The following is a 1,103,454-nucleotide window of genomic DNA, read 5'->3' as shown; positions in this document are numbered from 1 at the left end:
TGGTTGCACAAATGTAATTGATGATTCATATAAGTTCTATTTCTCTAAGCCCATATGATGACCATGGGGTTGAAAATGCACCCCTGCCATGATTGTGTAGGGCTTCTATGAATGCCCTTCAGGCACAAAGGCATACCTTCTTGGTCATGGATGTCAGAGATCCACTGAACAGGGGCACTCTTCTGTTGGCACTCCTAGGGCTTGAAGCAGACATGTGCCAGTTAATTCACCATCTTGTTTCCAATGGTGCCTGACTCTCCATTAGCCTCAAACTTGCTTCACTGTTGCCAACAATGAAAATTGGTTTAAAAAAATCATCAAATTAAGCTGGAGCTCCTTTTAAAAACTCAGTGTATGCGTGCTTTTAAAACACATGGGAAATGTAGTGGCTTTTCTGGATAGAAAGATTTTGTAAGAAAATTATTTGGACTTTTAAAATATTTTAAAAATTATTTTGATTTTCAGCCTGTTATTAGGTTTATATTGCAGTCATCATGATGGTGGATTCATTCATTACTAGTTAAGGCATCCTATTTGACTCTTGTTTGTTATATAATCCCTTTGTTTATGTAGACTCAACTCACAGTGGACTTTCTGATTGACTGCCAGGTTATGCCAAACTCAATTAAGGAAGATCTATGGGTTTTGTTTACCAATTTCAAAAATGGTGGTTTTGTTAATTGATTTCCAGAATCCTTCCTATAATTCATCAGTAAGCTTCAGAAGCAATATAGTTGGTGGTATAGAAATAAATGGTTTTAAGTATACATGCTTGAAGAACCAGATTTCTCAGACTTGCTCCTCTGTTAGGGTATTTGCTATTGAAAAGTAGTGCCCATGTTTGTTTATTGTTTTTTTTTTTCCTCAGAGGATAAGTTAATCAAAGCCTTAGGATACGTTTTATTAAAGGGATGAACAGTCTGTTCACTATCTATTCCCCATTATAATTATCATAGTTAATTCAGGATTTAAAAAGAAAACCTAGAACTATCTATTCCATCTGGTTTTGGCACAAGAATATTCAAAGGAAATTTCTAGAATCCTTGGACTGACATCAAGGTATCCTTTTATCAGGGATCCTAGAAAACTCATCAGTATTATTTCTATACCCTTGAGAGACTGTTCTACAAACACATCTTACTATCAAAGGAGATATTCTGATGTTTAACCTAAATTTCCCTTTCCTTAACTTTATCCCTTGAAACTTTTCATATCTCCAGCCAAAATTCCTCTTTACCCTTGGTGTTTAGACCCCCAAGCTATTTGTAGATTTTTATCATGCCCCTTGGGTCTGACTGTGTGGTTTGGCTACACTGTACAGTTCATATTTTGCTTTAAAACCATCACTGTAGATGATCTTCTCTGGATGCCCTCCAGTTGCTTCTTTTCAGTCCTGAAGTCCAATATTGCAGGTTAAGGCATCCCATTTTCCCCTTGTTTGTTATATAATCCCATTGCTTAAATAGTCCAAAATCACATTGAACTTTCTGATTGAGTGCCATGTAATATTTCAGACTTATATCTGATTGGCTCCTAACTCTTAGAATCGTTGATTTTTGTTTCATCCTATGTCTCTCAAAGTGATTGTGATCCCTCTGAAATCATTTCTGTGTCCTTAGTGGGTAAACAGTTCACAGCATCTAACTCGCCCATAGAAGTCAAGAGTTCTGCTTCCAAGTTCCTGGAACACGAAAAAGGGGTAACATTTTAATCTGTATGATGTGGAATATATGAGAAATGTGTGGAGAACTTTTATAGGGCTTAATGCTAATTACATTAAATAGCAAGACTTCCTCATGCCTAAACTACTTCTTGATTGTAAACTAGGACTTTTGTGCAGCAGGACTAAGAATGTTTCTTTAGATTCCTATTCTAGAATCTCCCTGAATGAATATTAACAGCCAGCCAAGGCGCTTAAACTATAATTGATGAACGTCAGTGGTGGTAAACCTAGGATCTTTGAGTACAGGAAATTTTTGTTTTCTATTACATTTATATACTAACAGGAAAGTTTTTGGCACAATATTTTGGATCAGTTCCACATTGCCCAAAATTGGGTCCATGACCCTTCCAGGTACTCAGCTGAGGCTTCATATCCATCTAGTTGATAATCAAGATCCATGACAACTTTTTTCCAACATTATATTCAGAAACCCAAATGATTATTTTTATTCATCTTTCCCAGTTTTTCCCCATTCTCTGTGCCTAATTTCATGATCCCTCACCAATTGTGACTTTAAAAATATCAAATTCAATGAAGAGAAATACTCTTGCAACACTGTCCATTCTCTCACTTTCTGTGCAAATATTAGCAAGATGTTCTACATTTTCTAGTGTTTCACATTTATATTTTTCTGGACTTTACAAAACAAAAATTTGGCATAGACACATTTTTCTACCCCTTTCACTTACATGTTTATTTATTTAGCTGGTAAGAGTACAGTATTTCTAAATGTCAACCATTCTGTTTTCATGGTACCCAGGTTATTGGGTCATGTGAAAAGCAAGGCTGTATAAGAATCTTAAACTAAGTTGCAGTATGGATGTGCTCAGTAAGGTCTCAGGGTCAGTCCTGAAACAAATAATGGTTATTGTTTACCTGCAGCATGTGAAAGAATCTCCCACCATCAAATCCTAAATGTGCAATGATCATCCCTTTTGTTTTTGGTTTTGAAACTTGATCTCAAGAAACTTTTACTAATATAAATTGGCTGACAACCAAATTCAAAAATGATAAACATTTTTGAACACACAGCACGTGCCAATGGCATTTTTTCTTTGTTTTACTGTCTTCTACCTTTGTGGGTGAAGGTGCACTTAGAGTCTCAAGATAAGTTAATTTTATCTGAACTTGGTATATAATTCAGCTGTACTAGCTACTTAAACTAATTTTTTAAATCTCCCATAGCATACATTTTAGAACTTTTGAGGATGAAGAAATATGTAATAATGTAAACAATTTTAATAGATATTTTGTTCATTACTCTAAAATGTTCATAATCTAAACATTCTTCAATATTTCCAATTTTTAAAAGCAACCAAATACTATGAGTTTTTTCCCTCTAAAATTTTAATTTTTTCCCCAGAATCTTCACTTCTCTATATTGAATGGAAACCGGAGGACCTATTTTGCCCAACATGTTTTTCTGGTGACAAGGTTGGGTGGAGTATGGAAGGGAGAGGGCAAAAAACTGGGATTGTGCCTGGGGTATGTATGTATGTAAACATATACATATTTTCATCAACTTTATTGAGGAATCATTTATATACAATAAACTGTATAGATGAGTTTTGACAGCTGTGTATACATACCCATGAAACCACTACCACAATCAATATACAGAACACTCCCATCACCTCCTGAGTATGCTTTTATTAATGTCCAATGAACATTGACAACATGAGTTTTGCACTGGGTAGTGGTTGAATTGTGCCTTTAGCCAATATAGAAAGGGAGGGAGGAAAGAAAGGAGTGAGGGAGGGAGAACAAAATAGAAAGCAGAGCTTTTTTACTTCTTGTAGTGGGTTTATTTGTGTTCCTCCAAAAGATATGTCCAAGTCCTAACCCCAGTACCTGTGAATGGGACCTTATTGGATAATAGGGTCCTTGCACATGTAATCAGGTTAAGATGAGGTCAGACTGGGTTAGGATGGGCCCTAAATCCAATGATTGGTGTCTTTATGAGAGAAAAGAGAAGGCAATTTGGAAACACACACACACAGAGAGAGAGAGAGTAAGAGAGCGAGAGAGCAAGAGAAGAAGGCCACGTGAAGATGTAGGCAGAAACTGTAGTGATGCAGCTACAAGCCAAGAAATGCCAAGGATTGCCAGCAGCCACTAGAAGCTGGGAGAGAGGTGGAACAGATTTTCCCTTAGAGCCTCTGGAAGGAACCAACCCTGCTGAACCCTTGATTTTGGACTTCTGGCCTCCAGAATTGTAAGAAAATAAACTTCAGTTGTTATAAGCCCCCAGTTTGTGGCAATTTGTTATGGAAGCCCTAGGCAAATTATACATTCCTTAAGTATAGATTGCCACAGCTTGGTTCTCATTTTTTTCAACAATTTAATAAAACTCGAGGAATTCATTGAGCAAAAAGCAATTCCAAAGCATTTTAAAATAAGATAAGAGAATGGCTAGTGAATGCTTGTCAGTGTTTCATTTCAAAGAAAGAATGATCTATCGGACCTCCTGTCTAGTGCTAAGCATGGTGTCATCATTGTCATGTCAGCAGCTGAGTTGCAGTTTGGTCCCACACACGTCTGTAGTCCTCCTTCAGGGTAGAGTTCACTTTTCCCCCCTTGGTAAACTTCTGCCCTTCTGTGTGTTTGTTTCAGGAAAGGTGTTTGGGACTCGGTTTTTAATTTGTAAGCAACAAGCAGAATTATTTTGCAGGCTCAAGCCAGAAAGAGACACTCATATCCAGAGGGCTGTGATGCTTTAGTTTGCCTTTTTTGGTGTTTAGTTCACTCTGCTTTAAAGGGGCTGAGTGCACACCTGAGACGCGAATGAGTTCAAGTGCCAGAGCAAGCCAGAAAGAAATGCCTTTAAAAGGAGATGGGAGCTGCTCAAACTCAACAGACTTCATGGAAACCAAAGCCTGGTAAGCCTTTCTCTAGGGAAAACTTCTGGGGATCCAGTTGAAAAAGCAGAGCTGCTTAAGTTAATAGCCACCTGCCCTTTATTTGCCTTCTGTACGATTTATTGGGAATTCCTTGGGTATTTTTCACAGTTCACTGCTTTGTGGCATGACACAGATTAGAGACATACCAAAGAACTGCCATCCCCCTTTAAAGATATAGGAATGAAAATAAGACATTCACAAGATTATAATAAGCAGGTTGTTGACCAGGGAGCTAAAAGTAAAGGGTTTCCCCCTTTAAATAGAAATGACTTCATAACCAGTGTCATGGAATTGGCAAATGCAAATGGCTGGAAGTTGTTGGAGGTTTATGGAGCAGTGGAGAAAACCCAGGAATGAGAATCATAGATCTATAATAACTAGCTCAGTCAACTAACTTTGTACAAAGGAAACCTCTACTTCTGAGAAGTTCTCCCTGCCTTCTGCTCCTACCCCAACTAAATTAGTTCTCATGGATAATATACACTCTTTCTCTCAGACCTTTTCTTCATCATAGAACTTAACAAAATTAGGTATGTTCAATCTCTAACATACCCAAGACCAGAAATTTCACGGAGCAAGAGCCATCACTGATTGGTTTCCATTGTATTCCTAGTGCTGGAATGGCTCATCTCACATAAGAATAAGGGCTTGACAAATAACCATGAATCAACCTCTCAGCCCCAGTCTCCTCATATGGAACTTGGCTCTTCAAGTCTCTGCCAGCTCTCACCTTTTGCGTCTCAGAAACCTTGGAATTATCCTCACACATCAGTGAGAAGTATCTTTTGATTTGATTTGTTGCAGAAGGATTACAATGAGCAATAACAATATAGATGTCTTCTTATCAAAACTGGTAATATTTCGTTAAGTGCATGAACTTTGAGTCAGACATCTTCAAGTTTGGGTCCTAAGTATGTGTGAGTGAGAGTGAGAGAGAGAGAGAGAGAGAGCGCACAACCAACCAGTCAACTTTGGGTAGTTACTTAATTTTTCAGAGGTTCGATTCTTCCTCTGATACATGGAGTTAATAGCTATAAAATGTAAAGCATTTAGTACATTTTCTGGCATAGAACAAATGCAAAATGTTATCTATTATTAATAAAATTTATTAGCATAAATTACAGAAGTAAGACTTATAGTATGGTGTTTCTAGGCTTTTCTGTGCCTATTATCATAAAATTCAATATCTAAAAATAACAGTAATAATAACCAACCCCTAATACAGCATCAGGTACTGTGCCAAGTGCCTTACATGTGTTTTATTTAATTCTCATGACTCCATGAAGTAGTTCTTATTATCTTCATTGTTCAAATTAGGAAACTGAGTCACTGAGAGGTTAGAAACTTGTCAAAGTGAGGTAGTAAATGGTGGAGCCAGGATTTGCCCCAGTTCACTGAGAAATGATGGAGCCAGCAAGCTAATGCTCAAACACTACACTAACTCAATTTCAAAAACATGCTTTCTATGGAAAATGTGTGACAAATAGAAATGTCACGTTAATCTCCCCATTCACACTATCTGGGCCACATAGTCAGGGTTAAGAGTGTTGTGATATGGTGGTCAGGTGTGGAGGAGGGAGAGTTTAGCACTTCCCAAGCATCTATTCTGTGCTACAAACCTTACATATGTTGTTTCTATACAACATTGCTGTGAGGTAAATATTCTTATTCCCATTTCATCAATCAATGTTTCACACCTGATGTCAAAACCTGTCTGCTTTTTGAATGCTGAATCTGGCTAGCAAAGCTAAAAGATCACATTCATCAGAAAACATGAACATGAGAAGAAATGTCATACCCCTAACTTGTAATTGCCCTTTGTGCTTTTTGAGTGCAGGTGGGAATTAGGCGTAGCTCTGTTTCGTGTGCATAGGTTTACTCATTAAAAGAGTTCTAGCCTTCTTTTCTCCAGGATAAATCTTTAATTTTTCCCAAATATTTCTATCTCATGTTTTAAACATGTTTTTGGGCATTTTTCATGTATTAATACTACATATTCCTCCTAAGTTGCAAAGCCCCAGACTGGACGCAGTGCTCTCATACAGGACATATTGAAGCTGTGTTTAGTTTGATTTGTGTGTGCCAAATAAGAAGCTATGGAGAAGGCTTTTATTCACCCTATATGATTTGCCTGATATCCTTAGGGTGGTGGTAAATAAATCTTATACATCAAATTCTTGTTATCTGTAAGATGAAGGGAGGCCAATCCTAACAAATTGAATTCCAAGGTCACGAGAAGCTGCTATTACTAAATTCTCTTTTATTGTTCAGAATAGTTCCTTATGCCCAAGTGAGTTTTCATCAATGGAAAGCCAGCATACTTGAGCCAGATGATACTTGCAGCACTTCCAAATTGTGTGCCACAGCAAATGGTATCTTTCCAAATGGAGATTGACCAGATAAAGCAGAGGACCAAGAAAGGATCTATTTGGTTCAAGCATATGACACAACCTGGATCATTACGATAACGAAAAAATTATGTTTAAACTACTTGAGTGCCTGATTTGAGGAAATACCTAATCAACTTTGATTTGACTATGTAAACCTTTTATTCAAAAGTCCTGATTTTTTTTAAAAAAAAAAAAACAAGATCCTTTATTGATAGTAAGTACTTGTATCACAGCAACTGACAAGGTAATCTTTCATGCACTCAGTATGTCCTAAAATCTATGTCCTTCTCTTTGACCTAGTTGTTAGCACCTTCACCAGCAACAAAATTCAAACAAGTAGAAGCACTGTGTCTAGTCCATTTACTTAGGAAATGGAGAAAGCTACAGCCCAGAAATGGCAAGTGGCATGCCCATGATATGAAAGATTATGTTCCATTCAATTTTTTACCCCCAGAATATTCTGCAATGCCTGACAAAAAATAGGCACTCATTAAAGTGAATAAGTGAATGAGCAAATGAATGAATGAGAGATTTCTGGAACTAGAATTCTTGCCATTTGATACACCAAGGTCACCATCCATAATATTATTCTGGATTGCATCTGTGACATTAATTCACTCAGCTCCATTCCTTGTATTTGACATCTTTATTGAGATATAATTCATATGCTGTAAAATTCACCCATTTCCAGTTTAGTTCATTTTCACTTAAGTTAGCCAAATAGTGAGTTACATGTATTTACTTAAAGTCTGCTTAAAGCTATGTTAGGAGACGAGGTGAATGTGCACAGTTAAAACCAATTTTGGAATCCATCTCTTGATTTATTTGTTAATGCATCCCTTGAGACCATCAATTGAGAATTGAGTGTATTTTCCAAAATATATATTGGCTATAACTAAAAGAGGGTTTTGATATACACTTTGAACTTAGTAGAGAAATTGTTAAAATAATGAGGAGATTGCTTTTTTGAGTCAGCATCTTGCTATAAAGAAGAGCTTCCAAAGGAGAATCATGGGATTGTCAGATGATTGACCAGATCCAGAGGCTACAGACTTCTAAGGAGAAACCAGATGGATTTATTATTACTGATTTCCAGCAAGATAACGCATTTGTTTTCACAGATTGCTTCAGTGTCCTGGTTTGACATTTGCTGTTGTTTTAAAAGGCAAATTAAAAACACTGGAAATGAGAAAGCCAGATAAAACATAATTCCAAACCACCCTGGAGCGAGAGAGTAATTGATAATGGTGACCTCAAGCCCCCTTCTGCAGCCCAGGACAGATCAGAGCCCCAAGGATTATTTGGATGATGCCTCTCTTTATTGTAAAAGATTTAATCCATGATCAACCAGTTTCTATCTCTTCTAGGAGCTCGAATTATTAGTCTAATGCAGAACATCATCAACTTTTTAAAGCAAGACATGAACACAATGGGACTTTCATTTGATAAAATTGAAAGTCAAAAAAAATAAACTTCTGGTGAGAAAGTCATTTTCTGTTCCTTTCTTTGGGGAGGAGGGGTCAGCTTTTATGTTCTATCATTAAAAGAAATAAAACTTCTCCCAATATGTAGCCAATTTTGTGTAGCAGCCACAGGACATCTTGGAAATACTGATTTTCACACATGATCTTTCTGGAGAAAGAGAAAATTTGGCACAGATCTCTTCCCTAACCTGACCCAACTTGTTTTCAGTGGGTGCATTTGAGCCTCCAAATTCTACCCAAAGCATCTTTTGTGATATTTTGCCCCAAAATAAGTGATCATAGCTTTATACCCCTAGTCACACAGTCACCAAATATTTATTGAGCAACATGTATGCATCAGGAATTTTCCCAAGTGCTGGAATATAACAGCAAATAGGAAATAAAGTGTCCCTGCCTTCAGAGAGCTTACAAAATTGTGAAGGGAGGAATGTGACAAACACATAAACAAATTAATATGTAATTTCAAGAACTGGTAAGTTATATGGAGAGTAGAAAGCAGAGGGACTGGTGGGCTGCTTTAGTTATAGAAACGGGAAAAGACCTTTCTGAGGAAGTGGTAGTTGATTTGATTTCTGTTTGACTGTAGGGAACTCAGACTGAGACAATAATTCCAAAGGTCAATGATGATAACCCTAGACGCACTAAGCAACCAAGGAGAACCTAAAGCATGAGCCTTAATAACCCTGAAACTTGGCTTCACTGCCTTTATGAGAAAAGCAAAATCTTGCTTAAGATTTTAGTAGAGGCTTTAAATTATCACCTGCCTTGGCTTAATCCAGTGGCTCCCATCTTTAGAAGGCCAGGTGTTCCCATTCAACCTACCCATCTATAATCACACTGAAAAGACAGTACTTCTGTGATAAAAAAAAAAAACTTTACAAAAACACTTCACTTACACTCGAAATATAGTTTCCAAAACTAAATTTAGTTTTGGCATGTATGCTCATTGGCTGACTTCCTGAATTATATTTGCCTTTAAGGGCATGTTCACTTTCTAGTTCTCATGCATTCAGAGGCTGCCACTAGCTGAGTCCACAGCCCTGCAGGGGCAGTGTTTAAATGACCCCCTATGTTTTCATTAATTCTTAAAAAACCTTACACAAACATTTCTGTTCATATTAGGTTTTGCAAACCTTTGCCCTTGTGCTTTTTTTCTTTCACAAAAAACTAAATTTGGTGCTTAGACTAATTTGACCTCATAATATATCATCTTTTAAGTAAATACAAGACTTGACAAGACCCAGAAACTGGTGCTGAAATGGAAGTCAAGATCCTCTCCAGTTTTCTGAGGCCAGGTCAACAGAGCTACAGTTATCCCGATAACTCAACAGGGAAATAAAACACTCTATTTTGGGGAGGCAAAATAAACAAACATTCAAGGAGAGTTATCTGTTTGGGTGGGAATAGATGACAGAGATCTCCATGAGTATTACCTGAATTCTTGTGCCCAAATCTTTTGTGTTATTTTCTGGAGTTTATTCCACCTTGGGCTATGAAGTCCAAGGTCATGATTTCTTAGTTATAAACATCCAAGAGAACTCAAATGATCAGTAATAAATGAACTAATTAAACATGACTCCAAGATTCAAAGAAATAGTCCTGACCCCCAACCAACCATGTTCCTTTGGTTAAATCTCTAAACAATTGAGTCTCTTTTAGCTTGCTAGTCTGATGGTGAGAACGGTCATAAACGTCCAGTAAGGCATGGCAGACATCTTTGTTCACTCACCCGTCCACAGTGAGCGAGTGCTCTGTAAATATCAAATGCCCTAGTAGCAGAATCAGTTCACTTTAGCTTTAAAAGAAAATAAATGTGTGTCTTATGAAGCAATGCTTAAACACATCACTTTCATTACTTGTTAGGCTTTGAAAGATAATTTGTAGAACACAATTTCTAAGTCTTTTTTAAAACTTCATTATTTCCACAGAAACCACAAAGGGAATTAAACAGGAAAGCTAGATAGTTACATGACTAATTCACATGGAAAAATAGAAGCTTTTCAAAGAATTTCCTGAGTGTTACAGCACTGTAGAGATGATAAAAGAATGCTTTTTAAAAGTGGGGCTGAACCAAGCAAGATTAATTAATTAAGATGCTGACTCTTGGAACATAGAAAGTTTATGCATATCAGGGCCAGGTTCTTCAGCCCAATCATCTGTGAGACTCAGAGATAAATTCACAGTTCCTGGGAAGATAACTGTTTAGAATAAATACTGAGAGCTGAGGGGAAGGGGGAGAGACTCCATCAACCAGATTGTTTCCTCTTTATCCGACTGGGCTTTAAGGACTAGAAATAAGGGAAGGGAGGGAAATAAGAAGCGGAGTAGGAAATTGAAGGCTGACAGGATGCAAAGAGGCTTGCACCCTCTCAGGCAGGGAAGAGAGGGATACAATGAGAGAACACAAATAATAAAGCTCTCTCAGCTCCCCTAAGAAGCAGTGCTGGCCATTGAGTACTGCAACGCCACACATTTTGCATTGTTTCCTTCTGCAAGGGTCACCATCCAGTTAATAACACGAATAGGAAAGGTATATCCAAGAGGCAATAGAGTAAGTAAGTAGATGCTAGAATCAGAGTGGGTTTGAATTTAGCCTCTGCTCCTTACCAGCTCTGTGCCTACTTCTGCTGCTGTAAAATGAGACAATAGCAGCCTTTGCTCCTGGGTTCTTATGAGAATTCAGTAAGTTAATACTCGCTATAGGGCTTAGAACTATGCCCGGCACACAGTGAACACTGTCTGAGCATTTGTCAAATTAATAAGGACAATTACACCCAGCATTCTTTATTACATGTTTTGGTAGGTTTAGCACCTGATAGAAAGTAGGAAGCATGTTTGAGGGCTCATAATTCATATTTCATTTCTTTCTTTCCAACTGTTTCTATTTATAAAGAGCAATGGTTATAATATTCCATTTATTTTTACAATTATTATAATTTCTGGGAAAATTCTCTAACAGAAATTGCTAATAAATTTTTTTTCTGAAATGAATTTGGTCTTTAGAAAGTTGATTAATTCCATTATGGCCACCCAATATTTGTTTTCCTGCATAGCATGTTTACAGCAACACATTATAGGTACTGAGGACTTTTCTCCACTGTGAACTGTCTTTTTTCACATTGAACTTTTCAAAGAATCCATTTGTGATTTTATGGAAACTTTTCTAATGGATGATGCTGCTTTTGAAGTTGCATACATTCATTCTGTGGAAAATATAAGTAACACTTGGCAGGGAAAAGAACACGAAAATTGTCAGAAGTAAGCCAAAATATTTATATATTTGTCCACAAAAGATATGCACCAATGATCTTAGGATATACAGGAAAATGAGCCTTGCCCTCAATGCTAAGACCTACACCCCTTTTCAACAATGATATAAAAGATAACATAAAGCTTTTCCTTTGTTGCTGGGTCGCCACAAAAATGTGAGTTGAGTCAACTAAGTGTGTCCTCAGCACTGTCTTTAGCTTCTAGTCTGGTGGTCCCTGTTGGAACCAGACTTCTCTTTTTAACTGGAAACTGTTTTTGCAGAATGTAAAATAGCTGTTTTACTATTCTTATATCATGGAAAAGATAGTTTCAAGTTAATACTACAGGTTGATTCTGTTTCTTACACCACTTTGCTGCTGTCTAGCTGCCCTGCATTCTTGCAACTTCAATTTGAGTATTCTGTAAATGATTTACATTTGGAGAATTTTATTCCCTCAGATGTATTTTAGTGCCCATTTCTTTTCCCAAAGAAAGTACTTTGAATGGAATCACACTAAATTTCAGCAAAGGGACATAACAATATAATCTTATCACTACGATAATTTCTTACACATTTGATTCTAGGCTGCTAAAGGAAAAAAATCAGAATAGATTTATCTTTTAAATACAGTTATCCCTCAGTATCCATGGGAGACTGGTTCCAGGACCCCCTTTGGATATCAAATTCATGAATGCTCAAGACCCTGATGTAAAATGGCATAGTATCTGCATATAACCTATGCACATCCTTCCATAGACTTAAAATCATCTCTGCATTACTTGTGATACCTAATACAATGTAAATGCTGGGGAAATGGTCATTATAGTGTATTATTTAGGAAATAATGACAAGGAAAAAGTCTGTACATGTTCAGTACAGACAAAATTATCATTTTTATATATATACACATATATATTAATATATATTTTATCTGAAGTTGGTAGAATCCACGGATGCAGAACCCATGGATATGGAGGGCCAACTGTAATAATCCTTAATATGTCTCAATTGTTTATGTGAACATATATATACACATACATATATACACACACACATATGTATAGGCATATACATACAGCATAGATCTTATAAATACGAGGTTTGTCTGGAAAGTATCCAGCCATGTAGTTGGGAAAAATAGAGACAGTTATTGAAGAAGATACAAGAAACATTGTACATAGGACAATGATGCCTCAGTCCTCTTCAAAGTAGGCACCTTGGGAACTCATACTGTTCTCCCAGCATCTTTTACCCTAACCTGTATACATTCAACATTCTCAGGTGTTCTGATTATTGCAGGCCTTCCAGAACATGGATTACTTTCAACAGATTCTCGATCATCTTTGAAGCATTTGTGCCACACTTTTATTTGCACTGCACTCATTGCATCATCCCCAAAAGCCTTCTGAATCATATGAATAGTTTGTGCAGAGGAATATTCAAGCTTAACACAAAATTTGATGCAGATTCGTTGTTCTACTTGCTCAGTCATTTTGAATGCTATGGCCAAGCAGTACACATGCTCCCTCAATGGCATCTAGCGCCCCACTGGCCAGTACAGTGAAGGTGTCATTGTTCGCACATGCGCATCCCAGTCCACTCTCCTTGGCTGCCAGGTTTACATCGATGTCGCACAAACCGTTCTCATTATGTTAGCAATGGCTGAATACTTTCCAGACAGACCTCATATACCCACCTAGCTTTGTTCTGTATATAATGTTTTCATGACGGTCTTTAAGGTGAAGTAACTTCTCTTCAGTGAATGTCAATGACTTGAACATGGGCACTTTAAAAATTCACCCTCGGCTCTCAACAAGAAAGACAAATACCAGGTGATCACATCCAAAGGCCATAAGATATCAAAGCAGGTTTCAATGCTTTAGCATATTACTTTACAGAAAATACAAAAGTCTTCTTGAAAAGCTGGTGTAAACACTGGTGAAGAAAGCAAGCTAAGGCATCTCCACTAGCCAAATGCCCTTCTTCCTATGGAAAGAATATTTCCCTACTAGAAGTTCCATATACTCATGGTTAAAGGTGTACTTTTCTTCAGGCAATTATATTCCTATCTTTTGCCTGTGGCCAAGAGCCTGTGCATGAAACCTAAGAAGCCAGTCACACAGGCCCTTGACACCAAGAGCCCTGGGAATGTTCTTCCAAGGACATGACGAACAGCCTTCCTTGGCTCCCAGGAGCTCACACTTGTGTGGATCAACACTAACATATCCTTTATAGGGATCACCATTTTCTTTAACTTTTTCTTTGTAGAATTCATTCAAATATTCCAAACTGTGTGTTCAGGGTACAAGTGAATTGATTTTAACCTTCAAGTTTGACTAGACATGTGGGCTTTTCTAACACTCATCAGTGAATATAGATAGCAACAGTCACATTCTAGGGAATATAGCTACTAACAAGAATTATAGATGTTAAATAATATTGTTTTTCTTCCTACCACTGGCTATAAAAGTACAAGCAAATACTTTCCCTCTACAATTATTTTTTTCTTTATAGACAATAAAAATATTAGACCTGTCCCACTTCTGGCACAGTGAGAAAAGACATAAGGTCCATAATGAACATGACTCTGAGAGAAATATCAAGTCTACAAGTGGGAAAAAAGCAGTAGCCCCAAAGCATTGGAGTGAGTAAGGACTCAGCCTATAGAAACGCGCTCAGGAACTCCAGCATGGTCCTGGAGGAGTGTTACTTAAGTAAAATGAAATGAGACAGGTATCTATTTTTTACTCTAGAATTTATAGGGCCCTGGTCAACACAGGGAGAACTGCCACTACTGGCAAAAGGAGAACTAAATCCCCTCCAGCTATGAAGTGAATAATTTAAGCCATTTTGAGGTTTAAAACAAAACAAAATGCAGTATTTCCTTATTTGTGGTCGCACAAAAAATTTGAACTCATTGGAGATTTGGGGGTGTTAATTAGGCACATTCCCTCATCTAAGTGAAATAAAGCCTCAAAAAAGGAATGAGAAGGAAAACACACACACAAAAAAAACCATCTGATACTAGTATACAATATGGTGGCCCCAAAATAAAATTCTGAAAACCAATTGCAAGACTTTCCGTGTCAGCACTTCAAGCAGCCAAACAACCAGGTCAGTTTAGAACAACAGACTTTCAGAACCAGAAGTTATCTTGGACTTCATATAATCTATTTCCCTTAGTCATTGAGGAAGCTGGGGCCATACAATGTATTACTTGGTGAAAGTCACCCTTGGCTGGGTTTAAAGTCTTTGCATCTTGGGTTTAGGTCTAAATGGTTTGGTTATCTTGTAGCTGGAGTGCTCAAGTCTTTTAACCTGCTGTGTCCTTTGAATATCCAAATAAAGTAACTCAAGTGTCTTTCACTTCACCACCCCAAGGCCTGCTCCAGTATTTTTAAGGATTTTTTGCAGTGGCAGAATCATAGCGGTGAATGCCAGTTGCTCCTCACCTGAACTCCCCATCTCTGCCCAACCTCAGTTACTCTCCAGGCTTCTTGCTACCTATGTGCTCAAACCACTTTGCCATGGGTTGGATGCACATAGTTTCCTCTCCTCCATTGTGAAGGCACAACTAAAAGAAGTGTCACGTTGTGCAACAGAGTCTACCACAGATTCAAAAAAATAGTAAAAGAATTGTCGCACAGTCCCAGAAATAGCTTAAAATTAGGCATCAACACCCTTGTGAGTTTCCTAGGCTACAGCTTCTCTATGGAAGAATATATCTCCTACTGACTCTTTCCTCAGTCCTTAGCTTCTCAATGTATTGCCTTCTCTTCCCCCAGTTATAAGACCTCAACTCCATTTCTCCCAGAGCACAAAGCAGGTAGCTCCCCGTTCCTCAAGTTCTGATCTGTAACTAGGTCCAGGGACATGGTCTTTTCAGAGCCCAAAGTCCCATTAAGTGTTTTCCTAAACCAAAGAGAAGTTATTTTCCTGAATTCTATCTCCTGGCATATATATATGACTATAATTTTTAAAAACACAACATCATTTTTTTCTTAGATCATGGCTATGTTAAACAAAATAAAAATAGAACATCAAAATCATTAATCCAGAAGCCTTCTGCTCAATTTTCAGTGCCATTGGTGGTTTAGAAATTAATTTTGCTGCTTGGATACCTCTCCAATCCATTTCTTCTCTGCATCACTGCTGCAATTGCCATGGATCAGGCCCTCTCACTTTACCCTTGATTCTGACCACAGCCTCCTAAACTTATCCCCCGACACCAACCTCTTTCTCTTCCAGTTGCCACTTGCCTAGCCACCAAAATTTTGCTTCAAAAATTTAAACTTAATCATGACATTCTCCCATTTAAGCATCACAGTGACCATCACCAGCTCTCAGAAGCATGTGTGTACTCAACCAGTCACAATTTAGCTCCAATTTAGTATTTCATCCTTACACCCTTCCATCTTCATAATGGCATCACCTGGCTGCTATTAAAACATACCTTCTCTTTTCACACCTTGGTATCTTTTTTTAAAGAGATGGGGTCTTGCTATGTTGCCCAGCCTGGACTGGAACTCCTGGGCTCAAGGGATCCTCCTGCCTCAGCCTCCTGAGTAGCTAGGGCTATAGGCATGCTCTACCATGTCTGGCTACCTTGGTATCTTAAAAAGGACTTTTTCTCTTTTTGGAATGTGATATATAACCTCCCTAAAAAAGTCTAACACTTAAATCTGCTTCAAAAATCAAGGCTCAACTTAAACGTCACTTCTACAAAGTGTTCCCTCTTGGTTCCAAAACCTTCAGTACATGCCTTCATTTTTGCATTTTCTACATTATTTTATTAATATGAATGTGTCTCCTCTGCTAGACTTCAAAGTAAGGAAGTACCATCAGCTTTAATTCATCTGGGTTTCTTAGTACTCATCAATAGACTTAGCTCTGAATAGGTGCTTGATAAACAGTTATTTAATTAAATTCTATAGACTTACGGTTGGTGAACCCCAGCAAGAAACAGAGCATGATATTTAAGATACTGTGCTAAGCATTTTAAATTTCAACTTAAATTTCTTTAAAATAAGGGAAGAGAGAGGACTCTGACTTACTTTTTTCAAAATAATGACAAAAATGTTTACTGGATAATATTGGGAAAATTGGCTCAATTTATGAAGAAAAAAAATTTGGATCACTATCTCAAACCATTGTGCAAAAGTGACCTCAAATGAATTCAAAACCTTAAAATGAAAGTCATCCATCACTGGGGAAGCAAATTAGTAAAATGTAGTATAAATGTAAGAAGGAAAACAAAGCAGTAATCAGAAGCAATGAACTAAAAATACATTAAGATAGATCTTAAAATATATAAAGTTAAGGAAAATAGTAAGAAACAGAATGAGATCTAGACAATAACAAATTCAATTCATATATTTAACACTACAAAATAACAATGAATATTTTTTCAGGATACTTTCTTATCCCAAAACATATATTAACCATGTCAGGGTGTATCCAAGGTGAGGTGGGATACAGAATGTAGAAGAAAATTAATGAAATAAAACAAGAAAGAGACATTGCCTGAATGGATTATAATGGTACCCTATGAAGGAAAATTTTTCAAGGGCACATTCATATCTAAAGACATATATTGGCCGGGCATGGTGGCTCACGCCTGTAATCCTAGCACTCTGGGAGGCCGAGGTGGGCGGATCGTTTGAGTTCAGGAGTTCGAGACCAGCCTGAGCAAGAGCGAGACCCCATCTCTACTAAAAAATAGAAAGAAATTATATGGACAGCTAAAAATATATATAGAAAAAATTAGCCGGGCATGGTGGTGCATGCCTGTAGTCCCAGCTACTCGGGAGGCTGAGACAGGAGGATCCCTTGAGCTCAGGAGTTTGAGGTTGCTGTGAGCTAGGCTGACGCCATGGCACTCACTCTAGCCTGGGCAACAGAGTGAGACTCTGTCTCAAAAAAAATAAATAAATAAAAAAAAAAAATAAAGACATATATTGAACCTGTTAGGGTGATGTAGTAGGGGAGGGAAATAAAAGGGAAAAGTAATAAAAATTTTTAAATGGATATTATAGGTGATGGTATACTATGTACTGAAGAATATAAGTGACTCAGTTATGAATCTTAGGTCTAAATAACGAAATTAAAAGCCTAAACAAATAGAAGCAAACATTCCAAGTTTGGTCTTATAAAGCAATGGGGTCTGTCTTCATAATGTGATGTCTTGTTCTGCCATCTGAAGATCAGCTGGTGGATCCCTTAGGAAGGCAATGATGTAGAACAGGCCAAGGGGTGGATGGAAGATTCTAATGCTTGCTCTGCCTGGGACTCGCTGTAGGATCCCAACAGGCCACTCCACTCCTCTGGGCCTGGCTTCCTTATCAGAATGTCACAGATAACAACACTGACACATCACCAAGGAGGGCTGTGAGGGGAGAAAGCAGAAGGGCCTGTGTCTTAAAAATGACCCTTTTCCTCCACATATTAAATACGTTCAACAAACAGAGGGGGCTCCAGCTCCCAGGTGGGCACTGGTGCCTGGGACCCATTATCAGAATCCTGTAGCCACTGTATAGGAATTAGGGAGGGAGGGCGAGTGCTAAGGAAGAGAAATGGCCCACCTATTGAATCCACCTAGCTGTAGTCTATCAGCTTTTGTCTTTCAATCTGTTGAAGCTCACTTAGCCATACATGTCTGTTTGGGCAATCTTCCAGATTCTGGGGAATATATGGTCAACGTAACCTAGACCTTCTGACTGGACTCCCATTTCATCTCTGCAGAATGGGGTCATATGGGGGTCGTGTGGTAACAGCCTGAGACCTGCATTTCAAGGGCCTGAAGACAAGGTGGTCCCCCTGCAGAAGAGTTGCCCTCAAAATTGCCTTCCTGCTTTGATTAATGAGAAACTGTTAACTGCTTTTGTGAGACCAAATAGAAGGCTCACCTGTTTCGATCATCTGCCAACATAAACAAGGAAAACCCTCATTCTTTTATATGAAACAGCACATCTGGATTTATTAAATATTATTGCTATCTTGACACAATTTATAGTTAGTATATCCTACAGTTTAGAGTGAAGGCAAATATTTATAAAATGCAAGAAATTAATTTTTAAAAGAACTCCAAAATTACTTGCATCCAGACAAAGAGAACTATAATCTTTAATTAACCATTAATAGTTCAAAGTACTATTTTAAAAACATGAACTCTTCCAAAAGAGTTCTGGAAGTTCTTACAGCATAAATTTATGTACTTACACTGAAGTCTTTTCATGAGCTATTACTAATAATGTCTTATTCATCAGCTTTCTTCCTGGGAACTTGGCACTACTTGCAAGCCATGTTTTATATAGCCATATAACATGCCTTAGGGGCAGGTAGTGACCAATGGAAAAATTCCTGAAGGAAAAAATAACATCGACTGTTGAAATTACTCTCAAGACTTGATCAATATGAGTTGGGCCTAGAACCCAAGCCTCTGAGTTGATCTTACAAATCTGAGTTGATCTTGTTGCCTTATGATACCAGTTCGTCTGTCTATGTAGAAACAACAACAACCAAAACAAGGTGTATTTTTCTTGACACAAAAATCCCTGACTTTGAGCTAAATGTAAAAATGTGGTGCACTCTGTATTGGCAGATGTAGGGACAAGTTGCAAAGGGCTTGTTAATATCTTGTTGTGTGTGTGTGTGTGTGTGTGTGTGTGTGTGTGTGTTGTGATGCAGCTCAACATTATTCACATGAAGAAAAAGCAAGCAAGGAGAAAGAGGCTAGTTAGAAGAGAAAAGTAATTTTATCTTTGACCTATTAGTGGCTTTTTGAAACCTGAGTCATTAGTTTGAGGTTGTCCCGTGGGAAAGGGCCAGGAAGTGATAAACACAATAAATGATGAAATCCAAATGGAAAAGCACTGTTCTTTGAGCTATTGGCTGCATAAAGAGGAAGACTGGATACAAATGTTTATCTTACCAATGTGCATACAGTACTTGGACAAATCAGTTTCTAGACTGAATGTACAGTTATGTGGTGCTCTGTTTGTTCTTTCTGTGCACAGGCCTTATGATGCCATAAATTTAAAGTGATTAATAAACCACCTACTTTCCACTCGATTTACACAGTCATGTTCCAACAGAAGAAAAAATTTTTGTACTGTAAAACATCAGGAAAGGAACAGTGGTGATATAAATTGAGCTAGAAAATCTGATGGTTCTAGTACCACTGACATCATTCCTTGCCTACTGTCAGCATGAGGAAATATAAACCTCCAGTTCCCAGACCATTCAATTGGGTTACCCTAATCTAGGAAGACAAGCACAGAAAAAATTCATAATAAAGAACAGAGTGAGCATACTTTAATATAACTAAAAGAGTAGAATTGGAATGCTGTTAACACAAAGAAATGGTAAGTGCCTGAGGTGATCAATACCCCAATTACCCTGATTTGGTTAATTCACATTGTATGTCTGTATCAAATCATCACATGTGCCCTATAAAGATATACAATTATTGTGTACCCATAATAAATGCAAATAAAATGAAAAAAAAAAGAAAAAAAAGAATAGATGGATTAATTGTCTTATTGGACTATGGTGAATATTTTATGGTTATTCAATTTCATTAAATATTGCTCAGATACTCAATTTTAAATAATAAAATACTCAATACCCTTCAAAATAGCAACAAAGAAAATAAAATATCTAGGTATATATCTAACTAAAGAGGTAAAGGACCTCTATAAGGAAAACTATGAAACACTGAGAAAAGAAATAGCAGAACTTGCAAATAGATGGAAAAATATACCATGCTCGTGGATCGGAAGAATCAACATTGTTAAAATGTCTATACTACCCAAAGTGATCTACAGATTCAATGCAATCCCTATTAAATTACCAACATCATTCTTTACAGACATAGAGAAAATAATTATACACTTTGTATGGAATCAAAGAAGACCCCGTATAGCAAAAGCAATTTTAAGCAACAAAAACAAAATGGGAGGTATTAATTTGCCAGACCTCAAACTATACTACAAGGCCGTGGTTCTTAAAACAGCCTGGTATTGGCACAAGTGCAGGGACACAGACCAGTGGAACACAACAGAAAATCCAAATATAGAACCATCCTCATATAGTCACCTAATTTTCGACAAAGCGGGAAAGAATATACTCTGGGGACAAGAATCCCTATTCAACAAATGGTGCTGGGAGAATTGGTTAGCCACTTGTAGAAGACTGAAACAGGACCCACAGCTTTCACCTCTCACAAAAATCAAATCACGGTGGATAACAGACTTAAACCTTAGGCGTGATACAATCAGAATTCTAGAAGAAAATGTAGGAAAGACTCTTACAGACATTGGCCTAGGCAAAGAATTTATGAAGAAGACCCCCAAGGCAATCACAGCAGCAACAAAAATAAATGAATGGGACATGATTAAATTAAAAAGCTTCTGCACAGCCAAAGAAACAGTCCAGAGAATAAACAGACCACCTACAGAATGGGAAAAAATTTTTGCATACTACACATCAGATAAAGGACTGATAACAAGAATCTATTTAGAACTCAGGAAAATCAGCAAGAAAAAATCAAGCAACCCTATCAAAAAGTGGGCAAAGGACATGAATAGAAATTTTTCAAAAGAAGATATAAAAATGGCTAACAAACATATGAAAAAGTGTTCAACATCTCTAATCATCAGGGAAATGCAAATCAAAACCACAATGAGATATCACTTAACTCCAGTGAGAATGGCCTTTATCAAAAAAACCCAAAACAACACATGTTGGCGTGGGTGTGGAGAGACAGGAACACTCATACACTGCTGGTGGGACTGCAAACTAGTGCAACCCCTGTGGAAAGCATTATGGAGGTATCTTAAACAGATTCAAGTAGACCTGCCATTTGACCCAGCAATCCCATTACTGGGCATATACCCAAAGGAAAAAAGGTCATTCTGTAACAAAGGCACGTGTACCCAAATGTTTATAGCAGCACAATTCACAATAGCAAAGATGTGGAAACAACCCAAATGCCCATCAATACATGATTGGATTAGTAAGCTGTGGTATATGTATACCATGGAATACTACTCAGCTATAAGGAATGATGAAGATACAACATCTCTATGGTTCTCCTGGAGAGAGTTGGAACCCATTATATTAAGTGAAGTATCCCAAGAATGGAAAAACAAGCATCACATGTACTCACCAGAAAATTGGTTTCCTTGATCATCACCTAAATACAAATCTGGGAACGACACCAATTGGACATCAGACTGAGGTGGGGGGTGGGGGAGGGGATGGGGGTATGCCTACACAATGAGTGCATTGCGCACCGTTTGGGGAGTGGTAACACTTGAAGGTGCTGACTCGGGAAAGGGGGGGTGGGGAAAAAAATATGAAACTATTGTTTTTAACTTGCACTGTTCACTTAATAATTTATCATGAATATTTCCCATATTATTTCATATCATTGTACAAGAAATAATGTATACATTATGAGGACATACTGTATCTAACAAGATATACTGTTAGACTCTTTGATTCTGTAAAATTAAATAAAAAAAAAAAAGAGAAAAAAAAATAATAAAATAAGGATTGTAATGTATATCCCATTCTATGGCTACCTTTGTTTAATGGATCATCAAGAAATATGCTGCATTGGCCGGGCGCGGTGGCTCACGCCTGTAATCCTAGCACTCTGGGAGGCCGAGGCGGGTGGATCACTCAAGGTCAGGAGTTCGAGACCAGCCTGAGCAAGAGCGAGACCCCGTCTCTACTAAAAGTAGAAAGAAATTATATGGACAACTAAAAATATATAGAGAAAAAAAAAATTAGCCGGGCATAGTGGCGCATGCCTGTAGTCCCAGCTACTCGGGAGGCTGAGGCAATAGGATCGCTTAAGCCCAGGAGTCTGAGGTTGCTGTGAGCTAGGCTGACGCCACGGCACTCACTCTAGCCTGGGCAACAAAGTGAGACTCTGTCGCAAAAAAAAAAAAAAAGAAAAAAAAAAAAAAAGAAATATGCTGCATTAATTACTAAGGGCATTGGTAACAAAGTGCCACAAACTGTGTGGCTCAAAGAAGTAGACATTTATTGTCTCATAGTTGTAGAGACCAGAAGTCTGAAAGGAAGGTGTGGGCAGAGCCATGGTCTGGTTCATCTCAGGGTATGTTTTTGTTTTCTATAGTTTTATTTGTTCTTGCTTTCTTATGTAGCTGTAATCAGAGGGGATGAGCTGTATGATAATGGTTTTTTGACGTTTGTTGAGATTATTTTAGGTTCTGCTATGTAGTCATATTTGTAAAGTTCCATGCGTGCTTGAAAACCATATTGTATATTCTCTAGTTGTTTTGTGTGATGTGTGTCTACACACATTCACATATATAATGCAGAAATATACTTATATATTACTCTTAGTAAGATATTACACCTTAACATTTTGCCTGATACTATTATGGATGCACCAACTTTTTTCTCCTTCCCTTTATTATTTATTTTAATTTTTATTAATATTTGTCTGGTATGACTTTTCCAGTCATCTTACTTTCAACATTTCTATGCTGTTTTGTTTCAGGTATGTTTCTTATAAACAATACAATTTATAAGTTTTTTTATTTGGGCTGTGAGCATTGCTTTTTAATTAGAGAAATTAGTTGTAATTATTGTGATAACAAAACTATTTTGGTTCATTTTCCATCTTATGTTATGCTTTGCCTTACTTCCAGCTTTTGTTTTTCTTTTTTCCTTTCCTTTTTCTCTATTTCTGATGTCTTTGGGATTGTTAAAGATTCCTCCCTATTTTATTTTTCTCCTCACCTAGGGTCTGATGCCTGGTCCTGCCAGATTGCTGTGCACGTCCCTACAGTGGGATGAGGCATTGGAGACCTGCACATTGGCCACTGTTTTTCTTTCCTTGAGTTTTCCCCCAGTAAGCAGTGCCCCAGCAGGCCTGGGGTATGTCTGCTTATAGGTTGCTCATATTTGCATAACAGCAATTCTAGGTAGTTGAAGAAATACCTGACTTCATTTTCATTTAGATGGATAAGGAGTCCCCATCTGATCTCTCTTTTGAGGATATTACAACTGTCATGAATACTACCAGCTAGTATATTCTCTAGACTTCTCAACAGGTAAAGCATATTTTATCTTAGTAGTTTCACTAAACTGATGAAACGAAAATATTTGCTAATTACATAGGCTCAGTGAATGTCCATTGCTTGCATGGAGTATGGAAGTGTAAGAAGTCTCTATCCTTGCTCTTGGCCAATGCAAACTCCATCTGGGAAGAAGAACATTCCATGCTGAAAACAACAGCAAACAAGAGAAAGGTGTATGATTAAGAACTAAGCTGCTGGTAGAAGGCTGTACTGTAGATGCTCAGAAATGGGCATTGAGAACTGAAGTGGGTAAGAATGGTTTCATGGGAAAGGGAGAAGCTGAGTCCAATGAGTAGCACTTGCATAATAGAATATTCATCCACTGCATAATGCATCCACTGCATAACCACCCTTTTAGTAGTTAGCTATTAATATTTACCTGTCTATCTTTGCTTATTCCATAGTGCTCCTTGGACTTTGATGTGCATACGAATGACCTGAGAGTCTTGTTAAAGAGCAGATTCTGGTTCACCAGGTCTGAGGTGGGACCTGAGATTCTGCATTCCTACAAGGTGATGGTCATGCTGGTGCTGCCTGTCCAAAGACTCTGAGTAGCAAGGTCATGGATTATCAGTTCTCTCAAGCAGGGACCATGTCTCCTTCACCTTTGCATTCCCCAAACCTAGCACACTGCCTGGCACATAGTAGGCTCCATAAATGCTAAATGAATGAGGATTAAAGATAAGGAGTGTCATTCCAGGTGAAGGATATATTCAGAAGGGCAATGAGAAAAGGCAATATTGATGCCCAGGAGTCTGGCAGGTATGGAGAACTGGGTTAATTAGGAGGAAATTATGACACTCTGTGAAAACCAAGCCTAGAACTTGATACTAGAAAAGTCTTAGAATCAGTAGGGACTTTGGACAGAGGATGCGGATGATTGATGAAAATGGATTTTAAACATGAATTTTTCAATAAAGCATAAGACTTAGAGTATTTTTTCTACCAATAATTGTATATATCAAATACTGATCTTATTTAATTACAAGATCTCTATAAGATGGAACCAACTCATACTTTTTTAAATACCTCCAGGGCTGGTCTAAACGTGTTGTAGCCCTATGCTTTCTTACTTTTGGAGTCTCTCTTCTACATTATATAAAACATATTAAAACAAACCCACATCCCACAGGAAGCATAATTCATTACTGTAAAAAAAGTTCAGGATTTTATAATTATGTTTTATGATATTTGGCTACAAGTAACTTTTATGAATTGGTTATAATGTCTCAGCAGTCATCATGCATACACACCAACTCTCATAAAGTGAGAAAATATAACTTACAGATGATTTTTAATCGTAATGTTTATAAGTACTAAGTATATTAATTATTGAAGTTGACATAATGTTAGGCTTTGTAGATGTTTAATTAAACATTTATTCCTTTCCATTTTACAGTTCTCACTTGTATTTTGAATGCATAAATTTGATTTCAAGTCTAGAATACTTTTAAGTCTCTGAAAAGCCCCAAAGCCTTGATCAGATGCTCATAGGGCTTAATGAATTCATTGACCCTACCTCCATCTCCTGCCTGCTCTGATCCTGCATCAGGAATATGACCAATCATTTTTATAACCTTAGAAACAATTGGCAAGGATGATCACTATATCACAGAAGAAGAAACCAGTCTATGTGATATTGCTATAATAGTGAACATGCCATTTTTGGTACAAAACATCAACTAGGAAGTTGCTTCTCATTTCTTCAGTGTTGACAGTGGGTGTACTTTCTTTGAAAATGATCTTTGCTGCCCTAGTTCTGTCTGCTGTAGACTTCTTAAGTTCAGACACTAATTGACATGGATTTTCAAAAAAGATATCATTCAAAAAAGATATTACTTAAATTATGAGGCAGAAAGAGCTATCAATGGGCCTACTCTGGTCTATGAAATTCACCAGCTCTTAATTATCTGTACTATGCAAAGTTTGCTAAAGGTTGGGACTTTCAAATTGTGAAACAGTGGAGAATTGTTAAATCATTTACATTTGCCTCTATATGTTATTCTAGTCTTTATCTCAGATGTCCTGGGGACTTAACAATTCTTTAAAATAAAGGAATAACTGTGTTAGGATCTTATACTCTTCTCTACTATGCTTTCCCTCCAAGTACTTTTCTAGTATTTGAATACCAGAAAACCATGTAACAACAGAAAGCAGAGTGGGTATTCTCTGAAAGATACAGAGGACCAAAAATATACATTTTTGAGGGCCTACTGCCTGTGTGACACCTTCCCTACATCCTCTCACTTAACCTTCAGAGCAATTGTACATTATCAACATTGCCACTGGGGTGGGGGAATAGTCTGAGGTCAAACAACTGAAGAAGGTGGCAGAAACAGGTGCCTAAAGCCAAAGCCAAAGCCAGAGCCACGTCTTTACATATCATCTCTGGAAATGAGTTTTTGTTTTTTGTTTTTTTGTTTTTTTTTACATATCATCTCTGGAAATGGGGGTTTTTTTGGTGGTTTTTCTAATTTCTTTCTCCTCTCTCTCTTTCTCTCTCTCTCTCTCTCTCCTTTTTGTTGGTTCATGCTATCCCTGGGACACAGAGGTAATTATGTTGACTTAAAATTTTAGTTTATAGCCTCTAGCAGACTAAGGATCTCATATATATTGACAACTGATTCGTAAGGTAAAGTTGATAGAAATGTCAATATAGTCTCAGATAATTGAAATCTTATTTTATTTTATTTTATTTATTTATTTTTTTTTTTGTTGAGACAGAGTCTCACTTTGTTGCCCAGGCTAGAGTGAGTGCCGTGGCGTCAGCTTAGCTCACAGCAACCTCAGACTCCTCGGCTTAAGCGATCCTACTGCCTCAGCCTCCCGAGTAGCTGGGACTACAGGCATGCGCCACTATGCCCGGCTAATTTTTTCTATATAGATTTTTAGTTGTCCATATAATGTCTTTCTATTTTTAGTAGAGACGGGGTCTCGCTCAGGCTGGTCTCGAACTCCTGACCTTGAGCAATCCACCCGCCTCGGCCTCCCAGAGTGCTAGGATTACAGGCGTGAGCCACCACGCCCGGCCTGAAATCTTATTTTATTATTGACCTCTAATTTGACTCTGTGAGATATAAATTTTTTTCTCTCTCCCATTTGCATAGCTTGTTCAACGTTCTTACAAAGTAAATCTGCCTATCTTTTCCCTATTAAGAATTATTTTTGTGCAATTTTATTAGATATATACTAATTTATTTCCCATTAGTTAAATGTATTACTGTAATATGCGTGATTTCTTAAAATAGAAGCTAGAGTTATTTTTACTAAAATAATTCCTCCTTAGAAGCCCCATTTTCAAAAGTCTATTTTAGGCATGCCTTTTGAACTTAATTTTGATCTGTGTTTACTGTGTATCACTAGTCTTCTATTTATAGCCAGGGGGATTAACATTCCCATGTTCCCTTTGACCTATTATTCTTGACATCTAATTCCTTCACTGAGACCTAATTTAAATGTAAATTAAAGTATTTAATTTAAGAGTCCAAATTACTTAAGTGGAGTGATGTGGTCTGTGTTCAGTAAGAATCTGAATGTTTCTTAAGGAACTGAAAACTGACTTTATCAACTCACAATTATATTTTGTGTAATAATGGATACCATATTAGTCCTGCATGATGTAAGAGCTGTGAAAAGCAATTGATCCATTGAGGCAGCTAAGTAAATCTTCAAAGGGTTACTAAGCATTTTTTTAGTATATATGGAAAGGTTAGGTATCAGAGGAAAGCTATATGAAAGTTCCTTAAAAAAAAGTAGAAGGAGCCTAGATAGAGCTGACTCTGCTAGCTGCCTACTCAACACCCACTTTCCCCTTCTTCCCAGAAGACTCACGTTCCCAGTCTGTGTCTTGGAGTGTGGGTTGGCCATGTGACACCAAGATGCTAAGTAGAACATAAGCCAAAGCTTTCAGGGAGTTCTGAGAAAGTTTTTGCTGTCCTGATAAAAGAAAACAGCTGATATGATCACGTCCCTTCTCATGGTCTCGAATGTGAATATGAAGTCTGAAACTGCAGCATCCATTTTGTGACCATTCACCAACAAGCATGAGGGCAAAGCAAAAGAATCACAGCTATGCCGGGCTTAATATCATGGGGTCACAAAACCAATGCTAGCAGCTGTCTACCATCTCTAGATTTCTTGATGTGTGAGAACAAATCACAAAAAGACACTAGTAGTTGGTGTTTTGTTACATGCAGCTGAATGCATTCCTAACAACACTTGTGAATTTTCTTTCTAAGACTTTGCTACTCAAAGTATGGTCCATGAGATAGCAGCCTCAGTGTCACCTGAGAGCTTGTTAGAAAGGCAGAATCTCAGGCCCAACCTCAGACTCTCTGAATCAGAAGAGGCTACATTTTAACAAGATCCCCAAGTGATTTCTATGTACATTAAAGTTTGAAAATCATGTTTCTAAGACATGGAAACATAAAGAGAAAAATATATTTTATATATATATATATATATATATATATACAGAATAATAGTAATTTTTCCAAATAAGGAATTACAGGAAAAAGGGGGGAGCAGGGGACTCAATTTCAAACATTTGTCTGCATATCACCTTCAATGTGCCAGGCATTTATATATACATATATTAACTGCAGTTTATATTCATTATTTTATTTAAACCTCAGAAATAGTAAGCATTTACTTTATCAATCATCCACATAGTATAGGTGAGGAAGTGAGGCTTTAAAAAGTGAAGTGATTTCCAGAGCCATGCAGGCAGAACTGTTTTTCGAACCTAGGTCTTGCTGACTGACTTCAAAGCCTGCCTCTTTTTGCTATCCTACACTGGCTTTCTAGCTCCAGGTTGAAAGGAGGTAGAAAATGAATAAGACTTTTGAAGGGAGGGAAGCTGTGCTTTCATCGTGAAGGACCAATACAATGAACTGCTGAAGTCTGCATTTCTGGGCAGAATTTAGGAGATTAGGGAGATCAAAGCCCCTGGGAGAAAAGAGAACAAGATGGGGGGGTGGGAGGTGGGGAAGGGAGTTTACATTTTGAATGGCAAATTACAGGCATACACTTAATTCAGATGAAAAACTAAAGCTGTTAAGGATAAAGAAGCAACCAACAGTGTTATGAAATTATCTTGCTTCAGAACTCCTCTTGCTTCAGAAATCTAAACTCACACAGTTGTTTTCTGGCATAAAGTCCAGGAGATCATTTCTTATCTGAAACACTCACTTTTGTTCATATTCATAGGCAGTTCTGCTGACTATGTTGTTGGCTTAGCATAGCACATCTGGTCAAGAGGCCTCATTTGGGCAAATCCAAACTGCCTAAAATGGTGTTGATTCACAAACCTGGGAAAACATGGACTCTAAATGAACAAGCATTAGGGCATATTTATTTTTCCTTTGTTTAAAAGTGATTATATTCAGTGGAAGTGAGGGAACATCTGGGTCCAGATGTAGTGGATAGTCTCTGACACTGTATGGATGGAGGAGAAGCTTGACATGTGGGCCTTCCCTGCCTTTTTCCAAAACACTTGGCTCCTTCAGCAATATTTTCATTAACAAAAACCAAAAAAGAAACTTCCTGTTGACCTAAACTGAGTACGTGTTAACTTGCCTTGGACTTCTCACTTTTCTACTTGGATCAAAAATCTCTATTATTAGAGATCTTCTTAATTAATTTAGAAAAAGTCGAGGAAGTGTCCCCAGGAAAGCACTCAATAAATAAAGAGGCTTCATGCGGAGTTCAGCCAGCTTGTCCTTCCACCTTCTGCCATGTGAGGACACAGCAAGAAGGCCCTCAGCAGACCAGATGCCAGCCACTTGATCCTGGACTTCTCAGCCCCCAGTACTGTGAGGAAATAAATTTCTTTTGTTTGAAAGTTATCCAGTCTCGGGTAGCCCCATAAAACAGACTAAGACACTGATTATGGCTCAATTTTCCCCATCCATGCTATGAGGTCTTTAAGGGCAAGAACCTTGTCTACAAGAAGTTGGGTTCAGAGAAGAAAACCTCCAAGGGAAGCATAGGTGTGACAGCAGGGGCCAGGCTTTGAGATTTTCCCAAAGGCTCTAAAACAATGGATAGCTATCCAAATGAATTTTCTGGGGGCACTACTTGGTTTCTGCATCATGCCTTTCTATCAAACTCTCCCCCTTCTATTCCTTCTTCAATTAGTTTACTCAATGCCATGGGAAGATTTCTCTCTCTTTTTCATATGCCCATCTTCCTTTCTATTCACTATGAATGGAATGCCGTTAGACTTCAAATTATCCTCCTATGACCCCAGTAAATCTTACAGCTAACAGAGGGTTCTAAGTGACTATCACAGCTTAGAAGAGACAGTGTTGGAAATCCCTTCAAGGTCATCTAGTCAATTTCCTTGTTTTATATATTTTATATATGGGGAAACCAAAGCACAGAGCATGGCTCTACTTGGAGACTCCACCAATATTTATACTACTTGGGCTAAGAGACAATAGATTACTGATCAGCACGCTTCCTAATTTAGGGATACTGTATTTAAGTCCGTATTTCAGTATAAGAAAAATCCCCACATAGGAATGAATGTATACAAATTTAAATTATAAAAACCCATCAGCTTTTACAATTATAAGCTAATTATAAGTTACATAGTTTGTGTGTGAATGTCCTAGATTCATGATTTGAGGGCTCCTATCAATTAACTCTCAGTAACAGATGCCTTAAAAATTCTAAATCCAATCTGGGAATAGGATCAATGTTGATAATCTATGTATCTACTAAACACATGCCTCAAAGTTATCGTTCCTGGCCTCTACCCAGAAGGTGCCAATAGCACCCCTATTCCCCAGTTGTGACAACCAAAAAATATCCCCAGACATTGCCAAATGTCACCTGGGAGGCAAAATCATCCTGGTTGAGATTCACTGGCCTACCACCACATGAGCACAGATGTTGATTAAATGTTTTTAATAATGATAAAGAAAATGAGAAAGGGGTCTTTTATTTTTATCATCCCTAGTTGGAATGGCTTCTCTGCTAACTCAATGCAAAATTTATAACTAGTTTTCAAAATCCTGTCGGCTTCATTTGAGAAAAGATGATTTCTTGTCTTTGGGGAGACCATCCCTATATTGGGGCTGGAGTCTTTTAATCTATGCTTGCAACTGAACAGAGACGATTCCTAAATCTGAGTGTGCCTTGCTGCATTCCCAACTACAAAGCTCAAACTACTGAGTTATTTTTTTTAACTGTTCCATACTATTTAGCTTAGGCTTTTGTGGTCAGAGGCCAGAATTCTCTAAGATGTCTGAGTTGTGACAATTCTCAAACTGCAATAAAAAATATGGTAAGTGAAAGCAAATTTCCCTCAACAGTCAGTTCTTGGGTTCATTAGTAAAGGAACCATTAAATACAAATACTAAACAGGCAAGAAAATTTTTTCTCCTTTTTTTCCTCTATTTAGCTTAAGAATATTTGAAATAGTTGTATCTAGTGTTTGAAATGTTTGTTTTTCCCTTTTTCATATGCTTTCAAGAGAAATCCCAACAAAAATAAATACAGCACAAAGAAAATGAAAACTTCCAAAGTATATTTGGTTAGGTGAACTAATTAGTCATATTTTGCTTAGATTTGATTAAATATGGAAAGAGAGTCACCAGATCTATTCCATACAATTCATGAATACAGCCAATATAAACAGTCATATATAGTTCAATCAAAAGCACTTCTCTATTCACTGATGGTGTTAAAGTAGTTTCTGTCCAAGGAGATTTGGGCTGTCTCCTCCAGTTCCTTTTCCTCCCTCCCTTTCTTTGTAGTGCATAATACATGCTCCAGGTGGAAAATTTACACAGTAATCGAAGTAATAAAGAAGAAACCAGTCTTAATACCTACAGACAATATTTTAGAGTATTTCATTACAGTCTTTTTTCTCTTCGATATTTTTATCAATGCATTCATTCATCAAAAAAGCACAGCTATGAATTGTGATCTTACCTTAAGTTTTGGAGCTGAATTTTTTTATTGAACATTATATCATGCATGTTTTCTCAAAGGGCTAAATATTCTTCAAAAAGATATACTATTATCTTCTTGTTTATGTTTGAAAAATATATGCTTGACTGAGTGTTTTATGGGTTTTCTCTAAAAGTGTTAGCACTCACGGAGTTAAGCTTCTTTGATAGTTTAACTCAGTTTCTGAGAATTTTAAATTAAATCTAAATTACTGTTTAAGAAAAGTCTCCAGTTTTCTATTTCCTAGATTTTCATCTTCATTTTCTGTATCAAAAGCAAACCTGACATTTGGGAATTTGTAAATCACTCCTTGGTATGAATCACTGAAATGAACCAGACCATGGCTCTACCGACACCTTCCTTTCAGACTTCTGGTCTCTACAACTGTGAGACAATAAATGTCTACTTCTTTGAGCCACACAGTTTGTGGTACTTTGTTACCGATGCCCTTAGTAATCAATACAGCAATCAAATACCAACATGTAGTCCAAAAATAGTCATGCCAAGACTTCCCAGGCCCCATATCCTGTCTACCTTTGACTCTTATGTATCTCTCCACTCTATATTTGCCAAAGGAAGCCTGGCTGATGGTGGGGAAAAGGGGAGGGGAGCTGGTTGGTCAAGATTTCATCAGCCTTATCGAAACTCCCTCAGAGAGACAATTGTGTCTCAGTGCATGTCTTTCTCCATCCTCTGTTCCTTGACTTCTTGAAAATAACCTTCTAGATTTAGTTTCTTGGGGTTCTAAGAAGGCCTCCGTTTGAAAGGGAGGAGTTATCATAAGAGGCAATAAACGATACTGGGGCAGGAACTGTTCCTCTGCCCAGGCCCCCAGGCTGTTTTCAGGACTCGCTTCTCACTCATCTCCCTCACAGCACCTCTGCTTTCCTCTGTCTGCTCCGTTATTCCTCATTCCTGATTGGCTGACGTGCACTGTGTTCTTCTGTCCAGATTCCACTGGGAGCTAGTCTCATCAGCCTAGCTAGTTCCCACCACCTTACTAGACAAAACCTTTACACCAGGTCCCTCAGGGTTATCTTCAACCTATGGAGACTCCACCCCTTGTTCTTGGGTGACCCCAGCTCCAACCAGGTGGCCACCTCATGCCACCACAGATCCTCCTTCAGGATGATGTGTATGGGGTGTGGCCAGCTAGAAGATAACTCTGCACTTTGCAGGTTAGTACATTTGACAAGTCCAGCACAGGCCCTACATATGCTCTGAAGTCTTTCCTCTATCTTAATTGCTTATCCTTAGGAGGTGTCATTTTATCTTTTGAAGTGGCGTGGCTGCTCTACATGAGAAAAGGCACAAAAGCAGAGCTTGGAACATCTGTGGGCTACTTCAGAGGCTATGCAATAGGAATAATAATGGCTCATACTAATAGCTAACTCTTGCAGAGAACTTCCTAAGAGGCAGACAGGCAGTCTTCTAAACACTTCACATATGTTAACTCATTTAATGCTCACAACAGCCATCTGAGGTGGACACCATTAATCTTCCCATTTTATAGCTAAGGAAACTGAGGCACAAAGTGGCCAAAGAACTTGCCCACACATGTGCATTAACAAATGGATAAGAAGGTATACGTAGGAGAAAATAAAATGAAATCCCCTGAAAAACAAAAACATTTAAACTGAATTTGTTGAGACAGAGAGAGACACTGTAGTTTTGAGGCCAGAATGATCCAGCAGGGGCAGTATGGGTCAGAGGTCCTTGAGACTAGGGGTGGGGAGGCTCGGCCAGGAGGCTCCCACAGAAATCCATGTCCAGGGAAGGGATTCTGAACTTGAGCAGTGGCAAAGGCAGTTGCGATAAGAAACAGGTAGATAGAATCTCAACGTCTTATAGAACTTCCCGAATAATGAGAACAGCTGTAACCATCAGGGTTCAATGAGAGAAGAACCTCTAGGAAGGTGCCATGGGCTGAATTGTGTCCCCTAGGATTTATATGTTGAAGCCCCAACTCCCAGTGTGATATAGTATTTGGAGGTGGGGTTTTTGGGAGGTGATTATGTCCAGATGAGGTCATGAGAGTGGGGCCTCATTATGGAATTAGTGCCATTATAAGGAGGGACACCAGAGAACTTCCTCTCTCTGCTCTCCACTATGTGAAGGCACAGTGAGAAGGCACCATCTGCAAACCAGGAAGAGGGCCCTCACCAGAATCCGACAATGCTGGCACCTTGATCTTGACTTCCAGCCTCCAGAACTGTGAGAAATAAACGTCTGTTGTTTAAGCCACCCAGTTTGTGGTATCTTGTTCTGACAGCCCAAGCAGCCTAAGACAGATGGACAGATAATGGATGCATTTGTGGGAGATAAGGCTTATGCAATTGTGGGAGCTGGTGAAGCAATCTACGAAGATCAACAATCTAGAAGAAAAGCCTGATGCCGTTGGTGAGACTGGTGCCCTTTGCGACAGAGTCAGCTGTCCATGCACTTGGCCCAGTCCTTCCTTGGAGAAGCTGAGGGGAGCATTGGCAGGAACTAGGGGAATTGCGGTGCAGGTGCTGGCCTCATGCCAGTAGATTGGTGACAATGTGCAGAAGCCCTGCACAAACCCTCAGCGTGTACAAGACATAACTTCTGCTTCAATTCCAATTTCCAAAATGAGCACAAAATGTCTTAGGTGACTAACACTACCCACAACCAAATGGCAAAGGAAATGCTGGGAAACCTGGCCCTAGATGAGCTAAGTTGACACAGTACAAAGCCAGCAGGGCAGCAGATGAGAAAGAGGGGACAAGTGAAGATGACTCCAAGTTTTGTGTGTGATTGACTAGAAAAATGGCAGTGATCCTAGAAGACGTTGGAAGAAGATGATGGTGAGCTTAGTTTTGCTGACTGTAGTCCTGGGCATGTATGTGGAAACATACAGCAGGCAACTGAAGGTCTAAAGAGAGGACAAGACTGGAAATAGAGATGCAGGAGTTTTTAACCAAGAAAGGAGCAGTGAAGTCATGTACAATTCTCCATTCTCTATGCTCTTGAAGGAAATGATACAAAAAGAAAGAGCATACAGACACAAAAATGTCGGATTGTGTCCCTTTTAAAATTAAACTTTATTCTTTGTATGATTCGCTCATTTAATGACCACTTAGTTATTGGAAACCCATACAAATTCCTCATAGTGGTTCTAAGATAGAGAACCTAAGGTCCTACAAACAAAAATCATCTAAAAATGCCTCAGACCAGACTGTTACAGGGTTTGTCTATGTTTTGGAAGCACTTTGAACATTACACTTGGAAAAGAAAGGAGAAGGCACTTAGGAGGATCAGCATATGTAAGATATAAAAGTTCTGTATTTACCCTTCATTTTATAACAAGAGGTGATATAGTTTTTGGAATGGATGCACTGCTTTAAATCAGTGAGTTAAGAGAACAGATAAGACGATCACAAGAGAAAAAAGATCACCAAGACATTTCTTTCTTGCTTTCCTCATCCTGAAGAGTTAGAGAAATTTCTATATTCAAGCTGCCAACTCAGCCTTGCCTACCTCTATCTAAGAAGACCTAAGTCTGGCATCACACAAGTCTAGGATGGCTCTTGCTGTCTCTACACTTGGCACCTCTTTACACAGAGGCCCTCAGTCTCTCCAGTATCCTTCCAAGTTATGTTCTAGCCACATCACACCTTTGGCAGCCCTGCCTAAGGACCATTATATTTAGATGGAATCTTGACAATTTTTTCTGACTCTTTCCCTGGTCACTAAAATTTGAGAGAGAGCTTTCTCCACTCCTGCCCATAAGTTTGAACCCCTGTCAATGAAGTGGGTCCCAATGTCCTTGTACTTCATTGGACCTTGTAATTTGGGCAATCAGTCACCCTTTTAGTCAGGCCTAGAGAAAAGAAATTTAAAATCGGTATCTTTAAATCTGTGGTCTTCAGATACCTATGTAAGAATCAAACGTAGTGTAGGTAAAAAAAAAAAATGCAGTATTTATATTGCTGAGGAAGACTCTCTAACAGTGTGGCTTGGGAGCTTGCCTTTTTCACAAGCATTCTAGGCTATTCTTGTACATTATACTTTGAGACTACTGGCTAAGATCAAGCATAGATTACTTACTCCAGGGGTGCTTCCACTTTCCCAAATGCTAAGCTTTGTGCCCCAGCCTGTTTCCCCATCAAAACTATTCCGAGTTTGTCATGATTTAGCTGATCTCTAAATCCATACTGTTCACAAAGTGCTGTTTTTAAATTATGCACAAGGTATCTTCATAAGTAAATGTTCACGTACCATTAAACCATCATTGGAGTTGCCATCTGGTGGTCACAGTGCAGAGTGGCATGTTTTCCTGAGGAAATTATGAGCAACTTTGTAAAACTGCGGAAATTAAAAGAAAAGTTTCCTTGGTATCTTAAGGGATTGGCAATTAAAGCCTTTTTTATCTTTTGTGCTCTGAATTTTTCTTTATATCGGTAGAGAATTTTGACACACAGCTATGGAGTGTACTTTCACTTTCAAACAGGAATGATTTCAATTAGATGACCTAACTCAACAAACTTTTTCTGTAAAGGGCCAGATAGTACATACTTTAAGCTTTGTGAGCCATATGGTCTCTGTTGTAATTACTCAACTCTGCTGTTGTAGAATGACAGCAGCCACAGATAATATGTACACAAATAGGCATGGTGTGCCCCAATCAATCTTTGTTCATGGACCCTAAAATTTGAATTTCATGTCATTTTCACATGTCAAAAAATATTATTTGTATTTTTTCAACCATTTGAAAATGCGAAAAACATTCTCAGCTTGCAGGCCTTGCAAAAACAGGCAACAGGTGGAAGGTGGCCCAAGGTCCATAGTTTGTAGACACCTGGTCTAGCCTACATTAACTGTCCTCGTCATCACCTTCCTTCAGGATGACTGTGAAGGATACATACTGTGCATTTGTGCTAGGTATCTTTTGTTTGCATCTCAGTGTTTTGAAAAAGCATGCAGCTGCAAGACCAGTGTACCATCTAGTCTAGGAACTCTCAATCCTGTTAAGCCCTGGCAAAGATGATCACAAAAGCAAATAATAGATTGAGTAAAGGAGCCCTGTAGAAGACAGTTTGTTCTAAAGATGAACTCACAGACAAAATTTACAAAGCATGTGAGGAAATCAGATGCCATGAGCAATAATAAGGAACTATAGATAGTAGAAGAATCTGATTTGATCATTGAAATAAAGGAGTCAATAAATGAGTTAAACAGTATGGTGGACACAGCTAAACAGAGAACTGTAAATTTGGAGAGAAATCTAAAGAAAAGTCCAAACTATGGTGCAGAAGGGCAAATATATGGAAATTGCTAAAGAGAAGTTAAGAAATAAGACAGATGAATGGTAAGCTCCAACAACATACTATTAATTAGAGTTCAGCTGAAGGGATGGAGAGAGGTAATAATCAAAATAATAATGCCTGAGATATGTCCAGAAAATATTCTTCTAGGCATATGTAAACTTCATTTTAGTATAATGCAGTGCTTGAAAATGTGGACTTTGGAATCAGACAGATTTTGGTTTGATCACAGTTCCTTCCATCACTTGAAACCTGGGATCTTGAGCAAATAACTGAAGTCTTGATTTTCTCATCTGTCAATCTACCTTACACAAGGAAATTGTGACAACTAACACAGGAGAGACTTAGCCCAGGGCTGATTCTTGTTAGCCATTACAATTACTGTAACTGAGAGGCACATAAGAGAATTCAGGTAGAGTGTAGAATTGATTTTGGAACTAAGGTGACATCTCAGATCCCCTCACTTCAATTCTTATAGTATTCTTCTCTCTCATTATGTTCTTGCATAAATCATTTTTACTTGTCTTAATTCCCCTCTCTGTCTCTCCTTTGAGTTTCTTTTTACTTTCCCTGACATCTCACACCAAGCCCCTGTCATGACCAGTCTCCCTAGTGAGAACTGTCACTGTATCATTATTGAGGTATCCCATTGTAGTTGTCAGGCTGCATCTGGAGCCTCCAATGCCACTGAGATATCTGGCTTTTCATATGTACATAGTTTTGTGTTTCTGTATCATCTTGTCTTGAAGTTAGAGCCTCCTGGGACTTTTAAGAAATGAGAAGTCTATGTCATTTAGCCATTCCTGGGAAAGCAATTAAAAACAAAAATAAAGAGGAATAAAAATAAAAATACATTTCTTTGAACACTGAAGGGTTTCTCATTCTTAAGTGAATTTCTTCTCTGCCCACACCCACCCACAACGTCTTCTATAAATTGAGATTATTCCTTTGCAAAAATAATCAACTAAAGTTTTATAGAATGATAATTAGAAAAAAACAAGTTCATGCCATAATACCCTAACGTTAGCTGATAATAACATGAGTTTGAGTCAGATTGAAACCAGTTAAATTCTTTGTTCATCATTGAGAATCAAACTAGCAATTAATGGCTTTGGTAGCCTTGGGCCATGCTTCTTGGCCTGGCTTCTTTTATACTTCACCTCATACATGGGGTTGAGACCTGGAAAGCATACTGTCTTTGCTCTGTGCTTTGCAAATCAATCAGCACAACCCCAGAGAGAGAAATTCCCCAGCACCTTCCATCTCCTCTCCTTTATACTTCAGCTGTTTTTCTCTCCCCCTACCCTCTTCTCCAAAGATAGTGCACTTAGATGTTACATTAGGTAGTCAAGGGGACAATTTGGGATACTGGGATATTGATTTAGTCTCATGGCCCTCCTTTGACAGCTGTGAACTTTGGGGCCCCTTGAAATGAGGTAGATTAAAATAGCAAGTGTATTTGCTTCCTATGGATGCTGTAACAAATTACCACAAACTGAGTGGCTTAACACAACACAAATATATTATCTTACAGTTGCAGAGGTCAGAAATCCAGTGTGTCAACAGGACTGTGTTCCTCCTGGAGTGTCTAGGGAAGAATTTGTTTCCTTGCCTCTTCCAGCTTCTAGAGGCTGTCTGCGTTCCTTGGCTTGTGGCCCTGCTTTCTTCTGATCTGCTTCCCTCCACATATCTCCTTCTTTGCATCAGACCCTCCTGCCTCCATATTATAAAGATCTTGTGATTATATTGGGCCTACCTGGATAATACAGGATCATCTTCTCATTTCGTGAGCCTTAAATTAATCATAGCTACAAAGATCTTTTAACCAGTAGTGTAACATATTCACAGTTTCTGGTGATTAGAATGTGGACATTTTGAGGGGCCATTATTCTGCCTAGCACAGAAGTATTGGCTGTATTTGTCATCGATGAGATGTCTTCTATCAATTTCCTGGTACGTAAGTAAAATATTTTATTGCCATTTAACTTCTTCAAGTTTGTCTTCTTCCCATCATCGTTAACGTAGCTTCCTCGAGGGCAAAGTCTATTCCTTAGGAGGCTTTTGTTCCCTCCAAGGTCAGAACTTCCCATGTGATAGGTGTTTGGTAATTTGGACCCAATTTTATTTTGTCTAAGATTACATGACATTATAGGATGATTCAGGTGTAGATCCCTGCTTTTTCTCCATAGGGCATACATATCAACTTCAAAAAATTTATAAGGGATAGTGTCAACAGCACATTTTTAAAATGGCTATTGTGGGTGAAGAATAATGCATAAAATAAATATTTAATCTTTCTTATTAAGCTACTTGAAATCAGTAATTCTCCTTTCTTTATCCCTATGTGTTTTCTCTATATTCTTCTACATGTTCTTTGACTGGTTGACTCCAATTCATGAGCCAGTCTCTCACATGTAGAAAGTTAGTTTTTGTTATTACATACAAAAACTTAAATGCTGCTTTATGGTGATGATGAAATATGGCCAAAAATGTAATATGACAATCAACATACGCCAACTGAGAGGATTCAATTTATGAAGTTTCCGTATCATCAATGCTACTCATTAGCCACCCCCCCAAGCATTCTGAAGTAAATGGGAAAAAATGGAGCCTTAGCAGTGATTGAAAATGTTCCTAAAGTTTGCATATATGCAAAATGGATTTCTGAACAGACCACCAGTATTTGGAGGGGCAATGAGGAATCATCTTTATACTTAAGGCACCCCAATTGCTCCTTTCCACCATTTTGACACATGAAATATGTGTAAGACAGATGAGCACCTAAACAAATTCTTGTCTGCTCAGTGTTAGTGGCTGATACAAACTCACGGTGAGCATCTACTTCCTATGAGAACCATTTTAAGTATGTTAAATATATATAAGATGCCCTCCCCTTTGTGTATAGAGATCCTTTTACTGACCCCTGTCACCAAGGGGTAAGTTGAGGATAAGCAGTGGCACTGATTCATCATTGTCTTCTTGCTCCTTCCCATGTGTGACCAAGATATGAATTTTTCAAAGATGAGCTAGGATCCACAGGTAAGGAATAAAGGGAAATGTACCAGTCCCTAACATATCAAATACAGACCTTTAAATTCACTAACACCATAACCAACTGTAAAATAAAAAACAAACAAAGGAATAAAAATATGCTCAAAATAAGCTGTTAAGGTCTGTCAGTGTGTATGTGTGTATTCATGTGGATGGATACATCTCACAAACAAAAGCAAAAAAATAAATTTTATATAAAACTAAAAAGCTTCTGCACAACAAAGGAAACAAATACAGTAAAGAAACAACTTACAGAATGGGAGAAAATATTTGCAAACCATACATCTGATAAGGGCTTAATATGCAAAATATATAAGGAACTCAAACTCAATAGCAAGAAAATAAATAACCTAATTAAAACATGGACAAAGGACCCAAATAGACATTTCTCAAAAGAAGATACACAAATAACAATAGGTATGTGAAAAAGTGCTTACTATCACCAATCATTAGAGAAATTAAAACCACAATGAGATATCATATTACATCTGTTAGAATAGCTATTATCAAAAAGATGAAAGATAAGTATTGGAAAGGATGTGGAGAAAAGGGAACCCTTGTACACTTTTGATGGAAATGTAAATTAGGACAGCTATTAGAACAGTGTGGAAGTTCCTAAAAATATTAGAAATAGAACTACCATATGACCTAGCAATCTCACTACTGGGTATACATCCAAATGAAAGGAAATCAGTATGTTGAAAAGATATCTGCCCTCCCACGTTCATTTCAGCATTATTCACAATAGCCAAGATATGGAATCAACCTAAATGCCTACGGACAGATGAATAGATAAAGAAAATTTGGTATATATGCACAATGGAATATTATTCAGCCTTAAAAAAGGAAGTTCTGTCATTTGCAACAACAGTGATGAATCTGGAGGACATAATGTTAGTGAAATTAGCCAGGTACAAAAAGATAAATACCACATTATCTCACTTTTATGTGGAGTCTAAAAAAGTTGAACTCATAGAAGTAAAGAGTAGAATGGTGGAATGGTGTTTACCAGGGACTAGGGAGTTGGGGAGTGGGTGGGAAGTTGTTGGTTAAGGGATACAAAATTTCAGTTAGATACAAGGAATAAGTTCAAGAGATCTATGGTACAGCCTGGTGACTATAGTTAATAACAATTTACTGTATTTTAAAAATCACTAAGGGTGCAGATTTTAAGGGGTCCCACCACAACAAATGATAACTATGTGAGGTAATATATATGTTAATTACCTCGATTGAGCCATTTCCTAAAGTATACAGATTTCAAAACTTCATGTTGTCCATGACAAATATCCTGGATGGAGCTGGAGCCCATTCTTCTAACTGAAGTATCACAGGAATGGAAAAACAAACACCACATGTACTCACCATGAAATTGGTACTAATTGATTAGCACTTATGTGCACATATGGAAGTAACATTCATAGGGTGTCAGGCAGGTGGGGGCGAGGAGGAGGGGATGAATAAACTCACACCTAATGGGTACAGTGTGCACTTTCTGGGTGGGGTTTGGGCATGCTTGTAGCTTTGACTCGTGCCGTGCAAAGGCAATATATGTAATCAAAGTGTTTGTACCCCCATAACATTCTGAAACTTAAAAAAATTGAAAAAGAAAAAGAAAAAATCAATTAATTCACAGAGTTCTATCAGTTAATGATTATAAAGAATCCAACCAAGAATGATGACAATGATGCTGAAAGTCAAGGCAATACAGTCTGTGTGAATATCTATACAAATAAATGGGCTTAGCTGTAGAGCTCTATTCACATTGCTTCAGGGGTCCTCAGCTCGGGCTGCTTTTCCAAGGCCCTCATGTCCAAGCATGTCACTACTCATAATTCAGCCTTTTCCTGAAAAACCCCTTATTCTGAGATACCAGACCAGGTTCCCGGAGTGTATGTTACCATCCCCTAAATGGAATTAACCAAAGGTCAGCAAGTGCCATTTTGATAGCCAAGAACCCATCACAGGTGTGCTTTCTTTTCCACCGAATTAGAGACAATTTTGAATGATTTGGGGCCCTACATTCTTACAAATAAGTCTGGATTTTGAAGAAAATGTAAGTGAAGGTAGCTTTTCTCTACTATTAATATTTATTCTCAGAGATATTTTTGTTTCCACTTCTCTTCAATTCCCAAGCTATGTTCTATTCTGGTTCATCTTCCACATTAACTAATAAATAGAGTTAGCTGAGTAAGTTGCTTAATGAGGAAACTTGCAGAGAATATTCATGCCACAATGGGAGGCAAAACTTCTGAAGGTGGTGGCTCCAACTATGAAATGGCAAGAGGTAGGGTTGGCAACAGGGCCCAGGTTCCTCTGTAGAATCCCTGAAACCATCCCATGCTTTCCATCTGGGGCTACCTCTTCCCTTGGTCCTTGAAAGCAGTTATCAAAAGCTGGACTGGTTCAATTTTTAATGTACCTCTAGGAAAATCCAGTTAGAAGGATTACTTTCTTCTCTGATCTATATGTCAGAAATACAAAACAGGCAATTTCATACATTTTGAGAAGTTGTGAAATTCTTTCTTTGTTCCAACTACCTTCCTCATTCTCTCATTGGACCTGCTTTTTTCTCTAAAAGAAAATGACATCTGGAAGACTAGCTGGCATGTGCAGATTCAAACATCTGTGAGCCAGATTGGAATGGATTCTGTTCTGTAGCAAACTCCATACCAATTCACTTGAATTGAATTGAGCAGAAAATCCATGAGGAAAGGGGATTGTGCAGGCCGTGGAAGTCCCGGCAGAGGTTAAATTTTTTTTCTCTTCTTTCTGGCTATCTCTTTTTCTCCTCACATTTCTCCATTGTTTTCTTCTGCCCCTCCTCCTTGCTCCTGTTTCTAGTTTTAGAGCATCATATTATAGTTTAATTATAATTAAGACTTTATTCTAGGAATGATAGTTATTTTTCAAATGCTTTGTGTAAAAATTTCTTACCTTATGAATTTTCCCCTTCTGTGCACACATTAGGGTATGATGGTTCAGACCAGGGTTTCTCAACCTTGGCACTAGTGACATTTGGGGATGGATAACTCTCTTTGGTAGGGGTCTTTTCTGTGCACTGTAGGATGTTGAGCAGCATCCCTGGCCTCTACCTACTAGATGTTAGTAGCATCCTCTCCACCTCCCCTGTGACTACCAAAAATGTCTCCAGACCTTGCCAAATGTCCCTGGGGGTGGAGGGAGCTCAAAACCATCCCCAGTTGAGAATCACTGATTTAGAGGAATATGTATTTCTTATTTCACTAGGATTACCATGACTATAATTAATTAAAATATAAAATTTCTATTAAAAGTCTTATATTGCACTGAATAATTCTTAAGTTAGAATTGGTTTCACATCAATTCAAGCATCCTTAACAGTTTTTCTAGTCTAATTAATATTAGCCCTTAAATGTTAAGATATTGTCATATAAAGTTCATGTCAGTATCAAGCTTGATGCTCATGCATGCTTGAGCCACAGTCCTAATTACTATTTCTCCTATTGCTTACTCTTGTGTATCAACCTATGTGACAGTCGCAATTGCAAAATCTGGACTTCCTCCCTGCTCTTTGAACATAACCCCATCTTCTATTTTCCATTCTGCTTCATTCTCAACTTTTTGTTTTGTTCTCCAGCCAATTTCTCCTTTTTCCCAGGGTTCCATCAAGAATCCCTGCTGTCTTGGGTTAAGCAGCCCATTATATGGAACAGTATCAAAGGCTTTCTGAAAATTGAGATTATCTATGTTGCATTCATTACTATTTTCCAATGTGTCTGTAAGCAGCTCCAAAATATACAAAAGAGCCAGTGAAGTTAGAGAGATAACATCTTTCTACATAAAACCTCCTCACTCTTTGTCTTCCTGAGGCCAAAACAACCATATGTAAGGAAGAAAGATACTTGTTGAATACGTTCTGAATGCATTCCAAATATTTGGATGTTTGGCATTATGTCGACAGCCATCTGGAAGGCTGATAAAATTTTTCTTCTACATACTTTGGGGGTGTGTAGCCAGAGCTTCTATGTCTTCTTGGAATACTATTGACTGTTGCTGGTTCAGAGTTAACTAATATGTATTGAGCCCTTACCAAATGCCATGCATATTTGATCTTCATGAGCATCACATGAGGTATGTGCTTTTGTTTCCATTTTACAGATAAGAGAAATGAGTCTCAAAGACAGAGGTCACAAAATAAGTGGCAGACTCAAATTTGAACTTGGGTGTTCTGACTCCTACTCCAGTTTCCCTCCTCTTGCAACATAGAGAAAGAGTACAGAGTTCTGTACCCAAGACATGAGTTTTAATTCACATTAAGTAACTCTGTCCTCACTACTCAAAATATGATTTTGGACCAGTAACTTCAACAACAACCATGTACTTGTTAGAAATGCAGACTCCTGAGTCCCATCCAAGATCTACCAAATCAGAATCAACATTTCAACAATACTCCTAAGATGATTCCTATGTGCACTAAATTTTGACAAGCATTGCTATTCAGCTCTATGAATATGGAAAGATAATCACCCAGTTGGGTCACTATGCTGTGTCCCCTTGCAACACCGGGTTCCCCACCAGTTCAGTCTCTTCCTGTTCCCCTGACTACCTTCCACCACTGTGCTACTCTTACCTCCTCCTATGGTACTCTTCTGTCATCCTGCCTCATATTTTAGGCCAGAAAAGACCTATAGGTTTTAACTCCTTTGCCAACACAAAGTGGAATTCATAGTAGTTTCCCAAAGCTTTGTGTTGAGCACAATTCTGAGGCTCTATCTGGCTGAGGCTGGTAAGGGTCTGATGTTTGCCATGGGCATGGGAAGTGGAAGAGGAAAGCACGCATATCTTGGATTTGCCATTCTTGTTCTGGACATTTCTTTTCCACTTCTTACCATCAATACTTATGTATTTATTACCTCATTGTCTCAACACAATGCTAAGTCAGTGAGAGAAAATCTGATGAGCCCATTTCAGCTAATGGTTAATCAGTGACAATGAATTATTTATAATTCTCAAGTAACCATGTGTATTTTGATAGGGTCCTTTAATTCTTTGATACAAAAGCAAAATTAATGGCAGAATTTTGACTCATTGGGCCTTTTGTCATTTTAAAATTCTATTCCATTCAATAAACTTAGGATCACAATATGCTGGTGGGGACCTCAGCTTCCTCATCACCTTGTAAATTGGCAGCATTGGTAAGCAAGGGTGCCCTTGTGGAAAAATATAATGGACCAGTTCATGTCCATCAACACCACCAAGGAGAAAGAAGCAAGATCTGCTGAAGGGGACCAGAATGGATGATTGCATGGGACAAATGACCAGGTTACTGGTGCCACCAAGAGCAGTTCAGCAACTCAAAGTCAGCTGTGAAGAGCACTGGCAAGCCACATCAGACTGAGTGACTATAATTACAGATCACACTTGCATAGAGTGCTACCATGTACAAAACACTTTCTCATTTTCTCTATTCATTGATCCTCTGAGTTCTTTTGCCAAACCTTACTTGTAGTCAATATTTTTTAGATTTCCCATACATTTTTACTAGGGTTAGGGTCAGGATCACTGAATCATTAAGAATCCTAATTCTATTCTAAGAAGTGAATGGATAAACTGTATGCAAATAGTAATAGACATACAGGGGCCATAACAACTATTAAAGGCCAAGTAATGTTTACACACAGCGCTTCCCACTAGGGATATATGAGAACTTAGCTAGGCCTGTGTGGGATTGTGCCATCTGCCCATTTGCCCATCTAGCCAAGCAGTCAACAGACATTTGGGGATTTACACAACTACAAGGAACCAGCACTGCACCAGGGCCAGAGGAATAAAGATGACTAAAACAGTTTCTTCCCTCTGGGAATTCACATTCTGCCTTGATTCTACTCCAGATTCTTCTTTTGTCATTGGGATGTCATATGTTTCTCTTTTCCTTGCTAATCCACATCCATGCTAATAACGAGGTCCATGTACAGAAAGGCATTTGCTTCCTTTTATCTGGTTTGATTCATCAATGGTAGAGTTCTATTTCTTAGTCTTTAGTTCATCAACATTTAGCTTTTAAAGTACAGATACTTTCTTTGAAAATTTATTTTTAATTACATGATGACTACATGAATGCATTCTCATTTATAAGACAGTTACCCATATGGCTTCATTAAAAGTCACCTTTGATATTTTTGCCACCTGTACCCAGTCCAGTCCAAGGCTCCTCCATAGAGGTGATGACTGTCCTCAGTCATTCTGGACTTTTTAGCATCCCTCTAGTAATGTCTGTTCCTATCTGTATCTCACCAAACACCAAAATACACCTGGCTTAGCTAATGTTGTCTATTTGTCAATACCTTCTACAAAATGCTTCCCCTGACTGTGGTTAGAGAATGGTAACACTCTCTGGAATGAAGGAGGAGGGGATTGGAGGCTACAGGAGATATCTCTGGAACTAAGCATTCCCTGGAAGATTCTCCTTTGCTATAGCCTTTAGTGATCTTGTCATTTTCATTCTGAAGATGGCCCTGAGTAGCAATATGGGCTGGAGTTATAAACAGACCCTGGTTTCAGAGTTCTGCCTTGCTTGTTTGACCATATTGTCACAGCCATGTTATTTTAGGGTAGGCTTTGGAAAAGTGGTAGTCAGATGGCATGGGTCTCAGCTATACTAAGGTGCCCAATTTCAGGAGCTGGGCAGCTAAATTCAAGACTGCATTGGCCAGTGTTTCTCTCCCTTCTCCTTCCCTCCCCCAAATTAAACTCAGTTATGGTTGTCTAATGCCTTATGTTTCCTTACCTTTGGGCATGGCTTGCTGCCCTTTTTCCCTTTTGTCTGAGACTATTTCCTTTTAATTTTTCCTTACTTGAGAACTAGAGCAACACTAGAACTTTTCCAGTGTTTGCACAAAGGTGTTGTATGTCAAATGATGCAAAGAGTCTAAAAGATGAGGAAGGTAAGATTGCTAGATGAGATCTGAGGGCCAAGGTTCTATGGTAGGCTCATTCCTCCCATCTCTTTCAATAATGCTCCAGTCACGTGCAATGAGATATAGTTTTTTTTGTTTGTTTGTTTGTTCATTTTTGAGACAGAGTCTCACTCTGTTGCCCAGGCTAGAGTGCCGTGGCATCAGCCTAGCTCACAGCAACCTCAAACTCCTGGGCTCAAGTGATCCTCCTGCCTCAGCTTCCTGAGTAGCTGGGACTACAGGCATGCACCACCATGCCCAGATAATTTTTTCTTTATAAATTTTTAGATGTCCATTTAATTTCTTTCTGTTTTTAGTAGAGACGGGGTCTCGCTCTTGCTCAGGCTGGTCTCGAACTCCTGAGCTCAAACAATCCACCCACCTTGGCCTCCCAGAGTGCTAGGATTACAGGCGTGAGCCACCAGGCCCGGCCAAGATACAGTTTTAAGGTTATAGGAGAGGAATTATCTGTAAGTAGATTGTGTTTGAGTTTTTTACTTTATAAACCTTTATAAATATATCCCATTGAGATCGGCTTGGATATTATATTGTCTGGAATGAACACATAATACCAGCAGTTATTACAAGGTCAGTAAACTTGTTAAATTTCTGGAGCTACATTGTTGCTGCCTTCTCTACATTATACCATGTATTCATTTCATATTGCTACTATAACAAACTATCAAAAACTTAGTAGCTTAAAGCAAGATACATTTTTACAGTTCTGGAGGTCAAAAGTCTGAAATGAGTCTTAAGGGGCTAAAATCAAGGCATTGCTTGGTTCTTGGCCCTGTCTTCCATCTTCAAAGTGCATCGCTCCAATTTGTGCTTCTGTCATTCCATCTCCTTCTTCTTCTTTCACCTTCTTGCCTCACTCTTATAAGGACCCTGATGACATTGGGCCTGCCCACTTCTATATGCCCAAGTCTAGAGGTCAAGAGAAGGCTACTACTGAACACACATGAGTAATAAAGATGTGAAAAGCAACTGAAGCCATACTGGAAGATGGGATATTGCATAGAGCAATGGTTCTTAATTTTTTTTTTTAAATCTAATGAACCCTAGGATTTTTGCTTCAGAAAAATACAAACTCAGGCACAAATTCACATATAATTTCAGGGGTTTAGGTACTCTCTAGGCATTCACAGATGCTAGGTTAAGAACTCCTGATATATAGTTATCTAAGAAAACTAACTGTTCAGTTGGATCCTTACTTCACATCTTTCACCAAAATTCATTCTGATGGTTCAAGGATTGGATAGTAACAAAAGAAAAGAGTTTTAAAAATAATCTTGAGGTGATAAAGGAGCTTCTAAACGTAAGACAAAAATCTCCAATACATGAGAGAAAAGACTGACAAATTCAACCACATAGGAATGTGTGTGTGTGTATGTGTGTGTGTGTGTGTGTATTCTGCATGGAAATAAAACCGTAAACAAAATCAAAAGGTAAATAACAAAATGAGAAAAATTTTGTAACTTATATCAAAGCCAAAGGGTTGATTTTCTTAATATTAAACACATTCTTAAGTTGATAAGACCAAAAGATTAATTCAATAAATGTGAAGAGCAAGTTCACAGAAATTGATACAACAGCTTTTTTAACACATGAAAAGATGCACAATTTCATGAGAAATACTATTTTCAAATATTAATTTGAAAAATATCAAGGCAATTGAGCACAGTCTTGGTGAACAGAAAGGAAGAATTCCATACATACATTGCCACTGGGAATGCAGTGTGTACCACCTCTAGCCCAGTGCTCATCAAACTGGAATGTGCACATGAGTTACTTGGGGATCTTGTTAAAATGCAGATTCTGGTTCAGGCAGTCAGGGGTGGGACCTGAGATTTTTGCATTTCTAACAAGCTTCCATGTGAGGCCAATACTGCTGGTCCACAGGCCAAACCATAGTCTGTGTTACAAGCTCTAGTTATTTGCCAAGGCTTAATAAATTTTTAAATGAACGTCTCTCTTAAACCATCCATACCATTTCTAGGAAGTTATCCTACTTGTATTCTTACATATGTTCAAAGATATTTCTCGTGAGATTGATTGTTATAACAAAAGATAGTAAGCCACATAAATGTCTGTCATAAGTGTGCTAGCACTTTCTTACCTCCTTCTTTATTTCTACTCTATATCTACAATAGTTTAGAATTATGGTCCCCAACCCCCTGGGCTGCAGCCCATTACTGGTCCATGACCTGTTAGGAAACGGGCCACAGATCACCACCTGAGCTCCACACCACACACCCTCCCAGGAACCACCTCCATCCCCAGTCCATGGAAAAACTGTCTTCCATGAAACTGGTCCCTAGTGCCATAAAGTTTAGGGACTAAAAACAATATATGTCAGATTCTTTTGTAGCTAGGATTTGTGACGTGATTTAATCAATGAGCTGCACATGTATGAAATTTAAGGTAGAAATGAGACATATTCCTGATGCTTTAGAGTCTGAAAAGGAAAGTGAAGCAGACAGGAGCATTTGCAGCAGCTGGACTCTACATGCCAGAGCCCGCTCACTAGCTACATGGGCATGAGCCTCAGTTGTGGTGGCACAGTAACAGCAGCAGTAGCAGCTTCCTGACTTTGTAATCACAGCAATTATGGAGTGACTTTTAAATCATTAGCCCAGTGGCAACCTTCTGGATTCAGCCCTTGAATTTCTTCCAATGAGTTTCTAAGCACCTAATTTCCTGTATTAAAACAATTTTTTGGGAGGCCGAGGTGGGCGGATCGTTTGAGCTCAGGAGTTCGAGACCAGCCTGAGCAAGAGCGAGACCCCATCTCTGCTAAAAAATAGAAAGAAATTATATGGACAGCTAAAAATATATATAGAAAAAATTAGCCGGGCATGGTGGCGCATGCCTGTAGTCCCAGCTACTCGGGAGGCTGAGGCAGTAGGATCGCTTGAGCCCAGGAGTTTGAGGTTGCTGTGAGCTAGGCTGACGCCACGGCACTCACTCTAGCCTGGGCAACAGAGTGAGACTCTGTCTCAAAAAAAAAAAAAATAAAAAAAATAAAACAATTTTTGTGTAAAATACCCAGAGTGCTTTCTGTTTTCTGCATATAACCTTGAATATCTTAATTATTATATTTTTATCCAGACACCAACTCGAACTATAATGCACATAACCTGGAATAAAACAGTATTTGGCACCAAGATGGAAAACTAAGATTAGTTATCTAACCTGTTTGTGAGTCATGGCAGTGGTAACCTCAACACCATACTGGTTTGTGTCCTTCCACCATATAAATAATCCTGACCAGCTGAAATACTATCCAAAAGCAAAGGGAAAACAAAATGCTAAATGAAGAAAGAAATTTATAAACACCAAGTACAACCTCATAATTAGTTGTGAAATTGAGGAATATAATAGCTACATATATTTTTCCTTGCCATTTTATGTATATACCTTTATATATTAACCAAATTCCTTTTCTCCTTCCTCCTTTCTACTATTATTTTATGTCATGATGTTATAAGTAGTGGTTATTTTTAGAATTTAGTCCTTAAATTACAGGATATGATAGTTCAATTGTGACTTATTTAAAAGAATAATTTAAATCACCCAGAGTTGGAATCTGCACCTGATGGAATTGGTTCTGTCTTTTATGGGGAGAGGGTAAATGACTTTTCACTTGTATAAGGTATAATCATATTACATAAGGTGTGACCATGTTGTTGCAATTTAAGGACAGGTGAAAGGCGAGGTATTTATGCTGAATAGCCAAAGGGGTGGATGGTGTTGCTTAATCAGCCTTTGGTATCCATTTGCACTCCTCTTTCTGTTTTATTTAGGTTCTCCCATGAGTTGCTCTAATACAAGTGAGGCCAAGCTGAAAAGTCCATACTGAAAGTAAGACAAGGGCCATTTCTGTGATATCATGCAGGCTGCATACAAAGCCAAATAGATGTAAGTATATGTAGCTGTTGGTCTCCATCTTCCAGAGTCTACTCATCAGCTTCATGGTATGAGACAGAAGTGCCATTTGTGACCATGGTGATAGCAACTTCTGGATCTCTGGATGATGGTTATGATTGCGTAACTTTGAAATCAGCAATCTAGTGGCAACTCCATGATTTCCACTTCTTCATCCCTTTCAATGACTTCATCTCACCTAATTCCTTTTATTAAACCTTTTTATGCCAGAAATCAAGTGAATTTCTACTTTCCACATTAAACTCTGACTGATACAAGAGGGCTGGGTAAATAAATCATGGTACATCCATATGTAGGTATACTATTTAACTGTGGTCCCCAACCCCCGGGCCACAGCCCAGTACCCATCCATGGCCTATTAGGAACCTGGCCATGCATCACCACCTGAGCTCCACCTCCCCCACCCCCCACCCTCCTCATCCATGAAAAAACTGTCTTCAATGAAACTGGTCCCTGGTGGCCAAAAGGCTGGGGACTGCTGCTTTATATTCACACAAACATAAGATATAGCTCTATATGTACATATATGTGACAAGCTACATGATACATTATTAAATAATAAAAGCAAGACATAATAAAATATGCATATAGTATCTTTTGTGTATATATGCCTGTATATACATAGCCTATCTCTGCAATAATACACAAGAAACCCATAACAAATTCCCCTACAAAGAGAAATTGAGTGGCTGGGAACAGAATGCAAAGGAGACTCTTCATTTGACACCCTTTGGAATTTTTACCAGCTGAGCATATTATATCCCAAAATGTTTCTGGAAGAAATTAAAAAGAACTTCTGGTATAAAGTGAGAAGAAAAGAGGGCTAAAAGGAAACCCTAAGGATTATCCATAGATAAAGGAAGAGGAACGTGCAAAGGAAACTGAGAAAGAGAGCACCAAGAGCTTGGAAGAAGAATGGGAAAGATGGAGAAACAGAAGCAAAGGGAGTTGAGTGTTTCAGGAAAGTGAGAGTCAGCACCTAGGCAAATGCTGCAAGAGGGCCAAGGCAAAACTCTGTTGTCACTTGGGTGAGCACCAAGGTCATCAGAGGTCTTGGTGAAAGAAATTTTAATGGAATGCACCTTGCACCCCTCTGAAGACTATGAGCAAGTTATTGGATTGAAAAAGGGGACACAGTATTCTTTTTTTAAAGTTTGTATTGCTTGTTCAAATACACAAAGTCAGTTCAGATGGACTTTAAATATTCAAATCAATTTGGAGACCCCTACACACCGATAGATTATTTTAACAAGCTGTTGTGATGAAAGAGCCTCTATATTGCTTGCTACAGGAAATGAAGTCACTAGGTGAAATTTAGAACACACCTGCTAACATAACTTCCTAAGGAAATAGTTTAGTTATCCAGCAGGATCTAGCCTTTTACCTCCAGATTATAATGACAATGAGAAAGGATTAGTATGGTAAAATCTTTCACAGGCTGATGAGTGTTAGTAGTTTGGAGGGTCACATGCATGGATACCTTCAGTTTACATATGGAAAATGAGAGGCAAAGATTGAAGTGCTCTCAAGGCTGAAGGAAGCATAATTAGCAGGATAAGGCCATGTCAGGGGTTTTAAATTTATTTTATTTTAATTTCTATCACTAAATTCACAAGAAATCCCACAATATTCATTTTTTTCTAGAATAATTTACTAAATAACTCAGAGCAATTTATCAGGCACATTTTTTTGCCCCCTGGAACTTAAAATCTAGTATAAACAACATAGATGTAGATATAAATTGGTATAAACAGCATGAAATTTAAATTAGTATACAAGTTGAAGATATATATATATATATGCATATATTTTTTTTGCATTCCATAAGCTTTATCATTCTTGCTTGTGAAAGAACTTAAAACTCAGAACATACCTTTTGCTGTTTTCATGCTCCTTTTGGGATGTGTACTGCTATCAAGTCTGCATGAAACCTGTCTGCAAAATAACCAATACTCATTTAAAAATTGTCATGAACATGTTATTAAGCTAATAAAAGTGACTATTTATGTCTAATTGAAGTGATACAGTTTAAACAGTGAGTAAGGAATGCTTGGCTTGTCCCAAGTGCCATTTTACAACATCAGTTTGTTATAATCCTAAAAATTGTTTTTTAAACATTGTTGGATGAAAATTTTAAAAGATTTCCAAAAAAGGGAAGTTTGATAGCACAAATATATCTGGTCAGAGACACTGTCTTTATAGGGAATCTAGTAGCTTTCTGTTTATAAAATTAATCCAGCATTATTTGTATTTTTTTTCATTTGGGATATAAACAAGGAAAAAATGGCAGACAAGATTCAATACAGGAAACTATAAAGTTATCATTTAACCTATCAATCTCATAAGAAGATCCCAAGTATGTTAAGTATGTTCATAAAATAAGAGACTCAGGTCAGCCACAATCCGATATCAGGATTTAAGAAACACAGCAAGCTGATGTGACATTCTTGACCACATTTTTCCATTGTCAACTGAGGTCAAAAAAGCCACGCTGAGCATTAAGCAACTCCTGAAGCTCCCTCCGATGTCTAGACTTTAGCCAAAGTAGGCTTTGTTTGCACTTTCTAAACCTTTGCACGTGCTTTTCCTGTTTAGATCTACAACCAACTTTTCTTCTCCAACTCCTTATCTTTCAGCACAGTATCTCCTTCAGAAAACCTTTCCCTGACCCTCAGACATGAAGCTGTTTGTCCCTGCTATGTGCTCTGATAGCACTCTGTCCTTCCTTTTTCATTACATTTTTTTTTCTTCCTTGAGTTAGTAAATCCATCAGTCTACCCAAGCAGTCTTCATGAAGCCAGGGATTATGCTCTTGTGCTGCCATCTCCTGAGTATCTCCTCCAGTGTCTGATGCCTACTAAATACTTTCTGGGTGAATTAATGATCAAAATGACCACACTGCATAATTCTCTTTCTTTTTCTAGGTGTCTCTCAGTCACTGTGTTTCTCCTCCTGGTGCACGCATAGCTTTTATAATGCAGAAATTACTTTACAGATTCATTGCAATATAAACTTTTCTCTTTGGCATAAAAGTACCGCTGCATAGAAAAGGTACAGGTCTCTTTAGGACTCTCAAATTCTGAATTACACTCACCATAAACCTTTATGGCTTCATTTCAGTATTAGACCAGGAAAGTTTACATATGTCTTGTTTTGTACATTTTCATGGGTCTGTCTGCCCAGATATTGCTGCAGAAAAGGAAAGTTTTGAAAGGAGTATTCATTTCTACTCTGGGGGTTTAACATTTGACAAAGTTCAAAAGGGATCTGAGGAGCAGAATAAAGTAGAGGTTGATGACGAATGTGATGATGATGATGATGATGGTGATAGCAAACAATTATACGTCTGGGCATTGTTCTCAGTACTTTATAGTATGTTATCATCTAATCTTCCCAACAGTCCTGAGTTAGACATGAATATCTTACTCACCTGACGGATAAAGAAATTGAGATGTGCATTTGGGCATGCACACAGGTGTACAAACACACACAGGAATGTTATGTGGAGTATGGAGACAGACGACTTGGGTTGGAATACAGGCTCCATCATGAACTGCCTCTGTGGGCCTTTTAGAGCCAAACCTGGCACACAGGGGCTTTCCAGGTGCTCATCATGCTGTGTTCCCTGGCCTCAGTTGTGGTTACATAAACATTTACTTTACAATAATTTGTTAAGTTGTAGGTTTAGGTTTTATGCAGTTTTTATATGAGTGTAATATTTTACAACAGAAACAAAGTTGAAAGAGAAAAAGCAGGAAACGAGAGAGAGAGAGAGAGAGAGGAAGAAAAGATGAGAAGGGGGAAAGGGTGGAAGGGGAGAAAGGAAGGAGAGAAGAAAGAGGAAGAAAAAGAGGGGCAGGAAGCGGGTAGGAAGGGAAGAGGCTGGCATAAAGTTAGCACTATGCACCTATTAGCTATTACTATCTCAAAACAATTTTCTAGGCTTTTAGGTACATTTTTGAATATAGGAACAAGATATCATTTAACCTATCAATCTCGTAAGAAGATCCCAAGTATGTTAAGTATGTTTATAAAATAAGAGACTCAGGTCAGCCACAATCCAATGTAAGGATTTAAGAAACACAGCAAGCTGATGTGACATTCTTGACCACATTTTTCCATTGTCAACTGGGGTCAAAAAAGCCACACTGAGCATTAAGCAACTCCTGAAGCTCCCTCCAATGTCTAGACTTTAGCCAAAGTAGGCTTTGTTTGCACTTTCTAAACCTTGACATGTCCAGAAAGACATGTCCAGAAAAGTGTCATCTGCACAAATATACGTACAACCAGCTCTTTTTCTGAGAGGGGAGACTTTGTTGAAAACAGCTCAATTTAGACCACTTATTCCTGTTAAAACTTTTTAAATTATGAAATATTGCAAACACACGGAAAGTTAGGATAGCATATATTGTGTCCCATTGTTTCAGTTATTTTTAAGTAAAAAGTAATTGTGCAGTTGGAATACTCCCTCCCCAATATGTGCCCCTTCACTCATCCTATTTCTCTCCTTTTCTGGAGGCAACCACCATTCTGAATTTATTGTTTATTGTTTCCGTGCATTTTGTGTAAACATCATATATCATATACACTATTGTTTTATGTGTTTTTAGGATGTTTTATTGACTACTATGGTTTTGATATGATACCTCTATGTTATTTATTTTATTTACTGTATAGTATTCTATTGTATAAATAGGACACATTTTATCCATTCTCCCATTTACATTTAGATCATTTTCATAATCTTTCAATAACAAGCAATACTAGAAAGAACGTTATGTGTCTCCTATTACATAATGTTAAGCACTGTCTAGATATAGACCAAAAAATGGAACTGGAGAATCAAAAGATAGGTTCATCTTCAACTTTAATATATGTGGCCAGATTGTTCTCCAAAGCAGTTGTCCCCATTCACACTCCCACTACCAGCAGATGAGAATTCTCACCTCTTGGTGTCTTTACCAGCACTTTGTATTACATAGCCTTTACATTTTTGCCAATTTGAGAATGTGAAACTTACATTGTTTTTGGAAGAAACACTTCCCTAAACACTAACAAAGTTATACATATTTTCAAATGCTTCCTCCATTATAATTTTCTCCTATGTTACTTGCCTATTTTTTGCTTTGCCTGTTTTTCTTTTAAGTCATTAATCTTTTTCTTATTGATTTCTAAGTATTCTATAAAAATCTTCTCTGACATCTTTCCCCCCTCTGGTAATCACATTCTTTAAGTAAAAATGTTAAATTAACACATAACATACAGAGAGAAAAGTACACAGATGATTGTACAGCTCGGCAAATTCTCACAAAGGGAACTAGTGACTACATCATGAAATAGGGTATTACCAGCACCCAGAATAGCTCCTTTTGTCCCCATTTCCAAGAGTAAACACAATCCCAACTCTGAACATTATGCATCATTTTTGCTGGTTTTGAACTTTATATAAATGGAATTATCCATTATGTACTGCTTAGTGTGTGGCTTCTTTCATTCAATAATATTTTTGAAAGATTCACCCATGGTGTTTGTTCTCTCTGGTATATTGCATAATATTTCATTGTATAACCATATTACAATTTATTTACTCAGTCTACAGTTGATATGTATTTGGATAGCTGATAGCTTCTGGACTATTCCAAAGAGGTGCTACTATGAACATTCTTATACATGTCTTTTGGTAAACATGCGTGCATTTCTGCAGGGCGTATATCTAAGAATACAATAGCTGGGTCATAGAGAATTACACTTTCAACTTTTGTAAATCCTTCCAAACAATTTTCAAAAGTAGTTGTTTCCCTTTATGTTGCCATCTACAGTGCATGGGAGTTGCAGTTGCTCACAGCCTCACCAAAACTTCATATTATCTGTCTTGTCCATTTAAGACATTCTAGAGGAAATGTAGTTATATCTTGGGAATTTGCATTTCCCTACTGAAGTTTATCACCTTTTCAAATATTCTCTCCCATACTGTGACTTGATTTTTTTATTATTTTTATGGTGCTCTTTAATGAATAAAATTCTTAGTTTTAATGTAGTCCACTTTTTCTTTTTAGTTAGTGCTTTTTGTGTTAAAAAAAAAAGTGTTTGCTACCTCCAAAGTCATGAAGTACATTCAGTAGTACTTCATAAATTTATGACATGTGATTTAGACTTTGCATATCAATGTAACTTTTACTAATATCTTTTAAGGAGTCTTCCTCTATTTTGCTGCTTGGATCTTGCCTATTTATTGTATTTTCAGAAATAAATGGAAAAAATATATCAATTTGGGTTTATGGTAAAGCTATTTAGATCACTTATCTACATTTTTAATATAAACTAAAATGAGATCAAGATGTCTTTTGAAGGCTGAAGAGCCATTGATTCATTTTTTCATTCAACAAGCAATTTTGGAGTAATTATGATGTACCAAGAACCATGATAGGCTCTGGGGACTTTTTTTTTCTCCCAGAGACAGCGTCTCGCTCTCTCACCCAAGCTGGAGTGCAGTGGTGCAATCATAGCTCACTGCAACCTCCAACTCGTAGCTTCACATAATCCTCCCACCTCAGCCTCCCAAAGTGCTAGGATTACAGGTGGGAGCCACTGTGCCTGGCCCTCTGGGGACTTTGAAGTTTGAATATTCACTAATTACTTCACTTATTAAGCATTTTTGAGAAATTATGATGTATCCAGAACTGTGCAAGGGCCTGGCGATATGGAAGACATTTTAAGGAGTTCCTGTTACACAAGGAGAGACTGAGGCACAAGCAGATACTTAACACAGTATGGTAAGTACAATGACAGACATAGGAACACAGAGATGTACAAAGGGGCATCCAGCTCACTCTTGATGAGTGGAAGGTGGCATCTGTGAAGACTTTGCACAAGAGGCAATGCTTGAGTTGAAGCATAAAAGATAGATATGAACTAACCGGGCAAAGGGGAATAGAGGTAGAAATATTGCATCATGAGTGGATGGCCAAAGGTAAACTAACAAAACAGTCTTCATTCATTCAACAAATACTTATTGAGTGCTTCCTATGGCACAGACATAGTATTAGGCCCAAGGTACAGATAAGTAAATGTAGACGTAGTCCCTGCTCTCCTTAGTATCTTTCACACAAAGGAGAAGAGACATTTATAAGATCATATTTAAGACCTGATGTCCAAGTATTCATTAACCTCCAAACACATTCTTATAGTCTGCATATTGTTACATTACTAAGACAAAAATCAATTTCTATTAAATAGCTATAATTTCAGAGGCAGTTTCTAATTTTTCAGTGGGATGACTTAGAAACTCATTTACAGTTTGATTGTCCCAAGGTAGACTATAGTTTTCATTAATAAATGAAACTGTATTATAAATAACAGTTAGGTTTACCCTCCAGCCCTCAAAGCCTATTTAACCCATAATATACATAAAGTATTAATAGTCCTATTTTGAATACACTGAATCATCATTATGTCTTATCTATGGAAAAATGCTAGTCTCTGGGGATACATGTTTGTAAAAGATAACACAGTCCTGGGTCTCATACAAGTTACAATTTAGTAGAAGAGACAAATAATTAAACAATCACATAAATGAGTGTGTAATGATAATCCAAGATGAGGGCTATAAAATGAAGGGACCACTGGGGACATAATAAATCACTAGAGCCCACCCCTGGAAACTGGGAAGACCAACACGGCAACCAGGCAAAGGGATGAAGGAAGAACATTCCCAGTAGGATGTTCAAGGAACTGGGACAAGGGTCGGTGTGGGTGGCATAGGGCAAAAGGAGAGTGGCATGAGAAAGGCCATGTCCAGACTACACAGTGCCTAGTGAGATGCACCATTTCTTTCTAACAACAAAAGGAAACCCCTGAAAGATTTAAAGCAGTGTAGTATCATGGTACAGTTACATATTAAAACAGCCCATCCCATCTGTGCTTGTAGAAAAGATAGTACAGAGTCCAGATTGGATGCAAGGCAACCAGTTATTAATTGAAGGTTACTGTGCTCACCCAGGAGAGGTGACAGAGGCTCTGATGAGGGTGGCAGCAGTAGAGATGGAAGAAAAGATGGATGAGTCAGAAAGCTATTTACATGATAAGACTTGGTTAGGGATCACTGAGAGGGCTGAGAGAAAGGGGGTGTCAAGAATGACTCCAAATTTTCAGAGCTACTTAGGAAGTAGAATGGATTGGATCTTGAGAGTGAGGAAGAAAAGTGAATGGGTGGTATCCAGAGATATGGCTTGAACAATAGGGTGGATGGTGATATAGCCACTGAGATTGACCGAGACACAGCAGGTTGTTTAGGAAGAAATGTGATGAGCTCCATTTTGGACCTGTTGCATTTAAACACTTTGGGTATTCCATGGGTGCAAGGCAAGCATGCAGTTTACAGACAGGAGTCTTATACTCTCAGGAAGACTTGAGTAGAGACACAGAAAGCAGGGGTCATCATTTTTCAGGTCACAGATGGCCCCATCAGCAGGGTTGAGATGGGACTCTGGGGAAGCACCACCATTAAGGACCAGGGTTGCAAGTCTGGCCACCTGTTGCATTAATTAATGCAAAGAGGGCCGGGCGCGGTGGCTCACGCCTGTAATCCTAGCACTCTGGGAGGCCGAGGCGGGTGGATTGCTCAAGGTCAGGAGTTCGAGACCAGCCTGAGCGAGACCCCGTCTCTACTAAAAATAGAAAGACATTATATGGACAACTAAAAATCTATATAGAAAAAATTAGCCGGGCATAGTGGCGCATGCCTGTAGTCCCAGCTACTCGGGAGGCTGAGGCAGTAGGATCGCTTAAGCCGAGGAGTCTGAGGTTGCTGTGAGCTAAGCTGACGCCACGGCACTCACTCTAGCCTGGGCAACAAAGTGAGACTCTGTCTCAACGAAAAAAAAAAGAAAAAAAAAAATTAATGCAAAGAGTCCAATTAATGAAAGTCCAAATTAGCAAAAGAATTCAACCTCTTTTCAGCTACATGTTTATATAGCCCCTGATAATTTATACCTTGTCTATGCAACCTCCCTAGGTTTAACTCCAGCCCTTCCTGGGGGAGCATAGTGATTGAGAATCAGATCCCCAAGTCACCATTTTCCTTCAACTGAGTAAGACCAAGTATTGAGTAAAGAAAAGCAGAAGAATTATTTTCACATTTTGTGTTCTTTTGCAATCTTTCTGTTCCTGTCTGAGAACTGGTCTTTCACCATTCTTTCTGCTCCTACTGTGACATACCAATATTTATGGAACAGTATGTCCAAACCAGGCTCATGTGTACCACTCTCACAAAACTATTTGCAAACCCAGGATGGGATTAGAATACTCATTATAGCTAATATTTATTTTTTCATTATTAATCTTTTATTGGATGCCAACAAAATTAAAAAACAGATTTGTTACAAATCTTGGAGAATAAACCCTTTTATTTCAAATCTTGTTAAAAATGTCTAAAATAATCTGGCTCACTCTCCTGTTTTTACTACATATAAAATAGTGGCCACATTGGTGCACTGGTGGGTGTTCAGTAGGTTATTATATTAATTAGGACTCTTGGTTGCAAGTGACGAAACCTATCTGAAAGATAAGCTGCTTTCTTTCCACTTGAGTTGCTTTCTCCCTATGTCCAATTAGCAAGAACAGGGAATGATTCTTATTGGTCCTATAAAGCCACCAAGGTAATTGCCTTTTTTCCCAAACACCTTGGAGAGGAGAGGAGATATTACCTTGGGCCAGGCCTGGGTCATGTGCCCAATCTGTGGTCAGAAAAAAATATCTGCCACCAGAATAGAGAAGATAGCAAATCTTGTGAGACAGACTAAATACAATCACTGCCAAACAATCCATACAATGATGATGAGAATCCAATACTTTGGGTGGCATTAAAAAAGATCTGGGCCAAGTGTGATGGCTCATGCCTGTAATCCTAGCACTTCGGGAGGCCGAGGTGGGAGGATCACTTGAGGTCAGGAGCTTGAGACCAGCCTGAACAAGAGCGAGACGCCATCTCTACTAAAAATAGAAAAAAAATTAGCCCAGAACAGTGGCATGTGCCTATAGTCCCAGCCACTCGGGAGGCGGAGGAAGAAAGATCGCTTGAGCCCAGGAGTTTGAGGTTGCAGTGAGCTATGAAGCTGATGATGCCACTGCCCTCCACCCAGGATGACAGAGCAAGACTCTGTCTCAAAAAAAAAAAACTGAAAATACCTCAGAATCATTGTAGTGAATGATAATTCTCATTGAGGAGAATTTTATATGTAGACAGAATAAGATTGGGGCAAAATCATGTATGTCATTGAATATCCCTAGAAGTTTCCAGGTTTTAAAAATATCGTATTTATAATAAATTATTAATCTCTGAAAAATAAAATATGAAAATCATTTTAAGTTACTTTTTAGCTCAAAATTACCATTTTTAGTTTAGGTTTTACCACATGTAATCCAAGTATAAGGAGGGATAATCTAGGTCAATAATTTTTAACTTGATTGAGCTAATATATTCATGATCCATTAATCACTGACTCATATGGTAATTTCCTCATAAGTTTCTGCTTTAAAAAACAATGTCAGCCAGGTGAGGTGGCATGTACCTGTAGGCCCAGCTACTGGGGAGGCTGAGGCAGGAGGATTGCTTGAGGCCAGAAGTTTGAGGCGGCAGTGCACTAAGATTGTGCCTGTGAATAGCCACCATACTACAGCCTGGGCAACATAGCAAGACCCCATCTCTAAAAAAAATTAAAAATCAAAATGAAACAAAGAACAATGTCAACATGACATCTTATAAACATTAATTATAGATTTTAGTAAAGAGGAATCAAATATATAGCCATGATTCCTGGGAGAACTGAAAGTTAATAATATTCAATGTAGCTTGATTCTCTTTACTACTCCTTCTTAAAAAAAAAACTTAAAAGACTAATTACAGGAACCAAAAAGCTGTTTTACAAATATGATAAAACCAAAGAACACTGTTGTCATGATTCACTGACTGGAATGTGAACATTTAAATATCAAGAAACTAACAATTTTGAGAATATGGCTAAACATCAAAATTTACAGTTTATGTGTATTTTGTTCCCCTGTCAAGGTTCACCAATGATTCATAATGTATAATTAATAGCAGTTATATTGTTCATATTAATAATACAAAATCATTTTTATGTGAAATTAGTCAAGAACATAGTCATTTTACTCAGAAACATCATCTGTCTTAAGTAAAGCAAATTTCAGGTGAATAAGGGATTCAATTTTCCCTTTAAAATTCTTACACCAAACTTCAATTAGGCTTTATGTCAGAGGCCTTGACATTTGGAGACCATAATTTAATCAAATTTTTAAAAAACTGATTTGAGATTTTGGACCTTTTAGAAAATTATTTTCTGTAAATTTCTCTGGAATTATAACTGTAAGGATACTCTTCTAATCTGGCTTTTGTAGCTGATATGACTCAATATCAGGAAGGCTAAAATGATTGCATGACTTCAAGCTGTGTCTTTTTAATGCAAATAATATTCTCTGTGCTAGTGCTAATTTGATATATCACAGGTGCAGAGGGCATAGATTACATCGCAGTACAAAGACATAGATATTTGAAACCTCTTTAGAGTTTTACAAGCCATTTTCAAACCTTGTAAAACTTGTTGGGATGTTAACAAGGAAATTGAGAATGCAGGACATGAGAATTAGATAGAATCAGATTGGAAAACACCTTGCCATTCTGACATTTATTCATGTGCTACCTTGAGCAAGCTCCTTAATGTTTTTGAGCCTTAGTTTTCTTGTTTTTAAATGGAGATGATAATAATATCTACCTCAGAGGACTGTTTACAGGGCTAAATAAAAAGACAAATGGAAAACCTGGCATGTAGCCACTTGACAAATACCTGCTGTTAGTATTTGGTTCTGTTAAATGGAGTGAGCCTCGGCTTTGAATATTTAATCTTTTGTTGAATATTTAATCTTGAAGAAGAAGTTTGAGGACCTAGTTATTTTTCAAGCTTGTCACCAGGGACAAATCTTATGCCCAAAGTAGCTTTACTGATACTCAAACTTGCTAATGGATGTAAATAATTGTCCTGACCATCTTCAAAAGCACCAGTATTAAGCATAATGTCTCAAGAGAATGCTAAGTAACCATATCCCAAGCACCAAATTCATTAGAGCATTAGTCCTGATGTTCTTTTTTTTTTTTCATCTAAATTTCTTTCTTTCTTTTTTTTTTTTATCTTGTTATGGGGGATACAGAATTGCAGGTTACATATGTTGCTCCTGTACCGCCTTTCCCCCCAAGCCAGAGCTCCAGGCGTGTCTGTTCCCCAGGTCGTGCGCATTGCACCCATCATGAGGTATATATCCCTCCCTTCCCCACCCCCCCTTCCCGAGTCAGCACCTTCAAGTGTTACCACTCCCCAAACGGTGCGCAATGCACTCATTGTGTAGGCATACCCCCATCCCCTCCCCCACCCCCCACCTCAGTCTGATATCCAATTGGTGTCGTTCCCAGATTTGTATTTAGGTGATGATCAGGGAAACCAATTTTCTGGTGAGTACATGTGATGCTTGTTTTTCCATTCTTGGGATACTTCACTTAATATAATGGGTTCCAACTCTCTCCAGGAGAACCATAGAGATGTCGTATCTTCATCATTCCTTATAGCTGAGTAATATTCCATGGTATACATATACCACAGCTTACTAATCCAATCATGTATTGATGGGCATTTGGGTTGTTTCCACATCTTTGCTATTGTGAATTGTGCTGCTATAAACATTCGGGTACATGTGTCTTTGTTAAAGAATGACCTTTTTTCCTTTGGGTATATGCCCAGTAATGGGATTGCTGGGTCAAATGGCAAGTCCTGATGTTCTTGATCATACAACAGAAAAGCTGACAAGTACCTGCCTTGATCTACCTCTCAACTAGAACACTAAGCTTAGCCTATACAATAACAGCTCCAATGCTTGCGTACACAGATGCTGGATATTCTGATTCAATGGCTCTAAACTGCAGCTTTAAAAAGCTCCTCAGGCAAACCAAATTCTGTTTTGTAATGTGTTTGTTGCACATCGTTAGCAGTTTTTCCATATCAATAAGTATCTGTCTACAACATAATTTCTAATGGCTTCACACCCAACTTTGGACAAGTCTGTGAGCAATGCAGGTCCCAGTTCCTAAATCTGTTAAAGGAGGCAGATCATAATACCACCTCATAATGTTGCAGGGATGATTTGCTCTGAATATGTAACATGCTTAGCACAGCACCTATCACATAGTAAACACTCAATAAACCTTAACAATCGAGAGAAAAGCCAAGCAGCCTCTGACATCTAGGAGCAGGCCAGGCATTCACAGCCGGGCCTGGCTGTTCTATTGACCATAAACAATGCCACGGAATATCAGACAAAACCACTTAGTAACTGCGATAGATCATGACAATATCAAGACCACTCCATAATCACGCTTTAACACAGGCAAAACACAACTGTCCAAACCACAAAATCTGAAACAGTACCTTCTTCCAGCTAAGAGTGACAGCCGCTTCCTTAACAATTACAGCTTCAGCTGCTATCTATTCTTTCTGGCTCCTAGGTGAGATGTACTCAAATACCCAATCATAAAAACCCCTCTTGCTGACAGCATCCAATCCAGAGCAAAGCCCTGTTTCCTTAATCCCTCCCCAAGAGGAGGGACTCCACGATGCCAAATCACCTAACACCAGTCCAAGTCCTCCAATAAGCCTTTTCTTTTCTCTTTTTTTTTAGAGACAGGGGTCTGCTATGTTATACAGGCTGGTCTTGAACTCCTGGCCTCAGGCAGTCCTCCCTCCTCAGCCTCCCAAAGTGCTGGAATTACAGATGTGAGCCATCACGCTCAGCCCATCCTTTTCTAACTCTCCCCGAGACGCCCCACAGCTCCCCATGGTGCGCCTTCTCCCTGGTTGAAATGAATAATAAACTCAACTTGTCCAACTCAAGTTCAACAAGTGTGTTCCTGGTGGTCTTTGGCTGGAGAGCATTGATGGCATTACTCTGGAACACTTTATAATGGAACCACAATGTGGACAGCTTGGTTTTACCTTGGAACTATATCCCTATATCATTTGAAGAATCAGAGGTAGAATACAAGAAGCAATGTTGGTCATCCCCACTTGACTTAAGCACCAACAAAGATTAAGGATTAAGAAGCGTTGCAACTTTTGTAAAAGGATAACTACAACTTTTTATTGGAATATTCATTAACCACAAAATGCATTCTTATGAAGTAGGCCTGCATGTTACCTAAGACCAAAAGGAAAAAAGTATCTGATTTTAAGGTCATCTACTTGTAAGGTCAAAGTTGTGTAGTCACAGGTTGTTCTTAATTTTATAAATGGGGTGTATCAGAAATTCACTGAAAGTTTGTTTTTGACATAAAATTGACATTCCAGTTGAAACCATATCAAAAATGGTGTTTAGGTTTACCCTTCATTCCCAAAGCCTATTTAATTCTGAATATATGTAAAATACTATTCAAATGTACCATCATTTATGTCTACATGTCCATGGAAAAATGCATTCTCACAGTTGGAGGTCCATCTCATCAATATCACTAAAATTAGCAATATATATCATGCTAGATGCCAATAACTTAATTCTCTACAACTGTAGGAAGGGTATGATCAGGATGCTTTTGCTGCACAAGGGTTTATTACGCCACATGGCAAGAAGCCTGGGGCTAGGCAGCAGGACTGACTGGTTAATTCCATGAGTCAGGAGCTCAACAGCTCCCCAGTGACCTAGGTGAGCGAGCACTAGCTTTGGGCTCTTATCCTCAGAGCCTTAGTGATGATGGTGGCCAGCTCTGTGGTGCCAAGATGGCTGCAGCAATGACCCTATTCCCATGCAGACAATAATGCCCAGTGAGGAAGAAGAGACTTTATGCCACATCTATTTCTTTTGGGGGGAGGAGGAGGAGGGCAGAATCTTTTCCAGAAGTACTCTCTGTTCCCCACGGTCCTTCACTATGAAAATTTCTCATGGTCAAGAATGTATCACATGGTCATGCCTAAACCAATCGCTGAAAGAGAAAGGGAATTACCGTGACTGGTTTAGAATAGTGGTTCTCAGCCCCGCCTATACATTGGAAACAACTAGGAGCTTTGGAAACAAAATTCCAATGTCTGGTAACAGTATATTTTAAAAGTTCTCCAGCTGTTCTGAATGTATACTCAGAAGGGAGTCCTTCTGTATGGCCTCATCAAGTTTCACCCCAGGCTGAGCCCCAGTGTGAAGTCTACTCTGAGAATGTGGGAGGGCAAACCTCAGAACAAAATCGGGCTTTGCCAACAGGTACCGGGGAACACAACTAACTGTATCTGCCACGTGCACTCACCTTGCTATAGCTGAGAGAAGTGATCCCTCCAGGTCAGTGACCCTCTAGATGACCTATAATGAGAAATTTAAAAAGCTTGTTATAAGAGATTTGATGGCTATCTTAATCCCCTGCTCCCCTGTGAAAAATGGGAAAATAAGGAAAACATTTTATAAATTTCAGTACATGAGCATCTTCTCTCTGGAGCGATTTTAGACACTGTCCCTCCTCCCAGGGAGAAACACTGTCTCCTCTATTCCACACCAGCTTTGTCAGAGTATGCATAAGGCTTGAACGTGCTTGCATGCTGCTCTGCCTTCCTAAAATGTGCCCTCTTGAAGGCCAGGGGTAATGTATGTATTTTACTTTGTGTCTAGCACCCAGGACACAGGAGGCCCAATAAGTATTTGTTGAATGAAGGAATAGGGGACAAGGAGCAATGCCTAATATTAATAGTAAACATTTACCCAGCACTTATTATATGCCAGGCACTACACAAAGCTATGCACACTGAATAGACTTATTTATTCCTAAAACAACCCTGTGAAGTAGGAGCCACTATTATCCTCACATTAAACATAAGCAGAGTGCATGACAAACTATTTGTCCAAGGTCACAAGTTAGGGAGTGACAAGCATGAGGCTAGGTCCCAGAGAGTGGACTCCAGAGCCTTTACACTTGAGAAGATAAAGCATGCTCCATCTGTGTTAGAGATGGAACCCTCTCTAGTGGATCCTTATCTGGAGGAGGGCTGCAAGGGGCTCTGGCCACTGGAAGGCTTTGTAGCTTTTAGGTTCCTGAAGGCTTTTGCATTCTTGGGCTTTTTAGGGAAACAGGGAAAGGGGCATTGCTCAATGACGCAGGAGAGGGTGGAAATGAGGAGAAACAAAAGAAAGCATCTAAAATCCTGCCCCGGAAAGGTTAGAGCCTGGAGCAGAGCTCTCCATTCATGGGCAAGAAAAAGAAAAAGGCTGATACTTCAGTTATGTCTTACACATGACACATAATTTACTTGTGCTTCAGAGCTGCCTCTGCCATTTATGGGGAACACCACCATCTACTGTTCTGCTCATCTCTGACAAACCGCAACCTGGAGAGGAATCACGGTTCCAGTTCTGTCTTCTGCACTGTATTATCCCAGACACAGGTCATTATTTGGCCATCTTCCCCCAACCTGTCCCTCCTCTCTATAGCCCTTATTCTGGTGGATGGAGCTATATCACTCACTCAACTCCTTATGCCAGAAAACCTGCAAGTCTCCCAAGATTCCTTATTTCCTCTCCTCCTTCACATCCAATTGGCCACTGAGTTTTGTGGATTCTAGTTTATAAATCTGCAATCTGTTCATTCATATTCATTGTGTCCCAGGAGTATACAATGATGAACTGGATCAGACACATTCCTCCTCTCCCCCAACTTCAAGGAGCTTACCATTTTAAAGAGGGCATACTGCAAATGAACAACCCATTCTATAGTAGAGTAGTAAATACAAGAAAAGGGTAAGTAGAGTGCTGGGAGGGAACGCTGGGGGACTATGTGTTTCATCTGGGGAAGCCTGAGGGTTTTTTCTTGGCAATGCCCAAACTGAAATGTGAAGGATGTGTCCCAGGACCCTGGTGAAGGAAAAACTGGGAAGGAAGGCAACTGCAAATTTTTGGAGGCTTGAACAGAGCACTTCCAAAACAGCCCGGTTGTAATCCAGTAACCATACTGCCAAGTGGCTTTCCACTCCTCAAAAGAAAAAGCCCAGCACTGTCCTTCCTGCCTCTAGAGGTCTGCCCTTTGAGTCTCCTATCACTTGTCATTCATTCATGGAGTATGTACTGAGCACCCACTCGGTGCAAGTACCGAGCTGATAGCAGCCTCAAGGGTGCTTCCAGACTTTAGGGAGTCTTTAATCTATTGGAGCAGACAGACCAGGGGGGCGCATTCCGGGAGTGCTGGGGGCTGTGAAGTCATGCTGGAAGCTGACACTTAAGATGTTAACGACTGTTTAAGGACCCATTTGCCTCGCTGCGCCCTGCTCACCCCGTCACTGGGGGCTCTGGGCCTGCCACCTGCTTGTTCTTCTCCGAGCGATATAACCAAGTGTTCTCGTCACTGCCCGGAACGCCCTTCTCCCCTTGCCCAAGGCCACTGCCCGCCTGGAGCCAGCTCCAGCACAGCGTCCTCCCTGCGTGGCCACACTCTTCGGCGTGCAGCTCGGCCAAGTGGGTTGACGCTGAGCGCGCGGCCAGGGAGCTCCCAGGGGCAGACGCCGTCCAGCCTCTCTGACGCCGGGCGCCCACCCCAGGCCAACTCTCTCCCTAAGCGCCCCCCACGCTCCGGCCAGAGAGCGGGCACCCGGGCGACGATTCCGCGCGCACGTGGGCGCAGCCTGGAGGCAGCGGGGACCCTTTCCCATGGGGGCGAGAGGAGACATTCTGCCGGTAGACCTTGCCCAAGGGGTCGCGCTGTCCGCCGGCACCCCTCCCGAAGCCCCAGCGGGGACGCGCGGGGGCGCGCTCGGGCAGGAGCGCGCGCGTCCGGCGCCTCCGGGGGCCCCGCAACAGCGCGGGCCGGGCAGAGGAGGGGCCGAGGGCGGGGCGGCTGCAGCCTCCGCCATTCCAGGGCCCCCCCGGCCGCGGCGCACCGCCTTCCCGCCCCCGCCTGCCCTCCCCCACCGCGCGCGCTCCGCCCGCCCCGGAGCCTCGCCCTCCGCCACGATGAGCAAATGAGCGCGAGCGAGGGCATGAAATTTAAATTCCACTCAGGGGAGAAAGTGCTGTGCTTCGAGCCTGACCCCACCAAGGCGCGAGTGCTGTACGATGCCAAGGTGCCACCACGGAGGGACAGGGAGGAGGCGCGGGCCGGGGGACCCGGGGACCGGAGGCAGGGGCGGGGGCGGACAGCGGCGCGGAGCGCGGAGACCCGCCGGGCTCCTCGGCCTGCCAGGAGCAGTGCGGGCGGCAGTGGGCGCTCGCGAGGCGCTGAGCGTGGGAGTCGGGGCGGGGTCTGCAGTGCTTCCGCTTCCTCCTGGAGGGTGTGACGGGCCGCGCATGCGCGGTAGGGAGCCTTGCGAGTTCCCTGTCGCAAGCGCAGGGCAGCGGTTAGTAACCGCGACCCCACCGTGGGCCACGGGTGGAGGAGGCTTCTCGACTACGGCCTCATCTATCGCCTCAAATCTCTGCTCGTCCTATGCGGCCTAGTGCCGCGAGAGCTCCCGTGGGACGCCCTTGCTGTCTGACTCAGGTCCTAATCCATAGTTCCACGGCACTGGCCGCCGATTTGCGATGTTGTTGCGAAAGGACCCTAGTCTAGTTTAGGCCCAGTCCCTCATGTAGGCCATCCCGAGGGCAAGGTTGTCCCAGTGCTTTTACCCCTCAGGGCCTTGCAGCATTTACGTTTTGAGTCCTCAAAGGATTTGCGTGTTTCTGACCATGTTTGAGCAAACTTGGGCCCCAGGCCCGTCCACCTAAGTCGTGGGGCCGCTGAACCAATCTTGCAGCTCCTCAGGTCTGGCTGGTGGGCAGGAGTGAGCACCGAATTCCTGGAACCCTAAGGAAAACACAGTTCAGCAACCTGGGTCCCTAGGGCCACCTGGGCAAAACATTTGGCAGCAGGGACAGCTCCAGGTGTGTCTTTGGTGAAGCCTGGGTGACTCTGTCATTTAGGGATGCTCCAGGGTCTCTGGGCTGAGTATGTTCTACCTTTGGTCCCCTTTCCCGCAGTCCTGGTCTGTTTTCTAACCTCCTCTGCTGTCCCTCGTCTCTCTTCCTACCTCCGAGTCTCCCCGGAAGGTGAGGAGGGAGACAAGCCCCATCATTAACCTCAGATGTTCCCTCTGGGGACACAGCAGAGAGGGATTCCGGAGTCTCCTGCCAGCCTTCCTGGCACTGGACGCAGGGGAGCCCAGGAGACTACAACTCCCATAGGTCTCAGAGCTGCAGCTTTCGCCCTGCCTGGACTCTTGCTAGTGACAAATCAGCCGGCCAATGGCTTCAGAAATTTCATCGTGTCTCACGCTCAGAGACCAATCATGGGATGGTTGGACGGATGTTTCCTATTTTGAAGGCGTCCACTTAGGGGAAAAAAATGGTATTGAAAGGAAAAATGTTTCAGCCTAGCTCTCGGTCTAAAAGAGGAGAGAATGCTTTCTTTTCTTTTAAAAATGATCTATGATCTAGTTTTCCTGATCTAACTTCCAGTTTTCTGTATGTTCTATCATTTATGGGCAATATTTTCTGGTTTCAGATTGTCGATGTTATTGTTGGGAAAGACGAAAAAGGCAGAAAGATCCCAGAATATCTGATCCATTTTAATGGTTGGAACAGAAGGTGAGTGTACTTGTTAAACTGGACTGAAAATTGATCATCTTTACAGCCCAGGAACATTGCAGATTTCTTTAAGTTTTAGAAACACTTGTAGAGAAGTTTGTTTCATTTCTTATTTTTGCTTTGTTATCAAAGCTAGCCTGTTCTGAGGAATAGTTACTTTTAAGTCGATTGTCTTTGGATTTTCTATAGGAGAGTCTGGAAACCCTGCTTGTTACTGTATCTGAATAAGTTACTTTTTGAGTTTATTTGTATCCTCTTTGTAATTTTAAGATATTTACATTGTTTTCTAAAATGTAGCTCTGAGGCAGTTTGTAGCTGTGAGGTACTTTTAGCATTTGTTTCATATCAAACTAAAATACTGAATTTTCCTTTTTTTGTTCAATTAGCTGGGATAGATGGGCAGCCGAAGATCATGTGCTTCGTGATACTGATGAAAATCGTAGATTACAGCGTAAATTGGCAAGAAAAGCTGTAGCTCGCCTGTAAGAATATAAAAATCAAGACTTCGATGTTATGCAATGCGTTTTCTCTTAATGTTTTGGATTTAAAAGTAGTTTTACCTATTTACAGTGTGTAAGAGAAGAGTGTTATTCTAAGTAACTACAGTGTTTTCAGAGTGGCTATTGCATAATTTTCTGAAATGGAAATTACCATTTATTTTCTAAGGTTTAATTATGTTTCAGATATTTAAGAATTGTTGTTTATTATATCTTGTTTTGATCTCAAGACCCATATCAGTTCAATGTCAAAATTTATTTCAGTTGCACTTATCTTTTTCAGGAGAAGCACAGGAAGAAAGAAGAAGCGCTGTAGGTTGCCTGGTGTTGACTCTGTCTTAAAAAGCCTCCCTGTTGAAGAAAAAGATGAAAATGATGAAAACTGTGAGTGACTTGACTTCATTTTCTTTGGCTAAAAGGACTTTCACCTAACCTTTTTATACTGCAGGACTGAGGGGAGGATTCATTGAAATTATAGACAAGGAAACATTTCAAGCTCGTTATGTATAATATTTGCCCCTTTTGTTTTTTGACAATTAAAGTAGCAGTCAATATGATAAGTCAGTAAGTCAGTAATGGCACCTTATCAGAGTCATGCTCATGACCGCTGTGTTCTTGGCCAGTATCTTTGTATGAACCCTTCCCAGGTCTGTTCTCACAGTCATTCTCTTCTTGGCACCTCCCAGGCCTTGGCTTCACTTATAAATGCAACAGGGAACTGTAGGATCCTAGCTGATGAAACGCTTTCAGATCATTAGCTTGTGTGATTTTTGCATCCATTGAAATTGTTGTCAAAATAAATTTCTTTTGTGAAAGATGTAGTATTTATGTTCAGCATTTAAAATATATGCAGGACTTGCCAGGTGCAGTGGCTCATACCTGTTATCCCAGCACTTTGGAAGGCTGAGGTGGGAGGATCATGTGAGGCCAGGAGTTTGAGACCAGCCTGGACAACATAGTGATAGCCCGTCTCCACAAAAAAAAAAAAAAAAGAAAAAAACAGCTAGGTGTGGTGGCATGCACCTACTGTCCCAGCTACGTGAGAGGCTAAGGCAGAAGGATAACTTGAGCCCAGGAGTTTGAGGTTACCGTGAGCTATGATTGAGCCACTGCACTCCAGCCTGGGCGACAGAATCCCCGTCTCTGAAAAAAATATACAAGACCATAGTTTATTATTCCCTGCAGAATGCATGCTACATCTAAATATTTGTAAATGTAAGGGTTGGTGAAGTATATAATATGGATTTGATATTTTTGTTTTACCTAGCAATAAGCAGTTCCTCTGATAGCAATGAAGGAAAGGATGAAGAAATAAGTGAAGAAAGTGATATTGAAGAAAAGATCGAAGTGGTATAAAGTTTTTGTTGTAAAAATTCTTTGTCTTTGTTGCATATTTTAGTGGTAAAATTTCATGGTAAAATTCTGTAGTTGTGAATTACATTCTAAAGATACATTTTTTAAAAAATCAATAATGTAAATTTTTTCTTGACATTTAAAGAAAAGCAACTCTTATTTTTAGTCACTGTATGAGTCTCTCAGTGGCTCTTTAAGCCCATAAAGTGTTTCCAAAAATTATAGTTATCTCTTTCTTTCCAGTCAAATTATGAACTTTATTTCATAATGATAATTTTTTAATGGAGAGTAACAGTTTGGCACCTTCTCCCTGCTTCCAAAGTTAATGTAAATCCCAGTGATAAACTTAAATGGGGATGAAACAAAATGTGCACGTGTGATGTGGTTAGTGCCCTAAAACAAGTTAACTTTTGGCTTTTAATATATTTTCAATTAGCACACGTGGCATAATGTGCACCTTGAGGATTAACTGAATTTGTTTCTTAGCAGCCTCTTGTGTGTTAGTCCTTTGGATATAGACGCTCCTACTGTTTTAAATAGTTACAAATGGAATCGTGATATTGCAGAAAGAAGAACCGGAGCTGCAAACAAAAAGGGAAATGGAAGAAAGAACAATAACTATAGAAATCCCTGAAGTTCTGAAGAAGCAGCTTGAGGATGATTGTTACTATATTAACAGGAGGAAACGGGTAAACCAAGAGAACATATAAAGCATGGATTTGTTCTAGTGCTTTCACTTGCAATCACAGACTCAAATAATTGAGAAGCTTGGAAGAATGAAGTTTATATTTTCAGTTTTGTAATGACTCAGGTTTTAAAGTTCTCTGATTTAATTAAAACTCATGCAGCCCTGGCTCCCACTGGAATCCTCTAGGGAGCTTTCCAGAATCCTGCTGCCTGGGATAGGGTTAGCTTCAACCAAGAGGCTAAGACTTCTTAATCTGTGGTGGGGTCCAGCTATGGGTATACTTGTAGGGGCTCCCTTGTTGTTCACTAAGATTGAGAGTCAGTGCTTACATATTCAAAAATGTAATACCATAATCAGCATAGGGATATGATCAGTAGAGAAAAAAAGATCAAAGGACTTCAAAATCTATTTATTTAAGTTCTATTTGAACAGAATTTGTTTTGCTTTATTTTGCTGTTAAAAGAAATGATATAGACGTGACTGCTCTGTCTTGGAATATGTGGTTTATTACAAAGGGGTGCATACTTCAGATGTCTGTATTTTTGTTAACAGTTAGTGAAACTTCCATGCCAGACCAACATCATAACAATTTTGGAATCCTACGTGAAGCACTTTGCTATCAATGCGGCCTTTTCAGCCAATGAGAGGCCTCGTCACCACCACGTTATGCCACATGCCAACATGAATGTGCATTATATCCCAGCAGAAAAGAAGTGAGTACCAGCGTGTCTGGTGTCTTGTGGTTCTCTTTGTGTATTAGAGAAGTGGCTCCCATTTAGAATAGGTGACATTTGTCTCCAATTATTTTGAATTCATTTAATAATTCATAATTGACTCATCAATCTAATGTCAAAATCTTGTCACTTGTTTAAATAATTAGTGAAGATTCCACAAATCTGGTCTGGATTCATGGAGAATGCATTGCCTCAGTACTGAGACCAGTTTTTTCAGTGATAGGTTCAGGGTGAGAATTCTTTCCTTGAGAAGCACCAGAATGGGCAGTGAGGATTTTCCCAAATCTTATTTACAAACAGTCTTTATTCTAATCAGAGTTTAATTTTAAAACTCTGCCCTTAAAAATGTGCAACTTCATTGTGAAATTTTGAACAGTATCTAACTATGACTTCATTGCATCTCTAATGTCTTCTTTTTAATCCTCCTAGCGTTGACCTTTGTAAGGAGATGGTGGACGGATTAAGAATAACCTTTGATTACACTCTCCCATTGGTTTTGCTCTATCCATATGAACAAACTCAGTATAAAAAGGTGACTTCGTCTAAATTTTTTCTTCCAATTAAGGAAAGTGCCACAAACACTAATAGGTAAGTGATGGCTTGCACTTTCACCCTCAGGTGTCAGCAATGCAGTAATCAAATTTTTCTTTTTAAGAGTTGATGCTATGAGACCAGCATGTTTGGAGAAGGGAAAAGATTGAAAACTGCCCATATGGATAGTTTTCTTTTTTCCTGGGTAAGCTAAGTCGTCATTGACTTTTACATGGCTCTGACAGATTTTACCAAGTGAAGATCCCAGTGTAGAGAACTCAGGCGGGATGATGAGCAGCTCTCCCCATCTTTCAGAAGACAGCGGTGGGTAGGCTGAAGAGAGTACAGACCCAGAAAGGTGGACAGGGTGGGTTTGAACTGAGGTCCCTCACTTGCTGCTGTGTGACTTGGGGAGGTTCCTTCTGAGCCTCTTGCTTTTGCATCTATATGATGGAGTAAATGCCCACTTCCCTGGTAGTTAATGTTGAATGAGAATGTTCATAAAGGGCCAGCAGCCTTTGGCCTTCAGTAAAAGTTAGTTCCCTTCTCGCACTGATATGTTACCACTTTTCTTCCCTCAGTGACCAGACATGCTCCAATCTCTTCTTTTAGGGGTGGGGGATTCCCCCAACCTAAAGTCTTTTCCCTTTATCTCCATAAGCTACTACTCTATCTCCCTCCTTCCTCTCTTCCTGAGAGGGTGGTCTCTTATAATTTCCACTCATCTATCTCCTCTCTTAACCACTTATCAGCTGCTTTACCTACCACTGCCCTGCTGTATACTCTTTCTCCAAGGACACTAGTAACGTCCCACTTGCCACGCACTGTGCTTTGCACTGGCTACATTTCCCCTTCTCCCTTTGCTTCATGGCTCCCGGCGCCCCTGGTTCTCTGTCTGCCTCACCACCATCTCCTCTGAGCCTGCCTGCCTGTGAGGGCTTCTCTCCCGCCTCCCTTTCCCCGTGTCAGTCTCACCCCAGGTGAGAGACCTGCAAGATTCACTGGGGGTCTGTGTCAAAGTCCCTGTGGCCTATTCCTAACCTCAAGATTCCCAGTGTCCAGGGTGGACTGTTTCCACATAAGCTCCCCTGATGCTTATGGCTTTTTTCTAGCCCGCCCAGCAGTTACATTCTGATGAGATTATACGATACTTCTATTCTCTGGACCAGGGTTTCTCAACCTTGGCCTTCTGAATGTTTTGAACTGGATCATTTGTTGTAGGGCTGTTCTGTGCATTGTAGGATGTTTAGCAGCATCCCTCGCCCCCCCCCCACCCACTAGATGACAGTAGCACACCTTCCCTCAGTTGTGACATCCAAAAATGTTTCCAGACACTGCCAACTGTCCCATTAGGGCAGATTGCTCACAATTGAGAGCCAGTTTTCTAAGACAAATGTAAAAGAGACATCACAATCTTTAATGCCAGTGTGCCTTGCAGAGCTATGGAGAGGATTAAAATGACTTAATATATTTAGTGACTCTTTTTAAGAAAGTACGTGTTTTAGTGCATTTGGAGGTGCAGAATTCCAACCCTCTTGATGTAGAGAGTGTTTTCTGCCTTCAAGAGGCCCTTTAAGAAGCCCTCAGGTTTCTGCAGAGGCTCCTCGTGTTGTCTATGTGTGACACTCTCTCTCTCCCCTAGGAGCCAGGAGGAGCTTTCTCCTAGCCCACCTTTGTTGAATCCGTCCACTCCGCAGTCCACAGAGAGTCAGCAGACCACGGGTGAACCGGCCACCCCAAAAAGGCGCAAAGCTGAGCCAGAAGCATTGCAGTCTCTGAGGCGGTCCACGCGCCACACGGCCAACTGTGACAGGCTATCTGAGAGCAGCGCCTCTCCTCAGCCAAAGCGCCGGCAACAGGACACGTCCGCCAGCATGCCCAAGCTGTTCCTGCACCTGGAAAAGAGTAGGTTCATTCCTGGGGGCCCCAGGCTGGAGAGAGCCAACATTTACTTTGTGCTTAGTCTGTGCTAGGCACAGTGCTGAGTTTGTGTGCATGTGCAGTGTGTGTGATTTCCATGACATGTCCAAAGTCCTGTTACGCCACCCACTGCAGAGCCACAGATAGATGAAGCGGCCGGCACAGACCGCACAGTGAGGCTTGGTCTGGGAGGACTGAGTTGTCTCCTCAGCTTTCCCTTCTCACCATCACTCTCTACCCCTTCTTGTGAGCAAATTGAGGTATTAGAATTCTGTGTTTTGTAGAGGTAGTCCTAAGGATTCATTCAAAATGAGAAATTCTAATGGGTTATTTTGGTTTTTTGTTTTCTTTATACTGTCTCAGTAGTCTCTGTATTCGAAAGTTTAATTTTGAAAGTTCTATCCTGAAATATCAAAGTGAGAATGCCCAGATTTCCATCCTCTCTTCTTACCTTGTCTCAGCCCCAACCCAAACTCCATCAGATCTGCTCACCTTGAGTTTGAGCTGCAGTGCTTGAAGGGCAAGATAAATTATGGAGGAGTTCACATTTTTTTCCCAAAATACACATAGATCAACTGACTGTAGTATAAAACTTTAAGCCACTGCTAATCATTTTTAAACTTTAAAAACTGCTAAAACAAGTGCCATTAATTGGATACAGTGACTTGAGAAGCTAACATTAGCTATCATGACATACACTAACCAGGTATTTTCCCAAATTAATGAAAATGTGGCTGTTTAACCTATGCTAATAAAGCCTCTTACTAGTATTATTCACTTCACAAATAAAATATGTGGTGCTCAGTGTTTACATAATTCCACCATTTACTGCCCAAAATGAGTAAAATGAAAGGTTGATGCCAGCGGGATCAATGCTGTCACCCAATATATATCAGATTCAGTGAAGAAGTTGGCAGTAGAGGTGGGTTGCATGCTTGTCAACGGGCAAACTACACGGAGACCTATGCTAAGGTCAGGGAAAAGCTCCTTGGAGCCGAATCCTCAGGCCCCAGTAGGTGTATCTCATGAGTGTCCTTCTGCTCACCCCTGTTCTTCCCCCAGCCTCTCCTGCTGGGCTGACTCCTTCAGGTCTCATGCGAAGCATCACCCTATCTGCACTCCCAAAGCTGTCATCACAGTGGCGCTCAATGTTTAGGCGCCCGCTTCCTTGTGTACCCCAACCCCACCATTCCCATCACATCACAATCTCCTGGGAGAAAGGGCTGACTTGTTGCTTGTGTCAGCTCCGTCACAGCTCCAAGTTGGGGGCATAGTTCCTTTATTAAAAGGATTTGTTTGGTAAAATTTGGATTCAGTCAAAAGGCCACACTCAAGGATCCAGAAGGCCACATGTGGCCTCAATGCAGCAGGTTCCCAACCCCTGTTTTAGGTGCTTAACAAGTATTTGATTATTGAGTGAAGATTGGGAAAAGTTCAGAAGGGCAGAGTAAAAGAAGACATACATTTTTAAGAAAATCCTTTTGGACAATCAAGTGCTAAAACAAAATCAGTTTTTTTTAACAGCTTTGTGGAGAGATAATGCATGTACCTTATAATTCACCCATTTAAAGTGGTTTTTAGCATATTAACAGATTTGGGCAGCCATCGCCAAAAACAGTTCCAGACATTTTCACCATCCAAAAAACAAACTCCATATCCATTAGCAGTCACTCTTGCACCCCTCCCTGCATCCCCTGGCAACCACTAATCTATTCGTCTCTATAGATTTGCCTATTTGGGGCATTTCATATAAATGGAATCGTATAATATATATGTAGGTGGTTAACAAGGATTGATTGAATATTGGGAAGATTCAGTTGGGAAGAGTAAAGAAGCAGGTTTTGTTTTTTTAAAAGAAGATGCTAAAAAGTAAAGTGCTTTTTCTTTTTTTGTTTTCTTTGCATTTTTTATTTATTGAAGTGATTTTCACATTTAAAATTAACTGTTTTAAAGTGAATAATTCAGTAGCACTATCTTTTTTACCAGCTCTTTTGAGATATAATCCACATATCATACAATTCACCTGTTTAAAGTGTATGATTCGGTGGTTTTTAGTGTATTCACACAGTTGTACAACCATCTCCACAGTCAATTCCAGAACATTTTCAACATCCCCCAAAAGAAACCCCTTACTCATTGCAATCACTTCCTATTTCCCCCTTCTGTAAGCTTTGGTGACCACTAAGCTACTTTCTGTCTCTGGATTTGCCTATCCTGGGCATTTCATATATATGGAATCATAGAATGTGTGGCCCTTTTTGATTGGCTCCTTTCACTTAGCATAATGTTTTCAAGGTTCATCCACGTCATAGCATGTGTCAGTACTTTATTTCCTTTTTTTAACCAAATATTCCAGAGTCCAGAGTGCTAACCATTACACCATGGAACTGCTTTAACCAAATATTCCAATGTTATCTTTTATAAGAGGAAAGTTTTATTGTTAAAGATTAATAATTTCTGAGAACCAAGTTTTGATTTGTGTTCTGCTGTTTTTAACAGGTTTGATGACAGTCTTTAATTCATTTGCTGTGTGACTTACAGGGAAATGATTCTATGTTTTGTTTTGTTTTTTCTGTTGAAGAGACACCAGTGCATAGCAGATCATCTTCACCTATTCCTCTGACTCCCAGCAAGGAAGGGAGTGCTGTGTTTGCTGGCTTTGAAGGGAGAAGAACTAATGAAATAAACGAGGTAAAGTGTTAGTGTTTGAGGTTTGTCCCCAGTGAGTCCTTCACCACTTTTGGTTGCTTAAATCCCATGGAAGGAAGTCAAGGTTCTTGAAGCATCATGTTGTTATTACTGTAAGCATTAACAAAATTGTACATAGGATTATGTTTAACAGTATGTTTTTGGTTTCTAAAATGAGAAATTTCTAATAATTTGGTTTTTGTTAGGATTCCAGCCATATACTTATGATCATCTTTTATCTTAAATAAGTGTGATTATTGAAATACCAATGTTTTCACTTTGTATAACAGGGGTCAACACACTTTTTCTGCAAAGGGCCAGAGGGTAAGCATTTTAGGCTTTGTGAGCCATATGGTGTCTCTCAAGACTACTTAACGCGAAAAGTAGCCACAGACAATATGTAAATAAAATGAGCGGGCTATGTTCCAATAAAACTTGATTTATGGAAACTGAAATGTGAATAGCATTTACTTTTCATGTGTTACAAAATATTATTGTTTGTTTTCCAGTCATCTAAAAATATAAAATGCATTCTTAGCTCATGATCAATATAAAAACAGGTGGTGGTTGGGCCAGGTATGACCAGTAGGCTGTAGTTTGCTGACTTCTGCTTTCCATACCTGATTCTCCTCCATTATTAACAGTAATATTAATTGTCATCCCTTCCAGGGCGTGCCGTATGCCACCATTGTGCCAGACACTTGAACCAATTTACCTTGACTTCTTGAGATCAGCCTTGCTACCAGGTTTTCATTTGACAAATGAGGAAACTTTTCATTTTAAAACTATTTTTAAGGCCTGTTAGGTGATATAGTATAGATAGTGAGCATTTCAGGGGTTCAGAAGTCTTAGTTCATTGGCACATTTTGTGAATTTCCCCTAGGAGGTGGTATTTCCTTGTTTCTTTAAGGTGGGTGGGAATTGTACATGGGAAGATGGCTTTACTAGGCAAAGAACACTTGATGATATGGCAACAGGGGTTGGTAAACTTTTTCTGTCAGATGATAAATATTTTCGGGGATGTGTGCCATATGGTCTCTCTCGAGATTGTTCTAGCGGGATAGCAGCATAATCCATGAACAAATGGCTGTGGCTGTGTGCCTCCCCTCACCAGTTCATTTATGGACACTGAGAATTTAATTTCATATGACTTTCACATATCATGAAATATTATTCATTTGATTTTTTTTTCCAGCCATTTTGAGCACATGAGCATTGGGCTTATTTTGGCCCAGAGGCCATAGTTGGCTGACCCTGACCTTGATTTAGAAGGGAGAAAGCCTAGAAAGCCTGATTTGTGTTATGATGATTGTTGAGGGTAGGTTAGGATATTCCTAGTTCAAGCGTTCTCTGACACACCCATTTTTCCAACAAGAAGGCACTGCAGGTTTTATTATTTAAGGGGAATCACATTTCTTTCAAAGGACCATTCCCACTCTGGTCAGCAGTGTGAGTCTGACATCTAGTGATTATAGGTACTGCCACAAGCCATAGTAAAAAGTAAAAAGTAATGGTAATTGGTTGGAGTTCAGCAGGCTCTTAGTACTCGTGAGATCTTAGTGAATTCCTACCTACTTATGTGCCTCTATCGGGGTGTTTTTTAACCAGTCGCTGCCCCACTGCATCAGGGGAAGGTCTGGCCCTGCACATTGCTAGTAAAGATCCACAGATGGTTCCCGTTCATGCCACACTGAGAATCCCTCTGCTAGAAACCTACTATTTTCACCCATAAAATGAGTCTTTGATAAGTAGAAGATTATATACTGCATTGAAATGCAGAATTGAGTGAGTGAGGTAGAGCCACTTGCTAATTAGCCAAATGACCTGCTTTTGTACTGTGGTTCATGCCTCCAATGATTGCAAATTCCTGTATGTTCCCTTTGACTACCACTGTCAAAATGGTTCCAAATGGTTCCCAAGCTTCAGCCATGTGCAACTGGGTGGATGCCAGGGATGGTGTAAAGACGCTGAAACAATCCCTGCTCTCAGTGCTCTGCAGCACAGAGGGCTGGGGCAGGGGTTGGGGGGCCTATGGGAGAGTCTAGAGCTGGCCACGTGGGGGCTGAAGTGAAACAGAGGCCTTCATCCTGGAGTCCTACGGAGCCACCTTGGTGCTTTTTAGCTTCTACAGTTTCATTTTGTCTAATTGACTCTATGTCAGCATTTCTGGATTTTGGGGGATACCCTTCTTTGTCTCCTAAAGGATCTCCTTCAGCCTATTTCCATATTAAATTTGATGTACCAAAAGCCAAAGTGGCAACTCGGTAGAGTAGGCTCTGGTTCTATAATTTGCTGAAGTACGTATGTGGAAACTCATTAGAGAGTTTTGAAATATGGCTCTCTCTGTAACAAAAGCCCCAAGTCAACCCACAGTTCTGTAATTCAGAGTGAAGGCAGAGAAATCAGTTACCAAGTTTGAAGTCTATTTTCAGTTGATTCAGGGGTTAAAAGATTCAAATTAGTTTCCATAATGAATCTAATAACAAGAAATTAGGGAATCTTGAAACAATGATAATATTACTCAAAACATCTTTGGGTTACTTTTTAATGCTTCATTCTCTCTAATGCAGCAGGATTTTCTTTTTTTTTCTTTCTTTTTTTTTTTTTTTTTTTTTTGAGACAGAGTCTCACTTTGTTGCCCAGGCTAGAGTGAGTGCCGTGGCGTCAGCCTAGCTCACAGCAACCTCAAACTCCTGGGCTCAAGCGATCCTCCTGCCTCAGCCTCCCGAGTAGCTGGGACGACAGGCATGCGCCACTATGCCCGGCTAATTTTTCTATATATATATTTTTAGTTGTCCATATAATTTCTTTCTATTTTTAGTAGAGACGGGGTCTCGCTCTTGCTCAGGCTGGTCTCGAACTCCTGACCTTGAGCGATCCACCCGCCTCGGCCTCCCAGAGTGCTAGGATTACAGGCGTGAGCCACCGCGCCCGGCCTCAGCAGGATTTTCAATAAAGGAAAAGGGGAATCATGTTTCTTTAAAATGGTAATAAATAGTTTTAAAGGAATAAAATAGTTACCATTATTTATAGGGAATAGCTGTTGAGAATTAAGAAATCAATATTTCCTTGATCTGATTTTAAGTCTTTTTGTCCTTCTTCTTTATCTTTATATTAGCTTGTATTTATTTTGATATAGTGGCATATTTTTTTCCTCTATGTACAATTTGCTGTCATAATTTCTAGGTGATTGGAAGTGTCTCCATTAAGAGTAACAAAAGTGTTCAAATCGTGCTTTTTGCCAGGTCCTCTCCTGGAAGCTCGTGCCTGACAATTACCCCCCAGGTGACCAGCCGCCCCCTCCCTCTTACATTTATGGGGCACAGCATTTGCTGCGGTTGTTTGGTGAGAATCCCATTTCCTTCTTTCTTCTTTCCATCTTTCATTTTGCTTTGCTTTTAGCACTCTTGTTAGCTTACGTACATCTTACGGGTCTGGCTCTAGGTATCTAACTGATACAGAAATTTTGAGGTCTAAGAAAAATCATCCACAGGTGACCTGTTCAAAGAAAAGGCACTGAACAGATCTTAAATTTCACAAAACTTATGTTTGTAATATTTGTATTGCCACTCTGTCTTTGTTTAGTAGGAGTTTTTGGTTTTGTTTGATAACATGGATGTTAATTTTAGTTCCAATAAGGATAAGGAGGGACCTAGATGATCTTTGAGTGAATCCTAGGCGTTGTCAGATTCTGCTAATTGTAAATGGTTTTGCCTTTATTTTTAATGCAGTGAAACTTCCAGAAATCCTTGGAAAGATGTCCTTCTCTGAGAAGAATCTGAAGGCTTTACTGAAGCACTTTGATCTCTTTCTGAGGTATTTTTATTGCATTGTCAAAACTTAACCTCTGTTGCTATATATATGACTTTTCTAAACTTCTCTTTAGTGCATGTGGGAGTCAGCTCTGTGGTGTTTTAAATAGTAGCAATATAATATTACTTAAGTATGGTTGGTTCTAACTGTAATGGTAGGGGTTTTTTCGATATTTCTTTTTTCTATGATTTCTCTGGTTTCTGAGTCAGGGGCATTCATTTTACACAGGTAAAGTTTTTTTGTGTCACTAGAAGAATTCAATTGAACAAGCTTTTAAATAGAAAATAAATTTTCTAAAGTAGAAGTGATTGAGATTGATAATAATTTAGTTTTACCTATTTTATTCAGGAGTACCTCAACCATTGGACTTTTCTTTCTTGTGTGTAAATGAACTTAAATAATAGCATTTACATGTTGGATTTTGGTGTTTGCTTTATAGAGTTAAGAGAAATGACCCCTAGTCTGTGCTGTTGTTTGTGAAGTCAGAGAAAAGTGTTGTTTTCTTCAACTGACAAAGCCAATCATTTTCCTGTTTAGTAGGGTCACTTGGCCCTAGGCTCTGCTCTTTCCCTGCTCTCCCATCCAGGTGATGTCTGTTGACCACTTCTTCTCCTTGGCCTTCAAGGCTAGTTGTCACCCTGCCTTGCTTGTCCTAGCTACCTGCGCTTGTTTCTCAGGGGCACCTTTTCCTTATAGTCAGATCCCAACCTGACTTATCAAGGTCAAAGTGGGGCCCAACCGCTGCACAGGTGAGCACCCCAGCCAGAAAAATGGGTCTTTTGGTTTTAAAAGATAACTTTCACGTAGGCATTTTGAATAAAGGGTCCATGAGTGGAATTAGACTTAATATTTTACTGGAAACAAGTTTCAAAAATACCCTCTTCCCTCCCAGCCTCCTTTTCAAACAAACCCACAACTCTATTTGGCATAAAATTTTGTAAACTGAAATCAAATAGTGCCAAGAAAATATGAAGAGATAGTTGCAAGTTAGCATAGGAAAGCTGGCTAATTTTGAAGTATGCCTAATACAAAGTATAATTTAGAATTTTAGGAAATAACTCAGAAGTATTTATAGGTAAATATAGTAAGAAATTTAAAACATATATCCAAAGACATCAATTAGAACCACTGAATTCAATAATGACGATAAAAATGTTACAATGATAGAAGGAAAAAAGTTAGCTGCCCAATGAATTTTGACTCGTTTTTACTAAAGAAGACATTATACATTTTTAGGAATTTGGACAGGTGGGAGGTAGCTGGGAAAACAAATATGAAAGTAATTAGCTTACTAGTTAATATTGCACATTTGAGAATGTTTTAGCCCTCCGTGGCAAAATCAGTTGAAGTTTGAGTCAAGATATCATCTGCATATTGCAGACTCTTGAATGCCTGACTACATTTTAACATCCACCTACACACGTAAGTCTTTTTATGTTTTGGTACAGTAAGCTAGAACTGTAACACCTTTTGGTATGGCAAGTTAGAGCACGAAGTGCTATTATTGGTTATTCTGTTCAATTTCGGTGTAAGGTTGCTCATATAAGCAACATAAATGTCTCATGACATTTCTTGAATTTATAATTTGTTGTTCTTTGTACTTTGAAAAACAGGAAAATGTAGAAATATTCACTGAGGCTTTTTTCCCACTGAAGTGTTTGTATAACCAGACTGCCACCTAGCGGAGTGTGGGTCCTATTTCTCTTTGCACACCTGGTGATGGTGAAGGAATTCAGATATCAATAGATAGTAATTAATGTAGAAGCTGGATAAGTACAATGGAAGTAATCAGTATATAGAAATCTATATTATAGTCTTTTTTTTCTTTCTAATACCAAAAAAGAGTTGAAATGTTAGTTGATTGAAAGATAATATTTTGCTTAGTGGTATTTAGTCCTTAGTATGATGTTCATTGGGGCCATTTTTTTCTTTTGCCAGGTTTTTAGCAGAATACCATGATGACTTCTTCCCAGAGTCAGCTTATGTCGCTGCCTGTGAGGCGCATTACAGCACCAAGAACCCTCGGGCAATTTATTAAAGTTTTGATGGTTCTGTAAGACCAGCTGCTCCATCTAGCTTTGTGCTCTGGGTTCCAGCTGAAAAACTAACAAAATGGTGGGTCTTCCTTATAGGGAGTGCAAACACAATGCCCATCCTGTGGGCTCTAGCAGAGGTGGGCCCTGTTGTTTTAGTTGCCCACATACTGTAGTTATTCTGTTAATAATTACTTCCGAAGTGCCTGTAAGGGCTCTGCTACACTTACTACTGCACAGGCCATCTCTGATGGCAGAAAAAAAAAAGAGCAACTATGTTCACAGTGAATTGTTCATGTAAGTGTACATAGGTTAGACCATTTGGGTAGATGTTTCAGTTAGTTAGCAAGAATGACATTGTTTTGTTATTTGTTAGCATTAAATGGAATTTGTTTTGCAAACTGTTTTCATTTTCGTGATGAGGCTGAGCAACTCTGTTCAACAAACTTTAGTTTGTACTTGGAAACTGCAAAGTAGTCTCAAAATGTTTTAGAGGGAATTGGTATTGATGGCAAAAGAAAATTTGCAGCTATACATTTGCTTATAACGATTCCCTCTCTGTGAAACATTATTTTTGGTGATCTAAATAAAGCATTGCCTGCCTTGTTTGAGATTTTATAGCTATACTTTGTTGTGTAATGTTATGGTTCCCTTTCTGTAAAATGTTATTTTGGGTGATCTAAATAAAGCATTGCCTGTCTTGCTTGAAATAACCAAGAGAGAGAAGTTGTGCTCTGGCCTTGTCCTTTTCTCTCTATTGCGGGATAACAGTGGGATAACCTTGACTCGTAACTTTTTGTTTCATTTTGTTTTACCTTTGTATCTTTTTTGTTAAGTCCCCTTTTGGTTTTGCCTCACTTGGCATGACTAGACATTGGTTACTGGAAGCTACTTTGGTTCTGTGCTGTCTTGTTGCTGCCCTGTGGGCTCATCTGGGGCAGACACCAATTTATCCTCCTCCCTCATTACCAAATGATGGTCTCTGCAGTCACCCCTCCAATCCTTATTTTAGTCTCACATGCCTCACCCCAACCCCAGATGTTTTAAAAAGTTCTAAATCGGTAGAAATGATACCAGTACCATACAAGCATTGAATATAGCAACTGTCTTTTCTTGTAGCTTAGCTCAGTAGACCTTAACTTCCAAAGGCTACTGGTCATGAACAACAAGGGCCACAAGGATTTTTTAAAAATCTATTAAGTAGTTCTATCAAAGTGACTTGTGCATACACTGACCAGTGAAAATCAGTACTGTACACTTAGTTGCTAAGTTAAACTGGGGTTTTGGTGTCTAATCTGGAGAGACATTGGGTTCATGGTAGGTTTCATCTCCATTTGGTGTATGCAATGCCTGTTTAAATCTGGTGCACTTGCGGTGTGCTGAATTGTTGAAAAAGTTTAATCAGTAAATTATTCATGGCCTGAAAAAGAAAAAGAAAAAAAATTTCCTTTAGAAGAATCTACTTGTTTAAATGTCTCCAATGAAATGAATACAGACTTTCTCAGAAGATTTATGTAGTTATATACCTTGAGTTTACAATTAATTCATTTTCTAATGAAAAATTATTTTCTTCCCCTAAAGGCATTTCTTAATTATAACTTCTCTTTAAAGATGATTATATGCAGCTTAGGTTGATTTAAATAATAACTTGCCTTCAAAATATCCATCCCTCTATTGTATATTACTAGAAATTGAAATCATTCCTCAGATAAAAACATGTATATAAATTTTTTAAATTTATAAAAATTATAAATTATCCTCCTTTTGTTTATTTTTAAATTGTTACTTTCCTAAACTGCCAAACCTTGCAGTTTTAAAGTATCACATTCATTGTATCGGTGTTTTCCTTTCAGTAGTCATTTAAAGGCATGTTGAAAATAATGTTTTAATAACTTATTAGATCCTTGTACTAGGTCATTGGCAAGAACATGTGATAACAAAAAATGCTTCTGAACAAAAATAGATTATCTAAATCATTCCAGAGTACAGTGTACACAAAAGAAGCCAAAGAAAATTTATCAATTTACAAAGGTTGCCATCTGGCATTAGATTATATCATCAACTCAAACATTTGAGCACGTGTAATTACCCTGTTTTGCCATTTCTTAAAATAATTTGGTAGCCTTTGTCTTTTAAGATTTAGCTTGTCAAAGGTAAATTTGTCTGAACATTTATTGAAAACAACCTACTCTGGTGCCAAAAACTGCTAGGTATTGGAAATATAAGGAAGAATAAAGCATGGTCCTTGACAGGGAAATACAGTTAAGATAATCTTTACAGGCATAGACCATTGTTTTTACTTAATCACATTATGTGTTTAGGAAGTGTGTTACTTTTAACCGCTTCTTAATATACAAAGTATAATGTGGCCATAAAGGGCAGTATTTTCCAAAATTGACTTTCCCATTGTCCAAAAAAGTATAATTCTATTCTTTTAACTGGTTGTCAGTTTAGGTGGATTTGATCATCGCAAGTTTTTACCAGTTATGGAATCTCACCAAGATGGTGGTAAGGGACTTGATATCCATTGGGAAAGGGGATTTCAACAAATTGAATTTAAAAGCAGTAACTTGGAAATCATATTTATGCCCCAAAGAGGTATGAAATGCCTCAATAAACTGGTTAAATCTTTTGTCTTAAAGCAATGCAATTGGAGAGACACCTTTTAATTCTGGCTGCTGCTTATCTTATGCTTGAGCCACATTATTCCAGATGTTCATTTGGGATGAATCCTTAGTGAATATTTGTTTTTACATAGTTCCAGCCAAAAGAGAATGCCTGCCTCTTCCCTGGAGTCCATCTAAATTCAATATGAATTTATCAATGGGCATTTCTTGCCTTCACCTTTCCCTCTGGTGTAAATTGTAGGACATCTGACCAATGAGCAGAATGCAAGTTCCCAGTGAATGTGCTCAAGGCCTGGGGAGGTTGTACCTAGCCAGCCCCACTCCCTCTGCACGGTGCCGGGCACATCAACCGGGAGGCCATCTGAGATCATCTTGTCCAGATGCACATGTTGCCAACACACATGCACATGACATCTTTTGTCATACAAGGAATACAACTACTGTAAACGGGTGAATGAGCAAGAGTTCACAGGTAGTGAACTCTTCAGGTTATTGGAAATCAGGAGACCTTTCCTATAGGAGAGTGCTTCTCACACTTGGATGTGCAGTCTTGCTAGGACGTGCGTTCCTACTCAGCAGGTCTGGGCAAGGCCCAAGAGTGCACATCTAATGACTGCCAGGCATGCTGATGCTGCTGGCCCTTGGTCCTCACTTTGAATAGGGAAGATATGGGGTGTTGTTGGAGGGGATAGGATGTACAAAATCAGGGACAGGAAACAGGATTCAGCAGATGTAGCTAGTCCTTTGTGCCATACTTACTGTATGGTTTTCTATTTGTTCTTAGGACAGCTGCATAAGAAAGGTGTTATATTAAATATCTTACGTAAATCAAGGAATTAGAATTCAGATTCGTTAGAAGCCAGAAGAGAATTCAAACTGAGGTCTCTTGATTCTAAAGCTATTTCCCCCCAATTTTTCCCAAGTTGAGGCAAGACAATAGGCAAGTTTCATGGGTCAGAGGGTATAAGGAAGAAGTAGGGGTTTGTTTGGAATCGTTTTTCTGCCATCTTCCCACTTTCTCCATCTTCCTCACCCTTCCCACATGTCCCCCAGAATTCTTACTGTTTTAAACTACCATCTGCTTGGCCATTTGCTTGATTCTGGTATTAAAGGAATAGGCAGTTCTTAGTTTAAGGCTTGTTTTCATAGCTAGATCTAAGCTGGGTTTATTTTTTGTAGTTCTGAAATTTGAGGGCTGATTGCAAAAGAAGAAAGTTAAGTAACTTAAGTTCATCCAAGATTCAATTACAACACCTTTTACCAAACACATTTTCAAGAGTTTTATAGATGTTTGGCTTCCCAGAGAATTTAAGAAAATATCTTAGTTTTGGCATCCAAATCCTTTGTTGCATGAGGGTATAATAAGAACTGTAAAACAGAGTATGTGCTAAATGGCCAGAGTAATTATGACTACATTCAAAGAGTACTGGAGACTAGATCTCTCTAGCCCAGCAGAAGTAACTCAAGTTCCTATTTTGAAGTAATTTCAAAGTACTGGTGTGTTCATTGTTACTGATTTCTGTGGACCAGCATGATCTATCTAAATGGACATTATAGAGGAATCTTGTATTTTTATTATCAAACTATTTGACCTTTTTATTAGTCTTACTGAAGTTAACAGCTATCATCTAACTATTCTGAATGCCCCTGCATTTATTAGTTAGTAGTTAATAGACCTTATTCCCAAGGTCAAAATTAATATTTTAGGTAAAATGGTTATAGTTCTATGGAAATGCCTTACTCTTTGATAAGGTGACATCTAAGCAAAAACCTGAAGTATAAGGGAGTGTGAAATGCAGATAGCTGGAGGAAGACTGTTCAAGCTGAGGGAACAGCTGAGGCAGAAGTGTTCTTGGCATTGCTGGAGGAAGAGGAGGCCGGTGTGTCTGGAGAAGAGTTAGGAGGTCAGAGAGGCAAAGGGCTGGGGGCCATGTAGACCGCATTAAGGGTCTGCACATTATCCCTGGGGGCAATGAATTTGAATGGCAATGCTTGACACAGTCAGATTTGTGTTTTCTGCATGTCACTGGGATGCAGTGCAGAGATGGATTAGAAAGAGGTAAGAAGAAAGTACAGGGTGTCCCAAAAGTGTCCATACAAAGGAAAAATTTTGTAATGAATATTTTATAAATAAAGGTACATTTAGCTACAATTTCCCATTTTCCCTATGTATGGCAAATTTTGGGATACCCTATAGACCAACGGGGAGATTGTGTGGGCTTAACAAATGGGGAGAGGGAGAATATTTTGAGACTTATGTGAGATGGATGTCATACCTCAGGAAGAATAACTGGGAGGGAAATAGAGTTTGCAAAGTCATCAGACATAGGTGGTAAATTGAGATTGGCTGAGGTTGGGTGAGGTCACGTGGGGAGAGAGCTTTTGGCCTGAGAAGAACATCAGACTTCTAATCAGAAACCCCATCTTTAAAGTGCTCATTATGAACAACTTTGGACGTACACTGTATTTTCAAACAAAATGAATCAAGAATGAGAGTCTTTCCCAGCACTTCAGGCTCTCAGGGACCCTCCACTGTGCCCCTGGCCACCTTCCCAAGCACCAGCTTCAGAGCTTGCCAGTCACAATAGCCTTCAAACTTGGATTGCCTCTCAGCGTGCTGTATTCAACACTGCAGAGTCCAGTGTGACAGGAGCCAACATGCCCGGGCTTCTGGGCCCTCAACACTAGGCCTTGAGAACTGAGTTGGTGTATCATTTCTGGGCTTGGTGTTGTGTGATTATCTGTGACGAATTTTCTACTCAGTTTCCAGCAAGTAGGAGACATATCTGTCCACAGCAAAAAGCATGATAAAGACAAAGAGAGCTATTTATTCGTATGAGAGTATAAATGTGGTAGAGCCACTGAAAAAAATAATTTTTAAAGAAAGTGCAGAGAAAGTTGTGCTAATTGAAACATGGTGCAGAAAAAGACAAACAGCAGAAGTAGACCTGGAACAGACTCATGTGTGTGTGTGTGTCTATACACATACACATATACGTATATACACAACGTGTGTGGACAGACAGCTACCAAGTTATAACAGTAGTTACAGCTGGGTGTGGGGTGGGGATTGGGCTGGGGACTTGGGAACATTAGTTTTATCTATAACTATTTAATTTTGTATTAATTTTTACCTTTACTTTCTTTAATTTTTATTTATCTGTGTTTAATTTTTAAATCAGAAAAGTCAACATTTGCATTATTGTTTAATTAATAGTTAATTCCCTCTGCTGTCCCCTGCCCCAGTTCTCAAAGCATTTTGGATGGCCAAGCAGGGCCCAGAGGCTGCTGGCCTGGACAACCACTTCCTCTCTGTCTTCACATGTTGAAACACAGGGGGTCATTTCCGGCTGGTTTCTGGAGGAGAGGCATTGGGGGAGGTGGGTGCAGAGGAGGAGAAAGAGGAAGATGGAGAGGGTGGCCTGGAATCTCTTCCCTATCTGCCTCCATGGATAGCTCAAGTCCCGAGCAATAGAGGCCCGAGGGCCTAAAACCAAGTGATATTTCCAGAGGGACTTCCCAGGCCTGTGGGCAAAGGCAGAGGCCAGAAGCTGATGAAACCTCACGAAAGCGTTTGGAGACTCAAGCAGAGTTGTCTGTGGGCCCAGGTGATAGAGGTGACATGAGCTTCACACTTCTCTGGCTCCATGAGATTTCAAGCTTGGGACCATCTGGAGGCAGCCCACAGTCCAGTACTCTCATGACGGTCCCATTATCACTCTGAGGAAGGCGAGTCTCCTTCAGGGAGCTTCCAAATCAGCCCTCCACTATTTTCCTCCTTATTCCCCCCCCCTCCTCCTCCTCGGAGTTCCTGAGGCAGTTAGAGAGGAAGAACTTGGCAGACTGCATGGTGACTATAGCTAGCCAACTGGTTTGTGATTACTCAACAGACAAAAACTGGAAGGGCCTTTTTAAAGGGGTTTAGTTCCTGCTAGGGCATTTGTGTAAGGGGATAAGCATCCTTTTCACTTATTCCTAAATTATAACACTTTCACATTTTGGAGTCTATATTAATTTTCTACTGCTACTGTAACAGATTACCACAAACTGAGTGACTTAAGACAATACAAATTTATTAGCTTATAGTTCTGAACATCAGAAGTCCAAAGCAGGTATCACTGGGCTAAAATCAAGGTGTCAGAGGGCTACATTCCCTCTGGAGGCTCTAGGGGAGAATCTGTTCCCTTGATATTTCATGTCTCTAGAGGCTTCCTGCTTTCTTTGGCTAGTAGCCCCTTCCTCCATCTTCAAAGCCAGCAGCTTTGGGCCAAGTCCTTCTCATGCTGTTGTCTCTCTGGCTCTCTGATCACAGCCAGGAAATGGTCTCCACTTAGTAAGACTCATATGATTACACTGGTCCCATGCAGATAATCTCCCCATCTCTAGGTCCTTAATCACATCTGCAAAGTTCTTTTTGCCATGTAAGGTAACACATTCACGGGTCCTGGAGATTAGGATGTGGACATCTTTGGGGGCCTTTATTCTGCCTACAACAGAGTCTAGCATGGTCAGGCCAGGAGAAATTTGCATTACTCAGATGCTCCGACAATGAATGGTGTTGACTTTGGAATAGGGGCAGAGTTACCTTAGAGCTAGTAAGGCTGAAACTTCAGGGCTCCTCTCTTGCTCAAGTGCCCCTCTTACAAGTCCTCAATTTTGTAGGCATAATTTTGTATTCTGTTTCTTAAAGAGAGTCTCCTCAATTATAGAAACTTCAGGACCCACAAACCCGAATGGGCTCTTGCCCTGGAATGTGTGTGGGATGAGACAAATGGAGGGCTCCCAGGAGGACCTTCAGGACCAGTGTGGGGCATAGTCTGGCCCACAACAGGCCTGTGCCTACTTTTCGCAAGTGAGGCACTCAAAGGAAGGGTTTGGAGAAGCATCTGGGGAGGAGGTTGAGCTGTGGCTCAAGGGGGTGGTGAAGATTTCTAAGGGGGAAAGGAAAAGAAAAACAATGAAGGATCTGTTTTAGAAAAAGACAAAGATTGAAAGGAGTGTGGGGACATTGTTGTTGGGTGACATGTTCTGTAAACCTCCCCCTCATCTCTGCCCAAACATCAGCCATTCACTTAATGCTTGAGGAGCTGGATTTGTGCTTTTGAGCTTTAATGGAAATGGCTTGCCAGGCTGTAACAGGCCTCTGCGCAGGCAGAAAAAGAGCAAGACCACCCCAAGAGTTGGCAACATCAGGGTCATATGTTCTTTCACTCATTGAAATGGATCTTGGAGAAGCCAGAAACTAAAGGCCACCTACTGTATGATTCTAGTTATATGAAATGCCTAGAATAGACAAATCCATAGGGCTGGGAAGTAGATTAGTGGTTGCCAAAGCATAGGGAGAGGAGAAAATTGGGACTAACTGCTAAAAGGTATGAGGTTTCTTTTTATGGTAATGGAAATTTCTGGAATTAGATAGTAGTGATCATTGCACCACTCTGTGAATATACTAAAAACCACTGAATTGTGTGCTTTCAAAGGGTGTGTGAATTATATCTCAATTTTTTTAAAAGGGAGCACTAGAAATTGGCTATGCCTAAAACCCAAGGAAAACACACCATAAAGACCCATTTTCCAGAGCTGAAAGTCTACTCAGCCCCATACTCCAATACTTCTTTCATGCTTAAGTCAGGGCAAGGTTCCTCTTGTTGCTCCTCTGAGTTCATACTTCTGAAAGTCAGAAAACCCAGTGCTGTGCCTTTATGCAATTTCCTTTGTAAGCAAATAGGGGTTGACAGATCTTCAAACTTCTTTGGCTTCCAAATTCTTCTGCATAGCAAGGCAGGACACAAAGAATAAGTATATACTGATACTATGATTTAAGCAAAAAAAGGTTAATAAACAGAGAGGTTAGTGACAGCAAAAATAAAATGAATTGCTAAGAATAATGCAAACCAGAGCCAGTCAATCTTTACAAGTCTTCATGTTTTGGAATTTCTTTGTAACATTAATCTTCATCCTTCCAGACAGTCATGAAAATCATAGGTAGTAAAGTGCTTGACTGTGTTTTTCTATTGATTTGTACCTTTTCCATTTAGATTTACAACTTTCAGTGGAATGATTTAATAAGCCATTTTGGAGATATGGTTTGGCACAGGTAAATTACACGAGCCTGAGGGCTCTATTTTACTGCTCAATCTTTCCTATTGTAAAGGTGACCTTGGAGACAATTTCAGATTGCCAGCCTCTATTAGTTGTCCATTAGTATCCAGAAAATAATTTTGAGTGAGATGATTTGTCAGCTGCATAGAAACATACCTATTAGTGTCAGAGGATAAAGGCTGTTTAAATGTGCCATACATAAAACAGTACATAAAACAAAGTCTGAAAACCAAAAAACGCTCTATTAGAGGGAAAACCTAGTAAGATTTTCTTTTGATATGTGTTATTTGATTTTATAGTTTATATTCTGTAACATATAAAGCATAACCAACTAGAGAATTGAAACTCTTTGTTAATTTGGTGGTCCACAAGAAGCCATGGTGTGGCAGATGGATTGAAAAAATCTTTCTAAATCTTTACATGCCTAATACCACCATCACCCCTTCCCTAACTTTTGAAATGTGAGTTTGAAGTTCCTCTAATAAAGAAGTATGGTTTATTTTCCTTTACCTTGAATTTGGGCTGGCCTTCTGACTTGCTTTGGCCAAGAAAATATGGCAGAAGCGACTTTCTTCCATTCTCTCCCTTGGAACTTTGCTGAGATGTGAACTAGTTGGCCTTTTGTGGTGTGTATGTTTTACACCCTGTCTGTGGAACAGCTCAAACTTCATTGCCTTGGCTGAAATTGCTGAAACTCTGGCATGTTCAGAAGCCATCAGATACTCAAGGGAACATATACTTTCCCTTGCTACTGCTTAGGTAACAAGGAAGAAAATGGATAGAGACAGCAACATGTCTGTGTGAAATCTTTGAAATCTTGTAGCTAGTGTGAGGTTTGGTTTTTTGTTTTTGTTTCTTTTTGGTAAGAAAGATAAAGTTTGCAGAAAGCTACAATGGTTCAGAATATAAAGTACATTTCACCATAAAGTTAACAACTGTTACTATTTTGTAATATTTGTTTCCACTGTTTTAAACCACTGTTTTAAAAAGAAAAAAAAATTGTATTTGGCCAAAGTTTCCTTTAACCATTACCTGGTCTCAATTTCCTGCTCTTATTTCAGAGGCAATAATAGCCTGAGTGTGGTGTGGTGTAGTGTGGACTCACATTGTACACATGGAACATCTTGCTCTTTTACTCATCATCATATTTTTGACATACAAATAGATGTATGATACATATATATATCCATCCATATATGCACAATATATACATAAATGCAGTTTTGCATATGCACACATTTTGTTTAATCCTTTAAACTTCTGTGTGATAATCTATCATGTGGATATAATACCCTGTACTAATTCCTTTACTATTGCTGGACATTCAGATTGTTTCTAAGTTTCCCTTTTTCTAATAGTGCTGCAATGAACAGCACTTGTACATAATGTCTTGTGTTCAAAGACTAAGACTAAGACTTTCTCTAGGTCACACACACAGAATTCTTGATGGTCAGACATATGCTTTTTTGCATTCTCTGGACCCTAAATTTACCCCATCAGACAGGGACCTAGCTTTATAAGAGTGGCTGGATGTTAAGTTTCAGAGTGGTTGTCTTGTGGGACAAATTTACAACGTAGGGAGCTAAAAGAAAAGAAAAACTAGATGAAAACTTGACATCTGTTTGAAACAATCTCCAAGTGGGGCAAACATACCACATTAGATCATTTCTGAGGAGTCTCAAATTCATTACTCAATAAGGCAAACCAGCTCTTTTGTTTTGGTTTTCTTGATAGAGAGATCAAGTTTAAAAGCCTGTTTTTTTTTTTCCTATGCCAAGGCATGCTATGGTAAACATACCATGGTATGATCATGGTAAAGTCCCTCTGTAAACAGGAGAACATTATTCTTGTTGTTTATCCAGTAAGTAGCTAAGTGCTCTTAGATTTTACACATCCCCTATGAAAAGTGAATTAGCACACAAGAAGCTTGCCCTCATAATAAATGTTCTTCTCAACAAATTGTGTGTACCCTTTGTCCTTTAGGTTCAGCCCAGACCAGATGATCATAATAGGATGATGTCAACATCATTCTATTGCTCTCAATTTGTAACTATATCTGGGAGCTGCCCTGAGGTTTTTCGGTTTATGTCAGGTTACATGACAGATAATCTATAATGTAGGTCGTCTTAGTTTTAAATTCTTATAACTGGCCATAATAATTGCTGGTTTATAAAAGTAATACTCTATCATGCATTTTGTATAGAAAAAAATGAGGAGAAATAAAACTATTGGAAAACTACATCCTTGTCCTCAAAACTCCAAAGCTAGACCTATGACAAAATGATGATTAACACAAGTAATAAAATAATAATGTTAATCAAGTAAAATCCTGTGTGCTTCCAGAAATCACTCTAAAAGGAACATCTGATGCTAGTTTTTTAGCTTCATCCTTTAAGAAGATTTTTGGAATCAAGGCTCTGTTTTTTTAAATATCCGACATATTTTTTACACTTGAGGAGAATTTTATAAAGACGTTTCAGGTGTTGCCAGTTTTTCAGCGATTATCAGACAGCTCCAAATACCCGGCTTTCTGCTGTGCTCTATTTGTGTGAAAATGGGTCTCTGTAAAGTACGTTTTTGCTTTGCGCGCTTGCTTCCTGTATGTGCTGCCAGTAGGGGGCACTGGAGCGGGAAGACAGGACGGGAGAAGGGGCTTCATCCGGATTGGCTTGCTTTTCCTGTCAGGACGCAGTGGCGCTTCACCCTGGCGGCAGCGGCCAGTGGCAGCCGGCACCTTCTGTCAGCACTTCCAGAAGCGTGATCTTGGGGCCAGACGGTCACACCAGCAACAGCTGAGAGGCGCCCCTTTCTCAGCTGCCTGAGCCTTAGCCTGCAGTCGCCTCCTCTAAAGAAGCAGCGCTCCCTCCTCCACAGGTATCAACATGTATAAACATTTTTAAAGTCCTTGATACATTTGCCAAATTGCTTTCCAGACGAATTAGTGTGATTTACACTCACTGGTTAAGTGCGAAAACGCTTCCAGGAAACCCTCTCCCATTCAATTGTTGTTAATGAACTAATCAGTCTTTGACGGCTTTTTACATTGAACTCTTGCATTCAGTCAGTTCTCAAATGCTAGCCCCAAGCCACGTTGCATCCGAATATAGACTTCCAGATCTTACCTCTAGAAATTCTGATTGTTTAAGCTTTTTAAAATGAATAACCTTTCATGTTTTTATTTTCAAACTTCTAAATTGTTGACATGGAATTATCTAGGCCTTGGAAGTTTGACTCAAATTGACTTTAAAATCATCAGGGCCCAAGGTTCTTTTTGAAGTTTTATGACTCACCCTGTTTCTTCAATAGTTATGGGACTTTTGGGATTGTTTACTTATTGTTGACCTTTTTTTTAATGGGACTAAAAGGGGATCAACACGAATTGGGGTAGCTACACTGGATAACTGCATGAAAGGGAAGCCCTGGTTTACGTATTTGTGTGCCTTCTGAACCTTGGCTAGAGTCTCTTTTTCTAATTAGTACTTTCTCCAAGACCTAGAGCCTTGGTTCCCATGTTCAAAGCTTTTAGGATGACATTGTCTGTAGTTTTCCTTACCTTAAGTAGTGGACCTGAGATATTTCCTGCAAATTGAGTTTTTGTGAGTACTGGTAGGCCAAGATGTAGTTTTTACTTTTCCTCTGTTTGCCCTCTAGGATTTATTGACATTTAGTTTTTTAATGTAAAATATGAAATGTTGAAGGGGAATGCCTGTGGATTCTGAGGCTCCAGAATCAGTGTGTGTTTGTTTAGTAGTATCTACTTAGGAATGCTATAGATGAGGATGTTAGTGGCCCAAGAAAAAAAATACAGTAGCTCTAGTTCTTAATTGCATTGGTGAGGGGTGTCACAGTGATGGGGGAGGCCAAATTTTAGGGCAAAAGAGAACCTGAGGGAAAAGAGACTCAGCCTCTATCACTTGGCCTGCAAACTATGACCTGTGGGCCAAATCTGGCCCACTGCTAGCTTTTGTAAATAAAGTTTTATTGGAACACAGCCATGTCCTTTCATAATGGCAGAGGTTGAGTGGTTGCTACAGAGACTGTATGGCCCACAAAGCTGAAACTATTTATTATCTGGTCCTTTACAGATAAAGTTTGCCAAACCTGATCTAGATTTTCAAATATATTGCAGTTGTGTCTGCCTAGTTATTTCTTGCAGTATCAGGGTTTTTTATTTCCAGTAGCTGTTATGTCTATTTTAACACTCATAATTTATTTAATGGACATTTTCTTCCTCCCCTTTTATTGATTATATTTGACAAAGGTGTTCTTTTTACATTTTTTTTTCAAGAAACTTGCTCTTGGGTTTATAAATAATGCTATATGTTTCTGTTTTCTAATATATTTATTTTTATGCCTTATCATTTCCTTCATCCTACTTAATCCTTTTCTAAAAGTGTTAAGATAATTATTTTTTTGACCCAACCAGCCCCTATTTCTTTTAAAATCACAGGAAATTAACATTTTTAGTTTAAAAACTAAAACTAAAAACTAAAAGGCAAAGACACCATCAAAGAACAGATACAAAGAAGAAAAATATCATCCAACATTCTACTGCCATAGTTAGTCACCATAATCATTTTGGAATTTTTCTTTCTAGATTCTTTTTTTAAAAACAATTTTATTTTTTATTTTATTTATTTACTTATTTATTTTGAGACAGAGTCTCGCTCTGTTGCCTGGGCTAGAGTGCCATGATGTCAGCCTAGCTCACAGCAACCACAAACTCCTGGGCTCAAGCAATCCTACTGCCTCAGCCTCCCAAGTGGCTGGGACTACAGGCATGTGTCACCACACCTGGCTAATTTTGCTATTTTTAGTAGAGACAGGGTCTCACTCTTGCTCACGCTGGTCTTGAACTACTGACCTCAAGTGATCTTCCCTCCTAAGCCTCCCAGAGTGGTAGGATAACAATTTTATTCTTAATTGTAAATTTTATGTTATGTGCTTTCTTACATTGTAACCATTTTTAAGTGTATAGTTCAGTAGTAGTAAGTACCTTCACATTGTTGTACGATAGATCTCTAGAACTTTTTCAGCAACTGAAACTCTGTACCCATTAAACAATTCCTCATTCCTCTCTCCCCCAGTCCCTGGCAACCACCATTCTACTTTCTGTCTTTTTGAAGTTGATGGCTCCGGGTACCTGGTATAAGTGGAATCATACAGTATTTGTCCTTTTGTGAATGGTTCATTTCACTTAGAACAATGTCCTTAAGATTCATCCAGGTTGCGGCATGTGTCAGAATTTCTTTCTTTTTATTAAGGCTGAACGGTATTAGATAGACCACATTTTGTTTATCATTTCCTCTGTTGATGGACATTTGGGCTACTTCCAACTCTTGGCTATTGTGAATAATGCTACCGGGAGCATGTGTGTACAAATATCTCTTTGAGATCCTGCTTTCAATCCTTTTGGATATTATTGGGGCTCAGAAAACAATACCCCAAAATGAAGGCCTCAGAAGCAAAAGTTTTCTCTGACTTTCTCCTGCCCTCCTGTCTCTCAGTCCCATTCTCTCTTGAAGCTAGCCATAGAAACTAGAATCCCTCCTCCCCAAGGCAGAGCACAGAAACCAGAGTACCTTTTCTCCCAAACCAACCATAAAACCTATAAATATTAATCTAACTGTCCCTTTGCCTTTCTTTGTAAAAACTGGCCATAAAGAAATTATCTGACCTATCTTGTTTGACTGTAGGTCTTAAGACCCCCATTCCAGAGAGGGTCCTGCCCCATACCTCAAACGAAGGAATGCATGCTCAAAGGCCAAGAAGAATTTGGGAAGACAGGCCTTGCTGGGTTTCCCCACTCCATCTATTAGTATTAGAGCATACTCTTTTTGTCCAATCATGTTTCTATAATATATGTTTGTCCATATTTTGTTGCACCTATGCATAAAAATGGGCAATTTCCTCTGTATCTTTGGGTCTTCATTCTGAAGGCTCCTGTGTATACACATTAAATAAATTTGTATGCCTTTTCTCCAATTAATCTCCCTTTTGCAAGTTGATTTTGCAGCAAAACTTCCCAGGGCAAAGAGGAATTTTCCCTTGGCCCCTACAATATATGCCCAAAAGTGGGATTGCTGGGTCATATGGTAATCCTGTTTTCATTTTTTCAGGAACCTCCATACTGTTTCCCCTATCAGCTGTACCAATTTAGTCTCCTTTTTTTTTTTTTTTTTTTGAGACAGAGTCTCACTCTGTTGCCCGGGCTAGAGTGCCATGATGTCAGCCTAGCTCACAGCAACCTCAAACTCCTGGGCTCAAGCAATCCTTCTGCCTCAGCCTCCTGAGTAGCTGGGACTACAGGCATGTGCCACCATGCCTGGCTAATTTTATATATATATTTTTTTAGTTGTCCAGCTAATTTATTTCTATTTTTTTTTTTTTTTAGTAGAGGCAGTCTCGCTCTTGCTCAGTCTGGTCTCGAACTCCTGAGCTCAAATGATCCGCCTGCCTCAGCCTCCTGTAGTACTAGGATTACAAGCATGAGTCACCATGCCTGGCCTTGGTCTCCTTTTTGAGGCACATATGTTTCAGTGGTTAGTTGAAGTCATTCTTTTCTTTAAATAAATTTTCCTGAGCCCCCTTTTTGATAACCCTATAGGAAATCCAATCCTCTGCTCCAAGTGTCTCTGACTCCAAGGGGACTTTTATTCTAATGTTTGCAATCAATTTCTTCTCTCATTTTTTTCCTCTCCTTAACCATTTTCTCTTTTTTTTTTTTCTGGGAGTATTTATCAACTTTGATTCTTATATTACTAGTCAGTTATAAGTCACTTGTCATCTGCCACCTTAAATTCAACAGTGTTTTTTGTTTCCATGGAGTCTTTCTTTCTCTTTACCTGTTTGTTGTTATTTAATAAGACAAGTAGACTGAGGGAAAAAAATGCATTCTTCAAAAATGAATTTATGAAATCCCTGACCACTGAAATGGTAGATTAAAAAAAAACTCCCTCCACCCCGTATTTAGATTATATTTTGTATCTTGTTGCCGTTGCCAGATGATTTTGCTCTTTCTTAGATGATTCTCCATGTCTTACATGTAGTTTACTATAGGCATTTTTCATCCAATGGGCTTACATTGCCATCTAAACAGAATGATGCTTCTTTTAAGATATAAAAGATGATGATGGAGTTGTCTTGTTTTAGTACTACTTTTAAATATCCTAAAGAAAGTTTTGAAATACTAAATAGAACATAAAAACCTTGAGATGATTTAATTTATTACTGCATAATGACAAAGCTTGGTGGTTTAAAACAACAATGATTTATTCTCCCCACCCTGTTGGTTGCCTAGACTGAGCTAAGCAGTTCTGCTCTGCTCACTGTTGGCTGTGGCCACTCCTGGGCTATATTCAGCTGGGAGCTCATCTGGGGCTGGGACCTCCAAGATGGCTTCACTCAGAGACTGGCACTGCAGCTGATGTGTCTGGGACTGGCTGGGCCTCTTCTCTAGCAGGGGAGACAAACTCTCCATGTGGTGACTCAGGACTCCAAGAGCAAATTGCAGAAGCTGCCAGGTCTCTTCCACCATATTCTGTTGTCAAAGCAAGTCACAGGACCACCCCAGATTGAAGAGGAGGGAGAGAAAATAAACTCTATGTCTTGATGGCCAGAGCAGACTACTTGGCAGCCATATTTGCAGGGAATGTGCGAAAACTTAATATAGACCCCTTTAATTTCATTCAGGAAAATAACAAAATAGATATTGAGATTTTACATATCTGTTATTGTGCCATAGTGATGCAAGGTATCACTATGAGGGTAAATAACTAAATGTCTGTTGCATTAGTCAGCAAACACTTTCTGTAAAGGGCCAGGTAGTAAGTATGTTAGGCTTTGTGGGCCACACAGTTTCTCACAACCACTCAACCTCTGCCATTGTAGTGTTATAGCAGCCATAGACAATATATAAATGAATGGGCATGGCCATGTTCTAATAAAACTTTGTTTACAAGAAACAGGTGATGGGCAGGATTTGTCCTGTGGGCTGTATTTTGCTGACCTCTGGTCTAGAGAAATAGTGTTTTTCCTGCATTCTAAATAGATTTTAAATTAATTATGTAGGAATGAGATCTCAGATTCTGATAATGCCCACAAAAACTATCTGAAACAAACTAAGGTTAATATAAAAATGATTGCATAGTGAGCCTCTATTTGTTATTTTTGTATTGTCAATATCATCCCCTACTAATAGCATTAAGCATGATGTATTGAATCTGTTTATTACTTGGGAGTGATGCATGGAGGCACAGCCTTTTTCCTTACTTGATTACCATTGCCTTTTAGATTCTATAAAATCACTTAATGTCCTGGGAGAAAAGATATTTGATAATGTGAAATCCTATTTGGTAGGCAAAAGGCAAACAGTGGGATAGTTGCTATTTGCAAAATACATTTACTAGCTTTCTGTTCCCATGACTCCAAATATTTGAGTTCTCAGGTCTAAATAATTAATCAAAAGGAAAGTTGTGATTTCAAAACCCTCTTGACCACTTTTTAGTAGTTAATGATTTTTTTTTACCTCTGCACTTTCCAGTAAACTCTTAACATTTCATCTCATCCATAGTACTTTAGTGTTTTATGAGATCATATTTTATTTTTTCCTTGCAAATAAGACACCAGAATAGAAACACTCTTTCATCTTGTTGCCCCCTGGGCTTTGTTTTTCTCAGATGTTGAATGATAGGTACTAAGAACGTGTGAGAGCTAATGTGAAAACGCTGCCTTTTGTGGTTGTGTGGTCATATTTTCCAGCCTGCCATGTGGGCTAGGCTGTCACCACCTGCCTGCAGGGGGAGAGGGCTTTAGGCACAGTTCCAGGCCTCTAACGGCTGAGATGGTGCAGCCAAGGTTGGGAGAGAGGTGTGTGGCCCAGGGTGTGCCCAGAAGGGATTGAGAGAAAACCCAAGCCTCACTGGAGAGTTGCTTTTACAAAGTGCCTCTTTTGGCAGTGTGAAGGGATTTGATTAGATTTCTCATGTATCCTGGTCCACATAGCTTGTGTTTGATTAAAGCAGCATTGGACATTCAGTGGCTTCAGGCAAACAACGTGTGAACTGCTTTAGATTGAAAATTTATACATCACTAGAACAGAAGTTGTTGTCTGAGTTCCTCCTACTCCTGCCACAGAAAGTTCTTTCAGCTTCTGTACCTGCCACGAGTCTATTGGGGCTAAGAAAGTACCACCCCAAAGCCTGGTGCTTGGACATGTTGAGAGGACTCCAAAGCTGCCTCATAATCAAGGTCCTCCTAACTTTGTCTTATTCTCACCAAGATCTGGGAGGGACCCTCTCTGGAATTTTCTTACCTAGCCAAGAAAGCTTCTTTCCAAAAGAAATGCAATTGTCTTAAACCCCCTCCCTAGGGATCTCATCAAATGTCCAGGAAAGATCAACCACCTATGAAGAGACTGGAGTCATCATCTTGTCCAGACAGACTTTTCATCTAGTCTTCTGAGGGAAGTTCCAAGATATTACCTGGAGGACTTTATCTTCCTGATAAGACAACCTTGGTTTCTGTGCAGCCCACCTCTCACCTTCCTGTACTGTCTGCCTCCCACCTCCCAGGTCCATTCATTCTCCCTAATGATTTACTGCCTCTCAAAAGAGTTGTCTACACTCCCCTTCTCTCCTCTCCCCTATCTAAGCTTTTATACTGCCCTGGGATAGTGTGTAATCACTCTCCTGCCATCCCCCCATGCTATGCATGTTAAAATAAAATTTTGTATGTCTTTTCTCTTATTAATCTGCCTTCTGTCAGCTGATTTTCAGTGAATCTCCAGAGGATGAAGGGGAAATTTTCCCTTTGCTCCTACAAGTCTCTCCAGTAACTGGCTCAAAAATAAAATAAAAATAAATAGAATCCATCCTTAACAAGTATGGAAGTGGGTTTTGCTTTCCTCTTGGGCCCTTTCAAATGGGTGCTTCCTTTGTATTATCCTTTCATTTTCTGATTTTTCCCTCCAACCCTGAGAACTCAGCCAGAGGGCTGGATCCTACCCTCAAACTTGATGTGACCAGGCTTCTAGAAGCCATCCTGGAGCCTGGCTCTCTTGGAAGGGCCATTTTTCTTTTGTGCTTCCTTGAGGAAAATCAGTCCACAGTGAAGCACAAACTTCATTCTGTTTCATTGACCAGCCAGACTGGCACTTTTTTATGCATATGTAGTTACTATGCATTGGGTTAGTTTCTCTAAGCTTCCTTTCAGAACCATCTCTTTTGATTCTTGTCCTATTTCCATTTCCACCATCTGTTGAAACATCTTCTTTACAGATACCAAAATTGAGACATTAAATATGCTTGTGTGGCTGATGGCTAATGTTGGTGATTCAGGCTTGAGAGGGCAGCCAAGGATTGGCTGTGAAGCAGAATATGCCTTTTCCTATATTTTCTAAAAGGCACAAAGTAGTTTCAAAGTGCCATTAATAAGTTTGTTGAAGACTTAGAAATGACAGTCATTTCATTTCGATTTCCTAGATTACTGTGTAAATTGCCAGCTCATAAGGGTCCACGTCTTGGCAGGTGGAAAATGAACAGTTTATAACATGCCATTCACTTTTTAACCTACTTGCCATCATTGAAATATCTATATGCTTTCCCTAGACACTTCACAGTATATAGTTTTGAAAAATTATTCTTCCAATAGACCATTCATGCTTCTAGGCTGATTATTTTATCTTTAATGTCTTATTGTAAATGATCATCTTAACAAGGATACTCTTTTCCTGAGGATACTTTCCTGTTTCCCAGATTTTCTATATCTAAGTGAACCAAATCTAATATCTATTCCTGTGACGTACTGCAAAATTGGCTTGCTGTCAGGATATGCAAATAGAATGATGTATGCAAACTACATTGTCAGGGTTGATGACTGAGTTGTATATTTTGATCAAGTCAAGCAGAGAGCATCTGAGCATATTTTAGTCACCTTAAAATATGAAATTATTTAAGACAGCATTACACAAATAATACATGGTAATTAGTAGTTATTGCATTCTTTTTGCTGGAGACTTGCTAGAATCGTGGCGTGGCCTCTGGTAAGCTTGAATATGTGTTTTAAGATGTTGTGCATTGTTCCTAATGGGTTTCACAATGGCTAGGTTGACACATAATCCATGCCTAGTCCCTTCTAACTGCAGCACCATTTTCCATAGTTGACTGTTCTGTAGCAAATTTGTCAAGATGGAGTCTGCTGTAAGTTGCATTAAATTAAGTGATTAAACTTTGACATTGCCATGACTCTGTAATATTCATTTTGCATTGGTAGAACAAGGAGATTCTCTTTACATGGACTACAAACCCACAATGTGAAACAAACAAAAATTATACATTCAAGTACCTCTGGAACAAAGAAGAGAAAATTTGTCCAGTGAAATATATTTTATGTTTAATAACAGAAAAAAATGGTAGAGTGAGTTTTCAGCTAAAATTAAAAATATAAATTCAGTGTTTAAAAAAAATTGGCTTAAACTCTATGAAAATAATATAAAATGTTTATTTAAAAATGTTTGATTATGGGAAATGTTGAATGTATACAAAAGTTGACCCAGTGGAATATTGAGCCCCCAAGTACAATCACCAGCTTTGACCATTGTTGACCATTATAGTCAATCTTGTTTCATCTTGCTTTTTGTGTACTTTTACCCACTTCTCACCTTGCTCTCATATTATTTTGAAGTAAATTCCAGATATCATCACATGTAAAAGTCCCTTTACAAATAGAAGCATTTTTTAAATCTTGGACAAAATAAAGTATAAATAAAATAATAGGTAGCAGCAGCTAAGATGTCAACATAATTCAAGAAAATGGAGTAAGGGCTGGCATTTAAAATGTCAACCTTATGGCATAAAACTAAACTTTTGCAAAATAATGAATTAGGTCTAAATTGAGAGCCAAATAGAAATGTTTTAATTGTTCAATCAGTATTTATTTTGTAAATAAATAACTGTAAGGCTAAAAGCATGGGGCAGTTACTCAAAAAATTCAACCTAGAGTTACCGTATGACCCAGAAATTCTACTCCTAGATATATATCTAAGAGAATTAAAAACATATGTCCACACAAAAATTTGTGCACAAATGTTAAAGCAATGTTTTTCATAATAGCCAAATAGTGGAAATGATATGAATATTCATCAACTGAATGAATGAATTCACAAATGTGGTCTGTCCATACAATGGAATAGTGTTTGGTCATAAAAAGGAATGAAGTACTGACACATGCTACAACATGGATGTACCTGGAAAACATTATGCTATGTAAAAGGAGCCAGTCACAAAGGATCATAAATATTATATGATACCATTTATATGAAATATCCAGGATAGGCAAATCCATAGAGTGAAAGTAGATTACTGGTTGCCTGGGGTGAGAAGGGGGCACAGGTAGAGGCTAGGGAAAGTCTGGAGAGAGACTGCTAATTGGTATGGGGTTTCTTTTGGCTGTGATGAAATTGCTCTAGAATTAGTAGTGATGGTTGCACAACTTTCTGAATATGCTAAAAACTGCTGAATTATACATGTTTAAGGGGAGAATTTTATAATATATGAATTGTATCTCAAGTAAAAAAATGTGCTATGGATATAAGAATATCTGATCACACCAAAGGTAAGTAGATAGACCTATTTTGCCACTAAAAGCTTGAGGTGTTAGGGCAGGCATGTTCACCTTTAAAAAGGTGAAATGCTTTTTAAATGTCTGCTATAAAACTAAACAATACAAGAGAGATATGAGAATTTATTTGATGTCATCTGCCCAAGTCAAATTTCAGATTATTGAGGCTCCATCAATTTTATACTAATCTTCAAAAATGCAGCTTGTACCTAGCTGCCTCCTTAAGCACTGGGTATGAAGCATAATATAACCTTTTCTGAATTGACTAGGATAATTACAATATACCTTAATCACATTGGGTGCTCAATAAACATTTGTTAACTGCACGGATAAATGAATGTTCTTGCTGTAATTTTTTTAAGATATTGGGTGTATAGATCAACATCATTAATCATCAGAGAAATGCAAATCAAAACTACAATGAGATATCATCTCACCCCGGTTAAAATGGCTTTTGTCAAAATGACAAGCAATAATGAATGCTGGCAAGGATGTGGAGAAAGAGGAACCTTCGTACACTGTTGGGGGAATGTAAATTAGTGTAACTGCTATGGAGAACAGTATGAAGGTTCCTAAAAAAAAAAAAAAAAAACTAAAAATAGAATTACCATATGACCCAGCAATCCCACTGCTGGATATATATTCCAAAGGGGGTAATTCAGTATGTCAAGAAGGTATCTGTACTCCCATGTTTATTGCAGCACTATTCACAATAGCCAAGATTTGGAATCAACCTAAGCATCCCTCAATGGAAGAATGGATAAAGAAATTGTGGTGCATATACACAATGGAATATAGCCACAAAAAGAATGAAATCCTGCCGTTTGCAACAACGTGGATGGAACTGCAGAACGTTATGTTAAGTGAAATAAGCCAAGCACAGAAGGACAAAGCTTGCATGTTCTCACTCACATGTGGGAGCTAAATATTAAAACAATTGATCTCATGGAGACAGAGAGTAGAATGGTGGTTTCCAGAGGCTGGGAAGGGTAGCAGGGAGGAAGGGATAAAGTGGGGATGGTTAATGGGTGCAAAAATATAGTTAGATAGAATGAACAATATTTGATAGTGCAACAAAGTGAATATAATCAACAATAAGTTAGGGCAGGGGAGGGAAACCTGTGACCTTAAGACCACATGTGGCCTTCTGGGTCCTTAAGTGCGGCCTTTTGACTGGATCCAAATTTTACAGTACAAATCCTTTTATTTTTATTAATACATTTTGTTCGTCTTTTATATTTTTATTTTATTTTTAAAATGAATGTATTTAAAATACCAAAGAATAAAATAAGTTTCAACAAAATAATCCTCCCAGATTGACTGGCACAGTTAGAACATTAGTAAGCCATAAGGGCTAAATTGATGGCTGCTACGCTCATGATTTAGTTCTAACTTCCCCCACCTGACTGGCCCCACTACTGCATGGGGCTGGTTAGTGAGAGTTTATGCTGGTTGACTATGCCAGCCTGTTATCAGCTTTTGACAGTGGTGCACTGTGTTTCTGTTTGAAGTGGAATTTGTGAATAGTTGCACAGCTGAACAGTATTTTTTAATTCTCTCTGCTTAACAGCCCATCATGTCAAAGAAGACCACGAGAATGCTGAAGGAAGAAAACAGATTTTTTAATGAGGATTGGGAATTGCACTATTATCTTGTTTCTGCTCAAGATGAGATGATTTGCTTGCTTTGTGATACTGGCAATATCAACATTAAAGAAATTCAATGTTCATCAGCATTACAACACTCATAAGGACCACAAATATTTTAAATTAGAGGGAGAAACATGAAAGGTTGTATTGCAGAAATTAAAAGATGAAAAGCAAAAGCAAAGACAATTCTTTCAAGCAGCAATAAGACCTGAAAATAATGCCACTGAAGCAACCTATAAAGTAGCTTATATACTCTGAGGGGGAAAAAGGGAAGCCATTCAATGATGTAGAAATTGTGAAAGAATGCATTGTCTAAGTTTTAGGATGCTTAGAACCCGATAATGTTTCAAAGTACAAACAACTGCCTCTTTCAAGGAGAACCATAACTGATCAGCAGCATGAATTAGCCTTCAACTTAGCAGAAAAACTTCATGCAATACTTCAAAAGGAAAATATATATTATTCAATCACTTTGGATGAATTAACTGATACTATTGACTCAGCACAGGTTTTATACTTCACTCAGGTCATAACAGAAGATTTTGTTTGCTGCAAAGAGTTACTCGCTTTGGGAGCTCTTGTGAACAGAACACGAGGAATAGATATCTTCAATAACTTTCAAGATAAATGTCATGAAGTTGGACTGAATTTGTTGAATTTAGTGAGTGTATGCGTAGATGGCGCACCTTCCATGACAGGAAAATGTGAAGGGTTTATTGCACAGATTAAAAAAGTATTAACAGATCCAGATGCTCTGATTTCTTTTCATTGTATCTTGAATCAGCAAAATCTCTCTGCTAAAGCTACTATTTTAAGTGATACTTTGCAACAAGTTATAAGTATTATTAACTATATTCTTGAAAATGCAATATGGCATGGTAAGTTTCATAACATGCTAAAGTTGAATGATGAGATATTCAGTATGGATTTGCCGTATCATTCTAAAGTGCGTTGGCTATCGCAGGGACGGGTGTTAGCCAAAATTTTATATCTGCAAGAACAGATAGCTGTATCAAGAACAGAATCAGCAATGTGAATTATGGGAAGATTTCTATAGGAATGCAGCATTTCTGTGTGATATCATGTCACATCAAAACGACTTGAATATTTCTTTGCAAGGTAAAAAACTAAGTCTATGTATGATATGTGGCAAAAAAAAAAAAAAATCCAAGCATTTCAAAAAAAGCTATCTTTGTTCAAAACACTTCTTCAAAAGGAAATTTCGATGAACATTTTCCCCAGTTAGCCAAGGTCATTGATGAGCAGGGTGATATATGTGAATCATTTAAAGAATACACAGCTGTTACAGACCTTTTAATTGGAGAATACAATGAAAGATTCACTGACTTTGAGAATCATGACATCACACTCAAATTAGTGTTTCAGCCTCATCTAGTTGATATCACCAAGGCACCTAAAGAACTACAGATGGAATTGATTGAGCTCTCAGGTGACATTTTAAAGTCATTGTTTGCTAAGAAAGATCCAGTTGAAATATGGAAAAATGCAGTAGAATACCTACATCTTTGGCCACATGCCTGAAAAATGCTTTCTTGCTTTTCAACCACTTATTGCTGAGAATCTACTTTCTCCTACCTAACTCAAATCAGGATGCCCTTAAGGTCACAAATGACCGATACCCATCTAGAGGATTAACTGAAACTGCAGACCTACATGCTACAACCAAATATTCAAATGCTTTCCTAAAAAGGCAGACACAACAAAGTCATTAAAAGGTTAGTTAACTTTAAAATTAACACATAGTTTTCATTTTTTGAAATTATTGAGTACATAGTAGTTAGATTTTTACAAAATAATGTACATTTTTAAGTATATCTAATTGAAGTTTCTTGAAAGCAGCCTTATTTGATTACAGCTAAATTAATGCGGCCTTCCAACATGAAAAGATTCCCCACCCCTGAGTTAGGGTATACTTGAAGATAACTAGAAGAGTGGAACTGGGATGTTCCTAACACAAAGAAATGATAAATGCCTGAGGTGATGAATACCCCAATTACTCTGATTTGATTAATCCACGTTGTATACCTGTATCAAGACATCACATGTACCCTATAAAAGATATACAACTATTATGTACCCATAATAATTTTTAAAAATGATAGTAAACAAAAAAATCCAAATACCTAAAGACTCTGCTAAAATGCAATGCAAAGATTAAAGTTCTTATCTTTAAAAAATATACTGATACCTGTTACATTTATGATAATCTTAGGGACAAACAGTAGTAGCCTAAGTCACTTAAAGTTTAAGTCCTATACTAGGATCCTTTTTTTCCTTTTTTGTGCCTGTATGGAAAGTATATTAGACAGTTTTCTATTATGTATTTACTATTTTGGTATCCTTGCTTCTTAGATAACCACCTTATAAGTAATCTAACAAATAACATTGTGGCAGTAAATGTAATTATGAAATTATTAAATGTCATAAACCAAGAACATCTAACCACAGAATTTTTGCTATTCTTTAGTGATAGTTTCTTATGGGAACACATACCAAAAATAAAGCATCTTGACCCACAGAAACTGTGTCATTTTAAGCTTCTATGTTCTGAGGTAATTTGTTACTGAGCAAAGATAATTAATTCCATGTTGTTCTTTCATTCTATGTTCGTTTATTAGCTGGAATGCTTCTAAAAAGAGAAACTTTCCTGTAATAATTATGTGATTACCCTGTAGTACAGTTGGTATAGAAAATAATACTCATTCTTTCAATGCAAAATTATAATCATACTATATATATATGCTTTTGTATGCATATATACATGCACACTCATATATATACATGCATGTGCAGGTAGATGGATAGATGGATAAATTTAAAGAATTTAAAGCATTTTCTCATATTTTCATAGGTTTTCCTGCACATCGTAGGTTCTCTGTTATGTGATATTATTTAACCATTCCTTTTTGTTGGAAATTTGACTTGTTGCCAATGTTAGTACTAATAGCCTATCAATTGAAAATACTTTTGCTAAGGCTTTTTTTTTTTTACTTTAAGTTTATTTCCTTAGATAAGATTCCTGATAATTACTGAATCCAAAGTTGTCAAGATTTGTAAGACCTGATACATTTTTCTAAATTACTTTCCAAAAATAAAAATATAATTTTTACCGGCACCGTCAATGTCTATATGGCCATTTCACTTTATCACTTGTTAGAGTTCTGTGTTATTTATCCATTCAATACTCATTCAACAAATATTTGTAAAGTGCCAACTGTGCCAGGTACTGTTCATAAAACAAAATCAGAAAACTCAACTTTCTTTATTTGTCTGGTCCGATAGTGCCTCATGGATTTGCTTGTAATTGTTTATATCTACGTTACAAGTACCTCTTGAGACATCATCAAGTGTATCACCCTCTGAGTCAGGCAGGCATTTATCTGTGTCTGTTCACTGCCACCAACCTTGCAGTCTACTCCTAACCTCCTCCCTCCATCCCTTGCCTATTTCACATCTTTCATTTCCTATAGGCTGGGAAGTCAGATAACCACCCTTGTTAGGACCATACTTTAAATGAGGTGACTTTGATCCATCTACTGCCAGTACTCATTCTCATAAATGGCTGTGTAAATCCCTTTTTAGGCCATACTTTATTTACCTTGATTTATTATTTCTCACAAGAATAGCTTTCCCTGAAAGTCCTGAAGGGAAAGGAACCTTATAAAGATGCAACAAGACGTTTTCTAAGAAATAATCTTTTGTAGCAGAAACTGTCATCTGCCAAACTAAAGAGACATGCACTAGTTTCTCTTTTAGCAACTTTTAGAATGATAAATTGAGAGCACAGGTTAGATTTCCTTTACAATCGGTGTCTCATAGATTCCATCTCTGAAGGAACCAGTGGTTAATTCTAGACCAAATCGCCAAGCAGATTTGTTTCTTTGAAGGGCTACTATTTGGGTGGTTTCAAGTTTATTTTAGATAACTACCTGCCTCCCATTGTAAGAGTAAGGTAGAAAATTTGGAAAGTCAAAAAAGTAGAAAGAAGAAAATAGCCATTGTTAGGACCTGATCAAATTAAAAAGCTTCTGCATAGCCAAGGAAACTATCATTAGAGCAAATAGACAACCTACAGAATGGGAGAAAATATTTGCTTTCTACACATATGATAAAGGCTGATAGCAAGAATCTATACAGAACTTAAGAAAATCCACAAGAAAAAATCAAACAACCCCATCAATAAATGGGCAAAGGACATGAACAGAAACTTTTCAAAAGAAAATAGAATAATGGCTAGCAAACATATAAAAAAGTGCTCACCATCTCTAATCATTAGGGAAATGCAAATCAAAACCACAATAAGATATCACCTAACTCCAGTGAGAATGGCCTTTATCAAAAAGTCCCCAAACAACAAATGCTGGCATGGATATGGAGAGACTGGAACACTCTTACACTGCTGCTGGGACTGCAAATTAGTACAACCCCTGTGGCAAGTAATTTGCAGATAACCTCAAAGAGCTAAAAATAGAAAATACCATTTGATCCAGCAATCCCACTACCAGGCATCTACTCAAAGGAAAAAAAAAAAAAGACATTCTATAATAAAGACATCTGCACTCAAATGTTTATGTCAGCACAATTCACAATTGCAAAGATGTGGAAACAACCCAAGTGCCCATCAATACATGAGTGGATTAATAAAATGTCTTATATGTATAGCATGTTGTTCTACTCAGCCACAAAAAACAATGGTGATCTGGCACCTCTTATATTATGGTGGATAGAACTTGAGCAAAACTTGCACCACATGTACTCGCCATCAAATTGGTACTAACTGATCAACGCTAAGGTGCTCACATGATAGTAATATTCACTGGGTGCTGGTCAAGTGGGGGAAGGTAGGGGAGTAAACTCACAATTAAGGGAGGCAGAGCGCACTGTATGGGGGAAGGGCGTGCTTGTAGCCCTGGCTTGGGCGAGGCGAACACATTACATGTAACCAAAATGTTTGTACAGCCATAATATCCTAAAATGAAAAAAAAAAAAAGAAAGAAAAGAAAATAGACATTGTCTACAGTTCCACCACCCAGATACAACCACCACCAATATATAGCATATGGCTGTCATACAGGTGGTTCCTTTGGCTGACTCTGCATCACCTATCGGGAATGGGGATAAATTGTATGTTACATAGTATGGAGTAGAGAATAGGTGCTATAGGGAAGGAGTAGACTTATGAGACCAGGATTGACTTGAAATGAGAAGCATGGGCACCCATCATTACCAAATTCCACAGAAGGGAATAATAAAGTCAAGGCAAAAAGCTGTATATGCATTGGAGGTTCATGTTCTAGTGGGATCACCCTGCACCTCTTGAGTTTTCATTCTCGTGCGACAGCATGAGAGCAACTGAGTCCAGGGTGAGATAACTGGAATACTGGCACTTCAAGTCTAGATTTGGGTATTGGCTGTTTGCCTGCACATAACTTACCTGGAAATGTTGGCTACCCAGGACCAGGGGACTTCAGACTCCATGGTAGCCCACAGCCTCTTCTATCTCAGGAAGTGAGCCAAGGGACCTGTGGAAAGCTGAGTTCATACGAGGCCTCTCTCACTGGGAGGAGAAGGAGCAGAAGCTTCCTCCTTACATAAACCATGATCCCAGCTGGGTGTTAGTCCAGGTGACCCATCTAGGGGTGGGCTCCTGGGATCACTTTTGTACCCCAATTTCCTTTCAGTTGATTACATCTATTTATATATACACACACACACACACACACACACACATACTGTGTGTATACATATATGTATATACATATATATATACACCTTATTATTTCATTCTTTATTTCTTCTGATTTTATGTATATTATATACACATATAATATATAAATGTCTTTCTGTCTATCCACACACAAATACACACCCACAAATTCCCCACAGTCTCTAAAGTGAATTCTAGTTCACTTTCAGACAGAGTTCTTCATAGTACCTCTATATCTTTAAAACATCCTATCAATTCTGCTTTATTTTTAGTACGTGCTTAATGTGGAGTGATTTTGCTAATGTCATACTCTTATTTTATTTTTTAATTAAAACAGCAAATATTAATTTATTATTTTTATTTTTAATTGACAAGTATTAATTGTATATATTTGTGGGGTACAATGTGATGTTATATGTATACATTGTAGAATGATTAAATCGAACTAACATATCCATCACCTCATATTTATTTGTAGTGAGAACTTTTAAAATCTACTCTTTTAGCAATTTTGAAATATACATTATTTTTAACTATAGTCACCGTGCTGTGCAGTAGATTATTAAAACTTATTCCTCCTGTCTCACTGACATTTTGTACACTTTGATCAACATCTCCTCTTTCCCTACCTCCTCCATCCCAGCCCCTGGAAACCATCATTCTATTCTCTTCTTCTGGGAGTTTGACTTGTTTTGACTCTACATGTAAGTAAGATCATGTGGTATTTGTCTTTCTGTGCCTGGCTTATTTCACTTAGCATAATGTCCTCCAGGTTCATCCATGTTGTCACAAATGACAGGATTTCCTTCTTTTTTTCATTATGGAAAACAGTATGGAGGTTCCTCAAAAAACTAAAAATAGAATTAATATGATCTAGTAATCCCACTTCTAGGTATATATCCAAAGGGAATTAAATCCATATGTCAAAGAGAATCTGCACGCCCATGTCCACTGCAGCATTGTTCACAATAGCCAGGATATGGAAGCAACTTAAGTGTCCAAATAATCATATTTAAGTGTGTTTATGTATGTTTTTGAAAGGTAAACACCATCCATTTTATGAACACTGGATTTATTTGTGCCTTTCCCAGGACAATCTTGTATGTCAACGAAATTATAAGTTCTGTCAATACTATTTCTATCGTTAGGTCTTGCTACTTCTCAGCTCTTGGAGATACAAATGAGAAAGGATGAGGTCCAGGCTGTGGTTCCTTCATTTACTTCAGTTTATTTCAGTCAAAACTGGGATTTTTCACAGAGGAGCAGGAAGTAGTTATGATATAATCCATCATATGATTTCTGTTTAACCCCTGGTATGGTTAGAACAACAGGGCCGAACTATTCGGTGGGAGATTTTAGAAGCTTAGAAGCAAGGTCTGGGAGCAAATCTTGGCAAAGTACCCCCTAAGATGTTTGCCCATGCCACCTGCCTGGGGGTTTGTGTGAAGAGGAGGAGGGAGGGGGAGAAGCTCTATGAGTTTAGTACCTGCTGGGCCAGAGCTTCATATGTGTGCTCATTTAACCCTCCTACCAAGTCCTGGAGAAATCTCTGTCCCTGCTTAGCTGATGAGGAGACTGAGACACAAAGATAAATACCATGCAGCTATGTTAAAAGCAGGAACCTGAACCCAGATCTATGTGTCTCCAAAGCCTGTGATGACTTCAAGGGCTGGGGGTACTTTTGCCTTCATGGGTTCCATCCTCCACAAAAAAATACTAAAAATTATACTTTATGGTTGCTTTGGCATAAAGACAATTGCAATCCGAGCTGGATTCATTATTATGTACACATTATTATTATTATTTATTTTTTCTGATTTAAAAAGAATAAATTTATGTGGCACCTAAACACATTGTGGGCATGGCCCCAGGACTTATTGTCCAGGCCTAGTGGAGAAGTCAGCCCTGTCCACTCTAACATGATTCCTCCTTTTCTTTCTTTCTTTTTTTCTTTTTTATGGGAGAAGGGAAAGTTAAGGAAAGCCAGAGCTTTGAGGTCAAGAGACAGAGAATGAGCCATAGAAGCATAGTGTGTCTAGCACTAAGCAGAGCTTTAAGGTCATTGTGATTGGTCATTTTAAAAATCTTTCTTCAGTGTTGGAACTCGTTGTAAATAGATGAATTCTTATATGTAATGTTAACGTATAAAATTGGTCAAAATGGTCAAAGTAGGTGGGTGTTGGAGTGTCCATTCCCAGCTCTGTCCCCCTCCTCCCGCACCCAGCTCTCATCCTGGGTCATCCTTGAGGAACCTTCACTGACTCTTAAGTCTCGCTGAAACATGATCTGACACCTCACCTCTTTCCTAGGGGAATTCAGTGAGACCCAGAGAAGCTGCACTACTCCCGGTTGCTCAGCAGATCAGTAATAATGCTGAGACCTGGGCTTGGGCATCTGGACCTCTGGGCCTCCTCCTCCCTTTATGCCTTCCTGGGTGCAAAGTGACACAGCTGCATCTAGGTTTGAAACTTCTAAACATGATTCAACTTGAAGATATGTGAAACTACTATAGGTTAGCGACTTCCCCCTCATCTCCAGATGACTTTTTAACCTTTAGTTCCCTGTCCCCTTAGTGTGTTAGTTTGGGACCAGGCAGCTGTGTTCAATCAAGTGTAGGAATCCCAGTCACCATGACTGATGTCCCTGCTGTGTGGAGGGTGCTGCTTGGGTTAAGTACTGCCCAAGGTCTGACCATCTGAGATACAAGAGGTCTCCAGCACATTCCTGTGTAGTGGGATCTCCTGGACATAAGGAGGAAGCTCATTCCAGCTCACTGCCAGCCCTTCTGGCCTTTAGGACCATGGTCAACTGGCTGGTTTCCTTGAGGACCACATGCGTGATGGCTCAGGTGCAGTCCAGCAAGGGCACTAGTTAGCTGTAATGTGGAGCACGGTCCCCTGAATGATAGGTTTTGCTTGATGAGTGTGTTACACATAGTAGCTGATTAATTAATACTGAAAATGGATGAAAGAATGAATGGTGAAGACATTCACACACCAGGGGAGGTTTTGGGTTTCTCTGTGAGGTCTCCTTTGGGCTTGAGGCTTAGGCCAAGAGGTCCTCCTTATTCTCCCTCTGATGGGTTCAGCTGCCCCTGTGAGATTTGTTCCTGAGAATGATAAAAGGCTGGAGAAGAAAATATTTCATCTGGGGAAGGGCAAAAGACTCTAGATTGTGAGTACAGATTCCCACAGATCCCTCCATGTCTCTCTCCTGTCAGTGGCAGTTCTGCTCTGGGCTTCATTCTCTTATGCATCAGGAGGTTTCCAAGGAGAAAGTGAGATATGAGCTTCAGAAATTACAGTTAGTCAATCCTAGCTCTGCTGGGTGACCTTGAGCAACCTATGTAATCCTGCTAAGCTTCAATTTCTCCATCACTGGAAACAATGATACCTGTCTCACATTGTTTGAAGATCAAGTGTGATAATATCTAAAAAAGCACTGACTACTCTCTCTCCTGGACATATGTCTCAGGGAAGTTCTCACACAGTCACATAAGGAACATTTTCAAGGCTGTTCATCATGACGTTGACAGTAGGAGAATGTTGAAAATACCACCTCTGGCAGTGATGAGGGTGGGATTGTGGGTATTAGGAAACTGCAATGAAAGTGTACTCTGGACTGTCTCTTAGCAATTAGAAGACATATACTAGAATTGTACACAGCAACATGGGAAGATCTTCAAAACGAGTGAGAAACAGAATGGAATGAGTCTTGATCCCAGTGCCATGTGTATAACATAAAATGTGTGTACACAAATGCACCCCTAAAAGCTACACAAGGGCACATACAAATAAAAGGATATACATTGAATACATTAGAATGGTGGAGTGGGGGAATGGGAATAGAAAAGTAATAAATAAGGCTGTGTAGAGTCCAATGATGAAGACGTGCCATAAACTGGGGAGTTTGATTAATTCAGCCCTCTGCATCTTAGCTCTAAAAGTATAAATGCTTAGCAGTGCGCCAATCACACAGTAGAACGAGTTATATCTAACCAGTTATACCTAACTCCAGAGCAGTGTTTCTCAATCTCAGCACTGTTGACACTTTGGACTGGATCATTCTTTGTCATGAGGGCCCCACCTGTGCATTGTAGGATATTTAGCAGAATCTCTGGCCTCTAACTAGATGCCAGTAGCATTCCTTCCCCAGTTGTGTCAATCTGAAATATCTTTAGACATTGCCAGATATCCCTAGGGATGCAGAGTAACCCACAATTGAGAACCACTGAGTTAGAGAGTGGCCGCAGCAAAGCCGAGGATGGGCTAACCAGAAGAATAGTCTTTCTGCTACATGCACGGTGAGCAGTTATATGTCAAAAACCTGTATTTAGTATGACAAAGGTATGTCCACATAGAGAAGCAAGGAAAGACATAAGAAGAACAAAGTACCAACAACAATCAGACCTCTGTCCCACTGGCAAACCAGAGTTCCTTCCCTATTGAGGGCATCTTGCATATTTCATTTGTAAAGAAGTTGAGAAAAAACACTTCATCATTATTAAGATGTGTGTACCCATGCATATATATACTCCTTCTATTGTTTATTCATTCATAAGAAAAATATCCTGGATATTTTTATTTCTTCCCCTGTTGATTCTGGGTAGGGTGAAATATACTTTTCTTTCTGAGTCATTTTCTAAAGAGACAGTTGTACGTAATTTGAGAGTGAAAGAATATTCTTCAGGAGAAATCTCAGAACTTTCGATCATATAGTGAGTGTTTAGTAAATACAGACTAGACAACATCTCCCTTGATTTTGTCTGCTCAATGGTATATATTTTAATGCATTCTTGTGTGCCTTGTATTCTGTCACTTGTAATTTATATCCCTTTGGAAAGGTAGGTCTTGGGTTTAAATATATTATTAGCATCACTTGAAAACATCTGTTTTGGAAGCATCCCATCAATTTTGTTTCCATGGCATGTTTATGGTCAAACTGGAAGACTTCAGAAGAGGTAAGGAAGGGGGGAATAAGGATGTTACAGCTTTCTAAAACTCTGGCTGGTGTTAATTGAAAATGAAGGAACTTTCATTCCACTTGTCAGTTTGATGTATCTCTGAATTTTTGTAAACGGATTTTCTTTTAAGCTTCAGAGATTACAAGCTATGCAATATTCCACCTCAGCTGCTATAATTGATTAGCCACATTTTCCATTTTAACAGTGCAGTGGCTAGGGTGAAAAATAATAGATTATAGTTCTAGCCTTCTAAATTGAACTTCAGTCTATTGCGTTTCAGCTTGGGACAAAAGAGTTTCCTTAGGGTGTCTAAGTTTCTCTTTGATATCAGTGTCTTCAAGTGTGATGCATACTTAATTTTGCAGAAACTATATTTTTTAAAAAATTGCAGTCTATAAAGATGTGCTATGTGGGTTTAACTATAAACCAAGTTTGGTTCCTACACTCAGATGGGTAGGAGACCAAAACAAGGCCTCTTTGTTCTTACAGAATAAGTTAGCTCAAGGTCAGTGAATGTATCTGAAAAAAAAAATGCTTTTCTCAGATAATAAAAAAGCTTGTCATTTTCCTAATCCAGTCCTTTATTTATAAAAATCTATTATTATCCCCTAAGTTTGAGTATGTGCATGTGGAATTATAGCATTTCAAAGAAACTTTCCATTCAGATATATACCTCAAAACACCAAGTTGAGAAAAAAAGATGTCAGTGTATCAAAATTCTGGTGTGACTTGCCTGCCCAAAGTTTTATGTGAGGTAGTTTTTTTTTTTAAACTACATTTACAAAATATGAAGAACTTATTTTTAAATTTAGGATGAGGTAAACCTGCTAATCTTTGAGTTCTTTAAACTGTTCTCAAATGTTTAGTTTTCTCATCAACGTATCACTAGTTAGTAAGCGTGGTTTCTCCACCTCCATCAGGAGCGAGCACATCCACAGAAATAACCGGTGGTGGGAGAGGGCTTGCCTTTGTGGGTGCCGGCCCAGTGCCTGGATCGGGGGCTGGAAGCTGTAGGGTAAGACACAGGATGCTGAGAGTCAGGTGGTCTATTAAGGCTTCAGACATGTTGATGTTGCCTTTCAAACAGCAGGGAAAAGGATTCAGGACTTCACAGTTCAGAGCCCAGTAAGGATCAGATTGGAGGTTTGGGACAAGGCACAGTGGAGGACCCACTGGAAAAATACATGTTCTTGAATTATCCTCCAATTCTAGTTCACGGATATGTGCCACAGTTCTAGAGAGAAGAAACTGAAAATACGCTGAGAGCCCCCTGCGCTGCAGAAAGGCTGGTTAGGATTGCCTCAGGGGGGTCATTGCAGAGGCCTAGGGGGCCACAGAGCCAACAGCATTTGTAGAGGGGGACCCAGCCACCTGAACACAGAGCCCTGCTGCTGACTGTTGAGAGCCACACAGCTGTGGCGATAGGACACAGGTGTGCAATGCCATGGCTGGGGGGTGTCAGTGAAATTACATTGATGAGTATAAGGGTTCCTGAAACGAATAGGGGAGTGGTAAAGAATGCTGTTTGCTCTTCCTCATGTGACCTCGCACCTGTATTCTCTCTATGGTATTAGAACCCACAGAAACATGTCATGAAATATTAACTTATTATTATTACATTTTCCTCTTTTATAGAAATTAAGTTATTAGTAAAACAGTGTTAGAACAGTTGCCATAATTTCTTAAGGTATTGCTTTATTTCAAACCCTTGGAAAAAAAATCTAACTTATTCTACAATCTTGACCATCCTATAAGGATTCTGGAAAATTTCTTATGAATGAGGAAAACATGGAAGCAACAATGTGTTTCATTAATACCTATAAAGAAGAAATTTCTATTGAAGTATAATTTATAGGCAACAAAATGTAAAGATTATAAGTACACAGTTCACTGAGTTTGACAAAGGTACACTGCCATGTACCCATGGCCTCAATGAAGCTATAGGACATTTCTGTCTGTAAGTTCCCTCTTGGCCCTTTTCAATCAAATCCTACCCTCCAGTCTTCCACCCAACTCCAGACTACCACCAATTTGATTTCTTCACTATAGCAGCTTTATTTGTTCTAGAAATTCATATAAATAGAGCTATATCATGTGTGCTTATTCACATCTGGCTTCGTTCACTGAACATGCTGGTTTTGAGATTCATTCATGTTGCATCTATCAGTAGTTTGTTACTATTTGTTGCTCAGTGATACAACATTGTATGAATATTCTCCAGTTTGATTATCCACTCACTCATTGATGGAAATTTGGCTGTTTCCAGTTTTTGGCCACCATGAATGAAGTTCCTATAAACATTTGCATACAAGTCTTTTTGTAGACATGTTTTCATTTTCACTGGGTAAATACCTAGGAGTGGAATACTTAGGAGTAAGAATATAGAAACTTATAAGAAAGTATCACACTGTTTTGCAAATATGTCACACCATTTTACATCCCCCCCAAGCAATGTATGAGAATTTCAGTTGCTCCACACCCTAGATAACACTTGTTAATGCTAATCTTTTCATTTTAACCATTTTATTGGGTTTGTAGTAGTATCTTTTGTGGTTGTAATTTGCATTTTCTGATGACTAATGATTCTGAGTATCTTTTCATGTTCTCATTGGCCATCTATAATCTTCTTTTGTGAAGTATATTTTCAAGTCCCATTTTAAAAATTAAGTCATTTGTCTTTTTATTATTGATTTGTAGTAGTATTTTTTCTCATTTAGATTCATGTACTTTGTCATGGATTATGTATTGTGAGTATGATCGAGTTTGTGGCTTGCCTTTTCATTTTCTTAATGGTGTCTTCTGGTGAACAGAAGTCTTTAATTTTGGTCAAGTCCAATTTATCACTTTTTATTTTATGGTTAATAATTTTTGGATCCTATATAAAGAAATCTTTGCCTACTACAAGGTCAAGAGGATATTTTTCTATGATTTCCTCAATAAATTTTATAGTTTTTACCTTTACCTTTAGGCTTCTGATCCTATGAAGGTACTTATTTACTACTTATATACAAATTTGTCAAGACTGGAAAAACACTTTATACAATAAAAGAGCTCTTTGTGAAAATAATGGCATGCAAAACATATGTCCTAAAAATAAGTTATTCATAGTGGCCCATTAAATTGCAATCATGTATTAGTAAGCAAGTGATTTAGAAAATCAGCTGCCTTTCATTCATTCTGTTGGGAGAGCTTGCTAATTAATGTAAAACTCACTTTGTAATAATATGGGAAAGATAATCTAGCCAAATTTGGTTTTGCTAACAAAAGAATGTGCAGGTTTTCACATACATTTCTTCTACACAGATGCATTTCGCAATTTGAAATAATTTCTTATCAATGGCATATTGTCTCCAGAAATAGTACGGTTTTGGAAATCTCTTTCCTCAGCTTCTATGCAGAAGAGCTTTCATCAGGCCTTTTCTTTTATGAGTGGCACATGGTGGTCCCTCCAAGGAGTGCTGAGGGTGATCTTCAGCAGCAGCAAGGCCAGTTGTTACAGATGACCTCCCTCTCTATATCCAAGCAGGAACTCCAGAAGCGTTCAGTTTGCAGATGGAAATTCCTCTCTCCCTTCCTCCCTCCTCCTGTCATCAAATATTCATGAAGCACCTCTGATGTCCCTGGGATAGTATACAAAATTAGAGAAGGCCAAGGATATTTCTTGATCATTACATGTAATTTTCTTATTAATTTTTACCTATATGAAATATATGAATAAATAACTATATCAGTCAGGGTTGTCCAGAGAAACAGAACCAATAGGATATATATACACACATATACATATATACATATATATATATCTGTGTGTGTGTATGGAGAGAGATTTATTTTAAGGAATTGGCTCATGTGATTGTGGGGCCTGACAAGTTTGAAATCTGTAGGACAAGCTGGCAAGCTGGAAACTCAGGCAGGATTTCTATGTTACAGTCTCGAGGAAGAATTTCTTCTTCTCTAGGAAACCTCAGTTTTTGCTCTTAAGTCCTTTAATGGATTGGATGAGTTCCATCCTCATTATGGAGAGTAGTCTCTCTTACTTAAAGACAACTGATGGTAGATGTTAATTATATCTACAAAATACCTTCATAGCAACACCTAGACTAGCATTTGGCCAAACAAGCAGCCATAGCCTAGACAAGTTGACACACAAAATTTAACCATCACAATAACATATAGGGGATCCTTGACTATTAAGGCATTTGGAACCAAAATCTTTTATAATAAGGTCCAGTTTTTCAAAAGCAATCAAAATGGTCACAAATCTTAAAGAGGACTTCATGCATTTAAGGCTTTGTATAATGAAAATATTTATTCCCTCTTACTTGAAGGTAAACAATGTCTGCAGTAGACATAAAGTTGTTCTTAGTTTCTATAGAAATGATAAACGGAGCATGGGGTTCTTTCCCTCAGATCCAGGCAGCAAATATGCCCAGCAGTGGCTAATCCAAGCCTTGTCTTTTCTTCCAGAAATAAAGCTGAAGTGTTGGACTGTCTGATGAAGAAGCAGATTTCTGCCTTCTGTCTTGATGCTCGAGCTCATTCTCTAGCCACACTCAAATTTATGATATGATATTGCTGTTCGGTTGTCTAAAAAGTGTCTTAACCTTAAGATACCTGAAAGAAAAATATTGAAGCTTCTCTTTAAGCTTCCTTCCATTCAAATTTCCCTTAGCTTGGTAATCAGTACCACCAACCACCTGGTTGCTCAGGAGAACATCAGGGCATCATCCTTGATTCTTTTCTTCCCTCCTAACAGTTACAGCCATCGCCAAGTCCTGTCAGCCTTACCTCTAGAACATATCCTGAACTGTCCACACTTCATCTCCACTAAGCTAACCCTGGTCCCTGCCCCTATCATATGTCACCTGGACCACTGAATACTTTCCTGACTCTTCCTCCTGCTTCTGTTTCTGCCCCACATGCCATTCCCCAGTTGTCTGTTATTTTAATATCTATAGGACAGTGCCTTTCCTAGATAGTAAGTCTAGGAAAAGGGTCTGTTCAAGTCTCTAGAGCTAGAGGAGAAAGGTGGTCAGTATCTTTAGCACCATGTAAATTCAAAATCTAATCATTTAGATTTGGGGAGGGGTTCCAGGGTTCCATTAGCAGACTCAAGAATCAGATTACATGGAGTTGAGCAGTGAGACCATGTCATTTGGAGAGTGTTAATGTGTGGGCTATCAATAGACCTTAGTGTTCCCTACAGGGCTGTGTACAAGAATCTCATAGAGGCTGAGGCATGGGCCTCTTTTCAGGAAACTAGAAGATAGGCCCACACATCACCTGGGTAGGTAACACAACATTCCTAGGGGATACCATAACTGCTTGAATGAAAGGAGTGAGATACTCAATGCTTAACTAAATAGTTGTGTTTCCTTAACAGATAATCATCTTTTAATCTAAAGAAAAATTATAGTTTAGAAAAAAATTTAAAAGAACAAAAATCAGAGCATTAATATTTTTATGTTTAAGAATAATCTATACATGTTTGGTATTTAGGTATTTACTATATTTAAGAGAATTTGGACTATTAACATAAGCAGTCAGCTTTATGATACCAGTTCCAAAATGTCTATTTGACTTATTGATTTAAACTTGTGATTTTAGCTTGAAATCTTATAAAGTTTATCAGCAATATTAGAAAATTAAGGAAAACTTGTTTATCAACATATTTACAAATTTAATGTTAGTTTTATAAACAGTGCATAAGTACTTGGGACAGTTACTCACATAATTGAAGCACGTAAAAAAGTAATAGAATATATTAAAATTTTAAATGCTGTTTAACATAGTAGAGAGAGTCTAATCAACTTCATTGGCAATGGAAGCAAACATTAATTAAAGATCCCTCAAGAGTGATTATTAAAATTTGGTAGATTATAAGTACAATAATATGATTAGTGAGTTGAATTGAAAAGCCTGAGAAGAACTAGTTTTTGAGTTGGAAATTTTAATGTTTATTTTTTAATATCAAAGGTAATTTTAAAGTATATTTTTTGTGTGGAAAAACTGATATGAGGAAAAGCAAAAACCAGTGATTGATATTTAATATCTAACCTTATTATTTTTGAGTAGTTAGGAGCTACCCAAGGATTGTGATTCAGCTCTTAGCATACATATGTGAACTAGAAGGCTCACTAAAATGGCCTTTCACACATCAGAGTCAGTTTGAAGGACAGACACCTGTAGCAATTGAGGAAGCAGATTTCTAGAAGTTTGGCTACTGCTTCTAATCAGCAAATGTTCAGAGATACTGAACTTGAGTCTTGGGGTGTCTTGCCATACTATCAAAAGGTGTTTTTTTTTAATGATGAGAAAATAATGATTTGTTTAATCCACCCAGTAACCTATGAAGTAGGCACTATTAGTTTCTCTGTTGTACAGATGAGGAAGGAAAAATGCAGGATGTTTACAGGACTTGCTAAAGTACACAGCAAGAAAAGAGTACTACTGAATTCACCCCTGGAGCTCCAGAGCATTATATCTTAACTGTCTGACTAAAGATTTCTCACTGTATAAAGTAGGAAGCAAAAATACAGAAGTAGCTGATTAATTACTAGATACTTAGAAACCCCACCTGGGAAGACTTGTTGGGACTTTGAAGTCCAGTCCTCTCAGCACTCAGCCTAACCTTTCTGTTCCCTTTCTACTTTTTTTTTCCATTCTTCCTTCCCCTACATGAGAAGATTAAGTCTTTGATCTAACTCTCCCTGCCTATTGATCCGTAAACTGTTCCATTTTCTGCTGTATCAGTGTTTATTTCAATTACCATTTTCATTTGTTGTCTCTTATCTAGTTGTGGCTTTTGCCTGAATGTTAAAATAATTCTAGCCTTCTGGAAGCAAGTGGATGGACATTTGCGGAGAAAAAGTATTCCTAAAATCAAAGACAAACCCTTGTTTCCTTCCTAAGGCTGTTCTAGCCAGTTCCAAAGGCCCATTCCTGGACCTCTTGGCAGTTGTCAAGGGGGAAGGCCTTGTGCTGCTTGCCATCAGGTTTTTTTTTTTTTTAAACAGGAAATGGAGTTTGCCTTAGGTCTACCAGCAAGCACATTGTTGTCTTTGCCTATTCTCTCTTGCCTTATGTGAGGGTTTAAAATATGTCCACTAATTCTTTGACACATTATTTAAAAAGTAGAGCCCAGCTCCTCTCCTCTTGAGTGTGGATTTGACTTAGTGGCTCACTTCTAATAAATAAAATAAGGTAGAAGTGATAATACATGACTTCTGAGACTATAATCTAAAAGACACTGTAGCTACCTTCTTGCTCACTCTTGGATCGCTCACTTTGGAGGAAGCCAGCCTCCATGTCATAAGGGCAGTGCTATAAAGAGGTCCATGTGGCAAGGAACTGAGGCCTGCTGTCAATAGCCAGCACCAACTTATCCACCATGTGATCCATCTTAGAAACAGATCCTTCAGCCTCAATCAAGCCTTTAGATGACTGTAGCCCCCAAAATACCATGATTGAAATCTCATGAGACTGAGCCAGAACCACTCAGCTCAGTTGCTCCCAAATTCCTTACCCATAGAAATGGTAAGGTAATAAATGTTTACTGTTTTAAGCTGCTAAATTTCTAGATAATTTATTATGTAGCAATGGATAACCTAATATACCTTTCTTGGTTGAACTCTAATCTGGGCATCTTTACATCCTCACATACTCTCCTAAATGATTCCTCCTAACACCAACTCACTCAAGGTTCCTAAGAACATATCTGTGTTTCCTCATCACCTTTGAGCATCTCATATTTAAGATAATGTTTGCACCACAAACTCCCTTATGTTATGCCTTCGATTGAGTCTTACATCATCAATGTTAGATTTCCTTATGACACTAAAGCTTTAAATGATGAAGCACGTTGTTGGAAATATTCCTCATTCTTCAAAGAGGAATTCCAGTAATTTGGGGGCAATATTACTGTATTGTCTATTCCACATTCTCTTCTGGACATTAAGAGCTTACAGACATGACTTCATTCTGATAAATCCCCTTGGACATGAAGGAGACACATTCTCCTACTTTGTGGTCTGTGGTTAAGAAAGATGAGCAGATAGGTTATATGCTATATGCTAAAATTTAGATCAGTAGTTCTCAACCCTGGCTATGCATAAGAATTATCTGGGAAGCTTCATCAACAAAACAAACCGAACAAAAAACAGAATCTCTATTGGGGTAGGGACAGAAATATGTATGCTGTATTTTAAAAAAGCCTCCATGTGCCTCTTTTAGCCAAGATTGGGACTGCTGCTTTGGGATCACACCCTGAGTAGAATTCAATCCTTTAGCACCAGCTCTAAAAAAAACACAATGCTGGTGGTCCTGCAGCTGTTTAACTATGTCATCTTAGTAAAGTCACTTCATCTCTTTGGATATACATTTTCTAGGCTAGAGCAGTGGTTTTAAACCTTGGCTGTGATACTGGGGAGCCTTAAAAACACTGATTCCTGAATCCCATCCTCAGATGTTCTAATGAAACTGTTTTGGGGTATGTCCTGGGCATCAGGATTTTTTAAAGCCCCCCACCCCACCCTGAGGACTCTAAATGTGCAGTCAAGATTGAGAACTAGTAAATAGGTGATTGCTAAGATCCTTTCCAGCTCTGTGCTTATTTTGAATACCTGTGATTTTGGTTGGCACAGTCCACTACATTAAAACATTTTACAGTCATGTGAAGAAAGCATTCTCAAACTGCACTGTTGACTCTGGACATTAGGTAGCATTATTCATGAACTATCTGAAGTTATTCAATAAATAAAAGGGTTGGAACTGGTTGAAGATAGACTAAAGGTTGCTTATCAGCTGAGCTCGAATAGGGAGATTGTCCTAGATTACCTGGGTGGGCCCAATGCAATCATAAGGGTCCTTAAAAGAAGAAGAGCAAGGCAGAAGGCCCAGAGGGAAATGTGACTATGGAAAGAGATCAGAGGGATACCATGTAAGAACTCTACAGACCTCTGCTGGCTTTGAAGATGGAGGAAATGGTCACCAGCCAAAGAATGCAGGCACCCTAGAGGTTGAAAAAGTCAAGGGAACAGATCTACCCTTAGAGCTTCAAGAAAGGAATGCAGCCCTGCTGACACCTTGATTTTGGCCCAGTGAGACCTGTGTTGGACTTCTAACCTCTAGAATGATAAGATAATAAGTTTGCATTGCTTTAAGCAGCTAAATTTGTGATAATTTGTTACAGCAGCAATAGAAAACATATACTACGTGTTTTTATAAATTCCATCATGCCTATGTTACTGTAGTTTTTATAATTATTTGAATGGCCACATATTATTCCATGGAGCCGAAATGCTGGAGTTTCCTTAATCACACCTTTTAAATGAACATTAGATGTGTGAATATCTTTCTGCATTTTCCTTTTTTCATATGTTTGATTATTTCCTAAAGATATTCTACCAGAAATTAAATTGGAGCTTTCCATTTCTTTCTGTATTTAACTTTTTAAAAAATCTCTTAAAAATCCACTTGGAATTTAACTTGATATATGACATAAGAGAAGGATGTACTTTTTTCCTAATCTGTTTTTTCAACTGCATATGCTAAATGATTTTTTTATTTTGTGCTGCTTTATAATGCTTTCTTCATTAAATATTCAATTTTACACAAAAAGTAGCTCATTTTCTGGGCTACTGATTCTCCTCTGGTAATTGATTTCTGTCTGTTTTTGAGCCAGTATTGCACTGTTTGAAATCTTATTGCTTTATAATGCATATAAAGTCCTGTGAGGACGAGTCTTCTCCCTCTGTCTTAGTCTGTTTTCTGTAAAACAGAGTACCTGAGACTGGGCAATTTATAAAGAAAAGAAATTTATTTCTTACAGTTCTGGAGGCTGGGAAGCCCAAGTTTAAGAGGCTGCATCTGGGGAGGGCTTTCTTGCTGGTGGGGACTCTCTGCAGAGTCCCAAGGTGGTGCAGGGCATCACATGGCGAGGGGGCTCAAGAGACAGCCAAACTGATTTTTATAACAGACCCACTCTTGTGATAACTAACCAGCTCCCTCAATAACTCATTAATCTGTTAATCTGTGAATAGATTAATCCATTCATGAGGGCAGAGCACTCATGAGCCAATCACCTCCCAAAAGTCCTACCTCTCAACACTGCTGCATTGGGGACCAGGTTTCTAACACATGAAATTTTGGGAGACACATTCAAACTATAGCACACTCACTGAATTTTCATTTAATTTTTAAATTGATTTTTGCATGTGAATCTTAAATGATCATTTTCAGCTCCTGGAAAAATCCCAGTGAGCATGCCTGGTGTCCACTGCCTTGGCAAACACCTTGAAAACCCATAGCCTGGCTTATTAAGGCCCTCAACATGTGACTGTACTTTTCCTATTTCCATTTTTTCAAAAACTTCAATTATAGTAAGGGCATTTCTTTGTTGCCTTCCTATGCATCATTTTCTATTTTATGAGTCTTTCCTTATTCTTTTCCCAGCCCAGATCACACTGATCTGTCTCACAGGCTTTTCCTCAGCCTGATACATGTAGAGTGTGAGTGTTGGAATCAGATAGCCCTCGGTTGGAATCCCAGCTCTGTTTCTCACTAGGTGTGTGACCTTGAATTAGTCACTCGTCTTCCTCAAGGGTCAGTTTCCTCCTTAAAATGAGGTCAACAGTGTCTTCCTTGCAGGCTTGTCAACTGGATTATAGCTAACGTATACAAAGAATCTGGCAATTGGAAAGAGTCATTTTGTGTCTTTTGAATCTAATAACAAAAAGGGCTTATGTTTTGTATGTATGTCCATTTTTAAATATTATTTTTGTTATATTTACAAAAGTCTTGTTTTGCAGTGAATTAAACATTTTAAAAAATTGGTGCTTCACCACAGGAGTTCAAAAAACACTATTCTGTAGCAAGGGGTTGACAACCTATAGCCCTTGCCAGCTGCCTGGTTTTGTAAATGTTTAATTGGAGCACAGCTATACCCATTCCTTTATGTGTTACAGCCTGCCTTGCATATCTTCAGACTCAACAAACCACAGATCAAAATATTTAAAAAAGATAACAATAAAAGATGATACAAATAAAAAACAATACAGTATAGCAACTATTATACATAGCATTTACATTGTACAGAATAGTCTAATCTAGAGATGATTTAAAGTATAGCAGAGGATGTACATAGGTTATATGAAAATACTGTGCCATTTTATAACAAGGACTTAAACATCCATGGATTTTGATATCCACAGGGGTCCTAGAACCAATCTCCTGCAGATACTGAGGAATGACTGAATCTATGTCTGCTTTTTCTCTGCAAGGGTAGAAGTGAGTCATTGTGACAGAAACTTCACAGCCTACAAGGCCTAAAATATTTACTATGTGACCCTTTATAGAAAAAGTTTGCCAACCCCCGTTCTATTCTGCCTTTCTTAGTTCCCCAGCTGGATTGAGCTCCAGTTGCCCTCAGTGCTAAATTGCTTGATAGCATACCTTCTATTGCTTTTCTTCCCTTCCCTGTCTCGTTTTCTCACTCCCTGCCATTGTTTCTTAGATCTTTTCCCAAATAAACTATCTGTACTTCCATTCTTGACCCAAGTTCAACTTCTAGGGGTACCCAACTGCCATGGTTTGAACGTGTCTTCCAAAGTTCATGTATTGGAAACTTGGTCCCCAATGCAGAGGTGTTGGGAGGTAAGCCCTAGTAGGCAGTGTTTGGGTCATGGGAGACACCACCTTCATGAATGGAGTAATGTTGTTATGGCAGGAGTGGGTTCCTTATCATGGGCGAGTTTCACTCCCTCTTGCTCTCTTTGCCCGTCTGCTATGTGATGATGCAGCATGAAGGCCCTTGCTAAATGCCAGCCCCTCAATCTTGACTTTGCAGACTCTAGATCTGTGAAAATAAATTTCTGTTCATTACAAATTACCCAGTCTCAGGTATTCTGTTGTAGCAGCACAAAACAGACTAAGATGGCAACCCATACACACCTCATGTCCTTGTCTGTCCTAGTCCTTCCGCTACCACTCCCTAGAAGTAGCACTAGAATGTGTCAGCTTCAGCATATCAGTTAAGCTACCAGCCCCCCCTCCCCCCTACCCTGTCTCTTCTGCAGCACTGTGTGAAAATTCAACTTTGTGTGCATGAATTTTTCTGGTTTGTTTCCTCTATCTTACCAAGTGCCATGTCAGCACTAGGGATGGTGGAGGACAGAACAAAGACGGAGAGGAGGAAAGAAAATCCCATCTTGCCCTACATTTGATGCTCCCTTTTTAAAACAGCTTGTAAAGCCTGTAGCCGATCCCGACCTGAGTCATGGCTGGTTGTTTTTGACTGGCCTCTAGACCTTTCCAGCCTCACAGGACATGGTCACATCATTGCCCACCCCAACCTCATTGCTGCTGCTTTCATTTGCTTCCATGTAACCCTCCTAATTACTTAGGTCACTTCAGACTTTAATTCTGTCTTCTAAAGTGTAACACAGCCATAATTAGGCCATATGTTAATTAGCAGGATGACGCCCTGTGCCTTGTCACTCGTGAGGGATGTGGCTCATCCCAGAAAGTGCCATAGAAAGGGGAGTTCAGCAGGAAGAAGAAGTCTAAGGAGGCTGGAAGTGACTCTTTGCTCAGCAAAAACAGCCTTAGAGAGCAGGAGAAAATGGCAGTATGCAAGCCAGGGAAAGGATGGGGTCACACAAAGAAAAAGAGCTAGAGTTGACCTCTTTTCCACTCTGGGAATGAGATGTAAGTCAGGAGGCAAGCCTGAGGCTGAGACTCCACCAGGGATGGCAGAATCTCCTGAAGGATTGGACGTGGTGGCCAGGGCTGAGGTCAAGGTCCCGACAGAGGCCACAGGTGAGGTGAGTGTCAGGCATGCCCCCATCTCTATTCCCTGGATGTTTGTGGGGAGGCCAGTGAAAAATCAACGCCAATCTCTGCCTCTGTGGACACTGTAAGTGCCCTCCAGGAAATCCCAAAGAGTGGGGTCTGGTAGCTTGGGGCTGTCTGTTTCTATGTGCCATTTACGAATTTAATGTTGGTTCCCCTCATTTTCTGTTAACTGAACTTATTTTCTGACATTCTTGGGATAAGAAAGTTGAAAAGGAGACCGGGTAGGTCATGACTATTTCCTATTTCAGATATTGTCACCTTTATCACTCAGGAGACAATTTTCCAGGAAACTAATTACTGAGGGAATTCATGATTGGGTGGAATGACATGTGAATTATAAAGATATTAACCTCCCTCCAATTTGCTGTCAACCCATGATGTGATGGAAACCTGTTCTGTCATCACCCAACTTATGGCTGAAAGAGACTAAGGCATTCATTTTAAGTTATGTATTTTCTTGGATTTTGGAGAAAGGCATTTGACACAGGAACTCTCAAAGCATACCAAATGGGAAATTTTGAGGGATAAGTTTGTGCTGATAATAATATTAATAAAAATTATTATTTATTGCTAATATTTGTTGAGTTCCTACTATACTCCAAACCTTTACAGGCATTAATTCTGACACTCCTAACAATTCTTCAAGGAAAGTATCATTATCCTCATTTAACATGACACAGACATTGAATCATACTCAAAGATCATGTTGCCAACTGAGACAAAACTGAAATCTATGCTTTTCTTCTCTTCTTTTTTAAACTCTAAAACTTGAGGTCTGGTCACTATACTGGGGTCAACAACTTTTTCTGTAAGAGGCCGGATAGTAGATATTTTCAGCTTTGGCAGCCATACAGTGTATGCTGCAGCTACTCCACTCTGCTATTGTAGAAAATAGGCAGCCATAGACAATATGTAAATAGGTGAATGTGGCTATATTCCAATAAAGCTTTATTTACAGACATTAAAATCTGAATTCAATATAATTTTCACAGCATAAATTATTGTTCTTTGTTTTTTTTTTCCAACTACATAAAAATGGTAAAATCATTCTGCTTACAGACCATACAAAAATAGGTGGAAGCCTAGGTTTGGCCACAGGCTATAGTTTGCTGATCTCTGCACTGTACAAAACTGCCTTTCTAACAACTTATGAAAATAGTGAAGTGAAAGCAACTGAGCTATATATTTTACCTAAGGAAACCAAGTCAGCGAAGGGAAAGCTTATGGGACAGAAGCTATGGGAGACCATACTTCTCATACTGCTCTACCGTCAAATTAAATGTGTAGATTTAGGCACATCTTAAAAACTTCTGGGTCATGCTCTCCTCACCTCCCAAATGAGGTCCTGAACAGCTCCACTCTTCTTTGATCCTAATCATAGTATGCCTGCACCAAAGGATTTCCATAAAATCAAAATTTGCACTAAGATAATGAATTGGATGGTGCCATCAGTGCTACGAGGAACGGGGAAGAACAGGTCTGTGGGGGACAGCAAGAGTTTAGCTGTGAATAAGTTAAGTTTGGGGCACCAAATATAAGTGGAGGCTGTTGGATATAGGAATCTTAAGTTGGGAGAGAAGGCAGGACTACAGCTTGAAATCTGAGAATCATTAGCATGTAGACCAAATCTGGGTACATCATGGCAGTGAATAAGATCTTTTAGGGCAGGATTTCTCGACTGTGGCACTATTGGCATTTGGGGCTGGATAATTCTTCATCATAGAGGCTGTCCTGTGCATTGTAGGATGTTGAGCAGCATCCCTGGTCTCTACCGACTAGATGACAGTAGCGCCTCCCCCAATCTAGTTGTGACACCCAAAAATGCCTCCAGACATTGCCACATGTCCCCTGGTATGAAAGTCACCCTTGGTTGAGAATCTCTGTTTTAAGGAAAAGGCTGAGGATAGTCCTTTAATGACTCCAACTTTGGAAGTCAGAAAGAGGAGGAGGAAGGGGAAAAGAGACTGAGGAGTAGTCAGTAAAGTAGGAGAAAAATTCCTATGCCATGTCCCAACTATTTAGACCTGACTTGGTTTAATATTTGCTGAAAGCAGAGGTGGAGGGCATGGACAAGGGTTAATGCCCCAGAGCTCAAGGCCGAGCCCCATTGCGTCCCACCATACTTCCCTTATGAGATTTCTGGTGGTGGGCGAGGGGACAGGGGCACGTGAGCACTAACTGCATGGAACCTGAAGCTAATGCGGTGGACAGAGTGTTTTCTAGTTGCGAATGGTAAAAAATAAATAGGGTAAAAATAACATTTAGAAACCAAAGATAGAGAGCTTCATGCATTTCTTCTTCTTTCTCATTTTATTTTTAGGAATAATTCTCAGAGGATAAAACCATTATGGTCTGGGTGCAGGAGAGAAACAAGAATAGAAACAGAGTTTCTATGGTTTTGAGGAAAAGCAACAGAGATTTAAGAGCTGTGGCTTTTACCATCCTGAGCTGTGGGTTGGGCTTTCTTTGCTTTCTTTTTCTTTTCTTTTTTTTTTTTTCTTTTTTCTTTGTGATCTCTTCACTTACCTCATGCCTAATTGTAGTTAAAAAATAGTGAACAGATTGTGTTCTGTTTCTCTTTATACATTTGAAAATTGAAGACCTGCAGCTTAATAAAGGCCCAATATAAAGGTTAAAAAATTCAGTCCCTCATATTGAGATTAATGTCCTTAGACAAGAGTGCCTCTTAGCCACATGCCTGATAATAAAGGACCAAAAAAGGGGGAAATGTCTACTTTTTCCTTTTTATCTTTTCACTTCAAAATGAAGGTAATAAACTTTATCTAGTACATAGTTAGACTTTTATAGATGTTTAAAAATAATAACAATGTGTGTCCTGATTGTGGTGGTGGTTACACAAGTTTAAACATGTAATAAAATTTCACAAGAATACAGAAAAAGAGTGAAATCCAAATAAGATTATTAGGTGAGTCAATAGTACTGTACCAATGTCGATTTCCTGGTTTTCACAATGTACTATAGTTATGTAAGATGTTCTCTTTTGGGGAAGTTGGATGAAGAGTACACAGAACTCTATTATTTTTGCAGCTTCCTGTGAGCCTTCAACTATTGCAAATAAAAACTATGAATATTGTGTAGCTCAAGATCATTTTATTTTGCTATCAACTTTACCTTGTAGATTCCTTTTTGTTTTAATGGCAACTTGTATCATAAGTAAGCCAAATTATCAGGTTTTATTATAAATGAGAAAATAGAGTCTAATCAATATATGTTTAAGCTAATGTAATAGGTTATAATCTAGATCATGAACCTGAATTGCTCTTAATGAATATGCAGTCACAAAGTTCAATGATAGGTGAAAGTCTGAAATTAAACAGAACTAAGTCTTTAGTTTTGGCATATTTTATTTTTGGACAGTCCAGGATTCATGTAGGTTTAGCTAAAGATTAAAATATTCATACAACACATCCTTAAATTCCCAGAAAGTAGAGGTGGCTTGCCTACTTTTTAAGGTGAGAATTTCTATTTCAGCGGACTTTGGGGAGGGCAAGCTTCCTCTATCTTGCTGATATGCCTAAGATGTGATCTATTTATATTACAAACCATATGCGGAGCCTGGCAAGCCTCTCTGCAAATGAGCTCATCGGCTCTGCCCTAAAGGAAGAGGCTGGGAGGGGGCACAAAGACATTAGGGACCTTTAACAACCATTATGCCTCTTGATACTGATTGAACAAGAAGGATAAACAAAATCTATGATTTCTGACAGGAAGAATAAATAATAAATACCTGTCGAGGGGTACTAGATGTTCTCCTTGGTCTTCTTTGCAGGTCATCAAAGTCAAGTTCTTAAAGACTTGAGTACTGTTTAATGGGTTTTGCATATTGTGCAAATTGCAAGTACAGCTCATTTCAGATTTGTCTTACTGATGGGCCTCCTTCAAAGTTTGATTAGTTCTTTATTCAAAACAACCAGTATTTATACAGCATTTATCCAGTGTTAAGTAATTAGATTTGTCTCTAAGGAAATCAAGAAGAGCAGTTGCTGACTTCAAAAGGCTCCCAGACAAAGAGAAAAGACACTAGAAAACAAAGAAGTGTATTACAAAATGGCAAGCACAGTGAGAGGGGCACATATAAGGCTCAGAGAAAGTTATGGCAGTGGGGTATCATTCACTGTTTAGGACAGTGTATCTCAAACTGGGCCTATAGAAGGATGAATTCTTGGGGCATTTTGAGCTTGCTACAAGAATTTAAAATTTTTATGTTTTTATTTAGATGGAAATTTTATACACCCCTCACGCCCTCCACACACACATACCTTTTTTACCTGGTCATGTGGATGAGTGTGTATTTCATTGAATACTCCTGGCCACCTGATTTTTGTGCATCTGTACACTGTTCCAATGAGTGTTTTGCTTTAGTCTGAAGTAGATATGAGAACTGAGCAATTCCACAGCACAGACTATTTGGGAACTGGGACTCAAAAAACCTGAGATTGAGCATTGGTGGCATATTCTGTGTTCCAGTGCATGTTTTTCATAGATGCCATCTTTGTTTGGACCAACTAGGAAAAATTCTTTAAGAGGATGTGTAGTAGGACATATTTAATGAAGAATTTGTCTGTCCCTACTTCCAACCACAGCTGGATAAGATAGCCATTTCATGCCTGAATAATGCCCCAGTGCTTACTCTGCCCTTAAGGGAGCCAGAAAGCTGGGCCCATAGGAAATCTTCTCTCCTCCATAATCTTGCCATGAGCAAGGCAGTAGCAATTTAAAAACCTTAATGAAAAAGGTAAAAGAGCTACAGATACATGAACAATGTATCAACAGTGTATCAATAGAACTTGTTGCTAGTAATAAAAAACCATAAAAGAATGCCTTAAATTATGGCTTTATTTAATCCACAGTGGATAGTCCAGGGTCATTCTGGTGGTTTCATAAGATAAACTGGGACCCATGCTCCTTTCAGCTTTTTTCTTTGTCATCTTTTGGGTAAGCCTTGTTGAAGTCAAAATAAAGATGTAAAGACGAATCACTAAATTTATTTGGGAAGAAAGAATTGCAATTTGGGACATACATGAAGACCAGGTGGTTTTTGGCAAATCTAAAGAACAAAGAGAAGGTTAGAGGCTTTAAAAAAAAAAGAGAGAGAGAGAAATGTTACATATTTCCCTTCAAGAAAGTTTACTGGCACTAGTTAGGGTTTGGGGAGCTGGCAAGCCCTGATTGGTGGGTGAGGGTAGTGGGCAAATTAGTCCGAGTGTTGCAGTAATTTATTTCAACAGCTGTAGATAAAACTGGTCTCAGTTTACAACAGGTAGTTTCAGCAGTCAGGCTTGCAAAGAATTACATTCTTGGAGCAATGTTTTATATCCTGAGTGCTTTATCCCCCAGTCCCTCAACTCTGATTTAGTTGGATATGACAAGAATGACCCAATTCATATGATCAACTTTCACAGACTCTAATCTTTCCATTGTCAACATGGCTGTCAGAGCTCCAGCCATCACATTTTCATTTCAGACATGAAGAAGGGGAAAAGCAAAGAGAAAACAAGGCATTTGCCAATTGTATTAACCTCCTTAAAATTGCCTTCCCAGAAGTCCCCTTCTGTGACTGTGGTAACATTTCATTGGCCAGGAGTATCTCAAATATTCCTAGTTGGAAGGGAAGTAGGAAATTTTGTTTGTAACTCATTACATTGTCCCTTCAAATAATCTCTGAGTTTAAGTACTACAGAAAAGAGAAAGTTTGACATTTGGTAGACAGCGTGTAGTCTCTGCAACATTGGGATCTGATATCATTGAGCTCTTGATCCAACTTCAATAACTACCCACATCCAGACTTCCTGATACATGAGAAAAAGAAACCCTTACTTGCTAAAGGCACTGTTATTTAAGTGTCTGTTACTTGTAGCTAGTCATATTCCTAACTGAAACAAAATACAAGCACTGTTTATTGGTGTTTAGCTTTTAAAATGGACTATTGACCAGGAGTCATAAATTCAAATATATTTAGAATCAGATAGACAATAGGAATGAGTGATACCAGTTTGGCGGGAGGATGAGCCTGGCAAACTGGAGAGTGTGTGCCCCGTCAAAAGTGGGCAGGTGCTGCTGCTGTTGAACTGAGAGGGGTGCTTTCCTACAGGATTGGCAGCCCATTGTTACAGGATACCAAATTTCAAAAGAACCAGAAAGCTAGATCTTTATGCATATAGCAAGGCCACAAAATTCTTTTCAGAGCATGTTATAGATTTGAAAAAAAGAATCTTATTTCTTTTTTTAGTCTGCAATTATGACCTTCTCCCAGTCTCCCTTCTGCTGGTCACAGGAAAAACACAACAAAACACAAACAACACTAAAAATCAATCTTGTTTCAGTGTTAGTCCACTCTGAAAATTTAGGAAATGTTGCTTACTTTTAAAAACAATTATTAAGGTATAATTCATATATCATGAAATTAACTTTTTAAAAATTTACAATTCACCAGTTTTTAGTATATTCACAAAGTTGTATAATTGACACTATTCTGATTCCAGAATGTTTTCATCATCTTCAAAAGAAACCCGTTAGCAGTCACTCCCCATTCTTCCTCCCCCCACCACCCAGACCCTGGTAACCACTAATCTACTTTCTGTCTCTATGGATGTGCCTGTTCTGGACATTTCATATAAATGGAATTATAGAGTATGTGGCTCTTTTTCTCTGGCTCCTTTCACTTGATATAATGTTTTCAATGTTTACTCATGTTAAGATGTATCAATGTTTCATTCCTTTTTATGGCTAAGTAATATTCCATTGTATTGATATGCCACATTTTCTTTGTGCATTCATTTGTTGATGGCCATTTGGGTTGTTTCCACTTTTTGGCTATAGCAAATAATGATCCTATGAACATTTGTGTACAAGTCTTTGTGTGGGCATATGTTTTCACTTCTCTTAAGTATATGCCTAAGAGTGGAATTGCTGGAACATTTGGGAACTCTGTGTTTAACTTTTTGAAGAGCTGCCGAACTGTTTTCCAAAGTGACTGCATCAGTTTACGTTTCTATGAGTAGTGTATGTTCCAACTTCTCCACATCCTTGCTAACTCTCGTTATTGTCCATCTTTCTGATTATAGCCATCCTAGTGGGTATGAAGTGCTGTCTCATTGTGGTTTTGATTTTCATTTCCTTAATGACTAATAATGTTGAGCATCTTTTAGTGTGTTTATTGGCAATTTGTGTATGTCCTTTAGAGAAATGCCTGTTTAAATCATTTACCCATTTAAAAAATTGAATTATATGTTTTATTATTGTGTTGTATGCTTAATTTTTATATAATTTGAAATGTATGATTACCATTTTTTGCAGGTCACAAATGATCAAAAATTAGCAATTAATATGGTTCAAACTCTGTGCAAGAATAGAGAGTACTCTACTGTCCATTTGGGTGCTACTAAGTCAGCTGGCATTTGTGGCTTACATCTTTGATGGGAGAACTGGTGATCTGGCTGCTCTTGGCTTCATGAGTGTCTTGTGTTTCTCTGGATGCTTTGGTCTTAGCTTTGCTTCTTTTGTTACTTCAGAGCCCTCTAACGTCTCATACTGACTTCCATTTGACTCTGACTTGAGGAATCTTTTGTGGAGTCTTCAGTGGACAGCCACCTTACCCCAGCTATGGTCATTTCCTTTGGTGAACTTGACATCCAGAAGCTCAGTTACCTTTCCCATATTGTAACATAGGGCAACTTGAGAAAGCTAAATTTCAGGGTCTCCTTTTGCATGACTTGGTTGTCAAGCAAGGTGATATGGATGTACTGCAGAGTGGCATGATGTAGCTTCATCCCAGAGTCCCACATCCTCTGTATTTTCCCCAATTTGTCTGTCATGTCTCCCCTTTCCCAGGCATAGGCTAAAGAGCATAAATCAGGAGATTCACTGTCCACTTTGCTCTCCTGCTTCTTTCTCTCCTCACAATTTCTGGGATCAAAAGATAGGAAGGCATATTGGTCAGTGTTCTCCAGAGAAACAGAATCAATAGGGAATCTATCTATCTATCTAGACATGGATAGATTGGTAGATAGATAGATAGATAGATAGATATTTATTGTAAGGAATTGGCTTATGGAAGCTGACAGGTCCCAAGATATGTAGGTTGAATCGGCAAGCTGGAGACCCAGGAGAGCTGATGGTGTAGGTCCTATCTGAAAGCTGGCAGGCTCAAGACCCCTTGAAGAGCTGATGTTTCTGTTCAAATCTGAAGGCAAGAATGAGCCAGTGACCCAATTTGAAGGCAGTCAGGCAGGAGGAGTTCTCTCTTACTCAGGGGAAGGTCAGCCTTTATGTTCTATTCAGGCCTTTAGCTGATTGGATGAGGCCCACCCACACTGGGGAGGGAAATCTGCTTTACTCATTCTACAGATTTAAATGGTAATCTCATCCAAAAAGCACCCTCACAGAAATACCCAGAATAATGTTTAACCAAATATTTGGACACCCAGATGGCCTAGTCAACTGGACACATAAAATTAAACATCACAGAGGGCTTCCCCTTCACTTATGTTGTAAGTAGGATGACCATAAAATACATCATCCAATCTGTAACATATCTGAGAGTGAAAGGAGGCACTGGCTGGATGGGATGTGTGGACTAGTGTACACTGTGATTACACAGGTCAAACCAGGCTATATGGTGACCCTACTCATGATATTTAACTATCCTAGTATGTGTCCAGCTGGCAGAAATGAACAGATTGATTACTTCTTGTCAGGCTGCTGCAGAAATCTGAGTCTGGGTCCTTAAAGTTGGCCTTCGGCAAACTTATGAGGGACATAAAGGAATCTAGAAAATCCTTTCTCAAGAAAATAGCTAGTTTTGGAAGATTAGTGTCCTGCTTCCTAAGCCTATTTTTGAAGATCAGGAGATGAATATTCCCTTGGAAATTCTCTTTGAAGTTCCTCTGTAATGGATTCTGGCCTCTCTCCAGACAGCTGGATGACTGAACATTCTAGGGTAAAGGTCATGTCATTGAAAAGGCAAAAGAATAAAGCACAATAGAAATATTCAGAAAATAGTACGTTTGTTACAGGTAAAATCTCTCAGTTTAAAATGGGGGAAACTAATTCAATTTATAAATTTATGTTTAAATCAAACAAAGCACATCTATGTCATCTTTCAGTTAAGGGCCAAAAGCTTGTGACCCTTCCTGGACAAATCACAGACAAGTTTTGTTACAGAATCAGGTTAGTGGGGACCGGGAAGGAGAGGGGAAGGGAAAGGGCAGAACATTACTGCTTCCCCTTATAAAATGGAAAGCCAAGAGACATTGACTACAGTGGACAGAACACAAAAAAGAGAAATTACAACATACTTAGAATGTTTAAGGATGCTCTTAGTGGCAGTATTGACTAATACAAGTCTTGATCTGGAGATGTAACTGTAATATATGCCTAAATGTAAGTGGACTCTGAATATAAATCAAGCCATCATTTTCCTAAATGAGAAGGTTGAAAACAACTTTTATTTTTTTTAATTTAATATACAACATTTAGAGAAAGGGTTCAAATGGCCAAATGTCTACTTATAATATTTTATCTTAAATTTTAGTTATATATCCATATTTTAAACCACATGTTATATAAACTGCACTGCTATTTGAAATTGCTCTTTTTCACTATTGTATTTCATGATGGGATTTTTTTTTCAAATGCCACACATGCACATTGGCATTCATTTCTCCTTCCTCTGGAGCCACTTGAAAACATAGTACCATATTCACTTCCACTAAGATGTCTGACTGCAGTACTTTTTGAATCTGAGTATGATGCTGTCATTGGAAGTTTTATCCTGATTCACATATCCTCATTAATTTGTAGTGAGCTCCACAACATAGGCATTTAATGTATTTTAATAAAGTGATTTTCTAAAAGGTTTGTATGCAATGGCACCTGGATCTGCAGTTTGAAGTCATTTCTCTAGAAATAATGACTAAATCTGTGTTAAATTTATTTACCATCTCCTGTCATATCAGGTAACCTCTATAAGCATACAAATCTAGCTTTGATTGAGGTCATTTCAGGTTAATGTGTTTTCCCCAAATAGTAATTTGTTCAAAATTAAGTAATTGAGAGACTGCCCATAATATAAAAGTCTTAATAAGGACTTTATTTTTGATGGGATAATTTTGAAGAAAAATCTTGCCTTATATTTGAGTACACACAATTTTGGGAAGAAGAGCTACTGGAAATTTGGGGGTAAGGGAAGTGGGTCAAATCTTTATAGTATCAGAAAATTAAGAGAAATATCTGATTTTGGTAAACCAAGAAATTGTGTCATAAAGTATACCATCTAGAGATATTGAGGCAACTACTAGATGATTAAAAACCAGTGATGGTTTCATTTAGTGGCTTGTGGGGAGCTAGACTGGGACAGGGTAAGACTCAGTCAAGAAACTATATTGTTCATTATAGGCTGGGCATGGTGGTTCACATCTATAATCCCAGCACTTTTGTAGGCCGAGGCAGGAAGATCTCTTGAGGCCAGGTGTTCGAGACCAGCCTGGGCAAAATAGTGAGACCCTGTCTCTACAAAAGAAAAAGAAAGAAAGAAAGAAAGAAAGAAAGAAAGAAAGAAAGAAAGAAAGAAAGAAAGAAAGATTAGCCAAGCATGGTGGGATCTGGGTATAGTCCCAGCTACTCAGGAGGCTGAAGCAGGAGGATGGCTTGAGCCCAGGAGTTCAAGGCTGCAGTGAGCTACGATTGTGCCACTGTACTCCAGCCTGGGTGACAGAGCAAGACTACATCTCAAAGAAAAAAAAAGAAAGAGAAAAGATAAACTGCTGTTCATTATAAAAGCACCTGAACTATATATATTATAATGAAAACACTTAAAGCAGAATATTATAATAGTCCAAATGAGACAGGAGGAACCATGTCATTGATAATGTGAATGGAAGGACGAGGCCAATTTTAGAACTGCCTGGGGGTAAAGTTGATGGGACTTCATGCTTGAATTATGGGGGTTCACGGAGAGGTAAGAATGCAGGATGACTGTGGTCTCCCAGCTTTGGAGACTGGGCAAATATGGTGCCAAGTTGGAAATGCATGAACAGACAAGTGAACAACAATGAAGTCCATTGTGAGCACACATACTCCCTGTTCAGTTAAAGGGGAGCCTGGATATCAGGAGAGAGTCTCTTAGGAGAGATACACATTTGTAATTCATGAGCATGTGAGTGTAAATATAGCCTTAGCAGTGGGTAGATTAGCCAGCAAAGGTGTTTCGTGTAAGATAACAAGACTGAGGATTAGGCTTTGGGAAAACCATCATTATTAGAAGAGAGAGGAGAGAATCCATTGAGAGAAGTGGGCCAGAGATAAAGGAGATTAAGGCAAGGCAGGAGAAAGTGTCAAGAAAAAGAGCATTAGCAGTGTCAGATGTTGAAGGAATACCAAGTGAAATAAGGACAGAGAAGTATCTACTTGATTTGGCAAAATTCTTTTATATTTTCTAAGCAGGGCTGTGAACTCCTTAGAAGCTAGCTCTTTCTGTCTGTGAAGAGTTTAGAAGAACCTCTCAGGGAAGATATGACTTAGGAATGTTTAGTTGAAATAAACTCAATGTCCATCAAAAAGATTATGACCCTGGTGCAAACAAATGAATGTGCTCTTTGTCCAAACTTGCATGTGGCCCTGCACAGTGATAACTTCACCAGCACCTGAGTCCCTGCCTTTTTCCTCCAGGACCTCAAGGTCACTCTGAGCCCTCTTGCTTTATTCTCTGGTTCTGTCAGGTTATTGTGGATCTCTGCCTCATTTTCTTTCATTTCCCCCCTCTCTGGCAAGTTCTTCACATTTGTTGGTGGGATTCTCTGTGGAACGGATACCAGATTTGCCACCAGACACCACTATCTTTCTGATTCCCACAGATATATCTAATGGGTGAGAGCTGTGGGGAGACAAATGTTGCAATGCAAGGTCGTCTCTCAGACAAAGTGGTTCAAGAAAGTATCAAAAGAGTTAATTAGAAACGCACAAAATTTCCATTCTCTGAACATCTTCTAGAGCAGACTAGATGACCTTTCAGCAGTTGTGCTGCAAAGGAAAGAATTCATCCATCAGAATTCACCCATTGGATGACCTTCAAAATCCCTTCCTGCCCTAGGAGTCCGTGGTCTCCTGATACTAAGCACAGCATAGAAATCAGGGAACATCAGGGTTGGAAGGGACTTGAAGAGGTTATCTGATTCACTTCCTATCAAATAAATGTGTCCCTTCTACTACCTTATTGAAGAGGAGCATCCTCAGCTTCTTTTTTTTTTAATTAATAAACTTCATTTTTTAGGACCATTTTAGGTTCACAGCAAAATTAAGTGGAAAGTACAGATTTCCCATATACCCCCTCCCCGATACACAGGCACAGCCTCCCCAACTATCAACTTCCCCCACCAGAGTGGTCCTTTTATTACAATGGATGAACCTACACTGACACATCATCAGCACCCAGAGTCTATAGTTAATATTAGTGTTCACTCTTGGTGTTGTACACTCTGTGGGTTTTGACAAACATGTAATGACATGTATCCACCATTGTAGTATCGTACAGAGTAGCTTCACTGTACTAAAAATCCTGCGTGCTCTGCTTATTCATTCCTCCTTCCCCTGAACCCCTGACAACCACTAGTACTTTTACTGTCTCCATAGTTTTGCCTTTTACAGAATGTTACATAGTTGAAATCATACAGTATGTAGCCTTTTCAGATTGGCTTCTTTCACTGAGTAATATGCATTTACATTTCCTCCATGTCATTTCACAGCTTGATAGCTCATTTGTTTTTAATGCTGAATAATATTCCATTGTCTGGATGTATCAATTTTCTTTATCCATTCACCTACTGAAGGATATCTCTGTTGCTTCCAAATTTTGGCAATTATGAACAAAACTGCTATAAACGTCCATGTGCAGGTTTTTGGGTAGGCATAAGTTTTCAGTTCATTTGGGTAAATACCAAGGAGCATGATTGCTGGATCATATGATAAGAGTATGCTTAGTTTTGTAAGAAACTGCCAAACTGCCTTCCAGAGTGGCTGTACCATTTTGCATTCCCACCAGCAAGGAATGAGAGTTCCTGTTGCTCCATATCTTCACTAGTATTTGGTTTTGGATATTGGCCATCCCTGGCTTCTTTTTGACTGCCCAGTGATAATTAACCATATCAGAAATTCAGAACACATTTAATGGCTGGGGAAAGGAGGGCCAATTAGGGGGATTAAGCTGAGATAAAGAATGTTTGTGGCTCCTCCACCTGGACACAGAGAGAGTTCTATCTGGGCTTTGGGCAGTGTACTGAATATCTATTTCCTCCCCTACATTTCCCAGCCTCTCTTGTAGTTGGGTTGGGTCATGTGACTGAGCTCTGGCCAATGGTAATATGAGCAGAAGTGAAGCTTCATTGCAAGTCTGGGTCACTTAAGAGTCTAAGTGCTTCTTTGTTTGTCTGTTTCTTGTATTTCGAGCCCTTGGAGTACCCTGTGATTCAGATGGAGCAGCTATAAGGGACCAAAACATCTGTGAAATTGGGCCCCAGAATGACTGTGTGGAACAGAGATCCCTCTGCACTGGGACATCTTGAGCAAGGAATATGCTTTGTTGTGTTAAGCCACAAGATTCCAGGGTTGATTGGTTTCCTCCACATAGTCTAGCCTAACCTGACTAGTGTACCTCTTTGCTGACTGTTAAGTTCTCTCTTGGCTCTCGGTCCTTTTCTCTTCATCCAGTTGGAACTCCCTTCTATGTCTGTGCTAAATTTTAACTTCAGACATCTGTAGTTATATTTGGCAACTGGCCCATCTCAACAAGCCTTTTGGAATATGTCCATGTCAATAAGGTTCCCTAAGTTCTCCAATTCATTCCTGGTGGCTGATCATTGTCCTTGGACTCTGTGGGAACCTATATGTTCACTTTTTTTGTGCAGTCCTTCCAAAGGCTCTCCAATGATTTCTGAATCTCACTAATACCAGGGATCTAGTCTTGGGCTCCCTTGGCAACAATGTCCCTCACTTGACAGTTACTGCATAAGACTGACCATTCTATTTTTAGAAGAGTCTAACTGATATCAAGTTTTTCTTTAAGTGAGCTTAATGTGTCTCATGAAAATTATATTTATTTGGTCAACCCCAGTCTCTGGAGTTGTGAGAATATCTTCTCCTGCTTCTGTATGGTAGACTTGCAGGTAACTGGAGATGGAAATCTATCGTGTCTCTTCAAATTTTTTCTCTTATCTAGGGTGTCCCTTTTTATCCAGATAAATATGTATGTATTTTTACAAAAGTGAAACCTTCCTGATGATAATAACAGGATAATGAAAGAATATTTCAGTACATATATATATTTATAACTAATATTATACATTTAACACAAGGGGAATGAACTTATTTTTAAAAAGCCATAACACATGCATAGGCTGTATGGTTATACCTATAATCCATCTGCACTTTATACATCTTTTAGTTTTCTTAGTAAGATTTCACTTGAGGTTGAAAGTTGGCAAAGCCTTAGTCTGACAGCAATTTTAAAATACAAAATGTGAGAAAAGGAGAAAAGGATCTGTCATATTTTTTTTTTAAATTATAAAAGCACAAGGCGAGGAATAGCTCCTTTATCTTCTTTTCCTTTTTATGAACTTGGGAAGTCAAAAAAAGGGAGAGTTGGAGGAAAACAACCCTAGCACCTTTCAGCTTTTTAAAAAACTTGCTCTAGGTATTTAAATGAAAGAAGTAACCAATGACCTCTCAGAAGTCAAAGAGGCCACTATAATTTATAATTTAAAAATACACTCGGAGGAGCCCATTTTGCCATGGTCTTTATTTTCCCAGTGTCTCTTGTCTTCTAAAGCCAGAAGGACTAAATATTTATTTCTAAGCTCAGAGGGGCTCTCGGAGCCTATTATTGGCACCTTGTTCCATTTAGGGTGAATGCCTTTTCCTATCTAATCTTATCATTATTGGGCTTTCCTTCCCTCTTCCATCTCCTTTCTCCTTATCAAAGCAGCCAAATAGCACCAAGGCAGCAGGACTAAGGGAACAGATATTTGTATTAATAGAGGGGATAAAAAAAATAGGCATGTGCAAATGGCATCATCGCAAGTGGAGTGGGAGGTAGGGCGTTGGGATGAATGGCATTGAGCAGGAGTATTATAGAGTCAGGTGGCCCAAGTAAGAAACCAGGTTGGGTCAGCCAGGTGATTACTTTCTCTCCTTTCTACCTTCCCTCTTCTTTTTTCCTGATTTCTTTCCTTGCCCTCCCATTATTTCATTTCCTCTCTTTTCCTGTTGGCCATTCTGTCCTTTCTCTGCTTTCCCCAGTTCTTATTGTTCTTTTTTCCTGTAACTCCTGCCCTATTCCCAGTGCTATCACTTGCCATGCTGTGCAGGAAAAAGTTAACAGAGCAGGCCTGACAGTGCTATCTTTAAAAGGCCTTCTTTCAAGGTTGGTGCTTGTCTGGCACCTGGGAACTTTGCATTTGAAATCTTCTGTAAGTGATAGATTGTTTTGCCCACCTGGGGCATTAAACACCTGCTTCCTTCTGGGACTCTAGAATCTTCATAGTTGTGACAGGTCATTGTGTCTATCTGACAAACCCCCAGTACAAACTCTGGACTCTGAGTCTCAAGCAAGCCTCCATGGGAAGAAACAGTGCACACATGTTACTACATCTCACCATTAGAGGAAGGAACACATTCCTTTCTTGTGTGAGGAGAGAACATAAGAAACCTGTGCATGGTTTCCTCCAGATGACCCCTGATCTATCTTTTCCCTTTGGTGATTGCTGTAATAATCAGAATACAACTACTTCTGAGTCCTGTGAGTCCTTCTAGCAAAGCACTAAATGTATGGGTCTTGGGACCTCTGAAACAAATACTAAAGCTAATGTTTTTCCTGGCCCATCTTTATCGCCTTCAAAGTGGTATTTAAAAGTCAGATAAAGGATTGCTGATTTTTTGTCTTGTGAAAAGTATTACTATTCCCCATTGGGAAGAGACTTATTTTAAAATTATAGGTGAGAATGAATGAAGACTACTATGTCCCAGGCACTGTGCTAAGTACTTTACATACCTGTATAATTTACACAACTCTGTGAGGTAATAATTATCACTCTTTCTTTGAATGTGAGGAAGTGGACTCACCAAAGATTATAAAGATGGGAGTTGGAGGAGACAGGACTTCAATAGTTTAGTTCAGTTTAATGAACAACTAATATATACTAGGCAATGTACTAGACACAGGATAAAATGATAAATGAAACATAAAACAAGCTACGAAGTTGTTTAGGGAGGAAATGGACAGACAAACCTAATCATTAAGCTCTAGTAAAAGCTTGAGACAAATATATGCCTGGGCTGCTATGGGATTTGAATCTAAATCTTTCTGATGGCAAATTTATGCTTTTTATTTTTAATGTTCATTATTGCTATATCCTCCCTTTCTTCTAAATGAAATGCACATGAAGAAACTTAAAAGCTTTATTTTGTTCTTGAATAATTCTTATTAGGTTTTGAAATGTAAAAGAAGTATGTGTTCATAATAAAAATGTCTGACTGTTCAAAAGAGTGCAAAGTGGAAAGTCAAAATTCACGTTCTTTTTCAACAGTTTCCCTCATTCCATTTCCCAGGGCAAATGACATTAACATTTTCTCATTATCCCACTCATTGCCTAATAGTGTGAAATATCAAATAAAAAAATATGAGCCCAACAGTATCTAAATTTAATCCTTAAAATAACAAATCATTTTCCTCATAGCCTTCCTGGGAAGAGTTTAAGCACCCTAACTGCTTGTGACCATGCTGGACTGAATTTGCATCTCTGACTATGAATTATATTTTATAATAGCTTATATTTCAGTTCATTTTTAAACTGAAAATGAAATGTATTTCCATACATTTCTTTTTCATTTTTAAAAAATCCTACTGGTCAATTCTTTCAGTTAGGCATCTCAAATATTTATGTTGATGTGGAATTTTGAGGAAATTATTTTGGAATGTCTTTGGATTCAGTTTTTCTAGAAGCTGAGATTTCACATTTCTTCTACCCTTGATCTGAAAAATCTTACTTTCCTAAGAATGTGGTAAAAGAATAGGGTGACAAAAATAGATTCATGCTCAACTATTACAAAAATAGGTGACAGTGGGTAGAAATGATAAATTATAGTCAGGAATAATAGGGGGGTCATGATTTATGTTAGGACTGGAGGGAATCTTAGAGCTCACTCAGCATGTCCCCTCATTTTGCATGTAGAACTCTTCATACTGCTAACGATGAAAAACAGAAGTGAATATTAATTTACAGTGAGAATACAGTTTGCAGTTTGGGACTGGTTTTTTGTTTTTTTATCCTAGAGGCTATTTTTGTTTGCCTCTAGATATGAGTATTCTTGTGTATGTTTGGGGAATTTTCAGCAATACAAGCTGAGTAATTAATGAGTAGAAAAGCCATTATGTTAGATCTGATTCAGGAAAATGGCCTAGTCTCACCAGCCTTATTCCTATGAATTTAAATCAAATAAGTTCAGTTCAAATTAAATCATCAAAATCTAGCACAGATTCTTAACCTATATTCTAAGGTGCTTTTCATACTATGGGGAACAAGACCCTCATCATGAAAAATTAGAAAGCAGTATCAGAGCTCAAATATGAGACACAGGCAAAAGGTAATATAAGGATATTCATATATTTTTACGGGCTAAGGAAGGCACTTTTCTTACTTGTAAAATAAAGATTTTAGATTAAATTGATAAAATGGTTTTCATTTTATATTTTTAGTGAATTAATAGAGTTGTGTAACCATCATCTCAATCTTATTTTAGAATTTTCCCATTACCCCACAAATTTCCCTTGAGCCCATTTATAGTCAATTCCCACCTCTATGCTTCCCATCCCCACCCCAACCAGGTCCAGGCAACCACTGATCTGCTTTCTATATCTACAGATTTGCCTATTGGAAATTTGATATGTATGGAATCATGCAATATATAGGATTTTTTGTGTCTACCTTCTTTTATTTAGCACAATGTTTTGGAGGTTCATCTATATTGTAGCATGTATCAGTAATTTGTTTCCTTTTTTGCTGTATAATATTCCATTGTATGGACATACCACATTTTGTTTATGGAATCACCAGTTGATGGACATTTAGGTTATTTCTACTTTTTGACTATTATGAATAATGCTGCTATGTACATTTGAATACAAGTATTTGTGTGGACATAATGTTTTTATTTCTCTTGAGTAGATTCCTGGGAGTAGAACTGCTGGTTTACATAATAAGTTTATGTTTAAAGTTTAAGGAAACTGCCAAACTATTTTATAAACTGGTTGTGCCATTTTAAATCTCCACTAGCAGTATATAAGGGTCCTGGTTTCTCCAAATCCTCACCAATACTTGTTATTGTTTATTTTTTATTGTAGCCATTCTAGTCTGTGCGTAGTGGTTTCTCATTGTGGTTTTGTTTTGCATTTTCTTAATGACTAATGGTTTTATACATCCATCCTTTCATATACTTATTAGTTATTTGTATGTCTTTTTTGTTAAATGTTTAAATCTTTTATCCTTTTTAAAATTAGGTTGTTTGTCTTTTTATTACTGAATTACAAGAGTTCTTTATATATTCCATATATAACTCCTTTATCAGATATATGATTTGTAATATTTTATCCTAGTCTGTGGTTTGTTTTCTAATTTTTTAATTAAGTCTTTTGAAGTGAAAAGTATTTTAATTTTCACAAAGTCCAATTTATAAGTCAAAGGTCATGAAGAATTTTTTCTGTTTCTAAAAATTGTATAGTTTTAGCTCTTATGTTTAGGTCTAGGATATATTCTGAGGTTTTTTTTTTTGAGGAGAAGGAAAGAGAAGTTTATTAATTTGCTAGCATATGAGGAGGTTGTCAGACTCCTGCATCAAAGTACCAACATTCTGCTTCTGAGCAGAAATTCAGAGCTTTTAAAGGTTCTGATCAATCCCATCTTCAGCTAAGACGATCTCATGACCTCCACCCAGAAAATTCCCTTGAACCATCTCCTGTGGCACAAAGAACAAAAGACATTCCCCTGCCCCTCCCAACTACTGGCCTGAGGCAGTGATGCAGGCCCTAGTTCTCTAAAAGGAGTGGGAGATGTTTTAAAGAGACATAAAACATTTTTGTTGATTTTTCAAGCCATTTCTTCTGTTACATATTCCCCCCTGTCAATATTACCCTTCCATATCTATGGGAGGAGGGATGACTACTGAGTAAATTTTTGTGTACAGTATGAGGTAAGCCTCTTCCTCCCTCCCTTCCCTTCCTGCACCATGTGTTGACAAGGCTATTTTCTTCCTCATTGAATTGTCTCAGTACCTTTGTTGAAAGTAAATTGACCATAATTGGTCTCTCAAATCTGTTCTATTGATCTATATGCCTATCATTATTCCAGTCATATATTGTCTAGATTACTTTAGTTTTACAGTGAGTTTTGAAATTGGATATGTAAGTCCTCCAATTTTGTTCTCTTTTTTCAACAATATATTTTACTCTTCTAGGTCTTCTGCATTTCCATATAAATTTTAGAATCAGTTTGTCAATTTCTACACAACTTTCAGCTGAGATTTTGATAGAGCTTATATTGCATCTATAGATCAGTTTGGGGAGAGTTACCATTTGAACAATACTGAGTCTTCCAATTCATAAATTGGAATGTTTGCCTATTTGTTTAGATTTTTCCCTAATCAGCAATGTACAAATATTATACTTCTTTTGTTAAATTTATTCCTAAATTATTCATTCTTTTATACCAGATTGTGGATGGATTTTTTTCTTAATTTCCTTTTTAGATTATTCATTGACAGTATATAACAATATAATGCATTTTTATATATTGATATTGTAATTTGCACACTTGGTAAACTTTATTAATTCTAGTAGGTTTTTTTGTGTAATCTTTCAGCTTTTTTAAACATGTGGAATCATGTAATCTCAAGATAAATGCATGTCTTCTTTTCTAATCTGTGTGTGTGTGTGTGTGTGTGTGTGTGTATTTAGTCTCACTGCACCAACTAGAGCCTTCAGTATAATCTTGAGTATAAATTGCCAAAGTATGCATGTTTGTTTTGTTCTTAATCTTATGGGAAAAGTTTGTCTTTCACTACTAAATATGATATTAACTCTAAAGTTTTTTGGTGACCTTTCTCAGGTGAGGAAGTTCTTTTCTATTTTTATTTTACTGAGAATTTTTATCATGAATTAGTGATAGATTTTGCCAAATGTTTCTTCTGCATCTATTGAGATGATCACGTGGTTTTTGCCCTTTCTTCTATTATTACGGTACATTGAATTAATTGATTTCCAACATGTTAAATGTACTTTGCATTCCTAGGATATATTCCATTTGGTTATCTTGTATAATCCTTTTTACATGTTGCTGAATTTAATTTGGTTATATTTTGTTAAGGAATTTTGCATATATGTTCATAAGAGATATTGGTTTATAGTTTTCTTTTTTGTGGTATCTTTTTCTGGCTTTGATATTGACTTCATTGAATAAGTTGGGAAGTCTTGGCTACTTCTCTGTATTCTGGAAGAGTTTATAAAGGTTTAATGCTATATTTTTTCTTTAATATAGAAATTTGGCTATAGTATATCTCCCTTTCCTACCCCTTCTTTTTTACTATTATTGTCACATATATTGTAACTCTATATGTTATCAATCCTAGAAAATAGCATTATAATTTTTTTATGTCTTTTAAAGAAGTTTATAGAAGAAATAAGAAAATATATATTTAGAGTCTTTTGTAAGTACCCACATATTTAACATTTCTTATGCCTCTCATTTCTTCCTGTGGATTTCATCTACCATATGATGTCACTTCCTTTCAGCCAGAAGAATTTTCACTAATATTTGTTGTAAGGCAGATCTGATAGTCATGAATTCTTTTAGTGCTTGTTTACCTGGGAATTTCTTTATTTCACCTTTATTTTTAGAGAATATTTTTTCTGAATACAAAATTCTTGGTTGACTATTTTTTTTATCTCTTCAGCTCTTAGAATATGTTATTCCACTCTGTGACAGTTAATTTTATATGTCAGCTTGACTGGGCCATGAGGTGCCCAGACATTTAATCAAACATTACCCTAGGTATGTCTGTGAGGGTGTTTCTGGATGAAATTAACATTTGAATCAGTAGACTGAGTAAAGCCAATTGCCTTCCCCAATATGGGTGGGCCTCATTTAATCAATTGAAGACCTGAATAGAACAAAAAGGCGGAATAAGAGGGAATTCCTTCTGCCTGACTGCTTTGAACTGGGATATTAGTCTTTTCCAGCCTTTGAACTTGAACTGAAATATCAGCTCTTCCTGGACCACCTCAAGCCTGCTAGCTTTTGGACTGGAACTTTCACCATTAGCTCCCCTGGTTCTAGGGCATTCAAACTTGGACTAGAGCTACACATCTGCTCCAGTTTCCCTACTGCAGATCTTGGGACTTTTTAACTTCCATAATCATGTGGTTATCCATATCATAAATCTCTTTTATATATAGAGAGATTTATATATAAAGAAAGATTTACATATAAAAGAGAGATTTATATAAGATATATATGTATGTATATGTTATTGGTTTTGTTTTTCTCGAGAACCCTAATAGGCACTGCTTTCTGACCCCCATTGTTGCTGATGAGAAATCAGCTATTAATCATACTATTTTTTCTTTATATATACTGATTAGTTTTTCTTTTGCTATTTCAAGATATTCTATTTGCCTTTTTGTCTAGTTGTGAATTTCTTTTTTTAAATTAAAAAAAAATTAGAGATAGGGTCTTACTCTATTGCTAGGCTATAGTACAGTGGCATGATCATGATGTCACTGCAGACTTAAACCCCTGAGCTCAAGCAATCCTCCTGCCTCCGCCTCCTGAGTAGCTGGGACTACAGGCACACACCATCATGCCTGGCTAACTTAAAAAAATTTTTTTAGGACAGAGTCTCTCTATGTTGCCCAAACTGGTCTTAAACTCCTGGACTCAAGTGATCCTTTCTTTGTGTTTATCTTACTTGGGGTTTGTTGAGCTATTGCATCTGTAAATTAATGTTTTTAATCAAATTTAGGAAGATTTTAGCCATTATTTCTGTGAATATATTTGTCTCTTTCTTTTCTCTCCTTTGTTACTCCCATTATGCATGTATTACTACATTTGATGTTGTCCCACAGATCTCCGGGCACTCGGTTTGTTTTTCTTCAATATTTTTTTCCCTTTTCATTCTTCAAATAGGATAGTTTCTATTGATTTATATTTAGATTTGCTAGTCTTTCTGCCAGCTTAAATCTGCCATTGAGCCCATCCAGTGAAATTTCTGTTTCATTTCTTAGAGTTTTCAACTTCAGAATTTCCATCTGGATATAATGACAATCTCTTTGTTGAGATTCTTCATTCATTGATTTATTGATATCATACTTTAATTATTTCCACATGGTTTCCTTATCTGTTTGAACTTATGCATAATAGCTGCTTTAAAGTCTTTGCTAAATCCAACATCTGGAGATACTCAGAGACAGTTTCTATCCATTGTTTCTTTTCCTCAATTTGGGTTACTCTTTCTTTCTTTTTGAATACTGTACATATTAGATCATATGTTGTAGCAACTCTGGGTTCTTATTTTTTCCCTAGAGAGTTTCTGTGCTTGATGATTGTTCTCTTTTGGTTTGTTTTGTTTAGTAACTTTTCCAGGCTTAAATTTGTGGAATTGTCCTACCCCACTTACTCTTAGATTTGTGGCTGTTGATGTCTCTGCCATTTTTCCCCCTTATTTTTATTTTTTAACCTGAATTTCTAGGTGTTCTCCTTTGCATAACTTAATGTTCAGCTAAAGATTGGTCAGAAAGTTGTGCTTAAATATTTTTAGTCAGTAAGATTCTGCTATATGCTGATAAAATTGTTTGTGGGCAAGGGAGTACATTCAGTCTATTTTCAAGATTTGTGGCTGTTGATGTCTCTGCCGTTTTTCCCCCTTATTTTTATTTTTTAACCTCAATTTCTAGGTGTTCTCCTTCGTTTGCATAACTTAATGTTCAGCCAAAGATTGGTCAGAAAGTTGTGCTTAAATATTTTTAGTCAGTAAGATTCTGCTATATGCTGATAAAATTGTTTGTGGGCAAGGGAGTACATTCAGTCTATTTTCAAGTCTGCTCCAACCTGTTTTGTTTTTTCATTGGACCCTATTGCATCTCCTTTGTGCATACATGAATACTCTTTCAGCCAGGGATGTATGTGTGGTTTTGGCCCATTCTAGTCTCTACTGTGCATGTGCAGAACCTCCAGTCAATTTGGGATTTGTGGGGAGCCCAAGAAGGCCCTGTTAATAACTCATTTCCAGGAACTCCCTGTTAGATCTCCTAATCTGACAGTATCTTGATTGTTGCAAACAAGACTGCAACTTCAACATGACTATGCTTAATATGTATGCACCCAACTTAGGTGCACCCAGATTCATAAAGCAAACCCTACTTGATCTGAACCAAATGATTTAAAAAAATAGAAATTATACCATGCATCTTCTCAGATCTCAGTGGAATAAAAGTAATAATAAACCCAAACAGAAACCCTCATTCCTACTCAAAGTCATGGAAGCTAAACAACTTTCTCCTGAACAATTATTCTATAAAGGAAGAAATCAAGACGGAAATCAAAAGTTTCTTCGAATTAAATGACAATGGAGACACAACTTATCAAAATCTATGGGACAAAGCTAAAGCAGTCCTGAGAGGAAAATTAACATCCATAAATGCCTATATCAAAAAGACAGAAAACTTACAAATAGACAACCTAATGAATAGACTCAAAGAGCTGGAGAAAGAAGAACAGACTGACCCCAAACCCAGCAGAAGGTGAGAAATTACTAAGATCAAATCAGAACTAAATGAAGAGGACAACAAAAAAAACCATAAGGGAAATTAATAAAAAAAAAAGTTGGTTCTTTGAAAAGACAAACAAAATAGACACACCTCTGGCTAGACTAACCAAGAGCAGAAAAGAAAAATCTCTAATAACCTCCATTAGGAACATGAAAGGAGAAATCACAACTGATGCCACAGAGATACATGATATCATCTATGAATTCTACAAGAATCTTTATGCACACAAACTGGAAAATGTGGAGGAAATGGACAAATGTTTAGAAACACATAGCCTTCCCAGGCTCAACCAGGAAGAAATAGAACTCCTGAATAGACCAATATCAAGAACTGAAATCAAAACAGCAATAAAAAACCTTCCCAAAAAGAAAAGCCCTGGTCCAGATGGGTTCACACCCAAATTTAACCACACCTACAAAGAAGAACTGGTGCCCATCCTACATAAACTATTCTCCAATATAGAGAAGGATGGAATTCTTCCCAACACGTTTTACCAAGCCAACATAACATTGATACCAAAACCAGGAAAGGATGCAACAAAAAAAGAGAACTACAGACCAATTTCTCTTATGAATATAGATGCAAAAATTCTCAATAAAATCCTAGCAAATCAAATCCAAGTGCTTATCAAAAAAATAATCCATCATGACCAAGTGGGCTTCATCCCAGAGATGCAGGGGTGGTTCAACATACGTAAATCTATAAATGTAATTCACCACATAAATAGAAGCAAAAATAAAAACCATATGATCCTCTCAATAGATGCAGAAAAAGCATTTGACAAAATTCAACACCCTTTTATGATAAGAACGCTTAACAAAATAGGCATAGATGGAACCTACCTAAAAATGATACAAGCCATATATGACAAACCCACAGCCAACATCATACTGAGTAAGGAAAAATTGAAAGCATTCCCACTTAGAACTGGAACCAGACAAGGCTGCCCACTGTCCCCATTACTTTTCAACATAGTATTGGAAGTCCTTGCGAGAGCATCAGGCAAGAGAGCAGAATCAAGGGAGTCCAAATAGGGAAAGAAGAGATCAAACTCTCACTCTTTGCTGATGATATGATGTTATATCAGGAAAACCCCAAGGATTCAACCAAGAGACTCCTGGAATTGATTAACGAATACAGCAAAGTCTCAGGTTACAAAATCAGTATACATAAATCAGAGGCATTCATATATGCCAATAACAGTCAATCAGAGAACCAAATTAAAGACTCAATACCCTTCAAAATAGCAACAAAGAAAATAAAATATCTAGGAATATATTTAACTAAAGGGGTAAAGGACCTCTATAGGGAAAACTATGAAACACTGAGGAAGGAAATAGCAGAACTTGTAAATAAGTGGAAAACCATACCATGCTCGTGGATCAGAAGAATCAACATTGTTAAAATGTCTGTACTACCCAAAGTGATCTACAGATTCAATGCAATCCCTATTAAATTACCAACATCATTTTTGACAGATGTAGAGAAAATAATTATACACTTTGTATGGAACCAGAGAAGACCCCGTATAGCAAAAGCAATTTTAAGCAATAAAAACAAAATGGGAGGTATTTTTTTTTTATGGTGCATTCTTTTTTTTTTTTTAATTTAATTTTACAGAATCAAAGAGTCTAACAGTATATCTTGTTAGATACAGTATGTCCTCATAATGTATACATTATTTCTTGTACAATGATATGAAATAATATGGGAAATATTCATGATAAATTATTAAGTGAACAGTGCAAGTTAAAAACAATAGTTTCATATTTTTTCCCCACCCCCCCTTTCCCGAGTCAGCACCTTCAAGTGTTACCACTCCCCAAATGGTGCGCAATGCACTCATTGTGTAGGCATACCCCCATCCCCTCCCCCACCCCCCACCTCAGTCTGATGTCCAATTGGTGTCGTTCAATGGGAGGTATTAATTTGCCAGACTTCAAACTATACTACAAGGCTGTGGTTCTTAAAACCGCCTGGTATTGGCACAAGTGCAGGGACACAGACCAGGGGAACAGAACAGAAAATCCAAATATAAAACCATCCTTATATAGACATCTAATCTTTGACAAAGCAGACAAAAACATACTCTGGGGACAAGAATCCCTATTGAATAAATGGTGCTGGGAAAATTGGATAGCTACATGTAGAAGACTGAAACAGGACCCACAGCTTTCACCTCTCACAAAAATCAAATCACGGTGGATAACAGACCTAAACCTTAGGTGTGAAATGATTAGAATTCTAGAAGAAAATGTAGGAAAGACTCTTACAGACATTGGCCTAGGCAAAGAATTTATGAAGAAGACCCCTAAGGCAACCACAGCAACAACAAAAATAAATAAATGGGACCTGATCAAATTAAAAAGCTTCTGCACAGCCAAAGAAACAGTCATCAGAATAAACAGACCACCTACAGAATGGGAAAAAATTTTCGCATACTACACATCAGATAAAGGACTGATAACAAGAATCTATTTAGAAATCAGGAAAATCAGCAAGAAAAAATCAAACAACCCTATCAAGAAGTGGGCAAACGACATAAATAGAAATTTTTCAAAAGAAGATACAAGAATGGCTAACAAACATATGAAAAAGTGTTCAACATCCCTAATCATCAGGGAAATGCAAATCAAAACCACAATGAGATATCACTTAACCCCAGTGAGAATGGCCTTTATCAAAAAGTCCCAAAACAACACATGTTGGCGTGGATGCGGAGAGACAGGAACAATCATACACTGCTGGTGGGACTGCAAACTAGTGCAACCCCTGTGGAAAGCATTATGGAGATACCTTAAACAGATTCAAACAGACCTACCATTCGATCCAGCAATCCCATTATTGGGCATCTACCCAAAAGAACATAAGTCATTCTATGACAAAGACACCTGTACCCGAATGTTTATAGCAGCACAATTCACAATCTCAAAGATGGGGAAACAACCCAAATGTCCATCAATTCATGACTGGATTAGTAAATTATGGTATATGTATACCATGGAGTATTACTCAGCTATAAGAAATAACAGTGATACGACATCTCTTTGGTTCTCCTGGAGAGAGTTGGAACCCATTATTTTAAGTGAAGTATCCCAAGAATGGAAAAACAGGCATCATACGTACTCACCAGAAAATTGGTTTCCCTGATCATCACCTAAATTCACATCTGGGAACGATACCAATCGGATATCAGACTGAGGTGGGGGGTGGGGGGGGGGGATGGGGGTATCCCTACATGATGAGTGCGTTGCGCACCGTCTGGGGAATGGTCACACTTGAAGGTGCTGACTTGGGGAGGGGGTTGCGAGGAAGGGATGGATATATACCTACATGATGAGTGCAGTGCGCACTGTCTGGGGAATGGACACGCCTGGAGCTTTGACTTGGGGGGACAGGCGGTACATGGGCAACGTATGTAACCTGAACTTTTGTATCCCCCATAATAAGCTGAAAAAAAAAGAAAAAGAAAAAAAATAAAAGACTGCAACTTCAGGCTATCAGAGCCACTGGTCTTCCCTGTTCCCTTGCAACCGAGATCACCATTTTAACTGACAACATTCAATATCTCCCACAGCTAACATCATACTCAATGGCAAAAGACTGAAAGCTTTTCCTCTAAGATCAGAAATAAGGCAGGTGGGAGGGGGAGGAGGGGGTGGGATGGGTATATACACACCTAACGAGTGCAGTGCACACCATCTAGGGGATGAACACGCTTGAAGCTCTGACTCGGGTGGGGCAAAGACAATCTATGTAACCTAAACATTTGTACCCCCCGTAATATGCTGAAATAAAAAAAAAAGAAATAAGGCAAGGATGCCTGCTTTCACTACTTCTATGTAACATAGTACTGGAAGTCCTATTTAGAGCAAAAACAAAATAAAACAAATCAAACAAACAAAAAAAACACAAACTAAGAAAGAAGAGTAAAGTACATCCAAATTGGAAGCAAAGAGGTAAAATTGTCTCTGTTTACAGATAACATGATCTTATATGTAGAAAACTCTAAAGATTCCACAGTAAAACTGTTAAAACTAATAAATGAATTCAGTGAAGTTACAGGATACAAAATCAACACACAAAAATCATTTGCATTCCTACATAATAACAATAAACAATCTGAAAAGGAAATATAGAAAACTCCATTTACAATAGCATCAAAAAGAATAACAGACTTAAGAATAAAAGGAGATGCAAGACTTATACACTGAGGCTGGGCATAGTGGCTCACACCTGTAATTCTAGCACTTTGGGAGGCCGTGGTGGGAGGATCACTTGATCCCAGGAGTTCAAGACCAGTCTGAGCAACATAGCGAGACCTTGTCTCTACAAAAAATAGAAAAGTTAGCCAGGTGTGGTGGCACATACCTGTAGTCCCAGCTACTCAGGAGGCTAAGGCAAGAGGATTGCTTGTGCCCAGGAATTTGAGGCTGCAGTGAGCTATGATGATGCCATGGTACTACCACACTCTAAGCCAGGCAACAGAGTGAGACCCTGTGTCGAAAATAAATAAATAAATAAGTGAATGAATGAATGAATGAATGAAGACTTAACACTGAAAACTGCAAAACGTTACTCAAAGAAATTAAAGGAGACACACATACATGGAAAGACATCTGTGTTCACTGATAGGAAGACTTAAGATGTCAATATTTCCCAAAGCTATATACAAATTTAATGCAGTCTCTATCCAAATCATAAGAGCATTTTTTACAGAAATAGAAAAATCCGCCCTAAAATCACATGAAATCTCAAGGGACTCTAAATAGCAAAAAAAATCTTGAAAAAGAAGAAAGTTGGAAGTCACACTTTTGGATTTCAAAACTTATTACAGAGCTACAGTAATCAAAATACTGTAGTACTATCATAAAGACAGACATACAGACCAATGGAATAGAAATGAGAGCCCAGAAATAAATGCTTAAATATATAGTCAAATGATTTTTTGCAAGGGTACCAAGACCATTCAATGGGGAAAGGACAGTTTTTTCAACAAATGGTGTTCGAAAATGGGATATCCACATGCAAAATAATGAACTTGGACCCTTACATTATACCACATACAAAAGTTAACTCAAAACAGATCAAAGATCAAATAAAATATAAAGATCAAAGAGAATGGGTAAGGTTATTTCAGAAGAAGAAATTATTCATTTCCGTTCCTATTCTGTTCTTTAATTCCTTTCAGATTAATGCTAACTATCCCCCTCAAAGAAAGTAGACTACATTCATTTCTATAAGGTTTCTAGGACAAAGAACTAAGAAATAAATTTTTAATTTATTTTTGAGAATGGTTAAACTCACAGCTTGGAATGTAGATTATATGCAGTTTACCTACAGTAACTTCAGTGTAAATATATACAAAAACCCTTTCTATGAGGAGGACAGTGGGGTTCTATTATTAACTTCTAATTCTTTATCACAAATAAGTTAATAAAATCCCTTCATCTGGTATGACTAAGAAAAGAGCCTTTGTTCTGGTCCAGTGGCAAAACTTAATTCCTCCTTGGATATTAGCTGAAAATAAGAGTCCAGTCCATTAGGCTGCAAAATGGATGGTGGGTGGGGTGGGGGTTGGGATATTCCTGTGTAGCCATTTCATGCTTACTATTGTCTGGGCCACATGATCATGCCTTCTATTTGGGAATTACTAATGTGTCAGTAGAAGGAAGTGGCAGCTTCATCAGTAATGTGGGCTACATTCACTTGTTCAGGGTCTGTGTTGAGAGAATATACTTTGTATGATTTCAGCCTTTGCAAAATTATTGAGACTTGTTGTGTGTCCCAGGCTATAGGCTGTCCTATAGAGTGTTCTGTGCATACTTAATCCTTTATTTTTATTTTTTTTTAATTTTTAATTTTTTTAAAGCCAGTCAAATTTGGCAGTGGGGAGTTGTATACCAACTTTAGTGACACTAATGTTAATAAGTTCTGATAACCCACTACCATCGTACCAGCCTCTGTGCATACTTTGAAAGAATGCTTGCTATGAAAACTCTTCAAGAAGAAAAGAAGTTGATGCTAACTAAAAAGTATCCTGTGAAATGCACTTTGAATCAGTTCATATGTCCTGGTGTAAATGATGCTTCTTCCTATTCTCCTGACTAAGGTAAATTTAACAAAAAGATGCATTTATGATGCAAATTATTAAGAAAGCAAATATTATACTACTTGTAGAAATCCTTAAAAATGTAGCTGCCAAAAAATTTATTTTTTTCTATTTCTGATAAAAACTTGAAGGAGTGGAAATTATATTTGCTTTCTCCCCATGTTCTTCAACATTTGCGTACATAATATAGGCTTATTAAGGCCATTCCTATGCATGAACTGAACTATTAGACATACATTTAATTAAAAAATTATTCATTTACTGCACATGGGGAGAACTACACTTACAGACAAGGACAAAACTACCCAGGATATCAATTTTTATTCTCTGCAATATAAAGTGGTGACAATAGCCAAAAGTAGGGAGCACAAAGCCGCAAAGCACTGCATTATGCAATGTTTTGAGGCTTTATTCTGTGGTGTTAAAAGGGAATTTCAGGTTTTCAAATGATGAAGTCTTACGAAATGTATGGCCGTTTTTCTTTTAAATTTGGAATTGATCATTTTGACATAGAATCTTGAGATAAGGTGGACATTTTCTAGGATAATTAAAAAAATAAAAGTTATATTAGAACAATAGAATTCCTCAATTTTACATAAAGGAAGGAAGGCCTCTTTCCAAGACTTTGGGTTCCTGCCTTTTCATGTTTTAGAAGCTAAGTGGTTAAGTTTGCTTTGTTGTACAATTTATGACTATTCTGGAAATAACATTGAAGCTCAAGGTCAGGTAGGATTTACTAAAATGGTTTTCTCTACATTTTTTAAGAGTTTTGCCTTTGTGGTTATCATTTCTACCATCCTGCTTTGTTCTTTCAGTTACATTAAGTGATTTCCTCTAGGGTTGAAATGCCAATCCAACACTAAGACTGTACTCAAAACTCTGGCCCCACCATCCACTCAATTCCTAGCTGCTGCTGCCACTTCAAAGGAAATGTTCATTTCTATTTCCTGACCTTTCCACTCTGTAAGTGTCCTTCTCCTTCTTTGGGGGTATCTTCCTATTTTGGGGTACACTCATCCTGCCCTCTATACTTGAGGTTTCAGACTGTCACTTCTGCTAACTTTGCTTAACTTTTGCATTGTGTCAGATTGCCATTTAAGTGCAATAAGGATGCTCCTTAGACAACAAAATTAAGAGTACATTTGCGGGAGCAATTGAAATCTATAACGATAGGCATATATTTAAGAAAGAATAATTTCTCAAGTTATTGTTTTCTCTTTAACAATGGGTTGCTGTGGTTCTTGGCCATTTTAATTTAAGCAAACTTATTACACATGGTTACTGTCTCTCAGGGTAATCAATTTTTTGATTGATATGCAAGGAGCAGAACTGCTTGATTGAGGATTGTCTATGGTATCTTGGCCTGAAGTTCAGCTTCTTCCAGGGTGTATCTGGACTGTGTGATTGCCACTCTCTGATTCAGGTGGTGTTTGCAATCCTGATTTATCCCTTGCAAAGCAGAATTTTGAGGCTAGAGAATGTCTCCTGATTATCATTAAAGTTCTCTTTGCTTAGATATACTTGGTTTTTCCAGGAAAAGGAATTGGCAACTTAAAGCCAGTTGGCAGCTGACTAGCTATTAGTATTGTGTTCTTCTCCCTCTGGGTGTCAGTTCCCTAAGGGCTCTGTGCCAATCACACTTTAATGATATTTAAAAGAGATGAATTGTCTTGGAGAAAAATGTTTCTGCCTGGGAAGCAACTAATGAGGTTCTTGAAATCTGATTATAAATGCACTTACGAAAGAGAGAAAAATTTTGTAAGTCGGTTTGGATTTTTCCTAAACTGAGTTAGTAATAGATGTTCCCTCATTGTTGAAAGTGATGTGGGATGAGTTTTAAGGGCTTCTGTAAATCTAAAATTCTTTGTTATCCTTGGAGATGAAGTTTGATTAATATTCATGTACCACTGGTTGTTCTTTTATTAAAAAGTTTACAAGGTTCTCTATTCACAAAAGAGCAGAATCAATTTGAGATTTTCTTTTTAATCTAGATGCTTGAATTCAGTTGGAATTCTTTCCAAAAGTATTTAATTAAAAAAATATTCTAAGTAGAAAAGGAGTTACTCTCTGCTATGGGACTCTTGAATAATTTCAAGGTATTTAATAATTTTATTTATTTATATTAATCACTGATATATTTGGTACAAAGGTGAAGAGCCATATGCTCTAATATAAAGTTGACACTGAGGTCTGAGATAAGTGATATCTGAGGAAGAGGAAATAGATAGCTGGAAAGGTATTATTACGATCTTACATTTAAATCCCTCAAACAGTAGTTATTTATTGGGTCAGTTTGCTATGTCACCTCATTATACTGTATAGAACTCTCTATGACTGCAGCAGGAATGATGTCCCTTTCCAGGTCGGTATTTTTGTTTTTTGCCTTGAATGTTAGGATCCATATTACTTTGGGTTTGATAGTTCCTGTTTATTTCATAAAATAAAAAAGCACAAACACAAAAAAATAAGAAATAAAAAGGCCATTTATCTTTATTTTTAGTCCTGGGTACATGGTATACACCAGCCCAGAATTTGTCTTTCATTAATTCATTCATCTGCATATTCCATTTACTGTTTGCATGGTATTATAGGAATTACACCCTTGAAAATAGGTGCAGCCTTTCCTGAGGTCTGCTATAGAGATAAAACTTACAACAACTAAAGCAAAAGAAAAGTGCTCAGTATTCCCAGTGCTCACCTCCAGGTTGGTGAAGTCCCATGGAGGTTCTGAGATGAGAGCAAACCTTTCTACTAGGGTTGGGGTTGAGAGGATGTGCAGGTGAAGAGTTATGAGTACAGTCTTAGTGTTGGACTGGTATTTCACTTGGCCTTTAAAGATCAAGAAGGATCTTGAAAAGAGGGTTTGGGGTGGGAATAGTAGTACAGGGAGGAAATAGCAAGAGGGAAAGCATTTTGGTGACCTATGGGGCTCATATGGGAACCAAGGGGGTAGTTAGACTATTTAAGGTGGCAAAAAAGTGCTAGAAAATAAAGTTTACATGTGGATTAGGGAGAGATTGGGGAAAATTTGGATGTCAGGCTCAAGATTTATTGTATGGTATAAACTTCTGAATTTCTGTATAGGACTGGTATAGGAGTGGGAGTGTTGGCCCCAATAATGCACCTCACAGACCTCCTACGGTGGGGAACAGTTGTCCTGGGGACCCAGCTCCTGTGCTCTGGAATCTCTTGTGGATCATGTTCCCCACCAGTGACTCAGTATGATGGGGATACTAAGGTGCACCATTCCGGGAGACACCCTTTTTGGTTGACCTTGGCTCAAGAACTCCCTGACAGCTTTGCTGAACTTTCTTTAGATATTACAGGAGCCTTGACTTTCACCGAAGTCAAGGTGGGTCTGTCAGCTCTCTTAGTCTTACCCGGCTCTGTCTATATTTCTCTTTATACAGGCATTTCTGCTAAAAAAAATCCTTGTACATTTACTCTCATCTTGATGTCTGCATCTTTGTAGACCTGGACTAAGTAAGGTGTTTAAGCATAGCGACCTGGTTGCAGGTCTGTGGCTAGGGAATTTGTTTTAAAGCTGTTTTTGTGTGGGAAGTACACTACTTTTATTTAGACTGCATGGATATTTGAAGAGACTATTATGGGAACTGGTGGAGATTATGGAGGTCTATAGCATCCCTGGGCTACCCTGGTTGTTGGTATTGGGGAGTCATATAAAGTTTAAGATTATAAGAATGAGGATGCATATTATTTCATAGTTCAGTCATAAACCTTGACTAAAGTCATGTATATTATGTACAACTAAAGAAAACAGATTTTAACACTGGTTAATCTAATGTAAACTAAAAATACTGAATAATAATTTCTGCCTCTAGTTCAGTGCTTCTGACTTAGAAAGAACTGATGTCTTAAATGCTTGATGAAGACAGTTTAGAAATTTTTTCTCCATTATTTTTGTTCCTCACTATCCTTTAAATACATTTTATCAGGAATTATGGCATGGCTATATAATTTCTTAACTTACAATGCTCCTTCTTTGCATAATTTGTGAAAGAACTCCTTTGACAGCCAGAAATTACTTTGACTCAATTTAATATTAATAAAGATAGATGTTGAAGCTGCATCTTGTTTGCCTGTTACACAGCTTTGTGTTATGCTTTCTCTTGCATTGAAATAATTGTATATTTAGGGCCTTGCAGTTGGTTGCTTTATATGTCATAGTAATGTCACAACTTTAGGTTGTGGCTTTGCTGCAGGTACAACTAGAAGGAGAAAATAGGCTGCCAGGCAGAGGAGGGGAAGACTGGATTCCCACAAATACTGTGGCCTTGGCAAGTCACACACATTGCATGGATCTGTGAAAATAACATCTACGGGAATAACTGCAATGAATAAGTAAAGACTGCTCGGAAAGCTAACAAGAGTGAAGGGATGAGGGAGCAAGCAGAGAGGAGCCTGGGTATGGACTGAGGGCACTTTAAGAGCATTGCATTGGCAGAACTAAAGGAATGGTTAGAAATGTGGGAGGGGTGAGATCAGAGGAAGTCACCTAGAGGATGCCAGAGGCTGGAAGAGTATACCAAGACTCTGAATGCTCTAAGTAGAAGGGAAGAGGAAAATGGCCAGTGCATTTGATTTGCATGCACAATTGAAGAATAGGAACTGAGAAAGCATATGTTTCCTCATGAGTGACTGAGGGGTTATTTAGCGAACCAAAAAGTGGTCATGCCCCTTGTCTTTATATGCAAAACTATCCTGTCATTCTTAAGTTGCATGGGGAGTATTCTAGAGGATTGATGTCCTGTTTATCTATCAAGACTTCCACTCATCTGCTTTTTCACTAAGAACAAAGAAAGATGCATTCCAAAATTGAAAGAAGTTTAATGGACACTTTCTATTAACCTTATAGTTCTTCAATCTTGTTGACATTCTTGACAATTCTGTTTATAGTAAAATGTGAGTGTTTCCCCTCATAGTAAGATGGTTTTTTCCTCTAGTAAATGTTTATTCTTGTACAGAAAAAGGTGAAAAAAGCCTTATAATTCATTTTTACCAGTTTCATAGGGTGGTAGAGGTAGAAAAGTCAGAACAACAGCCATCTATGATGTTTCTAGAAGAATTTTTGCAGTAAGTAAAACCGAGTGAATTATGCTATTCTTTAAAAATATGTAACACATTTTGTACAAAGAAGATATCATTTATCTTATAGGTAAATGGAAAAGAGACCAAGAGAAAAAAATAAGTGATTTAATGACCTGGCTTTACCCACAGAGTGGAGAATAAAATACAAGGATCCAAACCCTGCCCTTCCATGTCTTCATCGTCTTTGACAAATACAGGTGAGTGTTTTTATTCATTTCGAGAGTTTACCTAGTGGCTATGGAAACAGAAAGGGGCCAAGATAACACTGCAGATCTGACTAAAAGGTTGTTTTAGTATTCTTGCAAATATAATTATGATGATACTATTTTCTTATGCATGAACATCAAAATATGTGACTTGATGTTTTCTAAAAGCAAGCTTATATGAGTTGCATGTAACATATGAAGCTGTGCTACACAGAACCAAATCTCCACAGCAAAGACAACTACGAAAATACCAACAGTGGTAGCCACAATTTATGGAGTACTCATTCTATGTCAAGCATTGTGTTAAAGTGCATTCCGTAGATTTTTCTAATTAATCCTTATAATGAGATTAATTAGAGGTAAGTATTTTCACTATTTTATGAATATGGAAACTGAGGCATAGAGAGACTAAGACATTTGCTGAGGTTCATGTATCTAATATGACTAGTCCAGGTTTGTTTATCTCTCTCCAAAGTTAGTACTCTTAACCAGGGCAGGTTGTGTAACTGGCAAACTGAGTGGTGGGTAAGATAAACCAGGCACTTTCACACGTTTGATTTTTCTTTTTTTTTTTTATTTCAGCTTATTATGGGGGTACAAAAGTTCAGGCTATATAAATTGCCCATGCTCCCCCATCCCCCCGAGTCTGAGCTCCAAGTGTGTCCATTCCCCAGACAGTGCGCATTGCACTCATCATGTAGTTATACCCCATCCCCTCCCCCCACCTCCATCCTCCCTAGTCAGCACATTCCAGCGTGACCATTCCCCAGATGGTGCGTAACACACTCATCATGTAGGTATACACCCATCCCCTCTCCCCACCCCCCACCTCAGTCTGATACCCAATTGGTGTCATTCCCAAATGTGCATTTAGGTGATGATCAGGGAAACCAATTTGCTGGTGAGTATATGTGGTGCTTGTTTTTCCATTCTTGGGATACTTCACTTAATAGAATGGGTTCCAACTAAAAGGCTATCCAGATTGTAGAGTGAGTTGAGTCAAAGTGAACCGATTCATACAAGTCTTTGACATTTAACCATTATATGGCCTGGTCTTATGATGTTATGTTCATTAGTCACTTGCTTTGGGGACAAGGATTTCACAAAGTAGGTATAGTTTTGTCAAAAAACAAAATTTCAGGAAATTGAGTTTTAAAGATTTAATTGGCTTTTATTAGCAATTCATGAACTTGGCAGCATCCAGTCTACAAAATAGAAAGGAGCTCTGATGAACTGAGCAGAGGGGTTGGGCTTTATAGGCATTAAAAGCTGAAGAAATCAGAAACAAAGAACAAAAAGCAGATTGGTCATTTCAAAGTTACTTTCCTTATAGGGAATCTTGTTGATTTAATGGTACTTGTCTATCCTCTTTCTCCTGATTTCTCAGAAGGTCAGATCTTACAAGTAAACAGCTTAGGTTTCAGTTTGGTGACTTGGAATCTTAGCATGAGTGACACCATTTTGGGTTGGTCTGTTGGGGCCTAGTGCAGGAGTTCAGTTCAAATCAATGATATCCCTTAAATTTTATTTAAGTTTCCAGGCTAATAGTTCAGGTAATAAATGACCAAGAATATTGGGTTTAGGCAATACAGGAGAAACAAGATGAAAAAGAGTCCTCTGTTCTGGGGTCCTGGAAATCCACAGATGGCCACTGAAGATCCAGGGTAAACAAATTCTGTGAGATACAGTGATTGTCTCCAAACTTATTTTTCACACATTACCTCAGTAAAACAAATGGTAAGAATGTCAATATAGATGTGTGTGTGTGTGTGTGTGTGTGTATATATATATATATATATATAATATGTGTGTGTATATATATATATCTTTACAAATTACATACATATACTACTGGATTAATATGTTAAGAGATCTTAAAAGAGGTTTTTAAACATGCATCAAGTTTACTAAAATTTTGTTAAGTAATTGATAGAAGGTTATCTCATGGCTTTTAAAATTACTGAAAAATATTGTAGTGGTTTGTTTACTTGGTCTGGATGTTTTAGTTTCTCAAATATTTTTCAAATTATGGTGACCTCATGCTACCATTAGCCAATTTTTAAGGGGGGAAGTATGCATTTGTGGTGAGATCAATGGTTAACAGTAATGGATGTTAATCCATGTTTCAGATAATCTTCTTAATTTTGACTTTTTTGTGGCTGGTTTCTCCTTGGATCTGATTGTATCAGTATTTTACAAACTGCATGTAACAACAATCTATTGGTGAATTTTAATGTTAATAATTACTTTTTTAATAAAATAGAAGATAAAATGTCAGAGTACATTACTAATAAGTATTGAGAAGCTGTCATTTCGGTTACATACCTGTATCTATTTATATGCCAATATATACATGTCTAAATACTGAATCATGATATGAAATATGGTGGTCAAACACTTTTGAAAGTGTTGAATTTGGTCATTATTGTTTTTACACAGGACTTGTAGCTGTTGAAGGGGTTATATTAATATTAGGAAAAGAAGAAATGTAAACTCTACTATTTTCTTGCTTTGTCATGCTTGTATTATTAACACTACTTCCAATCCTTGATTCATTTGCATAGAGTTTTTAAAGCTGTTTGTTTATTGTGAGAAGGTTTACTTAGTTACAACTAGATAATATAATCTGCAAATTCAGTTAGCAAGGCACATATCAACTGCAACAGAACAAAAGTTTTGCAGGTGCCCAGACAGACCCCTTGATGACTCTTTACCTTAGGAAATTTCTAGTAACGTACCTAATTCATGACCTTCAGCCATCCTGACTGAGAGAGGGTTCCAGTGGCAATCATTATATGGCCTAATTAGCCAAGCTTGATTTCTTTCTTATTGTTTTAGACAAAAATTACATTTGTATAAAAGTGCTGATATTTTCCTGCTGCACCCCAATGGGTCATCTTGGGTCATGCCCTGTGGAGCATGTCCCCTGCTTTGTAGATATTGACTCATAGGCATGCTGGCCAGGGGTTGCAGCGACCCCTGTTGTGTGTTATGGCCTCATCTCACACCACTCTTGTGCTTATCTGCCTGCTTTAGTCTAACGACACTGAACACACGGAACAAGTGCCTGCCTCGCACATTTACACCAGTGTTTCTTATTACCAGGATCCCTATGAGGCTGGTTTCTTGTTATCATTCAGGACTTGTGCCAAAAGACACCCTCTTGGAGAGGCTTTCCCTGCTCACTGTATCTCATATAGCCCCCTTCTGTCTCTCCACAGCCTCCCCCCACTCTCTATTCCATTACTCTTTGATTTATTTATTTTTTCACAGAACTTACCAAAATTTTTTTAATTCCCCTTCACTCTACTTCATACTCTTCTAGAATGGGACACTTGTCTCTACTGTTCACCTCTATATCCCCAGAATATTGCCAAGGCTGATAAATATTTGTGGAAAGGTTCAGTGAATGTCTCAGCACTTCTCCTGTCCCTCTGCTTCACTTGGGCCAATCCCTTTGGATCTCCCCTTCCCATTTGTTTCTGAAAGGGATTCCTCCCCATCATATCATTTGCAGAGATACTGTGTTAGGAAGGATGGGGTGGTGGGAGGTGAGCCAAATGCTGTGAGAACTGCCTGGAAGGAACATTCATGGCCCAGACATTGGGGATGGAGGCTCGTCCCGGAAATCCTTATGGCTGACATCTGGTAGTATTAATAGAACGATCAGGCCACCTATGCATTTGGGAACACAGACCTACAAATACAGATATAGTGTGCTATTACCCCTAAAGGAGATCAAATTTTTGTGTCCCATAGACAATTTCCACAATCAGGAATTTTATTTCCAACTGGAGATGTCTTCTTGAGACACAATTAGTAGAGACTGCTAAGTTTTATCCCTGCAAATAAATACTATAGTCTGAACTTGGAGTCAACCGTATCAGCTATAACAGAATCCCCTATCATCCTGCCTCATGTCTTCAATGAATAAATAAATAAACAAACATAGCAAGTCATGGAGGCTGGGTCTGGCCTGTCTCTGATGTTATTCAGTTGTGCAATCCACCTCAGGGTTTGGTAAACTATGGCCCATAGGCCAATTCCAGGCCACCACCACTTTTCATAAGTAAGGTTTTGTTGGAACACGGTCATGCTCATTCATTTCAATATTGCCTTAATCACTACAACAGCAGAGCTAAATAGTTGTGAGAGACTGTATGACCCACAGAGCCTAAAGCATTCACCATCTGGCCCTTTACAGGAAAAGTTTGCTGACTCCTAGGCTAGAGAACATCGCTTAACTTCTCTGGGCATTGATTTTGTCATTTGTAAAATGAGTTGGACTTATTGGTGTCTGAGATCCTTTTCAGAGCTCGTGTTTGGTTTCCCTGGAATCTAAGACATTGTATCCATAAGGAAATTCAAGGTGATACTGATTTAAGGTCATACTCACCATCTTCTCAGAAAACATATGATTTCAAAAAGTTATGTTCTCATCAAATGGACATAAAGGTTTTACCACATATATCTCAAAGACATATGGAGCGTTCCAGATTGAGTTCATTTCTGTGGTTTGGTATTTAAGTGCTTGGAGCAATAGAGTTATTATGCAGCTTAGTACCTTCCCACTGCTTTCCCCAGGGGCTTTACTAATTGTAAAGTAACTCTGAGAACTCCAGATAAATGAGTTCACTTACAATCTATAATGCTTTAAGTGTAGGTCTGGCATATATTTCAAAATAACTAAGGTAGTAAATTTCAAATGTCTCACCGTAAAAAAATGATAGGTAAGTGAGGCGATGGATATGTTAATCAGCTTGATATAATCATGTCACATTGTATATATATCAAAACAATACATTGTATCCCATAAATGCACACAATTATGATTTGACAATCAAAAATTATATTAATTTAAAAAGAAGTGAAAAAATAATGTTAAATATAACATTCCAATCCCAACTGAATTTCTTTGCCTTGCTGTGAGGTCATTTATGGGCCAGATAAGAAAATTATTAGTCAATAACATATCACAGGGGAAAAACTCTGGTTTGGGAAGAAAATTCTGTCTTGAGTAAGTTAGAATCGATTATATTATCTTGATTTTTCTTATTTTCATTTAAGTTATAAATACTTTAGTAAAAAGCCTCATGGATACATTTTAAAGATCATTAGATCTGCAAAAATTTTGTTCAGATCATAAAATTTTCATTGGCTATTTCTTCCTATATTTGTCACCCTTTTTCCTATTATTATTGGCTGCACCCTATATCATGGGCCACAGAATATGAGCATCACCATTAGATCATGTAGTCAAGAGTTTCTAACAAACTGTACAACAATAAGTAGAAGACATTGAATTTTTATCTGAGGATAAACAGTTGCAATTTAAGCACTCTGCCCTTCATTTATTAAGCATTTATCGAGCATCTGTATGTGGCAGTTCTGTGTCAGGAGCTGGAATATCTCAGGTTTATGTAAACTTCTATAGATTACAGACCTACAGAAATCTAGAGATTTTATACCATGATCCCCCTTCATTATCACCCCAAAGTTCAAGAGAGAATCAGACCAAGGTTTCTGTTTAGTCCTCAGATTTGTGTGGGACCTTTCTGGAGGAATACCAGAGTAGTAGGGTGGAGAGGTGAGCCCAGCCTGGCACTGTCTGGAGATGCTCCATCCTCCCCCAGATTGAGCTTCCTTACATGGGATGTTGGCATGGATGGGGAAGGGCAGGCACCTTGTGGAGCTGAGGATGGGGCAGAGAAAGAGGACAGTGACATGGCACTGGAGCAGGACAACCTCTGCATGCAAGAGGCCTGATTCCTAATTCCCACACTGCTCTGCCTCCCAGACACAAGCAGGAGGCTGGGTTTTCAGCTCACGATGAGAAGGGCACCTTTGGTTCTACATAGCGCCCAGATAATTCTGGTATTTGCCCAATTCACACTCCTAATTAAACTCAAAGAGGTGCTTCTTCCTTGGGATATAGAGTGGTAGGACCAGGGGTCTATGAAGTGTGAAAATTCTTTTCAAATCATAGGTCACTATTTGATGATGACCCAAGAGCAATAACAATAGCATGTTGGACCTGCCAATAGGTAACTTTTTACCTTTGGGCAAGAAACTCTCTCTGAGCCATAACATCCTGATGTGTGAAATAAGGGCATTGGACTAGGTTGTCTTTGAGGTCTTACTCACTTCTTACTTGCCATGGTTTTTGGACTTAAATTTGACTCCCCAAATTAACTCTGTTTATACTGGGTTCATGCTCCAGAGATATCGTGATAACAAATGCTGTCACAGCAGTGCCTATTCATGTCCCCTTGACACTCACTATTTCTGCTGGCCTTTGCTGTAAGCACCTATGATTCTGCCAGAGGCTGTTGTCTAGCTGCTGAGAGATGCTTAGCTGGAAATGTAGGGAAGTTAAAATCTCCATAAACAGTGTCAATTAATGCCAAATGTAAGCTGAAGGAAAATACCATAGCATCCTTCCTCCCTGGGGAAACACCTCTGAAGTTGGTTCTCACTTACCCACAGTATTAACTTGTTGGATAATGCATACTAGGTTGGCCTCCTGCCCTTCCTCTCTTACATTACCTCCCAAATAAACCACTTGCACTCAGATCCTTATCTCAGGGTCTGTATCTGGGGGAACTCAACTGAAGACCAGTCCCAAGCAAATTCTATTGTGATTCATCTATTAATAGTAGCATGCACGGTAATTCACAGTGGGCAGTTCCTTGAGTAATGTATTTTATTAGCCTCCACTAGGGTTGCCAGATTTAGCAAATAAAAATACAGGATTCTAGTTAAATCTGAATTTCAGATAACAGTAAACAATTTCTTATCATAAGTAGTTCTCATGCCAAATATTGCACAAGATATACTAAAAATTTAATTGTTTGTTTGAAATTCAAACATAATTGGTGTCCTATATTTTATCTATCATCTTTAATCCCAACTCTTGTTGGGTTGGGGGGCATTTGGCATTGCAACTAGCCTGAATTCCACAGCTGGGGAAAGGAAGGGTAGATTGGGACTAGATTAGAAGATGCAGCATGGAAGGAGTGAGGCAGACCTAAGTAACAAAGTCTATGGATAAAGCTGGATCAAGAACCAGAGAGTAGATGGATATGGGCTGGTGAATAAGGAATTATCAACTCAGAGGGCTTGGGCTTGGAGACAAAAGCCAGGTATAACACAGCAAAACTGCAACCAGTGACCTCAAACATTGTGGGGAGGGAGAGGCTGAAGTGACTGAACTTGCACAGATGTTATTCATTTCTCTATCCCTACTGCCTAACATGGTACCTGACTCATTTTTGGTGCTCAGTAAACACTGAATGGATGGTAGGCAAGGAAGATTGATGGAAATATGAAATTCTGCCACTGTGAGTTTTATGGAAAATGGTACCCACTGAAAAATGTGCAGGGCCTTTTTGAGCAATGACATGCATCTGATTATAAATGCATAGAAAATATGAATTGCTATGTGACTTCTAAGTAATGAGCTTTTCTAATCCTTTCTTCATTTTTCATTGCAGGTACAATTCAACTTAAATCTTTCATGGCTAGACAGGTTTTTGAATGCCACTTGTATGTTCAAAGCTAATTTACTTAATAACCAACTTATCTGAACCTTGAATAATATTACTGAAGCATTTAGATTGAGAGAAAGAGTTTGGGCGGAAAATTTCCCATCCAATTTCAGAAGACTAATCAATTTATGTTTTTAATGACATTTCCTTTTCTTTCTTCAAGAAGGCTGAAAGGGAGGATAAAATCTCATTCTATGTTTATTAACTATAAGTTCAAAGTTGAAAAAGATTAGTTTTATTCTCAGCAAACCAGATGGTATTTTCCTTACTCGCTTACAGAGAAAAGAGAGAGAAATAGAAAGATAAATGGCAGCATGTAGATAACACAAAAAGAGAGCCAACATTTCCTCAATTTTACTTTTGCTTTACAAAACAGCAAGCAGGCTGCTCTCTGAAGGGTAGTTTCAACTTGAAATCATTTCACTGTGTGGATGATGTAGTTTTTAGAGTTAACATTCTGTGTTAACACTGCATCAGCCACATGAAGAGGGAAGAAATCTCTATCAGGGCAGAGTCACTTATTCAGACCAATTCTATGGATAAAATATTTTTAGAAAATCTTAAAATTACTGAAGAGCTGACAAAAGTACAAAAACAAAGGAAAATATAAAATAACAAGTGTTGATGAGGATGTGGAGAAATTGGAACTCTTGTACTTGTGTTGGTGGGAATGTGGTATGTTGCAACCACTATGGAAAACAGTTTGGCAGTTCCTCAAAAAGTTGACCATAGAAATTCCATATGATGCAGCAATTCTACTCCAGGTAAATGTCTAGAAAGCCCCAATGCTGCAGAAACACAAAAATATTTTCTCCATCTTCTACACTGTTGAAGACTACACTTTCCAGATTTTTATAAAGTTCAGTTTATCAACTCTTTGGACTATTTAAGAATGCTTTCTCCCTAAGATCAGGAACAAGGCAAGGATTTCCACTTTTACCACTCTATTCAGCATTGCATTGGTGGTTCTAACCAGTACATTAGGCAAGGGGGAAAAATAGACTGAAAATGGAAGAAGTAAAACAAATTGCATTTGCTGATTACATGATCATATATGTAGAAACTCCTAAAGTATCTACAAAAATTCTAATAGAATAATTAATGAGTTAGCAAAATTATAGATACAAGGTCACTATAGTGATGAATCTGAAATTTTTTAAATAACATTTACAATAACATCAAGAAATATGAAATACTTAGGGATAAATTCAACAAAGGATGTGGCACATCTATACACTGAAAACTGTAAAAAAAAAATTGCCGAGGGAAACTAAAGAAGACCTAAATAAAGGTCTTGAGTTGGAAGACTCAATATAGTTTAGGTATCAATTCCTCCAACTGGTCTATAGATTCAAAACAATCTCAATTACAATCTAACAATTTCTTTTGTAGAAACTAATAAACTAGTTGTAGAATTCATATGGAAATACAAAGGATGTATAATAGTCAAGACAACTTTGAAAAAAACAATGTTGGAGGACTTACGCTACTTGACTTTTAGGCTACAGTTACCAAGATATGTGTTCTTGGTAAAAAGATCACGTATAGGTTAATGGAACAAAATAGAGAGTCCAGAAATAGACCCACACATATATGGTCAATTAATTTGAAACAGAGGTACCAAGGCAATTCAACATGGAAAAGATAATATATTCAAATGATGCTGGAACAACTGGATGGGCATATTTGGGAAAATCAATGTCCATCCATACTTCACACCATATATAAAAATGAACTCAAAATGGAACATGGACTCAAATGTAGGAGTTAAAACTATAAATTTCTAGAAGAAATCATAGGGAAAAATCTTAGTGACCTTGAGTTTAACAGTGATTTTTAAAATAGGATGCAAAAAGTAGGATTTATTAAAGAAAAAAGGAGGTAAATTGGACTTGACCAAAATTGTGAGAGATGTTCTTCAAACGACAGTTATGAAGATGAAAAGGTAAATGGGAGAAAATATTTTCAAAGCATATATTCAACAAAGGACTTGTATCTATAATACACAAAAGGCTTTTACAACTCAATAATATGAACACAACTGAATAATAAAAATTACTTCATGAAATAAAATATATGGACATCAAATACACATAAAAAGTAACTGAAATAGCAAGATAAAAAGAGCAGAAGAGAATCATCAAGGGAATTCAGGTGTGCTGGGGACAAGGAAGAAGTATATGTAAAGTATGCTCCTAAGTCTGGTGTTTGTAAATTGGGAGCTGCCTGTAATAATTACACTAAAACTCAAGTGACATAAGAAACTAACTTGAGGACCATCAGAGATCCTTCTTAAATTCCCAGATATTAAAACAATTCTCCTTTGAGATAAAGATGAATGCTTTCTAGTTCCATGACTTTTGGATGCCCTGCCAGTGAGCCTAGTAGCCATTGCCACTGTTTAAGCTCTAAAAATACACTTTCATTGCCCCTGCCTTTTAAATAAGGATGAAAGCACCATCTCCTTTCATTAAAGTTCTGGGAGAAATAGCCATGAAGGACTTATTTTACAAAGCAAGAAAAAAAATGTTGAAAGTCATCCCTTTGAAGAATGGGGTATGAATCCTTTCAGAATCACAGCTGTATTTATGGGAGGTAAAAATCTCAGTTAATATGCCCACCTGGAAAGCATAATTTAATTTTTTTCACCTTGAATAAGGTAAAACTGAAATATATATATATATATATACACATATATTTTAAGTAAACGTATTTCTTCAATTTTATGTAATAATTTACCGAGTTATCTACTATGTTCCTACCGCATATTAAGCACTGCATGATGTGGTAGTTATTTTGCCTTTGAAGATCCTACAATCTAGTAGGAGAGAAAACAATTTACTTATTTCAATTTTTATTATTGAAAGCCTGCCATGGGTCAGTCCATATTTCTAGGTTACATCTATGAACAAAGTGCAGTCGGCCCTCTGCATCCATGGGTTCCGCATCTGTGGATCAACCAACCATAGATAGAAAATATTAAAAAAAATATATGGTTGCGTCAGTACTGAACATGTGCAGACCTTTTTTTCTTGTCATTATTCCCTTAATGATACATTATAACAACTATTTACATAGAATGTACATTGTATTAGGTATTGTAAGCAATCTAGAGATGATTTAAAGTATATGGGAGGTTGTATGCAAATACTAAGCCATTTTATATTAGGGGCTTGAGCATCCTTGGATTTTGGTATCTGTGGGAAGTCCTGGAACCAGTGCCCCATGGATACAGACTGGGACTTCAGACAAAAATTTTACCCTCATGGAGCTTGCACTCTGCCAGAAGTAATGAACACAGGTACCTGTGATGGAAGGCAGAGGGTGATAGCTGCTTTTACCGAAGTACGAAGTCCTTTAGAAGTACTGAGATGGAAAGATTAATTCCTGGGAGAAAGTGGAAGGCATCTCAGGTGTTTGAGGAGGGATTGGTCTTGGTCAGGAAGAAAGGAAATGGTGTTCTAGTGGGAAAGAAGAGAAAAAAACTCAAATGTTTGCAAGTGGGAGATAACAGGTAGCTCATTGCATTCGTTAGTATAATTGGTGCTGAAAGTATGAAAAAGGGCAGAAGGGAGGAAGGACCAGAAAGGGAGGCTGGAAAGAGGAGGGGAGGCCTTGAATGTCACACAAGGACTAAAGACTTTATCTGAGCAACTTTAAATAATCCTCAAAACCTTCCTTAGAGGGATATAAAATTATTTTTCAACTGTAAAGCAGTAGTCTTACTTATTTTTTTCTTGGCCAGTCAGAAAAGATGATCATATTCATAAATAATTTTAAAGGCACTCAAAGTGTACCTTTAGTTTTTCAAAGTAAGCAAAATAACCCAATTCTATGTAAAGAAAAAGAAACATATAATGAAAACGTGAAATGAAATCTTTCAAATCTGCTGTTCATGGGTGTTTTCTTTATCATCTCTGTATATAATCCTAGAATATACACTCTTTGAGGGTAGGGACATGGGATATAATTCTTTTGTATTTGCCATTGTGCAGGCCATTTGATAGGTGTAACCAGCTATGATATAAAAATGCAGTGATCCAGTTGGTAGCTCTCAACATTATTAAGAAATGAGCATTTGCAAGTTAAGAAAAGAAAAGAAAATCCCCAACCTACAGCCAAGGAATAGATCTGGGAAATAGGCTGGAAAAAAGAGGCTTTGTTTCTTGAAGCTCCTGCTCCCAGGACCCAGCTCTCAAGTGGAGGGCCCTCCCCTATCCAGGCCACATTGCGAACCTGGGCATTTCCCAAGGCAGACAGCTTCCTCCTCCTGGAATCCAGTCCCTAGAAGGGGACACAGTTCACTTATCTCAGAACATCATTCTTCTTTGTTAAAAATTCTTTTCCCCCTTCTTATCCCAAAGGAAATGGGACACAGCACCTCTCTTTCCTGCCCACTCAATACCCAATACCAAACCTCAAAGCTCAAACCCCAGCCCTTCAGTGACTGTGGCCTCTAAACTAATGTCCAAAATAATCCCCGCAGGGGACAGAAAGCCATGCTGACACAGTTTACCACTTGAGGATTGCACCTTCTTTTGATCACACTTCCTCCCAAGACAACTTGCTCTCTGCACTGTTTCTCCCTCCAGCATACCGTTCTCCTTAATGAGACAGCATCACCTGTGGACTTGCTGAACTGCACTTTTGCTTTTGAAACCATCTATCTAATTTTCTCAATGTTGAATTTAAATAGACTGCTGTTAGTGTATTTAATTGAAAAGACTTTTCTCCCACCCTTTTTTTGCATGAATCTAATGCTCTTAGGGAAACATCCCTGTTGCAAGGTTAAGGTTACACAATTGGGCAAGGGATTTATGTCCTCATTATCTCTGCCTAGGTTGTTTTTGCTGTCAAAGATTAGCTAGGAATAGTTTGTCAGAATAAACTCTTCTTGCAATGGGATGACAGAAACCAAGATAAGATAAAGACTATGTGACTAAGGAGAAAAGTGAGTATATTCCAAATAGCAGGTTTTGGAAACTTGGAAACTATGGCAGTGAGAGATTTGGCAGATGTCATTGGAGAGTTATTTCCCCACTTTAAATGTGTCTCCATTGTGACAAATTGAATTGGCCACCTGTACTTGGGCACATGAGTCCTATGTTTCACCCAAAGCCTTGACTATTTACCTACAGTCTGTCTTTGGCATGAGCCCATCTCAGATGTAAATGACATTCTTCCTCTTTTGAACAACTTCACTTAAATGGGTCTAGAGCAGTGGTTTCAACTGGGGTTGATTCAGCTTCCCAGGGGATATTTGGCAGTGTCTGGAGACATTTTTGGTTGTCACGACTGGGGAGATGCTACTGGCATCTACTGAGTGGAGGCCAGGATGCTGCTAAATATCCTACAATGCATAGGTCAGTCCTCTGCAACAAAGTATCCAGTCCAAAAATTCAGTAATGCCAAGATTGAGAGATCCTGGTCTAGAGAAAAAGAGATATTCCATATCACCCAATAGAATATTCCCCAAGTGTGCCCTGTCTATGGTATGGGAAGACAATGCTTTTGAAAAGATTTCTGGATCAGCTTTTTCCCACTGAGTTTAAATTACTGGATAGAATCTAGCTTTGAAACTGGCAACTCTCAAATAGCTTGAAGGTAGACGTGTTAAATCTCAAATTTGGATGAAATACAAGAAAACCACAGGAGAAGTTAAGCAGCACTTTGAAATCTAGGAAGGATGTGAGAACTGTGTGCAGGCGGCTTAACTCCAGCTCGGAGTGCCAACTATCCCATCATGAGTTCTCAAATGGAGAGGAGCAAACACACATTTTTGTCAGAGGCAGATGCTGAAGCTGCAGTTATGGCCTCTTCAGACCTTCAGAAGGTGCCACTTCATTCCCGGTGTGATAGCACTTCCATTGTAACTGCACTGGGTTGTCCTGATTCAGAGGGGTCAGCAAAGAACTGTGATCAGAGATCTTGTTTCTTGACTTGTCCATTTTTATGCTCCATGCCAAACCTGATTGCTTTTTTCTTAAATGAGTAGCCTGTGCATCTTTGCTCATGGTCAGGAAAAATGTCCCTGTTAATAATTTACAAAAGACAGAGCCACTCCTCCTTTGCATCCTCAAATCTCTCAGAACACGTGATTGTTTAAGCATATCTGGTTTCCAAGTAGCTGAGTGATGAAATACGATTGGCCTCTCAGCATCGATTCCTCGTCTCCTTCCTCTCTCATTCTTCTTGGATAGCAGTTGTTTGTTATGATACAGTCATTCTTCTTATAAAAGAACTAAGTAGAGGGTTCTTTTTTTCCATCCTTAGGAAAAGGTGGGCTGTTTTGGCTTCCTACCATGGAGGAGGACCTTGGAGGAGAAAATTGGCAGACTTTCTCCATTCCCTGGGGCTTCGGCAGGGCGGCCGAGGATGAAGGAGAACATATTTGCCAGTGAGTAATGGTCTTCAAGTAAGAATATCAGGGGTCTTATTGTTGTTTTTGAGATGACCTCATGCTTTTCAGTAGGGCAAATTTATTTGGACAAAGGTTGAAAGCTATGTCTCAGAATTATTACAAAAGCAATACTGTTGATAGAAAAGTGATAATGTCCTTCTGAGTTTTGTTCAGTTCATTCTAGTATTTAGAAAGAATATTAGAGGTGAGGCAGGATTATTCTGTAAAATATAAGGACAAAGCCATGTACTACTTTGGTTGTTTATTTCTTTAAGAATAAATGTCCAGAGGCACTTTTGGGAAAAGAGAAACTGATTTTAGCTGCTTGTTCATATATGTGGTATTCTAATAGGCTATAATTCATAGTAAACTTTTTGCAAGGGAAATTGGATTGTGCTATGTTTATTTTCTTTTAAAAATGGTCTCTTCTCAGTTACAAATTTATCTATCAGGATGAAAAGTTTTGATTTTTAAACAGAGAATGCTATGTTGGGTATGCAAATTGGTTTGTATTTAATTGCTTCTTTATGTTCAGTGGTCTTGATAAATACGTTTTTCTCCTTTGAGAAACACCACAATTTTACAGAAAGTTCAAATTGTTGCTGAGTAGCTTATGATTTATGTAAATATGGAATTCTTTCTTGGGGTTGTCTAACTTTCAAGTATGAGAAATTCATCAGTGATGCACACACTTTGGAATACTGATTGGAAAGTTTCCAGTCATTCTGCTATTTAATGTTTTCTCATTAATCACTGGCACTGTGTATTATAAGCCACTTATAAATTTACTTAAATGATATTCTTTTGGTAGATCCTATAATTGTTGAGTGTTTAAGCATTGAGATAAGAACATTACGTGCAGGCCCAAGTATAGAGGAATTGCCACAGGCTAAGAGAAGCTCTCCAAATTAATAAAATCATTGCCGTTGACTTTTACTACTTGGGACTTGGAGCCAAATATTTTTTAAAGTTGCCATAATTTTCCATGGTAATAATTACTTGGTGGCACTATTTGTTTAGAAATGTTTTGAGGTGACTGCAAAAGAAACTTCTGTTATGCAGTTCATTGTAATGAAAATTTTGAAATCAATGTCGTCCTTCTATGGAACTAAAATACACTAAATAGTCTCATGTTTTGGAACTAGCTACTGTGATCCCCAAAAGATGCTGTTGGCTTGTGACATAATTTCATTGGATGACTTTTCTTTTTAGTACCCACATTTCCCTCCTGATTTCTGAGGTTGAAATAACTGAATATTTAGGCTCTGGAAAGTGACTTCTTAGACATGGGATTCTGGGATTTGTGCCTCTTATCTTGCCCAGTCAAGAAGATTCAAAGAAATAGATCCAGCACTGAGCTCTCTGAAGCATATTGTTTATGGGTTTGGGAGGAAGTAATAAAAGAGATAAGAAATATTTTAAGTAAAAATACTAAGACTGAAGCACTGAATTCCAGTTCAATAATTTGTTGGCCATAGTTTTAACTCCATGTTTCTAGTGAAAGGTCTGACTGTATCTTGTTTTATTAGAATTAGTGCTAGCTATGTCTCTAAAAACTAAGGTTATTTGTTATGCCTGGAGGCACTAAGTCATTTGATAGTCATTAGATGATCAAGGTTAGTATATTATTAATTTTATTTTTTATACATAAAATACTATTTTATTTTTACAAATCAACATAAAAAGCAACCATTATTGTAACTTCAGCTCAGGCCACCAGTAAAGGACGCTCTCAAGTATAGAACTATGTAAATGTGGATCAAGGTTCAAGGGATAATTATCATTGAGCTACAAGTAATGTTAGTACAGATTGCTCAACTGAGTGCCACTCATGCTGCTGGCTTCACAGGATTAAGATCTAAAATCCTTAGCCTGTCTTCCAATCAGGCAGTTGAGGTTTCTCAGACTGGGGGTCCTCGTTCCCCTCCATCCCTGTGCCTCATGGGTGATCTGAAGGAGCTATCATAAGACTGATGTAAACAGAATGGTTTACTTTCCTGAAGTCTTATAAGGCTTTAAAATGAAAATGACTTGAGATTATTTTTGTTGCTTTTGCTGTTGACTAAAGAGCTGCTTATTCCTTTGCCCAGTAGAGCAGGCACACAGAATGGTTAGCGCCGTGTTTTCTAGAACCAGCCTGACCTGGGTGTGCACCCTAGAGCCTTCACTCACTTATTGACTGTGTGACTTCGGGCAAGTTTGTCATCTTCGTTAAACCTCAGTCTCCACATCTGTAAAATAAGGATAATACCTACCTCATAGGGTTGGAGGGATAAGTGAGTTGTTATAGGAACAGCTCCTAGCACAGTGTCTAGCTCATCCAACTATCTACTAGTTGATGGTGATTCTTTTTTAATTTAATTTAATTCATTAATTAATTTATTTTTTGAAACAGAGTCTCACTGTGTTACACTGGGTAGAGTGCAGTGGTGTCATCATAGTTCACTGCAACCTCAAACTCCTGGGCTCATGTGATCCTCTTGCCTCAGCCTCCTGCACAGCTGGAACGACAGGTGCACACCAAGCCTGGCTAATTTTTCTATTTTTAATAGAGATGGGGTCTTGCTCTTGCTCAGGCTGATCTCAAACTCCTGAGCTCAAGTGATTCTTCTTCCTCAGCCTCCCAGAATGCTAGGATTACAGGCGAGAGCCACGATGCCTGGCCTTGATGATGATTCTTGTTGTTAGTACCAGTAGCAGTGAGAGCAGAGCCTTTCAAAAGTAATCTTGTTTGCAAGCCTTCAAGTTCAGTATGAGTGAAAGTTATAGGTTATATTGCTATACTAAGATTCTAATTGGAAGAATGATCCATTTAGGATTTAGGAAAAGGAATGAGTACAGGAGGGTAAAAGGGAATTTAATACTTCTGTGCAACTTCTTTATTTTTTAAACACAAAGCTTAGTAGAAAGTATAATGAAAATGGGACCTATTATTCGTGGGTTTTAAGAAAGATCTAAAAAACAAATGAGATGAGTTTCTCTCAGTTCAACAAATATTTATTGAGAACTTAACCACTGTGCAAAGTGCTGAAATACAAAGATAAAGACAAGGCTACAATGGGATACCACACCACACCAACTAGAACGACTAAAATAAAAATGTGGCAATGCCAAGTGCTGGCAAGGATGTGGCACAACTGGAAGTCTCATACATTGCCAGAACAATCTACCAGCCAAATGGTACAGCCACTTTAGAGACGATTTGGCAGTTCCTCATAAAGCTAAACATTCATTTGCCATAAGACCCATTCAATCCCACTCCTGGGTATTTACCCCAGAGGAATGAAAACTTCTGTTCACACAAAACTTTTTCACAAATGTTTACAGCAACCCTATCAAAATCTCCCCAGACTGGAAACAACCCAAATATCCTTCAATGGATAAACAAACTGTGTTAAATGGTCACAATGGAATACTACTCAGCAATAAAAAGTAATCAATTACTGATGCACACAAAAAATTGGATGAATGTCAAAGGCATTGTGCTGAATGAAAGAAGCCAGTTTCAAAAGGTTATACACTGTATGATTCCATTTATTTGACATTCTCAAAAAGACAAAACTATAGTGACAGAGAACAGATCAGTGGCTGTCAAGGGTTAGGGGTTGGGAGAGGGAAGAGAGTGTGGCAGCACCTTGGGTGTTGTAACTATTTTGTATCCTGACTGTGGTCATGGTTACACAAATCTATACATGTGATAAAATTTATAGAACTGTATACCCCCAAAGAAAATTTTACTGTATGATCATTTAAAACACGAAAAATAAGAATGTGAATTTCTTACCCTTGAGGAGTTTACAGGTCTAGTGAGGGACAAACACAAATAATTATAGTACAGTGGGGTCAATGTAGTGATTAGGACTAAGACATGCTAAGAGCAGAGCCACCAACCAGCATGACCTGCCACGCTGGTATGCAACAAATGAATTATAGCTATACCCAGATGTTACTGCACAAGTTTTGTCAGGGCCAGAGACCCAGGCCAGTTGCTTATGTCCATGCACAGCCTTGTTCATTTATCCTCAGCCATTTTCTATGTATGCCAAGATGTAAAAAATGTTTGGAAAAAGTCCTGGCTCAGGATATTATGAGAGCATAGAAGAGGAACCCTTTGCCTAGCTGATTGGGAGGAGGGAGGTCCCAGGGAAAGAATTCATAGAGGAAACAACACCTGTACTGGGAATTAAAGGGTAAGGGGGAGATATAAGGCAAGAGAGGGCTTCTCTAGGGAACAGAGAGGACATTTCAGCAAATCATCCCTTACCTGAGAAAGGCATAGAGGAGTGAAAGAGTGGGGTATGAGTTGGGAGCTCTAGGGCATTAAAGATTATAAGAGTATAAAGTATGAGCTGGGGCTAGGGAAGTAAGACTGTAAACGTGACCTTGTATAATAAAGGAGCATTTGGTTTTATGATATAGGCTGAGCATCCCTAATCTGAAAATCCAAAATCCAAAATGCTCCAAAATTCAAAACTTTCTGAGCATTGACATTTTGCCACAAGTAGAATATTCCATACTTGACCTCATGTGACAGGTTGCAGTCAAAACTTTGTTTCATGCACATGATTATTAAAAAATAATCTTTTGTATGAAATCACCTTCAGGCTATGTGTATAAGGTATATGTGAAACATAAATGAACTTTGTGTTTAGAGTTGGGTCCCATCCCCAAGATATCTCACGTATATGTGGATATTCCAAAATCTGAGAAAATCTGAAATCCGAAACACTTCTGGTCCCAAGCACTTTGGATAAGGGATACTCAACCTGTGGTAGATTTAAGCATATTTAGAGGCTGCTGGGAATGAGGCACCAGAGAGGGAGTTTTGATAAAAGAGAGAGGAGGCTGGAGGGATAACACAGTGGAAAGAAGTGTAGGGCTTGGTCTTAGCCGTCAGGTGCTAGAGAACTCTCTGGCAACATGTGTGGCTTTAATGGAAGACTGCCTCCTGGGATGGTCTCGTCATTCACTCATCCATCATTAATTCATTCAAAACTCTTCACTGAGCACTATGTATGTCAGGCACTATTCTAGGTCCTGGGGATCTAACAATGAACAAAACAAATGCCCAGCTCTTACAGAGGCAGTATTTTAGGAGTGAAATCAGCTAAGCTTTCACAAATTTTGGAGTGTAAAGGGCCTCTGAGACATCCAGGTTAACAACACCTAGTAAAGTAGATGGTAGCTGTGAAGGGCAGTCTGGGCTGAAAATATGTATCGGGACCACTGGCATAAAGATAGAAATTGGAGCCTTAGAAGTTGGTTAAATCTAATTTTTTCACCACCGTTCTCAATGATCTGCCATCAGGGCTGGTCGTTAGTGAGAGGAGAGATGCATGTAGCTTATGCCGCAATCTCAAGGGTGCTCATCCACCCATGCTTCTTTTTTATGACATTCTGGTAAAAGGATCACTAATCTTTTTAGAAGGTACTGTCTTAAAATTAACAAATATCTCTGACATGCAGAGCATTATACTAAGCTCTGGTGGATGGGGTGATGGAAAATAAATAGACCTGGCCCCTGGTCTGAAAACCCTTAAGAGTCTACAAGGAGAGATCACCTCTGTACACTTTGTAAATGTCTATGGTGCTTGATAACAGCAGTAAGGAAACAAACAAATTCTAGGCTGAATTTGAGGAGACTGAATCTTCTAGTTCATTTGCACAGACAGAGCAGTAAAGCAGGAGTCAAGGACACTTTTAAAGGGAGTATGTTCTAAAGCCAGTTATTAATGCCCAGCATCCACAGTGGTTTAGAATGACCCAGGCCAAGTCCTTGGGTTTGATAATGCAGATGGGTGTATGGTGTTTTGAAGAGGTTGTCTTAATGAAACAATTTTTGACCCCCAGCTGTGTTGTTAGAGCTCTTGTGACTCAAGTACCTACTGACGCCACCATATTGATGTGGCCTAAAACCAAGTCATTAAAATTCCAGCTTTCCTGATAACTAGGAACTAAACAAATGGATGTCCTTTCTCCATCCCAGGGCTCACCTCCCCTCTGATGGAGTTGGGACAAGGTGGGATTCAGAGGTAAGGGTGGTGAGGGGGTAGAGTTCAGGCACCATCTGGCAGGCAAACTACCCATGACAGGGAGTCATGTGGTAACCTTGTCCACAGCTCCTAAAGGACTTTTTATCATTCTAGGCTGAGTGCTCATTCTTGGAGACATCATGGAGACCTTGAATGAATAATCTACATCTCATGTTAATTAGTTTTACCTTTAAAATCACAAAGGTTCTACTTTTTTACATTCAATAAAGAATTATAGTTCCTCAACTAAATATTTAACTTACTTCCTTTTCCATCTGATAAATGAGGGGATAGACATCTCTGCTATTTTGAAGGCTTCTTGGTTACACTCAGTTTTATTGATAGTGTTATTTTGGACGCTTTGGGAAAGGAGGAGGGGGAATTTATATTTCCTTACTCTGAGCTCCATACTGCACAGAAAGTCTTTAAGTGAATTCCTAATAGTTCTTCTAATGTGTGCGTGTGTGTGTGTGTGTATAATTCATTAACCAATATTTGTATTGTAAATTTCCTTTGAATTGATGGTTTTAAGAGATATTTGAGATGCCCTTTGAGACTTAGTTCTAACAGACTTAAAGAGATCTTTATTGCCTTTTTATTATGAGATTAATTCATACTTGTAAAAATTTAAAAAATACTGACATGAATAAAGTAAAAAGTGCAATCTACATAATTGAGGAAAGGTTAAGTATAGAATAAGGATCAGGGGTGTCTATCATGTGTATGACTTAGTAATGAAATGCCAATTTCACATTTTGGTGGGTCTCCTTTGCCAACGGACCTGACTCAGAATTGCTGAGTCATTGTATTCCTTGCATCCAAAGGGCCCATCAAAATAGGCACATCAAAACCATTGTGTCATTCCATTTTTGGAATGACACACTTCTGGGTATATATCCAAAAGAATTGAAAGCAGGGTCTCAAAGAGATATTTATACACCCATATTTATAGCAGCATCATTCATAATAGCCAAGAGGCGGAAGCAGCCCAAGTGTCCATCAATAGATGAATGGATAAGCAAAATGCAGTCTATCCATACAATGGAATATTATTTAGCCTTTGAAAAGGAGGAAATTCTGACACATGCTACAACATGGATGAACCTTCAGGAAATTATACTAGGCAAAATAAGCCAGTCACAAAAAGAAAAATACTGTATGATTCCACTTACATGAGGTATCTAGAGCACTCTGATCCATGGAGACAGAGAATGGTGGTTGCCAGGAGCTGGGGAGGCGCGGAATGGAGTGTTGCTTAATGGGTATGGCATTTCAGTTTTGCAAGAAGAAAAGCATTCTGGAGATTTTTTGCACAACAATGTGAATTACTTAACACTATTGAACTGTACATTAAAAATGGTTATGATGGTAAATTTTATTATGTGTACTTTACCATAATTAAACATTTTTTAAATGTAAAAAAATGCCATTGTGTCAACACACCCTGCTTTGGTGTGCATATCAACTATAAAATTAAAACTTCTTTTTCTAGTGTCATGCAGACCTGAGGTGTTCTTATTGTCATGCTCTTGTCTCCCATTGTCTCTAAGGCAGGGGGCTTCAACAGTAGATCCAAGAGATCCATGAACTCCTTTATACTAATTGCAAGTTTTTATCTCTTTGAGCATTTTTCTGAAAAAGAAAGGGCTCATCACTTTTTTTAGTTTCTCAAAGGGGCAAATGATCACCCCCCTCTCACTCTTCCCACAAAAGGCTTAGAAGCATTGACCAATAGATTGTTTCTATTCAATAGACCTTATTAAATTAACTGTGCGTAAAAGCCATTATTTGAAAGCTTTGAGTTGAATGTATACCTAAATAAAGCACAATCTTATTAAGGCTCATTTGGGATATTGATTATTCCATCTATACTTTTAGTGGCTGGGATGATTTTATGGCCAAATACTTATAAAACCAAGGTGCCCCTGTGAGATGCCTGGTTTAGAGTGTGTTTTATTCTGCAGAGCTGCATATGCCCCTGAGGAATCACATTTGTTAATTTCTCAGCTTTTCCCACACAAATCAAGAAGATGTAACTAATGGTGATTAATGCTTCAAACTCCATCAATTTTTACTCTCTACTGGTAATTTTCCTCCAATATGCACCCCCATTTTTTTTGAAGATTTTTAAGGTGACAGTTGAGGAGTTTCCTACTGTCTCAATAAAACGGATTTCTAGAAGGAAACAACTAGGAAATATGTTGGAATTGCAGAAAGAAGATCAATTTAGACAAACCCCCTTTTCCCCTGGTTACAAAGCACAGACAAAGTCAGTGCTTTGAAAAGCAAACAGAGATGTCAGAAGGTCTTTCCCCAGGCAATTCGATATGTACCTGAAGGACCCTTCTCTGACAGTGACTGTGCTGTGCCCTTTCAAAACTCACTCTCAGGTAGAGATTGTTATCCAGTATTACAGATAATTGCTGACTGGATTTAACACAATTCTCCCAGGGGACTGAAGCTAATGGCTTGGAAATTCTGTGTCTTTAGTATGTTTGCCCAGGAAGACCATCTCCAATTACTACTACAGAACTCAAACCCCCAAAGCGAGGAAGATGCACACATACTCATACACACAAAGCCAGCTCCAGTAATTATGTTTTTTATGTTTTGTTGTTTAAGGTTTTATTGCTTATTCTATTTCTCTATTTTGTTATACCATTTTTGTTTTTATCTGATAGTCATACTTTAATACCAACCCTCCTTTTTGACACAGGACTTTTGTGCTAATTGTTCCCTTTCTCAGGAATGTTCTCTCCCACATGTCTCTGTTTAAATGTCTCCTCCAGGGGGACCTTTCCTGACTACCTCACCTAAATATTGTTCCTGCCCACTGCTCTACTCCTGACTCAGCCTTAGTTTTCATCAATATTGTACTTATAATCATCTAGCATTCTTATGCTTTTATTAGCTTATTTATTGTCCATTAATTTTCCCCCACCATGATATAGGTACTCAATGAATATTGCTTTATTCTGATTTTAGGTTACTGTAACTTTTTCAATATTGGCCTTTTAACTTCATTATTAAATGAATAGATGAAGGAATGTTCAAGGAAGATTTAACTATAATAGGTTGAAGAAAAGCCATATACTTTCTTCTTACTTACTCTACCCAAGGCTATCCTTGAGAAAGTTTGTATGCGCGTGGTATTCATTCATTTAGTAACTTTACTGAGCGCTAACTATGTACCCAGGGATGATTTATGTGCTGGTGGGAAGGTATCATTGTACCACTGCTAAGCTAGTCCTTTGTCTCTTCGAGAATATTTGAACACTTGACTATGATTGTTGGTTGGAACTTCCATCTAAAATGGGTATTATTCTGAGGTTTCACATTGCCACTATAGCAGAATTGTGTTTTTCCCCTTGGATTTTCATGGAAAAGAGGTAGCAAAATGATAACATAGATAAATGGAGTTTTGAGAAGGTGCCTATAAGATTAATTTACTGTTCTAAAAGAGTGGATTTATTTATTATCCAGTATAGTCAAAACATGATTTGTAAGTACATAATTTCCTCACAGAAAACACTTATAAAGAATATTATAAAAACAAGTATAATTATGTTTTTTCTTACATCTTATTTTTAACCATTGATCTCATTTTAGTGGAATATCTGGAGATTTTAATTCTGAGGTTTTGCATTACCAATAGTGTTATTGCCCAACTGGGTTCTTTTTGCCTGCTGCACAGGAAAAGCCAATGCACTGAGACAGCAGGGATGCAGTACAGAAAGAGTTTAATAGTCGTTAGCCCAATGCGGAGACAGGAGGAATTTCTCAAATCTGTCTCCCTGAGAAGCTCTAGGCTGGGAGTTTTAAGGGGAATTGGGTGGGCAAGAAGCCTAGGGAATTGGCATTGCTGATTGGTTGGGTCGGGCGGGGTGTGAAATCATAGAAATGTAGAAACTGCATTCTTGTGCTGAGCCAGTTCCTTGATGGATAGGACCGATTGAGTCAGTTCCACAGTGTCAGTGGGTCCATAGGAACGCAGGGTTTGGAAAACACCTCAAAAGGGAGTCTTAGGTTTTACAATAGAAGTAATTAAGGGAAATTATAAATCTATGACCAATCTCTTAAGCAGTAAGCAATTATAGGGAAGCAGGCTAGGGGCAGAAGGTGGTTCATTTTTAACTATAGCTGTATCTTGTCAAGCTTAGACCTCTAGCAAAGTTTTAACTCCTTGGTTTCAGTTGATTTTATAGACAGCTTCAGCAGCAATCACTTAATAGAAAATATTCTCCAAATGAAACATGCTGTAACTATGATGTGGATGAGAGGGCTAAGGATGATCACTACATACATCATATCTTTTACATTTATTTCCCAATTCTATTTCGTGTAAACTTTTTATCTTAAAAGTCCTATGTTGTCATATACCTTCACAATTTTTACCTGTATTACATCTCTGAAATTCTACTAGTCTATTTCTATAGCATATATTCTACAATATCCTTGTGTCCCCACAATTTACTAATTTAGTGTAATTATGTGTGCATAGAAAATAATAGTTTTAAAGATCCTATTTAAAATTGTCATTCTCTGTATAAAAGACTTTGAGACTTTCTAAAATGTATTTGTCAATAGGACTTACTGCTTCAGTTTTGTGTAAAAAATTTAAACACCATTACTCAACCAGGCCATACTTCTTTTTACACCTCCATCTATCCAGGTTTAAGTTATACAGGCATACCTTAGAGATATTACACGTTTGGTTCCAGACCACCACAATAAGGCAAATATTGCAATAAAGCAAGTTATACAGAGTTTTTGGTTTCCCAGTTCATATAAAAGGTATGTTACACTATATTGTAGTCTGTTAAGTGTACAATAGCATTATTTCTAAAAAACAATGTATACACCTTAATTAAAAAAGACTTTGTTGTTGAAAAATGCTAACAATCATCTGACACAGAGACATGAAATGAGCACATGCTATTGGAAAAATAACGCTGATAGGTTTGCAGGGTGGTCACAAACCTTCCATTTGTAAAAAAAAAATGCAATATAGTGAAGAACAATAAAGTGAAATAAAGTGAAGAGCAATAAAAATGAGGTATGCCTGTACTTTGTCTATTGAACTGTTCTCTGATAACTCCAGGCTACACCAACTGAGCACCTTCTAGGCATCCATGGAGTTTTATTGTTAATGCTAAAATATTTGAAGTCTCAAATATATGTTTACTGTACTATTATTAAATGATGTGTGTTCTCTAGTTGTTTTCTTTGCAACACACTAGCATTCCCAAATATATTGTAAGTTTTCTGGAATTACATTCCCAACTTTTCTTACATTCCCCACTAACCTTGAATAAATACAGGTGCTCCTTAACTTACAGTGGGGTTATGTCCTGATAAACCCATCATAAATTGAAAATATCATAAGTCAAATGTGTGTTTTCAACTTATGATGGATTTATCCAGACATAACCCCATCATAAGTCAAGGTGTATACTGAACGTATATTGCTTTCACACCATTGTAAAGTTGAAAATTCCTAAGTTGGACCATTGTAAGTTGGGGATTGTCTGTATGAATTGAATTGAGCTGAATACAAAACAGAAGTCTTCATTAATAACTCTGTAGATGTAAAAGTCAGCTCTCAGAATGTATTCTTCCCTCTAGTTGATAGTCATGTTTCTTTATAATTCTTCCAAGTGTCATGGTTTTTAAAATTTCTGTTATCTCCTATGTGAGTAGAACATGTGTATCAGCTATCAATTGTTATGTAACAAACTATTCCAAAACATGATGGCTTAAAACAACAAGGATTTATTATTTCTCATAATTCTGTTGATTGGATTCAATAAGGTGGTTCATCTGCTACATGAGATCTTGGCTAGGATTTCTTGTGTAGCCACAGAAAGCTAGGGGATTAACTGGGGCTGAAATGTCCAAGGTGGCTATGCTCATGTGTCTGGCACCTTAACTGTGGTGCCTGGTAGTGCCGGGGGCTGGCTGGACCACTCTAGCTTTTCTCCTTCAGCAGTCTAGCCTGAACTTCTTTACATGGCAGCTGGATCCCAAGAAGGCAAAAAAAGGAAAGCTGCCAGGCTCCCTAAGGCATAGGCCTGGAAGTCACAAAGCTTTACTTCTGCCACATTCTCCTGGTCCAAACAAGTCACAAGACTAGACAGATTCAAGGGGATGGACTCCTCCTCTTGATGGGAAGAGGGACAAAGTCACATCGCAGGAGGGTGAGGTAGAGAGAGGAGAAAGATTATCTGCAAAAATGTAAATGCTACCATCAAAACATGTTAGCATAAGAGGAATGTGAAATTATTTAGACAAGCTCTTAAAATTTTGCATCTGAGAAAGCTGAAGCCTAGAGAAGTGAGATGGCTTGCCCAAGGTACTACAGCAGGTTTCCTAGACCCTTGCCACACAAAGTGCCATCCCTAGATCAGTAGCATCAACACCATTGGGAACTTATTTGAAATGCAGACCTTCAGGCCCCATGCAGGACCTACTGAATCAGAATCTGCCTTTCCCAAGATCCCCATGGGCTCTGAATGCACACTGAAGTGTACTGAGAAACTCTATTGTTCTTTTTACTTCCACAACTAAGACAGAAGATCTACCACCTGCGAAAGGAGACTGCTTTGTAGTCAGGGACTTGACTCAGCATGGAAAAGGTTTTACTTTACTTAATGCCTACTATGTTGTTTTTTTTTAAGACTTGCCCTTAGCTCTTTACAAATATTATTGAATTTAATCCTCACAACAACCTTGAGGGGTAATTCCATTTTACAAAAGAGGAAACTGATGCTCCAAGACAGCTCATTAAATAACCTACCCAGGTCACCTACACTTTGTACAGGTAGAACCCAAATTCAAACCTAGGGCTTTCTGACTCCAAACTGCATGCTCTTAATTATGGTAGCATATCCACTGGCAACTGCCATATGGCAGCGGCGAAGGAGTCTAAATGTTTAGAGGAAGAAATCATTAGAGGGGAGCCACAGCATGTGGCTGGCTTGGTGAGCTGTCACTTCTCTCCTGATGCCTCCCACTCCTAACTTGCCTGAAGTGACGAGGCTGGCACGGGCGTGTGACAGATGGTATGGGCCTGCTCTGCCGTATGTGTGCTGCTCCCTGTTCCTGGGCACACAGCTGCCTGACACAAGCCTTGCCAGTTGGGCAGCTGCCTCTTGGGGTGTCTCCAAGGGCCATTGCTCAGAGAATGCAGTCCAGCATTTTCTCTGATTCCCCTTTTGTACACATCTTCCCTCTGCTCCCTAGATCCCACCTGGGGTAAAGAGTACCATTTGGGCTCTGATTGGAAGCTACTGCCAGACCTTGAGCTGCGCATAACAGGTGGCATGTGGACAAAGCTCATCCAAAAGTGGGGGAGCCAAGGGAAGGAGCAAAGGATGGCTCCTCCTGGATTCCCTCTTCTGGGAGAGCTCGGCACCTGCCAGAGCTTTCTTGCAACAGCTGTGCGTGGGATGGAAAGGCAATTTCCTCCTCGCTGTTCCCTTTCCAGGAATGAGAGGAAGGGATGAAGAATGAGGAACAAGTGCAAGGCAAGGGCACTCCTCTTCCTAGACCCAGAAGCTGAGAGGAGAGGGGGCCAAGAAAGCAAGCTAGAGAATGCTTCTGCATTGGAGTACAGAAAGCAATGTTTATGTTTGCTTTGGTCCAGTTATCACTTTATGCCACCACAGATAGGTGACAGTTGACACCTCACACTGCAGTATTATGCTAGCTTGTGTGCTGCAATGACCCTCTCTGGATTAAAATCTATGTGTTATCACTTTCCTTGGGTAAGTCCCTTGAGCTTGCTAAGCCCCAGGGTTCTCATCTGGAAAAATGTGATTAATTGCTGTGAGGAATAAATGGAATAACATGTGTAAAGGGATTACATATTTGGTAAATGTTTAGTAATGTCAAAATTTTTGTGAGAGTAAAAACTTTGTCTTGTCCACTGTTAATATCCCCAGCTCTAAGAACAGTTCCTGGTGCCTAGTCATACTCAGTAATTATATAATGAATGAGTGAACAAGTGTGCAAATTCTAAAATACTCAACAGTTATTTTTTGTGCCTCATCAGAGGACTCAATAGCTTCGGTGTTGAGCACTTCCGTGTGTGTGATTGTGTATGTGTGTGTATGCATATATAGCAGGTATAGCTGTATGTCTGTATGTGGGGCTAGACAGATCTTCCAAGTGCTGCTCAGTTGGTCAGAAATGACACTGTATTTTTTTTTCCTGGACTCAACTTCCCTTCTTCCTTCCTTCCTTTCTTTATTTTCTAAGTTCTTATTTTGGCTTTGATGTAAAAATCCTGTCCCAGAGCATATCTATTATAAATAGAAGACTTTCATGCTCACAGTAAAGCAGAAGAGTAACATGGATAGAGACCCAAGGTTCTCGCCAAGTGAAATGGTATAGCCTTTCTGCTCTAAAGATGGTCTTTCAAACAATATGCTCACTTCTGTTGTAATTCAAACTAGGCACCAGGACAGTCATTCCTCAGTCTTCCTTGGGTGAACAAGTGGTCTATGGGAGTGGAATCCCTCTTGGACTTGGCCTATTGGAGGTCTGACAATCACCAATCACCAGCTCCTTTGCTTCTGTATGTGTTGGAAGGAAGACAAGATGAACAGAAAGCCCTGGAATCAGTACATTAAAAAATCTGCTGGACAGGAAAGGGAATGCTCTGCCCAATAATTAAGTTCTAAGATGGTGAAACCAAGGTGATTTTTCACAGTTCAAGAAAGGGCAAATGATGAAAGAAGTCTGATCTCCCATTTCCTAGGGGTCTGCTGCCTTTGGTCAGAATTTGAGGGATTCCAGCAAGGATCCTAGGCATAGGTTGCTCTCTCTTGTGCCTAGGGTATCCTGTGTTTCCTGAAGGGATGATTTTATAACAATTGGGAATATAATCTATTCTTTTAGGTGTGAAGCTTGGAATGGGTCTCAACCCTGAGGTTTGCTTCAGAATCAGGGAGAGCTTTCTCAATATACACACATCTGGGCCTTACAATTTTTATCAAAGTCTTAGCGTTGCATACTAGGTTTATTTGTTTATTATTTTATTAAGTAACCATGTTTATTTTAGAATAATTTTAGATTTACAGAGAACTTGCAAAGATAGCACAGATAGTTTCCATGTAGCCTTCACTCAATTTCCTCCATTAACACCTTAGACTTCAATGGTATTTTGCTGCATTATTATTAATTAAACTTCAGACTTTATTCAGATTTCACCAGTTTTTTTTACTACTTCATCTTCTGTTCCAGGATCCCATCCAGGATAATACATCACATTTAGTTGTCATGTCTCCTCAGTGTTTGGTCTGTGTCAGTTTCTCTGTTTTTCCTTGTTTTCCATGCCCTTGACAGTCTTGAGGAATACTGGCCAGGAGTACATTTACCTTTTAAAAGTTTCAAGTAGATTCTGATTCTGAAGGGAACCACTATTAAGAGATTCTTCTTCCTGTAGGTGTTTGGGCCTGAATTTTGTTTTCATATGTATTTTTCTTGAATTCTTAAAGGTTTTAAGATTTCTTACTATCTATCAAGTATCTGTGACATTTTGGTGACCAATAACCTACTTTTACTTAGGAATGAAAATATATCTTGGCTATAACATAAGCCAATATAAAGTTGAAATTGGGATTTGACCACATCAAAATGCATTATATGAACAAATATTTTAGTATAAGAATCTTTAGCTAATTAAATTTTTATGGCTTTGATAAGGGCAATAATCACACTTACTGAGTGCTAACTATGAGTGAGGTACTTTTTTCAGTGAGTTAAATGTAGTAAGGTATTTAACTCTGTGATGGCTTTTGATGTGTCAACTTGCCTAGGCTCAACTACGATCCAAGGATTCCCTTCTAGAGCTTTCTGTTTCCGCTTAGGGCAGGCTGCAAGGGATACTCCCTAGAGAGTTAGAAGAGGAAAAGGAGGTGGTGACCATTTTGTAGCACACACATCTTTTCCCAGTTATTCAATCAAACACTAATTTAGATGTTGCTGTGAAGAGATTTTCGGATGTGATTAGATCTATAGTCAGTTGATTTTAAGTTCACCCAAAGGGAGATTATCCTGGGTGGACCTGACCTAATCAGCCAAAAGCCTTTAAATGAGGCTGTAGGCTTCCCTGAGTCAAGAGATACCTGTGGACAACAACCTAAAACTTGTACCCATGGGCCTGCCTGTGATCTTTTCTTCCTGAGCACCTGCACTCTGGAAATAAATTTGGTAAGTGGCCTTCACAACTACATAAGCCAATTCCTTATAATAAATTCATATATAATCTGGTTCTGCTGCTCTAGTTGAACCCCAACTGATCGAAACCCTTATCATATGACATAGTTATTCCCAATTACATCTAGAGAATCTGAAGCACAGAGAGATTAAATAACTTTCCCAAGATCACATGATCAGTAAGTGACAGTTGGAATTCAAACCCATGGAGTTTAGTCCCAAAGCCAAGCTCTTGATTGCTATTTTATACCAGCTCTTGTATAGGCATTGGAATGTAGAAATGAAAGAAGCCAGTATCAACCATTACAAGATTTATTAATCCAAAGGAGTGGTTCTCATCCTTGCCTGAACATTAAAATGTCATGGGGAGCTGTAGAAACCTAATGCCCAGGGTGAACCCCACTTACATCAGGCTCTCTGGGGGTGGGACCAAGACATCGTGTTTTTTAAAGGTCTTTATCAGATTCCAATGCATAGACAAATTCAAGAATCACTGCTTTAGACTAGAGCAGCATGTCTCAGATTTTAATGTGTGTAAGACTCACCTGGGGATTGTGTTGACATATAAATTCTAATTCAGTAGATGTGGATTGGGGCAGAGATTCTGCATCTGTAAGAACTCTTTCTAGGCGATGTTGATGCTGATGGTCCAGAGACCACACATGGGTCACAACCATTTAGAGTGTGTTTCAAAGTGAAGGATATTTGAGAGGAGGGGACATACTGCAAGAGAAGAGGGTACTCCTGGCTACGAGTTATAGGATATGGAGTTATCCACATGCAGCTCATGAAGGAAGGCACTGGAGACAGACCAAGCAAGCAGAGTCCCCTGCTTGATGGGGAGGTCCAGGCTGGTTGTGGGGTGTTGCACTAAGGTCCAAGATCAAGTGTTTGGAGATTAATGAAAACTGTTAGGAAGTAAGAATGAATGATGGATATAATTACTACCTTGGAGAACAGAGAGCACTTGATCAAGGGGAGAAGGAAATGAGGACAGTAGGCCTAGGGTTCATCCATTATAACAAGTATTACCTTATTAAAATCAGCAATAATTTTTTGAACTTCAAAATTAAATAGTTAAAGGAGATGGAAATGGGATTCTCTTGCTGCTGCTGCTGCTGCTGCTGCTGCTGCTGCTCTTATTGCAGAGACAAGGGGATGAAAAGATAAACCATTGTAATGTGCAGGCTCATTTACATTATGTTAAGACTGGGGATGTCTTCCGCCTTTTAGTCTTCCATTAGCTGCCTAGCCAGGGTCTGAGTACCATGTTGTTCTAGAAACCTCTCAACCATGTAATAGGTAGAGCTCCACCTCACATAAGTTGTTTTCTTCCTGTAGCTGGGTCAATGTTTATGGTTCTGACAGAGTTGTGTAAGCATCCTGAGCTTTTATAGTTATTTTAAAAATCACTATATTTGCACCTGAATTCTTTTTCTAGTATTTTTTATCTCCTCTAATCTAGCTACCCTTTCGGCTTTAGATGAATATATAAGGGCTCAAGGATTCTTTCCTTTAAAGGAACTATTCCTTATGATGCTCTTTGATGTGATTGCTCAATTTTAGGTTTATAGCCATTGAATTCTGAATGATTTCCCCTGTGTAATTGCACAGACACCCTCCTTGAGCTCTTCGGGCTATCATAGTTTCAGATAATTCAATTAGCTTTCCTAAATCTCAGAGGCATATTAAAGCATTTTAAAGAAGGAAATTCGAACTCGACCACATTAGTTACTTTCTCTTGCAGTGTTCCTTCCTTATCTTTTCAGCCCTAGTTCCAAACTGTGGTGTTTTTACTGTGATCTGAATGTTTGTATCCCCCCAAATTTGTATGTTGAAACCTAATCACCAATGTGATGGTGTGAGGTGGTGGGGCCATTAAGAGGTGATTGGGTCATGAGGGCAGAGCTCTAAGGATTGGGATTAGTGCCCTTATAAAAGAGACCCCAGAGAGCTGCTCGCCTCTTCCATCATATGAGAACACAGGGAGAAAGTACCATTTGCGAACCAGAAAGTGAGCCCTTAATAGACTCCAAATCTGCTGGCACCTTAATCCTGGACTTCCAAACCTCCAGAACTGTGTGAAATAAATTTCTGTTGTTTATAAGTCACACAGTTTATGGTATTAATATTTTGTTATAGCAGCCTGAATTGACTAGGATACAAAGGTAGTATTAGGAGTCCTTGCTTAAGTTCATATCACATGACCACAGCAATGAAATGTGTTTGGGGCTGAGCCCTGGCACAGCAGTCAGCATGTGGCCCATGGACTGGGCCACTGAGCTGTTCCCCAAAGAGTATTCTCAAACTGGAAGGTGCCATGAATCCCTTGGACATCTTATTAAAATGCAGATGTTCCTCTTCCATAATAAATCAATCTCAATAAGATAATTGATTCAAAATATCAGTGTTCATTTACTTAGTGCTATTAATTACAGCACCAAATTGCTGATGACATAAAAATGGCGACATTGTTTAAACTTTAAGGATATCTAGGCTAGTAGGGAAGGTAAACATAGGAATTACTTGTTTAAGTAGTGTAAAGAGTCTTTAGGCTTTAGGCCAACATGCTTTTTAGAAATGCTCTACCAGTTTTTATGCTCACCAATAAGATTTGAAAATTTCCATGTCACCGTGTCTTTTCCAGCATTGAACATTATAATATTAAAAATCTTTGTTAATTAATCAATAAAAATATTATTAATACTAAAAAAATGCAGACATTGATTCAGCAGGTCTGGGTAAAGGCCTGGAATTCTGCATTTCTAGCAAGCTCCCAGGGGATGCTGATGTGGTCTCTGGGACAGAACACACTTTGAGTAATGAGGACTTAAACTCATCTTGTGTTTGGAGGTTTGGAAACTGCTAAATTCAGTATCTGAATTTATCTGGCTATAAATTACCTAACATTCACCTCACTCTGCTTTCTTTGAAAACCTTGATAATTACTGTTCCAGTTTTCTACTTTAAAATCTGGTATGAAACATGGATGAATTATAAAAATCTTATACTGAGGAAAAGAAGCCAGGCACGAAAGAGTACATTCAGTTTTATTCTATTTACATGAAATTCTAGAATAGGCAAAACCAATCTAGAGTGAAAAAAATCAGATCAGTGGTTGACTGCTGAGGTTGGTTGTATCTAAATTTGTTAGGGGTAATAATTGTCCTTATTTCTTAGACATAATAATGATATAGTTACAAATAAATGATACAATTCCTAGGTCTAGCTCCAAAATAATGTGCTGTAGAAAAGGGTGGGGGTGTAGCTAAAACAGGAGTAACCATGTGTTAGTAATTATTGAAGCTGGGTGTTGAGTACATGGCCCTCATTGACCTTCTGTATATATGTGAATATTTCCAGAACACAAACTTAAAGTGATTTTCAGATGGAATGTTTCTTCTCATGATGAAAGCTTTTTATGAATGTAGGAAATATTATTACCAAAGACTACATTCATTCATTAATTCAATATACATTCATTGTGCAACTATTGTGTGCCATGCACTCTGCTAGGTATTAGGTATAAATCAAGGAATCAATAAAAAAAAAAAAAACCTATGGTCTGACACTTGCATTCTACTATCTAGTGCAGAAGACAGGTAGTAACTAATTAACAAAATCAATGAGTAAACACAATGTATAGTAGGTTAGACATAAGCGCCATGGGACAAGTAGGACAGGCTAAGGGGAGTAGAAGTGGAGGAAGGGTGGGTCAGACAGGCAAGGGCTCATTGAGGAGCTGTGTGCTCAGGATAGGCCTTCCTCAGATGATGACATTTGCATCAAGTCCTGAAGGAAGTGAGAGATTTAGAACATGCAGACAAATGGAGACAGAGCATTCTAGGCAAGAATAACTAGTGAGTCCTCAGGCAGGAGCAGTCCCAGGTTCAAACACAAAGAAAGAGGTCCTTGTGACTGAGTAAGTGTGTGTGTTGGGGAGCAGTAAGAGAGGTGGTCAAGGTGGCAATGGGTCTAGATCAATTGTAGGAACTTTGGTTTTTCCTCTGAGGTAGAGAGGCCCATTGAGGGTTTTAAGCAGCACGGTGCAACCTGACTGCTGTGTTGAGAATAGACTCTGGGGGCAAGGGTTTGAGGTGAGGGGAGCAGGCAGACAGTCACTGCATTCACTTGGTCTGTCCCCAGGTCTTCTGTCATGTGCTGCATGTGGATGGCTCCATATCCTGTTATTCACAGCCAAGGATACCCTCCTTTTTTCCTGTCTCTCCCCTCCTCTCAAATATTCTTCACTTTGAAACACACTGTAGATGCAGTCCCTGGACCAGCAGCATCAGCATCACCTCAGAAGAGCCTCTCTAAGCTGCTCTATCTGTGATCTAGGTAAGTCCATAGAAAATGAGAGATAAGTGAGGTGATGGCTGTGTTAACTGGCTTGATTTAATCATTTCAGGTTACATGCATGTATCAAAACATCATGTTTTGACATATGCAATATGTATTTTATCCCATAAGTATACATAATAATGATTTGTCAATTAAAAATAATATTAATATAAACAGAAAATGATAACAATCTAGATGAGAAACTATGGGGGAGTCAGACCAAGTGGAAGCTCTGGAGGTAGGGAGAAGAAGTCAGATTCTGGAAATATTTTGAAAGTAGAGCTGGCAGTATTTCCTGACTGGCTGTGTGCTATGAGAATAATGGAGAGTGAAGGATGTCTCCAAGGTTTAGGTCTGAATAAGTAGAAAGATACAATTGCCTTTGCAACTGGAAGACTGCTTGGGGTGTCCGAGTAAGGGTGAAAGGCTGTTTCACAAACCCTCCACTCTGCAGTGAACATTAACATCCAACTTCCTTAAAGCCAGACATTATGTTTGTGCAACAGCCCCCTAAAAACTACAAAATGGCTTTTCTGTCAAAGTAAATTTGAAAAGGTATTGAGGAATACAAGAAGTCTGAACTACAAATTTGTAGGGCATTTTGTGTGATGCTAGCAGCTAATGGCAATATGCTCTACATTCCTCTCGGTGGCATCCTAATTTGTCATGCCTAAAATACACCTGGGTGATTGAGAATGTATTTGCTTTTTTCAGGATGTGGCTGGTGACTGTAGCAAGAGGAGTGTTGCAGAATAATTTGTTATTGCAGAAGAAAATGGCTGAAGAGTTTATGGGAGACTAAAACCTGACATCAATCCTAATCTTATTTTCACTTGCTGTGACTCAGGAGTGATGCTGACTTTCTTTGCAGCTGACACTTTGTGCTGCCAACCTCCCTTTTATTTATTATTTTTGTTTTTGCTTTTTATTGTCACCCCATTGACATCTTTCTCTTTCTTCTCATGAGAGATAAGGCATTAAGATTTAAATGACAGATAATATAATATGACCATGATTATGTAGTTGTGGTTGCTGTGTTCCCAATAATACTTTCATTTTTATAAAGAGTTTTGAATATAAGTACATATTCACTTAAATTGACTATTATGTGAAAGAATTTCCATGGCCAGCTACTGGGCTGTTTTGTGCCAATAGCGAGCACGATTCCAACTAGACAGTATTGCTGCTTTTCATCATTCTTTCCTCAATCTTTTTCTGCTATTACCACAACCTCACAATAATACGAAAGTATTGGGTATTTACGAATTATCCTAATGTGCTCTTTGAAAAAATACTATATTTGTGATTCAATGGGCCATGCTTCTGAACAATTTTCTGTATGTCAGTTCCTTTCAGATCTGTCAGGAGCTGATGTCTTTGTTCCTCTTTTGTTTTTTCTTCCAATTGTAAGCAATTCTATATGAAGGATATATAATTAATATATATATCTTTTAATAACAAATTATTAAATTGCTGTCTTAGATCATTCAGCTGCTATAACAAAATACCATAGACTGGTGGCTTAAATAACAGACATTTATTTGTTTCTCTGAGCTCTGGAGGCGATCAAGGTGCTGGCAGATTTGGTTCCAGGTGAACCTCTCTTCCTGATTTGTAGATGGCTGCCTTCTTATTATGTTCCCACATGGCAGAGAAAAAGAGAGTTCTGGTCTCTCTTCTTCTTATAAGGACACTAATACACTAATCTAATCATGAGAGCCCCACCCTCATGACCTTATAGAAATGTAATTACCTCCCAAAGGCCCCACCTCCAAATACCATCACATTAGGGGGTAGGGCTTTAACATGAATTTTGTGAGGACACATTCAGTCTATGACCATTGCCTTTCAGTGAGATTTGTTATATAAATCCATCCTTCAGGAATCTGATCTGTGGCTGCTCATACCTGGCATAGGAAATCATCTCTTAGAATGGAATTAAAATGGGGATTGTGGGGGCTTCTTACCTCCATCTCATCCAATACGAAGTAGAATATTCAGAAGGAACATGAATGGCAGAACAAAGAGTGAAGGTGTGGGCCAGGGCACTGGTTGGGAAGTTATTGCAGTAATCCAGGTGCATGATGATGGAGGCTGGGACTGCTGGCTGTGGGCTTGGTGGGAGATGGGTAGGTTCTGGATATGTTTTAAATATCGGGCTAACAGGATTTGCTGATGGATGGATACATGATGTAGTTCAAGGATAACTCTAAGGTTTTTGACCTGAGTAACTGGAAGAATGTAGTCAATAGGCAGGATGTTCTTGGAAGCCAGTAGTAGGCAAATTGGGGAAGGCAGGGTTTGGCAGAATGAAGTGGCATGGAGCGGGAGACAGCTGCCATTCTACATTTTGTTTACAGTCTTCATGTATGATTACTAGTCTAATCTACTGCTGGACAATTTCCAAATCTTTCCAGTAAATAAAAAATGCTAGGAAGGGGAAATGGTATATGTTTATGTGTTAGTACTGAGTACAGACTTCAAGCCTCAAATGGAATATGTTGCCTGAGTTTTCTGAATGATAATATTTCCAGTTTTAATATTTATGCTAATACACTTTTATTGAAGAACAAATTGTATCAAACTTTGGTTGAGGAGCAAATTAAAGAGCAGTCCACATTTATATATAGTTTAAATTCCTTGAGCCAGAACATCAACATATTCAGTGTAGCTATCGAATAATGAGGCTGATTAATAAACTACACGAAAACCCATTCTTGATTCTTTAGAGCCCTACTTCCTCTTCTCCAATTTAAATCCAAATTACAATTCCATTTTGTTCAAGTTCCATGTTTTAAATTCCATGCTTTCTTTGTGTGAAGCCAAGACATTTTTAAATTACAAATTTAAAAGTCATTAGATTATATCAGAAACCCAATACTTGAATCATAGTTGTAAATTTAGATTCTATGTTCTCCAGCCAAAATTCCATAGAAATTTCTCTTTGTAACCCTTCAGCTAGTGAAGGCTCCTTCTTTTGTCTTTTGAAAAAAAATGACTGTTATGTAAAATCCTGTGTTATTTGAGTTTTAATATGTCCTGCTGTTTTGAGTCTAATTTTGAGAATATTAAGTGAAACATCAGGGTATTGTGGGAGCACTGTCAATTTATTTTGAAATGGCCAATTTATCCCTTCTGTCTTTCTCTTTCAAATGGGTGGGTGCAAATAGTCATCATCTGTTTGAAAGCATTGCCACTTTTATTTTTACAGTGTCTATTTAAAAAAAGAAACAGACAGAGCTCTCCATAATTAAAGGTATACCTCATAAAGTGCTACCTTACTCACTGAACTCAGATAATCAAGGAAGGACTTTGCCATTAAGCTTGAGGCTAAGGAGGGATCTTGATATACACCTCTTTCATTAAGTCCTGTTGATCCTTGATCATCATAGTTGAAGGGCAAAGGACTCTGTTAAAATGTTGGCTGCAGGGAAGGCAAGAACTTGATTTGGGTTTTTAATTTATGATTTCATTTTGTCCCTCCAACATCGAGTCAAGCGGTTTTACACAATTAGCTGAAACAAATATAGGGTTTCCTGTCTTGCTCCTCCCTTTTACCCTTCTCAGGAAACAAGCCGGAATTGACTCTGCATCAGCCTTAACCTCTAAGACCCATGGGACGTCAATACTCATCAGCCACCTTTTAGGAATATTGACAATGACCATATTAGAACAGTGTCATTATTGATCCTTTGATTGCTGTTCTCACTTTAATGTCAAGACTCTGAAGTTTTGACCTTGCGCCCATAGCCCTTGAGCTATTATGAGATGATTATTTTAATGGTGCCACACTCTTATTGACATACAGAAATCTATTTTTGGTGAAAATGGAAATAGCTCTTCAAATAGCAAGAGTGTGTTTTTTTCTATTACTTGCTGTTGCAGACACGGTTGGTTGTGTCCATAGGAGCATTTCCCCTTCTTTCTTGCCACCAGGAACTCAATTTTATTTAGGTGGCAATGCACATAAACCAGGGGATGAGTCTAAACCAGTGGTCTAAACTGGTGGTGTAAATCAGTTTATGGTATTCCATTTTTGTGTACAAATATTTCCTTTTCCATCCCATTTTGCAAACTAGATGGCCATATGACTTTTGGTCAATGAGACATAAGGGTAAGACTGCTGGGGAACATCTAGGAAATACTTTATTGCCTAATGGAAGAGAGTCTGGAAGGACACCACCACCTCTGCACTGCACTTTTCCCCTTTTTCCTGCCTTGAATGCGGTTATAAGATGTGATGCCTGGATCTGCAGCAGCTGTTTTACAGCCATGAGGTTACAAACCTAAGGCAAAATGCTGAGGATAGCAAAGTGGAAAGATAAAAATGAGCCTGAAACCATGGTGATGTTGTCGATCTAAGGCATCAAACCAGGAATTCCTTACCTTCTTTTATTTTGAGACAATAAAATATATTTATTGTTCAAGTCATTGATAATAATTCTATTCCTCAATAAGAAACCTTCCTAACTGAGTCAGCTTTTGTTGTATATTTCGGGCAAATCATCTACTTACTTTGTAGAAGCAAGCATAGCCTACCAGAAAGAGCCTTGAATTAGCTCAGGTTTTGGTTCTAGTTTCAGAATACTTATATTTGAATACTTACTTTCATCAGATACTGTGCTACATATTGGGGGTGTTAGGGTTGATAATATGTGCTCCTAACCCCAAAGGATTTTATAAATAAGTGGGAGACATTGGCTTTAAATAGATAATTTTGATACAATGAGTCAAGTATAATAATGGGGTTATAGACTAAAAGCTATGGGAGCCAAAACTGGGGTCATGGACTCCGTTTTGTGAGGCACAGAGAAAGCTTCTGAACAGAAGATACTCTTTAAAAAATAAATTTATTGAGGTATAATTTACAAACAATAAAGTTCACCAATTTGAAGTGTAAATTTCATGTATAATGTATAAAAGCCACCAAAATCAAGATATAGAATATTTACATCAATCCCAAAATACTAGCCTTCTCCCCAGATCTCATAATCCTGGCAAACACTGACCTACATTCTGTCCTATTGCCTTTTGTAGAATGTAAAATAAATATCTTTAGTTCCCCTTCATTTTTGAGGTTAGTTTTGCTTGGATATAAAATACTTAGTTGAAAGTTTTTTGTTTTATTTTGTTTGGTTTTCACCATGAAAGTATCATTTCATTGCCTTCTGGTCTCTGTTATTTCTGATAAGAAATCAATTTTTTATTGTATTGTTTTTTTTTCCACTGTTATGTAAGGAGATATTTTTCTCTTCTTTCAAGATTTTTCTTTTTCTATGGCTTTTAAGAGCTTGCCTGTGGTGTTTCTAGGTGCAGATCTCTTTGTGTGTATTCTGCTTGGGGCTTGTTAAGTTTCTTGGGTCTGTAGATTAATGTGTATTATCAAATTTGGGAAGGTTGCAAAAATCATTTCTTCAAATATTATTTCTGTTTCTTTCTTTCTTCTCATTGTAGTACTCCCATTACATGTAGGCTGGTACACCTGATATTGTTCCATAAATTTCCAAGTCTCTGCTAATTTTTCTTCAATTTTTTATCTCTTGTCATTCAAGTTAGACAATTCTATTGATCTATTTCAAGCTTACTGATTCTTTCTTCTGCCATCTCAGTTCTGCTGCCAACCTCATCTAGTGAATTTATCAAGTCTCTATTGTGCCTGTGCATAGCCTTCTGATTAGTCAGGGATGTGTGTAGAGCATTTCTAGACCCTCTATAGATCTCTAATTTGCAGAATGTCCCTGTTAAATTTCTGACTTTCTAGCTAGTGTGCCACTCACTCCCAGTGGGACTATAACCTCAGGTTAACAGAGCTATGGACTTTCCCCTTTTGTTTCCTATCAGATTTCCTATTTTTACTGGCAACACCACTGGTCCTAGGTTTTTCACCCTCTTCTCCAAATCAAGGCAGTCCCATCTACAGGCAAATCTTCTGCTTTACAGTCCAGCCTCATCTGACACTATTACAAAGTGGTACTACATTGTTGATTAATATAGGTGGGTGGATAGGGGTGTATGTCATCAGATCCAGGCAAGAATATCACAGACAGTACTGTTTTACTGAAAATTTACCAGTTTTCCATGAATAAACACATCTCAATTTTTCTGCCTTTCATCTATTTTTAGAGCCTTGAAATGATTATCGTTAGTTTTGTCCAGTTTTATAATTATGTTTTGGCAAAAGATTTCCTGACCACTTTACTCTGCTATTACTGAAAGTTTTTCTTTTACATGGATTTATTTTTTGATGTTATATATTGCATTCATAGAATAAACCCTACTTGGGAATGACATATTATGCTTTTTATATGTTGCTATATTTGATTTGCTAACATTTTATTAAGGATTTTTCTGTCTGTTCATAAGTGATATTGGTTTCTATTGTCCTTATTTTTGTAATATCTTTGTCTTGTTTTTGGTATCAAGGTAATGCTAGCCTCATAAAATGAGCTGGACTTATTGCCTCATCTTCTATTTTCTGGAAAAGTTTGGGTATAATTGGTCTTATTTCTTCTTTAAATATTAATATTTGGTAGAACTCACCATTAAAGCCATCTGGATCTGGAGTTTCCTGTTGAGGAAGGTTTTTAACTAGAAATTCATTTTCTTTAATAGATATAGACTATTCTGATAGTCCATTCCTTTTTGAATGAGCTTTGGCAGTTTGTATCTTTCAATAAATTTGTCAATTTTACCTGAGGTTTTGAAATTTTTTGTTTTAACGTTCATCATAATGGTCCCTTAATATTTTTTAGTTTTTGTAGGATCTATGGTGATGCCTCCTTTTCCATCCCTGATAGTGTTGGTGTGTGTATTTCCTTTTTTTTTTTCATTATTAATCTGGCTAAAATTTTTTTCCAATTTTATTTATCTTCTCAATAATGGTTTCATTTAATTTATTTATTGTCTTTCTGTTTTCTGTTTCATTAATTTTTGTTCTTTATTCATTTTTTTTCTTCTGCTTACTTTGGGTCTGATTTTCTTTTCTTTTTCAGGTTTCCTTGAGTTCAAGCTTAGAACACTGATTTGAGACCTTTCTTCTTTTCTAAATTCATCAATGCTATAATTTTTCCTCTAATCAGTGATTTATCAGCATCCCAGAAATTTTGATAAGTTGTGTCTTCATTTTCAAAATTCTGTCAAAAATATGTTCTAATATCCATTGTGATCTTTTCTTCAATGCATGATTTATTTAGAATTATGGTGTTTAATACATTAACTGCCATGGAAGTTATATTTAACTCACACTAGTTTTGAGCCTGGGGCCTCATGAAGCATATGTAACTCACACGTCTCTTCACCTTGGGAGCCACAAGAACTGTTTTTCAAGTTGCATATAAGTCATGCACAGAAAACAATAAAAAATAACAATATTTTCATTAAATTAGAAAGGATCATTTTGTTTTCAAAGTTTTTATTCTATTTTCATAATAAAACACCATGGCCCCAAGGGAAAAATTTTTTTTTTCTAGCATGGCAGTCAGTGTGTTAAATTATAAATATGTAAGGGATTTTCTCAGTATTTTTCTCTTATTTATCTCTAGTTTAGTTTTGTTGCATTCAGAGAACACATTTTTAATTAGTCATCTGAAATGTATTGAGAATTGTTTTATGTCCCAGAATGTGGTATATCTTGGTGAATACATACCATACATACTTGAAAAGTATGTTCTTCTTCTATATATACTTGAAAAGTATGTGTATTCTTTTGTTATTGGATGGAACGTTCTATAAATGTCATATAAAGCTGGTTAGTAGTGTTTGTAAAATCTTTTATAGCCCTACTGGTTTTCTGGTTGTCTGTATTATCAACTTCTAAGAGAGGAATATTTGAAACCTCCAACTGTAATTTTTGATTTGTCCATTTCAAGAAATATTAATGTTAAATATGTGAGGCTTTTCTCCTCACTAGCCCAATGATTGTAGACAAACCCATTAAGCCTATGGGACTCAGTTTTTTAATGTTTAAAATGCAAAGGCTGATACTCTTTTAAGAAAAGAGTCCCAGAAGAAAAATGTTGATTCTCTCTTCCCATCTTAGTGCATGTTGTGTTCATCAAAATGAATAATTTAGGAAGAGGCATTATAAACCATACACTACTATGTAAATTTATTATCTTCTTAATGCCCACATCAAAACATGTATAAACATAATACAATAGTTTACAGTAATATAGGACTAGAACTCAGGACTTCATCTTTAATGTGGTGCTCCTACCAAAGTATCAAGCCTTCTTCATAGACATGTGACACATCAAAACACAGGGTGACAGCTGGTAGGATTTAAACATGTCTTTTGTGAATTAATATTAAATATCTATATTAGACCTTCAAAATCACCATTTTCATCATTTAAGAGATGGAATTATTTTTGCTGTTACAAAGAAGTGAAAAATGTAACCCTCAAATAAAATCTGCCAAGAATCCCTGTAGAATGATTGTCTATTCTGCTTAAGTATTATAATAGCATATTTTTAGCTCATTGTTAGTCTAGCCTAGAGGATGGGAAATATTTTCTGCAAAAGGATAGATGATTAGGCTTTTCTGTCTCTATCCCATCTAGTCAACTCTGCTGTTGTACTGCAAAAGCAACCATGGACAATATGTGACCAAATAAGCATGGCTGTGCTCCAATAAAACTTTATTTACAAAAACACGTGGTGGGCCTGATTTGGCCTATAGGCCATAGTTTGCCAACCCCTGGTGTAGACAATATCCCCTGTTTTGCCCTCCCTCAATTCAAACACTGAATTTGTTTGTCTCTGTAGATATGTTTGGTAACTGAGAGAGATGAGAGGATATTCTATTCAGGGAAGAATGAAAGAAGTTAGAATGGCCACTTCAGCTAGTTTTGAACTCCTTGCAATGAAAATAACATGGAGGTCAAGTTTAACAGAATCAGTCAAGAAGAACTTTAGGAGACCCTAGGTACAATTACGGGAGCTTTGTGGGGCTGGCCACCAGGTGTAACACTGCATTGCAGCAAGGGCTTCTCTGTCCCTCTGAATAGACTTCAACTCCATTCTGGCATTTTGGAGAGCAGCCACAGAGAGCCTCTTTGGCATAATTTTGGTGGGGCCTGATATGTACTGGTGGCAGGCAGGCTTCTCCTGAAGACTGAGCAGGCAGGAGATGGAGACCAGGTTAGCAAGAGCAAACAAAGAGAACAAAGTAGATATACGGGATGGACTGCGGCTGGCAAACATTTCTGTGGACACATGAGAAGCATCCTTTTGAGCACTGACAAATATTGTGGTGATAATGGTAGGAGGGAGGGTAGGGGACTTCACTCTAGATGCTTTGTAAGTAAGTGCTGTTGAGTCAGAAGATACTTAAGCAATCAGAAGAAATAATCAAGTGAGCCAAAGTGGTACCACAGCCAGCTATGGACAGAGTAGAAGATAGGCAGGCAAGACTCATGCACTTTCCCGTGATGGTAGCAAGGTGGTGGTATCCTGACACTACTTGTGGGTTTAGCTGCCTAGCTGGTTGTCAGGAAGAGATGAGCAGTGCAGAGAGAAAAGAAGGCTTTCACAGGCTACTTCAACTGCAGGCACTGACTCCTACCCAGAAGCCACCAAAAAAGAGGAAGAAGAACATGCTCCTGAGTCCTTTCAAAGCATACTTCTGTAAGCCACTCCAAGCCTCTTTTGCTTTGCCTCTCTGTTTTAAAGTTGTAGTGTAACCAGGTTGGTCTCACATCTTTACATGTAGTTCAGCCTTGGACCTTTACCCTTAGAGATGGAAACTCATGCTTAACATAGGATAAATTTTATTACCCTCTTCTCAGAGATCAAAAAGGAGATCATCTACTGGAAGGATATTTTCCTCCTTTTCTTCCATCTAAATGATTGAAACAATGACCAGACCATTTTAGTTTAATACCGCTTTTATAAGTTAGAGAGCAAATGGCTTGTTGGGATAATAACACATAAAAGAAATATAAAGGCTCAAATTCCTCCAAGGACAAAAACACCACTTGAAATATGAGCCTGCTGGTCTTATTAGCTAGTGAACTTATCTCAACCTACAGAGGAAAAAAAAATCCTATGTGTACATAGTGACAAAACAAGATTTGGAACTTTGCCTGTGGATTTCCTTTTGGTCAAACAGACAACTTTTAAAAGCCCCATCATACTTGTAATTTTTTTTTTAAATATGTGGAATCACTCTGTCATCTAATCATAGTTGTAGGACACAAGAACAAGTTGCTTATTTACTGATATTTATAGCGGAATAATGGGATTACAAAAAAGAGGCTTCTTTTAGACAATAGACAAATGGGGAAGGGAATTTGTGGATCACCAACTCTGCCCCAGGCATAGGTTTGGGTGATATAGTTTTATTATTTCATTTAATTCTGAGGTCATTACCATTACTGAATTTTAGAAATAAAGAAACTAAGGCTAAAGTAAGTTAAGAAACTGACCCTCAAAGGGGGCCCGCAGCTTCTAAGGGGCCTAGTTGAGATTCATAGCCATATCTGCCTCCACAGCCAGTTGTCCTTGAGGTTGTCTACTCTGTCTAGCCTGTGGTTCAGTGTTCAGTGAGCCTACATGTTTCAGGGAGAGCTGGGTAATGTATACATTCCTGGGCCCCAGCACCTGGGATCTAAATTCTATTGCTTTCGGTGAGTACAGTCAAGACTTCCCATTTTACCAGGCACGCCTTGTGACTGTGAGGCTACCTGTCTGAGAACAATACTTGGAGGAGTGCTGGTCTGGACTGACCTGAGGTTCTCCATGCTGGCTGTATGTTGAACCACCTAGAGGTTTACAAAATACCAATGGTTGGCACCTTACCCCAGAGTCTCTGGGGTGGGTCCCAGGCTTCAATATTTAAATGTAAAGTCCCACCCCTTCAGTGTTGTGGTCATTCTGATGGACAGCAAGGGTTGTGAATCTCTAGTCCGGCTAGTTCTGGTCTCAGTTTCATCACTGAGTAGCTGTAAGATCATTTCAGTCTTTGTTCTTTCATGGCAATATAAGGTTTTGGACTCTATTTTCAAGATGTCTTTCAGATACCTGGCTCTTAGAAGAAAACTAGTTGACATGAAAGCATTGTTCAGTTTCTCAAGTAAAAATTCCAAATGTATATGGTTTCTTTCTAGAATTAAAATTTTAAATATCATTTTCCTTTGGCAAATAAGGAAAAGCACTATATTTTCTGATTTTGCTTGAGCACTTCCTGTTGAATGAAGATCAAGAATTTCTATAAAGCTATGAAATGGAATAAAGGAAGAAGGGCAAGGGGTAAAGACGGTTGAGTGAGTGAGCAGAGGAAGGGGCTCCATGCCAGGTCAAGTTTCCTGTTTTGATGGGGCTACCCACAAACCCTGGAGAAAACAGATAGGGAGGAAAGAGAATGACAGCATTTTTAGATTTAGTAATTGTAGTCATTTTAACCACATTAGATAGTAAGAGTTGCCAATACGTCCTAGAATTCTAGTTCCAATACAGCCTAGAAATCTAATTCAACTAGAATTCTGTGACTGGAAGAACATGATCTAAAACTACAACTCTATATTCCACAAATATCTCTTGGATGAATTAATTCCAGGTTTATAGAAGGTTCATAGATGCAGAAAATGAATTTGTCCTTTTTGTTTAAATGATGAATACATCTAGCATGGCAAACTAATGACATGCTGCATCTGAATAGTTCATTGCACAGTGTCCTTCAATCATGATGTCATTTGAATAATAACTAGGTAGGAGTATGACATTTGTTTGGAAAGCATCTGAGTTCCTATTGGAATACTGCCTAACTGGAGGTTGAAAACTCAAATGCCCACGGGGGGACAGGCAAGTAAACTAGAAAGGGGTACCTAGCAGATGGAAAACAAGAAGGGACAATGGGAACCGTGGAAAATTTGAGCATGCAAATCCGTCTGAAGGCATTCAGTTACACATTTTAAAAAACACCGTGCAGGCTCAATAAAACACACCCGAGGGCCGCACGTTGTGACTCCTGATCCAAACAAAACCAATCAGTGTCCTCTTACAGGCTTGTATTGTAGAGCTTTAAAGTTATAATCTCTTGAATTATTTGATAATTCTTTATAGCTCTTAACATGCCATTTCATTGTTTCTTTTCTCCCCCTGAGAAAGAAAACAAAACTGGAAACAAACAAACAAACCTGTGTGTTCTTTAAACTGTAGCAGCTGTGGCTAAACATATGGGCAAAAATTATTTTTATGGATATTAGTATTCTCTGTGTACTGTGCCGGATGGGGAGAAAAATCAACTTTTTTTCATGTATACATTAAATAACATGGTGTAGACACAACATATGCTGCCTTTGTCACTTAGACATTTTCACATTGAGTTTTGAATAGTGTTCAGAAATTTAAGTTAATTTAACTTCTTGATACAGATATATGCCAAAGTTTTCTAAGCATAAATCTCCATAGAATATATATTTTTTAGGGAAAAAAAGAACTTTCTAGCAACATAAAACAAAGAACTTTCAGGATGTGCTTATCTTTACTGGCGTTGACCTTTATTTCCTATTCCTTGGCACAGCATGCTGACCATATAAATATGATTATTTGTTGACCTTGTAAATATAAACAAGAATTGTCAATAAGTGCAATTGTATTTCTGAACACAGAGGTCAGATTCTCCTCTAAGCTACATAAGCTTGCTTTGTGAGCTTTTAGTATCAAAAAGTAATAAAATGATTTTTTGTGTGTGTGAAGCATTTTCAATTAGAATGGTTAACTGAGTTTTCAGATAATAGGGATTGCTCAGTCCATGATACAAAATGGGAACTCGGCAAAATAACCTTGTCCCTCCACTGAAAAGCTGCCCTACATTTTTTTATGGTAGGAAAGGAAATAGGCCTATTTCAATCTAACAAATATCTTTTTTTTTTTTTTTTGAGGCAGAGTCTTGCTCTGTTGCCCAGGCTAGAGTGCTGTGGCATCAGCCTAGCTCACAGCAACCTCAAACTCCTGGGCTTGAGCAATCCTTCTGCCTCAGCCTCTCGAGTAGCTGGGACTACAGGCATGCGCCACCATGCCCAGCTAATTTTTTCTATATATTTCTAGTTGTCCGGTTACTTTCTTTCTATTTTTAGTAGAGAGGGGTCTTGCTCTTGCTCAGGCTGGTCTCGAACTCCTGAGCTCAAACGATCCTCCTGCCTCGGCCTCCCAGAGTGCTACGATTACAGGCATGAGCCACCGCACCCGGCCTTTAACAAACATCTAAACTGAGTCGTGAGGGCATCTGATGAACAAGGAAGTCCCTGGTCTCATCTGGAGAGGTGTATGGCACAGATCTATATTGTCAAGTATGGTAGCCACTAGTCACGTGTGGCTGTTCAAGTTGGAATTAATTAAAATTAAAAATCCAGTTCCTTAGTCTCACTGGCCACATTACAGGTACTCAATAGCCACATGTGGTTAGTGGCTACTGTACTGGACAGTACAGATATAGAACACATCTGTCACCACAGAAAGTTCCACTGGACAGTGCTGGTGTGGAGATTGTGAACTGACCTCTGGAGTCAGACTGACTGGGTTTGAAATCCAGCTGTGTGAGCTCAGAAGAGTTCCTTGCAATCACTATGCCTCAGTTTTCCCGATCTGTAAAATGGGGATGATAATCATAAGTGGGCTGCTGTAAGGATTAAATGAATTTATTTGTATACAATACTTTTACAAGTACCTGACCCATGGGAAGTGTATAATACACACAGTGGGGCTATTCCTCAATAGAGGTTCAACAGGACATTCTGAACACTCAGAAGAGGCAGCAAATTAATTCTAACCCAGAGAGGCTGAGGAAGCTTCATGGAAATGGTGACATTTAAGTAGGATCTAGAATGATGAATTTTAACAAGTGAAGAAGGAAAGTTTGTGAGGAGGAAGGGTATTCCAGGCATGTGGAACAGCCTATGCAAGGGCATGGAGGCCTGAAATTACATGGTATATCTGGGTAATGGCAAGTCACCCAGTTTGTCTGTGGAAAGGGGAATGCAGAAGGCGAGGCTAAAAAGGCAGGTGAAGAAAAATTATGTTGGGCCTTGCCTGCCAAACTGAGGAGGCCAGATTTTGTATAAACAAATACAGAGCCAGTGAAGGTTTTTGATATGACCATATCTGAGATTTGGAAAGATAATTCTGGTGATATTGTAGAAGATGGATCGAAGTATGGGTCCAGCAATCAGAAAAGAGAGCAAGGGAATGATGAGACCCTGACCTCAGGCTGAGAGAGCATGGAGGAGGGAGAGAGAGGAGTGTTGATAAGTCTCGGAGATGAATTACATGTGGGGAGGTAGAAAGGGGGGTTGAGGACTTGGGTGGGACTTCAGGAGAAGGGTTGGGCATGTCATCTCCCATGAAGGCTTCCTTGACCTCTCCATACAGTGCTGACAGCTCATTGATTTGTGTCTCTCATTCTAGCTCTAGATGGCAGCAGCCACCAGCACTGTCTTATGCTAATCTGCTTCTCCCTGTGGTGAGCTGTGATTCTATGAAGCGAGGACTAGACCATGTGTATACCTTCACGTGCCATCTTGTGAAACCTCTCACACCCTCTTTCTTGCCAGCATAGCTCCCCTCTCACTAGAATGCCAGATATCTTGCAATCCTAGCCTCCCTTGCAACTAAGGCATGGGCATATGATTTGATCCTGGCCAGTGTGAACTGGGGAAGTACTGGGACGGCGGCTGGGCAAAGACTTTCTTCCCTGACAGAAGGAGAGAGTTGGATGGGAAGCTTCCTGCTCCTTGCTGCTTTGAGACACAGTTCTGTGCAGATGTCATAATTAGAGCTGTGGCTGCCCTATTGTCCCAATGAGGCAAAGGTGAATAGATCATAGAAGGCGACTCTGAGCCCTGATATTGTTGAGGCTCTGGACTAAACATGGAGCTGCCCTTCTCCCCACACCTCACTCCACACCTCACTCTTTATGTCCCCTTTAAATAGATGTTGTCTTACTTCAGTTGAAATCACCCCAATGGAAAAAATAATGGTGTGTGCCCAGTGCTTGCACTGCAGCAAGTGCATAGTAGTGTTTTATAAAATGTTTATTTAAGTTAAATTGTAAAAAATGCGGCTATTAAGAGTTGTGTGTGTCAGGGAAGAGATGGTTTAGTTTTGACTAATTTCATATGTCTCAGATATAAAAAGGGACACAGCCAGAATGAATATACATTTGGATTTCAGGGGAGAGAAAGTCATTAATGTGATAGATTTGTATGTTCTAGTCACACATACATGCAAACTAACACTGTGGGGAGGTAAGGCCATCTAAGCAGAGCATGCACATGTAAATTCTAAAAAGGGTTGATCACAGATCCTACCTTTTTTTGGTAGGGGTGGGGGCAGAGAATGAGAAAAAAATGCACATAGAGACAGTCATGAGGGGAATCAGGCTGGAAAAGAGATGGAAGCCAAAAAGGGAAGACATTTCCAGAATGAGGTGGCAATGCCAGAAACTATGGTGGGTTTCTTCCCTGTCCACAGAGTAACGATGACATCTGTCCTGTGAATTCTCTTCCAGTGACCTGCCTTTCCTTCTCTGCCTCCCGTTCCTTTCTAACAAAGTTAGATAAAAAACAACTTTTCTGCTGCTTGCTATGGACTTGCCATTATCTGTCATCTTCTAGGTCATCTTCAAGATTTCTCATTGTCAGCATTGTTGACATTTTAGATTTTCCTCTGCATGGTAGGATGCTTGGCAGCACCCCAGCCTTTACCCACTAGATACTAGTAATACATCCCCTCCTGGCAGTGTGACAACCAAAAATATCTCCAAGCATTGCTAATATCCCCTGGGAGGCAAACTGGCCCTCAGTTGAGAACCACTGTTCTAGGCAAAGGCTTTGGTTATATGCCAAAATCTGAAGAGTGAATAACAGGGCCTCCACAAATATCTGTTAGGAATCATTAGTGAACCCATGAAAGAATCTAACAGATTGGATGGTGGGGAGGACAATGCCCATGGGGAGTGGGAGGCTGTGTGCAAGGGGAAAATTAATCTGGACATTTCGGGGAACTTCTAGAGAGTCAATGGGGACACCAAGAAATCACTCTTGGTGATTATCAATTGGAGGAGTCCTGCCTACTTTGAGAGATGACTTTGGGGATGAGTGTTTGGGGAAAAGGTTCCCCAAATCAGGAGCTCCATCATAAAAACTAGTTTACGTTTCAGATTCAGGGCTAGTAAGTGAAACTGCCTCATTGTACTCAATTCTCTGGGTTTTAAAGCCTGAATAGAATAGAGCATCTTTACAAAATTCCTCCCTTCGCCTCCTTGCTCCTCTTCAGAGACTGTCGGTTTATACACAGCAAAGAGCTCAGTGTCTGTGACAGCACTGCATGTTATCTGGTGGGAGAGTATTAACTATTCTGGAATCAGCAATAAATTATGGTAGGACAACATGGCAATGAAGAATAAGGGAATGGATATTAGTGAGTAGGTCTCTTTTTAGCTCTGTAATTCCCAAATTAAAAACAACACAGATGGCATCCTTTTATGAAACATTAGGCAAACACACTGAATCCTCCTCCTTCCTACCATCTAATTCCTGATATAATTTCCAAGATTCCTTCCCCCCACCATTTTGTTCCTAATAAAAACAGAGAATTTTTATTCTGGGCCATTGAGATTCTGTATTGCTAGGACCAAGGGAAAAATAAGGGAGGAAAAAAAAAAGCCTAGCATGTTTTCAGCTTTGGCAGTAACCATGGGCTTTAATCACAATCCATGATTAATGCTAACATCTTTATTTAAATGCCCCTATTGTTATGCCAAGTCAACTCAGGTTAGCTGCACAGTGGCCCTGTGAATTCAATGCAGTGAACCTTGCTTCTTGCCTGCAGGTTGGCCCCACACAACCTCCATCCTGCCTTTCCCATCCCCGCTCTCTCTCTAGTTCCCAAATGATTAATCACAATATCTTCTATATGGTAATTAGTCCTGTAAGATGTGCCCTGATTTGAAATAATGACTTTTGGAACAAAGGTGAATGTCTCTTTTGATAAGACTGAGACATGCTAAACTTTAAATTCCCTTCAGGATGAACTTCTTCAGTTCCTAAGAAGAATGTAGGAAGAAAGCAAAATAACATTTAATGAAAACCTACTGTGTGCTAGAATTTTCTCTCATTTGCTTCTCACAGAAACCCTGGGAAGCAGTTAGCAGTATTCTTATTTGACAGATAAACAAATTAAAACTCAAAGAGTTAGTGAAATTTGCCCAAGGCTATAGTGCTAGTAGATGTTGAAATCAGATTCCAAGGACAAAGAGCTGTAGCTGTGCCAACCAGCTCTTTCCACTGGGGCCAGTGGCTGCTCATTCTAGGAAGTCTAGGAAAAGAGGAAGGAAGCCCTGGACAAATGAAGAAGAGAAGGACATTTTACCTTTGGTGTCCCCCAAACTTCCTTTCTACCTGCATCTAGCTAGGCAATCCCAAGGCATCTGAAAAGTCAGAATAATGCTGACAAGTTACTTTAACAAGCATCCCCCAACCTCAGTGCTATAATGTGGCAGGTGGTTTAATTGTCCCCAATTGTTTATTCTTCTACTATGTAAGAAGACTCTCATCCTCATTCACCGCCGTGTAACTTGCCATGCCTCTCTGTGGGGGTATACTAGAAAGTACCACAAATTGTGTGGCTTAAACAACAGAAATTTATTTTCTCACAATTCTGGAGGCCAGAAGTCCAAGGTCTAGGTGCTGGCAAGTTCAGTTTCTCCTGAGGCCTCTTTCCTTGGCTTGCAAGTAGCTGCCTTCTTGCCATGTCCTCACACGGCCTTTTTCTGTGTGCATGTGTACTCCAGATATCTCTTCCTCCTCTTATAAGAACATTAGTCTTATTGGATTGGAGCCCCACTTTTATGACCTTGTTTAACCTTAATTACCTCCTTAAAAGCCCTATCTCCAAATATAATCACAAGGAGGTTAGAGTTTCAACCTATGAATTTTGGAAGGACGTGATTCAGTCCATAACAGGAGAGAAGCAGAGTTTCCATCCCATCAACTGAGGCTTGGCCAGTGGAATTTGAGAAAATGTAATGGTGTCACATCTGACTGGAAGCTTAAGAGCCTTGCATAGTGGCTCTGCTGCTTGTCCATTTTCCCCTTTGCCACTAAAACAGCCCCAAAGAGAGGCTGATCCTTCAGCTTGGATTCTGGAATAAAGAAAACATAAGGAGCATAGCCACAGCCAAACAGCAGTTAATATGTGTCTTAGCCCATATGCATTGCTATAAAGAAATATCTGAGGCTGGGTAATTTATAAAGGAAAGAGGCTTATTTGGCTCATGGTTCTGTAGGTGATACAGAAGCATGGTTCTGGCATCTGCTTCTGGTGAGGGCCTCAGGAAGCCTCCACTCATGATGGAAGGTGAAGGAGAGCTGATGTATCAGATGGCAAGGGAGGAAGAAAGCGAGAATTCACTCTTTACCTTGAGGACCAGCACAAAGCCATTCATGAGGGATCTTCCCCCATGATCCAAACACCTCCCACCAGGCCCCATTTCCAACATTGGAGATCAAATTTCAATATGAGATTTGGAGGGGACAAATATCCAAACTATAGAAACATGTAATATGAACTATAAATACAGCTTTGTTGTCATAGGCTATTGAGATTTTTAGGCCTGTTTGTTACTACAACATAACCTAACAAAAGCTAACTGATACCCCAACAACATAAAAATGTATTTCTTGCTCAGTGACAGTCTGATCCAGGTTAGGTATCTCTAGTTTTTGTCTCTTTTTCCAAGTAGTGACTCAGGAATCTGAATTTCTTCCATCATGAGGTTCTGTCATCTTGAAGCCTTTGTTTCTAGTCACACAGATGGAAACAAGAGAGAGCCAATGATTTCTTGGGAGATTTTAGTGGACAGGTCTAGAAATGGAGTGTATCACTCTGTCTTCATTTTCATTTCTTAGATAAGAATGAATCCTCTGGTCCCAACTTAAATGCAGGGGAGGCTTAGAAATATAGTTTTGTGAAATGGCTAGGAAAAGGAAACACTGGCGAACATCTAGTTTCCCTCTGAATAAGTGCCTATTTTCAATGTTTAATTCCTGACAGGACTCCTCTCTTCCAGCTGTTAACAATGCCCCCAGGGTGTTAACTACCTTGGCATAAACTGTTGGATGCATGTCTGTTTTAACAAAGGGCTTTTAAAGATCAGAAAGCTTTGTGAGCCCCAAAGGAATAAAATGCCAGTGATCTTCCTGACAGATGAGGGTTGAAGCCATGTGCCTCTGTTCAGAAAGCCAGTCTTGACTCAACTGGTTCAGTGAGTATTCTTTAAGCATTTATGCCCTGGACACTTTCAATGTGAGGCCCTATGCAATGTGCCATGGGAAGCAGGAAGTGATTAATTTTGCTTGTAAGGTATTGAGGAGGTTGTATGGAAGAGGTGACATTTGAGCTGGCCCCAAAGACTTCAAGAAGTCTGGAAAATAGAAGGTGGCAAATAGAATTTTAGACAGAAGGGCACCATCATACAGACACATGGAATAAGTACAGTGTGTCATGGAAAGTGTGAGTTGCAACAGATGTCCAGATGACAGCATGCATTGGACCAGGGATGGGGGGAAAGAGATGACATGGAGAAGGACATAGAGTGAGTTGAATGATGGCTCCCCAAAAGATATTTCCACCTGGAATCTGTGGATATGACCGTACTTGGAAAAGCGGTCTTTGCAGATGCAAATAAGTTAATAAGGATCTCAAAAGAGATTAGCTTGGATTATCTGGGTGGGGTCTAAATCCAGTGACGAGTGTCCTTATAAGAAAAGGAGAAGACACACACACACAGGGAAGGTGGAGGCAGAGATTGGAGTGATACAGCCATAAGCCAACGGATGCCTGGGGCCACCAGAAGCTGAAAGAAGCAAGGAAGGATTCTACCCTTGAGCCTTCGGAGGGACATGGCCTTGTAGACACCTTGATTTCAGACTCTGGCCTCTAAAACTGTGAGAGAATAAATTTCTGTTGTTTTAAGCCATGCAGTTGAGGTAATTTGTCATGGCAGCCACAGGAAACTAAAACATGAGGATATGAATAGTCTGTTCTCTGTGTCTTGCTGAGGAGTTTGGACAGTATCCTGGGAGCAGGGGATGGGCAAGGGAGGCAATGTTGATCCTCTTTAAGAAGAAACTGATATGGTCTGCTTTGGACATCAGAAAAGCAACTCTGGTGGCTCTGGAGGATATCAAACAGTTCCTGTCAGTCTGCTTGTGTTTGGGGAGTGGGACGATGATGAGTTGGTGAGTCTTAAGGTACAGTGGGGATGAAGCTGGGCATCTGCCTTGGCCAAAAGCTTCCATGGTCACTTCTCAACCAGTGAGTTGCCCCAGCACCCTTTCAGGAGATACTTAATGAACTGCCTTTATCCAGCTCCCTAAATAACAAATTCATTACTAGAGAGAAGAGAAAGAATCCTTTTCAGTGATTTCCTTCTGAAAACAGCAAAAATTTTGTATTCATCTGGCCATATAGTGCCTCTTCTGGAATACTGATCTCAGAAATATTTCCAGTGCAGTGCATGTATGTGTGTGTTTGTGGGGGGTGCCATTGGTGAGCCCCGAAATTCCATTGAGGTTTGTTATAGTTGTCTATTACAACATAATATCCCAAAACTTAGTGGCTTAAAACACAGCCCTTTTCTTCTCTCTCCTAGTTCTGTTAATTGACTGTGCTCATCTGTGCAGCTTCTCTGCTGGCCTTCTTGAGTTTCCCATAGTTGGAGTCAGATAACAGCTAGGTCTATAGCCATTGGAGGCTTGCCTGGGACACTGGGATGGCTGGGGCTGTGCCCCTCTCCATGTAGTCTCAGTACCTCTCCTCTCCATGTGGCTTCTCCACGTGGTCTCTCCAGCAGGGCAGCAGGACTTCTTACATGGTGGTTTAAGGAGATTAAATGGGAGAGCTCCAAGAGAGAGGAAGTGGAAACTGCTAGTACTCTTAGAAGCTGGGTCAGAAATTGGGACAGCTTTGCTTCTGCTTCTGTTGGTTAAAGCAGTCACATAAAGCAGATTCAGGGAAGGAGAAATAACCTCCATTTCTTGACGGGAAAAGACAAAGAATTGGCAGCCATCTTTAGTCCATCTCAAGGTTTGAAAAGTTTCACTTTTGCCATTTTCCTTAAGCAGAACAAATGGGACTGGAGGAGGCACAGTGCAGGTATCCAATAAATATTTGATGAATGGATTGAATGAATACCTGAATGCATACATGGAGAAAATTTGGTCATGTTTTAGAATTTCTAAGGCACCTTAAAAAGAGGATTTGCTAATAGCAAGGACAAAAGAGTTAGATCAGGAAAATAAAAGAGAAAAGCTCTATGTCTGATTAAGAGCTTAATGTCAGCATAGAGCACTGTTATTAATTAAATCATATTACTAACTGCAGGGTGGATACATATACCACAATGCTGGGCCCGGGGAAGACTCTGTGCTTGTCCACTCGCTTGCCATTTTGGTTAGAGGCTTGTTACAAAGAAATAGTATTGATATTGAGTTTCTTTTTCTGTGAATTGTAATCTAGCAGATAAAACTGCTACAGGCATGAATTAAGAAAGATGAGCTATTCACTTAAAAACTTCTTAAAATTAAAAAGTTTTTAAGTCAATATATGCATTTCATCTTTACTGAATAATTCTTCATTCATAAATCATGTTGTTCCCTTTGTTTATCTTTTCCTAATATTTACTTTTCTCTCATTCCTATGCTAGGAATCCTGAAAGTTATAAGTTTTCTAACTTAAGGTACTACTATTGCTTTAATATTATAAATTAAATGCTAACAATTATTTTAATGATTCAGGCAGCATATAGAAATTGTATCAAAATGCTGAGGGAAAATACCAATACCTTTTGGGAAGGTGTTATTCCAATTAAGAGGTTGGTCAGCTGTCCAAGTGACCATGCCATTTTAAAGCAGGAATTGCCAGCTGCATGCTGTGTGATGTGATTCTTCAACATTTACTTCTTTCAGTTGGGCATGTCAGACCATGCACCAGGTATTAAATACCCCAACCAAGTCCTAGTACCATTCTCCTGTTTGAAAAATGAGAGGACCAAAGAATAAAATAAGAAACGTTAAAAAAGTCTTGAACTTGACAAATCTGTTTCTGGGTACCCTTCCTTGGCTACATCCTGCATCCTCATCTGTCTAGGAACACATCTTCAGCAGGATTTGGCCCTGATTTCATTCAGAAGCCTGTTTAAATTCCACCTCACTCACCAGAGTGGCCTTTCCTGAGACCTTGACAAAATAGCATCTCCATTATTCTAAGTTTCTTCATGGCATGTACATAGAGTTGTTGGTTTCTTGTTTATAATGTATCTGTCTCCACTAAGAGCAGGGGCATTAATTTCTAAGTGCTAGCCCTACAGTGCCTGACACATAGCAGTTGCTCAATAAATATCTGTGAATTACTCCTAACACTAAGCCCCCAAATGTCAACTTAGTGTAATGCACAAGAGACAAGGGCTCAGACATTCCAAACTTAGGTACATGTTTCTGCAAAAGAGAAAGAGAAACACTGCTGATTTAGGTCCCAGCCCTAGGTTCTGTACATGGAGACATCTATACCAATTGTGAAAAAAAGCTGCTGGTTCCAGATTGCCCTTGTTATTTATGGATCATTAAAAAAAAGAATTATCTCTTCCTCTTTAAAGATTTCTCATCATTGGTATTTATTGTTTCATACTAACCATACCTTTGCACTATTCTCCATGAAGACAGGCTTCCTACCTTTCATGGCACCCCACCCCCAACACTGGCTGTCCTCCTTTTTTGTGTTACAAGTGATGAACTATCTCTGTAGTCTCAGATGATTGGTTGGAAATATCCTTCATTTGGATTATTGAAAGTTTTCCAGATGTGTGGAGTAGCAGTCAGCCAGGAAAATTAAACATCTTATTTTATTGCTGCAAAATGATTTTCAACTCTTCTTACATCCAAACAAGTGCCCAGAAATCCCAAAGGATCAAAAATGTCATTGTTTCTCAGTGCCTCCATTGTCAATTCTATTTCAGGAGCCAATTGTACCCACTCCCAGTTGGGGAGAATAGTTGTATACATTGGATACATACAATTGGAATGAAACTGAGTTTCCAAAATATTTGGTGACGTTATTGAGGTGAGCTTTGTGTTTTTTTAGGGATGATCAATATCTCACTAGAGTAAATGTAGCATCAAATTGCATTATTTCAGTGGCAGGGTGTCTAATTATGATTCAGTTGATAAATCTGATGCTAAGTATGCAATAACCTTGCCCCTTTGTTTATGTTTGCCTCTGTGCTAATTTTCTTTTTAAATTGAACTCTTCAGAAGAGAGCTTAAGGTGTAGAATTTTTATTTCAGTTAAATAATCCTGGCTCATTCATGGTATATACTCAGTTCTCCTGGCCCATTGCCAGTCATACTTAAAAGGTTGTTGAGCTTATCAAGATAGTTTGATAATGCCTGATAATTTCAATTCCAGAGAATTCCAAGCAAGAGTTGTGGATTTAGTCTACTATGCTGAGTAGATGGCAGCACCTCTGTATGCTTACTGGCTCATGACACTGTGAACTAAGACTTGAAGTTGTTAGGGTTTTGTCTGTCTGCTTGCCTTTCCTGTGTCTCCTTAACTCTTAGAGCAGGAGAGTGTGCTTGAGTTCTCACCTAAGTGGTTCTGCCAGTGACAGTCATTCTACATAGAAGCAGGATGTTAGGGCTGGAAGGAACACATGAGTCCCAAATTCCCAAGCACAACGCCAATATGCGGGTTATTGAGAAATGGAGAAAATCCCTCTGGCTGCTTGAGACAGTGATTTCCAGGCTGTAGCCACTCCCAGGAAAGTCTCCGTGGTAGGGGTAGTTTATTTAACTCATGATAAGACTGACCTTTGTCATAAATGTAAAGAGAGCATTTGGGGGAACAATTTCAGTTCCTACATGGAGAAATAATGTGTTTTTACAAATATAATTAGGTGGTATTTAGTATTTTGAGATGATAACTTGATTTGATGAAGGAAGCCTTTGTCTTTTCTAGAACAATTACTTGTTTGTAATTACTTACATATCTGTGTTCCTTTGAGATTATAAACTCTCTGAAGTTATGAACAATGTCTATCTCTCCCACTGCTCTATCCTCAAGATCTAGAACAGAGTCTGACACCTGGCAGAGAGTGAATAAGTCTGTAACTTTAATGATGAAGGAATAAATGATATCCTTGAAGTTAATAGCAGTTACTACCCAAGATCATTTGTTATTGTCGTCATTTAATTTGTTTGTAGAGGAAGAGGAACCTGCACCATATTATGTAAACAGCAAAAACATGTGCAAGACAAATTACATGCAATTAGTCTTTTCTTGTTGAAGGTCAAGGTCTTTCACATATACCAGTTTGTCAATAAACTTTGGCCTTTTGTGACACTGGATTTCTAGTAATACAATAAACTATTGGTGATTTTTTTTATAGTACTGTTGGGAGGTTTTAAGAAGTGATTATTATGAGAAATGCCATATGTTTACCTGTAGGTCATTGTGGTATTTGCTTGCAACTGCATTCTCCACAGCCCCTAGCACTTGGTAAAATATAGAAGCATTTTGCCCTTCCTCCCCCACAGTTAACCATATGCCACTTAATATCTGTAGGTACTTCTTACACATCACTCTCTCTTGGAGAAGAAAAAGAGCTCCTATATACAATGGCTTATTCCAAAATTTGTTTAAGAGATACTTCAGCCTCAAGTATTTAAAAGCTTAAAGAGAGCAGTACATTTGTTGGAATAAATCCAGCGTTCAAAGTTTGAAGAAATCCAGTGGGCTTCAAACAAGCTTCTAGATTTATCCCGTAGTTTAAAAGACTTCGGCAAGGCAGACTAAAGGCATGGAAGTTATTTTTAGCACTGCTGAAATTGTGGAGGAACTTTCATTGCTCTGCAAGTTGAGAAGGCTTTTCTGCTGTGCTTAAAACATGAGGTCTTCCTAGACCTCCTTCCTAAGGCAACCCTGGCTCCTAAGCCAGTGTTTGTGAGGCTAACAGGAGTCTTGTCAATCGTCACTCGTCAATTGTCATCAGAGGCTCCACGAAGAACATGTTCAGTGGAGACGTGAGGAAAACACAGATGCTTGTGAATGCTAAATCTTTGAAGATGGACAAAGACTAAACAAATTAGCTTCTGGTTTTGATGCATGTAAAATAGCAAGGTAAAAGCCTCTACTTATCCCTTCCAGTGTAAACTTATCTTTAAAAAAGTTATATTTTAGCAGAAATTTATGCTAGATTTTACATTTTAGTAGTAAATTTGCTTCAAACTGTTACCCTGTGGAAATTTCCTGGGAAATTTTGTTTTTCTGATTGCAAGATGCATTTTAAAATTTATCATTACTTAAATAAAAGTGTAATTACTTAAATAGGCACAGAGGAAGCACAAGGAAAATTCCAGTTATAGTAGAATTAAGGGAGAAATAGTAACTTCCTACCTCATGAAATCTAATGGAAATGAAAAAGTAGAACTTTCCCCAAACATAGTGACATTTGTTATTCATTTAGGACAAGACTTTTTGTCTGTCAAAGGAGTGTTAAGGATTAGGTTGTCTTCTATAATATTGGCCTCTTATTTTTAGAATATGTAACAGGGAAGCACACAAGATCAATTTTTATTGTGGTTAAATACACATAAAATTCACCCTTTTAACCATTTTAAAGTATACAATTCAGGACCATTTAGTACATTCACAGTGTTGTGCAACCATCAGCGCTAGCCAGTTCCAGAACATTTTCATTACCCCAAAGGGCAATCCTGTACCCATTAAGTAGTCACTTTCCATTCCATCTCTTTCCAACCTGTAGCAACCAAGTACCAGACTTAAGCAAACCAGTAAATCTTCATTCTTGCTCTTTGTATTTTCCTGTTCTGGATATTTCATATAAATGGAATCAATTTTTTAAAAGGGGAAAATCCAAGCCAGCCATAGCCATCATTTGATAAGTGGCATAAAAGCAAATGGTTGGATTTTACAATCTGGGGCTCTTCCTTCTGCCAGCTGGCTATACCCTAAGTCAAGGACAAATAGGAGACTCTGGATTACTGAGCAGAAATGAGTACTGGAATAGCTGTAATAGGTACGTAGATGAAAGCCTGGAATTTCATGTGAATTCCTGTGTCCAAGAACCAGAAATTTAGGCAGAATTCCACAGGGGACTCTTCATTACAGTGACCTCAGTCAGGTACTTGAAATTACCTGTGGTGAGCTGTGAGAATTCCTCAACTTTCTCCATCTCTCCTACCTTCCTTCTTTCTTGGTTTTGCAAACAAGCTTTATTGAGCAGGTCAACACTATGGACACCATGATGTACAAAGCAGGTGTTTTCTCTGCTCTCACAGAGTTTATTTACCTTTGCATGGAGGCAGGCAATGGAATAAATAAGCACACATATAAACCACACAGCGTTGTAAGTATTGTGAAAGAAAATAACACCATGTCATGACTGTGAATAATTGAAGTGGGTAGCTCCTTTACACTGGGTGTTCAGGAGGGGCCTCTCTGAGGATGTCATATTCAAGCTACGATTTGAAGGATGCAAAAATCCAGCCATGTGAAAAGTGGTGTATAAGAGTTCCAGGTAGAAGGAATGTCATGTACAGTGTGACACTGTGGAAGAAGGAATATCACATGTTCTACTGAGAAAAAACCAGAAACGTAGTGAGTGAGTCGAGGCTGGAGAAGCAGCTAAGGGCCCAATCATAACAGGAGTTTATAGTCCCAGGGACAGAATTTATTATAAAAGCAAGGACCAGCCATTGGATGGTATCTCATGTAAGAGAGAGATTTGATCCAATTTATTTTTTAATAAGTCTACTTGCTGCTGTGAGGAGATAGGATTAAGGGGGCAAGAATAGACACAGGGAGCCTAGTTAGGAAGGTAATAAAAAGTCCCAGGTGAGTGATAGTGGTAGCCTGTACAAGATGGAGATACATCTGTTCATACAATGGTCGTCTCTTGAATCCTACATCTGTGCTAGACAAAATGGAATGAGTGTGCATATTCATATTATTGAGCAGTTGTAATCTGATAGCTGAGCAGTTGTATGGATCACAAAGTTTAAAATATTTACTTTTTGGCCCTTCAGAGAAGAAGTTTGCCAATTCCTGCCACAAATTACTCAAAAGCCTCAGGAACTGGCAACATCAAGTATCCCAGGGAGTTGGGGAGAAGGTGGAATTGTAAAACGGGGGATTGGATGAAAGTATGTTTAAGTGGCAAATAGATTTCCAGTTTCCCAGATCCTGTACAAAAGGAACATCCAGAGATTAAAAAAAAGTGTTCTTTTGTCCATATAATATCCCTTTATGAGGCTTGGAAACAAAGAGGATACAAATCAGGAATAAAGTTAGTAAATTGATGCAGTTTAAGAAACATTTATTGAATACCTCTGAGTGCTAAGCAGAAGATGGCACCATTTTCCTTCAGAATGTTGAAGGCATTGCTCTCATGTGTGTGTTCTCGGTCCCAGCATTGCTGTTGAGAAGACCAAAGCTGTTCTGATATTTGATCCCTTGCTTTGTGACCTGATGTTTCTGTCTAGTAGCTGGTGGGATCTTCTCTTTGTTCTGCTCCTTCATCATGATGGGCTTTGGTTTGGGTCTCTGGTTATCCATTTTGCGGGTGCTCACTGGGCACATTCAGTCTCAACATTCATGCTGTTCAGTACCTCAAATTTTAAAAATAATTCCCTCAATAACTTCTTGTCTATCATTTTTTTTATTTTTTATGGATGTCTTATTACATTCTGAGATCGAACCTTGACTAGGCTGATCCTTTGTATTTTTTTTCCTCTACTTTTGGGACATTTACTCAAAGCTATTATATTTATTTTTAATTTTTAAGAACTCTTTTTTTTTAATTTCTAGATGTTCCTTTTGTACAGGATCTGGGAAACTGGAAATCTATTTGCTGCTTAAACGCACTTTCATCTAATCCCCCTTTTTACCATTTCACCTTCTCCTCAACTCCCTGGGGTACTTGATGTTGCCAGTTCCAGAGGCTTTTCAGTAATCTATGGCAGGGATCGGCAAGCTTCTTTTTGAAAGGGCCAAAAAGTAAATATTTAAACTTTGTGATCCATATAACTGCTAAACTATCAAATTACAGTTAGTCACATCTGCTCAACTCTGCTGTTGTATCAGGAAAGCAGCCATAGATGATATGTAAATGAATGGGCATGGCCATGTTCCAATAAAACTTTATTTACTGACCCCCTAGGGGTCTATGACATGAATTGGGCCACACTGTGACTTTCCCCACTGCCCATTCAGAATTCAGCTTCCCTAGGCTGGCTAACTTCCTGACCTCTGATCCATCTGGTTTCCAGCTTTTAAAATTTTGTTGCTGTTGTTTGTCCTCTCTCCAATTCTTATTTTGAAATTATATGTCTCTAATGCTTTTATAGTCATTTTACTGGAGTTTCAGGAGTGAAAGTAAATAAATGTCTTGCTTCTTTGATCATCTTTACCTGGATACTACAGGTGAGCATTATTAATAAAAGGTAGCATGAGGTATGAAAGGTTGTCACTTCCATTACTTTTTTCTGTAACTGGACTCAGACACCACACGCCATTTACATTATTTTACCTGTATCACCTTTTTGAAGGTCCCACTAATTTGGGTCCTTTAATCTTCATTTTCTTTTCTTGTGACACAAATTTCACTGTCATTTCAGCCTTTATCTAGAAATCTATTTCCAGCAATGGGTGGGATCTTAGCATGTGTGATTTCATGTCAAATTAATAGAACATAGATTTTAGGAGTGCAGTAAGTGTAGGAGGCTAACTTGCAAAAAGCAGGTGAGAAAACCACCCTCCCAAGGAGGGGCCAGTTAGTATTAGCCCAACATGCTCTGATAATCTGAAGGCTGCAGCTTCTCTGACTGCCCACCAGGGGGAGAACTGAGGCCACCAAGAGCAGATGCTAGTCCGCGCACCCTGGGACCTCAAGCAATGGTGGCAAATAGGACAGGAAGCCACTCTCAGTCAGCAGCTCCCAAATATAAGCAGGAGTAGCAGCACATATGTTCCCAAACTGGGATTACGCCCCACAATCTCCTCCTTTCCTCTCCCAGAGCAAAACACAACCGTTCTCAGGGTGGTGTTGCTAAGGAAAGAGAGCTGGGAAAGCAATCCACTGTTTCTTCCAACTAGAGAATGCTGGTTCAATGTTTAAGGAAATGTCATCAGAGAAGCAGCTTTAGGACTGGACTGCACATTGGGATCACCTAGGGAGCTTGGAAAACTCTTGATGCCCAGGCTTCGCCCCAGACTGTTGACATCAAACTCTGAGAGGGCGGGGTCCAGGCACTGGCACTGTAAAACTCCTTGAGTGACTCCTGTGTACAGCCAGGTTGAAACCTCGTGTTTCAAAGCACAGCCTTACGTGGGATGTCTTTCTGCTGCAGTGTGTCTCCCCATACGACTGCTGACTACGTTTTACCTGTAATCCCAAGCATTCCTCAGTGGTTCTCAAAGTATGGTCTCCTGACCAGCAGCATCAGCATGACCTGAGAACTCTTTGGTGGAAACTTGCCCCACTCCCCTCTCAGACCTACTGAATCAGAAACTGGGAAGGGGCCCAGATCTTTGTGTCTGAACAAGCCTTCCAGGTGATTCAGGTATACACTCAAATTTGAGAATTGCTGTATTCTATTTAAGAGCAAATGTCTGGGGGTGCCTCTCCCAAGGGATTTACTTATTTAATATTAGTTCACTTTCCTCAGCAATAGTAAAATGACACCAGGATGTGACATGGAGCAAAAGACTGGATAAAGCAAATGTGTATACACAGTGGAATACCATTCAGCCATAAAAAAGAATGAACTCTTGTCATTTGCAGCAACGTAGATGGAACTGGAGGTCATTATTTTAAGTGAAATAAGCCAGGCAAAGAAAGACAAATATCATATGTTCTCACTCATATATGAGAGCTAAAAAAAATTGATATCATGGAAGTAGAGAGGAGAGTGATAGTTACCTGAAGCTGGGAAGGGAGTGTGTGTGGTGAGTGGAAGGAGGTTATGAAGAAAGCTTGGTTAATGGGTATAAACATACACTTACATAGAAGGAATAAGTTCTAGTGTTCCATAGGATAGTAGGGTGAATATAGATAAGAAAAATGTATTGTATATTTCAAAATAGCTAGAAAAGAGGAATTATTCCCAGCACATAAAAATGATAAGTACTCAAGGTAATGGATACCCCAAATACTCTGACTTGATCATTACACATTTTATTCATGTAACAAAATATCACATGTGCTCCATAAATATGTACAAATATTATTTATCAATAAAACAGTTTTTTAAAATAAAAAAGTTTTTACTTTGGAGAGGACATGAGGAATCTCTAGAGTATAATTATGGTTCTAGAACATAAGATTTTTAAATGTCAGACTATGAGAATTATGTCCTATTTAATTAATAAATAATAGCTCAAATTTAGGCACTATTTTAAGCACTTTCCATATACTATCTCACTTAATCTTCATATAACAAACCTATGAGGGAAATATTATTATTTTCCTATTAGTACTAAAAAGGAACCTGAGGCGCAGGGAAGTTAATTTACTTGTTCAAAGTCACAGACAGGAAATAAGTGGCAGAGCCGGGGGCCCATCCCCAGGGTTCAACATCATAGCTACACAGCCTGTACATTTAATTTTGCAAATGGATGATGCCTTCATGGAAAAGAATCAAATTATAATAAAATATAAAACTGAGCAAAAATGTAAATCTTTGAGCACAGCACATATCTACAATCCTTTATCTGAATTCTGAAATCCTCCAAAGCTTGAAAAAGATTTCATAAATTTGGCCCCGGAACTCATTTGCCTACAAAACCTGAACTGAACCAATGTGAAGTTGTGCATAATTTTTTTGTACTCCCCATAATTTAAATAGTCACATTTTTTGTGGCACAGTTCTTGTGGTTTCCTACTCCTTGCTATGGAAAACTCTGTTAGAGCTGTTCCATAATATGTGGCTATGGAAATCCAAAGTGCTGTGTGCCAAGTATTTCCAACCCTCCACCCTCTAGGCACATTGTAGGGTTGCACTTCCCTTCCTTTTTGAAGTTAAGTATGATCATATGGCTTGATTTGGCCAATGAAATGTGATCAGATGTGGCATATGTCATTTCTAAGCAGTACTTTCAGGAGGCAGTTTGCAATTAGCTCTAACTCTCTTTCCAGAGTTTCTGGAACTCTGACCAGCAACATTCCTGATGGTGCTTGCTCTGTGTGTTGGTTAATTCTATGTGTCAACTGGACTGGGCTAAGGGATGCCCAGATAGCTGTTAAAACATTACTGCTGGGTGTGACCCTGAGGATGTTTCCAGAAGAGAGTAGCATTTGAATTGGTGTACTGAGTAAAGAAGATCACCGTCCACAATGTGGGTGGGCACTGTCCAAACCTTTGAGGGCCCAAATAGAACAAAGGGGCCGAGGAAGGGTGAATTCTCTCTGCTTGAGCTGAAACATATCTCATCTCCTGCCCTCAGGCATCCATGCTCCTGGTTCTTAATGCTTTCAGACTCTGACTGGGACTTACACCATCCTCCCCAGTCCCATTCTCAGGCCTTCAGACTCAGACTGAATTATACCACTGGTCTTCCTGGTTCTCCAGTTTGCAGAAGGCAGATTGTAGGATTTCTCAGTTTCTATAACCACGTGAACCAACTCCTATAATTAATCTCCTCTTACATATATCTCTATATATCCTATTGGTTCTGTTTCTCTGGAGAACCCTGAGTAATACACTGTAGCAGTCTGGGACCTGGAAGAAGATGCAGAGAAGAGCCCCCACCAATTTAGATTTAGATTTAGGGAATATTTGTTACTGGGACATAAGCTAGCCTATCCTGACAGATACAAGGGTATATGTATTATATCCCCTTACCTTTTTAAAATCTGAAAGATTCTGAATTCTGACACAGATCTGATCACACAGTTTCAGATAAGAGATTGTGGATCTTTATTTGAATATTTGAAACTGGGATTTTTCCCCCAAGAAAATTTGAACTGTGTCATAACTGTGAGCACAGCTATTTCCTAAAAAGAGTAAACTAAGCTCTGAGCAAGATCCTCTGGATTGAGCTCTCGTAGGTCAGTGATTGTCTCATTTATCTTGGTAGCTTCAATGCCTTATATAAAGTGAACACTTGGTGAATAGGTACTAAAAAATGTTGGCATAAAGACAGTTAATTCCTGAAGCTTGAGTCTCCAGGGGAAAGAGCAAAGAAAGCAGACATAAGAGGTGAAGGAAAGACTTATCTATTTCATCTAGTTCACAATTTTGCCTTGCTTAAATAATGAACTGGAGTCAGGGCAAACCCTGTTTAAAAGAACGGTATATTGACTGTAAGTAAATGCTCATTGGGTGGATGTTAGGACTCATTGAGACAATTTGAACAAGTATGGCTCTTATCACAGAATTGTGTTTTAGTTAACCTGCAGTAATTTTAGCTATTAATGTTAATAAAAAATAAGTAGCAATCCTCATGAAACTCTGTATAAGGGAGGGGAAATTGGCTAATAGTGCAGCTTTCAAACTGGGCCTTAGTGTGTTCTTTGGTGTTTCAGACTGAATGTTTTTGTCCCTCACCCCCCAAATTCACACATTGAAATCCTAATACCCCATGTGATGGTATAAGGAGATAGGGCCTTTGGGGGGTGATTAGGTCATGAGGGTGGAGCCCTTTAAAGTGGGATTAGTGCCCATATAAGAGGGATCCCAAGCTCTCTCACTCTTTTTTTTTTTGCCATGCGAAGACACAATGAGAAGTTGGCTGTCTGCAGCCTGGAAGTGGGCCCTTGCCAGACCTCAACCATGCCGACACGCTGATCTTGGACTTCTAGCCTCTAGAACCAGGAGAAATACATTTCTGTTGTTTGTAACTCACCCAGTCTATGATACATGGTTATAGCAGCCCAGATTTATGAGACATGTAGATTATGAAGCACCTTTTAAGTACACCTGGGGTGGGGAATCTCAGAGCTCTTGGGGAGGGGCAGGGGAAAGGCCTAAACCAGCAATGCCTGCTCCAACCTCAACAGCTCTGCTTGACCACTATCATCAATTAACATCCACCATAGGATTTTGTTGGACGAAAGGATCCTGTGGATAAAAACAACCTTGAAAGCCATTAGAAAAATATATTTTAGAGAGATCTTCAGCAGCAAGTGTTGAAAACCAAGGCTTTTTGGTAAATTTTATTTTAAAATAAAATGAATCAGTAAATTATTCATAGTCCCTGGTATTCTGGCCAATTAAGGTTTTAATGTAGCATCTTGATATAACATTTGAAAGAAAATATTTAATGCTCTAGCAATCGTGAGCATATGAATCCTTACAACATTTTCCCTGCCTCCTCAAAAACCAAATGATGGATTCGGAAATTTGCAGTTTAATCGCATGAGAGTTTTACTTAGCTAGAATTTAATGAGATGTTCCTTAAAGCTCCTAGAATCTCCCCCTTGGCTCAGGAATTAGTGGTTCTTTAGGGCACTTGATATTAATGTGTTCTGACTTAAGGCAAAATTAGAGACTTTGAGAAAAGGCTGTTGTATGGATTCTATTTTTGTGGTCTTGTTAATGTGATAAATGTAATGGCAATGAGTAACATTAGCTCAGTCTGGGTTTTGTATTGTGTGGGCTCTGGTGCGTGCATACAAGATGGCCGTCCCCTCATGAACTGACTGTCCCATGTGGTCTCATAAGAAGGTGCTTTCCCTACTTGCCCTTCCTCCCTCTGGGGCTTCAGGGATTCCTGTTGTGGGAGTCCTGTGGAGAAAACCAAAAAGTAACTTGAAACTTTCCGAGCACATATCTGTCAAGAAGTGGAAGAGGAAGGAAGACTGCTTAGAACAGCTAATCCAAGTTGGAGGCTTTCAGGAGGTGGCAATTTTCCAAAGACAAATCTGCTAGTTTCAAAATTTGTCTAGAGTGAACCCTACAAAAGTGTGTGTGTATGTGTATGTGTGTGTGGTGGTGGTGGGGGAGGTGGTAAATGGAGCTAAAGGGGAAATGGAATTTTTTTCCTTTTCCTCTTTTCTCCTATCTGGAATGTCTCTGATTTCCAGGATTCTCAAGTGAGACCAATGCTGTTAGAATTCCACTTGAGATAAAGTACAGCTCAGCAAGGGCTGTGGTTGGGCTAGGACTGTGATCGCTGTGTGCAGCATCCTCTGGGTGGGGGGAGGGGGTGTAACCTGGGCTCAAACTGGCTTCAAATGGACTTTAGAATAAGCACTCAGTTCCAGGCAGGAAGGAATCAATGACAGGAATTTTCACATCCCTTATCTAATATAAGTCTTTTTGGTAGTAATTATCAATACTGCCATTTAACAACTAAAGATACTGAGATTTGGAGTCTAAATGACAAAACCTGATTTTAAACCTAAAATGTCAGAGGCCTGGTTATCAGATGCCATTTTTCTCTCACCCATGGTAAAATAATTTCTGTGTCTAGTACACAAATGAAAATATTCCCTATTCAGTTGTATTAATTCTATTGGTGATGTGTATAGTGCCTGATAACACTGGAATCATGAATCCTTACCATAGGTCTAATAAAATCAAGCTTACTTTTCATAGGATTGATGGATTCGGGTGACCTCTTTTTAGCTACTATTTCTAGTGTGAGTTTTGTTTGCTCTTCCACTGTAGGATTAACTGGTGAGAGAAGTGGATTTTTAAGAGGCTTCCAGCTGGCACTTACTGGAGAAGGGGCATGAAATAACCTTTAAGACATAGACATAGCTGTCAGGAGGGCTATGTTCAAATGGCTAAAGATGGTTGCTTGAAGGGGTGTTCACATTGACCCAGTGGTCTGAGAGGGGTGGGTGAGCTGTGACTTGGCAGAATCTGGGTACTCTCTACTTGCCTATGAGTTGCCTGGTGGCTGAGACAATGCCAAGTTCAACTTTCAGACTCCTAGAAGGTAATCAGTTGTTTTCGTTTTTGTTTTTGATTTTTTTAGGTTATGTAACTAAATTTTTTATTTATTAATGAAATTGTATATATTTAAGGTGTATAACATGGTGCCTTGACGTACATTTACATAGTGAAATGATTACTACCATCAAGCAAGTTAACGTACACATTGTCTCACTTAGTTGCTGCTGGTGCTGCTGCTGCTGCTGCTTCTTCTTCTTCTTCTTCTTCTTCTTCTTCTTCTTCTTCTTTTTTTGGTGAGAACACCTGAAATGTACTCTCATAGCAGATTTCCAGTATACAACACAGTATCATTAACTATAGTTTTCATGCTATACCTTAGATCTCTAGACTTATTCATCCCACATAACTGCAACTTTGTACCCTTCAACCAATATCTTCCCATTTCCCCCTTCTAACTATTAAAGGCACTTTTATTTCTTTTTAAAAATTGAGATATAATTCACATGCTATAAAATTTGCCATTTTAAGTGTCTAATTCAATGGTATTTAGTATGTTCACAAAATTGGGCCCTCGGTGCTATGCCTCCTATACCTCATGGATTAGTTTTCCCTGATCTCATGAATATCATGGCCAGTGGTCACTGATATGGGTGGACAAGGGGCTGTGGGAGGCTTATCCTTCTAAGGGGACCTTTAAGAGAATAACGGGAGGCAGGGTCCTTTCCAGTCAGGCTAAGTTTGGCACTTTTATTTCTTGAAGCTGCAAAATCAACACTTCTTGGGACAGCAGGATAGGAGCATTAAATAGCAGCTGGAGCTGTATCAGGAAAGTCGTGTTATCAGGATAACCTCCTCCTTACGTTTATCACAGATGCTGCAATTTGCATCCCAGGGGAGCAAAACCAATTCTGCCTTCCCCGGAGTCCAGTTGTAATCTGTGAGAGGCAGTGGGAACTGGCAGCTGTCCTGCTGATGCCTCCCATCTCCGGATGTGGATGCTTGACATGGAAGCAGTTAACTCAATTTTTGATCCTGATTTTTTGCATTTCCTCCTGTCTTAGAGACTGTAAGAGGGAAAAAACTAACCCTGGGCATAGATCCTATAGCCCCCTCCCCTGGGAATTCTTCTCTCCACCAACACCTGCCTTAGCAATGGCTACCCTGGCTAGTATGGTTTGGGACTTTTATTTATTTATTTATTTATTTATTTGAGACAGAGTCTCACTCTGTTGTCCTGAGTAGAGTGCATGGCATCAGCCTAATTCACAGCAACCTCAAACTTCTGGGCTCAAGCAATCCTTTTGCCTCAGCCTCCTGAGTAGCTGCGACTACAGGCGCCACCACCACGCCCAGCTACTTTTTTCTGTTTTAGTAGAGACAGGGTCTCACTCTTGCTCAGGCTGGTTTCTAACTCCTGAGCTCAAGCGATCCTCCTGCCTCGACTTCCCAGAGTGCTAGGATTACAGGTGTGAGCCACCGCGCCTGGCCGGTTTGGGACTTTTTGGCTGAGGATGGCTGAATGGTGACTAAGCCAGTGCTACCGAAGGTGAGGATCATCAGTGTCACCCTGAAGCTTGTCCTTGTCAGGTGGGGCTCAGAGTAGACTAATAAGATGGATCTGAATGCTAGTACAAAACCAATAAGAAGAAATAAGTAGACTAACTCAAACCTCTGAAGCTTATCTATACGTGGCCATAAATATAAATTGTATCATTTTCATTTTCATATAGGCTAAAACTGAATTTGACTTACCCTCTCCTACCTACATCTGTTGTTTTATCATTTGGTAATATCCTTCTTTCTTTAAGAAGCTCTTTATTGTCAATTTCATCCCAAACAGATTAAGAAAAGAAAAAAATAGTGGGGAGGGAGTGAAAATAAGGAAAACTTTATTTTTTCTAAACCCTGCTTTTTTGTGTGCCTATTGACCTAGCATTAAAACTCTGATTTGAAGACAAACCTCATTAAAGATATCCTATTTCAGGGGTGGGATTTTCTGACAATGGAATTTAAGAGTCTAAGATTCCTAACCATGGTACTATTTAAAACTGTTGCCCAGATTTCCATTGTCGAGCAAAAATCAAATCCAGTTTAGGTAAGGAGAGATTGTATTCAAAAGGATTATTGTGATAAGGGGCAAGGGATTGTTGCAATAGGGAGAATGGTCCAACCACTAGTTCTGCAAGCATCTCAAAGGTCAGGCAGAAAGGAATTTTCTTTTATAAGTATGGGTAAAAAGGCTAGGAAGAACCAGATATGGGGAGTGGGATGAGTACGCAATGGCTTTCCTTGAGGGTCAGTCTACTCTTGTGAGGGGCCATTCACGGTGGTTGGTTGTTCGGCATTTCAACGCTGTTACCAGGCATTTTGTCCAGGTTGGTCAGTGAGAACAAACAGTTTGGCTAATCCTTCATGGAAATGAATGGAAATTTGGAGGGTCTGTGTCTGGCCTTGTCCTAGATAAACAAGGGGGTTATTTACGAATCTTCTCAAAATCATATGGTTAAGAAGAGTGGTTCTTTGTAGTAAGATCTTCCTCTGAAGATTAAAAGGATGGAGGAATTTCTTAACTTATGCTGTTTTACAGGCAGTAGATATAGTTGTCAGTATATATCTTTGAAACATTTACAAATACGAACCTCTTAGCATTTCTCTAATAAAGCAATTCTCTTTAATTACAAAACACTAGTTGACTTCAATTTGGTTAACTTATATGTTTTGTAATTAAAGAGAATTTGCTTTATTAGAGAAACACTAAACTTCTCTTTGTGGGAAGAAGTAGTAACCAAACTTAGCATTAAACACATGCAAATATATAACATAATTTTAAAAATTCTTTGAGGATAGAATTGGGTGAACTATTTAAAACTAGATGCAAGAGTTGCAACTGAAAAAGATACTACATATTTTTTTCATGTCAGTAAATCTGGTATGTACACTATGTCACACTGGTGAACAAAGTGCAGGGGAGTCATGAATTACACAGTAATGAGCGAGCAATGTGGCTAAGAGGGTATTCACAGGTTGTCCTATTAGCACCTCCTAAAAATAATCATGGTTAAATTGCTTTTTCTTTTTCTTTTTTTTTCATGTGGAAATCTTAATTAAAACAAAGCAACTAAGAGCAGGGGAATGTTTGTGTAGCAGTTAGAGAGGAAAAAGGTTAGTTTTTTTAATACCACATTTTTCAGTACTATGGTCCATTGTGACCATCAGCTGATTACAACTTCTATAAAATAATATAGATCCTTTCTAATATCATCCTGTGCTCTTGCCATAGTGTTCTACACTTTTGCACTGTTGTTCTCTATCACTGTATCCTTTACTAGAAGAATCTTAAATTGATTGTAGGAACTGCAAATTTCTCACTGGAGGTTTGTTCCTGACCCTGTTGATGTCCTTGGGGGTCTTTTTAGCAGAGTAGGAACGTCTCATTACTATGGATGAGTCTAAAACCCCTCCCTCCAAAATAATGATAATAATAACAATAGGTGTCTTAGTCTGTTTAGGTGGCTATAATAAAATACCATAAACTGAGTGGCTTACAAAGAACAAACATTTATTAAATATTTCTCACAGGCTGGGAAGTCCAAAATCAAGGTGCCGGAAGATTCAGTGTTTGGTGAGGACCACTCCCTATAGATGGCACTTTCTTGCTGTGTTTTCACATGGTGCAAGGGGTCAATGAGTTCCCTTGGGCCTGTCTTATAAGGGCCCGGTCATGAGGGCTAATCCCAGTCATGGGGGCTCCACCCTCATGACCTAGCCTTCCAAAAGGCCCCACCTTATAATACAATCACCTTGGGGGTTAGGATTTCAACATACGAGTTTTGGGGGCACACAAAAATTCAGACCAAAGCAATAGGAAGCTATTAAGAATTGGCCAGGCATGGTCTTAGGCAGTTCATCAACTGTATTTCATTTAAACCTCACAGCCTACTGAGTGGGTGTCATTTCACTTCACAAATGTCAAAAATAAATTTCCAAAAGATTAAATTCAGTCTTTTCACTATACTTCAAGAAGCTTCTAAAAAGTATGGCAGAAAAAGGAATCCTCTTTTGAGCCCAGATTTCTGAAGGACGAGTAAGGGGCTGTGGAGGAGGCAGAGGTCGGGCTGGTCTTTCCAGCCTCTCTCAGCTATAAGCCCCAAGGACTTTGTATTTTAGGTTTACCTTTGCCAAGTTGTGAAATCAATTCTGATACAGGTAGGCAGTCAGAACACCCTTTGGAAGATAAGCTGTTGGATTCTTACTGCCTGCTATATGCTTGACCTCTGGTATAGCCACCGAGACAGAGCTGTCCCCAAGCCCGCCAGCTCTCCACATAGCTAGAACTAGGTGTTTGGTTCTGCTCGTTCTCCTTATTCACTCCATTTCACTCCTTATGCACTCCATTTCACCCACTGGGACTGGAGTCTACCTTGACTTTGTACTCTATTTCTTGATTTCCAAAAGGTAATATATAATAAATTTAATTAAAGATGCATGTGGTTTGGAGAGGTGAGGACTTCTTTAGAGAACATTAGCTGCTCAAATATAATAAAGTCAGACCTAGAAAAACTGAACATAGTAACAAGAAGAGCCCACTTCAATGTCAGTATAGAGTTAGGTTAACTCTTAGTGTGATTCAGGATGCTACAATCCCATCATTAATGTATGCACTTTTTAAATTAGCCTCTAGTACAACCTAACACTCCATTGCTTGTGGAGAATTCCTCTTTTATCAATATGTTCTCTTGGCATAGAAAACTCGTTGAAACATTCTTCTGTACCAGTTTTAAATAACATCTTTGTTCTTTCTCTTTTTCATCCTTGGCCTTTCAGAAAATAAACTTAGACTGTTTCAAGAGTATTAAAATCTTTTTTTTTTTCAGTGTTAAAGTTAGAATCAAGATTGAATTGTCATGGAGGGAGGCGGGCTGGCTACTAACATATGTTCCAGGATCTGGTCTGCAGGTTTGTAGTTTCAAACATTAGAAATGTGTGGTGTCCAGAGTCAGTCAGCCTTAAACACATATAGCCTAACTATTTATATTCACAAGAGGCTGATTTATAATCACAGTAACAATTTATTTGTTTATACTGAGAAATTTGATTTTCAAAAAGACTAGAATACTTGTTTTGTCTGAGTAGCATATTTTCTCCCTTATAGGAAAGCCATGAAAAATAGGCAAGAGTGAGCTAGGTGAGCTAAATGGTTAGTGTCATCCCTCTGTAGTTCCCTTGAAGATTAACAACTTCCTGGGTAGAACTCGTTAAAAGGTAACTTTTAACAAAAGGTAAAATCATGACTCTCATATAAATATAAAAAGAACACGTAAAGTAAAATGTTTTATATAACTTGTTAATCAAATCAAGGATCCAACAAGATATTATAACTAGTTCAAAGTATAATTAATGAACCACCGATTTATAAGGAGTAAAGAAGTGTTAAAATGAACACAAAACTAGATTTTTCCCCAGAGGTGTGGTTGAGGGAGTCATTTAAACTACTATACAGGCTTTCTTTGTATGCCTATAAGCAAAAAATTATTTTATACTATCAGTTACTACTTCTTATAGAGATGTAAAATAGCTCAAAGAAAATGAAAACCTAAAATCAGATAACCCACAAGGTTGTGCTGTACACGATGCAGTTTTCCCGTTGGAAATAGTAATCTTTTTTGCTAATTCCAAATTTTCTTGCAAACGGACATCTTTGGCCCGGCGCAGTGGCTCACTCTTGTAATCATAGCACTCTGGGAGGCCGAGGTGGGAGGATTCTTTGAGCTCAGGAGTTCGAGGCCAGCCTGAGCAAGAGCAAGACCCCATCTCTACTAAAAATAGAAAGAAATTAGCCAGACAGCTAAAAATATATAGAAAAATTAGCCAGGCATGGTGGCACATGCCTGTAATCCCAGCTACTCGGAAGGCTGAGGCAATGCTGTGAGCTAGGCTGATGCCATGGCACTCTAGCCCGGGCAACAGAGTGAGACTCTGTCTCAAAAAAAACAAAACAAAACAAAACAAAACAAAACCCTGACAGTCATTATTTTGAAAGTCAATTGTAGAAATGATTTCTCCTGGCCTTGGAACACCTTTTTTCCCCCTCTCTTCTCTTTCACTGGCCTATACGTTTCCTCCATAATACACCTTAAGGAAGTACCTTTTATTATTTAAAACAACCCTCAATTGGCCTTTTGTTCAGTTTAAATTTATCCAGCCTTTTAATACATTGATTCCCAAACCTGGTTGGTCAGAATCACCTAGGTAGAGTTTTAGAAATACAGACTCCCAGGCCCATTTCTGGATTTTCTAATACAGGTTATTGAGGGTTGGAGCCTTAGGACATATTCTTTAATAAGAACCATTTTAGGAGTCTGTGGATATACTCCAGGTGAGAAACAAAGAGACCTGTCATCCAAAAGACCACCAGGATGGCTAAATAGTAGAAAAGAGAGTTTTACTGGTGATATTAGTTTGCAAACCGGGAAGGGACAGTCTCCAGTGTGTGCCAAAGGGGCTCTCTCTTGGAGGAGGGAAAGGGCAGATTAGGTTTTATGCCTCACAGGGTCTATATCACACAATAGAGTCATACATATTCAGTGGGTTTAGGGGGAAAGCTATGCATATTTATGAGAGGAGTTGAGTGAATGTGCAATAGGTGAACATGTAACATATATCCCATGTTCACATTGGGGCAGGGTTTTAGGATTAAAATGAGATGGAATTTGGCTGTTCACATCAAAAGATGAACTGTAGGACACAAAGACAATTTGTGGCCAGTCTCTATAAGCTGGCAGAAACTGGCTTAATGTCTACAGTTGCTTGTCAGAAAAAAACGTAAGGCAGGTCCCCTGTTCAATTAGAGTTGTAGTGGTCTGGGTTGTAAATCAGGGTTAGGAGGGGGATAATAATTTACCTGACAGCTCCTATCTTTAGAGAGTTTAGCAAGAATGTGGTTTTTCTTGTAGCCATAGGAATTTAGGAAGTTGCCATGCCAGCCAAACCCTGAACCCCTGACTCATAGGTAACTTTTGTTTCCTTAACCTTAGGGTTCATCTTGGTGATAAAAGGGCATCTATTTTGGTTTCTCAGATCATGGGCCCAAGGGAGTAAATGTTAGAGTTGATGGAGAGGAGGGCTGGGCTAGAGGTGGTGAAAATGGTACGACTTAGTGACAAATTAAATATTATATTGGATGGTGGGGCGAGGAGAAGGAGATTTTTGGGGTTGAAGATGACTTCCAGTCATTGAGCATGTCAAAAGACAAAATCACAACAAATTTAAAGATTTTAGTTGGCTTTTATTTGCAATTCTAGAATCATGCAACACCTCATTCTATACCATAGAAGGAGTGTTCTCATGAACTGAGCAAATGAGGTTGGCATATAGCCAGAAAAGGGCTGAGAAAAGCAGAAACAGAACAAAAAGAGGATGGGTCATTTCAAAATTACTTTCCTGTAGAGGTTAAAGCATGATAAGGCACTTCCTTATCATGCTGGCTAGAAAATGGCTTGTTTGGGGATTTGGCTATCATTTCTATCCTGATTTCTTGGAAGGTCAGATAAACAACTTAGTTTCAGCTTGATGATATGGAACTTCAGCATGAGTGACTCCATTTTGGTTTGGTCTGTTGGGCCTAGTGCAGAAGCTCAGTCCAAACTAATGGCATCCTATAAATTTTATTTAACAAATGACTTGTTGGATGGTAATAAGGCCTATTATCTTCTTTATAATAGTTAGATCATTAAGACACTCACATTATATACTTTTAGTATAGCTTTTCCCTCCACCACTAACCTGAAATTAATTCCAGTGTTCACCATCACTTTAGAAAGATGCATTTTGTGGTAGTATATTGACAATATAGAAGATCACCTTTATTTTATACTGAAAGTCAACATTAAAATATAGGATGTTTGGTAGTTATGTTTGGACTCCATTAAGTTTCATTAAATGAGTATTTGAAAAATCATAATGCAAAAAAAAGCCTGCAAAAAAAAAAAAAAAAAGAAAACAAAACAAAAATCACAACGGTTTTGTCTTGAAATCTTAAAAGAAATGCCCAAACTACTTATTATTATAGGTTGTATTTCTTAAAACCATTTCCATAAGGGAAGCAGACATGCCTTGTTTCCAGCACAACCACTTTCTAGAAAGGATATAAGAGCTCTTAATTGTCATATGCTCTATCTCATAGGGGGGAAAATCACCTCAGCAAATAGTAATAAATGATGTCAACGACAGCTCTGTTGGAAGTTCAAGTGTCTCAAATGATGGGGCATCACTAGATGAACCCAAGAAACCCTAATCTGTCTGTGTTGAAAAGGGACAGCATACACAGCAAGTGGCAAGTGTGTCAGCCATTCCAGCAGCTGGGGTATGCATCTCAGAACAGGCTCAGCATATCACAGCACTGATTATTACAGTGTTGGGGAATAATATGTCAATATCAAGCTGCTTTCTTATGGAACAGTTAAGATTTCCTGTGCTTCCTCCCTCCAGCTTTCCTTTCCAGCTCATGTGTGTTGCCAAGGACCATTTGAATTTTAAAGGCTGAAAAATAAGTCAAGTTCTTTCTCACGTGGGGTTGATTAGTTGCCAGCTGATTCCTTCTTCTGAGTGTCATCATATTCAGTCTGTCAATGGGAAGGCCATGCATTACTGCCAAAGAGGACCTGAGAGGCAGCCTGAAACCCAGATGCACTGATTCATATTGGGGACTGATATGTTAAAATAGTTGTCAGTTATCTCAGTTTCTTGACACAATTTTCTAGAGATTCTTTGGCTCAAAGTATGGTTAAGAATTTTGACTTCCGCATAGGTATTTAAGATTTAAGTCTCCTATAATACAAAGATGTGTGTGCCATATCTACTTATGGATTTATTTTGTCTTTTTTCTCTATTCTAATCCTGCAATTTACTCTTTATAAAACTCTGCCTTTTGCATACCATTCACTCAGCACTTGCTGTTCATATTGATCATAGCATTCATCAGTGTATTGAATTTAACTGTATGTATATGTCTGTTACCTACACAGAAGTAACCTTGTTCTATTCATTTTTATATCCTCACTGCCTAGCACAATGCTCAGTACATATTTGAGTTAAATTAAATTTATTTCCTGTTGCCTTAAGGGATGAGTCCAAACTCTTAGCCTTGTAATCAAAGCATTATTTAACTTCTCACCTTATTTTCCTTTGATTACCTACTTATAACCAGCATGTAAAACAAGAACCTAGGGAATGGAATCATAAAGCAAATTTAGTTTTTCTTCCTTTATCCTTTAAGCCTGTTCTTCTGAAGTTATTTTTTCTTTTGTCCTTGGAGTTTTCTAGCTACTCTTTGATAGTACAAATTCCTATAGTCACTTCAGGTTGCACAATGCAAGCTCAGTTTAGTAATTAAGATGTTTCGTGCCACATTATGAAGCCCTCAACTTGGACCTACTGCAGGCAGGAAGTCTGCAGCCAGAAAATGGTGCTTGATTGGCTTTTCCTCCCCTCTCAGGTTGCTAACTAGGTTGTTAACCATGGCTTCTGATTCCTCCAGAGTGAAAAGAAAGAAGAAAAAAAGAGGCAAGAAAATCTTTCCTTGTCTGTACTGCCAGAGTGGTCCAGCATTGGTGTCCTCAGTGGGCAGGGATGGAAAGTTGATTCTTTACATCATGGGCACTTTTTATCTATTCTTATTGGCCATTTAGTCCTTTCTCAGCCCCAAGGAATCTGGAAATGCCTCCAGCTTTTCTCTGCTAAGATCTGTTTGCTCCTTGGAGTGGTCCTCTTGGATAGGATTGAAGCAATGCCATGCCAGCTCACTCTCATGCATAGCTGACATCTGGTCCCTGGGAAACACCTCTGCATTATCCTTTGTGACAAAGAGTTCAGATCCACCCTAGGAAGCCCCTTCATTATACAGTGCCTTCAAAGAACTTAGCTTAACTGTCACCCTTCAGATTTTGAGTGTGAGTCAAACATTCAAACTGCAGAAGAGCAGAATATTCCCTTTGATGATCTATTTTCTAGGCCTCCCTCCATATTCCACTGCTGCTCAGCCTGGTCCAGTCAGGAGAAAGAAACCACACCAGCAATTTGAATAGAGTGTTAACATTTTAAAAAAGTAAAGAATTATTAAATTAAAAAGTTCTTAACTACTGAAAAGATAAAAGAAGTATTCTAGAAGGTAGCAGAGGTTGCCATTGCTAAAGGCCACTACCACCTCTAAGGCTGAGGGACCAAAGGGAAGAGGTTAGACTTATTAAAACTTAGAAACTAAAGGAACCCTCATAAAGCTAGTATCTTAGTCCATTCCTGTTGCTATAACAAAATACCTTAGAATGGGTAATTTATAAATAATAGAAATGTACTTCTCACAGTTTTAGAGGCTGGGAAGTCCAAGATCAAGGCACGAGTAGATTCAGTGTCTGGTGAGAGCTTACTGTCTGCTTCATAGATGGTGCCTCTTGCTGCATCCTCTTGCTGCATGGCAGAAGGGACAAACGCTGTGTCCTCACACAGCAGAAGAGCAAAAGGGGACTAGGGTGCTCCCCTGAAGTTTCTTTTCATGAGGGCAGAATGCTCATGACTTGATCACTCCCCAAAAAGTTCCACCTCTTAATATTGTGGGGGCCAAGGCCCTTGGCTCCTGGAGTTTCACTGAAAATCACCGACATGAGTCAGATCAATAGGAGAAAGGGCATACAAATTTGTTTAATATGTATACACAGGAGCCTTCAGAATGAAGACCCAAAGATACAGGGGAAATTGTTCATTTTTATGCTTAGGTTCAATAGAGTATAGACAGCCATGTAGAAATATGATTAGACAAAAAGAGTATGATCTAATGCTAACAGACTGGGGAAACCCAGCAAGGCCTCTGTCTAGACTCTTCTTGGCCTCTCTGAGCGGCATCCTTCTTTCTGGGTGTGGGGCAGGGCCCTCTATGGAATGGGTCTTATGACCTCTGACCAAGGTAGGTCAGAGAATCACTGGTTATTACACAGAATAATTTTAGGTTTTATGGCTAGCTTTGGGGAAAATGGGCTCTGATTTTTATGACCTGCCTTGAGAAAGAAGGATTCAGGGAAGAATGGGGCTGAGAGACAGGAGGACAGGAGAAGGTCAGAGAAAAACTTTTGCTTCTGAGGCCTTCATTTTGGGGTATTGCTTTCTGAGCCCAACAATATGATAACATTGGGTATTAGGTTCCAACATGAATCTTAGAGGAACATGTATGTTCAAACCATAGCAGCTGGTGTCTCTGGGACCCAAACTTCTGAGGAGGGGCACTGCTCAGCCATAGGAACAAACTCGTGCTGTTGCAGGGATGAAGTATTGCTGAGATGCCAGGCACAGGAAGTCCATACTGACAGCCTGCCTTCAGGAGAGCAAAACTGGAAGGAGCAAGTCCTGTTGTCGTCCTTCTTCAGACTTTGTTTCTCCCTAGTTCCTCATATTGAAAGAGCCTATCAGGGATCAGCTGACAAAGCAGACTGTAGTGCCCAGAGTCCCAGCCCCAGTACCACAGGGCAGAATCTGAACGGGTTGGTTTACCAGCTAAATAACAATAATTTACCTGGCATAGCTTCTCTTGGGGTGGGCTTGGATTCACAGCACAATCTCTTCAACAGTCTCTTCCATTTTAAATGTGATCTCTATTGTCTCTTGTTACCTTGTTATATACCTAAAATATCTCCAGCTGTCTTAGTTTTATTATCTCCCTCCCATTAACCTCTCCTGCTACCACCGCTAATAAGCAGAATTTGTGCCACTGCTCTTTCTTGCAATACCTTTCTCATTTTCATTTGTCTAATTTCTTCCAGTACCCGTACTGGGGTGAGCAAGTGAGATAACACAAAGGAAGAAATTGTCAAATCAGACTCACATGGATAAGATCCTAATAAGGTCAAAAATACAAATAATGTGAAGCATAGGTGATGCATGGAGAGGGGTAGAGACACTCATATGTCCTCGTGCCCTTTCATGAAACAGAACCCTCATGTAGGGTGCACTGTTTCAGATTTAACATAAGGCTCCATATGATGTCTGCTGCTGCATCAATTACACAGTAGGGAACTGTTTTAGACACAAAACATTTCCATCTTCTACTTAGTTATATGACTTATATGACATTTCCATGCCCTATAAATCAGTAGATTTCAGGACTGTTTGCCATATGCAATCCTAAACAGACCAGGTACAGCCTGCTAAAATAGTTCTACAGGTAAGGAATCTCTCACTAGCCATTAGTTTCTTTTCCAGGAAGTCTGTCATTAGAAAGTTTTCAAAGAGATTTATTCAGGTAACCATCTTTCTTTTAAAAAAGACAGTGGTTGCTGGCCTACTGGCCAACTATTTCCTTCCCAGCAAGTGAGATGGAACTGACAAGAATTAATGCTTAAATATGTTGATTGAAGACAAATAGCTTAGAGAGTAGAGATGCATGGGCAAGCTCATTTGTGCTGGATCTAACAGGTGTTTTCCTTAAAGAGGTGGGGAAAGACTAGGTCAAAATTGGTATAAGCCTAAGGCAAGGAGCAGGAGCAAATCTGGGGACTTTCAACAGGAGTAACTGGATAGATTATAGGGGAATTTTGGGATTAGGGGATGACAGGAGGCAGAATGAGGGTCAAACTCACTATATAAATGAAAAAAAGTCACTAGGGATCATGTAGTCCAACCATTTTTTTTTTTTTTTTTTTTTTGAGACGGAGTGTCGCTTTGTTGCCCAGGCTAGAGTGAGTGTCGTGGCGTCAGCCTAGCTCACAGCAACCTCAAACGCCTGGGCTTAAGCAATCCTACTGCCTCAGCCTCCCGAGTAGCTGGGACTACAGGCATGCGCCACCATGCCCGGCTAATTTTTTTTTCTATATATATTTTAGTTGGCCAGATAATTTCTTTCTATTTTTAGTAGAGACGAGGTCTCGCTCATTGCTCAGGCTGGTCTTGAACTCCTGACCTCGAGCGATCCACCCGCCTCGGCCTCCCAGAGTGCTAGGATTACAGGCGTGAGCCACCGCGCCCGGCCCAACCATTTGTTTTTAAAGATGAATAAACCCTGCACTGATTTGCTTGTGAGTTGCTCCAAGTTGGTTAGGTATGCTACAAAAGATTTTCTAGGAGATGTTTCTCAAACTCAGCTGGTCATAGGATTCACCTAGGAGGTGGAGAAAGCATATGAAAGATGCAAAATGCTGGGCTCCCACGTCAGGCCTACTTGGATCAGAATCTGCATGTGAGACTGGGAGTCAGTGTTTTTAAGATGTTCACCAAGAATGTTCTAATGGTTTTTATGGCTTTGACACCACTTAACCTGTGCTACAGATCAAATGCAATAGGACTTCCCACAGCATCCTGTCTGGGAACAGCAACACCCAGTCTGCAAACCTCTGGACCCTCAAGGAGAAGAGGCTCTCCTTCAGAGTGTTAACATCCTGTGAAATGTATGGTGTGTACTATTTGGTGCTAGGCAGTTACTACTATAAGTATAATAGTTATTTGTCTATTTATGATTATGTCCTGTGTCAATTCTCTATTGCTGTTATGACTAATTACCATAAATGTAGTGGTTTAAACAACACAAGTTTATTATCTTATGGTTCTGGAGGTCTGAGTTCTGAATTGGTTTTCAGTAGGCTAAAATCAAGATGTAAGCAGGGCTCCATTTCTTTCTGCAGGCTCTAGGAGAGAATCCATTTCCTTGCCCTTCCCAGCTTTTAATGGGTAACCCACATTCCTTGCCTTGAGCTTCCTTCCTTCATTTTGAAAGCCAGCAACAGCAAGCTGAGTCCCTCTCACACTACCATTTCTTCCATTCTCTTCTGCCTCCCTCTTCTGCTTTTAAGGACTATTATGATTATATTGGACCCACTTGGATAACCCAGGCTTAGCTTCCTATTGTAAAGTCAGCTGACTTGCAAATTTAATCCATCTGCAACCTTAATTCCACTTTGCATATTCACAGGTTCTGGGGATAAGGGTGTAGCTGGGGCCATTATTCTGTTTACCGTGTCTTGTTTTCCAAATCAGATTTTGAAAAGGACAGGACTACATGTTATTCTTTCAACTAGAAAGGTGTTTTGCCAAAGTAATCATTCGATAATTAATTGTTGAATGGTTGGGTGAATTGGGGCTAAATGCTAAATGAAAGTGCCTTCATTTACTAGTTTTATTCTCCTGAAAAGGATTTCTCTGTGTTACTTAGTTCATACTCCAGAATAATTTTATTAAGTACATTTTAATCAGGAATATGACACATCAATTTACTATAACTCCTCTCAGAGCCCAAAAATATATTATTTCTGCTTATTTAGATCAATTCACATGCTACCAAAGCTGTTGTCATTTCTCCAGGACCATGTTCTCCTCATTGTTTGATTCTGGAAATGTTTCACTACTTCAAGAGTCCCTGGATTTTCTGGCAGAATAAGAGTCCAGAAAAATCATCTTTCTGTTTAATCGTTGTTAGGAATAGAAATCAACATTCTTTTGTCAGTAGGACATGGTTCCTGTCTGTTGCTTTCCACTCTCTCAGCATCTTGAATTAAAAAAAAAAATCAAACAATACATGAATGCAAAAGAAAATGGTATTAGCTATTTCCACCCCAGTGTGGAATTTGAATAGCATCTTGATTTGATTGTTATTTAGAAGCAACCACTTAATGCTCCATAGTCTCACGAGGCAAGAAGTTCTTTCCTAACAGGAAGGAAATAATAGTTTTTCTATATTTCTCACAATATAGAAACACTTCCTGAACTCCATATTTTAATATTTAGTGACTCAATCAGGGAGTATTTGTTAAACACTGTGTTTGATAAAAGACATCTAAGACATGAACCCCACCTAAAAGAGGCTTGAAATCTAGTGGAAATATATACAAAGTTGGAGGAAAGGAGCTTTTCTACAAAGACTAGAATTAATTGAACCTTTTCTATGTGATGGAAACATATTTGCCTCTAATTATATGCTACAGTCTGAATGTTTATGTCCCCCAAAATTCCTATGTTGAAACCTAATCTCCATCGTGGTGGTATTAAGAAGTGGGGCCTTTGGGAGGTGATTAGGGAATGAGAACTCCACCTTCATGAATGAGATTAGTGCTCTCATAAAAGAGGACTTAGGGAGCTTGTTTGTCCCTTCCTTCATGTGAGGAGAAAGCAAAAAGGTGCCATCTTTGAAGCAGAGAGCCAGTGCTCGCCAGACACTGAATCTTCTGGTGCCTTGATGTTGGACTTCCCAGCCTTCAGAACTGTAAGCAATAAATTTCTTTTGATTCTAAGTTAGCCAATCTAAGGTGTTTTGTTATAGTAGCCTGAATGGATTAAGAATAATACTATTTCAGCTGTAATTCTCAATTTGCCATGACAAGGGGTTGAAAAGATAGCATGGTTACATAAAAATCATTGATCCCCAAATGTTGTTTTATCCAAGGCTTTTAATTTTCTCCCCAATCTAGTAATTTAAGCAAAATCAATAAGTAAATCCAACTAAGTTGAATATCACTTCCTTCCCACGAATTAACCTTTCCAGTAATGCCAAGTGACAATTTGTTTCATTCACATAGACTCTTGCTTTGATCTAAAATCCTTCTGAATGCTTCATCCCTTAAATTTCCAGTTTCATTTATTTATAAGAGACTACTAACTTATATGAAGGCAGCTGACTTTTTTAAGTAAGATAGATTAAACATTTCTGGGTGGTCACACTTATTTGGATTACAGTGGAGGATTCTCTTCTAATTATGCTAATTTCAGCACCCACCCCACTGTCAGCCATCAGCAAGTAAGTGGTATGGGTGTGAGTTTTAATCCTTATCTGGGTTTCTTTCTTTTATGCTTTTCAAGGCAAGAGGTAGCAGGAAAAAAAAAATCCTACTTTCTTCCTGGAGTTTGAACTATATAAAGACTTATATATGTCTTATACATATTGGGGGCTCCTTCCCCTAATTGTCTCCCCTACCCATTACTACTGAAAACATACAATGTAATGAACTGTTTGGCATGGAAATAACTGCTATAAGATGATGTGTTTTGAGATCCTGATGGATGTGTGTATTTTTTTTAAGATTAGCTTCAGAGTCACCATTTACTGCCTCAGTTAGAACTGTGCCTCCTGTGTTCCTGATTGACTTTATTTGCACAATGCATTCATAACAATGAGCCTTTGAATTTGTAAATTTCTGGGTTCCTTGAGCCCTTACAGTAGGAGCGATCATTTGCATTTTAACAATGAGCACTTGCTCTTGCAGTCCCTCTGTTAGGACCAGATCTTGGTCTTTCTTGAGAATGGAGGGAAAGCTCACCAGCTTCCTTCATCTTACAGATCTGGACTTATAGGAACCTGGAATACACTGAGAAGTGGATGATTCCTAAGCAGATGTGATGGCTTTTTTAAGGAAGCTGACCAGTGGCAGCTGGAGTGGGTTGTTCATTGCAGATGCTAGTTTTTTGGGTTTTTTTTTTTTTTTTTTTTTTAGTTTTCTCTGCAAAGGAGAAATGGAAGATTGGCAGGAAGTACCATTGGGGGGAGATGGCCAACATCTAGAGTGATGTGTCCCCCTTTTTTCTCGATTTGACCACATAGGTTTACTAGTTCTTTCCATTCCCTCTTCTCTTGGTATTGTAGTCCCTTTTCCTATGACCAGTTGCAGAACCCTTCACCTCTAGCAGCGTGAAGTAACAGTGTTACAGCAAATGTTATAGTGAGTGGTCCCGAGGACAAACCGAGCGGCAAACAGAGAGTCGGAGAATTAAGGTTTATTTGCCAAATTTTGAGCCCCCATCTACCCAATTTTCCCTACTTTTATTAAGTTGGGGTGATCCAAGGGGTGAGATTTCAGGTGACTAATGTCTGCCAGGTAATAGGTTAGTTGATGTGTCAGGTAATAGGTTAGTATTATGCTGATGCACCAGGTAATAGGATAGTTGATGCACCAGTTAATAGGTTTAGTGTTATGCTGATGTGCCAGGTAATAGATTAGTTGATGGTCCAGGTGTTAGGTTAGTATTATGTTGATGCGGGTTTTCCGTGAGGGGTGGGGGTCTCAGGTGGCTGCTGTGTTAAGTAATAGATGCTGGTTTTCCTTATCATTAGCACTTGTGATTCAGAGAGGAGGGGGTGCTGTTTTCCCTGTGGCCCCAAAGCCAGTTTGCAGGAGGGTAAAATGAGGCCAAAAGAGAGAGCACAACAGTAAAGTCAAGGGCTAGAGGTCACCTCTCTTCACCTCTACCAGCCCATTGTCTGAGCCTTGGATCTCATTCATGATAAAAGTTACCATTATGTGTCAGGCACTATTGCTAATATTTGCAACAGCCTGATGAGGACATGCTAGTATTTTCTCCCCTCTTTTTTCCAAGATCAGGCAACTGAGGCACGGAGAGGTTAGGTAACTTAGCTAAAGTTACAGATGAGTAATACCTGGCAGAGAGATTTAAATCCAGGCAACCTGGCCCCAGCACTTGTGTTCTCAACCAACAAGCTACACTGTCACTCAATTATTCTCCATGCCATCTCCACCCCACCCTTTCAAGTTATGGGAGTCAATAAAGCTATTTATTCCTGCCACTTGAAACCTGTTGATGCCTGACAAATACATCAACCCAAATTCCAGGCAGGCCATGATTGGGTATGAAGACAGCAAGCTTTGGCCTGAACTATCTGGATGATTGGATTTAATCTCCAGCTGTATTGTGTCAGTGGCAACTTGACCAAATACAGAGGCTATTTCTCATCAACATTTCCTTTCTGCAACGGGACTGCTAAGAGAGGCTCATTCTCAGCTCTCTTAGTGTTGTCAAAACCACAAAGGTTCCGGTCCAGGTCTAGTTGCTCATCACACAAAGATCCAATTATTGAGACAATGAGGATTGCCAAGGAAGAAAGGAATTTTTTAATACGAAAGACATCTTGTCAGGAGAGCTGCCTCAAATAAGTCTCTCCCACTAATGGAGATCATAGGCTTTTAAAGGAGGTACAATGTGCCTTGGGGCAGGTTATGGTGTAACTAAGAAGGGGCTGCCAGCATTGGGTGCAGGTTGGGGGAGGGGGAAATCTTGATGTCAGGAAGTCTGCTCAGAGGCCTTCAGAATCTCAGCTCCTTTGTCTTGCAGAAAATCCACCATTTCTGGGAAACAACTCAAAAGGTCAAGTAGTTAAGGAAAGGGATTATAAAAGACATATAGGGGGGTCATTGAAATTTGTTTATAGAGCCAGTTACATTAGTATGGCAGAATGCCTTGAAAATCTTGGGTGATTCCCTAGGACAGCTCCTAATCCATATATTGAAACCAGGCCAAGTTGTTGAGCTTACTAGGCAGCATTCATGAATTCAGTTATGGAGGAACATAGCCCAAGAATATTACTGATAGGGCAGTGCCATCCTAAGGGTGAACAGAACAGTGGATTTCCATAGAGTTCAACCTTAGATCTGAAAATAGGGAGGCTCTCATCAATGACTTGAACAATAAAATAAAAGAATCATGGGTATTAAGAATTCAAAGGGCCTTAAAACAATTGTAGGGGGTTGTCCTGCAGCTTGGAAATTGGGTCCAAGTCTAAAGTAGACTTGACAAATTCCAGCAATCATCAGGATCAAACAGAAGCCCAAGGCCATCTTGCTATAGACCCACTGATGAATTTAAGTGTGAAATGATGTGGTCTGTGAAAGGCAGGCTAAGTTTGGGATTAGGAAATGCAGGAAGCCTGGAATCTATACGATTTTATAAAACATTATTGTCATTGTTATTTAAAATATGTAAAAACAAGTCAACTCATTTTTATTTCTCAAGGTAATTAGCCTCATAGACTGCTAATGGATTGCTTTAACCCACCCCACCCCACCCCCTTATCTTGCCTCTCTTCATTCCCACCAACCTTCATTGGAATATACAAAATATGAGTAGTCTTATTATTGAGTTACAGTAATAAGCTGTTACTAGTACATTCCTCTCCTAGCCTCAGTTCCAGCAGCTGTGGTATTTTGGGGGTTTCTAGGATACTGTAGCAAAACCAGAGACAGATACAGTTTGTTGTATTTTTGGAAACTACTAATTTCGTGTTGCCTATTGGCACCAAGAGAGTAGGCAATTTGGGTCTCCTCTCCAAGTCAAAGGGATGCACTTTTTTTTCCAAAGGTGTGTATTATTAAGGATCTTCTGTACTTCCCTTTCAACTCAGTAACCTTCACCCTCTTGTCACGGTAACAACCTTCATCCCATAATAAGCAATGATTATCAAGAGAAGCTAAAGAGGAATGCTTTTTGTGGTATCATTTGTTTCTCTTCCTGGGGCTCATCTGGTGGTCTCTTCTTGTGGGCTCTTTGTACTTTGTAACAATTGATCACAACCATTAGACCTGCATTCCCAGATGGAATCAGATGCTTACCACATCCTGTGTAAGCTTTTTGATCACTCTTTTGCCTCTCTATTGTCTAGCATCCATGCATCATGGTCAGGGTAAATGCCTAATCACACTACCTAGAAAACAGGGGAGAAGGGCTTGGCCCCCACACTAACTGACTATGTCTGAATCACAAAAATTAACAGACAGTGCTCTAAGACCAAATGAGAAACAGGATACCACTGCTCTCCATAGATATAAGCTGTACAAGAATCACCGGAGGAACACAGAGAGTAGATGCTTAAGCCAAGTCAGGAGTAAAATTTCTGCTGATTGCAAATCTCTCCCCCTTCAGCTGTGTGAAATGATTTTTTCCCAGAAGATTTTGATGATTGCTTAAAGCGCTTGCTAGTTTTGCTAATGTGGTTTGACCTCACTGGGGCTCTGATCACAAATGCCTGTCATTTATCTCATACTACACACAGCTGAGGCAGAGAAATTTATTCCCAGCCAAGAATCTCATAGAAGTTGGATAATCACCCTTTGGCTCAATCGGATACCATTTCAGCATCCCCCAGTTTAAGCCTCCCCAACATAATGCATATAGTATTGATCTGGTGGTTAGTATATGAAATTGACAATTGTTCTTCCCCCTCTTCCCGATCATTTGTGTGCTTCACATGGTTTACGATGGCTGAATTTGTCAGAGGTTTTTCTACTGGGTGTCCTAGATTTCTACAGGTCATGATCTGATCCTCAGGGTTTCTTTATTTCCTGTCTTTCTGGAACCTGTGAGTTACTAAATGTGTCTTAGCTGTGGGCTGGCCTGCCATCCTTACTCTAAAATGAAGGTCTGAGTTGCTGCCTTGCATGTACTAGATTTTGAGGGCCAGGGTAACATGTTTTCTTTCACTTGCAGCAAAGCTTTTTGGGTATAGTACTTCATATAACATTATCTATGGCCTTACTATTTCCTGTATTTGATTATTATTTGGTTATTATTTGTAGAAAATGACACACAAGTTATGGCAATGTTGTAATTTTATTGCCTATGTGGAAATATATATTTATATGGATTTGACAACGTAAATATCAGAGTGTGAGCTGTTCAATGGTAGGGTCTATATCTCATTAATCATTCATGTCCTGGCACCTTGAAGAGTAGCAACTTGTAGTTTGCATTCAATAAATGCCTTCATTTTAATGAATAAACAAGTAAATAAAAGAATAATTTTGTACTATTAGATTTTCCCCCATTAGTATGTGCTCAGTAATTTAAAGAACATTTCTACTGTCTTCCCAACATCCATTCTACCCACCCCCATGGGAAAGAGTAGTAAAATGCATTTGGTGCCAGGATTGGAATCCCCTCAGCTCTAGGGATAATGTTCAACTGGTCTGGGCCTATTTCCTTAGTGTTAGATACCAAACAGGGCATACTATTTAAGGTACCACTAAGAAAGAATGAGGAAAAACCCTAACAATTATAATTATACATCAACTGTAACATGTATTTTACTTCAGAGATATTATTAATACAAGACGAAAAATATACATCTTCCAGTGGATGAGATATGTTAAGTTGCTTCAGCATGGAGCTCAAGACTTTTGTTTGATGGTTTGGGGAAGAGATGCCTCTATTCTCAAGAAAGAATGAGGAAGCTTATGGCTCCCAGAGTCCCTGGCCATCAACATCTACGACTCTGAGGGGCAGTGGCCCCAGATGTGGCCAACAGTTTCAATAGCAATACGAAATGATGCAAAAAAGCTGGGTTCTTGACACAGTCCTACCTCAGGATTTCTTCACTTATGTGAGTTAATATTTTCCCCTTATCACTTAAGCCAGTTCTAGTTTTACTTTTTAAATTTGGAACCTAAAGCATCCTGATTCAAATGTGATTTTTTAAATAAGGGATACTGAGCTTGGAAAGGACACACAATACATTGAGCAGGAGTAAGAATTATTGGGAGAAAATTCTGAACCATAATCTAGGATGGAATATAAATGAAAGAATGACATGTAAATAGAGTACATCCCTTCCATGTACTCTCTCTAGCTAGACTCTCAGATCATAACTAGTTCCTGCTCTGGAGTCCACTTGGAGGACTTACCATTAGAATTGTAGATGAGTTTTCCAGGGAAGGTTTAATAAGACAATAAATTGTAATTGTCTAGTTTGGGAAAAAAAAAACAACAAAAATTAGCAGAGAGAGAAGGTAATGTAGTGCTTGAAAGCTCAGGGGCCAGAGTCAGATGCCTGAATTCAAATGCTGGCTCTGTTATTGCTCACTCTTGGGGCCTCATACACATTGCTTACTTCTTTATCTCTTCCTTCCTCATCTGTCAAATGGGTCTTATAGAGTACCCAGCCTTTGCATCATCAAGAGAATTAAATGCAATTGGTGCATGTAAAGCACATAATGAGTGCCTTATAAATGCTAGTAATTAATATGGGAGAAACTCAGAAATCATTTTCGGTTATAGGCTATCTCAGAAGAGTCCATAATTGGGTAGCCTTAGCCTCATGAGTATGTAAGAATAAATTAGTTTATGTGAAAGCTTAAAGATTTAGGTTGATTGGCCGGGCGCGGTGGCTCACGCCTGTAATCCTAGCACTCTGGGAGGCCGAGGCGGGTGGATCGCTCGAGGTCAGGAGTTCGAGACCAGCCTGAGCAAGAGCGAGACCCCGTCTCTACTAAAAATAGAAAGAAATTATATGGACAACTAAAATATATATATAGAAAAAATTAGCCGGGCATGGTGGCACATGCCTGTAGTCCCAGCTACTCGGGAGGCTGAGGCAGTAGGATTGCTTAAGCCCAGGAGTTTGAGGTTGCTGTGAGCTAGACTGACGCCACGGCACTCACTCTAGCCCGGGCAACAGAGCGAGACTCTGTCTCAAAAAAAAAAAAAATGGAAAAATGTTTTAAAAATGAAATTTAAAAAAAAAAAAAAAGATTTAGGTTGATGAAAAAGGAAGCTTTTGTGGCCAGTAGAAGCTGATAGACCACAAGATAGATAATAAGTAAGATTCTTATTTGTCTAGATTATGTAAATTCCTCTCTTGGGTTGGTCCAGTGCAACATTCTGAAATAGAAGGCTTGACATTGCCTTCCTCTCCTGTGGGCTCCTCTATTCTTTCAGCAGCAGAATTCAGTAACTTTATTTTTGCCTGGTTGCTCAGTAACCACCACTTCAGTGCCTCTTTCTAATTCACGCTTCTTCTGTTCTTTCTCCTTGTTGTTTAAAGAAACAAATTTTGTGTCTATTAATTCAGGTTTCCATCTATAGCTATGAATAAAGAAATCCCTGTTATGTTTGAAAACATTTCGTTTTGCTTAAACGTATTATAAAATGTTATGTTTCAAAGAAAGGTGCTATGGTCTGAATCAGAGACCAGAGCTATCTAATCTTGTGTGTACTGCTTAAGAGGGAGGCCGGGTATAAATCCATCTGCAGGTATCCCTAGATCTAGGGCTTTCCTGCTCAAAGCATGGACCTTGTTATAGCCAGGGTATCACCTGTGAGTATATTAGAAATGAAAAATCTTAGCATCCCTCCCTTTACCTACTGAACCAGGATCTGCATTTTAACAGGTACTTTGAATAGCTGTAAAAGTGTGAGAAGCACTGGTCTCTCGGGAGCATATCTGGACAAAGGTGGCGAATTGACTGTAAAGCTCATCTTCTGATTGGAAGAAGGCCTCTGTGTGATTTTATGCTGATAACTGTTCATTCTTCATTTTCTATCTTTTGTATTCTTCTCCTTTGTCCCTGAGAGAGAAAGCTACCATTTATTAAGAGAGAAATGAGAATGATAGAGACCCACTGGTGATAAGGGATGCTATGTAACACTGGGGGTAGGCAGAGGAAGTATGTTTTATGTCGCAGGAAGCTCAAAAGCTGTAAGGATGGCAGCTACTTTATTCTACTCAAGTCTTAAGGAGAACCAGGATTAGATTCAGCAGCCATTGGCAATGATTAAAGGTTCCTGTGCACCCTGGGATGCAAGGGAGTGGGGTTAACAGACCCAGGGCACAGTTCAAAGGGATTATCATAGCACTGGGTCCCAGGAGGGGCTAAAAATGGGAGTCAGGGTTGATCTGGAGTAAGGGGTTTGGAGTGAAACTTTGGTTAGCACAGAGTTGAAGAATTTGCAGAGAGAAGGTTGAAGTCAAGAGACATAGGAAAGAGCTAAGAAAAAGATTAAAGTGTGCTATAGTTTGGATGTTTGTCCTCCAAACCTCATGTTGAAATTTGATCCCCAGTGTTGGAGGTGGGGCCTAATGGGAGGTGTTTTGGTTATGGGAGAAGACCCCTTACAAATGGCTTGGTGTCGTCCTTGTGGTGAGTTCTCACTCTTCGTTCCTGTAAGAGCTGGTTGTTAAATAGAGCCTGGCATCTCCCCCTGCCCCTTGCTGCTTCTCTCACCATGTGATCTCTGCACTTGTTGGCTCCCTTTCGCCTTCCACCATGAGTGGAAGCAGCTTGAAGCCCTCACCTGATGCAGATGCTGGCACCATGCTTCTTGTACAGCCTGTAGAACCACGACCCAAATAAACCTCTCTTCTTTATAAATTACCCAGCCTCAGGGATTCCTTTATAGCAGCACTAAATGGACTAAGGCAAAAGTCCAAAGCAATAATCAGAAACCAGAAGATCCCTGGGAGTTTAAGAGGTATGAAAAAAATGAAGGAGGATGTCAGCTAGTGAGAATGTTTTTTTCTTAGCCAGTGATGTGCTGTTGATGAGTTTATGACATTGAGCCTTGCGTGTGGTTGGTCGGAATCTAAAGTTATTATGAAATGGGAGCTCCTGGCTGGACTAGGGAGAGAGAGTCATCAAGACAGGCAGCTGCTGACCTGGGAGCTATTGACTCAGGCAGACCTGTGGTGTGGGTGGCAGTGGGGCAAGGCTGGGTGGGAATGATGAAGTCCACTGGGTTGAAGAAGTTAGAGTGAGAAGAAGGGGTTAATGCAGGAGCCCTGGTTTCCCTGCTAAGCTCGGCAAGGAGCAAAGAATTCCTCAAGGATTGTTGAGGGGCAGGAAAGCAACAGAAGGAGGTCAGCTCAGGTTGAAAGGGTGAGCTGGAGTCAGGCAAATGAGGCTGTTGGCCTGGGATGCTGGGATTTTACCATTTGTTCTCTGTGCTCTTTCATAGAGCCTGATGGGCACAAATGACCCTGAGCATAAATCATATTACAAAGGAGACCAGAGGCTTGCAGAAAACAAGAGCAAGATATTGTAAATCAGCGAGGCTTAGACTGAGGTTTAGTATTTTCAGTTGTTTAAGTCTTAACCCAAAGAAGATGATATTACTTTGAATATAGGACAAAGCAAGCTATCAGGAAAATTTGCAGGCACTGCAATCAGACACACTGGCACTTTGGAAAATTATCTGTAAGCTTTGGTTTCCATGTGCATAAAACTGAGAAAACCCTATCTTATTTGCAGGATTGTTGAAAATGTTTAAAACATGTAGTACATCTAGCATGATAACACCAAACACATAGCAGGCGCTTGCTAAATTGTAACTAAATAACTATGGCGAGGAGAAATTATTTGGTGCCTGAACCCTCTACCTACTATTGCCTCATTATGGAAATTTCATTCTTTTTGCATTTGGGGATACTAAAATTTTTTGCATTTATTGCATGAAGATAATAATTCTATTTCTGGTGAGTAATGAATGAGGACAGATGCATTTCTTAGTTAAAAATATAATTGATAGAGGGGGAAATTGAACTCTTACCTAGAAGCTCCAGACAACACAGCCCTAGGAACAACTCTCATCTACTGCCGCTTTCCCTGGTGGAGGGCAGAGAGCCTCAGGGAAAATAACAGCTTCTTAAGTGCTAGCCCTGAAAATCCACGTTCATAAAGTGAGGGCAGACATATCAGCTTAAATCAAAGAGCTGCTCTTTATTTGGTGAACTATGTGTAAGGCCAGCTACTATTGAAGTTAATGGGTGGGTGCAGGTTAGTATCCTACCTGTTCCAGACAAGACATTTGCATTTTCACAGGGGTCTCTGGAGAAAAAGGCCACCATTCAGATTAGTGACTCTTTTACAGTGGGAGTTTTTGATGCTGTGGCAGGTACATGGGAGAGAAGTTTGGGGACAGGGAGGTTTTGTGATATCCCTATCCTTGGTGCACTTGAACATTCCATCTCTGGGTGACCCTCTTGTCTGCTAAGTTAATCCTGGACTTCCCTGACATTGAGGGTGTGGGAGTAGGTTCTTCTCAAGCTGTTTTCTTTTTCTTTTCTTTTCTTTTCTTTTCTTTCTTTCTTTCTTTCTTTTTCTTTTTTTTTTTTTTTTGTTTGAGACAAGATCTCGCTATGTTGCCCAGGCTGGCGTGCAGTGGCTATTCACAGGTGTGATCCCACTACTGATCAACACGGGAGTTTTGACCTGCTCTGTTTCCAACCTGGGCTGCTTTATCCCTCCTTAGACAACCTGGTGCTACCCCACTCCCAGGAGGTCACCATATTGATGTTGAACTTAGTGTGGACACCCAATTGGTACAGCTCACTGCAGCCCAGAACTCCTGGGCTCAAGCGATCCTCCTGCCTCAGCCTCCCCAGTAGCTGGGACTATAGGTGCATGCTACCACACCAGGCTCTCAAGCTGTTTTCTAGCCTGAGATTTTAGGTTATGCAACATAAGTGTCTGAATAATCTATAGCTTATCAAAAAAAATTAAAGACAAATTCTCCCTGAAAAAGTAAGGAATTGAAAAAAAAAATAGAGGAGCCTACTGGCCTTTTGATAATGAATACCATAATAGATGGGTGTATTTCCTTTAAAAGCTATTGTTTCTTTCTTTAGAAATATCACACAGCTTTGATGTTCTGGTGCTGTCTTCCTTTTCAACAAAAACCCTTTAAAACATAGCACTCTTAACTATACATCCATTTTCAGGTAAGCTGTGGCCTTAATCAATAAATTGATTTTTTTTTTAAATGGGAAAGAAAATCTACTTTTCTGGCAAGGGCATCAATCTAGCTGACCCTTTGAATGTGTTGATTACAATTGTCAAAGGAATTGGAAGCCATCATTTTAAATATTAGATCAATTGGTCAATTATAATGTGATTCTTCAGATCACACACTTTTGTTTTGTATCAAACAAGCCCATTGCTATTCAAGTTGTTTTATGAGCATTAATGCCAAACAAATTACCGATGACTAGCCAATTTAAGAGATTAACCTTGCTCAAAAAAAGCCCCTGAATGGCTGTGATTCAGCGGTCTTTATTAGATCCAGTTCTTTCCTCCTTATTTGCCATGACTCATCAGCTTTGATGGGACCAGTCCTGTGATCATTTTCACTTTGTTTTGTCCTTTTTAAAATAAATTGCATCAGATTTTTATTTTAATTTTCCATTGCATGGGATCATATCTATTGAAGGGCTTTTGCTTGCTTAAAAATTAATATAAATTCTGGTTCATGAAACAGTGGCAAATTATACTCGACTACTAAGCAAATAGTGTTTTTTCATGTGTACAAATAGTAAAAAAAAAGAGGCATTTAGGTTGATATATGTTGCTGCTGCTTCTTAAAAAGTAGCTGTAACTTTAGAAAACAAACTGAGCAAATGAGTACATTTGTGTAAATTTGCTTTTTAGAATTATTCCAACGTGGTCCTAGGTCTTAGAAACGAAATCTGTGTGATGGTAGTATCAAGGACATCTATCAATGTACATGTTTTTACTCTATGGTGCCGTGATCCATACTGAGAGCAATCTGATGTCATTGGGGCTTCATGTTGGTTATTCCTCCTGGAAAACTCCAAGGGTGAAGTCCTTCCCTGTGATTCAAAAGGCTTTGGTTACCCTTGTTTAAAAGAATAGAATATGTTAAATCATGTTAACTGTGGATGTGAGAAGAGAACTATATCCACGAATACTGCAGCATATCTGCTTTAGCAAGATTGAAATATCTAGGGCATTTCACTTGTTTTAAAAAAATAAAACAAAATACATTTGGCATTGAAAACCAATTCAAAGAATATATGCTACTTGTCTTAGAGGGGAAGAAAAAGAAATCCTTCTGGTAATTACTGCAGGAGAAATCTAAACTGAATCACTGAAGTAATGAAATGGTTATTATGAGCACTATAAGTCAGGGCTGTTAGGAAAATGGAATCTTAATGAGTAGAGTGTGTTTGTAGAGAATAAATCATGCCCCACAAATACAAAACTTTATTTTGAAGCAATTAGAAAATTAGAGAACAAAAGAAAATAAAGTCTTTAAGCTCTTAATTCACATCAGGGTCAGTGCATTTTCAGTGTTGTCAGTAATTCAGTGTATGTAGAACTGGAACATTCCCTTTCCCCCCCTCTCCTATAGCCCACCTTCAACAACTCACCTTAGGATGGGTCCCTGTTTGTGCTCCTAATACCTTATTCTTTGTAGCACTAAGCACTTTTGTAATTATTACTATCTTTAAAAATTAATTATGGTGAAATGTGTCATATATGCAAAACAATGTATAGGACAGTACAGTTTAAAGAAAGGTAAAGTGAAAACCCATGTACCCACCACCCAGATAAAGAAATAGACTAGCACAAGTGCTTTTGAAATCTCCTTCATGTCACTCCCTAATTACTGCTTCCTGACCACCCAGCAGTGGCCATTTCCCTGAATTTTGTGTTACAATTGTCTTGCTCTTCATTATGGTCTTAACACATAGATATGTATCACTAAACAATATACCATTTAGTTTTTGCCTCTTTGATCAAGGATATGTTTTTAGATTCATCCAGCATGATGCATCATATGAATATAATTTATTTATCTATTCTATGGTTGATAGATGTTTATTCCCTGTTTTTTTTTCTTTTCAAGGAATAATGTTTCTCTGAACGTTTCTGCTTATGTCCTAGAGTATATTTGCAAGCCTAAGATTGAAATTGCTGGATCATAGAGTGGGTACACGTGCAATTTAACTAATTCCAAACTGAATTCCAAAGTAGGGATGTGCATTTCCATTCATATGACTATTGGATGAAAACTTAATCACTCTGTACCTCATTGATGCTGGGCATTATCCAAATTTTTCATTTTTGTCAATCTGGTGGCACGAAAAGATATTTCATTGTGGTTCAAATTTTTATTTCCTGGTTCCTAATGAGGGTGAGCATCATATGTTTATTAGTCAGTAGGGTTTGCTCCTCCCTGAAATACCTGTTCATGACTTTTGCATTTTTCTATCTAGTTGTCCTTTTTTGTTATTGATTTAGAGAATTTCTTTATATATTCTGGATAATAAACCCTTGTCTCTTCTATATGTTGCATATGTCCACTCCTGGTTTGTGGTCTATATTTTCACTCTTTTGGGTGACTTTTGAAAAATAGAAGTTCTTAATTTTAAAATAAGTAGATTTATCTAAATATTCCTTTATAGTTTTATATCTTATTTAAGAAATCCACCATACTCCAAGGTCATAAGGCTTTTCTCTATTTTCTAAAGGTTTCTGGTCCTCTCACATTTAAATCTGTAATACTTTAAGTTTGTGTGTGGCGTGTACTTGTGTGTATATGGTAGATTTATACTATCTGGTCCTGGTGATTTCACTGTGGAGGATTAACCACTGCCTCAATTTCTTTTATGTTTATAAGAATATTCTAAATTTTTAGGACAGACAAAAAAAAACTTCTATTTGAGTATTTTTGTTGGGTTTATTTTTGCAGGAATTTGTCAATTTCATGTAATCTATTTTAAATGCATTTGTGTAAAACTGTTCATGAAATCCTCTTATTTCTTTAATCTCTGTAGCACCTTTAAGTTCTTCTTTTTTTCCTAATATTTTTAAATTTGTGCCTTCTTCCCTGTTTCATCTCTTTATTCATCTTGCCAGAGATTTGTCTATTTTATAATCTCTCCAAAGAACTTATAGCTTTGATCCTATTTTTGGTTTGTTTTCTATTTCATTAATTGGGTTTTTTAAAAATTCCTTCCTGATTTTGAGATGTGGGTTTCTATTATTTCCCCCCAACTTCTTAATTTTGTTAATCAGCTGAATAAATTAAGTGGTTATTTTCTAAAGTAAGCATTTTAGATTATAAATGTCCCTCTAAATGTTATAATTCCATCCTTCAGATTTTTACCTTTTATATACTTTTTAATAAAGCATAATATACACGTAGGATGATGAACATATCATGCCTTTACAGCTGGATGAATTTTCACAAACTGAACATACTCATGTAACTATCACCCAAAACCTATTTCAAAAATTTTATTTTGTAGGATTGCTATTTTTATTCAATTCTAAACATTTTCTGATTTTTAATATGTGTTTTTCTCTTTGACACATTATTTACATGTGATTATAAACTTACAGGCATGTTTTTTTTTCTAGTTATCCTTGTTACTGATTTTTAAAATAATTGTCCAAAAGCTAAAACATGGTCAGCAAACTACTGCTCCCGGGCTGACACAGTTTTGTAAATAAAGTTTTATTAGAACTCAGATGTACCAGTTTGCTTCTTTATTATCTATGGCTGCTTTCAGGCTACACCAGCACTGCTGAGTAGTTATGACAGAGACCATCTGGCCCACGACGCCTAAAATATCTACTATCTGGCCCTTTTTAGAAAAAGCTTGGCAACCCCCTGGCCTAGGAAAGTAGTGTATATGATCCTAGCATGGATTAGTTTTTATAAATGTTCAAAGTGTACTTTCCATTTGTTAGATATGATATTCTATATTTGCTCTTCAGATAAAGCTTGCTAATTATGATATTCAAATTATCTTTATTCCTGACTTTTGTCTGCTCGATCTATCAATAACTAAGGAATATTAAAATCTCCCAATGTAATAGAATTGGCCATCTCTCCTTAAAGTTCTGTCAATTTTGCTTTATATCTTTTGAAGCTCTATTTTAGGTATTATACTATTAGGTTAGAATTGGTTTATATTACTTCTGAGTTGATCTCCTTATCTATATGTATTGAACTTCTTTTTATGACCAGCATTGACTTTTTCCCCTTAAAGTCTGTCTTGTCTGCTATTAATGTAGTTATACTTTTCTAATTATTTGACTTCAATTTCTTTGTCTTTCATGTTTTCACTGTGCGTTTTGTAAAATATATGAGACTTGATTTTGGTCCTGTCTGACATACTTTGCTTTTTAACAAGCAAATATAATTCCTTCCTATTTATTTTAATTACTGATATATTTGGACTGTTTTATCATTTTACTACACATTTATTTGTTCTAACCATGTTTCTTTCCCCTACCCTGCCCCATCCTGCATTCTTTTCATTTGGAATGATATATTTTTGTCCCCCTTTTTCTCAATGCATTTTTGTCCTCCATTAGATTTGAAGTTATGGATTCTATCTATTTTGATTGCTAATTCCAGGTATTTTGCCATGTACATGTTACAGAGTTAATGACCATCTTGCCATCGTAGTGAAAAATAAAAGAAACTTAGAAATCTTTGACTCTAATCACCCCTCCCAACTTACATATATAAAGCATTTTAGATGTATTTTTGAAAATCTACAAATTAGATATTTTTACATATTCAATGTTTTATTACATTTCTTTACAAATTCTTATTACTTATTTCTGTGTCTCACACCTTATACCACTTTCCTTTTGTGTGTCTATGCTTTAGAATTTTCTTTAGTATTTGTGGTGAGTATATTCCCTCTACTTTTGTTTGTCTGCAAATATACTTATTTCACTGTATTCTTGAAAGATAGATTTGCTATCTATAGAACTCTCAGTGGAACTGTTCTTTTCTGTCAGCACCGTCTTCTGGTTTCTGCAGTTACAATGGAGAAAAAAACCTATCAGTCAAGTTGTAGCTCCTGTAGGTGAACTATCTTTATTTTTCCCTGTCTTCTTTTGAGAAGGTCTCTTTCTTTTTGGTGTTATACATTTCCACTATGATGTATTTAGTAATGGATTTCTTTGTAATTCACTAAAATTCCTGCATTATAGGACTGGAATGTTTTTCTACTATTCTGTAAAACTCTCAGCCATTTAGTGCTTCAAACATTGCTTATGTCCATTCTTTCTAGTTTCTCTTCATTAAATCTCACTAGATGAATAAAACCATCTTGCCTTATCCATTGTGTCTCTTGTAACCTTCATATTTTCAATTCTTTGTCCTCCAGGCTGTATCCAGAATAACTTCATTGCATGTCTTCAGTTATTGAGCAATATCAAATTTGCTGTTTAATCTGTCTACTAAGGGGTTCTTTGTCTATTAAATTTTTAATTTAATTATTACATTTTCTTTTGTTACTTTTATAGATTTATGGGGTACATGTGCAGAATTGTTTCATGGATAAATTACATAGTGATGAAGTCTGGGCTTTTTGTGTAACCCTCACCCAATTAGTGTATGTAGTACCCATTAGATAATTTCTCATCCCACACCACCCTCCTACCCTTCCAAATCTCCAGTTTCTATTATTCTACTCTCTATATCCATGTGTACTCATTATTTAGCTCCCACTTATAAGTGATAACACGCGGTATTTGATTTTCTGTTTCTGAGTTATCTCACTTAAGACAATGGCCTCTGGTTCTATTCATGTTGCTGCAAAATCATGACTTTATTGTCTTTTATGGCTGAGTAGTATCCTATGATATACATATACCGCATTCTCTTTATTCAGTCATCAGTCGATGGAAACTCTGGTTGATTCCTTATCTTTGCTGTTGTGGATATTGCTGTAATAAACATTCGAGTGCCAGTATCTTTTTGATATAATGATTACTTTTCCTTTGAGTGGAATTGCTAGATCAAAAGGTAGATCTAATTTTAGTTCTTTCAGAAATCTCTATACTGTTTTCCATAGAGGTTGTACTAATTTACATTCTCACCAACAGTGTTTAAGTGTTCCTTTTCTCCACATCCTCACCAACATCTACTGTTGTTTGACTTTTTATTTATTTATTTATTTATTTTGAGACAGAGTTTCACTCTGTTGCCTGGGCTAGAGTGAGTGCCGTGGCGTCAGCCTAGCTCACAGCAACCTCAAACTCCTGGGCTCAAGCGATCCTCCTGCCTCAGCCTCCCGAGTAGCTGGGACTATAGGCATGCGCCACTATGCCTGGCTAATTTTTTCTATATATATTTTTTAGTTGGCCAGATAATTTCTTTCTAATTTTAGTAGAGACGGGGTCTCGCTCTTGCTCAGGCTGGTCTTGAACTCCTGACCTCAAGCGATCCACCCGCCTCGGCCTCCCAGAGTGCTAGGATTACAGGCGTGAGCCACCGCGCCCGGCCTTGACTTTTTAATAATGGCCATTCTGACTGAAACAAGATGATGTCTCATTGTGGTTTTAATTTGTATTTCTCTGATTAGTGATGGTTGAGAATTTTTTCATGTTTCTTGGCCATTTGTATATCTTCTTTTGAAAAATGTCTGTTCATATTCTTTGCCCACTTCTTAATGGGGTTATTTGTTTTTTTCTTCTTGAGTTCCTTGAAGATTCTGGATATTAGTCCTTTGTTGGTTTATAGTTTGCAAATATTTTCTCTCATTGTGTAGGTTGTTTACTTTGTTGATTATTTTTTCTACTATTCAGATCTTTAAGTTCCATTTGTTTATTTTTTTTTGTTGTTGCATTTGCTTTGGGTGTGTTAGTCATAATTTCTATGCCTAGTCCAATGTCCAGAAGAGTTTTTCCTAAGTTTTCTTCTAGAATTTTTATAGTTTCAGGTCTTATATTTAAGCCTTTAATCCATCTTGAGTTAATTTTTGTATATGGTGAGAGACAGGGATCCAGTTTCATTCTTCTTCATATAGCTATCTAAGTTTGCCAGCAGTATTTGTTGAATAATATATCCTTTCCTTTTGATTGCTTTATTGAAGATCTGTTGGTTATAGGTATGTAGCTTTCTTTCTGGGTTCTCTATTCTGTTTCATTGATCTATGTGTGTCTGTTTTTATATCAGTACCATACTGTTTTGTATACTGTAGCCTTATAGTATAATCTGAAGTCTGATAATGTGATGCCTTTCACTTTGTTCTTTCTGCTTAGGATTTCTTTGGCTATCCGGGCTCTTGTTTGGTTCCATGTGAATTTTAGGATTGTTTTTTCTAATTCTGTGAAAAATGATGTTGGTGTTTTGATAGGAATTGCATTGAATCTGTACTGCTTTGGGCAATATGATCATTTTAACAATATTTATTCTTCCAATCCATGAACATGGGATGTTTTTCCATTTGTTTGTGTTCATCTATAGTTTCTTTGATCAGTGTACTGTAATTTTCCTTATAAAAATATTTTATCTCCTTGATTAAATATATTCCTAGGCATTTTTTTGTGGCTATAGTATATGGGATTGACTTCTTGATTTGTATCTCTGCTTGGTTGTTACTGGTGTATAGAAATGCTACTGATTTTTTTATGTTGATTTTTGTACCCTGATACTTTACTGAATTTATTTGTCCATTATAGGAGTCTTTTGGAGGATTATTTAGGGTTTTATAGATATAAGATCATATGATCAGCAAACAGGGATAGATTGACCTCCTTTTCTGATTTGGATGCCCTTTGTTCCCTTTTCTTGCCCATTGCTCTGGCTAGGACTTCCAGTACTATGTTGAATAGGAGCCATAAAAGTGGGCATCTTTGTCTTATTCCAGTTCTTAAGGGGAATGCTTTCAACTTTTCCCTGTTCAGTATAATGTTGGCTGTGGGATTGTTATATATGGATTTTATTATTTTAAGGTATATTCTTTCTATGCCTAGTTTGTTGAGTGTTTTTATCATAAAGGGATGCTGAATTTTATTGGCTTTTTTCCTGCATCTATTGAGATGATCATATGATTTTGTTTTTAATTCTGTTTATGTGGTGAATCACATTTATCAATTTGCATATGGTGAACCATCCCTCTATTCCTGGAATAAAACTCACTTGATTGTGCATTATCATTTTGATGTGTGTTGGATTGGGTTTGCTAGTATTTTGTTGAGGATTTTCATATCTATGTTCATCAGGGATATTGGTCTGTAGTTTTCTTTTGTGTCCTTGCCTGTTGCCATGACATTTGCTCTTGACCTATCTACTTTTGCTTTGACTGGACAACTTCCACCTGTTGGTAGCCATTGCTTTGATTGTGTTATGTCTTCAAGATCATACTGGTAAAGCCATGTTTCATTTCCTATTGCAATTCTTTGAGGAAATGCTTCAGGATCTTGATCCTTCTTGTTTAAAAGTTCCATTGAAAGCTCTGGTCTTATCTGCAGCTGATCTGGGTGCAAAGGTTTTGATATCCATCGAGCGGAAAGTTTGCTCAGCTTTAATTTTTCAGTCATAATTGTGTAAACTGAACCAATTGAGATGTCTATAGTGTTGGTTATTGTTTGTGATGTTAATTGTCAGTCCTTTTCAATTAGGACATGAGAAAGAAGAATTTTTTTTTTCTCGCAAATTTATGTGGATGGCCTGCTGCTGAGGGCTCCATCTTCAACATCATCTCTTCCCTTCCTAAAATGAGTATCCATTTATAAACTGCTGATTTCTTAGGGCATTGTCCCCCGACTTTTTGTAAAGCATCAGTGTTTTAACCATTCTTCCACCCAAGCTTCACCATAAATTTGATGTTTTTTATTGCTTCAATATTAGCAGAATTCATGTTGCTCTGATAGGGCCTCTTTTCAAACTGTTGTCTTATCCTTCTTAGTGCCTCAAACTAGATCCTGTTCAGACATATTGCTATAAGTTAGTATGAGGTTTTTTTTTTTTTTTTTGGTGGAACACAATTTTTAAATCCATGCATAGTTTTTCATGATACGCATTTTCAATGAACTTTTTGAAGACCCCTCATGTATACTTGTAGATTTTCTCCTTATATGACAGAAACTTTGCAAGTTTCAGCCCCAATTAAAAATAAATTTTCTCAGGGCCTCAGGTATATGTGAAATTGAAAGCTATTGCTTTTTTTTTTTTTTAACACCTAACCAAAGTCATTCTGCCATGTTTATAGAAAATTAGGGTTTTGGAAGCAGTGTCATGGGCAAGACATGTTGTGAACACTTATCTTCCCAATCTGAAGTCCTGCCTTTCTCTAACCACAGGTTCATCTTCTACCTCCTGGACCTGTGATAAGACCAATTCTGTTTGGTCAGTCACTTGACCTTTCCTTTTATTGGCTTTACTTGAAAGATTCAAGGAGAAGTTTATAAAGAGTATTTAAAAAAGAAGCAAAATATTAGGTGTTGATGATGAAATTGTAAAGTTAATGTGAGTGGTCAAACTAGAAGCCAGAACACAGTAGAATGGAATGTTAAGGAAAAAAAAATATTCCCCCAAATTAAATTTGCACACAGTGAGTTGTTTCAGATGTCTGTTTTTCCCCCTGTGATTCTCTGTGGGACAACTATATACACAAATTAACTGAAAATGAATTAATGACCTAAATAGAGTTAAAACCTTAAACTTGTAGAAAACATAGGGATAAATCCTCATGACCTTGGATTTGCCAATGGATTCTTAGATATGACACCAAAATCACATGTAACAAAAGAAAAATGTAGATAAATTAGATTTTATCAAAAGTAAAATATTTTATGCATCAAAGGATATTACCAAGAAAGTAAAAAGACAACCTACAGGACAGGAGAAAATATTTTCAAATTATATATCTGATACACGTCTAGTACCAAGAATATAGAAAAAGAACTGTTACAAATCAACAACAAAAAAGACAACCTGATTTAAAAATGGGCAAGAACTTGAGTAGACAGTTCCCTGAAGAAGATATACAAATGGCCAACAAATATGTGAAAAATATGCTCATTATCAGTTTTTAGGGAAATGCAAATCAAAACCACAATGGGGTACTACTTCATACCCACTAGGGTGGCTATTATCAAAAATATGGAAAATGACAAATGTTGATGAGGATGTAGAGAAATTATAACCCTTGTACATTGCTGGTGGGAATGTAAAATGGTTCAGCCACTATGAAAAACAGTTCAGTGGCTCCTCAAAAAGTCAAACAGAATTAGCCAAATACCCAGTGATTCCATTCCTAGGTATGTATCCAAAAGAATTAAACTGATACTCAAATATATGTACATACATGTTCATAGAAGCACTATTCACAATAGCCAAAGGTAGAAACTGCGCAAATATCCATCAATGGATGAATAAATAAGCAAACGGTGGTATGTATGTACAATGGAATATTATTCAACCATAAAAAAGAATAAAGTCCTGATACATACTACAATCTTGATCAACATTTAAAACATTATGCTAAGTGAAAGAAGTCAGATATAAAAGATTGCATTGTATGATTCTATTTCTATGAAATATCCAGAATAGGCAAATCTATAGAGACAGAAAGCAGATTAATGGTTTCCAGGGACTGAGAGGACAGGGGTGGGGAGTAACTGCTTAATGGATACAGGGTTTCCTTTTGGGTGAGAGGAAAATATTTCAGAACTAGGCAGAGTGGTGGTTGCACAAAATTGTGAATATACTAAATGCCACTGAATTGTTTACTTTAAAATGGTTAATTTTAAGTTATGTAAATTTTGCCTCACAATTTAGAAATTAAGGAAGTCTGAAAGCATGGAAAAAAAATCTCCAAAACTTAAATGTTCACACCAAACCAGAGAACTAGGTTCATTTGTTGTCCTAGTTCCTTTCTATAATACATTTTCTTCCATCTTTCACATTTTTAGATACTGTTAAACATAATCTATAATATCTTCTACTATAGTTCTTTTCTACCCTATTTCATGGAATTCTTGGTATCTGTATTAGTTTCCTATTGCTGAATAACAAATTATCACAAGCTTAGTGACTTTAAACAGCACATATTTATTATCTCACAGTTTCCATGGGTCAGCAGCCTGGTGTGGAGGATCTAGGTCTTCTGCACTGAGCCTTACGAGGGCTGGGCCACATTCTCATCTGAAGGCTTGACTGGGGAAGAATCCGCTTCCAAGCCCGCTCAGTTTGTTGGTTGAATTCATTTCCTTGAGACTGTAGGAGTGTGGGTCCCAGTATTTTGCTGGCTGCTGGATAGAGGCCATGCTCAGCTCCTGGAGGCCATCCTTATGTCCTAAGGTCTGTCTGCAGTTCCCTGCCCTGGGGCCTTCTACATAATGATCATTTACTAAATCATTCTTATGAGGAGAGTCTCATTCTAGTTTGCCAAGATGGATTCCTACATAAAGTGACATAATCTTGGAAGTGACATCTCATGATTCCTGCCATATTTTGTTGGCAAGTCACAGGTTCTGCCGGTACTCAAGGACAGGGATCACACACTTGTGTAAATACGAAGAGGTGGGGCTTATTGGGGGTCACTTTAGGGTTTGTCTGCTACAGAGTCTAATCCTTAACAGCATTTTGAAATAAGGTCCAATGTTTCATGCATAAACACTTCCAAGTTATAATTCCATAAACTAATTATCATGTAAAACAGGGAGCCAGGATCTTATTGTTGCCAATAAAGATTCCATGCCTTTGAAATTATTTTATCTTCTTTTAGAAACAGAAATAAATAAGATGCCTCAATAGACAGCAGAGGTGTACACTGCAACAGAATTTCCAGCTCTGTACCTTTATTCCAACAACAGACAGGGATTTAAATTTTGACACTAATTGTAGTTGAATAGACTTTTAAAGTCAAACTTAAGGACAGTGAGTTTCCACACTTCTCACATCCTCTTCAACCTGAAATATTTATTCTGTGCTTTGAGCAATAGGAAAAATTATTTCCTTTAAATTTCAGTCACCCAAAAACATTTAGTAATTTGCTTCTTTAAACAGGAGATAACAATACCTTTGGCATTGATAAAGCATATATCTTAGTTGAGATGCATTACAAGGATTTAGAGAGAAAGTTGAGTTGATTTTAGGTTTGCCTGCCCTAATTGCAAAGAGTAGCAATTGAAATTGCATTGAAGTTTTATTGCAAGTACACTCCTATCCAGATCACAGGGACTCATTGTATTTTTATATCCAGACTACTATCCAATGATTTAGAAGATCTGCTCTAATTTTATTCAGTGTGTTCTTTCTGAGTGCTATAATAGGCTTTTGTTTGCACGCAGGCACCTAATTAAGAGAGGGAAAAAAAAATCCCTTGTTAAAATCAGCTGGGAATAATCAGAATGATCATTCCATGGCTCATAAATATTACATGAGCAATATGGGAGCATCAGTAATATTTAACTGTTTTCCAGTTTCACTTAAAACTTTTTGTTCTAAAAGTCTGCAAGCCCAGGAGAAGATTGGTGCTTTAAATTCTTAATCACAAGAAGAGCTCACAGGATTTCTATTTACAGCAGTTTGGTTTACTTATACTGTTCAAGGTTTATTACAAAAATCAACATGCTACTGCTGTGGCCACTTTTTCAGTCTCACAGGATAGAAATCTAGTGTGGCTTACCTAGAGTCCCAAGGATGAGAAGCCTACATTCCCTGGGCTGTTTCACCATGGCCCACGTATTGGAGTTTAATATTTTGACTGCCCTTGTTGTTTGTATTCCACTGCCTTTAGAGAACTCAGAGCAAATGAATATGATTACATAAATCTTTTTTAAAAAATTAAGTCAGATCAGAGCTCTCATTCAAAATATGTAGCTGGAGTTCCAGAAAAGAGATGCAAAGGAGAAAATAAATGGGTGGTAAAGAAATTTACTTAAAGGAGGAAGAAAATTCAAGCCCCACTGGAGTTCTATTTATTGTTCATTATTTGCCCCCACCCTGTAGCATGGTGGCTTCCTTGTGACCTCAACAAGGCACTTTGGCATTATTCTTCTTCAGTTTGCTGCCTCTTGTTAGTGGAGGGTTAGGGAGAAGAGGTGGGGATTCAGGATGAGGAAAAGAGTCTTGAGCTCCCCCTGGAGGCTCAAATGCACAACCAATAAAGACTGTGTTCCAACATCATCAATGATGTATGACTTTCCTGGTTCTTGTTTTTCCAAATGATATAATTCATTCATTTAAAAATAGGATTTTACTCTAACCATACTTTTTTTTGGTTTACCAAAAACCTTTTAACCAAAGGGAATAAGGTTATTTTTTATGTCTTCTCCTTCCAAGAAAATTGGACTTTTCAGATAACAATTATATATGGGTACCTGCTGTGGATATAGCCCTATATTAAGCATTGAGGGCCATTAAACATACGGAGAAGATGTGAGTACCATCCCTTCCCCACAGGTTATAACTAAATCAGGAGTCATGAATGGGAGTTCTAACTATGTGTCTAGACCCAGGTTTGTCAGCCTCAGCACTATGGACATTTGGAGAGAATTCCTTGTGGTAGAGGTCTATCCTATGCATTGTGGGATGCTTAACAGCAACCCTGATCTCAACCTACTAGATGTCTGTCACCGTTCCCCACCCCCAATTCTGACAATCAAAAATGTCTCCAAATATTGACAAATGTGTCCTAGGGGGCAAAATTTCTCCCAGTTGAGAGCTGCTGGTCTCCAGAAACTATAGGAAATGAAAGCAGGGAGTACAAAAGCAAAACAAAAAAATAAACATTCATTTTAAATTGATGTTTTCTATAGATTACTGTGTCTATCTTGAGCCAGAGATACGTGTTGTACAAGTGAGGGATCTGACATTAGCATTTTTGTGAAAAGAAAGCTCCACCTCTTGTCTATGGCCATACCACCCTGAACCTGATCTCAGAAGCTAAGCAGGGTGGGGCCTGGTTAGGACTTTGGTAGGAGGAAGTTCCACCTCTTTATGTGTTCCTTAAAGTTATTTTTCAACAGTTTTATGATGTATTATATTAATTTTAAGGACTACAGTGAGTTTAAAAGAATGTAGTCAGTTGTTTGCTCTTTAATACACTTTCGAGTAGGTATTTGTAAGTAAGTCTGAGGACAAAGAATGCGAGGATGTATTGGGTTCTTCCTTGAGAATATTATTCATGTGTAAATTTTTCTTCAGTGAAGCAAGAACAAAAGCTTTTGACTAGAGTCCAATTCTGCTAATTATTTGGTGATGAACAGGTTTCCTGTTTTGCTTTTCCCAAAGAGTGATTTATGTACTAATAGCAACTGCAAAAGAATGAGAACAAAATATGAGACAATGAATTTACGGTTACCGGCATTTGCAAGTAAGGCCTGTCTTCACATAGACCAGTGGTTCTCAGCTGGGTAATTTTGCCCCCACCCAGGAGACATTTGGCAATGTCTAGGGATTTTTGATTTTCACAGTTGGATGAAGGGATGCTGTTGGCACCTAGTGAGTAGAGACCAGGGATGCTACTAAACACCCTACAATGCACATGACAGCCCCCAATGACAAAGAATTTTCCAGCGCCAAACATCACTAATGCCTGGCATAGACATAAGGAAAAAAGGGCTTTATCACATAAGGTGACTTCATCAGAGGGAAGTTATTTCTGCCAAAAATTACTTCCCTGCTGGCTTGTGGGAGTTTATTCCTTTGGGTCTAGCATGGACCTGTCATTCTTTTCTATTAAAAGGCAGATAGTCTTGGGAAGAGGTAAGGTATTGAGTTACTACAATACAGTTGGATCCTCCAGATGGTTTACTCTTATGATAAGATTGCAGGATAGAGCACCTTTGTTAGAGGAGTGCATTTGAGAGTGGAAGAAGAGTCTTTGAAATGAGGGAGAAGCTGCTGAAAGGGGCAATGCTAAGGCTTTACCCTATTTCTTGCATTGTTTCCTTATGGTTGGTTGTTTTCAGGAGCATTCTTAGGTTCACACACGCATAATGGCAAGCTGTTCAGAGGGGGTGTGTGTGTATAAGAGTTGTATTTTAGATTGAAAGATGATTTCTATCAAATGAACTTCCAATGCTTTCTAGTTCTTCAGATAGTGAATGATAATGGGGACTATTTACCTCAAAAACTTAAACAGCCCAAAGTTTACATTTAGCCCATAGACTTCTAGAAGTAGGAAACTCTATGCTCAGTCTTTCATTCCAGCTCTGCTTCTATGTTCTTCTTTTTCATTGTTGCATATTTAATGCCATATGTCTGCTCTGAAGTAAGGCCAGAATAATTTGAAATACTGGTATCACTTTAAAAATTCTCTTTTTCTCTAGTCACTTTTCTACTTAAGGCTCTAAAATACTTGCAACAGCTCTCCTTTTTCTCTCAGAAAAGCTTGAATATGTGGTCTTTAGATCTTTTTGTTTTCCAAAATATATACTTTGTCTGTGTATCGAAATGTTTTTCATTGCCAAATTGTGGTTTTACAATGAAAGTTGAATTTAATTAAGAGTTTAGCAGAAACTTTCCAAAGCAATCTGAAGAACAAAGTCGATCACCAAGAATGTCACACTACAGTTCTTTCAGACACTGCAGCCCCTAAAATTGGGCTTTCCTGACATCTGTTTCTTCACAGTGACATACTGTAGCATCTTTTTTTTTTCAGGCACAGATCAGCCTGGAAGAGGTCCCAGAGAAATTTAATTTTGTCATTCCAATCTTTCCCACTCTTGCTTGGGCCCTGCTATCTTATCTTTATTTTCTGAGGTTTCCCATTTTAGTTGCCAGTGAGCTGTAAATATAGTTGAATCTTCAGTATTTCAGACTTCTTTTCTCCACCAACAGACACAGGGGAAGACTCTACTTTACTTGGAAAACACCCATTAAAATTGAAGATAATGAATTTTCAATAATCTTTCACCAGGCAGATTTTTAAACATGCAGTTAAAGTATTAACAGAAACTTATTTAAATTGTCAAAATTTCACTGTCTGTCACCATAATTATTAATATAACCCTTTTTGGTCAGACAAAGTCTTTGACTTAACAAGGATATCAACTTCTACTCTCATTTGGCATCTGTCATTTCCAGGTACCATGCTGGACTTGGACTAAAAGTGTGGATAAAATGATTCAATTATATGGTTGGATGTCTATTCCCGCAATTAGTATCAAATTACATTTGAAATAGCCAATTCTCCAACCCTTATGTGCATTAAGACGCAGTTGAAATATTGGAGACAGGAAGTGGTCTTTAAGCAAATTTCATTTTTTGTAAGTGAATCAAGGCCATTTTTCAGAATCTTTTGACAATGCTACTTTAAAAATCAGTGAGTTCTGTTTCATAATCTCATAATCAACAATGGAACTTTAAATTTCCCCCCAAATGTACCAGATATAAAGCCTATCTAGATAGGTTCTCCATTTATAAAAAGAAAAAATAAAGTAGACAGTAGAAAATGTGATTCCATTAGTGCATTGATTTTTTTTTTGTAGCATAATATGCTACCTCTTTGACAAATTATGGAAGTTGCTACATTTCTGTCAGATGACAAGGGGGAAAATTAAGAAAACACATTTAAATATTTGTTTCTGGTAAATTTGGAAAACTATAAATAATGAGCTTTAGCAGAAGATTCCCTCCCCAGATGCCCTTTCGGCCCTTCCTCACTGCCTCTGCAAAGAAAATAATTAAGGATTGACAATCATGTTCACACAGTGGGTGGCAATTAGGTTAAGAAAATTCTCTAGGTAAGATGTGATTGCAAATTTAGGAAATGCATTTATTGTGCTCATCTTCCATCTTTTAATTCCAGAAATAGATATAAACATTTAAAATATATGCAGCAAAAAAATTCTTTCAGAGGAAAACAGTAATACTTCCTTTTGTATATTTATTTGCTGTTCCTATTAATTGTAGACCCTTGAGTCTGTAGGCAATTGTTTCTTTTTTCAGTCAATACATATCACAGGGCCTGACACATAGTAGGTGCTTAATCATAGGTTATCAAGTAAATACCCATTGGCGACTATGTTCAGTCATTCTACAAAGAACTTTGGTGGAGCAGAGAGGCAAGAGAATGCAGTAAAATTTGAAGTAGTTCTGCCTTTCAAGGAGATTTCAAAAGTGTTTAGAAGACAAGATACACATATATGCATATATACAAAGTCAGTGCTTAATTACATGTTTCTGGGATATAGACTGAAAATGTCATAGGAATATATAGTCCTTGCAGCTCTAAGAAGTCTGGAAACAGTGATCACTACATGAAAGGTGGCTTAAAATGAAGCTTTGTAGATAGGGTGAAAAGGGGAAGTGAATAATCTACATGGGGTTTGGGCTAAGAGGTTCCTCTGCTTGCATAAAGGTACGGTATCAAGAATTAGTCTGGGATGCAAAGAGTGAAGGGATTAAACTATTTGGTAGTGTTTGGAAAGAAGGCAGAATTTGAATGTGAAATGGCAAGTAATGGAAAGCCCTGCAGATTGTGAGACGGAGTATGACATGAAGATGGTGTTTAAGAATAATAGCCAAAACTTAGACTTCAGTATGGATGGGAACTGAGCAAAACTAGACTCAGAGATATTGGTTAGGAGACTGTTCCAGTAATCCAATTCTAATGAAAGATTGAAAAGATCTTTGGCAGTTTGGATTTGGAAGAAGAAGAGATAAAAGTTAAAGGGGAGACAAAAATGGTCATATTTCCTAACATACACGTATCAGTCAGCTATGGCTGTAGTAGTGCTATGTAACAAATCACTCCCAAATCTAGTGGTTTAAAACAATAAGCATTTACTTTTCTTTCTCATAAGTCTTTGGGTTGGCCAGAGTGGCTCTGTTTCTAGCTAGAAGTTGGTGGGGCTTAGTTCCAGGTTTTGGATCCCATGCACCAGGCTTTGAACTCCAGATTTCACTTCTACAACATGGTTCTCATTATGGGACCCAGGCAGAAGGGACAGAGGACATGCTCTTTTTGTGGTCATCATAGGAGGGCAAAAGGCCAAGTCAACTTGCACAAGTGTATTTAAGGCTTCTCTTCGAATTATATTTCTTTGGTTAAAGTAAGTCACATGACAAAGCCCAAGTCAATGGGGCAGGCAAGCACTTAATCCTCCTCCAGGAGAAGGGAGGTTAAGTGAATATTTTCTGAGTGCTAATCCAAACTCTTACAACTGGTATGATTTTTCTGAAATGCATCTGCACAAATCATTCACTTTAAAACCTTTGCATGGCTCCTTACTTATGTAAAGGTCAAACTTCTTAGTAACCAAGGTTCTTTTTTTTTTTTTTTTTTTTTTTTTTTTTTTTTTTTTTGAGACAGAGTCTCACTCTGTTGCCCGGGCTAGAGTGAGTGCCGTGGTGTCAACCTAGCTCACAGCAACCTCAAACTCCTGGGCTCAAGCGATCCTCCTGCCTCAGCCTCCCGAGTAGCTGGGACTACAGGCATGCACCACTATGCCCGGCTAATTTTTTCTATATATATTTTTAGCTGTCCATATAATTTCTTTCTATTTTTAGTAGAGATGGGGTCTTGCTCTTGCTCAGGCTGGTCTCGAACTCCTGAGCTCAAACGATCCACCCACCTCGGCCTCCCAGAGTGCTAGGATTACAGGCGTGAGCCACCGCGCCCGGCCCCAAGGTTCTTCATGATCTGCCCACATATCAATCCTTGTTCCACTGTGTGCCCATTCCTATCTTCCTCTCTGATCATAATGACCTATTTGTCATTAATTCATCATAAAGTTTCATGCCTTTTTATGACATGTTGTTCCTTATGCCTAGTATGTTCCTCCTCCCTTTCAGTCCTTCAAGTCTCAACCTAAGTGTTGAAGGATTTTCTGACCCTCCTCCCCGAAAAGCCTGCAATCAATGCCACTTATCTTTATCCCCAGATATTTTATGTATAACTCTGTCATAACACATATCACATTTTAATGCTGTGACCTGGGGTTTGGACATGTGTCTTGTTCAGCTATATATCCCTTGCATATGTTGATTGAATGAATAATGGTGGTACCCTTAGAAGGAATTGGGAACTTGGGAAGCAGAAGCAAAAGTTTTCTTTGTTTTGTTTTTGTGGTAGTTATTGTGTGGGGTGATGAGGGATAGGAAAATGAAGAATCTTCCATCCAATTTTTGAAAATCTAAAATCCTCTTTTTGAAGTTCTGCCATAAAAGGGGATTTTTTTAAAAAGCCTTTTTTGTAGTCAATCTGTAAATCATATCCAAATCATAGGAAATGTGTGGTTGTCCATACTCAGAGGAGAAATTATTGTTTTCATCATCTTTACATAACCTACCTCTAAAACTTTTATTTCATAGTGTTGATAAAAAGTTATGAAAACTTTGAATACTTCCTTAGGAAACAACTTGTCTTTCCAAACAGCTTGCATCAGGAACAGCTGCACAGTCACTTAAACCAGTTGACTAAGTACTTTTCAGTTTGTATAGGAAGATGTTTTTTCTTTGCTTAAAAGAAGAAAAAAAATCTTTGGTTTCTTAAAGCAGGGGTAGTTTAGGGTCCCTATATGAATGAGCTGTGTAGCCTTTGGACAATTTCCTATATCTGTGGGATACACAGTAATTAATAGTTGATCATCTGACTGCTAGTGTATTAGGATCTCATCTGGAAAGTCCTTGCATGTGCTACCTTCTGGAGAGGGTTTGGGAGATAGTCACCTGTGGAACTGCTTTACCTACCACATCACTTTATCCTAGGAGCCAATATCCTATCTCTACCCATGTCCACAGGGCTGGCTCTCTTGAGTGTTGCCATATTTGTCTATGACATGCCATGCAAACCAAAGGTAATAAAGATAGTGCCAGCCATACAAGAACCAAACTGAATGGATCAGCTTGCAGCATCTCTATGATAAGCATTCTAAAGAAACTAAAGACATTTAGAAACAGTCCAATCCCATAAGTTAACATAATTTTAATAATAAAACACATTAACCATTGAATCAGAAAACTTTCAAGTTGAATGAATGCTTTTTAGCATCTCTGACAAAAGCACATAAATTAAGACAAACGACATTGAGTGTTGTTTTATGAAAGGGCCATATATGCAAAGCAAGCCCCAAAAGCAGAAAGAGCAAAGAAACTAAATCCAGTTTGTTGGTAAAAGGTGATTTACTGGGTAACTCATGGACAGAAATGTGGCCTTGGGCAGCAGCAAGACAAGTTGATTTCCATACTGTTACCCCTAGACCTAGGGCTTATATACTAGAGGAAAAGGGTGTACATGCTCTATAGGGAAAGACAAAAATGCCATGTTTGTCATAGCCTGTAATTTGTGTGATAACATTAAGATTGTTTTGTCCTAAGGACAGAGTTTATGATAAGTATGTGCTCTTATGCAAGGAACAGCAGATAAAGTAGAATTCTTAGAAGCATTCCTAAAACTGGGGTTAATCAAATGTTAACATGGCAGATTAGCATCCAAGATGGAGTTACTTTAGCCTCCACAAGTGTATTGCAGCTATTCCCTCAAGATGTCATTAAAGCATGTTTGAGACTTGACAGGGGGAGTTAGACAAATTCAGTTGACAAATTCACCATGGCAAGATAAGTTAGCACATGCAAAGTGATGTGTGCACCTGTGACAATCACACAGAAACTGGGTCTGTATCTCCCACTGCTGGTAACATCACAGACTCTCGAAAGGTTGACAGCAAGTCTGAATGGGAGATTACAGAGAAACAGGCAGAGGAAGCAATTAGCAAATGGAGCACACCAGCTCCCCCAACTAACAACCTCTTCATAAAATGATTATGAACATCTGTGCATGCCACTGATGGCTCTGTCTGTCTGTGGGAGCCCATCAGCTACATTCAAAACGTGGTAAAGATGAGCCTTTCCTCGTCAACATACCAAGCACACCCTGAAAAGATTTTCTGTGCTTTGCATTCTCTTCTACTCTTTGAGGAAAAAGAACTCAATTTATTGACATTTTAAAGGCCCATGCTTCAGAATTAAGCTTGAAGTGATAAAATGATATGCCTTCTGAGATTTATTATTTTTTGAATTATGCCAAATCACATGTTCTAATGATTTCAAAAACCTACTTTATTGTATTTTACCTATGTAAGCTCTTTTACCATCTCTGCTCTGCCCCTACTCAGCTGCTACCACAGGAAATCTTTTCCATAGATTTTCATAATGCTTGGATTAATTTGCCCCAATTAATTGTGGCATAGAATAGAGCTGTGAAAAACTCTGGAGATTTTTAGTTACATGGAGAGGTAAGGTGGTACATAAGCCAAAGATGTGTATCTGAATCTCAACTCTTACTTTAAAATATCCCTACAACAGTGGTTGGAATTATGCAGGAGAAACAAAGATAAGGGTCAGCAAGAGTCTAATAAAAGGAATCTTTGATGTAAATATGCAGCAGTGTTTATCAGAAGGAAAGTTCAATATTATAGTAGACGGAAGATAGATGATTTGCTTGTAGAGAAATTGTCAAACGTGAGGCTGAGTTCAGCTTCTTCCTCTACTCCTTCCTGCTCACAGTAGCTGTCTTGGAATATATTTTCCTTTCCCAGAACATACTTCCCTATCCCTTCTCTTCTTCAGTTTATGTTCATACTTTTCTCTCTGCAACTATAGCACCCTCTGGCTAGCTCCTTTATTATATTGAATTTACTGTACTTTACTCATTTGTGAGCTTTTTCCCGATAAAATTGTGTCTTTCACTTCTTGAACCCTCAGTGCCATAAAGTTTTATTGAATGAATGGAACTTTTATCTGTAAATCTTACTTTTCTACTTGACACAATTTGTAACTCATTGGGTACATTTTAAAAACTGACATGAATCTATTTATAGCCTTTATTTATCTTGTCCAGTATGAAAATTCATGCATTCAGCTGCAGAAATATTAATGTGCTTCATTATAAGGTGCTATTCTGGCTCTACTGATGGGTTATATAATAAATGGTATCTATACTACTCACTTTTCTAAAATCAGAAGAAAAAGGATGAATTCGGGTATGCATATAACCCTGAGTTTCTGATAAAGGCTGGTGGACGTCTCTGTATACATACCACTCTTTGGCATAACACTTAGTGAGTAGGCGTTTGCACTAATAACAGTTTGTTGTGCTAGCTGCTATAACAAAGATTTGAGAGACAGCCACATCTATTATATGGTTCCTAGCATTCCTTTAAGGTAGACCACATGAAATTGAACAGAGTTGAAAGTGCAGGAATTTCAGTTGCCTTTTCTGATGATTTACTTGACAATCACACAGAAATTTAATTGAAAATATAGGAAGGTGATAGGTGATAGATAGTTTAAATTAAGAAGGAAGTCAACCTAGGGAAAGAAGGGACTATATGAATGACCATATGCTTCTCAGATATTTTATGAGTATGGGCAAATATTGATTTAGGAAAAAACAATGATGCCCATACCATCTCCTCCAACCCAGTGTACCTGAAACAAAGAAACAGACATGGTTAGAAAAAAACCAAAATAGGCCGGGCGCGGTGGCTCACGCCTGTAATCCTAGCACTCTGGGAGGCCGAGGCGGGTGGATTGCTCAAGGTCAGGAGTTCGAGACCAGCCTGAGCGAGACCCCGTCTCTACTAAAAATAGAAAGACATTATATGGACACCTAAAAAAAAAAAAAATCTATATAGAAAAAATTAGCCGGGCATAGTGGCGCATGCCTGTAGTCCCAGCTACTCGGGAGGCTGAGGCAGTAGGATCGCTTAAGCCCAGGAGTTTGAGGTTGCTGTGAGCTAAGCTGACGCCACGGCACTCACTCTAGCCTGGGCAACAAAGTGAGACTCTGTCTCAACAAAAAAAAAAAAAAAAAAAAAAAAAAAAAAAAAAAAAAAAAACCAAAATAATCAAACTATTAAAGAGGGGAGAAAGTCATACTATCTTCAATTTTCAATTTTGAATTTTTCTTCCTAACTATTAATAGAGGCTTGCTGGAATGACTTGATCTGCAAAATTGACACATTTTTATCTTTGTAATTAAATGATACTTGGAATTCTTCTCTGTAAATTAATTCTTCAGAATAGCCATTGCATTAATAATCTCCCTATTATCTTTTCCCAAAGATTATTGGCTTTGAATAAAGATTGACTTGCCATTATTAACAGACTAGAACCAGTACCTGGGTTTTCAGAAATTATCATCTAAAGTGGAGCATGAATGTAATTACGTCTGTGTATAACCAAAATCTAGGAAGTAAATAATAATTATTGTGGCTCTTACTCTACTGTCACTCCAGCAGAACACCCACTGACACACAAAGCTTCACCTTAAACACAGGATTGGGCTACTCCTTGGTGTCCAGTTCTCATAATGCCAGAAGGAAAAATGCAAAATGTGACCACAGAGCATTGGACTTCCTTCTCAGTGCATTCTGTAGGGCATTTATTACCCAAATTCTAGACAATGAAAGATGCATTTTAATTAACTTTCTGTCTCTCCAGTGAGTTCTTGGACCCCTCACTTCCCTTTATATAAGTGGCTTGAATGATATATAGGACCAATAGGCTGCCTGCTTCTGCTTGAGTGGTATGGAAATCAGTTATTTTCCAGGCTTGTTCATAGGCAGGCAGCTTTGATTGTGTGTCAGATCAGCAAGTCCAAGAAACTCAGTAACATTACTCCTAGAATTGTATTTCTAATCACAGGACAATGTTGTGGTCTGATTTAAAACAAGTATGTAATGGAAAAACCAAGTAAAATTAAGTAATGTTAGAAGTCGAAAGTGGGAAAACAACATTCTTATTCTTTACCTTGTGCCCAATTTTTAAACCCTTAATCTTAGTGCAGAAGTGTTGACAACTGAGAGCCTTTGCTTGTGTTCATTGCTATATCCCTACTTCCTGGAATGGTGCATGATGCTCAATAAATGTTTTTGTTGAATATATGAAAAAAAATCCCTTGGAAACTAAAGAAGGATCCCTTGAGTTTTCAGCCCTGTGTTTTTTCATGTATTCATCAGACCATTATTAGGAAATTTCTATGTATCTCCTACTATCAGGCGTTTGGAGTGCAAGGCTGAATTCTCGCTTGCTTGATTTTCTCAAGCCTAGGGAGATGGGGTTTGGCATAAGTAGACACATTAATATGTATTTACTAACTTGCAGTAGACATTCACTTCAGTAGTCCCACTAACAGAGGAGGGGATAGGAATCTCTCCCCAAAGACTCAGGACCTGGGACTCTCTTGGATGGAATTTTAGTAAACTAAGCAGGGGTGGCGTAGGTGTCCATCAGCTACTCTAGAAGCTGCTCTGGCATTAAGCTACTCTTATCAAGCCCCCACCTGTTTCAGGAACTGAAACTCAAAACACAAACTGCAAGGATCCAGCAGCAGCAGCAGCACTGAGCTAGGTCCTGGCATTCCTACATGTTCCAGCCCAAGGTGGTAGAAGAGGGTCTGAGATCTGAGAGGACTGATTTGGAATGCTAGCACCACAAGTTTCTTTACCTTTTTTAATCTTTGATTTCTTTATCTGTGAAATAGGGATATAATAGGATTAATAAGGACAGTCACAGGACCAAGGGAAGTGATGTATTATTGCACCTTACTTGGGGCCTGGTACATATACACCCATTAATTGAATTCAGTTTGGTAAATATATATTGAGATTCTGCTGGGGATCTGTTAGTTCCCTTTCCCATTTGTCACCTGGTTCCTTCCACTGTGCCTTTAAAAAAAAAAATCTCTTCATCATCTACCGCAATATACATCATTAATATTATGAAATGCACATTTTTTTCCCACCATACTTGATCTCAGGCTGAGGACAACTGATTGCATGTGGGCATTTCAGGCACATGGGCTCCTAACATAATTAGCTCAACTAAAGTTCCAGTCATAGTGTGGCTCATACCTCCCTCCCTCTGCCTCCACAAAGGCAGCTGGGCCAGGACTGGCTTTGTTTCCCCTCTTCTCCCCTCTCCTTGATATCCCAATTCTGGCTGCATAATAGAATCACTTACTGAGTATCCAAAAAATACTCCTGGGTCCCACCTTCAGCTATACAGTTGACCTGAGCCTGGACATCAGAGATTGAGAACCACTGCTGTAAAGCAGAGCTCTATGTAGCTCTTATTGGGGAGAAGGACTTCTTGTTGAGGCCAAGGTCTGCCAGTCTGATTCAGGTGAATACCGCTGCCAAACTAAAGCTGATTCAGCTGGCACTTGGTGTTTGCTCAGTCACTGCTGTGGAATACATGGGTGGCAGTTTCTTTGCTTCACACACGCCAACAGTATGCTTAACAATTTGGAACGTGGCCTCTGATTTGCACCACCACATCTGATCTCCATGCAGCCCACGTGGGACTTGTCTGGTTATGCTCACCATTAGGCCTGGCTGGCCCATCTCATATTGTGAGCCAATACCTAATAAAGTTAGGCCCCTACATCCTTGTATTGTTTATCACCTTGGTGTCAACCCACTTAAAAATGGGAACACGTTGAGACAGGTTAGATTCTGAGCTTCTGATTTTGTGGTTCTGCTTCCTGTTCATGATCTATAACATCACCTTGTATTTGAGTGTTCAGTATCGTTCCCTCACTGCTGACCTTTTTTCCCCCCTCCTCAGTTGACATGGACTGCCTGGCTGTGCTGTCTCTCACTGCCAGGAGTAAATGTTCTGTCCAGCCTGACCCGGTTCCTAAGCCTGTGGACTGGGGCCAGGTGTTGCTCCATGGCCTGCTGGCCCAGCACTCTGCCTAAGTTCTTTCTTGCATTGTTTAGATCCTTAACACGCCCCATATAACCTTCATCCCCATTTCCTGAAATCTAGAATATGCCATCAGTGATTTGGGGGCAAATTATTTTAGTAACTGAACTGTGAACTTATCAAGTTTCATTGACTAGCATTTATTCAGCTCATATAAAATCTTAGGCAGTTTTCTATATGCCTAAATGACACATGAAATATGCCTCAGTTTATTATGTATTCTGTACAGTTAAGCCTGAGTAAACCAAGTGTCTTTCTATTTTATTATTTTTCTTCCACCCACAGTCTGAATTGGGGCTTCTCACATGATGGCATCCTTCAGGACCATCTGCAGAGCTGCTAAAACACAGGTTGCTGTCCTCGACTCCCAGAGACTCTGATTTGGTGGGTCCGGGATGGGGCCCAAGAATCTGCATTTCTAACATGCTTCCAGGGGCTGCCCATGCTGCTGGTCCATGGGCCACACTTTGAATAACACTGGCATAAATCACAGACGTCCCGTTTTGGGTTGACAGTTTGTATCCGAACTTCAACTTGACCATTATTGAGAATCCCCAGCATGAAGAGCCTGTGACAAGAAAAGATAATCATTTGCTTGGTTCTCTTTATTTGACTTTTTTTTCAGTCTAGACTGAGTCCATTTTATTTCCAATGTTTCCTTTAATCCCTAAGTACCTGGAGATGCAGAACCATTCTGTAGAATTTTATTGTCCTAGTTTTTACCCTGATGAATCATCTTTCCACAGACATGTGAGCCCTCACCAAATGCATTATGTCATCCTTCTGAGCTCTGCAGAGAGAACTGATATGCCTTTGGGTCTGGTGTGAAATGATGGCTTCAGTGTGCCATCTCTGACTTGGAGCAACTCTGACTTGGGAAGCTTCCCAGACATGTGACAGAAAGCCCCGTGGCTGGGGCTGAGTGGGGAAAGGGGTGGGCTCATGGTCCTGTTTCTCAAGCCTCCCAACTCCACGCATGTGTGAGCAGATCTGTCTCCTCCCAGGCTGCCACATTCGAAAGTGGGATTTATTTTTAGAGAAGAAATCATTAGTCATTAGTCTCTCCCAAGCTTCTTTTTTTCCCGTTGAGTAAATTTTAAGAACCTGATCTTTATGAGAAAATGTTCAGGCTGCTAGAAGAAATGGTAAAATGATTATAGCCTTGGTACAATGAGCCCATTTGACTCTCTTCCAGACAAAGGCAGCCTTCCCACAGCAGTCACTGCCTGAAGCTCCTGCTCCCTACCTCTAAATCAGTTTTATCTTTCCCATCGTTTTAGAGAAGCCCCTGACTTTTTTGATTTTCTGGCCCCCTCAAACCTAGGATTTTAAAAACTAATTTTATCATGCACTGAACATTTGCCCTTTAAGCCCATTATAAAATCTCATAATGGAAGTTGATTCCTAGCAAAATAGCCCTCTGTCTTAGGTATGTACAAATTTTCGCTTAAGAACAGAAGGATTTAGTAGATATCATCTACATTGAAGCATAAATACTGAAAACCAGATTTCTCTTAAAATTTGTGGTGATAGGAACTTTTAACATGTTTCTGTCTCCTTGGGCTAAATAAATGTGATATTAATGGTTTTACTACCAGAAAAGCCACCAAAATAGCCAATTTTGCTTTTAATTTAAATTGTATCTGTATATGTATAGTTGGAAATGTCATCATTTAGAAGCTTGTCAAACATTCATAGTCACCTGGTGGCTGACAAGGCCCAGTGTCTCTCAAGGAGGGTCATAGCACATTGCATTGCATACTTTCCGCCCTCCTGCCCCACAGCTGCAGCATCTTACTTTTATACTTTAATCTTAGTCAGACCATGGATTTTAAGAGAACAAAAGGTAACTTTTATAAAGGGATACAAGGAACCCAAAGGGAAGGAATGCTAAAATGTGACAACCTGAAGTCCAAAGGGTTTCTATGGTCTGAGGCTGGAGGAAGGGCAGGTCCTTGTAAGGCAGCCAATTTTAGTGCCTCTGTTCTGTTGAGGTGATGGAGAAGAAGAGAGAGGTTATATGAATCTTGAGTCAGTCTTTCCCTCTTCAACTGAAAATAATTTAGTGTGACAAATGAATATGTCCCCAAATTCTTTGACACTCCCCTTGTTAAAGGAGGATATCTATGTCCCCTTCACTCAAATCTGAGTAGGCTTTGGGATTGCTTAAGCAGTAGGATACAGTGGGATGCTGCTGTGTCAGTTTCTGGGACCAGACCTCAAGAGACAGGAAGCTTCCATGCTCTGTCTCTTGGAACACCCATTCTTGGAACCCAGCCTCCCCATGCTGTGAGGAAGCCTAAGAAATTCTGTGGAAAGGCCCATGTCAAGAGGAACTGAAGCCAGATTGCAGCTAGCTCCAGTTTGCCAGCCATATGAATGAGCCATGTTGGAACTTGATCTCCTAGCTTTAATAGAACTGTCCCAGCTGACCGTGGCCCTGTCCACCTTGCAGATGCAGGAGAAACATAGATGATGGTTGTTATTTCAAGCTAAGTTTTGAAGGAATTCCTCAAGCAGTAATGATATCCAGAATAATTAGCATCTCCTTTTTCTGCTCCTTCCTGTAGCTGCCCTGAGAGGCACTGCCGAGACTAGGAAATAGCTCTACGGCCAGAGAATTTCCAAAACCCAGCATGACATTGGATGCATCCTCCCAGTCCTTTTCCTGGGCAAACACTGTCATCTAAAATGTTCTCTGTACTTACTCTCCCCGCTAATTCCATCATCTACACACTGCTACCTTCTCTCATTCAGAGTCTACTGATTAACCAAGTCATGTGTGTGGGGTCCAGAGCCAGAACTCCTCTGATGCTGTTAGTCATCATACCAACAGAAAGCTTTCTATCAAGATTAAAGCCTTCTTACTACCTGATAGCCCCATTTAGGGGATATAAATATGCCCTTCAGGAAGTAGCTAAACTCTATGACATCATTAATTATGAGCAGGGATTGGTGACAATCAGCTAGTAGTAAGGATCAGCCTGTCAGTGGGCACAGGATGGGACCAACCCTCAAGAGTGCTAGGAGGGTAAGGCCATACACCATCAAGTGGAAGAAAGAGAGAGATACTGAGAAGGAAACAGGAAATGGAGAGGGCATCAAAAATATACTTAGGTGGTTTACCCTTGACTAAGGGAGATTGCGTGAGTCACTACTTGCTAGGAAAATGCTGAATCATTACTATGACTAGTACTAATGCTCCTTCTACTTGCTGACATAGTGAGGCTTTGTGCCAGGTACTGCTCCAGCTTCCTGTATGAATTAAGGTAGATGCTATTGGTATCTCTAACTTCTGCCTGAGGAAACTGAGGCTTAGACAGGAGAGGTCACATGGCATGGCAGTGTATAACCGGAATTCAGGACCAGGGTTCTACCCCAGGGGGTCTGGCTTCAACATCTGTTCCTGGCTTTGGGACTGTAGGCTCAGAGGCTGGGAAGTGCTCAGTTTGAGTTCACAATATACTTTTCGTCTTTGGCTTGTGTCAAGCATCAGAGGAATTGAGCTAAGAGATGCTTCATTTTTATTATTTTAAACACATTTTGATCTCAAATATATCATATCTGCCTTTGCAGACTGCTCAAAGTCATCCTCAGAAGAAGGCAGAGTATAAATAAATACACAAGAGGTAGGTTAGGAAAGAAAATGTAAAAGATACATAGTAGCTCTGTGTAATAAGAATTAAGATTTTGGAGTGTAGCCCATAACCCAGCTAGCCCAGTGGTTTTTGCCCAGCAGAAATGCTGGCCCCTGAATGGCAGGCAGGAAGGCCTGGTTGCACTGGATGACTGGTTTACTATGACAAACCAGGAAACTGAAACTAGGTCACACCTACATTAGGCAAGTGTTCCTGCATTAATGGATGTTGTAATAACCCTTATCATTGTGGCTTGAAAAATATTAATTTTTGCTTTTTTAAAAAAAGCATAGATGTATATATATTTTTTTAGCCTACAAAGATTTATTGGCTGCCCACAGAGAGTTGAATGCATATTTCGTGATATGTATTTTGTCAGTAGGATAGCTACCACTTTCAAGAACCACTTGCTTATATTGAAACCTTTCATTTGCTTTGAATTGCATACATAATTTAAGCTGACTGTAACACCTCCACGAGGCTCAAAAACGAATCCATTCCTTCTCACTGGGCAGAAATAAGTAGACTCTCTAATTTAAAGAAAGTAAGCCATTTCAGTAGATCTTGTGTTTTCACCACACACACAAAAAAAGCAAATAGTAACTGAATGAGGTGATGGATATGTTAATTAGCTTGGTTGTGGTGGTTATTTCACAATGCATACATATATCAAAACATCAAGTTGTACACCTTAAATACATGCAATTCTTATTTGTCAATTATACCTCAATGAAGCTAAAAAAAAAGAATGTGATCCAGTTCAGGGAAATGGGTATTTAAAAAGATCCTACTTATATATCAAAAACAATGTAGCTATCTAATATAAATGCAAAGCCTTTTCAAATATTGTTTAAAAATTCATGAGTCTGGTGTCTAATATATTCAGAACAAAGCCAGAAAATTTTTACAGAAGACATAAAACAAATGTCCTGTATTCTTGCCACTCCGCTTTTTCCAGTGTTTCATATCAGCTGTGTAAACAATCAATACTGAATAGAAAAGAGGTGTCCCTAAGCAGATAATGGACTTGAATTAGATGAACTTGGCCTGGGTAGACTGAACACACCATTGGGGCATATTATTCTCACTTATGGTTTAATCTGATAGCTACAAACTTGAAGTCGATAGCTTTAAGATGTTGAATGAAGAAGAGAGAGCAACTGCCTCTCTTCAAATAGAGCAGGGAGAATCAGTGTGACCAGTGTGGGAAATGTACATTTCCTGTATTTTTTGAAGTGTTGGGAAAAATTTCCTTCTACTTTGAGGGGGAAACTTTTTCTGTAAAGCTTTTTAAATCTTAATTAAGTTTTTTAATTCAATATTTACATTATTCTTTACATTTAGGAACAAAATATTTTTAAATGACTGATTCTCATAGAAATAGTTGCATTTGTATTAAAAATAAACATGGCTTACCTGGGCCATGATTGTTAATTTACTGACTAGATGTATATCTATGTTTATTTTGCGTTCCATCGGCAACTTAGTTCAATGTAAGGGAAAGCAGGTTAGCACAGAGAAGCAGAATGAGGTAGTACTGAGTAGAAATCAGAAGATCTAGGTTTATGACCAGTTTTACGCCTTCTTAAGAGTTGTGTGACCACAGGCAAGACTTTGTGCCTTAAGTTATCACATTGTCACATGTCCTAATGACACCTACTTTTTCTGTGCTAAAAAGTTACCTTGATGAGTAAATGAGAAATTGAATGGGATAATGTTTGCAAATAGAAAATTGATATATATAAACAGATATTACTGCTAAATCCTTATAAACAAAAATGTTCATTTAAAATATTTATGGTGGCCGGGCGCAGTGGCTCACGCCTGTAATCCTAGCTCTCTGGGAGTCCGAGGTGGGCGGATCGTTTGAGCTCAGGAGTTCGAGACCAGCCTGAGCAAGAGCGAGACCCCATCTCTACTAAAAATAGAAAGAAATTATATGGACAGCTAAAAATATATATAGAAAAAATTAGCGGGGCATGGTGGCGCATGCCTGTAGTCCCAGCTACTCGGGAGGCTGAGACAGGAGGATCGCTTGAGCCCAGGAGTTTGAGGTTGCTGTGAGCTAGGCTGACGCCACGGCACTCACTCTAGCCTGGGCAACAGAGTGAGACTCTGTCTCAAAAAAAAAAAAAAAAAAATATTTATGGTGTTACTACTATATGTAGGGAAATATTCTAGGTTTCATGAAGATTTAAGAAAATAAATCAGATGTAGTTTCTATACTCCATTCCAGAAGTTTATTGTGATACAGGATCAGCAAACATTTTCTTGTGAAGAGCCAATTAGGAAATATATTAGGCTTTGAGGACAAGATATTGTGTCTGTTGCTATTGCTACTCAACTCTGCCATTGGAATACAAAAGCAGCCATAGACAATATGTAAAATAATGCGCATGGCTGTTTTTCAATGAAACTTTACTTACAAAAACATGCAATATACCAGATTAAGTTCACATGCTGTAGTTTGCCCACCCTGGGTCTAATCAGATAGATAATGTGCCCATAAAGCTATAATATGAAGTCAGAGTACTCAATGTTACAACCAAAATAGAAGAAGAATGAATAACATCCAGCTAAGGCAAGAAAGTCTTCCAGAAGATTGTAGATTTGAGTTAGATCTTGAAATATATGATCATGTTTGCCCAGCAATGGGATTGCTGGATCAAATGTTAGTTCTACTTTTATCTCTTGGAGGTATCTCCATATTGCTTTCCACAGAGATTTTACTAGTTTGCAGTCCCACCAGCAGTGTATGACTGTTTCTACCTCTCTGCATCCATGCCAACATTTATTGTTTTGGGACTTTTTGATAAAAACCATTCTCACTGGTGTTAAGTGATATCTCATCGTGATTTTGATTTGGATTTCCTTGATGATTAGAGATGTTGAGCATTTTTTCTTATTTTTTTTTGGCCATTTGTCTTCTTTTGAAAAGTTTCTGTTTATATCCTTTGCCTACTTTTAAATGAGGTTGTTTGATTTTTTTCTTGCTGATTTTCCTGAGTTCTACATAGATTCTAGTTATCAGCCCTTTATCAGATGTGTAACATGCAAATATTTTCTCCCATTCTGTAAGTTGTCTGTTTGCTCTCATGATAGTTTCCTTGGCTGTGCAGAAGCTTTTAATTTGAAAGGAAAAGAAGACATTCTATAAAAAAACCATCTGCACTAGAATGTTGATAGCAGCACAATTCACAATTGCAAACATGTAGAAACAACCCAAGTGCCGATCAATACGTGAGTGGATTAATAAAATGCGGCATATGTATACCATGGAATTCTATTCAGCCACAAAAAACAATGGTGATCTAGCACCTCTTGTGTTATCCTGGATAGAGCTGGAACCCATTCTACTAAGTGAAGTATCACAAGAATGGAAAAACAAACACCACATGTACTCACCATCAAATTGATATTAACTGATCAACACTTATGTGCACATTTAGTAATAACATTCACTGTAGTAATAACATTCACTGGGTGTTGGGCAGGTGGGGAAGGGGGCAGGAGGGGATGGGTATATTCACACCTAATGAGTACAGTGCACACCGCTGGGGGATGGACATGCTTGAAGCTCTGACTCGGGTGGGACAAAGGCAATATATGTAACCTAAACATTTGTACCCCCATAATATGCTGAAATAAAAAAATAAAAATATGAAAAAATATATGATCATGTTTGGACTTGAAATGGTGTAGAAAGACATTCTCAGAAGAAAAGGTAGCCCAAGGAAAGATACAAAGGTAGAAACATGGAAAAGATATTTAAGGAAGAGCAAGCAATGCATTTGGCAAATCTGTAGGGATAGAGTTAGAAGCAAGAATTCACTGGAGTGGGTGGAAGAGAGGAAAACCATATATAGTCACTTAAACATAAGCTATATTATTTCTGACTTCACCCCACCCTCTTAATGAATACTAAGCTGTAGTTGTTAGGAAAGCATTTCTTTTATTTTTGGTTGGTTAGAACACTCTTACATGTTTCTATGTTGCAGAATCATTTTAGGTATTTCTAAGGATGTTCTGAAACTTGTAATCATTACCAGGGGTGGTTTGTTTACCTTCACGCTACTTCACACATTACTCATCAATCGATGAAGAGTTGCATGTAGGTTGGCCACTCCAAGGATAGAACCATGAGGAGGAGTGTCTGATTCAGAGCTGGAACTAACTTTCTAGAGCTACACTGTCCAACACAGTAGCCACTAGCTTCATGTGACTATTTAAATTTAAGTAAAATTAAAATTTCAGCGATTTAGCCACATTTCAAGTATCCAATAGTCACTTGTGTCTAGTGGCCACTATACTGAGCAATGTGGATATAGAACATTTTTATCATCACAGAAAGTTCTATTGGATCATGCTGCTCTTGAGAGATAAGAAACTAAGCAACCTTAAGCCACTGGCTTAAAGTCCCAGGGCTGGAGGTTTGGATGACAATTAAGACATTTAGTAACTATGGGTCCATTAACAAATACTTTCTAAGTATTGGTTTTGTCATCTATAATATGGGGTAATAATAGTACTTATCTTGTAGGTGGCTATGAAGATAAAATAATGCATAGCTCTTTGGAAGTTATAAAATGCTATCATACATAAATATAAGACACTGCTCTTATTTCAATAATACCATGTCCATGCTTTCAGGCAACTTCCATTATTTCCTTGCTTGCTTCTATGTCATTTGCAAATAGAGATAGTTTTATTTCTTTCCAATCTGAATGCCTATTTCATTTTCTTGCCTAATTGCCCTGGCTAGAACCTCCAGTACAATGTTGAATAGAACTGGTGAAAGCAGACATCTGTGTCTTGTTTCTGATCTTAGGTAGAAAGATTATAGTCTTTCAACATTAAGTATGATGTTAGCTATGAATTTTTCATAGATATCCTTTATCAGGTTGAGGCAGTTCCCTTTTTTCCAAGTCTGTTGAAGTTCGTTTTTTTTTTTTTTTTTTTAATCATGAAAGTATGTTGGTCCTTGCTCCCTTCTGTTCATTCAATTTGTCACCTTTTCTATTCACTGGTTCTTTTCCCTCTTAGCTCCTTATGGTATCAAAAACCAGATATGTGATTGGTTAAACCTACCATTCCCTAAAAAATCTTCTTTCCCTGGAAACCAGGAAGGCCATACAACAGTAAACAGATAAATTACACAAATCCATGGCATCTATGTTAACGCTAATGCTAAAGAATCAATGCAGAATTTGTGTCTTACTATGGCGAGAAACGTTATCTCTTGGGAGAAGAACTATATACCATTAGTGTTTATAATTCATTATTTTGACAAGGAAAAAATAGAATTTGTTTATTGATGTAGTAGCCTAGTAGCCTGATATAGGGGGAGAAGAGGACAGAAGAGGTAGATAAAGGAGGGGTGATGAAAGATGAGAAAGGAAGGGATTCTAAATTGGGGAAACTGCATGAACAAAGAGAGAAGTGGAAATGATCAGGGAAAATTCAAGAACTAATGAGTGATGATACTGAGCTTATGTATGTGAATTTAGTTGTTTTGGCAACGTAAGTATGTAGTATGTGAGTCCTAGAGGTCTTTCCATAACATTTCAATTTGTGACAGATCTACCAAACCCAGCTCTGAAAGCCCATTTTTATGGTGGTCTCTGGTTGAGAGAGAGTCATTAAATAGTCTCTTGGACTCTAAGGAAATGTCTCTTAATAGAACCAAAAATACTCTCTACTTCTTTAAAATTTCCAGTCTAGCAGTATATTCCAGTGTTTCAGAGACTTCTCTTTCTCCAGGAAAGGTAAACAGGTTTTATTGTGCCCTTCTTCCATTATATCCCCAACTTTCCATTATTTTCTGCATGTTAGTTAGTCTGAGGAGCCATCAATTAATCCCTTTACATCCATGTCAAGAAAAGATTTATAGCCTCCCAAAGATCTCACCATTGTGGTGTAGGACATGGTAAGCATCACCTCCAGGGCCCTTATGTATTATATTCTTCTCTTATCCAGCTCAGTTTCAAGCTTACTTTGTTTTAGCTACGGTACCAATTTGCTGACTCATGTTTAATTTACTTTACCTGAGGCTATTTTCTGAAGCTTCAGTAATGTCAGTCCTATCCTCTTAAGTCCTGTATCAGTGAAGGGCTAGGATCAGCTTCTTCATTGCTCATCTTCCCTGTCTGAGACATTTACAATTTTACAGCTCCCTCCACTTCTTGGGTATCCACCCTTTACCTGGCTTCCTCTTGATTTCAAAGAAACCTAACAAATGTGTTTACAGTAAGGTATGAGGAGCTTCATATGTTATATCACCAAGTGGAAACATTTTAGAACAGGACATTAAGAAGTAGTTTAGCAGGCAGATTCTGACATGGCCCTCAGTGAACTTTGCTGGTATTCACTCACTTGTGTGATTCCCTTCACCTTGAGTGTGGGATGGACTTAGTGATTTGCTTCTAATGAGTAGATCAGCAAAAATGATGGGATGTCATTTCTTTGATTAGATTACAAACTACTGTAACCTCTATCTTCCTAGAGACAAGCTCTATTGCCTTCTTGACTTGAATGTTTTGGTGAAGCAGTTTGCTACATTGAGGAGGCCTGTGTGGCAAGAGAGTAAAGGCAGCCTCTGACCAAGAGTTAGTGAGTAACTGAGGCTCTCAACAGCCTGCAAGGAACTAAATCCTGCCAGCAACCACATGAGTTTGGACATGGATTCCTCCCCAGATGAACTCCCAGACCCTGGGCTCATACCTTTTATTTCAGCCTCATTAGAGACCAGGAAGCAGGGAACACTGATCACATCCAGATCTCTGACTCTCAGAATCTGTAAAATAATAAATGTGTATTGTTTTAAGTCACTAAATTTGGGAGTAATTTGTTATGTAGTACTAATACAAGTGGTTAATACCTAATCCAAAGTAATGACTTCTAAATGGTGAACATCTAGGCATCTGGAAGCAAGGAGGGAAATTTTTTGGAATATGGACTGTCCCTGGCTGTGCCCCATGGAGACTACTGCCTACTCTTCCTAAACATAAGGCCATCTTTGCTGGTGGCAGCCCAAACATAAGACTTACAGTCTTTAATAATCAACTCTTCAGGATTTGCCTTGCTTGATCTACAATTGCTATTAGTATGTGAACCTGGCAGAGGCTAATTTCTGAGGTTATTCATTTTTTTTCCTTTATCATTTGATCCAGACATGTTGTCATTGGCCTGCACCAGGCTTGTACCCACACAATTCTCCAACTTGTCAGAATTATTTCAACTGCTTCTCTTCAGCTGTCAGTCATATCCACCAGCTCAGCACTATTAGGAAATATGACATGAATATATTCTTTCAGCCCATTTACCTAAATTACAGAGAAAGCATCATGGTGCACCGAGAACTAACCCTTATGGAACTGGCTTAATGCAAACCATGTATTTGTAGTTCTTAGAAAATGATCTTCAAATCAGGTATATTATTTAATCTATTCTTCTATTTCTTTTCTTTTCTTTTCTTTTCTTTTCTTTTCTTTCTTTCTTAGAATAGAATGTGCTTATCAAAAGCCTTCTAGTGCTTCTCATTTTCCTCCTACATGGCTTCCACACCATAAATGGAGAGGGATCTGCTCAGATCTTCTCCACACCTTCATCCAGAGGATGGCAGCACCAGATTTGGCAGCACAGCTACTGGCTGTCAACCATTCCTCAGTGTATCACTGATGATAAACAGCAGTAAGAAAAGGAGCAGGAGCTCCTTAAGGTCTAGCCCTCTCTGTTCAAACAAGAACAAAGGCAACTACTGCCCATGAAGGACAAATCTGCTGTCCCTATAACTCCCAACATCCATCATTGTGTTCTAAATTAACTGTCTTTACAGCATTTAGATTTTACAATGCCAAGTGAACTCTACCTGCCCTAACAGTTACAAGTTGTTATTTTTACTGCTACATTTCAGTTATTCTATGGGTCTGCAAGCTCACTTCTGCAAGGTAAAACCTTTGACTGGGTCTGACTTAACTGGCAGGACATAGTAAATTTTAAAATATGGTAAATTTTACAAGCTTAGGGATATAGGCATCCCTGTCTGCTGGGTGCCTGTTTTACAGAGAATTAAAGCAGGTATTATGGAAAGTAAGAATGAAAGCAAAAGATTATATTCTTCCAATAGAGTTTTTTGTATCTTAAAGAGGAAAGAACAAAAGAAAAAATTCCATGAATGCAAAAAATAGAAATCTATACATACGTGAGGGTGTGTGTGTTTAAAGAATTCTAGAGAGAGCCTGGATAGCTGCTGAAAATATACAGCATCAAGTGCTGCATGATTTTTATTGCGTATAACCTTCAGTGGAAGCAATAACAGTGCAAGTACTGCAGGTTGTGACAGAGAAGCGGGCCATGAACATCTGAAGGTGCAGTTGTGATGATTATATTGCAAATTTCCCTCGATTGCCCAATAGATAATGGGATAAATACCATTCTAGCAGTAAAGGACAAATAAGTTAGCTTGATGAGGACTCTATGATTGAACCCACAGATATATAAGGAAGAGGAAGAGTGGGCGAGTTTTCTTGACTGCATTTCTGTAATTGGCAGTACTATGCTTGAATTTTGAGAAAAGAAAATATTCTTGGCTTTTTTGCTTCAAATTCTAAGAGTGTGGTCAGACAAAGGGACTGATCTTTATGTAGACTGGCTTTGGTAAGATTGTCCTCTCCAAGTTAAGGAATTTTAGGAATATGCTCCTAACCCCCGCCCCCATATTATAGTTAATTTGTGTCATGGTAAATTTTAAAAGCTTAGTTTCTAGGTTTGTCTGTTTGGCCATCTCCCCAGTTTGAAGATAGCAAAGAGAGAACACACTGCTCCTTTATCCTAGTTAATTCCTATGTGCTTCTCAGGTTTCACTTACCAATAAGTTTTGTGTAATCATTTTCTCTTCCCCTCACTGGATCATGTTGCCTCACTGGATGCTTTCATATCAGCCTGTACTTTTTCATTTTACCAATTTATTAAAGCTTGTCATTGTGTATTTTTGTAATTATTTATTTTATGTTTATCAACAGATAGCTGATATTTATTGTCCTTTTTATTCTATCTAAAATAATCCTCTTTTGTTTGGGGTGGAAATTTTCCCATCTAAAATCTATATTTCATAGGCTCCTATGCAGTTACAGTCATCCATGTGACATGATTCTGACTGTTAAGATGTAGGTAAGTTATATGGTGAAGTTTCAGGGAATGCCCTTTAAGATGGCAGGAGACACAGCTGACTTGAATGTCTTTTGCCTATCATCCTTTCTCTTTTCCTACTTGGCACCCAGTCACAATATTGGAAGAGAAAAAGCCACTTTGCAAGCACAAGACAGCAAGCATACAATGACAGCCACATACTATGTTGAAGCTGAGTAGAAAGATAGATATACAATAGACTCCCCAGTGGCATCACAGAGCCACTATACTCCTTGAGACTTTATTTTAACACAAGAAAAATAACCACTTTGCTGATTTTCATTGCCTTTTAAAAAAAGAGTTTCTCTTACTTGCAGTGGCACAGAAGGATAAGCAAAGAAGGAATGATATTAAGACTACTTCACCTGGAGAAGAGGGCTGCATTCCATTAAATAATATAACATGGCTTTAGAGAATGATGTGGGGGAAAGTTATATATGCCTTCCTGGGAACTCATGATTGGAGAAGTCAGTAGAAGAGAAGAAAGTTGAGAGTGAGGCCAAGACACCACTAGAGAAAAACAGGAGAATTGCTCATTAAATGAGTTAAGTCAAAGGAATGGAAAGGAAGTTATGAGGTCTGTGGGCTATCTAATGCTCCTGTTGAGAAGTGTGGTTGAGTTAGAGGAGAGAGGCTCAGTGTGGTTAGTATATTTATTATGTGCATTAAGCAGACTAGAGTGCATTAAATGTGGAGTGAATTGATTTTATACAACTATCCTCAGCCATCTTTTTAGAAAAATAATGACTAATGCATCCCTGTAAATGTGTTTTTCCAGAAAAGCTTTTGGGGAAGGGAGATTTATTTTACCTAATCCCTTTTTATCTATGTTACAGAATATTTAGTGTGCTTGTTTGACCTTGAGAACTATACCTCTGATCATTAGGCAAAGAAAGGCTAGCCAAAGTTGAAAAATTTGTATTGAGCACTATCCTTATAAAATCAACCATTTAGTTTAAAATTTCTTTTTTATACTTAAATATACAGAATACATTGCCAATAAATGAAAATCTCTGCTTTTGGAAGCCAGGTCTATAGGTCAAAGTACACCCGAGTTAGGGAACACTTCTCTCTCTACTATTCCCCACCCCATTCCTTCCTCTAGAGAAATTTTCCCAGATGACACCAGCTATGGGCCTCAGCCCATCCACAGTAGGGAAAGGCCCAGCCCTTCCCATGAAACAGGTCAAAACCTCTCATTGAAGGCAAACTCTGGTCTCACTTATCTAGAGCTCACATCTGACCTTCTGAGCTTTACACTTTTCCTTTCTTTTCCCCATTCACTAGGCTATTGTTTGCCTTAAAATAGTGCTTGCCCCATATACGTGTACTATTTATATCCTCCTGCTTCTTGCTGATTGACCTAGCTTAGGAATCCTTACTTGCCCTGATCTTGGATAGTTTGTGTACACTTCCTTATTGGCTTGTCTTGTGGATTCCTGCGGATCCATTTCCTGCTCTGACTTCTAGAACTTGCTCAATCAATGACACTCTGCCTCAGCTTCCTTGGTTCTTTGGCTGGGCCCTTGCAACTTGTTGAATTCTTTCATAGGGTTAAGCACAGAGAAGCAGAAAGAGACAGGAGTGTTCAGCAGGAAATTTATATAAGCATATAACATGCACATATTCCAGGCACAAAATAGAAGCCATACTTCCGGCAGGCCATGTTTCTAGCATCCCTCTCTCAGCAAGTGAAGAACTGGTTAGTCCCTGCAATCTGATTTTCTGAGTGGGCTCCATTTCAGATGTCCATATTTCAAGTCCTTAACTATCAATTCTTTTTCTTTTTTTTTTTTTTAACACTTTTTCCTTAAAAGGATATCAAACTTAACCTGTCCAAAAACGAGAGAGAGGCTTATGGTGTAAAAACTATTAATTTCTCCTTTTTTGCAGTTTTTTTCCTATTGTCAATGCTTTTATTGTTCCTAGGGAATAGAAACTAAGGATTATGTGGTTCTCTGTTGGTAGTTCATATTCAAAGCTTAGGGTCCTTATCCTCTCCCAAAGGATGAACCATGCGGAAAGTTTGCAGTATACAGTCACAGAACCTTGTTTCTCTAGATTGAAAGGAGTAAAAGAGTTATTTTCATCATTTAACCCACATTCTATCTTGGTAACTGGAACATGGTGGGCATTTGAGAAGTATTTATTGAACTGAGTCCTTATTATATTGATAGCTAGCTGGGTGACATTGTCCTAGTCTTTTCATTTCCATTTAGTAGAAGAGAAATTTGAAGCTCAATATCTGCTCTTCTACCAGGACTTTTGTAATTAAGATAATGAGAGTATTTATACATTTAAAGCATCATACAAATTATACCATATTGTTTTAGTTTCCTGGGGCTGTAACAAAGTACCACAAACTGTGATGGCATGAAACAACAGAAACTTATTCTCTCAGAGCTCTAGAGGCTAGAAGTCTAAAATCTAGATATCAGCAAGGTCATGCTCTCTCTGAAGAATCTAGGGAAAAATCGGTTCCATGCCTTTCTCTTAGCTTCTATGTTTGCCAGCTTGGCTTGTAGCTGTGTAACTCCAAACTCTGCCTCCATCTTCACAGGGTGTTCTTTCTTCTATATGTGTGTGTCTCTGTGTACAAATTCCCCCCTCTTTTAAGGACACCAGTCATACTGGATTAGAGCCCACCCTAATGACTCAATTTGATTACATCTGCAAAGACCTTATTTCCAAATAATGTCACAGTCATGGGTACTGAGGGTTAGGACTTCAACATATATTTTGGGGAGGCTCAATTCAACCCATAACACACACCAATCTCTTACCCAAAATCCTTTGGCCAGAGGTATTTTGGAATTCAGAGGTTTTCAGGTTGTATGTAGAAAGGTAGTACACTGTGTATACAACGTATTAGGTATCACTCCCAGCAGGTTCTAGAGCAGTACCACGTATTCAAACACCATATTCTTTTTATATAAAACACAATCATATTCATACTAAGTCAGATAAATAAAGACAACTGATAGGATCTCATCTGTTCAGGTCACATTTTACTGCCAAATAAGTTTCAACTTAACTTTTAGATTGGAGATTTTTTTGGATGTCAGAATAGCAGATAATGGATTATAGAGGAATACCACACTGACTTGAATGCCATTCCCCTGAAAATCTTTGTCTCAGATTCCTTTCTTCCTTATTCCCATTGTCATTATTCTAGTTCTGGTCCTTATTAATTCATGACTAAGCCACCATACCAGGTTCCTTCCTAATTGTCTCCTGCTTTTGCATATTCATAACTTCCTAACCAGTCTCTTTCTCTCTTTCCTTTTCTTCCCTCTTCAATCCTGTTTGCACTCTGCCACTAGATTAATCTTACTGTTGCACAGCTCTGACTAAGCCATTCCCCTGATCAGATACCTTGTATCAGTCCCCATCATGTACTCAGTAAGTACTGTACTCCTCAATAGGGCATTCAGTGCTTCACAATCTGGGCCTTCTTCTTCCCTGCAAGATACCTGGGTGAAAGCTCAACTGGACCACTCACTTTTTTTTATCACTTGCCCCAGAATGTCCTCCCAGTATGTATGCTTTTCCCTCTGCTTAGAAGATATGGCCCCCAAGCCATGACTTCTAAATATCCAAATTCTACCCATTTGTCAAGGCTAAATTCAAATGATATCTGCAGGAAGCTGTCTTTGATCTTTTTAGTTGGATGCAACCTCATTTCTTCCCCCTTGCCCTGTAATAATGGTGAGGATAACATTTTTTTTTTTTTTTTTGAGACAGAGTCTCACTCTGTTGCCCAGTCTAGAGTGAGTGCCGTGGCGTCAGCCTAGCTCACAGCAACCTCAAACTCCTGAGCTCAAGCGATCCTCCTGTCTCAGCCTCCCGAGTAGCTGGGACTACAGGCATGCACCACCATGCCCGGCTAATTTTTTCTATATATATTTTTAGCTGTCCATATAATTTCTTTCTATTTTTAGTAGAGATGGAGTTTCGCTCTTGCTCAGGGTGGTCTCGAACTCCTGAGCTCAAACGATCCGCCCACCTCGGCCTCCCAGAGTGCTAGGATTACAGGCGTGAGCCACCGCGCCCGGCCAAGGATAACATTTTTAAGCACTTGCCATGTGCTAGGCACTGTTCTCAGAGCTTTGCATGTACTGGTTTAATCCTCACAGCAATCTGTAAGTCATATTTGCAGCCCAGCTTTACTTTTGTAGAAACTGAGGTTCAGAGGAATTAAGTAACTCTCCCAAAGTCACAGAATGGGTTAGTGGCAGATCTGGAATTTGAATATGTGGTGTGTAGCTCTCCAGAGCTTGCGTATTTAACCACTGTAACCTTTATTGTACCCTTATATCATTCATCAGTCTCTTGGGTTGTGAATATCAGCATCTATCTCCCTATCTAGATACTAGCTTTTTAATTTAAAAAGCTGTCTAGATTTTTATGTTTGTATCCTCCTTAGTGTGGTACTTTGCACATAGCAAGAATTTATTTACTATTTAAGGCAATACAACCTGTGTTAATAGATTAACCCTGAAATCTTAGTGACTTAACATGATAAAGTTTATTTCTTGTTCACATAACCAGTCATGGCAGGTGTTTCTGGTTGGGTGGCTTTTCTCCCAGGGAAAATTTAAGGGCTTGGTTTTTTTCATCTTGTGATTTTGTTTTTATCACCTGACTCTGAAGGTTGCCCCAGGCTTTTCTTCCTTACAGCCAGATGGAGAGTGATTAGTGTATGAAGGACTGTGGATGGGAGGTTTGCATAGGCTAGGCCTAGAAATGGTGTACATTATTCTACTGGCCAGAGCTCAGTCATCTGGCCACAGTCAACTGCAAGGGAGGCTGAGAAATGTAATCAATTTACATTTTTATGTGTCCAGGAGGAAAAGGAAACAGCAAATGACATGAGCACAAGTAAATAGTGAGTGAATGCATGCCACAGAGAGGGTTTCAATTAACTCATCAACTCCCTTTGAGTATAGTCTTCCTAGCATTCACAAAATGCCCCAAACCAAATCATCATGCAGACCATGTTTCTCCACCTTGTTCTTGGGATAGTTGGAAAATTTATGTCAAAAGTCATAGTAAATCTGGTTATATACCCTAGTTTCATCATTTCCTCACAACCATGTACATTTATTCAGCTTTCAAATCTGTGTTGAAATGAAGTGGTTTTGCAGAGGCCTAATCTAGTGAGCTGCACCATTCAGGAATCTTTTGATCTCATCTCTCTTGTCATATGTGACTATAAGAGATGATTTGTCCATTAATAAAAAAATCACATGTAGACATACCCATGAGTCAATGCATTAGTTTACCTAAAATCAAATTACCCTGTAGAAATACTTGTCTGAGTCTGTTTTTTTCTTCCTAGCTTCAAACCTGTACAATAATTAATCAACTGGAAATAATAACAAATTTACCTTTTTAACACATTTCTTTTTCTTTGCCAAATGAGAAATGTTAGAGCAGTGTTCATATGATTTGTAAAAACACTTCTGTGCTTTCTTCTCTCTACATGCTATAAGGCTGTGAATTTCAGGGTACTGAATAGTTCTCTCACTTTAAAAGATATCTCTATTATTGGTTTATGTGGCTGATTTATAGAATCAAATTAATAATTACTTTCATAAGATTGACAAAACATTCATTTTAGGTCTAAACTAAGTCTTAATATCACTTAAAGGAAAAAGGTCAAACATGAAGCATAGGAGTAATATAAAAATTATTGTTCCAGTTCCATTCAGTTCTTCATGACCTATGGAAGTATAGCTTTTATTAGGAAAAGCCTCCCCTGGCCATTTCCATCTTTCCCCCAAATATATTAAAAAAAATCCATTAGTCCTTGGCAAGATAATTTTTTGAAGACTTAAAATACCTATCTAGTGTTAAAGTTTGATCTTAGAGGTTTGGGCATAGCTAGTTCCAGAGAAATTACTAGATCACTAGTCAGAGGAGGTTCTATTTTCACATTAACCCTATATGCTGATATTTTATTGGAGCATTTTGGAGCCTCAAGTCTCTTGAGCTTATCAACTTGCTTGGTGACATGTTGGACTCTATCCCAGAGCAACACCATGTTTCTGGGCAAGACCTTCAGTATAGCTGAAAGAGCACAGAGTGAGAGCTGGAAGGCCTGTGTGACAGCTCCCGCTCTGGTGCTAACTTGCTGTGTCACCATGGCAAGTAAGACTTTCTCTTGGCATCAGTTTCATCCTCCATGCACATTAAAAGGTTGGATTAGAAAATCTCCAAGATCCTCTCCTCTAGACCTTGAGTTTTCAGAGGGCTGGAAACGTGTCAGTCCTCTGTGTCCCCAGAACTTGGCATGATGCCCAATCTATATTTGGTGCAATATAAATATTTAAATGAAAAAAATTAGATGACCCAGTACATGTAAAGCACTTTAGAGTGTCTGGTGCAGTATAAGCACTGCACAATTGTTTGCTAGTATTTTAACTAAAAGGCCATCTGCATTCATGAGAACTGCTGGCAGCATGCATGTACACCTTGAACCCATTTGCTAGTATAGGAGAGTTGCTAAATTGACCCATCCTTGGTAGGTAGGCCCACTCATTCCTTGCTAAAAGACACACGTCAGAGATTTTCAATACTGGGATTTCTCTCGGAAATGGGACATGAAGATAAAATACTTCTGGATTCACTCAGCACCTTCTCTTCTCCCTTGCTAGGGGCAGCTTGCTCCTGGGCCATTCTGTGTTAAATCAACGTGAAGCTGGGCTGGGAGATGACACACCCAGCCTTCTCAGTCATGCTTAAAACATCATCAGCATCATTATGTCTCTGAAAGCCTAGATCTATATGTCTCCTCGCTCATCTCCCTTAGGATGCAGACTCTAATGCCTCTAATCACAGCATCCTTTACAGTCTCTCCCAGTTCAAGCAGAGTCAGACACCAACAATGTATTTCTTCTTTTATTGGTTCAGTTTCAGCTTTCAGCAGGGTATTCAGCTCAAAGTCCTTATAAGAACAAATCAGAGTTAAGAAGGAGCCCTAGGGCTCTGTGTACAGCTGACTGGATCACTGTGCTTCACTCTCCACCATCCTCCCTCCCTCCCCACCCACACTCACAGCCTTGTTGCCACTGTCAATGTGACTTGAAACCATCAGGACAAGTCTCATCTTGTCCTTTATCCTGATTTGCACTGTGTTGTGGACTGAATGTTTGTGTCCTCCCAACATTCAGATGTTGAATTTCTAACTCTCAGGGTGATGGGATTATAAAATAAGGCCTTTGAGAGGTGATGAGGTCATAAGGGTGGAGCCTTCATGAATGGGATTAGTGCCATTACAAAAGAGACCCCAGAGATCACCCTCACCCATTCCACCATGTGAGGTCGCAATCAAAAGATTAGGAAGCAGGAAGCAGACCCTCACTAGACCTGAATCTGCCAGTGCCTTAGTCTGGGACTTCCCAGCCTCCAGAACTGTGAGAAATATATTTCTGTTTGTAGGCCATTCAGTGGCTTATAAATACTATGATATTCTGTTATAGTAGCCTGGACAGACTAAGACACAGAAGGAGTCCCAAGAAGTTCAGACTCCTCAGTCATCCCTCACCTCCTGGACTCAAATCCTCACACATGGCACCTTATCAATGAGCTTATCCCTGCTCACTAGGTTTTTAATGTCCAACCCCTCCCAAAGTGCACATCTGCTTTGTTTTTCTCAATTACCACTGCTTATAATTTCTTTGATTATTTACTATCTGTCTCATCCCACTAGAATATAACCTTTATGAAGCCATGGACTTCTTCATGTTAGCTGATGTTTTCTCTGTGCCAATAACAGTGCTGGGCACGTAGTAAGAGCTTGAAAGACAATTGTTGGATGACTGTCTACTAATAATGGACACAGGGTGCTTGGGAAAAGATTCTCAGGTCTTTGTGCTCCCTTAGCCATGTTGCTGCCCAATATACTAATATACCAATATACTAATGATTTCTTAAGAAAATGATATCGAGGATCTTTCTTGATCCCAACTTGTTTGTTTAAGGCAAGATTTTCCAGCATTGTGCAGAAAGTGGTGGTTGATAAAGTACACATGTGTCATTATAGTTTATAATCTAGTTATTCTTTTTCCTCCTTTAATTTCCCTCCCATATATGAATCACTAGGTATGGGGACTTAAATATCAGAAACTGTGTCTGAGTATTGTTCTCCCCTTCACCATCAATGAGTTTGAGCAAATTGTCAAGATTACATTATACCTAAGGAAAAACATATCATTAATTTTTTCCTGTAATATGTAATGTGTGATGTTTAAATCAAGTCATAAATCCTGTCCCAATATAGGCATGTAATGATGTAGGATTTCTCTAACTTATTGCATCATATTTTTTTTTTATTTCATCTTGTTATGGGGGATACAGAATTGCAGGTTACATACGTTGCTCTTGTACCGCCTTTCCCCCCAAGTCAGAGCTCCAGGCGTGTCTGTTCCCCAGGTAGTGCGCGTTGCACCCATCTTGTAGGTATATATCCCTCCCTTCCCCACCCCCCCCTTCCCGAGTCAGCACCTTCAAGCGTTACCAATCCCCAAACCGTGCGCAATGTACTCATTGTGTAGGCATACCCCCATCCCCTCCCCCACCCCCCACCTCAGTCTGATATCCAATTGGTGTCGTTCCCAGATTTGTATTTAGGTGATGATCAGGGAAAACAATTTTCTGGTGAGTACATGTGATGCTTGTTTTTCCATTCTTGGGATACTTCACTTAATATAATGGGTTCCAACTCTCTCCAGGAGAACCATAGAGATGTCGTATCTTCATCATTCCTTATAGCTGAGTAATATTCCATGGTATACATATACCACAGCTTACTAATCCAATCATGTATTGATGCATCATATTTTTTTTGAATCATGAAAACCCTAGAATTGAACTGAGGACTTTTACTGGTTATTGTGTTTACTCTCCCATGTAGTGTGGGAATTTTCTCTATAGCCTTCAGAACGGGTGATCTTCCAACCTCTGCAGAATCACTTCTAGGAATTATCAACACATTATCTTACAAGGCAGCTCATTTAATGTGAGAAAGATGAAATTGTTTTAACCTTATATTAATCAGAATTTTGCTTTCTTTTGATTTGTGTCTGTTAAAGCTGTTGACTTCTAGGAAAACTCAGTAATCTAATCTAGGGCTCATTGCTACTCTGCAAATTCATATCAAAAGGCTTATGACTAATCCTTTTTAGATGTCTTATTACTTTTAGGTCCCAAAAGTTAACTCAGTTTGTTCTCACATCAGTTCAATTGATTCTTTATCTATGGCAAGAGATAATCTTCAAATATTGAATTGTAAGAAACTATAATTTCCTCAACCACATAAATGTTTGATGCAATCACCTGATGTGAATGAGCAATCTATGTGAGGGAAGACTAGAATCAGCCTGACACAATTCCTTCCTGTTACATGGAATGTGACAGAGCGATCAGCAAAAACTGTTCATGGAAGTCAACACTCATTCTTTAGTCCTTGCTTTCTGAAAACAAATTTGCTGAGGTATAAATGAAATAAGCACTAATAGTCCTGATGCAAAAACAAAAAGTCAAACAGAGCATATCATATTGCTTCTTATAAATTGGACTCCATAATGCATTTATAGATATCAAATATTTTGAACAAACTGTGTCTTTTCATAGTCAAAAGAAATAGTAGTAAAACTAATGTCTAGGATATGTTACTTGTACAGATAAAACTATTACTGATAAGTTGCCAGTGTAGTCTTAAGCATAAAGGAATCATTTGCTTATAAACCATTGAATATGAACCATTTTCTATCCTTTGGTGTTTCAATATTGCTGATGTCTTTGAAGTCTCTATAAGATGGAAGAAGCAAATTTATTAAATAGATCACTAGTCTCTTTCTCTTGCTAACCATTGAATTTTATATCCCAACATTAAGGATGTATTAATTTTCAGTTGCTGCACAGCAAATTGTCATGGACTTAGTAGCTTACAAAACACACAGTTTACATGGATCAGGAGTCCGTGCTTACTTGGTTGAGTTCTATGCTCATTGTCTCACAAGCTTGAAAGCAAGATGTCAGTCGGGTTGAGTTCACTTCCAAGCTCATGTGGTTGTTGGAAGAATTCAGTCCTTTGCAGTTGTAGGGCTGAGGTCCCCACTTTCTTGTGGGCTGTCAGCTGAGGGCTGCTCTCAGCTTCCAGATGCCTGCGCAATTCCTTGCCACTTGACTTTCTCACAATGTGGCAGATTCTTCAAAGCCAGCAGGAGAATCTCTCTGATCTCTACACCTTTTGTTGTTGTTGATGTGCAGGGATGATATTTTTGGTTTGTGGGTTTGAATAGACTTAATTTTTTTACAGCAGTCTTAGGTTCATTGCAAAATTCAGAGGAAGGTGAGAGGTTTTCCATGTACTCCCTACCCCCACACATGCATAGCCTCCCCCATCATCAGCACCCTTCACTAGCCTGGGACATTTGTTACAATTGATGAACCTGCATTGCTACATCATTATCACCCAAAGACTGTAGTTTACATCAGGGATCATTCTTGGTGGTATACATTTTATAGATTTAGACAAGTATATAATAACTAGTATCTACCAGTATAGTATCATAAAAAGAAGTTTCACTGCCCTAAAAATGCTGTGTTCTACCTATTCATTCTTCCTTCCCCTAACCCATGAAAACCACTGATCTTTTTACTATATCTATACTTTTGACTTTTCCAGAATGCCATATAGTTGGAATCATACAGTATGTAGCCTTTTCAGATTGGCTTCTTTCACTTAGTAATATGTATTTAAATTTCCTCCACGTTTTTTCTTGGCTTGATAGCTCATTGCTTTTTAGTGCTGAATAATATTCCATTGTCTGAATATACCACAGTTTATTTATCCATTCATCCACTGAAGGGCATTTTGGTTGCTTCCAAGTTTTGGCAACTGTGAATAAAGCTGCTATAAATATCTACATGCAGATTTTGTATGGATATAAGTTTTCAACTCCTTTGGTTAAGCATTAACGAATGCAATTACTGGGTCATATGGTAAGAACATGTTTAGTTTTGTAAGAAACTGTCAAACTGTCTTCCAAAGTGGCCATATCATTTTGTATTCCCACCAGCAGTGAATGGGAGTTCTTGTTGCTATACATCCTTGTAAACATTTGGTGTCGATAGTGTTCTGGATTTTGCTCATTCTAATAGGTATATAGTGGTATCTAATTATTGTTTTAATTTGCATTTCCCTGATGACATGAAGTGGAACATCTTTTCATATGCTTATTTGCCATCTATATATCTTCTTTGGTGAAGTGTCTGTTAATTTCTTTGGCCCATTTTTTAAAAATTAGGTTATTTTTCTTTTTATTATTTTAAGAGTTTTTTGAATTTTGGATAGCAGTTCTTTATCAGATATGTCTTTTGCAAATATTTTCTGCCAGTAAGAGGTTTGTCTTTTCATTCTCTCGACAGTGTCTTTTGCAGAGCAGATATTTTTTATTTTAATGATGTTCAGCTTATCAATTCTTTCTTTCATGGTGCGTGCCTTTAGTATTATATCTAAAAAGTCTTAACAAGCCTAAGGTCTCCTGGATTTTCTCCTACATTATCTTCTAGTTTTATAGTTTTGCATTTTACATTTAGATCTGTGATCTATTTTGAGTTAATTTCTGTGAAGGGTATAAAGTCTGTGTATACATTTCTCTTTTTGCATAGTCCCTCTTTGAAAGGGCTTACCTCTCTGGGATAGGCCCACCCAGACCAATCTCTATTTTGATTACCTTAATGTCAACTAATTAAGACTTTTAATTGTAGCTGCAAAATCCCTTCACCTTTACCATATAACGTAACCTAACCACACAAATCATGTTTACACATAAGGGGAGGGGATTGCATTCTATATACTCATTTTTAGTCCTAACATCTCTGAGCCTCACATTTATCATCTGTCAATGAGAATGCTTACACATAAAATGAGAGTTGTTATAGATATTAGGACCCCACTCCTAGTAGCAGCTCTGTCTTTCCCTGTATGCTATGGTGGTAAAAAATAAAAACTAAACTAGAATCATAGGAAATTTTCCAGACTTCATGAGGCACACTGGCATCCTGGTAGGAGAATGCTATGTCTTCTAGATCAGCTCAAAGGAACAGGCTTTCCAGAAAAGTTAATATCTACATTGTAACATCTTTCATAATTCCCTTCCAGTTCAGCGCCACTGCTATTAGCAGAATACCCCACAATAAAGAGAAGGGATACCCACAGTCAAGATGATGGCGTAAACCTGCAAATGAGACCTCTCCCAGGTAGACCTGTTGGTGCTTGGTGTACTCTTCTAATTGTTTTTGGGTCTGTTGATATTGATCAGTAATGTGGAAAGCCTCATCTTGAGCTATTCAGAGAGGGCCTTATTTCTTGGCAATTGAAATCTCTGAAAATCTAGCATCAGTTTTATACAACAGACAGCTGTAACAGAATGTATTCTCTATGGCCAATCTGGGAGTGGCAGTAAACAACAGGCATCTAACAATTTCTTTACTACCAGAGGAATCTGAATCATTCTAAGACAAGCGGGCATGAAGGTTGTTAGAGAAGACACTGTCCCTTAGCACTAGCAGGGAAAAAAAAAAGAAAATGAAACCCAAAAGCAAGTTGGAGCCAGTCATTGACTTACTAGAGATAGGAAAGACAATGTTAGCTAAAACAAAATAAAAAGATGAACAATAAAGGTTATCTTTTAATGGTAGGTATTTCCCTCTTGAGCTAAGTGCCTAGTACTACTCACCTCATACCCAACTGAGCATCTCCTTTTGCAAGGTACTCTACCAGATATCAATAATGCCTCTATGGATGGATGGGCTTGGGTGAGGATGATTGATAATGTTTATAAAATACCTACCGTAATGTCTGTCAGAGAATGAGTATACATAACAAATGATAACTAGCAGTATTCTTAGAAGAAATAGTATGAGTAGTATACAGTGCAGTCTTCCTAGAGGGAAAAGCTATAAAGTAATAACAGCAATATTCACAGTAATTTATGGGAGAATTACATAAAGGAGAAGTGAACACAGAACAGCATGTTTCAACATGCTTGGTCAAATTTCAATAATAGCAGCAGTCATGCTTTCCCCAAGAGGTCAGTCTTCTGGTAGAAACTGTGGTGAATAGAAGCATACATCATCTGTGTCCATGTGATGAATGCTATTCAGAGCAAAGAGTTATTTATAAGAATTGTCCATAATTAAATTTACAAGTGATATTTGGTAGGTTAAGAAGAAATCTGGAGGGATAGAGGAATATCAAGAACAAAAGCTCAAAATGTTGGAGACACTGTTCACGGCTGTGAATTTTCCATTGCAAGGTAGAAGAAACAATCAGTATAGATGATGAGCTTGGAGGGTGAGAACTGAGCAGTCAAGTTTGTTTTCTATTGCTCTAGGTCAGTGGTTCTTAATCAGAAGTGAGTTTGTCACTCAGGAGGCAGTTAGAAGTGTTTGGAGACAACTTAGGGAAGGAAAGGTGGTGCTACTGGTATTTAGTGGGCAGAGGCCAGTGATGCTGTTAAACATCTTACAATGCCCAGGACAGCCTCCACCATAAGGAATTATCCAGCCCCAAAAGACAATAGTGCCAAAGTCATGAAACTCTGCTCTAGATGTTTTAACTCTATTACTGGATCAAGTTGAACCAGTATATGCTTCATCAATAGGCCGTATTTGTTTAGCTCCACATAGAATCACAAAGTTGCAGTTTGATATTTTGCCTTTTACCTTTGTCAAAAGCCAACTACAAAAAATATATAAAATTTACCATGGCACTTGAGATTTAAAAAATATATATACATATATACACATATGTATATTGCTCACGTCATATGTGAGATATTTAATGTTAATTTCATTACTGGTAATGAAAAATCCTTTGCTGAGGATTTTTCATGTATTTCCTGTTCAATGAGATCCATATAATAGATCTTTCTGTTTTTACCTTAGCAGCCAGGAAATTTAGGGCAAAACTTGAGGCTCAGTTGTAATTTTGGGGCATTTGAACATAATACCTAGAAGAGTTTGTATTGTATTTTCTTTGGTCATGATTTTCTTCTTACATTTACATTGGATTGCTATTACATTATATATGATTTTCTTATAACCAGACAGAAAGAACTTCCTTTACTCTAGAGAGTTTCTAATCATTCTTAACATGAACTACCTGGATTATTTATTTGTGCTATTTTGAGTCCCTTTTAAGCAGTGTACATTCATGCATTTTTATGCATTAAATACATTATTTGAATGTCAGACATAGCACTAAATTCTAGGAAATCTATTGAGAACAAGACAGACATGATCTCCCCATCCACATAGAACTTGTCATCTGAGGAATATAGACAATTAAAGTGGACAACTGAAATTCAATGTGAAAGAGCTATAGTAAGGGAGTATGTACACAAAGAAGACATACCAACAACAGATGTCTGTGGGTTTAGGGGCAATATCATAGAGGGCATGCTAGTTGGGCTAAGATCTGAGGGATTAGCCAGTAGAGGGGTGAAGTATACAGACAGAGCTTATTCCAGGTATGGAAATAAGAGTATAGTTAAGATCCTAGAGGCAAGAAAGGACATGGACAGCTTAAGGGAAAGAAAGATGCTGAGAATGGCTAGAGCAGAGTGGAATGGATGAGAGTGTCAGCAGAGTGGTTGGGCGAGGAAGAAGAGATAAGCTGGAGGGGTAACCAGGAGCCTCATCAAGCAAGGATGTGGGAGCTGGTTTGGAGTTTGGGCTCTAAGAGCAACACGTGACTGTTGAGTGATTGTGAGCAGGAGATGCATGTATTGGGTGTGCATCTTAGAAAGCTCTCTCTGCTTTTGGGGTACACAGTGGACTAAAAGAGGACTAGGCTGGAATCAGTGACTTCTTAAGAGATATTTGTCGGCCGGGCGCGGTGGCTCACGCCTGTAATCCTAGCACTCTGGGAGGCCGAGGTGGGTGGATCGTTTGAGCTCAGGAGTTCGAGACCAGCCTGAGCAAGAGCAAGACCCCATCTCTACTAAAAATAGAAAGAAATTATATGGACAGCTAAAAATATATATAGAAAAAATTAGCCGGGCATGGTGGCACATGCCTGTAGTCCCAGCTACTCGGGAGGCTGAGGCAGGAGGATTGCTTGAGCTCAGGAGTTTGAGGTTGCTGTGAGCTAGGCTGATGCCACGGCACTCACTCTAGCCTGGGCAACAGAGTGAGACTCTGTCTCAAAAAAAAAAAAAAGAGATATTTGTCTTTCTCCTGGGCAAGGGATACCTGTGGTCTGTACCGAAATGGTGACAATGGGGGGGGGGAGGATGACAAGAAATGGACACAGTCAAGAAAGATTAGGAAGTGTAATCAGCAAATTCTGATGTTTCATTGGATGCGTTAGAGGAAGGAGGCCTGGAAGAATTCTGGAGTTAACCCCAGGTTTTGCTTTGATGGCATCATTCACTAAGACAGGAAAGCAGGAGTAATTTGATGGGAATGAAAAAAATATACAAAATAAACATGCTGAGTTTAACATGCATGCTTGGATGTTTAAGTGGTGTGATTCAGTAAGCAGGGGAGAATCTGAAACTCAGGTGAGAACTTTGAGGTAGAGATGGTGATATTATACAATAATTGAAGCCATAGGAGTTGTGACTGAAAAGAGAACTAACCGAGAGGGAAGTGGAGAAACTCCAGCCTTTCAAAGATAAGCAGAGAAGAGGAGTTTGCCAAGGGATTGAAGAAGGAGCTCCTGCACGTGTACAGGAGCATTGTAAGATGTCTTTCCGTGAGAGTATGTTTGAAAGGAGGGAGTCCGTGGCAATAGTTAATGTCTAAAGGAGTTAACTGGAAATATTCATTGATTTAGCAATAAAGTAATCATTGATGATAACATAATAGTTTCAGTGGATCATTTGACCTTAAAGGAGAGGAGAACAATCACAAAAAAAACAAACAAACAACAACAACAACAACAACAACAAAAAACAAACCTAGAGAGGACTGTGGGAACAAGAGAAGAAATTTTAAATAAGTTTCAGGAACTAGAATATGTTTGATGCTGAAGGTTAGTGCCAATTGAAAGTAGAAAATTTGAAAGAGATGGTGTCTAGAGCACAAACGGCAAGACTAGCCTTAGAAGAAAGAAAGGATATCTTCTGGTGTAGCCAAAAGGGTGATACAAGTTGTTGGTAAGTTTATGAGTCTGTTAATGGTAAATAAGTAAGTACTTGCCTGAGAGCTTCTTTCTTCTCTAGGAAGTTGAAGATAAAGTCATCTGAAAATGTGGGAAACATAGGAATTTTGAAGAACTTGAAGAAAGTTTGAAATAGCTACTGTGGAAATTGGGAAAGGGGTATGACCAAATACACACAAAGGATTGCTAGTCAAAGGAATTCTGAGTACCAGTTAAGGCTGGCTACCTTCAATGTGGTGTCATCAATCCATTCTGTTTTGGATATTCTACAGCAGTTGTCAGCATCTTGGTGAAGGTGGTATCAATGTAGAGAGTTGGGTTATTAGGGTTGAGATTTGGCCAAGTGGATTTGAGAGAGGGGAGTGAAGAAAAGGTATTATGGAAATAAATGTCAGTAAAACTAAATTAAATGGAGAAGGAAGTGAAGACAGGAGGTGGGGGTGATGGATAGGGAGAAAACAGTACAATGATCAAGGAAATAGAGGATCCCTCTGAGGCCAAAGAATAGCTAACTGAAAGAACTGGAGGCAGAGGAAGTTGTGGTCCAAGGGGTAATTATTTGACTTTACGTTTTCAGACATAGAGAGTTTCTAGGTGAAGGCAATATAAAAATGTGGCCATGGAAGAAGGCAGAAGTGAAGTGAAGGTAAAGGTAATTGCAGGCAAGGAAGTCAAGGGCTTGAGAGACAAGAGCGTTGAATGCAATATCCAAATTAATGTGTACTAGAGAGGTGGTGAATGTAGACTATCAAAGGAGAAAATATCTTCATGGAATAAGGGGAGAGATTTAAAGGTAATGGTAAAGGGGAGGGGAGGAAGGTGGCACTGGGTATCATACGGAGAGGATATATTTTATATCATTATATTTTATTTTTATTTTATTTTTATTTTTATTTATTATTATTTTAAATAAAATAAAAGTACAGAGTGTTATAGTTCAGAGTGTTATAGAAGTACACTCGTTTTAGTTACATAATTTGCTTTTGTACAGTTCAAGTTAAAGTTATGAGTGTACCCTTCACCCAGTTAGTGTGCCTTGTACCTGTTAGGTGTGAATTTACCCATCCCCTCCTCCCCGCTCCCATCTACCTGATTTCCCTTGAGTTTTACTTCCATATGTGCACATAAGCATTGATCAATTGATTCCAATTTAGTATTGGGTACATGTGGTGTTTGTTTTTCCATTCTTGCGATACTTCACTAAAAAGAAGGGTCTCCAGTTCCATCCAGCTTGTTACAAAAGATAGTAGATCAACATTTTTTATGGCTGAGTAGTGCTCCATGGTATACATACACCACGTTTTATTAATCCACTCATGTATTGATGGGCACTTGGGTTGTTTCCATATCTTTGCGATTATGGATTGTGCTGCTATAAACATTCGAGTGCAAGCAGAGAACGTATTTTAAACCAAGGATTTGGATTGATGTTCCTCAGAAGTAGCCCTGTAGGGTCATAGCTTTATTTCTCAACCATGCTATTTATAAGATGAGGAGACTATGTAGATTTCACTTGAGAGATCCTTAAGGGAACAAATGGGAGAGAATAAGAAAAAAAATCAGCTATAATTTCACCATTGTGAGCAAGCACTGTCAACACATTTAAAGAGATTGTACTGGAGATGGTGTAGGAATTGGTCAGAATGGAAAGACAACTCAGATAAAAAAGTAATGAAGTCTTTGATCTAGGGCTGTGATGGTTGGATGGAGAGGGAGATGTATACAAACAAGGTCAACATTCAGGTGGTCAGTTAATTTTCCTAATCTCAAATGCCAGTTCCTGAACATCATCTGTGCTCACAGGTCTGCAAGTTTTTTTCAGTGCTCCTCATGCTGAACCTTCATGATGAGCCCCACTCCATCTATCTGTGGCCTCCTGCTGCTTCCTTTATCTGGGAGTTGACTTAGCCGAAAAGATTTTCATCTGGTACATAGTTGTTTTTCATAAAGCTTCCAATGAAGTCGCTAGCTTCACTGTTGCGTATTTCTTTCCAGTCTTTCTGGTTCCTTCACTGGGAAGGTACACTCAGCCACCATCCCTGTAGTCTAACCAGTCAAGAATTGGATTAGGTGAATGCATAAAATAGCATGTAAGCATTACTTGAAGAGATTTACACTTCAGTTGACTGATTTGTTTCTTTGCCAGAACCATTGTGTGTCCATGTGTATATGTGCATGTGCACACACGACTTACAAAAGCAACCAATGTTTCCTATAACCCTGTGTGTAGGCAGCTCTAGCATCACTGTAAAAGGTATGCAGTGGGCTGACAACCCAAGTTGGCAGCTGTTCCTCTTAAAACTACTTCACTCCATGAAGTCAGCACAGAAAGCAGTCAGTCTCTTGAGCAGTTTATGCCTGGTTCTTGGCATCATTAAAATTCTGTTCTATTCAGTGTTGCTTCATTTGCACAATCAGGATGCTCCATTTTCAGACATTCAAAGTATTGAAAATTCTTTAATAAATAGATTTTTATTTGGTGTTAAGTCCAAGTTGAGTGATTCTCCATGTAGAGAATAGTAGTATATTGTATTTTGGAGGGCATCTCCCCCCGCCTTTAGCATTTGTAAGTGCTTTGTGGCTTACAAACCTCTTTCATGTAGTATATGATTTATTGCTTATACAATCCCACAAAGCTGGTACTGATTTAAAGATGAGTAAACGATTTTCAGAAGGTCAAAGTGAATTACCAAAGACTGGTGATGGAGTTAAGCTAAAAAATGCTGGTTGTCTTAGACTGTAGGGATCTTTCTATTATAACATACTAACTTTGAGTAAGTGAAGTTTCTAGTGTGTTACCAGTTTGTATTGTAATAAAATGTGTTCAACTTGATCTCAAGCTATATTTCAAGGTTAACACTTTACAAATGGAACTAAATCATTGAAGCTTAGGCCAGGGGCTGAAAGTTTATTTATTGATCCAGCCTGGCCTCTTGGGTTTCTTGATATTTGGGGAGATGGTATATTTGTCAGTACATTGGAAAAGCATTTTGTTTCCTCTAGAATGAAGAGCACTGCTCTTGAATTTTAAACAGAGGAAATGATTGTCCAACAGGGCTTGTGGGCATAAAGCATAAACAACAAGCCTCGTGTTGGTATAGGAAAAAAAATAGACAATTTCTGAAGAGCCCTTCCATCAACTTCTACTTAAATCTATGCCTTAAAAATGATGGGCATATATGATAGCCTCTGGAAATGTACATAATAACTAAATGTATCATTCTATTCTAAAACTACATCTAATGAGGTTATTAATGATTAAATATGTTTATTTTCAAAGGTATACTTTACAATGTCATAATATTCTAATATTAAAATATATGTAATGGAACTAAATTATGAGCTATCAAAGTACTTTTTACAATGATTATTTATTAATCACAAAGGATAATAGATCCCTTTACCATAGAAAAAATCTGACAACCACCATCTAAAGCAAAGGATCCAAGTTAACATCTCCAATAATAGGACCAATGAATTTCAGGTGCCTTCTGATGTGGTATAGCTTGAAGGACACAATATCACATCTGTGGTATAACTACCTAAAATGCTCAATCATGATCTAATCACTGGAAACATCAGACAAACCCAGATTGATGAACATTCTACATGACACCGGAGATATTCTTCAAAATGGCAATGTTATGAAAGACAAAGGCAGAACTGCTCCAGATTGAAAGAGTCTGAAGAGACATGACAAGTAAATGCAATGACTTACATCTGGATCAGAAAAACAAAATTGTTATAAAGGACATCATTAGGAAAACTTGCAAAATAATAAGTTGAGCAAGAAAAAAGCAGTATCTTTGTGAACAATTGAGAACATTTTGACACTTCTTTAGAAATAATATGAATTGATTTGAATGTTATTTTGAAAACATTCTAGAGCTAAGAAATGAACAGCTTGCAGAGAACCCTTTGAGTTTGCTTCATTATTTAAAAATGCAATAAAAATAAGAAATTCTGCCTATTTCAAGTGAAACAGTTTATTATAGAACCTTATTTCAGTACAGGCATTGTCTAACCTATGCAGATCAACTTGCATAGAGTTTTAAGAATTGGGTAAAGTTCTTTATTTTGATTTGTTTATCTTAATCTTTAAGTGAGTCATTTGAAAGACATTTTCTTATTTATACATGATCCCTTTTAAAAGGTGTTTATTTGTTTACTGATTTGGCAGTATTATTATATACAAAGATTCTAAAACAGCCATACAGACACCATTGACACAGTAAGGTAATGGGAATTAGATTAATTTATAAGCCTCCTCTGTGTTCATATTTCACCACTTACTTTTCCACCTCCACACCTGGAAGAGTATCTGAGCTTAGTTAAGTATCTTTGTTAGAATCCATTTATCTGACCATTTGTTAATACAAATATTTATTGAGTAGCTACGAGATTGAGGAACCCTTTTCTGGGTACTGGAACTATACAGAAAAATCACATCGTGTCTTTCTCCTCACACAAGCAATGTACTGACTCATGGAGCTTCCAGGTAGTTCCCCAATGTTCTCAGCTAGATGATAGGTAAATATTTATTTATTTATTTATTTATTTTTTTGAGACAGAGTCTCACTCTGTTGCCCAGGCTAGAGTGAGTGCCATGGCATCAGCCTAGCTCACAGCAACCTCAAACTCCTGGGCTCAAGCGATCCTCCTGTCTCAGCCTCCCGAGTAGCTGGGACTACAGGCATGCACCACCATGCCCGGCTAATTTTTTCTATATATATTTTTAGCTGTCCATATAATTTCTTTCTATTTTTAGTAGAGATGGGGTCTCGCTCTTGCGCAGGCTGGTCTCGAACTCCTGAGCTCAAACGATCCACCCACCTCGGCCTCCCAGAGTGCTAGGATTACAGGCGTGAGCCACCGCGCCCGGCCATAGGTAAATATTTAGAGTTTTTAGCATGAGAGGATGGGGAGATCTACTCTTTCTTTCTTTCTTTCTTTCTTTCTTTCTTTCTTTCTTTCTTTCTTTCTTTCTTTCTTTTTTTGAGACATGGTCTGGCTCTGTCACCCTGGCTAGAGTGCAGTGGTGTCATCATAGCTCACTGTAACCTCTAACTCCTGGGCTCAGGTGATCCTCCTGCCTCAGCCTCCTGAGTAGCCGGGACTACAGGCACATGCCACCATGCCTGGCTAATTTTTCTATTTTTTGTAGAGACAGGGTCTCGCTCTTCCTCTGTCTGGTCTCAAACTCCTGGCTTCAGGCAATCCTCCTGCCTTGGCCTCACAAAGCGCTAGGATTACAGGCATGAGCAACTGCACCTGACCAAGGAGACCTACTTTTACATCTGTGTTTTTTCATGAGGATCATGTTTGTCAATAATCTTTCCCCCCATTTGTACCTCTTATGATACATATGACAAATGTATACAGTCATGTAGCCACCACCACAATCAACATGTAAAATACTTCCATCACACCAAAAAATTTCTCCTGCTCCTTTATACCCATCTCTTCTCGCCATCACCCCTGGCCCTGGTCTAATTTGTGTCTTTGTGGGTTTGCATTTTCTGGTGTATGATATAAATGGAATCATACAGTGTGTGGCCTTTTGGGTCTGGCTTGTTTAACTTAGCATAATGCTTTTGAGATTCAACCATGTCTTGTGTGTGTCAGTACTTTGTTTCTTTTTATTGCTGAATAGTATCTCGTATGGCTGTATTATAATTTGTTTATCCATTTACCAATCAATGTGGTATTTATGTTCCCAGTTTTTGACTGATAATAAAAAACTGTACCATAAACATTCATTTACCAATCTTTTGACATATGATTTCATTTCTCTTTGGTAATATCAAGAATAAGTTTTCTGGGATGGATGTTTAATGGTATGCTAAAGTTTTTAGGACATGCTGAGATGTTTTCCAAAGTGGCTACACCACCTTGTATTCCCCTCTGACAATGTATGAGATTTCCAGTTGCTCCATATCCATACTAGCACTTGATATGTTCAGTCTTCTTTAGCCATTCTAGGAGATGTGTAGCAATATAACATTGTGATTTTAATTTTCCATCAGAATGTTCTTTTATTGGCTGATTTATTTGAGTTGTAATAGTTCTTTTGTATTCCATAGATATTATACAAACCCTTTGTCAGATATGTGTTTTGGAAATATTTTCTCCCAGTTCCGTGGCATGTTTGTTCATTTTCTTAATAATGTCTTTTGAAGAGCAGAAATATGATGAAGTCCAAATTACTAACTTTTGTTATAGTGTGTGCTTTTTATGTCTATATCTAATAAAGCATTATCTAATTTAACTTCACAAAGATATTCTCTTATGTTCTCTCCTAGAAGATTTAGTTTCAGTTCTTACATTTAGGTCTCTTATGGAAATGTCTTCCTACGAATTTGTCTGTCTCAACTAATTTACCTTATTTGTTGGCATAAATTTGTTCATAATGTTTGCCTATAATCCATTTAACTTTCCTAGAGTTAACAGAGATATCCACTCTTTCATTTCTGATTTTGGTCATTTGTTACTTCTTTTTTTGGTCATATTGTCTAGAACTTTATCAACTTTCAGTGAATGTTTTACAGAGTTCCTGAGTAAAAAAAAAAAAAAAAAAAAACTTTCAGTGAATGATTTTTCTCTATTGTTTTTCTGTTTTCCATTTGATTTTTCCCCCTCTGATTTTTATGATTTCCTTCCTGCTTGGTTTGTATCTTATGTGCCCCTTTTTTCTGTTTTCTTAAGGTTAAAACTTATTGGTTTGAGACTTTTCTTCTTCTAATATAGGTCTTTAGAGCTATAAATTATCCTTTAAGTACTAGCTTGGCTATAACTAATAAATTTTAATATATGTGATTTTTGTCTTCATTTAGTTAAAATACTTTCTAATTTTCTTTTTTATTTCTTCTTTACCCATATAGTATTTATAAAAGTATTGTTTAATTTCCAAATATTTAATTTCCTAAATTTTTTCTATTGTTCAATTTTAATTCCATTATGGTTGGAGAAAATAGTTTAAAACATTAAATAATTTTAAATTTATTCAGAATTCTTTTGTGGACTAGAATATGATTTATTCTGAGGAATGTTTTGTGTATGCTTAGAAAAAAATGTGTATTATGCTGCTTTTGAGTACAGTATTCTGTAAATTTTAATTAGGTTAAGTTGGTAGATAGAGTTGTCTAAGTCTTTTGCATCTTTATTGATTTACTTTCTAGTTCTATCTGTTATTGAGAGTGGAATATTAAAATCTCTAACATGAAATATTTATATATTTTTTCTTTTAATTCTGTCACTTTCATCTTCATATACTTTGATGCTCTGTTTCTAGGTGTATATATGTTCATAATTGTTATACCTTCCTGATGTATTGACCCTTTCATCATTAGGAAATGTTCCTCTTTGTATCTAGTAATATTTTTTGTCTTAAAAACTATTTTTTTTTCTACTACTAATATAACACTCTAGCTTCTGTAGTTACTGGTTATATGGTTTATCTTTTTCCATCATATTACTTTCAATATGTATGTTTCTTTTGTAGACATCATATAGAAGTATAATGATTTTCAGCCCATCTGGCAATCTCTGCTTTTTGATTATAGATTTTAGCCCTTTTATTTTGATGTCATTATTGATATGATTGGATCTATGTCTGCCATTTTATTTTTTTCTATATATCTCATGATTTTTTATGCTTCTATTGCTCCTTTACTGCTTAATTTTGTGTTACATTTTTTTAGTGTTCTGTTTTACTTCTTTTATTTTTAAAAGCTTTTTTTTTTCATTGTTTTCTTAGTGGTTATTCTAGGGATTACTACATGCATCTTAAATTATTACATTCTGCTTCCAATTAATACAGACATAATTCCAGCAAAATACAGCAATTTTTCTTCAATACAGCTGTTTTTTCCTCCTGCCTTTTGTGTTAGATTTGTCTTATAAATTACATATGTATGTTATAAACCCAGCAATATAGTGCTATAATTGTTGCTTTATATAATATGTTTTTAAAAGAAATTAAGAGAAAAATATATCTGAGTCTTTTATATTTACAAACGTATGTTTGATCTCAGTGCTCTTCCTTTCTTCCTATGAATTTGACTTTCTGTTGGTATCACTCCTTTCAGCTTGAAAGATTCCTTTAGCATTTCTTTTAAGGTAGATCTAGAAACACATTCTCTAAGCCTCTGTTTATCTTATAATGATGTTATTTCACCTTTGTTTTTGAAGAATAGTTTTGCCAGACATGGAATTCTTAGCTACCTTTGTGAGTTTTTTTTCTTTTAGCACTTTGAATATGTTATTCACTTCCTTTTGTTCTCCAGATTTCTGATTTGAAGTCAGCTGTTAATTGTATTGTTGTTTCCCTGCAGGTGATGAGTTGTTTTTCTCTTTCGGCTTTCAAGATTTTCTCTTTGTCTTTTAGCAGTTTGACTATAATGTGTATACATTTAGATCTCTGTATTTATCTTACCTAGAGTTGATTGAGCTTCTTGGATCTGTAAATTAAGGTTTCCCATCAAACTTGGAAAGTTTCAGCCATAATTTCTTCCTTTGTTTTTTCTGTCCCTTTGTACTTCCTGTCTTTTCTTCTGAAATTCCCATTAGACATATGTTGGTATTCATGATAATGTGCAATACATCTTGGATACTGTGATTATTTTCCTTCTTTTTCTTTCTATTCTTTACATTGGATAATTTCTGTTGATGTGTCTTAAGTTCTTTGGTTCTTTCTTCTGCCTTCTCAAATATGCTATTGAATTCATCTTGTGAATTTTTCATTTTACTTATTGGACTTTTCTTGTCCAGAATTTCCACTTGATTATTTATATAGTATCTATGTCTTCATTGATAAGGATTTCTTCATCCTTATTTATTGAATTATTGTCATAAATTTTCCTTATAATCTTTTAAACATGGTTTCCTTTCATTTTTGAACATATTTGTAATGCCAGCTTTGAAGTCTTTGTCTGTTAATTCCATCTCACCCATTCAAAGTCATTTTCTTTAACACTTTTTTCCCCAGAGTACGGTAAACACTTTTCTATTCTTTGGATGTCTTATAAGTCTTTGTTGAAAATTGGACATTTTAGATAATGTGTTGTAGCAACTTTGGATCCTGTTTTTTATTCCCTGAGGGTTTTTGTTTGTTTGTAAGTTTCTTCATTAACTTGTCTAGACTTAATCTGTAGAATATGGCTCTCCTGTGGTATGTGGTCACTGCTCTCTGCTCAATTTTTTCCTAATTTAAATTTTTATCCTGCATTTATAGATGCCTCTGTTGTATCTGTACAGCTTAGCACTCAGGCAGTGATTGGACAGAGGTTGTGCTCAAACACTTGGAGCTCTTTGACTCTCACACTGTGCCAGTGAATTTGTGTGTGAGTTGGGAGCAGATTCAAAGTTCAGGCAGTTTAAAGTCTACCTTGGCTTTTATTTTCCACTGGGCTCTTTCGTTTCTCCCTGCCCATACATGCATTGCCTCAGTCAGTCAAAAATGTGTAAAGAGCTTTTCTTGCACTTCTAAGGTGATCTCATTTCCAGAACCGCTTCCCTATTAAATTTCGGGTTGGCTTCCCATTTGCCATAGAACCTGAGGTTAGCAGGGCTGTGGGTTTCCCTCTTTTGTTTTCTACTGAGTTTGCTACTTTTAGTGACAGCACTGCTGAGCCTGGGTTTTCAGCTCTCCTTCAAATCAAGTCAGCCCTTTCTGGCAGTGAAACTGCTGGTTTTTAGTCTAGCTACACATCCTTATAACAGCCACTCTTGTCTGTTGAACCAGGCAGTGGGGATAGGAGAAGCTCCAAGCAAGAAGGCTGCAGACTCCCACAGTTCTTGCCTGAAATGTTGGGAGCTTTTCATGAATAAGTGCCTCTCTATTTGTTGTTTGCCTTTGGTTACTTTCTGGAGCTCTAAAATGGTTGTTTGTGAGCGTTTTGTCCAGCTTTATGTGTTTTTTTAGGGGAGGATTTGCCAAAATCTTCACTCTGTCATAGATGAAAGTCCTGCCAATCATAAGTGTTTTAAAAGACAAAAATGTCTGATTTTTTTTTTTTGTGGTGAAAGGAATGATATACAGCTAATTTAGTGAGCTAAGGATGAAAGCCTGTAAATCAAGCAAGAAGATAATTGAAATTGATAAAGATTTAAATTAGAAAGTAAATTCAGCATCAAGTTCAAGAAAAAGAAAAGTTAAGCTTCTAAAAAAACCTATCTGGTGATCTATTGTGAGGATTGCTATAAAGGGGAGAGACATCATATACTATATGATGATATATAATCAGAATTTAATTATGTTTAAAAAATCAGAGCTAGAAGAGACCTCAGATACTCTCTCATACAGTGGTTGCCAAACACTGGGCTATGGATTATTGGGGTCACTGGGACATGTGAAAATTTTTTCTCTAGTTCATAGAATAATTTTTTAAAGAAAGTAACAATTTAACATGCTTTTCATAAAGCTATATCTATTTCATTTAAAGGACTGCATTTTAATAAACATAACATTTTCTTCCTACATCTTGGTACTAAAATGTCCCTATACTCTGCTGAATGATGGTAATGGAAGAATATGCATATCATATTCTTATTTGGCAAAATTAAATATTTTCCACTGCATGTTATTCTCTAGCATTTTGAAATTTTACTGCAGTCCTGAGAAGTTAAATGCTTTTCTCAATTTTACTCAGACAGTTTTTTAAGGGGATAAAATATCATTTTATGTTAATAGAATGTAGTTTATTCTTCATGAGAATGGCTTTTTATATAACTGACAGGAAAAATGAATTACCGTTTTCCCTTCTGTGTAATTTCGCTATTTAAGTTAATTTTTTTATCAATTTTCTGAATGATAAAATCTTATTTAAGCTGGGGAAAAATTCACCCATAGTTCTTAAATCTTTCTGTTTTGAATCAGTTTAGCAACGAATTTTATAATAAGCAGTCCGGAATCATATTCATAATAATTTTGTTATGGTGTTAACACTTTCATTCTAAAGATGTGTATGTGAGGGATTTATATATCATGTCTTCATATCATACAATAAACAACCACCTACTTCTTATTCTGTTGGTCCTATGTCCTGGAAATACATGAGCTCTGCTCTATGGGAACCACATTTTTTCATTAATAATCTTTAAATGAGTGATTTCCATTTGTCAGCTTCATTGGTTCATATATGAGAGATAGGAAGGTGAATATGCAACACTCAAGCAAGAGAGAAAGCAAAAGTTTGCGGTGCGCTGGTAAGTGCTACCAGGGAATATGTGCAAAGGGTCAAATCAGCTCAGATGACAGAAACATTAACACTGAGCAGTTCAAGGGAGGCATCTGTGAGGGGTTGACCAATTTAAGCTGGATGTTGAATGATGAGTATGGTTTTCTATGCCACTCTTTTAGGGTCAGACACTAATCCAGTCACTTTAAACATTTCAGATCCCAACTATCTAAGTCCTAGATCTAATGTTCTGCTCTTCCAGATCAGTGCAGACCCAACTATTTTATTAGATCAGTAATACATAGAAAACTGAGATCTCAGTATCACGAGCTCTCTCAATTTGCCTTAAGTGGTCGAATAAGGGCTTCTCTTTGCCAGTTTGCTGAGAAAATTACTATGGAAATGAACATATTCTTTTTAAATTAGTGATTATTAATTCTGCTTAGTAATAGCAAACACAGACATCATTTACTATGTTCTAAACCAGGGGCGGCAAAATTTTGCCTGTGGGCCAAATCTGACTCACTGCCTATTTTTGGATGGCCCACGAGCTAAGGATGTTTTTTCCATTTTTAAATCTTGAAAAAGGAATAAGAATATTTATTCACATTTGGAAATTATACACAATTCAAATTTCAGCATCCTTAAATAAATGTTTATTGGAACACAACTATGCTCATTCATTTACATATTGGCTGTGGCTACTTTCATGCTAAAATGACAAAACTGAGTAGTTTGAGGAAAGACTGCATGGCCTACAAAGTGTAAATTTTTAATATCTGGTCCTTTCTTTTTAGAAAAGACTTGCCAGCTCCACATAGTAAGAAATCTTCTTGAGGGCTAGGTTGAAAGCATTTCTCTCCGAACATGTTTTGTGTATACTCCCAGTACTACTATCAATGGGAAACCACCTTTTATTATTTATTTCTTGGGCTGGGGTTTCCAACGATGTTTCTTCTTTGCATCCAGGGGCATTAGTAATAAGGAACTACTTTTAATTATTCATTTATTCCTTGGCTTGGAGGTTCCTGGATAATATCAGTATTGAACATCTGAACTCCAAATCCATTTGAGAGCTGATCTATGATTTTAAATTCCAGAGGAAGATTTCCATTTTTCCCTGTAAGAGTCCATATTGAGATGGACACAGTACCCCTGTTTTTTGTGGGGCTAGTGTGAGGATTTTTTTTCCAAATCCTTTTGCTAAGGTATGTAGCTCTTCAAAGGTCCTTAGCAAGAAAAAAATTAAACTTGGAGTCGAGATTTAAGAAGGGAAAATGAGGGGAAAAAGAAATCACTGAACAGGTGGATAAATCTAAATAGTATGACTATATGAGACAATGTTATTGTCCAAATTTTAGGGGCAAAAGAAGCAAGAGGAAAATAAATTAATGAGCTTCAGTGACACATAAAACAGAATGAGGTTTTTCAGAGTTAAATTACTCTAAGGTTCCTGTAGTCTTTGGAAGAAGTGGACATGTCAATTTGTTTGGGACAAATACACTTTAAGTAAAAAATTACTATTAGGGATAAAGAGGGTCACTACACAATGAAAAAAAAATACACATTAACCCCAAAATACACACATTCTAAACTCTTATGATAAAGTAAGAACATTATCTTAAATATATGAAAAGCAGTATTTACGGAGTTACAAGGAGAAACCAATAAATTCACAGTGGGAGATCTTAATACATCACTGTTGGTAAACAGAACATTTACAAAAATTGACCAAGAAATAAGTCTCAGCAAATTTCTGTAGTTTTATTTTGACCACATTCTTCAACTATGATGCAATAAAATTAGAAATCAATAACAAACATATAACAAAAAGTCCCTGTACTCTTAGGGTTAAAGGTGTGCGTGGGAATGGTAACGAATTCAGAATAATGCAGATTTGGGGAGTATAGGGATATGTACACACAGAGAACTTTAAATATATTTGTAATATTTTTTTCAGATGATTGATGGGTATACCAGTATTTTTTATAGTAAATGTCATACTTTTTTGGGTAGACAAGGTAGCAAAGGAAACCTTGCTAAATAAAGTGTGATAATTTAGAAGAACTTTTAGATAAAATCTTTTATGGTGGTGATAGTGAAGAAATATTGGTATTTCAGAGGTGGTAAGATAAGTTTTAATTATTTGATCAGGCATAAAATGTAAAAACTATAATGAAGTAGTCAGAATACCTTATATTTCAACTTCATAAACTTCAATTTTCTCTATATTAACTTGAACTTCTTTGAAGATTTTTACTCAGAGAAGTACATAATTAGATAATATTGAGAAGGTTAAAATGTTACTGTTGTATCCTTTTCTTTGCACTGCATTTGAATTTTGAAAAATAGAGTTTTTTAGAACTGTAATGACCTTAGAGATCACTTAGTCCAATTTTCCCACCCCCTCCTTTTATAAATGTCATGGCCATACAACCGTCCATCGATCATCCATCCATCTGTCCATAAACCCAATAAATGCCCAATATTGTGCCATTCACTGGAATGGTTAACATGAGAAGCAAATGGCGGAAAAAAGTACATTTTTAAGTAGCCTAAGTAAAACATGTTTGATATTTTATTAATTATTACAGAAATATGATATGTCAGTTTATTAATATATAGATGTTTCTAATGGTAAGTATATGAGGTGAGGCATATATTGATTAGATTGATTTAATTATTTCCCGATGCATACATATATCAAAACATCAAGTTGTACACCATAAATATACATGATTTTGTTGATTATACCTTAATAAAGCTGGAGGAAAAAATGTTTTTTAAAATGTATGTTTCTAGTCTCTCTGACCTTACTCAATGAAGAGAAGATTTTGCCTGCCTTGGGTCAATTACTGAAGGTTTTTGGAGTGAACCAGAGAATGGGTAGAGGAAGATGAGGCCTGAGGATTTGAAGCCTGGAGAGACTCAGTGAAATAGGCCGCACCTATCTTTTAGTTCATGGAAGGCCACAGAGCAGGAAGAAGCATGGCCGATTGGAGAGGATGGGAGGGAATATGATTCCTGGTTCTGGGAGTAGGGGTAGAACTTCAATCTGATTTCATGTTAGCAGTATAGGTAATTAGACATTTTAGAAATTAGACAGATCAAAAATGAGACATTTAAAACAATTAGTATTCTGTTTAGACCTTGTGGGTACTGAATTCATAGGAGTTAGAGTGAATGAAATAAAAGTGAAATTTCCCAAGTCCTTCCTTCTCCCCAAGTGTTATCTTCTCTTAGCAGTTTGTTCTTTTATACCTTTTTTTATTTTTAAAAACTTTATATTTGATTTTTTTCTCTACATAAAACATAAATATGCACATAATATTTTTAAAATGTCATCAAACTATGTATTGAGTTATGACTTTTTTCATTTAACAAGATATTATGGATATATCTAGGTCAATACATTCTGGCAAACTTATTCTTTTTAATGACTAGATAACATTCCATTATATGAATATACCAACATTTATTTACTGTTTCCCATACTGATGGGTATGTCGGATGTTTCTATGTTTTATTATAACAAATAATGCTATAATGATCATCTTTATATTTTTAGCAATTATATCTACTCAAATGACTTACAAAATATGGTCTGCTTTAAAACAGCAAGAAGCTCAATTGAAAGTAAATTATGATAGTTTTTTTGTCACTAAGTCGACTTCTAGTGTTTATTAAAAAAATCTTAATACCATAAAATGCTTTGAAGCAAAGAATAAAAATGCCATACAGTAATTATCTGATAAATTTAATGTGTACATAATGAAGACAGGCATTTATTTTAATTACCCAAATTTTGGCAGATGTCCCTTCTGCTTTCATTTGTCAATTAGTTACATTACTGATGATGGTGTTTTTGAACAGAGCATAATTTAGTCTCATCAGCATCACTGAAAAGAATCAAAATCACAATTACTATTTTTAGTTATTTCTCTTGTGTCATTTCTTCCTTTTGGCATAAATGGAATCTATTTAAATATTTAGATTATGAATTTAGATTTGAGTCTGCTGTCCTGTGTGTTGCATATTTGGAATTGTGTTCTGTATTAATGATATTTGTTAAGAGAGAGTGAAATACCAGAAAATTGCCTCCTTCTCACCAAGTCTTGTTGGGGCCTGAGATATTCTAAGAGAATGCATTTCTAGATATAATAAATTAAAGTTTACTTTTTCAAGGGCTCAAATATTTTAAGCATCTTAATGGAAGTGATCCTAAATCAATATTAGTCAACTCCCACAGTATTAGTTTTCTATTCTGAGTAACCACAAACGATGGCTCAAAACAACACTTATCTATTCTGATAGTTTCCATGGGTCAGGAGTGCAAGCATGGGTTAGCTGGGTTCTCTGTTCAGGGTCTCACCAGGCTGCCACCAAGAGGGTGGTGATCCTGGGAGCCACCTTAGAATTCTCTTACCATGCCTACCTTTTCAAACAGACTATATTATACTTCATTTAGTAAATTTTGAAAATACAGAAACAATATGATGAATATCCATTCCTTTACTTTGGCATTACATAGATCACAATTCTATGTCAACTCTTGAGTTATGGTGATAATCAGTTCTTCTGCCTCTGCCTTTTAATCTTTGCTTTACAGTTGGTTTCCAGAGGCCTGAGTTTACTAGACAGTTTATCACTAGATAAGAAATTCTTGTTCTGGGTCTAGAGAAAAGGACTTTTCAACACCTAGAATGCCTGCTTCCTTTCACCGTATTTCTATAAACCCTTAAGTTGTTTTCCTCTCACCATTTCAAATCTTTCCCAGCAATGAGTTCAGGGCCAGTAAAATAAAACTATACAAGGAACACAGAGGGTGTCACCTGTCATTCACAAACAGAAATTTCTTCAAGAAATATTGTCATAAAACAGGATTATATTTCATACAAAACTGTAGGGGCCAAGGGAAAGCTTCCCCTTTGTCCTCTGATGGTTTGCTGAAAAATCGACTGGTAAAAGTCAAATTGATAGGACAAAAGGCATACCAAATTTTATTTTAAGCCAGGCATGGTGGCACACCCCTGTTGTCCCAGCTACTCAGGAGACTGAGGTGGGAGGACCGCTTGAGCCCAGGAGTTCAAGACCAGCCCACCTCTGGAAACAAAAAACTTTTTTAACATGCATAACATGGGAGAATCACATAAGAATGATTACACGGTAGCCTAAAGGGGTACAGGTACTTATATACCCTTTTTCATAGGGGAGAGGAGATGAGGGAAATGTGACAATTTGGGGTATAGTGTTTAATAAATGATTTTTAGGGGAAAATGAATGGATGTATAAGGCCTGGGACAAAGTCTATCTGGCCTGCAGAGCAGACAATGGTGTGTGACAAAAGTCTGTCCAGACTTCAGTCTTTCTTCCTGCAATATAAGTTCAGTTAATGAAAACTCAGGAAGGGAGCAGAGGTAACTGTTTTCTTCTTTGGCAGGTCTGGACTTTATAGGCAGATAAGGGAACAACTTCATCCTGTGCTATGGAAGAGATAGAGGATTGAGAGATGTGGGGAAGGGTGGGGAGATATCAGAGAAACCTTGACTCTGCTTCAGTCCAGCATGTCAAAGTGTCATATTTTGGGATTTAGGTTTCTGAGCCCCAGTGAGACTCAGTCATCAAATAAAATGTTTTTAAGCTCATTGAAGAGTAAGTAGGAAAGTAAATTCTATAAATAAAAATTTTACACCATAATGTATTGTATAAGCATACACACAACTGTATGAGTGTTTCTTATTTATCATGAAACAAATTAAAAGGGGATAAAACTAAAATATCTAATTGTATATAATTTTTAAGTTACATTGTAATATTTAGAAATCATTAAAAGCTTCATTTAGAGACTATTTCATGGTAAGGGAGAAAGCTCATCATTTCGCTAAGTTAGTGACTTTTCATCTGGGGTGATTTTGCACAACCCCACCCTCCCCAGCCCAGGGAGGCATTTGACAATGTTTGGAGACATTTTTGTCATACTAGGGGGTAGTAGGAGTGCTACTGGTACCTAGTGAGTAGTGGCCAAAGATGCTGCTAAACATCCTGCAATGCACAGAACAGTCCTTCACAACAAAGAATTATCCAGTCCAATAGCCAATAGTTGCTGGGGGTGAGATAATTTGCTCTAAGGGAAAAAGTTGTCTCCACACCTATTTTAAGTATGATTCCAATACTGTGGGGAAAAGTTCCTACTATATATTTTCTTAGCTGTCTTTATAATATATCTTTAAAGGATGAGACTCCCTCCCCCATATCTATAGGATTAAGCAAAGAACATTATATTATGTAAAAGTTGATACTGACTGGATAATTGGCCTTGGATAAAATTGTAAATCCATGAAGCCTCCTGGCTTCTCCTTCCTCGCCATCTTCACCTATTGTGTGTACCCGCCTCCTCCTCTCTCCCTGTTCATCTAAAATCTGTTTTAAAGTTGTATACTTTGTAGTTATGACTCTCCCACATGGTTATTATATATATTTTGTCTTTATATGTAATTAGTCAAGATAATTTTTACAATTTAATGTGCTGTGTATCAGAATTTGCTGTTGCACATTTTTCCCTGATTCCATGCTGTTTAGGAATAATAATTCACATATTTTAGTGCATAGTATATGCTATGTGCCTCACAAAATCTTCCTGTTTGTAAGGTTTTGACACCATCGGGGAGGAAAAAATAATTTTCCTTCTACCCTTCTAAGTTCTTGGTTGGGGCTTCTGTGCCAAAAGATAGATTAACAAGATAAAAACAGGAGTTTATTAAGGTATCTACCTCACATATACATGGGAGATACCCAGGGGAATGAGTAAATCTCAAAGAGGTGGCTCAGAACTTGGCTTATATAGCACCTTCAAGGAAAACAAAAAAGGGTATAGGGGAGGCAAGATATGGGAAGGTGATCAGGAAAAACTCAGTAAATAAGAGTAAAGTTTATTATGCAGATTTAGGTGGGTGCATCTCTAGTGATTTATTGGTCCTTCTCTTCTGGGTACAGAGAGGAGGTACCCTTACAAATGGAAATTTCCTTTATAAATGTAAATTTCCCTTACAACAGGGTAACTTCTACTGTGTTTTCAGAGCTTCTCTGTGTCTGCAGTTTCTCAAAATAATCAGCTCAAAATAATCCTTATGCAAAAGAGGCATATTTGGGGGTGGCATATTCTGGTCTCCTACAATACCCATTGGAGAGATAAGAAAGTGAAAAATTGAGAGATGAAGTTCCCCAATTAGGAAGATATGGGGTAAATGGCCAAATGGGGTCCTACAATTAGGAAAAAAAACCTCAAGTAAACAAAAACAAAACAAAAACATCATGTCTAATTTATGATTGTCACATGCCAAAGGTAACATGGAAACTCAAATGAAATCTTATATACTGTAATAAGAATAAATGTGATGGCAGGGATATTTGCTTCAAAAACTCAATTTAAAAAAATAATTTACTTATCCATCTTCCACCTTATTATTAGGTGATTTCTCCATTGCTCAAAAAGGAAACAGATTATGGGAATCCCCAACAATATATCCTAGAGAAAATTTATTCTAGGGCTTGATATAATAATTAGTTGAGCCCCCAAATGATTGAAAAATGTTCATTTCAGTGGATTAATATAACTATTTTTAATAAAAATTACTAAAAATTTTCTGTCTTGTTTAACAGTAATAGGCTAATTTGTGGAGGAAGGAATATGATTTGAACCCTTCAAGTTAGTAATAAGTACATAGAATCCATATGATTTTTAAATGTCAGTGTGCATAATTAATATATCCATTTACTAAAGGAAGAAGGGGCAATTAACGTAGAAATAGAATAATTAGGCTTCTGTAGTTTGTTAAAGGACATAAGGATTCCTATTTGCAAATGCTTTTGAATTTTAAATCATTCTCAGTTGGCAAATTAAGTAGGTGTTGTGACTTTTAAGAAGCCAGTGAATACTGGAAAGAAATAAATCATTAAACCTTTAAACAGATTTCTGTATAAGCTCCAGGTATTCTGGTTTATCCCTTTCAAACAGAGCAGTTCCTGGCCAGGCTTACGTCTGAGCCACTGTGAGAAGCAGGTAGCTGGAATGCACAGTGACTCATAGTAGAAGAAAGGAAGAAAAGGAGAGTATGTCTTTAGCCAGCACCAAACAGTGACTGTTGACAATTTCATATTGTCATCAGGGAAACCGAAGGCTTATTCAGATGACTGTTTCAGAACCTAGGACAGTTCCATTGAAAAGGTGCAGGCAGGCAGGCTGGTTGGCTGACTAGATGAATCAGGCCTGGAGGCCCGATGGCTATATTCCTCGCTTTCCACTTCCATATCAACCCTTGAGGCTGCATATTGAATGTGAGCATCTCTTCTCGCTTTGTGTATTGCTACAGCAATCTACGTTTCTGTTTTTGGCTTGGTGTTTCAAGGCTATCTTTGATGATTGTTTTGAACAAAACATTTCCTGAATATACATATTCAAGCAGTAGATGGGGACATAGACACACCTGTGGTTTGTCCTTGATTTTTATACCTTGAAGGAAGGCTTTTTTTTAATCAAAGTAATTTTAATGTTTATATGTTTTGTAATCTAAATTTGTACCTTGGGACTATGTGAGAGTTTATTCAATTTTTCAGTCTATATAAATCTCTTTTATGCTGTATCTCTAGTCTTACCCATTATTCAGGTTTAGAATTCAGCCACTATTGTTCAAACATTTAAATCGAACTCTATTTCTCCTCTGGTAACTATATCATGTTGCAATCATTGGGTTAAACTATGAGATATTTCATGTGTTTCAGAAACTGAAATCATTTGGTTGGGGCCCAAGATTAACCTGCTAGATAACAATATCCTGCAGTGAGTTAACTTTCAACAAGTTTTCAATTTTCTTTCTTTTTCCTGAAATTTTTATTAACTTAAATTAAATTTTATTCCAAAAAATGATACCTAGGCCAGATTCTTCTTTTAGGGTGTCTGCTCAAGTTATTTTCTGTTCCCCAAACTTACACTATATACTTTCAGGATCTTTATCCATGTGTAGGAGCAAAATGATGAGGCACTGATACCAGATTTGAAGGGGTGTTACCTAGGAAACAAATCAAATTCTAAGACTGTGTTTTCTGTAATCTTTCATGATTGGAGATGAACCCTTGAAATTTAACTTCCCAGGAATACATCTTTGTGTGAGAAGAGTTTGCATAGAAACAATTGAAAGGATCAATTGAGCAAATATATTAGATGGGATAGTCAGCATTTCTTTTCTGCTTTTTGCCATTTAAACAACTTGAATTCTGTTTGTCCTTTAACAAATATAACTACTTTGGGCGTATATTCATGGGGAAGAATTTAATTATGAAACATTTAAGTTTTTGAATGTTTGGGATATTTGAAGAACATTAAAGTATATGGAATTTATATATTATAGACCACCTATGTTTTCAAAATAATGGATTATCAGAGGTTTTCAAAAAGATTCTGGATGATAATTTTTATAGGAACAGTATAGCATTATTTTGGGGGGAACCCTATTCTAAAACTCAAACTCTAGTTCCTATAGTTTATATTCATTTAAAAAAACAAAGAATAAAATAAAACATAAACAGAGCAGCAGCTCCAAGGTTTTAAATAAGTACTGAACTCCATGACAGGTTTAGTGTGGTGAACTCCTTTCATATGAGAAGGTCAGAAGATGGTCACCACACCCTTTACCCTCCTCCTCCACTGGCTTGTGGACAGTATTTCAGGTCCCAGAAATGCCAGTGACTACTCAGTGCTGCTGGTGCTAACTAATCTGTCCTTGGTCACACAAAGCCAAACACCAAATGGAGATATTTTTGATTTAAATAATTTAAGCCAGGTACAACGGCCCATGCCGATAGTCACAGCTACTTGGGAAGCTGAGGCAGGAGGATCGCTGGAGCCCAGAAGTTCGAGGCTGCAGTGAGCTATGATCACACCACTGCACTCCAGCCTGGGTGACAGAGTAAGACTCTGTCTCAAAAAGTAATATATGTGTTCTCAAGTTCTGTTACAGTTTTGGCATGACCAAGTTACGGATTTGATGACTCAATATAGAACATCTTTTCCTCTAGTTCTCACAGTAGTTAACTGTTGTATAGGCAGGAAAATGGCCCTGCAAAGATGTCTATGTCCTAATTCTAGAACCTGTGAATATGTTACCTCACATGCCAAAGGCACTATGCAGATGCAATAAAGTTAAGGATCTTGAGATGGGGACATTATCCTAGATTATCTGGACAAACCCAATGTCATCACAGGGTCCTTATAAGAGGGAGGCAGGAGGGTCAGTGTCAGAGAAAGACGGAAGCAGAAACGATGCTTTTTTTTTTTTCAAAATGGAAACTACTTTTTTCTGATGACACTAACAAGCTCAGATTTTTAAAAGATTTACTTTCCAGAAAAATATAAAGGGAGGAAGGAAACCATCACTTGGGGAGCACAACAGTCCTATTGACAACCAGTCTGTGTTAGGACCTTCTGACACTCAAACTCCTCCCATCCCTCTGCATTTTTACTGTTGAATTCTAATGAATACATTAAGACAGAGGTGTGTTTTAATTAAACTATGGAACTAGACTGCTTCTTTTTCTTTTTTTTTCTAATTTTTCTAATTTTTTTATTCTTATTTTAGCATATTGTGGGGGTACAAAAGTTTAGGTTTCGTATATTGTCCTTGCCCCCCTCACCTCCGCCCCCGAGTCAGACCTTCAAACGTGTCCATCCCCTAGACAGTGCACATCGCACTCATTATATATGTATACACCCATCCCCTCCCCCACCCACATTTCCTTTGTAACTGTGAACTCATAGAACTTTGTTTCCTTTAGTTTCATTCCTGACCTTTAGCGAAATTCTTAACACACAGCAGGTCCACGATCAATAATTGCTTAAGTTGTTGATTAGTTGATTAATGGATTGATGCTATTATAATAAAACAGTACTGTGTATAAATATTCATTAAACATTTTATGTTTAATGAATATTTGTTGAGTGTCTATGTCAGACTCAATTCTAGGCACTGTATAAAAAAATAATAAAGTCCTTGCCCCTGAGGTGCTTACATCTGGAGGGGATATACTGACAATAAACAATTAAGCAAAACAAATAAATATATACTCTCCCCAGCATCTGTGCCTTGAAGAAGAGTAAAGAGCATGTGGGATGACGAATATTGGGTCAGTGCTATTTATGTAGGGAGGCTGGGAAGGCCACTCCAATAAGGTGATATTTGAGTAGAACCTGAAGAAAACGAGGAAGTGAGCATCACCACTTTCTCAGCTAAAAGCAAGGGCCCTGAGCTGGGAGTATGCTTGGCAGGCACAATAAGACACAAAGATATGTTTACAGAGGGAAGCCCTGCAAACAAGGGGAAGACTGGTGGCAGTAAAATCAGAGAGGTGCATCATTGGGCTAGGACATTTTTTTATTTCAGCATATTATGGGGGTACAAATGTGTATGTTATATATATTGCCTTTGCCCCACCCAAGTCATGGAAAGTAATATGGAGATACCTCAAAGAGCTAAAAGTAGAACTACCATTTGATCCAGCAATCCCATTACTGGGCATCTACCCAGTGAGCTAGGACTTTGACTTTTACTTTTAGTGTGATGGTAAGCTTCAGGAGGCAACGTGTCTGATAGTTTTAAAAGTATCACCCAGTCTGCTATATGGAGATAAGACTATAGGTGGCAAGGGTAGAAGCAGTTCAGGCAAGTTGTGATGGCAGCTTAGATCTCAGTTGCCATGGCGGAGGTGCTGAGACGTTACCATGTTGTGAATATCGTTCTGAGGAAGTGCCAATGATATTTTCGTATGGATTGGATGTGAGACATGGGATATGAATAGGGGAAATTGAGGGTGCAAGAGAGGTGGGAGACATTTGCTAAAGTGATGAGCCTGCGTGGTCAAGAGGAGGGATGGAGTGTATCAGGCCAGTGGAAAGTTTGGTCTTGCAAGTGGTGAATGGACAGTTCACATGTGTTCAAAACAATTGACAGGAACATGTATTTTAACAAAGGATTTTTATGCCACTTCTTAATGTGAGAGGCATTTCAAGATATGTGGCTTTAATGCAAAAAAATAAAAAAAGAAATTTCTGGGAAATTTCATGGTTTCATGGGAACAACAGGACAGAACATTTTTGCCAGGCATGGTAGCTCACACCTGTAATCCCAGCACTTTGGGAGGCTGAGGTGGGAGGATTGCCTAAGGTCAAGAGTTCAAGACCATCCTGGGCAACATAGTAAGACCCCATCTGTACAAAATATAAGAAAAATGGTGGCATGTGCCTGTAGTCCCAGCTACTCAGGAGGCTGAGGCAGAAGGATCACTTGAGCCCCAGAGTTTGAGGCTGCAGTGAGCTATGATGATGCCACTGCACTCTAGCCCAGGCAACAGAGAAAGACCCTGTCACACACACAGACACATACACATAAAAAAAAAAGAAAGAAAGAAAAGAAAAAAGAAAAACAAAGCCAAGACAGAACCTTTTTAAAAATGTGGGCTTTCACAGAAAACACATATATACAACTAGATAGACAACTATCTAGTTGAGTGGTAGTTATTATATCTGCTCTAACTCATTCATTAGAATGTTATGTTGAGGCCATTGTTCAAGTCTCCAATCCAGTGTAGTTCTGTGGATTCTGAAGAGATACATAATTGTGTGCAGCCACGTACTGCACCACCAAAGTGAGCCATAGAAATAAAGCTCAAAGGAGGATGCGCATATGGGGCTAATTTACTACAGGGCCCTCCTCACTACCGGGCACAAATAGTTCCAATGACAGTGTGTCAACGTCATCTCATATAAAAAGATGGCCCTTTGGGACAAGAGTGTCTATCTAAATATATATATAGTCAGTGTAATGAACCGGTCTTTTCAAAGATGAGCTCCAATGGAACTAAATCATTTAAAGTGTAGGCCTTTAAGCCCCTTGGATATATGTACTGCATACCACTCTGTTTCATCACAGCAACTCAGTGGCTATACTGGGCATTAAGATCTTTCAAGGGAGTGTGCCCTTTGAACTTATTTTGAAAAGTCAAGTTTTTGTCTTAGAAAATTACTTCACAGCATTTATGAGAGACTGGTTAAATCAGCCACATGTTGCAGGTGACAATAATAAGATGGTTGAGTTACTTGCCCAGAGCCCATAAATAGTGCTGATATAATGGGTCTATGAGTATTGATCAGAGCTGGTTAAGATCTTCCTTTGGGAGAGATAAACAGTCTTCCCTAATCCCTTTGTCTTCTCTCTCTCCCTCCCTCCCTCTTCCCTCTCCCTCCTTTCCTCTCTCTTTCCTTCCCCTTCTTCTCTCTCCTTTCTTCTACATGCCTCTCCTTCACCTTTCCTGCCTCTTTTCCTCTCCCTTTGTAAATCATATGCACCATGGCGTTTACCACACAGATCAGCAGGAATGGTCTCAATAAGTTGTGCATTACACAAATCAAAGCATCTGGTAGAACACCCAATATCTTTGCAGAACTTAACCCTTTATAAAGCACTTCTGGCAGAAATTTTCTTTTAAAACATTCAACAATCCTGTGAGATAGATATTTACTCTTATTAGCTTACAATTTCATTAATTTGGCCTCTGAGAGACAAGGAGTTTACCAAGCGTTGCATGGATAGCAAGTTGCAACACTGATAATGAAGTCCAGGTTGCATGACTCCAAGACTCTTACCCTGATGCTGCTCCTGCATGTCTCCTTGTTAGTGAAGGCAAACATGTACAACAACAGTGAGGCGGGTATAACCTGACAAACCACCTGTGTCTACCGCTTGTCTGTTTTCTGCCCTCATGGGGTGGTGAAAGCTTTCCCAATGCTCCACTTACATTTTTACTGGCAGAAAGAAGGACCAGGACTGGTCAGGCAGGGTGTGACCCAGCAATGAGTGATAATATTAATATAAGGAAATGAGCTTCCATGAACACTTTCTGGCACCAGGAAACCTCAAAATCCCTGACGTTTAGATAGATGGTGTAAGTTCCCTACTGCATCTGACATCATTCTCATAGGTATTTAATCATGCTTCATAGCAATATCCCTTTCAACTTATAGCTGGAAACAGAACATTTCTATTTCTTTTCTGGATACTGCTGTTGGAAATGAAGCTGTTTTTAATTCATTGTGTCTGGGAAATCTATACTCTTTCTTAACAGAAGATTAGAAGATGCCTTACTTCTCATGAAATACATTGCTACCAAGTTCTTGCTCATTTCCATCTCTGTTCTGAAATTCATAAAGCATTTGTCTTGGGCTATAGCAATTATTTTGTCACCCATACCCTATAGTGCTCTCTGTAATTAGGTGTATAGTCAAGTAACATGACTTTATGGACTATGTAATTAATCATGCCCGGTTGTGTGCACTTCCTAGCATCCAACAATGCAGGGCTGACATTAGCCAAACCTCCTGCCTGATTTCTTTCCTCAAGTATTATGTAATTCAAAGGGCATTTGCAGAAAAGGTGGTGGCCAGATGAATAATAGCTATTGGAGTGGTTTTATAATTCTGAAATATTTTTTATTATGAAAAAATTTCATGCATTTCAAAGATATACAGTACAATGCAATAGACACACATATACCCATATTATTATTATTATTTTATTTCTGCATATTATGGGGGTACAAATGTTTAGGTTATGTATGTTGCCCTTGCCCACCCCCCACCCTGAGTCAGAGCTTCAAGCGTGTCCATCCCCCAGACAGTGCGAATCTCACTCATTATGTATGTATACACCCATCTGCTCCCCCCTCCCATCTGCCCAACACCCAATAAATGTTATTCCTATATGTGCACTTAGGTGTTGATCAGTGAAACCAATCTGATGGTGAGTACATGTGGTGCTTGTTTTTCCATTCTATAAGTATTTCTTTTTAAAGCAATAGAATATTATAGATGTATCTGAAGGTCCCCATCCTGTTTCACTCTCCTCTTCTGCAGAAATAACTGGTATCCTGAGGGTGTATATTTTTTCTCTTCATATGTTTATACTTTTATATGCTTTCTCTATATTTATATACCATGTACTGTATCATTTATTTATCAGAATGTATATAAGTAATTTCCTACTGTATCTTTTTGCAACCAACTTTTTTTCCCTTTTCAAAATTGAGTGTTTGAGCTTTTTCCAAGTTGATACATGTAGATCTATTTTTTAAACTATTCTAGTTCATTGTATTATATAAGTATAATATAGTTTGTTTATGCAATCACTTCTTAATGGACACTCACATTGCTTCCAGTGTCTTTTAATACAAACAAAATTGCAGTGGACACTCTAGTACATACTCATTGTACACAGGTATGAGACTTTCTCTAGGGCCAGTGGTCTGTAAACTTTTTCTGTAAAGGGCCAGGCAGTAAATATTTTCAGCTTTGCAGAGACTAGATGGCCTCTGTCCTAACTACTACTGAACCCTGTTTTATGTTGAAAACAACCATAAAAAATATGTAAACAATAGGCATGGCTGTGTGCCCATGAGACTGTATTTATCGACACTGACATTTGAATTTCACATCACTATTATTCTTTTGATTTTTTTTCCTCAGCTATTTAAAAATGTTAAAAGAAGCATTTCTAGTTTGTGAGCCACTTAAAAACAGTCAGTGGGCCTGATTCATACATTCCATGGGCTATAATTTGCTGACCCTTGCTCTAGGGTATATACCTAGCTGTGGCATTATTGTACCAAATGGTTTGCACAATTCCATATTTAGAAAGGGCCAGATTAGTCTCCAAAATGAATGTAATAATTTATCTTTCTATTCCTAGCCATATTTTCCAATAGGCTCACCTATACTTGGTATAATCAGATTTTTTATGTCCTGCCAGTCTGATGTGTGTGAAATAATATCTTTTTTGTTTTAATAGGCATTTTTCTGCAAACTGGAATTTTCATCTTTCCATTTATTCAGACTTAGCAGAGAATATTCCATATGTTCCTTAGCTGCTTGGTTTCATTCTTTTATTTGTTTTCTTCCCTGTTTCCTTTTCAAGTTTTCTATTGGGTCTTTTGCCTTTTTTTCTTACTAATTTGTACGGTTCTTTTTATAATCCAGATACTAATCTTTTGGTAGCTATAAATACTATAATATATTGTATATATCTTAGGTTTGCGGCATGTATTTGTTGTACTGGAATAGTTTGTATCAAAATTCATCAACATTTTAATGGGTTATGCTTTTTGTAAAAGAAACTTCCAGATTAGATTACTTGCTCTAAAATCATTGTTACCTATTTAAAAGACCACTGCCATTGCCACAATTCCCACTCCAAAATTGAGCAGGAGCTGGCACTTGTCTATGGGGAGGCCATCTCCTGACTTTTCTGGGGAGTTTTCCCTCTAGCTCCTGTCTCCTGGCACTACCCCTCCCTCTCATTCTTCTGTGTCTTTTTTCTTGTGTGTTCTATTAAATCCTGCTCCCAGTTTCCCACTTAAATGAAAATGCCTGATACCTGCTGAGAGATTTTTCCAGACAAAGAGATCAATGTCTTAATCTAAAGGAATGATTGACTGATGTAACATTTGAGGTGTCAGTCAGTAAAAAAAAAAAGAGAGAGAGAGAATTATCTTGACTCCCTAAAATCAAGCCAGTTAGACTGCAATAGACTTGCCTTATCGTTGCAATATAAATGAGATTATTCCTTCAACACATTATTGATTCAACATATGATTTTTATATTCTGGTAATGAAATTTGAGATAATACGAATATGTAAGTGTTCCAAAAGTATATTACATGTTTTGCTACTTTTCTCCAGTGACAAGGGATTGAAACTACATTTGCTCTGTGTGGGTCTTGCATCATGTCGAGTGACATAATTAAGATAATCTCTTTTATCCTATAATTCTTATAACAACATTCAGAAATATTCTTCCCCAAATGCTTTAAATTATGGTCTTTCAAAAGACAAGTGCAGTGTTTGTAAAAGCAAAAAGGATCTTGCAGCTTGTGTGGGAAGAAGGTTGTAATCAGTGATAAAGAAGCTGAGGAGCAACAAGCTTGCAGGCAGCAGAGGGCAATTTAATGAGCCAGATCATGGCAGAAACCGGGAAATGAGTGCCTCTGCTGCCTGTGCAGGCTGTGACTTGAACCCACCCTCGAGCTCAGTGACTGAGAATGGACGCCCCTTGGAAGCAGTCCATGGCTTTGCCTGGCCATTGAATGAACCAGCTGATGCCTCACTTTGCTCTTTCATCTTTTAGATTAGAAACTATTATTTTTATTTGCCTGTGTTCATCAAGCATGTGAGAAATGGCCGGAGGTCAAAACAGAGGAAATTCTGGAGATGAAGAACATTGGGCCAACTCTACTGTCAGAGTTTGAGGAGGCACAGACTGCAGCAGAACGACTCAGGCTGGAGGCTTTTAAAAAGAGAACAGGAATGGTGGTTGGGAGATACGGGAAGAAATTAGATGCTTAAGAGAACTCTGGATGGAATTTTCTTCCTGCCAACAAGGAAGAAACAATGATACAACTCAGGACCACAGAGTGGAGAGAAGAAAGAAGTCTGAAAAAAACAGACCTAAACAGAGTTTTTCTTTCTTGTGGGTCAAAGTTGTTCTGAATGCCACCGGGCAACCTCAGGAATGAATGTGCCAAGATCTCCAGCCTGAGTCCTAGAAGGAAAGGAGGGGCACACTCCACTGAGTTGCCTGGGGTCTGCACAAGGTATAGATGATCATGGTAAAAACTCTCTGCAAGGACCCAGGGAGGAAGGAGACTCCTCCTTGCAGTGGATGTTACAACTTAGAGAGATAGGAATGGAAACTTTTAGCCTTCTCTAGATGTAATGTCTTTATCAGTTTCATAGTGGTGGTAGTGATGGTAATGATTACTCCCAAGGTGGAATGGGCAAGACCTTACTGCTACATAGAAAATCTAATACTGGCAGTGCTGCTAGTTGAATAATGAGTGGCTATGCCTCCAAAGATATGTTCTGTATTAGTGACCTGGGGATTTCATAAAAGGGATGCTCAACATTAGTGTTATTATTTGATGCAATTTTGAAATGTAGACTTCACTAAAGTTATACTTTCTTCCTATTCAATCCATCTGACAAGGCATTGTTAAGGAACTGGGAGAGGAAAACAAAATAAGTACCTGACCTCTGTGAGTTCATGGTCTAGAAGAGAAGATAGGTAAAGAAACATAATTACAGTACAATGGGGCTAGTGCTGTGATAGGAGTCTGCTGTTGGGCTTCACCCCTAAAATTTTCCTTCCCCTTTGTTCCAAATCACTTCTCACCACCATAGTACACGACCAACATAAAGTGGTTCTTTCTTCATAGACCCTACCCATTGAACAAATTAGCCAGGTTATGAAGATATGTTGAAAGCTCTGGTGCTCTTTTTTTTTTTTAAACTCAATCTCAATCTCACAACCAATATAGCCAAATAAATTTATAAGGAAGTAACAATAATATTTATAAAGTACTTATAATCTGCCAACAACTGTGTTAAATACTGTCCTTAAATTTGGCATTTAATCCTCACAATGTTTTAAAGCAGGTGCAATAAATTGTGCCTCTTTCTTTCTTCCTTCATTCATTTTATGCTCTTTGTTTTGAAAAGTCAAGGAAAAGAAGGCTTAACCAGTTTAAGAGACTAAGGAAACACAGCTAGTATTAATTGTCAGAGCCATGGATTGGTCCTGGTCTCTCTCCAATAGCTCAATAGCTGAGCTCTTATCTAACTGTACTAAAATGCCGTAATGCCTGTCATGTGTTTTGGGAGTGTTACAAATAATTCTGAGGAGAAGGGAGGGATGAATAGTCAGAGCAAGCAGGATTTTTTTAGGGCAGTGAAAATACTCCATATGATACTACAATGGTGGATCCATGTCATTATACATTTGTCCAAACCCATCAAATATATAACACCAAGAGTGAACCCTAATGTAAACCATGGAATCTGGATGATAATGTATCAAAATGGCCTAATCAATTTTAACAAATATCCTACTCTGATAGGGAATGTTGATAATGGGGGAGGCTATACCTATGGGAGGAAAAGAGTATATGGGAAATCTCTGTACCTTCTGCTCAATTGTGCTGTAAATGTGAAACTGCTCTTAAAAAGAAAACAAAAGGAAATGGAAAAACAGGGACTGCATTAAAATATAATAAAAGAGCATGTATTCATTTAACACATGCATTTGTGCAAAGATAAAATAAATAAATAAATAATTCTATGGGCCTTACAACCAGGTACAAATTGTGGTCGGGTCCTCACAACCTATTCCGCAGTACTACAGTCAGCACGGCAGCTGTAGCAGGTGCCCTGAGTCTCCCACTGCTAGCCGATCCAGCATTGTGGGAAAGTTAGCTTTCTTGACCAGAACTAAATGATAATTATGGAGCAGCAAGTGACTTTCCAGACTTTATTTATAATAACAAATTAGCATCAAAACAGCCAATGACCACAGTGGTTGCTGAATTAGTTTGCCTGGACTGAACTGAGCTTCCCATGGGTCTTGATTGCAAAGAACACTGGGAGGTTGAATGTGGAATTACAAAACAAGACATTTCTCATTTGGCAAGTCCTCTTTTTTCCCCTCCTCTGTTCTTAATAGTGTTTTAACCCCCAATTCTGGCTTCTGCTTCATAATAAATATTTCAGAAAATTATTCTGTGAGTTCTTTTTGAAACTGTTGCTTGCCTTTGTTTTTGTTTTTGTTTTTGTTTTGAAAACATAGCCATAAGGAATGTTTTTCATTGCTTTCTTCCCTACTCTGAATGAGGAATAGACACTTAGGGTGGAGAATTAAGAACATTTCTCAGTTCTATCCAAAGTTGGCTGAAGCATATCGAATGAATGAATAAAGCATTTGGTCCCTAAGGTAGAGAGTAATGTCTTCACTGACCCTTTTGCCCTCTACGGAGTAGCACCAATTAGTGTTTCCCATTGGCAAATTAGTAGGAATGATACTGAGGAAGGCATTAACTGCAGCTTAAACTCTTGGGGGTGGGGGTGGGGGGAGGAAAGTATCCAGACCTGTTGCCAGGGTTTATAAGACAGCCTGGTATCTCAAGACAGAAATTTTATCTAAAAGATTCTAAAAATTAGCTTCAAATCAAAGTCCACTTGTCAGAAGCAAAGGTGGATGGGAAAGCATCTTAAGAGTCCTAGATGAAAACTACAGATGATCAAATAGACACCTGCTAGTCCCACTTTGATCTGGAAAGTTCTGATTTCCCCTTGGCAGCCCATAGAGATCAAGGACTCTTGAGGAGTCAAAATTGAGGGTGCTCCGATTTTCCCTCCTCTGCAGGGAGGATTTCTCCCACTTTGTCTACGTATTAATGACCTTTCCTTAGCACTTGATACTGACTGCCCTTGCTTCTAGAAAATACTTGCTCAGATTCCACAAAATTGCTCTATTTTTATCCTCTCCCTGCTTCTCTGAACAGCTCTTTTTCTGCACTCTATTCTCCCTTCCCTAAATCTGCACTAGGCCTTTTCCACTCCCACAGCCTCCAGCCTGGATAAGTTCCTATCACCTCAAGTATATGTTATTTCAATACACTTTCCTAACACTATTCCAGCCTCCAGTTCTTTCTTTTAGTCACACAATATATCATTTTTCTTCTCAGTTTATTTCCTCAGCTCTGCCAGCACCGTTCCCCTCTCATTCTGTTTTTTATTAATTCATTTTTCTTATGATTTTATAGAGCTCATGTTTCTTTTTATTTCCATCAGAGTTTGAGTCACTGAAAATTTTCTTTTGTGAACTTGAATAAATCTTTACCTGATTATTTACATCATCTGCGTTCTCCATCCCGAATTTATTCTTTCCGGTTACAAACCTTTTTGTTTTGTGTGCTTTGAATTGAGACAGTTGTGCTTGCACCCACCTTTTGCACGCCACCACCCTTGTCTTCCCAGTAAGTAGCACTGATGGAGCCTTCTTGGTTCTATCTGAAGTCTATCTGAATCTTCCTCTTGGAACCCTAGAAGGAGGCCTGGGCATTACTGCTTTTTAGTCTATATTCAGTCCCTCAGTTTCCTAAGGGCACAAGAAGAGGAGTATGAGGCTTTGCAGCTGGAAACTGAGAAATTCATGTTCTTGAAATTTCCTTCCCCACCTGATGAAACTTCTACAGGGGGCTGTGTCAGGCCAAGGCATGCCATTTCTTATGAAAAAACGTCTCTCATGTTTCCACCCACTTAGCAGTTATCTGCCTACTTTGCAGAGAAAATGGGTGAGGGTGAAATCTGGAGGCTTTCCAGACTTTTGTTTGGTGAAACAGTGTGGAATTTTTTATACATAGTACTCTTTGATGCACTGCTGCCAATTGTCCTCTAGATGCCATTTTATACTGTTTCAAACCCCAAGCATTACCCCCCAGACTTTCTCTCAGGAAGTAGAGCCAATAAATAAGAGTATTACATGGCTCCATGGTTTTTCTTAGCACTACAAACACTGTTCTTCCATGGGGTGTTCATTCATAATAAATTATCATAATTTTAGTGGCTTAAAACAATGCACATCATCTCACAGTTTCTGTGGGGCATGTTTGAGCACGGCTTTGCTGGGTCCTCTGCTCAGGGCCACTCATGTCAGCCAGGGCTGTGATGTCATTTGGAACTTTACTGGGGAAAGATACTTTTCCAGGCTTGCTCAGGTTGTTGGCAGAAGTCATCTCCTTTAGGTTGTAGGTCTGAGGCCCCTGGTTTCTTACTGGCTGTCAGATGGAGGCCGCCTTCAGGTTCTGGAGGCCTCCCATGGTTTTCAGGTATGTAACTCACTCCATAGGCAGTTTACAACATGGCAGCTCTTCAAGGCCAACAGCAGAATTTCTCATTCCAATCTTCTAAGACAGACTCTTATACAATATAATCAATAAGAATAAGATACCATCACATTTTCCATTATCTATTGGTTAGAAGCAAGTCAGTTTCCATCCACACTCAAGGGGAAAGGATTCTACAAGAATGTACTCACTGGAGATCACCTTGGGCAATGAAGAATGAGAGGCTGGCCATTTCTTCTTAGCAAGGCCCTTCCAAATTTCTTCCATCCCTTCCTGTACCAGAAATACCTTCTAAAGACCCCACAACCCTCTGAAGAGGGAACATCAAGCTCCAGATGCAGTACATTGCCACAATTAAGAAAGTAATTATAAAAGTATCTGATTTTACAGTCCACAGGCATTAACATAAACTGGGTAGGTTTAATTATCAAATAGTGGATTCAATCCTAGGAAATCACTTGGAAATACAGTGCTAATGTCTAGGACAGCATTTCTCAACCTCAACACTATTGACATTTGAGGCTGGATAATTCTTTGTGGTGGGGGGTTGTCCTGCACATTGTAGGATGTTTAGCAACACTCCTGGCCTCTACCCACCAGATGCCAGTAGCACTCCTTATCTTCTGGTTGTATCAATGAAAAATGTCTTCAGATGCTAGAAAGTGTCCCTCGAGCGGAGGAGGGGTGAATAATCAAACTCAGTTGAGATCTACTAAGCTAGGGTCGTTCTCCAGGTTTCCATTAAGGAGACAGTGGGCGTCTCCTGATTGCAATAAAATCCATGCAGTGTAATTTCATGGAAACATAATTAGGGTGAAATTGGTATGAACACAGCTGTGAGTCTATCCAACTGCATTAGAACTGATGATCTAAGGCAATAGGAAGATGCGAGCTTGTTTCAGGCAGCTTACTAGGGTCTAAAAGTTTCCAGTCTTAGCTTGGACAGTAACTTCTCTATGCCCAGGTCACCTCATCTATAAAATAGGTATATTTTACACACTTTGTAAAATAAAGATATTATAATCACAGAAACAGTACTTTGATTTGAAAACTGCTTTTTTTGCATCCATTGAAATTTCTCCCCCATCCCCAACAACATACCTAGTATTATATTTCAAATATCTGTATTTACCATTTTTTTTTTTTTTGAGACAGAGTCTCACTCTGTTGCCCAGGCTAGAGTGAGTGCCGTGGCGTCAGCCTAGCTCACAGCAACCTCAAACTCCTGGGCTTAAGCAATCCTCCTGTCTCAGCCTCCCGAGTAGCTGGGACTACAGGCATGTGCCACCATGCCCGGCTAATTTTTTCTATATATATTTTTAGCTGTCCATATAATTTCTTTCTATTTTTAGTAGAGGTGGGGTCTCGCTCTTGCTCAGGCTGGTCTCGAACTCCTGAGCTCAAACGATCCGCCCACCTCGGCCTCCCAGAGTGCTAGGATTACAGGCGTGAGCCACCGCGCCCGGCCTGTATTTACCATTAATAGTCTCAGGACCTTTTTTTTTTTTAACAGAAGAAAGAACGAAATTTTGAAACTTATATAATTAAACATTAATAAAAACTTCTTTGAAAGACACAGTTTGCTTAATGAATCTCTACACATGATCCACTTTCCAAAGATTTGTTTATGTCCCCATTTTTGGACTTTTAAGACTCCAATTTTCTAGCCATTCCAATGATAATAAAATGTACACAACTAAAAATGAAAGTCTTCAGACACATGCTTGGCAATACATTAGAAATTGCAATTTGTATAGATGACCCCATAAATCTAAATTATTGGCACTCATGAAAGATTATTTCCATTTATTTTGTTTTATTATGTAATATTTTTCATTCAAGCCAAGGTAGTGTGAAGTTGTGCGAGTTCTGTAGTCATAACCTGATGATTTCATTTATTTTTTAAACATCTGCAGTCTTGGACCTACCTCTATAGGTCATTCTGTTATTGGCAGCACTAATTGAAATATATTCTGCAACTAAGGTCTTAAAATAGAGAGGGCCTCTTAATAATCTATGCTACAATACAAATTGGCTGGAAACGAACATGTCTTTATGTTCCAGGGTCTAAATAAAAAGTGAAATCAAAGATGTATCTATGTGCCATTTGGATCATTAACACATTTGTGTAGAAATTAAGTTCTTACATTTTGAAAATTGTTGCTGAGCCAATTATTTCTGGAAACTCAGAGATCAGGCACCAACCATATCCTTCCAATCAGTAACGTGCTGCTTTCTTTCTCTGAGAATTAGGGCACCATCCACAATGAAGAAATGATGATAATATTGTTTACCAACTCTGTGGCTCTTTACTGTCCCCTCCACAAATTAGCAAATTGTATTTCTTACTTCAATTACTCAGGGACAGAGTCACTATTTCTCACTTTACTATCTAGAACGTTCAGATATTGTGAACAGTCCTGGTTTACACCTGTTTTCCTGGTGTCATTATTTCAAAGCCTCCATTCACTTTCAAAAGCGTTCTGGTTGGACCATAACATATATGGTCCTCCTTTTCCTAATCATCTCTCTTCTTGACAGAGTCTGCAGAAAAGCAGTACATGTTTCTATTTAAGTGGTATCGCCATAGACGTCCACCAGGGAGTGCTCTTGTTTCTGGCTTATATTCCTCAGCTAAAGGTGGCTTTTTTTCTTCTGGCAGATTTTAAGTAAAAGAGAGAAGGAAAAGCTAACCCGTGGGTATCTTTGAGAAGATGTTAGACACAAAGCTCTCAGTAGAACTTCTGAAACTTTGAAGCACAAAATAAAAGCACGGTCTACTCTGAAACCACAAGAAAATATCAGAGCCTGCAGAAAGAATAGAAGATAGTCATTGCTAAGAGAAAAATAAGATAAAACATCCTAGAATTCTAGAAATTATTTATGGTGTGATTATTTGGGAATTATAATTCAAAGAGAATTTATGAGCATGTCCCTTTCAGTAGTGATTTTAGCTGCTTTTCTAGGTAACTGTAGGTCAATGCAATATTGTCAGGTTTCTTGCACAACCCAGCTAAACAATGCAAAAGCTGAATTATTTCTTTATAAGGCATCAATATTGCATTTTATTACCTTCTAAAAATGTTTCAGACTTAACTCCTGTGAATTATTTACCTAGTTGTTTGCTTTTCCTCCCATTTAAATGTCTGCTTATTTAATGCTACCCACAGGAAATTTCATCAAGGCAAATCTTTCTTGCTTTCACACATTGGTTCTTTTCATGAGCTAAATCACTTTGTACAGAGCACATGACCGAAAGATTAAGTTGTTCTGGTTTACTACAGCCTGGCTGCCCAGCGGGAAACCCTGGCCCCTTAAATGCTAAGAGCACAGAGAATGAGAATAAGCTTTCCTTTGTTGAATTTATTTTTATCTTGCTTGTAGATACAACCTGTGTGTTATAACTGGGTTGAGGTTAATGCTGGCAACATTTTCCTTTCCTCTAGGCTAATAGTATCTTTCTTTTTTCAACTCACATTTTCCCAGAAGCTACACTGCAGGAGGACTGCAAATATATTTACTTACAATTTAATATGAACACAACAGTCTTTGTCTGGCAATCGTTAGGTCATGGTTTTATCAGTGGTGAACTTGTCATGACCTGATATTTCTCTTTTATTCCCCGGCTTCTTTCTCAGCCATGACTTTGACCATCATTGTCTTGCATACTCTAAGTACTTAACAGAGAGGAAGGAGGCTTATAGATCACTAACAGGCTGAGAACGAACAACAAAGCTTCCCAAAACCTTTCCCACCCCTGATGACACTTAGAGCTCTGCTGCTAGAATACCAGTTTCTTCTATTTCATTCTTTGGATATAATTTTAGATCCTAATAGAGATAGAGAAATATATGACCGTTGACTCTTTTAGGAGTTGCACCTTTCATTTTTTATTACATTTGAAATCCCCTAATGTCACCAGAATTGACAGCTCTTACCTTAGAAAATTTCATCAGTATTCTCTGCTGTGTATGAAACAAATTTCCTTGTTCCTATGAAATTTATGATGCGAGGAAAGAGCCACCATAAATATTCTTCCCTCTCACTGTGACATTATTCAGACAGTTGGTGAATTATACTTTTGAAATTATCTGATACAGCCCAATTGACGATATTTTTAGGTTTTTTCCTGTTCGGGAATCAAACACAAGTCATTTTCTACAGGAGACCGATTAATTGGCGAAGCAAAGTGAAATTTAACAAAATGAAATGATGATGAAATATTCAGATAATTTTGGTGCTCTGAAGGACCGATGGGGAATTTCTGATGTTAATACTAAGAGTCTTATTTCTTATCATCAGAAGAAAGCTAAACATTTGGTCATTCATTATCTAAAATACAATTTCGAACATATCAGGACAAAAAATAAGCAATGGATTTTGAAATTTATTCTCTACTGTGACTAAAAGCAGAATGGTTTAATGAATACTTAAAAGAATCTTCTGACATAGGAAAGTGCCAAAGGAGAAAAGCCACATTAGGTGGACATTTTGGAAAGACCAGTGACTTAAGGGTGAGATCCCCTGTGTGTGGAACATTTGATGGCACATGTCTTTGGATAGGAGAATATTCACATTGTCAACATAGGAGCCTTAAAACAAACTCAAATATGACATTTGGTAGAGCCAGAAAAGTGTTGGGGAAAAGGGAGTTGTTTGGTTGTCATCAGAGGATCATAAATAATGGAACAATAGGAAATAAAAACCAGCATAGATAAAATGCCTATAGTCTCAACCCAATATTTAAAACATAGTGCTAGGTATAAAAGAAATCATAAGATAGATACTAATCTCAGTTAAATAATTAACTCTGATAATGGTATTTACTAATGCCCCATAATAGCGATAGACCACCAGATGGCAAATTTTACCCAGTAAATGTGACTTCAAAGAGTTTAATTAAACAAAGTCTTCATGTGGATCTAGCATACGGCAATTACTATGCTAAACATGTGTATTTCAATTTTTAAAAATTGAAATATAATTTAAATGTATGAGAGGGCTCAGGTTTTATAGAAAGCTGTGAGCAACTTCTGAATACTGAAAAAAAGTAATTGATCTGACTGTATTATGAATAATCACTCCTTAATGAATTTTTTAAAAATAATTTCTGTGTTTGGATGGATACATGCTAGCTGTTCCCCTTATTTTTTTATCTTTTAAAAACTATTTGCAAACAAATATTATAGAGGAAAAACATCCTTAAACCCATTGTTATAGCTGTAGATATAACTACTATTACTTATAGACATCATTATATTTGGATATCTTCTCATTTTCATATATATTCATATGTGTGAGGGCACATACTCTTGAGGATGTATCCTGTGAGATTCCACATGCACACAAAAGCATACACACTAAAAAAGAAGAGGGAATAAATTATTCTTTAGTTTAATGTTATAGAAATGCTATGGTACTTACCTTCCTCTTGTGGAGGCACAAGCTTCCTTAGAGTGTTAAAGGCTCTAAAACTCTGCAATAAAGGAACTTGCTTAATTTTGCTTTACTCATCATTTTCCAAACATATTTGACTCTAATACTCTTTTGTTATTGTGTTTTCTCTGTAACAACTGATAAGAAACACATGGAAAAATACTGAAGTTTTTTTATTAAAAAGTTTATATCCCAGGAATGGATGCATGACTGGGTCATTAATGTTTAACTATTAATCTACCAGAGATTAATAAGCAATTCTCTTAAAGGCTCTAGAGAAATGAGAGAATTTGGATATTTGAGGAACAGGGTGATGTGAGTTCTTTCAAAGGTGAGGCAAGGTGGAAAGGTCTAGGTGGGCCTTGCAAAGTCAGGTTAGTCCTGAGAGCACTGTATTCGTTTTCTATTGCTGCCTAACAAGTTACCACAAACATAGCAGCTTAAAAAACACACACTTATCATCTTGCAGTTTCCATGAGTCAGGAGTGCAGGCACAGCTGAACTGGGTTCTCTGCTCAGTGCCTCATGTAGGCACAATCAGGGTGGCAGCTGGGCTGTGTTCCTTTTCTGGGGCCCTTGCCCAAATTTGCCTGGTTGTAGGCAGAGCCATTTCTTGGTGCTGTAGGACTGAAGTACCCACATTTCTTGCTGGGTGTCAGCTGGGGCCACTCTTACTCCTAGAAGCTGCCTGCATTCCTTGTCATGTGGTCTTCTCACAGGCTCACTTCTTCAAGGCTTCAAGGGGAAAGCATCTCACTTTACCTGCTAAGATGGTGTCTGACATCACATTTCAGCACATTTGCCATATTCTATGGGTTAGAAGCAAGTCACAGGTCTCACATTTAAGGGGAGAGGATTATAGAAGGGTGTAACTCATGTGGGCCATGTTAGGGTGTGTCCACCAAGAACACTAAAGGCCTAAAGTAAGGGTGAGGGAGGCATGGGGGCTAAGAGTTCTAGGGGAAAATCAAAGAGAGAAGTTCAGAATATGGCAGCAACAGGCTTTTCAAACCAACTTCCCCTATTTCACAGCCGGGCTCCATCCCTCCCTGTTCTGCATCCTGTACTTGACATACAAACTTATGCACTCAGTGCCCTCTACTTAGAATTCCTTGCTCATCGTTGATATCACCGGGAGTCAGCATCGAGATTCAGGAAGCCTCCCAGGTAGACAGGTCTGTTTACCCAGGCTGGGTTATGTAATACTTTGGCCTCTTTTGTAGCTTCACCTCTTTCTGGCAGCAGTATGCGCTAGGCAGAGAAGTACAAAAGTCTTGTTCAAGGAGAAACAAAAAATACTCATATCATTAAACCTGTTTTTCCTTGAATACAAATATAGATTTTTTTGCCTTCAAAATGACAAGGCAAAGAATTGGTACTTGTAAGATTTTTTTCTTTCTCCCCCCACCCAAAGCATGTAACAACTGTACAATACAATGTTCTATATAATTACTAACCAAGTACCAGGTTGTGATTCTGCTGTTCACCTGCAGAAATTAGCACATACATAGAGTCTGAAAGAAACAATTGGCCCCCCAAAAAATTAATAAATGTGTCCTTTCCTATTAGATTCCTGTCAAGATTTCAGAGAAAAGTGTGTTGATGGAGAATTCTTGGTGCCTTTGCTGTAGGTCTACATCTTTTGTTGTGCTTCAAAGATGGTTAGCAGCCCCAGAAGGGCATAAACTGTGGACCTGTTCCATGGATGGAGCTTTGCTAATTCCTGGCAGGCACAGGAGGCAAGAATGCAGCTGGGAATCATGGATCCTGAGCCCATGTTCCTACCTTGTCTTACTCTGTTTGGGCTGCTATCATAAAATACCATATAAAATAAACTGGTGGCTTAGAAACAACAAATATTTTATTTTTCACAGTTCTGGAGACTGGGAAGTCCAAGATCAAGGCACCAGCAGATTCAGTGTCTGGTGAGGACCTGCTTCCTTGTCCGTAGACGGCAACTTCTCCCTGGGTCTTCATATGGTGGAAGGGGTGAACAAGCTCTCCGGGATCTCCTTTATAAGGGCACTAATCCCATTCATGAGGGCAGAGCCCTGGTGACCTAATCATCTCCTAATTCTTAGGAGTTAGGATTTCAACATATGAAAGGGAAGTGGTACAAACATTCAATCCATTGCATACCTCAACTGTGAATTGGCTGTGTGTTCTCAGACCAGCAACTTGACTTTTAGAGTCTGTTTTCTTGCCTGTAAAATGAAGTTCTTTGCAGTTCTCAAGCGCTCTGAGCTCTGTGTAAAGAATGACATGTTCCAGTGTGTTTAGCAAAAGACTGGAGGTGGTGAACTGGTACTGGAGAATTGAAGGGTTTTTGTGACAGTCTGAGCAGAACAGCTGTTCTTTCATTATAGATTTCTCTCTCCAGGGAATGGTGACTTGTTACCTACATACTACGTACAAGTCAGAAATCACTACATGGAAATAAAGGAGGATATTGCTAATTTGCTCCTTTTTCCTTTCATTTGAACCAACCAAAATAATTTCAAGTTTATATTGAATAATACATATAGAAAAGGATATATATTTTAATTGCATAACTCAATGAAGTTTTGTAAATTGAACACATCCTTATAACCAACACTCGGATTTTAAAATTAGAAAATTAATAGTCTTTCCCCAAGAAGACCCTCATACTCTGCTCTACAGGAATCACCACTGTCTTAACTTTCCACAGCATATGTTCGTTTCACCAGGTTTGTACTGTATATAAATGGGATCACACACTAAGTACCCTTTTCCATCTGGTTTCTTTAACTCAACCTTACGTTGGTGAAATTCATCAATATTGATGAAAATATGATAATTTTCATTGTGGTATCATATTTCATTAAAAGAATATACATATTTCTTTTTTTTTATTTCAGCTTATTATGGGGTACAAAAGTTCAAATTACATACGTTGCCCGTGTACCACCTATCCCCCCGAGTCAGAGCTCCAAGCGTGTCCATTCCCCAGACGGTGCGCACTGCACTCATCATGTAGGCATACCCCCATCCCCTCCCCCTACCCCCCACCTCAGTTTGATATCCAATTGGTATCATTCCCAAATGTGCATTTAGGTGATGATCAGGGAAACCAATTTTCTGGTGAGTACATGTGATGCTTGTTTTTCCATTCTTGGGATACTTCACTTAATATAATGGGTTCTAACTCTCTCCAGGAGAACCATAGAGATGTCGTATCTCCATTATTTCTTATAGCTGAGTAATACTCCATGGTATACATATACCACATTTTACTAATCAATTCATGAATTGATGGGCATTTGGGTTGTTTCCACATCTTTGCGATTGTGAATTGTGCTGCTATAAACATTCGGGTACATGTGTCTTTGTCACAGAATGACCTTTGTTCCTTTGGGTAGATGCCCAATAATGGGATTGCTGGATCGAATGGTAGGTCTGTTTGAATCTGTTTGAGGTATCTCCATAATGCTTTCCACAGGGGTTGCACTAGTTTACAGTCCCACCAGCAGTGTATGAGTGTTCCTGTCTCTCCGCATCCACGCCAACATGTGTTGTTTTGGGACTTTTTGATAAAGGCCATTCTCACTGGAGTTAAGTGATATCTCATTGTGGTTTTGATTTGCATTTCCCTGATGATTAGAGATGTTGAACACTTTTTCATATGTTTGTTAGCCATTTTTATATCTTCTTTTGAAAAATTTCTATTCATGTCCTTTGCCCACTTTTTGATAGGGTTGTTTGATTTTTTCTTGCTGATTTTCCTGAGTTCTAAATAGATTCTTGTTATCAGTCCTTTATCTGATGTATAGTATGCGAAAATTTTTTCCCATTCTGTAGGTGGTCTGTTTATTCTGGTGACTGTTTCTTTGGCTGTGCAGACGCTTTTTAATTTGATCAGGTCCCATTTATTTATTTTTGTTGTTGCTATGGTTGCCTTAGGGGTCTTCTTCATAAATTCTTTGCCTAGGCCAATGTCTGTAAGAGTCTTCCCTACGTTTTCTTCTAGAATTCTAATCGTTTCACGCCTAAGGTTTAAGTCCGTTATCCACCGTGATTTGATTTTTGTGAGAGGTGAAAGCTGTGGGTCCTGTTTCAGTCTTCTACATGTGGATATCCAATTTTCCCAGCACCATTTATTGAATAGGAATTCTTGTCCCCAGAGTATGTTTTTGTCTGCTTTGTCAAAGATTAGGTGTCTATATAAGGATGGTTTTATATTTGGATTTTCTGTTCTGTTCCCCTGGTCTGTGTCCCTGCACTTGTGCCAATAACAGGCAGTTTTAAGAACCACAGCCTTGTAGTATAGTTTGAAGTCTGGCAAATTAATACCTCCCATTTTGTTTTTGTTGCTTAAAATTGCTTTTGCTATACGGGGTCTTCTCTGATTCCATACAAAGTGTATAATTATTTTCTCTACATCTGTGAAAAATGATGTTGGTAATTTAATAGGGATTGCATTGAATCTGTAGATCACTTTGGGTAGTATAGACATTTTAACAATGTTGATTCTTCTGATCTACAAGCATGGTATAGTTTTCCACCTATTTACATGTTAAGGTAGATATTAAAATTTTCATGTAACAGCATTCATAATACCCCAAATCTGGACCCACCTAAATGCTGATTGACAGTATAATGGATAATGATTATTACATGATAATAATAATGATTACATGAAAATTTTAATATCTACCTTTTTCTTTTTAAGACAGAGTCATGCTGTCTTGCCCTAGTTAGAGTGCAGTGGTGTCATCATGGCTCACTGAAACCTCAAACTCCTGGGCTCAAGTGATCCTCCTGCCTCAGCTTCTTGAGTAGCTGGGACTACAGGTGCTTGCCATCATGCCCGGCTAATTTTTCTATTTTTTGTAGAGACAGGTTCTTGCTATGTTGCCCAGGTTGATCTTGAACTTGTGGTCTCAAGTATTCCTCTCGCCTCAGCCTTCCAAATTGCTAGGATTATATGCATGAGCCACCATGCCCAGCCTGATATCTGCCTTTTAATGAACATGCATCTGCATTTCTTTGGGAATAAACCAATTTATTGCTGATAGAATTGCTGAGTCACAGAATATGCTTATGTTGAGAATTTATAGATACTGCTAATCAATTTTCCAAAATGGCTTTATTGATCTGTGGTCCCACCCACTGTGTGTCAGAGTTCTAGTTGCTCTCCTCCTTGCTCTACATCTTTTTTGTTTTAGTCATTCTGGTGGGTGTATACTGATATCAACACTAGGCTTTAATTTGCATTGCTCTGATAACTAATGTAGTGGAGTAACTTATCATACTTTTTTTGCCCATTTGGATAAACTTTTGTGGAGTGTCTATTCTTTCATTCATTTGACTATGAGGTTATTTGCTTTTTCATTGATTTGTACAAGTATCTATATCTATATATCTGTGTATCTGTATGTGTTAATCTTTTATTGGATATCTGTACGGTGTCAACCAATCTAATTTTTAGTTAATGAACGTGTTAGGTGTCTAGTAAGAGCTCCCTCTCTGGGCATAGTGCAATAGGAGATACATGGGGGAAGCCTAAGTTAAGGTCATTACCACAAGTCATTTGCAATTTGGTTGGGAAACAAGGCAGCCACATGGGTAGCAGTTGAGTAACAGCAGTCAGCAAGTGTGGGATGAAGGGCTTTGTTGAGAGATGAGGTCCTTTGAGTGCTACTGAAATTCAAAGAAGTAGTCTGGAGAGCATGCCAAGGGCCACAGGGAAAGAAGTCCCTGAGCTGATAACTAGAGAATAGATAGGAGTAGGAGAAGCAGAGACAGTCTGAACAAATGCTAGAAGACAGGCAAGAGTTTAACAGTAAGGCTCCTGGGCTAGTCAGGGTGGGGGATTTGTGATGGGGATATCTATACAGCCAAGCACACATACATGTATGTTGTTACCTGGAAGCCCTTCCTTTATAAGATTTTATAAATAAGACAAAGGGGCAATGAAATAAGAAAGCTTGATCTGAAATGGACAGAAAGTACATAAAGCCCATGTCAGTTTCACTGCAAATTTGTATTTCTCCTCTTGGGTTTTTCATCAGATACTTTAAACTCATATTCTTCAAAGGCGTTTTATTCTCCCCTTCTTTCTTTGAAATTAACACATCAAATATTAGTGAAAGATGATTGTAGGAGAGAGACTAATGAGTTTTATTGAACATGAAAGAGTTTATTTTTCTCTGGGTAGATTTTTTTCAGATATATAAATCAGTCCCTTAAAAGATAAGATCACCATCTTTTCTTTGTTTCCCCCTGAAGAGTATTATGATGGCAAACACTTATTGAGTGCCTATGACATTCCAGGGATTGTTCTGAGCACATCACATATTTTTATTCATTTGATACTCACAACGACCCTATGAATTTGGCACCATGAATATCAGCCCCATTGACAGATTGGAAAGCTGAGGCACCAGCAGTTTTCAGGACATTGCCAAAAATGTTATCAGTAATAAGCAGCTGAACTAGGATTTAAAAACAAGCAGTCTGCCTCTAGATTCTGTCTATACCATAAACCAAGGAGCAACAAACTTTGTCTGCAAAGGGCCAGATAGTAAATATTTTAGGCTTCTTGGGCATATAGTCTGTGTCCCAACTACTCAACTCTGCCACTGTAGTGAGAAAGCAGCCATAGACAATGTGTGAATGAATAAACATGTCTATGTTTTGACAAAACATTTTTTACATAAACAAGTGATGGGCTGGATTTGACCTATGGGCCATGGTTTGCCTACCCTTGATCTAAACCAGAATGATAATATTGTCCCTTATGTATACAAAGGATTTAAGTAAGATCTGGTTTTTACTACCTTCTATTTCCTGTTTCGTGGTCAGGCATCAGTGGTTCTCAACCTGGGATGATTGTACCTCTCTGGGGACATTTGGCAATGTCTGGAGACATGTGTTATTTTTCACCATTGAAGGATTGCTACTGTATCTGATGTGTAGAGGCCTTGAGTGACATTAAACATCCTATAATGCATAGAGTAGCCCCCCACAGTAAAGAGTTATGTGGTTCCAAATATTAATTGTGCCAAATTTGAGAAATCTTGAACCAATGGAACCAGATTCATTTTTCAATCTGTGGAGTTCCCCCTCTTTTCTATTTCTCTCTTACTGCCTCCTAGGTAGATCAACACTTTCAAATAATAACAACAGCAATAATGATGATGATAGTGATGATGATGGTGGTGGTAGTGGTGGCTGACATCTATTGAGTACCCAGTGGACTGGATAATTGTACATACAATATCCTACACTTAAAATGTCCTGTTTTACTCCAAAAATAAATCCATAAAGTAGGTATTATGATTTTGCTTCTTCATATGAAGAAATATAAGTGCCTATATCCAAACCTGGGTCTTTCCATTCTACCCTGCTGCCTCTTTATTCTTCTTATAATGAATTATGTAACTGGACATAATCATTAAACATTAGGACTTCAAGGTCTGGATAGCCTCCATGAACACCAGCTATGCTAAGAGAGATTGCTAGACTTATGTATTCAAGTTTTATTTGAGAAGTTGCTTTTCTAACCATCATTAGCTCAAAAATAGCTTTTGTCAGAGTCTGGGATTGAAAATTTGATGTTTGCCTCCTTTTTCCACATCAGGAAATAAGGTCAATGGTCAACCCCATGCCTTCCCTGTTGATAATATTTTTTGCCTTCCATTAGCGCATGCAGATATTTTCCCCTTTCCATCATTTTGCCTCCTGCTTAATTTGCCTTGGGATGGAGCCCCCACTGTCCTGAAAGGGAGTAACCCGTGGACAGAGGTTGAAAAGGGAAAGAGAGCTAGAAGAGCAGAACAAATGTGGACTCTGGAGGAGGCCATGAGTATAAGATTAGAGCAGCAGCCCAAAGGCCAGCCAGGAAAAGCAGCAGAGCTTGAGGCTCATGAGGGAGCCTCATTCCCATTCTTGTTATGCTGCCTTAGTTGTGTTCATTCACCCAGCAAGCATTCACTGAAGCCCATGCTGCATGCCTGTCAGTCTTGTAGGTGCTGGGACACAGCAGTGATCAGGACAGACAAAAGCCCTGGCTCAAAGAGCCTGTAAAGTAAAAGTCACTTCTCTGGTAGGTTGAAAGGTAACAAGCACTATGGAGAAAAATCAATCAGCAAAGGAAATGAATGGGGAGTGATAGAAGGGAAACTCCAAATTGTCAACAAGGTGGTTAGAATAGATCTGCCTGTGAAGGTGACTTTTGGCAGATTTGAAAGAGGTGAGAGAGCAAGTCATCAGGATATCTAGGGAGAAAAGTTCTAGGAGGTAACCACAAGGGTGTAGACCTTGAGCTTGGAAGGTACATGGAACAGTGGTAAGGAGACTTGTGTGGCTGGACCACAGTCAGCCAAGGACATAGGTGGGAGAGGTGAGTAGGAAAATGTTGAGATGGTACAGTGTCTGTAGGACATGGGAGGATTGTGACTTTTACTCTGATCAAGATGGGAGATCATTTGGAGAGCTATGAGCAGGGGAATGAGAAGAGCTGCACTGTTTGAAAGTGGGTTCCTCTGGATGAAGAGTTGAGAAGAGAATGTTCATTCTATGGGAAGAAAGAGTTCTAGTCATATAAATTTCTTTCTCCATTGAGACACTCTCCTCTTCTTTTCCCCAAGCCAAAGAATAACCACATGTATGAGAGTCTACTTGGGAGTTAGAAGAATTGTCTTTATCCTAATCTCAAGACCAGAAGAGACATTATTGACTATCTCATCCTGTTCTCTCATTTTACTGATGATCAAACCAAGAGCAGTTTATTGTTTATTGTTATTTAATGTTTATTAGGAGCCCATGGTCTGCCTAACTTTGTCGTAGTTGCAGACAAAGCCATGAAAAAGCTTCAAGGCATGTCCAGTCTACCAGATGAGCAAACCAACAATTTCAAAAGGGCATATGTAGTATGATAGAAGTGTGCTTGGTACTATTGAGGTTCAGAGGAGAGACATCCAATTCAGCCTGGAGATCAAGGAAGGCCTCCTGTATGAGGTGACCAAAACTCAGTATTCTACTTTAGTTCTGGGCTGGGGCCTCAGACTGACCAGCTCTCCTGCCTCATCTGTCCAGTTCTCTTCTTTCTACAACATGGTACCTTCTAGGAGGCAGAACACTGCCTTCATGCAAAAAGAACTCCTGAATGCAGGGAGTTTGTGCTCTAATTATTTAGAAAGTAAAAATGTTACACAGGCTGAAATTGGTCCCATCATTTATGTGACAGTTATATGCTGACAAATAGAAAAGAGATATCAAAGATTGTAATTCTTTGGCTTTCCAAATATCAGTTGCAGTGGCCATTGGGATTTAGGTTTGGTTTTCTCAGAGTGATATCAATAGTTCTGAGAAAAATTAATATACTATTGTTTATTCATAGAACCTCCCAAAGACCAGGAGGGTGACAATTTAATAAACACAACAATAAATACAAATCAGCTGCTCTGTTATACTTGTTCTTGACTTTTTTGTTCCCATCTAAAGACCTCAAGCAGTTTATTATCATGAATTAATTTTTTCAACACCCTTGGGTGGGACTGGTGGATATTAATATTATCTTTTCCTTGACAGAGGAGAAATTGAAGCCAGGCTCTCCCCTTGACCAAATTATGAAACAGGCAGAATGGATTTTTTTTTTTTGCTTTTCTAGATCCCTTTTTTATTTTGTCCTCTTGCCTTTTCTTGTTCACCCTGTAACACTAGTTCCAGAGGCTCAATGATGTGCCCATACCATTTCACAGACTTGCAGTCATTGAGGCGCCAACCTTTACCTTAACTGTGGCCATGCTCACCTCATCAGTTAAACTAACTTCACGGCAAGTAGTGGGGTGTGGTCAGGTGGATAGTTTCTGGGTCAGCCTGCCTGTGTTGGAACTCTGGTCCCAGCACTTACACTCTTGCAAGTGTGGGTAAGTTACTTAATAATTCTGTGCCTGAGTTTTCTCACTCATAGCACAGGCACGACCAGAGTGCCCACCTTGTAGGTTTGTTGAATAGATTAACTGAAAGCATACACAGAAAAGTGATTCTGGGTTCAAATCCCAGTTCATCACTTTGTTGCTGTGGAAAATTCTCTATGCTTCAGTCTCAATTCATGTTACCTATAGTTATAATTATTGGCAAAGAGGTGATGAGTTTAAAAGGACAAGTCATATTTCTCAGGTTTTACTCAAACTCAGAGTCACAGAACTGGAAGCAAACTCCATCATCTAGTCCAGAGATTGGCATTATGGGCTTATAGGCTAAATGTGGCTCACTCTCTGGATTTCATAGTTCATGAGTCAAGAATTGTTGAGAAAAAAAATCAAAAGAAGAATAATATTTTGTGACATATGAAAATTATATGACATTCAAATCTCAGGGTCCATATGCATTTTTATTGAAACACAGCCCATGTTTATTTATTTACATATTATCTGTAGCTGTTTTATTGATACAATGGCAGAGCTGAGTAGTTGTGACAAAGACTATGTTGCCCATAAAGGCCTAAAATGTTCAATCTCTGACCCTTTACAGAAAAAGTTTTCTGACTCCTGATCTAGGTCAACAAAAAGGTCATCAGTCTGAATACTTTTTGCACTGATGAGCACACTACTTTATTAAGCCACCTCCCCGTCAGAGGATGTTCTCCCAAATATCCACATAGAAAGTCTGCCTCTTTGTGATGTCTCCCTATTGGTCCTAATTTTTTTTATGGAAAAACCAATATAATATAAGGCTGAATCTTTATCTACATGGCAATATCTCAACCACAGCCCATCAATTCTCTCTTGTCTAGGTCACCCATCCCCAAACCTCACAACTGTGCCTTATTGTTTCCAGGCCTGTCTCCATCCAGGTTGCTTTCCTGTGAAAGGAGGTCTTGGCTTGGTCCACCCTTTTTGCCCTCTCCCACTCTAAGACTCACCGTGCTGGTAATGACTCACTCAAGACCTGCCTTCCCTGAGTATCTCATAAGCTTCACAAGGGCAAGGACCATGTTTCCTTGTGTTTTCCTGTGTTCTCACCATCATGTCTGGTACTAATGGCTCAATTATTTGTTGAAGGTTATTGAATGACTAATGTGTAATATATTAATATCTCTTACAATATTACATCCAGAAATGACTGTAATACTCTAAATGTCACCTGCACTTTGGACTTTGTTACTGATGCCCATGACCGTAATATTCTTTTAATAAATACATATCTAATTCATGTAAAAATTTTTAGCATGTAAAATCCATAGGCTTCTTTTAGAACAATGGTTGTGAAGCTGGGTCTCCTCCATTCTGCTCATATGAAATGTGTTTATTGGACATTTATATCTATTCTTATTTAATTTAATTTCATTTGTTTCAGTACTTAGTTCCAGATTATTGAGATATTTTTAAATTTTAACTTTATTATCTAATGTATTTTCTGCCCACTCCCCCATACTTGAGTAAGAAATTGAATGAGGAGTCTATGTCTTCAGTGATGTTGATAACAACATAGTCCCGTGGGAAGCCACTACAATCTTCCCTCCAGCTTGATCAAAATCCATAATCAAAAAACATTTGTATACATTAGACAGGAACTATTAAAACCAATGCCTAAGCCAAAAGAAAAAAAAAGAATTGGGAAGAGAACAGAAAGGGGAACTCTTTGTGGTATGAGGATATTAAATGCCCCTAAATCCTCCAGAAACTAGCTACTATCTACTCTACTGAAATCAAGGATTGCCTTGTAATTGATATGCCCATATACAAAGAAGTAACTTGATTTTTGATTCTATGATATGTCATATCATCAATGGAATCAGAACCTGTAAAACTTAATATCATGTCTCAGTCTCATTAATTTGGAGGATGCAGAGAATGTTAGAAGTGGAAGAGGATATACAGATATAAGCAGATCTCCAATTGTTTAGATATGCAGTCAGGCCTGCTGAACAAGCCAGTGGAAGTTCACAGACTGGGGGTACAGCCTGGTAGGTGAACCTAAATTTTCGCTTAGGAAAGATTTCATCTAACCTATGCATTTTATTTTTTAACAGGTTTAATGAGATATAGACTATATATCATAAAATTCACCCATTTGAAGTATACACTTCAATAGTTTTTATTTACAGAATTGTGTAACCATCACCATGATCTAATTTTAGAATACTTTTATCACCCCAAAAAGAAACTTGCCCTTGTGAAGCTTATAAGATACATATTAGCAGCTACTCTCCCTTCCCACCCACTACACACACCCAGCTTTAACTAAGTCACTTTCTGTCTATAGATTTGCCTATTCTGAATATTTTATATAAATGGAATAATGCAATTGTAATAATGCAATGGTCTTTTGTGTCTGGCTTTTTTCACTCAGCATAACATTTTCAAGGTTTATCCATGCTATAGCATGTTTCAGCACTTCATTCCTTTTTTTAATTGCTGAATGGTATTCTATTGTATGAATATACCACATTTTGTTTATCTATTCACTAGTTAATGGACATTTGGGTTGTATCTACTTTTTGGCTATTATGAATAATGCTGTTATGAACAGTTGGGTACAAGTCTTTGTGTGGGCATATATTTTCATTTCTCTTGAGTAGATACCTAAGATTAGAATTTCTGGGTCTTATGATAAATTATGATTAACTTTTTAAGAAACTGCCAACCTGTTTTGCAAAATGGCTGCGCCATTTTACCATCCCACCAGCAATTTATGACAGTTTCAACTTCTCCACATCTTGGCCAACACTTGTTACTGTCTAGACCTAGGTAATATTTTAATTGACACTAGAATGATATTTATTTGAGGACTGGTTACTTTTTATTATCTATTTCATGTAATTGAATGCACCCATTGGAAGTATACAATTCAATAGTTTTTATTTACAGAATTGTGCAACCATAGCCATGATCTAATTTTTCTATCACCCCCAAAAGAAACTTGCCTTGTGAAGCTTATAAGATACATATTGGCAGCTACTCTCCCTTCCCACCCCCTGCACACACCCAGCTTTAACTAAGCTAGTTTCTTCTTCTGTCTTTCCTAACCTTTAGTTAGGGAAGGTGAGAGGTAAGAAGTGTTTTTTTTTTTTTTTGAGACAGAGTCTCACTCTGTTGCCCGGGGTAGAGTGAGTGCCGTGGCCTCAGCCTAGCTCACAGCAACCTCAAACTCCTGGGCTCAAGCGATCCTACTGCCTCAGCTTCCCGAGTAGCTGGGACTACAGGCATGCGCCACCATGCCCGGCTAATTTTTTCTATATATATTTTAGTTAGCCAGATAATTTCTGTCTATTTTTAGTAGAGACGGGGTCTCGCTCTTGCTCAGGCTGGTCTCAAACTTCTGACCTCGAGCAATCCACCCACTTAGGCCTCCCAGAGTGCTAGGATTACAGGCGTGAGCCACCGCGCCCGGCCGAGGTAAGAAGTTTTGAAAGATTGTTATTGCAAATTCCAGGATCATTTAAAATGTGTAAAAAACAATGAAAAAAAAATCAGGGAAAAAATGTTGATCCATCAAGCATTAATGTTGACACAAAATGTATTACAGTGAATGACAAATGATATTTAGTACTATAAGAAAACATGTCAAGAAAGCATGTTAGTGCATACTTAATATTTGCAATGTGGCTGGGCTCAGTGGCTCAACACCTATAATCCCAGCACTCTGGGAGGATCGCTTGAGCTCAGGAGTTCGAGACCAGCCTGAGCAAGGACAAGACTCTGTCTCTACTAAAAACAGAAAAATTAGCCGGGCATGGTGGTGCCTGTAGTCCCAGCTACTTGAGAGGCTGAGGCAAGAGGATTGCTTGAGCCCAGAAATTGGTGAGCTACAATGATGCCACTGCACTCTACCTGGGGTGACAAAACAAGACTCTGTCTCAAAAAAAGAAAAGTTTGTAATGAGTTCAAAGCTGGAAAATAATGGTCATACATTAACAAGGTGGGCTGTGGGTAGGCTTGTGGTCCTTAAATAAAGCAAAAGAGAACTATGTCTCCCATGGACTTAGTTTTTCCACTTTTTTTTTTTTTTTTGGTTTTGTTTTGTGTACCAAATGTTAGGATAAAGCCAATATCTGGTGAGTTATGTTCTCACCCAATGCTTCTCTATCAGGGCAATTTTGTTCCCCAAAGGAACAGCCAGCTATGTCTGCAGACATTTTTTATTGTCGTGATTGAAGTCAGGATGCGGCTAGCATCTAGTGGGTAGAGGGCAGGGATGTTGCATCCTACAATGCACAGGAGAGCTCCCACAACAAACATTTACCCAGTCCAAGTGTGAGTAGTGCTGAAGTGGAGAAACACTGCTTTAACCCATGCTTCTGAAAGTAAAATAATTAGAATCACTTGAAGTGTTTGTTTCCCCTTATTTTTCTCCCTAAGTTCAGATGCCAAGTCATTCTCCCTGCTTAGGGGATTTTGAATCTTGGGGTGACGGGAGTGAAGCCCGGGCTGTATGTTTGTGATAAAGATCTCCAGTTTACTATATTACCTTTCTTTCTCTGTTTTCTTTCTTTCTGACCCTATCAAAACTATTGCTCCAAATCTTTCATAATACCTGTCGTCCCTCTTAAAGGAAATTAATGTTTAGCATAAATAAGTTGGAAGAATGGATATTTTCCTATTCTCCTTTCTCATTCTGTAAAGAATCATTCAGTTCCTTCTTCTATGACAATGCAGTGGATATTTAGGGCAAATCTCTGGGTTACTAAAGCCCAAATAAGAAAATGTCTACTAGTGTTTTCCAGGAAATTCAAGATAAAATTATTTTTGACATTTATGTAATAATTCTCCACTTGATTTTGGCAAGACCAACTTCTTGCTGAAATAATACCAGCAAACCCTTTTGAGACTATAAATTTTATAATGAGCACGGCCCCTGAAATCCTGCCATGCTCTACTTGAGTTATTTGGACACCATTCATGTTGTGGAGCAACTGTGTATTTAGTTGAGCAGAATCTCTTTTCTGAACCATAAATCCTGTTTTTAAATGACTGCATAAGGTATTATGCCAATTAACACAACTCAGCATAGAGGAAAGAACACAAGCTCTGGGACAGATGGTCCTAGGCGCAAATCCCGGGCCTACCAATTATAAGCTGTGTGACCCAAGGCAAGTTGCTTAAGGATTCTGAGAAATAGTTTCTTCATTATAATTTGGGAATACTATCTAGTTCAGAGGTGAACAAACCACTGCCATGAGCCAAATATGGCCTGCTCTCTGTTTTTGTAAATAAAGTTTTATTGGGACACAGCCATGCCCATTCATTTTCATATTGCCTACAGTTGCTTTTGAGGTACTGCTGCAGAGTTGAGTCATTGCAACAGAGATTGTGTGTCTGCAAAGCCTAAAATATTTACTATCTGGCCCCTTACAAACAAAATTTGTCAATGGCAGCTCTAACTCAAAGATTTGGTGGGACTTAGAGTTAGTATATATAAATCTTATTTCAGATAAAATGCCAGAAAATATTAGTACCTATTCCTTTCTAGACCTAACAAATTGTTCTTAACAACAGTATTATTAAAGCCAGGATTCATTCAACATCTAATGGGTAAGTACCTACATAAAAGAAGATATTTAATTTTCACAACAGCCTAGGTAGGTATAATTTTCATTTTGAATATGAAAAAGCGGAGTTTAAGAGATTAACATCCTCAATGTCACACAGTTAATTAGGAGAGTTGGTAATAAAAATATAAATACCACATCTGTTTTGGTTTTTCTTTTTCCTCCTATTTAACAACTCTGACCTTTTGTAGCATGCTTTTGAAGCTTCTAAAAAAAGTAGCTGACTGTTTAAACAGGTGAATAAACCTTAAAGTCTGTAGTATAAATTTATTTTTAGTATTTGTTGCTGATTATTTTCTAAAAGCTCTTTTATTTGTATTAATTTGTTGCTGTCTTCCTCATTCTCTACACTTTATTATCCTTCATTTCTCCTCTTTTCCTTAGTTGTGTGCTTCCTTCCTTCCACTCTCAAGCTCTCCCCCTTCTTTCTTAATGGAGAGCATTTTGTAAGGGAAGGTAATGAGTAGCCTCTGCATCTGTGAAGCCAAAAAGTAGGGAGGTGATTGAAAAGAGCAGGCTGATCATTCCTGTGCAATGCTTCTGAAGCTAGTTGTTACTCGTGCTATTGATTCTGAGGCTGTGGTCCTCAACCCCTAGGCGGTGGATGGGTACCGGTCCATGGCCTGTTAAGAACTGGGCTGCACAGCAAGAGGTGAGTGGCTTCATCTGTATTTACAGCCACTCCCCATCACTCACGTAACTGTATAAGCTCCACCTCCTGTAAGATCAGCGGTGGCATTAGATTCTCATAGGAGTGTGAACCCTACTGTAAACTGCATGTGAGAGATCTAAGTTTCATGCTCCTTATGAGAATCTAATGCCTGGTGATCTGAGGTCGAGCTGAGGTGGTGATGCTAGTGCTGGGGAGCGGCTGCAAATACAGATTATCATTAGCAGAGAGGTTTGACTGCACAATAAATGTAATGTGTTCGAATCATCCTGAAACATCCCCCTCACCCCCATCTGTGGAAAAATTGTCTTCTATGAAAACAGGTCCCTGGTGCCAAAAATGTTGGGGACCACTGTTCTAAGGTACTCCTCACATTCCTTAAACACTGTGGGCCTTAAAGACAGACCCCCTACTTTGTGGCTTATTATTTTAGGGCATATCTCACAGCTCTGAGGAGTATTTTTAAAGATGGAAAACCAGCTTCATAGTCACTTCTTATGATGAGTTGTGGGCAGGAAGGACATCCAGCATCAGGGCGTGTGACTCTTTATATGGTCATTGCCATATGGATGTATACTTCCCTGTATGTTTGTCCGGCATCTGGGGCGTGTTTCTATAGATTGCCATTCAGGACCTGTGTATGCATATCCATAGATGGGCATCTGGCACTGAGATGTGTGTTTCCATAGATGGTCTTCCAGTATCTGGAAGATGTGTTTCTGTCAATGGTCACCTGGGGCTGTGCCTCTACAGAGGGGTAGCCCTATTTCACTCTTTAGCACACTTTGCACATGGGACAGTATTTTTCCCTCTCTTGAACGTCAGTGCAGCTTCCTTTACTTATCTATCAATTGGTCCTAGTTCTACTCTGAAGCTACCTGGAATGATGTCTAATCTCTTTTCTACACGATTGCTCTTTGGAGCATGTGATGAGTCTTATCTCATCCTCCAAAGCCTTCATTTTTCCATATTAAAAATTGCACAGTCTTTCAAATGTTTCTTATAAGATAAGATTCCAACCCTTTATTATTCTGGGGATACTTATATTGATCCATTCTATGTCAGTATCTTTCTTTTCCAAGTATAACTTCTTTTCTGATTTTAAAAGTAATGAATGTTCATTATAAAAACAACCTTGGACAATATATAACTCCAAAAGAGTGGAAGGAAAGGAAGGGAAATAAGGAAATGAAGAAAGGAAGGAAGGGAGGGGGGAAGAAAGTAAAAACAAATCATCCATTATCTTATTACCCAGATAAATGTTTTAAGTTTTTTAGTCTTTATTTTCCAGTCTTTGTGTGTGTGTGAGTGAATAAATGTGTGTTTACATATCTACTTATCTGTATCTCCATCTATAGCTGTATCTTTATATACTGGCATAGAGATCCAACTACCTGAAACTTCATATCCTGATTTTGTATTTATTCATAGCACATGTACTTTCCCTAGCAGTAAATAGTATTCACGAATATTCTTTTTTTTTTTTTTTTTTTTTGAGATAGGGTCTTGCTCTGTTGCTGGGGCTAGAGTGCAGTGGCGCCATCATAGTTCACTGCAACCTCCAACTGCTGGGCTCAAGTGATCCTCCTGCCTCAGTCTCATGAGTAGCTGGGACCACATGTAGGAGCCACCACGCCTGGCTAATTTTTGTATTTTTTTGTAGAGACAAGGTCTCGTTATAGTGCTCAGGCTGGTCTTGAACTCCTGGCCTCAAGTAATCCTCCTGCCTCAGCCTCCCAAAGTGCTAGGATTACAGGTGTGAGCCACCGTGCCCCGCCTCATGAATATTATTCTTAATAACTACATTTCACTATACCATGTGGATACATGAGAATTGCTCTGTGCCCTTTTAAATGTGTGACTGACAGAAACCACCACAAACTGAACTGAGCAAGGCAGAGCACAGCGAGGCTTACCTTAGCTTTGTCCTACTACTCTACTTCTACTCTGCATGTAAATACAGGGTCTTGAAATTAACTTAATTTTCTTAGCTGGCAAATCAAATTTTTCCTTGCCATCTGAGCACCTTTGCCCTATCAGTTTACAGGGGAGAGGCCCATTTGCAAATGTGATGGCTTATGTATATAAGCTATAAAACATACCAGGTTAAAATCATTCAAAAGGAAAGCTGTCACTGTGTTTGATTCAAGTTGTCTCTTGATTTGTGTGTGTGTGCATATGTATCTTTGTACAGGCAGTAAGAAGTAATTCAAATAGATCTTACCACACATTATCAGTCATTTTCTGCTCTGTTCCTCCTCAGTATCTATTCCTTTCAAGGTGTTAAGCTATACATTAGATGTTGATGTTTTCTGTTTTGTGCATAAAAATGTGAGCTTTGGGGAAATTTTAATAGCAAGGTTTATCTGCTGCATTGCAATGCATTTTGGATTCCCAGGCATTCTGTGTTCTCTAAGTAAGGAGGAAATCCCATCTGCATCTCCCCCAGAGGAAGTCTTGAGAGCAGTGAGATATCCCCTGTCCTTCCTATCACCCTGTAGCACCTGCCCCATTTTCCTGTCCTTTCTGTCTTTTCCTGATGCAGAAAACGGAGGTCTTGGCAACCTGGAATGTTGTGAGATGGATTCTCAAACATGTTCTGGCCCCCATGGCAAGTGACCTGCTAGGCATGGCTCTTGCCTCCATGCCACCAATGCTCATGGTCCTAAGTCCAGTGTAGAGCTGGGACCATCAAAGCCCACTTTGTGTCCCCTTCAGAAGTATATGGACCACCCTCTCCTCCTCCCCTTATTTATATCACATTGACATCAAAGTATCTTCTTTAGTCCCTGCTGTTGCATAGCGGTTTCCATAAAAATAGCTGCTTTGAGTTTGGCCTACAGGTTGTATTTCTCTCTCCCTTTTTTCCTCATCTTCTTTCTTTCTCCTCTCTCTCCCTTCCTCCTCTCCCCTCCTTCCCCTGCTCCTCCAACTTTCACCTCCTGCTCCCTTCCTCCACCTCCCTCCCCTCCCCTTCCCTCTCCCAGCTCCTCCCTTTCTGCCCTTCCCTATTCCCCCATCTCTTCTTTCTTCTGACCTCTTGTCCACCTTCCTTCCTCTCCCTGTCTTGCCCACTTTCCTTTTCTCCCTCACAGGAGTTTCTGAGCTCGCCCAGAGTACCAAAAGTCCAAAGTCAAACCTTTACCCCTACCTCCACCTCTTACCACCAAGCTCACCTTCACAGTCCCTCTTCCCAGGTCAGAGAGTAATCTCAGCCTCACTTAACAGGGACCCCTGTCACAAGAACAGACAGCACAAATACTCATCAACTATCTACCTCTTCCAAAGACCCTGGGGGCTCAGATGCCTTTCCTTGGCCAGGCACAGAAGTAAAGGTGAGTGGCAGCAGGGTGTGCTGTCACAGGGAGGAGGGGTCTGTGCCTAGTGAGGAAGGCATGCCCACTTGAAGGAATTTAACTTCTTGTTTTTCTCAAACATTACATGGCCTAAACACATAGCTATGGGAAGATGCTGCAGGTGGGCCAGGAAATGGTAATTTCTGCCTTAAGGAAAACTGAGGTATGGCATATTCTTTAAGACAAAATACCACAACATAAAATCGCAAAGTTTAGAAGACCAAGATATCCTAGAGTTCATGCAATGGGGACAATTTTTGCTCAACAGTTTAGTTTCATGGTTAAGAGTACAGGTCTGGAGCTCAGATTTCCTGGGTTCTATTACTGGCTCAAACTGTACAAGTCACACTGCCTCAGTTTCCCCATGACAATGATAATGGAATCTATGTTTCAGGGCTAAATTATGAGGACTAAATCAGTAAATACATGTAAAGCATATAGAAGAATACCTGGTGCATAGTAAATACTCCATAAAGATTATTATTATCATTAAAATAAAATAAGACAGCTTAAGAGTTAAATGACTTGGCCAGGCCATCACAGGTAAAGAGTGGCCCACATATAATAAGTGTTTCATAATGGGCAGGCCATGCTTGAACTTTTTCTGTGGACTAACTCTGAGCTCTACAAACTTTGTAAAGGGGCAAATACTAAATATCTTAGGCTTTGTGAGCGTAGGATCCCTGTTGCTACAACTCAACTCTGCCATTATGATGCCAGAGCAGCCATAGACAATATGTAAACAAAGGGGTATGGCTGTGCTCCAATAAAAGTTTATTTATAAAAGCAGGACAATCAGTCTTTAGTTTGCAGGCTCCTGATTCTCCCTTCCCTTTAGATAAAATAAGATACGACTTAAACATCTAGTTTCTTAGTGTAAAAGTAATATGTGTGTGTGTATACGAGTATGTATAATTTGTAGAAAATTTAGAAATTACAGATAACAAAAAAAAAAAAGTTGAAAAATAAAACTTGCCCAAATTCTACCATGATGGATAACTAGAGTTCACATTTTGGTGAATATTCAATGAGTATTCTTTCAGTAGAAAGATGTTCTTAACTTCTTCCCTTTGTAGGTCTCTGGGGGCTTGGTTTATTTGTGACTGGCTTCTCTCTTAGACCATTTTCTGCTGCTATAACAGACTACCACAAACTGAGTAATTTATAAAGAAAAGACATTTATTTCTCATAGTTCTGGAGGCTGGGAAGGCCAAGACCATGTACCAGCATCTGGTAAGGACCTTTGTGCTACATCATCCTGTGGTGGAAGTCAGAAGGGCAAGTGAGACAGAGAGAAAAATGGGGGCCAAACTTCATCCTTTTATCAGGAGTCCATTCCCGAGATAACTAATCTACCCCTGTCATAATGGCATTAATCCATTCATGAGGGCTCCACCTAATAACCTCTTAAATTGAGGTTGAGAGGTCTCACCTCTCAACACTGTTACAATGACAGTTAAATTTCAACATGAGTTTTGGAAGAGACATTCAAACCATAAAAGATTCTTAATATTAAGGCTTAATTATGGTAATTAGCAGGCAGGGCTACTACCTGACCTTAGAACCTATGGCACTAAAGCCCATGGGAAAAGTGGTAAGATAATGCCTTATAGATTTACTCTTTTCAGAATTGTCTTCTCTCTTCATTGACTAGCAAGCTTCCTTATGTGATTGTCATGCTAGTTCCTTCAAAACTGCTTAATATCTATGGGGCCTGAACTTGTATCATTATATAACTTATGTGCTAAAACCTTTTAATATATATCCCATAGGTTTTATCCTATAAGTTTTATGTATGCACACATAAAATAGTTAAATTGCTTAATTATTGTAAAAGCTAATGTGGGGATACACGCATGCCCTTCTCTTTGTTTTTGTCATACTTATCTCTGAGAATTAACTATTTATTGAGTACTTGCTATATACTAGACAACATGGTAAATACACTTGTCATTTCATTGAATCCTTCTCAAAACCTTATGAAATAGATGTAACTATTCTCATTTTAAAGACAAGTAAACAAAGGCTTCTAAAGGCTAAGTTATTTGTCTCAGACAACACAGGGTAAGTGGCAGAACTGGGATTTGAACTAACGTCTGTGGACTCCTCTTTAGTCTGCATACTCAATATAGTTTTGTCAAGTGTTAATTATCTCCCTTCATTTTTTTTCTCATGGTGGCCTTCTTTAATGTGGGAGAAGTTAAAATCCCAGCTGTACATTACCTTCCGTCACCTGACAAGCAGAGATGCGCTTAAGACCAAGTTCAGTTATTTGCATAGTTATCAGTATGCTGGAGAAGTCCTCTCCTCACACTTGTGACTCCTTCCATCCCATTTGCCATTCAATTTTGCACATGAGCAAAGCTGTCTCTGTCTTCTGGAATATGCTAGGTTTTTGTCTCTCCTTTTGTTGATTGAGACATCCCAGCCCTGTTTTCCTTGGCACTTACTCCTCAGGTTATGGCATTGGCACAAACCATACCTGCAGCATCATGTTACTCTTTTGTGCTAAAAATAACGGAGATCCTGGGTGAGACTTCATATATAATTCATGGTTTTCATTTATTAATCTTTCCATTAAGCCTGAGAATGACATTTTTGCTGGCTGCATTCCAATCTGTATTATCTTAGACATTTAGAATTTGCATTAACTTGAATATCCTCTCTGTATGTGTGCACACACACACATGTGCACTCATCTGTGTTTATTTTCAGTTGTAATAATGTCAGAATCATTGCTGCTTATAACTCCTTAATCTTTCACTTAACCTCTATTTCAGACCCTTAACACGAATGTAATATCTGAAAGCAGCAAACATCAAATGCATGTCGATGGTTATAAAATTACAGGCCCAAATGAAAAAAATAGCTTTGTCTTTTTTGTATACCCTTAAAGTTAAATTTATATTCAAGGAGTGAGGAAGGGCAGAAATGTTCATTCATTCAGTATTTATTTATTGAGCTCCTCCTAAGTGCTAGGATCTGTAGTAGGATGACCAAATGATGATAATACTATAGAGGATAGATCAACTTTCCTGCTACTCAGTACATCTTTAAAGTAAATTAAAATCCTCACCACTCCAATATTTGCATCAGAGTTGGTCTCGTTCACTTGAGATTTTGGAAGACACCTTGAAAAAAAGCAAACATATTTTAATTATTTTATAAGATACTTCTCTGAGAGCTACACCCTGAAGGTGACTTTAGCTTCTTGGGCTCCCTCACCTTTCATGAAACCTTTACCACCACTGTTACTTTTCCTTGGGCATGACAGGCTCTTCAAAGCAGAAAGGGAAGGCCATATGATAACAGATCAATAAATGAAGGAGCAGATTCACTCTATTAACAGATGCTACCTTCAGATTCCTGATACTCTGCTGTCAGATTCTACCAGCTATCAACTCTTTGGAGCTCTGCTACCCTAGCATCCAAAGCCCCTTTTGAACAGTGATCATGTTCTTGTGAAGGCAACCTTGCCTTGGGTTGAAAACAATGCTACTTAGACATTGCATTTTATAATTGTTTTGCCTGTTCTTAAAGTAATAATTGTCCTTCTAACTGCTGAACTGCCAGATTCATTTATTAATATAGGATAGGTCAATTTTTTTAGGAGCCATATCCATAATGGGGAGAGGGTGTTAAGGGTATTAATGAGACCAGAAATGTAATAAAAATCTTGAATACTGTTTTAATTTTATAATAATATTCTTAAAATTATATAATCAATATTCAAAGGAAACTACAGCACCAGTTTTGAATTTTTTTATTATGTATGGAATATATACTTTTTATATAGTATGTTATGTTTTGAACTAGAGGTAGCTATGATTCTTATTTACTCAATATCTTTTCCTTTCCCCTCTTCTGGTAATAGTACTCCTCTTTTTTGTGGGGACCCAAGTCCATGTTGTTTCTGTGGGGCTGGCTCTTCCCTACCCTACCCCAACCACAAGGGTGGGATGATCAAGACCTGGTCAAATAAAGTACTGCATCCCCCAGCTAAATGATTGGTTCAGCAAAAGGGTGTGATCTATGTCAAGCCAACCAGATTCCCTCTTGGCCTTTTCTGGAGTTTGGGCAGAAAAATGCTCTTGCTTTCCTTCTGGGGCTGCCATTATTAAGCAGGGCCGCCATACAGTGTAGTTCAAGAGATCCCTACTCATTAAGCACAAGGAATGCCTTGAACTACCAGTGATCAGGTCATCTTTTCTATGATGTGGGGAGGACCTGCCTGAATATGAGACTAGCACCGTGGAACACATTGCTTAGAGGTTATTGTAATAGGTAGGTTCATATCATACGAACCCTTTCATTAAACTGGCTGGAAGTTAGCTATACCTGTGGAAGTTCTTAGTTACATGAATGTATTAGTTTCCTACTGTTGCTGTAACAAATTGCCACACATATTCATTATTTTGTAGTTCAGAGGTCAGATGTCTAAAATGGTTCTGCAGGGGTACATTGCTTCTAGAGGCTCTCAGGGAAAATCCATTTCCTTGCCTTTTTCAGTTTCTAGGGGTTACCTCCATTCTTTGGCTCACGGGGCCACATCACTCTGACCTCCGCTTTGTTAATCACATCTTTTTCTCTGACTGTGACTCAACTGCCTGCTTCTCTCTTTTCCCTTATAAATCCGCTTGTGATTAAAATGAGCCTACTGGGATAATCCAAGATAATCAACCCATCTCAAAATCCTTAACTTAATCACATCAGCAGAAGTTCCTTTTGCCACATAAGGATGCATATTTGCAAGTTCTAGGGATTAGGACATGGATGTCTTTGGGGGAGGGGGCATTATTCTGCCTAGCACAATGAGCAAATTCATTCCTTTTTAGTTTAGGCTAGTCTGAGTTGGAATACTGTCATTTGCAACCAAGAGTCTTAGAAAATACTATATTAAAGACAATAAGATACCCGAGCAATTTAAAAATTATGATGAAAAGAGGACTATATATATATATATATAGGAGTTGTAAAGCATTTTTTTTCTTTTGGAAAGATGAAAGAATTGCACAGAGAACATTAAATTATATATATAATTGTAAATGCCTCCAATATTTTCCTGTCCTTTAATCTCTTTGTATCTTTTAAAAATATCTTTTTCACTTCTGTTATACTACCAATTGGGAATTTGCTTCCATATACTCTTGTTCTCATTCAAGTTCACGGTTAAAATACCTTGCTTCCTATAGCCTATTTTATGCCACAAATCCTTTCGACAATATATTTTCCTCCTGTTATCCATTTTTTTTCTTTCTTCTCAGCTGTCACTCTTCCCATTTTCCAGAATATTCATCTGTTCCTTTCTTAAACGTGAACCATTTTCTCTTGTTTGCTGTTTCTATAAATATTTTTTTCTATTTGTCTTTGGGGATGGTAAATAGGCTCAAAGCTTTTTTTAAAAAATGTGTGCTTCTGTTGTTCTAGAAAATGTTTTATGATAATTCTCATGACTGGCATCAAATAAAAATGAATTTCCATTTCATAATAACTGAATAAATTAATCTCTCTCTTCCAGAGTTCTTATTCTTTTCTGTTTATATGGAAATAATATAGTCCTATATCACTGTTTTCAAAAGCTTATAAAATCATACTTTTAGTCTTTACATACTCATCCATATTTCAGTCTCATCTTTTTAAAATTGAAATATGATTTTACCAGGCCATTTTGCATTTTTGCTCATAAGAATACATTGTGTAAGCTCCTTATTTACTCAATGGCATTTAACTATAAAACTTTATCTATGGCAATTTAACCCAGCAAATGAAAATTCTTTTCTCATTGTACTAGCTTGCCAGAAATAACTGTCATATTTTATTTTTATTTTTATTCACTTTTTAGCCACCTTTAAAATAAATGTAACTATGTAGCAGACAACAAAAATACAAAACTGGCCATTGAACTTCCTTTTTTCTTTCAAGTTGGCTTCAAATTTGCTCCTTTGCTAAATTACCTGTAAATATTCTGGATAGTAACTATTTGAAATGGTAATTTGTTAAAAGAAATGACAAAATGAAAACATTCAAACTAAGCAAAGATTTTAAAATGCCATAGCAATTTTGCAAGACTAACTTTAAAATATACTCTGAATGATTATTATGATCTTGGTAGTAATGATCCCCCATAAACAACCACTATGAAGGAATGATGCCACATTTTTACCCATTGTACCAAAAAGGTAAAACAAATAGGAAACATTGTTCAAGGTATTTTGTACTGTCAAGGCATGTATATTCTAAAGAATTAAATGCTAATTCAACAGCATTGGCATCCTGCCCTCTGTCAGTCATATGAAACTTTGTTCATTTCCCCCAATACTGTAGTGTTCATACTTGTACTATCTTCTCCATCATGATTTTTAAGTTCTACTTTTCATTAACCATCGCCTGATATTAGTTCATAGAGCTTCTTATGGCAAAAATAAAATGTTTAATTATGAAAAAAAAATACAAAATAACTTTTTATTAATAAATGTAATCTTATTATCTGTAAGATTCTATGACCCCTTCTAGTTCTTTTTCTGGTACATATGGGGTTTATTTTTTTCTTTTTCCTTAACTCACGTAAATGTTTTCATGTATCTACTTGATCTACAATGCAGAATATTGCTGTAGCATAGTACATGTAACCATATCCAGCTTTGCTCACTTGTCAGATATCTTTTCTGTTTTTGTTCTACCATGTTTGTTTGTACTGTGAGCAGTACAGCTAAAGCCAGCCTTGAATACATTTTAAAGTAATTCCTTGGGATAGATTCCTAACAGTGGTAGACCAGGCCAAGCAAAATGGTCATAATTACTTATCTCTATTATATTTTAGTGCCATCAGAATGAAATACCTCGAGAGTAAATAAGATTTTAATGGAAGGAAACAAGGAGATGATGTCATTCTATGTCATATGAACAAGATTTGAGGAGAGCATTTGGTTTTTTGTTTGTTTGTTTTTTAATGAGACTAAGATCTGAGGGATGTTTTGAAAAAGAAATGAGATGTATATCTTTGAGATGAATGTTTCTGGTCTTTGTGACTACTTTCTCTTTCTTAACTGTTCCTTTCCTTCATTGTTGTGTGTCACTCCGCATGACATTGCCCCCTTGACATTCTCTTCTTGCTGCCCTGTCCCCTCTGTTGGCTCCTGTCCTCACTGCATGCCCTAACTCTGAGTATCTGCCAGTGCTAGCTTCTTCCTTCTCTTTTTCACTTACTTCAGACTGTACCTTCGTGTCACACATATCCAGAGAATTCTGTAGCTCTGAGATTAGCACATGTCCCTTCTCTTAGCCTTATTATCATTCCTGAAATGTCTTCTCCTCCCCACAGTGACTGCCACTCCCTTTTTATAAGACCTTATTATTTATCACCTGGACGATGTAAATTCATTCCTGGATGCTTTTCTTGCTTCCCAGTGGTTTCAATTCTCCCTCTTTTCTTGCAAGCTGTGCCTCTCTATGCTAGTCACTAGAACATTTTTGAGCCTTGATTTATGTACATAGACTCATGGATGAATGGCCCATTGCCCCGACATCTCATATATATATAGTACTTTCCTTACTCTTTTCATCTTTCCTCCTCATAATTCATCCCCCATCATTCTTCCTATTGTGACAAACAGGTCTGGTCATGTCACTCTCAAACTTTACTAGCTTCAGTGACTTTCTGGGGCCTAGAGGGTATTGCCTAATCTCTTTGTTAGAACATTCCAGGCCCCTCACAGCCTGTTCCCATTTCCTACCTCATCTTCTGCCATCATCTTCTCACTATCTCCAGCCCCATCATGCTTTGCACAATTTCCCAGACATGCCAAGCCCTTTCAACCTTCTGTCATCTTCTATCTTTGCACATGATGATTTTTTTCTTTCAATTTTTTTTTTTTTTTTTTTGCTGGACTTGCAAGCCCTCACTGATCTTTTCAAGATCCATTTTAAAACATCTCCTTTTAAAGATTTCCTAGATACTTGGACTCTTCCCATGCTCCTGAGACTTTTAATCTTGAGCAAGTGAAGCAATAATATGGGAATAAATGCAGTGAGTAGTGTGTGGTTGAGACCACATAATGCCTTCTTCTCATACCCCCAGACAGCCTTTCTCAGTTGGAGAACCTCATTTGAATCACAGAAACTGAAAATGATTTGAGAGACAATTTTCTCAATTCTGCCTGAGATGGCACATAACTAGTACCATTTTAGGTGCATAGGAGAGGAGTGCAGTCATTATACGTAATGCATGCAATAGGGTGGTGGAGCTTAATTTTCTCGTGGGACTCAGAGAGACTGCTGCAGGGCGTTTTTGGATCTATCAACTTTCTAAGCCTGACCCTCCAAGTCCTCATTGGTGCTGTGAGCACCTGGTATTCTTATGATAAATTGTCTTTGTGCAAAAGATAACTAGATTCAGTTTTGGTTGCTAACAAATAAGACCCTTCTCTGACATAATAGCATCAGAGAATATATACTTGTTGCTGTATGTGTTTGTTGCATAATTGGATGAATAACCATTTAGATTCCTCTATTTTCTTTTTACCCTATGCCAAATTGGTCACTGCATGCATTAATCTTTATTTACATTGCATTGCCACTCACAGTCTCTCCTTCCTTTTCATCTCCACCACCACCATCCTTATGAGGTGTCTAGCATCTCAGCCCACATTCCTGCACTCAGCACCGAATGTTGCCATTTAGCTCTTTCTCTTTCTAACCTTTAACAATACTGAACTCAGATCATTTTCCCCCAAATAAAAGGACACATTTTCATCTTACTTCCAAATATCATCCCAACTGGCTTTCAGATGAAGTTAAATCTCAAGAGCCTGGCACGTAAGCACCGCTCCCCCATGCTTTGGCCCCATTTTCTCAGTCCAGTATGTTCTTTCATTCCACTCAGACAGGGACTGTCACTCTCCTCTGGCCATTCTTTTGCTTGTGCTGCACAGACCACCACCCCTCCTTGCTACCTGCATAACTGACTTTTTAAAATTTTATATCAGATTTTACCAAGTGTTCTTCCCAATATCCATATTCCAATCATTTTGCTTCCTGAGCATATCAAGCAGTATCCATGGCTGCTTTTTCTGCTTGATATGCACTTTTCCTGTTTCTCATGTTCCATTTCATCTGGGTAATTCTTTTTTTATGTTTAAAATACTTTTAATATAACACACATAAAATGGTTAGGAAGAATAAGCAAAGGGTGAATTAGAGTGTTAAAAAAAATTTTTGATCCCTTAGGATCGCATGAAAATCTACCTCCTCCCAAAGCCTACTTGACTCTTTTTGATCTAAATACTTATCCTTTCTTAATTTCAATTCTTACTCTCCATTATTGCCTTGTCTACTTACTAGTAATTGGAATTATCCACTGGAACTCTCTTCATCAAGAGCCATTTATTAATCTGTTAAGTATGCACTTAAGTGGATGGCAAGGAAGCCAGACATTTCTAAAAAGTGCTTAGAAGTATTCTTGCCTCGCTTTCTTTTATTTTTTTATACCAAATTGCTAAATACAATACTTTCTCTTAAAAAATGAAAGTCCACAGCAGGTCACTGCTGGCTATGAACAAATCTAGTAATGAACAAAACCATTTCCAAGTCACTGTTGGCGCACTGTCATTGTCAATGGAAGCAGAAAGGCCTCCCGTGTGTGTGTCTGTGGGAATGCAATGAGAGCGCCTTCTGCCACTGAGAAGTGGGGGTGGGGCAGGCTTGTCTCGGATGTCCAGGGCCATACAGACTTGGAGCATCCTGCCTCCCGCACCTGTGTCATCTGGTGGTGAAGATGGTCTTGGCTCGGAATCATTTGGTTGCAAGAGTTAGAAATCTGCTAAAAACTAGCTGCTGTAAAGAAGGGAGTTATAGTGCATATGCACTATGCAGTTACTCAGACACAGGAATCAAAATGTGGGCAAACTTGATGAGAATGAGAGAAGGGGAGACACTGGGGCTGAGAGCTCTTTCCCTGTCTCTCTTCATCTCTTTGTCTTTTAGTAGCCATAGGACCTCTCCTATTTCTGCGTCTCTTAGTCTCTCCTCCAACAATTTTGACCACTTTTAAAGGGTCTCAAGGTCTCCCCCCACCACATGACCTGAGAGCTCCATTCCCTACCATTGACTGACTGCACTTTCTATGACTCCAAGTTCAAATTCTCAAGTGAGAAGATTTGGCTAATCTCTGGTTTGACAGTGGTGCTTGAACTTAGGCCAGGCGCTCATTCATGGTCTACAGTACTATGTCCAGGATCCGGGCCACATATTATAAAAACCAAAACTTGGTCCTCTCCTTTCAAGGGGGCTTTGAGTAGAGTTAGACTTAGGTCTAAAAGCTTCCACTGTGAAAAGTTCAGTGTGCTGTGTGTATTTGGGATGCATCAATGAGTAATATGAAAGATGAAGAACTTAATTTTAATACCCTAGGGCTGTTTCTTTGTTTTCTTCCAAACTCAATAGCCAGTTCACCATGATATAGAAGAGTACTTGTTATTTTAATCTTAAAATTAACATGTTACTGATATGTCATCAATATGAAATAAGGAAAAATTATGAATTGATTATTACAATCATATATACTGTCTGTTACATGGTTAAAAATCAGTCTTATTAGAGGCTGGGGGCCGGGCGCGGTGGCTCACGCCTGTAATCCTAGCTCTCTGGGAGGCCGAGGTGGGCGGATCGTTTGAGCTCAGGAGTTCGAGACCAGCCTGAGCAAGAGCGAGACCCCATCTCTACTAAAAATAGAAAAGAATTATATGGACAGCTAAAAATATATATAGAAAAAATTAGCCGGGCATGGTGGCGCATGCCTGTAGTCCCAGCTACTCGGGAGGCTGAGACAGGAGGATCGCTTGAGCTCAGGAGTTTGAGGTTGCTGTGAGCTAGGCTGACGCCACGGCACTCACTCTAGCCTGGGCAACAGAGTGAGACTCTGTCTCAAAAAAAAAAAAAAAAAAAAAAAAAAGAGGCTGGGTATGAGTTGGGACTACAAATTTAAAAAAGCATATGGAAGGATTGGAGGGGATCTATGGGAAGCTAAGCAAATGATAAAAGGGAAAGAAAATAAAATGCGAGTTTCAAATTAAGGAAGATGATAGGCCTGTTTAGCCTAAAGAAGAGAAGACAGAATAATGATGGGAGAATTTCCTCAAATATATGAAGGTGAAGCAGGGATATATTGAGTTCATCTCTATTGTCTTGAAATAATATGCAACAGAATATAGATTTTAGGGATAGCATAAACTCAAGCTTTCAGACAATGATGCTATGTGTGGAGTAATTCACAGGCTCTCTTAAGTATAAGATGTATAAATATATCTGTGGGAACACAATGTGATATAGTCACAGGAGTATAAATTAGGGGACTTCTTGAAATTACCTCAAGTTCTGTAAGGCAATACTTAGTAGAAATGAAAGGCAGAAGTACAGAAATTTTATAATATTTTTTTCTCAAAGAATAGTTTATCATTGTAGGTGTGGCTGAATGAATCCTGCTCACCACAGGGCAAAGAAGCAGCAGTAGTCACACGTTGTTGTTTAGCCTATAATATTGCCCTCGGGCAGCATTTCTAAACCTCGATACTATTGACAATTGAGTGCATAGCTCTTTGTGGTGGGGGCTGTTTTGTGTATTGTTGGATGTTTCACAGCATCCGTGCTCTCTACCCAGTAGAGTCCAGTAGCAGCCCTTCTTCCCAGTTGTGACAACCAAAAATGTTTCAAGACATTGTCAGATGTCTTTTGGGGGTCAGAATTGCCCCCAGTTGAGAACCACTGGAGGCAGATAATGACCCGGGAGTGTAGTAATTGTTTCCTAAACTTGTTGGGTTAAAGCACTCCTCTAATGGACCGTTGTGCCTGTGCTACTTGGGTTAGAGCAGTAGAGTCTATTCTTCATTTGTACCCTTCTCCATTCTCTATTGTCCCACCTTGGCCACCCACCCCTGGGAATCTCAGGAGCAGCCATGTCACTGCTCTTCTGAAAACACACTCCGGTGACTTCCCATTGCTCTTAAGACATGGGCTGGTATACCTCTGGTGGCCTGTGGGCCTTCTACCTCCTCTCTGACCTCCCCAGCTACCACTCTCCCCCATATCCTTTGTCATCCAGTCCCTGGTACATCCCATCACCCTCCCTTCCCTTGGGATTTTACACATGCTGATCTCCCTTTCTGGAATGATCTTCCTGACTCGATTCCTTTTCTCTTAATTTCTGCTTATCTTTCATTGCTCAGAGCTTATCACTTAGTTCAGGAAAACTTCCCCTAACACCATGCTCCTCCCAAGACAAGGTTAGGTACCGAATTAAATGCTAATAGAACATTCTGTTCATGCTCTTATCATAATTGAAAATATACACACTATTGGATAATTAAATAATTATTTCTTCTCCCACACTAAAAAGTGAGTTCCACAATGGGAGGGCCAATTGGGGTTGCTGTGTCCCTTGCACGTGACAGACCGAATACCAAGGGCCTTTGAGTTTTTTAAGGGTTTATTTCATAATTTGAGACCTGAGGAAAAAGATATTGGCTTCCAAAATGTGAAAATAAGCTATAAAATAAATAAATGTATGATTAAATATCTACAAAACTTAATGATATTATAATATGGCAACCAGTTGACTGAAACTCACTTCTTAAGTAGTTGTATATACATAGAATTAAGTCACAAAAATGAACTAAATCTTTGATTGAGAATAAAATTAAAAATATTTTTTAAAAATTATTTCAAATATTTTATAGCAACAAAGTATATTTACTGTGTGGTGAGTGTGCATTTTAATATGCTTGATATAATGGAGAAGGGATAATGGTAGCAGAGTGTCACCAGAGTGTGACAGTGCTAGAAGCTGTATCCATTTAGCTCACCATTGTAGCCACAGCATCTTGCACAATACCTTGCACATAACAAATGCTCAATAAATATTTATTGAATGAAAGCATGAGTGAATCAATGAATCAATGAATGCCAAAACTCACTGCTCAATTGATTTCTGCTTTGCATAGTATGTTTACCAGCCATCAAATCAGCTGGGAACCTTTTCAACCTCATTTCTGTTGAGACATAGTGACCTTTGGGGGCAGTCCCACGACCTGGCTGGCTTCTTAAGTCGCTGTGCAAGTGATGCCTTGGCAATCTTGAGAGAACACTTGGAGACCCAAAGAATTTCTAAAAGCTGTAAGCTCTTCCAAAAATGCCACACTGAGGGTCCAAACTTCTCCTCTGCTGTATCAGTAGCCTCTGATATGGCTGTAAATTTCATTTGTGAGCCAGCATAGGTTGTGTTAGTTTTCTAGAATATTTTGGAACCTAGACATCCTGAGATATAAGGTACCTGGAATTAGAAGGATACCCCTTAGGTTTTACAAAACTAGAAGGAAACCATATCTGGAAGGCTTTCTGGGGTGTTACCAGAAAGATAGTAATTTATTATTTTATTAGCTGATCTCAAATATGCATGAAACCCAGAGGACAGTGCCCAACATTACTTTTCTCACTGAGTAATCTTTCCATCTTGACAGTCAGCCTCTGATGGGCAATTGGGAGTTTTCCCCTCCCTGGCCTCCCTACTTCTTGATTTTTTTAATCCCTGGTCCCTATCTGGAGCCTTCCTGGCAAACACACTGGGGTCAGGTGGGTGGAGGCTGTCTTTCCCAGCTCTGTTCTGGAAAGGATCCAGTGCATCCCTCCAGACAGGGTAAAGTCCTCCATAGGAATAGATTTACATGTTTCGGTTTCTTCAGGGTAGAATGAACAATCATAACCCAAGCTTTCCACTTGCTAACATTGATAGTACCTCATAACAAGTTCAGATGTTATTAGCTTAAGTAACTAATACAAAATCCCCCTTCTCCCAGGTTGAGGAGGGCAAGGATTGAATGGGGTGAGCAGGACAGAAACTCTGCCCTGCCACACTGCATGGTCCTGACAAATCCAGCTTAGCGGCCCTTCTCTATTCCCCATGCTCCTGTCCCTTCAGCTCTTTCCCATCTTACCTAATGTTTTATTCTAGCCCATTCAGCATTGTCTGCTCATCTGACCCCTCCCCAGAGTCCAAGGGCATCTCAAAGGCCAAGAATGCATGAGATTTTATATCACTTCATATATCAGTCCCCTAACAATTGAGATAACATTTTGCTAGATTACTTCTGGGTGATGGCAGACAGAGCCTCAGTAATAATACCTTGCAAGTGTAACATGTCTGTAATTAGACTGTCCTGTAATTAGGGAGCTGACAACTTAGCCACAGCTTGTCACTAGCCAGTGACACAGCAGGACACAGGAAGAACCATAGAGAAGGACATCTGTCTGCCGATTGATGGCGAGAATCCTGAGGAAAGCCAGAATGAATAACATAATAATAGCAAAAAAACATATAGAGGAGAAGACCACATTTTTAAATCAGAGACAAAGCTGGTGCCTTGGGAAGAAAGAGGTCATGGATCTCCCTCCATCCTCCTACTCTGGGATAATGTATGAGAGCTGGATTTTTAGTATCTTACAAAGCCAAGCACACAGCTAAGGATGGATCCAAAATTTTGATGTGACTGCAGGAAGGGTGAGAGAGAGGTCCTGCATCACATACAAACTGGACCAATGCCTCACAAAAGAGCCCTCTGAGTGCTTCCAAGGGGAGGTGAGAGTTGGATTTAATTAAATTAAAATATTCTTCCCAGGGTGCTAGGAAACAAGTGTCCTTCCCCTAAACCTGCTTCTTTTACTGAATTCCTTGAAGTTTCATTTGTTCATTTGGTTCCTCCCTTCCACACCATCTCTCACACCCAATAGGCAAGTCTAGCCAACCATCCAACGTCATCCTAGCTCTTGCGTTTCAGATGTCCCAGCCCTAGTTTGGGTCATTGTTACAGGCTTTCTCATCTGGACTGACCACAGCAAATACCCACTTACTGGTTTCTGTGTTCCAGGTTCTCTTCCCCTCCTTCATCCACCCAGAGCTCTATTGATAAAGCTCAACCTCCTATTGCAATTGCCTCTCCAGTCTCTCTTCCCAAGTTGCTGATGGAGCCCCATCATCTACTAAAATGATGTCCTTGTGTGAAACTGAAGACCTGATTTCAGAATACTTTTGTTCCTTCTATCCTTAATTTTTCTCTAACTCAGAACTTGTACTCCAGTTGAAATACTTATTCAGTGCATCTTCCTGTTTTTTTTTTTTTCCATGACATTCTCTTTGCCTGGAATTGTCTTTCCTTTGACCCTTTTCTGAATTCCACCCATCCTTTAAGGTCCAGCTCAGAAGTTCCCCCTTCTTCAGGAGACTTCTTCTGTTTCCCAGCGCTATATATCTCCCTCCTCTGAACATTGTTCACCCCTCTCCATCCTCTTATCTCTACCTCCCATGGTTTCTCAGGCCCATGACTATTGTGATGAATGAATTAGCTCTGGGATAGTTGAAAACTCAGCAAATTAGAGATTAGGATACATCTATCTGAGGACTGCTGCTTCTAGTTTACTTGCAGTGTGATCTCTGGCAAATCACTTAACCTCCTAGGACCTTCCAATTATTTATGAATTGGAAGTAATAATCCCTGCCCCATAGGATTGTTGTAAAACCTGAGATGACATGCGTAGAAATCTTTCTAAACTGTAGAGCATTATGCTAATGTGGAGTATCAGAATGATTTTCTATCTTATATTCTATTTATTTATACAGTTGCCTTATTACATCTCTCCTATTATAGTTACTTGAGAAATGATTTTATGACATCCTCCCACAATCTCCTATATCAATTAGCTATTCATTCAGCTGCAAATAACCTGATCATTATTGACTTAAGCAGAAGAAAAAAGAGATTTAATTATCTCATAAAAGGAAAAATTGAAGGACAACATTCCAGGTTGGTTCTACAACTCAACAATATCTGCCAGGGCCAAGCTCCTTCTGGTTTCTCTACCCTACTATCCTCAACATCTTTACTTCCATTTTTTTTTTTTTTGTGCCTGTTGCCTCATGGTTGCAAGATGATAGCCACAGTTTATGGTTTGATGACTTCATTCAGAGACAGGAAGCAGTGAGGGGAAGGGGAATACTGGATTCTGGATGGGAGGTGGGTCCTCTGGTGGCCTTGTAAGGGAACTTCATTTCCACATGAAAAGAGAGAGCATGCCTGTTGAGTAGACACCAGACAGTGTCTGCTACAACCCTTGATGACAGGACTCAAGTTCTCTTCATCTTGATTTCCTCTCCACAGTACCTAATGTATGGTAGATGTTCAATAAATATTAATCAAATGAATTAATAAGTAAAATAATAAATTAATACATGAATTAAAGTTCAAAAAACCTGGAATAACTGGTCTCAAGTCAGCTGTTTTTGTACATACATCTTCCTTAAAGTTCACCCTCATAATAGTCTTCAGGACTAGAGCAATTTATCCATCAAGCAGGAGTGCTGTTATTCAAAGTGATTTGATTAGTTTTTGTCTAGTCGGGGGCCAAGGTGCAGGAACATTATGTCAGGAAGACAGCATAAAAGTGAGTCTGGATCTGAGAGGTTTAAAATGAGTTTGAAATATTAAAATGTGCCTCAGACAAATATGAGACTTTATGTTTTATTTTTTTAACATTGCATAAGAATTCAAAATATTGTTACAGGTTATGTCACATTAAGAATTCATATTCTCAAAATTATACACTGGCAGAATCTTTGAAATGACCTCTTCCCCCTTGCCTTTCCATATCTCATCAGATAAGAGGAGATTCAGTGGGAAAGTAGTAATTATAATACTACATTGGCAGACTTTTGGTATATGCCTGAGAAAAATGGGTGCGAAAGGGTGGGAATAAAGATATAAAGGAAATTAAGTGGCCTAATAAGGCCTAGTGGAAGGTATATATAGCAAATGTGGTTCTTAACCTTGAATAAAAGTCAGCTGGTAGGGGGCTGAGCAATCATCTTCTATTTTATAGATACACAGTTGACTGGTAAAAGTTTTTGATCTTGGATTTGTTCCTATAGAACCTAGCCTTCTTGATTACAGAATTTCCAAAGTAGACGGGATCTCAAAATATCATACATCTCTTGGCCTTTAGGAAGATTCACTTGTGTACCTGCATTGCATGAGAAGGAGAGGAGAATGGGAACATACAAATTTATTTTAACCCATAACGTTTACAGATTAGGAGGTGAACACTAAGAAAAATTAAGTGATATCTTAAGATCACTTCTATTCAAAGGTTTGGGAATGGAACCAAGAGATCCCAGTACCTTGTCTATTGCTCTTTCTAATGCCCCATGTAGCATTTTAAATTTTTGAGTCTCCTTTAGGATAGTCAAATACAAGATAAAAAACTAAATTACAGTGGTAGAACTTGAGACATTTTTATTCCACAAATCTGTATTCAAAATCTCTCCTTATGATGCTAGATTTATCCCCAGGAAATGATGCTTTTTATAATATAATAATCTTCATACTCAGTGAGAATTATTATCACTTAGCTTTTCTAGTCTTATCTTTTGTCATCCCTAAAATGGGATAATAATAACTTTCTTGTCTAACCTACAGCATTATTTCCAGGACTAAAGGAACAAAAGCATTTAGAAAATTCAAAACTCACAAATGTAAAGTAATGATTCATCTCTTTATTTAATACTGATAAAAACAATAATATTTAAAACCACCTTATCTTGACTTCCAATTCCTAGTCCCTCTCTAGCCCTGTGGAATACTGAGACATGCATGCAAGCTGAGAAGTAAGAAAGGAAAGGTGGATGGGGGAGGCAGGGAGAGCAGTTATTAGGCCATTGCAATTATCCAGGAGAGAGACGATGGAAGCTTGGATGGAGGTGGTTGTGCTGGAGTTGGGGAGGTGTGTAAATAGTGTGGATCTATTTTGGAGGTAGAACTGAAAGATCTGATGATTGGTTTGAGGTGAGGCTTAGGAGGGCGGGGGGAGTCAAAGGTGGCTTCTGGATTTTGAAACTAAGCAACTAGAAGAAAGGAGTTGGCATTAAAAGAGATGGAAAACTCTGTAGGGAGGAGTCTCCTCTGTGGGAAGTATAATAGTTTTAGGGTATGTCAAGTTCAAGGTGACTATTAGACATCAGATGGAGATGTTAAGCAGGTAGTCTGGAGTTGAGGGATAGAAATGTGGGAACTGTCAGCATATAGATGATGTTAAGTATCATAAAACTCAATGTAGTCACCTAGAAAGTGAGGAGAAAGTCTAGGACTGAAACCTGGGATACTCCAATGTTTAGAGGTTGGCAAGATGAGACACAGTGACAGAGAGTAACAAAGAAAATTTTGAGAAGGAGTAAGCAACAAGGAAAGAAGAAAACCAGAATAGTGTAGTGTCCCCAAAGCCAAGTGAAGAAAATGCTTTAAGGAGGAGCCAATGGTCAGCTGGGTCAGTAAGGAGTGAGCATTGGCCATTGGATTTAGCTACACAGATGTCCCTAGTTACATTCGTAGGAACAGTTTCAATGGAGTGGTGATTGTAAGCGTGGTAAGAAAACATGCATGGAATAAATTCAAGATACAGTGGGAGATAGCAAATGGGGATCTTTTTGGAGAAGTTTTGCTATAAAGGCAAGCAGAGAAATGGAGCTTAGCTGAAGGGAGATGGGGGTGGGGGTTAAGAGATTTTGTTAAAGATTGGATAAAGAGCAGCATGTTTGAATGCCCGTGGGAATGATCCAACAGTTCAGGAAAAAATGATGATGTAGGAAAAAGAGAGAATAAGTGCCAGAATGAGGGCCTTGAGTAGGCAAGAGAGGGGAGGGACACACAGCAGGAGGGGCAGCCTGCAGAGTGGGAGACTCATCCAGAGGAACAGGAGGGAAGGCAGGGTGCATGAGCACAAAGGTAGGTAAAACCCTCTGGTCTTTACATGTTCTATACCTGGAGAAGGGAACCAGGGTACTTCTTACATAACATAAATCAATGAGTTTTCCTTTTTATTTCATATTTTATTTTATTTTATTTTATTTTTTGAGACAGAGTCTCACTCTGTTGCCCAGGCTAGAGTGCCGTGGCGTCAGCCTAGCTCACAGCAACCTCAAACTCCTGGGCTCAAGCGATCCTCCTGCCTCAGCCTCCGAGTGGCTGGGACTACAGGCATGTGCCACCATGCCCAGCTATTTTTTTCTATATATTTTTAGTTGTCCAGCTAATTTCTTTCTATTTTTACTAGAGACAGGGTCTCACTCTTGCTCAGGCTGGTCTCAAACTCCTGAGCTCAAACGATCCACCCACCTTGGCCTCCCAGAGTGCTAGGATTACAGGTGTGAGCCACCGCGCCCAGCTGTTCATTTCATTATTTAGAGACAGGGTCTCAATCTGTCACTCAGGCTGAAGTGCAGTGGCGTCATGACAGCTCACTGCAATCTCTAACTCCTGGGCTCAAGGGATTTTCCTGCCTCAGTTTCCCAAGTACTGCAGGCGCACACCACTAAGCCTGGCTAATTTCTCTATTTTTTGCAGAGACAGGATCTTGCTATGTTGCTCAGGCTGGTCTTGAACTCCTGGCCTCAAGCGATCCTCCCATTTGGCCTCCCAAAGTCCTGGGATTACAGGCATTAGCCACTGCGCATGCCTGGCTGAGTTTTCCTTTATTCCTCTCTTTCCCTACCTCCCACATCCATCCTACTCAAAACATATCCTGAGTCTGGCTACTTCTTACCACCTCCTTGTCATGTTCTTCTTAGAGCCACTGCCATCTCCTGCCTGGATTATTGCAACAGGCTCCTAAATCATTTCCCTGCCCTTGAACTCACTTCCCTCAAGAGCGGTCATTCAAAATATAAGCCAGATTTGCCACTTCTGTGCTAAAAATCCTCATGTGGCTCCCCATTCCATAATGAGAGCTAGGCAGCTGACACAGGCCCATGTGCCCCATGTGATCTCACTCCTGCCTACCCCTGCAAATTCAACCACTCTCACTTCATTTAACATAGTCCCCTTTAGACACACTGGCTGCCTTCTGAGTCTTTAAATGTACAACCATTGTTCCTGCCTCAAAGACTCCATTCTCATTTTGTCCTTGCTGTTCCTTCTGTGTGGAATGATCTTCCACATGAATTTTGAGTGGCAGCCTCCTTCCTGTTCTTCATATCTCAGTTTAAATGTCACCTTGTTAGAGAGGTCTTCCTCAACTACTAGATCTTAAATAGCCACCTTGTCACTTTCTTTCAATCAAAATGACTTTAATTCTCTGCATACCACCATCTGCTATTTTCTTATTTACTACAATTTCTTATTTTGTTGTTTATCATCTACCTCCCCCTATTAAAATGCAAGTTCTGTGAGAGCAGAAACTTGCCTTGTTGCCTGGTCTATTTCCTAGTGCCTAGAACAGTGCCTGGTACATGGGAGATGCTCCATAAATATTTATTAATTGAATGTATATCTTACTGTTGTTTATTTCCATTTTCAGGAGTGAGACCAGATGGTCTAAATGCTACAGTCCAGATGAGAAATGTATGGTGCTCTCTCTACTGTAATTTGCAGCAAAAGAACCCTTAGCTGCTATTCTATATGGAACATCTGGTTCAATAGCAGATTCCTAACACTAGCTTTAGATAAGGCCTTAACAGTGATGAAGAAATTCCTCCCTCTTTCCCCTATGTGTGTTTGATTTTTAGACAAAATTGCCCACCTCTGATCAATCCAAGCAAATGTTTTCACCTTCAAAGTAGTGACCTTAGAGGCTGAAACTTTTCCGAACAGTACTACCAAGCTGCAGACAGTTGTAGAAATCCTTCTAGAGTTAACATCCTTGTGCCTCAACTCACGTGTAGTCAACTCTAAATTGGTGCCCAAGTTCAAGTGCTCATTCTATTACTATGTAAGGTAGGGATGTATTATCATTCACGTTTTATAAGTGGGGAAACTGTGTCTCAGAGAAGTTAAAGGACTTGTTCTGGATCTGATGACCCTGAGTCTCTTATTCATGAGTGCATTAAACAGTGTTTGAAAGTGTGTCTGGTTTTCAGAAACCACCAAATGTCACTTGAATCTAAGTAAAGCAAATGAAGTAGATTCTCAAGGCTGAGTAATATTTCTGATTCGTAAATCCCTACAAGATCTAAAAGGGACATTAGAGATTATCCAGGCTGAAGATAAAACTTTAGAAAATCACATATGTACTCAAGATTCCACTCTTTGGCTTTTGTTTGTTTTAGGCAGATCCATTTCATGCTAGACAAACCTATCCCAACCTTTGCAGCACACACCTGGCACAGAAAGAGGACAGAACTGAGAGCCCAGCTACTCAAATCTCTGCCTCTCTGCCAAGATGGCTTAAAGATATAAACTGGCTGTGTTAGCATGTTTCAAGGGAGCAGAGTCTTCCATTTTCACATTCATGAGAAACAAAGGAGGAAGGGCAGAGTCTCTTTGCTTTGGAAAATGATACCAATCCATTAGAAAACATCCCAGATATTTGCTATATCAGAGGTGTATAAAGACCTGGAGAAGCCAGTCATTTCCCCTGGTATCTGTTATGCCGTGGAGATTTGGCATCTGCACCATTCATAACTGTAGCTCACAAATTGGCACAGGGCAAAGCCCCACAGCAAGCTGTTCCAGGTAGACCAGATGTCTTGAAGGGAGGCGTCTCTCAGTAAGTAAACACAAGGCCTATTTCCTGTCATTTTCACTGTTGAATAACTAGCTATTTGGTATCTGGAACATTCTTGATTAATAGGGTAATCCTTTTAAAAAGAGCATCCCAACTGTTCTCAGAAGGAAGCACTTTTTCAAAACACATTCTCCCAAGGCATTTCTTATCCTCCTTGCCCAGTCAAGAGCTGTTCATGAGCTGCCAGATGTTGACTCAGAGACGAGGGAAGGTGTTGGTGGCCACTGTCTTGGGGAAGGTAGAAAGGGTGAAGCGGAAAAATGACTGGATATATGAGGGGCCTTCATTGCCATCATCAGCTAATGCAAAGGAGGATAAAGAATTCTGGGGAAGGAGAGGGACAAATATCAGCCATGAAGTCACAGAGGAATCAGTACTCATGGGGATACTTGGCCAGATTTGGTTTGACTGTAATTCTAATAGGCGTAAAATTCATTCATTCAACAAATATTTATTAAGGTCCTTCTACATCGAGGGAACTGTTCTAGGTATTTGGGATCCATCAGTGAAAAACAAAAATAAAACAAAACAAAGATCCCTGCCCTTGTGGAGCTTTCATTCCAGCAAGAGATTCAGACAAGGAACAATAAAGATGAAAATAAATTAGATAGTGTGCTAAGTGGGTGATAAGTGCTATGGAAACAAGAAAAAAAAAGTAAAACAGTTAATAGGGACTTGGAGTCCCGGCTGTGAGGACCTTGCAATTTTAAATAGGCTTTTCAGAGGTGACTTTTTGGAAATGGTATTTATGCATAGACTTGACAGAGTGAAGGAGCTGGCCATGGAAATGTCTGAAGGAAGAGCATTCCAGGCTGAGGGAACAACCATGCAAAGAGCCTGAAGTGAGAAGATACCTGCAGGGTTTGAAGAACAGCAGGGAGGCCAGTGTTGCTGGAACCCATTGTGTAGGGGGGAGAGGAAGGTGCACAGTGATAGATGAGGTCAGGGAGATCAAGGGCTAAGTTATCTAGGGGCTTGTTGGTCCATTGTAGGAGTGGGACTTTAACTGGAAGAAGAATGGAGAGCTTTCGCAGAGTTTGGATCAGACAAATAACCCTATCTGACTCACGTTTAAAAAAAACATCTCTTTGTCTGGTATATTGAGAATAGATTATGGCACAAAAAGAAAAGATTTCTCTTTTTTAAACATGTTGCCTTACTTATATGATGGGGTTGCTATGAGACTCAAATGCAAAAATGCTTTAAAAATTATAAAGCACAGTGCAGACCCAAACTATAATTATTTTACACAAACAATAGGGGATTCAAAAGCCAAGGTTCCTCTTGCCTTCCCTGATCCACCAGTAGTAGCCCCGTTCATGCAGTCAAACTAGTCTGTCTATAGAAGCTAAAAGAAAATTGATTCTATTTATTCAAAAAAACGTAATTTTATGCCAGAGTTTTAAATCATTTAGATTTTGCAGATTGCTAATTACTTTATGTTTAGTTTTTGAAAGAAATGTGTTGTTTTTTTTTTTTAAAGACCAACGTGCTAGTACTGGGCTTGAATACTGAAGACTTTAAATATCACAACAGATCAGGATAGGAGAGAAGTGTGGGAACTTTAAACCTATTTCCTTTTCCTTACTCCCCTCGGAGAGCTAGACTGGAGCACTGGCTAGATCCTCCAACATTTCGGGGTGATGTGTGTTCTTTGCGGGGGCCCTGCCACCAGGTGAACGCTGCCTGGTGGGAGAGCACACACTTTGTGTGGCCAGCTGACCTTCACAGAGTCTGGGGGAATTTTTTAAAAGGATTTTAGAGAAGAGGCCTTGAGACTCCCGGGGAAAGCAGAAAGGGGGGCCCAAAGAAGCCCGAGCCTCCCTGGAGACTGAACTGAGTTAATGAACAGGGGTGATTATCCAAGGTAATTATGTAAAAGAGAAGACTAGGAGTTCTAAATGGCTGCAACTTGGAGTTTACTCTGCTTAAGGTGAGTGTTTGTGTTTCTGCGTTTTTTTTGTTTCTCCGGCAAGATTTTGTTTTTGTTTTTGTTTTGTTTTTCTTTCCCTTCTTCACCCGCCGCCGCCGCTGCTCAGTTGCAAAAGCAGCTCTCCCTGCCTGCCAGACCCCACTCTCACCCCATCTCTTCCCTTGGATTCCGAGCCGGTTCGAATTAGCCTCCGCACCACTGGCTCCTGGGACCCTCCGCTCCATCTCCCTCTAGGAAGGAGCGGCTGTGTTGGTCCCCCCACCCCCAAAAGCCTCTCGTTCGTTTTCATTTTGCCAACGCTCCCCGCCAGTGGTGTTGCTGTCCAAAGACACACGTTCCCAGCCAGCCCGGCAGTCACGTTTCGCCCCAGTGGTTCGGAGAAGCTGGGGCAACTCTGAGCTCTCCACATCGAGCCCTCTGTGCCGGGCATCTCCCTTCCCTTCCCTTTAACGAGCCAGCCTCAATCTTCCCTGCTCCTTCCTGATCCTAGTTTTGTTTACAGAAGCAACCAGGGTTCTGAGCAACCTGCGGTGGCACAGTGGCACTGCTCTCCTTCGGTTTGGGGAGGGAGGGGGTAGTGTTAGCGGTCCTCCAGTGTGCTGTAGGCTGTTAGACCAGATCTTTCCGATCTGGAGGCAAGCACAGCGGGTGACAGGAGAGTGCCCCCTCCCCCCTGGGCGGGTGGGGGTGGGGAGAGGAGAAGGGACTTGGGGAAGGAGGCAGGGAGGCAGCTGCAGTGCTGCGAGGGGTGCATAGCGTGTGCGGTGTGCTGAGCTCGCCGCCGCCTCCTGGCTCAGTCTGCCTCCTGGCTCAGTCTGCGCTCCTCCAGTGCGTGGGGCACCAAGGGAGGGCCAGAGCCGGAGCAGCGCCCCGTGGCCCAGGCCTCTCTTCTGCGGTCGCCTGGGGGCCAGAGAGCACGGGGCGGGGCGCGGGACCCGGGGCCGCGCTCCCCGCCCCCGCCCGCCCTGCTTGGCTCCCTCTCCATTGACTTTTCCTGCCGTGGGTGCCCATCAATGGTCCTGCCCAGGGATGCACACTCAGCTCACGGCCGGAGGGGGGTAGCAGCCGCTGCCTCCAGGTGCAGGCTCTCCCGGGCCGCCACCCGCTGTTGCTGCCACTCGAGCCCGGGGCGCGCTGAGGTCCCGGCCATGGGGCTGCTGTTGCTGGAGTGAGAAGGGGCGACGGACTTGCCGCGCTCTGGTCCCCGGCTGCCTGCATGGATGTCTTCAGCTTTGTGAAGATGGCAAAGCTTTCAAGGTAGGGGCTGCACGGGTTCTGTTGGCACCCAGGGTCCTTGCCGCGGGCAACTTGGTACCTTATTTTTGGGGAGGTTGGGGAAAAGCAAAAGCTGGAGAGAGTGGCGGGGCTTAAGATAGGACCGGACCGAAACGAGGTGGCCAGGGGCTGCCGTGTTCAACTTATCTCTCACTAGCCAGTGGGGCTTGTGTATCCACGGGTGTAGACCACACACAGAGAGCTACACACACACACACACACACACACACACTCACACACACACACTCACGGATGCACCGATATTCACGACAGTTTGTTTTCCCTAAGGAAAAAGCCCCAGTGGTGCTTAGGGTCACATGTATAATTCAGGACTAAGCGAGGATGGTTGTAATTGCTACTGCTAGGGAAAGCCAGAAGTGCTGGGAGCTTGGGTGCGCACCTTCCAAGCAGCAGCAACCCAAAGTGCCCCCCTTTCCCCCACACTGAAATTAGACCTCCACACCCTGGAAAAGTCAGCTCCTAGGTTGATTGATCCAGGTGCTCCCAGCAGTGACCTAGATGGTGAAGTCATGGAGATATAATAAAGAAAGACTTTCAGCCTTTCTTAGGGTAACTGTATATATTCTTAAGCCTTGAAAGATTTAGATATTTGCTTCCAAGTGGCCATGTTGTTAAAACTGAAGAAAAATCATCAATTCAGGCAGATTTCTTGGGGAGTGCTGATAGAAGAGGAACATTTCTACTTTTAGACTACCTAGGTATTACCTGGTCAGAGTAGTCCTAGTTCTTCTCCTCTGCTTAAGCTTCCAAAGTCTTCATTGAACCCAGGAAGTAAGGTCTGTGCCTCTTGCAGTGTGGCATTAACTGGGAAGAGCCAGATAGGAGAGATCTTAGAAAACTGTGCCCAACCTTCTGGCCCTGGAGCTGTTAGATAGCGGTTACCACCAAGAACTAGGAGGTAGACAGTTGGATTTTTCCAGGATGCAGTTTAAAAACTCACTTGCAATATGGAGAGAATAATTCTAGGTTTTCCTTTATTCCTTAGTGTCAGAGTGAGATGTGTTGATTGCATCAGGCAGGGATGGAAGCCCGAGGCAGAAATGTATGTTGACTTTGCTTTGGTAAATTACATTTAGGCCACTTCAGAAACGGTCCTTTTGGATGTTGTCATCCTCTCCAGCATCCACAGGTCTTTGTTTGTCCTTCCTTCCCATCTCCACTTCCCCTCACAACTCACATAGGCTACTGTTCATGTCACAAGCAGATTTCCCCAGGGAAAGGGGCCCAATGTAACTTAGAACTAGTCTGGTTATATTGGAGGTATACAGTTGGTGGGTAAATACATCTGTTTTAGAGCAGCCCACAAAGAGGTGTTGCCCTGCAAATCAGAAGACTGATGTGTTAAGTAGTGGATAATTGTAGTGTGGCAGATTGTTTGGTTTCATGCTGCTCTCATAGAAGGCCATGACTTGACACCACTATTCTATTAACTTCCTGCATGCTTCTGCCTATGGCTAGTTTATAAACAGCTGTCAAATAATGAACCATAGTTGGGAAATAGCTGTAGGTGAGTTTAGAGATTGCATGATGCCCTCTGTGTGATGGACAGAGATATTGCTGAAGGGAAAGAGAAGTTCAGCCAATAGCATAGTTTAAAGTAACCGAGATAGTTTTTAGTGGCCTCAAATGCTAAAGCTAACAAGATTAACAAAACATCTGGAGCCTTGATATAGTCCTTAAACTTTGGAGCTTTGGAGAGAACAGTGCTATGTGTCAGTGAAAAGATGCTTTATACTCATTTTACTAAATTCTAGGATGCCTATGTGATACTCACAAATCTGAGTTTTTGCAAAACCCAAGCCAGGCTGTAGGGGGATTAGTATCTTATTTTAAACAGAGTTTAAAATTTAGTAAATGAGTGTGGGTTTCACTTTCTATCCTTAATGTGAGCCAATAGAGTGTTTATTCTAAAGAGAGAAGGTGCACATGTTCTGAGCCGACGTGCTGATTAAAAAATCTTCCATCCACAGGAATTCTTCTTTTTCCTCAGTGTGAGCTCAAGGATGGTCCCCAGGTTGAAACAGAAATACCTTTAGAGGGTCATCAGAATGCAAAAACGTGTTTGCAGCTATTTGTTTCTGCCCTTGAAGGAAGAAAGTCTTGTGCATGTGTTTTAAACACTGTTACAGAAATCAAGTTCTTTTCTCAAAGGTGAAGTATAAAAGTGCTTACACTGCAGGATTTCCCTGATTTCAGAATGGATAATCTTCCTAAAGGATTTAGCTTTGATCGGCGTGGTTACTTGAGTGCTTAAAATTCTCTTGGTTTAGAGGCAAACATGCGTAGTTACCCTGGGTCTTGGCCTTGCCTTTGGCTCCTACAAACTTGAGTTTCTAAATGGTAAGTCAGAAAGCATTTGCTGTAACTGATATTTTCTAAGCGTCCTATCTGTGAGTAAAGACAGTGGTAATTACAGAGAATTCCAAGAGAATTTTAATCTACACTGGAATTAATAAACTGCATATTTTAACTTTTCAGAGTACTTACATTTAACCATTTGTTCCTAGAATTTAGGCCCTTTTAATCATATGAAAAATCAGAATTCAAATTGCCCCTCCAGAACCCAGTACCATCATATGATTATCATTAAAAAAAAATGTGCTGCCAAGCGTTGGAATAGCTGGCACATAGTTGGGATCGTTTATATCATCCGTTTGCGTTATGACCCTTGATTGCATCCATCGTGGGTGGCACAGTGTGTCATGGTTCTATCTGGAGATGTTTTTTCCTGTTCTTCTAATTTTCTGGTTGTTATTAAACTGCTTGATAGTTTATATGTAGTTTTACTTCACTGTTTCCTTGGTAACAGTTCTATATCATTTTCCATCCTTGTAGATGAGAGCATTACAGATGATTGCTTTATAAAGCAGTAATAGTATAAAAACAAGCATATATTTTTATTGTTACTGCTCTTTGTATTGACTATTTTATCCGTAAAGCAGATGTACTCTTTCAGATGTTTATAGAAGAATGCAGTCCAGTAGAAAAACATATGATTATGCCCCTTTTGCCTGAGGGAGGTGATTTGAAACCCAAAACTCATAGGGGTGTTATTAAACTGAGTGATGTGTTCATGGATTGAATGCTTGACTTCGTTTCTTTTCTTTAAGCAAAATAGTAGACTGCGAGATAATGATTGGGTATCAATTGTTGATATGAAGATTATTTCTTATAGTAGTAGGTAAATTTGGAGGATGCTTTATTTTGCATTTTCTTATAGTTGCATAGGTTATTTTGTGGTATATATAGGAGTGACTAATATCTTTCATAATAAAGTATGCTAATTTTGTTATAAGTGTCTTAAATTTGAGGAAAACCAAAAATACATATTTATAGTTTTCTTAGATTTTTATGTAAAATCTATTTAGATACTACTAAATTTCTATTTTTTACCTTTACCTTATTCAGAATTAAATATTTCCTAGGGAAAAGGGGAAGTTAAAAAAGAAATGCAAAAGGTCAGAGTTTTCCCATATCCACTATTTTTACTTAGCAATTGCATTAATATTGCTGATAATAGTGAGCTCTGGAGGCTAGCAATGTAAAACCCCCAAAAGACTGGATTTGAATTTTATTAAAAATGCTACTTGCTCATCTTCTGAGTCCTTTCTGAGTTCTGCTGATTTTTGTGCCTGTCAGGAGGTGAAATGATGAACAGTTTCATAACAGAACTAGATTCCTGTTTTAGTAATATTTAACTCTAGTTCCCCAAGGGTTGCTAGTTTGCAGCTGTGAAAGTCTAGTCACTGGCAGTTCTGGGAAGAAGGTGCTAGTTCAGACTTTGTACCATTTCAAGCTTCTCTCTGTCTCTCTGTCTCTCTGTTTCTGTCTCTCTGTCTCTCATTCTCTGGAGCAAGTGAATTTCACCTTCTTACTATCAGAATTTGGTACAGACTGTCAGTAGCCATGAAACAAACTTGTACTTTCAATGCATGACCTGGAAATTCTCACTTTCTGCTTATGGCCCTTCTAGCTATTCATTCTCTTCTTTTACACACACACACACACACACACACACACTCACACACAGTTAAACTTTATTACTTTATTATTCCACTTGGGCTTTACTATGGAAGTTTAGTTGTGAGAGAATATACATTATTGGTGAACTAGAAATGTATCTTTAAGGAATGGACTTGAAACCACTGATTTCACGCTTGGTGCAATAAGAAAAATTGTACCATTTTCCTGAGTTTGTTGAAACATACAGTCCTGAAATTTGGCCATCAAATGATCTTGAACCTTGAAAGCTAATCATAGCAAAAAATGAAAATTATGAATAGATTAAACCAAGAGTTGGCAAGTTATGGCCTACGGGCCAAATCTGGCTTGCTGACTGTTATGGTACAGCTTGTGAGCTAAGAATGGTTTCTTTATTTTTAAGTGGTTTAAAAAAATCAGAAGACAAATAATATGAAATTAAAATTTTACTGTCCATAAATAAAGTTTTGGAACACAGCCATGCTCATTCATTTATGTATTGTCTACATCCCTAGTTGCTCTACAACAGCTAAATTGCATTGATGCCACAGAAACCTTATGGCCTGCAGAGCCTAAAATATTTACTATCTGGCTCTTTGCAGAAAAAGTTTACCAACCCCTGGGTTAAACAAAGCCTTTTCTTGTTTTCTTTACCATTATCAGCACACATGTGGGCACACATATACCCAAATACACACATGTCTAATTTAGCATATCAAGTACTCAAATTCACCAGTGCACATTCCCAATTAATGTAGACCTTATCTTTAGTGAAACTTCCAATCTCAAATTATTTATTTAACTGTTGGAAACTGACCATTAATAAGTGGACATAATTGTCCTACTAGTATTTGTTGCACTTGGGAAAATTATGCATGCTTATTCTTTGGACACTAAGTTGACCTGTTTTGTGGGGGCTGCAAAGTTACTTGTTAGGGTTATACCTGCCTTCCACAGGCCTTTAAACTTCTAGTTCAACATGGATGGAAAAAGAATGTGCAATACTACTTGGATAGCTTCAACCAATGTGTGCCAGTGAACTGATAATCAAGTCAACGGGAGAATGCCTAGTATTTCCTTACAGTATACTTGAGCCATCTGGTCCTAATGGCTAATGACCTTCACTAATCTGTTTCCAAATGGAAGGAATACTAGATAAATGGATTTAGTTGTAGGCAGAGGAATGGAGGTAGGCTGTATCAATTTGGAGTTGAGTTTAACCTAACTTTCTTATGATTTGACTGAGATCATTGTAATAAAAAACTGTGGGCTACCTTCAGTTCTTTACAGAAAAAACATATCAAAAGTATGCTGCCTTGCTTCTGAGTAATTTAGGTCATTATGTACTTCAACTCTGAAAATTATCTTGAAGAAATCTAAGCCTTAGTTTTAGATAACAAAGTTAGCATTCCCATTTTTTCCTGGCAAGGAGATGAGAAGGGTTTCCTGCCTGAACTGTTCTTTCAGAAATGTATTTTCAAGTATGCTTTACAGTATTTGGCATATGATGAATACTCTATACTAAATAATTAGTGAGTGAAATCATAAACAATTCATTCTAATACTTGTTGCAAACAATTTGTCATATTTGTTTAGCTGAACAATTACCATGATCGGTACCTCTTGAATGTAAAGGCGTGCATATGTTAAAAATAAATAGCCTGCTCTTGGACTCGGTCTCAGAGAATAAACTTTTATTTCTGTTTTGACATTTGAAGCATATTGTTTTTAATGATTGATGGTTAAAAAGTCATCAACTTCTAAGAAATGTGTGTTTTATTGCTATAAACTCAACAAGCAAAGTTATGATGATATTAAAATGGGTTTTTTTATAGATATCAGCAAGTTTTTATTTTCAGAAGTCCTTTTTGAGTGCTAGGAAAACACAATCATTTTTATGAAAGAAATGTTTTTATTTTTATTATTTTTTTTATTTTATTTTTTTATTTTATCTTGTTATGGGGGATACAGAATTTCAGGTTACATACGTTGCTCCTGTACCGCCTTTCCCCCCAAGCCAGAGCTCCAGGCATGTCTGTTCCCCAGGTCGTGCGCATTGCACCCATCATGAGGTATATATCCCTCCCTTCCCCACCCCCCCCTTCCCGAGTCAGCACCTTCAAGTGTTACCACTCCCCAAACGGTGTGCAATGCACTCATTGTGTAGGCATACCCCCATCCCCTCCCCCACCCCCCACCTCAGTCTGATATCCAATTGGTGTCGTTCCCAGATTTGTATGAAAGAAATGTTTTTAAAGTTTAAAAATGAAAAGTAATTTCCCTGTAGTTATTACTTACTATAGGATTTTTCTTATTTATTTTTTTATTTTTTAAAATTTTTTATTTCAGCATATTACAGGGATACAAATGTTTAGCTTATGTATATTGCCTTTGCCCCACCTGAGTCAGAGCTTCAAGTGTGTCCATCCCCCAGATGGTGTGCACTGTACCCATTAGGTGTGAATATACCCATCCCCTTCTCCCCCCTCCCACCTGCCCAACACCCAATGAATGTTACTACTATATGTGCACATAAGTGTTGATAAGTTCAGCTTACTATAGGATTTTAATTTTAATTTTGGTTTTTTAATATGTTTCATAAGTTTTATGAGATTTGCCTAATTGAAAACAATAACATGATGATTATCTGACAAAGGTGAGCTTAAAAGAAGGAGAAAGTTCATAAAATTAATGTTAAAATTTGCCCAATCAATGTAGGCATGAGCATATTTGTCTATTTGCATTGTGTCGATTCAACATTGAATCACACACCTGACCATGGCGATTTTGCAATGGCTACTCTAACTGGAGTTCTGGGTGCTTATCTCATATGAAATTCACAGTCATGACTGAGGTCAGCAGTCTTGACTCCAGTACTGGAGTCATTAGTGGTCGTAGGTATACAGTGGGTGGAACCTGGGATTACTTTTGGCCCAAGTTCCAAACATGCCCAACTGAATTGTGACTCGCGGCTATGCCTCTTCTATAGCCTAGTGCCCGGGCTAGCAAATTATGGCCCACCTGATTTGTTTACTTTTGTTTTATTTTTATTTGTATTTACTTATTTTATAACAGCTTTACTGCCAATTTTTGTAAATAAAGTTTTATTGGAATGCAATCATGCCCATTTGTTTCTATATTGTCTATGGCTGCTCTTGAGAGTTGAATAGTTGTACCAGAGACCACATGGCTTGCAAAGTCTAAAATATTTACTCTCTGCCCTTTACATGGGTATTTTACTGTTTTTCCTTGATCTCTTGGCCCAATGCTTAAATTCCCCTTTGGGGCTAGAGCTGTGCCCTGGATGTCAGCATGCTTTACTGGGAGGGGGAAAGTGGATATGGCTGGGGGATATACAATCAGCCTGCCAGCCCCTCACCAGGGGTCTTAGATTGTTAGCACTCACTATACCACTTGTAGGTTAATTTAGAAGCTTTCTAAAGTGCACATACAATCCTCTCTGCCCCCTCTATCTACTTGCTTTGGAGGACAAAATCCACATTCTTTATCATCACTCTTTCGGGTTTGGCCCCTGTTTCCTTTGGGTACCACATTTTTGGACACTTGTTATTCCTCCTTCCCAGCCTTAACTTCCTATTCAACACCAAACATATATGTGTACAAACACACATATCTACCTCTAACCATGTTGAACTTAGAAATCTCTAAAAGTCGCCACATCTCTGAACTTTTGCACAAACTCATCATTTTGTCTGGAACAACCTTTACCTTGCCTAATTTTCACCTGGAAAATTATTATTTGTCTTTATGTTTCAGTTTTTAATCTAAATTTTTCCATGTCACCTTCTTTAACTTCCCAATCCTGGGTTAAATAACTTGATTAGCATCATTTGTTAGTTAAAATAATTTAACTGCTTTAACAGATTAACCCCTCAATTTTTAGTGACTTATTTCTTGCTTGCCTGATGTCCCAAACAGGTGTTCCTGATGGAGTAGGAGGGCTTTGCTATACACACTCATTCAGAGAGCCTGGAAGATAGAGGCTCTCTCATCTTCAATATGACAGCCAAGGTGCTGACAGATGAGGAGAGAGAAATGGTGGGAAGTTGGGTGGGAGGTTTTTAAGGTCCATGTCCAGAATCGTAGTACATCATTCTAACCTCATTCCGTTAACCAGAACTCTGGCCATATCTAACTGTGAGGGAGGCTGGGAAATTTAGTTTAACTATGTCCTCTGTCTTTGCTAGACATCTTATACCCTACCTTTTTCATAACATTTATTCACTATGTGGTACTTTTGTTTCCAATTCTTAAGCATTCCCTGAATCTAAGCCTTTTCTATGTGACATTAAGGTTTTACCTGCTAGAGGTGGAGGGACTTCCTGCCCCATTGCTATTGAGCTTGGCCAAGTGACTTGCTTTGGTCAATGGAACATGGGCAGGAGTCATAGAGTATCAGTTTTGGTAGAAAAATGCCTTTGAGGAATTGTACATTTCTCTATTGCTTCTAACATTGTTATATAAAGAATTGCCTGATTTAGCCAATTGGTCCCAGAAACTAGATTGATGTAGAGCCACACCATTCTGCAAACCTATGAGTGTGAAAACAGTTGTTTATTGTTGTATAACACTGTGTTATGCAGCATTATTGTGGCAACGGTTGACTGGTATAGATTGTATTATAATTGAGTCCAGTTTTGGATTGTGTCTCATTTATGAGTTCTTAAAAGGCAAAACCCCTTTGTATTTAACCTCATTCGTTCATAGTAGATACAGGCATACCTTGTTTTATTGCACTTCACTTTATCACACTTTGTAGACATTGTGTTTTTCACAAATTGAAGGTTTGTGATAACTGAGTGTATAGTAAGTCTGTGGGTGCCATTTTTCCAACAGCATGTTCTTATTTTGTGTCTCTGCATTACATTTTGGTAATTCTCAAAATATTTCAAACTTTGAAATTATTATTATATCTGTTATGGTGATTGGGGTTCAGTGATCTTTGATACTACTGATGTAATTGTTTGGGGCACCACAAACCACACCCAAATAAGATGGAGAACTTAATTGATCAATGTTGTGTGTGTTCTGATTCCTCCATCAATCAGCCATTCCCACCTTTCTCTCTGCCACTTTTTTTGGAGTCTTCCTATTCCCTGAGACACAACAACATTGAAATCAGGCCAGTTAATAACCCCACAATGGCTTCTATGTGTTGAAGTGGAAGGAAGAGTCACACATCTCTCACTTTAAATCAAAAGCTAGAAATGGCTAAGCTTAGTGAAGAAGGCATGCTGGAAACTGAGATAGGCCAAAAGCTAGGCCTCTGACACCAAGCAGTTAGCCAAGTTGTAATTTCAAAGGAAAAGTTCTTGAAGGAAATTAAAATTGCTTCTCCAGTGAACATATGGATGATAAGAAAGTGAAACAACCTTACTGCTGATATGGTGAAAGTTTCAGTGGTCTGGATAGAAGATCAAACCAGCCACAACATTGCCTTAAGTCAAAGCCTAATCCAGAGCAAGGCCCTAACTCTCTTCCATTCTGTGAAGGCTGAGAGAGGTGAGGAAGCTGCAGAAAAAATGTTGGAAGCTAGCAGAGGTTAGTTCATGAGGTTTAAGAAAAGAAGCTATCCCCATAACATAAAAGTGCAAGGTGAAGCAGCAAGTGCTTATGGAGAAGCTGCAGCAAGTTCTCCAGAAGATCTAGCTAAGATCATTGGTGAAGGTGGCTACCGTAAACACAATATTTTCAATGTAGATGGAACAGCCTTCTACTGGAAGAAGATGCCATCTAGGACTTTCACAGATAGAGAAGTCAATGTCTGGCTTCAACGCTTCAAAGGATAGACTGACTCTTTTGTTGTGGCTAATGTAGCCAGTGACTTGAAGTTGAAGCCAATGCTCATTGGCCATTCTAAAATTCCTAGGGCCTTTAAGAATTATGCAAAATCTACTCTGCCTGTGCTCTATAAATGGAACAACAAAGCCTGGGTGGCATATGTTTACAGCGTGGTTTACTGAATATTTTAAATCCACCGTTGAGACTCACTGCTCAGAAAAAAGATTTCTTTCAAAATATTACTGCCAGTTGACAATGTACCTGGTCACTCAAGAGCTCTGATGGAGATTTACAAGATGATCGTTGTTTTCATGCCTACTAACACAGCATCCATTCTGCAGCCCATGGATCAAGGAATAATTTTGACTTTCAAGTCCTATTATTTAAGAAATTTGGATGGTCTGGAGGTAGTGAGTTATCTCAATTGATTGCTTACATTCAGTTACAGATCAAATTCTTTATTCTACTCTTTCCCCCCTTCTCACTACTGAACTTGACTTGTGTTTAAAAAAAGAAAAGAGATACATTTCATAAGGCCATAGCTGCCACAAATAGTGATTCCTTTGATGAATCTGGGCAAAGTAAATTGAAATCCTTCTGGAAAGGATTCACCATTCTAGATACTGTTAAGAATATTCGTGATTCATGGGAGGAGGTCAAAATAGCAATATTAACAGGAGTTTGGAAGAAGTTGATTCCAATTCTCATGAATTACTTCGAGGAGTTTAAAACTTCAGTGGAGGAAGTAACTGCAGAGGTAGTGGAAATAGCAAGAAAACTCAAATTAGAAGTGAAGCCTGAAGATGTGACTGAATTTCTGCAATCTCATGATAACACTTGAATGGATGAGGAGTTGCTTCTTATGGATGAGCAAAGAAGGTGGTTTCTTAAGATGGAATCTCCTCCTAGCGAAGATACTCTGAACATTGTTGAAATAACAATGGCAGATTTAGCGTATTACATAAACTCAGTTGACTAGACAGTGGCAGGGTTTGAAAGGCTTGACTCCAATTTTGAAAGAAGTTCTGCTGTGGGTAAAATGCTATCAAACAGCATCCCATGCTACAGAGAAATCTTTTGTGAAAGGAATTGTCAATGGATGTGACAAACTTCATTGCTATCTTATTTTTAAGAAATTGCCACAGCCACCGCAACCTTCAGCAACCACCACACTGATCAATCAGCAGCCATCCACATTAAGGCAAGACCCTCCACCAGCAAAACAATTGACTTGAAGAAGGCTCAGAGGATCATTTGCATTTTTTAACAATAAAGTATTTTAAATTAAGTTATGTAGGCTTTTTTTAGACATAATCTATTGCACACTTAATAGACTATAGTATGTAAACATAACTTTTATGGGCACTGAGAAACCAAAAACCTTGTGTGACTCGTTTTATTGTATTATTCACTTTATTGCAGTGGTCTGGAACCAAACAATATCTCCAAAGTATGCCTGACTAAGATTGTGAATGAATCAGAGTGAAGCCATACTGCATTCTACTTGATGTTAAATATTGATTATCACAGATATGGCTGCTTCTGTACTTCATTCAACATATTAGACTGTTCCTTCTGATTTTTAGGATCTGCTATTACTGCTTGTTTATTGTAACCATTTTATACATGGCAGGGAAGTGCTTCCTGCCCCTACAGCTTGGGACCCAGCCTCACATCTGGGCCCACATCCTCTCATTTCTCGTATTGTTTTCTTTCCCTTATTCTAGCAGGGAAAATCCTGGTCTTCGATTATATACATTGTGTCTCTACTGCCAGGAGAAAGTTGTAGATGTTTGTAAAGTACTTAAAGATTTGATAATGAGAGTTTCGTATACTTAAATGAGATGTTAAAGAACCTATGATCAGGGTATTTTGCATACAGTATATTGGGAAAATGAGATAACCAAAAAGTGGAATAGTCACTATAGTAGATGAAAGGTATTGCTAAAATATGTATATTTGACTTAGAGTTAATTTTTATATTGCTTTTTAAAAATATCACACTGAATGAGAAGCTTTTAAGAGATGGGCCTATGAGAACTTCGCTTAAAAATTAACATGAAATATATCAACAGGTGTGAAAATCTCAAGGAAATGCTCTATGCAGTGATATGGAAAGATCTCTGAATACATTTATTGTTAAGTGAAAATAGTATAGTACAAAACTGTTTAAAAAGGTAGGGAGATGGACTATATATTTTTCTCATGTTTTTATAAAAATGACTGGAAGGATACACAAAAAACTAACAGTATTTAACTTGGTAAAGCGTTGGTGCAGTGGGTTATATATGAGAAGGGTGCGGTATGCTGGCACATGGATGGGTCCCCATGTCCCCATCCATGCTTTATATTTTTATTTTTATTTTGAACCCTAGGAATATATTACCCATTAATAAATAAACTCAAATTTCAAAAATGCTAATAGGATACCCATATAAATTCAAGGGTCCAAACAACATCAACAGGTTCTTCACATGTTTTTCTGATTTTAAAAGTCAGACAAATTTATTGTAAAAAGTTTTGAAAATACAGTATAAAGGAAAAGATATATAAATACTTAAAATCCTACCAGCCTACTATATTACTTATCCCTCTATTTTCTTTAAGCTTTACATTTATTTTACATAGTTAATATAAATACACAATTCTGTGCTTAAGTTTTTATAAAATATTATTTTCCCATATTATGAAACATTCTTTATAAATATAAAATTAATAGCTACTTGTACCACAATTTACTTAATAATTTTCTATTTTATTAACATTTAGATGGTTTCCAATGTTTTGCTTTGGATAATAATGTGATGAATATCACTACAGCTAAGTCCTTGGATTTCATGGGCAGATTTTTTTATGACATTAATAATAACATACTGAGCATTTCAAAACCCATAAAAGACAGAAGGTAGTTTGAGATGCCATTAAAATGATATTCCAATTTTATGCTAAAATTGTGGGCATTCTAGTTCCCCAAAGGTATTAAAGTTGACAAGCAGCATTTGTCATAGAAGTTAACCTAATGACAAGACTTGAAGTAGTTGGTGATGGGAAAAACTTGATTAATGGTAGTTGGCACTTCAGGTAGATTTGTGCAAGTTGAGCTTTTGTTTCCTTATTTGTAAAATGGGAAAATTATGCGATATTCTCTCTAAATTTAATTCTGTTTAAAAAATTCCATTGTTTTACCATGGAATGAGCAAATTCAAAGAAATCCATCTATGAGAACTTAGATTAAAATAGCATCAAGCACTATGCAGCTGTAAATATACAGAACAAGGGAACATTCTATGCAGTGATATAGAATGATCTCCAGGATATATTTATTAAGTGTAAATATTTACAACAGTAAATAAGCTTGTATTTACATGAAAATGCTGAAAGGATACATCAGAAACTAGTAAAAGTGTAATTAGAATGGGGAATGTGGGGTGGGGGAGAAAATCTACTTAAAGAGAAAATTAGGTAAATATGATCTCCCAAAATGTGGTAAAATGTTACAAAATCCACCTCAGTTGAAAATATAAATTGCTAACTCAGACAGTTTTAACTTATAATTTCTTAGTTTTGTCTATTTCAAATGAATGAAACACAGGAGATAGTTTAATATATTAAGGCTATATATCAAAAAAGTATAATAGAAATTTCAGATATATAAAGTTTTAATGATAATTTTTATTAGCAAATTAAGATAAAGCTGGAAGATCATATCATTAAAAAATGAGCTCTTTTTGTATGGAATTGAGTACTCTGAAGCAAAATTCCTCCATTTTTAATGTCTAGATAAGGTTTTCTTTGATAGGAATATAAACAGAAAAATATTTTTTGTTCCACACCCCCCAACAAGGAAAGCTTCTGCATTTTTTAAACTTAAATTTTATTAATTCTTGACAATAATCTTAAATATCTTATCCTCTGATAATCTTCTGTTCACCAAAGGGGCCAACTGGTGCTTTTTGGAGAACCACATTTTGGGGATGTATTGATGGACGTTTCCTTTAGGACTGTAATTTGATAATGCTGCCATTAGTTCATAATTTGGCTTTCCGGTTGAGATCATGTTGACAGGCTGAAGAATAGAGTGCTATTTAACTAAGTTGATGAAACACACATAGGAGGCAATAAAGTGTCTAATCCTTCTCCACTGGTTAATCCTTTATTTTATCTCCCTTTTGTGCTGATGTGGTCATGTAAACTCTGTAAACTTCCATTTTATCTAGAATGTAGTGATGTGTTAAATAGGCTATTATAGGTACATGTTAACATTTTTAAAAGATTATCTGAACACAAGAATATAAATGCATAACACTATACTGGACATATTTTATAGTTTTATTGCTGATCTGGAAGTCATTTCAGAATTTTTGCTGTGTCCTAGGTCAGGGGTCAGGGGCTGGCAAACTATAGCCTGAGGGCCAAATCCAACCTGTTGCCTGTGTTTATATTAAGCTAAGAATGGTTTTTACATTTTTAAATGGCTTTAAAATATCAAAAGAAAAATAATATTTCATGACACATGAAAATTATATGAAATTCAAATTTCAGTGTCCACAAATAAAGTTTCTTTGGAACATAGCCAAACCCATTCATTTATGTATTGCCTATGCCTAAAATAGCAGGGTTGAGTAGTAGCTACAGAGACTATGTTGCCCACAAAACCTGAAAGATCTCCCCCTTTACAGAAAGTTTGCTGGCCCTGGTCTGAGGTCCTAAGTCATCGAATATCATCAAGTGATATTTGCTGGGAAGGGGATTACAAATGAATATGTAGATACAGATTTAGATATATAATTATTCTTACCTTTCTGGGTTTTGAAGTTCTACATAAATGGAACTTTAGAAAATATCACTTTGCACTTATATATGTTTCTCTGTATAAATGTTCCTATTGTAAAGAGTTATTTCTTTTTCCAAATTGACTTTAAACATCTTGAATAGGAATTGTGTTTTAAATGTTTATATTCTCCTTCCATGCTTGTTTTCTTTCCCACAAAGAAGATGCAATAACCCACACAAGTTATGCAGTAAAGGATTAAAAGCAAAATGCAGATAAGCTGGTTTCCCTGTGTCTACTGGTTGCTTTGCTGAGACAGGTGGATGCTTTGAAGGGAAGTGTAGAAACCATGCTGGAAAAGCGGGCTTGATTAAGAGGCGAGATGAAATGGAAGGGGATGTGGATCCTATCCCTGCCCTCTGAGGTTATCCAGCTGCTACCTACTTCCATGGGAGTGGATGTTAACACTCTACTGCAATGTGGGTAGTTTATTTAGAGACACCTTTATGTAGTAGGACATGTGTAATGTAAATAGCTACTGTTTTAAAGTGAAAAATATCTTCCTAGTTTGTTTCCTTATTTTGCGTTTATCACTTAGAATATTTTAGCTGCAAGTAAAGGGGAGTGCTTGCCTAACAATGGCTTAAAGAAAATATTCCTAAAGGTAGATGGTTCCTAGATTGGGGTTCATTGACTCAGCAGGTCAAGAAGGATCCAGGTACTTTCCCTCTTTCTGCTTCTTCAGCCCTAGGCTTTGTCGCCTCATGGGTGTAAAGTGGTTGCCACAGCTCCAGGCATCATGTCATCATATGACTGGGTTCAAAGGCAGGAAGCAGTTAGTGGACAGAGAACTGAGAGCATTCTACTTGTGTGGTTCTTTCTTTTCATCATGGAAGAACATCTTTTCCAGAAGCTGAGGATTTTTCCCTAGAGTCTCATTGACAAAAATAGGTCACATGACCACACCTAGCAAAGGGCCATGGGATGTTCATTTCTGGTTCACCTTCCCAGATACCCAAACACTCAGAATCAGGGTTCTAGTAGCATGGAGGAAGAAGAGAAGAGGAGTTGAAAAAGTAATTAACATGCTGTTCTTCAGTAATTTCTATTTTATTCAGACATGCACTTGGAGAACAACAACAAGGCTGTTGACTGCAGAAGAAACACATCCATCTGAACATGATACTCACATTCTGGTAGAAATATATTGTTGTTATTACTTTATGGCCAAATTGAAAGTATATTCATTAGGATGCTGTCAGCATAAGTATAGTACTAGAAAACACAACAAAAAATAGCCTAAAGAGAAGGATGATTTATTATCTCACATAAGAAATCTGGAGGTAGCGCTATTTTAGGGTTGGATTCAAGGTGTCTGGATTTTGACATCTTTTTTATGTGCCATTTAAGCATTTTAACTGCACCTCTTATGGTTGTAGAATGGCTGCAGTAGTTCCAGATATCTTATCTTCACACACACACACACACACACACACACACACACAACCACAGGTGAGGAGAGGGGAGTAGGGTATGTTCCTTCCATACTTCTTTTTTGAGAGTGTGGAGAATTTTCCCAAAACCTCACAGTAAAGTTTCCCAATCTTGGATTATCCAGAATTGTCACCATGTTTCTTGTCTTTCCTAACTCTACCTGGTGAGGGGAATTGCCATGGCTAGTTTAGACTTGCAGATCTCGGCAAACTGTGATCTGCAGAGCAAATCCAGCCTACCACCTGTTTTTGTAAATAAAGTTTTATTAGGACAAAGTTATGACCATTCATTTACATATTATTTATGGCTGCTTTTGCAGTAAAATTACTGAGTAGTTGCAACAGAGACCATATGGACCACAAAGCTTAAACTATTTACTGTCTGGCCCTTTACAGAAAAAGTTTGTCAACCCCTGTTTTAGAGTCCCAGTGATTCTCAGCTGGAGGGCAGGTGTTGGGAAGCAGCCCTGGGTTTTGTTGCTTATAATGATTGGGTGGAGGTCTTATGGTCATATAGTGGGAAGGGACCAGGGATGGTAAGCATCCTAACATGAACAAAACAGTCCCATATAATGAGGAGTTGGCCCATTCAAAACAGCAGTGGTCCTTCACATTGACAAACACTGGTTTATATTAATTGAGTCCATTTCTAGTGTGACAGAGGGCCTAAGCTCCCCCTACCCACATTCCACTTCCAGCCCAGCACATGACCATCTGATCCCTCTGCAAAATTGAGACTCTGAGAGGAAAGAAGAAGGAGAGGAAATGACTATTGGTTAGGCAACCAAGAGCACTGGCTCGGGAGAGCAGAGAGGATTTGCTAAATTGATATCCAGAAAGGGATGGTTACATGGGTACCTGATAATTAGGGACTGACTCATCATCTGATGACAGTGGTTGCCCTGACGGGGAATAGCTCATAATGCTGGAGTTTTACATGAGTGGGAAATGTGCTTCCCATGTTCTATGTACTGCAGAATTTTGGTTTACAAGAACTGAAAAGGTCTTTTCTTTCATACTTTTCTGTAATAAAATTATCTCCAGCCAGCATGTATTAATCATGTGATTGAAAATAAGTTTTAAAAGACCATAAACAAGGGCCAGGCATGGTGGCTCATGCCTGCAATCCCAGTATGTTGGGAGGCCAAGGTGGGAGGATCACTTGAAGCCAGGAGTTCAAGGCCAGCCTGAGCAGCATAGTGAGACCCCATCTCTACAAAAAATAGAAAAATTAGCCAGGTGTGGTGGTGCACACCTGTGGTCCCAGCTACTCGGGAGGCTGAGGCAGGAGGATCACTTAAGCCTGGGAGTTTGAGTTTTCTGTGAGCTATGATCATGCCACTGCTCTCATGCCCAGTCAACAAAGCAAGACACTGTCTCCAAAAAAATAATTAAAATTAAAAAATAAAAAATCATGAACAAGTAATTTCAAATAATTTCTTTGGTATTTATGATGAAACCAATTAAGTTCTTAGACAACTTTTTTGTTTGGGTGTCACATTGAAAAGAAAAGTACAATCATGCATTTCTTCTTCCTAAACATTTTCTCATTGAATAAGGTGTAATAGTTCATAATAAAAATGTCTCAGCTACACTTTTTCCCATATCTACAACCATAACCACATTAAACAAAGGCATGAGGATAGGTATGAAATATATGCTGAACATTTCCATGAATGGGTTGGTGTAGATGATCACATGTTAAACAAATCTTGTGTTTGATGATTTTCATTCTCTGACTTATTTTACCAAATCCACAGTAAGAAATTTGTTTTACGTTGTTACCCCGTACACACATGCAATTAAAACAGAAATTTCACAAAATAATATTGAGTCTGATACAATCTGATTCTGTTTTATCTTATCCTTTTTCATCTTTTTAATTCTGCTAATTGCAGCCCACTGAAGTGGTTTCATGGGCCCCTCCCCCAGTAAATTGCCGCCCACGTTTGAAAAACGCCAGGATTGTGGATGTGTGCTTTTTTTCCCCTTACAGAAACTCTTCCCTCTTTTTCTTGGCACATCACTTCTTTTCCTTCTGGAACTTCTCCTTCCGCATGTCAGCCACACATAATATACCCAAGTGACTGCGGATCATCAGACCTCACCTCAGGATCCAGGCTTAGCCAGTGACAGCTCTGGCCCACAGTTTTTTGAACCTGAGCTGACAAAGAAGGGCTTTGTTTCTCTATAGTGACAAGCATTTAGGAATGTAAGTCCAGAGCTCCCTGTAGCCATAGGTATCAGTTCCAGGGGACCTCTGCCTGAGAGTCTGAGCCAGAATTTAGTAAGAGGTTGGGTGAAAAGACCTTGTTAGCATCGGAGCTCTGGATCCAGCCCTGCCAGAGGCCAGTATACATTGGTGGGTTTACTTATACAAGCAGATACTTTATTTTTTCTTAATCTATTCTAATATGGTTTCTGTCCTGAAAGGGTTCTAAATAATATACATTAGCCAGTGCAGAAATAGTGAGCCTGGAGATGGCCATGTATTGATTCCATGATAGGACTTAGTTGGCAAAGAATCTTCTCTTGTATCCAGAGTAGCCTAAGCCCTGTGAACCATACAGCCATTCCTTACCTCAGGAATGAGTCAAGAGCTGTGAATGCATTAGAAGCTTACAGAAGGTAAACCCACTGGATGTGTGTACATGTGCATTTGTGTGTGTGCACATGCTTGTGTGTGTAAATAGAGAATGAGGGGACAAAAATGAGGAGAAATGAAGGGAAAAATGAGGGAGGATAGACAGGAAGAGATTTATTAAAAAAATGATGTTATCATTAGCAAAAAAAAAATTCATTTCCCCCATAATTCTGCTTGTACTCTTTTTATTATCTGCAGAGATGTGACTTCTAAGACTTGAGGGTGTGCTTTAGTTGTAAATAAGCAATTTATTGTTTGTATTAGAGGTTATCAGACTTGCCTGAAAGGTGAGGATGTAGGTAGAGGTTTCTAGTAGTTGTAAACATCCCACCAGAAAAATTTTTTCTCTCTCACTTGCCTAAATGAATGCAGTTGACACTGTAGACACATTGGATCTTTGAGTCTCTAACGTACGTAATATGCCCTGTCCAAACTTCTGTCCTAACACTTGTTATTTTTCAAGACTGTTCAGTGACACATAGTATTCCTGTCCTATTAAATCCTTGATTATAACTGTAGACTCAGTGGATTTTCACAAACGGAATATATCCACGAAACAACCACCCAGTTTGAGAACTAGAACATACCTTGAACTCCAGTGGCCCTCCTTGGAGCCCTTGCCAAAGTTGACCATTATCCTGACTTCTATCACCTGTCTTTGAATATAATATCAATGGAATCATGTAGGTGTGTCTGGCTTCTTTCACTCAGATAATGTTTATGATACTCATCCATGTTTGTGTCTAATTGTAGTTCATTTATTCTCATTGTTGCATTGTATTCCATTGTATGAAGATCCCCAATTTATCCATACTACTGTTGATGGCCCTTTAGGGAGTCTCTAGTTTTTACATTGAGCAGACTTGCTCTGATCATTCTCATACCTGTCTTTGGGTGATCATATGTATGTCTTTCTACTGTGCATATTCCTAGAAGTAGAATTGTTGGCTCTGTAACTGTCTTTTATAGTCACCCCTATTTTCTCTCTCCCTTCATTGGTCTGCACATTCACCATTATCTAACATGTACACTTAGCAAAGAAGCTGTTGCATAGGAAGTGCACAACCTTCTTGAGCAGTCTTGAATAGGCTCTTGCATTAACCCTTTAACATTTAAGCTGGAGCAAGATACAAGTGCTCAGGCAGGCTCTGTTGGCCAGCCCATGTGATTTAATGAGTTAAGGTAAATCTGCTGTACCCAAACCACTCCAACGTATGTAATGTCTCCAATATCAAAACTGTGTATGCCCTGCTCTTGTGAGGTCTTCTCCAAGGGTTGATACAGGTGCTTAAATTCCTTCTGTCTTGTGGATCCATCATCTTCAGTGCACAGCTTCCAAGACATGCTTGTCTGCATGAGGCAGGCCAATTTTGGAGGGGAACGTGGAGCAGAGGCAAAAGACACATATCACCTCTGCTCACATCCCTTAATGAGAACCTGTTCTGAAGCTAGATCTAACCACAATAAGAGGCTGGGAATTGTCATCATGGGTGTCATGAATAAGAGAAACTGGTCTGGTGACCAGCTGACCAGTCTATGCCAGACAGACCTCCTTAGAGTTCCAAGAGCTTTCTCTTCATATTGGTCGAAGACCTGGCTACCTTCTCAGTACTCTGTCCTCCCCTGGGAGTGGACAGTCTGGTTCTTGAGGACTATTGCCGTTTCCCTCCAACAGTTGCCCTAGGCCTCTGCAATATGTCTCTCATGTTCTATATTCTTTTATAGAAGTCTGGAGTAGAATATATCTCTTTTATGTTGGAGAAGATTTAGGAGACAGATACAGTCAGTTCTAATGGAATGTGACATGCGCATTCTTAGAATTATGGCACTCACTCCACAAAATTGTGTGATAAAAAACTCCAAGCTTTGGGGGACAATGGGTGAGGGGCATAATACTTCAAGTACTCACAAACTTTATCAATGACACATTTTTAAAAAGGTAAGAAGCTAATACAAATGAGCACAGTTTCACTTGAGTCGAATGGTTAAGAAATACATAATTACTACAATACCTGTGGCACTTTCCCCTGAAAAGCCCTGAAGTTTTCTGGTGGAAGTGGTGTAGGAAGAGTTGTAGCTTGTGAGTGACTGTGATGAGATGGATGGAGGATTATCTACAATCAGAGGGGAATTTGTAAAACCAGTTGGGAATGGGTGTGGCTGCTGACAGGTGCTGGGAACTGAGGTAGCTGTAGATGTTGGGGGGGGCGGGGTGTATGTGCATGCGTTTTGTGTATTCTTAGGAAGCCCTGTTCAGCTGGGGCAATTTTCTGAGTTCACAGTGCTTCTTCCCAATGCAATTTTGCATAAGCAGACATGAAATTTGCATTGTATTCAAATTGTTCCCTAATGTATTAATTCCACTGAAACAAATTCACATTTACAAAACAGTGTTATAGCAGAACTGACTGTACCAGGATAGTCCAGGTGGTTATAACTAGGTACACTGTGGCATCAGTTTGTTGCAATCAAGTTCCAATTAGTACATACCTTCTTATTTGTGGATATTTTGGCACCATATTTTTGGCCATCATTATTCTCAAACCAGGTAATCTACTTGTAAGTAATTAAGAATTGACTGTAGTTTGGAAGCTACTATTGCTGGAGTAATATACTGGTTTCATTTGATTTCAGGTGAGTTTCTCTATTCTTTTCAGTGTAACATTTTCTCCTCATTGGTAATCAACATAACTCAGAAATAATCCTTAATTTAGTGATTCCTCTGTGGCTTTCACTCCTTTAATCTACAGAAGATTGTTATCTGTTTTTCTAATACTGCTCAAAGATACAATTATCTTCTTTGAGAGGAAGCCAGAAGGGTATCACATTCCTTAGAATACCCCTATGTCCAAAATAAATTATAATTTCTGGTATAATAGACCAGTTTCATATTGCATTATTTTGATTGACTATGCAATGATGTTCAGGGCCTAGAATATTAGTGTTATTATGAGTACTGGTAATAGCAATGGTCTTTGTATTACTAATCACCAATGATATTAGAAATGTTAATGTTAGTGTTAATAAGAGTATTACTAGTATTGTTAATATTAATATTAGTGTTAATATTTTGTTATTTAATCTGCAATTTTGCTATTACTATTTCCTACTATTAGTAATTTTTTTATCACTTCCAGAACCTATGGGTGATATTATTTCTACCTACTACTACCTACTACTACTATTACCACCACAACCACCACTACCACTCCTGCTGTTGCTGCTGCCATTTCTATTACCATGACTGCCTAAAATGTATTGAGGGCTCACTGTGTCCCAGGTACTTTGATAAGCACTTTATAAACAATAGTTCAGATATTTAATCTTCACAACAATCTAGTGAGATAGGTTATATTGTTATTCCCATTTTACAGAGGAAGAGGACACTGAGGATCAGAGAAGATAAGTATTAATAACTAACTTATCCAAGGAAGAAGCAGAGTTAGGATCTGACCATTGCTTCAGAGTCCCTACTTGTTAACCACTATGTATACTGCAGAAATGAATGCCACTTTGATGTGCTGTCATCATTAGCCTTCTATGATCACATGGAGCTGCCTTTTAAAATAATAATGCTATCTATTATGACAAAGAGAATATTTATATTCTTTGTTCGATTTTATATATTTCCAGAGCTACAGAACCAAACACAAATAGTCTCATTTCCAACAATATTGGTGTTAATGAAAATGGTTTCTTTCTTCTCTTTTAAAACAGAGTGATTTTTATCATCGCTAGTAAAGGAAATAGAACAATTAGGCATTCCAAAAATCCTGAGTAGTCCTTTTCTACATAACCATCCCATTATATATTACCTTCTTTCTTTTGGACCCACATTGCCTTTGTACATTTGTTTCTGAGTTAAATGAATGTGATCTACTTAAAAAAAAAAAACAATGGCTGTCATGAGATGTCAGAAAATGTGAAAAAGTCTACAGTATGGAGGTTAATCTTAAATTGCAGGTAAAACTAGTTATTTTCCTCCTGGAAAAATTGTTGAAGGGTCTGATTAATAATTTTCAGTGGCCTGTATAATTAACTCTAGGGCAGGAACAGGTTTCTCATATTTAACAATGTTTATCCAGTTGGTAACAATGTACAACTCAGAGTTAATAGCGGTGGGGTTGTGGGGTCCATTTTGGACCACACAATATCAAGTCCAAGAAAGTTGCTGGTGGTTTCTAAGAACCAGATAAAGAGCCTTGTAGAAACAGAGGCTTTAAACTTACTGCAGCACCTTCTCCTTGGAACAGATGTGGTTGCATGAGGCGTGTTAGTTGGGAGACCAGATTCCCCACTCAGAATACAATAGTAAATTGAATCCAGGCTGTTCTATAAGCAGATGTACTATTTTTTTTTTTTTTTGGTGACTTGTTTCCTGTTTATCATTTTCAGTGACATTTACAATTAGTGCCCTTGAAACTGAGGACCACAAGTGTCAGGGAGAGTTAGACTACGTAGCAGTGAGTCACAGTGGTGATAACATATGCTTTCAGATTTACTGCCCACCGCATACACCCTGACAGCAGCATCTGGGGTTTAGTCCCAGGCAAATCTGGGAAGACTCCTCCGTTTCCACCCCTAGCAGGTGGAATGTCCCCTTTCCTGTGGTGAACATGGCACTTTCAAGTCAGGGAGATTCCTTCTTGACCCAACACACAATCTGTTTATGTTGCAAAACAGTGAAATTTGATATATTTCTTTTCCCTCTAATTTCAAATGTCATGATTGGTTATAGAACTCCTCCAGCTACAGTTTTTACCTTGGTGAATCTCTCCACTACTAAAATGTCTAGATTGACTGTGTTTCACTAGTAACATCTTTTGATACTTCCTCCTTATGTTACATCATGAAAAAAGGAGGAAGGAGGGAAGAGAGGGTCCAATTTTTTTTGTACAGGTGAAAATGAAATAGATGGTTGCCAGGAGATGGGTTCCAAATGATAAATGGAGCCATTAGGTTCCAATTAGGGACTTGAACCTCCTTAGTGTGTGCATAGCCTAGAACAGACATATCCAAGATCTAATGATATTTGTTGGTGCTATTTTTCCAAGAGTTTTAGCAAGACAAACTACTGCAATTGTCCCTTCTCCTTCTCTGGAGTTGTGTTTCTCCCCATGTTTCTCACTCTTTGCGCCTAGCTTTCTCTCTCTTTTTTTTTTTTTTGCTTATAAACCCATCATTATTTGATCATTTTTGATAGTCATAATTTTCCACAATGAATTTCTTGGTTCCAGTGACACTTTTCCAAAAAAAGTGGTGTATGAGACCTTAAGGTTTTAAAGTTTGGTTTTGATAGTAGCCTTCATTGTAAGTCCCCTTACCTAGGTTAATTGTAGCCATTAGGGTTTTAGTTCAGTGCCAGACAATGTTTATACTTGCCAATGTACTATTCCTTTCATCTCTAAGGATAGCAATATCCAGAGAATGACTTCCTGAGCTCCAGCATGCACTGATTACAGGGAAAACACTATCCATATTAATTATACTACTCTTTCCTGAGCAACCACTGAATGTTGGCAAAAACATACAAAAGACACAGGCCTGTCTTTGATTACTTTTTCATCAGCAAGAATGAGAAGTAGTAATACTTCAAAGGAATTAAGATCATATAAATAATTATTAGGGGTCCCAACATTTGGCATATAAGAGCCAATTTTACAATCCCATGAGATTTGGTCTCATTTCCAGAAGGAGTTTGGTGCATACACTATTGCCTTCTGTTTCAGAGAAGCTGGTAAGATGCTGGAATTTTAAAAAGGGAAAATGAATATCAAGTGGTAGTTACTGAAATCTGGAGAAACTCACAAGGAAACCCATTTTACTTAGGCTCTTAAAGATTCCTTATGCAATTCAAGCATGGAAGTTGTTCCTGTGGCCAATGGAATGGCTCTGAAATGCTTGGGAAATGTTTTAAGGCAGGGACACAGGATACTTGCATTTTATGGGAAGATGATATAAAGGACTTTCCAGCTGAAGCATCTTGTTTCCAACAGCTATTGGGATCGTGTGCCATGTTGTGTACTATATGAACAAAGATATTGAATATATATATACATATATATGTGTGTATATATATAACTTTTAAAGTAAAAAAATTAGTTTTCTAAGAATAAATAGAACACATCATCTGTGATGGGTGATAATAATGTTTTTGAGTAAGTCAGAGAGGACTATTGTGCCCCCAGTGGCCATTTGACATCTGGAAGCATCATTTTTGGTTATCACAGCTGGGGATGCTACTGGTATGTACTGGGTAGAGGCCAGGGATGCTGCTATATACCCTACAGCGTACAGGGCAGCCTCCCAAACAAAGAATGATCTGACCCCGAAAGTCAGCACTACTGATATTGAGAAACTTGGTCTAAAGGTTTAGAGGAGGCAGAGCCCATAGATGGAAGGTGCCTGGGATCCTGAACAACTGTGTAGAGCAAAACACAACCTCCCCAACCCTGCCCATATTTTCACAGGACTGGGATAGTGAAAAATAAACTTTGACTGAGTTAAGCCACTGATACTCTGGAGTTGTTTTGTTATGTCAAATAGTTTCTCCTGCTAACAGAGATTCAAAGCCAGATTGAAAAAAAAATTTCTCTAACCCTCAGTGTGATCAGAATGCCATATGCATGCAACTTAAATGAATGGCATACAACCTTGTTGTGATGCTATAAAATATAAAACAGTAAGAGAATATAATTTAGGAAGCTTTTTAAAATGCTCAGGTTTGAAGCAGGGGAAACATATTTTATTAGAGAATGAGATAGTGTACATTTCTGAAAATTATTTTACACCCTTTTGAGATTTTTAGGGAGTAAAGACACTGACTCTTTATTAGGTCTTACTTTATTTCAAAGTGTTTCTTTCATCTTCTTCAATGTAGCACATCCATAATACAACTATTAAACTTATAATTAATTCATGATAAGGCTTGTATTTTGACTCATGTGAATGTAGCATTCTAATGCCATTAGACAAAAATTTTAGGAGACAATAATTAAGAGGCTAGAAATATGTATACATGAGAATATTGTTCAAAGTAGCATGAAATAAGCAGAGATTATTAGACTCTAGAACAAAGGGGAAACATTTTGTATGTGTGATCCCCATATATAGGAAGGATAGCGGTGGTGGGAATCAAAGATGTTGGTTTATTTTTCTTGACTGGCCAGCAATTCATGTCATTGGCATATACACCAAATTTCATGGACCTGAAGAGGTCATCAATTGCTAGATGTTCTTTGTATATACCACTAATAAATTAAGACAATGTTCTATCACTTATATCATAGGTTAGCAAATTGGCCTGCAGGTCAAATCTGGTCCACTGACTGTTTTTATAAATAAAGTTTTATTGGAACACAGCCACACTCATTTACATATTTCTATGACTACTTGCCTGCTACAATGGCAGAGTTGAATAGTTGTGAAAGACATTTTATGGTCTGTAAAGCCTAGAATATTTACCATATGGCCCTTTACAGAAAAAGTTTGCCAAACCCTTAGACTTTTATAATCTTGAGCTAACTTTAATTTAGGTATACATTTTAATCATACAATACTTTTGAATATACAAAAACAGTGAAATATAAGCAAACAACTTAGTTAAAGTATTCCTCAAACTTTTGAACATATACAGAATTTGACCCATGGGAATCACTTTTGAATGCAGATTCAAAACTGAAATCTAAACCATGATTTTCCACAAAATATTTCCCTCAGTGCCATGAAAAGCATCGATGATGTAGCATTTCTTGAATCCACATGCCATTATTGCTTCCAACATTTTCTTCCAAGCTACCGAAGCCCATTCTGCATGCTTTGATGTAGATACTTTATCTTTCCAGAAATTTTGCATAGAATTTTTTTCAGCAACAACGAGTCTCCTATTCTTTCCTCAGATGGTCTTTAAATAGTTTGTTGCCTGAAATGGGGAGGAGTTATGGTTGTCAATCATGACCCCAAGAATAACCAACCAATTATGCTTGCTTTAGGTAGGCAGACATTTATAAATGCCATCCATTATAAGTTGAATCTGGAGGCTTTAAAAATGCAAAAGACATATATATCTTAGCATCCATGAACTACAGTAGCTTGTTGCTCAGCAGATGGGGAATGGTTTGGGTTCTGGTTTATTGAGGGGAGAGAAGGAAGGAAGAATCCAGCCACATACATGTTCCTGTAGGTCTTTTGTAAGGCAGGCACCACCAAATTTTCTGTTTTCTCTTTGCTTTGCTTTATCAAGCTGAATAGACTTCTTACTGAGGCTCAAAATAAAACCTAATGGAAACGTTCTTCATAAGTCTCTAGATTTTCAGCTGCTCCACTCTTCCTGGGGTCCCAATAATTCAGACTGATTGCAGCATGCTTGGTGGTGTCAGAGGAGCTCCACTCGCACGGCTCCAGCGACTAGGTCCTCTCCTGCTTCAGCAGCCACAGGAGCCCATGTGAACTCTGGAACTTAACTAATCTCTCTCCTCTTTCCTGTAACGTGACATAAATGTCCTGTGAAAATCTAGAAACCCCTTGTTGGGTTAACACGATAGATCATTCTTTGAGTGGCTTTCCATTCACTGGTGTGGTTAGAAAGAGGCGTGCCTAATGAGCAGGTGTTTCCACTCGTTCTCAGATTTCTAGCTGACAGCGCTGAACTGCAGAGAAGTTTCCCACAGGGAATGGTTGTCAGAAAGCAAATGAGGGTCTGTTAAGTAAAGCTGTTCTTCACTGTCTCAGGGCACTTCAACTTTTGCGGTCTAGAAACCTCTTTTTATTTCCCCAGCAGTTGAAGTCATAAGACTATGTAACCCCAAATACAGTGGAGGGGCTGCTAATTTCCAGTACTCTCCTCATGGATGGGACCCTGCAAAGTGAAAAGACAAAGGATTCAAGCAAGTGGAGCAGCCTAGCAAGAGCCGCCAGCTTTGAAATGCATCAGGTAAGGATCAGGGGTCGATGGTAGCCTTTCTACTAATTGTGCATCCCAGTTTGGCATGCAAGTTTTATTTATTTTTATTTTTTGCTTTGTGACAGATTTGGTTATATAAGCAGCATTCAAAATGAGACATAAAGCTTTTGATTTTCTCATTCTTTGCTGTTGTGAGATCCTAGAGGCCTTTTAAATAGCTGAGGCTCTTTGACACAGTAAAACACAACAGAAATCAATCAATTGCACTTTAGAGTAGAGCTTGATGTGTGTGCCTCTAACTTGTTCGAGTTGAAGACCTACCTTACAACTTGGCAAGATGCTGGAGGTAAAAATGCAGGCTTGTGATGGGTATAGATTCAATTTTTCAGAGTCAAAACCAAACAAAGCAAAAGCTGTTGTAGACTCAGAAGCCAAGATCTAATTGAGCTGTTCTCCATGCAAGCCTGTGAGTGTGGGACTTCACACTATCCAGTCACCATGACTTTAGGCATACCTCAGAAGTTTCTTGGGTTCATTAACTTGTGGAAACAAGGAAGGTCATATCAATAGCTACCATAGACTTGGGGATGAAAGAAGAAATGAACAATAGCAAAACCCAATCTGGCTATCAGCTAGGGCCATTCTCAGAGCTCAAGAGCCTGGCCCCAAATGTTCCCTCTCCACTAGGCTCCTGGTCACACCACAAATCCCAATGGCCAGTTATCCCCTCCCATCACCGCCCCCCCCCAGACTTATACCGATTGTGCCTTTAATGCAGCTCTCTTCGCTTGAATTTCTGCTGGCATAGAGAGCTGCTATTTCAGGTCATTGTTGCCTGATATTGGTACCTGCTTGAAGGTTGGACTCAGTCATGTCTTAACCAATGTATAGGATGTCTGTAGAATAGTATAGGTTGATGCTGATCCAGCAAGCTCTAGCTCTTTTGTTAAGGTCTTTTTTCCAGTGTGAAGTGAAATGCAGATCTCAAGTCCTTCCCTAAGTATCTTCACTCTTGCTTTCTCCTTGGAAACTGCTTAAACAAGACCTTCTTCTATGTGTGCATCAAAATCACCTTGGAGGGCTTGTTAAAACACAGACAGCTGGGCCCACTCCTAGGGTTTCTGACTCAGTAGGTCTAGGGTGGGGCCTGAGAATTTGCATCTTTAAGAAGTTCCCAGGAAATGCTGATGCTGCTGTTCCAAGGAACACCCTTTGAGAACCAAGAACAAGAAGAGAAGGGAGCAAAAACAGAAGAAGAAGGAGAGGTAGGAAGGAGAAGAGTCAGATTCAAAGGTGAGAGAGACCCACCATAGCTGGTTTTGCAAGGAGCCATGAGCTGGCGAAGCTGAATCTAGAAGCTGTGGACAAAGAACAGCCAAATCCATCACAGAAAAGAAACTTTTCTTTAAGGGAAACGTTATCTGCAGGGATGCAACTCTGCCTACAACTACTTTCTCATTCGCCACTATAGCAGTTTTAGCATTTCAAACATCCCCTTTGCTAATTATAGTCTCAACTTTACATTTGCATAACTAAATGGTCCATTCAAGCAGCTTTTGCCAAATAAAGTAATTCTCTGTCCAAAACGTATATTCACTTTCTATCCAGAAGAACCCCAAACTGCTGCAGCTCTTGGTCCCAAACAAATCAAATTCATACTTTGGGCTGAGCCCAAACTTCATGGTCTCTGTGCCCTTTTCTCTGACCAGAAGTCTCTGGAAATAGGAAGGTTTTCTATGATGAGGAAGACTTAAGTGACTTCTGCTTAAAATAACTATGGTTGTATGAAGAAGGTAAGTGGAAGATATTAACAGATCTTGCACCCAGATTGTAGTAGGGAATTAAATCCAGGCTGTTCTCCAGAAGATATATTTGGGGCATGGCATTGCCGCCTCCTTGCAACCACCACAGTGGGGTGCGGTGCCGAGGTACAGCCCACAGGTATGCTGATACATCTTGCTCCAGGGATCACCAGCTTTTCCCTGTGGCTGTGTGTTAGTGAGGCCAGAAAGAAAAATGGCTTTAATGTTCAAATTCAAGGAGAGCCAGCTGAAGAGAAGGTCATCTGAAGTATGAACAGAGTGTTGGGAAATACAAGTGTATCAAGAAATGTCACACTTCTCTCTCTTACTAAATCGAATTCAACCTGTCTTGGCCACTATCTGCCTGACAGATGGAGTGTGCAGGGGAGAGGGTCTCTGCTCCCACAGTTAGAGTCATTTAAGAGTTCTGGGGATTAAGTAGGCTGGGTATATTAAGGTGGGGACTCTGATCTTCATTCCGTCATGGCTGCTGCTGACATGCTCATGGCCCAAGATGACTTTGTAAGGTGGGTGCCTTTGCTCATGGCCTGCTCTCCTTCCTGATAAGCATGGCCTTTTTACCTTCCCTGTAGCATTCACAGTGCCAGATGTTGGTGGCCCTTCTCTAAGCTATCACTTGGATGGTCCCAGGAGACACCTGCTACCTCTGGGGCTGAGAGTAGGCCTCCAGGGCTTCCCTATACATGGAGCCCACCAGCCACTGTCCCAGGCTGGGGACTCTCACTCTTCCTGGGGCTGAATCCTTCCCTTCTCCCTTAGCCTTTAGAGACTTCTTTAGTTCTAGGTCTTCATAGGCTTAGGCTTTAGAATTGGGGTCATCAAACCTTTTCTGCAAAAAGCCAGATAGTACGTATTTTCAGCTTTATGGGCCGTATGGTCTCTTTTGCAAGTATTCAACTCTGTCCATGTAGCGTGAAAGCAGCACTAATTTGTAAATGAACGAGTGTGGGGCTGTGTTCCAGTAAAATCTTTTTCTTTTTTTGCAGATACTGAAATTTGAATTTTATGTAATTTTCATGTGTCATGAAATATTTTTTTTCACTTGTGGATAGTACAAAAATGGGTGGTAGGCCAGATTTGGCCCATGGACTGTAGTTTGCTGACCCCTGGTTGAGGAAACCAAAGCTGCTTATTCTCCACTGTCTTTAGGGCCAATGGAGGTCTCGATGGCCAGGAGAAGATATAAACAATTCCTCAATTTTTTTTTGTTGTTTGTTTCTAAACATAATTTCAAATTCCTCTTTGCAGTCTGGTCCATGGCCTCTTGTCTACTCCAGCTTGTTCTTCCCCTCTGGGACCCTTTGTGCTACTCGAGCAAACCACATCAGGTCAGGAGTCTGTGAGTCTGTGGTTTGCAAACTTTGGTATATATCAGAATCACCTGGAGAGCCAATAAAGAAAACAGAGGCCCCCAGAGAGGACCTGAACCTTCATATTTTTACCAAATTCAAGTGATTCCAATACCCACCAAAATTTGAGACCTGCCTAGTATCAATATGTTGTTTTATGCCTTCCTGCCCTTAAGCAATCTATTCTCTTTGCCTGGAATGGTTTACCTCCTTCCTTCCTCTGGTCCACTTAACCTTACTCTTATTTAATCTTTTTAAAAACTTTAGTCTACTGGTAGTGCTTCTGGGCAGGCCCACTAATCCCTGTCTTATTTTAAGTTCTTAATGCAAACTGCATATATGTTTATGATGGCGCAGTGACAGGACCTCACTTTGATTGGTTAGTGTCTTTCCAAGCAGGATGTAAGCTTCTAGACTAGACTTTGTCTCCTTTGATCTTTTATTTCTAACATAGTATTATACCAGACATGTAATATAGACTTGATAAAAGGCGGTGGCAGAAATCAATGAATAAATACACCCAGAGAATCCAGGGCAAGTGATAAGGAATGGGCAGGAGATGAGAGGCATCGATAAATAGTATTTATTTCTATTCTTTCTAGTATTTAGGTCTTATTCTCCAGCTTTTATTGTGAACAATGATCTGTTTGTTTTTCCTCTTTTCATTTGCTATTTCTAAATTGTCCACTCATTAGTTCACACTCACTAAATTACCTGGACTAGTGGTTCTCAAACTGTGATCCCTGGACCAGTTTCATCAGCATCACCTGTTAGAGATGAAGCTTCTTGAGCTCCACCCAGAGCTAGAGATCCAGATCCACTGAATCAGAAACTCAATAAGTGTTTTAATAAGTCTTCCAAGTGATTCTGATGAGCTCTCAAATTTAAGAACCACTGTGTTTAGACCACTGGTTCTCAAACTTAGCTTCACATTGCAACTATATGGGGAGTTTTAAAAAATACAGATGCCTGTGTTGCACCTGGTGAAGTGCTGGAAATGTTTAATAGTTGACTCCCTGGAAAATAAAGAGCCTTGATTTATAGTATTTGCCCATTTCTGTGGTGTCAATATGCCCACGATTACCAATTTCAAGCTGCTAACATTGATGTCACTGAACACAGAGTTTGGAAGACATGTGGACTCTCAGATCTTGTAAGCTAGCAAGTGCCAAGCCAGCATCAGTACATATTAATTCCATCCCCAGAGATCCAGATTAATTGGTCCAGGTTGTGACCTGGGGATATCAGGATGTTTTAGAAACCACCCAGGTGATTCCAATGTGGAACAAAAGTAAAACAAATTTGTTAGTGACTATAATTCCTCTCACCCAGCCATGGGCAAGATACTTCCTATTCCTTTGATTTAAATCCCGTCTGTACTTTGGAAATGACAAAACATGTTCTGTAGGGAGGTAATGGATTTTAAAATCAAGAAAAAAAAGCCATGTAAGAATTTTATGGGGGCTATATTTCCCCAAATTTTCTTTTCAAAAAAAGTTTATGTAAATAAAAACTAAATGTGATATTAAAATCTGTATAATTAAGATCAAATCTAATATACATTTAATAATTTAAGTCTACTTTTTAGATCAGAAAATATCAAATATGTTTGAGAAAAGATAATTTTTCCTCACTATACAAGCTTATTTCAAGACAATGATTAATGCTATATATGTTTTAAAATTGGTTTCAAATATTCTAAATAGTTAATATGTTATCTTAACTTTAGCAAAACAACAAGTGTTTTGTATTCTCAACATTATAATAAACTACAGTTGGGATGTATAGTTTGGCTAAAAGGCAAAGAAAATATAAAGAAATGTGTCATTTTAAAAAATCTAGTATTAGAGAAAAAGGTAAACCATTAGGTGACTTTCTTTTACATGGTTTGCCATAGTCATGTCAACAAAATGCAATTTCTCCAATCCTTGGAAAGAGGAATGGCTTAATAAGAGCAACAAATATAAAATTGATTAAAATAAGAAAGAATCATTTATCCTAGTATGACATTTGGTTTTCTGTCGGGTAAAAATAAAAAGCCATTATGAGCAGGTTATTTTTCATATACTTAGATGAAATCATCACTTAATGAAAAGATACTATTAATTAGTGTCCATTAAAAACAAGTAAATCTGGAAACTTCACCTACTGGATTATAGGTGATAGTGATTAAGTGGATCTTAAGCCAATTATTCATTCTAAAATATTAATTTAGTATGGGATGAGGGAAAGTGGATTTTATTTTCATGAAACAAGGTTGACCAAGAGAGGATGATCACTAGAGCAAGATGGTAGCCACAGGGATAGTCATTCAACTATTCTCTCTACTTTTATATATATTTGTAATTTTCTATAAAGTTTAAAAATATTCATTACAGTTTTATTGTTTATACCTGGTGTGCTAGGCAGAGTGGAAATACAGAAAAATGGAAGAGATAATTCTAGTTCTCAGAATGCAAGGCAAAAATAAAGACACTTTTTAAATGACTTATCTGGCAGTCCCTATTCATCAGTTTTTCAGATGAATGAAGGTTACTGCATATATGTGTCCAAACTTTGAAAAGCAATTTTAGTAGAAGTCTTTCCAAAGTGTTACCTCTTGTCCCGTGTTCTTAAATTTAGTGTAATGAACATATTTTAACCTTTTCCTGATAACTCAGGTTTATTCTTAATTTAGACATCAGTCTCATCGGTGCTGTCTATGGTGATTACCTTGAAGGTTGTTCATTCGATCAGCAATCATTTACTGAATTTACTGAGTGTGAATCCTGGCCCTTACAGCACTTATATCCTACTGGCTGTTGGATATAACAGATGTTTAGGGTGGCTCAGATGAGCACTTTAAATAAGAAGAGACACCAAATAGCTGAGTTTCACACTTTTTCTGGCTCTCTTGTCTATTCTTTTAATTTCATTCATCTCCTTTTTGTTTCTGAGTTGTTACTTCTTGGTTTGCCTACTGCTGTGGTATGAATATTTGTGTCCCCCTCAAATTCATATGTTGAAACCTAACCCCTAAGGTGATGGTATTAGGAGGTGAGGCCTTTGGTAGGTGATTAGATCATGTGGGCAGAGCCCTCATGAATGGGATTAGTACCTTCACATAAGCAGCCTGAGGGAGCTTGTTTGTCCCTTCCTCCATGTGAGGATACAGCAAGGAGGTACCATATTTGAAGCAAAGAGCAAACCCTTACCTGACACCGAATCTGCTGGCACCTTGATCTTGTACTTCCCAGCCTCCAGAACTGTGAGCAATAAATTTCTGTTGTTTATAAATTACACAGTTTAAGGTATTTTGTTATAGCAGCCTGAATGGACTAAGATACCTACCATGAGTGATTTTTTAAAAAAATAATTTATTTAGGTGCTCTTGCCTAGCATTCATGTCATTCCTACTCTGGTCTGCATGATATGAACACTGTTATAATGTATATAAAATAAGACATGATAGTAGGCTTTGAGTAAATTCTTCAGTTGCTGGTTGCATAGCTAGCTCTTGCTTTGCCCCCCGCCAAAAAATACTTTTGTATTTCTATGTTTCTAGATAGCTGAGGTCTCTAGATGCATGATTCATTCATTTGGCATTTAACAAACAGTTACTAAGCACCTACTATGTGCCAAGTACTATTCTAGTAGTTGTGGACACAGGGTCTAAAACAAAGATGGTGTATTCCCAGAGAGCTAAGAGAAGGTGTAAGAGTTTGTAATACTGTGTTTTAAGTGGAGAAGCATTTGCAAGGGCAACTCATGCAGGCTGGGGCTGGGAGGTGGGGACTAAGGAAAGCTTGTGGAATCCCGAAGGGGGGTATAGATGCTTTTATTTGTGGAGTAATGTTTGATATGCCTCTGAGGTGTACAAATAGAGACATTCTGGAGACAGTTGGACTTTCTATCATCTTCTGTTGCATATCAAACCACCCCAAAACTTAATGGCTTAGAATAACAACAATTTATTATTCCTCACAATTCAGTCATTTTTCTGGACAGTTTCAGTGCTGGTTCTGCTTGGGCTCACTCATCTGGCTGCATTCATACAGAATGTAGCTAGGCTGGAAAGTCTAAGAGAGTCTTATGGGCTTGTTTGGCAGTGGCTCTTGGCTGTTGGTGTCTGATCCTCCAGGATGGTAGATTTGCTTCCTTCCTTACATGGTGGTGTCTGGGGAGCATACCAAGGTGGTAGATGAAGAAGTGGTAAGGTCTCTTAAAGGCCCAACTTTGGAAGATATATAACACTATTTCAGCTACATTCTTTTGACCAAATAAGTCATGTGACCAGCCCAGGTCTGAGGGATGGGGAAATAGATTTACTCTCTTGATGGGAGGAGAAACAAAATCATCTTGCTAAGGGCCTTTGTACACAAGATGGGAGGAATCCATGGGCATATTTTATAATCTACCATAGTTGTGTAGATGCATCCGAATCTCAAGAAAGTAATTTGGACAATAGAGATTTGGAAGTTATCAGTATATAGGTTAGAGGCTTGTAAATCCTGGCAGCACATCAGGATATGGAAAACAGACGCAGTAGAGGTTTTCCATATGCTCGACATGCAAAATGGCAATTAATTTTTCAAGAAAGAGATGCCCCATAATGTTGGGCAGAAGAATTCTGCTTCATGAAGGGATGAGACTGACTGGACATCAAGGAGTGAAGAATCCAACCTCACTTCCTGAAGTGATTATTTAGAAACTAGGTCAACAAATCAGCTTTCATCCCTGGTCCTAACTACAAAGTTTAGTGCCCACACAGGGATTTATTATGTTTAATAAAGAATTTGTAATAAAATTAAAACTTAATGAATTCCCATATAGCTTCTATTGTGTTCTAGTTTGCATGCTGTCTCATTAACCTAGCTTTTTTTCTTTAATGGTATATTTGTTTCTGGGTTCTGGGTTCAAAGCCCTCATTGGCCATTAACTGTCACAAACAAGATGGACTTCAGCCTGTCAGTCATCTGCTGGTATTGGATATGGGAGAAATGAAATTCTTTTGAGGCAGCTAAAGCAGAGCCTTAGAAGAGCCTTGAACAAGAAAATATTGCTTGAAGAGCATGGAGACATTACTATTTCTTAGTGCGTTTAACCCTCTAACACTGTACTGTCCAATATGATAGCTGGTAGCCACTAGCCACCTGTACATATTTATATTTAATTTAAGATATATTGACTTACATAAAATTAAAAATGCAGTTCCTCAGTTGAACTAGTCATATTTCAAGTGCTCAATAACTATGTGTGGTCAGTGGCTACCATCTTGGACAGTGCAGATGTATAACATTTCCATCAACATGGAAAGTTCTATCAAACAGCACTGCTTTGACATTTATTGTCTAATTGGGAATAAAACTGGTATTGCCAGTTTTAGATTTCCATGTTGAAATTGAATTAAGAGTGAGAGATAATTTCCTCTGTGATCCAAAATACCTGTCATAATGCATCATAGATCAATTAAAAGAAATTTTAAGGGGAGATTGGGGATAGGGAATATAATTATGTTTAAGAGAACATTTGTCTGTGAATTAGATGTAGGTTGTATTTTGATGAAATTAAAGAAGATCATACCAAGCTAGAATGAAGGGCTCAGGTAACAAAATAAAATCTAAAAAGGATAAATGTAAATAGTTATATTGTTAGTTTAAATCAGGGGTTGATAAACTTTTTCTGAAAGATCCAAATTGTAAATATTTTTTACTTTGCAGGCCAGTTTCTGTTGTAACTACTCAACTCTGTCATTGTAGTGTAAAAGTAGCCATAGACATTATACTTTTTAAAAAAGGATGTGACTATGTTCCAACAAAACCTTATTTACCAAAAAAAAGGTGGTGGGCTGGATTTGGTTCATTGATCCCTGACATAAATGGTCAGTTAATCCAGTTTAAAATGAGAAGGTGTGGCCGAATGTCTGTTTGCATGACACTGTCTTGGGAGTCTTTAGTTGGCTGGTAGCTTGGCTTGAGCCAGTTGCCGTAGGTTAATGCCATTTTAGTCTGCTTTTATAGACATGTTCCATGCAAAGCCAGGGATGGAAGAATTCCATTGTAAGTCACAGTGGAGGTTTGCCTTCAATCTGGATATTGATGAGCGGAATACTGCAGGGGATGTTCAAATATTTGGAAACCGAATAAAAGGAGAATGGAAGGAACTGGGGTCTAACTTTACAATGAAGAATTGTTAGAGGATATGAATATAGCTGTCTTCATGTATTTGAAGGCCTGTCATGTGGAAGGAGGTGTGATTTATCTGACTAATTCTAGATATTAGAATTATAGAACTAGGAGGTACAAGTTCATAAATGAAGAATTAAAAAAATATTATAGTTGTTTCAAAATGGGCTACCTTATAAAGTAGTGAGTTTTCCACATTTGAACGTTTTTAGAAAAGGATGGATAATCGTCTATGAACTGATTGAAGAATTTGTTCTAGAATTGGGTGAGAGATTAGAAAGATAACTAGAACTAAGTTGCACGTAGAGAAATCTCAACCCAAACTAGCTTAAACAAAAAAGGGAATCTGTTGTCTCACACAACTGAAAGGTCCCAGATTGGTCCAATTTCAGGTATGGCTGGATCCAGAATGTTTAGGCAGGACTGGCTACATAACTTGTGGGTCCTAGTGCAAAATGAAAATATGGGGTCCCTCATTGAAAAATTAAGAATTTCCAGATGGCGACAGCATGGTATTGAACCGAGTGTGCGTCCTTCAAAGTGCAGGGCGCTATGAAACTACACAGGTTGCATGCCCGTGAAGCCAGCCCTATCTTACTTAGGTCACGGTCTCTATCTCTGCCTCTCCGCTCTATTTTTCTCTAGGTTGGTTTCATTTTAAGGCATTTTCATTGACAACTTAAGGCTTGTATTTATCTAACTGCAAAAGAGTGTTCCTCTCCCCTGGTGACAGCAGCAAATGATACCAGATCATTTCTGACAGACTTTTCTCATCTCTGAACTCAATTACATCGTGGCACTCCTTTTGGCCAGGCCTGGGTGATGTGTCCACCCTGGAGCTGAGGGTAGAGTCAGCTTTACTCAAAGCATAAGGATAAATGAAAAGCAGGGTGCAGTTACCTGAAGAAGGGGGAATGGAGCAGGGTGGTCCAATCATAAATGTCTACTTTGTTAAACAAACAACAATTATGAGTGATATGAAAAAGTGACTCAAGGTAAGAAAAAGTCTAAAGTGAGAGATCTTACCAATAAATAAACAGATTCCTTTTACTTTAAAGAGTTTGCTAAAGTTTTGAACTCTGTTTTTTTCAGGTATGCAAGCAATATCTTTGCTGTGTCATGTGTATTCAGTATAACATTTGTATTCTTAGCATGAGCTACCTAAAAACTATCTGTCAGGATTCTGAGATCCAACAGTTATTGCCCTGCCTGGAAATTATTTTAATGCAATAAGGAATGTTGCCTGGAATGTAGTTATATTTCTCAGGCCCACGTTTAATCCAAAACTTTGTTCAGTTTCTTGAAGGAAAAAAAATAAATATATATATATATATAAAGTTATCACTTTCTGTCTTGGTCAGTCCTGCTTCTGAACCAGCACACTGTTTAATAAGCTCTGCTCAAAAGGCGAAATCATGGGTCAAGTACCTGGAAAGACAAAGAGAACCAGGTAGCACCAGGACTGTGAAGAATTTGTAATGGGGATTTACCACCCACGCAAATGCAAATCAGTTCAGCTAAGATTTTCATTAGAATCCAGTGAGGTCTGACCTTGTTTTTCCTGTCAAACCTGACACATTTGGGGAACTGGTTTAGCTAACAATTTTATCTCAGCTAGTTTATCAGGTGAGGCAGGGGCAATTGATTAGCCAACCCCTGCCACGGTTCCATGCAGCTCATGGAGAAGCCTGTCCTGAAGTCTCCTGTACTGGGGCAGAAGTTAAACACAATGTCTCTGGAGCCAGACTTCTGGAATTTGAAATCTGGTCCTGCCACTCATCAGCCGCATTTCCTTGGGCTAGTTTGCCTCTCTGAGCTTACATTTCTTTCATCTGTAAAATGTCATTATTGCTATCTGTATAAACCAGCACCACAAAAACAATATAAAACTCTTCCATTCCTAGGTCCACCACACCTGCTGAGATTCACAGGGAACTTTTTCTGGGTCATTTAATCAGGATGCTAGAATAGAAAATGAGATGGGGATGCCTTGACTTCCTCTTACTATAAACAAGTTATCAATGAGTAATATGCTTGGCCAGGCCAATACTGGCATACATTTATATAGGTTGACTTGCACCCCGAATCCGGCATTCACTAGCATGGCTACTGCCTCACAAATCCACAAAGTGTAAATTTCCATTAATTGCACATACAAGATGATAGTCTTTTTGCCTCCTTTTTCCTATCTCAAACAGAGGTCCTGACTAGGATAGAGAAGTCCTGAAGCTTTTGGAATAAAGAAGAGCTATTTCAAGGAAAAACCTTTATTTTCTGATCTTTCACCCAGAGAGTGAAATCTGCTCTAATAATAACACCAAAGAATCCACCCTCCCCCAAATATCTGGATTTTATCAGTTTACAGGTTTGCACTTAGCTTTGGTTGGTCTTGAAGCTTTTAAATATAAATTTTAGAGTGTATGGGCTTGTTCCTCCCCTGCTGTCTTCCATGGAGACAGCTTTAGCATGTCTCCCCACTGATAGGCGCTCATAGTTCATGGCTTTTTAAGACATACGCACCAGTCTAGTGTTTTTCAGAATATAAATAGAAGCATTGAAAATACTCTTGGAGCTTTCTAAATTGACTTCCCTGAACCAAGTTAGAAATTAAAGTTGAGCTGAGGTGCCTGTCTTTGGCTCATTAAGTCTTGCAGTGTTTTCTCTGAAATGGCAGGTCTCCTGGGACAAATCAAAGACATGTTCTCTTTAAAATTCCCTGAAAATCAGAAGGGCACAATTTTCCAATGATTTTTAATTATTCTTTACTAGGACTGCATATTAAAAGTGGAGCTTATCACCTTGTTAGATAAAGGAAATAGATGAAAGAAAGAAAAAAGAAAGAAAAGATATGTATGATTGTATTCACTAGTAGTCTGCAACACAGTTGGATTTTTTAAAAGTCCCAAGCTACATTCCCATCTAACAGAAATATGCTGATTTAAAGCACATTACAGATTTAGGGAATAGAAATAAAAATCCTGAACACCAAACAAATGCATGTTTGGAGGAAGCCTTTTGAGAAATATTTGCCTGCCTAGATATACAGAGATGGCCCCGAGCTAGCTGCCTGTGAATTCTTGGACAGATCTACACTGCATGGTAGACAACCATTGAGTTTGATTTCAAAGTTCAAGTCCTTGTTTCTGGTGGCCATTCACACACACACACACACACACACACACACACGCACGATGAAAGGCCTAAAAACCCCTGCTACATGCTCAGCCTTGAGACAAATTGCAATCTAAGCCATCACCTGTAGCTATAAAAAAAAAAAATCACAATAAGAGTTATGCCAGTGCATTTTTCCTCCATGAGCCAAAGAATTCACCAGTATTGCACATTTACCCTGATAAGTGCTCATGCAAAACTTAAGGTTTCCATTATATAAGAATATTTCATGGCCAAACATAGGTGAGGCAACTCCTCAGCTCTGACTTGAAAGGGTTCATTGAAATGTTGAGATAAATGGTGTGCATGTTCACTATGAAAGTGGTTATTGACCACAGGTGAGCAAATGACTAACTTGTGGATATTTTAGAATACTGATGCCCAGGCCCTGCCCCACACCTACTGAACCAGAATTCTAAGGATAGTGCTTCAGCATGGGTAGAAAGATAACACCTTACAAGTGAATACCATTAAGAATGACTGGAGCAAGATAAAACCTAGAACCTTCTCTTCCACTATTAGACCTAATGTCAGGGCTTACTCTTCCAAGGGTTCCTCTATACCCCAAATCACCCATCTTTCCCACTCCTATGTTTCTTTTCCCATTGCCTTGCTCCCACTATTCCTGGAATATAAAGCACCTCAAATGGACAAACTGTTCACAGAGTCATTTCAAAAATGTCATTGAAAATGTAAGCAGTTTTGGCCTCACATAAGTAATAAAGTAAAAAATGGAGTGCTAATAGTGGTGATAGTTTAAGGAACTCCATTTATTCCCAGGGGCTCCATTCATCAAATATCGCTATGACTTTATTCACCAGAAATAATTACATTTTGGCCATTTTTGAATTCCATTACCTGGGGTCATAAAATTCCCCCTAATAAGAAATCACTGCTGTCAAGTTGAGTCTGATTAAAGTGAATGACAGATGATCTGCAATCTTGGAGGTGATGTTTTTGGCTGCCCATTACTTCACGTATGAAAGACGAGTAAGTGATTATAAAGGAAATCCATAGGTTCAGCTACAGGGCCTCACATCATAAATAATTTTAAAGGTGGATAATCTGTGTTTTTCATGTCTTTTATTGTTTGCATGCAGTTCTTTGAATTGCCTCTACCCCAAGGTATTTCAACTCTCTACATTGTGTAAAATAGCTTTTAAAAATCTGACTAGTAGCTGGGCATGGTGGTGTGTGCCTGTAGTCCCAGCTACTCAGGAGGCTGAGGCAGGAGGATTGCTTGAGCCCAGAAGTTCAAGGCTGCAGTAAGCTATGATGGCACCATCGCACTTCAGCCTGGGCTACAGGGCAAGACCCTGCCTCTAAAATAAATAAAGGCTGCCCTATCCTCCTAGCTCTCCTCCACTCCCTGATAGCACGTGGGCTGTACCTTATGTAAAATCATAATATATCAAGTTTCTAGCAGAAAATCAACTCAGTACTACTAGTTATTTAAAAAAAATCAAAAGTCCATTAGGCAAGACATTCTGGGCTGCTGGTGTAACCCTGGCAGGGGAGAGGCAGGGATGCGCTACAGTGAGCCTCAGCAGCCTCTCACAGAGACAAGGCCCGGGGCCTGTTCCGCCCTGGGAAACTGTGAGAAGCCAGGGCACCTGGGGAGGCTAGGCTAGTTTCTCAGACATCAGTGCGCACACTCGGACTCTCCCCTCATGTCACTTTTTCTGCTGCCTGAATAGCTTCATGCACCCCACTCCCGGATTCTGTGTGTGTGTGTGTGTGTGTGTGTATTCTATGTATAAGTACATGAATAAATAAAAATCTCACTAGCCATACACACCATGACCATAAAACTCTTTCATAAAATCATAAAACTTAGATTTCTTCCTGCTAATAAGCATGGCTTCGTGTCTTGAAACATAGCATAATCTTAAACAAAGAAGCAGCAACAGTTGTTTCTTTCTACTGTCTTTCTTTCGTAGTAAGAGAGTGGCTGGGATATTTTGTTTTAAAAAGTGGCTCCATATAATTATTTAATTGGTTTCTTATGGAATCTCCCAAAGTGCTTGTTAGTGTTGTTTCTATTTTACTTATTATATGTCACGTAACAATACAACACTATCCCAGAGAACATAAATAATATTTTATGAGGACAGCATCAATCTATTTTGACTCCTTGCCTATTCAAGATTGGCAACACTGACTTCCTAACAAAATAGTAAATAAAGCTAAGGTTCAAATGTGTCTTTGGCATGTGGCATGACGGTCAATGGAGAATTTCATTAAAAGGAAAATAAATAATAATACTTCCATTCAATGAGAATAATACTTCTCCATACAGTGAGAACTGAGTTGTGAATTCTGGAAAGGAAACAAAACTATGTTATGACTGCCTTTTTGTGTGGGTTCTCCTTTCTCCCTACTCGCACTATTGCACAATACCTTTTCTCCACAACTTTTGGAAGAAAATTATATCCATAAACGTGTCGCATCTTTATGTTTTCCCTTTAACTTTTCCTTTATATTTCAGCAAAGGCCATGCACAGTGGGGGTTCTAGGGAGCTAAATTAAGGAGTATTTTGGAGGCATATGGAAAACCTGAATTTATTTTACCTGTATATGAAATATGGCATAATTTTCTCTCCTCTGATTATTGAAAAAAATGTTAAGTGGAGAAGGTGGCAATAATGCAAGTAAATATGATTTTGTGTGAGGCTTTTAGAAGATACTGCCCACCTAATAATAAACAAGTATACCGAGGTCCTTATGCCTTGAATGCCCTTGTTCATCCACCCCCATTCCTATGGGTACTTTCCAGTGGGATTCCAGTGTTACCTTGTTTTTGATGGTGCCTTTCCCAGCTTTTCCCTAGTTCCATGTGTTTTCCAATAGCCTATCATAAATACATTATCAACCATAGTGCATTATATTTTAGTTCTTTCCAAGACTTTCTTTCCTACACAAGTATGAATTTCTTTCCAGTGGAACTGAATCAAATTTACTTTTATTGCCACAGTAACTTGATAGCACAAGTTAGCAGTGTTTGTTGAATGGCTGTCCAAATTTAAGACTGAAAATTGTTTTTTTAGAACTACAGACATCCTTGAAGATATTCACCTGATGAAATTCTTGGGCAGTTTTTTTTTCCATAATGCAGTTTCTGGTTTATTAGTGAGTTATGAAGTCAACTTAAGTGAGTTGCAACCAGTATTTTATAGTGAAATAGAATAGAAAAATATTAGAAAATATCAGAATCTATCACACATAGTAAGAATATTGTTTAAGTATTGTTTTATGTAAGGAAGTGTTATTTGGTGAAATTCTCATTGCTATTTATATATGTATATGTACCTACATAAATATTTATGTGTACATATATTGAGATGTTTGTGTGTTTGTATAGGTACACACACATATATTTGTGTATATATATATATTGGGTTGAAATTTGAAATTTAAGATTTATTTGTTTTTGTGGGTCACAACCAAAGAACAGTGTTGTTCTAAGATCATAGGAACCCAAGCACATTGTGAGTGCACGTGGGAAAATGCTCTCAAACATACAATGGTTATTGGTATTCCATAGTGCAGACACCCCAAAACAGCATTTTGGCACATTGAGAAGTGCCCATCAGTTGTGAGAAAGAGCTAGAGTTATGTTTGTGTATTGAGTCTGTATCATCTAAGCCAGTCACCTAGCAGTGTGGTATAATGGTTAAGAGCATGGATTCTGGAGTCAGCTGACCTAAACTAGAACCTATCAGCATGATGGGTTTTGGCAAGTCAATGAGTCTTGTTTCCTTGTTTGTAAATGCAGCACATATCTCCTGGTTCTTCATGGGGATTAAATGAAATGATTCTGATATGTGTATAGTGCAGTACCTAGCATTATCATGTAGTATATGTCAATTATTATTCATCTCTGGCCATTTACTAACTGGGTCACCATGGTTCCCTCCCTGCCTTGCAACTACTTCATCTGTAAAATGGAAAGAATAATAGCACCTACCCCATAGTGTTGCTTAAAGAGGATTAAAAGAATTAGCAGAAGTATTTAGAGTTTTACTTGGCACACAGTCAACACTCTAATAAATCACTCTTGTTGTCATTATTGTATACGTTTGGCACTAAAGAACATCTTGTCAGTATCCTGTAAGGATTTCAGGGATTCTGGTCTATTTTCAAAAACATTTACAGGGAATATGGCATCAAACATTTTAACTGAGCATAGGATGGCAAGCATTTTGATATGAAACCTAGCTTGAAAATATAAATGAGCACATAAACCATAATTTATTTCAATAAAATCTTTGCTGGACACTCACCAATAAAAACACTACCATCCTTTTTTGTCCAGCTTGTGTTTTGCCAGATGTCTCTTTGTTGATGTGTGGACATAGACCTAACTAGCAATAGTAAAAGCATCATGGACAAGTAACACTGATGGGTGGTGCATCAAATTCTTTTAGAAAATATTTTCAAGAAAATAATTTTCTTATCCAGTCTTATACAAAGAGTCTGACATTTTGACCTTTGTTCTTTTTTAGTTAAAATGAAATGATTAAGCAGAAGAAAAGAAATAATAACAGAGCAGATAACAGTGAAATTGAAAACAGAAAATCAATAGAGAAAATTAAAAAAAAAAACCTCAGAATCCAGTTCTTTGAAAAGATCAATAAAATTGATAAGCCTCTAGCCAGGCTAAATATAAATAAAAGAGAGAAGACAAAAATTACTAATATCAAATATGAAAGTGGTGACCTTACTACAGATCCCATAGAGATTAAAAGGATAATAAAGGAATATTATGAACTACTCTATGCTCACAAATTTGAAAACCTAGATGAAATGGAATAATTCCTTGAAAGACACAATCTGCCAAAACTCACACAAGAAGAAATGTACAATCTGAATAGGCCTATATCTATTAAAGACATTGAATCAATAATTAATAACCTTCTAAAACAGCACCAGGCCCAGATGGGTTCACTAGTGAATTCTACCAAACATTTAAGGAAGAAATTATACCAATTATCTACAACCTCTTCCAGAAGATAGAGGCAGAGGGAATACTTTCTAACTCATTCTATGAGACCAGCATTATGCTAGTACCAAAATCACGCAAAGATATTAGAAGAAAAGAAAACTACAAACTAATATCTCTCATAGATGAACATAGATGCAAAAATCCTCAACAAAACAGTAGCAAATTAAATATAACAATGTATAAAAAGAATTATACACCACAAGCAGGTGGGATTTATTCCAGGTATACAGGGCTGATTCAACATTTGAAAATCAATTAATGTCATCTATTATAATACAACAACAGGGTGCAGAAGAAAAATCACCTGATCATATAAATAGATGCATAAAAAAGCATTTGGAAAATCCAACATCCATTCATGATTAAAAGCTGTCAGTAGGCCGGGCGCGGTGGCTCGCGCCTGTAATCCTAGCACTCTGGGAGGCCGAGGTGGGCGGATTGTTTGAGCTCAGGAGTTCGAGACCAGCCTGAGCAAGAGCAAGACCCCATCTCTACTAAAAATAGAAAGAAATTATATGGACAGCTAAAAATATATATAGAAAAAATTAGCTGGGCATGGTGGTGCATGCCTGTAGTCCCAGCTACTCGGGAGGCTGAGACAGGAGGATCGCTTGAGCTCAGGAGTTTGAGGTTGCTGTGAGCTAGGCTGACGCCATGGCACTCACTCTAGCCTGGGCAACAGAGTGAGACTCTGTCTCAAAAAAAAAAAAAAAAAAAAAAAAGCTGTCAGTAAGCCAGGAATAGAGAGGAACTTCCTCAACCCAGTAAAGAATATGCAAAAAAAAACTCCCCCAAAACACCAAAAAACAAAACAACCCCCCCCCCAAAAAACCCTACAGCTAATATACTTAATGGAGTTATCTCCATTAGTAAGCTTTCTTACTAAGATCAGGAACAATGCAAGGATGTCCTCTCTCACTACTGCTTTTCAACATTGTGCAGGAAAGTCCTAGCTATGGCAATAAGATAAGGAAATAAAAGTTATACAGATTGGAAAGGAAGAAATAAAACTGTCTTTGTTCACAAATGACATAATTATTTATGTAGAAAACTGAAATAATTGACAAAAAATCTCCTGAAACTAGTAAGTGATTATAGTAAGGTTGCAAAGATACAAGGTTAATATACAAAAGTCAGTTGCTTTCCTATATACCACAATGAATAAGTGGTGTTTGAAATGAAAAACAATACCATTTACATTAGCACAAAAAGAGAAATGCTTAGATATAAATCTAATACAATATGTACAAGATCAATATGAGGAAAGCTATAAAACACTGATGAAAGAAATCAAAGAACTAAATAAATGGAGAGACATTCCATGTTCCTGGATAGGAAGTGTGTTAGTCCATTTTGTGTTGTTATATAGGGAATACCTGAGGGTGGGTAATTTATAATGAAAAGAGGTTTATTTGGTTCACAATTCTGCAGGCTGTGCCAGAAGCATGGCAGGAGTTTCTGCTTCTGGTGAGGGCTTCGGAGAGCTTCTAATTATGGTGAAAGGTGAAGGGGGAAGCAGATGTGTCACGTGATGAGAGAAGGAGCAAGAGAGAGAGGAGGTGGTGCCATCTCCCTCGTGAACTAATAAAGCAAGAATTCACTCATTATCGTGGGGAGAGCACCAAGCCATTCATGAGGGATCTGCCCCCATGACCCAAACACCTCCCCGCAGGTTCCACCTCCAACACTGGGGATCAAATTTCAACATGAGATTTGGAGGGGCCAAATATCCAAACAATGTGAGCCTAAAACTGCTCTAAAAAACATTAAAAAATTAATTAAACTAAAAACTTAAATGATTTTGAATTAATCTTTCTTTTCTAGGAGGCTTTTCCCCCAAGCTTTAGCTTGCTTTAGGTTTGGTTTTGGTTTGAATGATCTGTGCCTGTTCTCTGCTGGTGGAAGCAACTATATTACATTTTCAAACATAACCAAGATTTCTGGGCACATTCCTCAAACTGGGGCTCAGAGCCCTGTAGTGGCACTGCTGTGACCAGCCTCCATGCCACTGGACACCATATGACATGGAGATCTATGATGATTTAATTAACTTGCCTTTGCTATTCTGGTAGTGGTATTTAGGAGATGTGGTATTCTTTAGTTATCAATAGGTGCTTTGACACTTTTCCTGGAGCAAGCTATAGAACGGCAGATGATAACTTGAGAGCATGTGTGAAGATGGCAGCCACACTGACATTGGAGTGAGGTCTGATGGGGTGGTATCGAGGGTTTTGTGAGCTTTGCATGATCACTTCTCCTTCACCTTGCCAGTCAAGCATGACAGAAGGATTAACCTCCTTGCCATCTGCTTCCCTACCTCTACAGATGACAGCTTGGGTACATCTGTAGTCAGTGTTTCCAAGTTTAACTGTGTGCCAAATGTTGAAAAACAGTGATTCCCAAACGTCAGTGTCCATCAGAATCACCTAGACGGCTTTGTAATAGGATTTCTGGGCCCCATCCTCAGAGCTTCCGATTCCTTAGGTCTGGGATGGGGGCTGAGATTTGTATTTTTAAGAAGTTTCTACGTGATGCTGATGCTGCTGGTCCAGAGATCACACTTTGAGAACCCCTGCTCTAGAAAGTACACATAGACAACAGAGGAAGAACTTAGTGGAAGGTGTTATGCCATCAGAAAGCATCACGTGCTTATCTGTTTTTATTGTTGTTGTTTTAATGCATAGGTTGCTAAAAAAAATTGTCTCAAAAACAATATAATGAATATTCCAGATGAAAAAAATAGAGTGTATAACTTCCTTTTAAGGCATTGGCAAAAATATTATAAAATGAGAGCAAAGAGCCAGTGGGAGGTGGAAAGCAATGCCAAATAAGAAGAATGGGAACTTTTGCTGCCTGGTTCCAAATCAGTTCTTATGTTTTTACACCTAGTTGTCCATCTCAGGATTTGCTATATGGTTTTCTAAATTGTGCTATCTGCCAGCCTTATATGCAACCCATCATAAGTTGCTAAAATAAATCTGTTGACTTTGAAAGCTTTGTCATTTTCTATATACAGCTTGATGGCCGTCTTAAATTGTTGGTAATTAAGTCTTATTCTTCTTCCAAAATATTATCAAATATTCATTTACTGTCAAAGACATCTAGGCACTAAACATTCAGTTATTTAAAAAGACATTTATGCCTTTTGGACAAAATAGGGACCCAGGTCAGTGTGAAATGACAGGTGAAAAGAGTAGTCACAAAGGATAATTTCAAAATTGGATGTTTCTTTGGAAGAAAATCTGACAAGTAAACAAAGATGAGATCCTTATTTTTTTCTCCATAACCTGACAGGTGAGTGGTATGCTCCAATGTCATAATGAAAACAAGTCTCAGACTAAAGTTTATACAAATAATTAGTGAGCTGGCCAAAAGAAAAAAACCAAAGAAAAAAAAAAAAAAGAACAGATCTACTGCCTACTCTTGCGAGGTCAGTGAATTGCCCATATAGTACCTGCCTGAAGAGTTCTCTTTGAAATAGACATGGTCTCAGGCAACTAGCTGAATCAGACACAGAGTCCTCTTTTAAGTAGGTGATGGTGAGTGATTGTACACAAGACCAAATGGAATGCTAGACTTCAGAGTACGACTCTTGGGTGTTTGGCTTATGCAAGGGCAGTGTACTGTTCCTAGCTACCACACTTGTGGAACACTACTCATTTCATCAATGAAAAATTATTTCTGACACCATTTTGCTAATTAATAAACCCTCTGGTGCAGATTTAGATAACACATTGGAAGTGCTTGCGTTGGCTGCCTCTGTAGTGTGGATTTCTGATTAGGGGTCTTTTTAAATATGACCTAATTATCTCTAAGATATGAATGAAAATTAACTTTTTGCGTCCATATACATATCACTATTTTGTTCTAATTATAAAAGAACCTAGAAAAGGTGAGTATAAATTCCTTTATGGTTAGTCACAGTGGCATTTAAAAAATTGGGGGCAGTGCCCCATTATCAAGTGTAACTGTTACAGGTGTTGGGGGTAGAGGAGGAAATTTGAGAGCTGTTATTGTTTTCTGAAGTACTGTTATATAAAACTTGGATGTTTCGTGTATGATTTAGGGTAGTATTTAAGAAATGTTATAGAAATGATTGTAGTGTTTTCTGATTCCATCTTGAAGACCCAGGATTTTATAATCTCTAAAGCAAAAAATGCTAACGAGAGCAAAGACATGCTGAAAAAGCCGGATGGATCTTTTTCAGGGGGAATACTGTTTCTTTTCACACTTCTCTATTCCTAGCACAACACTTGGGTAATGCTGATAGCAAACCCTGCATTTCATTATTGAAAACAATGCCAACATGAAATGGAACTTCCAATGCTGGCTTTCCCCTTTAATCCAAGATCATTTAATTTGCCAAATAACTTGAGTGAAGGATTGAGGCTGAAAGGTTAATAGAAGCCATGTTGCCCTTGGCTTAATTCTGTCCTTTCTTTTTATGTCATTTGATGTTCAGCTCAAACTTTTAAATTCAAAGACATGGCATGTGTGTATGTGCGTGTGTGTGTGTGTGTGTGTGTGTGTGTTATGCATTAAGTACTGAATAGATTTTCTGGTTTTTAAAATATTGACTATTCAGGCAGATGTATCAAAATTAAAATGAACTTGGCAATTTATTTCACTGAATTTGAAATTTTGTTTTAAACCACCTCCCCCTTTCCCCAAACTTTCAAATTCACTGACTGGAAGGGCACTAATGTGTAAACACCAATCCAAATGGTAGACTATTGAGGCAATGGAACTGTTTGGGACTCACAAAGACCGCCTACATGTTTGGCAATTTTCTAGAAGGGCCCATAGGACTCAGCATATAGTGATACTTATAGCCTTATTTATTTATTTATTTATTATACCTACACAGCAAGGAGACACAGAGAAAAAGGCACAGGCTGAGTCTGAAGGAATCTATACGTAGGCTTGCCATGTTGTCCCTGAATGAGGCCACAAAGAACATTCTTTCCTCTGGCAGGGAAAATGAAGCAACATGGAAGCCCACTAGGGACACAGAGCCCAGGGTTGTTATTGGTGTGTCTGGTCACAAAGTCACAATGACCAGCCACAGTTACTGAAGTTCGACTCCCAAAAGGAAAGCAGGTGTTTAGTGCCCCAGGTGGGCAAAACAACCTGATAGTGTAGGGAACTTTGTAGAAGCTGAGTTCCCAAAATACGGTCCAGAGCCGACCCTGCAAGCTGACCTTTCTATTCTAAAGATAATAGCTCAGTCCTGCTAGGTTAACACTTTCGTGCAGAGCTGTATACTTTTTAGTGCTATTGCAGTATCTTTCATGTAATTTTTACATGCATGTTTGTTTGAATAAATATATTAGACCATCTGCTCCTTGAGGACAGAAGTCATAGGCTGTTCATCTATGTTTTTCTAGCCCCTGGAATGACAGATGAACCTTAAGGGAAACCCAATGAATATTTGTGGAATAACTGAATGAATGCATCAGTGGGAAGTAGATTTTTAGTCCTGTGTATAAATTAAAAGTTGGATGTTTGTTAGATTATAATTTAGCTGTGGGTATAATTTATAGATGATAAAATTCTCATTTTCTGAACAGAATTCTGGCACCCTATCCACAATAATCTTAAAATGACCTCATTTCTGGATTCTCCAAGCTAAACTACTAAATACTTCCTGTTTTGTATAATTTCCAACTTCCAAATCAGTTGTGCAACAATGATCATAGACATCTCCAAGGATAAGAGTGGTGTAGTGGTTTGGGAATGCTCACTTAGCCACCCCGTATCCTCATCAGTCATTGGCAGAGTCCTGACTTGCCTGAGTCCCCACTGCCATTGCATTCTCCTTTGGGTTTAGGATGGAGCTGATGAAGATCATGAGGAAGAGCTTATACTTAGGATAGAATATCACAGTAATCACATCAGGGATGAAGAAGGAAATAAGAAAAGAGAAGATGGCTGTTTATCTACCACATCTGGCTGGGCCAGTTGAAGTTTGGGACTGTTTGTAGGAGTCTGAAACAGGTTTTGTAGAGACTCCCCATCTGGTTAACCTTAGTATTTATCTTAAAAGAGCCAATTAAGGGGTGATTGATACTGTTGAACACACCTAAAGGAAGGAAGATTTGTTGTTGTAAAAAGATCTATATATGTGAAGCTTAAATACACACACACATGCACACACACACATATATGTACATATATATATATATAGAGAGAGAGAGAGAGAGAAGTTTAAAATATGCATGTATCTATATAAATATCTATATAGGAGCATGGAGGTACATGTAGTCAGGTGAGGATGAGGACAGATTGTTTATGAAACAGAGCCTCTGAACAGAAAATCAGCAGACATTTGAATGTGTGTGTTTCTTTCACTTTTTAAATTTAATTACCCAGAATGTGAGTATATATAATAATATAAACACACAATTGAATTGAATTGGATCATTATGAATGTTAGGAGCCTCTTTAACCTTCTCTGAACTGTCTTTACAGATGTGTAGGAAATGTTATCAAACCTCATCAGAAAATGGAATATTCTAGTTTTATCACGTATTCCAGTTTAACAAGTTAGCATGTGTATCTCATATGCAGCGTCTCTTTTCAAATGTGTATGTTTAATTTGTATTTTTAATAAAAAATTACCATTGCAGTTTTCTCTGAAGGTGGGGAGTATATCTGTACTATTTTGCCCACATGGGCTTTGGGAATCAGCAAAATGACCACGTGGACTCTGAAAGTCCAGGGATGGCCCTGACCCCAGTGTGAGCCAAGTCATGACTCTTTAAACCTTCATTTCCTCAACCATGAAATGGGGCTACACAGGCCCAATGAGACAGTGACTCATTTACCAACTGTAAAATATTAATACAATGTAAGAGGTTATTGCTATTGTCACAGAACTAGCACTTAGTTATTTGGAAGTCTCCATAAATATTAATATTCCTGCTCCTGGTCTTTTGCTCGTTTCCCCGATTGCTTTCTGAATAGACACAGAAAATGTTGGGAGAAGGCAGAAAAGAGAAGTGGGCACATAGTGTGACTGGAAGCTGAAATAACGCACTAACAAGGGTAAACTTGGATGATGACGCTTTTAGGTTTTCTCAAAGACCTTGCTGTAACAGCTGGCTGTAAAGGTGACTTTCATGTATGTGTGTTGAGAATGACTTTTATACACAGAGAAGATTATTTGAAGGCAGTTTTGTGGATAAACTTGATATCCAGTGTATTCAATTTACATGTTCAAAATCCTATTTCTTTTCTTTTTCTTTTGCATTTTTAAAAATTTACTTTTTTAAAGTTTATTTCCTTGTTTTTTAATATTTTCTTTTTTTATTTCAGAATATTACGGGAGTACAAATCTTTAGATTATATATATTGCCTTTGCCCCGCCCAAGTCAGAGCTACAAAAATATTTATAAATCTAGGAAAATGTTATAGTTATTTTTATGAGGACTTTTTATAACATAATTAAATGACCTTAAACATTTAAATGGCATTTCTATATTTCTTTTAAAGTCCTTCAATTGTCTAACAACCTTCTAAGTATTTAAATAACTTTTATAAAGGTAATGTTTTAAACATATTGATGTGTTTTGTTCTCTTAAATGTTTCAGTCCCATTTACAAACTTTCTTTTAACGTATGAATCTAAATCTCAGCCAGTTATTCAAGCACACATTTTAAATTAGAATCCCATACCTTAACCTATTCAATATTCTCCATGCCATATTTTCTTAAATAATATAAAGCACTTATAATATCAAATATATGCAGATTAATTCTAAACTTAATACAAATATTTTAATACTATGGGATTGATTTACTCCACTTTTCTACTTAATTCTAAACCTTTCTGGGATTAAAAGGCATCCAATAAGGAAATAAAAATATTCTCACCCAGTCAAGTTGGGGTTCCCATCCTGCTTCATCCAGTTTTTAATTCAGGCAGAGAGACATAGGCTTGGTCTTTATTCATAGTTGTAACTCTGATGAGAAATACAGGTTGCTGTTAATATCCCAGGGCTTCTTAATCTTTAATGTGCACATGAATCACCTGGGAGTCTTGTTAAACTGAAGGTTTGGATTCAGTAGATCTCAGTGGTGATGTGAGTCTATATTTCTCACAAGCTCCCAGGTGGATGCCTATGGTCTGGGGCAGTGACCACACTTGAGTGAGTATCAAAGCCTTAGATTCAAGTATCATTTTACATAATTCTTCCATCTACCCCTAAGTGAGATATTTCACTTTCTTCACAGTTTGATTAGTTTTGGATTTCTTTGACTCTCTTAAGACATTCAAATGTCATTTCTATTAGACTCTGCATACTCTCCAGACTTCGTGTCACTGTGGTCATACAATAAAAAGAACCCTTGAAGATTAAAATTACTGGCTCATTGAAAGAGAAAAAATGCATAGAAATATTTCTCTAGGAAAGAAAAAATGAGAAAGGATGGGGATATGTTCCAGACTAATGATTTGAACTTGGTTGAATACACATGAAGTTTTATGATACAAGGTACGGCATTTTAAAATGTTGGTTCTTGTGTCTAAATAATTTTTTAGATGGTTTTTAGATACTTTGTATAGATTGAACATATTAATACAGATACAGGTTTTTATTTTTTGTTTTTGTTAACTTGATGGCTATTCCTCTCCTCCCTTCCCCATCAGTCTTTATTGTCAGGAAATAAAACTTGCTGGGTGATTTTTCCTGTCAAATATTTGAGAAGCAAGGGACCTCATACTCTATTATGAGTATGTAAGCTTTTTAGTTAAACTAGCTAATTCCAGGCCAAATTTCTCACATTATTTTACACAATAAAGTAAGAAATTTAAATTTTAGGAAAAAATGTGTGTGTGTGTGTATATATATATATTTTTTCTTCTTTGAATGTCATTAATGTTGAGAGCCTGGGAGCAAGCTGAGCAGTGAGCCTCTGCTTTCTTTAGTTCTGAGGTCCTTCATCACAGTATGATTTTACAAAAGGCCTGAAATAAAACCTCTGTTAGCTGCCTGGCCCTGAAGGTGGTTAAGTTTGCTACTTTACTGGAAATGGGTCCTCTCATATAGTGTTCATAGAAGTGTACCTGTGTACAGCCTGTGCAGGTATTTTGAGCAAGCAATTCCATTTCTAGAAATCTGTCCAAATAATTACTTGGATAGGTGTGTAGTTTTGTTTAAGAATGTTCATTGTGGTATCACTCACAACAACAAGATATTAGAAATCATCTAAATATTCATTAGTGTGGATCATTCATGCCATTGGAATACTATGCAGTCATTACAAATCTATGCTAATTATCATGGAAAAGAGCTACATGATGTATTGTTAAAAGAATAAAGCAGGCTACAAAGGATTAGGTATGGTGAAATTCCATCATTTCTACAAATAATGTTTTGAAAATTATCAAGCAAAGTAAAATCCTGACTCTCATACAGATATAAAATGAACACGTTAAAGTTTTTTATTTAACTCATAATTAATGAGGGAACTGGTAAGATGTTATAACAGTTCAAAGGAGAATCCCCAAAGAACAGACACATTGATGGATCAGGAATCTTGAAATAAATTTTCAAATGGTTCCAAAAGTGGTTTCTTCCACAGTAGGAAAGGGAGTCAATTGTACCTCCACCTTCTACAATTGATTTGCTTGTTTATAGATAAGTATTATTTTGCATTTCTGTCAGTTATCTACAACGTACAGAGTTGCAAAATAGTTCAAAGACAATGAAAGACCCAGAGCCCTCATACAGTCAGAATCAGATCACTTGGGAAGGTGTATCCTCAAATTTAGAGGCTAAACAATACATAGTTTTCCCCTGAATCACAAATTTTCCCAGTATGTACATATAAAAGTCTAGAATTAAAAGAGAAAATTGATAAGTTATCTATAGATGTAAGATTTTTGTGATATTATTTTCATCTTTTTTCTATTTTTCTGTATTTTCACAGGGTTTCTAAAAGAGCATATGTCATTTTTTATAAGCAGGGAAGAAAAGCCCTACTTCTATATTGGAAAACAATTATAAATCACCTTTTCATGTTTTTAGTAAATCCTACAATGACAACAATTAAAAAATAACAAAGAATATGTTATGTACCTGCTGCCTGTAGGGCATTGTGATTAATAGGATGAGAGTGGGGGCCAGAGAATACAGCATGGCCAATATCCCCCATGCTAACTTGCTATTTCTGGTGGGTCCTCCAATTGATTGCTTTGTGTTCAGGCCTAAAATATTACCACTTATAAGAGAAGTGATGAAACCAAGGTACATTAGCACATCAGAGGCGCTTTTAGCTTTAACACTCAATAAATGAAGTGCCAAGAAGTTCCTAATATTTTTTGTGCCTTTTTCAGTTGAGTCAGGAAAAAGCCTGTTTACTAATGAGCAACTTCTGGGTGTCAGAGGGGAGAAGGACACTGGCTGTGCATGGTGTGTCGGAATACAAGATGCTTCCATAATTTTGTGTGTGACAATTATTAATGAATAGATGTTTTAGAGTCCCTGCTACTGCACTCTGGTTAATGCATTTATGTATAGAACTGATTTGAAAATTAAACAGAGCTGTTTCTTTCTTCAGTTTTATAGTTGTAAAGAGATAATAAACATGCTGATGGCTTGTATTATTCCAGAAGTATTTGCCTAGGTATCAGTTATTGCCTAGGGATTTATTGTCTTTCTTTGCTTTGGGTGTTTTGTTTTTTTCTTTTGTTTTTCCCCTCTCATGCCATTGTACCTCTGGTATAATCCTCATTTCCTTGCATCCTGCCAAACTGCAGCTCCTTTTCTGTGCCAGATTTTTCTTGAAATCCTTATCTTGATTGATGAGAGATTTGCAGAGCAGTTGGTCCACACATACAATATAGTTATAAATCTTATTGCTAGTGTACATGGAATATTTTAGATAATCCTTGAGGCTTATATTTATAGCCTGTTGTATCAAAATGATTAAGATAGCATCAATAATTAAACAACATTCTCTTGCTCTTCTTTAGTTTAGCTCAGAGCTGTTGTGCATATTGATGTCAAAATGTTTTTGTTGAATGAATGAACTGAACAATGTTTATTTATATCAGACTATGTGTTGCCTCTCTGGAGTATTGGTGTGAGTGGTTATGTAAAGCCTTCTGCCCTCAGAAGGAATAACTTCACCTATAAGAAACATTTGGGAGGCCAGTATCCACATTTGGTTTGAAGATTTAGTTCTAAGAATGCTCATTTCTGACAATGCTGGGCATCCTTCCCATCATGCCCAGGGCATGAACCCTCAGGGCAGGACTGGCCATGAGAGAAAGGAAGCGGGGCGGGGGGGGGCAGATTTTGTCTTTGATGCCTATACTAGATTAAATAGTGTCACCCAAAACTCCATGGCCACCTGGTACCTGTGAATGTGACCTTATTTGGAAGAGAGTCTTTGCAGATGTAAACTTAAGATGAGGTCATACTGGATTAGAGTAGACCCTAAGACAATCACTGGTATCCTTATGAGAAGGGTATGTGAAGATACAGGCAGAGAGATGGGGGAAGGATACCACGTAACAATGGAGACAGAGATAGAAGTAATGTAACTGCAAGCCAAGGAATGCCAAAGATTGCCAACAACTACCAGAAGCTAGGAAGAGGCAAGGAAGGATTACTGATCTAGGATTATGCTCTAGAGCCTTCAGAGGGAGTATGGCCCTGATTATAGCTTGATTTCAGACTTCTAGCTTTACACTGTGTGAGAATACATTTATTTTGTTTTAAGCCACCCAGTTTGTGGTCATTTGTTATGGCAGCCCTAGGAAATGAATATAATGTCCCCCACTTCATGGTGATATTCCCCTTTCTTCCTTAGTGTCTTTCATTCTCCTGGTATCCTGTGCACTTATCTTGAGCTTCATTCAAATATTAGTCAAGTTTGAGTAAGGGAAGCAGAAACTACTCTAAGTATATTGAGCAGGAAGGGATTGAATACAGAGAATTATCTGTTTTCACACTGTTGGAGAAATTAGGGAGCAAAGTTCAGGGATACTCTTCTAGTATTAAGAATTCAGGAAGTGCAGGGAAGGTAACAAACTACTACCCAATATGTTAGCAGCCTAGAGCACTTAATGAGGTCATTCTCAGGAAGAAACTTGGAAGACACCAACAAAACCTTGCGTATATCATCTGTTAATGCGCACACATTTGACTCTGAATAATGTCTTCTCTTTTTGTTCCCCTGCCAGGTCTCTGTTAATGACTGTCATTGGCAGGATATGAATGGGAACCCTACCACTAAGGGGAGTTGTGAAATGTTTCCAGGCTTTTAGTCTGAGTGATACTGGGGAGAGTTTTGAAGGGCAGAGACAGAAATGAATATAAGAGATGATATCCTGCTTACTTAGCTTGATTTTTTTCCTTCTTAGAAAGATTCTGTTTATTTATACCAAGGTGTTATGTACCAATGATACCTTAAATGTGCTTTTTCTTCTCCCAGGATAATTTGTACTTTCACAAGGTCAAAGATTTAATTCAAATAAGTGAATCCATCTAATTGTCACTTGGTTGGAACAAGCACTTGCTAACAATGGTATTTACTGAGGAATCCTCAGAGAAATAAAGAAATTTTAGATAGAAATGTTTGCTCTTCAGGATTTTAATCTATTTAGCCTTCTCTTTGTACATGCAAAAATATTTGGTTTTATTAATCTTTTGTTTTTATACAAATACATAAATGAGAGATTGATTCTGGTTAAATGAGGCATGTTCTTTTCAAGTCTCTGTTACTAGTAGTTTTCAATGGGACAATTTTGATTTCCCCCTTGTGCTCTCAGGGGACATTTTGTAATGTCTGGAGACATTTTTGGTCATCAGAACTAAGATGGGGGAGTGCTACTGGCATTGAGTGTATTAAGGTCAGGGATTCTGCTAAACATTCTGCAATGCACAGGGCAGCCCCCACAGTAAAGAATTACCCAGCCCAAAATGTCAACCACAGTTGAGAAATTCTGCTCTTCTACTATATGTGGTTGGAGCAAAAAGTGAGGTAGATTTTTATTATTGTGGCCCTTTTCTAACCTGGGTCTCTCTGTCTTGATCCTAGGCTGGTGGGACTATGTGCCCTCAGGTATTCTTCGATGCTGTTGCCACCAGCGTCTACTCCCTTAACTTTGCCACTGTCTTGTGAGGTACCCTGCTGAAAAGTGAGGCCATAGTTCTCCCCCTGGCTTCCTAGTTCAGGGTAGTGTGTGCCCTCCCTTTTAACTGTTTACTGGGTTCATTATACTCCTAGATCCCCTTGCTTTCAAAGCTGCCTTCTTCCCACAGTCTGAGAATGGCCCATCTGTCAGCTTGCCCATAGTCCTTTGAAGTTCCTTCTTCAGAGTCTCATCACATGTCTAGAAGGCCTGTTCTCTTCTCTTCCCTTTATCACTCTCCCCTTCACCCCTGCCCTTTGCCAAATGCTCTGTATCTTGACATTTTAAACATCATCATCTTTCTCTATATCACCTTCCTAGATTCATTGGAGAAAAGCTGGTAGCATAGAAATCTGCTCTTCTCCCCAGATCCTGCCCCAATCATTTACAGACACTCCCCCAGCCTCCCATTCCCAGGGAACTTACCCTGCATTTGCACTTGCTGGAAATTGCCCCATTCATGAATTGGGCTAATGATTGTCTTTCTGTGTTTGGTTGCTTAATGCAAGAGGAGTCACTTCTGTGGGTTCTCACTGACTGTAAATTCTTAGAGGACAAAAACAAGGTCCCCGTAGTGCTCTTCCACCAACCTGGACACAAAACTAGAGCTAATCAGATGCAGAAGAAAGGCTTTTTAATGATGAAGGTGATGATAACCCAGGCTGAAAGGAGCCTGGGAAGCCTACGAAGCCAATTCCCAGTGCACCTAGGCAGATCAAAATCATCCAAGATAGATGAGGGATCTAGCCAATTTTCAGAGATTTCCAGAGAGGAAACTTTCACAACCTGTTCCAGCTATTAACTACCCTGTTATGAAATGCTGTTCTCTATCTAACCTAAATCAACTGCCTCATAAAGGAATCAACATTGTGTAAAAATATATAGTAATAAATTTTGAAATAGAAGTTAAGATTTTCTTTACATATATAAGAAATTTATATAGTACCATTTCCCTTCAAGTTAAGAGGATTCTTATTTTTATCTGAAGAAATTGCTAAGCCAGGGCTTTTGGCAAGGGGGTTGGAATTCAGGATAAATGAGAAGCTTAAAAAGACGAGAGATTGTGTGAGGTAAGAAAAATAATTTATTTCTTTCTGTATGCTCTCAGGTTGGTCCTGCACAGCTGACTTAGAATGCTGAAAGCTCTTTTAAGATGACTTATATATTGGGGTTTTTATTTCTTTAAAGGAATAATCTCTCCTTCTGTATTAAAATGGTGCATTGTATTGTTTCCTTCATAATTTCCTACAGGACAGCTGTTAAATTGTGCAACTTCCCAGGGCAGTTCTGTCTACCTCAGCATTAACCCCTTCATTGCAAAAATCTATTTTCAAGATTTGTGCAATTTATTTAGCAAGCAAGGATCGAGCCTCTTTTGTGTGCTCAGGCACCATGTGGGCTAATTATAGAATCAAGGAAGAAGACACTGTCTTGAACTGCAAGTGGCTTTAGAGTTGAGCAGGGAATTTAGACATGTAAATAAGAAAGTTCCAGGAAGGGCTCTGTGATAGCAATTGGTATAAGATACAGTGGGAAACATTTGGTACCAAACTTTCTAATAAGTATGCTTTTCTGCCTTCTTCAAGAACACATGACTTTGAACCAAGATAAACCTGGTGACAAATCTGGTCTTTATCACTGTGTGATCATTCTGAGACTCAGAATCTACCCTTGCAAATGGAAAGAAATCACATCTACCTTAAATATTACTATGGTATTAAATTAAATTAAATTAAATTAGATAACTAACATGGTTTAAAAGCACTAAGCAAAGGGCCTAGTACTGGGTAGGTACTTAATAAATGTTGTTTTTGTCTTCTCTATTTGATGATTCAAAGATACTGTAAGGGACTTTTATTTATTTTTTGAGGGGGAGGTCCCAGCTTCAAAATTACCTTTTTACATTAGGGGAGTCTTTACTAGGGTTAGCAGATCCTTGTCATGCAGTCCCTGTTATGCAGATCTAGCATCAAGAAAATGGTAACTCTAGTACGCTGTTATTTTTCTAAGAAGAAATGACATTCAACAGAAAGATGTAGAAAGGTTCAAAAACAAACAAAAAGGAAACCAATTGAAAAAGGATCATTATAAGAGTCTGTTTCATATAGAAGGGAATAACAGTCTTTCCTTTTTTAGGATAGCATATAAAACATTACTGTCTAACCAAACAGGATCATCATGATATTTATTACAATATTTTTATCAGTCAAAAAAAGTACTAGTTGTGAGCAGAATAAACAGAATGTGGATAATACAAGCTCAAAAGGGATTAATTAAAGCACATTTGGTTGTTCATAAACATAAGAACCAGAGTTGGAGGCGATACACAACATTTTAAATGGCATCAGGAACAAGATAGTAAAGACACCACAGCTGCCGTCACTGAGGACAGACACTGAAACCTGTACCATGGATACCACTGGTGCTAGACTTGAACTGCCTCCACTGCAACAACTGAGACCTCTAAGATTAGGTATGGTGGCTGCTGCCAATGTGACTTGTCATCAGAATGAATTCTGGGTGGCCCCTGCTTTGCCAAACCATGATCTACTCATTCAAGGACAGCTGGTAGTGCGTGTGATTGGGCCATATGCCCCACTATTAGCTGCAAGACAAGCTGGAAAGGTGGGTCTGTGGCATCTTCAGATTCTTTAGTAGGGTTGGTTTTGCTTTAAAGCAAATATGCTTTAATTAATCCCTTTTGAGCTCGTATTATCCACATTCTGTTTATGTTGCACACAACTAGAACTTTTTTTGACTGATAAAAATATTGTTATAAATATCGTAATGATCTTGTTTGGTTATACAGTAATGTTTTATGTGCTGTCAAAAAAGGAAAGACTGTTATTCTTTTCTATATGAAATAGACCCTGATAATGATCCTTTTTCAGTTGGTTTGCTTTTTGTTAGTTTGTTTTTAAACCTTTCTATGTCTTTCTTTACGGTTGAATGTCATTTCTTCTTAGAAAAATAACAGCGTACTAGAGTTACCATTTTCTTGATGCTAGATCTCCATGACAGGGAGAAAGATATACCTTGTAGAATTGCCAAAACCTATAATGCCATATGCAGAGAGAAAATAATTTAGACTTTCTGTTTTTGGCATGGAAAAAAAGTCTCATTATTCTTCCTTAATATTCTATTTTCAAACCTGACTATTATGCCCCAAAGCTCTTTGCTTTAGATAGACAATTCTGAATATTTTAACCATTACTGTGAAATAGAAAAGAGGAGTACCCTTTTAATTTTTTTAAAAAAGAAACATTCAATAAAAAAGAAATTTCTGAGATTCTCATTCTAGTATTGGCAGCATAGCTTGTATTATACTAGCCATTGGATTCACCATCTTGCTGATAATAATTATGAACTCAAAATTATAAACTATAAAACCAATTGTTTGAAAGCTGATTGGAGAACAGTAAAAGCAAGCCAGAACTACAGAGGATATGACCCTTGAAGGAAGAGGAACATATTAGGCAAGAGCCACGCTTCACTTAACTGTTTTGTTTTGTTTTGCTGACAACATTTCCCAGTTCATGTAGCATACAGAGAGAGAGAGAGAGCTCAAGCAGAATGTGGCATTATTATTAAATACAGGAGTCAGAGGTTAGAGTTCAGGGCTGCCAAAACACCTGGAAATTGAGAGAAGGAATCCTGGAAATGGAGAACCACAAAATCTACATACAAATCTCTGGTTGACTCCTAAACTAGGCACATATAGGTGTGACTCCAAGGAACACAACAGAAAGCAATAGTTGGGAAGCTAAAGATCAGAGCAGAGATTTTTATCAGCTGCCTGGAGCTAGGAAGACAGAGATTGGAATTCAAATCCTACAAAGTCATAAGGGTTTGGTAAACAATTCAGGGTTTTCTTTGGAGTCCCAGAGTAGCCACACATTAGGAGTAGGGACTGTGTCCCAGGAATGAGGACTATGCCCTTTAAATAAGGGCAAAACTGAAATAGACCCATCCTAAGAAGATCTGAAAACCAAGCATCCACAGAATTAAGGTGATCCTCCAGTAATAATATGGCCTACCAAGACTAAAGTCAACACTCTTCAGAGGAACATAACAGAATCCAGATTCTATACAACATATCATCAGTGATGTCCAGCCACAAATTGCTAGACATATAAGAGGCAGGAAAATATAACCCATAATCAAGTAAAACAAATAGTCAATAGCTGAAGACCACATGTCATCCAGATGTTGGTATTAGCATACAAGTGCTTTAAAAAACTACTGTAATGTATTTGAAAGTTTATAGGAAAGGATGGATATAATAGGTGAAAATTTGGGAAATAACAGGAGAGAGAAAGGACCCCACCAAAGAAATCCCAAATAGAAATCCTACAACAGAAAAATCAATATTAGTTTTTTAGTATCCTATTCACTTTTGCATTCTTTTCAATTACTTTATGCCAAATAGAGTAGTTTTTGCATAAGTAATTATTAATTATTATTAAAAGATAAGTATTTTAAAGTCCATAAATTTGGATTTCCTCATTTAAATTATATAAAAATAGGCAGATAATATCTCAATATACTATAATAAAATGTTTACAGTAAATTAAAGTAATAACAAACATTAGTAATTTTTGAACACAGTTGAACAAATTATTTCAACTAAGCCACTCTACCCTCCAATTAAATAGAACCATGCCATGCATTTACTATCTATATATAAAGTGTAAAGTGTAAAATTATGGAAAAGTTCTATTTAGGAAATCTCAGGCAAAATTATGAATTGATTGAAAGAAACTATAGTAATTACAAATCATTCTAGGAGGGTGGTTTTGCCTATTTAGAATCAGCTAACTGAAGTAAGCTGGCTTTCAATAAGGTATTTAATTTGTTGATTTTAATTATTGAATGTAAAAACAATTTGTGAGATTAATGATCACATTACCCAACACCTCTCCATTAACCTCTAATGGACTTTTATCTTCTTAAATTGGTATGATTGCTTAAGTGTCATTTTTTTCAGTTCTCTTATGAATCCATCCAGTCTATCTTGAATCAATATATAAATTATTTCCAATCATAAACTACTTCTTTTATATATCTATAAGATAGTACAGGGAATTTTAATTTATGGCTCATAAGACTAAAAATAGATATTCCCACATTTTTGTATTTTATAGAGTAGTAATATATTAAAAAGTATATTTTTGAGATTGACACTAATTTTTTCCCAGTTTTATTTTGGAAAGAGCAAAACCAAAAACCAGTACCATGTATTATCTTCACTTCATAAGAGAAATGACTTTATAGAGCCAAACATTAATTCAGATAACCACAATATCAAAAGAAACTAGAATCTTCTTTAAGCAAGTACTATAGATATTTAAAACCACATCTGCTTATATTAATATATACATCACATAGACTTCATTTTTTTCCACTGCAAAATGGTGAACACCTCTTCACTTAATTTAAATCTATAGATTATCGTTTCAAAACCTCTGCTCTCATGTGATGGGCTTCAGTGTAGTGTATGGGCTTGATTGGTGGGGGCGGGTAGATCTGTGAGTCTCTTCAAAGTGTTTGCAAAAATGTATTTATCTGTACACATTGATACTTTTCTGGGAAGAGGGTTCCTAATTTTCAGATCATTATCATTTGTGTCCTTAATTCCAAAAAGGATAAAAATTCTTACTAATAGTCTTTTTCATTTATTGACAATGGTAAATCTCTTCTGTTTCCTCATTGCTTTCCAGTTTTAGTAATTGACAAGAGAACCCAGTTTAAAAGGATGTTCATTTAGTCATTTCTTAGAATCATTTCACTCATCAGAAATGAGATGAATCTTTTCAGTATCAGATGTTGCTATTGTAAAATATGAAAGCCACTGCCATGTTTTCATAAGTTCCACTAAAGTGACAGTTGCTTTGTTTTCATTCTGTGGTAGTGTCTTTGTCAATAATTATTTGCCCTGTGACTTTAAGCATATCAATACATGTATACCCTACTTCATTCACGAAAAAAATTTAAAACTGCTCGTATGTGCATGCACAAAACAATAAGACAATATGTAACATAAGTTATTAAAGCAAGTAAACAGGAAACGCAGACCAAAAGGAAAGATGATATGAAGCCAAGTGTTAGTACATAAAGCATGTGTCTCAAGCTACTTCACTTTTGCAAGACACACAATTCAAAATTGGACACAATCTTCCTAGCAGTCAGTACAAAGGGCAAAATTAGTTGAGTTATAGTGGGGAAGAATACAGGCCAGCCAAACTAGCTTGAATCAGCAGAAGCCAGCTTGAATGAGCACAGGCCTACGTGAACTAGCATAAGCCGGTATCCTGCAGCTGGTGGAATGGTTCCTCCCTCTTTTCTCATGGAGAGCACCTGGGATGGAGAGCAATGGAGCGCCCATACTTTCTCCTTCCTGAACACCATGAGTATGTCCTATTGCTCTGCTGCCACTTCCCTCCACTTCCTCCTTGGTGGCTTTCTCCCTCCCTCCTTCCTGTTCTTTCTTCTGTAAACATTTCCTGACCCCTTATTTGCACCATGTTCACTGCTGGGCACTGGGGCCATAGCATGGTGAGAAAGGTAGCCTCCAAGGAAGCTGACAGTCTTTTTGAGGCATCTGCAATAACATGCAGCATGGAAAGTGGTGTACACTGGGAACCTGCCTTCAAAGGCATCTCATCTGATTGAGAGGGTGAGATGTGAACTTGAAAGGAAGACTTTCTGAAGGGGCTGGCCAGGCAGAAAGGATAAAGGTGTCCTCATCTTGGGAAAAAGACATAACATACATTTGACATACATTTGAAAATAGCTTGGCAATGCTCCCAGTGAGCAAGTCTGATACTCTGGAGGCTGTGCAAGCAATCATTGTGTGTTAATACTGGAAATTGCCCTGCCTCCCCACACTTAAAAAGGGGGAAAATAAAACCAGACAACCTACAGTTTGAATTTAGATGTATGAGAAAAAGTGACAGCCTTAACATTCACCAAATTTAAAGAGGCAACATTGGATGGTAAGTTATATTTTAAAATATCAAACACCGAAATGTTAAACTTTCTGAAATATGAAGGTTTTAAAATGTCAAAACTAGGTATTTTAAAAAGTCCTGCAGATATAATTTCAAAGTGACAAAATTAAATAGAATATCTCTCTTAAAAGTACTTTTGTAAAAATGAAACAGTGTTTGAATTCAGTGGGTGATTGTTCATTGCTCTGGCGGGTTTATTTATTTATTTATTTTTTTGCCTTGGTAAAGACCTGGGAGAGATCAGTTCCATGTAATAGACACAGAGCTGGGCTGAGTGGTGTTTTTGTAGTTCTCATTAACAAGATGGAATCCACCAAGACTTGGATAGTATTGGTTGCTTGAGCCTCTTGTAACCTGAATTTTCCTTGATAAGCAACATTATGGTGAGCTCTGGCAAGAAATGGTGGTATGTAAGATTGGGCAAAGGAGCTCACATCTTCTCCAGACTTGGATGTGTCTCCTGTTTCTCCTGATTTTGTTTCCAAATCCTCCCCACCCTGTTGCTCCTCTTGGCTTACAGATCTGTTTACCGGCCAGCGAGCTGTTTCATGTCCGAGGGAAACCTCTGCAGATGGTGAGGATTCTTTATAGTAACCTGGCTTTTATCATCATATTTAGCTTATTAGAGTTACCTTTGCAAAATCCTGGTTTTTCTTGTGTTTTGAAGTTTAATGTATAAATCTTATTATTTTACTTTTAACTCTAGTAAAAATAAGTACAATCACCTTCATGTTTTCTTTTACTAATATTTAATTAATTCAAATCAAAGAGATTATACTTACTTAAATAATCAGATCCATTTTCAAAGGTACTTAAATACTCTTAAATATTTTATACTGAAGTTGTACATTTAATATAGTATATTTTCCTTTGAATTGCTTCCAGTGACCTGATAGGGCAACTCGACATGCAAACAAAGCTTTCCAAGCATTTAAAAGTACTCTTATAAATATAATAAATTAAACTTACAAAGCAAACAAGCTCTGTGAAGTGATAAAATTCTGTTTCAGAATATAATCAATTTTCTTGTTTCTTTCAGCTTAAAATGGTAAGACTAATCTGTAGTTTCTTAAATCACTTATATAACTTATATTGTTTATAAAATTAATTCAAAAGTACTTATCTTATGAATTGATGTTATTTTAATTGTTTATTTATTTTTTTTATTTTATTTATTTATTTTTTTTTTTTTGAGACAGAGTCTCACTCTGTTGCCCGGGCTAGAGTGAGTGCCATGGCGTCAGCCTAGCTCACAGCAACCTCAAACTCCTGGGCTCAAGCGATCCTCCTGTCTCAGCCTCCCGAGTAGCTGGGACTACAGGCATGCACCACCATGCCCGGCTAATTTTTTCTATATATATTTATAGCTGTCCATATAATTTCTTTCTATTTTTAGTAGAGATGGGGTCTCGCTCTTGCTCAGGCTGGTCTCAAACTCCTGAGCTCAAACGATCCGCCCACCTCGGCCTCCCAGAGAGCTAGGATTACAGGCGTGAGCCACCGCGCCCGGCCTTAATTGTTTATTTAATTCTAAACATTTGCAGTGTTGATAAGATATGTATCACTGTGGCAGAAAATTCCTCCCCTGTATCTGTTCTTCCCTTCCTCTATAAGAGGCATTGGCAGACTTTTTCTGTAAAAGGCCAGACAGTAAATATTTTAGGTTTTGTGGGCCACATACACTCTCTGTTGCATATTTTTACTTTTTAAAAACAACCATTTAAAAATGTGAAAAACATTCTTAACCCTCTGGTCATACAAAAACTGTCAGTGGGCTGAATTTGGTCTGTAAGCTATAGTTTGTTGACCCCTATTCTAGAATTTATAAATCCTTCAATTTTTTTTAAGCTAGGCACACTTCCCAGACTCTCCTGTAGCTTGGCAGCCTTATGCCTAATTTCTGTGATCTTTCCTTCTGAATGGAAGGCAGACCTAATGGCATACCATTTTGGCCCTGTGGTCAGGGACAACACCATGGGCATGGCAGAGCAACAAGCTGCAAGGAGGCTGGGTTCCATGGTACTGCCGGACTCCATACCCTCTGACAACCTCATGGAGCAGTGTTGACATATCAGCCTAGATTTCAATGAGTGAAGTATAAATTTCTATCTTAAGTCACTGAAACCTGCAGCCAGATCTGTTTCTTAACTAATCTGCTTTCTAAGGGGACAGATTTTATACTTCAGGGGAACTCAGGTTAGTGAGTCAAAAATTTATAACCACCACATGCATGTCAGTTCTTTAGGAATTGCTTTCAATTTCTCTATTTTTGTGATAAAATCTTGTACCCTTCATGCAGGTCTAAAGAAATTCTAATGCTATGCCATTGAATTTTTAAATTCTCTTCATAGCTTGTTAGAAAAGCCCAGTGGCATTGTTTTGGTGGCTTGTTTTGTGTGTTGGTTTTTTGGTTGGTTTCTCCTAAGAAGACAGGGTTGTTTGTATGTGAGGACATAGGACCCTTGATTCTCCTTGTGTAAATTGTGACCTTAGGCATAAAGGACATTGGGACTCCATTCCTAATGCTCCCTCATTATCTTCTTCCTGTGATCCACTGTCCAACTGGTATGGCCATTGCTATAGCTGCATTTCTTTCTTGGCCCTGTTTCTGAGCCTCAGTTTTGATACCTTGCTCTGACTTCTCAGGTTCTAGAGCTCTGGCTTATGTTTGCCAGTCTCTTTCAAGAATGAAATCTACCCCTAAGTCTTTGTCCCATAATATGGTCTCCTTTAAGATGAAGTATTTGACATATAATAGAGACTTAATAAAAGCTAATTCTCTTGTCCCTAATGCTTTTGAACACTAGAACAAAGCCATAGCTTTTGGTGACACTTCTTTCTTCTTGCTGGCCTTAAAAATAAAATTATAAAATATAAATGCATTTTTCCAGATTAAATTGGTTTCTTCACGCATAAATGTTGAAGGATGGGTAGAAAACATCTAACATTTATGGAAAATATTTTGTCGTGGAGAGGCTGGGATATATTTTCTCCAGAAGAGGCATTGATCTCCTGACAGTGCTTTACTTGAGTGGCTCAGTTTTTGTTGTAGGTCCCTGATGACTGATGGACATTTAATCTTTTTTGTCTAAGGGATGTTTTTTCAGTTGAGTTTCTTGTTGGATGAGTATTGACCTGTTGAATATCTTGAAAAATGTCCTGCATCTCAATGTTAAGAGTGTGGACTTTACATATTTAGAGACACTCACAAACTGCTTTTTACATACAATCTTTGGATGGATTACTTTGTTCGGTGTACAATGAGAAAGGGTAAAAATGTATAGTTTAACCAAATTCTGCTAAGGTGACTTCTTGTATTATTTCTGAAGCTGGAAATGTCTTATGTATTCATACTCAGTTATTTGTTTCATCTGTTGTCCTTGAAATTTTTACCATTAAGTGTATATTGAAGACTACATTTCTCTTTGTACATTTATTTGACTTACCTTTGGGCCACATCTTTTCTAAATTTAGTGGAGTTAGAAATATTTCTTAAGAATCTATAGCTATTTAGGAATATTGAAATTTAATGGAATATTATAACACTTAAGTTTTCTTATGATATCATGTTTGATGAACTTAATAATTTATTAATTTCTATATCACATTAAAAGTTAATTAAAAATCAAGGCTCTTTAACAATATGAATAGTTGAAGTTTTTTCTCTGCATACTTTTTTCTTGGTAACTGGCATTGTTCAAGTAGTTCATTTCTGATTACTGACCTTTAAAAATGCCAAATAAACTTGCCTAAAAAGTGTAAACTTAATGCCATAAGATATTCTCTTCCCATTGAATAAACATAATATTCTTTTTTAAAAATCTTGTTTCACTTAGCTTTACCAGAACCCAAGTTCCTAGACCAGGGAGAGTGGGCACTTAGTTTGTCATAGGAGCTCCATTTATACATTTTTTAAAAAATCTGTTATGATTTATGCCCTGTTGTACATCACCTTAATATTTACCAATGTATCATAGCTAAAAATACAATATAAAATTTACTGTTTGTTTGTAAGAAATCCAAGTAAATTACAAAAAGAGACCTCAGGGCAAAGAGTAATTTTGGAAAAAGTAGAACTCTATAACACAAATGACACAATTCTTTTGCCATCTTTCAGTAGAGCATTACGTCATGGTAGATATCCCTCCTAAACTCGATGTTTCCATGAACTGATGGCTGCTTCTTTATGTGGATGTCATTGGACTATGTACAGTAACATATACCTCTTACAGTAATGAGGAGATGGAATATTAAGCATCCTTGAAAAGTTCTTCTTATAAAAATAATCTTAACTATATGAAAAAATGCTCAACAGATCATGTTTAGATAAATATGTAAATCTGTGACATATATAATTTTGTTACATGTTTATATTTTCAGCCTTCCTTCTATATAGTAATTGTTATAAAATATAATAGTAAAATATTATGAACTATTTAATTTCCAATTATATGTAAATTAATATTTTTTCTCTGCTTCTTTTTTTTTAATTTTTATTTTTTGTTTGTTTTTCAGCTCATTATGGGGGTACAAAAGATCAGGCTATATACATTGCCCATGCCTCCCTATCCCTGTAAATTAATATTTTATAGATAAATATTTTCCCTTTTGATATATGTGCATGTTTGTATAGATGTATATATGTGTGTCTGTTACATCAGAAGGGAAATCCTGCAGCACTCTGCTTAAGTTTAACCATTTAAAATTGTTGACATTCAACCTTTTATTTAATGGACATTTTCCGGGTTGTGAGACTGCAGATTTTTCTTGAAGTAGTTGTATTTCCTTTAGTTTATGATCCAAGGTTCTATGAGGTGCACTTATTACCTTTATAATCAGGAAGAAACCTCCAAGAAAGTGGTTAAATGGAACCGAAAAGGCAGCCACTACTCTTCTCCTTCTCCATGATGCCACCATCTTCCCATCCTGGTTGGCTGTGGTAGCCTCTTTCTGGGTGCTGGGGCTAATGTTCTCCCCAAACCCACCCCGACTCCTTCTTCTTTACTTCTTGCCTCTTGTGTCCAGCTTGTGGCAGAGCCCTTTCTTCTGTCATATTTCTCATATTTGTCTCCTTCCCTTTCTTTCTTTTGTTACTTCCCTGGTTAACCACGATAAAAATAGCAGGCATTTAAATAGTCTTTATTATGTGCCAGGCATTGTTCTAAGCTTTGTACATGTCATTTAATCCTCACAGTGACCTGGGAAGTAGGTAATCTTATTATCCTCCATTTTAAGATGAATGAGGAAACTGAGGCACAGAGAGGTTAAGTGGCTTACTCAAAAAGTAATCTAGATCTACAGGCCATATGCTTATGTACCAAGCCATTCTACTTTGTAGGCACCTTATTTTGCCTCCAGAGTGGTCTCTGTTATTTCCAGAATAAGCAGCCACCTTTCTGCTTCTGGGCCTAACAGGGTTCTTCCTTTGGCTAGAATAGGGGTCAGCAAACTACATTCTGTGGGCCAAAACCTGTCTTTCCCTACCCCCACCTCTTTTTGTAACTAGAATTTTATTGGGATACAGCCACACTGATTCATTTGCATATAATCTATAGCAACTTTTCTGGTACAGCAGCAGAGTTGAGTAGTTGTGACCATGGCCATATGACCTACAAAGCCTCTAATATTTACTGTCCATCCCTATAAAGAAAAAGTTTGCCACCTCCTGGCCTAGAATACAGTTTCTGTTTCCAACTGTTCCAGTTACTATAGCTGTGTTACCAGTCACCTCAAATCTTATTGGTGTAAAACAACCATTCATCATGCTCATGAATTTTATGGGTCAGAAATTCCAATAGGGTACACAGTATTTCTTCTTCACGATGTCTGGGACCTGAACTGAAAAGACTCAACCAGCTAGGGGCCAGAGCAGCCAGGGCTCCTCAGATATCCCTCCCTCATTTTGGGTGGTCTCCCCACATGGTCTCTTCAGTATGGCAGCATCTAGACTTCTAAGGTAGGCTCAGGGTTCCTGGTATGCATGTTCCAAGAGAGAGAGCTATGTGGAAGCCGTTGCAGCTTTTTTTTTTTTTTTTTTACTTTCAAAACCTTTATTAGTTTACCTTTAAAGATTAAATTCTGCTTTTGTTTTTGTCATTCTTTTACATTGATGAAACATTTATTGACTACTTTCTATGCATAGACCTCTTTGACAAAATTCCTACCAAAGGGGAGAGATAGGAACATAAAGCAAAAATAAATGAATAAATAAATAAATTAAAAAACCCTGTTGCATCTTTTTTTTACTGGCCCCAAAAGTCATACAGCATTTTCTTCTCTATTCTGTTGATCAAGGCAGTCACAAAGGTCCTCCTGGGTTCAAGCAGAAGGAACACAGGCCCCACCTCTCAATGGAAGTGTGTCAATGTCACATGATAAAAAGAGTATGTGGGATGGAATATATATATGGGTGTAACTATCTTTGGAATATAGAATCTACCACCCCCGTCTACATACCTGTCTTTAACTCTAGACATCTTCCTATCTCCTAAGACTGTAACTGGGAACTCACTATGTCCTTGCCTAGAAAATATTCTGCTATGTACCACCATGTCTCTGAAACATTTGCTGATTTTTGTGTCTGGACAGCACATTCATCTCACTGTTTCCTTACCCTGTTTTAGTAGAAAACATCAAATTTATAATCTAAGCCCTGAGGATTACTCTCATCCTCAAGCTCTGTTCCTTTTATGTGCATTATCATCAATGTGTTTGTTTGCTTCTTTGTTTTCTGAGCCAGAGTCAAACCTTAAAATCCAGAAGTGGCTTCCTTTCCTCCCTATGCCTAAGCAAGGCCTCTGCTCTGTTCCAGGTTTAAAAATCTTTATTGCTCCTTTCTGGAGTCTGAAGAAATTCGGTGGGAAAGGAATACAGGTGCAGTCTGGGTTGATGTGAAAAGAATGTATGAAAGGAGGGGACCAGGGGACTGTCTTGAAGCTGAATGTATAAAAATATTTTAGACACAACTAAAACAGTCAGTGGACATTATTAAAAAATTACAGGTGTTGGGGTTAATGTCTTTTGTTTTCCCTTGGTTCTGCCACTGACTTTGTAATTCCTGGACTCTCCTCTTTGCCAGCTACAGTTTTTTGTTGTCTTGGTAAAGTAAGCTCTGCAGAGTTGCTTTGAGATTTATCAAAAGAAAGGGAAGGTTGAAATGAAAGTTAGAAAGTAGATCATAAATACCACTTGATGATCTTCCATCCAAGCCTGTCAATAATAGTGAGCGAAACAAAAGGAAGCTTTCCTTAGAAATTAAATGATTTCATTTATTTAAAGAAAATTATAACAAATCTGGGAACGACACCAATTGGACATCAGACTGAGGTGGGGGGTGGGGGAGGGGATGGAGGTATGCCTACACAATGAGTGCATTGCGCACCGTTTGGGGAGTGGTAACACTTGAAGGTGCTGACTCGGGAAAGGGGGGGTGGGGAAAAAATATGAAACTATTGTTTTTAAAAAAAAATAAAATAAAATAAAATTGTGTTTTTCTCAATTAAAAAAAAAAAAGAAAAAAAAAGAAAATTATAAAAGCAGGAATACATTTTTGATGTGCCACCACATAGGTACTTGGGGTAATAAGCTTGATAGTCTAAATTGGCAAACTGGATTTTCATTACAGTTCATCTCAGAAAATAATATTTTGGTTATATCTCCCCTGCCCCCCATTTAATTTTCTACATAGCTCAAGGGTTATTAAACTATGGCCTGTAGGCTAAATCCAGCTCTTCACATGTTTTTGTAAATAAAGTTTTATTGGAACTCAGTCATGTCCATTCATTTACATGTTGTGTATGAGTGTTTTAGCACTATAGTGGCAAGATTGAGTGCTTGTGAGAGAGATCACATGGTCTATAAAGGGAAAGTATTTACTCTCTGGACTTTTTACTGAAAAGTTTGGTAACCCAAAGCATATATTGCCATTTAAACTAATTGTTAGAATATTTTCCCATTTAAATGTCAGATAATACAGTGAGTCACATGGTGAATTTTAGTAAGAATATAATTAACTTTACACTGAATTATGTATTTAGTCAATATAAAGGTGTCAGGAGAAACCAAGCTACTTCTTAATTTTGGTACCTGTATGATTGGACTGGAGAAATAAACTTTCTAAAAAAGGATTTTGGTCATAAGTGTTCATTAACATCCTTACTTTTTTTTTAACATCTCAAAAGAATTAATGAGAAAAAATAAGAGGTCAAGACAAGAATTTATGAATCTATGAGATGAAGTCTTTGGAAGAAGAAATTAAGATTAATAACTTTTTATTAATTAATATACAATGATATTTGGTTTAATAGAAATTTGTGAAAGATTTCCAATGACTTTCAAAAATGGTTTTAGTAGTGAAACTCCTTGGCAATAATAACAAAATATTAGGTAGTGTTGCGATCTGAAGGCTGTAAGGATAGGAGTCTCCACTTGGGCTTGGAGGTGATAGGGATGGATGGCCATCACTTATGAACTGCTGTGCAAATTAGGTGCAAACTATACTCAGAGAAAGGTAGAAGTTTGTCTAGTCAAAGAATACAAAGTTGCCTGAGAATTTAGTTATGATAGTTTATATCATCCATAAGCAGGGTTTATAACCCACCTTCTCCTGCAAATGAGATTAAAGGAAATAGATCAGCTCTAAAAATAGCAAAATGTTAGCATTGACTTTTATGAAATGCTTTCAAGGATGATAATCATGACTGTCAAAATTTTAAGAAAGTATAAGAAACCTAAGAGATCAGCTAAAGTAGAGTTTTAAACTCTGCTTCAGGGTCTAAAGGTTCTATGGGACACCCTCAGGGGCCATTGCAGTTGGAGGCCTAGGAGGTGGTTTGGTGTATGGTACCTCCCTCCTTCTAAACATAACAGCTATGTGTTTGTTTTCTATATACTGCTTTACAAATAAGATTTGGTTTATGATGGGTTTTTAGTAAAATGTGTTGAAACCTTAGATTCTAGGCTAATTCTTCAAATATTGCAAATGAGGAAACTAAAGCTATCATAATTTGGATGACATGGCTTAGGTCATACATTGAATGACAGGAGAGCTAGAATTAGAATCTAGGACTCCTTGTGTCTCAGTCAAGAGCTTTATTTTTTTATGATTCTATGAGGAAGAGCAAACTGCCACGCCTTAATCTACTATGACAAAAAGTAAACTTTTGTAGTTTTGAATGCAATAAGAATATAAGAGTTTAGGATTTGTTAGTTATTGTGACTTTTGTCTTCATGTTCTAATAATAGTTCTCAAATTTTAGTATGCATAAGAATCACCTGGGGAACTCATTTAAAAAAAATTCAGCTTCCCAGTTATCCTTCCTAGACATTCTGGTGTGGAACATCTGTATTTCAATCAAACATCCCAGGTGGTTCTGCTACGATGGTCCATGTATTATACTTTGAAAAATACTGTCTTAAAACTTTATAGTTGGATCTTGAAGGCTACTAGTACAGACATTGTTAGTTATTTCTTGGTACTATGCCCTCTATTGAGGCAAACCACTACAAAATAGAGGATGTTAGTATATAAGGCAAGTTAGTCTAGGCTGTGTTGCAGTAATAAATCACCCCATTTTTGGCATTCTACAAGGACTGCTCCTATCTGATATCTCTGTTATTGGAAACATGTGGTGTCCAAAGTGAGTACGGAAGGGGAAGAGGGTTATAAAGTCATGCTTGATAACTTGTTATTGAAATAGCAATCATACAGAAATATGTACAACCATGAGTTGTGCTTAATGAATTATTATAACTGAGCATACTGTTGTAACCAGTACCCAGTTCAAGAAACAGATCATATAAAATCCCTTCCCAGTATTTACCCATATCGATCCCCAGTAAGTGTAACCAACAGGCAGGATAGTTTTGAGTTCAGCGTTGGAAGTGGCTTAAACCTCTTCCTACCACATCCCATTGGCATATAGACAGACCATATGGACCCTAGCCTAACTGCAAGGGGTACTGGGAAATCTTCCTATGTTCCCAGGAAATGAAACAGTGTCATTAATATGTAATGTCTTCTCTATAATAGTTACTAGATTATAATCTAGAATATAATCTCATGGTCCATATAATGATGCTTTCTATGCTTTTCTATGGGCATGGTAGATTAAATTAAAATTTGCATACTTTCTAACTTAATTATTCTTTTTCTATAGAAAGTAAATTTATTCCCATATAGCTATATGTTTATATTAATGATGACTTGAATATTATTATATGGAGCTGTGGATGGCAGGTAATTTAGAACAAGATAAAAAGAAATGTGGGCCGGGCACAGTGGCTCATGCCTGTAATCCTAGCACTCTGGGAGGCCGAGGCGGGCGGATGGTTTGAGCTCAGGAGTTCGAGACCAGCCTGAGCAAGAGTGAGACCCCCGTCTCTACTAAAAATAGAAAGAGATGATTTGGACAGCTAAAAAATATATATATAGAAAAAAATTAGCCAGGCATGGTGGCACATACCTGTAGTCTCAGCTACTCGGGAGGCTGAGGCAGAAGGATCGCTTGAGCCCAGGAGTTTGAGGTTGCTGTGAGCTAGGCTGACGCCACGGCACTCACTCTAGCCCGGGCAACAGAGTGAGACTCTGTCTCAAAGAAAAAAAAAAAGAAAAGAAATGTGAACTTTTAGGGGCAAGTCATTTTTCATACATGCCCCAAATACCATATCAATTTCATGGGAATAAACATTAATCCCTCTGGGTTCTGGGTTCCTGAAGAATGTCCAAGTATGCCCTATACATGCCTTCCTTCAAATCACAAGACTTACTTTCCTAGTTTACTTTCTTTCTAACTATAGCTCTTTGACATTTGAGATTGGTACTTGTCTTTCTAATTTTTGTGAAACACTTAAGCTTACTCATTAAACACTTCTCTGTTGTTATTCCTTTGGAAATAAGACTATAAATTTACAAATGCTTCTGATTTTAAGGCTCTCATCATTATCTTCACACAATTCAGTGATTAAACAACAACAACATCACACTTCGTACTCAGTATTATTAATAACAAACACAATATTACTTATCAAGGAAGGAAATACAAAAGTATAGAAGAACTAAAATATATGTTTGCTGCCTACCATGGGCTTATAATCTAGTTGTTCCCAAGACAGAAACAAAGGAACTGTCAGATATAACTAGATGTCCATATGAATGAAGTGCTAAAGGAATTCAGAAGAGGTGATTACTGTGAGCTGAAACAAAGGAAGGATGAATGAAGGAAGTGGAACTTGGTGGAATCTTGAAGGATGGGTAGATTTTGTCAGGTTGGAGTAAGTGAATAAGGACATTCCAGGCACAGGGAAGGAGGAGACACATGCAAAGTCTTCTTGTTAGAAAAAAAGCACACCCAATTTGGAGAAAAATAGAGCAACTAGCCTCCATAAAGAGGAAATATGAACTTTGAGCACACTGGGAAATTGATTTAGATGTGGCCTCAGTTTGGTAGACCCTGAAACCTGGGGTGGAGGTGCCTGTGCATAATGCTGTAAGAATGTAGAAATAATCTAATAGGCATGGTAGGAAATGGTTAAGGGAACTGTAGCACTTCCACAAGATGGAATATAAAGTATCATTTGAAGTGATGTTTATGAAGAGCTTATTTAATGTAAAGTGTAGCTGATAAGTGGAAATAAAGATATGCATGTATTTATATAGAATTGACACTACAGTATGAAAAAATATGCTATGAATGTAAAAGAGAATGAAAATAAATATACTGAAATATTTAGAGTGATTTCTTAAGGTGTAGAAATTCTAGGTAACTCTTTTCTTTTTTCTATTTACCTTTCCAGTTCTTTATGATGAGCATATATTACATTTTATATTAAAAATTAAATAATAATTCAAAGTATTTGTTTATTGTGTACAAACTATTGCAGAAACTGAAAACCAAGCAAACACAATTCAGGTTATTTATATGCTGGTGGAGAAGAAAACCAGGCATCCCAGGAACAGTTAAATAACTATTTAGTAGTAATTGGACTATAGCATTCCAAAATATTTTAACATCTTTATTGAAGCATATTGTTGCATGTAATAAAATTCATCATTTTAATTGTACAGTTTGATGAGTTTTAGAAAATTTATATGGTTGTATAACTATACAGTTTTAGAACAACTTCCATCATGTCAAATAGTTCTCGTGTGCTTGTTTGCAGTCAGTATCCACTCCCATACACAGATCTATCCAACCACCGATCTGCTTTCTGTCCCTATAATTTTGTTTTGCCATAAAATTTCTTATAGATGGAATGTGATAATATGTGGTCTTTTGTGTTTGGCTTCTTTCACTTAGTGTATTGTTCTTGATGTTCACTTAAGTTGTTTCACCTATCAGTAGTTTGTCCCTTTTAATTGCCTAATGGTATTCTGTTGTAGAGACATACCACATTTTGTTTATGTGAAATTGCTGGATCATACAGGAATGATGTCTTTCAAATGTTTTAAGAAACTGACAAACTGTTTTCCACAGTAGCTGCATCATTTTACATTTCTGCCAGCTGTGTATGAGAGTTCCAGTTTCTCTGTATCCTTGACAACACTTGTCATTATCTGTCTTTATGATTACAGCCATTCTAGTGAGTATTAAGTGGTATTTCATTGTGGCTTAATTTGCATTTCCCTCATGACTAATGATGATGAGTGTCTTTTCGTATGCTTATTTGCCATTCACATATCTTCTTTGTTCAAGTGTCTCTTCACATTTTTTGCCATTTTTATATATTTTGCAAAGTATTTTGAAACATTACATAACTTTGTGGTTTAGTGTAGGGCTTATCAACCCTGGCAATATTTACATTATCACATTTTGGACCATTCTTGTTTATGAGAGTATTATAGGATATTTAGCACTATCCCTGGCCTCTATCTAGTAGATGCCAGTAACACATTTCCTGTAATGACAACAAAAAATGCCTCCAGATATTGCCAGGTGTCAGCTGGGGGACAAAATTGCCCCTAGTTGAAAACCAATGATTTAGCACATTATTATGGATTCAAAAGATGTTACGGTCAAAGGTATGTAGTAAAAGTGGAATTTAACTTGGGTACTTTAAATGAATAGAATTTAGACAGGTGGAAAAAAAGGGGGAATTTCAGGTAAAGTATTTCCTTATTTATCAGAAGTTTTGCTGCTAAAATAATTTTTCAGTACTAGAGACTTAAGACAAGAATTATATCCTCTTTTTCTCCATGCTAATAGCACTATTTTTCCTTTCTTGTCTTTTCTTCTGGTCTTTATCTACAAGTCTCTCTTGGTAAGCAGAAGGACTGCACATGCCTTTTGTGAGGCATTAAGTTTGGCTCTGATGTTTTGCTTTTAAGTCTAATATTTCAGTGTGCTCCTCAGTTCATATAGTCCTTATTTTTCCTACTTTGAATTATTTTTCTGCAATGAATATCTATGAATAATATTACTGGGATAAGGACTAACTCTTTGAAATGAATTTTTAATATGTATCACATCTTTGTTTTCCAAATTTGTACCAGCTAGGAAATGTCCATTTCCAATTTGTATAGGCCCTGTTGTATCAAAGATTGTCTTTGAATAAATCATTTTTCTCTATATTCTGAGAAGCAGCCACACCAGTTTCTAAACCTCTAACAGTAACAGTATAACAATTCTCTTTTCTTAAAGATCCTATATATGAAACAAACAATATGCTAAGTCAGAATTCCTTCACGAAATAAAATCCCCACGACAGACTAAGATTTGAAGTATGAAATGATAGGAAATGAGTTTAAAAAGATAAATCTACCTGTGCATCAAGTAAGGATGGTACTTTATGCAATAAAGCCTCCTTAAATAAACATTTGATGGAAGGAATAAAATCTTACTGGCACATAAATCTTTTTTTATTAACAGCAAAGTTGTATATATAAGTGAACGCTAATGTGCCCAAGGGAAGAGGAAATAAAAGGAGAGATTATAGCAAATAAGATGAGGGCAGAACTGTTTCACCATTCATCATAAATTGGTCCAAAGTTGCTTAACCAAACCTAAAGAGAGATGGCCATCCTGGTAGGGCTTTACGTAACAGAGTGAAGCTAATACTTAATCAATAGCAACTTTCTCTAAGGGTTTTAAGTGCTTTAAAATCCTAATGTAATTCAGACATGAATGGAAAGTGTTTCCTGCCCTCCTCCTTTTTGATTTCCCTAGCTTAACTGAAAATGGAACAGAGAAACACACACACACACACACACACACACACACACATAATAGACGGAGCTAGTCAGGGGTTGAGTTACAGCTCTACTCATTTTATACAGAGCTAGAACCATTGCAATGGGTAGAATTTTCTGTAGTAGTGTGACCTGAAGGCATTTGGCCAAGGAAGAGTCTCGCTCTCCCTTTGGGAATGAGTTTTCTAGCAATTTATAGCATTTCACAAGTGTGTTCCCATTTACAGATGTTAACAATGAGGGATAGTGTAATTAAGTGGGAGGAATAACAAATGAAGAATTAAACATGCTTGAACCCATGTAGTGTGCATTGCTGGGGTTCAGTCCATGTGGGGTGGTGGGTCCAGTGCCTGGCACAAGAACTTAAGAAGTTTTAGCTATTTATTATTGTTATTGTGGTGATTTTTTGTTTCTGTTTTTTGGGGATGTTTTATTTGTTTTTCATTTTTATTTAAATCAAAGAAAGCTTAGGACTTCCAGGGGAATGTGGGAGGAGAGACTCATCCTAAAGACAAACTTGGCTCAATGTAAAAATCCGTCATCCTGAGGAGGGGCACTTAAGAGAAAAGTAGTGACTATCACTTTTTTAAAAAAATTTAGCTCCATAATCTGCCTTTAGGTCTTAATTCCAGACAGTAGGTCCCTAAATATACATGTCAAGATCTGTGAAGGGTCTAAGATTTTTTTTCTTACTTGCAGGCTAGCAAGGTAGCTTGCCAGAGCTTCATGAATGCTGGCAGAAGACCTGATACCTTTGTCAGAGACAAAATACAGTTTATTACAGCAAAGCAATACCCATAGGATCAGCATTTGTGTCAATTTCTTGAGCTCCCATTCCCACAGGGTAACACGAAGAGGCCCAAATGGATACCGACATGCAGTAGTTTCCGTTATAGGAAAGGAACCCTGAGCTTAGAGAACATAAATCTTTTATAATGGGCAGTAAGCACATCTACCCTTTGCTCCAAAGGGAGACACTGTCTCTATTTTCCCTGATTGTGAGCAAACCTGACCTCTGCTCGGGAAGGAGGCACTATATTTTAGAAATCTATTCCCTATACAAACATCTTTGAAACATTAGTACAGAGCAAAGGCAGTCAGGGCCTCTGCTTGAAGGATGTGTAGAAATTCAAGAGACCCATAGAGAATTTCCTCCTGACAGCAACACCTGAAATCTATGTTTACATTAGAAGATAGAGAAGTATACAAAGAAACATTGCTTTGATGTTTTTGATTTTTTTGATGCAACGAAATGTAATGTGAAAGGGAAAGAGAGTAGCTATGGTGCATTGAAGACTCCAGAGCACACATGGCATTTCAAGGACAGTGTGTGCAGGTATCTGATGGCTCTGGTCTGGTGGTCATTCTGGAGATTGTGATACCTGGTGTGGTATCGCCAGAATCCAGAAGCAGCAGCTCCGGCATGGCTGCTGGAGATACTGAGGAGGTGCCTCCATGCAGATGTGCAGGCCTGAGAGAGATGGATTATGGTTGCTATAGAGAGGCTAATAGGAACTAGTTAAGAGTTTCTGTAGACACTTGTTGAAGGCTCCTAGAAGTAATGGAGGCAGCTCTAATATTGGACTCCCTAATATTTGGGGGAATCAAGATTCAACAGAACACAGGTTAGATTGAGTATGGCTTTGGCTACTCCCGATTTAAAAAACTATTTCTATGGTGTGTAGGAGTGTGTGTGTGTGTGTGTGTATAAATGGAAATTTGCTAAGAAAAATTAAACAATAATGAAGAAGTGGTGACCCAATTGAGTCACCTAGGTCTGCTAATTTTTTTTCTGTTCCAGATATCATCAGTGATCTGTAATTATCAGTTATCCATTGCTGTTCTCCCAAAGTGTGTTTTGAGGAACCCCAGGACATACCGCCAGATACTCTATAAAAGAGAAAACCTTTGGCCAAGTACAGTTTGAAAATGCTATCATACCACCCCTTTGGAGATTTATACTTCACAATAACATATTGAAGACTCTTGGTTGTCCTGTTCTTTGGGATGCTCTTGAACTTCGTTTAAACCAGTCTTTCCTAAATTCACCTGATCACAGAATCCTATTTTTGCATAGCACTCATGAAAATCTCACAGAACTAATGTTTTGGAGAACACATTGTGGAAAATGTTTTATGGTAATGTTATAATATCACTGTCACAACTGAAGTGCTAATAAATGATGAAGGAAACTTTGACTCTTTAAGAGCTTTTCAGTGGTATCCGTCATTTCACGTCTTGCTTATATCCAAGGTCAATTAGAAACTCAGCATTTTTTAATCCTGGCACTGCATTCGTCACTAGTAAGAGGGTCTAGCCCACAAGACATTGTCTAGAATTTCTGATAATTTGACATTTAGTAGTTAATCTGAGCTTCTCATAAGCCACAGCTACCACATTGAGTTGATATGATTCCGGCAAAAGGCAGACATGCTTGGCATTTCACAGAACTTGAGCAGCACTTATTGAGGGTAGATTTCCAATTTCTAACAGGCCTATGGAATATTAAAAATTGCTTACAAACAGTCATTTGTGAATTCCTTGAGCATATAGGACACAAGGTGGGTGACCATTGGATAAGAATGTCTTTTTCTTGGGTTTGTGTGGGGTTTTTATTACTTTGTCATTGTTGACAGGTAAAATATTAAGAATACAGTTAAGAATTGGATAGCAGCCTTGGTTTTCAGCTTTAGAAGGCTCTATCAATTGGAGGATTCATTGGGTGTTTTTCATTATGTTAAGTGGAAGATAAATTAGTTTTTACCTCTTATTTGCACAGATCATATATCAAATTTTATACATGAAAGCTTCTCCTTTTGGAGTTATCACTTACAAAACAAGAAGTGAGATAAGACCAAGTTTGTGGAATTCGTAGGACATATTCTGGCAGGAATTATCACATATTCACATTGATTTTGTGATAAATTTCACAGTGGCTAAAATTGTGATGTGGGCAAAGGTTGTTTATTTTTCCCATCACATCTCCTCTTTCCTTTTTCTGTTTCATCACACATTCAAGTCAGGGAGATCAGAAACATTTGTGTTTTAATTCTGGATCCACTGTGGGAATTTACTTAATTACTGTGAGCCACAGTTTCCTCTTTTGTGAAGAGGAATATACTTATGTCATAGGGTGGTAGGTGCATTAAATAAAATGCCACCTATGAAGAATTCGCTGCAGTGCCTGGCATATAAAGTGTGCTCTTTGTGTGTTCATCTCTTACCCTTCATCCCTTCTCTTCTCCACATTTAAAATCTTTCCCATGCTACCCCTTGACTGAGCTCCATGTGTGTCTCCCCCAGTTCCCTCCTGCTGCACATTTCTTTTTTCTCTCATCCTTAATTGAATGGTTTTTGTTGTCTTTTCCATTGCTCTGGTTCTTAGCTTCATCTTCACTCTCTCCTTCTCCACTGGGCTTTCTCCCAGGCTTCCATCTTAAGTTGGTCTCACCCATCTTAAAAAGATCTTGGTTCTGTGCTCTTCCTCCCTTGAGTTACAAACATTGTTCTCTCCTTCATCAAAATCTTGGCACATGTTGTCTGCGCAAGCTGCTTCTATTTCTTTGCTTGTTATTCCTGTCTTAATCCTCAGCATCTACCCTACAGCCTGCTATTTCACTGTAGCACCTCCGTTGAAGGTCACCAAGAAATCATTTTGTAGAATTTATTGACCTCCCTCAGTCGTCATTCTTCTAGACCTTTCTGCTGCATTTGATTCTTTTGACCCCTCCTTGAATGTGTCCTCTGCCTTCCACTGACAATTCATCATCTAAGTCCTTTTACTCCCTTTCTGACTACTGTTGTTCTGTAGGCTCTTCTGTGCCGCCTTCCTGCTGCTGCCTGCTTTACCCAAAGGTGGTCCTTAGCCTGTTTGTTGGCTTCTGTCCCATGCACTGCAATTCAGCAGGATAAAATTATGTCTGCAGAATGAATCTGACCAGCTGTCTTCCTCTGTAGTCCCATCATTGTCACTTGAGGAGTGGCCCTTGGGGAAGTGAGCCTTTCCAACCAGATTGACTGTGAGTAAAGTTTTGGCACTGTCATTACCCTCCTGACATTCACGTTTTCAAACATGACCATGCCAGTCATCATGTACATAAAGTGTATATGGAGCTGGACACTGGCAAACTGAGACTGAATTTATTCAGGCTGCTTTAGGGCACATAAGCAGGAGGCATGGCAATATTGTCACAGGATCTCCATCTTGTTTTTAAGCCAGATCAGTAACAAGTTTTGGAAGTCAGACCTAGCCATCCCACCACTGATTCATTGTATGTCACACACAGCAAAGTGAACCTCTTTGGATCAAGGTGTGAAGGGCCCCAATGTCTTGCTAAGGAGGACTAGCAGAGATGGGGAGACCAGATGGTAGGAGATACGTTTTCAAAGGGGCTGGCTGGCCACAGAGAGAGGCCTGTATGGTGAATGGATGAACGAAGGGCATGAACCAGAGAGTTTTTCTTTACTATTTGCATTCTGTTATTTAAATGGAATTTGTAGTTACTTTTTCTAGTCTGCATAGAGCTATTGATTCAAAGAATTTTCTCAACCCTTTACAGTCCCCTCTGCTTTTCTTTTTGTTTTATTCTAGGCCAAACTTCAAAGAACCACTAGAAATATTTCAAATAAATATTTTGTATATGTAGAGTATAGTGAGTAAATTCAGGCTCTGAAGTCAGCTTGAGTCTAGATCTGAGCACCTGTACTGGATAGTATAACTTTGAGCAAATGGATTAATTTAGTGTCAGCATCCTCATTGTAAAAGGAGTAAATGATGTCGTGCTTGTAAAGCAGTTAGCACTTGGCTATTGCCCCAGTAATATGTTTCCTCCTAGTGTAGTAGTTCCTTTTCTTCAAGGAAGCATTGGTGGATAGTCTGCCAGGCTCAAGCTTAGACATAAGGCCCCCATGTGGCCCACCTTTTAAATATCTAAGCCCTTACAACCAAAGTTAAAGTGATTAGATAGATTAGTAGTTGCCAGATACTCACCTGCACAGAAGACTCACTTGGGTGAACTTTAAAAAAATACAGATTTCCTGGCCCTACACAGATTTCCTGGATAAGAACATCCTGGGGGAAGAGGGGAGGGAGTACTGTGATTATTGAAGCTTCCTAGGATGTAGGTGATTCTTATGTGCAGCTGATCTTTTCCCCACAAATAGGAACCAGCAGATGAGATTTAAAAACTCCAATATTTCCCACCTGATGAATCTGTTATTCTAGTTTCTAGTTGCTAAATAGAGTAGAGAAGCACTGATTAACTGGGGTGAATGTCTTTATCATGGCCAGTCTGAGCACAAACATTTATGTATTCTGTTGGGTGTTCCCATACCACCTCCCTAAAGTGAATTCTTGAGTGTTCTATGAATGAGATGACCATCAAAATCAGGTTGCTTCTAAGAGTAAAATGGGGGATGCTAATAATTACTTTGGGAAAACAAACATAAACCAGGACTGTCCCAAACAAACTGGGATGTATGGTCACCCATAAGAACCTGGCCTAAGTTGAAAAGGACAGAGAAAAGTAGTAGTAGGAGAACCCATTTGGAGAGGTTACATGGGAGTAGATGATCTACCATGTTTTGCCTTCTTTCTGCTTCTCTCTCCTCCTTATCCCTGAAGCTTTATTTGCTACCCAGTGGAACATACTGGTCTGACCTGGAGAGGTTAGACTGGCAAACATCAGTGTCAGTGGGGTTGGGGAAGGGAGGGAATGATTTTACACTGATATGTGAACTAAATTGTGCTGCATTGTACAGCCACTCAATTAAATCTGGGCACATCAAGTCATTCAACCATTAGAGGTAGCAAATACTTATGCTTATCCACATATAATCAGTGATGAGCTGGGCTCTGAGATACAAGGATAAACAAGAGATTCCTTGCCTTCATGGAGCTAACAGTACAGTACAAGGTATAGGCAAGTGCACAGGCCATTCAAATACCATGTCAGGCTAAGTATAGGTTTCCTTCAGGAAGAAGTAATACAAGAACTCATGCTGCACGACTTTTGGTGGCCCATTTTTACTTTCTGAAAGTAGTTTATAGTCCTAAATTCTATGTAGACTTACCCAATACTAAAGATATAAATACTTTAAGCTCTAAATTCTAAATTTTCCCACTCTATACTCTTTTTCCCTACTCACAAATCCAATTTTCTGAAGCCATTAATGCTGGGTGAGGACTGTTTAAAACAATTTACATGAGGGTGTGATGCTCCCAGGGAGTATTTTTAATCCAAACATGAAGTACTTTAACCCAAAGGAATCTCAAAATGGTACATTTGTAGGGTTGCCAGATTTAACAACTAAAAATATAAAATGCCAAGTTAAATTTGAATTTCATTTGAACAATCAACATTTTTGTTTTTAGTATAAGTATGTCCCATGCAGTATTTGGGACATACTTATGCTAAAAAATTATTCATTGTTTATTTGAAATTCAAATTTAAGTGACATTCCCACATTTTATCTGGCAACCCTATGAATTTGGGGGAGCTAAGTTTGAATCAAGAACTTTCTAGAACTCTTATTATCTTATTTTTTTAACCTTGGCCCTAATTATGCCCTACCCATGAGATTACTTTCTTTTGTTCTTTCAAAAAGCAGTAATTAAATCTGTTGCAGTTCAGGATGTGGAGGTGCAAAGGTCACTGCAATGAGTAGGAGTGCACAGTGAAGTTGTTGAGTGGGCAGTTCGGGTGCAGATGTGTGGGTGGGAAGTCTCTATAAGCCGTGTAGTTTCTCTGAAGCTTCGGTAGAAGGCAGTCAGTGGCTGAAGAGCTGGGTGGGGTGTGCTGGGGAGCAGAGGGAGATCTGGAAATGGAGGCAGACAACACTGGGCTGTGTAAACGAGGTCGGGAAGCTTGTTGAAGGTGGAACTTGGCCTTTGTTCCTTTTATATTCCCACGGGTCTTAAGACAGTCTTTGCACATCAGAACTGTTCAAATCTTTGGTGAATTAAATTGCCTCTTCCAAGCAGATATCGTCTGCCTTTTCCTTCCGCATCCTCCATCAGGGAATGACTTATTTATTTCTAATTTACTTCTTAGCTGTCTGTTGCACATAAAATGCTTCCCTTCTTTAAGTTTGTAAGTAGCCCCATGGCATTCAGCAAAAGAACTAATGGGAGCAAGAATGGGCTGGGAGACTATATGGCCAGTCAAGCTAGGCTGAGGCCTTCCTTTTAACTTTAGGGCACAGTGTAGGGTGTGCGTGTGTGTGTGTGTGTGTGTGTGTGTGTATGACTGTGTGTGTGCAACCAGTCAAGCTATGCAGAGGTCCTCTTTTTAATGCTATATTTTAATATAATATTAATGTTTTAATTTTATGGCAGTGTGTGTGTGTGTGTGTGTGTGTGTTGTGAGTGATAGAGAAGGGAGTGTGAGCACTATGATAAGGACAGATTGTCGTGTTGGTATTTTATAATATGAACCTTTTATTAGAATCTCCAATGTACAGTTTAATTCAAAAATGAGCCAAAATCCATCCTGAAGGTGAGAAATGAGACAGTGTTCAAGACCAGTGATGCAGCAGGTCATTGAGCATTTGCTGTGGCTTGAGCAGAGAGGTGCACAAATGCCATGGAAAGATAATTATACTAAGCAGCACTCTTGGGTTTCTCCTACTGCACTTTGTGACGACTTTGGTTTGCAGCCTCCAGGAACGATGCCAGCCACCTCCAGGGGTGTTAAGAAATATCCAAAACAAAATTAAAATAAATTCACTTTCATTTAAAATGCAATTATATTCCATATAACACTTTTAGGAGCAGTGGGACTGGGTGTTAGAAAATCAGGCAAAGCAATGGGGCAGCCATGTTACGAATTGCAACATTGGAAAAGAAGAAAATGTGCGAAGGACTTGGGAAAGAATTGGACACTGCTAGGGAGGAGATAGAGACCAGGAGTGAAAACAGCCTCTAAATTTAGCTTTAATAAAATTCTTGGGAATTCATCTAATGATGTACTTACTGTCTAAAGAAAATCTAAAGATGTACCGGCAGCAGCAGAATGACCTGCCCTTGTGGTATTTATCTAATTTTGAGCATTTGTTTGTTTGTTTATTTACTTATGGTTCATCCATTCATTCATTCAGTGTTCATTTTGTGTGCTAACTCTGTGCTAAGCACCAGGCTTGTTAACACACAGTATTGGCTTTTCATAGGTTCTTTTAACACTTCTGTATTGCCATCCTGTCTACGAATGCTGTCCTGACCTGCCGCAGGAGCTGGGAGGCGGGTACAGTGTCAGCAGGTGGAATTGAGTGAGCTTATCAAATAGCAACCATTGTCAGCTGCATACCCCTTCTGGGAGAGATGTGGATGGTAATGGCTTTGAGCATGAAATAGTACGTGCTGACCTCAAGAAAAAATTCGGGTAAAGCAAGAAGAGAGAGGATAAAATGTTCTCTACTTTTACAAACCTAAATTTAATTGTAGTTCATAGTAGTTCATGCCTTTCTTGTGAGAAGTGAGGTCTTCCATACTCTGGGTATCAGAGGGCCAGAGTTATTGAAAATTTGGGGTAATTTTCTTCCTTCCTATAACACAACTTGAGTTTGGATTGACCATCAGATAACTAAGATACTTTTCTTAGATGTGAAAATTTGTTCTTTCTCAATATCAGAATAAATGAAAGTAGTAGTTTGTTTACATGTATAACTAATGGTGTAATCAGTACTATTAAGCTGCTTTAGAAGATTAACCATCAGTAAATGATGAAAGTAAATATAAATTAAAGGGCATGTACTCACTATCAAATTGATTTCACTGATCATCACCTAGGAACACATTTAAGAACAGCATTAATTGGGTGTCAGGCAGATGTGGGGCGTGGAGGGGATGGGTGTATACATAGATGATGAGTGCAGTGCGCACTGTCTAGGGGATGGACACGCTTGAAGCTCTGACCCAGGGGGGACAGGGGAGGGCAATATACGTAACCTAAACTTTTGTACCCCCATAATATGCTGAAATTAAAAAAAAGGGCAGATTACAGTCTAGTGTTTTATATCCACTATTAAGTATTGGGCTTTCTATCCAGTGTTGCACCTTTACCTAGAGCCATTTCTCAACACATATCTTTGAAAGTCCAAACAGAGTTATAGAAAGAACATGGCTTTTTGTCAGAAAGAGACCCGAGTGCCAATTCCAGCACTGCCACTGACTCACATGGACAAGTTCCTTTGCTTCTCTGAGCCTCAGTATTTTCACCTGTATTTGGGGATAATAGTACCAACATCATAGGGTTGCTGTGAAGTTCAGTGGCCTACATGTAGCTCTTAGCACATGGCAAGAGTTCAATAAATGTCGCCACTTCCCAACCACCTGCCTCCTGGTCCTTCTATCCTCCACCTGTTCCTGTTCCAAGCACCAAGGTGCTTTTCAAGAAACTAAACAGACTCTAAACCAGAGCTATCAGATTATTTCTGTGGTTTTGAAATTATTGATGTTGGTTGTAATAGAAAGAGTGATTAACTAGGGCTGTGTTTTTAACAACTTGACATTTACAAACAGTTTAATCTTGGGTAAGTCACTTAGCTACTCTGAATTTCCACTTCTTTATCTGTAAAATTGGCACTATCAAACCATACAGTTTTATCTGAGATTCAAATGACATTATGTGTGTAAAGACTTTGAAAACTATCAAGCATCATAAAACGGGAAGGTTTGCTCAACAGTTTCATTAAGCATCTACTATATTTCAGTAACTATTCTTAGCTCCAAGGATACGCTCTTGAAATTGACATTCTAGTTGGGAGAGATGGGATCAAATTAAAAGCTCTTTAATTGTAGGGATCAGTCCTGTTTATCTTTGAATCCTTACTGCTCTCACAGTAAATTGGCATATAGTGTTTCACAAATGTTTAATGAAAAGGAAAGGTAAATTAATTTATAATAAAGGAAAAATAAGGGAATTTATATATTTTTAGTGGTTGCGTTGTCAAATACTGAGGGAGATTTGTATGGCAATAATAGCCTTCAAATTAAATATGTACCAAGTATTTTATCAGAAAGTATGCTTGACAATAAGCTTAGGTATAAATTAGAAATCTGAAGGCCAATATCTTGTCCTGTTCATGACTTTAGAAATATCACTGGGTTCTGTAAGCCTGAAGTTCCTAGCACATTGCAATGTTGATGGACATTAATTTCTCTTGGATGTTAGAACATGAATTGACCTACAGCAATCATTTTATTTAACCAGGGGTGATTTTGCCTCTAGGGGAAATTTGACTCTGTCTGGAGATACATTTGGATTGTCACAACCGAGGAGGAGGGTTGCTACTGGCATCTAGATGGTCAAGAATAAGGATGCAGCTAGGCAACATACGAGGCACAGGACAGTCCACACAGGAAAGAATTATGCAGCTCAGATATTACTTGTGCTAAAGTTGAGAAGCCCTGATCTGTACACAATAGAAGAACAAGGGTTTAAGTTTATTTTCTAAGGTTAGTATATATGAGGACATTTCTTAGGCATAATTTTTCTTCTGATAATAATAGAATGAATTTGATAGAATAAAAATTGTTTTTTAAAATATATCTTTACATTTAAGAAATATATTTTTGTATTGTTTTTACATTGTATACATCTAAGTATTGCAAATATTCTTTTTCTTTTTTTGATATTTGTTTTGTAGCTGTATCAGAAAATAGATGATTTTTCACGTTCAGACATGCTCTATTCATCCTGATCACAAATGAAATGTCTGCCAGAGAAGGATCATTTTATGTCATATTTCATATTGGCAATCAGACTTGGTCTGTTTTAGTGCTCTTAAAATTTTGAATAAATATCTTCCATATTCAGGGGGAGGCAGATTTATTAAAATATTCTCAATTAAATTCATTTTAATTCTTGGTGCCAACATATTCTATTTACTCTTGTATTGTGTGACTTTTATACTTGACAACACATTCAGAAAAAGGGGATATATTAATATTTAGATATTAACCCAAGGATTTCTGGAAAATTTGTCATTAAAGTATTTCCTACTGTTTCTTTCTCCTTGACATTTGTTCCAAGAATTTTTTGCTACCCAGAGCTATTTCATTTTCAACAAGCCTTACATTTTTAAAATTTTTTTCAAAGTCCATTTTTGGAGAGGGGTAAGGGCTTGAAACATTTCCAGAAACTGATCAGAAAATTAAAGTATATCATATGTGTTTCCTAATAATTATAATTCTTAGAGTTTTCTTTCTAAATATATAAACCAATGGTTTAAGAGGTGAGACAACTGCTTTTTAAAATAAGCTCTTTTAGGTTACCATTGGGAAACAGTATAACAAGAGTAGACAAACTATAGTCAGGGTGGTGGCCTGTGTTTATAAATAAAGTTTTATTGATTCACAACCACAGACACTCATTTATGAGTTGCCTATGGCTGCTTTCATTTTACCACGGGGTTGAGGTGGTTGCAACAGAGACTGTATGGCTTGCAAAGGCAAAAATATTTACTATCTGGCCCTTTTCAAAAAAAGTTTGCCATCCCTAGCAGTACAAGTGTAGGTCTTTAAAAATGTAATCTATAATCTTCTATAGACTGTTTATGAATTTTTTCTTAAAAAGGTCCTATCAGTGTTATCTGTCATAATATATAATTAAAATTTATAATCATTATTTGATCATGATATATTTATACTTTAACATCCTAAATTTAGTTTCATATCTCTTTACATCTCAAATATAAAAAGTTTACATATTGGGGATTCAATATAATAAAAAGTAATTAAAATTTAAAAAAATGAATTCCTTTTGAAAAAGCTGTGTATTCTCAGATAATATGGTCTAATAAACTTCAAATTGGCTATAAATATTTATATTAGTTAATCCTTTCTACACAGTTCTACTGTCCTTAAATACTCCCTTTAAAATTAGCAGTGCAGTTATAAAATCTATAAAACCAAGAATGTTGGCGGGCTTAATTATATTATCTGTTTGAAATTTTCTTTAGATGGTAGAATAATCATGATTTAGGAATAGTATTTGCTCAATTACATGAAGTGGTCTTTTTTGTGGTTCAATCTGCAGATGAGAAAATGACTTATTTGTATATGTCATTGTGTATCAATTATTTGTATATGCTATCAGTTCATCATATTAAGTTGGAACTGAGGCCATATTCCAGAATGAAATTGTACCTTCTTTCTTTAAGACAAGTACCACTTCTGTTCTCAGGTATCTGTCATTTAGAAATCAGTCATTGGCAGGATTTGTCTCCAAACACTTAGGAAGTTATCCCATCAGATTATCTTTGGCAAATGTTTAAAAGGGAGGGGGTAAGGGAGGAAAAAAAGAAAATATGCTTGCTTAAAAATTATAAATAAGTATTTGACTTCAGAGAAATCTGGATGCTGAAGCTTGTCACAAAGACCCAGGTGGGAACATTAGTGTTTCTCCAAGGAAACTCTTCATTGCTGAAGCAGTTTGTATGGTATCTGTTCTTTTCATGATGGTCAAGATTATGCAATTACTTTCATATTAGTCAGGGTATTCTACTTCTGTAGCAAACGCTGCGACTTAACACAATAAAAATTATTTCTTACTCATGTCATTATCCACTGGGTGGGGGGATGAGGAAAGAGTTTCTTTTCTACACAGCCATGTAGGATCTTTAAGTTTAGGGAGCATTAGACTATGGCCAGTGGGCTAAGCAGGGTGTTTTAGTTAGTTCAGAGTGCTATAACAGAATACCATAGACTAGGTGGCTTATAAACAGCAAATGTTTATTCCTCCCAGTTCTGGAAGCTGGAAGTCTGGGATCAGGGTGCCAGCATGGTCAGATTCTGGTGAGAGCCTGATTCCTGGCTCATAAATGGCCATCTTCTGGCTGTGTCCTCACAGGATAAAAGGGGCATGATAGAGCTCTCTGAGGTCTCTTTCATAAGGAGACTTAATCCCATCATGAGAGCTCCATCCTCATGACCTTATCACTTCCCAAAGGCCCCACCTCCTAATACTATCACACTGGGGATTTGTATTCAACATATGAATTTGGGGCAGGGACATAAACATCCAGTCCATAACACCTGGTTTTTATATTTTACATAGTTTAAAATTTTGTGACACATGAAAATTTTATACAATTCAAATTTTTGCATTCACCATCCAAAGTTTTACTGGAATACAGCCATGATCATTTGTGTACTTATTGTCTATGGTTGCATTTGTGCTACAATGGCAGAGTTGAATGGCTGCAACAGAGACCATGTGGTCTACAAAGTCTAAATATTTTCTATCTGGCCCTTCACAGAAAAAAATTTGGCAACCTCTTTTCTAGGGGCTTGAGCTTGGTGGACCTCTCAAGAGATGTTAAGGGCAAGACTAATGCCATATGCTTGTGGCTCTGCCTACACAATTGGCTGAAGTCAAACATGTATCCCCGATGCCTATAAGGAAAGCTGGCAAATGCAATCTAGCAAAGTGCTGCAGATAAGAGAATACAGATAGTAGTGGGCAATGGTCAATGTTTTCCATTTTATAGGAGAAATTCACTCGTGTGGACTTACTCTTGATCCCTGCCTTTGACTGTGACTTGCTCTGATTTTAAGTCCCGTAAATGCATGAGCTCTTTCATTCCCCTTCCCCAAGCTGTCATTATTTCAGCTCGTCTCACTTTATTTCCTCAATGTGCATAGTCACAAAATGAAAGACAGGTTGTTTGGTTTGGGGTTTTAGGGGCTTTTCTTAGATCAAGATAAGCAATGTGATGAAAACAGCAGGGGTGTCCAATAATTGTATTGGGTTTGACAGGCTCATTTGTATATTTACTGAACTAGTCATGCAATAGGTGTTTGAAATATCGAACAAAGCAAGGTTTTGTTTTTCTGGATCCTGTCGTCCTTTTTTTTGGTCTGATTGCACCTGCCGATGTTTGTGAGTTATTGTCAAATGGGCACCTTCCCAAAGGATAATGTTTCATCAGAGTATAAATTTCATGTGAGAGTAGAAGCTCCTATATGCTCAAAGGTTGTGATCAGCCAGATTTTTTCAAGACAGAAGAAAGAGACAAATAACAGGAATATGGCAATCAGAGATGTTTTATATTACTAAAGGGAGGCCCTTCATAATAAAACCCAGTAGGATCCTTGATTTTCTTCGGGTTCCTGGGACTTTTCCAACATCAGTAACAACTTTTAAAAAGCTGGCAACAAGAGAAATTACAAACATTTATCAGCCCACCAAAGGCAGTGTACAAAATTGGTGTTTGACTCATTATGTTCCAAAGATTTATCAAGTTTTCCTAAAATCGGGACAAGACTGACTCAGATCTTGTCCAAGTGGGTCACTTTCATGCCACCAACATTGGATCTATGAGAGTTCTTAGAGGGCCTTGGAAAAGTCACAATTGCATGAAAAGTGGGAAGTGGAGAAGTGGCAAATACACCTTGTTTGTAATTTTTAGGTTTGTAACTTACGTATGTCAAAATGATACTGCCAAACCCCAATATCTAAGATTTCGTGGTAAAACACACTTGGAACTTTTATATTGAACTATTATCTTGCTATTATCTCTGCTACTCTGGTGAGTGTTAGACATCTCAGGGTGGACTCAGAATTGCTCATCAGAGGCTTGCAGATATAGAGAAAAAAAATAAGAAATTTCTAGGACTTTTTTGGCACTCCATGGCCTCCTCACAGAGCACTTACTTTCCTCTAAACTTTCTGTAGGTTCTCCACATACTTTAAGGCTGTTACCTGACTTTGCAATTGTGACTGAGGTTGAATGTGAATATATCTATATTTTGAAGGAATTATTATTTTTCAGCTTGTAGTTAAGAAGATTCAGTGTACTGGCCCACATGACTAACCAACCCACTGTTCTCCAAATAACTGTACATATCTAATGAAATAAATGATCATCTCATTTATAATAAAATTGATGGTCATCTCTGCTCACCAAACTTTTATTCTCATTCACAGAATCCTTTCCAAACTGACCTATTCTGAAAAATATGTTGTGTTAGATGGTGAATTTAGATATAAGAAGTCTATGTTACTTTATTTTTAAAAAGAAAGATAATAATACATTTCTATCCATCTAGAACTCCAAACAATTTCCACCAAATATCACTAAACTACTCTGTAACAATCTGCAACAAATTTCTACATAACTCAAAGCATGTAGAACAAAAATTGTGAAATTATTTAACATTTAACAAATTCATTAGTAGATTTATGTGTAGTATATAATGACACTGTATAATATTCAATGCAAACTACATCTTCCTCTTCTACTGCAACATAAATGCTACTGCCCATAAACATAGGATTGACATGTACACAAGGTGTATGGGGACATGAGAACTGCCCAATTATGTTTTCTTTGTGTTCACCTGTTTTTATATGCTCATCACTTCTACCTTGTGTTTTAACATATGGGATTTTATAGGTCTCCTTGCTCCCTTGCTTTGTTCATGGAATTTTCCATTTTATTAAAAGATATTTTCAATTACTAATATGGGGAAGATTATCATGCTTATGCACAATATATTTAAACAACTCAAGCAAGATGTGTTCCATTCCAATAAGACCACAGCACAATCCACAACCTCTCTTCTAGACTGATGAGCACCTTCAACATTTTCACTGGCATACATGGGCAAATTAATTATGGCAGGCTTTCAGTTTAGTTAGGGAACTTGGGGCACAAATAGCTTGCAAATTCTTATAGCAGATATTTGGAAGGTGAGAGTGATGTATTGGGAACACCTCTATAAGGTTACTTTTGTTCACAAAATGGGAGATTTTTCTTTTCATTATACAGCATACTAAAGGTTCTTCGGGTGCAGGAAACAAACCTAGGTTATCTTGTTGATGGAAGTTTTTCTCTGTGACTGTGTGGGAAGGTGAAGCATGATAAGCATTTATTCCAGTAGCTGTGTGGCCAGCCTGGACCCAATTCCCCAAGCTGGAGTGGGCAGCAGTCAGATGCTGTCCTGGGGGACAACATCTTAAACCTGTTATTTTTTTTTTCTTTTAATGAAGCTGCATTCCTTCTTCCAAAGAGAAAGTGTGCCCAGAAACCACATGCAATTGGGTGGACTGGCTGTCAGTCAGGGTCCAGTCCTACCTAGATGATGCTGCCTTCAGCTCAGCTAAGTTTCTCTTGCTCAATGTCTCTTGTCTGGGATGGGGGCACTTCCACCTCCTCTCAGGGCTGGAAGAGACAAATATATGTCCCTTCAGATCTGGTCACTCCACCATTTGATGGATGGGAGGAAGGTTTGCTTTTTTCCACTTGAGGTCTTCCTTCTCTTGAGGCAGTGGAAGAAATTCTTTCTCCCAGTTAAAGAAGAATTCACTTTGGACAGCCAAGTTGACTGGTGCCCTAGTTCTGGCTTATTGGAGGGATGTTTGGTCAAAGCACCTGTGTATTGTTACATATTTTGTTGCTGGGCCAGGGAGCAGGGTAAGGTATGAGTGGTGGCTGAAATCCAGAGATGGCATAGCCTATAAAGCCTAAGATATTAATATTTACTACAAAATTGGCTCAATAGAGGAAAATTTACTAGCTCCTTTGTTAGACCATGTGCTCAGGACCTGGGACCCTGGAATTCTTGGTCACCAACAGTCCTGAGCCTGCTTCCAGGGCTCCTAAGGGTAGGCCACACTGAAGAATGGCCAAGTAGGGCTTTTAGCTGAGGGGAAGTAGACAGAGCAGAGGTGTCTGGGCTGGATGACCACATGGGGCTCTAGAGTGGGCCTGAGCCGGAGTTGGGAAGAGGTAAGGTGTGGGCTGTGGGCAGGGCCCAGGGGCACTGTCTCCTTCCTCTCACACTGTGGTAGCACTCTGAGGAGTCTAAAATTTTAAAATTTGAAACTACTTTGCATGTCGTTATTAAAGTACATTAATCAGATTAGAAGGGTATAACACATATGTCGTTTAACAGATTATTAACTTGATTTGGAACTTTTACATATTTTATATATGTCATGTGTGGGCCTCCATTTGTGTTCTTACCCAGACCTACATATGTTGAGGGTGGGCCTGAATGGAAGAGGGGTGCCTCATTTACATAAAAGCACTTTGTGTGCAAAGAGGGCTAGTAGCCTGGCTGAACTGCCTTTAATCTGCCCGGATCTTCCTTCTTAAGCACCCTTGCCCAGAGATGCTTAGGAAAAGGGCAAAACAGTGGTTGGGATTCTTTCCTCACAAAGGAACTATGTCTGTGGCCAGCCTTGAGGCTCATTCAGCATATAAGCTTCTTAGCAAGAGAAAGAGAATCCAAGAGTTGAGAAGTGCTAGTAAGTCCTTTGTCAAACCCTGAATATTTACTGTGTACTCAATAATGACAATTGACATCACCCACTTGGTCTCTTTTTCTAGTCTCTTCTCTTTTTTCATGTACTCATCTTTCCTTTCATGGGGTTCTTGGCTTAGTCTCATAGAGTGTGTCTGCTATGGGTTTAATGTCCCTTCCAAAACTCAAATTGAAATTTAATTGCCATTGTGTTGGTATTAAGAGGTGATACTGTTAAGAGCTGATTGGGCTATGAGCTCATGAGTGGATAAATGCTGTTATCACAGGAGTAGGTTAGTTTTCTTGGGAGTTGGTTCCTGATAAAAAAGATGAGTTTGGCTCCTTTCTTCTCTCTTACTCTCTCTCATGCTCTCTTGTCCTTCTGCCTGCTACTATGGGATGGGGCAGCAAGAAGGCCCTTGCCAGATACAGTCCCCTTGACCTTGGATTTCCCAGCCTCCAGAACTGTAAAAAAAAAAAAATTCTTTTCATCATAAATTACCCAGTCTGTGGTATTCTGTTATAGCAATGCAAAATAGACTTAAGACAATGTCCAAATATGATCACCATGGACAGATTGCATCAGAGTTGCCTACACTGAAATTATGGTTCCCATACCTTCTGATCCAGCCAGGGGTGCCAGTAGTGTTCTTTCCCCATTGGGCTTTGCAAATAGATGTTTTGACAGTTAACCACTGCTTCCTGCAATTCATTTCCTTGGATTTATTGAACCCCAGACCCCACAGGGTTTCTGAAAAAGACTGCTTCACAGTCGGATTGCTGCTCTGTCAGAAATCAAAGAAGTTTTGGTTCACGTTGCATCAAAATGAGATTTGTCCTCCTATATCTAAAAGCTGACTGTTCATTCACTTCACTGAAATGAAGAGTTTCAATTTCCTACCATCTTCTGATATGTAAGGGTTACCTTGGTGTGCTCTTAGTAGACAAAAATGCTAATGTGATAAAAAAAAATACTTACAGGATTATTCAACCCTTAGCATCATTGCTTCATTGCTCGTGCAGGGTATAGTGACTATGAAGCCACTATGAATTCCAGGATGAGCCCATTAATTTTCCTGGGCTTTTTGGTGTTTATTCATTGAAATTGGAGTAAGACTGTGAGATTATTTTTAAGGATATACTTTTCAGATTCTCTGATAATGCTGTTGAACCACTTAGAGTCATAGGAAAAGCCATGTTTTTTTTCTTTGCATAATTCTTATGGTAATTTCTATTCTTTTTTTCTACTGATGAGAAATAATGCAGAGAAAAGCAGATATGTATTGCATGAGATTCCTGAACCAGTTTAGCATTTTTTAAAGCACATTTTAGTCTAATCTTTCCTGGACACCTTAAAATTAAGGTCTCACTTTCCATTAATGTGATGACCACACAGTATCATTACATCTGCCAAATCAAGTTTCCTGTAATTTAAAAAGAAGGTGATGAAAAATTCGGAAACCAGATTTCTAGCCACCTAAGTCTATGATTTAAAACTAGAAAGTGCTGGCAACTAATATGCCTAGGAGAAGGTATTTTGATTTAATAAACCAGCACTTAGTGCCAGCTGGACTCTTAAGGGGATTCATAGAGTAGGAGAAATTTATCTTGGATTTTCTCATCTCACTCTTTCTTCTGCCACTTCTTTATTTCTAGAGCAGGGATTCTTAACCTTAGCACTGTTGACATTTTGGACAGGCTAGTTGTTGGGGTGGGATGGTTGGTTGTACTGTGCATTGTAGGATGTTAAGCAGCTTCATTGTCTTCTACCCATTAGATGTCAGTAGCACCCCCTCCCCCAGTTGTGGCAACCAAAAATATCTCCAGACATTGCCAAGTGTCCTTTGGGGGATAGGAACAAAAATAACCCCTAATTGAGAACCTCTGCTCTGAGCCTCCCTTCTGTCAGTTGCTGGATGTTCCATGTTATCTTCTAGTGTTCTGAATCTATCACACCCCCATCCCCAAGTGCCCTCCTCTGTAGTACCCATGCTCCAAAATCATGCTCTCCACTAAGGCATGATTCTCACAAAGGAATGATGAGATTTGTTTAAAGTGGTTCACAATGGTGCATGTATGTCTCATGTGATGAACTCAGACAGCATATGTGCATTTTAAAAGAGAGATTTGTTAAACTAAATATCTAATCAGTAAAAAATAAGAAACTGTCTATAGCTTAATAATTGTCACATAATCTTTTTTGAGACTTACAGCAATTTTGTCAGGTAAGATTACGGAAGAGGAAATTGGGACTTTGGGAGATTAGGTAATTTGAACAAGGTCAGGCACCTTGATATGACAAAGCAGGACTACCATTCAGTCTCTTAGATCTTAGCCTGGTGATCAAGGTATTTTGAAGTATCAAGAGAGTCCTTCTAGGTGCTCCCTAATAGTCCCCAGAAACTACTCATACTCTTCCTTTTCTATCTCCCACCTGTCATAGATTGCCATCTTCTTTTATACCATGTATTGTTCCTTGTAAGTCACAAAAAGTGTTCAAGAGGTAAAATTCCGAGAGACTGACATGAGTCTTTTGAGATTTACTGTAGTTTAGGGGAATTTTTATGAAAAGTATAATAACTGCTGCTGCTGACACTCAGTCATTTTCTGTATAGGCATCCCTTTCCAGTCTCAAGCCTCACTTATTGCAAATAAAAGCAAGAAAAAGACTCTTCTTCATATTCCTCTCATAGGAGATGACAACATATTCATTCTCAGATGTGCTCTTGCCTTAGACATTTTTGCAAGAGAGAATTCTGATAGTCCTTGTAGAGTCCAAGTAATTAACATGGTAATTGATTTCTTAGTTTCCCTGGGAACCATTAAGGGATTCTGTAACATGTTAGCAAACTTCCAAATACTAGAAGTTATTAAGGGTCATATGTACTTTATATTTAATAACTATGAAATTATTTTTAAAATTTGCTCTTTTTATAATTATGCTGTAACAAATTTGGAAACAATGTAAAACCACAAAGAACAAAGCAAATTGCCCATAATTCCACTGCTGGGTCATAACCCCTGGTGACATTTTGATGTCTGTTCTTTTAGTCTTTTTTGTTTTCTAGTCATGTGCATACATTAAGGAGACAAATACATTGGAATCATAGTAGTCAGAATTTTTAAGCATAGAAGATTATGGATATTTTCTAGGATCATTATGTATTTGATTTTGATGACTGCATATGCTCTGTTTTATGTTGTATCATATGATACTGTGTGTATTTGAATCTATTCTTCTGTTCAAAATCTTTACTATAAGAGGCATAAAAGGCATTTAGGTCCCTTGTGGCATTAACCTATAAACAGAGTAGGAAGAATGGATGCCTGGACTTCGGTTTTTGTGAAGTCACAGGTCTCAACAGTTACCATAGAGAAAAGGTGCTGTTAACGTTACCAGCCATATTTAGTAGGGCAGCGTGGACTGACTGGGGAAGACTGTGGGCAGAGCTGATTGACAGTGAAAGAGGAGGAAGGATAACACAATAGAGATGAACTGCTGTTTCCTGGGGTCATGGCTGGGTATTGTTGCCTTGCAGCAGCTGGACGGTGGTACCTGAGATGAAGGGTAAAGGGGAGAGAAGTTTGCATTCTGGGGCAAGAAACACCATCATTATCATCTCCAACATACATTTATTGACTATCTCCTCTGTTCAGTGGATCTCTAAGGAAAGTGGGATGCATTTTAAAATGCTTATTAACCAGAAGTATACTGAAAGATAAAGAAGACCTTTGGGCAGTTTTTGCAGAGACTTCAGCCATCAAAATCATTCCCTCAAAAACTATTCTAAATTATCAGAAGGCAAAAAAAAGGTGTTAATGAGTTCTATAATGTTGGTTATAACTGATGTGTTAGTTTAAGGACCAAAAATACCCCAACCTAGTCAAGCTGTGTTTTGTAGTTATGTGCATAATGGGTAGCCATATTCAGATCCCCTTGCATAATTTATCCATGTGCTCATTTTATAGGACTTAGTTTTTTTTTTTTTTTTTATTTGTGTATCAGTTTATTAGTAATAAAGACAATGCCAGCAGAATCAAACCTTTTGAGTGTGGAAGGTTATTATAAAACATAAAAAAGAATAGAGATTTTCAAACACAGAAACCATATGGATAGCACCTTCTCTTCTAAACCTTTAAATAGGACTTAGTTTAGAATATAACTTTTATTGGGCAGAATATAAATATTTAAACTTATTTTGTGTTGGGTTTAATTATTAATTGAGGTGGGGTGTGTGTGTGTGTGTGTGTGTATTTCCTTCTGCTCAAAATCTTTAATATAGTAGGTGCAAACAGCATAAAAGGAATTTTTTTCTGGTGTGTTGAAGGCTCTTTGTTTTATTAGTCTGCAAGGAAGGTTTGCTTAGTGGCTCGATTTCCAGAAACACACTGCAGTTTCAACTGGAAACTACTTTTTTGTGGAACAAGTTATAACTGGGCATTTAACTGTGTCCTCTGCCATACCTAAATGCAGTTTGAGAATTTTTTTAAGACATTTTCATTTCACAATGATTATTTTCACAGCAAAGTAGACTAATGCTGTCATCAAACATATCTAAACTTCTGTTAAGTGGGTTATAACATCTTATGAATTTTTAAATGACTTTTCTTCAGAATGCCATATGCAATTACTCTACCATAAAACCAGAATTTTCAGACTTGACCAAATATTTCTTTGGCAAAATTCACTGCTGATGCACATTGTAAAGGGAATATAACTTTGGGGAGATTGGTGCATATTACAGAATTAATTTCATGGAATAAATAATAATATAGAAATTTTTTAAGTGGACAGTTTATCTCAGTCAAATTGACTACTCTAGGGAAAGATTTCACTAAAGTATAGGCCAAGGTTGGATGTGTGCAGCACCCCTTGTGCAGAGATTGTGAAACTGCAGATCAAGAACCCAGAAAGTTCTGGCTGTCTCTAATTGATGCTTCAGGTCAAATATCCCCATTTAGAAGTCCCTAGGCCAAGAGCCCTTTCACATTTATGCCTCTGTTCCCTCACTCCAGTTGGCCCCTGCTGGATTGGAGGCCTTTTCTTGTAAAAAATCCAGCTAGGCTCAGGGTCTACCCTTCCACTCTCTTCTGGCCAGGGCACCAAAGCACCTGGCTAAGTTTTGTTGTTCCTCTGTTTAAAACTAGCCTCACTGTAATCACTGATTCACCATGAAAGAAAGAACAATTCCAAACATTACAAATGGAATCTAAAATTTGGGACACTTGCCTGGTGTTCAGAAATATGCTTTTCTGAGTTACAGTCTAAGCCAGTTGCCTTGGAGACTGAGGCAAGGACCAATTAATCAAAGAGCAAGGAGCAGGTGTCTTCCACAGAAATGTTCAGCAGATGGTCTGTGGTTCCCAGGTAGGGCAGCCAATGTCAGGGTCTGGCCTGGATCCCTTCATATGCTTTTTACTGTTTCTGTGCCCTCCTGCCCTCATTTGATTTGATTTTGCTCTTTCTCTTCTTTCTTGGTGATTCCCCTTAACTGCTAGAACCCACTTTGAACCTACTTTGTTTCATGGAATGGAAGGCTGGGAGTATCTGGGAGGCTATGTCCCTGCCCTGTACACACAAACACATAGCTTTTGACTCATGACTGGCTAGTGCTGGGACATGAAGGCTCAAATCCTTTGCATCAGGTCAAGGTAACTCTGAGGCATCCCTCACACTCCAGAGTCCCCCGTGGGCTCAGGCCAAAGCTACCGCTATGAGACAGTTCCTGGGATTCTGTTCTTCTTGGCTTCCTCCCCATCCGTGGGTTATTTCTCCTCCTCCCTCACCACATGTTCCTAGGGAGTACTGCCTTCATGATCTTTTGTACACAACCCTTCCTTTAAGTGTCTGCTTCTGGAGAACCTGGACTAAGACAATAGATCAGCACATATATTTAGGGAAGACAAGAGGCACTAACGAGCACTGACACCAACACCCCAGGTTGCATGTGGCTGTGTTGCCTAATGGTTAAGAGCAGAGCTCTAGACTCAGAGAAACCTTGGTTCCACTCTTACCTTTTCCTCTGGCAGCTGTGGAACATTAGGCAAAGTGGCCAACCCAATGAACTTCATTTTCCTTGCAAAGTGGAGGACAAATGGAACCAAACTCATAAGATTGTTGTGAAGCTTAAAAGAAATAATGCACAAAAAGAGCAGTTCATGGCACATAATAAATCCTCAGTAAATGTTAGCTTTATAGGAGATTCTTCTAAGTTTCAAAGGAGTCCATAGTTTTAGCTAATTCTCTATAGAACAACTCAAAAAAGCCTTATAAGATAGAGCAGCTATAGGTGTTCCCTATCTGAGAAGATAGGCTCAGAAAGGTTATGTGACTGTGTATAAAGTCATATGGTTTGTTGTGATCTGTGATGAGGACCCAGGGCTCTAGACTATCAGGATATTGCATTATCTAGGGTACACACATCCTCTCGGCATCTAGTGGTCTGACATTTGGGGAACATTTGCTTGAACCAGTGGGCACACTGAACTCCAAGTATAAAAATGGGCCTGAGATTTCTAAAGATTAGAAATAGTATATTATTAAAGAAAGATATAAGATAAAAACAAGGAAGAACACAGAGTCGATTCTCTAACCATTCTTTGAGTTCCACAAACAATATTTCAAGAAGTGCGATTCTTTCTTCATTTCAATGATTCCAATCTCTGGTATTGGTTCTTCTACCTTATCTAGAGGAAATGAAAGAGATTTTAAATGATAGTGTTCTCAGAAGCTCTTGAATCTGTGAATTTGAAAATATCACATGAAAAATGTGAAGGTCATGTGCATAAATCTACATATGATTACATTCATGTATGTGTTAATTACTTCCAAAGAAATTAAGATCAGACATATGGAAAACCATATGTACTGGGAGGAAAAAAACTCAGGTGTGTTCAATATATTAAAGCACAGGACTCTAACCTGGTGAGACCAATGTTGGAGAGCATGTGTGAGTTGAGTCTTTAATTTATAACAGCATAAAAGTGAGTGTATTTCACTAGTTTAGATGGGAAGGTCAAGGGTAAGAAATCCATTTAGAAATCGGTCTTTGAATAATATATAAAGGATTTCAAATTATATTTGAGTGTCCTGGAGGGTTTGGGGCCACTAGGTCTGAGAGACTTTAGCTATATATTAGAACATCCAGAGGACAGAACAGATGCAAAGGGAAAGACAAAATAATGTTATATAAGTAAATGGGTCTTTCATTTTTTGTTTGTTTGAGGCAAGGAGCAAATATAAGCAAGACATGCAGGAGTGTAGATATGTTCTTTGACTATCGGGAAGCTTGTGCTCTGGATGAAGGTGTAGACTTCTTGCTGCTGCTTCTAAAAGGTAGAACCAAAATTATAAGAGGAAAGCTATGGGGAGATAAGCAGAGGATGCACTTTCTTACAGCTCAGTTGGAAACAGCAAGTGAGTTGTCTGTGACTAGAGTTGTTTTCTACTTATCAAAGATGATACAGAAAACTTCAGGTAAGTCTGCCTCTCCCCTAGCTCTGTGAATATTTCATTTTAATTTTCATAATAATTTTGTTCCTTATCATTGAAGCATAATCAATGTTCTTAAAAAGATTTTTTTTGTTGTTGTTAACAGGTCTGGGTGTCTGGTTCCGCCCTGAGCCTGCTCCCAAGTTGGGGAGTAGGACGATGAGGCAGATATTTTTAAAGTGTCCTGAGTTTTATACCCTTGTAATTTATGTGAATCTAGTTAAGAAGCTGTGTCTTAAAGTCTTATATACCACACCTAATGCCATTACCCTCTACTCAAAGCAATAGGTATTAATTACTAATGCTAGTTCTCATATGAAAATGAAGAATGTATTTTTTCAAATGGACAGAATTTTTTCAAGTGTATTTTTAGTTAAAGTAATTGGATAATGTGTGTGTAGTTTAATAATATCTTCAAAATGCTGGGAGAGAAGGATGGGATGGATGGTGGGAGGGAGTGAATGACAGGTGGACTCCCACCAATAATTATATATCCAGAAAAACTATTTCAAACAATGAGTCGAAATAAAGCATATTTTCCAATAAACCAAATACAAGAGATTTTCTACTAAGAGATGACTACTAAAGAGTGTGCTCCAGGAAAAAGGAAATATTATCAGAAGAGTATGAAATGTAAACAATTTTTTTTCTTTTTCCTTTCTCCAGGAAGGAAAAATAACCAAGATGAAATAAGTCCAGATTCCCCATATGTTCAGTGATATGGAGCCCAGAGTCAGAATATAAATTTTCCATAGAAAATATGGCAGTGCGTTATTTCTTTGAAAACAAAATAGATTGGATGAGGGCAAGAATGGCTGTAGATAGCCAGTTTATAGGTTACTGCAGTGATTTTGATATTAGAGGGAGAGAAGTTGAGTAAGCACAGGAGCAGCTGTTAGAATTGATAGGGCTTGACGGTTAATGATACGTGAGGAATAAAGGCTAGCCAGGATGCAGGAAGAACCCCTGGGTAGATGTTGGGGTCTTTTAGCAAGATAGGAAACAGACAGACTAGGGGACTGGAACCATTAGTTTAATCCTGAGACGGAGGACTACAAAATGTATGTGAGACATCCAGGTGAAGATGTCAAGTGGCAGTTCAATATATTGGTATAACCTGGGAGGCAACTTGCTTTGGGATTCAAAAGCAATGATGTCGAACCCTAATCAACACACAGTGGGGGGCCCACAGCCCTTGCCATCTCTGGAGATCCCTGATTGGCAGGGCTGGTGTTAGGGAGGCAGGTGTGTAGATTGTTTTCTGCTCATCTCAATTGGAATTTCGGCTTCCGTTGAATTTGTTCAGTAGACCGATTGTCTCCTTGTCCTCACGTGTTGTCTGTCTTTTCTTCTACATTGTCACAAATGTAGAAAAGAGCCCCATTTTGTTGATGACAACATCATCAACAACAATTATTTACACAAGGACTTTATTTAGTCAATCTGAAGTTCTGGGAACTTGGAGGGGTTAACATTATAGCAGTTGTTTCCCAGCATCCTTATTTTTAAGCCTTGCCAAAATATTGTTCATCCATCTTCTTCCTTCTTTAAGACCCTTTCTTTTACTGTTTCTGGATCCCTCCTGCAGGCTCTGCTGGCAAAGTCGGTCCCCCTCACTCCATATAGCACGGAATTTGATGTCTTCATGGTGCCCACTTTGCTCCATGCTCACTCTTACCTTTCCCAAGTCTCACAAAGATCTTCCCTTGCACTGAGAGCCAGGCCTTGCCCTTCTGCAGCCCAGAGTTTCTGGAGGCAGTGACATGTCAGCCTTTTCCTTCCTTCAGTGGGGCAGAAAAGCACTTAATTCTCCATGTAAATAAAATATGGCAGAAGTAGCAACAATTTTGCTTTTAGGTAACTTTTATTCCATGCAACATGAGGTCTTGAGTTCAAGCTGACATCACCAGGTACACGGGCTAGATTTAGAGGTTGGATGTTAACATCAAGGGCAGGTGGTCAGTTCTAATCACCTGTGCTTGACCATCAATCACCCTCTTGGGAGGCCCTCATAGGGTATAATATAGGCATGCAGTAAATGAGAGATTTTTCAGGTGACTGGCCTCTGCAAATTTCCAACCCAAACCCCTGGTGTGCCCCTGACAAGCTCCATGGGAATGTTGGCAGCACAAATCTCAGATGCTTTCATGTTTCATCCAGAGATGTCCCTGCCCTAGTCATTCCCCTTCTCCACAAATAGGAGAGGATGGTAGAACAAAAGCTTATAGATGGGCTACACGTCACCAGGCAGATACAACTGGAACCTATGCCCCAAGAATATAGCCAGAACTTCCTAAAAACTAGTTAGGCCTGTGAGCTGGTAGCCAAGACCTGTGCTAACTACCCCCTTGGGAGACTAAGCCAAGGCTTGGACCTGGTCAAGTGTGAGTGAGTGTCTGTAAGCCTTGAGCCTTCATGGCAGGGTGTTCTTATTTAACTTTGAAGTTGGGATGATCACAAAGGACTACCATCAGGAAATAGTCATAGGCAGGCCCTGTAAAAGTGGCCTCTTCATAAAGTTCTCTTTATTTACAGTTGCAACATCTATATTTGTGTGTACCTCGGTGTGTCCCAACCTTTTCATGTCATGACAAATGCAGAATTCAGTAAATGGGTGAGGTTATCTGTGGCAAAAGGTTAAAAACCTAGAGGACCCAACTATGCCAGGCTGCTATTTCTGGTTAAATATCTGGCTAAGAAACTTTAGTTCAATATCTCTGGATAAATATTTCCACACAATTATAACTCATTCATGGCACAGCAGTGTACTTAGGCATTGTACGTTATTCCACAATTCTTCCTAATCCCCTAAATGTTTGTTCCATTACCACTGATAAAATTAACTTATTATCTCAGCATTCTCATTTATTTAATGACCAAGGTGTAGTAACTCTATAAAAATATTTTCCAGAAGAGATGTTCGTTGCCAAGCATTAGAAAATACCATTTGGCTTCTCATGTAAATTTTAATTATCATACTAGTTAAAATGACTCTTCAGAGTTAATGTTTCTTATTTGCTTTTAGTGGCATAGAGTCTCTTGCCAACATTTTCATTTTCTTTGTGCTATAATCTATAATTGGTGCTTACAAATCATTCTGTTTCACCAATATTTGGCTTTATGACCTTTCCTTGCAAAGCCAAAAGGCCTGTGTGCCTGGGTGAGGACAGTCTCTTGACTGAAAATGTTATCTTATGTTTTGTCACACTTGTGGTTTCTGTTTTTTTTTCCTTTTTCACCACCTTACAAATTCGATTTGCTTGTTCCTCTGCTTTCTAATACACACACACACACACACACACACACACACATAGACATACTTTGATTCTTGACTTATTTTTCATGTATTGATGCTTTAGGCCAAAGACTTTTCTTGTTATTTTATTATCTTGTCATTTCCAGTTTCTTAGAAGTCAGAATAAATCTTTCATTTGTTTTGATTTTTTCCCCTTTTCTGATTTTGCCCACTGAACCATGAGAAGTGGAGTGGTAAACAAGATTAGGTGAGAGCCCTCTCTAATCTGCTGGGTGTGTTGGAAAGAACATGGGATTTTTTTTTTAATTTTTATTTTTTGGCTAAACAAACCTGGATTCCAGTCTTGATTCTATTATTTACTAAGTGTATGACCTTGGAAAATAACTTATTCTCTGAGTCATTTCCTCACCTGAAAAAATGAAAATCCTAATGCTTACTTTATGTACCTTGAAGAACTATTTTAAGGAGTGCATGAAAAAACATTTATAACTATCTTGCACTGTGCCAGGGACATAGTAGTTGTCCATAACTGTTGTTTATGCTTTTCTAAAGTTTTCTACTTAGAAAACATCCATACGTGCTTCCCTTCAGTTTCAGAGGATGAGGTTGCCCATCTTTTCTGAAGTTCCCCCTCCATCTGCATTCCTGGCCCCATTGTCTCTCACCTTCCTCAGGTTCTGTGTCCCTTCTCATCCCTTCTTCTAGCTTCACTTTCTCTCTTCCCACCAACTGCCCTTAGCCTTTAATACTAGTCCAGATTCTCTCTCATCCTATAGATACTTTTCCTTTCACCTTTCATTTCTTGTTCCACACCCCCCCCCCCAAAATTTTTCCTTTCTCTGACCTTTAACTAAATGCTTTTGATAATATTTTCCAAATTTACTTTATCATTTTTTTACTTCTCATTCTATTCTCAGTCCACCTGGTATGTTTTGAATGTGTCCTCCAAAGTTCATGTGTTAGGGACTTAATCCCCAATGCAACAGTGTTAAGAGGTAGGACCTTTAAGAAGAGATTAGCTCATGAGGTCTCTGCCACATGAATGGATTAATGCCATTGTCATGGGAGTGGGTTAGTTGTCACAGGAGTGAGTTCTTGATAAAAGGATGAGTTTGGCCCCCTTCCTTCTTTCACGTGTGCACTCTCTCACCTTATCATGCCTTCTGCCATGTTATGATGCAGCAAGAAGGCTCTCACCAGATGCAGCCCCTCAATGTTGGCCTTCTAAGTCTCCAGAACTGCAAGAAATTAATTTTAGTTCTTTATAAACTACCCAGTCTCAAGTATTCTGTTAGAGCAACACAATATGGACTAAGACATGACCACTGCTTGGCCTTCACCCAAATCGAAAATGCTGGCGCACATGTCAGTAAGGATATTTTGTCCAATTTATTTTATTATTATTACTTTTATTGATATATAATTATTGTACAAATTTTGGTGGTACATATGATATTTTGATACATGTATGCAATGTATAATGATCAAGTCAGGGTAATTGAGATATCCATCACCTCAAAGATTTATCTTTTCTTTGTTTTGGAAAGATTCCAATTCTTCTAGCTATTTTGAAATATGCAATGAATTATTGCTAACCATAATCTCCCTATTGTATTATCAAATACTATAACTTATTCCTCCTACCTAACTGTATTTTTGTACTCATTAACCAACTTCTTTTCATCCCCCTTCCTCCCTACCCTTTCTAGCACCTCTGGTAACCAGCATTCTACTCTGTACCTCTGTGAGATTGACTGTGTTCTTTAAGGTAAAGGTCAATGTTGAAACAGATGCAACCTTCAACTTCAATGGCTTAACTGAATAAAAGTTTATTTCTTACTCATCTTATAGTAAGTGTTTGATCCTGGTCAGGAAGTTCTCCAATCAATGATATAGGGAATCAAACTCTTTCTATCTTATGGCTCTGCCTTCTTCAACACATGGCTCCCAAGGAGGGTATCTCCATTCTAGCCATCCAGAAGTAGAAAAGAACAGGGAAGATCATGCAAAGGAAGTTTTTGTGGTTTTTAGGATGGGCTTTAAATCTAACATGACTGATGTCTTTATGAGAAGAGGGAAATTTGGACACAGAGAAATAGATACACAGGGAGAATACCATGTAGCAATGAAGGTGGAGATTGGAATGATGCAGCTGCAGGCTAAGGAATGCCAAGGACAACCAGCAACCATCAAAAGCTAGGAAGAGATAAGGAAGGATTGCCCTGAGGAGCCTTTAAGGAACATGGCCTGCTGACACCTAGGTTTTAGACTTTTAACCTCCAGAACTATAAGACAATAAATTTCTGTTGCTTTAGGCTGTCCAGTTAGTGATACTTTGTTATTCAGGTTCAGGAAACTAATATATGGCTAATCCTAAAAAGGTATACCTCACTCCTATTCACCTTCCATTGGTCATACTCAGTTCCATGGGCACACTCAACAGCAAAGAAATCAGGGAAGTATCTTAAACTTTCACAACAACCCCACAAATTAGAGATTGTTATCCAGTTTCTCAAATGGCATTCTCCTAGCAGCTCAATTCATTTTATTTCTGTGACCCCACGTAACTCTTTTAGGTTTCCATCTCTTTGATTGTGGCTCTTTTATCAGTCTTGTAAGTCTTCTCATAGGTATATCTTGGACTTAGGTGTTCCCTGGTTGTGACCTTGGCCTTTTGTTCTTCTTAGTCAACATGCATCCCCTTGGTGGCTTCATCCTTTTGTGGTTTTACCTGCATCTGTATATTGATGACTCGAAAATCTAAGCCTTCATACCTAATCTCTTACCTGAACTTCAGAATGATATATCCAATTATACCTGCTACGTATATCCTGCAGGTACCTGAAACTCAACCTCTCCTAAATGATATTTCTCCAATTTTATCCTAAAAATTTTCTTGCTTCTTTTTCTTTTTTTTTTTCTTTTCTTTTTTTTTTTTTTTTTTTGAGACAGAGTCTCACTCTGTTGCCCGGGCTAGAGTGAGTGCCGTGGCTTCAGCCTAGCTCACAGCAACCTCAAACTCCTGGGCTCAAGCGATCCTCCTGCCTCAGCCTCCCGAGTAGCTGGGACTACAGGCATGTGCCACCATGCCCGGCTAATTTTTTGTATATATATATTTTAGTTGTCCATATAATTTCTTTCTATTTTTAGTAGAGACGGGGTCTCACTCTTGCTCAGGCTGGTCTCGAACTCCTGACCTCGAGCGATCCACCCGCCTCAGCCTCCCAGAGTGCTAGGATTACAGGCGTGAGCCACCGCGCCTGGCCTTTCTTGCTTCTATATTCTCATAGTAAGTGATACCACCAGGTCACCCAAACCAGAAAACTAGTGGTAACCATCAATTCTTCTGGCTCTTTACCAATGTCACCTTGTAGATATAACTTTGAACTAGCTCCCTGAGCTTCTAACCCTCCACTGTCTCATTATTCCTCCCTGGATTCTATTTCAGTTTCTCTCAATGATCTCATTTATTAATTTTGCCTCCTTCAAATCCATTATCCATACTGGTACCAGAATGTTCTCTCTGAAATGCTAGCTGTTCCCTGTTCACTCATCAATGACTCCCCATTATGTACCAATCCAAGCTCCTTAGCATGGCATAGAAGGCCGTGAATGGCCTCTGTCTTCATGCCTCTTCTTCAGTCTCATACTTTCCTCCCCTCCACAGTGTACTTTGTTCTTGTAGTAACATACTGTTTCAGTTCTCCCAATACAGCATGCTATTTCAATCTTCCATGCCTTTGTTTAAGCTGGTTCCTCTCCCTGATGACCTTCTCTCTTTTCTGCTCATAGCTATCCCCTCTTATCCTTCAAAGTGAGCCAAGTAGCTCTCCTTAAGTTGCCTTCTGGTTAAGATGCCCAGATAGCCCTCCTCTGGGCTCTACTCACACCCTGTAGTTTTCTTTATCTTTGCACTTACAATGGATGCAGAAATCCTTATTAATGTCTCTCCTCCCAAGAGTGGGTTCCCTCAGGGCAGAGAAGCTTTTCCCAGTTCCTGACATAGTCATTTCTGGAGCTTAGTAGATGCTAAATGGAGCTCAATTTCTTGCAGAGGACATAATCACCTAGATAGAGATTTTGAATCTAGATATGACCATACATGATGGCTTATCACCTCCAAACCCCAAAAGGAAAAGAGATATACTACTTCATAAAAATCCATGAAAATTACATTTCAAAGTCATTAAAGCTACCAAAAATAGAATATAAAATATACAAAGCCCTATTTTTTTTCTGATTCTCTGGGCTTTATTGATTAAAGGAAAAAAGAAACAGCAATGTTTTGATGCTTCCTGGAACCTCTGACCTCAAAAGCTGGTGATTTGCATTATCCTCTGAGCATGCTATCAATGATCTCTCCTGTCCAAGTGAATACCACCAGGACTTGACATTTAGAGAAGAGGCTATCAGAAGGCAAAGGACTGGCAAACATTATTTTGGCCACAAAGAACTACAAATAGCTTAGTCCCACAGGGGTCAGGAGAAAAACAGAGTTAGAGCCCACCTAGAAACTTACGGTATCATGTGCACTTCATTCAACAATAAGCAAGGCATTCATGTTTTAAAATGCTTGTTATGAAAGTTTCAAACATACATGGGATAGTGAAATAATGCCTCATCTCATCCAGCTTCAACAACTGTCAGCATTCTGCCATTTATGAGTCATCTGTACACTCAGACATTACCCATTTTTTTATTCTTTTGACTTAAAACTGAGGCTTTCATTTTACATATTCAAAAGCACAAGGCCAATATGCCTATGTTAAAAATATTTCCATCATGAAATTCCTAACATAAATACAAAATATTAGTTTTTATTGCTTTAAATTTAAAATAACTTATTGCCTAGTTTACTTAATAAAATGTGGCAAAAACACTCAACAAAAATAATCAATCAATCACTGCTTCTATGAATGACATTATTTCCATTTCTAAGTTGTTTCCAGAAACACTTCAGTATAGTGGTTTAGGGCAGGAGCAAGCACATTCTAGCTCACTGAGCAAATCCAGCCCCCTGCCTGTTTTTGAAAATAAAGTTTTACTGGAACACAGCCATACTCATTCATTTGTGTAATATCTATGGCTGCTCTGCTCTTGAGCTATAATGGCAGAGTTGACAGCCCATTTAACCTGCACAGCATAAAACATTTTTTATCTGGCCCTTTAGTTTACAGCATGAGCTTCCTCTTATCATCTATGTGGCCTTAGATGAGTCACTTTAATTTCTCTGAGATTATTTAATCATCAGTAAATAGGAACAAAAGTCAAGTCTAACTCATAGGGCTGTTTTGAGGCTCAAAAGAGTTAATATATGTAAAATACTTTGAAGAGTGTTTGGTTCATAATAAGCACTAGTGTTAGCTTTATCATCATTATCATCATTGTCAATATTATTGGCGATGGTAGTGGTAGTATTGGAGTCAGATAACCAATGGGCTTCAAATTGCAGCTATGTCACTTAGGGTCTTGAGGAAATATGTTATTTTGACCAAGCCCACTTCTGTGTCTGTAAAAAGGAGATAATTGTCCCTTCCTTGTAAGATTTTTGAAAGAAATAAAGATGACAAAGCCTTGGGACATGGAAAGCATTCATGGAATGGGAGCTGCTGTTTTTAGTGGGGTTTTTTGTAGGTATTCTTCACTTGAAAGTCACTGTGTATGTGAGTCCTTGTAGAAATCTGGCCGACAGGCACTCAAAAGGCTCCATGGGGATAACTTGCTGCGATCTAGAGTCTAGGCCTCAGCTTTGAAAATCTAGGAGCCTTATTTTGTTATTTTTCCAAGAGCAAGTGTCTCCTCCTTAAACAAACTTCAGGTCATAAGACTGATGTATACACATTTACTATTAAAACTGGAACTATAATGAGCAATCACCTATGCTGAGGGGGAAAGCATGCCAATGAAGGTATCTGGGGGTGGGGAGTATTCCAGGCAGAGGGAGAAGTAAGGTGACCAACTTGCCTTGGTTTGCCCAGCACTTACTGGGTTTTAGGATTGAAGGTCCTGCATCTCAGGAAACCCCTCAGTCCACCTGGTGAACCAGGATGGTTGTTCACCTTAGGAGAGGTGAAAGTGTACCTGGCATGCAAGAGCATCAGCAAGCAGACAAGTATGGCTGGAGTGGGGTGAGTGTCAGGGAAGTGACAAATGATGAGGTTAGCAGTGAGGTAGGAACATCAAATATTTAAGACCTTGTCAGGCGTTTTGAGGACTAGCTTTGACTTGAAATGAAATGGAAAGCCAATGGAAAGTTGGCATCAGAGTGACATGAGCTAATGTCTCTTACTAAAGGCCTATGCTGGCTTTTGTTTTGAAAGTCGAGAAGGGTAGCAGCAAGGAAACTACTTAGGAGCTACCACAGTGACCAGGCACCAGATGATAGTGGCTTGGGTGAAAGCTAGGGTAACTGTGGAAGTGAGAAGTAGTGGGTTTCTGGATGTGCGGTGAGAGTGGAACCAGTAATTCCCTGACAGTTTTGATATGGAGTGTGTCTTAGTTTGTCTTGTGCTGCTATAACAGAATACTACAGACTGGGTAATTTGTTTTTAAAAAAGGAAAAGAAATTTATTTCTCACATTTCTGAAGGCTAGGAAGTTTGATATCAAGGTGCCACCACCTGGTGAGGGCCTTTTTGCTGTGTCAGCCATGGCAGAAGGGCAAAGAGAAGGTGAGAGAGAGAGTAAGAGATCAAACTCACAGCCTTAAACCCTTTTATAATCAGCATCAATCTATTCATGAGGGTGACACATTAACACCTCCCATTAGGCGCCACCACTCAACGTTGTTGCATTGGGGATTAAGTTTCCAATATGAGCCTTTTTGGAGGCTATATTCAAACCATAGAAAAGTGAAAGAATTAGAAGAATCAGGGGGACTCTTAAAATTTTTGTCCTGAGTCACTGATAGGAGAATATTGCCATTTACTGAGACTGAGAAGAACAGCTATTTTAAGGGAAAGATCAAGAGTTGAGTTTGAGAAACCTATTAGATATGCAAGCAGAAATGTTCCACAGGCAGTTGGATTTCGAAGTTTGGGGTTCAGAGAGATGAGGAGGCTGGGTGTTGTTAGGGGCTCAAGACACTCTCCACTTCCTCAGTTCATGATGGGGGCTGGTATTTCACACTGGAGCTGTTTTCTACAAACATTTTATTATAATTCTGCCCTATATTAATATGTCTAAAAATACAGCATGATAATAATTCCATCTCTTCACAACAGGTGTTGATTGGATATAAGTGAGATATAAGTGTGGGCTACCGTATGTTTGTTTTCCCACAAGACTTTAATGAGTTTGTCTATTAGTTTAACATAACAAATTTTTGAATATCAGGAGACATTTGATCATGCCATATTATGTTCTTGAAGAATGCCTAAAGCTACTGTTTGGTTGATTTAAAAGAGTTTTTTAACTAATTTTCAAATGACAAAATTATTTTACATTATTCTGAATTTTTTTTTTTGCCTTTCAAGATGAAAATATATGGAGTTGGGTTGTATTAAACCTAGTGAAATCTACTTTGAAATATACTAGCCATTCTCTTCCCTCCATCTCCTAAATAGGCTCAGGGTTAAAAGCTGTGGTAAAAGCATGCCAATTTTCAGTAGAGGAAAATTAAGGCCTAATGTTGTACATTATAATTGCTAATATATAACAGTAGAAGAAAAAAGTTGCCTTGACTTTACGTTAATGGAAAAGCAAGAGTCACCTGTGTTTTGGTTTCAGCCTATAGAGTAATCAAAGACAAAGTGGTTCTCATCCTTGGCTGCACCTTGAAATCATCTGGGGAGCTTTAAAAATACCTGTGTCCCACCTGCAAAGATTGTGATGTAATTGGTCTGCAGTGTGACCTGGGCATCAGGATTTTTAAAAATCTCTCTAGGTAATTTTATTGTGCAGCTAAATCTGAGAAGCTCTAGTACAGAACAGATTCTGATACTGCAGTTTGCTAGTTCATTCAACAGTGAAGATTTTTATAGTAAATTAATCAACTTCTAAGACCATTTCTAGTCCCTTATTGGCCATATAATATATTAATATGTTGAAAGAGCATTTTGATTTGCAGAGACCGTCCCTTGGGGAAATTTTCTAACCTTTACTTTTCTGAATTCCCCCTATTTCATGAGTTTCTGCCATATTATTTTTCTCTTTTTTCTCTGACTCACATCAGCAATATAAATAAATATTTCACATATATAATACAATAAATAGCCCTTTATGATTACAATATAGTTTTAAACTTATGTGATTAAATCTCAGTTAAGAATCCCCTGAAATTTCATGTGAATTAAGATGTTAATAATCCATCCAGGAAGATAATTGAATTTTGAAATTTAAAATTCATTTCAAACTAAAAATATGAACAGCCCATACTAGGAGAAAATACCATTATTAGATGGTAAAATATGTGACTGACTAGTTGTATCAGTTAGCTTTGGCTGTGTAATAAATCACCCCCAAACTCAATGGCATACAATAATAAATATTTCCCATCAGTCTGCAGGGCTCAGATGATCTAGGCTAGGATTGGCTGGACCTTGGTTGGCCTCACTCAGGTGCCTGCAGGCTGGCTCTGCTCCATATGATTCTCATCCTCTTGCTGGGACCAATGGGTCAGCATAGACACACTCTTCTTGTTACAATGGCAGAAGCACAAAAGAGCAAATGGAAATACACAAGGCCCCTTGAAGCTAGGCTTACAAGTGATGTAGTAGCACTTCTGCCTCTTTCTATTCATGAAAGCAGTCACTGGACCATGCCCAGAATCAAGGGCTGGGTTGGTTGGGTCATTCCTTCACAGTGGGAGAGCACAGCAAAGCTACCTTACTGAGACCATTATTAAAATTTACCCACACCAGTTGATCATTGCTTTTCCTTATATTTAACTTATGTATTAAAAACTTTGAAATAAAGTAGGTATGGTTCATGTATGCTCTCATGTTTGAGTCCTTTCCTCTGGAAATAATGTGGGAGATGTATCTCTTATGATTGTATATTCATAGTAGCCTATAGAAGATTTCGGAGACTGAATTAGATGTCTATAGAGATGTTCTTTGGTTTATGATGGGGTTATATCACAATAAACCTATCATAAGTTGAAAATATCATTAAGTCGAAAATGCATTTAATACACCTAACCTACTGAATACCATAGCTTAACTTATCTAGCCTACCTTCAATGTGCTTGGAACACTTGTGTTAGCCTACAGGCGGATAAAATCATATCCCAAAAATGCTTGCAACACAGCACATTTTAGAGTATGTGTTGTTTACCCTTATTATCGTATGGCTGACTGGGAGTGGCAGCTCACTGCCACTGGCCAGCAATGTGGGAGAGCATCAAACTGCATATTGCTAGCCTGAGAAAAGATCAAAATTCAAAATTTGAAATATGGTTTATACTAAATATGTATCACTTCCACACCATCATAAAGTCAAAAAATCCTAAGTCAAACCGTTGTAAGTCGGGGACCGTCTGTATAATCAAGAGGGGGAAAGAAATGCCCTCTTTCTCTGCACTGTAGGTATATCTATTTAGATGGGCAGATGTATTTTAAGTATGACTTCAAAGCACCTTCTCATTTTCCCAAATTTCTTCTACCATACTAAACACGGGTCATTTGACTAAGCTTCGTTATTATGACAGCCAATTTCCCTCTGTTATGATATAAAAAATGTTTAGTGCTCCAAATAGCTCCTTCTTTTTTCTAAGACAGATGGGATACTTGAAAATGAAATCTTGAGGCATGGGGATTAGTGTTATTCTTTATAAATTCAGTAACAAATTATTGGTTCACTTTTTGGTTACTGACTATTGGCAGAATGATGTTAAGCTGTTATTTGTCTTGTTGGTTTACATGTATTCCTCTATATGGAAAATGTGTGGGAGGAGGGGTTCACTTCAATATTATGAGGTCTCCCATAGTTTTGTGAAGAGAAGCCATTATTCATTTCCTTAAAGCAGTTATCACTAGGAGTTCTGCTAAAGTGGGGCCTGGAAGTTAAGTCCGTGGAAAGTGAAATCCCTGAGCAGAAGTGGAAAGAGCTTTTCGATAATGCATACCAGCCCACTGGGTTTCCTTACACAAGCTGTAGATTCCTTGGGAATCTACCAGGAATGTCTGTAACTTCCTTCTATAGACTGAGCCCCCAGAAATTCCCTGACAACCTGCTAGTTTTTCTCCTCTCAAATATGTTGCTGTCCTCATTGTTTTTGACAAAAGCAGCAGTAGTTGTTAAGGTAATTACACCAGATCACAGTGGTTTAATACAATAAAAGTTTATTTCTTGCTCCCATTCCTGACCTGTGCAGTTTGGATGGGTGGTGTCCAGCTCTGCATAGTCATTCAAAGATCCAGGGTCCTTCCATCTGATGGATCCACCTGCTTCTAGATCTGTAGAGTCATCACCATTTAGCTAGCAGATTGGGAAAAAGAGTGAGGACCTCAAGTGGGAGATTTTTAATTGTTCAGGCTTGGAAGCAGCACTTCTCAGGTTGCATTGGCTATGGTTCATCACACAGCCATGGCAGACTATAAGGAAGTCAGAAAAACATAGCCTTCCTGTTTGCCCAAGAAGAGGACAACATGAATACCCGAGAGTAATAGCAGGTTCTGCCATAACTGCAGACAGGAAAATTTAGGGAGTACAATATTGTGAACACTCAACAGGCAGGAGCCTCCTACTGTACCTCAAGAGGTAGCTGAGGTATAGATCAAAGAACAGTGGACTGCACAGCAGGGAATCTGGGTTCCAGTCTCAACACTGTACTCATGAATGGTTAGAGGTTCATCTCTCATGTTTTTTTACCAATAAAAACGAAGATATTAACCTCTTTGGATGATTTTGAGGATCAAATAGGCTAATGGTTGGGAAATTACTTTGGAGGTATCATCATTCTGTTGTATTCTACCATCTCTTGCACAGTGCTAGGCATAGCCTGAAATGGTATTTCTGTGATTCTTTTGCCAAATGATATAAGTATTTCATTTCATTGACAAGAGTAGCACATCATTAGTTCCTTAGGGTGCACAGCCTTCTACAAGGAGTTATGTTTCTAATTTTGGGGACCCTTGTAATGCTGGGTAAGTTTTGATATAAATGTTACTTTGAGCTTTACCCTCTTATTGTGAATAGTCTTAAAGATTCCTACTTCTCTTAAAAAAAATCTGTAGTTGTTCTCTCCACTGGTAGTTTGGCCATAACCTGCATTTAGATGATATACTTTGCATAAGTCATTAAATGATACATTGGAAATGAATTAAAATAAATAACATTCTGAAAATATGATTCTAAATGTCCTCAGCTGCTTATCCTTGAAATGTCTGATTGGATTCTCTCATTTTAATATAGCTATTTTGATAGAATGGGGAGTGGGAGGTGAAATTTGACTATTCTTTTTGATTCTGTTGCCATTTCCATATTTTTTATTCTTCTATTGTTTATCAGTGCAGAAGGCTGGGGTGGTGGCTTTATATCATGTCACTAGGTAATCTTCAGCCTACCAGTCAATTGAGAACATACTGAATTATGTGAATAAGAGTTTGGGAGAAGCCCAGGAGGCCACCCCAGATAATGGATGGAGCTCTACATTAGAAACCATACAGCTTGGCTTATTGGGTGATTGTGGAAAACTGCTTACCTCCTCAGAGGGCCTCAGTTTCTTCATTAATAAAATCAGAAAGTAATCTTGGAAGGTCCTTTAGAAGCCTTCTAGCTATAGGCTCTATTCTAGACATCAGTTGACTGGCAAGGCTGGGAAACAGTCTTTTAAGGCAGGGATAGAAAACTTATGACATATTTGAGATCCACTCACATCATCGATGGATACTATTCCTAGCCATGGTTTATTATTAAAAGGACCAAGTTTTCCTCTGAAAGTACATCTAAGTAATGCCATTATAGTGGTAGTGATTTTGTACACCTGGCCCCAGCAGACATTTTGCAGTGTCTGGAGACAATTTCGATTATCACAACTGAGGTGCGAGGAGCATGACTGGCATCTAATGGATGGATTTGAGGGATGCTGCTAACATAGATAGTGCCCAGGGTGCCCCTGCCCCACCAGCCAAGAGTTATCCGGGTCCAAATGTCAATACTTAATGCTGCTGAGCCTGAGAAACTCTGCTTTAGAGACAGAGGTGGAGACTCAGATTCTCCAATTTTGTGCCATTAGGATGAGGAGATGCATTTTCAGGAAGAAATAGGTATTTGAACCATGTTTAACTTAGAGTTTGGCATAGATGAGGGGAGTAAGAAATGTGGAGAATGATGAGAAGGTGGCCCCAAAAAGCAGTTACTTGGATTTGGTAACATTTAGTTCCCCAAATTCAAATGGACTGGTAGAAAATTCTCTCTGGTGAAATTACTGATTTCTGGATACTTCAGAAAGAATTTCCAGATGCAAAAATACCCATGTGCTTGCAATATGTAATATCTACTGGCTATGGACCATATGTAGAATTTCTTTTTTTTTTTTTTGCTTTAGTTTTATTAGTTGATTTTTTTTCCTGAGCAATTCTTTATACTGCCAATCTGATGAGGAATATTACTTAGCATTCCAAATGCTATTGTCTTTTTCAAAAAATGCTTTTAAAAATACTTTCTTTAGTTTTTCTTGGATGAACTGCATAATTGAGCCATGTGTCAAATAATTTTCTGTTTTCTTGAAACTTTCTGACCATCTGGTTGATTCATAGCTCCTGAAAACTGAAATCAGTGTGTAATTTCCCTTGAGGAATTGCAACAGGGGAGAAGACACAGAGCAGCCTTGATGTTACAGCTAGGTAACTAGTAGCTAGGTAACTAGGACTACATGATTATGATCAAGTTATGTGACAATGTCATGAATAGGAAAAGTTTACTTAATGATTGTTTTACTCTTCATTTTCAGATATACATGTATAGAAATAGATATACACATATGTATATATCTTGTGTATCTACATATATATGTATATATCCACATATATTTTTATATGTAATTATATAGAGAGAAAATAATATCTAACAGTTAAAAACTAATCAACACATTTCTATTGTATTCACTTATGCATCGTTTCTTTTGCAAATCTATGAAGAAGGCCATATGGTATGAAATTGGAGCTAAGATAGAATATTCTTATTGGTGAGATCTTAGTAGAGTCTATAGTTTAGTTAATGGTGTGCCAATGTCACTTTCCTGGTTTTGACACTATACTGTGGTTATGGAAGATTGAGTTGAGAAGCTAGGTGAAGGGTACATAGAAAGCTTCTGTATTATTTTTGCAAATTCTTGTGTCTCTAAAACAAAATGTTAAAAAAATCAAAACAACTAGGATGGTCTTCCTGCTTCTAACAGTAACATCAGTGTAAATAGTCCTCCTATAAAAGAGAGTATACCCTGCATTTTTGTTGAAAAATGTCCTAATACTCCCATATACACTATATAATTCTCACCACTCAGCTATAAAAATTATTATTATATTACCTATGGTTAGTGAGACTATAGAAATAGTAATTTCATTTATGTAAACTTTTATCAACATATAACATGCATGCAGAATAATGACACAAGCCTACAGCTAGTGAATGCTCACAAAATAAACACACTCATATAACCAGCACCCAGATCAGGAACCAGAATATGACCAACACCCAGAACCATCCTTCCCAATCCCCCAACTAGTGCCTTTTTCAATCCCTAACTGGGGCCTACCTCTACCAAGGGTAAAGATATCCTGACTTCTGGTACCAGAGATTAGCTTTGATTGTTTCTAACTTTGGCAAAATGCCTCATGTTTTCTGCCAGGAGAAAGATGTAGGATCAGCACCTACCATCATGAAGGTTGTGTGCTGCCCGCTCAAGAGGCTTCCATCCTCACACAGTGAGCTAGAGAGCCGCTGTTGAGCTCTTCTCTTTGATACTTACCTGTGCCAGGTGAGATAAACTAAAGCAGGGCAGGTTTTTTTTAATTCTGTAACTTAAATTTCTGACTTCAGGGCTTGTCATTACAAGATGAAAGTAACAGCTTTTATTCAGATAAAATTGAGAGCTTTTTTGCCTGGTGATCAAAAAGTCAGTATCATACCTTTTGTCATTAATGAGTTCCTTAGGCAAGTGCATCTCAAACTTTGTGAGCATCAGACTCCCCTGAGAATTTATTTAAAATGCAGATTCCCCTGGGGTAGGTCTGATGTTGGGTCACAGATTGTGCATTTCTTCCAAGCTCCTGCTTTTACTGATGCTATTAGTATCCAAAGGACCACATTTTGGGTGGCACTGATGTAGACATTGTCTAATCACCAGGGGTGGCACTGTGTGGTGGTTGACAACAGGGACTATAGGGCCAGATTGCCCAGATTCAAATCTTGGTTCTGCCATATACATGTGGACTTGGAAGAAGTTTCCTAATCTTTCTCTCAGTTCACACATCTATCAAATGGGGAAAATAATAGTTGGGTTTTGTGAGGATTAAACAATGTAATACATGTAACCTGTGTCAAACAGTGCCTGCACATAGTAAATGCTCAATAAATACTCATCATTATTCAGTGATTAGGCATTTGGAAATTTTCTGTCAATCATTGACATTGAACTTGCAGCCACGTGTACTTCTAGGTAGGTATACATTTATTTCCAGAAGAAGTATTGGGGATAAAGTGTTGGTGTTGGCATTTGGGTGGGAATCCTAAAGTCACTGAGATTGAAGGCTACCTCCTACAGAACCTGGAATCAAGTCAGTGACAGGGGTGGCAGTGATTGGAATCATTTACATGATGAAAGAGGACAGGTTGTTGATACCTGAGCACTACCTGATGAAATGACTGTGGTCATCGGGCCTAGGATGAATTGTAGAAGGGTCAGTTTGTATGACTTTTTATTAAGTCAACTTCTCTTTACTTATAAAGTGATCACAAAAGCTTAAAGTTTGAGCCTTGGCCTATTTGAAACCTATAACAATTCTTAACTAGTAATGATTAGCTAGCTTGTGGGGAAATAAGTCAAGGTGGAAAATAAATACTACACCACAGATTTTTTTTAAAAAATATCATTCTTGTGTGAAACCACAGCATAATGAAAGAAAAATGACTGTCATTTTACTTACCAGTGCTACTGGCATTCCCACTTAGTCATTTAGGGTACAACAGCTCCTACCCCCTACTCATTTTAGTCTTGTTATTCTAGATGAAGATGATTTTATAGGATCGTAAGTATTTTTGTTTGATTTTGTTTTACAAAATGGACTCCTTTAAAAGCACTAGGAAAGTGCCAATAAATAGGGAATTTTGAAAGTATTAACAAGTTAATGTCTAAAGTTGTTAAATAAGAAGGTTGCTGTCCATTTTACTCAATTTTCTTGTATTTTATATTTTCTGCCAAAGTACAGTATGACTTTTTTAAGCACTTAGAGTAATTTGGCTTTCAAATGAGACACATTCAGAGACACCAGAAATTTTACAAGCAGAAAAGTTGACACATTATTTTCCAAATACAGATTATTCCAGGAATAAAAAAAAATGAAAATGAAATAAATAATATTTTATGTGAATGTACTGTATAATCATATAATATGCCAAGATGATAGTGCCCTCTTACTTTATAGAAGCTTCTGGTTGCTTACAGCATCAGTCTCATTGGTGGGGGTGATATTTTAATGGAAGCACATTAGAATATATAGTATGCTGGTTATTAAGGATATTTTTCCTGTTTTGCTCTAAAGTGGCCTGTGCCCTGCTGAGAGCATGAAAATCTGTATGTGGTTCTTTCATGCTTCACCTACAGGGATTTACTTTGGGAAGACTTTCCTCTTTCTGCTGAGTTTGCATCTCTGGGTATCAAAATTGCATGTGATTTAATTTGCCTCCTTGACTGAAATGTTTATTGTGTGGTCACTCTCACTTTCCTTTCCTCCACAGAAGTGACAATGTTTCCATGCTGCTGTGCCATTTTTGTAAAAGCACCAGTTTCCTCATTATGGAATACTATGAAATTATAAAATTTCATTCGTGTATTCATTCATTTAGTCATTCACTGATTCATTCATTCCATAAGTTTTATGGGGCTTTCTTTCATGTGCAGAAGGGGGCACCTGTGAAGAATGCAGAATGTGAAGTTAGCATATTGCCATGGGTTTAAAAGCCTCTAAATGGCTTCTAAGGTATTTTTTTAAGATTGAAAAAATAGGCTTAGGTATCTACTCTTTCCAATTAAAACTTAAAAGAGAACTAAGATCAGGTACAGATCCAGGTTTTATGGAGCCAGAAACTTTTACGTTAGGAGAAGCCCTCTTTGAGACGAATACAAAATCATGAATACAAATTACAACTCCACCCAGAGCCTCAGAAGGAGCCTTGCAATTAGAGTCATTAAACTGAAACATCTCTAGCCTCATTGCCAATCCACTTTGGAATAAAAACGGGACATTTTACTCTGAACAAATGCATATTTATTCTTAAGTTCTGTAAAAAAGAGATAATGCTGATGGAACAATAAAGCAAAGAAACAACATGACTGAGTTTAACAGTTTCTGTAAGCAGCCAAATAATCCATGGAATGCAGCTTTTGTTTCATATTTTCTTGCCCTAAGATTTGCTTCTGGAAAGACATTAATAGAAGGGAATGAGGAGGGAAAGGGGCCCAGTCTGTAGTGCTTCTGCCTTCAGTATGGAGCATTGTGCTCATTCCATTTGCGATATAAAGATGGGCCCTGCTTTTCAGGAGCAAGTTCAAGAGATGAGACATGTACATAAATAACTATAGCCCAAGATAGGATGTATTTCCTTTTTAGGATGCGGTGAGACATGATGTTAAAGAAACTCAGCAGAGGTAAGATTACTGCCAGCTGAGGAAATACAAGCTTTCATGGGAAAGGTAACATTTCAGTCTGACTTTGATTGATGGGTGACATTTGAAGGTGTGGGGATGCAGTGAAACGGATTTCAAGCAGAGGACTTGATGCAAATCGTGGAAGAGGGCTGTGCACAGGACAGCACTGCGAGAGCGTGGAAGGGAAAGGAGGCTCCACCGTGGACAGTGGCAGGGCTGGGTACATCTGGCCTTTTTATTGAGTGGGCAATGGGCAGCCCATGAAGAATTTTGAGTTGGGAGTGACAGGACCTTTGAGGAAGATTAATGGACAGTATTAGAGTGATCTAGAGATCAGTTTAGCTCAACCTCTCACTTTACAGATGAATAAACCTCGGCTCAAAAGAGGCAGCAGCTTGTTAAGACCACAGTGCAAGGTGGAGAGTCAACTTAGGTCTCTAGATGGGCAATGTTCCTTTCTTGCCACCAAGACATCATAGGTCAGGATCAGTCTCTAGCCCTATAACTTAGTTCACAAAAACCTTGTTCCTTTCTATACCAATTGGGGTCCAAGGGGTAAGATAAAAATTGTTGGATGGTTTGCTAAAATATTGGATATTTATTTGACTGCAAACATCAATTTTCAAGTCCTTTTTTATATAAAGCAGCACTGTCCAATAGAAATGTGTGAGACACATAAGAAGGTTAAACCTCTCTAGTAGCTGCATTTAAAAAAGCTTCAGAGAGGTTAAATTAATTTTAGTAACATATTTTATTTAACTCAATGGATCCAAAGCATTATCATTCAACATGTAATTGTAGGAGAGGGAAAAAAGCCTTTTCCTTTTACCCTTATAACTTCTCAGCTGGGGCCCTTGTAACAAAAGACAGATTAACAAGAAAAAAACATGCAAATTTATTTAATATAAGTTTTACATGACACAGGAGCCCTCATAAGGAAATGAAGATTCAAAGAAGCAATTAGAGTTGAAGCTTCTATATTGAATTGAACAAAGAATAATAAATTATAAAAATGAGACAAGACAAAGGGGCTTGGGCTAGGGCGGTCCATTATGGAAAAGTAATTAGTAAGATAAGGGTTAGTTTAACAAGGTTTGTTTGTTTCAGCCTAAACTTCTAGTCATTGGTGATAAGAATGTTACTTTCCTTCTGGTACAGGGAGGACATCTCTCATATGGGCTTTTTATCTCCTGCTTTTAGGAAGAAAAAGTGGTCCTCAGAGTATCCTTCTTGAAGCTCTTTTAAATGCTTTTAGCTCAAAATTATTTTCATGCCAAAGTGGTATATTTTGGAGTAGCATGTTCTGTCACCTGCATAATCAATATAAGAAATTTCATTAAGATATTTTACTTTTTTGTTTACTATGTCTTCATAATTTTCTAATTATAACACATCTCTGTTCCCACTCACCACTTTATAAGAACTCAATAGCTGCATGGGGCTGATGGTTACCGTACTGGACAGAATAGGTATAAAGCTTTAGGCTAAGGTTTAAAAGAAGGAGATTTCTGAATTTCTAGTATGGCATTTCATGTGCTAATTGGTTTCACCTATGTCTGATCTAGCTAGTATTAGGAATTGTAAGAAATAACTGAATAAATAATCCCCAAAGTCAGACCTCTGTGTGAAACATAGATTCTCACTTTTTATTCTCTCTAATTGGAAAACTGAGTGAGGACTATGCATAGATTTCAAGTCCATGGCCATTCTTTTCCTTGCTTTACTGGTCTCAGAAGTGTCCATTCTTTCAGGAAGGTGGGGAGTACCTTTTCTCAAAAATTTTTTTCTGTATAAAATTCAGGGTTCAATATTAACAGAAAAGTCCAAAAAAGTACTAATCCTGTTCTTTGACAAGAAATGCCAGGGAATGATTTTTTTTCCAGCCCCTATTTGATTTTCACCCATTTCAGCTGCCTCTTTTACTCACAGATGCTCTCAGCCACCTGTTCTCTGAATATATTCTTTCCCCAACTGGCTTCTCCATTTGTTTTGATATTGGGCAAAGCAGATTCCAGCCATCACTCATTCTGTGCACTCATTTATTAATCCCATTCAGTCTGAAAGCTTTGTTCTCATCCAGCCAGCAAAACAAAGTCATGGGCATTTTTTCCAAATCTAATTCTAATACCTCAAAAAATCTCATCAATGGGTCCAACCTGTGTGTTAACCCCTAAAGGGAAAACAAAGATGAAGGAAAAATATTTGACTGGCTGGAGCTGAGGTGGGAGAGAAGGTAGGAAAGGGCTTTAAGATGTCTTGGTTTTTTTATTACCCTAGTGACTTGGTGTGACAGACACTTTTGGACCCCTACACAAAAATTCTTGTCACTCACTATAACATGCTGAGGACCCCCTATTGCGAGCATCTGGGACTCAGAGAGTAGAGTTTTCCCATGACAAAGGCCAAAGTGCTGTGGGGTTGGCATCCTTGGTAGCAGCCCTCATTTAATGACTGAGGGAGTCAGAGAGTTCATACCCCAGCTCCCTCACCCCTCGGGTGGAACAACTCCGAAGCATGTTCTACAGAGTCTCCTAGAGGTCTCCAGCAGGACTGAGCTGCAGTGGCCCACACCAGCCACTTGCTTATAAACATTGCTTTTATTGCCTTCCTCCCCTGTCTCATTCCTCTCTCAGAGCCTGTCAGAGCTCCCTGTGTCATCTCCCAAATAAACTGTTTTCACTCAAATATTTGCATCAGGGTCTGCTTCTGGGGAACCCAGCCTAAGACCTCTGTTCCTTCCAGCAGTGTTGAAAAGCCACTTGTGTTGTTATAACCATTGTAATGGTAATGATGTGGTCTTGAGCTATAGTGACCTCCGTGCAACATTCGGAGTCCACAGGCTTTTCTCTGCAAATTCCTTCTTTTCTCAGCAGTACCCAGGGATGGGCCCAGTGTTCTTCTTGGTGGACCCAACCCTTTCCTCTACCATCACTTGTGCAGCCTCCACTCTGCTGCCATCTCTGCCACCTCTGGCTCATGGCAATGCAGCATTTGTTACCTTGCCACTCAGCTGGGTACTCTCTGCTGCCCAGGCTGCCCTCTTTCATAGGTAGAGGCTTTCGGGTAGTACAGTAAGTTTTAGGCTTTCAAAGAGGGTGATCTTGGTGTTTGTATTTTAGAGACCACCTAGAATTGGGCTCTTGTTAGCCATGCCTAACAGATTCCTTTCAAGCCAACTGAAGCAGGTTCCCTTGGGACTGAGACAGGGGATGCCTCGCCTTGCATCTCTCGTGACATTCAGGCTGTATTCTGTATCTCAACACTCTTCTCTTCTACATGATGTCCTGGGTCAGCCCAGGCCTGGTCCAACATGCCCAGGGATGTCACTGTTCCAATCTTGATGTCCTGGAGAGTTACACATCCTCATGACTCTTTGCTCCAAAAGGTTCCCAGATACACAAGTGTCATACTTCTCCACGCAAGATTGTACATTCTGCAGAAGCATACAGCTACCAGAAGAACAAACTCTGGACAGAACCAGACTGTCTGGGCTCAAATCCCAATTCTGACTCCCTCAGTATTCTTTATCTCAGCTTATACCAATATTTTCTATTTTCCTACCCTTCTCTCCTGGAGGGTGGGGGGACAAAGGCCCAAGTATTACTGGGGAAAAAGTAAACAAAACAGTGAAAACAACACCCACCTCTCCCTTACATTCAGCTGTTCAGTCATGGGTACTTACCACCCATCCCAGGGGGCAGGGAGCCTTGGGCGATGGGAGGCTGGCTTCTCATTCTCTCCAGAAGGTTCCACATAAAGTTAGGGCAAAATGCAGCCTTCTTTCTTCTGGAATTTCATCTCCCAAACCAAGGAACTATACAAGAGAATAGAGAATCTGCCATAATCATCATAAGTTACATTTTTAAAGCTAATAATTCCAAGCAGTTGAATCTTCGTTTAAAAAAAAAAAAAGTCTCTTTCAGTCCAGCATCCTTTTGTTATTGTTCTTAGTTTTAATATTAACAATGAGATTTACTCTGTGAAAGACACTGTGCTTTGCAGACATTATCTTATTTAATTATCGTTGTAATCTGGTGAGGTAGATATTATTTTATTTGACTTAGTTCTTTGAAAATTGAGGTTCAAAGATGTTCAGTAACATTCCTAGGGTCACAGAGTTTGTTAGTCATAGAACTAAGATTTGAATGTGAGTTATTAAGATCCCAAAACTCATGATCTCGAGCAGAGTTTCTGTACCTCCCTTGGATGTATCTGCGAATTCTATAGTTTGATTAATATGCATAATCTTCCCTAGGAAGCAGGTCTTAATGGATTATTGATACAGATATGATCATAAATTAAGAGGTCTGAAGGATCCATTCATTGTGATGCTAACTATTTTTAAAACAAATGAACTCAGTGACTAATTTAAAATGTATTCCCTGGGCTAAGTGTCTCTTTACCCGATGTTTCTCCCATTGTGAAGCCCCTCACCATTTCCTTGGCCCATGGCCCCTCCATGCTGCCTGCTAAAGGGCCCAGAGGCTGTCATGGATCCGAGGAAACTGCAGGCCAAGCTCAGTTGAGGGGGTCAGGGCAGGTAGCCAGCTCTAGCTGTTCCATCAGGCACAGGGCTGAGGGCCCATCTCCTTTTAATTCTTTTACATCTTGAAGAAAAAAATGAACTTTTTGGTAAAAGAAAAGTTTTCGTATATAATATTAATATGTTTTCCATTTTTATAGCAATATAGTTATAAAATATAATTTTTAGTATTTTTTAATTGGTGAAGGAGTACACGAAGGTAAAAGTACCTCGGGCCATTGAAAGTATCACGTCATCTGTGGCAGCTCAAACCCAAGGCTAAAGTAAAAACTAGCTTCCAACAAACCCAGTTTTATGATTTTGAATGCTTATGAGCATTTGGACTCTTCTGGGGCTGGGCTTGGAGAAGTTGAAGAGAGCACCCATGTAGTGATGGGATAAGAGCACCAGCTTGCCACCTGTAAAACCCAAGGAAAGCAGAATCATCCCTGGGGGTGGGGTGCACTCATGTTAGAGCCACCTCCAGGGTCTATGTCAGCTTGCCCTTGGCTTGACTGGTTGGCCACATTAACACTATGCTTAATAGTACAAGACAAATTGGTGCCCAACATCAGGACAAGTCTGTAATGAGGAGGCCCAGAAATTTCTAGGTAGGTCAGTGTCTATACCTGCACTGTTCACTTCATAACCATTAGCCACAGGTGATTATTGAATTTAAATTTAACTTAATTAAAATTGAATGCAATTAAAAACTCAGTTTCTCAGCTACACTAACCATAACCAAATGCTCAATAGCCATCCCTGCAGAAAGCTCCATTGGACAGCATTGGTCTATACTGTATTAAATGCTTGTTTCGGATTATTGGTTTTATGGTTTCCCAGGAGCAAAATCTTAAGTTACAGACCCCTTAGAGAAGAATCCTTTGGCTTCTAAATCTTGTTTCTGCTAGTGTCAAAGCTGCCCTTGCAAAGTTCCATCTGGTGTTTTGAGGACCCAGTGTTTAGGGAGAAAGCCAAGTGGAGAACCAAGTGGGTGGGCCTGGGCTTTAACGAAAAGATAAGAATGATTTGTAATTATTTATGTTGTTATTTCTAAGTGAGTGTTTTTAAGTCCTTAAGATCAGTTTGTTCTCGTGGGCAAATGAAGCATGTCTTCAGAAATCTTGTTTGTGCTGTTAAACGGATGAGCACACTCTTCAAAGTGCAGAAATAAATTTTAGCTTAGACGAGTTCCAATGGTGATGCATGCTAAATTGGTGGGCTCTTAATTAATGAGGTTTTAGTTTAACTATCATTTTCTCTAATAAACATGTTGTTTTCGTTGTGTTTTCAGAGTTTGAATTGCCTAATTGACTAATTAAAATATAAGAGGTATTACATTTCTTTGTAACTATGTGAACCATTTTCTTTGCTAATATTAATTCTCTCATTAACTTACCAGATTGGCATAAAGAAATGATTAATAACACCCCAGGCAGACCCAAAAGCTCACATACAACATTTATGTGTGTTTAGGACTTTTGCCCTAAAATTCTGAAAACTTTGTTTGAATGGAAACAAATTATTAGTAACCTTTATTGCATAAACACCTCAGGAACTATCTCTTGTAGTTCCACACATTTTCCCAAATTGTATTCTGAGCTATCCTACCTAGGGTTCCATGAGCTATGATAACAGAGGTTCAGAGAAAAAAATATTCCACAAATAGTGTGCTAAACACTGCATGTGAGCCTAATAAAGGTTCTAATAAATAATTCAGTAAATAAGTCTGTGGAAGATGGTCTTATTCAGCATTTATCACGTTTATTTTTGTTTCAGATCACCCCTCTTTAAAGTTTTTTGTTTGTTGATAGGTTGGCTTGTTTTGGTGAACAGCTATTATCATTAAGCAGTATGTTAGTGTTATTTCTTGAAACTTTGGGGAAATAGAATATGGGCCTCAATAGAAACTAATGAACTCCTCTCCTTCTGTTTACTACTCCCTCTGAAATAGAAGCCTGCAATTTGGAATCTTTATTTTATGTAAGCCATTCCTTCTGCAGTGTAGCCTGGATGACAGATTGATCACCTTACTGTCTCGCTCCCCTCACTGTTTCTACCCCCTCAAGCCCCCAATGTTCCCTGAGTAGTGAATGGTTCAGGCAAGAGAGACTCCTTTTGTAACTTGCTTACAGCAGGGGAGAGATGTGTTTGTAGCAGTTAAGACCTGTATTGCAGACAAGAACATGCTTTCTCAAAGTGTTACAGGTAGTATGACCCTATCAATTCATGTTCACCTTGGTAGTCAAAATACATCTCCTATCCTCCCATCCTCACACCAACCTTCTCACAAATGCACGTACAGATGTATTCCTGCATTTGGATACAGAATGTTGCATGTGTCTATCAGTGTTAGATTTTATCTTGCTGAATTTAGCCTATTCTTCCCAGTTGTCAGAATCTTTAAAGGCAACTTAGGGAAGGTCCTCTCTAGACAGCCTGTTTTCTAAATTGGCAAATTTTAAAATTTCTCTGTTCCTCAGTTTTCTTATCTGCAAAGTGGGGAAAATGAAATGACCTGTATCATAGGGGTGTCGGAAGGATGGCATAAGCTAATTTATGTAAAGTATTGGGAAGCACCCTTGGCATAGAATAAGTGATCATTAAGGGTGCCGACTATTATTATTTCAAGCTTGACCTTTCATGAATGTATTATTCAACTCTTCCAGCATTGTACACTCTATAAATTTGATCAGGTTTCTGTCTACATCCCCAACAGAATAATTAATAGAAATATTGAATGGTGTGCCCACTGGTGAGTCCTTCCCAGGTGATAGAGACCTATTCATTGTACAACACTTTTTGACCATGGCTGTTTATTTAGATAGAAATCATCTCACCATACTTCTTCAAACACACATGGCTCCATCCTGTTCCCAAGGAGCATTTTTTTCAAATATAATATTTGCTAAGAAAGGCCAACATCAACTCTATAAATTTCAGACCTGTGGTTCTTATGGGGTGGCAGGGTTGGGTATGTGAATCATCTGGGGAGATCTTGGGTCTGCTCTTCTATTTTATCATTTTATGTTTGAGATGCTGTGGAAGAAATTAAGAGACAGAAAGAACGAGATGAACAAACACATAGGAATGTTCATGATATGCTGGGGAAACTCAGGCAGGTAATGTGGGGTGTGTGTGTCTGTGTGTGTGTAGCTTAGGTTTTCACATATGCAGGGATAGGAGAGAAGGGATGGACACATTGGAGTATGCAGAAGGAGCTCAGCCCTGCATGTTTGTTAGGCTGTGGGTTACCAAAATCTTTTAAGCAAGGAATCTTCTAATAAAACTCTGGAGAAAAATTATGGAAGAGCATTTGAATACTCAATTTCTTTTTATTTCTCTTCTCTGAAGCATTTTCCATGCTTCTTATAGGAGTCCAGTACTCAGCAGCCGAAATGCCAGGTGTATCTGAGGGCTAAATATACATCGGTTGCACATATCAAATGATAATCCTCATGCAAATCATCATATGAACTCACATTTAGAACAATTCTGTGGACAAATAAGTCTGACACAGGAGATTTCCTGGTTTGGCTTTTATACTCAATAGTGGTGTAAATAAATAAGCACATATGAAATTTACCCGTTAGCCAAGCATGTTGTGACACATCCCACTTCTACTAAACTGACAGTTAGCAGGGAACAATAACCCCACTTCTTCATTGATGGTTCTTTTTATTTCTTTAAATGACCAAAATGCATTTTATATACATGTAAGTGCCTACTAAAGAAGACAAAGTAGCTAAAGGTGAAAGTTGAATGTATTATAAGGACACCACACAAACACAAACATTTATATTCAGACATCCAACTGTCTCTGGAAGATATATTTTGGGGTGATTTTTTGCATTTTTGAAGAGTTCTATGTTTTGTGAGAAAATCTTACCATTTTCCTTTTAATCATGACCCTCCCAGTATATATAAAAATACTCATTGTAAATGCAGCCCATTTTTCTCATCTATAATATGAACAGAGCCCCTATTAAGATGTGAATGGCTTTGGCCAGTGTACCATCTGCCTCAAAAAAAATTAGACAATCTGAAAGACCCTTTGAATTCTATGATTTCTATAATGCTTTAAAGAAATTCATGCAACACATACTTATGCTTTTGAGTAAGCTTCATATATTATACTGCCATTTTGTGATTGGCTGAACATTGTGTTGAGACCAACAAGTCAACAAGTGTTGAGACCAAGTGTTGAGTTGTTGCAGTCATCTAGGACAGATGTGTCGAAGGTCTAAATTTTGAAGATCAGGAGATCAGAAAGGTAGAGTCAAAAACTTCTAAAAATGTAGATTTGGATAAAGACTTAAAGATAACATTTTACTGCTAGATAATGGTAAGTATTGCATCATTTAGGATAGTTTGGATGCTAGTGAAGAGAACCCAATTAACAGTGGCTAAATGTGAAAGGCCTTTATTATCTCAAATATTGAGAAATTTGGATGTTGGTAGTGGTGTTGCTTGGTGATAGATGTCAGGGCTCTGGCTTCTCAGCAGTCTGTTTTAGTTATGTTTCAGGAGTGCAAGATGGCTGCCACCCAAACAAAGTGCATGCCCTCCTGTGACAACATCCAAAGTCAGACAGAAGGGGTGGGTTTCTCCTCAGTTAGCTCTCTTCTCTGAATTTAATCTTCATTTCTCTTATGATTTCTTCTAGCATCTCACTGGCTACCATGAAGTCACATATTCACAGCAAGAGGGATGATATTACTGTGGCTGCCTTAGACCAAGTGTGATATGTGCCTTGGGTATGATGCCATTCAAATCCTGAACAAAATCCAAGTACTGTTAGCAGGGAAGAAAGGAAACCTGGCCATGGCTAGGCAATGTGACAGTGCATTCTAAACTATTAATGACTCTCAACCAGAGAAGTGGGAGTGGCTTAAAATGTAGTTGCTACTAAAATCCAAGGGAGAAAATCTTGCCTATTCCTCTCTAAAGCAGCAAATATCTCCACCTAAATGTTCTTTATTATAATAACACTAGTGCTTGGGCCAAGGTTTTGGTGTGTATATCTTAAATGACTGTGATATTATAGAGATATACAATTTAAATTCCTTGGCACCCAAAGGAGGAAATGAGAAAGCTCCACTCTCCTGGAAAAATTATACTTCCTATTTTCCAAATTCATCTTATTTCAATTGTGTGCAGAATTTCCCTGCCTTTTTTCTTTGTGATTTTTCTCTGCCAAGATGTAGCATCTTCAGTTTTTCCCAGACCAGTCTTCTCTTGGTGATGAATGAGATATAATCCTAGGTAAAATATGTTATACTTTATCATTTGACTTGGGAAAGTGTTGATCTCAAACAGGATTGCATAATGGACATTATTTGTCCCTCCTTTTAAAAAGAGTGCTTTGACAATATGTTCTATAATTTATTAAATAATTTTATTCAGCCAATTTACTAGAATTTGGCTAACTCTGAATCTTGGGGAAGGCACGGGCACATGGATATGGAGCAAGACAGCAGATGGTTTCTGGCTTTTATGTCAAGAGAACAGTGTCTTTGTCTGTGTATCCAGTGGAGCTAGTCATAGGTTCTGCCTCACAGCTGTGTTGGGAGAGCAGCTGATTCAACACAGTGCTAGGAGGAGCTCAAAAAATAATGAATATTTTTATATTATTGTCTATTTCCTTACCTTAGTTTTCTAAATAAATAAATTGGGTTGGATAGAATCAGTGGTTGCACCTCATTGTCTTTTACCTTTTTTCCTGGGTCTTTCTTCCCTTTCATGCCTCACAGTATAGGATTTCTATTGCTTGGATTTGTATTACCTTCACCTCACCTCACTTCCTCTACCTTCAATCTGGTTTTTAAATGCCAGCCTCACCAAGAAAGTCTTAAAATATGTTAATATTGTTATTTTCCCTCTGGTTTTTGATGTTTTTCACATTCACCTTGCATTTCTTCTACATATCATTGGAATGGAATCTTTTTATGTTTACATTTTATTTTGCTCTCTAGACCTGTGTTGTCCAATTCAGTAGTCACTAGCCTACATGTAAGTGTTGAAATAAAATTAACAACACTAAATGAGATTTAAAATTCAGTTCCTCTGTTGCACTAGCAACATCTCAATGCTCAAGATGCACATATAGCTGGTGGCCGTCATACTGGGCAATGCAGATAAAACATTTCCCTCCTCACTGAAAGTTCTGTTAGAAAGTACCATTCTAAATGCTTGCCAGTCTTGCCTTTTTAAATTCTTTTGGAATGTTCAGGGTGTACAGGGTACAAGGCAGTGTGTGGGGGGTCCACATCTCTTTAGATGAGGACTTGAAGATGTAAGGGGCTGTTTCTGACCTGGTCTACCATAGCTTCCAAGCCTACATTTCATGGGATCAAATGGTGCAAAAGAGAAGAAAACCATGAGCATGTGGCAAGGCTCAAGCTAATACTGAGCAAGTCCCCTGCCTTCTTGCAGGTGTGAGAGCCTTAGGCCAAAACCCAGCCATGAAACTCAGATAAATACTTTTCCTGAGAAGGATCTAAAAGCAATCTGCATGCCCAGATCTTGGTAAAGAAGCCCTGCCATTAGCTTGGGTAATGCAAAGTGAGGAGGCCAGAGGAAATGCTGGGACACATTTTGGGGCAATTCTCTTTTTAAACAGAGAAGGAACTTTCCCCAGAGCCAACCATCTTGCGTAGCCACCATCCTGCAAGTTCAGAGTTCCACTCCCTCATAGTAGCCAGGCAGGTGCGTAGGTGTGGAGGTTGCCTGTGACAATCAACAAAGAGCACTTCTTCCCCCAGAGAAAACAAGTGGATTTCTGTGTTAGCATTAGTAAGACAAAGCCATCAAATACTTTGTGCTGTACGGGAGCAGAGGTGATGAAGAATTTAGTGACTGATTTAGTCTGAGCCTCACTCCAAAAAGGATTCTGGTAATGACTCAAGACTTAATTTTGTTTAGGGTTCCCAAAGGTAGAACAAAGAGGTTGGGTTTTGAAATTAAGAACTATGTGTTCAATTTCTGGCTTTGATACTTCAGGAATATTGCCATTGATTAAATTCACAGAGCCTTAGTTTTCTCCTCTGCAACTTGGGATTTAAATGTAAAACTCTTAAAAATGGCTAAATATATAAAGTGCTGAGTACAGTGTTGATGGTGTGTTACTTTGCCATTGCTTTTCAAATTAACAGGGAAGCCATTTCCACACATTCATGAGTTATCCTTTTAGGAGCAGTAACATATTTCACATATCTGGCACTTTTGGAAAAGGCAGTAATGAGAAGCACACACATATTTTCCTCAATGTTGTGTAGTACCCATACATTATATGTCTATTAGTTATTTCTGTTGCTCAAGATTACTTGAAAACATATTTAAATGGTAGAATTAGCAAGATACATGTGTACCTTATATCACTTTGTTTAATATAATCTTTTCTTGACATTCCTCACTCTAATTTCTGCCACCCCCTACACATGTGCATACATATAGATGACTTTATATTTTACAGAGAAATAGAGGTAATAGGCAAAAAGCTTACCTAAATACATCAAGATGGATTTCTTTGTTATGGCTTGTTTGGAAAGAAGAAAAAGCTTCTTTCTTACAATGCTAACCCTTCCAAAACCCTGGATTCCCTCCCCTATCACTTCTCTTCCCAAATATTCAATCTTTCTCACTCCCTGGCTGCATCCCCATGATCAATTAGCATGCTTAAATTCCCCCTTGGGTTAAAGAAATAAATGAAAAAGCCTTTATACTCCCCCGCCTCCCTTCCTGCCCCTATGTCTCTTCTGAATGGTTTCCCTAGGAGACTTCATTGTCAAGTCCCAAGGCCAATTTTTGATATTCATCTTCCTTGAACTGCTTTGTAACATTTATCAATACCACTTTTATGTGTTGAACCTTTCTCTCATTTTGGTTTCTAGTTCTCCACTTTATCTTAATTCTCCTTATGCTACTTTGACTCTTCTTATCATTCTTTGCTGGATGTTCCATTTCCATCAAATGTTATGGTTCTGCAAGGATTGTTCTTGGCTCCCTTTAAGGACTCATAGTACATTCTATCCCAGGATGATCTTATCCATCCTCCTGGCTTCAAATGTCATTTATATGCTAATTACTCTCAAATCCTTGGCACTGGATTCACTCCCCTTCTCCATATCTATACTTCCAAATATGGGACATTTTCTACATGGATATCCTACAGCAATATCAAATTTATAATTGCCAAATTTTATTAATGATTTTTTCTCCCAAACTATTTCTTGTTTCCTACAGTTCTGAACTCAGTCAGTAATAGCACAGTTCACCTATTTTCCTCATTAGGCACCATTGTCATTCTCATTGCCAAGCCTCGCCCTTCTCCCTTAGTCTCCAATCATTCCTTAGTTCTACCTTGGACATGTATCCCAAGTCTTCTCTGCCTTCCTTTCAGTGGCATTCATGGCCTTAATCTTACCCATGTGACTTCTGCTAGGGGATGTTGCTTCCTACTCTGGCTTAATACCATCAACTTCTTCCTAATTCAGTTCATCACCACCTTACTGTAAGAGTTATTTTCCTAAACAACACCACTTGTTATTTTACTTCTCTGCCTGAAAACCTCTTTTTGCTGTCTGTTGCCTAGGGAATAAAAATTCATAGGCCTTTGTTTGGCAAAAAAAGATGGTTTCCAATGCTTTCCAGACAATGACTAAGTTCACACCCAGAGTTGACCAAGTTGGGTTTATTGCCCATTGCAATGAGGAAGAACACACACCACAGGGACTTTAGGAAGTAGAGGCAGTTCTGTGATTATAGATGGGATTAAGAAATTATATCTATAAATCTTATCTATAAGGAGGAGAAAGAAATTGGGACTGAAGTTCATTATTAAAGAAGCAGCAGTCACTCGTGTTAGCCAGGTTAGAGTGACATTTGGGCATTTTTATGGTTTGGACAACATTCTTGTTTTGCCTGTGTTCAGACATGATTGCAGAGAGGTCTTGTTTTTGTCTTGCTCCACTGTGGAAACAGAGTGGCCTTGTCCGATGTTGATGTTTGGTACAATGGTTCATGTTCAACAGGAGAACAGCCAGCCCCAGCTGTGAGTATGCTGGGGGCTACTTTCCTCTTCTTACATGTTGCCAGCTGGTTCCAGTGGAATCCTCTAGCTTTCTACTCTACCTTTCTCTCCCATTCTCTTCCACTTTTTTCCGTGCTTTGCATCCTATATTTTTTTTTCCTTACTGAAAGTCTCATGGTTTTCTTAACCAGGCCATGACATTTTTGCCTTTCTGCCTTTGGCTGTTTCTAAAAACTTCCCTTCATCCTCACCCCTATCTTTCTAGCTGAAATATGCAAAATCAAGTGTCTCTGTATTAGCAGAGTTATTTTACACCACTTCCTACCTAGCACTAAAATATATTTGTTTCCCTTACTATATTATAACCTCCAGTGAATAAGTTGCTAGCTATACAACTTTGAGCAAGATACTTAACCTTTAATCTACCTCAGTTTGCTTATCTGTAAAATGGGAACAATAGTAGCACCAAATGAAAAATGTTTTGTGGGGGTTAATATATACTAAGTGCTTATAACATCGCCTGAAACATAGTAAATAACAAATAAGTATTATCTATTATTATTATTGGTGGCATTGTCTATTACTATTATTGCTTTATTTCCAAAGTGTCAACAATTAATTCAGTGCTTGACCCATAAAATGGTGGTAGAATAAACATTTTGTATTTTTATTTCGTGTCAATCATGTATTTGTGTATTCATTATTTGACTTAGATGCAGGACAATAGTATGATGTAATTCTTTTTATTCCGCATTCATTAATTGAGGAATCAAGTGTGGAGTCATTAGCTAGCCTCCTCATGGGCACATAAAAAACAAATTGAGGTCGAACCAGAGTCCTTTCATACCTCATCCAGTGTTTTACAAACTGATTATACCAATTTAAATGAGAACTTTTTCATATGCATTATTATATATAAACTATGCTTCCTGGGTTGTGAAGTCTATTGACATACATTAGGTAAAATATTGAATGATGTCAGTCATTTTAGGATATTGGCGTGTAATTGAGCAAACTGGGCCAAATGTTGATTCTCTCCAATTAATCCAATCCAAGGATTTTGGTGTACATTACATACACATCTTAATATTCTTCCATGGAATATAGAATATGGATTTTTGAAATGAAAGTTGGATAGTAACTGTGGCTGCATTTTTTTTCTATCCATCACCTAGAAGGTTGTTAATGCTGAGTGACTGTGGTCTGTGTTATGAAATTTTCCACTATATTTTTGGCTGATTTGAGTATGTACTTCCACAACTTTGCAGCTAGAAGGCTAAGCAAGCAGCTTGCAATAATAAGAATATAGGTGTGTGGAAACATGGCTGGGGGAAAGAATATTAAGAATCATGTAGCAGAAATATATCTGGCAAATAGATTGTACTTGAGGGGAGTCCATTTGCTGTGCTGCAATTGGCATCCAATGTAAATTAATGCCTGGAGAAGGGGAACAATTTGAAATCCAACTTGTCTTGGACAGCGGAGAATAAATATGCAAATTGTTCCATTCTTTGAAATAGCAAAAGAGAATTATACCTTAATTCACTTGTGGTGTCACTCTCCATTTTAATACTCACAGGAACACAGGACTCTTTCTACACTTAATTTATTCTTTACCTTTATTTAAATTATTCTTCTTGTAGTGGGTGGCCACTGTTGTACAACAAGAAAGACTAATAAATTAAGATTGACTGCCTTGTATTGCATAAGCCAAGGCCATTGACTTTGGAATTAATGTTAGGTAATTTTGCTTGAATTTAGTGCAAGTCAACTGTTGTGCTGCTTTTTAAGTATTTTTACTTTTGGGATTCATGTGACAGTGCTTTTAAATTTTATGTACCATGTTAGTATTAATTGTACTCTAAATTAAATATTTCTACTTTTGTCTTTCAGTTGCATGCTATTGTATCATATATTATAAAATATAGGGGTTGTTTTACAAGCCTAGTTTTTTCCCCATATGTAAAGTTGATTAAACATTTTATGTATTTGTCAATAAATTTCATTTTCATTAAAGCTATCTTTGACTAAGAATAATAGAATAGCCCTTAGAGCAATTATGCATTATGCTTATGGAAAGAATAGACTAATAAATCAGAAAGTATTTATTGGGCACTTACTGATCTAAGGTGGTGATTAAGTGCTGAAACAGAGCATGAGACATGGTCCTTTGAACTATACAAGGTTGCGTTCTACATCAATGTTTTGTAAATCTTCTCCTTCTCTTTCTTCTTCTCTTCAGGCCCTGGAATCTGTTATTCAAACAAGCTATTATCCAACTGTCGTGTTGCAAGGAGGCAGGGTGGTGGGGTTGAGGAATGTATGCAGCTTGCCCAGGTGGCTCTGAAGGGTGTCCCTAGAACTCTGAGGTTCCTTAGACTAAGGGGTGAAGATCATTGTGCCACATGATCAAATATGATGCCCTTTTGAAAAGCTAATGGCATTTCATGGCAGCAAAAAAAGATACACACCAATGAAGGACATAAATACTGAGCCTAGCAGGAGTTAGACAATGAACTAAGAGATCTAAGTAATTCAGTTTGTTTGTCAAAGAAAGCGTTTGAAACATTATATAAAATGTTTAGAAAAACTTGGCCAGAAACCCATAACACACACACACACCCACACACACACATGCACGCACGCAGCTTTGTAATGAGTTTTTCTTATGTTTGGTATGTAGCAGTTAAATAAAATGTATTTGGCTAGGGGTGGTAGCTCACGCCTGTAATCCTAGCACTTTGGGAAGCCAAGGTGGGAGGATCGGTTTAAGAGTTTGAGACCAGCCTGAGCAAGAGTGAGACCCCGTCTCTATAAAAAATAGAAAGGTTTTCTAGGCGTGGTATGTACCTGTCACAGGTCGCAGCTACTCAGGAGCTGAGGCAGGAGGATCTCTAGAGCCCAGTAGTTTGAGGCTGCATTGAAGTATGATCACACCACTGCACTCTAGCCCAGGTAGCAGAGTGAGATCCTGTCTCAAAAAATAATAAATAAAATAATAAAATAAAATAAATGTGTTTGACCGAGATCTTACCCTACATATGATGTATATATGTCATGGGAATTTCACTGGATAGTGAACTCATTCTGGAGGTATCTTTGATCTAATTTGCAAAGGATCAATGATAAGATGGAGGAGGCTCCTCCACTAGAGGAGGGACCATGTCACCCTAGTTGTTGCTGTATCCTCACTCCCCAATGCAGTCCCAGGTAAATATCTATTTAATGAGAAAGTGGATACAGAAGGCTGGATGATAGCCCTAATCAAGGCACTGGTCTTCAAATGAATAATGTGGGAATCAGATTTTGTTCTCAGACTGAGCACAAATTGACCTCTCAAGGGTGGAATCCTATTAATCAAGTCCATGGAATTGAAGTATAAATTTACATATCTCATTTATTTATGTAAATGCACAGAGATTATTTATATAGGTTTCTATTGAAATGTCCATGTATGAATCTACCAGGAGAAATATAGTCCTCAAACAGGCCAGAATGTTCACTTTGTTATATCAATACCTTCCTTCCCTATAGGCAAGCTATATGATAAGCCAAATTACCATCAGACTTCCAGTTTATCACAGTACCAGGAGACCTCTCAAGTCACTTGGAGGTTCATGCCAGCTTGACCTGCTGCTCACTGTTTCCTTGCACAGAATCTACAGGAGAAACCAAATTATCAAAAGACTGCTCTGCTGAGACTAGAATCAGAAAAAGGGGTGTTAAGAATATCAGTTGACTGTTTAATTCCATCAGATTTTTATAGTTTCAGATATAACCATCATGAAATGGGTCTTTGGTTTGTCTGAAGGAAGCCTGTCTCTTCTAGCCTGCGTATGTATGGACTCTGCTACACTCTGCCTTCAAGAAAGAGCTGTTTCTTACAGTAGTGACAACCTCATAGAATTTTTATGAGGACAAAGTGACATAACCTCTGTAAGGTACTTACTGAGAATTTAACAAATATTTATTATTTAAATAAGGTGCATTTATTATTCCTTCTCTTTACCTTCCTTTTTTTTTTTTTATCTTTTCCTTGTTCATCATTTTGCTTTCACCTCTACCTTGGATGACTAACCCTTCTTCTAAAAGATACCCTCTTGCTCTGCAGGTGTTGATATCTTTTAACTCTTTCTCTTCAGTCTAGGAAGCTTTTTGCCTCTTTGAGGAGAGTCTGAATTTCTCTGATCTAACTCACTATTTACATATTTTAAAGTTTAGTTCTCAAATGTCAATGTTCCATTAATCATTCCCAAGTTTTTGAGGATTGTGGAGAACTTTGCTTTAGCATCCGGATGGACAGTAATTTTTGTCATTTATTGGAGAGAACTGCCAGTACCCAATGCCCAATGTGGTGCCTGGCACATGGTAGACACTCAGTAAATATAGGTTGAATTAATTGTAGCAGTTAAAAATCTTTCCTTTAGAGGAGACCCTATTTACTTTTGGAGCTAAAGAATTCTTTGTTTAGGGAACTGTCCTGTGCAGTGTAGAATGTTTAGCAGAATTCTTGGTCCCTATCCACTAGATGCCAGTAGTATGCCCCCATCCCAGCTGTGACAACCAAAAATATTTCCAGACATTGCCAAATGTCTCCTGAGGGGCCTAACCACCCCTGACTGAGAACCTCTGCTTTAGAATAAAAGAGTGTCCATGACTGGTGTTCACGTCGGTATATCTGCCAGTATTTCTCAAAATTTCCCAGCAAAAAAAACCACAGGAGGCATAGACACTTTCATTAATATTAATAAATTTCCACTAACCTAAGGGCAGTAGCATTTAATGCTGAATAGCACAAAGAATCACAACCACCACCAATGTCTCTATTATCTAGGTTCTTCTCTTACAGCTCTGGGGAAGGACACAAAAGAAAAAAGCCAGAAGAAGGAATTGAGAAGTGAAAGTTGCTGTATCCACATGACACAGCTGTGATAGTGATCCCCTGCCCCAGGGATGGCTGTGACTTTGTCCACAGGCCTTGTTATAGTGAAGGTGGGAGTGGGGATAAGGTAGATCAACAATGCAGACCTGAGTCAGTTCTGCACCTTGGTTTCTGGAACTGCAACCTCAGATAGATAGTTCTTTACTTTCATCTCTAACTATATCACATCGGGTTGGATTTTCCTGAGTTATTTAGATTCAACTAACCCTGGCAACACCCTTTCCTAAGGAACTGCCCTTTGGCCTCTGAGCTCCCAAAGTCCCTGGGATAGCGGTTCTGCCTTCAATACTCTAATGAGGTATAGTCATCTGATGACCCTCATGATGGAGGAAGAAGGTTGGAATGGGGAAGGGTATATCTTCTCCTGGGCACTCCCTAGTCCTCTGGGGTATCCTACCAGGAACTGAGCATCCTCCTGGGAAAAACGGCTGTTTTGCAGCAGGGCAGGTGGGCATAGGGTGGTTCCTGGCCCTACTCCCAACTTTGGTTCAATAGGTGCACTTATCCAAGCATTTCCCCTAGATTTTGAACCTCACTGCTCACTCTCAGGCAATTCGTTGAATCCTATATCCCTTCAGTGTTTTGTTTATTGACTGCTTTGGTGACTGTCCATTTATACACAAAGAACTAAGATAAGTGATAGAGGTCAGTGCAACTCTAATGCCACTCCTCTAACCTGAGATAAACTTGTACTAGAATATAAAACTACTGTAGCACTAGACACAATGTTTAATTGAGATGGCTTTTTTTAAACAGCAAAATTGTGTTCGTTCATTTTCTGTTGCTATAACAGAATATCACAAACTAGGTAGTTTATAAAGAAAAGTGATTTTTACAGTTCCAGAGCCTGGGAAGTCCAAGGTTGAGGGGCTGCACCTAGAAATGACGTTCTTTGTGCTTTATAACATGGCAGAAGATGTCATGTGTGAGAGAGAGAAAGTGTGCCAACTCAAATCTCTCTTCTTCTTCTTATAAAGTCACTAATTTCATCGTGGGGTCCACACCCTCATTACCTCATATAACCCTAATCACCTCCCAAAGGCCCCACATCCAACATATGAATTTGGTGATTAGATTTTCAACCTGTGATCTTTTAGGGGATGCAATCAAACCATAACAAAGACTTTCTCAATAAAAGAATTAATGGCTTGTTTCCCTTATGGCACAAGCTCATCATCTCTTCACAGACTAGTAATGGTATATGAACTGGCCTCCTGCTGGCAGGACATATTTTGTGTAGCACTGATATATTGTATATAAAACTTAATAAGATATAATTTCAAATTCAGAAAACTCATAGATGAGGAATATTCATTTAAAGACCTAATTGTGAGAGGAAATTGGGAATTGTGGGAGTGAACAGAATTGGAAGAGTGAGGGAATTATGAGAGAGACAAGGAATTTGGGGGACACAGAGAATTCTGGGAAAGAACAGAAAATTGTGAGAGAGAATGGAGAATTTTGGATGTGAATGGAGAATTCTGGAAGGTTATACAATGAGGATATGTGAGAGAGAACAGAAAATTGTGATAAAAAAATGGATAATTTTGTGAAAGAAGGAAGAATTGTGGGTGAGAACAGAAATTGGAAAGAGTAATTCATAAAACAAGGGGGTATTAAGGGAGAATTTTTGGCAGACAGGAATTGTGGAAACTACAGTGAATTGTGGGAGAGATGGGGAGCTCTGGGAGAAAACAAAATTGTGAAGGAACAGGGAATTGTGGGAAAGAATAGGATAGTGAGACAGAATAGGGAATTATGGGAAAGCACTGAGAATTGCGAGACAGAACAGAGATTGTGGGAGAGACTAGGAACTGTGGAAAAGAAGGGAGAATTGTAGGATAGAATGGGGAATTGTGGGAGAGATGGAATTATGGAAGAGCATAGAAAATTGTGGGTACAAAGAACTGTGAGAGAAAACAGGGAATTGTGGAAGAGATAAGTAATTTGAAAACTGACCAAATAATTTCCTGATGTAAGAGGGGAGAGTGATGACAGAAACATGGAATTGAGGGAGAAATAAGAAATTCAGGGAGAGAATAGAATTGTAGAAGATGGAATTGGGAGAGAGAGCAGAGAATTATGGGGAAAACATAGAATTGGGAGAGAGAGCAATGATTTACGGGAGACACAGAGAATTGTGGGAAAGGATTGGGAATTGTGGGACACATGGAGAATTGTGGGAATGGGGAATTGTGCGAAAATGGGGAGTTGTGGGAAAGAATGGGAAATTGTGGGAACAAACTAAGAATTGTGGGACAGAACTGAAAAGTGTGAGAAAAAATGCGGAATTGTGGAAAAATGGGGAATTATGGGAAAGAATGGGGAATTGTGGGAGAGAACATGGAATTGTGGAGAAAAATGGGGAATTGTGGGAGAGAATAAGTAACTGGAAAATGATGAAATAATTTCCTGATGGAAGAGAGGAGAGTGATGATAGAAATATGTATTTGTGGGAGAAATGAGAAATTCAGGGAGAGAACAGAATTGAAGAAGATGGAATTGAGGGAGAGAGCAGAGAATTGTGGGAAAAACATGGAATTGTGAGAGAGCTTTGATTTATGGGAGAAACAGAGAATTATGGAAAAGGATTGGGAATTGTGGGACACATGGGGAATTGTGGGAGAGAACTAACAATTGTGGGAAAATGAGGAATTGTGGGAGAGAATGGGGAATTGTGGGAAAAGATGGGGAATTGTGGGGTAGAACATGGAATGGTGGGAGAGAATAGGCAATTTGGAAATGACCAAATAGTTTACTGAGCAAAGAGATAATTGTGCAAGAGAAGGAGAGTGTTGAGAGAAACATGAGATTGTGGGAGAAGTGAGGCATTCAGGTTGAGAACAGAATTGTGAAGAGAAGAAATTGTGGATGAGAATGGAAAATTATGGGGTGAAACAGAGAATTGTGGGAGTCAAAGGGAATTGTGGGGCAAAGCATGGAATTATGGGAGAGAGTGCAGAATTGTGGGACTGGACAGAATTATGGGAAAGAGCAGAGGACTATGGGATAGCATAAGGAACTGTGGGAGATACCTGGGAACTATGGGCAATGCAGAGAATTCTGGGAAGGAACTGGAGATTGTGGGTGATGCAGAAAATTGTGGGAAAGAACTGGGGATTGTGGGAGACAGAGAATTGGGGGAAACAACAGAATTGCGAGCGTGACATGGAATTTAGGAAGACAATGGAGGATTATGGGAGATAAGAGAGAATTGTGAGAGATAGGAAATTGTGAAAGAAAACAAAGTATTGTGAGAGAACCAAGAATTGTGGAAGAAAATGTAGACTTGTGGCAGAAACTAGAAAATTGTGAAAGTGAATCGAGTATTGTCAGTGAACACAATCATAAGTGAGAATTGAGAGAATAGAATTGTAAGTGAGAATGGAGAATTGTTAAGTACAGAGAATTCTGGAAGACATGGGGCACTGTGGGAAAGATAAGGAATTGTGGGAGAAACAGAATTATAGGAAAGAACAGGATTGTGGGTATGATAGGCAACTGTGGGAAAGACCTGAGAATTTGAAGGAAAGGGAGCATTCGGGGAGACAATGGAAGACTAAGCAAAAACAAAGAATGATGGGAGTGACGAAATACTGTCAAGGGAAAAAGGAACTGGCCTGCTGGAGGCCATTCACCGGGCAGGGACTCACCCCTCACTATGGGCCATGCCACATATCTTACCTCCTTCCACAAATAATTTGGGGCTGCTTAACAAAATATAGACAACATTGGATAAAAGAAATTGTTGAAGCAACCAGGAAAAGGGGAACTTCATGGAAGGAAAAGAATACAGGCAATGGTAATATTAACAATTAAGTATACATGTCCTAGGATCCTGGACTTTTTCCCTTTGAGAACATATGGAAGTTCCTTGTTAAAGGTGGGCCAGAGATTTGACTGTAAGGTTTTTCCATGTTCATAAGATGAAAACTAACCAGGTTTTTTGTTTTTGTTTGTTCATTTGTTTTTGAGAACCACAGGTTTCCGTGATTTTTAATCCTGGGTAAAATCTCAGTTGCTTTTAAAGATGATGATGTGAGCTAAGGGGGGAAATAAGTGTGGTATGGAGTTGTACCCAGATTCTCTCAGTGTAAACTGTTGCTACAGTCACAAAGCAGAATGTATTAAACCAATTCTATGAACCATCAAAACTTCTGTTCAACTAAAAATACAAGCTCTCAATGTTCTGGCTTAAACCATTTAGATGATTGTTCCCAGGAAGGCAGGCAGGTTTCAACTGGCATGTCAGCTCTGATTCATTCATAGTATTAATAGCTGCCCCAATAATTATGTTGGGAAGTTTTATAGATGAGTTCAGGCTCAGAAGGAAAATGTTCTGTGATTGATTAGCAGTGTTTGTTATGGGTACAGGAAAGGTTTGTAGCAATCGAAGTCTTGTATGCAGGTCTTCTAGGCAGTCCTCCAAAAACATTTCTCGTTGCAGGGCTTTTGATAAATATTAGACAGTAGAGGTTCAAAGTCATTGCTCTTGGCCAAAACTTAACAGTGGAAACGCTGAGATGATCATTAGTTTATCTGCTTTGAATATCAGCCAGGAGGGTAGTTTAAGGTTCCATTGTGGGAATGGAAGCATCTAACCTAACAGGCACATGGCCTAATGGCCCCTCCAGCTCTTTGTAGAAGTTGGCAAAAGAAGTAACTACGTGCAGGACTAAACACTTCTGGGTGACCATCAACTGGAAGACAAATGGTAGATTAGGGACTGAAAATCTTACTCCATAGTGCATGGCTGCAATAATTTTAACCTAGAAAAATATGAGCTGCCAAGACCATGAGAAAATTCCCATAGAACACCCAAGAACTAGTGGAAAGAAATATCTAGGTAGAAATGTCAGAAGACTCTGTACATTCTTGCTTCTGTATGGGATACACTATGACATATATCTTCATTCACAAGATGAGACACACAGGCACGCATGCATTCTGTTTAAGAAATAGTCTTTAAATTCATACTTTAGTAATATATCCTTGGCAAAATTGCATCCCTTAGTTTATCTAATTTTTACTTCCAAGTAGTAATGATTAACTTTCTCTAAAGGAAAAAAATGCCCTGTGAAAAATAAAACCAATTTCTGATGTTTATGTTTGTTAGTTAACCTGCAAAATTTGAGCCTTTTGAATTCCTAGTTTCATAAGATTTTCTCATCTTAAAAAAGGGTATAAGGTACAAAGATGAAGATAAAAATATTTCAAAGCCCAGGGTTCCTTGTTTCTGATGAATCCTGAAAGCTGTTTTTCTCTAGCTAGAGAAAAACATGTAATGTGCAAAAAATGTAATGTACCTCAAGATACGTAGAACTGCAGTTTGTGATTAGAATTAGTCATTTTATTCAACAATCAAATGTTCATGGACCATGAGAAATATAAAAATGAACCAAATATAGTCCCTGCCCTCCAGGAAGTTTCAATTTTGTAGGACACAAAAGTAAATCATGTTGGCAATAGATGCATGTAAGAATGTGAACAAAATGCTATTGGAACACAGATGAAGCTGAGAATCAAAAGTAAGTGGATTGGACAAGTCAATTCTAAAACTGTTCAACAAAAACAAAAGAAAGGAAAGGATTCTCAAGGGAAGTGATAATCAAGACAGACCTGGAACAATGGCCAAGACATTTAAAGGTAAACCATGAAAGCTCACGGGATTCAAGTTCAGGAAATCGCATGAAAATAAACACAAAGGACAGAGGAAGGACACGGTGACTGCAGGGACTGGCTGGAGGAACGGCTCAGGGGAAGGGGGAGAAAGCCTCCGTGTAGCCGCATCTGAGAAGCCAAGCTGGGTTCAGATCTTAGAGGACAGAGAGTTTGGATTCTCTGACATCGACCCTGGTGGTGGCTAATGACAATTTCTATGTGGATATGGCTTCCGTGTAAACGACAAGGAGAAGGGCGGTGGGAGGCAGGAAGGGCATCCGTGACAGTGAGTTTCCCGTGTCCTGGTTCCTGATCTAGGGCTGTTGTACTGGCAGCCCATAGGGGCTTTGACCTACCAGGGCAGGGCCAGGACGGCTCTGGAGGCATGAAGGGGACAGGGAAGTCCTAAAACGAGTGAATGAGAGCCGGAGAAGAGGCTGGGAAATAAAGTCAGGCGACAGGCGACGTGGACTTCTTGCCGCCCTTTCTGGCCCTCGGTTGTTTCCACGTGTAAAGTGACACCCTGGGCTGGAGGGCCCGGCAGGTTTCTTTCAGGCTTACCAATCACACGGTGCTCTGTGGAGTCTCAAATCAGGAGCAAACGTGAGGGGAGAACCCCAGGGCTGGACATGGGCGCGTGGGAACCTCAAAGGCAGCTCCTGGACGGACAGATGCCAGAGAGTTGGGAGAAAAAGAAAACCTCAGGGGTGAAGTGACGGAAAAAGCGCTGAGAAGGAAAGCGTTCTTGGGATAGGGGTGAGAACGAGGTGGCGGAAGTTGCAGTAGATTAGATCCAGGAGGTCTTCAATCCGGGGGACCCTGGAACAAGCATTGATGTGGAACAGATGAGCGGATCCGAGGGCCGCGGGAAGCAGGGAGCACTCAGCTGCCTCCCTCCACCGCACTGTCCTGCGGGTCCCTCAGCTTCAATGTGTGTCCAGCTGACCTCGGTGCAGTCCTTTCCCTCCTGCCCCTGCTTCTGCATCCCGCCAACAGAGCAGGAGTGTCTCCGGCCACTCAGTTTCTGGGCTGGAAGCCTCGATGGCCCTCAACTGCTCTCTCTTCCTCTCCATGAGCAGTGGCTGGGAAGCCCTGTGGGTTCTGCCTCCTGAAGGTTTCTCAAGTCTGTCCTCCCTTCGTCACCTGCCACTGCCATGACTGAGGCACCAGTCTCCTCCCTGACTCCCCACAAGTGGTCACGGCTGGCATCTTGGCGTGTCTCCCACACCCATGCACTATCGGGGTCCTATAAGCAAACCTGAGTGTCTTTACTTAGAAATCTCAACTGGCCTGTCCCAGATCTCCGGATGAAGTCCGAGCTCCTTGGCAGAGCCTGAGAAAGCTCTTATTGTCTGGTCTCAACCTGCTTCTCCAGCTTCTCTCCATCCCTTCGCTCCAGTCCCACCCTGTGGCCACCCCCAAACAACATACGGACTTTCTGCTTTGTGTCTCCATACAGGTTCTTCTTGGGGTTGTCTTCCTCCTCTCCCATGTTGGTCTGTCTTGCAAGACCCAGTCTGAATAGCACTTCCTCCAGAAACTCTCACCAATGCTCCAGAAACTCTCACCAATGCTCCAGAAACCAATGTAGTCACTACATTTTCTGTGTCCCTTTAACCCTTCGCAGATTGTTAAAAATAAAGCATTGTACTGTGCTTATCTATTTGTGAGTTTCATATATTGTACTTCTCAAGGACACTTGTGCCCCTGGCTACAATGGTGCTGACCATATAGTAGACATTCGATGGATATTTCAGATCCAATTCAGCTAACCTGTGTAATATCCCTAGTAAGTACAGGACACTGTGTCAGAGACGTAATAATGGAGGCTCAGTGTGAACCTTTTGGCCTTAGAGTGAAACTTTAAGTAGCAGAAGCTTAAGGACACAATGAACAAGTCACCGTCATCAGGACAGTTTATCTAAGGAGAAGCCTGTCTGTAGTTATTGTGCGTCATCTGTATCCCTAAACTTTTCCCCCCACATGCAGCAGAATATTTCTTGCATTGTGAATAGCTTCCTGCCCTCACAGAAGCAGCCTAAACTGAACAGGACACAGGTCAAGACTGGCCCATACCTCAGTCCCAAGAGTATCACTGCAGAAGAGAAGGCTGCCAGCCCTTGGGTTCTGGCAGGAGCACGTTACCTGTGATGGGCTAACCGAAGTCTGCTCTTGGGGGTCACCCTGCCCTGGGCTGGTTTCCTTACACATATCTGGATCTTCAGCCCAGACTGCCCTGCCTTGATGATTTACATGCAGATTGGAAATTTCACTTTCACTGGCCTGCCTTTGAATTCTACTCCTCACCAACATTTGCTCCATTTTTTTCCCTCAAACTAGATGATTTATTAGATAATTATTAGACACTGGGTGATTTATTATTAGTATAGTTAGCATTTATTAACTACCTACTATGTGTCAGATACTACTTAAGCGTTTCTCTCCAAACAGCATTTGTTGGAATCAGCCCATTAGTCCAAAGAGTAAGGTACTGCAAACATATCAGCTCTTTTGTAAAGAATTTCAATCTTGTTACTCAATGCTAACAGTAAAATGCTTATTCAGAAAGAATCTTTAAAGGGAATAAAATCTAGTTATATAATTTACATTAAAAATTGAAGCAAGATCTTTTCCCACACGCCTTAAATAGAGAAATAAAATGAAATTTTGATTTTAGGCAGATCAGATAATGTAGATGGAGGGTAAAATTAATCAGTTATAATAATTATGACATTAATTGAGATTGAACTGGAAATAAAGATCATAGGTTTGGTTTGTTCTTTTTCATTAGTCTTCTTAATTAGAAAATAAATGTGCTTATTGTAATAGTAAATTCAGAGCAACTGATAAATGATAAGCTTATAGTACATTTGATGACCATGAATATACACACATATATAGTGTGTCTATATATATTAGATTGATCTCTCTTTTTAACCAAAATCTCAGGTGTATGTTAAATCACGATCTCAAGGGAAACATTATTCAGGCCTTTAATTGGCATTTTCTTCCTCTCTATTGCTTAGATTAATGGAAATAACCCCAAATAAGAACAGGAGTTTTATTTATTTATTTATTTATTTTTTTTTTTTGTTGAGACAGAGTCTCACTTTGTTGCCCAGGCTAGAGTGAGTGCCGTGGCGTCAGCCTAGCTCACAGCAACCTCAGACTCCTGGGCTTAAGCGATCCTACTGCCTCAGCCTCCCGAGTAGCTGGGACTACAGGCATGCGCCACTATGCCCGGCTAATTTTTTCTATATAGATTTTTAGTTGTCCATATAATTTCTTTCTATTTTTAGTAGAGACGGGGTCTCACTCTTGCTCAGGCTGGTCTCGAACTTCTGACCTCAAGCGATCCACCCGCCTCGGCCTCCCAGAGAGCTAGGATTACAGGCGTGAGCCACCGCGCCCGGCCAGAACAGGAGTTTTAAAAGGGAAACAAAAAGAGAAGAAATTTATGAATTGATAAGTAAGGCTGATGGTGGCAATATGAGAGGAAACCTTGATAAAAGTAGAGCCTTGAACAGCCAAAATGCTGTGCTAACCATACAGGAAAATAGAGTTTTAGAAAGAGAAAAGACTCAAGTCAAAGTAAAACTTTATTTGGCAAAAGCAGTGTAAAAGGTTACAAGTGAACTCTTTGTACTCCTTTCAATATAAGACAAACTGTCCAAGTTGAAAACTCTTCAAGGCAGACTGTATAGACCTGAGACAGAAGCTTCTACACAGCAGTCAAAACTGAACTCGATCATTGTCACCTAAGCAGGTATAGAGAAAATTCACTACACCTACAGCTAGGAGTAGGTTTTCCTCAGAATATGACATACGACTTATTTATTTATACATGTAAACAATAAAAGTAATTGTGTCAATTTACCAAAGTGTCAGTATGCAGTATCATCTCTAATATAGTAATATCAACTCTAATATAGTAAGTTCCAAGTTGCTATTTCTAATAATGGAAACTAAAAAGGAATTTTTGGCCCATTACCGAAAAGCTTTGCGCAGTTAAAGTGGCAACATTTGGTTAAAATAAGGTCTCTCAACCTCAGCACTATTAACATTAGGGGCTTGGTGACTCTTTGTTGTTGGGGACTGTCTGTCCTGTACACTGCAGGATGTTTAGCAGGATCCCTGGCCCCTACACACTAGATGCCAGTACCTCCCACCCCACAGTTGTGACAATCAAAAATGTCTGCAGACATTGCCTAATATTCCTTGGGAGAAAAATCACTCACAGTTGAGAGCCACTGCTTTATAGTAAGCCTGTAATAATATAACCCACAACCTTCTTTTGGTCTCCAGATATTGTAAGTAAGAAAATAAGCCAGTGATGGGGCAGGAAGGTGTTGATTTCCTGTCACTGTTCGTTATCGGTGGGGACAGGGCAACCCCATTGCCTGCTTCTGCCCCATGGAGCCATTTAAGGTAGCCCCTCCTGTCACTCATTCACTCACTTGAGACAGAAGCCACCTTGGGAAAATTTTTATTTTATAATCACATATAAAATATAGATACCCAGTGCATGATTTTGAATTTTGACTTGATGCATGTCATATGAAATGAATTATTCGTGATGAAGACATGATACAATCTATTGTAGAACAATATGCCACAGAGAACCTCATTAATTGGGTGGCTATGGTAAAATATGAACATTGCAGATCAGATCTTACTCTACCACTTTCCAAATTAGTTGCATTCCACTGCAAAATTATGGATAGAGAAGATTAGAAATTTGATGGGAAAAAATTCTTTGTGTACCCTGACTTAAATGTAACTCTTTGATAGGAAAACAATTCTTATAAGGATTTTTCCTTGACTTTATGCACAGAAGTAGCATCATATGCACATTTAAGTTAGCCAAATTCAGCTCTATTTCGTGAGGGGCCAGGTAGGTAGAGGAGGGGGATTGGTGAAGATTTACATAGTCCCAGGGGTCATGCTGCCCAGCTCTCCACACTATTAGCCCATGCCCACAGGCAGGGAGGGAGGCAAACCCAAAACATTCCTGCAAGTTGGCAAAGCCCCAGGAAAGCCTATTTGAATGACATTGGAGGTTCCTCCATCATTGACAGAGAAGTGCATTCTCAGGTGACAGGCAAGTGGCTTCAGAGACATATTGACCAGGGAAGAGTTGGAAGGAATCCTAAAATTGTCTCCAGAGGGCAACAGTGATGACAGCTACAAGTCAGATGTGGAAATCTTCATAAATGTGCTGAAGTTTCCTAAGCAGCAAAATACTTAACTGATTTAATGGTACAAATCTTTCCATAATTCTTTTTAAAGTATATAAATTCCTGCATAGGATTGATTACTATATAAAACTGTATTTCATAGGCAGTTTCAAGAGAGTCTAAGCATGACTAGATATAAACTTAAGACCCTAACTGCCACCTCAGCTGGATCCCCACTTTCTACTTTTGCAGGAGATTTTGTTCATTAATTTTACAAACTTACTCTGTGCTTCAAAAAATCCCCCAAAAGTCTGACCCAACAGACATTAGCTTATAATGTGTCACTATGGTTTCTAAATTGACAGAGGCTATTTTTATAGAAATTTTTTCCACCATCAGAAAAATTTTCCTTATGTTTCCCAGAGCAGTATTTATACTATGCTGATTATTCTATTCTTATATTTTTTTATTTTCTCCAATAGACTGTGAGATCCTTGAGAGCAAGATTTAGAAATCTCTGGTATCTATACCCCACACAGCTCTTAGTACAGGCCCTTGCAGTGGCTAGTATTTAGGGAGAGAACAAAGAATGAAGATTTATTGTGAGAATGCAGGCTGAATGTAACCAGTGATCTTTTCCAATTAATTCTTTTCTTTCTCTTATTAAGCTCACAGTCTATGGCCATACCACCCTGAATGTGCCCAATCTCGCCTTATTAAGCTCACAAAAGTCAATGTCTTTTAAAGCACTGTTTTATTAAAATTAACAAAACACTGAACTTCATCCAACTAATTTACTTCCTCTTGATTTGCCAAATTCTCCCACTGTTTAAGCGATTAAACGATTAATCAAAGTGAGTGTTTACTTTCCAAATGGAATTTCAGTAACCCAAAAAAGGGATGTTCTTAGGAACATGGTACAAGTAGCATTGGAAGTTCAGTTGAGAATAGCAACTGACCCTTTTTTCCATTCAATTCTCGAGGTAATTATTATGAAGTCAGTGGGGTCAGTACAACTGTGCCACCAGAAATAGTGGCAGAGTCTTTCAATGTAATGGGCTTCAAAGATGGGAAATGTGATGCTTTCTTAAGACTTTCTGGAGGAGCTGGCATTTTTAGATGAACCCAGGTAGTAGATGTTTTCCACAGGCAGGAATGAGAATGTATTAAAGAGGGTGCTTCCTGGGCCCAAGCCACTGCAAAAACAAAGGACCCCAAGTGGGAAAGTAAGTGGGGTGTGCTTGACTGATAGAGAGAGATCTAACTTGGCTGAATGGTGACTCAAATGCAATGGTGAAAACTCTTGCATGTTGGAACAAGACTAGTTTTATTCAGAAAGCCAGTAAGAAGCCATTGGAACTATATATGCTGTGGTGGCATACAATGGGAGCTTTGTTATGGAGGTATTAATTTGGTGGCTTGTGCAAAGAGAAATGATGGGGAGAGACTGGCAGTCAGAAACCAATAAAAGGCCACTGCAGGCTTTATCCATCTTAGCCCCAAACTGCAAACAACTTAAACATCCATCCACAGTAAAATAGATAAACGTATTGTTGTATAGTATTCCACTGTATGAATATAGCACAATGAAAAAAGAATGCATCATTGCTCCATGCAACAACTTGGATGAATCTCACAGACCAAAATTGAGCAAAAGAAGTCCAACATGAATCATTTCATTTATGTGAAGTTCAAAAGCAGCAAAACTAGTCTAATGTTAGTCATTAGAATAGTGGTTACTTTTGGGGGAGTATTAACTGAGAAGAAGCCTGAGGGGCCTTCTGAGGCGCTCGAAATACTCTATATACATGGATGTATCCATATGTAAAACTACATTGAACTGCACACTTAAGCTTGTTGTACTTCGCTGCATGTCTGTTGTACTGCAATTAAAAACTAGGAGTAAAAACACAAAAGCAAGAAAAGCCATTGCAATAGTTTTGTGGAAGGTAAGAGGGTCTGCACTAGAGACCAATGAGAATAACCAAGACAACTGTGACAGCACATATGAGGTAGACCGAGTCCAGAGCTTGGCAAAGGATTGGATGAGGAGTCATAGGAGAGAGAGGAGTTAGAGAGGGCTCTGAGATTGCAAGCACAGGTAAATGTTTGGGGATGTGTGTGTGTCTATAACTGTAGTATCTAAAGGGATGAAATGATCACTGTGTGTTGGGTACCATATAGTTAGGATGACCATTTGATTTTCAGGGACATCACAAGCCTTGGCAGAGTAGCCTTGGCAGAGTTTCCTTGGCTATGAGGTCCTAGCATATTCCAGCTTGCTTCTGCTTCCTTTGTTCATGCCTACAGAAATACAAAAACTCACTGTCTGTAATTCCCATTCCATGATCTCTGCATCTAATTAACATCCACCTTGTATGGTATATAGATCCACTCTTCACTTTGAGAAAGTTAAATAAATACATTCTCACCAAGGTCATTGCCAAGCTTACATAGAAACCATCCTGTATCCAAAAGATTCTGCAGTTCAAACTTACAGGAAGCTTGTTTTTGTCTTTTCAGGGCCATTATGACAAAAAAAAATTAATGCTTGATCACTAACTTTCAAAGGATACTTGGATTCTGTTACTGCAACCACACAAAGAGGACATGAAGATGTGCTTCTAGTATCTGTCTTTTTATCACTGTGTGTACAGGTGGGCTCTGGAGAAATGGACTTCCCACTTCTCACAGGGCCTCTGCTGTGCTCAAGGGCTGTGCATTTGAATTGAACTATAAGTTCTTCAAGGAGCGGCTACACTGGCAGTAGTTTGGAGCTTCCTGATGAACTATGCCAGGGCAGACACTATCGGGGGTAGATGACAGAGGTCAGGGTTTCACAGGAAGGCAGCAGGCTGTCTCAGAGACAATCAGGAACAATGTGTACTCTTCAGAGCAGTACCCTGTTCCTGGCTCACCAAGGCAGTGAAGGTGGCCCAGGAGCCATACTGGTATTTGCTAAGGAAGAAAAGTGGAGATGGTTTAATTATAGGATGGTAAATGTTTTGTTTTAATAAAAATCTTTATCAAATAACTGCCTAGCCAACTCCAGGGAGCCAGTTCAGTGTGTGCCAAATGCTGAAAGGGCTTGTTTTTCCCCCTCGTGGTTCAACATTTGTCTGCATGTAGAAACTAGAACCACTTTACTTATGGCTCAAATGGTCCCTCTCTGAATTTCCTCTAGAGGAAACTTTTTTCTGGAAAGGACCAGAGAGTAAATGTGTCTGGCTTTGCAAGCTATATGATCCCTGTGGCAGCTACTCAATTCTGCTGTTGTACCATGACGTATGCCATAGACAATACATAAACGAATGAGCGTGGCTGTGTGCCAATAAAATTTTATTTATCAAAACAGATGGCTGTGGAATTTTGCCCATGTGCCATAGTTTGCCAACCCTTGCTCCAGAGGACCTTGCATGCTCAGAGCCAAGTTCTGTTTGTCTTTGTGTACTTTGTCTATGTGGAGTTATCTCTCAGAGACACCTAGAAAGTCATTTTCACTGTTTAGAGGTTAAAATTTAAACCATTGATGGAAAGTAATCAAAAAATAAGGCTTAGAAAGTCTTGTGGATTAATTTTTTTCTTGCTTCTTAAAAGAGCATCACCAAAGTACTTGAAAATCTTTGAACCTTGGTTCACACTACTTAATAGTAAGTAAAGTTGTTTATGAAGTGAGAAATTGGTATATAAAAATAAGCTGATTTGATCATTTGATCATGTACTAGACTGTATATATATACCATGATGGTAGATGCCATCTTCTTGGCTAACCATTCTATACCTAGCTCCTGGTCATGGGTGCACAATAAATAGTTGTTGAATGAATTAAGGAAAAGAGCATGCAGATACTATAGCCTGATATCTGAGAGTGTCTGTTTTGGAAACAAATTACCGTGGTATACTTCCAGTGCACAAAACATGCTGTCCTCCTTATATGATGCCTGGATCAGTCCTCAGGCAGGGCATCCTTGCATTGTGTTCCCATGTTCCAGATTTGCTCTGCTGTTTTTTTTGTTTTTTTTTTATTTTATTTTACAGAATCAAAGAGTCTAACAGTATATCTTGTTAGATACAGTATGTCCTCATAATGTATACATTATTTCTTGTACAATGATATGAAATAATATGGGAAATATTCATGATAAATTATTAAGTGAACAGTGCAAGTTAAAAACAATAGTTTCATATTTTTTTCCCCACCCCCCTGCTCTGCTCTGTTGACAGTCTTGCTGATCCCCTTGGTGTAAGGGTTGCTGATTGGATCAGAAAGGACACAGCTAGCTGGTCCCCACAGATTGGATTCTGCTCATTTATGTTCTGAGCACTGTCCTTCCAACCTCCTCTCAGTGAAAATGAAAGGAAACCATTAAAATAAAATCCAGGAACCATTACTAGCCCAGTTTCTCACCTTCCCTCCAGTAAATAAATAATACCATTGTCATAAACTAAAAGCAGTAGTTTTCCTTGAGGAATATCCAACATAAAATAGCTTTCACATAGAGCAAAAAGTGAGCAACTTCTTGTAAAGCTCTATTATCCCCAACCCAATGTAGCCAAGTTAACTTAATTTGAGAAGTTGACCATAATGGGTAACTATTGTCAACTCAGGCAGTATCATAATGTAATCAGAAGTCTTTATCTGCTCAGCAGGCAAGAAGATCAATGATTAGTTTAAGTTTTCCACTCTCTCTCTGCTGGTAGGTAGATGTTCCTCTCTAGATTTTCTTATGCTTATTTATCGTTTAACTTCTGTAGCCTTAAATTTTGTATGTCTCAGACAAACAGCATAAAGTTGGAATTTTTAAAAATTTAGTCTGATTTTATCTTATAACTTGAAAATTTATTTTACTTACATTGAATGTAATTATAGATAATAATATACAAAGATTTATATCTACCATCTTTGTGCTTTGTATTTCTTTCAGTGATTCCATGTCCTTTGTCTATTTTTTGTTGCTTTATATTTTTTGGAGGTGGGGGTAGGGGAAAGCTGGGCCTGCCAAGGCAGGAACTTTTCTGCTTCTATCTATCTTGTGCAGCTACTGTCACTGATGGCTGTGTATGGGTGTGACACTCAGGTGCTGTCTATTTTTAGGGCTGATTTGGCAGGTTTTTCTCCTTTTAGTGGTTACCACAGAAAGTGAAACAAGAATTGTTAGCTATCAAAGCCTAAAGTTAATCAATACTTTCATCCTTTTCCCATGGAATAAAAAAAATATTTAAAATCCATTTACCTCTGCCCCTCATAAAATTACTATATATGCTGTTATTGTGTATTTTAATTTATCCCACAAAATAAAATGAATTTTGTTTGATACAGTCAGTGTTGGTTTAAATAGAGTTACCCAAATATATTTACTGCTTTCTTTGTGCTTCTTTCCTTCCTGCATCTTAAAAATTTCTTCTGGCATCTTTCTTTCTATGTTTGTTTGTTTTTACCTGGTTGATGTATATGCTTTAGAATTTCATTTCGAGTGCCTCTGTTTGTAATGAACTCTTTCTATTTTAATTTGTCTAAAAATGTATTTATTTTGCTTTTATTCTGGAAAGGTATTTTTGTTGATTATATTTTTCTAGGTTAGCAATTATTTTCTCTTAGTTCATTAAGGACATTATTCCACTATCTTGTAACTTCCATTGTTGTTGAGACGTCAGCTTTAATTCTAACTGTAATTCCTTTAAAGAAGATATCTTTTTTACTCTGGCTCATTTTAAGAATATATACATTTCTAGGTATATATTTCATTTATATTCTTTGGTATACTCCTTCATTTATACTCTTTATTCTTTGGTAATTTGTTTGGACTTCTTGAAACTGTAGAATATTTTATCAGGGTAAAATATTCTCAGATATTATCTCTTCAAATATTGCCTCTGTTCAATACTCTTTATTAAATGTAGGTTAGATATCCTCACTGGATGCATCATTTATATCTTTTATCTTCTCTTCTATATTTACCAGCATGTTGTTTCTCTGTGCTACACTCTGAATAATTTCTTCTGATTTATCTTCCAATTCACTAGTACTTCTTAAGCTCTGTCTGATTTTCTGTTAAACCAGTCCATTGTGTTTTTAAATTTAGTTTTTATATTTTTATTTATATAATTCCTATTTATTTCTTTTTCAAATATGATCCATTACTTTTTGTAGTTTTCTGTTTTTTGTAGATTTAAGATAATGTTTTTGTTTATTTTTTTTCACTTGTTCAGTTGTTTTTACCCAGAATACTGTCACAAATAATTAAACTTCTTGTTACTGGAAACTGGATGCCCTTGCTTTATGTATTCTTTTCTTCTTTTTGGAGATGGTATCCTGAGGTCCTTGATTTCATCAGCCTAATCACAGACCACTTGCAATTATAAGTGACCTCTTTTAAGAGTCTAAGTGTTTTCTTATGGTGGGTTTCATCTGCAAATGGACAGCATCCCTGACCTCACTACAGGATGGAAATAGCAGGCCAAGAAACCATCAGTGACAATTGAGTTTGCACCATGGGCAAACAAAAGGAGAAAGATGTCAGGGAAGACTCTATGGGGGAGTGATGGGTGGAAAATGAATAAGATCACCCAGTAAACATGGCCCAAAAGAATAGGGAAAGAGTAAGTCCTGAAAAATGCTTATATTTCATGAGGGAGGTAGAGAAAAAAGGGCTGAAAAGGTGACTGAGAAGTAATGGTTAAAAATCAGAAGGATAGTAGATTTCTGCATCCTGGGAATCATGAAGGGGCAAGTTTCAAACTTAGAAAATGAAGATTGAAGCAGGTAATATGATCAGGCAGTTTGGTGGTCATTAGTGATCTTTGAGAGAATGATTTCAGAAGTGGTGGATAGAAGTCAGGACTCCTGGGGTTGGGATAGTGACAAAATGGAGGGTTTGTAGATTAAGGGGTGGAGCCATGGGATAGAGCCTTGAGGAGATGGCACTAGTGTTGGCAGACTATGGCCTGCAGGCCAAATCTAGCCCACTTCCTGTTCTGTAAATAAAGTTTTATTGTAATGCAGCCATGCCTATTTTTTAAACTCACTATCTACAGAAAAGTTGGGTAGTTGAGACTGAGACTGTGTGATATGCGAAGCAAATATTTGAAAACATTTACTATCTGGCCCCTCACAGAGAATGTTTGCTAACCCCTGAACAACACTGATGAACAAAGTTTTGCTTGTTTCTTTTCAATAGTACAGAGGACCGAGTTTTAGGCCAATTAGAAGGGAAGAATTATGGTTAAAGTAGGAAAGTGGCTAATTGATAAGGATGGTTCTCAAGGAGATGGGATTTGGAAAGCTGGTGGAAAAATCAGCTTTCAAGGAGTTGGGACTTGCTCTGAGTCACTAGATACACAGGAGAGAAGAGAGAATGAATAAAGTCATCAGAACTTTGAATGGACAAGAAGGAATTTTTAGAGAGCTCATGACCAAAGTTTCAGAGATCTTTTTCTCTTTGTAATGTGAATACCCAGAAAGTTGAAAAACCCCACCCCTTTGAAAGGGTAAGGCTTTATGAGTTCTTTCCCCCATTCCTTTCATCTTTATAACCAACTTCTTTAATTTCCTGGGGGGGGGGGATAGTTTCATTTTTATTCCTGATTTGTACTTTCCACTATTTTTCTTTTCTGTTTTTTCCTCTCAATGGAGCTGACTGCTCCATCCTCCATGAACTTTTTAACATTACTCAGTCTTCAAGAGTTAAAATTGAGCTTCTCCAAAATTTAATGTAATGTATGTAATGTAAATGTATTAAACTAGAAAATGGAGATCATGATCAAGGAATGAAAGATATCTCAAATATTATAAGTGATGTTAAAGCTGCTCTTGGTTTCAAATTTGATGAATCTTTCTCAAATCCAGGACAAAACACAAGATATTAAAACTTATATAGCTATCGAGCTAAAAGTGTTTATTCAATCAACTCATTACTGACTACTTTCTATCAATTAGGTGTGGAGAAATGTGTAAATTTTCTTTAAGTAGTTCAGAGTGGAGAAAGGAAACAACCAAGTCAATTCCAATACAGGTAATAAAGATAATGATATAAAAGAACCCTGGTTACCTTGGAAATACAAAGATGGACATTTAAGCCAGTTTGGTGTTATCTAGCAGGCTTCCTAAAGGAATTAGGCCTAAGTTGCCTTAAAGCTGTGGTTTGCAAACTTTAGGGTTCCTAAGAATCACCTGGAGATCTTGTAAGTAACATGCATTTCCAGGCCCATCCTCTCAGAGATTCTAAATCAGTTTTAGGAATGAGGCTGAGGATGCTGTGCGGGTGGTCTGGTGGTTGTGGACCCTGTAGTGAGCAACTGGCTTTAAAGGATGCATGGAAATTATTCAGCGGTAATCGAGATAATATCCCATTGAGATGCTGAGAACATAAAATCTCAATTTCAAATGAGCCTATCGTTGCTTTGGGAAAATCTGAGGTTATGAACATTGAGTGCTTATGGTTTATGTATGTTTTTATGACTTTTTTTTTAACTTGGTAATAGACCCGTTAGACCTGTGTGTCTCTCTTTCCCTCCTGAATATGTCGATGGTCCACTTAAGAGGCAAGTGACTAGAGGACAGCATGATGAAAGAGGGACTCTAATTATCGACACAGCTAACACTGTGAAAGTGGAGGCATCTGCTACAGTTGCTAAATATAATTGCTAGAGAAAAGTTTATAAATATTCATTTAAATGTATTTCTCAAAGGCTCATGTTTGGAACCACAGCTGCTGGGTTGCCTAAAGAAACATAAATGCGCCACAATTAATGCATTCTTAAAGGAAGAAAAAAGTTTTATCTTTAATGTGCAGGCATTTGAGTAAATACCATGGATCAGCGATTTCTATAGCTAACATTTTACATGTCATATTTATTAGATGGTGTTACTACTTATACTTTAGAAATTCAGTAGTTTCTCTGATTATGGCTTTCTAGATTTAACAGTTATAAATTTAACTTTTGCCAAGTGACTAATATACTATTTAATGTCTTGTGTGATTAAGTTTTGAGTTTGCTTGCCAGAAAATTTGGCTAAAGACTGTTAAAATGAATTTCATTTTCCTTTCAAACAGAAATCTGGAAATTCCATTTCATTTTAAAATTCCAAACAAATGTTGTTGGTTTTTTTTTTTTTTTTTTTGGTAAAAAGAGCATTGAGTTAATTCTCCATTTTGTTATCTTGAGATGAGTGTCATAATAATTATTGATTGACCACTTGTGCCTCAGTATGTGTCCAAATATGAATTAAAGGATGCATTACCATGGCAGTCTCATATAATCTCACATATTGAATTTGGTGGGTTTAAAAGAGGGGACATGGCAAATATCAGAGACAGTAACCAGCCTGTGAAAGCCAGCTGGTGATGTTAGGGGGTATGTACATGCCTGAGAAGGAGATGGACAGGCATGGATCAAAAATATGTGTATTCTCAAGCATAAAGTAGGCAAGACACATCAATGACCTCATTCCCAGAGGCTAAAGCAAGGCACAAGGCACAATGTATGATGGATAGATGAGAATGAGAACTGGGCACCAACAAATAAAATGTTGTCATGTGAGCTTGATATTGATGCATCAACAAACAAAATGTGCCATGTGAGCTTGATATTGATACCAGATTTTGCCAAAGATTTGTGCCTGTAGCAGACCTAAATCTAAAGTAGTGTTTCTCAACTGGGAGTGATTTTTGCCCCTTAGGGAGCATTTGGCAATGTCTGGAGACATTTTTGGTTGTCACAAGTGGGGGTAGGGAGTATGCAGCTGGCATCTAGTGGGTAGAGGCCAAGGGTGCTGCTAAACATCTCATATTGCACAGGACAGTCCCATAACAACACCACCAACAAAATCTGGCCCAAAGTTGCATTCATGCTGAGGGTGAGAAGCTACTCTCCTTAGCCAAGAGGCTGACATGAGGCAAGGTGATACTGAACATAAACATAGACCTCAAATAAAGTCTGTTAGATTTAGTAAGCTGGGTGAATTGTTACAATTTGTGTTCATTTCCAGATTTCTTAAAAAACAACATCTTAGGTGATAATTGTATGATCTAAATTCCCAAAAGAAATGTAAGATTAAAAATATTCTCAACCATTGTGTGTTTGACAATGATACAACCATAATAGTTTTTATTAAATTCAACTGAAACTTGCTTATATTATTTAGTTTTTATCAAACGTGATGAGTTATTTCAATGCTTTCACATTTCCCTTTTCTTCTCATTATTTTAGTTCTACTTCTGAAATGTGGTATCCAGGTAAATCCACTGTGTGGTGTGCTTGCTTTTAGCATTACAAAGAATACCATAAAAAAAGCCTCCTGGGTTCTATGGCATTCTTCTGTTTTACATTACAAAGGTTGGTTTAAAGCCAGGCACAGAGCTGCTAGAATGCACTGATTACACTATCTGGTTTAGAAGTAAAAATCTTTTACAGTTACGGTGATCATCATTGAAAATGGCATGCACAGTTTAGCATTTTTAATGTTGCTAAAATCGTTAAAATTTATATTCAGTGAAAAATGCTTAGTTCTGAATTAATGAACTTCCTATTGCCATTTTAAGATCTGAATACTGAAACCATTTGGATTTTAAGGTCTTTGACAACTGCATAAATTGGATTTCAAGAAAATGGCAAAAACATATATGCTATCTTGTCACTATTAAGAAACAAATTTCATTTATTCTGTTTTGTTCCGATAAGAACATAGCAAAAAGGACAGTCTTTTCAATAAATGTTGCTGGGAAAACTGGATATCCATAAGTAGAATAATGAAACATTATCTCTCAACATATACAAAAATCAAGTCAAAGTGGATTAAAGACTTTTTTCTTTCTGTGTTTTAGAATGTTGTCATTTGCACCATGTAGGATGTCAGTATTGTGCCTAATTTAATTAAAACATTATTTATTAAAACTTTAAATAGTAGAATTTCAGGGTATTTTGTAACTAGATGGGACATGACTGTGATTTTTTTTTTATTTATGCAGAGCCTTGTTCCTTATCTCATTGCAAAATACTTCTAAAAAGTATTATCAAAATTTAAAGTGTTACTTTTTATTTTACAAAAATTCTTTTCTGATGTAAAAAGAGGGTGTTGATTGTATACTAGCCAGCAGATCATTTTGAGACAAACATAATTATCTGTTATTTCAAGATAAAACTTTAAACAATGAACAAGCAATTAGCTGTTTCTCAAGAGAAACATGTTTTAAAATTCTGGACCATTTTGCAAATGGATGTTTGTCAGTGTTTCAATTGTTATATATTCTGAAATAAATATATTGTTGTTGAAAATGAAAGTTATTACCTATCAAAGCTCTCATAACTGCATGGTTAAAATTCTTGGAAACAGAACTTTATAGCCGATTTAAAAAGCTTCCAGATTTAGGGTTTCAGTGGGTTCTGAACTCATGTATTAAAATTATGAAAATTAACACATTCTGATTAGTTTCCAGGACAACTGATTGTTGCCAGGGAAGATGGACATTTACTGTCAGTGGTTCAGAGCCAAAAATGATTATTGGTAGGCGTAGGTTGAAAACTTAGATTCATGACTTGGAAAATTCAGCCAGCCAGGCATGGTGGCTCACACTTGTAGTCCCAGCTACTCAGGAGGCTGAGATGGGAGGATTGCTTGAGGCTAGGAGTTCTAGACCAGCCTGGGAAGCATAGGGACAACTCCCCCTGCCTGCCGCCTCATCCCACCCTGGCCTCTAAAATATATTTTTAAAAAGAGAAAAGAAAATTCAGCAAGTCAATATGTGGGTCAACATATTTCTGTTAAGTTTTTCTTTCAGTCTGAAAGCTATGGATCCAAGTTTTGCAATGAACTTGGTGTCAGACTTTCAGATTGCTTTATCATAGAGTATGAAATTAAGATTTTCAAAATTAATTAAGCATATTATTATAAAGCAATTGCTCATTCTAAAAAAATATTAAGAATGGTTCCACAGGAGGATATTCTATACTATTAATAATAAAACACATAGAGATACCTTTATTTCATCCATTTAAAATTTTCACTGTGTGTGTTTTATAATGTATATAACATATTAGTACATATTAGTGGCTCCTTGCCCCTTCATTGACATATTTTCTATGGTTGCTTTCATTCTGTAAAAGCAGAGTTGAGTGGTTGCAACAAAGACTGTGTGGCCCCAAAAGCTGAAAGTATTTACTTTCTGTCCCTTTACAGATAAAGTTTGCTGACCCCAGCAGGTTCATAAGACAACAGTGCAAAGAGGTGTCTTGCCCTGTCTTTTCATGCAAGCAATATTTTTCAGAATGCCTCAAAGTACTGGTTCTCATATACAGCTGCATGTTGCCATCATCTGGAGAATTTTTGAAAATACTAATGCCTGGACCCACCTCCAAGCATTCTAATGTATTATAATTAGTATAGAGTGGGGCCTGGACACCAGGATGTCTAAAAGCTCCCCAGCTGGTTCTCCCATGTACAGCCAAGTTTGAGAACCACTGCCTTATGATGCTGGCTGCTACCATATGGGAAGATCACTTGCTCTCTGCAAGCTGGTGTTGCCACCCAAGTAGCATTGCAAGAACCATTCTTGCCTGCAAGTTGGGGGTAAATAATGCTCGAGGTGGGCTTTCCCCAGACTTAATGGAAAGAGAACAGGCTTGGGAACAGCAGCCCATAATCAAACCTTAAACTTCCTTAAACTTTCTCAGGGCTGTGGCAAGAAGAAATGAGATCACCACGTAAACAGCATTGAATCTCCAGACTTAAGATGATATATAAAACCCAAGGGCTTCTATTGTCTATGCGTTCAGAGCTTTCCTTGGCTCTCTGGTGCCTATTTTTATCACTGAACAATGAAAATCTATTGGCAACATTGCTGGTAGTTATCTTCCATTCAGATGTCAATGGAAGATGATATGAAGTTCTAGAGGCATGGCTATGGTCGATTTCTTTTCCTGCAATGGTTTGGAACTAAGAATTATTTCAGTAATAATCCTATTTCTGAAAATCTTCAACATAATGATATTTTGCAGCTCTGTGCATGGCTGTTGTTGTAAACATTGTTTATAAAACCTTTATCAGCATTCGCCTCTGGAATTGATAAAACACTTAGTATAATTTGCTGTGAAACCACTGGTGTTTTTTTAGCTTAATAGAGTCGGCACATATGGAGTATTCGGAAGATAGCAGTTTACATCCTATAAAATGACTTTCGAGTCTAAAGCACTTTTATCTCAGCCATTTAAAATGATTGATTAGTTAATTCACACAGCCAGGTACTGTTCTTCTCATTTTATAAATGAAGGCAATGAGGCAAAAAGAGGACAGGGGACTTCTTCAAGGCCACGCAGCAATGTAGGGGCAATAGAGAACTAGAACTCTCCAGGCTGAGTTTTCTTATCTAATACTTTCCTCTACTGCAGAACAGTAACAACATGAGTCTCTAACTGCCCATTGGTTTGCATCCTCCCTGAATGCAAAGCACCCCCAGGAGATGCTTGTAGTAAAACACATGACCAATCACTGCTCTTTCCTTGAGGAAAACTTCTTTAAATGTTGTTATTATATTTTTCTTGAAATGGCATAAATGCAAATTGAGAAACAGACATTTTGCTTTTGAAAATTAAACCAGGACTCCAGGTAGACAGCATCATCCATAGAGCAGTTGGGAATTAATTTCACCATGGTTCTATAGGGGCAGGTGATAATCAACAGCATGCTTTCTTAATAGCATAGTTTACCATGTGGTTATGTTGTTTATTTAATTTAGAAGGCTTTTAAAAGAGGTACTGTAAGACCTTGAATAGCCAGAAGACAAGGAAAACAGAAATGCACCCAATTTAATAAGCTGGACCTGGAAAGAATAAGTAAAATTTTGAAAAAAAAAATTCTCGTTAGGAGTTTATTAAAAATTTTAATTTCCAGACTAAGTACAGACAGAGAACCTTGTTCTGTACAATGTAATCATGTTTAATATTCATGACAATGACCCTGAGGCAAAGCAAGATACTCAATTATCAAACAAGATTCACTTTGCTCTATATATTTTCTAAGGCAGCAGAATACATTTTTTTAAATTGTAGAAAATATTCCATGACCAGAGCTAAACCATGCCTAGTCAGGATCATTTGAGGCCAGGAGTTCAAGACCAGCCTGGGCAACATAGCAAGACCCCATCTCTAAAAATATTAAAAAAAAAAATTAGATGGGAGTTCAAGGCTGCAGTGAGGTATGATTGTACCACTGCACTCCAGCCGGGGTGACAGAGTGAGACCATGTCTCAAAAAAAAATCAACTAAATGAGTTTATTGTTTTGATGTTTTAAACATAAGAAGACTTTGCTTTAGATAATAAATGTGTCCAGCAAGGAACATATATCCTAGAGAAAAAAATTTTGTAAAATGGGACTTTTTAGCCCATTTGTTAGATGGCTAAAGGTTTCCATAGCAGGATCATACCTGGATAAGGAAGTGAATTGTACAATTTATAAATATAAACCTGGTGGATAGAAGTGTACAGATGGTCCCTGACTTAGGATGGTTTGACTTAAGATTTTTTGACTTTATGATGGTGCAAAAGGAGAGAGCCCACCTGACTCTGCTTTGGAGGTCTAAGCTGAAGGGACTGTGTCTCTGGGACTAAGTGGAAGTCAGGCTGAGGCCCCATTAGAAACTAGGGCAACTGGAGTCCCAGAGTGTTGGGTTGTGTTCATATAAATCCCATCTATATAAATCTGAGAAAAATTCTTCTTAGAGCAAGGCTGAGCCTCTGGGTAGGATCAGTTGGTATAAGGAAGAGGGGGGATGTCCTGCTTGAATCCTGGTGTGGCTTACACCATTTCACCTTCTTAGGAGGATGAAACAACTGAGGAATATTCAGATGACCACAGGTGGGTTGCACCAACAAATAAAAGGAAGACATAAGAATCTGTTTGTCATAGCTTCTAAGTAAAACTCTATCCTTCTTCCCTCTCCAAGTTCTCTCTGGAGAAATCCCATCTTCATTTCTCCAATGTAGACAGGAAGAGGGAAACAGACCTGTTTTTTCAGTATTGAGGCTGGGCTGCACACCATTTTTGCTGACTTCATCTTTTCAGTCTGATAATGATGTGTAGTTCAAGTTGTGTAACCTTTTTCCAAGGAACTCAATTTAGTCATGACATCATTTGCCAAAATGCATTCCAAAATATGTTCTTATTGTCAGCAGATTATGGCTAAAATTAATCAAATCACTGAAAGCTGCCCAGGACCAGTAAATTAGCATGTAATAATTTGTTCTTTATCTAATTCTTTCTTCAATCAGAGCTTCTGCCCTTCTTTGTGGGCTTTACAAGATCAAAAGGTATTTCTTCAGCTTGACAAAGTAACACATTTTCCTTGTTTATTAATAGTTTTCAAGGATAACTGTTAGAATTTTTTAACATCATTTTAATGCATTATGGATAGTTTCTGTCAGTTAACTAAAAAGCAGTTCGAAAATAAACATTCTGCAGAGAAATTTTTTCTGATTTTCTCATTATTTTGGCTTCTCTATAACAAACTAAGTGCTTTATGTTCTCAAATATTAAGTTCCTTCCTAGATTATTTAACTTATATTTTTACTGACATGAGACTATATTCATAAATATATATGTTGATGCATACAAATTATCTTCTCTTTAGTTGCTATATTTAGAAAGTAATTGCTATTACTAATATATTTTCTTATTAAGCAAGATAATGAGTGTGGATTTTTAAAATATATATAATAGACTTTAACCAAGCACAAGCTGGTATTTTATGGTCTTTGAATATTTGTGTGACAAGAAAAGTTCTACTGATTCAATAAAATTCTGTGAGGACAGAAAACAATTTTGTCTGATGCTTTGTCAAAGCTGTAAACTCTCTAATGTAATCTCCCTTGGGTTTATTTTATTTCTATGATGTTTTTCTTTCAGAAAATACAAATTACAATATACCAAAAGAGGAAGGCATTTTAAATGAATCTAACCTGTTTTCCTTTCTCTATTCTTGAAAAATATTATTTGTTGTAAAATAATATATGAAAGTTTTGTATACTAGTTTTTATATTGGATTTGTGTTTAATACATCTTTTAAAAAATGATGTTGACTGAATACTGAAGACACAGAGTCTAAATTTTCTAATTCTTGGGGCTTGAAACCTATCTAAGCTGAATAACTCAATTTCACTTAGAGGCAGTTTTAACTTTGAAGGAAATGCTAACAGAGACTGTGTGGCATGCAGAGCTAAAAAAAAGTTGCTCTCTGGCCTTCACAGAAAATGTAATCCAGCTGCATTATTAGAATTATTTGAGTACTTTTTAAATTCATGGAAAGTAGTCATTAAGATTAAAAGTTTGGCATTACTGCACTGGAATTGTAGCATATGGAATTATTGCATTTGCAGGACATACGTCTCTGTCACAACTATTGAACCCCGCCTTGTAGCATGAAAGTAGCCATAGACAATATGTAAACAAATGAGAATCAATAAAACTTTATTTATAAAAACAGGATCAGGCTGGATTTGGAGCACCAGTAATTTGCCAGCCCCTTCAAACCTTTGTTATTCAAAGAACAGTCTGCTATTCTTTGAATAACAAAGAAGAATTGCCCCCAGCTGAGAACATCAGCATTCCCTGGGGGCCTTAGAGATGCAGAATCTCAGGTTCCACCCCAGACCTTCTGAATTAGAATCTACATTTTAACAAGATCCTGGGGAGATTCATATGCTTCTTAAATTTTGAGGACCACTGGCCTAAACTACTTTTCAAAGTCAAGTAACAAGTAGCTCTCAGGAAATTCTGTGAAATAATAAGTATTTTGACTGGTGGACTTAACACTAGGCTTAGCAGGTAAAGAACACACTGTTTCACCATGTACTTCTAAATGCTAGAATACGGAGATCTTTATCTGGGCCACCAATAATGTCCACTTCCGGCTGTAGGTCTTATCAGATGGTCTATTACATTTCTTTACAGAGGAACCTCCTAATTTCTTGCTCTGGAAAATATTAGCTGTGGGCTGGGCACGGTGGCTCACGCCTGTAATCCTAGCACTCTGGGAGGCCGAGGCGGGTGGATCGCTCGAGGTCAGGAGTTCGAGACCAGCCTGAGCAAGAGCGAGACCCCGTCTCTACTAAAAATAGAAAGACATTATATGGACAACTAAAAATCTATACAGAAAAAATTAGCCGGGCATAGTGGCGCATGCCTGTAGTCCCAGCTACTCAGGAGGCTGAGGCAGAAGGATTGCTTGAGCCCAGGAGTTTGAGGTTGCTGTGAGCCAGGCTGATGCCACAGCACTCTAGCCGGGGCAACAGAGCAAGACTCTGTCTCAAAAAAAAAAAAAAAAGAAAGAAAGAAAGAAAGAAAAAGAAAAGAAAATATTAGCTGTGGGCACTTCTGCATGAGGGAATGGGTGGGGTAAGTTATTTCATATATAGGTATGTAAATATTCCTTCCATTTTCTGTCCGTGTCTTGTGCCACCCAATTTTGTACCTGGCATTTCTAGGGCCCAAACTTTTTGTCATTCTTCAACTGTCCCCTTTGTTGTAGATCCCTCTGACCATACTTAGGCTTCCTAGACTCTGTGCTGAGACTCAATGGTGGGCCACCAATGGGTTGGACCAAAACAGGGTTTCTTGGCCTCAGCATTATTGGTATTTGGGGTCAGACAATTCTTTTTTGTGTGGGGCAGTCCTGTGCATTATAAAGTGTTTAGCAGCATCCTTGGCCTCTCCTCCTTTAATGCCAATAGAATCCCCCACCTCCAGTTGTGATGGCCAGAACTGCCTCCACATATTGTCAAATGTACTCCAGGGGACAAAATTGTCCCCGGCTGAGAACCACTGACTCCAAGGGGTGCTGAGAAATTAGAGTCTCCCAGGTTATCTCTAGAAAGCTAGAGGCCCAGGACATTGGCCTCCAGCCTTGAGTGTTCCCTCTGTTTTTCCAGTGAGGCTTAATAAGATTAATATTACTCTCCATGTGGGTTATGAACTGAGAAGTTTGGGAAGCAAAGTCAAAGCCACAGCTAACTTCCCCAGGCCCTGCCATTCCATGACCTCTGCATTCTCCCAACACACTTGGCTTTCCCTTGGCCACTGATGCATCTTCTTCCTGTTCTCTCTGGCAGTATCAGTTCTGATTTGATTTTTTTTCTTTATAGCCATTTAAAATAATCTCTTGTGGGAGAAGAAATGAATATGTATTGTCTACCTGGCATTTTGAACTGAAATCTCTATCAAAATGACCTCTAAAGTAATATACTGAGGATTGAGAAACAAATTGACTTTTGTGGTTTAGAAATCTTCTTTCAAATTTGAATTTTGCTATTGCTTAATTTTAATTATTTGGTATATGGTATATTTTTTAAAAATCATCACCAAATGATTTAATTTTTGTAGCTGTTCCCATGACTGGCTCATCACAAGTCAGGGTTGGTAATATATGACTGTCCTTTGTGAGGAAGAGAGCTGGCATATGCTTAGTTTTGTTTGAGTAATAATGATGGCCCTCAAAAATCTTTCCAATCTGATCAAACCTAATTTATTTATTCCTGTTAAAAATCACTTTATACTATGCAGGGATTAAAATATTAAGTTTTCAAATATTGGACTTTATTTTCCATTTGGTTATTTCCCAAATTTGTGGTATGCAAATTTGCAGTTTATTCAATTGGCTATAATAACGGTTGCCAGAGGGAGTAAGTCTAGGTCAGCCAGAGAATTGACTCTGTAATCTACTTCCTGAGAGGAAGGTAGTGCAGAACAAATATGATTTACAGTTTCATTTGATATTTCATTATTTTCCAGAGAGGAAAAAAAAGATTACATCTAGCCCATGCTACTGCTAGTACACACTGCACCTTTGTGAGTATTGGAGACTATTTACAAAAGTGGCCCCATTCTTTCAACATTGCCTTTGTCCATGTTCTTTGCACTGTGACTTTTTGGCTCTTCCCATCAACAGTTAGAGTCCTCAAGAGGCCTATATACTTCTGCTCTCTTTGTCTTGGAGACACTCACCTCCCATGAGATTAAGCCAGAGCTTAACTGCTGGAAGATGATAGGCCATGTGGACCAGAGAAGAGCCATCCCAGCTGAGGCCACACTAGAGCACCAGTCCTAGCCAAACCAGCGTTTGACTGCAGATGTGTGAGTGAGCCCAGCTGAGACTAGAAGAACTGCCCGGCTGAGCCCTGTCCAACCGCCAACCTGCAGAGTTGTGAGCTCAGTAAAGAGAAGTAATACATAGTTGTTTTAAGCCGAGCAAGAGTACCCTTTTTATTATCATTAGGTCATGCAGGTTAGCATCTAGTAGGTGAAAAAGCTAGAAAAATTACTTTTATTTATTCCTAATTCCAAGAGGGTAATGTATAATTACGTGGATAATCTAGTAAGCAATTTCAGAAAGCAGGTGAACTGAAAAAGGCTCTAGGTTTAGAAAAAGCTGTTGAGACGAGGCGTGAGAAACTTTTGGCACTGGAAGTCTGGGGATCTGTAGAAAATAATCTTTTTAGGGTTACTTTGGTGGTGGGACCCCACTGTGGTCCATGGACCATTGGTGACCAGGGGTTTTTCACTAGTGGTCAGTGGACTGATGGGGACCTTATGTTGGGATGTCACTTGCTAAACACCTGAGAAAGGAGTGAATGAGAAGCTTGGTTTGCCACAATGCCCTTCTTCTTCTTCTTCTTTTTTTTTTTTTTTTTTTTGAGACAGAGTCTCACTCTGTTACCCAGGCTAGAGTGCCATGGCATCAGCCTTGCTCACAGCAACCTCAAACTCCTGGGCTCAAGCAATCCTTCTGCATCAGCCTCCCGAGTCACTGGGACTACAGGCATGTGCCACCATGCCCGGCTAATTTTTTCTGTATAGATTTTTAGCTGTCCAAATCATTTCTTCCTATTTTTAGTAAAGACGGGGTCTCACTCTTGCTCAGGCTGGTCTCGATCTCCTGACCTCAAGCAACCCTCCTGCCTCGGCCTCCCAGAGTGCTAGGATTACAGGTGTGAGCCACCACGCCTGGCCACAATGCCCTTCTTAACTGACACTTGACTTCACTTCAATCTTGACATCCTTGTGACACTCCTCGATGCCTTAATTTCCATGATTCTGCTGAGGTGTTGCTTCCTGCTACCTGTACTTTCCCACACTCCTCCCTACTTTACATCCACAGCTGCTAGGGCTAGACACTGAGTGTAAATGTGGCTAGTCCCTGCAGAAGTAGCTCAATGGCTAGGAGCAGAACTAATAACTTACAGCAGAGATTGGCAAATGTTTTTTGTAAAGGGCCTGATAGTAACTATTTAAGACTTCACTTTTGTCACAACTACTCAACTCTGCCATTGGCAGAGTAGCACCAAAGCAGCCATAGACAATATGTAAATTGATGGGCATGTCTGCATTCCAATACAATTTTATTTAGAAAGTGGGGGCAATGTGTTTTGGCCCTCAAGCTATAGTTTGCTGACCCTTGGGTTGGCAGAAATAAAATACATATGCTGTTAGGGCTGGGCAACAGGGTGTTTTCAGGATTTTTTTTTTAAACATAAACACAGGAAAATCTTGTCCATTTTTCACTTAAAAATGACATAACATTATAAAGACATCAAGGTTAATTCTCAACAGAGTAGCCATCAAGGAGATAGAGTTCAGAAAATAACAGTAGTCCAGTGAATGACTTCTCCAGGTATTGAAGGTTGTATTCATTCTAGTTGGGAAGCTAGCAAGCCTCTCAAAATGAGAATGTTGAGAACTTAAATGAAAGTTCATATCTGAATTAGATCTCTGACATGGAGAACAAAAGGCATTTTTGAAACTTGAATACCTGTAGAAGCATCCTCAAGTGCAAGGCTGCTGGAATTAGAATCAACAATAAAACTCATCTCACTTTGTTATCCTTTTCAAAATGCATTAATACTTTTTGAAAAATTCAGCCATGGACTCAAGGTAATGAATACCATTTGACAAATGTAATGTTTCTACACAAAAAGTGAATAAAAGGCCTGAAAAGACCTGGAAGGGTTGACATTTTGACATTTAAAAGAAAACTTTTATTGAGGAAAAGGTGTAAATGCTTAATGCTACAGTTTGATTTTCCTCGTTTTCAAAACAGCCAAGATATAGAAACTGTAGCCTCATTAAATCTAAGGAAATGAGAGAGTTGATCAAGTGTGCTCATTGGGTACATCATAGATAAAATGCAAATAGTTACTAAGAAATATGATTAAATGCATAGTTTTTCCAGGTCACTTGAATATGTATGTCCAAATTAATTTCTTTTAGGAAACAGGTATAATACATAAATTATAATTTACATATTTTCACCCCAACTTGAATTGTAACTAATATTAAGACTTAGGATCTTGGGTTCATGGGTTAATTAAGAATCCTGAAAGTAGTTTTTTTCTGGTAATTTTTAAAAATAGAACTTGAGAATTGCTTAGCAGCATAATCTAACATTTAGAAAGTAAAAATAAAAGCCACTAATAACGCATTTATACTGTTTATTATTTCTTCTTGAAGAGTTCACTCTTAATATACTACATCATTAAGTAAGGTGCCCTTGTAGTCTGAAAGCAACATATGGACAGAGTAAATATAATCCAGATTAAGCTCACTGTTTTATATGAAATGGCAATATAGCCAGACATTTTAAATACCTGCAACTTGTCAACCCCTAATTTGTGGTTTCCCATAGAACTAAGGCACTTTAGCGTATTTTTTCTAACTACAGATGTTTGCCATTTTAACCACAATAAATGTACCAAAAGTTTTTAAAGCATTATATTTTCTACCTCATTTAAAGATAAACATCTGTTTGCTTTAAAATTGGAATAAAACCTATGAATCATACAAAAAGTGACACATTTTATGGGCCATATGCACAAACTCTAGAAATGGGCTAATTTCCAAAATTTATTATGGACAGGCAATTATGTGCTTGAAATTTCACAAGTATGTATGATTCATTACCTAGGCCACATTGAGCACTTTTGCATTTAAATGCTTTTGTAAGAAGGCAGCCACTAGGGCATGTTTGTTTTTTGGACTCATAGTTACAGAGGTGTGACCAAGATAAAGATAACTGAAATTAGCCTAAGTTTATGAAATAGGAATTATGATCCTCAGAAAAAGTAGCTTTAGAAGTAACAGTGCTGACAAAATGAATCTTCATTCCTTCAAGTTAACCAGGAAAAGAGATGTTTCAGAGGATGGTGTATAACCCTCATTGTACCGTTATCTGAAAATTAAAATCTGGGCTACAAATGGGTCTAGTTATATTTTATAATTTCTGAAAAATTTGGGTTTACCTTTTATGACTCTGTGTCATCTATGATGTGGAGCACAGTAAACTCATAAACATAGATTTTTCAACAAAAGAAAGATTAGAATCATAATCTTCCCTTTCTATGGTTTAATAAGCCAACCAACCAAAGTTTGTTTAGGGTGAGATTTAATTCAGTGGGGAATCTTTCTGACATTCCACATAATTTATATAAAAGGCGTATATGCACCTGGCTGGAAGAAACATATTCATGTATGCAAATTTTGTTGGGTGGTTATCTCCGAATTGTTTTAGATTTTGGCAGAAAACCATAGTAACGTCCACTTTCTAGGATGTAGGTGCATCTGGTAGAGATGATGAGGAGTTTCCCTAGCAGGTAGACTTTTCTGATGTATGTAAGTTGCAACCAAAATCTGTGGTTCTGCATTATCCTGTCCCATTAAAAGACCCTTTTTCTATACTGTGCAATCATATACTTTTATTGGGACATTATGGAAAGGACCTTCCCCTCTTGTAACTTGTAAATCACAAAATATTACTATAGTATCACCAACTGCCTTACAGTGGAAAGTAAGTTTGACAATAAGCTCTATTCTCACTTTTGAACATATTTTCTTATTTCAGGGAGAGAACAAGTTTTGCATTAAAATGGTTTAAATGTATGAGGTAATTGGAGTCAGCCTAGTAATTTAATTTGCATGTGAATGGAATTGCCTCCAGCCCTCTCTTTCATTTCCCCTTCTGTTTCCCCTTCCTTTTCCCCTTCCCTTTCCCCTTCCCTTTCCCCTTCCCTTTCCCCTTCCCTTTCCCCTCCTTTCCCCTCATTTCCTCTTCCCTTCCCTCCCCTCCCCTCCCCTCTCCTCCTTTCCCTTCCCCCTTCTCCCTTCCCCCTTCCCTTCCCTTCCCTTCCCTTCCCTTCCCTTCCCTTCCCTTCCCTTCCCTTCCTTCTGTGATTCATGTCAGGGCCAGGTGATCTATCTGGTGCTAGAAATCATCTCCCCCTCAAAGGCCTGCCTCAGTGGTGGTACAGTGTTCCCTAATATGGGCACTGCCAAGTCAAGTGCAAGGGCAAGGTATTCCTATGCAAACACCTTCTAAGTGTGTACTTTATATAAAGGTATACATTCTTGGGAGACGAGACAAGTTTCTGCATCCTGTAAGTTACTAAACCTCTCTCCACTCCTCTGTGTAAATAGATATGGTATTCACAGAACTCTTCATTGGTAAATAAGCCAACTTATATACAGGTAGGTAGCTAGAAGAGGTGTTTTGGCCCTTGTGTTTATTAACAGAGAGTTCTAATTCTTTCAGTTCAGTTCAATTCAACAAATGTTTATTGTGCAACTGTTATGTGCTAGCTGTATTATGAGGCATGGATGAGACATAGGAGCACACAGGCTACAAGGGGAAGAGACACAAAGACAGCTTTAGTATGTCTCATACAATTACTGGTACTTTCCTGCCAAAGTACCTCTTTTAATAAATGTCAGGGATTGTTCTGAGCCCTTGACATTTATTAGCTCATTTTATCTTCACACAAACACCATGAGGATTATTAACTCGTTGTACAGATGATACAATTGAGGTTCAATAACTTTCTGAAAGTTACAGAGTTCCATGCCCGCTTCACTTATAACTAACTCAAGGAGTTGTTGGTTCTGCATTTTCATGGGATTCTGAACTATGTGTCAGGTTGTGCATCCTTCTTAACTTCTAGACTTTCTTTTAAAGCTTTTTGATTTTATCTAATCATTTCTTTTAAAATGACACATTGCCTCTTCCCCAACACAAGAACTGTATTATGAGCCTCTTTTCCCTTAGATTCTGGGTCTAGCCTATTCTCATTTTCCATGGCCATTTCTCTCCACACTGAGATACTTTGACTATCAACTCTCTTCTCCAAATTCCAGGGCACTCACACTTTAGTGTCTACCAGGAGAATGAGTATACTGGTTACCTGCTAGGGCAGAGCACATTTTGTCTTCTCTTTTTCTCAGCCTTTCTATTGCATTAGCCCTATGGCCTAGTTTTGCATAATCACAAATTCCATTTAGGCCTTTCCCCAAACAAAGGAGTGGCTCTCTTGGAAGGAGGAACTTGGCTATCCTCTTGGAATAAATAATTTGCTTCCACTGCAGCCAGCTTTGACAATATCATTTTTGCCCTCAGTCACCTCACTTGTGACTCTAATTTGCACAAAGGCATTGACTAAACCTTTTTAAAGGAACCAGGAGAGTTGTTTTGATGTCCATTCTTGGTGACTGAGTCTTTGCCTGGTTGGGGTTCTAAATACAAAACCTTTATTTGCCTGTGAGTGATCTAGTTTTAGGAAATTAATTTCCTCCTCTCCAAGGCTTTTTTTTTTTTTTTTTTTTGGTCATAAAGGGAAAAAACATGAATGCTGCTTTTGCTGTCCTAGACACCCCCTCTTAAGAAGAGGAGATGTTTTCTGAGTAGGGTGGGACAGATACATCTTTTCTTAAATAGGGGCCTTGGCTGAGTCATGCATTGGGCCACATCAGTGAGCGTCACAGATACTGTGCAGGGAACTGTAATATCTCGCACAGGCAGGCTTATCTTGGGAGAAAGGCCAAAGGATCTTTCTCCATAACATCTCTCATGGACTTTTAAAAACTATGTTTTGGATTTAGCTGAACAAACTAATCCCATGCTGAGCCTGAAAGGTCACACAGCTGGTACAGGAAAAATGTCCAACTTCAAAGCCAAGCTTTTCTCTTTTGCTGCAAGGATAGGAGCAGGGGATTTGAAAGCAGAGCAGTGTGCATGGCGGCTCAGAGCTTTTGATGGGGCAGAGCAGTGGAGAGAACCAAGAAGATAAATAACCTGGCAGAGTAGCAGGCCTGGATTGTGGCGTAATGGGAAGTATGCTGGCAGGGCTCGAGTGGGACTGAACATTTGGACAATGGTGCATGTCTGTGTGTGTTAGGAGGAGGCAAGTGGGTAATGCAAAGAATTTGAAAAGGTTAGGATGTACTGAACAGACTGAAGGGGTGAAAATCTGGAGGTACTTTGACCAATAAGGAAGCAATTATAGCAATTCAAACCCAAATAATCCTAAATTATCATTAAAACCCTGAGGTGTACATTCCTGGACTCATGATTAATGTTAAAATTAAAGATGATTTTTTTTTGCAGGCAAGTATTCCTTAAGAGGCTTTTCTGTTATGTTTATTTATTAGCTCAATTTTTTAACTGCAAAAATAAAAGTAAAAAATGATCATTACTGCCATTGTTCAGGAGTATTGGGCTATGCAGAGTTGTTAATTGAGGATTTAGAGAGAAATCATATGTACCTGACTGGGAAAACTATACTTAGGGTTTATAAGGAATGCTGACATATTCTAGGAATATACTATTTTCTATATTTTGTATATTTGAAGTGTCTAGTTTATGAAATTTGTTTGGGATATGGTATTAAGGTAATGAAGTACACTATTATGAACTATCTAGATTAAGTAAGGTAAGGAAATTATCAGGGGCTATTTTTTTTCCTTACTAAATATTCTGAAAACCAAGTCTGCCCTTGAGTTTAATGACTATGTAGGTGCTTTGCAACAGTGATTTATACCCTCTACTTAGAATGGGTTAAGAGGTCAACTGTGGCTTTGTAGAATGAACCTTGAGAAAGATTTACCAATAGAAAAAAGGTAATTGAAGAAAATAGTTTTTTATATGGTTAGATTGCTTTACTGTTAATTTCTGATGTCAGATCCTACCTTCATGAGGAAAAAGGCTTTATAAAGAATAATATAATTTTATTCTGCATTTGGTTTAATTTGACTTAGAAACATAAAAAAAGGTATGTGTGATTGTCTCAGTCCCTTCAGGCTACTATAACAAAATATGTTAATTTATAAACAGTGCAAATTTATTGCTTACAGTTCTAGAGGTTGGTAAGTCCAAAATCAAGGTGCCAGCATATTCAGTGTCTGGTGAGGGCTGGCTCTGATTCAGATATTGCCTTCTTGCTGCATTCTCACATGGTTGGGGTGGGGATTGCTGTGTCCTCATGTGGTGGAAGGGGCTGGGGAGCTTCCTTCAACCTCTTTTATAAGGGGTACTAATCCCATTCATGAGGATGGATCCCTCATGACTTAGTCACTTTCTAAAAGGCCGTACTTCATAATATCACACAATGGGGATTAGGTTTCAACATGAATTTTGGAGGGACACATTCAGACTATAGCAGAGCTCATGTGCAATAGTGTGCCTAGTTGTGTATGTGTGTCCTGGACAGCACGTGGTCCTATAGAAAAGGCAGATGAAAGGCAGCTTGAAAGGGGGGTTATCACATTATCTGTATGTATTTGTCTATGACTTAAAAGCTGAAAGAAATCATTCAACCACCCATTTATTCAATAAACATTTATGGAACATCCATTGTAGGCATTGATTCAACACCTACCATGTGCCAATCAGTGTGTTTGATATAATGCAAATAACAAAGATGGGTAAAACAGTCTCTTGTCTGGAAGAATTCATACGCTATTGGGGGATACAGACATGATTTTTAAAAATATAAATTTATAAGTGTTAGAAATGGATATAAAACATTTTAGAAATTTAGGAATGGTTGCCTAATGTTGCCCAAGTTAAGTCAAGCCAGTAGAAGGGAAGTCACAGCTGTGCATTGAGTGGGCCAGTGTCCCATACCTTAATAAGGCGAGGTCTGCACAAATTCTTTCCTCAAAATTGCTCATATTTTACAGTTTTTAAAGAAATTTATTTGTATGTAGTTTGTGGACCTTAGTTTTAGTTTTTTTATGCATTTAAGGGTTTTGATTTTGACATCAACATTGATTTTCAATGGGCTCCAACTCTTCCTCCCCAGTGTTATTATAGTTGCTCCACATTTTGCAAATGTACATCTGTGTAATGCGTGGTCTACCTAAAGGACCTGTTTCAGTGAGGTGACTTTCAGTCTTTTGCTTTCCCCATTACTGTGTTCAAGGTAAATGGCATTACAGTCATGTCAGGTGAGCTGTCCAGCACTTTCTGCTGTCAGCAGCATGTTTGCCTAACAATTGGGAATCTCTTTACTTGACTCACTTTTCACCTCAGGAAAATAGTTTAGTTGTGTGGATTTTTGTGTTTTTGTTTTTCTTTTTGTTTTCAAGTCAGCGTTTTGTTAATCTGTGAAATGACTGAGTTTGAGGCCATGATATTTCAAGTTCTTTCAGCCTTCAGTTCTAGAGCGAGGACTGTTCATCATAAAGACTTGCCTCACAAAGCATTTCCTTTTATCTTCAAGGCATGAAATAATATCTCAGAATTACATCATTTTAGGAAATGAATCTAAAACATTGATCAGAAAGCAATGATGCATAGGAGGGAAGCCTAATGAAATATTGCCCTATTTTGAACCGTTTATCTTTTTTCTTTATGGATTCTAAGTTACCAATTCTCTTAGAACTCAAACTGTAATTGCTCTCTAATTCAAGGGGACTTTTGTATCTTGATTACTGACACTAAAGGAAAGGTCAAATTTGTGTCCCCAAACTATTATTATTGTCGCTGTTGCTATTGTATTAACATACACCATTTACTGAGTGTTTGTTATTTTTCAGGCACTCTGCTGTTTTAGGAGACAGGCATTAGTGTCCCCACTTACAGTTAAGGAAACTGAGGCACAGAGCAGTTCAGTGGCATGAGGTCACACAGCTGGTAAGTGACAGATCCAAGATTTGAACTCTGACTCTAAACCTTGAGCTCTTAATATTCCATTACATTTGATTTTTGCTGGTTGACTATTATTATGAATCTTCCACACGGTTTTATATTATTTTATATCTCCCAACAAAGTTTGTGAGCAATCCTTGATTCAAGGAACTTTTTTAAAATGTCCCTTTTCAGATATTTTAATGGCTCTTGAAATTAAAATTCAAAACATCCAGGATCACTGGAATTAATCAGAACTGGAAGCTTGTATAGAATTGCTTCTGCCCTAATCCTGTAGGGGAAAAAAGGCTAAATGGAAAAAAAGTAATTCATTACTAACATACTGATTTTTGCCTGTGGATTTTGGCAAATCTGCTATATCTTTTAGTATTGATATTCAGTAGAATAGATGTTCAGATTTGTGGACCTGGACCACATATTTGCTGTCCTCCTACTACTAAGGCAGGTGGGTTGACTGATATTCATTGAATGAACACTTCGTTTTCAGTAGTGTCTACCTGGAGCTAGTTACTAAACAAGACATGTAAATGGAATAAAATAGCATTTGTCTTCCAGGGTTTCATAATCTAAAAGAGGGAGACATATATGAAAGCAAATAGGTATGTTTCTGTAAGCAATTACTAGTACTTATTGTGTGTTTCTTTGAGCCAGGTGCTGTTCAAAGTTCTGTACACATACTGCCTCATTTGGTGATCAAGACCCTATAAAGAAGGTGCTATTTTAATCCCCATTAAGAAATGGAGGCTAGGGGAAGTTAAGTGACTTTCTCAGGGTCAAAACTATTGGTGAAAAAGCAGGAATTTCAAATCCAGGCAGCATGACCCAGAACTGGTATCTTCAGTGGAGTCATTGGTGGGTTGGTCAACTCTAGCAGAGATGTGTCATGGAGAAGAGGACACTGGAGCTTGGTTATGAATGACAAGTTCACACTTGCTATCCAGACCCTGGGATTGGGGGCTGGGAAGGCCACCCCAAGATGAGTTAGAAAAATAACAGAGGCAGGAAAGTAGAAATAAAATGTCTATGGAGCAGTGTTGGGTCAACCTGGTAGGAATGCCTTTTGTACAATGTGATGTGGTTAAAGGGTGGGTGAGGGTGAGTTTTTAGAGGGCCACAAAGGCCAAACTGAGCAAAGTAACTCATGGTTCATTTAGCAGACCTTTACATCACATGGGCCGTGTGCCCACTTTACACATATTAATTCACTTATTCCTCATGGTGAGGTGATGTGTCGTATAACCATTCCCTTTTCATAGACTGGGGAACCAAGTGTACAGAGAGATTAACTTGTCCAACATCACATAGCTAGTAAGAGGTAGAGCTGGGGTTCAAATGAGGAGGCCTGGTTCCAGAGGCCATGGTGGTAACTGCTGTGCTACCGTGTAATTTGGAAGTGGAGTAGTGGATTGAGGACCCATGAGCAGGAAAGGAAGGAAAAGAAAGACAAGGGACTTGGGGAGGAGAGGCCAGCTGAGGTCACTGTGATACTCCATGTGAGAAAGAGTCAACACTGATGGCAGGAGGGTAGCAGTGAAAAGGAGTGTGAGGTGACAGAGATGAATGAGGTAGGCATGGGACTTGGGAGCAGAATCTTAGGATTCGACTTCTGACTCTGTCCTTGAGGGGTTGCTCAGTGACCTTGAGCTGGTGGATTAGCCTCCATGCCTGTGCTTTGATTTTCTCATTCACAAAGGGGGAAAATGCAGCAGACCCCAGGCGATTGAATTCTATTTTGGCCCTGCTGATTCTGAGGTGTCAGCAGGCCATCCATCTGGCTGGGCCCAGCAGGTCAGTTGGAAATCTAGGTCTGGAGCTGAGGAAAGAGGTCAGGGCTATAAACAGACTTAGGAGTCAACTCCAGGTATATGAGAGTTGAAATTGCTAAGGGGGATATCTACCTGGGAAGAGGAGCGGAGAGAAGAGGGCTGATGAAAACTCCTGCCTGCCCCCGCCTCTTCCTGAGAACCAATCAGGGTGGATCAGATGACTATTCCCTGTGTGTACATCCATTGTTCCCTAGTTAATGTAGTTTTTGATGTATGAAGCTGTCGCTGACCTCCCTTCTTACATCAGTGTTTTTGACCTATGCACGATTCATCATAAGCTTGAGGTTGTGAGCTGAGGACGCTTATTTATTGGTCTCCACATTTGCTGTTTCTTCGGATAAAATCACTTCAGCTGCATGACCTCAACAGTAACCTCATAGTTACTACATTCATATACAAAACCTGAAAGCATGTTTTCCCTTCATTCTTCATGTCCCAAAGTCATCATTTTCTTTTCTAAGCAGCATCATATGTTGCCAGAGAAATTACGATGCTGTTATTTGGTGTTTTATTAATGCCTTCATTCCCTTAATTTAATTTGGAGTTGGAAAATATAGTGTGTGACTACGGTTATTTGGAAGAGCAATTGCCCCAAATGGGCTTTGAATTGGCTTCTGCTAGTGCCTGTTTTGTTTTTCACTCTGAAGTCCCTTAGTACACATCTTCCGTGTCTGTTAGGCCGCTTGCTCTTGCCTTAAGGCTCCCCTCGGCAGGCTGCACCATTCAAGAAAAAAACACACAAGCAACCCAAGGAAGCCTTGCAAAATCAATGTAGGTCTTTGCTGAAGGTCTTGAGGACACTGGCTGTGTACGTATATGTGTGGAATGTGGGGGCATCACATCTCACCGCAAAACTATCCCCCCATTCTCATTAAACTTCCTCTTTCCACCTAATCCCACTCCCTTCAATAACTGCTTCAAATTTCTCCTTTTCTTCTCTACCTCTCTCTCTCTTTCTCTCTCTCTAGCTCCCCCAGCCAGCACACCCTCCCCCACTTTTGAAAAATCTCTTGATACCACACTTTCCTTCTTCTCCATCTCCTCACTTGCATCCCCATTTGCAGTCCTTGTCCAAACCAACGCATTTTCCTTATTATTCACCATCATTAGGGGGAGGGGGGTTAATGCTTTGTCCCTGTCATGAAAATATGCTTTCATATGCTAATTATTGAAATAGAACTGAGCCCCATTCAAAAAATCACGTACAGCAGATTCCAAACCAAAGAGTTTATATCTTTTTGGACTTTACTGGGATTTCATTGACCTTTGTAGATGAGTGGTGTTGACTCCTTTTAGAGTCTGTTTCTATCTTTTAAGGGTGGTTATTTTTTTGTTGTTTTTATTTTTTTGCAGCTTTCATTAGATGGCTGGTGCTGAATGTATCCAAATGTTTGTTAGACCTCCCCAGATCCACCATAGTGGGGAGGGAAGATAAATCTAATTGGAATTCTTTTTGTGTCATCCTCCCACCCCTGCCTAAGCACACAGAAAGTAGGGAAATAGTAGTAATCAAAATTCCTTCAAGGTTGTTTTGTTTGTTTGTTTGTTTGTTTACAGATGCAAGTTAAACTTGGTTAAAAATGAATATAAGAAATTCCCAGGTATCATCCCAGTAGGGAATTCAGTGTGCAGATGGGTGGATGGATGGATTGATGGGTGGTTGGAGTGTGTGAAAGAAGGTGGGCACTTATGGCCTGATTGTGGACGTGTGTGAGCTAGAACTTCAGATCTATTTTAGCATCAGTTTTTAAAAAAATCATATATACTTTTATTATTCTCACTATAAATACAAATAATTAAGAGCACAAACAGATTTTTTAAAAGAAAACCCCAAATCCCTCCACCTATAATTAACATTTTGGTGAAAAATTTTCTATATATTTCATATGCTTATATGCACACATAGATGTACAGAAATGCATAGACAAGTACAGAAATACACAGACAACTACAGACATTGAATTGTGCTGCTTTATCACCTACCTTTTACATTAAATTTTATTTATGCATATATTTACATATCAATAAATGTAGGTCTATATTATCTTTAATGTGTACAAAGTAATTGACTAAAATAACTAAAATCTCAATGGACCTAGTCAATCCATTATTAGAGCCACTTAGGTTGTTTCAAAAGCTTCGCTACTGTAAGCATTAATGACTTCCTTGTTTATACATCTTTTAGCACTTGCATTTATCGTCTTAGAATAAATTCTTAGTGAAATTGCTAGATCATAGAAGGTATTTTACATTTTATACAGATTGCCAACCCAACCTTTGGAAATGAACCAATTTAAACAGTGTTTTAGATCATCCATATCTCCATAACCTTGCCAACACTGTGTTTTGTTGATCTTTTAAACCTTCTTATTCTGATATGTGAAAACTATTATTTTTTATTTTCAAAGTGAATTTGGTATTCCTTCTTTTATGAATATTCTGTTCATGAATTTTCCCCATTTTTCCATTAGATTTATTTTATAATTGATATATAGAAGTTCTTTATATATGTAAGTATGTATATAATTTCTTTATATATTAAGAATACCTACCCATTGTTATGTGTCACATTGTGTATCAAGACACTTCTTTTCTTCTAGCTATTGTACCTCTAGCCCTTTTCTCAAGCAAATCCAGGAAGGCTTAGTAACTTTCCCAATGACCCAGGAGGTGCTGGGCTTCCATCCAGAGAAACATGATTTGTAGACCAGGGCTAATGATAGTGAGTACTTGGAGAATTGGGGAACCTTTACAATTCCTCATGTTGCTGATTTTTATTACCCACTACCGATTTCCCAGTGGATAAGCCTACATCTTGTGATATGGACACACAATTTGTGGATAAAGGAAGATGGAGAGGGAAGTTAGCAAATCTAATTTGTCACTAATTGAGTCAATGTAGTTCAATCCTGTTAATTCTGTACTTTATTGAACACTAAATCTATTCACATCTCATAAAACATTGTTAATCTCTCTAGGTCTTTAAAATACAACAATATATAGTGTTCTTAAAGAAGGTGTATAATCTTGACAAAGGGCTCAAGAATAACTTTTTCTCTGAATTTATAAAAAGCATTAGTTAAGCTACTTTGTGAACAAGAAATCTATAAGGAAAAAGGAAAGGAAGCATCTATACTGTTTTCTTAAACTTTGGGATATAAATTTTGCCTTTGAAATTTCCCGTGAGAATTTTTAAATAACTACATTTTAAAAATGTATATTGTAAAGGTAAATGCTTAGTAAAGATTATGCAATTGACTTGAACTACTTGACATTTTGAAGGCAGTTGTGAAAAAAAACAAATCAGTAAACAAAGATGTGGTATGTTGTTGGGATGGCAAGCTGATGGATAATTGAAAGTTGTCATTAATGAAATAGCATTATGATTCACCAGGGAATAAGTGGAAAGCATTTCTTGGGATGATACTGTGTTGCAAGAAAAAATTTAGGTTGTCTTGGGCTTATGCAAATAAAGGAGAGAAAGGCAGAGCCCAGTCTGAAATTGTCAAATGGGGGTGGGGGGTGTTGCTGAATTTAGACAAGGCTCTGAGCATGGTGGGCTTAGAGAGAGTCTTGGGTCTAAATGCAAGCTCTCTCACTTATTCCTGCTGAAACCTTGGCAATTTTATGTAATTTCTTTGCTTAGATTGCCATACATGTAAAATTGGTAAAATAATACCTACTTCAGAGAACTGCTGTGTAAATCATTAGTAATGACATAAGTATAGCCCCTTTTATCCCCAGCATACCTCTTATACATACTCAGCTGCTGTTAGTACCCCTTACAAATATTGTAGATTCTGTCTCCTAGTTTTGCCAAAAATGGAGTGTGCATTTTTATTCTCCAATCACTTTATTGTTTTGCCCCTTTATTTGTTGAGGGAGGGTACCAGTTACTTGATATTTTCCTCTCTTTTATTTAGAGGATTTTTATAAAATTATAATTTTTAGTGATTCAAATGGATGCTTTCATTATTTCCCTGAATAATATAACAATAATATCCCCTTCTCTTAAAAAAATCATCTTAAATCTTAAAAGACATTTTCATTAATTCATACCAGCAGAATTGGCATTTACAAATAGGATATTAAATTATGTGAGATCTATTATCCAATATTCTGAGACAAGTACTTAACATGAGTAATATTTTTCACTCCCGCAAAAGTGATTGTATAGTTCTCTTTTCATGTGCTTAATTGGGGGTAGTTGTGACAATGTAGTGATTCAGCCTGGTTAGGAATATTCTGTTTAATCATATAATCCAACTGAGGAAATCTATTTTCTCTAGATTTGGGCATAGGAATGCAGGCTGGATAAATTTGATATTCTTTCTAGAATATATTCCCTGTCTCTTGAAAATATGTTTTTAATTTTTTATATATTTAATCTTTTTCATGGCCATTTGTTATAAGAATCCTGGCAGTATTTATCATCTTGTAAAATCTAGAATTTTTAAAAGTACCTCATAAAATTGATATAAAAATTTCACCCCAGGATTATTTTAAGTATACATGTGAAAAATATAGGTGATAACTTTTTGAGATGAAATATTAATAAATAGTAGCTAATAGTAAGTTAAGTTAAATTTTTACTCTTTCTAATTATTTTGTAGGAGTTTCACAATATTAAATTTTACTCTATAATCTAAGGTGGTATCAATTTATTTAAATTATTTATCAATGTGAAAATAGTTATTTTAAAATATAATGTAGTGAAATGTGCTGAGTCTTAATTTTGATTTTCAGTTGATGTAAATGTTGTTTTGTATTATGATGTATACAGACATTTCATAGTTATTACAGATTTTTCTAAGCAGAATTATGCAATTTGAATTAATACCATCAATTCTCATTTGAAGCAGTATTTCATAACTAAACATGTGTGTGTGTGTGTGTGTGTGTGTATTTGACTTTTTTTTTTTCCTGCTGGGAAAATCTAATTTGTGAACAATTATTTAGAGGGAACACTCAAAGTATTAAGATAGGTTTCACTAGATTAAATTCATGAGGACTGATAACATAAGTTATTTCTTTATCATAATTTAAAAACATTTACAAACCCTTATACTGGGTCTGGCAGCAACTTAATTTAACAACCATTGACCAAGGTTGGAAATGAAATTGTAGATTTTACATTGATGAAGCTTTCGTTCCAATCAGCAGATGACCGTATGTAGACACTCAGGACTGACTCTCCACCCACTGACGTCAACCTCTGAGCTTACCTAGGCCATAAGTAAGGAAAACTATATGAGAAGCATCCATTGTGATATTGCTATGAGTAAGAGGGAAGCAGAGAACGAGGCTGCTTTCTGATTCTATTTCTCATGCTAGGAGGGAGAGATGAAATGGGAGCTCCCTGGGAATTCCAAGCATGCCCAAAGGTAAGGTGAAGAGGAGGATCCAAATGATTTCTCATGACCTCTTAGAGGGAGAACTAAAGACACTTGTCCTGGCTCTCCCCTTAAGCAAATGCTAAAGGCAATGCTTCTAGGGGTGGGGGGGCAGGGAAGTGGACCTTGTAGAAGGCCTTCACTGTTCAGAAGATGTAAAAAAAGACATTTAGAAAACAGGCTTTGATCATAAACAAAGCTAAAATGAAACTAAAGAATTCAGTAGTTCATAGGCTAAGCCTGGGTCCCACTTTACTGAACCCAATGCTTTTCTGAATCAAATAATGGAAAAATTTGCTTAAATATGTCAGAGTTAGAGTTTGACCCTGTTCTCCTCTCATAAGACAATAGAAAACAACAAAAAGAACACAAAACAGAAAACTCCATCTTTAATGAAACTAGGGAAGCAAGCTATGAAAGTTTGTCAAACAAATCCCAAACTATCAGCCACAACACTGAACTGCCACAATCAGTGAGATTTAGCCTAAACTGAAGGGACCCTCAAGGGAGGGAGAGCACCATAAATGGGGAAGGCAGGTAGGAAAGGCCCACTGAGTGTCCCTGAAAGAGCAGGTCTCCTCCATAGCACCATAAGGAGGTGGAGTTGGAGGAGGAGTCACTGAGACTTGCCATGTTTGCAGAAGACCAGTCAGCTGGCAGAGTGGCTGGGTGGAGAGAGACAGTGGGTGGTGGTCAGCTATGCAGCAGCTTATCTCAGCCACAGAGAAAGAAATAATTTTAAAAAGGCTAAATCACCACAAACACATGCAAATCTTATGACATACAGGGGTTCACTGCAAGCCATGTGCAGACCTTCTGTTTGCACCAAAATGGTAAGGAGGGTAAAGAATCCTATGAGTCACCTAGGGATGCGTAGTGGGGAGGGTAAGGCTGCTTTTAGAATTCTCCATAGCTAAGCTCAGTCCTGAGTAGCCTGACAGCAACAATGCCATGGGAAGACAACAGTGAAAGCCTATGCTTAGCCAGGTTGCCATTCAGGTAGAAAGGCAAAAGAAAGACATTTTTGAACATGGAAGTGAGTATGACATCTGTGAGGTCTTTTTAAAAACCAAAATACTTGATTCTGAGATTTTTTTCCAACCAGAAATTAATAGAGAAGCTGAAATGAGTATTATGTCAATTTCAATATAATAGTCTAACCAATTATGGGAATTAGGGTTACAGAAGAGAATGCAAATATTGTATGTCTTCCTGATGGGTTATTAATAATGGAATTTATATAACATAATTAACAAAAATTCATGGCAGGAGAGGATGTGGAAAAGTTTAGGAGTGTGGATTTCCTCATGTTTCATAGTTAGGAATAAAAGGATACCACTTAAAATGAATATGCTGAGCAATAGAGGCTTAAGTTATATTATAAATGCAGTGTTTCAAAGTCCAAAGATAACCAGTAGAGGAACATAAAACATAACAATATAACAACTCAAAATGGACAATGGAGCAAGGAGGGGAGTTAGGAGGAAGCTACATAAATTGAGTTCTCTTAGAGTGGATAAGTTAATAGACTCTGTCTAAAATTAGTAATGCATGAAACAGATGTTTGGATATATAATGCACTTATAAAGGTAACCACTAGAAGATCCAAAAAAGTGACTGTAATATGTCCAAATTATCAGCAGCAAAACAAAGAAAACAGACCATAAAGTTCTATGACTTAAGTATGGAACAGAAGGAAGAGAGAAACTCTTTTCCTTTTGTTTTTTATTCCCTTTGTTCTGAAGGATTTGATTTTTCATTTTATTTTTTATGCCATAGGCCTGTTTTATTTTCATAATTACAAAAAACATAAGTAGAGAATATTTTTTTCCAATCCTCAAGTTTTACATTTGCTTTAATGGTTGTAGTGGCCTTCAAGTGCAAAACTTCTGGCCTGTTTTCTTTGCCAGATTTCAGAAGATGAACCACTAGATTCATTTATAAGAATCTTTCATAGATGTCTAACATCTGCCATAGTCATTGTGACCTCATCTTTATTGAAAAGGAAAGTTGTTTTAGAACTACAATAGTGGGCAGGGATAAACTATCTCCTATTTAATTAAATTTTCAAAATGTGTGTGATTAAAACTACCCTGATACGAACTGTATGTTGAAACAGGTTGGACATTTCAAATTAACTTTGTAATAAGTTAAAAACAGGTCAAGAGACAGGAAATGAAAACCAGAGGTGAGCAATGAAAATCTCAGAGTAGAAAAATGTTCATGGAAATTTGTTTTAGAATGAATGTTATTAAATCTATTGATGAAACCCTTGAGAAAGGGTACATCATGACAGAGCAATATGTGTGCAAAGTAGAAGGCAGCAAGAACTGAGAAAAAACATTTGGAGAAAATGTGTTTGCCTATATATGTGTCTCTTTCTGGAGAGCGTCGTATAAAGGAGAGTCCTCTGAAATTTGTAGATCTTGCTGCTATTTCTAAAGCCACCATTTCTGGTGACTTATTTCATTGCCCCATTGGTGTAGGCCCCCCTTAAAAATAGAGGAACAGGTGACTTGGTTCTTTAGGCTTGAGTTTCTCAGCAGCCTGCAGATAAAGAGTTCCCAAACTTGGAGATTTCACCGTCTTGTACATTTTTCTTTTAATTGGGAGACTACGATAGTGACAATCTCCATCATTTCAAAAAAGAAGGAACATTTTAAAGTAAACTTTTTGTTAAGGTATAATATAGAGACAGAAAACTGTACAAGTCATAAGTGGACAACTCAAAGAATTTTCATAAAGTAAACACAGGCATGCTACAGTTACATCCCAGAACAAGAAACAGTATATTATAAGCCCACCTGAAGCCTGTCATGCCCCCTTGGAGCTGCTATCCAGCCGGGGCTAATGTCTATTCCTGACTTCAAACACCACAGATTAATATCTGTTTCAAACTTTATTTTAATGGAATCATATGGCATGCATTATTTTGTATTTAGTTTCTTTCATTCAACATTGTGTTTGTGAGTTTCATTCATATAGTGGTATGTAGTTGTAGTTCATTCATTCTCAATGCTATAGAATTTCATTGAATGAATATATCACAAGTTACTTAGCCATTAAATTGTTTATGGATACTTATCATTTCCAATTATGAGCTATTACAAATAGTGCTAATATGAACAATCTACTACATGCCATTTACTGACTATATCTGTGTTAGGTACATATCTAGGAGTGTAGTTGTTGGGACAAAAGGTATTTTTCATAGGCTCAGCTCTAGTACTGGCTTCCAGTTTTCCAAAGTGTTTGTACCAATTTGTACTCTCACCAGTGGTGTGTGCGAATTCCAGCTGCTTTTCCACCTTTCCTCAGCACTTGTCAGTGCATATCTTTTTCATTGTAGACATTCTGGTGGGTACACAGTGGTATCCCATTATGGTTTTTGGTTACATTTCCAAATAAGGATCATTTAAACAGCAAAATTAAAAAGTATAAAGGCAGAAAAATATATAATCCTTTAGCAAAGAGAACAATTTGGCAACTTTCATGGACCTGTACATTTTTATACATACATATGGAAAATATGAATGCTGAAAAGGGACAACATTAAATTTTCCTGTTACCTTAAGACATGGATCTTAGTTGTTTTCATGACATACTAGTGTTACTTTGTGTCTTTGTTGTTGTTGTTATCTAGTTCAAAGTAAGCCCAGCAAGTGGAGCCTGGGTGTTCTGGTGTTTCTATTGTTATTACATTCATACTTGAAATTGGGATGAAGAGTTATATACTGATTCTCTAAATCTAGAATACAATATTCTGGCTAGTCTAAGAGAAGCCAGCTCATATGTCTGAGGCTTCTTGCAGAGCCAGAAAAACGATATGGATTGGTGGGCTAGGCAGGAGCAGAGAAAAGGACCTTCCCTGGGCATGCTCCTCTCTGCATGAGCTCACAGAGAAGATTCTGGGCCTACCTGGACCCACCAGCACAGACAGAAGTGTATCTCAGAAGGAAGCTCCCACTGGTAAAGTGTCGACTGTTCACCAGCACAAGTCTACAGAGCAATTTTCAGCAACAACAGCTCCAGTTGATTCCAGAGGCTGTGTTTCATCACTCAAACACTTTCTTTCTCTGCACGGGGTGACCCATCTTAGCTCATCACTGAACAGCCCCTTTGGCATCCCGTTATTATCCACCCACTCGACATTCTCCCCGGAAGAGTGACTTTTACCTTGTGAAACGCTAGAAACCAGTCATGCCGGACTCACTAGTTGAAGCTCAAAATATTTGTGTTGCTCATCAGAAAGTTTTGCAGAGACAAATTTACTGTGAAGTTAATGATCCTTAAGCTTCAGAGCTTTTCACTTGCACAGACCCCTTATAAGATGCTGTATCTAATTAAATTATACATTCATAATTTTGTATTCATGCTCTTAAAGAGGTCTCACCCAAAATTATGTAAACTTCAGGTCCCAGAAAACTTGGATAAGCACCTGGATTCTGATGTCTATCATTTTATTTGACTGATTTTATTTGTCTTTGGAAGAGAATTTGGAAATCAAATAGACGAATAGCTCTTTGAGGCAGAATGCTACAATTAGATGTAAAGTGTCTTTCAGTTAATGAGAATAGTGGCCACTATTCATTGAGTGCTCATTATTCCCTAGGTGCCAGTCTCAACAGGTTTCATTTAACATTCATGACACTCCTAGGAGAAAGACACTATTACTGTATTATCCTTACTTTTCATAGGAGGGAAGGGAACCTCAGAGGAGTTAAAGAAATTTGCTAAGGTCATATTTCTAGAATGTGGCAGAGCCAGGGCACTTTGTTTTTACTAATAATGACCTACTAAAATGTTTAAATGATTTCCCATCTCATCCACTTAAAACATAACTTAGTACAAATTCACAAGTTTCCCCAATATTAACTTTTCACTTGCCTAACAGGTATGTTCTTTTCTTTGTTGGGAAAGAGTTGTGTCTATTCTAACTTTATCTCATTCATGCCATGTTCTTTGAGGAGCCTTCCAAAAAAGCCACTATTCCCTTTTCATGTAGAGTACAAAAATGAAGAACAGCTGAGCTGAAGTACCTGCCTGCCTTGGTTTCGTAGCTACCTATCCCCATGAGTGGGAGATTGGCTTACAGCTTCGTGCAGTGTCAGTGCTGTATTCTGCCTGCAAATCTTGACAAGCATGAGAGAACTGGCTACACAAAAGCCTGAACCAAGCCAAGGTCATTTCCATGGTTTCAATTGTCTTCCTCACCTTATTCAGTTCTGCACAAAGATCTCATAGCATTGGACACTACAGAGTTAATCTTGAACTTCGGGTTTGGGCCAAAATGTTATTCCTTTGCTACTTAATGACAAACTTTCCTGCCTTTTTAGACTAAAGACACTGCTCCTGACAGTTTAGGTCTTCTGAAAATTTAGTACACTATGATTATTTTTTTTCAAGTAGCTCTATAATCACAAATATAAATCATTCTGCTGAAGACCACATTAAAGAAGGCAAAAGAATTCTGTCCAGAACTATAAAATCTATCCACTAATGTCAAGTGACAGAATAAGATGTCATTGCCCTTCCCCCCCCCCCCACTGAAGGAACAGGGATTAAAATGTAGTACGATTAAAGATGGGGAGAATATTACCAAATCTCACATCAGTGTGTGAAATTTCTACATATGATGGGCTTCTAAGTTCATTTTTTTCTTGATATGGTGCTCCTGAATTTAATGTAAAAGCCATTTGGAAAGCTTATAGTTTGGACAGTATGACATTTTTCCTCTACGGGAGAAGTAATGGAATGGTTTCTCCTTCCTGGTAATTCAGTGTCTACTTAGCACATTACAGGTACATTTTCTGCGTTGAAGTTTGTATCTGTAATGTTCTAATACTAGTGAAATGCTACTTTAAATATACCTGCAAGCACTTCTATATATGCTTAAAGTATGTTCTGTAGAGACCAAGCGCCAGGCCCCCTAAAGGTTCACTGAAAAATCACTGACATGAAGCAGATTGATTAATAAGAGAAAAGATATACAAATTTATTTAATGTGTATACACGAGAGCCTTCAGAATGAACACCTAAAGATACAGCAGACATTTTTCATTTTTATGCTTAGGTTTAGCAAATTATGGACAGTTGTGTAGAAATATGAATGGACAAAAAGGCTATGATGTAATGCTAAAGGACTGAGTGGGAAACCCAGCAAGGCCTGTCTGTCTAGATTCTTCTTGTCCTCTCTGAGCAGCATCCTTCCTTTTGGGTGTGAGCAGCATCCTTCCTTCCAGGACCCTCTCTGGAAAGGGGGTCTTATAACCTACAGTCAAACCAGGTTCTCAGAGAATTCCTTTATGGTGAGTTTTTACAGAGAATAGTTTTAGGTTTTATGGCTGGCTTTCAGGAAAAGGGGTTCTGGCTTTTATAACCCGCCTTGGGGAAGAGGAATTCTAGTTTCTATGTCTAGCCTCAGGGGAGGATGGGACTGAGAGACAGAAGGACAGGAGAAGGTCAGAGAAAAACTTTTGCTTCTGAAGCCTTCATTTTGGGGTACTGTTTTCTGAACCCCATCAGTTAGATCTCTCAAAGTAACTGCAAAGTTTTAATAAAAGTATGGCAAATGGCAAATTTTATTATATAGATAGATGGGGAAAATGGAATAAATTTTCTTCCTCCAGAATGAGAGAGATTTTCAAGATGACTGTGGGTAGGTGAACTATTTGGCTCTTCTTCTTCAGTTTTCATTTAGAATAAGGTTTTAGTTTCCATTAGGGAGGAATTTGCAACTTTTGTATTAGTTCTGTGCTTTCAATATATTAGGGAGCGTAGGGGCCAAGGGCAAACTTCCCCTTCACCCTCTGAAGGTTTGCTGAAAAATCAACTCACAAAAGGAGATCAATGGGAGAAATGGCATACAAATGTATTAATGTGGCGGGGACCACACAGTGATTACCCCAACACCCCCGTGGGGTTCAGAAGCTTATATACCACCTTGAGGTTACAGAAAGAAAGAGTGTGTGGATCATGGCAAAATACTTTATAGGAAGGGGAGAAGAGGAAGCCTGGCCAGAAAAGGTGGTCTTGTTATGCAGATGAAACTTCACTGGTAACAGCCCTCAGAGAGAATAGATGGTGAATGTTTCTTGCAGACCTTGAAAGGTGTCAGACTCTCAGTCAATTTTTCCTAGATCTGGACAAGGAAAGGCCTCTAAGAAAATCTCACCGTATTAAAGTGGATTTCCTCTACAAACACAAATCTCCCCCACAAAAGACAGCTTTGCAGGGCTCCTTCTGTTTACAGGCCCTCTGAACAGTCATCTCAAAATATGTCAAAGAAGTATATTTTGGGGTGAAATATTTCTATTTCCTTCGGTAGCAAAATTAAAGCCACTATTTAAAAAATGTAGCATTGGGAAAAATTCCTTGATGTGAGAGTCATTTACATTTGAGTATGAGCTACATATGTGCAATGGACTAAATGGTTGTGTTCCCCAAAATTCATATGTTATAATCCTAATCCCAATGTGATAGAATTAGGTGGTGGGGCCTTTGGGAGGTAACTAGGTTATGAGGGTAGAGCCCTCAGGAATGGGCTTAGTGCCCTTATTAGAGGGGCCCCAGGGAGCTCTCTTGCTCTCTTTTTGCCATGTGAGGACACATGTAAATATAACAAAAACCACTGAGTTATACACTTTTAAAAGATAAACTTTATGCTTTTTGAATTATATCTCAATAAACTGTTTTTTAAAAATGCACATAACTGTAAAATATATGCAGTTATTTTGTATGCAAATATGCCTTTATTAGTAATTACATAAATATCATTGTGTTATAGAAAAACACAGCCACATGTGGCTAGTGATTACTGTTCTGGACAGCACAGATATAGAACATTTCTGTCATCTCAGTAGGTTGTATTAGACAGCGCTGCTCAAGAAGAGCAAAAAAAAACTCTGCAGATAATAGATTCTCAGAATATTCTTCCCCTCTTCTCACCACAGTTCCCTGTGGACTTCACATCCAAGCATATACATTTGTTGAAACGATTGTTTTGAAATCATCTATAAGGCTCATTTCAGCTCTAACAAAATTCTTCCAGAAAGCTCTAGGGGAAAGAATTTCTTTTACCTATTATCCATTGCTCCAATTCTGGCTATGCTTATTTTTAAAAATTTCCTTGGAAGCATTGGATATTTCACACTTGAGGTATTGATGTTGGAGGCAACTAATCTCATCCCAGTAAATGACACATGTATTGTATTTAAATTTGACAAACGAACATTCTAATGATTTAAATGTCTGCCACCTTTTGTTCAGAGGTAGGTTTATGTGACTGCTTCTGAGGCTTTGGCCATATTCTGGTTCTTTTACACTGTAGCCAGACAGTTGCTTATGTTAAAATGAAGTTATGTTGGTCTCTGCAGCCAGCTCTGGTGAGATAAAGAGAACACTGAGTTGGCTGTCCCTTTAGGTCTCAATATTTCACAGAATTAAACATATATGTCAGTTAATATTGCCTTCTTCATTATGATTTATTCAGTTTTGAAAATATATAGAATTTTAACATCTTTAAAGACTAATTTTTAAATAACCTTGTTATAAAAAAACATTGTTAACATACATTTAAAAACTTACTCTTAGCCATGAAAAGACATGGAGGAAACTCAAACACATCTTGCTAAGTAAAAGAAGCCAATCTGAAAAAGCTATATACTGTATGATTCCAACTATACAACATTCTGGAAAAGGCAAAACTATGGAAAGAGTAAAACAACCAGTGGTTGCCAGTGGTTTGGTGGGGGGGAGGGATGAATGGAGGAGCACAAAAGATTTTAAGGGCAGTGAAACTATTCTGTGTGGTGCTATAAAGGTGAATACATGTAGTTACACATTTGTCAAAACCCATAGAATGTGCAATACAAAGAATGACCCCTAATGTAAACCTTGAACGTTGGTTGATAATGATGTGTCAATGTTGGTTCATCGATCATAACAAATACACTGCTCTGGTGCCAGATGTAGATGATGGGGGTGGCTGTGCAAGTGTGTATGTGTGTGTGGGTCAGGCGGGGGGAGCGATGTGGGAACTCTGTATTTTTCGGTCAATTTTGCTGTGAACCAAAAACCGCTCTAAAAAATAGTCTGTTAATTAAAAAACTCATATAATTAAAAGTTCTAACATCATAACTGAATTAGTATGCAATTATTCACTCATATTCAATTTAATAGCATGCCATGTATGAAACAGATTTTGAGTTTTATTTTTCTACTTTTTCTCTCATTTTTAAATATTTGAATAATACTAAGGAATTCCAGTGTTATCAAGTAAATCAGTAGATATGTTTTCTAGTAATAGACTTTTAGAACACTATATTTCATTTGCACAAATTATTAATATTTTCATTAGGAGATTTAGCTCCTAAATATTTTAAATTCCTTAACTATACTCAAAGGAAAAAAAGCAACAACTAACATATATTGAATATGGTCTGTGTGCCAGTTCTTTGCTAAGAACTCTATGTGTAGTAATTCATTTAATCCTCACAAATCTACGAGGTAGGTACTATTATCTTCATCTTATAGTTAACTGCATAACTGGAACATAATCTTTAGCCTCTGTAATCTAAACCTCAACTTTGTTCAAATCAGATGGGGATCCAGTTTACTCACATCCAGGCCAGCAGGATCTGGAATTGAATGGGATGTACCCTTGGCTACAGCAAACCAAATGAAATTGTACATCATGCAGCTTCCTGGGTGGTCATGTGTCTTGGCAATTTACTTGAGTCCTTAAACTGTCTCTCTAAATTAAAAGCATAGAATGAATACACCAAATGTGAGCAACCTGAGCCCCAAGGGCCACATATGAAAGAAGACACCTTCTAGGAGCACATTAAGCATGTGTTATGCCTTTGGGGCCTTTTGGACTTTGCTCCTTGATTTTTTAAAACAACTTTATTGAGGTATAATTTACATACCATACACCCATATTAAATGTATAAATCAATGAGTTTTAGTAAATTACCGAGTTGTGCAAGCATCCCCATAAAAATCCAGATTAAGATCACTTGTGCTCATTTACAGTTAATTCCTGTTCCCATCTCCAGCCCCTGGCAACCACTCCTCTACTTTCTGTCTCTATATATGTGCCTTTTCTGAATATTTCATCTAAATGGGATCAATCATGCAAGATGTGCTCTTTTGTGACTGCATTCTTTCATTTAGTATAATGTTTTTGAGGTTCATCCATGCTATAGCATGTATCACCAATTCATGCCTTTTTTTTTTTTTTTTTTTTTTTTTTTTTGAGACAGAGTCTCACTGTGTTGCCCAGGCTAGAGTGAGTGCCGTGGCGTCAGCCTAGCTCACAGCAACCTCAAACTCCTGAGCTCAAGGGATCCTCCTGTCTCAGCCTCCCGAGTAGTTGGGACTACAGGCATGCACCACCATGCCCGGCTAATTTTTTCTATATATTTTTAGCTGTCCATATAATTTCTTTCTATTTTTAGTAGAGATGGGGTCTCGCTCTTGCTCAGGCTGGTCTCGAACTCCTGAGCTCAAACGATCCGCCCACCTCGGCCTCCCAGAGTGCTAGGATTACAGGCATGAGCCACCACGCCCGGCCTATTCATGCCTTTTTATTGCTGAATTTTACACCATTAAATGGATAACCCATGGTTTGTTGATTCATTCTGCAGTTTATGAGCATGTGGGTTGTTTCTACTTTTTGGCTATTAGGAATAATCCTGCTATGATGATTTTTAAAAACATACTACTGCTTTCCCAGATTATGTAATCTACACACTTCTCCTTTCCCTCCCTGTTCCCCCAAAACTCCTAAGTGTAGATAAGGAAATAGTTGAGACCCTAAGACCAGCAGATATATGTCCTGTCTTGGGGAAATGACTTGTGAGCCCTCGTCCAAGGCTCTTGGATGCTTAAGTCAAAGGGTTTATGTATTTGGAGTAGTGACTATCTTGTTTTGTATATTGTTCTGTGCTGCTTGGTGACAGAGGAAGTATGCTGGTTCCCATCTTGGTGTCTTCATGTCTCCAAATTACAGAATTGCACAGTAAAGTCTCTCATATTGCCAGCTTTGTAACATGCCATTTACTTGGACTTTATAATTTTACCTGAAGACACCCAAAATCTCAGTTCTTAAGGTGTTTTTTTATCCATCATTTATATTTTTTGATGATAAGTAATTTTACAATCTGGTCCCTGGGAGCCTCTGAGAAAAGTCCTTACTTGCCATGATTTAAATTTAAGGAGAAAATTCAATTATAGTTCTCAAAGCGGAAAAAGGATGGCTTCAAAAATTCAATGCTGGATGTCTGTAAGAACAAATGGGGGAACCTCTACTATAAGCCTTCAGAATGTAGCTACCCCTTGCTCAGTTGCTTATAATTTGATTTTTGCTTCACCCAATGTGTCATTCTTAATGATTTCTAACTGACTTTCCAAATAGACATTACTTCTATAACTGCAACAACAGCGTAAAATATGCTGCAGAGGTTGCCCTGAAGGGAACCATTGTCTTTTTTTTTTTTTTAAGCAAGGGTACAGAATGCTGGAAGCTATCATCAATGCTAGATGGAAAGAATGCTATATCTGTTTCCATGATGCTGCAAATGTCATTGCTGGTAGATCTATTAATAGCCCAGGGTTGATTTTTGACCTTGGATTTATTAAATTAAAGAAACTATAAAAATGGAGAAGAATGAAATGAACTGATAGAAACCCAGGACATATTTCCCACTTAACTATTTTTCCTTATGAATATTAAGTGTATTATGTATGAGTGGAGGGTACAGAAATATACATATAATTAATGTTTTCTGTGTAAATCCTTTCAGAATGTAAATATTACTTTCAAGTTAATCTGATTGGAAATATTAATAAGAAATTTTGTAGAGTTACCTACTCACATCTTTCTGCCATTTTGCTTGTTCTTAAGGAACGATTGCTGTGTTCTCTGCAAAGTGTCATCATTCTGTCAGAAGGCAGGGAGTGGAGGGAAGAGGCAGTTTTCCTCTTTCCCTTTTCATACTTATGCATTCAGTTATAGTTCTTCTGTTGGGGGCAAGGCTGCAGACGCTCAGTGTCTCATATGTAACATCAAAGCCTCTGGTTCATCTGGTGATGACTGCAATAGACATTTAGGGCCAGGCCAGGGACTTGATCATTCCTGTCAATCACGCTTAATCAAGCTGCCCCTTCTGAGATTTAAGTTTAGACTTAATGCTATTTTTCTATATTTTAATAGTATGCTTTGATTGTTCAAGGTTTCCTTTTGCTTTTATATTTATTTTCCTGGAAGCTTAGCAGGTTAAATGTTGCAAACATAGTAGTGCAAGCATATATTGTACCACTAGCTCTTGATCTTTAAAGTAATTGGGTATTTTAGGCATGGACCCAATTAAATATCAGCCATGTATGCCTCAGTGTGAATAAGTTCATGTGACTCTATTTTGAATCTGGTTGGGATTAGGAGGCATTGAGACCAAATTCCAGTAACTGTAAAATTTTGCAAAAGATTGGCCCACTCAGTGAGGTGAGCTAAAAAATATATAGCTAACTGGCAACATATGGGGATGGTTTAGTGGTTTAGAGGAGGACATCTGTCCATGTAGGTACATTGGTGAGCCTGATGTTTTCAGCTTCGTTTTCTATATCAAAAGTAACCATGTAGAAAAAAAAAGAAGAAAAAGATTCCTGTGCCATCTTTCTTTTACTCAAATTCCAATTATGAACAAATCTGAATCACTGTTGATCATCAGTATTGTGAGATGTTGAGTAGTCATGCAGGCCAACTGATAAAAATTACTTTTCATCCTCCCACAAACTAAACAGGTACTAAAATCTCATCATGCTCTGGTTAATTCCTGACATTTCTTTATTGGTTAAAAACTAGTTGGTTGCCAAATACTCAGTCTCTGCTATATGTTCCTTCATAGAGAGGTGACTATATCTTTGAAAAACTATTTCAAGCAATGAGCATATTTAAGAATTATTTTGTGCTCAATGTAGTTTTCTGATAGTTATACATTTGCTTTATATGTTCGTGTATTTTCTAATTATTTTGGAGAAACTCAGAGACATCTTCGACTTCTTATGCAATATTTTGCGACTCCTTTGCTAAAATCTTGAGTTGTGAAAAGAAGAAACAAGTATTTTGAACTCTGCAGACCTAAATGGAGCACTGAGGCTTTGGAGAATGATCACAGAAGTCACTCAATATTGTTTTTGTTTTGTCAGCTCAGAGTCAGTAAAGAAAAATGACATTTCCCTGAAAAAAATGAGTCAATGCAGTGTAATAGTTGGGTTTAATGGTCTTGCTTTACAAAATAACGCAAACCAGTTATTTCTTGAACTATGTGAGACTGTGCAATCCTGACGTTGCAGTTTTCTGAATCTAACATGTAAGGTACATTTTGAAGAATACTTATGTATTGGTTAAAAGATGGCTTTTACAAATAGCCAGAGCAATGAAATTTCAGTTGGAGCATTAAGGAACCTTCTCTGTAATAACGCATAAGCAATAAAATTGTCAATGGGAATAATGGGTGTGCCAACTCTGGAGAGGTTCCAGGCTGAACTTGACATCACCTCTCTGAGATAATTTAGAAATCACAGGAGCAGGCTTGCCTTGATGCAGAAGAGCAGGCGGATGAACCACTGGGCTTTGCTGGGGATGCTAATCCTGTCTTTGCATTTGGTGTCCCATACGATTTGATCGGTTTGCTTTTTTCTGCTCACAGGGGAAAGAGCTATGCACAACTTGTTAGGTTCAAGTTGAACACAGTGATTTTCAAGTATTTTGTGACAATGGCACATTTTTGCATCATTATGTGTGCCTTTTGGACTTTGAGTGTACATTTGATAGTATATTAATATCCTAGGGCTGCTATAACAAACTGGGTGGCTTAAGATAACAGAAAGGAATTGTCTCACAGTTCTGGAGGTCAGTCGTCCAAAATTAAGATGTTGGCAGGATTATGCTCCCTCTGAGGGCTCTAGAGGAGAATTTTTCTGTGCCTCTTCCAGCTTTTGGCAGCTCCAGGCATTTCTTTGCCTGTGGCAGCATAACTCCAATCTCCGCCTCTGTCTTCACATGGCCTTCTTGGGGTGTTTTTTTTTTTTTCTGTCTCTATCTTCTCCTCTTTTTGTCATTGGATTTAGGACCCAGACAGATAACCCAAGATTCAACCCACTACAGACAGTAAAGGAGACTCAATTAAATTAGTAGTTAGTAGAAATATATCCATTTCTTTTCTTCCCACTCATGTAGACAATCTTAATCTTTTCTGGGTCTCTGAAAATATTAGGAAAGAAAGCCTGTCATCCAGAAACTTTCCTCATCCTACCCAATAGCAACTCATAGTTCTTTTTTTTTATTTCAGTTTATTATGGGGGTACAAAAGTTCAGGTTATATATATTGCCCATGTCCCGCCCATCCCCCCTTACATTCCTACTAGCAGAATATTTTATGCTTTCAAAATACTTGCCTCACTGATGATACAGTTCCAAGGACACTATGTCAAGTAGTAGCTAAGTGTTTGCATTTCTCTGAGTCCTGGGACAGGCAGAGGTCTGAGGGTACAGAAATCAGCTGTGGCCACAGCTTAGCTTGTGTAAGTCCTAGTAGCTCAGCTATTAACCGACATGATGAAGAGGGGGATGCCAGAAAATTCTCCAGTGCTCCTTAGCAGCAGTGCATGGAAGGGAAAGAGGAGTGGGACCCAGATGAGGAGTGAATGAGGTCCCCGTAAGCCATCACCAGAGACCAGGCCAGCCACCCTTCATTCCCATGGCTCATGCTGCCAAGGCTTTGAAGGGTACATAGTATTCCACCAGCCAGAGTGCCAACTAAATGCAGTTGTGGGTATCTGTCATTGCTGTTATTTGGCACGTGAAACAACTCAGACACCTAACTTTGAGTCATTGTTTATTCCATTGTTGTGGTGTGTGTGCATTATGAAAAAGAATTTGACAGCCTCTTTAGGGAGTGCAGTGACAAGTTGCCAGCATGACAGCCGAGAAAGTGGCGTCTTGCAAATAAAGAGGCAGGTGATGCCCCTGGCATCAACACCATGTGGTTAGAAACAGGAGAGCACATTCGGTGACAGGGAGTACTTTGGAATGAGGTCAGCTCTCTTTTAGGTCCCATCTATGCTGCGGGTTCATTACAACCCAGAAGAAACTTCATTTGTTTATGTTTAGAATCCATCCGGTGTTGGAAACTTTTTGTGTTTCCATATCAAGGAAAAAATGACACCTCCATTTTCTCTGAAGATAACTGGAGAATCAGATCCTCCACCCCCACTGCCACACACACGTACACTTCCAAAATACAGTGTGTTCACAGAAAACTTGAGGTATAGTAAAGGCTGACAGATCAGGAGATGGCTGCCATTAAAAAGGTAGTTTGTTATTCACAGATCCCAAGAGGAGGGGCACACCACACCCCAGGGGGACACATAGGGGACATAGGGGGAAGCACCAGGTGGGCCAGGAGGCAGAAGGAGAGGGCACAACTGTGTGTAAGAGTCTTAACTGTGTTTTTCGTGGGAAGAAACAGGCAAGGCAGGGTAATCAGGCTGGGGACTGACTAGTTTGAATAATTTCATCCTGCTCTGGGGCATAGGGGCTGTCTTTAGTTTTCTGGTTCCTGGCCCTGGGGTGATTAGGGCAGGTGGATAGTAGCCTGGAGTGTGAGAGCTCCACAAAGGAGGAGGATGTGGTATGGGCTCTGGATTGGTTGGTTTGTATTTGAAAAATGCACCCCCGGGAGGAAGAGGATCCTGAGGAGGGACGGAGACTATAAGGGGGGCAGGAGGCCAGGCAATGTGAAGCTGGCATTTCATCCTGTTGTCCAGAGCAAGATGTGTTGAGTAAATATTAAATCACCAAGATTAGAGAAGCTAGAAACATAGTAAATAAACACACACTCTCACAATTTGGAATCTTGCTATCCGGTCACAAAGCCATAGAGACTGATTTACTGAGGTTTCAATAGCTTCCCTTGCTTAGACACTACCTGAAGCCCTGAGGTCCTCATTGATTGGTTTATTCCTTCTGTCTTTACTTCTTCATCCAAGTCTAGTACACATCAGACAGAAAAGCTATACTTGGAGGGCAGCATGTCCTGGCTGGAGGCTGGGTGTACCCAGCAAGTGTTCTAATGAGACACAGCCCTTATTTTGATTCTATGTCTTTGAAAACAGCCCTTTTGAGGATATAACTGGGGCTTGCTTCTCTGAGATTAAGCTCAAGGGGGCATATGGGAAGCAGGAACCTGAAGATACTGCCAGACATGAACTACTTCACAGTGTGAAGGATCCTTTGCCTTTCTCTTTAGCTTCTTCGTGCTGAGATATTTAGGGTGGGGGGGAGGGAGGAAGAGCCTGAAATTTGAGGAAGAAGACCTGGGTTCAAATCAGATCCTCACAACTCCCTTTTATGGGACCTTGGCCCAGACACACCTCTCAGCCCTGGTTTCACAGCTCTGAAATGTGGGTGACAGTCATTCCTGTTGGAGGTGGTCAATGAGATGGTTTGAGAAATGGCTTTGCAGACAAGACAGAGCTCTATCCATGCCTTTCTTGGTTGTGGTTCCTGGCTGCATGGTTGTAGGGACAGGCAGTTGTGAAGTAGTGTGAGCTTATTTTCAGAACCTTGGCTTCCATTTTGGGGCTCCTCTTCCTTCATCTCATGGTTCTGTTTACCAAGTTCCAGGGTCTTCCTGCTGTCCTCCTGTTGTCTGGGCCTATCTCTTTAGAGTCAGACCTTGATCTATAATCCCACAATTTCATGGCCTCTGTATGTTCTCCTTCTCCTCTATCCATTTGAATTCACCTGGCTCCGCCCATTCCATCTGGCCATTCCAGGTGGAAGGATAGCTTCCTCTCCCCCACCCCAGGGCAGAGGCAGGGAATGGCCAAGGGAAGAGAAGCCTGGGAGTTTTTGTTTTTTGTGCCTTTTCTCAAGCATTTCACCTTATTTCTCCTTCCTCCCCCACCATCTTCCTTATTTTCTGCTCCCTGCAAGTCATTCCTTTGTTCTCTCACCTGTTCATTCATTCACTCAATAACTCCACTCATCACAGTCTATGCCTGGCACTGGAGATGGATGCATAAACATCGTACTGCCCTCAAGAGTTCAGATTGGCAAGAAACAACTAAATAATTGATGTTCTACAATGTGTTTTGCTCATGGTAGGGGTTGAGATAGAAAGTTGTAGAAAGTCAGGGCAGGAAGCTGCTAACTCAACCTCAGAGTTCAAGGAACATCAGCAGAAGCAACATTTAAGCCAGGTCTGTCTGCAGGACATGAAGGGGTTTGCCAGGTGGAGAAAGGGTGAGGACATTTCAATGAAGGCAAAGAGTATGGCCCACCTTACAAAGGGAAGGAGCAGGAGTTTAGTGTCGCTGGACGTAGACCTGGGGGCATCTGGGAGGCTGATAAGAGGAGTGAGGCTGGATGATGGAGACCCTCCTATGCCATAATCAGGAACTTGAAACTCATCCTGTGGGCCGTGGGCATCTGGTAGGACTGAGCAGGGAAGTGTGAAGGTCAGACAGGATTATATCAGCAAAACACAACTCTGATGACAATGCAAAGGGTGGATCAGAGGCACAGAGACTAGTTTCAGAGTCCGGGTAGGAGGTTGCGGCAGTTGTCCAGAATAGAGACAAAAATAAAACAAATTAACCAAGGCATTAGCAGTTGTCATGCATTTATTCATTTATCAGAAATGATGCACGCACTAGATATGAACACACCCACCCAGTGTCCCCATGGACCAGACTCTATGCCAGCTCAGGGAGCATAATGCCTCACAAGAGTGACCCAGGCCTGCTCTGATGGCCATGCAGTCTCTTAGGAGAGGGGCATCAGATCCAGTGGGCACACAGCTAAGTGGAGCATGCACTGAAAGAAACCTACAGGGGCCATGGGCCACATCCCAGAGCACTGAGTGAGACTGTCATTGAGGAAGGGCTTTGAGCCAGTGCCACTTGAGCCAACAGGTGAAGGGAGCCAAGTATGTACTAGCCAAGCCCCAGAGTGGCCACAGCACAGAGCACCAGGGGAGGGAGGGGCCAACCCAGCCCCCTGAGGAAGGCAAGGGCCAAGTAACACTGGGTTTGTGCAGGGTCGACCCTGTCCTGTGCCTCCTCCCTGTGAGTAGGCTGCTGTCTGGGTGATGGCAAGGGCAAGGAGCATCATCAAAAACCAGGCAGGCACACAGTTTCTGCACTCCAGGCCAGCTCCCTGGGGGCGTCAGGAGTCTGAGCCTTTGCTTTTCCCAGTCCTTGGCTTTGTCCTTGCACCAGAGCAGGTGAAACAATATGGAAATGTATAACCTTGGTGTTTTGATTTACTTACCTGCCCAGAATCAGTGAGGGAAGAATAGAATACCTGGAAATTCTCAGTTTTCTACAGACTTCTAAATCCCCCTCCTTTTTTTGCCCTCTTTGAATGCAGGTGATGTTTCTACCCAGTTGGCCTGCCTCTGGGTTGGTAGTGACGCCCAATTCTCTATCCCATTCTGGCATGTACATACAGCGCTGCAGCACTGTCTACTCCAGGGGCATCCTTCACATTTTATTCTAATGAAGGGTGCCTTCTGGAACCCTGGTATCATGGATACATTTACACACAGCACCCCATGGATCTGTGCAGAGAACCACTCTCAGCAACTGCCCTACAGCCCAATTTCCACTTTAACAAGGGCTTGTCGGTGGCAGTGTGGAGAACAGAGACTGGAGACCCAAGGGCACTGGCGGGGTTGGTGGTGGTGCAAGGAATCCAGTTACGGGGAGCCTCACTATTAATAGTTTGGGGAAAAGTTGATGGTGCTTGAGGCAGCAGTAGTGGGATGGTGGCAGTAAAGATGAGGGGAAGCAGACCCTTCAAGGCATATTCAGATGGTAAAATTGATGGACCTGGTCAGGGATTATGGGCCCAGCATGCTTCTGCTGAGCCATTCTGCTAGGCAACTGGTCAGGGATTAGATATGGAAGGTGAAGATATGGTGTCAACAATGAACCTTAAGTCAGGTGATGTTAGGGGCCAGTGAAGTTTTGTGGAAGGGATTTATCATATGAATTAAAAAGGAAATAAATGGGAATAAATAGGCTAAATAGGCTCTCATCTTCATTAAAAACAAACATAACAAAAACTCTTCTTAGAAGGTTCGTATGCCTGACTGTACCTGTTCTTTCTACTCATCATTGACACCCACTGATCTTCAGATGTCTCCCCAGGCTTAGGTCCCTGTTCTCGCTCTCTCACTGGTCCTCCTGGGTGACTTCAGCATCCATGAAAATGACACCTCTAATGCAATGGCCATAAATTGCCCACCCATCCACTCCAGAAGCTCTCTCCTTCTGGGAGAAGAGACTGACTGGGCTTGAGCAAGTGGCTACATCGCTGCCTCAGCTTTCTCCCCACAACACTCAGAGGCAAGTACTAAGGGAGATGGTATAGATAAAACAGATACTCCGCAGCCCAAAGCTTTGGCCTTTACCATTTCAAGTGGCTGGAGATGAGAGCATGTACAACCCCTCACATCACCAGGGAGAAAGAGACTGAATACAAGTTCCCACTGAAGTTAGAAAAACCAGCTAGTATAAATTATTTGCACCGTATTCTTTCCTATAAAGTGAAGCCCAGTGCTAAATTAAGAAGGAAATAAAAAAGTAAAAAGAATGGTTTGCAGATTACTACCTGCTGAGGGAACATGTTTTACATTTCCTGCTCTGTACTATTTTTTTGCAAGTCAATAGATTCAAAACATTTAAACATGACCTATTATCTAAAAACAACATGATATGTAATAAAAGCTGTAAATTAACACCAGATTTACAAAAAGCATGTGATAAATTCAGACCTAATTTAAACGCTTTCTGCCTCTCCTCCTTCCCCCCTCCTCTGCTGCTCTCTCTCTCTTTCTCCCCCCTGCTCTCTCTCTCTCTGCCCCCCTGCTCTCTCTCTCTCCCCCCTGCTCTCTCCCTCTCTTTCCCCCCTGCTCTCTCTCTCTCTCTTCATCAGTAGCCCCCAGAAAATAGAGCTTTGTAGTATTGTATCAGGTTTGCATTATCTGATTTGGGGACTCCTCCCCTTTTCAAGGGGCAGTCTATATAAGGGCATTTTTTAATTAAAATAAACTCAAATTTTTATGTTAATTTTTTTAAATTAAAATAGACTCAAATTTATTTTCAATTTGAGAATTCTTTGACAGTTTATGATACCATGCAAGTAATTAGAATCATGCAGGTCTGTCTCCAAAGTTTAAGAAATCCTGTTTTACAGCATGTGTTATATCATTGAACTAACTCAGGCTTCTTTTCATCTGAATTGATTTCAAATTCAATTCAACACATATTTATTTGGGATTTGGGCTAGATACTCTCTCAACACCAGAGACACAAAGATAAAAACGTCAGAATGGGAGATGTGTAGTCTAGAATGGGGAACAGATTCAAATGCATAATTATACAGTGTGAGAAGTGTTATAGGTCTGTATCAAATGCCATGGTGGCTAATAACCGTGCCTGGGGCATTCTGAGGAGGCTTCATGGAGGAGGTGGTATTTAATCTGGTTTTTAAAAGATAAGTAGGCATTCTATAGTTGGAGAGAAATAGTGAGAGCCTATTGTCAGTGGAAACTGCTGTTATAAAGAAGGTTCCTGAAGTGTAAAATGCACGATAGGGTCAAGGAGCATAGTTTGATGTGGGGTATGACTGAAGATCAGTTAGGGAGGCTGAGGTCAAGTTCAAACAGGCTAGTTCCTATGCCAAAGAGTTTGGACTCAGTCACAGGACTCTAGATCATCAATTCAGAGTACTGATTTTCCTTCCTGTTATATAAAAATATGTATTATGTATTTTATATATCAAATATATACCATGTACATAATTTTTGCCTCCTCTTCAAGACTTAATGGTTCTATTTTTGATTGGCCTGAACTTTTATATTCGTCGTAATTTTCCCATTTTCAAAAAAAATCTATGCTGCTCGATAAGTAACACAACTCACAAAGAGAATGTCCACAGGGAACTTGCTTCAAATCTGTCATTTAAAGTTTTCAACCTGGGAAAGCAGATGAAGAAAGGTAACAAAAAGCAAAAGCCAAATGGGTTGTGAGTTATTCTAGCTGTTTTACCCAGGAGGCTCACATCAAAACCCTCAGGGAAACACAGGGCCCCTCTGTCTTTGGCCTTGGTCATGTGGAGGAGAAAACCTTGCTGGGGGCAGTAGAACAAGCCCAAGGGTAGGGCTGCTTTGAGCTGTGCGTAGCCCCAGGGCAGCTCCTCTCTCCAACATCCCACCTGTGCTGTGAAAATCTGCTCACAGGAAAAAGGCAGGAGTTTGGCGGCTGCTTACAAAATAATACAAGTGTTCCAAAGAAAAAGAAATTAGGTGAGAAGAAGGAAAGAGTCTAGTGAACCATGGGCTGTAATTGTAGTTCTTAAAGTTTCAGTCAGCCAGACACCTGGCCTTTTAAAAAATTGCTAGAACCCAAGCCTTCTTCCTTAAACATATTTTAAATATCTGCTTCTCAATTGCTTTGTGTTCACGGACTTTATCCTTAAGAATATTTGGAACCCAGAATGCTTCCATATCTTTAGTGAGATATAAAAATAGATCCAGTCTATTATGTTGTCTGGGGAGCCTTATTTATTAACAAGCAAGGTGATATATTAATCTCATTGCCGGGGGGAAATTTCTCTCTCTGGATAAGGTGTGTTTCCTGTTAAAAGACAGAGAACCCAGAAATATTTGTTTCCAGTTTTGCCTCAGCTGTTTTACACTAAATTGCCCTACACTAGCTACCTGCAGCCTAGGTTTTCTTGTAAAAGTCTCTCACTCCTGTCTCTATTTGAATTTTGTTTACCTGTTTTAGTGGTTTTATAGTATCTGTATTTCTAAGTCAGACAAATAACATATATGTTTCCCAAAAAATCACAATAAGGAATTGGCTACCCATATTGCATAGCCTGGGGAATACCTCCTGCCATGACCTAGCCCAGCTAGATCATCTGGTCACCATTAAGTCTGAGAATTATGGTGAGCCAAGACGCTGGAGAGGCAGGTGGAATGACAAGAAGAGAAGAAAAAGCATGGGGTCAGAGGAAAATGTCCTTCATTAACCCTTATCTTCTAAACCAATTTACTTGTGGCTGAAATTCCTACCTAAGAGTTTCTTTTGGTTTCATTATGATATGAGTATTCGAAAGACTTTCTTGCAATCAATGTGTTAGAATGTCATGACAATAATGATTGCAATCATTTAAGGATTGCAGTCATTAAGGAAACCTCCAGATCTGCACAATGGTAGTTTCTGGGAACATTAAATGTGCTACAGTATGCTAAATACTTAGGATGGTGGCTGCTACATGAGATCAATAAGTACGCCTATGGTGACAGTGAAGAATGAATATAAAGAGAGTGGCCGCATGTAGCAAAAAAAAAAAAAAAAAACCAAAAAACCCAGGGTGCACAGTTCAATTTGAATTTCAGATAAACAACAAATATCTTTTAGTATAAGTATGGACCAGCAATATTTGGGACACACTTATTCTGAAAATTATCCCATGCAATAGTTGAGATATACCTATACTAAAAACATTTATTATTTATCTGAAATTCATATTTTACTAGGCATTCTGTGTTTTATCAAGCAACACCCAACATGAATGAGTACATGTGGAATGGTGGCTTGCAATAAATGCTGAGCTACTTCCAGGAAACTAGCCCTGCTTCTCTGTGAAGACTCACCCACTCACCATCTCCTGTGCTTGTCTGAACAAACCTTGGCCCCATCAGTGTTTCTTGATTTAATTCAAAGTTCCTGTCTCTATAGTCAGATTAACTTTAGCCACAGGCAGCCTCCTGGTGCTTGACATTTGCTAATTTCTGGAAGCTGCCGGAAACCTGTTAGCCTTACTCTGGTGCTTCCCAACCTTGGCTGAATGTGAGCATCACCAGGGGATCTTTTAAAGATCCTGATGCCCAGGTCACACCCCAGACCAATTGCATCAGAATCTCAGGAGTGGGACCAGGCATGAGTATTTGTAATGTTTTTCACATAATTCCAATGCACCGCCTGGGATGAGAGCCACAGCCTCTGCTCACAGGCCCTCTGATGCGTTGGCCCAAGCATAGCGATGCCTGGTCCTCCTAGCTTCTGCTGGGGTGTGCCTTCTTGTGTTCTCTTCCACCTCTTGCCATCCCTGCCATCAGCATTTCCTCATTTTCTGAAGTAGCAGGGTCTGATTCTTGATAAAGCTGCAAAGACCAGGCGTGCTGGGTTCTCCGAGCACTGTTTAGGCTATTGCTTTTTGTTCTAGGTTCTGTATTTTGGGCATGGAAATGGTTAATTAGGTTTCTAGAATATTCCTAGGAAGATGGACATTCCTTTTCCCTTTTTGTCATGTGCTGATGGAACTGGCTTCCCTTTCAACCTGGTTCAAGGCACTTCCTCAGAGAAGGAGAGTGAACTGTGAGTTATGGAAGTGTCTGTGTCTGATTAAATAAAGGCATCAGTCCTGAAGTACCACAAGGCCTGACACTGTCTTTTCAGGACCGGTCCCCAGGAAAGGCAGAGAGTTCATGGACTAACTCCTAGTGCCATGATGAAGCAGAGAAATCTAGAACTTTGGGGGATAGCCCTGCTGAGTCATCTCTTGCTGCCTCACCAGATAATTCTACAGTTATAGGACAGTTTCCTTGTATTTTGGTCTTCATCAGGTACGGAAGTACAAAAAACCTTGCATAATTTAGCCCTGGATTTGTAAAGTCAAGTGCATAATCACAATATGCATGACTTACTGTTTTCACAGAACAGGTTGACTCACCCACTTTGCTCTGTGTGTTCTGTTGATTACTGGAGTTCTAGCTGACTGCTTAGTGGAAAGGAAATAATTCATTTTGCAGAGAGAATATTACATTTCACATGCTTTAACCTGGGTGTTAAAAAATTCAAATTCTCATATGTCATCAAGTTCCCGTTTTTGCATTTTAATTATTATGGAGCCTTAAAGAGAGTTCAGTCATTAAGTAATAATCAGATGCTGATTGCTTAAACTCTACAAAGTGTTTGCTTTTAAAAACCTCAGTCCCAGATAATAAATGGTGGGAGTTTATCAAAGCAAGTGGCATATACTTTTCCTCTGTTTTGATTCAGATGTGTAACAATTTCTACCTGCTGGTTTAAATTGGTCCTGAGAATACCTTTTATGTTAAGCCCACTCACAGCTAGAAGAAACCAGCATCAACCTGACAATAGAATAATATCTCCCAACTAAACAAAGCAAAAAAGCCAATGGGACAGATCGTTCCATCAATAACCCAAAGCTAAAACCGCATGGTTTCCTGCTATTTTTAGAACTTGAGGGGAAAAGAATCCTCCTTATGGTAAAAATGATTCAATTAAACATGCAGTTGGCCACCAGGAAACTCAGCGTTTTCTTTGTGCACTATTTTTGAGACCAGCGTTCCTTTTATTAAAGCAGAAAATGAAACCCACAAAGGTGGCCACCTTTCAGAGGAGGAATAGGGGGTTCTGGGATCTCTCAGTTATCTTCATTGCACGTGTGGGTTGGCAGTGGTAAACTCATCACCAGCTGCATGAAATTGCAGAAGTAGCTTGACCACATCACACTAAGATTGCACAAAACTTCTGTCCTAACTATCACTTAGCTCTCCCTGAATTTCACTAAAGCCTTAGGCTTAATTTGCCTTTCTTTATTGGTGTGTTGGATGTCCAGAATGGGAGCTTTGTAGATTTTCTGCAGTGAAATTATTCTAATTTAACAATGAAGTTGATGTGACTAGATTAATACTTTGGACAGACAAAACGAAGCTGAGCATTTATAAAACTTTATGCAACTAGGAACTGTTAAGTTAGGAATCAAGCTACTCATTCAAAAAGATACAACATTACATATACAATTTTAGACTTTGAATTTTGAGACTAGAAAGAAATGAGACTTTTGTTGAGCTCCCAAATTAGAAAGTATACATTAAAATCACAAGCCATTTTCCTGAAGCCTATATGATCCATGCCAGAATCAATGTTGAATTTGGACTAACTCCCTGCCCTTGCCTGGCCTCTCCCTCCCTGGCCATCTCTGCTCCTTTCTCACTAGGGCGAGGTGAGTGACACACTCACCTGAGGAGCAAAATTTAAGGGGGTGCCAAATATACTGTCATCAAGAGAGATAATATTGTAAGGCAATACTTTTAAAAAGAGAAATAAATATTTAAAAAGTCCGAGATGAACTAAATCTCACCATTTTAAATAAAGGCAGGATCCAACACGGTTGAGACTAGGATAAGGTAAGGCAGAGTTATGCAAGTGCAGAGTCAGATCCAGTCTTTACATAAAACTTGGATATTTTGATAGTTGATGGGTGGTAGTTTTCATGGGGGATGGTACACATACAGCTGGCAGCTTGGGTATTCACACCACCTGCGGCTCCAAATGGCAAGAATGGCCTTATCCTGTGCTTCTGACATCTCACTTAGTTCTGCTTTGCCTTCTAGTTAGTTGGCCTATTTCCCCCGTTCTACTCTAAGGCCCTTGGATACAAGGATCTTGCCGTACTTATCTCTGAATGCCCAGAGCACAGTGTCTGGTGCTGATTTGTCATATACTCCCCTCTCTGTTCCATTGGTCTTAGAATCATCTTTTCTGCCTCTGGGTGTCTCCATCCTGACCTAGTGTCTTCTAGGCTTGTCTTGTCCATTCCCAGTGTCATCTGTGGCACTGATAGGAGTTACCCTCCCCACGGATGGGCCACAAATGGCAACAGTCTGCAAAACAGGATGGTTGGTTTGTAGAAGATCAGCCAGCCTGGCCATAGGTGTAGCTGGCTTATTAGTTACCTATCGCTGCACAAAAAATTGCACTAATTTAGTGACTTAAACAACCCCATTTATCATCACACAGGTTTTTGGCGTCAGAAATATGTCATGCCATGGCTGGATTCTCTCCTTAGAGTTCTAGCAGGCTGAGCTCAAGGTATCAGCTAGGCCTGTTGTTCTCAGCTTCTAGAGCCTTGGTGCTCTTCCAAACTCACCATTTGTTGGCAGAATTTAGTTCCTTGCAGTTGTAGGACTGAGGTCCTGATTCTCATGGCATGTGCCCCTTCATCTTCAAGCCAATAATGGCACATCGAATCTTTCTCATGCTTGGAGTCCCTCTGACTTCTTCTTCTGCATCACTTTTCTGCCTGTAAGGGCTCATGTGATTACATTGGGCCCACTCAGATAATCCAAGATAATCTCCCTATTTCAAGGTCAGCTGATTAGTAACCTTAATTACATCTGAAAAGTCTCTTTTGTCATCTAACACAACCACAGGCATGACACCAGAAGGTGAAGATTTGGGGGACCAAAGTTGTGTCTGCTACAGCTGGCAATTCTGAAAGCATCAGCATGGAGAGAGCCGCTCACTCATAGTTCCTGCTAGTGCCTCGGGACCCATCTATTCTTGGCCCTTCCCTAGGTATTTGGGAAGATGGGAGTCAGCTGCTTAGAATCACAGTGCTATTCCTGATGGGTCTGAAATCTCTCTTGTGGAATCCCACCTTGTCTTTTTCTGGGATTTTGGCAGAAATATTTCTTTGGGAAATGAAGAAAGGCATCCTGAGTGCTAAGATCATGAGCCCCATCTGGTAAGCAGGTGTGAGCTATTATTCATTCCTGTGTCCCCCATGGGCAGCACCAAGCATAGCCCATGGAAGGCACTCCGGAAATGCTTATTGCAATAAATAAATGGACAAATGAATCGATCCATCCTTAGCATCTTCCACTAGGAGTTTTTGAACTGATATTTATAGTCAACCATTTCCTACCAGCTGTCTCCATATTTCCCCAAATGCTGGGAGGCATCATCCAATCATCCAGGCACTCTGTGGGCAATCATAATCATAAATACTTGCTTTCCTTCTGAGAGAGCTGGGTGGAACATTTGCCTGAAATTTCTCTGTCCTAATCATTGGTGCTAACATGTGCATCTGTTTCTCCTTCCTTATCACCACCTATGTTTCCCCAGCTTACACTAATGACTTCACATGTCTGTGCTATGATTAGAAGCTCAACTTGTGTACTTGGGTCTGGTGTTGAGTCTAAGAATCTACTAGATTTTATTTTTTAACTTGATTTACCAACTGTGAAATCTCTTAACTGTGATTTTTATTTCCCATTGACTTTTAGGAAATTTATATAACTCAATATTTATTTCCATACCATCAGTGCATACACACACACACACACACACACACACACCCCTGCACACCCAGTTTCTTAGTCCATGGGAAAAAAATTGGCTACAGTTTCAAAGAAGCTCATAGAAGGTAATATTACCTAGCAAATGCTTGGTTTTATACTAGATTTATTTTTCTTTCTTTCTTTCTTTCTCTCTTTCTTTCTTTCTTTCATGCTATTCTCTATACTTGAAATAAAATAAGAATAATAAGAATAAGCCACTCCTGAGTACTTGAATCCAAGAAAAAGGTGGAGAGTTGTGTCAAGCTCAGTTGGTAGATGTGAAAATTCTGGTCATTTAAAAGATATCTCCTTTGTCATACATTATTTATTGGGTGAATTAGAATTTATAAATTGTAATTTGGTTTATATATCATTCTCTCATGAGTGTGGTTAGTATAACTTTCCAGAGATCTGCATAAGCCCTGGGTACAGTGATCAAATAGAGTTTTTTGACCTGCAGAACTGAGCAGAATTCCTCCGACCCGAGTGATGACAGTCTACATTTCCCAAAGAAATACTTCTGCCAAAGTTCCCAGATACCTCCTCCCAGTGGGGTCCTTCCTGCTCACCTAGAGTCTCTGACCTCAGTCATCTCACTCCCTGTAACAAAGATCTCAGGAAAATCCTTCTGCTGTATCCAAACACATATTACTGAAACTCACAGGTTGTGAAAAAAGGTTAAGAAAAGGCCCTTCCCAGTCACACCAAGATTCTGCCCTGCATGTCTAAACACAAAAGCACATAGTGCAACACAGCCATACAAATTTAATTCCCAAACCATACTAGACAGTTTGGGGCAATTTTAAGGTGGGGGAGAACACCATGACAATGTTGTCTTTGCAACTCTGTCAAATGTGAACTGTATGTGAGGGTGATATGAAATGTATTAAGAGAATTGTTCTCTCACTGCTTGTAACAGGTCATTTTAATCAGATGGAATGTTGGCAATGGCCTGGTAGCCACACCTTATTATGTTACATAGCATCACATACTTTTTGGATGGTGGATTTTATTAAGGTTGTGTTTAATGTCATAGATCAAAGAGGAAGTAAAGCTACAGTGCCTGTTTTCCTGAATTCATTTCTCATGAAGGACCACAGAGCAGTTACTTCTCAGCATAATGCTGACATACCACAATGCATCTGGTGGTCATTTTTCCCAGTCTTGAAAGTTGCTGATTGAAAGAGAAAAGAGAAGCATGACAGTCAGCTCACCCAATGTCATGGTCACCTGGAGTATCATTGGGTGCAGATGGGAACTCACAAAAGGTGCTTCTCTTAAGACAATCACAACGTTTCAGGTGTGCGTGAGTGTGTGGATGGGATGTTGGCTTGAAGTTACAACACTCGCAGAAGTGCAGCAGGTGCTGGCAGTGAAATGTAAGCTAGCCCTGTAATAAAAGCTCCTGGGAATGCAGAGGATGCCTCGGCATTAGGCATTCTCCTCGTGTTTCACATAAATGCATCCTGTTCTCAGGAGCAGACGAGCAGTGCATTTGCACTGGCTCATTCAAATTGAATGTTGGTAAAAGGAGAGTCCTAAGCAAACAGAACAGTCTGGCATCTTTGAAGGCAGGAGCAAGGTTAAGCTGTCGGCCGCGTTCTCTGCTGTTTATTGGATGTTTATTTGCTGGCCTCGGTGTGCACCCAAGGTACCTTGCAAAGAGGCACAGATGGGGCAACTGATGCCTGCATGGCACCCATGCAATTTTGCCTGGGCTCTTTTGAGCAATAAAGTTCAAGGCTTTATTTATAGCTTCACTTGCTGTCCCCAAGCTTGCCGTGGATAATGTTTTGCTGGAAGAGAAAGCTCCTCCGACGAGGCAGTTTGTATTGTATTTTTCTTTTGTTCTTCTTTTTCAAAGGCTGCAGCTTTAACTTTGTCACAGCAAGGGTAAGGAGAGCGAGCCTGTAGAGAGCTTTTTGCAACATGCTTTTTCAATTAGTTTTAGCAGGAGCGGAGCATCACCAGCAGCAGTGCTCGCTTGCTCTCCAGTCATGTGCTATGAGAAATAAAGACTCTGTAGGGCAGTGAACCTGAACTTGGCCTATTCATCCATACTGCATTGAGTGATTGCATGGAGTGGAGTCAAATGCCACTTGGGGGTGAAGAGCACTCATCATCTTGCATTCCTGCTGGATATATTAGGAAGGACCCTTGACAGAATCCAGTAATTAAAAGGTAAACCGTGAAGTGTGTGCCGTGTGTAGGAACATGTGAGCTGAGGGGAGGTTGCACCGGGGATGAGGGAGTTATGTTTCACATTTTTTAGGAATGAGGTATTTCTTAGATTTTCTTGGCCAATGGGTCGGTAGAAGAAGGGGAGAGATTTCGATGTGCTGCTGACTTATATTATAGTACAGAAGTTACTTTTACACATGAAGATGTCTTGTCTGCAAGTACTCAGAACTTTATCGTACTTCTATCTTTGCAATAAGCATGTTCTCAGTGGGAATCCTGGTGGAAAGAAAAGTTTTGACCACAGAAATGGATGAGTACAGTCTTTGCTGCCTCTGTGTTCTTTCAGGTGAAATCTCATCTTGAGAATGTGTTCGGTGTTTTGAAGTAGTGGTTCTGTTTGCTTTTCCAAAATCTAGTAAGAAGTGCCTTTCAGAGACACAAAAACCCTAGGAAATGTGACTCATGCCTTAGATTCATTTCTAAAGACATATAGTTACCATCATCCCTTAGGGGATAATCTTCAAGAGAGGGAGTGCTAAGTCAAAGCATGTCAGCTGCTTAATGAAACTTAGTACCATCTTTTGTAAATCATTTTTACATGTGTTGGGTTTAAATGAATACTCTCTGGAGAAGGCAGTGTCTTTTGGCAATGTGTGTTCCATGCAAGTAATTGAGAAATTTTGTGACTATAAACTTAACTTGTGCCTAGTAAATCTCTTGTCCAGCTTTTTGAGCTCTTTTACGAACTGCATTAAAAATAGAAAGATAGGTTTTTAATTAAACTAGGTATTGGATTTGCCCTCAGGGAGCTGAAATGCAGTTATGTGGGCATGTGGACAATGTGAGTCCATTGTTTCTAACAGACTATTCATATAAATTGCAATTTAAAAATAAGTCTGCTATTCTTTAGTTCTTTGGGGCATTTTCTTTTATCACCCTACACAACTAAATCTACTGAATATCTGTTTCAATTAACACTCAAATTGAATAGGCACATAAATTTTTATAAAAATATACCTAATATATATCCATTAGATATATATACCCATTTTATGTATGTATGTATATATGTATTTATTTATTTATTTATTTAATATTTATTGATATATACCTATGTGTGTGTGTATCTTCCAGAACACTTAGTCCAAAAGGTTAGATTGGGAGCAAGGCAATTTGTTAGCAGCAGAGGTAACAGGACTTAGAATAAAGCATTCTTGGCATATAAATATTGGTTCTCAAAAAGAAGAGGGATGCTCAAGTATGTACCCTTCATTGGTATTTCACTTGAGAAACAATGGTGGTGATTACTCAGGGATTCATTGTGACATGACACGTACATTATTTCAGCTCCAGAAACTGTGCATCTGATCTGAGGATGAGAGGATGGGAATGGGACAAAAAGTTAGGGGAGAGATGCAAGGTCTTTGGGGAAAATTGGTATTGGAAGTAGTAGCTTCTGATGGATTTTATGCTGGTACTAGGGATCAAGTAGTAACTTGATAACATAGTAGGAAAAACAATTTTGATTGATAACACATTCTTCATTGTTTTGAGCCTGTAAAAGTATATGTTTAGTTCTCTTTTTGGTTTGTCTATTTCATTTCTTGTTTAAGGTATCAGATTCTTCCAAGGAATGCTTTTTTAGTGAGTTTTTAAAGGTATAAACATACAGTTTTATGGAATATTTTATAGCAAAATGTCAACATAAAAGCAAATACTTTACAAAATATGTTACTAAATTTTCAGAAATACAGTTTTGCAGAATGAGAACTGAGTTTAGAAAAGGGCAAGATGAAGAGCAAAGCATAGGAGGATTCATATCAGTTTTTCTTCATTTTCAAAGAAATTGAAATTTTATTATCTTCTTACCTTTAGTTAGATTATGTATAGCTGCATAACAGTAGAAAGGAGAGAAAATAAGCTGGGTCTATGTTTCAGCTAATTTAGATGAATTTAGCAATTTAGTTTTTTGTCATGTGAACTATTTTGCTTGAACTAAAGCAATTATCTGGTCCACTCGTGAAAGGTGTCCAGAGCCCCACTGGAGCTGAAAGTTGCTGCAAGAATCATTTATGTGAGGGCCCAACCTTGCCTTGCCTATTAAAACAGCTGAGAAAAGTTGTGTGATGCTGGAAGTCAGGAACGTCTGTGCTTGGTTTATTTCCTAATAGGATTTATCAAAGCAATTGTGATATCTTGTACTTACAGAGCAGCCTTTGTGAATAGCTCGGAGTGTTTTTTGAACATTATCTAATTATTGGAATGACACAGGGAAATAGAGAGCTCGTACTATCTCCACTCCACAGTTGAGATGACAGAGAGGTAAAGCAATTTACCCAAGATGATTCAGAAAAATGCTGACACACAGCTAGGAAATGAGCCAAGGTGAGCTCCATGGGTGAATCTGGGAACTTTTATCTGTAAGGCCCAGTAGACTCTCAGTGTGCCCCCTGGCGTGCTCAAGCCAGGAAGAATTTGTTCTTTCTGAACTTAAAGGTTGCCATCCCAACAATTTGTGGTTATAGGATTCCAGTGACCTGTCTGACATCTGCAACGATCAACTGGAGTGAAAGCAATGAAGGACATGCCTGTAGGCTGCAAAACTGGGGCCACAGAATTAGCAAATGTCACTTGAGGTCTTTACAACCAATACAGAAAGCAACAGGACCTATGACTTCCCAATGTTTGGACTTGAAAAACATTTGGACTCTCTATAGAAGCCTGTCAACTGTAGAGGAGAGAGTTGGGATGCCATATCACCCTTGATATCGGAATCATGAAACTGACAGGAAACACACTTCCTTTAGTGTTTTAGCTTTTAGTTATTAAGGCAGGCCAAGCGGCCGGGCGTGGTGGCTCACGCCTGTAATCCTAGCACTCTGGGAGGCCGAGGTGGGTGGATCTTTTGAGCTCAGGAGTTCGAGACCAGCCTGAGCAAGAGCGAGACCCCATCTCTACTAAAAAATAGAAAGAAATTATATGGACAGCTAAAAATATATATAGAAAAAATTAGCCGGGCATGGTGGCGCATGCCTGTAGTCCCAGCTACTCGGGAGGCTGAGACAGGAGGATCCCTTGAGCTCAGGAGTTTGAGGTTGCTGTGAGCTATGCTAACGCCATGGCACTCACTCTAGCCTGGGCAACAGAGTGAGACTCTGTCTCAAAAAAAAAAAAAAAAAAAAAGGCAGGCCAAGCGCAAAGTTGAATTAACATTAAGAAATTAGAAAAAAGTGTTCTTATACACTCACAAAGACTTATTCATTCTCCTTCCTCTGCTTTATTAAGTGCTTATTTTGAAAGAAATTGTGTCCCAGTTACAAGATAAGAAAATGCTTTCACATACATAGAAATTAGCGAATACACACCAAAGTAGTTGCAGCTTAGCATCTTATTTAGATTCATAGGCAGTTAAGTGGCAAGGCAAGGACCTTCCAGAAGTCCATTACAAATTGAGACTGTTCTGGCTATGGTCAAATTGTAAATGTGGTAATGACACAGTAATCCAGAGGTAGCGTCTGGGCAGATGGATTCTGGAAAGAAGGTCTGCAGAATGGAATAATTCTACCAGGGGATGAGATCCAATAATCCTTAAGAAGGTCTCAGCCCATGGCGTGGCACCCAGGCTCTTGTGTGCTGCTGCATCTGAATCTGAATGGTGGGGAAGCAAGCTCAGAGGGAGGCAGCCTAGTAACAGAGCCACTGGGGACAGTGGACCAGGCTCGAGGCTTTCAGAGAGGGAGGAAAGACCAAAGAACTGGGGAAGAGCAGGAAGACCTGGTGGAAATTGAAGGAACCCAAAGAATCCATACAGACGCTGGTGCTAAGAGTCAGGGATGGAAACATAAAGGGTGGCAGGGAAGGTGGCTCTTTGTACCCTGCGTGGAAAGGGTGATGTAAGACAATAGAATTCCTGTGAGCAGAACATAAAGGCCCCTAATAAGTGAGTTTTAAAGGCTGCAAGAAAAACTACAAAAGGCACTTTGGGAAAATGGCTTTGAGAGAAAGGACCCTCTTTCCCCATGATCAAAGGTGATGAGAAAAGTAGCTTAGACCTAAATAGGGGTAGGAAAGATGGGGTGACCCAGCAGCAGAGGACAATGATCCAAAGGACCAGCCTAGCAGATGCTTGTGAAGCTGGGAGGATTGGGAAGTTGAGAGGACTCAGAGGGGACTGGGGAAGGCCTAAACCACAAGTACCTAGTGTGGATTATGCACTTGGGGACGCTGTGACCCAGGGAAGCTGGCAGATTTTCTCACCTGCACTTGGTGACTCACCTAGCATAGCATAGCACACAATAATTGTTTCCTGAACAAAAGCAAAACTTTGTGCTTGGTGCTGCTTACGTGTGATGGCCCATCCTCCTCTGTAAAGCTATCCCCAGAACTACTGGGGAATGTGGGGAATGACTTGTTCCCTCATCCTCAATTTTAAAATTGTGCCCACCCCTCAGCCCTAGCATTCCCTATCTGTCTCTTTGCTTTCTCTTAATTAGAAGCACTCACCACCATTTGACATACTACGTGTTTTAACTATTTATTGAACATGAGAATGGATATTCCTTCCTGGTAGCAATTATCTATCTTGTTCACTGCCTTCTCCCCAGATCCCAAAACAGTGCTGCCTCAGAAAATGTTTATTGAATGCATGGCTTGTTCCTAATTCATCTTGTTTATAGCACTTCTCTGCAATTTTTCCATAGGACTGGTATTACTTGTATTCTGTGCTCTAACTGCCTGCCCCAAACAGGGGTAGCAAATTTGTCATACTAATTTTTTAAGATGTTCGGTGAATAGGATAGCTCCTTAAACCTGTGGAGGTACTTAATATGTATTTACAAAATTGAAATTGTTCTAAAAAATATAGGGTATGATTGCTATCCTTAAAATTTTATAGTCAGACTCATCTGTCACATAGACAGAAAATTCTCTAACAATAAGGGATATATTTAAACTAGTGGTTTTCAAACAAGGGTGTTTTTGGTCACCCTCCTCCCCTGGGGATACTTTGGAAATGTTTGGAGACATTTTTGTTGTCACATCTGGTGGTGGGGGTGGGGGTGCTACTGGCATCCAGTGGCTAAAAGCCAGGGATGCTGCTAAACCTCCTACCGTGCACAGGACAGCCCCCCCCGCCCAACAGAGAAACATTCAGCTCCAAATCTCAATAGTGCTGAGGTTGAGAAACCCTGGTTTAAAATAAAACCTTTATCACATTGTTTTAGAATGGTTTTTATTGTTTGTCTGTATTTTCCATTGAACTCTATGCTTCTTGGTAGCAGTGGTCTGTCTTACTCATGTTTGTGCTGCCCAAGTTCAGCATAACACCTAGCGTACGTTAGATTTTTAATAAATGATGGCCAAATTGATGAATTAATGAATGTTAATGATGCCAAGAAAGGCGCTTCGGTATCCTTTTTGGAACAACAGTATTATATTTAGAAACTGCATTTCTAATCAAGGCCTTGACATTAAATAATCAATAGGGTCAATGACAAGTTGCAGAAGCAGAGACACAGCAGCCACACATTTTTGTCTCTGTTAAGAAGTCTAGTGGGCCTCACATCATAAAATATTAGCATTGAAGGGGACCTGAGAGATCATTCAGTTCAATTACAGGTGAGGCACTTGAAACCCAGGGAGGTTGAAGGACTCACCTAAGGACTCAGGGTTCAATGGCAGAACTGGAAGTAGAATTGTTTCTAACTCATAGTCTTGGCATGTTTTCATTGTGCTAAGCTATCTCCATTATATCAGCCCTACAAAAATTAGCACAACAGATTGTTGTGATTACATGAGGTACCACCCTCAATGTAGTATTGAATTTATTAATAACACATAAAAATTATATCTTGACAGTATTGTAGAATTTGACCTTGAACCAATATGCTAGGCATTACTATCATTAACAAAGAATTTGGAATAATGGAATGTTAGACCTGGAAGAAATCTTGGTAACCCTTGTATTCTGGAAAAGGAGGAAAGGGGGGATCAGAAATTGGGAGCTTTATCCAGAGTCATAGAAAGGGGGTGCTAGAATTCTTTGTCTTCTTTTTCACAATGGGAGTGTTTCCTAAAATTATTTACAAAGGATATTACAAGAAAACAAGGTTACCTCATCAGATAAATTTAGAAAATGCAAGGGTAAACAAAAACAAGTAGCTATGTTTGCCAAAGGACATCTCAGAGTTTTTCATATATTATATACCTCTCTAAGATAGAGACACAATACATGATTCCTCTAAAACTTATTAATTAGGAGATCATTTATAATATATACCAGTGTTCCTCAGAATATATTTTATGAGAACTGTTGTATCACTTTTTCCAGTCGATTTAATTGATAGAAATTAAGCAGCAGGCTTGCTCAGGTTTCAGAGGGACTTGTGGGTACACTTTTGGATGGACCATGTCTTTTTTTTCCCCACATCTTTTTGAGAAAACTGTTCAAAGGAATTTGAACTGGTATGTTCTGTTTCTCATGGTAAGTTTCCCAACTGCTGCTCAAAGTTTCAGACTGTGACCAGTCTTGCAGAAATAGGTATGGAAGCATGGTAAAGTGGAAAAACACTTGTCTGGAAGTTGGAGGATGGTGCATTGGCAAGTCAGCTAACACCTATTGGTTATCAATGAAATTGGACAAGACCTGAATGGCCTTGAGTGCAGAATTTCATTGGGATCACATGAGACTGTGGGGCTAGGCACTTTAAAGGACACACTAAAAAATTCTGTGGTTTTTATCCTGTCTATGTGATAGAACCTTTGAGCAGCTAGGTATAGAGAGGCCAAGTTACTTTCTGACCTGCTGCCTAATGATCCCACACTGCTGAGAATACAGACCTTAATAAGTAATACCAAGAGACAAGGTCAGTCCTTCAGTTACTTTGTATAATTGTCACTAAATATTGACTGTATAAAGGTCAGTATTTAAATTGACTTGAATTTATGATAAAATTGTTCCTTAGTGGAAACACCCACCAACAAAAGGTTGTCTGTACACATCAAAACTTAGGAAACTGGACTATACCAGAAAGTGCATATTTCACAAATATGTTTATAGCAAGAGCCTTTGGAGAATTTCAAGGAAAGTATATTAACATATAATTAACAACAATGACAAAGAAGGAGAACTAAAGAGGTCCTAAGAATAATCGAGATTGGCACTGAGCCAAATGATAGATAAAACTCTGCACCTTAACCTATAGGTAAAGAAGTCCAAAGAGAAAGGGAATAATGTTAGAAAAAGCTGTCCAAAGGAGTTTAAATGGTGCCTTTTTTTCTCACGATAAATTTCCCCTTAATTACAACCCAAGGCCTTTAAAATCATTTCTTTGACAGTCCTTTTAGAAATTTGGAATGTTCACAAATAAGTAGAACTCTACATTCAGGTGAGCTTTGAGATGACCCATCTCTTGCTTCTCTTCATTGAACTTGGTGACTTTCAAGTTCACCAGGATCAAAACCTTACTTAGGAAATCACATGAAGAACATTGGTATCTGCCTCATAATTGGAAACAAATCCCAGCCCTTCAGAGTGAAATGGGCATTCAGAGGTAAATCTCATAACATCTGGAAGGAGCTCAGTATAGCTGAAATTGCCACCAAATGAAATGACTCTCTCAAATGATGAGGTACAAAGCAACAACCCATTTCTGTGGAAAATTACATGAGGGAGAAAAGCTTGGGAGAGTTGGCCCCCAAATATAGACTCAATGGTTTATGCAGGGAGTGAATGGAGGGAAATTTATGAGTAGCCAAGGATGAAAGTATGTGGATGGATTGATTGGGAAGGACTTTTTCTAATTCTTGTGGTTCAGCCTTGAGTTTCATAGATGGGCTCCTCAAAGCATTTTGGGGTCTATCTGACCCTCTTGGAGTTCACGTATCATGGCTGACTGCTTGTTCAATTGGTACGCCGTTTTCCTATTCAGTTTGCTTTCAGGAAGTAAAAAGAACCAGAATGTATTATCTGCTTCTCTGCTTGTTTTACTGTAGCCGACTCATCATCATTTTTGCATGAAAATGCCTCAGCAGCTCTTGTATATTTACCTAATATGTCACTGGCTACAAAGGGGCTGGCAATGGCGAACAGAAGAGGTGCAGCTCAAAGGACAAAGGCTGTTCATCAAGAGTAACAAATGCAAATGGTGATAAATAAATGAAAGGACAAGAAATCTGTCATCAAAAAAGGAGGTTGTAATAAAGAGCTATTAGTAGTTATACTAGAAAGGAGTCAAAATGTGCAATTTTTGGCAAACAAGACATAAAGAAAAGCCTTTTGTATTTTATTTATTTTTCTGTACTGTATTTAGTTTTACCTTTGTGTTCATGGGTTGCTCTATTCTTTTAATTACCAGGTTAAGAACATCATAAAATAATAGGGAAGCCATCCCGTCTTTGTCCGTGGGAGATGAATGTCTAATGATATCAGTAAGCTTTTTAGTAACAAAATTTGCAGATGTAACATTGATAAATATTTTTCACTGTTTCAGATCCGACAAATATCTCTCCAGGCTCAGGTACATTAAACTTGGGTTAACACCATTTCAGACAGACCTGGTGATTAAAGGCTGTGTATTTCTATTTTATGGCATTTAATCTAAGCCTCTAAGAAATTCTAAGTCAGATTAAATAATGTGAAAGTAACTGCCTGAAAGATGTTCAATGGAACGTAAGTCTTATTGATTATAGAGTGAAATGAATCTCACTCAGAGGCAGGATGGAAAGTTATATCTAGGAAGGAAGCTTTTTAATAATGTGTCATGATTGAAGAGAGAAGTTTAAATCAGGTGAGTAAGAAAAACATAATTAAAATGAATTAATCATGGGTCAACATCTTGTTGGAAATATCTCTCATTTATGAGATTTAATAAAAATTCTGTTAATAATGTTACTGTTTCTAATTTGATGTACTTGCATCATTTCAGAAATTTCTGTTTTTTCTTGTAAGTCTCTGAGGGTTAGATAAGCAGGATGGTATGATATAAAATAAATTCTGAGATCATAAAGTATTTTCCACTCTTTCTCTCCCCTTCCATTCTTCCTCATGCATGCAATAGATCTGTCTTGGTTATGGTCTCGGTACATCTGATAGCCATTGTCCATGTCTGTTGGTGGTGTAACTGTCCATTGACCACATAAGTTGTCACTGTGACAGCTCTTCCTTTGCTAGCCTTATGTTACCTCTGGTTACCTCAAGGGTATGGGAATCTTTAAAAAAAAAAAGTAGTATAGTTATACAATGAAATACCACACAGCAATGTAAAGAATGAATTACTGTGATACAGAGATAATGTTTGAATGAAAGAAACCAGATAAAAAAATATATATGTATATATTGCATGATTCTATTTATACGAAGATTAAGAACAGGCATAATTAAAGTATGGTGATAGAAGTCAAAAAAATGGTTACTTTTGGGGGCCAGTTGGATATTGACTGGGAAGGCATATGAGGAAACTTTCTGGGTACTGAATATGTTCTATATCTTGGCAGCAGTGTTGGTTACAAGGGCCTATCCAGATGTAAAAACTCACTCAGCTTATACATACACTTAAGATTTATGTACTTTATTGTATATGTTAAACTTCAATAAAATTTTTTTAAAATCTATTCACATATTTAGATGTAAAATACATTCTAAAAAACTAAAGACAGTTACCATATGATCTAGCAATTTCACTTCTGATTATTTACCCAAAATATTTAAAATCAATTTGTTGAAGAGATGCCTGCACTCCCATATTCATTGCGGCACTATTCACAATAGCCAAGTTATGGAATCAACCTAAGTGTCCATCAACAGATGAATGGATAAAGATATATACACACAATGGAATACCATTCGGCCTTAAAAGAAAAAGAAATCTTGTCATTTTTGGCAACATGAATAGAATTGGAGCATATTATGCTAAGTGAAATAAGACAGACACAGAAAGACAAATATTGCACGTTTTCACTTACCTGTGGAATTGAAAACAGTCAAGGTCATAGAAGCAGAGAGTAGAATGGTGGCTACAGAGGCTGGGGGTGGGAGGAATGGGGAGATAGTAGAAAGGACAAAGTCTAAGTTAAACAGGAGGAATACTTTTTTTGGTGTGAGATCTATTGCACAGTATGGTGAATATAGTTAATAATAGCATGTTATACATTTCCAAATTGCTGAAAGAGTAAATTTAAAATGTTCTCACCACAAAAATAAGTATTTGCAATAATGGATATGTTAATTACCTTGATTTTAATTATTCTACATTGTAGTCATAAATTGTAGCATTGCATTGTACTCCATAAATATATACAACTATAAATTGTCAATTTATAATAAAATAAAAAATAAATTTAAAAAGACACATTCTAGTGAATATATAGAAGAGTTTACTTTTTAAGCAAGAAAGATGTCTTAATTGTGAATATGCTAATATTTTCTATAATTAAGAATGATAGCAGAGACCCTTACTTAAATATTGAACATGTGCAGCCTCATTCCCATTTTATAGATTCCCACCAAGAAGAGTTCATCTTTTGATGTTCTGTAGCTATTAGGTATGACTGCGCCAAGATTTAACCCCAGATTCATCTGACTGCTATTCCATGATAGGAGCTAATGAAATTGTGACTGCAGTAAAAGTCAAATTGAAAATGGTGTCTTATAAATTATTAGCTTTGAATGCTGTAGTTTCTAGTCTTTCTAGAGTAGCTCTAAAGCAGTTTACATAAGTACTAGGCTTCAGTGTTGAATGTCAGCTTTGTGATGGAGGAATAAAGTCATTCAGGGAATCAAAAGTAGGTTCACAAAAGTCAAGGCTATTGTGGTTTTATTTTTTTCAGTGTGAGGACAAAACCTATTAATGACGAGAGATTATGAATTTAAAAAAGAAAAGAGAGAAATTCGGCCGAGCACAGTGGCTCGTGCCTGTAATCCCAGCGCTTTGGAAGTCCAAGGTGGGAGGATCACTTGAGCCCAGAAATTTGAGGCCAGACTGGGCAACATAGTGGGACCTCATCTCTACAAAAAATAAAAAAATTAACCTTGCACAGAGACATTTATCTGTAGTCCCAGCTACTCTGGAAGCTGAGGCAGGAGTATCACTTGAGCTGAGGAGTTCGAGGCTGCAGTGAGCTATGATCAGGCCACTGTATTCCAGCCTTGGACGACAGAGTGAGACCCCATTCCCTCCCCACCAAAAAGAAAAATTCTATGAAATATAAATTAAATAATTTGTAAGTATTCAAAATATAAAATTTTTTCTATTTATTTGGTCATGATCCCTTTTTACCTTTGTGTGGGTTTCTCAAAGGCTCTAGTGTATACCAAATATTTATTTGTGAGATCATCACTTTTGCTGTCAATTCTTTACCTTTTAACAAAATACAGATTTTTTTCTCTGTGTTTAATAATCTGCATTACTTGTGCTCTCCGTAATGCTTGATGTACCTAGTGCAACAAAATATGGTAACTTCGCTGTAAGAGTCATTTTGTCCATCACCCTAGAATGGCAGAATAGTAGAATGAGACTGAGTCCTTAGCAATCACATTTGGGACTTCCTCATTTCAGAGAAGGCTGGAAATTGGTGCCCCCAAAGGCACAGTACTTAGTTTTGTGGCTACATTGCTTGAGAGTAATGACACTAAGTCTAACATTACCTTATGATGTTTATCACTTTTTTCTGGATCTGTGATGTCACTCCAACTATATGGTGAATTTTTAGGGGCCAGTAACTAAGTCTTATATATCTTTCAGAAATCTTCTCCTAATTTTCTTTTTGCTCACACATTTCTGATTTCAATGTAGTGGCTCAAGAGCTACTTTAAAATGTAATCAAGAGAGTGTTGATGGAAATCATCTTTTAAATTCAGTCTCCCTTATGTCTCAACGACTTCATTATGGTTCAGTAATCTCTGAGGTTTCCAGATCAGCATGGAAAGAAGTATCAGTATTTCACAGAGTCAGTCCTTTGGATCGGAAAGCCTATAAAAGATGCTCAGTCTAAACCTCTTATCTTAGATCTGAGACCCTTTTAAACATAGAATCATAAATGTCTCACAGACCACTTCTTAGGAGAAAAGTTTCTAATTCTTTTAATAAGGAGAAATAACTGAGAGAATAATATTTTTACTAAAGAATCATTGCTTTCTATTCCCCTACCCCACCTCCTTATTCATGTGATTGAAATGGGGAAGGGGAGAGGAGAATAACACGAATCAGATTCCTGACATTTAAGGTCCCTTTGTTGTCAAGAAAGAGAGAAATAGCTTCTCCAGGGGCAATGTCCCAGACAGAAGTTATTGCTACCTACAGACATCTATGAAAAATGAGTCCACAGTGTGATGCACTGCCCTTTCAGAACTCATCGGCTTTCAGTGATGACTGGAAGCAAATTAGGAAAGGAACATTTTTAGTTATTATCTAGATTTGCTCACCGCTCGCTGGGACTCTGGTCTGTCAATACTGCGCCTCATAGAATTGTAGTATTTGAGAGGCAGAAGAGCCTTTAGAAATCATCCAGTATCCAGTGCTCATTTTAGAAATGAGGAAAGCGAGTACAAAGAGGTCAAGTAACTGACTAGCTGGTGCAGAGCTCACCGGGAAGCTAGGTTCTCTGACTTCTATACCAGGGCTCTGTCCTCCCTAATGTAACCTTACCATGTGCTAAAAATCTCTGTCTGGAGACACCTAGGTGAACAACTCAGGGCTGAGGAGCTTTTGAATAGAGCAGGAACACAGGGGCCTCACCCACTATAGAGATGCAGAAGCAAAAATTCTGGCTGAGAGGAGTGTCACTTTGAGATTTGGTGAGTCCTGATCACTGCCTTTTAGCCTACTGTTCCGGCTGCACGACGTTGCATAACTCTGTCCTAAGTAGGGTCTTAGTAAACTCTATGCCAACTCTGTCCAATAAAACTTTTCGTCAATGATGGAAATCTACTAATAGCCATGTGTGGCTGTTGAGAATTTTCAGCTCAGATCTAAGTGTCTACATTATTTTCTCTCTGCTTCTGATATCCTAGAGATAAGACCATCCCATTTAATCTAAAGTCTAGATACAATAAAACAATTTTAAGTTATTTTTAATTTCACCTCAGTGTACACTTATTTCATTTTTGAAAGTAACAAACTTAAAAGTTCATGGATAAGATGTGAACAGGTCGCATCAGTAGTTTGGAGGGCAGGGAATGCAAATCCAATTTGTAAGCTTGGAACTATCTTCAGCGTGTCTTCTACTTCTATCTTTCTGTGCCTTCATTTTCCCAGTTCTTAAGGAGAAACAAAGCATCATTGGTAGAATTGCCAGATTTAGCAAGTAAAAATACAGGATGGCTTGCGTGTTTATCTGAAATTCAAATTAAGCTGGGTATTCTGCATGTTATCTGACAACTATAGTAGTCTGTTCTTAAAACATCCATTCTACCCTTTTAATTACTTTCTGTTGCTTCAAGGAGAAAGAAAGAAAAAAACAGAAAAAAATTCTTAGACATATTTTCATCATCTTTTGTTTTTCATTTTTATGTCTCTAATAGAATTTTCTTGACCATAGAGGTAATTTTTAAAAAGTGATATACATTATTAATCTAAATTAAGATAGGCTTGGTTTATCTTGCCCTCTGGGTTGGAAAACAATTAAGCAGATATTGAACTGAAGTATAAAGAACTGTGAATTTCTAAAGGGTCATTATATTCCACTAATGTCCATTCTAAATGGGATACGTGTACAGAGGCCTTATTTTTAAATAACCAAACCATTGATCTGTTTTTCTTTTTAAAGTAAGACTATTTTTGGTGTTGCTGCTGTTTTTAGAACAAATATACCTGGCTTTTCAGGAAAATGACAGACAGAGCCATTGTTTCTTGACTAATGTCTGTCTTCAAAAAGATTAAGAATTTGTACATAATTTATTCTCAAGTAATCCATTTGTCAAGATAGCATTTTCACCCCTGAGGGAGTACAAGGTAATAAAATATTTCTCTACAGATCTACCAGATGCATTTTTAAAAATCAGAGCTTTTAAGGAAAATCTTAGACATCTGACTGCTTATGAAAGATGGAAGCCTGTAGCCATTCTGTAAAACTTGAAGTTTAATTGGCAATAGTGTTGACATCAATATGGAAATGCCATGGCTTACTTATTTTGCCATCACTGAGTGATGGCTATCACAATTAAAAGCAACAACTTTTTAAAGAGGAAAGAATCACAGTGGAATCCTAGAATTTCAGGGTTAGAAGAGACCATATGTCTCCGTGCTGAAGCTGAGAGATGGAGAAATTAGGGGATTTAAATAAGTATTTAGGATAATGAAACAGAATGGTGGCTCTTCCTTACGGCCAAATGAAATTTGTTTTGGCCTTCGCCCTGTAACCCTTTTTTCTCTCGTGAACTTTTCTCTTCTTATTGAGGCAATCTTTTAATTGCTTTTCAAATCAAAATAAAAAATGGCTCCCAATAATTGTTTTTAAAAAGATGTTACATGCTCTTCCTGACTTTTTTGACAATTGGAGAGTCATACTGCAGACGAACACTGAATGTTAGTGGTAATCCTTCTCTTTCTTTCTCTTATTCCCTCTCATTTTTTTTTTCATTCATCCATTCTTTCCTCCTTTCTTCCCTCCTTCCCTTGCTTCCTTTTTCCCTTCCTTCCACCTTCCTGTCAGTGAAAAAGTCATTTATTTTATTGATCAAATATAACATAGAACAGTCTGGAAGACTTGCAGTGCATTTGTTGTTTTCATGCCCATGTTTGGATTTATTTGTGTTCTGACTGAACATGCTGATCTCTTGCAGATATACAGTGCACAGTACTCCATTATAAAAATTCAGGAGGTGGGTGGGTAATGTTGCACACAGGATTTGCATTTGAATCACAAGTGCTGAGGTAAAGATGACTGAGATCTTCAGGCAGGCTATGTGCTCCCAGCGTATTGCTGGTTAGAATTTCCAGGATTCAGAGAAGCCTGGATCCAGCTTGCCACATCTGAAGCATGAAATTTCCTGCTTATCTGGCTGTGTTGACAAATTTAACTAACAGACATCTGTTGGTGTAGGTGTTGGGCACTGACCAATAACAATTATAGCTTCCAACTGCTTATGTGATGTAGAGTTAGTTAAGCTCTATTCACAAGCACACTGGCAAATTAATTAGTCCCAAGAGGCTTCTCTGGGGAACTGGGGGATTGTGAACTGTAAGGCAGGTAGGCCTCCAACAAAACCTTTCCAATGGGGCTGGCTTGACTTGGAGAATGAAAAGAAATTTCTTTGAGTATATGAAAGCCATTAAGTTGGTCCCTTACTTTTTTTGTTGTTTATTATTTTTACTGCAAAGATGATATAAGCTATCTGCAAAGATACAAACTATCACAACTAGCAAAGTTTTCACAAAATTAATGGGCAAATTTGTTTCCAGTTACTCACCCAATAAAAGATGAGTTTGATCATTTTTACAGTGATTGTATGGATGTTGTTAATAGGAGTTTCATTCACATCACCTGGAAAATTTTCAAATTTTTATCCATTTACTCTTCTTTGACATAATTTTCCTTCAGAGTTTATTTGAGGCTCTAGAGCCCTTTCTTTGAGTTGGCTGTAATTACAGCTGCATATTTTGCTAAGTGTCTACGTATAATTTAATATTGGTTTAAACCTGGAGCAGTGATGACTGTGCTTTTGTAAGAATACAAAACTCGAGAGATTAGACTAAGGCAGAGAATTTGAGAGCTCCTTGAAGTTAAGCAATGTTTTCAATTTTTGTCTATTTCATGTATGTTGGAATGTTTACATATTAGAATGATGTTCAATTCAATAGTCATAGTATAATATGCTACTATGGAAGCAGTAGAATTGAATGACAACTTTTTAAAATAGATGAATGGGATATTATTAATATTTAAGGTAATGTCAATAACTGTAAGCCATACTCCTAAATCTCAATGGCTTAAAACAATAGACGTTTATGTCTCATAAACATAAAGTCTGACCAGTGGCAGGGAGGGTGGAGGGAGTGCTAACACTTTGCTCTGTGCAGTCATTCAAGCACTAAGGCTGATGAAGGCTCTGCCACCTTCAGAACATGTGGTTTGTGGTTTGTAGAGTATCCCTGGGTATTGAGCTTCATCTGACAGATGGAGAAAGAGAAAGCATGGAGACTTGCCTGGGAGGTTTTATGGGCTAGGCCTAGAAGTGGCTCACATGATTCTGTCTACATTCCATTGCAGAACTCAATCGCATGTCTTCCCTAGATATAAGAGAAGCTGGGAAACATAGTCCCTGACTGGGCAGCTGTGTCCCAACAACTCTATGCTATGAAAGGGGGACATGAATTTTTGGTAGACAGATAGCCATCTTGGAAATAAATTTTTAATAAAACCTATTTCTGCTACTAAAAGCTGGCATATGATTGGCATTACTTTCTGCCTAATGACTTCCTACTGACCTATGTTTTCTTGTTCAGTAGCATGGTCTATTCTGGTTACAGGTCTTCTTAGGGGTCTGCTCTGAGATTGCTGGTAACAGCACACATACCTGGCTGATGGAATGAAGAAACTGAACAAATATGTATGCGTATTATTAATTATGAAAGTAAGTTGTGCTCATTAAAGAAGTTACAAAATCATAAAAAGGCAGAGAGAAGGAGTGAAAAAAAAACATTACTCCACAAGTCCCATTATGCAAGCATAATCACTGTTAGTGTTTTGGTACGCTTCCTGCCTTTCTTTTTCTACGTAGGTTGGGAGATATTTTTTTTAATTAATCATCCTCAAACCAGAAATACACCTTTTTTTCTACTTTTTGAAGTTAACATTTGATTATAAGCATATTCATGTCACTGTATTCTTTTTAAAAGTACATTTTGTGATGATTGTTACTTATTCCATTAATGAACGTTCCATATTTTGCTTAATCATTAACCTATAATTGGATATTTAAGTTTCTTCCAATTTTTGCTCTTATATAAAATACTTTTTTTTGTTTTCTTGAGACAGGGTCTCACTCTGTCACCCAGGCTGGAGTATAGTGGCATCATCATAGCTCACTGCAGCCTTCAACTCCTGAGCTCAATGATCCTCCTGCCTCAGCCTCCTGAGTAGCTGGAACTACAGGCATGCACCACCACATACATCTAATTTTTTGTAGAGATGGGATCTCACTATTGCCCAAGCTGGTCTTGAACTCCTGGCCTCACGCGAGCCTTCTGCCTCTGCCTCCCAAAGTGCTAGGATTACAGGTGTGAGACACTGTGCCAGGCCATAAAATACTTGAATGAGATATATCTGTGTGTACAATTAAATATTTTGGAGGGTGAAAAATACATTCCTTGAAATGGCACTAGATCAAAACCCTATAAACATTTTTAGGACATACATACATATATACATAGATATATAATGTGTATATATTTGTATATCTTCAAGTTACTTTGTAAAGGGCGTCCATACATTCACTCCCAAAATAAACCTGTAAGAAATTTTTTAATGCCTCCTAGCCAACATCTAATTTTTTCTATCTTTGTTAATTTAAAAATAAAATTGATTATTTACTACCAATATGAGCATAATCCTCACATTTGGTGATTTATTTTCTTTCTTCTTAAATCATCCTCATTTGAACTTGTGATGATGTTCATAAAGTGATCAAGAGTTATTTCTCAGGGACTGAGGAGGCTGACACGACCCTGGCTCACAGGAGTTCATGGGCACATGTGCATTAAAGAGCTCAAGTGGGACAGTCCTACTAAGCATTCCCCTGGATCCTCTTGGTTTTGAGAGATGGATTGTCTCTTGGTCCTTCACCCTGACACAACCAAATTCATCATCCCAAACAACGGGCAGGATTTGGGTGTATGTTCCAAGACCCCCAGACTTGCATAACAGCCCTCCAAACTTGGAACACCACGAGTGAAGGATGAGCAGTGTTTTTCAAAACCTTTTTATTTAAAAATATACAAGTTTATAAAAACAGTCATATCCCTAAGAACTGGACTTCTGTGGAGCACATTTTGGTAAACGTACTCTGCATAATAACAATCAACTGAAGCATTAGTGCTATTAAGGCAATATTAGTAAAGGAAGAAAATCAACTGCAGCTATTAAGTGATGAGCATGCTAAATTGATTACAAATTACAATGCAAAAGTAGATTTCAGTTCTTTCAACTATACAATTTTGGAAAATGGATACAGAGATCATGTTTTTATTATAGCAAGATTATGAAAAAAAAAAACCTTGTATCAGTATGATGGATGCTTTTGTTGATGTCTTTGAATGTCTTCAATACCTAAGTATTCTGGTCATCTTGTGGCAGTCTGATGTAGGTGGCCATAGATAAACAGAAGAGACATTGCGGACCTTAGCCTCTCTCCTCTTCTGCTCCTTGGCTTTGTGATCATTCTGCAGTTTGTCCCACTAGTGCAGACTGGATAATGTGAATTTTCTAGAAAAACACCAAGTCCTATATAAATGTCTGGCAGCATGGTTGATATTCACGATAATAACATAATATAATAAGATGTAAACTCCACAAGGGCAAAGGATTTTGTCTGTTTTGTTCTCTGCTATATCCCCAATAACTAGAACAACTCCAAGGTCAATAAATATTTGTTAAACAAATTAACATAAATATGTGTAGGTAGTGACCTAACAGAACTGTTTGCTTCTTAACAGAGGACAGCAGTAGGAGAAGAGCCTACGAAACCATCATTTGTTGACGATTCTTCAGTCACTGACAGGTCTTTCTCCTTATAAATTAGGTAACTTTGGGTAGTACACATTTGATTTGACCACTTTTGAAAACTATTCTATTTTTAATTAATGTACTAAGTGGGTATGAATTCTTGAACTGAATTTTTCAAAATGAAAAGCTAAGGGAAGTTGTGTTGTATGTTTACCTCTGTCATGGTTTAGTAACCAAGAAGATCACAGTGAATGTGAGATTTTTTTTCTGATTACTTTGTGTTCCGAAATTAATTTAGAACATATTCCCAAAATACTGGCAATTGCTATGGAGAGACTTAGATATATCCAATGTTGTGTAAAGTAAAAGGCTATGCTGGAAGAATTCCATGTGAACTAAGAAAGTCATTGCTTGTTCCTTCCTCTGAATTCCAGGGAAAGAGAGGAAGTGAGTGTGTGTTGGCGTAGAGGGATGCAGCAAGGATAATAATTAGCTTTCACATATTTCTTGGTTCTAGGCTCTTGGCTGGGAGTTTCACATACTAAAGTTATAATTTTTGTGCTTCCTGGACTTAGAGAAGTACCAAAGTTCATTTGGAGGATGTGGTAAACATCAAAATTATGGGGCCATATGGTCATTATATCAAACTGTCTTAAAATATCAGCTTGTTTATTTTTATTATTGTCAAAATTCAGAAAGCTTATTTGGGTTACAAGAAATTATCAGGGAGGGGGGGAACTATTTCCAAACCAAGCGTAAAATAAAATCGATCCAAAAAAGTTAGCTTTGCCTACTTGTAATAACTACTTTGCAAAGAAATGTTTTAGGCTGTAATTATTTTATATGGCATCACTATGATATTCTTTTCATCTGTTGTGCATGAACATTCTGTGTTTTCCAGTCTTCTCTGTAAGAGTCAGTTCAAATGTTTCTGTGGACCTCTTTCAAAGTTGTACTAATACCCAGTTCATGCTTCCTCTTCCATAGGCAGGGCAGTAAAATGAGCACCGAACCAGCAGTCCTGCTGGGAGCAAGGCCCAGCCTTTCAGAAAATCCCATTTCTTCAGATTCCCTTCACCTGGCTAACTGCTTTTCGGCCTCCACATCTCAGTGCAGGCAGCATCCAGCCTCACCTTCATCTTTCCTTAGTGCCTGAGCCTGGCTCAGCCAATCCTCATAGGAATTTCCAACGTCTCATTCGTGCTTTTGCTTTAGTGCTTACTGCACAGTGTGCCTGTTGTGTTGCCCTGTAGGCAGTGAACTCGATGAAGAAAGGTTCAGGTCTACCTCATTCACTGGATTGTGTTTAGTGCTTAGGACAGTTCTAGGCACAGCATAGTTCCATGTGGATGTAGGTGTAGATGTACATGTAGATGTGGGTGTGGGTATAGATATAGAGATAGAGGTGTAGATATAGTCATTGGTATTTGATATACAGTTGATCCTTGAACAACATGGTGGTTAGAGTTACTGACCCCTACACAGTAGAAAATCCATATATAACTTTTGACTCTCCCAAAACTTAACTACTAATAGCCTACTGTTGAGCAGAAGCCTTACTGATAACTTAAACAGTTGATTAACACGTATTTTATATGTTTTATATACTGTATTCTTACAATAAATTAAGCCAGAAAAAAAATGTTATTAAGAAAATCATAAGAAAGAGAAAATATATTTACTATTCACTAAGTGGAAGTGGATCATCATAAAGATCTTCATACTCGTCTTCACACTCATCTTCACACTGAGCAGGCTCAGGAGGAGGAGGAGAGGAGGGGTTAGTCTTGCGGTCTCAAGGGAGCAGAGGTACAAGAAAATCATATATAAGTGGATCCACACAGTTCAAACCCATGTTGTTCAAAGGTCAACTGCACAATTTTTGTTTTTCTAATGAAAGCATCTTACAAGTTCCTCAAGGCCACAAAATCTGAAAACAGTATGGACACTGAAACTTTATCCCAAATATTTATGCTGCAGCATTCCACTTCAATGGAAAGAGGTGATGTTAGACCAGAGGACATTTGCTTTACATTTGTGCTTGTCCACAGAGTTCTCCCAGATATTCCTTAGTTATAATGATATTGTCCCACATCAGATTCTTGAATCTTCACTAAGAAGATATTCTTTGGCAAAATAGCCTTAAAACAAACTTAACGCAAATGTTTGCCTTTGTTTCTGATTTCTCAGATGGGAGAAAGTAACGCAGGCATACTACCCTTATTCCATTGGTTAATAAACCCATTTTCTTGAGAGGGCTACATTACAGTGCCTTGTACCCATATAGTGGTGAGATGAAACCCATATAAAATAATTAGCAGCATTAACCTTCAATGAGACTTTTAGAAAGTAAGTTGAACCATTTGCTTCTTCATATTTGTCATATTTAATTTACTGGGATGGCTTTTTGATTAGAAAATGGGCAACCACTGTCTCCTTTTGGGCAATCTGCCAAAAGCCGAGAGAAAACGCCAACTGGCAGAGTGCTATGCCTAAAAGTATTGGATGAATATTAATTTTAATACTCTTGGATGTCACTACATGTTTGAATGTAGCAAGCACCATGTCATATGTGAATCAACTTCACTTAGTTTATAGGAAAATCACATTAACAACTGTCATTCCACAGCTGTAAAATATGGTTTTGAGAATGTTACTTTCTTGCACTTTTTACCCCTACTCTTGAGAATTTTAGTGCCCTTTTCGACCTAGGACAGATGCCAAGCTACCACTTTAATTTATATGACTTTTATGCTCATTCAATTTGATGTACTGTCTGGCTTTCAAGCAAGTTCAGACCAAATATTAAGTTCACAAAAGAGTTTCATTTCATTTAATTAGAGTTGGTTTTATTACTGTTTCTGTTTTGATAGTTTAAGGTCATGAAAGATGTTGTGATAACACTGATTTGAAGACAACGCTTGGAACTAATGTTGTGACCAACAATTAAACAAACCACACAGAATCCTGAAACTAAAACCCTTAAAATTCCATTTTTAGAAAGACTCATAGAAAGGGTTAATTATCATGTTTTGTTAGAGAAATATAATAAAAATATAAGGACGAAATTGCTTGTCCCTTAGCTTAAGACAGATCTCAGCTGAAGAAAATCTGTCATTAGAAGCAAGTCTAATGTTCAAGTCACATGTTCACTTAATTTTCTTAAGAGAAAATGGACAACTTAAATATAGTTGAAATTAATTAATTGGTTGGTATTTTATCCTTCAATCTTGAGACTTGAAAAGAGAGTTGTGTGCTTGCTCTTGTGCTCTTGCTCTCCTGCTCTCTCTCCTGCCCTCTCTCCTTCTCTCCTTCTCTCCCTCCCTCTCTTGCTCCTTTCTCTCTCTCTCTCTCTCTCTCTCTCTCCTCCACCCTCTCCCCTTCTCTCATTTCTTCCTCTCTCTTCTTCTTCTCTCCCTCTCCTTTCCCTCTCCTCTCCTCCTCCCTCCTTTCCTGTCCCCTCCCCTCTCTCATAGATGGAGAATATAATTCTCCATGCAGATGCTGGTTTATTTTGGCAGCTCATGGAAGGTTGAGTGAGGACAGTCTGAGGACAGTTGCTTCTAATAGTTTTTGGCTTGTGTTGTACCCCATTTCTGGTCTTCATCATGTTCCAGATTTTCCTTGTTATTCTTATCTCCAAACACTCTCCCTGTCTTTAGGAGGACCAAATGTGCCAGAGATAAATGTGGAAACAAGAAAAGAGGAATAAATATCTAACATAAGTTGAATTTGTTAGTTAAATTGAGACAGATAATGATTAAAGATATTAGTTTTATAAAGAAAATCAGTTGGCCTTTAGATATGCTATCATATGGATATTTCTTAGACATAATAATGATTCATGTGATACCATTATACATTTGAGGGCTGACGGCTCCAATATTTACATATTCATCCATTCTACCAATAGTCCATTTGCAAAATTGTGTTTATTTATTTACAAAGCATTGTACTAGATATCGATGGAGCTTTTGTCCTCAAGTTGCTCAAGAACAAGTGTAAAGTTGACCACAGATTTATAGTTTATAACAGAATGTCAAAATCATGTCTTGAGCAGGCATGGCCCCTAGAGGATGAGGTTATCCTGGGCCAGTGGGGCAAAGGCCCTGACCACTCTTCAACTAGCTGCTTACATGCTTGGAGGTAAAGCCCATGTCCCCTGTCTCACACTGGGGAAGTGAGAGGTCAGAAGGTGGCCAAGAAGAAGAAGAAGAGATGGGAAAGAAGGAAGGGAAGGAAGAGATTGGCTGGGCTAAGTACAACTAGCACCTTTGGCAAGAATGGCCCCAATGCCACCTTTTAAGCCTTTTGTAATCCTGGTTTTCTCTTAAAAAAAAAAGCCAGTTATAACTCTCTGCTACAGCCCCAAAAAGCGGACAGAGTGGTCAGTACAGAATTCTCTATGCAAATGACATTTCAGATGAGACACGACTAATGAGATCTGAGGGAAGAAACATTCCAGAAAGAGAGGACAGAAGAGGTCCAAAGCCTCTCAGGCAGGAATGAGCTTCATGAATTCCAGAACAAAACACCCTGCTTATAAGACCAAGAGGACTTCTCCATCTCAGTAAATTATACCACTCCAGATACTCAGGCCAAACTCCAAGGAGTCATCCTTGCTTCGTCTCTCTCCCTTATATCTTCCTAACATCCCATCCATTAACAAGATTCTGGAATCGGCCCTTTCTATTTGGTCAATACCATTAGTAATCAAGGTCTGTCTCTGTTATGGTCTGAATGTTCCCCAAAATTCATGTGTTAAAACATAATCCTCATTATAGTGGTATGAAAAGGTGGGGCCATGTCAGCTGGGCTCGGTGACTCATGCCTGTAATCTCCAATAACTCAGGAGGCTGAGGCAGGAGGATTGCTTGAGGTCAGGAGTTCAAGACTAGCCTGGGCAAAATAGCAAGACCCTTTCTCTAAAACAAAAAATGAAAAACAATTAGCCAGGCACGGTAGCATGTGCCTGTAGTCCCAGCTACACTGGAGGCCGAGGCAGGAAGGTCACTTAAGCCCAGGAGCTCAAAGCTGCAGTGAGCTATGATTGTACCACTGCACTGCAGCCTGGGTGACAGAGTGAGACCCCATCTCTTTAAAAAAAAAAAAAAAGAGGTAGGGTCTTTTGGAAAGTGATTAAGTCATGAGAGCTACCTCCCCTCCCCCCCACCTCCGTGAATGAATGCTTTATAAAAGGGCTGGAAGGAACCAGTTTAGGCTTTCTGCTTTTGCCCTTCTGCCTTTCACCATATAAGGTCACAATGTTTGCCCCCTCTGGAAGATCCAGCGACAAGGTGCCATGTTAGAAGTAGAGAGCTGCCCTCACCAAAGACTGAACTTGCCGACACTTTGATTTTGGACTTCTCAGCCTCCAGAACTGTGAGAAATAAATTTCTGTTCTTTATAAATTACCCAGTCACGGGTATTTTGTCATAGCAGGACAGACTAAGACAACCACCCTGTCTCGCCTAGATTACTGCAGCTGCCTCTTTACTGTTCTCTGTGCTTCTACTCTTCTCCCTTAGAGTCCATTCTCTACGCACCAGGCAGAAAGGTCTTTTTAAAACACTCAGGCCATGTCATGCCCCTGTTTATAATCCACCGCTGTCTCCTCACTACACTAAGAATCCACTCTCAAATCCTCATCATGGTCTGCATGGCTGAACTAATCTGGCCCCTGCCTACCTTTTCTGCCTCCTTGGAGACACTCTTCCCTGCTTCCACTTCTGGCACATGGTCATCTTTATTTTGCAACACATCAAGCCTATTCCTGCCTCAGCATCTTTGAGCTTCTGTCTCCTCTTCCTAGAAACCTTTTCTCTCAGATCTCATTACTTTTACCTTGGAAAATGCCAGAGTGTCCTGACCACTCCATCTGAAGTAGTTCCCCACTTCCTACTCCATTAACTCCATCAACTCCATCCCATCACCCTGCTTTGGTTTCCTGATGGCTTTTAACACAGTAGACATTCTCATTTATTGGCTGGCTTGTTTATCACTTGCCCCACCGTCCTAAGGACACAATCTCCCCTGAGAGCTATGTGTGTCTTGTTGACCACTGTCTCCCCAGCACCTCAGAAAGAACCTGGGTGCTCAGTAAATACATGTTGAATACATGAGTAGCACGGGTCCCCTCAGAATTGACTGGTAGCACCACAATTACACAGTTGTCCTGCTCAATAGATGCTTTCTGCTCTCCCCTATCCATTCTTATGCCTTGACCTTCTGGGAGCTTCAAGCTTCCTCCTGCTTCTGTCTTAATGCATGCTCCCCTCAGTTGGTTTGTGACCTTGACTCATTCTCGGTTGCGTTTCTCTGCTGAGTTCTACATTAGTGACTCAGGAAGTATGCACTATCTTCTAACCTCAGCCTAATACTGTTTGTGCTGCTGGTATGGGCAAGTGTAAACTTTTTTGGAACTTTTATTATGAACATTTTCAAACATTAAAAAAGGCAAAGAAAATAGTATAATGACACCTATATACCAATTCCGTATACCTAAATTTAGATTAAACAATCATTAAGGTTTTGCCATATATGTGTTGTATTTTAAGGAAGTATTTTAAAACAAATTGCAGGAATGATGACTATATACCCTAAATACTTCAAGTAGCAACTTCAGAAAATAAAGACGTTCTCTTACATATGCACAATATCATTCTCATACCTACCTAAATTAACAATACCTTCAAATCATGTAATAATCTATTAGGTAGGTATTTGAACTTTCCTAATTGTTCCCAAAATATCTATCCAAAATGGCCCATATTTCCATTGGGTATTCTGTTTTTTTGGGTCTCCTTTAATCTAGAATAGCTGCCTGCCTTTTATTTAATGCCAATGATTTGTTGAAGAAGTCATGTCTTATGGAATATCTCAACTTCTAAATTTGTCTCATTGCTTTGTTGTAGTCTTTTAAAAAATTTTTTTTATCACCTATAATTTTTGTTGCTGGAAACTAGAATTAAAAATCTGAGTAAAGTCCAAATAAACCTTTTGGGAAAGTTTCCCTCAGGGGTGAAGTTGGGTATCAAATCTTATATCACATCTGGATGAACATAATTTCTCTTTGTTCCACCATTGGGTTCATATAATAAAAGCTTGATTCTTCCATTGTAATCTATGTGTTTCTTCTTACAACTAGCAAATAATCAGTTGAGTAAATATAATTTTTTAAAAGCTATTCCTCTGTTAGCCTCAGTGGTTTAAAGCAGGGATCAGCAAACTTTCTATTATATGTGAAACCAGATAGAAAATATCTTCAGCTTTGACAGCCAGTCTCTGTTGCAACTACTCAATTCTGCCATTGTGCCATGAAAGCAGCCATAGATACTATGTAAACAAATGAGTGTGGCTATGGCTGTGTTCCAATAAAACTTTATTTGGATTCTGTCTGCAGACTGGAGTATGCAGATGCCAGTTTAAACAGTGTTGTTCAACCCAGATGATTAGCATTCCTATGTAGTTTTAAAAAAATACTGATGCCCAGGCTCCACCCTAAACCAATTAAATCCTCATGTCTGCAATGTGAGACACTGGTGTTGGTATTTTTTAAAGTTCTCCAAGTGATTCTGATATGTGGCTATAGTTGAGAACCACTGGTTTAAAGGGAGTTATCTCCTCTAGAGGCAAGGAGCTCCCAAGGTGAGATACTATAGATGGGCATGGGAATAACTAGATCTAATCAAAGAGTGAAATAATTATTGTAGAAGAACAAGGGGGAACCCCCAGAAAGAGGGTTGGGGGTTGGGAGGGAAGTCAAAAAAGTTTCCCCAGAAAGCAATATTAGAGCCATTTCTTTTTTTTTTTTTTTTTTTTGAGACAGAGTCTCACTCTGTTGCCCAGGCTAGAGTGAGTGCCGTGGCGTCAGCCTAGCTCACAGCAACCTCAAACTCCTGAGCTCAAGCGATCCTCCTGTCTCAGCCTCCCGAGTAGCTGGGACTACAGGCATGCACCACCATGCCCGGCTAATTTTTTCTATATATATTTTTAGCTGTCCATATACTTTCTTTCTATTTTTAGTAGAGATGGGGTCTCACTCTTGCTCAGGCTGGTCTCGAACTCCTGAGCTCAAATGATCCGCCCACCTCGGCCTCCCAGAGTGCTAGGATTACAGGCGTGAGCCACCGCGCCCGGCCTAGAGCCATTTCTTGAATTCTGAACATTTTTTTTTTACTGGAACATTTTTTTCCCAAAGGGTATGGAACCAGCAGGCATAATACATCTCCGGCCAAATTTCTGCCAAGTTCTGTCTCCCTCATTAATGTGAAATTAGGAGCATAATGAAGAATTAGAGCCTGCACCAGGAGCCTTTGTTTATTAGCACCTTGTCATTGCCTTACTCTTCTGGAATTAATATATCAGTGACTGAAGGCAAATGAATAATTAAGTTTTATTTACTTAAATTTCAGTTTTTTTAAGGAACTGAAAATAAAGGTAAAAATCTGAGGCCTAAAGAACGACGCAGAGACAGTGGGGTGGGTTCTGTATACTTGCTGAGAATCTACTCTCTCAATATTATCTTCCCAACACCACTGGTTCTTTCATTTATTTATTTCAGATACTGAGGGGGTGGGATTCTAGGGAATGATGAGTGGAGTAGAAATACATAGCATCATGATGGAAGCAAAAAATAAGGTTTATCTTTTATTATGCTAGCAATTTTGCCCTCCCCACCCCTTCAGGGGAAATCTGGCAATGTCTGCAGACATTTTTGGTTGTCACAACTAGAGTCAGGGAAGGGGGGGTGCTACTGACATCTAGTGGGTAGAGGCCAGGGATGCTGCTAAACATCCTACAATGCACGGGACAGCTCCCCCCGCCCAACACACACAAAAGAATGATCTGGCCCCCAATGTCAACAGTGCTGAGGTTGAGTAACCCTGAATTATGCTAATATGTTCAGATATATACTGATTTTCAGGAAATTTTCTGTCTTATATTTCAAAGAATACTTATAATTATCCCCATAGGTTAAGTTTTTAATAATCTTTGCAGTCACAAAGATATCTTTTAACAAAGTAAAGGGTAGTGGCATTAATGGATCTGGAAATCTTAAAATTAGCTTTTGGATGCTAGAGGGAAAAAGTCAAATTAGAGGAAGGCCTGTTCTTACAAAAAAAAAAAAAAAAACAATGTTCACACCACAGTCTCTAGCCCTTGGGATAATGCAGGCTCCTCTACCCCCAACCAACCTGGGTAGGTTAGTATCTGCCTTCAGGGAAGATATGCTGAACCCAGTGCAATTGATATTGGCAATCAATATCAGAATTCCTCTTCTCAGGTGTCCAAGTAGTTACTTAGCTCAGAGGCTATTTCTCAACTCAAATCCCACCTAACCATGCATTGTAGTGCTCAGTGAAGCTTCAACTAACCATGAGCTTGACTTAGAGTAAGTACCTCTGTAGCTGCAATTTTGTGTGTACTCAAGTGTGGTCCAAGTAAGTAAAATAAGGCCTGTGTATTAGCTTCCTGTGGCTGCTGTAACAAATTACCACAAACTTACTGGCTTAAAATTACACAAATTTATTCTTACAGTTCTAGAGCTCAGAAGTCCAAAGTGGATTTCACTAGGCTAAAATTAAGGTGTCAGTAGGGCCATTTCCTTCTGGAGGTTCTAGGGGAGATTATTTTTTCTCACCTTTTCCAGCACCTAGAGGCTACCAACCTTCCTTCTCTTGTAGCTCCAAATCATTCTGACTTCTGTCTGCTTCCATCCTCACATCTCCTTCTGTGACTCTGACTCTCCTGTCTCTCTCTTTGACTTGTCAAGATCTTGTGATGACATTGAGCACACCCACATACTACAGGATAATCTCCCCATCTCAAGAGCCTTAACTTAGTTACATCTGCAAAGTCCCTTTTGCCTTGCAATGTGCCATATTAACAAGTTTAGGAATTAGGAAGTGGATATCTTTGGGGGCTATTATTCTGCCTATCATAGCTTGAAAGTGGCCAAATATGTCATCAATTGTGCTTGACTCTGGAATTAGTCACACACTTTATTCTGTTACACAGAGAACCATGCAACATGTTACAGAGCTTGAGCTCCAGAGTCAAAGGACTTGAGTTTCAGCACTGGTTCTATTGATTACAAACTATATGTACATGAGAAAGTTACTTTACCTTGCTTCAGTTTCTCTATGTGCAAAATGGGCATTCCAATAACACCACTTTAGTAGGGTGATTGTTAGGGGCTATAAATGAAATAAGGTACTTAAGGCAGTAAACATAATGCCTGGCACATAATAATTATTCAATATACATTAGCTATACATATTGTCATTCATGGGGCTGTTCAGATTAAACAAGATAATTCAGGGGTCAGCGGACTTTTTCTATAAAGGGCCACATAGTAAATATTTCTGGCTTTGCAAACCATACAATCTCTGTCACAACTATTCAACTTTGCTGTTATAGCATAAAAATAGCTATAGACAATATATAAATAAAAGGATGTTGCTGCATTACAATAAAACTTTAGGCAGCAGGGCAGATCCAGTGTGCACAGGCCATAGTTTGCCAGTCCCTACTCTAGAATAGTGCGAATCAACCCTGGCTGCATTTTGTTATCCCCTGGAGAGGGGATAATAATACCACATCTACTTTTCACTTTTCTTTTAATTAAAAATAGAATTACTCTTATTTTTCCATTCTTGATTTCAGATTAAATGCCCAAGGACACTGCTTTGTACATAGTAAGTTTTCAATTGCACTTTGTTGAAAGAAAAATATGATGATACCTGGCCTCACCCCAGCTCCAGTGACTGAAAATTTCTGGAGTAGGGCCTGGCTAGGCATTTGATTTGTGAAAACTCTCTCCAGATGATTCTTATGGCAACCTGGATGAAGAATGTGTGCTGCACAACCTTGCTTCTATTTCCCAGGGCAAGAAAAGGGCCTACCTCATACTGGGCACTCAATCAATCTACTGAGTATGAGTAAGTGGATGTGCAGCATGCCATCAGCAAAGCACCCTGTCCATACAGAAACCCAACAAATAATGATCAGCCATTTGGGGGTCCTTTGATTGCAAAGAACAAAGACTCAAATTAGCTAATTTGGCCAAAATAAGAAACCATTCAAAGATACAGAGGCACTCAAAGAATTCAAAGAAGTGTCAGGAAGACAAAAACAAGGGCAGCTTTCAAGGACTGAGAAGCAGCAACTCAGGAGGGCTTTGCAAGAAGAATGAATGACATCCAGTCTTTTTTTCTATTTTTCTTTTGTTCAATCAGAGAAAGAGTACCCACACTTGGCTAGTACAGAGTGAAACAACTTGACTGGCAAACCTTCCCTCATTGTGACCAATGGGGAAGAGTTTGCTTCCAAGGCAAAAAAACTGGGAGGCTCTTACTGGAAGAAGGGGTAGAGGCAGTGCAATAAGCCATCAATAACTAGTTGCTGTAGTTAAGCATGTTTGTAATGAGATAACATAAAAAAGTACTTCCCGCAATACAAGGCATGTAGTGAATGCCCAAGCCATTACTCTCCAGTAGATTTCAATAGAGCACTTTTTTCCTATATAGCAGTGGTTCTCAACTGGGTGATTTTGTCCTCTTCCTGAAGACATTGTTGGGGGTGGGTTGCTGCTGGCATCTAGCGAGTAGATGCCAATGATGCTGCTAAACATCTGACATTGCACAGGACACCTCCCTACAACAAAGTATCATCCCATTCAAAATATCAATAGTGCCAAGTTAAGAAATCCTGGGATATAGCAAAGTAGATGGGTGTTTGTTGTGTTGTTGCTGGCTTCATTTTTTCCAGCTAAAAGGGATGTGCTTTTTCAAGTTACTAATCTATTTCTCTCTGCGTGCCCCACACTCTTACTTTAGAGATCAACTTTGATGGAAATGAAGGACATCTGAGTCTATTCCTTTACTGAAGACAACAAAACTTTGAGGAGATTCTGAAGTTGAAATTAGAAGAGAATGATACAGGGAAGTAGGAAACATAGGACACATTTCTGAAATTTACCGCATGAGGTTATCCCATAATCTTACTTGCTAAAAATAAATTAACAGAAGAAATGAAATTTGAGTATACCCATGTTCATGAAATGTAAAAGAATATTTTAATGGGCAAATAGAAAAGATTTCAAAGTAAATTCAGTTAAAACTAATCAGTTGTACGTTTTTCAATTTTACTGAAGGAATTGGTCCATGAAATGAAAACCATACTTAGCAAAAATCATCCAATATGATGATTTTTCACTTATTTTCTGAAGGAGAAAAAGGTACTAATTAATATCACCTTTGACTTGTGGCAAATTTTTATTCTAAGAAGTGCTTATTAAGTTCATTAGTGTTCACTAAACATTTTTCCTCCTTTTTACCTCAAGTATACAATAGTTCTACAATATGTGAATGTCACTTTTTCTCTCTCCTGAATTTTAGAAAAACAGAGCTTTAAAATATCTTGGTGAGGCTTTATGTCAGTGCCAATTTGAACTTCCAATTTAAGCTAAAATTTTTTCGTGGAGGGAGGCAAGCATCAGATTGAGTTAATTATTTTATCCGTTTCTGACACTTTATCATCACTAATCGTCAAAGACTTCCTCATGTGGTTGAGTGAGTAACTCATTCATTCCCTTTTATCCCCTATTCCACTCCCATTTACATGCTCGGGGAATTATTCTACTGAGTTTGGTATGGATATTTCTGTATGCATTAATTTTTGCAAAGGAGCATTATTGTTTCATATGCATTCATTTCAATTTGCATAAATTTTCTCGTGCTCTGTGTTGCATTGTGCGTGTGCTTTCTGAGCCCTGGGATGTTTGTATCCATCTGTGTTGCTCTGTGTACTTCTAATCTGGTTTTTTCCAACTGCCACCTCATGCTCCATGGTGTGCAGCAAACTCGGCTTCTGAGAGATAACCACTTTGCACCAGTAACTTGCAGCTCTGCCTTTGCTCCTTTTATGATGGAGTCATAAAAGTGTAATGAAAGAAAAAGCTACTAGCTGTGAATAGCAGCTAAAATGCCAATTTCAGATCCCTCAAAATTGATCCTGCTCACAATCTTCTAAAATGTTCTTACTTTTAACCCCACTGAAAGAAAAATCTCTTTTCTTAACCCCCAACTCTTGCAAAAGGCTACTTAGGTTATAATTTTGCTGAGGCAGTTATTTCCACCAAGCACCACTTAAATATTAAGGTATAAGTAGTTGCCTTTCCTTCCTTTTTACCTTTATCAGCCCCTTTTCATCTTATTACTGACTTAAAGAAGTGGTTTCTGAATTGTCTTCTCCGTCCTCCTTGTCTCTCTCTCTCTTTTTTTTTTTTATTTCAGCTTATTATGGGGGTACAAAAGTTCAGGTTATATATATTGCCCATGTACCACCCATCCCCCCGAGTCAGAGCTTCAAGCGTGTCCATTCCCCAGACAGTGCACATCGCACTCATCATGTAGTTATACCCCCATCCCCTCCCCCCACCCCCATCTCCCCAAGTCAGCACATTCAAGTGTGACCATTCCCCAGACGGTGCGCAATGCACTCATCATGTAGGTATACACCCATCCCTTCCCCCCACCCCCACCTCTGTCCGATACCCAATTGGTGTTATTCCCAAATGTGCATTTAAGTAATGATCAGGGAAACCAGTTTGCTGGTGAGTACATGTGGTGCTTATTTTTCCATTCTTGGTATACTTCACTTAATAGAATGGGTTCCAACTCTCTCCAGGAGAACCAAAGAGATGCCATATCACCGTTATTTCTTATAGCTGAGTAATACTCCATGGTATACATATACCACAATTTACTAATCCATTCATGAATTGATGGGCATTTGGGTTGTTTCCACATCTTTGCAATTGTGAATTGTGCTGCTATAAACATTCGGGTACAGGTGTCTTTGTCATAGAATGACTTTTGTTCCTTTGGGTAGATGCCCAATAATGGGATTGCTGGATCAAATGGTAGGTTTACTTGAATCTGTTTAAGGTATCTCCATAATGCTTTCCACAGGGGTTGCACTAGTCTCTTTTAGACTTACTTAGAGTCTAAGTTCTTTTAGACTTATTTAGAGATATTTTTAAAAATCATGTATCCTGACAATATATAGAAATGAATATATAAGCAAAATAAATTGGTTAAGGTATTCTTAAAACTTCATCACATTCAGAGCCTCTACTGAATGCCTTTCTGACTCTGAATCACTGATGCTCTGTTTGTTCATGCAACTGTGCCATCAACAGCATTGGTGATGCAGCATTTCTTAGGAATCTCCACTATTGTCTCTGAGATTTTCTTCCAAACTCCTAACACCCATTCTGTAGGTTTTGACTCTGAGATTTTTCTTGCTTGGCCTGGGATAGGCAACACTTTTGTAAGTATCTTAGTAGCACAGTTAATGTGGTTTCATCTACTTGTGTGGATATTTTCCCGTTTTGGGTCCCGAGAGCATTTCTCTCTTGCTAGAAAACAGGAAAATGTGTTCACTTCTTCAACAATTAATATTTGCTTTTATGATTTGAAATTCACACTCCACTGCTCTGTTTCCATGCGAGTAACTTTTTATTTAAATATTGAATCATAGTGTAATCTTTTGGAAGACATTTTAAATGGGATTTAAGCTTAACAGGTGTAGTATTAACAGTAGAAATAGTTCAGTTAAGGTGAAGACCATATAAATAAATAGCAATGAGTACATTGTTCACACTTGTGTAGGGTAAACTGTTGCTTTGTGGATAGTGATTTAAAACACCATCTGGCCGGGCGCGGTGGCTCACGCCTGTAATCCTAGCACTCTGGGAGGCCGAGGTGGGCGGATCGTTTGAGCTCAGGAGTTCGAGACCAGCCTGAGCAAGAGCGAGACCCCATCTCTACTAAAAATAGAAAGAAATTATATGGACAGCTAAAAATATATATAGAAAAAATTAGCTGGGCATGGTGGTGCATGCCTGTAGTCCCAGCTACTCGGGAGGCTGAGACAGGAGGATCGCTCAAGCTCAGGAGTTTGAGGTTGCTGTGAGCTAGGCTGATGCCACGGCACTCACTCTAGCCTGGGCAACAGAGTGAGACTCTGTCTCAAAAAAAAAATAAATAAATAAATAAAAAAATAAAACACCATCAATTATAAGCTTCATCCTAATTTTAAAGATTAACATCTCATGATTCAGTATGGTGGCTCCATAGTCCATCAGAAACCTGAGCTACTTCTCTACTCTGCTACTGCATCCTTAGCACATGACTTACATTGTCAAAGTCACTGTATGGTCCAAGATGACCTAGTAAGCTCTAGCCATCATGCCCAGTCAGAAAGGAAGGAAGTCAGAAAGGACAAAAAGGCAAGAGACTCATTGGATACCACCTAACTTTGAAGGGAGGGATACCTCCCTCTTTGAAGGGAGACTGACTGAGAACTGTAATCTTTTACCTGGGCAAGTTTGTCCCCAGGGAAAAAATCTGAATGTTGTTATTAGGAAAGAAGGGAAGAATGTCTGCTGGGTAACCAACTAGGGATCTCTTCACCACATCCTTTTGAAGGCTCAATTCCTGTGCAACCTGATTCATAGCCCACTTCACCCTAATTCTAGTCATGTGATGATCAATACGTAATATTAATACTTGGTGACAGATCTTACATTTTGCTCTTATTATATGTGATTCAAAAGTAAGCACAAGTCTGTAATAATTGATATTTAATGTGACTAAGTCACTTTTCCCTAATGAGTCTACAGATTCCGTGAGGCAGGTCAGTCTTCTAAATATTAGTCACTTCTCCCACTCCACCACCTACCCCATTGTCCATTGTCTGAATTATCTGACATGCAGTAAATGCTCCATACGTGGATTTGATGTCATTTGCCTTCTGTCTTGATAAGTGATTGCTGCTCCTAGTTGATCTGGTGTCTAAGGTTCCCTTTTGGGGCCCATAAGGAATTTCATAAATGCAGCAGCTTGACAAGAGGACATTTTTAGAGTTTGCTTATCTCTTTTGGGAAACTAAGTCTTAATCCATGTTCTGGCAAGTATCAGGATATTTTGGGAGGAGGTGTCTGGTATTTCTTAACTGACTTCCTAAGATTATCACTTCTGGGTAAGGCCCTTCTATAGCATTCAGATTAAATAAACTCAGCCACAACTTATTGTGAGATTCTCAGGGCCATGCCTGATAATGGCAGCAAAGGTCGAGGCATGGGTTTTTCTGAGAGTAAAGACTTGGTGGTTCCTGGGAGAGAAATTTGTGTTTGGATTGGTGATGGTTTACACTTCATCTTTTAGGAACATAGTGTGCAAAGGCAAATGACTGTTGATTTCTCAGTCTGAGCTTTTCTGGTTGAATCTGAATCATTGTAAGTATGATCATCAAATGTTATGGAATAGCTGTTTTGTTGGGAACATCAGCAAGGGTCCTGGTAGCAGGACATAGACATAAATACCTAATATTATTTGCCAATGCCTCCATGGATCATAAAAGTAATAATACTGACAGTAGCAGTAATAACACTTATGGAACTTTTTCTATGTGCCATGCACCACTCTATGCACTTTATGGACATTAATTTGTTCAGTCTTGACCACATCCCTTCAACCATACCACATCATTGTGCACTAGATGACTTTCAACAGCCAGTGTCTACATCTCTTAAGGATTTTTCTGGAACTATACTATTTAAAGCTGCTATGCTTTTGTATGGGAGCACTTTAAAAATGATTGACATGAATTGGTGTATAAATACCCCAGCTCCCTTGCTTCTCAGATGGGATATTTCAGAGCTGTGAGTTTCACACCATTCCCAGAGTTTCCTGGCAGGATTAAGCTCCAGCCACCCACTGTGGTAGCTGGGCTGGATAATGCATTCTTTATTGACCACTTTCTCTTCCCAGTACAGTTTCCTCACCCTTGCACTAGAATCTTTGTCTTGGGGTCTGTTTCTAGGGAAACCCAAACTAAGACAAATACTAATATCAACTCTGTGAATTGGATATAATCATTACATTTATTTTGCAGACAATGAAATTAATACACAGAGAGGTAAAGGAAGTGGTAGAGGTGGGGTTCAAACCCACATAGTGAGTCTGGTTTTCTGAATCTGTACTCCAGTTACACCAAATAAATGCTACAAGAGCTAAGCAAAGAAATGTAAGGAATTTTCTTATCGAGTAGAGACTCTGATCTGGTAGAGAAAAGGCTGCCTACTGGTCTGTAGATTTAGTTACTTTTCCAAAACAAGAATGCCAGGTCAAATGTGCAAAGAGTATGTTATACGTGGCTTTGTCCCTGGAACACTGTGCGGCAGCCTTTAAATGTGCAAATTCTTATCTTTGAGGACCTGGTGTGCTCACCAGTTAAACTTCTTGGAGGGTTGTTTTTAAATCTGGTGCTATTCTGGGGATGTTCAGCCCTCTGAGCCAACAACCCGCCAGAATTGTCAGCACTCTAAAAGGGAACATTTTAGTGTTCTCTTTCCTTCAAATTCATTTAGTGTCTGGGTGATAAATGTTTTTTAATTAAAGCCCAAAGGGCTGTGGATTTACTGTTTGTGAGATGGTAGCCTTCCCTGTTAAACTGATGTTGGTCTGTGTGACTATAAATAGGGTTTTAGCAGTTTTATATGAGTATATCTTGGCTAAGTGAAAGGAATTTAAATGTTATTGCCACAAAAATATTCTTTCAGAAACACTTGGTGACAATTTAATATGCATCCCTTCTACCTTCCATGTTAATATACCCACACAGTAAGTCAGATAGGTCCTTGCTAATCTTGTCCACAAACACACGGTGATTCATTAACAGATTCCTATCAATGTAACTTTGATCTGCCCATTTTTAATTTTTAGGTTGTCTACTTTCTGGCAGATAACAGTTCAAAAGGTCTGTCATTGATTCAACATGGAATTTTATTTTATTTGAATCAAAGATTCATTTGAATTACTTAAAAAGCTTTTTATGGCGTGAAAAGGTTGTTTCTTAGCCTCAGTTGATTCATTTTGTTATGTTATTTGATGCCAAGGTTCACACAAAACTAATTAAGTCTCAATTCAATAATATCCTGAAAATGCTTTGTGTCAGTATTGAGATCCATATTATTATTTGTATTCTCCTATTGCAGAAAGCGCTAGGGAATTCTGGAACCCAAGGTTCTGCTTATCTCAGGTTTTGGAGAGCCATCAGCGTACACAGACCCTGGAAGCCTTCATCATAGGTTGAGATTTTAGAGAAGAGGGAGCCCAAAAATAATGAAGGAGAAACTCCAATAGAAGAGAAAAGACCTTAACATTTATTGAGAATCCATTATGTTCTGAACCTATGGTAGCTTTTTACATATCACTATATCTTCCCCCCAAACCACAAAGAGATTAAATAATTTCCCCACGTTGGTTAGAACACTAGTAAAAAACATTTGAGTTCTTTAAACACCGGTCTGTCTGACTCCATAGTTCTGCTTCCACACATGAGTACCAGATTGTATTGAAAGGCTCAATACTAAATAGTAGAGTTTTTCTTTTATGGAAGGGTATGGGAGTGGGTCGTCTTTCTGGTGATCCTTTAGATGAGGTCATGAAGGAAATTGTTTAAATGTCAGGCTGCTGCTAAGCACTTTATTTAGGTGGTGAGCACTATGAAGATAAGGAGGGTGTTGAGGGCCTGGGGAATGCATTCTGAATGCATCGGTGGGCCCCAGTGTTCCATGTGAGCCATTCTGTATGACACATTTAACCCTTTGTTTGCCCAGGTTTTATTTTAACACTGGACTGATTCTCAGGCGGTGTGTGCCTTTCTTTGGCATTACTGTGGACTCATTGAATCTTGGGAATAAGGGGGTCTTCATTATAAGTCCAGCCCTACTGAACATCTCTGGAGGTGACTGAAGATGCACCAGAAAAATAATATAATATATAATATAATAATAATAGCTGGGCAATAAATGTTTTCAAAAAGATAGTCCTGAGCCCTGCAACCCTCACCTCCTCCATCTCTCCTCCCCAATTGAAAAAGAAAATCTCATTTCATTAATTCTTAGTGTGAGGAAGGCAATTGACTAAATCAATATATTTGGAATCTGATTAAAGGATTTTATACCAGAATTATTCTCCCAACACCCCTTTAGGCTTTTCTATCTCCTTTACGGTTTTAGTTTTTTTTTTTTGTTTGTTTTGTTTTTTTTTTTTTTTTTTTTTTTTGAGACAGAGTCTCGCTCTGTTGCCCAGGCTAGAGTGAGTGCCGTGGCGTCAGTCTAGCTCACAGCAACCTCAAACTCCTGGGCTTAAGCGATCCTACTGCCTCAGCCTCCCGAGTAGCTGGGACTACAGGCATGCGCCACCATGCCCGGTTAATTTTTTGTACATATATATTTTAGTTGTCCATATAATTTCTTTCTATTTTTGGTAGAGACGGGGTCTCGCTCTTGCTCAGGCTGGTCACGAACTCCTGACCTCGAGCGATCCACCCGCCTCGGCCTCCCAGAGTGCTAGGATTACAGGCGTGAGCCACCGCGCCCGGCCTACGGTTTTAGTTTTGATAACAATAATAGGCGGATAAGGCTCTCACCAATACTGAAAGTATATGACTAACACTCAATTGCTATTTACATATTATGATTATGAATATTATTAAATATTTGAGATTAACTCTTTCTTATGTTGTATTTGATTATATTAATAGCACATAGCATTGTACATGAATGTATCCAGAGTTGTCCTGGTTTATCGCTCACGTAGCAAAACTTGCTATTTCCACTGTTCAGGATTTAGAGCAATGTTAGTTATTATCTCCTGAGAATAGTCTATTCTTTCACTCTGAACTATGTTTCTAACACTGCTGTTTACTGGTGACTCTGATCATTTCAAGGCCATGTATATTTGCATTCTTCACAATTGTTCGCAGATGCCAAGCTTTCACGAAATCTGCTGATTATTTAGAATTCTTCATGAAAATATGAGACCTTTGGGCAGCATACATAATTTTAAAGAGAAAGAACTAGTCCACTTCCTGCAAAATGATGAAATGCCAAGAGCAGGCTATTAAGGAAATGCTAACACTTACTGAGCATCTATTCTGTTCTAAATGTTTCCCTTCCCTTCTCCCTCTCTTCTTCCTTCCTTCTCTCTTTATGTATTTTTTTTTTTTGCCTCTTTCTCCCTCTCCCTTCCTGCCTCTTCTCTCCTTCGTCCTTCTTTCTGCCATCCCTCCCTCCCTCTCTCTCTTTCTTTCTTTCTTTTCTTTCTTTCTTTCGTTTCTATTTCCTTTCCCTCTTTCTTTCCCTCTCCTCTCCTCTCCTCTCCTCTCCTCTCCTCTCCTCTCCTCTCCTCTCCTCTCCTCTCCTCTCCTCTCTTCTCTTCTCTTTTCTTCTTTTCTGGATATAAATGGTGATTGAGTGAGGATCACAAAGCAACTCTCTCTCCTCCTTAAATTCCTTAAGGGAAAGTTGTTCTTGGAGGGGTGATTGTGGATTTCCTAAGGCACATGCCCTGGCCTGGTCTTCCTGACCATCAGTTTCTACTTGCACTGCAGCTGTGAGAAGGCATTGCTAACTTGTTAATGATTTGTTAATGATGTAGCTTAATGTTAATGATGTAGCTTCTGAAGGCAGGGAACACAACCCTATTATTCTTTAATTTGCAGCATTGATAATCAGTACCTTTCAGATTTACATTATATCTTTTCACCTTAATGGTTTTGGCATTTTCTCCAAGATAAATTTTCATGGGACACAGTTCTAAATTCTGATTTTCAAAACCAGGACTCATGTGGTCAGAGAATATTTTAACCAGTGTCTTATGACTCTCTTTATTTACCTATTTGCCTCTTTGGAGATGGGACATATGATAAAAGTTGGTTTGTCTCTCTTGTGGGCAACAAGCCAGATAAAAATTTAACTGGCTTGTTAAAAATGAAAAATATTTGCTCTATGCTTTTGTTATGTTGGACTTCTAGACATTTTACAAAGGAAGTCATACCATACATTTTGTCTATCTTTCTTTAAATCCTTTGTTTTGGGAACACCAGAAAAGAAATTGTAGAAAATTTTCTCTCATTTGTGCTTAATCTCTTTTCTTAGTTCTCCAGAGACTCCTACTTAATTGAAAAAATTTAATTTAATTTACAGATAAGGATAATACCGTCAAGACTCAGGCTCAGCTCAGACAGCATCTCTTCTAGGAGGCCATTTCTAGGCTAAAAGACACACTCCTCTGTGTTCCCTAGCATGAATGCATATTGTACTTTAATATTTCTTCAGTGCATTCATTTAACTCTTTATAGGTCTACCTTCCCATTAGCCTGTAAACTACTTTCTGTATTGCAATCAGATACCACTATACTGGACACGTGCTACACTAGTAGCACTTCAAAATGTTGCTAGATCTTTCTATTTAATATACTACTAAGAAGTACACATATTTCTATATCATAAATTTGGTTTTAAAAGTTTGTCGATAAGTTTATTATCAGTTATTTTTATCTTTATTATCTATTATCAGTGTAATTCATTTTCTTTGTAATTCCATATACTTTTATTCACTTAAAAACATTGTTCTGAGAAGGGGTCCATAGGTTTCACGGGACTGCCAGAGGGTCTCGTGGCACTGAAAATGTTAAGAACCCCTGTTGGAACAACATGTTGTAAAATTCAACAACCCTTTAAAGAGGTTTGAGAGGATGATTTTAAACCGGCCTCACCATGGCTGCCCTCTTATTCATTGACTCTGATTCCCTTATCATCAAGATGGAGAAACTTGTGGACTTCTGGCTGGTTCAGGAAAGAGCAGAAATTGGGTGACTGCTCTATCCTAGACCCAGCTGATAAATCATGGATTTGAGCATCCATCATTGTTTCTATTTGTAAATAACATTTGTTTCTATGTGACAAGGTTGAAATATGCAGAGGAGAAAACTGCTGTTGAACCCAGAGATAATCATGTTACTCTCTTGTTGTATCCTATGATGATACCATTATTGCTAGCATACAGATAGCTGAAAATAGCTACCACTTCTTCAACATTTCTCTAGAAAGGCCAAAGATGTTGTATTTATTTTTGTTGCTTCTTAAATATTTCTTCATGAATTTCAGTTTCCCAAAAGGCCCTCACAATTTCTCTAACACCACAGATATCTTTCTTGATATTTCATGTCATGAGGTATATTTATCCAAGGAGACTTTATTCCTTGGATTTCTTAATAAGAAAGGATGACTTGATTATTCATGCTCAAATATTCCCTATGCTTTTAAAACTTTCTGACCCCTTCCTCCTCCTGCCTCATTATCCTATCTTGCCAGAAGTAGGCTCTGTTGGTTGAAACCCCCAATCTCCTACATCCAAACCTATTCATATACTCGTATCCACACCCTGCATTACCTCCTTCCTCTTGTTCCAGTGGAAGAGAAGTCACTTTTCCTGTCTTAGGAGAAGTACCTTGTCTCCTATAGCATTACAACAGACTGAATCCAGAACAAATAGGAGAAACCCACTGCGATCTATTGGTATATTAAAGAGACCTATCTGCAAAAGTGTAAAAAGATGTTCTTTTCACCAAATGTTTTTGTTTTGGAAAATGTGATTATATTTTACAAAAATATATTACTTATGCACTAGAGTTGTTATTTTTAAATAAATTTAAAATGTTTTAATAATTTCTCAGTTTTAATTTCTAGAACATTAGATATCAGTAGATATAATGAACATGAACGAGAGTTCTTTGACGTCCTCAATAATGTTTCAGATGTAAGAATCCTGAGGCCAAAATGTTTGAGGAGTGCTGATCTATGCTTGCTGAATCTACTTCTTTACCTCTCTTTCATTCCCCAACCCAGTCAAATCTGGGTTCTGCTCACATCAATTCACTGAACCTGTTTGCTCCAAGGTCACCAAATTCAAGAAGTCCTTACTAGACCTCTGGAAATCATTCCACACTGTTCTTGACCATCCTTCTGGAAATACTTTTCCATTGACTTACAGAAGCCGAGAGAGGAGCGCCATGTACGCTACTGGTGTTCTTCCTCCCTCCCTGGCTCCTCCTCCTTCATCTCTTTCATGGACTTTTCTTCCTCTGTCCACCCTTTAAGGTTAGTGACCTACGGGGACCTCACCTCCTCCCATTCTCCCTGGGCAATCTCACTGCTTGTTTTCTTTTATCATCCCTAAGTTGGGATGGCTGTGTTCAGTTCGGATCTTTCCACCAATTTTTGTACCTAAATGTCAAGCAGCTTACTAGGACACCTCTACTTGTGTATTCCACTGGCACCTACAATTTAACATGTTCTGAACTGGACTTATCATTTCACCACCCTGCCTACTCCTTCATCTCTGTTCCCTTGGCCCGTCCTGTCTAGTTGCCCAAACCAGAAGTTTGGAAACCATTCTTGACTCTTTCCTTTCTTTTAAGCCTTCACTGTCCTTTGCAATATCCAAGCAATCTCAAGCCCTGTGTCATTGGCCCTCTGAATCCTCAACACAATCCACTCTTTTCTAACTTCTAACACTGTCCCACATAGGCCCCCATCATCTCTCTTCTGGATGACTGTGGCAGTCTCCTCACTGGCTCTTTGTTAATCTAGTCTCCATAGTGCCATCAAGAGTCATCCTTCTAAGATATGAATCTGTCAGTTCGTTATTTCTTCAAGGCTCTGGAACACCTGCCCCCCTTACCTCCCCTGCTGTATCTCTCATCACGTACTCTCCCTTGGCACTCTATGCTGGCCACAAGGGCTTCCATACTGCCATGCACTTTCTCCTCTAGACCCTCATACATGCAGACCCTTCATCCTTCATTCTGGGCTACCATCCCTGCCTCATCCCCATCCCCATCTTCCCACCTTGAGCACAGGCAGTGCTGGCTAACTCCCACTAGGTGTTTATACTCCAGGTTAGGTTTCTCTTCCCCAGGGAGGCCTGTCCTAACCACCTGCTTCCATCTCACCCACCTTCTGCCCACGTCTGACCTTCTGTAGCACCCTATGTGTGCTCTCTGATTGCATTTGTTAATCCACACATATAATTGCTTGTTTCACACAACCTTCAGGGGGTCAGTAGCTTTGTCTCTCTTATTTGTTGTGGAATCCTCACAGCATCTTCTAGCTGTCACTCAACCCAAATCTCTCAGTACCTCTTTATTGAATGAGGAAGTTCATATTTTTCTTCAATTTATCTTTTACTTTACAGGTGAACAGATTTCACTGATTTTCCTTTGTCAAATAATCACAGAGTGGCTCAAGCACAGAAAAGCAGTGATTTCAGTGCTTACAAAAATATAGCATTTATAGTTTCTCTGAAACCTGGGTATAATTTCATCTACCACCTGAAAGAAAGACATAAAAAAGAATGCCTATGTCCTGGGTGGCAGTTGAATTTGGCAACACATTGACCAGGTTAAAACCTTCTATCTAAATATTAGGAGGGTGGGGTGTGGGGAATGGAGATCTGATAAAAACATTATTCTAAGACGAGTATGTCACCAAAAGTGATTTTATGATTTTTTTTTTCGTTTCCAAAAGTGACCTTTACTTATAAAAAGCCTAATTATAAAAATGGTCTTTTTATTTAACTGTTATGTCACATTGGTGAGCAAATAAAACTATACAATTTATCATAGCACATATGTTCTAATCAAATATGATTGGTAGGTTAGGCAGTATGAGGGAAAAGGTTTCCATGCTAACCCTGAGTTTCGCAAAAAGTAAAATATTGGCAATGGAGGTAAATGGCTTTTTCCTACCTTTTTCACAGAAAGGCTGAATTTCCAGTGCATCACATAAGGAGAGCAATGGGATATAAACCTAGCTGATGTCACAAGGCTGTCCCAGTTTTGGCTTTTCACATTTTCCTGCTGTCTAATCTTGCTTCCTTCGTGTTTTTCCCTCTTTCTGCTCTCTCACCAGACCTTCATTTCCACAAACAATGAGGAAGTGAAGGTCTAATGTCTTTGAGTCCTTGAAATCAGAGTGTGTATGTAAAACATCTCCTTTGCAATATTATCATTTCAAAAGTTTAATTATGAGATTTATAAGTGAATGTGGCTTTGGGGACATGCCTCTCTTGAAAAGAAAAGTGCACATGACCACTAGCTCTTGTATCTAGTCTGGTGCATTTCCCTCAAAGGACTCACAGCTCATTATCTGGCCAAAGAAGACCATGGCCTACAAGTCAGTTTGGTTCAACAAATTTATTGGCCATCTTCTAGAAATAGACATTGTGTAGGATGCTAGGGACAGACTTCAGGCTTTGACATTTGGGGTATAAAACCTGAATAGAACCTTATTTCATTTACTTTCTTCAATCCCAGTTTATTCATCTGAAAAATGGGGAAAATAATACCCATTTTTCAGAGCTGTTTTATGAATTAAATGAGCTAATGCAAATGAAGTACCCAGCACAGTGCCCGGTACACAGTAAAAACTGAGTAAATAATGGCTTTCAGAACTATATGAGCAAGATTACAGAAGATGAGAAAAGATCCCTAGGTATTCTAAAGTGGGCTAGAAAGAGTCCTTGCATGTTTTAGTAACTGAGAAACAAATGTGGGAATACATTTTTAAAAGTGGAAAATAGTTAAATAGTTATGCCAATTTCACTGTAACAGTAGCACTCTTGCTTTTTGGTTTGATCTATTATTGATGAAGGGGATTAACTGCCAAGAGACCTGAACAACAACCAACAGGTTTTTGTTTTTTTTTTTTTTTTTTGGTTCTTCATGCTTGTACCTTTTAAAAGGCAGAAGAGGTCCAGAAATGGGACAGATGTGACTCTTTTGTGAGAACCTATGTTTACTGGAGGGAGGAAAGGGTAATAGACCTATGTACGTCATGTTTGTTCAAACTGAGCTGAGATTTTTAAGGGAAAAGCGCTTTCTTGATGGCTGGATATTTCATATCCTGACAGTGGAAACTCAGGTTTCTAAAGGCAAAGTCTAGGGCAATAACCTAGTGTTCCTGATGTCCTTGTGTGAAAGGATTATTTTCTGGCTCTGGAAGAGCAAAACACCTTTTAAAAATTCCTACTTCTGAAATCTGTTGGTACATGATTTCATTTTGAATGAGATCATGGGGTCCAGTTAGCAATAATCTAACATTGTTCAAAATTTGACCCTAAATTGTAGTTCCTCCCTAAGGTGAAAAAATACAGGATTAGGTTTTAAAGGGAAGGGAAATTTAAATAAGCATTTTTCCTTAATTATGTTTTTGGCTGTCGCCACAAGGATTATGAGCTTTAAGCTTCTAAGCTTCCACCTTTTTGATATATTTCCTGTTACTATATTATTGTTGCCCAGGTAGAGGAATAAAAAAGGCTGCAAGGGAAAAATAACCCATCAATGTAACCAAAATGCCTTTCTCTGCAATTCAGTGACTTAGTTTTTATTGTACTTAAAATACTGGCTTTATTTTTATTGTATTTTTAAAGGTTTGTACAGTTGTCTTTTAATTACATGGCATTATTTTTCATTTATAGAGCTAATTGCCTGCTAGTTACTGATCCTCTTTAACCTTGTGCATTGAACTTTGACTCATCATTTTAAAATAAGACACATTTCAAGCAAAGGTGGTGGCATCTGGGGACGGCTGATAAGGCCCAATAATCTTCCTGTGCCCAATAGTCTCAAATCACAAACTACTAGACTACTTACGCTTAACAGATACTAACAAATACCACCACATTATCTTAAACACTTAAGGAAATAAAAAAAAGAAAAGAAAGAGAAGCTTTCAAAATAAAATGTATGGTGCCCTTTTGGGTTAAAGGGGTCATCTTAGGGTTTTGATTACTTGTTGATACTAGCATAACATTTTGTATGTTTGCATGAAAGGACTGAAACTTGTCACTGTAAAGAAATAATGGATAGTAGCTACCTTGGGTATGGTAAGTGGTCACAGAGAGGTTCTCCTTTGAGCTTGCAGTATGGCTCTTGGCATTTCTTTTCAGATAGATTTCTTACCCCACGTTAACTATCCAACTAGAAATACCTTTTCTTTGAAGAACATCCACAATGAAGGCTTCACTTAGTTGTTGTTATTCTAGTTCTATTGATTTTGTTTTCTGTTGTCACTTTTTATATATGTAAAATGCTATTCCTGGAATATCTGGGCTTCGTTTTAAAAGATATTTTTCTAAGAAGCTGTAGAAAGAACATTTTCAAAAGGTGTTTTTGTTGGTTACCACAAAAGAATCTAAAAATATGATGTTAAATGATAAAATTGGACCTTCTAGGGCAGTGTTTCTCAAACTATAATGAGCATAATTATTACCTGGGGATCTTGTTAAAATTCAGATTCTGATCAGATAGGTCTGGAGTGAGGTCTGAGCTTCACTTTCGCCCGAGCAGATGGTGCCGATGCTGCCAGTCCAGGAACCACACTCTGAGTAGTGAGGTTCAAGCCCTACCTGAAGTTCAGACTTCAGGTCAGACTTACTGCATATGTACCCACTGATTTTGTATCCCCTGAATGCCCCAGTCCCTCTATTTGGAAAATAATTATGTTATTCATCACATCATGAGAATATATGAAAGCTCCCAACAATTTTTAATTATCTAAAAGTTTTCTGAGCATCTCTGATTACAAGTGCTGCATGAATTATGAATAAAGATTATAATTTCAGATTCCTCTGGGCTGGGGCGAAGGCAGTGCTACTTCTATAATGCTTTTGCTTCTTCTAAGACAAGCCTTATGACAAATCCCTCAGTAACTCATTTGTAATTTTTTCCCAAGGGATGTTTTCTATAGGTTGAATATGTGAAGTCCCTCTTTTAAAAAACGTTCCTAAACAGCTTTAGTAATTTATAGCTAATTAGTCACTTGTTATGACATGATTCAGGAAGGAAAAGAAATAAAAACCAGAGCTTTGCCTTCTTCACTCTACAGGCATATCTGCTGAGCTTGTACTTGTGCTAATTTTTTTTCTATGCCTCTATTTTGTTAGACCACATTCCTCAAAGAAATGCCACCTTCCTCCTGTTTAGTCTTTTTGTTTTGTGTTTCATGATGTTCTTCCATCTACTTGTCAGAGCAATTTTGAAAGTTGTAAGAAATAGCCAACCAACCAAAGTTGGATTTCTTGTCCATTCTCTCCATTGTCAGCAAAAACAAAACAAATAGAAATTACACGTAAAAAGGCACTGTCTCAGGTTTTCCCAGAGCTCTAGGCCTGCCAAACCTTGTTCCCTGTCACCATTGAAGGAATGTGTGAACATTCTATAGATAGCAGGGAAATTTGCTTTATAGAAATTGAAGTTAGAATCGTAGAATCCCCTGACAAGATAATAGCTGGTATATTCTTTACGTCTCCTGCAATCGTTCTCAGTTGGTGGCATTTTGCCCCCAACAAGAAACTTGGCAATGTCTGGAGACATTTTGGTGGGTGGAGGTTACTGGCATCCTGTGGGTTAAGGCCAGGGATATTGCTAATCATCCTGCAGTGTGTAGTACAACTCCCCATAGGAAAGAATTATCCGGTCCCAAATGTCAAGAGTGATAAGGGTGAAAAACCCCAGTCTACTGTTAATACAGTTTTGCCTGTTTAGTGTGGCTGTTTTACTCCATCCATACTACTCTTAAATTCCACTGGACTTTATTTTGTTTTCATGCATGAGGAAGTTAGCCATGTAACTCCTGTTAGAGTCATGAGCATTGGGTACATAAATATTCTTGGGCAATGCAATTGGATTCTCTTATGAAGATTTGGTATATTTTGTGACCAGTAATTTGTTTTATGTTTTCAACAGCAGGTGATTTTTCTGTATACAATAAATCATTATAAATTTTAGCAAGTTATTTTTCAAATCATGAATGTCTTACAACTCTGTCACTTGGGCACATTTATTTTAAAACACATTTTGACAATAACTATCCCTTAAGAAAGACTGAAGTCCCCAGACTAGAGAGATTGGTTGCCCTTTCTGGAAGGAATATGGTGTTAAGTGTTCTTGTCAGAGTATTCTAATGTGACATCAGGAGGGACACATTATAGAGACAAGATAATAACTCCTCTTGAATTGCATTGATCCTGATTGCCCTGGAGAGATGGCTGATCTCTGTACCACTAGTGGTTCCGGAATCTCCAACTGCTGGAGCCAAGAGGGCCCTGAGGGACGGTTGGGAGCAGCCCCTCACCTCAGAGATGAATATTGCCAGTTGAACGTGGGAAAGAGACTATACAAAAAGAACACTGGGTCCTGAAATGAAGTACCTAATCTGAGCTAATGTGGACAGCCTTGTTTTGCATAAGGCCTTTTTATTCTTTCTTATCAGAGCTGCTAACCTGAAGAAGGTCCTCTGTGTGCCACCCACATTTCTCTACCCTTAATATGACTGAGGCTACCCTCAAACAAAACAAAAACAAAGGAATGAAAATACCACAGCGCAAGGAAAATAAAAGAAGTGATAAAGTAGCCCAGTCCACCCTTCCGTAATCACAGATTAATGCTTGCTGTGAAGAACACTCCTATCAGTCTGACTATGAATTGAACCTCCTCCAGAAGCCAGCTCTCAGGTGCTGCTCTTCTAGCAGACATTCCAATCTTGGCCTGGAAATAAAATGCCCTCAATCTGATAGCTATTTCTTGAGGCCTCTAGCTATAGAGTTTAATGGTTTTTAACCGGGTTGAAATTCTGTCTCTGTCACTAGCTGTGTGGCCTCAGGAAAATTACAGAAGCCCTCTGTGCCTAATCTCTCTGAGAATGGACATAGTAACAGTCCTTACATTGTAGATGGGATGGTGAAGATTAGCTAAATTAATATATGTGAAGTCCTTAGACAATGTCTTGTACATTGTAAGCACAATATAAAACATTAGTTATCATTACGATGTGTATTCAATAAACACTCACTCATGCTTAAACACCTTAGAACTTAATTTTGTTTTGATGCAAAGGGTAATTAATTCATTGCTGAAATCCCTCCTCCTATACTTTATCACTGCATATTTAATAATGTCCTATCTCCTTAAAACAGAATTTTATATTCATAATAACTTTTTTCCTCCCCCAGTTTTATCCCCATCTTTCTACCTCTCAGGGCAAAAACAAACAGTCAAGCAATCAGAATTTGGCTAGCTGAAATCAAGACACAGGCCAGTGCTTACATATTTTCTCCTTGAGTAGACCAGTACTATGCAAACACCTCGCGCTAAGAGTACTAGATGAGTAGGTGAGTGATGATGAAAATGGAGGCTGGAGACAAGCTAGGAGAAGAATAGGACAGTGTAAGAATAAAAGGAATCAAGATATGGGTTGGTCTCTTTGGGGCTCTGATGGGGAAGATACAAGAGAGAAGGCAGAGAATGATGACATGAGTCTCCTAGGACAATGCCAAGGGCTTGAGATCCCCACATGGTGAAGCCATTATAGACCCAGGTGCTATCTCTAACCACCAGCTGAGGTTACAGAGGATGCCAAAAAGATGGTTTATGTGAATGCCTGTCTGGAACAAGATGCTATTTAATTTTTTTTACTTTTAATCAAAAATTTACTTGCAAATATAATAGGTTTAAAAGTCTGTGCTAAAGAGCTTATGACCAAAGTCTGTTACCTCCTTTCGCCTGTCTTACCCTGCTCCCCAGAGGCAAATACATTTAACTCTGATAGATAATTTATTCTGTTTTTCAAAATCATATTTTTAAAAATAATACATAATTGCTATCTTTTTATTCATCTGATTTTAGACATTATTTGTTGACTTTTTATTATAACAGATAAGGATTTTGATTCATTTTCCCATTTTAATCACATTTTAACTTTTAAAAAATCCATATGGAGTGTTTTTATTATTTTGATGATGTAAATGTTGTTCTCTGCCAAACCAGGTATCATACTATGATTACATTTCCTTTCTTTTACAACTGTTTTGGTTTTATAATTGCTTTGTGTTTATTTTGCTTGTTTTTCAGCCATCTGGAAAAGTCTACATACAACCTCAACAATTCTTTTTTTTTATTTCAGCTTATTATGGGGGTACAAAAGTTCAGGTTACATACATTGCCCATGTACCGCCCATCCCCCCGAGTCAGAGCTCCAAGCGTGCCCATTCCCCAGACAGTGCGCATCGCACTCCCCAACAATTCTTTAAAATACCTCTCAGCACAGTTTTCCCCAGCATCCAACAGATCAGAAAAAAATGATAAATTTATATTTTTTTCCTGGATTCCTTCAACCTCTTTCTCCAATCTTGAGTTTTTTCTTCAGGCCTGCTCTGAAGCTCTAATTTGCAGACTATACATTTCCTTTGTTTCACTGTTGCTGGAACCTGTTTCTCCTGAATCCCAAGTTGTCTTCTGCTTAGGTTTGCCCCTCTTTTTGAAGGAGCACATCCTCCATTATTTTCCTAAGAAGGAGTGCGTAGCTCTGATCTCTTCCCTCTCTAAGGATTTAATTATAATCTCTTCGAAGTTGTCTTCTGCTCCCTTGTCTCTGTTTCTTCTGATTTCCTCTGATTCCTTTAATTTTTTTCTTAATTTTCTTTGTTTTCTCTGTGTGTATTTGGTTCATTTCCATAGTTTAATTTGGAGTTCTTCCCCAAATGCCATGTGGCCCTTGACTGTCTACTCATGCTGAAAATGAGGTAGGAAAGAACTGGTCACATGTTCTATGTACAAGACTAGGGCTTGTGAATTAATAGACTTTACTGGCAGGTAATTGGATAGACAGCCAACCATTTCATTGAAGACCCCAAATGTTACTGCTGGCAGCTCTTTCTCAGAAGCATTTCTGTTTCTCTAGAGAATTACCTCCAATCTGCTGCCTGTGTCAAGAGAAGGGGGTGATAATAAGCCTGGCTGACACCTTCCGGCTGGGTGAGGAGGCAGTGGGAACTCCTGTTCAGTATGTAGACTTCCACATGAGCCTCCCATTTTCAGTGCCCTGTGGCTTCTCTGTCTCAGGAATCTTTAGCCTCTCTGCTTCAGTTTCAATTTCTTCTATGAAAAAACCTCCTAGCATCTCCATTGGTTGAGGAAGGACGGTTGTTTGACTACAGTCAGTGAGGATGGAGGCCAAACTGAATAAAGCTCTTTCTACTGATTTTCAATCAAAGTCCCTCTTTCCAGCCTTCTGCCTCACCCTTCCTTCCACAGTAACTGGTGCCTCTGCCTGCTGAAACTTTCTGGAGTTCTGTAGAAGTAAAATGCTTGCTTTTACCATTAGCACCGCACATCCTTAACCAAAGCACCTAGCTTCAACCTTTCTCCTCTCTGTTATTCATTTGGCTTTCCTTTACTTCCTTTCTGTCATATGGGGTATGATTGCCCCAAAGTTGATGGAGATTTTCCTGTTTGTTCTTATTGTTTTTACATTTTTCAAAAGAGATGTCTTTCCTCTGCCATCTTGAAAGCACGACTCAGATGCCCTTCTTGTGTCCTGTGATTCTAAGTTGGTGCTGTGGTTTGAATGTGTTCCCTCCAAGGTGTTACCAACATGACCATATTAAGAGATGGACCTTTAAGAGGTGATTAGGCCATGAGGGCTCCTTCTTCATGAATGAGATTGAGGCCCTTCTAAAAGAGGCTTCAGGCAGTTTTTCTGCTCTTCTGCCATGTGAGGACATAGTGTTTCCCTCTTCTGAGAGCACAACACTTCAAGTGCCATCTTGGAAGCAGAGACATCAGCTCCCAACCTGCCAACCTTTATCTTGGGATTCTTTGCCTCTGGAACTATGAGGAATGAATTTTTATTCTTTATAAATTACCCAGTCTCAGATATTCTGGTATAGCAACACAAAACGGTCTAAGACAATTGGTAATAGTTTTCTTGTACCTGCCTAGTAGGGATAAATTACTGGAGTAGTGTGAAATGCAATAAAGCTAAGGGTTCTTACAATCTCATTTCCTATAATTCATCATAACGAATTCTGTATCGCTTTCATATCAAATCATTTGCCATTCCCAAAACTTGCCATGTACTTTCACAGCTCTGTTGAAATCCTTACTGAACATGACTTTCAGGAATAGATACACAACTGCCAAGTTTCATGTCCTGAGTGGAGTTAACTCTTGGCAGTTAGCCCTGCCTTCTCTTTAATACCATTGTTGATTTGTTTACACATCCATCTCCCAAACCAGATAGGAAAGCCTTGAGGAAAAGACATCATCTTATTTATCTGTGAGTCCTTGATGACAGCAGAGTTCCTTGCTCATAGTAGGTGCTCAATTAATATGTGTTCAATGAATGGATAGATGATATTTCTTTTGGATGATAGTTCTTTAAAAGACAAAGACTGTTTTTATCTTAATGCCTAGTTTTGCCTCTTCTTCTAGTGCCAAGGCCAGTTTCACCAGCAGCTAGAAACTGATGGTTCTACATGACAAGGTGAAGGATCAGTTGTTGCTTAACCCTCTTTCTGATTAATGAATTACCTTTTTGAGTTTCACATTTCTATTTTACGGCCAATGCATTTACACTCAGTCTTTCTGATTGATCTTTAAATTTGTTAAGTATTGTTTTCTAACATCTCTCACAAATATGTAACACTGTCTTTCGGGAAAAAATGACATTATTGAAGTCCTTTTTTAGATTAAAAACATTCTCTGAAGCACTTGACTGTGGCTATTAGTTTTGAAACTAAAATTTCAATAACACTCAGGGTTCAGAGGAATATTTGTATTCCAATTGCACAGAGAAATTCAGCCTTCTCTTTTAGTTACAAATAAAATTGCATCTTTTTTTTTTTTTTTTTTTTTTTTTGAGACAGAGTCTCACTCTGTTGCCCAGGCTAGAGTGAGTGCCGTGGCGTCAGCCTAGCTCACAGCAACCTCAAACTCCTGAGCTCAAGCGATCCTCCTGTCTCAGCCTTCCGAGTAGCTGGGACTACAGGCATGCGCCACCATGCCCGGCTAATTTTTTTCTATATATATTTTTAGCTGTCCATATAATTTCTTTCTATTTTTAGTAGAGGTGGGGTCTCGCTCTTGCTCAGGCTGGTCTCGAACTCCTGAGCTCAAACGATCCGCCCACCTCGGCCTCCCAGAGTGCTAGGATTACAGGCGTGAGCCACCGCGCCCGGCCAAAATTGCATCTTAAACATTATATTTAAGAGAGACATAGCTTTTAATTTTGGCTTTTAGGAATGTATCTTCAACCATTTACTCATTCATTTATGCAAATATTTAGGGAAAACCCACTATGTGCCAAGCAATTTCGAGGGCTTTTGGAATGCATATATGAATAAGATAGGTTATTAATATTTGCTCTCAAGGAATCTAGGAGGGGAAAAACAAATATAGAGAAATTGTTACAAGCGAAATATAATGCATCTCTTAAGAGTATATATGGTTCATGAGACCAGTGCCAAAGGGCACAAGTATCACATCTGATGTCAGGGCTTCAATAAATAAGGGAACTAGGTGGTTAGATTCTTCTCAACAACTTTTTGAATAACAGCATGAATGTAAGTCTGTTTAAGCAAGATTTAGATTCAAACACATCAGACATTTATTGGCTACCTACTATATGCTAGGTGAGGTGTCCAATGTTTAACACATATCTCATAAAAGTAGCAACATGCATTAAAGTTGAAATGATATTTAATCAAAACAGAACAGAGTAAGCCCAGTAGGGAAATAGAAAGAGTTGAGATTTTTCCATGCACTTCCATTCCCATGGGATTTGGTGGTTATCTCAAAGGCCTGCCCAGTAATTGGAGTGTAGACACCCTTTTCTTTTCACTCAGGGGTTCTTATGTTTTAGCATGTTTATGAATTACTTACTATACAAGGTTGTTATGCACAAAATCATCTAATCTAAACTCCATGGTTGACAATTTTGACTACATAATAATTTTGCCTTATATACTATTAATGTGTTTCCTGTTAAGAAGCAACTTTTACTTACTCTGGTTCACATCAGTTTTGAAACAGAAAAATGCTATACCTTTAAGAATGTGTCATCTGTGCCTTATCTGGTCTACCATATTCTCTTTATTAAGGACTCACATTCTGCCAGGGAGAAACTGTTCACCTCAAGCTGAATGAGACAGAACTGGCACATGGTCCACTTATAGAGAGAACCAGGCTGAGCAGGGCTAGAGTGCCCCTCCCTGCCCTCCATAGCTCAGGACTCTAAGTTTGTCTTAGACTGATCTTTGACAGAATTAAACATTTCAAGCCCATGCCTGCCTCATGCCTTTGCACTTGCTATTCTCTCTTCTTGGAGCATGCTTCCTCCAGATATTAGTATGGCCTGTGCTTACACTCTCCTCAGTTCTGTCCTCAAGGGTCTTCTCAGAGAGAACTTCACTGACCATTCTAAAAAATAGAAGCCCCTATTTCCATTCAAGCACCTACTAAACTCCTTATCCTCTTTAATTTTTTTCTCCATAGTAATTAATATCCAAAACAGCACATCTTAGTTATCCATTGTTGTGTAACAAATTACCCTAAAACTCACATTTATCATTGCACAGTTTCTGTGGTCAGGAATCTGGACACAGCTTAGCGTGGCTCTGTGGCTTAGGGTCTCATACAAGGCTACAATCAAGATGTTGACTAGGCCAGAGTCATCTCAAGGTTAAACTGGAACAGGATGTGCTTCCAAAATTACTCAGATGGCTTCTGACAGGATTCAATTCCTCGAGGGTTGGTGGACTAAGGGCCTCAGTTCTTCTCTGGCTGTGTACCAGAGGCTGCCTTCAGTTCCTTGTTCCATCAGCCTCTTGGTAGGGAAGCCTAGAACATGGCATCTGGCTCCATCAAAATGAGCAAGCAAGATAACAGGAAGAGAGTACCATCAAGGTGGAAACCACGATCTTTCAAAACCTTATCTCAGAAGTGAAATCCCATCAGTTTTGTTGAATTCTATCATTAGAAGCAAGTTGCTACATCAATCCACACTCAGGGATTGTAGATTATACAAGAAAATGAATCAATATCCTGTTGGAAGTGGAGATTATTGGGAGCCATCTTAGAAGGCTGCCTACTAAATACCATATACTTATTACTTTATTTTCTATCTCTAAAATAGAAACTCAAGAAGAACTAGGATATTGCTTGTTTTGTTCACTGCTGAATCTCCATGGTGCCTAAAATATAGCAGACATCCAACAGATATGTGTTGAACATTTGCATTTTATAAAACAATGGAGCTTTTGAAGTAAATGTTAATATAATTTTCCTTGGTGTGCACACTAGAAAATTCCATCCCTCCCCCTTAACAAGTGGATATTCATTAGTAACCTCTTTGGATTTTTTTAAAAAATAATATCCTCTTTTGCATTCCAAGCTTTGATCATGTGGAATTTCATTCAGTTCATACTTTATGACACAGTGTCATTCCCAAGCCTTCACACATGCAGTTCCCTCTAGCAAAATTCTTTTCTTCCAAATATAGTTAGAAGCCCATCTTTGATTCCTTTATTGGTTATTTGAAACTTTAAATGATATGTTTAATCCATTGTTTCTTGTTTTATAAACTGATAGAGTATCTCTTCATGCTTGCCTTGGTAATATAAGGATATTAGTTCAACGGGCCTTTCCTGGATACATCTTACTAGATTCCTCCTTTCTCCTGCTCCTGTCTACATCAACTCTTTTGCAAGCCCGAGGCACAGCTCTCCTGGAAATCCCCTTTATTGGTCTCCTAGTTTGGGACCATGTTTTTTCTCTTTGTTTTTTGGTGCTTACTCCCTAGATTTGCTGAAGTACATTCTCAAGTAACTATAAGAAAAGATGAATAAGATGTAAATTTTCTGAATCCTCACATGGATTTATTTTTTCCTAATATTTGGTTGATAGTTTGGTTGATTATGAAATGTAGGTTGAAAGTAACTTTTGTTTAGGATTCTAAAGGTGTTTTACCATTGTTGTTGATGGGAAGTCTGATGCCAGTCAGATTTTTATTCCTTTATAGCTGATCTTTTCTTTCTCTTTCGGATCTTCTCTTTAACATATATATTCTGAAATTTGACAGTGATGTCTCTAGACATTTTCATTCACTGGTGAGTTATTTCATTCTGAAATTGCCTCACCTTCACTTCACTTCTAGTTGATCATTCCATTCCCTACATTTATTTTACTCTTTTATTCTGAAACTCTTGTTAGTTGGATGTTGAAACTTCTGTATTAATTATCTGATTTCTATAGTTTGTCTCCCCTCTTGAACATCTCTTTATTTTTTATTCTATTTTATAGGAAATTTCCTTGACTGTGTCATCTAACTCGTCTGTTAAATTTTTTGTTACTGACATTTTTTTCTAACAACTCTTTATTGTTTCTGATTGCTCGTTTTATTTCCTTTTTATAGCATTATATTCTTATGGATTCTTTTCCAAATCATCTGAGAAATATTAATTAATTATTTTAAGTTTACTTCATCTTGCTGAATTGCCTGTTTTCTACATATCATTTCTGATTTTTACTTGTCTTGGACTTTATCTTTCATGTTATGGGCTTTTCCTGAGTATTTGGTCTGTGGTCATCAGCTTATATCTAAAACTGAGGTATGAGAAAAGCTGATCTGCCTTTGAGAGGCGCAAATTGAAAGGGTCACATTGGCTGGTCACTCCACTAATGGTGGATCAACAGGGAGCTCTACTTTTTCAATCATTGCTCCTCCACATGAATGTGTCTGTGTGTATGAAAAAAACATTGAGAACACACTCTCTGTATGCTTTTTCATTTTTCTTATGTTTGACATCATATTTTCCTAAACAATTACATATTCTTTGAAAACAAATCTTCCAACTATGTAAAATGTTATAAGTAGCAGCATAAATTTTTAGCCAACTTTTTTGGAACAATTATTCTCAATTATTTACTTTTATAAATACCAATTATTATAAGTCTTTACCATATCTTTGATTATTCTTTTATAATAGTTTCTTTGAAATAATCTTCAGATTTAAAGGGTTTGTACATTTTTAAAGTTCTTGAGACATTTTAGCAAATTGCTAGGCAGAAAAATTATATTTACCTGATCTCCCACCATCTCACTTATGATTTTTTAGCCAGCATTAAGTAATATGATCTTTATAAGGTTTTCCAGTTTGATAACTGAAAAACAGTATTACACTTGTAGCAATACATTTGATTCCTAGTGAAGTTGAACTGTTTTAAAAAGTTTATCAGCTATTCATATTTCTTTGTTTTGTGAATTAACTGTTCATCATTGTCCTTTTTAGTGGGAGTGTGAATCTTTTCATATTGACTTACAAACACTCTTTGTATATGGTGTAATGAGTTCAATATCTTCAAATTTGTTACAAATAGTTTATCCCAGTTTGTCACATGTCTTCTAATGTTTTTTGTTATATGTTATGATACAAATACTACTTCAATTTTCATACAAAGGCATCGATCTTTGCCTTTTAATATCTTCTCCTGCTTATATATGTCGGCCGCTAGATGAATATTACTATATTAGAGACAGAAATGATTTTAGGAGTTTTGCAAGGCTTTGCCCTGAAGGAATACATGAATGTGTTAGTTCGCATATCAAAAGCTGCCTCGCCTCAGGAGGGCGTCTCAATGGTCAGTAGCAGCTACTTTCCAAGGCGACTTCTCAAGCCTGTGGTTTTTGCCTGCTTTGAATGACAAAGCAGGTTTGCATGGAGCCACGGGATGGGAGCTCATCAAAGACATGCCACCTGAGAGACAGACACCTGTGGCTAAAAGCAATTAGCCCAAGGGACAGCTCTTGCTTGACTTCTGAAGACCTGTCTCAATTCACAATAACTAGATAAAATATGGAGCCACTATGTCTCTGTTTAACTTTTCTGCTAAAGTGATAGTTTTATCTTAGAAGTTTGTCCTAGAAAGATTTTGTAACAGTTTGTTCACATAGAGTTAATTAAGGGATCTATAGAAGCCTTGTGGGAGACTTTGAACCTAAAATGAACTAGCTGTTATTATGTAAATCTGTTACCCCTGGCAACCAATCACTGTACCCATAAATACTGATGTGAAACTTCAGTCCTGGCCCTACAATTCACGAGAATATTGTGGGGATCCCCCCCAGTACCCCCGAGTACCCCCTCATTTTCTATTTTCATAAATCTATTCTTTATAAACTGTATTTTTGCCTCTGTGTATTGTTTTATTTCTATTTTCTATTATTTTCTCATCCTTTTCGAGGACCCCTGCCTGAGGGACCCGATTCTTTGCTGGGAACACAGCTAACTCCTCGCATATGTACTTAGCTTTTGACCTTGAACATATATTTCAATTTAAATGTTTTACATTAGGTGGGATTTTCTTCATTCTTAGGTGCCAAATAAGGTATCTCAACCTTGGCACTACTGACATTTGAACTGGATAACTCTGTTGGGGGGTGGTGGCTGTCCTGTGTATTGTAGACTGTTTAGCAACATCCTCAGCCTCTATACAGTAAATGTCAGTAACAGCCCTTCCTTCAGTCAAAAATGTCTCCAAACATTGACAAATGTCCCTGGGGGGGGGGGGAGCCGAATAGCTCCCAGTTGAGAACCACTGTGCTAGAGCAATAGGTTGTGAGAATAACAGATAGTGAGGGGAAGGATGGGGTGAAGTGGAGATTGAAAGGAATTTTCTTTATTATAAGAAAAGCAAGACCCAGGTAATTTTTAATCCATTTCTAATGAATACTTCTTCTCTAAACCCAAGTTTTTTTCCTTTCAAAATATAAGACTCCATGTTCATCCCTTTTTCTCCCTATAGTAGAAAGTTTGTGAATCTTTGCTAAAAATTCAACCAAATACCTATTTACTCAATAAGCACATTTTAATGTGGGATATGGAGGTTTTGTAAATGAAACTTTAAAATAGTCTTTTAAATCATTTAATCTCACCTTGAATTGATTTGTTGTTGATGAGCACTTTGTGATTAAGTAGGGTTTTAAAAATCTAGTTTTTAGTCTTTTTCAAGTTCTGGTTTCACTTAACCCCTAGCTACTGTTAATTACAGGGTTTTCTTTCTTTGTTTGTTTTTTGAGACAGGGTATGGCTCTGTCATCCAGGCTGGAGTGCAGTGGCATGATCACAGCTCACTGCAAGTTTGAACTCCTGGGTTTAAGCAATCCTCCCACTTCAGCCTCCCAAGTGGCTGGGCCTACAGGCACATGCCATCATGCCCAGATGATTTTTTAATCTTTAATTTGGGGTGGGGGCTAGAAACTGAGGTCTCACTATGTTGCCCAGGCTGGTCTAGAACTCCTGGACTCAACTCATCCTCCCATCTCTGCCTCCAAAATCGTTGGAATTACAGGTGTGAGCCACCGCTCTTGGCCTACAGTTTTATATATAGAAAATGAACTACATTTTTCTGTTATGGAATGTGAGAAGTAGCCATAGAAGTTAGTGAAAACAATATTTCAAAAAGGGAGATGTCAAGGTAAGCAGCTGAGTTATAAGTATACTTTGGTACCCTATATAGTTTTTTAACATTTTATGAGTTAACTTTTTAGCTATCTTAAGTTGTCAGTATTAAAACCAGGTTTGAACAGCTAGCTAAACTTTCAGAAGCAGAGAAGGGGTTTATTATCTTGGAGCTTGTTTTTGTAAACAAAGTCATGGGCAGGCCAGAACAGTGCAGAGCAAAAAGCAATCTGTTTCTGCTGACATGGAAAGGAGATGAATAGGATTAAGCTATAAATACAGCCTGGAGATTGTCATCTCTTTTCCTCCATGGATACAACAGTGCCCTGGGTTACAAATGATTTCCAAGGATCTGAAAACGTGAAGATTGAATTGGCCTCTTGCTGCTAGGGGGATATTACTCTCCAGAGGTTGGCCAAAATTCACAGTTCCATCTTCTGAGTTTACTGATGAAAGGGGAATGACAGGTTGTACAGTTTGAAAACAAGTTAAAGGTAGCCAGGGGTGGAATCAGGGCTGAAGATATTAATGGCACAAAAAATCTGGTTAGAATGCAGATAGTTCAGGAAGCATGATCCAGAAATCCAGTTCAATCAACGGTATTTTCTGAGAGCTTACTGTGTTCAAAGTATGAGGGACCATAAAGGTATGACTTCCTTTCCCCAAATCACTTATAGTCTACTTGGAAAGAAGATAAATTTTGAGAGGTTAAGCAGCAACAAAAGATTTCAACAACAGCAGAAGAGTAACTACCTGGCAATATATTTTCAATTGCCAACTGAGTGATATCAGCCTTAAATAGGAGTTCAGAGAGAGGAAATCAGTAGCCTGGAAAAATCAGGGAAATATTTGTAAGCAGGGCAAAATCTCAACTGGGTTTTCAAGATAAATGTGACTTCATATATGGAGAGAAGGAGTGGGGATCTTCCTGGTCAGTTGAATAGTATAAGTTTATCAAAAAGCTTGGAATTGAGAAAATACAAAGTGTGTTTGAGAGCAGAGAGTCTTCAGGTGTGGAGGAGAGAGAGAATGTAGGAGAGTATTTGAAGGGCATGACCAGCAGAGAAGCTCTGAAGTTCATAGTGGACCTCTGCTCTCTAGCTTTGCTCTACACAGATACCACCTGTTTCACACATGGGCGTGTTCCTTCAATGCTTGTGCTTTAATTTGTGTAAATTGAATCATGTTGTAAAGGTCCTGTGAGAAATTTCTGTTCAGGAAAACTCAGTGGTGAATACTTAATTTTCATTCTATCAGTGAGGATACTTTTGTCAATTTACAAATTTCATAAATTAATATAAAGGGCCAGAGCATTGGCTTAACTCAGTGGTTTAGAGGTTAACTCCGTTTCCCTGTGATGGTCTTGGCTCTGCTCTCCTCTCAGTGTAGGCTTTATCCTCACTCTGATAAGCAAGATGGAGGCACAGTTTGTTCAAGATGTCAGTGCCAGAAAACATCAAAGGAAGAGAATGCATCTCTGCCTGAAACACTCCATGTAGTGAGATTCTCCTGGAAGCACCCAGGAAACTTCCCCTTGAGTCTCCTTAGCCTCAGTTACATCATATTCCCTTTCCTGAACCAGACTCTGTAGACTCAGGAATGCTATGCCCTGTTTGGCTCAGACTTGGCTTCTGAAACTATGTGTGGGCAGGAGTGATGGGAGGAACTTGACTGGTTTAGACCAATCAGAGCCAGTCCTGGTGCTGCAGCAAATACCCAAAGTGCACGGCAGCTGCACAGTGCAGAAGGCATGAAATGGATGTTAGGGGAAACCCCCAAGGTTCAGGCATTCGTGCTTTAGTTTGGGTACAATTATGGAATTTTATATACAAAGTTTGCTTTTTAAAAACTGCTGTTGCTATTCTAGCATTTACTCACCCATGTTAATTTTAGAATCTTTTAGCCAAGTGCCAGCAAAAATCTTTTCTCAGATTTTGAATGGGATTTGGGTAAAAATAACTTTGAGAAGAATTGACCCCTTCACAAAGTTGAACCTTCTCATCCTTGAACATAGTATGTTGCTACTATGTAGTAATTATTTGGGTCTTTTTTTCCCATTAATAGCATTGTATACTTTATATTTGGTCCTTCATGTATGTTAGCATACATTTTTATTAGATTCAAGCTATTTTATAGTTTTTCTTACTATTATAAATGGGATCTATATTTCTACTACATATTCTAACTGGTCAGAATGTGGCATTTAGGGTCTTATTGATTGTTATATGTTCATCTTGTCATAGCCACTTGCTGAATTATCATATAAATAAATTGTGCATTGATTATTTTGACTAGTACATCATTTGCAAATAATAAAAACATTGTCCCTTCCTTTACAATCCTAAAAACTTATTATTTTTCTAAATCACTGTTAGTTGGAATCTCTAGTACAGTGCTAAATAGCTGTTGAATATATGCTGACAGCAGATATTTTTAGCTATTTCTGGATTTACACTGGAATGCATGTAAATAGGTTGTTTTCTGTATCTTTTTAGCAGACACCCTTTTACTGACTTAGGAAGTTTCCTTCCATCCTAGTTTGCTATAAATTTTTGTCATAAATAAATGTTAAATGGTAGTAAATGCTTTCTCTGACATGATTTGGATTATTTGTACATCTGAATTCATAAATAAATTTGGTCTTTTATTTTCTTATGCTATTTTGCTTTGGTTTTGGTTTCAGGGTTATGCTAGTCTCTTGAAACAAGTTGGCAGGCTAGACTTCTTTTGTGGATGTAAAACAGTTATTATAAGACACAAATCATTTTACTTGAAGTTTAGTTGAAATTTCCAATAAAATCACTAGATCTAGTGGGAGTTTTTATAGGAACTTGGACTATTGGCCCAATAGCTTTTGGTTTATTCAGGTTTTTTGGTCTATTCCAGTTTTCAGTTATTTATTTCTTTGTAGAAATTTATTTCCTAGGCTTTAAATTTATTGCCTTAAAATTATGTATAATGTTCTCTTATTTCTGAAATCATTATGGCATCTATGGTTATGTCTTTCGTTTTTAGTATTATTTATTTTCACATTCTCTCTCTTTTATCTTCTTTCTAGAGGCTTATTTATTCCATTAGACTTTCATAGGACCAGCATTAGCTTTATTGAGCAACTCTGGGAGGTTTGTTTGGTTGATTTTTTCCAATTTAACTTCTTTTTATATTTCATTTTCTTCCTCTTGCTTCATTGAGTGTTTTCTAGCTTTGTGAGTTGACCACTTAGTTAATTTATTTTTAGTTCCTTTTTCATTTTTTTAAATAAAAGATATTTAAGTATATAAGTATATCCCACTAATTTTGATATGGACTGGCTTTAATAAAATATTAATATTTCATAATGTTTTCTTTCTTCTATAACCATGAATTATTTAGATATATATTTTAGTTTTCAGATATTTGGTATTTGGAGTCTTTTTGCTTATTTCTTTTTTTATTGAGATATAATAGATGTATATATTTTCAGGGTACATGTGATAATTTAATATATTCATATAATTTGTAAAGATCAAATCAGTGTAATTTGGATATCCATCAACTTAAATATTTGTTTTTATTTTTTGCTTATTTCTGTTATTGCCTTGTGATGATTGATTATAGTGTATATAAAATTAGATTTTTAAAAATAAGAATTATTTTGTCCTAATACCTAGATGATTTTAGAAATACTGAAAATCTGTCTTTTAGTAGGTGAGTTTAACTGATTCATATTTATTGATCAGTTGATTCAAATATTAAAATATTTATACTGATTTTTATATTTTCTTTTTCTTTCTTTTTAATTTTTAGATTTTTTTTATTTTCTGATCTCTGTTGAGTTGATTGAATTTTGTTCCTTTTTTACTGCTTGGAAGTTATGCATTCCATTTTTCTTTTTGCTTCCTTTTATTATTATTAACAAGGACATTATTAATACTTTTTGAGCAAAATTTAAAGTCAATTAGTAGTTGCCTTCCCAAACAAGACACTTTAGCTTCTCTACATAGTCTTAGGTTGGAACCTATCCCCAACCCCCAAGACAGTATTACTTGGAATCTGGAATTTTCATTCCAATTTATTATTGCACACACACACACACACACACACTTTTTTCCAGGCAATATTTATTTAGATTTAGCAATATACTTTCTTTTTTTTCTTTCTTCTGCCTTCTTGTCTTATGCATTTTTTTTTCTTCTTTTATTCCTTTCAGTTAGGCTAAAATCAGTACTAACTCCCACTCTCCCCAGTTGTGGTCTATCCATGGCAAACTTTCTGAGTTCTAATGTGTTTGAGAATATCTTTATTTCATTTTGACTCTTGAATGATGATTTGGGGTTCTAGGTTTTTTCTCCTCAGAACTTTCTCAGTTTTACTAAGTCCTTCAAAAGTATTACTCCAGTCTTCTGGAATTTCCTGCTGTGATGAGAAATCTGCTATTAGTCCCTCTCCATCTGTGTCGCATAGGTAATCTGCCTTTGCCCCTTTTCCTTTCATGATGCTCCCATTACACTTGATTTTCTGAAGCTTTGCTAGGAAGTAGTTGAGACTCAAGTGAATCTTTCCTATTAGTTTATAAGCTTAGTTTTTTCCAAGGGTTTACTGAGAAACCAGTCATTCATAGTCCCATTCATATGCATTCATAGTCCCTTGGTTAGTTGCAATTTCAAAATTTTATAACATTTTGTTTTTTGAGTTCTGTTTAGGAGTAAGGATCAAACTTTACTGATGAAAAATGATGTGTGGTTACCTCCATCCATTTTTCACCTAAACCTAGAAAATAAGAGAGAGAGATAGATAAATTAACACTGCCTCTAGCCTTTAGAGATTTATCATTTTGTGATCTTTCCGGCCCTAAAAAGAATCAAAATCTATTTGGATTGTATCCAAGTACATTATTTAACAACTGAGTGAGGGTATCAGTAAACCAACTCAAAAAAGGTTTTCAGATGGCCTTATAAGGGAAGCTATTCCTACTGTTTTAGTTAAGTTCTAAAAAGTCAGTTTAAGCAGACACAGCACACAAAGGCTTTGTGAAATTAGAAATCTAAGAGCAGAATATCAATGAAGTGACCTTAATTTGCCTTTCATCCTTTATGCAATTTGGGATTGGGTATAAAATTGTTCTACCTCCTTGGTCGTTAAATATGCTAGTCCATTAATTAAATTTGGGTAACACCAGATTCATAGGGTTATATGCCAGGCTCTTACTGAAAAGACAGTGCTGGGGGAAACTTGAATGAATATATCACTTTATAATTTTGAAAGTGGTTTCTCATTCATTATCTCATCATTCCTAGTAAAGACATGTAGAAAGTATTGCTATTCTTATTTTAGAGAGAAGGAAGCCTCAGAGAGATTCAAGATATCTCTCAAGTAAGAGAAATTAGATTAAGTCAGCCAATCTGGGCTTAATCCAGGCATCACAGGAGCCTTGTGGGTGCTAGGTGCTTAATACACATTTGCTTAATGAAGGGGTGACAAAAAAAACAGGTTTTTGATGCCACACCCAAGGCACTTTCTACTTCCAGAGCTGTCTTTAGTTGTACAGAATTATACAATCATTGTGAATGAGGCAAGAAATAGAAGTAGTATGAATAAAAGAATTTTTCTAAACAGAAGGTGAAGAGGAACACCATGAGGTAGAAACTATTATGCCCATTTTTTGGACAAGGAAACCAAGACTTAGTGCCAGGAGGCAATTCTCTGTGCATCTCTCACCTTTTCATATGTCTTGCAAGCAGTGGCACTGACTACCTTTCTTCTGAACTGTCTTTACAAGGATGCTTGTATAGTGAACAAAATTGGGTGACAGAACAAAGGCAGACTTGTTTATTGTCCAGCATAATAAAGGTAATGTCTCCCTCCAGGCAGGCTCACTGTCCGTTATGAAAGATTCAGGTTCTCTATGCTGTGGATTCCTGTCATGTAACCCAGTGTGTGTAGGTGTTACCTGACTCTCTTTGTGTCTTCCAATGGGAATTAGGGTTCTGGAAGTGGCACAAATGCCAGTACTCTAGCTACAGCTATTGCTGTAAGTAATAAATCCCTTTTTCTCTGACCTAGGAGTCTCATGTCTTCTGCAAACATTCATGAAACTCTGGCAGAATAATGTCCTAGCTTGCAAGTAAGGTCAAATCTCAGAGCTTTCAAAATCGTCTAGCTCATTAAGTACTGGAGTTTGAACCCACGTGTGACAGATCTCAAAGCCAGAGCTCCCGACCTCCACTCTGTACTATTTCCCATGGAAACTGGCACAATAATCTCAGCAAGAGCCCATGGTGTCATGGTGTAACTGGAACTGCTTTATTATTACATTCTGAACTGATGAAGTCCAAAGCTCATTTCATTTTCTTCTCTTTTAAAACCTTGAAATTATATCCAGCCTTATTCAAAGGCAAAGGAAATGGGTTACTTATATTGTATGAGGGGCAAGAGAAGGTCACCTATCAGCAGATGAGATGTTTTCACTGTGAAAAATTCACATTTTCCTATTCGGGCATTGTTTGTTAAAATGCCATATTTGGAGTTGGTTCAACACACCAAATGGCTATTGGCCATATTGGAACTTTAGTTTGAATTAGTTTGATAACTTAGCTTTTCCAAAAAGGGAGTTGAAAAGTGCATATTTCTAAGAAAATTAGACAAAATAAAAAAAATAACAAACCAAAGAACAGTAAAAAGTCCCCAAGTCCCAAGTGTGAGTCAGAAGACTAAGACCTTTGAAAAGTCACTAGATTTCTCCAAGCTTTTGGTTTTTCTTTAGCTATAAAATGGAAATAATTATCTCAATGAATTGCTGTGAGGGTATGATAGATAGGGTTGCCAGATTTAGAAAATAAAAATTCACCATACCCAGTTATAGTTGAATTTCAGGTATGCAACAGATAATGACTTAGTATGTCTCAAACATTGCATGTAACATACTTATACTAAATAATCTGTAGTGTATCTGAAATTCAAGTTTAGCTGGGTGTCCTACATTTTATTTGTAACCCTGATCTGAGCATTTCTATTCAAATGGTTTACTAAGGAACTGCTGGCAGGGCTGACTGTGACCTGTAAGGGAGTAGAGAGAACAGAGCAGGGGAGGGGAGGAGGAAACTAAACAAAAGCTCAGCTGCAGGGCAGTCATGCAGAGCAGAGCTTCAGCCTGATCCCGCATGGGGCTCTGGAATGTGAGCTACATACACAGTAGATATGTCTCCACCAGAGGTGGGAAAGCCGGGCTTTGATATTCCTTGTGCCTCTCAGTTATTGTTTAAGGGATACTTCTGGCTCTCTCCAGTAATTGGCAGCGCAGGTCCAAGGGTCCCAGGGCAGCCTTCCAAAGAAGATCTGCAGATACAGATCATTAAAAAGGAAAGCACATAGGAAGTAGGGGTGGAGGGTGGGAAGGCAGCAACAGAAATGAAAAGGAAGGGATCTGAGGAAACCTGGGAAGAGCACGAACTGTATTTGCTACACTGCTGTACAAACTATAGAGTACTATGTATGGTTGATAATAACAGATGGAGGGGCAGTGAGAGACAGGCTTCTCTGTGAAGAAACCAAAGAGATAGAGGACCCTACTACCCCAAATCATAAAAGTCATAATTCTTCTAATAGTTCTTTCATTACTAGATTCTGACACCCATTTAGGAGGTTGCATAGTATCCCCTCCCCAGTTTTATTTGCATGTATCTGTGAATAAAATGAACTTTCCATGAATCTAGAGAGAAGGCAGCCCCTATAGCCTCCTCTTTCCTGGCTGTTGAAAGCCCAGCTGGAGGCAACTATAAACATACAATCGCCAGCCCTTGCAGGGCATCTCCTGGGGAAACCACGGGGAGTAATTTGGAATTCCATGAAATGCTGCATGGCTTTGTCTAAAAACTCATGGTGAGAAGTTGAATGGCCTTAAACTGATGCCCAAATTGCACATTTTAAAAACCCTCTAATTTAGAGGAAGTCTCCCTAGGAGGCTGTATGTACTGCTTGGCCTATAAAACTCTAAATATTAAAATTAAAAATTGCTAAATACACAACTGGAAAAGACTATGTCAATTGAAATCATCATTTATTTCATTTGGTTGTTTGTTTTTTCCCCCTTCTCTCTCCCTCAAATAATACCTCCACGACAAAAGGATCCTCTAGTATCACACTCGCTCCCCCTCATTCATGTGTGAGACTCCCAGGATGCAAAATGATAGGCAGATGGGGCAGGGCATTTTGCCACTGCCTTGTGCATTATTTAGAGGCAAAAAGGAGCAAACTGAGAAGCTTGGGGAAGAGGAAAAGAGTCTTTGGCAAGACACATGGGAGGATTTGTTTTTGAGAACTGAGCATTAGGGGGGAAAAATGAATGCTATAGGAACAAAGCAGAGAATAATGTCTCTCAACTCAATGGAGAAGTACTTCTGTCAGCTACCAGGTGCTAATACTGTCACGGTGATAATAACATGCCTTTAACTGTTGAGACCTTCCCTCCAAGAAGTTCCACCTGGGGAGATTATTAAATGGAACCCTGGATATCAAAACTGACCAATAGATAGCATTTCTCATCAAAACAGTTTGGGAAGACACAGCTCCTTAATGCTTTTGGCCACAAGAATTTGGGCAGTTGGGATATTTCTAAGCACAGTGTAATGAGCTCCTTTCAGAGAGGCAGAGTTTTCTAGAGCAGAACTTCCTAACCAGTGCGCCACAAATGGATATAGGCAGGGTAACCATATGTTAAAGTTTGCTGGGACAGTTTCGGTTTATGTCTATAGTCCCAGCAAAGTTATTAATAGTGCCTCTTTTCACTAGAAACATTGTCCCAGTTTGGATGATAAATTTGAGTGATAAAATGTATGGTTATATGTGAGCCAAGATTTTTATCTCCCCAGTCTTTAGGGTGGCTACAGTCACAGGGCTGTTTGTCTCAGACTATGAGAAATCTCATCCATTTTTTTCAGTCTACTATACAAATATTATTATTTGTTCTCCTTGGCATGTGATGTGCCCTGTCCTGTTAAGGACCCTCTGCTCATTGGGCACAGGATTACTATGAACACTGTGGAGACAAGTGAGTCTTTTGATGGGAGAGGAAACAAGGAGAGAAAAAATTAACATCTGGATACAAGTGACACAGCCAAATTTTCCCTGTAAATTTGACAAATTGAAGTACTTGTAGCTCCCCTGTAAAGATCATCTAATTCAGAACTATCCAATAAAAATATAATGTAATCAAAGCCACAATAAGATATCACTTCACATTCTTTAGGATTTGTTAATGGAAAAAACCCAAACTCTGTAAAATAATTAAAATTAGAGGTTTATTCTGAGCCAATATGAATGACCATGGCCCAGGGATCCATACCCAAAAAGCCTCAAGTAAGTGCTCTCAAGGCAGTTGGGTTACAGTTTGGTTTTATATATTTTGGAGAGACAAGAATTGTGGGTAAAAACTATAAATCAATACATGGAAGGTATATATTGGTTTGTCCAGAAAAGGCATGACATCTTAAAGTAGGGGCTTACAGGTTATAGGTGGGCTCAGAGATTCTTTGATTTGTAATTGGTTAAAGAAATAAAGCTTTATCTAAAGACTTGGAGTCAGTAGATAGGAATGCTTGAGTTAAGATATGGGGGTCTGTTAATCAGAGAGCAAGCCACAATATACTCAATGTGATCTGTTAAGCAAATCAATGGCCGACTGTCATGACTTAACCTTTGCCTTGTATGGCCTTAGGTCCACTTTGCAATTAGTCTAAACTCCAAAAGGGAAGGAGTGGAAGGAGGTGTGTCTGACCTCCCTTCCTTCCCTTTGTGGCCGGTAACTCAGTTTTAAGATTTTTCTGGGGTTCCCTTTGCCAAGAGAGGATCTGTTCAGTCAGCAGGGGTCTTAGAATTTTATTTTTAGTTTACAGATTCATGGCATAAAAAAATCAGAAAATAACAAGTGTTGGTGAAGGTGTGGAAAAATTGGAACCTTCATACACTGCTGGTTGGAATATAAAATGTTGCAGCCATCTTGAAATACAATCTTGCTGGCTGCTTCTCAAAATGTTACACATAGAGTTATTAAATGACCTAGCAATTCCACTTTGAGGTTTATACCTGAGTGAGAAGAAAAGATATGGCCACACAAAAACTTGTACATGAATGTTTATAGCAACATTATTCATATTAAACAAAAAGTGGAGACAACACAGATATCCATAAACTGATGAGTGTATAAACAAAATATGGTATACCCATACAATGGAAAATTATTCAACCATGAAAAATAATAAGTACTGGTACATGGTACAACATACATGAACCTAGAACGCATTATGAGAAGTGAAATAAGCCAATTGTGAAAGACTACATATTGCATGATTTTATTTGTCAGAAGTATCCAAAATAGACAAATCCATAGAGACAGAAATTAGATGACTAGTTTCCAAAGGGCTTTAGGCAGGGGACAGTGGGGAATGACTGCTAATGTGTAAGGGGTTATGTTTTGTTTTGATGAAAATGTTCCAAAAATAGCAAGTAGTGATGGTTGCAAACTCTGTGAATATACTAAAAGCCACTGAGTTATAAACTTTAAAAAGGTGAATAGTATGGTATATAAATTATATCTCAACAAATCTATAATTAAAAATATATATAATGCAATCCACATATATAATTACAAATTTTCTAGTAGGCACATTAAAGTAAGTGAAAAGAAATAGGTGAATATAATTTTAATAATGCATTTTATTTAACCTAATATATTCAAAATATCATTTTAATGTATAACAACATTTTTAAATTAGTGGAATATTTTGTAGTCTTTTTATTGTGCTAAGTCTTAAAAATTCAGTGTATATTTTACATGCACAGTACATCTCAATTCAGACTAGCCACATTTGAAGGACTCAAATACCACATGGGGCTAGCAGCGACCATAGTGGGCAGTGTGGGTCTAACTAATGGTTATTAACAGCTGCTAGCTTCTGAGTTTGTGGTATATAATAGGGCTACATCTGAAGAATACAATGGCCTAAGCTTTTGAATGAATTTAGTAGAAGTGGGAACAAACAAAAGCATGGCTTCATTATGTTTTGATTATTCGAGGGCCAGCTTGTTCATACCTTCTAGCACTATTGGTTATGCTGCCAAAGTAAATGTGGGACACAGATGTTTTTGCTTTTTGAGGAAAAAAACAAACACACAGCTGCTAGCTGAACCCATTTTCCATTCATATTTTGACCTCCCAGAAAACTGTGTCCCAGCCACATGGTGAGTTAGCCTTCTTTGAAGAACTTCAACATACATATCATTTGCATCATTTCTCTGTGTTCTAAAAATCAGTCTCATGCTCATTTCAGCACTTCTAACTTACCCTGAAAACCTCTGCTTTTTCAAGTTCTAATTTCCTGTGTATCTGGTAGTTTGGGTTCCCTTATATTTCAACAGCATACCATAGAATACACCTTAACTCTCTCTCTATTTTTCTTTCCATGCCCTGATTTCAGGGAGATGCAGCATTTTTCCTATCCAATGGGTAGACTTGGGGGTTATTCATGAAGCAGAGAAGGGGGAAAAAATAACCTGTGGGGAAAATAAGTGTATCTCTTCCCTAGAGCTGAGGTTTTCTAAGGAACAGAGAAAATAAGAGGTTCTGAAGGAAATTTCTTTCCTCACCAAAAGCAGAATTATGTCCCTCATTAATTTTGGTCAATCTGTGTTTGTGTTGACAACTAAGAATAAAGGAGGTGGTAAGCTCTGTGCAAAGAGGACCATGAACAACAGCTGTGAAGAAATTTTATTGGGGATGAGAGGAGAACTACCTTTGTTACTTCCTCCAAAAATGGAGACATGGTGTTTGTGTTTTTGGTTTTCCTACTAGGAAGTGAAGTTCTTGGGACTTGAGGGCAGGGTTTTATTTTGTTCCTCTCCTCCAGGTGTTAGTCCATTTTGTGTTACTGCAACAGAATACCAAAGACAGGGTAATTATATACATATATATATATATTTTTTTTTTTGAGACAGAGTCTCGCTTTGTTGCCTGGGCTAGAGTGCAGTGGCATCAGCCTAGCTCGCAGCAACCTCAAACTCCTGGGCTCAACTGATCCTCCTGCCTCAGCCTCCCGAGTAGCTGGGACTACAGGTGTGCACCACCATGCCTGGCTAATTTTTCTATTTTTAATAAAGATGGGGTCTCGCTATTGCCCAGGCTGGTCTCAAACTCCTGACCTCAAGTGATTCTCCCTCTTTGACCTCCCAGAGTGCTAGGATTACAAGTGTGAGCCACCATGGCTGGTCTTGAAAGACTGGGGAATTTATAAACATTAGAAATTTATTTGGTTCATGGTTCTGGAGGTTTGGATGTCCAAGAGCATGGCACCAGCACCTGGTGAGGATCTTCTTGCTGCATTATTCCATGATAGAAGACAGAAGAGCAATAGAGTGTGAGACAGCAAGAAGGGGCCAAAGTTGCTTTTATAACAAGCCCACTCCTGAGATAACTAACCCACTTCCATGATAATGACATTAATCTATTCATGAGGGCCCTGCCCTCATGACCTAATCACCTCTTATTAGACTTCACCTTCCAACACTGTTACATTGGGAATTAAGCTTCCAACACACATGAACTTTGGGGAACACATTTAAACCACAGCACTCCAGTATGTATGTCATTCATTCTAGGAGCAACTGTCCTGACCTGAGTTTGACTTGAGAAACTTATGACAACAGGATTCCTGTTCTCTATCCTTCGGGAGCTCTCTGATTATCTCTTTTTTAGAACTTGCCTGGTTCAACTGGCTCCAGGGCTTTCATGGTGGATGAGGTGTGGTTGGCTAATTCCTCTTGCAATGGCCACTGCCTTAGTTATCATAAAAGTCCATGTAGAGCAGTGTTTCTCAAAGAGTAATCCATGTTTGAAAATCAACAGCATCACCTGGGAACTTGATAGAAATGAGGAATTGTAGGTCCCTCCACAGATCTACTAAACAGAAAATACGTTTTAATAAGCCCTCCAGGCAATTGTATACATGCTAAAGTTTGAGAATGCTTATGTAGAGCATTTTGTACTACATTGATGTTATCTCCTGCTTCACTTGAGGGGCTTTAAAAATAAATAGGAATGGAAATAACGTTAAATCTCCAGCTGAAAAAAGTTCTACTAGTAGAAGTAGAGAGAAGATGTGCAAAAACAGATTTGGGAATAATGATCAGATCATCCGCTGAATGCCTGGACTGTGAAAGACAATCTTGCAGCACCTTTTACATACATTCTCTCTAGTCCTAACAACACATCTGAAAGGTTGGTGGTGTGTATCCATTTATATCTCTATTTTATAGCAGATGCAACTGTTACTCAAAAAGGTTAAGTAATGTACTCAGGGTCAACAGCTAATAAGAGGCAACATTGAAATACGAGTTGAATCAGTTCAATCCAGATCTGTCCACTTAGCCTGGAGAGGTATGGAGTTATGAATATTGAGCTGTTGGTGAGAGATGTGATTAGTGTTGTTATCCACTCTTTTTTATTATGGAAAGTGTTTGATGGCTAACATAGCATTTTCTGTTCTCTTTTAAAAGATATTCTGGCTACAGGCACTAGCAAGTTTTCAACAGTATATGTCAGGTTTGCTCAAAGGACTTTCAAGCTATAACACAAAGACCAAGCATGTACAGATCTCATGTATTTTTGTGTTTGATGACTTCTCTTGTTTGTAAAATGAAAATGAGAGATGGTTTATCACAAACATTTTTCAATGGAGTGGACTTCTTATTGCTAACATGACTTGGGTCTGTGAGCTCAAGAATGAGAGCAGAGAGCAAGAGAGAGAGAGAGCGCGTGCGCATGAAATTGTAAACTCCGTTACTCTCAGGGACTGGGTAGAAAAGGGAGATGGCTATCTAGACCATGGATTTTAGTCTTTTTTGATCAAGACCCACAGTTAGAAATACATTTTACAATACACTTCAGGACATACATGTGTATATTTTTTAAAACAATCAATAATAAAACATTTGTAATTAGTATGCATGATGAATGCTGATATTTGCTATTTTAGTCTATTTAATTTTTTTAATTTTAGCCACCACCCACTATAGTGATTTTCCATTTCACTAATCAGTAGCAACTTACAATGTTGAAAATACTGAAATGTTGAAAAGTACTGTCTACAGCACACACTTTGGGACAATCTGAGGTGTCTCGAGTGCCTGGTATAGGGAATAAATGTTCCTCCAGTGGGACCAAGATAATCAGAGAGGCTGAACCAGACAGGAAAGTGGGGTTTTGGACTCCCACAGCCCTTGGCCTGGGCTTCTGAACCTCACAATGTGAGATAGTAAGGAGCTGTTCAGGCAGTTCCTTTATGTGGCTTTGCCCCTTTCGGAAGTGTCTAGAGAGCATGATGTGGCTGTCACAATGACAGGGAGCGCTACTGGCATTTGGCAATTAGTGGGAAGGAATGCTAGCTGTGGTGAGGAGCGTGGGGTCACCCTGCCCAGAAAGCTTTTCCTGGCCGGCATGCCACTAGTTCTCCAATGGAGAAATGATGGGGAGCTCTTTGCCACCAAACCAGTCTGGTCCTTTGGAGCCCTAGCCACCAACCACTAGACCTGAGGGAGTCTCTGGGCTAGGCACCTATGGTTTCAAATGACTCAACTAATACCCCAGTCCTAAATCAGTGATGAAAAGAAGGCCAGCAGGGTAGCAGTATGGATGACCAAGGCAGGATTTCTCAACCTGGACACTATTGACATTTTGAGCCAGCTAATTTTAAGTAATGTTAACTTCATTCTAAGTAATGAAGAGCTTCCGTGTGCTTTGCGGAGTGTTTAGCAGCAACCCTAACCCTTAATGTAGATGTCAGGAGCACTGTTCCCTTAACCCCCAGTTATGACAACCAAAAATATTTCCAGATGTTTCCAAGTGTACCGTAGGGAGAAAAGTCACCAGAGTTGAGAACCACTAGTCTAAAGTAATGAAGCGAACCCCGGACCAACTTCTAAAATGAATTTCAAGTAATAACAGGCACTTCACAAGCAGAATGCCTAGAACAAGCCTGTCTCCTCCTGCAACTTTTCTGAGTTAGATTACATCAAAGCAATGCATCAGTGTTTTATGGTGTTTTGCAGCATGGTGGGGTAATAATATTAATACTTCTTATATTTCCCTGGGTTGCAAGTGGTTAGATAATCATTTTACAGCCTAACTCCATCATGGATCCAGGGCCTTATTCTGTTTAATCACATGGGAAATAAATATATAAATTGTAGTCTTCACAGGATCCTGGTAAAATCCTGTTTGAACAAACAAAGACAATGTGTGACACGTGGGGCCATTGCATATTTGCAGTTATTATCAAAACAATATACAAAAATAGACATAATTTCTCTGTTACGTTCCCTCAATTTTCACTCTATTTCCTGTCTATTTTATCTCATCAAATTAGTGTTGCCTTCAAATAAATGTCTGTTTTCATAATGTGGAGCTGTCTTTTCAACATAAATCCCACTTTCCACTTTTCTGGGAAACATGATTTAGATTTAGGTGTCATGAGTGGCAACTGTCCTTGTGGAAGGACTGTCCTGGTAAACAGAGGTGATATTTGTAGAGTGGTAATTAATTGTATGCAGCATGTATTGCTTGAATCTCCTTAGAATCCTCTGACTGTGCATGTTTAGGGAATGATGAAATGTTTGTATACTCAGTTAACCAAAGTGGAAGCATTTTGTTGTTTCTAAACAAAATAAGCCTCTCAAAATTTATTAAGAGTTACTGTTCATGGTAAACAAAATGATCTATGCATTTGTTAGAACTTTGTCCTCCATTTTAACAGTAACTACATTTAGAGCTGAGAAGAATAGAAATTTATTCTTTAGAATTCTCATTATCGGTCAACTCGAGGATCATAGGATTTGAGTAAAAAACAAACAAAAAAATAACTACCTAATTCTTAGCCCTGAATCACTTTAATAAATAAAACAAGCTCCTTTCCTTTAAATAAAAATTGCTAAAATATTCAATATGGACTAGGCAAATAGTCAAAACCAATAAGTACAGTTTTTGCCCTTGTGAATTTTATTATGTCTGCTATTGATTGAGTTAAGAAATCTTCAGATGGAAAGAAAATAACATTCCTAGCATATGTCTAGGAAATATTAAATTATCCAGGCAAATGGGTTTGCTTGGTTTTTTTGTTCAAGAAAGACTAATAGGAATTATTGCTATCTTCATGGAAGACAGGGAGAATAGGTCACTTATATTGAAATGAAGATATTTCTATTTCATATTCTCAACATTTAAATATTTGATTTTAAGTTAAGTGATATGTTGAAGATTAAACATCTTTTTATAAAATGAGTGTGGAAAGACACATCTGATCTCATGCAAGTCTTTTCCCACTGAGTAATGCTACCGGCCCAATATATATTCCACCACTCTCTCCACGTTGAGCAGGCATGGAGTAAGTGTCCCTGGTTGGTGCGTAAGGGTGCTTAAGTGTGCTTGAACGTCCCACCTCTACTCAGAAAACTGTCTCTCTCATGGCCAGGCACCCTCACTATGAGACTTAAAGGAATGAATTCTCTGACAATTTCATACCTGGCTGATCTGTTCATAAATACAGAAATCCATGAGTGGACCCTGCTATTTGAAATTCTGAGTTAAGGGGTTTCACAATACCTCTTTAGCCAAACTGATTGTGGTCAACCATTTGTTCTTAGAGAAATTCTTTAGAGAAAAAAACAAGGGATAAACCAATACTGGATTTAGCAATCGGAAAAATCACTTCTATAACTTCCCCTCTAACTTCCCAGCTGGGCATCTGTGGACAAATTGCTCAAACTTTTCGATCCTCATAGTCCTCAAGTGTTAATTAAGAGTAACTATTTTAACTACCCTATATCTCAATGTTGTTGTGAGTACTCGAGACAGTAATACACCTCAAATTGCTTTAGAAGCTGTTTAAGTGCACTCAAAATATAAAATAATGTCATTTTTTAGTAACTGAAATTGGATTATCAGAATGACTGGACTTGGAGAATAAACCAGAAATATTTTTCTTAAAATAATGGAATAATGCAAAAATATATAATATCGATACAAATCATGCCACTACTAACGATGCCTTTCATTTATTAACAGGGCTTCCATACTTGTTATTTGATCTGATTCTTCACAGCCTTGTGAAATGATCAGGAGATTTTATTGATCTGTTTTGACTAATGAAATAAAAGGTGAACAGATCAAATGGGTTCTAAAATGTGAACCCCTTTGCTTATGTTCCAAGTGGTGGGAAATGAGAGGAATTTTCCATCAAGTATTCTCTATTAACTTGGTGAAATACAAAGTATTTTTATTGCATGGGAATTTCTGATTCTGCATAGTGTATTAATTTGGCCAGCCATTTTTATAGCCATCCTACAGGTATCCTATGTACAGGACAAAGATTGTTGCTCTATCTATGATTAGTTCAGCCAGTTAGTATCTGATCTTCTTGGATTCTGCTTCCATGGTTCACTATTCATGATATCCTTATTTATAGGTGGTGGTGTTTTTTTCAACTGCTCCCCCCACTTATTTTTACCTGTGAAGAGATTTTTTTAAAATTCATAGTGCTGATATTGGGGGAGAGGGATGTATTACGTAAAACTCAAAGGAATGACTTTTCAAAAAACATAAAGAAAAGCTAAAGGATGAAAATACATAAGAATAAAACATCCTAACTTTCTCTGTTAGGATTAGATTCTACTACATGTAATAGAAAACTAATAATAATAGTAATAAACAGATGTGTTAAAAGATAGAAGTTTATCTCATCTGTAAAAGAAGTCTGCAAGTGGGTAGACAAAGCTTGGAAGAACACTGCACAGATACCAAGGGACTTTTCTGTTCTGTCATGGTAGTGAATTGCTTTCGATCTTAAATTCATCTTGTTTCAAGATGACCTGTGAATCGACAGCATTGACCTGTGCATTCCAGGGAGTAGAAAAGAAGGATGGAGAGAAGAATAAAAAAGAACAGATCTCCCAGCTTTAGGCAAATTTCATAGAAATCCTACTCAACACTTTCATTTCTATGTCATTGGCCAGACCTTAATCACATGTTCTCAATGAGCTCCAATGTTGGAAATGTAGCCTTTTAACTGCACATGCTGACATTTTGAATAAAATCGGGATTATTTTACTAAGGAAGAAGAGAAGATGACTGTTAGGTAGCAGCCATACTTTCCCCCAAATAAACAAGTAACAATCTGTAAACTGAGATAGAATGTTTGATGAATGCCTTTTTTATTCAGAATAATTGCCACTAAATCAATGAAAATATCTATTTTGTTTTGGACTCAATGCTGTACAATTTATCCAAGTAAAGGGGAAGTGTAAAATCTAGAGAGTACTTTAAGCTGGTGGCTCTGGATCTCACTTGGGAAAAAAGCCAAAGTCCTTATAATGAATGGTCAACAATGAATGGCCCTCCATGACCTGGCCTGTAATCTCCCTGACATCATTTCCTGCTGCTCATTCTGTTTCAGACCCACTAGCCATGGATGTGCCTTAGGGTCTTGTGCACTGGCTGTTCCACTGGACCTGAATAGCTTCCCCTGGTATTTTTTTTTTTTTTTGAGACAGAGTCTCGCTCTGTTGCCCTGGCTAGAGTGCCGTGGCATCATCCTAGCTCACAGCAACCTCAAACTCCTGGGCTCAAGTGATCCTTCTGCCTCAGCCTCCCGAGTAGCTGGGACTACAGGCATGAGCCACCATGCCCAGCTAATTTTTTCTATATATATTTTTTTAGCTGTCCAAATTATTTCTTTCTATTTTTAGTAGAGATGGGGTCTCGCTCTTGCTCAGGCTGGTCTCGAACTCCTGACCTTGAGCGATCCTCCCGCCTCGGCCTCCCAGAGTGCTAGGATTACAGGCATGAGCCACCGTGCCCGGCCACTTCCCCTGGTATTTGTATGGCTCATTTTTCCTCTTCCTTCAAGTCTTTGCTCAAATTCCCTCTTCTCAGTGATACCTACCTGATCCAGAGAGACCAGAAGTTTTGTCCTCTTTTCTTCATAGCGTTGAGAACTGCAGAATCCTCACTCCCTCCAAAATAGGAAACAAACAGATAAATAATGACCTTTCTTCTTTTTCAGACAACACCCAATTGTTTGGAAAATGGTTGAAGAACCTCCTTGGTCTTTCATGGATTCTCTAATTTTCTCTTTCTGTGAGATACATTTTCTACCTGTATAATTGAAAAGGGAGTGGAGGGGAATTTTCAAAGGGTGTGGTCTTGAAAAAAAGGAACAAAGATGGCATACATATCATCAATTTCAACTGATATCTATTTCTATGTGTGTATAAATATGCTCACAGGACAAAAACAAGGAAAAGGTCTATTTAAATATGTAATATCTGTATTTGTCTTTGTCTTTAAAATTTTCAGACTGTTCACAAAATTCTTAGTTCACACTGTAAAATCTTTTTTCAAATTCTGTATTGCTTGTAGCTTCCCACTACTGATATTCTCAGCATCATATGTGTATGTGCATGTGTGTGTGTGAATTTCACTTACTTTCCTCTTTTCCATTCCTATCTGGGTTCCAAGTGTTGGCATATTGAATACACTTTTCCTCTTTTTCTCAGTGTCCAGGCTCACTAGTTACTTTCTTATTTTTTCTGGGTCCATTTCTCTTACTGTCCTTGAACATTTATCACTGGTAGCTCTATTCTTTCTCGTTTCTTGTCTTTTCCCACTAGCCTCTACCATTCTCTAACAATTATATCATGAGAAATTATATGGACTTTATCAGAACAGATATTATGTAATTCTCTCAGTAGAATATTATCTCCTCTGATGAGTCCTTTTGCCTCTCTTTACAAGAATAATCATATCAACTACAACCAGCAACCAAATTGCAAAACTGAGAATAACAAGGGCTGCCACATCTGAAAGGGTGACCCCAATCAGGAAGGGTCTTTATCTTTGCAGAATAAATGCATATAGCTTGTTTTTTTTCTTTAAATCTCCCATTTTAATTGTCATTCTGAATTATTGGCAATTTTAATAGTTTTTTGCAAAATAATTTTATATAGCTTGTAATCAAAATGTGATGTACAGATGGAGTTGGATATATATATATATATCTACTTTGTCAGGCATTGCATTATAACTTATGGAATAATTATTATTTAATATCTGGAACATATTAATGGCCATGAGTATTATCATGACATCTTTTCTTAAACAAGTAGATGAGGAAAACAAGGAAAAGTGATTAAGAAGTTTTGCCATGATCAGCAGAAAATAGCTGGTATAACTGGCCAATGCCAATTTCCCAACATGGCAGTAATCTGCGTTGTCAGTGCCTATGTTCTCTCTCAGCCATTATCATCTCCCTCCCCCAGGGCCTGCCTTTTAAGGGAGAAGTATGCCCTCCCGCAAAAAAGATCTAACATCTCACAAATTGCATATCAGTTAAAAGCAAGCCTGTTTTTAATATTAATATTCATTTTGTACTGTGAAATTGTCATAACTTTTTATGTCCTCTCATAAATGTTGAAGCAGGTCTATGATTCAGTACCATTAAATCACTTGTAAATTACCACTGATGAGGCTAAAATTGCTACTTCTAAAAACGCACTGCTGTGCAGGCTTCCTGTAGTTCAGTGAATTACCACCTCGAAACTGCCTTCCAAGTTGTCCTGACTGTCTGGTCAGACATGATGAATGCTCGATGGCCGCTGTCCTGGAGCTCCGAATGGCAAGGCCAGGATTCTAGCCCAGCATGGACGTAATTATCTCTACTTTTGATTTTGACTACAGAAGGTAGAGTAGAATGTCCAAAAAGTGTAATTATATAATGTGACTCTCATTACTCAAAAGCAAAAGAACACACCTATTTGTCATTGTTACTTAGAGGCAAGTAGTATAGAAACGGACTGTCAGTCAGTGGTTGTGTTGAGTTTTGCTGTCCATTTTAAGGCCTTATGTTTATCTCATGTGTTTTTTCAAAACTGTCTACAGTGGGTAGAACAAATTAAGCAAACAAAGGAGAGAATTAAGCCTTGGCAGCTGTCTAAACAATAAGATGTTCTATTTCTTGAAAAGTACATATATTTTTAAAGCAAACGGTATTAATAATGGAATAGTTAGAAAGAGATAAATAATGGAATGGCAAGGCTGCTTGTTTGGTTTGGGATTTTTTTTGTTGTCGTTTTTATTTGTTTACTTTTGAAGGAAATAATTTACTGAAGGTATTAATGGGGAAAAAAGGCCCTTTTTGATGTCTTCTTAAAAGCAGCAAAATCTTTCCTAGTAATTTCAGGGAAGTGTTTCTTGATTTCATTGGTGGGAACAAAAAGGTGACAATAGGGTAATGAGTTCTCTTGTTCAAATGTCATCCTTCAGAATCAGTTCCAAGTGATTTTGATGTCAAGGACCATAGAGCAGGGTACAGGAACTTTGGGTTTCTCATTAGGCAACATTCAGCACTGTATCCTATCATTCATCCATTTATAACCACCACCTATTAAGCACATTATGTGCCAGAATAAAGTAAAAACAGAACATGAATTTTTGAGCATCTGAAAATTTAGCAGAATTTTGATTTGTGGTATATAATGAGCACTTTAATGATCGACATGGATTATAATTTTATTTATACATCAGTGAACCTCTGAGTTTTATTTTAATGTACCACAGCTCCTCAAACTAACATATTAACATACTAAACCAATATATTGCTATTCAAATTTTATTCCTCTGTGTTACCATGAAAGCTTACTTGTTATTTCTACATGTTCTACTTCATAAATGCATATGAAATAAATATGGCACAGGAATAATTTGTTTGTAAACAGATTTGCTACTTGTCTAGTGAAGTTAACAAAAAGGCAGAAAAACTCTAATCTTTGTTATGTGTTCTTAGAATTCTCAAAGTATGCATTAGTACTGGCTTAGCGAAAAGTTGGTCTTTAGATACATAAGTTTCTGTGTGAATGTTAACATTCTAAATGAGTTGTGCTTCCAGACAGAAATCAGTCAATGAGCTTCTCTTTTCCCTAAAATTTCAGTGATGGATCTATAAGCTTTGATTTTTCAGAATCCAGTGAGACCCTAGAGATTTGGGAAGATAAATTATTTTTTTAAAGAAGGTACTTAAAAAATATCTGCATTATGAATTCCTGTTTTCTAAGCTAAGAAGACATTCCTTGCTCTATAGTCTCTTCTAAAAGGCATGTGTGCATTGAAAGCAATGAGATTTCGGGAAAAACTCTACAATGCTGCAAAATTCCACAATGCAATTAAGAATAACCACATGATCATGGACTGCAGAGAATATTGACTATCAAAGAATTGCCGGAGGCTGTTTTTTTGCAAAGGAAAATGATCAAGACTAGTTCTGCCAACATAGGTTTATAATAAAAAGAGACAAGCAAGCCCACGTGAGGAGTTATTTTCTAGACATATCAGTGATGGGTTCTAAAAGAATAACTTAGATGTTGAGCTTTGCTGTAGATTCTTATCCATCACTCTGAATTGATCCCCCCAATACAGTGGGAAACCTCTTTTCTTTTTCAGAGACGGTGGGTTTAGTGGGATGAAAGAAAGCATGGGATTTGGAGTTAGGAAGTCATGTTTTTGTAGTTCTACCTAATTAGACTAAACTTCGAGAAGCTTACAGCTTCCTCACCTTTTTAGTGAGGTATCACTAACCTACCTGTCTCAGGGGCAGAAAGGGAAGTTTATGAAGTGAAAACAACTTATAAACTCTGTAACGTTACACACATTATCTTGTTATTGGATTAATAGTTACTATAAGGTCATTAGTAAAATTAGAATAAAATCCAGAGTTAGGTTACTAATAATATAGCAAAGATAATTGCTCAGTTTTGACAAATGTACCATGGAAACCTGGGTGAAGAGTATACAGGAACTATTTGCACTATCGTTGAAACTTTCCTGCAACCTAAAATTGTTCCAAAATAAAAAAATTTATGTATAAACAAAGAGCCCACCATCCCTGAATTTCTTCCACTAGCAGAATGCCAGCATGACAGGGTTAGGCACGTGTCAGGAACCTTCCATCTTTGCCATATATATTTGAAATAAGTTCATCCTGTACTTCTGGCAAAAGGTTAGGACTGGAAATATAAGGTTTTGCAGAACCAATTAAATAGTTATGTTAAAATAATGCTGATCTTGCAGAGAGTATAAAATGGGAAACTCTGATTATGAGTCCTACTGCCTAGCGTGTTAAGTATCCATCATTAATTTCATTGTATCTGTGTTGCCTGTCTAGGATAAAACATTTCCTAGAATCCACAAAGAACTCTGGGCTTCTTATCACAAGCTTTGCAAATGGCTCCTTCTTGGAATACAGGAGCAATTTTTGAGAGACCAGGTGTATAGTAATTGTAATTATAGGGATGCAAGAACAATGAGCAGTGTGCCTAGAACATTACTGGACCAAGTCAGGTTAGGTGGGTGAGGGATATGAGCTTCCATCAAGGTGTCTGGACTTGATCTTGATGCACTGAGAGTGCATGTCTTGTTGGGAGGTAAGGACTAGAATCTAACTGCCTCATTTTTGTTCTACCACAAGCTGGTCATGTACCTTCAAGCATGTTAGTTAATTTACATGTGCCCGAGTTTCCTCATTTTGAAATGAACATAAAGATAATAGAATAATAGATATAAAGATAATAGAATAATAATAGCTTTATATTATAAAGCTATAGGAAGAATATACTAAAATAATCAATGTAAATGCCAACCACATAATAAATTCTCAAAAAATACTGGCTAGTGTGACTACTCAAGTCTTCTCTCTCCCTCTCTCTCTCTTTCTCTTTTCTTCCTTTCTTTTTCCTTTTCTCTCCTTCTGTATCCCCCTCTCTCCCTTCCTTCCTTTCTCTTTCTACCTTCATTTAGTGTATTAGAGCTAGCTCCTACCAGTTTGGGAGAGATGATAAATTATTAATAGCATGACATTGGCCATAGTGGAAATACTTATACCATGGAAATCAACAGACACTACAAATCAGGTTGTTTTTCTTTTATTCAGTTTATCAGCATACCACTCATTTTATTCAGTTTATCAGCATTCCTCCCTCTCTCTCAAAGGGAAATAAACACAGACAGGAATCACCATAGATTGCTTCTTGATCTTGAATTCAAAGAAGGGGTTTATCTTAAATAAGAATTACTCTTTATGCATAAAATTAACAGAGGAAAATAAAAAGATAGATGATAGATGAAAATAATTTATTATGAGATTCTTAAATAATTTTGGATGTTATCTGCTATAATAATTGCATTCTACAAACAGGTTTAAATTAACAATAGATAATAAACAAGTAGAGATATCATCTGCCTCCAGAGTATTTTTTTTATGCTTTGCAGTTTGAATAAAAGCTTCCTATTTTTTAGATTGTCTTTAAAATGAAATGGATTTGATCAGTTCCAAGGTCATCTCTCTGTGTCATTGTGTGAGGATGAGAAATTGTCATTGACCATATTCCTTTCAGGTTAGTTCTGCCCGTGCTAGACTTTGACCCCATGTGTGCTTTTCCAGATGTTTGGCTTCACTGAAAGAATCCCTGAACTATACTAATTTTTATGAGCTTCAGAAATAAAACTCACAGACACTCAGAGAGGAATCCATCTAAGTCCTATAGACTATATCAGTCAGTAAACTCTTCTACTGTTTGCAATCATAGGCGAGTTGTTTTTGCAGCTGGTTTTTAAAAAAACAAACATGTTCTGATTGTTCCCTGAGTCAATAGGAGATGCTAACACAATCTTGAAGAACATTTATTTTCTGGTGGGAATCTACAGGGGAGTTGGAGAGATCGCAGGCAGTTGGCACACAATAGAGAAGAATGATCCAGTTTATTAGACTACTGATCCTCTCATAATGATTGTTGGTGGACTGGTCCTCACATTTCTCACTCAGTTTAGCCATGAAGAAAAACATCCAAAATAGAAATGTTTGGCAATGAGAGGAGTGCTCAGTTAAGAAATTGTATAGAGCATTTACTATCTGCCAGGCACTATGCTAGCACTTCATTGAATTACCTCTCATTTAATCCTCATGAATACTACATATTGTATAGATACTATTATTATCTACATACTAGAGGTGAGTAATTTAGGCAAAGAGAGCTTAAATAACTTGACAACACAGTGGCCAAGTGGTAGAACTGGCATTCAACTTCCTGGGGAATATATTTAACCATTGCACTCTAATCCCTTTTTGCAAATGATAAGGCATCCCATAAGTGTTGATTCTTGTGAATTACTGTATTAAAGAACTCTGCAAAATGCAGTAATGATGATAGTGATTTCAGAGCATGGGGATTCTATACATTTTACAGCTAGCACTGCAAAGTACTTCACCATCACCATCTCTTTTAATCCTCAGAGCAGACCTATAAGACAGTGAAGACAGTTCTTCAAAGAAACTGGAGGGTCAGCAAAAAGTTAAGATAGCAAATTTGAAACTGTTACCTTTAGAAGGGCCCACTTTCAAGGTTAGCCCTTGGCTGGTGCATAGAAACTTGCTTCTTAAAATATTCCCTTTGTTACTAAATGATAAGACTTGTTCACTATACCTAGACTATTTGTACAAAAAAATGTGATTTGTGGTGAACACTTGCTTTCCTACTTGGAGTCAGGAATTTTGTAAGTTGTTAGGCAGGGGGTGTTCACATGAAAGGCACCCAACTAAAACCTTGGATGTTGAGTCTTTAATGGGTTTCCTTGGACAAAAACATCACACACACATTTCTGCACTGTTGTTGCTAAGAGGAGAATGCACTCTATGTGATTTTTCAAGACATGGAGAGAGCATAGGAAGCTTGTACATGGATTTCTTCAGAATATTCTCCAGACTACTGCTGTAATAAATCTTAGTCATGAATATTACTGTATGTTGAGACCACTGAGTCCTTCTAGTTAATTATCAAACATGGAGGTGGTCTTCAAGACCCCTGACTCACTGGGATTCACAGAGTTTAACTCAGCAATCTATTATTGGGTAACAAACCAACCAAAACTTAATGACTCAAAATAGCCATGATGTATTGCTTCTCTTGATTCAGTAGGCTGACTGGACAGTTCTTCTGTTGACCTTGTCTGGTGTCACTCTTGGCTATATTTACCTGGTAGCTGGGCTAGAGCTGTTGGTGGCCAGGATATCTTGGTTCTTTCATGGCTTTCCATAGCATGGTGGTCTCAGGATTCCAAGAGGGTGAAAACAGAAGTTTCCAGGACTCATAAGGCTTGGGCCTATGATTTCCATTGGTGAAGGCAAGTCAGGGCCAGCTCAGCTTCAAGGGGAAGGTAAAGAGTCTCCATTTCTTTGATGGAAGGAATGTCAAAAGCACACAGGTTGGGAGAATTGTTGACGGCCATATTTGGAAACGATTTACCACAAGGGTAAGGTTTTCTCCATCCAAAAAGAGAAAGTACTTCTTTTCAGATAAATTTCTGCCTGTTTTGTATTAAGCTCTCAGGGAATAGACTCAAGGATGGTAATCTGTCAGGAGTGTCCTCCTGCTTCCTGGATTTCTCCCAGGGTCCTCATGGTTTTTTGTTTTTGTTTTTAAGTTGAAATCTATAGATATTTCTTTAGGCTTTTACTCAACTATGGGTGAAATTATCAAGGGCAGTGCCTTCCCCAACCATACCCAGTATTATTGAGATATAATTTATGTATAAGAAAATTCACCAATTTTAAGTGTAATTGATGAATTTTGGTAATGGTTTATCGTCATGTAAACATCACTAAAATCAAGTTATAGAACACTTTCATCCGCCCACAGAGTTTCTTCAAGCCACTTTACAGTCAATCTGCTCCCCCATCCCCTGGCTCTAGATATCCACTAATTGGCTTTCTACCATTATAGTTCTGGGTTTCCTAAATTTCATATAAACAGAATCACATTGTATGGAGTCTTTTGTGTTTGACTTACTCCACTTAGCATAACATTTTGAGATTTAGCCATTTTTTGCATGTATTGTATTTTATTCCTTTTCGCCATGAAATGGTATTCTATACTATATGGGTACACCACAATTTGTCCATTCAGAGTCAGTAGGCATTTGGGTTGTTTCTAGTTTGGGTTATTATGCATAATGCTGCTATGAACTCCTCTGGACAAGTCTTTGTGTAGAAACTTGTTTTCATTTTTCTTAGGTAAATACATGAAAGTGATGTTCCTGGATCATATGGTAAATATACCTTTGACTTCATGAGATGTTGCCAAAATGTTTCCCAAAGTGACTATACCATTTCCATTCCCACCAACAATGTATGAGAGTCTAGTTGATCCACATTCTTACCAACACTTGATATTGTCAGTTTTTAAAAATTTTAGCCATTCTGGTGGATATGTAATGAGATTTCATTGTGGTTTCAATTTTGCATTTCCCCAACATTTAGTAATATTGAGCATCTTTTCATGTGTACATTAGTGACTTGTATATTTTCTTTCATAAAGTATGCTCAAATATTTTTATTATTTAAAATTGAGTTGTTTCATATTGAATTGTATCAAGTCTTTACATGTTCTGGATATAAGCACTCTGCTGTATATATGCTTTGCTCATATCTTCTCCCAATCTGTGCCTTGCCTTTTGTGTTCTTAAATGTACCTTCTCAAAAGCAGAAGTTTTTAATCTTGATGAAGCCCAATTTATCAATATTTTTCTTTTATGGTTCATGCATTTGACATCCCATTTAAGACATCTCTAGAAATTTAATGTTTTAATGTTCTTATGTTTAGGTATATAATTTATTTCAGGTTAATTTTTGTGCATAGTGAATGTCAAGAGTGAGGTTCATTTGTTTCCATGTACAGATATTCAGTTCCAACTGAATATATCTTTTGTCCATTGAATTACCATGATACCTTTGTTTAAAATCAATTGACCATATAATTCTCATGGCATTTGAAGTAGCTAAAGAATTGCTGTTATATTTGGGTTTCTCCCAAACTACCCAATATTCCCAATTGATTGAAAGAACTATTGCTGTTCTTATCAATATACCGACATGTCAAAATGGCTTTGTTTTTTACCAGAAATATGTTGGGCTTTTTTAAGTAAAGGAACATATTGGGCCTCAAAATTCTTTTCTGGCTTTTACTGTTGAATGTAGATCCTCAAAATGAGGATTTACAAAATAATTTGTATTTAGAAAACAATTACTAAATTGAAATAAATACAATAAGATTTTATAGTCTAATTTTTCTGCATTCAAATATTTTTCTCTTTTTGTGCTATATGTTTATATAAGTTTGTCATTTATCTTCTTGGAAGAAATTGTCCTTTATTCCCATTGGGTCCTTCATACTATTTGTATATGAAAATACTCTTTCCTTTATATAAAATAATGGTAATTAATAATAATTTTTTTTTGTTTGAAATTCTTATTTGGCAAAGTTAAAAGTGGCAGCTCAAGGCATGATCCATAATTTTTTAAAAAAATTTTGCTGATTTAGGAAATTTACTGGATTAACTAACTGGTCCAAGGTCACATGGCTAGTCAACATGATGTGCAGACCCCAAAGCCTGATCCTTGAGGTCTTCATCAGTTTTTTTCTCCACAGTGAGACATGTGAAATATGTATGTAACTAACATAGTTTTCATTTTACATTTAGGGAAAATGAGGCTGTGTGAAATGTAAAATTTTCAAGAAGAGAAAAAGGAACTTTAGAATTATTTACTTATAAGATAAGTTACTTGTGGCAACCTAGGAAGTTATGATTCGATATACTGAGCACTATTTTCTGCTTAAAATTTTCTCAGTCTTTGTATCTGTTGGTATAAGGATTAAGGTAAACAAGGTAAAACTTACCTCATGAAGACGTGAGGCCATCAATGTCATGGTGGAGTCCCTTAAATAGATTTGAATTGTTCATTATTTGGAATTGTCCAAATAATTCCTCCATACAAAAGTATTTTGTCTTGTGTTGTACATGTGATAATATTATCTCAGCTATTTTTCCAGCCAACCCAACAAATTAAGAACTATATTTGTAAGGCTGAGAGAGGTTAAATGACCTGTGTAAGTTAGCCAAACTTAAATGAGAGTGGGAGTTTTGAACCCAGGCTGTCTGACACCAAAACTTGTGCCCTTAACCACTATCCATATTAGCAACCCACACCATATATATGAGGTCTTTTTATTGTATAACTTTTCCTAAACCTTTTTGAGTGCAATATCCATGTGTGTTTCATCTTTGAAACCCCTGTAAACTATAAGCTTTGGTTAAACAATGCCATGTTTACAAACAAACAACCCCAAATATCTCAGTGGCTTGCAGTAACAGAGATTTGTTTCTCATTCTCGCCAAAGACATTGTGGATCTTCTGTGGCTTTCTACCATGTGGTCTTCACTTTGGGAATCAGCTAAAAGAAAACACAAAGGAAGTAGAACTATTGATGATTCTTACAAATTTTTACTAGGAAGTATTTTGTCACTTCTACTCATATTTCATTGGCCAGAGCAAATCACATACCCAAACCAGACTCCAATCTAGTGAGGAAGTAAATCTGCCCATATAGAGGGATAATGAATGCAACGTTCCAAACTACCTCCCATGTTTTGTAGATAATACATAGTCTATTTATTATATAAATGAATGAATGAATAGAATGTAGGGAACAAACATAACAAGAATTAGAAGGAAATAAAAAAATGTAATCTCATTGGTCATCAAATTGGAACCAGGTGATTGTTTTCATAGAGAAAAACAGAACAGAAAAGATAATTTTTTTTATTTTTTCATGTGGAAACTTAAATATTGAACCTTTAGGAAATTTATGGACTCTGCTCTAGTTGAGATCCTTATATTTGACCATAGGATTAGTAACTCATCATTACCAACTTTATACAGTTACAGATCCTTTAATGCCCTTAGAGAAAATAGTCAAATATTTGTCCACTTTCCATATTCCCATAATTCAATAAACCTAAATAGACAAAGGCACTCTTTTAAAATGGAGTTTGCCTGGTCCACTGTCACATCTAGGTTTCAATGAGTGAAACATTCTATTTAAGTATACATCTGTTGGAAAATCAAATTGCTGTTAAGGTCATATCTAACAGTCATCAAAGGAAGAACAGTGTATATTTTTCTACCATGTTGCCATGTTGTAAGTTGAGAGACTGTGGGTAGGATCAAACCCCAAAGCACTCTCTATCCATGAAGAACAGACAAAAAAGAAATTCTCTCTAAGAATTTGACGAACTGAGCAAAAAGATTGGAGAAGCCATTAAGAGGCCTCCTCTGAAGCTGCCGTCTCATGGTTCCCTTGTTTTTAGCAGAGCTGCTCCCAGTTGTCACTGTTCATTAAATCTGAGGGTGCATATGTACCATCTCTTAGCAAAGTCTTCTAGAGGAAATGCTTGAAAAGCATATGGCTTGCAGTCAGCTCAGGACTACTTTACCAATACTCGCCTCCCTAGTCTGTAGTCCTTCATGAGCCAGATATGTTCTTTGCAACACTTTTTTCCTTAAATAAATAATGATTATGGAATGCAGAATTTAAAGGTTGTGCAATTTATTCTAATACTGCGATGAACCTGTGTCCTGCAGTTGCTGCTTTATCTTAATTATCATCTTCTAGGAAGCATCCATTTCTACCAGCGGACCCAAGCCAATATACAATGAATCACATTTTATCATGTATGCTTCCTTCATGGCTTCTGTCAGCAGACATTGAGTGGCCTGTGCCTGCTACGTGTCAATTTTTTTTTACAGAGCATACAATAAGGATGTGAGGGCAGGGCTTTATTTGGCAGGTCATTCTAGGAAGCAGGGGTAAGGAAGTGGGAAAAGTGAGAGAAGGAAGAAAAGTAAAACAAAAAAGAGTGTGTAAGTTAGCAGTGTGAGTATCTGGGCCTCAACTCCTTGGGAAATTTCTAAGAAATCATGTAGAACAGAGGTCACCAAACTATATCCTGCAGGCCAAACCTGGCCTGTTTTTGTAAATAAAGTTTTATCGGCACACAGCTCTCCCCATTTGTTTATTGTTAACTATGGCTGATTTTGAGCTACAGTGGCAGAGGTGAGTAGTTGTAACAAATACCACATGGCCTAAAATATCTAAAAGTATCTAAAAAAAAATTTGGCTCATTACTGAAAATGTTTGCTAACTCCTATTGTAGCACTTGCCTCAGATTTGTCTTTCCGAAGTATTTATTCACTGACCCCTTCCCATAGTTCAAGTGTTTTCCCAGGAGCACCTGGATTGCATGTAAACAACTTAAAAGAAAGCTCTGAGACAGAAAAGTGGGGAGACCTCTCAGCCAGGCCCCTTGAGGTGAGACTACCAGTAGACCTAGAACTGTCAAGCATAACTGTGTGACTAGCACAGGTTGGCTGACAAGGAGGCATTAAAGCTCTTGCTATGATACTGTTATCCTGCAAGAATTAGCCTCTTCTCACCCACCAACATGTATTTTTCTTTGACCAACAAGAAAGCTTTCCTGTTGTCCCTTTGCCATCATCCAGAAAGTTCTGGTTATCCCAGACATCTATTATTAAGAGTTTTGAAAGTTTTGTGTGTGCGTATGCATGTGTGCATGCACGCAATAGGAGATTTTCTTTGAAGTTAATTTTGCAAATTAAACTTGACAATTTTCCCAAATACAAACATCTATTCATAGCCACAGACTAAGCGACAGGGCTGACAGGGGCCTCATTCTAACCGAAGTCTCCTAAATGATGTTATATACATGACTGCAAGGGCAAGCTATATGGAGCTTAATGTTTCCTTGAAGAACAATTTGCCATTTGATGTTGCTTTAGATGCTCATTATCAGTAATTATGTATACAACTGTAACTATTTCCATAATCCAATTAAGAGATACTTTGAAATTGGGTTATATAAGAATGACAGGTGGGTTAGGTGCTACAATGCTGCATTGGGACTAGAAATAGAAGTGGTCATTGAGAGTAGGCAAAACAATGGAGCCAAAATGAAAAAGAGAAAATGAGATTCAGGAAATGGAGCCCCCCTCCTTTAAAATTACCCCAAGAAAGAGTTTGAGCCAATGATCTGTTCCCCATATCCTTCACTGTGAGTAATAACCACTTATTTCATCAAGTATACTAGATATTCCCAGTAGTTAGAGATTATTTTGAATCTATATAGACAGCATTTCTCTCAGATGGTTGCCTCTGAAAAATAGAAGTTAGAACCTGGGGAATCCAGGATTAAAAGGGACATTGTCAAATACTCAAACTTTCCTTCTAAGTCAGGAACCCTGTCTACACTGTCTCTGATTGATGAGCACAGCCCAGGATGGATAACGTCACAGTTATTTCTTTGTCAGAGTCCCCATGACTCTACTGCAAAGGAGTAGAAAAATGTCATTGATTTGAAAAGTTATATAATCTCAAGTTGGGAAGAGTTTCCGCTCATAGAATTGCTGATTAAAGAGAAGGATCTGGTAAGATGGTTCCTGCTTTTGCTTTATGTATTAGTATACTCATGGCTGCCTGGCTCCCAGTTTAGCAGCGTTAGGACCAAATGTCTTGGTGACACACAATGTAAGTGAGGCTGGATTTTTATCAAAAAATAGTCTAGAACAGACCCAAACTCTATAATGAAGGTGCCATGCCATGGCTTAGAAAACACTCAGCATTTCACTGCCCCATGTGCCTCAAAACAAATGCTTTGTTGTATTTCAAATGAGGTTTCACAAATTCAATTGAATTGTCTTTGATTCAATACTTTTAATATTTGAAGATCTAGGCTTTAATAAACATTTGCTTGGGAGAGTTGTGAGCTTTAAAATTAAATGAAGGATAGAGTCAGCAATGAATGCATGATTATTCCAGGTTGTTATCATTATTGAGAACAGGCCAAAATAAGGAAAGTAATATTTAATGTAAAGAATAACTTCTGGCAACAAAATTATTCTTCTTAATATAACCTGCCACATGTGTTTGGAAGTACAGAAAAGGTAGAGGGTGTGGATAACTTTTGCCGTTAGACTGGAGCCCTGGGTTCTGTGCCTGGATAGAGCCATTGGCTTCCCTGCTCCACGTCTTCATTTCTTCTCTGCAGAAAGACCATAGTAGGGCTGAATTTTCTTCCTAACAGGTTTTGAGTGTCTATAAAACACTTTGAAGTTAAATTCTCCATGGGACTTTTTTTTTTTTTTTTACTTTTTATTCCCAAAAGAGATAGAGGCCCCAGTTGGAAGAGGTGGGAAGGGAGGGAAGTTAGAATAATGGAAGTGTATTTCCAGACTGAGTAATTTTGTATTTATCAATATAAATCTCATTAATACAGCTAGAGCATTAGAACTGGCAATATAACTGTTTTTCTGAGAATAAGCCTTTTTGGTTTATGTTCTCAGAAATGCCTGTGAGAATAAACAGGCATACAAAATGTTATGCCAAGAAAAACCAGAGCTAATATATTTTCCAGTGGTGCTTTTGTTCCCCTTAGAAATGTCTGCAAGGAAAAACAAAAATGAGAAGGATCATACTTTTATACCACATGATTAAGAGATTCTTTTGCCTCCCTGAATGCATCCATAATCTTCACTCAGCAGGTCCAACAAACAGATTTTGCCATGTTTCCTTTTGGTTTCCATCTCTCCCAAAAGTTTTTTTCCTATGATCTGTCCTTGCTGTTCTCTTCTGTGATCTCTGAAAATACATTGGTTTCTTTAGAACTTAACAAGAGTCAAAAGAATATCCAGTTTTGAATGCCTGCAGTCTTCGAATCACAGAAGAATAAAGAAAGAAGAGAGGGCAAGAACTTCTGTTAGTGAGGGGCACAGAAAAGAGTCTTCTGCAACTGCCTGAAGACCGTGCTTGATGGAATATATACTAAGTTAATTCACAAAGCTAGTCCCTCCTTCCTAAAGGAATAGCAAGGAAAAGAATGGTAGATTTGAGCAAGAGGTAAATCAGTTGACATACTGGGAAAGGTAGAATCAATTTTAGAAGCATTGAATTTCTTTTTTTTAATCAGTGTTTATATGTTTAAACCAACTTGTTTTTAGAGAGTTCTAGTTAGCTCCACCTTCTTTCTGTTCCTGAATTTATGATTGTGTAATATTAGTCTCCGACAATTGGGAGAATTATGTGTGTGTGCTGCTACAGAATCTTTCACATGTACCTGCTATATGAATGCTTGCTTGCTTTCTCAGAATAGTAATTTTGCAGCCCTAAGGCAGTTGTTGGAAATATCAGTGAACCGACAACAGTGTTTCGTCATGACTTCCTAGGCTTACTATTGGTATCTTCTCTTTTAAGAAAAAGAAGTTTGTGATTGGGATTTTGGCTGATTCAAGACAGCTTTACCTCTGACACATGCCACATTTTACCAAGTCAACCTGTGCTATACAATAGAGCTTGTTAGTCAGATTTCCAACATGGCTTCTCTTTAAACCTCAAGATGAAAGGCCCAAAGCACAATTTTGGGTCGTGTCTACTAAGAAAGTGTTCATTTCCTGACAAGTGTTTCTTGTCATTTTAGTAGCAGAAGACCACTCTGACATTTTAACTGCCTATTCCTGTTGGACAAGCCTCAGTGCTGGGAAATTGTCAAAATGTTGTGGCTTCATTCTCAACATGATGCTCCACAGAACAAATGTGCTCAGTCTGACATATCAAAATAGATTAGGATAAAATTCTAGCTTGTGAACCATCAGGAAAAATTATCCATTTTACTTTTAAGAAATGGAAAATGCTTTTTGAGGCTCAGCCAACAGATATAACACTACTATCTTTTAATTAAGATGACACTTCACTTATTTTCATGCAACATTAAGTTAATCTGTTCTAATTTAATGCAAATAAGGAGGAAGGAAAACATGCATGCTGTTCTACATAAGATCCTTTCTATGGGTAATATCTCATGGAGGGACTTGATTTTCCAGTGAATTAAGGATTTACACTGACACGAAATCAGAGCTACACCACCCCCCCTCTCATCAAAAAAAAGCAAAAGTAGAACAGAGGAGACCCTGGTTTTCATCACGATTGCAGGATACTGATTTCTGATTTACGGACACTTTTCCCATCTCTTCATGAAAAGGTCCATTTTGTTCAGGGCATAGAGTAACAAATGACAATCAAATTTGAAAATTGCATAGCCAAAATAAAGTAGAGATGTGAATCAGTGAATTTGCAAGCATTAGTGAATTTTTGTGAATTAGTGAGAAATCTCATTTACATGAGTTAACTGACACATCATGCAATGTGTATGAATTTCATCTGAGCATATTGAATGAATTAAAGGAGGATTTGCCTCACTTTATTTTCAGCAAACGTGTGTAAATTTCTTGTCAGGAATAAATAAATGGTTTGGATCCAGCTGTATGTACTTGAGTTGGTATCAAAGAGCTTGAGCAAATTATGCTTTTATAACAGATGTATTTTTGACCAGAACACAAAAGAGATATCATGCAAAGGCAGCAAAAACTATCAGCAAGATTGCATAAAATGGAAATTTAACAAAGGAACATGTAGTGAAGTGTCATATCCCAAATTGATATTACCATCATTATGGCTGTGGTGATGAGAGGATTAAGTAGGCTGACACTCCATGTGTGTTGTGTGTCTGTACTCAGGCTCTGCACAGGAGCAGGGGGATAGAAGTTCTTGCAGAAAGGAAACTTCATTTGAGTGAAATTATTTAATTTTCAGAAACACCTTATCAGTTGTGATGCATGCATGACTTGAACTTTATCAATGACAAACCTAAAATGAGACCCAAGTGGAGAGAATATTCTACCCACATCATCACCCCATTACTCTGGGATCCCAAGCATGAGCCACAGAAATTTTTGGAAAGATGTTCATAGAGAGTGAAATGTCCTAAAAGCACTTGCTGATCTTATATGGAAAGGAGTATTATAAATAAATGTGTTATTGTGCTGGTTTCACACTGTCTGCACATGACACGTTGGATGTGAGCATGAGCAAATCTAAGTCCTTTAATATTTGATGAAAAACTGCAACTCAAATTGGGAAAAAAATTAGAATGTTTGATTCCTTTAAAAAATGGCAATTTTGAAAGTGATTGCTGTAAAAATGAAATTGAGTTATTTTATTCACTTAGAATGACCTGGATGTTGGGCACAGTTTTCCAGATTTTGGTCATCTCTGGGAAATCAGAAAGTAGAGCTTAGTAATTTGGATATATGAGACTAACATAGATTTATTTTTCCTTTCCTTCCTTCCTTCCTTCCTTCCTTCCTTCCTTCCTTCCTTTCTTTTTTAATTATCTTGGCAACCTATATCTCTATAGGAAAATAATGTTATTCCCCGAAGGTCATGATTTTTCAGGTTGAGGTAGACTGGCTTTTATAATTACCTTCTTGAAGCTAAGCACTGGCAAATACTCAAGATGAAGCAAGGTGATGAAAATTTCAAAGGCAACCTTAAAATAAGGCTAATGAGCAGAAGAATAAAATCTTTGAAGTTATTTCAAATGAATTATCCATAGTTGGATTATAATTGGATACCTTACATAGAGAAATATGAAGTCACCTATTAGGTAAAAATATCCAAAAGTGTCTCACCTGTTATCGGGAGATTATTCCCTCAGATAGTTGACATAGAGTAATGAGGCTACTGCTGAACTTGGAGACAAAAATCTATCAGCTATTTCACCTGGGACCAGTCAGTTCATCATCTCTGAAATGGAAATACTAATTTCTCCTCCTTAGTCCGATGAGTAGGATCAGATGAAATGACAGGTGTGAAAAACACTTTATAAAGGAAAAGCTGTTATCTCAGATGCCAGCATTACAAGACACCATTATTACAAAATCCAACGAAGAGCTATTCAGAGTGGAGCCACAATTAAAATCAGTGAATGGGCAAGAATAAAGCCCTCTCTTCAGAGTCTCTTAATAACTAGTAAAAATCATTCTCTCTGAGAAGGTAGGATTCTCAGCCTGTCTTTCTATCTAAACACAATTGCAAACGGTGGTAACACCTATATAACATCTACATATTCTGTATTTGTTTTTCCCCCATGTAATAACCATCTACATGATAATCAAATGCCATTTTTTCCTAATAAATACAGTTATAGCCATCGACAGACCCATGTTCAGGTTATTTAAGACCCAATTCTTACCTCTCTATCACCCCATTCATTGAATTGCACTTGTCTAGGGAAAAAATAAATTACTTATTAACGTTGCTGATTAGCTACAATAACTATGATGTTTTTCTTTCAGCAAAAAGGATAAATGGCCTGAAGTCTTTTTGGCTAGGCTCACACATATTAAACATGAATTAGTTACGTTTCTGAATGAATATAAACATGCTTTATTCTGATTCTAGTGTTGTTATAATCATTTGTGTTCATCTCAGATATAATAAAAAAACCAATGAAATAGAAAATTATCTCTAAAATTCCTTTGGGAAAATGTATTTATATTTTCCTGAGACCAAGTATGAGAAGATCAAACTAAGCTAATAAGGTCTCCCATTCAGACATCCCTCCCTAAAGCTATTAAATATATGTTCTATATCTGTCACATTAGAAAGGTCTTCTTCCTCTGCAAAATCTTCCTGTAGGTCCTTATTACTACTGAAAACAAATTCAGAAACCTAGCTTTAGGCTTCTAAGCCCTTCATTGATTATCCCTCTCGTGTGTGTTCATCTATCCATCCATACATACATACAAGTAACAAATACTTATCTATTATCTAATTTCATCTGCAAGCTACTTCCAAAAGCACTAGTGTAAGCCCTCCTTCTCCTGTTGATATTTTATTCATGGAAACTTTTCTCCTGCATTTCCCACTAAAGAAGCTGCTATTGTCCCAACTTATGGCACCTCAAATCAGCACGTGGACCTTCGCAAACATTCTCCTCAACTTATCTTTCCCCGTTTCTGTGGGTATTTCAGGACCCAATCCGAGTCTGCCCTTCCTGACTCTGAGAAGAGATGCTTCACAGAAACGGACATGTCAGTGCTTGAGCAGAAGCCACTCTCTGTCACAAACTGCATTGACCCTAAGGAAAGATGGTCAAAGATTAAGAAACACAAAGCCTGTTTTTAAAGTGCTTATAACTAATAGAGCAAGGATAAATACAATAAGAAGCATGAAAAATACATTCACAGAAAACATGTGAAGTGAAACTAATACAGTTTTAAAGAACTTTAGGGAAGCAAGCAGTATGGATTCTACCATGAAGTTAGGTGACTGGATACCTGGGACAAACCAAAAAGACTTAGCGGCGGTAGGGGTGGGTAGGTGATACAAGCACAGTTTGAAATGGTCAAGGTAGAGGCCAATTTGATTTGGCAGTTCCTATAGCAGGGATGAGAATTTAAGCAAAGTCAGAAACACACATGAGCAGCAGTTCTGCCTTGTTAGTATTTAGGCCAGGGAGCAAGGAGATTTGAGAATAACGGGTTTGTGATGCTTGCTGTCTTACTTTCATGAAAGAGAACTCCACCTAATACTCCTCCCTTATTTATAAATACCAGAACCTTGGTGGCAGGTTGTAGGTGGCAGTGCGTCATTGAGGACTCACTGCTGTGGTGTCACTGATTACAGTTCACTGAACCAGGATAGTTCACCCTGTAGGTGAGTGGAAGGATGCTGATCCCTGTACTTGGAATTTATTATCTCACCCACAATTGAAGGAGAAGATATTTTTCATTTTGCAACAGGAAATTGAAGCTTAATTACATGACAGAGGCAGAGCCCAGACTCACCCTCAGGTCTTCCTGATTCCCAATTTTCCATTCTGTCCACTTTTCCATGTTCTTTCTTTACAGCATGATTTCTTCACATTGGCACTCTTGACACTGGGGGCTGGATGTTTATTTGTTGTAAGGTGTCGAGCAGTATCACTGGTCTCTAACCTCTACACTAGATGCCAGGAGCAGCCCCCACTCCTCATCTGTGACAACCAAAAAATGCCTCCAGAAATTGCCAAATGTCCCCTGAGTGGGGCTTGAGGGGGTGAGTAAAATCACCCCTAGTTGAGAACTACTACTCTAGAGTATTATAAGAACTTTAAATTTTTTATATAAATTTTTATTCTTTGCCTTTCTTTCCTTTTCTTTTATTCCTTTCCTTTCTTTTATTCTTTTCCTTTCTAAGAAAGACATTTCTTTCTTTGAGGCTAAATTGTTCTCTACTGGTGAGAAGGTTTATTAAAACGTGATTTAGAAATAAATGTCTTCTTTATTGGGTATTAACCATCCTTGGAGGCCTACTTTTGTCTACCCTATGACCTCTGTTTATTTAATATATTTACTCTCCCTAAACACTGGTAGCCCAATCCTTAAGTATAACATCACTGTGACTTCAGGAGGAGTAGTTACTCACCCATCTCTGGAATGGAAATGTAGCATCACTAAGAAGTGTCAGTACTGGTCCATGTCATAAAATTAGGACCTGAATTTGATGCAGAAACCCAGGATCCTAAATTTCATGCTGCCTTCGAGACATTTGGCTGCCTTTGGCATGCAGGCAATTCATCAGGGGTGTTCCTTGGATACGTTGCCCTCCTCACTGCTAACAATTAGCACTTATATTGTGTTTTCTGTGTCAGGTTCTATTCTCAGCACTTTTTATGTGTTCACTCATGCATGTTCCTAATAGCCAAATGTGGTAGGGATTATTATCCTATTATTGTCGCTCATTTTATAGATGAGGAAACAGAGGCACAGAAAGGTGAGGTAACTTGCACAAAGCACACAATGAATTCATTCAGTAGTGTTAGAGCCTACGTTCCAACCCAGGCAGTGCATAACCTCTCCTCACCAGCATGTAGGTGTGAATGAGGCCCCATTTGTCTTTACACCTGAATTTTGCAAGGCTAACATCCCAATCTCCCTATGGACATATATATGTCTTTACACAGGGCATCTAATTTCCTGCAAAGAGCTCACTCCCCACGCCCTCTATGCCAAAAATGTAGTTGCCTCAAAGGCAAAACTCCGAGAGAACAATGACAAGGCAAGAAGGAGACCACGGCAGGCCTTTTGCAAAACTATACTGTCTGAGATCATACTCAGATGAAGACATATCCTAGACAAAAAATTAGAAAGCTAATTTCTACTACTAGGGTGACATATTGGTGATCTTAAGTTGCTGGTTATATTGGCAGTTTTGTAAGATTCTCTATTAGTCAGCTACGGTTGCACAATACTGCATTAACAATGAACCTTGAAATTTCAGTGTTTTACAACAGCAGTGTTTATTTCTCATTGACACTTCTGTAGTGCAGCGGACCATGCAACTGCAGTTGACTTATCTAAGTGGGACTCAGCTGAGCTTGACTCCAAGCTGTGGATTTAGGTTCAGGTCTGCTCCACATTTCTCCCCTTCCTCCTCATTGATACAGTGGCTATCCAAGGCATGGTCTTAGTGAAGGTAGGCACACAGGTGGAAAAGCCCAACCATTAAAGTACATTTGACGGGTCTCACATCATGTCTGCTAGTACTTCACTGGCCAAGCAAGTCACATGACCAAGTGAAGGGGTAGGGAAGTTCACTCTGTCCACCATGAGGCTATGACAAAAAAGTGGATATGTAATGTAACTACTGGAGAGTTAAAAATTGGGAATAATAACTCAATCTATTGTAGCCCCCTAGTTCACAAATTAGCCAGCCCTTTACCCACAGAATTGCACAGTCCCTTAAAGCTATACTAGGCACAATTTGAGCTTCAAAACAGACAAGAAATTAAGCGATAGAAAATCAAAATCCCTATATTGTCTTCTTCAATATTAAAAAATATTTGCTACTGGCCATTGGTAAGCTGCCAAGATAAGTTGCCCACAAACCCTGTGTTTGTCATGATGAATCCTAGAAGTCAGTGATGTCTGGTTAAATCTATTTGCCATTACTTATGGTGAGCAGCTAGGTTTGTGACAAGCCCAGTTTTAGCCACATTCAAAACTACACAAGAGAACCCAGTGTGAAAGCTAAGCTTGTACAGTTCAAAATTCTTAAGACAATCACCTTCCTTCCCCCAAACCTAATGACTATAATTTGGAAGTGCTCTTAAAAGAAGACTCGTTGTGAGTAAAATATCTTGTTGTGGGGTCAGCATGGAGCTTGAGAACTCTGGTCATGGAACAAAGTTATGCACAGGCTCATCCCAGGGTCTTCAAGTATAGATTTAAGAAACTGTAGCTTTAGCTGTAAGTTACCTGAAAGCCTCTCCACGCTGAGAGTGTGGGAAGAATTACTGGGCAGACATCAGTCTTTTTAGCTGGGTATTTCCAGCTGCCTCATTGAATACAAAGGCAAATTATAAATATTGAAAACTCCTTGAGATTAGGGACCATGTGTTAGACAGTAGGATTATTAAGAATAACTCATAATTAGCAACAAATGAGTTGGTATTGCAGTCATTTGTTGACAAATATTTGTTGCATGCTCATTACATACAAGTATAATTTTACAATGTGTGTATATATGTATTCAATATTATGATTATTTAATGAACTGTCTACAAAAAGTTCTTGATACTGTATTTGTTTATAAATTTAAAGGGCCAAAAATGATCTTGAGGGACTTGCAGTGTTTTGTTTGTTTTTTTTTTCCTATCTCCAAGCAGAAATGTAAAGAACTACACATTTGCATCCCAGTAGAATTTTAAAATAGTTTTAGGGTTCCTAAAGAATCCCCTGAAAAATTGAAGCACTCAGGCTGTGGCAGACTAGGGACAGGTGACACGGGAAAGTGTCCCCAGGGTCTCAGCTTCCACTGTGCCCTTGGCAACACCTGACCCAGAGGAAATGTGCTGGCAACACCATCATGCCTCTTGGAAACATGTATTTTAAGTTTAAAACAAAATGATGTGCGTGGCATGTCCCTCAACAGACACTTCCTGCTCCTAGGAAGGAGGAGGTCTCTGGAGTAGGACATGATGTTGGTTCCCTTGGAGGGAGTGTTCCAAGGTCAGGTGCTCACAGGGGAGCACAGGCCCTAGGAAACCCAGGGTGAAGTGTGTGTGTGGGGGGGTGGGTATTGTGGGGTAGTTAAAAAAAAGTGCAGGCACAGGATTTGAATTAGACAAAGCCAGGTTGAAATGCTGGCTGTATCCACTTACTAGCTAGATTACTTTGGGCAAGTGGTCTAGCAGTTTCCTCATCTCTGAAACGGGGCTAGGAATGATGAATAAGCTTATTGTAGTTTGGATCATTAAAAGTGACAATTGTTATAAAGTTCTCTAAAAAAACCCTGTAGACTGAGTAGTCACAAGGCCTAGCTTATAAGGCTCATTTGGACATTTAACAAACTTGGTCGCATAATAAAGTTTTCCAGAATCAGTCTCCTCATTTATCTCAATGGGGCAGGAAATGAGAGAGGTGTGGCCCAAATCTCCTTCAGTAATAAAGTTATCAACAAAATCTACGTAAGACCATTAATACTATAGGAGTGGAAAAAGTGAAACAGTTGCAGAGTTCTCCAAGGAACCCAAGAAAGTGTATGAAACACAGACTAAACTTGAAAATAAAGCATAAACCAAATTTATGTTTCTTCCCCTTCATGCCTCTTCTACATGGGACAGCTGCAGATTTAAGACTCTATTTATAGAAAGGAATGAATTTCAAGAGATAAGAGCCATCCTTTTGTGTTTGGTAAAAATTAAGGATGAAGCCCAAAAGGAAGGAATGGGAGAAGGAAAATTCAAGAGCCTGGGCCTATTGTGATGTAAATGAGTGACAGTCATTCCTAGTTCTTTGAAGGCTCAGAATGCAGCTGTCTTTAGCCTCTAGTGTCTCTACTAGGAAATGGGTCCCTTCTTTGCAGAGGTTAGGGGAGATTGATGAGATAATGCCTGCAGAGTAGCTTAATCTCCCTAGGAGATTAAGGCTCCCTCTGCAAATGCACATTTTGATCATTATGACTATTTGTGCCTCTGTGAAATACTGCCAAAGAGAACAAGAGGAGCCTGCCAGAAAGAGAAATTTTCCTAGGGAGTGAGATGAAAAAAAAAAATGGAACGAGGGTGAGATTTTTAAAAAAGGAAAAAAAAAAAGAAAAGTAATTGCAAGAAAAAAAATTAGAACAATTATATAAACAGAGATTGGCTTCAAGGACACATGGCCAAAATCCCAGAATCAGAGGAAGGCTGTCGGTAGGTAAGAAGAAAAACACAACAAAAACCTTTGAGAGTTAGAATGTTGAATTCTCCAGGGGTGATCAGAGAGGTTCAAGAATAGAAGCTTCAAGTAGGTGCTACATTAAAAAAGAAGAAAGAAATGAGAAAGGAAAAGCAAAATTTCCAATAGGCCTTTACAATTTTGACTCTCCCAAAAGAGAGGTTTTTCAGTCATAAGATATTAGATATCACTGGGAGAAATACACATGGAATATATATAGTAATTAAGGACTACCGAAGAAGTTTATCATGCTGCTTGTATGCAGTGTGCTTCATTTTCAACTCATTAACCTGTGCTCTAGACAAAGCTACTTTCAGCATGCTCCTTCTTCTCACTAAAATGAGATTAGGCCGGGCGCAATGGCTCACGCCTGTAATCCTAGCACTCTGGGAGGCCGAGGCGGGAAGATCGCTCAGGAGTTCGAGACCAGCCTGAGCAAGAGCGAGACCCCCCGTCTCTACTAAAAATAGGAAGAAATTAACTGGACAACTAAAAATATATAGAAAAAATTAGCCAGGCATGGTGGCGCATGCCTGTAGTCCCAGCTACTCGGGAGGCTCAGGCAGGAGGATTGCTTGAGCCCAGGAGTTTGAGGTTGCTGTGAGCTAGGGTGACGCCATGGCACTCTAGCCCTGGCAACAGAGCCAGACTCTGTCTCAAAAAAAATAAAAAATAAAATAAAATAAAATAAAATGAGATTAGCCTGGACTAGGTTCTCTTGTGCATCATGACTGCTGCATGGCGTGCTTTCTGTGAATAAGGCAAATGGTCTTAATGACTTCAGGAGTCCACATAAGAAACGTTTATCACAGCCATGGAGCTAGCAGAGACCATCAGCCTGCAAATGTTGATGGATTGGACACCTGAGTTTTCAGTTGCTCAGAGATGGAAATAATTTCATGCTGCTTTAAGATTATTTTTAAGTTAAAAAAAAGCCTAAGAACAAACATGTGCCCTGGTGTGGATGTTTTCACTAAATAAACTTAGCAGTTGATCACTGTACACTTGCTTATTGTATATATAAGTTAAGCTTGTGTTTTTCTATCAGAAGCATCTTGAGATCCACAGAACAGATGATTTGGGGGTCTTGAGACACTGTTAAGGAGCTAGATGGTCAAACCCAATTGAGCAGTAATACCCAATACCTTTGGGGAAGTCCTTCTTGCTTGCTCCTTATGCCTGAAGGAAGAAAGAAAAAGAGAGAGGATGTGTCCCCGAGAACAGCCATTCCTGGATCCTGACTCCATTGGAAGCTTCCCAGTGATGTGGCATGTGAGCAATTTACCCAGTCACTTTAAGGAGCTTGCCGGCCCTGCTGTAGCCAGCTTTTCTACTGTCAGGATTCATAGGCACCACTTCCTCTACTCCCCCACTCTCCCACCTAAGCCTCCGCCACTACCCTTAGCCTTCCCAACCCAGGAAAGAGTTCCCACATTTGTACCTATTGTAAAAAGAGTCCCACTAAGTTAAACACTTAGTCCCCCACATCAGGCCCACCCTGTAAAACTTGTAATCAAGTATTTTTAGCTTACTACTTGTTGAATTGCCAATGACTTTTAAGGTAAAATTGACCCTTGAACAATGCAAGGGAGTGAGGGATTCGGGGTGCTGACCCCCTGCGCAGTCAAAAATCCATGTATAGCTTTTGATTCCCCAAACTCAACTACTAATCATGTACTGTCTACCGGAAGCGTTACCAATAACATAAGTAGTTGATTAACACATATTTTGTATGCTATGTGATTATATACTGTATTCTTAGAATAAAGTAAGCTACAGAAAAGAAAATATTATTGGAAAATCATAAGGAAGTGGAAAACATATTTACTATTCATTAAGTGGAGCTGGATCATCATAAAGGTCTTCATCCTCATCCCCTTCATGTTGGGTAGGCTGAGGAGGAGGAGGAAGAGGAGAGGTTACTCTTGCTGCCACAGGGGTGGAAGAGGCGGAAGGAAATCCACGTGTAAGTGGACCCACCCAGTTCAAACCTGTGTTGTTCGAGGGCCAACTGTATTTACAGAGTCCTGAAGAAGCTAACAAGGAAAATATAAGACATGTTTTCACCTTGAAAGAACTGAAAACGTGATGAGGAAGAAGAGACTCATTTAAACACACTTGTTAGATATTTTCAGTCAATGAAACTAGAGACAGCCTAGTTTAACCCCCACATGTGGTTTAGGGAGGCGAGGTGACTTCCTGATTCTTAATGTAGTTCTTGTGTGCATTTGGCAAACATATGTGAGTGCCTACTATGTGTCAGCTATGGGTGTGATCCTGAACCAGATCAAAAATTCCCTGCTTCAGGCAGCTAACAGAGCCCAGAACAGATAGACAAGTCACCAGGTAAATTAATGAAGAGAATGGGATTGTAAAGAAATCTGTTAGGAGCACCTAACCCTGTCCCAAAGGTATAGCAGCACAGTCCAACAAAATTATAATGTGAACCACATGTTATTTTAAATTTTCTAGTAGCCATATTTTAAAAATAAAAATAAGCTGGTAAAATTTACTTTTAGTATATTTTGTTTCACCCAATATATCTGAAATATTATTGTTTCAATGTGGAAATAATTTATAAACAATTATTTAGGAATTTTATATTCTTCCTATTAAGTGTTGGAAATCTGGTGTGTTTTCCATGCTTGCAACACATCTCAATTCAGACTCACCACATCTCCCATGTTCAATAACTACCTGTGGTGAATGACCACCTTACTGTGCAAAGCAGGTTGAGAGAAAGTTTCTTGGAGGACGAACAATTAAGCCCGAAAGGATAAGAAGTTAGTGGAGAGAATGAATGGAGATAAGAGAGTTGGGGAAATATTTTAGGCTTGAGGAGCTGGCAAGCTCAAACACTCAAAGATAGACTCTTCCAGGAAATTCATGGAATTCATTGCAGCCTCTCTTGGAGTATAGGTTGGCCATTTATAGAGATGGAGAGTTAGGCAGAGGAGTAGGTTTGGGGGAATAAACATGAGTTCAGTTTGGGATGTGTTGAATCCGTGGTGCCCGTGGACAAACAAGTGGAGGCATGAGATGATAAGAACTACAGGAATTCCGAGACCCTGATGTGAATTGGACTATAGCACAGAAGTTTCAGAAGGGAGGTGAGAGTTTAATCAGCATTTTAAAGGATGGGTAGCCAACGTTATTTACCCTACAGGGGGTGCAGGTTATATTGGGTTGGAATTCTCAATGTTTACCATTCAACACAGAGAAACAGATACAACAGAGTTAAATTATTAAAATTATCAAAAGCTTATGGACACTAATTTAGCCTGTACCTATCATTCACACCCCATTGTCTTCTATAAACAAAGGGTTTCTTGTTATCTATGCTAGAATGGCATTTGCATGTAGGCTGCAGGCCTTTTATTATTATATTTTAATCCTTCATGAAATCAAGGATTTTTGTGTGCTTTAGGGGGATTTTACAAATTTTAGGCTGTTACTAGGAAAGATCATTCACAAAATGCAAAATTTTTACTGTATAATTTTGTGATCCATGCCTAAGTCGAGTAAATTTAAGCATCACTTATTAATCTTTTTTATCTAAATTGTTTCCAAGTTTTTAAAACATCCTCTAAATTTATATACAAACTTCTGATATAGAATCTGGGTAGGGGAAAAATTAAAAATTTTAAATTTTTTAATGTGGGAAAACAAATGAAAGAAAATACTATATCCATAAAAATTAACTGAATTTGACATTTCTTCTGTGATCTTAGCAACTGGTAGGACTCGTATGGGCTTACAGGACTCACAATTGCAAAAGTATGGAATTCGTGGGGCTGGTAGAATGATGGTAAATGAATGAAATGCTGGGCATTAGAATATACAGTGGATGAATATGATAATTAGGAAAGGATTCTACTTAGTCTCTTTTCCAGAGGCAATGACAGAAAGTGTATATTTTTGTTCCATTCTGAAAAAGTGATGAATAGGAAGGACTAAATTTCAAAAGAAAAAAAAAAGTTAATTGCTTACAAAATGCAATTACTGCCTCTTTTTCCTTCTGGGTCTTAGGATCCCAGTTAAGATTGTAAAATACCACATGAATGGGATTGCGGGAACAGAAGGAGACATACACAGCCCATAAACCAGCATGCCAGTGGCTGTGCCTTTGGATTGTATGAATTGGAAAGGGCAGGGAGTGTGCTCTTTATCTCTGCTAAGGCTTGGAAGTAAAGATTCACCAAGGATCACTAGTGCTAATATCAAGTATTTTATGGCTGCAATTCATTATGGAGCCTCTTGTAAAATTCCTGTCAAACAAAATGGCTATCAGAGCCACTTTCATTTTGCTGCCAAAAGGACCACTTGGTTTCCGCTAATTTAGTTACAGGTATAATCAGATGTTTGCTTATTGCTCTCGGTTCACCGTTCTAAATATCACAGCTTCAGTTATGCCCTAGAAAAACCTCCAGAGTTCAGTTTGATCCAACTCTGTTCACTGAGCTCCAAGTTTAGGCAAATCCCTATACTGGTGAATCCCTATGCTGGTGGCATACAACTCAGATGAATAAGGAGGCTCAGAACCTCGTAAGAGGACTAGGGTCACTTATAACACCAAGTAAATGACGCCACCTGGAGTAGTGCAACTGGTGACTCTGGGAGATCTATCAATCTATCTATCTATCTACAGTGGATTGTAATATAAGATGCAACAGAAGTGCTGTGAAGAAGATACTCATTACTCTAGAGCAGTGGTTGGCAAACGTTTTTTGTAAAGGCCCAGGTGGTAAACATTTTAGGCTTTGTAAGCCATACAGTCTCTCACACCACTCAACTCTGCCATTTTTGTGTGAAAGCAGCCATAGACAATAAATAAATGGGCATGGTCGTGGTCCAATGACAGGCAGTGGGCCAGGCCATGAGCTGTAGTTCGTTGACCACTGATGTGGAGAGTAGAGGGAGGAGACACCATTATTGGATATGAGAGTCAAGCCTTTGTGAGGGAGGCAGCTTGAGAAATGGTTCTATTAATAATAGGCTGTGTAATACTTCTGTAAGGATACCTATTTTCAATCTAGTTTATTCTTGATTTTTCTCAAATTATTTTGTGTGATTTATAAACTATAGTTCCCTATCACCAACTTTTGTACATATTCTTTGAATATTGGGGCCAGGTGATCATTTTGCATTCTTATTGAGTTAAGATGAGTTCCAAGATATGTGCTCAATGAGACCTTTTGGAGAAGAGTAAGGTAGGAGCTGCAAGGGAGGTTTTTCAGAGCTTTCGATCTGTTTTGCTAAAGAACCAAAGCCACAACTGTAGATTAAGGACAAGCCATGTCTCGTGTACCATGTTTGGAATTGGGGTTGCTGATAGAGCTTCAGAAATGGACACTCAATCCAGGATCCTACCCAGAGAAGGGAACCTTTAGGTTTTAGACCATAAGGGAGGTTAATGTTAGAAGGAAGTGAATTAGAGCTCCATTTAACAGGTAGTCACCATGCTCATATATTAGAAATCTGAGATGACCATGAATGTGAAGTGCCCGTATTGTTCAGGAGACATACTTTGTTTTGTTTCATTTTCCCTGGCCAAACCAGTTCTCATGGATGCTTTTGCCTTGACCTGGGTCAGTATCAGGTAAGGAGTGGGTGCTGACTTCCATCCTGGCAAATCTCTGCTAGGCTGGGGAGCCCAAGTGAAAATCTCCAGCAGGGCTGGTTTGCATCCTATTTCAGGAACATGTTAAGGCCTGCTACCCAGACTATGCTCCCTGGACCAGGAACATCCATACCACCTGGGAGCTCATTAGAAATGTAGACTCTTCAGCCCCACCCTAGGCCTGCTAAATCAGAACCTGCATTTTAACAAGATGCTCAGGTGATTCCTATGCATACTGAAGTTGAAGAAGCCCTACTGTAAGGGGCACTTTTCATTATGAAAGACTTTCAGCACTTTTCTAATAAATGTATCAGCTAGTTGCTAAAATCACTCTCCTGGAAACATTCACAATTGTAAATGTATTATCATTGTCAGTTGGAGGAAGAGATTTTTAGAGCTTGTCTAATAAAAACTTAGCATGTCATACATGGTTACAATATAGCTCTTTTCTGCAATTTGTCTGTATACTTTATAAATAAAAGTCTCCTTGCTGTGGAAATATTTACTTCATGATATAGAAATATAGAGAGCTTATTGTCTTCCTGGTGTTTTGAACTCATTTTGAATCTCTATGACACATCTCAGGAAAATATATGATGGTTTTTGTCCTGATTTATAAAATGATTATATTTGGACATAAAATGGTAGCAGAGCTTACGTGAGGCTATTACTTGAGCTAGGAGAAGGAATTTCTGGAGCTTTCTCTGTGTTCAGAGATAACATGCCTACCTTAGGAGCCGATGGAATGAAAAATATGAATGAACTCCAAATGGAAGCCAGGAAAGATGGATAAAAACTAAGGAACCCTGATAGTGTTACTAACAGGACCATTTATCTTGCTATAGGTTTAATCATAAATGTCATGATAAATATAATTGTTATCAAAATCATTATAGAGCTGTGAGCACAGAGTGGGAAACTATGAAAATTATAGAAGAATATAGGCCTTCTCTTTCACCTCCAGAGTTTGAGGTAGACTCCAACTCTTAGAAATTTTCTAAAGACATAAACCATAATTCTTCTTTCCCTATGTGGAGCAAGAGGCCATGATGCTCATATTTTCAGCTTATAGTCAGCATTGCCTCTTCCTATCTCTATTTTGTACTAGGTTTTTCATTCTTTAAGGGAAGGGGCTTGTCATATTTGTTTATCTGTCAGTTCTCTTAAAATTGTGCTCACTGAAAAGGTTTTTAACTGAACAAAACAAAAATGAATAAGTGCAGGATGAAACTGGGTGGGAAGTATCTGAAAATCAACTTCCATCACTATTGGTAAGTTCCCACGTAATCCTTAGAATATCTTTTCTTCCTACAATCTTCACAGTTGTTTAAAGACAAAAAAAAAATGGAGAAAAGGAGAAAAAGAGCATTAGAGAGGCCCCAAGTGATAGATATCTATTTTCAAGTGTATGTATTTGTATCTCCTATGAGGCTTTATGTACTCTCTATTCTTATACATTGTTGATGACCTTGGAGATGTGCAGATAATGAGAAATCTAGTGAAATAATGTATTTCTCTTTGATATCCAGGCTGGGAATATTAAAAAATCATTTTAACTTTTACACCTAGCATCAAGTACACATTTGTTCCTTCTATATTAATAGTTTCAGAAAATTATGGGATGCCATGGAACTGCGTGATAAATTCAGGGTTGTGATGGGGAGAGGCAGCAGTCATGTAAATAAACACAGGAACAAAGCTGTGAGTCTCTGAATGAAATAGCTCTAAATGAAAAGCCACCAGAAATCTTCCTAGAATTAGATAAAAAATAAAGTACACTAGGTTTATGTGTTTTGTTTATATTATAAATATCCCATTAAAAATATCACAAATGCACCTTAACTCTGGGGAAGGAAGCCAAACAACACATTTTAGCACCAATGTGTTTAGGTGCACCTAAATGGGCTGTAACTCTCTATCTTACCTTGTTAATGACATCAGCAGGCTTACTATAAACACCTGTTCTTTAGGGATTATAATTCAGCAGTAAAGAGTCTCCAGCAGACACTGAGATAGCAAACCAAACTCAACCATGTTTTCGATAGAAAATAGACACATTTCAGCTTGGAAAATTACCAGTCTTTGGTAGTTTAAAAAATGTGAATAAGGCTAAAACAATAGTGGACATTACTATAGCCTCATACCTCTTGGTAATAAAACCATTTTATAGCATAACACTTGAAAACCTTTAAATATCAGCTTGTGATACTGTTTCTAGAAGCCCCAAAGAATCTCACTTTGAATTTTGGAAAGCAGCCACTAGAGTGAGTTTTTCCATTATGGTTTTGGACTGCCTACATATTGCATATTTGAAATACCATTCATCCAAATAGTGGCCCTATTTACAAGACAAGATCAATGGTTCAGAGATTTAAAAATCCCCATAAATATTCAGGTGTGTGATGGGTTGAACTATAATGTTCCATCTTTGGGTCAAATGCTATGGGAAATAGGAATTTTATTCATTTTCCTGAGTGGTGAACTGTTACCTCAGTGGAAAAACAGTTTTGCAGAATTTGTGTATCTGGATCTTTTCCAATCCTGTTAAAGTTTATGGCCTTTGAGAAAGAAACCTGTTTAGTTGATGAAGGTGAACATTTTGGAGCTTGAAGGGTGTAGTCTAGCCCCTTCATTCCATGAATAAGAAAATTGAGGGGCAAAAATATAAATGACTTTCCCAAGGTGACACTATAAATCAGGGGTCAGAAAACTATGGCTGGAAGACCAAATATGGATTTGTTTTCATAAATGAAGTTTTATTGAAACACAATAATGTTCATAAGTTTACATATTGTCTATGGCTACTTTTAATTCAATGGTAGAGTTGAGTAGTTGCAATAAAAGACCATAAGACTTGGGAATCTGGAAATATTTACTCTCTGGCTCTTTACAGAAAAAGTTTACTGATCCCTGCTATCAATGGTAGACTTAGAAGTTAGCCTCCTACCTTCCAGGCCAGTGTTCTTTCATCTATATTTCTTTTTTACTTTTAGTTCACAAAAGGTATATACATAGTTGTATCAGTTCCTTCCTCTCTGTCTCTCTCTCCACTTTCTTCTTTTTAATAATCCCTCCCCTTTTATTCCTGTTTGTACCTAACTGAGGATCATTTTTAAGTAATATTTTGATCCTCTTACTCATAAATTTAAAACAAACTTGATGGAATGGGATATAACTATTAAATACATACACTTTTTATCTTTGGATTCTAAATGTCATTAAGCAAGGCTAAGAAGGTTAAGTAAACTATAGTCTGTTTATATGTCAATCCATAAAATTTCAAAATGATCAAAATATATGTACATGTCCCCAACCAACAGTGAAAATATAATTTTCACAATGGACAGCTAACTCAGAAAATGCTTGAGTATTTCATATACATGTTCATTGGGAAGCCAATTGGATTTGGCTAAGCTTGGTGAGTAGCAATATTAGGTTATGAGTCATCTATAAATAAGTGAAACGTGAAGATGAATGCTATCTCTCAAAATGATAAGTGTTTGCGAAAGTGTTTTAACAACACATTTGAAAATTAGATTAGGCCATTTGGCAGATTCAACCAATGTTGTGTTTCATTAATCCTGTAATCACTATCAAGTTCTATGACATGATGCATTTGGTGGGTTCTGAGAGCATATTTAGGTTCCATATTACAGCTAAAGGCAAAAGACTGGGACCTAAATGAAGCAGGATAAAACATTTAATGATTGGTATGAGTTAAATAGTTGTCTGTGTGGGATAATTTGAGGATTGTAAGGAAGATTTCCCTGTCTCCTGATGCCTGAATTTTCCAGCATGAAACTCCTAACTGAAAAGTTTCAATTAAAACTCAGGGTTCAGGGAACAACCCAGAGCTAGGACAGTGTCCAGGTTGGGTCAGCCGTGATGCCTGTCTTCCTCAACAATAAGTTCCATTAGGACAAGCACCTTGCTTGTCACAGCTCTCATCCAGCACAATGACTGGCACTATAGTCCTCAATAAAATGTCTTCAATGAGTGAATATAATGTCATGAGGGTACTAGGTGCTTGAAAGAGAAAAAAAGAACTCTAAAACTACATTATAGCCCACAGAGCAGGAACTGTATAGTGTGGAGTTGCTATATCCTATGCATGACAGACCACAGAACCTTGCAAAATTTACTTTTCACAGTTCTGGAGGCTTGGGAGCTCAAGATCGAGAGGCTGCATCTTGTAAGGGTCTTCTTGCTGTGTTATAACATGGAGAAAAGTATCACATGGGCAATAAAGAGAAAACGGGGCCAAGCTTCCTGTATTATAATGAACCCATTCCCATGATAACAGCATTAATCCATTCCTGAGGGTGGAGCCTTCATGACTTAAACACCTCTTAAATGTCCCACCACATCCCAATACTACTGTGTTGGGGATCAAGTTTCCAACAAATGAACTTTGGGGGACATGTTCAAACCATAGCAGGTACTAGTCTAGAAAAGAAAGTCTGGGTAAGATGATCATTGGCGTTTATTTTCTGTGTCAGTAATTATGGTTTTCTTTGTCTATTTTGTTCACCGATGGATTCCAAGCACCTAGAACAGCATGTGGTACAAACTAGGCACTCAGTCAATATTTGTTAAGTGTGTTAATGAATATGCACAAATAATGATAGCAGCTTTTGATCACCTACTTCATGTAGTCTTTACAGCAATCCAACAAAGTAGTTGGTATTAATTTTATCCATATCTCAGAGGACAAAGCTGATATTTTGGTGGGGATAAGGAATCTACTCAAGTTCACCAGGATGCTTAGAGGTGGAGCCAGTGTTCAAATGCAGCTCTATCTGGATCTAGACTCCATGGGTTGGCCTTTTTTCCCCCTTTATTCTTCCCTTACTTTTATACAAACAGTAATGAGCTGTACATCTTTTTCTGCATCTTACTTTTTTAAAAACTTATTATATCTTCAGAGTCTTCTCAAATAAGTACATAAAGACTTTCCTCATTCGTTTTTTCATAGCTGCATAGTATTCCATTGTGTGGTTGTACTATATTTTGTTTAATCTATCCCATACTGATAGACACTTAGGTCAAAGTATATGCTCATTTGCAGTTTGGATAGAGACTGCTAAATTGCCCTCCATCAGGGATTGCCAAAATGCACTCTGAACAATATATGACAACACATGTTTTTCTATAGCCACAGCAACACTGTGTTTTCAAACTTTCAGTACTTCTACTCTACAATTTCTTCAGTGACTCCACCAAGAATCCACATGGAATCATATCCCTTTTCCAGTTTCTTTTGTTTAAAATAAGATTTGAATTACAAAAATAATATACATTCATTATAGGAAATAAAAATATACAAAAGCAAACAACTATAAAAGCCACCTCAATCTCACAACCCAGACATAGCCACTGTGGACTCATCCTTCCAGACTGTTTTTCTATACCTATGTACACATATTTTTTTTACAAAGTAGGTCATATTGAGCACACTCTTTTTGTAACCAACTTTGTTCATTTAACTATATTATATGGCAATCAGTTTTCATCTACAACTTTGGTTTAATGACCAGCCGAATGGTATTGCATTCTTGGGTGAGCCGACGTGTTGTGAAATAACCCCTCTTAAAAAGCAATAATCTATGAATATGCCTAGAATGGTACCTACCTAACAACTGTTATTAAACAAATGGCATCCCCACACATACATACTCTTACCCACCCAAGGGCAGAGACTACAATTTTAGTGCCTAATATTCTATACCGGTATCATCATATACCTTGGATTTATTTATTAATTCCCATTTGAACATTTGTCGTGTGCCTGGCACTAGTTTGAGTAATAGTGATAGAAAGATGAAGACATGGTGACGACACCTCAAAGATGTGTGCCCAGCTTAGCATAACCACTTGGCATCATATGCTTACTTGAGAAGTATAACTACAAACTCATGAGTGGGTACAATAGCATTCTAGCAAAAGGAGCTCAAGACTTCACCTGTTGACTGCACATTTAGCTCTGTAATGCCTCTCTGAGCAATGAAACCTGACCATTCTACATGTTTTCTCCTTGACAATGCAAGGCTAATTATAATTGTCCTTTCGGATTTACAGAGTTAGAGAATTCAGTGAACTAAGAGATGCAGATGCACTGTACAAAAGACAAAAGTCTAATTCAAGGCAAGGCTGCCTCTGACTTTAATGGCACCTCCTGCATGTGATGCCTAGGGGCTCTGGATACGTGGCCTCAGGCTCCTAAGACATCTGGAGTCTGTCACAGGATTGTTCACTAAGTGAGGCTAAAGTTGTATGTACAAACTTTTGGAAGGAAGGAGAACCAGTTAACCTGGATTTAATTCTCCTAGTAATTCTTCCTGATACCTAATTAAGAAACAGAACTAATTCAACAAGCTGTGAGAGGCTTGTGCTGAATCTCATAGATGTATAACCACATAATTAATTTTATTGTGTAGGCTGGTAAATCATGTAATGAGGCAGATGAAAAGAATCAGAAAAAAATGCTTCATTTTGGTTGTTAAAATATATGTTCAAATGTCTTTTGCCATAGTGAAACTCTTAATTAATAATACATTTCTCCTTGGCAAAAATGATTTTGTAACGAATATATTTTTGAGTGTCTGCTTTCATGAGGCATGGCATTAATATTTATATGGTTTTGAACTGCCTGTTTTTCCCCTTTACTATATTTTTCTGTCCTCCTTGTCATAAGAAAAGTGACATCTTAAAAATAGTTGGTGGGGTGATTCTTACTTCTGTCTGTATGGCTTTGAAGTTATTTTCACCCTATTAACATAGCTTTCCTCACATGTACCTGTGCCAAAACCTGCTAAGAAGCAGCAGTAGGATGGAAAGCTGTTAACTGTTGTATGAGATCAAAATACTTTGACTACCGTGCTGAAGCTTGATTAAATGGAGAAAGTTATGTCCTGAGGGAGAAAAGAGAATGCAGCCTAATTCAGGACATGTCTGTGTGTCAACAGCGTGATTAACTGGAACAAAAAGATTTAGTCAGTTCCTTACTGATTCATAGGAACTAGAAACTCTGCAGAACAGGCCTTCCTAAGAGTCATGCCAAGTACCTCCTACTAACTCCAGTGGGGCACACCAAGCTGGGCACAAAACAAACATGGCTATCACCAAAACTTGAAGCTTCTTAAATTCATCCAGAACCATTTATTGTGCCCATTCATTTTCCTCACTCTTCTCTACTTCCTTTACCTTAACCCACACTGCATGTCAACACAGAAGATACTTTGGATACCATCTGCTTGCAAACATAAAATACTGTGTGAAGATACCTTGTGGTATCTGTAGAGTTTTGAGTTCTATAACCCAACCACCATTTACAGCAAAATAAATGAGAACACTCTAATCTTGAATTATTCTGAAAATAATCTTGTGAGTCCAAGTAGATAAGAATGATCAAATGCTGGATCACATTTTATTTTGTTGGATTTATATATAGTGTCATTCAATGTCAGGGATGAATGACTGAATAGATATTTCAGATAAGTTTTCCCATATCTGAAATGGACATGATAATTCATTTCCCAACACCAAGTCTCAAAGGATGCAGCTTAATCCTGGCTAACTGTCCTAAATATGACCACGTATATAAAGAAGCCTATAAAATGGTGTCACACTTAATCATGGAACAGTGTAAGTAATGTGGAGTTTGGAGTAGGAAGCCTGAGGGTTCAGTCCTAGACACTCTTCTAATGGGTTGTGTCACCCTAGCAGGAGCTTTGCCTTGGGTGAGTTTGGGGCAGGCTCTAGCCTCCTCCTGCATTTCCATGCCTAGTACAATCTATGGAAGACACGGTGCCCGCCAAAAGATGTAGTCTCTCTTCCAAGTAGATTGCTCTTCCTATTGGGCAAGTTATACATTCTTTCTGAGCCTCAGTTTCTTCTTCTTTAACAGAGAAACAATAATGCCTTAGCAGGCGCCCTGTTGCATACTGAGGCCGGTCTGTGAGTAAAACAATGATGTATGTAGAAATGCTAAATGTTACTCTCGTTACCATTACAACTACCACTTACAACACAACATAACCATTTGATGATACTATTCTAAATGAGTCAAGCGCTACATTTTAGGGCTTTATGTATCTCATTTATCTGCATAGCATCACTGTGAGCTGGATGTTATTATTTCCATTTTACACATAAAACTAAAACTCTAAAAAGCCAAGGTATGAAATGGCAGACCTAGGATTTGAGCTCATTCTCTTGGATTACTTATAATTAGGCTGTAAAAGGAAACATTGAGAATGCTTGTTATTTTTATGTTTTCAACTAAAGTTTATTGAGCACCTACTATATGTCAGGTACTATGCTAAGAATTGTACACTCATTACTTGACCTTTTCATAACAGTCCTATGAGCTAAGTAGGGTTTCTCTACCTTAGTGCTATTGCCATTTTGGCCAGATCATTCTTTGTTGTGAGGGACTGTCCTGTGCATTGTAGGATGTTTATCAACATCCTTGGCTTCTACCCAGTAGATGCCAGAAGCACCTCCCCTCCTAGTTGTGACCAATGTCTCCAGACATTGCCAAGTGTCCCTTGGGGGCAAAATCACCCCCAAATGTGTTGGAATAATTCTACTTTACAGGTGATGAAAACAAGGTACAGAAAGTTTATAGTAAATTGCACAGGGTCACAACCCTAGTAAGTGGCAGAATTTGAATCTGCCTCAGAATTTTTTGGAATCTGACCTCACATTCCTTCTCTCATACTTTTTCTGATACTGAGATGTTTCTAAGGAAACTCAGATCACCATGGAAGCCTGCAGGGGACTCCTAAGACCTTGCCTTCTCCTAGGGTGGATTGGACATCAGGATTTGGTCCAGGACTTAGAGGCATATACACAGAAGGAAACTATGGGTTACTTCTACTGGTGGCCTAAACAAAATAGTTCTGCAACTTTGCCTGCACCATCCATAACTGCTCTCAGTTCATATAAAGTATGAAGATCTTTTTTGTCCAGGACAGTTCAATCTGTTGCAAACAATAGATGGGTGAAGCACAAAGTTGCAAACCAGTTCAGTCAGTCGCTGGGAGTTTCTGAAGTGACTTAAATAGCCTTGCCAATGTAGGTCGCTATTTTTAAGGCTGAGCTAAGTGTTTGAAAGTGGTTCACATAGCCATGCTCTCAGATAGAAGTCACAGGACGTCGGAATTGCAAGGACTCTCAATTGCCTGAGACAAGTAGAAATGGCCCCTCTGGACCCAGGATTACACAGTTGGGATTCCTGGTTTCTGGTAAAAAAAAAAAAAAAAAAAAAAAAAACAGCAGCAGCAGCAGCAACAACAAATTTTCTGATATTTCCTTCTGCCTTGAGGATGGCTAAACTCATCAACTTCTGACTTTCTGGGAAGGAGAAACTGCTTGGTTCAACCTTCTCTTTCCCTGTTCTTGCCAGACTAGAAAAGAATAGATAACTGAGATTTTTACCCTCTTTCTGTTTTGTGGACGAATTAAAGTCATTTGTACTTGTGCAACCACCCAAAGCCTTATATTGTCTTGAAGGATAGGTAGATATTTATTTAGTGAAGACTGTAGAGCAGGTACTATACTATGTGCCAGGCAGCATACTGAGTGCTTTACAAAACTCACTTAATATTCTCCCAAAGACATGGCTCCTATTATTTCCATGTGACCAAAGAGTAACTGAGACTGAGGGGATTAAAGAGATGAAGTAACTTGCTCAAGGTCATAGAAAAGAAATGGCAGAGCCTGAATTGAAGAAAGTCTGGTTCTAACCTAGAGGTTCTCAAACTTTAGTGGGCATCGGTGTTGCCTGGAAGCTTGTTAAACGCAGATTTCTGGGTCACCTAAACACGCCAGAGTTTTGGATTCAGTAGGTCTTGGGTGATGTCCCCAAATTTGCATCTCTAACAAATTCCCAGGTGATGCTGCTGTTGCTGGTCCTGGGACCATACTTTTGGAACTTGCTGCTCCAGTGCACGTGCTCTTGATCACCATGCTCTGCTGCTCCTGCCTTGTCAGCTAATAAAAAGAAGCAGTTACTCTGAGCAGTGGGTTGCCACCCTGGCTGACCTGGGCAGTATAAAATGCTGATGCCTAGTCCCCATCCCCAGGTATTCTGACTCAATGGCTTGGCTTTGGTTCCAGGCATCCATAGTTTACAAGTTCCCCCATGGGACTCCACTGTGCAGGAGGCTTCACATTGAAAACCACTGATTTGGGAAGTGCCTAGCAAACTTCCCAGGATATCTGAATCACCTGGGAATCTCAAGAAAATGCAGATTCTGCATTTCCAGCAAACCACCAGGTGGTACCCATGCTGCTGGATCTCAGGCCAAACTTGGTGTAGCAAGAACTATTATTTCCCAAACCCCATGCCTGCCAGTTAAAAAGATATAGGATACCTAGTTCAATTTGAATTCTCAATAAACAACATTTTTTAGTATATAAGTATATCCTAAATATTACATGGGACATACTTAAAAATTACTCATTGTTTATTTGAAATTTAATTTAAATTGGTATTCTTGTTCTATTTTTGTTTTTGCTAAATCTGACAACCTTACCTGAAGAATCATCTGAATTACTTATTTCAGCACATACACAGATACTTGTGGATTCCTGGTCTGAATCCAGATGTACTAAATCATAATTTCGAGTGCCTGTTAATCTGTATACTTAACAAATCCTGCCAGGTGATTCTTATCAGCTCAATTTGGGAAATACATAAAACGCTGGATTATGACCACCTGTAATACTTATATCTCACACTCACCCCATTCATAGACACATTAGGAGGCTGTAGTTTGGTTTGAGTCTAGTCAGGGAGCTGGGGGTGCTTCTTATGCCTTAAACTGAGTGGAAGTAGTGTTTGGTCCTACTACTAAGGTGAAGGCAAATCTTAAAGATTCTGTGCTGTGATATTTTAGCCCTATAGAGAAGCCCTCTCCTTTTATACTCTCAGAGAATCAGAGTGTTCATTTAATACAGGGACTGGAGTTGCAGATAAAGTACAGGATACCCAGTTAAATCTGAATTTCAGATAAATTATGAATAAATTTTCTGGTATAAGTATCCCCAAATTTTATATGAGATATATTAAAAAAAATTGTTATTTATGGGAAATTCAAATTTAACTGGGTGTCCTAAATCTGTTGTTGCTAAATCTGGTAATCCTAGGCTGGAGAACATCCTTGCAAATGATCTCAGTGAAGCCAAGCTGCATACCATGCTCAGCAACACTGGGCAGCTGAGCAAAATTGCTAGAGTCCTACTTAGATGAGAGTCTTTGAGCAACACAGAGGTAGTCAAGAGGAATCTTAATGCCGATAGGTCTTTAGATAAGAAAAGAAAGACCTCATTCAAACAGGGGAAGTTTTTAAAAGGCCCCAGCCTCTGGGAAGGGTTCCCAGAAACTCAGAATGGGCTCTCTGAAATGGGGGGAAACAGGCTTGGCATTATTGTTAAAAATGAGGAGTTCTACACAGAATAGAGTTATCATAGCAGTGCCTGGCCCATCTTAAGGAACTAGGAATAAATTGTGCATCAGAGGGGACTTTAAAGTAAACAGCCTGGAACTCTACTTTTATATGCATTGTCCCTGCTGCTGTTCTGCAAAGAGCCATCTCTTTGCATTTTGGGTAGAAAAAGTCTGTATCTTTCAGCAGTGATGTGATGAGGGGCATTTGGTAGTAGTGGAAAATTTAGCACACCCACAAAGGTAGGAGTGGGGAAAGGAGGTCCCTGGGACATCTCCCCAGTAAGCAGAGAGAAACCACCAGCTTCCAAGGCTGAACATTGTCAGGACTGGACTTCTAGTCATCACACTGCATTGAAGCTAGAGCCAAATCCCTCTGCAATTATGACTTACATCCTTAATTTTTCTTTAGACTGTTATGGATAAATACTTACAAAGAGTGTTATTTTTTTCCACTTGTACTTTTAATTTGCTAAATTCTACTAAGGCCTTGTTCAGACTCATGCATTTTATGTCAACACATTGAAAGTCAGACATGTAGTCATGTCTAATCTTAATTATTCAATTATTTGTTTTGTATCAGCTGAGGCTCCTTGACCTAGATTCACTCAATTTGTATTTGTAGAGTTTTCCAGTATTAGCACTTCATTTGGTGTTTTATGACATAAGGCTTTATTTGAAAACATCTTGCCGAACTGCTGTTTGCTACTTCCTGAACATACTGTACAGGACAGAATGTAGCTCATAATAAAATTCAGGCTTCCTCCAGCTTGGTATTATAATGCTGTATTATACATGTCAATTATATTAGGAAGATTATGTCTTTCCTTTAGTGATTAAGATTTCCAGGGGGGTGGTGGGGTGGTGGGGAGAATGAAAGAAAAGAAAAAAGTTTATTTGTTTTCAATAAATCAGCCCCCTCTGGGAAAGATTAACTTTCTGATACAGTATATAATTTAGTAATCCAGTTGTTGCATTCTCCACATAGGCCTCCTTTCACTCACAAGAGTATTCTTTATGTCGTTTCTAACTATACTATTGCTTTTAGAAAAGTTTTTAATAATAGAATAGACTGCGTTCATACCTCTAAGAGCTTGTTTTCTTGGTACCACCTTAGAAAGCATTCCAAATGGGTTCTCTACTAGTGTGCAGAAATTGGGGGGTGTGTTTTTTTGAAATAGTACCTCAGGGTGGCAAATATATGTGTTCTCTCACTGCAGGGAAGCAACATATTTTTTAAAAAACCACCAGAGGGAATTGCCACTACTGACTTTTGTGCAAAGAAGAACAAAACGGTTGCCATGTCATTTCCTTTAACAGGCAATGGGTGAGAAATAATCCTATGGTGGCCTATTCTACATTTGCCAGACCTGTATTAAATTTATGAACATTTTTTTTTTGTGGAAAAAAAAAAACCACTTCTTTTCCACACACTAGAAACGTGTTCATAAAGGATGTAGAAAAACTGATAGGGAAGTTAAAGAAAAGGAACCGAGGTAGTTAAAATTATGCAAAATAGTTCCTCTGCAGAAATCTTACCAGAAATGAGCTTGTTTTACTTGAGAAGTGTTGGGTTGTGGTCAGAAGAATGTGTGTGTGCGTGTATGTGTGTGTGTGTGTGTGCGTGTGTTGGGAGGGTGGGTTGGGGAGGGATGAATTGCCCAGTCTCTTGAGAAATTAAAAGTCTTCTCTCCTCACAGAAAGATTGAGAAGCTTGCTTTGAATGTTTGCTGCAGAAGGGCTACCACACAAGGTTGTGCAGGTTGTACTTGGTGCAAGAGTGCTCAGCCAAGGAGGCGGGTGACGACTGCAATACAGCCCCTGTCACACTCACTAGCCAGGCTGAGCATGAGGCCAGGGGAAGGGCACCTGCTGTCCGTTCATCTGCCACATCTTTCTCATCTCATTGAAAAGGGCTCTTGGGTAGCTATTGAGACGCTGATTGTGAGGCCCTGGAAATGTTATCACAGCTTCCTTACCCCCCAACCCGCCTCACTCCCCCGCTTTAGAACCACACAGAGGCTCTTACAGGTTATGCAGTGAGTAACTTCACCTGGGGTAAATTTTAAGGACCAAGTAATGAGGGGTGTTGATCAATCCTAAAAGGGCATCTCTTACTTCCTTTTACTTCCTTCCAAAGCATGTGTGAGGCAAAGTAGCAAATGTAAGAAAGCATTTTCATTCTGCTTGCAAGCAGAATTTCACAAAGCCCTTGACTCAGTGACTGAGCGCAGCCCTCCGGAAGAATGCCTCAAAGATGATAAGCAGGACAGAGCACAGCCTGAATCACTGCATTTTTTAACAAAGATAAAGTCAGCAATCCTAGCCCTTGCCTCCTCTTGTACATAAGATAACGTCTGACAGGATGAATGATTATGCCTCTATAATCTATAACCAGATGTACTCTCACACCCAAACTTTGGTGAGACTTTGCTCTAATGTAACTTCTGAGCATGTTTAATGTAACTTCTGAGCACATGCTCCACCACCTGATAAATAAGTCGTGGGCTGAAACACTGCTTGGAGCTAACAGAGACCCTCTGTAATTCTTCGTAAGACTGAATAAAAGTAACTTTAATTCTTTTAAAAGCCTGATTTTTTGTTTCTTTAGTTGACACATAGTTAAGCTCTGAGGGAAGGGAGGAGTTTCTGCATGTCCTGGGTTGAGGAGGCTTAGCCGGGATTCGGTGGTGCTTCAGAAACTGGGCACAGTGCTACCCATCACGACTGCCTGTTATGTGTCCTCTGGCCTTTGGAAACGCAGGCTTCTAGAAAATTCTCCTTAACCTGCTCTTTTGTTTTACTAATGAGTCGATTTTTTTTTTTTAAAAGATCGGGCAAGGGCAATAGTGAGAAGGGAGAAAAAAGTAGAACAAAGAGTTCAATCTTGGTAAGTCAAATTTAAGTTGTGAATTAGAAATTGTAAAAGATAATGTGTGGATTTTCTTTGCAATTTAAATGGAGGGTCTAAGGTTTTATGACTCACCTTGACTGGAGTGTGATTTATATGAGTCTGAATTTTGTATTTTGGTCGTGGGAGTCCAGGAAGCTGAAGCTTCAGATTTTTTGCTTAAGAGCCATAAGAACAGTAATGTATTTTGACATGAATTTATAATATAGTGTGAAATCTATTTATGTGCCCAAACTGTCCTAATGTCTGGCCTCAGGAATGACTACTGTGATGGAAAGCGTACAGAACTTTTAGCTTGTGTGTCCTCAGAAAAGTTCCTTAATTTTACTGATCAATTCATTGTTTCCTCATTTGTAAAATGTATACTTACTTTATGGAACTTCTGCAAAAAAGAAGTGGGATAATACATAGAAAAATGCCTAGCAGAGTAACTGACAAAAATATATGAAAAATATTCTTTATAATTATTCATTAATCAGTTGAGAATACAGCTCACAATTTGGAGGAACAAATTGTGCCCCTTCTGGAGTTTGTATCAGAAGAAATGTTCAGGAGTCAGGTGTAATGATGCTTTTTTTGTTTGTTTTTTGCTTTTCCAGCCACAGAACAAAGTCTTCAGGCTGGCCGCCTCCCTCAGGAACCTGGGGCTTGAACCAGGTGCCGCCCTATGGATGGGAGATGACGGCAAACAGAGATGGGCGAGACTACTTCATCAGGTAGGTAGAACACATGGCATGAACGAGATAATCCTTGGCTAATGGACTTCTCTATTTTTTATTTGCTTAGGAGAATGTGCATACTTAAATTAGGTACTCATAGACATTTGAAGACCATTACTCAAGCAGCTTGATCTCCTAAACGTCCTATATCTTATGACATTGGGTTGTTTTGTTCTTGGGCAGGTGCCATCTTAGAGTGACAATTCACTGTATACCATGGTAATCCTGGCTCAGAGCAAACGTATCCATTACTAAATATTAGGCCAGTTGTATTGTCTGAGACTAAAGTTTGACATGGAAGAGTATCATTTAGAAAGTTTTCTAGAAATGGTCAAGACAGGAATGTTACTGTCTCACCTGTAACCAAAAGAATCAGCTAAAAGGATTATGTACTTTATGGGGTTTATCATAAATTTCTCACACTAATATTGGCTTAGGTTTTGTGTTTCTGTGGTGTTCTTCTTTGTAAATTGTGGTACAAAATATTAATACATATAAAAAACATGTAAAATTTACCATTTTAACCATTTTTAGGTGTTCAGTGGCATTAAGTCCATTCACAATGTTGTGCAACCATTTACCACTATCCTTCTTCAGAAATTTTTCATCATCCCCACAGAAACTTTGTGTCCACTAAATAGTATCTGCCAATTCCTCCTTCCCCCCAGCCCCTGGTAACTTCTATTCTACTTTCTCTCTATATAGATTTGCCTGTTCTAGGTACCTCATATAAGTGGAATCATATAATTTATATCCTTTTGTGTCTGGTTTATTTCACTTACCATGTTTTCAAGGTTTATCCATGTCATAGCATGTGTCAGAATTCCATTCTTTTGAAGGCTGAATAATATTCCATTGTATGGATAGACCACATTTTGTTTATTCATGCATCTCCTGGTAGACATTTGGGTTGTTTCCACCTTTTGGCTATTGTGACTAATACTGCTGTGACCATTGGTGTACAAGAATCTGGTTGAGTCCCTGCTTTCACTTCTTTTGGGCATATACCTAGGAGTGGAATTACTGGGTCATCCGAAATTGTTGGGTCGAAACCAAATTCTACATTTAACTTTTTGAGGAAACACTAAATTGTTTTTTAGAGTGGCTACAGTGCTCTGGGTTTTTGCAGTTTTATTAGAAAAACACTTATACTGCATTTCTCAAAACAGCAAAGGTCCACCCTGATTTTTCTCCAACCTAAGTGAAATATTCTTAATTACAAGAAATTAGTGAAATAGATTTGAAATCAGGAAGTACACTTGGCTCTAGCCAAATTATAATTGAGCAGAGATTGGAGGCCAGGGGAAGAAAAATCTTTCACAACCACAGGCTGCATTCTTTGTTACAGCCAAGCTGCGTATGAACTGATTTAGCAAACATAGGATCACAGGATCACCATGAGGTAGGGAATCATTTTTATAAAAATGCCTGCCCAGATTGTTTTGAGGGGATTTGGTCTTTTGTGCTCCCCTCTCCAAGTGAGTATTGTTGGAAAGTAGCTAGGGGAAAAACACATGTGATTATTGTGGGCAGTTTCCCAGTCTCTGCAGCCTAAATTTCTCCTCTTCCCCAGAATTGCTACAGAGGGGAGAAGACCCTCCTTCAGAGCACAGTTTGTTGCTGAGGGGCTTGCCTCCTGGGTCCATCCCAGGAAGATCCAAGATGCCCTTGGACATGACTGGGAAGTGGCCCCCTGGCTCTCCAAGGCTTTCCTAAGGGTGTGCTCAGAGAGACACTATAATAGAAATGGCAGTTGGAGCAGAGTCTTCCAGAAAACTCAGAGACTGGAAGAAACACCAGTAGTTTTGCTCACACCCTAGATTTTGAACTCTGAATTTTGTAGTTTTCTCAAGTTCTTTAAGCTGCTAGAAATACAATATTTTTTATGTATGCAATTGGCTCAGTTAAAGTGACCTAGATGATGTGACTCAAAACAATACAAACTTTCTGCTGAAGAAATATAATTTTTAAAAGACATGGATTATTTATTTATGAAGGTATGTCTCAGACTTCTCTGATTAAAATGGAGTTTTCTTTTCCCCTGGCTGGATCTGGGTTCCCATTCATTCCAGGCCATTCAATCAATAGGTAGAAACCCAAACTGAGGCCAACTGGTTAGAGGTTCTGGGAACACCAGCTAGCTCTGCCTTCATGCATTACCATTAGCATCATTGACATTTTTAAGGGCCAGACTGAGTGTCGATTTAACATTTACACTGGCCTAATGCCAGCTGTTAAAAAATGTAAGAGCAAATCAGCAACTTAATAGAGAAACCTGCAATGATTACTAAATGGCAGGTTTTAAAACCAAAGTCACCAATGTCATTTTCCCAAATTTGTGTGGTTTCTTTTTACTTGAAAAGTAAGTTTACACAGTCCTCTTTGAGAAAGTTTTAAGATGTCAAGAACAGCACTTTGGAAAGTGTTTGTTCTTTCTTTATCACTAATGAGTTTTATAAATAATGAGAATTATTCTTTTTTTTTAACTTACTGAGTAATGTCCATTACAAAGAGGGACTCTAATTATCGGAGTTTCTAGGAGCCTAGGTTTGCAGTATGGAGTATTTCTGTACTCATTAGTTTTAGAAGTTAAAGGGACAATTTGAAAATTAATCTATGGTTAGTAATTAGCACCTTTGCATTGAATTTTTCACTCTCTTAAATATTCTTTTTGAAAGAGATTAGATGTTTTCCTTTTTTATCTTGTCTTAGGATGTAAATGATAACCCACATCATACAATTGTTTTTAATGAAGGTACAACTATTTCCGAGTGATGGACAAAGCTATGGGAGGAAGCAGCGTTCATGTGTTCAAAGTTAGCCTAATAGCTAAATAATGAGATAATTCTACCATTATGTTCTTTCAGAACATGGCCCAGGATAGTTCAAAATGTGTTCGAATTTCATCTTCCCTCTTTCATCCCCAATTATTTAGGGTAGGGTAGGATAACCTGTTTTCTACAGAGTCATTGATCCATAGGGCTAAAAAAAATCAAGGATGCTAATACACACACACTAATGTACATTTGTGTAATATTGTATAGTCTGCAAACTAATGGTTCTCAACCTCAGCCGCACATTGGAATAGAGTGAGAATCAGTAAAAAATCCTAATGCTTGGTTTTGGGGTGGAACCTGGGAATAGAGAGGTTTCAGAAGCTCTCCAAGTGATTCTAATGAAAAGCTATGGTTGCTGCTTTAAAGCACTTTCTGCACATGATCTCATTTATTTGGCTTCAACACAGGGATGATTATCTCCATTTTCCAGATCATAAAACTGAGACTCAGACTAATCAAGTGGCTTTCCCAGTCACACATGTGTGCCACCAAGTCACACTCCATTGCTTGTTCAACTACACCAGATTCCTCATTTAAAAAGGACAATTTTTGTTGGTATTCTTAGAGAAATATGAAATATAGTTTTTTAAGGAACAAAGAATATTCTTTAAAAAACATGACAAATGCAAAATAAAAATTTCTCAGTTCCTTATTATTACCAGTTAAGAGAGAGAACAGAGCAGGGAAAAGAGAGTGAGACAGATGGGAAGAGAGAATCTACAGGGAAAAGAAAAAGTCTCAAGAAAGAGTGTCCTGGTGAGAAATGGGTAAGACAGGGAGAGACAGAAAGAGGAATGAAGAGAAACAGAGAAACTGAGATAGATACTCTGAGATGATTGCTGTAATAACAGCATCAATGGCTAGCTAGTGTAGGTGTAGATGGAGATAGATGATACAGATATTAATACAATTATAGATATAGATGTATATATACATATAGATTGAAATAGAATATAGATATTGACACAGATATTGATATAGATGTGTATGGATTTATATAGTCATAGGTTTAGATGGATATGGAATATACATATAGCTGATTAGATGTAGATATAGATGTATATATAAATATAGATTCTAGATGAGTGTCCATACAAAAACATTTACCTTAGGAGAGTCCTGGTTATGTGTATTGTTCTGAAATAATTACAGATATCACCTCCTTTTGCTCTCAAAGTGTTCTGGTTTGGATAATACAAGATAAGATAACTCAATTTATATATCATATCACACTACCAAAGTCTAGAAAATTTTTGCAAGACATAATATTTCATTTAATCTTGATGACTGTCTTATGAGGTAGTTAAGGCACATAGAAGACTCTTTCTCTTGCAGAAAAAGCTGAGGTAGGGATCAGGGATTAGGGATGTCCACACCATAAGCTAGTCAGACCAATGTTTATATTCATATCTTCAGACTCTAAGGCCTTGGCTCCTGTGACTCGGTCATGGAGTTTAATACAAACTGAGCCCCCTATATTCTATAGCTTTGACACTCATCCCTGGGGTTACCCAGCCGTTGTTGTGTGCTCAGCTCACCTCCATCTGTCCCTGCCACACCCTCCCTACTCAGCACCCTTAGACCTGGGCCTGATCAGCCTGATGTCTGGTCATGGGCTTCCTTCAAAAGCTCTTCGTGGCCACATCCAACATCCATCCACCCAGCATTTATTGAGCATCACTAAATGCTGAAGATCCAAGATGAGTCTTCGAGGATCTCAGAATGTGGTAAAAGTGATAAGTAAAATAATAGACTATGCTTTAGATACAGTAGAGGCCCCCACAGGGGAATTAATCCAATCTGTTTGAGAGGATGAAGGTCATTGCCATGGGCCTCACACTATATTGAGTCCACCATCTTTCTCAACTGAGCAATGTCTATTTTAACCTTTTTAGAGACATATTATGTGTTTAAAAGAGAATAGGGAGCACCATTTGTTACTTTTCCCCCATTTTTTAGTTAAATGGAGTAAGAACATGCTTGTTTGATTGCGAGCATAGGGAGATTTTATGCAAAGGTAACATGATTCATAAATCTGGAACTTTGGTTTTTATAGATTAAAGTAAAAAATTAAAATATGACCAAAATAAATATTAAACACTAGCTGGCAAAATATGATAGATGATTATGATGAACAAAGTTGGAGTCTGGGGATCGAGATGGAGGTTGAGAAAGGAGACTGAAGGGTCATTGCCAGAATACATGGCCTGATTTTTCAAGTTCTAAATTTGAGAGGCTTTTTCTTCTTTTTGGCCTGCTGGTTTTCTGGCCACCTTTACCCTGTGTACACAAAAAGTAGCCCTGTGTGTGTATTAGACAAGACACACTATTCTATTTTTCTACCAGCAATTCCCATGGTGGGCAATTAAACTGAGTTACTATTTCCTTAATGCAGAAGAATTCAACTCTGAAACCTGAAGGAAGAGTGGAGATTAGTAATGAAATGTGGAAACTTCCACTTTGTTCTCCCGTATGGACTTGGCCCAACTCAGGAGTAGTTTAGCCATTACCATCTGCCAGTTTATTCGGTGGTCAATGTGAAATATATTTTGGGCTCACCTATCTCCAGTAAAGAATAATCTGAATAAATACAAGTAGTTTTTAAATACAAGTTCCCTCCCTCCTTTCTTATCAACCACAGCAGAAGACAGTCAAGTCAACGTGTTAGGATTCTGTCACCATAGAAATTAGCAATAGAAAAGCCTTACCTCATCCTTCCACATAAGCTCCAAGTAGTCCCTCTACATCTTGACTTGATCTAATTCAAATGTCCCAAAAAAGAAAGAAGTAAATGATTATTTTCAAACAGTATGGGGTAGTTCTGGGGTTATTCTTCGGAATTTTTTTTTCTTGATTTTTCACTCCAGATTTCAAAAGACTCTTACTGTTACTCTGTGGATGAGTCCTTTCATCTGTTACTCTGTGGTGAATTCCCTTAAACATTTCCTTCTCTAGAAATTAAAAGAAAAGTCAAGAAGAGTTAAGTTGTAAAGTTGGAATGTGGATATTGTGGTTGGGCCCACCATCCCATGTGATATTTTCATATTTGAAGCAGACATCAATTTCCTATTTTATCAAGCCCATGGATTTTGTTTTTGTTTTTTGTGTTTTTTGTTTTTTTTTTTAATGAGACAGAGTCTTGTTCTTTTGCCTGGGCTAGTATGCCGTGGTGTCAGCCCAGCTCACAGCAACCTCCAACTCCTGGGCTCAAGCAATCCTTTTTCCTCAGCCTCCTGAGTAGCTGGGAATATAGGCATGCACTACCATGCCCAGCTAATTTTTTCTATATATTTTTAGTTGTCTGGCTAATTTCTTTCTATTTTTAGTAGAGATGGGGTCTCATTCTTGCTCAGGCTGGTCTTGAACTCCTGACCTCGAGCGATCCTCCTGCCTCAGCCTCCCAGAGTGCTAGGATTATAGGCATGAGCCACCGCACCTGGCCTATAAGCTCAGGTTTTAATACACACTCAACAAAGGACAAATAGATTTGAGAGATTACACAAGTTGTTACTCTTTGTTTCTGGTAATAAAATATTGGAGGTCTTTGTGGAAATTAACAGTTATGTCCATGAAGGAGTTAAGAGAGATCTATTGGTGGTGGGTTGCTCTATTATTTTGTCAGGTTTTAAATATCCAAAGAGTTAAAAACTAGCATTATGTTAGAGAAGAGGCAGTTTGCCTCTTTTTTGCGTGTTTTTGCTGAAGAATTCTAAATAAAATTTGAGCACATATGATGAGTTTTGCATAAAAAGCAAATAATTGCCTCATGGCAAGAGCAAATGCCATTTTGTTCAACAAGTTCCTGAGGATCCCAAGCATCCAGTCATGGCAAGGGAGGTACATAAATATTTTGGAATGGGGGGAAAAAAGTCAACATGATTGTATCATTACAGGAAACAAAAGGTAATTATGTCATGCCAATGCAAACGCTTCCCAGTTTGAACATTAGGTGCTGTTTATTTCCTTCATTGGAGCAGATTTGTTTTCTTTCAAATCTGACAAAGCACCTATCTGCTGAGTTAATAATCACTGCTCCCAGCTGGAAGGTAAGTTTGCAGAGTTGATGGAAGGGCTTTTAACAGGAAGGCTCTGAAATGACACTATCATTCCAGATCTAATTTGGCATATGGCACAAAGAGCTGTGCTGGGCAAACTTCTCAGAGGCTGTTTCACTTTCCCTGTACATTTCTTCTTGAAACTTTGCTGGTTTAATTAATCTGGCCTTCACTCTAGGACAAATCCCTGAAACACTTGGCTTTTTTGTCCAGCATGCCGAAGCATCTGAAGGGATTATAATTATCTGAAGTTCCTTGGGCCACTTGACTACCACAGAGTTGGGACATGCACACTGGGGCCAAGCTGTGGGCAGCAGTTTAGCTAGTGCACTGGGTCAGCACTTCTTCTCTGGTGCTACATGTAGCCCCTAGGGATGTACATGAGGTGGGTCACAAAGTCCATTCGGTATCACAGGGATGTCCAGCCTGTAAAAAGGAGAAGCACCTGGAGGACCAGGTTTCCATCACAGCCTGTAATTGAAATACTAGCTTGAGGCCGCCTGCCACCCTGATTATTTTGAGTGGCCTCTGGACCTCTTCTTTCTGGATTGAGCCAACCCTGCAGAGAGCAATTTTGATGTCACTGCCTAAGGCTGGGGCACAGGCAGAAATTCTGGCCTGTGCCAAATGCCAAGTAGGGGGTGTGGGTGTTGCTGCCAAGTAAATTGGCTGAGCTTAAGAGGACATGGAATCACCTTTGTGGCAGGTGTCTTTTCATTATTGTCTGCACTCCTGCACAAAAAGAGAAGGAGAGCAACCAAGACAGGAGGGCTGGTGACAAAAATGCCTTACTGTGGTCTACCAAAGGGTGGGAAACAGCAGTTTTTGCCGAGCCCTTATTCTGTAGCTCCTCTAAAAATTCAAATAAAGCCTTCTTATCAATGGCCAATTTCTGTCAAAGAGTCTCTTCAATTGCAAAGGTGATAAGAGATGGCAGTCCTTTTTGTGCCAGTGGACACTCATATCAGTCTGAGTCAAGAGTAGCCATATCACACATTTGTTACATGGAATGTGCCAGTCAGCTGCTCCAGGAGCACATATATGGCAATGGCAATTCAGATTGGGAAGGCTGGAAGAGACTTTTAAAGAAGGCTGTTTGATTTTAAAGGATGCTGCTGAGCACACAGGTCTGGCTACATATACTTTTCAGGACCCTTTGCAAAATGAAAATGCAAGGCCATTGTTCACAAAGCAGGATATCTGTAGGTCTAGATTTGAAAGGAAAGAAAATAAAAAGCAAAACAAAAACAAAAAAAAACCAGCAGGGTAAAAGTGGTGATAAAGGTACTAAGATGTAAAGCTTTTCCCCTTCTTTGGTCTCTGTCAATGTGTCATAGAGTTTTTTATTTGCTACATAATGCCATTCTAAATAAAGAAAAATTTAATTTCAAATTATTAACATGAATTTTACCAATCATCCTTATATCGTACAATGCAAGTTTTAGCTACAAATATAAAAGCATTTAACTTGTCTACAGAATCACTGAAATTACACAATTTGCATTTCATAATTCATGCATGCATATGTGTTTCTTTCTAACCAGAACAGTGAAAATGCTGCACAAAACTAACTCAAGTGTTTTGGTTTTACTTCTTGATATAACCACCTTCTACCAAAGCTCCCTTCCTTGGCTTGCTAATGAGTAAAGAAGAACTGAAAGGAAAAGGAACTCTAGGTTGCCCTATCTTCCTTTTCCTTTCCTTCCATGTCATCATTTTTAGTGTAAGTGGTTGGCCAATACAGGGAAGTAACATGAGTAAGAAAGGATATGACAGGGTTCCTTGGTCAATCATGTTTCTTAGAAGGTCATATCCATTAAAAACTAATTAGCCGTCAGCCCTCACCTCCCAACCTCACCTCTTGACTCCTTTTGTAAAATCATTTTTTATGTGGCTTTCTCAATAAAGGCCTAGCAAAGAGGAATGATTGCTTCTAGCTGTTGACTCTCTCAGAAAGCAATCTCCATGGCCTGTCAAGGGTGGGTTTTCTCACCAAAACATACATACTTTTCTTTCCCTACCCCCCAACATTAATTCTCTAGACCAGGTCAGTAAACCTTCTCTGTAAATGGTCACATAGTAAATATTTTAGGCTTTGGAGGCCATGTGGTCTCTGTTGTGACTTAGCACAATGCAACTCTGCCATGGTAGTGTTAAAGCAATCATAGGAAGTATGTAAAGGAATGGATATGGTTGTGTTCCAATAAAACTTTATTTACAAAAACAAACTGGGGGCTGGATATGACCCATGGGCTATAGTAGTTTGCCAAGCCCTGCTTTAAAGTATCATGCACTTGAGTTCATTCTCATATTTTTAATTCATTAATTGATAAATTTTCAAAACCCTTCCATGAAATGGAGACCTGCCACATATTTTATATTTGAAAGAAACTAGGGCAGAGATTGGTAAAATGACTTTTCTGAGGTTGCAGAGAGCTAAAAATGGACCTCAGAGCCCGAGTTTGTCCTACTTGTTGCCAGAAAGCTCTATGATGTGTCTTCTATCAGCATGCAGTTCTTGTATAGCTCCGACACCTATGACCTACCTCTAAAGGTTGTTCTAGGAACAACATCATCAAAATCCACCAGAGAAATAAAACTTTTAATGTGAAAGTTCTCTCTTCCTTTTGGTAGGTGCTCACAGGGAGGAGGTCTGCTGATCAAAGGGTTTGCAGCTGCTCCCCTCCTCCAATCAACACCTTTGTGGGAGGGGTACAGAGGACAGGAAATGATAGCAATGAGGCAGCCCAGTCACAATGGAATGCCAAATGCAAGTGCAAATAATTATTAGGAAGGTGAAAATTACATAGCAACTTGCTCTTACTAATGGTCTACAGAGAAACAGCCCCATTGTGCTTTCAAAAAGTTAATTGTTCATAGTGTTTTGAAGAAATGCTGCTTACTATCCTTGTGGAATTTTATAAAGCTGCTGTAAAAAGGTCCTCAACTCCTTTTTGGTGATATTCTGTTCTAGACTGTTCTCGCAGCTTTCATGACACCATCCCCCTTCTTTTGCTCCAAGCTTATGGGAGGTTCCTTCTCATGTCTCCTCAGCTGATTCTTCTTTTTCAGCTCAACATTTAAACTTCAGTTTCCCACATTATCAAGCCTACATTTCTACTTAAAACCCACAAAAAAGGTAAAGGATTCATGAGTTTAAATATGTTGATACCATGTGGTTTTGGTTCAAAAATTACTGGAGACTCATGACTATTCCCTTACAGGAGATAAAGGAGTTCACAAAAATTGGTTTTCACTGCCGAGGATATTGTCTGGGTAATAGCACACAGCCAATAAGTATTTGTTGATAGATGTTTGGAAGTATGTATAATCCATATGTATGTATGAGTAGATGGATGGATGGATGAATGAATATTCCTTAAGCATTATATTCAGTAGGTCATTAGGGAAAATACATCTACACAAATCAGTGAGTGCAAATTATCTCTTCTTAACTTACTGATATAGAAATTTCACTACCAGAATTTAAGCATTTAGATAAAGCCTATATTTCATAATAAGACGCTAAAGGCTTGTCAAAGCCTTATCACCAATTCATATCTTAGTGTGGCTATTTATCAGATCTCCAAAATTCAGGATGTAATAAAGGTAACTTTCTCAGGATAGCATAATTGCAGTGTATTCCGGCAACAAGTGGCATAGAATAATAAAGCACAGAAATTAGAGTAAAAACACCTGGGCTAAAATCCCAGCTCTTTCAGTGTCAGCTGTGTAATGGTGGATAATCATTTGGAAACCGTGGGCCTAACTTTTCTCATTGTACAACAATGTTTTTGGACTAGAAAACTGTATTAGTTGAGAATCCTTTGAGTTACAGGCAACAGAAAATTCTTGATCAATTTAGCTTAAATGATAAAAAGAATTTCTTGCTTTATATACCTAAAAAGTAAATTATAAAACTGCCACACTCAAAAAGGAGCCTAAGAATACATGACAACTCAATGTGATGTGATATCCTGGATGGAATTTTGGAACAGATAAAGGACATTAGGTAAAACTGAAAGAAATCTGAATACAATATGGACCTTAGTTAGTAATAATATATCAATATTAGTTCATTAATTGTGACAAATGTACCACACTAATATAAGATGTTCCAATAGGGGAAACTGGGTGCCAGATATACAGGAACTCTTTGTACTATCTTTGTAATTTTTTCTGTAAATCTAAAAGTGTTCTACAATAAGTTTATATATAAAAAATACACAAAATGGGATAACATCAGCAAGATGGCAGACTATGAAGCTTCAGGCCCTTACTTTCCCACAGAGACACATAGTTAACAATATATTGACCAGAATAACTTTGTGAGAATTCTAGAGACCAGTTGAAAAGTTAAAGCACCTAGACCAATGTAAAACCAAGAAGGTATTTCAGCAAAAAAGGATAGGAAAGTTTTGCATACCTGTCCATGCTCCTCTCCCTATCTGACCTAGCACAATGCAACCAACTGGTAAACCTCACACTAGGGATCCTCTCTTGGGCTGGAAACAAAAGAGTGGACAAAGCATCCAGCATTCTGGTGGAAGCTGCCTGAGGAACTGGTTTCTGTATTACCATACTCAGAGCACTGACAGGACTTGGTCAAGCACTGGTGGCCTTGTTTGGAAGCTGCTGAAAACAAAACATGATCCCCGTGGCACATAAGAGCTTCAGTTTCAAAGGCAGACACAAGGGGGAGCAAAGACCACAGACTTCTGAGAAGAAACAGGAGCAAGCTGCTTAGGGAATTAGAGATAAGTAAAAGCACACACACAAGCCCAGAGAAGACATCCTCAGAAAGAAATTGGAGAGGTCCTAGAATCTATAGCTTGGCTGATCAATGAAGATTTTCCCCTGCACAATGTCAATATGTAAAGACTGGGAATGGTGATTGTTTTTTCAAATACCCAACTCTCAACAACAACAAATCCCAAAGCAGACAAATAAAGAGGGAAACATGGCCCAGTCAAAGGACCAAAATAAAACTCTAGATCCTGAATCTAAAGAAACATGAACATTGATGCAAAAATTCTCAGGAAAATACTTGCATTCTAAATTCAACGGTGCATTAAAAACATTATAGACCGTGACCAAGTGGGCTTTATTCCAGGAAGGTAAGGAGGGCTTAACGTATGGAATTCAGTTAATGTAATATACAACATTAAGAGAATGAAGGACAAAAACCACATGATCATCTGAATTAATGCACTAATCATCACAGAAATGCAAATCAAAACCACAATAAGATACCACCTCACCGCTATTAGGATGGCTACTATCAAAAAAAGAAGAAATAACAAACGTTGGCAAGAATGTGGAGAAATTGGAACCTGTGTTAGTCTGTTTTGCGTTGCTATAAAGGAAATGCCTGAGGCTGGGTAATTTATAAAGAAAAGAGGTTTATTCAGCTCACAGTTCTGCAGACTGTACAAGCATGGCACCATCATCTGCTTCTGGCAAGGGCTTAAGGGAGCTTCTTATCAAGGCAGAAGGTGAAGGGGGAGCAGGCATGTCACATGGCAAGAGAAGTAGCAAGAGAGAGAGGAGGAGGTTCCAGGCTTCTTTAAACAACTAGCTCTCACATGAACTAATAAAGCAAGAACTCATTATCATGGGGCTGGCACCAAGCCATTCTTGAGGCATTTACTCCCATGACTCAAACACTTCCCACCAGGCCCCACATTCAACACTGGGGATCAAATTTCAACATGAGATTTGGAGTGGCTAGATAACCAAACTGTATCAGAATCCTTATGCACTACTGTTGGCAGGGTAAAATGGTGTAACCGCTATGGAAAATAGTATGGCAATTTCTCCAAAAATTAAAAATATAACTACTATGTGATCCAACAATCCCACTACTGGGTATATATCCAAAATAATTGAAAGCAGGGTTTCAAAGCGATATTTGCACACTCTTGTTCATAGCAGCATTGTTCACGCTAGCCAAGAGGTAGAAACAACCCCAATGTCCATCGACAGATAGACAAACAAAATGTGGTCTGTAATACAATGGAATACTATGCAGCCTTAAAAAGGAAGGAAATTCTGTAATATACTACAACATGGATGAACCTTGAAGAAATTATGATAAGTAAAAAAAAAGCCAGTGGCAAAAAGATAAATGCTATATGATTCCAATGATTCCACTTATATGAAGTATCTAAAGTAGTCAAATTCATAGATATAGAAATCAGAATGGTTACCAGGGTCTGGGAGCAGGAAACAAAGGACAGTTGTTGTTTAATGGGTATAAAGTATCAGTTCTACAAGGTGAAAAAGTTCTGGAGCTCTGTTGCACAACAATGTAAATGCACATAACACTGCTGAACTGTACACTTTAAAATGGTTAAGATGGTAAATTTTATGACTTTTTTTATTAGAATAAAAAATACACACAAAGTAAGTGCCAGGGCCATCTTCAGAAGATGTTTAAAGTGTACACTGGAGTGGTCAGGGCTCTGCTTCATCTCTCTGGGCCCTCTCTACTCTGTCTTATCCCTTGAGTTTCATTCCTGATGGCTGCATCCCTTCTCACCTTTACATTCACCATCCAGAAGAGAAAGAGAACCTGTGTCCCAGCATTTTCAGAATCAGCCAAGGTTCTCACTGATTAGACTAGTGGAAGCCACATACCCACAACTGCACCAATCACTATGGGCATGGGAGCTGCAGATTGGCTTAAACCAAAGAGGGCCTGCCCTTAAAGTAGGAGTGCAATCAATCCCACCCAGACCACTTGGGAGAGAAGTGGTCTCCTAACGAGACCAGTAGTCAGCAAACTTTCCCTGTAAAAGGCTGCACAATAAATATTTTAGGCTTTGTGGGTCATATGGTCTTTATTGCAACTACTCAACTCTGCTATTATATAATGAAAGCAGCCATAGACATTAAGTAAATGAATTAACATGGCTGTATTCTAATAAAACTGTACAGACATTGAAATTTTAATTTCATATAATTTTCATGTATCATGAAATATTCTTTCCTTTAACCATTAAAAAATATAAAAGCTGTTTTTAGCTCACAGGTGGCCAGTAGCATTCAGCCCACAGACTGTAGCTTGCAGACCTCTGTTCTAGATAATCTCTCCAAATGCCTTTTTAGCTCAGTGATCTTTATAATTTTACCTGGGTCACCTTCATTCCTCCTTTCTGGAATATCTGTAATGAAATGACCCTCAGCTGATGTGTTTGCTCAAAATCCTCAATCTGATGCAACAAGTCACTTGGAAGGTCATGCAATTACTTCTCCTTTCCCCATGTGCACTGAATTGTCTTAATATCTTGGTTTCCATAGAACACTTGGGAAGTACATAACAGTACACTGTTAAATATTTAAGATAATGATTCTTCCTCTCCACCATTATTAGATATTAAAAACATGCCTTCAACTCTGCAGTTACAATTTATAGAGTTAAAACTCTGTCTTGTGGCTAAGCAATTGTTCTTCTATTTCTGTTCACCTTTAACAGTGACTTTTTTCTAGCTTAAATATTTAGTAGACTGGAACTGTCTTCAGAATGATATATTTCTTAAAGTCTTTATTTTCCAGTTATTGGACAGAGTGCCATTATGTAAATGATTGAAGCAAGTATTCAAAATGTGAGTTTAAAGATCTTCAGGATCAGAGGGTGACTCTGGGGAGAGAGAGACAGGAGACAGAGCTGAACAATAAGGACAAGAGAAAGGATAAAGTCAAGGAAGCTTTTAAATTCCTACAAGGAATAGGTTTGACTGGATCTCTGGAGAAAGATGAAAAGTGGCTTAGAAAAAAGTAAAATTCATTGGAATAGCATGGGGCTATAAGGGGGCAATGATCTGTTTTAAAACTAAAGTGGAAAACTGTGGAATGATTGGTCAAATGTATTTTTGCAGTCTTTGGATTTTAGTCCAAATACCTTTAGCACATAAAATGACTATTTTATTTCTTCATTGTTTATGACCCATCTACTTCTTTAAAAAAAATCTGAGCCTCAACTAGCCTGTAGTGCCCTTATGTAAATTATGAAAAGCACCCCCTTTGAGCCATTGTGTCCCAGCCAGTTACCATCTTTGTGCTCAGTTTCAGGGTTCTTTGAGAGGACTAGATTTTAACCCCTAGTTGGCTCCTTGGCCAGGTCCGGTACATGCCATTTACACTGGCCTGGTCTGGGGTGGTTCACAATAAAAGACACATCTGATTGGGTGGCAGTGTATTTGAGTTACATTCCCCAGATAGACTTTCCAAACAAGCTCAAAAAACCATTTAGGAGACAGGGCTGTGAAGGACCAGGTAGAATTCACCTACATCAATACTGATGTATGTATTGAATAGAGGACTCACTTTTCTAGCTCTTTACAAAACTAAATTTTCCTAATTCTGTCAGATTACAATTTATAAACTCCAGAATTTTATTATAGTAATTTCTTTCTATGTCAAGGTTTCCTAATGCTTAGTTGACAATTCCTTTCTTCTGTTCTCTCTTAAGCCACCATTATGAGGCACATTCAAGGTTAGGAGGGAGGGTTAGCTCTGGCCCTTCCTCTGAGTGGTTCCATGATGCTTTTGCTGTTTACCTGTTTTCTCTAGGGATTTTGTTCTTGTTTTCTTTTCCTTCCCTTTGTTTTCTAAAACTTAGGACTGCCTTATGGTAAACTCTGTCCCCTGACATAGCTTTTGGCTTTAAATTTGCCTTCAAATAGCAGCCCCTTTCCAAAATATCCTCCTGCCTCATTCCTTTTAAGTTATAGTTTATAATTTGCTAATGACCACGGAGCCACTTGACTGGGATTACTAGAATTATGTATAAGATAAAAGATAATAGGTTCTAAGTGAGGGCTTCATGAGCTCTCATGAAGTAAATGAGTCTGAGATTTGGTGCTTAGGTTGTGTGCTATCTCCTTGAGTGTTCAAATACTCTTTTGTTTTCAGTTCTCCATATCCTTTCCAATGCTTGACTGTTGTGTTCCAGATGGTTGTGTTTATAGGAAAGTAACCTCCAAATGATGTTAAGGTAGAGGGTCTTTATTATCTGTGAAATAAAAGCTAAGTTGCAGGAAAGCCTTGTTGTTAGAGGCATGAGGTCTGGAGCGAGGCTGCCTGGGGTTGAGTCTTATGTACCACTTCCCAGTCACAGGAGAGTGGGTAAGCTGCCTAACCTTTCTGTACCTTTGTTTACTCATCTGTAAAATGAGCATAATAGTGACATATATTCCACTGAATTGTACGAGGGTGTCAAGAGACAAAGTTACAAAAAATTTAGTTATAAATCTAATTGGCTTTTATTTGCAATTCATGAATCTGGGCAGCCTTCATTCTACAAAATAGTATGAGAGCTCCCATTAGGCAACAGCAGAACAGTGAGTTTTATAACGTGAGAGTAAGGAAACAGAAAAATTGAACAAAACATGATTGGTTAATTTCAGGTTGCTTTAGGTTCCTTTTTTTGTAAGTGTTAAAGCGTAGAAGACTTTCTTATTAAGCTGACTCAGGTAGACTGGAATCTCTTGTTTTCAGGAAAAACTGATGTATTTGGGGATCTATCTCCTTCCTTAAAGTTTCAGTTTGATTATGTGGCATTTAGCATGTGTGACTCCATTTTGGTTTGGTCTGGTCTGTTGGAGCCTAGTGCAGGAGCTCAGTCCAAAACAATGGCCTCCCATAATTTTTGTTTAATAAGGGTTAAATGACTTATTCATATGAAGTACGAAGAATAGGAAGTACTCAAGTGTTAGTTTTATTATCTTCATTATTATTATAATTATTAGGAAGAGAAGGAAGGGAAGGACAAGTAAGAAAGCAGACTCTCCAAATAGACTTCAAGTTAAATGACATCAGTGTGACTGGTGTCTTGGAACAGATGATGTGTGCTCTCCTTCACTGATACCTGTCACTTTCAAATAGACAAAGTTCGAGATATGATAGCTATGAGTCAAATTTTAGCCTTATCATGTTTGATGTTGATATTCTCTGCCTCCTCTTTTAGTCCCCATTCCCTATAGCCTCACCTTCTTCAGTGCCCTCATTCTTCTCCAATTAGAACCTGCATTGAGGAATGGATCTGATAGAGCAAATCACACTAGAGTCTTACTAAGGACCTCATATACTCCTCCTCCCAGGGGAATTTGCATTTTCTTAAGGTACAATGCCTTTAACCAGACAACTGAATCTCATAGTAGAAGTTCTAGTACCAAAGACTCCCTCTGCCAATTTTCTGCCCACCTACTAACCTGCATTCCTATAAACATATGTGCATTCTTACCCCTGCTCATCCACTTTGGTTTCATCATGGTGGAAGAGGAGGCCCCCTTTTGTCTGAGTTAGTGGTTCCTCAACCCCCAGATATTAGCCCTGCCACCTCCTTCAGGAGGCACCTCACTTCCTCCATCATACCCTCTCTTTGCTGTATATTCAGTATCTCCATGATCCCGCACTTTCACATCAGTATTTAAACATGGACAATTAGTTACTACCTTAAGAAATAGGTAATATAATAAAACAAAAAACTCTTTGTCCTTACAATGTGTTCCATACCTGCAAATTTACTTTTTCCTTCTCTATGCATGCAAAATCTTGGAATCATGTCCCCCCTTTGCTGTCTCCATCTCTATACCACCCTTCACCACTCACCTTACTAGAGCCTTGCCTGCCACAACTTCCCCAATGGACTGCCCTCACCATGGTGTTAAATGTAATGAACATTTTAAAATGACTTTTTAATGGAAAGTTAAACCAGGATATAGAAATGATGATAACAGTGGATTCTATACAGCAGTGACAAAGAATATACTAGAGGTACAAATTTCAACATTTCAGCATTGATAAATCTCAGAAATACAATGTTGAATGGAAAATTAACTTTACAAAGAATATCTATGATTTGATTCCATCTTATAAAGTTTAAAATATGCATAATATATACTTAGTATGTATATATATACCAATAATGGATGTCTTAGAACATTCAGAAGAATTATAAGTATCCAAATCAAAATTTAGGTTGTAGATTTTTAATTCTGTAATTGGGTGGTGGATGTTTGGTTCTATTATCATCTCTACTTTTTAAACAACTTTGTTCAGGTATAACATACATACTATAAAATTCACTTGTTTTGTGTATATAGCTCAAAGCCTTTTAATAAACTTACAGTTGTGCAACTGTCACCACAATCTAACTTTAGAACATTTTTATCATGCCCAAAATAAATCTTGTGCCCATTTGTAGTTACTCTATGTTCTTACCCCCAATCTCAGGAATCCACTAATATACTTTCTGACTCTATAGATTTGCCTTTTCTGGATATTTCATATAAACAGAATCAAACAATATGTGGTCTTTTGTGACTCATTCCTTTTACTCAGCATAGTGTTTTCAAGGTTCATCCACGTTGTAGCATGTGTCAGTACTACATTCCATTTTATGGCTGAATAATATTCCATCATATGGATAGATCACATTTTGTTTATCCACTCATATCATGATGGACATTGGGGCTGTTTCTACTCCTTAAACATTAATTTATAAGTCTTTCTGTGTGAACATGTGATTTTATTCCTCTTGGGTAGATAACTAGGAGTGGAATTGCTAGATCATATGGTAGCTCTATGTTTAACTTTTAAAAGAAACTGCCAATTGTTTTCCATTTGACATTTCTACCAGCAATATATGAGTGTTCCAATTTCTCCACATCCTTACCAATACTTGTAGTTATCTGTCTTCTTGATTATAGCCATTCTAGTGAGAGTGAAGTGGTATCTGATTGTGGTTTTGATTTGCATTTCTCTGATGGCTAATGATGTTGAGGATCTTCTCCTGTGCCTATTGACCATTTGTATTATCTTTTTTTGGAGAAATAGCTAATCAAATCTTTTGCCTGGTTTTAAATTGGGTCATTTATCGTCTTATTAATAAGTTGTAGGAGTTCTTTATATATTCTGGATAAAATATCTCTTTTTATTTCCTGAAACATTTTGTGATGATTTTTCTCTCAGTCTGAGAGTGCTACAGGGGAGGTAATTTAAAGTTTGAGGGCCTTCGAAGTGTCTCCTCTCAGGAGCAGCACTGATTAGCTATTCCTACAAGCATATAGCCCTCTGCAGGCTCCTCTTGTGGGTTTGTTCCCTTGGTGTGACCAATTAATCAAAGTATAGTCTGTCAGGTCACTCTCCCAACAGCAAGAGCTGGGTGCAGTCTGACATTAGCCATCATCGGCCCTGAATTTTAATTTTAAGCACCTTCGGTATTGATGTTTGCTCCTGAAATCTAGAGCAGCTAAAGTAAGTGACAGGAGCCTATAATGAGATCCTTTCCTGGGGTATTATTCTTAATACATGCATAGGTTTTGCCTCTCCAGTCACAAAGAGCCCCTTGGGGCAAGTGGTGTTGTTAGCAATTGACAAGAGTGCAGAAACTGCTGACTCAAGAAAAGTCCATTTCTAAAGGACTTTAGAGTAATCCTGATGTCAGTTCCACTCATCACATGCTCCCCCTGGATCCTTTCCCCTCTTCCCTCCAGTGCCAGCCTTTATAACGCATTCTCTAAACCTTCCTCTCACGTAAGCAGCAGCCATCCGGTGGTCAAGTGGGTATTAAAAGTGCCTTTGATGGCATCATGGAAATTGTAATTCCATGAAGCACCTTGTGTTTCCAAGAGAGTTAACTGATGGGTGACAACAGAAAGGTTTTAAATTTCCAGAATAAGTTATATGAAAAAACAGTCCGATTTTGCACTAAGCCAAAAGGATTTCTTATGCTTTAAAATATTGTTGTCTTGTACATCAGTGTACATATCATCAAGAGAAATTACTCACAGGTGGCGCTTGTTAAATTCTCCATCTTTCACAACACATTTGGTTGTAAGTGCTGCTCCTGAGATTCCCAGGAGTCTCAGCCCTAGAATTAGAAGTCAAAAAGTAAAAAATGAAAAAGAGTGTTTTTTCTTATCTACAGTCTGTCTTCATCTGCTACATCCAATCAGTTTCATGGGTTATCATATAACCAAGATTAAATTTTGGAAAGCTGGGAAAAAAAGCAATCCCTAAAGGAAATAATGGCCTTAGTTGATCATTTTGACTTTGAGATTATAAATGCATAATCAGTACATCTCTTGAAGAACAAATATCAGTTGAGTGACTATGGAGACCCCACATTCTTCACAGTGCTTAATTAAAGCTGTCGCTGATTCTTTGATTGCTGGAGAATGCCATGCTAGTGGCATCTTTCCAGGTGAGCCCTCGCCCAAAGAACTCACTAGAGGTGTGTCTGCTTATGTTGCCTGATATTTAGCCTCATTTCTTCCTCTGTTAATTTACATTTCTGTTTATTTTATTGGCACTGCTTCTGTTACTGTATATGATCCTTCTTACCCATTTCGGTTTAAGGCTTGCAATATTAATTGGACCTTACCCAACATCAGAGATCTGAGTTACAGTTTTTTTGTCTTCCCTCTTTGTGAAACATAAGAAAATCATCATGCCTTTGGGATCTGGGTTTTTTGTTGGTGGTTGGTTGATTGGTTTATTTTGCTTTGCATTTCTGAGAACTCCTCCACTCAGGCTAAACATCCTTCTCCTGTTTTAGACATCTGGATGTAGACAGATATAGACAAAAGTATAATCTGCACTGGGTCAATATACTTGAAAATACCTATGTAAAGGTTAATTCCTGACTATCTGGAACTCAACCACCACAGTGCATGTGCTATTTTCATGTGTCATATTCTACTAGAAAAAGTTCCTTACAGAGCTGAGATGCCATAGTTGGAATTTTTCCTAAGGTATTAAACAAGGTTTCTCAAATTTTCATTCCAAGGAAATTTTAAAGCTTGAGAAGTCTTTTTGGCTTAGTGGGGAAATCAAAATGTTCTCTCATGCAATAACTCCTGGCATTTAAATTCTTTTCTATTATTACCCATCAACCAATCAACGAATAGGAATTTGTTGGTTAATTACCATATGCCAAATGATGTGTTAGGTACCATGAGAAATAAGAAAAAAAGCCAAAATGTGGGCCTGATTTCAAGGAGCTTAAATTTGTTCATTCATTCAACTAATATCTATTAAATGTCCACTGTGTGCCAGGCACATAATCTAGTTGAGGCAGAATAAGCACAGCAAAAAATATCTAAGAACTATGTAGCAGGTCATCATGGATAAGACAAAGCCCCCAGGAGGAAGTAAGCTGGCAGAGCTAAGATATCTCATCTTCCTCACAGTAGTCAGTCTTCTGATAACTTCTTCCACTTCTGATGTGGTTGCAAAAATTCCATAGCATGACCCAGCCTGCACTGGGCTTCTCATATTAGAAACACTTGCCAGGGTAAGACATAAAATAGCAGCATTGCTAAGTGGAAGACTCCTCTTTGAAGCATCTTAACCTTTGTTCCAAGGGAGTATTATTTATAGCATAGACGTACTGTGTGTAAAACTCGAGCATCAAGAGTCCTTAATAAATCTTGCCTTAAAAAGCTTCTTTTTCAAACTGAAATTTAAGCTGGTGTCCAGGATCATCTAGAACTATTCTCAAGTTGCCTATTTATCAATCCACCCAGATTGATTCTCTCATTGTAATAGTTATCTATTACTGCATAACAAATTACTCCAAAGCATAATGGCATAAAACAGCATACATTTATTATCTCACAGTCTCTGTGGGTCAAGAATTTTGGCATGTACCAGAATTAAAAGAGGAACTAAAAAAAAAAAAAAGAATTTGAGCATGGCTAAGTGGGTCCTCCGCCCCAGGGTTTCTCACAAAGCTGCAGTCAAAAGGTTGACTGGGGCTGGGAATCACATTTGAAAATTAGGCTGGGGAAGGATATGCTTCTAAGCTCACCCAATGGTTATTGGCAGGATCCAGTTCCTCCAGGGTTATTGGACTGAGGGCCTCAGTTCCTCATTGGCAGATCGCCTGAGGCTGCCCTCAGTTTGGGGCCATGTGGGCCTCCCCAGCATAGCTGCTTACTTAATCAAAACATACAAGCCAAGAAGGACATAGCGAAGGTCTGCTAGCAAGGTGGAAATAATAACTTTTGCAGCCTAACATGGAAGTTATATCTCCTCAATGTTTCCATATTCTATTAGTTGAAAGCAAATTATTCGAGGGCAGGAGAATGTATGAGGCAGTGAATATCAGGAGATGGGGATCATTAGGTCCATCTCAGAAACTGCCTTCCAGCTACATAATCATTTTGTTCAGCAAATATTTATCAATTATCCAATATGTTAGTTACTAGAGCACAAATATGATTAATAAGTGGCTCTTGTCCTCAAGGTGCTGATGGTCTGCTTGGAAATATGAACACATCAATATCTAACTCTAACATGCAAAATCTTATAGTAGAGGCAGATTCAAAACCCAATGAGAACATGGAAAAGAGGGATGCCTTTTTTATGAAGAGTCCCCTGACTGGAATGCCATTTCACAGTTAAAAACAAACAATGTCTGTTCAGGCTGCTCTAACAAAAAAATCATAAACTGGGTAGCTTATAAACAGCAGAAATTTGTTTCACACTGTTCTGGAGGCTAGGAAGCTCAAGATCAAGGCACTAGCACATTCAGCATTGATTGAGGGCCCATTTCCTAGATCACTGACAGAACCTTCTAGCTATGTCCTCACATGGTGGAGGGGGCAAACTAGGTCTCTGCAGTCTCTTTCCTAAGGGTCTTAATCCTATGAGGGTGGGGCTCTTATGACCTAATCACCTCCCAAAGGCCCCACTACCTAATACCATCACTTTGGGGGTTAGGATTTCAGCATATGAATTTTAGGGGGTCACAAACATTTGGACCATAGCACTTCTTATGTTGGATCTTCTTTGACACTCTTCTTTTTCCTCAACCATATTCCTAAAAAAGGTAACATTAGAGATGGCTCTTAAGAAATCAAATAAGTAGGAATTGCTTCTGATATAAAACACAACAAAACGAAAGGCATAGAGAAGTGATGCAATGTGACACATGCTATAGATGATGGAATTACAAAATGACTAGAATGTTGGGGATGTGCTCAGGGATGGGGAATTGTTTTGGTAAGAAACAAGTCTAGAAAGATGAATTGGAGTCATTAGAAAAAGGAATGTGAATGCTATGCCAAGGAGCTTGAGCTTTATCATACAGGAAGTAGAGGGCCACTGAAGATCTTTAATTAGTAGAATAATGTGGTAAAATACATGCCTTATAAAGGAACTATAGAAACAGCATGGAGAATTTACTGGAGACACTAGATAGAAGGCTGAGATAATATTTAAAGAAGAATTGATAATGATGTAAAATATGATACAGATTTTTAGAAGGCCATGGAAATGGAGAGTTAAAAATCAGGGGATGATGGGAGGCCGAGGCGGGTGGATCGTTTGAGCTCAGGAGTTCAAGACCAGCCTGAGCAAGAGTGAGACCCCATCTCTACTAAAAATAGAAAGAAATTATATGGACAACTAAAAATATATGTAGAAAAAATTAGCCGAACATGGTGGTGCATGCCTGTAGTCCCAGCTACTCGGGAGACTGAGGCAGGAGGATTGCTTGAGCCCAGGAGTTTGAGGTTGTTGTGAGCTAGGCTGATGCCATGGCACTCTAGCCTGGGCAACAAAGTGAGACTCTGTCTCAAAAAGAAAAAAATCAGGAGATGTTTTAGGGCTAGAATTGATAGGATTATTAGATCCAGAGAAGAGTTATGAGAAACAAGGGAGGGATATGGAAGAGCTAAGGATTTCTCTGAAATTTCTATCTCAGGACAATAAAAGTCTCTTGTGATAAAAGAGGAACCATTTTTTAGTTGACTTCAGAATCTCAACATTTTAATTGTGCCTAGGACTTGGTTGGCATTCGATGGGTTGACAGGTGGATGGATGAATGGATGGATGGATGGATAGATAGATACATGGGTGGATGTATAGATAGTTGGATGAATAGATGAATAAATTAATGGATGGTACATGGATGGTTGGGTGGGTAGATGGATGTGTGACTAAAGTTGTCAATTCAAATAATGTTGTCATTCATCAAGGGAATACAGAAGGGAAATCAGTTTGGGGGACAGAGGAGAGAATGGATAGAGGAAATAATAAGGCCCTCAGATGGCTAAGGTGACAGTGGAAAGAACTAGGAGAGAAATTAGAAAACAAGCACAGTTTTTCTCTTTATGAAAATCCATGGCTTTGATTTTTCCCATTGGCAATTTGTTATTTCATCAAATTCAACAAAGAGTAGTTTCTTTAGAAAACAAAACTAATTATTTGTGCAAATTATATTAACGTTTTGGAAACCTGTGTGATTTCTCAGCACTTTATCCTAAAACATTATACAAAGTAACCACCAGTCTGGCCACTGAACCCATTTCACATCCCTTCAGTTTTATTTTATTTTATTTTTTTTTTATAATACATTTTATTTAACACAATAGATCTAACATATTATCATTCCAACATGTAATCAATATAAAATATTAGGTAAAGGAAAAAGAGATATTTCGCATTTTTTTTGCACCAAGGCTTCAAACCTGGGGTATATATAAAATATACCTATAGCACATCTCAAATTGGATACTCATTTTCCTCAGAAATGTTTGATCTATATTTAGATTTTTTTTTTTTTGCAAGTTAAAAACAATAGTTTCATATTTTTTTCCCCACCCCCCCTTTCCCGAGTCAGCACCTTCAAGTGTTACCACTCCCCAAACGGTGCGCAATGCACTCATTGTGTAGGCATACCCCCATCCCCTCCCCCACCCCCCACCTCAGTCTGATGTCCAATTGGTGTCGTTTCCAGATTTGTATTTAGGTGATGATCAAGGAAACCAATTTTCTGGTGAGTACATGTGATGCTTGTTTTTCCAATCTTGGGATACTTCACTTAATATAATGGGTTCCAACTCTCTCCAGGAGAACCATAGAGATGTTGTATCTTCATCATTCCTTATAGCTGAGTAGTATTCCATGGTATACATATACCACAGTTTACTAATCCAATCATGTATTGATGGGCATTTGGGTTGTTTCCACATCTTTGCTATTGTGAATTGTGCTGCTATAAACATTTGGGTACACGTGCCTTTGTTACAGAATGACCTTTTTTCCTTTGGGTATATGCCCAGTAATGGGATTGCTGGGTCAAATGGCAAGTCTACTTGAATCTGTTTAAGATACCTCCATAATGCTTTCCACAGAGGTTGCACTAGTTTGCAGTCCCACCAGCAGTGTATTAGTGTTCCTGTCTCTCCACACCCACGCCAACATGTGTTGTTTTGGGTTTTTTTGATAAAGGCCATTCTCACTGGGGTTAAGTGATATCTCATTGTGGTTTTGATTTGCATTTCCCTGATGATTAGAGATGTTGAACACTTTTTCATATGTTTGTTAGCCATTTTTATATCTTCTTTTGAAAGATTTCTATTCATGTCCTTTGCCCACTTTTTGATAGGGTTGCTTGATTTTTTCTTGCTGATTTTCCTGAGTTCTAAATAGATTCTTGTTATCAGTCCTTTATCTGATGTGTAGTATGCAAAAATTTTTTCCCATTCTGTAGGTGGTCTGTTTATTCTCTGGACTGTTTCTTTGGCCGTGCAGAAGCTTTTTAATTTAATCATGTCCCATTCATTTATTTTTGTTGCTGCTGTGATTGCCTTGGGGGTCTTCTTCATAAATTCTTTGCCTAGGCCAATGTCTGTAAGAGTCTTTCCTACATTTTCTTCTAGAATTCTGATTGTATCACGCCTAAGGTTTAAGTCTGTTATCCACCGTGATTTGATTTTTGTGAGAGGGGAAAGCTGTGGGTCCTGTTTCAGTCTTCTACAAGTGGCTAACCAATTCTCCCAGCACCATTTGTTGAATAGGGATTCTTGTCCCCAGAGTATATTCTTTCCCGCTTTGTCGAAAATTAGGTGACTATATGAGGATGGTTCTATATTTGGATTTTCTGTTGTGTTCCACTGGTCTGTGTCCCTGCACTTGTGCCAATACCAGGCTGTTTTAAGAACCACAGCCTTGTAGTATAGTTTGAGGTCTGGCAAATTAATACCTCCCATTTTGTTTTTGTTGCTTAAAATTGCTTTTGCTATACGGGGTCTTCTTTGATTCCATACAAAGTGTATAATTATTTTCTCTATGTCTGTAAAGAATGATGTTGGTAATTTAATAGGGATTGCATTGAACCTGTAGATCACTTTGGGTAGTATAGACATTTTAACAATGTTGATTCTTCCGATCCACGAGCATGGTATATTTTTCCATCTATTTGCAAGTTCTGCTATTTCTTTTCTCAGTGTTTCATAGTTTTCCTTATAGAGGTCCTTTACCTCTTTAGTTAGATATATACCTAGATATTTTATTTTCTTTGTTGCTATTTTGAAGGGTATTGAGTCTTTAATTTGGTTTTCCGATTGACTGTTATTGGCATATATAAATGACTCTGATTTGTGTATATTAATTTTGTAGCCTGAGACTTTGCTGTATTCGTTAATCAATTCCAGGAGTCTCTTGGTTGAATCCTGGGGGTTTTCCAGATATAACATCATATCATTAGCAAAAAGTGAGAGTTTGATCTCTTCCTTCCCTATTTGGACTCCCTTGATTCTGCTCTCTTGCCTGATAGCTCTCGCAAGGACTTCCAATACTATGTTGAAAAGTAATGGAGACAATGGGCAGCCCTGTCTGGTTCCAGTTCTAAGTGGGAGTGCTTTCAGTTTTTCCCCATTCAGTATGATGTTGGCTGTGGGTTTGTCATATATGGCTTGTATCATTTTTAGGTAGGTTCCATCAATGCCTATTTTGTTAAGCGTTTTTATCACAAAAGGGTGTTGAATTTTGTCAAATGCTTTTTCTGCATCTAATGAGAGTATCATATGGTTTTTGTTTTTGCTTCTATTTATGTGGTGAATTACATTTATAGATTTACGTATGTTGAACCACCCCTGCATCTCGGGGATGAAGCCCACTTGGTCGTGGTGGATTACTTTTTTGATAAGTACTTGGATTCGATTTGCTAGTATTTTATTGAAAATTTTTGCATCTATATTCATGAGGGAAATTGGTCTGTAGTTCTCTATTTTTGTTGTGTCCTTTCCAGGTTTTGGTATTAATGTTATATTGGCTTGGTAGAACGTGTTAGGGAGAACTCCATCCTTCTCAATATTGGAGAATAGTTTATGTAGGATGGGCACCAGTTCTTCTTTGTATGTATGGTAAAATTCAGGTGTGAACCCATCTGGACCAGGGCTTTTCTTTTTGGGAAGGTTTTTTATTGCTGTTTCGATTTCAGTTCTTGATATTGGTCTGTTCAGGTACTCTATTTCTTCCTGGTTGAGCCTGGGAAGACTATGTGTTTCTAAAAATTTGTCCATTTCCTCCACGTTCTCCAGTTTGTGTGCATAAAGATTTTTGTAGAATTCATAGATGATATCTTGTATCTCTGTAGCATCGGTTGTGATTTCTCCTTTCATGTTCCTAATGGAGGTTATTAGAGATTTTACTTTTGTGCTCTTGGTTAGTCTAGCCAGAGGTGTGTCTATTTTGTTTATCTTTTCAAAGAACCAACTTTTTGTTTTATTAATTTCCCTTATAGTTTCTTTGTTGTCCTTTTCATTTAGTTCTGATTTGATCTTAGTAATTTCTCGCCTTCTGCTGGGTTTGGGATCATTCTGTTCTTCTTTCTCCAGTTCTTTGAGTCTATTCGTTAGGTTGTCTATTTGCATGTTTTCTGTCTTTTTGATATAGGCATTTATGGATATGAATTTTCCTCTCAGGACTGCTTTAGCTGCATCCCATAGATTTTGATAAGTTGTATCTCCATTGTCATTTAATTCAAAGAAATTTTTGATTTCCATCTTGATTTCTTCTTTTATAGAATAATTATTCAGGAGAAGGTTATTTAGCTTCCATGACTTTGAGTAAGAGTGAGGGTTTCTGTTTGTGATCATTGTTACTTTTATTCCGCTGTGATCTGAGAAGATGCATGGTATAATTTCTATTTTTTTGAATTTTTGAAGACATGATTTATGTCCTAGGACATGGTCAATCTTAGAGAATGTCCCGTGAGCTGATGAGAAGAATGTATATTCTGTGGACTTTGGGTAGAATGTCCTATAGATGTCAGCCATGCCCATTTGTTCTAGCATTCTATTGAGGTCCATTATGTCTTTGTTTATTTTCTGTTTAGAGGATCTGTCCTGTACTGTCAGTGGGGTGTTAAAGTCTCCAGCTATTACAGTATTGTTATCTATCATTTGGTTGAGATCTAGTAGGGTTTGCTTTATGAATCTAGGTGCACCTAGGTTGGGTGCATATATATTGAGTATAGTCATGGCTTCTTGATGAATTGTGCCTTTAATCAGTATGTAGTAGCCATCTTTGTCTTTTATTATTTTTGTTGGTTTGAAAGCTAAGTTATTGGAAATTAAGATTGCCACACCAGCTTTCTTTTGGTTACCATTTGCTTGAAATATCGATTTCCATCCTTTTATTTTCAGTCTAAATGCATCTTTGCAGGTTAGGTGAGTTTCTTGAAGACAGCAGATACTTGGATTGTATTTTTTTATCCATTGGGCCAGTCTATGTCTCTTGAGCGGGGAGTTCAAGCCATTCACATTTATTGAGAAAACTGATAGGTGAGACAGTTTTTTGTTCAGCTTGTAGGGTAGAACTTCATTGTGATGTTTTCTCTCCTGGGCCATTGTGGTATCTGGAATTTGATCTTTAGCTCTTGAGTAGTTTTACATTCGTGGATCTTTCTTGTGCTGATCCGTGTATAATTCTCTTTTGAGTACTTCTTGGAGGGCTGGTCTTGTCTTGAGGAATTCCCTCAACCTTTGTTTATCTGAGAATGTCTTGATTTCTCCTTCGTATAGAAAACTTAGCTTAGCTGGGTACAAGATTCTAGGCTGGGCATTATTCTGTTTCAGAAGCGTGAAAATGGGGCCCCAACCTCTTCTTGCTTGTAAGGTTTCAGCTGAGAAATCTGGTGTAATTCTGATGGGTTTTCCTTTGTAAGTTACTTGTTTCTTTCTCCTTACAGCTCGGAGAAGTGACTCTTTAGTGGATATTTTGGTCAGCCTGATGACTACGTGGCGTGGTGTTTTCCTATTTGCTATGAATCTCCCAGGGGTCCTTTGAGCTTCTTGAATCTGTATGTCTAGAGTATTGGCAAGGCCTGGAAAATTTTCCTCGATTATGTCTTCAAATAGCTTGTCCAACCCTTGCTTGTTATCTTCTTCACCCTCAGGAATGCCAATAACTCTCAAGTTAGGTTTCTTCACATAATCCCACATTTCTTGAAGACTCAGATCATTTCTCTTACTTTTTCGATCTATCTCTGTGACTGACTTATTTAGTTGGAAGGAGTTATCTTCAATTTCTGAGATTCTTTCCTCTGTTTGATCTACCCTGCTCTTGAGACTTTCCACAGTGTTTTGTATCTCTCTGAGTGAATTCTTCACTTCTAGGAGTTCAGTTTGGTTTTTCTTCAATATTTCAATTTCTTTAGTGAATTTTCCCTCCAAATCCTGTATTTTTTTTGTGTTTTCCTTGTGTTGTTTATCCATTGATTCTTGTATATTATTCAGCTTGTTTATAATCCATAATTGGAATTCTTCCTGTGACATGTTGGTGTTTTGAGTCTGGTTTGTGTCAAATGGTTGGGAGCTGGTATTTCTCTTTGGGGATGAGCTTTCCATTTGATTCTTTTTGCTCTCCGTGTTTTTTCGCTGGGCCCTTCCCATCTAGATTTGTCGTTGGATCTTTACTTATAGGTTTAGTCTGGTTAACAGGACTCTTTGTGCTCTATTCTTAGGCTGTGAAACAGTCTAGGTATGTTGCTTCTTTTGGCAAGAGGGGGAGACTGTTGTGTATTGTTCAGAGATTTTTCTGTTTCCGTTGGGGGACTGCTTCCGATGGGTCCAATCCTAGAGGATTGGAGTGATCCAGGACCGCTTTGGTGAGTTAGGACACTGTGTTGTGGTCTTTCAGAAGGCAGGCAGGGTCCACACTAATAGTAGACCGAAATTCTCTTTGTTTGTTTGTTTGTTTGTTTCCCTTTGGTTCTTCCTCTATAGGGGAGGTTTCTGACTCTATCTTCCGGCAAGATACTAGCTATGGGGAGAGGACGGTGACTTTGCTTGCTCAGCGCCCCAGTTGCTGTAGCTCCCACGGGCAAAAGTCTGTCTTCGCTCAATGTCCCCAGGGATCAGGTTCCACACTCTCGCTTCTGGAGAAGTATTCAGAGTTTACACTTGGGCAGGGATCCTATATAAGGTCCGTGGACCAGGGGAGAGGGCCGTCCAGGGAGCCTCTTGGTACCCTATTGCTCCGCAGTGACTTGGCTGTGGGCCCTAGAGTGGCAATTGCGTGCCTGCAGATCTCCGGCCCTGGGGGTGACTACTCAGGATCCGGTATGTACCAGAGCCAGGGACCTGGCCCGTTCCGAAGCTCACCGTGGGTCCCCAGTTAGAAGGCGAAAAGAGAGGAGAAAGAGAAGAGAGAAAAAAAAAAGAAAAAAGAAAAGGAAAGAAAGAAAAGAAAGAGGAGAAAACGAAAGAGAAAAGAAAAAAAAGAAGAAAAAGAAAGAAAGAAAAAGAAAAAAAAAAAAAGAAACGCAAAAAGCCAAACCAAAGAACACCAAAAACGCCAACAAAAATGAACAAAAACAAACTACATAGCACTTCACCACACCGCAAGGCAGAAAGATACACAAATCTGAAGTATATAATTCAGTGACTCAATGTTTTTTTGTTTGTTTGTCTGTTTTACGCCTTAGCACAGCTCCGCCCCTTCACTTCCGCTCGGCTGGGTCCGGAGCGGCCATTAGATGTTTTTGTTTTTACGCCTTAGCACAGCTCCGCCCCTTCACGCCCGCCCGGCTGGGTCCCGGGCGGTTTCGCAGTGGATTTCAAGATGACGTCTGCGCACCCGCACAGCTCCGAGGGTGGTGGGGATCCAACCTCCACGCTCAAAAAGGTGCGGCAGCCAGAGGCCCAGAGGGCAAAGGTGCCCGCCGAGGCTGTCCGCCGCCGGAAAAAAAAAGAAAAAGAAAAGAAAAGGAAAGAAAAAAAAAGAAAAAACCCAAAAAAAAAACAAAAACAAACACAAACACAAACAAACAAAACCCAGAAGAAATTTACCAAGAATAAAATATACAGTTCGGCGAGCCTATTTTTCTTGTTCGTGTTGTTTTGTTTTTTTTTTTTTTTTTTTTTGCCTTAGCGCAGCTCTGCCCCTTCACCCCGAGCGCGGCCCCGGCATATCCCGCACTCCTGGCGTTGGTTCAGAGACCAGCGGAGGGCGCCGGGCAGAGAGAGCCGCTCGGCACTTTATGGCTCCCGAGCGGTTTCGCCCTCGCTTTCAAGATGGCGCCTGCAGAGCTCCGGGACTGGAGGAGACCGGCTCCTCGGCAGGCAGAGACCACCACTGCCCGGGGGCTGGCGAGCAAGAACGCGCACCAGGGGGTCACCGGCTGGAGAACCGCCGAAAAAGGCAGCACGGGCAGAAAGAGCCGCTGGGCACTTTTTGGCTCCCGAGCGGTTTTGCCTTCGCTTTCAAGATGGCGCCTGCCGAGCTCCGGGGCCGGAGGGGGCCGGCTCCCCAGCAGGCGGAGACCGCCACTGACCAGGGGCTGGCGAGCAAGGATGCGCACCGGGGGGTCACCGGCTGGAGAACCGCCGAAAAAGGCAGCACGGGCAGAAAGAGCCGCTGGGCACTTTTTGGCTCCCGAGCCGTTTCGCTCTCGCTTTCAAGATGGCGCCTGCAGAGCTCCGGGGCTGGAGGGGACCGGCTCCCCGGCAGGCAGAGACCGCCACTGCCCAGGGGCTGGCCAGCAAGGACACACACCGGGGGTGACCGGCTGGAGAACCGCCGAAAAAGGCAGCACCGGCAGAAAGAGCCGCTGGGCACTTTTTGGCTCCCGAGCCGTTTCGCTCTCGCTTTCAAGATGGCGCCTGCCAAGCTCCGGGGCTGGAGGGGACCGGCTCCCCGGCAGGCAGAGACCGCCACTGCCCAGGGGCTGGCCAGCAAGGACACGCACCGGGGGTGACCGGCTGGAGAACTGCCGAAAAAGGCAGCACGGGGTACAACGCTATTTGCTGTCCGGGAGTCTTTTGTGTTTTTCTGCCCTGGGGCAGATCCGTCCCTCCTCGCCAAGCGCTGTCTCAGCTGAGATCCCCCAGGTTCTAAGGTAATTTCTCAAAAAAAGCCTCCTGTCTCCAATGCGCCACATATCCCTCAGTGATTCTGCGCTGGCCTGGGTCAGGGCTCTGTTCAATTGGGAGCGGAGGGCAAGCCGCTTTCCCGAGAGGCTGCACCCGCCCCGGCTGGGGGCGGGTGTATCCGACCCGCGCTCCGCTGGCTAGTGTCTGTCCCGCGTTCCCAATTTTCGTTCACCTCAGATCTCACTCGCTCTGTTTGTCCCACGCTGATTCTCCGTGGATTCACACCGCTGTTCCTGTGTGGGAGCGGTCCTCTAGCGTTGTGGCAGGTCCGGATCGATGCCTTCCTTCCCAGGAGCGCAGATTTAGGCCGTCACCACCACTCCGCCATCTTTCTTCATCCCTTCAGTTTTAGTAAGGGATTTGGGAATGTTGATTTTGTTCTCCCAGAAACTCAAATGAGGAAGTTCCCTCTTTTCACATTCTACACTAATCTTATCTTTAACTTTCTACCAATTGCACAACCGTACATTGTGGCAATTCTCAGGTTTCTTGGACATCAGATTTTCTGAGGCATTGCTTCTAGTTGTAATGTGGATTTTTATTTTGAGATCTGGATGGGGCTTGAGATTCTGTATTTCTAACAAGCTTCCAGTCAATGCTGATGCTGCTGATGCATGGACCACACTCTTAGTGGAGAGGATCTTAAGGTAGCATTCAATATTGGTAACTTGGCTAACATCACTATTGTTGTTCACACAGCTGGGCTGTCAGCTACCTTTCAATCCAAAACTTCATTTACCTCCTGCCCTTGTTCATAGCCTCCCTGGGTGATTTTATATTAGCTATCCCTTTTCTGATGCTTCCAGCTCCTCCAACTTAATAATAATATGTGGGGGTAGCTCCAGCATGCTGTCATTCCCTCCTCCAGATCCCTAATGAAGCTGTCACACAGGACCTTCTCACCACTCCCTTCTGCTTTCTCTCACCATTTCTTAGCTTAATGTTTTGTTTATAGTCCTCATATTTAGTCTTTAATCTCTTGTTCCTTAAAGTCTTCAAATATCCACTATCAATTAAGGTTCAGAGATCAGGGAAAAGTCCATTTTTTTAGTAAGAATTTGGGATCTAGTGACTTGCAGTGTTTTGGAGGTCAGCAATGTGTGTAAGAAAAACAAATGAGAAAAGCAATTAGCGTGGGTCACTGGGGAATGATGTCTTCTCTGGAAATAGGGCAGCTCAAGTCTCAACCCTCCTGCTGAACAATTGCATGACCTTGAGGAAATCGCTTACCCTACCTGAGCCAATATTTTAGCAGCTGTAAAATAGTACATTAAATTTAGATGATCTCTGTGGTCTGTTAAAATTAATTATGTAGAGGCCAACTTAGCCCCATATTTTCATTATATGTTTAAACCAGAAGAGAGGTTCCTAAGATGAGTCTCATGGATCTCCAAGGACTCTGTGGGAGAATTCAGAGAGTCCATGAACTTGGATGGGAGGAGGATTTCATTCTTACTTTCACTGGCCTCTAACAGTTAGTGAGCAATTTCTTCAATCAAGAATGTAAGCAACAGACAAGAGTACTATTTGCAGTGCCTTGTGACTTGGTTACCAATAGAAACCACAAATATATATTATATTACATTATAGTTTGTGCACATATCAAATATAATTTATGCTCACCACTCCTTCAAAGTTTTGATGCTTATTAAACCTTCCACTACATCTTCTCACTGAGCATGCTAATGAAGGAGAATGTCTATTACTATAGTCCAGTGGCTGTCAGTAAGGAGAGATTTTGCCCCATAGGGCACATCTGACAATGTATGGAGACGTTTTTGGTTGTTATAATTGGGGAAGGAAGTTCTATTGGCATCTACCAAGTAGAGGCCAAGGATACTGCTAAACATCCTACAGTGCGATTATCCAGCCTAAAATGTCAATAGCGCTGAGGTTGAGAAACCTGTTATTGTCTTTCAAAAAATATTATTTTTATAACTATATTTTAGTATAACTAATTTCCTTTGTAATCCTGTGCATTTTATTTTATGTACTTACAAACTTTGTTCTTAGAAATGGTACCATGACCTTGCTAGACTGTCAAAGGGATCTATGACACAAAAGATGTTAAAAATCCCTGAGTGAGGAGATAGTAAAGGCCATCTGAATTCAGGTATTTTGATTTGTAGACCAGGAAACCGAAGCTCATATACTTGTCCCCTAAAGGCAGCATGACACAATGGAAAGAACAGAGTCATTGGAATCAGACAAGGTTCAAATACGAAGGTTCAAATGTCAGCTCCACACTTCCTGCTTATAGAACTTTGATCAAATTTAACTTTCCTTGGAATTGGTTTTCTTATCTGCGAGATGAGTAAAATTGTCCTCCACTTAGAGCAGGAGTCAGCAAACTACAGCTCACAGGCCAAATCCAGCTTGCAGCTGTTTTTGTCAATAAAGTTTTATTGGAACACAGCAATACCCATTTGTCTACATATTGTCCATGTCTGCTTTTGTATTACAATGGCAGAGTTTGGTTACAACATAGACCATATGCTTTTGGTCACAAAGCCCAAAATATTTATTATCTGACCTTTTACAGAAAAACCTTGCTGACTCCTGACTTGGAGGATAGCTGTGAGGATAAACGGACAAAGGGTGTATGTATACAGGATAAAGGGTGTATAAAGATTTAGCGTATTGCCTGGTGCAGAGTAAACTTTAAATAAACGTAGTGCATTTCGCCCCTTTAAGACAGAGAGACATTTGTAGGAAGACAGAACATTGTTCTAGGTCCTCAGTGTATGATTCCTTTGAACAAGTGAAGAATATAACAGTCAGAAAATATCTCAGGAATAATATAACTGGTTTATAAATAAGTTCTGAAGAAATTAAATTGAGCCTGTAGTATGTTTAAATATTATGATATCCTGCATTTTTCCAAGAAGCATTTAAAATGACCTCCAAACCAAAAAATAGCAATGGATTTGATAAAATCTCCTAATTATCTCCAGAAAGAAAATATAGTAGAAGGTTAGCATAGTCCCTGTAACTGAACTTTATGCTCAGCATTTGAGCTTCCAGACAGCCTTTGTAAAAAGGAAAACATGAAAAATTGTGTAACACCTGTTATAAAAAAAAAAAAAGTTCACTTGATTCTCAGGGGACAAAAGGTTTTGATCTTGATACAAATTTTAAGAAGAATTACTTACATAGAGTTTATGGACACAGTTTAGAGTTTAAAACAATAATTGAAACTAATGGAAGAAATGACTTTTAAGAATATCTGAGCTCTTCTTGTCCTCCCACCACCTCTTAAAACCTCCTTGACAAAAAAAAAAAATTGCTCCAAATAGTACACTAAAATATTTCTGGAAAGTAAAAGGGTCGTGTTTGGGTGGGTGAGCACATTTAACACAGCAGAACAGTTCTGTGTGTTTCAGAAAGGAGAATCATTTAAGAGGAGAGAATTTGATGTCTGAGAAAAGGCAGAATGATTGTGAATTTGACAGTTATGATAACTAAAGAATCATTGGGTCCTCATTCTTCTGTAAACTAAAGTTAGAAACATAAATTAAAAAACAAAACAAGACATTGCATACCAGAGCCCGGATCAAGGTGAGGAAAGTGAAGTGAGTTATGTAAGTACAGGGTTTGTTCTGATCTTTGCTTAAAATGTTGACATTTCGTTCACCATGGATTCTTTGTATTGATATTGATTTTTAAAAATATTCCATTAAAATGTTATTTATCTAGATTACTGAGCTTTTTGACATGCTCTTAAATTTTTTTCCCAAGGCAAGAGCCTCATTCCCTTCCCTCCATTCCTGACTCTGGTCCATACATCCATGCTATTAGAAAATAATAAAATATGTTTGTTTATAAAAATATGTTTGCTTAGGAAGGACTCTCCCCAGGCTGAGCCACCTTATAGGACTGTTGTCACCTTTCACATGTTGATATAAGGTCTTTGTGCACATAAGGGCAGTTTTTATTCACAGAAAAATAACCTTCAGGGGATTGTTTTGTTAAAATAATTATAATTCGATACATTAAAATTACAAACTCCAAATTAATTCCTCTCTGGCTTTTAAGTTCAGTTTCTAAGTATAGTCCAGACTATTTTACCTATTTGCTTTAAGGGGTCTTTAAATAATATTGGCCCAATTTATACATTTCAAATACCTTGAAAAATTCAAAACATTTTAATGAAGTATATGTATGTATGTTTATGTGTGTGTGTGTATATATATATTTCCCATTTACTCTTTAAGTACATCCATTGTCTGAATTAACAAAACTTTTTTAGGTTCTAAATACATTTTGCAAAGCTAATAAACCAAACTTATAAATATAATGAAACAAAGGTTTCTTTTTTGATTTCTAATGTGCACATAAATTTATTTAGGTTTCTGCTTAAAATGAAAGGACTAAATCACTCAATTATATAATTTATCTGGGAGCCACAAGCTATCATCTTAATAGGCCACATTCAACCCCAAGTTTGTGCAAATGCCTTAACCAAGAAATATTAATACAGTGGATATGAGAGCCTCGCAGTCATTTCTGTTCTCAGTTTTAGAGCTTCCCAGGGTTGAAAGATGCTTAGGCATTCAGGAAGTCAAAGGCAGCTCAGTTACTGCAATGACTTTTAATTAGAGATTTCAATTGGGTGCTGAGACTTGGAATGGTAGATGTCCAAAGTGATTCTTCTCACACCAATTAACTGTCATTTTACCCCATGAAATTTGAGGTTTGCCTTCTCAGCATGCTGGCGATTTTGAACAACCAGTGATTTCAGCCAGGAATTCACCATGTCCTTCTCAGGAACTTGAATGGGTTATTCTAACCCTATATAGCTAGCTGCTATTAATAAACCCATAGCTTCATAGAGGTGCAGTCATGCATCCCAGCTCTTTGGAGGTGAATTATATATAATACCCAATCCTTTCTTGTTTTTCAAAAAGACTGCAAACCCCACACAGGTTAATCATTTGGTTGCATTTTGCATAGTTTTGTCTCTATATCCATGTAAATGCCCTTTAAACTAGGTAGAATATTGCTTCTTTCAGATTCTGAGGACCCACCATGTTCATGGAGATTTATGTCTTATCCTATTGAATTCTCTACCTGGCTGTCTAGGCTGTCAACCCAACTTGTATGGCTCTTCTATTAGCATGCCAAACAACAGAATTTTGTTGATTCTAGAGATGTTTTCCCTAGCTCCTTCAAACTCAAGCCATTTCCTTTGGATCAGCTGCAGTGCTTTTCTCATTTATGTCTCCCTGTCATCAGGACCAAAGTATAAGATGCCTCAAAGTCTTCCTGGATGGTGGGTGCCCTGGGGCAGTCATGAACCAAGTACAAAAAGGAAGAACCCCAGAGATTTTCAAAATTAATTTAAATCGGTATAACTCTTTTGGAAATTATGTAGCACATGTTGCCAGGCCAGGGGATGGGCTCTCTGTGCTATTTTAATGAGCCCGCAGACTGTGGTTTAAGCTACAGCCTCCCATATTTCAGCTTATTTTAGGAAGTGCCAGAAAATGATGTTTAATGGTGAACTGCAAGGAGACAGACAGGGAGGAGGGGCAGATGGCATGAAGTAATCTTTCTGTACTTCAAGGCATAGGCCAACTCTTTATTAAAATATTTTTTCCAGTTTAGGGCCCCACAGCTTGAGGGCAATAAGAAAAACTAAGCACAAGTCTCAACCAGTGGCTCATCTAGGAAGTAGAAATGAAAACTTTCTAATTATCAGTTAGCCACTTGACTTATCTTTATTGGGCAACAGTTAAAACCACTGCTAGTAACAGCTGGGAAAGAAAGTGGCTAGAGAACAGTATCACTTAAAACTGTCATTTTGAGCTATAGTTTCAATATGTCAATGAAAGAGTTGTCTAAGTTTTGGCATATCATTTTTTAATGAATTTTAGTTTTATGATAGCCATCATTTACTGAAATATATTGCATCCCAAATTGTGAGAACTTTATTTCTTGCCAACTGCCTTTATTCCTGTTCTCCTAGTAGCCCACAGGCAGCTCTATTGCAGTCTGTCCTTATGACCTGAGTGTTTTCCAATTATTGGTTTGTTAGCCATAAATTGGAACACAGAATGCACTTTTCCATAGAAATAATGTTAAAGTGGGGCAAACTTCCAGGCCAGCCCACAAGGGGTACCTGGTTAACATATAATTTAGCTATAGTTGGAAATACAGAGAATTCTTTTTTCCATAGTTTTTCTATGTGGCAATACATTATGATCCATTACTCTCAATCTTGTTACCCAAGGAGCAGAAGTGGCAGGTGAGTCCACCCAGCAGACATCATGGAGTTGGATCCAGCTGAGCCTTTATCTGCCAGTTACCACATTCTCCTCCATTCAAACACTAGAACCTGACATGTGCAGCCCATGATGGGGTTTACATGTAAATATGACAAGGCCAATAATTAAAAAACAGTTAGGCTGGGCGTGGTGGCTCACGCCTGTAATCCTAGCACTCTGGGAGGCCGAGGCGGGAGGATTGCTTGAGCTGAGGAGTTTGAGACCAGCCTGAGCAAGAGTGTGACCCCGTCTGTACTAAAAATAGAAAGAAATTGTCTGGACAACTAAAAAGACATAGAAAAAAAATTAGCCGGGCATGGTGGCTCATGCCTGTAGTCCCAGCTACTTGGGAGTTTGAGGCAGGAGGATCGCTTGAGCCCAGGAGTTTGAGGTTGCTGTGAGCTAGGCTGACGCCACGGCACTCTAGCCTGGGCAACAGAGTGAGACCCTGTCTCCAAAAATAAAATAAAATAAAAAATAAAAAACAGTTAATACTTATTAAATACCTATTAGATGCCCTTCACTGATCAAGTCACCCCTTCAACAATCCTACAGAGTGGTACTTCCCCATTTTGCAGATGAAGAACCAAGGCACAGAAATGTCGGGTAGCTTTCCCAAGGTCACACAGCTAGCAAACAGCAGAAACAATTCAAACCCAAGTGGTCTGGCTCCATAAGCCATGTTCTCGGTCACTATAGTGCAGGGGTCAGCAAACCACAGCTTTGTTAGCATATGGCCTGAAAGCTAAGAATGGTTTTACCAATTTTAAAGGATTGGCAGGGGGAGAAGAAAAAATATTTCATGGCCTGTAAAAAATGATATGAAATTTACATTTCAAAGTTCATAAATAAAGTCTCATTGGACAATAGCTACACCTATTCATGTATGTATTCAGGCCAGAAATATCATGACAAAATATTTATGACATAATGGCAATGGATAAAAAGTATACAAAAGTATGATTTTACTAATATATACAAAATGTTTAAACAGAAAAAAATACTTTAAAAAATTATCAATGGGCTGTAGGAAAATGAGTGATTTTTAAAAAAAAAAAAAAAAAATCTGGGCCGGGCACGGTGGCTCACGCCTGTAATCCTAGCACTCTGGGAGACCGAGGCGGGTGGATCGCTCGAGGTCAGGAGTTCGAGACCAGCCTGAGCAAGAGTGAGACCCCGTCTCTACTAAAAATAGAAAGAAATTATATGGACAACTAAAATATATATATACAAAAAATTAGCCGGGCATGGTGACGCATGCCTGTAGTCCCAGCTACTTGGGAGGCTGAGGCAGTAGGATCGCTTAAGCCCAGGAGTTTGAGGTTGCTGTGAGCTAGACTGACACCACGGCACTCACTCTAGCCCGGGCAACAGAGTGAGACTCTGTCTCAAAAAAAAAAAATCTGTATTTCCCACCTCTGTTTTGCAATAACAAAAGCCAACTTTAAAAATTAAATGAGTTGGCACAGGATAGATTAATTTGCCAAAGAATAGAAGGGAGTCTAAATGACAAAAATAGACACTTAATGAAAGACTTCAGAATCAGAATCTAAAGTCTACACAACTGCATTATGTCCATTTTGATGACTTCTGGCTGTAAATCACCCTTGAGTGCTTAAAAATCATCAGAGATACATTCCAAGAATTTTAAAAGCACACTTATAAGTATAGACTGCATAAATTTCTAAGCATCTTTATTTCCCATATATATCCTTATTAATGCTAAAGTAGGGGAAAATGTAGACCTTAAGATTTTATTTGTCACATTATTAATTAGTTTCTTAATGTGGGTATCCTAGCATGAAATTTTGCCCCATGGATTGTATTGACCTACTATGTTATTGAAGTGTGAGATGTCCAAAGGTTATCTTAACTAAAGATAAAGCAGTCTTATTGATATCTGGGCATTGTAGGAAGGTGGAAAAAGTAAGTTTAAATGAAAAAGATTTTATAATGGATTTTATAATTGTTAAAAGGATTATAAAGATGGCCTTCTTTTACCAGTGTACAATTCCAGCCCTCTACTTTGTGTTTTCACACCTTATGTTATTCATTCATTGCAACATGGTAGCTTAATGTCCTCAGTTCTGAGGCTCAGAAAAGTTTACTTGCCTGAAGTTACATGGCTGCTAAATTGTAGAGTCTGGCATTATATCTAGTTCTACTGAAACCATGCTTCTCAACTGCCTGGCAACATGACAACATGATGCCATCCAGTTCAGAATTCCATCCTCTACTCTTCCTTGGTTCTCACTAAACAGTGTCATAAAGCATGGCATCCCTTTACAATGTTTTCTCCACCTTTCTGTGGACTGATTGAATGATAATTCATCCACCTGAACTGGTAGGGAACTGGGCAGCTAGTTGAGAGCACGGCAGTTAACAACTGAAGGGGCAATAGACAAGGTTAGGCTTTGTCTGGTTGGGCCAGGCAGATAATGTAGATTTTAATCAAATCAGGCCATACGTGGGTTGGGGAAGTAGTTAGCTCTAGCTAAACCTGTATAGGGAGGCAAAATCTAGGCTGGTGATGGAAGCAAATAGGGCCCAGATACCTAATGGGGCTTGATCTTTCACAGTGAATTTCTCACAGTTGTGGCTCAGCACCATGGACAGTTCCCAGGAGAGTGACTGTTTCTGAAAGAGCCTGGTTCCCTCAGAGGCCCAGGTTGAGGTGTTTGTTTGTTTGTTTGTTTGCAAAGCTTCTACTTCTTTGGAAAACTTCCTGTTCTCCCCTCTGTCCTCAGGGATCTCATGTGCAGCATTGGGAGAATGAAAGCTGTGACTAGCCAAATAAACTTTCTTCTGAAGATGTCTACACACATAAGATTTCCCGATTATTAGATAGAAAAGCCATCACTTCTAGCCAGAAGTGTGCCTGATTCCATCAGATTGGTTTGTGTCAGTGAGGAAAATATCTAGTTATTGTCTCCCCAGAACTCTTCTCTCCTGGGCCAGCTCAGAAGTAATGACAACCCAGACTCTTCTTTGCAAGTTCTTGACAAGAAAAAAATGTCATTTATTTCACAAATCAGATTCCTAAAATGTGCATACTCAAATACTCTCTATTTTCTATATTGATATTGACTGTTCTTACTTTCCCTTAAAATTAGATTATTCAAATCATAAATCATCTTCATTTACATTCTATAGCTGAAATTAATGTACCTTTTCTGGAGTAATTCTCAAAACAAATTTATATTTTGTATAAAGTCTGTTTAATACAAAAGCTCATAGTGTATCTTTATAGATGGATGGATGTTTTTTCTGTAAATTTGCCAACCTCTGCATCTGGTTCAGAAAATGGAAGTTCTGAATGAGAGCTACAAAAAGATTTAATGGGTTTCATGCTGCTGTTGTTGGCAGTATCTAGGCACCAGTAGACCAGTATTTCCCAAACTGTGTTTTAATGAGCACTAGTCCAACAAAAAGCTCTGTGAAAGGAAATTGTTCCAAGGAAGATAAATATGGAAAACTCTGCCTTACTTTCTATCTTTTATGGAAAATCATAATAGTCATTAACATTATATGCCTGAGTAAAGAAAGCTATTTCATGCTCTCAGTCCAGCATTTTCCAAATCCGTGGACAACAGAACACTTTTTTTATTAGTAGTATCCTGATCCACTATTTACCATAAAATATTTCTAGATGTAGTCAATTGGCAGGGATATCACTGAGGAGACTAACCTAATAATATACAAAGTTGGTGAGATTTATATCTCCTTATCTGAGAATCTATGACTTTTTGTTATCCTAGCTTAAATATTTATATATGTGACAGGGTCAATTTTAGTTAGACCAAAGAAATCATATTATATCTTTCTTAGATAGACACTTTGGGACTAGGAGAAATACCTTTCTAATGGTGAAGTAAATAATTCTGTATAATTACACATTGGAAAGTGGCAGGTGTGTAGATAGAGGCTTCACATACATGGATTTTCTAAACCACAATTAAAATATATAAAATTGATAAACAACAAATTCTATTAATATTCTAGAGTTCTATGTTGGATATGGAAAATAACCAAGCCAAAGTGTAAAAATATCCCTGGACTGACTGATTCACAGTGACCTTAAAGGTGTTAGCATCTCCATTGGTTTGTTGAAAGAAAAAAATGAAAAAACAAAGATGTTAGCATTGTCTTTAAAGAACAAAACTCATATGAAAATTTTAAAAACAACAAAAGCATTAGATATGATATTTTTCACAGGAAAGAGTGGAATGATTTATTTTGGATTCACTGAGGTATACTGTATTGAATGTTTCAGAATAGCATGCCAAGTGCAAGAACCGTAGTACTGTTTTCAGCTTCAACTTTGAAAGCACTTTTCCAACCCGTTTATTAAAGAGTACTCATTTTCTGAGCCAAATGATGTAGCAAAAAAAAAATTGTTCTCTGTATACACACAGCACTTATTTTTTCTTTTGTAACTTGGGTGCAAATGATAGGTTTAATAATACTCCTCAATTTATAGAACATAATAATCTTTTTCCTCATAAGGCTCACTCCTGATACACACATTCATAAATGTGTCTATGTGCATCAACAATACAATTATCATACCCAAGAAAGATAACCACCAAATGTCTGCTCCATGTTCAAATTTCCCCCAGTGGTCTCATGGATTTTTTGCTTATTTGTTTGGGAAGTCAGTATTCAATTAAGAACCATACATAGCAATTGGTTGATATGTCTCTTGAATCTCTTTTGATCTCTAGTATTTAATTTTCTTTCCACATATATATTAAGAAAACTATTTTGTTTGTTCTGTAGGTTTGCCTATTGTCTGGATTTTATTCATCTTATACCCATGGTGTTGTTTAATATGTTCTTCTTGTCCTGTATTTTGTGGAAATCGGTAGTTATATCTATAGATTTTATTAGGCTTCAGTTAATTTTCACTTTCAGGGGGAGACTATTTCATTGGTGGTATTGAGTACTTCCATTTGGAGGCATGGGGTGTGTCTGTGTGTGCAATGTTAGCAGCCATTGATGCTCATTGCTTAAACAGTAATTTGCCAGGTGATGGGAAATGGTTATATTCTAATTCTATCATTCCATTTGTATTTATTAACTGGAGCACTTCCATAAGGAAAAACTTCCCCTCATCAGCTCTTTGCTACACTGATTACAGTTTGTATGAATGGTAGAACAAATGCTTGAGTCTTTTGTTTTATTCACCAGTTTTCAAAATAATGAGTTGGTTCCCTAGCATCCCCCAAAGGTGACCAATGATGTTTTCTCATGTCATTGTGAATTTGATTTCTGGTATAACAAGATGTTCCAGGATCATTTGTGCATTTCCTGTCCCAGACCCAGGATCAACCATTTCTCCAAAAACCCCTGATTGCTTTTCATAGCAAATAGTATTTAAATCCAAAATCTGGGAGCTAGGAACGTTCATTACTACTGAGTTGATTGTTATTTGAGGCCTTTTCAGCAAGCAGTGTTAGGAAATATATACTTTTTAAGATAAAATTCATCATGATTTCGCACTTCCAATTCAAATTCAGGACTACAGGATTTTCACATAACCTCATTGATCTTATATCTGCATCTACTTTATCACTATCTCTCTTATAGCACCAATGTAAGTATTCTTTGGCTTCATCCCATAAATCATACACAGTCTCGAAATAATAACAGCAACACTGTCAATGACAATATATACTAAGAATGATTAAATATATTTTGTACTTCTTTTGTCCTTAGGATATATTCCACTAGGGATGTTTAGTCAAATTGCTATACTTTAAATTCATTTGAGATGTTTTCTTTCTTTACACTTATGTCACCAGCTTAATTCATAGCTTCTTTCCTTTCACTTTGATTTATAAAAATTTCCTTTTAAAATTTAATCTTGTTCTGTAACTGTTTAAAATATTTATATGATTCCAAAGTGAAATCTATAAAACAAATTTGTTCAGAGTAAACTAACTATTATCCCTGTCCTCTCTACTGTTCAGTCTCTCTCCCATAGGTAATATTTTATTTTATTTTTTATTTCAAGTCTATCATCCCATTATTTGAAAACAAATATGTGTGTATATATGTCTGTGTATATATTTCTTATTGAAAAGAAACAGTAGCATACAAAATATGCTTTGCTCCACTTTATTTTTCACTTCACCATATATTCCAGATATCACTTCTCAGTGATATATAGAAGTAGTCCTCACTCTGTTTTGCAGCTGCAGAGATTACTGATGGACATTTGAGTTGTTTCTAGTCTTATGCTACTACATACAGTGCCATGCAGCACTACTTTTCTAGGATCTATTCATATTCCAATATATACATCTAGTCCATTATTTGAACTGGGACAACATACTCCATGTTGCATTTTGCCTCTCTTCCAGCCTCCTCTCTCTGATAGCCTTCAACTCTCTGCCATTTACCCAGGTCCCCAGGTCCTTACAACAAGCTGTAGGTGGGACTGTCCACACAGGCCCAGGTCCTGTTAGATGACATAAAAGACCAGCTCACTGAGAGCTGCAGTCTCAGTTGTGTCCACTGTTTTGCCCAGCTTCCTCATGAAGAGGCACTTCAGGAGAAACTTCTACATAATTTTAGTATCCATAATAGCTGTGTTCTGAGTTTATCTTATAGACAATGTGAATTGTGTGTGTACATGGCTAGAATTTTTCTCTGCATTGGCATAAAGAAAGTTTAGTTCCTAATTTGTGACCCACCCATAGGAAGTATATGGTTGTATTTTTCCTTGTTTTTTTAAACAATCAACATTCTGGTGAATGCTAATTTTGTTTTTGTGTTTGTTTTTTAAAGATCAAATCATTCTAGTTCTATCAAGTTCAAGTCTTGCTGCAGCATACCCATTTTGTATCCAGGCTATGTCAGTATTATAGAAGGACATACACAAATATTCCATGTTATTCCATTTAAGAGGATACAAACATCAATGCCCTTGAAAAATGTTTCTAACTGTACTTTCCAATATTCTGTAAAGTGCATTATCTCTACAATGATGATATTTTGAGTCGATTCCTGGAAAGAAATAGTGATCTGATTCAAGAAGCAGTGGGGTCAGAGGTTTTATATAGGAAAATTTGAGCCATGAAAGATGGAGCCCTGCTTCATAATTTTACATCTCAGGAAAAAAACCAACAGAAGGGGTTATATTTTGCATTTTTTCTTTATTGTAAGTGTATGTTTGCATTTTTATATTTGTAAACTAAAAGACATAGTAAGAGACATAAACACAGATTTTAGAATTGATGAGTAGTCAGCTCTGCTTTAAAGAGTATATTGCTTGTAAGAGAGAAACAAATTATTTTATGTACATGTATGTATATTTAATATTGTGTTTTAGTTTGTGTTTATTTTCATATCAAGGATATAATCTAGGAAAATCTGCCTATGTTTAGAATTGTTTTATGGAGACTTTTGTTTTATACAAACATAATTTCATTAGCCAATATCATTGCCAAATTAAGTATGCTATAGAAGGGAGTTTTTCTAGCTACCTGGAGCTAATCCTCAAAACTTGGCCCACTAATGCATTCAGGAACTACTGAAATGCAGATGATGGTGGTTCATACGCAGAGAGATTTCCAAAGACTATGCCTTCCAAGACTGTCTGGGTCCCTATTTTTCAAACTGTAGCCATAATCTATTAGTGACTTATAAAAGCAATTCAATAAGGCACAACCAACATTTAAAATATGACCTAGATTAAAATAGAAAACAGAGTGCATTATGTGTAGTATAAAGTTGTTTTAGAAAACTTTTGTTTCACTCTACATAAATATAGATGTGTATATATACACGCTAGATCAGAAAGGAAAATGTATTTCCTCTTGTGGGTGGCAGTCACAAATATCAGGAAGACCCTGCTCTGGGGGCTATGGGTCCCAATTCACAACATCCTGTGACTGGGGCGCTCTGCTTCATCTCCCAGCAGGCCCCTCCTCTCCTTTCCACACAGAAGCTATGTCCAGAATATCCACCTGTTCTTCTCTCTTCTTCTTGTTACTTTTCCTCTTTCTTTTTAAAATTTCATCTCATGAGTGTTCTATTCTTAGTCTGGAACAAAAAAAAAAAGATAGAATTCTATAATATTTTCCTCCTGTCAATGAGCCTCCACCTCACCTTCAGCTGCCACATAACTGGTGAGTCATAGAGTGTCAGGGTGGATTTCCAGCCCCTTTTCTACTGTGCTATCCGTCCACCCAGCTCAAAAGTTCTTTTTCCCTGCTTTTTTGTTTAGACTGAGTTTTATGTTCTTATGAATTTCTGGAGACTTCATTATTCTTTTATATATTTTTTCAAGATTGGATATATAAGTTCAATAAAATATGTATCACTCCTTTTTATACTAGTATTAAACATCAAGTTGAGACATATTGCAAAAATATGTTGTGGCTAACTTAGATAGATTCAGGATCATTCCTCTTGTCTAAAACTTTGCAGTAGATACCTGACCTTTTACCACCAAAATCCAATGAGGGAGAGGGAGCAAAAAGTAGGTACTTAGAGGCAGACACGGCCATATCTTATCTAAATAATTCCCCAGGTCAAATCAAGCATGCTCTTCTATAAAATACTCAAAAGCTGTTGTTGGTTCCACAAAGGAATTTCCAGAAAAAAAAAAAGATTCTGGCATCCCATTAAAATACCTGGATTGCATTGTGCTTGCCTTAAAATTGAGCCTAGCCTAATATATCATTTTAACTATGTTATAATTAGAAATAATGACATTTATATCATAAAATATGCCATGCAAACTTTCATTATATACAAAGTTTGCCCACTTTTATATTAAATATTCTTTTTTATCTTTTATTTTCTTCTCTTCTCTTTTCTTTTTTAAGAGACAGGGTATGTTGCCCAGGTTGAAGTGCAGTATTTGGAGATCATTGAGAAAGTAAAAATATTGTTAAAAATACCAAAAAATATTATTTCCCCAAAAATCACACACCAAACTGGCCCTCAAAACTCAGCTCATAGTGATAAGAAACTCACCTTTCTTCTCTCACTTGCATTATAAAAATACTTTATTCTAACTTAATTATAACTAAAAGTTCATAGAAATATGATAGAAAATATAAATTAATGCTGTTTTCCTTCATTCCATTTCAATATGATCTTCCCACAAACGTAGGTAAGCTGCTACACATTTCCCTCTTTGTCCTAGCTTAAGAAGGAAATACACTTTTTTCTCCATTAAATTCTCCTCCTCAGTTAGTTTCTGTCCTGCACAGCCACATTTTGAACTGCTGGTGATTTCCATTGTCTGAGTTATTATAATAAATAACAATTGTATTCCTATTCCTCTGGGTTTCTGAGAAAGGTGGACTTCAAGGGCAATATATTTGCACAACATTCATTTACCAAGAGCCCTCCACTGCTGGTTGTCCCAGAATCATTTGGATTTAAGATAAGTTTTGTTTGAAGTGAAATATATGTTTCACTTTGTGATGTTTCTGTGACATGGAATTAATTTTCTAAGAAAATAAAACCTAAAAATCTTAGTTTTCTGCAACCATTCACTCATTCATTCATGCATGCATGCATGCATTCATCTATTCCCAAAATACTTAGGAGCTACTATGTGCTAGGGGGTAGGATTAAAAACTGAATAAACTAGTGGGCCCTACACTGAAGAGGTTACTGTCTCATGGAAGGGACCAAAATACAAGAAAATAAGTGTAATGCAGCATGACCAATGCTGAACTAGAGCAGTGAGAAAGAATAGAGACTGTTGAGTAGATGGGGTGATATTTACGTGGTGAGCAGTGGTTCACTCTCTGTAGATAAGCAGAGGACTTTGGGGAAAGTGGGAACAGCAGGGATGGCCACACCTGTGACAGGCTTAGATGTTCCCTGTGCTAGGGTTGGTGACCCTGGATCCTAGGCAGGGGCTATGCAGGATGACTGTGGAGAGGACAGTTTGGGGGCAGGTTCTGAAGAGCCTTATATACCTCCAAAAGACCCTGGACATTTTCCTATATGCATTTTGAACCAACAGTGGTTTTTAAGCAAGAATGTTGCATGGATAGTCTCAGTTTTTGGTAACATCTGCATACCCTGACTCTTTCAAAACTAACCTAATTATGTGTATTTAAAGAGTTCTCAACATTTCTAGAAAAGTTTATTATCTAAAAATTATCTAATGACAGTCACAAAACAGAAAGGTCTCTTTGCTGCTCCCCAGAGTCTTCCAGGTCCCAGTGCTTTTGAAAAAACATCAGCCTTGAATCTTCTCGTGAGATTATAATGCAAGTGAGAAAAGAAAGATGAGTTTCTTATCACTATGAACTGAGTTTCGAGGGCCAGTTTGGTGTGTGATTTGGGGGAAATAATATTTTTTAGTATTTTTAATAATATTTTTACTTTCTCAATGATCTCCAAACACATCTCATTTTGTTTGGCAAGAAAATATTAGCAGTAGGAAAAGTTTAAGATAACCACATTAATGTACAGCATGTAGAATGACAGATACAGAAAGGTACTATGTGCTATCGGTAATACCTTCCATTTCAAAGTCTTCTAACTTTTAATTCTATAGTTTAAACAGTTTTCCAGCATGCTTTATTTATCTAAGAGACTTGTCATGCTTTATAAATCTTAAGCTGACAATAAATATTGCAATTAACAATAATTGTTTCAAAATTTGAACAGACTAAAGTGCAAATACCATAACAAATTTAAAAGGCCAGCTGGGAAAATATTTTCAATAATATGACTAATAAAAGGCTAAATTTCTTGCTTTATTATGTTAATAAATCTTAAAGAGCTTTCCTTATCAGCATACATAGAGCTCTCTCCCTCTTTCATTCTTTCTAAATGTTGCATTGTATGTGGTTTTTAAATGATTTCTAAATAATAGATAAATATGAACTTTGTAAATCATTAAAATATTTATTTAAGGATCCACCAGAAATCATTTAACACCGATATCTTCTGGGCAATAGATCTGGGGTTTGGGGACCTGGAGCAAGACCCTTATTTTCCATTTTATAGTCAGTCTTCTATGTTATTTGAAATTTTCTCCTAAAGCATGTTTGACTTCCATAATTTTAGAAACCCGGTCTAAGATTATAAGTTAGCAGTGAAAAATATGGAATTATTTGATTTCTAGTCTGTGAATCAGATTATTCAATATCGTTCATCTACAAAGAAGATACACATTTCAGAGTTACATGGTCTATAAAATCACACCTGCTAGGGTTTATGGTAAAATTTAGTAGCCATTGTTATAAGGTGGGACTATTAAAGGGTACTAAGGCCAAGAAGCCTCCACCCTCATGAATGGATTAATGTTGTTATCTTGGGAGTGGGTTTGTTATCAAAAGAGTGGGTTGCTATAAAAGCAAGTTCAGCTCTTTCTTGCTAGCTCATTCTCCAGTTCTCTTGCCCTTCTGGCTTTCATCATGGAATGATGCAGCAGGAAGGCCCTTGCCAGATGCTGGCTCCATACTCTTGGACTTCCCAGCCTCTAGAACCAGGAGCCAAATTTCTGTCTGTTACAAATTACCCAGTCTGTGGTATTCTGTTACAGTAACATAAAACAGACAAAGACAATATCTAATTTTCAGATACTCAAGAAGTTACTAGAGAGTGAAATTGTAGAATATTTCAAGTGAAAATTTTGGTAAACTAAATTTTGGTAAAGAAAACTAATTATGCTAATGTAGAGTTATAGTTAATATTAAAGTGCTTTTAAGCTGAAAATCAGTAGACCCAGAGTTCAAAAGTTTTCTCTTGATTGTTAGGCATTAAGATCATTTCTTCTCTTCTCTATGGCTCAGGTTATCAGTCAGCAAAATGGAAATGATTCTATTTACCCACGTCAATGGGAGAATAATATTTTTTACCCACTATTCAAAATCTATAAGAAATTCAGCTGGAAACTTGAAAAAAGAGTTTTAATAAGATCACACTCCTAATTTTCTGTTTGTTACTGTTAGCTTTTACTTAGAGTTTGTATTTGTAGAATAATATATAATTTAATTCAGATTTTTTTCCCTCTGGGTCTCGTGGCATAGGAATTTAGTCTAAAAACAAGAGAGGTATCAATGGAGAGAGCCAAGCACTAGTAAATGTGCTTAAATCAGAGAAATTTTAGAAATTACTTTGGATGGTTCACTCTGGAGGTAAATGCCTTCAGTTCAAGAACTTATATAACATATTTATGTATCTACAGCAGTACCTGGTATAGCATTAGGCACATAATAGGTACTTAATAAATGTTTGTTAAAAGATAATTTTCAAAATCAGATAAGTTCAGGATTGTCCCACAGGTATAAAATGAACCTGTGTCAGATATTTTATTTAACTCATTATGTAGGTCACTAAAAATGCTGGGGTACTAAAATCTCAAAGGGTCTGCCTATAGGCCCTTTTTCCTCCACTTATCTTGGGCTTGAGAGTCTCCACTCAGTGGATAGGCCTCTCTCTCTAACCACTTGCCCGGCCCATCCTATGCCTCCCACTACCTCTCTTTGCCCTCACTGGGACTCCTCTTTGCAGCTGATTCCCCATCCCTCTTCCTTATCTTGAGTGGAAAAGACAGTGAAAGAATGCACAGGGGTTCCATCCTTCTGCTGGGGGTACAACTGACTTGGTCCTGGAAACACTGGCCAACCCAAGGGGAGACAAAGTGTTCTCACATTACCTCCTGTGTTTGCATTCAAAAGAATTCCTCCTACTAAATGACAGAAAACAATCTCTCCCTTCCCCACACCCTTTCCTAATCCAAATCCAGCAACTCCTGTGCAGTTCTGATGTCTGTGCCCCACTTCCAGCTGCCTTAGGTTCAAATCAGAAGGTAGCTTTTAAAAAGCAGCTCAAATGTGGAACCCAATGCATCATGTAAATTTAAGTAGTTTCAGTTACCCTCTGAGTCTTTGCCTTATATTCCTCATTTATACTCAAATTCTGTGTACCTTTGTAAAATTGAACAGCACTTTGTAGCTGGTCAAGCACTTTTACATTGTTATCTCATCTGGGTAAGTGTAAATTTCCCAACAGTTGCCAGGAGGTGAAGCCACTTGCCTGAGGCGGGTTAGAAGTGTAGCCCAGGGCATCTCCTGCGATTTCCCCTGCCCTTTCCTCTGCACCGCCAGTGCCTCAGGGCAGCATTCGGCTCCTAATCTCCCCAAACAGACAGAACTCAACTCTCTGAGCTTTACGCACATTTTTTTTCCTGCACCACAATAAAAAACACAGAGGTACCATTATGTCAGTACAGTAGTCCCCCCTTATCTGTAGGAGGTATGTTTCAAGACCCCTAGTGGATACCTGAAACTGCAGATAGTGACCAAACCCTATAGGTACTATGCTTTTTCAATCTGATAATGGAGAAGGCCACTAAGTGACTAAGAAGCAAGAAGTATATACAGATCCACTATATAGAGGGATGATTCACGTCCCAAGTGGGGCAGAGTGGAGACATTGCAAGATTTCATCAAACCATTTGGAATGGCATGCAATTTAAAACGTAGGAATTGTCTATTTTCTGGAATTTCCCATTTAATATTTTCAGAACATGGTTACCCATGGGTAACTGAAACCATGGAAAGAAAAACTGTGAATAAGAGGGGACTACTGTAAATAAAAATAAATGTTATTTTTGTTTTAAGTGCCCCTAAGTAATCTGCATCCAAACCTAAACTTTGAAATCAAGATTCTCTACCCAATCATTAAGACTGATCTGTATTTATTGAACTACTGCGCTCTTTTCTCCCACAATGAATAATTCACTCTTTAGCCAGGCATGCCTGTGAAATAATTAAATGAAAGCTACACAAATGATTACAACAAGAAAACCCTTATTAACTCACATATAAAACATATTATGATATTTGCAAATAGGTGTTGCTATGGCAGCAATTTTTTTAATTTTTAAAAATTTGGCACACTAAACAAAGTATGGGCTGTGAGTACTTCTTTGTTAACTGCAAATTTACATGACCTGCAACATGACAGTGGCTTAATGGGAGCTAAACAAGGGGTGGAGTTTCCCCTCCTCTTTCCTGCCTGTTTCCCCTTCCTCCTAGGAGCCATTTCGGGCTTTCTATCTTGATTAACTATGTCTTAGTAATTGGAGCTTACAGCTCAGAACAGTAATTCTGTCCCATAATTGTAGATGATAAATTTTAATTCCACTCTGTAATTGGCAATAATCAGGCCATATTCTGGCTTTTCTGGAGTGCTCAATTAGAGGCCTATGGCCTCCTCTTTCTTCTCCTTTCAGCAAAGCATCTATTCTTGACTCATCCCCATCTGAACAATTATGTCTATAGTGACATGATATGATAAATATTCTTAGCTTTGGAAGACTTTGAAAAGGAGTATACTAATTACTATTGTTCACTTGATTGAAAATTTCCCAGCTCTAAAGCTATGGTCTATTAATCACGGGGTCGTTGAAGCTTTAATTTGCTTCAAAAAGGGTCCATTTTGTGTGGTCAGCAGTGAACATTGGTATAAAATAATAGTAATTTCATTTCAATTTCTTTTAAACAAAGGAAATATTTTATAAATTGAAGAAAATAGCAAGAAAAAATAAAATTCATTGGGTTTTCACTTAGCATGTAAAATTCTAAAATTCTGAAGTGACTTGCCTTGTCTTAAAAAAACAGAGTTTCTCTAAGTATGTTACTCAGAATACTCCCACCCAAAGGATTCCCTAAAGAAAGGAGTCTCTGTTCCCAAAATGCCACGCATTATACATCCCTTTTGGTGGTTTACAGTGTGTTCTAGACATTTAAAGCCTCTGATGATTCCTGCCGCAACAACAAACCCTATTTGATTTCCTTTTAACTTTTTAAAGTTTAGATTAACTTATTGTTTCCCAGATAACTGTAAGATACTGTTTTCATGTTACATGTGTTGAACTGTGCTTATAATTCACTCAACCATTTTAAAACTTATTAAAGTAATCATGTTAGGGTTCTAAAAATTCCTTAAAATGCATGATTAAAGGAGAAGTGATTAAATTTCTGTTTAAGAAAGCAGAATAGGCTGGGCGCGGTGGCTCACGCCTGTAATCCTAGCACTCTGGGAGGCCGAGGCGGGTGGATCGCTCAAGGTCAGGAGTTCGAGACCAGCCTGAGCAATGAGCGAGACCTCGTCTCTACTAAAAATAGAAAGAAATTATCTGGCCAACTAAAATATATATAGAAAAAAAATTAGCCGGGCATGGTGGCGCATGCCTGTAGTCCCAGCTACTCGGGAGGCTGAGGCAGTAGGATTGCTTAAGCCCAGGCGTTTGAGGTTGCTGTGAGCTAGGCTGACGCCACGGCACTCACTCTAGCCTGGGCAACAAAGTGACACTCTGTCTCAAAAAAAAAAAAAAAAAAAAAAAAAGAAAGCAGAATAGGCCAGGCATGGTAGCTCATGCCTATAATCCTAGCACTCTGGGAGGCTGAGGCAGGAGAATCTCTTGAGCTCAGGAGTTTGAGACCAGCCTGAGCCCTGAGCAAGAGCGAGAGCCTGTCTCTACTAAAAATAGAAAAAATTAGCCAGGCGTAGTGGTGTGCCTATATAGTCCCAGCTACTCAGGAGGGTAAGGCAGGAGGATCGCTTGAGCCCAGGAGTTTGAGGTTACTGTGAGCTATGATGACACCACTGCACTCTAGTCTAGGTGACAGGGTGAGACTCTCTTTCAAAAAAGAAGAAAAAAAGAAAAAGAAATCAGAATAAATGCTGCCCTTAGAAAAGGGCATGATAATGTTCTAAGATGAAAATTAATGTCATTCTTTATAACTATTGACATTTGAGGCCAGTGCTTTTTGTCAGGGGCTTGTGTCTTCTACACTGTAGGTTGTTAAGCAGCATTCCTGGCTTCTACCCACTACATGTTGTAGGGGAGGGAAAAATGGCTTCCTTCTACCCTTCTAGGTTCTTTGGCTGGGCTATGAATTAAATTGACATAAGACAGATTAACAGGCCGGGCGCGGTGGCTCACGCCTGTAATCCTAGCACTCTGGGAGGCCGAGGCGGGTGGATCGCTCGAGGTCAGGAGTTCGAGACCAGCCTGAGCAAGAGTGAGACCCCCCGTCTCTACTAAAAATAGAAAAAAATTATATAGACAACTAAAATATATATATACAAAAAATTAGCCAGGCATGGTGGCGCATGCCTGTAGTCCCAGCTACTCGGGAGGCTGAGACAGTAGGATCGCTTAAGCCCAGGAGTTTGAGGTTGCTGTGAGCTAGGCTGATGCCACGGCACTCACTCTAGCCCGGGCAACAGAGTGAGACTCTGTCTCAAAAAAAAAAAAAAAAAAAAAAAAAGACAGATTAACAGGAGAAAAAACATATTTAGTTACATACATACACACGGGACTCCCACAAAATATGAGCGTTTAAGAAGGGCCAGGTAATTGAGGCTTACGTAGTATCATGAGCTACAGAAAGGAACAGAAGCTTGGGGCTTCTAGAGGAGGATGGCTGAGTTATGGCAGGGTGAGGGGAGGAAATGTATGGTGAATGAAGGTTGCCTTGTTATGTATTAATAAATAAAAAGTCTCTCAGGTAGTAAAAATTATCTCTGAGCAGCCCTCTTCCTGATACAGATACTCAGACTAATGTAGATTTCCTTTATAGATGGAAATTTCTTTTACAAAAGGACAGCTTTTCAAAGCTACTCCTGTGCCTGCAATTTCTCAGAATAACCAGCTCAAAATATGCCAAAGAAGTGTAATTTGGGGTGGCAGTTCTGGTCTCCTACAGTCATATTTTGAGGTGGTAAATCCTAAGCCCCAACAATTCTTAATGTAATTGAGGGGCAAGTCCAGGAAATTTTCAAAGGGACCACTGATCAAGTGCTTTGACTTTGTTCCTTTAAAATATAGTAAAGCTGTACCTGTTTTACTTATTAAAAAGGACTTCCAAAGGAAATTTGTCTTTATTCTTAGTTCACTGGTTAATAGCTGCTCAAAAACTCTTCTAGTTTGAAAACTCTTAGAACAAAATGAAAGATAAAAAAGTAGACTAGACCTATGTAGAAGGAATCTTAGAGAAAAGAGGGTAGACCAGTGTGTTAGTCCAGTTTGCTTTGTTATAAAGGAATACCTGAAGCTGGGTAATTTATAAAGAAAGGAGGTTTATTTGGCTCGCAGTTCTGCAGACTGTACATGCATGATGCCATCATCTGCTTCTGGTGAGGGCTTCAGGGAGCTTCCGATCAAAGCAAAAGGTGAAGGGGGAGCAGGCATGTCACTTGGCAAGAGAAGGAGCAAGAGAGGGAGAAGGTGGTGCCCGGGTCTTTCAACCAGCTCTTGATGAACTAATAGGGTGAGAACTCATTTATTATCACAGGGAGGGCACCAAGCCATTTTTGAGGGATTTGCCCCCATGACCCAAACACCTCCCACTCGGCCTCACCTCCAACACTGGGGATAAAATTTCAACAGGAGATTTGGAGGGGCCAAATATTCAAACTATATCAACCAGGCTGCTAGAGTCTGCTGGGGAGGCTGGGCCCCCCAAACTGTCCTTGCTTCTTAACAGTTTTAAAGAGTAAATTCATTTACAATGGCAATATGGAATCATGAAATAAAACTTTACTTTTTAAGACAGATTTTCTCTGACTCCAGCCCTACTACATATTCTTTGGAGTCCATAAGTTTGCCATTTAACAGGGGTCCATGTAGTACTAACTTCCTGGTGAGAAACATACAAGAGCAACGGTTCTCAAAGTGTGATCTAGGGACCCTTAGGAGTACTGAAGACTCAGTCAGGGGATCCATGATATCAAAACTATTTTCACAGTAATACTAAGGTGTTAGTTGCCCTTCTCACTCTCATTCTATGACAAGTATACAGTGGTGTTTTCTGGATATGTGATCTCACAAGGAACTGAAGGCAGAAGCAGCTATGAAAATCTAGCTGTCTCTATTAAGCCAAACATTAAAGAGATTTTTAAAAATCTAAAGCAATGCCACTCTTCTGACTAATTTTTGTTTGTTTGCTTGTTTTAGAATGTATAGTTAAACTTTATTGCTAATGGTAAAAAATACCCAAACTCTGTAAAATAATTTAAAGAAGTTTATTCTGAGCTGACTATAAGTGAGTAAGGGCCCTGGGAGCCATATCCAAGATGACTTGAATAAGTGGTCCTGAGGCAGGTGGGTTACAGGTTTTTTATACATTTTAGGGAGACAGGAATTGAAGGTAATATCATAAATCAATACATGGAAGGCATACATTTGTTTGGCCCTAAAAAGTGGGGCATCTCAAAGTGGGGAGGGATTTACAGGTTATAGGTGGGTTCAGAGAATCTTTGATTTGTAATTGGTTAAAGACATAAAGTTTTGTCTAAAGGCTTGGAATGTTTTAAGTTAAGAAAGTCTGTTAATCAGAGACAAGCCTCAATATACTGACTTAAGTGATCTGTTAATCAAATTGATGGCCTACAGGTGTGAGGTGTGGTGTTAGGTCCTGTTAATAAGTTAGTATCTTATTGCCACAAAGGGTCTGTTTTGTCAGTCTGTGGTCTCTGTTTTAACATTTATGCTGATCATTTGTTGTATCTAAACTCCAAAAGGGAGGAGGTATAATAAGTCTGACCTCTCTGCCCTTCATGGCTGGGAACTAAGTTTTAAGGTTTTTCTGGGATCCCCTTGGCCAGAAGGGGGTCTATTCAGTAAGCATGGGGGACTTGGGATTTTATTTTGGTTTATATTATAAATATGTTGCTTATATTAAAATATAATGGGTTTTATTGCTATTTTAATGAACTAATAAGTATTTTTCAAAATTTTCTGTTTTAATTTCCAACATGGTAAATATCAATAGATATAACCCATATGAACAAAAAAGTTCTTTGAGGCCTTTAATAATTCTTAAGCACATCAAGGGGTTCTGAGAACAAGAGTTTCAGAAGTGCTGTGCTGAAGAATGAGAATATTCTGTTTGGTGTGCATAGAAAGGGATGGATCAGACTAAACTCAATGGAGTCTTTAGCATGGAGGAACATTTTAAATGCGCATTTAAAGGTAGATATAAATCTAAGGGCTGGGATTCATTAACATCTTCAACCCAATAAAATGCTACATTAACAATTAGGCTTCTCTTCCGACACTCTCCTATGTCCTGAGGTTACTCATTAAACAGGGATATCTATGAAGATGAGTCTCCTTCCCTGACAGCTTTTGTATCAATCTTCCCCTTCTATTAATACTAGCTCATAAAGAGAAGCCCTGATTTCATGAGAGGGACTGCCAATCCCTTGACTGGCTATCCTCCCCATCAGATCCATCCTTCCCTGCAGGAAATGACAGATCAAGGAGGTCCTTCAAGTGATGCCATTCATAGAGAACCTATTTGATGTACATGATTATTTGAATGCTAAAAGAAATATAAAGTGTACTTTATCCTGGACCATAGTAATTTACTGTCAGTCTTTTCATGAATCTATCAGATCAACTAATCTCTTCCTCGTTTTTTAAATAGGTTGTTTAAAAAAAGTAAGCTAACTTTTATAAATAAAGACCTATTTTTTGAAACCATATCTCATCTCTCTTATGACACTCTCTATTGCTCAGTCCTAACAAAGTTGAGGCCCAAGTGGATGAGCCTAAGTCCTGTGCCTTAGAGCACACAACTAGTCAATAACGTTCCTAGAATCAAGCTGTGTTAGAGCATCAAGGAACCTTTTAGCATTGAGTCCAGTGGTTTTTGAATTCCCCTTTGAGATTCTGTTGACAGCTTAGTAACCCTTTCCCCCAGGAAGATACATGTGATAGGCAGAGTAATGGCCATCCAAGGATATCCACACTCTAATCCCCAAAACCTGTGAATATGTTATATTACATAGCAAAAGGGAATTCTGATTATCGATAAAATTAAGGTTGTTCATCAGGTGACCTTAAAATATGGAGATTATTTTAGATCATCCATGTAGGTGCAATGTAATCACAGGGGTCCTTAAATGTGCAAGAGAGAAGCAGGAAAGTCAGTGTCAGAGTGATGTGAGGTGATAAAGACTTGACTGGCCATTGCCGGCTTTGAAAATGGAAGGGGCCCAAGAGTCAAAGAATACAGGCAGCCTCTAGAAGCTGGAGAAGACAAGGAAACAGATTCTCCTCTAGAGCCTTCAGAAAGGAAACCAGCCCTGCCCACACTTTGATTTTAGCCCAGTAAGACCCATTTAAGACTTCTGACCTTCAGAGCTATAAAATAATAAATTTGTGTTGTTTTAAACCACTATACTTGTGGTAATTTGTCACAGCAGCAGTGGGAAACTAATACAGTGCATATCCATGCATACACACCCAAATTTGTATATAATTCCAGGTAGGACTGACCCCAAGGTAAAGACCCCATGATATGTTCCAAAATCTCATTTGATGGATGGCAGTAAAACTCAACCCCCTTGACTTAAGGTCACCAAAGCTCTGTGTATCTAAAAGTAAAACATTTATTTGCTTACAGCCAAGTTCAGGGTTAAAATTGGCTATAGTTAGATGCTCTTCCCTAATGAAAATAGGGGCTTGAACTTCAAGTTGGGTAAAATTTTGTTAATAAAACTAAAATAAGGAAAAAGTTTAATCTAGACTTATAATTAATCATGCTGGTTAGAGATGAAAAATTAAAAAAAAAAAATCTTGCTCTGAACAGAGCCCATTTTAATGCAGATACCAGAGATATGTCTATATCTGTGAGTACACAGGAAGAAGTCATCTGTCCAGGGGAATTTACATTTATACCATACTGAATCCTCAGCTGCTTAAGGCCTGCAGGCTCCATTTGTGAAACAAGAAACCTGTCAGTCTTTTCTTTCAGAACAGCACCCTCAGGCACTCTTCTGTGGGAATTCAGCAAGAAAAACAAATCCTTTGTCAGGGTTGCAGGAGGCAGGCTAATAGTAATAACAAGATATAGTGAATGTTATTGGTCAGAGGACACCTTCCTGATGGGATCCTGGGATACTTATATGAGGCTCTTTCCGTACTCCACAGTAATCTACTGCTATGGAGTCTTTAAAAGCTTAGAAATCATCTTTAGCACATTGTTTAGAAACCAAAAAGGAAACGTGATCATTGAGTCTAGAATATTCATCATTTTTTAGCCATTTTTCTGTCTACAGTAAGAAATGTGTAGGAGTGGACATTCACTCTGAGGACAGTTTAATGAGCTGTGGCTGTCACCTAGGCTGGTCAGAGGTATTTGAGAGACCAAGGATGCCTGAATTTCATGATAGCTGTCACTTTAGTCCTCTGATTCCTGTTAAACCGCAAAGCCATGGACTTGAATTCTAAGCCCCCTGAGGAAAAGAATTATATCTTATTCATCATCCTTTTATTCTCATGGAAGCAAAAGTCTCATATATACTGGGTACTCAGTAAATGTTTTTTAGTTATTGGGAAGAGATGACACTTTAGTTTTAATCCACAGCTGTTTATTAATTCCAGCCATTGTGTTAGGTAATCTGGATTTTGAAAATAAATCACCAAAAGAAATCTCTCCTGGAGAAGAGAGAAGACCTTCATGCAGACAACTGTAATATGATCAAAATTTATTAAGTGCAATGGGAAAAATAGGAACAAAATGAGGGAGGATTGCGGAGTGGAGAGGTACTGTTTCTAGAGTGAGGCTTAGGAAGGGTTTGGGGAAGAGGCTCCATTTGAGTTGGGCATGGGTGGCCTGCAGGACTTTTTTCAGAGGGAGATGGTAGAAGAGACATTCCACAAGAAGAGGACAGTATAGGACAAGGAGATGACATTGTGCAGAGCCGGAAGCCAGCAAGCTCGTCTAAAGCTGAGGTACTCCGATGAGAGAGAAGAGGGGATTATTACCCATTTAAACCCAGTACAACATCAGAAAGCTACTTGCATGGGAGCCAAGGCCTAGGGCAAGAGCCCACAGCTGATAAGGAGTGGAGGAAAGGTGCCTGAGAAAGCAGAGCTGGGACGCTGGGGAACCAAAAGAAATATGCCTGAATATTAGCTTGACCTGAATACAAGAGTTCCAGGGCCATTGAAAAGAAGATTCTACATCTGCCCACCCTGTAGGCTGTATGTGACACTCACTTGCATACCTGTTGAGATATTGCAGGGTGTCTTCATCATCTTGGGCTGCTGTAACAAAATACCATAGATTGGGTGGCTTTCTCATAGTTCTGGGGGCTGGAAGCCTAAGAGCAGCGTGCCCAGCATGGCAATTTCTGGTGAGAGTTCTCTTCCTGGCTTGTAAATGGCTGCTTTCTTGCTGTGTCTTCACATAGTAGAGAGAGAGACAGAGCAAGCTCTCTGGTGTCTCTTCCTATAAGGGCACTAATCTCATCATGAGGGCCCCACTGTCAAGACCTCATCTAAACCTCATGTCCCAAAGGCCCCATCTCCAAATACCATCACGTTGGGGATTAGGGCTTCAACATAGGAATTTTTGGAAACACAATTCAGTCCACAGCACTGGGTGGAGAGGATTATGCCTGGCAGGCCCTAACTCCAGCCACAGTGGCAGCAATGAGTAGGACTGCCCACCCTTTGCTGTTGCTGGTAAAATAAGATTGCACAGACATCTTCCTAGGATTTGCCTTAGTGACGAGTTTTGTGTTGTTTATCCACTGAGTGCAGTGGGGGATTATCAGATCTAAGTTGGGCGATCATGATATTGAACGGACAGACTCACACAAAACCCCAAATGGATATAAATATAACTATAAAAGCTATATCTATCTATGATATATTGATAAATATGTCTACACCTAATATGTATTCCGAGATATATATACGTACTACACACATAGTGTATGTGTGTTTATATAAGTGTTTCTCAACCTTTTTTTTCATTATCTCTGGCACCAAAGATATACTGTATATAAATTTATGTATATAGTATGTCTATCTGTGTTTTATATATAAAAAGAGTAAGATTTTTTACTCCCCAGAAAACAATTTTCACCCTCTTGGGAGCAATAATGTCCCTGTTGAGAATGTATGCTATATATGCATGTGTGCGTGGCCTTACTGCACAAAAGAGGATGCCAAATCACATATTATTTATTCATTCACTATGGAAAATGTAACTTTCCAAAGGAATGAATATTCCCATCTTCTATCCAGGTACCATGAAGATTGAAGTAGTAGACAGGAACAAAAAGAGCATTGAGTCAAAAGAAAATAGATTAGATAGTCATGGAGAATATTTAATTCAAGGTATAGAAATGTCCAAAATAACTATTCCCCACCCTAACACATAAAATCTGACTTTAGTGAAAAAATACATCTAACTCTCTAATAAATAAAATGTTGCTATCTCTTTGACAATGCTAAAGGAAATCTCACAATCTGTTTTTTCCATTCTGTTTTTTCTAGACATGCTTCAGACCACTCTTCCAATTTTATGATAATACAACAATTGTTTCAGACTTGTTATAATGCAATTGAGTAGCTTATAGCCCTTGAGGACATCTTAGTTTTCTTAACTGGATCAGACTGCAGACTCTAGTCTCACCAGGAACATATTTCAAAGCCATCTACTAAGGAGAGTTACTTTAGCAGATCCATTATATATTGTTTTGAGTAATTTCAGCTTCAGGGGTAACTTCTTTCTGACCTTGTCTCCAAATCCTTGTGGTCACCCAGCAGAGGCCCCATGCAGTGATCATGAGTCAGGGACTGCACTGGGCACGTTCTATTGAGCCTGGCAGTAGATGCTTAGCTCTAATATCTTCATTGTTATGTAATAATGCTTTTGATATTTTATTTTTAAAAATCCATAGATTTTATAGACAAAAATCAGTTTTTGATCCATCAGGAGCTGATTACTGAGTTAGTGCCTTCTCTGAATTCTTACTGGACACAAAGTTGAATCCAGTTTCCTTTGTGAATGCTTTATTACAGTTCAAAGATATTGCCAATAAACAAAAGAAAAGAAAACTCAAAACACTTTCTTCTTACAGCTTCAGAAAAAGATGAGGTTGAAAGGAAAGAAGATGTTAAAACTAGGGGCTGAAATGTCTTTGGAAAATAAAATGAAATTCCACTTCATTAGAAGGAAAGCTATTGAAATAGGTAGAATGTTCCAATTACATATTTGTTTAAAAATAAAAATGAATTTCCATTTCCAGTATAGCCAAAGAAGCTACCAGACTGATCTTCTCACATAAAATAACCATAAGCTCTGGACAGAATAAAAAATATTTAAATGCCACAAGGCATTGGGAAATGAACAAAAGCAGGCAGATTTGGGAAGGGAGTTGACACTGGAAGAAAGGAATGGCAAGAGATAAATTTACCAGTTTTTTGGCTTTTAGTCTAAAGGCATGTCACAGATGGCCCCACATCAAGTGGCTAAAACACCAACAGAAAACTTGTAGTCTTTCTGGCCTGGAAAACAAGGGGGACAGAGTTTGGGGCAACCAGCACTGCTGGAAAATAAAGGGGGAACTCCCAGAAAGGAGAAAGCCAAAGAAGATGCATCTTTCATTCTTTGTACAGTGGTTCCCTCTTATCTGCAGGGAATACATTCCAAGACCCCCAGTGGATGCCTGAAAGCATGGATAGTATCGGACCATGTGTGTACTATGTTTTTTCCTATACATACATACCTATGATAAAGTTTAATTTATAAATTAGGCAGAGTAAGAGATTAATAACAGCAATAATAAAATAGAACAATTATAACAATATACTATAATAAAAGTTATGTGAATGTGGTCTCTCTCAAAATAGATTATTATACTGTACTTACCCTTCCTCTTCTTGTGATGATGTGAGGTGATAAAATGCCTATGTGATGAGATGAATGAGGTGAATGATGTAGACATTGTGACATATCATTAGGCTACTATTGATCTTCTAATGGTACATGAAAAGGAGGATCATCTGCTTCTGGTGATCCTGGATCACTGAGCCTCGGCAATGTGATGGTTGGATGTCAGGAGCAGATGATGTCCATGACTAACAGGTGTGTAGTGTGTACAGTGTAAATACACTAGACAGAAGGATGATTCATATCCTGGGAAGGACAGAGCAGGATTGTGCAAGATTTCATGAGACTATTCAGAATGACATGCAATTTTAAACTTATGAATTTGATAAGGATTCTTTTCCCCAGTGTATGTTTTTGTCTGCTTTGTCAAAGATCAGATGGCTATATGAGGATGATTTTATATCTGGGTTCTCAGTTCTGTTCCATTGGTCTATGTCTCTGTTCTTGTGCCAGTACCATGCTGTTTTAGTTGCTATAGCCTTGTAGTATAGCTTGAAGTCTGGTGAATTGGTGCCTCCCAATTTGTTCTTTTTGTTTAAGATTGCTTTTGCTCTATGGAGTCTTCTCTGGCTCCACACGAAGTGTAGAATTATTTTTTCTAGATCTGCAAAAAATGATGTTGATGTTTTAATAGGGATTGCACTGAATCTGTACATCACTTTGGGTAGTATAGACATTTTAACAATGTTGATTCTGCCAATGCATGAGCATGGTATGGTTTTCCTCCTGTTTATGTCCTCTGCTATTTCCTTCCTCAGTGTCTTGTAGTTCTCCCTGTAGAGGTCTTTCACCTCCTTAGTTAAATATATTCCTAGGTATTTTATTTTCTTTGTTGCTATTGTGAATACACTGGGGAAAAGAATCCTTATTCAGTAAATGGTGCTGGGAAAACTGGATAGCCACATGTAGAAGACTGAAACAGGATCTGCACCTGTCACCTCTCTGAAAATCAATTCACGGTGGGTAACAGACTTAAATCTAAGGTGTGAAACTATGGTTTACCTTAGAAAGAGCTATGGGTGGAGCAGACACAAAAACTAATATTTCTAGGTCTAAATCCCTATCTTGACCTAGACTTAAAACAAACTCCTATTTCCTATAAGATAGTGATGTAGCAAATTATCGGTCCTACTTGCAAGATTAAGATTTTGGTGCAGAACCCAAAATAAGAAGCGGAGGTGGTAACAATCCCTTTTAAATCTGAGTTTGTCAAATAAGTAGGCATAAAGAATGCTCTTCTAGCATTTGTTCATTTAGTCCAGGAATATTTATTGAGCACCTACTATGGGCTAGGAACTGTAACAAATGCTACAGCTTTTGAGATTAAACTTATCACTCCTGCCCTCAAGTATCTCAAAGTCTTGTGGAGGACAATGACAAAAGAGCAAGCAGGCCAATGCAGTGTCATATAGACTTCATGGGAAGCAAGGTCAGGATATAATAAGAACCCAAAATGAGGGTGGTAGCCTAATTTGGCCTGGGAGGTAGGGGGTCAAAGAAGGTTTCTTAATGAAAGTGATAACTAAACTAAGAGCTGAAAGATAAGGAAGACTTAGTCAAGCAGATGAGGGGAGGAAAAGATATTCTGGAGGGAAGTAGGGAGGCATGAAATGGCAGGATGCACTCAGGCACTGGAGCTCATGCACGGGCAAGAGCACCCCCCGGTGCTGAGCAGGGTGCTTGGCACCTAGCAAGTACTTGGTGAATGTTTGAGTAAATAAAATGCCTTACCAGGCCCGATGTGGTCTACCTGCTGCCTGCCTTTCTCACCTCCTCTCCTGCTACTCTCCCCTGGCTTGTCCTCCTCCAGCCTGCCACTTGCTTGTGATTCTGTGGACATACTGGGCACCCTCCAACCTGAGGTCTTTGCATTTACAGTTCCCTCTGCCTAGAATGCCCTTCCCTCAGGTGTCCATGTAACTTTCTCCCTCTCCTCCTCCAGATTCTTGCTCAAATGCCATTTTCTCCAAGAGGCCTTTCCTGCCTCCACCCCCTACCCTGTCTTCTGTCACTTCTTTATCCATTTCCTGTGTTATTTTCCTCTGTACCACTTATTAGCCTCTGGCCTAGCAAATATTTTATTGTCTGTCTCATTAGAATGTAAGCTCCCGTGAATGCAGGGACACGTGTATGTTTTTTCTCTGCTGTCTCCACAATCCCTAGAACAATGCCTGGCACATAATCGGTTATCAAAAATATTTATTAAATGCATGCATACAAGAATGAATAATCTTCTTATCTCTAATTGTGCAATATGCTATAATCATGAATTGTCATGTTTTCACTGTATGCCCTTCACTCAGACATGTAGACATTAAAGTCGATCCCTGAAGATAGCACTGATTTCTCTCTGCATTGCTTTCTTTTTGAGACAAAAAATATAAATAATGGAATTAGACCAGTCCATCCTGGTGACTTAATAATAACTGCCTGATGAAAATAGGCAATGTCTTCAGTCCATCCGTATCAATAGCTGATTCATTTTCCAAGGCTTGAAAACTTTCACAGCCTCCTCTATTAAATTAATAATATGCCTCACATCCTATCATCCAAGGCTCCACGATATCACCCTTATCTCAGGTTGCATCTCCAGAGGCAGAACCTGAGACAAGGATATTTGGCAAAGTGATTCATTAGGAAGTTTTCCAGGCAAACTTCCCTGTGGGAGTGGGGAGGCAGGACAGGGAGAGAAAGGTGACCAAGCAAGGGTACAACATTCAGAAAGTCCCACGAAGGGAACATCTGCTCGGCCCTGTAGGGGAGCACTGTGGACAGTGAAGGTTCCACCTCATAGTCATCTTTAGCTCTAGGGACAAGAAGCTGGAATAATTCTACCCCATTATATTCCTACGGGCTCCTTTCCCTTCGTTGTGAATTTTTCCCGGCTCTCTGTGCACACAGGCGAAGCAGGTTCTGGCAGCCCAGTGCTGTCAGCCAACCAAGAGACATGAGTGCTGGCTCTTGGGAGTGAAAGCCCCAGAAAGCAGCATGTAGGGAAACAGTAAAGGGATTCTGGGAATACAGGCGTGCACGGAACACTGACAGCATCTGCTGCCTTTTTAGCAGGATTCTTACTACTCTCTGGTTGCAAGAGTCACTCCCTGCAATTCCTCTGTGCCTCTGCTTGCACTTCACCTGCCTTGCCTCTCCCACCGTCCCTGCTGATCCTTTAAGATTGATTTCCTATGCTCCCTCCTCAGTCAAGCTTTTCCTGAGTCTCTGAAGCCCATGGCACCTTCATTCCTCTGAATCCTCGTTACGTCTTTGACCCTGGGATCTGCCTTCACCCCATCACTAAACTGCTATTTGTCTTTGGGCAAGTCACTGTGTTCCATATAGTCGTCTGTCAAGGGTTTGCATTCTGATCACTCAAATCCTTCTAGGGCAAAAATTCTCTGATTCCATGACTTACAATACTCTAAAGTATGTTGAAATTATGAATGCATTTATCAGTCCTCACCAAACTGTAAACTTCTCAAGGATAAGAATGATGTTTTGTTCTCTGAACTACAGCTATGTCTGCTGAAAATTGGGAATAAAAACATCTCTAAATCTAGGTCTAATGAAGATTAGGAATAATAAATGTATAGTTTCTGGTTCATAGAAGATTCAAAGTAGATGATCGATATATTGCCATATATTTGTACTTCAGGAAGGGCCTATTCCAGTGTCTTGTACTTTGGAGGCATTCAATAAATATTTGCTGCATTGTGGAAAAAGAAACTAAAGGCCAGATGCTAGTTAGTGGCAAAGCCAAGTGTCTTCACACAGCATGCTGTGACCTTTCTACTCCTCCATGTTGCCAGAGCCAAGAGCTGATTAAATAGTGAACAACTGGCTTTGGCCAGATACTAAAAGAGCTAAAGCACACATGGAAGCTATGTCTAATCACTTTGGACCTCCACCAACCACCTGGTTCCAAGATAGTCAACTTCAGCCTCAACCAGTCCTAAAGCTTGTCCTTTGCTATCACTAAACACATGAAGTGTGGATCCAATGTCAAGAAGACTGTACCTAGTGGTCCTTAGAAAAAGTGACAGATTTAATAACTGATGTTTGTGTCTTGGTTTCTCTTAATATGCTGTTATTATTTAGAGCTTAGCATTCATCGTGGTTGGTTGCTTGCTGCAAGGTTTGATTTGGATCACTGGCTTATCATTTTTAATTTAGCTAGTGAAATTATGAAGCAGACCATGCAGACATAAGTTTAGCTGTTCCTTGTTTGCTCATTGATACACAAAAGTATGGGGACCAAAAGCTAATTCTACAGCAAGGAGTCTCCTGCTCAGAACCACAAACATAATTTATCACACCAAGAACCTGATCAAAACATTATTGCAAGACCTTCCACTAACAGGTAGGATTAATTGTATCTCCCTTTCTCTCAGGTTCTTCCTTCATACATTGCCTTCCTTTTCCCAGTCCTTTCCTTGGAAAGATCATGTGAATAATGGTTCAGGATATTTGAAACTTGTACTTTGCAAGTGAGATTTCATTTCTTTCCAAGATTGAACTTACTCACAGGCAATGCTCCATAGGAGCATAGAAGAAAATGAGGGAGATTCAGGGAGAAAATTAGCCCCTCAAAGGGAAGTATTTTAATGCTTTTTTGTGGTAAGATACATAATATTTTGCAACCATCATCACTATTTAGTCCCAGAACATTTTCATTACCCTAAAAGGAACCTGTAATCATTAAGCTGTCACTCCCCATTCCCCTTCCCCCCAACCTCTGGCAACCACTAATCTACTTTCTGTCTCTATGGATTTTCCTCCTCCGGATGTTTTATATAAATAGAATCATACAACATGAGGCCTTTTGTGTCTGCTTCTTTCACTTGGTATCATGTTTTCAAGGTTCACCCATGTTGTAGCATGTATCAGTACTTCATTTCTTTTTATGGCTAAATAGTATACCATTGTGTGGGCGTGTATGTGTGCACACGCACCACAATTTATTTATCCATTTATCTATTAATGGAAATTTGGATTGTTTCTACCTTTTGGCTCTCATGAATATTATTGCTACAAACATTCATGTACAATTTTTTGTTTCAACACCTGTTTTCAATGCTTTTAGGTCTATACAGGACCTAGGAGTGAAATTGCTGGGTCATAGAGTAACTCTATGTTTACCTTATTGAGGAACTGCCAAACTTAACACGTTTTTAAAAAACATTCTGGGCTGGTTTGTAGAATTCTTATGTACTTAGTTTGAGTTCAATAATGGAGAAAAAACAGTAATTAAGAGAGTTGTTAACTGAAATGATGAAAGAATCTTTGTGAAGTGCGAAATGCCAGGACCCAGGACTTCCTCCCTTTGGGTATAAAGAAAGGATCAACTAAGTACCACTTAACATACCCCATGATGCTATTAATGATCAGGATGGGTGGTCCATATCTGTGAAGATCTGAATTAAAAATCAAATTATTTTTATGTTCACAAGGTAAATCAATAAAGGTAACACCATGACAAGAATCTGAAGAGTGGGATATATAAAATATTTTGGAGCATTTTACAGCTATATTATAGGTTTGAACTTAGCAACTGAGATAATGAGCTTTTCCAATAATATTTCACATTTTGTTTTCTCTTCTACCTAAAAATAATCCAAATGATTTTGCATGATGTAGACAAGTCAATATAGTTCCAATTCAATGTACCCATTTTGTAATGAAATCTCCCATCCCGCAACTAATGCCAATTTGCTCAAAATGTCATATGTTTACCAGTGTATGTCAAATACCTCTTAATTTATTCTTCTGCTCGTTTCAAATTTGTGTATACACACATATACACACCTATATTTTAAAGAAGAATTATATGACACTTTTAAAACATCCTGAGACCAATTCTCTTAAGAATTCTGTAAGGATGTTTGGGAATTATTGTTGATCTTCAGTTTTTATAGAATAAAGAGCTTCTTAAGCCAATATCCTCCCAATATTTGGTTGAAGACATATTGAAATTATTTAAATTACTTTCTGAGTATGTCAGATTATTTTCATAATGTAGACATAGGCATTTTAGGGTCACTAATGTTTGATAGGTTTGAGTCTTAGAATCTTTGGGGGAAAAAAGTCATTTTAAATTAGGCTAATACCTTACTTGATTTTTTCCTTTAGGCCAAAATGAGGTGTTTCATTTGGAGCTTTTATTGTCTAGTGATAATATTCAGGAAAGTGGAAATGCCATTATGCTTTTCCCGAGGATCAAGCTATTGTTCAATCAGTCACTTACTAACAATTATCAGATTTTAATATCTGAAATTGAATACAAAAAGTGTTACATTCTGTTTAGCAATAATAGTCACACACAGAAAAGATTTATCTTTTCATGTACCATAGGTGAGATAAAAAGTATTAGCAACTATATTATTATTATCTATAAACCCCTAAATTTGATATCTGCAGAGGACAAGTACTTAAACTCTTTGTCTATACAACCTCCATTTTCATATACTTTTAACATATTAAACACATCCTGAGACATGCCTATGAAACGTGAATTGTGGCCTTTCCATGCTTAATTTGCTTCTTAATTGTGCATGATTTTATAATGCCTATAAAATAATACTTATAGGCATAACATTTCAAGGCAGCCCTTTTCAGAAAAGGAGAGTTAGATTTATTTCCAGATGTTTCTACCGAACATTTTCTTTTTTCTTTCCCTCACCCTCCATTCCCATTTCATTGTTGTGATTAACAGCGCAAAGCTCCACAGCAGAAATTCATCAACTGATTCCTTCCACCTACCGAATCCACAGTTTTCAGGTCTCAATTTGAGACATAATGAAAGTCTACTTTGCATAATTATCATGTGAGACTATCTATAATTGAATGATGAAATGCAGTTATGCTCCAGTGTATAGACGAGGCTCTAAGTGAACTGAAACCACAAAGGTTTATTTCTCTGCTTTACCTTTCACCTGGTGTTTATGGGGGGGTAAAATACAAACAAACAATTCATTTCCAAAAGAGTTTAAGTCCCCCACGAGAACTTCTTTTTTCTTGATTTCAGGAGTGAAGGTGACTTCTTGAATTGAATAATAACTAGAGATTTTAATATGATTGTCTCTTCATTGTTAATAGATAATTGCTCACAAGCTGTAAAAAGTGCTAATTATCAACATTACATTTTGAGTTTTGCCTTAAAAATATTTTTTAAAGCTTTTGGGATAGCTTTTTAAATACCTGGACAAAAAGACTTGTTATTCATCATGCAGTTCTAAAGCTTGAAATGTGCCTTATAAAAGTTTCTAACCTTGATGCATAATCTTGATTTATAGCCTTTCAATTTTTTTTAACTAGATAAAGTTGACTATACCAACTTTAAAATGAAAACAATGGTTCTAAAATTTATTCAAGTGGGGCATAACATCTCTGGGATTCTTTGTGAAGCCCAGTGAAATACTGTTCAATTTAACTTTAAAAAATGAGTAGGTAAATTTGGCTAAATTACATTTGTATTGACCAAGTATTCTTTGCACCCCAACTATATGCGAAACACTGTCAGAGACTAAAAATAGATGAATATTATACAACCTTCAAGGAGTTCAGAATCAGTAGCATTCCATTTTATTAATAAAATTGCCAAGGCTGCCTCTGTCAGTGATTTGCCAGGACAAATGCTGGCATAAATCTTCAATTTAAGTACAGTTCATCCATTGGCCTTTCCTGTCCTAAATATTGGGAAAAGATCACCAGTGTTTAATCTTAGTGGAACATTTGTGCTCTTGACATGACTTTGAGAATCAAGAGAGAAGATTCTTTCTAGGAGCCAAATGAAGAAGGAAGTTTAAGTATTAAACTTTAATGTCTCCCTAATGATATTTTGGAAAATCATAGTCTATCATTTTTGTAAATGTGGTAATTTTACATATACAGGTGACTCTTGAACAATGCAGGGGTTAGGGGCCCCAATCCCACACACAGTCAAAAATTTGTGTGTAACTTTTGACCCCCAAAAAACTTAACTACTAATAGCCTACCATTGACCAGAAGCTTTACCAATAACATAAACAGTTGATTAACACATATTTTGTATGTTACATGTATTATATACTGTATTCTTATAACAAAGCTAGAAAAATAAAAATGTTAATGAGAAAATCATAAGGAAGAGAATATATATTTACTATTCATTAAGTGGAAGTGGATCATCATAAAGGTCTTCATCCTCTTCGTCTTCACATTGAACAGGCTGAGGAGGAGGATGGATAGGAAGGGTTGGTCTTGTGGTCTCAGGGGTGGCAGAGGCAGAAGAAAATCACGTATATTTGGACCCACTCATTTCAAACCTGTGTTGTTCAAGGGTCAACTGTATATCTAGATATGGGGTCAACAAACTATGGCCCACAGTCCAAATAAGGCCCTCTGCCTGTTTTTATAAATAAAATTTTATTGGAACATCAACCATGTTCCTTCTTTATACACTATCTATAACTGCTTTTGTGCAACAATGGCAGAGTTGAGTCACTGTAATCGAGACCGTATGACTGGCAAAGTCTATCTGGCCCTTTACAGAAAAAGTCTGCCAACTCCTGATCTAAATAATGTGCTTAAACTTATATTTTTAGGTTTACCAATATTAGACCTTTTCTACTACTGATTGCTTACTCTGCAAGATAAGGGCTAGGTCTGTTGCACCATTCCCCACCTCCTTACACTCACTGGGACTCAGAACATGATACCCCGGCTGGGCGCGGTGGCTCACACCTATAATCCTAGCACTCTGGGAGGCCGAAACGGGTGGATCATTTAAGCTCAGGAGTTCGAAACCAGCCTGAGCAAGAGCGAGACTCGTCTTTACTAAAAAATAAAAAGAAATTAGCTGGACAACTAAAAATATATAGAAAAAATTAGCTGGGCATGGTGGTGCATGCCTGTAGTCCCAGCTACTTGGGAGGCTGAGGCAGAAGGATTGCTTGAGCCCAGGAGTTTGAGGTTGCTGTGAGCTAGGCTGATGCCACAGCACTCTAGCCAGGGTGACAGAGTGGGACTCTGCCTCAAAAAAAAAGAACATGATACCCCAAAGCATGCTGAGTACTTTGGTGTGCTGAGTACTTTGAATTAAAGGAGGTCAGAAGACCCTCAGAAGCAAGGTTTTTCTGAGCTTCTCCCATGCTCCTGTCTTCTGCACCCCTCTTTCTCCCCCAAAGTGAGTTATAGAAGCCAGAATTCCTTTCCCCCAAGGTGGATCTTGGTAACTAAAACCCCTCTCCCCCAAAGCAAGCCATAAAACCTAGAAAGGTCACGCTTTCCCTACTCCCTTGAATACTCTCGTTCCAGAGGGGTCCTGCCCCATACCTGGGGGTGGTGGGGAGGAATGCTGTGCAGAGAGGCCAGGAAGAATCTGAATTGACAGGCTTTGCTGGGTTTCTCCCTTAGTCTTTTATCATTAGGTCATACCCTTTTGTCCAATCACATTTCTACACAACTATCTATTCTTTATCAAACCTAAGCAGAAAAATAGACAGTTTTCCCTGGGTCTTTGGGTCTTCGTTTCTGAAGGCTTCTGTGTCATGTAAAATTTTTGTTGTATAAATTTGTTATGTTTTTTTCTTATTATGTTATAGAAATGTTGGCCGTGACTCTTATGACAGATGAGGAAAGGCATCATACCTTACTGCCCCTGTGTACTTCTCTTTCCCCAGTGTGGTTTTATAACTGCCAGTTATCTTTGACATTTTAAATGATAGATTATAGTTTTATATCTTTTTCCTTCTACTATAAATAGTGTGTCCTGATATTAGTAATTCCACTTAGTAAGATGAAAATATAACTTACGCGTCCTTCCTGCTTACTTCTCTTTACCCTCTTTTTCCCCCAACTTTTATCTTCCATCTTCCACATTTTTACTTTTTTTTTTTTTTTTTTTTTTTTTTTGAGACAGGGTCTCACTCTGTCACCTAGGCTGGTCTTGAACTCCTGAGCTGGAGTGAGACTTCCGACTCAGCCTCCCAAATAGTTGGGATTATAGGTGCAAGCCACTGTGCCAGGCTTCACATTTTGTCTTTAATAATACAAAGGTTGAAAACATTTACTATTGTTCTGTAATCATCAGTTTTTTGCTCCTTATCTATAGCTTGGTTGTAAATTTTTAAACACACTGGAAGGTTTTTATTTTTAGTACTAAGAAAATATTATTCATTGTATAGCTAATTATTGCTAGTTATATTGCCACTATTGTAAAGTTGTTTTTGATTTTCTAGCAGCCTCTTTTTCATTTCTCCAATTGGACGTACTGTCTTCAATGCTTTGTCCTTCTCAAGAGTAGAATCAAATCCCTAAAACCACCTTCTCTCCTAGGCTCCTCCCTTCTCAGTTCTTCCTTTTTGCTCTAACCTGAGTTGACTTCCTAGGCCTCTTACAAGACTGGCATCCTTATGACTTTGCTTCCTTCTCCTCTGTTGGATCCATTATATCCTTGATCCCATGCCTTTCTCTTTCTTGATTTTGTTGATTTTTTGAAGATCACTTGCTTCAAAAAGATGTGTAGGTAGTAAACTTTCTAAATCTTTGTGGGTCTGAAAATGTCTTTATATCTGACCTCTTACTTAACATAGAAATCTAGATTGAAAATGATTTTTCCGTAGAAGTTTTAAGGCAAGCCACCTTGCCTTCGGGCCTCCAGGTCCTGCAGTCAGATAATGATCTGATTCTTATTCCTTTATCTTCAACATATCTTTTCTCTCTATAGCTTTAAAGTTAATTTCTTTATCCTCAGTGTATTTCAGTTTCATTATGATGCTTCCAGGTGTGAAGGTGCTTTCATAGCCAGGCTAAAGGCTCTCAGGCTGAGTTCTCAGGTCATTCAGCTCAGGCACTTTTCAGATTCATTTTAGTTTATTTTTTTTAATAATTCCTTTCTCCCTATTGTTTTCTCTTTTCTATTTTAGAAATTCCTATCTATCATATATTGGCTCTTCTGGATTGATCATCTGTAATTTTTTTCTTTTCTCTCATATTTTTAATACTTTGTCTTTTTTACTCAACTTTCTGGAAGATTTAAAAAGAATTATCCTTCAAGCTTTCTATTGAATTGAATATGAAATTAAATGTTTAATTTCTAAGACTATTTCCTCATTCTCATGTTTCTTTCTAATTTTTTCCCCAATACACTGTAACACTGCACATCCAAGGCACATGGCTCTATCCAGTTATCTTATAGGATTCAGGCCTAGAAATGAGTTTGCTGAGACACATAATATGTGCATTTAAATTTTGAAAGCTTGCAATGGCCATTCAGAAACAGGTTGTACCAACTTGCACTTCTACTTCTAGGGGACAGAAATGTGATATATCAGTATTTTTACTTTGCATTTATTGATAAGAATGAGTGCCTTTCAAAAAGGTCATTCTTTAACAAAGACACATGTACCCGAATGTTTATAGCAGCACAATTCACAATAGCAAAGATGTGGAAACAACTCAAATGCCCATCAATACATGATTGGATTAGTAAGCTGTGGTATATGTATACCATGGAATATTACTCAGCTATAAGGAATGATGAAGATAGGACATCTCTATGGTTCTCCTGGAGAGAGTTGGAACCCATTATATTAAGTGAAGTATCCCAAGAATGGAAAAACAAGCATCACATGTACTCACCAGAAAATTGGTTTCCCTGATCATCACCTAAATACAAATCTGGGAACGACACCAATTGGATATCAGACTGAGGTGAGGAGTGGGGGAGGGGATGGGGGTATGCCTACACAATGAGTGCATTGCGCACCGTTTGGGGAGTGGTAACACTTGAAGGTGCTGACTCGGGAAGGGGGGGTGGGGAAGGGAGGGATATATACCTCATGATGGGTGCAATGTGCACGACCTGGGGAACAGACACGCCTGGAGCTCTGACTTGGGGGGAAAGGCGGTACAGGAGCAACGTATGTAACCTGCAATTCTGTATCCCCCATAATAAGATGAAATAAAAAAAAAAAGAAAAAAGAAAAGAAAAGAAAAAAAAAAAAAGAATGAGTGCCTTTCAGAACTTTATTGGCCATTTGCATTATTTTTATCTATATGCCTATTCATACACTTCATTTTTCTTTAAATTGAGTTGCCTTTTCTTTTTGAATTGTACAAGCTCTTTTCTGTGTATATTCTATATTTGTTTTATATGTTGCAAATATTCTCTTCCGATGTGTTATTTGTCTTATAACATTGCTTATGCTTTTGTCATTTTAAATTACTATGTAGCTGAACCTATTTGTCTTTTCCTTTGTGGCTTCTTGTTTCACATTATGCTTAAAAACACCCTTCCTACCCCAAGACTCTAAATATATTCTTAAGTAATATTTTCTTCTAGTACTCTCATAACTTAAATGTTTTGTATATACTTGGGAAACTTTGTTTAGGGATCTAGCTTATTGAGTTTCCAAATAGATACTGTAGTTAACATCATTTTAAAAAATAGTGTATTCTTTCCCTGGGATTTGAATTGCCCTCATGCTTTACTTCTGGGCCATTTCTGTTTCATTGTACTATTTATCAGTTTCTTTTAGAGAATATATTGTTCTATAATATAATGATTTAGTGGGGATTCCCTTCACTATCACTTATTACCTGTCCAAAGTCTGATTACTGCTCTGTTCCTCAGTGCCCTCAACATAAATGATAAGAATAATACCGACCTAGTAGGTTTGTTATGAAAATGAATGTGATCATACATATAAACAATTGAGAGCAATGCTTGGCAAGGTCAGTGAATGTCAGTAGCAACTGCTGCTGATAAGGTGATGATTCTTTTCCTCAGGGTCTAGCACAGTGCCTGAGTAAACAAATCTGACTTAAAGGTTAGATAATATGAATATAACTTATTCAAGAGAATGGAAACCACATGTGAGGAAGACAGAGGGGCATAAAGTCACAATGCCCCTTTAAAAAAGTGGATAGGGATGGGGCAAAATCTTCCAAAACTTTATCCTGGGTCTCCGATTGTTTCTCCCATGCCTTGTGTGGCCAGAAAATGTGTCACACTAATAAAGGTTGAAATTAGTTTTCAGCCCTTAAATTAAATTGAGTGAGTACTATTGTGACAAGTTAATTAGACATCCGTAAAATTGCTAAATATATGTCATTGAAAATGCCTATGTTCCGTATTTTGTTAAATATCAATTATGATCATAAGAAATCTGCATCTAATAAAATGGATACTACTGACACATGTTAATTATTCTGGAAAATAATTGAGCTCTTTAAAAGTTTCAATATGCTATTAAGCATGCATGGCCTCGGAAAGCTTGAGCTATTTTGAGCTTATCCACATGAATCTAACAATATAAAATGAAGTAAAAATTTCCTTAAAGTTATTTTAGTAAGACAAAAGACAAATGCAAATTACTATAGTCAAGGGTCCATAAAATAAACTTGGCTTGAACTCCATATGTTCAGGTAGGAATGTTCCAGAATCTCAGCAGCTTCAGTCTATGTTGGAGTAGCCACAGCAAAACAACATAGAACAATGAAGAGCTGTTTACTTTGTCTGTGAGATGATGGTGCATAAATTCTCAGCAATGAAACATAAGAAAAACTTTTGAAATGTATGCCTCTGATTTATATGTTTTTCAATCCTTGGCAGTGGTCTTGATTTATGCTAATGTAGTGGCAAATGTTAATTCAAGTCATCAAATTGTTTATAGTAAAAAAGTGCTATTGCCTCCCATAAATGCTTCTCCATCTGGGAACTCAGATTCTCGAGAAAGTCACCAGAGAATTAAGAAGATATAATAGAGGCCAGCATTCCAGCCATCTGTAGTGAGAGTGGCTGCAAATTACAGACTGTGTGGGGCTTGGATATCTGTTTCATCTCTTGCACTCTTTCCGTGGATGTCTCTCACTGAGGCGATGCTTTTCAAAGTGTGATACTGAACCTTGCACCAGAATCACCTGGAATGCTTATTAAAAACACAGACTCCCATCTTTGAGTGCCATGGCATATACCTATAGCCCCAGCTACTTGGGAGGCTGAGGTGGGAGGATCTCTTGAGCCCAGGAGTTCTGGGCTGTAGTGCACTTTGCCAGTTGAGTGTCCACGCTAAGTTTGGCATCAATATAGTGACCTCCTGAGAGGGGGGGACTACCAGGTTGCCCAAGGAGGGGTAAACAAAAATGGAGCAGGTCAAAACTCCTTTGTTGATTAGTAGCGGGATCGTGCCTACACTCCAGCCTGGGCAATATAGCAAGACTCTGGCTCTTATAAAACAAACAACAACAACAAAAATAACACAAATTCTTGGCAAATGCTGGGTTCACTGTTCGGGAGAATTTCAGTATGATTTAAGTTATCAGCTAAATTGGGACTAGAAAATGAAATATTTTTAAGCAAATAGCTTAAATGGTCAAAATAGATATCATGGAAAATATCATTGTGCTTTCTTTAATTATTTTAATATTTTTATTTGGAAATGGAGACAGGTGGTGGGAAATTCATAATCCTCGAAGATACTGACCATTCTACTCCCAGTGACTATTTTCATCTCCCTACTGAAACAGAAGGCCTTCCCTGCTTGAAGGGTCTGAACAACTAAGTCCCAGCCCACTTCCCCCTGAGGTTGACCTTGCTCACTAGCACCTCTAGCTTCTAGGGGGAGTACACTCTTGAAATCACAGGACTACTGCTAAGTGTCCCGGAAGGACCACTGACATGATGTGAAGACTCCTGTTCCTGGGTCCTACCCAATAGCTCAGAAGTCAGAGTTGGGAATACAAGCTTGGGCTTACTGCTTAATAGTTTTCTAATGTGGTTGTACCAATTTATTCTCCAGGAACAGATTTTGATAGTGGCATTTGACATGTTCTATAGCTTCCCCTAGAATTCAATTCACATTAGCTTACTCTCACATAGATATCACACTGTTTATACAGATTATTACCAAACAGAGTGTACAGTGCTGGGCATTTATTGTTGTCTATATGACTTGTCTTCTTAATTTCTGATCACCAATAAGTCTCAATCTAAGATTGGGTGTTCCTGAGGAGTAATGCCTTTCTGGGGTTGATGGTTTGAGGGGAGTCTGAGAGCCACCAGCTCTGCCTCAGCATCTCTCTCAACCCATGCGTGTGACTTGATTATTATTGCCCCTGACACATTAGAGTGTCATTAACATAAAAGTCATCTCCTTAAACACATTGAACTGAACTCAATTAACAAAATTGATTACCAGCCTAGCTGTAGGGATTTTGCAGCTTTGGGGAAACTGACAAACATCTTGCCCTTTTAGATCCTCCAATTACATTCACAAGACACAGTCAATAAGCATTTTGCAGGCTCTAAATTTTTCGTCTTTAATGATGACAAAAATCTCTGGGTGGATGAACTGACTGTTAATAAAAGACTAAGTGCGGAAATGATTTTCAGTAGTGGTATTGACAAATAGAACTGAGTCTTTGAAGGATAAATTTGATCATGAATTAATGAAATCTATCTTGGACGTTAATTTGGACAAGCCCTAATAAATAGATCCTTGATTTACTGCATCTCATTTTCTAAAGCTAAAATATGACTGGGAAAATGTATCCATCTGGGTTCTGTATAAACCCCATGGTCCTTTTGAACTGTAACCCTCAAAATGAATAATACTCTGATTCATTAATAACATGAGCATTCAATTTAATATTTAAGAACCCTATTAACCTTATTTTCTAATATATCCCACTTTTGTCTCCTATAACGTAGAGAGAGAATTTCAGGATTTTTGTTTTCTCAACTCATAGCATGCTGGATCCTAAGCAAGTGACAGATTTTAGTGTTTGAGCTTTCTGGTAAGGATGTGCTCTTGCTTACGTAAAGAGTATATGGCTGATATTGGATAGCAGTCTGACATGGCTTATAGTTTTCCTCTCTAACGTCATTTCTCCTTGCTACTGCTTTCTCTCCCAACACACCCCTGGCCCAATACCCAACAAGCAGCACTTACACTTGTACCAAACACCAGTTTCTTTCATGCCTCTATGGCTATGCTTGTGTTACTTTGGATTGGAATGCCTTCCCTTCCTTATCCACATGGTAGTTACCCTTACTTCCTGAGACTCACCTCAAGGACACAGACTCTGTGATGTCTTTCCTGGACCCTCCATTCACTGCCCTTGGGTTGGATTGACGACCCCTATGGATTGCACCCCCACAGTATGGGGGCATCCTTCTATCACTCGCTCCTCTACCAATCTTTTGTCCTCAGATGTTTATATCTCTGGCTACCTTACTGGATTGGAATTTCTTTGAGGGGAGGGAATGTATATAATCTGTCACTGTGTTCATAAAACCAAGGAACAGTAAATTGATACTTATTAATACTTTCTTGAATAAAGGAATGAATGCATGAATAAAACAGTGGCCTGGAGATATTCTTACAAGGCCTTTATCCATATGTTCCCTCTGCCTGGGATATTTTTCCCATGGATATTCTCCCAGCCCAATCCCTCTCTACATTCAGATCTCCATTCAAGCATCTCAGAGATGCCTCCACTTCCATCTTGTTAAAACAAACACCCCCTTTCGCTGTCTATACTGCTGTATTTTTCTTTATAAAAATTATCAGCCCTTAATAATATGTAATATAGTTTGTGTTCATTTGATTTTTTATTGTCTCCATCCTTCCAATAGAATATGGGTTGGCAAATTTTTTTCTGTAAAGGGCCAGATAGTAAGTATTTTAGGCTTCAGAGGCCACAAGGTCTCTGTCACAACTACTGAACTCTATCATTATAGTGTAAAAGCAGCTACAATACATAAACGTGTTCCAATAAAACTTTATTGACAAAGGCAGGTGAGGTCAGATTTGACCTGTGGGGTATAGTTTGCTGACCCCTGTTCTAGAATATAAGCTTGGAGGTCTGAATCATAGCCATATCTCACGAACCAGGCACATAGAAAGCTTTTATTAAATGGTTATTGAATAAATGGTAGATAAATTTGATATTTCATAAATAACAAAAGAGACTAGTTTTGATTGAACTTGAAAAGTCAATTTCTGCCAACCTGAAAGAAAATGGTAGACAAAATCTTCAAATGAGCATATCAATCAACTCTTCTAAAACATGAAGCCATTTGCCAAGGTCCCATCTAGCTCTCAAATTCAGTGATGCTCTCTCTGTTATACATTTTACTATAGGTCTGTTAAGTTTGCTACATGAGTAATGTTGACCAAAGATAAAAGTTGACTGTGAAAACTTTGACAGAGAGACAAACAGAAAGAATGCCTCCGTTGAGATTAAAAGAGATCTCATTTCATTCAAATTAGGCAAATAGAAATGGATTCTATAATGGTCAATGTATCAATCTAACATTCTCATTGTATGTCAAGATCCATATGTAGAAAATCCAGGAAGGAATGCTTATTTAATAGATATGTATTTTTGAGTTTGGTTTTGGTTTTGTTTTTGTTTTTTGTTTTTTTTTTTTTTGAGGACTGTTGGTATAGATACAAATATGGTTGATATATTATAAATAAATATTAGTTGAATAATTGATCTCAGTGCTGCTCTCAATGAAAAAGTATTTATTACTCTTAAATAAGAATCAGAAAAGGAGCTAGAATGACATTTTTCACTAGAAGCCAGGATGAGGAGATTCCCTATCAGTGCCATTCAAGAGGCAGTTGTTTTATGAGACCTAGTAGGTTGCTCCATGGAAGAGAGAGGTACGGTGTGTGATTGAGAGTCCTGGCGAGAAACAGATGTCTGTGGGCACAGATAAGAAAAACAGCAAGTCACACTGAGGCACCAGGGACTAGCAGCAGCTGTGACCCCTTAGCACAGCTAGGCCTTAAAAGGCAAAGAAAAGGAACAGTGTGGGGCAACTACACCAAAGCAAGGAGGTGGCAGGAAAAATAAATAACCCATCTCTCTCTTGCCACCCTCATTCTCTCCTGCCAGCACCTCCCATTGTATGAACCCAACAGAAAGCCAGAGGGCAACAAGCCCACCTGATGTCGTTCATAAAGGTGAAGCTCCCAGGGCACCAGGAAGTGGATCTGAGACAGGGGTGGGGCTGGGCCTAGGAAGTGAGGTTCAGTTCACATGCATAAGTCTTAGAATGGGAGAAACTCACACAAATGAAACTCCAAATAGAAAAGATGTTTAAAGTTGAGCAGTAATATAGTTTTATGTCTAAGGAAACTGAATTCTCTAGGTAAGGCCTGGGAATATTTTTAATATTAATGCAGAAAAGATTAAGAGATCATAAGTTCTTAATTAAAACAGAACTGTTAGCTCAAACCTTGGATTCTGTGATTTCCTTACCAGCCCTTTTAACTTCCATCAGAAGTTTTCAGTCATCAATGTAAGTCTTTACCATGTAATCACTTTTTAAAAATCCTTTGTGTAATGATTATAAAATTATGAACTTTATAAAGTGTGGCCAATCAATTCTCTAAAAACATCTCTTTTATAAAAATCAATTCATGTTTTTGCCTTGTGTCTTAGACCCGGATTTCTGTAACACATACTCTTATAGTTTGTATTTACCAAAACCATGGGGTTGTTCTCACTTTCCAAGTATAAAGTTATAATATAAATTTTCAAAGAATACATGTAGACTGGGGGGACATATAATGGCCCCTTGGGATGGGGAAGGGACAATCCTGTGTCTTCAACCCTCCTCCCCAACCACTGCCCTAAAATATGGATAAATCCGATTTAATGGAGATAAACTCTCAGAATTAAAAGTGATGTCTTTAACTTGTTTGAGAAAGGCTTTGCTCATTGTGATCAAGTCTTTTATTCAAAGAGGTATTTTCCTGCAGGTACAAAAAAAAATAAGGGTAATCAATCAAGAAAGAAAAGTCTGCCCAGCCATGTAGTAATTATGCTGCTCTGTAAGCAACGAATGCCAGCTCCTTAGAAAGGTTTAGGGTGGTTAGACTTCCAACCCTCAAAGGGTTCAATCTGTCGGAGTCCAAAGCAAGACACATGTCAGAAGCATCAATCAGTCTGTGTCTCAGTCACTCATAACTGCTAACCTGGGACTATTCTGTTTCATCCCACTTGCTGGGATAGGATTAAACAAGCAGGATGGAAATGCACTATGTCCCATCAGTACTCTATCTTCACTTTTAGGTCTCTAAAAATGCCACTGAATATTTCTCAATGTGAGAGCTGGACTTTTTGAGAGCTGTGGTGAGCTTTGTAGTGTCAATGCCTCTGTCTATCACATTTAAATATTTAAAACACCCTTTGGGCTCACACCAGAAGTCAGGAACCCTCTGGATTATACAGAACAGAAATCTCCACATTTTTTTGCTTTTGTACTCCTATTAGTAAAAAAGTTTTGAACATGTACTACCCTAAATACATACTAATTTATTCATAATTTATATATATGTGCAACTGTAAGTAATATATTATGGAGAGTATAAAGCATATATTAAAAAGGTGTTAAAATGAGATGTTAAAATAAGATGAAATGAAGATAAAATATATATTAATTATTTATAAATATTAAATGTCACTGCTGCATTAAAAATTATTTAATATTTTAAATGACAATAAAGTGAGGATGCTTATTTATTTTTGAACATCTTTGTTTATCACTTCATTGAATCAAAATTTGAAGCTCTGGTTGCAAGTTCAGCTTAACTTCTTTACTTGGTTTTAATCATTGTCATTGGAGGAAAAAAAAACCTGCAGAAACAAATGAAAAGGCAAATGGACCAAAGTGTGGCACCAATTTGCTTACTAGATCATGTAATACCATTTTTCAATCCCATCTTTGCAATGCATTTTGTTGAAATTCATCTGGAAAGTTTCCATCTTCTTTGATGTCTGTCAACTGTTACAAACCAAATGAAAGATGTTGCATTTTCCTATATTTAACAAATGAGTTCACCATCCACTGAAATGCTTCATTTGGAAGATTTCTAAACAGGTTAGACAAATTCATTTCCAAGTTTTCTAAGACTGCAGTTTTATCTACATATTTGCATAATTTTCAATAAAACAAGCACATCACTGTTTTGTCCAAACATCTGTTTCTGTACATTCTAACCACAATCTGAGTTTCTTTGAAAAAATAAGTTACTTTCACACTCATTATTATACTTCCTTTCCCCTGAAAAGGGAACTCTTTTAGTTTATTGTCACCAGGTAGTCAACAACCCCTGTGTAGGACAAAAGATTTTCATATGCACTCTACTTTATTTTAATGGTTTTTTTTTTTTCAAAAACAAACACATTGTTGACATGCTAAAGTTCTTCAGTTTCTTTGCTACCATAGCTTGCATTGAATTCTTTCAAGGGGATAGGCATCTCTACATTTACCCTGGAAGCCTTGTTTTGTTCTAGGCAGAGCTGCTACTCCAATGTTGTACATTTTGCTATATTTGTGCCAGAATCATAACATTCTAAGAATCATCATTTTATAATGGGCTCTGGTATCTTATAGGACTAGACAACCAGAGTGTTTTTCTTGTTTAGAGTGTCCTTTTAAAGTATTATATAAAATTTAAAATTCTCTTTGTTGAATTCTTTTAAAAAAGACTATTGAGATAGCTTTATTAGATGGCATTAAATCCATAAATTAATTTGGAGAGAACTGGAATTTTTTATGTTTAGTCTACCCATTAAAGAGAAGCCTCATTTATTGTGAAGCCTGCTGAAATTCTCCAACAAGATTATTTTAAACATTTTGTGATTTTTAAGTTGAATCATTCTGGATTCTCTTGGCTTTTCACGTACAATGTAGGTTTCCAAGCTTGACTAAACAGTTCTAAATCTTTAAATGCTCCTGACGTGTTATGGGAATTGACTGACAGTGGCCTGTGGAATTGATCAGTGAAGGTTAAATTCTTCTGAACTCACAATATGCATATTTATGAAGGCAAAAAACATTCGACTCACTATGTTATGTGAGCTGAAAACACATTATATGCAGTTATGTATGTTCATATAAAATTTAACTCATTTCTAGTGGAGGGATTTGGTTTGGTTCTTTTGATCCCAAAGGACAGAAGCTTGCCTGGACTTGCTCAAAAAATGGGAGTTGAGTTTAAAAATATGTATGTCATAAGAGAGGTGGAATCCCTTGGACATATGAGAATGAAAATGTAGAGGGGCTGAGTATGGGAAGCAGCAGAAGGAGGTAGCTCCAGACCCAGGGAAGGCTTAGCATTCTCATTGGCAGGGGTTCCTGGGTCTCCTATCATGACGTCACTCCACAGAATGGTCTCTCTCCAAGTTGAGTAACTTCTCTTCCAATTCCCCTCTTCTTTCCCTCAAAGGTTCTGTTTCTGTTTTCTTATGTAGCACACATAAATCTTATCCCCAAACTCGTGTGTGAGTAACGTCATATTACGTTCCTGCTGGTTGGCAATTCAAATGTAATCATGTTGAATATTCAAAAATCCTGGGAATCTTACGCAGAGCAGGAATTCAGGCAGGACTTTATGGTCTCCTCCTCATTACCTGCTCCTAAGATACCCTGGTCTGGGTGAGTCTGTATGGTCCCCTGAAGTCCAAAGCTGCCATTTCTTTAGGCTCAGCCTATAGGTCTTGATGCCTTGCCAGACATACCAGCAAGCTGTTTCTCCTGAAGTTTCTGCCACCTCATAGGGGTCTTCTACTTTGGCTTCTCAGCCAAGTTGCTCAGACTTTCAGGAAACAAAAGTCAGGAAAGAGTTATATGCAGTCAACTTTTGCTTTGAGTCCTGGTAAATGCACCTCTCCTAAGGCAAGGGTCTGCAAAAGACCTGTCTACCTTATTAGACCTGGGAGAGGAAAAAACTCAAAATGAGAACAAAGCAAAAACATTTTTTCAACATATTATTTTGCCACACACATTATCATAGTTTTAACTCCCTAGAAACCTATCATGGGGTCTAATGTACCTCATGACTTCTCTCAGTGGTAACATATCAACTTTAACAATTCATACTTCACTTTCCTTTTTTCCCTTCCAACTTAAATTCTTGTTCTGGGAAACTCTGGTTTGCCTAGATTAGCACTTTTGGTCAAATCTGTTTATGTTAGGCCACCTTACAGGCTACAATAGGGCTTTGAATTGTTGCCCATTGTGTTGGGAGCTCCCACTACCCAATTCCAGCCAGGGATGTGGGAAGGTCATGAAGAATAGACCACCAGGTTCCTGTGGCTGTCATGTCAACAAGGATAATGAGAGGAGAAGTTTCCTTTAGAAGTGTCTGTGCTGTTTGTCCAATGTAACATATTTAGTCATGAATGATGTAGTGAATAAGGTTAGTGGAGAAAATCTTTTGGGGTATGGAACTTCAAGGTATTTAAATACCATTGAAAGTACTATTTACAAATCAGATGCATAAGCTTTTGGTGCATAACAAGTATTCCCCCCCCCCCAATTCACTGTCATAAAACCATCATTATGTATTTTCCCTCATTCGGCTGGCTGATCTAGCCTGGGGGCTGGGCACCTCTGCTGTAGTTGGCTTTTCAGTGAGTTGGAGGCTCTGATCTGGCCCACACGTGTCCATTCCGAAGACCAGGCCAAAGGGGCAGCAGCCACCTTGAGAAGGTCTTCTTATGGAGATGACAAGCAGCAAGAATACATGCTCAAATACACAAGTGTTTTTCACTTGTCACATCTGGGCTCAGTCATGGGACATCCTTTGGGCAATGGAATGTTAGCAGAGCTGAGGGATGGAAAAGCATGCACTGTGTATAGTGGGAAGGTACTGGAAAGGAATGTGGCATCTGGTAGCAAGTCATATCCTAGGGAGCAAATGAAGACTAAGTCAATCTACCACACAGACCAGTGCTACCAAGATAAGATATATATTGATGCTTTATGCTCTCATATAATCACAGCTGGCCATCCCTGAAAGGTAACACCAACAGTGACCTTCTCAAGCATAACTTGGGCACATATGTTTATTTATACTCCATAAGTATTTATACTTATTTTTGTTCCAGCCTTAACTACACAGGTGGCCCACCTGCCATTATCTTCCCAGATTCTTTAACTTCCACACCAAATATACCAGCTTCTAAATTTGGTTCTTCGTTGCAGAATCTTTCCACTCAGCACATATTCCAAAAAGGACCTTGCTGGCTCTAATGAGTGCATCAAAAACTGGAATGACTTTAGGTTTTCATACAGGGCACTTTCTACTGGTCAAAGCAATTCTTTGTGTTACATTGGATGTATCAGTCTTTTATTTCTGCTGAGGAAGAAAGCTCCAAGAGTTCAAGGAAAGCCCTTTCCTTTTGTTATGGGGAGTTAGGCAGCAGGGTTACCATCATTCCTTTTGAAATGAAATCTGTTAGAAACAGGAAGATTGCTCCCTTTATCTTGATGCACACATTTTCCATCTCAATTAATATACTCTATAGTTTCAGGTCATAGATTCCTGGCCTATTTGTGTGTTTGTGGGAGAAGGTTGAGGGCAGGGGATGGAGGTTTGTATAGCTGATCAGTTGTATTCTTCTAGTCTCAGCATCAGAATTCACTGAAGCATGTTCAGCAGGTAGAAAGATGTTGCTTTTTCAGCTTATTATAAAAAGAGGCATGCATCTTTATAAAAAGTATTGCAAGTACAGGGCCCCAAACCCCTTGCCTTAATACGGAAAACCAAATGATGTTTCATGGGGGCACATTCTTGTATGGATCCATTCTTACTGGAAAAGAAACAGGGGTTGATTACTTTTAGACAATTTTTTTCTGAAAACACAACCTGTTGAGCAAGAAGATGATAATGACATTGGAAGATTATCCTCAACGTACAAGCAAAGCAAAAATAATGAAAAAATCATTAACACAGATGAAAATGCTAGAACAAGCAGTGGACACAAAACACACATTGGTTGTGTTTCAAACCTTATTTGGGTGGGGAAATGACAATGAAGTGATACGGACCAATGTAAGACTCTGTTGACACAGAGGGTAGCAGCGTCTGAGGTGAAAGGGCCTGTGCCTGTCTCATTCCTACTTACAGAACATAATTAGTGCTTCTCAGTGTCCTCAAGACTCAAGTTTTCTCCCCAGCCCTGTACTCAAAGGTCACTTAATGGTCTAGAAACATGGCTGAGGAAAATTTGTTAACAGTGGTTCAGTCACTAGAGCACCTGGATTTGATTCTATCCTCTTTTATTCTTTTGTGTTCTGGTACAGTATTGCCTTGTGTATATCACTGTATATTTGTATTTATTGTGCCATTGAATTTGATAGGGTTTTTCAAATTGAAGGCCTCAGAGCTTACCTAGGATTTGTGAGGCATTTCACCAAGAAAGTTGGGCTGCAGCTTTTTGAAACATTATTGAGTTTATTTTCATATTTTAATATAGAATGAGTTCATAATGTCTGAAATCTATTCCTTTCTATTCATTGATCTCCAGAGATGAAAATAACAGCTAATGCTTTTTGAGTGCTTTCTACGTGTCAAACATTTTGCTAAGTGCTTCGCGTTTAATCATTCAATTTTCACAACTATCTTATGAAGTTGTTACTATCATTATCATCATTTTACAGATAAGAAACTGAAGCACAGGGTGATGATGAAGTAATGTGTGCAAGTCACATCACTAGGAAGTGGAGGGGTGGGGTGCCCAGGACTCAAATACAGACAATCTGGCTCCAGAGTCTCATACTAGACAACCACATCGCTTCTCATGTTCACTCTATACCTGCGAACCCACAGTTCAGACCTGTGTTGGTCAAGGGTCAACTGTATTGTACAGCATGTTAGCAGGTGATTAATGCTATGGGAAGAAAAAGAAGTAGAAGAGAGTAAAGGGAATAGGGGCATGGGGGAGCGGGGTTGCAATTTTAAAATGTATGGCCAGGATAGTCCTCTTTAAGGTGGTCATATGTGAGCAAAGCCTTGAAAGAGGCGAGGGTGAGCCATGTGGATATCTGCAGGATAAGCATTCTGGGTTGGAGGAACAGCCAATGCAAAGGCCTAAAGCAGAAGTGGGCCAACAAGGAGGCCATGACAGAAGCATGACTATGGGTCTCCCAGATCCTTCCCACTCTCTACCAACAGAGAATAGGTTTTGAAACTGGAGAGATGTGATTGCCAGGCCAAGGCCTAATACATTCATTAATGCCTCGTTTCTCTTGTATGTGCTTTTTCCACAGTCACATGACACAAGCAATCCCATTTGACGACCCTCGATTAGAGAGCTGCCAAATCATCCCTCCAGCTCCTCGGAAGGTGGAGATGAGGAGGGACCCTGTGCTGGGATTTGGCTTTGTGGCAGGGAGTGAAAAGCCAGTGGTTGTTCGCTCGGTAACACCAGGTAAGCACCCAACCCCAGTTCTTGGTCTCCAGGGACCACCTGCCACACCCTGCCAGAATGACTACTGTTCAGTTTCATAAGGTGTCCAGGCTGTGAAGGCTGGGTGAGTTTTTCTAACTCCTGGATAAAGTGAGACCACCTGAGAGACAGAATTGGCTCCTCAGACTAGGTTTCAAACTGCCAAAGCCATCCTATCACTTGACTCAAGAAAATACTGAGCCATCATTTGTAACCTTGGAAATGACCCACTTCTTAACATATGAATGCAAACAGTAAGAGGCAGGCACTGTGCTATATTACAATAAACTCATGAAGAATTCCTTAGTGAAGAAAAGCAGGAAGTGGTGTTTAAGTTACAGTAGGATTTAATCATCAGGGTGGTTGGATTATTTTTACAAATATGCACTCCCCTCCCTTCCCACTAGGGGAGAATACATTTCCCTGCCTCATTGCTGTTGGGCTGGACCAGGTGACTGACTTTGGCCAATGGCATATTAGGAAAGATGACATAAGCAAGGGCTTGAGATGTGTTTGTGCAGTTGAGCTTGTTTCCTGGGCTTCTGCCATGGCCATAAAAGAAAGTTTTCCCCAGGTGACTGCTACTCCTTCTGCCTGAGCCCCAGAATGAACACATGCAGCAGCAAGCCTGCACCTGGGAGCTAAGTGCAGCCTATCTGTAGTTTGAAACAAAACCACCCAGCTGAGCCCAGCTGAGCCTGGCCTAAATCAGCCAGTCTGCAATCACCCAGAAGAACCATAAGTATAAGAAGAAATGATCATTGAACACTGTACTGAGTTTGGGGGTAGTTTGTTATACATCAAACTCAGACTGATACAGTACTTGTCAAGTTGCTTAAATTCTACAATATGACCAGATAATTAATGTATTAGGACATACAGATGTTCCACTATCAACACAGTTGAATACTATAGACTACAATGCAATCACCTAAAGTGAGCTGCCTTTGCCTTTCCAGAAATGTGCTTTATATTATCTATTTATTATATGTATTTATATGCTTACTATAATGTACTTGTATTGGATTTATTTTCAGACAAAAGGAAATTCTCTTCCATGCTGTTTCTTTCCAGGATTTTGCAAATCAGCAACAGTGTTCAGTAGTGAATTACTGCACTTAAGAGTGCAGACTCTGGCATCAAACTGCCTGAATTTGAATCCTGCCTCTGCCCCTTGTTAGACTTTGTAGCTTTCATGTTAACTCTCTTACATCAGCTTGATGTAACTTCTCTATATCCTCCGTATAATGGGGATCATAGTAGTATCTATAAGACCTTATAAGACTATGGAGAGGATGCAATAAGTTAGAAGAGTGCCAGGCATGTCCTGATCATTTCATAGATGATTATTATTAAACTGTAAAATATTTGGTCAGTTGAGTCTGTCAATTAAGGGAGACAAAAGTCAACTAGTAACCTGGTATCGATTTTTTCCCCCTGATGCCCCCATCGCCCCCTTTTTAAAAAAAATTTATTAAAAAATTTTTTCTGGTATAGATTTTTAAAGTTGATTTAATTTTCCCTTTTTCATTATTTTGACATAATATGCCCCAGAGCAAGCACCACAGATAATTAACCACTTTAGACTTGTGCTGAGCAGAATGTGTCCTTTTCATTCCTATCATTGTCTCACGATGCAACTTCTTACTCTGTCAGCTGAGCTTTTTATTTCATTAAATGTAGATCATATTTTAGTTATGTGTGTGGGATTGTTGAGCTTGACACAATTGAGAATTTTATTCTCAAAATAGATTTGTTGCCTTTTATGATAATAAAATAATACATATGCTTTGTAAAAAAATATAAACAATGTAGATAATATAGAGGAGAAAGTAAAAAATATATATATCACCTGAACTCCTACTACCAGGAGATAGCCATTATTCACATAGACATAGAGAGAATGTAGACAACTCTGTGCATACACAAACATATATATTATATAATATATTATCTATGTGTATATGTGTGTATGCACATATTTTTTCCTAAATGGAATCATATTTGGCATGCTGTTTTATAATATTGGGATATTTTAACATCTCTAATTATGAGATTCTCCAAAGTATGTGTCCACCCAGAAGCTGACTGGAGATTCAAGTCTTGTTTTTCATTTTCTTGTACCATCTCACTGTTCTTTCAACTTCTTTCCCTTCTTTGCCCTCAATTCTCCTTAGCTTCAAAGACACTAACACCTATTGTTAGACAATTTTGAGAAGAGTAGAAAAAAAGTGAAGGCAGAAGTCAAAGAGTACAATTTCCAGTTATTTTTATGAGTGAAAGTACTGCTCAAATAAACTGTGTCTATCATAAAAATGACTCTACTGAAGTCCCAAGGGATTTCAGTGGTGTGAACAGATTGTCTGTACTAGATAATCCAGTCTTCAGAGTAAAAAGCACAAGACAATTCTGTGGCACTGTTTCATATTTTGGAAGGGACTGTGTATTGTTTCTTCCAGAACTCTTAATAAAGTTGCTTGATTAAACAAGAATTAATGAAAATATTTTGATCAATTTTTATTTGTTCAAAAAACATAGGTCAAATGTAAGAATATGTTCTGTTAATCTGAGGGTGGTTTTCTTATTAGAATAGTTAAAATCTATCCTCCAAACAGTTACTTTGAAATTTTTCTGTAGTTGACTAGCATTTGGTTTCTAACTATTTGTTTGGCTGAATTTGAGTGATTGCTTGCACATAATTCAATAGTTACAGTAAGTTTCCCAAGTGATTTTTCTCAATTCCTTATGTGTGCAAATGCTGAATCTCAGTTCCCATGTCTGTGAAATGAATATTTTCTATCACTAATATGGGGACATGTTAAGATTTTTCTACTCTTACTCCCCCAAAAAGAAGACAAATTTATGCTACAACTTGAGTGACACAAACACCAACCATCTGGGTGCATAGAGAACAACTGAATTATTCAGTTCCATGTTCTGGGTGTGAATTATTCATTTCAATTACTAAATAAAGTAATAGCAATAATATTTAGGCTGGGTGTGGTGGCTCACGCCTATAATCCTAGCACTCTGGGAGGCCAAGGAGGGAGGATCACTCGAGGTCATGAGTTCGAGACCAGCCTGAGCAAGAGTGAGACCCTGTCTCTACTGAAAATGGAAAGAAATTATCTGGACAACTAAAAATATATATATAGGAAAAATTAGCCAGGCATGGTGGCATCTGCCTGTAGTCCCAGCTAATTTGGAGACTGAGGCAGAAGGATCACTTGAGCCCAGGAGTTTGGGGTTGCTGTGAGCTAGGTTGATGCCACAGCACTCTAGCCCGGGCAACAGAGCCAGACTCTGTCTCAAAAAAAATAATACTAATAATATTTAAAAGATAATATTCCCGAAGCACCTGTCACCCAGTGGCAAAGCTGTGGAAATAAAGTTAAAATTGTACTACTATATAGTACCATATAAATATTTGGGAGATAATTGCACATATCTAGAGCATAATCCAGGTAATTGATTTTAGATTTTATTTGAATACAGATATATGCTTCACACAGTTTATGTGTCAGGACACCTGGCAGAGACCAGGTTTTGAATTATGGGGGCAAGTGCAAAAGACATGTTGGTCATTCTGAACTTGGAAGAGTCCAGGCTGAGATTTAGTCCTACCTTCAAGCCAATTCTTTAACCAGTGTGAGCCTCATTATATGAAAGGGATTGTAGTTTTCAGTGAGGTTACTAGGCAAAGCATTTAGCCCATTGCCTGGTGCATAATAAATTCAATAAATATTAGTTTCCTACTCCCTCCTTGGAAACAAGTGAAAGAGGAAAGCAGCTGTTCACATCTGGGGGCTGGTGAGCCCTCACAGCTGGGTCTGGCTGTCCCTGTGAACATGAACAATCACCAAATATCAACAGCAGACAAGGCCACTCTGTGACCATGATGTATTGAGGCAAAAATAAGACTCCTCTATAATCATATGTGAGCGCAGACACAAACATCCAAGCACAGCCCAAACCACAAAAATATCCAAGCACACCCCCTCCCAGCTGATATGAGTGACTGCTGCTGCTTTATCAATCACAGGTTGCTCTGCTTCCTTCCTCTCACCTTTTAGGCAGTTATTAAGATGCTCATGATAGAATTACCCCCACTTCCTCTCAGCATCTAATCCATGGAAAACCCCCGCTTCCTTGAACCCACCCCAAAAGCACCTACCGCAAGGCCAAGTCTTATAAGAAGCCCTTTCTAACACCCTCTCATTGAGATGTCTTAACATTTGCCCACAGTACGCTGCTTCCTTACTTGTAATGAGTACACAAATGCAACTTTGTTCAAATCCAGCTGTGCCCAGGTGGTTGCAGCCTTGGCTGCAGGATATCAACACAACTGATTGGCTACCTGTTGGGAGAATACCTTCTTCTAGGGGCTCACCACACAAAGTATTGTCTGTTGACCAGCAGCAGCAGCAGCCCCTGGGAGCTTGTGAGGAGTGCATTACCTCATCCTGCACCCCTGCTTGGGAACTAGATCCCCAGGTGATTCATATGTGCAATAAGGCGTGGGAAGCACTGCTAGGCTAGTGAGTCTCAACCTTGCCTGTGATGTTTTAGAAAAATGTGGATGCCTGGGTCCCACCCCTAAAGATTCTGATTTAATTGGTCAGTGTGCAGCCTGGGCCCATTGTCCAAAGAACACCCAGGTGTGGTTGGGTTTTGTTTCTGCTGATAGCTCCATTTGCTCACAATGAATCGTGATCGGGAGAGGATGCTTCTGATGGATTGGCAATGGTCTTCTCACCTGCATTTCATTCTCTTTCATCTCCAGGTGGCCCCTCAGAAGGCAAGCTGATCCCGGGAGATCAGATTGTAATGATTAATGATGAGCCGGTCAGCGCTGCACCCAGGGAGCGGGTCATCGACCTAGTCAGGTACATAACTCATTCACTTGTGGCAGCTGCACAGTTCTGAGCCCTGTCTGGCAGAGGAAGAGCTTCCTGTGGGCCGAATTTAGGGCAGAAACACAAACCTACACATTCACATCATTGGAAATGCTGCTGACATTGACCTCTAATGTAAAAACACATGCTTCATAAACACAGAATGCCTAAATGTTCACTCTGTGTTAACACTGAGTGTGCATATGGTTTAGCTTAAAATTTTTATGACTTCTACATCCAAAGGTTGCATTTTCTTTCCTTCCAGAATTACTAGCACATTGATTTTCCATAATCAAGGTGATCAAAATGTAATACCTGAATTCAGTGTAGGTGATGAGTAATTTTATGTATATAATCCCATGGATATACCAACATACAGTTCACTGATTTTTCATATTTGACTGAATAATTCATTACTGAATTTTGAGATTATCAATGGAGGCAAAAGGATAATTCGGTCAAGGCTAGGACAGTTAAAACTGATGCATTTGGTTTATAGGTTTAGTTGTATTGTACATGTAATTAGTTTGTTATGTTATATTCTTAATGGGGCACTAGAAAATGTATCTTATGTGATATTAAAAATATTGGTCAAGAATCCCACTGGAGTTGCCCTTCTTCAGTGAATTTAGGGCAAAATGGATCTTTAGAAGTTTTTCATATGAAGCTAGGACTATCATATGAATGGATCCACTCATGCTATGGGGATGTTGAGGAATAAGAAGATGTGGCATTTGTCTTTTATAAAATGATCTTTTCAACCAAGATTGAAGCAGAAGCTGAGGCTATCAGAATACTTTAAACTGAGAAGGGGATCTCCTAACATTTGTGTTCACTCATAACAAAAAGTACATCCGTACATTGGGAAAAGCATTAAGTAGAGTATTTCTGGGGTCTTCTGGAAAAAGTTTTTTTTCCTAAGCCTAGTTCAGCTTTTGCTTCACAAAGAAGTTCTGGATGGTCAAATATTCTTGGAAGAACTAGAAGGGGGCAAAAAGGCAGAGAAATAGAAAGAGAGGGGGCTTATTTTTAGGGTGACCAGCCATTCCAGTTTTAGCACTTAAAAGGCCTGCATACCAAGGAAGCTCCCTCAGTCCTGGAACGGTTGGTCACTGCTATGGTCTGAATGCTGGTGTCCCCTCAAAATCTATATGTTGAAACCTAGTACCTGATGTGATAGTGTTAAGAAGTTGGGCCTTTTGAGTAGTGATTAAGTTGTGAGGGCTTGCCCTCATGAATGAGATTAGTGCCCTTATAAAAGAGGTTGAAGGCAGCTGCCTTGCTCCTTCTACGATGTGAGGACACAGTGAGAAAGTGCTGTCTATGAGGAGGGGGCTTTCCCCAGACACTGAATATGCTGGTGTCTTGATCTTGGACTCCTCGCCTCCAGAGCTGTGAGAAATAAATTTCTATTATTTATAAATTACTGAATGCATTTTGTTATAGCAGTCCAAATGGAGTAAGACAGTCACTCTACTTTAGTCTGAGCCTAATATAATGGAGCCTTCCAAGCTGGCTGGAAAAGTCAGACCTGTACTCACAGGGCATCCAAATTTCCAAAGAGTGGTCTTAACACTCAGCAGGCACTGAGACTTGTGTCATATTCACCACGCATCAGGAACAAGACCTGGGAACATTTCCAATCTTTCTGTAGACCAGGAATGCAAGAATAGGGAAAGACTCTATATTTTAGAGCCTTTGGGAGGGAGCTGCAATGTTACCATTTGGAATCAAGATGTGTGTGGGTGTCAGCAGGGACATATCTCATCCAGGCAGGCTCTGAGTTTTATATCAGCTTGCATCCTGGAGTGCCGTGTTTGGACCTGATGGCAAAAGTCCCATGGACATTTTGTTTTCCCCTAGGCACACACCTCTGTGATCAGTCCTATTGATTTCTGCACCCGGAGGATGATAGGAGAAATAAAATATCTGTGTTTGGGGTTGCTGTGACTGAATTGCCTGCCACAGGACAGAGACAGAGAAAAAGCTATTTAAAAGTATGATCATTTCCCTGCAATCCTTCCAGGGGCATTTAGAAAGATTTTTTTTTCCAAGAATGATTTTTTTCCTTCTGGTTTAACACATTGTAGAAGAAAATGACATCTCTGTAAACAAAGCCCTCTCTATAGAACTTTATATGTAATGGAATAAATGAACCAGTTAAAAGAGAGAGTGGCAAACAATAGCTTGAAGTCCAAATCCAGCCTGCCCCATGTTTTTGCAAAGCATGTCAGCTAAGAAAGGTTTTTACCATTTTTAAAAGGTTGAAAAAAATAAAAGAATAACATTTTGTGACACATGAAAATCATATGAAATTCAAATTTCAGTATCCATAAATATTTATTGAAGTATAACCATGTCCATTCATTTGCATATTATCTATGTCTGCTTTTCTGCTATAACAGCAGAGTTGAGTAGTTGCAACAAAAACTGTCTAGCTCACAAAGTCAGAAACACTGACTGGCCCTTGTTGGACAACATTTAATGACCATAACCACTGTTTTAAGAGATATCTAGGTAACCAATTACATTTGGTTAAGCCATATTTAGACTAAAATCCTATATAACATACATAGAGAATTTTCTCAAAATGAAGTTGTAATCTCTGCATTATTCCCACATGCTTGATAAAAATACTGTGGTGTTTTAAATGGATTGAAACCTTTTCACTCTCATTAAACCAAAATTTTGAAATAATGTATTTCTCACTAATGAAAATGATTATGCATTAAAAAATTTTCCTATGCCTTCTCATAAGTTTAGTCATCTATCTGCCATAATATGTACTAACCTAAAAATTTAGCTCTTGGAAAATAATCCCCTTTTTACTGGGCTCCTCAGCTGATATGTGTTTTAATGTCTATATCTTACACAAGATAAATTCCCTTCGTGTATAATAAAAAATATCCCATTTTCTTAGTCACTGAGGATATTCGGAAAAATACTCATCATTTTAATAACATTATAAAATTCTCTCTTTAAAAATTGGCATCCATTTGCTTGCCTTAGTGGTTTAGTCTTGTTTTGTTCTTTTTCCCCTCATTGTAGCATTTGCTCATGGATCATTTTTTGTTTCCAGATACATTTGTGTTACTTTGTGGATTATTTTCCTTATCATTTGGTTACTCTGTTATAGAAATTTATTTTTTTTCTTGAGAAAATGAAAGAGTTTCTTAGAGACCAATTTACTGCTATAGTAACCACATTTTGGTTTTTTCATGTAGTCTCAAAAAGCTATAATTGCCATACTGAAATTAGATGAGTTCTGTTCATTTCATAGTTTTCTAAGTTGTTAACTCTAACTCATGCTTTATAATGTATGAGGAGTAAAATCTTTGAAGACTCCATGCCCTTTGCAAAATTACCATATCTTTCTTCTTTAAAAATATCCAAGGATAATTTTCTTTGGCTTTTCATAATTAGACAAATTAACTTAAAGCGGTCTCCAAAGTTTTATTTTTAAAAAGTAGGGAGTATTATTGCTCATAGAAACATTATGAATCTTGCCACAGCCACCCAAGGCTAGCCAACCCAGTTAAATTCATTTGACTTTAGCAAACAATCATTAAGCATTAACAAATATCATGTAGGATACTGGCCATGTATAGCTACATAGGCATGACTCCTGCCCTCAAGGAGGAGACTTCTAATCAATTGCACTATATTTATGACTGGGCAAGGCTGTTGGAGAGGACAGTGTTTGATATGAATGTTTGAAGATGGACAGATGTATTAGGAGATGTTAGTGATGGTGGTAAAGAGTAGCTATCAATGCTGAATGGAAGGGCAGGTTGATACATGGGGAGAGGGTGGTAAAATAGATCTTCCTTTTGTCCTTGTCAACCTCAGACCTTCTTGATGGAAGAAACGGAGTAAAAGCTTTCCAACCTGCAGATACGGAAAAATCTGTTGCCTGGGTGGCTGTCCTGAAGCACAACCTCAAAATTTGGTCTGCAAGGCACCAACATAAATATGTCTCCTGTTAGAATGGGTGCATCAGCCTTTTTCATTAGAGATCCATTTGAGAATCTGATAAGTGCCATGGACTTCTTCCTTTACCCAGAAAAATCCACATGTATACAAAATTCTGCATATAATAGAATATTTCTTGATTTCCCCTAAAGCCATGCCAGTTTTAAAGCCCTGGCAGCAGACTGTGAAAATGCAGTCTCCCTTCCTCCTGCTTCCTCAGTACCAGAAGCTGACATTGAAGGGCCAAGCACATAAACAACTCAATCATCCTTTTCCATCACAGCAGTAGAAGTAAAGAATTTTCCATCCTGTAATCAGAAGGTACGAAGATTGAACTGGAGACTAATACCCTCTTCTCCCACCCTCTGTAATAGGGCAGCTATCTATCCCTCCATCTGCTTTCTCCCATTACCTAAGTTGATTATTCCTGCTGATCTAATTGATGAACAGTGCTATAGCTATGGCTATTTATCAACAGAAGGTTGATCACATCCATCAGACATGTCACTCCTTCTATACTAATACCCTGGGATTGGAGAGCTTTCCTGGGAAGCAATAGGATTCTTCCAATAAGAAAGTAACGATAATAAGAAATAAGAATAAATGATAGAGGGAGTGACATCAGTAAGGTGGCTAAATAAGAGGTTCCATGCTGGTATCCCCCACAGCAACTGTAATTTTGCAGCCATCCATGAACTAAAGTGCCTTTGTGGGAGTTTTTGGGTCCAGATAGGAAGCTGCAAAACCCTGGAGCCCAACACTGAGGAAGGCCACTTTGAGAAGGCAGACCCACCCAGGCCAAGTGGCAGGTTCACTGTGGTCCCAGCTACAGACCCAGAAATAGCCACATCTCCCTGTGGAGAGCACTGTTTGGCATTGGTCCTACGACCAGCACCATCTGTCAAGAGACCCAGAAGGAATCACACCTACCTATGTATTGGGTAAACCAAACTTGGCCACAGCTGTGGTCCCTGAAGTGGCCTGTAACCTAGCTCAGCCTCTCTCAGCCATGGTCTAGGAGCAGTCCTGCCTGCCCAGGCACCTACTGGGAGACAGGCCAGTCCATACCCCCAGAGGTAGGTCTCCTGAGCTTGGTCTCATAGACTTTGAAATGGCCCTCTATCTTGGATATAGCCTCCCTCGGCCACAATCTTGGAGCAGTCTTACCTACCCAGGGACCCTTTGGGACACACATACATCTGTGCCCCCTAAGGCAGGCCTGCTGACCTCTGTCTGAATATGGATCTTGAGGCTGCTTCATAACCTGGCTCTAAACCCTCTCAGCCATGGTCCCTGCCTGCCCAGGGACCCAGAGGGGAACAGGCTACTCTGTGCTCCCAGAGGCAGGCCCACCAACCTTGGTCTAACTGCAGATTCTGAAACAGCCCTAAAACTCAATTCTAGCTACTCTCATCTGCTGTCTGGGAGCAGCCCTGCCCGCCACCCAGACCTGTTGAATAACAGGCCCATTTATGGCACTACACACAGGCCTGCAAACCTTGGTCCAACTACAGATCTTGAAACAACCCTGTGACCCAGCTCTAGCCCTGTTCAGCCACAATCTGGGGGCAGTACTTCCCACCCAAGAACCTAGGAGGAGGCATGCCCATTCATGTCCCCAAAGGCAGGCTTGTGGTCTCAAAATTCAGTGGAGCCCAGCTAGTAGCCCTATTCAACATCAGAGAAAAGGCAGCAGCCCAGCCTACTAGAGACAACAAGCTCTGCCTCACTGGGATTGTCAACAGTTGGCCCTTCTGGAATCACAGGCCAGACTAAATAGTGAAGCTCTATACCTGCCAAAGAATACATGTAAAGTCCAGAAGAGGATGGCTCCTCAAATGTATAGGCAACAACATAAGGAAACAAGGATGACAAAGAATCAGGAAATCATGACACCTCCAAAAGAAAATTCCAATAATGGACTCCAAAGAAATGAAGGTCTATGAAATGACTAACAAATTCAGAATAATATACATAAAGAAGTGCAATGAACTACAAGAATACACAGATTAAAAATTTGGTCAGGGCCGGGCGTGGTGGCTCACGCCTGTAATCCTAGCACTCTGGGAGGCCGAGGCGGGTGGATCGCTCGAGGTCAGGAGTTCAAGACCAGCCTGAACAAGAGTGAGACCCCGTCTCTACTAAAAATAGAAAGAAATTATATGGACAACTAAAATATATATATACAAAAAATTAGCCGGGCATGGTGGCGCATGCCTGTAGTCCCAGCTACTCGGGAGGCTGAGGCAGTAGGATCGCTTAAGCCCAGGAGTTTGAGGTTGCTGTGAGCTAGACTGACGCCACGGCACTCACTCTAGCCCGGGCAACAGAGTGAGACTCTGTCTCAAAAAAAAAAAAAAAAAATTTGGTCAGATTTGGACAACAATACATGAAAAGAGCAAGAAGATCAACAAAAATTAGAAGCAATAAAAAGATAGAAATCCTAGACATGAAAAATACAAAGACTGAACTGAAAAATTTGATAGAAAGCTTCAACAGCAGAATCAATCAAGCAGAAGAAAGAATCAGTGAACTGGAAGACAGAACATTTGAAATTATCCAGCCAGAGGAGCAAAAAGACAAAAGAATGGGGGGAAAATAAAGAAAGCCTATAGGAATTATGGGACACTATCAACAGAACAAGGCTTTCCATAATAGGAGTTGCAGAAGGGGAAGAAAGAGGAAAAGGGTCAGAAAGCATATTTTAAAAAATAATGGCTGACAAATGAGATTACATTAAGCTAAAAAGCTTCTGTGCAACAAAGGAAACAATCAACACAGTGAAGAGACAGCCCACAGAATGGGAGAAAATATTTGCAAACTATCCATCCAACAAAGTATTAATAACCAGAATATATTAAGAAACTCAAAAACATCAATAGCAAAAAACCCCCCAAATAATCTGATTTTAAAATGGGCAAAAGATATGAATAGACATTTCTCAAAAGAAGATATACATACACATGGCCAACAAGTATATGAAAAAATGCTCAACATTATTAGTCATCAGAGAAATGCAAATCAAAATCACAATTAGATATCATCTCACCCCAGTTAAAATGGCTTTTATCAAAAAGATAGGGAATAATGGATGCTGGTGAGAATATGAAGAAAGGGAAACCCTCATACACTGTTTGTAAGAATGTAAATTAGTACAGCCACTATGGAAAACAGTATAGAGGCTCCTCAAAAAACTAAAAGTAGAATTATTATATTATCTAGCAATCCCATTCCTAGGTATATATCCATAAGGAAGGAAATCAATATATCAAAGAGATATCTGTACTCCCATGTTTACTGCAGCACTATTCACAATAGCCAAGATATAGAATCAACCTAAGTGTCCATCAACGGATGAATGGATAACCAACAGGTGATATATGTGCACAATGGAATATTATTCATCCATAAAAAAGAATGAAAGCTTGTCATCTACAATAACGTGGATGGAATTGGAGGTCATTATATTAAGTGAAATAAGCCAGGCACGGAGACAAATATTGCATGTTCTCACTCATGTTGGAGCTTAAAAAGTGGATCTCATGAAGATAGAGAGAAGATTGGTGGTCACCAGAAGCTGAGAAGGGTAGCGGGGAGGAAGGGATGAAGAGAGATGCCAAAATATAGTTTTGCAAGAAAGAAAAATATTGATGACATCCTAACTAATAATAGTGATGAGAGTTAACATGTATTATAAGTCCTTAATATACGGTAAACCTTCTACTAAATACTTTCATTTCTTATTATTAAGACTAACTAACACTTATTAATATATGGTGTTTACTGTGCCCTGTCCTGAGTACTTCCTGTATATTAACTCATTCAGTGCTCACAATGGTGGATGTATACACTGCTTACCTCTAATTTACAGATGGGGAAATTGAGGTGTAGAAAGGTTAAGGGACATGCCTAAGATCCCACAGCTAGTGAGTGGAGTGAAACACAATCTGTTCCTGAATGAATGCTCTTAACATGCTTATTGTGTGTATTCCTCACAACAGCTCTGTGAGCAAGTACTGTTTATTGTACCCATATTACAGAGTAGAAACTGAGTCTTAGAGATGTTGAAGCACTTGCTCATGGTCAGAACAAGGAGGAAAGTGTGTAGTTGGAGTGGAAGAAAGTCAGTACAATGACTGGGACCTGGTTGTCCAAAGACAGCCGACCCTGATGACTATCTGGCATATTAAGTCTTCCTTACGTGGTAGTCCCAGCAAATGACAGAGCTGTGTTTAGGCTCTAGAACCTGGATCTTATACCATATGTCCCTTAGATACACTTTGTTTTTGGATTATACACAAATAACCCACCGCCCATCCCAGGTTTGCAAAGCAGTTGCCTTGCTTTTAATAAGGAGTGCTCAGGGGTAGCTGCTTGTTGCAAGAGCTGAGAGATTGGCAAGATTACTAAGAGCAAAATAGACCATTTAGAAGGGATCCATCTAAAAATTAGATGTCAGCATATCTGTCTTTTTATCAGTCCCCCCTCATCAGAATTACAATGGAAAGTCAAATCAGATCATGTTCCAGGGCCACTGTTTCTGCAGAACAATACTTTAGGAAGGAAGGTCACCTTTCTGCCTAAGTTTAGCTGGACCTAGGTGCATCACAGTGCTGCTTAGTAAAATAAGAAAGCACAGACCATCTACTGAGCATCCAGCACATAAAATATGCGTGGTGATGTATGATATAATTAGGCCTTATTATAGTAAAACCAGCAAGCAATTTCAGTGAAAACACAAAAGAAACAACCCCACGGTATGCTGACACTACAAATTGTGGTCTCACCTCATACACACTTGCAGTGTACACGTTTTCTGACAATTGCAAATTACAGAGCCTGAGGAGAAAGAGGTCAGCAATTCTAGAAAATGGAAAGCATGAGAAAACATTCTAACAAGGATAAAGTAGAAAGGATTTAGTTGTATAGTTCATAAGAGTTATAATGACATGTAATGATGAAAATTAATAAGAAAATGACTTTACCCAGATTATTTTAATGTCCTTAGATTTTGTTAATGACCATCTCCCACTCACTCATTAAATCTCTCCACAACTGGAGATGCTTTTATGCAATTCATGTATGGAAAATGAATGTTGAAGATTGAAGAACCAGAATAAATTTTAAACTAGGGCATGTTTTCAATGATCTCATATGGTTGAAACCACTGAATGTCTTAACATCTTACTTGTATTAAGAAAATAATGGAAGGAGGCAATTATTGAACTTATGCCATGTTCTGTTAATCCTTCGGAGCTACAAATTTATGAACGATTGCCTGCCCTTTTTATAAGTAGCTGAAAGACAAAAAGAATCATCTTGATGAGGCTGTACATTTTCTCTGTGACCAGAACATGCTCAGAACCAAAGTATAAGCCTCATTCTCTAGAGACATTTAGAAGGAGGGTTCCAGGAGCTCACAGCTGAGCCTACTTTTACAGGTAACATAGTGGGTGTGTGTGGTGGGCAACAATTGCAGGCCACACCCTCATTATCTATAATAATCTAATATTTATTTCAAATCCCCATTCCAGTTTATGATCAGTTCATCCCATTTTCCCCAGTGCTGAGGCTACATTTAGAGGGGCTGGTTTAATGGGAGGAAGCGTTGGGAGAAATGAAGTGTATCCACTCCTCAGTGGCATCATCCGTCTCACCAGAATGTGCTGAGATACCTAGTGCCCATCTGGCCTGTCTTTGATCACTTATCTAGGAAGGGAACCACTGTGTCACCCCTTATTCCCTAGTGTCAACCCTCCCTTAGCCACCCTGACACCTTGGGTGCACTTGCCACTTGCAAGCCATGATGAGACACAGAATAATCTCTGGGGCTAATTCCTTCCAGGATCTTATCACTCCCTCTTCCCCAGGGTTCTGACTAGGAAAGAAGGCACAGGTCACTGCACTCTTTATTCCACAAGGCTATCTGGGAGTTCCCAGTTAGTTCTTCCTGGAGAATCAGCTTCTGAAAAGGGGGAGCCTGCCTACCCTTTCCTAGGCACCCAGAAGTCTGGACCCTTGGCTTACCATGTGCTTTGCCATATTTCTTCCATCCTTAGACTAGTCCCCATTCTAGGGAGGAGGAAGCTTTACTCCAACTTATTAAACATCCTTCCTAGCTTACAGTTTTTACCCTTAGTTCCTAAAACCTATTTCTTTACTTTCTTCTATAACAACCCTTTCCTGGGTTGTATGGCCTGGCTGACCAAATGGGCAAAGAAATAGAGTTGATCCAGCAAAGCAAAGAAATGAGGGGCTGGGGTTAAGAAGGGAACTTTTGTGAATATGTCAAAATATTGTTCTGCTACCCAGTGAAAACACAAGTGGGGTAGAAATCAGAGAAATCTGAATTCAAATCCTACCTCTGCAATGAATTAGCTGTGTGTGACATTGGGCAAGGAATTTAATTCCTATAATCCTCAGTTTCCTCACCTATAAAATGAAGACAGTTGTAATAATTATATAGTTATAAGAATCAGGTAAACTACAGTGAGTAAAGCTCTTAACAGAGTAAGAGCACATAATTAGCTCTTCATAAGTTTGAGTCATCATTATCCTCATCAAGGTTGTCATTGGCAGGATCACCACAGCTGAATGATCATGAGAAAATGGCTTAAGTCTTAGTCTCTAAGTCTGTAAATGGGGCTAAGAATTTGCACTTCTAAGCCTTTGTCTCAGGATTGAATGAAATAGTGTATGTGAGAGCACTTTGTAACTGACTTGCAATCAGTTAGATAGTGGTGTCAGAGGCTATCATTACTGCTCTTGAAATTGCAGGGTAGGAGATTCAGGCAGAAGCCAGGGTATCAAATCAAAACCAAAGAGAAGACCCTGGCAGAAGTCTAGTTTTTCAAGATGAAGATAACTTGAGGAACAATTTCAAAGCCTTGAGACTGAGGATTTTCAAAGGCATCCAGGGCTTACCCCTAGGGCTCTGGATCCCATAGTTTGGCAGTGAACTTGACTTTGGGGACCTCATGGGTGTGCAAGCATTGTTCTGTTATATAGGTAAAAGGGGTGTGGAAACATTCAGGGGTTATTGGTATGTGCCCTGCTGGGGTTGAGATTAGGTTAGGAATGACCTAAATCAGGGGTCAACAGACTTTTCTCTTCAGAGGACCAGGACATAATGGTCTTTGTCACAATATCTCAATTCTGCCATTGTAGCACAAAAGCAGCCATAGATGATACCTGAACAAATGCTGTGGCAGTGTTCCAATAAAACTTTATTTACAGAAACTGGGGGCAGGAGGGACAGATTTAGCACACAGGCCGTGTTTGCTGACCTCTGAACTGAACCAATGAAGCTTAAAGAGACCAACCTGAAGATAAGAGGGGATAGAGGCAGAGAAATGAGGCAGAGGCTTTTTGCTAGAAATAATAATGAAGATAAAGCAAATATTATGAACCCTCTGGCCACCTAAAATCCTTTTTGGAAAGTGGAGATATGGGAAAAAATAGTAAGCAAACAAACAAATAGACAAACATCATAAACTTTTATGATGGTTTTTGTGATCCTCCCTGATCCACCCTGCAAGGTTAATTGAGCCCATATCTTTACCCACTGAAAGGTACTCACACTCTTTTTATAATCTGTACAATACAATGTTATCATTACTTGCAAATTTCTCTATCACAATTCTATGTGTTTTTTAGTGACAAGGACCAGAACTGGGGTAGCACTAGGTGCTGTTAACAAATCCAAAATGATACAAAGGTTTGGTCACAATAGGAGTTTATTTGTCAACCACATAAAGTCCATAATGGGTGCTCCTGATTGGTAGAAACCTCTCTTTAGGAGGTAATCCAGGGGCGCAACCCAGACCCTTTCCATTTTGTGGCCCTGCCATTTTCAACTCAGACCTTCTAGTCTGTCCCTGTCAAACTACCAGAAGGGGAAGAGGCACGTGGAAAGGTTTTATGCAAAAGGTATACAGCATTTCCGCTCCCCTTCTGTTGGCAAGAAGCCAGCCACATGGATGAATCTACCTGCACAGGAAACTGAGCCTAGCCTGGCTGTGTGCCCAGACAGTGGAGGGAGCAGCGTGGCCGAGCACTTTGCCCGTCTCTGTACAGATCCTGTTGTACTCATTTTGATAGGCTTTGTGCCTACCACTGTGCTCAACACAAAATTGGAAAGAAAAGTTTGCAGGAAAAAACCGAAATGTGAATTTAATACTACCCACCTTTAAAAAGATTACTACAACTTATTTACTATTCTTGTAATCAAATCTAAATGAGTTGCTAGACTTTTCAGCTTTGTACGTGAAGCATGTTCCTTGCTAGTCTCACACTTTTGCATATGTGTTGATTTTAGCCTTGACACATCATATTTTCCAAACATCTCCATCACTTCATCAGTGTCATTCGTTATATTATCTCCATCTGCCTCACTTTTACTAACTTCATTGTTCTTGACCTCTTCATATCACCTTAGGCTCCATTCATGAAAGGAAGTATTTGGCAAGTTGTTCCCAAATGACCACTCTCTGCCTGCATGCTGCCTTAATCCAGTGTCGGATCATACACCCAGCATAACCAGAGTCACATTTATGCCCACCAACCTCTAATTGTACATTAAACTCAATAACCTGTCTTTCCCCTGGGAAAATGCAGTGTGTAGTGCCCTTTTGTGTGGGGTTTTAAGGGTAGTATTCTTGCCTTCCATGTATCCTTTACATGTGAACTTGCAGATAAACAGCCTCCTGTCTCCTAAATGAATCAGCATCCAAGCTATGCAGTCTTCCTGCACTGCCTTCTTGTCATTAAGATGCAGAGATGTGGTATCTCAAAAGAGCCTTGCATCTGGGCAGGAAAAGATTGTGGTTCTACACCAGGGATTTCCCAACATGGACATGTGACAGCTTCAGGGTCCTCATCCCCCAAAATGTTGAGTTGGGGGAGGCTACAGGAATTCTCCTAGAGACCATTCTTCATTGTATGGGTTTATCCTTAAATGGAAGCACATTTAACATCTGTGACCCCATCCCCTAAATCCTGGCAGTGTTCCCCAATCATTAGGGATGCCGCCACTCCATTAAAAACCATTGGAGATGATTGTTAGAAGTCTTTCCAGCTTAAGTGTACTACGATTGGTAGTAGATGCATCTCATCTTTTTATCAAGGGGATACAATTTTCAAATTCCTATAGATGAGTGGTTCCCCAGTAGATGGGAATGTTCCAAGATGGCAGAATATTCATTAGGTTATTGAGAAAGAGGAGGGAGGTAATGAGTCAAGTCCTGTCCTTGTTCCCAAGCAACGAAGCAGGGAGCAGAGAGGTAACAATGATCAAGATCTGCCCTCTCTCTCTGCTGGGAACCCAGATGGTGTGGTAGCAGAGACCACCATGTTCATAAACTAAATGGTAAGACAGTGGATTGTAGTTATAAATGGGATCTGTAAATGTGCATTGGCTTATATGTCTGCAGGATGAAGCAGAAAAGGATTCTTGGAACAAGTAAGGTGCAAAAAAGGGTTTTGTACTCCCTTATCACTCTTTTGCTAGTCTTTTTTTTTCCATGCAGTCAGAACCTGCTGAAAGAGACACTTGAACTGAATTTTTTTCTTAATAAAAAGGAAAAGGGAAGCAGCCACCATTTATTAAGCCCTCCTCTGGGCAACATACACCAAATCTTCACACATCTCTGTGAGTAGGGGTAATTGGATTGATTTATAGTTGAGTAAAGAGGACTAGACAAGTGCTCACAGTGTACAGGCATCTATACTGTGTGAGTGAGTTCTATAATTGAGCAATACTTGAGGCCAGGAGGTAAACCCAATGTCCATCTGTGTATGCACTTTCTCTTACACCATACTGCCACTCTAGGTGAAAGGAAATGAATAGAGGGATAACAAGGTGAGTTATTAGGAAAGAAACTAGTCTCATCTCTTTTCCCAGATGCAGCTCAGGGAAAGAGAGGCCTTAACTATGCTGTTAGAGGTCCAAATTGACCTTTAACCCCTTCCAGGGAACCTTAGACAATGTGCAGGCCAGGTCTTCAGTGTCTGGTGTGGGTTAACTACCAAAGGACCCTACCTGAAGGGTGATGGCTGAGTAACTTCCCCAGGAACCTTGCATGACCTACATGAGGGGGAAAATTTCCCAAGACATAACTTAAGAATATGTTTCCCACCAGCCAGTCAGTCAGGAGCTCAGAGTAGAAAAATAAAGAAATGAGATATTTCTTACAACTAGTGTTATGGAATAAAAATTTTGTACATGCTACATAGTTTTGTTTTGTTTTTAAATGTTGGAAAGTAGGGACTTTCCTTAGTGCCCTTTTTCCACTGAAATATGTTTTGATTCCTCATCCTAACATAGGAGCTCATGTCTATCAAATTGATCTCATTCCAAATAACTTCACTTGTATTTCAACATCTTTGCTTATTAGTATTCTGCATATTTTAAATCAGTCTTTATTATGTGCACCATGTAGTAGACATTAAAACACAGTTAATAAGCCAGTTGATCACAACTTAAAATATAGACTCATTTCCTCCATGTGGTACATATGGTAGACAGAAAGGTACAAAAAAATTTCAAATCTCTTCATTAGACAAAAGCAATTGTAGTAAATTATTATTCCAAATAAGATTTCACTTTTATATCAATATTTTTGCTTTTTTAAGGTTTTTTTTTTGTATTCCAAGTATTTCAAACTTAAACAACTGAGGCAAAATAATTTGTTGCCAATTCTATAGGTCAAAGAATAAAGGACTCCAAAAACAAAAAATTTTTTTCCCATGTAAGAACTTATCACTGTTAAACATCCTTCTTCCCTTTTAGCTCCTCACTCCTGTTGTATTTATATTTTTATGAACAAAATAGTCTACATCTCTGTGCCTAATGAATGGTATTGCTTTGTGGGCTGAGCATTCTTGGATTTTTACAAGAAGCATGTCAGAGTTGAATTCATCACACACTCTGAAAGTCTACCCAAGGGTATTTTCATTTATATTTAATGTTAAATCAAGGATATTAGAGGTGGAACAGACTGTTCTTCATTGAATGTAATCAACAGTATCAGCTCACTTTGAACTCCAGAAATAGCATTTGGAATGTTCTTTCTGGTAGAGCACTTCAGGGTATCAGGGTAGCTTGGAGCTTGATAATTTCAAAAGTGAATAACCAAACACAATAACAAAGGAAACCTCTCTTGGGATTTGTAATAAAAAAAAAATAACAAGTTTCAGGAAAGCTTCTAAAAGTGTGAAATTTAAAAAAAAAATGCATTTCTTGCCCCTTTAATTCCCTGCATGTATTGTGTTTCTTAAGCACAGTGAGCTACCAGTTTCCATTATTTGACAAAGTAATATAATATGTGGGAGGCCCTTAAAAGTGCCCTTCTCTTATAATTTGTTTTCTTTTCTCCATGAAGTCCCTCTCCTTGGGCTCTCAAATATACAGTATGCCTTAAAAGTAGCACAGCTGTGATTCGCAAGAGCCCTTCAGGCAGAAGTGAAAGAAACATGATCCAAATGGCTTAAGCAACAACAAACTGGCTGGCAGAACTCAAAAGGGCGTGGGGTGGAGCTAGTCAGACACAAGACGAATGGGATGTTCAGACACGAGGGGAGTGGAATGTCAAGACTTTATGTGAGCAAGAATCCTTCATCCTCCATCTCTTGGCTCAGCCCACTTTCCTGTATCGGCTTCTTTCTCAGGAAGGCTCTCTCCAAGTGATGTTAAGATTGTGTGAGAGCTCTAGGTTTGCGTGCTACCAATTTAACAACCCAAGGAGGTGAAAGACCACCATTTCCCAATAAATCCAACCAGACATCCTAAACAGCTTTCACTAACCCGGTATAGTGACTGTCTACCTCTAAACTCTGCCACCTAGGGGGGTGGAAAATGCTGGAAGGGGCCAAGTCTGGATGTTCAGCAGCTGAGAGCGGGGGAGGTTGTTTCTGCAAAGGAAACTGAGTGTCATTACTAAAGAATGGACTGAATCCCGGTCAAGCAGAAGAAACAACTGTCACTACAACTGGTCATTCATGGCTGCAGGTTTTTTAGAAACATTTTATTATGGGAAGCTATAAACAGAATCATGAGTTGAAGAATGGTATAGTCAACCCATGTTCCCATCACCCAATTCAAGGGTCATCAACTCATAGCCATATGCCATACATAGTCCACATGCCAAGGCACTTCCCTGCCCTTAGATGATATTGATGCAAACCCCAGACATCACATCATTTCACCTAATTCACTATGTATCTCTAAAGGATGAGAATTCTTTGTTAAATAATAAAAACCCATTATACCATTATCATACCTTAAAAATTAACACTATTTTCTTAATATTATCAGATATCAAGTCAGTATTCAAATCTCTTCCATGGTCTCGTAAAATAATTTCTTATTACAGTATGTTTGAGTCAAGATCCAAGTAAAGTTCATATACTGTGATTTATGGATATGTCATTTAAGATTCTTTTAATTTATAGTTTCTCCTTCTATCTCTTTTTTCATTGTGTTTCAAAACAATGTATTCATAGGGTTTTTTTTTAAGTTTTTGTCCTGCCAAGATTCCTAGAGCCTGCACTTTGCTGATTGCTTCTCTGGGTGTCATTTCACATGATTTTCTGTCCTCCTGTATTTCCTATAAGAGTCTGCTTCACTCCCTTATGGAGGATGCTCTGCACATTCTTCCTCCAGAGGTGCATCTCTTTGGGATGTAATCAGCTATTGATAATCTTTGCCAAGTTCTATTAATTCACTAATGATTGCAAAAAGGAATGCTCTAATTCCATTATTTCTTCTTCAATTATTAGCTGAATAACTCTAGAAACTATTTGGTTACCCTGAGGAACAGTTCATATGAAAGATAGAACAAATACTTAATCCTGTCCCTTTATTTACCAGTTTTCAAAACAATGAGATGTTTCACTGGCGTTCTTAGAGGAGAAAAAAATAATGTTTTTTAAAGGTATCATTATAATAAACTCATGGATTTAAGTATATTGGAGATATTTAAATCCATTGATGTTGTTATTCTCGTTGAAGGTGCAACATGTCTCATCTTTGATAAATGGGAGCCTATTCAAGTGGGCTTTGAGTCCTTTCAGCATAACCCTAATAGCTTTTGTTAGTGTCTTTCTGATATGACAAGATGTTCAGGTTCAACTTGTGTGTTTGTTGCTCCAGATCTGGAATCAGTAATTTCTCCAAGGAGCCATGATTCCTTTTAGGGGGAAATGGAATGGTAGTGTGCTCATTGATAAGGACAGAACTAAGAAATATGTGTATATTTTTTGAAGATAAAATATATCATGAGCTCATGCTGATATGTCCAATTCAAAATCAGGACAAAAGGTTTTTATGTAACCCCATCTATCTTAAGTCTTTATCTCCTTTTCCTTAAACTGTAAATCCCAATTCTCAGTGACACCATCATAATCTCTCAATTTTATCCCACACTACAGATAGGACAGTCTCAGAACAATAGCATCACTGCCCCAAATAACATTTGAAGATACTTTTATTGCCCTTCTATTTTTCTTTATGGCATATCCCACAAAAATATCAAATGACTTTTAAAATCACTAGGGGTAGTTCCACTCTGTGTCACTCTGCCACTGACAGGATTAACAGAGGCAATTTTTTCATTTTATGTCTAATTCTTAGGGATGGCTCTTTTATTTAACTTTGTTTTAAAATTATGTATAATTTAAAATTATGTAAAACTATAATCATGCCACCAACTGGATATATAGGTTCTCCATTTCATTTTACACGCAATTTTTAGGAATTGCTTTTTAAAATTTAAGTGAGTTTTATAATTATGAATAATATTTACATGATTCCTAAGTCAAACCTACAAAATGTATATTGAAAGAAGTATAAATTCTATCCTTGTCCTCTTGACCCTGTCCCTGTATGTAACACTTATTTTTCTATTTTATTTTAGGATTCATTCTTCCATTGTTTAATATGAGCACATAGTCTGATCCTTCTCCATTCTTAGAAACAGTAGTATACTACACACACTTTTATTCACTTTGCTATTTTCACATAACTATATATCTTAGCACTCATTGCATTGTTTTTTCTATTACACACATTTAAAAAAAGAAAAAAAGGTGAGTAGATGTATGTGTGTGTGTGTAACTTTTGGAAATTAGGAAGATGTATATTTTTATTCTAGTGGTTGTCATTAGACTAATGCCTTACATAATAGCTTAGTCCCCTCACCACACACACACACACACACATTTGCCCACCTTTTTTCCTCTGGCTATCATCTATTGGATTCCTACTATGAACATTATTGAAATGAGCTAAGTAACTTCTTTGCTGTCTCCCTTAACATTTGACTTGACCTAATCTCTTTCTACTGCCAATTAATATTAATACCTCTAAGGCAAGCAGCTACCTGATTCTGCCCTTGATAAACTTTCCTTTTTATCCCCCAAATTGTCAGAATAGAACCAGTATGGGGACTACCTGTCTCTCAGATAGCAGTAGAGTCGTGGTTGTACAGGTAAATATGTGTTTGAGCATTACCACTCTGCTTCGGTGGCTACCATGCCGGCTGTTACGTATGTCTGCAGCTTGTTTCCTTGTAGATTCCCTAGATGAGGAATCTCCCACTTTTTGTGAGGACATGCAGGCAATTCCAGTGTTTTTCTGGTCTCTGAGTCATTAAAAGCCCCTTTCCCTTCCCTCCATTTCCTCCCACATAGATGCTAGTGGTGGTTTGTCTCCACCAGCTCCTACTTTGGCATTCACGGGAATACCTCACCACCTAGTTTTGCTGCTGATGTTGTCCATGGGGTCTTGGCTTTGCTATCTGAGTTGCTTTCTCTCTTTTTATGGGAGAACTCGAAGAGATTCAAAGTCTCTTTTACCAAATTCCCATAATCCTCCAGTGGCTACGGACTCAATCAAAAGTTTTGACTTTGAAGAATTATTTATAAATATTCAGTATCTTTTGTGGTCATGTAGCACTTTAATTTGACTAATTAAGCTCAAATTAATCCTACAGTCCTGGCAGATAAATATAAGCAAATGGTAATTATGCTTTTTTAAAAAATAAAGAAGAATTAATCATCTATTATGGAAAAAGAAAATTTAGCTGTTCTGCTAAAAACGTTTCCTTTTTTCCTTGGAAGTGAATAGCAGACCACTTTGATGATACACATGTAATTTGTTACGTATATTTTAAATGTTGAGAATTGTAAACATCAAACAAAGCCTAGACTAAAATAAAAAGACTTCCTGAAAAGTAAATTATCTATAAAGTAGTGTGAGAAATATTTGATCCATTGAAGGCATTGTCTTTGCCAGTATTATTTTCATGCTGTGTTCTTCCGTGGTTAATATATGTGAGTAAAGAGCACCATTCACCTTTACATAATAGTAGACTCACAGAAAAGGTCATCTTTGTTCCATAAATGAGGATGTAGAGGCTCAAAGAGGTGTAGTATTTCCCAAAGTTATGCAGCCAGTAAATAGCAGAGCCCAGAGTCAAATGCAGATGCCAAATGGGACAACAGATTGGGAACCCTTGTATTAGACAAGGCAAAAACCATGCAGCAACACTTTCAACAGAAGGGATTCTAACCATTACCAATGAAGAAAAACACTTAGACTTTTCATTGTTTAAAGGATAGTAAGGATAGGAAAGGGGAAGGAGAAGGTAGTTGAAAGGCTTATTTATATATTCTCAGCATTGCAATTCAATAGATTTAAATTTTTTGCTTCCAAGTTTTATAATCTGTAATTCAGCAAGGCACTAGGGTGGTATCTGCCCACCTCTAGATTGAAAAAGAAACATGGAATCAAGGCTATTTTAGGCATCTGTCAAGCTGTAATTACCTCTTTGCTCAGAGAAATCTTTATGTAAGACTAATACAGATTGGCATTTCTTCAGTTTAAAAGAACATTTCCAGTCATCCTTTTAATAGAATGATCCTTATTATGATGATTATTTCAATATGTTTTGGTAGAGGGAAAATGGTCTCAGTATGGCCTTGACATAGGAGATTATACTTTTAATCTGGTCTATTTCTTATTTACTTACAAGCTCTAAATGCTTCTTAGAGTTTTCTTCCCCTACTCTTTCTAGTTCGGAAATTGTTGAATGGCATTTATTTAAGTTTTTCAAGTAAGCTGGACTTGTTTACTAACAGGTCTACATATACCTTTAATAAAAATTGTATCCAAAGTATGACCATTAAAAGGTGGGATTGAGAGGGCACAGTGGCACACCTGTAGGCCCAGCTACGCAAGAGGTTGAAGTGAAAGGATCACTGGAGCCCAGGAGTTCTAGGCCAGCCTGGGCAACATAATGAGACACTATCTCTAATTTTTCAAAAAAATGGTTGGCTAGCACTCCTGTTGATAAAAAAAAATTAAAAGAGAAAAAAAAGAATTTTTAAAAGGTGAAATTGAAATGACAATTTATAGATAGAATACCAGTTTTTCATCATTAGGCACTTGTTCACTGTCTGAGATTGGGCTCTCAGAAGCTGACCCTGAGATGAGGATTCATGAGTAAGTGACTTAATATCAAGAGTTTCCAGGAAAATTAAATAGAGGGTGGTGAGAAGTGGGACCTGGAAGAAAAGGAGGCCAAAGATGTGGTATCAGGCAAAGTCCTAGAATGTGACTTTGGCTCAGTCCACAGGGGAGTTCCAGATATTTTTTAGGTCACATCTAATAGTTGTCCCATCAGAGGCAGAGGGATAGAGTGCTTATACCCCTCCCCAACCACAGGACAGTCACTGGTTAGGGACTGCCTCCTGGGCTCTTGAAGCTCCTCCTCCCCTCCATGCTCTCAGGCAATGCAGATTTAGTAGTCTGAGGATATTTCTCAAACAAGGAGTCCAGGTGCTAGAGGATGAGAGTGAAAGCGCTGCGGATGAGTGCATGCACTGTATGCTTACTGCCTCTGGTGCTTTAGTCACCCTGCTTCCATCAGGACATCCTAGAGTTCCCAAGGACATCTTAAGCAGAAAAAGGTGCACAAGAAGTTCAAGTTCTGTTGTGTTTTCTAGAAATTTACCAAATCAAAAATCAGAGACCTAAGTCCAATGTTTATTTCTAGCTCAACATTCTACAATCACTGGCAATTATCTCTAGAAGAAGGACTTGGAAGTGAATTAATTTAATAGAAAAAGATAATTGCTATAAAAGAAAACTATGCTTTTTAAATCTTTAATTTGGATTATAAATGTGCAACCAAAGCAGCCTGAATGTTCTGACTAGGGTGATGGATCACCAACCACTCAAATGCCATTTGAAAGAATGGATGGTGTTTTTAATTATCCTATCCATTAAGACTGTATCTATGCAGAAGAGAACCAAACGCAAGGAAAATGTCCGAGTCCCAGGCACTTCCCTGGGTGCTTGGCATATTTAGTCATCACAGCAATCCTATAAGGCAAGTATTGTTATTCCTGTTTTAGAGGTGAGGAAACTAAAGTTCAAAGAGATAAAATGTACTCATTCAATAAGTACTTAGTAGACATCCACTGTGTGTTAGGCAAGGTGTGAGGCACACTGCTTATAGGGTGACAAACAAAATGGACCTGGTCCCTTCTTTCCTTGAGCACATGTCCTAGTGAGGAAGATGGACAGTAAGAGATGAAAAAAGCAAATACATGGGATATAAATGGTGCTGGGAAATGTCAGGAAGGAAAAGAACAGGATAATGTAGGTCATAATGATGGCATAGGAGTAGAGGACTCAGGGAAACCCTCAATGAGGAGGTGACACTTAAGTTGTGACCTGGACAATGGGGAAAGCCAACCAGGCAAAGAGTGGAGGGAAGGAAACAGCTTAGAATGTTTAGGGGAGTGAAACAGAAGTGATATGGCCATCCTTGGCCAGCCAAGGGGAAAGTGGTATGAAAAGACCAGAGAAAGAAGCAGGAACAAGGTGATAGAGACTCTTTTAGAGTAGGAGTTGGCAAATTGTAGCCCACAGGCCAAATATGGCCTGCTGCCTGTTTTTGTAAATAAACTTTTATTGGAACATAGCCACACCTGCCCACTCACACATTGTCTGTGGCTACTTTTGCTCTGTGATGACTACAGAATATAGTAGTTGCAACAGACCATATGGCCCACAAAACCTAAAATATTTGCTATCTGGCTCTTTACAGAAAGTGTCCTGACCCCTAGCCTAAACCATGAAAAGATGTCTAGATTTTATTCTAGGAAAGAGAGGGAGCCATTGGAGGGTTTTAGGCAGCAGACTCAAATAATCTAATTTATATTTTTAAAATATCACTCTGGCTGCACTACATGGAAAATGGAATCTAGAAGACAAGACTGAAAGCAAGAAACCATTAGAAGTTCTAAAAGAGTCCCAGTGAGAAATAGCAGCTAGAGGACTGGACCAAAACAGTGGTTCTGGGGATAAAGAAAAGCCATGTGTAGAGGAAGAATTGGTAGGACTTAGTGGTATATTCAATGTAGAGATTGAGAGACAGGGAGAAATGGAGTATAACTCCCAAATTTCTATCTTGAACCCTGGGTGAATGATGGTGCCAGTCAATGAGATGAGCCAACTAGGGTGGGTGGAAATAACTTAGGTGGGTAAATAAGTTTAAGTTCTCTGTTAAGAGTTCTCTATTATTGGCCGGGCGCGGTGGCTCACGCCTGTAATCCTAGCACTCTGGGAGGCCGAGGTGGGCGGATCGTTTGAGCTCAGGAGTTCGAGACCAGCCTGAGCAAGAGCGAGACCCCATCTCTACTAAAAAATAGAAAGAAATTATATGGACAGCTAAAAATATATATAGAAAAAAATTAGCCGGGTGTGGTGGTGCATGCCTGTAGTCCCAGCTACTCGGGAGGCTGAGACGGAAGGATCGCTTGAGCTCAGGAGTTTGAGGTTGCTGTGAGCTAGGCTGACGCCACGGCACTCACTCTAGCCTGGGCAACAGAGTGAGACTCTGTCTCAAAAAAAAAAAAAAAAAAAAAGAGTTCTCTATTATTAAGGCTTAGAGCCTGCACTGGAGACCAAGTCTTTATGCTTTTCTAGTAAACAGCATGGCCTTCCACAAGAACCATCACATGGATTTAACTCTGAATTTATACAAAATCATCAAGACTAGATTTTTTTACTGCCAATATTTGGAGCAGTTCTGTAATGAGGCCACAAAGAAAGGGTCAAAGTGATCTGTTTTAGGCAGATATGCCTGTAATTGTGTAGCCTTTTGTTTACAGTTTACACCGTTTATACATAATTTGTATTATGTATAAGCATGAGATAATTTTGAGCTTCATCTTTAAAATAAAAAATATTTCAGACCATTGATTAAAATCTTTCACATGTAAATTAAATATGTATCTATATTCATTGTGCAGAGAGCATCTTTGGGGACATATAATGCAGAGCTCAAATAGTTGGGCTCCTGCTGCCACCGTAGCATTTATTTTGTCTTTGGCAGCTATGGAGGACCCACTCAACCACATTCCTCAGGTCCTAATTTGAAATAAGGAGATTCTAGAACAGTGCTTAGCCATAAACTAGATGGGAGCAGCTCTGAGGGCCCCAAGCCTGAGCAAGACCTCCCACATCTGGTTCAGCTTCCCATCTAGGTAGCTGAGAGGGCACAAAGAGGTTTTTCTTAGAGGTCCCACTACTCTGCCCAGCTGAATGGAATCTCAAGCCCCAGGCCACCCACATACAAGTCTCCTTAAGCAGCAGACCCAGCCCAGGTTGGAATCTGGCACAATTAGGAAGCTGAAGAACAACTTAACTAGTCACATTTCAAATTCAAGCTCAAGTACCACTCACGTTTAATGATTTTCTGGAGATCTATATGGAAGGCTTTTACTTCCCCTTCTTTGAATGAATGGCAGTTCATCTACATGAAGAAACTGCATGTGAATAACAGCAAAGCATGTAATGAGAAAGTCATTAACTATGCAAATTGACTACTTCACCTATTCTGTTCAGACTTTCCATAACAGTTTTATAGGGCATATGCTTAACAACATATTTAGATGATACATTACATGAGTTTCAAAGAGACTATTAAGGTCTCATTTGGGCAAAGAAGATGCGTTTTTTTAAAGAACCCCTAATGTGTGTTTCTATAATCATGTTTCATGGTATTTTTAATGTTGTTACTGTTTATCAAATATGAAAAATAAGACTTCACAATATTATCAAAATAGTATTCACATAGTAATCATCTCCTACCCATTTAATATTACCTGCTGATCCCTTACCATTGTTTCTAACATATTAAGCTTTATATAGACCTTGTTATATTTTATTTCATACTACTTTTCATGCATAGTATTTTGTGTTATGCACCAGGTAAATTTTTTAAATTTTTACTTTTTAACTCAATTTTTATATTTGCCTTTTCTTATCCCCTCTCCTCCCTACAGGACATTTTTCCTCTTTTTACCTAGTTAAAGATTGATCCTCATTGGACATTAAAGAAACTTAATGAAAAAAATAGTATAAGAGACAAAAACTTGTTCATATTTTTTAAAAGGTTATTGCATGCATTTTAGTTTGCACCTTTTTTAATTCACTCTGGTTCTGGACATGAGATTAAGTTTCCATTTTGTGGCAAGAATGAAAAACATAGGATCATTAAAAATGAAAATTACAATCTCCACCTTTCTTGTTCTTCATAGCCTTGAAAGTAGAAAAAGTAAAAGGCAATGGTACTATTAAAACTCTAATCTGTTATTATTTTAGGGGATATATAAGGAAATAATCTAAGCTATGCCCTCAGGTTCTATAGGAAGGAAGCTATTGCACTACTTCAGTTTGTTTTACTTGCTTTTTCTTTGTTTTTAACCCCAATGGATATCTACTTCTGAAAAGTAATATTTATATTATTTTTCAGGTAGTGATTGAATAGCTTTGATGAAACACTTTGCTTTTTCATGTAGTCAGCCCAAATGCAGACTATAAACTCTATTAATATAAAAACAGAAAGGTCTCAGAATTCAGTTGCAGGTTTAGTATGGCCCAAGTTCAATGTCAAAGCAGTATTTCCCAATAAATAGGAAATAGGAATTTGTCTCTGTCTTGCCATGGATAAAGTATAGCTATTGATCAATTTATAATTTTCCTAGGTTGAGGCTAAATTCAAACATGGAAGGCACACTTCAGAAATTTAGTATAAATCCCACAACCTCTTTCCCTCAGTGAAAATATTATCATGGTTGACTGAAAATCTGTCAACTTTCAGAGAGAATTAGGGCATTGCTAGGTTTTCTGAGATTTGAGGTGTCATTTCAGAATAGCCATATTGGAACTATGTACCTATGCTTTCTTAGCCTAATTTTTACCTTCTGGTAAGAAGGTATATTCTGTCCTGTAGTTGTTTATAAGTAGTCTCTGCATATGTCATCTTTGAATTGAAGCTTCTTCAAGGACATCATCTCTATTCCTTTCCAACATTAAAAATAGTATTTCTCTGTTTATAATAGTCCCCTCTCCCCTAACCTGCATATGAAAGTTAACAACTGGAAAAAGAGTTCCAGACTTCACCATTGCCTTATTGTTAATACTCAAAGACAAGTTCAATCCCAGTAAAGCTCTACATTGTTCTGATTCTGATATTTGTAGATTGGGAGGCAGTGGCAATGATCATTAACCCTTTGGAACCCCTGGGAGCCCCAGCTACTTCTGGCTCCAGAGCAATATTATACATAGGTTCCCCTTATTTAATTCCACCTGGGCTTCTCACCTTTTCTTGAACCACTCAAAATGTGAGGCCTCTGGATACAGATTTCCTCCACCGCCTGCTTCTCTGTGACACCTGGTCCTTCCTTCTCCATGACTTAACACTTTCCCTGTGACTCCTCTATCTTAGTTTTTGTTCACCCACAAGCCAACTGGGAGACAAGGATTTGCATGTTTTTTTTTGTTGTTTTTTTTTTTTTTTTTGAGACAGAGTCTCGCTTTGTTGCCCGGGCTAGAGTGAGTGCCATGGCATCAGCCTAGCTCACAGCAACCTCAAACTCCTGGGCTTAAACGATCCTACTGCCTCAGCCTCCCGAGTAGCTGAGACTACAGGCATGCGCCACCATGCCTGGCTAATTTTTTCTATATATATTTTTTAGTTGGCCAGATAATTTCTTTCTATTTTTAGTAGAGACGGGGTCTCGCTCTTGCTCAGGCTGATCTTGAACTCCTGACCTCGAGTGATCCACCCGCCTCAGCCTCCCAGAGTGCTAGGATTACAGGCGTGAGCCACCGCACCCGGCCAGATTTGCATGTTTGTAGTTGATTTGGGAGGTTATCCCAGGAATCACCAGTCAGGGGATGGAGAGGTGAGACTGAGAGGGAAGATAACCAATCAAGAGTCAGTTATCAAACTAGTCACCTCTGTGGACAACTGGAGCTTCATCCTTTTTGGGAACTGCAGAATCAGTGTGGAACGTATGCCTTGGAGTTATACAGCCAAGAGGGTGAGAAAGTTGGGGTATTTATACTCCAACTCTTGTCAAGTATTGACTGGGGGCTGCTCTGGGGGGGTGATTCCCCACAACTTCCAGCTGACTGTGTATGGGCAGGGCAGACTTTAGCAGCCAGAGAGAGCTATCAGGCAGCTGGAAGTGAGAAGAGCACCCTAATTGTGTATTATACCTCTTAACCATTTCCACTGCACCCTCTGGAATGCTTACTCTATTGAAAATTAATGACCTTAACATTTAACTTCTTTACCATTTTCTGAGACCTGACCCTTCTCTTGCAACCATCTTGGAAGGAGGTTTAATCCTTCTCATGCCACTTAAATCACAGAGTCAAGAGGTAGTATTGGCATTCTCCTGGCTTCTCATAATTAACTTATAGACCATTTTTCTTTCATCCTAGTGCAAATTTTCCTCCTCTTGTAAAAGTAGTAGTAGTAATACTTATGCCCTCCAACAATACCACCTCAGGCTCTCTCCAAATTTCAGGGCATTCCTATATGCATTAAAGACTTTAGTACCTTTCAAGTACCCTGCCACACTCTGGATGACTATCAACATCAACATAGATGAATTTAGTGTCTCAGTTTACCCATCTTCCCAACTCCGGCCACCTTCTCCACCATTCCATTTCAGCCAAGCACTCCCATCTCCACATCCTCAACCTTTTTGACACCCAGAACTGAACCTCCTCTGATACCATAAATGCCCAATATCCAACTTTTTAATGAATTCCCCACCGAAGAGTGGTTTTCACCAGAATTATTTGCAACAACAGCATCTTTCCCAACTCTTCCAAGTCTTCCTTCATAGACTTCTGTCTCAGGAGCCACCCAGCACTCAACTTGTGTCCTAATTACACTCAGAAGTATCCTTTTCCTTCACCAGTCCCTGCACATGCCTGCCTGTAATCCTGTTTTCACCTATACTGTTCCTGGAAACCTCATTCCTTGTCAAGCTCTTACCCATCCATCAAGACCCAGCTCAAACACAGCCTTCTCTGTGGTTCTTCACCAGTTCCCCTCCTGTATCCTGCACATTGAAGTCACTATTTTCTGGTCTGCGTTTCCAAGTAGTGGTAGCTCTGCTTTTCAACTGTCAAATCCTGCCCTGTGGGGTGAAATGGGCAAATTCCTTAGCCTCTCTGTGCCTCAGTGTAATCAACTACCAAATAGAGAAAGTGACAGTGACCTGTCAGTGTCATTATGGAGATTAAAAGAAACAATACGTGAACATGTTTTGGAACCCATAAAGATGAACACAACATGTGTCTTTATTAGGCAGTTGTAAGGAACTAACAGAAAAAGGCAGAATCTTGTGTGGGAACTTTGAATACCAAAGATGACTTTACCATGGATAGAAGGAAAGAACATTGGTGCACGTGGTCTGGGTTGGATTCATGGCTCTACCTCAAATGAGCTGTGTGGCCTTGAACCAGATGGTTAATCTCTTTGAAGAGAGCATGTTTTCTCATGTGGAAAGTGGAAACAATGCAGCCTACCTTGCAGAGTCATTGCCAAGGTTAGACATGATGAGGCTCAAGCAGCCTGACCCCTGGGCGGCCCAGTCAGGAATGAATAATAAATGGAAGCTGGAATAGCTCTGATAACGCAAACTCAAATAGCTCCCAATATTTCCTTATCACCTCCCACCTGGACCAGTAAGGTCGGGGCACACACCCTGGGCAAGAGGCAGTATTATGTGACTTGACAAGGCCTGAGAGAGAGTGATTGTCAGACTCGTGAGAAGGAATTCCATCCTGGGAGGCTGTGCTGCCAACCTGGACAAGTGTCAGGCTCCTGCATTAGGAGTCTGCTTTGCAAACCGGCTCACCCCAGAGTTCTCTGAGTCTCAGCCAAGAGCAGTCTAGAGCATCATATCCACTTCTTCAGAAGTTATTCTCGGACACACAGGTTTGATAGACACAGAAAGAAGCTTCAAGAACATTCAGCATTCATGGGGACTGGGAGAGGAGCAGTTCTTTAGGCAGCAATGAAATGAGCTAACTTCCAGACTGGGCTAACTCTCCTCTGTGTCTTCTGGAATGCTCTCCCTCAGGGCTCCAGGGACAGAAATTAGTGATAATGATTACTAATTACTAATAATTAGTAATGGTTTAGTAACAACAGCAGGCACCACCACTTACGAAAACATGGTTCAGGGCTGTGTACGAGGCACCTCACATATGCTAGCCTACTTAATCCTGCCTCTCCTCACCCAGAGTCCACCCCAGCCTTGAGCCTGCGACTGGGTCTGGAGTAAGGACCATCCAGCTATAGCAGGAGTGGATAAATTTGGTAAATGAGGATTTCTTTGTACTTCTGGTACCTGGGTTCAAGAGCCTCTGTATCTTCATCTCTAAGTGGGAATAATAATACCTAACTCCTAGCCTACTCAGAGGAGTTCATGAGGCATATTGGGTGTGAAGTACTTTACACAGTGCCTAGCATGCAGGAGACATGGAGCAAATTGTTGCTCACGCTGGTAGTTCCTTTCTCAATGTCCCTGGTTGGCCCCACGTAGATCCTGACCATCCCTCTTTGCTCATTCCTCTCTGTATTGAAACCTTGTGCAGAGCAGTCTTCTGATGAAAATGGTCTGAGTTCTGTGACCGCAGGTAGCCAAGCAGCCTGTTTCTCTCTCCTCTCAATTTGTTCTCTCTCTTCCTTAAGGATATGTAGAGCCTTTCCCCTCACCTGCCCCTGCAGAGCTGCAGAGTTGAAGGGTTGCCATGGACACCAGTAGGCCTGGAGACACTTGGGCTAATCTGGGAAGACTTCAAAGGGGTGATCCATGGACAGTGTTCTGAAGAAAGTCGGTGAGGTACCATTTGTTGAAGAAAAGGTAGCAGAAGTTTTAGATGAATGACATTGCACAAAACACAAAAAGTAATGTAGGGGACTCATCAACTGGAAGGGTAAGCAGCTTTCGGTCTCTCGGAGAAACCCATGTGATTTGAGGTCCGGGCCAGTTTCTGCATCTTCTGGATGAGAACACAGATGGCTGGAGGTGTAAGGAGCTCTCCCAGGCTTGCTCCCAGCCTTGCTCCCAGCCTTCTGGGGCATCCTCTGCTCCAGTGCCTGAGTCCCAGGTCATTCTATAGAATGGTGACCCCTAGACAGGCAGGGAGTATTTTCTGTTTTGTTCTCTAGTGTATCCACAGAGTCTAGAACAGTCTTTGATACATAGTAGGAGCTTGTTAAACATTTCTTGAATGAATTCCAATGATCTTTAAAGTTGAAGTTTAGGTGAAAATAAGGGTAGGTGAGCAGAGAGCTACCATGGGGTGTCTCCTACTGGAAAAAATGGTGAGGAAATCATGTTTGAATCTGAGATGCATTTGGAAATCATCAGAGTATTTGGAGAAGGAAACTGACATGATCAATATAATACCTCAGTAAGATGGTTCAAATTGCTTCCAAATAGACCAGCGAGAAAGGAGACAGGAGGCATTCCACTTCTTGCTAAAAAGTTATTTTCCCTAAATATGGTTATTGAATAAATTAATTTGAAAAACAATTTATGTATTGGTTGTAGTGAAAGTCATAGGCTTCTTATCTTATTTCACCTGACAAGGTTGAACATATCCATGGAGTCGAGGGTAAGAATTTAACTTCTCTCACTATAAATTGCAACAAGTTGACATTCAGCCTTGCCTTCTGAAATGCTCAGTTTAAAAACAACAGTCACACATGCTGATGCTAACTCCCTTAGAGCATGCAGCATCAGTGTCTGCCCTTGGGACCAGACATTTATAGTTGCCTGGGTAGCATATTGTCTGTGCATGCTGAAAACATAGAACACAACGATGGAAGTGATGGTAATAGCCATGCCAACAAGATGGACATGATTCTGTTAGCAAAATGGATATAAGCTCTAGATACTTCCTGGACAAGCGTGAGAGCAGAAAATATCCTTGCAATCACTCCACATCCTACATAGCTGTGTGTCTAGGTAGATGAAGTTTATTGAAGCAAATGTAATGGCCAAAAAGTGCTTTAAATGCGCTATTCCTTCCTTCCTTGAATTATTTTCTCTCCCTTTCCTCCCTCAATGCCTGCTCTCATCCACCCACTAGGATCTTTTTTTTTTTTTTTTTTTTGGCAATCTTCAAGGAAAAATAATAAAAAGAAAAAGAACTGGATTTTACATAATACCTTCCTTCCAAGATACTAAAAGCAGTTCACCCATCTATAATTTGTTCTCACAACAATCCTTTGAACAGGCCTGTTATTATTATTATTAACATTATTATTATTTCCATTTTGCAGTCACATCACTTGCTGCTGCTACTTGCAGCTAACACCTCATTTCTTGAACAATTTTAGCCTCTCAGCATATCTATAAAAAAGGGTTCAACTGCCACCTCCCATTTGTGATTGTGCTATGTATTCCATTACAGTTTCTGGCCCTCTGTTTAATTTTCATTTAAAAATATATTAAATTCCTGTATTGTGAGAGCACCCCAGGACTGCTCAGCAGAAGGTGAAGTCAGTGCTGAAAGAGAACAGAATCAAACATAAATATCTTCCAAACTAAAAGGGAAATGGAAGGCAACTGTCAAGGCAAATTGATTTAAATTGCATAAGAATGTGATTTTTTTTTAAAAGAATTGACTCGGGATATGAACTATTCTTTCTAACAGCTTCAACTTGGCAGATGACACTACCTGTCTCTTTCTAATCTCTTCCAGTCTTTCAAATTCCAAATTTGTATTGGCTTCAAATTTTTTAACATCTCAAAAATGTTTCCAGCTTGCTGAATTCCTCTAGTCATCTCACATATTCTATGAAAACAGAGCCTCCCATGGGAATGACCCTGAAATGGCACGAGCCATTTGCAAATGGTCTCTTTTAATTGCCCCAACAATCAGTTCCTACTTTCGCCCACTACCTAATTTGTTTTTAATATGGACAGATTTCATTCAGCACACCAGATATTGAATCTTACATTTACATTTTCCCCCTCTTCCTCTCTTACTCATTTATAGAGTTACGTGAAATTCACATCCTTCTCTCTACATAATAGCTGTCCTATTATTAATATTAGATAGGGCTATAGCAGTCATCTGTTGCTTCGTAACAAATAACTACAAGATCTCAGTGGCTTACTGAACATTTCTTTTTTTCATTGTGGTAAAAAATATATATAACATAAAATTTGCCATTTTAACAATTTAAAATGTATAATTCCGTGGCATCAGTTGTGGTCACAATATTGTGCAACCATCACTACTATTTTCAAATTCCAACACCCCAAACAGAAACTCTGTACCCCTTAAGCAATATCTCCCCACTCTCTCCTTCTCCAAGCCACTGGTAACTTCTAGTCTCCTTTCTGTCTCTATGAATCTGCCTATTCTAGATATTTCATACAAGTAGAGGCATACAATATTTTTCCTTTTGTGTCTGTAGATAAGTGTGGTTTTTTTCTTTTCTTTTCTGTTTTCCTTGAGAAAGGGTCTTGCTATTTGGCCCAGGCTGGGCTCAAACTCATGATCTTCCTGCCTCAGCCTCCCAAGTAACTGGGACACTGGCATATACCACTGTACCTTGCTGGAAATAAGGTGTTTCTTTCTCACACATCTATGAACTGTGTGGGGTAGCTCTGCTGATCTTGGCTAGGCTTGCCTGAAACTGCATATTAGGTTCAGGTCTATTTCACATGTCTCTTATCCTCCTCACACCAAAGGGCTACACATGGCAATACAGAACGTGAGAGGACTAGCAGGAACACACAAGGCCTCTAAAAAAAGATTAGGCTCTAAATTGATACACTGTCACTTCCATACCTTTTCCATTGGCCAAAGAAAGTCATTGGCCAAGCCCAGAGTCTAGTGTCAGCCAAGTAAACTCCACCTTTAGTGCGAGATTGCAAAGGTACACAAAAGTGCATGGATACAGGAAAAGCTGAAGAGCTGGGACCATGTCCTACGTGACTAAAATGTAAGTTCTGGAGTTGGATGGATCCTGCTTTACCACTTTTGGGCCATGCAGCTTTATTAAAAAGTGCTTTAACCTTTCTGAGCCTTGTTTCCTTCTCAGTAAAATCGGGATAATAGTATTACCTATCTCATAGGGTGCTATGATTATTGCTGAAATGTTCTGCATTAGCAATAAAAAATAACAAGCAATGCTATTATCATTCTTAAAATGTAAAGAATAGAAAAGCAATCAAATTCAATAAAACTTTTTTATCTTTGATGTTCATTGAGGTAATGAAGTTTACATTAGAAGAGGATGATGGAAACCATGGAAATTCAGAAAGGGATTTAGAATTACAGACTGAGGACTATTGGTATTTGAAGAACTAGTAACAATCATTTTGTTTATTCATTTTCGTATTCCCTTTTAGCAACAGAATTCTTTCTTCAACAGAAACCTAACCCACAATCTCAGTGCATAAAGTAGCAGAACGGTTCTAGTTGAAAAGATGCAGGGGTATCCAGGGCTTCACCCACTTGCCTGAGTCCCTCTCTCAGAAGGGTTGCATGGAGCACAGTTTGAAAACCACTAGTTTAGTCCAAGCTCCTTCTTCTTTCAGATGAAAAAAAATGAAGCCCATTTGGGTGATGTGATTTGCCCCAGATTCACATAGCTAATTAATTCCAGAGAAGAGAGGAGAGTAGAACCTCCCTTCTTAACTCCTTGCTTATACCATGCTGACTTCTGTGAACTTTCAGTGTTTTATTGATAAATGGCAACCTCTTCTGCTTAATTTTACCTCTTCTCTTCTTTTTCAGTTTGTCCTTTATTCAGATATATCACATGTGTAGGTAGCTCTCATTTATCAGCCATGGTGAAAAAAGGCCCATGTCCATCAGCAAAAAGGGGAAGAAAGGAATGGGAAAGTATATGCAGTAGATACGTGAGTAGCTACAGAAAATATGTGCATATTTACCCTCATATATATAGATCTACTCATATATGTGTGTATATACACACACAATTTTGTAAATCTGACACTTAATATAGTATATTAGAGAGTCATGAGATGGAAGTCAAAATTCTACCCTTAATAATTATAGGGCTTTGGACAAATTCCTAAATATCTCTGAGTTCAACATCCTCTGGGTAAAATGAGGCTAAGAATAGCTGCTTTATAGGGATGTGGCAAGCATGAATGTATATGAGAAACAGAAGCTCCTTTTAAGAATTAATAACACTCAAAAAAAAAGAATTAATAACACTCATCACCTTGGGAGTATTACCAGGGCTGTCAAAATGTCACCCTTGTACTTTCTAAGTTCTGAGCTTCTAGACCCATTTCTCAATTCTACAGAACAACTTACTGATTAAGGACATAGGCTTTGGAGTCAGAAAAGCACAAGTTCATGTGCTGGTTCCACCAGTTAGTGAACTGTGAACTGAGATCATTGAATTAATCTATCTGAACCTCAGTTTTCTCATCTCCAAATAAGGCTGACATTACCTTCTTTACTGGGAAATCCAGAGGCTTGAATTAGGTAACACAGGTAATAGGTGTAGTGCAATGTATGGCACATGGTAAGTATTCAGAACACATTAGCTCTCAATCTTGTTCTTATTTTGTGGTTGCTACTGTTCAAAGTTTTCCCCAGTTTTCTACCCACTGAGGCATAAGGAAATACATTTGGGGAAATACTGAAACATCAGTAGGTGAAATCTTTAAAAATCATATTTTAGAAAAGTACAATATTTCTTAATTTTAGGGAGAAACTATTAAAATATGTTCCCCCAAGAGAATGGGCTACTGTGAGGATTGTTCAATGTGGTTTCTTGTCCCTGAATACCATCTCTATCTCTGTGTGCATTCCAACAATCTAATCTAACTGGCACAACTGTCCCCCTTTAGAATAAGGTAGAGATCATGCTAACATTTTGGGAAAGGATTATCTTATTTCTTGGGAAAATACTTCTAGATGAGCATCTATGCCATCATTGTCCAGCAGATCATTCTGCCATGATGGAATATGGTAGCCTCTAGCCACACTTTATTATTAAGTACTTGAAGTGTGGCTAGTGCAACTAAGTGATTGGATTTAATTTTATTTTATTGAGTGAATTTAAATGTAAATAGCCATAAGTCTAGAGACTGTTTTGGATGTTCTGAGCCAACAAGAATACTGTTTGAAATTTTGATATTTAACTCATCAAATAGCACATCCTTGAAGATATAGACAGGCAAAAACACAATGGAAGGAAAGCTTTCATACTGGAAGCATATCAAATAAGCCAGAAATGAATGAAATGATGTGAATTATCTATCTTTTTCCCAACTCTTCATGATGAGCATGGACTATTATCAACTCTCCACCAGTACTTTAGGGATCCCAATAATTTTCGTACAGTTTGTACTACTTAGTTTGAATGAGTTGAATATGGTATGCTTATACCTTTTTAGCACCCCTCACTCAGCTGGAAAAGCTTTAACTACTTTTTAGATAACTCTAAGACATTTTTCTCAAACTCCTCCTTTGTGAAACATAAATTGATCACTTATTCAACATGATGTCTTTCATTCATAATAGCATTTATCTCCACATGCACTCAAGAATATGTGTTTAGATGACAGCATGTATTGATGGACTGCAACTTGTTCCAGTGGCCACCAGGATAGAAGTAACTCAGTCAGATACTAAGAAGAGTAAAAGAGTAGGGTAAAGGAAGGTTAGTAGAGTCTGTGGAATTAGAGATGCGCATGTCACAGGATTGTCAAGGAATGATATAGCCAAATGAAACAGGGTCATTGGCTGAACACATGAATACCCTATGACCTAGCAGTTCCCCTTCTAGGCATATACCAAGCAGAAATGGATATGTATATTCATTAAAAGACATATGCAAGACTATAGCAGCACTGTTATTTAATAATCCCAAATTGGAAACTACTCAAATGTTTATCAGTGGTAGAATCAATAAATAAATTGTGGTACTTTCATGCAATGGCTACTGCACATCAATGAGAATAAATGATCTACAATTGCACATGACAATTTGGATAAATCTCAAAAAGAATTCTGAGTGAAAAAAGAAAGAAAAACATAGTTTCTACTTTACAATTACATTTATATAATGTTCCAAATGAAGTTATACTATTCTATGGTGTTAGAAATTAGAATAGTGGTTATCCTTGGGGTTTATATCTGGAAGGGAGTACAGGTGGTTTCTGGGATATAGGCAATGTTCTGCTTCTTTGTCTGGATCCTGTGTACAATTATCTATTGGTATATAACAAATTATCTCAAAACTTAGCAACTCAAAACCACAAACATTCATTATCTCACATTTCCTATGGATCTGGAAATGGGGTGCAGCTTAGCTGGGTGCCTTTGGCTCAAGGTGTCTCACAAGGCTGTAGTGAAGGTATTGTATGGGGCTGTGGTCTCATCTGAGGCTCAACTGGGAGGGAATTTGCTTCTAAGCTCACTCACACATTTCTTGGCAGGATTCAGTTTCTCACAGGCTGTTGGACTGAGGGCCTCAGTTTCTTAATGACTGTTGGCCAGGACCTCCCGTGGTTCTTTGCTATGTGGGTCTCTCCGAAGGGCAGCTCACGACATGGTATTTGGTTTCCCTCAGAGCAAGTGAGCAAGAGTACAAGAGGGAGTAAGCACACAATATGGAAGCCATAGGGTTTTTTTAACCTAACCTTGGTTATGACATCCTATCACTTTGCCATATTCTATTCATTGGAAATGAATCAGTAAGTGTGGCCCACACTCACGGGGAGCAGATTATACACAGTCTGAGCCCCACAGGGTGATCATTGGGAACCATCTTAGCGGCTGCCTACTGTATGTGTGTTTAGTGTGTAAGATTTAATGAGCTATACACTCAAGATTTGTGTACTTTTCTGTATGTACATTATACTTGGAAAGTGTCACTGATTGAATAATTAACAGGACCTCTGGATCTCACAAAAGAGACATGCAGCCTTCAGACAAACTTTACCAAACTGGAGGTTCTTAAATTTAAAAAGTCTGGCCTCCAGAAACAGAAATCCTTTTTCCAACCACCTCTGCCAAGCTGGGGAAATTGTGACTTTTCTAGGTCTTTGCCCCTCTACCCTGCACACCATCATAGTACATATCTGTGGTCACCACTGCCTCTGAAAATCTATGAATCCCAAAAGACTGAAGGGTTCTTTCCAGTTGGAAGAGCACAAGGCCTGGTGTTCTTGTCATAGAAAGGGAAAGTGGCCTGCCATGATGGTTTCAAGTCCTGGGGTTCCTGTGGCCAATTCCATGGTCAGACTCAGTCAGAGCAGGGAAGCCTGTGATCTGGTGAAGAAGGTAAATTGTATTATTTAAAATCACCCTCTAGTAATGACACACATTAAAATGAGAACAGAACACAAAGGTTCCTTGAGCAAACATCAGGATGATTGCCATGGGCCAAAATCATAAATATGCTAAACACCGTCTCTGATTTCAGGGTCAGCCCGTTTCTAGTAACTGCTTACCTTTACTCTTAAGGACCTGTGCCCAAGACCATGAACATGAATAAAGGCAGGAAAGAAGGGACTAAACCAGGGAAGTCTTGTCCTAGGTGATGAGAATATAATAGCAATTCTGAAAAGGCTTGCGAAATGTTAGTAAAGGAGCTGCCAGTTAAAATGCACTCTATTTCTCACTATAAAAGAAGGCTTTCGGCCGGGCGTGGTGGCTCACGCCTGTAATCCTAGCACTCTGGGAGGCCGAGGCGGGTGAATCGCTCAAGGTCAGGAGTTCGAGACCAGCCTGAGCAAGAGCGAGACCCCGTCTCTACTAAAAATAGAAAGAAAGTATCTGGCCAACTAAAATATATATAGAAAAAATTAGCCGGGCATGGTGGCGCATGCCTGTAGTCCCAGCTACTCAGGAGGCTGAGGCAGCAGGATCGCTTAAGCCCAGGAGTTTGAGGTTGCTGTGAGCTAGGCTGATGCCATGGCACTCACTCTAGCCTGGGCAACAAAGCGAGACTCTGTCTCGGGGAAAAAAAAAAAAAAAAAAGAAAAAGAAGGCTTTTGGCTTCTTCTCAATAACTATCCGATTTTTCTCTGTCATTTGTCATAACCATGGCTGGATTGCCCATCAGTGGAGCACACAACGTGGTGACCTGCTTTCTCTTGGTGTCCATCTCGCTCATCCATGGGAATGCGTTTAAGGAAAACAGCCAGCCTATTTTTTTTTCAGTATTTTTTGTGCTTTCAGTTTGTTATGTCAGTTTCTTCCAATGGTATTTGTAAGAAGTGCTCTTAAGAATCAAGGCTCATCTAGAAGGCCTTCTGGAGAATCTTACTACTTAACGATTTCACAGCTATTGACAATAACTATCTGTTGCCTGCATTGCTGCCTTAACCCTTACTGGACCCTTGCTTCCACTTTGTCCTCCTGTAGTCCATTCCCAGCTTAGTGGCCAGAGTGACCTTTTAAAAACATGTATTTTGTCATTCCTCTGCTCCAACTCATAGGTAAAGCTACACTGTCTTAATGGCCTGTCAGGTTCTTGCCCTTCTCTTTGACCTTTACTGCCTAGAATTCCTCCCTAATCCAAGGCAGACTCACAGAGCTCCTGGCTCTTCCTCAGACTTCCTTGGCAGGCTCCACTTGAGGGCTTTTGCGATGGCAACCCCCTGTCCCTGTAAGGGTCTGCCCCCAGACAGCTGCATAGTCAACTACCACGTCGACTACAGATTGTTGCTCAGATGTCACCTCTTAGTGAGGCTTAACTTGTCCACCTTATTCAAAATGACATGGCAGGCCACTCCACCAATACTCGCAAATGCCCCCTTTTCCTCCACATCACATCATCTTCAGCATGCCATATTATATATATATATATATATATATATATATATATATAGTATATTTGTTTTTTATTTGTCATTGAATGTCTTCCCTCTGTAGAAGCTGAGCTCTGCCAGGTTTTATTGTCTCTTGTAGCTCAGGGTTTCTCAATTTCACCACTATTAACATTTTGTGCTGGATAACTCTTTGTTGTAGGGACTGCCCTGTGCCTTGTAGGATCTTTAGCAGCATCCCTTGGCTCTACTCATTAGCACTTCCAGTTGTGACAACCATAAATGTCTCCAGACATTGCCAAGTGCCCCCTGAGGAGTAAAAATCACTCCCCATTGAGAATCACTGATGTATCCCAAATGCCAGGCCCTAGATAGATACTCAATAAGTATTTACTGAAGAAATGAATGAAGGGAGAGCTATTTAATAACACATGTGTATAAAATAATTTAACATTTACCTCGTGAGAGCTTGTTGCTTTTTATAAGTCTTAAATATAAGTACCATTTTCATCCATTAGTCAAATAAATAATTCAAAGGCCAAAGACAACGTTCATTCAGCAAAAAATGAATTAATGGACCAAAAAATTAGGTCAAACCAAAAACAGATATACATGCAAACAAGACTCTCTTAGCAGTAGTTTCCAAATTCAGAGTGCCAAATCTGAAATTTTATTGCAAAGGTTTACAAAATAAAATAAAATACAGAGTTTGAAATGATATAATTTCATCAAAATGTTAATTTTGATAATAATTATATCAATTATATGGATTTTAAGCATAACAGCCTAATATTCTTCACAAAGAAAATCACAGCCTAAGCCTTAAATACGTTCAGTAAAATGTGAATTAGACTTTGCAAAGAATTCTGGTTTCTCCCTAGGTTCATATTCAAGTCATTGGTTGTATGTAAGCTATTTAATTCTAAACCTAAAATTACAATGTACTTTAATCCTTTTGCTGAAAAATTCAAATATATACCCCACAATGCAATACCAATTGTGCCTTTCAAATTATTCTTTACAGTAAAGCATTTTTAGTCCAAGATGCTAATTGGTTCCTCTTCTCCCCTAAGTTTATTAGTTCTTTTCCTCTCCACCCCAACCTTTAAAAGTCCATAACTAATGTTACAAATGTGCTAATCTTACTCCCAGCAGTAAGGACATCCTTTTCCACACTTCAATATGTTTATATAAGACAGTTGTTTGTTTGTTTTAATGCAGGTTGCAGTATACTGGGGAACCATCAGCTTGGATACTTTCCGTTCCTTGTTAAGGGAGATATGTTCAATTTCAAAACCATTTGACACCTTTGAGTGCCTGTTTTTTAAAAACATAGTTTTCAAATTTTTTATAAGAAGATGATGTTCTATAATAGTTACCTATTGCTTCCTAACAAATGCTATGGCTTAATAACATAACTATCTCTCGTGGTTTTGAGTTGACTGAGCTCATCCAGATGGTTCTCACTGAAGTCTCTCATGTGGCTGCAGTCAAATAGCAGCTGTGACTGGAGCCATCCAAAGGCTTGATTGGGTTGGATATCCAAGATGGCTTCTTCACTCGTGTGTTGTTGCTGGACTTAGATAGCTGACATAGCTGGGGCTAGCCAGGCATCTCTCCCTCTCTCCACACTGCTTCTCCACATGTCTAGCTTCTGCACAACGTGGTGGTCACAGGGTTGTTGGACTTCTTACATGGTAGCTGGCTTCCCTCAAAGTGAACATTCCAAGAGATCCGTGTGGACAGCGTAAGGCTTCTAGGATTCTTGAACGTTGTAAGCCTTGCAAGACCCAAAAGTCATGCAGTGTCACTTCTGCAATATTCTATTTGTCAAAAGTGAATCACAGAACTAGTCCAGATTCAAGGAGAGGAGACTACATAAAGGTGTGAATACTAGGAAATGTGGTTAATGAGGGCCATCTTTGAAACCCTCCATCCAAGGATGGGAAAAGATGAGTGATACAATTATCCAGTTTTTCAGGATAGACTCATATTGCTTAATAAAGATCTTTTCTTAAATTCTCTTCACTTTCCCTTTGGCTACCAAACTAGTAGTCTTTTTGATCAGCAATATAACCCCTCACTGAAGAGTGAAAATGGTAGTGGGAGAGACATTTTCTGTAGAATTGGTAGAAGCCAAGCCAATGCTACTGGACAAGTGGATTCTTTAATCTATCTCATTTATGTCTCTGTTGCCCTGATGACCATGGTGGCTTCATTATGCCCATTTTCTTCCATAACACCCCCTGAACATAATTTAGAGATGACAAATAATCCCTTTCCTCTTCTTTGTAGGCATCAGGGTAGAGGCAAGCTTCAGCAACAATGGGCAGAGTGTAAATGCTTCATATAGTCCATGACAGATTACGCTTAACCATAATATGTTGACCTTTTCTAAATGCTTGGTCATTTTGCTGGACATTTCCTTTCTCTGCAGCTAATGGCTTCAGTACTGTTAGGAATTGATTCAGTGGATAATTATAATCTCTATTCAGAGTGTTGCAAAGGTCAACTAGATGAAGCATTAAACGCCCATTCCAAGTGTTGTCCTGTGGCAACTTTTCTGAAAAAGCTGCTTCCCTCCAGCTTTGCAAGCAACTGACTAGGCTGACACTACATTATGACTGGTTATCAAATCAGAAAAATCATAGAGTTCTTTTCACATCTCTGGGTTCAGATGGGAAGAGAAAATGGGAGGCAATCAAGTGACTTTATCACAAAATACCGTAGGATGGAGGAAAGGTCCTTCTGAGCAAAGAGTCATTGAAGAAACACTGTTAATTAGTTCTTATTTCCATCAACAGTAGCTGCCCACCAGCAGAGAGTTTAAGGGCTGAGATGCACTAGCTTGCAGAAAAGAATAGTTTTCTAATCTCTTTGAAGAACTCTGAAGTGCAGGAAGAAGAAAGAATCCTATACATACATATATTTATCTTAGAAGTGAGAGTTCAATGCCCCTTTGCTATGCCTTACCACCTTTCTTTCCAAATAAAAAACACTGCACATCAATCTTTTCAAGTTAACGTTAGAATATCCTTTTATGGCTTACAAAATCCTTTCATGTATAGCCCTAAATTACCTCTTTGTTTGCCTTTCAAAAGCCTAACCTTTCAGCCTTCATAGATTGAGTACTTACTTCCACTTTTAAAGTTTAAAATCATGTTGTTAACTTGTTTGGACTTAATGTTTTTAAAGCAAGACTATTGAATTTTGACATAAAATACCTTCCTGTATATTTTCATTATTTGATTTTTATTTTGTTTTGTTGTCCCAATCTCTGAGAAAATCACAGTGCCCTTCACAACTCTGTTAAATTAGTATCAATCTCTGAGTTGATTATGGGATCTATTTAGTTCATCTAGAAGGGAAATATACAATAGCACATACCAATATGATTATATATTGCAATATTAAAATGGCATAAATATAAAATGAGAAAGGCAGTTAAAGAAAGGCACCCAACTATGTTACTCTAAGAAATAAAGAACACCAGCTTTAGCTTCATTGTTCAGAGAGATTTTAATATTGAAAATACTACCTCATTAGAATCTGAGGTACTCACATAGCTTTGCTTACTGTAACAAAATTACATGGAATGAAATTATAAAATGGGATATGATGTTAAAGTATGGCATACAACCACTGATGCTGGGTGCCCTGAACATGTTTCAAGGGACTCCCCATCAAAAAAGGATAAGAGCCATGCACAGTGGCATGTGCCTATAGTCCTAGCTACTCGAGAGGCTGAGGTGGGAGGACTGCTTGAGCCCCGAAGTTCAAGCCAGCCTGGGGAACATAGTGAGACCCTGTCTCAAAAAAATTTTTGAAAAAAGATAAGAAGACTCTGGGAGGCCGAGGCGGGTGGATCGTTTGAGCTCAGGAGTTCAAGACCAGCCTGAGCAAGAGCGAGACCCCGTCTCTACTAAAAATAGAAAGAAATTATATGGACAACTAAAAATATATATAGAAAAAATTAGCCAGGCATGGTGGCACATGCCTGTAGTCCCAGCTACTCGGGAGGCTGAGGCAGAAGGATTGCTTAAGCCCAGGAGTTTGAGGTTGCTGTGAGCGAGGCTGATGCCATGGCACTCTAGCCTGGGCAACAGAGTGAGACTTTGTCTCAAAAAAAAAAAAAAAAAAGATAAGAAGAGACTTTTTTCAAAGAATTAAAGAGAGAGGAGCTAAAGGAAAATTTGACAAGAGCAGTTTATACTACATTATCCCCCAGAGATCAGCACTGTGATTTAGGGATTAAAATGATGTTTTTAACAAACTCAACTAGTTAAAAAATATTGGCACTGCAATTTGAAATTACTCTTCAAAAGTAGAAAATTTACATGGAATTTATTATGAACTAATTATTTTCTAAATATGCTTCTAACTGTATTTTTAAAAATCTCTAGCTGTTTTAGGTCTTCCTAAAAAGAAGCTATCTGATTGCTTGAATATGACATCTTTCATTCCTGATTCTAATCATTCTAAGGCTATTTTAACATAGCTTAGATCTTTTTTTTTTTCCTCCTTAGGATCTTAGGGTTAAGAATTCTAGGGGATCCAAAATATTGTGGATTTAATTTTTCTTGTCTGGCAGATTAGAATAAAATAATTATAATGAGGCAAAAAATATAAAAGAAAAGCATGTTCCCAGTCCTTATGATAAATAACATACTATAATATTTTATTTCAATTCAGATAACTTCATTTATTCATTAAATAATAAAATTAAAGTTAATCTAGGTTATGTTTCAGGCAATTTACAGAACAATACTATAGACACAATGACTTTAAATATTATATAATCAACATATTTTGAAAACCAGTTCCTATTTTCAAATTAACAAGGTATGCTGAACAATGCTTCCTCCTGAAGCTCTTGACAGGAAAAAAAATCCTGTGTAAGGAGACATCATGGGTGGAAACTACTTTTGAGATACTTATAGATAGCTAGGTTATAAGTCTCTCTTTATTAGTGTGACAGACAGAATATAAGATGGAACCCAATGATCCCTGTCCCCTTGTACTCGTACTTTTCTGTATTCCCCTCCATTTTAGTGTGGATGAAATCTTCTAAACAATAAAATATAGTTCCCTTTCCAGAAATGAACAAATAATTATGTTGCCACTGGGCATTGCTCTAGAGAAATTCAGCATTTGTCACACAGCCTTACGGGCCCATCTATTCTCCCGCCCACCCCACCACTTCATGTTTTTGCTCTGACACTTATCCCCCATTCTTGTGTTTACATTTTTATTGTTTCTTCTTAAGGTTCTAAGCCTCTCTGTCTTAGTCAGTGATTGTTTGGATTCAAAGAATATGATCTGTTCAAGTCAGTTTAAATAAAGAGACATTGGGAATAAATGTAGCAAGCTGGTCTCAGGGTGCTATGATAAGGCGACTATGTTCTTTTCCCCCATTGCCCATTTGTAACAGCTCCCCAGGACCAGTTCTTCCTTAGCCCTCAACAAAATCTCAGGCAGGTCCCATAAACATGTTGAACAGGTTCAGAAAAATCACTCGTACACTTGTAATCACAGGAATTTGTAATCTACAATTAAGATGTTCAATTGTCATATAATAGTCAAAACTCTCAACTCCACAAAACTTCTCTCTTGCCCCTATTTCAGGCCTAGGAAGTCTGCAGGGGGTTAAGGAGCACTGTCAATGTTTTCTCTATTGCCCCAGCATTCTGCTCTAGCTTTAGCTCCTTCCAGATTGAAAGGAGGCCAGAGTGGTGAGGTAAAAAGCAGGAAAAGTTCTTACTTCATTGGCACCAATGTGATCTAGCATTGGTTTGCTCTATCCATGGAAGATAATGCAGGTGGACTCTTTCCCTTGTGGGTAGGTGCTTCTGTGGCTTCCTGTGTGCTACCCTCCAGCAGCACCATCCTCCCAAGTGTTCTGAGTCTTTGTGAAGTCGTAGTTCTAGTCCTCCTCACCTGTCCTGTTGATTTTTCTCTGCCCCTACCCCGCTCCCTACCACATGGTCCAGCCCAGCCAGAGCGAGTGGGCCAGCCACAAATCAGTACATGCTAGAAATGCTGCTTGTAGAGGCTTCTTCAAGGGAGCAGCTTTGCAGCATATCCCCTTTGCCTTACTCATTAGAGCAATAAATCACAAAAGCAGGTAATTAATTACAACCTAAAGTAGAAAAAGTCAGCTCCTCTTTGACAAAATGGCAACTGACCTTTCTCCTACTCATGATAAAAAAGGAACAAAGAAAAGAAGGAGGAAAAACTATTATAACCCATAATATGATTTTTTTCCACAAGGGTTTGAAAGGTTTGGGTTACTTGGAGGAAATGAAATAAAACATCATACTACATTGTTCTGCTTTTAGCTATGAAGTGTTCCCTGTTGTGAACAATATTTCCAATCAATGCGTGTCTGAAATATTTATCATCCCAGGGTCCTGAGCATTGTTACCAGGGACTTACTAAGCTACATCGTGTGGGAAGTGATGTTTATTGGGATGTGTTTTTATATAAGAAACCTACAATGACATTTTTCTTTCCTGATACTGATCCTAAGAAGATAATGATGTTCCAAAAATTGATAGAATTTTTAAAAATCTCTTCCCCGACATACAGAGAAATTTTTAAGCAACAAAGAAAAGTAGGCTAAAGGAAAATCAGAAGGGGAGAATCAATTTTGAGAGCAGTGAAAAATGTAGAAACTGATTGAGTTGATGTTTCTAAAACTGTTCTTCCCTCACAGAATTTTATTTTAGGGCCCTGCTGTTTGGCAGCACAGATAATATCACCCAATGTAAACTGCCTAGGAAGCTTTCAATTGGGTAGTTTGTTACACTTGGGAAACACTTGATTTTGGTTTTCTATGTGGTCTGAGAGCCCACTTCTGAGCTGTTTGGTTTACTCTGCCCTTGGAGTCCATGCAATATTTGCCATACATTTCGTTTTCAAAGAAAACAGTCACTGCTTAGAGTCCGGGCTCTGTGTGTTTCATAAAAATGTTTGTTTTTCTCTCTTACAGAAGCTGCAAAGAATCGATACTCCTTACTGTCATTCAGCCTTACCCTGTAAGTATTCTGTGAGTAAAAGTGCCACTGAATGATCTCAGACTTCTAATCTCCTCTGCCCACTCCGGTAAAACCACGAGGATGAATAACAGCAGAGAAAAATAACGTGCATTCACAATACAGGTTTAAAAAAATCTTGATTATTGTACTTTATACTTCATGTTAGCAAAGTCGTTATTGGAGAGAAAACAAAGTAATGCATTTCCTAAATATCTTGAAAGGCAATCCACGACTCAGTCCTATGCAACTGTCACATCTGGAAATCACACCAAACTCAAGACTCTCTTATGGTTTCCAGCTTAAGAATCACAAATCTTGTGGGAATATCGAATTGTAGGAGGTTGAAACACAATTGTTATTCTCATCCTCATCTAAATAATTTGGTGGAGGACTGGATGTTTTAGCAAAGCCTGTTTAAAAGTAGATATTGGAGGAAATACGGCTGTCAGAATTTGATTTCAGCCACTTTGGTTAGGAAAGTGGAAAGTGATTAAAAAGTTGGACTGACTTCAGTTCCCGTGTTTTTTTTTAAACAACTTTATCATGGTATAATTGGCCTACTGTAAAATTCACCCATTTTAACTGTACCGTTCAATGGATGGTCTTTATAAAATGAACTGAGGTATGCAGTCATTACCACATACAGTCTGAGAACATTTCCATCACTCCAGTAAGATCCCTTGTTCCCATTTACAATTAATCCCTGTTCCCACCCTCAGTCCCAGGCAACCACTAATTTACTTTCTATTTCCATAGACTTGCCACTACTTGTGAATTTCATACATTGTCAGTTGAACTGAAAAATACCGAGGCAGATTCCTTCAGATTTTTCCCAAAGTGGTTACTGTCAGTCTGGCCTTCATATGGAGTGGCACAGATTCCAACCTGCTTAAGTGTCTATTTTCTTCCTGGTAGAGTTAGAGCATTTCTACATCAATTAAAAGGCTCTGGTATTTACCAGTCTCCATCTTCCAATCAAACTCTTCATGTCCCCTGCCCCAGAATTTTTCTCCTAAGCATGGGGGCTAGGCATTTTAGGCAGGAAATAATACGTATTCAGGATTCCAGTAAGATCACAAATAGAACTAACCAAGACAACAAATTATGCCATCCAGGACATAACTACGTATATTAAAAGCTCAGTTTCATCTTGACTGTAACTTATAGTACCAACTCTTTTGACAGAATTTACATATACACATTTGGACTTAAAAACTAAGGAGGCCCCAGGATGTAAGAGAACCAAAATTTGAGATCTAGCTCCCAGCACTGTAACGGGTGACACTGTAGCCGTTCAGAAGCTCAGTCTCCTCATCCATATGAGGAAGGGTGGGATCACATCTCGTCCAAGGGCCTTCCCACGCTACCATCTCATGAGTCCATGATTCCTTCCATGTGCTTTGATATAAAGTACAGCTGGGCTGTTTTTAGATAGTTTTAGTTAACCAAATTGTCATTCTCACCTACTTCCAATCCACCCACACTTCTTAATTTGTTTGCAGTGGACAAAAAAAAAATGGTAAAGCCAATGTAAATGTCCATAAGCATGTGATTGAGCAACTATAAATTCCTGGTGGAACTTCACGTTTACATCATCTTTCCTGAATTCTCTCTCCCCACATTTATAACCTATTAGAGATGCAAGAGAACCATTTTAGTCCAACCCAGGTTATTTTTGCAACATTGGATAAATACCCCATGCAGTAAACTTAGAAAGAGGAGTTTTGCATTCAAGTTTAAGGTTGTGTCTTGTGCCTTTGCTTGCTCTTTTTGCCATTTGAGTCTGTGTGACTTGTTATTCATTTGAATATTCATTACTATCAGTGTACCATGGAAGTTCCTTTTAACAGATAATCTAGAATTTTCTAGGAGTTTGAGTGGCTGTCACTGTTGTGCTATATTGAAAGGCGACATTTAGCCACATTTAGGAGGAAGTGTTGCATGTTTTTATGGCCAACAGCTGTACCTCTGCTCAGGGTCACTCTTCCCCTGCCTGCTCATTGCAGATAAATTCTCGTCTTTGACTTTGCTTTGACCAACGCTCCTTACTGAAATGACTACCACATACTCTATTCCCACTACCTCCTTGGCCTAGCCAAATCCTTTTCACCTTTCATGCCTCAGCCCAAATTCTAAATGCTACTTCGGGGGGTTGGAATCTTGGTACTGTTGACATTTGGGTTGGAAAATTCTCTGTTGTGGGGCCATCCTGCCTCATAGTATGTTTAGCAGCATCCCTGGCCTGGACCCATTAGATGCCAATAGCAACCTCTCTTCAAGTTGTGACAAACCAAAATGTCTCCAGATGTTGCCAAATGTCCCTTTGGAGCAAAATTGCCCCTAGATGAGAACCACTGTCCTACCTAAAGCCTTCCTTTACTGTTCCAGTCCAGAGTGGCTTTTCCCTCCTCTGAACTGTAGAAGTTGAAATAAAGGAATTGAAACCCCAAAGTTACTTAAATAGATACACTGACACGGAGAGGAGAGCAGATGGAAGAAGAGACTGCAGTTTTTTTTTTGTTTTTTTTTTGTTTTTTTTTTTTTGAGACAGAGTCTCACTCTGTTGCCCGGGCTAGAGTGAGTGCCGTGGCGTCAGCCTAGCTCACAGCAACCTCAAACTCCTGGGCTCAAGCGATCCTCTTGCCTCAGCCTCCTGAGTAGCTGGGACTACAGGCATGCGCCACCATGCCCGGCTAATTTTTTCTATATATATTTTTAGCTGTCCATATAATTTCTTTCTATTTTTAGTAGAGATGGGGTCTCGCTCTTGCTCAGGCTGGTCTCGAACTCCTGAGCTCAAACAATCCGCCCACCTCGGCCTCCCAGAGTGCTAGGATTACAGGCGTGAGCCACCGCGCCCGGCCGAGACTGCAGTTTTTACTTGTACTTTTATGTTTGGATTTTCCTACAAGCAAATTGCTTTTTGTAAAAAAAAAATTTATTGGGTTTCATTTATTTGCTAAACATCCTCTTGGCAATCAAGATTGACATACAGAAACAGATGACCCAGCAGACCAAAAGAAAGTTCATAAATTCTACTTTTATTACAGATAATAAAAATTAGCATTTAAATTTTCTTTTGCAACTTTCTGGCCAGCATTTTTTATGTTGCACCAATTCTGCATGGTAAGGGCTAATAAAGACAGAGAGCCAATATTTACACCTTCCTGCCACATTCCACATGTGCTCAGGGCACCTAACATGGCCCAACCACAGAAATCATCTCCAAGGAGGCCCAGGTCAAGGGGGCCTGCAAAAAGAGTCTTAGGATCCCCGAAATTCTTTGATGAGAATTATTTCTTAACAGGTTGCTGCCTCATTTTTTTGAGTGTTACGGAGGGCTCCCCTGCCCCGCCCAGTGGAAATACAGATGCAGAAAAGTATGAGTCAGCAAACCTTTTCCTTAGAGACAACCAGTATAAACATTTTGACCTATTTCCTTCCAGTCTTTTTCTTATGCCTTCATTGAGGTCATATTGTACATATAATTTTATTGTGTTTATTTCACTAAATGTATCAAAAAATCCTTCATAAGCATCATTTAAATGGCTGCAAAACATTATATTGAACCTAGATTGACTTAACCAACACCCTATCATTGGGCCCTTCACACTGTCTTTAATGTTTTGCTATTATAAATAATTCTGCAAAGAACATCTTTGTATATGAGCCTTTATCTGTATTTTGTAGTATTTCCCCAGGATGGAATTTTAGAAGGAGAATTTCTGGGTCACTCATGGATTTTATTTGTTTGGTTCTAATAAACCATTTCCTTTCCTTGTACTGTTATCTTTTTTTAATGATAGACCTTTCATTGGCTAGCTTCTTCCTTCTCTCCTTTGACTCTGCCTTCTACAGTTTCCAAGTCTAGAACTTCCAAAATTCCCTACCCAATCTTACCTGAGATGGGGAATATTTAAAGAGTCTCTACAACCTCCCCTCACACAACCCCAACTTGATAGGACTTGGGTTAAGTCACTCTCTCTGTTCTGGTGTCTCTGAGCTACCATAATTCACATTCCCTTTGGTTCCTTCTAGTCCAAAGAGCTGAGGGACTTGTTTGCCTGCCTCCCACTTCCTACCTTTTTCTGTGTTTCACATACCTGAGGGAGGCTACATACCTCCTCATGGAAACCTCAATGTAGCAAATGCTGTCAGAGCCCAGGTCATGTTCCCTTGGCATGTGTCATGCTGAGACCACTGGCCTACTTTCCAATGGAGAGCACTGGTAATTCTTTGCCTGTGGGCTTTTTCTGGCCCCAGGAGCATGCTCTTGGAGCAAGCCACAAGTGCTGAGGAACTGTCACTCCCAGAAGGGCAGTGTTTTGTGTTTTCTTAGGTGATGGTCAGTCACGTGTGGCCATAAGAGGGGACATAGGAGAGGTGCAGGGAAAAAAATGATTGTTATACTCACAGCTCCCAGAGAGACTGCATGCCAACAGGGGCGCTCACCTGGGAGGAAGTGCAAAGGAGCAGACTGAACCAATCAGATGGGGAGCAGAGAGACAGGGAGAGCGCAGGGGCAAGTGCCTTTGTCAGAGGTCAGACTGGAACACACAAGAAAAGGTGCAAGAGGATTTCACTGATGTTTTTAAATGTCACTAGGTCACAGTCAGGGGAGGGTAAGAAGGGAAACTTTTGGTAGGGACCCACCTTGTCACACTGGCACACCCGGTCGCCTGGGCAGGGTGCTCACAGCCTGTTTGTGGGGATGTTGAGGCAGCAGAAAAATATGAAGTTTTCAAATTTACAATACAAATAGCCACTCCAGAATTGACTGACAGGAACTGGTAGATAAATATGCCAGCTCCCTCTCTCCTCTGACAGTAGAACTCTGAGGTCTTCCCTTTGCCAGAGGTTCCCAGCAGGAGCAGGTTCCGGTTGCCTGCAGTGATGCCTTACTTAACAGTGAAGGCTTTATTAATATTATTGGCTGACTCCCTCTTCCTCTCTCCCTCCCCGACTCACCTGCCTGGGATTCCTGGGAGCACCTCCCAAACCAGTAGCTGCTTGTGACTTTTTATCTTAGGGTCTACTTTTTGGAAACTTCAAACTAAGTCAGCCAGTGATAACTTTAGGCTAGTCCTCACCAAATATTTCCTCAATGTCTGCAATATAAGTCGTACTGTAGAGCTACAGGAATTAAACATTCAAGACCTTACATTTCAGTTTCAGAAATTAGTCTTATTTATGGAATTTTTTCAAACTATGTTCCTGTACCTTCTAAGAGCATCTAAAAGCATCAAGAGCATGCCACACTCTATTGTTGCCACTTTAGCAACAGTAAATTCGGAAAGAGGTACAGGGGTTGATTAGGGGCTTGCTAATTTTAAAATTAATTAACATCAGGAGAATCTGATTATTCTAAATGGTAATTATTTGTCATTTCCACCACAGGATATGAAGTGCTTGTGATCAGCACCTACAGGTTGCTAAGAATTAATTCTCCAGGCTTTTGGGAGGTCCACAGTGTATATTTTTTGAGCAGCAAAGAGATATCAGAGTTAGAACTATAGTCATAACTGGTTTACACTACCCCATATACCACGAGTAACTCCCGTCAGTGAAATAAGCCATTACTTTGTCGTTTCTCATCAAGTTGCCTTCAGACTTGGAGAATTTATGTTTCTATTATCAAAAAGTAATTTTAAAAAAGGTATGTCCATTATATAAAACAGTCACAAACCCAGGACAAGAAAAATGCACTTGTAGATTGTTAGTTAGAAGTTCATCATGGGCTGGGCATGGTGGCTCACTACTGTAATCCTAGTGCTTTGGGAGGCTGAGGCAGGAAGATCACTTGAGGCAACATATCAAGGTATCTCTAAAAAAAAACGAAAAAAGGAAGTTTATCCCAAGTCTGTTGACTTCAAATTGTGTATAAAATAATATTTACTTAATAACCTTGGCTGTCTAGTTTCCTTTGTGCTTTCCCTAGATGACCATGTTTGTCAGAATGGCATGGTAAATAAATACAGGAATGAAGCTACACGAGGTGGGCATGTTATAGCTAAAGAGAGAAGAAACAGGCACCCCCAGCATGGCTAGTTCTGCTTTATGGAGCTATTTACTCTAGGGACGAATAACCCTATGTACTTCCATGACCCCTGGAAACATCACTGCATTCTAAGATTATATCAAATGATATGCATCAAAAAACTAAGTCCTTTTAAATATACTTTTTATTGAGGCAAGGAATTATGTAGAACATTTTAGAAAAATATGGTAAAATATTAAATTTAAAAATCGAGATGCATAGAGGAATAAACCTTAGTCTCTGGCACACTGAACACGTGTGACATACTTCATTCCCAAACAATACTGGAGAAGTGGGGTGTTACTGCATTAAAACATCTCATCTAATTAGAAGTGTCTGTTCTGGGTAGCTTTATTACAGCTGCTTCACTTGTGCTCAACTCATTGTGCCAATGTAAATACCGCCTGCTCAGAATCATTATGGGAGAATAATGTTTTCCCTTCAGTGAAAAAATGACATATCAAAAGCAAATGAATTCACCACTGTATGATTTGCTCGTTGATCATCACTGAACTTCACCTTTAATTACAAAGATACTGATGAGAACATTACCGTCGCATCACTTCAGCTCTGCAGCAGGACTTCTAAATCCTACATGGAGCATGTTTAAAGCTATTCTTTTGTTCAGAATTCTTTTTAATTTTTGCTTTGTTTTTTTAAGAGGGCAGACATTCTCTTAAAACATCTTACATAAATGGATGAATTCAAGCCCTGCGGAACAAATCATCCAGCCATCCTGTCTTCTAAGACACTGCTCATAGCAAAGGGTAGGATAAGCGTGGAGAGACACTTTAGAAATAACAGAATTCTCCCAATATTAAGGCAAAAATCCCATCCAGGAATACACACATACAAACATACGTTTTATCATATTTTTTAACAGTGATTTTTTTTATTATAGTAAAATACACATAACATAAAATTTACCATTTTAACAACTTTAAAGTATACAATTCAGTGGCATTAAGTACATTCACAGTGTTGTACAACCACTGCCACTATTCTAGTTCCACAACTTTTTCATCACCTCAAAAGAAAACCCTGTACTCATTAAGCAGTCATTCTCTGTTCTCCCTTTCTCTCATCCCCCAGCCCCTGGCAACTACTCATCTACTCTCTGTCCCTATAGATTTGCCTATTCTGGGCATTTCATATAGATGAAATCATGTAGCCTTTTGTGTCTGGCTTCTTTCACTGAGCATGTTTTTCAGGTTCATCCATGTTGTAGCATGTATTAGAACCAATTCCTTTTCATGGTTGAATAATATTTCATTGTATGGATGGCCCACATTTGATTTATCTATTCCATCATGTTTTTAATTTAATTGATCTTAAATATATTTGTATTTGACAAGGATGAGAAATTTTTTTTTCATTTTACTTGGAAACCAAAGTATGGGTCACCTTAATTGGCTTTTGTGCCTTGAGATTAATACAAAACATAGAAAGTTAAGCCTCTGTATTGATTCTAGAGTCAATTATTAGAATTCTTTATGCAACAGCCTCAATATCTTAGGACTATATGGCATGGAAAACATTAGCTTGACCCATGGCAGTTGCCAATATGTGACTATTTTAGTCTATAAAATAGCATTTGTATGATTTGAACTAATATTTACTTCTATATTTGGGCTTAATAGAGAATGTAATTCTTTTTAAAAATAAACAAGTGATGCCTGGCTCATAGTAGATATCTATTAGATGTGAGTTCCCTAACCCATAGGCTTCATTAAAATTATGCAACAAGGATGATTGTCAGATGAAGTGACTTTACCAAAATCATGGTTCTCCCATGGCACTTCCAAATTCTGCAGAATAACTGTGTCACATGGCCCTTTTTCCAATAAAAGAAGGGAGAGGATCATAAAGTACAAAGAACCTATAAGATGAGGCAGATTATGAAGTCAACTTCCTATCATAAGTCAAGGTCTCATCTCTACCCTGACCAATAAGATCACAAGTTCCCAAAAAGAGGCTGAAACTCAGGTTGCAGGAACATAAAGCATGAGTGCTTAAGAGGGTAGTATGCATGTTTGTGTGTATGTGTGTGTACTTACACGTGCTCTTAATGTGAATAACAATGGAATTATCAATCATTTTAGAATTGTCAATGCCTTTTCTCTACCTCATTAAAATAGATAATTGATGATGAACTCATCATAAACCTGACATTTGATTTGACTATCACCTCATCTTCCATACTGTGCTTCAAGTTCTGTATTAAAAGCAGGGTTTGTGTGCTTTTCTGGCCATCACTTTAAAAGATCCCTGGAAATGTGTTCAGTAAGAACATGGAACATGCTATTGGTAGTTCTGGTCTGGTGACTAAATCAAACTTATTTATTTATGGTCATAACAGGGTTTCAACTGTGTCCATATTTGCATTTCATCCTTGAATTGGGCATGTGCTAAGCATTTTTTTTAGTAAAAATATGACATATCTGAGAGGATAAAGATGGAAAACAACTGTTACAAGGTTTTCATTATGTTTCCAGTAATCAGATAAAATGTTTTCTTTTCTTCTAGTCTCCCAAATCAGCATTTATTAGTGCTGCAAAAAAGGCAAGATTAAAGTCCAATCCAGTCAAAGTGCGCTTCTCCGAGGAAGTCATCATCAACGGCCAAGTGTCGGTGAGTTTCCAGTTGCCTGCTTTGTGACAGAGTCCCACTGGAACGATCGATCCAGAATTGGTTGTTGGTTTTTACAGAGGTGTCGAATCTCAGGATTGTAAAGGGCTTGAGAGATCATCAGGTTGTGCCTGAATGCCCTCTAATGTGGCCAGAATGTGTGGTAGTCCAGTAGTTCCCAGAAGGCTTTCAGGGTTAGAGACCTCACTACTTTGCAAAGGAGTTCATTTGATTTGGGATCACTGACATTGCCTCATTCATATTGAGTAAAATAGGCCTCTTTGAAACTTCCACCTAGTCCTTTCCATTCTGCCAACTAAGCATTCTTCTGTAAGATAGCCCTTCATGTATTTTGAGAAAGTTACTATCTCCCCTAAGTTTTTCCTTATCCAAAAAAAAAAAAAAACAATCTAATCTTTCAACTAATCAAAATGGCAAAAAATTTCAAATGATGGAAAGGTTTTGTGTATGTAACCAGAACTGAAGAAATACTACCTGGATCTCCATACATAGATCTTGATAAAAATCATGATTGCTCAGGCACTTAATTGCTCTTCAATATGAATAATGTAAAACATCAAAAGGATGTTTTATTTTCAACTTTTTTTAAAAAAAAAAATCTTGGGCTGGGCGTGGTGGCTCACGCCTGTAATCCTAGCACTCTGGGAGGCCGAGGCGGGTGGATTGCTCAAGGTCAGAAGTTCGAGACCAGCCTGACCAACAGCGAGACCCCGTCTCTACTAAAAATAGAAAGAAATTATCTGGCCAACTAAAATATATATAGAAAAAATTAGCCGGGCATGGTGGCACATGCCTGTAGTCCCAGCTGCCTGGGAGGCTGAGGCAGTAGGATTGCTTAAGCCCAGGAGTTTGAGGTTGCTGTGAGCTAGGCTGACGCCACGGCACTCACTATAGCCCGGGCAACAAAGCGAGACTCTGTCTCAAAAAAAAAAAAAAAAAAAAAAAAATCTTGTATAGTGTTTTTCCTTTCTAGAAAGCTATCATCCAGGGCTCTAATTTTGGGGGGGCTTTTGGAATGCCATAGTTTGTTGTTAAGGTTTGGTGTTGCTGCTACTGTTGTTTAAATAAATTCACAAGGTTAAAATTTCATCCACTATATGTCTGTTATTGGTCATAAACTCTTCTCTAGGTTGGTCCTGGACCTGTATTTGAAGATGTACTCCTGTACATCCTGAGCAAGGCACTCATGGCCCGAGTATTGTCTAACTAAAACTTACTGATTTGGGGCTGCTCCACGTGGGGTCCAGGCAGTTGGCTGGCCGATCTGTTCAACTATCATGATGCTGTGGGAAAGTGCCTGAGGCTGTCACCATACTGCCCTGTGAGCATGGTCTGTTCTGTTCACCTCAGTGGATCCCTGTCACGCTGGTTACAGGGTCACTATGCACTATTGATTCACACAAGACTGTCCCAATTGAGAGGTGGAACTTTCCAGACACAGAGGAATCAACATGCCACAGAAGGTCGTGTGAAACTTACCTTTTATGCCCGGAGCTTCCAAGCATGGGCAGAACAGGCAGTTTATGCATCTTTAGAGAAAATATGATTCTACAAGCTGCTGTAGCAGTGTCAGTTTGTCCCTGGATATAGCAGGGCTTATGTGAGGCAGCAGATGTGTGAGGACAGCTCTGAGGGCTGATCTTCCCCTGCAGCCTCTCTGCCTCGCCACAGGCCTGTGGATGGCAGGGACGTTCAGTCACGTATGTGCCCCTCAGCCTTTGTGACTGTCTTCATTTACTGGGTGCCATTCCTCTGGACTTGGATCCAGACTTATTCAATGAATTAGGTGCAGGAAAGTTATGTGGGAAGTCCACGGGAGCAGAAAGGAGGGGGAGGAAATTCAGGAAAGAAATAGGAAGTGAAAGGCAGAGAGTCCATTATGGAAATATTCAGGGATTGAATTCTCTCAGACTAACTGTAAGAGTTTGGCAAATCCTTGAACATCTCATCTTCATTTCCCTCATCTGCAAAACAAGGGACGTATGATTTCCTGATTGCTGAGTTCCATTCTACTCCTGTGCCTTTATTACCAACTACATGGAAATAGCTCAGTTCACTCCCGGGACTCATGGAACTCATTCAGACATGCACTCTTCCTCCCTCCTTCCTCTCTGTCATCTCTCACTACTTCCAATTAAAGAAAAAGTCCAAAGGAATATATTTCTATTGTTTACTTTTGGTCATGCTTCAAGCTTGTATCTTTTTTTGAGTTATTTCTAAATTTATGGTGTGATCATTATACACTTAATGTTTTTACTCTTTTACCACACTAAGCCATTCCTCGTATTGTCCCTTTGAGCTTGAAGACCATTCCTAAATGGGCTAAAAAGAGGTTCACAAAATAACTTTGCCTCTGAAGCTGAGTGATGCTGGTGACTCACAGTCATGGCTGGCACCAGGCACCAACAGCATCACACATCAAACAGCATCATTGCTGCTCTGCGTTCTGCCCAAGATGTCCTGGTCAGCTAACATCTGGGTGTATAGTTCCAAATGCTGAAGCTTAATTACAGAGGAATGATTTCTGTAATTATGTTTTTCAATGGGGAATCTTGAGAGTTTTATTTTATTTTTAATTTTTTTATTTCAGCATATTACAGGGATACAAATGTTTAGGTTACATATATTGCCCTTGCCCCACCCGAGTCAGAGCTTCAAGCGTGTCCATCCCCCAGATGGTGTGCATGGCACCCATTAGGTGTGAATATACCCATACCCTCCTCCCCCGTCCCATCTGCCCGACACCGGATGAATGTTACCACTATATGTGCACATAAGTGTTGGTCAGTTAAGTCAGTTAATACCAATTTGATGGTGAGTACATATGGTGCCTGTTTTAAAAAAAAAAAAACTCATCTGATTTTCTGATAAGAAAAATGTCTTTTATTTGAATCACCTGAGTTATTTGCAGCTGGAAAAGAATTTTGCTATGAACAACTTAACTCAGCTATCACCACAGGAACACCTTGGTTGGCTTTAGAGAGTTTGAATGTTTTTAAGTTGTGATTAGCATAAACTATAGACATGTGCTTCTACTGCAAAGAGGAGAATTCTAATTTGACTGACTTACCCTCCACCACCTTTTTTGTTGTTGTTGTGAAACAGGAAACTGTTAAGGACAACTCACTTCTTTTTATGCCAAATGTTTTGAAAGTCTATCTGGAAAATGGACAGACCAAATCATTTCGCTTTGACTGCAGCACCTCCATAAAGGTAGGATGACCTGATGTACTCTGTCCCTGGACACTGCCATCTACAGTAAGACACACTTTGAGCCATTTTGTAGCAGTACCTTCTTTCAGAACTATCCCTTTATTTCTGCAATTTTATTGGTTGCTTCCATAGAAGGTAGTGTATGAATACTTAAAAACAAACCAAAACAACAACAACAAAACTTAAACTAAAAATGTTCTGCTGGGTTTTTTCCCCTTGGAGTTAGAAAATGCTATCAGTGAAGAAACACTAGGGCTAGTCATTTTAATGCAACGGCAGATTAATTAAAATAGTGTGACTGTCACCAAGAAAGGCTGGCACCCTGCCCCAAACCAGCATGATTTCTCAGCAATATCAGCTGCCCAGAAGATTAAGATGTTAGCTTTTAATTGAATATCTGTTACTTTTGTATCCGGCAAGAACAAGGGGTAGCATAATGTGAAGGTAACATTTACTTTGAATTGCTGTAACCAATTTCATGGAAATGTGCATCAAAAGGCAGAAATGAGGTGTGCTTCTTAGAAGGGGTGGAAAGGAAGAGTCACAAAGTAATTCTATTCTTTCAGAGCCACAGGTGAGTTTTACATAATAGGCATTATAGCAAGGGCATATGGCTCTTTCCCCCATGCTTCCTTCCTGGAAAAGAAAAGTACAGAGTCTCTTTTTTTATTGGACAAAAGTGTGTTCAGAAATTGATTGCTCCCTAATGCTTCATCAGCCTAAAATAGGCTTTATTCAAATGGCACAATAAAAAAGATTTTATGGAGGTAAAAAAGTACCTAGTGATGATCTGTACATTAATCTATCAAGAGAATATCAACTCTGTGTTAAAAATGTCTATCAATAGTCAACCCCTAATTCTCTTTTTTTAAAGTTAATCAGCACAGACTGCATGTGTGGAAGTGTTTCTGCAAAGGCCCACTCACTAGGTATTCTTATTGTCATGACACCAGCAAGCAGCTTGTTTAGAATTGCTGTAAGTATGTGGTGATTTAGTAGGTCACAGCTGATAATATTAGTAGATTGATGTTAGAGCATTAAATCCTCCTTAAATCATTCTAGATGAAATATTAACTTCCTTCATACAAAACTGTGAATTTTAAATGGTGATGACTGGAAAAGTCCTTTTCCTTTTTTCCTATTCAATATCAATTTCTGGTGAGATGTTAATGTAATTATTGGCCAATTAATCCAGAGGTAGGCCAACTTTTTCTGGAAAGGGTGAAATAGTAAATATTTTAGGCTTTGTGGGCTATTTGATCTCTGTTTCTACTGCTCAACTCTGTCACTGCATCATGAAAGCAGCTGTAGACAGTTGGGTTTGGGAAGTCCTTAAGACAACCCTCAGGTTCAAGAATTCACTTGAAGAACTCACAATAGTCAGCAATTTGTTATACGCACAGTTGCAGTATATTATAGCAAAAGGATACAGAATGTAATCAGCAATGGGAAAAGGTATAAAGGCAGGGCACAGGAGGGATCAGGAGGAGAGCTTCCAGGTGTCTCCTCTCAGTGGATTTTTGCAGACTGTGCTTAATTCTCCCAGAAATGATGTGTGACCATTTGCACACAGCACTGCCAACCAGGGAGGCTCACCTGAGCCTTGGTGTACAGAGTTCTTATTGGGGGTTTGCCACATAGACACCAGTGACCAGCCACGTGGCTGCTCTTAGTCTCCAGCCCCTCCGGAGCTTAAGCTGATACCACATGGCCCAAGGTTCCTGTCATAAATCAATTGTTAGCATGGACTATCTGGTACGTCCCAAGACCCCCAGGTAAACAAAACCACTCCTATTGGAGAGGATATTCCAAGGGCTTAGAGGTTATTTTCCAAGAGTGGGAGCAAAGGGCCAAATCTTTCTTTAGGCAAGGTTAATTTGTTACTGTCCAGACAATATATAAACAAATTGGCATGGGCATGGGCATGTGGATTTGACCCACAGGTCATAGTTTGCAGACCCCTGAACTAACCCATAGAGCTACATTATTACAACTCTCTGACACCATGGCCTTGTTCTGTGTTAGCAACTGGCCAGCTCCTTGCCACTGGTCTCCCTACCCCACCTGAAGATACAGGTAAAGACTTGAATGTATTTCTTAACAGTAAATCTAAATTTAAGAAATCTCTGTTGTTAATTCCCTCTGGCCTCTTTATTATAGGAACCTACACTAGACTAAGTTTGATTTCCCTGAGGATTGCAGGTGACAATGAGAAGACAGGGAGCAATGCAAAGAGTTCACATCAAATTCAAGTTATCTTATCTCGTACCTAACAGCCTCATTATCACAATAGACACTGGCTGGTAGGTGTAAAATAAAAATAGTATAGTTATGAAAGGAATATGACACTGTTTGATAAAAATTGCCAAAATTCTTGCTACAGAGTTATAATAGAGAAAACTATTGCTATCGATTTTTTGGTGTCCTCCCAGGTGGTTAAGGAAATTATTCTATAAACTACATGTTGCCACACAAAGGCTGGTTTTGTTTTCTCTTTCCTGGTCCTTGAGTGAAAATGATAAAACAGAGAACCCTTTTTTGAAATTCAACATAGTCAAGGCATTTCGGTTGAATGATTTTTGGGGGAGTGGGTGGATGTGGGGATCTTTGATTTAATGGGGCCTGAAGAAATTGAACAAGGACCACAGAGAAGGATTAAAATATCAGAAGTCAGTAAAAGAAAACTCTATATATGGCAGGGTTTCTCTTTCTTGGCATCATTGAGATTTTTGGACCAGATTATTCTTCACTGTGGCACTGTTCTGTGCATTGCAAGATGTTTAGCAGTATCCCTGGCCACTGGGATACTCCAAGTCTACTGAAACAACCAAAAACGTCCCCAGAAATTTCCAAATGTTGCCATGGGATAAAACTTCCCCAGGTTGAGAATCACTGCTCTACAGGATTTTTAGCATCTGAGTGTAAATTACCTTGAAGAGGGATCACTTACTAGTTTTCAGGTACCTGAAAAAAGTAAAGCTTGAGGAATTAGTTTTGCATTGCAGTAAATCTGTGTGTTTGTCCATGGAACACTTTTCTGATCATAGGTGCTTAATTCTATAAAAGATATCTGACAAAGCTTGATCATTGCACCTTCTCCAGAGATGTAAAATAAAAGCTAATATATATATATATATATATCATAGTGCCCTAACTCTGTGCCAACACAACTCTTTGTGTTGTAATCAATGCTTTCTATGCATGAACTTATTTAATCCTCATATCCATTCCAAGACATGCTTTATTATTATCCCAAGTTTACACATAGAGAAATTAAGATACTTAGGGATTAAATAACTTGCCCAAAGCTGCATAGCTAATAAGTAGTAGAGCTGGGATTCGAAGCCAGACTGTTTCCGGAGCCCCCGTTCCTTACCACTCCCACACTTCTCTTTCAGAAGGGTAGACCAGAGGTCAGCAAACTCTCTTTATAAAAGGCAGAGAGCAAATATTCTAGGCTTCACAGGCCACATAGTCTCTGTTGCAACCACTCTGCTGATGCAGCACACAAGCAACCATAGACTTTAGATAAACAAAGGGGCATGACTGTGTCCCAGTGAAACTTTATTTACGAAACCAGATGGTGAGCTAGAACTGGCATGCTGGCCATATTTTGACAACCCTTGGGGTAGCCCACTTTCAGAGCTAGTTTAATTGCTACCCCATTTAGAAGAAAGGAGAACTGAACTGACTATACTGCGTAATCTATCGATAACCTTTCTATTCTAAGACCATACGTGATAAGTATGCTCCTCCTCCAGCTACCTACCTTGTTAACTCTCTGTTTTGAAGTCCATAAAAACTTGGGGTGGTTGAGAAGGCCAGGAAAAGGGCAAGAGAAGAAAGGCCTCATTTCTGTATCTTTTTGGATCTTTGGAGCATTAAATTTAAGAATCGACCAAAGGTACAAAACTTTAAGATCTGGAGCCTACATGTGTAACATTTTTCTGGCCATGCTAGACTCTACAAGAGGGTGGCCTCAGTTTTTATCTCATCATGTCAATGTTTCCTCTGTAAGGATGTCATCTTAACCCTTCAAGAGAAGCTCTCCATCAAAGGCATCGAACACTTCTCCCTCATGCTGGAGCAGAGGACGGAAGGGGCCGGAACGAAGCTGCTCTTGCTTCATGAACAGGAGACTCTAACTCAGGTCTGTGCAATTTCACCCCCAGGTGTGGAGGCTGCTGGTAAGAGCAGAGGTTACCCAGTTCCAGACATCTCCCTCCCTCCCTCTAATCCCTTAAATGTGTTAATTGCATCCCAGGGTATCCTCACAAAAGGCAGTACTGGCCTTCATAATGGATTTTACACCTGTTTCCCTTTCTGACAATCTTTCACAGACAGTCGGTTGGTCTCATAACCAGATTTGTCATTCAAAGACTCAGCAGCTACTCACTGGGAATATAGCTCTGTAGAATTATATTTTATGTTATTGCAATGATTTGTTCACCTGTTTTGGCCATTGATCTCTTGAAACCATTAAAAAGAAATAGTTTCTGAGATTATTTAAATTAATCTGAAATCATATTTGGTTGTTTTAAATTCTGGGTACATACTTAAGACTATTTTTGGAAGCCTGAAATCCCTGCCCCAGTCCTGCTCTCTATAAATATATGATCCACCAATGTGTCCCAGTTCTTGGTTACCAAGATGCCACCCCCATCTGTTCTCTGGGGAGACAAGCGGGCTGCTTGGCTGCTGAATTCAGTGCAGCACCCTGGCTTTTTTTTTTTTTTTTTTTTTTTTTTGTGATTCCACACAAGCAGAGTCTTTGTTGAATATATAAGAGATTTCAACAAATTCCTCTTCCATAGAAGAGTTCAGAGCTGAGAGAACTCCAGGGAGAGGGGCATGAGGGGACACCAGGAGGAGAAGCATCAAGACACCACCAGCTGGATAAAGTGACAGAAAGTGCCGTTGCACTAAAGCGCTTCTTGATGGTTGTATAATTAAAAGCTGGTATCCCACACATCAGTCCTGAGGATATCTCCGATTCTCTTGATCCAGTCCAATTCAATGTAATGAATTAGTTAGCAAGTTGCTATTTGTGTTGATTTATATTCCTCTGTCTAAACTTGACCTATTATTTCTATCAAGTATAAATCTACCTACAGATATTTTCAATCACTTCTACTGATTGTTTAACATGCGCCAAAACACTCTCGGAACTAGATGACTTATTTTATGCTTCGTTACAGGGGAACAACCCCTGATATACAGAATCCCTCATGTGAAAGGTCAGTGTCTGGGTCTGAGTTCCCCCAGGAGCAGAACTTAAGGATTTGAATGCACATGGTTTGTTTGGAATGAGATCTCAGGAAATACTGGCAGAGGAATGGGGAAGGGAGATGGGAAAAATTGTGGGGGGCCACTGAAGGATGTGTCATCAAGCCAATTTCCACTGTAGGCAACTGGAGCTCTGTCTACTGGAGGGCACTGGGTGGCAATGTGGAACACGCCGCAGTTATCCCACAAGGCGGGGGGAGCTGAAGCGTCTGTCCACCAACATGCTGTCTGTTATTGGTGTGGGCAGCCCCCTGGTTACTCAGGTTTTTTCCCCTGTGTTGCCAGCTGGTCACAGGTATTTGCAGTAAATAGCCTTCAGCTTGTAGCAGTAAGTGCCAAGGGCATATGGGCCGACAGCCAGTTAATATGAGTCTAACAAAACCCCCCACAACCTTTTGATCTTTCCAGTTATACTTTCTCTCTAAACTTTTATCTGCTCCATAGCCTTTATGAGAAAGCTTCGTGCTGATTTAGTTGGACAAAGATTCTTTAAGTCTCTTCTGGGGCTAGGTAACCTAAACTTTTCGTTCTAATTTCTAAATTTCTTTTAAAATGTTAGAAGGAAAAAAAAACTTCTAACAGTGATTCTTGCCTTATCTTTTCTTTTTCTTATTAGAATCAGAACTAAAAATCAAGTGCTAAAACTCAAGCACTATATCTAGAAAAGAAAATTGATTTATGTATCCTGAAACAAACCCACTATATGCCTTTGAAATCAACGCATGTGAAAAAGTCAATTACTAAAATATTTATAGGCATGATGAAAGGGGGAGTAAGTATGAGAAATTATAGTTTGTCCAATAACAAAAATCATTTTAAAACATTTAATTTTGATGAAAACCCCCAAAGGAACTTTTAAGCAACTTTACCTGAATTTTTGGCAGTTTGATGCTAAATGTATGGCTAGAAAATACTACTGGCTATATACATACTGCTTAAAGTTTTTAAGAAATTGTTTCTGTTTGTTTGTTTTAGAGAGTATTATTCTTATGGACTGCCATTTCTAATGACTCTAAAGCACCTTTCTGCATTACATTAATTTATTTCCCAAAACTAGTGTAACCTACTGACATTAAAAGTGGACCCAAGATGGCTTATGGAAAATTGAAGAAAGATAGACTCTAGCCAATAATTAAAGGAGTGGAAGATATGATGATTCCTGACTTTCTAACATGAGAGCAGGCCTTTAGCAAAATAGTCCATGAAGTCACCGGACCACAGCAGGGCTGACCAACACTCCAGGCCTCTGAGATTCCTCTGTTTCCTTCTTCCTTGTTTGCTTTCCCATTAGTCAGTGAGGAGCAGCCCACAGCCCTAAGTGTCACAATTCTGCTCAGCAATCATGTCCATGGCCAGGAAGCTGCCGTGACTACTTTTCAGTATGCCCAGATATTTAAAAGTCTTTTCCCATTGGTATTCTTCTAGTCAACAAAGATGGCAATGTAAACTGTAAACACACACACACACACACACACACACACACATATACTACAAGACTTAAAGCTATTTTTATTTTAAATTTTTTAATTGCAGCTCACAAATATTTTTATTTTGCCAGATTTGTCCCCTTCATAAAAGTAGTTACTCTCAACTATGTTGGTGCATGCTACATGGTTTTCATTTTGTTTTGTTGACCCCTTTATGGGAAATCAATAGATTTTGCCTTCTTTCTTGGAGTCCAATGTCTTTCATTCATTCAACTGTTTATTAAATACCTACTATTATTATTGCTTGTTAACTGATTTCCCTTTGTTGCAAAAGGAATTAGGAAACTAACATCTAGTACTTGACAGATACTGTGCTGGATAAAAGGAAAACAAACCAACATGATCCATGGTCCTTAACACTGAAGAATCTGTGGTATATTCTAAGCTCCTTTGAACAATTTGAACAGTGTCATGCTATGAGAAATTTGGGGTAGCTTAGAAACTTGTAGAATCCAGATGTAGTGCATGGGCCAAAACTTCTGTCTTCCTACTTTCCAATGTGATATCCTCCAAGGTTGACACTATTGTGCTTTCATTGCTACAATCAGTCTGGAGTCAAATTTGGAAAGGCACAGTAATGTTATACAATAATAAACTGTGGTGGACAATCTCTCCCTTTGGATCCTGTTGTACTCCCCATCCTAGATTTGGTGTGCTGTCACTAACAACAGCCAGCATCTGCGGAGCTTCTTCCAAGGACTGACCTCAGACCACTAGAGCCCATCGTGTCCACATCTGGAAATTCACGTTCCCTGGGACAACCCTAAACCGATGACTTGTCATTGCTCCTTTGGCTCAGGTCTCGGTGGCAGCTCTGTGGTGTAACTGACATGCCAGGGTCCCCTGCCTGATCAGGCTGTGGCTACCCTCTGCTGGGCTTCCCTGAGATGGCACATTTGGGTGGCTTCTCCTTCCCTGACCTGCTTCCCTCCCTCCCGTACTGCCTTCTCCCAGGAGCACTTCCTCAATAAGTCCCTTGCACACAAACTCTCATCTCAGGGTCTGCTCCTGGGAGTCCAACCTAAGTTGCAAGGTTATGTGCCATTTTCAGGTAATGACTATCTGCCATAAATGCTAAAGAACTTCCACTGCTTCTTTCCTTAGTGTCCAAAGAAAGTTGACTTTGCTTTCCCATCCTTCAGCCATTTCTCAGGCAGCACTGACGGATTCTTGTGTGATTGGTCTGCTCTTCTAGGTGACACAGAGGCCCAGCTCCCATAAGATGAGATGTCTTTTCCGAATTAGCTTTGTCCCAAAGGATCCAATTGACCTTTTAAGGAGAGATCCAGTTGCTTTTGAGTATCTCTATGTTCAGGTATGTGAAAATTTTGGCATGTTTTATATTAATGTTGTGGGATAAATTAACTTTGGGTTTTTTTTTCTGACTTCTTTAATTTGGTATCTTCTTTCTCTTTGCCCCCCACCCCAAGCTCAATGAATTCTAAAATGGTTCTGCGGTGCTCTTTTTATTTTTACATTTGATTTTGAAATAATTTCATACTTCCAAAAAAGTTACAAGAGTAGTCGTCTGTACCCTTCACCGGGTTCACCAATTGTTAACATTTTACCACATTTACTTCATCTTTAGTATGTGCACATATTCTCTCTCTCTACACAAATACACACATACACACACACACACACACACCCCTATATAATTTTTTTCTAAACTATATGAAGGTCAGTTGCCACAATCATGCTGGTCTGCTCCTAAATACTTCAGTGTATATTTTCTAATAATGAAGATATTTTCTTACATAATCATTGTACAATTAACAAAATCAGGAAATTTAACAGTGATACATTTCCATTATCTCATCTGTAGTCCATATCCAAATTATGCCTATTGTCCTCCAAATCCTTTATATCAGTTTTTTATGCACCAAGACCCATTGCAGGATTCCATGTTGCATTTTGTTGTCATGTCTCTTTAGTCTCCTTAAATCTAGAACATTCCTCAGCTTTTCTTTGACTTTCATAACTTTGACAGTTTTGAGGAGTACTGGTCAGTTGTTTTGTAGAAGTCTCTCTCTCAGTTTGGGTTTCTCTGATGTTTTCTCATGATTAGATTGAGGTCATACAGTTTGGAAAGAACAACATGGGTGACTGCGTCCTCAGTGTATCACATCAGGAGGAACATGATGTCGGTTTATCCCCTTAATGATAAGGTGAACTTTGAATCTTGGTTAAGGCCATGTCCTCCAAATTTATCCATCCAAATGCTACTACTTTTACTTTTGTAATCAATTAGTAATTTGTGAAGTCACTTTGTAACTCTTTTATTATCTTGTACCTCATCAAACTTTCACCTACTAGTTTTAGTACTGACTGATGATTCTTACCTGAATCCATTATTATTATGATGGTTGAAAATGATTATTTTTTTCTAATTTAATTGATTCTTTTTCATTTATTAATTGGTATGATACTATAAAGAAAGCAGTTTCCTTTCTCCCTTATTTACTTATTTATTCGTTAATTTATTTGGTGCTTAAATTGTTCTGAAAAGTTGTGATATTCATATAGTAGAATTATTAATTATAAGATGATAAAACTTTAAGAGAATAGTATCTTTTCCAGACTATCTATAGCTCATATCTGATTCTGGAATATAATTCCCAAACAAACAAAGCTTCAAGGAATGAGGATTTGGAGCAATTTTTCCCAAAAGGAATTTATCCAATTTGATATTTAGGAGATGTTCCTATATTTTTCTATAACTGCTTCCTATTACTCTCACTTAAATTCCAATATAATCACATTAAATAGTAAGAACACACTTACCTAATGCTTAGGCATCTAGTAGTAGAACTACTCAAAGAGGTTGTAAACCTAAATGTAACCTCTCTCCCCACTAAAAAGGAAAAAAAAAAAAAAGAAACCAAAGTGAGGGGAAAAGAAGGCATGTTCTCTTCGGCTGGGGATGGCTGTATAAGGCAAAGATTGCTAGTGCCATTATAAAATATAAAAAGCCTAAAAGTAGGAAAAAGATAATAAAAGGAACATTTGTTAACTCTGGGTAGTTGATAACACTGGTATTTGTTTTACTCTTCTCAGTACTTTCTTGTATATTTCAAAGCTTTTGTAATCTTTAAAATTTAGGTGGGAAAAAAATGTAGGTAGAAGATGGAAGAAGGTTGTAGACAAGATAGATGTCAGAGGTTAGGAATGGCAACATAAATTAAAATGGCAATAAGCCCTGGAGATCAGAAATTAGAGAGGAGAGAAGCAGAACATACTAGAACATTCTAGCAGATGGGGGCACTCAAGGTGAGGCCAGTTAAACCTTCCTCATCTCAGTGGTCTTTGGAAGAGACTGTGGTGTTTACAGCTCAGTAAGATGCTTAATGTTCATGAAGATAACCCTGCCCTATGTCAGTCATTAGGAAAAGTCAAATCCTGTTTGTTATACCTTATTTATCAATTAAAGAAATGTAGAGGCCAGGTGCAGTGGCTCACTCCTGTAATTCTAGCACTCTGGGAGGCCGAGGCAGGCAGATCATTTGAGCTCAGGAGTTCGAGACCAGCCTGAGCAAGAGCAAGACCCCATCTCTACCAAAAAAAATAGAAAGAAATTATCTGGACAACTAAAAATATATATAGAAAAAATTAGCCGGGTGGTGGCACATGCCTGTAGTCCCAGCTACTCGGGAGCCTGAGGCAGTAGGATTGCTTGAGCCAGGAGTTTGAGGTTGCTGTGAGCTAGGCTGACACCATGGCACTCTAGCCTGGGCAACAGAGCCAGACTCTGTCTCAAAAAAAAAAAAAAAAAAAAAAAGATAGAAAGAAAGAAAAAAGAAATGTAGAGTGTACTTAATAATGTTTTCCACCCCAAACAGTGAAATTATCATATTTTCGGTTTTTTAATGTTAAAATTTGGTCACCTGGGCCCCTCACTTGTCAATAATATTTCCTGGTCCCCAACAGGCCAGGTAACCCTGATGTGACTGCATTAAACAAAGAGCCTGATTCTCAGCTGGTCTGTTACTGCATCTTCCCCAAATTCCTACTGACAACCAACCTAGAGCTTTGCTGCAGCTCAGCCCATGTGCAACCAGTGTTAGTTGCAAATAAATAGTTACAGGTGCTGGTCAGCCCATGGCTGTGAACAGTGAGATGCATTCGGTGGTTGTTCTCTGTAATTATAGTACATACTCACCTCGCTAACAGGATGGTGTTTTAAAACCATTTTGCTCTGCCTCTATGTAAACATCACAAGTCCATTGCATCTATAAAAATTGCATTTGTCTTGGGGAGGGAAGACCCCTTAAGTAGACAAGGAGTACTGCTAAACACAGTGCTGTTTAAGGTGAGTTTGCTCAAATCTAATGCAGTTTAGGGAGCTCTTTCTTATTCAAAAGACACACATTTTATACCTGTAAGACTGTCCTCAGAACAGGAAAACTTGTCTGGAAATCTTGCCCAGGGACTAGCAGAAAAACACTGATCATATTTCTGCTTTCCTGCCTTGGGTATTGCATGGGTGGTGCATTAGCCACCTCTTCAAGGAGTAGCCATAGGGCGGAGATGGAAAGCCATGTGTGGTAGGCGATAGATACCAAAATAAAGCTACTGGAATCTTCTATATCCTCCACTGAAATAGGAAATGAAGATTTCTTTGCCTCAGACCCTCTACTTTGAAATGTGTTTTATCACAGAATACGTGGTGCTGTATGTCTAAAATAACGTATCCATCTACTATAAGCCAACAGATCTGCAAATGGTACCTGTGTGCCCATGTTGATTTTAAGATACTGAACAAAATGCAATGAAATTAGTCTAGACAACAAAAGAGTAAGCAAAAACAATATGTATCACTTTACAAAGACAAAATCAATTTAACTTAGTGGGCTCCTAACAAGGACAGTAGCCAGTGACCAGATGAACCATGATGATGAAAACAGAGGTTTCAATTGTGATAATGTCCATTAATCTCCTCGTCCCTAATGGGCCATGAGGTATTTTACAGATTTTAACATCTATATTAACAGTAAACTCTAATAATCCAGACTGTTCTAATTTATAATTACAATGGGCTATTCAGAAGTTTACCTGTGCACTGACTGTTAAGAAAAAGATTGTAACAGCAATTAGTAAACAGAATAAGACCCAAGAGGCTCCAAAATGTTTTCAGATACTTTACTAGTATTGTTTTCCTTTTGAATATCTAATATGTTCATTGTAAATGAACTTTTTTGTAGGTCTAAAGTGGAGTTTGTTGGGACCTATATTTAGCAAAATAGTGATTGCCATTTGCTTATTTAACTGTATTTGAAGTAATGTAGTTGAGAGTAATAAAAGCATGATTAATACCAAATATATATATATGTATAACTCATTCTCCAGGATCAGTCTAAACTAATTATATAATGTAATTAAGTGACTAATCACCTTGTCAAAAAATTCACCCAGAAGTTTGGTTAAATACAGGGTAAAGCAGGGATGGGAAAAACGGTCTCAGCCACAACTCCTAGGAGAAGTTATAGGGATGGCTCATCTTTATAAAGTACGTTCCATTTTATGAAACATACTTACAGGTATCATGGCAACCTTGCAAGTTAGTTGTTAACTCTCAAGTTAGTTGTTTGTTGCCAGTTAACCCATTTTAAGAGAAGAAAACTGAGATTCCAGAGAGGTGAAATGCCATGTCCAAGGTCATTTTATTAGTAGTTGACAGAGCCTAGTATCAAACCTGGAGCGTTTGCCTCTAAATTCTATGCTAAAATCCTACTTCAATCCATCATGCAATAGCAGTCATTGAAGAAAGTGATTTATCAAAATGATTTATCAGAAAACTGATTCTTCAAGTGCCTGCACCTGACACTGTACCAATGGCTTCCTAACCTCCACCTCTCATGGAACTCTATAAAATGACCCAATGTAGGTTCTCAATCCCTTGGAGCCCATATGGACAACCTGAGCACTTGGAAATGTAGGGGCAAAGGGGAAGCTTCCCCTTTGCCCTTAGAAGTTTCACTGAAAAATCAACTCACAAAAGGCAGACTAATTGGGGAAAAGGCTTATAAAATTTATTATTAACATGTACATGGGAGCCTTCAGAATGACGACCCACCCCTCAATGGGGTGCAGAAGCTTATACACCATCTTGAGGTTACAGAAAGAATGTGGGCTCAGAGCATGGCTAAAAAGAGGTTGTACTGGTAAATCAGGTTTTAGTGGCAAGACAGGTTATGGGAAGAAGGAAAGGGGACTCTTGGCTGGCAAAGGTGGTCTTGTTATGTAGATGAAACTTCCTGTGCAGTAGCCCTCAAAGAGAATAGATGGTAAATGTTTTGTTTAGAACTTTAAAGGTGTCAGACTGTCAATTAATCTTTCTTAGATCTGAACAAAAAGAGACCTGACTTCATCAATACAGATTTTCTACAGATACAACTTTTCCTTTTAAAAACAGCTTTACAGGACTATTTCTTTTTACTGGCTCTGTGACAACCATCTCGAAATATGTCAAAAACATTTTTTAGGATAAAATATAATTTAATTTCCTGCAGAAATAACTGGCAAACCCAAGACTAGCTAAACAAAATGGCAGCCTGGAATTGCTCCCAGAGGCTGCCGTAACTCAGAGCACCCTAACTCCTGCCTCCTGAAAGACCCACTTCCAGCAAGGGGCGCTGTGCAGTGTAGATAGGTTTAAGATTTTACGGAAAAGCAAAAGTGGAAGATTGTATTAGGGATGCACACAGGAGAGAATGTGACTTTACTCTTGGTGGTGAAGCAATGGGCTGAGATGTGGACATAGAGTACATGGCACAGCACCAGTCCAGCATGTGTAAGTGTGCACAGTGTAAATACTGTATGCAGAAGCCGTCCAGAGGTACATGTTCCCATGTGAGAATACTCAATATAGGAAGCAGTATAAATGTGCTTCTCTTGGAGAGGAGGCAAACAAATCCTGACATAGTTTGCCATTTGAAATATTCTTGGGACAAGACAAAGAAGAAAGAAAAGAAGGAAGTAAGAAAGGGGCTAAATATCATATTCTCTAGCCCAAGAATCCAGCTTCACATAACAAAAATAAGTAAATACATATGTTGAATATGCCTAAGCCACGATGTGCTTCCCAGCCGCTCTCCTGACCAGTGAGTGAGGATGCTACTCTAAAACCAATCTCTGGGCTTGTGCAGGACTTTACACTTGATAACACTCTAAGCCACTCTTTAATTTGATCCTCACGGCAAATCCTGTAAGGTACATGTCCCCATTCTATAGATGAACAGACTAACTAAAGCCAAGAGAGGTGGAACGACTCCCACAAAGTCATGCAATAGAAGCAACAAAGCATTTGTCATTGAAATGAACCGAGGCATTTACTAGCTACCCTTTACCCAGTGTACCAATGCACTGTGACAAAACGCTCACTGTGCATCTCATCTGATCCTTGAGCCACTCCAATGAGGTAATTAGCATGAATCCCCGTTACACGCATCAGTAAACCAAAGATGCAAGAGTTGAAGTAAATATTCTAAAGTTACATACACGGGGGGCCATTGGCAAAGCCAGGACACAAAGCAGTGCGTGTGAGTCCAGAGCTGCTGCCTTCAAGCACCTTGCTAATGCTGTCTCCCTGAAGCTGCTTTGGATGGTGACAAGGAAGAGAAGAGTGATGCTGGATGATGACAGTAGTTAACACGTGAGGGTGTCACATCTTACCAGGTAGAGTGCTAAGGGCTTTACATCGTACACTCACGTAACCCTCCCCACACCCCTGTGAATAGGGAGCAATATTATCCTTGCTTTGCAGAAAAGGAAACTGAGGCACAATTAAGGAACTCTCCCAAGGTCATGTCCCCTGTAAAGTGGAGGAATAAGTTTCAAACCCAGGACTCCAACCCTGGCAGCCTAACTCCGGAAGCCACATTACACTATCAATACTTTGTGTGTTAGACTGCGGCACCTGTGTTTGGAAATTTCATACCTAAATTCCTAATTATTTTTACAAAAAGCTAAATATTTAAATAGCAGTTCGTCGATGAATGTTAAATGTTTTGTGTGGTCTCTGTGTTTGTGCGTGCGATTAAATAATGACTCGGTTCCAAGTAGCGCGGTGGAAACGTTTCCACATTTAGCCTCCTTGCCTGTGAAGTGAAGGTTGCAGCGCTCGGCGGAAATGCGCGGCACCTGTTCCTCTCATTCTTTGACAAGCTACGCCCCCTGCTGGTCTCTCTGCAGAGTTGTAACGATGTCGTTCAGGAGCGATTTGGGCCGGAGCTAAAATATGACATAGCCCTGCGGCTGGCTGCCTTACAAATGTACATCGCCACAGTCACCACCAAGCAAACGCAGAAAATCTCCCTCAAATACATCGAGTAAGTGTTGACTCTCAGAGCCATTTCGGAGACAGAGATGGTACTTCCTTAACGCCTGGGTATATTTTTGATCTTTTGTCTCTGTTTCCAAAATTGATCTTGTTTGTGGCAGAGTGTTCATTAACCAAAGGCAAAATGTATGAATATCATGTTCATTTCTGGTAGAAGAGATCCATTTCTTACATAATCTATCTTTAGAGCATTGTGATTAAAATGAGGGTCATATTTAAAATGAAGCGGACATTTAAAAGTTCCTGAAGGGACTTGGTTCCCAACCCAGCTTTGGTCTCAGTGCTTTTCACGCATTAACTTAATTCTCACAACATCCCTATGAGATTAGTAGGATTTTGGTTTCATTTTGTAGACAAGCAAACTGAGGCACAGAATGATTAAGTAACTTGCTGAAATGACACAACTATTAATGAGGGGAGACAGGATTCAAACCTAGGCGGCAGGACTCCTCATTGTGCTATAGTTTGAGTGATGGGTTGAGGTACCTGTGTTTGGAAGCACATGTAATGCCTTGGATCCCTTCCCATGTGCAAACTAATTAAAATCCCACTTTCCAAAAATGCCGCAATGCCAGGTTGATCCACCAGGGGGCAAAATGGCTTTTCTCAGCAGATTCATGAGCCTGTGTTGGGGAACATTGGAGTTCCAACTTGCTGACTTCAACGCCACTGTTCTGGCAACTCTCAGTCCACCTGTCAATGCCTAGGGACAAATCCTCGTGCACAGTTTGAGAACCTCAGAACTTTGAGTCTTGGGCCACTCCTTCTCCCAGATGGTTTCTCTCTTTTTCTCTTGCCACACACATGCAGTGACTGTAGCCTGAGAGAGACTAAGCTCACAAAGAGATCTTGTGCTCAGCTGGACATATTCACACCCTACCCCTTTCTGAAGCTCTTGGGGACAGGTAAAACTGGCTGCCATTTGAAAACGTGGCCTGCACAACTTGAGATGATTTTCAGGCAATTAAAATGCATTTCTTTTCCTACTGTCTGTACCCACATTTTACCAGGCTGAACATTGTACAGTTAAAAACCTCTCTGAGATAACTAGCTCGACTAAGAATTTTGCAGAGTTTACAATAATGTTCTCATTAATAAATTCCTCCCCCCAAAAATATTCATTGAGCATTTTATACAGTATTCACATTAGGACAGTGGAAAATACTAATATGTATAAGTTATAATCCTGGTCATGGAGGAACTTGTGTTCTGATTATAAAGACAGGTATAAAGATATGAAAAACAAGTATTTAAAAGAATGATACAAGTAGAATTACAAGGTAGGCCATAAGGAGTACCAAATGATGGGTAAAGACAATAAGTATGAGTTGAGGAAGAGGAAGAAAACACAGTGATCACAAAAAATAGCATCTTAACTGGTAAAGAACATGAATGGTCACGTCAGGGGAGGTTGTCTTCCTACCCTTCTTCAGAGAGGACCTGCAACAGGAGAAATAATCAGAATCTTCTTGAAGGTCTTCACATAATTTAGAAGATGCTGGTTGGGCACATAACAAAGGACAGGTTTCTAGGATAGGATTTCTATTCTAGGGTAGATTTTCTAGAATTCAAAATATGGAAGCTTCTTAGAATAGGGTTATAGTCATTGCTGAGAAAATGGGCTCTTGGCAAAAATATATTAACCTAGTCCTATTTGCTGTTGTTGTTTTCTTATATATGCACACCCATGGGTGATGTCTGCATCTCCCCATCAATACCAGACACACCTAAGGGTGATGAACCCCACCCTGATTCCACACCAACAGCACCTCCCCCAAACCCCAAGCAAGAAATGTTGATGGAAGGAGTTAGACAGACAAGAACTGGCTGGGGCAAAAGGGAACTGTGTGTGCCTAGAGAAAGAGCCACTGAGGAGGAAGAGGGATAGGGGAGAAGGGTTCGGGGGCATGAAGGAGTTGCATCCATCCTTCTACGAGAAGAGAGAAAGATGGAGTGTGGGCAGACAGGGAGATAGGAGAATAGGAATAAACGAAGAGTTGGAGAGAAGTTGGCATTGGAAATTACAAACTCAGATATGTGAGTGAATTTTAAGAGATTCAGAAATGGGTTAGACAAAGTGTCTCTTCAGTTTCCACTGGCCCCAAATGCCTCCTTAGCATTCTCTCTAGAGAGTGAGGAATATGTTTCTTTTTAAATGCAAACACGTGTATTATTAATGATCAAATAGTATGTTTCCTGAGTGTAAATTAAAAGTTACTTCCCTAAGTGGGGGCTTGTCTCCATTCCCTGCCTTACCATGAGTTCATTTGTTCCAATAAACATCAGAGCACCATTTTGCCTTAGATAACTAATCACAAGAATGTGAAATTAAAGATATGTTCCTTATTGCAGAAAAGAATGGGGATTAGAGACTTTCCTACCTTCTGCTGTGCTGCAAAGCATGAAAGAGAAGAACATAAAGAAAGCACTTTCCCACCTTGTCAAAGCAAATCAAAACTTGGTACCACCGGGTAAAAAGGTATCACATTTGCATCTTAATAGAAAATTATGAAGAGAAAGGCTTGCATGCATTTTAAAAAATGTTTAAAATTAGCTCGTGAATAAAATACATTGTACCATGTTTTCAGAAGCAGTAACACTGTATAACTTTTTTAAAACTATTAACATGTTTCTAAGACTAATGAAAAATAAGTATTCATATGGAAACCTATTTATTTCTCACAAGTTATAGACTCCTTACTGTTAGGGGGAGGTATGCGTTCATGTGCCCATGCAGGAGAACCTTGCATAACTGCTGAGACCTTGTGAATGGAGGGTAGAATTTTGAGATAAGTCTACATTTCCATCCTACTCATACTTACCCCTCATACCAGCTTAAATGCACAGCAGCCAGCAAGGGGCCCTGCAGGCCAGATGCCATGTTAATTAAACCAGAGTTTCTCTACTGTGGCACTATTGACATTTGGGAACAGATCATTCTTTGTTGGGGGGTGGGCGGGATTATCCTGTGCACTATAGGATGTTTAGTGCCATCCCTGGTAGGATGGTGGGATGCCAGTAGCACCCACCCCTAATTGTGACAAACCAAAATGTCTCTAGACATTGCCAAATATGCTCTGGGGAACAAAGTCACGCCTATTAACAATCGTTGGATTAAATCCTACTTTTGGAGGGAAGATAAAGTTATTCTGTCACTCACCATCATTAGTGTTAAAATCTTTTGCTTTTGTTTTTGTTTTCATTAAGAAGGAAAAGCACAAAGGACATTGAAAAATGTACTACTGGTCAGAAAAGAAAGGTATGGTTTATAGGTAATAAAAAGCAAAAGAGTCTAGGAACCAGAAAGAGAAGGAGCCTTAAAATATTGGGCCTATAAAATTGGAAGCAGTCTAGCAACCCAAGAACACTTTCTAATTGATATTGGCTAGAGAAACTTGCGTACTCTAATACAAATCACTGTTTATGTGGATAATACATTTACCTTAGTATCTGATTTTAAGTCATTTTTACTGGCTAACGCACACTTATTTCTATTCCCTCCTCACCTCATGACTTTTTTTTTTAAGCATAATCAGGTTCAACACACTATCAGCCACCTTTGATTTACTTGCCAGTTTCATGGGGAGGGCACCTCTGGTTGCAGTGAGCATTCAGCTTACAGAAATATACCAGGACACCATGGATCAAGATTTTTAAAAATTTCAATTCTGATTCGCCTGAAGCTAATTTCTATTAATTGGCTTAACGTGATTTTTTTCAAGCCTGGCCCACTGGTCTTGTAATCATTTGGATAACTGCTATGCAATCTTTTGATCTATCTATCTGTCTATAACTGTCCTTCTGTAAAGGTTGGTTTTTCTAGCCAAGACTTAGTGGTTTGCTTTCAAAACAATTTGCAGAGTGCTTTGGCTTTTCCAAACAAGTAGGATGGACAAATAGAGCTAAACAACAATCACATAGAGGGCAGTACCTTTAGGTGTAGTTAATAAAAGAGTTGGCAAGTCATCTACAATTGAAAACAGAATTTCACAGTCATTGCTACTTAATGATGATCTACACCTTGTTGGAAAACTTCACCCTTAATAAACATTCCTGGTATATTCAGTATGAAACATGGACTTTTTAAATCAAATACTTGTTTTAGTGATATGGCAATCTACATTTTTAAGCCTTTATAAAGATAAATTTCATCTGGATAAAATTTTATTTGTAAATCATTCATGAAACTCAACAGATTCTCCGAGTTGAATTAATAAAACAGGGACTTATGTAGCAAGTTCAAACATTTCCACAATGATTGGAGCTCAGCAAGTTCATTTTCCCTGAAAACTTGCGAAGACTGGAAGAAACTTGACAGGGAATGTATGAGAGCCTGTTTAAAAGGCCTTACCTAGATTGTAGGTGCGTAGTCAAAACAGCTCCCACAAGCTCTCAGGTGAGTCTCTGGTGCTATGGGAGAATTGATAGACAACCTGTGTTTGTCCCTAATTGCAAGTAGAGAGCACACTCACCTCTAGAAATCTCCCAATAAGCAGATGTTTCAATGGAACATTTTATGGTCTTGTTCTCACATGTTGAGTGAGTCCCCTGGCCCAGCATCTCCATACTCATGAATCCCCCATACATTACCCCCAAAATAAATAAGATTTGAATCTTGATGTCATGTTGCAGTCCTTCATCAGGAAACCAAATATGTGGCTTCTTGGCCTTTTGGCTAAGATCCAGTGTAGGACACCAGATATGTAGCAATTTACTTTCATTCCTAATGAGGAGTCTTTATCACACTCCATCTCTTCAGCAATAAAATCATCCTTCTATTTTGCCCTTATTTTCAGCTGGTCTCCAGCTGACATGGAGTCACACCTGATGGTGTTAACACGTGAGGTTTCTTTTCTCTCCTCAGCTCTCTGCACTGCAAGCCAAGGTCCATTATCTCAAGTTCCTCAGTGACCTGCGATTGTATGGGGGCCGTGTGTTCAAGGCAACATTAGTGGTAATTTCTTTTTCTTTTTTGTTTTTTCTTAGAAGCCAGAGAGGCTTGCAAAATGTCACTGTATAGGCTGTCTTGAATGAGCTTGCTCTGTTGACAAAAGCAAAGCAGCTGTGAATCTTCTCTGGCCTTCATTTCTAACCGACTTCACCTGAAAATATCAGAAGCAATGTAAAACTAGATAATGCCACTGCAGAATGCCCTAGAAAAAGAAATGTGAAGAACCAAGAGAATCAAAGGATTCTAACCATGGCCTTCTTTTAAATCATTGAGCCAGAAGTTGCTTTCACACTGAAAAAAGAAAAGAAAACACAAACCTCATTCCTAAAAGCCTCTTATGATTATGAGTATACTGTGCTATGACAACATTTACTTTCTACATTATTCATAATTTGTCAGAGCCTCGATGTAGTCATATATCTAATATGACCCAGAAACACTTTCTAAAGAAAATGTAATTTTGTAGAAACAGGATCTTAGGTTCAACTTTGCATGGTGCTTCAGAGGTGCAGTTTTGTTTTGTTTTTTTTTAATATTGTCAATATCTCTTTCTCAGCAGGCAGAAAAGCGCTCAGAAGTGACTCTCCTGGTTGGGCCCCGGTATGGTATAAGCCATGTCATAAACACCAAAACCAATCTGGTGGCTCTTTTAGCTGACTTCAGCCATGTCAACAGAATTGAAATGTTCCCTGAGGAGGAAAACTTGGTGAGGGTGGAGCTCCACGTCCTAGATGTGAAGGCAAGTCTTTCAGATGTTAACACAACGCCTTGATTTGAACACTTAATTTCTGATAACACTGCTGGTGTTTACAAAGCAGGCAAAAGTTAGTGTGTGCAGAGCATCACAGATGCCATGTGATGCAGAAAAAATCCACCCAACTCAGGCCTGAGGACTCCAGTCCTCATTAAATTGCTGTGTGATCTGGGAACAAGTCGCTATACTTCTCTGGGCTCAATGTTTTTTAAATGTATGTCAGAAAGCGAGCTGCCTGATTTCTAGGTCCCTTCTGACTTTAGAATACGTTAATCATAGAGAGGAAGGGAGATTTTTCTGAGTTAACTGTCTAGAATATGTGACTCATAGAGAAAGGGAGATTTTTTCCCAATTTTCTTTAGAATTCTCATTCCCTTTATTTAGGTTGGGTCCATATATATTCGTTCTTTTGGAAAAGCTGAGTATTTTAGTTAATCTGTCTTCTCAGGCTGTAGCAATTGGTACTAACTGAACATGTGGTCCCTATGAATGTCATGGCCTTTCCATTTAAAACAACAATCTGAGATTACCCACAAAGGGCTAAAGTCTGCTCCCAAACCAGAAGTTGACAGGACACAATCCAAGTCTCCTGTCCCCACCTTCTTTCTTTTCCCAGTAAAGATGAGTCATTGGATTTTGGTTATGTTAATATATCTAATGTTTCTATGGAGAAAAGGCACCAGACCCAAAGGGAGACAGCGACTCCACAAAGGAGACAGCATTGGCCAGAAGAGGTGTCCTGAAAACAGTCAGAGAAGACCCAGCCCTACCCCCACTCCCCCCAGGGTGGTGTGGGAGAGATGAATTCAGAGTAAATGAGAATATGGGGAAGGGTTTCTACAGAGCAGGTCAGAGCGCACCAGTGAGCTCTGCAGCAGGAACACAGGAGCATGAAGGAGAGGCCGTGGGGCTCAGATATGTTGGCTGTGGCCCATGGGAATTCATGGGCTGAATCCAGAGGGCTCCATCTGACTTCACGGCAAGCTGAAAGTGTGGGAATCGACTTGGAGTGCCTGGCCTGGTCCATGACCAAAGACACTGAGAGAAATAGCCTCATTGTGGGAAAAGGGCAGAAGAAAGGGTGAACTGGATATAGTCATTCTAGACCTGATGACAGAGATAACCTGCCCCAAACAGAAATGAGTGGCGAGCCCTTGCTGCTGGTGTCCTGCCTACGTATGATAATGGTGGGGTGGCCTGGAGGCTGAGGGGAGACCTCGACTGAAGCAGAAGGAAAAGCAGTTCAACAAGTAGTAAGGGAGCTTTGGATGGGAAGTTAGATTCCACCACCCCGGAACATTGAACCTGGCCAGTGTCCTACACCTGAGAGTGAAAGCAAGAGGCCTGTCATCTTGCTGTCATCCTGCTGGCTCTGTGCCTCTCTTGGTGTCTGCTTTTTTTGCTCCCTTATTTCTCTCTTACTTTCTCTTTCAACAAGAACACACCCTTCCTAACACAATGAGAAAAGTGGCTTCATTAAGCACTTTCTTCCCTACATGCCCAAGATCCATGTCCATTTGTATGATAACCTCATTGTTTCCAGAAAGTTTTGGCAAAGCCTTTTCTCAACTCACATCTCCGTTTTACCCTCCTGTGAATTTATAGTTTCTTTAAGCATTCTTTTCCTGAATCTCTGACATTTTTCCTTCAGTCTTAGCAGTAATTTCCACTTGATGTTTACCTTTCTTTAATACTAATTTTCACCACAAACCCAAAACTTAATCTTCTTGTAATTTTCAGATTGTGGGTTCACTTCCAGTAACTGAAGTAACTGGTAACTTAACTATCACTTTTTCAAATGTTAACTATCTGAGAACAAAACCATTGTCATTTTTTTTTTTTCATTTCAGTGTGACTTGGAAGAGATCTAAAATGTCCAGGCTTTTTAAATGGTGTGTCCTGAATGTTTTTAGTAAGGCACTCTGTGCTATCCCTGACTTTTTCCTCCCCATTTGTGTTTCTCTGAAAAAATGTTTGCTCAATAATTTCCTTTGTTTACATTTCATAAGCATATATGCAGCCATTGACACCCCAGGAGGCTGTTGAGAATGGATGGCTTTAACCAAAACATTCTCTTTTGTGTAGCCCATCACGCTCCTGATGGAGTCCTCGGATGCCATGAACCTGGCCTGCTTGACAGCTGGATACTACAGGCTGCTCGTAGATTCCAGAAGGTCCATATTTAACATGGCCAACAAGAAAAACACAGCAACCCAGGAAACAGGTATTCTCTTCCTAAACTCATGAAGCACTGACTCCCCCCCATACACACACCCCACCTGACAATAGTAATAAGGATGTTTCTGGAAAAGGTAAAATTGTACTCACAAAAAAATTCTAATGTCCAAATTTAACACAAAGAGCCTTCAAATACTTCTGATGTGGTCTAATTATTTAAAATGAAAATGCTGATTCCTCACCACATTTGACACATCACTTGGAAATGTCAGGGTGCTTGCTTCAAAGGCAGTGATTTTATTATTGTGAAAGTCTTTATAGCTGAGTTTCTATTGCCTTGCTCTTACAGAGTTCAAGAGGCAGAGAACTAATGATGGAGTGCCCCAGTAGGGGTTGCAATCCCCTGCTCTAGGGGCTGGTCTCTCCTTAAGGTGTCCTAGGCCCAGGTGCCTGCAAGCCTCCTCCCTTCTAGTCAGACTTATCCCAAGATTCTGGGAGCTTTACCAACAGGAACATGTGAGAACTGCCTAGCACTTGGACTTGGAGCCTCTAGAAGAGAATTATTCTACCCTGGCAGCCATCTTAGATCTATAATAAGAGCATCGAGATGGCAAAGACATCAAATAATTCAATTCAGCCACTTGGCAGAATACCCCCAAAGTGAGGACAAGGAAGGCTGCAAATGTTAAGTTGGCTGTTCCTTTGATGGTGGGTTGTTTTCATTTGTTTTAGGACATTTTTTCTTCAGTTATTTAAGCATTTTCCTCCACCTACAGTAGATGCTTAGTAAATGTGGCTGAAGGACAGATACCACCATTTCAGGCAGAGTCACTGGCCCATGAAGCAAACATAATCAGAGATTCCATCATTAGGGTTTCTTTTAAAAGAAAGGGGAACTCTTAAACACCAATTTCATTGTCACTTTTCTGAGAGAAAATTGGGGGAGGAAAAAGAAGGGAAGGAAAATCCTCTCACTTTTAAACTAAGCAGAAAACATAAATCTTTATTCCATAGGTATTTTGTAGTATGTAGATACACACACATGCACACAGACTTACACACAGTTTATTACGATGGCCAGGTATGAGAGCAAGGAAGAGATATGGACAAAGCATGTTAGAAGGCAATTTTGACTTTTGAGTCGGATAAATCTGAGATTTAATCCAGCTCCATCTTGAGGTGTCTGGTTTTTATAGTTTCTCTCAGCTTGGGTTTCCTCGTTTATAAGACTGGGCTTAAAAACCTAGTTTGCAAGGTGAGAGTAGCAAACTATGTATATCACCTAAAATGATGCTCAGCACTTCTATTAATAATTGGCAGTTTTGTTATATGTGTATATTGAAAAAAATTTAAATAAAAAAATAATTGGCAGTGGAAAAAACAGTGGTGAAAAAAATTGAGACTGAAAGTGATAGAAACACAGGAAGGAGAGGAAGACAGAACATAATGCAAACAAAGTCCCTGAGAGACCCAAATGTTTTAAAATAAATAGAGAAAGGGAAGGAACAAAAAGGAGGTGATAAGTGTGTACTGGGTTTGGTGGTAAACATTTTTATGACCACATGTTTTCATTGAGCAGGGAGATTTAGAGCAATTTAACACTGACCTTTGAAATTCCGAAGGGCAGTTCAGCAATTTGACACAATCCTTTCACATTGGAAAACCAGTTTTTGACTTTTTATTTTCAAATCTTAAAGTTTATCTTGAAAATAAATCCTTTTCCCCATGGACTATAAAGATTGAAGAAAACCAAACCTACCACTCTAAAAATGATTACAGTAATAAGGGTCTCCATTTTGTGCAATTTATAGTGACCCACAATGTAATGTTTAATAGAACTTAGAGAGGCAAAAACTTAGTCACAAAAAAAGTGTTATTACTGTGGGAAAAAAAATGCAACTTCAACCTTTCAGTAATTCCTCCCAGTTCTACAGCAAGAATGAGGTTGAGGATACACGTTCCAAATACTTCTCCCCACTCTCAGAGAGAGAGGGGGGGTGGGGGGTAGGGCTAAGGAAGATAGCATACTCCACTCCAAAAAGAAACTGGTAGACCTAGGCCAAGCATCCTCTAGTGGCTGAAAGTATTCCCTTCTCCTCCGAAACTCCCAAAAGATCTCCTAAGACCCAAGAAACAGAAAGAGTGAAGTCCAATTAGGCCAGTTCATCTCTATTCCACTCTCTCCTCCCACTCTGTGAGAGACTAGGCCACAGAATAGATTCCAGTTCCCAGCCTACACCCTTCCATGTCTCCAAAATCATCCCAGAAAGCTAAATCAGTATACCCTTCTGGAAGGAAACCAAGCTTGAGTGTGTATTTTCTTCTCACCTCAAACTGATCATAGACCTAGTCAAGATCTCAAATAAGGACCAGTAAGCCTGCATTTCTTCTTCTCTGTCTTAAAAATTAGCCTTCAAGCACTTTCAAAATCCATGACCCCACATATTTATGCATCTCTAGGCTTTAGGAGGGCCTGAGTAAGTATCCATTTACTTGCTTTTAGCCTGTTGACCTATTCAGTTTTCTTGTTGGCCTAAACCAAGAGTTGGCAAACTATGGCCAATGGGCCAAATCTTGCTCTTGTAAATAAAGTTTTATTGGAATTCAACCACACACATTATATTATTATACTTTCTTAGGGATGCTGTAACAAATTATCACAAACTTGGAAGCTTTAAACAGCATAAATTTATTCTCTCAAAGTTTGGAGGTCAGAAGTCCAAAAATCAAGGTGTTGGCAGGGTCCTGCTCCCTCCAAAGACTTTAGGGGAGAATCTGTCTTTGCCTCTTTCCAAGTCTGGTGGCTGTCGGCATTGCTTGTGGCCACACAACTACAATCTCTGCCTCTGTCTTCACATGGCCTTCCCCTCTTCTCCAGGTCACCCAAATCTCCCTCTGTCTTTGTCTTATAAGGACACTTGCCATTGGATTTAGGGCCCGTGCAGATAATTCAGGATGATACCATCTTGAGATCCTTCATTAAATCTGCAAGACTCTTTTTCCAAAAAAGGTCACATTCACAGAGTGGACATATCTTTTGGGAGCCACTCTTCAACCCATACACCCATTTGTTTATATATAATCTACGGTTACATTCATGTTACAACAGCAAAGATGAGTAGCTGCTTTACTGAACAATTGGGCCACAAAACCTAAAGTATTTACTATCTGGCCATCGCTTTACAGAAAATGTTTGCCACCCCCTGGTCTAAGCCTCTGTTACAATACGACTTTGCTGAACCACTCTCGCTCCCTGCAACAATCCATACTCCTCTCATACACACACACACACACACACACACACAGAGCCAGTCACCATCTAAATTGTTGTTAATATAACAATGCTGAACCCCTACAAGGTGTATTTATTATAAGGTAAGATATAAATATGACCAGTGTATAATTCAGTGTCTTCAAAGTTCTATCTTTTACTTGCTGTTCATGAAAATATATGATTTATTACAATGACTCTGAGCATTGTTCAGCATTAAGTCCAGTATGTAATTTGGGGGAAGCAAAACCTCTTTGGTAAAACTGATTTTTTTCCCACATATCTTTCACATCTGATGTCAGTATTATCCGAACTTTTGATGGGGGCAATTTGAGGTAACAGATGGGAGAATAATATGGCACTAAAATTTCCTCAAAATGTTGCCTCTCGAATCTACGAAGCAATATTTACAGAATGACCCAGCTTCCTGTCTTGTTAAATATCAGAACAAATCTCCACATCAAAATTCCAGATTGAAAGACCCTTGAAGAGCAAACAAAATAATAATATTTAAATTAGGGTTTTGCGATTTTAAATCAATGAGGATCATCAAACAAATCTTCAGGAGTTCCCATGATACAAACAAAAATTTAAATTAGTCTAAATATTAATTATGCTTAGAAATAGCAGAGAGAAGTATGTTACCTGTGACCATTCCACTTTATGCACTATATATATACACGCACACATACATGGCATGTATACCGATGTTTACACATGGATATATTAATACCCACTAGGATATAAAAAGGCTAAAAATAGAAATTTTTGTGCTATCATTACAATATTTATTTTAATTTCCTAAAAAATATAGTAGAAATATGAAGATCCTTGACCTTCTTTTCACTGAATGAGGACAAATTCTGATGCCTTCTCCTACAAAGTGGGGAATGTTAGATCTCACTTTACAAAGAAAAGGGCAATTTATTTTCTGGGATAACAGCCTCTTGAAATCTCATCTTTAAGGGTTGTAAAAGACATGTTGTATGTTCGCATTCACAGATGTAAGTGAGGTCTTTTAATAATTTAGATGGAATTAAGGTATAGTTCCCTGCTCCCAGATAGTATTAGATTTTATCAAATAGCAATTATATTTTATGCAGTATCTGTTTTGTTAAAGTCAATTCTCTTAACCAAGGAATCTTTACACCTGAAGCCTATTTGGACGTGTACCATATTTGGAAAGTTGAATAACTGTATTTGCACAAGTAATGCTACAAGCCATGAAATTAAGAAAGAGATGAGCTCCCCCCCAAAAAAAAATAACAACACCAGACAGCACAGTAATGTGTCTTTGCATGATTCTTTCTCTTTAGGAACTGAAAACAAAGGCAAGCATAACCTCCTTGGCCCAGATTGGAACTGTATACCCCAAATGACCACCTTTATTGGCGAAGGGGAACAAGAAGCCCAGATAACATACATAGATTCCAAACAGAAGGCGGTTGAGATTACAGATAGCACCATGTGTCCAAAAGAGCACCGGCATTTGTTCATAGACAGCACCTACAATTCAGATGAACTTAGCCAGCCACTGACCCAGCCTGGAGAGGCCCCCTGTGAAGCAGACTACAGAAGTCTTGCGCAGCGGTCCCTGTTGACCCTCTCAGGACCTGAAACTCTGAAAAAAGCCCAGGAATCTCCGAGAGGAGCCAAAGTGTCCTTTATTTTTGGAGACCTTGCGTTGGATGATGGGATTAGTCCCTCAACTCTCGGCTATGAAACACTGTTAGATGAGAGTCCAGAAATGCTGGAGAAGCAGAGGAATCTCTACATCGGCAGTGCCAATGACATGAAGGGCCTGGATCTCGCTCCCGACTCGGAGAGCATCCAATTTGTGGCAAATTCTGTTTATGCAAACATAGGCGATGTGAAGAGCTTCCAGGCTGCTGAGGGGATCGAGGAGCCCCTCTTGCACGACATCTGCTACGCAGAGAACACCGATGATGCAGAGGACGAGGATGAGGTGAGCTGCGAGGAGGACCTCGTGGTGGGGGAGATGAACCAGCCGGCCATCCTCAGCCTGTCTGGGTCAAGCGATGACATCATTGACCTCACGTCCCTGCCCCCTCCGGAAGGTGATGACAACGAGGATGACTTCCTGTTGCGTTCCTTGAACATGGCCATCGCCGCACCTCCACCCGGCTTCAGAGACAGCTCGGATGAGGAGGACTCTCAGAGCCAGGGAGCTTCCTTCCGCGAGGACAAGGAGCAAGGCAGCAGCCTCCAAAATGACGACATCCCCGTGTCCCTCATTGATGCTGTGCCCACCAGTGCCGAGGGCAAGTGTGAGAAGGGACTGGAGAGCACCGTCGTCTCCACGCTGGAAGCTCTAGAAGCTCTATCTGTTTCCGAAGAACAGCAGACCAGTGACAATTCAGGTTCTTTCACGATTGTTACGTTTATTCACTGATACCCATGTCATTTCATCCTTTCAAGCCATTTGCCTTTGGAGTCCTATTATGTGCTGTTCTCTATTTCACGCATGTCCCATTTCATAAATGTGCTGAAACTACCATCATGGGTTTGTTTTTTATTGAGTCGTGATTTCCTTTGTTGTTTTTTTGTTTGTTTGTTTGTTTGTTTGTTTTTCAGTATGGCACATCCCTCCCCTCACCCCATTTCTGGAACAACTGTGCAATAAACTCAGAGTCCTTACTGAAAAGGGAAAAACTTGGTATTTTTTTTTATAATCATGAGTCCCATTTTCGTACATGTCTCCAAGTGCCTGTGATGCATGCATTAACCCATTCTTGTCTTTTACGGCATGCAGGTGTAGCCATCTTGCGAGCTTATAGTCCTGAGTCTTCGTCAGACTCAGGCAATGAAACTAACTCTTCTGAAATGACTGAGAGTTCTGAACTGGCCACAGCACAAAAGCAGTCAGAAAACCTCTCCCGCATGTTCTTGGCCACTCACGAAGGCTACCACCCCCTTGCAGAAGAGCAGACAGAGTTCCCCGCCTCCAAACCCCCCGCTGGGTCCTTGCCTCCGAAGTCCTCCCACGCCCTGGCTGCTCGGCCAGCGACCGACCTCCCGCCCAAAGTTGTGCCTTCCAAGCAGATACTTCACTCAGACCACATGGAGATGGAGCCTGAAACCATGGAGACCAAGTCGGTCACTGACTATTTTAGCAAACTGCACATGGGGTCGGTGGCGTATTCCTGCACCAGCAAAAGGAAAAGCAAGCTGGCTGATGGGGAGGGGAAAGCACCCCCTAATGGAAACATGCCAGGAAACAAACAGCAGGGGACCAAAACAGCTGAGCTGGAGGACGACGCCAGTGGTAAATTTGGTACTGTGTCTTCGAGGGACAGCCAACACCTAAGCACTTTTAACCTGGAGAGAACTGCCTTTCGCAAGGACAGCCAAAGATGGTATGTGGCCACGGAAAGTGGGGTGGCTGACAAAAGTGGATTGGAGGCAGCCACGGGGAAAACCTTCCCAAGAGCTTCTGGTCTTGGGCCAAGGGAGGCTGAAGGGAAGGATGAAGGAGCCCCTGATGGAGAAGCCAGTGATGTTTCGGGACTTGGCCAAGGGGACCACTTCTTAACTGACGTGACCTGTGCATCTTCAGCCAAAGACTTAGGTAACCCAGAGGATGCTAACTCAACCACCTGCGACCATCCCTCCAAGCTTCCCGAGGCTGAAGAGAGTGTAGCCCGCCTTTGTGACTACCACTTGGCCAAGCGTATGTCGTCGCTGCAAAGCGAGGGCCACTTTTCTCTGCAGAGCTCCCAAGGCTCTTCAGTGGATGCAGGCTGTGGCACTGGCAGCAGCGGCAGTGCCTGCGCCACTCCCGTAGAGTCGCCGCTCTGCGCCTCCATGGGGAAGCACCTGATCCCTGATGCTTCTGGGAAAGGTGTGAGTTACGTTCCTTCAGAGGAGAGAGCCCCTGGGCTTCCCAGCCATGGAGCCACCTTTAAGGACCTGCACCCACAGACGGAAGGGATGTGTCCACGGATGACAGTGCCTGCTCTGCACTCAGCCATTAACGCCGAACCCCTGTTTGGCACTTTGAGAGATGGATGCCACCGGCTCCCCAAGATTAAGGAAACCACAGGTACAGCAATGATGGATCTAGTACTTTGCATTACATGCCAGGAGCATGTAAACCAAATTTACAACAAACCCAAAAACAAAGTCTGGAAGAAAAGTAAAAGTTATAATAAAAAAGGCCACAGAACTGTTAAGTAGCAATTATTGATCCCCTGGTGTTTCTTTTTTTTTTTTTATTTCAGCTTATTATGGGGGTACAAAAGTTCAGGTTATATATATTGCCCATGCCCCCACATCCCCCCGAGTCAGAGCTTCAAGTGTGTCCATTCCCCAGATGGTGCTCATCGCACTCATCATGTAGGTATACACACATCCCCTCCCCCCACCCCCCACATCTGTCCGATACCCAATTGGTGTTATTCCCAAATGTGCACTTAGGTGATGGTCAGGGAAACCAATTTGCTGGTGAGTACATGTGGTGCTTATTTTTCCATTCTTGGGATACTTCACTTAATAGAATGGGTTCCAACTCTCTCCAGGAGAACAAAAGAGATTCTATATCACCGTTATTTCTTATAGCTGAGTAATACTCCATGGTATACATATACCACATTTTACTAATCCATTCATGAATTGATGAGCATTTGGGTTGTTTCCACATCTTTGCAATTGTGAATTGTGCTGCTATAAACATTTGGATGCGGGTGTCTTTTTTATAGAATGACTTTTGTTCCTTTGGGTAGATGCCCAATAATGGGATTGCTGGATCAAATGGTAGGTCTACTTGAATCTGTATAAGGTATCTCCATAATGCTATCCATAGGGGTTGCACTAGTTTGCAGTCCCACCAGCAGTGTATGAGTGTTCCTGGTGTTTAATAAATACTAAAGTTTCTAGATCTGGAACAATGGTGAAAATGGCATTTGCTCTTTATAATCTTGCTCTATGCTTGCTTTTAGAATTCGGTGGAGCAATATTTTTTCCTAAATTCTAAATGCAAACTTTTAGCAGTGCCCAGTGTGACTTTTAGTTACAAGGTGTAGTATTGCTTAGAATCACATAATAGTTGATTTCCTTTCCAAGACATCTGATTTCCAATTCTGCCATTTTGCTATTGAAAGACAAGGAAGGATAAGAGAGCAGGGTATCAGGGAGATTGGAGGGATTTCAGCAATTGTACAGATTCCTCCCTACTCTGTAAGACTGCACTAAAGGAATGTTCTGAAGTGTCTGGCATACCCCAGTGTCAGGAAGATTTGGGGGGATATTCGTGATAAGCTGCTTTATTTTCCCTAAAATAATAAAATATAAACACAGGTAGAAAGAAGAACACAGTCACCTTTTGTTCCCCACCTTCACCATTTTACCACGCAGTTGGCTGGCAGTCACATGGCAAAAGCAGATGCTCTTTCATAGTTTCATGTTTCAAATTATATCATCAATAGTGTCTTTTCCATATAGGTGAATAGATGCTAGTGAGATCTTACACTGGTCAATTTCTACTCCTGCCCTTTTAAGATTTTCTGCTTTCTCAAAACCCACCACTAGCTTCACTTGCCTTGGAAAAGCCATCTGTGAATGTTATTTAACTCATTACCCAACTGCATCTTTACCTCCAATCTAATTAAATCACACTGTTTAATTCTTCATTGTTTACAAAGAGCTTTCACCTAAGTTACCTGGTGCTCCTCACATAAATTCTGTGAGATGAAGATTATTTTCTTCACATGCCCTTTCTAAGAAAAGTTTAGCAACTTGGACCAGTGTTTCAACTTCAGATCCTGTACCAAGCAAACCTCATTCTGTCCTCTTAAAAAGGTCAACTTAATTTGCATTAATTAAACTAGACCACTTCTTTAAAAAATAGTAACTGATGCCAGGATTAACCTAACTCTCTTGAAATGAAACTTAAATATCTTCAATATATTTGAATAATCTGTACATAGGATGTATGTTTTCTAGGTGTCTAAGCTTTGATTGGTAAATATTGAGAGCAAGGCAATTCATAAAATACCATTGTCTCCCTGAAAATGTTTGGGATTTCTAGACAATTCCAAATGAATCAGTAGTTCCAGAAACAACAGATTCCAGTATTTCTTGCCATACATTGAAATGGAAATCTGTTATGCAGTATCAGGAGGCAGCCCTTAAAAGCAGGGTGACCCTGGCATATGGCAGCCCTTCTAGAATGCATTCTTGGGAAATAACAGACATCATGTAGAGATGTAGTAAAAATGGCCTCCTAGAAGATGCTTAATGATTCTCTCTGTTTTTCTACTACCCCTAGTGTAGCTTTGACAGAGCCTGGGAAGGAGAGACAAGGAGGCATGCCTTCAGCTTGGTCTCAACATTCTGAAGCTGATCCCATCCTGCTACCATCAAACATTCACTCGGAATCAAAGGTGCCAATTCCAAATCAAGACCCTAATGATTTCTCTCAAGCAAACCAGGAATATGGAGAGGCTGTGAGCTGGCGGCCACCGGATCTGAGAGTGGGGAGCCTCAGGACACCCCCCAGCCAGAGAGCTCTGAAACATAGCAGCAGTATCCTCTTAGGATCTGTAGGTTTGGAGACCTTCCGAGAGAGAACCAGGGGTGCAGTCAGCTTAAAGTGTCCAGGCATCACAGAAGCACAGGAGGCCAGTTCAGAAAGGCGAGCAGAACTCCCCCTAGGGAAGAAGCTCACCAAAAGTTTTTCCCAAAGCTCAATGCACTTAAGCTCTGAGGGGAAGTTTCACAAAAGGTCCCCAGTGGCTCATAAAAACTCAAAGCTCTATAGGACATTACCCTTGCAGAAGCTGGAGGGCAGCAATTGGAGATGCCGGGGACCCTTCAGCTACTGCTTCCTGAACCGAGGGCAGGATGAAGATGGTGATGAGGAGGAAGAGGAGGGAGAGGCCACCCGCCAGGTCTCTTGCCTTTATCGACCGCAGATGACTCAGGCCATGTCAGAACCAACCAGCCTCTCCCTGGCTGTTGGGATTCAGAAGCAAGGAGGGGAGCTATCCAGGGGTTCAGTGCTGAAGGTCTGGGCAGAAGACATGAGTGGCCTAGATGACTTGGACTTCAGCAACCTGGCTTTTGATGCCCGGATTGCAAGAATAAATGCCCTAAAGGAGAGCACATACGCAATGCCCGATGGGTTCCTCGCAGCCCAAAATGATGCCAATGAGCTGCTCTGCCTCGTCAGGGCAACCAAGGAGAGGAGAGAGGAGTCACGCCCTGAGGCGTATGACCTTACACTTTCTCAGTACAAGCAACTGTTATCCATCGAGTCCAGACAGTTGGGAAGTGCCTGTAGGAAAATGGCGATGGCTGAGAAAAGCCCAGAGGAGATGCTCCTAGCTATGACTTCCAGCTTTCAAGTGCTCTGTTGCTTAACAGAAGCTTGCATGCGATTAGTTAAAGTCGTGAACTCAGAAACACAGCAGCAGGAAATTGTAGGGAAGATCGATGAAGTGGTCATAAACTACATTTGTCTCCTAAAAGCTGCCGAGGCAGCCACTGGAAAGACTGGGGACCCTAATGTTGGACTCTCGGCGCGACATTCAACCACCATGGCCGCTCTCGTAAGCACACTAACACGTTCTCTCAAGAGGCTTTTAAATAAATAAATATGAAAGTCACGTCATAATCTACCTTTGCAAAGCCATACATGAACTTTTATTTACTTTATGTGTACGATGAACAGATGTCTCCTTTCTTCTCTCTGTATATTTTGTTATTTTATATAAAATAGGAGATAAAAGTCACATTGATGAAATGTTGAAATGTACTAATCAGATGTATTCTGTTTATATTATGCATATATATATACACGTAAAAGAAATATCCAAGAAAGTGATGACATTTGGCTATTTTTCATATAGTCAAAACTCCAGGTATATGATGTGAAATTTTAAATTCTACCGTGTTAGAGCGAAACAATGAATCCTTTCCCCTTTCTTTCCAAGCAGATACTTGGAGACCATATCATTCATATTTAGAAGAGAAAAGAAAAGAAATCACAATGTATATAAAACAGTACTTATGTTTTAAAATTATGGTTTTTAAGCATTGGAAATAGCAAAAAGACATTTAAAATTCAAGAAGCTATTATGAATTACTAGAGAATATATCTATAATAAATTAAATTTTTGCTCATAGTGTTTGGTTATTGGATGCTTTCTCCCAAGAATTCCACATATTTAATTTGAGTTTATGCTATCTGGTCTACAAATAGGTGGGGGGATGGATTCTACTGTGTCAGCACAAATGCTCTTAACGGTGTTTCTAGAATTTAAAAACTTCCCAAATAGAAGAACAAAGGGAATGATGGGCAGGTTCCTAGGTAAGACCTAGAGTTGTAGGTTATCTCATTACAGAAAATGTATTGAATTAATAATACCCAAATTAATTATTTTATGGAGAGATCTACTTTGACTAAATGTCAAAATCTATGAACCAAAGACATTATTTTCCCTCCATCCCAACTCAACCATGAAACTTAACATTCCCTTTAGAGTGACAGAACATTTAGTAAAGTGTTTGCAAACTTACAAAAAGGAACATTTAATATTAGATCATCAAAAGTAATGTAGACCAGACCACACACCAGCACCTATGAGTCACATCTCAGATCACAGCTTTCAGCATCGGGCTTCATGCATCACCACCTCTACAGGGGCCAAGGCTGCCAATCAAATTTGGAATTCCAGCCTAATATCAGGACAAAATCTCAAATCTGGGATGTTCCAGGAAATCAGGGAGAGATGGCTACTCTAATAATGGAAGCCATGACTAGATAAATAGTAAAGTGTTTGTTAAGTATATACTTATCTGGATTGGCTGAATTAAAAATATGAAATCTGAAAAAAAAGAAATAGAAGTGGTAAGTTTGACCAGTTCAAGTGAAACTGAAGGAATGCAAAGAAGTTTTCAGGAGTGTCATCCCTCCAAAAATACCCTGCCATCATAAAACAAAGTCATCATGTACATACATATTTCCTGGGTCATTCAGTGCTCAAGCTACACATACTCCTACTTATGTTCATGGCTCCTTAGAATATGACAGGAGTACACCAGGTGAAAATATTTCCATTTTTGTAGCCTACTGGGCAAGAGGTGTAACACAGTCTACAATTGCAATCTCTCTCTAGTAACCCATTCCACAGAGACTCAACAGCAAAAGCCACATGTTTACAGATAGCAGCAAAGGAAAGGGGTTTAGGTGTGTATTATTATAAATAATGTTTAATTAAATAATAAAACATTATTTCATTACAACTATAATTATAAATATTGGTGTTTTGATATTGAGAGATATTAGTGGTGTTTACTGTGGAAAATCTTAGTAAATATCATTCTGTGTACAAAAATCCTGACTTATTAATAGGATGTGTGCCCTATGTCAGTGTGCTAAACATATCGCCTATATTATCTCATTTAGTCATCACAACAATCTGCTGATTTGTACACTATCCTTAATTTTCTCTGGAGGCAATATGGTTGAGTAAAGATATGGGGTTTGGAGTCAGAAACATCTTGATTTAAGTTTTGACTCTGCCATTTTCTAGCCCTTTCATCTTGGGAAAGCTATTTTTTCTAAGTTTTAATGTCCTCATAGTAAAATGGAAATCAATAATAAGATCTATTTCCATGGGGTTGTCATGAGTTTTGAGTAAAATTATGTGTGTAAACTTCTTAGCCATGATACCTGGCAGAGAGTAAGCACTCAATGTTAGATATTATTATCATCATAATCATGGTGTTAAATCTATTGCCCAAGATAATATGTGGCGGATGTTTGTTTTATATGCATATTGTATCCTGACTCTGTATGTAGAACACATTGTATGTATTTCATATATATATAAAAGTGTACAAGGAAGTGATGATCCTTGTTCAAATCACATATCTATTATAGTTAGAACAACTTCCCAGTCCATTTGAGTTCTTTGAGAAGCCTCAGGGAAATAGCTCTGGGTCTTTCTAATCAATCTCCCATTACCTGTGGCTGCGCCAGTAAGTTTCTGTTTCTTATAAATAAATTCTTTGCTACTCAGAAAACCTCAAGGGGCCCCCGCATTCACTAAGCATGGGGCTCCTAACTGGGGTCCAGGTCAACTAGAGTGTAGAAATAACATATTAAAATGATACTTGTGCGTATTTTTATCTAGCTTTTTTTATGTTGTGTATGTTTTATAATGGCATAATAGTACAGTGATACATGTACATAATTTTAAATAAATAAATGAATGAATAAATAAATAAGTATATGCCTGGTGCATGCATGCAAAAATATTGTCGCAGGTAGGGTTTGCATTCACTAAAGTTTGGAGAGCACTGTACTAGAGAAGACAACCTTCTTGCACCCAAGCTCCTTTATATTTAGTCACCAGTCTACTTTTCCAAGTTTATCTTCTGCCATTTTTATTACAAAACTTTTAAGCGTATACAAAGTAGACACAATCCCATAATGAATCAGTGTGGACTCATCATACACCAATTCATGTCCAATCTTATTTTCTGTCTTTCTATCCATTTCCTCCCACACTGTATAGTTTAGAAGCAAATCCCAGACATCGCAGCATTTTATCCATGGATATTTCAATAAGAATATCCTATGAGAACTTTAAACATAGTAACACCATTTTCACATTTTAAAAATTAGTAATTTCTTAATATTATCAAATAAACATTACAGAAATATAAATGATGGAGAAAGTGCAAGGCCCCTATAAACTCAACCCCCAAAGACAATCATTGTCCACAATTCAGAGCTTTTCTTTTAATTTTTTTCTCCATTTATACTAATATTATTGTTACTGTATCTGTTTATCAGTTGTGCTTTTGGCTTAGAGAGTTGGTCTGGTCTCAGTTTCATCATATTTCATGTAAGGGGATTGGTCATAAGGGTTATGATTGATGTGGAAAGACAGAATGTTCAGATGAACAACCATTACAGCATTGGGCTTCTAGAAAAATCCAACAACTAATGCAATTGCTGAGATATTAAAATTAACACAGACCCCACTGATCCCAGGCTCAGCAGGAATTAGTCTAACCACAAAAGAAATTATTTTCCAGAAGGCAAGCCTGACAATAAATATTGAAATCACTAGCTATAGCAACACTACAATGGTTCAATGCCTTTTGCTATGAATTTCATCTTTCATTATGAGTTGTCTTAGGAAAGACATCTTCATTTCTTTGTGTCCCATTTTCATATATTTCTAAATGCCAGTTATTAATTTTCTGAACGTTACTTCTGAGCTACTCAGGATGTTGCTGTAATTTGTACTGCCTGGATTACCCTTGATTTGGCAATGGGGCAGTTTGCTTTCTGACTGCTTATCACCCTTCATAATTGTGTTAACTGTTTTTGAAATTGAAAACAAGCAAATTAGCTTTGTTTAGGTAATTCCTTGTCTCTTCCAAACATTTAGAAATCTTCATGGGGATCAAAATGCATGAATATTGCATTTTTTGTCTCTAACCTGACTTTGTCTTTGCTTTGAAAGTGGTCAATTTTGATTTGTGTGTGTGTGTGTGTGTGTGTGTGTGTGCATGGACATATAGGGATGCAGGGTGGGGTTGAGTAGATAGGGATGTGTGTGTGTGTGTGTGTGTGTGTGTGTGTCTGTCTGTCTCTCTGTGAGACCAGCTATCAGTTTGGCTTTATGGATTTCAGTGCTAGTTTCCCTGATGCCAGTGCAAAACTATGAAAAAAATTTTTATATATAACATCCCAAATCTTCCTTTAAAGTCAGGTTGCAACAATAGGCTCTCAGCTTTAGAAGATCAAAAAGTAGGAATCTCACCTTGTGAACTGAATTTTTATTCATATCAACTTGAACATCATTAAGTTGGATACTTTTTAGTTATTCCACCTATTCCCTGGTCTACCCATCTCACTTTTTAATTTCAAAGCGTATACATAGGAAATCCACGGAAGAACAATCCATGTCTTTATCAAATATCGTTGCTGCACAAAACAATGGAATGACTTAAATCCATTGACTTAAATCCAATGACTTAAATGACATTGCTGAAAGAATAATCAAGTATTCAAAGTAGCTTATTTCACCATTCAACTTCAAATTAACCTGCTGCTTTCCACTGTACTTTCTCTAATCTTTCCTCCATATTTATAATTGTATCTCAATTTTCTGTTACACATTAATTTCAGAGCACTGGGTTTTGGTTTTGGGTTTGGGTTCTTTATTATTATTATTCCTGTTAATTCTAATTTTCTACTCTACAATCTGGACCAAAATTCTGTTTGGCATCATCAATCACAACTATAGGCAGAATTAGCTTTGATAATAGATGGATGTGGGATTGGTGCAGTTGGCCCTGGGTGAGTCCTAGGTCAAAAGACAACTGAGTACCTCCTCAAAAATGCAAACACACACACACACACACACACACACAGACTCAAATACACTCATTTGTCCTTATCTTTTGGATGCCTTATAGGATGATATGTGATTTGCATGGATAACTATTTCTTCCCCAAGATTTGAAAACCTGCTGTAGAATTTTAGCTACCCATCAGTTTGTGAATTATTGACAAAGGCATTGAGAAATGGGAAGTGTTGTGACAAGTACTGATCTAAAAAAAATCATAGAGGTTGTTCCCTAAAACATGTCCTTCCTGACACAGTCTGACCCCACACCAGCCCTCAGCCCAGAGCCTGAGCTTTCCTCTGCTTTTTCCCTTTCTACCTGTTCTTGGTCCCAACTTCCTCCTTGGTTGGGTTTCAAAAGTCCTCTCAAGTCCACTCAGATGTGGCCCAACACATTCTGTGCCCTAAAATATATATATACTGTATACAGTAGAAAGGAATAAAGGAAGAGGTAAGCTCAGTTTTATGAAAGCCTATTTAAATTTAGTCTCCACTACCCATTATTTCCTCCCTGTCTTCTTTCTCCTCTTTATTTTTCCTGGCACTCCCCCACCCAACCCCTCTGTATTAGTTTTTTATTGGTGCATAACAAATTGACACCAAATTAGTGACTTACAACAACAAGCATTTATTATCTCAGTTTCTGTGGGTCAGGAGTCTGGGCACAGCCTAACTGGCTCTGGGTCTCACGAGGTTGCAATCAAAGTTTCAGCTGGGCTGCATTCTCATCTGAAGGCTTGGCTGGGTGAGAGTCCACTTCCAAGCTCATTAAGATTATTGGAATAATTCATTTTCTTGGCCGGGCGCGGTGGCTCACGCCTGTAATCCTAGCACTCTGGGAGGCCGAAGCGGGTGGATTGCTCGAGGTCAGGAGTTCGAGACCAGCCTGACCAAGAGCGAGACCCCATCTCTACTAAAAATAGAAAGAAATTATATGGACAACTAAAAATATATATATAGAAAAAATGAGCCGGGCATGGTGGCGCATGCCTGTAGTCCCAGCTACTCGGGAGGCTGAGGCAGGAGGATTGCTTGAGCCCAGGAGTGTGAGGTTGCTGTGAGCTAGGCTGACGCCACGGCACTCACTCTAGCCCGGGCAACAGAGCGAGATTGTGTCTCAAAAAAAAAAAATAAATTCATTTTCTTGTGGCTATGTGACTGAGGTCCCGGTATTTTGCTAGCTGGAGACTGAAGGTTGACCTCAGATCATGGAGGCTGCCCACAGTTCCTTGCTACAAGGCATCTCCAACACGGCTGCTTATTTTATCAAGCCTGCAAGGAGAAGCCCTCCTTTAAGGGTTTTCACCTGATCAAGTCAGGCCCATCCAGGATAATCTCCCTTTTGATTACCTAAAAAATAACTTATTGAGACCTTAAGTTCATGTCCAAAATTGCCTCACCTTTGCCATATGCTACTGGCTAGAAGCAGGTCAGAGGTCGTGCCTGTGCCCCAAGGTAGAGAACTGTATAGGGCATGAATGCCAGAGGGGAGGAATCATGGGGGCCACCTTAGGGACTATCTGCCATGCCCACCAAAGCCTTCCCTCAGCTACAGACGCAACAAATCACATATTCCTCTGGACAAAGTAGGATAGACATCTGAAATACAGACCTGAAAGGCTTTCAGGGTCTATAGCCCTAACATGAGTTATTAAAGGCTACATGGGAAGCCCTCAGCCTTCTCTGCCCTGGTCCAGGCCCATTCTCTAGATATATTTCTGTGTCAGTGTGCCAAGTTGCTCCCAGGATGGAAACTCCAATAATTATTTTGTACTGACCTATGCACATCAGGATTTTATTAGTGCTTTAGGTGAGCTTTTTTTGTGGCAATGTGACTTTTTTCATTACACTCATTTTAGAGTCAAGTTATGACTTTGGGATCAGGTTAGATCGAATAATTCAACTGGCAGATGAATTATTAAAGATGCTGAATTTTAACTAGTGTAGCCATGCCTTTCTCAAGTATTTATGTGACAGGAGAGTGAGGTCAGCTCAGGTTGCTTGCTCCTAAGTTATTCTGGAAGCAGAGCCCATGCATTCAAGTTCAGCTCCCCAATATGTTCCACTTGGAACTCCTGGCCAGAGTACCCTGAAAGGATACTGTTGCCTCCATGCAGTCCCCAGAAGATAAGCATGGAACAGGGCTCATTTATTTCTAGATTCCATGACCCTTTTTTCTCTCCCCTTATTTCCCAAAGCTATATAAAGCTATACTGTTGAATCAGACTTTACTGAAGTACTCCCTCTTTGGTACTCCCTGGATTTCTGAGAAAGGTACAAGGCAAACATACACACATGCACACACATATATGCACACAATGAAAATTAATGTCATGTATCACATTACTCAGAGATACATACAGGGACCAGATTTGGCTTTCCTGCCTGTAGTCTGCCTTTGCCCTCCACTCCCGTGAATACAGTAGCCAGTCTGTTGTTAGTATGGTTATGATGATATTAATAATAATAATAGCTAATATTTATTCAGGTACAATGTGTCAGGTAATGTGCTACATGCTTTTCCTACATAATTACTGCATCTATTTCTTAGAATAACCTACAGTAAATTACTATTAACTTCCCAATTTTTAAGAAAAGAAATTGAGGTTAGAGAGTGGAAATAATTTGCCCCACCCAAATCACAGACTGCTAGTCAGAATCAAGAATTGCAATTTTGTTCAGTAGTTTTTAGCCAAGTAGCTGGCTTGACTGTTTTTAATCAGAGAAATATCAGCATGGGAGAGGGCAGGTGTGTGGATGTAGGAAAAAAAAAGAAGAAGAAATATCAGCATGTGTCTATGAACTAAAATAAAATCTTGAGCTCCCCAGCTGAATGAAAGGACCCCCTCTTGGCCAAGGGGACCCCAGAAATACCCTAGAGCTGAGTTGTTGGCCATGAGAAGGAAAATCAGACATGCCTCGTCATGCCCCCACCCCTTTTTGGAGCTATCCTTTATAACTCATTAACAGGGCTAAGGCTATGCAAGGCAAAGATTAAATTATATCTGCAGGTCCTCAATTTACTTAACAGATCACTTGAGTCTTGGTATATGTCCAGTGGCTCATCTATGATCACCAGACTTCCTTAAGTTAAAACATTCCAAGCCTTTAGACAAAGCTTCATTTCTTTAACCAATTACAAATCAAAGAGTCTTTAAACCCACCTATAACCTGTAATCACCCACTTCAAGATGTCTCACCTGAAAATGTGCACCTTCCATGTATTGATTTATGACTTTATGTGTAATTCCTGTCTCCCTGAAATGTATAAGACCAACTGTAACCCAACCGAGGTGAGACTACTCTCTCAAGGCTTCTTGGGCATGGCTCTGGGCTGTGTCACTCATACTTGGCTCAGAATAAACCTCTTTAAATTATGTTACAGAATTTGGGTTCTTTTCTATTGGCATATATTTTAAAAAATTAAGTTCCACCAAAGAACTTACAACAAAAGGCAACAGTCTCCCCATCCCAAACTCCTACCCTCAGTCCTGGTTCCAAGAGACCATCCATTTCATCAGTTTCTGGTTTTAGTTTTTCTTAGTGGTTTTTCTCCATAGTTCTAAACAATCTAATTTCTTGACATACCAACTTTGGATGATTTCTGTGGACCACCTCTTGAAAGATAAGGAATTGACTTGCTTATGTCACACTTACCTTTCCTTTTCCTCCCCTAACCAGTGTTTGACAGGGGTATTAAGTTCTATTCATGGTTACTTATTTAGCTTTAAATGTTATAATTACATCTCTGCTTCTTGTTCAATCATCTTTAGACAGTCTCCTTGACTCTCCACCTCTATGAAACAAAGCTCTCTGTACCCCTCAGTTTTGCTTTCCTTCCACCCCTTCCCCCCAACTAATTCATTTCCTCCTCCTGTCTTAGGCCTGCAGTACTTTTGCATTTACATTGTCTACATTGTTATCAAAAGGAATGTTCTCCATGGTGCTTAGGGATTAAAATTTTGTAAACCACTGCAACCTGGAGAAACAGCATAGTCAACTTGTTTCTCAAAAACCATAAAGTTATCCAGAGCTCTTGTAGAGGGTGAAATAAACAAACAAAAACTATGAATGGAAGGAAAGAATAAAGGTTGGGTTTATTGTGAATTCATTCTACCTTAGGGCAGTGGTTCACAAAGTGTGGCTCCTGAACCAACAGCATCAGCATTGCCTAGGAACTTGTTAGAAATGCAATTTCCTTGGCTCCATCCCAGATGCGGGGGCGGTGAGTCCAGCAATCTGTGATTTAACAAGTCATCCAGGTGATTCTAATGCATACTCAAGTTTGAGAATCACTGTGTTAAATAATTAACAACAGATACAATTCAAGAACCATGACTCTCTACTGCTCTAAACTTTGCAACTGAAATTACTTAAAACATGCTGTGAAAGTTGAAATCTGCACAGAGAGGCTATGATTAATATTTCCAAAAGAGATGACTGCAGGCTGGATACATATGTAAGAGAGCTCTTACCAGATTAGACCTTCAGCATCATAAGACATAAAGGAAGAAGTTTCACAAGACAAAAGAAAGTAGATATTCGGCCGGGCGCGGTGGCTCACGCCTGTAATCCTAGCACTCTGGGAGGCCGAGGCGGGTGGATCGCTCAAGGTCAGGAGTTCGAGACCAGCCTGAGCAAGAGCGAGACCCCGTCTCTACTAGAAATAGAAAAAAATTATATGGACAACTAAAAATATATATATAGAAAAATTAGCCGGGCATAGTGGCGCATGCCTGTAGTCCCAGTTACTCGGGAGGCTGAGGCAGGAGGATCGCTTGAGCCCAGGAGTTTGAGGTTGCTGTGAGCTAGGCTGACGCCACGGCACTCACTCTAGCCTGGGCAACAAAGTGAGACTCTGTCTCAAAAAAAAAAAAAAAAAGAAAGTAGATAGAACATAACTTGAATTGCATTTAACCTGGAGAAGCTGTATATATGCCAGAATTTCTCAAAATCTTGCCATATTTAGATTCTTTTGCATTTATGCCAAAATTCCTAGGTTGTTTTTCAAATTTTCCTGGAATTTCTACAGGTTTTCCTTTCTTCTTACTGACAAAGTTAAAATGTGCTGCCATGCATATCTACTGCTGAATTAAAAACCACCCCAAAATATAGGAGCTTAAAGAACAATTTCTTATCTCTCTTGGGTCCAGGAATGAACTGAGCTGGGTGGTTCTCACTTGCATTCTCTCATGCAGTTGCAGTCAAGTAGTAACTGAGCCACAGTCAACTGAAGGCTTGACTGTGGTTTGAGATGACTTCTCACATGGCTAGCAATCAGCTGGGAACCCAGCTGAGGCTGTCAAGCAGAATCTTATATGTGGCCTCTCCATGAGGCTTGGGCTTTTCACAGCATAGTGTTCTCAAAATGGCAGCATTTCCTAACATAGTGACTGGCCTCCAAAACAGAGCATCTCAAGTGTGAGCATCCCAAGAGAACCAGGCAGAAGCTGCAAGGCTTCTTATGACCTGGTCTGGAAAGTCACTCAGTGACTTTCTATTGGTCAACTGAGTCACCTGCACAGACTAGAAGAGAAAAACTAGACTCTCAATTGAATGAGTGACAAAAATCTGCAACTACCTTTAATTGGTCACATGTCCTTCCACCAAAGCCTCAACATGATCCAGCATCTCAGTCGTGTTATCTATTCTATGAAATCAGCTCCTCCTGGAGTTGTCCCTCCCTGCTAGAGCTTTTTTACTTCCTTTTCCAGTACAACATGTTTTATCTGCATAAACACCATCCTAGAACTTCCCTTTCCACCTTGGAATAAACCCCACAGTTTCCTATATCCAATATTGCCTGGAGGAATTTTCTCACAAAGATTATAGAATGTAACCTTTTTGAGTTCTTACATGTTTAAAAATACCTTTACTTTGTCCATATGCTTAACTGATAATCTGGCTGTGTATGGGATTCCAGGCTTAAAACTTCATGCCTTGAGGACCTGGATGTCATTGCCCTATCATCTTTTTGCATCAGTTTGCTAAGTTTTTCTTGTTCCTTTAGAGGGTTCTTCTCTCTCATCCAGCAGACTCATTTCTTCCATTTACTCAAAATCTCAATTTCACAAGGTTGTGTCTAAGTCTGGAACTTTCTTTTGTTCATTCTGCCTGGAATTTAGTGGATCTTTTCCTTCTGAGAGCTCGTGTCTTTCCTCAAGTTTAGATTGTTTTCCTTCTGTCATTTCTTTTTTTTTTCCTGTTTTCCCTATAACTATTATCTAGTGTTGAATGAACAGAGCAAATAACTAGTCATATAGTCACACATATTTTTTCAGAGGTACTAGCTACATTGTTTTCATAAAATCCTCTTTAGTGCATAGAGAGCCCTGGTTTGACATTTTTATGATTTGAGTTGTGGCCAGTAGAATATGTAGGTGCCCTGGTCATGATCTAAGTGTTCCAATCCATCATTTGTAAACTTAGTCTTAGTCTCTCTTATAAAACAGAAAGCCTTAGTATGGAAATAACAACAATAATAATAAATCATAAGGTTAAAAAACGGTGGATTTGATTATTTCCATATGAAGATTTTGTTTAAAAGTTTTCCCCCAATTCTTTATGGAAAATGTATTCTCCCATATTCTTTTCTATTTACTTTCACCATTCATATTTAAGTCTTCAATCCATCTGAAATACACTTTTTTATATGAAGTTAGGTAAGAATCTACTATTATTTTTCTCTATAGATGTAGACAATTCCTTCAACATCAAATCTCTGGTCAGATCCTTCAGGTCAAGCAGCACATGTTGAGGCTTAGATGGCAAAGGGTGGCACAGATTAGGGATGGTAATTGGCATCACTTCTGAGTACTGCACATTTTGCCTGTGGTCCACTTGGGACTCTCTAGAGGGAGTGCCCTTGCTCATGACACAGGTTCCATTGTGGTGATATGGACATGGGGAAAGGCTGAGGTGCTCTTCACCAGCTTATTACAGAGAGCAGATCCCAACAAGGATGAACTGAAGCAGAAGAACATGGTGGATGTCACACATTCTGGGCAGAACTGTTGATGAACTCATGTGAGACACCATCAAGAACACTCAGGGAAAAGTGAGTGAGACATTAATGGGAAAGAAAAGTCCTACATTACTAGCTGAGCACAATGGGAGCCAACCTATGGTTAATTACTATAAAGTTGATTACTTCTATAACCACAGAGTCAATGGGGTCAAGGGAAATAGAACAATATTTGTCAGCTGCATACCCTAATGTGCAATGGAGTGAAACTACCATTTTATTTTAAGATTTATTAAATGAGAATTACATTTTGGGGACTAAACTGCAGTTTGACAAAAGAAAATTTTTACCCTTAAAACTAAGTCTGTATATTTCACCCATTTCTATTGTTATGAGTGAAGGATTACTCTATATTTTAGAATTATTTTTCTATTATGCAGTATTCATACTGTTAAAGCAGATGGATAAGAAATTAGACATTATAATTATAACATTTAATCATGTAAAAATATCACTAAATCACACCTGAAAGTATCTTAAGTAAAATAGCATAGTGGAAAGAATAATTCAATCCAGAAAGATATTTTTACCTGTCTTTGAGAGTACAGAGCAGAAGGTGGAGTGGGGTTCACAAGTGCCTAAGGCAACACAGGAATGAAAGGTATAATAATGGTTGATGTTCAATAAATACTTCTGGAATTTCTAATTACAATTTTAAGTGACTGTTTTGGAGGAAAATTGCCAAATTCCTCAGAAAGTTTCTTACAGTACTCATTGTATCCAGTTCAAAATAAATCAGAGTTTAGTGTCACAAAACTTAATTTTCAGGTTTAATTTGATGTAGGTGTACATTTTGCTACAGCTGATGATCTTATAATCCCTTGAGTCATTTTATTTATTAATCTGATCAACCAAATATGAAAACTATTAGAGAACATTAGTACGGTTAATAAAACAAGTTCCCTACTAACCTGGGTCAAAATCACTTAATTTAAAAATCTTATATGAGTAAATACAGATATATCATAAACTGAAAGGTCAAAAAATTACAACATAGGAGAAACTAATGTATAATCCCACCACCCTAGGTAATAACTACCATTAATAATTTGGCATAATCAAAACACTTCCACTGATATATTTCATATCTGTGTGTGATCATTTCTACTCAAAACCTTGCAGTGGTTCCCCATTAATTTCAGGACACAGTGCAAAGTCTCCAATGTTTTCTAACACATGGCCCCAACTGACCATTCTAGATGTCCTTCTTACTACTTCCAACAGGGTATCTTAGTCAGATTGATAGACTATTTTAGCCATTTTCTTAAGAGGAGTCAGCATTTAGCTAGCATGATTTAGTCAGGGATTGGGAGGTCAGATGAGCTGGGAGGGAGCAGAGGTGGATCCCAGGCAATAGGGGTTGCTGGAAGAGATCGAGCACAGATCTTGGTACCTCTGTAAAAGCCCTTGGATCTGCGGTCTTTGCCAGGCTAGAGTTAAGGAAACTCATCCTCTGATATTATTCCTCAGTGATTGGGCTGGCAAAAGCTGCAGAGATCTGGGCAATGGCAGGTACAGTTTTGTGGGACCTGAAGCTTATACAATTGATGGATCCTTGTCATGAAAGAGTATAATAACAAATTGAAAATACAAAAGTAGGTGCAAATGTGTGTATTTATTTAGAATAAGAAATAAATCACAACAAAGTTCAGTGAAGTTGGTAGATACTGTATTACAAAAATTTATAAAACCAACAGATTATTTTTATTAATTAACTGCCTGACAAATTGCTATAATGTATTTTTTTTGTCCACAATGTTTTGGCTTTATGCTCTATAAAGCCAAATTTTTAGAATTGTCAAATTTGGAAAAACTTCTATCAAGTTTTTTCCTATGTAAGCAGTAAGATTTGGGGGCCCTTCAAGGGTCCTTGTACAGTAATTAATCTTAAATATTCTTTGAATTGACAGTATTCCTTAACCAGTCAGTTGTCAATGGTTTAACTGTTGTAGCATGTTATGAATTTTATGGTTTCTTTGCCCATATTTCATGTCAAATCACTGAGAAAAAAATGATAAAGTGATAAATGATAAAGTTTGTTTCTGACAGGAGAGAATTTCCATTTTGAGTAGCTGAAAATGGGAACCAAAACTCCTGCTTATAATTTTACATATTTAAATGATTGGAAGGATTTTCCACAGGCTAACTTCTGGCTTTATATATTCCATGCTTCATTTCTCCTTTATTACTCACATACTTTTGATTCCAGGTGCAGTAGTATACATTGGTATTGAGATAGAACATTTGCTCCTACCATTTCTTGTCACACCACCAGGTGAGTCAACTCAGTGGGTGATAGGAGTATTCTTAGAAGCTATTCCCACACCAGGATGACAAGCAATAACTTAACTGCACACAAAAGCAACTAGGAATCACATAAATATATCCCACTATGCCCAGTCTAAATGTATGCCCGATTTAACTTCCACTTAACCATTTCCCAAAAATGTTCACAGTGGCCCCAACACTATATAAAATGAGGGGAAGAGTAACAGAGGGCAAGTCAGAGTGGAAAGAAACAGCCATCTTAACCAACTCCAGTTAAAATATCTCCCTCCCACAATTTTTTCTTTTACAAAAATTCATGACCAGCTGGGCGCAGTGGCTCACACCTGTAATCCCAGCACTTTGGGAGGCCAAGACAGGAGGATCACTTGAGCCCAGGAGTTTGAAACCAGCCTGAGCAACATAGCGGGACTCTGTCTTTACAAAAAACAAAAATCAGCTGGACATGGTGGCAAACGCCTGTAGTCCTAGCTACTTAGGAGACCGAGGCAGGAGGATTGCTTGAGCCCAGGAATTGGAGGTTGCAGTGAGCTGTGATGGTGCCACTGCACTCCATCCTGGGTGACAAAGCAATACCTTGTCTTTTCAAGAAGACAATGTATACATATCATACATACTTTGCAATTTACACACATATATATATATTCTATAGGCATCACATATTCTGTGAGAAATCTCTCTAAAAATTGCACCTGTTTTAATGATGCAGTTAGGAATTAGATGGAAACTTTCCCATGAATGTGCTGTAAATTAGTTACAGCTGAATTCAGTTACAGCTGAATAGCCACTGCTGATCATTTTTTGCCCTAGAAGAGACAATAAAACCAGATGCTTTGCTGTGTCCAAAGACCTTGCCTGCAGCTTACAGGCAGATCCTTCTTATCATTCTTCTGAAGGAAACCAAAATAGTTCACCCCAAAATATACCTCTCTGACATGTTTCAAGGTGGCTATTCAGAAGAGCTAAAAATATAAAAATAGCTGAAAAGCTGTCTTTTGCGGAGGAGATTTGCATCTGTAGAGAAAAATCTGCATTGATGCAGCTGGGCTTTCTCTGAGGGCCTCCCTTGTCTGAATCTAGGAAAGATTAACTGAGAGTCTGAGACCTTAAAGATCTGAAAGAAACATTTATCTTCTATTTTCTCTGAGGGCTGCTACCTGTGAAGTTTTCATCCATATAACAAGAGCACCTTTGCCAACCAGGCCTTGTCTTCCCCCACTCCCATAACCTGTTTTGCCACTCTAGTCTGTTTTGCCATGATCCAAGCCCCCACCCTGTAACCTTAAGATGGTATAAAAGAGTCAACCATCTTCCCTTTCTTTGAGATCTTATATTTTGTAGGACTCCCATGCATGTTAATAAATTTGTATGCCTTTTCTCCTATTAATCTGCCTTTTGTCAGTTGATTTTTTAGTGAAACTTTAGAGGGTGAAGGGGAAGTTTTCTCTTGGCCCCTACACCTCAAGAAAGGAGAAATGTAGGTAGTCAGCAATATCCAGATTGTTACCAAACTAAACTAAGGTCCATTTGCCTGGTATAGTAGGGCCAGATATTGATGCCAAGATGTGCAGCAAGAGAAAACGGCATTTATGGCATGGTTGTAAGAGAGGGAATGGCCTGGAAAAAATGGCACAAATATTTTCTGTCTCTTTAAAACATCTTCCACTCCTTTTTGAGAACTAAAGCCTGCATCCCTGCCTCAGGCCAGTCATTGGGAGAGGCAGGGTAAGTCTTTTGTTTATTTGCGCAACAAGAGATGGCCCAGCCCAATCTGGTAAAGGGAGATCCTGGGTGGAGGTCACAAGATTGCCTTTAGTGGAGATGGGATGATCAGAATTAACAATTGTAGTTGAACAGTAATTGCCTTAAGCTGAGGACCCATCCTTTAAAAGGGTGAATTTCTGTGAATTTTGGGGAAAAATTTGGATTTTGAGACAAGAAGGTCTACCATTTTTCCTCCTTTGCCAACAAAGTAAACTCTCTTTCCTTCCTCCTCAAACTGCTTGTCCTCATTCTTCTTTGGCCTCGTGGACAAGTGCCAAGTTTTCGGTAACATGGTGGTAAGCAAGGAGAACAGGCAGCTACTGCTTAAGACTCAAACTCTCTGATGACTTGCGAGCAAGGGTTCTTAAAGGCAGGGGTACATTTTAGGAAAGCAGAAGTTGCAGGTAAAATCATAAATCAATACATGGAGGTTATATATGGGTTTGGCCCCAAAAGTCGGGATATCCTGAAGCAGGGGCTTATGGGGCATATGTGGATTCAGAGATTCTTTGATTAGCAATTGGTTAAGGAGGAAGCAAGGCCTTGTCTAAAACTTGGGGTCACCAGAAAGGAATGTTAAGGTTTGGCCTGTGGGTGTGACTTTCTCCAGGCCCCTCAGGAAGAAATTTAGAACAAAGAACGGTGCTCAGAGCTCAGTCCTTAGTTCCCCCTTATCCGAGGTCTATGTGATAGGCTGGCATTTTCCAGATGGGGGTTTCTGAAAAAAAAAAAAAAAAAAAAAACGACTCAAGAACACATGTTAAGGTGTTATCTCTTAGTATCCGTAAGGAACTAAAACACTTCATGTCTCTGGTTTGCTCGGGAGGCTATTGTTTAAGTCATTATTATCTTCTTGCTTATCAGGTTGCTCATTTACTTTTCAAGGCTAGCTAAGGTGCCTGGAATTTCCCTTGAAGGGACTCAAGATTTTCCCTTTATTTCTATGCTTTGTGGGCCTGACAGGCCCATCTAAGAGGAGTCCCTGCTCCATCTCAAGATGTTTAAGAAGGCTGAAATCAGTGTTGAAAATGGTAGAATGGATAGACAACAAAGAGGTGATAGAAAAACTCTTTGTCTAAACCAGCTATAAAAGCCAGAAATGAACTTGACATTTTATTCACTCAATAATTTCATATACCTTTAAACACAGAGACCATATTCTGTCAGCTCGTCAAGTGATCCAACAGAGTTACCATGTGACCCAGCAATTCTACTCCTACGCATATACCCAAGAGATATGAAAATATACATCAACACAAAAACTTGTACGCAAATGTTCATAGCAGCATTATTCAGAGTAGCCAGAAAAATGGAAGCAATCCACATTGTGGGGGCCAAGGCCCTTGATCCCCTGGAGGTTCACTGAAAAATCACTGACATGAGGCAGATTTATTAATAGGAGAAAGGGCATACAAATGTATTTAATGTGTATACACCGGAGCCTACAGAATGAAGACCCACCCCCCTCCATCTTGAGGTTACAAAAAGAATGGGGGCTCAGAGCATGGCTGGAAACAGGTTAAGGTGGCAAATCAGGTTGTAGTAGTAAGACAGGTTATGGGAGGAAGAAAGAAACAGGCTTGGGAGCAAAGGCAGTCTCATTGTGTAGAAGAAACCTCACAGATAGCAGCCCTCAAAAAGAATAGATGGAAAATATCTCTTTTCAGACCTTTAAATGTCAGACTCTCAGCTAATCTTTCCTAGATTAGGACAAGGGAAGGTGTGGCTGCATCAGTGCAGATTCTCCACAGATCTACAGATGCAAACCTCCCCCACAAAAGACAGCCTTGCAGGACCACTTTAAAATATGTTAAGGAAATATATTTTGGGGTAAAATATTTTTATATCCTTCACCATGAACTATTGAGTGGATAAACAAAATATGATCTAGCCATATGATATGGAATATTATTATTCAGCCACAAAACAAAATGAAGTTCCAATGCATGCTACAACATGGAGGAACCTAGGAAACATGCTAAGTGGAACAAACCAGACACAAAAAGTCATATACTGTATGATTCCACTTATATGAAATGTCAGAATAGAAAAATCTATAGAGACAGGAAGTAAATTAGTGATTGCCTAGGGCTGGGGATGATGGGGGAAGTGATGAGTGACAGCTAAGGAGTTCGGAGGTTTCTTTCCGGAGTAACAAAATATTCCAAAATTGACTGCTGTGGTGGTTATACAACTCTACGAATATACAGAAAAAAAACATTAAATTGTACACTTTAATTGGGTGGATTGTATGGCATGTGAATAAAGTTGTTTTTTAAAAACCCATCCACATACAGGTTTTTGTAGAAACGTGAGTTTTCAGAAAAACAAGAACAAAAACAATTCCCTCCTCTCTTCCTTCTTCCCCTTTTCCAGGCCTACAGCTCCCATCTCCAGAGAAAAGACAGTTTCCCCTTCTGTTAGCAGCAAGGACTCATCTATACTTTGCAAGGGACTCCACTGCATCAAAGTGATCTTTCTGAAGTGCAAATTCCCCCTGCTTAAAACTCTTCTCCGGTTTCCTTGAACACTCCAAGCTATTTCATGTCTCTGTACCTTTGATCAAAAGAGTTCCTCTGTCTAGCATGTCATTCCTCTGCTTTGTTTAACTAATGAAGTCCTGTGCATTTTTCAAACCATACCTCAGAGGTCACTTCCCCAGGCAGCCTTCTGTGATTGTCCCTCTAACTGCACTCAAGAGCAATACTTTCTCCTATGAGCTACCTGTGTCTTGTCAATGTTTCTATTACAGTATTAGTGTTTTGTTTTGTTTTTTAATCTGTTCTGCTTAGTAGAATACCTGCATCTTATTCACATTTGTATTCCTGGGGTTTTATAACAATACCTGGCACACAGCAGGCACCAAAATAAATATATTTTTTATTAAAAAAATTGTGCTGAAATGCCAAGGGATTTCTTTATGTATTCACATAATGATGAAACAGCTGCTGCCAGATGGTTATATATTTTTTAATAATACACTTTGATCTGTGACCACATTAAAGCTCACAGAATTATACAACCTGGACTCCGAAATTGGATATTATCTAGCCCAGTGCCTCTCCAGGTTTAATGTGCATATAAATCACCTGGGTATTTGTTAAAGTGTGGATTTTGATCTATGAGGTCTGGGGGCAAGTCTGAGATTCTGCAATTTTTCTTTTTAGAAACAAGGTGTTGCTCTGTCACCCAAGCTAGAGTGCAATGGTATCATCATGTTACTGAAAGCTTGGCACTTGTCCTTGGGGGCACTTGTCCTTGAGGCTGCATCAGAAGAATGAAGACATGTGGTTTGAGGAGAAGGAAAGAGGAGTTTAATAATTTGCCAGCAAAAGAGGAAGATGGAGACTCCTGTCTAAAAATGCCAACGTCCTAATAATAAGCAGAAATACACAGCTTTTAAAGGGACGGTTTTCAGTTCTAGGCTATTGTCATTCAACTACATTTAATGATTCTGATTGTGGCATCTCCACCAAAGATAATACCAGGACCTCTGCCCAGGACCTCCTCCAGATCAGAACAGTTCTGTTGAGCCATCTCCTGTAGCACAAAGAGCAAAGGACATTCTCCTGCCCCTCCCAATCACTGGCCTGAGGCAGGAATGCAGGTTTTAATTCCCAAAAAGAGTGGGGGAAGTTTTAAAGAGACAGAAAACATTTTTGCCATTTTTTCAGGCCATTCCCTCTGTTACATATTCCCCACTCTCAATTTTACGCTTCCATATCTATGAGAGGAGGGGCAACTACTCTGTTACAGTCATAGCTCAATGCAGCCTCGAACTCCCGGGCTCAAGTGATCCTCCTGCCTTAGCCTCTCATGTAACCAGGACTAAAGGCTCCTGCCATTGCACGTGGCTAGATCCTGCATTTCCAAGAAGCTCCAAGGTCATGTGGCACTTTTGGTCCACCAACCAGACATGAAGTAACAAGAGCCTAGTCCCCCTTGCCTATCAAACAAATACATGAATTATAGCTACATTTGAACAACTGGTCAACAAGCAAACAGATGTGAAAGTGAGCTTTTCTAAACCTCTTTAAGACAGTGGTTCTCAAACTTTACCTCCATCAGAATCACCCAGAGAGCACAGTTGTGGGATCCATGCCAAGTGTTCCTAATTCAGTGCTCCTGGGGTGGGGCCAGGGAATTTGCATTTGTAGCAAGTTCCCAGGCAAGGCTGATGCTACTGGCACAGGAACTACACTTTGAGAATCAGTGCTCTGAGAGTCACCCTGAAACCACTGTAATCAATGACCAATTTATCCATAATTGTCAGAGTCCAAGCATTTGCACAGGTGATATTAAATGAACAAATTAGAGCACTTGGGAACTGTCTGGCACGTGAGAGTAATTTGGTGGTCCATTATATTAAAAGATGCCTCCCCACATTGGTAAGGAAGAAAGAGCACTGGATGAGGGGTATGAAGACTTGACTACAAATTCTGGGTCTTGAACCTGTGATTTACATCCCCTTGGCAAATGACCAAAGCCCCCAAGCCTCAATGTCTCCATCTATAAAATAGTGACTAGCTGAAGCAGCCCCTGATCTGCTAATCCACCAGGGGAACCCCTACCCCTGCATTTCTGACTTCCCACCTCACTAGACCTTTACTCTTGAGCAGTGCAGTGCAGCTCAGAAACTTGGCAACTATAATACATGCTGCATTCCCTTAGGACAAGGACAAGGTTTAATTATATTGATTCTCAAACAACTAGAGATACCCCTGGCAGATAGCAGGTACTCATTAAATGTTTACTGTTGAATGAATAAAAGTAATAAACCCTGGGCTCCAAATAGCCCTTTAGGACCTGGATTTATGCTAATTTGCTAATTTTAGCTGCTTTGAAGTATCGTTAGAATACAACACCCTACCAAGTAGCACTGGGAATGAAAGATGCATAATTCAATGCTTAATATGACTCTCCAGAGAAGAAACATGGTTAGATTGCTGAACTATAGATGGTTTCTTTTTAAATTTTCAGATTTAATGATACATGGAATTATTTTTTCAAGTAAGTATTTTTACTGCTGCTCTTTATCACAAGCATTATGAAGGAAACTGCTCCTATAGGGCCTTGCTTTCATAAATAAACTGGGTCTTTTATCATTGTAAAAGTTTCATTGATAAAAGCAACCTTTTTGTACTTAGGTGTTTGTTTTTTAGATTTTAAAATTTATTTTTTTGTTAGGATCACTTTGCTGGTTAATAGAATAATAAACACATATTTCTCCTTTTCCCAGCTCTACCACATTCCATCTGTGATTTTGGGTGAAGTGCCTAATGCTTGTGTGCCTCAATTTCCTTATCTGTAAGACAAGGATGACATATATGAGTTAATTAACATCTTTAGAAGGGTGTCTGACATACAATAAGCTCTAATAAACAAAAACAAATTATTATTTTTAGGTTGAGTAAAATGAACTCATTTGCAGGAAAGTGTAGGCTTTTTAACCATAACCAGAGGTGATGCTTGCTCCCACCCACGTTACAAGCCAGGCAAGGGTCTTGTTTGGGTAGTTCTCACTGAAAGGGTGGCCTTGTAAAAATAACAGGAAAATATCTAATCCTACAATTTCCCCAATAACAGCTAAAGATTAACCCTATGAGCTCTCTCACTAACAGACACCCTGTGGGGTGTTCTGTTTTTCACAACATCTGAAAAAAGCTGAACAGACAGAAAGGAAATGTAAATTGTTCTCTTTTAAAACTGCTTTTTAAAAATCTTTTTTTACAGCCTCAAGGAGTTCCTGAGTGGACAAGAGCAGACAGCAGGGTGTGGGCTTCAGGCCTCAGCCATATCTCGAGGGCAGAGTCACATCCCTAGTGATAATCCCATCTCCAGGGAAAGATGGAGGAGCCAATTCTTTGACATCCTGCTGCCGCTTCTGTTATCAGCCTGCCACTAAGGAGAAAGAAAGGAATGGATGCAGCCATTTCTCAGCTGTACCCTGCTAATTTACAACCCTCCCCCCCTTTTAAAAAGCCTGAATAGCTGGTTTTCAAAGCCAGCACATTCTCCCTTTTTCCACCTCCATGATGGCCCTTTTTCTGCCCGGGAAAAAGTAAATAAACTTCTTCTCTCTATCCTAATCTTTGTCTGGAGAAATCTCTCAAAACGTGTGCTTATACTCACAAACAAAGATGCACTTTCCCTGTTTAATTCACGGAGTGGTTAGCTCATTTTGTTCATGGCTTCAGAGAGGACCTATTGCCTCTCCAGATCTTGTTATTTTTTCCTAACTACTTGCCTTAATAATGATTCATGAGACTTATACAGTGTTTTCATTTACAATGGGCATTCTCAATTATCCTCCTTAAATCCTCCAAACAATTCTGTGTTTATCCCCACTTCACATATGAGGAAATGACCTCTAAAAGGTCAAGGAGGTTGGCAGATCTGCTTGGGGGCCTGTGAAAAGGAAGTAGGGGAGGAAAAGTGGTCTTTGACTCAGAGCCCAGGGCCCTCCCTATGGCATATGGCAAGTCATGGACATAAGAACAGAACAGAAAAATTCAAGTATTGACAAATAGCCTTTATTTGAATCCACCAAAAATTCCTCTGCTCTCCTCTTTGCTCACAGCATAGTAGAGGCTGCCAGCCACTGAAACTGTCTCCAGAGTAGGGAAGGTGCATCAGGGGAGAAGGGAGAGAAAGGTCAGGTGACCAAGCTGGGCAGATTGTAATTAAGGCCTAGTGGGGGTCATTTCAGTGACCTCATAGTCAGTCTGAGCCCCATGAATTAAGGGGAAGCAGGTATCTTTGATACCCGCACATTTGGCTACACATTTATGCATCTGTGAGGATGGCTTTTGTTGTTATCAACACTGACTCTTTTATGAATGCACAACTTAAAGCTAGGCGCACTTGCCAAAAAGTACAAATGGAAATGAAGGAAAACCATCTAGAAGTATAGATCACCTGAAGATGCTCTACCCAGCAAGTCAGCTCTGTTTTCCAGATTCAAGGGGTTGCCATCTGGACCACTGAGGTAATGAAGAAAAAAATGAAGCTAATGGAAAAATAATGATGGTGGCCCAGAGAGAACTGTGACCATCAAGAAGGCTGGCCCACAGGCTAAACAGATAGGACGTGGGGACTCTCAGACAAGCCTGCTAGGTGAGGAGAGAATCATGGCCCACTTTCACCTGACACCCCAGCTGATAGCCAGGCAACCTCCAGAAACAGAATGGCCCAGGTTGCTGTAGCTACATGAGGCATGAGGAAAACCAGCAGAAACCACAACTGCCCAGACATGCTGAGCCTATATTGCTGCTTCAAAGAATTGCAAGCTAAGTAAATGGTTTTTGTATTAAGGCACTAAGTTTTTGGTCATTTGTTGTACTGCAATAGATAACTAATACAGGGAATAATTATGGTAATTCAAATATAGACTAGATATTATATGATACTAGGCTATTATAAATTTTCTTAAGTGTGATGTTACTGTGATCATATAAAAATATGTCCTTATTTTTAGGAGCTATAGGGGTGATATGTTATCACATCTACAACTTTCTTTGAAGAGATTTAGCAAAAAATATAGATAGGTAGCTTGATAAACACATAAAGCAATGTCAACCCAAAATAAGAGACTGAGGCAAAAATCTCAATCAATGGCTGTTTATTAAGCCAAAGTGGAGGACACACCTGGGAAAAACACAAGCCACAGACAAACCTGTGGCTGTTTTTCTGAAGGAGAATGTGGAAGTTTCAGCATTAAAGGCATATAGAAGGCTGGGTGTGGTGTCTCACGCCTGTAATCCTAGCACTCTGAGAGGCTCAGGCGGGTGGATCATTTGAGCTCAGGAGTTCAAGACCAGCCTGAGAAAGAGCGAGACCCCATCTCTACTAAAAATAGAAAGAAATTATATGGACATCTAAAAATATATATAGAAAAAATTAGCCAGGCATGGTGGCACATGCCTGTAGTCCCAGCTACTTGGGAGGCTGAGGCAGGAGGATCGCTTGAGCCTAGGAGTTTGAGGTTGCTGTGAGCTAGGCTGATGCCACGACACTCTAGCCCAGGCAACAAAGTGAGACTCTGTCTCAAAAAATAAATAAATAAATAAATAAATAAATAAAGGCATACAGAAAAAAAGAGTAGGGGGACAGTGAGACAAAGTGGTTACATTTCTGTGAGACCCAGGAAAATATACATTTTACATAAGATAAGGTAAATGTTAGAGGAGAAAAAGGGATTGAAATAAGCATCAGTTATGTAAATGTCCCTGGATAGGTGGAAGAATGTCTGATCCTATCTTGTCTCTGTTTTACACCTGTAAAGACAAGCATGTGATTGATTATTAGTGTGAAATCGGAATAGACTTTAGGTTGAGGAGCTAGACATAGCCTGTAAACCTAAAGCTACAATTTGCATGTCCTTGCTTATGGGAGGCCAGCAAGGAATTTTCTTAGTGAATGACCTGTGAGGGCAGCCCTTCACAGGTGTCTGAGCACTTTACCATTTTTTTTGCATAAGAAGTTGCGGAGGTGGTCCTGAGATTTTCATTTTCTTTTTATATTCCCCCCGTTCTTCAAAAATCTCTCAGAGAAAGCATTGTAGAAGACATGAGTTCATTTCATCTAATCCCACGTTGCTAGGAAGGCTCATTCTTAGGAGTTCATGTTTCACAGAGAGGAAAAAAAATTCAAGAAGGACCAATGTCAAAATTGTAAGCAAAAAATAAAAACTCAAAAATAATAGACAAAGCTAGAATTTTCTTTTGAAACATAATTTTCTCTCTCTAGTTTCCTATTCGAACCAAAGATAAATCATAATGGGACCCATTTGTTTGTCACATAAATTTTAGTCTTATTATACTTGACTAGATTATTTGCATGAAGTGCAACAAGAATAGTTATTGGCCATATAGGCTTTCCCTTTTTTGAAAATTGGGTTTGCTGGAACTTTTTTTATAAGGAATCTCAGGTTGAATTTAAAAGCCTCTTGAGCCAAGCCAAGGGATTAACTGTGCCTGTGGATACTTGTATGAATTGGGTAAATTCCTCTTTCTTGAGGTCCCAAAGTAACTTGGAATTCCTGGACTTGTCAGAAAGTGACCTATTTACTTACTACAGATCAGGAAATGTTATAGATGAGGCTCCAAGACAGTTTCTCCAGAGGGCTTTTTATTGACCCTTAAAGTCAACCTTAATTCCTCAAAGCAGTCTGGGCATATCTGAAAATATGCCATTTCAGTCAAAGCCTTGGTAAGATAACCAGCGTTTCCAATTCTGTCCTGATACAAAAGATAGCAGATTGTTACTGAACTTATGTAAATAACCATATTGCCATAAATTAAGAATTCTCACAAATAGTTTCCAAATTCTGGAGAAGTCAAGTAGAGAGAAAAATAAATGCTTCAAATTTTGCTCACAAAAATATACTTTACCGATTTGTTTCAGGCTAGAAATAGCTTCTGGAAAACAAAACACTAAAAGAATCAGCAATGTTTCAAACAAAAAGTCTTAAAAAGCTTAGTTCAGTCCCATGTAATTAATTTTTGCTCTGTTCAAGGTTGGGTAGCAATCCTCATGAATGCATCAGCTTTTTAATTAAAGTCTTAGAAATTTTCCTAGTCCAAACGGCATGCTATCCAAAGTTATCAGCTGCACCTGTATTTAAAAGTATCTGTCAGAGTTCTTTCCATAAAGTTTCTTGAAGAAGAAAATTTTGGACTGTAGCCAGTTAAAAACTGCTTTTTGAGAAGAGTCAAAGTAAAATAATAATTTTCTGTGGAAAACAAAACCTTTAGAATAGCCATGATTAAAGATGCAATTGACAAAGAAATTTGGTTATTTTTGTAGCATACAACAATTTCACATAATAACCATAATTATTACTAATAACGTATACCAAGACATCAGAATTTTACTAATCTTATACAATTTTGAGACATATATTAATAATATAGTTATACAAATATAACTCAAAGAAAGTTAAACACCATTTCATATTTGACAATGTTTCCTGTTTTTATTTTTTTTTAGACTAGTCAAGTGCAGTATTGAGAAGGAAGGAAAGAAGTTAACAAGGAGTTCAATCCGTAACTGTGAACAATCAAGTGAGATAACTTCCTGTTTGGTTTAACATACCAATATGTCTCTCTTGGACTTTCAGTGGCTCTAATATTAAAAGAGCTAGTTCGAGGCCAAATAGATTGAATTCTGAATTTTGATTTTGGAAAATTTGTCAAATATCAAAGGTTTAAAAAACACTTGTTATCCCAAAACAGGGTCACAGGTTACTATAAAAGAATAGTTATTCATTCCGTCAAAGTGATAATTCAAAGATTTTTAAAAACTAAAACTTTATTCTTTGATAGAGAAGAGACTCAGTTTCCCAAATAATCATATGACTTAATAAAGACAAAATGAAAGACAAGCTAATAAAGAGGCAAATTGAATCTGTCCCTCTTTCTCTCTCCTTTTTTTTTTTGAAGTTTACTCAGAAGGTGAACAAAAATCTTTTATTATCTCTGTTAATATTACATGAAAATCTTGTTTAAAATAGAAAACAAAATTTTATCTTTGCATTAACATATTAAATGTTAAGGCTAATTTTAATAAAACCTTATAAACAAATCTATGTCATCTCAATCAATTTGACCACAAGTTAAGATTTTTTTTTTTTTTTTGAGACAGAGTCTCACTCTGTTGCCCAGGCTAGAGTGCCGTGGCGTCAGCCCAGCTCTCAGCAACCTCAAATTCCTGGACTCTAGGGATCCTCCTGCCTCAGCCTCCCAAGTAGCTGGGACTAGAGGCATGCGCCACCATGCCCGGCTAATTTTTTTCTATATAGATTTTTAGCTGTCCAAATCATTTCTTTCTTTTTTTTTTTTTTTTTGAGACAGAGTCTCGCTTTGTTGCCCAGGGTAGAGTGAGTGCCGTGGCGTCAGCCTAGCTCACAGCAACCTCAAACTCCTGGGCTTAAGCGATCCTACCTCCTCAGCCTCCCGAGTAGCTGGGACTACAGGCATGCGCCACCATGCCCGGCTAATTTTTTGTATATATATATTTTAGTTGGCCAGATAATTTCTTTCTATTTTTAGTAGAGACGGGGTCTCACTCTTGCTCAGGCTGGTCTCGAACTCCTGACCTCGAGAGATTCACCCGCCTCGGCCTCCCAGAGTGCTAGGATTACAGGCATGAGCCACCGCGCCCGGCCCATTTCTTTCTATTTTTAGTAGAGACAGGGTCTCTCTCTTGCTCAGGCTGGTCTCAAACTCCTGACCTTGAGCGATCCTCCTGTCTCTGCCTCCCAGAGTGCTAGGATTACAGGTATGAGACACCACGCCCAGCCCCGGCTAACTTTTTCTATATATTTTTAGTTGTCCAGCTAATTTCTTTCTATTTTTAGTAGAGACAGGGTCTTGCTCTTGCTCAGGCTGGTCTCGAACTCATGAGCTCAAATGATCCACCCGCCTCGGCCTCCCAGAGTGCTAGGATTACAGGCATGAGCCACCGTGCCCAGCCGACAAGTTAAGATTTTTATAAACCTTTTTACAATGTTTACCATTTTCCCCACTTTTATATCCATTTAGTTTTATCTATCTTTTTTTATTCCTTTAATTTAAAACAATCCTCAAAACTTCTGAACTAGGCAAAATTACTTTCCCTTTAACAAAAACCATATTTCTATGCCTTTTTATAACCTCTTTATCAAAAAAAAAACACATTTTACTTTCATTACGTCCTTCGCATATAGAACTGAGTTTTTTTGTATCCAGTAGTTTCAATTATATATGTTATTAAATAATTATAATTTTAACTCTTAATAACCCTTATTTTAGTGAAAAACCTAGAAGTAAGTAATTTGACACAGCTGGGCAAGGGAATACAGGCGGCCTGGGTATTGTTCTGAGGCCTCAAAATGATCATTCCTCTAGACCTCAAAATTTAAAGGCTTGAAACTAAACACAAGCTCAGAGTAAGGTGTGCATAAGGCCTTGGAGAAGACCAGCAGTCCACCCTTACAGCTTTAACTCACAGACAAATTAAGCAAATATTAAAGGTACTACAGAAACAACAATTTTATGATTTTAAACCATCCAGCAGAAATAGCCTAAACCAGTAGGCTTTGGAAAAAATGTCTAAATTAAATTCTGAAGACCTTTTTACTTTGCTTCACCAACTATTTCAAACTATATTTACCAAAGATTATTATAGTCACATGAATTTGAAGTGTTTGGGCTTATTTACTTAATTTATGAATACTCACTCATAAGCCAATTTGGTACCATAGGCAATAAACAAAGACATACACATATGCATACATAAAGACATGCCCACTTGCATACAAAGATCCTACAGCCTTGATTTCAAAACTCTGGCCATGAGGCTGGTAAAACTCACCAGTCCAAATGGACAGCTGGATTCAAACCATGCTCCTGAGAATGGAACTAGTAAAATTCCGTGTTTCTTACAGATGGCCCAAGTCCTCACTGAGTCTTGGAAGAAACAGGGGATCAACTGACATCTTAAAGCACACAGAAAGAAAATCCAAGCCCCTTCCAGAAGGAGTTTGGGTATGCTAGAGGAAGACCAAAATAGATGCCAAGGCAAGATAAAATCACAGGAATTCACCATAGGACTTTATAAGGAGATCAACTTCATTTAGATAGTTAACATTGAATCCCAGGCCCCCAAAAGAGAGAGACACCATGGGACTGCCATGGGATTGAGCCATGCAATGCCTTTACAATACACCTCCTTACAAAGATATTTCTCTAAGTGTTTAAACCACACCCTTTCTTAACTAAGGCCCACAGAAAGGAGAAACTTCCTGTAGTGTGTTCAGCTGCCTCTAATATTGTCATTCTTGCCTAGCATGACACACACCAAGGTCAATTTTTTCCCAATATGAAGTAATTTCTGGTTTCCCCTATAGCCAAAGAGATCAGGTAACATGATATTAATACAAAAGAAAGCAGAGTTTTATACCTGAGAGGAATCTGTTCATGACTCTTTAGACTCCATGAGGAAAACAGGAGACTCCACAAAGAGGTAAGTGGCACCTATTTTCTGAGTTCCCTAAGGGGTCTGTGTCATTAGAAGTTCACTCTAGGTTTTTTTTTTTTTTTTTATGAGGTACATGTAAGGCTGGAGGTGGGCACCCCTCCCCTCCCTAATGGAAAAAGAAGAAGCCCACGAGACCTGCCGAGAACAATGCCTGCAAGGCCTAGCTAAGGTAAAAGATGACCACACCTGGATGGTTACCCTGATAAGAGTCATGGTTCCTGAAGTCCACACATACCACCAGCCCCTCCTATTTCTCAATACCCGCCCTAAAACTGCAACAAAGAAATTCCTCACTCTTTGCGCCAAAATCTTCCCACCAAAAAGACCCCCATCCCCCAGCCCTAAAAACATATATAAACCCACTCAGACTTCTGGGTGGCATGACTTTTCGGGTCTCTCTCTCTCTCTCTCTCTCCCAGAACCCGAAAATCTTGCCTGGGTCCCTCTCTTGGGACCCGTTACCCTCACCTGGGAGCGCTCCAATAAAGCCTCTTTACTTATCCCTTTCAACTCTGCTCATCTTTCTTTCTCTGGCGCCGGTCAATCCAAAAAAACTTACAGTACCGAAGACTGCAAAGAGGAAGGAGAAATAGGGAGGAGTAAAAGTAGATGGAAGCAGATCTTAGCCGGGACAAACACCTGATATTTTTTGCTTTTGAATTTTTTAACTAAAGATACCCTTCCAAGTGAAACCAATAAGCCTTAATCAAGGTTTTAACTTAATCAAGGAAGCAAGAGGTGTCTCCAAAGAGGCAGAAAACATTTTTTACAATATCTAGAAGTGCCCCAAAGACAGCTCAAAGAGAGGAAAGTTTTGCTAGGAACCAATGGTGTACAACACACATTTCTGTCCAGCCGTATTTTCAAGGGTCTCAGATTATCAGCTGACCATCTATACACAAAAGCCCAAAAGCCTCGTGTGCCTCACATAGGTGGAAGAAAACCGGAAATTACAGGCTGTCTACAGAAAAGAAAGGATCAATAAATGGCAAAAGTCACACAAATATCAAACTAAAACAGACTTATTCCCTGGCCAGGAATCAAACCCAGGTTGCTAGGGTGCAAGCACAGAACCTTAACCACTAGGCCACAAAATAAACTGGCTTTAGGTTTTATTCCCACAAAGGCAGCTACTCTCTCATGGGCAGCATACAAAGGATTTTTATCTTTTAGGTGAGATTTTGCTCTTTAATTTTGTCAAGAGAATTTTTAAGGCTAGCTGTAGCACTATTATGTGTCCTTCCTTTAATCCAATTCCTCTATTAATACAAATAAGGCAACTGTTTAGAAGAAGAGATCTCTAAAATTTATTTTCAAAAATTTAGGAGTCTTTCTAATTTAAAGGATCCATCTTTTGACCATTAATTTTCAATGATGTACTTATTCCAAAGCAACTTCATCCAATAGCCTCTTCAAAGAAGAAGCCATCCCAAAGATTCCCTCATTCTCCCAGAAATAGGCTAAGGTAGCAACAAATGTTAAGACAACAAAAGCCCCTTATGAATGAGACTTCATATGATAAAACACTCTTGAGAGCTTGCCATGTTTGGAGCAAAAATCTCAGGTTTCCAGCCATTTTTATGCTGGCCACCAAACGCAACCTGAAAATTGCATCCCCTAGAAGGTGGAGATCAAGAGGGAGGGCTCCCACATGGTCACAAGACAAACTATCAAGGACATAAAACAAGAATTTCATCTGGTATTCCTCTTCATGAACCACACAGAAAGACAAAGACAAAAAAGATGGCTATTTCTGGGAGGAAAGCGATCAAACAATATGAAATAACATCGCAAGGTACTAAAGCATACCAGAGTCAGTGTACCAAGACTAGTCACACAAATCCTTTTTCTCCCATTAATCAAAACCTTGTAAACAGTGATCTTCACCTTCTGTTCAACCAGATTGTACAGAGAGGGAGGCCAGGAGCCTGGTTGGTAAGAAAGTCTTACCTTTTCTGCCAGCCTCTCAGCTTCCTGGGTTTTCTCTACTGCAGCTTGTTAGAACAGAGCAGCTTCAAACTGTAGAAAGCAAGGCTATTTCCCCTTTAAAGGTTCACTGAAAAATCACTGACATTGTTAGGTAGATAATGAGGGATTCCGGGTCTCCTAGGGACGAAAGTGGGTGCTGTTGCTCCCATCTTGGTCCTGCCCAACCCTAATTCTCCATACCTGGGGAAGGAGGGAATACCCTATGAATCTGCCATTCAGAACTTGGCAAGCCAGCTGCAAAAGAATGCAGAGAACTCTCTAGCCCAGGGGCCAAGCCGCTTGGGTACCATAAATTCCAGAAAGTGACCTAGAACCCACACACATAGTTAAGGCTCAGGTCATGTGACTCCCACTGTCCAATCAAAGTAGTTCCATGGTGACCTCTGAACCACGAGGGAGGTCCCTATCCAGGCACTATAAAATAAGACTCAGACCATAGCCAAGCTCTCTCTTTGCGCCCTTCTTTTGGCTCTTTTCATGCTGCAACAAGGGGCCTGGTCGTCACCTGTGGCATATGTACCATGCTCTGTAAGCCTATATCTTGCTCTTGCCCTATAATCCTATCTTTCTCTCCTCAATAAACCTCATTTTCATACTTGCCTAACCTTGGCGTGTCTGGTCATTCTTCTGCCATGGGCGCGCCAAGAACCGACATTTTCAGACTAAAACCTGACAACGTGAGGCAGATTGATTAATTGAAGAAAAACACATTTAAAATAATTTTTAATGTGTATACACAAGAGCCTATAGAATGAAAACTTCTCAATGAGGTACAGAGGTTTTTGAAGAATTAGGATTTGGAAGCAGCAAACAGGTTTGTGAAGGAAAAAAAGAACGCTAGCAAATGTGGTCTTGTTATGCTGATAAAGTCTCACAGGTGGTAATCCTCAGAAAGAATGGGTGCTAAATGTTTCTTTTCAAACCTGCAAAGGTGTTGGACTGTCAGCTAATCTTGCCTTGATTGGGTAAAGAAAGTCCTGGCTGTATTAATGGAAATTCTCTACAGATGTAAATTTACCTCACAAAAGACAGCTTTGTAGCATTATTTCTGCAGCAGCCATCTCCGAATATGTCAAAGAAATATATTTTGGGGTAAAATATTTTTATTTCTTTTAACCAGCTGGTGTACCACAGGTGTTTTAGTCAATTTTAGAGGCCTCCTTTCCCATAATTTAGGTCTAATGTCAGTTTTGCCCAAGAGTTGGTCAAATCTAAATGTAAGACAGCCTAAAACCAAAATCAGAATTAATACATTTTTGAGAACTCTAAGCATAAGGAGAAGTTATAGCCAGCTGACAATAGATCTTAACCTTCAGCTATTAAATTCTAAAATGTAACCCCAGACCAGCTCCTTTCCTGGAGATGGGGCCCAAGCTGAGTCTGCTCTCCATTGTCATGGAAGCAGGGAAACTCATCTTCCTTATTGAAAGTGAGCAAAACTCCCAGCAAAGTAAACCTTAGTTCTCAAACCAAAAATTTTGGAAGATCAAGGAACCTAGGGAGAGGGCCACCTTTTGGTCTTGGCAAAATTCACAATTGGTTAAAGCAAATCTCTAGCTGGTAGCTTAGCCCTGATGGGAGAAATTGCTGCAAGTCTAAAGGGACTCTATTCCAAGGTGTCCATTCATATGGTCACCATTTTTTGACCCAAAATAAGTGATTGAGGCAAAAATCTCAATCAATGGAGGTTTATTAAGCCAAAGTTGAGGACACAACTGGAAAAAAACATGAACCACAGATAAACCTGTGGCTGTTTGTCCAAAGGGGAATTTGGAAGTGTTTAAAGGTATACAGAAGCTGGGCATGGTGGCTCATATCTGTAATCCCAGCACTTTGGGAGGCTAAAGCAGGAGGATTTCTTGAAACCAGGAGTTTGAGACCAGCCTGGGCAACACTGAGACAAAAAGTTTAAAAATTAGCTGGGCATGACAGTGTGTGCCTAAAGTCCCAGCTACTTGGGAGGCTAAGGCAGGAAGATGGCTTGAGCCCAGGTGTTTGAGATGGCAGTGAGCTATGATGAAGCCAATGTACTCCAGCCTGGGCAACAGAGTGACACCCACATCTCTTTAAAAAACAAATAAAAATAAAAGTGCATACCAAAAAGGGGGGCAGGGAACAGTGAGACAAAATGGTTATATTCTTGTGAGACCCAGGAAAATATAAATTTTACATAGGATAAAGTGAATGTTAGAAGAGAAAAAAGGAGTGAAGAAAGCATCAATTATGTAGGTTTCTCTGAGAAGGTGGAAGAATGTCTGATCCTGTCTTGTCTCTGTTCTGCACCTGTAAAGATAAGCTTATAATTCATTATTAGTGTGAAATTGGAATAGACTTTAGTTTGAGGAGCTAGATGTAGCCTGCAGACCTAAAGTTACAGTTTGCATGTCCTTGATTATGGGAGGCCAGTAAGGAATTTTCCTAGTGAATGACCCATGGGGCCTGTTCTTCACATGTACCTGAAGCCTTTACCTTCTCTTTTGCCTAAGAAGTTGGGGTGGGGATCCTGAGATTTTAATTTTTTACAGCATATGTGACAAAATGTCAATTATTGAATCTAGGCGATGGGTATATGGGTGATCATAGCACTACTTTTTCAACTATTCCATATGTTTAAGAATTTTCTTGGCAAAAAATTGGAAAGTCAAATTTTTAAAAAATCACTCATATCTCACATTAAATGTACATTTATATTTTAAAATAAGTTATTTTTATAACTTTCTTTTGTAACTATTTAGTTATATGTAGTTATTCCTCTAGCCTCTGGCTATAATTTCTTGGTTCTTCTCCCGAACACTCAGGGATTCCATGAAGAACAAAATCTAATTTATAAATTGTGTTTAAATATGCAAAAATTTCTATAAAATTTGTGAATTGTTATACACCAAATTTATGTTTTCCAAATTTAGTAATTTGTAGAGCTGGCATACTAAATCTTGCAGCCATTATATTGAACACATTAATTAAGTTTTACTTGACAGTGTTATTTTGAATTTAAGAGCCATAATTTCCCTCCATTCCTTAAATGCTTTCATAGTCTGTGTACGAATAGTGGTTAACAGATAAAAGAACCATGCAGTGACCTGAAACCACTTCTCCTTAATCATGCCAACAGAGACATGATTAGAAACCTGTCTGTGACTCTAGGACTAATTGGAGAAGAAACTGCAAAAAGCCTTAGGGCTCAACAAAGTTCCCTCAACTCACTAACCCAGGTAGTCCCAGATAATCAGGCAATGCTAGATTTCCTGTTGGCTAAATAAGGGGGAGTCTGTGTAGTATTAAGCACTACCTACTATACCTCAGGAGAAGTTGAAACCTGAATAGAAAAAAAAATTCCCAACAAGCTGTATGGCTACAACAAGGCTCCCTCAGTGACCCCACATCTGATTTGTTTCCAGGAATATTCACTCAGATTCCCCAGAAATTCAGATCAGTTCTACAGGGACTCTTAAAGTTAGGACTGCCACTCCTGATTTTAGGGCTTACTATCTATCTTAAAGTCCACTGTTCACTTAAGTACTGTGCTAAGGCTGTAAATGAGGGTACTAATGTTCTCGTCATGCAAACCTTAGGTCCCAAACCCAGTACCCATGAATATTTGCAGATGACTGCAAGACAGTTTTGTTCCTTTTACCCTGGGCTCAACCCCAACTACATCATTTATCAGCAAGAAGAAGCCAGATCAGTCGTCTGCCCTTTCCCTTCCCATTTGCCCATGCCTCAGAAATGAGGTTGGGTAAAAGCCCAGGTGGGGGTTGAAACTGCCCTTTACAAATCAACAAAGAGGTACAAGGTGAGAACTGTGGTAAGGGCCTAAAACTCTGAAAACAATACTAATAATAATCATCCACTGTCCCCATGTTTGCTTCTCTATAATTGCTACTCTGTAGCCACATAGCTGGTGGTCATAAAGATTCTTACCTTTCTCCGTAGATAATATCACCTTTTTGAAACCTAAAGGTAATATCTGAGATATCTTCCAGGTCCCACATTACAGTGGACCAGCTGACCCACCCAGACCAGTGGCACATACCAAGGAACTGACTCAACTGGTATTGCAACCCCTACTCAAGAACCAGCTCAGCAAAGAAGACAATTCCTACACCCTATGGTTCTGCCCTGAACCCAGCCAATTAACAAACCCAGTTGCCTGACCCAATGCCCACCAAACTATCTTTAAAAACCCTGTCTCCCAAATTCTTGAGGAGGTGGATTTGACGAATGGCTCCCATCTCCCCACTTAGTGCTCTGTGGAATTAAACCCTTTCTCTGCTGTAACACTTGCTGTCTCAGTGTATTGGCTTCCTCTTGGGCAGTGGGCAATGAACCTGGTTGGGCAGCAATAGCCAGAGTCATCTCAAAAGCTTCCTCACTCTCACGTCTGGTGCTTGGGCCAGGAATCTTCAAATAGCTAGAACCTGGAGAAGCTGAGCATCCTCAAGTATCACTCTCTAACCCTTTGTGGTCTTTCTAGATGATCTCTTCCCTGTGACTGCTTCAGGGTGCCCGGACATCTTGTACCTTCCAATGGTGTGTGATCCAAGGAGAGAGCCAGGGGGCAGTTGTGTTGCCTTTGATGACCTACCCTCGGAAATCACAAAGCAGCATCTCCTGCTGCACTCTCATCAGAAGGGGGTGATGAAGGCCAACCCATATTCAATGGCTCTTGATGGGAACCAAAGCAAAGAATTTCCAGACATGTTTTGAAACCACCATATCTCAGCAATTTTTGTTTTAAACTACTGCTTGGTTGTCACAATAGTACAGGGATATAATTGCTGGAAAGGTTCTAACAGTCTCAGGCCACGGATTCAAGTTCCTTTAATGTATCTATAGGATGTAAAGGACCCAAGAGTGATCTACCCACAGAAGGGGCCCAGTCGCACCCCCAACTGGAGAGACAAGCTTCACTGAGCTTTATAGCCTTCCCAGGTTGCCCAGCTGATCAAAGAGAGGAGCTCATCAGGTCATTTCAGAAGCTCATGTTTACCATGCCCTCAGGGATTTTTTTCTAGTCTATAGTGTGTGCCTCCATCTTACCAAATATTCTGGAGTCCTGCCCAACCCAACCTGCTCTCAAGTGCAAGCCACTGGTAATAACCCCTGCATATTGCGTTTTCCTTGGTGTTTGCAGCAAACCTGAATGATCAAAGGTCGCTTTTGCGGCCACAGTTTCTACTAGCTGGCCCTGGCTTTCAAGGTGTCTGAGGCCCTTCATGTACCTTCTTATCTAAAATATATACCCTTCCTCTTTCCAGAGGCTTTGAAACTACTCACATGATCAAGCAAAAGACACAATGGGGTAATTAGAGAATAAAGAGAGCCATGTGAAGAGGACAAAAGTAGAAGAGAATTATTGTGCAGCTCTAAATTTCCTGACAGTGAAGCCAAGAAGGCAAACCTTGGGTTATGAAATTTTTTTTATTTCTCTTCAGAGACAGACTTTTTCCTCACGTAAGCGCATTTATCACAACAGGGCTCTAAATTTAGGACACTTGGTGGCAAAGTCGACACAACACCTTTAAGTACAGTTATGCAAGAGTCATCACCTGTCTGCATTATGGATTCTTCTATTGATTCCTTATAAAGATGAAAGATATACTATGCCCATTAGGCTGTCTCTTCCAATATTGTGTGTCTTAAGTGAGTCTTTCTTAGATTCCTTCTCTGAAAAATTTATTGAGTATCTTCTGTATGTCAGACACTATGCCAGGTGCTAAAATAGCAGTTAATTTATCCCTGAGTCCTCTAAGACAGCACTTCTCAAATTTGAGTGTGCAACACAATCCCCTGGAGAGCTTGTTAAAACTCTGGACCCCATCTCTAGAGTTTCTGATCCACTAGGTATGGGTGGGGCTTGAGATTTTGCATTTCTAACAAGTTCCCAGGTGATACTGATGCTGCTGGTCCAGGGATTACACTTTGAGAACCACTGCTATAAAAGTTGTCTGTAAAAACAGGTATTCTAAAGTGTGGTTTTAAGTATGTCACATGCTAGGATGTGAGATTTGGAAGGGAGAGGGAGTAGTAGAATACACATATACATCTGAGAAAGATTAAGAGTCAGGTTTATTTTCAGCTAGATGGAATATCGATTTACAAAAAGTGTGACAAATAGTGGGGCCCATTACAAGAGGAGCAGCATTTATTTCCCAGCCAAGAACTTGGGATCTTTTTGAAAAATGTATAAGGTCCAAAGTTACTGCCAAAAAGCGATGATATTTGGGCTGAAAATCATTTGCAATACCTGGTTCCTTCTCATCACTTAGTCTATAAAAGAACTTCAGTGTTGCCTCTAAGAATATTCCAGCTTTATGCAGACCATCATCATGATGGACTTGTGAGAATGAATTAAGTGCAAAATACACTTCTCATGGGCTAAATGAATTGGTTGTTTAAATGAAGGTTAAAACATCCCAACACTTTCCTGTCAGATAATTATCACCAATCCCTTTCATCATTTGCTATGTAGGTCTCAACAAAAATCATACAAAAACAGAGATTTGGGGTAATTCAAAAATCCTCTAGTATATTTATTAAAATATTTAAAGTAAATGGAATAGTATAGCTCATTTGACTCATTTTCAAAGGGCTCCATGTAAGTTATGAAAGGTCATATTTTCAAATTTTCAATTTCTTTTGGTCTCTGTCAAAACATACGAATACCAATTTAATTTACCAGGACTTCTAGTTAAAGATGGCCCATTAAAATTAAGCACTTATTCCTGTTCCATTCAAAATCTCCCTCAAGTAAAGTATTGGGATGTGTTTTTAAGGCATAAACTCACACACAAAGGTAATTGGACAAGAAAACACACAGCAATAACCCAATTTGGGAAGTGGAAAAGTAGAAAGAAAGTGGGTAACTGACTTGGTAGCTGGAAATAGCCAAATCTTAACCCTGTAGGGGGAAAAAACCAAGAAGCAACAGAAATATCCTGTAGATCCCCCAGAAGACTGAGGAATGGGTGGCCCTATTTACCTCTGGAAGTAGAGATAAAGGTGTGTTAGGGACTGAATTGCATCCTTTACCCCAAATTCATGTGTTGAAGACCTAACCCCCAGTATCTCATAATGTGACCATATTTAAAGACAGGGTCTTTAAAGAGAAAATTGAGTTTAAGATGAAGTCTTTAGGGTGGTCCCTAATTCAGCATATCTGGTGTCCTTACAGGAAGAGAAAATTTGGAGACAGACATGGACAGAGGGAAGACAATATGAACATGCAGGGAGAAAACAGCCATCTACAAGCCAAGGAGAGAAGCCTGGAACAGAGCCTTCCCTTATGGTCCTCAGAAGGAGTCAACCTTGTCAACGCCTTGAACTCAGACGTCTAGCCTCCAGAACAGTGAGACAATAAATTTCTATTGGTACTTTATTACAGCAGCCATAGCAAACTAATATAAAATAGAATTAAAAATAGAAGAATTGGTTGAAGCTGTTGACCCCTCAGATCCCTTCACTCAATCACTGAAGCAGAAAACTTCCTCTCTCCCACCCCAGGAGAAGAACCAGCTCTATGCTCTTGATGGGATAAAAATAGAGGGTCCTGCCCTGAGGGAAACCAGCTATGATTAAGGGCAAGGGTACCGTGTTAGTCTGTTTTCTGCTGCTATAACAGAATACCAGAGACTGGGTAATTTATAAAGAAAAGAAATTTATTTGACTCACAGTTCTGGAGGCTGGGAAGTCCAAGATTGAGGGGATGGATCTGGTGAGGGCCTTCTTGCTGCATGATAACATGGCGGAAGGCACCACATGGTAAGAGAGAGATGGAGCAAAAGTGCAAGAGAAGGCCAAACTCACTTTTATAACAAACCAACTCTTGCTATAATGAATGCACTCCCAAAATAAGGACGTTAATCCATTCATGAGGGTAGAGCCCTCATGACTAATCACCTCTTAAAGTTCCCACCTCTCAACACTTGCATTGGGGATTAATTTTCCAATACATGAACTTTGGGGGACACATTAAAACCATAACAGGCGTTATAATGACAACAGAAGAATTAAGTTAAATCTACATATACGTGCATACACACCCTGCAAGCAGAAGATAAGAAAATTCTTCCCTGGAAAATTCCACCAGCCCAAGTGAAATGATATTGGGGCTTTTGCAACAGAATGGGTGGCTTGTTAGTTTCCTATTGTTGCTGTTAACAAATTACCACAAATAGAGTGGTTTGAAATGACACAAATTATTGCCTTAGATTTTTGGAGGTCAGAAATTCAAAATTACCAAAGTGTTCTTGGAAGCCAAATATTGAAGATGGCAAAGCCACCATCAGCCTGGGCCTCTGAATGACCAGATGGAGCAGAGCCTCTCTATTCCTTCACCCCAACCTTATACAACATCCCCCACCCCTGACTCCTATCCCTTTAAAGTGTTATGTGAATCAGAAACTTCTTTGCATGTGAACCATTACATTTTAGGTTCTACTACTTGTCAAAGCCGTTTAGCTTTTAACAATGTGGATGAATCATATTCAATCTCTCAAGCTTAGGCATCTTTAACTCTGCTTTGGGAAAATGATAGGCCCCCAATTGGCAAATACATACTTGGGTTGATGAGATAACTGAAAGCAAGCTGGAGTAATACTTTACACTGTGAAAGTAATCGAAAATGACATTCAAGGCAACATGATTGTATACTCAAAACAGTGTTCTTGAAAAGTTTGGGAATTTCAGTTGCATGTAGGCTTTACGATTCACAGATTGTATTGTAGAAAGCTGAATGAGAATTCTCAGTGAACCCTAGTCACATGACAATTTTAATTCATGAATAACTTACTTTGCTCAAGCAAGTAATGTTTCATGAGTCATCTATATAGAAGTAATAGATTAGAAAGAGCTAACAGCTGGCAATGGACATGAACTGAGGGGGATCAGTGGCCTGGGTCATGCTCCTACATTTCCCACTACCTCCAGGCATGGACAAGCTATTTCATATCTCTGAAACTAAGCCTTCTTACCTGTAAAACAATGCAGTTGGAGGTGATCTCTTCCAGATCCAACATTTTATGATTCTATAGTCATTATTGTTTTCTTTTCTTGTTTGCCTTTTTAAAATTTAGTTTTTACTTCTATCAGTTAAACACTTATGGTTTAAAACATGGATAGAGGCTGGGTGCAGTGGCTCACACCCGTAATCTGAGCACTTTGGGAGGCCAGGAGTTCAAGGCCAGCCTGGGCAACATAGAGAGATCCCATCTTTACAATGATGATGATGGTGGCATTATCATAGCTCATTGTAACCTCAAACTCCTGGGCTCAAGTGATCCTCCTGCCTCACCCTCCCAAGTTTCTAGAAGTACAAGTGTGTGCCACCACACCAGCAAATTTTTGTTTTTTTATTTTTTGTAGAGACAGGGGTCTCATCAAAGTGCAAGTCATTACTATTGAAGAGCAGTTTCAATCTATAAATTGGTGGGCTAAAAATTAGGGGATTGGGATTTCAGCATTTTAGTTGAAGCATAAAACAGGCATACTTTCCCCAAGTAAAACAGAAAATGTCAAAAAACCATATTCACCTGAAAGTTTCAAGATATGGCATGTGACACACACAAGAAAATGAAAGAAAACAGACATCCTACAATATGGCTAAGCCCCTTTGTTAGCGTGTTATAATCAGTAAGGATGTCTCCTAAGAGAAATCTTAGAAGGGCAAATATAATGATTTATTCTATGCACATTCATAATCTTCATCATTGTGATCATCGTCATCATCACACAAACAAAGAGGACCAACAACAGGTTTGCCTTTAGAAAAGGGGAGAAACAGACTATAGCAATGGTCCCAAAATTTGTCTACATATTATAATCACCCAGGGATCTTTTAAAGATTTCAAAGCCAAGGCCACATTTCAGAGCAATTAAATCCCAATCTCTGGCAGTGGCCCAGGCATCAGTATTTTTGCAGCTCCCAGATGATTCTAATGCTCAGTCATGTATGGGGATCACTATTTATGTCCATGCAATGGTATCTTACAGAGCATTTTCTTTCAACATAGTAATTCTGGGGAAAATAATGTTAGGTTATTAAGTATGAAATGTCATATTTCTGTAAGTACAAAGTTTGATGGTTGATATCTCTGGCATTTCACTACACTTCTTATTTTATTTTTATTGTGAAGGTACATCCTCAGTCTTTCAAATGCATGTTTTTGATTGTCATTAACTTTCAAAATTCTTTTAGAGCATTTTTTGTGAAACCATGGATAAGTCAAAAATTCGTGTTATTTTCAAATATAAGTTCCATTGTGGAACCAATGCAGCACAGACAGCTCAAAGTATCAATGAAGTGTTTGGGAAGGATGTGGCTAATGAATGCACAGTACGTCAATTGTTTGAGAAGTTCCATTTTGGTGATTTTAATCTTGGAAAGGAGCCACGTGAGTGACCTGACACCAAGGTGAATAATGACAAACTGAAAGCTGTAGTGAAAGCGAATCCATCTCAACTTACACTTGAATTAGCAGCAAGGTTTGACGTTACTATTCCAACCATATTGGACCATTTGAAACAAATGGGCAAGGTAAAGAAGCTGAATAGATACATTCTGCATGAATTAAATGAGAGTCAGGAGAGAAATCATCTCGGAGCTTGCCTTTCTTTGCTGTCACAACATAAAAGTGAATTATTTCTACATTGTATTGTTATGTGTGATAAAAAATGGATTCTTTTTGACAATTGTAAGCATTCAGCACAATGGTTGGATAAAGAAGTGCCAAAACACAGTCCAAAACCAAATGTTCATCAAAAAAGCTAATGGTATCTGTTTGGTGGTCCAGCACTGGTATTATCCACTACAGCTTCATGAAACCTGGTCAATCGATGACAGTGGAAGTCTCCTGCAACCAATCGGATGAAATGAGGAGGATTCTTGCAATTAAGCAGCCAAGATTGGTTAACAGAGACAGGCCAATCCTCTTGCAAGACAGCACTTGACCACATGTCGCACAAACAATGCTGCTCAAACTATAGAAGCTGGACTTGGAAACTCTCTGTCATCCACCGTATTCACCAGACCTTGCACCAACTGACTACCACTTCTTCCAGGCTTTGGACCACTTCTTGCAAGGAAAAATATTCAATTCTCAACAAGCTCTAGAAAATGCTTTTTGCAATTTCATCGCCACTCACTCTCCAGGCTTCTTCACTGTTGCAGTCACAAACTTGCTACTATTAAGATGGCAACACTGTGCTGGTAATTTAGGTGCATACTTTGATTAATTGTACTGCTTCTTGTTTGAGATATAATAAACTACAGTTTTGATTCAAAGTTGGACATTTCATATGTAATGACCAAAAAAAACCTCAAGAAATATACAAGAGCATTTTGGCATAGATTATCTCATCTAATCCTTGTGCAATAAAGTATAATCCCTGTGTGATAAGTACAATCGGCTCCTTGGTGGTTCCTAAATTTCTGCATAGGAGGGTGGCAAGGAGTGGCAAGCTTGTGGCTGGAAAGCTTGGGGAGTCACCTTGAAGCTAAGTTTGCATAGTAAGCCTGCCCTCTTCCCTATATTATATGGTTGTTTGAGGTGGCTGGGGTGGAGAAGCTGACCAAGAGCATGGAGGCCTAAAGCCTTCTCCCGCAGGCATGCAGTGTCGCCACTGATTGATTGTCTCTGCTTTCTAAAGGAGGAAACAGAGGCTCTCATTTCTTTAAAGCAGCACAGCAGTGCCTAGCAGACGCTGCAGCCTAGAGTGGAATAGAGCAGGAGCCTCCTCGTGCACGTTCTACTCACAGCGCTGGGATCTATACACCGCAGTGTTCTCCATTTGAAGCAAATCAAATGAAGGGAAATCCCAATGCTTCTAATTATATGAGATGATTATTTACTTTGTGAAAGGCTTCCTCTCTTTATGAAAAATTCACCACAGCATTTCTTAAGATAACCAATTCATTTTCTATATTTTAAATTATTCAATTTAAAAATCCAATTCCATATTCATCTCTTTCGGCAATCATTTTTGGGTTGCAGTTAAGCATACCAAAATATTTGGCCAAGTCACTGGTTCTACATTTTTATACTTGTACATCCAGCAGACAACAAAACAGAAAGAGAAACTTTGCAAAACCCAAAGAGATTCCCCTCGCTCAAGGCTGCCATATATGGGCACACAGGTTGTGTACTGCACAACTCCAGTGGTCACACACCGTGTGGACAGTGATGTGAATTGCAGCCCCTCATTTGTGTGACAGAGCTCTGGTGCTAGGTGTTGCAGAAGAAATAGAGATGCCTGCCTTCACTTGTGTTTTGAACATGAGTGCTGGTGACCCACCAGCTCTGTGTTGAAAGACCCCACAGCCAAACTTAATGATTGTCACTTCAAAGCCAGTGCTGCTTCTCCTGGGATGGCTTCATGCTGGTTCTATTAATATGTCATTTCTCCAATCATATGAAGAACATCTCTCTCTTTTCATTTTAAAAATAATTTCTCTGAGAACATTTTTTGGAAAGATTTGTTCCAGCTCATCCATATTCAAGAGAACTTTACGCCTTATGCCCTAAACATGAAAAAGCTTAGCTAACAGAAAGAATGTGCTGTTTAATCCTCTGAATATACGTCATGACCCTTTATGAGCTTTCAGTGTCATGCTTGCCTTTATTCTTCTGAGCAAATACTGATTTCCCTTGTATTCAAATACAGGTTTGACCTCTTCTCAAATATATTATTATGATCACTTTTGTGTTTCAAATGGCCTTTGAAATGTGTTTACTGGTGCGTGCAAGCCTCCCCTCAGCTGGGATCATGCACAGGTCCTGGGAGGGAAGGGGGTCTTGATCCAGGTAGGCAATCTTGCTCAGATTGCTTGTCCTGGTATAGAATAGAGAAATCGTAAAAATGGATGTGTTAAGAACAGAGGTGCTAAACTCATCATGGACAGTGGTCTTTTCGTTTCTTACTACAACCAGATCTTCAGCAAATGCCAAAAGGCATCTTTCAAAACCCTAAGTCTGTGGGTCTTCCCTCATCCCCGCCACTGGGGATCATAGACTACTTTTTCCTTCTTGGCTTCCCTTTGCTGCCTGGAGGCTCAGAGCTGTTTGGGGTTTCAAATGTTCTTTTATAACTTGGTTCTCCAATGTAATTCTTCCAGGTCTACTTGGTCTTTTGAATCTTGTGTAAGAATGTTCGGTTTGATTGTTTCTGTGCTTTGTATCTTCAAGATGGCCCAAATCCCTTTAGGAAGGGGAATAGGGAAACAGGCACACAAGCTGGAAATATTCAATTCAACTCCAAGCCTTTGAGAGCTGGGCAGGACACAGGTGCTAGGGAAACCAGAGGCCTGAACCCTGCTTCCTGATCATGGCAATGGCAGGGGTAGCCAAAGGCAGAAAGGCAGTTTTGCTCTCCTATTTCTTATTACATAGGAATCACAGGACATAAAGCCATAGCAATTAGCTGGGGCAGTGTGTGCAGAAGTTCAGATGACAGGCTTGGGGGATCATACACACCTGAGTTCAAATCTCAGCTGTACCACTCAGCAGCTATCCATCAACTTCCTTATTCTCTCTGCCTGCCAGGAGTTAGCTATGCTCCCAGCAAAAATGGGTCCCTTGGCAGGATTGTGGGAAGAGATATGGAAATAATAGAAATAGAGAATAGAGAAATAACAGAGACAGAGACAAAAATATAGTTTAAAAAGACGGGAGAGTCAGGGGTCCTCTAGCATTCCCGTGAGCTGTGAGGCCCCGAGTGAAGTCCTGCATCAGTATCTATTGGTGCAGTGATTAGTTGCCAGCGGTTACAGATTTACATAACAGATAGTTCGTTTAGGTTTTAAGTCTCCCCCAAAGCTTCTAGAGACCCTTTAATTAACTCTATCTATGTGAGTGAACAGTTACAAAATTTTTCTAAGATAAACTTCTAAGTCCTAAGATAAAGCTATCACTTAGCAGAAAGGCTAAACAGAAATAAAGAGGCTCTATATTTCTTTATCTAGTTTCTTGTTGATTGAGACAAGTGATGAGGAGTGAAGCAGGAACTGTCCCTTAGGCCAATTGTCTCTAGCTGCAGGTGACTGCCGGGCAGGCATTCTTTTATCAGTTCTCAACCTGTGGCCCCATACCAAGCTTTGTCTTACAGAAGCATCAGGCTCAAGACTTCAGGTATGAGACAAGCGTCGCCATGCGAAACACTCCTGATTGGTGAGATGCCCTCCTGAGGCGAGGCAGCTTTTGATCTTTGAACTAACATGTTCACATATTCCTTCAAGGCAAAGCCCTACAAAACTCCTGAAATATTTTATATCTTTAACTGCAAACATCTGCCCATCAATTTATTCATCTATAAAATGGGGGATAGTAATTCATATCTCTCCAGCTTTTGTAAGGATTCATTGAAATGATGAACGCAAACACTTAGCACAGTGCTTGGAGAATGCATAATATGGGCGCAATACACATTAGAGCCATACATGGTAAGTATGGTTTTATGATTTTTATCTAGAAGAAAGCTGGGTCACAATATGTGACTATTTTATCACTCATCATTCTAAATCACAGGCACAATTCAAACTGTTCTCCTCTACTAAAAGTTTTGGGAACTATAGAAAAAAGAAGTTATAGGAAAAACCTTATTTCTGTCTTTAAAAATTTCCCTATTTTTTGGTTTTGGATTTTTATGTCTTTGAAATGTAACTGCCCTCAAACACTAATTTACTGAGACAGTTGAGTTGCATACACTCATCTTTCATTCAAGACTGCAAAATGCCATTCTCTGGAATTTTTATCTAAAAATAAAAACAAACAGTACATGATCTCAGCACACATTCGATAAGTTAACCAAGAGGCAATATATTCTTAAATTTCTTTCACTTTTGGAAAGACAAGTTCTCTGGAATTTGCTCTATTTTAGAAAGTTAAAATAGTGAGTTCTAGTTATTTCCTTTCTAAATGCTTTACCATGAGACCCATATACTTTCCATATCTTAATTTTTCTAAATTGTAGAGAAAATGCACAATAAAAATTAAAAAATTATAACCCAGACAATGATGGTACAATAAAAGCCTTTCTCCAGAAGAAAATGAAAATATAAACATATTTCTTTAAAAAGTATTATTTAGGAAGTTATGCTAAACCTGCACATCTCAAGCTACATATGGGTTACAATTCGTATGGAAAAGAAAATTGCCGAGCAACAGCATCTGAAACAGAAATCTAGATTTAGACAATTCCACTGTTACCTATTTCCTTAGGGCTGCATTATTCATTTTAAAATTGGAGTTTTATTTAATTTAGTTCTCTGAAAATACAAGGAAGGAAGCAGATCTTTTGCCATGAATAGGAGCACAAATCCTTTGACACATGGGTCTCTACCCCCCACCTCAACTCTGACTGCAATGCTCTGTTGAGGGTAGTTCAGAATCAAGAGCTTGGCCAAGCATGGTGGCTCACGCCTGTAATCCTAGCACTCTGGGAGGCCAAGGCAGGAGGATTACTTGAGGTTAGGAGTTGGAGACCAGCCTGAGCAAGAGCGAGACCCCCGTCTCTACTAAAAATAGAAAAATTAGCCAGGCGTGATGGTACACCCCTGTAGTCCCAGCTACTAGGGAGGCTGAGGCAGGAGGATCGCTTGACCCCAGGAGTTTGAGGTTGCTGTGAGCTAGGCTGACACCATGGTACTCTAGCCTGAGCAACAGAATGAGACTCCATCTCAAAATTTAAAAAAAAATCAAAGAGCTTAAGAATAGCCTCCAGTGCTTCCAGTCTCGTTGAGGCATAAGATTGCTTGAGGCCAAGAGTTCAAGGCTGCAGCACAGTACAATCCACTGCACTCCACCTGGGCAACTTAGTAAGACCTTAGCTCTGAAAGAAAGAAAGAAAGAAAGAAAGAAAGAAAGAAAGAAAGAAAGAAAGAAAGAAAAGAAGCCTCCATATTAAAGCAACATTTATCCATTAATCCAGAACTAATTTATATGCTGTTTGATTTTTCTTCAACAGTAAAAGCACATTCCCTCTCCCGGAGGACAATTAAATTTCTCCAGCCCCATGCAGGTCCTGAGCAGCATTGTAGACCCAGGATAATTGGAGGCAGGCAGCTATTTGCCCTCTAATTTAAACAAGTCCTAAGGCTGAGAAACATACAAGCAAAATCAGACACCTGAAAGAGCCAACAGAGCAATGGAAAGGTATGATTAGGGCATGGCCAAACAGCAAATGCAAGTACAGTCGTGATGAAAATGGACAATTGACATTTGGCTTCCGTGCAGATAAAATAGAGACGGCTGGAGCAGACTGCGGAGCGGAGAATGCTGCCCCAGGCAAAGAGGGCAGACAACCGTGGCCAGATGTACAGGCAGGGTCAGAGTTGCCAGATCTTCCAAGATTTCAAGAGAAGTCCAGTATGTGGTGTTCGTATGAAATCGTCAATATTTTAAAACTTAACAACCCATACAAATTAAAGGCAGCAACACAACATCACTATGCAGACCAAAGAAAACAGACCTGCAAGACGTTGGTTTCCTAATTGTGGCTTAGAGTATATGAGGTTTGCTTCAAGGCTGCATTTCGACCTGAAACATAAATTGAGACAAATGCCATTCGTTCAAACACTCTTCTCTGAAAGAAATATTAAAGAAATAAACTTATATACTAAGTGCAATGTGGTATCCTGGATTGGATCCTGGAACAAAAAAAGACCATAGTGGTAAAGTAGTGAAATTCAAATCAAGTTTAGAATTTAGTTAATAGTATTGAACCAACGTTCATTTTGTGGTTTCAACAAATGCATTTGTGGTTCTGTAAGATATCAACATCAGGGGAGACTGAGTGAAGGATGTATGGGGACTCTATATCATCTCTACAACTTTTCTGAGATCTAAAATGATTCCAAACTAAAAAGGTTAGTTAAAATAAACTATATAAAATAACGTGTGAAATATGTCCCCTCAATTAAATCATAAAACATGCACTGAGCGAGTTTTCCATGAACACGACTGCGGTGAGTTGGTGGTAACTAAGGAGAATACACAACTAGGTTCAGGCATGGGGGTGGAGGTCTGGGGGATAAAAATGCCAGGAAGAATAAGCTATCTTAAGACAATTGATAAACTGATATGAGCAAGTCAGAGAGTCTGGGAAGGGAGGATTTAGGTGAAAACCTGAAAGAAAAGGAGAGCAAACTGTTACAGACGCGAATTCCATGTAGAGAGAGTAGACAATGGCATTACTCATTTATTTTCTCTTTACTTAATATTATATAATCACAGTAAGTCTTCTTTATTCATCTGTGGTTTCCCAGTTTCTCAGCTTCTGATTTTCAGTTATTTTTTTCTTTGCCAAGTTAAAAAAATATAAGGTATTTACAAGCAAAAGTTAAGCACAAATAAAGGCCTAGAAGAAAATGAAAGGGAGAACAATCTAAGTCACGACAACACATATACACATGGCCATTTAGTCTATAAAATTTGCCTCTAGCAGGGTTTCTCAGTGCTAGTGGCATTTTGGGCTGGATCATTCTTTGTTGTGGGATGTTTAGCAGTACTCTGGCATCTTCCCACTAGATTCCAATAGCACTCCCAAGTTGTGACACTTGAGAACCACTGGCCAAGATAAAAATATAATTATCTAAATCAGGGAGTATATTTCACAGGTATACCCCAGTACTGCCTCTCAAGTTGTTAGAACTATCTAGTGGAACCATATGAAACCGCTATTTTTATAGGGCAAAAATGGCTGACTATCAGCGATTTCATAAATTTCAACCTGAAATTTATCTACTTCTATACTAATCAGTAAACAGTAAAATAGCGACCGTTATTAGTGGTAAAAATAATTAATAATTTGCATTCTAATATAAACTTGTTAGTTCGAGGTAACTGCCATATCATTGAATATCATGATGACCAATTAATATATGTTCTTCTGGTGGCTGTGTGACTCAGAAGATTATAGAGATATTAAATATATTAACATCCCAGCTAGGAAAAGTTGCTGGAAAATCTTTTTATTAATATGCTGTTGGTTCATCAGAAGCTGAAATATTGTTGCTATTAACAGAAATTCTCTGCTGATTAGGTAAGAAGATGATATGGCCTTCTGACAGCTTCAAAGGTGGGCCGTGGGACATGAGGGCAGTGCTGGTGTAAGGCACCTAGTACAGGCATTGAAGAGGGGGGTGCCCAGCAGGCTAGAGCAGGGGACATTTTTGGCCCCATGGTTTGCAGAGCCATAGTTCTTGAGTCCATGCCATGTAGAAAGCTCTCATATCTGAAGGCTCAGCCAGCTGAGATCTGGGCACTTCACATGGTGGCCCCTGGGTGGCAACAAATCTGAGAACTGGCATTGGGGCCCTAATGACGATAAGGGGGATATCATTGGATGAGTTGGCTGTGGCACCTTGTGTCAAATCATAGCTCCAGCAGAGGCACCATTTAGCTGATCATAGCTGTGTCAGACAAAACATAGTGCCAACTAGTTCTAAAACTGAAGAAATGATTTGGAAATTATTAGAATATTCAATGAGCAATATGCTACAACTTAGATTATTTGACAAGCACTTTTGGATTGGTATAGCTTAATTTAGAGAATAAAAGGGAGCACATTTATAATTTTATATATGTATTGATTTTTTATTAATTTTATTCCCATTCCAGTTGTCAATATATTTATTATCACCTGTGGCCTATCATCAGATGTCTAGAATCCCACTGGTTCCCTAGGGACAGCTCACCCTGTCCAATATTGAAGAGTGAGCAATTATCTTCTGTGTTTCTTTTTTAGTACTATTATTATTCAAAATATTAAGGAGATACAAATGTTTTTGTTACATGGCTTGAGTCAGGGCTATAAATGTGCCTATCACCCAAATAGTGGTCATTGTACCCATTAGGTGGGTTTTTGTCCTTCTCCTCATCCCCCCTCCCCACTACTTGATTTCCAATGACTTTTACTTCCCTCTGTGTACTTGGACACCCATCAGTTAGCTCCAATTTATTAGATAGTACATGTGGTGTTTGTTTTCCCATTCTTGAGATACTTCACTTAGGATAATGGTGTCCAATTCCTTCCAAATTGCTGCAAAAGGCATTAATTCATCCTTTTTATGGCTTAGTAGTACTCCATGGTATACATATACCACATTTCATCAATCCACTCATGAATTGATGGGCACTTGGGTTGATTCCAAATCTTTGCAATTGTGAATTGTCCTGCAACAAACATTCAAGTGCAGATGTCTTTTTGTTAAAATGACTTCTTTTCCTTTGGGTAGATACCCTGTAGTGGGATTGCTGGATTAAATAGTAGGTCTACTTTGAGTTCTTTGAGAAATCTCCATACTGTTTTTCGTAGGGATTGTACTAATTTGCAGTCCCACCAACAGTGTATAAGCGTTCCTTTCTCTCTGCATCCATACCAGCGTCTATTGTTTTTACACTTTTTAATAAAAGCAATTCTAACTGGGGTAAGGTAATATCTCATTGTGGTTTTAATTTGCATTTCCCTGATGATTAGTGACATTGAGCATATTTTCATATGTTTTTTGGTCATTTGTCTATCTTCTTTTGAAAATCTCTGTTCATATCTTTTACCTACTTTTTTTTTTTTTTTCTTTTTTTTTTTGTTTTTTTTTTGTTTTTTTTTTTTTTCTTTTTTTTTTTGTTTTTTTTTTGTTTTTTTTTTTTTTTTTTTGTTGTTGTTGAGACAGAGTCTCACTTTGTTGCCCAGGCTAGAGTGAGTGCCGTGGCGTCAGCTTAGCTCACAGCAACCTCAAACTCCTGGGCTCAAGCGATCCTACTGCCTCAGCCTCCCAAGTAGCTGGGACTACAGGCATGCGCCACTATGCCCGGCTAATTTTTTCTATATAGATTTTTAGGTGTCCATATAATGTCTTTCTATTTTTAGTAGAGACGGGGTCTCGCTCAGGCTGGTCTCGAACTCCTGACCTTGAGCAATCCACCCGCCTCGGCCTCCCAGAGTGCTAGGATTACAGGCGTGAGCCACCGCGCCCGGCCATTACCTACTTTTTAATAGGTTTGTTTTTTCTTGCTGATTTGTTTGAGTTCTTTGTAGATTCTGAACATTAGCCCTTTATTGGATGTGTAGTTTATGAATATTTTCTCCCATTCTGTAGGTTGTCTATTTGCTCTGTTGATTATTTCTTTAGCTGTGCAGAAGCCTTTTAATGTAATCAAATCTCATTTATTTATTTTTGTTGTTGCTGTAATTGCCATTGGGGTCTTAGTCATAAATTCTTTGCCTGGACCATCTTCTGTGTTTTGATATAAAAAAAATGAAACTCAGTCAGGCACGGTGGCTCACGCCTGTAATCCTAGCACTCTGGGAGGCCGAGGAGGGCAGATCGCTGGAGCTCAGGAGTTCGAGACCAGCCTGAGCAAGAGCGAGACCCTGTCTCTACTAAAAATAGAAAGAAATTATCTGGCCAACTAAAAATATATATAGAAAAAAAAATTAGCCGGGCATGGTGGTGCATGCCTGTAGTCCCAGCTAGTGGGGAGGCTGAGGCAGGAGGATCGCTTAAGCCCAGGAGTTTGAGGTTGCTGTGAGCTAGGCTGATGCCATGGCACTCACTCTAGCCTGAGCAACAGAGCGAGACTCTGTCTCAAAAAAAAATGAAACTCAGAAAACAGAAAAGAGAATTCAAATTCTTACCCACCACTTACTTCTTTCTGTACTAGTGGAACAATATCCAATAGGGTTGTTGTGAGAATTAAATGTAATTGTATGAGAAGGAGCTTGGCACATAGTAGGGATTCATGTTCCCTTCTTGGAGTCCCATCAATGAATGAATTAATGAACCACCTTTTTCTATGTTAAACTGATGTGATTTAATTTATTTGTATTTCACACAATATTAGTGTTTATTAAATGTATTTTGTTGACTTCGTTTGAAGCATCTGGAATTGAGGGTCTGAACAGTAGAGAGGAGTGTGCTTGAACTAAAATTCCTGATAGTGGCTGGCTCAGTCCTCCCCTTACCTATGATGGTGTGACCTTGAAGGAGTGCCAATGAAGCTAATCATTTACTAAGCATGGCTTTTTCCCCAAAGACACTTGAGTTGAGGGTTTTTCAAGCCTGAATAAGGTCACATTATTCTTCTTTCAAAAGATCAAGAAAATCACATCATGCTTTTAAGAATTGATATGTAGATAGTTGTTATCATAAATTGGCGTTCAGGGAAAAGAACATTTTTTTGGTTAAAAAACTGTGGTCTTTAATCAGATTATCATATATGATAAACCTTCAGAAAGTACATGCCAAAGTACTTTCTGTTATGCCCAAGAAATATTGATTTATGGAAATGCCCCCTTAAATATTAGAGATAGAAATGATTTCAGGAGTTTTGGAAGGCTTTGGCCTGAAGGAATATGTGAACGTGTTAGTTCGCATATCAAAAGCTGCCTCGCCTCAGGAGGGCGTCTCAATGGTCAGTAGCAGCTGCTTTCCAAGGTGACGCTGCAGTCTTAAGCCTGTGGCTTTCTCCTGCTTTGAACGACAAAGCAGGTTTACATAGAGCCAAGCAGGTTTACATAGAGCCAGGTTTACATAGAGCCAAAGAAATGCCCGCCTGCCTGAGAGACAGACACCTGCCTGAGTGACAGACACCTAAAAGCAATTAGCCCAAGGGACAGTCCCTGCTTGACTCCTAAATACCTGTCTCAATACACAATAACTAGATAAAGAAATATGCAGCCACTATGTCTCTGTTTAACTTTTCTGCTAAAGTGATAATTTTATCTTAGAACTTAGAAGTTTGTCTTAGAAAGATTTTGTAACCATTTGCTCACATAGATAGAGTTAATTAAGGGATCACTAGAAAGCCTTTTGGGAGACTTTTAACCTAAAACGAACTACCTGTTATTATGTAAATCTGTTACCCCTGGCAACCGATCACTGTACCCATAAATACTGATGTGAAACTTCATTTGGGGCCCCCAAAATTACGAGGATTTTGTGAGGTCTCCCGCACCCCCTGCTTTTTTTTTATAAACCCATTTTTTGTGAACTGTACCTTCATCTCTGTGTATTCTTTTATTTCTATATTCTATTATTTTCTGTTTTCTGTTATTTCCTTATCCTTTGTGACGACCCCTGCCTGAGGGACCTGATTCTTTGCTGGGAGCGTAGCTAACTCACTGCAACTTTCACCTCTTTTAGAGGTCTATTTTGGAGGAGAAAAAAAATGTTTTCAAAAATTGTTCATTTTCTCTTTTTCTAAACAAACACTAGTTTTTTAAATAAACAGTTTTAAGAAAATAAACACTGAGAAAATACTGATTTCAACATTTTCCCACTACCTTGGCTAAATTAATTAGGTAGGATAAACAGTTTGGATTTTTTTAGCTGGCATCTCTGATCCATGAGAACCAAAAGATATTGAACATGGGACAACAAAAAGAAATAATGTTACAATCACAGCCCTAAAGACCTGACAATGGTGGTGAAAAAGAACAGTGGTAAAGATCTAAGTCAAGAACAAAACAACAGCTAAGAATACATACACTGCTACATTGGGTGCTATTCTCTGGTTCACTACCAGTTCCTTCAAGGAAAAGTGCCTCAGTATTCTGGGGGAAGAGAAGAAAAAGACTGAGACAATTCAAAATCCAGAGAAACTGAAAAAAATGGTAAAATCGGAAAAAGTTGTGTGTGGGTGTGCATGCCTTGTGCAATGACCAGAAAGGCATGCTTTGTTGGAATTACTCCTCATTGCTCTAAAATGGTGCTGGGGTCACTGAATTCTAATTCCTGTTTTATAGAGGAGTATTTATGAGAGTGGCTATGTCTGCACAGCATAAAGAGAAGGGGGTGTTTAGGAAGATGCCAAATGTTAATGGACTTTTGGTTGCTGTCTGCATTCATCACATCAATTGCAAAATAATCACATTTTCCTTTAACCATATGCTATGCCCTCTCTGAAAACAAATTTAAGGAGAATCAGTTAGAGACAATTTTTAATTTTTAAGTTCTTGCCTGAATGCCTTCTTTATTTCAAAAAAAAAAATTATGAGAATCTGCCAAGCAATGTGCTAGATGAGGAGTTGGCAAACTACTGAAAGCTTACCAGCCAAATCCTACCTGCTCTGTTTCTATATAGCTTTTGAGCTAAGAATGGTTTTTACATTTTTAAATTGAAATGGTTGAAATAAAAAAAGCCCAAAAGAATAATATTATTTCATGGCACATTAATTAAATGAAATTTAAATTCCAGCATCCATAAATAAAAACATTGTTTTGGAACACACTACATCCATTCATTTGCTTGTGCTACAACTGCAGGCTTGAATAGTTGTAACAGAGACCCTATAACCTGCTGACTGTATTTACTGTCTGGCTAACTCCGTGCTAGACTCTGAGTATAAAGCTGCATCCAAGAGAGACCTAATCCCTGACCTAGAGTTGCTTTACATTCTAGTCACCAATGGGAAAGATAGTCAACATGCAACTAAAAACAGCAAATGGATAATTACAGATGAAGATAAATGCTATGAAGGCAATCAACACATGGAGCAATGAGATCAAGACAAACTAGGCTGGGGATGGAGGGAGGACAGAGAATTGTTGTATGGAGGGAGGTTAAAGGAATGACCTTTATAAACTGAGACTAAAAGGTTAAAGGAGCCAAGCCTGAGTTGGAGAGGCCAACCTGGACTTCCTGAGAGAGGAAGGTACATGTGCAAAGGTCCTATGGCCAGAAAGGTTTTATGTGTCTTAGAAAGGAAAAAGGAAAAAGTCAGTGGTGGAAGGTCACATGAAGTGGGAGGGTTAAGCAGGGCCAATTTTCAAGAATCATGGGAAGCCACTGACTACTTTTAAGCAAGAGAGTGATTCATTAGCTTGGATTTAAAAAATCATTCTGATTGTGGTGTGGAAAGAGATTGGAGGGAGGCAAAGATCTTGAGAAGAATACCCTTGAGGAGGCTGAGGCAGGGGCTGGCTGGTGGCCACGGTGATGCAGAGAAGCAGGCAGGCTCGAGATCCAGATCTGGCAAACTAAAGAACAGTCTTGGGACAGGGTGGGGACAGAAGGTTGATGGGAAAGACAAAGTCAAGGGTGATTCACACATTTTGGACTCGATCAACTGGATGGTTGGAGGCGCCATGTACTTGGGAAAGAGCAGGTGGTTGGGAGGAGGAGCCTCCCTATTGGAGAGGGTCAGTTTTTTCTTGAAAGCGTGGAATAGTCACTATTTAGGCTTCCAAGGCCAGGGTGTCTGTACCACAATCCCTAAACTCTGTCCTGGCCACAAGAGCAGCCACAGATAATATGTAAATGATGGGTGTGTAAATATATAAAACTTTACTTACAAAAACAGGCTGTGGACAGGATTTGACCTGTGGGCCATAGTTTGCCAACCCTTGTCGTGGAATTGGATGTTCAAGTTGGACCCTCTGGGGAGAGGTCTGAGCTGGAGACACAAACATGAAAGTCATCAAGATTAATTCATGGGCCTGGATGACATCAAGGAGAGCTTTTACATTATTTTTTTATATTATTTAAGGAGAGCTTTTAAAAGGAACTAAGACAACAAAGCCCAGGGCCATGCTTGGAGGTATTCAAGCATTTCTTGGCCAAATTGGATAATCTTTATCAAAATTGTATTACTGGGATTATTTAGAAGCAGAAAACATAATCATAAAGAAGGACTCTTTATACACCACATTGATCTAAAATTGAAAGCCTTCTTAAACTGCTTGCACTTACATGAGGGAGTGAAGTAGGAGGCAGGAGAGAGCAGTGGAAAAGAGCTACCTGTGTGACCTTGGGAAAGTTACTTAACCTCTCTGTTGCTTAGTTTCTCTACCTGTGAAATGGGGATGAGAGTAATAAGACTGACCTCATAGGGTTGTTGTGAAGGCCTGCTATATATAGTAAGTGCAATGCTATGATATACATATTAGTACATGTGCAATGTTATTATTCCTTCTCTTAATTGCTACCTTATCTGAAAAGGATTTTAGGCAACTTGCTCTTATTGGTCCTTATTTAATTTAGACCCTCCCCTTCTCTATCAGTTTGGCTCACACTAAAGTGAAGCTCAATCCAATGTCAATGACTTTATGTTACTTCTCTCATCAAAACGTTACCCTGCCTCCTCCCTGACAATACAAATCCTCTACCTCCTTTAAGAACCTTCTATGTCTACCATTATAAAACTTCCTTATGCTCCCATCTGTGTCCTGGCTGTAAATTCTTGTGCCACTTATCTTGCCTTGACTCCTCTGTTTGAATCATGTGTGCCACATCCAGCTATGTTAATCTGACTGAAGCCACCAGCCTTTTATCTTTGATCTTATTTCCAGAAGTGACTGTTATGACCCGCATGAACAGGACATTCCCCTTGGCAACATTAGTTTATATGGAATTACCAAGAGAAATCTATGTATTAATAATAATTCCACCTTTACCTTGGCTCTCGAGAAAGCTTGCTCTTTAGTGACCAATTTTCAGGAAAAGGAGTTAGTTTAATATTCATATTCATTGAATTCAAGTGAGTTTTACTTCTGTTCAGGTTTTCATTTTACTGAGTATCATTATAGACTCATTGATTTTTATATATTTGGTACATTTCAAGCAATTATCGTTGAATTGATTTGTTTTGATTTGTTTGGGACAGGGTCTTGCTTTGTTGCCTGGACTAGAGTGCAGTAGCTCACTACAACCTGAACTCCCTGGCTCAGGTGACCCTCCTGCCTCAGCCGCCTGAGTGACTGGTACTACAGGCCCGTGCCACCATACCTGGCTAATTTTTGCATTTTTTGTAGAGATGGGGTCTCACTGTGTTGCTCAGGCTGGTCTCAAACTCCTGGCCTCAAGTGATCCTCACACTTTGGCCTCCCAAAGTGCTAGGATTACAGGTGTGAGCCACTGTGCACGGCCTGTTGCATTAATATTTGATGTTCAGACTGTCCTACCTTTGATTAATAGCTACTTTAAACTAGCACCCTTATCCTTCTGACATATTCCTCCTTGTCTTTGATATATCTGAGGCAAGATGTCCTGGTCACATCATCTGTTCCTGCCCCAGACCTTGAATCAGCCAAATCGCCAAGGATCCCTGGTTCCTTTCCATGGGAGATAGTCTTTAGAGACCAGACTCCTTATTCTGAAAATTGGTAATGAAAGGGAAGAAAATAAAATTTTGTCTTGCTTTCCCAGTACAAATCATATTTTAGGGTAATCAAGTAGCCCCAGAAGATGAAGGGAAGCTCTTCTATACTGAATTCCAGCTAATATTTGTAGACAGGAAAGATTGATAGAATTAGAAAGTTTATATTTTGTAAAGGTAAAAAGCAGCCTTATAATGGAGGAATAAGGCCGTCATCTGAAATCAGTGATTGATGTCAGTATCACTAATAGCAGGATAACTTGGCATGTTAATAATTAAATGTGATCATGGTATTGGAGTCATAAAGAAAAATATCTGTATCTCTTTTTTTAACAGCTTTATTGAGATACAATTCACATACCATATAATTCACCCATTTAAAGTGTACAATTCAATGGTTTTTAGTATATTCACAGAGTTGTGCATCCACACCACAATCAATTTTAGAACATTTCTATTACCCTCCAAAGAAACCCCTCACCCCTTAGTTGTCAGCCCGCTATCCCTCCATCCTCTAATCCTCTCATCCTTCCAACCATAGGCAACCCTTAATTTACTTTCTGTCTATAGATTTGCCTGTTCTGAACATTTCATATAAATGGAATCTTGCACTATGTGGTCTTTTGTGTCTGGATTCTTTCAAGGCTTATTGATGTAGCATGTATCCAAAATTCATTCCTTTTTAAGGCTGAATCATATTCCATTATATGGATACCCCACATTTTGATTATCCACTCATCAGTTGATGGACATCTGGGTTGTTTTCATTTCTTGCTATTGCAAATAGTGCTGCTGAGAACATTCATGTAAACTATTTATTTGAGAACCTATTTTCAGTTCTTTTGGGTAGATACCTAGGAGTGGAGTTGCTGCTCACATGGTTTAATTATTTGAGTAACTGCATACTGTTTTCCAAAGCAGCTGTACCATTTTACCTTCCCACCAGCAGTGTCTGGGGGTCCCAATTTTTCTACATTCTCACCGACATTTGTAATGATCTCTCTTTGTGATTATAGCCATCCTAGTGGGTGTAAAGTGGTATCTCATTGTGGTTTTCATTTGCGTTTCCCTGATGGCTAACGATGTTGACTATCTTTTCATGTGTTTATTGGCCATCTTTGTTAGAGAAATGTCTATGCAGATCCTTTGCCCACTTTTTTCATTTTTTAATAGATTTAATTTTTTTAATAGTGAATGTAGGTACTACTTTTTTTTAATTTGAGAATATTATGAGGGTACAAACACTTTGGTTACATAAATTGCCTTTGTACCACCCAAGTCAGAGCTACAAGCGTGCCCATCCCCCAGACAAGGCACCAAAATCATTAGGTGTGAATTTACCCATCTCCTCCTCGCCCCTCCCACCTGCTTGACACCTGATGACTATTACTTCCATATTTGCACATAAGTTTTTATAGATTAGTACCAATTTAATGGTGAGTACATGTGGTGTTTGATTTTCCATTTTTGTGATACTTCACTTAGAAAAATAGTATCCAGCTCCATCCAGGATAATACAAGAGGTAGTTTACCATTTTTTATATACATATACCACATTTTATTAATACACTCATGGATTGATGGGCACTTGGGTTATTTCCACATCTTTGCGATTGTGAATTGTGCTGCTATAAACATTAGAGTGAAGATGTCTTTTTTATAGTGTCTTTTTTTTCCTTTGGGTAAATACCCAGTAGTGGGATTGCTGGATCAAATGGTATTTTCTATTTTTAGCTCTTTGAGGTTATCTCCAAATTACTTTCCATAGAGGTTGCACTAGTTTGCAGCAATTTTAGGTTCAAAGAAAAATTGAGTGGAAAGTACAGAGAGTTCTCATATACACTCTGCCCCTACACTCACTCACACAACCTCCCCTGCTATCAACATCCCACACTAAAGTAGTACTTTTGTTATAATTGATGAACCTGTATTGACATGTCATTATCACCCAAAGTCCATAGTTTACATTAAGGTTCACTCTTGGCATTGTATATTCGATGGGTTTTGACATATGTATAATGGCATGTATCCTCCATAATAGTATCATACTGGATAGTTTCCCTGCCCTAAAAATCCTCTGTGCTCCACCGATTCATCTCTCCTTCCCCTCTCACTACTGACAACCACTTATCTTTTTACTGCCTCTGAAGTTTTGCCTTTTCCAGAATGGCATATAGTCAGAATCATACAATATGTAGCCTTTCCTGATTGGCTTCTTTCACTTAGTAATATGTATTTAAGTTTCCTTCCTGTCTTTTCATGCCTTGATAGTTAATAGCTTATTTCTTTTCAGTGCTGAGTAGTATTCCATTGTCTGGATGTATCACAGTTTATTTATCCATTCACCTACTGAAGGACATCTTGGTTGCTTCCGAGTTTTAACAATTATGAATAAGGCTGCTAAAACATCCACATTCGGGCTCCTTTGCCCATTTTAAAGTTGGGTTGTCTTTTTATTATTGAGTTGTGGTCATTTTTATATATTCTAGATATAAATCTCTCATCAGATACACAGTTTATAAACATTTCTCCCAGTCTTCGGGTTGTCTTTCTTTCTTTTTTAAATTAAATTAAAGTTTTAAATTTAATTTAATTTTTTTTTTTTACAGTCAGGGTCTTGATCTGTTGCCCCAGGCTGGAGTACAGTGGTGTGATCATGGTTCACTGCAGCCTTGAACTCCTGGGCTCAGGCGATCCTCCTGCCCCAGCCTCCCAAGTACTTTGGACTATAGGCATGCACCATCATGCCTGGCTAATTTTTAAATTTTTTTGTAGAGTTAGGGGTCTCACTATGTTGGCCAGGCTGGTCTTGAATTCCTGGCTTCAAGCGATCCTCCCACCTCAGCCTCCCAAAGTGCTGGGATTATAGGTGTGAGCCACTGAGCCTGGACGTCTTTCACTTTCTTGGTATCCTTTAAGCACAAAAGTTATTTATTTTGATGTCCAATTTACACATTTTGCTGTTGCTTGTGCTTTTGATATATTTTAAAAATCTTTGCTTAATGCAAGGTCATGAAAAATTATACCTATGTTTTCTTCTGAGAGTTTTATAGTTTTAGCTCTTACATGTAGGTCTTTGATCAATTTTAAGTTAATGTTTGTATATTAACTTAATGTATATGGTATGATGTCCTTATCTTTCTACAGGTGTAGACTAAAGAATTTAGGGGTGAATATATGATATCTGTAATTTACTTTAAAATACTTCAGAAAAAAAGATGAAGCAAACATGAGAAAATTTTGACAGCTGCAAAATCTCAGTGATGAGTATATAGGTATACATTATACTCTACTCTCTGTTTTTGAATTTTCTTTAAAAAACAGAAAGTAAAACGTAAAGGTAAAGAAACAAAAATCAAAAAATACTTGATTATGAGTGAAAATGTCACTAACAGAGGAATAAAGTTGAATCCATTTTAACTTATTTTTAAAGTAAACTGTTTATAAAGGTTAGCATTTTATAATGAGTTATAAATTATTTTCCACACCCCTAATAAAAACACACAAAAGAATGAATGCATCAGGGTATCTTGGCATTGCTCCTAGGAACCAGTCTTCTAGAGCTTCTTTCTCTAATACAGCAACTACCAGCCACATAAAACTGTTGAGCACTTCAGATATAGTGAGTCCAAACTGAGATGTGCTGTAGGTGTAAACTATACATTGAATTTTGAAGACTTGGTACAAAAAAAGAATGCAAAATATATCATTAATATTTTTGTGTGATTACATGTTAGAGTGATAATACTTTAGATATACTGGATTCTAAAAGGTATATTATTAAAATTACCTTCATTTGTTTCTTTATATTCTTTTTAAATATGGCTACTAAAATGTAAATTGCATATGTGGCTTGCATTATATTTCCTTTGGATAGCACCATTCTACAGAGAAGATGACTTCTCTGTAGTGTGGCTAGAAAACCCACATTCTAATTCCTTTGCTGCTTTCCTCTAGCCATGCGACTTTGGGCCATATCTTTCATTTCTCAGCCCTAGAACAGTTAGGAACAAATTAATTCAGCAAATATTTAGAGCTCATACTGTATACCAAGAACCTGGCTAAATGGTGTGAGAAATATAAGATGTGAAACTGTCTACAGGTTCAAATTATTGTTTTTCCATTTTATCCTTGTCCATGAGTCAATGAAGATAGAAGCCAATAATAAAAATTATCTCATCATTTTTATTTTTTCCACTAAAATTTTATCTTAATGAATATTTGATAATAGTTCTGAGATCTGAGATCACATATACACAGAGTATATGTTCTTTTTCTCTTCTAAATCTTGAGTCTTTGAACTTGTGTTCCATTTTCCTGGAGGCTCCTCCAACTTCACATTTCATTCAAGAAGTAGTGCACTGTGGTAGACCATTGGTGGACCTAGTATTCATACCCTTCTGTTGTCCCATGCTATGTTGACCTCGGCCATGTAACTTGCTTTGGCCAATGGGACATTAGCAAGCCAGATACAAGCAGAGGCTTGATAAGCACTTGCTCGTTGAGGCTTATGTTCTTGCAACACTCCTTCTTGCAAGCCTGCAGCCATACTGTGAGGAAGCCTGAGCAGCCATGAGGAAAGGCCCACATGGGAGAGAAAAGGGCCAGGTTTTCATTCAGACAAGTGATTCTCACCCCAGAGTGATTTGACGATGTCTAGAGACACCTTTGGTTGTCAGAACTGGTGGATAAGTGCTATTGGCATCTAGTGGGTAGAGGCCAGTGAGGCTGCTAAATATCCTATAATGCATAGGCCAGCCCCACCACAAAGAATTACCCAATTCAAATGGCAGCTGTGCTGAGGTTGAGAAACCTGCTCTAAATCAAGGTTTCCCCACAACCTGGTTCCTATGGACCAAGGATAAAGGGGTTTGGGAGAGAAAGTTCACACTTAAATAAAAGCATCTTTAGCTCTCTTTTAATCCTGTCCAGTGACGGCTTTCTGAACAGTCTGCTGCTCGTGATGATTTTCAATGATTGCCATTAATATTCTCATCGATCCCAATGGCATATTTCCCCTTCCTTACACTCAGCATATAAGCAGAGTAACTCATCAAACTGTTGAACCAACAACCATTGTATTAATTGCCCCAACCCAGATGTTGCTTCTCTCTGGTGCTATCAAGGTCATGGTTTGTCACAATTCAATATTAGCTTCCAAATCCCCATCCATTAACCCATCTGGAGACCCTGGGCTTTAACCTAGGCTGTTTTATAGTCCATCAGCCTTTTTATCAAACAATCTGTGGCCCTACCACGCTAACAGGAAATCACTTTTCTTCTGAGAAGAACATGTATCTATTTAGAGGAAGTCCATTATCAGTCAATTTTATCTATGAGAGAATTTTAAGGGCATAAAAATTTCATAATGTTGCTGATAGTAAATTTTATTAGGAAAGTTTACATATAATTACATTAGCAGACTTATTCAATAAAAATTTTAGCCATACAGTAGAGTATAAATCTCATTGTTACAGTAATTAACTGTGAAATATATAGATAATAAACCATTGCAGATAGGGTTTTGTTGGTTTGTTTTCTTATATAATAGGGCACATACATGCCTCTAGGCAGAATGAAAAAGGACCAGAAATGCTGCTGAAATTGTTGTTTTGAACAACTTTTTGGTACGTAGGCAGATATGAGAGTTTAAAAGAAACACTTGATGTGCAGAGTAATCTTATTTGAAAAGTACAAGGACCCAGATGAAATTCCCAATGATATTAATAACCCAAATAATCTCCCAAATCCCAATAATATGAAGTTGGTTAGGGTAGGCTACAACTCAACTACAAGTGGGCTTCACTGTTGATGAAGAGCCAATTCTTGGCAAACGTTAGTATTAATAAAACCTAGCCATTTATCTATCTTGTTGAATCTATCCTCATTGAGGAGTAGGAAACTGTAAGCAGTGACGGCTACACTCCCAGCCCTCCATGGAAATGGAATGCATTCCTTTCCCCTACAGTTGGTTTGTGTCCAGAGGTTGGTCCTGGTACTGCATTGGTTTCTTGGAAAAACCTTTTTGCTGGTTTCTAGCACAAGAGGTGGGGAAGGAGGACCTGACTCCAGGGATATGGAGGGACTGAGCCAGGGTGACTGTCTGGGGCAGTTTGTGTTTCTGGGATCAGGCCTTTGAGAAAGGTGGGAGGTTAGGAAGCTGGTCCAAGGACCACCACATCTACCTAAAAATGAGGAATCTGGGGAGACTTGGTTTGATCCGACAGGCCACCAAGAACAACCCTTCCTCTCCACTTGTGGTCAAGGCTCAGATGGTGGCTGGCATTGCTGGATTTTTCAAAAACACAGGACAACTCCGTAGTTCAGGGATCAGCAAATTTTAACTGTTAAGGACTAGATGGTCAATATTTCAGCCTTTGTAGGCAAAGAAGCAAAAGATATTATGTAGGTACTTACATAACAAGAGAGAAAACAAAATTTTCACAATATTCTTATTGACATAACCCAAAATATATTAATATTTGAGTATAAGTATTTGTAACACATCTACTAATGAGAGAAAAGGAATTCTTTTGAGGGGACTATGTCTTTTAACTGGGGTTTAAGGGTGATGTTTAACTGGAGTTCAAGGGTGGTGTATGCTACCATCACATAAACCTCAAACGTTCACGAAACAGACATCTCTGCTGATCTGGCCCACGGGGCAGGGCTGTAGTTCGCAAACCCTTGCCGTAGTTGAACACCAGTCGGCCGCCGCACTGGGCTTGGGGCGTTCCGGGTTTCGGGGGCGTTGCTCCTGGCTGAGAGGCGCCTCCATCGCCCCTTCCTGCGCTCTCCCTCTGTGCCGAGTTAGTCTTGGTTCATTCGCTCTCCCTTGCTAGGCAGGTCAGAAAGGTCAAGAATGGGGCTTGCAGCTCTCCCACTGAGCGAGGACACCTCAGTGCTTCAGGACCACCCAGGGCTTCCCAAGCTGCCGCCCGGTTGCGCGGGCAGCACCCCCAGCGGCTCCTCCGGCTCCTCCTCCGGCTCCTCCCCCGGCTCCTCCCCGTGCGCTCCTCCCCTTCCCTAGGTTTAGCTGCCGTGCTTTCCCGCTCCAGCCCCAGCCGCCGTCCGCGTTGCTGTCGCTGTGCCTGTCGCCATCGCCTCTGCCGCCGCCTCGCCTCCGCCGTGCGCCCCTCAGAGCCCAGCGCCCCGCCATGCCCAACATCGTGCTCTTCAGCGGCAGCTCGCACCAGGACCTGTCCCAGCGCGTGGCCGACCGCCTGGGCCTGGAGCTGGGCAAGGTGGTCACCAAGAAGTTCAGCAACCAAGAGACCAGGTGGGTCTGCGCCGGCGGCCGGGCGGGGGAGGGGGCTGGGCGCGCGGCTGTGGGGCTGGGCCGGGGCCCGTCGCCTGCCCGGGGCACCTCGGTGGCCACCACGCTCCCCCTTCCGGGGCGGGACGGCGGCAACGCGGCCTCCGCGCCACGGCGCTCGCGCCGGGGGAGAAGCCGAGGAGGGGCGCCCGCGAGTCCCCGTGCGCGATCCGGCTGTGCCCCTGGCGCCCGGGCCTCCTGGGACCACGGCGACCCGGCGGTCCCAAGGTGCTCCTGGCTTCCTCGCGGCGCCACCTGGCCTGACGTCTCTAGCCCGGAAGGGCGACATCTGGGAGGTCACAGACCGTCCGGGAGAGAGTGGGCGCAGCCGGCGGGAACCGCATCGGTGCCCCGAGCGGTGGAGGGCCGCCCCTGGGTCTGATGGTCCCAGTTCTGCGTCCCTGCAGGGATGAACCCCAGGTCGGTGCGTGCTGTCAAAGGTTACAACCACGTCCCTAGCCCTGGCTGCATACCGGCTTTACCTGGGGACTGTTCAAACGCTGCTTTCTGGGCCTGTCCCCAGAGGGTCTGATCCAACCGGCTGAGGATCAGGATTTTTACAGTTGTCCAGGTGACTTTCCTGAGCAGGCAGGGTGCAAACCACTAAGCAATCCAGAGGTTGCAGTTGTGCAAACGTTTGAAAGAGTGTGAGAACCCCAGGGCGCACGTGCTGGGCTCCTCTGTGCTTCCCCTACTTTGGCTGTTTCAAAGATGATGGCTTTTCAGTCTCTTTGTGGTTCTGGGACTCTGCTGTGTCCAGCAGCAAGGCCATGATTCGAGTGTAACTTCTACCCCTTTCTCAAGTCCAGGAGAAATGGTCTCCTCTGCTCAGTGCCCTCAGGCGGTGGCCCTTCTCAGAACCTGGGCTGAGGGGCTCCTTTCTCCACCTGCCTGAGTCCTCAAAGCTCTTTGACTAATTTCAAGTTGGTCTCATTTTTCCCCTTCTCCCTCAAATGTCTGGCACTGTTACTGATCATTTTTTTTTTTTATCTTTGGCAAAGATCCAATTCAACCAACATTTTCAAGAAATGGTGCTGGAACAGTTGGATAACATATGCAAAAAAATGAACTTCTTTCCATCCATACTTTCCACCGTTTACAAAAATTAACTTGAAATGGGTCATAGACCTAGATGTAAAATCTAAAACTAAAATTTCTAGAAGAAAGCATAGGAGAAAATCTTGGTGACTTTGGGTTAAGCAAAAATTTCTTAGTGAATTCATGCTGATGGCCAAGATGCTATTTCTTGGTGAGTAAAAAGGATATGTGAATCTTATGTGATTTCTTCAGGATGGCAAATTTCAGTTACATGGCTCTGATAATATAAGTGAAGAAGTAAGTGGCAGATAGTATTACTGATGAGAGAACTTTGGCTAAAGAATTCCACTTCGCAGAGTTTAATAAGTCTGGGAGGATGGTCTAGGGCTCTGGAGAAGGATAGAACTAGGTTTGAATGTTGCAATATTTTGCCAGTCCTGTTCAAGTTTTACTGGCTTTAAGAACACAAGAAGAATAATAGTTTCTCTTAAGAAGGTGTTGTCATATAAGTAAAGGAGAAATTTCTGGATAAAGTGGATTTTGAAAGCAAATATGTTGTCCTTCCATATTCTCAGTGCACCACAACCCTTTGCTAAATAGCATGGGTTCATCTAGATCAGTCTATTGCTAAGTCAGTGTTGGATTTCTGCTAGAAATACTGTATGTGCTGTTGGACGAAACTCAGACATTGAAATATGATTGTTTATATGTTTGTTTTAAATATAAAGCAGACTCATTTTTATTTGGTTTTGAGTATTATAACCATCACTTGATAATTAGAGTCATGAGGTTTCAAAACCCACTCAGTGTGAAGTCTGGGAATTGCTTGTATAGTTACATTTTATGTTTTTAATATGGAGAATATAAAAAGTTAACTTCCTAACTTTTCTCTTTTCCATGAACTGTACAGGTACAGAGGTTGATTTTTACAGACGGTCATCTCCAGACCAGGTACTGTGCTAGTAATCCAGTTTTTACTGTATGGTCCCAGAGATGACAAAACTGAAGGGCAAAAGGAAGAGAAAATTGATTCAATTCATGTAAAGGACCCCTGTCTGAATCTCTCCTTGAGCCAGGACCAGAAATCTGGTTTGCCGTCTCCTGGTCGTCAGTCCTCCCATTTCACATTTTTTATACACTACTTAATCAGATGTAGAGCCTCCTGATTTTACCTTCTTCTCTCTACATCATTTCAGATATGCAGGGAGAGAGGTCTGCTTCATCTTTACTATAGACCATGGAAATCCCATGATGATGTCTTAGGACAGCATTGATGATGGTGTCTGGAAGTCTGTTTAACATTTACCCTGGTCAGTTAACCTGCTGGCTGAGTTATTAGCTGTACTGTGAAACTGAAGGTTCTGGTTATCTATTGTTGTGTAACAAATCACCCCAGAACTTAGTGGCTTAAAATAATAATTACTTATTTGGCTCCCATATCTCCAGTTTGGGCAGGGCTCAGCAAAGAAGGCTTTTTTCTGCCCCATGTGATGGCAGCTGGGGTGGCTAACTGGGGTGGAGGATCCGCTTCAAAGATGTCTCATTCACATGGCTGGTAAGTTGGTACTAGCTTTTGCCTGCAAACTTGGTTGGGAACCTTAGCTCCTCTTCCCCTGGACCTCTCCCTGGGCTGCTTGAGCTTCCTTACAGCATGGAAGCTGAGTTCTAAGAGCCAGTGTTCCAAAAGACAGGAAGTGGAAGCTACCAGTCTATTAAAGCCTGGGCTTGGAAGTTGGTGCATCATCACTTCTGTCACATTCTGTTGGTCAAGCACAAGTCCCCCCAGATTTGAGGACAGGGGACTAGACCCACTTCTTGATGGGAAAAGTGTTAAAGGGTCTGTGACTATCTTTTAATTACCATACTCATTCATTGTTGAGTCACTTATACTCTTCAGCCGTCTTATTTGGGGGTCAGTAAAGATCCTCTGGCTGAACGGCAAATGAATGCTGCCTTCTATCTACAGTTTTATAAAAACCTAGAATAAAGATAGTTATGATCATCTTTTTGAGTAGAAGCAGGACTAGCTTTGGAAAAAATGTTGCCATGGTGATGGTACTCTCTGTCCTCCCTTGGACTTGCTAGTCATATGAGGATTGAGGTCCTGAGGAAAAACAGGCCAAAGAATCTGATCTTGTGGGATAAACAGTCATGAGACCAGGAGTTGGCAAAGTTTTTCTCTAAAGGGCCAGATCATAAATATTTTAGGCATTGCTGGCCACGTGTAGTCTGTGTTGCTGCTGTATCTTACAGGTCTGTAAGTTGGAAGTCTGTCATAGCTTAGAAGGGCTGCATTTCCTTCTGAGGCTCTAGAGAAGAATCCGTTCCCTTGCCTTTTCCAGTTTCTAGAGGCAGCCCACATTCCTTCACTGTTGGCCCCCTCTTCCACCTTCAAAGCCAGCAACAAAGTCTCTCTGTCCCCACTTCAGTCATCACATCTCTTTCTCTGACTGTTACTTCTTGTCTCCTTCCATTTTTAAGGACCTTTATGATTACATTGGGCCAATTTAAATAATCTAGGACAATCTCCCTGTGTTGAGGTTATCTGATTAGCAAACTTAATTTCATCTACAGACTTACTTCCCCTTTGCCATGTAAATGAACATATTCAAAGGATTAGGACTTAGCCATCTTTGGGGGGCATTGTTCTGCCTACCACACTATTCTTAGCCCACAGACCACATGAAAACAGGCTGTGCACTGTACTTTGTTGACCCCTGAGCTACATGATACTGTACATGATTTCCGTCTTAGTCCATTTTGTGCTGCTATAACAGAATAACTGAGACTGGGTCATTTATGAACAACAGGAATTTATTTCTCACAGTTCTGGGGGCTAGGAAGTCTAAGACTGAGAGGCTGTCATCTGGCAAGGACCTTCTTACTGTGGTCATCCCATGGCCAAAGGGTGGAAGGACAAAACAGCATATTCAAGAGAGCAAGAGAAGGCCGAACTTGCTTATGTACCAAACCCACTCCCACAATAACGATATTAATCCATTCATGAGGGCAGAGCCTGTGAGATCTAATCACCTCTTAAAGGTCTTACCTCTCAACACTGTTACACTGGAGATTAAATTTCCAACATATGGCCGGGCACAGTGGCTCACGCCTGTAATCATAGCACTCTGGGAGGCCAAGGCGGGCGGATCGTTTGAGATCAGGAGTTCGAGACCAGCCTGAGCAAGAGCGAGACCCCGTCTCTACTAAAAATAGAAAAAAATTAGCTGGACAACTAAAAATATATATATATATAAAATTAGCCAGGCATGGTGGTGCATGCCTGTAGCCCCAGCTACTCGGGAGGCTGAGGCAGAAGGATTGCTTGAGCCCAGGAGTTGGAGGTTGCTGTGAGCTAGGCTGATGCCACGGCACTCTAGCCTGGCAACAGAGTGATACTCTATCTCTAAATAAATAAATAAATACATTTCCAACACATGAACTTTGGGGGACATATTCAAGCCATGGTAGTTTCCAAATTAAGTTCATCCATGGTTGATGTAATATTCAGAAAGGAGTTACATTTAGCTCCTTAGAACTTGAAATGGAGGGAGCACACTGAACTCTTTCTGTCTCTCATCCTGAGAGGTTGACATTGTACCTATTTTCATCCATAGTAGAGAGCATGCAAGAACATGACCGGATGTTATCAAAACTGATTTTCAGAACATGCCAACTTGAAAAACTTCATTTTTATCTTCTCATTAGTCTACTTGAAGTTGGGTTTAAGCTTCTGTTGATTCTGATAGACTACTACATGGTCTCTTAAATGTTGATTTGTTTTTAAATTTTTGTTAGCTATAATTGGCTTTTTTAGTAGAACAAATTTTATTGGGTATCTGATAGAAAAGGGAGAAGGGTGATTGTTCATGTGCCTCACTTGTAATTTTAAAATAGGATTCATTGTATTTCATTTTTGGATGAATACATTTACAGCCAGTTCTGCTGTAATGTGACATACGTATTCCTAAAAATTGCCATACTATGCAAAATCATGCAATTAAAAACCATGGGGCTTAGGAGAAAACTGGGGTTGAGGCACACATTCAAAAACTTCCTCAGTGACACATAAAAAAACATGAGAATACAATACAGGTTGAGTGTCCCTTATCAGAAATGCTTGGGACCAGAAGTGTTTTATATTTCAGATTTTTTTTGGATTTTAGAATAATTGCATTGTGCTTACTGGTTGAATATCCCAAATCCAAAAACCTGAAATACAAAATGCTCCAATGAGCATTTCCTTCGAACATCAAAGGAAAAATGTTGGCATTCAAAAACCTTCCAATTTTGGAGCATTTCAAATTTCAGATTTTGAGATTAAGGGTACTCAAACTGTAAAAATGGCAAAACACTTCTACGTGTATTGTATGTTTAAAAAAATACATAAATACTACAACAAATGTGGCACTTTCCATTGAAAAATACCTGCAATTTGCTTGTGGAAGGGAGTTTCAGGAGGTTGCACCTTTTGAGTTACTGTGCAGTGATAGAAGGAGGGTTCTCTGAAATCACCCGGAAAGTCGTGACACCAAATGTGAATGAATATGGCTCATTGCCCTCAAGAGGTGTACAGGTGTGTATGTTTTCGTATTTCTAAGTGGCTCCATTCAGCTGGCCGCAATGCAGTTTTCCACATTCTCATCTCAGGATAAGAGTCATGCATAAGAAAATGCAAAATTCATGTTATACTCAAATTGTTCCAATTATATCAATCATTGGAATAAATTTGCCTGTTCAAAACAAGCCCATAGCAGAGCTAGCCATATTCTTGGTTCTGATACAGTGCTCTGTGAAGGACCTTGTTGAGCAAACTATTTTGCTTTTCTTCTCACAAAAGGCAAATACCAGGGATGGGCTGGCCCTGTCATGTGGAACATCCACAATTCTATACCTGGAAATACAGAAATTTTCAGACATGCATTTCTCAAAAAATTAGCTCCTATTTACTCTTTCTCAAGAAGCTACAGAAGGATGCCAACCAGCAAAACAAGGAAGTACACCAAGAAAGAGGATACAGAAAATGGGAAATCAAGCTCAGGAGAGAGGTGAAGGGAATCCCCGGCTGGCAGCTGTGCGCAGGCAGAAAGATCACCCAGGCCAGCCACCCCTGGGAGGGACATCTTCAGGACAGTGACATGCAGATGGTACTTGAGGCCTCTGACCTTGGGACATTTTAGATTGTTAGTGAAGTGCTTAGGGTGGAATCTGGATTCAGTACTTAGAAAACTCAACAGATAAAAAGGTAAGATAATTACCTCCCAGGACAATAAAAAGAAAAGTTGTGCATGAAAGGAAAATATAAACATTGGTTTAAGTTTACTGTTACACATGTCTGAGCTCTGAGCAGCACTTACACAGTTAAGATGAGGCAATCTTTCGTTTGAATATTGCTCTATATTGGCATGATGGTGAGGTGGGAAGGGTGCATGCAGGTGATGGGACTGAGAGGAAATAGACTTAAATCCTCATCTTCCATAGTGAGAAGTCAATACATGATGCCTAAAATGAAAAATCAAGACACAGCAATACATACATACTAGCTAGAGAATTGAAGGAAAATATCTAAAAGACATATCAAGAGTTGAAATTGGTTGCCTCTGGACTGTCTTGTCTGTTATAAGTCTCACAGAATGAATTTTTTAAGCAATGTGCATGTATAACTTTAATAAGAATAAAAAACTAAAATTAAATATAGTATTTTACAGAAGAATTAATATAGCAGGACTGAGATTTAAAAGGGCGTGCTTGCAAAGTTAGCTCTTGGCTTGCCTCTGGGAACTTAGATTGTGAAGGGTTCCCGCCGGTCCCTGGTAAGAATGGCTCACTGTGTACTGTCCAACAGCTGATGATGTGGTTTATGCTGAATGCCTACAAGTCTGGCATTTTGGTACCTGATAGTTGATGCCAACGTGACCACCCCCCAATAAAAACCCTGGATGTTGAGCCTCTAAGGAGCTTCCCTGGTAGACAGCATTTCACACATGTTCTCACAGCCCACTCCTGGGGACATTAGTATCCCCTGGGGGAGGACTCTTGGAAGCTGTGCCCAACTTTGCCCCATGCAGCTTTTCCCTTAGCTGGCTTTGCTATGTGTTTTTTCCCTGCAATAAATCATAGCGATGAGAGCAGCTGTATGCGGAATCCTGTGAGCTGTCTTGGTGATCATCAAACCGGGGATGGTCTCAGGGACCCCCAAGACACAAATATGCTTTAATAGTAATCACTGGCCTTTTTCTTTTCCTAGCGTGGAGATTGGTGAAAGTGTGAGAGGGGAAGATGTCTACATCATCCAGAGTGGCTGTGGAGAAATTAATGACAACCTGATGGAACTCCTCATCATGATCAATGCCTGCAAGATTGCGTCATCGTCCAGGGTGACAGCTGTGATCCCGTGTTTTCCATACGCTAGACAAGATAAAAAGGACAAGGTAGGAGAGATGTGTCCTGCCTTTGAAACCTGGTCTGGTCACTGTTAACTTTTTTCACTCACATATCCCTTTGATTAGAATATCTGGAAAATGTTGGCTTTTTCTTTTAATGATCGAGTAAATATACTTCCTTACCTTTTTTTTTTTTTAAAGATTTGTCTTTGAACTGACTCTAATGTTAATATTTATAAATATATAGAAATAGGTGAGGCACTTTTATGGATTATTAAAATACCTTTATTGCCCTTCTTGTGATGGAATTGTTATATGTTGTCTGTCTTTGTTGTGGTGGATGGAACTAAATACACACGCACCACACGCACACAGACACACCCCCTCAAGGAGTACAAGTTCAACTGGGGAACATCTGAATCAGATCACTGGACTGTGTCGATCAATGGCAGTGTCTTGGTGGTGATATTGTGCTATAGTCTTGCAAGACGTTACCATGGGGAGTCCCTGAGTCTTTGGTCCACAGGATCTCTGTGTTGGTCCTTACAACTGCGTGTGAATCTACAATTCTCCCAAAATTGGGGAACTTTAAAGAGATTGTATTTGTTTTCTAGGGCTGCTGTAACAAATTAAATAAACTGGGTGGCTTCAAAGAGCAGGAATTTATTCCCTCATAGCCCCAGAGGCCAGAAGTCTGAAATCAAGTGTGGGCAGGGTCACACTCCCTCTGAAGGCTCTCAGGGAGGATGCTTCTCACCTCTTCCAGCTTCTGGTGTCTTCTGGCATTCCTTGGCTTGCAGCCGCATTACTCCGGTCTCTGCCTCTGTCTTCACATGGCCTCTTCCCTGTGTCTCTTATAAAGATACTGTCATTGCATTTCAGGCCTACCCTATCCAGAATGATCTCATCTTGATCTTCACCTTGGTTACATCTGCAAAGGTGTTTCCAAAATGAGCTTGCGTGCTGAAGTTGTGGGTGGACATGAGTTTCAGGGGGATACCATTTGACCTACTACTGGGATCAACTCCAAGCCATTGTCTGCTCTATATCTTACAAGTAGATGTTCAATAAGGCTTGGCATGAATCCTGCCAGTTTAAAAGACACACTGCTGTTTTGGGATTTGGTAACTAATTGTGAGAAAGGTTTTCCCCAATATACTGTGATCTCTATAATTCATTTCTGAAACAATGCAAATTTCTGAAACAGCACACAAGATTCCCTAATATCTGGAGAAAAATCTCTTTATAAATTTGAATTCATTTACCCAGGTCCCCATGAATTTTTTTTTTTTTTTTTTTTTTTTTGAGACAGAGTCTCGCTTTGTTGCCCTGGCTGGAGTGCAATGGTGTCATCGTAGCTCACTGCAACCTCAAACTCCTGGGTTCAAGTGATCCTCCTGCCTCAGCCTCCTGAGTAGCTAAGACTACAGGCACACACCACCATGCCCGGCTAATTTTTCTATTTTTTGTAGAGACAGGGTCTTGCTCTTGCTCAGGCTGGTCTTGAACTCCTGAGCTCAAGTGAGCCTCCCGCTTTAGCCTCCCAGAGTGCTAGGATTACAAGTGTGAGCCACCGCACCTGGTCCCCCTGAATTTTAATCTCAGCTTCTTCAGGTTCAGCTTCCATTCCCTGTGTCGATGGTGGCTAGTCAGTTAATTTCTCACTTAAACTTTGATCTCCAGAACTCCATCCAACAGTTGTGATATGATTTACCCTATATTAGAAGGGTCAGCATACTTTTTCTGTAAATGGATGTATAGTCTCTGCTGCAACTACTCAACTTGGTTGTACCTCAGAAACAGTGACAGACAATACGTAAATCAACAGGCATGGTTGTATTCCAATAAAACTATTTATGGATGCTGAAATGTGAATATTATATCATTATCGTACGTGCCATGAAATATGATTCTTTTGATTTTTTTCAACCATTTAAACATGGAAAAGCCACCATTAGCTCATAAACAGTACCAAAACAAGTGTCTGGCCAGATTTGGCCCATGGGCCACAGTTTGCTAACCCCTGCATTAGAGTCTTTTGTGTGTGTGTGTGTGTGTGTGTGTGTGTCTGTCTGTCTGTCTGTCTGTCTGTCATTTTGTGACTTAAACTTGAGCTTGTGCAGCCAAAACCTTAGGTCGCATATGCCACCGTGGAGCCATGTCCTCCCACTTGGTATTTATACAGCTTCTTTTATTTTAAACTTGATTCTAAAGTTTTGTCTGTATTAATATTTTTAGCTGCTAAATTTCAATTTTTTAATTTTGTCCTGTCAGTATAATCTGTTGTTTTAGCTATTCCTCCCATCTGTGTGTTTTCTTGTCCATGTCATAAAGGAGCTAATTTTCTGTCACGATTTCTCTTCCATGTGGCAAGAGGTTTCTCACTGTGGCTGTATTTTTAATCAAGTTCTTTCACTTCCAGTAAGTTTTGTGTTTTGTTTTTGGCTCTAAAATATTTGATAGATTACATCTTCTTTAGTAAATTGTTCTTTTTATCATTTCATGGCCCCTTCCCCACTGTTGAGTGATTTGTCACCCCAAGTTCATCTTGAACTGATACGAATGTTGAGACCCCGCAACATTTTCTGTGTGCATATATCCGATTTGCAGTAACTTTTTTCCCCAAAATTGTATTTCAAATTTTTTTTCTTATTTTTATTCATAATGAAGCCTTTGTAATATGGAGAAACCAGCACTGTCTGTCCCCACCCCTTGCATGGCCGAGGGTGTACTGGCACTTTGGCCTCTGTCCCCTAGTTGCCAGCAGTGCCCCCAGCTATTGTGCTAACAAGAAGAGCCCTACAGATTTCTGAAAACCCTAGTGGCTTTAACTGTTTTGTGGAACTGCATTGTCTGACTAGCTATTACCAGTTTTCCTATCGTTAGACCCTTAGATGTGTTTTTTTGCTTTGGCCCATTGTGAACGTGTGTTTCTTTTCTTCCTTCCACCTTTTCTTTTTTTTTTTTTTTTTTTTTTTGAGACAGAGTCTCGCTGCTCTGTCACCCAGGCTAGAGTGCCATGGCATCAGCCTAGCTCACAGCAACCTCAGACTCCTGGGCTCAAGCAATCCTCCTCCTGCCTCAGCCTCCCAAGTAGCTGGGACTACAGGCATGTACCACTATGCCCGGCTAATTTTTCTATATTTAGTTGTCCAGCTAATTTCCCTCTATTTTTAGTAGAGACGGGGGTCTCACTCTTGCTCAGGCTGGTCTCGAACTCCTGACCTCGAGCGATCCTCCTGCCTCGGCCTCCCAGAGTACTAGGATTACAGGCGTGAGCCACCGCGCCCAGCCTCCTTCCACCCTTTCTTTAATCACTTTGCTGTAAGTTTGTTTCTTGGTAACAACTTGGTAGCTGCTTTTAGTTTTTTACCTCAGTCAGACAATTCCACGACTCTCCGAGCTTAACTGCTGCTGGAAGAGGTTAGACTTTCATCATCAACACACAGGGGCAAGATTGTGCTGACAGCCAAGAGACAGCCTGTGTTGTGGCCTAGGAAGCCGTGTGGCTTGTTATTAGAGAACAGGGAGAGGAAAGAAGGAATCACAGCGGGGTGTATTAGTTTCTTAGTGCTGCTGCAACAAATGACCACAAACTGGGTGGCTTAAAACAGCAGAAATACGTTCTCTTACAGATCTGGAGGCCAGAAGTCCAAAATCAAGGTGTTGGCAGAATGGCGCTCTCTCTGGAGGCCCTGGGGGAGGGTAGTTTCTTGCCTCCTCCAGCTCCTGGTGGCCACTATCCTCAGGTGTTCCTTGCCTGGAGGCCATATCACTACAATCTCTGCCTGATTCTTCATGTGGCCCTCTCATCTTTTGTCTCTGTCAAAACTCTCTCTTTAAAGGATACGTGTGATAGCATCTGGGGCCCAGCTGAATTATCCAGAATAATCTCTCTATTTCTCGGCATCCTTAACTTAATCACATCTGCAGAAACCTTCTTCCCAAATATGGTTACATTTATAGGTTCCAGGGACTGAGCTCTGATATCCTTGGGGCCACCATTCAGCCCACACCAGGAGACTTAAAGGAAGTCATTGATTTGTTAAGCAATGAACCTTTTGAGGACAATTCAAGCTTGGGGATATTATTGCTGTCATATCATTTATTATCTAAGCCACAACACTTTCGAGATTGAAAGGGGGCTTTATGAATAGCCATGACAGGAAACAAGTATCCACCCAGACTGTCCTGGGCAATTGTGACTTGGCTACCCTCTCTGTATAGGTCTATAGCCTCTGGACTGCCCTTGGAAATGGCCAAGACACGTAGATTGTTCTGGCACCATTGTTTCTGACACGTCTGTGTAGTCAGCGTGACTCCTATTGTAGTAAGGAGACAATTTCATTCTTTCCCCAAACTTGTTGAGAAGGGAATTCTTAATTTTATCTGTCATTTGAGGTATGCCTTTGTATTTTTTAAAATTGCTGATAATAATTTCAACTGTTCATTTCTTCCCTTGGATCAAGTGGCTTGGCTTTGCACTGGGAAACTGTGCTTAGGTGAGTGTCACAGAGATTTAGTAAGCACCTAAGAGATTTGGCCTGAGCCTGTTCACATACTTCATCTCGTAGACAAGTGCCACCATTTACTGGTACCAGTGAAGAGTGAGGAGAACAAGCATGACTGAGTAGGAGGTGGGGGGAAATGCACTTGGGCAGGCAAAAGGCCATGTGGTATTTCAGTGTGACAGGAAGCCATAGCCTGCACTTGATCTCTGGTCCCAGAAAGAAATTTTCCTCCATGGCCACAGGAAAAGCTCTGGGCAGCCCTCCCAGACTTTCTGTTGTCCTTTTTCCTTCCCTTAGGACTGTATTGCCTATGACATCTAGTGACACAATGAAATTCTGTGTAATTGCTCTACTTAGAATTACCTACAAAGAAGCCCAGAAAAATCTAGAGCCTTTTACCCATATTCAAAGCTTGTTTCATTTATTTTATTTTATTTTATTTTATTTTTTAAGCAAGCCCGCACATATGTAAAGTTTTATTTGAGGGTTTTATTTGTATGTACAAGAAACCAGGGACAAGTTCTGACAGTGAAGGAATGGTCTCATAAGTTATAACACATAAACACAATGTAATATTAACATGGAAAAATGATGATATAGTATCCATTGTAAAAGCCATGTTGCAAAGTGGTCTGAGCTCTAGAGTTGCAACTTTGGAATCAAGTGGGCTCAGAGTTGAATTCCAGCACCATTATTTACTCATTTTATCCTTTGTAAAAGTTACTGAAACTCTCTGTATCTTTAGTTTCCTCATCTTTAAATTAAGAATGGTATTAGCTACTATTGATGAAGTTTCTAGCATATAATAACACATGAGTGGACAAACTTTTTCTGAATAGAGCCAGGTGTCAAATATTTTGGGCGTTGTGGACCATTGGGTCTCTGTTGCAGAAGCTTGATTCTCCCATTTCATTTTTTAATTTTTATTTTCTTAGGGACAGGGTCTCGCTCTGTCTCCCAGACTGGAGTATAGTGGCACCATCATAGCTCACTGCAACCTCAAACTCCTGGTCTCAAGCGATCCTCCCACCTTGGCCTCCTGAATAGCTGGGACTACAGGTGCAAGCCACTGTGCCTAGCTAATTTTTTTTTTAATTTTATTTTTTGTAGAGACAGGGTCTTGCTATGTTGTCCAGGCTGGTCTCAAGTGATCCTCTCATCTTGGCCTCCCAAAGTGCTGGGATTACAGGTGGGAGCCACCATGCCCAGCCAACTGTCCCATTTTAGTGTGAAAGCAGCCATAGCCAATATGTAAATGAATGGGTGTGGCTGTGTTGTACACAGCAGGCTGTGGACCAAGTTTGGCTGATGGGCCATAATTTGCTGGCCCCTGCTATAGTAGACATTCAATAATTGCTAGTTCCCTTCCCTGGGAAAAATGGTAGCTTGTGGGCGAGGCTGAAAATAATTACATCTGTAGGCGGTAGAGGACTTGTAGCTTTGAGATTTTCTTTTTTTCTTTCAAAATCATTTTCAAGGTCATGTTCTTTTCATCTTCTTTTTTTTTACATTGTTTTTTTCTTATTTTATTGACCCAGAAGATTCCTGTAGGTCATGTTCTTTTCAATAAAATTGTTTCTTTCTTTTTTTTTTTTTTTTTTTGAACTGGGGAAATTAAGAACCATTTTTCCTGACATGAATTTCTACAATCTTGTAATTTTTTTTTAACTCTTGTCAAATTTACACTTTTAGCAAGATGGCATTTGATGCATTGAATAAGATCTGGAATATCCTAAGAGTCTTTGTCATGATTGAGTTGACTTGCGAAACATTTGACTTTTATACGTTTTTCAGTAGGAGAGCCAAAAGTTTTATTTTTAGCTATTGTACCTTGAGTCTACCTTTGCTTAAATGCTCTACTAATTTTCCTCTATATAGGCTATAAGGCCAGCTAACTTATAAATCATTCTGCCTGCAAGATTCAGTTGGGTACAAGCCAAACTCTGAAACACAGTACAAAATGTGGAAACAACCCAAATGCCCATCAATACATGAATGGACTAGTAAACTGTGGTATATGTATACCATGGAATATTACTCAGCTATAAGAAATAACGGAGATACGACATCTCTATGGTTCTCCTGGAGAGAGTTGGAACCCATTATGTTAAGTGAAGTATCCCAAGAATGGAAAAACAAGCATCACATGTACTCACCAGAAAATTGGTTTCCCTGATCATCACCTAAATTCACATTTGGGAATGATACCAATCGAATATCAGACTGAGGTGGGGGGTGGGGGGAGGGGATGGGTGTATGCCTACATGATGACTGCGTTGCGCACCGTTTGGGGAATGGTCATGCTTGAAGGTGCTGACTCAGGGAGGGGGGGGTGCGAGGCGGGGATGGATATATACCTACATGATGAGTGCAATGGGCACTGTCTGGGGAACAGACACGCCTGGAGCTTTGACTTGGGGGGACAGGCGGTACATGGGCAACGTATGTAACCTGAAATTCTGTATCGCCCATAAGATGAAATAAAAAAAAAACAACAACAAAGAATACAAAAAAATACAAAGGATATAAAATTATAGCTAGATAAAAGGAGTACATTCTAGTGTTCTATACTATTGTGGGATGACTGTCGTTAACAATAATATATTACATAGTTTCAAATAGCTAGAAGGAGGATATTTGAATGTTCCCAACACAAAGAAATAATAAATGTTTGAGAGATGATGGATATACTAAATACCCTGATCTGATCACCATATATTATATGTATCAAGACATTACTATGTACCCCATGAATACGTACAATTATTATTTGTCAACTTAAAAAGCAAAATAAAAAAATTTTTAAAAAATTGAAGCCACCACCAAAAAAAAAAACAAAAAACAAACAAAAAAAAAAAACCCCAAACTTGTAAACAAGGTTTGAAGAAGGAAATCAGAAAGTGTGAATTTAGAAATTACCCCTGTGGTTTGAATCCCAGAAGTGCGAAACGCTTGATGTCACTGAGGAGAGATGAGAACAAAGGATTCTTTTTGCAGGTGTCTTATTCCGTTTGTGCTGCTATAACAAAGTGCCACAGACAGGGTAACTTATAAAGAACAGAAATTTATTTTCTCACAGTTCTGGAGGCTGGAAATCCAAGACCAAGGCACTGGCATTTGGTGTCCGGTGATGGCTGCATCCTCCGGAGGGGAGGAATGTTGTCCTTACATGGCAGAAGGGCGGGCTTGAAGAACGCTGCCTGCAGTCTCTTTTAGAAGGGCCTTAATCCCATTCTCGAGGGAGGAGCCCTCAGGGCCTAATCACCCCTTTCAGGGCCTAATCACCCCTTTCTACTGACACACTGGCAACACCTGAATTTTGGAGGAGCCACATTCAGAGCTTAGCAGCTGGTTATAAAATTAGAGGATGAGCCCAAAATTGATTAGTGTTGCAAGTCAGATTCTATTACAATGAAGTCGCAGTGACCAATTTGTTCTTTTTATTTTCCTGGAACTTTGTTAGACTAAATAATGCTCTCGATCAATGAGGCTAATGACTAAGCCTTGGAAATTTGGTATTATAGAGATTCTGTTATTAAATATTTATTGAAGAGCTTTTGTATGCAAGGTACAGAGCTGTGTGCTGCAGATAATGTGAAAATCTCCAAAACCAATTTTTTGCCTTTGAGGGACACAGAGTCTGGTTGTGAACCGTGACATCTGTACATATATCTTCTAATGTCGACCTTTCAGCAGGCATCAGAAGGTGATCTCAAATGGTAGGGGCCAAATGCTTAACCAATTCTGTGTCCCTTTATAAAGGAGGTTATTTCTGGAGTTCTCAGGGTGCCTTAAAACTGGGAGATTTGAAACAAATCTGGAGGATCAAATGCATTGGCTCAGCAGAGATGGGGGTAGAATGGGGACCAGGTGGGCATGTGGGTGAAACTGCCAGGCTTAAAGTGTTCTCCAGAGGAGGGAGAGCAGGCCGAGTACGTACAGACCACAGAGAATGTTCCTGTGGCCGAGGCGTGGGAGAGGAGCGGTGCTCAGCAGACTACAGCCAGACTAGCCAGGGGGCTTTGGAAGCCATCAAAAATTTGGTTTTATTCCAAGGGCATTGTGGAACCTAGTACATGGGAGTTTAATGATGAAAACATGAGTTATGTTCCATAAGTAGTAGAGAAGATTGAAAAAGTTAAAAAAAAAGAAAGGAGAGAAATATTTCCCCATAATCTCACTGTGTTGAAACATCTGTTAACATTTTGGGGGTGCTTCCTCTCATTCTTTTCTTTGTGTTTAAAATGTCTATATATATACATATATATATATATATATATATATATACACATACATATTTTTTATTGTAAGGTGATATATATTTTTTTAAAAAAAAGAATGATGTGGTTTTTTTGTTATTGTTGTTGTTGAGATAGAGTCTCGCTTTGTTGCCTGGGCTAGAGTGAGTGCCGTGGTGTCAGCCTAGCTCACAGCAACCTCAAACTCCTGGGCTCAAGCGATCCTCTTGCCTCAGCCTCCCGAGTAGCTGGGACTACAGGCATGCACCACTATGCCCGGCTAATTTTTTTTCTATATAGATTTTTTTTAGTTGTCCATATAATGTCTTTCTATTTTTAGTAGAGACGGGGTCTCGCTCTTGCTCAGGCTGGTCTTGAACTCCTGACCTCGAGCGATCCACCCGCCTCGGCCTCCCAGAGTGCTAGGATTACAGGCGTGAGCCACCGTGCCCGGCCAAGAATGATGTATTAGAGAAAGTACAAATAATCTGTTAACATTTTGATGTAATTCCTTTCCATGTGTTTTTACATGAATATACTCTGTGTGTGTGTGTGTAAATGGGGGTTCCTATTTTGAATGAAATCTCTTTTTAAGCTTATATTTTCTTTTTTGTGGTTGGTGTATAGGAATACTGTTGTTCGCTGAAATCTACTTGGGTCTCATCAAATCATAGGTCTACATAGTCTCTTCGATTTCTTTGATGTGGACAGTTTTTTTTTTTTTTTTTTTTTTTTTTGAGACAGAGTCTCACTTTGTTGCCCAGGCTAGAGTGAGTGCCATGGCGTCAGCCTAGCTCACAGCAACCTCAAACTCCTGGGCTCAAGCAATCCTCCTGCCTCAGCCTCCTGAGTAGCTGGGACTACAGGCATGCGCCACTATGCCTGGCTAATTTTTCTGTATATATTTTTAGTTGTCCATATAATTTCTTTCTATTTTTAGTAGAGACGGGGTCTCGCTCTTGCTCAGGCTGGTCTCGAACTCCTGACCTTGAGCGATCCACCCGCCTTGGCCTCCCAGAGTGCTAGGATTACAGGCGTGAGCCACTGCGCCCGGCCTGATGTGGACAGTTTTATTGTCTATAATGTATGATGCGGAAACTAAAGCTATAGAGAAGTTAGGTAATTTTTAAAAGGATATAGTGTCGGTAAATGACAATGCATCTAAATATTAAATTATCAATCCCCTTGAAGTGTTCTTTCTTCGACCTGGTGTTTCTGTTTGTTTGTTTTTGAGACAGAGTCTCTGTCACCCTAGGCATTGCACCATCATAGCTAACTACACCCTCTGACTCGTGGACTCAAGCGATACTCCTGCCTCAACCTCCCAAATAGCTGGGACCACATGCGCGTGCCACTTTGCCCACCTAATTTTTCTATTTTTTTTGTAGAGATGGGGGCGGTCTCGCTCTGTCGCCCAGGCTGGTCTTGAACTCCTGGCCTCAAGCAGTCCTCCCTCCTCGGCCTCCCCAAATGCTGGGATTACAGGTGTGAACCACCATGCCCAGCCCGACCTGTATTTTGTTTCATTTGTAACAGCATTAGCTTCCAACTGTCAGTACATGAATTCTTCAATAGCTAGATTTCTTTCAGCTCCTGGCTATGTGAGGGTCTTTCAATCTCGGTGATCTCATACATGCCACTCCATCCTTCTAGGACACTGTTCTCCCTGCTTTTGCTGGCCTTGCCTTAAAAGCGATTTCCTTGAAGGGTTTTCTAACAACCATCCTGTTTAAAGTTTATGTCCTTCCTGCTATCATCTCTCTCTTGGTACCTTTTATTTTACTTCTACACATTTATCATGATTTTAATTTTACAAGTTATGATCTTACATGCTTATATGTTTAACTGTTTGCTTCTTTGATATTCGTTGTGTTTACCCAGTGTCAAGCACATTGTCTTGCAATAGTGTATATCAATAGTAAATGTTTGCTGAATAAAATGGAACGAGTATATCCTTTGTTGTTACAGCATGTGCAATTTTCTTTCTCAGGTTTTGTTGATTGCATCTGTGATTTATCTATCTCGTGTACATCTTAGTGGCAGGAATCTAATAGAATCCATCTCCCCCTGTTATAAAATCCATGTCTGTATTTTTTAGAGTCGTGCTCCAATTTCTGCAAAGCTTGTGGCCAATATGCTCTCGGTGGCTGGGGCGGATCACATCATCACCATGGACCTGCACGCCTCTCAGATACAGGTATCAGCATTTCCTTTCTGCAAACAGTGAAGTCCTGACTCTCTGTTAAGTTAAATAAGTTTAGAAGTTTACTCGAGTTTGAGTTTATACATGGCTACTCTTGGATTTTTGTCTTTACTGAACTTGGAAATATAATTTTATATTAATGCCACCTGTCTCTATCACTGCTTTGCTACCAATCAGTCTTAAAGAAGTAGGAATGGCTTCCTGGTAGGAAACGGTATGTAATTTTATCTCAAATTCTGGAAAATAATTAGAATGGAAGAGTCATGATATGTATTTTTCAACCTCTTCATAACTTAGTTCCTTTGTCTCTAAAACAGGCCAAATTATACCATGCCCACTTTGTGACATTAATGAATATGAACTATTTGATGCGTGATTGGTGCTTAAGGAACAACAAACCTTTCGCTCACTGCCCCACAAAGCCATGCTATTCCTCAGAATATAGGCCATCGTAAGATAATAGGATATGCCCCAAAAGATGGATTGGACTGAAATCTGCCCCTGCAACATATCTGTCTTTTGATTTAATTCTGTTAAAGATAACAAAAGGGAATCTGTTATAATGGCTCCTTTTGAATAAAAAATTCAAATGTTATTTAATGAAATGTTATTTATTTATTTTCAAACCATACTCCCTGGTGAGTATTGTTTAAAAAAAAAGCCAAAACAAAACCCTGCCATGTGACACTCACTTCCCCCTTAGGGATTCTTCGACATCCCTGTGGATAATCTGTACGCAGAGCCCGCAGTCCTGCAGTGGATTCGGGAAAACATCGCCGAGTGGAAGAACTGCATCATCGTTTCGCCTGACGCGGGGGGAGCCAAAAGGTATCGTGCAGGCTGCACCATGCAGATTTCTGTATGTGCCGGTTGGTCTTTCTTTTTCCTGTGTATTAGATAAGGGAGCATGCTTTAAATTACTTAACACTTTATTTTGCTAATGACCAAGTAAGTAGAGTACAGGCCTCACTTCCAGAGCAGAAACCTGTCATCCTTGTTAATATTTCATCATTCATGAAAGAAAAAAAAAAATACACACACGCACACAATATGTACATTCTTTTGTTTTCAGCAAAGAACAGATATGTTTTAGGCTTTTCTTTTAAGATAATGTTTTCTGATTATAAAAGTAATGAGCCGAATTGGACAATGAGTCTTTTAATTAATAACACAGTTGACTGAGCTAGGCCTTTCTACTACAAATGGTAGCCAAATACAATTTTTAAAAAGCAATCTCTGTGCGTAGAACACCAGGAAAGGGAAATATCTGAGGCCAAGCAGTAAGAAGGGGTTAACATGAAGATCCGTACCAGGCTGCAAATCCCCGGCTGAGGGAGAATTTCCCAACCCCAGCTGCTTGAGTGCTCACCGCCACCTGATGCCTGATGACCAAGTGACCTGATGCCTGATGACCAAGCGGGCACCGTCCACCCCGGACCAGCATGTGCAGGCAACAGGGCAGCGGGCAGCCAACACCTCGGGATAATAGAACAATTACTAGACTAGGAAATCAGTAAGTTTAAAAGGAAACTAAGGCGAAAAAGAGGCAGAACTGGCCTGGTAGCAGCGGCCTGGTAGCAGCAGCACAGTAGTGATGGGACGCTCTGTGGCGTGGGAAAGGTGCTGGGCAGCCCATCGAAAGCTCTTAGCAAAGAGGCTCCGGGAATTGATGAGGGGTCAGGGTGCAGGGTGTTCAGGAGCGACGATGGCAACAGTAAGAGGAGGATGCTGACCCGATCCACAGTGTTTGCTGCAAGCTGAGGCTTGGTGCCTCGGTGACCTTGTAGAGCTTTACAGATGTTATCTGGGAAGGGAAAAAAGGGGGAATGGAGTTTTATTGCCCAGGTAGGGGCCTCTGTAAGGAAGGGAGAAGTAGGAGAGACCCCCTATCCTCCATCCCAGTGAGAAAGGAAGGGAGCTCATAAATGTGTGCAAATAAAGGTGCAATGCGCGTGACAAGTGACCATCAAGCTTCGGGATGTCTTTCAAATCAAAAGCCCGTGGTCCCTCATTTGGCATCCTCATCTGCCTGAAGCCCAGCTAAGGACCTAGAATCAAACATACAAACTTAGGAGTAGCCCAGAAAGTAGTCCAAATGCCCATGCAGGGAAGCACAGTTCCTGGTTCTTAGAAGAGCCCTGTCCATTCTGCTCTAAGCTGCCATCCAACAAAATGCTTGAAGCTTATTTGGAAATTTCCGTAAGTCACACGGTGGAATCTGCGTTCAAATATGGCAAGCGCACTGGCTTGATGGAAGGTTAGAGGTGAAGAAGTGGGCCAAGGGGTAACTGGTTTGTAATAATAGCTTTGTTGAGCTATAATTCAGATACCTACAAGTCACCCATTTAATTTGTCTAAGTCAGTGGTTTTTCATATATTCACAGATTTGTGCAACCATCACCACTGTTTAATTCCAGAACATTCTCACCACCCCAAAAAGAAACCCTGTACCCATTAGCAGTTACTCCCCATTTACTTCCCCCCGCCCCACCCGCTGGCAGCCATGAATCTGCTTTCTGTCCCTATGGAATTGCCTTTTTTGTATCAATCGATCATATGTGGCCTTTGTGTCTGGCATATTTCCTTTTTTAACCAGAAAATGTTACTTTGGCAGCTAATCAGCCCAAAAATATAGATTCCACAAACTTGTATGGCCTTTTCCTTTCTTACACCAACCCTATTTTTATATACATAGTCTAAAAATATCATACATGCTCTTAGCAGAAATTCAAGCAGCACAAAAGGGTACTGTCCCCGATTTGCTTCTTTAAAGACCACTGTTCTTTCCAGTGTCAGAATTGTTATTTAAACATATATCCCCCTATTTATTTCACACAAATGGTAATGTGCTATACACGCTTCTTCATTGTGCTTCTTTAAAAACTTAATTTGCTTGAGCTTTAAGGACTTATTAGGTTAAAAAGAAAAAAACTTACTTGCTCTATATATTAGCGATGATTCCATAGCTGTGCAATAGAGTTGCCTTGTTTTTTCGCAGATGTGTGATACCCCCTCGTGTGCACATTCCATAATTCCTATTATAACAGTCCCGTTACCCACTCATGGGTACTGTTGTTTGCACTCTTAAATACAGTCCCACAGCACTATACTTGCTTTGACCTTTTGTACACACATGCAAGTAGGATACGGTCCCAGAAGTGGCATCGCCAAGTGCAAGGGCATAAGCCATTTTGGTTTTGATGGACAGTGCCAAAATGTGGTCTTTCCAAAAAGATATACCAGTTGCGTTCCATCAGGTATAGATGCCAGTGACTTTGTACACAGTCTTGCTCACACAGTGGGTTATCAGGCCGTTTTGATTTATAAATCAGGTACACGATCTCTGGGATCTCTCTGCGTTAATTCAGGTTGCTGTGGGTGAGGGCACGTTGATTTTCTGTGAGAGGTCTGTCCATTCATGCCTTTTGCCTGTTCTGTGGGCTGCAGGCCTTTCCTCTGCATTGTCAAGAGTTCTGCACAGGCATCAGATCGCAGCTTTGTTTCTCGTGTGTTGCAAGTATTTCTCCAAGTTTTTCGTTTCTTCCCCCTTTTTATATTTTTATTCTCTGCAGGACTTTTAAAACCTTCTTATGTAGTCATTTTATCTTTTCTTCACATTATGACTTCTCGGTTTATGAAGGGCTCGCCCTTCTCTTAAAATGCTGCTTCTCCCATGATTCTGTATATTTTTATGGTTGCCTTTTTCTTTTTTAATGTTCTAGTCTTTCTTCCATCTGAAATTTATTTTGTAATAAAGAGTTAGAGAAGAATCCCCTCTCCCCTCATCCCCCGCTATCTGGTTGTTCCAGAACTATTTATTAAGTAATCCACCTCTTTCCTGTTGATTTGAAATGGCATCTTTTATTATATACTAAGTGCCCAGCTCCAAGTAGATAGCTATTTGCCAACTCCTGCTTTTAAAAAATGCAGAATAAACTAACCAGAGTAAATGGCGGGGCTTGAGATGGTTTGTTCAGACCCCTTCAAAGCAGTCCCCACTCAACCTTCCCTGCTTCCTCTGCCAGGAAAGTAAAACTTTTCAGGGGATGTACATTGTGGAATTTTTGTCACCTCCTTTCCCTTTGCCCAACGTTTCTGCTCTACATCATTTTACCCTCATATTCTGGAGTGGGGCATTGCCCAACTGACAGTCCCCTCAGAACAGCCTTGCAGGTTATACATGGTGCACAGTGCATGGTGCATGCAGTTGACATTATCTGTGGCTTCTTTGCTTGATGCAAAAAGTCATATTTCACCAAAGAAAGTACCGTAAATATCTATCAAATTGGAGCTTGTTGCTTTAGAGAAAGCTTCAAGGCTTCACTCATTCCAGGTAAAACTTAATATCACCACAGGAGGTCACCCTTGGGTAGTCTTGGAAGCTTGATTGGGTTGGCCACTAAGAAAAAGTAAAGCTAAGAGGGCAACAGACCTACCACTGCCGAGATAGCAAGTATCATCCTAAAAGTGGAATGGGAAGTAGTTGAGACTAAATAATTCAGATTTAACTTTTTTCCCCCGATCTGTGTACATGCTCTATAGAAAATTTGCAAAGTTAGAAAGAAGAAAATTTTAACTATCTTTTATCTCTACCAGTGACACCACTATGAATAAATTGGTGTATCGTGTATCTGTCTCTCCTGGGGGTGCCTACATGTACTCACACACAGACACAGAAAATAGAATGTAAATAATGTGCTGGAAGAAATCAAAGTCAAACTGTATATATGTTGTTTTAGTTCTAGCTTTTTCTGCCTAAGATTTCAGTGTCATACATTGTCCCAATGCCATTTGTGAAACTAGCTTTCCTTAGTTGGAGTTTAAATGGCACGTAAATAGTAGTACTGCATATGCTTTAAGGTGATTATGGGGCAAACTTTTTGTCAGCCTTCAAATTACCGTTTTTTTCTCAATTAAATCCTTATGTAAGGAAAGTTGGTAGTTAGACAAGTTTGGGAATGAAGGGTATCTGCTAGGGCTACTGTGGTTTTCATTCTACCCTGAAGGGTGATTTTTTTAAGGGTAAGAGAAACATGGCTCTCATCATAGTAACGCTTCCCTTTGCTTCCAAGGACATTTGGAAATCTGAAATGGGTGTCTTATTCTCTTATCTAACAGTCTTTAAGTCTGGTCCCTTTTCTGTTACCCTGATTATTGACATATTTGGATTTATTACCACCATCTTATTGTGTGCTTTAAAGCTATTGCCCAGTATGGTTTTTTTTTTCTTCTCCACAAACTAGACATTATTATTATTATTGTGGTTTCAGACAATCAACATTTATTTAGGTTTTTCTACGTATTGGCCAATATCTTTGCTCACCTTCCCCTCCTCCCACATCTCTATATATCTCCTATCACTTTCCTTTTGCTTAAGTTGCAGTCTTTAAATACTTGCATGTTAGAAGTGAATTCCCAGGTTATATAGTTTGACTGAAAATATTTTTATTTTGCCCTCCTTCTGGAAAGGCAGTTTCACTGGGTACAGAGTCCTAGACTGACAGTTATTTTCTCATATTGAATTGAAGATACTACTCTACTGACTTCTGGCATCCGTTGGGGGAGTTGAGCACTTGGCCATCAGTCTGATTGCTATTCCTTTCTAGGTGACTCTTTATCCTTTTTTAAGACATCTGATCCTTTTTGAGATTTCTTGGTCTTCTATAGTTTTATTGCAATTACTTGGGGATTCATTTCTTGGGCTTACTAGATCGGAAGATTGGTGCCCTTCTGTCTCTTTTGTTTCTTCGGCTGCATCCTGGACAAAGTCTTTATCTCTGTCTTCTAATCTACTCGTTCTCTCTTCAGTTACTTTCAATCTGTTTACTATAGTTTTTAATTTCAAATATCATATATTTTTTTTTTTTTGAGACAGAGTCTCACTCTGTTGCCCGGGCTAGAGTGAGTGCCGTGGTGTCAGTCTAGCTCACAGCAACCTCAAACTCCTGGGCTTAAGCAATCCTCCTGCCTCAGCCTCCCAAGTAGCTGGGACTACAGGCATGCGCCACCATGCCCGGCTAATTTTTTTTTTTTGTATATATATTTTTTAGTTGTCCATATAATTTTTTTCTATTTTTAGTAGAGACGGGGTCTCACTCTTGCTCAGGCTGGTCTTGAACTCCTGACCTCGAGCTATCCACCCGCCTCGGCCTCCCAGAGTGCTAGGATTACAGGCGTGAGCCACCACGCCTGGCCCAAATATCATATTTTTTATTTCTTGAAATTCTTTTCTTTCTCATGTCTTAATTGGTCATTCTTTATAAGCCTTTTATTCTTATCCAAGCTTCTGTTTTATTTCTTTAAAATATATCAAACAATCACTTTAGGCTCCTTTTCAGCTAATTCCAGCATCTTATTCTTTGCTGTTGTGATTTGATTACATCGTTTCTGGTGGCTATCACTTTTGGTGCCTTGGTGCCTTGTGACTGTCTTCTGCGAAATCCTCAAATTCCTTAGAATTTTAGCATTGTAATCCTTCCAAGAGGATTTGCATTTGTCATTTGCCAGCTATGTTGGTGTACTAACCCAAAGTATCCCTTATAAATTAAACTCTCCACTTGAGGGTTTTCGTCACAAACTTAATAGGAATTTGGACGAGCAGCCCTCAGGAGAGCCAAGATATGGTTTTGAACTCTCGAGAGAGAACTAACCCCCTCCACTCAGCATCAAGTTCGAGACAGGTAAGCATCCTTCCTGTTCGTACATGGGCAGCAGGTTTAGTTTTCATTCCTTGTAACACTGAAGAACCTTTGGCCTCCCTGGGTTATAGGAGGGTCTCCTGGGGGACTCTGTCTTGGCTGGGACCTAGGCTTCCTTTCTCATCCCCCTGTCTCCGCCAACAAAATGGAAGCTTGAAATCATCAGGGCTCCTCAGAAACCAGCAGAGCAAGCCCTTTGTTGCATATCAGCTTCTCGGGATAACCTGCTTCTGCGTTCTCTGCCTCTGACGATCCCTGCTATCATTCCAGCTCCGTGATGTGTTTGTAAAGATAGTTCCCCTGAATTACAGTGTAATCCAGCATTGCAGTTGTTCCATTGACACAGGTGAGCAGGCTCCCTAGTCTGCCAGAGCACCAAAGTACAACTCAAAAAGATGTCATCTGGAAGTGGAGATATGTCTCTGTGGAATAAAGTTGGCTTTCCTGTAGGCCTCATTTTCATGTCTTAAGATAGCAAATGTCCTTGCTAATTCTAATGTGGAAAAAGAACATTAAGGCTTGAAAGAGGTTGCTGCATTCTTTGGTCAAATTAAAAAGAGGGTAGCTGAATAAGTTATACACCAAGTTACCATGTGACCCAGAAATTCCACTCTGAGGTGTGTGCCCAAAAGACTTGAAGGTAGGGACTCAAACAGGTATTTGCATGCCGGTGTTGACAGCAGCAGTATTCACCGTAGCCAAAAGGTAGAAACAACCCACATGTCCATCAACAGATGAATGGATGAACAAAATGTGTTATATCCACTCAATGGAATGCTATTCAGCCTTAAAAAGGAATAAAGTACTGATTCTATCCATCCACGCCACAACATGGATGAACCTTGAAGGCTTTATGCTAAGTGAAAGCAGCCAGACAAGAACAGTTACATGTTGTATGATTCCATTTATGCAAAAAGTCCAGAATAGGCAAGTCCATAGAGGCAAAAAGTAGATTAGTGCTTTGCAGGGCCGGGGTCGGGGGGAGGGGTGGACAGAGAATGGGGAAGGACTGTTTAATGAGTGTGGGGTTTCCTTTTGGTGTAATGAAATGTTCTGGAGTAGTTGTAATAAAGTAATAGTTGTACATCATTGTGAATGTACTTAATGCCGTTGAACTGTACACTTTAAAATGGTTCAGGAGATAGATTCAATTTTATGTATTTTTCCACAATTGAAAAAAAAATACTGGCTATGGTGAAAGTCCTCAGAAATGGGGAAGGGTAGCCTGGAGCACCTCGTCCCCTTCCCGCTGCCCATTTGGCCCTAGCGAGTGGATTCCTCCCAGAGACTTGCCCCTTCTGTCCTTGATTAGGGCACATGGGAGCTCCATTCCTGGTCACCGTCTGAGGATGACACAATGAATGGGACCAGTACTTTAAAAAATAATGTTTGGAGGTTGTATCCTTCATGCACTGCATCTTAAATCGGGGTGTGTGTGTATTGGTCCCTCAAATATTTTTTCAGCTAAATTGCATAATGTCTGATTATTATTTTAAGAACTGGAATAGGAAAATCTTTTGGGGAGTGCTGATTGGCGGGGGCGGGGGCGGAGACAGAGTCTTGCTCTGTCGCTCAGGCTAGAGTACGGTTGTTTGATCATAGCTCACTGCAGCCTCCAACTCCTGGGCTCAAGCAATCGTCTTGACTCAGCCTCCCGAGTAGCTGGGACTACAGGTGCCCGCCACCACACCTGGATAATTTTTGTATTTTTCGTAGAGACGAGATCTTGCTGTGTTGCCCATGCTGTTCTTAAACTCCTGGCCTCAAGCGATGCTCCCACTTCAGCCTCCCAAAGTGCTGAGCTTATAGGCATGAGCCACCACGCCCAGCCAGGAATAGGAAAATCTTAATGTCACATATCTACAGCATTGTTTTGAAATAAGTTTTACCATTTACCGTTTAAGTCCACTGTTTACCAGACAACCCAAGATTTCTAGCGCTCACCAACAAGCCTGGCCTGTCTACTTTCTCTTCCTGTTGCCAGCTCAGCCACTTCTGAGCCAATGACTTATTTTTTTCCTTTTTCTTTCTTTTTTTTTTTTTTTTAGAGATGAAATTTTGCTGTGTTGCTCAGGGTGGATTTGAACTCCTGGGCTCAAGCCTCAGCCTTTCCGAGTAGCTGCAACTACAGGCGCACGCCAGCGTGCCTGGCATTAATGGTGTTTGAGCATTTGTGTTAACTGGGTAAAGGAGCTGGACTCAAGCCTTACAGAGTCTCCTTAGGCCTCGAGTCTAATGAAGCCTATTTTCACAAGCCTACATGTTACATGCAAGTGGTTTTTTTTTTTTTTTTTTTTTTTGAGACAGAGTCTCACTCTGTTGCCCAGGCTAGAGTGAGTGCCATAGCGTCAGCCTAGCTCACAGCAACCTCAAACTCCTGAGCTCAAGCGATCCTCCTGTCTCAGCCTCCCAAGTAGCTGGGACTACAGGCATGCGCCACCATGCCCGGCTAATTTTTTCTATATATATTTTTAGCTGTCCATATAATTTCTTTCTATTTTTAGTAGAGGTGGGGTCTCGCTCTTGCTCAGGCTGGTCTCGAACTCCTGAGCTCAAACGATCCGCCCACCTCGGCCTCCCAGAGTGCTAGGATTACAGGCGTGAGCCACCGCGCCCGGCCCATGCAAGTGTTAACCAGGCCTTTTGTCCCCACTATTTTCCACAAACTGAGCAAATGGTAGTTCCTAAATAATGTGCTTTAAGCTGTGCCTGTGATTTTTAAACAGTACTCCCAAATGCTAACAAATTGAATATCAATTTCTTATTCAATAATTTTATGCAGGGTGCCCTGACATTCGTTCCCAGCTACCACAAATGCAAGGCCCATCGCTAGCACGTGTCTCCCTGTGCATTGCTTAGGGCATACCCTAGACCATGCCTAGCTGAACAAGGGAGACCTGACTCTTTCATACTGAGTGTGGTTGCTTGCTGCGTTCTTAAAACACAATTTTAAAGAATTAATTGTAAAGATTTTTAATTGACTGCATGTTTATCTGCATCTTTGCCAGGGTCACGTCAATCGCAGACAGGCTGAATGTGGAATTTGCTTTGATCCATAAAGAGAGGAAGAAGGCGAACGAAGTGGACCGGATGGTTTTGGTGGGCGACGTGAAGGACCGCGTGGCCATCCTCGTGGACGACATGGCTGACACATGTGGCACCATCTGCCACGCTGCGGACAAGTATGCAGGCAGTGGGGAAAGTGCTAGGACCTGTCACTAAGAAAGGGAAATGCATCCGCTTTTAGAATTGGGCCTGTTTTTCCTATAATTGTCACTGGTTGCTTGGCAGTGGAGTTTTAGACCAAAGGAGATGCTAGGCCCATTATCTTTATCATTCTTTTTTTGGTAGAAAAATCATGGGCTTTTCATTTCCTAGGTTGAGCTTGCAGAGTATTTGAGAAAGGGTCAGAGGAGGTGCTTCCCTTGACACTGAGTGTGGAAGAAAAGAGAGTTTGGGGGCTTTTCTGGGCCCTTGCATCCTTCTGCTCAGTCTTCAAGGCAGCCTTCTCGGTCACGTGGTCTTCCAGAGGATGCAGAGCTGCACGGTCTGGAGCGGGAGCCACCACCGTGCCATGCACGACTGTGGAGCTCTTGGACCGTGGCCAGTGTAAAATGCACACCAGGTTTCAAAGACTTAGTATGAAGCAAAGAATGTAAAATATCTCATTAATAATCTTTTATATTGATTACACGTCAAAATGATATTATTTTCGCTATATTGGTTTAAACCAGTGGTTCTCAACCAGGGGCAATTTTGCTTCCTGGGGGAAATCTGGCAATGTCTAGAGACATTTTTAGTTGTCATGACTGAGGAGATGGGTGTTGCTATGGGGGAGAAGCCAGGGATGCTGCTGGATTTTCCTAAAATGCACAGGACAGCCCACATAGCAAAGAATTACCTGGGCTCGAATGCCAATATTGCTAATCCCTTATTTAATGGGATACAAAGTGTTTTGCTAACACGTACCTTAAAAGATCCTATTTTAGGCTAATATATGTGAGTGAAATTTGTTTCATCTTTTCCTTTATGGAACACACTTTTTGCTTTTACCATTCATACTAGAGGAGAGTATTTCAAGAATGTGACACTTTTTTTTTTTTATCTTCTGTTATTTTATAGGCTACTCTCGGCTGGAGCCACCAAAGTGTATGCTATCCTTACCCATGGGATCTTCTCTGGGCCAGCTATTTCCAGAATAAATAATGCTGCCTTTGAGGCTGTTGTTGTCACAAACACAATTCCGCAAGAGGACAAAATGAGGCACTGCGCCAAGATTCAGGTACTGTCTACACCGCAGGCAGAACCAAGCAGCAAGGCAGCTATTTCAGATCCCTAATATAGCATCAAGTCTTCTGTGTGTGTGGCTCCTTGCTAAGGCAGATGCTGGCAGAGGTTGCAGCTTCTCATGACAGCAGGATAAAAACCGCGTTAGATCCCTGAGAAAGGCCAGGGCCAGCAGAGGTCAGTGCTCGCTATTTAGAAATAGCGAGGGAACAAAATCGCACTAGAAAAACAGTCAGAAACAGGCCGCACTAAAGCTAAATGCAGAATCACCATATGACCCAACAATTCCACCTCTAGGTGTATACCCTCAAAATTTGGAAACATGTTCAAACAAAAACTTGTGCATGAATGTTCATAGCAGCGCTATTCACCATAGCCAAAAGGTAGAAACACCCAAATGTCCATCAACAGATGAATAGATAATTAAGTGTGCTCTCCATAGAATATTACTTAGCCTTTTTTTTTTTTTTTTGAGACAGAGTCTCACTCTTTTGTCCTGGCTAGAGTGCTGTGGGGTCAGCCTAGCTCACAGCAACCTCAAACTCCTGGGCTCAAGCGATCCTCCTGCCTCAGCCTCTCGAGTAGCTGGGACTAGAGGCATGCGCCACCATGCCCGGCTAATTTTTTCTATATATTTTTAGTTATCCAGATAATTTCTTTCTAGTTTCTTAGTAGAGACGGGGTCTCGCTCTTGCTCAGGCTGGTCTCGAACTCCTGACCTCGAGTGATCTTCCCACCTCGGCCTCCCAGAGTGCTAGGATTACAGGCGTGAGCCACCGCACCCGGCCTTTACTTAGCCTTTTAAAGGAAGGAAATTCTGACACATGCCTTAGCATGGATGAATGTTGAAAACATTATGCTAAGTGAAAAGAAGCCAGACACAAAAGGAGGAATATTGTGTTTCCACTTAAATGAGGTACATAGGATAGGAAAATTCATACAGATGAAGTAGAATGGTGCTTACCAGGGACTGGGAGAGGGGAGAATGGGGAGTCATTTAATGGGGACAGTTTTTTCTTGGGATGATAAAAAAGTTCTGGAAGTAGATAATGGTCATGGTTACACAACACTGGGAATGTAATTAATGTCACTGAGTTAAATGGTTAAAATGGCAAATTTTATGTTATATATTTTAGCACAATAAAGCAAAATGGGGGTGGGGAAGCAGGCTGTACTAAGAATCTTCAGAGCTTTGCTCCTTCCTGCCCCTCCTGACTGGATGTCCACTGGCCACCAGAGAGCTGGCAGTTATATTTTCATGCCTGACTAGCAGTAGTTTAGGTTGGGAGTTGGCGCACTGCAGCTCACAGGCCAAATCCAGCCCATCATGTTTTTGTGAATAAAGTTTTATTGGAGCATAGCCACGCCCATTCATTTACCTGTTGCCTGTGGCTGCTTTCACGCGACAACAGCAAAGTTGAGTATTTGTGACTGAGACCATCTGGCCTGCAAAGCCAAAATCATTAACTATATGGTCTTTTATAGAAAGGAGTTTGCTGACCTCTGGGTTAGGTGATCACAGTTGTGCTGCTCTTAAATGACACAGTCACCTTTTTTTCAGAAACAGAGGAAAACTTTCCATGTAACGATTGAGTAAAATTGATTTTAAAACAACAAATGACCCTAGAAAAGATGTCTCTGGTTAACACCCTGAAAAGCCTTTGAGTCTCTGCCCTGAAAAATCTCCCTTCTCAGATCCCATATGGGTTTGGTTCAACAGGCTGTCATTTGAAAGGGCATGGGAGGTTTTGATAGTAACACATCATATGTGCTAGAGAAATCGCTTCTCAGCTTTCTGACTTTTCAATTTTTAAAGAACTCAATGTCTCGCTTTTTTCCTCCCTTCTGTTTTTCTCGTTGGCGTTTAGGTCATTGACATTTCCATGATCTTGGCGGAGGCGATCCGAAGGACACACAATGGGGAATCTGTGTCCTACCTGTTCAGCCATGTCCCGCTATAAATCCAGAACGTACAGTGTCCAGCAAGCCTACTCTGACTTCTGACTTGTTTTCGTTTGTCTGATTTTTTAGCTTTAGGACTCAGCAATTATAGGATAATCACTGGCAAAAGCATCAGATCTTTGTATACTCTCAGATTCATTGTTTCCCTTTCTAAAGCTCAAGATCATTTCTTTCTGGTGTTTTAGGGAGGGTGGTGGTTATTTGGTCTTTAATTGAAGTATCTTAAGTGAGAAATGTTTTTGTCATCTTCACTTGTTCTGACAGGTCATCTTTTTTCTTTGTTCTTTCAGTACTTCGAGGCAACAACTTTCAAATATATAATTTCATTGTGGGAGTTCATAGTTTATATATTTCGAGGTTGCCAAAGGTGACTTCAGATTAAAGCCTTCTGTGTAAATATATAATGATAATGCCTATGGACATTCGGGTAAAACCCTGTATAGAATTAGCCCTTTACTTTGGAGTAAACCTTTAAAAAATTATAATACCATGAATTTTAATTTTTCTTTTCTTTTTTTGTAACCATCTTGGTTATTGTACTTAATTTGGACCAAATTTTATTTAGCTTAAGATGGCCACTGACACATTTATTTTTTGGTAAATAATAGACATATCAGAGGCAGTGTAGTTCTGTATTCTTTATTAATGCTTCTGAAACACATTATAACTGTCACTTACCTGAAATGCCATGACCTAAAATTCCAAAATTATGCTCACCAATTGCTCTGATTTGGAAACTCTTTTGAGATCCGTTCTCAGAGCTCCTTGTCACATTAGTGCCCTCCTCTGTCCATCCCAGATGGACCATTCTTTGGAATGTGCCTCATGTCTTAAAATCTTGTTCTTTTACATCATAATTTTAGCCATAGCTTTTAGTTTGCATTTTTTCCCAATGATTTCATTTCGTAGATATCCACTGAAATAAAGACTCCCTTAGATACTCTCAGATTTACTATTCTGATCATTATCTTGATTTTGACATAATAAAAGGTGACTTTTTATGAGAGCCACCGAATGCATATTTAAATATTATTTCATTAGTTTTGATTTAGTGTTGTTTTGCCCTTTGTCATTGGAAGTAGCAAGTCTCTAGCAACTGGTAATTTTAACTAAAGCCGTTCCATGAAAAATATGGGTGGGAGATGCCTGTGAAAAAAGTACAAATCAATGAACTTTAGTTGCTCCAGTAGGATAATGTTTTGAAAGTGGCTCAGAAGTGTCTGTAGAGGGGAAATTCACTGAGGATTGCATTCTGCATAAAGTGACCCTCACAGCATGCTCCTCTGGGAAGTGCCTTGCTGCCTCTGTGGCAGAAGTCAAGCATTGGCTCTTTGTGAATTTTATTATATGTACATTGGTAGACAACGAATTCAATTCTTCAAATAGAAGAGGATTTGCATAGGCAAAGCCTAGGAATAATGAACAGCAGTCTCTCCCTCTGCTGAATCTTAAAACTGGTAGAGAATAAATTCTCTGCTCTAAATTTTGCAGGTAGAAAAATCAAATCTATTTAATGGGTCATTGACAAACTTGAACAGCAATCTTTGGGGTTTTAAACTTCACTATAGTAGAGGATGAATTGAAGTTAGAAAATACTGTTTTAGTTTCAGAAACTAACATTTTGGTGTACCTTAAAGTGACTTGGTAAAGTGACTGTACAGCTGTGCAGTACAGATTGACTGTGTCTAGCAAGAGTTGACTTGAGATGTGTAAAGAGTCTATTTTGATGCTATGTAATGTTTATTTTTGATAAATGTGTGACATCTGTATTTCTTGGAATTTCTATGCTTGTATGAAATACAGGTGTAGTTGTAAAGACGCATATGTAGACAGCTTGACATGCAAGTGTGCAAGTTTAAACATGTGGACGGGACTAAAGCCAGTTGATTTAGTAAAAGGTAATCATTTTATCTAAGATATTTAAAGTCTAGGAATGTATAGAGCTAGTTTTAAAATAATGATCTTCAGATAAAAAAAACCAGATAAGGAAATCTGCATTGGTGTTCTCTGAATTAAGCACTGATGGTTTCCATCCTGCTTTAGCCCCACTTTTGTATTTTAAAGTACTTCTGAATACATTTATGAACTAATTAGACTAGGCTTAGCCATACAAAGTGGAAATTCAGACCGTAACTATTTGATGTTTCCAGTTCAACAAAGCCAGCGAAGACTGCCTGGTGAGCAATGGAGTCCCAGAACTTTCTCGATCCTTGCTGCTCCTAGTGTGGAAACCTGAGACCACCAAATATATCGGTCCTGCCCAACTCTACTGAATGGGGGTGGGCTTGGCATATGTCTAGCTAAAAAGGGAAGCCAGAGAAATATGAGTACACCAAAGTTGTTTAGTCTCCAACTTAAATTATATTAGTCAACTTATAGATGATAACTTTTCTTGGTTCAATACAATGTCAGCTAGGAAAATATCATTTGAAGTGCTTGTATTGATATGGGTATAGGATTTTAAGATCTTCCAACATTGTACTAAAACATTTCAATAAAATCATGCTGACAACTTTCTTTCAGAATTTGTATCATCATTGTGGATGTTTTGACGGAGTGACGTGTTGATGCAGTTCCTGAAAATGTTTGCTACTTTACGATTATAGCCCAGCATACAAAATTACAGAAAAGCCAGACGTTAATTGAAGTCAGCTCCTCTCCATTTGGAAGGTGTTTCTTTCTGAAAGACTTAACTAGCAATCTCCTTTCCCCAAAGCACAACAGCTGTGCCACATAAGGCATCCAGGTTGTTAATTCTAGATGTTTCCTATAAAATCAAAGGTTGCATGGTGTATTTACACATCAAAGTAGTGATGTTCAATATCCATTTATTGGAGCAGACCAAACTTAAATGTAGGCCACGTAAAAGTTGTTCATGTGCTTTGATTTCAGAAGCACCTAGAAGAATTCCTGCCCCCATAGAACACCTACCTGTTCAGTGTTATTTCACATCACTCCAGTAGGGAACAAAGTAAATTTATAATTATATTCCACAAGTGAAGCTCAGCTTTAAAGTATGGATAATGCCTGCTGAGGATGGCAATGTGTCTTACAGTCACAGTGAAATATGAAGAATTATAACCTGGTTTCTATCAGAAAAAAAGTTTGGATCACAGTGTGAGAAAACATGGTAGAAAGTACTAGAAAGGAGGAGAAAAGTGAAGGAGAGGTGGAAGCCAAAAACACTTCACCAGCTTTGCAGTTGCACCAAATAATGCTCACACCTCTTGCGAGGTGTTTCGTTTCTTATCTGCAAGTCCTACCCAATCCACTGGCTGCAGGGGGACCTAGAGGCACAGTGGCAAAGGGACAGAGGCATGCAGAGGGTCAAATCAGGCTGGGGAGGTCAGGCAGGGCTCAGTGAAGGGACCGCCACTACCATTAAGAGATGATATTTCATGGCAGAAGTTTCCAGAACCCCATGGCTGTGTTCCAGCACGGATTGCAGAGGAGGATGCCCAGTGAAGATGGGAACCAGGGCTGAGACGCACTAACATAGTCATCTTTTAGTCTAAACTGCATGGAGGCCAGCTGTGGTGGCTCATGCCTGTAATCTCAGCACTTTGCACTTTAGGAGGACAAGGCAGGAGGATCACTTGAGGCCAGAAGTTTGAGACTAGCCTGGGCAACATAGCGAGACCCCATCTCTTAAAAAAAAAAAACTGCTTGGAGAAGTCAGTAGAGTCCCTCCTTCCACTACAAATACTCATCGATTTATCCCTTGTGCGCCAGGAAAACATTTCTCCTTTCTCATGCCCTTGCTTTTTCCACATTTGGGATGGTTTGCTTTATTGGAGTCTTTGAGCTCTATTTTTCTCCTGAAAGAGCAGAATGCTCAGAAACACAGAGTCCACCACTTACTAGAGTTAAAAAATCAACAGCAACAGCAATAACAACTTTGGACTTGTTGCTTAACCCCTGTGTGCCTCAGTTTCCCTATGTATGAAATGGGGATAATAGTGTTACCTTTCTTACAAGAGTGTAAGGAGGACTATATGAGATGATATCTATAAAGTGAGTAGAATTAATAGGTTTGTACATCAACTTCAATTTTTAGAGCAAGCATCTTGAACCTTCCCTTTGAAAGAATTCATAGAACTTTTTCGGTGAGTCTTGTATTGTTAAAGAAAAAGTTATATGTCTTATGAAGGAGCAAGATTTTTGTGCATTTTCTAGGTATTAAGCCTAGAGGGGAACACAATGCCCTTGCCTGCCATTTTAGAAGGGGTACATTGTCTTGGCATGTGACTTCCTCAGTCAAAGATAGTATTTAGGTGATAAATAGCTGCATGTTAAAAAGACTTCCAGTCGGGTGTGGTGGCACACCTGTAGTCCCAGTTACTTGGAGACTGAGGCAGAAAGATCACTTGAGCTCAGGAGTTCAAGACCAGCCTGGGCAACATAGCAAGAACCTGCCTCTTAAAAAAAAAATATTTCCAGTGAACTGTAGAAACCACAGGTAGGAATGAATGTCATGTGATTATAGAGCTGGTGACTCACTGAGGCCATTTACAACAACCTGATTCTATTCTACCCTTCATTCACCATCCCATCATAAAGACAATCAAAAGTGGCGCCCAATATAAATGGGAAGAACAGTTTTCGTTCTCCTAACAGTTGAGTTCTGTGGCCAAAAGAAAAACCAGCTGAACTAATTTTACATTTTAAGTGAGATAAAAAAGAGAATAAGAAAGTGAAAACTGTAATGTATTGGGAAGTGCCCTAAATTGGGAGCGTGGCGATCTAGATTCTAGTTCCTGATATGCTACTAGCAAACTGTGTGACCTAGGAAAAATGTCTACACCTGAGTCTGAGCATCTGCCTGCAAAAATGAGAGGGAAGATGATTACTAGAGTCCTCAGCAGTTTTAATAGGCTATGGCATCTATTCTAGATTTAGTTGAAATAGTTCTACTCGCCAAAGGCTGTGGTTTCCATGTGGAAAAGATGGTTGCTCCCCCATCAGGTGACCAACTTGTTTTGGTTTGCCTGGGACTTTTCTCGATTTTAGCACTGAAAGTTCTCTATCCCAGGGAACCTCTCAGTCCTGGGCAAACCAGGACATTTGGTCACCCTAGTTCCCTCTCTTCTAAGGTGGATAGTTATGGATCCACCTGGGTGAGGAATCACATGAACATGGTTCTGATCTTGTGCTGGTTGCAAAAAAAAAGAAAGGAAAGGAAGAGAGGAAGAGGAAGGAGGGAAGGAAAAGGAAGGAAGAAAAGAAAGAAAGGAAAGAAAGAAAAGAAAAAAAGAAAAAGAAAAGCAAGGAAGGAAGGAAGAAAAAAGAAAGGAAAAGAAAGAAAGAATGAGAAAGAAAGAAAGAAAGAAAGAAAGAAAGAAAGAAAGAAAGGGAAAGGAAAGGAAAGGAAAAGAAAGGAAAGAAAAGAGAAGAGAAAAGAAAAGAAGCAAAGCAGGCTATGTGGCAAGCCCAGCAATGTGCTAGGGACCTGCAGCATCACAGGTCTTTTAACATCTGTTTTTATCTAACTGTAGAAGCTGAAGAGCCGCAGCCACAAAATAAGACAGGAAGAAAGGGGGCGGGGGTTAGGAAGTACCTTCAAAACCTGGCTTGGTTGCCAGTCCTTTGGCACAGCTACCTTTAGTGCCACAGGTGGTCTTCAGCGAGCCCAGGGACAGGCCCGGCAGAAGGCGGTGTGCCCAGAACGTCCCCTGACGTACAGTGCTCTTCTGTGCCTTGAAAGATTCTGACATCCATGAGGGCTTGGCCATCTGTGTCTAAGGACATATGATTCTCTCATTTTCCCTAGACAAGGAGTGTTAAATGTGGTGTTTTCTTGCAACAAAGCTAAGACTGACCATGAATTATGGGAACAGTTTGAGAACTAAAACTGAATTAGTGTCACTCTATAAAATCATCAGAGTGATTATTTCTGGGCATATTTTGACATATGTTTCCTATAGAATGAACTCTGGAGGTACCACTGATGTGGATTCACCCGAGGAACCAAGGAATAACCCCAAATTTCTTGAAGCCTCAGAAAACCCTGTATTTAGGAACAGGGCTATGGAATAGTCTCCTAAAGTGTTGAAAGAGGGACAGGCAGAGATCCCTCTTGACAGCAAGGGTGGTCTGACTTTGAGTTAATTTCTGCACCTGAATGCATTCATAGCACTTAAAGAGCAATTCTGCTGTTAATACTGACAAAGACTCACTACCGGTCCTGACTATAGTCAGGCCGCTGAGTGCTCTGCTCAATTAGGCCTGACCTTGGGCTTTCCACTCTGTCCCCATAGAATTCAGTTTGAGTAAGAATCCTGCCCGGTGGTGGTGGCTTCACGACTGTAATCCTAGCACTTTGGAAGGCCAGGGCGGGAGGATTGGTAGAGGTCAGGAGTTCGAGACCAGTCTGGGCAAAATAGTGATACCCCATCTCTACAAAAAATAAAAAAATTAGTCCAGTGTGGTGGCATGCACCCATAGTCCCAGCTACTAGGGAGTCTGAGGCAGGAGGATCACTTGAGCCCAGGAGTCCAGGGTTGCAATGAGCTATGATTGTGCCACTGCACTCCAGCCTGGGTGAGAGTGAGACCCTGTCTCAAATTAAAAAAAAATAAATAAAATTTAAAACAACAACAAAAAAAGAATCTTGCTAAGTCAGTTTATGGAAAGTACCCACCCTTGGTATCTGACCATCCTTGATATCTTATCACCCTCGCCTGCCTTCAGCAAGAATTCTGTTTGAGTTGATCTAGCAAGAATCCCCCTCACCCCTGATGTTTCTTCTTAGTAATTTTCCATCCATGGACCCCCACGCTGCTCCTTGGTTACAAATCCCCACTGGTCCTTGCTGGAGTCGAGCCCAGTCTCTCTCCCCACTGCAAGACCCCTCTGTAGTCCATGGTCCCTACACCCATCACCAGACACCCCCTTGAATCAAGTCTTTTTGAGTGTCTTTAACAAATGTGATGAATAAGTTTTTTTCTTTAACAATAATACAAAATTCATAGAAAACGTTCTTTGAATTAAAAATTATTCAGAGGAAAACCAGTTGGCACAAGAGTCAATATTTCCTCACTGATTTGCATTGGCACGGCCATGGACATCGTTTCAACCCTTGTGTGTTGGAGATGTTTTGTTACATGCATCTAAGTTAGGAACTTTAATATATCAGAGAAATACCACTTGCTTCTTTGTGTTTTGACTCATGTGAATATTTTGGATCAGACATATGTCAAATGGAAAATTTATATTTGTAGTCCTCTGAGCTGCCTTGATGCTTTCTTCTGCAGCATAATGAAGGAGTAGGTCTCCTTTCTTTCATTCATTCATTCATTGACTCAACAGTCCCTTATGAAGTACCTGCTAGTAGATCATTGTGCTAGGATGGGGCTATCATGTAAGAACAAGATAAATAAAATACACGAATAAGGCTTACATGAATCTAGCCTTCAGAGTTTACATAGATAGTTTTATGCACAATCATTTTACGTAGGCAGCACAGGAAATATAATGGCCCCGTCTGTAGACATGACAATGTATTTGAGGTACATGGAACTGTGGTGGTGGGAGGGGCGTCGAGAAGGGGCTGGGAATGTGGCCCGCTGGGGTCATTTCCCAACAGTGATTCCAATACTTTCTCCCCCTCCTCTAATTTTCTAGTATATCAGGCTCTGTTCTTTGAGTGTTTTTGTTGATGTGTTGTTATTCTTTTGATATTAAAAAATCTGAAATCGGAATCATTTATATCTTGAGCCTGCCAAGACTGTTATATTCAGCATTAAACTGTAAAAAGAACAAAGGGGCACTTGTTGAAAAAGTATGTGACCACATCTCTTCCAGCTCAAAAACCTCCTTCGAGATGCTCCATTGTTTTCTTGCTATTTCTGGTGTACCTCTGCTGTTGAGCATTTTTCCCTACATTTATTAGTTTCTTATATTTGTTACTGTATTTTCCTCGGAGCCAATTTTATCCCCAATAAACTCCCCAAGGTACATGATGGAGGAATTTCAGACTGGTGGCAGGGGAGGGAGACAGGAGGAAGGTGGGGGCGGGGAGGGGAGGGGAGAGAGATTGAAGGAACCAGCCCAAGCACCAGCCTTTCCCTGGAGTCAGATACCAGGGATCAATTCCCTCTGCTTCCTCCCTTTGTCCCTCTGGCCATTTGCTTTCGCCTCCCAGAATACTTCAGGTTGCTCAGTCTCAGCACTATTGACATTTTGGGCTGGACCACTCTTTGCTGGGGGTGGGGGGCTGTCCTGTGCACTGTGGGATGTTGAGCGGCATCCTTGGCCTCTACCTACTAGATGCCAGTAGTAACCCCACCCTCCCCACCCGACTTTGTGACAAAACATGTGTCCAGATATTGCCAATGTTCCCTGGGGGCAAAATCCCCCCTTGTTGACACCCTGATTTATTTTCACCAGAACATTCTTCCTTAATCCTCTTTCCTAAAGATTCAGGTCAGAATTACAGAGTAAACTCATCCAGCCCCTGGCTCAATCACAGGTAGAAAAGCATTTTACAGCAAAGTGGATAAGACAATGGCAAACATACGTCACTTAAAAAAATTCAATGCCAGTGTTTTGGTACATCTTGAGGTTTATTCCAAAATAATCACATTATCCTTTCTATGCAGGGCCACAAGCACCAGTCCCTGCATCTGCCATGACCTCGGGGTGAGATTTTGAATCAGTCATTAATTATTTGTTCCTTCAATTTCCTCTAAGAACAGTTCCAGCCTTAGAATGGGTCATGAGGTTTTTTTGATTTTTTGAAATCAGGAAATTGATATACTAACAGCAAGCTTGAAAGAGGTGACTGAAGTTTAGACTGACTTTAACTGTAATCTGGAGAGAGCAGAAATTTTGGTGCACTGTGCAAGCCACAGGTTACCTGGCCCTTCAGTTGTTTTTCACCCTGCTCCCAGAGGCCAGAAAGAAGATGAATAATTATGTGAAAAGGAATTTAACTCTTACCTGCTAAAATGGCAAAAGTCATCTGTGGTCAAATCCCAGAGCCCATTACCTTTCCTGTTAAAGGTCACGAAATTGATAAGCTTTTGGAGTTAGGTGGAAAATTCCTGGCTGAATGATTCCCATCTCATTTTACAGACCAGGAAACTAAGGCTCAAAGAGATGAAGTGACTGGCTTAGTAAGGTCACCCTGTTCCCTAGAGGAAAAACTGAGGTTAGAAAATGGGGCTTCTTGGCTGGGCACGGTGGCTCACGCTTGTAATCCTAGCACTCTGGGAGGCCAAGACGGGAGGATTGCTTGAGGTCAGGAGTTCTAGACCAGCCTCAGCAAGAGCGAGACCCCGTCTCTACGAAAAAATAGAAAAGATTAGCCAGACGTGGTGGTGTGCGCCTGTAGTCTCAGCTACTCAGGAGGCTGAGGCAGGAGGATCACTTGAGCCCAGGAGTCTGAGGTTGCTGTGAGCTAGGCTGACGCCACTGCACTCACTCTAGCCCAGGCAACAGAGAGAGACTCTGTCAAAAAAAAAAAAAAGAAGAGAAAATGGGGCTCCTTGATTCTTTAAGCAGAGATGTTTACTCTAACCCAGGCAACCTCCGGTAAAGCATAACAGTGAAAAAGCTTATCATTAAACCTCATGAGGAAAAGCATAAAATATGGTCTGGTAACTTCCATCAGTACCTGGAATATTTGCTTCTGCTGATTTGGTTGTCCTCTTTTTTCTTCCAAAAAAAGGTCTTCCTTGCTCTCACTGCATTTGCCTGGTCCTTTTTTCAGATAGTCATGTCAACGTGAAATCCATTTTTAAAATAATGGTCATTTGTAAGGCAGTGGTTCTCAAAGTGCCTGGACTAGCAACATCTGCATTACCTGATTAGGAGAAAGTTGAAAACCACCCTGGGTGGTTAAATCCCTGGTAGGTGCTAATATAATGATCCCTGTCCCTTGTGTGGGGGAAGATCCTTTCCTTCTCTGATAAACATAGTTCTGACTTTGGTAAGTTACACTCAAATTTAATTATGCTTGATGATAAATCTTCTGAATCAGCTGAAGAGTCATTCCAACTTGGTGGACATTTGGAGAGAGTACCAGCTTCTGAGTTATCTGAAGATTCAAATGTACCTAGAATAAAAGTTTTTGATATTTGTATTTACTTACCCAACAACTATAATTGCCAGACACTGTTGTGGTTGCTTGGGATATTTCAGTGGTTATTAATGCTTTGGTTTTATAGAAAGAAAAAGACAATGCTGATTTTCTAGGCACACAAAGTATAAGGTAATGCTCCTGTGTTATTAAAATCCTCCGGTGAAAATACAATTATTGTCAAACAATATTATTAAAATTAAAAGTACTTAAATCACTTATAATAAAGGATTCAACAAACACTTAATATCTAAGTAGCTGCCAATGATTTTAGTAATATGAGAATCACCTTTAAAAAGTAGTGTCGGGCCGGGCGCGGTGGCTCACGCCTGTAATCCTAGCACTCTGGGAGGCCGAGGTGGGCGGATCGTTTGAGCTCAGGAGTTCGAGACCAGCCTGAGCAAGAGCGAGACCCCATCTCTACTAAAAATAGAAAGACATTATATGGACAGCTAAAAAATATATAGAAAAAATTAACCGGGCATGGTGGTGCATGCCTGTAGTCCCAGCTACTCGGGAGGCTGAGACAGGAGGATCGCCTGAGCTCAGGAGTTTGAGGTTGCTGTGAGCTAGGCTGACGCCACGGCACTCACTCTAGCCTGGGCAACAGAGTGAGACTCTGTCTCAAAAAAAAAAAAAAAAAAAGTAGTGTCTTTAGGAAAGAAGCTGGAATCAAGAGAAAATAATAGAAGCTCTTTTATTTAACACCATTTTTTCAACACCACTGGTCAGTTAAACAACAACAAAGTTGGTTAAATCAGGGAGTCATTTTTAGGAAAGGATCTATATGCAACTCAAACATTTTTTAACTTGAATTATATAAATGGACTTATTTGGGGGAGACAATTCCCCACGGGTCTTTTCATTTCTGCACATCTCTTTGTTTTGAACTATCTTTTTAAGGATGTTTGTATGGTGAACAGAAGATAGTGGATGTGGTGGAAGACAGAGACAGCATCTCCCCCTGGAGCAGGTGGTAGATTTGTTCAATGTCCAGTATACTAAAGATAAGGTTTCCTTCTGGGCAAAGTTCAGGGAGGTTTACTTGCAACCCATTATAAAAGGTTCTCTAAGCTCAGGCTCTCCAGCTGTGCTGCAAATCCACTATGTGCACAGCATCCACGTGGGCCACTGCATGGAATGGGAATCGATGCTTGCTGTGCCACAAGTACTAAAGTCATTTGTCTCTGACCCAGGAGTCTCATATTCTACAAGCTTCCAGGAAATCGTGGCAGATTAACTTGTTAGCTTGTAAGGGTGAGATCTCAAACCTTTCGTAGTTCTTGGCAATTATATTTACCAATTGTTTTAATGTAGGGCCAAGGCCCCTTGAATAAGGGTCCACTGATTACTTGTCTTCCATAAACCACCCCTGGAATATATTAGCTATTACTTACCTTTATCTTTTTTTAAACGGGAGTGAGAACTTAAAAGCATATGCACAACAATCTGAGTTACAGAATCCTTTTAGATATTTCTTCCTTTATAATTATCTCACCCACACATAGTTTGGTAGCTGTATCAGTCAGTATTCTTCAGAAATACAGAAGCAATAGAAGAGATGGATATAGCTAGAGATACAGATATAGATATAGATTTATTTTAAGGAGTTGTGGGAGCTGTCAAGTCCAAAATCTGTAGGGCAGGCTGCAAGAGTTGATGTTGAAGTCTTGAGTCTGAAATGTGTAGGGTAGGCCAGCAGACCAGAAACGCAGGCTTTCTATGTTACTATCGTGAGACAGAATTCCTCAGTTTTTGCTCTTTCTTTTTTTTTTCTTTCTCTTTCTTTCTTTCTCTCTCTCTCTCTCTCTCTCTCTCACTCTCTTTCTTTCTCGCTCTCTTTCTCTCTTTCTTTCTCTTTTCCCACTTGCCAAGGCTGATCTAAGTTTTTGCTCTTAAGGTCTTCAACTGATTGGATGAGGCCCACTCACATTATTGAGGGTGACCTCTTTAGCTAAAAGTCATTTACTGATGTTAATCACATCTACAAAATATCTTCATAGTGACATCTAGACTAGTGTCTGACCAAACAACTGGGCACCATAGCCTATCCAAGTTAACACATAAAACTAACTATCCCAATAGCCTTTTTTTTTTTTTTAAAAAAAAGCAGCTTACCTTGGCTGTCTTTCCAAAACATTCAACTCTGTCTCTTGTTATTCTCATATTTAATTGAGCTATTGTATTACAATGAAAAATATACAATTGGCATAAAAAGGTTTAGAAACAAATTCAACTGACTCTAGGAAAACAACTCAACTGGTGGAAGCAAAAGGACATAGGTATTAGTAGCCTACCAATTTGAGATGTTAAATAGGTACTGGAAATTAGTCAACATTTTTTTACAGAAGGAAAAGCGAATGCAGGTTAACCAGTCAGACCTTAAGTCAGGTCAGTCAAGAGAGTTTTGACTATGACTGTTGTTCTCAAACTTGGCTGTCAATTGGAATTACATGGGCAGCGTTGAAAATTCCAAATACCCAAGCAACATCCAAGAGTAGTTAAATCAGAATCTGTGGGTATCAGGCATCAGGAACTCTGTAATGAACCTGCTCCAATGTGTAACCGAGATTGAGAACCTCCAGTATAAGGTCATGGCCATGAAATTCAAGTTCTGCTGTCTCCACTAAACATTAAAGTGTATCAGCTTTGGGATACTGCATTTACAAAGTATAGAGAATGGTGGAAAGTATATAAAGAGACAAAGCTCCACCATTAATTCCACAAATCAGTACAAGTCAGTACCTACATTTTTGAGAATTAAAAAAAATTTTCTCCTTAGAATTCCTACAAGTGGAATTTCTCCATCAAAGCAATGCCCATTTTAAATCCTGATTTATTTCAGTTTCTTGCTAGAAATGTTTTATCAATTTGCACTTTCACTCCAGGCTCTTAAATCCTGGCCAACACTGTGAATTGATAATCTTTTTCCTTGTTTTCCAATCTGATAATTTAACAATTCTGGGGTGTTGTTTTATTTGCATTCCTATAAGAACTTTATTTTATTGACTGCAAATATTTTATTTTAGAGAATCCATAAAGCAATACAGAAATATACATAATATTATATAGATATACTCAAACCTTGTTACTCTATCACCTATTACTGTAATACTATTTATAGATTCTTTGCAATTATAAAAGCACTTTACTGATTATAAAATAGTATATATCCTGACAAAATTTTGATAAATGTAAGGACAAGAAATGAAAATAATCAGCAATAAAAATGGTGAAAAGTGGGGTGTATATCCAAACAAGTATTTGTTTTAAAACATTTTTTGTTTGCACTTAACATATTATGTTTTTCCATGTCATTTAATATTCAAATATGTGACTTTCAGAGGCTGCATAGTATTCTAAAGTAATATATTTTAAATCCAATATCCTTTAAAGAATCTGAAACAGTAGATCTTGACTTAAATACTATTTCCTTTACATTTCTGTTGTATATACCACAAGTGGAAGATTGGTTTTTATTGTTTGTTTGTTTTTTATACAAGTAGTGTATCGTTACTTTAGTGTCTCCCAATGAATCATGCCTTCCAATATTCACACCGTCATGGAATACTCTTCCATATTGACTTTGGTCTTGGCCAATAAATAGGACATTAGCAAGAATGATGGAAGCAAAGACATGATAAGTGCTGGCACATTGGAGCTTTTCTCTCTTGAAATGCTCACTCTTAGAATCTAACCACTACGAAAAGAAGCCCAAGCAAGCCATATGGAAAGAAAAAAAGAAAAAGATCATGGCCTCACAGTTTTCCCCACCTGGGCACCAGACATGTAAACAAAGCCATCCCATTGTTACCTCATGGGAGACCCTAACTGAAACCAACAAAAGAACTGCCCAGTAGAGCACCAGCCAAATCACAGAACTGTGAGCAAATAAAATGGTTGCTGTTTTAAGCAGATAAGTTTTGTGATTGTATGTTACATAGCAATAGGTGAATGAAACATGACAGCATCTAATAAGAATAATCGCATTAAACATGGAAAAGAAATCCTTTGAATCATAAACTCAAGAACTTTCTGTGTTTATCTGGTCGAATTGCTGAGGTTCTGGCTGCTTAGATGACTTACATGGGCAGTGAAATCAAGACATGAGTTATAACCCAGTTTTGCTTATTACTAGATATATGACTTCTTTGAGCATCAGCTTTCTTATGAGCAAATTAGGTTTTTAACAATAGTTGCCTTGAAGGTGTCTCATTCTTAAGCATTATGAGTGATGGTGCTTCCTCTAACTCCATGGAATCATAAACAGGATGAAGGCATGGACAAGTGTGAGTTAACATTTTTATTGGCTAGCCATGTCTCTTGAATCCCAAGAGGATGCTCTTCTACTATACCTCACTACTAATGAGTCCACTTACAGGTCTATGGAGACCAGACGGTGAGGTATTATAGGTTGTCTGTAATGTCCACCTCAGAAAAACTGCTTCTGAGTTTCCAAGACAGCAGGCTGAACTGTTTGGAGACCAATACATCCATAAATAGCCTTTCTTCTTTTGAACCAAGTCACCTCCTCCAGTATTTGCATTGGGGGCCTTTTTGCAAAGCATCTCATCCTTTGGACTCATTTGGTGAACTCTAGTATGTAATTGGGACCAGCCTTCAATACGAAAGAAGGTTTTTGTTATGTTAATTTGCATATGCTGTCAAGAATATCTTTAGAACACTTTCATTTCATGGTAAAATGAAACTTACAGAAGAACTAAGCAGTGAAGTGCTTCATATTTCAGTTTAAAAGGGGAATGAGAAACAAAAGACAAGGTTAATTATTACACTGGGGTTTTACAATGCTAAAAATATACCATATACAAAGGAATATGTAGGCTGTGTTCATTTTCCACATGTCATTTACAAGGAGCAAGCTCAAAGTAGCTGCAAATTTCTAATAAAAAATATTATTTGATCTCTCCTCAGCCTTTTGGCTAAGATGAAGTGTGTGATAAATGTCCATAGTTGTATCTAACTAAAGAGGTTAAAACTTTTGGACTTATTATAAAACTACTATGATGCTTGTTATTGAAGTCCTTCCTGATTTTCATCAAGCAGACCCTGAATTATAGCATCTGAGAGTAAAGACAACCAGCAGGAATTGGGGAGACAGTGGGGTTAATACCTACCTACCTCTCACTCACATGCTCACCCAGACCAAGCAACTGGCATACAGAAATCTGAGCCTTTATGCTTCACTTTATACCTCCTGGGAACACAGCATTAGGTGGACTTGAGCAATTTGTTTAAAGGGTTTATTTAGGTTCCCAGCAATAAAAAGGTGTTTTTTTCAGCTTTGGGAGAATATGTATGATGCTAAGTTTCTACTCAACCACTTTGATGTCGATGTCTGAGTCGAATGGCAGAGCTGAGACTCAAACCTAGAGCTTCTGTCCCCAACCGTATCCTTGTTCAATCACCACTCTGGATACTGCTCAAGTCTGACCTTCCTTTTCATTTCAGAGACTGCACCCCAGGAGTCCTTCAATGTTTAAATCTCTAGATTAAAATATGGCACCGTCAGCCATGGTGGTGTGGACCTGTAGCCCCAGCTACTCAGGAGGCTGAGGTGGGAGGATTGCTTGAGCCTGGGAGTTTGAGGCCAACTTGGGCAACATAGCAAGATTCTGTCTCTAAAAATAAAATAAAATAAGGCACTAAACTAGGGTGGCCACATAGAATACGGGACATCCAATTAAATTTGAATTTCAGATAAACAACAAGTAATTTTTTAGTAGAAGCATGTCCCAATTTGCTAAAATTTGGCAACCCTACACTAAACCTTACTTACCTGAGGGCCGTTCCTGATCCTCTTCATTTCCATCTAAAAGGAAAGAAGAAACGCAATGAGATTTAGAAAACAAAGTATGAGGGGCCCCAGCCAATGAGAGGTCTGTTTTCACAAGTTAGTTGAAGAATTCTATCCTCTCCATCCAGTGATTTCTTTCGAGCTAACTTACCTGCAGGAGACGAGACCAACTATGTAGGATCTGCATTATCACTCAGACCAGAGTAATTTCACTGGAGCCACAACTAACTCTTCAGAAGAAGGTCTTTCAGAGGTTCAAGGTTATTCCTTGCATAGAGCTTATAATACCAAAGATCAGAAACAACCCAAATGTCCTTAATAGAGAAATGATTAAGTAAATTGCAGAATATCCAGACAACAGAATGCTTTCTAGCTGTGAGAAAAGAACGCAGATACTCCCTAGATAAAGGCATATAAAGAATTCCAAATGAAAAAAGCAAGAGAAGAATGACATATATACTAAGTATACTCTGTGGGGGGAAAAAGAGGTATAAGAATATGTTTTTATTTGCTCATATGCCTAAAGAAACTCTGGAAAGCTAAGCAAGGAACTAATAACGGTGGTTTCTTATGGTGGTGGGCATGGGGATGGGGGTGGGATTGTGTGGATGGTCTATAATGAGAGTGGAAAACCTTTTACTGCATATCCCTCTATGTAGGTATGTATGTATGTATCTGCACAGAAAGAGTTAACATAGCAGGCCTGAGACTGCTATCATTAGAAAGGCCTGTTTGCAAGGTCCTTGACTAGTGTCTAGGAACTTGGATTTCAGGAGGGTTCCCACCATTCCCAGAACCGGTAAGAGTGGCTCACTGTACTTAAGCTGTTTGTGCAAACAATATGGTTTACGCTGTACACCTGCTTTCCTTTTGGGAGGCTGGAATTTTGGTGCACGCTGGGCACAGTGTGCCTACGTGACTAGCCCCCAGCAAACACCCTGGGTGCTGAGTTTCTAGTGAGTTTCCCTGGTAGATAGCATTTTGCATGTGTTTTCTCAACTGGTTGCTGGAGGAATTAAGCACATCCCGTGTGACTCCACTGAGAGAAGCTCTCGGAAGGTTGGGCCTGGTGTCCTCTAGGCATCACCTGTGCACCTTTTCCCTTTGCTGATTTTAGTTTGTATCTTTTCACTGCAATAAATCATAACTTGAGCATACTGTTAATATATGCTGAGTCTTGTGAATCCTCCTAGCCAATCACCAAACCCAGGGGTGGTCTCGGGGACCCCTGACACAATGCACAATCTCTTTCTCTCTCCCCCCATCTGTCTTTCTATTTATTTCTGTATAAAAATTCTGTACCACATGAATATGTATTACCTATGAAAATCAAATAAAAAATGAAAAAAAGCCTTTGCTTTACATTTACCTAACTAAAAGCCCCATTCTATCTACTTTTCTTTCTTCCTTTCTTTCTCATTCTCCCTCTCTCTTTTTTTTTTCTATTTACTGTGTAGAATTTCTTACCTCATGATGATGTATTTTCTATTAAAATTAAATAAAAAGTTAAAAAGCTGTTGCCTTATATTTGCCATCTAAAAGCCCCATTCATAATGTTTTCAGAGAAAGAGGGAAGAAAACCAAGAGCAGCAAGACCGGACACGGTGGCTCATGCCTGTAATCTTAGCACTCTGGGAGGCTGAGGCAGGAGGATCCCTTGAGATCAGGGGCTCGAGATCAGCCTGATCAAGAGCTAGACCCCATCTCTACTAAAAATAGAAAGAAATTAGCTGGGCAACTAAAAATAGAAAAAAATAGCCAAGCATGGTGGTGTGCGCCTGTAGTCCCAGCTACTCGGGAGGCTGAGGCAGAAGGATTGCTTGAGCCCAGGAGTTTGAGGTTGCTGTGAGCTAGGCTGACCCCATAGCACTCTAGCCCTGACAACAGAATAAGACTTTGTCTCAAAAAATAAATAAATAAATAAATAAAAGCAGCAAAGAATACAACAAATTTCACTGCCTCGCTCTTTAAGGAAACAGAAAATTCTCTTTAAGGAAACAGAAAATTCTCGTAGCTTTTAAATGACAGTGCTGGGGGGTGTGTGCGTATGTTTAATTTTGTTCAGTTTTTACGCACAAATGTTTTGAAATCTTAGGGCTTTGTTCTAGAAGAATATGTTCCTCTTTGTACATATAAAACAGTCCAATACCTAACTGGAAATACAGGTCTGCCATTCAAGGGAACATTTTTGTCACAGAGCTCAGAGTCACCTTTCGGGGTGATGTCATACATTAAAAAAAGTTTTTATATATACAAAGATTTTATTGAAATTACAGAGACATAACCAAACTCACTGTGTAACCACTAAGTGGCTCCTCAAACAGGATAAAAAAGCTATCAAAGCTGTTTTGAGGACAAATTGGGGAAATTTAAATGCAGAATTTATATGAGATGAATTATTAATTCTCTTAGGTGTCATCCTTATTTTAGGAGACACAGGCCTAAGTATTTAGGGGTAAAATGTCATGTTGTCTCTAACTTTCCAAGGATTAAGGAAAAAATATATATATATCCACACACAAAGAGGTAAAGCCGATGTGGCTTCCTGTCAACAATTGCTGAACTTAGACAGCTAGTATACAGGTTGCATTATGCAAATATTTCAACTTTTCTTATGTCTGAAATTTTTTTAAATAAAAAAGTTGGGGAGGCCGGGCGCGGTGGCTCACGCCTGTAATCCTAGCACTCTGGGAGGCCGAGGCGGGTGGATCGCTCAAGGTCAGGAGTTCGAGACCAGCCTGAGCAAGAGCGAGACCCTGTCTCTACTAAAAATAGAAAGAAATTATATGGACAACTAAAAATATATATATAGAAAAATTAGCCAGGCATAGTGGTGCATGCCTGTAGTCCCAGCTACTCGGGAGGCTGAGGCAGGAGGATCGCTTCAGCCCAGGAGTTTGAGATTGCTGTGAGCTAGGCTGACACCACGGCACTCACTCTAGCCTGGGCAACAAAGTGAGACTCTGTCTCAAAAAAAAAAAAAAAGTTGGGGAAAAACATTTTTCTTTTAAAAACTAGTATATTAATATAATTGAATTAAAGTAGAATGATGTCATATCAGTTATATGGACATCAGTAACTACTCTGCTGTTGAACCCACCATATTAAGTTAAGAAGGACTCAGTGTCTTTCGAATGAGAAAACATAGGCTTCACGCCTGTAATCCTAGCACTCTGAGAGGCTGAGGCGGGCAGATCGTTTGAGTTCAAGAGTTTGAGAGCAGCCTGAGCAAGAGCGAGACCCCGTCTCTACTAAAAAAATATAAATAAATTACCTGGACAGCTAAAAATATATATATTGAAAAAATTAGCCGGGCATGGTGGCGCATGCCTGTAATCCCAGCTACTCGAGAGGCTGAGGCAGTAGGATCGCTTAAGCCCAGGAGTTTGAGGTTGCTGTGAGCTAGGCTGATGCCACGGCACTCACTCTAGCCCGGGCAACAGAGTGAGACTCTGTCTCAAAAAAAAAAAAAAAAAAACAAAAACAAAACAAAACCCTGGGAATACCATTAAAATAAAAAAGAAAAAAAAAAGAAAACATAGGCTTTATTGATGCTTGACTACTAGACAAGTTGCATTTCATTAAACCCCTAGTTAATTCACCCAGCTAGTTAGTGAATCCAATCAGATAACTGGTCACTTCAGTTGATTAATCTGCCTAACAATCTTCCTCTCAAAATTGACCTAATTAATTGAATCGTTCTTATTTTCCTGATCACTTTCATTTTCATCATCATAAAGAACAATTTCATAAGCACCTACTATGGTCACTGAGGACAGCACATTCTTAACTCAAGGGGTCTGTAATATCATTGGGGAACTAGGAGATATGAATTAAAGATAAATGACAGTACAAAAAAGCATAATCGATATGCTAAATGCATAATATAATCTCTCAGGATCTTACCATATAAAACCTAGATGTGTCTTTACTGATCCTTCACTTTACAGATGAGTAAGCAGAGTTATTTTTATGTAGTCAAATTTTTTAATGTTTTCTTTAAGATTCTGAGGTTGTTGCTATTGGTTTCTTGCTTGTTTGTTTGCTGTTCTTGTCATACTTTGAACAACTTTTCCACTTCAAGATTATAAAAATTATTTATCTATGGTTTCTTCAAGTTTGTTTGTTTGTTTGTTTGTTTGAGACAGAGTCTCGCTCTGTCGCCCAGGCTGGAGTGCAGTGGTGTCATCATAGCTCACAGCAGCCTTGAACTCCTGGGCTCAAGCAATTCTCCTGCCTCAGCCTCCCAAGTAGCTGGGACTACAGGCGCACACCACTGTGCCTGGCTTCTCCCAGTCTTTTTATCCTGCTCTATGTCCCTGGAGGCTGAGCTGTATGAACTTCATCAACAGCCCCTTGCTCTCTGGCTTCTCGTTGGATTTGGCCAATGGAAGGCCTTGATTGGAAATTGGCAACAGAGTGAGACCCTGTCTCTTAAAAAAAAAAAAAAAAAAGTCTGGGAGAGTGGATCTGGTGGGGCAAAGGGAAAGCTTATAGCCTGCTAGGTGAAGCATTATAGTCCACACCCTCCCCATCTTTCTAAGTAGAGAGTTTATTTGGGCCAAATTCTAGAACTGCAACCTAGGAGACACTGATTCAAGTTGCCCTGAATATATGCTCCCTCCCCTCACCCTCTTAGTTCCTAGGCATTTCCTGTCAATTTCCTTCCCATGCTTTCCAGATTTCCCTGTTTTGAATGGGCTCTCTCCTTCCATTACCAATTTGGATCAGTAATTGTTTGTATGTGAGAAAGCTATTGATTTTTACATATTGTTTACATGGAGGAGTGGTTTGATAAGGAGGCATTTGATTTTTAGTGCCTGTTTGGCTGTCACTTGCTATGTGATCTGGGGCAAGCCCAATATTTTTTCTGTATCAATTCCGGCATTTGTAAAAAAATGGGTAATAAGGTAGCTACTTCATATTTTTTATTATTTAATGAGATCATAGATATAAAGCAGTTAAAACAGTGTCTGGCTCCTAACAAGCTCTCAGTAAATGCCACTTCTCGTTGCATTTAATAGCTTTTTTGCTGATTTCGGGCCATCATTGACTTTTCAATCCAGTATATATTAACCCTGATTATTATCTGCAAATTTCTTCACACCAAACTCTGTGTTTTCCAAATTCTCTCCAGGTGGACTAAGTGAATTAAGGAACAGTGAACATAACTACTATATTTTGAGTCTAACTACAAAATGCCCGATAATCAGTTAAGAAGGGAACAATTCTCTCGGGGCCCACACTTTGAGAAGCGAGGCCTTATATGACGGTAGGCTGCAAGTACAGCTGATCTTTTTTAGCTAAAGTGAGTGGACCGACTGGTAGCCTTGCCACTGCTTAAAGACAGAACCAGGTAAATTTAGACATGTCTCTAGGCCATTTATACAACAGTGATTCTCAACCTGGGGCATTTTTGCCTCTCAGGGGATATTTTGCAATGTCTGGAGACAACTGTGATTGTCACAACTAAAAGGGGGCAGTGCTACTGGCATGTAGTGGGTACAGGGCAGGGATGCTGCCAAACATTCTACAACGTAACAGAGAATTATCTGATCAAAAATGTCAATACTGCCGAGGCTGAGAAACCCTGCTATAAAAAAAGAAGGAAGACTGGTCTATTAGTTTGTTTGGATTTGGATAAGACCTTGCTCCAGTGATGGTGGCACAAATAAGAGGAACTTAGTGCTTCTGCAAACTCCATATCTGGGTGGCTTAAATAGTCATGCTCCTCCCCCTTCCCCCACCTTGTCTTTGTACTTGGAAACTCCAGGGCTGGCACCCTGGAGTCTCTGTGACTCTACACTTCCTGTCGCCTGTCTCTTCATCTCAGAAGGCTCCAGATATAGGCTCACTCCATGCCATCAAGAAGGTATTTTAAACATCAGAACAAATTTGGATAATTTAAGTAAGTAGATGTATGTGCTGTTATAAGAGAGTGGGGAGGAGAGGAGTGGGAACCCAAATCAAAAATCATATGCAAAAAAAAACCTTTGTTAGAATATAAAGGAAAAAAGTGGTAGTCTAAAATGTCAATTCTTTGAAGACAAAGTTAGACTTTCAGTAACATTCGAAATTGTTTTCTGGAGTATATCTCTAGTCTACCTAACTTTGAGGAAGTAAATACTAGAAATAGATGTTTCAAGCACATTTTAAAGCAATGCTCCCAGCATGTCTTTAAGCTACAGCGTTTTGCTGTCTTTGAAATGTAAAGCTTGATGCATTCTCTTTATCTTAGTTGATGCTATTGGGCCCATCTCGAGCTGATCTTGGCACCTCTCAAGCTCTGTTGTCTTCAATCAGACCTCTATATTCCGTTTTGGAAGAAGACTAAAAATGGTAAGAACACCTAAGAGATCCCTAAAAAGCGTTATCTGTAATCTTTGTGGAAAGAACTGAAACCAGCTGGCAAAAGCAACGTGAAAGAATCTGTACTTGGGTTATTTTCTGGGGGAAATTGCTTCGTGATTATTTCATAATCGAGATTAATCAAGGGGGCATTTTGTAATTTCAGATTAATCTAAGCTTGCTCTAACTTCCTACAAGCGTTAAATATGTGCTGTAGGGAGGAGGAGCAGATGTTTGAATTGGGGACAGAGCTTATAGGGATCTCACTTCTTCATTACATTTCTGGCTTTAAAGCTGTAACAAATCACTGAATCGCTGAAGTTACTTGTGCTTTTTCCAGCATATGGCGTGGTCTGCAGACGGGGGTGTAGGGTGCGGCTCATAGCACTCGGATTGTGGGGAACGCCCAGGCTGGAGAGCTGTCACAAAAAAAAAAAAACAGAGCTGGGCAGTAGCTAAATCGCTGCTATCGGGGCTATTGCAATAGGGGAAAAGGGACCTCAGAACAGAACGGGGCTCAACTCCCAGTACAGCAAAGACCAGTGAGGATTTATGTCAAGGAGCAGGGTGGTGGTGGTCAGTGGATGGAAAATGACTAAGAAGAAGCATCAGGGGTGAGGGGGATTCTGGCAGGACCTACCTGACAGGATTCTTGCTGAAGGCGGGCCAGGGTGATGAGACACCACCTGTGGGGAGGTGGAGGATGAGGAATTTGATCAGATATTGAAGGTGATCACATACCAAGATGGGGGTGATTCTCGATAAAATGATTTAGCAGGATTCCTGCACAAACTAGGCAATGCAAAGACAGACATGAAGCCCAAAGGCCAAGGCCCAGGGGCTTACAGGAGCCTGACTCAAGTTCAGTCAAGAGAGTCTTTGTCAAGGCTGGTTCTCCCAGTCACCAGCCGGGGGACCTTGTGCCTGTCATCTGAACCCTCTAAAACTCAATTTCTCTGACAATAAAATGAGCATTAGAATACCTCCCCAACTGCCTTCCAGGGCCAATATGAGGCTTAAATAACAGAATATTTTTCAAGTCCTTTGCAAGTAATATAAGTGTGAGTTATTAGATGTGCCAAAAATAATCAGAAAAATATCAGTGGCCTCTTTCTAAAACTATTTTGCCACCTAAATCAGATACTTTCTAGATGTGAATGCTGGCTCCCAGCCTCATTTTGTGTCTAAGGTCCAATGAAGCGTTAACCATGGGGCTGCTATGTGACAAAGGAAGCAACTGCTTATAGTTTCATTTCCTAGAAACCCAGATGTCTATTTTAATGCAAACACATGCCCACATCTGTCTTTGCTTCTTGAGGGATGGCATGATGGGAATGATAGAGCTCACATTTCTTGACCACTTACTGTGGGTCAAGCCTCATGTTGAGGGCTTGATACACATGCTTCTATTTCAGCCTCAAAGTAGCCCGGTGAGGTAGAGATAAGAAAACTGGGACTTCAAGAGGTTAAGGAGCTTGAGTGGACTTGGCTGGAGCAGCCTGGCTCCAGAAGCTGCACCTGAGACCCCTCTGTTCTTCTTAGACCAAGCCCAGCACACTCCGTTACCCAGCAGATGTGTAGTAAAGGTGGGATGGATTATGATAACTTATTACTCAAGTACAAAGGGGAAATCAGTATAACTTTTCTAAGAAAAGACATGAAAACAATTTTCGAGAGAAGAAATACAAAAGGCCAAAAAGCACAGAGGAAGGCCGGGCGCGGTGGCTCACGCCTGCAATCCTAGCACTCTGGGAGGCCAAGGCGGGTGGATCGCTCGAGGTCAAGAGTTCGAGACCAGCCTGAGCAAGAGCGAGACTCCGTCTCTACTAAAAATAGAAAGAAATTATCTGGCCAACTAAAAATATACACAGAAAAAATTAGCCGGGCATGATGGCGCATGCCTGTAGTCCCAGCTACTCGGGAGGCTGAGGCAGGAGGATCACTTAAGTCCAGGGGTTTGAGGTTGCTGTGAGCTAGGCTGACGCCACGGCACTCACTCTAGCCCGGGCAACAGAGAGAGACTCTGTCTCAAAAAAAAAAAAAAAAAAAAAAAAAAACAACAGCAACAACAACAAAAAAAAGCGCAGGGGAAATACTCAACTATATTAACAGTCATATGTCAGATCCTTTGATCTAGAAATTCTACTTGTAGAAACTCTTCTTAAAGAAACGATCAGGGATGTGGCAAACTATTTATCAACATAGTTCTGTGCAACAGGGCGAAGAAAGTATCTCATGTCCCGTATTGGGGAGGGGTGAATTAATTGTGGTATAATTGTGGAATATTATGTTGCCATCAAATCATGTTTTTTAAAAACAATACTGACTAACATAAGAAAGTACTCACGGTATAATGTTAAACAAAAAAAGCAACCTAGAAATTGGCAAGTATCATATATTCCTGATGTTTTTAATGCACATGCTAGACACGTGCTAGATGCTTACTAAATGCTGGATGACCTGTGATGATGGCTTACAGACATAAGTGTGTTACATATTTTAATTTTACAAAACAGCCCTTCATTATAACCATTTTACAGTTAAGAAATGAGACTCTCAGGAGGTAAAATGATTTAAGGAAGTCAGAGAGCTCTTATGTGGCAGAACAAGGATTCTTGTTGTTGCTATTTGTAGAGACAGGGTCTTACTCTGCTGCTCAGGCTGGACTGCAGTGGCCTGATCATAGCTCACTGCAGCCTTGAACTCCTGGGCTCAAGCGATCCTCTTGCCTCAGCCTCCTAAGTAGCTGGGACTATAGGCACATGCCACCATGCCTGGCTAATTTTTTTTTTTTAACTTTTGTAGAGATGGGGTCGCTCTATGTTGCCCAGGCTGGTCTCAAACTCCTGGCCCCAAGCGATCCTCCTGCCTTGGCCTCCCAAAGTGCTGGGATTACAGGTGTGAGCCACAACCTTTGGCCTGCAGAACAAAGGTTTAAAATCAAGTCTTTCTACTGACAAAGCCCTGGCTGTTACTAAAATGCTTCTCACTGTGTGGAATAGATGCAGGGAGGGGAGGTTAGTATAGGAGGGAACATGCCAAAGTGTTAACAGTAGTTAAGCAATTTTAAAAGTAAAGACATTCTGCTCTTGGCCGGGCGCCGTGGCTCACACCTGTAATCCTAGCACTATGGAAGGCCGAGGTCAGAGGATTGCTTGAGGCCAGGAGTTCCAGACTAGCCTGAGCTAGAGTGAGACCCCTGTCTCTACCAAAAAGAAAGAAAGAAGGAAAGAAAGAAAGAAAGAAAGAACGAACGAACCAACCAGCCAGGTGTTGTGGCCAGAGGTGGAGGCAGAAGGTTCGATTAGAGCCCAGGAGTTGAAGGTTGCAGTGCGCTATGACGACGCCATTGCACTCTACCCAGGGCGGCAGAGTGAGACTCTGTCTCAACAAAAACAAACAAGGTAACTGAAGACCCCTCCTCACAGCCCCTCACCCCTTCATATAAAAAGAAAAAAGACATTATTCTGCTCTTAACTGTAACAAATTTCTTCATGACTAAATAAAGGGTTGTTAAGGAATCCATTTATTAAATTAATCTAGTCTGATTATTCAAAAATTTGGAAGGCTGTGCTGAAATTAAAAACCCTCATTAGGGATTTAGCAGCCAGTCCCTTTGCACCCCAAGAATAAATAATTTATATCTCAGAAGCTTACCAAAGTTTAGGGCTGTGGTTGGCAAACTACGGCCTGTGGGCCATATCCAACCTGCCACCTGTTTTTGTACAGTCCACAAGCTGGTTGGTTTTTTTTATTTTCAAAGGTTGAAAAAATATTAAAGCAAAATTACTATCTTGTGGCATATAAAAGTTATATTGAATTCAAATTTCAGTGTTCACAAATCATTTTATTATTTGAGTATTTGTTTACATTTTGTCTATAAGTGCTTTTGCACTATCATGGCAAACTACTCAAAGAGTTGGGTAGTGTGGCAGAGACCATATGGCCTGCAAAGCCTAAAATATTTACTAACTGGCCCTTTATCGGAAAAGTGTACCAATCCATGGTTTACAGAAAACAAGGAGATAGGGTGTAAGGACAAATTCCTTATGGTCTTTGGGGACTGTCGTGATGCAGAACAGCTGTCAAGTTCCTAATTTATGTAAGACTACTTTATATCATTTTATTCTTTTAATTTGAAAACTAAGTCTGTTGGGCTGACATGATAGGAAGTAAATGATAAGCCTCTCCTTTTTCAAAACAAGTAAGTGGTTTACATCCTTGTACTTGAATTGTTTTTGTTATATAATGCAACTTTGATATTCATGGCATTTACATTTTACAGAGATTAGCCTATAATTAGAAATATTTCAAAATTCATAAAAAGGGGATATTTGGTCATACATCTATTTGGAAAATTCCTAGCAGAGGCTCGTCCCATAAAACAAACAGCACTTAAGCAACTTCCCTTATTCACAGTGCTTGGTCAGCCTCTAGGGAGATATGCACAACACAATTCTAGTTACCAAACAATTCAGTGTCATATCAACATGGCAACAGGTCAGTGAATTCAAATTCAACGGTTTCCAGCAATTGCCTCCCCCCCCCGCCCCGCCTCCTTACTTCTTCCATGCCTCAGTATTTCTGCAGCCAGGGAACCATCCCCTCTTTGTTCCACCCAGCCCACCCCTTGCTTCCACAGCTTGGCTCAAGGGACTCCCTTCCCCAGAAATCTGGATTCCAATATTTCCATTTATTTATATTTTTTTGAGACAAAGTCTCCACCCTGTTGCCTGGGCTAGAGTGCCGTGGCATCAGCCTTGCTCACAGCAGCCTCAAACTCCTGGGCTCAAGTGATCCTCCTGCCTCAGCCTCCTGAGTAGCTGGGACTACAGGCATGCGCCACAACACTCGGCTATTTTTTTCTATTTTTAGTAGAGATGGGGGGTTCCACTCTTGCTCAGGCTGGTCTCGAACTCCTAAGCTCAAGCAATCTTCCTGCCTCGGCCTCCCAGCATGCTAGGATTACAGGCGTGAGCCACCGCGTTCGGCCCAACATTTCCTTTCAAACTCAGGCAACGTGGCTTTTTTTCTGCTCTGTGATCTGGAAAGTTGATGGAAGGAGCAGCTGGGTGCAGAAGCTGCTGTGCTCTGAAGCCTGGCGCGTCATAGCCCGTGGGAGTGCCCAGTGTGCCGGCTTTCTGACTGGTTGGTTGGGTAAAAGAGTGGAGTCAGGAGAGGAGCAAATTCTCCTTTAATTCACTATAAAAATGTTCCCCAGGCCTCAGTCTCATCCCAAGATGAGTTTCCTTTTGTGAAGAATTTTGCCTGTCCAAGCCGCCCTAATTATAGTCACAACCCCACCCTGCATTCCAGATCTTCCTCACCCTACCCTATGTTTTCTTTTTCCATGACTCTTATCACCTAACATCTGATATCATTTATAAAAGTTATATATTTTTGTGTTTATTACTTGGAGAACATAAACTCCAGAAGAGCAGGAATCTTTTCTGTTTTGTTCACTGATGTCCCAAGCGTGGAGAAGACTACCCGGCATGTAGCAGGCATCAATAAATACTTGTTGAATTTTGCGTTTTTCACAATTTCCTTTCACATTGTCATGATGAGGTGTTATTTCCTCTGTGATTTGATTTTTTAAAAAATGTTTTAATAAAAACAATACAAGGATGGGCGTGGTGGCTCATACTTGTAATCCTAGCACTCTGGGAGGCCAAGGCAGGAGGATCGCTCGAGGTCAGGAGTTCGAGACCAGCCTGAGCAAGAGCGAGACCCCGTCTCTACTAAAAATAGAAAGACATTATATGGACAACTAAAATTATATATAGAAAAAATTAACCGGGCATGGTGGTGCATGCCTGTAGTCCCAGCTACTCGGGAGGCTGAGGCAGGAGGATTGCTTGAGCCCAGGAGTTTGAGGTTGCTGTGAGCTAGGCTGATGCCACGGCACTTTAGCCCAGGCAACAGAGTGAGACTCTGTCTCAAAAAAAAAAAAAATACATATTTTTGTAAAAAAGTCAAAGAGTAGAGAAAGATATAACATAAAAGCAGAAGTCCCCCTCTCTCCAATTGAAGGCCCCTTCATACCATTGCCCAGAAAAAATTGCTATTAAAGATTTCTTGTGTATTCTTTCACACTTTTCTCTGCAAGTACAAATATATGCACATATGCATTCATCATAGAGGCACCATATGCTATGTGCTATTTTAATGCTGCTTTAAAAATCCCCTTTATTTTTTATCACTTAATAGTAGATCGTGTACAGCTTTTCATGTCAACACCTATAGCTCTACCACATTCTTTTTAAGGAACATTTGGCATTCCACTATTGGTGGTTTTCCATTATTAACCATTCCCCCAAATTGATGAATTGTTATCTAGTTCTTCTCATTCTTACTATTTCAGAGAGCTGAATCAAACTTATTAAATAGTTTTATATGAAGACATATTATGCTTAGTATTAAGAAAAGATGCACTAGTTGCTTTTTCCCTCCTTCTGTGGAATCCATAGGATCCTGGTGATTTGAAGCTTTGCTTAGACCATTTTGAAACAGCAGCAGCCCAAAGTTCTGGGGGCCTAGGAAGACTCCCAGCTGAAGACAGATCCCAGAAGATGAGTTTCAGGGGCCTCCAGGCCAACCATCAGAGTCATAGGATAAGCACAAGAGAAAAGGACCATTGAGGTCAGTTAGCTGTACCCCACAGTTTGTAAATGAGAACGTCAAGGTTTAGGAGAATTCAGCCGGCAGCTCTGCATCAGACAGAGAGGCTGAATCCTGATCCAATTTTCAGTTCACAAGATGCCAACCCCCAGAATAAGTAAACACGACGAGAAGTCAGACTAATCCTGGTCTTCCTCTAACTTGTTGTAAGACACAAACCACTTGCCCTCACTTCCTCATTTTTGCCATCTAATAGTTCCTGCTTAGATATGCATCCTTCTCACCCCTCCGAGTGCAACCAGAGATCTCTTACAAGCTGGCAAAGTTTCAAAGATAAAAACGCTATTTGCAAAGCATGAAATTAGGAACAGTTTGATAAATGTTTTTTCCTATTAGTAATCATATCTCTGTAAACATAAACATTCTGGTGGGAATCTAATACAAATCTAAAATCAGAAGAATTCAATTTTGAATATAGGCTTGTGCCCTGCCATCAAAATGATGCGTCCAGGTGGATAGATTTTGCCAACTTGGAGTTGTTGATTCAAGCTTTTATTTGAAGGGTGGGCAAGCAGTGGTACCTTTAGGCCTGACTTAGCCCTTGTCCCACAATCTCTTATTTTTTCTCACCATGGATTTTCCTGACAGCAGAGAGAATCCTGTGCTTAAGAGATATGCACAGCTTCTGATGATGCGGCAGTGGAGGTATCTGGGTCCTAATGGAGCAGGAATGGTGTGTGACTCATCATCATTCTCCTACTTGTCTAGCACAGTACCTTGCACAGAGTAAATTCTCAGTAATGTTTGTTGAATGATTGTGTGAGCATATAATTCTTCATTGTGTAGGTAAAGCTCAATGTGCCTTTAAATTTATAAACTCACAAACTGCCTTAATATAGCGTTGCTGGACATTTGATGCAATTCATAAGAAATAGATCATCTGAAAAGTCTCTTTTTATTCTCCCTCAAGCTGGTCCCACTCAAAACATAAATACCCTTTATAAATACTTGTAACCTTTTCTTATGAAAACAACCAACCAATCTCCCTCCCCCCAAAACACCTAAATAGCACAAAATAGAAACATTCCGGTGTCAAGAATCCTTTAATTGAAAAGGAAAGTAACCAACATGCAGACACACATTATATCAAGTGCATTTGCTATAACTATGAGGCAACTTGAAGTTGATTGGCCAAAATTAAGTTTGAATGTTGGTTTGAAATTGCATCTCTGATCTCGATTCTTCATGAGTACAATGGGAATATTTATATGCCCTTTCAACTTCAGTGTGAGAGATTACTGGTGTGATATAAATGATGTGTTTGCCTTAGCACCTGGCACACGATAAGTAATAAAAGACAGTCATTATTTTAAAAAACAAACAAAAATGATTGTTTGATGGCTGCTTAACCTGAATTCTACATTTTCCGTTTTAACTAAAGGGGTGATTTATTGAGAGAATAGAAACACCTGTGCATACAAAATCACACATTCCCATTTTTTACCATAATTAGTTTGCTAATTACGTATCCAAATTTACCCAGTCTATTTGCATGTGTAATTAGCTATGATTCATTACCAAAGCTGGGCCTATGCTATGGTGTACTATGCTATTTTACAAATCAAATTACTGAAAGATGCATGTCTTTAGGCAGTCATTGCCAAAAACCCAAGCAAAACAAAGTAACATGGATTATTCAGCTCGGATGAAAAAATAGACCTGGCTCAATGCTGAACCTTTAAATTTTAAAATAACATTAGTTGAAGCGAATGTCCCAGCTTATGTCTGAAGCAGGTAGTTTCTAATGGTTTGAAAGGGGAAATTTTCACACTTAAGGAAATTTTCATTGGAACGAAGGAATATTTCACATTTTTAAGCCGTCTTCTCGAGAATGTCTTTTAAGTTTGGAAGCCCGAAAGGTATACTTTCTCTTTAAATAATAAATTTAGAAAGGCTTTGTCCATTGAGTTCATTTTTTTCCCCTCACCCACTTGATCAGAACCCAACTTTCTCACTGCAGTTAATCTTCCTTCTGGCATGGATCTTGGAATGCAAACTTGCTGGTGTCTCTGAGTCCAGGCTTCCTGTGGAGCCTGCATGGACAGCCAAGAGATGTCTTGCTTGGCATAGAGCATTCCAAGGACCAGTTGGGCTCGGGCTCAACTATTGAGCATAGGATAAGGATGGCCCCATCCTGGCTGTGTCTGTTCCCAGGAGAGACAAATGAGCTCTGTGTTTTCACTGGGGTTTCAGGTTCAAAGGCAAAGAGCTGCTGAGAAAAAAGATTATGAAAGAGTCCTGCAGCTCCTCTTCCTGTGCCCTTCCAATGACACCATCCCCCTTCTTCTGTGGCGCTTTCCCCACTCCCACCCTTCCTTTAAAGGTCCCAAGCCCTCCTGGTCTCTCTTCATCCTCTTGTCAACATCTGATCCTCGGGGGGTGGGGGGGTGCTTTACTAGTTATAATAGTTTAATATGAGTCTTCTATGGGATTTTAAGAAAGTTCAAAGCCTTGATTTACTCAGCAAATATTAATCTTGCATTCGCTATCTGGCAGGCACAATAATCATGGAGTATTTGTAAAGACAGGGTTTTTGGACCTCAAAGTGTTCACCACCTACCAGGGGAGATAGCTGAGTTGACTTCTCAAGAGGTAGGATAGCCTCTCCGCTAAGAGTACAAGCTCTGTTCCTCAGTTGCCCGGCTCTCACCTTGGGCAAGTTATATCACTTCTGCACTTCACTTTCCTCATTGTAAATGACTTCATCTCTCTAAATTAGGATAAGGATTAAATAATTTTGAAATCAGTGACATGTGAATGGATTTGTAGGCTTTGCAGGTAATACAATTTCTTCTAACACTTAGTAGACTTGGACTGGATTTGCTTAGAGTTAATTCCACGTACAAGTTTAACACAGCCCAAGATTTTATCTAGACCTGGGGCCTGCAAACTAAGATCTGTGGGCTAAATCTGTCCCGCCACCTGTTTTTGCACGACGTGTGAGCTTAGAATGAGTTTTTCAATTCTAATTAGTTACATTCTAAATGGTTAAGTACCTACATAATATCCTCAACTTTGGCTAAAATATTTACCGGCTGGCCCTTTACAAAAAAGTTTGCCAACCTTTGGTCTAGACCAACGTAGTCTAATAAAACTTTCTGCAGGCCGGGCGCGGTGGCTCACGCCTGTAATCCTAGCACTCTGGGAGGCCGAGGCGGGTGGATCGCTCAAGGTCAGGAGTTTGAGACCAGCCTGAGCAAGAGTGAGACCCCGTCTCTACTAAAAAAATAGAAAGAAATTATCTGGCCAACTAAAATATATATAGAAAAAATTAGCCGGGCATGGTGGCGCATGCCTGTAGTCCCAGCTACTCGGGAGGCTGAGGCAGTAGGATCGCTTAAGCCCAGGAGTTTGAGGTTGCTGTGAGCTAGGCTGACGCCACGGAACTCACTCTAGCCCGGGCAACAAAGCGAGACTCTGTCTCAAAAAAAAAAAAAAAAAAAAAAACTTTCTGCAATGATAAAAATGTTCTATATCTGTACCCTCTAATGTAGTAGCCACTGGCCTAAGGTGGCTTTTGGAGCCCTGGAAATATAGTTAGTGTGACAGAGAGATTGAATTTTAAAGTTGTATTTAATTTTAATTAATTTAAATTTAAAAAACTACATGTGACTAATGGCTATCACATTAGAGCAGCTCCAGACAATTTTAAGTCTAAAGACTCTGTGTCCTGTCAATGCTCCCCTCTCTCAATCTAATCGGCTACCCTGAGGCTGCATGAGTCGAGAGGAAGGCAATGCTCTTCATCAGATTTTTGCCCTGGACTGGCTTTCATTGTCTGCTAGAAACTGCTTAATGCAAAGTGCTTGAAAAATGCTTGCGGGAGCACACTTACTTCCTCTAAGGCTGCTACTTTGGCTCTACCCATTACATCCGCTTTAGTTTAGAATGAAGTACAATGGTTGGCTTTTTTTTAACCCTGCAAGGCCCCAAATTGAGAACATCTTATTCAACTTAGAGTTCAGGGCTGCAGGCAGAGGCAGAGAAAACCTCTCTTAGCAAAGTTATATTTTCTTCCATCCTTGCCTGCGAAACAGCTACCTTCAGCCCTATTTCATTTCTCTCATGAGACTGTTAAAAACAGTAAGATGCCATGAACACACAATATTCATCAAAAATATTCATCATTGTGAATATTGCCCAACCATTTTCCCTAAGAGTAAGGTCACAGTTGGCATGCGTTCTGCCCTCCAAGATAGCATAGGTGAGAGTTTTATCAAATATCTTGCATGATATGACATGACCCACCAGCTTTCCAGCCTCTGGTATCTTTCTTGCCCATAGCCTGACAACATCAGCATCACATATTTTAGATTTTCTCATGGGCAGCAATTTATTTACAAATTTTTTTTTTTCAAGACAGGGTCTTACTCTGTTGCCCAGGCTGGACTGTAGTGGCATGATGATAGCTCATCGCAGCCTCCAACTCCTGGGTTCAAGTGATCGTCCTGCCTCAGCCTCCAGAGTTGCTGGGACTACAGGAACGTGCCACAACATCCAGATAATTTTTTAAAGTTTTTGTAGAGATGGGATCTTGCTATGTTGCCCAGGCTGCTCTTGAACTCCTGGCCTCAAGCAATCCTCCCATCTTGGCTTCCCAAAGTGCTTGGGATTACAGGAGTGAGTCACTGTGCCCAGCCTATTTCCAAATTCTATACTGGTTTAAATCAGTTCTGCAGTTGTGCAATAGAAAATCCAATTAATACTGGTTTAGAATAACAATTTTCTGATTTCTCGTAAACTCCTGGCAATCAGCAGTTCAGGGCCATCATTTCTTTTTTTTTTTTATTTATATCTTGTAATTTTTCCAAGTATAAAACCATGTTTATATGACAATGGAAAATCACGGATTTGTTTTTAAATGACATTTTGTCCTTTCTTTAATTTCTGCTCTGCTCTGTGAGGTCATAAAAGGAAGGATCTGGATACTCTAGATCATCGACCCTGTTGCTCCATCAACTGTAGCATGTTTTCCTCACTTGCATCATCCAAGATGGTTGGCTACATCATCCACATTATGAGAAGCCAGATGGAAGTAGACGGGAGGAAGAGGAACAGCCCCACCATTTAAGGACATGTCCCAGAAATTGCACGCCTCACTTCCTCTCACATCCCATTGGCTATAACTTAGTCATACAGCCATGCTTAGGTGCAAGGGAGTCTAAGAGATTGAATCTTTTTTCCGAGTGGCATATGCCCAACTGCAAATGGAGGCTCTAGCACTATGAAATGAGAGTTAGGGGGAAAAGATGTTGGGAGACATATAGCAATCTCTGAACTCTATGAGGATAGTGAAAAGAATTAATTGGAAGTATCAGAAAATGCCCTATAGAATAAGAACCACATACAATGAAGCAACACATATACAAGTGTCAGCATCTTGTCTGGAAAGAACTAATGGTTTTTCTACATTATATTTGAGATATGTACATTTTTTTCTCCCCTCCACAGAATTTTGAGTTCCTTAAGGGCAGAGACTATGTATCTCCTGGTCCTTGTACATATCTGTCAAATGAAAGAATAAATGTGAGTCAGTGCGATTTCTACATTTATGATGAATTCTTTCAGACAAGATACTTCGTACAATTTCTAGCTAAGGAATTATTGGAGAATTGTCTGGTCCAGATCCATTATCTTGGTCCAGGAGAGTTGTCTGGTCCTTGATATGTCCCATATTGTTTTTCTGTGTCTGTCATTCTTTTTTTTTTTTTTTTAAGAGACAGAGTCTTGCTCTGTCACCCAGGCTGGAGTACAGTAGTGCGGTCCTAGCTCACTGTAACCTCGAACTTCTGGGCTCAAGCGATCCTCCTGCCTCAGCATCCCAAGTAGCTGGAACTACAGGCACAGGCCATCACATCTGGCTATTTCTTTATTTTTTGTAGAGATGGGGTCTCACTATGTTGCCCAGGCTGCCCTTTAACTCCTGGACTCGAGTGATCCTTCTGCCTCGGCCTCCCAAAGTGCTAGGATTACAGGCATGAGCCATGTGTCTGTCACTCTTTTGCAAGGAGTCTTCTTCTGGTCCCGGAGCCTGCCTCAGAGGGGTACATGGGTAGTGAACTACCAAGCCAGGACTAGGACTCAGTTCTTCCAACCCTCAGTCCAGAGTTCTTTTCACAACCTTGTGTGTAACTAGTGCAGTAAGAGATGAGAGGAGGGAGCAATTACTTCTGTCTAGTTTGATCCCAGAAGCTTTCTTGGAGAAGGTGGGTTTGAACCGGTCATTATAAAAGCAGAGCTTCTTAGACCTTTTCCCCCCAAGAAATCCCTAGGCAGATAGAAGAGATAGAAATTTGACCCGTGTGGAGTCAGAGGGTGTAGCCTGAAGGAACCTACTCCAAGAAGAAATTTCTTTAAAATAGTTTGCTTTACTTCACTATTCATTCATGCATGCATTCATTCTTTCGTTCCTGTATCTAGCAAACATAATGGAGTCCTAATTACACGCCAGGTATTGTTTTACGTGAGGACACACAAGGTGCTGCTCTCTGGGAGCTTACATTCTCATGCAGAATAGACATTAAGTGAATAAGCACATACGTCAGCAAAATAGTTTCTGATTGTGCTAAGGGTTACAAAGGAAATCAAACAGGGTAGTCTAATGCCGAGTGCATACACCTCGCTGTGCCTCAGTTGACTAATCTGTAAAATGGAGATAATAATAGAGGTCTACAATTCCAAAACCCAAAACTGAAAACTTTGTCTTACTCAGTTGATTGCAAACGTGATAGGATCTCAACACATTTGGAGGTAAATCTTGACCTGAATTGAATGAGTTATTTATTCCTTTTTTATCCCACTTAGAGTGGACAATCCTATGCATCACTATAGAAATTTTTGCATTTTAATTATGGGATGCTGCCCCAGGCCCCAATAGATATCACATAATATAAGCTACAAGCATCATATTACTTTCTAAAATCTGAAAAATTCTGAATTCTAAAACACATCTAGCCCCAAAGGTTTTGGATAAGGGATTGAAGACCTGTAGTACCCTTCTCATGAGGTTATTGTGAGGATTAAATGAGTTAATATATGTAAAGCACTTAAAATGATGCGGGGCATATGGCAAGTGCTACCTGAGTTAACTACTATTGCTATCATTGTCACTATTCTAACATAGGAGGGTATTTCGATAACTTGGTCAGGGAAGGCCTGTCTGAAGATGTGTCACTTGAGCAGACAACTAAGGGGTGGTAATGACCTGGCCGTGGGAAAAGGAGGAGAAAGATGATTTCAGGAAGAGGAAACAGCAAGTGCCAAGACTGAGGTGGTTACAAGCCTGGCTCGAATGCAGAACAGAAAACAGGCCAGATGGCTGATGTGTGGTGAAAGAGGGGAAAGATGGTTTAAGGGCAGCGAGATAGGAATGGAGTTGGCACACACATGGTATATGCAATGGTAAAGACTTTGGATTTCATTCAAAGTGTGATAGGAAGTTGTAGCTGATTTGATTCAGATTTATAAAGAAAGAATGCTCTGATGCTGTTTGACGAATGGATTGTGGAGGAGAAAAGGAAGCAGGGAGACAGATTTGGAGTCTATTGCAGCAGTCCCAGTGAGACCTAATGACTAACTGGAGTGGGGATGTGTCAGTAAACAAGGAGAAAAGTGGACAGGTGCAAGGAAAAAAGTTGAGAAATAAGGGGGAAAAAAAGCTTTCTGCTTAATTTGGCATTTTAATTTATGTCAGTGTGTAGATGCTAAAAATTTCATAATCATTGTCTCAAGTGTGTTCCGGCCAGTGGTATGCTAGATCCAGTTCATACAGGCTTGCAAGAGCATCCCTGCCCATCCTTTCCCTGACTCTGCATCCGGTGTCGTCACACCGGTAGCTCGAAATTGGCCATAGTGGGAATATTTGCACTACCGGAATTGATGAATGCTACAAATCAGGACTTAACAAATCAGGGAGTTTGGGGGTGGGGAGGGCAGGAGGAAAAGCTGATTGTTAAACATTTACCAGCACACCACTTGTTAAGATGACTTTATTTTTCTGTAACTAAACTTCCTTCATTTTAGAGCCTCCATTTTTCCTGATCACAAAAATACTCAAATAAGGCACACCTTGGGAAACTCAATTTGATGATTATTGTCCCAGTCACTTCATGTGTCTAACTCAGTTAATTCAGGGATCCTCCACTTCTTTCCAGGGTCTCATCCAGGTTCACAGGAATGGGATGGGAAAGAGGGTACCGGTTCACGATTGGCCTTTATCCGTGTTTGCTCTCTCTGGAATACAACTCACCTCCCTCTTCCACAACATCACTCTTAGCAGTACTACCTATTACCTTTGATAGAAGGATCCACGAAGCCACCATGTCTTACAGAAGCATAGCCAGACGTGGAGTCCATGTCTTGGATCCTATTATCAGGAACTATACAAATGGCTCACTCTACTTCTCTCCTTTCCCCTTCTTTTTTTTTTTTTTTTTTTTTTTGAGACAGAGTCTCACTCTGTTGCCCAGGCTAGAGTGAGTGCCGTGGCGTCAGCCTAGCTCACAGCAACCTCAAACTCCTGAGCTCAAGGGATCCTCCTGCCTTAGCCTCCCGAGTAGCTGGGACTACAGGCATGCACCACCATGCCCGGCTAATTTTTTCTATATATATTTTTAGCTGTCCATATAATTTCTTTCTATTTTTAGTAGAGATGGGGTCTCGCTCTTGCTCAGGCTGGTCTCGAACTCCTGAGCTCAAACGATCTGCCCTCTTCGGCCTCCCAGAGTGCTAGGATTACAGGCGTGAGCCACCGCGCCCGGCCTCCTTTCCCCTTCTGAAGCCTGCCCCCCATCTTGATTGAACTCCTCCTCCCTGACTAGTGAACATTCCCTCTAAATCTTTGAGTAAAAGTGATGCTCTAGGAAGATGCACCGTATTTATCTAAGGGCTTCTCGTACCCCTTGGCCTATTGCCATATATTTCCAAGTATCTGAGTGCTCCAGTTTGGTAAACATAGCCTGAAAGAATAACTAGAAATCTGGTGAGTGAAGATGGTAGGACGAGGACTTCAAACGGAGGAACTTGCAAGTCAGGGAACTTGGGTTTAGTGATTAAAGAAGCTGGTAGAGGAGTTGGACCAGGTAAGCCTAGACAAGCAGACAGGGGACAAATTTTGGAAGACTTTGGATGCCATGATAAAAAGCATGAGCTCATGCTGTAAAAACTAGAATTGAAAAAAAGAAAATCATTTTAAGGATTTCAGAGTAAGATAATGATCGATTCAGGTTTGGGAACCTTGATGGACAGAGTGGATTGGGAGAGTGAGAGCCAGGGACAAGGACAAAGCTTGGGAGTGGGCCAAAGGTGGAGGAATCTCAGCTGATATTGTGTCAGCTAAAATGGCAAAGCAAGGAGGATGCTGAGAAGAGCAATGAGGAGATAAGCTGGATTCAGTGAATGGATTCAAAGATGGGGAGGAGGAGATAGGGTAATGAGAAGGAAAAAAAAAGACAATTTTGTACCTCTAATTCCAACAAACTTTAGGCATGTAAAGATGGCTGAAAAAGCCTTTTGAGATGCTTCTGGCCATCTTGCATTGGAGAAAAAGAAAGCTAACGGAAATTTTTTTATTTATCTCTTATTAGAAGAATTAAGGGCAGTAGGCATTTGGTTTCTTAGATATCAACATGATTGGTTGATTCAGTCACTTGGGAGGACAAAAGCATTAGTTGAGCTAGAAGCCTATGGTAGAGACACAGACCAGACAATTCCACGTGTAAGTACTAGTTAAACTAAAACCAACATTCTGGAATAAAATATTAATAGCAATCCTGAAACTTGAGACCATGTCCATGGTGAAACCACTCTCTAAGACAGAGCCAGTTGAAGGTTATATGGTGATTATCAAAGTTCTTCAGTGCTTCCCATATTCCCTTTTAAGGCCTTTCTCCTCAGGGTCCCAGTGTCTGTCATGCTAAACCCAGCTGCCCAAGAACCACCTTTATGGGTAGGTTCCTATATGTCCCAGTTTGCCTGAGAGACTCTTGGCATATGCCTACAGTCTTGACATCATTATTAACAGCACCTCCCTTCACTCTCATGAGTATCCTGCTTCATCAATTATATGGTTGTTCTGATTGCCCATCACCCAGGTGGTGCCCTGACTCTACTACTCTCTCCTCTCCAAATGTAGTAATGTAAACCCAATGTGTAAGGAAAATGCTCATCGTAAAATCCTCTTCAAGATAATTTCCAAAGTGATTTCCAAAAACAATCCAAGAAGAGAGGCAAATTATAGAAGGGCAGTGCCAGAATGGCAGCAGTTTATGTTTGATAATCAAACGCTATGTACTAGTTGGGTGACCTTGGGCAAATCAGTTAATATTGCTGAGCTATGTCTTCACTCGTAAAATGGGACAATAGATCACCTTTATTTCCTTAATTAGACTATTATGAGGGTCCAATATTATGAAAGACTCTTGTAATGTGTACCACAGCAGGCTTAGCAAGAAAACAATAATTGCACTAAAGTCTTAATGTGTTATTCTTCCTAGGTGTGTCTGCATTTCAACATTCCTTCACCCTCCAAGTTTCAGACTTTGGCAGCTAATCAATTACTCTGCCATTGTAGTATTCTATATAACAACAAATAGAAAAATGCTGCTTCTACCATCTTAGAAGCTATTTTGCTAAAAAGCTAAGGTGCTAAAAGCTAAATGTGCAGTTAAATTATTGCAAAACTCAGTAATTGGCAAATACAGTCATGGTGGGGTGCTTAGACAGTTGAGAACAAGACCTGAATTATTTATTTTAAAAATGTAGAGAAAAGGCAGCAAAGGGGAATTTTCAATTCTGATTCTTGGTATATTTTAGAACAATGATTTGTTCTTTCTTATAATTTCAGGTGTTTTCGATGTGGACATGGAAGAGACACTTTCTTATCTTTTTTAATATAATCCTAATTTCCAAACTCCTTGGAGCTAGATGGTTTCCTAAAACTCTGCCCTGTACTGTCACTGTGGATATTCCAAAGAACCATGTGATCGTGGACTGCACAGATAAGCATTTGACGGAAATTCCTGGAGGTATTCCCACCAATGCCACAAACCTCACCCTCACCATTAACCACATACCAAACATCTCCCCAGCCTCCTTCCACAGACTAGAGCATCTGGTGGAGCTTGATTTCAGATGCAACTGTGTACCTATTCGACTGGGGTCAAAAGATAACATATGCACCAAGAGGCTGGAGATTAAACCCAGAAGCTTTAGTGGACTCACTTATTTAAAATCCCTTTACCTGGATGGGAACCAGCTTCTAGAGATACCTCAGGGTCTTCCACCTAGCCTACAGCTTCTGAGCCTTGAGGCCAACAGCATCTTTTCCATCATGAAAGACAATCTAACAGAATTGGCCAACATAGAAATACTCTACCTGGGCCAAAACTGTTATTATCGAAATCCTTGTAATGTTTCATTCTCAATCGAAAAAGATGCCTTCCTAAACCTGAAAAAGTTAAAAGTGCTCTCCCTGAAAGATAACAATGTAACTGCTGTCCCCACTGTTTTGCCATCTACTTTAACAGAACTCTATCTCCACAACAACCTCATTACAAAAATCCAAAAAGATGATTTTAGTAACCTCAATCAATTGCAAATTCTTGACCTAAGTGGAAATTGCCCTCGTTGTTATAATGTCCCATTTCCTTGTACACCTTGTGAAAACAATTCTCCCCTACAGATTCATCTAAATGCTTTTGATGCATTGACAGAATTAAAAGTTTTACGTCTACACAGTAACTCTCTTCAGCGTGTGCCCCCAAAATGGTTTAAGAACACTAAAAACCTTGAGGAACTAGATCTTTCCCAAAACTTCCTGGCCAAAGAAATTGGAGATGCCAAATTTTTGTATTTTCTTCCCAACCTTGTCCAATTGGATCTGTCTTTCAATTATGATCTTCAGGTCTATCATGCATTTATGAATCTATCAGATACATTTTCTTCACTGAAAAACCTGAAAATTTTGCACATCAAAGGATACGTCTTTAAAGAGCTGAACAGCCTTAATCTCGCCCCATTATATAATCTTTCAAAGCTTGAAGTTCTTGATCTTGGCACTAACTTTATAAAAATTGCTGACCTCAGCATATTTAAGCAGTTTCAGAGTTTGAAAGTCATAGATCTTTCAGTGAATAAAATATCACCTTCAGGAGAGTCAAGTGAAGTTGGCTTCTGCTCTAACACCAGAACTTCTGTAGAAAGTCTTGGATCCCAGGTCTATGAATCAATACATTATTTCAGATATGATGAGTATGCAAGGAGTTGCAGGTACAAAAACAAAGAGACTCCTTCTTTCATGCCTTTTAATGATGAGTGCTACTCATATGGGCAGACCTTGGACCTAAGTAGAAATAATATATTTTTTGTCAAGTCCTCTGATTTTCAGAATCTTTCCTTCCTCAAATGCCTAAACTTGTCAGGAAATACCATTGGCCAAACTCTTAATGGCAGTGAATTCAAGCCTTTAACGGGGCTGAAATATTTGGACTTCTCTAACAACCGGCTTGATTTACTCTACTCAACAGCATTTGAGGAGCTTCAACAACTGGAAGTTCTAGATATAAGTAGTAACAGCCATTATTTTCAATCAGAAGGAATTACTCACATGCTAAACTTTACCAAGAACCTAAAGGTTCTGAACAAACTGATAATGAATGACAATGACATCTCTACCTCTGCCAGCAGGACTATGGAGAGTGAATCTCTCCGAACTCTGGAATTCAGAGGAAATCACTTGGATATTTTGTGGCGAGATGGTGATAACAGATACTTACAATTCTTCAAGAATCTGCTAAAATTAGAGAAATTAGACATCTCTAAAAATTCCCTGAATTTCTTGCCTCCTGGAGTTTTTGATGGTATGCCTCCAAACCTAAAAAATCTCTCCTTGGCCCAAAATGGGCTAAAATCCTTCAATTGGGGAAGACTCCATTTTCTGAAGAATCTGGAAACTTTAGACCTCAGCCACAACCAACTGACAACTGTCCCTGAGAGATTATCCAACTGTTCCAGAAGGCTCAAGAAACTAATTCTTAAGAATAATCAAATCAGGCATCTGACAAAGTATTTTCTACAAGATGCTTTCCAGTTGCGATATCTGGACCTTAGCTCAAATAAAATCCAGGTTATCCAAAAGACTAGCTTCCCAGAAAATGTCCTCAACAATCTGGAGATGTTGCTTTTGCATCATAATCGGTTTCTATGCACCTGTGATGCTGTGTGGTTTGTCTGGTGGGTTAACCATACAGAGGTGACTATTCCTTACCTTGCCACAGAAGTGACTTGTGTGGGACCAGGAGCACACAAAGGCCAGAGTGTTGTCTCTCTGGATCTATATACCTGTGAATTAGATCTGACTAACCTGATTCTGTTTTCACTTTCCATATCTACAGCTCTCTTCCTCATGGTGGTTATGACAGCAAGTCACCTCTATTTCTGGGATGTATGGTACAGTTACCATTTCTGTAAGGCCAAGATAAAGGGGTATCAGCGTCTGATACCAACAGACTCTTGCTATGATGCTTTTATCGTGTATGACACTAAAGACCCAGATGTGACAGAGTGGGTTTTGGATGAGCTGGTGGCCAAATTGGAAGACCCAAGAGAAAAACATTTTAATTTATGTCTTGAGGAAAGAGACTGGTTACCAGGGCAGCCAGTTCTGGAAAACCTTAACCAGAGCATACAGCTTAGCAAAAAGACAGTGTTTGTAATGACAGACAAGTATGCAAAGACTGAGAATTTTAAGATAGCGTTTTACTTGTCTCATCAGAGGCTCCTGGATGAAAAAGTAGATGTGATTATATTGATATTCCTTGAGAAGACCTTTCAGAAGTCCAAGTTCCTCCAGCTCCGGAAGAGGCTCTGTGGGAGTTCTGTCCTTGAGTGGCCAAGAAACCCACAGGCTCACCCATACTTCTGGCAGTGTCTGAAAAATGCCCTGGCCACGGACAATCATGTGGTGTATAGTCAGGTGTTCAAGGAAACCGTCTAAGCTTTCTTTGCAAGATGTGACTGCCTAACTTACCAAGGATATGCCTGGCTCCCTAGATTTGCTCATAAATGTTTCACCAAAAGAGTGTTTTGAAATTCTCTAAGAGCTGGGATTGTCCATATTAGAGGAGAGTCACCAATGTCCAACAAAGGAGTTAAAAAGATGGGATTTATTAATATATGATGCATTGAGTCTTCTTTCTCATCTCTCTGTGTCTCCATTCGCACTTGAGTCTCTCCCCTCAGTGCTTGTATAAAATGCTGTTGGCAGAAGGGTGCAAGTAGAGAACATGGGGCTCTGATTCTCCTGTAATTGGGTGATGAAATATACACACAGTCATGAAATTGGGAAGAACCACACTTCTACCCTTAAGAAGTACTGGTATGTTCATAAATAGGGAGAAAAAATGTTCAAGCTCTGTCTGTATGACACCAAAATGTACCAGACTTAGTTTACTGAAATAAAAACTCAGTTAACGCCTCAACCAATTGCTTCCATATCATCTAGCGCCCCCTTCTGTGCAGACCCAGTGTTGGTGGCACCTCTCGCTCAGTCTTTTCCCTTGGGCCTGCCGCTGGGTTCCATGGGGAAACAGTGAGGAACATGTTTATCATCGATGGATATTGTCCACCTACAAATGGAAAAACATTAAAATGATCTGCCTTTCTACAAAGTGACACTCTTTCCCTTTGATGATAATTTACCTGCTTAAATGTTTTGTCTGCACTGCAAAGTACTATATCCAAAGTAAAATTCCCTCATCTAATGATCTTTCGAACTGCTTTGTTGACTAATGCCATAAATTTTAAATATCTGCAACCTTGAGGTACCAACATTAGATGGTTTTGATGGTAAACCCTAAAGGTGGACACAAAGAACATGTACCTATTATTTATAGGTTTATCAGGGATGACAATTATTTGAATGAAAATTATGTGGATTCCTTTCCCTTTTTTGAAGTGGAGAGAAACTGAGGTTACAGGCCTTAACACTGAGAAAGCTTCAGTGTGAACTTCAGCTTTCATATTCAAAAACAACGGAAAGGACCAAGACATTCTTAAGACACACATTCACCTGGGTAAAAATTCATATGAGTTCAAAGTTTGAAACCTGACCAATTTGCTTTATTTCATGAAAGAAATTATCTACAAAGGTGTCTGTGCCATCTGGAAAATGGTGTGCATGGGTTCAGATCCCACAGCATTGGCTTGGAGACACTATTTCCCTCCTGTGTGGAAATGCCAAAGGTTTTACTTTAAGTATGGCTGGGAATACACAGTATATAAATTATTTCCAAAGGACATTTAATCAATTAATAAGGGCCACAAATTTACAAATTAATCTCTGGAATGAATAGAGACATAATTAAGTTTCTGGAGTCAACTATTTCACAACTTCTGTAAGCTTTGTTGTGCTTAATTGGTTCCTTTCTTCTTCAATGAAAACAAAGATAATGTCATAAAAAATCAGCGTTTGGCCACTGTAAATTTTCTTCTATTAAAACACATAAATACATAAAATTTAAGCTATTTGGGAGATTTATAAAACCATAAATCACTTGAAAACAACTTAAACATCTTCTGAAATGGATCAAGAGGAAGGGAAACTAAAAATAAAGCAACTCAGAAACCACAGAGTATTTCGACATGAGGTTAAGCACAGTGGTTTATTGTAGGAAAACAACCAAGGGCACACCAACAGATGGTTTTTGTTTTAATTCCTTTGTAATCTTGACAAGTCACTCTTTTAACTTTCTGAGGGTCCTTGGTGGAGTTTTGTAGGACTGGAGCTGTTTGTAGATGGCTCAGATCAAAGGCCACCACCTCAGGCTACCTGGAAAACGTGACTTTGAGGTGCCCACAACGCTCGGACCAGCCTCTGGTTGGCTCCATCCTGGGAGGGACTCCCAGATTCTCCATGAAACCTGCTCCACTGTCAAGGCCGGGCCCCTAGCCCCTTTCAACCCTGGACCTGGCGACGGCACATGCTTCTTCCTCAGACAGATACTGCACCTCAGCATGACTTGGGCATTTTTAGGATCTAAGCCAAGGGAGGCATTGGGAAGGGCAAATGTTATGGCTGAGAAAAGGGCAAAACTAGTCTCTGCAGTTTGTCGAGGAGAGAGAGGTCTGATTATAGCCCCGTTCCGGAGTCAGGTTTGTTCGGCTCCCTCCTTGTGTCTATTTCCAGCTCTATCTCTCTGGACACTCTTTTAGGTCCAGATGGCCTCTTACATGTAGTCAGGGAATATAGAGGACATAAAGGGACATAGTGACCTGAGAACATGAGCATCTTGTGCACATCTCTAAAGAGGCTGTGATGGGGGTAGTAAGAAGTGTGTGATGAGGAACATACACACTCTTTTTTTTTTTTGTGACACCTTTTCCCCTCCCATAAAACATGCTTTTTATTTACTTCCTTCTTCTCATCCTAACTCGGGTGAACAAGAGAAGTAGGTTTCACATCCCTCTAGTTATTTATGGCCCAATTTTAAAATGGGCATGGGGCTGAGGTTGGAATTTTTCTTCCACCTCTTCTGCACATGCTCAGTGAGCAGGAACACTGGTCATGGGAAGGTTTAGTAGACAGGCTGTGGGCGTGCACCCCTCCTTGGAGCTTTGGGGCACTACGCCCCAGGACTAGTTAGTTGTGGCACATACTGCTGGTTGCATCTGCTGGAAGGTGGAGCCCTTGACCCTAAAGAACATTGGAAACTATTTTTACCATCTAAAGTATAGTAGCACATGGGAGGGAAATGACCAAAGAACACGATTGAGGGCACTCAAAAAGAGATGTGTTTTAGAGAACATCAACACAGAAAATTCATCTATTTTACTGAGTTAATGTCATGAAGGGGAACAAGAGACCCACTGACCCACCAACCAACATAGCAAAGGGGAAGAGGAGGGTTAAAAAGAGAAAAAGTCCCAAAGCCATGATGAATGAGATTGAGTGGAAAGAGCCCTGGTGACACAGGGGCCATCCATGCTGCTGAGAATGAAATTACAACAGGCCAGTGTCACACTGCTTCAGGTTTTCTTTCTTTCTCACCTTTCTTCTCACCAACCCCCACCCAGTTTTCTTTTTGGCTCTAGACAGCCCCGGCAGGCCTCATGTAACGCACAAGAATCAAAGAAGGCAGCCGTTGTTGCAGGTGGGTTCTTCTGTTTGGAAGGGGTGGTTTTGTCTGCACTTCTGGTTTAAAACCTATCTCCCTCTCACACACGTGGTAAATCCCCACCTGCTTCAGTGAGCGTGGCCTTCTATAATCCACTCAGTGAAACCTTCCCGGGGTGACGCTGGCTGGACTCTCTGCCACATTCAAATTCATGTTCTTTCTACTTATCTCCACTTTCAAGCATGGGAGTAAAGAAACTAGATAGGACCTAGTGCTCTGCCTTTGAGATTTCCCCTAATTTTGGCTTGTAATTCATTTCTATTGCATTTGTCATGATATTTCGGGGGCTGCATGTCTTCGTATGTTTATCCTGTCCCCTCTCGGTGATTTATATTAATGAAATGTTTTGGAAACGCTCAAACTTAAAATGACTGAGAAGGTTTGAGTTGCAGCATCTCACAATGAACACCCTCCAGAAATAGTCTGGTAGGATCGTGAGGGAAAGAGGAAGTCCTGGAGGCCTCGTGACAGTTTTCAGACATCCCTAGAGCAAAGATGAGGCAGGTGGTGGCTTCCACAGAAAAACTGCTCTCAATGTTCTTCTGGCTGGTGGCAATTCCTGGGGCTAAGGCTAGACAGAGATGGCTAAGATGCCACTTTGCTCTTGATGACATATATGACTGCTTGACTTCTCACTGGCCAAGGTGATGCCATGGGACGTAGATTCCAGGGACTTTTCTAACAGTGAATTGAACAAGTTGACATCTTGAGCAACAGAAGCGTGTAGTAACGTCTCTGTGAACCCATATCTGAGGTCCATTGTCTAGGGGACCACACTGCTGAGACGATCACTTGGGCTGTTTTGGGAGGAACTGACCCTACCCAAAAACTAGGCTGTTGTCCTGCCATCACCCCTGGGACAATGGTAACATCCCCGGGCCAAGTCCAAATGGAGTCCTACCAAGCGGGACTTAGTAACAGGTGACATGCATTGAATAAAACACTTTATAGCTCCCATCTCTCTCCTAGGCCTGCATTTCCCATGATTGATTTAGTTGCCTTTGGATTGAAGCTTCGTAACTCAAATCCTCAGTTAACTTATAACCTGCTAAGGATTGGCTTAACACATCACTCCTGTCCATTAACACATCGTGATGGATTAATTTGTGAGATGATCAACTCTCCAGAACAGGCCACCAAAGAAAACAGAACACAGGAAGCATGTTCTGAATGGAGAGGATGGATTTTAAAGTGATCCCAGCTTTGGCTCCTACTCACCAGGGCAGGCCCAGGAAGGGAATGACAGGCAAGGAGAGAGTAAGGAGGACCTCAGGAACAAGGGCACCAGATGAAGTCATGGGTACCCTGACAATGTCATCGAGTGAGGGGTGGAGGAGGAGGAGAGAAGGAAGTCATTTATCCAGCAGCAATTGCAAATTAAATGCTTCATCTATTCTTCAATCTCCACATCATCTCCATGAGGCTGGTATTAGTAACTCCATCTTAAAGATGATGGGTTAACTCAGAGATGAAGGTGGGATGAGATAGGCGAAGTCAACTGCTCAAGGTCACAGAGGAAGTAACTGACCCCACCCAAAACTGGTCTAGCTCTGTCCAACTGGTCCCAATTGGTTCTCTAATTTTACTGGGGAATGGAATCACTTAAGGAGCTTGGAAACCATGTGGATTCCAGGCTCCCACACCAGAGATCCGCATCTCTGGGACCCAGGAATCTGCATTTCTGGAATACTTGGGAAGCAGCTGGGCTGCAGGGCAGTTTGGGAAGCACCACATGTTCTTTTGGGACACCAGGGACTGTTAACACAAGGATCACTTCTGCAAGGAAAGGCCAAGCCCCCAGGCTGTGCTCAATTTCTCTCTTCCCTTCCGTGTATAAACTGGTGCTCTTAACCCACTTCCAGGGAGTGGAGCTACACATAAACTCAAATTATTTCCCACTGGGTACTTTTTTTTTTTGAGGGATATAATTTAACAATTTAGGACTGGCAGTTCTGTTAAAGGGCTAAAATGTAAAGATAATTTGGACAAGAACACTGGGGCAGATTTAGGTAGAGACAGGGGCAGGTGGCTAACGGAATTGCAGTCGCAGAAGTCCTGATAAATAGACCTGCTGCTTACATTTATGGGTAAAAGGATGTCTTTACTGGTAATTCCCTTAATATCTTACTGGATCAATAGACGCTGACTGCGGTTCTATGTACATGACGCTGAGTTCTACCCAGCGGAGCGTGAGCTCCCTCCCGGGTGCTGATATTCTGCTTCTGAGACCCTTAGCTGGGTCTCCAAAGTGGGATGTGGGAAGAAAATGGAAGAACAGATATAAACATCTTTTAGAAAGTATGTTTGTGGCTATTTTTATCATATGCCCAGTGTACTAATACAGAAATATGTCGGGCTGCATGTTAAATGTTGTTTACTGATAAGAGAGCAATGTAAAAATAAGTTGACGACTACAGACTATCAAATCTTTGTTTCTATCTCTTATTTCCATTGCTTTTACTTGATGTCTCAAGATGGGGCTGGTCAAGCATTTCCCTTTGCATGTGCAGGTGTAGATGACTAACCCTGAGTCAGCCACCCTCTTTTCCCTACAACATACTTCCTCTTCCCATAGAACATGGCCCCTACTGTTAAACTGTGTTTCAGTGGCAACCAGTCTCTCTCTCTCTCTCTCTCTCTTTCTCTCGTGTGCTCTAACTAAGCTCTCTCTCTCTCTCATATTGCTTAACAGTCCAACTGCTAAACCATTCCCTCGCGCCACCTCTACCCAGACCCCTGCCCATAAATGGCATCTTTGAAGCCTGCTGTAATTTTCTTGATAGTTTGAGGGTTACCAGTCTTTTTCATCCTACTTGACTGTCAGTTCATGAAAACTGCTGCCGGAAGGGCTTGATGCTTGGGTGTTTTATGCCCATGTCCCACAGACAAGGTTAATTAAGTCAGAGATGATGGAACACTCACTTGCTGATATATACATACACACCCACATATACACCCACATATATATTCTATATACACATATATCTGTCCATATATGTGCATATACGCATACATAAATGCAAGTGTGTATATATTTGTGTGTGTGTATGTTTGAATTACTGAGAAGTCTATGGCCATGTTCTGCATAACTTAGTTATAAACTAATCCAGGTGAGATAATCCATAAAAAGTACTCAGCATAGGGTCTGACATCTATTGAGTGCTCTGTAAATATTAGCTTATATCATTTTCCTTTAGATATATAATAAATTATATCAAGAGACTAATTCTATATTCCTCATACAGTGGATATTTTTAATCTTTTTCAGTGTATAGTATCTGGAAAGTTTTTTACTAACCACTTCTGCTGTGTGTAAAGTTGATGCTCAATATTTCATGCACTATATTCATATATTATTTAAATTTTTTAATTTAAAGGGCATCACTCAATTTTTTAGCTCTTCTATTCATTGCATATTCTCAACCACTTCTTTTCTACTACTGTTTTCTCTGGATTTAAGTCCATCAAACTTTCCAGAAATGTCCCAGATACCCAGAGCTCATCTCCATAGGTTTTTTTTAGTGTAAGTTTTCATTTTCCATAATCTCCTACCATAAGAACACTGACCACTTCCTGCTTAAAACTTATCTAAAGAAAGTCCCTTTTAGTTGATCCAAGTTCCCAGATTTCCCCAGTTCTGCTTTTTCCTGTGATCCCACAAGAAGAAAAAGAAGAAAATTCAAAAGTTTGAAGTAGTGCCAAATGTTAATTTGCGTAAAACTCTGTGTTGCTTCCTCACCTGTAAGAATCAGAATGCAGTTCTTCTGGTGCCTAGCCACCCCCTTCTCTTGCTGTTCCTCTGACTCTGGGTATAATTGGTGTCCACTGTCACATGTGAGCTTAAATTCTTCCACGTGGAGCCTGTTTTCATAAAACTCCATTGAAAAAGCCATGTTGAGGGAGACCGTATCAAGGTTTATATACAAAAGTATGAAGTGGTTTCTTCTGAGAATGTGCTGGGCAGGGTTTAGCTCCTCATTAGAGGCCCTGGCCTCCCAAGTTGTGCCAAGTCCAGCCTTCATGAAACTCACCGGGGAACTTACAATCCCAATTAGAAAGGCTGAAGTTGTCAGAATTGTTGGGGTTTGAGGGAGCCTGTTACTTGCACCTCTCTCCGGCTGAGTGATTCCCACTGGAGACAAGTATGGTTAAGAGCCAGCACGTGCTGAGTACCAGGCCATGGCTTGGGCTGGCGGTCCTGCAACTCTCGCATCCTGTCACTTAATCACAGGGAGAAAAGAAGCAGAAGTGCCAGCCTCAACCCAGAGCAAATGCTCCCTGGCACAGAAAACTCACCTCGGGGCATCAGAAGCAAAGAGAGGGTGCACTCTGCTGGTGGTGGGCTGTCCCAAGAGAACAAGAGCCAGGGGACTGGAGCAGACAGGAGCAGGGACAATTTCCTCACTGTCACCAATCTCACAGCAGCACTGGAAGAGGAAAAGGGGAAGAAGGACAAGTCCCCATCCTTCCCCATTTCAGGGGTTGATGTCGAAATGTAGGGAAAAGAGAAAAGTCCCTCTAAAGTACCCCTCTGAATCAACAATAAATGAATAACTTCTCAACTAAATTGTCTATCCTGATAAATTAGGTCCGTAAAACATGATGCCATGCTTGCATTCATGAGATGAGGAAGACTCTTCTCTGTAGAACAGAGACCAGAGTTTACAAGTATCCCCTCACTATGTATCTACCTTACAGAAGGTAGAGTCCCTACCTTCAGGGGGCTGAAGATAAAATTTGCAAGGCTTACTATTATTGATTGGGTTCTACAGTATAGGCATTTCTGAGATGGTATGGAACGTAGCTATGAAATGTGTATTCTGCAATATGTAGATGTAGTACTCAGAAGTTGTGAATTGTACTCATTCATTCAGTCACTGAGTCCATAAATATTTATTATGTGCCCACTATGGGCCAGACATGGTGCTGGGGGGCGAGGACACACTGGTGAGCAAAGATAGAGATCGTCCTTGTTCTCCCAGAGCTTATTCAGAAACCCATTGGTCAAATTATTGCACTGAGGGAGATCCAAGTGCAGTGAAGGAAAGGAAGAGGTTTCTGTAAAATTATATAATTCTCACGTGACAACTCAGGGAACCGAGTCAGGCTGGGGGAAGGGGTAGGGGACAGGCTTCCCTGAGGAAAGCCACTTACATTAAGATATGAAAAATGTGCTAATTGAATAAGATAACACTGAAAGATGACCATATTTAGGGGTGGGAGACAATGAGTGTGTCTTAGTCACACTGAACTTGGGAGCCTTCAAATGCCCCACTGGGGCGGTTGAGCCAGCAGGTGCCCATGCTCTGTAGAGCTCAAGGAAGAAAGCCGAACAGGAGAGACAGAGTTGAAGGTTCCTGTGGCAATGGATGCCTTGGGCAGGGACTTGCTACTCAAACTGTGGTCCCCACCCCAGCAACATGGGCACCCCCTGGGAGTTCATTAGCAATGCGGAATCTCAGGCTCCACCTCAGACCTGCTAAATCAGACACACAAGTGGAAGATGGCCCCGTCCCATCAATAACAAGGGTTATAACTACAGAGATATTCAGGGTGAGGATACTACCAGCACATCCTGCAGGGAGTATATATTTATTGTGAGACAGTCCCAGTGATTCAGATTTCAACTCCCCCACCTGTTACAGTGGTTCTTATCTTTGACTGCACCTTGAAATTACCTGAGAAGCTTTTAAAAAGACCCATGCCTGGGCCCCACCACGGAGATTCTGATTTAATTGGTTTGGGCTGTAGCCAGGGCTTTTGGATTTTTAAAGCTCGAGGGTGATTCCAATATGCAGGCAAAATTGACAACCACCGCTTCAGAATCATTGCTCTCTTGCAACTGGTTCTCAAGCTTGAGCAGGCATTAAAATCACACCCAAGGGGCTTGTTAAGACTCAGCTTGCTGGGCTCCGCCTCAGAGGTTTCTAATTCAGTAGGTCTGGAGTTGGAACCTGCGAATTTGCATCTTTAATAAGCTGGCCCAGGTGAAGCTGATGCTATTGAGTGGTTCTCAAACTTCATTGGCTAACAGGATCTACCTACAGAGTCCTAGGCCCTGCTTGATTTTATAGCATTCAAAATTTATGAAATCGACCCCTTCCTAGCTTAGAATTTAGTTAAAAGTCCTCTACCTATTCCAAAATGGGAGGAGTAAAAGATTATTGTTTCATGGTGTTTGCTTTTCTTAAATCTCAAGCACTTTGATGCTTGTAGGGCAAATTATGAATAAAAATTGTTTTTATTTGGAAACTTTGGTTTCCTTAACTGAAATTGCAAAAAAAAAAAAAAGGTCAGGAATAAAATTTTTAGACGTGTTTACATTTTTATTAACTATTACACAAGTTTAATACTCATTTTATCCTATATGTTTTCACACAAAAGTTACCTACCTGCCCGAGCAGAAAGTCCTAAATGTTGGGCGGTGAGTGCCATCTGGTGGCGGCACGGTTATTAATTCCTTTGCGGTTGGCTGGATCTCCAAGCCATTGCCGACAGGTGAGGGCGTTTCTGAAGTCCCCTGGGGTGCAGAGGCAGAAAGGAAGAGACAAAAATGGTTTTCTCGAATGGTAAAAGCACCGCTTCTGGAGATACGAAGATTTGACAAAGAGAATTAGAAGGAAAGAGGAAAGAACACATGTTTGGAGGAAGGGCGGGAGGGGTCCTCACAATTGTAAGGAATCAGAGACCTCATGGAGAAGCAGCCTAAATGAGAGGCTTCTTCACCCCCATGCCGAGCTCTAGGCTCCAAGCCTAGCAGATTGTTCTCATGCTTTTCAGAGAGCCCTCAGAGATTTGGATCAAGTGGCTGTCCCCCAAATCTTCCCCCACATTTTCAGCCTTTGGGACTGACCCCTCCACCAGATTCCTGGTCCCCAGCACACAACCTCACCTCCTCCGTGCAGAAAAAATCTGAGGCCCACCACGGGCGCGTCCTCACATTCCCTCCTCTCTACATCAAAATAACCTATCTCACAAAAAACTCGGTTCTTCTGCCACGGAGTCTATCCGCCTTGGTTCCCATCCCTTGGGGAAAGGTGGCTCCAGTGATGAATGCGCTGCAGGCTCTGACTGCACCACAGTGCAATACATGAATGCAGCACAATTGCACTTGTACCTCATGAATATGTGCAAATAAAAATTAATTAATTAATTAAAAAGGAGAAGAAGAAAGATTTACATATCCAAAACAGAGTGCTAGGTGGAAAAAATGGTGCAGAACAGCGCCTATCATGTAATAAAAGAATCCCACCTGTAATTATATGCCAGCATATACATAGGAAGAATCTTGAAGAACATACATCAAACCATTAATAGCGGCTATCTCTGAAGAGTGGAATTTGGAGGGTTTTCATCAGTGGAATTTGGAGGGTTTTCATCCTATATGTTATACATTCCTGTATTTGGATGTTTAGGACCACATAATAATATTATAATCAGAAAAATTTTATATATAATAAAACTTCCCTTAATTTTACCCATATCATCCTCTGTGTCTCCCTTTCATTTTCACCAATATGTATCTACTGACATGCATAAAGCGGGCTGGATGAATAAAACAGCCCATGGGCCCAAAGAGTTTACAGTCCAGTAAAGAATGTAAGATGGAGCCACCAAGATATCCCAAGCAGAAAGTGACAGGTGCCACAGAGTTTTCAGTTCAAATCCCAGCTTTGCTGCTGACTTTGAATAAATTACTGAGCCATTGCAAGCCTGTTTTCTCCTCTGAAAATGGGGATTACAGCAACCCCCAGAAGAATGGGAGTTCTGGGTAAGTAGAGACTTAGGTGGGTGCCTGGTATAGAAGACTCCATTGGATCTGGGCCACAGACCATCAAGAGGCATGCAGGAGCCTGGGAACAAGTGTGGCAAAGTGGGTACCAGTTGAGATAAATAGGACACTGACAGGCTGCACCCAAAATGCTCACGGCCAGAGGCACCCCCAAAATCACAAAATGCAAGCCCCTGGGATTTACAAAGGTGGGGTCAAGTGGAGGCGGGAGGAGACCTGTCCAGGAAGCACCTGTGGCCCCTCTCACCTGTGTCTGCCCTGGCCAGGGAAGGGCAGCCTGCTTGAAGTGTGGCTCCAGACACGGGTCCATGGCAGCTGTCCCTTCAGAAGCTCTGCATCTCAATTTCAAACCAGAACACGATCACAACCAGATTTACCTTGTGCAAAGGAAGCCTCTTGTGCATTTCTTCATCCAAATCGTTTATTTAAAAAATGTTTCTTGTTAACTATAGTCACCCTATGGTGCTACCGAATACTAGTTCTTATTCGTTCTAACTATATTTTTGCACCCATTAACCCCCCCACACACACACTTTAACCTCCCCTCCCCTTCCAACCCTCTGAATAATCTTTCTACTCTTTGTCTCCGTGAGTTCAAATTTTTTTTTTTTTTTTGACACAGGGTCTAGCTCTGTCTCCCAGGCTGGAGTGCAGTGGCATCATCATAGTTCAATGCAACCTCCAACTCCTGGGATCAAGCAATCCTCCTGCCTCAGCCTCTCGAGTTGCTGGGACTACAGGCGAGCATCACCATGCCTAGGTGATTTTTAAAATTTTTGTAGAGACAGGGTCTCACTATACTACCCAGGCTGGTCTCAAACTCCCAGACTCAAGGGATCCTCCCACTTCAGCCTCTCAAAGTGCTGGGATTACAGATGGGAGCCACTGCTCCCAGCTTAATTTTTTTTTTTTTATTTTTTTTTTTTTAGCTCCCACATACAAGTGAGAACATGTGAAATTGGTCTTTCTATGGCTGGCTTTTTCACTTAACATAATGACCTCCAATTCTATCCATGTTGTTTCAAATGACAGGATTTCATTCTTTTTTGTGGCTGAATAATATTCCATTGTGTATACGTACCACATTTTCTTTATGTTCATCTGTTGATGGACACTTAGGTTGATTGTCTTATCTTGGCTATTGTGAATAATGCTGCAATGAAGATGGGAGTGCAGGTATCTCTTCCACATACTGATTTCCTTTCTTTTGGGTAGATATCCAGTAGTGGGATTGCTGGACCATATGGGAGTTCTATTTTTAGTTTTTCGAGAGACCTCCGTGCTGTTCTCTATTGTTGTTGCACTAATTTACATTCCCACCAATAGCATAAGAGGGTTCCCATTTCTCCACATCCTCTCCAGCATATGTTATTGCCTGTCTTTTGAATGGAAACCATTTTAACCAGGGTGAGATGATATCTCATTGTGGTTTTGATTTGTATTTCTCTGATAGTTAGTGATGTAGAGCATTCTCTCATATACCTGCTGGCCATTTGTATGTCTTCTTTTGAGAAACATATATTCAGATCTTTTGCCATTTTTAAATCAGATTATTTGATTTTTTCCTATTGAGTTGTTTAGCTCCTTATAGAGAAAGTGACTACAGTTAACAATAATTTACTGTATGTTTTATAATAACTAAGAGTGGAATTGGAATATTCCTACACACAAAAAAATGATTTTGTGCAGATTGTTGGTGTGGTTTAAAAAAAAAAGAAATGATAAATGATGGTTTAGGTGATGGATACCCTAGTTACTCTGATTTAATCATCACACACTGTATGCCTGTATCAAAAATTACATGTACCCCATAAATACATACAACTATTATGTACCTGTAATAATTAAAAATAAAAATTTTAAAAAGTTTCTTTTATATGAGTCCTTCCACTTTAGCCTTTTCTGCATTTAGCACTGATTTCACTTTTTTTTTTTTCATGAAAAACAATTGATTTCAGGTACTTGGTATTTTCCCAGCCCTTTGGCATTCTCCAGGGCTCCACATTATTTCCATATGTGGCACCTTGTGGCAGCCCTGACATGGGGAAGCCATTGCTGCCTTATGCATTCTCTGGTGGTCATTGACTTGAGAGGAAAGGGCTGTGGCCAGGGCTGAGTAAGGCCCCTGAAAGTGGTTTTCCAGGCCTGCTGTGGGCAATAGCCCAGGGATGAGTGACGTCACAACACGGGTAGTAATGATAATACCAGTTCTGCTTGTTGAATGCTGACTTTGTGCCAGGTACTTTTCTAGGAGTTCCACAAGTGTGACCACATTTAATCCCCAAAGCCACTATATGAAAAATATACTATTATTCTTATCCCCATTTGAAAGATGAGAACACTGAGGCTCAGAGAGGCTCATTTGCTGCTGATTTTTGCATCTGGGATGTGCACGTTGCCTGGCGGGTTTGCCTGGTGGGAGCTGTTAATGACAGTTCTTCTCCATTTTGAAACAAAGATCTGTGTCAGCATGAATGGCAAGGGGAAGGGCAAGGAAAGATTGGTCTAGGAGATGCCCAGGGGCTTTGAGCCTTGCAGGGCAGGACAGAGGAATAGACCTGGCCCCCGAGGGCCTGTTTCTGGGCTTGGGCAGAAGGCAAGATCACCTGGCCACTTTCCACATGGGATGGAGCTTCTGGCTCACAGTGACCTTCCCACCCTGGTGTCAATTCCATTTGCATTTTCATCTTTCATGGTACTGATTGTGTGGGAAAAACTGAAGGCTCATTTGATGTGAATAAGTAGCTCATTTTTATGAGTTTGCCTGGCATAGACATTAAAAGTATGTGTGTGTATATACTGCTATGGCTTAGCAGTGTTTTTCTGGAAAGTCTGACAAACTTTCCAGTCCCAAGGAGCCTTGTTCAGGCCACCACTGGAGGTCATTTTTACTTTTTTTTTTTTTTTTACTTTATTTCTGAGCAAATGTTTCAAGGGAAACCCAGAGACTGGGAGGCAGCCAGCTGAGGTCTTTGAGCTCAAGATCACAAAGGTTTTTGGTTTGTCCACAAAGGCCTGGGCTGCACTATCTGATGTTGTGGGAATCACTTCCCAAACCTTGCATCAAAAATTGCCTTAAGGACTGGTCGTTAGAGGTCAATCCAATAATGGCCACCCAAGCTATTCTGTGACTGCTGAAAGGCCGTCCTTCCTAATAAGGTGTTCCAGAGTCTATACATAGACTGTCCCTGCCCACCCTGTGCCCAGTGTGGATTCCTCCCATCTGAGGGGTATATTCCATTCAAAACTTTATTCTTTTGGCCAGGGATCACAAACTTTTTTTTGTAAAAGGCCAGACAGTAAATATTTTAGGCTTTACAGGCCAAGAGGCGATCTTGGGTATTATGTAGGCACTTACATAGTAAGAGAAAAACAAATTTCCACAATTATTTAATTGAAGAAATTCAAAATGTAATAATTGCAGGCAGTTTTTTTGTAATGGAGGTGATAACGTTTTGCTTAATTGGAGTTTAGACCAAGTGTCCCGTATTATCAAATCCATTGCACATCTGTTCTTTTTTACTTTCTGGCCAGATTTGGTTCAAAGGCTGCAGTTTGCTGACCTTTGCTCTTAGTTAAACCTTTTGAGGCCCTCACTCTAAGAATTTGAAATCTAATTCACTTCATAGACCAAATGAGGAAAATTAAATTTTCCAGCTTCATGAATGAATATCATCTATTCGCTCACACATTCATTCAATGAACATTTATTGTGCTCATTATACTGCATGCCAGGTGCCGGGTAAAGTGTGGGGACACCCAGGAGAAAGACATCCATTTTGTAGCCACAGACTGATGGGAGACTCACAACCCCCTGTGCTGTGTGCTGGCTCAGAAATGTGTGGAACAGAGATAAAGCCAACCTCATGTTATTCACCTATGTCTGTGAATTATACAGCAAAAGATGAGTTTGGAAAATCCTAAATTGAGTACAAATTTGTCATAAAGTTTTTTTTTTTAAAGAATACACTAAAGTTTTCTCAGTAAAAGGAAAAATGTCCCTATTTTCTCCATCCCCCCTGCCCCCGACACACACATACACAAATAAGCTCAAACTCACAAAAATACACTGTACATATCTGGCTTGGGTTGTATTTAAATCATTTTATAAATAACTTTCCCGAAATTTTAATGCACAGTCAATAAATGATTTGGTAACAGTTAAGAAATCACAAGTTCCCTTCTTTCCATATCAACTTCTGCAAACCACGTACTAGGTTCTGCTGATGGTAAATGACCCATTTCAGGAAGTTAGCCAGTTTCTCTTCTCTGCTACCTCCTGCACAGAGGGTACCACTCTATGCTGCTGCGTGCTATGGAATGAGAAATTAGAAAGGACATCAACAGAAAAGCGGTAAGCTACTTCTTTTCTTTTAGCAAAGCTTTCTGACAAAATATGTAACTTCTGGCCCAGAAATCTGGGTTGGTGGCAAATGGTGTAAACAAAGATGGTAATAAATGGACAAAGCAAATAAGTCTAAAAATCAAGTGTTGAAACAACTCTAAATGTAGGCAAAGTGGCTGCTATGATCTTCAATTTGTGTGCACATTAGTATAAAGGAATGAGAGAGTAAATTTTGAAAATCAAATGTGTTGAAGATCTTATTAATTTGAACAGGTAAACGAGAAAATTCCAAGTTAGAAATTGAACTGGAATATTACTTTTCTGGCCCCTCCAGAGACAATATTCTCTTCTAGAACAACAGGGTTGGGGATGAAGTGGGAGGGAAATATTGTTACTTTGTTATTTCTGTAGGAAAGGACAAACTCTCTTCCCTCACATACATGGGTCAGTTGCTAGAGCCAGTGAAACTTGAGCTTAACATACCACTAGAAACTTAAAGTTCAATATTAGTTGCTACTTTTCTTGTTCAGAGTTTTAAAGTAACATTAATATTTCTATAATTATTATTCTATGGTGTTTAGACATAGCAGGTGGCCTGTTTTTGGTGTTGTCAAGAACTGTCAGATTGAAAAACAAATAAACTTTACAATTCTTTTTAAATGATATATTTTCTAGAAAATTTGATGAAGTTTAAGACCAATTGAAAAGTTTGATTTCAAGATAGTCTCATCCAAAATTTACTGTATATTTTTTCCCACCTTCATTTAGTGCTTATTAAAGTCCTGGGAGTCATTTTTGATAATTTAATGTATATTTAAGTTTTTGGAAGTTAATTTTTTTACACCACTTAATGTTCATTGTGGATCTTGAAGGTAAATTAATTCTGCACTAAAATTTTATGATGCTTCACAAAATGACTGCACTGGCCCATATAGAATTGGGCCGACTTGGTCCACTGACACACATGGAATCGTAGATGAAGTTATACTATTTCTACTTGATATTTGCAAACTGATGTGATAGCCAATACAAGTGTATTATGAGAAAGTGGAAAATAGAATAATAACAAAATCAAATTAAACTTGGAAAAATGCAAGAACCTAGCTAACTTCTTGCCTCAGGGAGAGGCTCTTAGCTTTGGCTACGAGATTAGAATCACAGGAGCATCTTTAAAAAGTCCCACTGAACTCCAGACCAATGAAATCAGAATCTCTAGGGGTGGGCCTGGGCGTTTGTAGCTTTTTAAAAGGCGAAAGATTTATGCGATCTGAAGAGAAACCAGAGCATTTTTTGTAGCTTTTTAAATTCCCAGGTATCTCCAATGTGCAGCCAAAGTGCACAGTGCCTTAGAGCATCAACAGTATTTTTTGGTCCTTTCATTAAAGAGCACAATTCCTTTTTAGGGGGGTAGGAAGACTCTGGGAAGCCCTGAAGCTTATTCATTGGCCACCTTGGTCTGATTTCAGAAAGGAAAATAGAAGTTACAAGTATACTTTGTCTGAAAAGCCGATACTCCAGACTTAGGGAGTATCGGGGTGTGTCATAAAGGATGTCATTACCTATGGTTAGTCTTTGAAAGTCGATTGGATGTCATTTGTAAGTGCATCTTAGTGTGTCCTCCAGGGTCCATTGAAGGGAACATCATTCCAGTGGACGTCTTTTGACTTCAACTGAGTTATTAAATGAAATTGAGGGATTGGTTATTTTTAAACTATTAGCCCCAATTTATGACTATTTGGGGTTATAAAGACATGGTCAATTTAGATGCATGACCTGTGGTTCTGGGTGGGCATTCGCAAACGCAGGCTGTGTTGATTTTGCAGGCAGTTGCAAAGAGCTGCTAGTTGGTGCACACGTCTCAAATCAGTGCATTCCCTGTGGCTCTGTGGAATGACAGAAAATCGGGAGGTTCTCTGTGGTAGCCTGATCAGTGCAGAAAGGCAAGATGGAAAATGCACCACCAACATTTGAATCCTGGAGGTTCCAGATATGGCTATGAGGTCTCTGCTGAAAATTGAAACCAGATCATGGCCAACTAGCCCCTTGGCTCCAGTCCACCTAATTTGTTGACTGCTTGGGTAGATCTAGGCTCAGTTTCAGCTCTGCCACCCACCATCTGAGTGACCTTGGGGAGATTCACCTCTTAGAGCGTCAGGTCTCATGTCTATAAAGTGGGAGCTTATGATAGCACCTGCCTCATTGATTTTTATGACGATTAAACGAATGTTCCCTACCATATTTCCTGGGATCCAAATTAGCATAACTTTTCATATTGTTGTGTATATGAAATCAGGACCCATCTCTTCACTGATAGATGCATTCAATGTGGTTGTGTTCTCTTCTGTCTTCCAAAGCTGTTAGTGAATCCATCAAATTTGGAGTGGGTAAAATTAGGTATCTGTTATTAATTGTAAATTTCATCTGAAGTAACCAATCTCATCTGCATACCCATTTCTTAATTAATTTCTTTTCCTCATGAATCAGTGGTAAATATTGTCAACTGCAAATGAATCAGAATCCATTAAAAATTAGAAATATTCCAGTCGGGCAAACTTCAGTTCTGGTTGAATCCCATGTCATGCAGAAATAGCTAAATAATTTAACTGGGGGGATTAATTGCATTTTATAATCAATAGGTTCTCTCAACACTTAGTGTTAGGAGCATCAGCAGGACGCATCTCAGGAGACCTTGGAGGAAGCCTTTGAAGAGGGAGAAGGAAGGAGTCATCTCTGCAATAGCTGTCTGCAGCCTAGGAAAGTGGTCTGAAAATATAACCAGCTATTTATTCCAGAAAAGCAGCTTTAAGCCTCCTCCAGACCACCTTCACTACACACTGTGTGTGCTTTCTTTTAGTCTCACCTGGTGGTGTCACTGCCTTTGTACCCACGCGTCTGGTCTCTGCTTTGCCTGCAGCCCTCCCCCACGGGCAGGTTCCGGGGGTGCCCTTGGCTGACCGACTCTCAGAGAGGGAGTCTTCAGCAAGCGCAGACTTTCTAAGCTGTTCTTTAAAGTGCACTGGACTTATTTTAAAATGTGTGTTCAGTGTCCATCAGGGTCCAATTTCAGAAGGAAGATTTGGGTGAAGACTGAGAGAGGTCATTTTTGTTGTGCCATTTGGTTCCTCCGAACCTGAAGGAGAAAATTGGAGGGTCGCGTACCATGGACTCAACCAAAGAATGGATTAAGCACAAAAAATAGAAACCCCGGCGTCCTCAGTAGCAACGGCCGTATTTGGCAGGGAGAGAAGTTAGGCAGATTTCTTTTTTTTCATGATTCATACACTTTATTTAAAGCAATGGGTTCTGTGTTTCTCTAGGTGCTCCAAGGGAGCCTCAGTGAAAGAGCCGGAGCATTGAGACCCAGCCATCCTCATCAGGGTGCTCCTTGCTGGGAGCTCATGGGCGTGCCGGGCAAAGGGCTTTTACGGGCAGTTTAAACTTGCCCTGCGGTGAATTCCGCCAAACGGCTCTCCTTTGCCTGCCCTTTGCAATTCCTCTATTCGTTTGCTAGGGCTGCTGTAACAAAGTACCATGAACTTGGTGGATCAAAACAGCAGAAATTGATTCTCTCACATTTTTGGAACTCAGAGGTTGGAAATAAAGGTGTTGTCGACAGGGTTGGTTCCTTCTGGGGGGTCAGAGGGACAATCTGCTTCATGCTCCTCTCCTGGCTTCTGGTGGCCAGCGATTCTTGATGTTCCTTAGCTTATCGCTGAATGTCCCTAATCTCTGCCTCTGTCCTCATGTGGCCTTCTTTCCTGGGTGCCTGGGTCCAAATGCCCCTCTTCTTATAAGGAGACCAGTCATTGGATTAGGGCCACCTTAATTTCAGCATGACCTCATTTTAATTTGATTGCATCTGCAAAGTCCAAAATAAGGTCACATTCACAGGTGCCAGGGGTTAGGGCTTCAGGTAATCTTTTTTTTTTTTTTTTTTTTTTTTTTGGAGGGAGGCACACAATTCAACCTGCAACCTCTCCTTTTTAAATCCTCTATTCTGCAACTTCCACTCCATCCTGGTCCTTCACTTCCTCAGCTCCCAATCTAATATTTACCTTCTTTCTAGCAAGTGTCTCCTCCTTATCTTAACTAGTCCTGGGGACTGACCTGAGCTCCATCCGACCATATTGGCAACCAGGGTGGACTTCTCTTTAGGCAAGAAGGCACAGGGCCTAAGGACCATGATACTTTAAGCAAAGGTTTTAATTTCTTTTAAAATCAGGCAAAGAAAGACTATAACCCAGCCAGGATTATATTCATCTTTATACCAGTGTAGTTGTACAATATAATTTTTATGCCTTTTTTATGGAGGAAGGGGCCCATGAAAGCCATAATTTGGTCCTACTGACAATCACATTCTATTTGGTGATTTAGTGAATATACCACAGCAAATTCAGGAATTGCTAATATGTCCCCAATGAAGGAGATTTAAGTATGGATCCCCGATCCCTTATCTGAAACCCATGGGCCAGAATTGTGTCGAAGTTCAGAGTTCATATTTTAGCAAGGTACATATACGGTATATTACAAAACACTCCCCACGATTCCAGGCAATATTTGTTAGTTATCACCCACATGGATATTTCTGCAGTGAAACAAGAATGTCCATGCTAAGTAGATAAATAAAGGTTACAGTAGCTGTAGGTCAGTTTAGATCAGGTTTTGCTGCGGAAAAACAAAAACACAGACACAAAACCTTTTGCCGCTCAGGCCTTTTGGGATTTCAAAGTTGCAGAGGGGATTGAGAATCTGTACACGACAGGACTGGCATTAGGAAAATAAACCATTAGCCACTGTTCTGGAGCCAAAAGGCCTGATTCTGCTAGTTTCTGCTCCTCTGATTTATTTATTTATTTATTTATTTTGCTTGTTCCCATCTTTATTTCGCATGTTAGATGAATTCCTCAGGTGACTGTTGCTGGCTGTTTCATATCAAGAGCGAGCCACCAAAGAGCTGCTTAGAGGCTCCAATTGCAAGGGCAGGGTTTCCCAACTGCTGGGCCTCACCCTGGGCTGAGGGGCTGCGCCCACTGTAATCTGGAGACCTTTTCCTGTGTGCAGCGCCGAGACTAGGGAAGGGGAGTGAGGCACTCCATCTGAGTGCAAAATTTAAAAGAGGGCAAGGGGCATCCAAAAGCTCAGTAATCAAGATAAATAATATTTGAAAGTCATATTTTAAAAAATCAAATTGGCAAACTATAGCCTGCAGACTGGTTGCCTGTTCTAGCAAATAAAGTTTTATTGGACCCAGAGCTGGGACCGGGAAGAGGCAAGTGAAGCAGTATCTTGCAAGTGCAGGGCTGGATCCCGTCTTTATTTGAAATGCTGATCTTTTGTTCATTGTGGCTTTTAATTTTTTAGAATAGTCTTCCTCTCGATGACTAAGTTTTTCTGTGTCCCCTTCAATCTTGTGCAAGCAGCGTGTGCCTCCCTAGCGTCACCGAGGCCCTGCCTTCCTGCCATGTGGTCTGTATTCCCAGAGCCAGACCCTCCAGTGTCCCCCCTGGGGTGCTGGAGTGGGGTGTTTATAAGCCAGGTGGCTGTCAGAGTTCCCAGAGCCGAGACAGGGAAGAGGGTGGGGTCCCGTACTCTACATACAGACTTTTTTTTTTTTTTTTGAGACAGGGTCTTGCTCTGTCACCCAGGCTTGGAGTGCAGTGGCATGATCATAGCTCACTGCAGCCTTGAACTCCTGGGTTCAAGTGATCCTCCCACCTCAGCCTCCCAAAGTGCTGGGATTACAGGCGTGAGCCATAGTGTCCAGCCAAGACTGTCCCCCGTGTGTTCTGTAGGACAGTCACCTCTGCCTCCGCTCATGCCCAAGGCTCTCAGATTCCACCTTTCAAGATAATAAATCTCAGAAGGGAGAGCGTCAGGAGGGGTCTAACTTCTCATGCAGGTGCTCAATCAATCTACTGTCCAGGGCACCTGGCATGTCACCTTTCAAGATGCCTGCTGCCTGGAGTTCCTGTGCCCTTCCTGGGCTCTGTGGTGCCAATGGACTTTCTTCTGGTTGACTTTAGGCGTCAGCCTGCTCTGCTCTGCTCTGCCAACGACCGCTTATCCACCTGCTTTCCATCATCCTAGACTTTGTAGACATCTCTCGTCTGCTGTTGTCTCCTCTTATGACTTCTTTGACCTGGTAGGGTTCTATTCCTTTACTATCGCTTTAATGGGAGCCATTCAACTGTCAGGTTCAACCAACAGAAGTCTCTCTCTCTCTCTCTCTCTCTTTCTCTCTCTCATTCTCTATTTTATTTGCATAGTTGCACTTTTTTTCTCTATTTTATTTGCAGAGTTGCCGTTTCCCCAAGTTATTTGCAGAGTTGTCATTTCTCTATTTTATTTGCATATTTCTCTCTCTTTTTTTTTTTTTTTTTTTTTTTTTTTTTTTTTAAGATACAGGATCTCGCTCTGTCACCCCAGGCTGGAGTGCAGTGGCATGATCATAGCTCACTGCGGATTTGAACTCGTGGCCTCAAGCAATCCTCTTGCCTCAGCCTCCCGAGTAGCAGGGACTACAGGCGTGGGCCACCACATCCTGCTAATTTTTCTATTTTTTGCAAAGGTGGGGTCTCACTATGTTTCCCAGGCTGGTCTGAAACTCCTGGCCTCAGCAATCCTCCTGCCTTGGCCTCCCAAAGTGTTGGGATTACAGGCATGAGCCACCACAGCTGACCTGGATGGCTTTTAGTCATTGGTTCTGCCATAGTGAAGGTGACTTCTCCTTGGTACCCTTCTCACTTCATCTGGGATCAGATTCTCTTTGATAGCCTTTTGGAGACACAACTTTTGGTAGTCAGAGGCATGGGTGTGGCTGAAAGGAAGAACTTGGCTGAGGAGATGCAGCTCTTGCTGGGCCTTTGGGCTCCACCCTCTCTTCTAAGATCCAGTTGGATGGTGGGAGCTGGGGTTCCCTCTGCTGGGCTTTAGTGGAGCACCCTGGGACAGTAGCATTAGCAATCCATTCAAACTCTGTGAGCTCCTGCATGGAATACCGAAGGTTGAACAATCTGGATTTTCTTGTCAACTTCTTTGCTAGCTACCTACTCATCATTCCTTCTCCTCCTACAACAAATTCAGGTGATTTGGAATTTGTCAACACATGTTCAGTAATTTTCCATGGCCCATAATTTATTTTAAGTTGGCTTAGATTCTCCAGGAGGCCATTTTCATCATGAAAGAACAGGGTGAAGCGCAAAAGGCCCCTCTCCTGGTCTCTAGCGGCCCCTGGAGGCTTTTCTGCTCAATTGCTCTGCTTTGCATGCACTAGAGAGTTGCATTTGAGATTAGATGTTGAGGCCTTAACCTGAGGCTAGTGAGGCCACATAGGATGGCCCCTACCCCCTGGACCCACTCAAGTATCCACCTAAAGATGTCTCACCTACCAACAGTGCTCTGTTTAGCACTCAAAGGGAAGGGAATGGAATCTGGCCTCACCCTGACATATTCCTCCACATAGACCTTTTTAAAAATTAATTTTTATTAATCTATAGTTAAAAGTTGGAGATCTGACAAACACTACCTCAGCCAGATGATCAAGGTCTACATCAACAGTGAAAGTCATGTTGATAGCATGTACCCTTGATATGAATGGCACTTCCCCTCTGTGGTCTTCCTCCCCCAAAGCCATAAGGCTAGTCTAATCATGACAAAAACATCAGACAAGTCCAAGCTGAGGGACATTCTACATACCATCCTGCTTCTGGTCTCTGTTTCTCTCCATAGTACTTTCCACTATCTAACATTCTATCTTTCAACATAGGTCCCAAAGGGGCATGTATTTTAATCTGTTTTGTTCATTGCTGTGTCTGCAACTTGAAAATAGTTCCTGAAATAAAATATATGCTCAATAAATATCTAATGAATGAATGTAGAATTGCCTTATCCTTTTAATTATTACATGGTATTTCACTGTGTGAATATAACATAATTTATTTAACCAGATTACTGCTCTGAAGCACTTAGATTGTTTCTAATCTTTTGCTATTGCTGACAACCCTGCATTGAACATCGTTGTGTATAGTCATTTACATATGTGAGACTATGCCTTTAGGATCTACTTCTAGAATTGAAAGTGTTGACTTCAAGTATATGTTTCCAATTTTTTTTTTTTTTTTTTTTTTTTTGAGACAGAGTCTCACTTTGTTGCCCGGGCTAGAGTGAGTGCCATGGCGTCAGCCTAGCTCACAGCAACCTCAAACTCCTGGGCTCAAGCGATCCTACTGCCTCAGCCTCCCGAGTAGCTAGGACTACAGGCATGCACCACCATGCCCAGCTAATTTTTTCTATATATATTTTAGTTGTCCATATAATTTCTTTCTATTTTTAGTAGAGACGGGGTCTCACTCTTGCTCAGGCTGGTCTCAAACTCCTGACCTTGAGCAATCCACCCGCCTCGGCCTCCCAGAGTGCTAGGATTACAGGCGTGAGCCACCGCGCCCGGCCTATGTTTCCAATTTTGATAGACATTACATGTTGCTCTCCATCTTAGAGGTGGTACTAATTTAGACTCCTATCAGCAAAATATGAGAGTATCCATTTCCTCATATCCTCACCTATACAATAGAATCAGTGAAAAATAGTATCACAGTGTAATTTTTTTTGAGTGAGGTTGAGTATCTTTTCCTATGTTTAAGAGCTATTTATGTTTCCTTTTTATGTGAACTGTCTGTTAATATATTTTTGTCCATTTTCCTGTTGGGTTATTTGTCTTCTCATTAGTACATAAAAAGTCTTTACATGTTAAATGTATAATATTTAATATACATATTACACATTTATATTAAGTATGTATTAAACAATAACGGATTGATGAAATAGAGCAAAGAGTTTAGAAATAGATCCAAATACACAGAAAAGTTAGTATATGATATGGGGAGCATATGAAATCAGTGAGCAAAAGATTATTCAATACATGATGTTGGGGCAACTAAATTTCCATCTAGAAAAAAAATAGTCTTGGTCTACATCTCACATTTTATGCCAAAACAATTCTAGTGGGATAAGATATTTAAGTGTAAGAAAGTAAAATCATAAAATTACTAAGAAAAAAGGTGAGAAAATTGTTGTTAATAGAACTAAAGTATGGAAGATCCTTTATGCCTTACACTGCCCTGAATGATCTCATTCATACCCATGGTTTTAATTACCATGACTCCCAAATTCATTCTTCTATCAGAACTCTCCTCTGAGCTTCAGACCCATATACGCAACTGCCTGCTGGACATCTCCACTTGAATATCACAGACTCAACTCAAAATTAACACGTCAGATTTAATCACTAATATCCTCCCTCCCCAGACAATCTTCTTTCTCAGAAGACTGTCACCCATCCATCCAGATGCTAAGATCAGGAACCTGGAAGTTACTCTGAACGTATTCCTCTCCCTCACAAACCCCAACCCATTTACACACCCCTACCTATGTCTCTCAAATGTACCTCCTAAGAACCTGTTGAACCCATTTCTCTCTTTCTCCATTGCCATCAATCTAGTTCAAGTTCCCATCACCTCAAGAGTTCTGTGCCCTCTTGCCAGTGACCACTGCAGAATCAATCAAAGCATGGTGCCATCCTGCTTAAAGCCTTCAAAGGCTCACATTAGTCCTCAGATAAAAATCAAAATCTACATCTACTCTTGGGTGGGAGGGAGATTGGGGACATGTTGGCCAAAGGACACAAAATTTCAGTGAGACAGGAGGAATGAGTTCAAGAGAGCCATTGAACATCATGGTGACTATAGTTAATAACAAGTAATTGTACACTTGAAAATGGCCAAGAGAGTCAATGTTAAGTGTTCTCACCATAAAAAAATGATAAGTATGTGAGGTGATACTTATGTTAATTAGCTCGATTGAGCCATTCCACAATGTATACATATTACAAAACATCATGCCATGCACCATAACTACATATACTTTTTAGTTGTCAATTTAAATAAATGATTTTTTTAAACCCACTCTGTTCTTTTCTCAAGTCCTTGGCTTTCCTTTAGTCCCTTCCATTTATGTGCCCAATAAGACAGGGACTGAAAAATGTCCACTGAATGTGGTGACACGGAGATACAAAGAACTTTAGCAACATGTCCATCAGTCACCTCTTATGTGCCATCTCGATCCTCCTGGCCCTATCTCTTACTCTGGGCTCTACAGTTGAAGGCAGTTCTGTGCAAGCTTCAACCAGCTTTGAGAACTTGAAACCTGATGCACCTTTCTCAGGCCCTCACCAATCTCTCTGGATTCCTATCCCAAAGCTTCTTCGGAGGCACAGCCTGGGAAACTCACAGGAATAGACTCAGGGCCTTTGCACATGCTGCTCCTCTTGCCTGGAATATTCCTTTGACGTCTTATTTGTGCCTTATACATGCCTATTCAACCTTGAATCACAGCTCAGGTTGCATGTCTTCAGGGAATTGTTCCCTGGCCTCCATGAATAGATCAAATCCCTCTCTTTTTAGGCTCTTACAGTATCATGTACTGCATTGTGACATCTCGTAATGTTGCTGTGTTTAAGTCATGTCGCTGTGTTTAAGTCATGTCTGTTTTACCCACTAGTCTGTGAGCCAATCCATAAATTGTGAGTGTGACCAAATAGACTCCCCAGGCCACCCACTAGCTAATCAAGGCAGGGAAGAGTTGGGAAGTGACTTTCAAATCTAGCAATGTTCAGACTTGGAAATTACATAGGCTTAGATCTGCTTAGGTGTCCAAGCAAATATAACATTGCCTGGGGCATTCCCCCCCCTCCAAAGTTCCTCGCATGCCTGAGCTTCCTTGTCCCCTTGGTGTGCCTGTGTCTTCCAGTGCAGATGTTGACCTTGGAGACCCATGGCTGCCTCTGCAGGAGCTGCATGTTTTCAAGCCATAAATTATCTTATAGCCCATATTTTCTAGACGTATTAGTTTTCTTTTGCTGCACAAAAAATAGCCCCAAATTACAGGCTTCAAACAACACCCACTTACTAGCTTAAATTTCTGCAGGTTAGAATCAAGGCAGGTGTGTCTGAGTCCTCTGCTTCAGGTCTTATAAAGCTAAAATACAGGTGTCAGCCAAGCTAGTCTCTGAGTAAAAATCCATTTCCAAGTTCATTCAGATTTTCTGGTGATTTCAGTTCCTTGCAGTTGTTGTAAGGACTGATACCCCCCGCGCCCCCCCATTTCCTTGCTAGCTGCCTGCATTCCTTGTCATGGGGCCCCTCCATCTTCAAGCCAGCAATAGTGCATCCAATTCTTCTCATGCTTCCTATGTATCTGACCTTTCCTTCTGCCACTAGCCAGAAAAAAACTTTCTGTTTTTAAAGACCCATATGATTACATTAGGCCAATCTAGGTAATCTTCCATGTGCCATATAATACAGTGTAATCACAGGAGTAATACAGGGAGACAAAATTCATGGGGCCCATCTTAAAACTGCCTACGACACCAGGTAAAGCAGGGCCTTCTTTTAGTACAAGTTAAACATTAAGCAGCAACATCTTGCTAGTGCTGTGTTTGAAAATAACTGCAAGCAATTGAAAATGCTTGGGAGTTCTGCTCTACTTTAATTTTCATCTCATGAGGAGCTGGCTTTTCCTTGGCTGTTACAAATGTGCAATAATTATTGGTCCTCAGAATAATCAACATCCACATAAAGATCTTTTATAACATAGTAAAGATGTGATATATAAAGATGGTAGTTCGCCAGCCCTAAATTTTAGAATTTCAAAAGAAGGAACTTACCTGGTTTAACTGGCAATAAAGACATGAGTTGGGCTTTAGTGAAAAATCTAGTTTAGTAGAGGTTGGTCTCTGTATCCTGTGAAATAAGATTCTGATAGTTCTCTTTATCACAACTTTTGATCAAACCAATCACATTAATGTGTTTATTGCATTGCCTGGTTACCAAAAGTAATACATTCAGCCCTCTATTTATTAAGAAACAGTCACAGAAAGTGAGGCACTCTACTAAAGTACCATGTTTTCCTTACGGAAGTTTTAAAATTAGCAAATGAATAGCTATAAATGCCAACATTTGCATGATAAGGGACATATGAGTAGTAGTCATTCCACAAACAATTTTTTGAATGCTGTCTACATTTCAGGCACTGTTCTGGCACAAGGATTTCAAAAGGAGATTGTGTAGCATGATAGTGGTTAAAAATATGATTTTGGAATCAGATTGGCTCAAGTCCCAGCACTACAATGTGCCATCCTTCCGAAAGTTACTTAAGTCTCTGAGTTTATTTTTTCATCTGCAAAAGATGGATAATAATAGAACCTACTGCACTGTGTTCCTGTGAGCATTAGTGTGGGTCAGGAAATGTTTATGAAGCACTTAGCACAAAATCTGACAGTTTCTTTGTTATTATTATCAGCTTTAGGTGCCCACTTTCCAGTCATGTAAGGAGATAAGAGAACATGATACATATTGCCACAGAGGTATAGAAAAATTGTGGGAAATACCAGTGAGAGATATGGTTGCATAGATAAGGTGGAAATGACTCTACCTTGAAGATCTTGGATGACACCATATTAGAAGTTGGATCTGAACTCCTTGGGGGCTGGCCAAAGTTTCATCAAGAGTTATACCCATAAGTTAATGCTATAACTATATAGCTTGCCATGCTATAGACTTAGTATGAACCACAGCCATGGTCCAGCTCAGACTCATTACGGTAGTGGGGCATCTTGATTAATGGCCTCTGCAAAAGTTTCCCAAGTCTTCTCATCATGATAATCGCAGGTAGCTTCATCTTCAACTTCTTTTGGCACCAGTAAGCTAAGCACAGTAAAAATGTGAAATCATTCTGAGCCTAATTTGATGCAACTTATTTGATTGTTAAGAGAACTCACATTTCAAAACCCATACAAGTATGGTACAGCACTGTTAATTTCATTATGAAACACCCGGCAAATAATACTGCCACTCTAATATTGTGCTTCCACTTTTGATTTTCCTTAGGAAAACATGTCCCTCCAGACTTCAGTTCTGACCTGCCTTTTCCTGATAATCTCCAGTTCCTGTGAGTTCTTCCCTGAAGCAAGTTATTCTAGAAGCTATCCTTGTGATGAGAAAAAGCAAAATGACTCTGTTATTGCAGATTGTAGCCATCGTCGACTGCAAGAAGTTCCCCAAACAGTGGACAAATACGTGACAGAACTGGACCTGTCTGATAATTTCATCAAATATGTAACGAATGAATCATTTCAAGGGCTACACAAACTCACTAAAATAAATCTAAACTACAACCCCAGTGTACAGTACCAGTATGAAAATCCTGATATGAATAAAAGTGGCATGACTATTACAGATGGGGCATTCCTCAACCTGAAAAACTTAAGGGTATTACTGCTTGAAGATAGTCAGTTACTCAGAATACCCTCTGCTTTGCCAGAGTCTTTGAGAGAACTTAGTCTAATTCAAAACAATATAAATGGGGTAACTAAAAATGATACTTCAGGACTTATGAACTTGGAAAGACTGTATTTGGGCTGGAACTGCTATTTTAACAAAGTTTGTAATAAAACATTTGACATAGAAAATGGAGCATTTGAAAACCTGACGAATTTGAAGGTGCTGTCACTGTCTTTCAATCCTCTTTTCCACGTGCCACCAAAACTGCCGAACTCCCTACTGGAACTTTATCTGAGCAATGCCAAGATCGAAAAGATCAGTCAAGAAGACTTCAAGGGATTGACAAATTTAATAGCACTAGATTTAAGCGGGAACTGTCCAAGGTGTTTCAATGCACCATTTCCATGCACGTCTTGTGACAAAGATGCTTCAATTCAGATACACCCTCTTGCTTTTCAAAACCTGACTAAACTTCAATACCTAAACCTCTCTAGCACTTCCCTCCAGGAGGTTCCTGCAACCTGGTTTGAAAATATGCCCTGTCTGAAGGTGCTGCACCTTGAATTCAACTATTTAGTGAAAGAAATAGCCTCTGGGGAATTTTTGACGAAGCTGCCCCACTTAGAAATACTTGATTTATCTTATAACTATGTAACGACAGAATATCCACAATATATTAATATTTCCAACAACTTTTCTAAACTTTTGTCTCTCCAGGCATTACATTTAAGAGGTTATGTGTTCCAGGAACTTAGGAAAGAAGATTTCCAGCCACTGATGGGGCTTCCAAACTTAACGACTATTAACTTGGGTGTTAACTTTATTAAGCAAATTGATTTTACTCTTTTCCAAAATTTCTCCAAACTCAAAATTATTTACTTGTCAGAAAACAGAATCTTACCCTTTGTAAGTGATATTAGGCAGAATTATGCAGACAAGTCCTCTTTCCAAAGTCATATCCTTAAACGACGCTCAATTCATACTGAGTTTGACCCACATTCGAATTTTTATCATAGGACCAGTCCTTTAATAAAGCCACAATGTACAGACTATGGCAAAGCCTTAGATTTAAGCTTGAACAATATTTTCTTTATTGGGAGAAAGCAATTTGAAGGTTTTCATGACATTGCCTGCTTAAATCTGTCTTCAAACGGCAATGCTCAGGTGTTAAATGGAACCGAATTTTCAGCCGTGCGTCAAATCAAATATTTGGATTTGACAAACAATGGACTAGACTTTGATAATGTTCATGCTCTCAGTGACTTGGCCAACTTAGAAGTTCTAGATCTCAGCTACAATTCACACTATTTCAAAATAGCAGGAGTAACACATCGTCTACAATTTATTGAAAATTTAACACAGCTAAAAGTTTTAAACTTGAGCCACAATGGCATTTATACTTTAACAGAAAAGTATAATCTGGAAAGCAAGTCCCTGGAAGAATTAGTTTTCAGTGGGAATCGCCTGGACATTTTGTGGAATGAAGATAACAGGTACATCTCCATTTTTAAAGGTCTCACCAATCTGACACGGCTTGATTTATCCTTTAATAGACTGACATCTATCCCAAATGATGTGTTCTGTAATTTCCCCCACGGTCTCACCGAACTACGTATACATGATAATAGGTTAAATTTCTTTAACTGGACATTACTCCAGCAGTTTCAACGGCTCAGCTTGCTTGACTTACATGGAAACAAGCTATTCTTTCTAACTGATAGCCTGTTTGCATTTCCATCCTCCCTCCGGACACTGCGGCTGAGTCGCAACAGGATTTCCAACCTGCCCTCTGGCTTCTTTTCCGAAATCCGCAGTGTGGTGCACCTCGACTTAAGTTTCAACTTGCTAAAGATGATCAACAAATCCACACTTCAGACGAAGAACACCAATTTATCTCTTTTGGAACTACATGGAAACACTTTTAACTGCACCTGTGACATTGGAGATTTCCGAAGGTGGATGGATGAAAATCTGAATATAACAATTCCTAAATTGACAGATGTCATTTGTGCCAGTCCCGGGGATCAGAGAGGGAAGAGCATCGTGAGTCTGGAGCTAACAACTTGTGTTTCAGATACCATCGCGGTGGTCTTATTTTTCTTCTCATTCTTTATCACCACCATGGTTATGTTGACCGCCCTGGCTCACCACTTGTTTTGCTGGGATGTTTGGTTTATCTATCATGTGTGTCTAGCTAAGGTAAAAGGCTATAGGTCTCTTTCCACATCCCAAACTTTCTATGATGCTTACATTTCTTATGACACCAAAGATGCCTCTGTTACCGACTGGGTGATAAATGAGCTGCGCTACCACCTTGAAGAGAGTCAAGAAAAAAATGTTCTCCTTTGTTTAGAGGAGAGGGATTGGGACCCGGGATTGGCCATCATTGATAACCTCATGCAGAGCATCAACCAGAGCAAGAAAACAATATTTGTTTTAACAAAAAAATATGCAAAAAGCTGGAACTTTAAAACAGCTTTCTACTTGGCCTTGCAGAGGCTAATGGATGAGAACATGGATGTGATTGTATTTATCCTACTGGAGCCAGTCTTGCAGCATTCTCAGTATTTGAGGCTGCGGCAGCGGATCTGTAAGAGCTCCATCCTCCAGTGGCCCGACAACCCCAAAGCAGAAGGCTTGTTTTGGCAAAGTTTGAAAAATGTAGTCTTAACTGAAAATGACTCACGATATAACAACTTGTATGTTGATTCCATTAAGCAATACTAACTGATGTTAAGTCATGATTTCACACCATAATAAAAATGCAAAGCAATGACCTTTCTGTCTTAGTTAGCTATTGCTATGTAACACATTACCCCAAAACTTAGTGGCTTAAGACAATACATATTTGCTAGCTCATAGTTTTCGTGGATCTGGGGTCCAGACACAGCATAACTGGGTCCTCTGCTTCAGGGTCTCTCAGAGTCTGCAATGTAGGTGTCAGCCAGGGCCACAGGCATCTCTAGGGTTGGGATCCACTTCCAAGCTCCCACCCAGGTGGTTGTTTTCAGGATTCAGTTCCTCCTGGGCTGTTGGCCAAAGGCTGTTCTCAGTTCCCTGCCATGTGGATCTCTCTCACAAGGTAGCTTCCTTCATCAGAGCCAGCAAGAGAAAGAGAGGCTGCCAGCAAGATGAGATGACAATTTTTGTAATCTAATCAGGGAAGTGATATCCCATCATTTGGCCATATTCTATTTGTTAGAAGTAAACCACAGGTCCTGCCAGCTCCATGGGAGTGACCACCTCAGTCCAGGGAAAGCAGGTGAAGACCAAGATGGTGGGCTGCTATCACCTCAGTTGGTCATTGACCGTTTTCCCTGGACTGCCATCAGGGACAGCCTGCTGTCTTCATCATAGATTGTGAATATCAGGAGGTGGGGATCATTGTAGGCCATCTTAGCAGCTGGCCTAATACACTTTCTTTTTAATATCTAAGAACTTTTGCCACTGTGACTAGTAGTTCTGATATTAAGCTGCTGTTTAGATTTACCATAAATCTGTGGCTACATGATTATATTATGCTGTGGTTGTATTAGTCTTTTTTATAATTACTTGTACAAATATTGGCTATAATATTTGACTTCTAAGGTTTAGATGCCATCGAAAGGCTGAGAAGGATAGTTTTTTAAGTGTCTTTTACTTCTTGATCATTTTTTAAAAGTATACAGCTAAATTAGAAGATTTTGGAGTATTTGTTAAATGCCATTGCTGTAAATCTTTAAATGAATGAATAAAAATGCTTCATTTCACATAATGAGTGTATGATAAATATATGGTAGAGAAATAGATCTATAATGCAAAAGACATTACCTTCTATGCTGGGTTTTTTGAGAATTTTTTTAAAAAAAAATCTTTGGTAGAAATTAAAGAGGAAGCAGTTTTTATGAAGCTTTAAAGTTAAGATAATCTTTAACAGAGAAATTAATTCTATCTTGATTTCCTACTCAGAAAACATAAAATCAGAATGCCTAGCTGTTGGTAGCCTTTATGCAATTCTCCCAAATGAACTAACTTTGGCACCCCTTACTACCTCTACCACCCTCATGGTTCATCTGCATCTGTCCATAGCATCCTCTACCCAGTATAGGTATGAATCTTGAGGCATCTTATGAAATTTACCTGAGAATAATTGGAAATTATCCAAGCATCAGAAAATAAAGTCCCTTCAGAATGAGAAGAAGAAAAACCTCCAATCACTACCCTTCCTGAAGTACAGCCTCTTAGTTAATCTTGCAGGATGAGTTATCTTTAAATATGTGTTTCTAAAGAACTGGCCAAAATGGTGTGTCATGGTGTTATTGAATATGGACAAAGTGGAAATCAGCACAAGTTTGCCAAGGACAATTTAGTTTTGTCACATTGAACCCTGTTTTGGGACCATGATGAGTTTTTAGGAAGATATTTATGCTTGTGCTTGTTGAAGCATAGTGACAAATATCTAAAAGCAAGATCATTCTATGAGAGGCCACCCTAAAAAGAATGGTAGGGGAGGTTAGAGCTCACCCCTGTCTTAGTCCATTTGGCCTGCTCTAACAAAGTACCATAGACTGGGTGGCTCACAAACAATCGAATTTTTTTCTCACAGTCTTGGAGGCTGGAAGTCTGAGACCAGGGTGCCAGCAAGGCTGGGTTCTGATGAGGGTTCTTACCATGTTGTAGACTGCTGACTTCTCCTTTTATCCTCACATGGTGGGAAGAGGAAGAGAGAACTCTCTGGGGTCTCTTTTATAAAGGTGCTAATCCCATTCATGAAGGCTCCACTCTCATGACCTAAACACTTCCCAAAGCCCCACCTCTGAATACCATCACATTGGGGGTTAGGCTTTCAATATATGAATTTAGGGGGGACACATTCAGTCCATAACATCTCTGCTGTTACCACATTAATTTGTTGCTGGTAGAAGTTCATTCCTATGTCCCCTGATTATTTTGATATTAATAAAATAAAAATGAAGATTTTTCAGTAGCATTAGTAATTAAGAATCTGTTAAACTCATGCACTTTGGTAGTGTTCTGTTGACAGAATCAAAAGTTAATGAAAGTCACACACAGGTTTACTTTTTCCTCAGCAAATATCTTCATACAGGGAAGACAGTGAAATCGGTGGCTAATAAAAATGCTTGTTTCTGAAACTTACTTATTCCTCAGTTAAGATACTGGTATGAGAAACTCAGACCTATGACTTTTCAATGAGAAAGTCAACATTGTTCTGTTTTCTATTATCGTTTAAAAATAATACTTGCTAAAAAATGCTAATACTTACATATGTTTTTAAAAATTCAAATTTTACAAAAGGTTGCACAAGGAAGCTTAAACTTCTCCCCAACACATCTTTGCTTCCTAGAGGCAATCACTATTAAAGATTCTTGTCTGTCCTTCCGTATTATAATATAAAGGCTCAGCTGCTATAACAAAGAGACCCAACAATGCAGAATTTCATTTCTCTAAACTTCCCACGATAGTCCCAATGAGAAGAGTTTAGGTTGGCAGGGCAGCTCTGCTCTACATGGCTGTTCGAGATCCCTTGTTGCATTCTCTTGTTGCTCTGTTGTCTCCTAGGGAATTGGCACCATTTGTGTGGTCCCTGCTGGGTCACCACCATGACTGGGTTCCAATTGGAGCAAGGGGACAAATAGGAAGGAAGATTACACAGACCAGTATTTCAAGGTCCAGACTCAACAGTGGCACACAGCTTCTGGTTACCTAATTGACCCCACCTAACTGCAAGATATGCTGGGAAATATGCCCAGGAGAAAGTCTATAACCATGGAAGAAAGAGAGAACAGATTTGGTAGACAGCTAGCAGTCTCTGCCACAACAACTTCTATAAGTTTTCAGTGCACATCTAAGCCTTTAATTGCTCTTTAACTATAAATGAGCAAACACTATAACACTGCTCTACATTTTGCTCTTTTCACTTAATATTTCTCTGAATGTATATTTTTCTTTTTTTTTTTTTTTTTTTTTTTTTTTTTGAGACAGAGTCTCACTCTGTTGCCCAGGCTAGAGTGAGTGCCGTGGCGTTAGCCTAGCTCACAGCAACCTCAAACTCCTGAGCTCAAGCGATCCTCCTGTCTCAGCCTCCCGAGTAGCTGGGACTACAGGCATGCGCCACCATGCCCGGCTAATTTTTTCTATATATATTTTTAGCTGTCCATATAATTTCTTTCTATTTTTTAGTAGAGGTGGGGTCTCGCTCTTGCTCAGGCTGGTCTCGAACTCCTGAGCTCAAACGATCCGCCCACCTCGGCCTCCCAGAGTGCTAGGATTACAGGCGTGAGCCACCGCGCCCGGCCTGTATATTTTTCTTTTTCATGGCTGCATAGCGTTTCATTATATAAATGTACTGTAAGGTATTTTCCCAGTCTTTTATTGCTGAACATTTAGATTGCTTCCGATCGTTTACCATTATAAATAATTCTGTAATACTATGTTTTTGTGTTCATATGCACACATATTTATAGAATAAAATAAGTTTAGTACAGTGATACTCAAAAAGTGGTCTACAGACCAATGCTGATCTGCAAATGGGAAGTTACTGGTTTGTGATGAGATAAATACAAAAATTGAGAGTTTTGTGTCAATTTGAGGTGGCCATGACATCCACGACCAATGATTCATGACAAGTTGGAAGTTTTTTAAGTCTGGTCTTTTGCCACAGATGGTTTGAGAAGTCCTGGTCTAGAAGTGGAATTACGGGTCAAAGGCTTGTGTGTTTTAAAAGTTTATAGATACTACCAAATTGTCCTGGGAAGTGGTGGCTCAAATGTTCACTTCCACCAAAGGTGTTGGCATAAAGATTTGAAGGATTCTTTTCTTTTTATTATTTTCAGCTGACACCTTGACTTCAAGGATTTGAAGGATTAGAGTCAAGAAAAAGGTCCATGGCTGCGCTTTACCAAGATAGACTATACTATTAATCCATTCCAAGGTTCCATCTTGAGGTTCCTTTTTGAGAAATTAGTAGAAGTGAACAATTTGGCACAGATTTGGCCTGCCAATCCAAATATGCCATAACAATAAGTGAGAAGTCAGTCTAGAGCCCTCCTGGCAGTGTGGAGGTCTCCTAGGAAGGATTAGAAAGAGTTAGGAAGGCCTAGTTAGCATATACATTGCTTTTATAGTACAAACTACCTAATACAAAATTTCATAAGCTGTTATTGACTAGTAGAGGTCCATGGAATGAAGAATGAGAGACTCCATGGGAAGGCATTGGTTGAGAATCCCTGAGATAAGTCTTACTCAGTTTGATGAGATTAATTAATTGAGTAATGACAGGGACAGGGTATTACTCAGTGGCAGAAAGGGACAAGCCCAAGATAAGAAAGACCTGACATGTGGCCTGGGACACATACACATTTCATTGCTTCTTCCTGTATTTGCTTTTTACCACTATGATGTCTGCCATGGAAGAAGAATGGATGCAGGACCTGGTTCCATAAAGCAAGAGAAATAGGCCTCCCAGATGTTGTTAGAAATCTGTCTATCATCTTTTCAGGGAAATGCTAGGGTTTCTTTGTACTGAAATCTACCTCAGTTTTAGAACCACCAGCTGAATCAAGTGCTTCCCACTGTCCTCAGCAAAGGACACATAAGTTAGAGGAAAGATAGAGCCTTTCCATGAAGGAAGAATCTGTCAGGGTTGAGTTTTATCAGCTACCTGGGGGGTCATACCTCTATAAATTCTCCTCCACACACTCTGAATTTTTTCCTGTCAAGTGGAGACTCTCTTTTAAAGGAACTCTCATTCTTTTGATGCAGCTCATTCCTACTCAGATATTCTGCACTGTTCATGCAAAAAATCAAGTGAGCACCTATTATGTGCACCAGTTGGTGCTGTGTCAAATGACTGCACTCATGGGGAGTCATTGGGCCAGTGGTGACCAGTCTTCCTTTCCCTTTCCATTGTTCTCAAAAGCAGGCCTCAAGGGGAGCATGTTTCCATGGGGTGAAAGAGGGAAGAGAGGATGTGGAAGGGAAGATCTGTGTTACAGCAGCCAACCTCTATCTGTGTGTGTGACGAACTCTCCAGAAGGCCTGCCAGGCCTCCACACTCCAGTTAGGCCTGCCATAGTTCTTGAAACCAGCCACACATTCTTCATGCTATGTGCAAAAGGAGCTAAGATTTAAATCATTAACACTTTAGCTATAATTGTATCCTCAGACTCCCTTCTGTTGAGAAAAAATAGGTCTCACACATTGCAAACCTCTTTTATCTTTCTCGAGGCTCTATCCTCCCCCGTCACAAACTTTGGTAAGAAGATAAAATGGTCAGGACTGGGATATCTCATCTATCTTCCTCCTAAATTCAAAATTTATACTTAATGGAAAAATGTTTTTTGAACAACTAATATGCGTTGAGTCCTAAGATGGGTTCAAAAATGGCCAGGATCCATCAACTCATGAGTAGATAAATAGAATGTGATATATTTGTGCAGTGGAATATTATTCAGCCATAAAAAGGAATGAAGTACTGATACATGCTACAGTATGGATGAACCTCAAAAACATTACGCTAAGCGAAAGAAGCCAGACATAAAATGCTGCACATTGCATTTATATGCAGAATAGGCAGATCCATAGAGACACAGAGTAGATGATAAGTGGTTTCCAGGGTCGGAGAGGATGGGGATGGGGCATGACTGCTAATGTGTATGAGGTTTCTTGTTGGAGTGATACAAATGTTCTAAAATGGATGGTAGTGATGATTGCACAATTCTGTGAACACCCTGACAGCCATGTTTCTCTTCTTTATCCTTTTTGTGGCTGGTTTTTCTAGCGTTACCCCACCATGTCTGAAGCTCCTGGCATTCCTACCCTATACTTTTGAAGTCTTCTCTATCAGCTTCCCTGGCCCTCTGATTTTTTCTTGGAGGTGGTCAAGGTTTGCCAGATCCTTGTTTGGCATTTACCTCTGATTGTTGGCTTCTATAAAGAATCCCAAACCACAGGAATTGGAATGCTCAGTTCTGGTCAAAGCAGAGGAACTGGGTGATTCTGGACAAATCACTCCACCTCTTCAAGAGTGATTCCTTATCTGTAGAACAGACTAAATTATCTCCAAGTTCCTTTCAAATGTGACAACTACATTAGTTTCCTAGGACTGCCACAAACTGAATGACTTAAAACAACAGAAGTTTATTGTCTCATAGGAGGCTAGAAGTCTGAAATCAAGATATCTGAAGGCCCCTGCTCCCTCTGAAACTCCCAGGGGAGGATTCTTCTGGTCTCTTCTAGTTTCTGGTGTTTGCCAGCAATCCACAGCATCCCTTAGCTTGAAGATGCATCACTCCAATCCCTGTCTCTGCTATCACATGGCTGTCTTCCCTCTTTGTCTCTCTCCTCTTCTTATAAAGACACCAGTCATATTGGATTAAGGGGGCACCCTACTCCACTATGTCCTCATCTTGACAAACTACATCTGCAACCACCCTATTTCCAAATGAGGTCACATTTTGAGGTACCGGTGGTTAAGACTTCAACAGGTAATTTTGGGGTGACACGGTTCAACCCATACCAACTACTGCGGCCTTTCTTCTTTAGAAATTACTCAGAACTCCATGAAAGTTGAAAATGCCCCTGTGAATGGGAGAGTCATGTATGATTGTTGGAAGAATAAAGGCAATTTTCCTGTCAGCTATTAATAAAAGCTATTATAGTGATATGGCCAGGTTTCTACTGTCATTATCCTTGAACTTAAAGCCATAACAGTACCCATTATTTCTGATGAGTACAAGGCAAGGTCACACAATTGTGTTCCCTTAATTTCTGCCCTTCAGCACTTTCATGGAAAGGGGGAATAGGTAAAGCCCCAGGCCTCACTGAGCAATCAGGTTGTAGTCTTGGGGGAACAAGGCAAGGGATGGCTGTGTTTTGAACCTAAAGGGACTTCCTGTGCCAATGATTCAAAATGAAAAGTGGTCTCTATAAATGTCCTTCCAGAGTGCAAAGGGCAGAGACTAGAATTTAAAATTCATCAGATGTTAGTCAGAAAAACCAAACAACCCCAAAACTCATTTATGATAGTAGAATATTGCCATTGGGAAGCTGTTTATTATTTGAGTCTTTTTAATTTCTTTCTTTCTTTCTTTCTTTCTTTTTCTTTCTTTTCTTTCTTCTTTCTTTCTTTCTTTCGTGAGAAACACATTTCTAGGAGTAGAGAGAAAAGACTCCTCTGTCTTACCTTCTCAGTCTTCTCCTTTGAGATTATACCTGGACTATTTTAGGGCTAGCTCCTTGGTTATCTCAGTGATGAGATAGCTCAGAGATGATTAAGAGTCACATTTAGGCCTGTGAGAAAAGCCCCAAATGTAGTCGCTCAAGCCAGAAATCTGAGGCTCATTGTTGACTCTCCTTCAATCCCACACCCACTACTGCTCACCCAGCACTGTCCTTTGACCTCCCAAATGCCTCTCCTTTCCACCCCCCAGCTCCATCCCCACCATCAGCGCCCCTTGGCCAAGTGACCCGCATCTCTCACTGGCTCTTGGGTATCCACTCTGGCTCCTCCAATTCAATTCCAGCAGCTAGAGTGATTCTTGTCAAAAGTGTGGCTTCTTCTGAATTAAGTTGAAAATCTCAATTCCTGAACAAGACCCACAGGCCCTCTGTGACCTCCAGTTTGCGTGCCCCTCCAGCCTTACCTCTAAGCACCCCCACTGCTAGTCTGCAGTTCCTGCTGAGAACACACCAAACTCTCACCTAAGCACCTACACACGTGCCACTGCCTCTTCTTCCAGACCTCGCTTAGCTAACTCCTGCTCTTCCTACAAGGAGAGGTTAAATGTCACCGAAAGCAGTTTTTTCTAACCTCTAAATCTATCACTCACGTGTCCCCTTTTACTATCTTCTTAGCATTTATCACAAATTTTGTTGGGTAAACGATAGAAAAATACATAGAGAGTGGCTTCAATACATGTCTTCCGGCCGGGCGCGGTGGCTCACGCCTGTAATCCTAGCACTCTGGGAGGCCGAGGTGGGCGGATCGTTTGAGCTCAGGAGTTCGAGACCAGCCTGAGCAAGAGCGAGACCCCATCTCTACTAAAAATAGAAAGAAATTATATGGACAGCTAAAATAATATATATATATAGAAAAAATTAGCCGGGCATGGTGGTGCATGCCTGTAGTCCCAGCTACTCGGGAGGCTGAGACAGGAGGATCGCTTGAGCTCAGGAGTTTGAGGTTGCTGTGAGCTAGGCTAACGCCATGGCACTCACTCTAGCCTGGGCAACAGAGTGAGACTCTGTCTCAAAAAAAAAAAAAAAAAAAAAAAAATACATGTCTTCCATTAGACTGTAGGGGAAGCTGCCTTTTAGCCCATCACTCTGTCCCCAGTATTCGTTACCATGCCTGATATACAGTAAAGACTCTCAATAAATACTTTTCAAATGAATGAATGAAGGAATGAATGGACATTCAAGTAGGCATCTCCAGCTGCACCCTAGGACAGATGTGATATGGGCAGGAGGTCACACTGTCAAATGTCACACTGCAGGACCTATGCATAAGGACAGGGCTTCTTCACTCTCCATTTGCCCCATCCCCACTCCCAGGGGCAAGCATGCTGGTTGTCTCTTGGGTTCTACAGAACACTAACAATCTCGGGGGCCATGATGCT

At 38.9% G+C, this 1,103,454-nt stretch overlaps 5 protein-coding genes across 14 annotated transcripts; all 5 read left to right on the top strand.

The window, feature by feature from the left end:
- Positions 1-69,091: 69,091 nt before the first annotated feature.
- Positions 69,092-85,607, top strand: MSL3 (MSL complex subunit 3). 3 transcript variants are annotated; one of them, XM_069463212.1, is made up of 13 exons: positions 69,092-69,193; positions 70,612-70,694; positions 71,081-71,176; positions 71,475-71,575; positions 72,459-72,541; positions 73,111-73,233; positions 73,785-73,945; positions 74,396-74,554; positions 76,140-76,402; positions 78,999-79,108; positions 82,351-82,450; positions 82,837-82,921; positions 84,857-85,607. In XM_069463212.1, the coding sequence occupies exons 1-13, from the start codon at positions 69,092-69,094 to the stop codon at positions 84,954-84,956; spliced, it is 1,566 nt and encodes a 521-aa protein (XP_069319313.1). In that variant the 3' UTR covers positions 84,957-85,607. The 3 variants fall into 3 exon arrangements, with proteins under 3 accessions (XP_069319313.1, XP_069319314.1, XP_069319315.1); XM_069463213.1 differs by lacking the exon at positions 69,092-69,193 and having other exon boundaries at positions 70,550-70,694; XM_069463214.1 differs by lacking the exons at positions 69,092-69,193; positions 70,612-70,694; positions 71,081-71,176; positions 72,459-72,541 and having other exon boundaries at positions 71,500-71,575.
- A 45,580-nt stretch (positions 85,608-131,187) lies between these two features.
- On the top strand, positions 131,188-927,325 carry FRMPD4 (FERM and PDZ domain containing 4). Of its 7 annotated transcripts, none has more exons than XM_069462953.1 (19): positions 131,188-131,459; positions 166,663-166,792; positions 180,622-180,745; positions 740,462-740,578; positions 828,664-828,824; positions 833,626-833,728; positions 878,865-878,910; positions 887,474-887,578; positions 890,702-890,809; positions 894,828-894,959; positions 898,778-898,897; positions 905,773-905,909; positions 908,273-908,399; positions 910,785-910,874; positions 911,428-911,610; positions 913,711-913,849; positions 918,391-919,455; positions 919,848-921,137; positions 923,366-927,325. In XM_069462953.1, the coding sequence occupies exons 2-19, from the start codon at positions 166,765-166,767 to the stop codon at positions 924,685-924,687; spliced, it is 5,397 nt and encodes a 1,798-aa protein (XP_069319054.1). In that variant the 5' UTR covers positions 131,188-131,459; positions 166,663-166,764; the 3' UTR covers positions 924,688-927,325. The 7 variants fall into 7 exon arrangements, with proteins under 7 accessions (XP_069319054.1, XP_069319056.1, XP_069319058.1 ...); XM_069462955.1 differs by having other exon boundaries at positions 923,361-927,325; XM_069462958.1 differs by lacking the exons at positions 131,188-131,459; positions 166,663-166,792; positions 180,622-180,745 and adding exons at positions 399,198-399,725; positions 581,188-581,284 and having other exon boundaries at positions 923,361-927,325.
- Positions 927,326-988,687: 61,362 nt separating this feature from the next.
- PRPS2 (phosphoribosyl pyrophosphate synthetase 2) lies at positions 988,688-1,020,839 on the top strand. 2 transcript variants are annotated; one of them, XM_069463171.1, is made up of 7 exons: positions 988,688-988,913; positions 996,235-996,418; positions 1,007,218-1,007,316; positions 1,008,026-1,008,150; positions 1,017,029-1,017,202; positions 1,018,143-1,018,302; positions 1,020,176-1,020,839. In XM_069463171.1, exons 1-7 carry the CDS (start codon positions 988,792-988,794, stop codon positions 1,020,266-1,020,268), a joined length of 957 nt encoding a protein of 318 aa, XP_069319272.1. In that variant the 5' UTR covers positions 988,688-988,791; the 3' UTR covers positions 1,020,269-1,020,839. The 2 variants fall into 2 exon arrangements, with proteins under 2 accessions (XP_069319272.1, XP_069319273.1); XM_069463172.1 differs by having other exon boundaries at positions 996,235-996,429; positions 1,007,220-1,007,316.
- A 39,171-nt stretch (positions 1,020,840-1,060,010) lies between these two features.
- TLR7 (toll like receptor 7) lies at positions 1,060,011-1,063,202 on the top strand. The gene is given in 1 exon segment (XM_069463717.1): positions 1,060,011-1,063,202. A coding segment is annotated over 1 exon segment (3,177 nt). The 3' UTR covers positions 1,063,188-1,063,202.
- Positions 1,063,203-1,090,424: 27,222 nt separating this feature from the next.
- TLR8 (toll like receptor 8) lies at positions 1,090,425-1,094,563 on the top strand. The gene is made up of 2 exons (XM_069463671.1): positions 1,090,425-1,090,433; positions 1,091,444-1,094,563. Exon 2 carries the CDS (start codon positions 1,091,450-1,091,452, stop codon positions 1,094,561-1,094,563), a length of 3,114 nt encoding a protein of 1,037 aa, XP_069319772.1. The 5' UTR covers positions 1,090,425-1,090,433; positions 1,091,444-1,091,449.
- Positions 1,094,564-1,103,454: the final 8,891 nt, after the last annotated feature.

The sequence above is a fragment of the Eulemur rufifrons genome, chromosome 30 (assembly GCF_041146395.1).
Source record: "Eulemur rufifrons isolate Redbay chromosome 30, OSU_ERuf_1, whole genome shotgun sequence".
Classification (NCBI taxonomy): Eukaryota; Metazoa; Chordata; class Mammalia; order Primates; family Lemuridae; genus Eulemur; species Eulemur rufifrons.
Note: the sequence above shows the minus strand (reverse complement) of the source record. Positions and strands in the feature narration are given on the sequence as shown.

What these genes read in the sequence shown, in the direction of transcription:
- MSL3 (XM_069463212.1), top strand. Translation starts at nt 69,092, where the DNA reads ATGAGCGCGAGCGAGGGCATGAAATTTAAATTCCACTCAGGGGAGAAA. An exon ending in AGTGCCACAAACACTAATAG is followed by an intron (nt 74,555 to 76,139) that starts GTAAGTGATGGC and finishes TCTCTCCCCTAG; the next exon opens with GAGCCAGGAGGAGCTTTCTC. An exon ending in CACTTTGATCTCTTTCTGAG is followed by an intron (nt 82,922 to 84,856) that starts GTATTTTTATTG and finishes TTCTTTTGCCAG; the next exon opens with GTTTTTAGCAGAATACCATG.
- TLR8 (XM_069463671.1), top strand. Translation starts at nt 1,091,450, where the DNA reads ATGTCCCTCCAGACTTCAGTTCTGACCTGCCTTTTCCTGATAATCTCC.
- FRMPD4 (XM_069462953.1), top strand. Translation starts at nt 166,765, where the DNA reads ATGTCTTCATCGTCTTTGACAAATACAG. An exon ending in TGTTCAAGGCAACATTAGTG is followed by an intron (nt 910,875 to 911,427) that starts GTAATTTCTTTT and finishes TCTCTTTCTCAG; the next exon opens with CAGGCAGAAAAGCGCTCAGA. An exon ending in CACAGCAACCCAGGAAACAG is followed by an intron (nt 913,850 to 918,390) that starts GTATTCTCTTCC and finishes CTTTCTCTTTAG; the next exon opens with GAACTGAAAACAAAGGCAAG.
- PRPS2 (XM_069463172.1), top strand. Translation starts at nt 988,792, where the DNA reads ATGCCCAACATCGTGCTCTTCAGCGGCAGCTCGCACCAGGACCTGTCC. An exon ending in AAGGACAAGGTAGGAGAGAT is followed by an intron (nt 996,430 to 1,007,219) that starts GTGTCCTGCCTT and finishes TATTTTTTAGAG; the next exon opens with TCGTGCTCCAATTTCTGCAA. An exon ending in GGCACTGCGCCAAGATTCAG is followed by an intron (nt 1,018,303 to 1,020,175) that starts GTACTGTCTACA and finishes GTTGGCGTTTAG; the next exon opens with GTCATTGACATTTCCATGAT.